At 41.6% G+C, this 1138774-nt stretch overlaps 5 protein-coding genes, 1 non-coding gene and 1 pseudogene across 10 annotated transcripts; 4 read left to right on the forward strand and 3 right to left on the reverse strand.

Annotated features, from left to right (window-relative positions):
- The first annotated feature begins 138022 nt into the window (after positions 1 to 138022).
- Positions 138023 to 719627, forward strand: LOC124790053 (serine/threonine-protein phosphatase PP1-alpha-like). The gene is made up of 8 exons (XM_047257612.1): positions 138023 to 138137; positions 361282 to 361487; positions 689732 to 689839; positions 689942 to 690030; positions 705394 to 705464; positions 712814 to 712891; positions 714437 to 714694; positions 717638 to 719627. The coding sequence occupies exons 1-8, from the start codon at positions 138057 to 138059 to the stop codon at positions 717671 to 717673; spliced, it is 927 nt and encodes a 308-aa protein (XP_047113568.1). The 5' UTR covers positions 138023 to 138056; the 3' UTR covers positions 717674 to 719627.
- Positions 206242 to 206325, reverse strand: Trnas-gga. Its single transcript is given in 2 exon segments — positions 206242 to 206276; positions 206286 to 206325. It is a non-coding gene; the product is annotated as a tRNA-Ser (tRNA).
- On the forward strand, positions 709923 to 710040 carry LOC124790260 (annotated as a pseudogene).
- Positions 719628 to 806461: 86834 nt separating the features above from the next.
- Positions 806462 to 812914, forward strand: LOC124789985 (60S ribosomal protein L18). Its single transcript, XM_047257528.1, has 5 exons — positions 806462 to 806546; positions 806669 to 806755; positions 806910 to 807116; positions 807305 to 807428; positions 812694 to 812914. The coding sequence occupies exons 1-5, from the start codon at positions 806544 to 806546 to the stop codon at positions 812837 to 812839; spliced, it is 567 nt and encodes a 188-aa protein (XP_047113484.1). The 5' UTR covers positions 806462 to 806543; the 3' UTR covers positions 812840 to 812914.
- A 17361-nt stretch (positions 812915 to 830275) lies between these two features.
- LOC124788196 (folliculin) lies at positions 830276 to 1005448 on the reverse strand. Of its 5 annotated transcripts, XM_047255369.1 has the most exons (12): positions 1005327 to 1005421; positions 985480 to 985485; positions 972849 to 972856; positions 928538 to 928756; positions 928146 to 928292; positions 927771 to 927992; positions 908288 to 908427; positions 895282 to 895394; positions 875718 to 875995; positions 864309 to 864504; positions 853260 to 853362; positions 830276 to 830917 (listed from the first exon to the last, which is right to left on the reverse strand). In XM_047255369.1, exons 4-12 carry the CDS (start codon positions 928733 to 928735, stop codon positions 830788 to 830790), a joined length of 1527 nt encoding a protein of 508 aa, XP_047111325.1. In that variant the 5' UTR covers positions 928736 to 928756; positions 972849 to 972856; positions 985480 to 985485; positions 1005327 to 1005421; the 3' UTR covers positions 830276 to 830787. The 5 variants fall into 5 exon arrangements, with proteins under 5 accessions (XP_047111325.1, XP_047111326.1, XP_047111327.1 ...); XM_047255370.1 differs by lacking the exons at positions 972849 to 972856; positions 985480 to 985485 and having other exon boundaries at positions 1005321 to 1005448; XM_047255371.1 differs by lacking the exons at positions 972849 to 972856; positions 985480 to 985485; positions 1005327 to 1005421 and adding an exon at positions 947208 to 947325.
- Positions 948355 to 970334, reverse strand: LOC124788634 (PTS-dependent dihydroxyacetone kinase 1, dihydroxyacetone-binding subunit DhaK-like). Its single transcript, XM_047255905.1, has 2 exons — positions 969155 to 970334; positions 948355 to 948782 (listed from the first exon to the last, which is right to left on the reverse strand). Exons 1-2 carry the CDS (start codon positions 970332 to 970334, stop codon positions 948355 to 948357), a joined length of 1608 nt encoding a protein of 535 aa, XP_047111861.1.
- A 390-nt stretch (positions 1005449 to 1005838) lies between the features above and the next one.
- On the forward strand, positions 1005839 to 1128286 carry LOC124787732 (armadillo repeat-containing protein 8-like). The gene is made up of 13 exons (XM_047254580.1): positions 1005839 to 1006006; positions 1006229 to 1006302; positions 1011937 to 1012151; positions 1017038 to 1017228; positions 1020587 to 1020747; positions 1027930 to 1028092; positions 1030215 to 1030448; positions 1032634 to 1032813; positions 1046479 to 1046688; positions 1064937 to 1065131; positions 1081980 to 1082126; positions 1125383 to 1125549; positions 1128079 to 1128286. Exons 1-13 carry the CDS (start codon positions 1005980 to 1005982, stop codon positions 1128113 to 1128115), a joined length of 2001 nt encoding a protein of 666 aa, XP_047110536.1. The 5' UTR covers positions 1005839 to 1005979; the 3' UTR covers positions 1128116 to 1128286.
- Positions 1128287 to 1138774: the final 10488 nt, after the last annotated feature.

The following is a 1138774-nucleotide window of genomic DNA, read 5'->3' on the forward strand; positions in this document are numbered from 1 at the left end:
AATCACACACAGTAAGCACACACTGCTAAGCTAATATGCAGTGAGAGGCACAAGTATAACATGGAACTATCGAACAAGAACAAACTAAACTATCAACTGCATGCAACCTATGATGCAAGCAGTGTTGTATAGTGGCTAGCAGAGCTGGCTGGTGTGCTGCAGGTCCCAGTTCAGATTCTACCATTAGCAGTTTTGTTGTTAAGTATTTTTCACCTCTGAAACATTCTTGAAATATCTTATGTTTCTTTATTCTGGAATATTTGAGGTTTGTGTAAACAACTGCATTTCCCATCCTGGACATCAGTTCTGTTCTGGCAGTAATAAACATACTTCAGTTCTAATTGTTGTAATTCACTGATGACTGCACTTTCAGATTTGGAACTGATTATGGTTTTGCCATGACAATATTATAGAAATTTTGAAAAGATGTTACAAGAATACACAAACACTCCATCTTGTTTTCAAAAGGGAGAGGGAACCTTAGCAATATTAAACAAGAAAAACTGTGAAATCCTTGTGCTGACTATTTATACTTCAAGGAACCTCTGAAATGTGAAAGACCAATTATCCAATTAAAAAAAATCATGAAGAGATCAAACACAATTTCCGCAAGTTAAAAAACAACAAGGATTCTATAGAAGACACTCAAATGGCACCATTACAGAAACTCTCACCAGAAGAAGCAGCAGCAGATGCTTCACTTGAAATGAAATAAACAATAGATGAATAGATGAAAGAACTATAGGATGCCTGTAAATTACCTTTGATTCAACCTCTGCATAAGAAAGGAAATTCTTTACAGGTGAGTAATTATCAAGCCATCCCATCACTCCTAGTTGTGTGAAAGATACTGTTGCTATCCATATTAAACAAGAAGTTGAGCACAAACTGGGAGAATATTAAGGAGGATTCTGAACAGGTTGCTTGACAGTGGAGCAGATACTGAACCTGAGAAACATTAATAAGATATTTTTTGCTGAAAGGAGGAAAAGTTTTGTAGATTTAAAAAAGGCATAGACTTCAACAGTTCAATGCTACATAACATACAAGCAAAAATGAGTGTTTACAGAAAAATTAGTAGGTTTTATAGCCACAAAATACAATTCCAAAGAAACCCTTTGAAATCAAAAACAAACAATGGGAAGTCTAAGATAGAACAGAAACAATATGGAAAGGATATATTGCTACTCACCATAGGAAAGAGACATTGAGTCAGACAGACAGGCACAATGAAGAATGTCAGAAATATTTCATATTTTGGAGAAAATCCTTCAGAAGTAGAAAACTCACATGCATTCACCACATTTCTGTTTCTGAAGAAGAACTTTGGCCAAAAGATGAAATATTCCTAGCATTCTCTTTTCGAAATATTTCTAGCATTCTCTTTTCTTTGTCTGCATGCAACTCAGTGCCTCGACAATTTGGTGAGTAGCAATCTGTCCTCCTCATGTTGTTGCACTCAAATACAGGTGTTTAACATGTAGATGGACTCACATTGTTCTTATTTAAATGCATATTGAAAAAAAAATTGCAAGAATGATGCAAATAATTAAAACTTCTCGAACCGGTTGAAGCCTTCAGGCTGGAAATAAACTATTACCTTTTGCTAATGACAGAAGTTTCCGAAACATGAACAGATTAAGTGATTGTACTGCAAAAACAAAAAATTGTTTTGAAAATATCTTTTGAAAAATGAAAATGTAGAATATCAGTTAAGCAGCTGATAGTTTTAAATTTTTGGGCAAATTGATTACAACTAGTGAATTAGATAAAGAAGCCTTGAAAGCAAGAGCCAGAATAATAGAAATAGCTCTCCAAACCACATAAAACGTTTACAACAGAAAGATCTTTTCCATAAATATGAAAGTATGTTTATGGGCATTTGACCGTCTCATGTTCGCTGACAAACGTTGACTAGTGAAATTAGAAATAAAATGATTTTACACAATGTACTTGATCTAAATTAAAAAATAGGGATCAACACACAAAACCGAAACACAGAATGAATGATTCTAAATGGAGAAACACATCTTCATTGTTTTTTGTTCAAAACATATTCTGGTACATGAATGTCAAAAGAGCTAGAGGAAATGGATATGCAATCAGAAGACAAATAAAACCAAATTATCTTGCAAACAGATGTAGTGAAGTTTGGGATTTACCAAGATGAGAAACAAATAACTTGTACCAAGCAGTCAAATGATGAGCATTGATGAAAGAATATCACTTGGCATCAGCTTAACACGTTCATTGCAGCCGATGCTTATAAGTGTTTCTGTGATTGACACGCCAGTGCAACCAATGCTTATAAGCATTTCCGTTATCAACAAGTCAGTGTGGGTAATGCTTGTAAGTGGCTTGTTCGCTAGCTGAGTATTCAGTTTAGTTTCTTCGACTGTGCACTCGTGTTAGCACAAGCAACCAATGAGATATCACGTAACATTTTCCTGTCTACAGTTGTGTGTTTCCATCTTTAGTCTGTGTTGTGCATTGTTTGGAATGTCAGCGAATCAACCAACACTGGGGCCTTCTAACCCAAAAAAGAGTAGGAAGAATGAACAATATACAGACCATGAGTTACTGAGTGTGTTAGAAGATAGTGACATTGAGTTCAGAGGGGACGAACCAGAGGAGGATGCTGGAATTTGGAGACTGCAGAAATATACCATAGTAGAACTATTGAATATGTTTCGCGACAGTTCGGAATCAGATGATACGGATGACGATGATGAGGAAATCGCCGTTGATAAAGAACCTGTGCTCGCAGAAGTAAGCAGACCAGGTGTGACTTGGCATGAAGAACCACATGGGATGCAGTATCATCCGTTTACAAAAACAGAATGTTTACAGATAAATCCTGTTGGCAATATGCCGATGGATTTCTTTAGGCTACTGGTTACAAATGACACTGCACCTCACAGTTGATGAAACGAACAGTAATGCACGCAGTATATTTGCAAGCGAAAATATGAAAGAGGGCTCTAGGATTAGTAATTGGAAACCTGTAAGTATAGGAGAAATACTAGTCCTCCTGGGTATTTCATTATATATGGGTAATGTCAAATATGCCCGATTACAAGACTACGGAAGAAGACCCGCTGTTCGAAAATAGGGAATAGCGATGAGTATGGGCACAGATAGATATTTGCTCATCTTACGCTCACTGCATTCTGCGAAACATCCAGAGTCAGGAGACCCGAAACCAGATGATTGGCTACATAAGGTTCGCCCCATATTAATTATTTTAACAACAGAATGTATTGGGTGTATTATCCAGGTAGGGCTCTATCTTTTAGATGACTCTATGATTTTTTGGACGGGATGATTGTCATTTAGACAATATATAAACAACAAAATTGATAAATACGGCATCAAATTGTACATGCTAAATAATCCAGATGGTTTTGTAAATAAATGTGCTGTGTACATGGTGATGCTTGGTGATATGGGTTGAAAAGATAGTATTACATTTGTTGGAAGAGAAGCTGCATGCTGGCAATCATGTTTATATGGACAATTTTTACAACAGTTTTGCTTTATACATCTTATAATTAAATGTTTCCCTGAGACGTTTAAGTCTCTTTTTATTATCTACAATAATGATCGAAGCAGACGAAATGAATTAAAATTTGTGCTGTGGCCAGGACTTGAACCCGGGTCTTCTTGCTTGGTTAGGCAGAAATGTTAACCATTCCATTTCTGATGAAGGCTGTGGCTGAAAGCTTATGTGTAGTGTCTTTTAATTGTACCTGTCTGTGAATTAATGTGCTATCTTTATGGTAAGCAGCAATATGTATTTTCCTTCATTCTTGATATTCTTACGTGGAATTTCCATTGTTCGATTTTTTCACAAGGTCAGTTTCTACCAATTTTTCCATTCTTCTGCAAATAATTCATATCAGTATTTTGTAACCATGACTTAATAAAATGATGGCTTGTTAACATTCAAACATGTAATCATCTGCCTTCTTGGGACTGGCGTTATTAAATTCTTCTTGAAATCTGGATATATTTCACCTTTCTCTCATAACAGTCAGTGAAATAGTTTGGTTATAGCTTGTTCTCCAAAGGAGCTCAATAATTCTGAGGTAATGTTGGTCTACTCCAGGGGCCTTGTTGTGACTTTGGTCTTTCAGTGCAATTCTAAGTTCTTTTTGCGGTATCAAATGCACCATCTCATCTCAATTTACTTCCTCTGCCCTTTCTATAACATAGTCTTCAGCTTTGTTTTTCTTTTATAGCCCTTCTATATATTCTTTCAGCTTTCCAGCTGTCTCTTCTCTGCTTAGTACTGGCTTGCTATCTCAGCTTTTGATATGCTTACAGCTGCTTCTCTTTTCTGGAACGGTATTTCTAGTTTTCTTATAGAAAGTGTCAGTCTCCCCCTGGTTATGCACACATTTTTAGACATCTCCATTCTGTTTTGCTTGCTTTATTTTCTGCGTTTATGTACTTCCTTCTTGTGTCAATTGAATTTAATATCTCCTGTATTATCCAAGGATTTTTACTGGGCATTGTCTTTTTGCCTCTTCAGTACATTGCTGCTTTCACTATTTCATATCTCAGGGCTATCCATTTGTCTTCCACTGCATTCCTTTCCCCAATTTCAGTTGATCATTGCCTTAATGCTCCCACTGAAATTCTCACCAACTTCTGGTTCTCTCAATTTATCCATGTTCCATTTCCTTGCATGTAATTTGCACTATGGTGAAGAAGTTTAGCTTCATCTTGCTTTTTTACTTTTTTTTAATGAATACCTTGGGTTTTCCAGACCCTTGTAGATCCTGTTTTGTGATCGGATCTTTGCAATACAACGTATGAGTGAAAACAGCATAGACCTGCACATACAGTTCTTAATTCAGTCGGTATTTTCAGCAAATGAAACAACCAAATCAAACTAGCGTGTGGCCACATTAGCTGCATGTATGTTTCTCTCTTGCTATCTGCCTTCACGTGGTTTCACTTAATTTGAGACAACAGGCTGGCAGAATTCACTGAGGCTAATGACTAGATCTTGGACTTTTAGGTTCTAAAAAATCTTAAATTAGGTACCTAAAACAGGTTCTATCACTTAAAAAGATATTTTATAAAAATCAGAAAGTAGGTGACCAAAACCTGACATTTTATTATGTAGAAAGATAAATAGATTGACAAAAATCCACATTATACTACTGTCCATGTCCATAATTACAATCACAGTAAATAACTAACACTTTCTCCAGATTTTCCGTTGAGAATCTGCATCTCTAGTCTGTTAATAGCATCTTATATACTGAGAATGAGCATTCCACATCAAGATATAACTTTCCAACAACCAAATTAGCTACATATTGATCTTATCTATCAGTTGTCTCATCGACAGAGATCCACATGTATCAATTGCCTATATCTTCCCTTATACTGCTCAATCTATTTTCATATAAAGTATCTAAATAGTTCTTTCTCAGTGTGAATTCTGATGGAATGCTGCGGTGACAGTATTTACCTAGAAAACTTTTGAACTGACTATTTTCAACTGCACATAGGCTCGACACAGGTCAAGATGAAATTTGTTTTTGTTTGTTGCATTTGGTTTAGTTACAAACGTTTGTTTCAAGTTTGATTTATTTTTTAAATTTGCCTGATGTTTAGTCCCTGCAAAATGCTGACTTAAATGTGGCCTCTGTTCAGAACATACCTAAAAATAAAAAGAAATGAGAAATACTTTGTGGAAGAATTTACGTTCGAGATCTACTTAGCAAATTTAACCTACATTAAGGGTTTAGAAAAAATATTTTTGCATTCGCATGTGTCTGGTCCAAGTTAACTTAGGAAAAACAGTGGCATCACTGTTCTCTGGGTGGGCATAGCAGATAAAAGGTTATTTTACTTATGTCTTCATTGCACACATTGCAGTGACTAACTCTTCCATCTGTAGAGAAATAAGGAAATTCTTGTACCCGCTGATGAATCAGAGATGATTTGGAGCTGGCTACTTTTGGCATGCTTGACTTTCCACAAATACACTGTCACTGTGAAATATTTCACCACATCCAAGCAGCATGCTGACCAGCTGAATGAAGACAGCACAGGTGTTTTAATCAGGCTGTTCAGACAGGGCAAGAAGGCCCCTGAGGCAGATCAAAAGGCTCCTCAGTGCTCTGCTGACCAGGACAGTATGGAACAGCCTGGCATATGCTGTCGTCATCTGACGGACGATTGGCATTCACACATGCAAACAGACCAGTTACCGTTCAGTTACTGTTTTCTAAGTATCCAGGAAGACCAGAAGAGTAGTTTTGGTCATACAAATTTTATTTGACTGGATTTTTAAAAATTAGATACAGTCAATATGATTTTTAAAAGTGATGTACAATCAGGTTCTAACACGAAATTAGATATTTCAGGTACTATAAAGTTACAATTTTCGATAAAATATTTGTGTAATTCTTAGCTGGGAAGACCACAAGAAAAGGTTAGTCATAAAAATTTTTATTTAATTGGATTTTTAAAATTTAGGTATAATCAGGTAATAATCTGAAATCAAGTATTTTTGGGTGCTACAAAACTAGCGTTTTCGATCATAAATTGGCATAATTCGTGTATGTGCAACTTTTATTGTTTTTATTTAATGAGGAACAAAGTAGGTTTTTACCTAAAATCCGAGGTCTAGTTATGACTGTTACATGAATGTTTTCACTCAGTCTCCACATTTGAGTGGTTTCAGTTACAAATATCTACTAGCCTTTTGCCCACTACTTCACCCATGTACATGTTGGACATATATATTGAACACATCTTCCCCTTCCCCTCTCTTGATCCATACCCTCCTCCCTCTCTGCCCACCTCCTCCTCCTGATATGTCCATCTCCTAACCCTTCCCCTCTTTGTTTATCTCATCTCTCCCCTCTCTGGTATTACTCCCCCAACACACCTGTCACGCATGGCAGCCTATACAGGAGGGCGCTGAAAAAACGTGTTCTTGTCCTTATCTCTGCTCTTACTGGAGATAAGAGGTTATAAACTACACAGTACTGATACTCACAAAGTTTTCTCTTTGTGTGCCAAAATTGGCTGAAATTGATTCAGTGGTTTGGTAGGCGATCTTGGACATACACATATCCATAAACACGTACACAATCAGTCTACTTTATATGACAGCATCAGGATGTGGCTAGCTGTTCTACAGTTGGTCTGTTCTGCAATGGTATCAGGAGGTGGCTTGTTCACTAGTGAGGGCCCAAAGTAGCATAAAAGACCACCGCTGTGCATCGGTTGCATCCCTGGTAGCAGCAGGAGAATGACGTGGAGCACACTGAATGCACACACAGTCTAAGAGGGCTTACTTCTTCACATATCCCTAAGGGAACCTTTATGCTCAACTATGTACCATCAATGATACATCAGCCGGATTAGTTACATGTTAACTGCACCTGGAGCCACTTAATCCACAACAATATTTTAATTATTTTTAAGTGCTGGAAAGAAGAATTATTCTATTCAGTACATAATTATGTCAACATGTATAATGTTTATATCAACATTGGCATATCCCCTGAGATGTCCTCTTGTACTCGCAGGGATAGTACATAATTATGTCAACATGTATAATGTTTATATCAACATTGGCATATCCCCTGAGATGTCCTCTTGTACTCGCAGGGATAGGACAACCCTCCGAGGGTATGTGTGTCTCAGTTGTATATCATTGCTGTAGTTCAACTAATGAAAATACTATAAATTGGTTTTACTCAGAAGAATTAATGGAGAGCTCAGTCAATTAAAACACTAAAACAGTGGTTTCATTTTAAAGATCAGCAAACTATAAACCAATTTCACTTCAAAAGAAACAATGTATTATTCAGTCAATATGCAAAACTATAATAAGCTGTGTTGAAAGCTTTCATTTGGTTACTCATACAAGATGGATACACTCAAAAGAAATAGTGTACAATGGTCCACCTGATATGTAAAACTACAACCTCCTGGCTCGATTGTTTTTGTTCATTTGTTTCTTTATACTGATTTTATTGAAAAGAATAAAAGAGTAATTCAACTGATACATTAAACTACAACCAAATGAGTTGAATGTTTTTTGACAACTGACTAAATTGCTGTTTCCATCTGGCTGTTACTATTGCTGTGAAGGACCTCATTTCTACTGAAATCTATGATTAAAGAATAAGAATGAGAATCAGGGGCATAATAAGTGGTATACATGTCAAGAGTAGATAAGGGAATCAATACCCACAGCAAGAATAGATCAGTAAAATAGCTGAACTAGTTTAATAGTACAAAACTGTTAAGCCTTTCGTGGCCATTTCTTGACAAATTGCCTGTTAGCTTCTGTCTCAGGTTCTTCAGTTGAGGTTTGTCTGATGATTTTTCTGATGTTTTGCCAGCATGAGTGGCTGGTATTGTCAATTAATAGTAGCCTAAAATTGGAAACTATGTTTTGCAGACACATAGTTCCTTGGAAACATTAAATTCAAATGCAGTTCTTATCAGTTTGTGGGCATGTCTTTTCAGTTAGATTCTCATATCATTCGAAAATAATACATGTAACTATATAATGAATGTTCTGAGAAACAAAGACAATGGGAAGAATGACTTAAAGCCTACTCCAATTCACTAACATTAACTCTGATTTCCTCAATAACATAATTGTTTGTATGGAAAAGCAGCAGTGTTGAAGAAGTGAGCTCTGAGATCACCTGCCACTGCTTTATTGTTTGTTGTCTAAATCAGACATGTATTGTATGATGGTAAGAGGAAAATATTAAATATTTTTACAACTCTTACTTTAGCTTACGTAACTTATAATGCAAATATTCATTTTCAACATGGGCAGATCTACATACATTTAAAACACTATCTTTCAAAACAATAAACCTGTATTATCCACTAATAGTCTGCTGTCATAAATGTGTGTGACAGAATAGTTTGATAAAATACAAGTACATATGATAAAATATATACACAGTGAAGGAATTCTGAATATGGAATCCTAGTAAGTCTGATCCTCATTTCACCTAAATATTTTCTGCTTGTTTATGATGTTTCTGGGTATCTGACTAGCACAATTTTTAGCCAGAGTACACTCCTGGCACCATCATCTGCCAATAGAATAAGGGACAGATGTAGGGTGAAGAAAGAGTATGTAGTAGTTGTCCACTGATGTATAGAAGTGTGTAAAACATAAAGTGTTTACACTTAGCAGTAATACTGTTGACAGTGGTTTATTCTTTGCCTTTTGATAATTATTCTGTCATTGATTTTCACATCACTGAATTCTCAGATTGTAGTGTATGCACATGTATGCAATTAAATGTTGCAGTAAAGTTAATTTATCTCCAACTGAAACAAATATTCCTGCAAATAAAATAGTTTTCAAAGTTGAAATACTTGTGATGCTGTAAATTCTGCTACAGTTTATTGTATTGCTTGCTGCATCTATTCATTATTATAGTTGATGCTGTGATGTAACTATTGAGATAATCCAGTTTGCACTATAAAATTAAAAGTAGCTGATAGTATTTATAAGAACCTAAAAACCTGAATTGTAACTGACATTTTAACGAGTAAGTTCCAAAAGTGAACAATCAGGTAAATTGTGCTTGGGTTACATTTGATTTTATGACCCCATAGATATACAAAACTAAGAGATGTGTATGCAGGTTAATGTAAGACCTATGTAGTTAACAATTTGCATGGAATGATTTTAATACATCATCTTGTACATCTCCATTTTTATAAGGCTGTTCAGCTCATATGCAGAATTTTCTTAGAATTTAATGTGCAGCTGTACACTTTCAGAAGACAGACTATTATTGCAGTTAGGATAAAAAAATCAAATCCATCCAATCACACATTACATTTATCAGCTTAAGTCTAAAATAGGGGCAGTGTTAACCAGGAAACTTTTCCTCTTCTGTACACATATTGGCAAAGTTCCTGTTTGTGTAGCCAATGAAAATATAGCTTTGAGTAACCAATGACAGGTAGACTGTTCTGAGTGCCAGAATTGAAAACATTGGATATTCTTTGCAAATTATTTGTGATTGTGTTGGGTCACGAGGACTGCCTTAAGCTGCTGCAGCCAAAATATCTGTGTTTTATTCTCTAATTGTCTAATATGTACGTTGTGGTGTCAGACTGATTCATAGTCTTGAAGTCTAAAGTAAGTTGGAAGGTGATCATCTGGTTTCAAAGTGTTGAAACTACCAGATATGGTTTGTGAGCAAAAAATCAGCCACTGAAATACTCAAGTAGTAATTTCAGATGTATACAAAGTTTTCCAGAGAAACAAAGCCAAGAAGAAAGGGGTGCAAGATTTTAAAACTGTCATTTTTTATATAGCTGAGTCAGTGAGTTTTAAGATGTCATGCCTTAAGATACCAATTTCAAATAATATATCAGTACAAAAAACTTTTTATATTCCAAAGTACTGGTATTTATCCTCTCAGTACTTTCTTTCAGGTAAATTAGAATGATATCTAAAGGTACACATATCATTAACATACAGGTATACTGAAGGATAATTTATTTAATATTATTATTATCAATACTGACCCTAAAACTTATCTTAGAAGCTAGATTAAGCAAAGGCAAACCTACATTTCTAGCATTTGTAGACTTAGAGAAAGCTTTTGACAATGTTGACTTTCTTTCAAATTCTGAAGGTGGCAGGGGTAAAACATAGGGAGCGAAAGGCTATTTACAATTTGTATAGAAACCAAATGGCAGTTATAAGAGTTGAGGGGCATGAAAGGGAAGCAGTGGTTGGGAATGGAGTGAGATGGTTGTAGCCTCTCCCCGATGTTATTCAATCTGTATATTGAGCAAGCAATAAAGGAAACAAAAGAAAAGTTCGGAGTAGGTATTAAAATCCATGGAGAAGAAATAAAAGGTTTGAGGTTTGCTGACGACATTGTAGTTCTGTCAGAAACAGCAAATGACCTGGAAGAGCAGCTGACCGGAATTAACAGTGTCTTGAAAGGAGGACATAATATGAACATCAACAAAAGCAAAACGAGGATAATGGAATGTAGTCGAATTAAGTCAGGTGATGCTGAGGGAATTAGATTAGGAGATGAGGCACTTAAAGTAGTAAAGGAGTTTTGCTATTTGGGGAGCAAAATAACTGATGATGTTCGAAGTACAGAGGATATAAAATGTAGACTGGCAATGGCAAGGAAAGCGTTTCTGAAGAAGAGAAATTTGTTGACATCGAGTATAGATTTAAGTGTCAGGAAGCTGTTTCTGAAAGTATTTGTATGGAGTGTAGCCATGTATGGAAGTGAAACATGGATGATAAATAGTTTAGACAAGAAGAGAATAGAAGCTTTCGAAATGTGGTGCTACAGAAGAATGCTGAAGATTAGATGGGTAGATTACATAACTAATGAGGAGGTGTTGAATAGGATTGGGGAGAAGAGAAGTTTGTGGCACAACTTGACTAGAAGAAGGGATCGGTTGGTAGGACATGTTCTGAGGCATCAAGGGATCACCAATTTACTATTGGAGGGCAGCGTGGAGGGTAAAAATCGTAGAGGGAGACCAAGAGATGAATACACCAAGCAAATTCAGAAGGATGTAGGTTGCAGTAGGTACTGAGAGATGAAGAAGCTTGCACAGGATAGAGTAGCATGGAAAGCTGCATCAAACCAGTCTCAGGACTGAAGACCACAACAACAACAACATTATCAATGTCATTTTTTAAATTCAATTACTTAAAATTGCATCTTTGCATCATTAAATACTGCAAGTGCTTGGAAATATATTCCACAATTTGAAAAAAAAAAAAAAAAAAAAAAAAAAAAAAAAAAAAAATGTAGAAAGTACTCAGGAACAATACTTGTATTCATAAATGAATATTGGTATGTTGACACTCTAAAATTACACAATTTGAAATAGAATTACCGAGATAATATTGATGGACATCAATAAAAATAGCAAAATGTAAAGGACATTAGCTAATACACTTCAAAAGTGAAAAGCAGGAAATAAACTTAAAAATTCTTATTGGATTTTCATGCCATCTATAGGTTGTTTCAGAAATACTTTTACAAACTGCTGAGGAACATATTCCTCACTCCAAAACAAGAATAAATATCAATGAATAACTATGTAGTTTTCAAGCACAAGCTATAATTCATTTTGTTCAATGAAAGACTATGATAATATTGATACAAGTCAATATGATGATTCATTGGCTGATTTGATTGGCGCATTCATTGTATTCTCAGTGGTGATTACTTGTTATTGAGACGTATTTATATTCGACCCACATGTAAATTTAAGTCTTGAATTTTTCATGCATGTAGTAGCAGTGAGTTAATTGATAATGGTCCAATTAACCATGGTAGAATATTCATTTCATGAGCTGATGGATGAGATTTTTATGTGTGGCCATGAAAGTGGCAATGGACACACACAGCTGTATCAAAACATGTTCCCAGCTGTTCTTGCTGTGGATTAAGTATAATATTGTCAGTAGTAGTTCTGAGTGTATTGACTGTGGAGAAAATTGTGGCAGTTGATAATTAGATTAAATCAGATTACTTGTTCCATAGACCATGAATTTGACACTTTAAATGATGTGGAACATGTCAGTTTAACAAAAGGTTTTTTTACATGGCATAATTTAAGTTTTGTAGTTAATTGTAAGATTGCTCATTTATATCTAAAAATTCATCTGTTGAGTTGAATGTGTTGTCATTCATACATTATTTTAATTTGTTTTCAAATGTTGGTTGTATATCTGTCAGACTTCTGTTGCTATTTGGTTAGTGACCAAGGATTGTTGTGGCAGCATAATTAACACAAAGTAGCAAAGAAAAGTCATTCTCCTAGTGTTGAAGCTACACACATTGCTGTTGCTTTTGAGTTGGGTTGGGTTATTAATAACAAATCTTTGAGAGGGCTACAAAATGAACTAAAACAAAGAAGATCATCAACAGTTGTAACTCAACTTAGACACAAAATCTGGGCATTTGCACTGACACAGGCAGTACTTGGGAGCCAGAATTAAGAATTGCATACAGAAAACAAATGCCTTTGCTGTGAATTGCCAGTAGGCACTGCACCAAGTGCAAAGGACAAGATTAAAGGACTACAGGGCAAACTAGAGAAACTAAAGCAGAAAAAATACAACTTAGAAACTAAGTAAGACCACTTCCCACATCCTTCGCAGCAGTTGTTGCAGCTGGCACTGATAGCAAGCAAGAAAATAAGGTAGAAGTTAGGGCAGAACTGACACCACTGAAGCACACAAATGTTCTGATCTGTATAGCAACCAACAATCAAGAGATGCTTATTGTTAAGGAAACCTTGATGAAGACAATCAATCCCCAACAAGACAAAATTAAGATATAGATTGCCAGATCCACAGCCAAGATGACGATTGTAGAAATTATGTCACAAGTGGACAGTAAAAAGGTTATAGAAAAAGCTGAACAGATATAGGATTTTAAAATACAAAAAACCAAAAATGAGGTGGCTGCTCTTGGTGGTGTATCAAGTGCTGACAACACTCACGGGAGATGTCAAGTGCATTTCAAAACTGGGCCAAGAGCAAACTTGTTGCAAACAATATCATTGACATCAACCCTTGAGTTTCCTATCCTCTCCTCCAGAGAGGGCAAGTATACATTGACTTTGAGACACTGAAAATGAAAGATTTTGTGGCTGTCCAATGGTTCTTTAATTGCTATGACCTACCCCACACAGCAAATAAGTGTAGAGAATGGGAACTAGCTTGTGTCAAGTGTGAAAACCAGGCCACCAAAAATATGGCTGTAAGGAATCTGAAAGCATTGGGTGCATACCTTGTAAATGCCAAAGAAGGAACTGCTAAAAGGTGGGGGACTGGAGTGTGTGACATGCGCACAGCTATATGGCAGACAGATGACACACAGTGAATACGACCACGTACAAGTTCACTGACATGGCACATGAGCACGACAGTGAATAGGTGTATGCTGAAGATGAACATAAGTGATTACATGGAAACAACAAATGGGCTCCATAATGGAAGTCAAAATGCAAACATGCTCTCTGCATCCTATGCTGGTGAATGAAGGGCACAAGAGGTAAATTACTGTTACAGACTGCATAGATGATGATATATAAGTGGAAAGGAAGTGTATGAGTGTTAGCCTAGGGAAACACTGAACACAAAGTACACAATCAAACAACAGTGGATACAGAAGAGCACCAACAGATTAATGCAAAACAGCCATTTATTTTGGGGACACACATTGCTCAAATCTTTTAGACCAACACGAAGATCAGATGCATAGATGAACATGCAAAGCATCAACACATCACACAAAACAAGATTGGTGGCCAGAGGGAGCAGCTCAGCATCAACTTAGGCCTGAAGCTGGTGCACTGAAGCACAAAAATTGGTAGCCATACAGTAAATGATATCACAAGGATGGCTGTAGGTGTTTCATTTTCAACATAACAAAACATGTGGTAAGCAACCAACTGACAAACATGACAGCAAACAAAAGTGCATCGAGCTAGATATAGCAGACCACAAACAACGCAAAACAAAACACCTACCAAACACAAACAAAGAAGAAACTGACTGAAAGCCTCAAAACATGGAAACAGAAAAAGGAGACACTCGCAAAAACTAACTGAACTGCTTGTATGAATATGGGACCATACATGAGACCTTGTGCATTAACAGACTGGAACAGCAAGATATCTTTCAAACTATCCAGCATTTCATAACACATAAAATGCATCCGAAAGGGAATGCAATATGCTTTCTCTCTATTGCATAATCAGACCAAATTATGTTAAACATTGAAAACGTTCTGACAGAGATAGGAAAATATGACTAGAACAGTTCGGTGGGAGGGGAGGGGAGGGGAGGGGGGAGGGGGGGGTTTGAAGTGGCAATACAAGAACTTGCTCATGAAAGTAAAGAGGCACCTCTGGTATGAGTATGTTCAAACAAAATCAAGCAACAACTTACAGGGAGCACAATACAAACTGATGGCTGAGAGAGTGAAAACATCATTTGTACAGGCTACACTTACATGGGAAGACGGAACCTTCATACAAGGATGGAGATGTACAGCAGAATTTCTGCTTTACAAGCTTCCCTTCGATGACAACCATAACACAGACAATCCACACAATACCAATTTAAAAGCTCTAATATAGACAGAATACACAATGGAAACTGTGACCTGTCCTTTATACAGGAAGAGGTGAAGCTAACGAAATTGAAAGGTAAAGAAATGTAGGCCAGGAGTGACTTGATCACAGATGGCTCCTGGGGCTCAGTCCACAACAACATGGCATCTGACAAGAGAAGTTTATTGATGACACAGTAAATCAGACACTCAAATTAGAGCATAATGTCAAATGCAAGTATGTAATGGTCATACTCATAGACATCACTGGGGCATTTGATAACCTTTCTTTATGTTCACGAGACTATGGGAGCTGCAAGTGCCAGCAACACTATACTATGGTCTACTAGACTACTGTAATAATAGAGTGGTAGAGTGGTTAAATGATGGGTAGGTGAATTGAAAGTTGTCAAGAGAATCATAAACAGGTGACTGCAGGGTTCAATCTGTGGGTCCATTTTTTATATCTTTCCATCAAGCCCTACCTAACAGAAATGAGTGGAGATACACACATAGAAACTGAAATGAGTGGAGATACACATACAGAGAGGATTATTGCTTGTGCTGATGATATGTTGGTTGTCATGTCACCAACTCAAGAAGAGAACTGGAGATCAAAATTTAGTGGCATTCTACACAGGACGGGCAGTTGGTGCCTGAAAAGCAAACTCACTGTGGCTCTGGACAAGTCTGTCTACAAATTACTAAGAGTAAAACTGCAGAGAGACTCGATTATAAAACTGTGCAATCCAAATATTCACAAAAAGTATGTAACTAGATGCTTGGGCATACAGATTGATGATCAACTGATGTTTTTGACCCACACATAAAACAGGTAATTGATAAAACAGAAAAACTAGCACAAAGATGCCCACACATCAGCACAGTCATTTGCAGACTTCCATTGCAAGCCATAAGACCTTATCAGTGTGCCTTGTTTGAGTCAAAAATAGTGTGTTTCGTGAGAAGCACATGGGCATCAATAAGGTAATAGAAAACATGGGGTAAAATTTAAGGAAAAAGCACCAACAAAAACAGTGCCTAAGAATGTGTGGCAGCATGAGTGAGCAACCTGTGTTAAAGGCCACAGAGTTTATTTCTTTTCTGCGACAATGGGGAACAGTTGAAAATGTGCCATGCAGATCTCAGTCAAGCTATGGTGCACTTTTTAACATGACACAGCCCCTAGCCAATGTACCTTCGTCAAATGCTCTTCAGTCATCAAATAGTGTGTTCTTGTGGGGAACCACGAACCCCTAGGCATATACTTCTACAATGCACACTTCACATGTGGATCCAAAAAACTAATTTCACACTGGATTACATACGTAAGGGACTCAGACAAATGGCAAGACATGAACAGAGTTGCTGACACTACATCACGTATACTATATGTCGAATACTTAGACGAACCAGGCAAGCAAATAAGTTGTTGTTGTTGTTGTTGTTGTTGTGGTCTTCAGTCCTGAGACTGGTTTGATGCAGCTCTCCATGCTACTCTATCCTGTGCAAGCTTCTTCATCTCCCAGTACCTACTGCAACCTACATCCTTCTGAATCTGCTTAGTGTATTCATCTCTTGGTCTCCCTCTACGATTTTTACCCTCCACGCTGCCCTCCAATGCTAAATTTGTGATCCCTTGATGCCTCAAAACATGTCCTACCAACCGATCCCTTCTTCTAGTCAAGTTGTGCCACAAACTTCTCTTCTCCCCAATCCTATTCAATACCTCCTCATTAGATACGTGATCTACCCACCTTATCTTCAGCATTCTTCTGTAGCACCACATTTCGAAAGCTTCTATTCTCTTCTTGTCCAAACTGGTTATTGTCCATGTTTCACTTCCATACATGGCTACACTCCATACAAATACTTTCAGAAACGACTTCCTGACACTTAAATCTATACTCGATGTTAACAAATTCCTTTTCTTCAGAAACGATTTCCTTGCCATTGCCAGTCTACATTTTATATCCTCTCTACTTCGACCATCATCAGTTATTTTACTCCCTAAATAGCAAAACTCCTTTACTACTTTCCTAATCTAATCCCCTCAGCATCACCCGATTTAATTTGACTACATTCCATTATCCTCGTTTTGCTTTTGTTGATGTTCATCTTATATCCTCCTTTCAAGACACTGTCCATTCCATTCAACTGCTCTTCCAAGTCCTTTGCTGTCTCTGACAGAATTACAATGTCATCAGCGAACCTCAAAGTTTTTATTTCTTCTCCATGGACTTTAATACCTACTCTGAACTTTTCTTTTGTTTCCTTTACTGCTTGCTCAATATACAGATTGAATAACATCGGGGAGAGGCTACAACCCTGTCTTACTCCCTTCCCAACCACTGCTTCCCTTTCATGCCCCTCGACTCTTGTAACTGCCATCTGGTTTCTGTACAAATTGTAAATAGCCTTTCGCTCCCTGCATTTCACCCCTGCCACCTTCAGAATTTGAAAGAGAGTATTCCAGTTAACGTTGTCAAAAGCTTTCTCTAAGTCTACAAATGCTAGAAATGTAGGTTTGCCTTTTCTTAATCTTTCTTCTAAGATAAGTCGTAAGGTTAGTATTGCCTCACGTGTTCCAACATTTCTGCGGAATCCAAACTGATCTTCCCCGAGGTCCGCTTCTACCAGTTTATCCATTCATCTGTAAAGAATTCGCATTAGTATTTTGCAGCTGTGACTTATTAAACTGATAGTTCGGTAATTTTCACATCTGTCAACACCTGCTTTCTTTGGGATTGGAATTATTATATTCTTCTTGAAGTCTGTGGGTATTTCGCCTGTCTCATACATCTTGCTCACCAGATGGTAGAGTTTTGTCATGACTGGCTCTCCCAAGGCCATCAGTAGTTCTAATGGAATGTTGTCTACTCCCGGGGCCTTGTTTCGACTCAGGTCTTTCAGTGCTCTGTCAAACTCTTCACGCAGTATCTTATCTCCCATTTCATCTTCATCTACATCCTCTTCCATTTCCATAATATTGTCCTCAAGTACATCGCCCTTGTATAAACCCTCTATATACTCCTTCCACCTTTCTGCCTTCCCTTCTTTGCTTAGAACTGGGTTTCTATCCGAGCTCTTGATATTCATACAAGTGGTTCTCTTCTCTCCGAAGGTCTCTTTAATTTTCCTGTAGGCAGTATCTATCTTACCCCTAGTGAGACAAGCCTCTACATCCTTACATTTTTCCTCTAGCCATCCCTGCTTAGCCATTTTGCACTTCCTGTCGATCTCATTTTTGAGACGTTTGTATTCCTTTTTGCCTGCTTCATTTACTGCATTTTTATATTTTCTCCTTCCATCAATTAAATTCAGTATTTCTTCTGTTACCCAAGGGTTTCTATTGGCCCTCGTCTTTTTACCTACTTGATCCTCTGCTGCCTTCACTACTCCATCCCTCAGAGCTACCCATTCTTCTTCTACTGTATTTCTTTCCCCCATTCCTGTCAATTGTTCCCTTATGCTCTCCCTGAAACTCTCTACAACCTCTGGTTCTTTCAGTTTATCCAGGTACCATCTCCTTAAATTCCCACCTTTTTGCAATTTCTTCAGTTTCAATCTGCAGTTCATAACCAATAGATTGTGGTCAGAATCCACATCTGCCCCTGGAAATGTCTTACAATTTAAAACCTGGTTCCTAAATCTCTGTCTTACCATTATATAATCTATCTGATACCTTTTACTATCTCCAGGATTCTTCCAGGTATACAACCTTCTTTCATGATTCTTGAACCAAGTGTTAGCTATGATTAAGTTATGCTCTGTGCAAAATTCTACAAGGCGGCTTCCTCTTTCATTTCTTCCCCCCAATCCATATTCACCTACTATGTTTCCTTCTCTCCCTTTTCCTACTGACGAATTCCAGTCACCCATGACTATTAAATTTTCGTCTCCCTTCACTAGCTGAACCATTTCTTTTATTTCGTCATACATTTCATCAATTTCTTCATCATCTGCAGAGCTAGTTGGCATATAAACTTGTACTACTGTAGTAGGCATGGGCTTTGTGTCTATCTTGGCCACAATAATGCGTTCACTATGCTGTTTGTAGTAGCTAACCCGCACTCCTATTCTTTTATTCATTATTAAACCTACTCCTGCATTACCCCTATTTGATTTTGTATTTATAACCCTGTAATCACCTGACCAAAAGTCTTGTTCCTCCTGCCACCGAACTTCACTAATTCCCACTATATCTAACTTTAACCTATCCATTTCCCTTTTTAAATTTTCTAACCTACCTGCCCGATTAAGGGATCTGACATTCCACGCTCCGATCCGTAGAATGCCAGTTTTCTTTCTCCTGATAACGACGTCCTCTTGAGATGATTTTGATCCACACGAAGTGTTGGACACAGACCAGAATGAAAACACTGACTCTGACAGTGACAGTTTATAATTAATGAGTGATGCAGTGAAAGGAAAATGGGGCACACAACATTGAAAGATTGACAGCTAACAGCTCCCATATCAGGGGACAACAGCTCCCATATCAGGGGACAATAAGAAGTAACATCTCTAGACTATAACTAGCTATAACCATGCTGGGATGTGCCCTAAATAGCCACATTTAACCTGTAATAGTTAAAGAATAGAAGAAGTACCACTAGATAGTGAGAAAGTATATAAGTAGACCACCCACACACTTACAATGATGCAAGGACTTACATTAAAACAGAATAGAACAGCAATTGGAGTAGAATAGCATAGATGACAGATTGAAGGCAGCGACTCCACATTTATATGAAGATGTTTTCCTACAGTCAGTCAGTCACTAGAATTAGAAGTCAGTATGCTACACAGAGGACAGAGGTGAGTGTCTCAACGTGTACTACTGTGGTCCTTGCATTTGGAATGGGGACATTCTAATTTGTTTTCTTCCAGTTTTACCTCCTAATCAAATAATCTTGAGTTAAGTTCTTATAATTTTTCAGTGTTAACTTATTTTCAAGATTTTACTAAACTTTAAAATCGTAAGTAGACACTAGAATACAACAAAGATCTTTTTTTTTCCTCAAAAGGATGAACTGTAAAGAAACCTGATTGATTTAGTTACTTAGGTGAGATCATCCCATCAGCAAACATAATTTTTGTCAAAACTGAGGTGGTGTCAACTTCTAAACATGACAGTCTTTTTCTTGGGGTGGGGGGTGGGCACTCTATTTCAAAAGCTTCTTTTCCTCCTCTTCCTTGTCTATATGGTTTATCATACACTTTCATACACAGCTATGGCAGGCAACTTCGAAAAATAGAAGGCATGAAAATAATTTAATAAATCTATTACCGTGGTGTGAAGTTTTTAGGAAAAACTTCCTAGCACCTAAACTTTTAATCAATGTTAGCATATTTCTGTTTTTCAGAAACGATTTTTTGCTATTGCCAGTCTGCGTTTTGTATCCTCTCTACTTTGGCTACCATTGCCTACTTTTGCTGCCTAAATAGCAAAACTAATCCACCGTCTTCAGTGTCTCATTTCACAGTGCAATCCCTTCAGCATCATCTGACTTACTTCGACTACATTTCATTAGCCCCCTTTTACTTTTGTTGATGGTCATCTCATAGTCAGTTTTCTGTTCTGTTCAACTGCTCTTCCAAAGCCCTTGTTGTCCTGACAGAATTACAGTGGCAAATCTCAAAGTTTTTATTTCTTCTCCATGAACTTCTCCTTGGTTTCTCTCACTGTTCGCTCAGCATACAAGTTACGTAACACTGTGAATAGGCTACAACCCTCTCTCACTCGCTTCTCAATTACTGCTTCCCTTTCATGTCTTACAACTCTTATATGATGAGGGTTGTCAAGAAAGCAACAGATGTTTTGGCCTATCACTGCAATTGGTGGGGGGGGGGGGGCGGGGGGGCGACAGCCTCCATCTTTGTGTCATAATGTTCATACACTCAGTACACATCCAGCTGTGGTAGCAGTGTCTCTGCTACTTTGCTCTCTGTTATGTGTTAAAATGTGCGCTGCAATAGAAAATCCACCACTTGTCAGATGCATTCTGTGATTATATTTTTGTTGGCAAAAACTGCAAATCAACTGAAATTTAGTGTGACCTTAGTAATGTGCACAGAAAAGAAATAATGGGTCAAAGCCAAGTGAAGCAATGGTGTGTTGATTTTCAAAATTGCCATTCCAGTATTCATGATGAGAACTGCAGTGGTAGGCCTAGCCGTATGATTGACAAACTGATGACAATAATCAATGACAAAATTTGTGAAAAATCACCACTTAATGATTATGGAGCATTCACAACATTTTTGCAAATTTCAAAGATTTTGTGCACAAAATTATGATGGAAGAGCTTGGCCACCACAAATGTTATGCTAGGTTGGGTTCCCAAAATCCTAACAGAAGCCACAAAATACAGAGACTGGCTGCAGCACTGACCTGCCCCAAATATTAAGAGAAAAATGGTGACAAAGTTATCGATCGTATCGTAACTGGGGTTGAGAATTGGATAAAGCATGCCAGTTGTGAAACAAAAACGCAGTTAATGGAATGAGAATACATAAATTCTTCCAAGAAATCAAGGAAGTGTTTGAAAACACTCTCAGCAAGAAAGAAAATGGCTACTGTCTTTTAGGACTCTAAGGGAGTGATTCTCGTTGATTTTCTTGAATGTGGCAGAACAACTAACTCAGTGAGGTATTGCCAAATATTGACAAAGTTAAAAAGAAGCATCAGCGAAAAGTTGGCACAAAAGTTTTGTTTTTTCATGACAGTGCATGTCCTTATATGGCCAATCATATCCAAGAGCTCCTATATAGTTTTGAATGGGAGGTGTTTGATCATCCACCATACAGCCTGGTTTTGGCACTGAGTGACTACCAACTCTTCCCAGCAATGAAGACATGGATTGTTACACAACGCTTTCACATTGATGCAGAACTGCTTGCTGCTAAAAAGCAGAGGTTGCAATCACAGGTGGCAGATTTCTACAGAGACAGCACTGAATAACTCGTGCCACAGTATGATAAGTGCATCAATTTGAATGGCAATTACATAGTAAAATAGTTTAAGAGTGTGCTTTTAAAATGTATATAATAAAATTTGATTTTTCCATAATGTTAATTTTTTCTTCCAAATCCATCTCTTAATTTCTGGATAGCCCTTATGACACAGTCTGATTTCTGCAAGATAATGGTTTGCTCCCCATATATTATTTTTGTTATCATCAGAGTTTCAAAGAGTGCAGTCCAGTCAACATTACCAAAAGCTTTCTCAAAATTCACAAATGCTATAAATAAAGATTTTCCTTCTTTAACCATTCTTTTAAGATAAATCATAGATGTGGATGTCTCAAGGAGGGAATCTGTGTTACAGACTTCATATTTATTACAGAATGATTGTACCAAATAGTTGCTTTAGCATTGTTGGGTATTATGGGAAATACTGTGGCTTTAGCAACGACTACATAACTTGGATTTGTATGGTTATAGACACATCAAAGGGAATTACGCCTTTTTCTTTGTGTGGCAGAGATTTCGGTGCAGTCCTGGCGAATCTGAAGATTTAGGGAACATTGTCAATATACACTGAGATGACAAAAGTCATGGGATAGTGATATGCATGTATACAGATAGCGGCAGTATCACATACACAAGGTATAAAATGGCAGTGTATTGGTGGCACCATCATTTGTACTCAGGTAATTCATTTGAAAAGGTATCTGACATCACTATGGTTGCGCGGTGGGAATTAACAGACTCCGAATGTGGAATGATAGTTGGAACTAAATGCATAGGACATTCTATTTTGGAAATTGTTATGGGATTCAACATTCTGAGATGCACAGTGTTAAGAGTGTGTTGAGAATACCACCTTTCAGGCATTACTTCTCACCACGGACAGTGCAATGACCGACGGCCTTGATGAACGAAATCAGTGGCATTTGCCTAGAGTTGTCACTGCTAACAGACAAGCAATGCTGTGTGAAATAAACGCAGAAATCAATGTGGGATGTATGACAAATGTATCCATTAGGACAGTGCAGCGAGATTTGGCATTAATGGGCTATGGTACAAGATGACTGATGCTACTGCCTTTGCTAACAGCATGACACCACCTGCAACGCTCCCCCTGGGCTTGTGACAATATCAGTTGGACCCTAGATGACTGGAAAACATCGGTGTGGTCAGATGAGTCCCAATTTCAGCCAGTAAGAGCTAATGGTAGGGTTTGAGTGTGGCACAGACCCCACAAAGCAATGAACCAAAGCTGTCAACAAGGCATCATGTAAGCTGTAGGTGGCTCCATAATGGTTTGGGTTGAGTTTGTATTGGAGTGGTCTGGGTCCAGGGCCAATTGAAATGATAATTGATGGGCAATGGTTATGTTTGGCTACTTGGAGACCATTTGCAGCCATTCACTGACTTAATGTTCCCCTACAGGGGGAGTGTATGCTGATATGAAACTTCCTGGCAGATTAAAACTGTGTGCCAGACTGAGACTCGAACTCGGGACCTTTGCCTTTCGCTGAGCTACCGAAGCAAGACTCATGTCCCGTCCTCACAGCAGATACTGGCAGAAGTAAAGCAATGAGGACAGGATGAGAGTTGTTCGTAGGTAGCTCAGATGGTAGAGCACTTGCCAGCACCAATAGGCAAAGGTCCCGAGTTCGAGTCTCTGTCCGGCACACTGTCTTAATCTGCCAGGAAATTTCATGTTGATATCTGTCAGCAATAGCCCTCTTTTGGAATTGGAATTATTAAAATATTCTTGAAGTATTGTAGCTAGTATGTGGAATTGTTGAATCGTGTTATGTTCTCTCAAGAATCTCAATAATTCTGAGGGAATGTCGTCTACTTGCCTCTTTCGACTTAGGCCTTTCAATGATCTTTCTTCCTCCAGTATCATATATTCCTTCCAGCCATCAGTTCTTTGTTTAGTACTGGCTTGCCGAAAGAGGCGAGTAGACAACATTCCCTCAAAATTATTAAAATATTCTTGAAGTAGGCCTTTCAATGCTCTTTATTCCTCCATTATAAGGTTTCCCATCCTGTCATCTGCGTTCTTGATATTGGTACAGCCATTTCCTATAGGTGGCACCTATGTTTCTCACAGTCATGCATGTTTCTACGACTTGGAATTTTTCCTCTAGCCTATCCAACTTTGTCATTTTACACTTTCCCTCAGTCTCTTTTTTTTAGACTTCTGTGTTACCTTTTGCGAGCTTCATTTAATATTTTCTTCTTCTGTCAGTATCTCGTGTGGGGTTTGGCTTATTGGCTATCTGTTGTCTTCATCATTCCATCTTTCAAAGCTGTCCATTCGTCTTCTATCGTGTTCCTTACCCCTGTTTCATTCAACAGTGGCCAAATTTTCTCTTTGGAACTGTAAATCTCTGTCCCCTTAATTTGTTACCTTCTTGTCATTTCCTCAATTTTAATTAGCAGTTTATAACCAATAAGTAATGGTCAGAGCCTACATCTTCCTATGCATATGTTTCAGTGGTTTGAAATAAAGAATTAAGTCACGATTTTATGTTAGTCCTTATAGGACCTGTAGAACTTATCAAGAAACAGCGTTATGTTTCGAAACAATTGAGAAAATGTAGACAGCTTTTGGCCACAGAATGTTACGGCGGTAGGAAGTATGAACTTGTTCCATGAATTCATACAAGGTAAATCTAAGACACTATACCCAACGCAATAGGCTGTCAGATACATCACATAAGGCACTTACAGAGATCAACTGATGTCCTTGAGGCCCTCACGAACACATTTCTTACGAAAGGAATAAGAAATATGACGAACGAATTATAGCCATAGGTCTAAAGCTTTTAGGTGTGTTGGTTTGACGTAAATATGTTCATCAGTTGCCAATGCTAAATATAGCATTTCGTTTTTCAACGGAATTCGACACAGTGGCGTTCGAAATGCTGCCTGAAACTGCATTGACAAATCTCTCATGCGTAGCGGAGTTTATGAGAGCGACCCACTGCAGGCAGTATTTCTGCCAGCGATATTACTGTATATCCTTTGTGCTTGGGTCGCTTAATTAACTCGTTGTCGGCGGAATTACGTAACGTGTCTGACCAGTGGACACGCATTGGAGCAGGAGGTAACATGTAAGTGATAGCGTACTTACTGCCATAAATTACTTGCCAATGAAATGAAACAACGCACTAAGCTAATACGACTATAGTTCCATTCCTTTTGTGCACAATATCGTCTGAGCCCCAAAATTGGCAGCAAAAGGAACGAAAATATTGGCATCTCGAATTCCATCGATCTCTACCAACGTCGTATTTGCGCGTGTTAGCACAGTCTTTACGTGCTGGACTGTGGTACTAAAAAAGAGACTAGCATCCAAGAACATATGGGCGCAACTACTGGCATTGGGGAGATTGACATCCAAACTCTTTTTAGAAGCCTGTTATCTAAATGGCAAATTAGTTTCGTCAAAAATACATTTTATTACACGAAATCCCTCTATATTGCATTACAAATTCTTATAACAGGGTATTATTTTTTTGTAATTTGTGGATGGAAAATTTGTGTTTCAAGACACTAGTCATACATCGACTTGACGAACACGTAACATGCGAAGAGTGTTACCATATTCTGAAACACCAAAATGCGGACACCCTCTATGGTAATGATCACATGCTCTTAGGATGTTTCTAATCTGGATCTCGATAATTGGGTGGGATAAGGTAAACACTGCTGGCGTCGTACAAGATATAGCGGTGCAAGATTTTTTGTTATGAAGAAAAACTTAGGTTAAGATTGCCGTACCCCTTCTCTGTACTGTAGCCCAGGTAATGGGCATTGGTTGAGATGTTTTTTGGTTTAATTATGGAAGTTCGATTCCCATAAATCAATGACTGTCACGATCTTATCGAGATCCAGACTAATCCTTAAAACTGCGAAATGAAAAGTTATTAGTTCAGTTTTATGTTGTCAAATTGGTATATTACTTACGAAACAAACAAAATAAAAAATGTTATGCATATCACACGTACCTATACTTCCTTAGCGCCCATTTTCCATGAGAATTTTTCTCTGGATTGAATGTCGTTAAAAAGTTCCTTTTGTTGACACAAATATTTCAAAGCGCTTTTCCAGTTAAGATGTTTAAACTAAATTTTACCTCTCATATATTTTACAGATACAATTGATAGTCTGCTTCTCTTCTTTGTCCACTTCGGCTAGTTACGTAGAACAACCTCTCAACACAAGCGTAAGGGCAGGCACTGGAAAGAAGAACTGCGCATTGTTAATTAATTCGCCAAACTGTTATTCATTGGATGAGGAATATGTAATTTAAAGAAGATGTAGCTGGATGAATACACTAGTTTGAAAAATACCTATATCGCACAAAAATAAACTACTTAGTGAAAAGAGGGAAGCCATCTCTAAGTTAGAAAGATGGAAACATCGATTGTAAGCTATATAAATCGATCTTTTTTGTTTTACTTGATTAACAAAACAATATTAATCAAATAACAAACGATATAATTTGATGGCCAAAGTAAAAAGTATATAAATTGCTGACGCTATGAGATGAAATTAAAAGATCTTAATTCCCAGAGCTAAAGAATGCGGACATTAGCAGAAATCGTAAAAATGAATGCGGACGCTACATTAAATATCGAAAATGCGGACATGTCCGCATAAATGCTGAAGCGTGGTAAACCTACATGCGAGCGAATGCAGAAGTGCACCTCGCACTGAAACTTCGCAAGACAAAATACCATTTGTAATACCGTGTTGTGATTTCCCCGTTATTGCAAACTTTATAAAATTTAAGCTTCTCCAACGTAAAATACTGCAGACAAGCAGTGGTCAAGTCTACTTAATGGCCTCGTGGAAGATCTCCATGTACATTACGTGTCTGTGCCTTTGAGAATTTGTGTTGACTTCATTTCTTTGGGTGCCACGGATTGGCATAACTTAGATGTTCGTTGTTGGCTTACCTTCTGACTGCTACCGCTGCTCAGTGGTCCTATGCAATTTTACCGATTTCTGAAATTTTTGCTGACTGGGGACGGGCACACACATCTTACTCACCAATCGTCTCGTTTCTGATTGATGCTGAGCAACGGCTTGGCCCGCTGCTGGGATTCCCATATTGTTGAGAACTACGCCACGTCGAGATTTGTCCCTTAGTGATCTATGGAAAACTATCACCACAAGTTCATTCCATGAAACGGTAAAGGTTTTTTACTTCCGTAACGCTTTCTGTTCCTTTATTTAGTGACAAATCAACACCTACGCTATATGTTGTCCGTATTCAGGTCTATCTGTTTTTTATTGTCATGTTAATACTTCAATGTTAATTGTATTAATTTTACGCCCGTAATTACGGAATGACGTTGCACATTTAAGGAAACTATCCAGCACTAATACCTTGGCGTATTTAATCTAGGACAACAGGGGCAATGCCCTGAGAACAAGGGCCCCATGGTGCACGAAAAGAGAAAAGGTAAAAAGGGATAAGGAAAAATTAAAACGGAAAGGAAGAGTGGAAAAATTTGTAGAATCAGTCAATCAAGCGAGATCTTTCGCCGGGCAGAAGAAATCAAAAATTGCTCTGGGTATCCTTCAGAGAATCATTTACTCCTTCTACCCTATTAACCGTTTCGTGGTTAACGGGTTACATACAGGTGATAGGCAAAATAGTGTGAACAGTGGTAGTAATGGGATAGTTGTGTTCGACGGTCAACACCGCATGTAAGGCTCGTGTCGCGCTGGACTGTGCGTGTTCCGTACGGACTGGAATCAGTGTAGGTCGTTTACAAGTAATGCACACTTCGTATTTGCATTCAGAGGGCGAGGTCGACGTGCAGTGAAAGACCCGACAGAGTTCAAAAGAGTGCATATTTTTGGGGCCCGATGAGCTAGAGCATCAGTAACCAAGACAGCCAACTTACTGAATGTCTCAAGTTCAAAAATGGTTCAAATGGTTCTGAGCACTATGGGACTTAACTTCTGAGGTCATCAGTCTCCTAGAACTTAGAACTACTTAAACCTAACTAACCTAAGGACATCACACACATCCATGCCCGAGGCAGGATTCGAACCTGCGACCGTAGTGGTCGCGCGGTTCCAGACTGTAGCACCTAGAACCGCTCGGCCACTCCGGCCGGCTGTTTCAAGTGCAACTGTTTCAGCAGTCATTTCAGCCTACACAAAACATTCTTTCCGACATCATCCTGTAAACGTAGTAGTGGGCACAGATCAAAACTAAATGACGGAGATCGCCGTACGCTAACACGAATTGTGTCAAAACTACTGCGGCTAAGATGACTGCAGAGCTCAATAGCCATCTTAGAGATTCCGTATCCATCGGCATTGTCCACCGACAACTTCATAAAGCGAATATTCATGGACGAGCTGCTATACCGAAACCATTAGTGACGACAACCAACTCAAAGCATAAAACATGGTGCCAGGAGTATAAATCATGGACGGCTGATCAATGGAAACGCATCATGTGGCCTGACGGGTCAATGTTTTCGCTATTCGGGCCGGGTTTACGTCTGGAGAACGCCAAAAGAAGTCTACAATCCCGATTGCTTGATTCCAACGGTTAAGCGAGGAGGTGGAAGTTTGATGGTGTGGACAGCCATATCATATCATGGTATTCTGCTGGTCCCATGATTACTCTCGAAGGCCGTGCTACAGCCAACGATTGTGTGAACATTTTGGTGATCAGGTGCACTTCATGATTCAAATGTTGTTCCCCAACAATGATGCCATATTTCAGGACGATAATGCACACATTCACACAGCCAGGACAGTACAATCATGGTATGAGGAGCATGGAAATGAACTGCAACGTCTTCCTGACCGGCACAGTTCCCGGACTTGAACATTATCGAACTCTTGTGGGCGGTACTGGAAAGCAGACTCCGGTGCAGATTTTCGCCTCCCTCGTCACTACAGGAGTTAGAAGAGGTTCTGATCGAAGAGTGGCATGACATTCCACTGGAGACTATACAATCATTGTATGCCAGTATTCCAAGAAGAATAGCAGCTGTATTACGGGCAAATTAGGATCTAATCCCTTATTAATAAACCATTTCCAAGTAAGTACAGGTATTCACATTTTTTTGCCTATTCTCTGTATGTCCCGTTAAAGTTATACGCAGTTTCGAACTTTGGGACGTCTATAGTCTATGTCGTATCTGTCTAATTCCAGCATGTAGCGGGGTGCTTTCGGGAACTTAAATGCCTCGGGGAAAATTTAATTATATAAGATCTGTACAAAGGACGGAGTGTATTTCTGGTTAGCACAGTACGTCTGTTTCAGGAAAATAAGGTCAAATCAACATCTTCTCCATTCCAAGATTGTTTGAAGAAACATTGTTTTGAAACATTACTACACACCTCAGTAAGTCCGCTGCTTTGTAAATAATTTTATGTATTGGGGCGTATATGCCGCAGAAAAGCGTAGACAACAGCGGTGTGTGTTTGTTGGATTCTTCGTTAGCGCGGCGAAATGACGTGGAAAAATTGTTTTGGGACAATATAAAACATATCTTATTGACACATGGACACATTTTGCACGTAGAGTGCGCACAAGATCACATTGCCAATCAATAACCACAGATCATTTCGCAGAGGTCTGATGCGCTCAGCCCAATATATCCTACGCACAACCATACATACTGGATAATACTTTGTTCGTATAACTACGTGTTAAAAGAATATAAGTTTTCTTTTGTTCCTAAACAATTTTTGCACCCATTTCGCTGCCTTAAACAAAGAATCGAACCGGTTATGGGCCCAGGGCTCAATTAAAGTGAAATAATAAATTACACGGTGACGTGTTTTTGCGCAAAAGTACGCAGAAGTTCGTATAAAGCTGCACTTTGTATGCGGTGAATAAAAGTGACTGTTAAGATGAGTACAACACAGATACCGCAAACAGAGCGGTTCGTAGCTCGTGAGAATTATGCAACTTGGAAATATGCCGTTGAGGCGTATTTGCATTTATATCACCTGTGGGACGTCGTAAATGCTACAATGAAACCCACCGTGCGGAATCAAGCTTTTCTGGTAAGGATCGGAAGGCGAAATCAAAACTGACCCTTTTGATTGATCCAGCAAAGTATGTTCACTTACAAAAGGCTGCGTCGGCAAGGAAGGTATGGGACAAACTGGAAAGGGCATGTGAAGATGGAGGTTTAACCCGAAATGTAGGATTACTTCGTGAATAGACGGCTGCACGACTGAACGTGGACGAAAATGTGAATAAAATAATTTCAGTCTCAAATCGTCTGCGGATTATTGCTTTTGAAATTGCGGAGGAATAGATTGGTTCTTCATTCTTAACAGGACAACCAGAGAAATATTCACCTGTAATTATGTGTTTGAAAAGTTCGGGAACACCCGTTACAGCCGGCCGGGATGGCCGAGCGGTTGTAGGCGCTACAGTCTGGAACCGCGCGACCGCTGTGGCCGCAGGTTCGAATCCTAGTTCGGGTATGGATGTGTGTGATGTCCTTAGATTAGTTAGGTTTAAGTAGTTCTAAGTTATAGGGGACTGATGACCTCAGAAATTGAGTCCCATAGTGCTCAGAGCCATTTGAACCATTTTGAAACACCCGTTACAACAGATAGCGTGAAGGTAGAGATCCTACAGGACATGGAAAATGAGTCAGATTCTTATGATCCAAAGGCAGAAACAGCTTTGGCTTTATACTCTAAATACAAGAAGAGGAAGTCAATAAAATGTTCCAGAATGTCAGAAGATTGGGCACTTTCCGTCACAGTGAACCGAAAGGTTCAATATTAATTAAAGGAAGGAATTCTAGTAGTCCTTAAAGGAAAACTACCCACAAAGGTAAGGCACTTTCTGCTTTTTATTCTTTTAGTGAAGCGAGTGACGATCATGCAGAGCCGGCCGCGGTGGTCTCGCGGTTCTAGGCGCGCAGTCCGAAACCGCGCGACTGCTACGGTCGCAGGTTCGAATCCTGCCTCGGGCATGGATGTGTGTGATGTCCTTAGGTTAGTTAGGTTTAAGTAGTTCTACGTTCTAGGGGACTGATGACCACAGCAGTTGAGTCCCATAGTGCTCAGAGCCATTTGATCATGCAGAATGGTTTATAGATTCAGGAGCATCTGTGCATATTATTAAAGCTCCACCAGTTTTGTATGATGTTCAGTCAAGGACTGACATTGGAATTTTCACAGTTGATGGGCCTGAGTTAAGTGCGAACTCGCAGGGAAAGCTGAGCTTAATTTGGTAGTGAATGGAGACAATAAATTGTTACTGCTAATGATGTACATTATGTGAAAAATATTGCAACTAATTTACCGCCGGTAAGTGAAATAGTAAAGAAGGACCCGCCAGGTTAGCCGAGAGCGCTAATGCTCTGCGTCTTGGACTCGGGTAGGCGCACCGGCCCCGGATGGAATCCGCCCAGCGGATTAACGACGAGGACCGGTGTGCTGGCCAGCCTGGATGTGGCTTTTAGGCTGTTTTCCACGTCCCACTAAGTGAATACCGGGCTGGTCCCCATGCCCCGCCTCCGTTACACGACTCACAGACATTTGAATATGTTCGCACTATTTCATGGCTTACACTAGACACAGATAGCTGGGGTACACTAATTCCATCCTGGGGGTTACGGGGTGGCGACAGGAAGGGCATCCGGCTACCCTCTGTCACTAACATCGCCAGATCTACAGTAACAAGGCCGACCCCGCTCTGAAGTGGGACAAAGACCCCAGAAAATGATGGTGATGAAGTGAAATAGTAAAGAAGGGCAACAAGGTTATCTTTGATATAGAGGGAGCCAAAGTAATTGACTCTTGCTGCGATAGTGTAGCAACGTCATGTAATTTGCAAATTACATACATTTCAAGATATTGCTGAAACTGGAAATCACCATAGTTATGTCAAAAAAAGGTTTCTTGTGGCATAGGAGACCTCAACATTTGACTAGACAAAGTATGGCCTTATTGAGAATACGGCAACTAGGGCAGTGGCGGATACATATGGTGGCGGGGGGAGGGGGGGGGGGCGCCCCGGGAACCACCCGCATTGCCACCCGCGCCGCCCCCGCCAGTCAGCCCGCACGCTACTCGTTCGTTTCTTTAGTCAGCAGACTAAAGTGAATCGAGTTGTCGAGTAGTTCCACTTTCCTATGTAGCACTCGCGTCCGCGTCATCATATTACTAAATATTTGTTTGCCTAACTGCATCTATTGCTTCAGTAGAAAGAAGTTTTTCAACATTGCGGCGTACAAAGACATGGATGAGATCGACAATGAAGGAGGATCGACTTAATGGCTTAGCTCTGTTGAACACTCACCCTGACATTGATTGTCCTACTGACGATGTAATCAACCAATTTGCCAGGAAGAATAGGTGGATGGAATTCATCATTTAAGGAAGAGAATCACAATTTTAACTTTTTTTATATGGTAAGATGACATTGTCTTGTATATGTGTATAATAAGTTTAAATAAAACTTTCTTAAACTTTGCATGTGACTTGACTATTTTTTATTACGGTACAAGTAAAGGTAGATCAAGATATCCTTAGTGTCCCCTCCTCGTGGTTTTTCTGTATCCGCCAATGAACTAGAGTGAAAAATTATGGAAATAATAATGTACAATGTAAGGCTCGTTTGTAAGGGAAGCAGGTCAGACGGCCGATTAAATCAAGTCAAAGCAGATCTACGGCAGTCTTGCAACTTATTCACGTAGATCTCTGTGGTCGTATGTCCTATTTCCTGACTTTCACAGCCGATTTTTCTAGATACTTTCATGTTTACTTTATAAGTAACAAGGATCAAGTGAGCGATTTATTTGCTTTTTATTGCAAAATGGTCGAATGTCAGATGGGGAAAAAATTAAAATTATTAGATCAGTCAATGGATCGGAATGTGTAAACAGGCAGTTTAAGGAACAGTTAAATGAAATGGGCATCAGGCATCAGATTACCATTCACTATAGTTTCTCTCAGAATGGAGTTGAAGAACGTGCCAACAGAATCATTGTAGAGAGGGCAGGAAGTATGCTAAGCGATGTTGAGCTACCTTAGTGTTTTTGGGCAGAGGCGATGTCAGTTGCTGTGCATTTAATTAACAGATCACCTGTGTGAAACAAGACGCCTTAAGAAGTATGGACTGGGAAGAAACTGGACCCGACGCTACGGTCTCAGGTTCGAATCCTGCCTCGGGCATGGATGTGTGTAATGTCCTTAGGTTAGTTAGGTTTAAGTACTTCTAAGTTCTAGGGAATGATGACCTCAGCAGTTAGGTCCCATAGTACTCAGAGCCATTTGAACCAGACTGGACCCGAGCCACTTAAAAGTCTTTGGATGTGAAGCCATGGTTCAGATTCCAAAACAATTAAGAGGTAAATGGGATGCCATCTCAGAAATATATTTTTGTTGGCTACTTTGAGGATTCAAAAGGATATAGATCTTGTAATCCTGGGAATAAGAAGATAGTAAGCAGTAGAGATGTAGTATTTTTAGAGGGTTCTAAACACAAAATAAAGGAAAATAGTCCAAATAATACAGTAATTCAACCAACTATAATCTACATCTACGTCTACATTCATACTCCGCAAGCCACCTGACGTTGTGTAGCGGAGGGTACCTTGAGTACCTCTATCGGTTCTCCCTTCTGTTCCAGTCTCGTATTGTTCGTGGAAAGAAGGATTGTCGGTATGCCTCTGTGTGGGCTCTAATCTCTCTGATTTAATCCTCATGGTCTCTTCGCGAGATATATGTAGGAGGGAGCAATATACTGCTTGACTCTTCGGTGAAGGTATGTTCTCGAAACTTCAACAAAAGCCCGTACCGAGCTACTGAGCGTCTCTCCTGCAGTGTCTTCCACTGGAGTTTATCTATCAACTCCGTAACGCTTTCGCGATTACTAAATGATCCTGTAACGAAGCGCGCTGCTTTCCGTTGGATCTTCTCTATCTCTTCTATCAACCCTATCTGGTACGGATCCCACACTGCTGAGCAGTATTCAAGCAGTGGGCGAACAAGCGTACTGTAACCTACTTCCTTTGTTTTCGGATTGCATTTCCTTAGGATTCTTCCAATGAATCTGTCTGGCATCTGCTTTACCGACGATCAACTTTATTTGATCATTCCATTTTAAATCACTCCTAATGCGTACTCCCAGATAATTTATGGAATTAACTGCTTCCAGTTGCTGACCTGCTATATTGTAGCTAAATGATAAGGGATCTTTCTTTCTATGTATTCACAGCACATTACACTTGTCTACATTGAGATTCAATTGCCATTCCCTGCACCATGCGTCAATTCGCTGCATATCCTCCTGCAATAATGTGAGGAATAAAAGATGAAAACTGAAAAGGAGATAAAGATAAAAGATAAAGAGCAACTTGATATTCTTCGTGAGAGTCACGCTAAGCAAGAAGATTCAATAGAGGAAGTCAACTTAAGGCGTTCTACACGTATAATAAAACCGGAAAGATATCCAGAGAATGAAATGTACGTTGCCCAAATCTTCGACAGTAAACCCTCACAGTCGATGGAGCCTTGGCAGCTACCGATGCTCGAAGTTGGAAGGTTATGGAATAAGAATTACAACCACCTTTGGATAATGATACATATGAATGGGTTGACATGTCTGAAAATAAAAATCCACTAAGAACAAGACACGTATTCAGTATTAAAAATCTTGACAGTGCAATACCAAAATTCAAGGCCAGATGGGTAGTTAAAGGATATTGTCAGGAAGAAGGAACAGGTTATCATGAAACTCTCTCATCACTGGTGAAATATCCGTCATTAAGATACCTATTAGCTCTTGCAATAAGTGAAGATCTATTAATTCATCAAACTGATGTGAAAAAAGCCTATCCGAATGGAAAGGTGGAAGAGGAAATATATATGATCCCACAGCCAAAGCAGTTCCAAATATATATTATAAAAGAAGCAAGGCAGAAATTACGATCATAGTCACATGTGTAGATGATTTTTTTAAAATTTTGACGAATAGTGAAAATAAAATGGATCTTTTTAAAAAACAGTTACAGTCAGAATTTAATATGCATGAATGACTTTGGTGATGTTAGTTAGTATTTAGGCATAAAGATTCTAAGATATACCAACAGAGAAGAGTTATGGATTGATCAATTTCTGTAGAGAAAAAAATTTAGAAAAGTTTGGCATAGAAGATCGTAAGCTTATTTCTACCCCAATGGAGAATAGTGCACAATTGTTAATAACTGATGAGGACATGAAATGTAATGGAAGTGTACCCTATCTGGAAGCTGTAGTAAGTCTAATGTACTCGGAACAGACTTCCAGAGAAGATAATGCACTTGTCACAAATTCTGTAAGCAAGTTTTGCAATGATTCAAGACCAAAACAGTGGATAACAATCAAGAGAATATGCAGAGATTTAAAGGAAACTACTGCTTATAAGCTGAAGTATTCTAAAGAGGGAAATGTAAATTTAGAAGGGTTCACTGATGCAGACTGGGGAAGTGTGCTGGAAAGCAGACACTCCGTCACTGGAAGTTGCTTTAAACTAATGGGAGGATTGATACCCTGGTCACGTAAGACCCAGAGGACAGTTGCTATGAGCACCGTGGAAGCTGAATAGATGGCCTTACATTCCACTATCTAAGAAGCTCTGTGGATCAGAACAATGGTGGGTGAAACAGAATCTCTTACAAAAACAAAACCAGCTGTGATAGTTTGTGATAAGGTGGGAGCTATTCTGCTTGCCAACAATTATGTTACCAGTGTGAGATCCAAACATATTGAAGTAAAGCTTCACTTTATCAGAGATCACTGGGAACAGGGAAATATAACCATCTACACACAGAAGAAATGTTATCACATCTCCTAACCAAGCCTCTCAATAAGGACAAGTTTCAAAAGTTGGTGAAACATTATGGTCTAACCTGTGACATGTAATGTACAATATCTGAAAAATATGTATTCAAGAGGGAGTGTTGGAGCTATGTGAACAATGTACTTTCCAGCGTATATGGCTGTGCATAGCATACGTTGTGCTGAATGTATTAGACCTCTGTGAAATGATATTCTATAGTTATTGATTGGCAATGTGATCTTGTGCCTAGCCTAAATGTTAATTTGTGTTCATGTGTTGATAAAATATAAGTTTTATTTTGTTTCTAAACATTTTTTCCATGTCATTTCGCTGCGCTGAACAGAGAATGTACAGTGTGGTGTGTCAAAGTCATCTTCAAATGTTATGTTGAAAACTTGCTTGCGATATTTCGTGTTGTCCATTGAGAGGAGAACAAATGTTTTTGATACTAATTTGTTATGCTTTTTCCACAACTGTCATCCTGATGAAATTATCATAAAATTAAATACTTAATTCTGAAAATCCTAGGTCCACATGAAAACATGTGACCTAGTTAGGTTCTTGGGACACGTGTCCCACTTCACCGGACTTTCAAGATCGGTCGGCTTAAAACATTTTTGGTAGTGAAATTATATTGTTTGTCACAAAAGAAGACGCTTTTTGACCTTTTATTCTTCCAATATACGCAAAATAAATTTTAGCCATGAAAGGGTTAAAAATCGTTATAGACTAGATGTGAGAAAATGTTGGGGTAAAGGCTATGACAGGGGCATCCGCCACGGCTCTTGTATACGATGGTTCGCAAATAAAAATCTTCACCATTTAAACTTAATCTCTCAAAGAGCTGTAGATGATAACACAAATAAAACAGCTTCTTATTTCTAAACGGCTGAGAACACTTAAAATTTTCTGGTCACGTTGTGCTGTAGGTAGGATTTCAACGCGTTGGACTGGCAGATACAACGATATCTATGCATTTCGGGAGAAAACAATTGACATTCCGTAGGCTCTAACAAACATATTTATTACGGATAAGAAATGTAACGAACGAAGTGTAGCAACAGGCTACAAAAATATAATTGAATTTTACGCTTTTGTTGTTCAGTGTAGACAAAATCAATATACAGTAGTACCTAAGGCCAGGATATCTGAGTGTATGAACGATCAAGAAGGATAATTCGGCAAATTACTTGGCGAAATTTTAACATCTGTGAAAGATGTAGCATCGAGGTACATTCCACAATAAAGAATAAAAACAGTAGAGAAACACTTCGACGCATTTTTCGACGACAAGAGGCGAACAGAGCCCGTAATTAGACTTAGAATGGCACATTATTCACCCAACGTCTGACAACTTTTATTCGCAGCTAAATGCATGGTTTTAGAGAGTGAAGGACGTTGTAGACGCATACGAAGCAATATAACACTTTCCGTATCTGTCGCCTGTGACGAAGATTGTACAAATGAAGCACTTTAGTTCAAAAAATGGTTCAAATGGCTCTGAGCACTATGAGACTAAACATCTATGGTCATCAGTCCCCTAGAACTTAAAACTACTTAAACGTAACCAACCTAAGGACATCACACAACACCCAGTCATCACGAGGCAGAGAAAATCCCTGACCCGATCGGGAATCGAACCCGGGAACCCGAGCGCGGGAAGCGTGAACGCTACCGCACAACCACGAGCTGCGGACGAAGCACGTTAGTTTTTCAGTGGCTTCTTCTCATGATATTCCTCTCCTGTTTCCAGCACGCATAGAAATTGCCTGGTATATAAAAGAGATATCGTGCTACCCAGACATACGCGCAACCGTCAAAGCAGAACGTTCTTTTCCAAGCTAAAAATATTTTTTAAAAAATACGTAAATTCTACACTATGTCAGCAGCCGTTATTTGGTCTGGAAATATCACAAATATGAGATGGTCATAGGATTGAATTTTGTTTAAGTCATCTTATATCCTTCTGCACCCACTCAACTTCGACAGCTTCCCGTACACTACAGCATCATCGGCAAAAACACGCAGATTGCTGTCCATCCTGCCCACCAGGTCATTTATGTACGTAGAAAATAATAGCAGTCGTATTGCACTTCCCTGGGCACTCCTGACTATACCGTTGTCTTAAATGAAGACTCGCAATCGACAACAACATGCTCTGTTCTATTACTTAAGAAGTCTTCGAGCCACTCACATATCTGGCAACCTATTCCATATACTCGAACATTCGTTAACAATCTGCAGTGGGGTCCTGTGTCAAATGCTTTTCAGAAATCTAGAAATATGCCGTTAGCCTGTTACTCTTCGTCCATAGATCACTGTATATCGTGTTTCACACGAGCGACGCTTTCTAAATTCGCGCTGATTTGGTTTCTAGGAAATGTATTATATTCGGACACAGAATATGTTCTAGACTTCTGCAGCAAACCGATATTAAGGATATTGGTCTGTAATTTTGCGGATCCCTTGTTTTACCCATCTTATACACAGGAGTCACCTGCGCATTTTTACAGTCGCTAGGAACATTCCGCTGGACAACAGATTCGCGATAAATAGTAGACCAATGCCGCAACGTACACGTTGTAAAACCGAACTGGGGTTCCATCCGCACCTGGCGACAAATTGTCAACCCTTTCAGTTGCTTCTCTACGCCAGGGATACCTATTCGTATGCCCTCCGTGCGACAGCCGACTGACGGTATGTTTGCACGATCCTCCTGTGTGAATGATCTCTTAAACATGAAACTTAAAACTTCAGCTTTAGTTTTGCTATCTTCAACTGCCGCACCGGACGGATCAACGAGTAACTGGTTGGAAGCCTTAGACCCGCTTGCGGATTTTACAAAGGACCAAAATTTTGTCAGGTTGTCGGTCAGATCTTTTGCTAAGGTATGCCAGTGGTAGTTTTATGCTACACGTATAGATCTTTTCACAAAGGCACGAATCTCTGCTAACTTTTGCGTGTCGTCATTTGCGTGTTCTCTTTTGATCCGAAAGTGCTTCCTCAGCATTTTTCGAATTTAGTTGGTGGATATTTTCCGTCTTTAATTGTCTTCCTAAGTGCATACTGAAACACGTATGTATTCAGTAGCAGCGATGACGAGGCATGACAGAATCTCTGACCAGAGAGTTATTTATCGTTGCTAGTCTGCGCTTGACCGCGCGAGTGTTCAGTTCCGAGTTGGACGCTGTTGCGTGTTGGACTCAGTTACGATCGGAGATGTGTGTGAGGAGTCGGTGGGCGTCGACATGGGTCTCTGGTCAAGGTTCGGGACGAGGTATATTGTTAAATAAGGTAATGAAGCAGCATTGCGCACATCTGATAATGTAATGTATGTCAATTGTAATTAATTTGTTCAAGAAATGCCCCAATTATAATTTTGTTTTCAAAGCAATCGTTTTTAAGAAAAGAATCATTCCAATTGAAACAATATTTCCTATGCTTTTCCTCCCAGAATCAATTTATCAGATTAATTATTGCACAGGGCCTAAGGTCAGCGATGCTGCCCTTCAATTTATCAGATTAATTATTGCACATGGCCTAAGGTCAGCGATGCTGCCCTATTATTGTGGGTTTAATGATTAAATTTCATTTCTCAATTTTTGTGTCGAGTTTACATTGGGCGATTATTTTTCAATATTTTTGTAGCGAAGTTACAGTCACTTTTATTTCAATTTAACGATGTTTTGTGGGAGCTCAACAACATTTGGCTCTATTCCGATTAACATTCAAATATAGTCATTTAAATTATTTGCCAGGAAAATATTGACATTTACAATTTCTGTGGGGAGACTACACTTGGTTCTATTCAATTCTTTTCATTTTCATATTTTTACGGGGAGGTTACACTTAGCACGATGTCCAATTCACATTTAAAATATAGTCTTTATATTTTTGTGGGAAGGTTACAATGCTACTCTAGAGCACGATTTACAGTCTGTTTAAACTTTGGCTATAATTCCTCTATGTCTCTCATACTGGAACTAAATGATTGCAATTCATTGTCAAAGTAAGATACTAACAACTGCTTATCTGCTCTTTCTAAAAGATGTAGCAACTTTCGTAACCATAACCGCTGTGTGACGTCATGATCTCTATAATAACGCAATCAATGAAACGTGGCCTGTTTGTAGCTACAGCGTCTAAGATATTTCCACTGTGTGTGGAGTGTCGAACTAGCTGCTCAAGACAGTTTTTGGAAAACTTGTTCGAAAGTACACTATGTGATCAAAAGTATCGGGACACCCCCAAAACCATACGTTTTTCATATTAGGTGCATTGTGCTGCCACCTACTGCCAGGTACTCCATATCAGCGGCCTCAGTAGTCATTAGACATCGTGAGAGAGCAGAATGGGGCGCCCCGCGGAACTCACGGTCATCGAACGTGGTCGGGTGATTGGATATCGCTTGTGTCATATTCCTGTACGCGAGATTTCCACATTCCTAAACATTCATAGGTCCTCTGTTTCTGATATGATAGCGAAGTGTAAAGCTGAAGGGAGACGTACAGCACAAAACCATGCAGGTCGACCTCGTCTGTTGACTGACAGAGACGGCCGACATTTGAAGAGGGTCGTAATGTGTAATAGGCAGACATCTATCGAGACCATCACACAGGAATTCCAAACTGCATCAGGATCTAATGAAAGTACTATGACAGTTAGGCTGGAGGTGATAAAACTTGGATTTCGTGGTCGAGCAGCTGGTCATAAGCCATACATCACTCCGGTAAATACCAAACGGCGCCTCGCTTGGTGTAAGGAGCGTAAACATTGGACGATTGGACAGTGGAAAAACATTGTGTGGAGTGACGAATCACGGTACACAATACGGCGATCCGATGGCAGGGTGTGGGTATGGCGAATGTCCGGTGAACGTCATGTAGTGCGTATGTAGAGCCAACAGTAAAATTCGGAGGCGGTGGTGTTATGGTGTGGTCGTGTTTTTGATGAAGGGGGCTTGCACCCCTTGTTGTTTTGCGTGGCACTATCACAGCAAAGGCCTACACTGATGTTTTAAGCACCTTCTTGCTTCCCACTGTTGAAGAGCAATTCGGGGATGGCGACTGCATCTTTCAGCACGATCGAACACCTATTCATAGTGTACGGTCTGTGGCGGAGTGGTTACACGACAATAATATCCGTGTAATGGAGTGGCCTGCACAGAGTCCTGATATGAATCCTATAGGACACCTTTGGGATGTTCTGGAACGCCGACGTCATACCAAGCCTCATCAACCGACATCGATACCTGTCCTCAGTGCAGCACTCCGTGAAGAACGGGCTGCCCTTCCCCAAGAAACCTTCCAGACTTCCAGCACCTGCTTCAACGTATGCCTGCGAGAGTGGAATCTGCCATCAAGGCTAGGGGTGGGCCAACACCATACTGAATTCCAGCATTACCGATGGAGGGCGGCACGAACTTGTAAGTCATTTTCAGTCAGGTGTCCGGATACTTTTGATCACATAGTGTACTTCGGAAGACTGCCTGTTAGCACTCCCTATAATGAATCCATAGATGTCCCAGTCTATACTCGGTAGGTTAAAGTCGAGTCCAACTACACCGAGGTGACAAAAGTCGTAGTATAGCGATATGTACATATACAGATGGCGGTAGTTTCGCGTACACAAGGTATAGAAGGTCAGTGCATTGGCGAAGCTGTCATTTTTTCTCAGGTGATTCATGCGAAAAGGTTTACGACATGATTATGGCCGCACGATGGGAATTAACAGACTATGAACGCGGAATGGTAGTTGGAACTAGATGCATTGAACATTCCATTAAGATAATCGTTACGGCGAGATCCACAGTGTCAAGGGTGTGCCGAGAATACCGCATCTTAGGCATTACCTCTCACCACAGACAACGATGTGACCGACGGTCTTCACTCAACGACGGAGAACAGCGGGTTTTGCGTAGAATTGTTAGGACTAACAGACAAGGAACACTGCGTGAAATATCAGCAGAAATCAATGTGGAACGTACGACAAACGTCTCCTTTAGGACAGAGGCGAAATTTGGCGTTAATGGGCTATGGCAGCACGCTACCGATGCGAGTGCCTTTGCGAACAGCATGACCTCGCCTGCACCGCCTCTCCTGGACTCGTGACCATATCGGTTGGACCCTTGACGACTGGAAAACGGTGGTCTGGTCAGACGAGTCCGATTTCGATTGGTAAGAGCTGATGGTAGGTTCTGAGCGTGGAACAAGCCCCACGAAGCCATGGACCCAAATTGTCAACAAGGCCTTGTGCAGGCTGGTGGCGGATCCATAATGGAGTGGGCTACATTTACATGGAATGGACTGTGTCCTATGGTCCAACGAACCCGATCATTGTCTGGAAACGGCTGTGTTTGACTATTTAGGAGACCACTGCAGCCATTCATGGACTTCATGTTCCCAAATAACGATGGAATTTTTATGTATGACATATAAGCCATGTCATCGAGCCACAATTGTTAGCGATTGGTTTAAATAATATTGCAGACAATTGGAGCAAATGATTTGGCCACCCTCATCGCCCGACATGAATCCCATCGAATTTTTGTGGGACATAATCGAGAGGTCAGTAACTGTACCGGCAACTTTCGCAATTATAGACAGCTTTAGAGGCAACATGGCTTTTTCTGCAGGAGACTTTCAAAGATTTGTTGAGTTCATACTACATCGAGTTGCTGCACTACGCCGGGAAAAACGAGGTCCGACATGATATTAGGAGGTATCCCATGACTGTTCTCACCTCAGTGTAGCATCGCATGATATGGGTATAGACTTCCTTTGAATGACTCTAGAAGTGCCACGGTAGAATAGAGTGGCCGGTAAAAAATCCAACCTTTGGGTTGATGACCACCTTACCCTTACAGATTGTTATTAAGCTTCAACATATCCTCAGTGTGGAGACACAAAGAAAATGGGAAACGTTCTAAGACATACTACTACTACTACGTGATCAGACCCAGTGGACCGCACGCATCTACAAGTTTCCTCCTCCACTGTATTCTGTCCATTGCTGCTATCCGCCATCCGTTCACATCTATTGACACTTGGTTTAAATCTTCACGGAGTCCATCCCTCCAACGCTTCTTGGGTATCCCTGGCGGTCTCTCTCCTGTAGGTGTGAAATCCAGGATCTTCCGAGGCCATCTGTGATCCTCTATCCGGGCCACATGGCCGGCCCACTGCATTCGTTTGGCTTTGACAGTTCCTGCTATGTTGCGTTGCTGGTATAGTTCCTCAAGCTCTTGGTTGTATCTGATCATCCATTCCCCTGTGTGTGCTAAGATATGCAGAAAGAAAAATTTAAAAAAATACGAATATTCGTTACAGATAGTTTTCATTTGAATCTGACAAACTCGTTTTGTGAAAACTGTAAATCATTATGATTTGCCAGAAAGTTGGCCATTGTGTATCTTTTTGTCGTATTGCCTTTAATAATATAATATTTGTCGTATTCAACAATTTTCATCGTTTTGGAGTGTTTGTTTGTTTTTACAGTGCAGTCTCAAAAGACCAACATTGTCAACGTTAAGCAGCGAGGGACCATATTGTAGCACAGGACGGGCCCAAATGCGTAAAGGTCAGCTGATATCATCCGCAATACTGCGGGAGGTCGTACGTGAATCATATCTACAGAGTGTTAGCTGTAAGTTGGTCGACCAGCTCCCCAGTCCTGTTTCCTTTCGTCGTGGTAAGTGTACGTAATTGTTTCTGACAATGTACAAGACGACTTCAGTTTCGATTGCGAACAAAATTTAAGCGATTTTTACCTCTTTGCATGGTCTGTGCCTTCGCGGAAGCGTGACGCACAGGTTACGGTACCTACACTGCAGGAGACGGCCATTGCTCGTTCCGCCCGCACGCTTCGCTTCGTCACCCCCAGGCGGTATAAGTGGTCGCTGGAATTGCTTCCAACACTCCCTGCAGCCCCTTCTTGCAATCGGGTAACTTACAGTTAACACGCTGTATTTGTAGCAGAATTGTAGCACGTAGTCTCTCTCCAAGGATCTGAATTGTGACCGTACCCGTGGAACTACGGGGTGGTCAATCATTAACGCGACGCTTTCGCGGCGTATGGCCGGTCAGCGAGCCAGGCTGCTGTGCCTGGGGCAAGGGTGACTGGAGGTCTGCAGTAGATACAGCGCGGTTTGTCGCGACAGTTACTTCTAACATTCACAACATAAACACGTGACAAGAAAAGTAAATTACTTACCTATATTAAGCAAGGAGGTGCTGAAGCTGCCTATTTTCGTTGTTCAAGTATTTGTGGCACCTCCTCAGGAAACTGTTCATTACACTCTGCAGTTCGCTTTGAGAAATGGCAGCAATTTCCCGTCGAATGTAAGTTTAAAAAAATGTTCGTCTAAAGTGTGTAGATCCGATTTGTACACTTTCTCTTTTAATGGCCCCCACATACAAAAGTCGCAGGGGGTTAAATCGGGAGAAGGAGGGGGCCATATGTTGTTAGTGATAACTATCTTGAAAAGCGTCACTGACACTCTGTAATGAGAAGTTGGCTGTATGTGCCGTCGCAGAGTCCTGCTGAAAGGTCGCGAACGCGCGTTCTGTCTCTCTCTCTCTCTTTCTCAGTAAACAGGCCAGAAAAAGGCCGCAAAATGTTTTCCACGTATCCCTCACTGTTAGTTGTTTCCAGGAAAAAAATAGGGCCTACTATTCTCTCACTGTAACAGCGTGCCAAGCTCCTATTTTTTGATCATGCAACGGCGCCTCGTGTATTACGTTAGGCTTTTCAGAACTCCAGCAACGGTTATTTTGTGAAATGACGTATCCTGTAAGGTCGAAGCATGATTTGTCCGAAAAGAAAGTTGGGTAGGCGTCAATTTCTCCAACATGCAATCTATTTAACATCCATTCACAAAAACTGTAGCCTTTCTGCAGGGTCATCTAGTTTAAATTCTTTCACTGCAGTTATTTTATAGGGCTTCATTTCAGTTACTTTGTAGCCATTTGAACAGTCACAGGAAATTTCCGTTTGCTGAGATATACGTTGAGCTGATTTTCTAGGAGACCTTTCCAGAGCTTGCCCAGTATTATCCAGAGTCTCTTCTGCGACTACTGTACTTGGTTGTCCACATTTCCTGTTTAGTACACTTCCCGTTCCGCGAGGTTTAGTTATCAAATGGTTCAAATGGCTCTGAGCACTTTGGGACTTAACATCTGAGGTCATCAGTCCCCTAGAACTTAGAACTACTTAAACCTAACTAACCTAAAGACACCACAAACGTCCATGCCCAAGGCAGGATTCGAACCTGCGACCGTAGCAGCAGCGTGGCTCCGGACTGAAGCGCCTAGAACCGCTCGGCCACAACTGTCGGCGTTGTATCGTATCTGATTAGGAACACGATCATGAAGAAATTCCCCTTGAAATAATCTCCTTACTGCACGCGCTAATTCTGTATATACGTACGAGTTATAAATGAATACTCTTTGTTGGTCGGCCTCCGTAGTAGTCTGCATGGCTCACAGCCGTGCGAGAGGCCGGGGTTCGATTCCTGGTTGGGGTGGAGATTTTATACGATCGTACTGTGTTGTCCTCTCATCATTCCATCAAGTGACAGCAAATAAAATAACCTGCGCTAGGCGGACAAACAATCTGACATGGGGTCTACCGGCCAAAAATATCATACTACCACTTCACTCTTTTGCGAATCGAACAGTTTTACTTCGCCATTTCATTTGTAACAGTTTCACTTAATACACTATATTGTCTCGCGTAAGAAATACGAGCTATCTGCGCAAACAGAGGCCTCGCAGCAGAAGGGAAATATACTCGTAGCCAGAACCGCCGCCGGCCGGGCAACAAAATCCCCACCGCGGGGTTTGCGTTAAGGATTGATCATCCTGCAGAATAGACTGCGAAAATACCGTACATGCAAATATACGTTGTTAGCACGATATTTCCAAGTTACTGGATAGAGGTAAGTAGGATAGGTTCAGTGTTTCCATGCATTTCTTTCCCTGTAGTACCAGACGAACGTTTATTTAATAAAAGTGTTTCGTCTAGTGTCTACACAGATATGAGCTGGATTATAAACTTTTTGTCGTGACATGCATAACACAGTTCGCTGTTCTGGTCAGCGAGTCATCTACAGGCGAAGAAGTACTACTAGACCACTATATTTTAGGAAGGTTCTTCAGTCCTTTTCGTGTAGCTTGCTTAGCGACCGTCGCTGTAAAGTGAGAGTAATAATTTCTCGAACAGATGAACTGAAGAACCATTGCTCCTATGCTACATTTGCGAATGCGGTGTGAAGAAACCTATACGTACTGTACAATAAAAAAGTATTCCCAGCGATGCACTTCATAGTGATTCACAGGTTATAGAGGCGTATGTTGAAACCGCAAACTGTGTAAATTTATTGCTTTGATAATTTAGATGTTCCTTATGGTGTGCGGTAATTACCTCGTATGAATACACGTATGACATTTTCTCCCATTTCCCACCCCTCTTGTCCTGAAATATAAATACCGTGCTACGCAGGAGTGTGTGGGAGTACTTAGTTCCGACGAAGTTGCCAATCTCATGGTGCCCAAAACTTTGTAATGACGCGCACAAAATCCTATTTCCAGAGTCATTTATGCACGACAACCTGCTTATAAGGTCAACTTCATCACAGTACATCATTTTGGTTGCTGTATTGCTAGAACACGTCCATGAGCTGCAATATTGTTTCTGGAAAAGACATTCCGTCACTAAATGGACTATAACAGCCAACAAGCAGTAAACAAAGAGGAAACGTTATTATGTGAGTTTACTGTCCTCGGTATCTACATCTTCGTGCGGTGGAGGGTACTTTGTACAACACTGTCGCTCCCTCCCCCCCCCCCCCCCTCTTTCACGTTCCAGTCGCAAATGGTGCGGGGGGAAGAACGATTGTTGGTAAACTCGAATCTCTCTAATTTTTCATTCGTTATTTTTTAACGGGATATACAAAAGAGGAACCAATATATCGGATAACTATTTATCAGACGTGTGCATTAGTTGATTCTAATAGTACACCACACGGTGATGCACAACACTTATCTTCTAGTGTCTACTACTAACGTGACACTTTTCACTCACTAAACGAACATGTGACGAAACTCGCTTCTCATCTTTGGATCTTCTCCATTTCTTATTTCAGTCCTATGTGGTACATGTCAAAGACCGAGGAGAAGCAGCGAAGAATCACTCTAACCAGAGTTTTATGAGATATCTTCTTCGTGGGTGGACTTCATTTACTGAGAATTCTTCCAATGAATCTCATTCTGGCATCTGCCTTTCCTACGATTACTTTTACGAGGTCGTCCCACATTAAATCGATCGGTACGCATACTTTCAGATATTTATGGATATGACGGCCTTCCGTGACTGTTCTGCACTAAAATGGCGTGATAATGAGTCTTTCCGTCTGTTTTGCGCGACATGTTACATTTGTTTATTGGGGAGTCAACTGCCAATTCCCTCACCAAGTCCCGACCTTCTGTACGCCCACTTGCATTTCGCTACAGTTTTCTAGCGTTTAAACTTCTCTGCATGTAACAGCATCATCCATGAGCAGCCTCTTAGAGCGCTCATTGTTATCCACTAGGTCATTTATATATACCGTGAAATGTAATGATCCTGTAACACTCCCTTGGGGTAAGCCTGAAGTTACTTTTACGCCTGAAGATTTCTCTCCGTTGAGAATGACATACTGTGTTCTGTTTGCTACGAGCTCTTCAGTCCACTCATAAAGCTAAGGCGACATTCCGAACGCCAGTATTCTGTTCATAAAACGGCAGTGCCTAACTGTATCGAACGCCTTCCGAAAGTAAATGTACACAGCATCAAGACCAACTCCCAACGTGAGTAAATTAGAAGCAGATATACTCGGCGTTGCAAAGCAGCTTAAAGCACTTAAGGCCAGGTTCTCATTTAAAATGGTCGAAAATTCAATTTTTTTGTAATTGCATTTTTTGAAAGGTGTATGTATCTAGAATGTTGGGACGAAAATGTTTTCTAATCTGTGCGTTACAAACGTTTCTACGGCCCTTTATTCGAAGCAGTGTCACGGCCCCTGTGGGACACTCGCAGCCAGAGGCGCCTGGCTCACGTAGAGAACTGATGCACGTTCACAAATTGATTTATATTGCAGTATGCATGCAAACATATTCGCCGAAAAAGCTGACGAACTACGTGTGCAGGCAGCAGAACGCAGCATATCCAGCTCACCCAGATCGGCTTTTCTCGCAAACCATAACGAGGGAATTGCTCTCCAGGCACCATTCGAGTAAGAGGAAGAGCTGATACACGGTCCTGGAAGCAAGTAACGAAAACGCTTTTTTCAGTCAAATTTTGCTCAGAATTGGTCAAAATGTAATTTTTGGTCTACCCTATTGGATTAGTCATTTTGAATTTTGAAAATCGAACTTCAGATTCGTGTTCAGCGACATCAAAAATATATAACAACATGTAGTTTATGCACATGTAACTAATAATCCATACAAATGTTTTTCCTAAACTTTAAACAGGTGCCGCGCGGGCTTAGCCGAGCAGTCTAGGGCGCTGCAGTCATGGACTGTGCGGCTGGTCCCGGCGGAGGTTCGAGTCCTCCCTCGGGCATGGGTGTGTGTGTTTGTCCTTAGGATAATTTAGGTTAGGTAGTGTGTAAGCTTAGGGACTGATGACTTTAGCGGTTAAGTCCCATAAGATTTCACACACATTTTAAACAGGTTTTGTTTGAGATAAGGTTTTTCAAAACTGCGTGCAGCATAAAATAATAACGGTTCAACCAATTAACTTCTACCTTTAACCACGAAAAGTAAACACTTTTATTGGTAGGTTATATCAATCATATATGAAGCAGGTTGATATTAACTGTTTTTTTGGAAAGCCATAAAGAGTGAAACAAACCCCCAAAAATCGAACTCAAAGTTCGAGTTAGCAACATATCGTTAAATTTAAGGTTATTTCATTATGGCTGGGTATAAGCTCCCATAAATTTAATGTAGTATCGACTGATGTTATCCATTTTTTATTTCAGATATGTCTTGAGGGGCTACACTGCACGTAGCCTGCGTACTTCAAACTCACTTGCCATTGATTGAATCATAATTACGGGAGAATTTTGTTTTTTGTTTTTGTATTGAAAATCTAAAATAAAGTTCATGATACGGTCAATCATAAACCCCAAACAAATCCTTTGTATGTCTTCTTATGGTCTCAAAAAATTTCCAAACTTTGCCTCTTTTTTGCTCATTTAAATGAGAACCTGGCCTTAATAAAGGCAAGCCATTTGTCTAGATAGCATACCAATGAAGTTCCTATCAGAGCATGCTGATACAATAGCTCCATACTAGCAATCATATACAACCTTTCGCTTGACGAAAAATCTGTACGAAAAGACTGGAAAGTTTCACAGGTCACACCAATACTCAAGAAAGGAAATAGGAGTAATCTGCTGAATTACAGACTCGTATCACTAATGTCGATTTGCAGTTGGATTGTGGAACATATACTGTGTTTGAACATTATGAATTATCTCGAGGGTAACAGTCAATTGACACACAGTCAGTAAGTATTCAGAAAATATTCTTCTTGTGAAACCCAACCAGCTCTTTATTCACACGAAGTAATGAGTGCTATGGGCAGGGAATCGCAAATTGATTCACTATTACTATATCTTCATAAGTCGTTTGACAAGCAATCCTGTCGGAGGAACATCAGCACCTGAGCATTATACAAGAGATTGAAAATACGGCTACAGTTGTAAGGCTCTTTTATTTAACACACGACCGGTTTCGGGCTCTTACCGCCCATCTTCAGGTGTCGTAACTTGGTGCTATGTCCTTGCTGTGACCAGAGCATGCTCTGCGCTCGTTGGTAGCACACCGCTTTTTGTACACGTCCACCGCGGCGCTCGGGATCGTAGCACCAAGTTACGACATTTGAAGATGGGCGTATAAGAGTCCGAAACCGGTCGTGAGTTAAATAAAACAACCTTACAACTGTAGCGGTATTTTCAATCTCTAGTCTTTTGACAAAGTTCTTCACAAGAGATTGCTAATCAAATTGCTTTTCCTGTGCAGTATCGATTCAGCTGTGCGAGTGGATCCGAGATTTCCTCTCAGAAAGGTTACAGTACGTAGTAATTGATGGAAAATCGTAGTTATACAGAAGTGATACCTGGCGTCCCCCAAGGAAGAGTTATAGCTCCTTTTCTGTCCCTAATCTACATAAAGGATTTACTAGATAAGCTGAGCAGCTCTCTCATATTGCTTGCAGATGATGCTGGCATTTACCCTCAAGTAAAGTAATCAGAAGATAAAAAACAGTTGCAAAATGACTCAGACACGATATCTGAATGCTGCGGGAAGTGACAATTTTCTGTCAATACGGAAAAGTGTGAGGTCGTTCGCGGGAGTACAAAAGAAGTGCGTTAAATTTCGTTTACACGATAAATCGCACAAATTTAAAGACTTTCAATTCGAATAAATACCTAGGAAATACAATTACAAATAACTAGTTGAAACGATCTCATAGATAATGTTGTGGGGAAGGCAAACTAAAGACTGCTTTTTATTGGCAAAATACTTAGAAGACGCAAGAAGTCTACTAAAAGAGATTGCCTGCACTACGCATGTTCTTCCTCTGATAGAGTATTGTTGTGCTGTACGAGATTCTTAGCAGAGAGGGCTGAAGGAAGGTATCGAAAAAGTTCAAGGAAGGGCAGCTCGGTTTGTATTATCGCGAAATAGGGGAAAAAGTGTCACGGATATGATAAGCGATTTGGGATGGTAATCATTAAAATAAAGCGAGATCTTTCCACGAAATTTCAGTCATCAATTTCAGTGGATGCAGACAGGCTCGTAAAAGTGAGGGACGAATTTACGTATCGTCTGGATATTTTCTGAATGTTAAAATATTTCTTTACGCCACCTACGTAGGAAGAAATGATCTTCGTAACAAAATAAGAGAAATCAAAGCTCGAACAGAAAAATTTAAGTGTTCATTTTACCCATGATTTGTTAGAGAGTAGAACGGTAGAAAAATAGCCCGAAGGTGTTTCGAAGAACCCTCTGCCAGACACTTAAATGTGAATTTCAGAGTAGTTATGTAGATGGGCGCCAGTATCTACTGCTTGCTATGTCTTGTGGACGAACAGAGTGAGCTGGGTCTCATGCGATCGTTGTTTGCGAAATCCAGGTACCTTCCTAGAGAGGAGATTTTCGTCCTACACAACGGCAAACATAAAATGTATTCCTAAAATTAGGAACGCTTCACTCCTCCAGTTATTTCGATAGCTGTCATTTTGACATTCGTGCGATGATTTAAGGGGTGAACCATAATGCAATTTTCCTCAGTGAATAACATTTATCGTACTCGAGAATGGTTCGCATTTGAGTTCGACACCAGTTCTGTCAATAAAACTTCGACATAACTGACAGCAGGGGTATTTGATTCGAATAAATACGCAGTCATCAGATGCTGAGGCATTCCTGATTTTAGAGGAGCAAAACTCAGTCACTAAGTCATGTGCAACATAAAAGGATTCTTCTTTTTACTTATCATTCCGGCCGGCCGGTGTGGCCGAGCGGTTCTAGGCGCTACAGTCTGGAATCGCGCGACCGCTACGGTCGCAGGTTCGAATCCTGCCTCGGGCATGGATGTGTGTGATGTCCTTAGGTTAGTAGGTTTAAGTAGTTCTAAGTTCTAGGGGACTGATGACCTCAGAAGTTAAGTCCCATAGTGCTCAGAGCCATTTGAACCATTTTTTTTTATCATTCCGTTTTGAGTATTAGTTTACGTTCACAGCTGAACACTAGTTCTCCGTTTACTTTGTGTGAAATCTTTCTCACACCTCTTTGTGGCAGTTTTCTCCTCATTTATTCCTAAACAGTTTGATTTGCTACAGTTACAACAAATACGATGTCAAGTCTCAAGTGGCAGACACTTCAAAGATGCCGCAGATATCGCGACAACGTGCTTGGAAAACTTAAACTGCAGGAACTAGGAATATTTTTCAGCGTCTCTACGTATCGATCACGCAGATATCGTGAAGAGGCAAAACACCTTGCAAAGAGGCGTGCAAGCAGACATTCTTGCGATGCTCAGTTCGTGACTGAAACGAGAGAAAATACGGTACTCTCTCACAGTGAATTGCAGAGGACGGCTGTAGAGACAGATTTAAAATTTTCTTTTTCACCTCATTGGCAATGATACTCTTCGTCTTACATATAAAAGCTGATACTTTACCACTGATGAAGAACGGTTCTTTGATCTTCTCTTCTGAACTGAGGCTTGAGGTACCAATTCTGGTTTGCAGAGCTGCTAATTTCCATCTACATCTACATCGATACTCTTCAAATGAAATTTAAGTGCCTGGGAGAGGGTTCATCGAACCACCTTCACAATTCTCTATTATTCCAATCTCGTACAGCGTGCGGAAAGACTGAGCATCTATATCTTTCCGTACGAGCTCTGATTTCCCTTATTTTATCGTGGTGATCGTTCCTCCCTATGTAGGTCGGTGTCAACAAAATATTTTCGCATTCGGAGGAGAAAGTCGGTGATTGGAATTTCGTGAGAAGATTTCGTCGCAACGAAAAACGTCTTGCTTTTAATGGTGTCCAGCCCAAATCCTGCACCATTTCTGTTACATTTTCTCCCATATTTCGCGATAATACCAAACGTGCTGCCTTTCTTTGAACTTTTTTGATGCACTCTGTCAGTCCTATCTGGTAAGGATCCCATACCGCGCAGCAGTATTCTAAAAGAGCGACAAGTGTAGTGTAGGCACTCTCCTTAGTAGGTCTGTTACATTTTCTAAGTGTCCTGCCAATAAAACGCAGTCTTTGGTTAGCCTTCCCCACAACATTTTCTGTGTGTTCCTTCCAATTTAAGTTGTTCGTAATTGTTATACCTAGGTATTTAGTTCAATTTACGGCTTTTAGATTAGACTGATTTATCGTGTAACCGAAGTTTAACTAGTTCCTTTTAGCACTCATGTGGACGACCTCACACTTTTCGTTATTTAGGGTCAACCTCCACTTTTCGCTCCATTCAGATATCTTTTCTAAATCGTTTTGCTGTTTGTTTTGATCTTCTGATGACTTTATTAGTCGATAAGCGACAGCGTCATCTGCAGACAATCGAAGACTGCTGCTCAGATTGTCCCCCAAATCGTTTATATAGATAAGGAACAGCAAATGGCCTGTAACACTACCTTGGGGAACACCAGGAATAACTTCCGTTTTACTCGATGACTTTCCGTCAATTACTACGAACTATGACCTGAAGGCCATAGGTTTACTTTTTTAAAGTACAGCATGTTCTAAAGAGTTTCATCTTATTTTGCAAGACCTCATCTCCTATATGACTGAAGACAGAAACTTGGGACGAATTTTAACTTACACATAGGGCAACAAAGTTTTTGTTTTGAAAAGAACCATCCGATGTTATAAGGGTATGCCTTTTACATGCACGCAGATACAACACTGGAGTAGTTTTAAGAATTAAATTTAGGACAAAAATTATCATTTAAGTTTCACGGATGTTCAATGTGCTTTCCGCCCGGCTCACAGAAAATATCCAGGCGATACGCAAATTCGTCTGGAGTTCTGCATCCACTACTGGTGCGATGCTGCGTCGCATATCACCCAGAGTCGTTGGAAGGGGAGACACGTAGACGTAGTTTTAACAAGCTCCCCCGCTCCCCCCTCCCCCCCTCTCCGTCCATCACCCAAAAAAGAAAGCGCAACGTAGTGGGAGCCGACGTTAGAGACCAACAGGGCTGTGCGGGATCCTTACGTTCCTTAGGGTCGTCGATGGGGCAGCTCACTGTCAAGAAGTGTTCTTACAAGCAGGTGACAGTAGGGAGGCTCTCTATCCTGTTGAAATATGAAATTTTCGGCGTTTTTTGAACTCGACATACAGTTGGTATTTAACCCAAAAAAATTACTATATACCGGAGAGTAGATGGTTTTCCACTACATCTACATCGCTACTCTGAAATTCACACCTAAGTGTCTGGCGGAGGGTTCTTTGAACCATCTTCGGACTATTTCTCTACCGTTCCACTCTCTATCAGATTATGGGAAAAATGAACACTTAAATCCTTCCGTATGAGCTCTGATTTCTCTTATTTTTTTATGATGATCATTTCTCCGTATGTAGATTGGCGACAATAAACTATTTTCACAGACAGAGGACAAAGTTGATGACTGAAATTCAATAAGAGCATCTCGACGCAACAAGAAACACCTTTGTTTTAATGATTGCCGACGCAGCTCGCTCATCCTATCCGTGACACTTTGTCTCCTATTTCGCGATAATACAAAACGAGCTGCCCTTCTCTGAACTTTTTCGATATGCTCCGTCAGTCCTATCTGGCAAGGATACCTTGCAGTGCAATGATACTCTAGCAGAGGACGAGCAAGCGTAGTGTATGCAGTCTTTTTACAGATATGTTGCATCTTCTAAATGTTCTTCCAATAAAACGGAGTCTTTTGTTTATCTTCCCCACAACATTATCTATGTGATCGTTCCAACTTGAATTGTAATTCCCAAGTATCTGATCGAGTTGACGGCCTTTAAATTTGCGTTATTTGTCGGTTAATCTTAATTTAACGCATTTGTTTTTGTATTTGTGTGGATGATCTCGCACTTTTCTGTATTGAGAGACAATTGCCACTTTTCGCACTTTTCAGATATCGTGTCTAAGTCATTTTACAATTGGTTTTTATCTTCTGATGACTTTACAAGACGATAAATGAGAGCATCATCTGCAAACAATATAAGAGGGCTGCTCAGGTTATGTCGTAAATCATTTATGTAGATTAGCAACAGCAGACGGCCTGTAACACTTCCTTGGGGTACGCCGGGTAGCACTTCTAAAAATTTGTGGTAAGTTCCTATGGGTCCAAACTGCTGAGGTCATCGTTCCCTAGGCTTACACACTACTTAATCTAACTTAAACTAATTTACGCTAAGGACAACACACACTCATGCCCGAGGGACGACTCGAACCTCCGACGGGGGGAACCGGGCGAACTGTGGCAAGACGCCCGAGACCGCGCGGCTACGTCGCGTGGTGGTAGCACTTCTGATTTTCTCGATGATTATCCGTCGATTACTACGTAGTGTGATTTTTTAGACAGGAAATCATAGATATCCAGAACGCTTTTGATACCGTTCCTCACAAACGACTATGAATCAAATTGCATGCATATGGAGTATCGTCTCAGTTGTGTGACTGGATTCGTGATTTCCTCTCAGACAGGTCACAGTTTGTAGTGATAGACGGTAAATCATCGAGTAGAACAGAAGTGATATCTGGTTTTCCGCGAGGTAGTGTCATAGGCCCTCTGCTGTTCCGAATTTACATAAATGATCTAGGTGATAATCTGAGCAGCCCCCTTAGATTGTTTGCAGATAACGCTGCAATTTACAGTCTAGTGAAATCATCAGACGATGAATTCCAATTACAAAATGATCTAGAGAGAATTTCTGTATGGTGCGAAAAGTGGCAATTGGCACTACACAAAGAAAAGTGCGAGGTCATCCACATGGGTACTAAAAGAAATCCGATAAATTCTGGGTACACGATAAATTGCACAAATCTAAGGGCTGTCAATTCGACTAAATACCTACGAATTAAAATTACGAGCAACTTAAAATGGAAGGACCAGATAGATAATATTGTGGGGAAAGCGAAACAAAGACTGCGCTTTGTTGGCAGAACACTTAGAAGATGCGACAAACCCACTAAAGAGGGAGCCTACATTACACTTGTCCGTCCTCTGCTGGAATATTGCTGTGCGGTATGGGATCCTTACCAGGTAGGATTGACGGAGGACATCGAAAACGCCGGTCTTTGTGGCCGAGAGGTTCTAGGCACTTCGGCCGGAATCGCGCTGCTGCTACGGTCGCAGTATCGGATCCTGCCTCGGGCATGGATGTGTGTGATGTCCTTAGGTTAGTTAGGTTTAAATAGTTCTAAGTCTAAGCGACTGATGACCTCAGATGTTAAGTCCCATAGTGCTTAGAGCCATTCGAACCATTTTTGAACATCGAAAAGGTGCAAAGAAGGGCAGCTTATTTCGTGTTAGCGCGCAATAGGGGTGAGAGTGCCAGTGATATGATACGCGAGTTGGGGTGGCAGTCACTGAAACAAAGGCGGTTTTCTTTGCAGTGAGATCTATTACGTAATTTCAATCACCAACTTTCTCTTCCGAATGCGAAAATATTTTGTTGACACCCACCTACGTAGGGAGAAATGCTCACCATAATAAAATAAGAGAAATCAGAGCTCGAACGGAGAGATTTAGGTGTTTCTTTTCGAGAGTGCAATGGTAGAGAAGTAGCATAAAAATGGTTCGATGAACCCACTGCCAGGCACTTAAGTGTGAATTGCAGAGTAACCATGTAGATTTAGATGTAGATAAAACCGCACAACTGAAGAGGTAATCCACAGGTATGCAATTTAATTAGAGATCTCTCGTGTGGAACGCTGTCAAAAGCCTATTGGAAATCTAGGAATATGGAATCAATTTGAGATCCCATGTCGATAGCGCCCATTAGTTTGCGCGCATGAAGTCCTAGCTGTGTATCACAAGAAGGATATTTTCCGAACCCATGATGGCTGTGTGTCATTAGATCGTTATCTTAGAGGTTATCAATCATGTTCGAACGTAGTATACGTTACAAAATCCTACGGCAAATCGACGTTAGTGATTTGGGTTGTAACTTAGCGGATGACTCCTATTTCCTTTCTTGCGTATTAGTGTGAGCTGTGCATTTCTAGAGGTGTGTGAGACGCCTGTAATAAATACAAACTCTGTACTCCAGATTCCGGGAGGGGCGGAGGGGGCGACAAGGAACCCCTCTCGTCCCCCCCCCCCCACCCTTCCCTTCCCCCTATGGATGTCTGTGATGTGAGATCAATCTGTATAGTTTCTTTAGCCGCCTAATCACCACACATGAGTGCTGCATGAATGTTAATCATCGTGGACAAGTGCTGGGTGTGTCACTATGACTCCGAGGCAAAGCTGGCGAGGAAAGAGTGGGAACATGTGGGTTCCTCACCGGCGAAAAGGCGAAGATGCAATCGCCATCAGGAAAGATTAATCTGATTGTTTTTTTGGGACTCCCATGCTGTGGTGCTCATAGGCTATACTCATAAGGGACAAACCGTCGCAGGAACGTGCTACCGAAATCTCCTGAAGTTGTGAGATGCTGCCAGGACGAAGCTCACGGGAAGATGTTCAAGGGACACAGCAGCTTATTCTGCACAGAACACTATCATGCATAACATGTAAGCTTTCACGGCCGACGTCTTCATTAATTAAAACTTCCGGGCTGAATTGCCGTGGTCCATATATAAAACTGCTTCTCCTTCCTGACGTTTCGTTGCCTACTGCGGGCAACATCTTCTGAAGTGAGTCGGCGACTGGCTGCTAGGCGTTGGAGGTCCCGCTTATATAGAGCGCTTAGATGGCGCCACCACTCATCACGTGCTTTCGACTTTAAAACTATCTTGCCGGGATGGTTCCTTTCAAAAGGGCACGGCCGACTGCCTTCCCCGTCCTTCCCTAATCCGATGAGACCGATGACCTCGCTGTCTGGTCTCCTTCCCCACAACAATCAATTTAAAACTATTTCTGGCTGGTGTCATCTCTCTCGATTATAGGTAATCGATAGTCAGTTCGTTGGTACAGAGTCGACCACCATATCTTGTCTAGTTTTAATCCTTCTTCTTTTTTATTAAAATTATTTTCGTGCTTGAAGATCTCTATAGCTTCTCTATACATGCGGGTATAATAATGTGAGGTCCTAGCTATCACATTTGTCTCACTAAATTTTATTTCGTGATCACCGTCTTTGAAAACGTGTTCCGCTACAGCTGATTTGTCAATTTGTCCCAGTCTACAGTTCCTTTTGTGTTCCGTTAGGCGGGTATTAACACTCCTTTTAGTTGTTCCAATATAAACCATGCCACAGCTACACTGAATTTTATACACACCTGTGGTAGCTAAGGGGTGTCGTGCGTCTTTCACCGATCTTAAACTTTCACTAATTTTCTCGGTAGGTCGAAAGATTGTCTTCACTTGAAACTTGGCCAAAACTTTCCCAATACGGTGCATGCTGCTTTTTGGACTGTCAAATTTTGTCCCACTTGCCGTACTCTCATGACGTGGTGCTAAGTGAGTTCGTCCTCTTTCCTCGGATGAAGAAACGATCGTGTGGTAGCGATTTCCAGAACGATGAAGAGGCGATTTTCGCGAGGGAACGTTTCTTGAACAGCCAAAACGCTGACTTCTACAACCAACATCTCTACCAAGTCATGCATCATTGACGAAAAAAAGAAAAGAAAAGAAACGTGTAGCGCAGAAAAGGACTAACACATCACCAGGTTCCCGAGTTCTATGGTCGCAGTTAAGATTTTTCCAAGTGATAATTACAACTTTAAGACTATCAATCGTAGTTGATAGCATTTCCTCCTTGTTATTCCGTTACGTTTCTGCAGGTTTCGGACTGAAGCCATGGCAAACAAGGCACACTGCCTTCGAGATAATGATAAGGGAGAGTGAAGTGATTTCTGCAGTACTAGGGTGCGCTCGGAGAGCGACGGAGACCGCTATCGTAACTTAGCCATGACAAATTGTTCGCAATAGGCGTAACGTTCTGAGCGGCACGCGACCACCTATTATGCAGCTGGCATATCAAGCAAGGATAATGACGGAGGAGCTGTGCTTCTAATAGCTAGTGCACATCGTCCGTTATCCCCAGATGGTGACTGCTCCAACATCAGTAGCAAAGAGTATTCGTTGCAATGAGACACAAAGTCCTGTACTCAGTAACTATGTTTTACAACGATACGTACATTAAGTAATGTCTTACCGAGATGTATTAAAGCGAGTGGGGAGTACTGGCTTAAGTCTCTCCGTGTGTGCGTCTCGGCCTGCTAATCTGAACCAATGTGGGGAATTAAACTTTGAGACCGTCCCCCAGGTGCGGCGGTGTTTAAGTACCTGGACTCGTGTCCAGGAGTAACCAAAATGAAATCAAATTTTTCGAGGTTCCTCTACATAAATTACGCTTATGATGGACGAGCAGTAAGTGAAACAGGCAAAAAGGAATACAAACGTCTCAAAAATGAGATCGACAGGAAGTGCAAAATGGCTAAGCAGGGATGGCTAGAGGACAAATGTAAGGATGTAGAGGCCTATCTCACTAGGGGTAAGATAGATACCGCCTACAGGAAAATTAAAGAGACCTTTGGAGATAAGAGAACCACTTGTATGAATATCAAGAGCTCAGATGGAAACCCAGTTCTAAGCAAAGAAGGGAAAGCAGAAAGGTGGAAGGAGTATATAGAGGGTCTATACAAGGGCGATGTACTTGAGGACATGGAAGAGGATGTAGATGAAGATGAAATGGGAGATACGATACTGCGTGAAGAGTTTGACAGAGCACTGAAAGACCTGAGTCGAAACAAGGCCCCCGGAGTAGACAACATTCCATTGGAACTAGTGATGGCCTTGGGAGAGCCAGTCCTGACAAAACTCTACCATCTGGTGAGCAAGATGTATGAAACAGGCGAAATACCCTCAGACTTCAAGAAGAATATAATAATTCCAATCCCAAAGAAAGCAGGTGTTGACAGATGTGAAAATTACCGAACAATCAGTTTAATAAGCCACAGCTGCAAAATACTAACACGAATTCTTTACAGACGAATGGAAAAACTAGTAGAAGCCGACCTCGGGGAAGACCAGTTTGGCTTCCGTAGAAATACTGGAACACGTGAGGCAATACTGACCTTACGACTTATCTTAGAAGAAAGATTAAGGAGAGGCAAACCTACGTTTCTAGCATTTGTAGACTTAGAAAAAAGCTTTTGACAACGTTAACTGGAATACTCTCTTTCAAATTCTAAAGGTGGCAGGGGTAAAATACAGGGAGCGAAAGGCTATTTACAATTTGTACAGAAACCAGATCGCAGTTATAAGAGTCGAGGGACATGAAAGGGAAGCAGTGGTTGGGAAGGGAGTAAGACAGGGTTGTAGCCTCTCCCCGATGTTATTCAATCTGTATATTGAGCAAGCAGTAAAGGAAACAAAAGAAAAATTTGGAGTAGGTATTAAAATCCATGGAGAAGAAATAAAAACTTTGAGGTTCGCTGATGACATTGTAATTCTGTCAGAGACAGCAAAGGACTTGGAAGAGCAGTTGAACGGAATGGACAGTGTCTTGAAAGGAGGATATAAGATGAACATCAACAAAAGCAAAACGAGGATAATGGAATGTAGTCTAATTAAGTCGGGTGATGTTGAGGGTATTAGATTAGGAAATGAGACACTTGAAGTAGTAAAGGAGTTTTGCTACTTGGGGAGCAAAATAACTGATGATGGTCGAAGTAGAGAGGATATAAAATGTAGACTGGCAATGGCAAGGAGAGCGTTTGTGAAGAAGAGAAATTTGTTAACATCAAGTATTGATTTAAGTGTCAGGAAGTCATTTCTGAAAGTATTCGTATGGAGTGTAGCCATGTATGGAAGTGAAACATGGACGATAAATAGTTTGGACAAGAAGAGAATAGAAGCTTTCGAAATGTGGTGCTACAGAAGAATGCTGAAGATTAGATGGGTAGATCACATAACTAATGAGGAGGTATTGAATAGGATTGGGGAGGAGAGAAGTTTGTGGCACAACTTGACCAGAAGAAGGGATCGGTTGGTAGGACATGTTCTGAGGCATCAAGGGATCACCAATTTAGTATTGGAGGGCAGCGTGGAGGGTAAAAATCGTAGAGGGAGACCAAGAGATGAATACACTAAGCAGATTCAGAAGGATGTAGGTTGCAGTAGGTACTGGGAGATGAAAAAGCTTGCACAGGATAGAGTAGCATGGAGAGCTGCATCAAACCAGTCTCAGGACTGAAGACCACAACAACAACAATGATGGACGAATAATATAGCAGAGAACTCAGCTGCCATTACAGACAGCTCGACACGCAGCTCAGACTGTCCAGAGTGTAGAGTACTTTCGCTAAAGAAGGCGCATCCCGTCACATCTGGCGTCCTGAGCCGCCCATATAAATTCATCTGGCGCTAATACATTGTGGTGCTAGGCAGACAATGGTTTTTCATTGACTTCCATTTGCAATGCGCTTAGATCACATGAATACGGGTAGTACTTCGCTTGAAAACAAGCACAGGTTTTTGAAGTAGCGGGAATTTGACAGAGGCGTCACATAAGCAAGTACGCCTCTGCTAACGGAGTCGGTATCGTCTGAGTAGTATTCCATAGACCATATTCACGATAAATTTTATTGTGTGGAGTATAACCCACTGTGTGACAAAAATAAGCGAAGCACCCAGAAGACATTGCCGTATGTAAATATAACTTCGTACCCCATCGGCAGGTATGTGGATGAACAGAGTTGCAGTGTTCTGTGTCAGCTAGAACTGTCACGAGAGTGCATTAGTGTTGTTCGTGTTTAGTGTTGAGACCAGGCCTTGTAGTATATACATTGAAGCGCCAAAGAAACTGGTATCGACATGCGTGTCCAAATACAAAGATATGTAAACAGGCAGAATACGGCGCTACGGTCGGCAACGCCTATACAGGGTGTTACAAAAAGGTACGGCCAAACTTTCAGGAAACATTCCTCACACACAAAGAAAGAAAATATGTTATGTGGACATGTGTCCGGAAACGCTTTCTTTCCATGTTAGAGCTCATTTTATTACGTCTCTTCATGGAATGGAATGGAATGGAAACACACAGCAACAGAACGTACCAGCGTGACTTCAAACCCTTTGTTACAGGAAATGTTCAAAATGTCCTCCGTTAGCGAGGATACATGCATCCACCCTCCGTCGCATGGAATCCCTGATGCGCTGATGCAGCCCTGGAGAATGGCGTATTGGATCACAGCCGTCCACAATACGAGCACGAAGAGTCTCTACATTTGGTACCGGGATTGCGTGGACAAGAGCTTTCAAATGCCCCCATAAATGAAAGTCAAGAGGTTTGAGGTCAGGAGAGCGTGGAGGCCATGGAATTGGTCCGCCTCTACCAATCCATCGGTCACCGAATCTGTTGTTGAGAAGCGTACGAACACTTCGACTGAAATGTGCAGGAGCTCCATCGTGCATGAACCACATGTTGTGTCGTACTTGTAAACTCACATGTTCTAGCAGCACAGGTAGAGTATCCCGTATGAAGTCATGATAACGTGCTCCATTGAGCGTAGGTGGAAGAAACTAAAATGAGCTCTAACATGGAAAGTAAGCGTTTCCGGACACATGTCCACACAACATCTTTTCTTTATTTGTGTGTGAGGAATGTTTCCTGGAAGTTTGGCCGTACCTTTTTGTAACTCCCTGTATAAGACAACAAGTGTCTGGCGCTGTTGTTAGATCGGTTACTGCTGCTACAATGACAGGTTATCAAGATTTAAGTGAGTTTGAACGTGGTGTTATAGTCGGCGCACGAGCGATGGGACACAGCGTCTCCGAAGCAGCGATAAAATGGGGATTTTCCCGTACGACCATCTCACGAGTGTACCGTGAATATCAGGAATCCGGCACAACATGAAATCTCCGACATCAGTGCGCCGGGAAAAATTCCTGATGGAACGGGACCAACGACGACTGAAGAGAATCGTTCAACGCGACAGAAGTGCAACCCTTCCTCAAATTGCTGCAGATTTCAATGCAGGGCCATCAACAAGTGTCAATGTGTGAACCATTCAAGGATACGTCATCGATACAGGTTATTGCGCAGATACGATGCATAGGGTCGTCGTATGATACACGTGCTATGAGCCAAGTTGTCTGCAGTATGTCTGTTTGGTGGCCAGGGGTGTACGCTCCTGGTACGACAGACACTCGGAATCTTTGTGAGAGTGCGTCAGACTTCATGCGCCGTTACCATGCATGCATTAAGACTGGCGGTCGTCACTTCGTTCAGTGACACGGTGTATGCTGAGTACGTCCATAACACAATAAATAAGTATTTTCGACCATTGGTTCCCTATCTAAGCATAATCGGAATCACTATCACCTGTTTCAGTTTGATCCAGAAGGTTTGAGACACCCTGTGTATACATGTATATTCCATGAAATTAGACATTGCCTTTGGTCTAGAAGGACTTATTAAAGAGACAGCTTTAATCTACCCAGGAAAACACTTTGGCTCTCTGTCAGACATTTCACTTCCGTGGGCAAATTGTTAGAGTCATACAGCTGTACTGAAACGTTCCTCTTGTCCGTGCCTCGGAGCGCCCGTGGCGCCGCGCGAAGTCACTCTCTGTGGCCACAGCCAGAATTCGCCAATTATTGGCTAAATTAGAATTATATATTAATAACCTTCAGCTGCTGACGGGCGTTGATATATATCAACGGGGAGAGGTGAAAATGTGTACCCCGACCGGGACTCGAACCCAGGATCTCCCGCTTACATGGCAGACGCTCTATCCATCTGAGCCACCGAGGGCACAGAGGATGGTGCGACTGCAGGGACTCTCTCGCACACGCCTCCTGCGAGGCCCACATTCTCACCTTGTATGTCCATACACTGCATTCGTAGTGTCCCACCCCAACACAACCATTACTCGTGGAAGACATTCTTACCAAGTCCCGTAAGAGTTCGGGGAATATGTGTGCATCCTCACAGAAGAAGACGGTCATGGCCGGTATTGCCAGAACTATACACTTATATAGATATGGTGTGTGTTCTTTCGGACATGTCCGAAAGAACACACACCATGTCCTTGTAAGTATATAATTATTGGCTATGTGCGGCGTGTGACACAGATCGCGCCACGCACTTGTCCGCGGACTGTATCAGTAGTGTTTCTGGCCGTCTCGGATTAATTCTGTGCTCTGCACAGCTACTCATGCAAATAAAGGTTGCCAACCTCTCTTTGACTTGAGAGATATGGTTAAACTTCTCACAAGACCAAAGCCAATAATGTGTATGTGGAGGCTAGAGCGATGAACGAAAATTCATACCAAGGCCGTGATTCGAACGCAGGTCCCCTGCTCGCAAGGCAGATGCACTAACCACAACGCCACCTTGGAACAGTGACTTTGCACAACTGCGCCGGCTACCCTACTCAGTCCAAATTCCTATTCACGCATTCGGGAGGACGACGGTTCAATCCCGCATCCGGCCATCCTGATTCAAGTTTTCCGTGATTTCCCTAAATCGCTCCAGGCAAATGCCAGGATGGTTCCTTTCAAAGGGCACGGCCGACTTCCTTCCCCGTCTTTCCCTAATCCAATGAGACCGATGACCTCGCTGTCTGTCTCCTTCCCCAAAAACAACAACCCTATTCACGCCTCAGCCCACTTGGTGTTCCCCCCAAACTCTAACAGTATTGCAGAGGCTCTGGAGTTGTATTGGAATTGCACCTCAGAGTCGAACGAAACGGGGGATGCTGCCTGAGACCCAGGCACACTTGCGTTTTAATCAATGAAACTTTTTGGTTCCAGAGACGACTGGAATCAAGGAGTTTGGATTGAAATGAGAGACGTGCTAGGCTAGTCCGTGCAGGTGTGCAAAGCCACTGCACCATGGTGACGTAGTGGTTAGTGCATCTGCCTAGTGAGCAGGAGACCTGGGTTCGAATCCTGACCTCGATACGAATTTTCAGTCATCGCTTCAGTCTGCTTATACCATATACATCACTGATGTTTGTGACTTGAAAAGGTCTCTGGAACCATAGAGCTTCATGTGATTCAAAGACGTACGTCTGGATTTCGAGCAGTATCGCCCGATTCGTTCAATGCTGAAGGTGCTGTTCCTGTACAATTCGAGACCCTGTGCAATGCTGTTCGAGTTTAGGGGGAATACCACGTGGGCTGAGGCGTGAATGGGAATATGGACTGAAAAGGGAGGCGTGCTAGAATGTGCTGTGCAGTTGTGCAAAGCCACTGTGCCACGGTGGCATAGTGATGACTGGAAAACCGCGGCCTGGTCGTGTGGGTGCCGGTTTCAGTTGGTAAGAGCAGATAGTGGGGTTCGAGGAAGTCGCAGAGCTCATGAAGCCATGGACGAAAGTTGTCAACAAGGCACTTTGCACCCTGCTAGCCGCTCCATAATGGCGTGGGCTGTGTTTACTTAGAATGGACTGGATCCTTTGGTCCAACTGAACCGATCATTGACTGGATCGTGTTATGTTCGGCTACTTGGAGATCATTTGCAGCCATTTGTGGACTTCATTTTCAAATGCCAATGCGCCACGGCAGCGGGTCACAGCTGTTCGTGACGGGTTTGAAGAACACTCTGGTCAATTCGAGCGAATAATTTTGCCACCCAGATCGCCGACATAAATTCCATCGATACTTATGGGACATAATCGATAGGTCGTGCACAAAATCCTCACCGGCAACGCTTTCGCATTTATGGACGGCTGTAGGGGCAGCATGGCTCAATATTTCTGCAGGGACTTTCAAGAGTCCATGCCATGTCGAGTTGCTGCACTACGCCGGTCAAAAGGAGGTCCGATACGATATCCTATGACTGTTAGCACCTCAGTGTAGTCCTCCAGAATGCGAAGTGGAAAGATAAAAGTGATTCGCTACAAGCACGAGTGTATAGCTATTTCAACTGATATTCTTAATAATCATGATTAGGTCAAATTTCATTTGTTCTCACTCAAAGCACCTAAAATTGAAGACATTAGTGCAATAAACAGTTATGTCCACTTTCGGCTGAAAACCAGTTTTTACTACAATTGGATAGATTGAAAATTTCTCTGTAATGTGGTGCAAGAATGAGACTTGTCCATGGGACCAACTCAAAATAACATTGGCAATGGACTTGTCGACGTCGTGTGTTTGGGCAAAAACAACCTATGTCCAGGGCCTCCTTTGTCATTGCACTAGATAGTAGTAACATTCTAGGATGTGAAATACACCCAGGAAGTTCACTGTTACACGAGATCTGTTTTTAAATTTCTCGTTCCACGCGAAAAAGTTGTTTTAGTCTAAGGTTAAGGATACTGATAATCAGAAGTTCCCTGTTTATGTAAGTATAAATTCTTTGAATACTCCACTGCACGCAAGCCTGTAGTGCGCTGTAGTGCATCATTATCACAACCTATCGGTCATGAATTCGTCATTCGGGACGCCTCGACTGCATTGACTTTTCTTTTGCCAGTTAAATTTGAGAAAAACGAAGATGTCATGAAGTTTGCCAAGAAATACGTGCGAGAATCAGACATGTAATTTTTCTTGTTAACTTTCCACACCTATGATTTTTATTAGGGTATCCATTTTCTTGTAATTCTCAGACTCGTCGTCACATTCAGTAACCTGTACAGCGCTAATAGTTGTTTTCTAATTATTTATTTGTTGACACATACAAAAATTGTTTGGTGTGAGAGTGAAGCAAGTCCAATTTTTTAAAATTCACTATTTGGTTGTGTATCAAGCTATTATAGTGCGTTGGTCCCCTAAATAAAGGTAGGGAAAACATAAGGCCGGTTAATAAAGTTTTCCAATTTCTGGAAAGTTTTTTGTGTTTTGCTTGAAAGTATGTAAATGCGACTTAATGATCGTGTATTGTAATAGGCGAAACGGCAACACATTTCAGCAGCCTTGGCGTCAAGCGAGCCCTTTACCAACAACACGACAACCTGATAAACTGCTGCGCGCCACTCCACAAGCGAAATAAACAAATGCGTGCGTGGTTAGCGCAGTGTTGAGAGCTCGTGGCGGGCAGCCAGCGGCGGTGAGAGAAGTCAGCGAGGTCACTCCGCCAGCTAACGAGCCACTTGAATGCAGGCTTCTCTCACGCCAATTCGTTCTGTATCAGGCAGGCCGCCGCCGCTCATTAACCGATTTATCTTCCTCGCGGGTGAGCTCACCGGCACTGAGTTTCGCTGTACATTCAGATTTTTACCGGAGATCAAACGAACGCTGCAGTCTGAATATCCGCGTGCCTAGAGCGGAATACTGCTGTCGATAGAGGATCTGAAAAGTCCAGTCTTTCGGCGTTCCCCATGCTAACTGCTAAACCACGTAAACATGCACGCTAATCTTAAGGAAGGCCATTAGACACGAAGCACAAACTGGGACTGGGGAATGATGAGGAAGGAAATCGGCCGTGTCCATTTTCGGAGGAACCGTCCCGTCATTCGCCTTAAGAGGAAACGCACAAAATCTAAATCTGGCTACAGTACGAAACGAATGGGTACCTTGGAGGGTTTGCGATCCATCCGTGAAAAAAGAAAATATTGCTTTCACCGTATGCTGTTAAAAATCGGACGAAATTACCTAAAAGATTACACAGATCACAGAAATTGCCTGTTGCTGATAATTAATACGTTCCGGTAAAACTGCTGGCCGCAAGAATTGCAGCCACATGTTCGGCAACTCTGCGTCCACTGTTTCCTGGCACTGTTTGCGGCAATATATTTCCACATGAGAAGAGCTCACATTCTCTATATCTGTATCCATACCCCGCAAGCCACCTGACGGTGTGTGGCGGACGGTACCCTGAGTACCTCTATCGGTTCTCCCTTCTATTCCAGTCTCGTATTGTTCGTGGAAAGAAGGATTGTCGGTATGCCCCTGTGTGGGCTCTATTCTTTCTGATTTTATCCTCATGGTCTCTTCGCGAGATATACGTAGGAGGGAGCAATATACTGCTTGACACCTCGGTGAAGATATGTTCTTGAAACTTCAACAAAAGCCCGTACCGAGTTACTGAGCGTCTCTCCTGCAGTGTCTTCCACTGGAGTTTATCTATCATCTCCGTAACGCTTAAGCGATTACTAAATGATCCTGTAACGAAGCACATTGGGCACACTATGGCCGCGAAATGGACGAAAGCGAACTAGTGGGAGTGAATGCTGCTCTCCTGCATTTGCATTTCACAAGGCAAAAAAGCTAACAGGAAAATCAGAAATCGGGTTTTGTAGATGCGTTTTTTTTCCTTTAAGTAAACAAGCGAAACTTTAACTCCTGAAATTATGCTGGATACATACCAGTTCCATAATGTTGAAACTCGATTTTGAATATATAAAAGCAATTCGTTCGAGATTTGGTAAAATCGCTGCCAATATGAAAGAATGTATTCCAGCTACCAGCTGCAACTAGTCTTGCGATCACTTTTCGACTTTTGGCTACTGGTGTTTTATATAAAAGTTGAATGTACCTTTTTAAAGTACACTCTTGATACAAGTAATTTGCAACATTTCACTGTGAGAACTCAAGGAATCCATTACAGCTGTTTGAAATAACAATCAAATTTTTATGTTAACAGCTTATTTTAGTTTAGCAGTACTGTGATAAGGCTATGAGTGCCATAAGTGCGACACATATGTGTACAACGAAAGTGTTGGACGTGAAAAATAATGTATACAAATATAATAATAAATAAAAGGACAACTGACGCGTTGCCTCCTATGACCACGGAAAAACGCGGGAAGAAGTATCAAAAAATTTAGAAGTCTTAAGAAGATACGTAGAATACAATTACGGCTCACTGCTACAGAGCCGTTATTGGAACGACACCAAGTAGGTTGTTTTTTTTTCCCGCCGGAGTGTGGTCTGCATATTTTTACTTTTTGTATTCGATAGCTCTGGTCATAGACGTGCACATCACATTTATGAAAATCACGGTTTCCCGTTTGCTCAAGCGCCGCCACATGACCTTTGCAGCGTGGAAACGAACGTGTATCGTGCTAAGCGCTAAGGGGCTGACTATATAGGCGCTAAACGACGGGACTAATGATCAGTTATTAACAAAAGCCAGGAACTCTTAAAGACACAGATCTCGGGGAAAATATGTGTATAAAAGCCGTGCCACAATAACGTTTTAACAATATTATATGACTGATAACGATAACAACTGACGTTGGTAATAGGAAACGACAGTCTATGAACATAAAAAAGATATATGAACTATTGTTGATAGTATAAAGTACTGACAAGGTTAACTGAACTTAGCAATTACTGTTCAAACGTGGTCCTCAAAACTCCTTCGTGCCAGTTCTATCTTTATTAATGTGCAGCTAATAATGTGCTGAAGCCAGTAACGATTCAAATATCAGCGTCACGTCTCGCTGAACTGTTGAGTAATAATGATTTTGAAGACTACGTGTTGTAGGTAGCGTGTTAACACGTATTGAAACTTGACGGACATATAAAAAAGAAACTTGACAATACTATGGAAAGGGTAGAGCAAGTGTAAGAGATACGATTCTGCGAGAAGAATTTGACAGAAATACCTAAGTCGCAACTAGGCACACGGAGTACTTGACATTCCCTCAAATTATTGATATCCTTGGCAGAAATAACCATGAGAAAATTGTTCCATTTGTTACATATAGAGTATAGGGGAAATAACCGCGGTCTTCAAGGAAAATGTAGCAATAATCACAATATCAAGTTTACACCTGATAGGTGTGAATATTATCGGACAATAACTTTAGTAAGTCACGCTTGCATGTAACTAACAAGAGTTATCTATAGAAGCGTAGTACGACTGCTAGAAACCGACGTCGAGAAAGATCAGTTAAGAGCAACGGGGAAATGCGCGAATATGCGCGGCAATATTGACGCTACAGATCTGAATCTTGTCATACTGGCGTGTAGCAAGTATTAGGCCACACGGTCGGTCTGGTACAAAAAATTGGTTGCAAGGAGCTACTCCCTTCCTACACGTGTAACTGATTTACTTTATAGATTTGATATAGAGGTATTATTTGCTTGCCAAATATTTAAAAGACGCCAGTCTATAGGTTGTGTGGATCTGGCCGTCCTATGGAACCAACCCGGCTCGAAAACTGTGACGTCTGTTCTTACTTTGCAGTAAGAACATGTTTGTAAACGGCATCGTTGTTCTGCTTTCAATTACAAGTTACTGTCGAAATTCCAATTATCTTAATACGACGTTATTGTAACTACTGTTGGCTGTATGATCTTTGCTGCTCAAAGCCAAAACAAATAGAAAAAAACTCTAAAACTTATGAGACAGATTGAAGAAAGGAAAGCCCATATTTATAGCACTAAACTGTAGTTTTAGAAAAACATTTGACAATGTTGACTTGACTGCAATACGCTCTTCGAGATTCTGATGTTATAAATGGTTCAAATGGCGCTAAGCAACATCTGAGGTCATCAGTCCCCTAGACTTAGAACTACTTAAACCTAACTAACCTAAGGACATCACACACATCCATGCCCGAGGCAAGATTCGAACCTGCAACCGTAGCAGCAGCGCGGTTCCGGACTGAAGCGCCAAGAACCGCTCGGCCACAGTGGCCGCCACGAAGTCATCAAAGATAAAATAACGGGGGACGAAAGCTTACCAGTAACATTTATGTAAAAACCAGGTTGCAGCTTGTGACATTACAGCCTTTATCACTGCGATTTTTAACATGTAAAAGTTTTTTTCCTGTATTTGCGTCAGTATGTGCGAACTTCTAACATGTACCAATGAATGTTGTAACCAGATATCTTTGCCGCGCTCCTGAAAAGCGCAGAATATCACGATAGCTATAAACTGTTATACGCTGCTATCGATCAGTAAAAAAACGATGCACCTATGTTTTTCAAAATAACAATTGCCAATTTTTACTTCTGCAGGGAGCCGCGCCGCTCTCTAGCTGTTCTGTGAATTTGTTGCGAGTCGGACGCAAAAGTATTGTGCTCCATACTGATATAATCATTGTATTGTAAATTTAAGAGTTTAAGTGATTAAAAATATATGTAGCCACAAACAAGCGAGAATGTGTATCGTGAAAATTCGCTCCATCGCCACAATGGGTGGCCATGTTAATGTAAGTTTCCGTTTCATAATATAATACTTGAAGCCTTGAAGTTTATTTAATTTCAAAGAAAATCTCTCAACCTTATTTTCATTAATTATACTTGTGATAATCTTTTCTGTTTAAAAGATTTATGCAGCTTATGATCCAGCGTGTGTTCTGTCGGAACAGGAGGCTGTCGTGACGACAGCGTTATAGTATTTATTCCAAGTTCTTTCAGTTCCGTTTATATGTTCGTACAAATCCAATTAGTTGGTCCCTTAGGTTTCTTTCATGTAACTTCCGTCTGTTTTCTCCGCGCGATCTTCCTCCGAAAAAAAATTTCTGTTCATTTTTTTTTAGTAATTTTCGATATCGCGAAGGAGAAAAGACAGCCGCCTCCTGCTCCGAACGGAACACCACGACTTTTCTAACGTCGGAGAGTACCGCACGAATTTTCCGCTAAAAGGTAATAGAATTTCTTAAAGCTGGGTCAATTACACATGTTGCTGCTGTTCTCCGACAAATCTGGTGTGATTAATAGTAATTTATTCTGTCACGACAAAAAGAACCAATTTTATTTTTACCAAAGCAACAAAGCTTTCAATTAAATTACTAGAAAAAAAAATCATACCAGATCTGGCGCCCGAACAGGGACTCGACTAAAATATTGAAAGTGTCACGGTACTAATATATGATTGTCTTATTTCATGTATCGCTCTTTGGAACCCAATGCTGCATAAAATTACGGATGAGCAATAAATGTACGCAATCTTGAAGGACGCGGTATGTACACAAATATCTTGGGATTTAATAAGACGCAGATTTGCAGTTTTGAAGACAACGCCGAGTGAGTACAAAATTTTCGTTCGCCATAGTTCTGTCTAAAGAGTAGCTCATTGACCTTTAAATTCGACCTCACTCTATCCTTTCTGTAGCTTAACGTAAAAAACCATTTTTTTTCTATGTAAATATTTGAACATTTTCTGTAACCTTTTGCTTGGCCTATTTGTTTTATACTGTAGTTAGTATTCTCGTGTAAGTTCAAGATGGATGCCATTTCAGTCTTTTCTGTGTAACAGCGTTGGCAATCAATTGTTTCAACGGCGTTGACTCCATCTTGTCTTTTTGCTACAGACGTGTGTCAGTTATTACCCACGTAACATTAGACATTTGACGAACGCGCCGCGACTTTAACTTGCGCGGCAAGAATAATTGACAATCAGAATTTCAGTTGGCAGTACCCATTTTAAGTTGGCAATAGTTGTATTTCATTATGGCGGACGGACAATCGAGCGCGAACTCTGCAGACGAAAGCGACGGCACTGTTAACAAACATTACCGACTCCGCTCACGCGGAGCGACGGCCAGGACAGACGACAGACAAGAGGTAGCTAACGTGGACGACACTCAGCAGGAAACACCCACCTCCCCGATAACGGTATCAGTTGACATTGTCAAAATGTTACAGGAATTGATACTAGACAGACAGGAGAGGGAACAGCGCGAACGTGATCGCGAACAACGTGAGAAAGACAGAGACAAGTTTTTATCAGAGCTGAAAACGGATATGACAACACAGATTGACTCAGTTAGGAATGACGTAAATACCATCATTGATGCGAAAGTAGGTACCCTCACTACGCAAGTAGGCTCTCTCACAGCACAGATAGATTCGGTTAAGGGTGACGTCACGGCACAGATAGATTCGGTTAACCCTCTAACCGGAACATCTTTTACTCGGCGGTAAGATGGAACATCGGTCTGCTAGACCGCTAGGACATTTAAAGTGTATTTTTCTCTATTTTTATGACTTTTCCGCACTTCTACGTTGCTTCTCTCTCTCTTTAAGGTGTAATTAAACATAATAATAGGTTTTTGAACCATAATATTTGTTAAAATACCAGTAAATTCAAGTTTATTACTAGGAAAAACTTTAATTTGCAGTGTTTTGTTGTTTACACATTACTCCTTTAGAAATACTTTTTTTTTACATTATTATAGTTACAACACAAAGAAAATGAATACTAAAATGTAATGCAAAGAAAAAATTTAACTTTTATTTTTAATTGCACAAGTCTTGCACACTTTTCGTGAACACTCCAAGCACGTTGGTTCTTCGCAAGAAATACACTTGTAGGCAGTTTTCCTCTTTTTTTGATATGGACAAAATCGACAGGTTTTTCTTTTACCAAGTGTGTCCGTCGGACACTCATCAACTCGAACAACAAATTTATTCCGTTGGCTAACGATTTGCTTTTCTTTTGCTGCCTCTTCTTCTAAAGATGAAATAATACTTTGTAGCTCTTGAGGCAGATTGGAGATTGCCAGTCGGGATTTTACGAAATCGTAGACCAAATATAGAGAAACTCTTTTCAGGAAATCAAAACGTGATACGGTTTTCTTCTCTCCAAAAAGTCCATAAAGTATACTTGCGTTTGATCCAGCCATGGCCACCATGTGGTAAAAAATAGCCAACGGCCACCTTCTTGTTTTGCGATTAGTAGAATAAACACTGCACTTCATATCTAGCGTGTCTATTCCACTTTTTGTGGCGTTATAAAAAGATATGATTTCAGGTTTATCATTTGAAACGTCAGTGTAATTGGAATGATGCATTGACGAAAGAAGTAGGACTGCCTTATTCCTTTTTGGGACATAAGAAAGCAGAGTCATTTCTTTCGTAAAGCCATAAAGGCTGGACCCAATTTCACGATCGCTTCTTGCTTGAAATTCTGCTGGTATCTGGGGTCTGTTTCTTTTTAGTGTCCCAACTAATGTCAAATTGTGAGCTAGTAGCTCCTGGGCAAGTTCCACAGAACAAAACCAATTGTCGCAACTAATATTTCTGTTTGTGCCATACAGCCCTTTAGATAGGCGGATTACAGACTGCGTGGGAATGCTCTTTTTCTTTTCTGCTGTAGAAAGTGTGGCTCCATCACAGCCTTTGCCGGAGTAGATGTAGGCATTGTAAATATATGCATTGTGTGCATCTGCCAGACCCATGACCTTAATGCCATATTTAGCCGGTTTATTCGGCATATATATACGAAATTTAACCCTCCCTCTGAAAGGCACCAAAGTTTCATCAACTGTCAAATGCGCTCCAGGGCTATAAATTTGTTGGCAGTTCCAAATAAACTTATTAAATATGTCTGTAATGGCAGCAGCTGGGTCATATTTTTCCCTCTGTTCCCTCGTGCTCGAGTCATCGAATCTAAATGCCCTAAGCAATATTCCTAATCGCTTTTCTGTTATTATTGATCGAAAAATTGGCCTCCCCAAGACCGAAGTGGAAAACAGCGAGGTCATAGGCTCCCTCGCAGATTTGAATATGCTGCAAAGAACTGTGACTCCAATCACAGCGTTCACTTCCTGCACAGTAGTGTCTCTGTAAGCTACACTTTCTTTTAGTTCAATAACAGAACGAATTTTGGCCAACTTTTCATTAGTATGCTTTACAATCGTCTCAATCATGTCGTCAGTAAACAAAAGGCGCCACACTTCACCTGGGAGTGGGTTTTTCCCCACGGTAAGAGCAGGCCCTTGTATCTTTGATAGCCGTACCTTTATTATATTGGATGCTGCTGTTCGCGTCTTAGAGCGAACAGGAGTTGATGACCATGTGAAACACTTGTTTCTTCCGTAGTAAGAAACTGGAAGACGACTCTCATCTAGAGTGTCATCAGAACGCGTAGATGAGCTAGCAACATCAGCAGGCTTCTGTGGAGTGATTAGTCTGCTTCCACCAGAAGTTATGTCAGACTGTGGTTGCTCTCCAGTTTCTTCGCGAACTGCGGTATTTTCGACTTCAAATATTTCTCGAATAGTTTCATCATCGCGATCATCATCATTGGGAGAGTCATCGTCATTATCTGTTTCATTGCGAGGATCTTGGATAGTAAGGTCCTCATCTGGAATGCATGATTCATCTGAATCCACTTCCGAGTCTGATTCTTCAAGGTAATTTTGAGAGCGTGCAAGGGCTACAATTCTTTTCGACCGATTTGAAACATATTTCGGACCTTCCATTGTAAACCTGCAAGGAAAAAGGGAAAAATGAGTTTTAACGAAATTTAATGGGGATAATTCTATCGCTGTAATAAGTTTGCGCGGTAAATTGGAGAATGTGTGTGAAAAACGGAAAGAGGAAAAATTAAAACGTTAAATACGAGTTGTTACACTTTTTTCTCGTTCTTCTATGAACACAAAAGTATTAAGCATCGTGTGGTGGCAAAAATTTCAATCAAATAGATGAAATGTTGCTACACAGAAAACAGAAGAGTTCAAAGAGTGGAACATCGGTCATACAGACCGACAAATGCGTGATACTTTTAGGAACACCGGTCTGGGAGACCGGCAAAAATTTGACACTTTTAGGAACACCCGGTCTGTCAGACCGGGAGGGGAATGCATTTTTTCGGAACACGGTCTCACAGACCGACAATACGTAACAAAAATTCTACTTACTTGAAAACAATGCATGCGCCGACAATACGTTGTTGGCCAGCTGCGGTTCGGGACCCGACTGAAGATTACTGGGCTTCTCCCCACCCTCACGAACAATGCAGCGCCGTTAGCATTGTTAATGTCAACTATGGCGGTATCTCAGACCGATGTTCCGTTCAAAGGGTTAAGGGTGACGTCACGGCACAGATAGATTCGGTTAAGGGTGACGTCACGGCACAGATAGATTCGGTTAAGGGTGACGTCACGGCACAGATAGATTCGGTTAAGGGTGACGTCACGGAGCAAGTAACCACTTTGACAACCCAGATAAGCACTCTGAATAACAAAATTGATAACATTGGTCAGAATCTCACAACTCAAATCGAAGCGTGTCGCAAAGAAACCGATTCGGTAAAACTTGCGTATAAAACAGTTGCACGACAGGTAGACGAGTTAGCGACAGCGGTAGCCACTGTAGAATCAAAAGTAAGTGCAATGGCGAATGACATTTCGGACCGAACTATTGACGAAAGAGTTAACAGTAGTGTTGCTTCGCACACTAAAGCACTTACCGAACATTACAAAGAATGGATTGATGTACAAGAGAAGCTAGTTGAGGAGAAGGTTACACGTGACTTGAAAGATGTTGTTAAATCCGCAACCTTAGACATATTATCTGCACCCGGCAGTTCAGGAGACACTGTTTGTACTGAACTAGGCCAAATTAGACGAGTGTTTACCCGGGATTTGCCGGAATGGCGGAAGCAAGTAACAGATGAGATATCCGACCTGAAACAGCAAATTCAAACACTACAGTATGATAACCAGAGCGACGGGAAACACTCACTACCTTCTGAGCCAGATGAACATCAATACCAGACAACACAACAACACAACACACCACAGTACATTCCGCGACTGAAAAATGAATTTAACGATTCACACAACAACAACACTGAACAATTGACACTCACAACCCTCATGAAAGAGGAGAGTGTATTGAAACACAGAGTTTTTCAACCATTCCAACCGGAAAAGCGAAATATTCATCCAGTCGTTTTCCTAAAGAACTTTTCAGGAGTCTTTCCAGCTGCCTGGAATGACAAACAGAGAATACAATTCATTACCGGATACATACAAGGAGAAAGTGCTATATGGGGAACCGAGATGGTTGATAAGTGCAAAACATTTAGCGAGTTTGAGAAGAACTTTTTAAGCAAATTTTGGAGCGCAGGTGTTCAGCAACGCCTACGCAAAGAGGTCTATAACGCCGAACCTTTCCATTCGAACAGTGGCGGACTTCGCCGGTACTTTGAAAAGTACTTGAGAAAGATACAATATTGGGACACTCCCATAACAACAAAAGATGTTATTATGATCCTTAAGTCAAAACTACCCATTTCCATACGCGAAAAATTAGTGAACGTGTCAGAGGAAGATCAGGACGCATTTTTATCCGTCCTTGATTCGCTCGATCTTATACACGAAGACGCGCGTGCGAATGCTAACCGTAAGAACAACAACGCAGGCACGTATTCGAATGGAAACGGTAGTAATGGAAATGGTTCACACGAAACACAATACGGAAACAAACAGTACAATAACCGCAATAGAGGCCGAAACAATGGTTACCGTAATGGTAAACACAAAAACAAGCATTACGGCAACCAACGGTACAATCCAATATACAACACGCAACAACAGTATTACGGGAACGCCCCATGCCAATCAAACAATAACGGTAGTAACTTCTACGAGAATGGGAACAAATACAAGGGTAAACGTTGCAACAATCAAAATTGCGGAGGTCAGCTACCTCCACCACAACCCTATGGGCAGCCACAACACCAGCAACAACAGCAATACACGCCTCAGCAACAACCATTCATGCAACAACAACAGTACACGCCACCACAACGGGACTTTAGATACAATAACAATAAACCAAGAAAACAATACAATCCACCGGTATATTTTACGCAGGCAAGTAATGTACCGATTTTTCAGCCTGGTAATCAAGTGCATTACCAACAAGGGTTTGATACAAATCAACAAACACAATGGGTAAAAAACCAGCGAGAATGGTCAAGTGATGTGACAGAAGAATCAAATCAGTCGCATCACAAGAAAGCGGAAAACTAAAGGTGCTTTTACGGACACATTTTAAGCCATCGAAGTTGTTGAAAAGAAATCGGAAATGGAGGCTATTGTACGACGGACCATTTGTAGTAATTAGAAAACCACATACAGGATGTTATCTAATAGCGGATCCAGCATCTGGCAGAATTAAAGGATTGTATCACCACCAGGATCTCAAGAAGTATAACGAGGCAAAGTAACGAGCAAAGGAACATTAGCCTAAGGTTTAACCTGTGAAACACCTCGGTATTCAAACACACCAATACGAGTACTCACACTTTGGCGAAAAAAAAAACTATGGAGGTAATTGAAGATTTGATTTATTATGGCGTACGAAAAAGAAAGCACATTCCATTTGAGAGGACAGATTCTCAGTTAGTTTTAAGTTAGTCATAGGTGTAAGCAGTCCAAGTTGGCTGTTGGCATTGAGGAATGCCGTTATTGGTGAAAGGAGATACGGAAGGAAGTAGCAGATTGCCACCTTCCAACTCCAATGAATATATATGTATGTGAAATATTAGGTTAAGCAATTTCTTTTTCAGCCCTCAAGATGGAATGTTAGTCTTTAAGTGTACAGAGTACAGCCTATTGCGTGTAAACTGTGCGTTATTGTAACACCGCCATGAACTATACCTTTTGTTAGCGCGATCTTTGGAATTAAACAGATTTGTGTAGCCAAGTGTTTGAACTGTCAAAAGCAGTAAATAACAGAGAGAGAGTATCACGTAGTATTTGATAGTTTTCAGGAGATTCAATCTCAGATTCAAAGTATCATCTACGAACAGTAAGCCTCATAAAGATTTAATAGCTAAGCAACAAAGCATTTCCTTTATTCTGTTTTACAACAGCTGTTAGGTCATGTAGTCGAGAGTGCCACTACATGGAAACATATACGTCGTACTGACAAGTCTGAAGTATTCCTGATGGTAAACGTTTCTTCTTTAAACATGTAAGATGCACTAAAGTAATTAGTTATTTCACAGCCAAGCCCGACAAGCGCCCAGAAGGAAGCGTGATAAACTAGAAAGCTGTCACCAGATATGACTCACATTATAATAATAAAACTAAGATCTGATATTAGATTAAAGAATAGCCACTTGAAGGCACACGTGACGCATGTCATGCATCTAAGGTCACAAAAATATCCTAGTGTAGTTGTGCTAGAATTTGTATATGTATCTATATAGTGTATTTATGTTCATATTTGATCCTCTCCTCTTCCACTTCCCCATCCTATCCCATTAAAAAAAAGTGAGGATTAGAATTTGACAGGCTCATCTGAGTGCTCTTTAGACGGTTGAAGTGGAAACGAAATTTTTGGGAGAGATCCGGTAGCGAAAGTTTTGTTCTTATCGCGTATCGCGAGTAGCAATATTGAGAGATTATAATACATTCCGCGAGTAGTACTTGCAGTCAGTAACTTTATGAAGCATGACTCTTCCGGAGAGAAATGCATGAGTATGGTCGACCAGTAGAGACAGAATTTGTTCAATCTGTGCTCTACATAAACAGTGACATGTGCTCTACATAAACAGTGACACTAAATTTTGAAGAGAAACGAAATAACAAGCTGCTTAAAAGATTTGCTTAAAAAAAATTTTTTTTACCTTTGTAAAAGGGAGAGAGAATAACCGAAATAATCGTGCCTTGATGCACAAGTAGTGGTATTCAATACGCTAATCCGGCGTGGCGTGACTGAAAAGGTTAACAGAATTTTGTGACTGTAAGCAAACTTAAGAAATGTATGTATGTATGTAATTTATGGACATTGTTTAATCTTGTAATGTATTTACCTGTGAGTAACTTGAACTGTGAAATCACAATGTGAGATGGGAGATGTGAATTTGCAGACACTCTAAGACGTTCTAAACAAAATGCGAGTGATAAAGTGTACAAAATACGTGTGCAGTGACATGTGTACACGCAAGTGCAGGTAGTGACAGCGATCACAGCAAAATTATTTTGCAAACTATATGTAAAACGTTGGCTTCACTGACCTGTGTGTAAGCAGCATGGCAGGTCGCAGGGACTGTCGTGTGAAATCCTCGAAACAGACGGTGGTATTTTCTAACCAAGTTTTCGATACGCCGATCGACGATGGAGAAAGGACACTAGACGTGTGTTTTCCGCGTGTTCTCATTTTAGCAGAGCGCGAGTGACACACGTTAAACTTCATACGAGCATACACGAGCACGTGTTGCACTGGACTAGTAACCGGCAACAGCTCGGAGCTGCTTGCAGTTGAACTCAACAATTAACATTTGAAACACAACCGCCGCGCGCGCTGTGGAGGCGTGTCATTGACCTTAGAATGTTTTCCGTCTCACAACTACGCAAGAGACATTGCTAAAGCTATCACAGTGAAACTTAATTATGAACTTTATTTATTCTGTAAAAAGAGAAGTCTTACCTTCAAATTAATTTCCATTTAATCAGTCACGTCGGATATTTTGCGATAGATAGTTAAATAAAGACAAGGCATTACTGAGCACTGAAACGTTAACTGGAAGGGAAGGTTATCAATCCTGTCCAGAATCCTATAAAACCTTTACCTGTAAGTCTACATTATAGCACGAACCTAACACAGGTTTCTTTCTGTTTATTTGCATGTAAACGACATGACGCTTGATGCGAGACACTAGAGAGGCAACACGAGCGAACACAAAAAATGACGCTACCCAGGGTCGTGACCTCTCGGACGACGCCGCTCACCGAACGAGAATAGACGTTGCAGACTCCGGTTTAAGTGAGCGCGTGACAAATAAAAGTGTACAGTGTAGTGTCAAGTGAAACGTCCTGATTAACAACGACATTCTAAAAGAATCTAATGAAACGGATAAAAAACATTACGAGACCAAACAGGTCACAGACAATTTTAGAGGACTGCTTAAGTAATTATTTCAATGTATCTGTGTATGTTTGTCTACTGACATGTTTTGTTTCCTATATAGAGTATTATTCATTTATCTTTGTGTGTGTTAGACTTAAGATTGTTTTTTGTCATATTTTGTTTCACAGTAACAGCAATTAAGATGACAGTGCAAGGACACATTACAATGAACTGAGAGAAGTGCCAAAGTGCACAAAAGACACTGAAAGACATTTGTTTTCATAACTGTACTGGAAGCATAAAATAACTAGATGACAAACTCATTCCAATTTTATGTTAGAACTAAAGTAAACAGATGATAAAACACAGTAATGTCTTGAAACTACATGTGAGTCCTGATGATCCTTCCGGAATCATCATGCCTCACATGGGAGGCATTGTGACATTACAGCCTTTATCACTGCGATTTTTAACATGTAAAAGTTTTTTTCCTGTATTTGCGTCAGTATGTGCGAACTTCTAACATGTACCAATGAATGTTGTAACCAGATATCTTTGCCGCGCTCCTGAAAAGCGCAGAATATCACGATAGCTATAAACTGTTATACGCTGCTATCGATCAGTAAAAAAACGATGCACCTATGTTTTTCAAAATAACAATTGCCAATTTTTACTTCTGCAGGGAGCCGCGCCGCTCTCTAGCTGTCCTGTGAATTTGTTGCGAGTCGGACGCAAAAGTATTGTGCTCCATACTGATATAATCATTGTATTGTAAATTTAAGAGTTTAAGTGATTAAAAATATATGTAGCCACAAACAAGCGAGAATGTGTATCGTGAAAATTCGCTCCATCGCCACAATGGGTGGCCATGTTAATGTAAGTTTCCGTTTCATAATATAATACTTGAAGCCTTGAAGTTTATTTAATTTCAAAGAAAATCTCTCAACCTTATTTTCATTAATTATACTTGTGATAATCTTTTCTGTTTAAAAGATTTATGCAGCTTATGATCCAGCGTGTGTTCTGTCGGAACAGGAGGCTGTCGTGACGACAGCGTTATAGTATTTATTCCAAGTTCTTTCAGTTCCGTTTATATGTTCGTACAAATCCAATTAGTTGGTCCCTTAGGTTTCTTTCATGTAACTTCCGTCTGTTTTCTCCGCGCGATCTTCCTCCGAAAAAAAATTTCTGTTCATTTTTTTTAGTAATTTTCGATATCGCGAAGGAGAAAAGACAGCCGCCTCCTGCTCCGAACGGAACACCACGACTTTTCTAACGTCGGAGAGTACCGCACGAATTTTCCGCTAAAAGGTAATAGAATTTCTTAAAGCTGGGTCAATTACACATGTTGCTGCTGTTCTCCGACAAATCTGGTGTGATTAATAGTAATTTATTCTGTCACGACAAAAAGAACCAATTTTATTTTTACCAAAGCAACAAAGCTTTCAATCAAATTACTAGAAAAAAAAATCATACCAGAAGCTATGGTAGTCGAAGGACAAGAAAGGGAAGAAGCAACTAAGAAAAAAATCCCTCTTGCAAGCCAGAAAATAGTGGTCATAACCTCTCTACAGATGAAATCGGCAGACCCATTTTTGGTGCTGGGCAATCGGCTTCGAGTCACTGGCTTGGTTGCCGTATTGTACCTGGTAAGATGTGGAAACAAATCGACGCACAAATCAGTTCAGGTCTACTTGAAATATTCTAAATATCCTACAGAAAATTATTTTCGGGTTTGCTTTTTGCCAGTCGTCTACAAATGCGCCACTTGTCACGTACAAAAATTTCTCACTGCAAACTCATTTCTCACAGTTAGTCCTTCATGTTCAATGTTTCGTGTTCTCTCATCTGGTATACCTCAGTCTCAGCTGTTTCAGCAATCTTAACCACTATCGCACATGTTACACACTTTCTTAGAGCTAACAGTAACGTCATACGGCGTGGCGTGCGTCGTCTTCAAGCGAAGTAAGACCACGTTTGAACAGGGCCACCTACTTCTTAAATGTTGAAGTGGACGATCGGACTACTTATAAACCGATTTCGAATGTTTTAGTCGGAAAAAAGAGCCAACTTACTGCAGGCCAGTAGTCCAGTTTATCCATTTCAGTGAAACACGCAAGCCGTCAATAGGAAACTATCCTTTCTGCGTGCCAGGAAACACCGTGGAACATCATACTCCTTGTAAGTCTTTATCAACTTTGGGTGTTTCAGTTGGTTAAAAACACTCAAAAGATATGAAGTCACTATGTTCTAGTTTATTCATTTGACCGAAACACACACGAGGTGACTCCTTTGAAAATAAGTTAAGTCAAAATTAGTCTCCAGATCACGCTTACTCATAGTTTCATAATTTTCACGCAATATGCAGCGACAAAAAATGAATTTCAATCACTCAATTGCAATCTCGGACTTGTGTCGAGAACTTAGGAGCTTGCATTTGTAAAAATCATAAAAGAAAGCAGTTGTTTGCACATGAGCTGATGTCTTGTAATTTCCCGTCTCTTCCATCATAATGGAAACGTGTTTGCGGCTTTGAAGAAGTCGAAACTGGGAAATTTAAATACCAGTTGTTGGACATCTGCCCTTATCACCAAATTTGGTGGCTTTTGACTCACACCCATTTCCTCATCTAAAGAAATTTGTGTTTGTGTTTTGGGATCAACGGAGGTATTACAAAAACGGTAGGGGAATATTCTGCATCGTTCTTCAGGGATGGAATCTGCTCATTCACCAAATGTTGGACGAAGAATAACTATACAAAAGGTGTCAACGTTGATAATAAGTCATAGTAAGTGTTATTTTGAAGGGAGCGCTTCTCACGATGACCTCGCATTCACGTGCATGTGTTGTAAAATGCCACAATGCCGCGGTGGAATCATTTTTGTCTTTGGCTCTGGTCTGTGGTGTAAAGTGCTTAGTGAAAAAGCCAGACAGGAACCAAGCCAAAGTAGAGCTCGTAAGTCCGGCCGGAGATCAGCAGTTAGTGCGGGATGACGCATCACCTACGAGATGGTTGCGTCACGTTTGTTTGGCTCCCCAAGCCGGCTGCAATGAGTTACGTACACACTCATCAGTTCACACTTGCGGTATCATTTTCTAGATCCACACACGCAGAGTTTAGTATTCTTCCATCAATCCCGTGTAAGTTCGACGGCATGAAGAAAGATATGGCATTCCTCACCAGAAACACTCTGATTTTTCAGAGCAGATACGTTTTTCCCTCTGAAAATGTTGATCTCTGTGTTCCTCAGTTTAATAGTTCGGTGTATCGAGAAATATGGCGCTTGTAATATTATTGGGTTTTTCGTCGTATGAAAGCTGTAAGTACCCTTGGAAAGGCATTCCCCTAGCTGTGTATTAAATGATCAACTTATGAGACGAGACCTATTCTTTGAAAGACATTTATTTTATATAATTTATGTAACTGTAAAGATGCGCATCTAGCTAATACATCGATTACGCAGTCAAAGAAACATTTTAACAGAAGTTGAACTGAGCGTTCCGCTTCGATCTGAATAAAAAATATGACGGTAAAAACCTTAGTAGACCTTTAGATTTTATCGTACTTCTTCTTCCAATGTGAAAGCGTGAAGAAGTTCGTCTTTAAACCATAAAGGTGAGCGGTCTTTCCAGCGTGCAGACAACAGCTATTAATTAATAAAATTCAAGTAATTTATGTTCAATACTGTAAATCGGCAAGTTATTGTTATGAAGGTGTTGAACTGTGCAAGAATTGTCTCGAAGGAAGGAGAAAAGTAATGAGTGTAATTTGTGATAAAGACGTGAACCAAGAAGCGAGCACAGGACAGGCTGAAATCTGATCGCACCAACACAGTCAGAAAATTACTTACCTAAGTTATACTGTTTATAAATAAGTCCTAATTGCTTGTGAGAATTATTTGAATGTCTTTAGTGTTTACCAGATTTATCATTCTATTCTTTTCCTTTTTTAACCTCCATGTCATATTATTTTTATAAATGTCAAACAGCCTTTACTACAGCAGAGACTATTGCGGCATCCTCGTCGTAAACAGAAGGCCGCTCCTTGTTTCCTATACAACTCATAGCCGCCCCAATTATTGATGATTTCACTTGCGAACGCAATTTTTTTATTGTTCATTGTTAAAGGTCCCTTAGGTAATTATAAAATTCATACTGATTACGTAACGGAATCCGGGTTGTTATTTTCCAAATAATATAAGCCTTTGCGTAATCAAAAACTAGCCTCCTTGTGACAACGATCAGGAGCCGACCAGAAGACGGACGTCTTCGACCTCTTTCGTGTTTCCTGTGGCAAAGCTGTGCCAAACTGGGAGCACGACATTCTAGTATGAAACACAATACATATATAATTATCAGATAAAATTGAAAAAATTGAAATACATTTAATTTATTTTTTTCTTTTATCATACTAGACGCTGTAGTTGCTATTAAAATCGTCTTCCAGAGCCTAGACTACCACATCTAAGTTTTCCGTAAATTAATTCAGGCGAACGCTCTTTCTGCAAGACCAGGGCCGGTTTAAGTCCCATACGACACAAAGAGTCTGCTTCGGGTGCCAAGATAAAAGGGAAGCCAGAAGTGACAAAGTGGAAAATTTGGACACAGGGTGTAATTCCCAGTTAGAAACTTCTAGGACTTGTAGAGAGGAATGAGTACATAACATTTTGAGTAGAAATCCAACGTTCTACGACGGTTTCAATTAAGATGTTTAACTCATCGACTTCTGTTTGAGGAGTTAAAGTAGGCATGACGCAATACAATTATTAGGCAACGATTCGAAAGAAGACGTAACGAGACATCAAATTATCACTTAAGCACATTTTTTTGACTCAACACTTCAACATTACGTATTGCTATTAATCCAAAACAAAAATGAACCGAGAATACTGTACGTACAGAACGCTACTGTTGCATTACAACTTCAGCTCGATGTGGCGACCACATTGTTACAGACATAGTACCTACGAGGCATCTTTCGGTACACAATCTCCATGCCATCTAGTGTCTGGACAGTTTCTAGTGCAGCGGCCAGAACTCGTGCCAGCGGATTTTTTTCTATCTATACTGGAGTGCCATAAATTAAACTTTGCATGCGACCTCGCAAGAAGTAGTCCATTGGAGTTAAATTCGGCGCTCGCGGCGGCCACTCAGTTGGACCACCTCGCCCTATCGATCTTTCACCATACCGTCTGTTGAGATGTCTCCGAACCGCACGTGAGAAGTGAGGTGGTGCACCAACATGCTGAAACCACATTTCCTGACATCAGTGACCGTCTGATGTGCTACACGTTATCCTGTCTACCCTATTGCATCACAGGACAAGCAACTCCGAGACTTTTATCTTTCCCTCAGCAGTCGTGGACGTGTTACACACTTGAGCTGAAACCGTCGTAGAACGGAAATGGTGCGTTTCTGACGCTGAAAAGACGAGCCTGTCCTTGGCTCGAGATGGTGCAGTGTAGACAAAATTGTTATTCCTGCGGTTCCTACGGGGGAGAGAATGATATTACCATTTTTGTTGATTTGTCCTTGCTGGTGGAGCCTGTAAGAGGCAAACACACTCTGATGGGGGATTAGAAAAACTTAATCCCTCAGCAGGTCAGGCCAACGCTTGGTTGGCCTTTGGTGAGGTTGTTGGCCCAGTCCACGGATGAGCCGGTTGCGAGAGTGGCCCGCTTTGTCGTAGAACTTCTTGGCGACGGCGCGAATCCTGTCTCGGAGAGGCAGGATCCCGGTGTCCTCGTGGAATTGGCGCGGCGCGTAGCGCCTCGGTAGATGCATGGCGGTCTTCAGGGCGCGGTTCTGTATCCGCTGCAGAGTCACAATGTAAGCATCTGCGGCTTTCCCCCAGACCACGGCCGCATACTATAGCATTGGGCGGACCAATGTTAAGTATAGCGTGATGACGTGTTGCGGTGGCAATGACGGCTGCGGGTTTAGCAGCGGACACGGAGCGCGAAGGCGTCCTATTGCTCTCCCTTTGACATCACAGATGTGATGCTTCCAGGTGAGCCTGCGGTCTAGGATGACCCCTAGGTATTTCGCCGTCCCACTCCATGGGATAGGTTCTCCTAGGGTTTCGACTAGCGTAAGCCCTGGCGGCAGAAGTCGTTTTTGGACGTGGGTTCCCATTCAGAATATTATGTACCCATTCCTTCTCTACAAGTCGTAGAAGTTCTCAGCGGGGATTTCCGAACACTCTGTATAAAATGTATCGTAAGTACAAGCGAAAACTGACACGGGTAAAGGTGTACTACAATAGAAGCAAAAACGTCACAGTAAACCTAGGTCTACTGTTTGCGAGGTAGTTCTGAACTGTGCTTATGTGCCGCCACTGACTTCAGGACGAAATATTGACCTAAGTAATACAAATATATTTCAAATGTAAACTTTTAGATAAATTCTCTATCTTATTGAGCTCAAATTTCACCCAATGCCCAACGAAAAATACATTAGTATGGAAATCTTAAGGACGAAAGTAACTTTCGCGCTTTGTGTCACTGCTAAGTGAAATAGCTCTATAAAACTTGGAGCATACACAGAAAGAACTGTTGTAGTATATTACAGAAGATAACTGAAAGAAATACGCAATGAGATGAATAGAAATGACACTTTCATTCAAAGACAATAATTACTCCGAAGTCACTGCGTTTCATGATGGTCCGCCGGACGTTACAAAGGGCGGCACATGTTTTTAACAGGGTGTGTGATTACCACGGACGTCACCGTGTGCTATGCAACGTGTTCCCATTCTGGTTATAGGACGTTCTCTTCCTACACCTGCGCAATTGACAACTGGTCGTTGGCCTATGTGGGCGTGCTGCAGATCGGCCTCAAGCATCCTACACGCAAGCGATGGCATTTAAATCTAAGTAAGGGGCATGCCAGTCCACGAGCCGAATATCTTCTCGTTCCAACAGCTGTTACACCTGCTCTACTCACTGCGATCGCGCTGTCATCTATAAGAATTGTCCTCCCCGATAGCTAAGTGGTCAGTGTGATGGATCGCCTTCCTTCGGGCCCAGGTTCGATTCCAGACTGGGGCGGGGATTTTTCTCCGCTCAGGGACTGGATGTTGTGTTGTCTTCATCATCATTTCATCACCGTCCGGCGCGCAGGTTGTCCAATTTGGCGTCGAATGTAATAATACTCCACCAAGGCGGCCGGACCTGCCCCGTAAGGGGCCTCCCGGCCAATGACGCCAAACGCTCATTTCCATCTATATCTTCTTATCATGGATTGAGTGGTTTCGTTATCACATTGGCACTTGTCGAAGAACATGCTCTGACAATCCTCTCTCGCATATCTTCAGGTGTAGTTGGAACGTCTTTATAAACAATGTCTTTTACGAATCCCCGCAAGAAAAAATCCAGAGGCGTCAAGTCTGGCGAACGAGCCGGCCACGACACATCTCCTCCGCGTCCAATCCAACGATTTGGGAATTGTCTCTGCAACTCATTTTTCCCCCTAGCCATCGACAAAAAATATGCTGGACACCCATCGTGTTGATACCATATTCTGTTCCGAACAAGGAACAACTAAAGGCATTTCTTCCAATAACAGACCTAATGATTCTTGCAGGAATGTGATTTACTTCCTACCATTAAGATTTCCTTCGATGAAATAGGGGCCTATAATTCTGTCCTTCAGAATCCCACACCATGCATTCACGGACCACGGTTTTTGGTGTGCAACTTGCAGCAGCCAACATGGATTTTCAGTTGCCCAATAATGCATGTTATGCAAATTAACATTTCAATGGTTCGCGAATGTAGCCTCTTAAGTGAATAAAATCAAATTAATAAATGTGTCATCCCTCTGAATCTGAAGTTGAGCCCATCGGCAGATTTCAATGCGACGTATACAATCCGTACCAGTTAATTATTCGTGGAGACTGACATGGTAAAGATGATATTTATGGTGATGTAGAACACGATTAACACTACTCTGGCTCATGCCAGATTCCCTTGCGATTTGACTCGAACTAACACAAGGATCTCGAACCACAGTGCCAAGAGTACCAAGTTCCGTTTCCTCGTTAGTAACTTTACTTTGCTGGATATGTTTCCGATGCGTTAAAGATCCAGTTGTTCTCAGTTTATCATACACATATTTAAATGTACGACGTGTAGGGTGAGTACCTTGAGGATATCTTTCAGCGCATAAGTCTCTAGCTGTCACTGAATTTCGTTGGCATTCTCCGTAAGTGACAAGCTTATAGACTTGTTCTTCGAAGGAATACACAATTCACATTCTCTTGATTCAACGATCCTGTAAGAGTTGTATTGCGAAACCGTCGAATGGTGTTCACATGTAAATGGCACGTTAGATGGATACGACGTATTCGGCGAATATTTCAAAAATGTGTGTGAATTCCTAAGGGACCAAACTGTTGAGGTCATCGGTCCCTAGACTTACACATTACTTAAACTAACTTATGCTAAGAACAACACACACACCCATGCCCGAGGGAGGATGGTTCAAATGACTCTGAGCACTATGGGACTTAGCGTCTGAGGTCATCAGTGCCCTAGAACTTAGAACTACTTAAACCTAACTAACCTAAGGACATCACACATATCCATACCCAAGGCAGGATTCGAACCTACGACCGTAGCGGTCGCGCGGTTCCCGACTGAAGCGCCTAGAACCGAGGGAGGACTCGAACCTCCTACGGGAGGGGCCGCGCAATCCGTGGCATGGCGCCTCAAATCAAGCGGCCACTCCGCGCAACGGATATTTACTATTGGCACGATATACGAGAGAGAGAATTACCACAGCACGTGCTTCGATAAGTGCCGAAGGGATAAGGAATACCACTCAATCCATGATAAGAAGATTGCAACACTGCATTGATACCAATGGTCATCACATCGAACAGCTTCCGTAAATGGACGTTCATGCCAGCTTTTTGACCTTCGTTGACCTTCAGAGACCTTACTGTTGCACATCATTGGATTCGCCTCGATAGCCGCTATCAGAAAATAAGTACCAAAGTATAGCATCCCATTTAAAAAAACAAAGTTGACCTTCATATTTCCGACGCGACCCCACCTAGCAACAAAAAAACCGACGTCATATTATGGCCTCCCTTTGTGCCATTCAACATTTGTCCCACAAACTTTTCAGCTACTATCGTACTTTCGGAGTTATTCTAGGTGCTAATAGTTTTAGTGACTCACCCTGTATAATGAAAAGCCGCGCGGGGTAGCTACGCTGTTGGGGGCCTTGTCACTGTTCGCGTGACTTCCCCCGTCATAGGTTCGAGTCCTCCTTCGGGCATGGGCAGGTGGGTTGTCCTTAGCGTAAGTTAGTTTAAGTTACATGAAGTAGTGTGTAAGCCTAGGGACCGATGAACTCAGCAGTTTGGTCCCATAGGAACTTACCACAAATTTCTCAAAAATGTAATGAAATAATAAGCAACCAGGTACATATGAGAAATTTAATTTCTCGACCGGTTTCGGGCACTTAGTGCCCTTCTTCAGAAGGATATGCCTAACACATTATACGATAGGCATATCCTTCTGAAGAAGGGCACTAACTGCCCGAGACCGGTCGAGAAATTAAATTTCTTGTATGCAACTGATTGCTTATTATTTCATTATATACGACCACAGTTGCTGAAGACGGACAAAATACTAAATATATGGCCGCATTTTGTTATTGCATTGACTTAGAAGCTTCAGTGTTCTACACCGCTGAGGGACCATACACCACAGTATGTGACATACACTTCAACTTGGACTGTCTGAGGAAAAGAATTGTTAACAGTCGGAAGACAGACAGATGACCAACAAAGCGATTCTATAAAGGTTCTATTTTTACCAATTGAGGTACGGAACGCTAGAAATGAAGTCAGGGCTAAATCCACCACTGGAGACATGCATGGGAAGGAGAACTGTGTCACAGGAATGACGGCCGGCGAGTGTATGTCGTTCAAAGAGGCCTGAGGCCAGTACACTCATGGAAAATCATACTTTCCCACATCATAACATCAGGACCACCAAAACTAACATGTTAGGCAACGTTCCTGGGTGAACAACGAGTTGCTAGCTCTCTCCAAATGAAGGCATGTCCATCACTGTCGAACACGATCATTTTGGTGCTCCAGGTGTTATGGTATGGGGAAGCATAGATTCCCATTTTAAGGGGTTCAAATTTCATTCAAGGTCTACCTTAACGACAAATAAATTGATGTGGAAAAATTTTGCACTGTGTGTCACTGTCAAGTAAAATAGCTCGATGAAACTGACCATACACAGAAAGGACTCCTACAGTATAGTACGGAAGGTAACTGAAAGAGCCGGCCGAAGTGGCCGTGCGGTTAAAGGCGCTGCAGTCTGGAACCGCAAGACCGCTACGGTCGCAGGTTCGAATCCTGCCTCGGGCATGGATGTTTGTGATGTCCTTAGGTTAGTTAGGTTTAACTAGTTCTAAGTTCTAGGGGACTAATGACCTCGGCAGTTGAGTCCCATAGTGCTCAGAGCCATTTGAGCCATTTTTGTAACTGAAAGAGAGAGGCAGTGAGACCAACAGATATGATGCCTTCATTCAAACACAGTAATTACTCCGAAGTCGTCGTGTTTCATGGTGCTCCCCTAGACATTACAAAAGATGAGATATGGTTCTTAATAGTGTGTGTGAGCACCACGAATGACAATGCATGGTCTGCAACGTAATCTCATGATGGCCACAGCGTTGTAAGGATTTCTTGTGGCAGGACGTTTCATTCCTTGGTTCAAATGGCTCTAAGCACTATGGGACTTAACATCTGAGGTCATCAGTCCCCTAGACTTCGAACTACTTAAACCTAACTAACCTAAGAACATCACACACATCCATGCCCGAGTCAGGATTCGAACCTGCCACTGGAGCGGTCGCGCGATTCCAGACTGAAGCGCATAGAACCGCTCGGCCACACCGGCCGGCCGTTCCATTCCTTCACCAGCGTGGTTGACAAGTGATGGACGGTCGTTGGTGCACGTGGACATGCTGCTAATTGTCTCTCCAAAGCATCCCATACGCACTCGATGGAATTTATATTTATATGGATATGTCCGAAAGAACAGACACGATTGGTGACTTGCAGCTGTCTAGAACGAAATTAGAATTATATTAATACCTTCAGCTGCTAACGGGCGTTGATATATATCAACGGGGACAGGTGAAAATGTGTGCCCCGACCTGGACTCGAACCCGGGATCTCTTGCTTACATGGCAGAAGCTCTATCCATCTGAGATACCGAGGGCACAGAGGATAGCGCGACTGCAGGGGCTGTCTCGCGCACGCCTCCCGCGAGACCCACATTCTCACCTTTTATGGTCACACACTACATTCGTAGTGTCCTACCCCAACACACTCATTACTCGTGGAAGACATTCTTACCAAGTCCCTGTAACAATACGTGTCAAGATAGATGTAACGGAACTTGAATAGCGTATTTGCCCCTATTGGTTACGGTAGAGAGATCGATCTTTCGGTCCTGTCTGTATATTTATATATTATTGCATGAATAAAGGCTGGGCGAGTGTAAAGCTATCGTTAAAAACGCACGCCGCGCGATTTGTTACGATTTGGTCGGTCATAATAATAATAACATGCTTTTGAATACGATTAAAATATAACGGCGATACCTGTTTAGTGTTATTGGAAATAATATGTAGTAAATTAATGAGTAAGGTAGCCGATCCTATAAGAAGAGGTGAAATTGAGCGTGTTTTGCTTTATATCGACGAAGCCGATGATACGGCGTAATTTTTTTCGTTTACACTTAGAAACAAATAAGTAAAGAAGTGCTAATTGTGCGTAGTAAAAAAATATAGGGACGAGTTTTAAATAACTACTACATATAATCAGAGTAACAAAAGGACATTTAGTTACACGAAATCGCGGATAGCGAAGTGTGGTCATTAAATTGAGTACACCTGCAGGGCGGTCAGTTCCGGGATAAATCTATACGCATCTCATGAGGGACGCGGTATTGAGACCGTTTTTTTTAATTATATCGCGGAGAGCTGGCTCCAATTTATGAAAAGGAGAAAAACTGTATCATGATCATTGTTGGTGTCGAGCAACCAAAACTGTTCATCAAAGGGTTTCGATGGAACTTGGGAGTTAGGGTTCAGGCACTCGCATATACTCCACATCAGAGTGTGAATGAGTGGTGAATGCGAAATAAAACTGTGAACAAAGTTACGTTAAATAAAACAGAAGGAACAAGATAGTTTGGTCGTATCTGTTATTATTCCATAAACTGTAACATTTCTTATCGTTGTACGAAGCCTTTATAGACGATCGTTATGACAATTTGCTTCGAAGGGATCTCGTTACGAGTTAAGTTTTGGGGACCTGGTCAAGAGGGGGGAGTTCGTAGATCCTAACTACTGCAGCTATTCTGGAATCAGGTGCTACCGTGACCGTTGTGTGTTGTCAATGACTTAAGGCTACCATATCTTATGCTCTAAGATCGACGCGCCTTTCCACTTGGTATAACGGTGCCTCACGGCAACAACGACAACGCCGACGACGAAGGAAGATACGGTAGATCCCGTAAGAGTTAGGGGAACATGTGTGCATCCGCACAGAAGAAGATGGTCATGGCCGGTGTTGCCACAGCTATATACTTATATGGATATGGTGTCTGTTCTTTCGGACATGTCCGGTCGCAAAGAAAAACGCCTTTGTTTTAATGATTGCCAGTCCAATTGACGTATCATGTCTGTTGCACTATCTCTCCTATTTCGCAATAATACAGAACGAGCCGCTCTTCTTTGTACTTTTTCAATATCATCCGACAATCCCACCTGATACGTATCCCACACCATACAGCAATACTCCAGAATAGGGCGGACAAGTGTAGTGTAAGCAGTCTCTTTGGTAGACCTGTTGCACCTTCTAAGTGTTCTGCCAATGAATGGCAGTCTTTGGTTTGCTCTACCTACAACATTATCTACGTGATCGTTTCAACTTAGGTTGTTTGTAATTGTAATCCCTAAGTGTTTAGTTGAATTTGCAGCCTTCAGATTTGTGTTACTTATCGCGAAATCGAAATTTAGCGGCTTTATTTTAGAAATCATGTGAATATCTTCACACTTTTCTTTATTCAGGGTCAATTGTCACTTTTCGCGCCACGTAGATGTCTTATCTAAATAATTTTGCAATTCATTTTGGTAATCTGATGACTTTAGAAGAGGGTAAATGACAGCACCATCTGCAGTTAATCTAAGAGGGTTACTAAGATTGTCTCCTATGTCGTTAATATAGATCAGGAACAAGAGAGGGCCTATAACACTTCCTTGGGGAACGCCGGATATTACTTCTGTTTTACTCGATGACTTTCCGTCTATTACTACGAACTGTGACCTTTCTGACAGGAAATCACGAATCCAGCCGCACAACTGAGGCGATGTTCCATAGGCACACAGTTTGGTGAGAAGACGCTTGTGAGGAACGGTGTCGAAAGCCTTCTGAAAATCTAAAAATATGCAGTCAATTTGATATCCCCTGTCGATAGCACTCATTACTTCATGAGTATAGAGAGCTAATTGTGTTTCACAAGAACGATGTTTTCTGAATCCGTGCTGACTATGTGTCAATAAATCGTTTCCTTCGAGGTACTTCATAATGTTCGAATACAGTATATGTTCCAAAACACTACTGCAAATCGACGTTAGTGATATGGGCATATAATTCAGCGGATTACTCCTATTTCCCTTATTGGATATTGGTGTGACTTGAGTAACTTTCCAGTCTTTAGGTAGGGAACTTTCTGTGAGCGAGCGGTTGTATATAGTTGCTAAATATGGAGCTTTTGCATCTGCTTACTCTGAAAGGAACCTGACTGGTATACCATCTGGACCGGAAGCCTTGCCTTTACTAAGCGATTTAAGCAGCATTGCTACACCGAGGATCTCTGCTTCTACATTTCTGATCTTCGCAGTTGTTCTTGACGGGAATTCGGGAATAGTTATTTCGTCTTCATTCATGAAGGAGTTTCGGAAAACCGTGTTTAATAACTCATCTTGTTATCGCGCAGTGAAGGTATTGATTGCGCCTTGCCACTGGTGTGCTTTATACAGAATATGATCAGAATCTCTTGGAATTTTCTGCCAGATTCCGAGACAGAGTTTCGTTGTGTAAATTATTAAAAGCATCTCGCATTGAAGCACGCGCTGTATTTCGAACTTCTGCAAAACTTTGCCAATCTTCGGGATTTTGCGTTCTTTTAAATTTGGCATTGCTTCTGCAACAGCGATCTGACCCTTTTTGTGTACCATATGGGATCAGTACCATCACTTATTAATTTATGTGGTATATATTCTTCAACTGCCGTCAATACTATCTCTTTGAAATCATTTCGCATCTTTTCTACGCTTACTTGATCAGATCGGAAGGAGTGGAGACTGTCTCTTAAAAAGGTGTTGAGAGCATTTAAGGGTAGGGCATTGGCGGAGTTGTAATGTGACCCAGGTTGTTCACGTGGAAAGGCTTCCGACGTGATTATGGCCGCACGACGGGCGTTAACAAACTTTGCGTCCGGACTGGTAGTTAGAGCTAGACACAGGGACATTCCATTTCGCAAATCGTTAGGGAATTCATTGTTTCGTGATCCATTGTGTCAAGCGTTTACCTAGAATACGAAACTTCAGGCATTACCTCTCACAACGGACAGCGCAATCGCCGACGGCCTTCACTTAACGACCGAGAGCAGCGTCTGTTGCGTAGCGTTGTCAGTGCTAAGAGACATGCAGCACCGCATGATATAACCGCTCAAAGATGAAGTCCGTGCTAAATGCTCCCTTTGAAAAGATGAACGTAGGAAGCGGGTACCATGTCACAATAGCATTGACTGGTGAGTGTGTTACGCTACCCTTCTTGTCAAAACGGCGCCGGCCGCAGTGGCCGAGCGGTTCTAGGCGCTTCAGTTCGGAACCGCGCGACTACTACGGTCGCAGGTTCGAATCCTGCCTCGGGCATGGATGTGTGTAATGTCCTTTGGTTAGTTAGGTTTAAGTAGTTCTAAGTTCTAGGGCACTGATGACCTCAGACGCTAAGTTCCATAGAGCTCAGAGCCATTTGAACCACTTCGTCAAAACGGCCATGTATCATAATCAAACCACATTAATTATTATTATTCAGCTATGAGTCCAATAAGACTACGCGAGGTACAGTCAACCAACGTCGCTTTTGATGGTTGGCCTTCCTTTGTATCCAAGTTTGTTTCATCCTTTCATCAGACCACGGTGTTCCAGTCCGTTTTCTAATTTCCGTCTGACCAACGTCCCAACCAAATATCTCTTGTCTGAATGTTTTTCTATCTGTAACGCCTGACTGAGTTATACCGGCTACTTTAAGATCCTCCTTAATCGCAACGATCCATTTAATTATCTCAATTTTGGCCTTACTTCTGTTTTCGTAGAATTTTTTTGTCATCCTAGTGGGTGCCATTCTTTTAATGTGTTTTCTCATATCACAGTGTATGTCTGTACATTCTTCAATTTTCATATTACTTCTCAGCCAATAAGTTTCTCCATCAGCAATCCTGGGGCCTAGTATTTTCCTACTAATCTTTCTTTCTTTCTTTCTTTCGAATTTCTCCAATACCCCTTAGATTGATAACCCGTCTAACCTAAATGTATGGTTAAAGTTAACATCAGTGATGTACATATTTAACTACTGAAATTCCATATTAATTTCTTATTCTTGAGGATTGTCTAAATGTGTACTTGGCAATTTTACAGAATACATGTTGAGCAGAGACCAGCAGAACAGTAGAGGGTAAGCTAACGTCGGGCCATTAGGCCGGGGGGCGCAAACCTCTTCAAAAGATGCTGTGAGCAGAGGAGAAGAAGCAGAAAGAAGCTGGCCGAATATATTGCGTGTGGGCTATGCTCTGGCAGAGGTAAGCTGCCTGTGTTTGGGTTCTTAACGACAGTAAGATATTGCGTACTGTTTTAACTTGGCGTGTCAACCAGCGCCAAGGAGGCCTGTCGTGAGCTAACAGTGACGGGATATGCGGTCTCGTAATGTCCTGCACCCTGCAGGAAGCCAATATTCTGACAACCGTTAGGCCCAGAATGGCGCAAATATACGATCTGTTAAGTGGAGTGAGAAGAGAGACCATCTGGGTCTTATGTGCTTAAGAGCACAGCACATGCAGGCATCAGTCTGGCGCCAGGATAATTGAATTGTTTTATAGGTGGTGTCTGTTCTTTCGGACATTCCAAAAGAATTTCTGAAAGAACAGACGCCATTTTGATTCTGTAGTTACTATGTATCAAGATACAAAGGAATTAATGACATTAGTTGCCAGTGAGCACTGGACCCGCCAGGGTAGCCGAGCGTGCTAACGCGCTGCTTCCTGGGCTCGGGTGGGCGCGCCGGCCCCGGATCGAATCCGCCCGGCGGATTAACGACGAGGGCCAGCGTGCCGGCCAGCCTGTATGTGGTTTTTAGACGGTTTTTCACATCCCGCTATGTGAATACCGGGCTGGTCACCACGTTCCGCGTCAGTCACACGCGTCGCAGACATTTGAAACACGTCCACACTATTTCACGATTTACACTAGACGCAGACAGTTGGGGTACACTGATTCCGTCCTGGAGGGTATGGGGTGGCGGCAGGAAGGGCATCCGGCCATCCCTAACACTAATATTCCCAAATACGTTGTAATCACGTCGATCCTTCGATTGCTGCGGGACTATGGCATAAGCGAAAGAAAGAAAGGAAGAAAGTTACCAGTGAGCATTGATTTAAACCAATGGGGAAATTTGATAATTTGTGTCATACCAGGGTCCGAACTTGAGTGTCCTGCTTACCAGGCAGATGAGCTGATCAATGGGCCACGCGAATCTGAGACAAAGAACACGTCGAGCCACTGTCAGAGCGCAGTTTCATCTAGAAGGGAAGTTCCTTGAATATTTTTTTGTCAAAAGTGAAAAGGTGAAAATCTGAGGGCCCAAGGTCAGGTGAATTAGATGGGTTGGACTGACTTCTCTAATCCTATACAGTGTTTGTGTGTGTAGCAGAATGCGGGTGGATGTTATTGTGAAGTAGCATCACTTCGCGCAACCTTCCTGGTCGTTGTTCTCGGACTGCGTCTGCAAGACGTCTCAATTGTAAACGACAGCAGTGATGGTTACACCTCGGGGAAGTAATTCTTAGTACACCACACCGTCAGTGTTCCATCAGATGCATAACATTATCTGTTGTGGATGCGTGCAGGTCTTTGTACTGGGACCTGCTGCTTTGTTTGGACTCAGCCATTCCTTTCTTTTCCGTGTGTTAGCATAAAGACACCATTTCTCACCACCAGTAATCAAACGCGATAGGAATGGTCGGCATTGTTGACGAACCAACTGATAACAAACAAGCAGAGATGCATATATGGCCACCCGATGATTTTTGTGATTTTGGCTTAGAGCAAGCAGTATCCATACACCCGATCCTTCAACCATCCCTACTGCTTGAAAATGTGGCACGATGGCAGACTGATCCCGTTTGCTAGTTCTCGAATACCTTGACGTGGATCATCGTGGATTAATGTGTTTAAACTAATTTCTTCACAACCCGAAGGTCTTCCTTAAAGTGGAGAATCAGTAATGGCAAAATGATCCTCCTTAAAACGAGAGAACCATTTTATTGCCGCGTTCTGTTCGCATACACAGCGAAAATATTCGTGGTTGCCTCCGCTGTTGTCACTCCTCTGTTCAACTCAAACAGAAGAACAAGACGGCAATGTTCTGGTGTTTCCACTGGGCGCTCCATTTTCTAGCGCCCACACCTCAGTCACTATCTCCAAATGACAATATGTAAACTTAAATAACAACAGTGAAATACAAATAAACAACGACAATCGATAAATAAACCCATAGCAACCGGAATACCAAAATGCAAAACAAAAGCACTACGAACGTATGGATCAACCTACTATATGAGTCTCCTCTCTACAAACAGCTGTAGTTGTTGCACGAATCAGATTTCTTAAGAATTTATTTATAAAGCAGCAGCAAACTGATGTACGGCTAGCTGCGGCCATGAACTTACAGTTCCCTACTCGACAAGTTACTCTGTAATTATAACAAATGGTATTTTAGTTAATTTCTCAAGAATCTTGAATCTTTATAAACTTATATTATAAACATTTTGTTATTTGAATCAGTTGTAATTATAAAACCATTTTTTGTAATAGATGGGCAGACGGTTCGAAACCGACCATAATCAAATAAGGGAAAGCGATCTGGAGACTAAATTTGGTCATTTTGTGATTGCGCTAGTGTTTGTACAGACGGAACGACTTCTATGGAGGGTCGAGTGGAAGGATTCGTGGGCAAAGTACCCGAAGTAAATCCTAACTTACGATCCGACCATTGTGACACTCACCGCGAAGCTATTGGTTCTAAGTCTTTGCCATTTCCTCTGAAAATTCTGACGGATGAATTAGTAAAACCCGTGAACTTCATCAAATCACGGTTCGTAAATGTGTGGCTTTTTAACGTTTTGTGCCAAGAAATGGGGTCAAACCACACTACACTTCTGCTGTATACAGAAGCACGAGTGATATCTCGACATAAAGTACTAACGCGAATGTTTCAACTTAGAGATGAGCTACATGCATTTTGTACTTTTGAGGAGCATGAGTATGCTGGTTTATATATACTAAGATGGTATCTGTTCTTTCGGACATGTCCTAAAGAACGGATACCATCTTAGTATATACAGAGTTAAGGCTCACCGGCCACTTGACCATCTTCTTCTTCTGTGCGGATGCACAAACAGTGCCCGAGCTCTTACGGCAATTGGCAACGCGCCGCGAGTAATGAGTATAATGGGCGGGGGCACTACGAATGTAATGCGGGACAATACGTTGAGAATGTGGATTTCGCGGGAGGCGTGCCTGAGATAAACCCCTGCAGTCGCGCTTTCCTCTGTGTCCTCGGTGGCACAGACCAGTGTCGCCTTGCGCGTCGAGCCGGAGTCACATCGTAGTTGCGTAGCGGAGTTTGTTGTTGTTTTCCTCTTGGCGGCGGTGTTTTCTGCCGGCGCCATGGTGTCTGTCGAGTCTCCTAAATCTGTTCCTCGTCGAGCTTCTGTTCGTTTCAGTTTTGACATGAGTACGCGTCGTGTTCAACCTGGCTCCTTAGAAAATCAAGATTGGTTGGCTGATGTTATCCGCGTTACACCTGATCAGGTAGATACTGCTTACTTTGATTCTGATTTGTATGCATTCTTTGTGAAGTTTTGTGATCCCGTTTAAGTAGAAAGAATTCTCTCCCGGGTTGGTTCTAAAGTGTTGTTTACACATCACGATGGTTCTGTTAGTCAAGTCATCCTTGAAAATGCGGCACTCGAGTATTCTCCGGTTAGAATTTATAACCTTCCTCCAGAAGTGGACGATTCATTTCTTAAAACAGCGTTGCTTCCGTTTGGAGTAATACGGCATATCCGATGAGAATGCTGGTCAGCACAACATCGCTTCTAGTGTTATAATGGTATCCGCACTGTGGACATTTGCGTTAAAAAGAATATTCCTTCCCACTTAACTGTCTGTGGTTACCGAATCCATGTTACGTATACAGGGCAAGAAGGAACTTGTTTTCTCTGTAACGAAAGCGGTCATCTCAGGTCTGACTGCCCGCGCCGTACTACTGTTCTGATGTCATATCAAAAAAGTCTTCCTTTAACGTTAGCAGACATAGTAACTTCGCAGTCAGCTGTCAGTCAGTCTTCAGCTTTAAGCGACGTAGGAGCTACATAACCCCCTACTCCTCGCGAATTTCCACCGTTACCGACGCGTACCAGCTCGGCTTCTGTCCACGAGGGGACGACGGCTCCTGCAGCGCAAGTCAAACGCCGGCGGACTGACGGTACAGATTTCGAGGACGCCCCACTCCAGTCTCGTTCTTCTGACACGGCGCTGCCAGAGGGTGCACCTTCTGGCGGTAATGCATTCTCTACTGATGTTAATTGCGATTCCAGTATTACCAGAGAGGACGTAGCTGCTTCTGTTGATGTTGAAATGTGCGTTCAATCTGCGTCCCCCACTTCACCAGTCGACGTGACGGTGCCCGTGGGTTCCGTTGTTCCCGCAGAGACGTCGCCTGCTGGCCAGTCTTTACAGTGTTCTAGTGCAGTACCGCCCCTCCTCCACCCCGAGACGGTAGAGCAACAGGATTCTACGGGTTCTCTTCCTGATGTTCAGGAGATGCCACCCGACACCTGCACTGCATTACCTGTCTCTTCTGTACCTGACGTTGCTGTTGGTCGTTCTGAGTTGTATTCCCTGATTTCCGATAAGTGCGGTAACGATGGCTCCTCTGTCAAATCGGAGCTTGACGAGCCCCCAACCCCTCCACATCAAGAGTATATATTTTCACGGAGTGGTGTGAAACAGCGTTTTCAACCTGCCCGTGCCGCGGCGCGTCGTAAAAAGAAAAGCGAGGATTGCTCGGCGTCAGGTGGCGAGGACTAGCGTTATACCTTCTTTTCCCCGCCTCCGGACGTTGGGGAGAGACGGACGTGATAGTGCTTTTTCCTTAATGTCGTTTTATTGACCTTACATGTGTTAACGGATGCTGGCGTATAAATTTCTAACCCTCAGTGTTAATAAGATACGTTCCCAATTACGGCTTGCTGCGTTACGCCAGTTTATTTACGATTCCCAAGTTGATATCGTGTGTTTACAAGATGTATTATTTGATGTGTTTTGGCTTCTTAGATATTCTATGTTTTTCAACGTCGCACCTGAAAATTCTACCGGTATGGCTTTGCTTTATCGAGATGGAATCCCGCTGACGGACTTCGAAACGCTAAATGATGGTCACGGTGTAGGCTGTAGTTTTTATGACCTCGCCTTAATTTTTCTTTACGCTCCGTCTGGATCCGGTCGTTCATCCGATCGCGCGCGGTTCTATAAGGAAGAAGAAGTTTATTTACTCCGACGGCACCCGGGTAAGGTTTTGTTAGGGGGCGATTTTAACTGCGTCTTCGCCGTGTTGATCAGACTCCCAATTATACATTTTGTCTTGAACTTACTGATATTGTGACGTCCTTGCATCTCCGGGATGCTTGGGTTTGCAGGTATCCTACATTGGTGCGGTTTACGTTTTTTACAGCTACTTCAAGTAGCCGATTCGACCGCTTTTATTTATCTGCTCCCAATATGTAGTCAGCTTCTGTCGATTGATGTAATTCCTGCCAGTTTCACTGATCACTGTGCTGTTTCAATGACTTTTAACCACGTTCCGCAGCGGATCCATCTCTCGCGCCCTTTATGGAAGCTAAACACTCTATATCTCACGGACCGCTCTCTGGAAGGCATCATGGCAGACGTATTGCAGCGAACAACCCAGTCCCAGACGCGTTATTCCTCACTTCTCGAATGGTGGGCTACTTTTACTAAATCCCGTATTCGAAATACACTCAAGCATTTTAGCGCTGAAAAGGCGGCTGAAATAAGGCGCACTAGGGAATTTTATTATGCAGTCCTTCGCGATATTTACGATAATGCTCGTGATGTCCCCTTGAGGGTCGTCGACGTCCACCGTGTGAAGGCAAAACTTCTCCAACTCAAACGCAGGAAAATGGATGGGGTCCGACTGCGTTCCCAGCCTCGTTCAATCGTACAGGATGAGTAGTTGACCTCTCTCTATCATCTTCTCCGGCTTCACAAGCGATCTCAAAGGACGTGTCTTTCTACCATTCGTTCTCTAGATGGGCGTGAGTGGTCCTTCCAGTCTGATATCATGCGTGAACTTTACCAGTACTATACCGAGCTTTATGCTGAAGTGGATTCAGAGGGGCCACCGTCTGTTGATTTCACCTCCCTCCTTGATCGGGTTGTTACACCAGCCCTCCTGGAAGAGTTTTTCTCTGTATTCCATCGCGATGATATACTTGATATTGTGGCTCGTTCTCCCTCCCACGAATCACCTGGCCCCGATAACCTTCCCAAAGAATTTTATAAGGATGCTAAAATTGTCCTGGTCCCCAAAAAGCCGAGACGTTTGCGTGTGGATCAGGTCCGCCGAATAACCCTCTTCAACTATGATTATAAAATAGTGGCGCGAGCGGTCAATAGCCGACTATCGGTATTTTTGACTTCCATCATCGCGAGTCATCAAAGTTGTCTTCCGGGTCGTACTCTTTTGACTCCCGCTGCTGAATGTCGAGACTTAATTTCGATTGCTTCCACCATTCTCGTCCCAAGCGCTTTGCTTTTCATTGATTTTCACCAAGCATTCGACCGCGTCAATCATGGATTCCTTATGCGAGCATTGACGACTGTTGGTTTTAACAGCGCTGCACGACAGCAGTTTAGCTCTCTAATCACTGGTATTCGGACGTCCATTGATGTAAATGGCCGTCTTACCTCCCCCATTGCAGTGTGTCAGGGCGTCCTTTAAGGGAGTCCATTATCAATGTCGCTCTACGTGCTGTTTCTGGAACCATTATTGCGAACTATAGCTGCTCGTTTGAGTGGCTGGTCGCTGCTGGGAGAAAGGTTCACCGTTCGTGCATATGCTGATGACGTTACGGTTCTTCTCCGTACCCATGATGATGTACCACCGCTGAAGGAAGTTTTGGATGCCTTTTGTCGTCTTACAGGAGCGCGGGTTAATGACCAGAAATGTCGTTTACTCAGTTTGCGAGGTTTTGACGCTGTTGAAATTCCATGGGCTTCGAAGGTCACCCGATATCGATCGTTGGGTGTTATAATTGACAGCTGTCCGCTAAAGATGGCTACGATAAACTGGAAGTCTGTCACGGATAAGATTCAGGGTGCAATCATTGAACACGAGCGTCGCTCCCTCTCACTTTTTCATAAGGTTCGGGCCATGGAAACGTATGTGTTAAGTAAGGCTTATTTTATTGCACAAATCTTTCCACTTCCTGAGATGGTGTCCCTCAAGTTGCAAAGTTTAACTGGCAGGTTTCTCTGGCGCCACTCTGTATTTCGCGTGCGTTATGTGGTCATGGCGCGGCCCCGTTTGCAGGGAGGTTTGGGCCTCCCTGACATTCGGGTTAATCCTCCGCACCGTTTTAACGTGTCAACGCGCCCCCCCCCCCCCCCCCCCAGTCACTTACAGCTCGCCTTTATGACTGTATCCGACCGGCGAGTTTAACACCTCCAGTAGATATTGGTAGGATTAGTTATAAATTACGGCACGTCAGGGAATTTTTTCTTGAGGTCAGTTATTTAGGAGCAAATATCCTTTCCCAAGCGAATCTGTCCCTAAAAATGCTGTTAAGCCGCTGGCCAGATCCTTATAGTCTACCCTCTGTGGAAGCCCTGTCACCAGAAACGTACTGGAAGATTGTTTAATCTAACATCAGCCTACCGATTTTCCCGATGGAAGTGGTGTCCTCGTGGTACCAAGTTGTTCATGATATTGTACCTACCAACGGGGGACTTTTTCGTATTGGCCTCAGTGTATCGGATCGCTGCAATCGTTGCCATGAAACTGATACATTATCTCATCGGTTGATTTCCTGCGGTCATGAACATTGGAGGTGGCTTCGCCGACAACTGGTCTTTTTTCTCAGGACGTCGGAGGCGGCTATCTCGGGGGAGATTCTCGTGCGTCCCGATTCAACCTTCTTTTCTCGATCGAAGAACAATACCGTCATGTGGCTTGTTGGCCATTATGTCCACTACGTGATGGTGAGTGGATATGACACAAATCCGTGTGCCTTTTCCCATTATACGGCCACCGCACATTGGACGTGGCTCCGGACGCCCCGTTATCGTGAATTTTTTTCTAATATGTTGTCTCTTGTTTTTCATCGCCAAGGGGTTGGATGAGTTGCCATGCCCCCCTTTTTTATTTTTATTTTTTATTTTTGTGGACACTTTAATGGATTTAGATGTTCCACGACGTAGAAGTGGCGGAAGAAAGAATGTGTGGGAACGTTAAAATTGACGCCCCACTCCTTCCTATACGTTTTTCTGATTTCACCCTTTTGTTTTTGTCGAAATGACTTCTTTTGTTTTATTTTAATTGATTGCCTTCAATAAGTGTTTTGGAAAAAACGAAATATTCTCGTTTTTTGAAGGTATACACTGCCATTTGAGTGCATATTTCGGTGTGTTTCCTGTGTCAAAAAAAAAAAAAAAAAAAAAGAAAAAAAGCGGAATCGGCAGCGTGATACATTGATAAATTAATGCACTTCATGGTTGGCTGGTTCATAAAAAAAATGGATAGAGCGTCTGCCATGTAAGCAGGAGATCCCGGGTTCGAGTCCCAGGCGTGGCACACATTTTCATCTGTCTCCGTTGACGTATGTCAACGCCTGTAAGCACCTAAGGGTTTTCCTTTCATTGTAATATAATTTTATGATGATTTACTTGCAGATGATGAAAGGTTCTCTGAGTTGGCATGTCTTTCCGATATTTTCGTATGCTTCAATGAACTAATAGAAAATTGTTAAATAAAAACGAAAACATTCTGTCTAGTTTGCATAATATTCGGAAATTTTTTAATAAGCTAAGTTTGTTGAAGCAGTCAGTTGACAATGGACAGTGTGAGATGTTCCCAACTGTATGGTCCCTTACTGACAATAATGTGTTGATGGACTTCATTTAGCACTCTTGCAGCAGAATTAAAAAACAAAGATTTTTGGAGAGAATATTGCAGGTATTGGCTGGTTTCATGATCGGTTCATGAATGTGAAACATCTTCCGAATAATTTAGATTTAGGCTAACAGAGGAACAGGCAGATTTGAAAGCAGAGAGGAAACTGAAACGAAAATTTTTCGAAGTGCCTTTGGATGCATCTTGGTTGTCAATAAGCAGTGAATACCCGACTGTCTCCGAGATAGCAGTTAATGTGCTATAATCACTTTGAACTACATATTTATGTGAACTGGGCTTCTCGACGGAGGCAGAAATTTAAAAAAAGTCAGGTTCATCGATGAAAAAATGAGGCTTGCTTTGTCAACGATTCCACCACGAAGCAGCCATCTGTGTCCATCTAACAACTGGACCGTACGAAGCTCACTTATGTGATGCATATTGACAGGATGTGAAGGGCACGACTACGTCTTCAGCATATGTAAACAGGAAAACGTAACTGTCAATCGCTTACGAGAACATCGAGCTTGAAAATTTTACGCGTATTGTAAATTTTGTTTGGTCGCCAGTAGCGAAGAAGTCTGCAACCGAGCGTTTTAAGCCCCTGGATTCAGGAGTTCGACGTCCAAGGATCAAATATTCCTGCTGCGTGCACTTCTTTTTTATCTTCGCATATAACTATTATGACAATGCAAAGGGTCGTTATTGAATGATTCATTTATTGACCAATAGTCAGCAGGGATTTAGGAATCATCGTTCTTGGAAACGCAACTATCAATTCTCACGAAGTAATGGGTGTTATCGACAGAGATTGTCAAACTGATTCCGTATATTTAGATTTCCAGAAGGCTTCAACACCGATCCTCAAAACTGTCTTCTAATGAAATTGCGTGCCTATGTAGTATCATCGCCGAGCGGTTCTAGGCGCTTCAGTCCGGAACCACGCTGCTGCTACGGTCGCAGGTTCGAATCCTGCCTCGGGCATGAGGGTGTGTGATGTCTTTAGGTTAGTTAGGTTTAAGTAGTTCTAAGTCTAGGGGACTGATGACCTCAGATGTTAAGTCTCATAGTGCTGAGAGCCATTTGACCCATATGTAGTATCATCACAATTGTGCGACTGGATTCGTAAGTTCCTGTCAGGTAGGTCATAGTTCGTAATAACTCTCGGAATGTCTTTAAGTAAAACAGATGTAATACCTGGCGTTCTCCAAGGAAGTGTTATAGGCCGTCTGCTGTTCCTGATCTACATAAACGACATAGGAAAGAACCTGAGCAGCCCTCTTAGATAGTTTGCAGGTGATGGTCACTTATCGTCTACTAAAGTCATCAGATAATCAAAACCAGCTAGAAAATGATTTAGACAAGATATCTGTATGGCACAAAAATTGGCAATTGATTCTAAATAATGAAATGTGTGATGTTATACACACGAGCACTAAAAGAAATCAGCTAAATTTCGATTACACGATAAATCACAGAAATCTAAACGCTGTAAATTCAAGTAAATGCTTAGGGATTACAATTACGAATAATTTCAATTGGAACGATCACATAGATAATGTTGCGGGTAAAGCAAACCAAAGACTGAAATGTATTGGTAGAACAACTAGAAAATGCAACAGGTCGACAAAAGAGACTGCGTACACCACGCTTGTCCGCCCTCTTCTGGGCTATTGCTGTGTGGTGTGGGACCCGCATCACGTGGGACTGACGGAGGATATCGAAAAAGTTCAAAGAAGAGCAGCTCGTTTTGTATTATTGCGAAATGGGGGAGAGAGTGCAACGGACATGATGCGTGAATTCGGGTTGCAGTCACTAAAACAAAGGCGTTTTTCGTTGCGGCAGAATCTTCTCGTGAAATTTCAGTCACCAACTTTCTCCTCCGAATGCGAAAATATTCTGTTGGTTCCCACTTACATAGTGAGAAATGATCATCGTGATAAAATGAGAGAAATCAGATCTCGCACAGAAAGATTTAAGTACTCGTTTTTCCTGCATATTGGTAGAGAGCAGAACTGTGGAGAAATAGCTTGAAGGTAATTCGATGTACCCTCTGACACGCACGTAGTTGTGAATTGCAGAGTAATCATGTAGATGTAGATGCAGATAACATTTAATTCTGGAAAAAGGAGAAAAAGCTTTCGGAGCTGGATTGGAGAAAGAACTTTCAATAGAATCGGTACAGTCGTTTTATTTATATTATTTTACCTACATATGTGAAAAGCATAGTATGTAACCTATGCAGTGTCGTACGAATCAAGATGACACTGATCGTAGAAACATGGGAAACAATAATTACTGCGACAAACAGCACTCGTCATGAACGCCGAATCTTTGCATGTGTATGGCTTTTCCAATGTGTCCATTGCAAAACAAACTTGGGTAACATTCGTAAGCGGTGCTCGGTCATCACACAATTTCGCAGCGTACCACGCGTACCTGTTGTTAGAATTATGTGGGAATTAAATAAAAAAAGAGTACCGGAAGCGAGACGATTCACAGACCTCGGGCTTGTGAAACTAAAGGCTTACTCTCTTGGTTGCAGAATTTTTGGTTACTAGTGACCTTACGATGTACGTAAGGGTGTAAAATATTGAAATTCTATTTTGTCGAAAACGATTGATAGTTGCGTCTTGGTATTTACATAAGTTGAAATCTTAGTGTGCGCTATACAGCCTGTCACTACGAATCGAATTGTTGAGAGGAAGTTCGTACGGTCCATTAGTAAACAGGCTCATGTATCAAACTGAATGTATGAGTGGAGTTATTTACTTAAAAAATCATATCACGAGTGTCTATTTTCTATAGTGAATTGAAGTTAATAAATTGTCAATAAATGCTTGAATCTCTTTCTGTTTTATAATAATAATAATAATAATAGATTACATAATGACTTAATAATTCGAAATTAGATTAAGATTCACAAGATTTGGAGCGGACAGACATTTTGGTGTGCCGCTTTGAGTCTAGATCTGTCTGGATGTACCGTGAGTAATGAAAGGTTGTGGAGCACTGCAGCCAGGGGTGGAGTATGGGGTCTTTACAAGACAAGACTGACGGAGCACATCGGAAAACTCCTAAGAAGGGCAGCACGTTTAGTACTGCCGCGAAATAGGGGAGAGAGTGCCACGGATATGGTAAGCACGTTGGGGTAGCAATAATTAAAACAAAGGTGTTTTTTGCTGCGATGAAATCTATCGCTAAATTTCAATCACCAACTGTCTGCTTTCAATGCGTAAATATTTTATTGCCGTCAACCTACAAAGGGAGAGATGACCATCGGAATAAAATACGTAGGAAAAGATTGAAGTGTTCATGTTTCCCATACGCTGTTGGAGATTGGAAAGATATAGAAGTATATGAAGATGGTATCTGTTCTTTCGGACATGTTAAGGCTCACCGGCCATTTGACCATCTTCTTCTGTGCGGATGCACAAACAGTGCCCGAATTCTTACGGGAATCGGCAAAAAGTCGTTACTAATGAGTATAATGGGCAGGGGCACTATGAATATAGTGCGGGACAATACGTTGGGAATGTGGGTCTCACGGGAGACGTGCCAGAGATAAGTCCCTCCAGTCGAACTATCCTCTGTGTCCTCGGTGGCTGAGATGGACAGTCGGCTCTCAGCCGTGGCAGCGTGTTGTTCTCACAAGACAGGCAGTATGGCACGGACGTGGTTTATGGAAACTGAACACGGCACTTCTTAATTCACCTCACTGTCGACTTCTAATAGAAGACACTTGGATCACATGTAATAGACGCCGTCCCACGTATCCGTCTACCATATCCTGGTGGATCCAGTGTGCAAAACCTGCTCTTCGAAAAACTTTGATCCGGTATGGCAAAGATGTTGTAGCCTGGAGGAAGAGCACTATGGACTTTTACTATAGGATCCTACGAGAATGCTCCACGATGCCAGCCTCCTCTGAGCGCCATACAAGGATGAACCATGCTAAGGCTCAAATCTCCAATCTCATGAGGAGGCATTTGGAAGGAGCGATAGTACGATCTCGTACTGCTGATCGCATGCCTCATGAACATCTGTTGATGTACCATATCATCCAAGAACGCCAAAATCGACGCCGAAAATTGATTCACGTCCTAACAGACCAAGAAGTGCGTCGCTACGTAACCCAATCTGCAATAGGGAATGTGCTTCACGCCCACTACCAGCAGTTCTATGCCGCAATTCCACATTCCCCAGAATTGATCGAGGAAGTCTCACAGATCAACTTCGGTGGTATCCCAGGAGATGCGGCGATTGACTTGATGTCAGAGGTGACTGATGATGAAGTCCGCGATGCGATCCGGGCAGGAACCATCAATCGCTCCCCAGGACCCGACGGTCTTCCCCTCGAATTTTATCGCACCTTCCGTGATTTGTTAGAGTCCACCTTCACCTCCATCTGTCGGGAACTGATGTGTCCGGAAGTACCTGTGCCGGACGCTTTCATGGAAGGAATTATTATTTCTGTACATAAACCGCATGGTGGCAACAATATCAGTGGTTATCGGCCCATCACCCTCCTTAACAGTGATATGAAAATCTTCACTCGCCTTTTGGCGGCACGACTTAAAAACGTTGCCCGATATGTTGTGTCGCCAGACCAAGCATCTTTGGGAGGGGATAGTAATATCCGCACGGCTTTATGCCGCTACAGGGATATGATCGCCGTTAACCAGGCGCAACGCCTCCCTGGGGCACTTGCGTCTTTGGACTTTAGTCAAGCTTTTGATAGGGTTGACCGGTCGTTCCTTACGGCCGTTCTCCACCATATGGGTTTCCCAGTCGCCGTTATCACGGTAGTGATGCGCCTTCTGCGGGGTGCCTCATCCAGGATTATGTACAATGGCAGACTCACTCCTCAGATAAAAATAGGTCGATCCGTACGTCAAGGTTGCCCTCTATCAGCGATTTCGTACGACTTTTCCTTTGAATTCTTGCTATGTGGACTAAGACAACGTTTGGTAGAGTTGTCCATGGATCGCTACCGATTCTGTTGCACGGCCTATGCTGACGATGTAGTCATCTGTTAACGTAATGCCGACGAGGTTCGAGCTGTTTTGACGTGGGTAGCGACTTATGGTGAGGCATCGGGTAGCTCTTTAAACGTACGTAAGTCACAAGTTATGTTCATTGGCTCGGGACTTCCCGTGGAGTGCGTTACACCTCTCACCACCGTTGATACCATTCGCTGTTTGGGAATAGATTTTTCATCTGATCTCCGGCGTTCAGCCACCATCAACTGCCGACGCCTCCTTTTACTGATCAGAGCAGGTCTTATGGACCATCGCCTTCGATCCCTAGATATTCTCCAACGAGCTCGATATGTAAATATATATGCCGCATCCCGAGTTCCCCATGTAGCACAAGTTCTACCTTTCCCGCTTACTGTGGCACGTCGCATGTTGGTAGCGATGGCATCTTTCGTCAGCTCTGGGCTGTTGTTCAAAGTTAACTATGCAACCCTTACTCTTCCCCGTGAACGAGGTGGGATAGGTCTGTTTCACGCGCCGGATAGAGCTCGCGCCCTATTTGTCAGCTCCCAGATGACAGTATGGACACGTTGCCCAACGAGCCTCACTGGTCTCCTTCTGTCAGCATATTGGCCGGTCTCACTGTCAGCCCCAGTGATGGTCTCGGATGTTCCGGTCCAGTTCCATTATATACGATACTTCTTTCTTGAACTCAGTTATCTACGCCTCACCTTACCAAGACAGCTTTTACTCAAGACAAAGGCAGTATACAATGTCCTCGAATTAGGTCGTCCAACTAACCCGATTGAACAAAAGTTCCCCCAGGTTGACTGGTGTCATGTATGGCGCGCGTCCTTCGCCTGTTATCTTGACTCGAATGTTCAATCTGTCTGGTACCTAACTGTCAATGGTAAGCAAATCAACCAATTTCGCCTTCATCGTATCCACCTCGCCCAATCACCTCTATGTTACACGTGTGGAGTGTCATCGGTTTGTTTGCGGACCGGCGGCGGAGGTTTGGCACTTGGTTCGTCGTATTGTGGCTTTTCCAGCGCGGGACATTCCGGATCGGATTACTCCCCTTTCATTATTATTTCCGGAACGTGACTATTTTCCTCGGACAAAGACCAATGCTGTGAATTGGATTCGCGGACATGCCATTCACTACCTATTTGGACAAACTGTAGACTCTGTACTCGATTTTTGGACGTACCCTAATGACCGTCATTATGTCGTTGTCCGTCACCCAAGATATAGACAATTTTTCTCGAACTTCCTTGGGAGTGCTTTCCACGACCCGCCTCGCAGCTGGAATGTGTTAAGCCAAGAGAGAAGAAGGTTTCCTGTTTGAACCAACGAATATTTCTGAACAATTGAACGGAACACACCAATTTCGAGAAGATGTGACTCAACATATTACCAGCGGGGTGCAGAAGGCCTCTGATCAATTACACAACAAAACTAAACAAGAAAAAAATAAAAAAAAATAAAAAAGATGGATAGAACGTCTGCCTTGTAAGCCGGAGAGCCCAGGTTCGAGTCCCGGTCGAGGTACACATTTTAAACTGTCTCCGTTGACTTATATTAACGCCTGTTTTCAGCTAGGGGTGTTCATTTCATTGTAACTTCAACGTGTAGAAATAGTCTGAAGATAGATCGAAGAACCCTCTCCTACGCACTTAAGTGTGAATTAAAGAACAGTCACGCAGATGTATACGAGGTAGTTCCTCAACTGGCGTTATGAAGTTTGTGCCCTGTACGGCACTGTGGGTTTAGATTGACACTAGCTGAGGCGACCTCTCGTGGGGTCGCGGGGTGTTATGGGAGAAAGAGTCCTGACAGTGGCGCGAGGAGGAAGTGAGCGGCGGACGCAACGCAGTGCTAGAGTTGTATTGTGGACGAGCAAGTGGCGTACCGGAATGTTGGACTTGAGTATAACCCGCCGGCTGGACGTGAAGATTGCTTCTCGATGATGCAGTGTCACTGAGGTACTGTGTTCGGCCAACGTTGCCACACGGCCTGTTTTCTGTTCGTTCGTCTGCAGCTCCCCGCTTATGGACGACTGATTTGTTTCTTGTGGGACTGGAATTATGTGCTCCAAGGCAGACTGGTTTTGAGTGTGCTTACTAAGGAACAAGAATAGTGTTCTGTGTGCTTTGTTGTACGAGCAGGTTGCGTGTGGCTATTGATACTAATTAGTATTCACAAACTAGCTTCGTGCCCTGTAAGTGTTTATAGAAGTGTCTGTGTTTATGCGTTGTGCTCGCTGATGTCTAGTACTGCCCTTTTGCAGGAGCGAAGTGGGATGGTGTTGTCGTCTGGATTTTTTTTGTGATTGAACAGGCCTGTGCGATCCGTATTCGAGGACTGGATGAAAGCGAAGTGTCGTCAGCGATCCAAACCTACAAAATGGAAAAGAAAGTGTTTTGGCGGATGGCGGATAGGGGAAAGCCTCCTAGATATAGGTGGTACTGAGGAAATGAAATATCCTGGGCGGACCAAAAACTAACAAACATCACAAATCCATTGGCGTCTGTTTGGGATCCGACGCCCATTGGTCAGCGTCTGTTGCTCTAGTTGAGGCCAGTGCACTAAAGTCTTCTCGAACTTAAAAATCTAGTCGTACACACGTGATCTCAGTCGAGATCACCACAAAAACTGGGATAGAAGAGACTATCATTGAATCACTACCCCCGGTACCAGTCGATAGACTGGATCTTCTGATCCTAGGATTCTGGGGAATCAGGGACACCATGCGGGAAAGAACAGCAGCTCTTCAAGGACTCTTAACACTCTCAAGACTAAACATAAGAATTTTTTTGGCACAATTAATGTAGAAAATCTTACAAAAACAGGCAAATTAAAAGATCTCGCCAACACACTGGAGAAATTTAACATAAAAATCACCGCACTCCATGAGACCAGATTTACTGATGAAGGACACTTCAATACAAAAAAATTCAGAATCTACAAGCACAAACCTGCCGTAAAAGTTAGTGACAAACTACCACTCCTGGAACCGGATTCGCCGCACACAATTCAGCACTCGACTCAGTGATCGACTCCACCTCTCCCAATGAAAGGATCTAATCAGCTAATAAAGCTTACACACTAATCAATGTTCACGCCCTTACAAATCAACATATCAAAACTGATTCTGAAGCAGTGGATAATTTCTGGGAAACTCTGGAAGAAGAAACCAACAAAATACCAAAGCAGCATTTTAAGGCACAGCTAGGAAAAGAGAGAAATTTCAGAGATAAAAATGTTCAAATGTGTGTGAAATCTTATGGGACTTAACTGCTAAGGTCATCAGTTCCTAAGCTTACACACTACTTAACCTAAAGCATCCTAAGGACAAACACACACATTCATGCCCGAGGGAGGACTCGAACCTCAGCCGGTACCAGCCTCATAGTCCATGACTGCAGCGCCTAAGACCGCTCGGCTAATGCCGCGCTTTCAGAGATATATCAGGCCCTTATGCCAGACACAAACAGACCAACAAGAACCGTCAGAATTAATTAACTCCGGCAGGAACTTTACACTTAAAGTTATGAGCAACCAATTTCAAAGACCTACACACAAGCTAACCACATGGAGATCGCCCAATCTGAGGCAGGGAGAATTGACCACATCGCGATTTCTAAGGAGAATACGAAAGAAATTCAAAACGTGAGACCTCGCAAAGGCGGTTTTGAATCAGACCATCTTCTCTTACAAATAAAGACAAATTTTCAACCCAATACAAGGAAAAAACATCCACCCAAAAGAATGAAGCAGATCCGGAATACCTGAAACTCAAAAAAGCACAAACCATCAAATAACTTAATAATGTAAAGTCGACAGATTGGAAGAAACTAACAAGGAAAATTCAGGCAGCCATGAAATTAGGACAACCTCCTAGCACCAGAAAACACCGTTGGTGGAACACAGTCTGCGATCAGGCAATAGACAACCGAATAACAGCCTGGAAAAAACTGAAGAGCCACAAAGCCGAGGAAAAAAATGGTTCAAATGGCTCTGAGCACTATGGGACTCAACACCTATGGTCATCAGTCCCCTAGAACTTAAAAAAATGGTTCAAATGGCTCTGAGCACTATGGGACTCAACTGCTGAGGTCATTAGTCCCCTAGAACTTAGAACTAGTTAAACCTAACTAACCTAAGGACACCACAAACATCCATGCCCGAGGCAGGATTCGAACCTGCGACCGTAGCGGTCTTGCGGTTCCAGACTGCAGCGCCTTTAACCGCACGGCCACTTCGGCCGGCCCTAGAACTTAGAACTACTTAAACCTAACTAACCTAAGGACAGCACACAACACCCAATCATCACGAGGCAGAGAAAATCCCTGACCCCGCCGAGAATCGAACCCGGGAACCCGGGCGCGGGAAGCGAGAACGCTACCGCACGACCAGGAGCTGCGGATGCCGAGGAAAACTGGTACAACTTTCTTCGAATTCGAAAACAGACTACATACAAAACTGATTCGAAAAGAAAAACGAGAGTATGACAACAATAGATTCCACGAAATCCAACAGGATTTCAACAAAAATACTACAAGAAATTTCTACAAGACGTTTTGAGAAAACCTATACGGACACCAAGCACCCAGTCTGTGCTTCAAAAGACCCGCCAGCTCATTGGAAACTAACTCAAAAAACAACTGCAAAATATTAGCCTAGTATTTCTGCTCCCTTCTTAACTGTGAGCCATCACGGAACAAACTTGACTTCACACCCTCGGTATTCACACACCCGGACTCAAAAGCCTCAGATCTCGCAGACATTACGGTGATAATCAGGCAGCTCAAGGACAACAAAGCACCAGGAGAAGATGGGATTATCGCAGAACTCTGGAAGCTGAACGATCCTACACTGACACAGAAACTTCATCACCTACTCTCAGACATGTGAGAGGCGGAGGAAGTACCAGAAGACTGGAAATGCTCTCTTATCCACCCGTTGCATAAAAGGGTGATAAGACCAACATCAACAACTACAGAAGAATCTCCCTGCTCGCAGTGACGTACAAAATCCTCTCCAAAGCACTTCTAAACAGATTAGAACCCCATGCGAATCCACAACTTGGTGAATACCAGGCCGGATTCAGCCTAAAGACGATACTACAAATGAGAAAATGCAGGAATACAGTAATTACATTCATCGATTACAGGAAAAGCTTATGACTCACTAGACCGCGACACCCTCTTTAAAACCATGGAAGAAATCGGAATCGACCGAAAGACCCGGAAAGACATAGAACAGACACTTACAAGAACAACTTCCAAAGTGCAATTCATGGGTGAGATATTTCCAGTCAATGATCGGTTCTGTTGGATCAGAGGACCTATTACATTCCATGTAAACACAACCCACACCATTATGGAGCCAGCAACAGCTTGCAAGTGGCTTGTTGACAACCTGGGCCCATGCCTTCGTGGGATTTGCGCCACACTCGAACCCTACCATCAGCTCTTACCAACTGCAATCGGAACTCATCCGACCAGGAGAGTCGTTGCGTGCGGTACCGCGCTGTCAGCAAAGGCACTTGCGTCGGTCTTCTCGTGCCATGGCCCATTAACGCCAAATTTCGCCGGACTATCCCAACAGATACGTTCATCGTACGCTCACATTAATTTCTGCGATTATTTCACGCAGTGTTGCTTTTCTGTTAGCACTGACAACTCCACGCAAACGCCGCTGCTCGCGGTCGTTACCTGAAGGCTGTAGGCCACTGTGTTGTCCTTGGTGTACATTGTCTGAAATCTGGTATTCTCGGCGCATTCTTGACACTGGGGATCTCAAAATATGGAATTCCCTACCTATTTACGAAACGGAATGCCCCATACATGTAGTTACAAGTGTCAGTCCGCGTTCAAAGTCTGTTAATTCCCGTCGTGCGGCCACGTCAGAAACCTGAGTACAGGTAACAGCTCCACCAGCACACTGCCATTTTATACCTTGCGTATGTACATATAACTATCCCATGACTTTTGTCACCTCAGTTTATCAGGTAGTAAAGGTAACAGACGACAAAAATACACTACTACCATTAAAACTACTACACCAAGAAGAAATGCAGATGATAAACGGGTATTCATTGGACAAATATATTATACTAGAACTGACATGGGATTACATTTTCACGCAATTTGGATGCATAGATCCTGAGAAATCAGTACCCAGAACAACCACCTCTGGCCGTAATAACGGCCTTGATACGCCTGGGCATTGAGTCAAACAGAGCTTGGATGGCGTGTACAGGTACAGCTGCCCATGCAGCTTCAACACGATGCCACAGTTCATCAAGAGTAGTGACTGGCGTATTGTGACGAGCCAATTGGTCGGCCACCATTGACCAAACGTTTTCAATTGGGAGCGATCTGGAGAATGTGCTGGCCAGGGCAGCAGTCGAACATTTTTTGTATCCAGAAAGGCCCGTACAGGACCTGCAACATGCGGTCGTGAATTATCCTGTTGAAATGTAGGGTTTCGCAGGGATCGAATGAAGCGTAGAGCCACGGGTCGTAACACATGTGAAATGTAACGTCCACTGTTCGAAGTGCCGTCGATGCGAACAAGAGGTGACCGAGACGTGTAACCAATGGCAACCCATACCATCACGCCGGGTGATACGCCAGTATGGCGATGACGAATACACGCTTCCAATGCGGGTTCACCACGATGTCGCCCAATACGGATGCGACTATCATGATGCTGTAAACAGAAACTGGATTCGTCCTAAAAAATGACGTTTTGCCATTCGTGCACCCAGGTTTGATCGTTGAGTACACCATCGCAGACGCTCCTGTCTGTGATGCAGCGTCAAGGGTAACCGCAGCCATGGTCTCCGAGGTGATAGTCCATGCTGCTGCAAACGTCGTCGAACTGTTCGTGCAGATGGTTATTGTCTTGCAAACGTCCCCATCTGTTGACTCAGGGATCGAGACGTGGCTGCACGATCCGTTACAGCCATGCGGATAAGAGGCCTGTCATCTCGACTGCTAGTGATACGAGGCCGTTGGGAATCATCACGGCGTTCCGTATTACCCTCCTGAACCCACTGATTCCATATTCTGCTAACAGTCATTGGATCTCAACCAATGCGAGCAGCTGTGTCGAGATACCATAAACCGCAATCGCGATAGTCTACAATCCGACCTTTATCAAAGTCGGAAACGTGATGGTACGCATTTCTCCTCCTTACACGAGGCATTGCAACAACGTTTCACAAATGGTTCAAATGGCTCTGAGCAAATGCGACTTAACTGCTGAGGTCATCAGTCGCCTAGAGCTTAGATCTAATTAAACCTACCTAACCTAAGGACAGCACACACATCCATGCCCGAGGTCGGATTCGAACCTGCAACCGTAGCGGTCGCTCGGTTCCAGAAACGTTTCACCAAGCAACGCCGATCAATTGCTGTTTGTGTACGAGAAATCGGTTGGAACCTTTCCTCATGTCAGTACGTTGTAGGTGTCGCCACCGGCGCCAACCTTGTGTGAATGCTCTGAAAAGCTAATCATTTGCAAATCACAGCATCTTCTTCCTGTCGGTTAAATTTCGTGTCTGTAGCACGTCATCTTCGTGGTGTAGGAATTTTAATGGCCAGTAGTGTATTTATCCTACTAGAAATCGGGACAACAAGGCAAAATTTCTTATACTTTGAAGCTGTGTAGTATAATGTTTGCAGTCCTCGCTCCTTCATTCCCCTTCTCGTTGCGTCTTGCGTAAGTTTTGCCATCTCGTACTGTATGTTACGAAGTCAGACTACGTTATTAATGTGTCATATTCATTGTCTGGGGGAAAATTTCAGGGCATAAATCGTGTTCGTAACTCTGCGTGAACAGTCGAGTGTAGCTTCGAACGGGGTATATTCCCGGATTCCTTACTTAATACTAGTTTTTGAAACTGTAACTATTGTTTCGCGGGCTGGTTGACGTCTATCTCTAAGCATCATCAAGTTCAGCTTTGTAAGCACTTGCGTGACATTATCCCGTAAGTCAAACTAACCTCCAATCATTGGTGCTGTTCTTCACGAATATCATTTTAAGCCATTCCACTTTCAAAGATGTCAACCTCATCACCTCTTCATTTCATTTCAGCGAATCCAATTCAACTGATATTCCGATAATCACGTACTTGGTTAAAGAGCTTGCGATTTGTTTGGTATCTGCTGTTTGTTTGGCGCTTACTGTAAAATTTTATTTGCTACAATTAACTTCGGACCGTTTAATGCAGTAAGGTTTATTGCGAACGTCGCAGTAGTAACTAGCGAAATCTAATCATGGTTTCCAGCATAGGTTTCCGACAGGTCATCTATGACGTTATAAAGCTTTATTTTTATCTCGAACAAATTCAAGCTACGATCACTTTTCCTCCAGCTTTAATCCTCCACTAACGGAAAAAATCGCAACGTCAAAATATAATTAAGGGGAGTAATGAAATTTCGGAAATACATTTGTCCATGTAACATATGTAAGTGGTTAAAATTGCAAGATCACAGATTAATGTAAGTGCGAGATAAGCCATTGCAAATATGAAATGCTGATACACTAATAATCTATGTAACCGCCAGAATGTAGAATACAAGCATGCAAAGGTGGATGTATTGTGTTGTACAGGTGTCGGATGTAATGGCGGAACTTCTGAGGAAAAACTGGGAAAATATTTCGCGTAAATTGTCTGGTCATGTTATAATTTTAGGTGCAAACTTTACCTATATACTACGAGAATTAAGTGATTAAGACGAGAATCGAGCGAAAGTGTTATGTCCAAAAATTGCCTTGATCAGTTTCTCGGAGAACCGGCTGGTGAAGATAACATTTCAGACCTTCTGGTGAAAACAATCCTAAATTCTCGAGTCAGCGGAGAGCAGAGAATCAGTGCTCATAAGGCCGTTACAACATCACTGAATACGGCTATAAATAGGAATACAAAGAGCGGTAGGAAGATCTATCTGTTTAGTAAGAGCGACAAGAGACAGGTTTCAGGTTATGCGTGAAGCGTTCGAAAGTAAAATTATATCTACCAGCTTGACGGAAAATCATAAGAACTGTTCGTCTGATTTTAAATCAGTAAACGAATCGAAGCGATCCACCCAGACACTCCGTGTTCTTAGTAGTACTGAAATAAAAGTTGAGACAGAGAAGGCCGAAATACTATCTTTTTCCGAAACTGTTGCACTGAAGAAGACTGCAGTGTAGTTCCTTCTCTGCATCGTCGCAAGAATGCCAAAAGACGGACATCGAAATAAATGACCAAAGAAAAGAAAAGAAAAGAAAAGGAACTGAAATCGCTCAGAAGAGGAAAGCCCACTGGACCTGATGCGACACCAATTCGGTTCTCCACACAGTATACGAAACAACTTGCCCCTTGATAAATCTTGCGCTGGTTGAGGTGCAGTAAGAACACAGCCAAGGCAAAAACTGCAGAACAGTTTTATCAAGAAATGCATACACCAAAAACCTCCTCCTTGGAGAAAAAGTTAATGATAAAAACTGTGAAGGTTTGTGATGTGCACTGAATCTACGCAAGTCTGAACTTGAGCTGACAGCCCCAGTGCAGAATATGTCAACTATGAGATTCATTTGATAGCACAACAATATAACGTGAGATAATGTCGACTGGCAGCACCAAAAGTCCTTCCAGCACCTGATGTAGAGACCATGTTTCGGTGACGGCAGTGGCCGACACTGAAAAATCCCTCGGTCGGCGGTGGCTCGTGCATGGCATGTCGAAGGTTGCAAAGTGTCCAACAAGACTGCAGAACTGCAGATACATCGGCACCTGGCCAGGGCCTCGATGAAGTCTGCTCGGAGTAGCTCTGTGGCCGCCTAAATACTCAAGCGGCGCAGCATTACTAGAGGAACTATTTGCGATCATGTGGCCTGCCGAAGCAAACAGGTCTGCAGCGTCAATGCTCGCGCTGGTGTCTACTGTCCTAATCAGTGCGCTTGATCGTTGCTCTGTCGTCTGCTGATGTAATGCCTCCAGCGTTATGTCACAGGCATGCCACAGGCGTAAGAGGAGTTGAAGGCCTGTCAGGTGAATGGTCCATGCACAGAATCCCTTTCCCCACGCCTATGAAGGAGGAGAGGATGTGGCACATCTCAAAGTGTTATGTACCCGAGTGGCACGATTTCACCCTTGACACAGGTGACGCTAGAGGAGTGTGTTCGATGTCCGTCAATGTAGGAGCCAGGATCAAGAAATGGGCTGACATCCCTGGGGGGAGTGGGCGGCGTGACTAGGACAAAAGAATGTGAAAATCCTTTGGTAGAAAGCATTGGTGTTTTCTGGGGGCGTACCAGGTTGATCTAGAAGGTAACATGTGAATTTGTGATGCAGTGTCACTTTTTCCATGACCTGACCCAGTACATAAGCGGCCACTGCTAGTGACCAATGTTGGCAGTGCTGAGTAGCGGTGGTGTCCATGATGTCAAGTGGTTGCATACAAAGACTATTATACTGAGCCCACCACGAAGGTGATATGGGCAAATTTGGAGCAGGTGGCAAGACTGGCAGCAGCCAAGGAGTGGGCCATCCAGAGTGAATCTGCAAGGAGACCAAGTATAGCAACAGAAATACGGTACACAGAAATTGCTCCCAGTGGGTGGGTGTGAGGGCGGGAGCGCTCAGAAAGGAAAACTGTGGTGCCTCAAACCGTAAATGAGTTCAAGAACGTGGGTTGTTGTGCCTAGAGGGTGCAGATGAGTGTGTAAGCAGTTAAGAAGAAAAACAGTTTGGCTTGAATGGCAGGAATGAGTGTGGAACCGCTAAGAATTGAAAACGATTGTACTGGGAGGACAGAGGTGGGTGCAGAAGCATGTGGAATGTCAAACCATTGTGCCTAGAGAGCAGAAGCAGGTGTGGTACCATTTGAAATTGAAGAGTATTGTGCTCAGAGGAATGAGTGGGTACAGGGGAACTTAAAACAGAAGAGCATCGTGCACTAAGGGCACAGATTAGTGCAGGAGCACCAGAGAAATAGGAAAACAACTGCAGTGATTATTCCTGGAAATAAAATTTAAAAAGCGGTTGCAGAGAATAGACATAGAAGACTATATCAGAGGTAGCAGGCATAGATGAGGCATGGATTAGGCCTGGCAGATGGGAACAGGCGCAGCAATAGGGGTGCGCTGATAAGAGTCATCAAAAGGACTATGCATAAGGACAGATGAGGATCCAGGTTCAGGTGCTGCACCACAAGGAAGACACTGTGGCGGTGCTGTCTGGAGATAACTATCCCTGGAGGAGGCTCGGAGACAGCGGCTGGGGACGTCCGGTTTCATGATGATGCTAGCCAAGGGTACTGGTGCCAAGCCAGAAGTGGGAAGTTGTGGTGGTTGTCTCCGGAGGTGGGTGATCCTGGAGGTGTGTCTCGGATGGCATGTAGGTGCCTCCAGTGTCATGGAGACGTCGGCCAGCTTTCCATAAGGCATGTCTGCATGATAGATGGTGTAGATAAGACTTGAGGCCTCTCCATGTTGAGAATAAACAAATGGTGTGTAGACATGTTAGAGCGGAAAAGTCACTACCAATGTCTTCGTATCTGAAGAGTCGCACACATGCAGACACCGTCTACCTGGATACAGAATACATGTGAATGAGTTGGGTCACCAGTTAGTTTCTCATGGCCACTTGATAAATGGGCCAGATTACAACTTAGAACAGTATTTATTAAGAAATACTGCCATTTGGATAAAAAAAATTAATCATAACAGTTTGTGAAGGTTTGTGATATGCACTGAGTTTACACAAGTTTGAACTTGGGCTGACAGCCCCAGTGAAGAATATGTCAAGTCTGAGACTCACTTGTTAGCGGAGCAGTATCACGCGAGGTAAGGTCGACAGCCAATACCGAAAGTCCTCGAAACCTCTGGTGTAGAGGCCACATTCTGGTGACGGCGCTGACAGGCAATGGAGGATCCCTTGGCCAGCAGTGGCTGGTGTATGAAATGGCGTTGCAGGTTGCGAAGTTTCCAAATAGACTCTGATTAAAGAACTGCTGGTGCAGCTCTCGCCTGGCCAAAAGGCGTTGGAGAAAGTACTGGCCATTCCTATTTTCAAGAAGGGTAGTCGAACAGACTCGCAAAACTATATGCCTAGATGTCTGACGTTCGTCAATTGTAGAATTTTGGAGTTTTTAAGCACCCAATTTATGAAATTTATAGAGATCAATAATCTCTTCTTTAGGAATGGGTTCCATAAATAACGTGTGAAACCCATTTGGCTCTGTTTGTCCACGAAACCCAGAGAGCAGTTGATACAGGAGTCCAGGTTGATACCATGCCCCTTGACTTCTGGAAGGGGTCCTGTACAGTTCTGCCCTGCCACCTCATGAGCGAAATACGAGCGTATGGAGTATCAGCCCAACTGGGTGACTGGATTGAAGAATTCCTAGCAAACAGAACACAGCATATCATTTTTAATGGACAGAAGTTTCAGACGTGAAAGTAACTTAGTGCTTGCCCCAAGGGAGTATCACAGGATCATTAGTTTTCACATTTTATGTGTATGACGTAGCAGATAACGTCATCAGTTCCTTGAGGCTTTCCACAGACGTTGCTGTTATAAGCAGAGAAGTAGAAACGCTAGAAAATTGTAGTGAAATGTAGGAAGATCCGCAAAGAATCGACGCTTCATGCAGGGAGTGACAATTGACTATCAACATAAACAAATGTAACGTATTGTAAATACAGAGGCAGAAAGCTGCACTATTGTAGAAAAATTAGTGGAATCAGTTACTGTAATACTAGGTCTACAACTATGCTTCCGCCGTTTTTTCTCGAAGTTCGGGCCGTATTGTGAAAAACTTACAAAAAATTATGATTCATAGTATTGCCCATCGCTAGCCACTATGTTCTCCCATCTTTCATCTACATCTACATGATTACTCTGCAATTCACATTTAAGTGCTTGGCAGAGGGTTCATCGAACCGCAATCATACTATCTCTCTACCATTCCACTCCCGAACAGCGCGCGGGAAAAAAGAACACCTAAACCTTTCTGTTCGAGTTCTGATTTCTCTTATTTTATTTTGATGATCATTCCTACCTATGTAGGTTGGGCTCAACAAAATATTTTCGCATTCGAAAGAGAAAGTTGGTGACTGAAATTTCGTAAATAGATCTCGCTGCGACGAAAAACGTCTTTGCTTTAATGACTTCCACCCCAACTCGTGTATCATATCTACCACACTCTCTTCCCTATTACGTGATAATACAAAACGAGCTGCCCTTTTTTGCACCCTTTCGATGTCCTCTGTCAATCTCACCTGGTAAGGATCCCACAACGCGCAGCAGTATTCTAACAGAGGGCGAACGAGTGTAGTGTAAGCTGTCTCTTTAGTGGACATGTTGCATCTTCTGAGTGTCCTGCCAATGAAACGCAACCTTTGGCTCGCCTTCTATGTGGTCTTTCCAACTGAAGTTGTTCGTAATTTTAACACCCAGGTACTTAGTTGAATTGACAGCCTTGAGAATTGTACTATTTATCGAGTAATCGAATTCCAACGGATTTCTTTTTGAACTCATGTGGATCACCTCACACTTTTCGTTATTTAGCGTCAACTGCCACCTGCCACACCATGCAGCAATCTTTTCTAAATCGCTTTGCGACTGATACTGGTCTTCGGATGACCTTACTAGACAGTAAATTACAGCATCATCTGCGAACAACCTAAGAGAACTGCTCAGATTGTCACCCAGGTCATTTATATAGATCAGGAACAGCAGAGGTCCCAGGACGCTTCCCTGGGGAACACCTGACATCACTTCAGTTTTACTCGATGATTTGCCGTCTATTACTACGAACTGCGACCTTCCTGACAGGAAACACGAATCCAGTCGCACAACTGAGAAGATACCCCATAGGCCCGCAGCTTGATTAGAAGTCGCTTGTGAGGAACGGTGTCAAAAGCTTTCCGGAAATCTAGAAATACGGAATCAACTTGAGATCCCCTGTCGATAGCGGCCATTACTTCGTGCGAATAAAGAGATAGCTGCGTTGCACAAGAACGATGTTTTCTGAAACCATGCTGATTACGTATCAATAGATCGTTCCCTTCGAGGTGATTCATCATGTTTGAATACAGTATATGCTCCAAAACCCTACTGCAAACCGACGTCAATGATATAGCCCTGTAGTTCGATGGACTACCTCTACTACCCTTCTTAAACACTGGTGCGACCTGCGCAATTTTCCAATCTTCGGATAGCTTACGAATCCCGTGCCGGAAGAACTGGGCGTCTTTTGTTCATATGATAGGAAGTGTTGGTCAGCCAGACTCTATGCCACTGATCGAAAAAGGTGATAGTCAGAGAGAGCAACGTATGGAGAATACGGCGGGAGGGATAGGACTTCTCATTTCAACATTTCCATGTATATTTTGAAGGGTTTGCGACATGGGGTAGAGTACTGACTGACCTGCTGCAAAATTACCTTTACGTGTCTATCGCTGTATTGTGGCCGTTTGTGTTTCAGTGCTGGGCTCGAATGCATCAATTGCTTTCGATAATGGTGTCCTGTGACTGTCTTCGTCTGTATCAGTAGCTACGAAAATGTTCTGCCTTCCATCGCCATGCCGGTTTTCGACATCAAAATCACCGTTCTTAAGGTTTTGAAAACATTCTCTGCATGTTCTTCCACTAATAGTTCCCTCCCCATTGGTCTTACGCAGTATTTTAAGAGCCACAGCCGCAAATTTCTTCATGTTAAAGCGAAAATTAAAACTTCCCACAAATGGGGAGAGATGGGTACATAAGTTGTAACACCCCACCCGTCACTTATCTGGTTTTGGTGTGTGTTTTGACTAACAGATCAACAGAGAGTGCAAAACTGCCACAATGTCGGATAACGCAAAGAAAATAATAAGGCCCTGTGACTCCTGTTTGAACTGCAGTGGCAGTGTTGACATTAATTGATTCAGAATTGATCCCTTTTAATTAATTAAAAGGGGTGCACATTGATGTTATATTCAGCTATTGAGCACCAGATACAAATGTTGAACATAAAATTAATTAAGAAAGTGACTTGGGATTTCAACTACTTGATTGAAAACAATGCAGTCGATTAGCACAGATTTATTTTTAACTCACGACCTTCAATCATCACATTACATGACTCTCCTAACAGGCAGTGGTAATAAATTGCGATTGCGTAGAGTAAAGCACGAGAACAGAAAAGTAATTCCAATCGACTGACCCAGGCGTAATGCGAAATGCGAGAAGAATTCTACAATACACGGCCCATGAAACCCTCGTGGATACTTTGCCGACGAGATCCAACAAATTAATCAGTGGCCAGAGAGGGCGCAATATCACCGAATACAGTGTGGTGGAGCGGCGTTGTTGTGCAGATGTCAGTGGACCTTGTGGTGGTGCAAGGCTGTGCTCGTCTATTCACTCCTAGCTATCTTGCTCAGTATATAGCTGAACCAAAACTTCCTATCTCCGAGCTCAATCGTTCCATTTGCTAGGTCCTAAACTGCAGAGATGCTCACTCTTTCTCAGGCAAGCTGAGTAAAGAACTCCATGTCCACACTCTAGGCAACCTGGGAATGGAAGACCTTACAGAGACTTCTGCTAGTCCGCTCTTCGCCTCGGTTTCCCCTCCAGCAAAATCACTCACGCCAATTGCAGCGCAAGTCACGTTAATTATGCGTCGCTTCCCAGTGCTGACCAATGCCTGCTCTGGGAAGTGAACAAATTCTCACAAAATTTCCCTTCCTCTCAACTTCTGCTATTTAGCTCCTCCCAGGCCACCCATCAAAGATAGCTTCTGCACAAACACCAAGTTTTCCGGAATTCTGACTCCCAGGAGAGTACTTCAAATTCCTTGGTCCTACATTCCCATCGGAGGCTGGCGTATTTCATTTGGTCACCCTTCACCTGATTTACTTCAGACTCTGCGGACCGTGAATTCAGCGTGGAATTGCTATAGTCACAAACACGCATATTTTGACCTCTGTTAACCGCTCCACTGTAGCTTTGCACGGCTTTCACGCATGTTTCACTGAAAACGGGACGACGGACATTTATCAACAGGTGTACAAGTTCTCCATCTGCTTCCCGGTACACCAGCATGGGGTCAACCACCCCCCCCTCACAGTCACTCATCATAAGGCATCTGGAGGCCGCGCCCTGTTACCGCTTTCTCAAGAGTTTGAGCCACCCTAAGCTGCCTATTGTCGGTTCCCTTCACCACTCCCCAGCCGCGCGCTGTGGTCAACTCGAATACTTCCCTGGGGTAAACTAGCTTCCAGTAAATCGACGCATTTCCACAAATTTTAATGTCGTGTGAATTACTTTAAAACCATCACCCGACATTAATTATTCCAATATGTCCATACTACACCCTCTACAAGATGCATTGTGCCTTGTCAGTCATTTTTGTTCAGCCCTAATGTTCGCTCAACGTGAGTTAGATGATCTTTAATGACTTCATCTAAGGGGCATAGTTCTTGCCATCTTACAAAGTTGACGTACTTAATCGAGAATAACCTTATGATGCAACAACAAATCGACAAATATTTTTATGGCATTATGTTTACAGATGCATAAGCTTAATGTATTACACCTATGACCAACCACCCGAACCCCACTTTCTGCTACTGCCGTCTGTTGCAAAACGGCGGAAGCAAAGCAAAGTTGTAGACCTAATAAAATATATAGGAGCAGGTGCACAGAACGATTTGAAGTGGAGTGACCACATGGCATTAATCGCGGGAAAGGCAGGTGCCAGAGTGAGATGCATTGGAAGAATCCTTAGGAAACATAGTTCTTCGACAAAGGAAGTAGCTTACAAAACATTCTTTAGACCAATTCTTGAATGTTGCTCATCAGTGTGGGATCCACGAGAGATAGGATTGTTGGAGGAAATAAAGAAGATCCAAGAAGAGCAGCACGTTTGTCACAGGTTCATTTAGTAAGCGCGAAAACGTCCCGGATATGCTCAGTCAGCTTCAGTGGCATATGCTGTAGAAGAGGCGTTCTGCATAATGGTATGGTCTGCTGCTAAAATTGCGAGAAATTGCATCCCTAGAAGAATCAGCCAATACAGTGTTTCCTCCTGCGTGTATGTCGCGAAAAGACCATGGACATAAGATTAAAGATTCGAGCCGACACGGAGGTTTACCAGCAGTCGTTCTCCCGGCGAACCATACACTGCTGGAACAGGAAAAGGTGGATGTCCGCCAGACATCGTAAGGTGGCTTGCGGAGTATATATGTAGATGTAAAGGTCACAGAGACGGAACACAATTTCGGAATGTTGCAAGACTGGGGAATGAAATTGCCCTTGAAGTTTGAAAGGAACCATCCCTGCATTTGATGGGAGTGATTTTAGGGAAATCTTCGAAAACTTAAATCTGAGTTGCCGAATGCGGATTTGAACTCGGATTTGAACTGTCGTCCGCCTGAATGCGAATCTAATGTGGTAACCACTGCTCCACCTCCACGAAGTTGTAGCGTGTGTATTGGTTGTGAGAATAGCTGTAGCTGTGGCTGGGATCTCTGTCACCTCTCCTCTTAAGAGTCTGAATAAACTGTACTATCATGCTCCCCTTGCAGATAACCACCTACTGATCTTCTGTCCCAGGCGTCGGACTTCATTTCTTACTGCATGTGTTTCGCCACGTAGTAAAGAACTGATTCGAGGGACAGCAGGTAACTACAGATCAATGAAAGTCAGTATCGTCTGGAAAATGCAAAAATGGGCACATAAATGAAAGGTAGTCTTGACAAGTTTCCTAACGTTTCACTCATAATAAAGTAGCCACTATGCGAGCAACGGACGTGCTGTAGGACAAGTCAAAAAATCAAAAGTTCACGCAAAAATAAAGACCAGTCCATAGAGACAGCGCAAAATAAAAAATTAATATGGATAGGTATAACAAAGAAGCTCGCCATAGGTGAGGAATGCGGTCACAGCAACAGGGGTCGACCAACTGAGCTTGCCAGACTACACGTCAATTTGTAGCGCCGATATCTCACGTTGCAAATACGAGGGTTGTCCATAAAGTAAGTTGCAACAGCCGCCTGTGCTTTCAGCCAGTTATCTGCACTGGTCTGCAGCTCGTTGTCTGAGGAAAAATTGTGTCTTCATAGCCAGCGGTTCTTGTGAGCAGAGTTGAGACTCAGGGGGAGCCAATTACGGACTGAATTGTGGGTGATCAAACACTTCTCATCGGAAACGCTGCAGGAGCGTCTTCATTGCCCCTGCAGTGTGCGAGAATTGGCATGAAGAAGGAACTGCTCGACGGTTGCGTTATGTGGGCTGTATGGCACAGGCGAAATCTCTAACCAGGCCCTCATACTTGACGGAAGACGCTATGCCCTGAGCATCTTTACGTGCTCACTGTTCACTCAAAACTGGAAAGAGCGACGCAGGACGATCGACTGACTTATTAGAGACACTGCCCAACACATCTGTGCAAAGCTTTATGGGATTTTCCCAGTGGTTCCCATTTCGCGACCGATCGGAACTTACTTTCTGGACAACCCTCTTATAACGACAGCGCAGACACAACCACCGTTGTTGCAGCGTGCTTCGTAACTGTGAACATCTCGAGCAACTCGTGGACGATTAACACAAGGCTGCTCCCAAGCCAATGGAAGAATGGCGGCAACTGCTGCACAATGGACCTCGTGATGTCGACACCCTTAGTAACTGCAACGGAATGGGGTAGAGAGCTGCTCTCTGGGGCATTTAAAGACTCGATAAGCGAACTATAGGGCACCTCCGCGGTATACGAAATAGTCCTTGTCGACAACCCAACAAAAGTTAGAGGTGTAACCATTCGTGCTGTCCTGGCCGACTGGAGAGGCCGAATTCCTGCCTTCTAATTGGGTGGCCTGAACCGCCGCGGATTTCCAGAACGCGGGAGACTTTGTTTGTTGCCGCCACCTCGTGGCTTCAAAGACGATTCGAAATAAAATACACTACTGGCCATTAAAATTGCTGCAACACGAAGATGACGTGCTACAGACGCGAAATTTAACCGACAGGAAGAAGATGCTGTGATATACAAATGATTAGCTTTTCAGAGCATTCACACAAGGTCGGCGCCGGTGGCGACACCTACAACGTGCTGACATGAGGAAAGTTTCCGACCAATTTCTCATACGCAAACAGCAGTTGGCCGGCGTTGCCTGGTGAAACGTTGTTGGGATGCCTCGTGTAAGGAGAAGAAATGCGTACCATCACGTTTCCGACTTTGATAAAGATCGGATTGTAGCCTATCGTGATTGCGGTTTATAGTATCGCGACATTGCTGCTCGCGTTGGTCGAGATCCAATGACTGTTAGCAGAATATGGAATCGGTGGGTTCAGGAGGGTAATACGGAACGCCGTGCTGTATCCCAACGGCCTCGTATTACTAGCAGTCGAGACGACAGGCATCTTATCCACATGGCTGTAACGGATCGTGCAGCCACGTTTCGATCCCTGAGTGAACAGATGGGGACGTTTGCAAGACAACAACCATCTGCACGAACAGTTCGACGACGTTTGCAGCAGCTTGGACTATCAACTCGGAGACGATGGCTGCGGTTACCCTTGACGATGCATCACAGACAGGAGCGTCTGCGATGGTGTACTCAACGACGAACCTGGGTGCACGAATGGCAAAACGTCATTTTTTCGGATCTATCCAGGTTCTATTAACAGCTTAATGATGGTCGCATCCGTGTTTGGCGACATCGTAGTGAACGCACATTGGAAACGTGTATTCGTCATCGCCATACTGGCGTATCACCCGGTGTGATGGTATAGGGTGCCATTGGTTACACGTCTCGGTCACCTCTTGTTCGCATTGACGGCACTTCGAACAGTGGACGTTACATTTCACATGTGTTACGACCCGTGGCTCTAACCTTCATTCGATCCCTGCGAAACCCTACATTTCAACAGGATAATTCACGACCGCATGTTGCAGGTCCTGTACGGGCCTTTCTGGATACAAAAAATGTTCGACTGCTGCCCTGGCCAGCACATTCTCCAGATCGCTCCCAATTGAAAACGTTTGGTCAATGGTGGCCGACCAACTGGCTCATCACAATACGCCAGTCACTACTCTTGATGAAATGTGGTATCGTGTTGAAGCTGCATGGGCAGCTGTACCTGTACACGCCATCCAAGCTCTGTTTGACTCAATGCCCAGGCGTATCAAGGCCGTTATTACGGCCAGAGGTGGTTGTTCCGGGTACTGATTTCTCATGATCTATGCTCCCAAATTGCGTGAAAATGTAATGACATGTCAGTTCTAGTATAATATATTTGTCCAATGAATACCCGTTTATCATCTGCATTTCTTCTTGGTGTAGCAATTTTAATGTCCAGTAGTGTAGATTTCTCCATCTCATTCGTTTTCTATATTAAAAAAAACTAGGAATGCCAAAATTATCGTGCCTCTCCAACCCATCATCCTCTGTGTAGGGAATACCTCGGTGGTGTCTGTAGACCTAGGAACATCCGTTAGTTCAGTAGCATTAACTGAGTGATTAAGATTGACAACGTGTTAATTAATTAACCTACCGATGTGTGTTCGGTATCAGTGTACTCTGAATTTTATTTGGAGTTCGAATCTGTGATCAGAATTAAAGGATTAATTGTATTACTCTCTCTTCCTTTTTGGTAGGTACTGGTCTGGACAGACGCTGTGGCGTCGCCACGTGCATTATGCGCTTGACAGAGTCACTGCGTTACAAAGTCACGGGGTTAGCAAACTTTTATGAGCTATAGAAGCAGCAGGTGTAACCGTCCTGTGCAGAATGAGCTGGGCCGTCGTGTTGGAACAAAACACCCACTTAGATAGCTCCTGGCGACGCTTCCTCTCGGCAGCCTCTCGTAATCTCGTCAGATTTAGTTGGTGTGCTCCTATGGCTGGCCGCCTTTTACGAGCGTAATTTGTTAGCACCACACCATGGCAGTTCCAAAAAATACTGAGCACCAGCTTTCCCTAATCATGGCTGGGTTTTTGCCGTTATCGGCAGTGGTGAATTCACATACATCCACTCCTTGCTTTGCTTCGTTATCTCAGTGTCATAGTGATATATCCAAAACTCGTGTACTATGATTAAGCGGCTAGAGAAGTCTTCTGGATTTTGTTGACACGGCTACAATATTTCTGCTGCTGCCTCGGTTCGGCCAGTCTTTTGAGTGGTGTGAGCAGAGACGGAATGCAGCGTGTGGCGACTTCTGCTGTGTTCAAAATGTCGTGCAATATTTTCAAAAGTGATGCATGACTGATTTCCACATGGCTTATATCGCCTCGACTGACCTGTCCGGGAAGCCGCAGACATTAGTACGCCGCCTCCAGAATTCTGGGAAGAACTTCGGTCCCGAATCGAACCTGCCGGCAGATCAACGACGACGGCCTACGTGCCGGCCGGCCTCTATGTACAAGTGTTTATAATTAAAATGCAGCGACTAAAAGAGGTCCAGAGGGGGCTGTAATTATGGTACGGCAGCAAAACTTGGTAGGCCTTAGAACTTGTTAAAGCGGAATCGATTTACGCTAGAAAAAGTTATTTCCAATTTTGGCCACCAGGTGCAAATCTGGTGCTGTGATTACAAGGATTACAAGAAAGACGAATAAAATGCAATTTTTGTCATATGATGACATGGTTGGAGAACATGACTGTTATTTGAAGACAAATGTTGATAGTGTTGAGACAGCAACCAGCCCCAAATTAATTTTCAGTTCAAAAGGTACCGTTACCGGTTTCGAATCATTACGATTCATCTTCAGATGGGTTTCATGCTCTCATTACAATAAGTGGTGCGTTTTTTTACAGATTAATTGTCCTAAAATATAAATAATACGTAATTATAAGCACGCCACACAGATGGTTGTGTTACAGATTTGAAATGTCGGTTTGAAGTGTTTGTTTTCATAGTTTTCGTCCAACAGATGTGGAATACATTCCCACTGCATTCTTATCGCTGCACACGTAAATTTTTCTCACTGAACACTTTAGATTTGTCACAGAATAAATTTCTAACATGCACCACATGTTTTGATACATAAAAAGTGCTTACAAATATGTGTGTCCTAGATGCTATATCGTAGCATTATAAAGATGTCCCTTGTTTGGAAAAAGATCATATATTCACTTATGCAAATGAAACCCTTTTTTCACTAGTACAGAAAGACACTGATTTTGTGAGTTTTAGAGCGAATACTGTTACACTGATTATGAAATTGTTCCAATTTTTTTTAGTACTGTATAGGTAAGACAGTACATTTTTATTTACATTTAGCATCATGAGAATTGTAGTAACATATAAAATTGCTACTTGATCTGCAGATAGGCGTAGAAATATTATTTGTTTTGGAAGGTGGAAAATAATTTTTGCAAATTTTTCAGGAAAGGGGTGTTAGCTAACTCGGTTTGATCATTTAGGATATAGTCTGGGATGCTGTTTTTGTGTGTGGGTATTTCTATTTCTTCTAATATATTCATAATTGCTCCTTTTTTTGCTGGATGTAAAATTTTTAAGTTGTTCTCAATGTCTCTCACTGAATGGCTTTCTTCAGAAATATAGGCTGCAAATGCAAATTTGTTCAGGTTGCCAAGCCTTAAAGCATCAATGTGTTCTTTGTATCTAGCTTCAAAACTTCTGTGTGTCTGTCCAATGTAGAATTTTGGTCATGTATCGCCTTTGAGTTTGTATATTCCTGGTTTACTGTCGGGACTCTTGGAGATATTTACATGATGTATTACCTTTTGTTGTAATTTATTATTTGTAGAAAAGGTGATTGTGATATTTTTCTTTTTAAATAAGTTTGCTATTTGGTATGATAGTGGGCCTATGTATGGGAGTAGCATATTTAGTTTGGCTTCTGTGGCACAATGATTTGGCTTGGAACGCATGTTGTGTGGATTGCTGTGAAGTGGATCTGTGGTTTTTGTTTGCATTTTGCTGTGAAGTTTTCCTATTATTATAGGTTTATATCAATTATTATGAGCGACTGTTTTAATTATATTGATTTCATTTTGTTGGCCTGTGCCACTCATTGGTACTTTTTTAATTCGGTGTACCATGGCTCTGAAATTTGCCATTTTTTGTTGGTGGGGGTGACAAGATGAGTTGTCAGTACTGACATCTGTGGTGGTATGTTTTCTGTAAATACTGAATTGCTGTTTATGGTTACTATTGCAAATCTTCAGGTCAAGCAAGTTAATGCTTTTAATAGTCATGTTAATATTTTTGTGCATTTTGCTTATATCTGCTGTTAATGTATCAATTCCATTGTTTGTACCATCAAAAACCAAGATTGTATCATCAACATATCTTCTGTAGTAGATTATTTTGTTTGAGATTTGCTGGTTGGTTCAGAAGGATTTTTGTTCTGTATGGTTGACGTAAATATCGGCCAGTATCCCAGCTAAGGTACTTCCCATTGCCAAATTATCATTTTGTTGGTACGGTTTGTTGTTGAAGCTAAAGTAATTATGCTCTAGAATACGTGAAAGTATTTCTATCAGTTCATATATCTCTGCAATACTAATTTTCTTATATCTAAGCAGATTGTTTCTTATAGTGTTAATAGTCTCTTTGACAGGGATGTTCGTGTATAGGTTGACTATGTCTAGTGATGCTAATTTAGCTGGGCCCACTATCATACCAAATAGAAAACTTATTTAATAAGAAAAATATCACAATCACCTTTTCTACAAATAATAAATTACAACAAAAAGTAATCCATGATGTAAATACCTCCAAGAGTCCCTACAGTAAATCAGGAATATACAATCTCAGATGCAATACATGCCCAAAATTCTACATTCGACAGACAGGCAGAAGTTTTGAAGTTAGATACAAAGAACACATTGATGCCTTAAGGCTTGGCAACTTGAAAAAAATCTGCGTTTGCAGCCTATATTGCTGAAGAAAACCATTCAGTGAGAAACATTGAGAACAGCTTAAAAATTTTAGATCTAGCAGAAAAAGGAGCCACTGTGAATATATTAGAAGAAACAGAAATACACGCACACATAAACAGCACCCCCGACCATATCCTTAATGAACAAACCGAGTTAGCTAACACCCCTTTCCTGAAAAATTTGCAAAAATTATTTTCAATCCTCCAACATAAATAACATTTCTACGCCTATCTGCAGATCAAGTAGCAATTTCATATGTTACTACAATTCTCATGATGCAAAATGTAAATAAATAATGTACTGTCTTACCTATAAAGCACTAAAAAAATTGGAACAACTTTATAATTAATGTAACAGTATTCGCTCTAAAACTCACAAAATCAGTGTCTTTCTGTACTAGTGTAAAAGGCGTTTAATTTGCATAAGTGAATATATGATCTTCTTCCAAACATGGGACATCTTTATTAATGCTACGATATAGCATCTTTGACACTCATATGTTTGTAAGCACTTGGTATGTATCAAAACACGTGGTGCATGTTAGAAATCTATTCTGTGACAAATCTAAAGTGTTCAGTGAGAAAAATTTACATGTGCAACGATAATAATGCAGTGGGAATGTAGTCACATCTGTTGGGTGAAAACTATGAAAACAAATACTCCAAATCGACATTTCACGTAAGTCACATCCAATGCAAATCTGTAACGCAACCATCTGTGTGGCGTGCTTATTATTATGTATTATTTATATTTTAGGACAATTAATCTGTAAAAAAAGGCCCACTTATTTTAATGAAAGCATGAAAACCATCTGAAAATGAATCGTAATGATTCGAAACCGGTAACGGTACCTTTAGAATAAGGGAGCTGACAACAAATCTGTGGCTGGTTGCTGTCTCAACACCATCAACGTACAGAAATGTTTCCCCATGTAGTCGATTTGAAACGGGAGGTGCGCAGAAAAGGGGAAAGAAGAGAGAAAGGCATAATGTTGGTTTTATTATTAAGCTCCACTTCCACTGTGCGTTCAGTTGAGCAATGTAGACGTCGATGAGATGCTGTACAGCCCCAGATTTGTTCCTGGTGGCCAAAATTTGAACAATTTTTTTCAGTGTGAATCGGTTCCACATTAATGCATTAACGTATCTACCAAGTTTCGCTGCCGTACGTTAATGACAGCCCAGACCGGACCTCCGTGAATAGCTGCACCTTTATTTTAACCATTCGGTAGTTTTTAGGTGGTTCCCACATCCGACTACATCTACATCTACGTTTACATATATACTCCGCTAGCCACCAAGCGGTGTGTGGCGGAGGGCACGATTCGCGCCAAGGTCATATTTCCCCACCACTGTTCCACTCGCGGATCGCGCGAGGGAAAAACGACTGTCTGAAAGCCTCTTATTTCCATTATCTTTGAATAGTGATCATTACGCGATTTGAAAGTTGATGGTAATAATATGTGCTCTACACCCTCGGTGAAGATTGGATTTCGGAATTTAGTGAGCAGCCCCTTCTGTTTAGCGCGTCGTCTATCTGCAAGTGTGTCCCACTTCAAACTTTGTATGAGATTTGTAATGCTCTCGCGATGGCTAAATGTACCAGTCTCGAATCTTGCCGCTCTTCTCTTGAATCAGACGCAACTGGTTAGGGTCCCATACAGACGAACAATGCTCCAAGACTGGACGAACTAACTAATTGTAAGGTATTTCCTTTGTTGAAGGACTGCATCGCTTCAGGATTCTACCAATAAACCGCAATCTAGAGTTCGCCTTACGCGTTACTTGTGTAATCTGATCATTCCATTTGAGATGATTTTGAATAGTCACACCCAGATACTTGACTGATGTTGCCGCTTCCAAATACTGATCATTTATTTTGTACTCGTACATTAATGGGGATTTTCGCCTGGTTATACGCAGTAGGTTACACTTACTAATACTGAGAGATAACTGCCAGTCATTACACCACCTATTTATTTTCTGCAAATCCTCATTGATCTGTTCAGAACTTTAGTGTGATACTACTTTCCTGTTGACTACAGCATCATCGGCAAACAGTCGACTAGGTGAATAATGGGCTGATTCCTAAGTCCTCTCTTAGCTACACGATTCACAAACATTTCGACTACTTTGTGATACTTTCACATAGGATAACACTAGACAAAGATAGATGGGGCACTAATTCCGTCCCTGGAGGAAGAGATGGTGACAGGAAGAGCAACCGTCCACCCTCTCCCACTTACATTCCCAAATCCAGATTAACGGTGCGATGCTGTTACGAAACGAGATAAAGCCAGGAATAAGAAGAGGAAGAAGACTATCGCATCGATTGTGATACTGTGGTCTTCGTGCATCACGGCTCTTGGGATTCTCGCTTCTTCATAGAGAAGCAGTATGCCACATCGTTCATCATTCAGACCTGTTTGACCACACTGGAAGTGCTGCACCACCTAACCACTGTGTTACGATGTACCTCCAAACAAAAAAAGTTAATTACGTAACTTAATTCCTTGCGAAGTGCCGAGGCTAGCAGTACATTTAACACTAAATTCTTCTTGAATCTTCATACGTAAATGATGCTCTAAGCCCCCCTATTCTAACTCCGACTTTTGCTGTTGCACATGGATTAAGAAGAAACGCGAACTTACTGTAATCGACACTGTAAGTGGAGTAGAAAAGAGTTTGGCGCCTGCAATAATTTAATTTGATAGAAATTAATTAAATAAAGGAAAGTTTCATTAACATGGTGAGAAATGAAAGGGTTGCTCTAGCGATTAACAGAATGAAAGTTTTGTCCAAAATAACAATTTGATTTATTATGACTAAACTCAAAACCATAAACAAAACACATGAAACATTTACAATACATCAAATTGGATCAAACTGGATACTCAAATAAATGCTGTGAAGGTGAAGTTGTCCATAAACTAGATTGTGACATTTATGACGAAGTGGTATGTGGAGCCAATTCCATGCAACTCAAATCTTAAGAGAAACACACAACCAACCCAACATTAATTGCTGCTACAGTAGTGATAACTCAGACGATGAACACCCAAGACAGAACAAAGTTAGAAAAGACGAACAGGCGCGCTCTGCTGAGCTCTGATTATCACCTAGCAAAATTCCCTAATCTGCCAGTGCTGCGGACATACATTACCAAGCTGTCTTCTTAACTGCAAGGACCCGATCTGGCGTACCGCAGGCGATGGCTGGTTGCTTCGACGTCCCGTCGTACTGATGATAATGTCGCGAGTATAGCCAGGAACAAATTATCCTGGTCTGGTTGTTCCAGGCTAAAGACTTCCTAGAAACACAAATGCGCCTCTGAGGGAGACGAAGTTGGCTCGCTACACAGTCACTGATGGTACAGTGATTGATTTTAACAAGCGAAGTCACACAGTAACTCCGATACAGTTAACTTTAGCCAAAAACTGCTCGAGACAGACAGCATAGGCCGCTTGTATGCAAAACGCTCAATTGCCAACTGTACTCGCAAAGTTACGTTGAAGTCGAAACTTCAGAAACTTCGTCAGATAGTTACAATTAAATAAAAGTATATTAGGCAGCCAACGGAAGGCAGGCTGTCCAGAGAAGCGAGAGCTCAGTCTTGTAACCTACTCCGACCGAAAGGCGAGAGCCGACTCTCCTCAAGAGCACCTGTATAAGCCAAAACAGAACATCCTCACCCCCACGACAGTGGCCGTCGTTAAACGTTCCAATCAGTATCTCGAAAACCGGCGGAAAATTTCCACTCTATTGCGACGCAATACTATTCCACCAACGGAGATACTTGGCGCCAATTTCTGCGCCGATTTTGCTACGTCCCGGAGCTATCCCCTGAGCAAGCCAATCACAGTTATGATTTTGCAGAAAACGCGAGAATTTGCCCGCCAAGACTGCCTGGGAACACAAGTCATTCCCACGCCTCGCTGATAACCCGCCAGAAAGTGTTTCCACTAAGTTTCTGCGAAGTAACGGAACCTCTAGCCCAGCCGCTCCGTCAGGGTCCTGTGGGTGTGTCGCCGCCGCACTAATGGCAATGTCGGTGTCTGGAAAGAATCTACTCGACTCCCTCACACCCGTCGGCTTAACCCCTTGAAGATCAGCAGAACGCACCTGTCACCGGACCACCTGGGTGACGAGAGACGCTGCGTGGGAAGTCCGCGTGTGAAGGAATAGCGACTTTTCACCGCATGCAATTAGAGAGGAAAATCGAATTACTCAAAGATAGAAATATGAGAGGGAGCTCATTCCACCTCTCATCCTGCTAGGTGATAATTACTACTTTGCGACTGCCTCTGGTGTTCCCCGTCCGTCCCGGTAGCGCAAGGGTCCGCATGTTTTCGCGGATCGCGCTTGCAGATGTCGGCCAGAGCGCGCATGCGCGGGAACTGGCGGCGCTCGCTGCACGCCTGTGGGGCCCCCGCCAGTAGCAGCCCAGCCGCGCCGCGCTGCCCATCACGCATCCAGTACGGGGCAGCCGCTAGCCATGAAGTCGCGCGCGCAGACGCTCGACGTCGACAAGGTCATCAGCCAGCTGCTCGTCGGCCGAAAAAAGGGCGAGAAGCAGGTGCGACTCACCACCCACCACGTTCTTTTATTCTAGCGCACTTGCACTAAGTCACGAAAGGGAAGCAGGCTATTGTTGATGCGTGAGTTCCGTAAACATGCACATCTCCGTCGCAAAAATAACATAAAATGGACGCTCACCGTGTATTTTTTACGGAGCACAATCGCCTTTCGCAGCTCTACTGCCACTGCTGTTTGTAATGCTGCAGAATGTTCAAAGTATATGCAGAGTGAACCTAAACTTTACCGACAACAGAAATTGTTCCGTGATGTTGTCTGAGTATTTTTCTATAAGGGTTCCGTAGTCTCTGGTGCATCGTTACAGAGTAATTGCATTTCAGTTGGTTCCTTACCTCAATTTGTCTTCGCATCTGTAGTGCACTGAAAATATCTGCACAGAAGTGAAAATGTCGACGTTATGCGGTATGGACCTTGTTTGGAAACAAGCTCGTTCCATTCACTCACCGCACTTGCTGCTGACAACCGCAATCCCCATTTTACTCTTCACCCTGAAGCTATCACTCAGACCGGTATGCACCTCGCTGTATGGAGTCACTGAATGAAATCGAAGACCAGTACGACGGTCTTACTGGCCTGTTCCTGCAGCCGCAGCAACCACATCGCAGTGCTCTCGCTTTTCACTGTCGTTACGTTACTTTGTGTCTTGTGTTGTGCGTTTCAGTGATAGCGTGTCACATGTTACAAACTTTTCCACAGTTGTGGAGGTATTTTCAAAAGAACAAATATAGCTGGAGCGACAAACCGAATAAATCATAATTACATCATTACTCTGCAATGAACGACCGGGTCGGCTGGAATGGCCGATCGGTTCTAGGCGCTACAGTCTGGAACCGCGTGACCCCTACGGTCGCAGGTTCGAATCCTGCCTCGGGTATGGATGTGTGTGATGTCCTTAGGTTTGTTAGGTTTAAGTAGTTCTAAGTTCTAAGGGACTGATGACCTCAGAAGTTAAGTCCCATAGTGCTCAGAGCCATTTGAACCATTTGAACGACCGGAGACCACTGGCGCCTTATTTGTCAGTACTCAGAAAATATACCCGAAGAATCTCCGAAATTTTGTTGGTATAGTTCGGATCCATCTTGTCTATAATCTAGTCACAGCCGAAATAGCAGCTAGAAAACTTGTCAACATTTTGTTGTCGTTCCATTGCAATACACAGTTGATATCGATTTTTAAGAGGCATGAGTACGAGGGCCATTCGGAAAGTAAGTTCCGATCGAAACCACAGTGAAAATAATTTTTTTTTTTGCAATCTGTAGCTACACCTTGCAGCTACTTCTCTATTCATAGTCGCCGCTCCAACTTAGATCTTTATCGTACCGTTGTACCAACTTTCCAACACCATCGTCATAGAAGCCAGCCGCCTGTGCTTTCCGCCAATTCTCTACGATCGTCTACAGCTCGGTGTCTGTGCCAAAATGTTGTCTCCGTGGCCTGCGGCTCATGTGAGCCGAGATGAAGCTCAGGACGAGACAATTACGGGCTGTGTTGCGGGTCATCAAACACTTCACACAGGAAACGCGGGCTGTAGGGGATTCTTCATTGCCTCAGCAGAGTGCGGCTGACAGTTCTCTTGAAGAACGAAAAGCACGACAGTTATGTTCTGTGGGCTTCACATCACGCGAAATCTTTCACTAGGCACTCACACTTGATGAGAGACACTACTGTCTTGGCTTCTTAATGTGCTCACTGTTCGCTCAGAATTGAAAAGAGAGACATGCCGCGAGTGACAAGCATACTAAAGACACTACCCAACACATATGTGCAAAACAACAGATTTTCACAGTGGTTTCCATCTTGCGATCGATCGGAACTTATTTTCCGAATAGCCCTTGTTTTTTTCCTGAATGACGAAAAAGGGCGTTCCAGTGAATGATACCTCTTTGCACAGGCTTCACGTCTGTACTTCGTTCCTAATGAAACGGGGATAATATCGGTCTGATTCCACTTGTGTTCAAGTTTATTGAGCGAAATATCTGACCAGAACTGTTTTAGAATCTATCTCAGACATTATTATTAGTCACTGTGCCAGTAACCAAGCTCCATTCACTATCTCCAAATGACAATGCGTAAACTCAAACAGCAACAGTGAGGTACAAATAAAAAAATGATAATAGGTAAATAAAGCCATAGCAACCGGAATACCAAAATGCAAAACAGAAACGCTGCGAACTTAAGCATCAGTAATTTAACAGACGCATTGCATTTTTAATAAAAGCCTCCATGTTGAAGGTAGCTTAATGCTCTTGTATTATACAGCAGACATGCGCACACACTTCCCACGGCTTTGGTTATCTTCGTGCATTGTTATTTTACTGCGGTTCACTGCAGCGTTTTGAGACTGTCCCTCGCACGAGACAATTAAAAAGACACGAAAAGGCTGACAAGGAGCCAATTAAGGTTGTTTTAAATATAAAATATGTTAGACGTTTATACTTTATTCTTTTCCAAATTTTCGGTTAGGCCTTGTTTTCTACTCTTCGGTTTCAGCATTTTTTGGTGGCTGTGAGAAGGTGGCATGATTGTTTTAGTGGGAATAGGGACTGAACGTTTTGATGTCCTCTGTTTTTTTGCTCATGAGTTCAGCAGACTGTGAGTAGACGCTTTCGATTAAATGCCAACGTTTCTTGATGCTGTGTTTACAGGACTGAAGACCACAAAAACAACAACAACGTAGCAATATTTGCATATGGCCCGACAATAATGCCGATGGAGGACCCTGGTGCAGATAGCTCCCGATGTATTGCTAAGGTGTTGCCGGTTTGTGAACCAAAAGCGGAATGTATTCCGTACGGCCGAGTCATATCTAGATGCACTCAGTTCGTTATCAACTGGAATGAAGACGTGGACAAACCAAAGCACAATGAACATAAATGTGGTACATCTGCGACCAAAGCAACGGGGCCTAGAGAGTAATGTACACAAAGACAAGAACCTAAAAGATACGTTCTGACTGCCACCATCGTATTGGAACATCACCGGCAGCAGCGAGACGTAACTGTATTGTACGTGGTTAATTTTTTTCATTTTGTTAAGACAAAAGGAGAGATCTATTTTATTTTCTAAAGACATTCTAATGCCAAGATACCATAAATATTTCTTTATTCAAAACAACCGGTTTCGACAGGCTTTGCTGTCGTTCCAGGCAGTAAAAAATCTTTTTGTTTGAAGCGTGTTCATTTTAAGCTGGACCACACGCAAAGTTGCCATGTGAATAAAATACAGCGCATTAGAAAAGATCTGTCCTAACTAAAACATTTAAAAACAAATGGTTCAAATGGCTTTAAGCACTATGGGACTTAACATCTGAGGTCATCAGTACCTTAGATTTAAAACTACTTAAACCTAACTAACTTAAGGACATCACACACATCCATACCTGAGGCAGGACTAGAACCTGCGACCGTAGCAGCAACGCGCGCGGTTCCGGACTGAAGCGCCTAGAACCGCTCGGCCACAACGGCCGGCATTTAAAAACAAAAAACACCTTGTGCAGACGACTGTCTACTGTTGTGGCCGAGCGGTTCTAGGCGCTTCAGTCCGGAACCGCGCGCGTTGCTGCTACGGTCGCAGGTTCTAGTCCTGCCTCAGGTATGGATGTGTGTGATGTCCTTAAGTTAGTTATATATATATATATATATATATATATATATATATATATATATATATATATATATATATATATTTTTTCTAAAACCTCTAAATTTATTGTAAGCTTCATTTCTGCGTGTTTCCGTGTTCTGGGGCAGAACTTGTCAACAGTCCTTTTTCTACGTCCTTTAGTACATCACTTTCCATGTCCTGTAAATCAAGTCGTAGATATCACATTTACAAATGTGTTCTCCTGGTAACAAGAAGCACATCGATGAGAGCTGCCCTTTTAAGTGGTACATCAAGCTTCCATATTTAACAGTAGCCACAAGGAGTGATCGCCATTTTGGTTGCAACTGATTTACAGTATGTCGTATTGGTCTTATTGATTCTCAGATCAATTTCTTTCATCATATACCTTCATTCATGATCATGTTATGAACTTCTGGAAAATGTATGTATCCAGCACTAGTTCACTAGAGAAAGTCTTCGAAACATTTCACTTATTTAAAAAAATAACAGATTAACAGTACAAATTTTCTCTTTTTACTGCTAATGTTTTCACTGTCGAATGCAAAAACAGCAAAGCCACATTCACTTCTGCTATAGAAGTGGTCGTCACGAAACATGGCAGGCCAAGGTGATCTCTTCTTCTTATAGCATTGCTAATTAGAGATAGTTTCAAATATTAGTAACAATTAAAACGTAAATATTAGGCTTACAATTATAGTAACAATTAAACGTTAAATATTAGGCCTACAATCAGTCTTAGAATATGATGGTGTACTTTCAAAAAGAAAATTCTGGCCAGTGGTTACGAAAAAAAATAAAACCTACTTCAACCATCGGAAAAAGCCAGAAGCACCAACATATTGGGGAATTAAAGTTATGAACATTATGAACGCTTATGGATGCGTGCGAAACAAACTTAATAGTGAAAGTATACAAATATTCAGAGATAAGTTATATTGCCATAAGAGGTGTGAAATTGTTTCGCCTGTACAACGAAAAATTCGTCACTGATTAATTTGTATTCTGTTTTATCTGATGGAAACTTCCAGCGAGAAAGTTGTAAAGAATATGATAAAAATAATTTGGTAACGTCCGAGGCACTAATGTATCGTGTCACCTATGAACGCGATTTGTTTACGTGACTCTCCGTACGCGGCAGCGCGAGGACTTGCATGTCGCGGCCAGAGCTTTGTTCCGACTGCTCTCGCTAATAGGATCGAGAAGATTCCCCACCTCCCCAAAAGATTATACAGAGTGAGTTAAAAAGGACTTCACAACTTTGGAATGTTATAGAAATTTGTTGAGATAACTTGGAGAATTGGTAGATGTGTCATTTTGTAGCAAATGATCTCAAGCTTGATTCACGTAGTGCATTTATTTATTTTTATTTTACACGTCTAGTTCCGTAGGATAAAATTGAGGTGCAAGGTCATGGAATGTGACAGTACACGAAATTACAAGATAAAAGTAATAACAGTCAAAATAAAATGTTTATGAACCCAAAAACAGACAAGCCGTAAGTTTATGTAAATGCAACCAACAATATAACACAGAAATCAGATTATTTTTCAAGGAACTCCTCGAAAGAATAGAAGGAATGACCCATGAGGAAACTCTTCAGTTTGGATTCGAAAACGCGTGCATTACTGCTAAGATTTTTTAATTCTTGTGGTAGCTAATTGAAAATGGACGCAGCAGTATATTGCACAGCTTTCCGCACAAGAGTAAAGGAAGTGCGATCGAAATGCGGATTGGATTTGTGCCTAGTATTAACTGAGTGAAAGCTGCTAATTCTTGGGAATGAGCTGATATTGTTAACAAGAAACGAGAGTAAAGAATACATACACTGAGAGGCCAATGTCCAGAATAGCCAGACTAATGATTCGCGAACTTACACCATTTATTGTCCGAACCGCCCGTCCAAATGGAAAGAGTTGCCCCGAAATATAATACCATACGTCATAAGCGAATGAAAATAAGCAAAGTAGACTATCATTGACTTCAGATCCCGTTGGAATAGTAAAAATGACAGCATTAAGTCTTCGAACAAAATACTAAACGCGGCTCTCCACGACAGTATCTATCTGAACTGTTCAGTTTCACTAATCATATGCCCATTCTGTGAAATTAAAACGTCAGGTTTTGTTGAATTGCGTGTTAGAAATTTTAAAAACTGAGTCTTACTGTGATTTAGCGTTAGTTTATTTTCTACAAGCCAAGAAGTTATGTCACGAACTGCATTATTTGAAACAGTGCCAACGTTGCACATAATATCCTTTACTACCAAGCTAGTGTCATCAGCAAACAGAAATATTTTAGAATCACCTGTGATACTAGGGGGCATATCATTTATATAAATAAGGAACAGGAGTGGCCCCAGCACTGATCCCTGGGGCAACACTCGTTTCGCCACTAGGAGCGTCAGCGTAGCGCAAAGCTGAAATGGCTGCTTTCACTGGCGCGGAGCGTGCTCGCTGTGTGGTTTGGTTTCATGAAACGAACTCTGCAACAACTGTTCGGCGTAAATTTCGCACTTAATACACTAAAGAACCTACAAGCAGGCCTACAATTTACTCTTGGCATAAGAATTTGGTTGAGATGGGCAGTTCGCTGCGGCATGATAAATCACTAAGTCGCCCATGTGTTGATGATTATGTCTAACAGGCCAGGGAGCGCTTTTACAGCAGCCCAGGAAAATAAACGCGACATGCGTCTCGTGAGACTGGCACTCCACAGAAGACTGTTTGCCGAGTATTGCGTAGACGTTTACGTTTGAAACCATGCAGGTTCACAATGGCATATCACTAGTGATGCAAATAAGGTTGCTCGTGGGGAATTCTGTGTGGAATGGGATGAGAAATTGCGCCTTATGCAAGACACCTTTTTTCTGTTTTGTTTCACCCATACATGTTTCAGCACTTTTGTGCTTTCTTCAGTGGGTTTAATTTTTATTTTTAACTGTAAAATTTAACATGTAACGTGTAACAATAATTTTACAGTTAAAAATAAAAATTAAACCCACTGAAGATAGCACAAAAGTGCTGAAACATGTATGGGTGAAACAAAACAGAAAAAAAGGTGTCTTGCATAAGGCGCAATTTCTCGTCCCATTTTCGTAGCAAGCACGGAGATAACAAGAATAACTGCACCACAAGATGATTATTTCTGTTTGGAAATGTTGCATCGGATAGAGGACGACGAGACATTCCTGAACACAACAATCTTCAATGATGAGTCAATATTTCATATCATTGACGTGGTGAACACCCACAGCTGTTGAATATGGGGCAGTGAAAATCCACGTGTAACCCTGGAACAAGTTCGTGGTGTGCCCTTAGCAGATTGAAAGTGTATGGTCCTTCCTTCTTCATGGAGAAAACTGTCACTGGTATTGCATATCTGGATAAGCTTGAAAACTTTGTAGTTCCACAGATCGATGAAGAGATGGGATGGGTTACTACCAGCAAGACGGTGCACCACCTCATTTCCCCTTGGAAGTTCGAGGTTTCCTCGATAATCGCTTCCTAGGTCGTGGATTGACCGTGAAGGGCCAACCGCATGGCCACCTCGCTCCCTAGACTTGACCCTATTGGATTTCTTTCTCTGACGTTTAATTAGGTACCGTGTGTATGTTCCGACCCTACCAAACAATTTAACCTACCTGAAAAGTCAAATCTACGCTGCCGTTGCACAAGTTATGTCCGATTTCCTGCAACGAGTGTGGGAAGAAATTGATTACCGGTGGGATGTTTGCAGCATCACAAATGGTAATCACATCGATCCAAAATGACACTTGACACTTTTATGTGAAATTTGAGGTTCTTTGCTACAAAATGATACATGTACTGATCCTGTAATTTATCTCAGTAAATTTCTGTATCACACCAAAGTCGTTAAGTCCTGTATTGACAGCTGTTACAGACTCATCACTTCAAACTCCTAAATACACTGCACAAAAGTGCACAGGAAACTGCCGTATCTTACAAGCACAGTAGAATAAACTTGTATTTAGTGCCTGTAAGAGTTCTGCCGAATCTGATTACCATTCGTATTTATAGAGACTGTGCATGAAGTAAACAATTCAGTGACTGCTTACCAGAAATGCTGTTTAGTCCTGGAGTTTCAAATGCAAAAACTTTTTAGCACATGGAAATTTTGCGCGGTACACCCTGTAAGGAGAAAAACACATGCTGTGTGGTAGCAACATTCTTAGCTTGGCTAATTAACAGCAGTTAAATGCTGAATGCTGTTTAAGATTTGGTACAGACCTAAATTTGTTCGTCCTCTGGTTCTGCTTAAAGTTCACTATCGATGGTTTCATCCACTCATATTCAGACTGGTTCAAATACAGCATTCCTAACCTATTGCTTAGCGTAGTTCCTTTTCGCACATCTTCCCCGCGTGTTTTACGCATTTAGCCGAATCCGCTTTCGTAACCTCAGGCATAAAGCGTTCAGTACTGGAAATCTTGAAAGTGGTGTCCCTTTTTGTTATGTCCCGTTTAACTTGAGAACATATCAGCTCAATATGATTATTCTGGCAGTGGTAAGGTGGAAATCGCACAACTTCGTGTCTCATTTCTTTTCCAATGTGGTCCGATGTATAGGCCATCTTTGCACCTCTTGTTCTTGCTAGGTTAAAACTTCATTCCAAGTTGCAGCACCCTTCTTCCACAGCCAGTCCACGATGTTCACTGTACGTCAGTTCGAAGACGGATTTTTGTCAACTTGTATGGAATGATAGCTGGCATTATCCCCTGCAAGCATGCAGCCTTCTTCCAATGGGCACAACAGATTAATGAACCAGTTCATCAAAGCAGCACCTTTCACTTCAGAATGGTAGTCAGATTCGGCAGAACTCATACAGCCACGAGATAAAAGTTTTGCTCCTGATAAAAATCCAGTATTTGCGGTTCCAATATGAGTCACAACGAACCAATCACGTCGACCTGTAGGTATTTTCGGCCACCATTTCCCTCAGAGTAATGCCAAATACACTCCTGGAAATTGAAATAAGAACACCGTGAATTCATTGTCCCAGGAAAGGGAAACTTTATTGACACATTCCTGGGGTCAGATACATCACATGATCACACTGACAGAACCACAGGCACATAGACACAGGCAACAGAGCATGCACAATGTCGGCACTAGTACAGTGTATATCCACCTTTCGCAGCAATGCAGGCTGCTATTCTCCCATGGAGACGATCGTAGAGATGCTGGATGTAGTCCTGTGGAACGGCTTGCCATGCCATTTCCACCTGGCGCCTCAGTTGGACCAGCGTTCGTGCTGGACGTGCAGACCGCGTGAGACGACGCTTCATCCAGTCCCAAACATGCTCAATGCGTGACAGATCCGGAGATCTTGCTGGCCAGGGTAGTTGACTTACACCTTCTAGAGCACGTTGGGTGGCACGGGATACATGCGGACGTGCATTGTCCTGTTGGAACAGCAAGTTCCCTTGCCGGTCTAGGAATGGTAGAACGATGGGTTCGATGACGGTTTGGATGTACCGTGCACTATTCAGTGTCCCCTCGACGATCACCAGTGGTGTACGGCCAGTGTAGGAGATCGCTCCCCACGCCATGATGCCGGGTGCTGGCCCTGTGTGCCTCGGTCGTATGCAGTCCTGATTGTGGCGCTCACCTGCACGGCGCCAAACACGCATACGACCATCATTGGCACCAAGGCAGAAGCGACTCTCATCGCTGAAGACGACACGTCTCCATTCGTCCCTCCATTCACGCCTGTCGCGACACCACTGGAGGCGGGCTGCACGATGTTGGGGCGTGAGCGGAAGACGGCCTAACGGTGTGCGGGACCGTAGCCCAGCTTCATGGAGACGGTTGCGAATGGTCCTCGCCGATACCCCAGGAGCAACAGTGTCCCTAATTTGCTGGGAAGTGGCGGTGCGGTCCCCTACAGCACTGCGTAGGATCCTACGGTCTTGGCGTGCATCCGTGCGTCGCTGCGGTCCGGTCCCAGGTCGACGGGCACGTGCACCTTCCGCCGACCACTGGCGACAACATCGATGTACTGTGGAGACCTCACGCCCCACGTGTTGAGCAATTCGGCGGTACGTCCACCCGACCTCCCGCATGCCCACTATACGCCCTCGCTCAAAGTCCGTCAACTGCACATACGGTTCACGTCCACGCTGTCGCGGCATGCTACCAGTGTTAAAGACTGCGATGGAGCTCCGTATGCCACGGCAAACTGGCAGACACTGACGGCGGCGGTGCACAAATGCTGCGCAGCTAGCGCCATTCGACGGCCAACACCGCGGTTCCTGGTGTGTCCGCTGTGCCGTGCGTGTGATCATTGCTTGTACAGCCCTCTCGCAGTATCCGGAGCAAGTATGGTGGGCCTGACACACCAGTGTCAATGTGTTCTTTTTTCCATTTCCAGGAGTGTATATTTGTTTGTCTCGTTCTCGGTATACTATAAACATATAGTCTAAAAATATAGCTTTCGAAGCGGCTGTAATCCTTCGTTCCATAACAAATTTATGTCCATCGTTAGATTTCCTGAATTTAAAACCGATGTCCTTTAGAAGGCGGAGAATAGACATTTCCGAGCTCCCACTCAATTTTGCGTCGTGGATAGGAACTTAACTGGCCGTAAGTTATTTTCCTCTATTGCAGAATTCTAACACAGTTCTGCGAACCACTTGTTTATTAAAATCGACCGTTTGAGTTAATCTACTTTCCTGTTTATATTCTTTTCAAGGCGAAACGTGACAGTACTCAAACCTATAGTTCTGAAGAAGTTACGTAGCCGCTAACACGCTGCCCTGTTCTTTCTGAAACTCCACATGCCTCTGGTGTCAATTATTGTGCGTGGGCAAAGTTAGTGTTTTGCCTAGCTTCTTCCTTGTGAGCAGGTTTGTTAAAAATATTGACATATATTATATATTTAGTTTGTTTTTTAACGTCCATTCGGTCATACCATGCAGCAAGAACAGGCGGGTAGCAACTTTCACTGACAGGCACAGTATCTGTAATGCAGGAAGCTAAACCAACCTCGCGGATGTAGTGAATTGTAATGACTGGCCAGTTGGCAACATTACAGGATCAGGAGTGAAGTCGCCTGGTTTCGTGACGGCAACTGTAGTACGCTTTCGTCCATCTGGGCGGCAACAGTGCCCGGCAATGCTGTCGAACATGTGCCTGAAATTCGATTAGTCAGCAATGTCCCTTGGTCATATTGTCAGCGATATGCAGTTTCTACGGTACATGTAAATGCAACTGGAGTTTCTGGGGAAAGATCATACCTCAACTATGTCACTCTAGTCTTATTGAACTACTAACCCATGGCGTTTTTTTTTCAGCCAAAACTATAATGATCTTTGTTCATCTAGTATTCACTGATGTTGCTCTTGTATCAGACTCGCCTTATCTGTCTACATCTTTTCTTTATGTATCGAGCTGTGGTACATACATTACTTTCGTCCAACATATACCAGTAACTGTTTCTCATGTCTATCAACAATGAGCTCAGCTGTTTCTCCTAGCCATTCCGATAACTCATTTGACTTCCAGAGCTTCGTGGGTGCTAATCTCTCTTCATACGCTAACAAGTTTGAAAGGATTAGTTGCCAGTGGGTCAATATGTCTGTCACGCAGGAGCTGTCTGGCAAATTATTGAAGGCAATTATCGGCCAAGGCGCTTATGGCTATTTTTCAATACTGTTTATCGCTGCCATTCGCGGAGATTGCGTAGTTCGCTGAATTGGCAACAGTCAACTCTTCCCACGCACCATTTGCTAATGTAGCAGGGAAGGCACGGGAGAGTGAACGGCGTCAGCGGTTCCGGGTGTAACCACCACCACACATCTTAAGGTGGCTTGTGCAGTACGGATGAAGTCAGTTAAATCAGAGACGACTGCAATTACGAGCCGGCCGGAGTGACCGAGCGGTTCTAGGTGCTACAGTCTGGAACCGCGCGACCGCTACGGTCGGAGGTTCGAATCCTGCCTCGGGCATGGATGTGTATGATGTCCTTAGGTTAGTTAGGTTTAAGTAGTTCTAAGTTCTAGGAGACTGATGACCTTAGCAGTTAAGTCCCATAGTGCTCAGAGCCATTTGAACCATTTTTGCGATTACAAGAAAGTCTGCGCTCAGTTGGTTCTCTGTAGCAACTGTCTGTCCAGGCACACTCCGAAGAACTCTGCGACTGTGACCCTAGAAAAGTGGTCCTCAAAATTTTTTGCAGAAGACGCAATATTGACATTATAGGACTTGCTCAGACCCCATACGAGGGGATGGGAGTGGGGGTCGGGAAGCGGCTACTCCAAGAGAAATTCAGTTTTCACCAAGCCGTGGTTATTTATAGAAGCTCACCATTTACACATTTTGAATCTACACATTATAAGGTATCACACCAAACATTTTAAGGGAAAAAGAAAGTCATATATTAGTACAACAAGCATTTTTCTTAAAGGCTTACATAGTGAGCAATTTTCCGCACCTAAACAGGTAATGTGGCCAGTGCCATCGCAGCAGGATCCCGTGTTTCTTTTTCTGATTTTCGGAAACATTTTCTAGGCATCTTCACACCCTACTACCTGAAAGAATGCCCGCCCCCGGTAGCTGAGTGGTCAGCGCGACAGAATGTCAACGCTAAGGGCCCGGCGGGTTCGATTCCCGGCTGGGTCAGAGATTTTCTCTGCTCAGGGACTGGGTGTTGTGTTGTCCTTATCATCATCATTTCATCCCCATCGACGCGCAAGTCGCCGCAGTGGCGACAAATCGAAAGACTTGCACCCGGCGAATAGTCTACCCGACGGGAGGCCGTAGTCACAAGACATTTACATTTAGAATTATATTAATACCTTCAGCTGCTGACGGGCGTTGATGTATATCAACGGGGACAGGTGAAAATGTGTGCCCCAACTGGGACTCGGACCCGGGATCTCCTGCTTACATGTCAGACGCACTATCCATCTGACAAGGGAACCTCCCCATAGCACCCCCCTCAGATTTAGTTATAAGTTGGCACAGCGGATAGGCCTTGAAAAACTGAACACAGATCAATCGAGAAAACAGGAAGAAGTTGTGTGGAACTACGGAAAAATAAGCAAAATATACAAACTGAGTAGTACATGCGGAACACAGGCAACATCAAGGATACAGTGAGCTTAGCAGTGCCGTGGTCCCGTGGTTAGCGCAAAGTTATGATCTATCCGTTCGTTCATTGATGTCGGTCCTTGGTTCAAGTCTTCCCTCGAGTGAAAAATTTATTTTCGCAAAGTTATGATCTATCCGTTCGTTCATTGACGTCTCTGTTCACTGTAATAAGTTTAGTGTCGGTGTTTTGCGACCGCACCGCAAAACCGTGCGATTAGTGGACGAAAGGACGTGCCTCTCCAATGGGAACCGAAAACATTTGATCGCAAGGTCATAGGTCAACCGATTCCTCCACAAGAAAACACGTCTGCTATGTTCTATACGACTCTGGTGACGGCATGTGCGTCACATGATAGGAATATGTTGTCGACCCACCTAACTAGTACACTTGGCGAATGGGTAAAAACATTCTTCTACCTTGCCCTATTTAGGTTTTCTTGTGGATGTGATAATCACTCCCAAAAAAGTGATGAAAACATAAGGGTTTGTCACATAAACTGAAAATAAAAAATTAAACTTTTCAGTCGAGGGAAGACTTGAACCAAGGACCTCTCGCTCCCCAGCTGCTCACTCTAACCACGGGACCACGGCACTGCTAAGCTGATATTGTCCTTGATGTTTTCTATCTTACACATGGACTACTCAGTTTGTATATTTTGCTTATTTTTTCGTAGTTCCACACAACTTCTTCCTGTTTTCTCGATTGATCTGTGTTCAGTTTTTCAAGGCCTATCCACTGTGCCAACTTATAACTAAATCTCAGGGGGGTGCGATGGGGAGGTTCCCTTGTGAGCCACCGAGGGCACAGAGGATAGTGCGAGCAGGGACTATCTCGCGCACGCCTCCCGCGAGACCCACATTCTCACCTTGTATGTCCACACACTACATTCGTAGTGTCCCACCCTAACACACTCATTACTCGTGGAAGACATTCTTACCACGTCCCGTAAGAGTTCGGGGAATATGTGTGCATCCAGACAGAAGAAGAAGGTCGTGGCCGGTATTGCCAGAACTATATACTTATATGGATATGGTGTCTGTTCTTTCGGACATGTCCGCATTTCATTAGGCCAGATGGAACAGAGACGGTTTCCTATAACATAACTTAATTAATTCAAATCTGTCACAAAGGGATAGAAAGGCGGATGATAGCTTTGTATATAAAAGAGTTTAGAAGTCAATTTTATCTGTTGTGTTAGGGGTGTTGTTTGGAAGTAACTAACTCTTATTGGGGTGAACATCTTGGCTACTTTTCCCGATCGGGCACCATATCGGGATTAGTGATCCACAGAAGAAACTATCAAACCGAAATAAATAACAAAGAAATACATTTGGAGGCCGAAATACGTTGTTTAAACATTGATATTGTAGAAAAATTATTACTCTCCACTCAAGTAAAGCAACAAGTTTAATATAGGAGGCTTATCTTACACCAGACAACTCAAAAAGAAAAAAATTACTAAAAAATTACAGAACAAGCTTGTTCTATCAGCTTAACTGCCAACAGTGGCGATGTATATTACAAGTAATGTGATGTGATCACTTCTCGGTAGGCAGCGTCACTGTTCAGGGAAAAAAAAAAAAAAAATTACTTGCTACAAACATGTTTCACATTTAAAGATGACCGTCTCTGTAACGCGTACTTACGAATTGAAACTTCTTTACTTAAATGAGTGTGTTTGTACTTAAATTGGAGAATGACAGAGAAGATGAAACTTCTACGTTATTTGCTTCTGAAACAGCTAAGTAAAACTGAACGTACTAAGCCTACTTTCTCTTTATTTTTTCTTATTATGTCAACACTGACCCACAATATTTTAGCGCAACACAATCTGACTGCTCAAAAAAAAAAGGATAACCTGACTGCAGACAATAATTCAAAAGAATGGCTCTGACTAAAAAGAAATCCTAACAATGATCTATATATTAACAGAATCTTCCGTCGGTTCTTGGTAGAACAACATTATAATAATAAATGAAAAGCACCAGTTTGCTTTTGTTCTACAATATTATTTTTATTGCTACCCGGTTTTCGGCTTACAAGGCCATCTTCAGGCATTTACTGAGTATTATCACCAAAGAAGTTAATGTTAGCAGACAACACTTCCTAATCATAGATAATTTCTTGTTCTGACGCAAAAATACGTCGTGAATAAGATCACTTACACTTTGACGAACTTCTCGATCGAAGACATCGAACTCACACGGGTGTAACTTAGATGTGATTGCCATATGTACCACTTTTAGATGTGTACACACGTTGTCACGAACACGATACCATTTCTTCATTTCTTCCTTTATCCACGTGTATCTTGCGACGTCAACGGCTTTGTTTGCTGCGGCGGATGTTCCTCTTGACTTTATGGAGACGTATTTTGGCGTGATTTTGCGTTGCAAACACTGTTTGTTAAACCAAATGTGTTGTGTTGATTTAGCTTTTTGTCTCAGTAATCTACTATAAAAGACGGATAATTGTGCTGTTGTGTAGAACAAAAGCAAACTGGTGCTTTTCATTTATTATTATAATGTTGTTCTACCAAGAACCGACGGAAGATTCTGTTAATATGATAAAATGTGCCACAACAGCACAATTATCCGTCTTTTATAGTAGATTACTGAGACAAAAAGCTAAATCAACACAACACATTTGGTTTAACAAACAGTGTTTGCAACGCAAAATCACGCCAAAATACGTCTCCATAAAGTCAAGAGGAACATCCGCCGCAGCAAACAAAGCCGTTGACGTCGCAAGATACACGTGGATAAAGGAAGAAATGAAGAAATGGTATCGTGTTCGTGACAACGTGTGTACACATCTAAAAGTGGTACATATGGCAATCACATCTAAGTTACACCCGTGTGAGTTGGATATTTTCGATCGAGAAGTTCGTCAAAGTGTAAGTGATCTTATTCACGACGTATTTTTGCGTCAGAACAAGAAATTATCTATGATTAGGAAGTGTTGTCTACTAACATTTAACTTCTTTGGTGATAATACTCAGTAAATGCCTGAAGATGGCCTTGTAAGCCGAAAACCGGTTAGCAATAAAAATAATATTGTAGAACAAAAGCAAACTGGTGCTTTTCATTTATTATGATCTATATATTTCATTCAGCACTTACCTCTCAAAAATCTTCATTATGCGAACGACTGCAATACAATGAACGTCAATACTGCCACCTAAATAAAAGATTCTAACTACTAAAGCCACTAAGTACTAATAGGCATGCGGTTAGCAAAGGAAAGATTTTGTTGCAAACCAAATAATGAATTGTTTACCTTAATGATGTGACATCCAGTTCAAACACGAATATAAATCGTCACTGACATCTAGTACAAAGGTATATAACCATGAATAATATTCACTCTCCAAGTCGAACATGTACAGATCGTTAGCCTACGCTAACACTTCAGACCTCTACCCTCCATCAATGCTAACTTCTCACATTTAACATCCATCATTGCTGGATGTTCACCTCCAACTGCCCAACAGTACTTCCATCACTGCTGGCGACTAACTTCCAACTGCCCAACACTACTGGCGATTAACTTCCAACAACGAGTCCGACCAGCCACAGAGTCTATTACAAAGAAAGCGCAGTTAGAGATCCAATGCCAAGCGCTATACAGCGCTGCCAACACAAAAGCAGCCCACTTACAAATCCATGCTACTTCTGTTTGACGTTTATATCACAGCACCTGATTGGTTATCTTACACTCGCTCGTGAGTTGTCAGCATTGGATGACAAGCAATAAATTATTCCTCCTCCCACTTCTGTTGACCTCACAATGGCCGCGCTACATGCCACTCGGCCCCTGACGTAAGCGGCAAACTTTACTTAGCTCACGGTTGCATAACCATCAATTACAATTAAGCAAATTTTAAAATATTGCTGCCTCTGTAAGTATTTTTGTTTGTTACTGAGCGAGAAAAGTACAATCTTAAGAAGCTCTTAACGTTAGTTAGCATTTTCTGATTCTGCTGTTAGCTACTAGAAGCATATTATTATAAAAATGCAGCTGGCAACCGCGGACGGAACGTACACTTGAATCGGGCCGCGGTTTGACGACCACTGCACTAGAATCATGCAAGTAAAGAGTGCAGAGACGGACAACTACCCCACCACTTGTATTTTCCTGACTTCATTAGGATTTTAAAAAGCGTTAGCATCTATATTTGCAAGAGTGTATGGCTGCATATTGTGATTTACGCATTTTAATGCAGCTTTTTTATGTAGGAACTTATGTTGAAATTCTATTATACTCTAAATCTGCTTACAGGTTTAGTTACTTTTTAACTCTCACAAACACATTCGCACAGCCAAAACATCATCTACAAATTGCTTTAGCCTTGATTACATATGTACTCATTAACGATTATATATTTTCTTTTTTTGCAAGCATGATTATTAATTGAAAATAAAACATTGTTCTGCATAAAGGGCTTAGGCATAAGCCAGAAAAACAACCATAAGGCTATGTGTATTTGGGAGAGAAAATATAGAGTTTTCCCAAAGTCAACAACATCAAAAATATCATTTTCTAGGACGACTTGATTTGAACTTCGTCTGTTTATTTTTAAAACCCTTTTATAGCAACAAATTACAAGAATTTCAGTTCCTTCGACTCTGATTATGTCAAGGCCCATTTTCCTCTTCCATCCAGTGTTGTGCTCCAGACCGTTTCATGAACATATTTCCCAATTCACTGTCAAAACCTGACGCCAGGATAGCTTTTCTGTTGTTGGAAGCTTTCTTCTTTTCCAGTAATCTGCTACTGATGCTTCCCTTTCCGACCTTTTAGCGCAATCAGTTTTTCTATGCAGCGAAGTGTTTCTTCTTCTTGTGCTGTGTCATCACAGAGTACTGCTGGCACAGAGTACTGTTGGCTGATCTCCTTACTTCACTCTCGTCTCTGTTTAGTTTACCGCCCTCAGCCGATATTCAGTAGCAAGTAAGTTCCACATTTCAGTCAACAGTGCTCTTGCATGTTTTACTTTCTTTTGGCTACAAGAACTGTGGCATTTACGAATTGGTGTTGTTCCAGATATGATTTCTTTTTATGCCTTTCATGGTTATTCGTGATAAAAAGTTAAGAAACAGTGCTGATTAATTGCAGCCCCAGTACTGGCTACTTACAGCGAATTTGGTTTTAGAGATTTTGAAATTGCGGTACTCCCATTTTTTAACATTTTTCTCTGGGTTTCGAGACTTCTGCTCCACACTGGAACGTGCCAAACATTAGGACAGCCAATAAACAGACCCATTTTCATAATTTCCTCGGTGGCTTTAAGCGCCGTGTAACTAGCTCAGGCTATTCTTCATCAACAAACAGTGGATAAAATTTGATCCACAATGTACGCAGACGGCAGTTTATCGCCCAGTTTTCACATACAGTTGTATGTAGACTATTCTGTCAATCGCAGTGTGTGATACTTGATTCTCAGTCCGTAAGATTGAAGCAAGGAAGATAGATAGATTAGATGGTACACAATTCTTTGTCACCGTTTTCAGCATTGTGGGGGTTGCTGTGTATCTGCGGCAAGAAAAAATCGAGACCACTAAACTAGGAATGTGGCAAAGTATTTAGAATTATTTGCATGGAAAGGTAGACTTGGCATTACTTACAGTTATTTGAATCCATGGAATTAATACTGGTCCAGAAATCACACTGGAAAGCATAGTTTCTTTCCCAGTTACTTTAAATACACAGGATCACACAATCTTTGCCACAGATAATAGCCCCCACGTGCTATACAGAATCTAAACAAAACAAAATGTATGACTTTAGGTAATATTAAAAATTTCTGGATTGGATTACAAATTTCCTTTTATCAGTACTCGCACGTTATTTGACAATAATGAATGTAATTTAAATCCATACATATATTTACTATTGTTCAGGATCAGTGTGCAACTTTAGAGAATGCGCGTTGAACAAAGAAGATCTCTGTTTCGATGCAGATTCTTTGAATATTCGATTAAGCCACTCTTTTTGGTTTCTTTAGATTCTGTGAAGTATGCTGGAGCTGTTAACTGTGTATTTTATATATCTGATATAACTGGAAAAAGTATGTTTTCCAAGGTTATTTTTGCACCAGGATTAATCCCATTGATTCAAGTAAGTGTAAGTAATGCCATCAAGTCCGCCTTACCTTGTAAATAATTCCAGGTGCGACACTTTGTTTCATTGTTAGCTCGCTTGTTTCGATTTTTTTGTCTTGCCACAGCTACACAATCACCCGCACATTGTTATTAACAATCGCTAGGAACTGCACTAACCATCTGAAAATGAGTCTCTAGGCGGCTTGAAACCGGTAATATAAAGAAAGATCTCTTAATCCAAAGGGACTGGTTGCAGTCATTTTTGAAAACCTTTATTCATCACAGTCGCTGCGTCCCGCATCCATGCTGGATTATTCATCTGGTATAAAGTCGGTATTTCTGAGCATTACTCTGTGTCATACTCAATTCATATGGCATAAAGTTAGGTTGTTTACCGTTACTTCACCCGAGAAATTATAACTTCTCAGGTGAAGGCATTGAGCTGACTTACAAATAGTCAGATGTGCAAGACTAAACAACGTTTACTAAACAATAAAAGTAACTGCTTCAGTCGCAGATTTTTATTGCTGAAAACGCACTACGTGTTTTGTGAATTAAATTCCTAGCATCAGATCGGAAAGAAGTTTCGAGTTAATGAACGCGTTAAAAGTGGATTCTACGTAAAAACTGTTTAAAAGTATACTGTTGGTTACTATTTTCTCAGTTAATATTCTCAGAATACTGAGTTTTCTTTTTCGTCTGGTTGCGCTAACATAGGGCACGTTAAAGAATTCCAGTGAAAACTTAGTAAATAGTTATTAAAACCTGATCCAACACCAGCACCTTACACGGAGACAGAATTAGTACCAAAAAGAAAGAAAGCAAATGGAACCGAGGATACCGGGTGAATGACGGGTGTCTGCAACGAACAGCCGACACGAGTTTAAAAGAATACAAACTTCCGTTTCTTGCTTGTGCCCAGAAATACACTGCCAAAACAGCTAGACTGGAGAGTAACGACCTATTCTCCAGAGTACTGCTGCCACATCGACCAAGGGACAGTAGTGCACCCAAGTTTCGTGTTTACCCGCCGAAAACGCCACGTAAGTTTAGCTCCGCTTGTCAGCTGTCACCGCAATATTTCGTACATCGTTTATCGAGGAAACTCCATACGAACATCTTCAGATAACGGTAGATGGAGGCTAGCAAGCAACAGCTTAAAAGTGAAGCAGTCATTAACGCTAATGTTGTTCTGAACACCACACTGCTTTAGTAGGCCAGATCCTATTGGAGGTGTCTCAGGCGCTGCAATCATGTACTGTGAGGCAGGTCCCGGCTAAGGTTCGAGTCCTCCCTCGGGCATGGGTGTGAGTGTTTGTCCTTAGGATAATTTAGGTTAAGTACTGTGTAAGCTTAGGGACTGATGACCTTAGCAGTTAAGTCCCATAAGATTTCACACACATTTGAACCTATTGGAGGTGGTATTCGCTTGTCTTCCTCAGACCTTTGAACTGACCTCTATAGTCAGTTATATGGGGGCTCTGCACCTTGACGTGGACCCGGGAAGTGTGGCGCAACTCGGCATTTTTCACGTCAAAAAATCATTGTAGAGGTGAAAGATGCGACAAATGACAGACCAGATCTTCGCATACCCGTTTTCAGTCTGACTGAGGGACGCCAAATGTCACTATATTTTTTTAGGAATATGGGTGTAGCCTTCACCAAAATCTTTAAATATGAGGGCACGCTGAAGAGTAATCCCTCCGAATTTTTAAAGTGAAAACTCTTAAAGCTTTTTAAATAAAACAATTGTTATTAACATTCTATATCTTTACTTTTCATGTCTACATATTTATTTCTCAACAGAGTCACCCTGGTACGATCACATTTCTCCCAACGAGAGACCAGTTCGTTGATACTGTCACTGCAGAATGTCTGATTTTGTTGACGGAGCCAAAACTCGCTATACTAGTAAACATCTATTTTACACACCAAGATATTAATGTAAATCTGCACAAAGCTTCATTACTATTGCCAAGTTTTCTCATGTTTATCATTATTATTTGATTTTGTTTTTTTACTGTTATTATCATTGCTTGTATCATAATTTGTTTGTATAGCACCTGTTGTAAAAATACTGCCAGCATTTACTTTATTAGGTCTTAGTCATTACTCTTTATTCATATTGTATGTCTGATTTTGTTGACGGAGCCAAAACTCGCTATACTAGTAAACATCTATTTTACACACCAAGATATTAATGTAAATCTGCACAAAGCTTCATTACTATTGCCAAGTTTTCTCATGTTTATCATTATTATTTGATTTTGTTTTTTTACTGTTACTATCATTGCTTGTATCATAATTTGTTTGTATAGCACCTGTTGTAAAAATACTGCCAGCATTTACTTTATTAGGTCTTAGTCATTACTCTTTATTCGTATTGTCACTAGAGGAATCTAATTTTCTTATTTAAACTATTGTCATGATGTGACTCTGATGTGTGAAATGCTGCATGTGTGGAACACTGGTCCGATGTAAGAGAGGGCCTGATAGCCGTAATCTGATCAGGTTAAATAAACAAATAAATAAATAAAACAACCTCATCTCTGCTTGCCCTACTTCTTCACTATCAAAGTAAAGCCCTTGAAGGTGTTCTTTACGTTTTGGAAACGGATGAAAATCAGATGGGGCAAAGTTGGGACTGTACGGAGGATGGAGATGACAGTGAACCCAATGTGTAGGACTGTTACAGATGTTGCAGCATTATGGGACAGAACATCTCAGGTCATCAGTCCCCTAGAACTTAGACCTACTTAAACCTAACTAACCTAAGGACATCACACACATCCATGCCCGAGGCAGGATTCGAACCTGCGACCGTAGCGGTCGCGCGGTTCCAGACTGTAGCGCCTAGAACCGCTCGGCTACTCCGGCCGGCCATCAGATTATAACTCCGGCAGTAGATGCAGTGGATCGTTCACTTCACGCCATTGTGCATCTGCTTGTAATAAGCCCGAGCGATCTTATTGCAACATCTCAAGATATGCTCAATTGTTACCTCAGCTTCTTTCATTGATACTGCTATCCCAACCCATGGTGGATTATTTTGACGACTCATAATGCATTTTTCAATAATCAGTGTGTGTCAGGATTCTACAGCTACAAGGGGGCCGTTCAACAAGTAATGCAACACATTTTTTCTCGGCCGGTGTCAGTTGAAAAAAAAATTCCGAATTTATTGTGGGATGTCGTGAAATATTCCCGCTTTGACACTATACTTTCATGAAGCTCCGATAGGTTGGACGCTGTTTGTAACCTTCAAAATGGCGTCTTTAACGGAGGTGCATTTCAAGCAGAGAGTCGTTATTGAGTTTCTTTCAACAGGAAACCAGAGTATCGCAGATATCATAGGCGCTTGCGGAACATTCATGGAGACCAGGCGGTGAATAAAAGCACGGTGAGTTGTTGGGCGAGGCGTCTGTCATCATCGCAATGAGGTCGCACAAACCTGTCCGACCACCCGCGTGCCGGCCGACCGCACACAGCTGTGACTCCTGCAACGATGGAACGTGCGGACACTCTCATTCGAGGTGATCGACGGATCACAACACCTCGCTGCTCAACTGGACGTGTTTCTTGGTAGTGCTGACATACTGGTCCATCAGTTGGGGTAGTCAAAGGTGTGTGCCCGCTGGGATCCGATCTACAACCCAGATCTCGCACCTACCGACTTCCAACTGTTGTGACACAATGAAGGATGCACATCGCGGGAAGCAGTACGTGAATATTGGGGATGTTAGTGATGCAGCAAGACGTTGGCTCCCACGTGGACGAGTAGAGTGGTACCATGCGGGCAGAGAGGCCCACCCAGTAAGGTGGCGTAAGGCCGTTGCTTTAAACGGAGATTGTTGAAAAATAGGGTTTTGTAGCTAAGCTAGCGGGGAGGGAGGAGAGAATAATACGGTGTATTGGAATCCCGAATAAAACCGTAAAGAAAATGTTGCACTACTTACTAACGCCCATCGTAGATGTGACATGTGATAACGCCTCGTTTTAATCCCCGCACTTCTGCACCTATAATGCTTGCTTGTTTAGGATACAATTTACTTCTGGTAGTTTCTCGATACCGTTACCTGATCGTGTGTTGCTGTCAGAAATCGCTGTTTCTCTATGCAAAACGGCGTTCGTGAATTGTTGCGTAATGGAGTGATATCGCCATCATCATCGTCGTCGTCATCATCATCTGCTTCCAGCTGTTGCAAGAAGAAATGAAAATGATAGTACGTTTATTGCGCCACTTTATTGAAAATTGAGGCAATGTTGAAAATCTAAGTAGATTTCAATTCCTCGGGTATTCTGCAGCCCATTTTTCTCTGAAAGACCCCATATTCTTCTGGAACCGGAAGGAATGATGCCGACAATTTCAGGAGTATGGTTTCCTGAGATAAGGAGCTTATTACGCAGTGAGAACCTTTTCGAAAGAGCCGCCACTGTGACATTCTGGGCGAACAAAGGGCTTGCGGCGCTGTCAGAGGAGAGTCGGGGAGACCTGGGCGGCTTTTGCTGCACGCAGCTCTATTACAAAAGGCAGACAGGAGTCTTTCAGGAGATTAAGAGCTTTACAGCTTCGCTTACCAGCTGACCTTAAAAAGCATAATGTGAGTATATATTGTTTTGTTGTTTTTCCTGTTTTTGACAGCACAGAAGAGACAAAGGCAAAGTCTGCGCAGTCAGCAAAGAAATTTGATATGCAAGCGTGTTCCACATAGGGGAGAATACGTAAATAGTGCGCAAAATCTGTTGGATTACTTCAGACAAAATGCTTCGTACCTTCGATCCACCTTACGGGAGGCTGCGTTTTCTATACAGTGAATTCCTACTGTTAGCCTGTTACAGCTTGAAACGTGTAAAATTTTGTAGGTTTATAATATTCACATGTATAAGTCGTAACGTAATGATTGCTTGACTGTTGCACGTTCTGTACTTAATTTGTGTTATTGTTAGCAAAAACTTTAAACGACTATTGGGCAGCACAACTCCCAATACCAATGAAGAAATACGGCCGCCGCAAAATACATTCAGCCCCTTAGGCACTGAATCCTCTGGCCCTGTTCAGAACTGGTAACTTTGGCCCCAGTGCACAAAACAAATAAATTAAACTGTCTTACATCTAAAGCAGCAACGGTAGAACGCGATATATTCTGGTCTTTCATGAAAAAAATAAAAATATGCTAGCTACAGGTTCAGCGGTGTACAATGCTGGTCGTAATACACTACTGGCCACTAAAATTGCCACACCACGAAGATGACATGCTACAGACGCGAAATTTAACCGACAGGAAGAAGATGCTGTGATATACAAATGATTAGTTTTTCAGAGCATTCACACAAGGTTGGCGCCGGTGGTGACACCTACAACGTGCTGACACGAGGAAAGTTTCCAATCGAGTTCTCGTACACAAACGTCAGTTGACCGGCGTTGCTTGATGAAACGTTGTTGTGACGCCTCGTGTAAGGAGGAGAAATGCGTACCATCACGTTTCCAACTTTGATAAAGATCGGATTGTAGCCTGTCGCTATTGCGGTGTATCGTATCGCGACATTCCTGCTCGCGTTAGTCGAGATCCAGTGACTGTTAGCAAACTAGGGAATCGGTTGGTTCAGGAGGGTAATACGGAACGCCGTGCTCGATTCCAATGGCCTCCTATCACTAGCAGTCGACATGACAGGCATCTTATCCACATGGCTGTAACGGATCGTGCAGCCACGTGTCGATCCCTGAGTAAACAGATGGGGACGTTTGTAAGACAACAACCATCTGCACGAACAGTTCGACGACGTTTGCAGCAGCATGGACTATCAGCTTGGGGAGCATGGCTGCGGTTACCCTTGACGATGCATCACAGACAGGAGCGTCTGCGATAGTGTACTCAACGACGAACCTGGGTGCACGAATGGCAAAACGTCATTTTTTTGGATCAATCCAGGTTCTGTTTACAGCATCATGATGGTCGCATCCGTGTTTGGCGACATCGCCGTGAACACACTTTGGAAGCGTGTACTCGTCATCGCCATACTGGCGTATCACCCGGCGTGATGGAATGGGGTGCCATTGGTTACACGTCTCTGTCACCTCCTGTTCGCATTGACGGCACTTTGAACAGTGGACGTTACCTTTCAGATGTGATGACCCGTGGCTCTACCCTCCATTTCGATCCCTGCGAAACCCTACATTTCAGCAGGATAATGCACGACTGCAAGTTGCAGGTCATGTACAGGCCTTTCTGGATACAGAAAATGTTCGACTGCTGCCCTGGCCAGCATATTCTCCAGATCACTCACCAATTGAAAACGTCTGGTCAATGGTGGCCGAGCAACTGGCTCGTCACAATACGCCAGTCACTACTCTTGATGAACTGTGGTATCGTGTTGAAGCTGCATGGGCAGCTGTACCTGTACACGCCATCCAAGCTGTGTTTGACTCAATACCCAGGCGTATCAAGGCCGTTATTACGGTCAGAGGTGGTTGTTCTGGGTACTGATTTCTCAGGATCTAGGCACCCAAATTGCTTGAAAATGTAATCACAGGTCAGTTCTAGTATAATATATTTGCCCAATGGATACCCCTTTATCATCTGCATTTCTTCTGGGTGTAGCAATTTTAAAGGCCAGTAGTGTACTTTGAAATGTACATGGAATTCTTTTGGCTTATAAATGAAAACATTTAAGAGAAATCCAGCGTCTTTGAAAAACGTATGTCCTGGATAGGGAGGGGATAGTGATTGTGGCGAATTACGAACACTGCCTTTTTAGTAGTGAAATTATATACCAAATTAAGTTTGCGTTTTCAGAACATCTGACATTACTCAAAAAAATTACAGCTTTTTTACTAATTGATTCACAAGCAATGAGATTTATACAAGTATTATCTAACCTTACTAAAAAAGCATAAATGAAACTCATCAAATTACATGTACCTGTATTAACTAATCTTAGAAACGTTACAAAAGGGAAATATCTAACTAGCCATTACATCAAATCAGTTTACGTACATTCTGGGGACTCAACAATTACAAATTATTAGCCAACTCATGTACACTAAAGCGCTGGGAAAACAAGAGTCATAAATACTTAACATCTTTATCTTGCATGCGAGAAAACTTCTGCTTCCACGTTTCTGTTTTCATAACACATGTACTTATAATTCCTACATTATAATCTAACACTTGGTGCCTTCACAGAGCACATCACAAAACTGCCTACTCCATCCTCTTTCGCTCACAGACAGCACTGCTGTGCGCCAAGCGCTCACTTACTCCAACAGTACAATCTCAGACCAGAAGCAGTATTTTGGCTTTGCGGTCGTGCACAGTCAGCGATCCGCTTTATAAATCCTATCAGTGACACACATCGTTTATAACATAGTAGTTTCACTTTAGTTTCATTTGTATTATTATGATATTCGGGTGCCACATACAAGTGTACCGCAGTAGACTCCTTTCAAAGTACAGAGTAACTTGTTTTCTGCTTGCAAAAAATGTTCAAATGTGCGTGAAATCTTACGGGACTTAATTGCTAAGGTCATCAATCCCTAAGCTTACACACTACTTAACCTAAGTTATCTTAAGGAGAAACACACACACCCATGCCCGAGGGAGGACTCGAACCTCCGCCGGGACCAGCCGCACAGTCCATGACTGCAGCGCCTTAGACTGTTTATGCTTGTATTTCTGGTGCTTGTAGAGTGTTCACTTGGGATGAATAGTGTGCTAACTTCTGTCTATGGAAGGGATAGTTGCCACTGATTTTTCCATTCATGTACGTCGTAAAAATTTATCGTTTTCAAAGGAGACGCATGTACGTCTGGACTCGCATTCCAGAGGACATCTGTTCAGTTCCCCGTCCGGCCTAGAAGTTTTAGGTTTTCCGTAGTTTCCCTAAATTGCTTAACGCTAATGCCGGGATTCTGTTTTTTTCTTTCATTTACATGGAGAACAGTCACAGGTTTTGCTTGCACCATTTTCGGTTTCAGCTGTAATCTACAGCTGTCTTCAAATCAGTGTTGCAGAACACATAATACATAATACGAGGCGACATTCCTTCCATCTCCATACTGCCTTGCTAACTGACAACTCACGACTGCCAGTCAGTGACGTCTGCCTGGGCTCAACAGCCACAATAAAAATATGATGATGTTTCGTCTGTGGGGCGCTCAACTGCACGGTTATCAACGCCCGTACAAATTCCCAACCTTTGCTCAATTCAAACTCGCCATTCTCAGGAATGATGATGAAATGATGAGAACAACACAAACACCTAGTCATCTCGAGGCAGGGGAAAATCCCTGACCCCAGTGGAAATCGAACCCGGGATCCCGTGCTCGGGAAGTGAGAACGCGACCGCGAGACCACGACATGCGGACACAATAAGAACTCAGCTGAGAGAAGCGCGTGTATTATTCAAGGACTGCTAGTAACTTATTCTTAATCCGTAACAGCACGGTTTCCTCTGGCGTCCTCACCCTCAATGTACGATTTCAGATTGTTTAACTTAATTACATTTCATTGAGAAAATAAATGTAATAGAAGGAAGAAATGCGCAGATAATAGGTCCTTCAGGTCCAGATAATTATTTGTTGTCATTGCGACCTAAAGTCCCATTTCAGTAGGAATATTGCTGTATATTACGGCTGGAATCTGTAACTGCATACGCAAAACCTGTGATTGTAGTCCACATAAGTAAAAGAAGAAAAAAGAATTAAAGAGTCAGTCACAGTTTTTTCCAAGCGTCGTTTCTCAGATTGGTGCTGGTCTTTTCATGACACAAATTTCTGAGATTGTGACTGACCATGATGAAATTATACACTGCCAGACAAAAAAATTGAAGCATCCAGAAGGGAAGGAGAAACGAAACGGAACTTCATGGTCTGAGAGGACATATGGTGTTATTTCAGTGAGTACAAAAGCGGGTTAAGTTTGCAAAGAACTTGACAGAGCCCACTTGTCAGTATCACAATGCACCCACTCCGACCAGGAGAAAACGCACAGCTTCGGTTGGGAAGGGTGTCAGACAGTCATTGTATTCTGTCCTGTGGCAAGTTGGCCCACAACTGTTGTAACTGCTCCTTGATATCCCACATACCGGCAATTGGATGGAGTGGATGCCCAAGCTGGTCCCAAACATGTTCTGTTGGAGGCAAATCAGGGAATATCTGTGGACGAGCTTTGTCCTGTTGAAAACTGACACAAAGACGCTGTCGCATGAGAAGTAACACAGGGTGCCCGTGACACTTGGTTGTGCCATCAGAGATCCATTCATCACTATCGGACATGACTTGAATTCGTACCCGATGCCCCGCTCCCCTCCCCCCATCTCCATGACGGTAGAGTAACATTGCTGTGCCCCTCCAAAACATCGAACGAATGGGCTCTCTCTCCAGCTCGCCCCTATGCTCACTGACGATAGTCTTTCAGGGTAGAGCAGAACCGCGATTCATCGCTGAATACCATTCATCAGCAGTTCATGTTTCCCGGTCAGGCCCTACTCCAAATGCAGCTGCTTGTGTTGTTATTTTAAGAGGAGCCTACCCTAGTCCGGCTTCTGCTACCTGCGGGATGGCACAGAACGTTCAAGGAAGCCCACTGCCTGTTCTCGAATGACAGGCGTACATGCGAGGAGGTTACGAGGTCCCTGGTGCACGATACGACGATTCTCCCATGTGGTGGGTGGTCAGACGAGTATGCTTGCAATCTAGTGTCCGTTCTACCTGTAACAGTAAATTGCAACTTCGGATCATTATCGCATTCGAATAGCCGAAAAATCTGGACATAATTCGACCAGTCGGCCAAATGGAGACCCACAGTGTGAGTTCTTTCAAATTCTGTCACGTGGCGATAACGGTGTCTCACACTTGTAAGCGGCATCTCCGTGACCTTCAGTGGTCAGTCGACGTTTGACGTTGTTCACGCTCTTTGCACATCCTACCAAGGCTAGTAACGCACTAAACACGCACTGTCGCCTGATAAACAAAGTAAGAGCCTACGTAATATCAGACCAGCTGTGTGGCTGGATTGAAGAGTTTTTAGCAAACATAACACAGCATGTTGTTCTCAATGGAGAAACGTCTACAGACGTTAAAGTAACCTCTGGCGTGCCACAGGGGAGTGTTATGGGACCATTGCTTTTCACAATATATATAAATGACCTAGTAGACAGTGTCGGAAGTTCCATGCGGCTTTTCGCGGATGATGCTGTAGTATGCAGAGAAGTTGCAGCATTAGAAAATTGCAGCGAAATGTAGGAAGATCTGCAGCGGATAGGCACTTGATGCAGGGAGTGGCAACTGACCCTTAACGTAGACAAATGTAATGTACTGCAAATACGTAGGAAGAAGGATCCTTTATTGTATGATTATATGATAGCGGAACAAACACTGGTAGCAGTTAGTTCTGTAAAATATTTGGGAGTATGCGTACGGAACGTTTTGAAGTGGAATGATCATATAAAATTAATTGTTGGTAAGGCGGGTGCCATGTTGAGATTCATTGGGAGAGTCCTTAGAAAATGTAGTTCATCAGCAAAGGAGGTGGCTTACAAAACACTCGTTCGACCTATGCTTGAGTATTGCTCATCAGTGTGGGATCCGTACCAGGTCGGGTTGACAGAGGAGATAGAGAAGATCCAAAGAAGAACGGCGCGTTTCGTCGCAGGATTATTTGGAAAGCGTGATAGCGTTACGGAGATGCTTAGCAAACTCGAGTGGCAGACTCTGCAAGAGAGGCGCTCTGCATCACGGTGTAGCTTACTGTCCAGGTTTCGAGAGGGTGCATTTCTGGATGAGGTATCGAATATATTGCTTCCCCTACTTATAATTAGCTAACACTTGGTTCATGAATCATGAAAGAAGGTTGTATACATGGAAGAATCCTGGAGATACTAGAAGCTATCAGATAGATTATATAATGGTAAGACAGAGATTTAGGAACCAGGTTTTAAATCGTAAGACATTTCCAGGGACAGATGTAGACTCTGACCACAATCTATTGGTTATGAACTGTAGATTAAAACTGAAGGAACTGCAAAAAGTTGGGAATTTAAGGAGATGGGACCTGGATAAACTGACTAAACCAGAGTTGTACAGAGTTTCAGGGAGAGCATAAGGGAACAATTGACAGGAATGAGGGAAAGAAATACAGTAGAAGAAGAATGGGTAGCTCTGAGGCATGAAGTAGTGAAGGCAGCAGAGGATCAAGTAGGTAAAAAGACGAGGGCTAGTAGAAATCCCTGGGTAATAGAAGAAATATTGAATTTAATTGATGAAAGGAGAAAATATAAAAACGCAGTAAATGAAGCAGGCAAAAGGTAATACAAACGTTTCAAAAATGAGATCGACAGGAAGTGCAAAATGGCTAAGCAGGGATGGCTAGAGGACAAATGTAAGGATGTAGAGGCTTATCTCACTAGGGGTAAGATAGATACTGCCTACAGGAAAATTAAAGAGACCTATGGAGAAAAGAGAACCACCTGTATGAATATCAAGAGCTCAGATGGAAACCCAATTCTAAGCAAAGAAGGGAAAGCAGAAAGGTGGAAGGTGTATATAGAGGGTCTATACAAGGGCGATGTACTTGAGGACAATATTATGGAAATGGAAGAGGATGTAGATGAAGATGAAATGGGAGATAAGATACTGCGTGAAGAGTTTGACAGAGCACTGAAAGACCTGAGTCGAAACAAGGCTCCGGAAGTAGACAACATTCCATTAGAACTACTGATTGCCTTGGGAGAGCCAGCCACGACGAAACTCTTCCATCTGGTGAGCAAGATGTATGAGACAGGCGAAATTCCCTCAGACTTCAAGAAGAATATAATAATTCCAATCCCAAAGAAAGCAGGTGTTGACAGATGTGAAAATTACCGAACTATCAGTTTAATAAGTCACAGCTGCAAAATACTAACGCGAATTCTTTACAGACGAATGGAAAATCTTGTAGAAGCCGACTTCGGCGAAGATCAGTTTGGATTCCGTAGAAATGTTGGTACACGTGAGGCAATACTGACCCTATGACTTATCTTAGAAAACAGATTAAGGAAAGGCAAACCTACGTTTCTAGCATTTGTAGACTTAGAGAAAGCTTTTGACAATGTTGAGTGGAAAACTCTCTTTTAAATTCTAAAGGTGGCGGGGGTAAAATACAGGGAGCTAAAGGCTATTTTCAATTTGTACAGAAACCAGATGGCAGTTATAAGAGTCGAGGGGCGGGAAAGGGAAGCAGCGGTTGGGAAGGGAGTGAGACAGGGTTGTAGCCTGTCCCCAATGTTATTCAATCTGTATATTGTGCAAGCAGTGAAGGAAACAAAAGAAAAATTCGGAGTAGGTATTAAAGTCCATGGAGAAGAAATAAAATCTTTGAGGTTCGCCGATGACATTGTAATTCTATCAGAGACAGCAAAGGACTTGGAAGACCAGTTGAACGGAATGGACAGTGTCTTGAATGGAGGATATAAGATGAATATCAACAAAAGCAAAACGAGGATAATGGTATGTAGTCGAATTAAGTCGGGTGATGCTGAGGGAATAAGATTAGGAAATGAGACACTTAAAGTAGTAAAGGAGTTTTGCTATTTGGGGAGCAAAATAACCGATGATGGTCGAAGTAGAGAGGATACAAAATGTAGACTGGCAATGGCAAGGAAAGCGTTTCTGAAGAAGAGAAATTTGTTAACATCGAGTATAGATTTAAGTGTCAGGAAGTCGTTTCTGAAAGTATTTGTATGGAGTGTAGCCGTATATGAAAGTGAAACATGGACGATAAATAGTTTGGAAAAGAAGAGAATAGAAGCTTTCGAAATGTGGTGCTACAGAAGAATGCTGAAGATTAGTTGGGTAGATCACATAACTAATGAGGAGGTATTGAATAGAATTGGGGAGAAGAGGAGTTTGTGGCACAACTTGACAAGAAGAAGGGACCGGTTGGTAGGACATGTTCTGAGGCATCAAGGGATCACAAATTTAGCATTGGAGGGCAGCGTGGAGGGTAAAAATCTTAGAGGGAGACCAAGAGATGAATACACTAAGCAGATTCAGAAGGATGTAGGTTGCAGTAAGTACTGGGAGATGAAGAAGCTTGCACAGGATAGAGTAGCATGGAGAGCTGCATCAAACCAGTCTCAGGAATGAAGACAACAACAACAGCAACAACTTATACCTCCCGAGGAGATCACGAATGTAAAATTAGAGAGATTCGAGCGCGCACGAAGGCTTTCCGGCAGTCGTTCTTCCCGCGAACCATACGCGCCTGGAACAGGAAAGGGAGGTAATGACAGTGGCACGTAAAGTGCCCTCCGCCACGCACCGTTGGGTGGCTTGCGGAGTATAAATGTAGATGTAGATGTAGACCAACACTAAGGTGCTCTAGTGGCCGTTCTACTTGTAACAGTTAAATGCAACTGAAATCATTTACATAACCACGAATGGTGCGTACGTGTACGAGTTTACATTGACTTTCGACCACGTCTTCTCGTTGCTTTACCTTTTTTGTCAGGCAGTTTACAGGTTGTTTGTAAATGAATATCGGGGTTTTAACGCTTTATGATATTTATTACATTAAATTTACAGTTATAAATGATATGTCAAATGAAAGAGCAACTCAAACAGTTTTACCAAAAACCTTATAAATGTTCAATGGTAGCACCATTTGTCACACGGCACACATCAAGTCTATAGACGAGTTCTTCCCAAAACGTTGATAAGTGTGTCTTCAGTGATTGTAGCAACAGCTGCTTCAATGCGGTTTCATAATTCAGGGAGGTCTGCTGGTAGCGGAGGCACGTACACACGATCCTTGATGAAGCCTCAAAGGAAAAAATCGCATGGCGTTAGGTCGGGTGAACGTGGAGGCCATGCAAAGCAAGCCCTGTCATTGCGCACCTAGCGGCCTATCCAGCGCTTGGGCACAGTGAAGTTCAACCAGTCGCGTACTTCGCCACGCCAGTGAGGTGGTGCACCATCTTGCTGGAAAATTAAGTTCTCTGGCTCATCTTCTTCCAGGTGAGGGAAGAGCCATTGCTCTGGCGTATCAAGGTAAGAAGTGCCAGTTACAGTAGGTTCACCAAAAAAGAAAGGCGCATAAACTTTCCGCCGGGATATGGCACACAAAACAGTCACTTTAGGGGAATCTCGTTTCATGTGTACCACCTCGTGAGGATTTTTGAGCCCAGATGCGCACATTGTGAGTGTTAACATGTCCACTATGGTGAAAGGTCGATTCATCACTGAAGACAACATGATCCAGAAAATCTTCATCGTCATGAAACAACATTTCGTTTGCGAAGTTGGCACGTAACCCATTATCCGCCGTCTTTAGAGCGTAACTGTAAACGGTGAAGACGTAACTGTACGCTTTTTCTTACAACTCTCCAAACAGTCGACACGGGAAGCTGTAATTCACGACTGGCCTACCGGACTGATTTCTTTGGGCAACGAGTGAACGACTGTCTCACTCGCTCAACAGTCTCTTCACTAACTCTTAGTCGTCCTGTGCTCTTCCCTTTACAAAGGCAGCCGGTATCTTCAAATTGTTGATACCATCTACGAATGTTTGCATCACTTGGAGAATCACAACCAAACTTCATCCGGAACGCACGTTGCACAGTAACTACAGATTCGGTCTTTGCAAACTGCAAAACACAAAACGCTTTCTGGTCACTAGTCGCCATCTTTGCTACTACGATTGTCTAGCGGACTGCGGCGGAAACATTGCGCGCTGCGCATGCGCACTGGTGCCAAACACAACTGTTCGAGCTGCTCTGTCATTTGACATTTCATTTATAGCTGTAAATTTAATGTAATAAATATTATAAAGCGTTGAAACCCTGACATTCATTTATAAACACCTTGTTTATAAACAACATAGTTTGTGTTAATAGCTGAATAACCGCAAACGTAGAAGAAGTGTATTTTTGAAAACAGGTAGATCATGAAATTAGTCAGCCTCTTGTCTCATTTACGGCAGTGCACATTCTTGTCAAATGTTGTATTTTATATCGAATGCTATACGCAACTACCAACATAATAACTTTATAATATCTTATTCCAAAGGAAAGAGAAATTGGACCTTCTCTCGTACACCACCTATTACTTATATCACATAGTTCCAAGATAGAGTTTTGGAGAATCAGTAGTAATTTCTGAACAGATTGCATTAAAAGTCAGCATCTTTCGACAAAGTTGCATGCGTCCAAAATAGTTTTGCCATCGCCTCTGCTTAGCTCAGTGAGTACAGTACTGACATGAGAAATTGACACCCAGATGGAAGGCCATAAACGGATCTCTTCATGCCATCGCGCGAACAGGACACGAGAGGCGCTTACTGCTACACTTTGTTATCCTTCCTCTCAGTGTAAGCTGAGAGACGCACAAGTTTTATTCCGCTTTCCAGTCTCCCACTGTGTCTCTGGCTTGTATCTGTTACGTGTGGTGTCAGTTTTCTTCATGATTGGCATCCAGTAGGCCACAACTTGCCCGAGATTCTTCTGCCCAAATGGTTCTCACAGAGCTTTAACCGCAGCCTTAATTTTTTATCTTTATTAAAAGCACCTGACAGTGTCTTTTTGACCCCAATTTAGAATTGTTTCAAACACACTAATAACTGACTTGTCATTTGCAAACAAGCTAGTTTCATTTTTTCCCAGTTACATTGCTGGACATTAAAGTAGAATAACCATGAAGACATCACGTAACAAGCGTCAAGGCGACGTGATACAAAAAGCAAAAACTGTGTATCTACATCGCACTTTTTCTTCACATCGGCAGATCAAAACCTAAAGAATCAATCATCATGTCGTACCGAGTATAAGCTTATATTTAGTACGATCATTTACCATTTGATGTAATACGATATATTGACACTTTAAGTTTTGATCTGCTGATGGCAGTCTGCCGAAATGCATTACCCATTTGAAGAAATAAAGTACCATTCAGACAGACAATTTTCTATAAAACCATCATGCTCCCACACCTCTATAAAGACTTCTTGGCTTCCATTATAAAAATTGGCGTGAAGTGTCCTATATCGTGACTGCGACAAAGAAAATGCTGTGCTGTGAAAATGTGCAGTTTAGTTAACGTTTTCACAATCAATTTTAACTACGATAGCTGGGAATTTAAACCACTGGACAAACAGTTTCTCTCAAATATATTCTTACTCTTTATATACTTCTAAACATAAATTGTATACACAACAATGTGCCGTTTTACTTTCTTCGTCGCCATTGGTTTTAACGGAAAATAGGAAGCTAGTTTCTATGGTTATATACATGAGAATAATTCGGGACAGAGCAGAATGTTTTAGAGAAAAGTTGTAGACTGCAAAGAGGGTCGCACGTTCCCACTAATTGCTGTGACCTTGAACATGATTTTCAAGGTGATTTGGAGGTTAAGTGATGGTTTTTAAAATGAGAATCCTAATATTTGATTTAAGATTCGGAAAGAGTGGCAAATTTTACGTATGAAATGATACATTATTCAAGGGCGTAACAAAGTCCAGTGAAGGTCAAATAAGGAAATATGTTTTTAGTTCTGGCAGGAATTAACTCGGAGCAGAGGATGGATACAGCAAAATATTCTGTTAGATACGAACTGGAAGGAGCATAATGGATCACGTATCATTACCAATAACCATGATCTTATAGGTAATTATCGAAGGTCATTCGGAGGTTGATGTTTGTTTCAAATAAATCCCTATTTGTGACGTCTGATTTGGAAGGAACAAAGAGGGATTTGATCTTTAACTGTTAATTAACGTGTTTATTGGCAAAAATAAGCACTTCGCAACGTATGTTATTTCCATATTTACAAGACAAAAGAAACATAAATAAAACATTGATCATTGATTTACAAGTCGTTGCGTGAGTTCTCTCGCCTCTCATTCTTCGGGATACCCTTCCGATTTGTATGCAACATTGTATTTTGTCGTATCCCTCCTCTATTCCGAGTTAATCCCTAGTAGAACTACTAACATATTTACGTATTTGACCTTCATTGAACCTTGCTATGATTTTGAAGGATGTATCATTTTGCACATAAAGTGTGACGCTCTTTCCAAACCTATTATTAGGGTTTCCATTAAAAAAAATCAGTTTGACCTCCAAATCACATTCAAGGTCACGGCCATTAGTAGCAGTGCATGACCTTCTTTGCCGCCTATAACTTTTATCTAAAGCATTTTGCTGTATGTTATCCCTACCTCGAGTTATTCCCCATTATGGATTAAGTGGGCCATCTAGACAAACTGCAAATGGAGGAGAAAAGGTCCTGTGAACATGTCTTTGGAAATGCATCGTTGCCACGTAGATGGCCTGACGAATGAAAGTTCCTCTGACCACATGCCTTGTGTTTCTTGTGTGTTGCAAGATGTGCAATTGACGCAGAATACTGTAAGCAGCAGAATGGTCCAGAATTTCCGAGATAGTGTTTGTGTACAGCTAAGCAGATAGAAACGTTCGAGAGAGAACACGGTATACAGAAACCACATCATGCGACATTTCAATCCCTTTTTGGACGTTTGTGTGGTCACGAGTCCTTCTAGACAGACGAACGTGCAAGGAGGCGGCGGACTGTGCATCCACAAGATTTGGAGGACCGGGTTCTAAAGGATACTGTGACGAAGTCTCGTAAAAGTTCCAGGCAAATGTCCCGCCAACATGGTGTAAGCCAAAGTACGATTACGTGTGTCGTGCATGAGAACTGCTACTATCCCTATAATCTGCAATCCCATGAAGACTCTTGTGAACATCTGCTGTGACGTGGGTGCGATGCCGGTCCGTATCGTGTTCCGGAACGATTTTTTGTCGTTGGACGCACACCGACCATTTCCGGACACATGTTCGTAGTATCTTTTTTCCCCCATTTCCAGTTAGGAATCCGTCCATGCAGTTCGTCGCATATATATATATATATATATATATATATATATATATATATATATATATATATATATCGTTACTCCTACCTATTTTGCGCAGATCATCTATACTACTACCTCCATGGTATATCTTTTCTTTTCTAGGTGTGCACATGCTAGAGCTTGAAAATACATAATAAAAATTTTTGTGCTAGGTGGGGATTCGAACCCACAGACTTGCCTTTCATGGAGACCTTGAGGAGCTTTGAATCTTACGGAAGAAATGAAATGATGAAACTGTATAGGCTCGAAGAGATCAAATGCCGCGAAAGGGGAGATCAGAGGTAGAACCCCAGTCCAGCACTAATGTTTTCACCATATCAAGGTCAAATAAGAGATAAGTGGCCTGTGACATTCGAGACGATGACTCATTAAATAAAATTTCTAGTTTAGGAGAGCATGCCAGCAACAGATTTTCTAGTTGACTCGACTTTCGCCTCTGACACGGCCCAGCGTAAACTGACCCTACACAAGTCGGTGGGAAAGGGACATCATGACTGATATGGATTTGGTACCACAGCGCACCCTGACGTTATCTTCATTTGCCGTTACCAGATGCGAACAAGGTCTGTTCGTGCCTGTTTGAAAAGTTGCCTGAAGTGGGAATCGAGCACAGGCCTTAGGCATACTGCTATGTTGGGACGTGTGGTCCACCAGCCTAACAGACTACTGAGACGAGTGGTCAAAGCGCGCCGCTCTAGGCGCCACGGTGGCTTAAGCCAAAAACAAAAACGACGAGAATAGTTTGTTGTGATGAGTAATTTCGACAGCCCCTGGTACGGTCCAAGGCGGCCTTTTCGCCAACTAGAGGCCAACAGGAGACGCGGCTATCGCGAACCAACTTGATTTCGAGAGGTCACGTGACCGCATGTGGTAAAGGCTGTATCCTTCTGCCGTGACTATATTTAAGGATGCCGCACGGTCAAAACTGGTCCAGTTGAAGCCTACGCACCATCGTAGACATCACCGCCTCAGGAGCTTTCTATGAGCCGCCGAAAGTCCACCACGAGCAACGGTCTGAGTCTTTTGCCTCAGTCTACTCCCACGCCAGGACCTGGTATCCAGTGATCTTAGAATTTTTCTGTGCTTGTGAATTATGGGCAGCCGCCCGAGCAGTGGTCTGTCTGCACATACAGAGGTTAGAGAAACATGTTGAAGCACCGCGAGAAATGCATGCCGGAGCTAAGTGAATTCGAACGTGGGAAAAATGGTTGGTGCGCGTGTGATGAGTGCTTCCGTGACGAAGGTAGCCGAAATGTTTGATGTTTCAAGAGGCGCAGTATACAAGATTTACGCTGCACGCAAGGAAAGCTGGAAAACATCATCCGCTACATTACAACCGGAGGAAAGTGTGTGTCGAGTAACAGTGACAGACGGCCATTGAACAGAATTGAAAAATAATTGAACGACAGCTGTAAAAGTCACTGCGGAACTGAATGTCGCACTCGCGGACCGTCTCAGCGCCAAAGCATCAAGAACGGAGTTCCATAAGCGGGAAATTTGAGGGCGAGCTGAAATGCCAAACCCACGCATCAGTGATGCATATGCTAGTAACAGGAAAACGTGGTACAGAAACCATAAAAGTTGGTTAAAAATGGTTCAAATGGCTCTGAGCACTATGGAACTTAATATCAGAGGTCATCAGTCCCCTATTACTTAGAACTACTTAAACCTAAGTAATCTAAGGACATCACACTCATCCATGCCCGAGGTAGGATTCGAACCTGCTACAGCAGCGGTCGCGCGGGTCCAGACTGAAGCACCTAGAACCGCTCGGCCACAGCGGCCGGTCATAAAAATTGGTTTATGGAACAATGGAACAAAGTCTTTTGGTCGTTGGAGCCTTATTTCACACTGTTTCCTACTTGCGGCCGGGTGTACGTCCCAAGAGTGGTACATGGCGGGGTTCGGAGACGATTTGGACAGCCATATCGTGGTATTTCGAGAGCCCCATGGTTTCTCTGCAAGGTCACATTACTGCGAAGGACTTTGTGAAAGTATTGGGTGATCCCCTGATAGAGTGTTAGTTCCCCAATAGTGACGCTTTGTTCCAAGAAGACAGGACCCCTGTTCACACAGCTCGCTTCGTCCTGGACTGGTTTTGTGAGCACGAAGCTAAATTGTCGCATCTCCCCTTGGAACCAGTCACCAGAGCTGAATATTATTGAGCCTTGGTGGTCTACTATCGTCACCTGAACTTGCTACTATTTTGCAAGAAGAACGGTATGAAATTCCCTTGACAACCAACCAGGACTTCTATTTATCCACTCCGGGACGACTGAAAGCTGTTTCGAAACCAATGGTTTTCTTACACCGTATGAGGCATGGTAATGTGTTGTGCTTTTGGTGTTTTCATATTTTTGTCCGTCACCGGTGGAAGTTTCTGTTAGGTTCATCGTGATAATGTGACTACGAAACTCTTGCTTCAAACTTGTCAGGGTAACACATACAGTTGAGTTTTCCGTTTCATCGAAGAACTGTAGCTGTTTTTCTGTGACTGTGTTATTGCTAAGAAAATATTAATTGTTATTTGTCTATCTGGGAGCTTGTTCTTGCGTTAGTGATCCCTTATCAGGTCACTTCCCATACCAAGCTACCAGAAATTCAACAGACCACCAAAGCCTACATTTGTTTGGATGATGTTTATGTTGCAAAGGAGAATGTGCCGCCCTAGAGGAGAATTCTGACTTCCTGGAGGTGGATTACTGACTGTTCGATACATTCTTTTCTTTGTTTGGCCGCATTGCCGTTCCCCAGCAGCCACGGCTGCACAGGTCGTGCTTTCGACTTGATTTTGTCATCACTGAAATAAAAGTATATAGTGGCGATCAGAACGGGCTAGAAACAATGTAGACTTGAATCTTGCTGCAGTCCAGTACGGTGTCAATGAGACTTCAATCTGCAGGCATGTGTATACTTTGGCAAAATAAATAAGATGCGCGGGCACTGCGGTGAACGAAGGTTCAACAGGTAACACCAGGAATGTACTCCGCAAATGGCGAAGACTTCCACTCTGTACAGGTAAATGTCTGCGTTGTAGGTTGTACCTACTCTGAAAGAAAAATAGGCTCTGAAACGGATGCAGTGTACAGCTAGTTCAGCAAATTGCAAACATTATTCAAGAACGACTGGGTTCAAGTAATGCAGACTATGAAGTAGACAAGGAAAACGCAACGGGCAGGTTCCGTCATTTATAAGCATCATAGTGCTACGTCTTATTAGAACCACGGGAATAGTGAAGGTTGGCATAAGAACTCGTCAGCTTCGACCAATGACGTCATAATTAAGCCACAGATGACACAGACAAACACTTGAAATGATAAATGAATGTTCAGAAGCAAAGGAATGCAGCACAGAGAGTAGAGATCGTACACGTACATCACGTAAACCCATAACTGTAAAAGAATCTTATCTAACGAAAAAAATAAGAGAACTCTGTTTATAAAAGTCCATAAAATAAGAACAAATTTCCTCGTGTGAGAAATGAGTAGGAGCGTTCTGTTTTACTTGGTAAAAAAGCTTTCTAAATGCAAGACCGCATAAATATCTCTTTATTTTTAACAACCGGCTTCGACAGACTTTGCTGTGATCTTCAGCTCTTCACAATTTTTGTTAAAAACGCCTGTATGTTTAGTTGGACCCTCACACCAAGTTGTTATGTTAGTGTATAAAACGTAGCAACTTATGGAAATGTTTGTCAGTAATAAAAACCATTAACAATCAAAAGAACCTTGTGTAGATGTCTGTGGCGTAGCGCTCACATTTGATTGTTACGTCATATAAATCACAATATGCAGTAAAATGCGCAGTAGCTCATCTATTTACGTTAACTTGACCTGTCAAAGGATGGCGTTTACATCAGTTACGTAAGCAGATACTGAATTTTCACTACTTTCCTGAGCCACCTACACACTGCTTCCTGTGCGTTTATGGATATGTTCTTAACAACAATATTAGAATGATATATGTGTCTCAGTTTTAGCACGGTTTATTTTCCCTTGAAACAAATGTTTGGTCCCTCATCAGTCTTTCACATCCTCTGACATACATTCTATCTAAACACAACGAAAAGATTCACCGTGTAATTTACATTCGAAAAGTTATGTGCTTGTAACTACCTCGATAAGCTACCAGTTCTTTCGGTATCCAATAATGATGGCGGTCACTTTTACAATATTCAAACTGCCATGGGCTATGAATAGCTGCCACTGACGTGTATCTGCACGATCCTCATTCTTATTGGTTATAGCTTTCAATGATTTACTTAGGAATTCACGAAACTTCTTCCAAGTGTACATAATAACATCCTCTATCCACGATACTTCTCATAATTACAACTGAACTTCTACACTACTGGTCATTAAAATTGCTACACCAAGAAGAAATGCAGATGATAAACGGGGATTCATTGGACTAATATATTATACTAGAACTGACATGTGATTACATTTTCACGCAGTTTGGGTGCATATATCCTGAGAAATCAGTACCCAGAACAACCACCTCTGGCCGTAATAACGGCCTCGATACACCTGGGCATGAGTCAAACAAAGCTTGGATGGCGTGTACAGATGCAGCTGCCCATGCAGCTTCAACACGATACCACAGTTCATCAAGAGTAGTGACTGGCGTATTGTGACGAGCCAGTTGCTCGGTCACCATTGACCATACGTTTTCAGTTGGTGACAGATCTGGAGGATGTGCTGGCCAGGGCAGCAGTCGAACATTTTCTGTATGCAGAAGGGCCTTACAGGACCTTCAACACGCGGTCGTGCATTATCCTGCTGAAATGTAGGGTTTCGCAGGGATCGAATGAAGGGTAGAGCCACGGGTCGTAACACATGTGAAATGTAACGTCCACTGTTTAAAGTGCCGTCAATGCGAACAAGAGGTGACCGAGACGTGTAACCAATGGCACCCCATACCATCACACCGGGTGATACGCCAGTACGGCGATGACGAATCTACGCTTCCAATGTGCGTTCACCGCGATGTCGCCAAACACGGATGCGACCATCATGATGCTGTAAACAGAAACTGGATTCATCCGAAAAAAATGACGTTTTGCCATTCTTGCACCCAGGTTTATCGTTTAGTACACCATCGCAGGCGCTCCTGTCTGTGATGCAGCGTCAAAGGTAACCACGGTCTCGGAGCTGATAGTCCATGCTGCTGCAAACGCAATCGAACTGTTCGTGCAGATGGTTGTTGTCTTGTAAACGTCCCCATCTGTTGACTCAGGGATCGAGACGTGGCTGCACGATCCGTTACAGCCATGTGGATAAGATGCCTCTCATCTCGACTGCTAGTGATTAGAGGCCGTTGGGATCCAGCACGGCTTTCCGTATTACCCTCCTGAACCCACCGATTCCATATTCTGCTAACAGTCATTGGATCTCGACCAATGCGAGCATAAATGTCGGAAACGTGATGGTACGCATTTCTCCTCCTTACACGAGGCATCACAACAACGTTTCACCAGGCAACGCCGTTCAACTGCTGTTCGTGTATGAGAAATAGGTTGGAAACTTTCCTCATGTCAACACGTTGTAGGTGTCACCACCGGCGCCAACCTTGTGTGAATGCTCTGAAAAGCTAATCGTTTTTCATATCACAGCATCTTCTTCCTGTCGGTTAAATTTCGCGTCTGGAGCACGTCATCTTCGTGGTGTAGCAATTTTAATGGCCAGTAGTGTATTTCCTGAAATACAATTTTTTTCGCTTGTGGACCACAGGCAGACCATCTCCTTCAGTCACTTGTAACCCGCTGCTTCCTCTCCTATATTTCCCAAGTGCATGTAGTGTAATATGAGACTCCCCTATCGTTGGCGTGAAAGTGCCCTGTCTGGGACCTTCTGAAAGGCCAACGATATAGTAGTCACCGGAAGTAGGTAACTGTTACCGACTTTAAGTAAGGGTATCGATAATGGTACCCTTACACACACGACTAGGGAGTCGGCTACATGTCAGATATGAGCTCGACACACTAGTGCTGTGTCTCAGTGAAACTACGGAGATTGAGTTGTCTTACAAAGGCGCAGATTAGTGGGTGAGGGGAGGGAGTTTTGGCGCTGGCCCGTCGGAGGACCGCAGGAGTGAATGCTGCGCGCTACCTGCCAGCCAGAAGTGGCTGCTTTCTGCCTCAAGTTGGCGGCAGCGGGCCGCCCCATTACGGAACTAGCGCACCCTGCGGGCGGCCACGCCAGCCATTGTTCAGCTGAGCCTCATAACTATTGCATGCCCCTCCTCTGCGGTCTCCGGCCGAGCCACTGTGTCCGATGAGAATCGGAACGCGACTTAAATAAGGCAGACCCGAAAGCCGCTTCCCTCATCGTCTTGCTATTATGTGAAATAAAGAAAAGAGACTGCCTGCAGTTGTGGCCCTAGCACGAGACTGTTCCGACAGGAAAAAGAAATATTTTCCAAATTGTTCAGGTATGGTACTGTCGCTAAAGTGGAGTGCAACGGCGCAGTGGTTACGTTATTTAGCTGGCTAGTTACATGGTTCGTCAGTCTTAATTTTGACTGCCTAGTCATGTGGAATGTAACAATTACGGGGGGCATTCAATAAGTAATGCAACACATTTTTCTCTCAAGCGGGTTGATTTTATTCAGGATTGCACATCTACTTCTACATACATGCTCCGCAAGCCACCTGACGGTGTGTGGCGGAGGGTACCTTGATTACCTCTATCGGTTCTCCCTTCTATTCCAGTCTCGTATTGTTAGTGGAAAGAAGGATTGTCAGTATGCCTCTGTGTGGGCTCTAATCTCTCTGATTTTATCCTCATGGTCTCTTCGCGAGATATACGTAGGAGGGAGCAATATACTGCTTGGCTCCTCGGTGAAGGTATGTTCTCGAAACTTCAACAAAAGCCCGTACCGAGCTACTGAGCGTCTCCCCTGCAGAGTCTTCCACTGGAGTTTATCTATCATCTCCGTAACGCTTTCGCAATTACTAAATGGTCCTGTAACGAAGCGCGCTGCTCTCCGTTGGATCTTCTCTATCTCTTCTATCGTCCCTATCTGGTAAGGATCCCACACTGCTGAGCAGTATTCAAGCAGTGGGCGAACAAGCGTACTGTAACCTACTTCCTTTGTTTTCGGATTGCATTTCCTTAAGATTCTTCCAATGAATCTCAGTCTGGCATCTGCTTTACCGACGATCAACTTTATATGATCGTCCCATTTTAAATCACTCCTAATGTGTTCTCCCAGATAATTTATGGAATTAACTGCTTCCAGTTGCTGACCTGCTATTTTGTAGCTAAATGATAAGGGATCTATTTTTCTATGTATTCGCAGCACATTACATTTGTCTACATTGAGATTCAATTGCCATTCCCTGCACCATGCGTCAATTCGCTGCAGATCCTCCTGCATTTCAGTACAATTTTCCATTGTTACAACCTCTCGATATACCACAGCATCATCTGCAAAAAGCCTCAGTGAACTTCCGATGTCATCCACAAGGTCATTTATGTATATTGTTAATAGCAACGGTCCTACAACACTCCCCTGCGGCACACCTGAAATCACTCTTACTTCGGAAGACTTCTCTCCATTGAGAATGTCATGCTGCGTTCTGTTATCTATGAACTCTCCAATCCAATCACACAATTGGTCTAATAGTCCATATGCTCTTACTTTGTTCATTAAACGACTGTGGGGAACTGTATCGAACGCCTTGCGGAAGTCCAGAAACACGGCATCTACCTGGGACCCGTGTCTATGGCCCTCTGAGTCTCGTGGACGAATAGCGCGAGCTGGGTTTCACACGAATGTCTTTTTCGAAACCCATGCTGATTCCTACAGAGTAGACTTCTAGTTTCCAGAAAAGTCATTATACTCGAACATAACACACCATATTATTCACCAGTGTTCTGACTACAAAACACTGTTTTCCAGCGTAATCTCCGTTCAGTGCGACGGCCTTACGCCACCTTTCTGGGGGAGTCTCTATGCCCGCATGGTACCACACTACTATCGACGTCGGAGCCGTCTTGCAGAAACAGTAACTTCCCCATCATCCACGTACTGCTTCCCGCGGAGTGCATCCATCATTGGGCCAAACAAAAGCTGGACAAGTGTGTCGGCACTACCAGCAGAGACGTCCGGTTGGGCAGCGAGCTGTTTGATTGTGATCCGTCGATCACATCGAACGAGTGTGTCCAACATTGCAGGAGGCACAAGTGCGAGCGGTCGGTCGGTATGCGGGGCATTGGACAGGTTTGCGCGACCTTTTTTGAGTCATGACAGACGCCTCGTCCAACGATTCACCGTGCTTTTGTTCACGGTCAGCTCTCCGCAGACATTCTGCAGAAGCCTATGAATAGGAGGTGTGAGAATACAGTAATGAGACTGATGTGAAAAAAATGTTGCTTACCGCTTTAGTCAAGTTTAGGGTTGTCTTCTTCAAAGTAGTTCCCTTCTGATTGCACACACTTTTTCCAGCGATTCTGCCATTGATGGTAACATTTATGGAACTCATCCTCTGTAATATCCTCCAAGATCCTCGTCATAGCTTTTTGGGCGTCTTGTGTTGTTTGAAAATGGTATCCCTTGACCGCCGTTTTGACTCTTGGAAATAGAAAAAAGTCACACAGAGTGATATCTGGTGAATTAGGTGGCTATGATAGTACTGAAATTTGTTTTGACATTAAAAATTGCTTTACTGACAGAGAGGTATGGGATGGCACATTATCGCACACCAAGATCTTCAGTTATTATTAGACGAACCATTTCTCAATTGTTGTTCAGTACTTCTGCAATCATTTTCACGGATAATCTTAGATCAGATCGTACGAGTTCACGCACCCTGGCCAAGTGGACATTCGTCCGTGAGGTTGATGGTCGTCCACTGCGGTGCGGTCTTCATCTTCAACATTCGTTCTGCCTTCACTAAACATTTTATGCCAACGAAAAACTTGAGCTCTTGACATAGCCTCCTCTCCAAAAGCCTTCTGAAGCTTACCGTAAGTTGTCGTCACGTTTTCATCCAATGTGACGCAAAAGGAAACGGCATACCGTTGCGCAATATTATGCGGTTCCATTTCCGTGACACAACACACAAACACGTGTTAACTTATTACAGCACAACTCACGACTGAGCAGTTGCATCGATGTGCCGTTTGGACTAGAAGCAGCTTATAGACCATGGGAAAAGATATTGTGCCTATGCAAGCCTGCAGAGTTGCCACAGCTTGCAAAGAAAATAAGTCTCATTACTTTATTGTCGCACCTCGTATATGCGATGTTCTGTTTTTTTCCGCCAAAAGAAACTTAATGACAGATCTCTGCTTGGAACGCAGCTCTGTTACAAACGCCATTTTGAAGGTTAGTATAGCGTCGCCCCTATCGCAACTGCATGAAACCATAGTGGCTGAAGCGGAAATATTCCATAATGTCCCACAACATTTCCGCAGTTTTTCAACGGCAATTGGCTGAGAAAAAAATGAATTACATTACGTATTGACAGCCCTTCGTCTACAATTAGAACAATGTATCAAAGAAAACTGTGGCAACGTGTCGAGTGTTTATATGATTTTCTGTTGCATTACTTAATTAATGACTGCTAGTCATTAAAAATGCAGAACCATGAAGGCGGCACGTAACAACTGCAAAATTGGTATCCAGCTAATTTTACAAACAGAATACCGTGTATAAGCTTACTAGAAAGAAAAGTTTGTCACCTCCTTAAGAGTGCTTGGAAGCGCTGTAGGTGGTGTAGGAATGGTGCCAGGTGATTCTGTGACCCTCCACTGCTGAAGTGAATCATACTAGTAAAGTGATTATATACATCAGTCACTGTGCAGAATCAATGCAGTAAAGTAAGGTGACTTGTGAGAATGGCAGAAAGGAGCTGTCGTATTAGGACGTTCCCATGGCCACACCGTGAATGATGTTGCTCGATTTGTTGGTGTACCAACGTACACTGTCCATTGTGTCTACAAGGAATGGTGTACCACTCGGTGCCAAGTAACACGGCTTAAGAACAGTGGTCGTACATACATCCTTAATCGACATGTGCCGCACACGAGTTCACGTCCTCTGTGTGACAGTCGCTTTCACACCCGACAGGAATTGCTGCTGTGAGTGACTGAATGTACAACTCAGTAGTTTCCATTCGAGCAATGCGAAAGGAACCATGTGCAATGGACATTTGGTGTTAATCAACCATTTGACGTGCAGTGTTAGAGTATAGTTCAGGCTGGGCGAATTTCTGTGATGTTTTGGAATATTTTCCGTACCACGACTTGGGCCAACTCATACAGGTTACCGTAAACGTGAAACAGGATGCTTATTTCAGTATTTTCGGTGACAAATTGTCGCCGTTTCTTCTACATCTTCCTGGTTGTGTGTGTGTGTATGTAGGGGCGCTGTGAACACTCGCGTCTGCCGTCCGCTGTGCCGTCCGGAACTGCGCTGCTGCTACGGTCGTAGGTTCGAATCATGCCTTGGGCATGGATGTGAGTGATGTCCTTAGGTTAGTTAGGTTTAAGTAGTTCTAATGACCTCAGATGTTAAGTCCCATAGTGTTTAGAGCTATTTGAACCAACCACTTGCGTCTTCCAAGATGACAACAGCCGTGTTCAGAGGGCTGCAAGCCTACGTTCCAAGGAACATTCAGGTACGCCCTCGCATCTCCAGTGGCTCGCTAAATCACCATATCTGAATCCCATACAAAATGCCTGGGACCCTTTGGAAGAGCGGATGGAACGTAGCTACCAACAGTCCGGGGATCTGGGTAGCCTTAAGAGTAAGTCACCGATGAGCAGCTTCAGCTGAATGTAGCGTAAATTAAGAAACTTGTCTTTGCTCGTGCTGGCCGAACTGAGGCAATTATCAAAGCTAGACGGTATTAGGGTGACGTGTCCCAGGGTTTTTTCCTCCAGTGTAAATATTCTGTGCTAAATACTGCATGCGTTGACATATATTATTCGTAACAACAGGTTACCAGATAGTAGCACCTCATTGTTTGTTACACCGTACTGTTTCTTCAGTGGCTTATGAAGCATCCCGGACTTTGAACATCTCCGCAACAAACACACGAGGATATAGTTCATCATCTATATTTAAGAACACAATGAATGGAACACAGATGGTCTTCGTTGGCCGTTATAAGCAAGTAACAAACATTGTAGCTAGTTACTAACAGGAAAATAAGTCCGCAACTAAACGCGTATACTTGGAATACGAGTCTTGGTTGAGGACACAACTCAATGAAAGCCTCTGCAGACAGAGTTCGTTCTCCACTAGTTTCGCTACCCAAGTCCTCGCTCTCCTTGAACGGAGCACGTTGGAACAGAGTAACAGTTACGATCTGAGCGAGTTCAATTTCTACAGTCTTTCCAAATGAGTCTGTCAGAATACCAACAGGCCTGCGAGCCCGTTTCCAAGATCCCTTGGCGGCGAAGGCGGCGTGCGGTCGAGGCGGTGCTGTCTTCGGAGCAGACTACTTCTCTTGGGTGCCTACGCCGTAACTGCCGTGATCAGCGGGGATGTGGCCCTAAATACCCGCACGGTGGAGGTACACTTCCTCCTGATTGGCGGGTGCAGCAAAAGGGTCGTGGCAGGAGTGACCTCTCTTCGTAATTTATACGCCCTGTGTGCTTTGGTCCGGTGTACGCGACGTCCCTCTGCAGGTCGCTCAGCAAGTGGCAGAGGCGGAACGTCGTACAGTTGCAGGGGCCGAGCTGGCAACCAACCCGACGGCTGTGTGTTGCCTTGTGGTGTCGGCGCTTGACGGCTTTTGCGACACGCTACTTGTGCTTCTGTAACGATTTCAGTTCATTAACCTTTTTACCAAAAAGCAGAGATTTACAAATAAATGTCCAAATAAATGACCGTGACGGGTGTTTGAAGAGGCACATCCTCATATTTTGAAATACTTTATATTCGGTGTTAGCCGTTCGAGCTGGATACTTTCTTTGTTAAAATCACGAATACCAGACGTGATCGTCCTGCAGTGCATCTGATAAAAGGGACATAATGTTATATTACCTCAAAAAATAAAAGTTGCTCTGTTAATTTTACATTCAGGTACATGTCTGCAGTTGCGGCAAACGCTGAAATCGCAGTTCCGCAGTACCGTAGCACACCGCTACAGGGGCCAATACAAGACGGTGCAACCAACAGATAATGGAAATGGGCTGCACCATCTTGTACCTCTAGTAGCGTGCTACGGCACTACGGAGCTGCGATTTCAGTGTTTGCCACAACTATAGACGTGTAACTGCAGACAAACGTAAAATTAACAGAACAACTTTTATTTTTTCGAGGTAATGAATAAAGTTTTACCGCTCGAAGGTGTGAATTCTTAAGGTTTAAAATGGTTTAAATGGCTCTGAGCACTATGGGACTTAACTCCTGAGGTCATCAGTCCCCTAGAACTTAGAACTACTTAAACCTAACTAACCTAAGGACATCACACACATCCATGCCCGAGGCAGGATTCGAACCTGCGACCGTAGCAGTCGCGCGGTTCCAGACTGTAACGCCTAGAACCGCTCGGCCACACCGGCCGGCAATTCTTAAGGGACCAAACTACTGAGGTTATCCTAGACTTACACACTACTTTACCTAACTTAAACGAACTTATGCTAAGAACAACACACACACACACACACACACACACACACACACACACACACACACACACCCGAGGGAGGACTCGAACCTCCGGCGGGAGGGGCCGCGCAACCCGTGACATGGCGCCTTGACCGCACGGCCACTCCGCGAAGCTTTACCGCTCCTACATAAATGATCTGAAGGTAGGGTTGAGCAACAATGTGCTACTATTTGCTGATGACACAGTAGTGTACTGGAAAGTGTCGTGGTTGTAAGACTGCACGAGAATACTGCGTGAAATATGCAGTCACTCTGTTTGTATGGCATTAGTAGTGGGCTGCTTGACACAGTCACATCGAGTAAATATCTGGGCGTAGTTGCAAAGCGATATGAAATGGAACAAGCACGTAGGGATTGCGAATGGTCGACTTCGATTTATTGCGAGAAGTTTAGGAAGTGTGGTTTATATAAAGGAGATCACGTATAGATAGCTAGTGTGAAGCAGTATTCAATACTGTTCGAGTGTTTGGGACACTCACATTCTGCTGGCTCTGTTACCAGTAGGCTCCATTAATACGTGCGTATTACAGCGAAGCTTGGTCAACTACGAGTAATGGGAATCCCCGGAGGAAAGAAATTCTCCTTTTGAAACACTACTAGGTAATGACCGAAGCAGTCGAAATGAATTAAAATTTGTGCTGCGGCTGGGACTCGAACCCGGGTCTTTTACCTTGCTAGGCAGAAATGCTAACCGTTACACCACCGCACGACAATGGTTAATCTTCCTGCACGAACTATCTAAGCTGAGTGCCCTCCCCAACACAAACGTCAATTCATTTTTCCCTTACATATTGTCACTACTGCCAGGGGTCTCCGATATTGGCAAGCACCCTAGCATTGGACGTAATGGAACGTCCTTGTACCATTTGGTGATCTAATAGATCACTCAGCTTAGGTATTTCGTGCAGTAGAGTTGACCATCGTCCTGTGGTGGTGTAATGGTTAGTATTTCTGCTTAGCAAGTAAGAAGACTCGGATTCGAGTCCCTCCGCAACACAAATTTTAATTCATTTCGTCTGCTTCGATCATTATTGTAGATAATAAAAAAGAGAATTAAATGTCTCAGGGAAACATTTAATTATAAGATCTACCACTGAGAAAGTTTGAAGAACAGACATTTGCTGCTGACTACAGAACAATTCTTCTGTCGCCAACATACATTTCGCGAAAGGACCTCGGAGACAAACAAGATAAACTAGGGCCCTTACGGAGGCATATAGACAGTCCTTTCTCTCTCATCCGTTAGCGAGTGGAACAGGACAGGAAATGACCTTTAGTGGTACAAGGTACTCTCCGCCATGCAGCATATAGTGGCCTGCGCAATACGTATGTAGATGCCGATGTATGGATGTAGATATACAGTGCACTATGCAAACAATTTATCATGTACGATAAAAGGACTCTCTAAAGGTTACACAGACGGTTGAGCGCCACATCCGGTAGTATTATTCCTACGGAGCACTAAACGATTCGTGTAGTAGTGTCCACCGTCTTCCACCAACACAGGCATCGCGCATCTCGTCACCACTGATTTCGTTCAAATTTATGGTGTCTATGGGACTTGGCCAGAAATGAATGTCGTGACAGAAGTGCGAGCTCCAGATGGCCAAGCGTTTAGAAAAATAGCATTTTTGGCGCGTGTCTGGCGAGGCATTTGCCATTTGTGTCAGCGTAGGTTCGAGGCAGCGTTTGGCGCAACGGAAAGGGTGTTGTTGTTGTTGTTGTTGTTGTTGTGGTCTTCAGTCCGAAGACTGGTTTGATGCAGTTTCTAACAATACCACCACTTGCAAAGTAGGTTAAAAATCAGATTAATAATGTTGCTCACGCTACATGTGTTCACTTTATCGAGCAACAACAAAGTTATTGACTGTGGATGGTATCGTCAGAATGGAAATAATGAAGTCACTGTAAAAAAGTCATTAATTTTGGCACTTATCTTGAATGGATTCCCACGTAGATTTCGTCGAAGTTGTTATGGCTCGTCTTGTTGATTCTATGGTGATTCCACTTTGACTGCTGGAAGGTCCAGATCTGTATTTTAGCAATATTTGAGGACCTAACAAATGCGTTTTTCAGGAAATTCTTAATGATCAAACAATCCCAGATCAGAACAATGGTGTGGTAGAAATAATTTTTGACTTGGTGTTCACGATCCACATTTTTATTAAACTTCTTGTACATTCACATATACTTCATAATTGTCACATCATCAATAAAACAGTTTTGTATCAATCTTCATATATTTGATTTCCACTTAAACCAAACACAAGACTTGACTGTTCTTTTACAAAGAGAAATAACAACTTAACTTCTGCAAAGTGAAACAAAGACTGCTCTGTGCGCATTCGCGCCAAAACGGTTACAAGTAAGTCAAAGATTATGACATTCTGGCAGAAATGAATACACGCAAAGAACCATATCACTGTAATATATCGATACATCGAAGTACCTATACACTAATAAAACCAAATGTGAATATTGTCACAAAAATATGTCTGTTACTTCGCAGAAAATTAGTACGATAATACTGGTATCGAGGACTGGGGTTGGAGTGCCGTAATGGTCAAGTAAATAAAGAACCGTTACACGTTCTACATGCTACTCTATCCTGTGCGACTATCTTCATCTACGAATAACAGTTGCAACCTACATCCTTCTGAATCCGTTTACTGTATTCATCTACAACTTTTACATCCCCCCCCACCCACCCACACACACACACATACACTTCATTCCAAAAATAAATTGGTGATCCCTTGATGCCTCAGAATGTGTCCTTTCAACCGACTTCTTCGATCAGTCAAGTTGTGCCACAAATTTGTTGTCTCTCTAAGTCTATATAGTACATCCTCATTAGTGACGTGTTCGACCCAGCTAATCTTCAGCATTTTTCTGCAACACAACATTTCGAAAGCTTCTATTTTCTTTTCTTTTAAACTGTTTACCGTCCCTATTTCACACGGAAAGTGCACAGAAGCATAATCGGAAAGACTGTATCAAAATACACTCCTGGAAATGGAAAAAAGAACACATTGACACCGGTGTGTCAGACCCACCATACTTGCTCCGGACACTGCGAGAGGGCTGTACAAGCAATGATCACACGCACGGCACAGCGGACACACCAGGAACCGCGGTGTTGGCCGTCGAATGGCGCTAGCTGCGCAGCATTTGTGCACCGCCGCCGTCAGTGTCAGCCAGTTTGCCGTGGCATACGGAGCTCCATCGCAGTCTTTAACACTGGTAGCATGCCGCGACAGCGTGGACGTGAACCGTATGTGCAGTTGACGGACTTTGAGCGAGGGCGTATAGTGGGCATGCGGGAGGCCGGGTGGACGTACCGCCGAATTGCTCAACACGTGGGGCGTGAGGTCTCCACAGTACATCGATGCTGTCGCCAGTGGTCGGCGGAAGGTGCACGTGCCCGTCGACCTGGGACCGGATCGCAGCGACGCACGGATGCACGCCAAGACCGTAGGATCCTACGCAGTGCCGTAGGGGACCGCACCGCCACTTCCCAGCAAATTAGGGACACTGTTGCTCCTGGGGTATCGGCGAGGACCATTCGCAACCGTCTCCATGAAGCTGGGCTACGGTCCCGCACACCGTTAGGCCGTCTTCCGCTCACGCCCCAACATCGTGCAGCCCGCCTCCAGTGGTGTCGCGACAGGCGTGAATGGAGGGACGAATGGAGACGTATCGTCTTCAGCGATGAGAGTCGCTTCTGCCTTGGTGCCAATGATGGTCGTATGCGTGTTTGGCGCCGTGCAGGTGAGCGCCACAATCAGGACTGCATACGACCGAGGCACACAGGGCCAACACGCGGCATCATGGTGTGGGGAGCGATCTCCTGCACTGGCCGTACACCACTGGTGATCGTCGAGGGGACACTGAATAGTGCACGGTACATCCAAACCGTCATCGAACCCATCGTTCTACCATTCCTAGACCGGCAAGGGAACTTGCTGTTCCAACAGGACAATGCACGTCCGCATGTATCCCGTGCCACCCAACGTGCTCTAGAAGGTGTAAGTCAACTACCCTGGCCAGCAAGATCTCCGGATCTGTCCCCCATTGAGCATGTTTGGGACTGGATGAAGCGTCGTCTCACGCGGTCTGCACGTCCAGCACGAACGTTGGTCCAACTGAGGCGCCAGGTGGAAATGGCATGGCAAGCCGTTCCACAGGACTACATCCAGCATCTCTACGATCGTCTCCATGGGAGAATAGCAGCCTGCATTGCTGCGAAAGGTGGATATACACTGTGCTAGTGCCGACATTGTGCATGCTCTGTTGCCTGTGTCTATGTGCCTGTGGTTCTGTCAGTGTGATCATGTGATGTATCTGACCCCAGGAATGTGTCAATAAAGTTTCCCCGTCCTGGGACAATGAATTCACGGTGTTCTTATTTCAATTTCCAGGAGTGTACATTCCATTGTAAAATGGCTCTGAGCACTATGCGACTTAACTTCTGAGGTCATCAGTCGCCTACAACTTAGAACTAATTAAACCTAACTAACCTAAGGACATCACACACATCCATGCCCGAGGCAGGATTCGAACCTGCGACCGTAGTGGTCACTCGGTTCCAGACTGTAGCGCCTAGAACCGCACGGCCACTCCGGCCGGCCATTTCCATTGTACATTACGGATTATCTCGCCAACGTGTGACGAAATGATACGTTACGCGTGGTATGCTGCCAGACTTTGCGATGAGAGAGAACATTTTATGAATCTGAACCAAGTTCGTTTTTATAGGTACTTTAAAACAACCATGTAACTGTAAAAATGCGGAGTCTACAAGGAGAAATTTCCTGCTTTTCCCGTTTTCACGATGAGTACTACCCCCGCATGTCATCAACCATTAAATAATAAAAGTATCTGATTTTATATACGAAGTTCTCGTTTACGTCTTACAATGCCTTCCTCAAAATTTATTTGCAATTCCAAATTTTTCTTAGCCTTTTCCTTTATTAAAATATTAATAGATACAATATACTGAGCAGTATTTCTGTTTATTTGCAATGTAAGTAACGTAAAAATTGAAGAAACTAAATTTTCCTCCAAAGGACTCGATCCCAGCACCATCCGCTGCGCCAACCACTGCCTGGGAACAAAGCTAACATAAAACACTCACGCCTTGATCGATCCGCGCCAAGAATGCTATTTTTAGGGTTCCGTGCTTCTGTCGGTAAAAACAGAATTCTTATAAGATCGATTTGTTGTCTACGATAATGATAAAAGCTGAAGAAATGAATTAAAATTCGTGCTTCCACTTAGGAAGCAGACGTGTTAGCCATTACACTACGATAGCAGCATAGGTAACACAGCTGAACCGACTAACCTAGTCCAGTGCCCTCCCTAACATCTTCAGCCTATTTTCTCCTCCTTATATCGTCAGTATTGCCCAAGCTCCCCGTTACTGGAGTAGCACTTCAGCTTTGTACGTAACGGGGAAATCCTGCCTGTACCTCAGGTATAGGTGATCCATAGGCCTAATATAAATTTTCCTTGAGATATATGAGTCTCAACTTTATTTACGATAGTGAAAGAAGCTGAAGAAATGAATTGTTGTCTGTCTGTCTGTTGGATTGTTAATTCTTTCTCTCAGGAACGGGTAGACGAATCAAGTCCCCCCTGCGGGTCCGGGGATTAGAATAGGCCCGAGGTATTCCTGCCTGTCGTAAGAGGCGACTAAAAGGAGTCCATCCCCCTCACGGGGGTAGTTAGCGCCTGCGTCCGGAGACGGACGGTTTCACGACCTATAATCGTGGTCTTTTTGGTTTTTCACTTCTCGTTTCTTCCTTCCTTTTGTTGGTTCCTTTCTTTGCTCTTCTCCACTTCACTGTCTTCCTTACTCTTTCCCTTGACTTCTCCTTGCCTTCTCATTGCCTTTTTCTCCTTACCTTCTCATTGCCTTCTTCTCCTTGCCTTCTCATTGCCTCCTTCTCCTTGCTTTCTCATTGCCTTCTTCTCCTTGCCTTCTTCTCCTTGCCTTCTCTGGTCTCCGCCTCGGCGTTTGAGACAGTCTGTCCTCTTTCTCCCTCTCTCTTCTTTTTCCTCTTCTTCCTTCCTCCCTGTGCGTGTCTGAAGGCCGACCCACGCGTTCGCACGCGTAGCCAGTGACGGGGTAACGCGTAAGTCCCCGCCCTGGGTAGACATGTAAGGCACGCGCGTACCCCCTGGTAAAGGCCAGGCCCGGGGAGGGGTGATTGCCTGAGCTGATACCTTCTGACCATGCCGATTGGTCCCTCCGTCTGTTTCTCGGGAGGTGTGACCTGAGGTGTAAACATTCACCTAAGGCGGGAGTGCCCTCTGAGAGGGTCCCCACAAGGAAGGAGCGCGCCATCGGAGACGCTGGCAATCATGGGGGATTCCTCCGCAATGGATTCTACTCCATCGCTTTCGACTTCGACCCACAAACGGAAACGTGACCAGCCAACAGTGACAAAAGTACTACCGCCTGCCCCACAGTTCCTCGTAGTTTCTCGCTCTGAGGACGGAAAGGATTTTTCCTCTGTCAACCCTTTCGTTATTCAGAAGGGCGTAGATGCCATAGCCGGATCTGTCAAATCTTGTACCAGGTTGCGTAACGGTACCTTATTACTAGAAACTGAGAGTGCCTTTCAGGCACAAAAACTGCTTCGGGCCACACTCTTGTACACGTTCCCTGTCCGGGTGGAGGCCCACCGCACTTTGAATTCGTCTCGTGGTGTAGTCTATAGTAGCTCTCTCGACGGATTGACTGACGAGGAGCTTCAATCTTTCCTCGCTGAGCAGGGCGTGACGGCTGTGCATCGGGTCATGAAAAAGGTCAATAATGACCTTGTACCGACCTGGACACTTTTCTTAACCTTCGATAGTGTTAAGCTGCCATCGCGCATCAAGGCGGGCTACGAGGTTATTTCTGTTCGCCCCTATGTCCCGACACCTACGCGCTGCTACCAGTGTCAGCGTTTCAATCACACTCGACAGTCTTGCTCCAATGCGGCTAAATGTGTCACTTGTGGCAGGGATGCCCATGAGGGTGACTGTCCACCTCCGTCTCCTCGTTGTGTGAACTGTCAGGGTGACCATGCCGCATCCTCCAGCGACTGTCCTGTCTATAAGGAAGAACGCTGTATCCAGGAAATTCGAGTCAAAGAGAAAGTGTCCACCTCGGCTGCTCGCAAGCTATTGGCTAGTAGGAAGCCCACGCTGCTCCCAGCGGGGAAATACAGCACTGTCCTCGCCTCTCCTCGGACTACCCGGGAGGTAGCAACCCAGACATGCGATCTGACCTTCAGCACCACGGTCGTCCGTTCGGCCAGTGCTAAGATCGCACGGTCGACGTCTCCTCTTCCTCCCATCACCCCACAGACACCAGCCACTTCCTCAGCTTCTGTTCAGTCGAAGACCCCGAAGTCAGATGCACGGGCCTTCAAGAAGGAACCATCCCGTGCGGACTTCCTCCGTCCCTCGACCTCCCAGCCTTCGACCGGTACTTCCACCAAACGTCCTTCTAAAAAGGCGCATAGGAAGCACAGTTCTCCTTCTCCGCCGCGGCGCCTTTCTTCTCCTGCGCCACCCAGCGGTTGCCGCCCCAGGCCGTCATCCGTTTCGCCTGGCCGCACCGCTGGTAGCCGAACATCTGGCCGTTCACCGGCGGAGGAAGCTCCCCCTCCCGGCCATCCTCCCGAGATGGCCGATGACCCTATAGACCCCATGGACGATGACTGTCCGCCTCCTGCTAGCGGCGGCAGTGCTCGCTCGAAGCCAGGCCCTAAGCGGCCTTCGAGGTGACCCCTTCTCTCATCTTCCTTTTCTTACGATGGCAGTTATTAACTGGAATATTCGCAGCATTCGCTCCAACCGAGAGGACTTGAAGTTGCTGCTCCGCTTGCATCGTCGGCTCGTCGTAGCCCTCCAGGAAACGAAGCTACGCCCATGCGATCAAATTGCCTTGGCACACTACACCTCTGTGCGTTTTGACCTACCCCCTGTGGTAGGTATCCCCGCTCATGGAGGGGTTATGTTCCTGGTCCGGGATGATATTTACTACGATCCCATCACGTTGCACACCGGCCTGCAGGCAGTTGCCATCCGCATTACTCTCCCCACTTTTACGTTTTCCTTTTGTACCGTTTACGCTCCATCGTCATCTGCCGTTACCAGGGCAGACATGACGCAACTTATTGCTCAGCTACCTGCACCATTTTTGTTAACTGGAGACTTCAATGCCCACCATCCTCTTTGGGGCTCTCCAGCATCCTGCCCAAGGGGCTCCTTGTTAGCAGACCTTTTCAACCAGCTCAATCTTGTCTGCCTCAATACTGGCGCCCCTACTTTTCTTTCGGACACATCTCATACCTATTCCCATTTAGACCTCTCTATATGTACTCCCCAACTTGCACGCCGGTTTGAGTGGTATGCACATGCTGATACATATTCGAGCGACCACTTCCCGTGTGTTATCCATCTCCTGCAGCACACTCCCTCTCCGTGCTCCTCTCGTTGGACCATCTCCAAGGCAGACTGGGGGCTCTTCTCTTCCAGGGCGACCTTTCAGGATCAAACCTTCACAAGCTGCGATCGTCAGGTCGCACACCTCACGGAAGTCATTCTCGCTGCTGCTGAATATTCCATCCCCCACCCTCCTTCTTCTCCACGTCGCGTACCGGTCCCCTGGTGGACCGCAGCATGTAGAGACGCTTTACGTGCTCGTCGACGTGCTTTACGCACCTTTAAACGCCACCCTACAGTGGCGAATTGTATTAATTATAAACGATTACGTGCTCAGTGTCGTCGTATTATTAAAGAAAGCAAGAAAGCCAGCTGGGCTGCTTTCACAAGCACCTTCAGCAGTTCTACTCCTTCTTCTGTTGTCTGGGGTAGCCTGCGCCGGCTATCTGGCACTAAGGTCCACTCCCCAGTTTCTGGCTTGAAGGTCACGAATGAAGTCCTTGTGGCCCCTGAGGCTGTCTCCAATGCCTTCGGCCGCTTTTTCGCCGAGGTTTCGAGCTCCGCTCATTACCACCCTGCCTTCCTCCCCCGCAAACAGGCAGAGGAGGCTAGGCCACCTGACTTCCGCTCCTCGAATTGTGAAAGTTATAATGCCCCATTCACCATGCGGGAACTCGAAACCGCACTTGGCCGATCACGGTCCTCCGCTCCAGGGCCTGATTCTATTCATATTCAGATGCTGAAGAACCTTTCTCCTGCGGGTAAAGGTTTTCTTCTTCGTACATACAATCGCATCTGGATTGAGGGACATGTTCCCGCATGCTGGCGCGAGTCTATTGTTGTCCCGATTCCTAAGCCGGGGAAGGACAAGCACTTGCCTTCCAGTTATCGACCTATCTCGCTTACCAGCTGTGTCTGTAAAGTGATGGAGCGAATGGTTAACTCTCGATTGGTTTGGCTGCTCGAGTCTCGACGCCTACTTACCAATGTACAATGTGGATTTCGAAGGCGCCGCTCTGCTGTTGACCATCTGGTTACCTTGTCGACCTTCATTATGAATAACTTCTTGCGGAAGCGCCCGACCGCGGCTGTGTTCTTTGATTTGGAGAAGGCTTACGACACCTGTTGGAGGGCGGGCATTCTCCGCACCATGCATACATGGGGCTTTCGCGGTCGCCTCCCTCTTTTTATTCGTTCCTTTTTAATGGATCGACAGTTTCGGGTACGTGTGGGTTCTGTCCTGTCCGACACCTTTCGCCAGGAGAATGGGGTGCCACAGGGCTCAGTTTTGAGCGTCGCTCTCTTCGCCATCGCGATCAATCCAATAATGGATTGCCTCCCAGCTGATGTATCAGGCTCCCTTTTCGTGGACGATTTTACCATCTATTGCAGCGCGCAGTGTGCACGTGTCCTGGAGCGCTGTCTTCAGCGTTCTCTTGACCGTCTTTACTCCTGGAGTGTCGCCAATGGCTTCCGTTTTTCTGCCGAGAAGACGGTCTGTATTAACTTCTGGCGCTACAAAGAGTTTCTCCCACCGTCCTTACGACTCGGTCCCGTTGCTCTCCCACTCGTGGAGACAATCAAATTTTTAGGCCTTACCTTTGACAGGAAACTTAGCTGGTCTCCACATGTGTCATATTTGGCCGCCCGTTGTACCCGTTCTTTAAATGTCCTCCGTGTTCTCAGTGGTATGTCGTGGGGAGCGGATCGAACCGTCCTACTTCGTCTATATCGGTCGATCGTCCGCTCCAAGCTGGATTATGGGAGCTTCGTATACTCCTCTGCACGGCCATCCATCTTACGCCGCCTCAACTCCATACAACATCGGGGTTTACGACTTGCGATCGGAGCATTTTATACCAGTCCCGTAGAGAGTCTTCATGCTGACGCTGGCGAATTGCCACTCACCTACCGGCGCGATATACTGCTTTGTCGGTATGCCTGTCGGCTACTGTCAATGCCCGACCATCCGTCTTATCGTTCCTTTTTTGACGACTCTCTTGACCTTCAATACGGGTTGTATGTCTCTGCCTTGCTACCCCCTGGAGTTCGCTTTCGTCGCCTCCTTCAACACCCTCATTTTTCACTCCCTGCAACCTTTAGAGTGGGCGAGAGCCGCACGCCACCTTGGCTCCAGGCTCAGGTCCGCGTTCACCTCGACCTCAGCTCGCTCCCAAAAGAGGTCACCCCCGGTTCGGTCTACCACTCCCGTTTTTTGGAACTTCGTTCGAAGTTCAACAACATGACTTTCATTTATACAGATGGCTCTAAGACCAATGACGGGGTCGGGTGTTCCTTTATTGTCGGGGCACAAAGTTTCCAATACCGGCTCCATGGCCATTGTTCGGTCTTCACAGCTGAGCTCTTTGCCCTCTACCAGGCTGTTCTTTACATCTGCCGCCACCGACATTCTGCTTATGTCATCTGCTCAGATTCCCTGAGCGCCATCCAGAGCCTCAGTGATCCGTACCCGGTTCACCCTTTCGTACACCGGATCCAACGCTCTCTTCAGCAGCTGGTGGACGTCGGTACGCCGGTTAGCTTTATGTGGGTTCCTGGCCATGTCGGTATCCCTGGGAACGGAGCTGCAGATGCCGCGGCCAAGGCTGCGGTCCTCCAGCCTCGGACAGCTTCTTGTTGTGTCCCTTCGTCCGATTTTAGCAGGGTCATTTGTCGGCGCGTTGTGTCGCTGTGGCATGCCGATTGGGCTGCACTTACCGACAACAAGCTTCGGGCCTTAAAACCTCTTCCCGTGGCTTGGACGTCCTCCTCACGCCCTTCTCGGCGGGAGGAGGTCGTTTTAGCAAGGTTAAGAATTGGACACTGCCGGTTCAGCCATCGCCATCTGCTGACGGCTGCGCCGGCGCCGTTCTGCCCATGTGGGCACTTGCTGACGGTTACACACATTTTAATGTCCTGTCCAGATCTCAACACACTGCGCCTCGATCTTAACCTGCCTAATACTTTAGATGCCATTTTAGCGGATGACCCACGAGCAGCTGCTCGTGTTCTTTGTTTTATCAATTTGACAAACCTCGCTAAGGACATTTGATGATGTTTTTTAATCCTATGCCTGTCAGTCTGTCTTTTATTGTGTTTTCCCTTTTAGTTGTTGTTGTCAACTTGTGCCTCGCGGTGCATTCTTAGAGTAGTCAGGGCGCTAATGACCATTGAAGTTGTGCGCCCGAAAACCACAAAAAAAAAAAGACGAATCAAGTTGAAATTTGTCACATACTGAGGTCCACGTTTCCTTGGCGGTATAAAAAATTTAAGCATCTATATCAATGGAATCAAAAGATACGGTCGTTTGTGTCACATACTTTGAAACTCACAAACACACTCGTCAAAACTTACTAGCTGCTTCCCGTTGGCCTAAAAATCATGAAATTTCGTAGAAGGAAAGGTTTCGCATTACAAAAAAAGGAAAAAATCCTGAAACTGTAAATCTGTAGTTTATCACATGACGTTAGACTCGAAATTAAAATAGTCAGCAGTTCGGTATTCAGGCTTAATTTGTCGCAATAGTAAAAGTCAAACATTGCTCATATGACGCATTTCGGAATTTATCCTTTATCAGGTGTCCAGGAGCGATTACTGCACATAGATATCGTATTTCAAGTTGTATGTGAAACAAAAATTCGCAGACTTTAACTGTTTGTAGCCCCTCGTTAATATCTGGTCTTTTGTTTTTTCAACCAAAATTTATTCCAACTGGCCATGAACAAATCCTATATTTTATATAAAATCACGAATTCTCGTTTAAAAGCAGAAAAATTAAATAATAGAAAAATAAGAGTCAATGGATCTGAGTATTATATGCAAAGTAGCAAGGGGCTTTATTCAAAGAGTTTCTAACGAACCTCCCTTTTGTTTCATAACTATTATATAAACCAAACGCACATATTTTTAACGTCTTTCTCGTCTGTTAGTCTCTAGCGTTTGTGAGTGTTAAGCATCTGGGAGTCTTTGTGTTCGAGATTTTAGTGTCCGAGCTTTTAGCGTTGTAGTTCTGAATATTCATGACTCTTGAGTTCATTCGTCACTGCATGAGGGACATTTCCTATCGGGCCCTAGTATGAACATCCTTCATAGTAAATCATATCAAATAAACTGTGTTAAATGAAGTCTGTGACCTTTGAAGGAATTAATTCGGTGTACATGAGCTACGCAAAATCAAAGCTACCGGTTCATTTTGAAACACGAAGAGGCCGCATAGTAACTGTTAATAAGCATCTTTGACAGCAACCGCTAAACAACACCGCTAGCTGATGATAATAATTTGAATTTAAACTTTTTGATCAACAAATATCGACTGCAATGAAATATAATGCTGTGTCGCCTCGCTTTCACTTATATCGACGAGGAAAAGAATATCGGCTGGGCTTAGAAAAAGAATATTACACCTTCGCCGGTCGTGGAAGTACCAACAGGTAGCAACAGGAGGTGTGACAAATGGTGTCCCGGCTTCCAGTGAGGTCAACTATTTCACGCAGTGGCGCATGTACTTGAGTCGTGAATATTTAGAACTACAATGCTAAAATCTTGGACACCAGGATCTCGAACACAAGACTTCCAGACGCTAAAGGCCCACAAACGCTAGAGACTAACAGACGTGAAAAACGTTAATACATCCGTTGGATTTATATAATAGTTACGAAATAAAAGGGACGTTCGTTAGAAGCTCTTTGAATAAAGCCCCTTGCTACTTTGCACATAATATTCTATTCCCTTAGCTCTTATCGTACTTTTATTTAATTTTTTCTGCTTTAAAATGAGAATTCGTGATTTTATGTGAAATACAGGAATTGTTCAAGGCCAGTTCGAACAAATTTTAGTTGCAAGGAAAGACCAGGTATGTTACGAGGGGTGACCCAGTAAACCTGAATAGTAAACTACTCATTATTATAACAATGATCGCCTGCCTCCTGTATGAGTTTGTTGCTTTTATATTATTGAAATTAAAACATTCACGAAAATCTTGGAATTACTGGGACAGATTTCTTGCCAGTATCATTGTAGATAACATACAAAAATGGTCGAGATTCTCGATTCCAGGAATGGGTAAGCTGTCTATATACATAATTAAGTTTGTACAAAACGCTCAGTTCCACTCGCACCTGGCCAATTTTTTCTAAACGCTTGGCCGTATACAACTTCCACTTCTGTCACTTTCATTTCTGGCCAAACCCTGCATATACCACAAATTTGGACGATATCGGTGGTGACGAATAGGCTCGGTCTCCTTGTAAGTGAAAGTGAAGTGTAGTTGTTTTGGTGTTTTGTGAGTTCGACCTGGTTTGGCCGGGAGTAAAGTGGCTGCCCCGGTCATTGCTGGGATTTCTCCGCGACTTGCCCTGCGCCTGCAAGAGGAAAGAGATGCAGCCCGCAGCGCAATTATTCTGCCACGGAAATGGGCCGCCCGTTCATCCATGCGGCTGGCTCGCAAGCAGAGCACAGAAGAGAGGGAAGGATGCTCGGGGCGCGTTGGGTCCGTGACCCAGTTTGTGGCCCCATTCCAGGCCGCCTCAATGCGCCAGCTCTGCCCAGTCCTATCCTCACAGCGCATCCCCCGCCCTCGCCTACCGAAGTTACCACTTCGGCGGAAAAGTAATATGGAACTCGGGCCTTTCTCTGCCCTCGTATTGCCGCAAGTTTCTGAGATGGCTACTTACTTATTCGGTTTCAGCCTTCCGCGGGAGATCCTTCGCCCAGAAGCCGGTTCGTTGCGGCTACGGAGTCGAGGATCCCTCGGCTGAAGAGTAGGTCTCCGCCCTCGAGGAAAACTTCTTGTGCGCAGCGTGGAAGGTGGAATAGGGACACTGCATCCTACTTTGCCGACAGCCTGGAGACACATGGTGAACTTTGTCTGCAGTGTCGCTACTTTATGTCCTTAGCCACTGGGACGATAGAAGTAGGTCACCTTCTCGTAAAATTTCGTTTTATACTAGACAGACTTCTTTCCTTTTTTGTAGAATTCCGGCACAAGGGTGTATAAGCGATATGCTCGAATATAACGGCGATATACCCCATTTGGCCAAAAAGTTTCGAGACTGCATTAACAAAAAGCAGAGAAGTTAATATGGTGATTTTAAGGCAGCTTCTGTTCTAGTCTCCACACGTGAGTACAACGCACAGGACGTTCATACAACCATGTGAAAAAGTCAGGAACTCCTCCTTAGGGACGTCGTTCAGTTCTCTTGTCACATTGGCTTGAATGTCAGTTACGTCGTCAATGCATTGGCCCTTCATGTGAATTACTGCGTTTTGTCATCTTGTGGTAGGTCCGTATTGACAACACCAAATTTCTTCACCCGCGATGATTTTTTCCAGAAAAGAACTGTGCGCTTCGGCATTTCAATCAAGTCACGGCAGGCGCTCACGCGTCTTTTTTGTTCAGGAGTGATGGTGTGCGGGATAAGCTTTAGACACACTTTTCTTTTGTTCATAATTTTCTGGAGACTGTCTTGAACAAATGAATTAGAGATGTTCAGTTCGTTGCTCCGTTGTGGTTTGTGACACAACGACATTGAAACGGCGGCCGCACGCCCACTACTGTACGCTACTGTTTAGAGTTTACAGTTGTTAGGTCAAACTGCCATTGTAGTTATTGCGTTGACATAGCTTGTCTGCCATGAATGAAATCAGCCTAGGAACACTTTGGGCTGCCGGTATATATACGAGATTAATAATGTTCTCGCCCTTAACTGCACAGCAAGATGACGGGAATGCTTAACAACCGTGGCCTACCTGTAATTTTATGATGTGTTGCTTCTTCCTCCGTAGCAGTACTTTGTTAGAAATGCTGCAATGTTACAAGTACAAAGCAACAGCTCAACACGGAGGGAATGGGTGCTGATCTACTATTCAAACTAACACAGTTCTGGCAAAAATTGTTTTATATTCTGGAACTGACTTCATCTGGCTGTACTGTTCGCATACTAGTATTATTTAGACATTAGAATCTCTCTTAGAGCCAGCTCACATAAGTCTAGCGACCGATGACCTGTGAATACAACGGCATTTAATCCATTGTGATAATAATGCAATTCAGTTTCAGATATCACGATAGTAAGTTCGCTATCAGCATACATCGTACTTGACAATACCTTCGCGATTAATCCCTGTGGTTCAGTTCACAGTTCGACGCTTGTAGCGTAGGCAACGCCGCGCTGCAGGTATTCAAGAATATAAAGCAAGACTTTCTGTGCCAACTTCTTCATGTCAGTTTAGCATTTAGAACCAACGTCCTCAAGTATTTGTTGGGTGTATTCAAATCTCTATCTTTCCGCACCGTGTTTACACTCTACAGGTCCTTCTAGTACTATGGAATTTATTCCCTGATGTCTTAACGCATGTCCTGCTGTCCAGTCCCTTTTTCTACTTAGTGTTTGTGCATACTTGTTTCTTCTATGATTATGTGGATCTCGTAATTTCTTATGTGTCCATCAAACTTTCAACACCTGGCTCTATCTCCGCATCACAAACACTTTGCACCTCTTCTCTTCCGGTTTTCTCACAGTCAGTAATTCAGTTTCATACAATCTTGTGCACCAAGGCACATTCTAAGAAGTCTCTTCCTCATATTAAGACTGATTTTTGACATTAGTAGCAAGGCATGCGCTTTTCGCCTGTGCTAGGCTGCTTATCCTCGTTGCTTCGTCCGTCATGTGTTATTTTGTTAGCCGCGCGGGATTTGCCAAGCGGTCTAGGGCGCTGCAGTCATGGACTGTGCGGCTGGTCCCAGCGGAGGTTCGAGTCCTCCCCCGGGCATGGGTGTGTGTGTTCGTCGTTAGGATAATTTAAGTAGTGTGTAAGCTTAGGGACTGATAGCGTTAGCAGTTAAGTTCCATAAGATTTCACCCACATTTGAACATTTTTTTTTTGTTATTTTATTTTCAAGGTAGCAGAATTCCTTCACATCCGTTTACTTCATGCTGTCCAATTTCGATAAGTTTGCCGCTTGTCTCATTTCTTTTTCTCCCCATTACTTTATTCCTTTTTCGGCTTACTGTAAGTCCATAGCGTATACTCATTAGACTGTTCACTCTGTTCAACAAGTCTTGGAATGCTTCCTCACTTGCACAAAGGATAACAATGTCATCAACGATTTTTATCATTAATGTTATTTCATACTGAACTTTAATCTCACTTCTGAATTTTTATTTCCGTTTTTCTTAGTTGATGAATAGGTTGGACAGTAAAGGAGAAAGACTGCGTCCTTGTCTTACCTCCATTTTAAATCCGTGAACTTCTTTCTTGGTCTTCCATTCTTTTTGTTCCCTTTTGGTTCTTGTACATGTTCTGTATTACCCGCCTTTCCACATAGTTTACATCTATTTTCCCGAGAATCTCAAACATCTTGCACCATTTTGTATTGAAGAACACTTTTTCTGGGCCAACAACTTCTGTGAACGCGTCTTTATATTTTCATCAGTCTTGCTTCCATTATCAAGAGCAACGTCAGAACTGTTCTGATGCCCTTACCTTTTTAAAGTCTAACTTGTCGACATGTAACAGATCCACAACCTTTTCTACTCATCTGTATACTATTCTTGTCAGCAACTTGGATGCACGACCTGTTAAGCTGATTGTACGATAGTTCTCGCACTTCTCTGGCTTTGCTCTCTTCCGCTTTGCTTGTATGATATTTTTCCGAAATTCTAATTGTTATCTACACACCAACTTCCATAGTCGTTCGCTTATCGCTTTCCACATTGTTATCTATGTCTCCCACCATATTTAATTGTAAGTCATCCAAAGTTCTGTTACAGGCTATTCAATGCTGAACAAAAGCAAATGCGGAAAATGATTTCTCAGAAATGGTTAAGTCATTAAAAAGAATACAACGAACGCTGTGCTCCGAATCAATACTGTAATACTGTGCATGCGATGTGGATCCATCACTTCACGCCTGAAACACAGAATGGGTGGGAACCGTCGGCATTCCACCAACACTTTTGAAGTTGATTTCGTACTCTGGAGATCTTACGACATAAGGTTAATGGATTATTGGTAAAATCGGAAACGAGAAAGAAATTCCTCGAAGAACGGAGTTCGGTCTATCCCATCTTCGCTGAAGTAATACTCTAATTCTGCCCTGGAATTGAGAGCCGTGTCAGTATTGCGCCAGGTAATACCTTCATTCCTTTTTATGAAACACCTTTAAATATGAGCTGCACTGAATGTTTAATCTGTGGAGTTATTGTCAGTATATTACTGCGTACACATTTGTTGCGGCTAAAATTTTCATAGTAAGATCGTCCGTTTAAAAACACGCAGGAAACATTCAGCTCGCACTTTAATGAATTGTTATCGGGCAGAAGAGGGGGAATTATTAAGATCACCAACACGCGAAACCTTCTGTTTAGATTTAGGAGACTACGCCTAATCGTCGTCGTCTTCTTGATTGCTTACTTCAGAATCACTGAATAAAATAAGCGTTTCCTCGTTCTTCTCTCTCCTCGAAAACTGCTCCAGCCTTAGTTTTCTTCGATAGCCGCTACGCTACACACACACACACACACACACACACACACACACACACACACACACACACACAATGCTGAGCCAAAACGATATGACCACTGTCCATCTCGAGGCTGAAAGCCACTTGGCGGCGTTGTGGGCACGTGACTCAGTAGAGAAACTATATCAGAAGAACATAGACTAGTGGCGAATCTTCTCTGGTGGGCCCGCAGCTTGCATAATATCATAATATGACATCTTCTTTACTCTTTTGACAAAATTAGCTGCAAATAGTTTTTCTTGTTGATTACATAGGTCACGACAAACTCGTTTCGGCGTAAGTGTCATTTTCAAGAGTTCCTGCTGACATTACATTTACGTACCATTTTATTCATCAGTGATGAATAAAATGATGTGTAAAGGTAATGTCAACAGGAACGCTTGAAAATGACACTCTTGAAAATGGCACTGATGATGGTCGGAGTAGAGAGGATATAAAATGTAGACTAGCAATGGGAAGGAAAGCGTTTCTGAAGAAAAGTTTGTTAACATCGAGTATAGATTTAAGTGTCAGGAAGTCTTTTCTGAAAGTATTTGTATAAAGTGTAGCCATGTATGGAAGTCAAACATGGATGATAAGCAATTTAGACAAAAAAAAAAAAATAGAAGCGTTCGAAATGTGGTGCTACAGAAGAATGCTGAAGATTAAAAAAAATGGCTCTGAGCACTATGGGACTTAACATCTAAGGTCATCAGTCCCCTAGAACTACTTAAACCTAACTAAGTACATCACACACATCCATGCCGGAGGCAGGATTCGAACCTGCGACCGTAGCGGTCGCGCGGTTCCAGACTAAAGCGCCTAGAACCGCTCGGCCACTCCGGCCGGCTGCTGAAGATTAGATGGGTAGATTACGTAACTAATGATGAGGTACTGAAGAGAATTGGGGAAAAGAGGAATTTGTGGCACAACTTGTCTATAAGAAGGTATCGGTTAGTAGGACATGTTCTGAGGCATCAAGGGATTACCAATTTAGCATTGGAGGGCAGCCTGGAGGGTAAAAATCGTAGAGGGAGACCAAGAGATGAATACAGTAAGCAGATTCAGAAGGATGTAGGTTGCAGTAGGTACATGGAGATGAAGAAGCTTGCACAGGATAGAGTAGCATGGAGAGCTGCATCAAACCGCTCTCTGGACTGAAGATCACAACAACAACATCGTTTTATTTTACGTCTATGTGATAGTACTATGAGATCTTATCTCACACTCACGTCTAGATCGAATGATGTCCATAAAACATTTTGGAACGTAAATTCTGTTATGTACTACGTTGTTAACGTAGGTCATGCATTTACTTTCTACAGAATTTTCGTGTTTTTTTTTTTCTTACAGTTGTAAAATGACAAATTGTTCCAATGATGTTTTATGTTATAAGTAAATTATATCTTAGGTAGTAAGGTATGTTTTTGCTAGAGACGTTTTGCATCATGTAGATGTGCAACCAATCAAGTTTTTATGTACACTACTTAATAAATAAAAAAAGTATAGACCGAACATAGTCAAAACGCTTTCAAAATTCTACAGAGGATACCAAAAGATCAAAGCATGAACCATTTGGTAGAACTACAGATCTATGCACACATAAATATATATTCAGATGACGTCCTAAACGAACAAACGGACGTCAAACATAAAAATTATCTGGGAAACTCTATGGACATAATAGAAAAACAGGGATGAATACAACACGATAAAGAAAAAAACAATACACAACATTAAGATGGCACATCTACATAATACCACTGGCAAAAAATAGCTCTGACTACCTAGGACATAATTTACTTGTAATCATAGAGCATCATTTGAACGAACTGTCATTTTACAACTGTCAAAAAATAGCACGAAATTTCTATAGAAAGCAAATACATGACCTATGTTAACAACACAGTACATAAAAGAAAGTACGTTCCAAGATGTTTTATGGACGTCACTTCATCTAGCCGCAAGTACAAAATAAAATCTTATGGTACTGTTACGTAGACGTAACATAAAATGATACATAAATGTAATGTCAAGAGGGACACTTGAAAATGGCACATACGCCGAGACAAGCTTGTCGTGAATCTATGTAATCAATAAGAAATAAACAATTTGAAGCTAATTTGGTGAAGAGTATAAAGTAGATATCATAGGATGACGAATGAGTCTAGCGACGATACGGTTCACAAATGGTGAAATCCACGGACAAACGACTATGACAAAAGGCAGATTGTTATCTGCCAACGCCTTGGGAACGGGGCATCTCGGGATCGGCGAAGGTGGTCAACTGTTCACGTGTTATTCTCGTGAACACCCATGGAAAGTGGTTGAAGGACGGTGAAGCCACGAGAAGGTGGCAGGATATTGGACGTTCACTATCCATAACAAACGTTTATGTCGGAGGCTTTGTCGCTCTGTAAGGCAGCGTAGCGGCGATCCATGGCAGTTAGGCCTATAACAGAACACAGTGCTGTTGCAGGCAAAAGTGTTTAGGAACAAACCGTTCAGCGCACATCACTGAACATGGGGGTTCGCAGCAGATGACTGACTCCTAGGCGTTCCAACGTTGAGCAACTACATCGTCACTTACGACTGTAGTGGCCACGAGACGTTTGAGATCCATGAAAAGGGGTCACTTGGCGGGGCGAATCATTTCTTAAATCAGGTCTATGATCGTGTCCGGATGCGAAGTCATCCAGGCACAGCGCCACAAACGCATGCCGGTGTGGGAACTTTTATGCTATGGGGGACATTCACCTGCCCTCCCGTAAGACCTGTGATGGTAATCAAAGACACCACGAGAGCTGTGGACTACGTTAACGTCATTGAAGGCCATCTGCATCCCTTTATACATGAAGTCTTCCAGATGATGATGGAATCTTTCAGTAGAATAACTTTCCATGTCACAAGGCCAGAGCCGGCTGCGGTGACCGAGCGGTTCTGGGCGCTTCAGTCCGGAACCGCGCGACTGCTACTGTCGCAGGTTCGAATCCTGCCTCGGGCATGGATGTGTGTGATGTCCTTAGGTTGGTCAGGTTTAAGTAGTTCTAAGTTCTAGGGGAGTGATGACCTCAGATGTTAAGTCCCATAGTGCTCAGAGCCATTTGAACCCTTTGAAGCACATGGCCAGAAACGTCGTACACTGGTTTGAGGAGCGTGATAATGAGCTCATGATGTCTTGACCATCAGATTCGCCGATCTGAACTGAAGGAACACATCTTTATCGCTATAGAGCGCCGGCTCCGCGCCCACAGACCATTGGCCCGTAATTCACCTGTGCGTCGACATATGGTACCACATAAAAGTCCGCAGCTCGTGGTCGTGCGGTAGCGTTCTCGCTTCCCACGCCCGGGTTCCCGGGTTCGATTCCCGGCGGGGTCAGGGATTTTCTCTGCCTCGTGATGACTGGGTGTTGTGTGCTGTCCTTAGGTTAGTTAGGTTTAAGTAGTTCTAAGTTCTAGGGGACTGATGACCATAGATGTTAAGTCCCATAGTGCTCAGAGCCATTTGAACCATTTGAACCACATAAAACCAAAAGCTTGCCAACGACTCGCCGAACCCACCGCTGCTGCACTGTCATACAGTATTAATCAGGTGAACCTAATGGTAATGATACAGGAAAGTAATAGGGCTGGGTTGAGCTGTGAGTGATGATTGGTCTTAACCATATTTTATTTCACAAAAGTTTCGTGCGTTAAAAGAAAAGGAACACCAAAGATAAAAACTCAAGGCTATTATTATTATTGAATCATCCATGGGATTTCATAATAGAGTGCTAAAGATTGCTGTAATACCATCACATATGCATAACAATGTCAATAAAATACACTTAATAATGACAGTAATCAGCTGACAGGTAATTAATAAAGCAGAACAATCAATGTTTATTTGGTAAATCAGTGAGACCAAATCTTGGACTTAATAAAGATTACAATTAATTAAAATTGTACACCAGTCCACTCGAATGAGGCTCCATCAGCCACAGTTTTAACACGTGAGTTAAGATATTATCGATAAACATGGAATAATTATGCAACCATTCTTTCCATAACCATGAAAGTAATTTTTATAAACAAAAATGTAAATGTTCGTTTGTTCAAAATCGCATATCTCTGAAATTTCTTGTCCGATTGCTTTGAAATTTAAACACAACGTTGGATTCTAATACTGCCGTGTTTTAGGCATCTGATCTTTAACATATGATATATGTATATGTAATTTCTTGAGATTTTTTGTAACAACGTTTCCCTACTACTAAATTTATATAAGTATATGTATTACATATATGTTTAGAAAAAGGTACATAAAAACACGCCCTTATAACCAAAATTTCAAAGCAATCGGTCAAAAACTTTCGCGGATTTGTGATTGGGCACATTTACATTTTCTATATGAGTACAAACTTAGACGTTCATTTCTTCAAAATCTCAAATGTGCAAAAGTTCTTCAAGGATTGGTTTGAAATTTTGAGACAATATTGCATTCGATCACTCAAATGTTTCTATATGCCTAATGGAACGCTGCTTGGTATATGTAATAAAAGGGGAAACGTTGGAGGAGGAGATTAGCGTTTAACGTCCCGTCGACAACGACGTCATTAGAGACGGAGTACAAGCTCGGTTTAGGAAAGGATGGGGAAGGAAATCGGCCGTGTCCTTTGAAAGGAACCATCCCAGCGTTTGGCTGAAGCGATTTAGGGAAATCACGGAAAACCTAAATCACAATGGCTGAACGAGAGTTTGAACCGTCGTGCACACGAATGCAAGGGAAACGTTATAAAAATGTAAATGTTGGTTTGTTCAAAATAATTAGTCTCCGAAAGTTCTTGATCGACTGTTTTTATATTTTGACACAACGTTGCATTCTAATACGAGGGTGTTTTTAGATACCTAATTGTTTAATATATGTATATTTTCAATATATATAATATAAATATATGTATGTGATATATAAAGGGAAAACATCGTTACTAAAAGTCTCAAAAAGCACCTTTGTGGTTTACTTCACGTTTTTAAACGTTACTGTAATAAGCGTTTAGAAACATATAGACGATAACCCTTTATATATAGTGATACGATGTTAGCAAACAGGAAAGTTGTATTTATGGCTTATTGGTTTATGATTAGAATACAACTACAGAATCTGAACTCGCAATGACAGTAAACAAGGCTCAAGGATAGAGAGAGGGGTGGGGGGGTGGGGGGGAAGAGGAGATAGACAGAGGGAGAGGGGTGGGAGAAAATGGACGTAGAAAACTGGGAAGAGGAGATGGACAGAGAGAGGGGGCAGGAAGAGATGGAGAGAGAGAGAGAGAGAGAGAGAGAGAGAGAGAGAGAGAGAGAGAGAGAGGGAGTAGGAGAAGATGGACACAGAAAGAGCGGAGGAGGTAAAGGACTAAGTGAGAGGGGGAGAGGGGGGCAAGAGGTGGTAGAGGCAGAGGGGGGGAGGAGGTGATGGGCAGAGAGAAAGGGAAGGAAGAGGGGATGGACAAAGAAATCGCTCCATACAAGTGGCTAGATGGTTCCTTTGAAAGAGCACGGCCGGTTTCCTTCCCCATCCTTAACAAAAGAATTCGAGCTTGTACTCCGTATCTAATGACCTAATGTTGATGCGACCTGAAACCCTAATCTTCCTTCGTTTTTGCATCTCTTGTACGGCTTCACTGAATCCCACAGCGATGTCAAGCACGTCAGCTGGACATTGTCACCTGCGAGAAACCATGGCTCTGAGCACTATGGGACTTAACTGCTAAGGTCATCAGTCCCCTAGAACTTAGAACTACTTAAACCTAACTAACCTAAGGACATCACACACATCCATGCCCGAGGCAGGATTCGAACCTGCGACCGTAGCGGTCACGCGGTTCCAGACTGTAGCGCCTAGAACCGCACGGCCACCCCGGCTGGCGCGAGCAACCATATCCTGTTTTCTGTGTTCTACGTTTTCGCTTTGCATGTTGCAAGCTTTTCCACTGTTGAGATGGTATGTCCTCAGAAACAAAGGTAACTGGGGTAGCAAACTGAATTGATCATTTTTGCATTATTAGTCTGTAACGAGCCACCGGAGACTTGGTGTCCCTTATACCAAAATATTGAGAAGGCATCACTGGATAACATCTGAAAGTTTGTCGGTTGTGTTCTTTTTCAACATGTACATTGTAAACGGTAATGGCCCTGTAACAATCGAGAAATCACCTATACATCTGTCGATTTCAACCCGTTAATATTAAAGCGCAAGGAAAGGCTTTCGATGAAAAATGTACCAGCCTACCGAGTGTCGGACTAGATCTTGACTGGTTTCACGATCTAGTCCCACACTCGGTAGGCTGGTACATTTTTCATTAAACGACAGTGCGGAATCTTATCAAATGCCTTTGTTCTATGGCGCTCTGGATTTCATGTCGGAACAGCCTAGCTGTGTTTCGCAAGAGGTGACTTACCGATTTCGACTGGGGTTGGCGAGTTCAGTTCTGCAGGTAGCGCTTGAGATGGCGTCTAGGGAAAGGAAGGGAATCGTAAAAGCAAGAGGGCACTGCGATGCAGCGGATGCTGTACAGGTTGGCGGAGCAGCAGCAGAGACTCCGTTCGGACGAACAGATCCGAAGTAATAAAATCCGTCGTACCGAGAGAAAGCTATAAAGTTTCCAGAAGAGCGGACCTCTGAGGGCAGGGACCTTTGGAGGCAGCCGCGCTGCAGACTCGGCGCGTTCTGCTCAGAGATATGCGACGTGGCCACGTAGCATAGCAGCCGTCGGCCGCTGCGGAGACTGGGTGTACTGCATGAGAGCAACAGTGACTATCTGTAATTCTGCAGGCTTTCGCGGCCATTGTCACTGAATTTAAAATCTTCTGGGTTATTAGGCCGCGTCATATTTCTACTAAAATGATCGACGTTTCGATCCCTCTGCCGGCATCTTCTTCAGGATCTTCTGGTGTCCACTACTGATAGAACACAGTAGTTCTAGCAGTAGTGGACATCAGAAGATTCTGAGGAAGATGCCGGCAGAGGGGTCGAAACGTCGATCATTTTAGTAGAAATATGAAGCGGTCTAATAACCCAGAAGATTTTAACTTCAGTGACTATCTGGTAGCGAAATTCTTGTACTGCCTGTTTCAGCCTCGTGTCATACAAATGATGGTTACCAGTTTCGAATTCTAAGCAAGTCATCATCAATCTACACTCCTGGAAATTGAAATAAGAACACCGTGAATTCATTGTCCCAGGAAGGGGAAACTTTATTGACACATTCCTGGGGTCAGATACATCACATGATCACACTGACAGAACCACAGGCACATAGACACAGGCAACAGAGCATGCACAATGTCGGCACTAGTACAGTGTATATCCACCTTTCGCAGCAATGCAGGCTGCTATTCTTCCATGGAGACGATCGTAGAGATGCTGGATGTAGTCCTGTGGAACGGCTTGCCATGACATTTCCACCTGGCGCCTCAGTTGGACCAGCTTTCGTGCTGGACGTGCAGACCGCGTGAGACGACGCTTCATCCAGTCCCAAACATGCTCAATGGGGGACAGATCCGGAGATCTTGCTGGCCAGGGTAGTTGACTTACACCTTCTAGAGCACGTTGGGTGGCACGGGATACATGCGGACGTGCATTGTCCTGTTGGAACAGCAAGTTCCCTTGCCGGTCTAGGAATGGTAGAACGGTGGGTTCGATGACGGTTTGGATGTACCGTGCACTATTCAGTGTCCCCTCGACGATCACCAGTGGTGTACGGCCAGTGTAGGAGATCGCTCCCCACACCATGATGCCGGGTGTTGGCCCTGTGTGCCTCGGTCGTATGCAGTCCTGATTGTGGCGCTCACCTGCACGGCGCCAAACACGCATACGACCATCATTGGCACCAAGGCAGAAGCGACTCTCATTGCTGAAGACGACACGTCTCCATTCGTCCCTCCATTCACGCCTGTCGCGACACCACTGGAGGCGGGCTGCACGATGTTGGGGCGTGAGCGGAAGACGGCCTAACGGTGTGCGGGACCGTAGCCCAGCTTCATGGAGACGGTTGCGAATGGTCCTCGCCGATACCCCAGGAGCAACAGTGTCCCTAATTTGCTGGGAAGTGGCGGTGCGGTCCCCTACGGCACTGCGTAGCATCCTACGGTCTTGGCGTGCATCCGTACGTCGCTGCGGTCCGGTCCCAGGTCGACGGGCACGTGCACCTTCCGCCGACCACTGGCGACAACTTCGATGTACTGTGGAGACCTCACGCCCCACGTGTTGAGCAATTCGGCGGTACGTCCACCCGGCCTCCCGCATGCCCACTATACGCCCTCGCTCAAAGTCCGTCAACTGCACATACGGTTCACGTCCACGCTGTCGCGGCATGCTACCAGTGTTAAAGACTGCGATGGAGCTCCGTATGCCACGGCAAACTGGCTGACACTGACGGCGGCGGTGCACAAATGCTGCGCAGCTAGCGCCATTCGTCGGCCAACACCGCGGTTCCTGGTGTGTCCGCTGTGCCGTGCGTGTGATCATTGCTTGTACAGCCCTCTCGCAGTGTCCAGAGCAAGTATGGTGGGTCTGACACACCGGTGTCAATGTGTTCTTTTTTCCATTTCCAGGAGTGTATTTGTAAAAAAGAGAAGACGATCATTGCTTTCATAGAAAAATGTTTGCAGTTGCCTTCGGATCCATGATTATACCCGGTGTGCCCCTTTTTTCCCCAAGCAAATCGATGACCACGAATTTCTTTCTCTAGGACCCAAAAATATGGAATCGCTTGGGAAAAGATCGGGACTGTATCGAGGTTGTGCTAGGGCTCCCCAGCGACACTTCAGCAGCGTGCTCGAAACAACCTTTGCAACATGTGTGTTTGCGTCATATATTTGGAGCCCTGGAAAGAAGCATTCACGGTTGTCGCTTTCCTTCAGACGAAGAGGTGTAATCTTGGATCTTGGATAGCATCATGGTTCCATAGGAACCGCTGACAATTTCCCGTGGAGGCACTGACTGTCTTGTCTCACAGACGATTATACGGTTAAAGGTTATGGCGATAACTTCTGAAATAAAAGTTTACTTACTATTTTCTGTCAGTCTTACGTACGAGTATGCCAGTAGAGGTGCTCACAATCTAACATACTCGTACCTGCGCTCTGATTTTTGGAACAGAAGCTAGCGTTAGTACGTAATAGTGCAGAGATTGAAAGTCGCTACTGCCTGTTGTTATTTAACCTGGGAGTGCAGAAAACTGTGACTCCGGTATTAACGCTCTGAACTTATATCTCTTTACATGAAATTTGACACATGAATGAACAAAATGAACAACAACGCAATCTGACTACGGTTAATGAAATATGAGTCAGTAAGCAAACTTCCATGGCAAAATGAAGCGTAAAAACGGGCTTTTAACATAAATTAAGCTAAACTAAATTGTAACCAAGATCTTGAAGCATGTTAATACAGTCTATCAGTGTAAATGCTTCTCTTCTCTCCTTGTAGAAGAAACGTGTGCTATGGAGTTACAGGGTGACAAACGGAAGGCGGTCAGACGGTTGGTTTTGAGCCGTGTAGTACTGAGAGTGTGGTGGTGGGAGAACATAGTGGTAGGGGTAGTTCTTCTCGACAAAAGACACTATTTCAGTGACAATGGCGCAGTGGTACTTACAACACTGTTCGTCTACGACAGTTTGTTAGCAGTGGTGAGTCTGATATAGCTACACAGGGAATGCTTCGTGTGTAATTAAATTTCGATTATCACGGAGTTCTTCTGAATCGTAACACAATCCTCAGATGGACGGCACATTTCAGATCAACTGGGAACATAATGGATAAGAAGCGTACAGGCCCAAGACGCAGTGCAACTATGCCAGAAAATGTTGCAAGAGTGAGGGAGGACCATGATGGTCAGCTAGACTTCATGCTAGCGAGATAGCAATCAGTTGTGAATTGGTTTGACGAGTTTGCATACACTGAAACCCCTTACGTACAAATTCCGAATTGCGTAACAACTGAAGCCAACTGACTTTAGTGTACGCAAGACTTTGATTGCGGAATGCAAGTTACTTTCAGTGATAATGTGATTTTATTGATGAGTGATAAACCTCATTTCGATTCAAACGGGACAATCAGTAAGCGAAACCTATGTTACTGAGCTCTTGAGCAACCACAACTTATTTAACAGCTTCATTTACAATCCGAAAAACTCAGTCTGGTGTACTCTTGACTTTTTTTATCATTATCGAACCGTATTTTTTCAAAGAAAATGGACCACAGTCACTGTTAATTCGGCTCGATGCATTCCTAAAGCTTGCAACGTTTTTGAAACCAGAATTGAGAAGACGAAGAAATCCCTTTAAAAGATGTCTGGTTCCAGCAGGATGGTGCTACATCATACGCTGCGAACGTTTCAATGGCAGTTCTTCGACACATGTGCTCTGGTCAGATTAGCTCACGTTTTGGCAATGTTCCTTGGCCTCCCAGATCTCCAATTTGTCAGTGTGTGACTTTTTTCTGTGTGGGTAGCTCTATAACCACAAACCGCGAATTTAGACCAGTTGAAGAATGCAGTTATTAGAGAAATTTCTGCCTCTCCTGCAGACATATTGGTCCGTGTGATGGAGGATTTCGAGAAGAGACTTGAATCATGCATTTGAAATTATGGATTACTTTTCACAAATCAGTCTGACCTAAATTAAATGTAAAATAATGATTTTTAATTAAATAAACATAAGTTAATTTTAAAAGTCACCGAATATTCTTTATTTAAAATTCGTCCGTCTCCTGTGTGTCACCTGTGTGTAACTGTGCACGGTATGCCCTCCTACAACCCAGCAACAATGACGGTCTGCCTGCCGGGAGATGAATGTTGAATGTTGTTGTACTCTAATCTCGCACTTTCCCGATCCTGAATACACAAAGAATATAAAGTCTGGTCCAGGTGCGATCGCCAGCAATAAGGGGCCTAAAACAAATTCCATTCAATAATGATGGCTCTATCTAAAATGCTCTGCATCAGGCTGCGTGGACTTTAAATTGGTGCCTACAAGCTAATTGTAAGAAATCTCAGTTCTCTAAGAATAATTATCAATCGCCTTACACTGTTCATGATTACTTTACAGTAAAAATAACTAACCGATAATTTAAGTCACAGTTCTGATTGTACACACAATCACATAAAAAAAATGGCTCTGAACACTATGGGACTTAACTGCTGAGGTCATCAGTCCCCTAGAACTTAGAACTAGTTAAACCTAAGTAACCTAAGGACATCACACACATCCATGCCCGAGGCAGGATTCGAACCTGCGGCCGTAGCGGTCGCGCGGTTCCAGACTGAAGCGCCTAGAACCGCTCGGCTACTCCGGCCGGCCAATCATCGTGGTAATCTCTAAATAGCGAACACTTTTTTCCAAAGCTGTTTCACAGAGGAAGACCGCACTGCAGTTCCTTCTCTAAATCCTCGCACAAACGAAAAAATGGCTGACATCGAAATAAGTGTCCAAGGAATAGAAAAGCAACTGGAATCACTCAATAGAGGAAAGTCCACTGGACCTGACGGGATACCAATTCGATTCTACACAGAGTACGCGAAAGAACTTGCCCCCCTTCTAACAGCCGTGTACCACAAGTCTGTAGAGGAACGGAGGGTTCCAAATGATTGGAAAAGAGCACAGATAGTTCCAGTCTTCAAGAAGGGTCGTCGAGCATATGCGCAAAACTATAGACCTATATCTCTGACGTCGATCTGTTGTAGAATTTTAGAACATGTTTTTTGCTCGAGTATCATGTCGTTTTTGGAAACCCAGAATCTACTATGTAGGAATCAACATGGATTCCGGAAACAGCGATCGTGTGAGACGCAACTCGCATTATTTGTTCATGAGACCCAGAAAATATTAGATACAGGCTCCCAGGTAGATGCTATTTTTCTTGACTTCCGGAAGGCGTTCGATACAGTTCCGCACTGTCGCCTGATAAACAAAGTAAGAGCCTACGGAATATCAGACCAGCTGTGTGGCTGGATTGAAGAGTTTTTAGCAAACAGAACACAGCATGTTGTTATCAATGGAGAGACGTCTACAGACGTTAAAGTAACCTCTGGCGTGCCACAGGGGAGTGTTATGGGACCATTGCTTTTCACAATGTATATAAATGACCTAGTAGATAGTGTCGGAAGTTCCATGCGGCTTTTCGCGGATGATGCTGTAGTATACAGAGAAGTTGCAGCATTAGAAAATTGTAGCGAAATGCAGGAAGATCTGCAGCGGATAGGCACTTGGTGCAGGGAGTGGCAACTGACCCTTAACATAGATAAATGTAATGTATTGCGAATACATAGAAAGAAGGATCCTTTATTGTATGATTATATGATAGCGGAACAAACACTGGTAGCAGTTACTTCTGTAAAATATCTGGGAGTATGCGTGCGGAACGATTTGAAGTGGAATGATCATATAAAATTAATTGTTGGTAAGGCGGGTACCAGGTTGAGATTCATTGGGAGAGTGCTTAGAAAATGTAGTCCATCAACAAAGGAGGTGGCTTACAAAACACTCGTTCGACCTATACTCGAGTATTGCTCATCAGTGTGGGATCCGTACCAGATCGGTTTGACGGAGGAGATAGAGAAGATCCAAAGAAGAGCGGCGCGTTTCGTCACAGGGTTATTTGATAACCGTGATAGCGTTACGGAGATGTTTAATAAACTCAAGTGGCAGACTCTGCAAGAGAGGCGCCCTGCATCGCGGTGTAGCTTGCTCGCCAGGTTTCGAGAGGGTGCGTTTCTGGATGAGGTATCGAATATATTGCTTCCCCCTACTTATACCTCCCGAGGAGATCACGAATGTAAAATTAGAGAGATTAGAGCGCGCACGGAGGCTTTCAGACAGTCGTTCTTCCCGCGAACCATACGCGACTGGAACAAGAAAGGGAGGTAATGACAGTGGCACGTAAAGTGCCCTCCGCCACACACCGTTGGGTGGCTTGCGGAGTATAAATGTAGATGTAGATGTAGATGTAGGAGTGTAATAGTCTTGGGCTGCGGATAGGTGGCGCTCGATGGACGTGTGGATCGACCGCGAGTCATACAGAGATAGTCCTTGCAGTGGTGACAACGCTGTGACTCTGGTTACCCCACCTGCCCAGTAAGCAGGAGAATCCGGGTTCGAATCTCTGTCTGGTAGACAGTTTCGTTGGCCGCCGCTGATTCCACTTAATGTTCCGCTCTGTAGCTGACAGCAGTCATCCCCCTTCAATTTTTTGAAAAGAAAAGGTAACCGATAAGAACGCTCTTTGCATACCGTAAATCACTACATTTGTTTCACAAGCACTTTATGGGACACAGATAACTTGAATTTGACACACGTAGAAATATCTTTCAGGGCTACGGCAACAGTATTTCACGGTTGCTGTTTCGTGTTATTTATATTGTTTGCACTGTTACTACTTGACATACGTTATAATGCGGTATTCGGGATGTTAGACAGACATCACACTGCCCATATACCAGTTGTGAGTAGTTTAATACTTTTATCGACAGCCGTGACCATAGTAGGCACTTATGGCTGTACACCTACCGTGTCACCAAGTGCCTCTGACAAGTGGAATCCATAGAAAGAGATTTCGTGTTTTGTAGCTGCGATACTATGGCTTCATAAGGTAAAATGCCCACTTTGCGGGGCTGTCCCTAACTATAGCACAATCTGCTGGCTGTTCATGAGGCCGCTGTGGCAGAAAGGTTCTAGGCGCTTCAGTCCGGAACCGCGTTGCTGCTACGGTCGCAGGTTCGAATCCTGCCTTGGGCATGGCTGTGTGTGCTGTCCGTAGGTTAGTTAGGTTTAAGTAGTTCTAAGTCTAGGGGACTGATGACCTCAGATGTTAAGTCCCATAGTGCTACAGCCATTTGAACCATTTGTGACGAGCAATCCAAGACTGTTCAGTGATACCATTTGCAACATGCTGTGATAACATCTGCGTTACTAAACGACTGTCCCGGAGCCTGGGGCACGATGCCCCGAGCCCACGAGAGTTCCGGAACCTGTACAGAAAATTGGAATAGAGATCAACATAACCATCTTTTCTGCCCTTTTTATTGCTCATGAAAACCACACATTGCATGTTGTACCACCATACAGCGAGACCTTCAGAGGTGGTGGTCCAGGTTGCTGTACACATCGGTACCTCTAATACCCAGTAGCACGTCCTCTTGCACAGATGCATACTTGTATTCGTCGTGGCATTCTATCCACAAGTTCATCAAGGCACTGTTGGTGCAGATTGTCCCTCTCCTCAACGGCGATTCGGCATAGATCCCTCAGAGTGGTTCGTGGGTCATGTCGTCCATAAACAGCCCTTTTCAATCTATCCCAGGCATGTTCGATAGGGTTCGTGTCTGGAGAGCATGCTGGTAACTCTAGTCGAGCGATGTTGTTATCATGAAGCAAGTCATTCGCAAGATGTGCACTATGGGGGCTCAAATTGTCATCTATGAAAACGAATGCCTCACCAATATGCTGCTCATATGGTTGCACTTACGTCGGAGGATGGCATTCACGTATCGTACAGCCGTTACGGCGCCTTCCATGACCACCAGCGGCGTACGTCGGCTCCACATTAAAGTCCACTTCAAAACAGCAGGGAACCTCCACCTTGTTGCACTCGTTGGACAATGTGTCTAAGGCTTTCAGCCTGACCGGGTTGCCTCCAGACACGTCTCCGAAGATTGTCTTGTTGAAGGTATATGCGACACTCATCGGTGAACAGAACGTGATAATCCGTAGGTAGCGGTCATCCTCAGCAGTAGTAGCCCTTGGGCGGCCTGAGCGAGGAATGTCATCGACAGTTCCTGTCTCTCTGTATCTCCTCCATGTCCGAGCAACATCGCTTTGGTTTACTCCGAGATGCCTGGACACTTCCCTTGTTGAGAGCCCTTCCTGGCACAAAGTAACAATGTGGACGCGATCTAACCGCGGTATTGGCCACCTAGGCATGGTTGAACTACAGACAACACGAGCCGTGTACCTCCCTTCCTGGTGGAATGATTGGAAATGATCGGCTGTCAGATCCCCTCCGTCTAATAGGCGCTGCTCATGCATGGTTGTTTACACCTTTGGGCGGGTTTACTGACATTTCTGAACAGCTAGAGGGACTCTGTCTGTGATACAATATCTACAGTCAACGTCTATCTTCAGGAGTTCTGGGAACAGAGGTGATGCAAAAATTTTTTTAATGTGTGTAACTTCCAGAGCATAAAAAATTTGAGTTTCAGTACTTCGCGTAATTATTGACCGAGTCTAATAATTTAAAAAGCTATAATAATTTACTCATTAAGAGATATAGTCTTGTGTTAAAAGAATGACACACTGGGAGACGTTAGAAACACTGTATTTGTGTTGAGACAATGTAACTGTTGGCGGAGAAATGCCCGGACTTCATTCATCCATTATTTGAAAATGGGAGCTCTTTACGACTCTAACAAACCTAACACATAATTTCTAACCTTCGCAAGACTTTCTCTCTGCAAAAAGATGAAAAGTAAAGCGTTTATCGCTTTCTACATTTCCGCTATTGTTTCAGTTAAACTTCAGCACCGGGCACGACGTTTTAATTTATTACAACTTTACTACTAACTCTATTCACAACGCTGTTTGCAGACAGTATCCACATATGATACCACTGGACGTACCTGCAGAATTATAGTTTTGTACGACACAAGTTCGGGGGACATGATGTCAAACATCTACATGCGTGAAAGACTAGCTTTTGCTCCAAAAGCAGCGCAAACTACACGATTTCTATTCACACAGTGCTTCATAATGACATCATTTAGCGACTGGTAACAAATTTTGAGCATAACTTGAAATGTACCTCTAAACTTTTTCTCGCTTACATCCTTAAAGCAAATATTTAACACATTACTCGTGTGTAGTCTGACGTTTGGAGCATATTTCATACTCGGCAGTTCGATTCTTTAAAGAATCATCGGAGGTTTGTTGGTCGTGTGTTTTAGGGGAGACAGCGACCACGGGTACGACGTGGTCATAACTGACAGACGTTCGTGAGTTTTCTGGGCAGAAGACTGCGGTTTACTTGAACTGCTCATGTAGTTGTTTAAACGAACGACAGCCTGTTCGTGATCATGGGACTGGAGGCGCCGACAGTTGCTACGCCATAGCATCTCAAATATTAACACGTCGGAAATGTCTTTTACAGCGTCAGTGTCTAGCCTATCTGCAGACTTGGACCACTTGATTTGACTCGATACAGATGACATTAATCGAAAACTGTGCTAACCTCTTGGCTTTGACCCTACTCATTAAATACGATATTGCAGAGCCTGCGTTATTCTGAATTGCGATGCAAAGTTCCTTTCGATATGCATGCATGTCCAAAGGAACTTAGCGTCGTATTCAGAATAACGCAGCTTCTGCAATATCGTATTCATCCGCCGACACCGGGCAAGTGACTTTCAGGTAAAATGTCTTCCCTGTGCGCGGGAATATACATAATGGATGTACGAGCACAGGTTGTAGACACATGGCTGACGACTTAGGTGTGGCCGGGAGTCGTGTACGGAAAGCCAAATGGTAAGGCGATCTCTCGCGTTAATCGGGAAATCCAAGTTAGAGTCTCTCTGCGCCACAAATTTTCACTGTCGTCATTTCATTCAACAGCTGATGGCTATCCATATTCGCAATTGTGAATTCATTTAATTTAAAATCTACTCCTTAAAATCATTTCCTTTGCACCGAGTAATTCCTTCTTTCCTGGCGTTTATCCCATCTCGTGAGGTCTGTTGTTTCGCATGATTTAGTAAAATTTTTATTTAACTTTATGGCCGGGTGTCCTTCCTGTCGGAGTAGTAATTAAAATCCATGGAGAAGAAATAAAAACTTTGACGTTCGCCGCTGACATTGTAATTCTGTCAGAGACAGCAAAGGACCTGGAAAAGCGGCTGAACGGAATGGACAGTGTCTTGAAAGGAGGATGTAAGATGAACATTAACAAAAGCAAAACGGGGATAATGGAATTTAGTCGAATTAAATCGGGTAATGCTGAGGGAATTAGATTAGGAAATGAGACACTTAAAGTAGTAAATCAGTTTTGCTGTTTGAGGAGCAAAATAACTGATGATGGTCGATGTAGAAAGGATATAAAACGTACACTGGCAATGGCGAGGAAGGCGTTTCTGAAGAAGATAAATTTGTTAACATCGAGTATAGATTTAAGTTCAAATGGCTCTGAGCACTATGGGACTCAACTGCTGTGGTCATAAGTCCCCTAGAACTTAGAACTACTTAAACCTAACTAACCTAAGGACATCACACACATCCATGCCCGAGGCAAGATTCGAACCTGCGACCGTAGCGGTCGTGCGGTTCCAGACTGTAGTGCCTTTAACCGCTCGGCCACTCCGGCCGGCATAGATTTAAGTGTCAGGAAGTCGTTTCTTAACGTATTTCTATGGAGTGTAGCCATGTATGGAAGTGAAACGTGGACGATAAATAGTTTAGACAAGAAGAGAATAGAAGCTTTCGAAATGTGGTGCTACAGAAGAATGCTGAAGATAAGGTGGGTAGATCACATAACTAATGAGGAGGTATTGAATAGAATTGGAGAGAAGCGAAAGTTGTGACACAAATTGACTGGAAAGAGGGATAGATTGGTAGGGCATATTCTGAGGCACCAAGGGATCACCAATTTAGTACTGGAGGGCAGCGTGGAGGGTAAAAATCGTAGAGGGAGACCAAGAGATGAATACACTAAACAGATTCAGAAGGATATAGGTTGCAGTAGGTACTGGGAGATGAAGAAGCTTGCACAGGATAGCGTAGCATGGAGAGCTGCGTCAAACCAGTCTCTGGACTGAAGACCACAACAACAACAACAACAACATGGCCGGGAGTCCTTCCTGTCGCCGCAGCCTTCCTTTTCGTAATTTGCGGAAGTAGTGTGCGCCATCCGTGTGTGAATCGCATAATTTTTTTATGCGTGTTACCGTATTTTAACTGTTTGGTATCGTCATTTATTTAGCAAACACTCTAGTGGTGCCTGTGGCTCGATGTATTGTGCATCTTACATAAAGAGAGCTTGGGTTGTGCTGTACGGTCTCAGAAGCTTCGTGCTAGATTCTGCTTACAGCCATCATTCGAGCATTCGTTGGTACAATGATCATACTACAATCAGAACACCGGGAAGAGCTGATATTAGTCTCGATAGCCGAAATGTACTATATTTCAATTATTTTCATGACTTAAGAAATCTGAAATCTGAGGAAAAGTGTGCACCAGTGTAGGTCATGGAGTTCACTAATTAAAAAACTATCAATTAAGAAAGTTATATAATAAATCTCGACGAATATTTAAGAAGGTAATATAGATTTCAGAAGAGCGAGAGAGTAATGCGAGCCATGAAAACTATCTGTTTAACATGACGGCGCGTCACCTACGTCTTTTGCGGCAGATTGTTCATCTTCTTATCGCATAAATTAGGAAGGTAACTAATACCTCGCACAGTGTAAACGCCTCGTTGCGTATCAGAAGCTGTTGGCACTGCACTGAGTGCGTGAGCTCTCGGTATAAGACCGTCGCCAACATGGCGCCTACCGCGAGATACATTGTGATGTACAGTGGCTAATCGACGCGGACCGTGGTCTTTGGCTGCTCCAGAAAACCGAGAAAAATGGAACTCAGAGATCCTGTACGGTTCTATAGCAACAAAACAACAGGCTGTCGTGATGACTACCCTAGACGGAAGTTTCTGCAAAAAAGTTGGTCACTTCTAGATGCGAGTTCTGAGACAACTATACAGATGTGTTTGGCTGTCATTTCCTGGCTGCTCCTGACCTCTAGCGGTGTTGTTGTTCTGCTCAACGTGTCGTCCTTCTTAAAAAGAAACCTGTCTAACGTATACCGTCATCTTAGAGAAAACTGATAATTACAATACTGTCTTGTAAGTGTGATGGTCGTCAGTTTGGAAAAAAAAGTCATGTTATATATATAAAATAATATTTTTGTAACAATTTTTTTTTTCATTTTTCTTGCCGGTGTAGTATCGGGCACTTGCCCGTTGGGCTTTAAGCACATGCCAAAGACATTTGGTGATAACATGTAATTAACTACTTATATGCCGTTGCCAACTGTGCAACATGAATATTTGTAGTCTGATAACCGTAATCATATAATTAGATAATTTATTTATATGACCAAATTGCTTTGGAATGTGCTTAAGAGCCCATATTCTTGTTCAAAAATGGGTCAAATGGCTCTGAGCACTATGGGACTTAACATCTATGGTCATCAGTCCCCTAGAACTTAGAACTACTTAAACCTAACTAACCTAAGGACATCACACAACACCCAGTCATCACGAGGCAGAGAAAAATATTCTTGTGGTATCTCTGAAGATGGGCATGTACCCGATACTAGTCCACCCAAGAAATAAAGAAACCAAGAAGTACCCTACTGGGCAGCTTAAGTCAGTATATAAACGAAATTACATACTTAAAAATTACAAGGTTAGCTAAGCAAGGTGTCCTGGATGGAATCGTCAACATTCACGGATGTGACAGGAACGGCCATTAGAAGCAAAAACGTCTATTAAACAGGGGCTCTAAAATGCATGCCGTAAGAGCTATAAGTAATTCAACTTCAATCCTGTGAAACAATCTTTTCTACTGCAAACTCTTTGCTTTCCATATTTTAATAGGTGATAGCAGGGACAAAAACAGGCAGAAAAGTCCACTACACATACGTTAAGAGCTATGTCCACTTTTTCATCTTCACTACTGTGACACACATCTCTTCTAGTGAAGTCTCATAGCTCTTAGTGCATGCCCTTTGGAGCCCATGTTTACTAGAACGTTTTTCCTTCGAATGATTGATCCTGTGACACCCCTAAATATTGACCATTACACCTGTATCTCTACAACAAAATGACATATTTAACAATTACAAGGTGAGTTATATAAGAATTCTCTCTCTCTCTCTCTATTGTGAAAACAACAGTTGCACAGATTTTTGACGACATTAATTGACAACTTATTTCTTAACCATAATGTCACACTCCAGTTTAATTAAGTGCCCTTGTACGTCGGCCAGTCAGTTATACTAAAACCTGCATCCCTTTGAGTGTGTTTTGCCTTTTGGAAACGGCCTGAGGGTTCACAGTCTTTCACCTACCTCCTGGCTATGTTACTAACCGCAAAACGGCCGATCTGCAGCCACGATGTACCGTTGCAATTTGTGCAGGCCGTAGCCGCGCCAGTAACGGATCCTTCCAAAGGGAAGTTGGAATCTTCAAACGTATCAAATTATGGTCGTTCCAGACGCCTCCAGCGTTGCTGCTCCGAATGAGTGCTTGCCCAATGCCGATTGGTCGCGACTGGCAGAATTGTTCGCCTAAAATGGCCGCCCTGTCACGAAACACACCATAAACCGAACTCTATCTAAATACGTGTCGTGGAAGGTAATAAAAACCGACATAACACCACGTTCGTTTAATAGTATTCTGAGAATGTTACAGAAACAGAGACTATTAGGAAGCAGAGGAAGAAATTTAATAGCAACTGACGTATCCATAAGAAAGACTAAGCACCAATAAGCATACAATAATTTTTCACGCAATATCTTTGAAAAAATGTTTTCCAAAAAATCCTAGGAAGTTCTGGTCCTATTATGAAATTAACGGAACGGTCCAAACACTCCTTTAGTCTCGCATAGATCAATCTAGTATTGAAACTGGAGACACCAGACACACTCACATATGGTTGATACTGAAACAATCTCTTATTGTACTGAAAGCAAATGACGCGCATCAAAGCCAACAACGCAACAGGTCCTCATAGAACTCCTGTTAAATGTTACATGGAATTCCCTTCAGAGTCAGTACCTTCCCGTACAGCGAACAGTCCTTTGTGACTGGAAAAATGTGCACGTCTCGTTTATAAAAGGAATAAAACAATCAAATCACTGCATCATTGCCGATTCAGACGAACGGTACCTATAAATAACGGCTCATTTGTTACGCATACGTTGTCTATCGACCATTAGACACCAGCGCAAAAATAGGTTACATTTTCCTAGTTTTCATAAATGGCCCTGAGCACGATGCGACTTAACTTCTGAGGTCTTCAGTCGCCTAGAACTTAGAACTAATTAAACCTAACTAACCTAAGGACATCACCGGCCGAAGTGGCCGTGAGGTTCTAGGCGCTGCAGTCTGGAACCGCGAGACCGCTACGGTCGCAGGTTCGAATCCTGCCTCGGGCATGGATGTGTGTGCTGTCCTTAGGTTAGTTAGGTTTAACTAGTTCTAAGTTCTAGGGGACTAATGACCTCAGAAGTTGAGTCCCATAGTGATCAGAGCCATTTGAACCAGTTTGAACCTAAGGACATCACACACATCCATGCCCGAGGCAGGATTCGAACCTGCGACCGTAGCGGTCGCTCGGTTCGACTGTAGCGCCTAGAACCGCACGGCCACTCCGGCCGGCCCTAGTTTTCAGGAAGACGTTAGGCGCTCTATGATACTGTCACCTGAATACCAAACGACGATCATATGAAGTATCAGATACCTTGAAAGTTATGAGCCTCGTTCATAACTTCCAGTAATGAATTTCTTTCACTTGTTCTTAAATCGCTGACACGCTGCAAAAATACATTCTGTACTGAGCTACAGATATCTGAAAGTACCACTGTTTTTGACTCGATCAGTAGGAGCTTTGAGTAAGCACTTTGACGACGCAGCTGGGTCAGCCAATGGTAAGCGAGCGTGCCATGTGGTTTTCTGAAAACGTTGTGTTTGATTAGACAAAGCAGAGCCTGGTTGGACGCTGAGGCTTAGCATGGGCAGGTGTGATAAGACGCTTTATAGTTAACTAAAATTTGAGTTTTATTCAAGTTATTCTATTGTTTACTCGTAGACAAGATGCTACAAATATGTGCCTATTTTCTGGCTCGTATTGCAAGGACTGGCATAGTGATGTTCACAGTATTTTCAGAACTTTAGCCTGTGGTTTTTATATTGAGGTTTTACGTTCGTGGCATTGTAAGACGGGTGACTTACGAAGCACCGTGCAGAATCGGGCTTCCGCTAATCCATCAGAATAATGACATTTGAGTTCATCACATTCCCGTTAATAAGCTTTCATTATTTTCAGATGCATGTAGTTTGTCTTTGTTCAGTTATTTCGCGAGTTGTGTGTTACATGCACTTATGCTGTGTGCATCATGGTAGCATAGCTATGCTTTGAACGCAATTACATATTTTTCTGCTCAAAGGTTGTCATTATTTCAGATTCTGGTGTCTTTTCGACCAAGCTACTCTTTGAATCGCTGTCACGTTATTCCATGTAATATTCATTGTGGCTTTGGCAGAAATGGCCAATTTGCTGAACTGTCGTTGCGATCAATATATACATACTTCAATAATTACAGTGAGCAATACGTGTCGCCGGTTTATTTTCTTGATCTTTCAGAACAGAAGATAAATTCGCAATCTGAGTTTGCAGAAGATGCTGGCAGTTCATCACACATATATATATATACAAGGTGATACAGGAGAAATGTCACATAATTCGTGAGGTGAAAATAAACCGAAAAAGTCGTATGAACATGGGTCCGATTTTTGATCGTTATGAAACTAGGACGTGTTGAAGACTACACACGTCCATGAATATGAATACAAGTGTGAATATTTATCACCGAAAGGCGCTGTGGTGGACGGAATAGTGATAGAACACGTGACTGATGGATCTCATCCTACAAGAGGCGACTAAAAAGTCTCCCTCCCCCCCTCCCCCCAATCACAATCTACTTGTCAACGCGTGGGAGGGTGTGTTGTGTTGCACATCGAACATCATCTCGGCGGGGCTTAATGCGGGCAAAAGCGTCGGGTATGCGAGCGGTAATTTCTTCTTGTGTATACACCTTCACAGTGTATACATCCCCCTTTGACTGGCCCCGTAAACAGAACTCTAACGGGATTAGGTCGAGAGATCTGACAAGCTAGTTAATGGGTCAGCCACGGCCAATCCGTCTCGAGGAAATGTGTTATTCAGACACTGGGATACTAGTTTGGTACAGTGATTCGGTGATCCATCATGTTGCAGGTACATTTGCCGTCGTCGCTCTAATGTCACGTCTTCCAAAAGTGAAGTTAGGTCTTCTATCAGGAAATGTGTGTATGCCGTGGCTGTCATGTAATTTGGCAGAAACACAGGCCCTGTTACCAGGTCATCAATCATACCACAGCAGACGTTTACTGAGAACCTAAACTGGAATCTTGTTTCCCTAGTGTCGTTTCGGTTCTTCATCGACCGAGTATGAGAACCGCGTGTGTTCGTGATACCGTTGTGAGTAAACGTAGCCTCATCTGTAAACAGTGCATTGGATAACGTCTCTGCGTACAGCCAACCATTCATAAAATTGTCGTCTACTTACTGAGTCACTTGGATGCAGATGTTGCACAGGATGCACATGGAATGGGTGCAAGGCCTAGGAATGTAATGAACGCCACACTCACGTTTGTAGAATATCAAGCTGACGGATGAAGTGCCTTGTACATGTGGCGGGACTCCGTTGCATCGTTGCAATAACCTCTTCCCTTTCGTCAAATGACTGGACGGCCTTACGTTCTGATCTTACGTGTACTCTGGGTAGTGTTCTGGATTCACGTAATGTTTGCAAAACCCTGGGAAATAGCCTGGCGTAGGCGGTTTGTCGACCAGGGAAACGACTCTGGTATTCTGTCACACCAACATGGGCACTGCCATTACAGTACCCGTGTACAGACAACACGCCTGCGTATTCTCACGGGTCAAGGTATGCGGCACATTGGTATCCAAAGACACAATGGACTTGCTCAGCTAAACAACACTCAAGCACGACTTGCACACGACCTTACTACTGCTCACTGATCCAAACCACGATTGCACACTGGGACTGAGTACGCTTGCAACTGTCACCTCGGTGCCACGTCACAGTGTTGCCATGTGTTGGAGAATCCCCACACCTCTTGTAGGATGGATCAGTCACCTGTACCACCCTTGTTCTGTCCACTACAGCGTCTACACAGCAGTTCGATAAGTAATACGCACACTTGTCTTCATATCCATCCATGGATGCGTGTAATGTTCAACCCGCTCCAGTTCCGCAACGATCGAAATTCGGACACATGTTCATAGGCCTTTTTTATTTTCAATGTAGAATCACCTCACAAATTACGTGATATTCTTCCCGCATCACCCTATATATATGTGAATGTTTTGTGTCTGATTATTCAGATTTTTAAACAGAATAGATAGGCTAACAGCTGAGGCAAACGTACCCACTGTCTGTAAGTAGACTACAAGCTGTGGTACTTACACGCCACCGGCCGCTGTGGCCGAGCGGTTCTAGGTGCTTCAGCCTGGAACCCCGCTGCCGCTACGGTCGCAAGTTCGAATCCTGCCTCGGGCATGGATGTGTGTGATGTCCTTAGGTTAGTTAGGTTTAAGTATTTCTAAGTCTAGCGGACTGATGACCTCAGATGTTAAATCCCACAGTGCTTAGAGCCATTTGAACCATTTACACGTCGTAAATGTGCTTATCAGATTTTAACATGTCCATAGGAGTCAGTTAAATGTCTATTCACCCCTATCCTCACTGATGGTCTTCCTCTAGGAGTTTTGTAGCCAGACAGCGCTATCGTGTTATTCATGGGTCTAAACTTTATATATGAGAGCGCGTTTTCAGCTCAGTACATACTTCAGGGTACATACTTGCATGTAATGTGACTTAAAGCAGACATTAGAGGGCAGCTTATTACAACGTGACAGTTCAAATAATGTTAATACAAAGGAAGGACTGTGATAAATTAGCGTTTAACGTCTGGTCTACGAGTCCGAGCGCAGCCTCTGAGAGGAAAGGTGAGTAAATAAATCGGCTGTGTTCTTTTGAAAGGAAATATCCCGTTATTCGGCGAGTTAGATAGCCACCAAAAATCTCAATCTGGAGGACTGTACAAAATTCTGAACATTCACATCTCCCAGGGCTTTAATCGTTGTGCCACCTAGTTACTTGTTTTCGATCGCTAAATTTGATGGCTAATTTTGAGAGAATTCAAAATAAAATCGTATGCATCTCAGGGAATCGTAGTAGGAAGGCTAATATTGTCAAGGTGTGCCAGCACTTTCAGATTGTTCATTGACTGTTCTTCTTCTTCTTCTTCGTCTTCTGCTACTGCCTTTTTCCCGCATCGCGTGCAGGGTCGGCATGGTTAAGTACGGAATTGACATGGTTAATTTTAAGGGGTGGCCGGATGTTCTTCCTGCCGCCATCCCATTCCCCCCCGGGACGGAATCAGTGTACCGCAGCTGTCTGCGACGAGTGTGAACAGTGAAATAGTGCAAACGTGTTTCAAATGTCTGCGAGGCGTGTAACTGAGGCGGAATGTGGGGACCAACCGGGTATTCACCTAGTGGGAGGTGGAAAACCGCCTAAAAACCACATCCAGACTGGCTGGCGCACCGGCCCTTGTCGTTAATCCGAATCCAGGAAGCAGCGCATTAGCGCTGTCGGCTAACCTGTCGGCCTGTTCACTGACTGTTATCTATAGGAAAGTATCGTGTAGGGGTAACGTAAAGAAACTCAGAAATATGTATACAGTAATTTTCACTTAGTGTGCACAATGACAGACAGCTTCCTCGACAAATAGAGGACACTGCTCATAATACAGAGAAAAAAATCGATTGCATCCGATTATACACTACCTGATCAAAATCATAGACACATACTATGTAATGCGGTACTGAACACTACATGTCACAAGAGGCGGACCCGTGAGTATAAAAGGAGGCGGGGAAGTTCAAAATGGTTCAAATGGCTCTGAGCACTATGGGACTTAACATCTGAGTTCATCAGTCCCCTAGAACTTAGAACTACTTAAACCTAACTAACCTAAGGACATCACACACATCCATGCCCGAGGCAGGATTCGAACCTGCGACCGTAGCAGTCGCGCGGTTCCAGACTGAAGCGCCTAGAACCGCTCGGCCACACCGGCCGGTGGCGGGGAAGTATTATGTGGTCAACAGAAAAGCAGCAACAACAGTATGGGTCGGTCAGTAGAGCTCAGTGACATAGAACGTGGACTAGTTATTGGACGTCACGTGAGTAACGAATCAATCACGGACATTTCAACATTCAAAAGAACCCCAAGATACTGCTGGTGATGTGACTGTGAGTTGGAAACGCGAAGGAATGACCACAGCTTTGCCGACCGAGCAGACCGCATGTACTGACAGGGAGGTACCGTAGAGCATAGTGAAGGGAGGTTTTAAAAATCGCATGAAATCAGCGAAAGGGACTACTCTTGTTTCCAGTAGGTGAGCTATCACAATGACTATGAGAAGGGAGTTCAAGGGAATACAATGTTCATGCAACTCATCATCAGCCACACATTTCTATAGTTACAGGTAAACGACGCTTGAGGTGGTGTAAAGAGTGATGGCACTGGGCAATGGATGATTGGAAACAAGTTGGATACTAAACGTGATTTACAGCCTAGTCAGAAAGTATGCACATTATGTGCACTCATTTGGCACCTATAGCATGCAACTGCTATAACTTGGTAAAAATATAAAACAGCTCGTAGATAAAAGCATCAGATTCTACAGTGTCCGCATTGGTACATGACTAACACTAAAAAATTGACATGACAGAAACTAGAGCAGGAAGAGAATACAAAATTGAAAACCACTCATAGTTTGGAGAACATACACAAGGAAATTAAAGTGTTCTGTAACCACTTGTAATATACTACATTTTATTGACACACATCGCTGTCCCTTATAAAATAAGAACGGGGCTTTAAGTATTTGGAAATCTTCTTTTGTCCAGCATTTGCAGAGAGCTTCTTGATAGCTATCCGGTATAAGAGGGAGTTTAGCCATGGCTGGTATGCGTTATTGCCATGGTAGTTTTGTTTCCAGAAACGTTAGACACATGGGATAGTTTGTAATTACTGGTTGAATCTTAGTGGCAGAGCTAAAGGTGGAAATTCTACACCCATTTCTCCTCGACCAGTTACGGTAACCAGTTGCCTACATTTGAGGGCTGTAGAGTGATGTTCATTACAGGACCAAAAGACTAGCCCACTTCGTTGAAAACCAAAGTTTGACGAGATGGGACCCATAGAATCGGGATTGCCATACTTCTTCTTTTGTTGTGATGTCTTCCATAAAAAAATTTCGGTTCATCTTATTATCCCACTTTGGCTTTTCGATGGGCTGCAACATCCTATTGGGTGTAACGTTATAAGGAGGCTTTGGAACCTCGAAAGGTGACGACCAAACTTGAGCTTCTCGTACCGCTATAGTTTCCGAAGTAAAAGCAGAGCATTGTGAGGACAGTCAACATTGCTTGTGCTTGGGGGCAAAGAATGCACACGCCACTGCTGCAGTGTTTTGATATGTAGAACAAGCATCAGAAACTTGAACAAAATGTTGCTTGGAACTTGAAGCACTTGTGAATCGAAAGAAAGACAAAACGGTTGCTAGTGGGCATGGAAATAAATCAATTGGGAAAGCTGAAAATTTGTACCGGACCAGTACTCGAACCCGGAGTTAATGATTCTCATGAGCAATTACCTTAACCGTTCGGTCATCCGTAAATGGTCCCTGACCGTCGCAAAGTTCCGACTTGTCCTCACACAACTGACGTAGTGTCCCCGCCCATTAAGGCTCAATACTCGTAGCATTTGCTGATCCCCATATGAGTTCGAGCGTGTGGTGTACATCTGCACAGAAGCGATTATTGGGCACATCGAGCTCTACAAGTATTTGTGTTCGAACTGTTTCCATTATAGCTAACTTTGAATGTAGAAGTTTCCCAGCTGCTGTCGCAATGGAATCCCATTTACATTGGTAAACCGCTATCCCTGAAACAGGTACAGGTTGGAGATAGGGTGTATAACTGCTTCCAGGAGCAACAAAAATTTGATTTTCAATATTTCGGGTGTTGATCGAATTTAAGAAGTTAAAATTCTGCAATAATCTACTCATTAAGAGGGTTAATCTTATGTTAAAAGCTTAAGACCAGTATTAGAGTTAGAAACTGAGTTTTTTTTATTAGAGCGTAACTGGCGGCCCGCAAATACCCGGACTTTATTCATACAGTATTTGAGAATGACAGCACTTACCGACTTTCAACAAATTATAAACATATAAAGTAAGTATGGAAAGTAAGCTGAATGATTTTTTCCTGCCAATCTGAAACGGTGCAGTGTTGAGATTAGTGGGGGAGAAGTTGGTGGGGATCCTGGGAAGACAATGCGTTCTCTGCCACTTGCCTGCTGGCCGTCCAAATGATTCAAATGGCTCTGAGTACTATGGGACACAACGTCTGAGGTCATCAGTCCCCTAGAACTACTTAAACCTAACTAACCTACGGACATCACACACATCCATGCCCGAGGCAGGATTCGAACCTGCAGTTCCAGACTGAAGCGCCTAGAACCGCTCGGTCACTGCGGCCGGCGATGGCCGTCCCCCAGTGCGGTATGATCGTAGTGTGTACCTGTGTTCGAGTGACGTGTCAAGAGATCAACATGCCACGATCGACTGAACAGTGCAGCGACAGGTGCTGCGACAGGCCATCAAATTTTGTGTTAAGTTAGGGAAATCAAGCAGACTGGCACACGGAGGTTCCCCAAAATAAAAAAAAGCAAGGATGATGAAGTTAGGGGTGAAGGCGATTTTCATCGTCATTTTTGATTCCATAGGCATTGTCCCCTAGCAGTTTGTACCACAGGGACGAAGTGTCAACAGCTAATTTTACTTGCAAGTCCCTGAAAGGCTCCGAAACCGCGTGCTTCACGTCAGGAAGGAGATCAGTGGAAAGTGTCGACTCCATCACGACAACGCGCCGTGTCATACTGCCTTCGTTGTTAGCGAGTTCCTGGCCAGGCACAGTGTGGCAACGCTGCCCCAGCAAAGTAATATCTCCTTGTACAACAATATATTTAGTTAAAACACCAGACAATTTGCACCAAACATTCAACTTGTCATCTGCATTAATTCTCCGGCGATCTGGCAACAGCGGACTTCTTTTTGGTTCTTCGAATAAAGAGAAGCTGAAAGGGTCACCATTTTGGGACGGTAGGAGCCACGAAACATGCCGCGATGAGGTGTCTGAATGAGGTTCTCGTCTATGTGTTCCAAGAAGCCTATCAGAGCTAAAACAATCGCTAGAAAACGTGTACTGACGCCAAAGAGTGCCATTTTGAAGAATATTAATCATATATACTTTTATTTTCAATAAATTGTTCTTTACTGATTTACTCAACACATCCATTTCAGACCTCTGCGAAACATTTTTTTCGCTGACACCCTCCACAAAATAATGGAAGGGAAAAAGTTTCTCGCTTAGAATATTTTCGCTGTTCGTGCAGGCCTGCCGCTGTGGCCGAGCGGCTCTAGGCGCTTCAGTCCGGAACCGCGCTGCTGCTATGGTCGCAGGTTCGAACCCTGCCTCGGGCTCGGATGTGTGTGAGGTCCTTAGGTTAGTTAGGATTAAGTAGTTCTAAATCTAGAGGACTGATGACCTCAGATGTTAAGTCCCATAGTGCTCAGAGCCATTTGAACCATTTTTGCTCGTGCAGTCAAACTTCGGTATCAGGCATGAGGCTCTAATTTATTACTTTTTACTATCGATTATATTCGCAACACAGTTTGCAGAGGGTATCCACATGTACCACTGAATGTACCCCTCTAATTAAATCTCTGTGCGACCCATAGTTAAGGAGAATGAAGGCGCGCCCCCTTAGTCATGCGGTCTAACGCACGGCTTTCCGGGCGGGAAGGGGCGCCTGGTCCCCGGCACGAATTCGCCCGGCGGATTTGTGTCGAGGTCCGGTGATCCGGCCAGTCTGTGGATTGTTTTTAGGCGGTTTTCCATCTGCCTCGGCGAATGCGGGATGGTTCCCCTTATTCCGCCTCAGTTACACTATGTTCTCCACGTACGTGTACACCACCATTACTCTACCACGCAAACATATGTGCACACTCGTCTGGTGTGAGACGTTCCCCGGGGGTCTACCGGGGGCCGAACCGCACAATAACCCTGGGTTCGGTGTGGGGCGGTGGAGGGGTGAAGTGGACCACTGCGGCTGCGGCGGGGACGGAGCCTGTCTGTCGTTTCTGGGCCCCCGGTTAACATACAATACAATACAATACAGTAAGGATAATGATGTCATAAACATTTAGATGCGTGAAAAACTGCCTTTTGCTTAAAATGAAACATAAATTACCCAGGCAATATTCATCCAGTGCTTCATTATGAGAACAGTTGGCAACCTTCAACAAACTTTAAGCATAATTTCAAACCTTTTCTAATTTTTTTCTCGCTTACAAGCTTATCGACAAATATTTACCACATTAACTCACTTGTAAAACAAACAGACGTTTAAGCTGCTGAACGTGAGAGCTCGATCCCTTAAAGAATAGGGGGTTTACTGGTATGAGAATATATTGTATACGGTTATCCGACAGAATATCTCGGCCGGTGATACTTACGGAATTGAGTGCTGCCACTAGCACTCGACACAGATTACATATTTCCCTTGTAATCATTGTGAACGGAAGGTTGTCTGTCATTCCTCGGCACTTCACTTGTAGCGCAGTTTTTTAAAACTGACTGGAGAGAAGCGGTGGCGCGTTGTAACTCTCCGAAGAGTCCATTTAGTGAGCTGTTCGGGTGATTCACGTGTTTGCTGGTTCGCGCTGGAGGCAGCCAGACAGTTCAGTGTGTACTGTAGCGGGCGCCGCCTCCTGTCGGAAGGGGAGTGACGAACGGCCGTTTAGCGGAATGGCGAGCCCGCCGCGTTTATTGCCCTTCCCTGCTGCCCCCGCTTTTAGCTCCCCTATTCTGGCTTCTTTGTAGATTGCTTTCAGGTCTTTCCTTCAACAAGCTTTCTATCTATCACGCGAGGCGAACAACATTAACGGTGTGCGTCATGCTGCCGGACAGGGGCGAATGATTCAGACCCTATTTCTCTGGTGCCATCAGTGTTGCAACGTCATCTGTTAGTAATAGCCTGTTGCTGATGTCTGTTTCCTAGGTGTTAAAACCTAGCGGGGTGGTACAGCAGCAAAAGACATGAACCGAAATCAGTCAGTGCTGCTGTCGTAACAAAAGACCTGTGTGTTTCATTGCGTCACAGCCAACTAACGACAATATAATCTCTATAAAAGGGTTCCCCAAACTCCGGTCAGAGGGGAGTGAATAAGTGCTATTGATATCATGTTGGTTTCTTTTTTCGACATTTTGATGATATTAATTATCTCCTTAAACCATTATTAATATTTCTGTGTTATTAGATGTGATTTAAAATTTAAGTAACCATTGAATAAAACAAGTTTATCTCATTTTTTTAAAATTTATTCACCTTCAAAATAAACAACCAAAAAAGAATCAAAGTACCGAGATTCTCAAAGTGTTCCGTCAGAGGAAAAAGTTTGGGAATCCCTGCTCCATTACAATACCTACATTATCTTTTCCTGTTACTGACAAAGCTGAGCTGCTTTTGCGTATCTAACGACCTTTCTCTATGTGAGCAGTACCCCTTACAGACAAGTGACTAAAGAATTTCTTTTAAATTTTTTTAACTTGCGTGGGGGCTTCAGAAAGTAAAAAAATGGTTCAAATGGCTCTGAGCATTATGGGACTTAACTGCTGAGGTCTTCAGTCCCCTAGACTTAGAACTACTTAAACCTAACTAACCTAAATACATCACACACATCCATGCCCGAGGCAGGATTCGAACCTGCGACGGTAGCGGCCGCGCGGTTCCAGACTGTAGCGACAAGAACCGCTCGGCCACTCTGGCTGGCTCAGAAAGTAAGTCACACGTGTCGTCTCACACTGAGACCAAGGCATAGCAAAAATGGCACATTGTCAAAAGAGAGTACATTTTCAGAGTTTCCCACAGACATAGCTCTGCTGCGATACGTATAACAGGTGCATCACAGTGCGGGATTTAAATGAAGCGACAACTGTAAATGTCCTCCAAACTTGAAGTACACGGGAAACTATGGTTCTTGCGGGCAAAATGTCTAAGTTGCACGCAGATTCGGTATATGGGCGAAACGCGATGTCGCGTTCAGCTGTAATGAAATAGTACCATCAATTTGAACAAGGCTGCGCAGGCGTGGGTCGTGTTGATCGGGAAGTAGGGAAGATCTTGCCTCCTTTACGATTTCCATTTTTTCGGCAAACTGAAAGAAATTCTGGGGGAGGGGACAGAGATTTTCAAACGATGCGTATGTTCACACAACGAGTTTCGAAAGGCTCTGTGATTAAGAAGCGAATTTCTATAGTTGAGGAATTCAACGGTTAGTGGAACGTTTCGACGGCTCTTTACAGATACTTGGTGAGTATGTTTAAAACTATTGTTGTGTATTGGAATCACTGAAGGGAGATGATAAGGCTTCTCACAGAGGTGCTGTAATTACTCCTACTGCTGTACTTGTCGAGCACATACATTAAGGGAAAGAGCGTGTGATCACTTGCAACCCCGTTCAAGGGTTGTGAGGTAGCAGCCACCTGTGACCGATATAGAAGCTATTTGTGGGATGTCTGTGGCCGGGCTTCTGCTTTTACGTCGCCTCGACACGCCAGGCCGCCATTTTCAGCGAAGGGTGCGGTGCCGAATGAGACTGCACACCGGGGTCGCTCATATTTTTCAAGTTTCATGTTCTTTCCTTTGTGTCACTTCCTCAGTTTGGTTCAACTGCACAACGAGCTGAGTAGTTTGTGCTCAACAAGAGGAGGAAAACGCCCATAGAAATCGCGTCTTTATCTCGAAAACATGGTAAACAGATAGGTGATTAACCAGTAACTTTATTGGTTTCAACTTTATTGTTGATACTTCTGCGTTCGATTCAGTAATATACTCTACAACACTGCTATGTACAATACCTATGAAGTAAGTATCATAAAACGACACTTCTTGGTAAAAATCATTATTTTTTGATAGTCTATTTTGTGCCCTGGAAACTTATGACGATACTCAAATGCAATCTGAAGCTCATACTGTTTGTGTTTCTTAAATGTAAATAATTTATTGCAATCGTATATGAACCTGACGTCTCTCTTAGCTGGTTTCTTTGAAACCTCCAGTTTATTAACTTGGTATATATATGTGGCGACTGTTCTTTCAGAGAGTCCGAAGGAACAAATACCACATATAGGCTACATAATGAAGGCGAGACGGCCAAAGATCTCTTCACTATGGATGCACAGGCTTGAACTCTTACAAAAATTGGCGAAGTGCCGGGAGTAATGAGAATAATGGGCAAGGGGCGCTTCGTTCGTAGTATGTGGACAGGTTAAGAATTTGCGTCTGACGGGAGTCGTGCTAGGGTAGTCTGTGCAGTTGCGCTGGCTGCAGTGTCCGGGTGGCGCAAGTGGTCAGCGCATCTGCCTAGCAAGCAGGAGACCCGGGTCTGAATCCCAGTACAGCACAAATTCTCAACCTTCCCCATTGACTTAAATCGTAGTGGGGCAAAACTGTGGGAAATCGCAAGAAAATTATGAAGACTTTAAAAAAGTGCCATATGAGAGATACCGTGCAACACAACTTTAGAATTAAAAAAAAAGGACAAACCCAAAGAGGCCTTTGTCTTCATTAAGAATTCTTCTGTTTCGATCGATTAATATACAGGGTTGATCGTCTAAGCTGTTAAAATGAATATGTACGGAACACATATAATGTTGTGGGGAAAGCAAACCAAAGACTGCGATTTAACGCCAGAACACTTAGAAAATGTAACAGATTTGTTAAAGAGACTGCTTACACTACGCTTGTATGCGCTTTTCTGGAGTACTGCTGTGCGATGTGGGCTCTGCATTAGACAGGATTGACGGAGGACATCGAAAATGTTCAAAGAGGCTTAGCTAGTTTCGTATTATGGCGAAACAGGGGGGAGTGTGCCACGGATATGATACACGAATTGGGGTGACAGTCATTAAAACAAAGGCGTTTTTCGCTGCCGCAGCACCTTCACATTAAATTTCCATATCAACTTTCTCCTCATACTGCGAAAATATTTTGTTGGCCCCATCTACATACGGAGAAATGATCATGATAATAAAATAAGAGAAATAAGAGCTCGCAAGGGAAAGATTTAAATCTTCGATTTTTCCGCGCGCTTTTAGAGAGTGGAATTGTAGAGAAGTAGCTTAAACTTGGCTAAAGGAACTCTCTGCCGGGCACTTAATTGTGAATTGAAGAGTAATCATGTAAATGAGCCATTAAAACGGTATATTTCAGATTTCATCAAAATTAATTATAAGAAAGTCGTTACTAAAGGATGTATAGTCTTCTTTCGTAGAAATATTGATTGCAGAACTATCTTTACCACCGCAAATTTATTCAATGAAATTATGGCACTTTCTGCTGCTAGTGTATAAAAGAGGCGAATAAAAATTTAAATGATGACTAACTGACAACCTCGATGTGGGCAGCTGAAAATGTGTGCCCCGACCGGGACCCGAACCCGGGATTTCCTGCTTACATGGCAGACGCTCTATCCACCTGAGCCACCGGGGACACAGATGAATAGCGCGACTGCAGGGACTTACCCCTTGCACGCCTCCTGTGAGACTCACATTCCCAACTGTCCACAATTCTACATATGTATTGTACCTTATAGACATTTTATTCTCTGAAATAATATACGTAGCTTGATTGTCGCCTGATGCGGAAGTTCGTGTTACCGTACGTAGCCGTCACGCCCAGCTGATGGATCACTGCGGGTAAGTAGCACTAACCATAAATTGTTTCGGAGAAGAGCCATTTAAAACTGGTGGTAATCACTCTTCGCAACATTATGCTGGACCGCCTTTTCATTTGGAAGACGAAGGATGTCTCATCTAGGGAAGATGCACCATTTAACTATAGCAGTTGTTCTGTTTTTATTTCTTCCAGAGCGTTGAAAGAAAAATGAACACCACAAACTGGATATGTAAGACAGAAAACTGCTGCATAAAGATTCATGAAGAAGGAAGTATCGCACAACGTACTGACTTCGGGGGCAGGTGGAACAGCAGCAGATATGCGACAGCACGCGTACCCAGTCGCGAACCGAATACGTAGCAATGTGTCGGCTGGTGGAGTGGGGGAGAAGATGCTCGACGCGCCCACAGCCCTGGGCACTTTGGCGTCTCGTTTCGTTTCGGCTCGATGGTGATGGTTGTCCCAGTCGAGATGACGTGGAATGGTGTCCGTCGATCATGACAACTCCAATCTGTAACTATTATAAAAACAAACTCGTCACGTGGTTTGGCTATTTTTCAGATACTGTCTCTCAAAACTGATATCAACGTCTCGATGGAGCAGCACGCTCGAGTGTGTGTGCCGCCCTTGCTTGTAATTAAAGCAATGGTGTTCCATGTCTGTCGATCTTCTCCACTGATAAATATGGCGACTGCGCCACTCGATAACGCGAAGACTTCCTTGATCTGAAATGATTACCAAAAGTCCTTTGGGTGTTCGCGACAGATTTTTCAGTTTACGCAAAGTTGCTGATTGTAGTTCTTATGTCCGGTTTGAGAATGGGTATTCAAACGTTGAAAATATGTCTCGAATCATCAAGCCATCACCCAAGACGATGTCATATCATGATTCTTGCGAGGATATTGAGTTGTTAATTATTATTCCGTCGTCAATGCGTCGCCATGTTGCGTATTCAACAACTACACGACGTAATTCCAGAGATAACATACCTTTGAACAATGTTCAGAATGCGACGTATTTCGGTGTAACTTATTGCTGTTTACAGTTGAATTGTCACTAAATCACTTTTCACTTTTACGTTATCCGGAGAATCAGTTAATTCCACAAATACACATTAAATGTCCATTAAATAATGTAGGCGACACGAAGAATTAAAGTTTAATTAACGTTTATTGTTCTTCGTAATTATTTGTCCCTACACTGAGCAGACACACCGATTTTTCATTCAGTGAATTGCGTCTGTTAGCATCTGCAATTCTGACTTTGACGATAGCTTCCGACAACACGGCGCAACTGTAAGTTCATCGTGATTGCGTTTATCTGTTGCCTACTCAAGTCTAATAATTGAGTTTATGTTGGCGATCAGTCTCTTTCTGTGTCCTTTGATGTTCGTGACTATTAAGTATCACGAAGGCTAAGTCCCATCACAAATCGACAATCACACGAGTTATTTTTCTGTCACATATATCAACTATCCCGTTATCTGTCTAAACGGTAAAGATGATTTTACTTCAGTCCGACGTCTGACTGATACTTCCAACCGTAAAAGTTTTTAACTCCGGATCGGTTTTTAAAACAATCTAGTAGCGCTTAACATGCGTACTACTATTGCAAGAGTACAAGAGAGAAGTGAAGTTAACATCTCCATTGCCGAGTTACATTGCAGTCACAGCGAACTTACAGCTCGATGCGGCTACAACTCTCTTCCAGGATAAATGTTATCTTTGGTCAATTTATGGTCTGGGCTTTAAACTTCGTAATTAATAATTTTTTGAATTCTTTCTTTAAGGTTTCTATTTCGTATCATATGGTATTTTTTCATTCAGTCCTTTCTTTATGATAAGCATTAGTATTTACATAACATTTTTGTTAATCAAACAAAATTTTGTTGTCAGTAGCTGTCATCACTGTCAGGATGACTGATTTTTCTATTTCTTTTTGCAACAAAAGGGTGTTCATTATGGGTTCTATAATTGAGCTGTTACAGCACCGACGGCGGGGACAGAGCAGCGGGTCGGATGGGAAAGGGGGGGTGGGGGAGCAAGGAAAAGAGAAAAGCGACGCGCTAGCTCCTAAGCAGTCAATTCGTCAGCGCATCTGACAGTGGTAACAGTGTCAGTTGACGAAATGTGCTCGTTAGACATCCGGCAGTTCATTGGTGACTAAAAGGGGCGATCAAAAAGTTTTCGTTCAGGGGCCATACACTTACAGAATCGGCTTGCCAATCAGGCAAAATCGCCGTGAGCATTGAGCCAACCATCCCACCGACTCACCGGGTTAATCATAACCGTCTGGTGAAACATCGTGTCCCGCTGCGTGAAGAAGTCTGGAACTGCCAGCTGCACATCCTCGTCAGACAGCGATCGTCGGACCTTCAAGGCCTTTTTTTAAGCGACCGGAGGCGTGATAACTGCTTGAGGAAAGATCGAGACATAGGGCGAGTGTCTCGCAGTTGAGTTGCTTACCTTCTGCGTTACGACACTTGCGATACGGGGACGTGCGTTGTCATGAAGCACAGGCACCGCTTGGCGCACCATTCCACTACGGTTTTGCAGACAAACAAGCTGTTCCATACACATTATTCATCATCCGATGGATGTGTACCGGTGTTTGTCCCTCGGTAGCAAAGAAAAGAATTATATCGCGATGGTGGTGTTTGGACGCGTTTGGTAATAACATCGCCATAGTTCAAGGTTCCGCATTTACCGCACGCACGTCAGGAAGACACGAGCGTTACACTAATCGCATGCCTATATGTCGGTGTTTATATACACATATCACAGTCGGCGCTCCATCAACGTCCTCAAACGGAAACTTATTGATCGCCCCTTATATATAACCACGAATGACGCCAGGAGAAGAAGGAAGAATCACAAGCATTGATTTTTTTTCAAGACTTTTACCATTTGCTTCAGAATGTCTTGAGACATTTGCTTCAGAATAGTGTGTAATCTGGAGACATGTGTATTGATTATGCTACAGTCTGGATGACTGACTGATCTGGCGTTGTAACACTAACCAAAACGGCCTTGTTGTGCTGGTACTGCGAACGGCTGAAAGCAAGGGGAAACTACAGCCGTAATTTTTCTCGAGGGCATGCAGCTATACTGTATGGTTAAATGATGATGGCGTCCTCTTGGGTAAAATATTCCGGAAGTAAAATAGTCTCCCATTCGGATCTCCGGACGGGGACTACCCAAGAGGACGTCATTATCGGGAGAAAGAAAACTGGCGTTCTACGGATCGGAGCGTGGAATGTCAGATCCCTTAATCGGCAGGTAGGTTAGAAAATTTAAAAAGGGAGATGAATAAGTTAAAGTTAGATATATTGGGAATTAGTGAAGTTCGGTGGCAGGAGGAACAAGACTTTTGGTCAGGTGAATACAGCGTTATAAATACAAAATCAAATAGGGGTAATGCAGGAGTAGATTTAATAACATCGAGTATAGATTTAAGTGTAAGGAAATAGTTTCTGAAAGTATTTGTATGGAGTGTAGCCATGTATGGAAGTGAAACGTGAACGATAAATAGTTTGGACAAGAAGAGAATAGAAGCTTTCGAAATGTGGTGCTACAGAAGAAACCTGAAGATTAGATTGGTAGATCACATAACTAATGAGGAGGTATTGAATGGGATTGGGGAGAAGAGAAGTTTGTGGCACAACTTGACTAGAAGAAGGGATCGGTTGGTAGGACATGCTCTGAGGCATTAAGGGATCACCAATTTAATACTGGAGGGCAGCGTGGAGGGTAAAAATCGTAGAGGGAGACCAAGAGATGTAGGTTGCAGTAGGTACTGGGAGGTGAAGAAGCTTGCACAGGATAGAGTAGCACGGAGGGTTGGATCAAACCAGTCTCAGGACTGACGAACACAACAACAATGACAACAACAACAACAAAAACTATTACTTGTACTCTCAGAAAGTACATGTTTTTGTTCCTGTCGATAATTGTCGCCCTCTTTATGTTATGTTAATAAACAGAGATTAAAAACAATTTCTCATACAGGTGAAGTTCAAAATGGTTCAAAAGGCTCTAAGCACTGTGGGACTTAACAGCTGAGGTCATCAGTCCCCTAGACTTAGAACTATGTAAACCTAACTAATCTAAGGACATCACAAACACCCATGCCCGAGGCAGGATTCGAACCTGCGATCATAGCAGCAGCGCGGTTCCGGACTGCAGCGCCTAGAACCGCTCGGCCACAGTGGCCGGCACAGGTGAAGTATTTGAATGGTTCTATCTTTTCTTCTTTCACCTCACCTCTTTCGTACAATATAAAATGGGTGAGGTATCAACGTCTGCAAATGTAGCTAATTCTACTATACGTTTCTCTCTTTTGAACATCTTTAGAAAGTGGATAGAAAGCTATGTACTAGTTCAATTACGGAAAAAAATCAAGTGGTTTATTATTTTAAATGCATGATTAATTCATATGAAAGCAAAACTGTATACTGTTTCAGAAATCCACTGAAGACGACATAAAATGTAATATGTGTCTCAGTCAATAATTACTTTCACTGCAACACGAAAAAGAGGTTTTGTATATGAGCGAGCAGTTGATTCCACCCTTAGGGTACGTATCGTGATGCCCATTCATTTCTTGTTTATGGCATCTCTGAACAGCATTTGGTCGTTTATGTAATCTATTGTCTACTTTTGTATTCTGCAAGCCATTTGCGGTGTGTGGCGGAGAGTACTTCTGTCACAACTGCGTTCCCTCATCCCTGAACCATTCGCGAATGGATTAGATAACTGTGGCGACCCTCATATAATGCGTTGCAGACGACGTGACATTCGACATAGTTCTACACTGAATACTCAGTCAGCTGTGTTTATTGTCGGTCCCCAGTTTGCTTACAATTCGACGCGGCGAACTCACCTCCGTGCACAGATCCGGATGTGTTCAGCCCGTGACGCGGCAAGCGTAACTGCTACATTTGTTATTGTTGCTGTGCGGTTCTGTTCTGAAGTCTGCATTCCGTACGTCAGTGTATGCGTTATGTGGGCGTGCGCTCGCTTCCATTAGAGCTGTTACGTTAACAAAAGAATGGGAGTTTCAGAATTTGTGGCCAGGGACGTGTGTTAGTGATCAGCTCACTTTGATCGCTGGTGCGCGAGAGATATGTCAATAGGGCCTTATTTGAAATGTCTGTCGCTTATTCTGTACGTGATTATTCTGTGCTGTTTACTTTTTGTGCATCGAAGCAGCGCTTTAATCTGATGTGTGTGCTACTGCTGTTCGTAACTGCTTGCATTTGTGTATAAATATGTCGAATGGGCAAGCAGATAAACTGAAGTAGGAGACCTATTGTAGTTTTAAATAGATATCCTCGTGGAGAGAGTCATTTTAGTGGGAAAGACCAGTTTTGATTGCGCAGAATGCCAGGGCAGGCTGAGGAAACAAAGGGCCGACATGGTGAGTTTAGCGTTCTGGATCCTTTCTCTGGAGGGCTCAGGCGCATGGATACAACTGGAGAGCGATACTGCGTAATTCCGCAAAGGACGAGGCCACCATTTGTTTCATAACAGTGTTATTTTTTCTCCTTATCACGGCATCCTTGTCATGGAGAGCAACATTATTCTCGGGCTGCCAAAGATCGCCTTCATGTGTAGAAAACTTTGATCACATTTGTTCAAAACTACAGAACAGAAAAGAACGTTAAGGTGCCAAGGTACCAGGGAGTCCATATATGGTTTCCTTTCTTCGAGGAGTGCTACTTCTGCGAGGTTCGCAGGAGAGCTTCTGTGAAGTTTAGAAGGTTGGAGACGAGATATTGGCAGAAGCAAAGCTGTGAGGACGGGACGTGAGTCGTGCTTGGGTAGCTCAGTTGGTAGAGCACTTGCCCAAGAAAGGCAAAGGTCCCGAGTTAGAGTCTCGGTACGGCACACAATTTTAATCTGCCAGGAAGTTTCTATATAGGGTGTTCCAAAGTCTTTGTATCTCTTGTCTGAGAGTGATGGGACACACTCTGAGACATCAAGGGATCACCAATTTAGTATTGGAGGAAAGTGTAAAAATATCGAAGACGGAGGCCAAGAGGTAAATTGAACAAGCAGATTCAGAAGGATGTAGGTTGTAGTGGTTATTCGGAGACGAATAGCTTGCACAGGATAGAGTGGCATGGAGAGCTGCAGCAAATCAGTCTGGGGACTGAAGACGACGACGACAAATACAACAACAACAACAACAACAACAACGGTCGACCGCTTTGGCCGAACGGTTCTAGGCGCTTCAGTCGGGAACCACGCTGCTGCTACGATCGCAGGTTACAATCCCGCCTCGGGCACGGATGTATGTGATGTCCTTAGGTTAGTTAGGTTTAAGCAGTTCTAAGTTTCGGGTACTAATGAGTTCAGACGTTAAGTTGCCATTTCAACCATTTGAACAACAACAACAACAACAACAACAACAACATGAGCGAGAGGCGGAAGTGAGTAGGCACCCTGTGGGGTGAGGATAGAATGTGAGTTGGCTGTAATCTAGTCATCTACTCTGTGTAAAAGGGGATAGGCCAAATTCCTGATTCATCTCTAAAATATCTTTATTCGCTTAGAGACACTCATTCTTAAGGTTTCCAGTTGAAAATTACTCTATCAGTTTCCTGGGGTAGGTAGTTTGCAGCACATCTGGTTAGTAGACGGTGCTAATTCGGTGAAATCTCGTCGTCTCCGGACCAGTGAATATTAGACGATGCCTAGCGTTGCTGGGAAGCGTCGCCGAACATTTTGTCTTGTAAGTAGCCTGTTTATGTGTCTGTATGTTGGCAGCGCGATAGACTGCATTAATAACTCTGACAGCGCTGTGCGCACTCTGTAAGAAACTCTGTGGCTGCTCGCACAGTCAGCGTAGATGGAAGTTGGGAGTGAGTAGTCAGCAGTGATGGATGTTAGAGGTTAATAATTAGCATTGTTGAAAGTTTGTAGTATTAGCTCGCGTGGACGATCTGAAGATGTCCGACTTCGAGATTGAATATTACTCATGATTATATAATTTTTGGAACTGGATGTCACGGACGATTATATATCCTTTTAGTACTGGATGTCACATTGTTAAGGTAAAAATACTTCGTTTGCTTTGCAACAAAATTTTTCCTTTTGCTAACCACATGCCTTTCAGTAGTTAGAGCCTTCAGTAGTTAGAATCTTTTATTTAGCTGGCAGTACTGGTGATGGCGGCATTGCTGCAGTTCGAGTAATGAAGATTATTTTTCAAATGTATAGGTTATTTTTAGTATTTCTATTAATTCAGGGTCATTCTTTTGTATTAATTATTTGAAGTCAGGTTAACATTTCTGAGCAGTCAGGTTGCGTTGCGCTAAAATATTGTGGGTCAGTGTTGAGATGATAAAGACAAGCAGAGTGACAGTACATTCTGTTTCAGTTATTTCTATTTAAGTAAAAAATTTAAATAAAGAAGTTTCATTCTCTAACAAAAGTTGTTCCCCATGATGTGATCTATCAAAATGACTCTGAGCACTATGGGACTTAACTACTGAGGTCATCAGTCCCCTAGAACTTAGAACTACTTAAACCTAACTTACCTAAGGACATCACACACATCCATGCCCGAGGCAGTATTCGAACCTGCGACCGTAGTGGTAGCGCGGTTCCAGACTGTAGCCCTTAGAACCGCTCGGCCACTCCGGCCGGCAGTGGGTGAGTAATTCGCACACTTCTCTTTCGAACATCAGACGTTTTATTTTTGTATTCGCATTGATAACTTTGCTGCACGGGTAAATTTTTCAAGGTCACGTTGTAAGTGGTCTGCTCTGTTTGAAGTTAGGCTTGCTAATGCAAAGTAAACCTAACATGCCCTGATTTAGAAATAACTGTGCCCTGTCGTAGATAAATTATGACGCATAAAATTAATTTAAGGAACGCAATCTGACTTTAGTATGAGGAAAAAAGTTATTTCAGTAGAACGTACCTACATTAAATCGTCCAAAGGAAAAACAGTAGGCATAGCAATAGTAAACTGGACACGAGTTAACATGGAGTATCATTTTTAAGAACCTAGCAATATTGAGTTTGTTGTAGTGATCCAACTTACAATTGGTCACAGTGCAGTGGGGATACAGACCCCGTACAACACAACCCCGTACAATACACTTCTGGAGAATCGCATGTAGCGTCTCCGTAATTTCCAGCAGCATCAGAACCTACTTTATTTTCTATAAAAATTCACGAACGGAATGGAATACTCAACATTTAGAATAATGCAACCTAATTTTGAAATGAAAAGCCATCTGGACTTACTGCAATGGATGAATTTATACAGTCAACGATTACGTATTACGCTGTAGTACTGCATAACGGATACAACATTTGTTACATTAATGTAGTTAAATAGCAAATAAGTGACCAAGGACTCACGATCAATAAGGAGTGTGAACTTTACTTCCTGTAATTGGTTCGTAAAATCAAATGAAGAGTGTGACACATGCCTTCTGACTGCACATACAACTCATGTTAGATGAAGTGAAGATTTTAGTTTGTGAACAATGTTCCAATGCAAAGCCAAAAGAGTTTAATATGCTTAACTGGAGGGAAGGGTGATTAAATTAACTGGATAATTCTTCGGACCTGTAACGTATCCCAATCAATGAGGGAAGATTTTGGAATTTAAACTAAAATGCTAATGTTGCATTCTTCCAAAATATAATTGTTCGGAAGTCGGGATGCGTGACAGTGACCACCGCAGGAACAAAAAATGGAAAGCATTATAAGATAATTTCACTTCTTAATAATTTATCTTGAAGATTGTCTGTGTAAGTTGATTTTGTCACCTGCTTTGTTAGTAGTCAGGCTCAGAACCTCTGTTGGCGAGCAGATAGTTTTGTGCCGGCGAACTAAGATTGCGTGTAGTGTAATGCAACAAAATGACTTGCATTACATTAGGAAATATGACTCGGACTTCGCTAAAGAAATTTGGACTGCAAATTTCGATTTTTTGTTTATCGTGCAATTCTGCACGTAACGGCACTCAGATGGCGCGCAAATCGTCGTCACCGAACTGACCGACTTACAACGTTCAAATGATTCAAATGGCTCTGAGCATTATGGGACTTAACATCAGAGGTCATCACTCCCATAGAACTTAGAACTACTTAAACCTAACTAACATAAGGACATGACACACATCCATGCCCGGCCTTACAACGTAATTAACATTGAAATATAACAAAAAAAACTTTACACTGCGTTAATACAGGGTAGTAACATCATTCTTCACTTTCACGGTTATTATTTCAAATAGCTACTAGCAAATAACATGAGTTGCTTAAGTATGAAACTCGAACGAGGAAGAGCGTGACAAGTGATAAGAGGCGAAACGTGCCTCAAATACTTTTAAAATGAGCATCAAAATTCATCAGATGCTTTTAAATACAATAAATTGATTTATTACAGATCGAAGGATTAAAGTCGGATTCTGCGAGCAGCCTCGTATCTACTGACTTCACAAAGACACCAGAAGATCGTAACGCCACGTGGAACACATTTCAATCCCCCAATACATTGCAATTTACCGACGTGAAAAAGTGAATATTTGATGGCGCAATGCTAGCGGGAAGTAAACTTGCAAATAAGCAGTACCTTCAGATAATGTCAACCGTATCAGAAAACTGCCATCCTGTGACGCCGCGTTCTACATCACGCCGTCGAGAATGGAGAATAAGTTAACTGTTTGAAAAGCTATGCTACATCATTCTCGACTGCCGGGCTGCGCTCTCATTGGCTATCTTCCCCAGAGGTATGAGACCAATCCTGACAGAGATAACATTTCAAAGGTAGTGACTACAGTCGATACTGGTAAAGAAGCATCTTGGAATTCAAGCTTCGGTAATTATTTCGCGAAGCAATGAAAATATAGGGAAAGAGAAATACAATTATGAAACAGGAGAGTTAACGACCAGCTTTCAGTATAAATAAACTACTTAATTTGGGTTAATTTTTCAAGTAATAATCCGTCTTTTCAACTAGTAAGCTTGAATTCTTCGGGCATGATGGACCGAACCGAGAAGTTTGTGGGTATCCTCGCAGCCGCGAAGTGATGGAAACGGCAGTCTGTATGTGGCAACACGCGCCGCTGCCCCTCGCCGCTATTGGAGAGTAATTAGGTGTGACATATGGCGGAGGCGGTGAGCTGGTTTCATAATTCCCTACCAGAACTGCCGCTGCTGCTGCGAAATACTGATGCTGCGAAAATCACACGCGCCCATTGGTCTCGGCAGAAACTAAGCGTACAGATGCAACACTTCAAGGAGAGTCAGCTAAAAGAGGCAGCACTATATCCAGAAAGAGTGAATGTATCACTGAGGTATAAGGGGCCATGTGGTCAACTTTCTGGCCGACTATATCACATGATGCTCATGGAATGATATTTCAAAATGAGAGAAAAATAATAGTATATCTACATCTACATGAAACAGTCGCCGCTTCTTCCGATCTGACTCTGTAAGCGTAGATGAGATATGATTTGAATTCAAAAAAATAGTGGCAACGGAAATGGAGAGATGTACGCCAAATGAATTAATATGAGATGATACTGATTCTCCATGGTATACAAAACGGGCCAGAAACTGTTGCAGAAGCAACGAAAAACTCATGCCAAATTTAAAACAACGCAAAATCCCCAAGATTTGCAAAGTTTTACTGAAGCTCGAAATTTAGTTTGAACTTCAATGCGAGATGCTTTTAATAGTTTCCACGACGAAAGTCTGTCTCGAAGTCTTGCAGAAAATCCAAAGAGATTCTGGTCATATGTAGAGTACGCCAGCGGTAAGATGCAATTAACACCGTCACTGTGCGATAACAATTGACAGCGCCACTAAAGCTGAGTTACTAAACACAGTTTTCCGAAACTCTTTCACCGGAGAAGACGAAGTACATATTCCACAATTCGAATCTAGACTAACTCTCAACATGAGTAACTTATAAGTGGATATCTTCGGTGTAGCGAAGCAGCTTAAATCACTTAATAAAGGAAAGGCCTCCAGTCCAGACTGTATAGGTTCATTTCATAGTATGCTAATACAATAGCTCCATACTTAGCAATCATATGCAGACGATCGCTCATCGGAAGATCCATACGTAAAGACTGGAAACTTGCACAAGTCACACCAATACCCAAGAAAGCAAGTTCCCCAAGGAAGTCGCCAGCTTGTCCCTCTGTTGCTCCTGATCCATGTAAACGATTTAGCAGACACTCTGAGAAGCCCTCTTAGATTGTTTTCAGATGATGCTGTCATTTGCCCGTTTGATAAGTCATTAAATGATCAAAACAAACTGCAAAACGGTTTAGACAACATGTCTGTGTGGTGCGATAAGTGCCAACTGACATTAAAGCTCATCTTCATGAGTACAAAAGGATTCCGTTGAATATCGGTTAAACGATAAATCGCGCAAATATAAAGGCTGAAAATTCAACTAAATACTTAGAGATTACAATTTCGAGTACTTTAAATTGGAATGATTACGTAAATAATGTTTTTGAGGAAAGCAAATCAAAGACTGCGATTTATTGGCAGAAATCTTAGAAAATGCAACAGATTTACTAAAGAGGCTGCTTACACGAAGCTTATACACCATCTTATGGAATACTGGTGTACTGTGTAGAATCCGCATCAGATGGAATTGATGTGTGACATAAAAATGTTCAAAGAATCAAAGAAGGGTAGCTCGCTTTGTATTATCGCGAAATAGGGGAGAGAGCGGCACGGAAATGGTATGTGAATTGGGGTGGCAATCATCAAAACAAAGGCGTTTTTCGCTGCGTCAGGACCTTCTTGAAATTTCCATCACCAGCTTTCTCTTCAGAGTGTATGGCGACCACCTACATAGGGTGGAATGATCATCATAATAAAATAAGGGAAATCAGAGCTCGCACGGAAAGATTTAAGTGCTCGTTTTTCCCGCGCGTTGTTAGAGTGTGGAACGGTAGAGAACTAGCTTAAAGGTGGTTCGATGAACCTTCTGCCAAGCCCTTAATTGTGAATCATAGAGAAATCACGTAGCTGTGGATGTAAATAGTTTTTAATCATTTATAGCTGCTGAATTGCAACACCCAATTTTTTAAAAATAGGACGCCATACTTTCTTGTGGCATTCCGAAGAAATTTCAATGAGGTTTCCAACGAAAACAAAGGCAATGGAATGTGGTCGACTTAAATCACGTGATGCTCATAGAATTATATTTTGAAATGAGATAATAATAGTAACCGAGTATTCTTACGTGGGCAGCGAAAATAACTGACGATGGCCGATGCAGATAGGATATCAAATGCAGAGCAGCAATAGTAAGAAAAATGTTTATGGAAAGCATGAGGATTTTGATATTTAGTTTTAATTTAAATGTTAGCAAATCTTTTCTCAACGTAGATGGACGGACGCATGAAGATGGACTTAATGGAATTGGAATGAAAAATAAATTAATGGCATAACTTCGCTAAAGGGAGGAAACATTATGAGGCACAAAGGAATCGCCAGTTTGGTAACATAGGGGATAAATGTGTGGGTGTGTGGGGGGAGGGAGGAGCGGAGTAAAATTGTACAGAGAGACCAAGGGCTGAGTATAGTAAGCAGTTGAAACGGAAGTTGGTTGCAGCAGTTACGTGGAGATGGAGAGCGCCGAGAGCAACATCAAACGAAAAATGGCTCTGAGCACTATGGGACTTAACATCTATGGTCATCAGTCCCCTAGAACTTACAACTACTTAAACCTAACTAACCTAAGGACAGCACACAACACCCAGCCATCACGACATCAAACGAACAATTAGAGCAACAACAACAACAGAAAGAGTGGAACCTGATCAAACAGTAACCAGAAAACAGTGTCGCGCATCATTGCACCGCCGTCAGGAGAAGACGTCCCACAAATGTCCGACCATAGGAACTGAATGAACTTGGAACATTTCTAATGATTTGTGTTAGCCGATATTAAACTGTATACGGAAAGAGAATTGTTGGAAATAAGTAGTGACTCATCGGTTCTTGCTTTATCTCCTAATATGGTGTCAGACCTTCTTTTGCCAGTCATAGTGCAGCAATTCGACGTGGCATTGGAAGTTCCCTGCAGAAATACTGAGCCATGCTGTCTCTATAGCCGCCCAAAACTGCCAAATTGGTGCCGGTGCAGGATTTTGTGCACGTGCTGACCTCCCGATTGTGTCGCACAAATGTTCCTTTGGATTTATGACGGGCGATGTGGGTAACCAAATCATTGGCGCGAATTGCCCAGAATGTTCTTTACACAATCGCCAACATCCATTCGCTCGATTGTCCAGATTGTTCTTCAAACCAATCAAGAATAATTGTGGCCCGGTGACAGTTCGCATTGTGATCCACAAAAGTCCCAACGTTGTTTGGGAGTACGCAGTACATGAATGGTTGCAAATGGTCTCCAAGTAGCCGAACATAACCATTTACAGTCAACGATCGGCTCAGTTGGATCATAGGATCCAACCTATTCCATGTAAACACAGCCCACGCCATTATGGAGCCACCACCAATTTGCAGAGTGCCTTTTCGACAACTTGGGCCCATGTTATCGTGGCGTCTGCGCCACTCTCGAACCCTACCATCAGCTTTTACCGACTGAAACCGGACTCATCTGTCCAGGCCACGGTTCACCAGTCACCTAGTGTCCAACCGATATGATCACGAGCCCACGAGAGACACTGCAGGCGATGTCGTGCTGATACTGAAGGCTCTCGCATCAGTAGTCTGCTGCCATGGCGTATTAACGCCAAATTTCGCCGCATTGTCCTAACGATACGTTCGTGGTACGTCCCATATTGATTTATAGTGTTATTTCGTGCAGTGTTTTGCTTGTCTGTTAACACTGACAACTCTACGCAAACGCCGCTGCTCTCGGTCGTTAAGTGAAGGCCGTCGGCCACAGCGTTGTCTGTGGTGAGAGGTAATGCCTGCTATGGGCTATCCGCGGCACGTTCTTGACACTGATCAGTTGATTTCCGTAACGATTTCCGAAAGAGAATGTCCTACGCGTCTAGCTCCATCTACCATTGCGCGTTCAAAGTCTGTTAATTCCCGTCTTGTGGTGATAATCACGTGGGACACTATTCCACGTGAATCACCTGAGTACAAATGAAAGCCCTTTTATGCCTTGTGTACGCGCTACTACCGCCGTCTGTAAATGTGGTAATTTCCTACGGGACCAAACTGCTGAGGTCATTGGTCCCCAGGCTTACACAGTACTTAATCTAACTTAAACTAACTTACGCTAAGGACAACACATACACCCCTGCCCGAGGGACTCGACCTCCGACTGGGGAAAGCCGCGCGAACCGTGGCAAGCCGCCCAAGACCGCGCCGCTACCTCGCGCGGTGAGTTTTATTTGTTTGAACACTAACCTAAAGCTGTCTACAACTCGAAGACCGATTTGAATACAACACTGCGTTTACTAGACGTGGTCCTATTACAGGTGGTATGCCGTAACCTACCTCTGACCTTTAGATTGACTTACCCAGTTACTTGGATTCTGAACTACGAGCCGCGCGGGATTAGCCGAGCGGTCTGGGCCCTGCAGTCATGGACTGTGCGGCTGGTCCCGGCGGAGGTTCGAGTCCTCCATCGGTCATAGGTGTGTGTGTTTTTCTTAGGATAATTTAGGTTAAGTAATGTGTAAGCTTAGGTACTGATGACCTTAGCACTTAAGTCCCATAAGATTTCACATACATTTTTTTGAAAACTAAATTGCTGCGCTTAAAGTCGAGCGCATTCTTATCTGCTGGATTCGATTTATACTCCAAAAATAACATAGCTGAACTTGATGGAAGTAGATTACCAAAGCTCTGGCAGTACGCTAGTAACCAGACTCGACGCTGGTGCTCCTGACTTAGCCAGCATGTAACAGTAGAACGCCGCTTCACCCGCCGCACTGAAATGTTTGGAAGTAGGGCACAGGTGTCCGTGAGGTCACGTCACGTAACTCACAAAAAAAGGGTACGTTCCCGCATTCTCCGTGTATCAGATTCTCCAGCTATCCAAAAATAACCCTTACTTCTCTAGTGAAACTATAGATGTTTTTTGTGAGTTCAGTAAGTTATTTAATGTATCAGGAGATAATTTCGAACAGTAATTTAAGATTATACCTTTAAAAAGTAGTAATGTGTGTCAGTGTTATACAAATACACACACAGAATTCACTTTTCTAAATCCCCTCACAAATAACAAAATTCATCCCAGCGAAACCTGCAGTTGTTTTCTCCTTTCCTCCCGATGTTTAGAGTGTACTACGAAATTCTGCTCGTAATGAGATAAGCAAAGGAAGTTCGGCACTGACGCGCTTGCGGCTGTCAGAAGTCGAGGCACGTGCGCTGCGGGCTGCCTATTTGGATGCGGTCAGGCGCACAAAGTGCGGGCGCAGCGCTCACCACAGGCTGTTCAACCGAGTTATGGTGCGCCACACCACCGTACGAGAACAGCTAGGGACTGCGAATACAAGGGAATCTGAACTTTCTCTAAGTAAGTATTTCAAGTCTGATTTTGTCCATTATCAATGATTTTGTGAAAGTCTCCGACTGTTTCTTTATAAATAACTTTCCTGTTACCAGTCACGATATTTCTTTATTCCCATTTTACATGACGCGTTTCGAGAAATGTCTCCCATTTCCAAGTGCGTTCTGTCTGTGTGCTATGCCATTTTTACATAATGTTTCTGATATGTGAGGTTCTGCTTTGTTTTGTTGACTTTACTATAATATAAAAAACTCGAAGTTTTTAGTTAGTTACCAATTTTTGTATGTAGTTAGTGGCGAAATTTGGAAGACCTTCTCCTTACAGTTCTCTTTTGCTCCATTTGTGCAGAGTCTCACACAAGTTAACTATTACACACAATTTTCTGCCCGACCAGAAACAGGCAGTTACAAAGATGTCTTCAGCTTTAGTCGACATACATAATTTTATGTCTTCCACAGAGTAAGGCATGCTTTTGTACAAAGGATATTTATCTTAACAGTCTGTATCATAATTTTCTTCTTTTCGCATGTGCGAACATTACGGAACGCAAACTACTCGCTGTTGAGGGGAATGTCGTTACACGTATTGCCAAATACATTGAGGTTGACGGCCATCATTTTGAGCATTTATTGCATTAATGTGGTATTTACAGGTAATCACGCTGTAACAGCATACGTTCTCAGAAATGATAAGTTCACAAAGGTGCTTGTATCACATTGGAACAACCGAAATAAAATGTTCAAACGAACCTAAGTTCTGTATTTTAATTTAAAAAACCTACCTGTTACCAACTGTTCGTCTAAAATTGTGAGCCATATATTTGTGACTATTACTTACAGCGCCATCTATCATAAAGCGAAAAAAGTGGTCCAACTAAAACATTCATATTTATTTACGTACTACACGAATATGTAATAAAAAATGGGGGTTCCTATTTTAAAAAAACGCCGTTGATATCCGTTTGACATATGGCAGCGCCATCTAGCGGGCCAACCATAGCCCCTTCAAGCTAGACAAGTTTCGTTCTTTGTAGTTTTTTCGCTTGACGCTTATTTCGTGCGATATTTGGCACGGTCACGATCACTGGACCACCCTATATATATATATATATATATATATATATATATATATATATATATATATATATATATATATATACTGGAATATCTGCTACGGAAAGTAAATCATAAACGCCGATTTACTAAAAAGTAGATAATGCACAGGACAGTGATAGCTTCCGAAAATTCACAAAACTGCACGTTTAAATGGGTTGATATACAATAAAATTCAGTGATATGTTCTTTGCAGTAACTGTGAAGCACAAACGCTGATTTGCTACGAAGTAAGTTGCGTATGCAATACACTCATACCACTAACTTGCGAGACGTAGTTTTGTAAGGTCCGAAAATTATCAAAAATATCCTATTTCTCGGTTGTGTCGCAGGTTTGTTTTTCCAGCGGTGTTGCTTGTGTGTCAGCAATGATACATGGCACGTAGATTTAGTTTATGAAGAGTTGATCGATGTAACGTCGTGTGTGGGATCACTGAATGCAGTGGAAGAGCGGTACAACGACTCTATGCTGAACCGTTCCGAAAGCGACGGCAGTCACAAGACAGTTATTGCATTATTCTGTATTTTGGGTTGTACATTTTGGTGACTGTGTACTATAGGCTTTTTCACTGTTGTGAAGATATTCTAATAGCTAAAAATGTAACTGAGGTAACTAAGCGAATAAAGTATAACTACCAATTGCTGCGATTCACAATCATGTAAATCACATCATGGTCACCTTGTGACTATAAAATTATGCACTATTCAACTCACTACTGCAGTTTCGGCCTTCTGGAAAAATTGTCTGTAGCGTATGTCAAAGCCTAAGAATTGTCTGACATAAAAGTCAGTCACCATAATATCCAATAAGTCGGGTCTTTAATTTTGTCGTCGTAAAAGATGTTAACAACGGCAAAATTACGAGGGTTGCCCAGAAAGTAGTGCAAGAATTTTTGCTCAGCCGAAAACAGTGCTACGAATACAAAATATTACGTATGTATTAATTGAAGTTTCCTGAGTGAGAGCGCCAAGTTTTCATCAATTCCGACAGATAGCGTAACTGCAGGACAGTTTCAAAACGTCGTCTGTATGTGATATACGTAACAAGCAACGTGCCGACATTGAATTTCTCACTGCAGAGAAAGAAACTGTCGGGGTTATTCACAAACGCCTGTGCAAAGTCTATGGAGCATCTGCTGTCGACGAAAGTGCAGTTAGACGCTGGGTCATCAGAAGGCGGTTCGACGGAGCTCCACGATTTGCAGCGGTAGAGGAGACCATCTACGGTTGTCACACCTGACATGTTACAGCGAGCTGATGTCATTCGCGAGAACAGACGCATTACGACTCGGCAGTCATATTGAAGACGATGAGGAGGTGATTCACACAGTGAAGCACTGGCTCCGCCAGCAGGACAGGGATTGGTACCAACAAGGCATACACGTCCTTGTTTCGCGCTGGAGGAAGGCCATAGAACGGGATGGAGATTACGTGGAAAAATGGGGTTGTAGATAAAACACCATTATTTCGTGTGCGTAATCCTCGTTGTGTTCAATAAAGAATTATTGAAGAAAAAAATGCGGTGTATTACTTTCTGGGCAACCCTCGTGTATGCATGTGATCTGAGAACATGAACGGCAAGCCATCAGAAGTGTCGTCAGCGAAGCACTTGCTACAATTATGAGTTCAGTTGGAGGGTGATTGTTAATGTAGCTGGTCGTAATTGCTATATACTCGCCTTCATTATCTAATCGTGTACAATATCCACACAATGAGCGACTTCAAGAAACTAAGTGGCTCACAAAATTGGAACGAAATATTGAACGAAAGCAAGAAGATGCCGTTCAAGTTCAAAGATTTGGAAAATGATTTTCTGTCGTCTGATTGGCAGTGGTAACGTTAAGTCAGGGAAAATTTTAACGCCATTTGATGAAAACGGAGAAAACAAAGAAAAGTGTTGTTGGAGATGGGGAGAGCGGAAAAGTCTCTGTCCCAAGACGCCGACGTCTCTACATCTAGCCCTTATGGGCAGCTTCTAGAGATTGCGCTCATTGCAAAGGCACGGCCATTGACGATGTTGCCAGTATAGTCAGATCATAGCCTACTTGCAACATTGCTTTTCAGTATTTTCTGTATTGGTAATGCGTGCGCCATGGGGGCATCGTCGTACTGAATCTCATGCACGCCAGAACGGTTAAGCTTTATCGAACTGAGGTGACTCAGACAGACGATTCAGTAAGCAAATATCGCGGTAGAGGCTAGGCTATGCACACTAAAAATAACACTGCGCGTCAGTGAACTAGGATCTGATGTGTTTAACTGGAATAATTCGCGCAAAGACCGACTCCTGCACGAATGCGGAGAAAATGTTACTTTAATGTTGAGTGAATACAGAACTAGTCAAGCATTTGCCAACAGAAAATCCCTGGCATGTGACAAGCACCGTTGTCAGCTTTTAGCCACGAAATGCAATTGTCAACGGTACAGAGGATACTAGTTTGTTACACACTGATATTCTAAAGTCGTCATCTTCACTCCTGTTGTCCCCGTCGTCAGATAAAAATATTGTACCACAATATTTGGTATTGTTACTTCTTTTGCCTCTTCTTTTTCATTCTATCTTTTAATATCACTCCACACGTTGTTCACGATGTTACTCTGGTGTAATTCGTGTGACAACTAGTTCACCACCCACCTCGTATGTCACATCGTAAGTGTTATAATTTCACCCCACGATATCCGCCGTAATTTGAGCCCATACTAGTTCAGTGGCTCTGTCGGTTACATTAATGACTGGTATCAGGTGTCCGCCATTAACCCTTCTTCTTCAAACTGAACACGTAATCTGTATAATAATTGAATAAAGTTTAGGTTGCGATAGTAAGTGACTGTCTTGGTCGGAGATGTAATGCGGCTATCGTTCGATTGCGGATCTAACATGGCGACAACAGCATAATGTCTTTGGCTTTATTTTGAAGCCTAGAGAAAACAGAGTTTTAATTAAAAGAATTTTGTATGTCAGAAGACAATATTTTGAGTTACAGCTACGACATTCAGCCCGAGATTATACACTATCGAAAATCAAACGAATCGAGTCTCGTAAAAAACTCTACAGCTGAATTGGAGAAACTTACCATACACCATGTAAGAAGAAAACATATTATCTTAAAAATGGACGCTAATATAAAACAATAAATCTTAACTCTATAGACAGTTCCAAATATATATACGAGTCAATAATAGACCGAAGCGGTTCTCGCATAAGTTTATTTATCGGAAAGAAAATAAATGTAGCATGGTAAACAAGCTGTGCAGCTGGATTGGAGAATATAAAAAACAGTACAGACTAAAAAGATATTTGTTAACACTCCCTCTACAACAGTATGAGCAGAATCTGGCGTATTACTCGATCCCAAGACTGCCTCGTTATTTCACAGTATAGAAAGATTAGTAACTCGATAAAATCTTTAATACTTACCACCAACACAGTAAAGACAGTACTTTCCAGTATGCTGCATAGATTAAAAATTCATTTCTTTCGAAGTCTGAAAATTTTGACAAATGACAACGCTATAGAAAGTACAATTCTAAATATGCACTAAGAAATAATGTCGCAACTTCAATTGCCGTTACTCATAATACCTGACATTTTCAGCGAAGGACAAAGCGAACTTAACATAATTTCTTAAAATAAAAAAAAACTTTTTCAAACCCTTTTTAATTGCCTAGATCGCCTACATATACAGAAATTAAAATATGGTAAATAGACTAGTTTGAGTTGTCGATGCAACTTTTCTCAGATCACGCTCTTGTGAGACTCAAGTTAAAAAAAAAAAGTGGATGTGTCACAGTACCAGTAATAAACATATTTGCTTTTGTATCAGAGGCAAGATCAGTGAAAAATTTTGGTCACAACAAAAATGAGTATTTCTACAACAAGGGTAATAAAATCATAGTCAAACATAGGAAATGAAAATGTCACCTTCGTATCATATAACATGTCGATAGCAAGATAACCTGTCTGTGTATCCAGGAGGACTAACATACAGTTTACTTTGCTGTAGATAAGTTACATGATTTAACGATGACATTTTTGTGTTTTAAGTTTGATTGTAATTTTATTACCTACAATGTACAACCAAAATGTTTAATTGAACTTGCCTCTTATACTAATGCAAGTTACTGTATGATGTGGTTATTACTGGTACCTCCAGTGTTTCTTCAACCTGCGTCTCATAGGAGCAGGTCTGAGATGGTTGACAACTGAAACTAATTCAATCACCATACTGTTATGTATACGATCTAGCTTATTAAAAGATTTTTTAAATTTTTAAGACATTACCATTATGTCTCTGGTAAACGCCAACGCCAAATAATGTTCGTGCTTTGGTTCTCAGCCGCATTAAATTTCTACAAAGAAGTCATTATCCTACAAGATGTTTTTTATTTTCTCGATTATTAGCTAACTTCGTCCCTTTTCCCCGCCCCCTAGACGCTCTTAAAGCAACATAAAAAAATTGAGTTTTATGAGGGTAAAAGTTGCTATTTTCCAGGGTGAAAGGAAAGCTGGCTTCGGTAAACAAGGGCTGGGGAAGCGCTCCCACTTCCTTCGTCGTGATCAACACAGAAATATGGAAATATCAACATCTAATTTCGCGTCAAATTACTGTAGTCTAGTGTAATATCGTACAATCACAGATGCGAGTTTTTTTATCTAGGAAGAGAGAAGTGGAGACTATATGCTCGTTTACACACTGTACCTGCGTGCCTGACCTTTCAGCGCGCCACATTTTCCAAACTTCGTCGACCCTTCGTCTCCTACGAGAAGCTGCTTATCGCATAAACATCACGACACTGACCGTAGAATACGTGCAATTATACACGCAAACTTTTCGAACAAAAAGCTTCAGAACGCAGAATGAAAATCAGTCTCTTTAGAACTGCGGCAACATTGAGACCTTGCCACAGAAACGTAAACAAAATTGCGCTACGTGATTGCGCCATGGCCATTTTAACTTTCTCACATGCCCAGAGGTCGAACGAACTATAGGAAAGCGCAGCGTTGACTTATTAATAAATTTGCATGATTTTCTTTTACGATATGTTTTATTCAAACGGTTCCAACTGCGTTATTATAATAGTTAAAATTATAAACTACGACAGACTTTCGCAAAGAGTTCAGATTAATTACGCAGTGTGCACTTAAACTACTAATTAAATTACAAACTGAAACTCATAGTAAATATTGCCACGTCGTAGCGTATTTATCTCAGCGAAAGATATTGATGAAATCCTTTTATGAAATGACGGCCATTAACATGCAGCAAAATATACCAGTTACAAAGCCGTCGCAGTGCGCCAGGTATTGACAGATTGCCTGCGGGAAAGAAGGATTCGCATTGGGTTCCCCCGGCACGCAAAACGTTTCACTTCAGGCAGAACTTCAGGACGAGGCGAGCGTCCACGGGATCCCTTTTCCTGCGGTTCACGTTTGTCTACTACAAGTTTCATGTAACAGTTGTTTCATTCTGGCTGTTTACTGGACAGGTGCTACTAGTTTGATACTCATGGATCGCGTCTACAGGCAAGCGTCTTCTATCCTGCGTCTAGTGCACGTCTAGCTTACTGGCACCATTACTCAATTTTATACTAGTCTTCTTTATGATAAGGCATCTCGCACCATCAGCTACTTATTGTGTGTATTTCTAAACTTATATCTGCGATTTACGAGTTTCTAACTTCATACTGTTACGTGGTTAATAGTAGATTTCAGTTCCAACAATCACAGTGCAGCAATGTTTACGTTCTGAGCGGCCCTCTGCAAGTGTTCATTCGATGAGCTATACTACACTAGTAACTTAGGTCTCTAGGATTTTACTATCCCCCCGTTGTCTTTCTTTTCAAGCAGATCTTGTGATGATGGCTTCGTAAGAAATCCCAATGAATAGGTATGCAAAGAACACTTGCATATAGAAGAACTAAACTGCGATATTTTATTGCATAATTCACAGAACACATAATACGTTGGCACAAGCAGGATAAACGGAACCAACAAACACACTAAGGAACTACTCATTAGGAAATAGTTGCGTACGATCGATACTGTTCGGGTCCTAAGTCTTCACAAATCTAAATTGCTATAATGATACTATTTGTGTGATCTGAGGCTATAAAACACACACACACACAATTTGCAAATTATCATTACGTTATGTAGATGTGTGATTCACGAAGATCTTTTCTTAGCTAACCCAGTTATGTTCTTATTGACGCTGCACAGTAGTCTTAGGCACATATTATAGATTAAGTACATGTGCAAAATAATATATTTAGAATGTATCTTCATTCAACAACGGAGTGTGCGCAGTTCATAATTTTCCTGTGTTCTGCACCGGGATCCGAACCAAGATCATAGTACAGGGTTATTACAAATGATTGAAGCGATTTCACAGCTCTACAATAACTTTATTATTTGAGATATTTTCACAATGCTTTGCACACACATACAAAAACTCAAAAAGGTTTTTTAGGCATTCACAAATGTTCGATATGTGCCCCTTTAGTGATTAGGCAGACATCAAGCCGATAATCAAGTTCCTCCCACACTCGTCGCAGCATGTCCCCATCAATGAGTTCGAAAGCATCGTTGATGCGAGCTCGTAGTTCTGGCACGTTTCTTGGTAGAGGAGGTTTAAACACTGAATCTTTCACATAACCCCACAGAAAGAAATCGCATGTGGTTAAGTCGGGAGAGCGTGGAGGCCATGACATGAATTGTTGATCATGATCTCCACCACGACCGATCCATCGGTTTTCCAATCTCCTGTTTAAGAAATGCTTCTGCTTTAGCCTTTTCCTTAAGATTTTCCAAACCGTCGGCTGTGGTACGTTTAGCTCCCTGCTTGCTTTATTCGTCGACTTCCGCGGCTACGCGTGAAACTTGCCCGCACGCGTTCAACCGTTTCTTCGCTCACTGCAGGCCGACCCGTTGATTTCCCCTTACAGAGGCATCCAGAAGCTTTAAACTGCGCATGCCATCGCCGAATGGAGTTAGCAGTTGGTGGATCTTTGTTGAACTTCGTCCTGAAGTGTCGTTGCACTGTTATGACTGACTGATGTGAGTGCATTTCAAGCACGACATACGCTTTTTCGGCTCCTGTCGCCATTTTGTCTCACTGCGCTCTCGAGCGCTCTGGCGGCAGAAACCTGAAGTGCAGCTTCAGCCGAACAAAACTTTATGTGTTTCTCTACGTATCTGTAGTGTGTCGTGACCATATGTCAATGAATGGAGCTACAGTGAATTTATGAAATCGCTTCAATCATTTGTAATAGCCCTGTATTTCGTTGGAAATGCTCTTACTGGCCGAGATTTCTTTAGCCGTCCTCACAGTTTCAGTTCTGTCAGTATCGTTTCTCCGCTTTACAGACTTTACGGAAACCCTCGTGGACACTTTACTATAGTACCACTTCTGGAAGACAAGGGAGTTGTGCTTGGGTAGTTTCGTTGGTAAGGACACTGCCTTCGAAATTCACAGTTCAGGGTTGTTGTCCCAGTTTGGAGCAAAGTTTGAATCTGCCGCCAAGTTTCAAAACCCAATATTTCTACATATTTGATGTAAGGATCCTGCAGCCATTAATAATGATGAATTTGTGATCGGTTTTCAGAGCCGATGAAGTCAGCATTTTTCATGTCAGCTGTAGAGGGACGTCAGCTTCAGTAACGCCAAAAATTAGTTACCTTTATGGTTACGAATGGCTTGTGTTCAGATACATCAAATATATTTCCAGCAGTTAAATGAGCCGAAAGTATTCTGCAATAATATACACAATCATAATTAACCTTTAAGGAGCTGTTGTTGATTAATAATCATTGTAGACGGATGTCAAGTGACATCGTCAGGCCAATGCTAAAGCAAACATGAGGTTTGTTTTAGGTCTGGCGCTTCCTTGTGTTACGTTTTTGTTGTTGTGTATGTCAGTGAAGTTAGTTGACAAAGTTTCATCAGTTCTGCAGGTTGCTGTCAAACATTACACGTTTTCAGTGGCACATATTAAATATTATAGCCCAAAAGTTACATCTGGTGAGAGTAAGTGCCTAACCAGAAAACTGCCACGAAGATTCAGAAAACGCCGGCAGGTGTGGCCGAACGGTTCTAATCGCTTCAGCCTGGAACCGGGCGACCGCTACGGTCGCGGGTTCGAATCCTGCCTCGGGCATGGATGTGTGTGATGTTTTTCGGTTAGTTAGGTTTAAGTAGTTCTGAGTTCTAGGGGACTGATGACCTCAGATGTTAAGTCCCATAGCGCTCAGAGCCATTTGAACCATTCAGAAAACAGTAACATTGTCTACTCTTCTAGAGAATTATGCTTACGCTGGATTCAAAGATAATTGTAGTAGAAAGATATTGCACCTCAACACGGATATTGTTATACTTCAGTTGCAATACGGCAGCTGTTCGTAAAGTGTAGTTCCTTTTCTTTCAGAAAACACTGGGAAATACTTACGTTAATTCACATTTAAATACCCAGAAATACCTAGTTGTTTAGGTTGTTAATGAAAGAGGCAGTCTACTGTGGAGAAACCCTTGAAAAAAAATCACATCATTTTCTTTCTGATTTGTCATTCAGTGCCTTGTTTCTATTTTTTTTTCCTATTATGAAGATTTAAAGTTCTTTACACGGGGTGTTCATTTCAACCGAAGACATTGATACATCTCGAAAAGTACACATCGGATCAAAAAAAGCTATATTTCTAATTTGTTTGTCTCAGAGGGGGGCATCCAATGATACCACACTCGACCTGCCACCTACTCCGTGCGTTGGTGTGTGTGTGTGTGTGTGGGGGGGGGGGGGGGAGGGGGGAGGGGGGGCGACTTTTGAAATCTTCAGTGGGAACTCCCATTTTTTATTGCAGAATTAGATTCTACGGCAAAATCTACATATGTTTTTTCTGAAGCATTTCTTTCGTTACGCCACAGTTGGCGCTGTAATCGGAGGAATTGAAATGGGTACACAATCGTAATTTACGTCATACTACTCAATGGCCCTTGAATGTCCAATGGCACGGGGGCCCCACCTTCGTGCAGCGAGGTTAGGACAGGCCGGCATTTCATAACTTCTAACTGGAATCAGCATTCGCAACCTCGCATTCTCTGATATATCGAACAGGCGACTACTCGACGTATCACCGTGACCATGTAACTACGGCGTATCATAACAGGCAGTACGCTGCGTACGGAGCTCACGTATCATGTAGGCGTAGAACAGACAGCCGCTCTAAATATTACACTACTTGTGCATTGTTTATTGCCAGCTCACATACATATCATTTGGAGAACAGATGTGCAAGTGGACGACGAATGTTGCAACGACAGAAGAAAAGATTGGAATGATCCTGATTTACGGAGAATGTAAGAGAAATGTTGAGGCTGCTGTTACCTTGTATGCCGAGCGTTTTTCAGAGAAAGCTCGCTCTCGTTTGTTCTTTTACAGAATTGTGAACGCTTTCTTGTCTGATGGCCGTGTACAGATCGACAAAAGGAAACGAAGCAGACGTGTTACAAGAAGAGCTAATAAAATAGCTGTACTAGCTGCAGTGCACCTAGCTCATGGTTAAGCGCCCGGAAATTACACCAAATTCCGATATGGCCATAGGTAGTATTGTAACAATACAGCATCGTCATAAGTACCATCCACAACAAGTATCACCGAGCGAGGTGGCGCTGAGGTTAGCACACTGGACTCGCATTCGGGAGGACGACGGTTCAACCCGCGTCCGGCCATTCCGATTTAGGTTTTCCGTGATTTCCCAAAATCGCTTCAGGCAATTGCCGGGATGGTTCCTTTAAAAGGGCAAGGCTACTTCCTTCGCCATACTTCCCTAATCCGATGGGACCGATGCTCTTGCTGTTTAGTCCCCTCCCCCAAATCAACCAACCAACCAACCATACCAAGTGTCACAATAGGCACGTCAACATATGCGAATGACCTCCACGTTCTTTTCTGATGAATCTACATTCACAAACCATGGTAGAGTTAACTGGCATAACATGTATTACTGTAGTATGACAGTTCGCACTGGTTACGGCACATTGACCATCAAGATCCTTGGTCGGTTAACGTGTAATGTGGCATCATGGAGAACAAACTCATTGGTCCGTATTTTCTCGACGGCACACTGAATGGAGGTAAATAATGAACATTTTTGGAACGGGAACTACCGGTAATAGTGCAGGATGTTGCCCTGGACGTTCGACAACGTATGTGGTTTCAGCATGACGGTTGCCCAGCAACTTATGCAGTTGAAGCACGGGAGATATTAGACCGCGTTTACACAAATGGTTCAAATGGCTCTAAGCACTATGGAACTTAACATCTGAGGTCATCAGTCTCCTAGACTTAGAACTACTTAAACCTAACTAACCTAAGAACGTCACACACATCCATGCCCGAGGCAGGATTCGAACCTGCGACCGTAGCAGCAGCGCGGTTGCGTTTACACAGGTCGGTGGATTGACAGAGGTGACCCTATTAATTAGCCCGCTAGGTCGCCGGATTTCTTTTTGTTCGGACATTTAAAAGACGAGGTGTACCAGCACGTACCAACAGACTGTGAAGACATGGTCGACAGCATCAGAAACGCCTGTTCTGACATTTTCGCAGATCACTAAGCGTGTTGTAGTTCGCAGTAACACTTCTGAACGCTTATTATGTTTGGAATAGCAGAGAATCGTTCGCCTCGAGCCACAGCGACAGCTGCGCTTCGAGTAGTCCCCTGTGCGATACGTCGGAGAATACAACGTTGTGAATGGAATTTCCAATTTGAAGTTATGAAGTACAGGCCTGTCCTGTCCTCACAGCATGGAGGTTGGGTCCCACGTGCTACTGGATATTCAAGGGCCATTGAGCAGCATGTCGTAAATGACGATTGTGTACCCATTTCTATTTTTCCGATTACAGTGCCATGTGTGGCGAAACTAAGAAAATCCATCAGACAAAAAGTATTTAGATTTTACAGCAGAATCGTAATCGGCAATAAAAAATTCGGGTTCCCATTGAAGGTTTCAACGTTGTCCCTCAACATGGAGTAGGCTTGGGTGGCGGATCGGTTGTAATATTATTGGATGTTCCCCTCTGAGACAAGGAAATTGGAATTATACATTTTTTGATCGGAGATATTTCAATGTCTTCAGTTAAGATGAGCATCCTGCATAAATAATTATTATAATCTTTGTTATTTTATGTGATGTTTGAAGATCTGTCTGAATCCGATATTATGAAGATTGCTTGTTCTTCGGAGTAATTGTTAGTATGGTGTGATTGATGTGTTCGCTCCAGTGTTTGTCAAAATGTCTTCGATTTTGGCCTTTATAAAATGATTCATATGTGTCACAAACAATTTTTGTACGCATTTCTCTCTCACTCTTTCTCTCTCTCTCTTTCTCTCTCTCTGTCTCTCTCTTTTTCTTTGTTCGTGTGTGTGTGTTTTGTTGCTCATTCAGAGTTCTAAAAGTACTATAGAAACTGTGTGGTCTCAATATATGAATTTTTTGAGTACGAGTGTAACAATTTTGCGTACCTACATTTATACTTTGCAAACCACCGTGAAGTGCATGGCAGCGGGTACGTCATTGTAAAGTTTTGCGTATCTACATTTACACTCTGCAAACCACCGTGGCCGGCCGAAGTGGCCGTGCGGTTAAAAGGCGCTGCAGTCTGGAACCGCAAGACCGCTACGGTCGCAGGTTCGAATCCTGCCTCGGGCATGGATGTTTGTGATGTCCTTAGGTTAGTTAGGTTTAACTAGTTCTAAGTTCTAGGGGACTAATGACCTCAGCAGTTGAGTCCCATAGTGCTCAGAGCCATTTGAACCAAACCACTGTGAAGTGCATGGCAGTTGATACGTCACATTGTACTAGTGATTAAGGTTTCTTCCCGTTCCATTCAAGTATAGAGCACAGGAAGAATGATTGTTTTGAATGCCTCTGTGCTTGCAATGATTATTCTAATCTCGTCCTAAAGAGCATATTCCTAGAGTCATTATTTAAAGCAGGTTCTTGAAACTTTATTAGCAAACTTTCTCGGGACACTTTACGTCTATCTTCAAGATTCTGCCAGTTCAGTTTCGTTAGCATCTCTGTGACACTCTTCCACGGGTCAAAAAACTCATGACAATTCGTGCTTCCCCTCTCTGTATACCTTCAACACACCCTGTTACTCCTATTTGGTATGGGTCCCACACACTTGAGCAATATTCTACAACCGGTCGCACTAGTGATTTGTAACCAATCTCCTTTGTAGACTGATTGCACTTCCCCAGTATGCTAGCAATAAACTTAAGTCTACCACCTGCTTTACCCACGACATCGGTGAACATCGAAAAAGTGCAAAGAAGAGCAGCTCGTTTCGTATAACGCGCAACAGGTCTGAGTGATACGATACGCGAGTTGGGGTGGCAGTCACTGAAACAAAGGCGGGTTTCTTTGCGGCGTGATCTATTTACGAAATTTCAGTCACCAACTTTCTCTTCCGAATGTGAAAATATTTTCTTGACACCCACCTACGTAGGGAGATATTATCATCATAAAAAAATAAGAGAAATCAGAGCTCGAACGGAAAGATTTAGGTGTTCCTTTTACCCACGCGCCACTCGAGGGTCGAATGGTAGAGAAGTGGTATGAACCCTCTGCCAGGCACTTGAGTGTGAATTGGAAAGTAACCATGTAGATGTAGATGTAGACTGAGCCCACGTGATCATTCCGTTTCATATCCCTAGAAACCGTCGCACCCATGTACTTGTATGAGTTGGCCGATTGCATCTGTGACTCATTGATATTTTGGCCATAGGGTACTACATGTTTTGGTTTTGTGAAGTGCACAGTTTTACATTTCTGAACATTTAAAACAAGTTGCCAATCTTTGCACCACTTTGAAATCTTATCAAGATCTGGCTGAATATTTATGCAGCTTCTTCCAGACAGTACTTAACTATCGATATCTGCATCATCTGCAAAAGGTCTGCAAGATCATTAATGTACAACATGAACAGCAACGGCCCAGCACATTTCCCTGGGACACACCTAAAGTTATGTCTACATCTATCCATTCAAGATAATATGCTGCGGCCTTCCCACGAAAAATTCCTCAATCCAGTCACAAATTTCACTTGATACTCCATATGATCGTGATTTTGTCAATAAACCTAGGTGTAGTACTGAGTCAAATGCTTTTCGTAAATCAAGAAATACTGCAGCTATCTGACTGCCTTGATCCGAAGCTTTCAGTATGTCATGTGAAAAAAGGGCGAGTTGGATTTCACATATCGATGATTTCGGAATCCATGCTGGTTGGCATTGAGGAGGTCATTCTGTTCAAGATACATCGTTATGTTTGAGTTCAGAAAGTGTTCTAATATGCTATCGATGTCAAGGATATTGGACTGTAGTTTTGGGGACCCCGTCTACTACCCTTCTTGTAGACTGGTGTGATCTGTTCTTTTTTCCAAGAACAGTGCATGGTTTTTTGTTCGAGCGATATATGATAGATTACAGTTAGAAGAGGGGCTAACTGGCCGGCCGGAGTGGCCGAGCGGTTCTAGGCTCTACAGTCTGGAACCGCGCGACCGCTACGGTCGCAGGTTCGAATCCTGCCTCGGGCATGGATGTGTGTGATGTCATTATGTTAGTTAGGTTTAAGTATTTCTATGTTCTAGGGGACTGATGACCTCAGAAGTTAAGTCCCACAGTGCTCAGAGCCATTTGAATTTGAGGGGCTAATTCAGCAGCATATTCAGTATAAAATTTGACTGGGCTTCCACTGACTCCTGGAGCTTTGTTCCATATAAACGATTTCAGGTGTTTCTCAACACCACTCCACTAAAAATGGTATCATTCGTCTTTTCAATGGTACTAGGATTAAACTGGGGCAATTCTCCTGGATTTGCCTTTGTTAAGGGACATTTGAAAATTGAGGTAAGTATTTCAGGTTTTGCTCTACTACCCTCAGTTTTAATTCCTGTCTCATTCGCTAGGGTCTGGACACTAACTTTTGTGCCACTAACAGCCTTTCCATGCGGCTGAAATTCATTTGGGTTGTGTGAGTATCATTTGACAGTATTCTGCTACGGTAGTCGTTGAAGGCGTCACGCATTGCTGTCTTGACAGCCAAACGCGTTTTATTCACCATCTCTCTGTCTTTATCTACCTATCTACGCTTTGTCTTTCACCTGTTATGCAGTAATCTCCGTTTCTTTGGAAGTTTCTTTACAGTGATTGCTTACCATAGAGGTTTCCTCCCAATATGAACTGTTCTACTGGGTACATATCTATCCACTGCATGGTCATCTAATCTATTAATCTTGAGCCAGAGTTCCTGTGCGTCTTCCTACCCTGCGCCGAAAGTTTCAAGCTCCTCATTGAGGGGCTTCTGTTACTCGTCATATTTTTCTATGTTCCTCTTGTTGCCTAGTTTTATCGTCGTAAATGCAGTCATATAAAATAATCTATAATTAGATGACGGTCTCCTGAATATCGAATCATGCAACCGAAATCTACAGGATTTGCTGTAATTTTGGTCCCGTGATGTTACTTGATAATTGGTATGGCACTATTACTAATCGGCAGCCGTCTGTTGGAAACTAATGGCTGTCTTGTGCATTATTGCAGCACACTTTCGGTTTAATTAGCTGCTGCAAGCAAGCTTAATGTTCCTTGAAGTTTCGGGATTGTAGACGGATGACGTCGATTTCATTCTGCCATCTTCAGGTGAGTGTTTTGCATTAGAGATAGGTCGTGTACTAGGTGGAATCCAAAATTTTCGGGACTGTTTCTGCCATCTGGAAAGTAGGAGTAGTAGATCTTTGCACCACTAGGTGGCGAGAGCTGCTTATCTCATGAGCCAGTGTGTGGAGTGGCATTCATTGGGAGGACGTGTAATACTCTGTGTTTGGTGTGTGGCGATTTTACGATGGATCCGCGAACAGAACAGCGCGTGTGTATCAAATTCTGTGCGAATCTCGGGAAAACTGCTACAGAGACCCCTGCAATGATTAAGTGTTTGGGGAACAGAGCATGAGCGGTACGCATGCGTTTGAGCGGCATGCTTGGTTCAGGAGCGTACAGACGTCTAAGATGATGCTCACACTCGAAGGCCCGTTAGACATAGTTGCCAAACTTCAACAACTGGTTCGTGCAAATCGACGTCGAACCATTCAAGACCTTACGGATGAAGTGGGTATTGGTTAAGGGTCATGTCAACGAATGTTGGCTGATGAATTGGGCATGCATCGTGTCGCCGCAAAATTTGTGCCAAGGATCTTGACTGCACTACAGTCGCAGGTTCGAATACTCCCTCGTGTATGGATGTGTGTGATGTCCTTAGGTTAGTTAGGTTTAAGTGGTTCTAAGTCTAGGGGACTGATGACCTCAGATGTTAAGTCCCATTTGAATCATTTTTTTTGTCTTGAATGCCGATAAGAAGGCAAAGCGTGTTTCAGTGCTCATGGACCTTCGTCAGACCGCTTCTGATGATCCAACCTTCTTGTCACGAGTTATCACTGGCGACGAGAGCTGGATCCACGGTTATGACCCAGAGACAAAGGAACAATTTCCGCAGTGGAAGAGCCCAGGTTCTTTGATACCAAGGGAATTGTGCACAAAGAATTCGTCCCACCCAACCAAACAGTGAATTCCACATACTACTGTGACGTTTTGTGACGGCTCCGTGAAAACGTGCAGCGACGACAGCCCGAACTTTGGCGTCAAGGGAACTGGCTGCTTCATCATGATAACGCGCCTTGTTACACATCCTTGCTCACCAGGATCTTTTTGGCGAAAAACAACATGGCGGATGAAACTTCCTGGCAGATTGAAACTGTGTGCCGGACCGAGACTCGAACTCGGGACCTTTGCCTTTTGCGAGCAAGTGCTCTACCAACTGAGCTACCCATACACGACTCACGCCCCATCATCACAGCTTTACTTCTGCAAGTACCTCGTCTCCTACCTTTCAAACTTTACAGAAGCTCTCCTGCGAACCTTGCAGTATTAGCACTCCTGAAAGAAAGGATATTGCGGAGACATGGCTTAGCCACAGCCTGGGGGATGTTTCCAGCCATGTTCCGTAATATCCTTTCTTTCAGGAGTGCTAGTATTGCAAGGTTCGCAGTTCGCAAGAGAGGTTCTGTAAAGTTTGGAAGGTAGGAGACGAGGTACTGCCAGAAGTAAAGCTGTGAGGATGGGGCGTGAGTCGTGCATGGGTAGCTCAGTTGCTAGAGCAGTTGCCCGCGAAAGGCAAAGATCCCGAGTTCGAGTCTCGCTCCGGCACACAGTTTTAATGTGCCAGGAAGTTTCATATCAGCGCACAGTCCGCTGCAGAGCGAAAATCTCATTCTGGAAACATGGCGGTTGTACCCCACCCACCATTCTCGTCAGATTTGGCACCTTGCGACTTTGCGCTATTCCCAAAACTGATACTCAAGTTGAAAGGCCGTCGGTTCGACACTGTAGAGAGGATTCAAGAAGCAACGGTGGCAGTGATAAACACGCTCAAAGAACAGGACTTTCAGAAAACATTTGACCAGTGGCAGAAGCGCTGGGACCGGTGTGTATGTGCAAATGTGAGCTACTTCGAGGGTGATGGTGACCATTAGTCCAAAGGTAAAGTTTTCAACAGATGGCAGCACCAGTCCCGAAAATTTTGGATAGCACCTCGTATATCCCTATCTTGATGCCAAAGCTTGGCGCGGAGACGCATGCACATAGGCAGTTGCTACATGAGCGACCTCTGTCGAGTTTCACGCCCTCTTTGAATACAGTATTACTCCATCTACACCGCCCATAGTTTGCGACGGGTGGTGGCAGCTTGACGCCTGCAAATACGCCTGTCTGTGTAGGCTTATGAAAAACGGAATACCCTATTGATCCGCCCACTTTCTGGCTGACAAGGACATCCAGAAACGGCAGCCAGCCGCCCTCCTCCACTTCCACATTCTCGTGGTCTGAATTCAGATGCTGCAGTTGGTGTGACATATTTTCTGCACCGTGGGGGCCACACTACTAAAGTATCTGCATATCACCAGAAAACTTTTAGTTTAAGTTCTACCAAGTCACGTCTCCTCAAAGTCTTGCATAAAAAATGTTTGCTATCAGAGGAGAGAGAGGACTGGTCATGGAATATGTATGTCCGAATATGTGTGTCCGAATAGAAGTTAGGCGTCGTCAATTTTTATGTGTAATTTTAAGTCAGCAATTTTTATGAGTTTATGAGTTACAGCGATAAAATTCTAGTGGTGGCCTGCAGAAAACGGGCTTCGTTGGTTCTAAAACCTATAATGAATTTAATTTTCCTTTATTATTGGCTGCAGGATGATTACGTGACGCGCGAAAATATTTCCATGATGAAGGCTATTTACAGGAATAAGATCAACTTACTGCAACATGTTTTCAGTGTCGCGCAATACATTCATTTGCATACATGCATCTGCACGTGAATTCCCATGAATAATTTATCAGCTGGCACTGCTGACAACAAACGAGATAGCAAAATTATATTCAAATTATATACAAGGACGGAATAACACCATCGACCGACGTGACGCAGTTCCTGCCACTATTCTGACACAACCTCGATTTCGGCAGTCACAGATGTGTTCGTAGATATGACTGCTCCACTCACGCGCAGAGCGTTAATTTAAATAATTTAAAGAAAAATTCCAGAAAATTCTTGAATCTCTGGAGACGCAAACTGACTCCGAGAATTGAAATAGATGCCATGAGGGTGACTTCGTTTCGTAATACAAAATGGAAGATGATCTCTTAAGGCTCCATCGACTATATGTTCATTAGAGTCTAATGACACCTCAGCTTGGAGGAGCATGGAGGATGATGAAGTCGGTATTGACCTTTTCAGAGGAACCATTCTGCGTTTACTGCAAACAATTTAGGGAAACCACGGAGAATACTACTGCGAAACTTTAGAGAACTGGCATTTGAAGCTGACTGTATTGCTGCAGGACGAGTCTACTGTGACCAACGTACATTTAGCGTAAGGATCACGAAGATAAGAGAAGTTAGGATCTGTACAGACAGGCTTTTCTCCTTCGCTCTGTTTGTGAGTAGAGCAGGAAAGGAAACGACTAGTAGTGGTACGAGGTACCATCCGCCACGCACCATACGATGGCTTGCGGAGTCTGCTTGTAAATCTAGACCCTAAATCTGGATGCCTGGACGGGGTCTGAACGGCTGTCTTCCTGAATGCGAGTCAACTACTAAGCCCCTTGCTAGGTACTTCATTCCGTTGCTCACATACTATCTGATACGGAAGACTTGCTTTTAGTCCTTTTCGTCACTGACATCTTTGAAATGAATTCAGGTACTTAATTAAGAATGAAAATTCCTGTTTGGATCACATCAGCATTTGCTAGTCGTTAAATAATTTCTTACACAGTTTCATCTTTTATTTGCGCAAAATAAGTACTGAAAGACGCAGTTAAAGAGTTCTGAGACACATCCGATTAAACTAGAGAAAACTATAGAGACCTACTTAATATGACTGTAAAGAAAATTGAATAGTATACCGTTACTGTCCTTGGAAACGTACACTAATGTTTAATTTTATTACGCTAAGGAGTCTGTTCTGTGTAGTGTATTATAATGATTCTTATTATTGATATAAAATTGTTAAGCCTCTTCGGGTTCTTCGGCCAACTTTCGTCTGATGATTTTTCTGACGTTTCACCAGCACGAGTGGCTGGCATTGTCAAAGCTTCACCCTCCATTGTTGATGGTGGACTGGAGCCTAGCTCGCGGCCGCAGACTATATGTGTTGTAGTGGAAGTGAGAGTTCAAATCAAATGGCTCAAATGGCTCTGAGCACTATGGGACTTAACATCTGAGATTCTCAGTCCCTTAGACTTAGAACTACTTAAACCTAACTAACCTAAGGACATCACACACATCCATGCCCGAGGCAGGATTCGAACCTGCGACCGTAGCAGTAGCGCGGTTCCGAACTAAAGCGCCTAGAACCGCTCGGCCACAAAGGCCGGCAGTGGAAGTTCCAGGGAAAATATATTATCACCGGTGGTAGTGCACCTTCACTGGCCCATGTAGTGAAAGTGGATTACTAATTCCTGTTCTGTCAAACAATACACATTGACTAGGGAGGGTGCACTATCTCTAGTGAATGAATACCTTCACTGCCTAGAGGGAAGGAATATGAACCCTGTCGTACTTCGAAAGTTGCATTTATCACCTATAGTTTTAAAACACAGTCACATTACGTAAAATTCATTTATTGCAGGAAAGACGTGCACCATGGTATTTTGAGTTGCACAACACACTTTTGTTTTTGCAAAAGCATCTCAGAGTTTGTCATCTTTGCCGGTAGTTGCATTTGAAAAATCCCTGGCCGCTTCCCATCGACTGACATGTTGCAACTGTCCTCAGGGCAACAGTTTTGTCTGCTGGAACTTCCTCCTCTGAGATTATTCTTAGAGGCAAGTACTGAACTGGGACCTGAAACAAAATGTTGTAGTTGTAGCTTCAGTGGCATATCCTATCGTCCCTCCCATAACTATTTAAAAACAAACAATTTATTACCGTGCGTATAGTTGGCTCAGCACACCATCTCTCGTCCCGATTCGGTAGAAGCCATCGTCCGTTGTCTCGAGGACGACACCCAAGATCGACCTAGCATCTCGTTTTCCCCTGTCGAAATCGGGAACTGGAACTCACACAGTACAGCCCTTCCCCGCTGTTGCAAAGCAGCGATCTGAATAGTGCCACACTCTTTGCACTTATTCTTCTAAGCACTTGTACGCTTCAGTTCTCCGTTTTTTAATAGCACAAGTTGAATCGTGTAAATCAGTCAGGCAGTAGTCATCATTGTCAGGAATACTTTCTTTTTTTCTGTTCTCATCCTCCGTTCCTGTTGGTATGTTATCCTCTTGCAGTGGAGATTTACTGTGATCATTATTCTGCAACATTTCAATCCCTGTCTCATTGCTAACACTCACTTGATTAATTATATTTTCAAGGTAATTCACAGAGAATGCGTTCATCAATGCTTCAGGAGGTAAACTTGTTGAAGACAAGCCATGTTTAGGAGGGCAGCCAAACATCGCTTCGTACGGACATCTTTTAATTCCAAAATGTACAGCGCTATTCTTCATTAGCTGCACAAATCTTAATGCATGGCTCCACTCTGCGGTGTTGTGCTCCTGCATCCATGTAGTTAGCTAATTTACTATGTCTTGATTTGCTCGCTCTACGCTGCCTTGACTCGGTGTCTAGGTCTTAAAATAGGGCCATAGTTCAGTTAAGCGGCTCAATATTTTGTTAACGAACTCTCTAACATTGTCAGACTGCAATACTGAGGGAGCGCCTAACAACGTAAAAATGTCGATAATGTTATTACATTCTTCTTCAGGTGTTTTGGACTTTAGTGGCCCGAGAACAACGAATTTAGTGAGGTGGTTCTGATAAACCATTATGAATTTGTAATCTCGATATGGTTGCGATTGGAAGTCGATGAGATCAACTTGACATTAGGAATTTAGCTCTTTGGACAGTATTAGCTTCACTACTATTCCTTATTTCTGACCTTTTTGCTTTTGTAAGCAAGGCTCACACAAATTAAGATAAATTTGGACATCTCTGTGTGTTGTATTACAGAACATTGATTTCAATCATTTCATCATTCGGTCACGTCCACTGTGGCCAGTCATTTCATGAGCATCATGCAGATTATCATACAGGTCTTCTTCATACACATAGTGATTAATTTTACCTTATTCAGTTACAGGTTGTATTAATTTGGATACTACATTCACTTCCAGCACTTTATATCTCTTCAAAAATTTGTAGTCGTTGCCGTCCCTGTTTCGTCCAGGTTTTAATGATTTAGCCTTGCTGATAAGTGACTCGTATTTTCTCTGCCCATGAAGACAGAATTATAACTGAGATTTCCCCGTTCCACTCTAAGATGTTCGTAGGACTTCATTGATTCAACTATAGCTGCACTGATGTGAACTGTAACTGCAGCACTGTCAACCATAGCCGCACTACTGTAAACCGTTACTGCACTGCTGTCAACCATAACTGCACTGCTGTACAACATAACAATAACGAGCTGACGGTTCATGCTGATGCGTAGTAGCATTGTTGGACGCACCGCTAATAACCCGGGAGCAGCGATGGTACGCATTAACTAGTGGATAATATGCTACTGTACACTGTGATGGTTCACCTTCACTAGTGGATGTGTTTTTTTCAGTTCATGGTAAGCTCTCACTGATAATTTTAGTGATGGTGTACATCCACTAGCAAAGGTTTACCTTCCCTAATCTACCACTTCCACTATAACATATATACTAAGGGCTTCTCCGCTGTCATTTTCGGTGTGGTTCTCCTCTTGCCACCTGCAACGCTCGTTCGCTGCAGCACGGGAATCCAGGATCCGTTTACCTTGAGGCTTTCTTCTTTCTTGTTGAAGCTGTTCTCGTGTTTGTGTATTTCTATAGCTTCTCTGAACAAGTGGGTCTGATAGTTCTTCTCTACAGCCAGGATTTCCGTGTCGGCGAATTTTTCTACGTGTTCTGCCACAGCCGATTTCTCCACCTCCCCCAACCTGCAATATCGCATATGTTTCGTGATCCTGGTGTTGACTGATCCTCCAGTCATTCCAACATAAACATTTCCTCATGCGCATGGTGTACGGTATATTCGCTACATTGCAATTGACTCTTTTCTCCTTTGCCGATCTGATACGCTCTTTGATCCTATTTGGCAGTTTATAATTAGTCTTAACACCGTATTTGCGAAATGGAGAAAAGGCATGATTAATAAGCATTTAACGCAAGCAAGACGAATATGTGATCCCCAGCATCTCAGGCGCGAGATGCACCTGGCAAGCGTTCTGAGGAGCAAACTATACTCCACCAGTTACACAAGAAGTGTCACAGAATGTAACACTTGGCGAAGTGACATATCGATATAAGAGATGTCGAGTGCGGCTTTTCAGCCTTACATTCCCAGAATGACGGACAGAATCGAACGTATATTGCGCAAACACGGCGCAAGGATTATTTATAAACAGACAAAGAAGATCAAAGCGTGTCTGAGATCGGCAAAGGGACCCACTTACGATGTCGGGAATATACCGCATACCATGCACATACGGAAAAGTTTATGTTGGGGTGACTGGAAGATCAATCAACACCATGATCAAAAAACATATGCGACATTGCAGGTTGGGGCAGGTGGAGAAATCGGCCATGGCAGAGAACGCGCTGTGTGAGACCGACCACATAGTAAAATTCTCCGAAATTCTGGCTGTAGAGAAGAGCAATCACACTAGCTTGTTCAGAGAAGCTATAGAAATACACAAATGCGAGAACAGCTTCAACAAGAAAGAAGAAAGCCTCAAGGTAAACAGATCCTGGCTTCCCGTGCTGCAGCGAACGAGCGTTGCAAGAGGAGAACCGCACCGGAAATGACCGCGGAGAAGCGGTTGGACGTTGGCGCGCCAGGTACACATAACCTGCGGCCGCAGTCCGCCACCAGCAATGGAGGGTGAAGCTTGGACAATGCCAGCCACTCGTGCTGGTGAAACGTCAGAAAAACTATCAGGCGAACGTCGGAGGAAGAACACGAAACAGAAGCCAATAGGTATTATTGACATAGTCTACCAAGCAAATTCTGTATTAGGCCTTGAAGTTGTTTTATTTGCTTAACTATTTACAAGTCTGGATTTTAGTCGACGAGAAATGTAGCGACATCGATAGTCAAACTGTGTAAGAATTGGCATTTATGAATCCGATGCTAAACAATCAAAAGAACAAAGCAATTTAGACTTTTACTGCTTGCACAAGTTTAAGTTCACTGTAAAATCAACAAAATATGTATATATAAAGTCAAAGCGACTACAGCAATGAACTTAAAAATGATACCGAAGTAAAAAAGAAAAGAGGAATGAGAACTAAAACACCGACTCCAGTAAGGCAGACAGAATGCAGTAACTCGCCGACTCAGAAAAGGGCTCACAGGTGTTGCGGTTTCCTTGCATGTATCTTGTAACAAAAATGGCTCTGAGCACTATGGGACTCAACTGCTGAGGTCATTAGTCCCCTAGAACTTAGAACTAGTTAAACCTAACTAACCTAAGGACATCACAAACATCCATGCCCGAGGCAGGATTCGAACCTGCGACCGTAGCGGTCCTGCGGTTCCAGACTGCAGCGCCTTTAACCGCACGGCCACTTCGGCCGGCTATCTTGTAACACGTTTTTAGTACATTTGTGTGTTTTTTTAAAGTTCTTAGGTTTCTCATCGTCGGTCCAAGAAATATACTGTTGGTTCTAGTATTACGCTAAACTGCTTAAAAAATTTCGGAAATCTACAACAGCACATGACTAATGTGGACTGATTAGGTGTGAACTAAAATAAAACTGCGCAGAGCACCAGTCTGGATGCTCTTTAAACTCTGTCCGTATTCACGATATCTAGAATTTCTATACGTACAGATTTACGTGGGATGGTCTCCTTTTATCTAGCTGTGGAGCAGACAGATGTCAGAGATTAATTGGAAGAAATTAATCAACTTAATTCAATTAATCCACAGAAGAGTTTACTTCGAAAATCTTGTTGAACTGGTTTTTCAGTAAAATTCGTCAGTCTGGAACCGCCACCAAATTGGATTGACGGTAGAGAACGTTAATCAAGAAGCTATGTGGTTCTTCATAGGTTTGACTAGCTAACGAGAAAAATTTAGTAAAAAATGTTAAAATTAATCAAATTACCTATGCTACAAGAAAGAGGTGTCTAACATAAACATTTATTGTTAAAACTCGAATAAGAGTCAAAAAACATGTTAATTCCTCACTCATTCGAAAGCCGTAACTACCATAACCGCACAATTGCAGAAATTCAGGTGTCTATGACGGAAAATCGACAACTGTTTTTCCACACACTACCAGTGAGTGTTAGAAATTGGGTAAACTGAGTTACATAATAAACCCTCCGCAAGACATCGTGCTATGTCTTGCAGAGTGCAGACGTAGGTTGTTGCTGCTGCTGCTACTGGTATTGTTGTTCTTAGTCCAAACATTCGTTTGATGCAGTTCTCTACGGTAGTCAGTCCGGTGCAAGTGCCTTCATACTGGCTGACAATTATAGAACTATAAGAAGAAAAACGCGAGTTAGTTACAAACTACTGCTGGATGATGGTCAGATTCTGCAGAAAGTGTCATCACTTCTGTCTCTAAAATGGTCGTAGGTGGTGTTCCAAAAATGAACAGCATAAGAGACAGAATTGATGACACTTTCTGCAGGACCTGACCATCATTTTGCAGGACAATGCTCAAGCACGAACACTGTAAGCTTTTACTGATTTGTTTGACTGATGGGGCTGCTAAGTGCTATACCCCTACTGCAGTCCCCTGACTTAATCCCTCGTGAGTTCAACTCGATTTCTAAACTGAAGAAAACACTTCACGGCATTCGCTTCGTAACTGCTACAAATCCGTCGGGCAATAGACAGCGCCGCTCGACTGTCAACACAACTGGCACTGCTAAGAGTATCCTACGACTTTCACACCGCTGGAAATGGGTTATACATAATGCTGGTGACTACTTTGAAGGTCAGTAAAACTTTGAAACACGTATCTATTTTGTACGAACTGTAAATAAATAGTTGCCACTATTAAAGGCCGGCCGAAGTGGCCGTGTGGTTAAAGGCGCTGCAGTCTGGAACCGCAAGACCGCTACGGTCGCAGGTTCGAATCCTGCCTCGGGCATGGATGTTTGTGATGTCCTTAGGTTAGTTAGGTTTAACTAGTTCTAAGTTCTGGGGGACTAATGACCTCAGCAGTTGAGTCCCATAGTGCTCAGAGCCATTTGAACCACTATTAAAGTTTCAACCCTCACAGATGTAGACGACGATGATGATGGAGTAAATTGCATGTGTGATTACAAAACAGGCAGAGTTCTCATTGGAATTATGCATATGCAAGGAAGGAAAGAAGGAAGGAAGGAATGAAGGAAGTAGAGAATAATTTTCTTCGTTTTGATCATAGCGTTCTGGAGGTCACTGAAACAGAAAGTGGTGGTTGATTTCTTTCCAAAATAATTTTGAAGCTTTCTTATGTCTTTTTCGAAATTTGTGCATTTTATCCGAAATATAAAATCAGTTATCTTAGTACAACGATTAAAAATCAACTTGTTTTAAATTTGTGTTCTAGTTGTTATTTTCTGCTTCCCTTTGTAAAGAAATAAGAATGGTATTAAAAATGGAACAGTAGTTTCAGATTTTTTAAGGAGGGGAATAGACTTATTTCGACTACCCTTGAGGCAATCTTGATCAGTGAAAGTTTGTTTAACTCAAACTCTCAATTACTCGAACTTTTTATGAGCTCTCCTGACCTTCGGACTATCGGGAATAGACTATACTTCCAGAAAAGAGTTCCTTACACTTAAATTTATGTTACATGTTATCAAGTTTCTGTATGTAAATTATTTTTGTACCCAAATAGCAAAACTCACCTACGTTCTATTTCTATCGCCTGATCTTGCAAGTCCTTTATCGTCTCTGGCGGGACTGTAGTGTCATCGATAAACCTTCGGTATTTTTCTTCTCCCTGAACTTTAATTCCGTTTCCCAATACCACTACCTTTCGGTACCTCCTTGGTTTCCTTCACAGATTGCTCACTGTACAGACTGAATAAGCCAGTGTCATTCTCTCCTCAACGCTGTTTCTCTTTTATGTTTTTCAGCTCTTAAGGGGAGTAGGACATTGAACGGACCGACTTGGAGCAGGAGAGGCACCACAGGACATTTTAATTTCCACTGTCTATACTTTCACAAATAAATTTGTTAAACTTTGTCAGCATGACCAGGAAGGATTCAGGATTCACACTTACGGCAGTGGAAGTTCAAAAACATAACAAAATAACTTTTTTTTAACATGTGAACTTTCATCATTTTTTCACTTACTTTGACTGCATTTTTTGCTATAGGTACACTTTTCTTCATAAGTAAGAGAGATTCCTCGATGAATTTTGCACAGCATACAAACCATACTTACAGGTGTCTGAAATTCTAGAATTTTCCAAATATTTTAAAAACTGTGGTAAAAATTGAGATAATTAACTATAAAATTTCAGTTTTTTCTAAACATGAAATTTAAAATGTAACCGCTCATTTTTTCATAAATTAAATACATTGTAGAGTTTCATACACCTGTGCAAAATTCGTCGAAGAATCTCTCTTACTTGTGAAGAAAAGTGTACCTATAGCAACAAATGCATCCAAAGTAAGTGAAAAAAATGATGAAACTTCACATGTTAAAAAAATTTATTTTGATATGTTTTTGAACTTCCACTGCCGTAAGTGTGAATCCTGAATCCTTCCTGGTCATGTTGACAAAGTTTAATAAATTTATTTTTAAAAGTATAGACAGTAGAAATTAAAATGTCCTGTGGTGCCTCTCCTGCTCAAAGTCGGTCCGTTCAACGTCCTACCCCCCTTAACTGCAGCTTGGTTTCTGTACAAGCTGTACACAACCTTTCGCTCTCTATATTTTTTCAAAGAGTGTCTAAGTCAATAATTTAGATAAGGTCCCGCGTCCTAGCCATAGTTGGGATAATCGGGCCCTACCGACTGCCGGGTCATCCTCTCCCAATGACGTCATTTGATGCTGTGTGGAGGGGCATGGGCCCAGCACAACACTCTCCTTCTCGTTGTTGGGTTTCTTCACCTCGGAACCGTACTAATCGGTCGAGTAGCTCCACAGATGGCATCACGACGCTGAGTGCACCCCATAACAGTTCTCCCACCAAGAAAAAAATCCCCGGCAGTAACGGGAATGGAAACCAGGTCAACCGCATTGTTGTCAGCCGCGCTGACCACTCGGCTGCGGAGGCGGACATCACAGTCAATACTGCCAAAAGTTTTCTCTGTATCCGTACATGCCATAAAGGTTGGCCTGCATTTTTTCAGTCTACCTTGTAAGTTAAGTCGTAAGAGTCAGTACTGCCTCTCGTGTTCCTGCACTGCTTCTGAACCCAGTCTGACTTTTCCATCAGTCAGCTTCTACCATTAATTCCGTTGTTATTTTGCAAACGTGGCTTCTTAAAATGATGGTTCTGTAATACTCCTTTGTGCAGGAGGAGATTAATGCACCAGGTTTCTTTAGACGCCGGCGTAAAAGCGTATTCGTTAACGGCCGCTACGCCCTGCCGGAGACCTACGGCGCATGCGTCGTCGGCAGCGTCGCGTGCTCGCCTTCGCCCTCGCGTTTCCTCAGTTAGTGTCCATTGTGTGGCCTGTGTCCACAGGGGGCCGTCTGCCGTGTTATCTCGCGGGCACACAGGCGAACGGGACGGCCCAGCCTTGACACGCGCTGACGCTAATGTGTCTGACCTCGCAAGTCAGCCGAAGTGCTTCCCCTCACAAGGGACTTAACACACACTGGAGTCGCCAAACAGATCGTAAAACGTAATTTGTTTTGGTATGTGCCTTATGATTTCTATAAAAAGAATTGAATGTACGCGAGAAAACCGAATGTACTGATTTCAACCGAGCGAGGTGGCGCAGTGGTTAGCACACTGGACTCGCATTCGGGAGGACGACGGTTCAATCCCGTCTCCGGCCATCCTGATTTAGGTTTTCCGTGATTTCCCTAAATCGTTTCAGGCAAATGCCGGGATGGTTCCTTTGAAAGGGCACGGCCGATTTCCTTCCCAATCCTTCCCTAACCCGAGCTTGCGCTCCGTCTCTAATGACCTCGTTGTCGACGAGACGTTAAACACTACCCACCACCACCACCACCACCACCACTGATTTCAAAAACTTTCTCCTCATGTAAATTGTACCTTCGGTATCGTGTTCTACTGCTGGGCAGAACTGACTGTTCGTTGGTGCTGTGTTGCGCATGTGAACAGCGTCCAGAAATAAAATTTTAACCTTCACGAAATACAAAATTTGAAATAAAGAAAATACATTTAATTAAATGGCAAGAGAAACTAATTGTGCGGTCAGTGAAAACTATACAACTAAAACTCAGTACCGACATAGATTACGAACACTGCGTGACATGAAATTCAATGTTTGACTTTGAATATCCACAAAAATAAATTGTTCAAATGGCTCTGAGCACTATGCGACTTAACTTCTGAGGTCATCAGTCTCCTAGAACTTAGAACTAACCTAAGGACATCACACACATCCATGCCCGAGGCAGGATTCGAACCTGCGACCGTAGCGGTCGCTCGGTTCCAGACTGTAGCGCCTAGAACCGCACGGCAACTCCGGCCGGCAAAAATAAATTACTGCTCTACTCGGAAGAAAATAACTTGTTGAAATTACCAATATTGTTCGCTGAAAATTAATCTGCTTGCTAGAACGACACCTGACAACCTTACTATACACTGTTTGCTCAAGAATGTAATCTGAGATCCACCCTGAAATAAAAGTGACTTATCTCTTGCTCAGCATGCTGTTTATATGTCTGATGTATTGATGTTCTCGAAAAAAATAGAGATCAGTAGATGCAGCAACTAAAGGTAAATAAACTGCTCGAAATTTTTTTGATTGTCGGGAACAATATGTGACCTCATGTTGCGTAAGGTGCAATGCACACACGACAAAACCTTCACAACTTAAGTATGAATCATTGGGGTGGGTTTTACTCTAAGGAAAATCTTTCCCGAGAAATCAAACTCTGACTGTTTACAAAAAGACTGCACAACATAAGAAGACTGTAACAGTTACAAAATTCTCTCATTACAAAAATTACAAACATCACAACCAATAGCGTAAAAAAGAGAGAGATCGAATTAACACTAATTCTGAAAGTTATTAGTTATCTGAGGGACAAAGATTTCCTATAATTAATAGTTTTGACAAACATTTCATTTTTTATGCATGCCTTCTTTACCTTTAAAATTCCTCCAAAATCTTCTCTCTATCAATATAAAGAACAAGAAAGTACTAAAAGTTTTCATCTTCTTAGTAAAGTATTCCAGATAGTTTCTCCCACATTTGTAAATAACAGGCCTCGTTCACTGAAAAACTCAACTGTTCGTTACTATACGTCAAATACGAATGCCCAAGCGTTACACAACTGACAGAACAGCAAGTCACTCACATATAAAACTAAACACAGAGTCAAGAATCTTATTCAGCACCCATGCAGTGCGCTCATTCATCTTTGTCCCAGTTCAGTACCGCGCTGCTGCTACGGTCGCAGGTTCGAATCCTGCCTCGGGCATAGATGTGTGTGATGTCCTTAGGTTGGTTAGGTTTAATTAGTTCTAAGTTCTAGGGGACTGATGACAACAGCAGTTGAGTCCCATAGTGCTCAGAGCCATTTGAACCATTTGAACCAGTTCAGTAAAGGAGAATTATTTACAATAGCACAAAACATATGAGAACATTACAGTGTTACCATGCATCAAGCGAAATATCCGAATATTGCGTCACAAGGAAAGACTATCTCCGTTTTTGATGTATATTGTAGCAGATAAAGTAAGCAGATTGCGGGAAGTGGGGTAGGGGACTTCGAAAATAAAATTCGGTGTATTGTTATGCCTTCTGAGGTGAGTTAATGATCAACGTCAACTAAAAACATGTCTTCGGACAAAATTGGACCGAAAATCTTATAAATAACAAACCAGTTTACGAAAGGACACTTAAGATAGCTCAGTGGCAACATCGACGTTCTTGGCTAGATGATTATACGAACGGGACGATATTACACTACACAAGATCTGAAAGCTGAACAGGCCCAGTTATCTTGATAAAGGCGACTTGCAACAGTTGTAGAAACGTTGGTCTACAGAACAAGACAACGCGCTCACACGCCAGGAGAAGTTTTACTGAAGAGAACAAAGGCTGCTCGCGCACTCGAACTTTAATCATTTATACGGAAACACGAACATATCCAGGGGATTACCTTTCTTCGTACCTCGAACGCCAAAAACTGCAGTGGCAAATGAGCTGTAGTATTACAAAACATACCTTCAATTACTTCAAAACAAATTACGAGGGTAAAGGTTTAGCTATCACCTGAAAAAAATATATTTGACCATGAAACAAGCTCGCCGTCTTAATTCATGTCTACGTGTTCACTCTAAATGCGACTTATTTTTTCCAAGGATATGTAAGTTGGCGGATTTCTCACTGGTAGAAACCTGCATTTTGGACGTTCAGGAAATATTCAACCTAAAAAAGCAACTCGTCGTCGGTCTAGAAATGCCTCCCTCGCAGTGGTTTCTTTATCTGAGGAAAGAAGAAGAAGAAATCGCTGAGTGCCATGTCAGCGGTATACGAAGGGTGAGGCGAAGTCCGCTAGCCCAAAGAAACAGCTTGTTGGAGCTGTCCCGTGCCGAATGGGAGCAAAAACGCTGGACAGAATTTAGTGACGCTTCGTCTTGGCAGCCACTCGTAAAGAGTTTTACCATTGCAGTCCCAAAAATCATTTACCGTGACCGTGTCCCATGATGGTTTTTCGGTGAATCCAAACGTTTCCAGTGCTTGCTTTGCTCTTTTATCTCGGGATCATTGCGAAACGCAAAGCATTCCTCTGTGGCAATGGTCGTCAATGCGGCCCGAATCAAGTATTCGTGCGGCCCGCGTTTGTCACCCGTAGTTTATAAAAAAAGTGCATCTAGCAACTAACAGCCGTATCCAAACAGCGCTTCTTAAGAGTATAGTTTTTCTTGTCAGTAGCAAACAAAAATACTTAGAGACAGTTCAGATCCGACCACCAGTAGTTATTTATTATTTAGTGTTTATTATTTCTGAAAAGTCCTTGGAATATCTTATGTTTGTATTCGAAATTTGTATAAATACCTGCACTCCCCATCAAGGAAGTCGGTTTTGTTGTGGTTATGGGTTGGTGTTCGTAGTAGACTTGTTTCCAGTCCTAACTTTTTTACTTCACAGACGACCGCGTCTTAGTATCTGGACTTGACTGCAGTTAGGCAAATATAGAGTCACAACTTCGGGGTCGATGAGAGTGGCAGCAGTCCGGAACAGATAACATTTGACACGAAGTGTTTTAAATGGTACCGGATTTTAACGATCAGTAGCTACTTGCGGGATCAGCGACCAACTTATCGCGCACTTACTGTAGCTGCTCCGTTGGGGGTTCGTAACATACTCATTTATGTAGGTTACCAATCAATAGTAAGACTGGTACATATGCGGCCAGCGGTGCCGCCCCACAGTGCGGTATTGGCTCTTGAGCAAAAAAGTTTGACTATGGTGATAAGACTGCTAAATATGTCATCTAGATTGGACTGATAAAGCTGCAGCGTTTATTGTCGCTGCTACCTCGGTCCGGCGAGCTTTTTGAACAGGTGTGAGCATTAGCGGAACGCAGCGGGCGGCGATCTCTGTTATGTTCGAAACGCTGTGTAGTGTTGAAATCTGATCCCTGGCTTACTCACTTTTTTGACTATCGCCTTGATAGGTGATAGTCCTGCGAATCTACCTCTCATGTGATTGCCGCTTCTTGACACAAATTGCCTGCCACTTCGTTCTTCGTCATTTTGACAGGTTTAAATACACAGGATGCTTCTGCGCTACCTGTGTCATATGATTGTGCATTGTAGTCGAACAATTCTACCAACTCAACATGCACTGTTCGACCGTTGTTTTACTTTAAACGCGAAAAGCGGATTACTGCACGATAGTACAGTTTATCGATGGGATACGCAGTTACGTTAATGACTGCTAGTCAGACACATGCAAGGTGCATGTGGTATCGGTGAGCGCGCTGTCCGTGTGTAGAACGGGGAAGGCCCGCGACCTATCTGAGTTTGACGAAGGACAGATTGTGATGGCCCGGAGGCTTGGCGTGAGCATTTAGAAAAGTGCACGACTTGTCGGGTGCTTTCGAGGAGTGCTGTGGTGACCGTCTTCAACATGTGGCGAAACCAGGGCGGAACTACGTCCAGACGTCGTGGGGTTGTGCAGCCACTCCTCATTACCGATGTCGGACGTCGTACACTGGATAGAATGCTAAAACAGCACAGGCGGCGAACTGTGGCAGAACTAACATCAAACGTTAATGCTGTGCAGAGTACAAGTGTGTCTGAACACACAATACACGTAACGCTCCTAACGATGGGCCTCCACTGCCGCCGACCCATGCGTGTGCCAATATTAACCTCACGACTTCGGCAACTGTCACTCAAATGGGCACGTGACCACGTTGGAGCAGTGGCAGTGCTTTGCATGGTCTGATGAATCCTGATACCTTCTTTATCATGTCGATCCAGGGGAACAGCTCGTTGACACCTGTACTGCGGGACGGAAAAAACTGGCGGCGGCTCCATTATGCTCTGGGGAACATTCACGTGGGCATTCATGGGTACAGTGGAGGTCGTGCAAGACACCATGATAGCCAAGGAGTATCGCACACTGGCTGTAGACCACGTACACCCCTTCATTACGATCATATTTCCAAACGGCAGTGGCAATTTTCAACAAGATAATGCGCCATGTCACAAGACCAGCAATGTGATTGTGTGGTTAGAGGAACACAGTGGCGAGTTTCAGATCTAAACGCAATCGAACACATCTGGGATGTGACTGAACGTGGCGTCACAACTCATCGTCCCTCTTCCTGGAATTTACGGGAACTAGGTGACTTGTTGCAGACGTGGTACCAACTCCCTCCAGCGACCTACCAAGACCTCATTCCTTCCACCAAATGCCGGCCGCTGTGGCCGAGCGGTTCTAGGCGCTTCAGTCCGGAACCGCGCTGCTCCTACGGTCGCAGGTTCGAATCTTGCCTCGGGCGTGGATGTATGTGATGTCCTTAGGTTAGTTAGGTTTAAGTAGTACTAAGTCTATGGGACTGATGACCTCAGATGTTAAATCCCATAACACTTAGCGCCAACCATTTGAACTTCCACCCAATGACGTATCGCCACTGTTATCTGTGCCAAAGGTGAACATACCGGCTGTTCCTAATTTCCGAGTCAGCATGAGCTACGCTTACCTTACCAGAAAAGGCAGACGCATGAGGACAGCTGACGTTACTGCAGGTAGAATAGCTTACCTGCTCACCATCAGTCATCATTACAAAACTACTGCCACGCGGGATTAGCCGAGCGGTTAAGGCGCTGCAGTCATGGTCTGTGCGGCTGGTCGCGGCGGAGGTTCGAGTCCTCCCTCGGGCATGGCTGTGTGTGTTTGTCCTTAGGATAATTTAGGTTAAATAGTGTGTAAGCTTAGGGACTGATAAACTTAGCAGTTAAGTCCCATAAGATTTCACACAAATGTTTTTGAACAAAACTACTGATATGCGAGCGCACGTGCGGATAACAGTTAATGATTATATATTTTCCTTAGACACGTCGGAAACTTTGTTCGGAAACCCAATTTAATTTACCAAAAATACATCAGTCCGTTTTTACACTGCCATTCTTTTCTTTTGGTCCATTTCTTTGGTGTCCATTCACTTTTTTATGAGGTGCCCTGAATACAAAAATGTATGGGCTCGTCCTGCGATTTCATTATTAACCTGTACAGCTGTATTTTAGATGTGCTGATTATTTTTTATATTAGTCTTATTATAGTGGGTTAAAGTTTTCCCTCGAAATTTCTGTATTGTTCTACCATTAGTTGCCGATATTTACCAGCGCTAAATGCACAGTACTACAGTACTAATCGTGAGACACAGTTCGCATTCACACTTGTGGCCTAGCCCCCCCCCCCCCCCTCCACCAGCACCTCATTCTTTCCAATTTAGGAATTTGAAAACTTCCCTGTACCAACGCTCAAAATACTTTGTCGTGGAACCTGCTTGCCTAACCTATTTTTCAATTCTAAATTCCCCACTATCCTTACGAAATCCTGTGCAACTTGCAATGACACATGTTTTCTGAAGTGTACTAGTATAGAGTTAGCCAATGATTTGTTTATTGTTAGCAGTAATTTGGAACTGACAATGGGAGGCCGCCAATTGTGAAATTCAGATTCGATTCATACTCCGCATAGTAAAAGCTCATGGCCAGAGGTGTAATGTGGCAAAGCACCAAGATGCACTTCTCAGCCGTTGTCGAGAAAATCGACAGTTAAAAGAAACCGCTGCGGTGAAATACTCTCTATGGGTCGTGATTTTCTACAGCGTCGTGGCGCAGTGGTAAGCGCTCGGGTTCGTAATCCGAAGGCCGCCGGATCGAATCTCGCCCCATGCAACCTTTTTCTTTTTTTTTTTTAGTATTTGTTTTTTGTAATTCAAATGTGTATATATACACAAACAAACACACACACACACACACACACACACACACACACACACACACACACATATATATATATATATATATATATATATATATATATATATAATTCCCAGCAATCAGTTGCAACAATTATGCATATAATAAGCTGTTGAAAGTCGTTTGTCGTGGAAAAACTGGCGACTTCGAACATCATTATGTTTTCCGCAAACAAAGTTGTATTTCAAAAATGTTATTAATTGTCTTCGTAATGTTTACCACGTACAGTTAACGGAAGACGTAGAAACGATATTCCGAAACGAATACATATAGCGTAAGTCAAACGTTCGAATTAGAATAGAGACCCCACGAACAAAAATTTGCTGTGGCAGGTATGAAATATAAACTCCGTTACTCGCTCGGTACACTTGAAGGACAGATGTTGAATGGGCCGAAACGAGCCGCCGCATAACAGCGTAGTTGCCTGCTAACTTTGAAAGAAGGTAGATGCGGTCCCTAGCGCAACTTATAACATCGTCGAAAATCAGTTTGGACGTGAGAGCTTTGGCACACCCTGTTAAAAAAACGGAAAAATGGAGGCGGTACAATTGGAGAGCGATCCGCCTTCATCACCAACATGCATAAGCAATTCATTAATAGTTTATGTGTGTGTGTGTGTGTGTGTGTGTGTGTGTGTGTGTGTTTGTGTATACATTTGAATTACAAAAAACTAATAATAAAAAAAAGTTGCACGGCGCGAGATTCGATCCGGCGACATTCGGATTACGACGCCGAGCGCTTACCGCTGCGCCACGACGCTGTCGAAGGTTATTAATCGTAGAGAGTATTTCACAGCAAAGGTTTCTTTTAACTGTCGATTTTCTCGACAACAGCTGAGAAGTGCATCTTGGTGCTTTGCCACATTACACCTCTGGCCATGAGCTTTTATTATGCGCAGTATGAATCGAATCTGAATTTCACAATTGGCGGCCTCCCCTTGTGAGTCAAAAGCTCCCACATAAACTATGAACCCCAGGCGGATTGGTAATTCATAATCATCGATCCGTTTTATAATTAGGTTAATTACTCATATATGTTTTATAGCACTTTACTCATTTTTGAAGCCAACTTATTGCTTCGTTTAGTTAATATTTTAATTCCATGCACATTGTGATGTGGCTGGCGCGAAATCTGAACAGACATAATCTTCCAGATATTGAAATACGTCAACGAAATATCGTTTGTGTCTCACACCTCCTTCATTTTCTTTTTCGTGAGTGTTGCTTCTTGGTAGAGAGGGGAAGAGCTTCAGAAAAAAGGTCGGATTTCATAATCGTCACTCACATGAAACGTAGTTCGATCTTTTCAGATGTGATAACTTTCAAAACGTGCTCTCTTAACGAGCAGGCAGACTGCGTGTTTATAGGTATGTTAAAGTGTTCGCCCCGTGTCACGTTGTTTGCTGATAACGAATGCCCTATCGTCAGGAGCATTTTCTCATGAGAGTGATTGATTTGAATCTATTTTGAGTGACAGAACACAGTACGTAATGTTGTAAGGCGCATGTTCATCAGATAACAGTTCGCTGAGAATGTCTCAAGGGAGCATACGAGGAGCGCTCTTGTTCTTAATATTCGGTGTGTGAGAGATTAGTCAGTGTGAACAGTAGACTTCTGTGTTCAATATTATTCTGTACAGAAAAGTAAAGTAGCATCATATAGCAACAGCACGGAAATTCCAAATGACTACATCAAAGCAATCACTTAGTGTGATGAAAAAAGAAATGGATAAATGAAAGACAACGCGAATGGGCAGTAGAAATAGCAGTAGGGGTTTTTTTTCCAGCGTTAATCCTTTCCCTGGATTCAGTCATATGCAGGCCCCACGTTGCTAAACAGTATACAAAACTACGATCACATAAAATAAGTTACAGTGAGTTAGATTAACTGGGATAATTTTACAGTATTATGGAGCTTGACTAGCTATTCATGACTACAGTCAAAGTGTCTGGGTCCTTCACTTTTTTGGTCACCAGTTTACTGACTGCTTTGATGCGACTCGCCACGAGCTCCTCTCCTGTGCCAACCTCTTCATCTCAGAGTAGTACTTACAACCAACGTCCTCTCTCTCTCTCTCTCTCTCTCTCTCTCTCTCTCTCTATATATATATATATATATATATATATATATATATATTCCGTTCTCTGCCTTTCCCAACAGTTTTTACCATTTACAACTCCTAATAACATCAGAACTATTCCCTGATGTCTTAACATAACTCCTATCATTCTGCCGCTTCTTCTTGTCATTGTTCTTCTAAAATTTCTCCCCTCGTCTATTCTGCGGAGAACCTGCTCATGATTTATGTTACCAGTGTATCTAATTTTCGACACCGTTCTATAGCACATCACAGACGCTTGGATTCTATACTTGTCCAGGTTTTCCATAGTCTACGGTTCACTTCCATACAATTCTCTGCTCCAAAAGTACACTTTTATAAATTTTTCCTCAAATTAAGACCGATGTTTGACAATAGTAGACTTCTCTTGGCCAAGTAGTCCTCTTCGTCTGCACTAGTCTGCTTTTTGCGTCCTCCTTGTTTCGTCCGTCATTTATCATTTTGGTTCCGAGGTAACAGAATTCCTCCACTTCGCCTACTTCTTGGTCCCAAAATTTTGATGTTAAATTTATCATTGGTCTCATTTCTACTACTCCTCATTACTTCAGTTTTATTTCGTTCACCCTCAGTACATACACTGCACTCATTAGACTGTTTATTCCATTTAACAGGTCCTGTAATTGTTCTTCACTTTCGCTAAGAACTGCAATGTCATCAGCGAATGAATATGAATTTACATACCTTCACCTTAAATTTCAATTCCGACCTTGAAACTTTATTTTATTTCGTCACTGCTTCCTCGATGTTTGGACTAAACAGTAGTGGTAAAAGACTTCATCCTTGTCTAACACAATTTTCCATCCGAGCACTTCGTTCTTGGTCTTTCATTCTTAGTGTTCCATTTTCATTTTTGTATGTACTGTATACTAGTCAAGCCGGCAAAGCTTCACAATTGCTACGACGGTCGTTCAATAAGTAATGCCCCACAGCTTTTTAAAACTCAATCAATATACATAGACAAATGTCCTTGTTGGTGCTCCACACTTGATGTTTGTTCTGTACGCCGGTGAAGTTTCGAACCGTTCTGGCAGATGGCAGAGCCGTAATACAGCGTCAAAATAGCGTCTACATACGACTCACGTTACAAGCAGTGTGCTCTTATTGAATTCTTGTGTACAGAAAATGAAACCGTGGTGAATCCGTTAACTTTTGTGTCCAGTGTATGGTGATGCTGCAGTTGATAGGAGTACAGTTGGGCGACGGGTAAAGAAACTTACAGTCTCAGGAAATGCATAAACAGAGCTCCATGATCAGCCACGCTCGGGACGTTCTGTCACAGCCACTGCTCCAGCCATGCTGAATCGTGCAGATGCCATTATTCGTGCCGACCGGCGCGTCACAGCTCGACAACCGGCTCTACAGTTGTCGGTCGGCATTGGAAGTGCGTCCGCAATGATCGAAATTCTCGGATATTCAAAGAGGTGCTCACGATGGGTTCCACACGAATGTTCACAGCGGACCACAAGTTTCAAAGAAAGGCCATTTCATCTGAAATGTTGGAGCGTATTGAGACCGACGGAGAGGCCTTTCTGTCACGGATCGTTACGGCGGGACGAAAGCTGGGTGCACTGCTTTGCGCAGGAAACAAAAATGCAGTGCATGGAGTGGTATCATCCTCATATGGATCAAATGGCTCTAAGCACTATAGAACTCAACATCTGAGGTCATCAGTCCCCTAGAACGTAGAACTACTCTTTAAGGACATCACACACATCTATGCCCGAGGTAGGATTCGACCCTGCGACCGTAGCGGTGGCACAGTTCCAGACTGAAGCACCTAGAACCGCTCGGCCACAGCGGCCGGCCGGTATCATCCTCATTCACTACAAAAGAAGAAATTCAAGACAACCCCCTGTGCAGGAAAAGTCATGGTGACAGTCTTCTGGGATAGTGTTGGGGTCATTCTTGTGGATGTGATGCCAAGAGTGTCACCCATCAAGTCAGAGGCATACGTGAAGACCCTGAATAAACTCAAGAATCGTTTCTGACGTGTTCGATCGGACAAGAATCCAGCAGAAATCTTGCTCCAACTCGATAATGCGTGCCAACACAAAAGTCTTAGAAACCGGGAACACATCGCTAAGTTGGGCTTGACAACATTGCCTCATCCAACCTACAGTCCAGACCTGGCACCTTCGGACTTCCATTTCTTTATGCCGCTTAAAAATTCTCTACGGGGACCACACTTTGGAGATGACGAGAGTGTCAGTCTTGCGGTGAAAACATGGCTACGCCTACGGGACAAGAGCTTTTACCAGCAGGGAATACATGCTCTTGCACAACGCTGGCGTACGGCCATAGAACTTGATGGAGACTACGTAGAAAAATAGGACATGGTGTATATTATCATCATATTCTGACTTTGAACAATAAATATGTTCTGGAAAAAAAAGTGGGGCATTACTCATTGAACGACCCTCGTAAATATGTGTGAGAATTGGATGTACGTCCCAATCTTCGCTTTCCCTTTTCTGCGTCCATCTTCGCATCCTCCCCCCCCCCCCCCTCTCTTATATATATAATCTCCTTCTCCCCCATCTCTGTCCACTTCCTCTTCTCCCCTCTCTTGGACCTTGAATCTTGTTTATTGGTATTGCAAAAGAAACATTGATTGGGAAATTAGGATGGTTAAAATGACAGGGGAAATCGGTTAAAATAATTGGTATACGTGGTACGAGAGAAACCTCTCCAGCTGCTGAATCTGCGAGAATAGTAGCTTCAGTGACAATATTTCGCATAGTCTTATTCTGCGAACAGGTTGGATTACAAAGTTTCAGACGTTTCAGGTTGTGTAGTAGCATTCTGAACGTAATCCAATAAGCCATAAAAACAACCTTCCTGTTTTCTATTAAAATTGATATTTGGGAAGAAAACAAATCAGCACATTGTTATATACACATTTTTTGTTTAATCTGTATGTAAGCAGAAAAAATATGTAAAGGGCGATCAAAAATTTCTGTTTGCGGCGTTGCTGCAGCGTGTATGCAACCCAGTACGACTCCGATGTTGGCATTACTCACGAACGTGTAGGCAAGGGGTCAGCTGAAGTGTTACCCTACGTCTCTTCGCAGTTGCCTTCTTTGTACTTAAATTTTTATCTCCAGCTTCTTTGATTGCTCTTTTTAGAAGTGTCCATATCTCTTCAACTGAACCACCTGTTGTTGATGTTCACTATCGCAGTATCTACAGTCTTAGAGAATTTCTAACGCATTCATTATTCCTCAGCACTTCAGTATCCCACTTTCTTCCGTACTGATTACTCCAGAATAGTCTCTTAACTTCAGTCCGCTCTTCATCATTACTACCGAGTGAGGTGGCGCAGTGGTTGGCACACTGGACTTCCATTCGCGAGGACAACGTTTCAAACCCGCATCCGGCCATCCATATTTAGGTTTTCCGTGATTTTCCTAAATCGCTCCAGGCAAATGCCGGGATGGTTTCTTTGAAAGGGAACGGCCGATTTCCTTCCCATCTTTCCCTAATCCGATGGGACCGATAACCTCGCTGTTTGGTTCCTATCCGAATCAACCAACCATCATTACTAAATTATTACCGAATTATCACCAAATTCTGAGTCTCGAAAGTAAACATGCTCTGAGAAAAAAAATGTGGGGCATTACTTATTGAACGACCCTCGTAAAGGTGTATGTGAAGTAGATGTACTTCTCAATCTCCAACTCCTCCTTTTCTGCGTGTTTATCTCCAGCTTCTGTGATTGCCCTTAATAGAGGTGTCCATATCTCTTTAACTGAACCACCTGTTATTGATGTTCATTATCGCAAAATCTACAGTCTTCGAGAACGTCTAAAGCATCTGAGTTCAGAATCTCCATCTGACCATGATGTAATCCAGCTGGAACCTTGAGTGTCTCTGGGCTTTTTCGAAGTATACCTCCTCCTCTTGTGTTTTTTGAGCAGTGTATTCGCTTTTATTAGATGAAAGTTATTGCAGGATTCAAATAGTCGTATTCCTCTCTCATTACTACTACCGAGCCTATATTCTCCATAACTCTTTCTTCAATTCCCCCTCCAACTTCAGCGTATCAATCCCCCATGATTATTAGGTTTTCATCTCTCCTTATATACTGCAATACACGTTCAGTGTCCTCATATCCTTTCTGTCTCTCTTCATATTCTGCTTGTGACGTCGGTATGTATACGTAAACTATTGTTCACATTCGATTGTTGTCGATTCTGATGAGAGAGTACTACCACTAAACTGTTCAGAGTAACTCACTCTCTACAATACATTCATAGTCATGACGAAACTAGTCCCGTTATACATTTTTGCTGCTGTTGATATAGTATTACCCTCTATTCATCTGACCAGAAACCCTTCTCTTCTTTCAATTTCACTTCATTGTCCCCCACAATATCTAGACTTAACTTTCCATTTCTCTTTTCAGATTTTGTAGCTTCTTTGCCACGTTCATACGTCTGACAGGCCACGCCCTGAGTCGTGAAGGTTATATTTTCGTTGGTTGTTCAGTCTTTTTCTCATGGTTACGTCCCCTTGGCAGTTATCACCTAGAGATCCAAGTGGGAATAATACTGCATCTTTTGCCAGTGGAGAGATCACCATGACACTTTTTTAATTACGTTCCACATATCGCATGAATAATAAAATGTCTCTTTAATGCAGTGCTTCTTATTGCCTTCTTCTTCATCATCCCTTTGATCATTGGTGATCTGCACTAGGTAGGATTTACAGGACATCGGACGAATTCATAGGTGCGTTTTTAAATTTGTTGCTGGTCTGTTAGACCAGTGCAGGACTATTACGGAGGAACTCACCTGTCTTAAATGAGAAGTTGCAACGAATAAATAAAAAATAAAGGTGATAGTCCTACCGATAAAAATTTTTTGACTGTGTTTAGAAAACCAGTTTGTGGGACGGAATGTAAAACTATTGCCGGCCGGAGTGGCCGAGCGGTTAAAGGCGCTACAGTCTGGAACCGCACGACCGCTACGGTCGCAGGTTCGAATCCTGCCTCGGGCATGGCTGTGTGTGATGTCCATAGGTTAGTTAGGTTTAAGTAGTTCTAAGTTCTAGGGGACTTATGACCACAGCAGTTGAGTCCCATAGTGCTCAGAGCCATTTTTTTGTAAAACTATTCCAGTAGCCACCCCATCATATTTGTCCCCGAATGACCGTGCAGGCAATATGAAGGTACAAAGTAGTTTTTCCCTTTTACGATCGTAGTACTTACTTTCGCATGACGTACACTTTGCCATGCATTATTCACTAGTTTGAGATTTATGTGCAAGTGGAATTCATCAGCACAGGTAGATGAACTTGTGCGAAACCCAAAAACAGGACATTGACCCTTGGCACAGATCGGCGTACGCAGTCTGCACCACTTGCTGTACTTCCACTAGAAAACGTTCTTTCAATAGATGGCGCCCGCCCAGAGAACATAAAGCAGGATATACGACCGGTGGGCGGCGCATGCAAACATTTCCACTCGAGTGTTTGTGTGGAACGACGGCTGAGGCGATCGCGTCCGCCAACGCCGCACGATGCGCTCGCGTTCTCTGCTTCAGCGTGTAGCATACTCAGGGACCACAGTCTGCGTTTTACGTTTCGGCTGTTAGCCTGAAGCAATTAGTAACACAGTTACAATAGAAGCGACAGCGTTATTATCCTTTTATTTTTTATTGCTACAATATCATGGTAACTATTCGGGTGACCTTACTTAGTTTAATTTCATGCACATCCACATCTACATCTACATGATTACTCTGAAATTCACAATTAAGTTCCTGGCATATGGTTTATCGAACCACCTTCAAACTAATTCTCTAATGTTCCACTCTCGAATGGCATGCGGAAAAAACGAGCACTTAAATCTCTCTGTTCGTGCTCTGATTCCTCTTATTTTATTACGATGATCATTCCACCCTAAGTAGGTGGGCGCTAACAAAATATTTTCACACTCTGAGGAGAAAGTTGGTGATTGAAATTTCATGACATGATCCTTCTCCAAAGAAAAGCGCCTTTTTTTTTTTAAAAAAAAAAAGATTGCACCCCAATTCACATATTATATCCGTGTCGCTCTTTCCGCTGCCCTTCTTTGAACTTTTTCGATATCCTCCATCGATCCTACCTGATGAGAATCCGATACCGCACAGCGATACTCCAGAAGAGGGCGGACAAGATTAGTGTAAGCAGTCTCTTTAGTAGACCTGCTGATTTTTCTAAGTGTTCTGCCAATAAATAGCAGTCTTTGGTTTGCTTTCTTCACAGCATAAGCTATTTTAAGTTACTCGTAATTGTAAACTCTAAGTATGTAGTTGAATTTACAGCTTTTACAGTTGTGTGTTTTATCCTGTAACCGAAATTTAGTAGATTCCTTGTAGGACTCATGTGGAGGATTTAACACTTTTCATTATTTATAGTCAAATGGTTCAATGGCTCTGAGCCCTATGGGACTTAACTGCTGAGGTCATCAGTCCCCTAGACCTAACTAACCTAAGGACATCACACACATCTATGCCCGAGGCAGGATTCGAACCTGCGGTCGTAGCGGTCGCGCGGTTCCAGTCTGTAGCGCCTAGAACCGCTCGACCACTCCGGCCGGCATTTATAGTCAATTTCCACTTTTCGAATCATAGAGATATCGTGTCTAAATCGTTTTGCAATTTGTTTTGATCATCTGATGACTTTATAAGACGGTAAATGACAGCATCATCTGCAAACAACCTAAGAGTGCTACGCAGTTGTCTCCTAAATATCGTTTTTGTAGATTAGGAACAGCACAGGGCCCGTAACACTTCCTTGGGAAACTCCAGATATCACTCCTGTTTTACTCGACGACTTTGCGTCAGTTACTACGAACTGTGACCTTTCTGACAGGAAATAACGAATCCAGTCCCACAACTGAGATGATAGTCCATAGGCACGCATTTTGATTACAAGTTGCTTGAGAACTACGGTGCCAAAAGACTCCCGGAAATCTAAAAATATAGAATCAATCTTTCGGCCCCTGACAATAGCACTCATTACTTCGTGAGAATAAGGAGCTATTTGTGCTTCACAAGATCGATATTTTCTGAATCCATGTTGGCTGTTTGTCAGTCAACTGGTTTCTTCGAGATAACTCATGATGTTCGAACACAGTATAGTTTCCGAAATCGTACCTTAAATCGGCGTTAGTGATATGGGTCTGTACTTCAGAGGATTACTCCTATTTCCTTTCTTGGGTATTGGTGTGACTTGTCCAACTTTCCAGACTCTGGGTATGGGTCTTTCAGTGAGCGAGCGGCAGTATATGATTGCTCAATATGGAGCTGTTGTATCAGCTTATTCTAAGAGGGACGTGACTGATGTACAATAATGGCTGGAGCCCTTGCCTTTATCAACTGATTTAAGCTGATTTGCTAGACCGAGGATATCTACTTCTAAGTTAGTGACATTGGCAGCTATTCTTGGTTCGAATTCTGGACTATTTACTTCGTCGTTTTAGCAAAGGAATTTCGGAAAAATTATTTAGTAACTCTGTGTTAGTGGCAGTGTAATCAGTAACATTACCATTGTTATCGCACAGTGAAGATATTGATTGTGTCTTGCCGCTGTTGTACTTTACATATGACCAATCTCGCATTGACTTTTTTCGTTGGTTCTGCAACAGTGCTCTGACATGCTTAGTTTACCATTGGGGATCAGTACCATCGCTTATTAACTTATTTGGTATCTGTCTCTCAATAGCCGTCGATGCTGTTTCTTAGAACTTAAACCATATCTGGTCAAGGCACGCATATTCGGATTGGAAGCAGTGTAGACAGCTCTTAGGAAGGCCTCAAGCGAATTTTTATCTGCTTTTTTAAATACATGTATTTTGCGTTTATTTTTGATGGGTTTGGATGCTACGGTATTCAGTCTTGCTACAGCCGCCTTGTGGTCACTAATCCCTGTATCCGTCATGATGCTCCCTATGTGGGTAGGATTATTTGTTGCTGAGGTCAAGCATGTTTTCGCAACCATTTTCACTTCGAATGGGCTTTTAAACTAATTGTTCAAAATAATTTTCTGAGAATTCTTTGAGAACGATTTCGGACGACATTTTATGAGTACCACCGACTTTAAACGGATGTTTTTGCCAACATAGCGACGGTAGATTGAAGTCATCACCAACTATAATTATATTAGTGGCGTACCTATTTGAAATGACACTCAAGGTTTCATTGAACTGTTCAGCAGCTGTATCATATGAGTCGGGGAATCGGTAAATTGTAATCTTCTGAGAACAATAGAACCATCTGCAAACACTTTTTCAGATTAGTTAACACACTTAATTCTTAGGTATTTATTTATTTTATACGTGTATAAATTTTTACAAAACGTTAGTGTTTGATATGTCAGAGAGAACTGTCTGCTTCTTGCAGGTAAGGTGCTGTTGTATGGTTAGTTTCGAGATTACTCAGACTCATTAAGATTTTGTTGCTACTTGGAAATAGGATCCGCTTTTTTTATAAGGGATTCCCATAGTTCATATTGGTGTGGATTGTTCACCAGATGTGGGAAAATCAATCTCTACGATCCTACAGAGATGTACAGAGAAGATTACGTGCCCCAGCATTATTGGAAAAAATGGTGTACGTAACAAATTTCCTCGAAAGAATCTTCTGAGTAAACAATATTTTTGAAAAGATTTTATATGAACGGACACAGCGATGGAACTTCATATAGAAATAAAAAGTAGCAGTCGAGATTACAAATTTATGTTATAGATAATGTTCGTTGTCTATTTTGGCCATTATAGCCTAAAGACCAAGGCTCTGAAATATACAATCAGACAATAAGATATGCGTGACACATACTTAGCAACATTAAATTTTAACATAGAAGTAATACCAGTTAAGATGTAAAACGATGTTCGCCCAGATGACAAGAAATGCCAGTGCCCAGTGTCGCTGTGTGATAACCAACTAAATTGTTAATTAGCTGACAAGGGCTATGGGTTATAAAAGGGAAGCTCCGCCGTACGATAATCACGTGATCCGTAATGAAATGATTAAAATCCACAAAAGGATGTACATTTCATGTACAAGAAGAAAAAGATCGTATTTTATATGCAGACGTAAAAGAATAATGCTTAAAATCCACTGTTTTGATATTTTAAAAAAATTGAAAAAAATACCGACAACAACCCCCAGAATATTGACATATTGCCATTTGTCATGTACTTAACCGAAACATTCGGTAGTGTTCACATTATCATAGGACTTGTCGGCAAGTCATGATCGAAGGGATCGCTGGGTCAAAAATCTAGGGATACCAGTCACTGAACGCTGGCCCCTATTTTGACTGGACCAGAGGTGGGATTCTTCCTGCAAGTCGGTCAGAGCCTGAAGATGGTGTAATGTAGCGCCGAAACTGGTTACTCAAATAAAATAACAACTGGAAATTTAGACGGCTGAAGATGTTTCAATTCGATATCTTATACTGGTCAGCAGAGATCCTGCAAACATGTGTATAAAGATGCACTTACGAAGAAAAGATAATAGCTTCACCGACACTACTATGTGACCCTACAGGTACTACAGCTACCACTTACCAGACCACGATGCTGAGTACGGGTTCTGAAACAGCGTCCACACACACAACTAAAGTGAATCTGTGTATAATTTAGATGTTTAGCCCACAATAATCGTACGGTCCCGCGTAGTACAGTTTCCAGACACAGCCCCATTTTATTGTTACGCTGCGATGCACCTGTAATCCGTATCGCAGCAGAACTGTGTCTCCGGGAAACCCGGAACGTGTATTGGTTCAAATGGCTCTGAGCACTATGGGACTTAACATCTGCGGTCATCAGTCCCCTAGAACTTAGAAATACTTAAACCTAACTAACCTAAGGACATCACACACATCCATGCCCGAGGCAAGATTCGAACCTGCGACCGTAGCGCCTAGAACCGCTCGGCCACACCGGCCGGCGGAACGTGTATTCTCTTCAGACAATGTGCCACTCTTGTTCAAGGGCCTTACCGTGGGACTTACTTTCCTGAACACTGTGCGCAACTTTTCTATATTTGGGTATATTTAAATGTTACCTCTTATGTGCGTATACTAACAAGACTACATTTGCAACTCTATAACTCTCATCTAAGTGGCTAAACAGTTCTCTGAAGTAATCAAATTGCATTACTAATAGCAAATCCCCAAAGTGAAAATTAAATTATCTCGCAACAGTAAGTATTTTTTTTACAACTTGAAGCCAAATTTGCACTTAACAGTAAATAGAGGAATGTAAAAAGAATTATTTATACTGTTCTGTTACAAAGGGTACACTAAAAGTTTTCAATCAGCCCGCACTCTTCCGTAAGAGGCGGGAAGTGAAAAGTATTAAAAAAAAGTTACGGCACCCACTTTTGCCTTTGTGTTTAAGCTGCTCTCTGAACTATCACTTTGTGCCTTCGCACAGGACCTCGATTTTCAATTGCAACTGCGACTCCCGCTATAGAGCTACAAGACGTGGCTTGGTGTCTGGGGTTTTCTCCTCTGTGCTTCGTTAAGGAACACTACACCACGATTTACAATCTTGGCGGACAATAATTGTGCAAGGACAGGCAGGACCGTGTAATGCTTCGAGAGTATTCGCTGGATGTTGGTAGTGTGTTAGCGGCCATACGCTCTCAGTTTCAGTCTCATATTGTCTACAATAAGAGAGGTATTTTGAGGACTACTTTGTCAAACGTAAACAGACAGCTCTTGCGTTCTCGCGCGTCCCCAGTGCGGCTTGTCGCGTTGTATGCTACACATCTGATGAAGGATACTAGCCATACACTTACGTAAAATCACAATTAGTGTCTGGGACAAAGAGAAACCTTGCTCCCTTGGTTATCAGGCGAATACTGGAATTAAAAATCCCCTCCCACATTTAGTCGACTCTTGCTAATTCGAACCCCTGATAAATCTAATTTCGCGATAAATCACACCAGTCGTTCTGTATTTTGAAAATTACAAAAAAAAAAGACTGACGGATCGGAGGAATGCTGTGTGTTTTGGCATACTCGATAAATCGAAACGTTTGTCATGACACTCCGTCGACAAACACTCTGTAATGCAGTGACTGCACGTTGCGAGACCAGTCCCCATCCCAAAGGAAGAGAGAGTAGTCAAATTAATCCCTTAATTCTGCTCACAGATTCCAACTCCAAATAAAACTCTGACTAAATTTATATCAAACAGTGATCGGTCGGTCAGTTAACAAGTCGTCAATCTGAATTGCTCAGTTAATACTACTAAACTAATTTTTCCGGGCCCGCAGGCACTACCGAGATACTGTAGGGATAGAGAATGATCGGTTAGAGAGACAAGGTAATTTTGTCATTCCCCACTTATTTAATACAGAAAACGCCCAAGAGGACGAAATTTGGCTTGGTTCCCTGTCCATTGTTTCGAAACGTCGTTGAGGCCACTTGGTGGCGGAGAAATAGAAAGTCTCCAGCGTTCTGGGAATCTGCACCAGTTCGGGCCATTCAACTTGAAAGCAAGAAAAAGGCCGCTCCAGTCGGCCAGAAGAGCAGGAACGGTTACACCTCTAATTTCTGTTAGGTAGGCTACAAGAATCTTTCCGTATATGGCGGAGGTGCAGTTTAGTTCGTCGACAGAGTCTTTAAAGGGTGTAGAGAGAGAGCAGCTCTCCACCCCATTCCCTTGCAGTTACAAAAAGCGTCGACATGAGAAATCCATCGTGCAGCAATTGCCGCTATTTTGTGGCAAATATTGTCTCCCATTACCTTGGGAGGAACCTTGTGTTAATCATCCACAAGTTCCTTGTGATGTTCACACTTACGAAGGACGCTGCAACTACGATGGTTGCGTCTGCACCGCGGGATACCCGAGCTCCAAATGGACATGCAGCGTGGTACGCTCTGTTGTCCGACCATTGTTACTGTTACCGCATTCTTGAGCTGTGGCTAGCTTCTTTATTATAGTGATTCATATTAATTCATTTTGAGCCCTCTCAAGCGACTGATCTTTATGCTAAAGACATTATTGTTCATGTGAACTTTTGTTCTTTTACTTGTCCTATAACAAGTCCATTTCTCGTCTAGCAACGGCTTTAGTATGAGTGAAACGTTAGAAAACTTGTGACAAGGCTACCTCTCATTTATGTATCCAATTATGAACAAATGCATTGCCAGACTATACTGATTGTCATTGGTCTGTAGCTTCCCTGCTGTCCCTTGAATCAGTCCTTACCAGACGACGAAATACCTGCCGTAACAAACGAAGTCAGATGCCTGGCAGAGAAGACCAGCAGGTGAGTGATCTGCTAGAGAACAATGACTGAGGTCCCAGCCATTGGCTACAACTATTCTCCTAACCAACACACATGCTACAACTCCGCAACTGTCAGTTGGCCATTATCGAGCATTCAGTAAATCAAACGTTCCATCAATTGTTTCATTAATTGTTTCGACGTTCAGCTCCTCGCGACATTCATTTCTTTATCAACAACTTGCTACGGTACATAAATTAGGTGTAAAAATGGTTTGTAACCTATTTTGGGTATGTTCCAGACTTCCGAACACATGACAGATTTTATGGCGTTGCTTAGCCACTACTCGTGACGAGATTGATAAATTGAAAAGGTAGGGTACGATAGTTTCATGAGACAACTGGGCTGAGGGAGCCTTCACAGCCTAGGGAAACCCATCAATCCACAATTCTGGACATTGGCACGAGCAAGTAATCCAAATGACTGCACAAAGAAAATATAGATGGGAGTTTGTTCCAGGTTTTAGAGAAAATTACTTTATGTATGTATGTAAGAGGATTAATCTCAAGGAGATAAGTAAGACGTTAACGAGCCATGAGAGTAATAGAGACGAGAACGAAGGTGCGAGCGCATTTGCGTGTGGCTTACCACCGAAGCATAGGCGGTGGTAGGTTGTACGCAGAACCAGTTGAGATTGCGTGCTACAGCGATCTCTAAAATCGCTTGCGTCTTCTTGAGATGCGACCGGATTACTATCGTGAGTTTCCAGTATACGACCGACTCTCAGATAATGAAGTGCAACACATGTTCCAACTGAGACGGCGGAAGACTTGCACGCTAATATGCACCCTGAGCTGAAACCAACCAACCAACAAACCGTGACCGTATACTGCTTCAGAGTTGAGAGTGGGATGAAGAGCGTATCTACGTCGATTCTATTCCCTTATTCGCTGTACATCTTAAGCAAAATACAGTCCGCACAGCCATCCTTCTAGAAAAGGCAACGTTGACCTCTCCGTCTGTTTCGTCGCTGAGCTGCAGAGGGTACTTCAGTTTCTTACGCTGGCTAGGCCAGAGTGCCGTCAATCCAGAGACGCTGCAAAGAGAAAGCTGTTCTTCCGCGATGTTGTGACCAGGAACCAAATTTGAATGCAACGGTTCCTTTCTTCCTTTTTAACGGACAGACCATCTTGTGACTGTTTTAATACCGGCAATCTCAACATTATCTGGACCTTCTCATCCGGTGACACGGGAGACGGGCCACATTTACGAGAATTTCTTTTCGGAATATTTTAATTTGTTGGTTAGACTTGTTGTGTCTAAAATTTAGTCTTCTAACCTGGGTATTAAAGTATAATTTGGTATATATACTTCTAACTCAACATTACATTTAAGAGTGCAGAGTAACTGTATATAGGCTCAAATCGACCGCGTAAACGTGACAAAATGTCTATTCTCCATCACTGTCCGGGCCGCAGTTTACGCACAAAAGAAAGTGTGTCCAGTGGCTCAATCGTCATGAGCCCCCTTTTACATCTAAGGTACTGGATCCATTCTCGATTTAATTTTGATTGCTTGTATCGTGCCAAAGAGTGAATATAAGAGCAATTGTCGTACTCTTCACAAGAAGCAGGCCTCTCTTCATTTTCCTTTGTTGTTGCTTTTAGCGTTCTCCTCGTCTCAGTCGTTGCGCTCATAGAATTAAATCATTCTGCTTCAGATTCATGACATTCAAATAGATTTTTGAACAGTTTCTTCCTTTGATTCTCCTAAATCTTCATTTTTTTGTATTGCGTTTACAGTTGTTGGTGTCTTAAATTTTCCTTGACTTGGATATCAGTAAGGGTGGCTGATGAAAAACGCTGTGTAAACGTGCCCCCAACAGAACGGCGTAAACGTATCTCATAGCTAAGTTTCGATTACTTACGGAACTGGCCAGCCGGTGTGGCCGAGCGGTTCTAGGCGCTTCAGTCTGGTATCTCACGACCGGTACGGTTGCAGGTTCCAATCCTACGTCGGGCATGCATATGAGTGATGTCCTTAGGTTGGTTAGGTTTAAGTAGTTCTAAGTTCTAGGGGACTGATGACCATAGATGTTAAGTCCCATATTGCTCAGAGCCATTTGAACCATTTTTGAGTTACGTAAGTAGCTTTCAGGCTCTCAGATTATACAGGTGTACCTTGTAAAGTAGAATAATACCCTGTAAACGAACATATATTTATCCATTCTCAGGTCTAAACTGTATGCTTCCTTGGAGCTTCGACATTTGAGTAGCTCTAAACTGGTGCCACAAAGTTTGTGAGAGACCTCACTAAGTGGTTGCACTGATCTTCGTTGTCGGTACCGCTCTAGCAATATTGGTTCCGGAGAAACGAGCTCGTCGTTAACATTTCCCGCCCGTAAATGTGCCCAGTATCCCCTTCTTTTTCTGGACAACTCCTCTGTCGGTTCGGAATCGCAGGGAAAATTACTTTTTTGGGAGAAATTTACATATCAGATTTTTCAGCTCATTCCTTATGCACACAATCGACTCATGATTGCGGTCATTTGGTTCGTAATATCTTCTGCAGTTCGAATTTGTGATTAGATTTTATATTAATTATATATTTTGTAAGCCCGTCTTTGTAAAGGCTGGACAAAACGGTCGTTGGGACCCTTCCACGTAAGAGTGTTAACAGCTAGAAAAGTCTTCCGTTGATAAGGTGGTAACTCTCGCAGGGCGCCTCCCTGATTCAGGGGGAAATGCGACATTTAATGATTTCGCGCATATTAATGATTGTGTGAAAATCAACAGCAGGAGCAGCAGGAAGAAGAAGAAGAGGAGGAGGAGGGGGAGAAGGAGGGAAACGGGGGTGGGACAAAATCTGTGACTCCAGAGTAGACAACTCATCACTAAGGACGTAATGCATTACATCATTAGAATGAGGGTGGACTAGGGTGAATTTTCGGCTTTGGTAAGAACAGAAAATCCGTTTTCCCAATGACTGGCGGACGCTGTCCAGGTAGGTGCCTTGTTACGGGGATTGATATTTTATTATTATTCGTGTCTTTGTTTGCTATTTTTTATTATGTTATCTATACACAACAACAGGCCGAATGTTGCACATGAATTGGCTTGAATATAGAACATAATATTTTAACATAATTTCAAATGTGTTAGTATAACCAAGCATTATGGTCTTTAAGGGGGTAAAACTAGATAAAATATCTATATAAGAATAATAATAACTATAGCTAATAAAAGAGGAAAAGAAATAATATCTATGTACTACCATAATCCAGAAGGAATACGCTGCTAGTCTGCTACACTGTGCAGCGTTGGTAGATCACAAATTTTGTAATTTATAATTCTGGACTACACTACGATACAACACTACACTACTATACTTCGTTTAAGAACCAAGCTGGATTTCTCACTTATCATTTCCAATGGTGCGCTGAGGTGCAACTCAGGATTCATAGGGGTTGCGTTGCTGTGTCACGCCAGGTGTCGAGATTGGAAAATGACTGTCAGGGTCTCAGAAAGTCCTTCCTGGTCCTCCCCGAGGCTCGTCTCCACACTGCTTCTGGAAAGTTGTTGTAGGTGGATGTTCTGCAGTCGCGTGACCCGTTGTCATGATGTATGGCCCCTTCTTGGTTTCCCTCAGCCACGAAGGCTTGTAGTTCATAAGCTGATATTTTAGCTGCCAGCGATTTCAGATTATACCACAGTTCCTCATTCCTATTCTATTACAGACTGTTGTAGTACCAAACGCGCTCCTGTCCTTGTCTGTAACATCTTGTCTAACGGCACATTCCTAGACGATATGATCCGGGATACCGATTGTTCCACATTCACAAGTGTTCAGTAAGTATCTGGGATATGATCCATGTCCCGACAGGCAGTGTATAGCTCCTTTGGTCGGAAGGAAGTATGATGTTTTTCTTCTTTCTTCTTATGTTAGGAACGAACTGGAAGGTTCTCCTCCTTCTTTCTACCCCGTCCCAGATCTTTTGCATTCTCTATCAATGCATGCCTTTATTTCTTTATTTGATGTTGCTCTTGTGCCCAGTATCTCTTTTACTTTATCACATTCGCGCATTTTGAATCAATATTGTGCATCTCTCTTTCTTACTGCTATGTCTAGAGGCAGGAAACCCAATATCACCAGAAGCGCCTCAGTCGGTGTTGTCCTATACGCGCCTGTCAAGCGCAGGAGTACATCTCTGTGCTCGTCTCAGAGGCTGCGCTGTCCTCACCATTCTGGCTCTATAAAGCCTGACGATCGACCCGTAGCCCACTACAGCGATGAAGATTGCTTTGTGGTACGTTCTTATTAGTGGCAGCTGAAAACTTCTTTGGGCAATTGTTGCTACTTTGTTTAAGGTTTTAATGCCTCTCTGGCTGAGGATTTCTTTATGTGCATGAAAATTCTGCCTTTCCTCTACCTTAACTCTAAGGTCCTTTTCTTTTCACAAGCTGACCATTTATTCTGATTCTAGTGTTTCTTGTCCTTTATATTTTTTTCTTTTAGTTACATACGTATAAATTGTTTCGTGCGCTGCTATCGTTAGTTTGTTTGCTACTCACAAGTTGCTTAGTCTTTCAAGAACTACCCCACTGCTTTCCTCTAATTTGGCCCTTGTGTTAGCAGATACTATAGTTAGCAGATCGTCTGCGTAGGCGATGCCGCCTCTTGTGTTTGTTATACTCTGAGGCTGCTTTAGTAACGGCTCTAGCTAACGTTCCAGAACTCTGGATCTGAAACAGAGCCCTGTGGGCAGCCTTTATTATCAAACACTCCCGATATATCAATCAACATGCCTATAATATACTTTTCTGAAGTGTTTACAATATCGCATCCTCGGGAAAGGGAAATAGGATTGGTAGAATAAATAGAGAATGTCCAAAGAGGAGTAGCTCGTTTCGTTACATATTCATTTAGTAAGCACACGCTGCAGGAGAGGCGTTCTGCAACTCGTTATGGTTTACTGTTAAAATTCCGAGAGCTTACTTTACTAGAAGAGTCAGCCAATATACACTACTGGCCATTAAATTGCTACACCAAGAAGAAATGCAGATGATAAACGGGTATTCATTGCATAAAAATATTATACTAGAAATGACATGTGGTTAAATTTTCACGCAATTTGGGTGCATAGATCCTGAGAAATCAGTACCCAGAACAATCATCTCTGTCCGTAATAACGGTCTTGATACGCCTATGCATTGAGTCAAACAGAGCTTGGATGGCGTGTACAGGTACAGCTGCCCATGCAGCATCAACACGATACCACAGTTTATCAAAAGTAGTGACTGGCGTATTGCGACGAGCCAGTTGCTCGGCCACCTTTGACCAGGCGTTTTCAATTGGTGAGAGATCTGGAGAATGTGCTAGCCAGGGCAGCAGTCGAACATTTTCTGTATCCAGAAAGGCCCGTACTGGACATGCAACATGCGGTCGTGCATTATCCTGCTGTAATGTAGGGTTTCGCAGGGATCGAATGAAGGGAAGAGCCACGGGTCGTAACACATCTGAAATGTAACGTCCACTGTTCAAAGTGCCATCAATACAGACAAGAGGTGATCGAGACGTTTAACCAATGGCACCCCTTACCATCACGCCGGGTGATACGCCAGTATGGCGATGACGAATACACGCTTCCAATGTGCGTTCACCGCGATGTCGCCAAACACGGATGCGACCATCGTGATGCTGTAAACAGAACCTGGATTCATCCGAAAAAATGACGTTTTGCCATGCACCCAGGTTCGTCGTTGAGTACACCATCGCAGGCGCTCCTGTCTGTGATCCAGCGCCAAGGGTAATCACAACCATGGTCTCCGAGCTAATAGTCCATGCTGCTTCAAACGTCGTCGAACTGTTCGTGCAGATGGTTGTTGTCTTGCAAATGTCCCCATCTGTTGACTCAGAGATCGAGACGTGGCTGCACGATCCGTTACAGCCATGCGGATAAGATGTCTGTCATCTCGACTGCTAGTGATACGAGGCCGTTGGGATCCAGCACGGCGTTCCGTATTACCATCCTGAACCCACCGGTTCCATATTCTGCTAACAGTCATTGGATCTGGACCAACGCGAGCAGCAATGTCGCGATACGATAAACCGCAATCGCGATAGGCTACAATCCGACTTTTATCAAAGGCGGATACGTGATGGTACGCATTTCTCCGCCTTACACGACGCATCACAACAACGTTTCACCAGGCAACGCCGGTCAGCTGCTGTTTGTGTATGAGAAATCGACTGGAAACTTTCCTCATGTCAGCACGTTGTAGGTGTCGCCACCGGCGCCAACCTTGTGTGAATGCTCTGAAATGCTAATCATTTGCATATCACAGCATCTTCTTTCTGTCGGTCAAATTCCGCGTCTGTAGCACGTCATCTTCGTGGTGTAGCAATTTTAATGCCCAGTAGTGTATATGATTCCTGCTACGAGAACCTCGCGTAGAGACCAAGATAGTAAAATAAGAGAAATTCGGGCTTCCGCGGGGACTTACCAAGACTCATTCTTCCTGCGAACCATTCACGACTGGAACAAGAAAACGGGGAAGTGGGGGTGGGGGGGGGGGAGGTGACACTGGTACACAGAGCACTCTCCGCCAAAAACCTCAAGGTGGCTTGTGGACAATAGATGTACAGGTTAACGCGTGTACAAGGATATGCAGCGTTACACTGGAAGGCAGCCCAGCAAAGAGCGCGGTGCTGCAGGCGTTGGCTGTGCCGGCATCTGCATAAATCGATGTCCAGCAACACCTGCTGGCCGCCGCAGCCCGCCTGCGTCACGGCTTCTAGAGGACTCCAGGGAGGACGACCTGTCGCTCGCCAGTTGATGCCGGTTTGTTGTTCGCAATACACTCAGAAACAAAATTTAACTCCACACTCACAACCCGCGTAGTTCGTGTTTGTTTCATCGCAATGCTCTTTCCCCTCTCGACCACAGAATATCGCTACGGATACACTCTTGCGTAACGTAGGTAAATATAAACCTAGCTAGGTTATCAGCAACGGAAGCTTTAAAAAATTTTCCCAAAAAATGTTGGCAAGCAATCGTATCCGTGCTTTTTCAATATGCAACTCACCTGAAACTATCTCAGCTGTAACTCACACGAAACCGCGCGACTGCTACGGTCGCAGGTTCGAATCCTGCCTCGGGCATGGATGCGTATGATGTCCTTAGGTTGGTTAGGTTTAAGTAGTTCTAAGTTCTAGGGGACTGATGACCACAGATGTTAAGTCCCATAGTGCTCAGAGGCATTTGAACCACTTTTTGTAACTCACACCCACTAGTCAATTGCTGTGAGTCTCTTGTGCCCGTTCACTCACAGTTACCCTTTTTCACTCACTCATTCATCCTAGCTCATTGTCATTCTCTCTGTCATTGTCGCCTGAGTCACACCCACAGTCCCCTTCGTTCTGTCCTACTACAACAGACTTCTCTCACTGTTCCTGTCTTCCTCTTGCCCTCTCTTACTGTTAATATCTCATTCCTTCCTTCTCATTGCTACTGCCTCTTCTCATTGTCACTATCTCTCTCTCTCTCTTCGTCGTTGTCATTGTCATATACCTTCTCATTATCACTGGCTCTCATCCAGTTCCACTTTCTCTTTATTCCTCCTCCTGGCACTATCTCCTTCACTCTTTTCCTAGCACTGTTCTGTCACTATAAGCTATGTTCCTCTGACATTGTGTCCCACTCTTTTTCTTTCACTGCCATTGTCTCCTTCGCTCTTTCTATAACACAACCATTGTCTACTATCTTCCAGTGCTTGTTATTTTTCCTTCTCTTTGGCACTGCCTGTTTTCTTCTCTCTCAGGATAAAAAAGCACAAATTGTTCGCATTCCAAAAGTTTTGGGAAAAATTTTTGAAGTTTGTGAGGACGGTAGAATGAGGCAGTTGGTACCCCTCATTGCAGACAGTCTTTTACACAAACACGAATATATTCACATTTTTTGTGCCCCGACAGGTGCACTTTTCCGATGGATCGCTTCTGTTCCCTGCTGCAGCAGTGCATGTAACCCATGTGAAAAGAAATGTTCTGGTCAGTAAAACTAAGATAGCTCATTTATGTGAAATTAATATAACGCAAAAATAATTTTACACCTGTGATCGCTTTTCACGTGCCAAAAAATTCTGTATAAGCTTCTGTACTACAACGTGGGGTTTCCAGATGATAACGGAGACATTTTCCAGCATATTCCTCCGTGATACGTCACTTTGTAAACTACTTTACTTTTTCGCCTCACACGGGATTTTAAGTGCATATTTTACGTGTACAAGTAGAGTAACTGAACGTCTGTATCTCGGGAACGGGTGAAGATATGAGAAAATTTTCGAGGTTTTTCGAAACCAGGATCTTAGTAATACGAGGGTTGACTGAAAAGTAATGCATCCACCTACGTAACTCTTCGACGGTTGGCAGCACTGGTATGCGGCAGGTACTGGATTGTTCCGTAGCCTCTTCCCTACAATTCCAGTTGGCAGGAAGTCTTAGCATTGAACGGTTGTGTTGTTATAGTGTAAAGTATGGAATCCTGCGCAGACGGTCGCTCAATGCGATTTAAGCAACGTGCAGTCATTGAATACTTGACAGCATAATGCGTTACCCCAAAGGTGAGAGTGAAAGCAGAACGTAGGAAGGCGCCACTTACATTCTCGTAACGCGAGAGGAGTTTCTGGCAAATTTCAAGTCTGTACACTTTAATTTCAGGAGTCAGCATCTGGGATACCCATCGTGCACAGATCTTCCGATAGCCAAGCAGAGCAATATTGTGACCCACACGTTCTTGTGAAATGCCGATTGTGCTTGCAGTTTCTCTCTGAGTGACATGACGATCGTCCCGAATCAATATGTCAACATTGTGGTTGTGAAACTCGGTGGTTGCTGAGACAGGATGTCCACCTCTCTGTTTGTTTTGCAGCTCAGATGTTCGCGCTTCAACGTCTTTAAACTTACTTGCTCAACGACGCACAGTACTCATATCAACACAATCACCATAAACTGCTTTCATTCTCTGGTGAATCTCCTTTGGCGTGACACCTTCTGCTGTCAAGAATTCAATGACTGCACTCCGTCTTCAGGTCACGAGGGGCCTACCGGTACCATCCGACCGCCACGTCATCCTCAGAGGAGGGGTGTGGGGTCAGCACACCGCTCTCCCGCTCGTTACGATGGTATTCTTGACCGAAGCCGCTACTATTCGGTCGAGTAGCTCCTCAATTGGCATCACGAGGCTGAGTGCACCCCGAAAAATGGCAACAGCCCATGGCAGCCTGGATGGAATTCAATGAGTGCACGTTGCTTAAATCGCATTGACCGACCGTCTGTGCAGGTTACATACTTTACACTGTAACAACACAACCGTTCAATGCTAAGGCTTCCCGCCAACTGGAGCTGTAGAGAAGAGTCTACGGAACAAGCCAGTACCTGCCGCATACCAGTGCTGTCAACTGTCGAAGAGTTACGAAGGTGGAGGCATTACTTTTCAGTCAACCCTGCTATATCGTACAAATTTCAGCCGTTTACTGTGCATAACCATCTTACAATTCTCGGCTGAGTTTTGGTCCGCTGGTGACGGCGAAAATACGGGAAAACCCCTATACTTTGGGGATTTTCTGAGGAACCACACATGAACGAATGGTGCCTCCATAAATCCCATCAAGCCCGCCGTAAAACACATCAAATTCAAAAAGAGCTAACCGATTTCCTCCATTTGCCTAAACAGGAAGAAGTGCGTAATGTTCGGATTTTTCCTCTGTACTGTAGGACAGAGTCATTAAGAAGATCCTTGTATTGGATATATAAATGGTCTCTAGTCCAAGAGCTATACAAAACAACTAACCCTGCTTTTTCATCGCCAGTAACACCCGAGGTATGATCACTGGAAAATCTCGTTTACATGCGCTGCATTTTAGGTACGTACGCTGTCACGTGCAAACGGTTAGGACTATAAGATTATTCACTGACAATGCTGCTGCCTGCTGGAAAGTATAGTTGTTGACCGATAGTAAGGAAGTGCAGAAAAACTTGAGATACTGAAGGCTCAAATGGCTCTGAGCACTATGGGACTTAACATCGGAGGTCATCTGTCCCCTAGAACTCAGAACTACTTAAACCTAACCAACCTAAGGACATCACACACATCCATGCCCGAGGCAGGACTCGAACCTGCGACCGTAGCGGTGGCACGGTTCCAGACTGAAGCGCCTAGATCCAACCGCTCGGCCACTGCAGCCGGCGATAATGAAGGAAAATATTCTTTAAGTGTGGATAGTTTTAAGAAACGCCTCTTACAACCAGAAAGAATATGATACTACCCGATTACAAGGTTAATGGCGAACATCTTCAGCACCTCAAACAGTATATGCATTTGGGGGTAAAACTAAGTAGTGATATCAAAAATGACGACCACGAAAATTAATCTTAGCTAAGACATATTTGTTGGAATGATTCTGGAAAAATGCAATACACCTGAAAAAGGAAACCTCATACATGACGGTAGTGCGACCAGTTATAGAGAACGGTTCTAGACTTTTGGAGTCATTCTCAAATAGGCATGACAATACACTAACTGATCAAAAGTATCTGGACACCACCACTCCCCTTTATGATGGCCTCAGCTCTGTTGGGTGCACTTTCAGACAAGTAACTGAACACCTGTGGAGCAATGACAACCCATTCTTCCTCATAAAAAAATGGTTCAAATGGCTCTGAGCACTATGGGACAACACCTGAGGTCATCAGTCCCTTGGTACTACTTAAACCTAACCAACGTAAGGACATCACACACATCCATGCCCGAGGCAGGATTCGAACCTGCGACCGTAGCGGTCGCACGGTTCCAGACTAAAGCGCCTAGAACCGCTCGGCCACACCGGCCGGCCCTTCCTCAAAAGTCGAAGCAGAGAAGGTAGTGATTTTGGACACTGAGATCTGTTGCGAAATCGACGTTCTGACTCATCCAAAAGGTGTTCGACAGGGCCTAGGTCGAGATTTTGGGCGAGCCAGACCCAATAGCTCACAGATGCTGCTTTGTGACAGAGTACATTGTCATGCTCAACAGCCATCATCTCCAAACTGTTTCCCTACTGCACGCAATACACAAAGCCGTAAAATATATACCTATTCTCCCACATTCAGCATTTCTGAAGCGCGGTAAGAAGTTCACAACCTAACACAAGAAATACCCCCATGTGGTAACATCACGGCCTCCGTGCTTCATTGTTGGCCCTACACGCGATGTCAGGCAACGTTGTACAGGCGTTCGCCAAACGCAAACCCTGTCATAGGATTGCGACGGGATACGACGTGATTCAAGACTCCAAATCACTCGTTTCCACTCATCCACTGTCCAGTGGCGTCGCCCTTTACACCTTCTCAAACGTCGCTCAGCTTTGGCTACAGAAATGTGCGCCTGATGAGGATCTGATCAACCGTTGTACCCATTTCATTTTAATTCCTTAACCACGCTTCGCAATGCTCGACGGTCCCTCTCTGCCAGTACATGAGGACTGCCTGTCTTAGTTCAGTCGCTGTTGTTCTTTCTCATTTGCACTTCACAATCACATTACCAGCAGGTGACTTGGGGAACTTTATGAAGGTTTGAAATGTCACTGAGAGATTGTTATTCAGGTGAAATCCAATGACTAGCCCCCGATCGAAGTCACTGAGCTCTTCTGAATGACCCATTCTGCTGTTAATGCATCTCTAGTGACAATACAATACTCCTCCCTCTAAGATCTAGTGGTCAATGCCTCATTGCAGAGAGGTGTCCGGATACTTTTGAACAGTGTGTGTATCTTCAAGAGTCTTCCAAGTACGGTTTTTAATTACCTCCATGAGGCTATTCGGTGGGTTAAACAAACCTGAAACCAAGTCTTCTGCCCTTCTTTCTACACGTTGAATATACTGATATAGTCCTGTTTCGTGTGGGTTATATACCATTGAGCAATATTTTAGAATGGATCAGCCGGCCACTGTGGCCGAGCGGTTCTAGGCGTTTCAATCCGGAACCGCGCTGCTGCTACGGTCGCAGATTCGAATCCTGCCTCGGGCATGGATGTGTGTGATGTCCTTAAACTAAACTCCTCCCGAACAGGCCATGAAGGCCCAATGGTACCGACCGGCCGCCATGTCGTCCCCAGACCATAGGCGTCACTGGATGCGGATATGGAGGGGCATGTGGTCACCACGCCGCTCTCCCGGCCGTATTTCAGTTTCCGAGACCGGAGTCGCTACTTCTCAATCAAGTAGCTCCTCAGTTCGCCTCACAAGGATTGAGTGCATCCCACTTGCCAACAGCGCTTGGCAGACCGGATGGTCACCCATCCACGTGCTAGCACTGCCCGACAGACCGTAACTTCGGTGATCTGACGGACACCGGTGCTACAACTGCGGCAAGGCCGTTGGCGTGATGTCCTTAGGTTAGTTATTTTAAAGTAGTTCTGACTCTAGGGGACTGATGACCTCAGAAATTAATTCCCATAGTGCTTAGAGCCATTTGAACCATTTTTTTTGTTAGAATGGACCGCACAGCTGGTTTGTAAGCTAACCCTTTTGCAGGCTGACTGATTTTTCCCAGTGTCCTACCAATGAATCGATGTCTACCACCTACTTTACCTACGACTGACCCTATGTGATCGTTCCATTTCATGTTCATACAAACTCTTACACTGTGGTATTTGTACGAACTGACTGATTCGAGTTGTGTCCAGTTCTACTGTAGACATAATGTTCTATTTTTCTATGTCTTGAACAGTGCGCAGTTGTACTTTCCTGTACGTTTAAAACAAGTTACTAATCCTTGAATCACTTTGAAAACTTATGAAGATCTTACCGAGTATTTGTGCCACATTTTTGGGACAAACATCATTATGAAAAAGTACACCATCTGTGAAAAGCCTAGTGTTACTGTTCATATAGCCTGCTAGGATATTAATATACAAACACCTATGAACAGCAAGGGCCTCTAAACACTTTTACCTCTATGCCTAACACTCTACTGGTGAAGGCTGATAAATGTCCGGTTTAAGCGACACTGTCACATAACTGTACACTATATATGGTTGGTAGTCCAGCAGAGTTCAGCATGCAATTGAACATTATGTATGGCCAAATTGGCTTTGCTTTAAATTAACAAAACAAATACAAAGAAAGGTAATAAAGAACGAAGAGTCAGTGCCTTGAGAGGCGACGTGCAGTCGCTTGTGTCTGTGGTGCGATGGTGGCGTTAAGATGCGGCCACTGCCGGTGTGGGTGTCAGCGTAAGCGGCTGGTTACTCAGTGCTCGGTACCTCTCACTGGAAGTGTGGTGCGTCGGTCTCTGGCGCGACGCCGTCCTCGACCACGTAATTACGAACGCGGTTTCCTTACTTCCTCTGCCAGACACACCGCTAGTACCACGCTTTTCGCTGTTCTTTTTCTGCGGACGCACAGCGAGGAAAACAGCTTTATGAACATGAAAGGAAACAGGGGAATAATTCAGCCTGCAAACGTTACTCTGAGCGAATAGCTCCCATCAAAAGCAGATTTCGGGCGGAAAACGCTACGGCCTGTTAGTAAACGCTCGTTTAGTCAAAGGACACACGAGGAGAATTTGTCTTCAGAGTGTCTGCGTTAAAATAGGAGGTTTGCGTATTCGCACGTGTGAAAAAACACGTGCACGACCTCTAAATAAAACGATTCAGAGTAGAATGAAACTATTACAACGTAGTTATCTCTTTTTTATTTGTCATCCGTGTTTCGCCTGGTTTGATGAGATGAGAAATGAAATGTGCTTTTCGTTCCATATGTACACAGTGAGGAGATACTCAGAACATGTTATAAACATGGAGGTATACTCCGTCTTTGCATTTAAATGAAAGGCAGTGGCCTGTAATACACCTTTGTTTATATGTATGACAAATGGCTCTGAGCACTATGGGACTTAACATCTGAGGTCGTCAGTCCCCTAGAACTTAGAATTACTAAAACCTAACTAACCTAAGGACATCACACATCCATGCCCGAGGCAGGATTCGAACCTGCGACCGTAGCGGTCGCGCGGTTCCAGACTGAAGCGCCTAGAACCGCTCGGCCACCGCGGCCGGCTTTACGCCGTATAAAAAAAAAATATGTTAGCGTGTCAACTTTTCTCATGTTTTCTGTTGTTTTTCAGATTAGGAACAACTTTTGTAGCACAAGTTTCTTGAGGTTAAATTATCGTTGATGTACTTATGGTTTCCATTGTTGCTAGCCCATGTGTGTTGTCCTGGAGATGTGGTGATTCGGTCCCCGTACTCCAGCAGGCCGATTTCCAGCGTTTTTTCACCCACATTTACTACAACACAACCCTTACACTTCTCATTGGGTGATTTAACTTTTGTGTTTACAGTGTACAGTGTTGCCAACAGTCACTGTGTGTTTATCTTCCGTCTTTTGCGCACTGTGTGTGTTTTGATGTTTTTCACTTCTTGTGTGTGTGTGTGTGTGTGTGTGTGTGTGTGTATTTTGTTTTGTGGGAATGTGTCATTCAATGTGAGAGTGCTTTTTATTTATTTATTTACTTTTTATGTGTGGATGTTTTTCCATGGATCACAGTTGAAATACTTCCCATGGATGTTGACTAAATAAAAAAATTAAAACATAAGAAAGTTGTCACAACACGTGTAAATGTGTAGTACACTGAGAGGGCATGATAATTCTTAGGGCATTGGTGCCATGCGCCATAAAAGAGAAAAATCAGTTAAAACACTTGCGTATATAGCTCACAATACTGCACAAATTTTACATGATTCATTACTTGATATTGTTAATAACTTATACACATCGATCGGTTCTGCTGATGGAAGAAATTCGACAATGAAGTAGAATGATTTGGCCATCAACAAATCGTTTACGTTGCTCTTAAAATGAACTTTATTAGTAGTTAAACTGCTTGTGGCTGCTGGCAAGTTCTTGTAAATGTATGTCCCCAAATAATGACAACTTTCTGGACAAAAGCAAACGACTTTAAATCTTTCTTATTTCGTTATTCATTTCAAGATTTGAGCTGTACATTTGGAAAACATTATTGATGACAAATTTCACTAAAGAATAAATATACTGAGAAGCAGTAGTCAGTATCCTCAGTTCCATGAAAGGGCGTCTGCAGGTCGTTTTTGAGTTGACACGTCAAAACATTCGTATAACCCGCTTTTGGACTTGGAAAATTATATTTTGGCTACTGTCCTTCACTTTTCACCATATTATGCTGATCTTCACATATCTTCACACCCTGCAGTCATCATTCTCTATAATCCGTTTCGCATACTCTAGTTTTTGTCTGTCCTTAAAAGGCATACTGGACAGAAAATTGGTGAACCCTAGGAGACTTCGCACCAGCACCGTGTAACGTGACCTCTAGCTTTGACTGTGGCCTCACTTCAGCGACGATGGGTTCCACAAGTTTCTTCAGGTACGCCACATTTTGCTGAGGCCACTCATTGATGACTACAGTCGGTAGAGCTACGAAAATTTCGGGAATGTTGATTGCTACGCTTTACCCGCTGGTCTAAACAGTCTCAGACATTTTCTTTGGGATTACGACCGGGTGATTTTGCAGGCCAATCGATTTGCAGTATGGTGCCTGAGTAGTCATGAAGCCAGCACAAACCAGGAATCTATGCGCGCAGCTCTGTGAACACGGGTGTTGCCATCTTGGAAGACGGGATTGTCCACGGCATTTTCATCACGAAGATATAGAAGAAAGATCAATACACAGTCACCGAAAATCCATACATTATAAAAATGGATGCACGTATACAGCGTGATTCAAAAAACCGTTTACAAACTGACATGGCACATCGGGCGTACAACACAATGAAATATCGTCTCAAAATATGGAAGAAAACCCTAAGAGATTCTGGTCGTATGTAAAGCACACCAGTGGCAAAAAAAACAGTCAATACCGTCATTGCGCGATAGCGACGGAAATGTTACCGATGATCCTGCCACTAAAACGGAGTTACTAAATACAGTTTTCCGTAATTCCTTCACGAAAGAAGACGAAGTAAATATTCCAGAAATCGAAACCAGAACAGCCGTTAGCATGAGTGACATAAAAGTAGAAATCTTAGGTGTTGAGAAACAACTCAAGTCACTTAGGAAAGGCAAGTCTTTCGGTCCAGATGGTATACCAATCAGGTTCCTTTCAGAGTATGCAGACACAATAGCGCCTTTCTTAGCAATCATATACAACCGCTCACTTGACGAAACGTCTGTTCCTAAAGACTGTAAAGTAGCACAGGTCACACCAATATTGAAGAAAGGAAATAGGAGTAACCCATTGAATTACAGACCCATATCACTGACCTCAATTTGCAGTAGGATTTTGGAGCATATACTGTACTCGAACATGAATCGTCTTGAAGAAAATGACTTATTGAAATATAACCAACACGGATTCAGAAAATATCGTTCTCGGGCAACACAACTAGCTCCTTATTTCTTTGCGTGTTTTTGGTATTTGCGTTGTTTAATTCATAAATTTCGGGCGTATTGTAGTATTTAGGAGTTGTAGCATCGCGTTTTAGTACCTGAATAGTGTAAAATCGCGTAGTCTCCTTCCGCCGCCGAGCAGCATGTCAGCAGTGCGCAAGTAGCAGCATTACTGCATTTACTAGGCAACCTTGTATTTTAATAACCGTTTAAATTTTGTGTCGAATTGTTTGTGCTCTCTGTAGATTAGTTCAGACGTTCTTTGCACAACAGTTTTTAGCATGGGTAAGGACTGCAACTGCTGTGTTCGGATGCAGGCTGAGTTGGCATCCCTTCGCTCCCAGCTTCAGGCAGTGTTGGCTTCGGTCACACAGCTTGAGGCTGTTGCCAATGGGCATCACTGTGGGGGTCCGGATGGGGGTTTTTCGGGGACTGCCACCTCGTCCCACGCATCCCCCGATCGGACTACGACTGTGGCTGCCCGGGATACTGCCCACATTGAGGCTGATCCCTCACCTGTGGTAGAGTGGGAGGTCGTCTCGAGGTGTGGCAGGGGGCGAAAGACATTCCGGAGGGCTGAACGGAAGGCCTCTCCAGTTTGTCTGACGAACCAGTTTCAGGCTCTGTCTCAGGCTGATACTGATCTTCGGCCTGACATGGCTGCTTGTCCTGTTCCAGAGGTTGCCCCTCAGTCTGCAAGATCCGGGCGGTCGCAGAGGGTGAGCTTACTGGTAGTTGGGAGCTCCAACGTCAGGCGCGTAATGGGGCCCCTTAGGGATATGGCAGCAAGAGAGCGGAAGAAAACCAACGTGCACTCCGTGTGCATACTGGGGGGAGTCATTCCAGATGTGGAAAGGGTACTTCCGGATGCCATGAAGGGTACAGGGTGCACCCATCTGCAGGTGGTTGCTCATGTCTGCACCAATGATGTGTGTCGCTATGGATCGGAGGAAATCCTCTTTGGCTTCCGGCGGTTATCTGATTTGGTGAAGACTGCCAGTCTCGCTAGCGGGATGAAAGCAGAGCTCACCATCTGCAGCATCGTCGACAGGACTGACTGCGGACCTTTGATACAGAGCCGAGTGGAGGGTCTGAATCAGAGGCTGAGACGGTTCTGCGACCGTGTGGGCTGCAGATTCCTCGACTTGCGCCATGGGGTGGTGGGGTTTCGGGTTCCGCTGGATAGGTCAGGAGTCCACTATACGCAGCAAGCGGCTACACTGGTAGCAGGGGCTGTGTGGCGTGGACTGGGCGGTTTTTTAGGTTAGATGGCCTCGGGCAAGTACAGAAAGGGCAGCAGCCTCAAAGGGTGCAGAGCAAAGTCAGGACATGCGGAGGCCAAGCAGCAATCGGTATTGTAATTGTAAACTGTCGAAGCTGCATTGGTAAAGCACCGGAACTTCAAGCGCTGATAGAAAGCACCGAAGCTGAAATCGTTATCGGTACAGAAAGCTGGCTGGAGCCAGATATAAATTCTGCCGAAATTTTTACAAAGGTGCAGACGATGTTTAGAAAGGATAGATTGCATGCAACTGGTGGTGGCGTGTTTGTCGCTGTTAGTAGTAGTTTATCCTGTAGTGAAGTAGAAGTGGATAGTTCCTGTGAATTATTATGGGTGGAGGTTACACTCAACAATCGAGCTAGGTTAATAGTTGGCTCCTTTTACCGACCTCCCGACTCAGCAGCATTAGTGGCAGAACAACTGAGAGAAAATTTGGAATACATTTCACATAAATTTTCTCAGCATGTTATAGTCTTAGGTGGAGATTTCAATTTACCAGATATAGACTGAGACACTCAAATGTTTAGGACGGGTGGTAGGGACAGACCGTCGAGTGACATTATACTGAGTGCACTATCCGAAAATTGCCTCGAGCAATTAAACAGAGAACCGACTCGTGGAGATAACATCTTGGACCTACTGATAACGAACAGACCCGAACTTTTCGACTCTGTAAGTGCAGAACAGGGAATCAGTGATCACAAGGCCGTTGCAGCATCCCTCAATATGGAAGTTAATAGGAATATAAAAAAAGGGAGGAAGGTTTATCTGTTTAGCAAGAGTAATAGAAGGCAGATTTCAGACTACCTAACAGATCAAAACGAAAATTTCTGTTCCGACACTGACAATGTTGAGTGTTTATGGAAAAAGTTCAAGGCAATCGTAAAATGCGTTTTAGACAGGTACGTGCCGAGTAAAACTGTGAGGGACGGGAAAAACCCACCGTGGTTCAACAACAAAGTTAGGAAACTACTGCAAAAGCAAAGAGAGCTTCACTCCAAGTGTAAACGCAGACAAAACCTCTCAGACAAACAGAAGCTAAACGATGTCAAAGTTAGCGTAAGGAGGGCTATGCGTGAAGCGTTCAGTGAATTCGAAAGTAAAATTCTATGTACCGACTTGACAGAAAATCCTAGGAAGTTCTGGTCTTACGTAAAATCAGTAAGTGGCTCGAAACAGCATATCCAGACGCTCCGGGAAGATGATGGCATTGAAACAGAGGATGACACGCGTAAAGCTGAAATACTAAACACCTTTTTCCAAAGCTGTTTCATAGAGGAAGACCGCACTGCAGTTCCTTCTCTAAATCCTCGCACAAAAGAAAAAATGGCTGACATCGAAATAAGTGTCCAAGGAATAGAAAAGCAACTGGAATCACTCAACAGAGGAAAGTCCACTGGACCTGACGGGATACCATTTCGATTCTACACAGAGTACGCGAAAGAACTTGCCCCCCTTCTAACAGCCGTGTACCGCAAGTCTCTAGAGGAACGGAAGGTTCCAAATGATTGGAAAGGAGCACAGGTAGTCCCAGTCTTCAAGAAGGGTCGCCGAGCAGATGCGCAAAACTATAGACCTATATCTCTGACGTCAATCTGTTGTAGAATTTTAGAACATGTTTTTTGCTCGCGCATCATGTCGTTTTTGGAAACCCAGAATCTACTCTGTAGGAATTAATATGGATTCCGGAAACAGCGATCGTGTGAGACCCAACTTGCTTTATTTGTTCATGAGACCTAGAAAATATTAGATACGGGCTCCCAGGTAGATGCTACTTTCCTTGACTTCCGGAACGCGTTCGATACAGTTCCGCACTGTCGTCTGATAAACAAAGTAAGAGCCTACGGAATATCAGACCAGCTGTGTGGCTGGGTTGATGAGTTTTTAGCAAACAGAACACAGCAATATGTTATCAATGGGGAGACGTCTACAGACGTTAAAGTAACCTCTGGCGTGCCACAGGGGAGTATTATGGAACCATTGCTTTTCACAATATATATAAATGACATAGTAGATAGTGTCGGAAGTTCCATGCGGCTTTTCGCGGATGATGCTGTAATATACAGAGAAGTTGCAGCATTTGAAAATTGTAGCGAAATGCAGGAAGATCTGCAGCGGATAGGCACTTGGTGCAGGGAGTGGTAACTGACTCTTAACGTAGACAAATGTAATGTATTGCGAATACATAGAAAGAAAGATCCTTTGTTGTATGATTATATGATAGCGGAACAAACACTGGTAGCAGTTAGTTCTGTAAAATATCTGGGAGTATGCGTGCGGAACGTTTTGAAGTGGAATGATCATATAAAAGTAATTGTTGGTAAGGCGGGTGCCAGGTTGAGATTCATTGGAAGAGTCCTTAGAAAATGTAGTCCATCAACAAAGGAGGTGGCTTACCAAACACTCGTTCGACCTATGCTTGAGTATTGCTCATCAGTTTGGGATCCATACCAGATCGGGCTGACGGAGGAGATAGAGAAGATCCAAAGAAGAGCGGCGCGTTTCGTCACAGGGTTATTTGGTAACCGTGATAGCGTTACGGAGATATTTAGCAAACTCAAGTGGCAGACTCTGCAAGAGAGGCGCTCTGCATCGCGGTGTAGCTTGCTCGCCAGGTATCGAGAGGGTGCGTTTCTGGATGAGGTATTGAATATATTGCTTCCCCCTACTTATACCTCCCGAGGTGATCACGAATGTAAAATTAGAGAGATTCGAGCGCGTACGGAGGCTTTCAGACAGTCGTTCTTCCCGCGAACCATACGCGACTGGAACAGAAAAGGGAGGTAATGACCGTGGCACGTAAAGTGCCCTCGGCCACACACCGTTGGGTGGCTTGCGGAGTATAAATGTAGATGTAGATGTAGAAGTAATGAGTGCTGTCGGCAAGGGATCTCAGATCGATACCATATTCCTAGATTTCCAGAAGGCTTTTGATACCGTTCCTCACAAACGACTATTTATCAAATTGCGTGCATATGGAGTATCATCTCAGTTGTGTGACTGGATTCGTGATTTCCTCTCAGTTCACAGTTCGTAGTGATAGACGGTATATCATCGAGTAGAACAGAAGTGATATCTGGCGTTCCGTAAGGTAGTGTCATAGGCCCTCTGCTGTTCCTGATTGATATAAATGATCTAGGTGATAATCTGAGCAGCCCCCTTAGATTGTTTGCAAATGACGCTGTAATTTACCGTCTAGTAAAATCATCAGACGATCAATTCCAATTACCAAATGATCTAGAGAGAATTTCTGTATGGTGCAAAAAGTGGCAATTGGCGCTAAACAAAGAAAAGTGCGAGGTCATCCACGTGGGTACTCAAAGAAATACGACACATTTTGGGTATACGATAAATCGCACAAATCTAAGGGTTGTTCAAAAATGGTTCAAATGGCTCTGAGCACTATGGGACTTAACATCTGAGGCCATTAGTCCCCTAGAACTTAGAACTACTTAAACCTATCTAACCTGAGGTCATCACACACATCTATGCACGAGGCAGGATTCGAACCTGCGACCGTAGCAGTCGCGCGGTTCCGGAATGAAACGCCTAGAACCGCTCGGCCACCGCGGCCGGCAATCTAAGGGTTGTCAATTCGACTAAATACCTAGGAATTACCATTACGAGCAACTTAAATTGGAAAGACCACATAGATAATATTGTGGGGAAGGCGAAACAAAGACTGCGCTTTGTTGGCAGAACACTTAGAAGATGAGACAAACCCACTAAAGAGACAGCCTATATTACCCTTGTCCGTCCCCTCCTGGAATATTACCGCGCGGTATGGGATCCTTACCCGGTAGGATTGAGGGAGGACATCGAAAAAGTGCAAAGAAGGGTAGCTTGTTTCGTGTTATAACGCAATAGGGGTGAGAGTGTCACTGTTATGATACGCGAGTTGGGGTGGCAGTCACTGAAACAAAGGCGGTCTTCTTTGCGGCGAAATCTATTTACGAAATTTCAATCACGAACTTTCTCTTCCGAATGCGAAAATATTTTGTTGACACCCATCTACGTAGGGAGAAATGATCATCATAATAAAATGAGAGAAATCAGAGCTCGAACGGAAAGATTTAGGTTTTCCTTTTTCCCACGCGCCATTCGAGAGTGGAATGGTAGAGAAGTAGCATGAAAATGGTTCTATGAACCCTCTGCCAGGCATTTAAGTGTGAATCACAGAGTAACCATGTAGATGTAGATGTATAAATGCGCCGAGGTTCTGTAGTGCTGAAATCGAATGCGGCGACGAATAGGCATGGGAACATCATTCAGTATGTTCCACATCTCTTCCTAAACCACTGGACCGATGTGATGTGATGTGATACACTGTATTAGGCGACGGCGAGATAGAAGTGAGGGAGGGCGTGGAAGTGATAAGAGAGAAGTGGGTGTATTTATGTATGTGTAAGGGAGAAAGGAACTGTGTTTATGAATGTTTGCGAGGCTATTGTATTGAGAGACTGTCATTACCGAATATGGAAAGTATTCTACTATAATTACTGTCTGTCAGTTCAGAACAATAGTGGATTGAAAAATCTGTTTCCTATGTATTTCTAGGGCCTCTAGTATGTTAAATTTTGTGTTTCAGTATTGCCTAAAGCATATTCTGAGATCGTAAGTAAGGTGTGATAGGTTGTGTTAACTGTCATGAAGTGAGTTACCATTGTAGTTTTGTGGTGCACATTTAGATGTACAACTGACATGTGTTCATTACATTGCAGTTTTACTTTAAAATTATCTCAAGTAATGAGAGTACAAAGAAGAAAAACTTAGTTTCTCTCTCTCTCTCTCTCTCTCTCTCTCTCTCTCGCTCTCTCTCTCTCACTCTCTCCCCTTTCTCTCTCCCACCCCCCTCTCTCCAACACGAGCAACACCCAGATGTGATAACTATGACGCCGTGTATCTTCTTGCGCCTACAAGCTGTGGTGGTGTGTTACCTCCGCAACGCAAAAAAGATACGCGTATACTGCTGAGTGTAACGTATGACGTAATATCTGTCCAGCGGAGCAACAGTTATTCTCGGGGGTCGGTGAAACCACATGTAATGCGGCGAAGTCTGCGGTGGCGCGTGCCAAGTAGTAAAGAATGTGGAAAGTGAGAAAGAGCGAGAGCAAAAAATATGTCGGCTTCCCTTCCAGCTCACACAACCGTTAAGAAAGCGTTGCTCGCGCAATGGTCCTCTTTGGCACACATACCGTCTTTGGTAGTTGACACAAACTACGTTCCATATAATCTGTAGGCATCCCATACTATACTTTGGTCCAAGTCTCCAACAAAGCTGTAGTTGACGATACTATAATCTAATTAAGTAGGATTAAAAACGTTGCCATAAAGTGATACTTACACTCCGAAATTTCAGTTTAAATGGAGCTACACCGGAGACACTGTTATGTTGCTTTGATAGAAAAGAAAAAAAAAAAACGAAGAAAGAATGAGCTTCGGCTCTCGCTAATCGAAATATTTCGTTGACATGTTGAGTGTTGTTCATACTGAGAACCCTGTTTGATAGCATTTTAAATGTAATAAAAACATCAAAGGTAATTTAAACTAAGTTTATTTGGGTGGAGTGCGGATTCAGTGTAGAGATGTAATGCACAGCTTTTCAGTGCGGTGCATTTAATTTCAGACACAGTTACGCTTAGCAAATCCTTATCACTTCTGCTGGGCTGCATAAATCCTTTATACTAATTCAATATAGGTTACAGTTTTTTCCAACTTTAATTTGGTTATAAAAGTACCATTACAAAAACTGCAGATCTCGTAGTTTCAGCTTACAAACACACGATTCTGATGTATCAGGAAGTTCAAAAAACAGCACACACTCCTCTGCAAAGTGAAAGACTCACGATGGAAAACTGCATTGTTACTACATTTAAATGATAGTTCAGACATTTTCAGAAAAGTAAGAGGAAATACGAGGACTGTCTGGAAAGTAAGGAACGATAGGTCGCGAAATGGAAAACACAGTGCAAATCAAAACTGTTTTATTTGCAACAGTTAGCTACAACTTCCAGCTACTTATCTCCATAGTCGCCTATCCGACTTAGATGTTTGCCGTAGCGTTGTACCAACTTTCCAATACCCTCGTTATAGAAGGCAGCCGCCAGTGCTTTCCGCCAACTCGTTGTCTGTGCCAAAATGTCTTTATAGCCAGTGGTTGATGTGAGCAGAGATGAAACTCAGAGGGAGACAATTACGGGCTGTATTGTGGGTAATCAAACATTTCCAATTGAAAACGATGCAGGAGCGTCTTCATTGCCTCTACAGAATGCGGCTGAGAATTGTCTTGAAGAAGAAAACGCACGACAGTTATGTAATGTTGGCTGCATAGCTTTAGGCGAAGTTTCTCACCAGACCCTCGTACTTGGCGGGTGGCTCAGAACTAAAAAGAACGACGTAACGCGATCGACGGGCATACTAGAGACACTGCCCAACTCATCTGTGCAAAACTCCATTGGATTTTCACTGTGGTTTCGATTTCGCGACGGATCGATCCTTACTTTCCGAATAATCCTCGTACATCAATCCGCTATGGTAGACAGCAGGGTGCAGCAGAATAAGTTGGAGAATATTAGCTATATTTGGAGCATCATTACTCAGTCTTTTAACAAAAGTAATGAGTCTTTTAGTTAAAGCAGAAGGAAGCAGTGAGAGAACCTCTGTGAAGCATTGCATTAGCTTCAGAAATGTTCAAATGTGTGTGAATTCCTAAGGGACCAAACTGCTGAGGTCATCGGCCCCTAGACTTACACACTACTTTAAACCAAATTCACTTAAATTATGCTAAGAGCAACACACACCCATGAACGAAGGAGGACTCGAACCTCCGGCGCGAGGGGCCGCGCAACCCGTGACATGGCGCCTCGAACCGCTCGGCCACTCCGCGTGACAGTGCATCAGCTGCCACAAGCCGGTAGTTACGATGAGCCGACAAGTGGGCCAGAATAACATAAACGTAATGGGATTGAGAGACGAGGCTAGCTGCGCTGAGCGGAAGACTGCTCTTCACAGCAGTGATGAACTTAGTGGGCAGGTTGATGTCACCACACCAGAGTAAGCCTCTTGCTATGGGTGAAGTGACTAAGTACCAGGTTTTAACGAGGCAAATGCGGCATAAACATTTCTGCATTTTTAGGCAGAAACACTTCCCTGCAGCACCACTGCAATGCCAGGACCACGCCGGAGAGCGAGATGACTGGGCAGCACCAGCAGCAGTCATGGGTCGAGACCGGGCTGCGCCTGCTTCCACCAGTACTAACGAGGAGGACACGGCAATTGTCAAAACCTATTTCTCAGGAACTTCCATCAGTGGAAGAGGAGTCAAAACAAGCAAACACGAGTCTCAGCTTGTCCGTAGATACTCGACCGTTTGTGATAAAACGACGGTCAAAGCATTCGAGATTCTGTATATGCCTTTTATCGCTCGATATCCTCATACGAAATATTGCCACGGTGCTTAGCGTCACATATTTTTAATTTTGCGCTCTGTATTCGAAACCCAGTTTTTGGTTTTGCTTGTTTTACTTTATTTTCATTGTTTTCATTCATCTACCCATGTCCATAGAAGGTTACTACACCAATGATTTTTATCAAATTAGGGAACACAAGAGCGTTATAGTAATTGTAAAATTAGAACTGGATTTCACGATAAGTGTCATACATTTATTATATTATAAAAGTTTGTATGTTGTGTTGAGGGGTTACATCTTTCTAAATCCACGTATTCTGATATGTCATTCTTATATCAATTCTTACATTAATTCTTGCGTTTTATTCATATTTTTATTCTTCAGGAATATTTAGTGCATTCCTTTGGAAGATATAAATGCAGAAAAGTTCGAAACACGGACATTCCCAACACGACGGGAATCATGCGAAGGCGAATTTACCACAGTGACCTTTCTTCGTATGAATCTCACTCAGCAAAGAAACATCGTTAACATTGCTGCAGGTTTCACGCATTGGAAATAGTTTCGCGGCAAACCATGCATAACGGATCACTTTTCCAAAAACTGGCTCTTGAAATTGATTTTGAATCAAGGTACACAAAGGGATTTTCACCAAAAACAATTTCAAACAATTTTCTCATTTTAAAAAAAAATTCATTTATCTGACGCACTATTAATAAACGAATAAGGACATAGATATATAAATGAAAAACAAAAATAGATGTAATAATCGGGTTTCGAACACGTGGCGTAAACTTAAGAAGCGGCGACACTAACCACTGTGCCACTATTTCGTTTGAGGATATGGCGCGGGGTTTAAGGCTCATAAAGTATATCGATAATACCTCAAAAACTTTGACCGTCATTTTTTCAGAAACAGTCGAGTATCTGGTTATGGCACTTACCGTGTTCTCGTAAGTTCAGTCGACCTTCCACGTGCAGCTGTGGCTGCCAGCAGTGAGTGCCCTCCTATGACTTAGAGCCACAGCACCAACTCCTGCCAGCGAGCAGCGGGGTTGAATCCCGTGTATAGCAGTCTCCAAACGCCGCCACAGTGGACGCGTGCGGAGCTGAGGGTCCGTCCCAGGCGCCATTACCGACGGAGCAGTAGCGCGCCGTTGAAGTCGCGACGGGGCCTACCGTCAGCTTTGCCGGATGCTTACGCAGCATCGTACCACTAGGGCGGAAGCCGCCAATAGTACGTCAGCGTTGGCCAGGGTCTACAGAGGGAGGCTAGATTTACCACGCTGACCCATGACGAAGCATGTAGAGAGACTGAGTACAAGCCTTTGTTATTAGAGTTGTTTCCACTGCGCTCTTCAGCCTGTCAATTACCACCACTGACCCATTCGTGCACAACTGCACTCATCAATCCAGTGGCAGCGAAAGTGGGTCTTGAAGAGGAATCGACGCCTTGTTCTTCATACTTGTTTTCTCTGTTTTTTCGACCACAGTAGGTAATTTGTGATTCCATTTATTTCATGTTTGTATTTATGTTTTCTTCCCTTTTTCGTCAGACAAAATGTTCGTATTCTCCGAGTATGTATTGTTAAAAGCACATCTGCTAGGACGTCTGAAACTTTGTAGTACGATGTGATGAGGTTTCCATCCTGTCGCCCATGTTGTGTTGTGGTCTTCAGTACTGAGACTGGTTTGATGCAGCTCTTCCTGCTACTCTATCCTGTGCAAGCTTCATCTCCCAGTACTTACTGCAACCTACATCCTTCTGAATCTGCTTAGTGTATTCATCTCTTGGTCTCCCTCTACGATTTTTACCCTCCACGCTGCCCTCCAAAGCTAAATTTGTGATCCCCTGATGCCTCAGAACATGTCCTGCCAACTGATCTCTACTTCTTGTCAAGTTGTGCCACAAACTCCTCTTCTCCCCAATTCTATTCAATACCACCTCATTAGTTATGTGATCTACCCATCTAATCTTCAGCATTCTTCTGTAGCACCACATTTCGAAAGCTTCTACTCCTTTCTTGTCCAAACTATTTATCGTCCATGTTTCACTTCCATACAAGGCTACACTCCATACAAATACTTTCAGAAACGACTTCCTGACACTAAAATCAATAGTCGATGATAACAAATAGAAACGCTTCCCTTGCCATTGCCAGTCTACATTTTATATCAAAAATGGTTCAAATGGCTCTGAGCACTATGGGACTTAACATCTGAGGTCATCAGACCCCTAGAACTTAGAACTACTTAAACCTAACTAACCTAAGGACATCAAACACATCAATGCCCGAGGCAGGATTCGAACCTGCGACCGTAGCGGTCACGCGGTTCCAGACTGAAGCCCCTAGAACCGCACGGCCACACTGGCCGGCCATTTTATATCCTCTCCACTTCGACCATCATCAGTTATTTTGCTCCCAAAATAGCAAAAGTCCTTTACTACTTAAAGTGTCTCATTTTCTAATCTAATTCCCTCAGCATCACCCGACTTAATTCCACTACATTCCATTATCCTCGTTTTGTTTTTGTTGATGTTCATCTTATATCCTCCCTTCAAGACACTGTCCATTCCGTTCTACTGCTCTTCCAAGTCCTTTGCTGTCTCTGACAGAATCACAATGTCATCGGCGAACCTCAAAGTTTCTATTTCTTCTCCATGGATTTTAATACCTACTCTGAATTTTTCTTTTGTTTTCCTTTACTGCTTGCTCAATATACAGATTGAATATATGTTCCTCAAATCATCGTCTACAATACTTCAAACTTTTTAATATTATTTTGGCACATTTTGTACACTATATATACAACTACCGCTTGACACTGTATGATTTGACAGGATAAGGAGAGAAGAAATTGAGTACTTAAGGCACTTAAGCTACTTCGAATTTTTAAACTTCTTTTACGGTATTGAACCACTGATTCGTGATTTCAAAATTCACAAATTTCACACTTTTTACTTGAAATTCGGTTAGTACACTGTTGACAGCGGCAATGATTTCAAGTACTGAATAACATATCATGATTGGAAAACGAATGCGCACTTTCTTCACCATGGACATCTATGCTCGCTGGCAGCAGTTGATGCTGTGGCACTAAGTCCTAGGAGGGCAATTTCCTTTAAGTGGGTTTTACCACTTCAAAATATGAGCTGTTGCTATAGGATGATATATTAAAAAGATTTAAAGCACATCTTTTTGGTCATAACTAATAAAGAACTGGGTTGCAAACCAATATGTAATAATAAAACCTTTGTGAGCTGGAATTGTGGTTTACCAGTTTAAGGTGCGTTGTCCAAGTCGCGACAACTGTTTGCGGCAGCGCCATATTCCGCGCGGCGAAATAGGCTGCCTGCTCGCACTGGTATACGGCGAAGCACGAGAATTTCGTCCGCAGTCGCCGCTGTTTACCAAGGCGCGGCCTAGCAACAGCTGCGGCGCCAGTGGAAACGGGATGGAGAAAAGCGCAGTCGAATTGAATCTGACTTTGAACTACTTAGATACTTTACTGCAAGAAGAAAATTAGACGGAAATATTATCGTGGCTGCTCAACTTGATGGAGAAGGAGATTTGAGACACATGACGGTGAAGATTGTTATAATATTCTGATTAAAATACACCTTGTAAACGACGACACCAAACTCAGATTTTATTTTAGGTTAGTTTGCGCATATTTTGTACCCTACTGAAAAAAATGCAACCTGTTCAAGAAACCCATCAGTTCAGGTGAAAAACTGGCAGTGACTTATTTCCTTCTGTAATACAGAAATTTTTGCTTAAAATTATTAAAATAACTTTTATCTTCGTCATAGTTCCAATAGTTTAAAAATTTGTAACGTTTTAACACCTCATGGACCGACAAGTAATTCCTCATTTATTATAAAGAACGAATGTTTTCAGATGGTAATTGAATCCGTTCCTGCTACTCGCTGTCACATTTCTCCTTTAAGGTGAAAACATTGAAACGTTTGGGAAATAGCTATTTATTAACACTCTTGCATATCATTTAGGTAATAACTTTTGAATCACTGTGATACAAGCCCTTATTTATCTCCCACCATTGACAGGTTTACAGCAACGTTGAAGAGAGAGAACTTAATATAAAATGTATTCATTAAAATGGTAAGTGCTTTTAATATACGAGGTGCATTCAAGTTCTAAGGCCTCCGATTTTTTTTCTAATTAAGTACTCACCCGAAATCGATGAAACTGGCGTTACTTCTCGACGTAATCGCCCTGCAGACGTACACATTTTTCACAACGCTGACGCCATGATTACATGACAGCGGCGAAGGCCTCTTTAGGAGTCTGTTTTGACCACTGGAAAATCGCTGAGGCAATAGCAGCACGGCTGGTGAATGTGCGGCTACGGAGAGTGTCTTTCATTGTTGGAAAAATCCAAAAGTCACTAGGAGCCAGATCAGGTGAGTAGGGAGCATGAGGAATCACTTCAAAGTTGTTATCACGAAGAAACTGCTGCGTAACGTTAGCTCGTTGTGCGGGAGCGTTGTCTTGGTGAAACAGCACACGCGCAGCCCTTCCCGGACGTTTTTGTTGCAGTGCAGGAAGGAATTTATTCTTCAAAACATTTTCATAGGATGCACCTGTTACCGTAGTGCGCTTTGGAACGCAATGGGTAAGGATTACGCCCTCGCTGTCCCAGAACATGGACACCATCATTTTTTCAGCACTGGCGGTTACCCGAAATTTTTTTGGTGGCGGTGAATCTGTGTGCTTCCATTGAGCTGACTGGCACTTTGTTTCTGGATTGAAAAATGGCATCCACGTCTCATCCATTGTCACAACCGACGAAAAGAAAGTCCCATTCGTGCTGTTGTTGCACGTCAACATTGCTTGGCAACATGCCACATGGGCAGCCATGTGGTCGTCCGTCAGCATTCGTGGCACCCACCTGGATGACACTTTTCGCATTTTCAGGTCGTCATGCAGGATTGTGTCCACAGAACCTACAGAAATGCCAACTCTAGAGGCGATCTGTTCAACAGTCATTCGGCGATCCCACAAAACAATTCTCTCCACTTTCTCGCTCGTGTCGTCAGACCGGCTTGTGCGAGCCCGAGGTTGTTTCGGTTTGTTGTCACATGATGTTCTGCCTTCATTAAACTGTCGCACCCACGAACGCACTTTCGACACATCCATAACTCCATCACCGCATGTCTCCTTCAACTGTCGATGAATTTCAATTGGTTTCACACCACGCAAATTCAGAAAACGAATGATTGCACGCTGTTCAAGTAAGGAAAACGTCGCCATTTTAAGTATTTAAAACAGTTCTCATCCTCGCCGCTGGCGGTAAAATTCCATGTGCCATACGGTGCTGCCATTTCTGGGACGTATTGACAATGAACGCGGCCTCATTTTAAAACAATGCGCATGTTTCTATCTCTTTCCAGACCGGAGAAAAAAAATCGGAGGCCTTAGAACTTGAATGCACCTCGTACTTACAAAATGTAGTAATAATTAAACAACACTTTAATTTTATTTTAAAAGCGAATACATCATGCTCCTAAGATCACAATTCTCAAATAATACTAGTCTCTTCTGAAACTTTTAAACTTCTCGTTTTCGAGTTTTATACTCATCAGTTAACTACTAAAATCCATATGTTTTTTTTTGTCTCAACTAAAATAGTGGGGGTGGGGTCTCTTCATAGCAATATGTATATTCAGTAGAAATAAATTCATGTATTCCTCCATAGGCGCCTCTAGGTATTTTATTTTCAATTCTTTGCGGATGATTTCTCCGTTTCTGTATTGTCTCTGGAATCAGTCACAATGTTTGAAACAATACTGTCGGTCTTTTCTTCCGACTGAAAGAGACATCTCTGCAACAAAATATTTCCTGTTTCAGTTCGTCAAATGTATCACGTGCTTGCAGAAAGTTTAGGGAAATATCTCAACTTCGTTGGAACTACATGTATCACCCAAGTAACAGTATTTCAGTCAATGTCTTACATGATGTTATTAGAGATCTGATTAAGAGTTTATAGTTAAAATTTCACTGCTCTAGTTGTAATACTTTTGGAGATTTAACGTTGTTTTTGTAGACATAGTTAAAAATCTTGTTTTTCCGACTAACATTTTTTTCTTTCTGTAAAACTGCTAGTTATACTGCTATTAAATTTTAAAAACAGCTTCATTACACCATAGGAATCACAAGAATAATACGAGGGCAGTTCAATAAGTAATGCAACACTTTTTTTTCTCGGCCAATTTTGGTTGAAAAAACCGGAAATTTCTTGTGGAATATTTTCAAACAATCCCGCTTCGTCTCGCATAGTTTCATTGACTTCCGACAGGTGGCAGCGCTGTACGGAGCTGTTAAAATGGCGTCTGTAGCGGATGTGCGTTGCAAACAACGGGCAGTGATCGAGTTTCTTTTGGCGGAAAACCAGGGCATCTCAGATATTCATAGGCGCTTGCAGAATGTCTACGGTGATCTGGCAGTGGACAAAAGCACGGTGAGCCGTTGGGCAAAGCGTGTGTCATCATCGCCGCAAGGTCAAGCAAGACTGTCTGATCTCCCGCGTGCGGGCCGGCCGTGCACAGCTGTGACTCCTGCAATGGCGGAGCGTGCGAACACACTCGTTCGAGATGATCGACGGATCACCATCCAACAACTCAGTGCTCAACTTGACATCTCTGTTGGTAGTGCTGTCACAATTGTTCACCAGTTGGGATATTCAAAGGTTTGTTCCCGCTGGGTCCCTCGTTGTCTAACCGAACACCATAAAGAGCAAAGGAGAACCATCTGTGCGGAATTGCTTGCTCGTCATGTGGCTGAGGGTGACAATTTCTTATCAAAGATTGTTACAGGCGATGAAACATGGGTTCATCACTTCGAACCTGAAACAAAACGGCAATCAATGGAGTGGCGCCACACCCACTCCCCTACCAAGAAAAAGTTTAAAGCCATACCCTCAGCCGGTAAAGTCATGGTTACAGTCTTCTGGGACGCTGAAGGGGTTATTCTGTTCGATGTCCTTCCCCATGGTCAAACGATCAACTCTGAAGTTTATTGTGCTACTCTTCAGAAATTGAAGAAACGACTTCAGCGTGTTCGTAGGCACAAAAATCTGAACGAACTTCTCCTTCTTCATGACAACGCAAGACCTCACACAAGTCTTCGCACCCGAGAGGAGCTCACAAAACTTCAGTGGACTGTTCTTCCTCATGCACCCTACAGCCCCGATCTCGCACCGTCGGATTTCCGTATGTTTGGCCCAATGAAGGACGCAATCCGTGGGAGGCACTACGCGGATGATGAAGAAGTTATTGATGCAGTACGACGTTGGCTCCGACATCGACCAGTGGAATGGTACCGTGCAGGCATACAGGCCCTCATTTCAAGGTGGCGTAAGGCCATAGCATTGAATGGAGATTACGTTGAAAAATAGTGTTGTGTAGCTAAAAGATTACTAGTTATGGGTCAGCCGGGGTGGCAGAGCGGTTCTAGGCGCTACAGTCTGGAATCGCGCGACCGCTACGGTCGCGGGTTCCAATCCTGCCTCGGGAATGGATGTGTGTGATGTCCTTGGGTTAGTTAGGTTTAAGTAGTTCTAAGTTCTAGGGGACTGGTGACCTCAGAAGTTAAGTCCCATAGTGCTCAGGGCCATTTGAACCATTTGAACTAATTTTGGGCCTGAGCCCATCGACAGGTAAAGGAGAGCTTTCCAGGATGACACAAATGTAAAAGAGAGCACGTTATCATGCGGCGATGCGCTTAGGCTCGAAACTGGCAGTGGTATAATAAAATCGTTTCAAGAAAACTTGTGGCTGGTCACAGTATTTTCTACAGTGTAATTTACGAAAACAGCTGCGATGTTCTCCAACCAAAATGGATAAAATAATAAGATTATCCTTCGCCGGTCAATTCCATGGCAAAATTGGTCAGTTTCGTTCCACCATAACTATCGATAGGCAACACGTAATGGAATAATGATGAATCGGCAGCCAAAATGGGCCTAACTGTTGCCAATTGTGAGCTATCGCGGAACGAAACTGACTGATTGTGCCACCGAATTTGACAGTCGGTTAAAACCGATACCCCGAGCGAGGTGGCGCAGTGGTTATCACAATGGACTCGCATTCTGGAGGACGACGGTTCAAATCCGCGTCCGACCACACAGATTTAGGTTTTCGGCAATTTCACTAAATCGTTCCAGGCAAATGCCAGGACGGTTCCTTTGAAAGAGCACGGCGTATTTCCTTCCCCATCCTTGACACATTCAGAGTTTGTGCTCCGTCTCTAATGAAGTCGATCTCGGCGGGGAGTTAAACCCAATCTTCCTTCCTTAAAACCGATAACGGTACGTTAGTTCAGAATAACCAGTATTTTTCGGTATTTGTTTAATCTCGATCATGACAGTTTTTTAATTTAATAATCGAGTAAAGAAACCGAAATATCAATTAGCCATAGCAGCAGTGCTATAATCTTCAGTTTTTAAATAAACCTCTTTTTTAGAAGGAGTAATTTTCACTCGTAAAATTTGAATAGCTTAAACATATGAAAATGGGGAAAGCGATCAGTGGTATTTTAGCAAGAATACTGACAGAAACGATTAACAAACACACAGCATAAGAACTGGTAGAGCATTGCTGAGAGAATAACGTTCGTGTTGCCGTCTGTCGGGCTTAAGGTACGCATGTACGTGCAATGTGCACGACTTCCCCCGCCTTGTCCAAAATGGCCCTGAGCACTATGGGACTTAACTTCAGAGGTCATCAGTCCCCTAGAACTTAGAACTACTTAAACCTAACTAACCTAAGGACATCACACACATCCATGCCCGAGGCAGGATTCGAACCTGCGACCGTAGCGGTCGCGTGGTTCCAGACTGCAGCGCCTAGAACCGCTCGGCCACTCAGGCCGGCCCCGCCTTGTCTATACTGTAGTTCCTCGCTGTTGTCACTGATTATCTGTTGTACTGCAGTCTGATCATATTTACCTTCAAAGATTAAAAAATGTGTCTGTTACTTCTACAAAATAATAAAAGAGGAAGGAAATCATGGTAACAGTAATAATTTGAAAATTCAGTAACATTTCATTCATAATATATAATAAAAATAGAAAATAGCTGACCTGCTGCCAGTGTGTACATAATACGCGTTTATCTGCTTGTGCCCTTGAAGACGAACAAATATTCATGAGAAACGGAGTTTCTACGACCTCAGTTTCGACCCTATTGGAAATGCCCAAATAGTGGTTTGATCCGCGATTACAACATGAGGTTTGAACAGAAAATCATAAAATTAGACTCAGCGGCAGTAAATGGTGATTGTTTGTAGTTTCAATCACTTATCACTTTTCGAGAAAAGCAGCGGACGGTGAATGGACTAAATTTTCTTTTATTTGCGTATTCAGTTTAATATTTTGATTCTATGTATCCTGTAACTGGCAGAGTGAAAATTTTTCAACAGTTGTTCGATTTCTACGTTTGTTGCACGAAATAATAGGAATAATATCTTACAATCGGTTTTCAGGAACCGGTTATTTTGAACAGTTTTTACACTCATGTTAAACGATGTGGAGAAAACTGATATAACCGAAAACCGGTTGTTTCAGCGATAACCGCCACCCCTAAAGAAATATTGAGCGTCTGGAGCCAGTTTTACTGAAACGTCTTTCTGGTCAAAATGACAGCTCAAGGTTTGCATCACGTCCCTGTCTATAATTCACCCCTCAGCTACGTCTCCAGCGGTCAGTGACGTCAATGATCAATTGACTGTGCCTGGTGTAGAGTTCTGAAATTCTGATTATGCTGCAAACTGCGTATTCGTAGGAAGACGGAACTGTGACGTCGTCTGCTAACGTCGGAAGTCAACTTTTCAGGCAGTTGTCACTCTTGTTACGGTGATGATTTTTTGTGTTTTTGTGTCTTATTAACGGTTATTTTATTGTTTGCTTTGTTTTCGAGATACGTAGCTAAATCTGCATGACGATTTTATATATTTCGTGCTAGTGCTCTCCCGTAAGAGAGACAAAAATGTTGAAAACAAGAAAGCATTTAAATTTTACAGCCCAAATAGAGACGTAAATAGTTAAAGTTTTAATGAAAATGGTTTGCAATAGCAAACAAGTAAGATCTGCTTAACGAGAAAAATAATTTTCGAAGTTTTTGGCCACTTGGAAAGAAAACGAGATAGAAAGGATAAGGTAACAGGCACTATTTACCACCTCCTGAACATTGTTTGATGAGTTTGTATGTACACATTTTCTCGAGCTATAGATGTTTTTGTTCTAAAATATCTGGACGACAGTTTTCCTAGCAGTCCTCCGCAGTGTGAAGAGCTCCATTACGGACTTTGCTTTGAACGTTAATTAACTATTTTGTCATTGCTAGTTCTTTAATTCCGTAACTAAGTTTAGACTTTCTGTAAGAAAGACGGTCCCACACAAACACACTTTCACCGCTTGGGTGCCAAACTGCACCGTATGCAGCTCACACAAAGCACGCTATTTTGCTGCGGAAGTGTTAACGAAAACAACATTTCTTTACAGACGAAATTCAGTGCAGGAGTAACACGCCAGGGGCAACTCAGTTGCCGCAAGCGGACGATAAGGACAAGACAGTCGGTCGTGTAGAACGGGCTTAGGGCAGCTTAACTGGTAGAGGTCGCGCGCGCACGCTTCTGCTAGAACATCGCACAGCAGCGACGCGCTAAGCCAATCTGTGCGCAGGCTCATGTGTATGCAGCGCACGGAAGCCTATTTGCAGGCGCTGGGCTGAGCGCTGCGACCTTGGCGGGCAGCACACGTGCGCCCCACGCTCCCAGCTGCAGGCATCTAGGTCAGTCCTCAGGGTGGCCGGGCGCATGCGCTTGTGCGGGAGCCAGCGCCGGCCACGCCTCCCTTTGACCTTTGTTTAGTACTTCGGTTCCGATTCCTGGTTCCAAGGCAGCGGCGTCTTGTATGCGGGCGCCGCTCCGGCCGGGTGGAGTTTACGCTCGCTGCCCGCGGTAAACACTGCCGGGTCACGCATTCCCTCCGCAAACTTCCACTTTTATGTGCCAAGGCTGGAAGGCGGCCAGACGGCATCTAGCGCTCGTAAACCAGGAGTCGGGGTGGTGCGCGTAGCGCGCTGGGGCTCCTAAATCTCATTCCTCCACATTACAGATCGGTTGGCCATACGTAATTACCTGTTGACTAGCAAACAGAGCTCACTATGTTGTCAAGCGTGAAAGTAGTCACTGAAGTGCCCCAAGACTGTGTTATGGGACATAAAAAAATGAAACAGTTGTATGGAATTGTTGACTGGAAGAGCTATGCTGGGTCCGCTTAGTTTCTCCCTCGGAACACAATGACCTTACCTGTCCGGTGTGTTTTAAGTGCATCTGTTGAAGGTGGCTTCTTGTAAATGAGTACGAGAGGCAGTCAGAATTTTCCTCAAAAAATTGTTAGGTAATTAATTTTTGTTTGTATATATACCGGTCCCAAGCCCGGGGCCTCATTATGCAAGTGATGAGGAAGGAGGAGGGGGAGGAGTAACAACCTCGTTTAAAAAACCAGAGTTCACCTGGCCCGGGTGATAGTACTCTGTCAGGGCCCCTTTGCTAGGGTTACAGCGAAGACCTCAACGGTAGTGAAGGCGGAGAGAACGAATCTCGGTACGGTGGAACTAGCGGAAGAGGCACATAATACAATAAATCCACCTTGCGTCTGACTTGTAACAAGCGGCACTGTGGTCGGCGTCTGTTCACCAGAGGTGCGGCCGTAATACAAATTCTGGAACTAACCACTCCAGTCTTAACCACTGAGCTTTTCTGAGCTCAACCCTTTGATTCTAAGTACTATTATGGAGCGTTTTAGTAATTACAAAATTACCCCAGGTGGTAACAAATCCTCCGCCATCAGTGGCGCAACTAGTCTATCGGATTCTGGGGAGACTAGGCTGAAACGCTATATCCCAAACCAGAGGAAATCGAAGTCTTTTGACCGACTCATGCCCAAGGTCGAAACATTTTTTGGAACTATCAATATTAACTCTTTCTTGACACCAGGAAAACTCTATAAATTAGGAGACACACTAAAAGAACAAAATATCAAAATTTTAGCCCTGCAAGAAACAAGGTTGCCTGATGAGAATACCATGGATTTTGGAAACTACCGATTGTTTAAAAGTAAAACAGACAAAAGAATTCTTAAAAACACTCCGCATCTGGGTGTTGCATTCGCAATTTCGCAAGACATTCTTGGCTCCATAATCGAAGTAAATCCAGTAAACAACAGACTAATGACAATTCCATGAAATGTGCAAATAAAATGTACTGTTTAATTAACGCACACATGCCTATCAACCAGGAGAATAAAACAAATCCAGAAAAAGTAAATAAGTCATGGGAAGTGTTAGAGAATACAGTCTCCAAAATTCCTCAAAATTATGTAAAGATTTTAATGGGTGATTTTAATGCACAGTTAGGGAAAGAGAGAAAATTTAGAAAAACGGTCGGTGAATTCCCTGCACATAAATGGACCAATCAAAATGGAAAGAGGCTGGTAGAATTTTTGCAGAAATTTCAATCTCAAAATTATGTCAAGTCATTTTAAGAAAAAACCTTCAAAACAAAAGACATGGCGATCACCTAACAAGGACATAGGTGAATTCCAAATTGACCATATTGCAATCTCGTATCCATGTCACAAAGAAATTTTAAATGTTCAAGTCCGTAAAGGCGCCAATATTGACTCAGACCATTACTTAACCCGTGTGAAACTAAAGCTAAAACCCCAAAATTTCAACGAAAGGACACCATTAATCCCCAAATTTGACACCAGTAAAATCCAACCATCACTATTAGCGGACGAATTTGACAAAACAAGTGCACAAAATTGGGAACAACTCAAACACAAGATTATCAAAACAGCTCAAGATCAAATTCCTTTACGAAAACACAAGAAACATGCTTGGTGGAATGAAAACTGTGATCATGCAATCAAAGCCAGACAAGAGACATTTAAAGCATGGAATAGCAACAAGAGAGAAGACACATATGACACATTCCTGACAACTAGAAAAGACACTTCAAAACTAATTAGACAAACAAAAAGACAATATGAGAATAGTCAACTCTTAGAAATTGAAGAAGATTTTCAGAAATACAATACCAGAAATTTTTATAAAACTTTTAAAACCAAAATAAAGGGGTACCAACCCCAGAATCTTTGCTTCAAGAAGGAAAATGGACAGTTGGCTCTTAACAACCAAGAAAATTGCAAAGAACTTTCTAAATATTTTAAGAATCTTCTAAATTGCCCCGAGCCCACAGAAAGATTTCCACCAAAAATTCCCCAACAATGCAATCCAGTTTCACTTGCACCAAATGAAGAGGAAATCATTAAAGAAATTCATAGGTTGAAAAACAACAAAGCATCTGGTGAAGATGGAATTGTTGCAGAACTTTTAAAGGCAGCTGGTCCAAAAACCGTTAAAGAAATTACTTCAATCATGCAAAACATTTGGCAAACTGAAAAAATTCCTGATGAATGGAAAACCGCCTTGATTCACCCACTTCATAAGAAGGGAGACAAAACTGATGTTAATAATTACAGAGGAATTTCTCTTCTTCCAGTCACATACAAAATCCTCTCTCAATGTCTTCTGAACCGAGCACAACAACAACTTGAATGGAAAATTGGCGAATATCAAGCAGGTTTCAGGCCAAATAGATCTTGCCCAGAACAGATTTTAGTCCTCAAACTAATTCTCAGACATCAAAAAATTTACAATAAAAAACTAGTTTGTACCTTTGTAGATTTTAGAAAGGCTTATGACTCAGTGGATCGTGAATCTCTTTTCCAAATTGTGAAAGAACTAGGCCTGGATCCTAAAACCACGGCAATTATCAGAGACACGCTAACTGGTACAAAATCAAAAGTAAAGTTCAGAGGAGAAATTTCAGAATCCTTTGAAATAAAAACAGGCGTGAGGCAAGGTGATAGACTCTCTCCGTTGCTATTTAACTGCGTTCTAGAAAAAGTAATACAAGAGTGGCGCGAACGAAAATTGGAGTTCAAAATTGACCAACCAGTGAAATTAGGACGAACAAATATTCGAATAGACTGTTTGGCCTTTGCAGACGACTTGGTTATTCTAACGCAGGACATCCAAATTGCTCAGAAACAAATAGAAATTCTTAAAGAAACAGCAGAAAGAGTAGGTCTCCAAATCTCATTTGAAAAAACACAGTATATGACTAGCAACAAACTGGCACCCAAACTTTTGGAAACTAAGTATGGAAAAATCAAAAGAGTTTCGCAATTCAAATATTTAGGTGAAACAATCTCAGAGACTGGTCTACAAAAAATTGGAAATGAAATTCGTTGTCAAAAGATGGAGACAGCTTTTAGACTTACAAAAGACATCTACAACAAAAAATGTCTCTCGAGGTACTCTAAATTGAGACATTACAACACGGTCATAAAACCAGAGTGCCTTTATGGGGCTGAAACGCTAATTTTAAACAGAAAAAAGGACATTCAAGAAATCCAAAAAAGAGAAAGAAAAGTAATCAGAAAAATTCTAGGTCCAAAATATACTGAAGAAGGAACATACAGGCTAAGAGCAAATAGTGAAATTCAACAATACACCAGCATATATTCGGATATGAAAAAACACAGATTAAAATTTTATGGGCATATTAAAAGAATGGATGCTACCAGACTAACTAAACAAGTAGTGGAATTCTACGAAAATCGAAGTAAAGCTAAATTTGAGACAATAAAATGGATTGCTGCTATAAAAGAGGACATGAAAGAGGCAGATATAAAACAAGATGAAATTCAAGACAGAAAAGTATTTAGGCAAAAAATTCATGACTGGGTAGTTGGTCAAGCTGAAAAACCAAAGAAAACTGGAACCACATGGTCTGATGAAAGGAAAAGAGCTCATTCCGAGAGAATGAAAACAATTTGGGCAGAGAGAAAGTCTAAAAGAAAATAACTGAATGCCCCGTGATTGTACTTCGCGTGGTCCAGTAGGGCCCAAACGTGAATATATATATATATATATATATATATATATATATATATATATATATATATATATATATATATATATATATATATATATACAGGGTGAGTCACCTAACGTTACCGCTGGATTTATTTCGTAAACCACATCAAATACTGACGAACCGATTCCACAGACCGAACGTGAGGAGAGAGGCTAGTGTAATTGTTTAATACAAACCATACAAAAATGCACTGAAGTACGTTTTTTAACACAAACCTACGTTTTTTTTAAATGGAACCACGTTAGTTTTGTTAGCACATCTGAACATATAAACAAATACGTAATCAGTGCCGTTTGTTGCATTGTAAAATGTTAATTACATCCGGAGATATTGTAACCTAAAGTTGACGCTTGGAACCTCCGACGTTCAGTTGCGTGTTGTAACAAACACGGGCCACGGTCGGCGAGCAGCATCTGCAGGGACATGTTTACGATGACGACCGTGTTTACGAGTGTGGCTGTAGTGCACTGTTGTGGTTTTGGTTTAAATGGTTCAAATGGCTCTGAGCACTATGGGACTTAACTGCTGAGGTCATCAGTCCCCTAGACTTAGAACTACTTAAACCTAACTAACCTAAGGACATCACACAAATCCATGCTAAAGGCAGGATTCGAACCTGTGACCGTAGCGGTCTCGCGGTTCCAGACTGAACAGCTCGGCCACCCCGGCCAGCTGTTGTGGTTTGGTCTAGCTGTCGCAGTGTCCGCATGTAGCGCTTGCTGCTGTTGTTATTCTGCATTCGTCTCCGCACGCAGACCAACTGTAGTACACCGTGTTACCAGACGTCTGTGATAGTGTAGTGTTGTAGGAACTGTGACCATGGTGTATTCTAACTCTGAAAAGGCGGAGATGATACTCATCTATGGCGAGTGTCGACGAAATGCAGCTGAAGCCTGCAGGGTGTATGCAGAACGGTACCCGGACAGAGAGCATCCAATGTGCCGCACATTGCAAAACATCTACTGCCAACTGTATGCAACAGGTATGGTCGTAGCACGCAAACGGGTCCGTAACAGGCCCGTCACAGGAGAAGCGGGTGCAGTTGGTGTGTTAGCTGCTGTTGCCATGAACCCACACATCAGTACACGGGACATTGCGAGAGCCGGTGGACTGAGTCAAAGTAGTGTCATGCGCATACTGCATCGTCACCGCTTTCACCCGTTTCATGTGTCGCTACGTCAGCAATTACGTGGTGATGACTTTAATCATCGAGTGCAATTCTGTCAATGGGCATTAACAGAGAATGCGTTGCAGTTCTACCTGTTTACCGATGAAGCGGGTTTCACAAACCACGGGGCAGTGAATCTACGGAACACGCATTACTGGTCCGTGGACAATCCTCGCTGGCTCAGACAGGTAGAGCGACAGCGACCGTGGACTGTAAATGTATGGTGCGGAATCATTTTCGACCACATCATTGGTCCTCACTTCATTGCAGGGGCCCAAACAGCTGAAACATACATCGCGTTTCTACAGAATGATCTGCCAACGTTGCTCGAAAATGTCCCACTGGAAACGCGTCGACGTATGCGGTATCAGCATGATGGTGCACCTCCACATTCCGCGATTAACACTAGGCTGACCCTTGACAGGATGTTCGACGGGCGTTTCATAGGACGTGGAGGACGCATAAATTGGCCAGCCCGTTCTCCTAATCTTACACCTCTGGACTTCTTTCTGTGGGGTACGTTAAAGGAGAATGTGTACCGTGATGTGCCTACAACGTATTGTGGCAGCCCTCGGCGACATTACACCAGATGTACTGCAGCGTGTACGACATTCATTACGCCAGAGATTGCAATTGTGTGCAGCAAACGATGGCCACCACATTGAACATCTATTGGCCGGACATGTCGGGACACACTCTATTCCACTCCGTAATTGAAAAAGGAAACCACGTGTGTACGTGTACCTCACCCCTCATGGTAATGTACATGTGCGTCAGTGAAAAAGACCAATAAAAAGGTGTTAGCATGTGGACGTAATGTGCTATTCCAGTTTCTTCTGTGCCTAAGGTCCGTCACGGTTCCCTTTGGATCCCTACGTAATTCGGTGCTCTCCGATACACACGATCGAACAGCGGAGGAGTGGTACTCAAGCGTCAATTTTAGGTTACAATATCTCTGGATGTAATTAACATTTTACAATGCAACGAACGGCACTAATTACGTATTTGTTTATATGTTCAGATGTGCTAACAAAACTAACGGGGTTCCATTTAAAAAAACGTAGGTTTGTGTTAAAAAACATACTTCCGTGCATTTTTTTATGGTTTGTATCAACCAATTACACTAGCCCCTCTCCTCACGTTCGGTCTGTGGAATCGATTCGTCAGTATTTGATGTGGTTTACGAAATATATCCAGCGGTAATGTTAGGTGACTCACCCTGCATATATATATATATATATATATATATATATATATATATATATATATATATCTCCTGCTGCACTCTGAAATCTCTGCGTCACAGTATAGTGGAACGTCGTTAGACGAGCCGAAACAAAAATAATTATTTAAATAAAAAACAATTTTTAAAACTGACTAGGTAGTATAAAAAAATTTTCTAATCCCTACACATTACTAACCCCATACAGATAGTCTTGGAAATTTATGATTCTGAATTTTGAATAGTTGTGAAAGACGAAAAATATAGCACGCATGAAATAAATAATAGTAAAGAGGTGAACAGTTCACGCATCACTTAATAAGTAGAGATATAGAAAGGAATTGAACTAGTCGTGGATAAATTACGCATTGCATGCGCCCAACTACTTCATTTAAAATATTATAATATTCACATAGTTGTAAAAAATTCACAAAGACATTTTCAAAATACATGTTTAGGAACAGGAATCTGATAAGGTTAGGAGAAATTTTATACTTGTTAGGTCAGCTTAAAAACGTGGTATTAAAAATTCAACCTTTATTCAAATAACTGATTTCTCCTTTTTAGTCTTATGTGTTTGAAATTGTCATTCGATTTCAATTTTGATGACACTACAAGAGAGACAGTTGGTAACTGTCAGGTTTGTTTCAGTTCCTCTTTACATCTACATCTACATCTACATCTACATCATATTCCGCTAGACACCTAATGGGGTTTGGCGGAGGGTACTTTCGGTACCACTATCTGGTCCCTCCAACACTGTTCCACTCGCGAATAGTGGGTGGGAAGAATGATTGTCGGTAAGTCTCTGTATTGTCTCTAATTTCTCGAATTTTCTCCTCGTGGTCAGAACGCGAGATGTATGTAGGGGGCGGGAGGGAGGGGAAGTAATATGTTGTCCGACTCCTCCTGAAGAGTGCTATCCCGAAATTTCAATAGTAAATCTCTCTGTGATGCACAACGCCTCTCTTGTAACGTCTACCAGTGGAGTTTAACATCTCCGTAACGCTCTCTCGCCAGCTAAACAATCCCGTGACGAAACGCGCCGCTCTTCGTTGCATCTTCTCTATCTCCTCTATCCCAGATAGATGAACAATATTCAAGAAACGGGCGAACAAGCGCCTTATAAGCCACTTCTTTCGTGGATGAGTTACATTTCCTTAAGATTCTTACGATGAATCTGAGTCTGGCGTCTACTTTTCCCACAATCTGTTTTGTATGGTCATTCCACTTAATGTCACACTAGATAGTTACTTCTAAAGATTTTACGGCAGACGCTGTCTCCAGCTGTTTGTCATCAATAGTGTAGCTGTACAGTAGTGGATTTCTTTTCCTTTGTATGCGCGATATGTTACATTTATTTACGTTCAGGGTCAACTGCCAGAGCCTGAAAATGGTTCAAATGGCTCTAAGCACTATGGGACTTAACATCTGGGGTCACCAGTCCCCTAGACTTAGAACTACTTAAACCTAACTAAGGACATAACATACATCCATGCCCGAGGCAGGATCCGAACCTGCGACCGTAGCATGGGCGCGGTTCCGGACTGAAGCGCCTAGAACCGCTCGGTCACAGCGGGCGGCCCAGAGCCTGCACCATTCATCAATTCTCTGCAGGTCATTCTGCAGCGGCATCATCTGTGAATAGCCTTAGAGAGCATCTGACGCTTTCTACTAGGTCATATATATATATATATATATATATATATAGTAAACAGCAACGGTCCTATCACACTTCCCTGTGGTACTCCGGGTATTATCTTTACATCTGTCGATTTAGTTCCGTTAAGAGCGATATATCGTTTCCTCACACGTTTATCTCACGAAAAGAGCTTTGAAAGATTTAAAATCAAATAAGACAGAGGGAATACCATCAGAATTTCTAAAATCATTAGGTGAAGTGGCAACAAAACGACTTTTCACGTTGGTGTGTGGAATGTATGAGTCTGGCGATATACAAACTGACCTTCGGAAAAAATATCATTTACGCAATTCCGAGGACTGAAAGAGGTGACAAGTGCGATAATTATCGCACTGTCGGCTTAAAAGTTCATGCGTCCAAGTTGCTAACAGGAATAATATACAGAAAATGGAAAAGATAACTGAGAATGTGTTAGATGGCGATCAGTTTGGCTTTAGAAAAGGTAAAGGCACCGAACAATCAGTTCTGACGGTGCGGTTGATAATGGAAGCAAGCCTAAAGAAAAATCAAAACACGTTCATAGGATTTATTGACCTGGTGAAAGCGTTCGACAATGTCAAATGGAGCAAGGTGCTCGAAATTCTGAGAAATATAGCGATAAACTACAGAGAGAGACAGGTAATATACAACATGTCCAAAAGCCAAGAGGGAATAATAAAAATGGACAACCAGGTGCTCAGATTAAAAGGGTGTAAGGCAGATTTGTAGTCTTTCGGCCCTACTGTTCAATATACACATCGAAAAAGCAATGATCGGAAACAAAAGAAAGGTTCAGGAGTGGAATTAAAATCGAAGAGGAAATTATATCAATGATACGATTCGCTGACGACATTGCTATTCTCAGTGAAAGTGAAGAAGAATTACATTGTCTATTGAATGGAATGGACAGCCTAACGAGTACAGAATATAGTTTGACAGTACATCGAAGAAAGTTGAAAGTAACGAGAAGAAGCATAAATTAGAACATCGACAAACTTAACATCAGGATTGGCGATCACTAAGTAGACCAAGTTAAGGAATTCTGCTACCTAGGCAACAAAAAACCAGTGACGGGCGGAGCTAGGAAAATATAAAAAGCAACCTATCACTGGCAAAAACGGCATTCCGGGCCAAGAGAAGTCTACCGCTATCAGACATAGGTCTTAATTTCAAGCAGAAATGTCTGAGAATGTACGTTTGGAGCATATCATTGTATGGTAAACATGGATATGAGAAAACCGGAACAAAAGAGAATCGAAGCACTTGAGATGTGGTGCTACAGACGAATGCTGAAAATTAGATGTACTGATAAGGTAAGGAATGAGGAAATGCTGCGTAGAAACGGAGAGGAAAGGTATATATGGAAAACACTGACAAGGAGTTGGGACAGCATGATCGGACACCTGTTAAGACATCAAGGAATTACTTTCATGGTACTAGAAAGAGCTGTAGAGGGTAAAAACTGTAGAGAAAGACAAAGATTGGGTATATTCAACAAATAATTGAGGACGTAGTTCGCAAGTGCTACTCTGAGATGAAGATGTTGGCACAGGAGAGGAATTCGTGTGACGTACAGTGAGAAGACTGATGACTCAAAGAAAAGTACTTACGGCTTTAGTGAAATAAACTAAGACAAATGAGATTCTGTCAGAGTGATATAGAAACACAAAGCATTAGATTTTTATAAATCCCGACAACCGACTAGCCACTGAGTTCAACATGTTAACCCTTTCATTTCCAGTTCCTTTTCGGAATGAGAGACATTAATGTATTATTATTTTACTTAATGTCATAGTAATAAGTGACAGCTCGAAAAAGTTATTCCCGCTGTTTCGTTTTCCAACGCAGGGAGGTGGATAGAGTGCAAATAGAGTGTCTCTCCAAGTTTGTAACTGTAATAGAGCTGTCCAACATGGACACCGTTCGTGACGCGGCCAGCGTCAATAAACGCGTGCATTTCATTGACACGATCTGTCCGGGAAGGCGCGACAGTAGCTCTCTTTGCAAATGTATTCATTAGGTTGCCTATCTGCAGGTGCGAACTAATTCAGTGCGACAAATCGGAGCAGAGAGTTAACAGTGAAACTTGAAAACAACACAGCCTACAGGCAAAATATGTTATTACAAAAAATCTGCAAGCCATTAGCGGGCTTCCCTCTACTACTGGGACATTGACACACTGTGTAAGTAGGCTGTTTAGGTTTTTTTATTGGTAACGCCACCTCTGTATAAAAATCACTGGCTGTGCTGTGTGCAGTCTGTGTCTAGTTTGCATTGTTGTCTGCCATGGTAGTGTTGGGCAGCGGCAGCTGGATGTGAACAGCGCGTAGCGTTGCGCAGTTGGAGGTGAGCCGCCAGCAGTGGTGGATGTGGAGAGAGAAATGGCGGAGTTTTGATATTTGTAAGAATAGATGTTATGAACTCCTATATATATTATGACTTTTGATGACTATTAAGGTAAATACATTGTTTGTTCTCTATTAATATCTTTCATTTGCTAACTATCCCTATCAGTAGTTAGTGCCTTCCGTAGTTTGAATCTTTTATTTAGCTGGCAGTAGTGGTGCTCGCTGTATTGCAGTAGTTCGAGTAACCAAGATTTTTGTGAGGTAAGTGATTTGTGAAACGTATAGGTTAATGTTAGTCAGGGCCATTCTTTTGTAGGGATTATTGAAAGTCAGATTGCGTTGCGCTAAAAAATATTGTGTGTCAGTTAAAGCACAGTCTTGTATAATTCTTCAAAAAGGGGACGTTTCAACTGTAATAACATGCAGCAACTTCCGACTGGTTCTCTGATAATGAACCGATAGTACGACACACGTCCCAATGATAGTGAAAGGTTTAAGTCGTACACAGACGCACGGGAAACAGTGACCTGTATCATAAGAGCCAATATGTTATGTTTCAAAGGAAAAAAATACATAAAGTTTTCAAGGACAACCTGATCGATGGGACGCAAATTTCACTCCCATTTACAACGTAATTTGATTGTTGCTCGCAGCACGCACCTAGTGGTGGGCACTGAAAGCTGACTGCACGATATGATTAGGGCCGTCAGGTCCCTCTTACATCGTACCGGGGTTTCAGACACACAGAACTTTCTTTAAGATCATATTTTCTGAAATTGGAAAGAAGAATATACAAGGGTAACGAGGGCATACAGGAACTATGATAATCCTTATTGTTGCTTTAGTTGTTAAGTCTTTGGCTGTTTTCTGAAGCTGGAGATGTTATTTAGTTTTCTAATATAATGCGGAAGTTATTCCATACACGGGTTCATGCCACTGAGAAGGTATTCCAGAAAGTGGCTGAACGATGGGGCGGATCAGAAAGGATTTTACTCTGACGGGAACGGGTGTTTCTGTCGTGATGTTCAGATAAGAGCGTTATGATCGAGGAGAGATGTGAGGCACAGTATTCATTAATAAGACAGCAGAGAAGATAGTTTGTATGGAAATCTATGCACTTATCTGCACGCAGCCAGGGTAGCTGTACATGTGAAGAGGAAATATGATGTAGAAGCGGAGGACCTGTACTACTAACGTGCATACCTTGGAGTAGTTGAACAAGTGCAAAAAGGAAACAAGAGCCGTAAGTGAAAGCCGTACTGCTTCACACAATGCCAACTGAATTTCAACACCTTTAGAGCCCCGTAATATTAATATCTCCACTCCAAAAACTTTTTGTTACTTTCTGATCGTCTGCTTGCAAAGAGATCGCTCAAAATGCCTCCTTACTTTGACCACTTTCATTTAGGATCCAAACGCATTGTTAAGAGTTGAAGAAGTGCAATGTGAACTATTTGTTACATAACATTCACTAGTGCCAAACTTGCTTTCCAGAAGTCGGGCGTAAGAGAGATGTGAAACCCTCTTCTACCTTCCTTGAGGTATTACGAGTGCTCTGATGCACTGTCCCACTGATGTCATTACATTACATCCTGGGCTAATAGCTTCAACTGCCCACGTGAGGTTAACAGTCTTTCAAAATTTTAGATAAATAATATGGGAAATCAGCCGAATGCATAAACAGGAACTCCCAGTTGAGGCAAAAGCGTTTTTGACCAAAGGAGAACATCTTCGGCTGTGGCTGGAAGAGGTATTAAATTTAACTTTGCCTAGATTTTAAGACCTGTCGCTTTGTGTACTCTCGTACAGCTAAGCTGCAGCTTAAACGCGAGAGTGAGTCTGCAAGAGCGTGCCCAAGTGCACTCGACAAGTTAAACAGACTAAGTAAGCCCTCGTGCGAGAGCGCCTTAGGAGGAAGACAACTCCTTTGATAAAAGCTTCTAGCGCCCCAATCAGAAAAGAAGACCGCAGCGATAGGAATATGAGAGGAGAACTGGGGAGAACGGCGACAATTTAAACGGTCATCCTTACGGGAAGGACTACCTTTATTAATGTTATAAAATATAGTAGTCCAATCAGGAAATCATATCCATACCTACATTTACATACACAGCCCGCAAACCACTCTTTTGATCATGGCAGAGAGTACTTCGTACCAATATCAGTGATTTCCCATCCTATACCCTTCGTATATTGAGCAGCCTTGATAAGCATCGTAATCTCTTATATTGTTCTCATGATGCCTACACGAGATATGCGATCAAGGCTGCAGAATTGTTGCACAAGCTTCCTTATGTACTGGGTTTCTAAATTTACGCATACGGATTTCGTGAAAACTGCGTCGCCTTTCTTCAGAAGACTGTCATGTAAGCTCCCCAACATCATTATTACACTTCAGTAGTTAGTTAGTTTGTTTGTTGCAAGTTCCACAGATAATTTGAACGAATTAGTTTATGGGGTACGAAACATGTATAGTTTCAACGTTAATATATTTTTCAGTCCTGCTTCTGCAACTACACTTAAAACTAGACTTTTTCAACACTCAGCCGGTTTTAAACAAAAATTCGTCTATTGAATAGAAAGAGTTCTACGTAAGAAATTAGTTTAATTTTGATTCAAAACTTGCTTTGCTATCTGTCAGACATTTTATGTTATTGGACAAAATATCCAAAATTTTTGTTAATAGATATTGAACTTCTTTCTAAGCTACAGTCATCTCTATTAACTGGTAATAAGTCATTTTTTCATTTAGTATAGTAGGTATGAACATCACTGTTCTTCTGAAATTGTGATTGATTATTTATGACAGATATACAAATATGTATCTCATCACCTAAATCGTGACTGCATATACTGCGTAAATGGAAAGTGCTAGTGATTTGCGGTTTTTCATGAATGGATTGGTAGTCAGGGGCTCGTACTGTTAACCAATAAACAAATTGTAATAATACTTACTAAGTGCGTTTTTGCAGACTTACACTTTTTTAAATTGAACAATGTCTATTTATATTGTGCGAGTCGTTTACGAGATATCGTATTTTAAAAAGTTTCCACACAGGCACTTGTCTGTGCCACTCAACCTGCGTAGCCGCAAGGAAGATTTTGTGATGTTTACTTAGTATTCTCGTGCGTTCCTCGAGGTCATTGCGATCTGCTAGTCATTTAGTGTGAGACAGTCCAAGTAGTACGTCGTGAGTGGACAATGGGCTATACCAATGCAGAAAAAGCAAACATGAGCATGGGGTGTGGAAAGTGTAGGAAGAATGCAGTTCTTTCTTGTACGGTTTTATGCCGCAAGATATCGCAATAGACGTCAACCATCTCGTCAATTACTTATCAACCTCTTCAACTAGTTATGTGAAAGTGGGAATGTAACAACCAGACAATGTAACAGAAAGAAAAAAGTGACGACAGAAGTGGGTGAAATTAATGTTCTGCTGCTGCTGTTGCAGTTGATTAGTACGTTAGCACCCGCACAATCGCACGAGGAAGTGGCATGAGTCAGGAAGTGTGCTACGCATTCTCCGTCGACATAGAGCCCATTCCCATCACATCTCTCTCCATCAAGAGCTGGACGGAAACGATTATGAGAATCGCATTAACTTATGTACATGGGACTTAAGACAGATGTATCATGTATCTTGTTTAGTGATGAAGGTACATTTACCAATCATGGCCAGGTAAACCACTGAAACAAGCCCTATTGGTTTGCTGACAATACCCGTTGGTTTCGTCAGGTGGAATGTCAGCGACCATGGAGTGTAAACGTGTGATGTGGGATAGTGAAGGCCGGTGATTCATAGACGGAACACTTAACGCGCACGTGTCGCAGCCTCCTAACGCACCATCTCCCACGGATGCTATAAATTCCTCTGCAGACTAGGAGGAGCCTGTGGTACCAACATGATGCTGTGCAGCCGATAGAGCACGAAATACTACGATATGTCTTCGCAATTTGTTTCCAAATCGTTGGATCGGACCCAGGGGACCCGAACCTTGACAGGCCCAGTTCCATGATTTGACGCCTGTATACTTTTCCCTGAGGGGGGAAGCTGAAAGACGCTGCCTGCAAGGACATACCAACTACACCCGATGATATGTAACGTGCTCGGTCATCTTCGCTGAAATGCTAGCATGTGTGCAGCAGTCATCCGATACCAGACTAGAAGCGTCCAGTACCGGTGCCGCTGGTCATTCTGATCACAGCCTGTGGTGGTCAGTTGTCTCGTTACTCGTCAGAATCAACGGAACTTGTGTTTGCACTTGTGTTGTTCTTTAGTGTGTGCTACCGCAGGTATTGTACTAGGCCGGTGTGGGAACTTTTCAAAATACGATATCACGTAAACGGCTCGCACAAGAAACCTGCAGAGAACATCACAGACATTCTAATTTTCCCTACTTTCAGTTTGTTAATATCAATAGGCATTATTCCAATTAAAAAAGTGTATGTTTGCACAAAAAATATCCTTTCTAAGTATTATTACAACTTGTTTCTTGGCTAACAATACGAGCCCCCTTACTACCAATCCATCCTGTGAAAACCGCATATCAACAGGACTTTTCATTTCCGCAATATTTGCGGTGCATGTTTTAGGTGATTCACCTACCGCAGAACTGCTTACATTAGAAAGCAAAACAACAGTTTGTACAGACTCTTCTCAGTGTGGAAAGGAATACGTCAAAGAGCTACTCTATGTCCCCTACTTATTTGTATGGAAAACATGCTTGGTCCCATTATTTATTTGCTACAATATGCAGATGGTGGCTGCTTATATACTGCACCTTTCAGTCTGGAACTGTGTTGATCGTGGATGGATAATGGTACTCATCTACTATCTGAAAGGTCGATGAGGAACGGTGTCAATTTGTCGCGTGAAAAAATCTTCTTTATCTTTCTTTACACGAAAACACCGAACGTAACTATTGAATACGATAAGCCTGGGTCCTTTTAGATTGGTTCAAATGGCTCTAAGCACTATGGGACTTAACATCTATGGTCATCAGTCCCCTAGACCTTAGAACTACTTAAACCTAACTAACCTAAGGACATCACACAACACCCAGTCATCACGAGGCAGGGAAAATCCCTGACCCCGCCGGGAACTGAACCCGGGAACCCGGGCGCGGGAAGCGAGAACGTTACCGCACGACCACGAGCTGCGGACGGTCGTTTTAGATTTAACGCACGAACATCAGCAAAAATATTGGGGCCTCTTCTGGATATTAGACTATCCTGGATTAATCACGTTAATTATAAGTCACGAAAACAGAAAAATCTCTGAATGTCTTAGGTGCCGCAAGTCGTATGTGTTCGGTAGCCCAACCGGGCATCTTCTTCATGTTACACTACGGACTGTTATGCTCTGTTACTGACTACGAAAATTTTCCATTTGTTAATTCTCCACATTACGTACGAAAAAACTAACTGTACTTAAATTTCGGGCTGTTAGGAAGTGTCTAGGAAAAATGGACAGAGAGGGGTATGGGTGGAGGTGATGGTTAGGGGCAGGCGGCATGGATAAAGAGAGGAGGGAGAAGAGTTGGATAAGGAGTGAGGGGATCGGTGGATAGAGGGAAAGGAGAAGGGGAATAGAAAAGGGGTAGGAGATGTTAAGAGAGGAGGCAAGAGGAGATAGGGAGAGAGTGGGGAGGAGATGGAATAATAGACATTTGTAATAAATAAATACTCTGGCAATGTCGCGTTTCTCGGCTAGTCCTAAAATGCAGTAACCGACGTTTCGGCCATGTTGCAGCGGCCTTTCCCTGGGCATAGACTAAAGTATTGGGTAGTTTGTACTTTAGTGAACTGCATTTCTAAAGGTGTCATAAGGTGAACGACGCCACGTTTCTCAGTGTTATTGGCTCTGAAAGGCCACTGGTCGGTGTAAGAACGGAGGGAGGGGATATGTCTCAGAATATTTGTGGGTGACACGCCTGCTAGTAATTGGTAGCCCGCTACGAGTCAGCGACAAGCTTCTGTGTGGCGTGTTCTCCTGCAGTTGGCCGCTGCTCTGTGATCTCTCGCGGCCCGTCGTACCGCGATCGCTGGCATCCAGGACGCCAGCGACTTGTAGTCGCCTTCCCTGTTAAAGTTCTCAGTGTGCCTGAGGATTTCAGTTGCCTTCCATGTTTTGCGAGTGTGCATCCACGGCCATCCTGTAAATATTAGTTCTTCTTGGAAATTAATATCCTGCCCACAATCACGCTGGTTTTCCATTAGGGCCGATTTGTTGTGCCGGTTTGATACATCCCCTGCAAAGCACCGTGCTTACTCCATCACCGACTCCCTTGAAATAAGTGCGCCACGGGAGTTGATTTATTTATTTTCCGTATTTAACTTACTACTGAATTTAGTTGTTATTCTTACTATTTTATTGCCATACTGCTTGATTATAAAGATGTCAGCAACTTTTTCCGTTCTTGTTTGATGCTGTTGTCACCGCTGAGGTGGTGAGCTCGGGCAATCAGTGTGTATAGGACGGTTCAGTTCTGCGCCGTATGAGAATAGGATTCGGCGAGTAGATAGCGACTGGTGTGGGTAGGTTTCCGGTAGACGTTATGCTCCAGTTTGTCACCGAGAGTTTCGTAGACCTTCCAAGTTCACGAAAAGAACTGCATCGTCATCTTCCTGTTATAGCGTGAACTGGACGTTCGTATGCAAACTGTTAATATACTGCTGCAACTTACGCAACTATGCTTCTCCATGAAGCTACATGACGACTGTGTAGTCCACGTATCACAACCGACAGCGTGAGCAGAACTCTGCGGAGCTAAAAGCAGCTCGCTCAAATGCCTGAATGAAGAAATCCGTCCACCTGTTCTGAATATTTACCCCGTTAGGTGCAACATGTTGACCACAAACATTATAGCACTAGATCACCGATTTTCGATGAAGTTAAATGATCGTATGGCATTACTGGTTGGAGGAGCAGGTCTGTGTTTGTTCAGGCACGTGCTACGAGTCTTTCTGTTTGACGACACTTGGACGACTTGCGCGTCTTTGTGATGGAAGATGAGATGAAATGATTAAAGCAATACAAACATCAAGTCCCCGAGCGAAGAAAATCACCGGCCTGGGCATGGGAATTCAACCCGTGCCCTAGCCATCTAGATGCAGCGATGCTAACCACGAGCTAGGACACACATCAGATGGTATCCGTTCGTGATTGGTGCTGATAGTCTCTTCTACTGATATGTTGGTGAAGAGAGACTTAATATCAAGGGTGTCCGTTACATCCATTTTCTGTGCGCGACCACGCAGCTGCTACGGTCGCAGGTTCGAATCCTGCCTCGGGCATCGTTGTGTGTGATGTCCTTAGGTTAGTTAGGTTTAAGTAGTTCTAAGTCTAGGGGACACGGCATTAGGAAGGTGTACCAGTTTCTTTGGTTCTTCAGTGTAGTGTTGGTGCAAGCTGATAACTGTTACGACGACAAGCTCTCCACACGAAAGCAGCCAGAAGTTTATCATTCTGACCAAAATGATTTTAACGGGCTCGACAATCTCTAACCCGCTGCTGTTCGCGAGGTACTACATGAAGTCGTTCAGTGGCCTTCCTATGAAGAAGTGCTCGCCATTATGTGTCATGATGTTCACGAAACACGCCACGCGGAATTTAAGTACGACAAGAAAGTTCACGCGCAACTTCCAAACAAAACCACTTAAAATATGCAAGCTTCCACCAAATTTATCAATAATGCAACTGCTTTACATTTATGATAGGAGGGGGGACAAAACGTAAGATTTTCTTCATCGTGGAACGAATTTGCGTAGAGCGGTCTAACATTGGTGTGCACTGCAAGAAGGTTCCCGAGTGACTCTTAGAGGCACAGAACCTTATTACAAATCCCTCCACAAAGCACGGAAGATGCTTAATTCCTATTGACTGAGGATTTAGGCAGCCTATTGGAACAGCTCGCGCGCTCACACTTTCGGTAATTCCTAAGTCATCCAATAGAATCACAGAGAGCAATTTATAAAAGAGATTCTAATTTCACAAGTTGCGACATCGTCGCGAAAAACAGTGACCCCTATATGTAATAAGTTTCCTTTAATTTACGTCTATGGTCACAAACTTTTTGTTAGCAGATTACCGGTTTCGGTCTTTAATGACCGTCATCAGATCTGTTTCATAAAAACAAAGTCCTAACGTACTGCAGCCATAGAGCATATTTTAAACAGTAGTACTACTGACAACATGACTCGTGCATGTGATGTGATTTATATGTATTTGACGATGCTGGTGCTGATTCCGCATTTAACAGTTGACTATGCCACTATGGCTGCAGTGCATTAGGACTTTGTTTTTATGAGACACATCTGATGATGGTCATTAAAGACCGAAACCAGTAATCTGTTAACAAAAAGTTTGTGACCATAGACGTAAATTAAAGGAAACTTAGAGTCTAATTTTACGAAACCAAATTTAATTTAAAAAAATACGGCTTATTCCCGGAAATGAAATAGTAATTGATTCAATTTCAAATTTCTCTTGTGGCTCCTTTTATACAAAGGCATGCACACTGGGAGATACGTCACATGGTTCATGATTACACAGGAACTTTCCCAAGACACATTTTACACAGTTTCTAATAAAATAAAACAGCCACACTTTACATATGTCCTCCATACACTCTCTCACTCTCTCAACAACATTCACACAACAAAGCATAATTAAACAATAATTTTCTAAATTGCTACTATTGCATCAGCAGCTATTGCAATGAAAGTAAACGAAAGTCTACAAAAATTAACTTCTATGAACTGAATTCTTTTTGTTACAGTTTCAACTGATACTATAGATGAATACAGTATAGACTCTAGCTTAGTTTTGTAACACCATGGTTTTAGGTAGAATTTAATATTTCGAAAAGTATTTAGGGTATTGAACTGAGATTTTTACGGTGCGGTATATGCCCGCGATAGCTAGCGCGCGGTGCCCCAGCGGACCGAGAAAGCTGTCCTCATGAGCGAATTAAAAAGCTCTCACATCAGGTACTGGGCAAGACACACTACTTCACTGCAAGGTATTCAGGTTTAGAATAATTTGCTACGTTACAGCAGTACACGCCGAATTTTTATTATGGCGACACCAGCCGCAGAAGCCTCCTTATTTATGAACGAAATTTCAGTCCAAAACTGTTGTTCAAGCTGCTCCTTCTTTATAATGGTCTTGAGTAGAGCCAAAATTTGGTATTTGGTGTGCAGAGATTTGGCAGACTATGTAGAAGTTAGAGAGGATGATGAGGAAAGTGTGTGTGTGTGTGTTTGCGTGCAGGCGTCGCTGGCGGAGTGGCAGGTACGCACGCTGTGCCTGTCGACGCGCGAGCTGTTCCTCCAGCAGCCGATGCTGCTGGAGCTGGAGGCGCCCGTCAACGTGGCCGGCGACATCCACGGCCAGTACGACGACCTGCTGCGGCACTTCGACAAGCTGGGCCACCCGCCCGCCGCCAACTACCTCTTCCTCGGCGACTACGTCGACAGGTCAGTCCCACAGCTGCTGCCGCTTCACAAATAACACGTGGCATCGATATTTTGAAGAATTACTACCGATATTCATACACTGCTGTAAGGCTGTCGATACAGCTAAAGCATCGCTGCATTTCCATGAGTACAGCTTCCATAATTCTTTTTTTTTTCTTTATTGTATTTCAATTCCCCATCGGGGCGGGCTGGCAGAAGCATATTCGCTGCTCTTCAGCCGAAAGACATAGAACATGCAATTGAAGACATTTAAAAATAATAAAGGAGAAAACATGGTGTACTTAGATATAAAAAAGGGGAACATTATGGAAGGGGCGACTGTAAAATGGAGATAAAACAGTCGAAAAGTAGCGCAACAATAAACCGCTCAGTGAGACAGTTAAAAAAACACAAGGCGCAGTATGACCGGAGCATAAAAGTATCGACGGATGGCATAGCACGTAACAATCACCAACAGTAGCACTAAGTACAAGGCCAGCACACAATTAAAATCACACCTCTCGACGCACAGGAGAACAGCACCAAACACAACTCTGACATGGCACACTGATGACGATGATCAAAATGGAGGATCTGCCAGGCACAAGGAGAAGAAGGGAGGGGGGGAAGAGGGGGGAGATGGGCAGATGGGGCGCCAAAGAGGGCCAGGGTGGGAGGGACGTGGGAGGGAAAGAGGTGAGGATGTGGTGCAAGGTCTCAGGGGGGGGGAGGAGGGAAAGCCGCTCTGGGAGGAGGAGGGGAGAGGAAATAGGGGGCCCTGGGGAGGGGGGGGACAAGGCCAGGTTGTAGTTGGAAGGAAGGGTATATGTCACGGCGAATTTCGTCATCCAGGAGGAGGAGCCGCTGGAAATTGCGCTGATGAAGAAAGTGGAGGGTGTGGAGGTGGAGAGAGTGAGGAATACAGTGATATGGGTGCAGCAACAGGTGGGGGATGGAGAGGGAGGAGGAAACCAGGGGGTGGGTGGGGGGATCAGGCCTGTGGACAGTGTAAAGGAGTTGGAGATGTTGGAGGTAAAGGAGGAGGTGGGGGAAGGGGATGAATTCATACAGGAGCCATGTTGGGGAAGGGTGGATACAGAAGGCAAGCGGAGTGCATGGCATTCGATGATTTGGAGGGCCTTATAAAAGCGGGTGGGTGCAGAGATCCAGGCAACGCTGGCATAACAGAGGATAGGACAGATGAGGGATTTGTAGGTGTGGAGGATAGTGGAGGGATGCAATCACCATGTCTGGCCTGACAGGAGTTTCAGGAGGCAGAGGTGGGAATGGGCTTTCTGCTGGATGGTCAGGAGGTGAGGGGTCTGGGTGAGGTGACGGTCGAGGGTGAGGCCAAGGTGTCTCAGGGTGGGGGTGAGCTGGATGGGACGACCATAAAGGGTGAGGTAGAAATCATAGAGATGGAAAGGGCGCGTGGTGCAGCCTATGATGATTGCCTGGGTTTTGGAGGGGTTTGAGATGGAAGAACCACTGGTTACACCAAGTGGTGAACTGGTCAAGGTGGGTTTGGAGGGTCCTTTGGGACCATTGAAGGGTAGTATAGAGAGCCAGGAAGGCGGCGTCATCAGCGTACTGGAGGAGGTGGACAAGTGGGGATGGCTTGAGTATATCAGCCATATACAAGTGATAAAGGAGAGGGCAGAGCCTTGGGGGACACCATCGATGGGATAAAAGATACGGGATTTGGTGTTGTGGAGGGTGACATAGGAAGAATGGCGCAAGAGGAAGGAAGCCACCAGACAGACAAAATTGATAGGCAGGGTGTAAGTTTGGAGTTTAAAGAGGAGACTGGGATGCCATACACGGTCATAGGCATTTTGAAGGAAGAGGGAAACAAAACTGGTGGAGCGACGAGAGTTAAGCTGGAGGGACAGAAGGTGAAGGAGGTTAAGGAGTTGGTCTTCAGCAGAGAAGGAGGGTCGGAAGCCACATTGGGTAAGGGGGACTAGGTGGTGTTGATTAAGGTGCTGATGGATACGGCGGGAGAGGATGGAATAATTTTACTGGGCATCGAAAGTATTTAACCAGTCTCTTTCATGTCTGCTGCCAAGAGTAACAAAACCAAGATACAGGAAATACCAGTTTGTATACGACATTTATGGTTATTTACAGCGTGTCCAGAATTAAAGTTGCAATTCCAAAACCCTGTAGAAAGAGAACTACTGCTTACAATGAGGTAAGGTTTGAACAGCATATTATTGATGCATGAGCGAACGTCACGGAAAAAAACTAACGCAAATATGACCAATAGATGGCGCTGTAAACGTCAGAATATGCACACAAACGGATGCGCTGCACAAGGCTGTTCCTCATGTTTGCGTCAGAGACACCCAACCAAACTGTCTCCATGAAGGATCGCGCGCTGCTGGTTTAGCTCTTGTACAAGAACGGTGATCATGCGCCAGTAACCCCGCAGATGTTCCGGACACTCAAGGATATGAAGAAAGGTATTGGTCCGAAGTCTGCTAAAGATCTGGAGAAAATGAATACAAAATTCGAAAAGACAGGTTCTTTTGAAGTGCAATGAAGCAGAGAGAGGAAAGAAATTAATCCGACATCTGTCGAAGATGTGGCCACAGCATTGCTAGAGGGGTCGAGCGGTGGTGTGCAAACATGCAGTGAACGTTCGACGTGTCTGCGAGCTTGGTGCATAAAATCCTATGGAACACCCTGCATTGCTGTCCGTACAAAATCATCCATGTTCAGGAGTTGCTCCCTGCTGACCTGCCAGCAAGACAAACGTTCACTCTGTAATTTCTTGCTCGCATGCAAGAGGACAATGAATGGCCATGGAACATTCTGTGGATAGACGAAGCTCATTTCCACCTCCAAGGACATGAAAATATGCAGAATTACAGAATACAGGCGACTGAAAATTTGCACCCACATTAACCGGTAACACGTCATTCTGCAAAGATGACTTTGTGTTGCGGGTTGACTACATCGTTCATCATAGGGCCGTATTTTTTTTAGAAAACTTGAGTCGTGGGGGCCCTGTTACGTTTACCGTAACTGGTAAACATCATAAGAGGCTTTTGCACACCAAAGTCATCCCAACCCATCAACAACATGGATGTGTGAATATCATCATTTTTATGTAAAAAAGATGGCGCTCCTCCGCACATTTCAGAGCCAGCGAAGCGGCTGCTGCGGAGGCAATTCAGAATTCCGTCATTTTCCTACAGCCTGGCCGTCCAAATCACATGATAACACACGTTACTTCTGGCTGTAGGGTTATACGAAAGACGTGTTCAGGGGTCCAATTGCGAACGTAGCTGCACTGAAAGTAAGCTTTGTGCAATGTATTTTGAACGTGACCCCCGAGACACTCAGAACTGTTGTGGAATATGCTATTGCTCGATTTCAACTAGTGGCAGAAAACGGTGGACAGCACACTGAAAATGCCTTGCGCCAGTACCACGACTATTGAAAACCGAATGTAATTTTCCTTCTTATCCGGTTCTTGACCCAAGGACAATTAAAAAAACGATTTTTTCCTATCCGATATGGTACAACCATACTGTGGTGGATGAGCTTACCCAAGTAACTGCGCCACAATTATTGACTACCAAACTTGTGCAGTCATGCACGCTGAACCATTACGAATGGTATAATGTAAAACTCAAACCATATCCGTTGTATTACGATTCATCTGCGTTTTGAGGCCGACCCTATTTACGCCAAGACTCTTGACAGCGCCGTCTATTGGCAAATTTTTCGTTAATTTTTTTTTTTTGTTCGATGATGTTTCCCTCTATGTCAATCAATTTCTGCGCAAATTTGACGTCATTCTGAGCAGTGGTTCTCTCTACACAGCTTTTTAAACTGGAACTTTAATAACGGACGCCCTGTGTATGGTAAATATTCAATAATTTTTGATGAAACCAATTTGTCTTGTAGACCATAAATTTCATGTATATCACACTTACTCGTATTTTTAACTCGACATAGACATTGATCAATTCGTGAATTCCCTGTCTGCTGTTGACAACACACACTCACTCACCCTCACACTTAACTGTGAAGCGCATGAATGTCTGTGGAGGAATGGCAGCTCCTGGCTCATGGTTCAGCTTCGAACACATCAAGCAAGAAGACCGCTGTGTTGTGCTATACAACTTAAATTTCTCCTCAAGATAATATGTGAAATTCATGCGAGAAATTGTCGCTGCCGTATGATGAAAGACTTAAGTTCGAAACTAGTTAACGGAGAAATAAACTATTCTTCACAATATACTATCTGATCAAAAATATTTGGATACCCCGAAGTATGCTCAATTGGCCACTAGATGGCATGAGAAGCGGACCCGCTAATACTAAAGGAGGCATTGATTTCTGTGTGGAAAACTTAGACTAATGCTGTATCACTGCCAAATTACGAGTACATTGCTCGATGGGACTTGGAGAACACCTACAAAGAACTGCTACAGTACAATACAGTACAGGAGGTAACTGAAAGAAATACTCAATAGGACGAACCGAAACGACGCTGGTACAAAAATTACTGTCAAGTCACCGCGATTCATGAAGATTTCCTCAACATTAGAAAAGGCGAGACATCATTCCTAATGGGGTGTGTGTTAACCACGGACTACGTGTATGCTCTACAACGTGCTCTCATACTGCCACCAAGATTTGTACGCGTTCTTGTGGTAGGACGTTCCATTCCTCTCCCACCACTGTTGACAACTGATGGATGGTCGTTGGGGCATGAGTACGAGCTACAGTGCATGTCTCCAACACATCCAAAACGTGGTCAATGAGTTTTAAGTCGGTAAAAATGGCAGGCCAGCCCATTCGTCGAATATCCTCACGTTCCAAGGGCTCCTCCAGCAGCGCAGTTCTGTGCGGTCGCGCATTGACGTCCATAAAAATGAAGTCAGTGCAGCATGCACACCTGAAAGGACCGGCATGGGAAGGAGTACAGTGTCCCAGTAACGTGAAGGGGCGAGTGTACCCTGTTCAGAGATTTTAGAGATCACTACGGACATGCAACAATGTGCCTCCCTGCACCATAACACCTTGTAAGGTTCGTGTCTGATCAACAACTACTGTGTAAGCTGTAAATAACTTTGGTTTAATGTTGCAAACTTATCACAGAAATGCACGCATTTACACAGTTTATAATGTGACAATGTTACGACAGTTGTCAAACGAACGCAGCTCGTCCTCAGAAAGTGAAATAATCCTAAACACAACAATGGTAAATTTTAACCAGAAGTTTCTTTACAAAATTTCTCTTACGACTATGTCCTGATGTTGGCCAGTACTACGATAAATCATCCGATTCCAGTTCAAAGTTTGGTACTTTTTAGGATGACAATCAAGTCTACGGAGGATGGTTAGTTTTGTGATAAGTTGAGCAAAGATTACCCAAGGTCGCTCGAGTTTACAGTGGACGCAAGCAGGTGAACCAGCAAGTTTATGCCTCTGCGTGCGGTATTTACCTTAGCTGCGATGAGCTGTCGTCTTCATGGCTGCTCTCACCCACTGAAATTCCTATAAAATTTAATTATGCCTTTGCTGATTTTTTTCAGCAGAAATTCTCCCTATCTTTCTCGCGATGCGAGAAAATATGCGCTCATCCCTAGTTTTGGAATATAGCGATATGCATGCGCATGACTGGAGCAGCGTTCATATTAAAATGCCCTCTCAGTCCTCACAAAGACAATTAACCAACTGGCTGGTTCGCTTCTCCACAGTGGGAGCTCAATGATGCTACAGCTAATATCTAGCTGAATGTCAGCCGCAGTGAACGCAGTGTTCACTCAAATTTATCCTCTGCGCGTACAGAGCGTTATGCACTCCGTTCTGCACTTGCCGCGAGTTCGGAGAAGAGTCCACCAAAATTTCGCTCTCTTTTCGTAGCCGAACTCTCTCACCACCCAGGTTCTTTCTTTCTCCACGTCACGGCTTTTTTCGACCGATAAGAGCGTTCCTCTTATTTTGTGGAAACTCTCTACCAATCGCAAGGGCCCTACCGTTGAACTGCGTCGAAATCTCGGCACTTTACTCCTTCCTAGTTCGTTTCCACGAATCCGAAGTTTCGTGCCCACTCACATGTGTACCATTCGCTGTTAACGTGATCAACTGCATCACTGGTTTTGTTCGTATCCACTTGGAATAAGAGCTTTCCGTAGTGCCTCCCGGGGTGCAGTCTTTTATGTGTGCCCGTGCTGGCTTCCCCACAAAATGTTTCCTCTCGCTGCTTGTTTCACCTTCTGCTCATTGACATGCATTATATAGGAGGGGTGTGTTAATACTGTCGATTGAGTGTCATCCCTTTTGCATTACATACTTATAGGCAAATCTGCTCATTGCTGCCGAAGTAAGTTAGGTGTCATATTCAGCTTCCCGTTACGGTGTATAAAACTCTTATGAAAGGTGCGAAATTGACAGTCATTTATTCTGCCACCTTAAAACCTGGACCATTAAAACTATCATTTTCGCCAATGTCCTTGGGTGTCTTCAAGTGTTCCCACAGCTCATCGAATGAAGAAACCTCCAGCATTGTCGAATATGATTGTTTTCGTGGACCAGGTGTTTTGGTGTTGGCAAACATACGAGGGTCGGTCAAAAAGTAATGCCTCCCATTTTTTTTCTACTTAAAGAAATTAAGTTAAGTGAAAAATTTGAATTTGGCGCCATTCCTCAAACCTTCTTCTGCAATCCACTGCAGTAGTAACTTTCTGTGTCAACAGGTGGCAGCACAGCAGAAGTTTGTAAGATGGCCGACATCGATGTTCGTTTGAGACAGCGTTGTGTGATTGAATTCTTGAATGCAGAAGGTGAAACGCCCATACGCATTCATGAAAGACTGAAGAAGGTGTATGGTGTTGTGACAGTGGATGTCAGCACTGTTAGACGATGGGTTCGTCGTTGTAAGGAAGCTGAAGGGCAAACACCGTTGACTGATGAAAAGCGGAGCGGCAGGCCGGTGAGTGCAGTGACTCCACACAACATTCAGCAAGTTGATGACATCATTCGTGGTGACCGTCGGGTGACTGCAGATGAAGTGTGTCGCATTATTTCTCTTAGTAAAGGCAGTGTGATCACGATTATTAAACAATTGGGGTACTCAAAAGTTTGTGCACGGTGGGTTCCAAGAATGTTAACCGATCAGAATGAAGAGGCAAGGAAAACAATAGCCTCCCAACACTTGCAGCGCTTCTGCTTGGAGGGAGATGAGTTTCTGAAAAAAATTGTGACCGGGGACGAAACATGGGTGCATTTTTTTGAACCCGAATCAAAGAGGCAGTCAATGGAGTGGCGTCACACAAGCTCGCCGAGGAAGAAAAAATTCAAAACTGTGCGATCGGCAGGGAAAGTTATGGCAACAGTTTTCTGGGATACAGAGGGTGTGATTCTGGTTGATTTTTTGGAGCAGGGATGCACAATAAATTCTGTTCAATACGTCACAACCCTCAACGAACTTAAAACACGTCTTCAGCGAGTTCGCCCAACAAAATCAATGGCACATGTTCTTCTTTTGCATGACAATGCAAGACCACACACCAGTCGTCACACCTCTGACGAGATTGTCAAAATTGGATGGGAAGTTTTGCCTCATCCCCCATACAGCCCTGACCTGGCACCATCAGACTTCCATCTGTTCGGGCCACTAAAAGAAGCTCATCGTGGGATTCATTTTGAAGATGAGGAGGCCGTCAAAACATCCGTGCGTCAATGGCTTAGGAAGCAGAGCTGTGATTTTTACCGTGCTGGGATACATGCCCTTGTTCAAAGATGGACCAAAACTGTAGAGATGGGCGGAGATTACATTGAAAAATGACAAAATGATCCTCAATGTTGTGGTTTTCAACCTATGTAATTGCATTTAAATTTCCTGACAATTAAACGTAGAAAAAAAATAGGAGGCATTACTTTTTGACTGACCCTCGTAATGTTGCATGAGCGTACTGACTTCCAGCTATTTGAACATGGTACACTCAGCAATCAGCGTTATTGTGATATGGTACTCTTTCCCTGGATTCATTTTTATGGATGACAGTGTGGGACCTCATCAAACAGCACATGTAGGAACGACTTGGACGTGATATATTCGGCGAATAGCCTGGCGTGCCTCTTTCCCCGAGTTAAATACCGTCGAGCACGTGTGGGATGCATTGCGGTGACGTACTGCAGCAGGCCCACAGTCACCAACAACCATCCAGCAGCTGGCAGCTACGTTGGTGGAAACACGAAACGCCAAACCCCAAGACCTCCTTACCACGCTCGTGGTAACACTCTGCAGAGTATGCATTACTGACCCTAGTGATCATACAACCTATTAAGAATTATGTCCCGTCTTTTGCAATGCGCAAGGGACCAAAAAACTTGCGGCGACTTCAGTGTAATTGTTTCTTTGAATAAAAGTGTCATTTCTATTCGTTCTGTTGCGTATTTGTTTTTGTTACCTTCTGTACTACATCTTTGTTTCTATGTTAGCCCAAGTTCCATCGAGCTTTGTTACTTGGCAGTGAGAGTTCATGAGAAAGTTACTTTCTTAAGTGTTGCACACTGTCTAGTGTTAGGAAACTCTGACAGAGTTCCCGTTTGGCGTAGACTAAAATGTGATGTATTCTTAAGATTAAGTTTGCTTTATGTGTTCAACTAACTTCAACTACAAAATAGTTTCCCGCATGTTGACGATTCGATAATGTTGTCAAGAACTGTATTTTCGTAAACCACCGGTAGATCGTGCGAATAATTTGTCGCCGAAAATAAAAAGGAAAGGGAAACGTAGTGCAGCTGTTCCAGAACAAAGTGATGTCAGTTCCATTACGGTACAATGATCAGCTTGCGCAGTGAACGAAATTTAAGATTATACGTGTGTTCTGTGCAATACGTGGCAACTCTGCACCACGTCTCCACATGCTCCTGCTGAACTGTCAGTTCTGAACTAATTATGAACAGACTACGGCAGACGGTAGAAAGAGGCGGCCAGCAGTGCACAGTACGGTTGGTACAGCGGAAGATAAATGCCGATATTCACTATAATCTAGTACCACGGTGACTCTATACCGACCAATATTCGAATAAAAACACTGCAACAAAATGAAAAAAGAACACAATGAAGTCGTCGACCCAGCAGACGGATGTTTTTTTGATACACTCTTGAGGACATATGCAACAATCACATCGAGGCTGAATGATGTTTTGGATGTACCGTGCACTGCCCAGTGTTCCCTAACGATCACCAGAGGAGAATGGCCATTGTAGGACATGGCTCCCCCCCCCACCCCACCCCCACCACCAACACCAACACCAACACCATCATTATCCCGGGTGTTGGCCTTGTGTGCTCCTGCCACATACACTTCAGACGTTGGCATTCACCTGCAGGATGCCACATACGCATACGGCCATCATCGGCCCAAAGCAGAAGCGACTCTCGTCACTGAAGGCAGTCTCCAGTCGTTCTTCCATTCGTGCCTGTTTCGACACCACTGGAAGGAGCTGCACAATGTTGGGGCGTGAGCGGTACAAGCCCAAACGGCAGGCAGGAACGTAGCGTGCTTCACAGAGACGGTTGCAAATGGTACTTGGTGATAATCCCTGAGTAACAGTGCCTCCCCCCCCTTTTCTTTTAAGTCGCTGTGCGGTGGCACTTCGTAAGACGCGACGGTCTTGGCGTGCATCTCCTTGTCGCTACTGTCCGGACCCAGGCAGACGGACACATGCACCTTCTGCTGACCACTGGCCACATCGATGCACTGTGGAGACCTCTCGACTCACGTCTAACACATTAATGGGCTATGATCACTCAGCCTCCCGCAGACTCGCTTTACGTGCTCGCTGAAACACTGTCACTTGCCCAAACGGTTCACGTCCACTCTGCCACTGCATGCTACCAAAGTTGCAGACACAGGAGGAGCTTCTGGCTGGTTCTGAAGGTGAACAACTCCTGCGAAACTTGCAACATTGCACAACTGATAATGCAGTTCCTAGTTTGTTTGCAGCGCTGCGCTTTTGCTCATCGCATTAACTGCCCTCTCATTGTGTCCCGTGCAAGTGTGGTGGCTTTCCTCAGTCATTTGCGTCAAGGTGTTCCTTTTTCATTTTCCAGTAGTATATATGGATATTTCGATATATTGGTGCCAAAAGTTGTTTTAAAATTCAGATTATAACTTATGATTGCCTGCGTTATTCTAAACTGTAAGGAGTCGGTTATATGAATTACTAAAAATGAAAGAAAATCAAATTTAATTATACATATTTACATATAAACAGAGAAATCTAGAGGAAAACTTATACTGCACTATAAGGAAAAAATGTAGAGAAACGATACATAACCAAAATTATTCAAAATACCGACAATATGAATGAAAAAATCATTTGCAATGCTTATCTCACAAAGAAGTTGCAAACAACTGATTTGTTGGCATTTACTGCCTTCACTTTACTTCTCTGAGGAAAACCGTTTGATTTAAAATGCTTCCACACATCACTTTTGAGAAGGATTTCCTTTTTTTGTCGTCAGACTGTAAAACCACTAACATAAACACACAACGAACTGCACAAACTGAAGAGGTTTCGAGAATTACATTTCAGACATTTCTGCCAACCTCAATTACAAGTGGGAGGAGGTTACAAAAATAGACTACCGACAGCTGTCAAAATCTCTCCAAGAACTTCACAGCAAAAAACTGTAGGTAGCATTCTTATGTTGCAAATATATCAATATTAAAAGAAAGTAGAGCTGAGTTTTCTCTGCTATGAATCAGATGATGGTGATGATGCTATCCGAATATAGCGCCCAAGTATCGATGTTACCGTCATGTCAATCGTACAAATATCGATTATAAATATGGAGTAATTGATTTAGTTATATCGATATTTCGATATGCCAGTGCCCAATATTACAGGTCGAAGTGCTTAGAGAGTGTAGAGCTGCGTCGAGGCCTGGACGCTGCCACGCAGCAGCAGTAAAACTCCAGTGCAGAGCGGTCACGCCGTTTGCCGCAAATGCACGACCACCTAACAGCCTGTGATAGCCTCGGTGCAAGAGGCACCCGAGTCTGGCGGCGAACCAAAGACCCTCGATGTAGGATGCAGTGTCAGCGGCCCTCGGATTCAAGCCTGCGGTAGCGGACTGCGTACACGGAGGGGAGGCAGCAGCTCGGCAGTAGTGAGATCAACTCGTGTAGACGCCCTGGAGTTGGTTGAAGCCCACAGCTGGAAAGCACCAGTTCAGCTCCCGGCAGCATGAGGACTAGGCGCAGTGCATAGACCTGCAGCTAGCCGACGTGGCTTCCAGTAGTTTAGTAGGAGTGAAGACTGGATGACTCTCGTCAAGTTAATGACTGGCGTGGAGTACTTCACAGAACTGGTTGTGGATGATGACAACTACTGCATAGCTGGAGCACGAAGCGTGACTGTTGGTGCCTCGTACTATGCTGCGTCGACAACAAAAATGGCTCTGAGCACTATGGGACTCAACTGCTGTGGTCATTAGTCCCCTAGAACTTACAACTACTTAAACCTAACTAACCTAAGGACATCATACACACCCATGCCCGAGGCAGGATTCGAACCTGCGACCGTAGCAGCAGCGCGTCTCCGGACTGGAGCGCCTAGAACCGCACGGTCACCGCGGCCGGCTCGTCGACAACATTCCAGCTTCGGCTGAAGCCAGCGGGGCTACTCGTGTGGCAACCAGTCTCACTTTAGTGCCATAGCTGAGATTTCTGTCATGTCACCTCGCCCTCTTTCAGCTTCTGGGCGACAAATATAGTGACAGCTTTCTGCCCATTTAGCCGAAGATTATGGTAGCCGATTTGAAAGGCAGGGGCGCAGAAGTAGAAAAATTTGTTATTCAGGTGGTATAAAAGTGTACTTGAGGAAACATGGCCGGCCAGTGTGGCCGTGCGCTTCTAGGCGCTTCAGTCTGGAACCGCGTGACCGCTACGGTCGCAGGTTCGAATCCTGCCTCGGGCATGGATGTGTGTGATGTCCTTAGGTTAGTTAGGTTTAAGTAGTTCTGAGTTCTAGGGGACTGATGACCACAGATGTTAAGTCCACAGTGCTCAGAGCCTTTTGAGGAAACATGAGGTAGATTTCCTTAAATTTAGGCAGTTCCTGAAAATATGAGGTGAAATTCACAAGCAGTGCTCATATTAAAGAAAGGTGACGTGACAAAATGGAAAAATTAGCGGGGAATAAACTTATCCACCTCTGTTTATGAACTACATGTAAGGAATAGTTGACAGCAGGAGTGCCACAACAGCGTAGTGTTTATTAATTGTAGGCAAAGTGAACTAATATGCTTCAAGGTCTGGTGCAAGTTTTTTTCCGACTGACGCCATTTTGATGGCTTTTACGTCATGTGTGTCCCGTGTAGGTGACTATAATGAGTGTGTAAGTAGTGTGTTGTTGTTGCTACTAATGTTTCTGATGATGATGATAGTCCTCATGCTTAATGATGCGGGTCATGTTGATGTGGATGAAGATGACGATGACGTTGGGGATTATGACGACATTGATGTGGATGATAATGATGATGATGATGATGATGATGATGATAGGGAGGAAAAGTGTGAGAGGAGCGAGAGGATGAAACCCTGTACTAGCACCTAATGTGCTCCTCTGGAATTTGACCCGGGACTTCATGCCGTGAACTCTGCTCGCCTTGGTGGTTACAGAATACAGGCGAAATTTCTCTCACCGGGAGTCCATCCGGGTGCCTCTATGTCACCATCGCACTTGCCTACATTAGCAACTTTGGCTACAGAGAACCGTTATTATCTGATGAACAATTGTTGATCGTATAGAACAAAAAGGGAGTGTATCAAAGAAATGGGTCTTAATTTTGTAGATACAGAACAGCTATCGATAGAGTATCTCAACAAATATGTGGTAAATACTAATCAATGTGGTAAAGAGTAAGTAGCTATAGGTATGGAAGGAAGGACTATATACTGGAGAAACATTTACAAACAATTCTCCTCCTCAACTCTCTTCGATAAATGCTAGCTATTTACACTATATTTTTAATCAAGAACAAAAATTGGAAAATGGGGCATCGCCAAAAATTAATCTGGAATGAGAGGTTCAACATATTGCTATATGCTGACTATAAAACTGTAATATAAGAAGCACAACATGAAATGCACAGATCTACTCACCAACTACAAAAATTTCATTACAAAAGACGAAAATCATAGCTGTTACCGAAAGAAAGCACAAAACACTAAGATCGTGTCCCAAATCGAAATTTACAGGCCACATGTTTTAAACATTTGTGATGTGAAGTAACATATCAGTCGATAGAGAAACAGTTCAAAAAAAGTCAAAGATTTCAGAGAGTACAAGGCATATCGTAAGCATATTTAAGAATGACGCTTTAACAATAGTCTCCTGAACTGCATGATGTGATGGCTTCACTAGTTCTATTTTACGACGGTGAGACTTTGGTTATAAGGAAGGAAGATGCAAGAACTGAAACGGAGGTATTGTGGGCTATGAGACCAGACAAAGACTGCGCTCTGAAGCATAGCGAAACGCAGTGGCGCTCGTAAGACGTGAACTGGGGCGGAAAGAGTCAGTAAATGACATAAAGCAGTCTAGCAGGAGAGGAAGGAATGAAGATTAGAGTTTGACGTCCCGTCGAAAACAACGTAATTAGGAACGAAGTAAATGTCGAGGGAAGTGGCTATAAAACACACATAAAAGATGGCAGAGGACAGCCTGCCACGAATAGAGCGCTACAGTACAGGCGTAGAGGAAAAAGAAGAAACTGAAGGCACAGAATGATGGATTAAGACTTGGATAGACAACTTGCGTAATTCGTAAGGAAAAAAGCGTACTAACTATGCGATGTTCTGTATCAGACTCAAAACTACTAATATTTTCTGCTCTTCTGCAGACTATATGCTGTATATTCTGTATTATGTATGACAAGTCAAAACTCTGTGGCGGATAGATACTCTAACTCTGATACCGATCGGAGCACGTCTCGTGAACCGAATTAAAACTTCTCTCGTTACAGGCACTATCGCTGCCAAACTTCAGCGCAGCGTGTAGTCTGCACAAGAGCGGGAAACCAAATCCCACTAACAAGCCTAACTGGTACTGCACAGTGAACCACACGCAGGTATAAGAGTTACGTTCGGCTTGGCGTAGAATTTTAATTTCACTTACGTAATCAATATAATGAACACAAAATTTTACGCAAAATATTTGAACTTCTGAACTGTTGGGTATAGACGAAATGTCAGACAAAAAATAATTCTGCATTATCTTTTTTCGAATGCTGTTCAAATTGAAATGCACCGCCACATTACACAAAGTCAAAACAGAAACTGCAGACTGACTGCAAAATTTCCGTTTCAGGGACGTCATTAGTTTAATTCTGATATTCTATTTACGTTACCAAAAGCAATCCAGGGTATTTTTACTTTTCTGTTTATCTCTTTTGCTGTCCATCCAGTTGCTGCCTTCAACTGTCCTAAATATCACACCACATCAATTGATTCTAAGAATTATTTGTTAATTATGCTAGTTTCCTTCCTAAGGGCTGAATATACATAATTTTGACCTTATCATGACGGATTTTGAGGCTCAAGTTCGAACTTACATTGTTAAGTTCGTGTAATCCTCTCTATGGGTTCAATTCAAAAAGTGGACATGGGCATAAGAAAATGTTGTACTCCGCTGTACAACCTGATGGTTGCTACTGTCATCATTCTTATTTGAATTTTAGCTGCCTGTTCAAGTTATCAGATCTTTGGTCTTTGTAATTTACAAGGAAATATTCCCAGGTGTAAATAAATGATCTTGATGAAATTTGGTTAGTATGTAGAGGGTGAAAGTACTGCAATACGTATTTTTTCGTTTTGGTCCAAATTCATTTTGAAGAGGTAAAACACACCCCAAATGGTTTACAGACATCTTCGAAGGATGATGTATAAAAAACATGTTTCATACAAAAGTTGAAATGTAATTAGCGTTCTTGAAAACTGCATAATAATTTTTTGTAATAATTTTCAATTTTGTAATATAATCCGTCATCAGTAATTATTTTTTTAAAAGTGAAGACATCTGTTACAACATAAATAATGTACTGTGTTATGCACTTAGGTCCATGCAGAGTGGCGGGGCGAGACGTGACTCTAGTCTGTACACTGACAATAGCCTACCTTCAAGACTAGACACACATCGTCCCAGTACTAACATAAATCGTTAAATTTTAGTCCAAGACGTACAATCGTGTGAGTGTAATAGGAACTGGGCACAAGCTACGCATCCGACTAAAACAGAAGTACACAGGTTACGTGCCCCTATTACATCATACACACTCTGTCAATACTACACTCGTCAATAGTATTGCAATGAGTTGAAGTGGTGAATGGGCAGCACGCTATAGTACTAGTACGTCTCCTTATAGTAATTTGGATTTGATTGAATCCTGTGCACACTGCATTTTATCTGAAACATCAATAGGCTTGTTCAGTGAGCCGTAGCTATTGCTGCCGGCCGGAGTGTCCGTGCGGTTCTAGGCGCTACAGTCTGGAGCCGAGCGGCCGCTACGGTTGCAGGTTCGAATCCTGCCTCGGGCATAGATGTGTGTGATGTCCTTAGGTTAGTTAGGTTTAATTAGTTCTAAGTTCTAGGCGACTGATGACCTCAGAAGTTAAGTCGCATAGTGCTCAGAGCCATTTTTTCGTAGCTATTGCTATTGACAACAACAGTTCAACTTCACTCAGTAAAACGTACTTTATAATCCGTAACTTGCACCGACCATGGCGTTAATATTTACAGTTTAAATGATTAAAACCTCTCAATGAGAGCAATCAACTTTATAACCCTAAATAACTATAACTACCGCTGGTTATGTACGTTATACGCGATAACGATCGGTATAGTTTACTTCTCGAATATCTTTTGCTCACTACTATAAAACAGAATCACCTAAACATGCGTAGTAAATATTTACCGTGACTAACATTTCACTTACTAAAGGTAAATGTAAGCTGCGTGCGCCCTTGTTCAGTTAACTTTAATCAACAATTTCTTATTACGATAATTCCGAATTTAGCAACCGAAGTTATAATTTTATTACAAACCAGCGCACAGCGACAATTATCTCTGCAATGCTATTAATTCTCTTACGATGCGTAAACGTTGTTTCTTAATCTCCCTTTTCCTTATTTCTTTCTCTTTAAATCCTTGACATAACCGTGAAGTGAATAAAGAAGTTAATAGCTTTGCCTTTTCTTAAATGAAATCTAATTAAATCCTTTTTCTCTAATCACTGGTCTTAAATCGTAATAAAATTTCAATAAGACATTAATTCTTTCAGTCTAGCTCTTTGAAACCTGGAATAACTGACTTTTCTTTGCAACATCGGCTTGCAACTACTTTCACATCAGTATAGCTCTTTATTATTTGCGCCACTTTCGTATCTTTCAGTGGGGATTCAGTCCTTTCCACTGTACAATTAGATTCCGAACGTAGAAGTAAATTGGCCTTTTCTTTATTCGAACCAAATTAGTATTTCAATATAACTTTCATGCAAACGAGTGAAATTCAGAAAATCTAAGCCCTACTCAAATCGGGATAGGACTTTGATACAACAATCAAGGCTCATCCAACTCAGCTGTGGGCAATCGCGTTCCCTCTAACAGCCCCTAAGTTAAGTTGCCACTTGTCGCCGTACCAAGCAATGGAATTGGATATGTTCAATAATATGAATTGTTTCCGCTGGAGTACGGAGTCTATCTTCAAAGATTAGGGTCACAAAATTTACATGCATCAATAACTGTGTCCTCTTTTGCACAAATCGTGCAGATCCTGGTTTTACAAAACATCATTTGAGCCTTAAACTCAATGGTACACAAACTCAATTATCACGCCACTAAGCCCGTAGTGCGTACTGAAAACATACACCAACATAAAACGCTCAGCCTTCAACTACCATAGAGTGGGCGTCCAAAATCACACAGATGCCACAACTGTTCAATTACTTCAGAGCTTGCGTGAATACAAACTACACCAACTTAAACCACAACGATTTCTAGAGTCTTATGAGCACCGGAATACCACTAATCACATTCTAAGTCCACATCCAATGACTGACTAACACTTTCAAACGTCAGCTTCTCCAGATATGAACCATACTTTCACCAAAATTAGAGCATAACTTTACAACAGCACGCTAGCCCGTTACTTCCTATACGACGTGATCACTAATAAACCTTATCCACGCTACTGCAGCGTCAGTTAACCAATTTCCCCACATACAACGATCGTAGCCAAAATATCTCCACCGCTACGACCCAAAATAAACTCAAATCAATTACTTTCACCTACCCTACTTGCTCTCGTGAAACCATGTAAATTGAAGCAGATAGACTGCTAAATATGTCTAATAACTCGGTCACTAAGTTCGGATCTACAACAAGACTAAATACCAACTCAATAATTCAATAAACTTTCTTGAAGATATTCTCGCAAAATTAATTAGTCGCAATCCCACCTATATCCGCGATCTATTGTCCTTCCCGGTGATTGTTAGTCAAGACAATTAATTACAGCTTGCGCCTACCAGTTCTAGCGTAGGCTTCGCTAACAAGACCCAAATCAGAAACTGAACTTCTAAATCTCATAGGGGAACCAGTTTAGAAAATTGCTTCACAATTCCATTGCTTTTAACAACAAAATTGGAAATTTGTGGTAAGGCCTTGTGGGACCAAACTGCTGAGGTCATCGGTCCCTAAGCTTACACACTGCTTAATCTAACTTAAACTAACTTACGCTAAGGACGACACACACATCCATGCCCGAGGGAGGATTCGAACCTCCAACGGGGGGAGCCACGCGGACTGTGACAAGACGCTCTAGACCGCGCGGCTACCCCGCGCGGCTGCTTTGAACAATTAATTGGAAGCTCTTCGGCGGCCTTCGTCTCGTTGAATAGCGGCCAGCTCGATGTGATCATTTCTCTCGCTCGGACAGCTGATGTCTGCTGCTGCCAGCGTGAGAAGACTCTATGCCGCAACTTGTTCGTTCTGTCAAGCGGGCTCGAAATCTAGCTTTTCTACAACAGTTGCACACATAGAAACTTTAGTTACAGAACATATACATTTATAACCATGTATCACGTATTTAATACTTGCCAACCGCTAAGTTAATACGTTGAAGCGAATCAACCATATCCATCCACGTGTAATAAAGCCGATTTCTGAAATATCGTTTTAGGAAAATAAGTTGTACATAATTTGCTGTCTGAGTATTTCCAACACGCCCAATTAAAATGTGAAAAAGTTCATTATTACTCTAATTATTTGTTTTACGTTTTAAAATCTTATTTTACATTTTAAATTCATGATTTTTTGTTTGCCGTTTCGATATACAAACGTTAGAGTAATGATCATTTAGAAAGCAATGCTTAAAACATAATGTTTTTTTACACCATGTACATAAAATGACCGAAAGTTCTGTACATAATACGTTAGATGGCGAACACGATATATAACGAAAACCAGCAAGATTATCAAATTGTGGCAGGCAATCCTGTAAATATCCTGAGTGTATCAGGCATAATTTAGTAACATTGGAAAACCTTGGCACAGAGAACCGATTATTTACTGGCGACTGCAGCTTGGTATACTGTTAAATTTTTTTCTTTGTTTGTAGTGTGTATTATGTGAACAACTTTCGTTCATTTTGTGTGTGTGGTGTAAAAAATGTTTGTTTTTAAGAATTTCTTTAAGATAATCATTATTGTAATTCTATTGTATGATAATAATGAGTTATCTGTGTGTGACACGGTAAACTGAAAAGCAAACGAAAGATCATCATGAATTTAAAACTTAAAGTAACAATTTGAAACATGAAACAAAAACAGTAAAACAAATAATTAGAATAATAATAAACAATTAGATATTTTAATTAGGTACGTTGAAAATACTTCAACAGCACGTAGTGCAAAGCTTATTTTCCTAAAATGGCATTACAGAAATCAGCTTTATTACACATCGATACATGTGGCGCGAAGGCTTCTTTAACGTGTGTTGCAACAAAAGGGTGCATTTTTCAAAATTAATTAATGGTGGTGGGGTGTTTTCCGAAATTTCAAATTGTTACAGAAGTTGATTACACAGTTTTCAAGAATGTTAATTACATTTCAGCCTTGTAATGAAATTCATTTTTTATGTATCATACTTTCAAAGACATACCCTGCGAACCTAAAATGTCAAACTGCCTTGTGGGGCGTGTCTACCATTTAAAAGTGAAATTGGGCAAAAACGAAAAAGATAGCATTGCATTATTTTTATCGTTCTACATGCCCGCCAAGTTTCAGCAACATTGTTGATATACACCTGTGAATGTTCCTTGTCAGTTGCACTTCTCGCATTGTTTCTTTTTATTTATCATGATGCACCTTAGCAAAGAAATTGTAAGCAATCATCTGTCAAATTAATTATGCAATTTACCCACTGCATTACGAGACAAAAACTGGGAAACTAACGCGTGTGAGCGCAATTCCACACGCTTAAACAACTTATGGGTATGTAGCCGGGTGACGTCTTTGATATTTCGTTAGATGGAGACCCTATCATTTTCAAGGCAGAAATGCAATGACAGAGCGTTGTGCAAAAAAATTACAACCCTCGGTAGGCGGGGCTACAGCGATGAGGAAACATACGAGTTATGCAGAAAGACAAAACACACACACACACACACACACACACACACACACACACACACAAACACACACACACACACACACACACACACACACATATACACACAAACACACAACACACACAAATGTATCTGTTCTAAGAATCGTCACGCGAATTTTCTCGTGTTTCGACAGATATCTGCAAAATCATGTATGCAATGTGTGGCTAGAGTCAGCCCAACAAACACTAATCAGCACGCCTTTAATACGGCGTTCAGCGTCGACGGAAAGCGTCGGTTTGCTTCCCATTATAAATAAAGTGAGTTTTAGAACGGAATTTTATATTCCCATTCGATAGACCGCTCCCAAGATTAGTCTAGTGCGATATTCATTTCACTGGTATGTACACTACTGGCCATTGAAATTGCTACACCAAGAAGAAATGCAGACGATAAACGGATATTCATTGGACAAATATATTACACTAGAATAGACATGTGATTACATTTTCACGCAATTTGGGTGCATAGATCCTGAGAAATCAGTACCCAGAATAACCACCTCTGGCCGTAATAATGGCCTTGATACTCTTGGGCATTGAGTCACACAGAGCTTGGATGGCGTGTACAGGTACAGCTGCCCATGCAGCTTCAACACGATGCCACAGTTAGTTAAGAGTAGTGACTGGCGTATTGCGACGAGCCAGTTGCTCGGCCACCATCGACCAGACGTTTTCAATTGGTGAGAGATCTGGAGAATGTGCCTTCTGTATCCAGAAAGGCCCGTACAGGACCTGCAACATGCGGTCGTGCATTATCCTGCTGAAATGTAGGGTTTCCCAGGGATCGAATGAAGGGTAGAGTTACGGGGCGTAACACAACTGAAATGTAACGTCCACTGTTCAAAGTGCCGTCAATGCGAAAAAGAGGTGATCGAGACGTGTAACCAACGGCCCCATACCATCACGTCGGGTGATACGCCAGTATGGCGATGACGAATACACGCTTCCAATGAGCGTTCACCGCGATGTCGCCAAACACGGATGCGACCATCATGATGCTGTAAACAGAACCTGGATTCAGCCGAAAAAATGACGTTTTGCAATTCGTGCACCCAGGTTCGTCGTTGAGTCGTCATCGCAGGCGCTCCTGTCTGTGATGCAGCGTCAAGGGTAACCGCAGCCATGGTCTCCGAGATGATGGTCCATGCTGCTGCAAACGTCGTCGGACTATTCGTGAAGATGGTTGTTGTCTTGCAAACGTCCCCGTCAGTTGACTCAGGGATCGAGACGTGGCTGCACGATCAGTTACAGCCATGCGGATAAGATGCCTGTCATCTCGACTGCTAGTGATACGAGGCCGTTGGGATCCAGCACGGCGTTCCGTATTACCCTCCTGAACCCACCGATTCCATATTGTGCTAACAGTCATTGGATCTCGACCAACGCGAGCAGCAATGTCGCGATACTATAAACTGCAATCGCGATAGGCTACAATCCGACCTTTACCAAAGTCGGAAACGTGATGGTACGCATTTCTCCTCCTTACACGAGGCCTCACAACAACGTTTCACCAGGTAACACCGGTCAACTGCTGTTTGTGTACGAGAACTCGTTTGGAAACTTTCCTCATGTCAGCACATTGTAGGTGTCGCCACCGGTGCCAACCTTGTGTGAATGCTCTGAAAAATGGTTCAAATGGCTCTGAGCACTATGGGACTCAACTTCTGAGGCCATTAGTCCCCTAGAACTTAGAACTAGTTAAACCTAACTAACCTAAGGACAACACAAACTTCCATGCCCGAGGCAGGATTCGAACCTGCGACCGTAGCGGTCTTGCGGTTCCAGACTGCAGCGCCTTTAACCGCACGGCCACTTCGGCCGGCTGCTCTGAAAAGCTAATCATTTGCGTATCACAGCTTCTTCTTCCTGTCGGTTAAATTTCGCGTCTCTAGCACGTCATCTTCGTGGTGTATCAATTTTAATGGCCAGTAGTGTATTAACAGCGACAGTAAAGCATCAATGAATAACCAGTACTCCAGCCGCGACTGAGCAGCGGTAGCAATCAGTGTGCAATAGAGCTGTGCTGTCGGTGCTGGAGTACTGGCTATTCATCGTGTTTTACTGTCGTTGTTAATACGTATCGGTGAAATAAATATCGAACTAGACTAATTCTGGACACACAAAATACAGTTTTAAAAATCACTTTATTTGTAACAGGCAGCAAACCGACGATTTCTGTCGATGCTGGACGTCGCATGACAGACCTGTTGAGCATTTGTTTGGGCTGATCCCAGCTACACATTGCAAAAGCAAAATCCATATATCTTCCGAAACAATAAAGAAAAAAATGTCTGACGATTCTTGGTATATATACGGGGTGTTGGTATACAAAGGTAGATATTTCTATTTATGACCGAAGGCAGTGTATTGAACAACATTACATCGATATTTACTTCATTTGCAGAATAATAATAATACCTATTACAAGTAATACGTTTTTAGGTTGGTTATCGCCGTAGTGGTAACACCGGTTCCCGTCAGATCACCGAAGTTAATCGCTGCAGGGCTTGGCCAGCACTTGTATGGTTCACCGTCCGAGACTGCCAAGTGCTGTTGGCAAGCGTGGTGCACTCTGCCCTTGTGAGGCCAGTTGAGGAGCTATTTGATTGACAAGTAGCGGCTCCTGTCACGAAAAGTGACATCGACCGGGTGAGCGGTGTGCCGACCACACGCACCCCCTCTCAACCCCTGCCCCCTCCACATCCGCATACAGTGACGCCTATCAGCTGAGGACGACACGGAGGCCGATCGGTACCGTAGGGCCCTCCGTGGCCTGTTCGGACGGAGTTAAGTTTAGTTTTAGTAACTCCAAGTATGTGTGGCGTATGCAAGCCATTAATGTTTATTTTCCCCAGGACAGCAGATCATATATTGAAGTATGGATGCTTGGATGCAAATCAAATAGTCTATATTGACAGGCGTAGTTCACTTTGTGGTGCAGTTACGATCATGCAGAAAACATCAAATAGTAAAAATGCCTCTAAGCACTATGGGACTTAACATCTGAGGTCATCAGTCCCCTAGAACTTAGAACTACTCAAACCTAGCTAACCTAAGGACATCACACACATCCATGTCCGAGGCAGGATTCGAACCTGCGGCCGTAGCGGTCGCGCGGTTCCAGACTGAAGCGCCTAGAACCGCTTGGTCACACCGGCCGGCTAGTAAACTATGTAATGTGTTTGCTGGAAGAGTGTAAGATATAGAGAAAGAACAACTAACACAATAAAGTGGGTTCATACTAAGCTACCAATTATCACAATATCTGTACCTATACCGGTACATCGTAAACAACCAGCGCCACCACACAATCAACGATGACCAATGTCAGAAGTTACTGATAGGGGAGCAAGTAGCGTGTACCCTGTCCCTCTGTTGTTTCACCAGGAACACAGCAGTATTCCAAGCAGAATTTGAGTAAAAACCTCCCTCTCTATTTATAAGGTCACTTGCTAGTTTAACCCCAACTGCTTCTTTAATAACATTACCTCAAAAGGTGGTACTTCACGCCATGATCTCTGTTGTTATACACTCCTGGAAATTGAAATAAGAACACCGTGAATTCATTGTCCCAGGAAGGGGAAACTTTATTGACACATTCCTGGGGTCAGATACATCACATGATCACACTGACAGAACCACAGGCACATGGACACAGGCAACAGAGCATGCACAATGTCGGCACTAGTACAGTGTATATCCACCTTTCGCAGCAATGCGGGCTGCTATTCTCCCATGGAGACGATCGTAGAGATGCTGGATGTAGTCCTGTGGAACGGCTTGCCATGCCATTTCCACCTGGCGCCTCAGTTGGACCAGCGTTCGTGCTGGACGTGCAGACCGCGTGAGACGACGCTTCATCCAGTCCCAAACATGCTCAATGGGGGACAGATCCGGAGATCTTGCTGGCCAGGGTAGTTGACGTACACCTTCTAGAGCACGTTGGGTGGCACGGGATACATGCGGACGTGCATTGTCCTGTTGGAACAGCAAGTTCCCTTAGCGGTCTAGGAATGGTAGAACGATGGGTTCGATGACGGTTTGGATGTACCGTGCACTATTCAGTGTCCCCTCGACGATCACCAGTGGTGTACGACCAGTGTAGGAGATCGCTCCCCACACCATGATGCCGGGTGTTGGCCCTGTGTGCCTCGGTCGTATGCAGTCCTGATTGTGGCGCTCACCTGCACGGCGCCAAACACGCATACGACCATCATTGGCACCAAGGCAGAAGCGACTCTCATCGCTGAAGACGACACGTCTCCATTCGTCCCTCCATTCACGCCTGTCGCGACACCACTGGAGGCGGGCTGCACGATGTTGGGGCGTGAGCGGAAGACGGCCTAACGGTGTGCGGGACCGTAGCCCAGCTTCATGGAGACGGTTGCGAATGGTCCTCGCCGATACCCCAGGAGCAACAGTGTCCCTAATTTGCTGGGAAGTGGCGGTGCGGTCCCCTACGGCACTGCGTAGGATCCTACGGTCTTGGCGTGCTTCCGTGCGTCGCTGCGGTCCGGTCCCAGGTCGACGGGCACGTGCACCTTCCGCCGACCACTGGCGACAACATCGATGTACTGTGGAGACCTCACGCCCCACGTGTTGAGCAATTCGGCGGTACGTCCACCCGGCCTCCCGCATGCCCACTATACGCCCTCGCTCAAAGTCCGTCAACTGCACATACGGTTCACGTCCACGCTGTCGCGGCATGCTACCAGTGTTAAAGACTGCGATGGAACTCCGTATGCCACGGCAAACTGGCTGACACTGACGGCGGCGGTGCACAAATGCTGCGCAGCTAGCGCCATTCGACGGCCAACACCGCGGTTCCTGGTGTGTCCGCTGTGCCGTGCGTGTGATCATTGCTTGTACAGCCCTCTCGCAGTGTCCGGAGCAAGTATGGTGGGTCTGACACACCGGTGTCAATGTGTTCTTTTTTCCATTTCCAGGAGTGTATTTCACAGTATGACCGTTGTCAAGACAACGTTCTGCAGTAGCAGATTTGCTTGGCTGTTGGAAGCGTATGTGACGCTTATGCTCTATACACCGGTCCCCCACGGTCCTTATCGTCTGACCAATGTATGACGTGCCATACCTGCAAGGGAGACAGTAGACACCAGCAGTACGCAAACCGAAATCATTCTATACACACCGTAAAACGGCTCTGACATCAGATAATGGTCGAAAAACACACTCCACACCGAGGTACGACGGAAGCATTATCTGCGTAAGGCAAAAAGACCGTAGACATAGGTTCCATCTCGTTATTTTCATCACTCGATTCGCAGTTGGTCGATAGCGCAACGTGCTTCTGATCTGTCTTTCACTACAACCAAGGTGGCTTTGAGGTGGGCTAACTCGGCTATACGAGGATGTGAAAGGGTAATGTAGTAGGTAAAGGGAGATGAAAATCTAATTGTCGTGGGGGACTGGAGGGCAGCTGTAGGTGAAGGAGCAGAAGAAAAGGGTACAGGACGATATGGGCTTAGGACAAGGAATGAGAGAGAAGAAAGCGAATACTCTCTTCAAGAATCACAAGAGTAGGTATACATTGAAAAGGCCGGGTGATACGGGAAGATTTCAGTTAGATTACATCAAAGTAAGACAGAGATTCCGAAATCAGATAGTGGATTGTAAGGCGTACCCAGGAGCAGATATAGACTCAGATCACAGTGTAGTAGTGATGACGATTAGGTTGGTTATTGCCGCAGTGGTAACACCGGTTCCTGTCAGATCACCAAAGTTAAGCGCTGTAGGGCTTGGCTATCACTTGTATGGGTCACCGTCCCAACGATAAAAATCAGAGTGAATAGGCTTCCTACAAACGGCATACCCCAGCGTACCACCAACCTTCCTCGAGCACAAGACATTAGGGAATAGAAGGCAGCCATCCTTTTCCATCACGTAAAAAAGCGAATATTATGATGGATTGAATCCAGATGATGTAAAAAAAAAGCTGTTTAAATTCTTACTGGCATAAGGCCGAATAACATAAATATTCCCTAAATATCTAAAAGAGCATGCAGATTTCAATGCCGTCGATTCTAGGGCGCGCTCCTCGAAAGCTTCCATAAACAGCTTGGCTGTAACAGGTGACAAATGGCTCCCCATCAAAACATCCTGCTCATAGAATTGGTCATTGCATAAAAAGTAATTAGAAGTCAACACATGTGGAAATATTAATTCAACACCTAACCTAACCTCAATTAACCGTACCGAATAAGACAGTGGAACGCAAATGAAGAGAGACACCACATCAAAACTTAATAAAATACCAGACGCAGTCCCTCTAGTTCACCAAAGAAACCTCCGAGTTCCCAATGTGATGTACACAACGACCTACTACTGTGCAGAGTAGCAAAGGTCGTATAGTGTTCACCTATCGAAATATCAGTGGTTGTCGAAGACGTCACCCAGATTCATTCCCGTAAGTTATTTGAAAATTTTATACACCGAAAGAAACTTAGGCTTCATATAAATTCCATACATTTGCGTCAAGTTATGTCGAGAGGCAAGGGAGGCTTCATGAACATGTAGTGTTAGGGAAACATTGGCACTGCAGTGCAGCTGACGTGTTCTTTGCGTAAACGCGGAACACGGACGAGTCACTTATTGAGGCATGCGTGACGTTAGTGTTGGTACAGCGTACACAGGACAACGCATCGAACCTGTGGTCACACTAATGTAACAACAGCGCGCTCGGCGCGATGTTAACGAAAGATGTCGGTTTGTTGATCGTTAGTAACTAAATGTATTTAAAAGTAATATTCTGAATGACTATGCCATAGAGCGGTCCCAGATTGGTCCAGAGCGATCTTCCGTATTTACAGAGCAAGCAGAACACGAAGAATAACCAGTGCTCCAGAACCGTCTATCTGCTACCGCAATGTAGCAACAGTACTCATTCACTGCTGGAATAGTGGTTATCATCCGTGTTTTGCTTTCAAGTTTAACGCGTATCGTTAGACCGAGTAATTTGCGACCGCTCTATCGTTTGAGCACATAAAATTCCGCTTCAGCAAACATTTTTTTTTTATTACGAGACACAAATGGACTTTTTCGTCAATGCTGGGCGTCTCATGAAACACGCGATGAGCAGTAATTGTTTGAGTCGGCTCCATCTAGAAATAACAAAAACTTTATTTCAAATATTTGTCGAACACTAGAAAAGGTTTTCCCGATGGCTCTCAAGAGGGACAGCAAGGATGACCCAAGAATAATTTAGACTCCAGTGGTGGTATTGCCGGGAAAGCTGTTATCAATTCTGAATGCAAAATAATGTAGGTGAAAGTAAGAGTCAAAGGCATGCCAAACATGGCCTCTCGTGCAAATGTACTATTCGCGCTATGGTAGAGGGAAATTTTCAGCTTGTTAACTACAGACTGGGAGAATGGCGTGATTAAAGTGGGTGCCATGTACAAGGTTTAGTGTAAAGTGAACATTTCATAATCTTGAGCAGTCAAGAGAATTGGCTAAAGGTAGTAAGCAACTGAACCGAGAAAACCGTGACCGTAAGGTTGTAACGAAGGCAATGACTACCGGTGTTTAAAAGAAAGTCAAGAAAGGTACGGTGAGGAAACATTTCCTTTAGTTTGTCGGACAGGAAACAAACTGAGCAGACGACTTCAAACATTCATCTATGAGGACCGTGATGTGGAGTGTCAACGGATAAAATTCTGGAGTACGGCACAATATGCGATAGGCATGATTACGCAAAGCAAGGTTGTAAGGTGTAGAAAAGACTCGTTGTGATTTAGCGGAGTTGTCCGAAGATACAGCTTTGCCGACAAAGTAAAGCTGAAGAAAGCCAAATGAACGCAGTATGAGCACTGCCAAAAGCAATCAGTCGAATCGAAAACAAGATATTGTCTGCTGATCTGATGAAAAATCCTAAGAAATATTATTTTTACCTGAACTGATCAAAGCCATTTATATTCTGGCATCGAAACAGTTGTAGCGAGAGAGATAGTACAGTGGCTAAATTACTGGACTCGCATTCGGCTTTTCAGATACTCTCCCGGTTATCCAATTTCGTTTCCTAACGGTTCCTTAAGTTGCTGAAGGCTAGTAACAGTCAGATTCCTATGAAAAAACGTGGCCAGGTTTTCCTCCCATCCAACCCAAATGCAAGCTTGTGCTCTGTCTCTTACGGTCACTCTCGACGTGACGTTAAACTCATACAATCCTTCTGTTTCTTCTTTGTCAAGCGTACATTTGTAATCGAAAAAGATAGGACAATGTAAGAGCAAAAGATACTGCTTGTCAAGTCACGCGATTGTGAACAGCGGCGTGAGAGTGACGGTGAGGCACTGGTTCGCGAGAATTTTGAGCTAACTAGATTCTTGACCATCGGAAGATGAATGCAGCATAAAAGAGCATAAAAAGTCATCCGCCGTGGGTAGTATCTCCAGCAGTATTTCCTTTTATCTGTATCAGAGCAACTTTCCAGCCTGGAACTACATGTTTCATCGGCGGGGCGATACATTGCTTCCTCTACCGAGGCTGCTGGCGCAAAGCCAGCACAATAAACTGCAATGAGACTGCGCTGCGGGCCGCACTCCATTCTCTACTCCGTCATACGGAGTCACATTACGGCGGCCATCCGAAGTCTAAAAATTCGGAAAGCCTACGAGGGAAAATCTGTACGCTATACATTCTCACAATCCCTATGATGGACAATAGGAACTCCTCCGTATCTCTTGTCTTGTCACACTCTGCAAAATTATGCCCTGGGTGTGTCCTTCCTTACGACTGCCAGTTCGGATCCTTCGTCCCTCTATTCGAATTATTTGTTAGAGACATCAGCTGAGGCTTTAAAAAATGTTCAAATGTGTGTAAATCTTATGGAATTTAACTGCTAAGGTCATCAGTCCCGAAGCTTACACTCTAATTAACCTAAATTATCCTAAGGACAAACACACACACCCATGCCCGAGGGAGGACTCGAACCTCCGCCGGGACCAGCCGCACAGTCCATGACTGCAGTGCCCTAGACCGCTCGGCTAATCCCGCGCGGCAGCTGAGGCTTTACCTTCTTCTTTGGTATATCTAATCAGAATACCACAAGTTTTTTGAATACAGATTACCAATCAAACTGAATCAAAAAATAGCCTGATTTGCGAACTATTCCGTTTCTTATGCCAAATTTTGACCCATAAACCAAATTAAAGCACGCGATATGACCGCAAAGAAATTAAAGTTACTAGACAGTTACCACTTACTTTGTTAAAGGGCACAGCAAAACAGAAATCGAATTTAAGTAAATATAAGCAACCATGCCAGAAATCTCGTCAAGCACAGGAATGTTTACGCAACGTTTCTTACCGTCATTTGCAGTGCAATGGGACAGTCTTCCCAGGTGGTTGCAATGTTACAAAACCTGTAATTCAACGAATAAACACACTTTCCGTAAAACAGTACTGTGCTTCTACCACCTGTGTCGTCATCAAACCCTGCCACGTCTGCTGAATAAATGCACAGAAATGTGAAGTACAGTATTCGTAGTGATTTCCATTGTTCTTGATGTGAACTACAGTGAAGCAAGCGGTGAATTGTAGCACTTGAAATAGCCATGTCACAACGCTCCTGAGCAAGTTATCGTGTGCTAACTATTCAGTATAAATCGGTCTAATTCGTTTTTCTAGCAATATCCGTGGCTAGGAGAACCGCTGAAGAGTAAATATGAATTCATATAATTGATCTCACGAAAGTGGCCGGCCGTTGTGACCGAACGGTTCTAGGAGCTTCAGTCCGGAACCGCGCTGCTGCTACGGTCGCAGGTTGAAATCCTGCCTCGGGCGTGGATGTGTGTGATGTCCTTAGGTTGGTTAGGTTTAAGTAGTTCTAAGTCTAGGGGACTGATGGCCTCAGATTTTAAATCCCATAGTGCTTAGAGCCATTTGAACCATCAGGAGCCAACCGCGGTGGCCGAGAGGTTCTAGGCGCTTCAGTCCGGAACCGCGCGACTGCTACGGTCGAAGGTTCGAATCCTGCATCGGGCATGGATGTGTGTGATGTTCTTAGGTTAGTTAGGTTTAAGTAGTTTTAAGTTCTAGAGGATTGATGACCTTTAACATTCTGCGTGGTGTCTGTTGTTCTATATCGTGTCTCCCTACCACTTTCGCGCAACGACGCTCTGAGCGTGGTTTTTAGGGAATTGACTAGTTTGAACCTCGGACCTGTTGCTGGAAAGGAGACATCAGACCACACATGACATGTAGAGTTCAGAAGAGTTCAGTGAGTCTAGCGATGATATAACCAAATACTTAATGATTTCAGCGTCAGCTCCACTGCGCTCCCTGTAAAAGAATCTTAATACTAACTAAATTTAGTCGAAGGGGTTCAAGGCTTTCCTATTTTTAGTTAGCTGGTAAAATAACGTCGGAAAAGCAGTTAAGTTTACCATTGGAAATTTTATTCTACTCACAAAACATTGTTTATAAATTGCACTATTGATAAAAGGAAATGTTTTAATACAGGATGGTAAAAACCAACTGCGTTCAACAAGAATGTGAACGAATAATCCCTGAATGGATTTCCAAGTTCTATAATGGATCGAAGGATGACCTATGCCATATCACATCTATAATCTAGGTTTAAATTAAGTTTCACAAAAGAGAAAACTATCAAAGTGGTCTACAGTGACCCCCAATTATCTTTAATTACTTATCTAACTTGTCGTAAATTACAGTGGCTGATGTGGCTTCTCAATAACTATATAACAGAAAAATCATCGCGTTTCAGATTTTTACTTCAAGTGGGAAATGTGAACACCATTAGCTTTAATTGACGATCGACACTAGTATTACGCAAAAAGGGGGTGTAACAGATGAGACTTCTGCAGTTCTAAGTGAAGTTTTATGCGCTGTTATGCGACATCGCGTGCGTTCATTACCTTGTCGGTGTTCGTCAGGGGGCGGCAGACAGCACAGCTCTGCTCACCTCGCCATCTCTTTATTTAAATGTGTATACCATATGTACTTATTAATTAGTTCATCTGGGATATAAATTAACCATTCATTCGTTGCAACATTTCGTTTAAAAATTAAAACATTGTATTTTACGAGATAGTGCTGTCGAATGTGTGGGAAATCCTTACTTCTCCACTTGTGTTTGATTCCTAGTATTTCGGGATCCTTGTCCTGTTCTTTGCCTATGTTTTCGAAAGGTACTTGTATCATATAGTACATTGTAAACTGGTCTTCTGCTGCTTCCAAACCTATGTTATTGGATGCACCCTGTGGACATCGTGATAAAGCATCTGCTAATACATTCTCTGGTCCTGGTATGTGTGTAATAGTGAAGTCAAATTCTTGTAGTATTAACATCCATCTGGCTAACCTCTCATGAGTTAGTTTGGCGGATAACAGAAATTCTAATTCTTTGTGGTCAGTGTATACTTTTGTTTTTCTTCCGAATAGGAAGTATCGAAAACGTTGGAAGCCCCATACAATGGCCAATGCTTCCAGCTCCGTGATTGAATAGTTTTTCCCGCTTTTTGTGAGTACCCGACTGGCAAATGCAATTGTTCTATATGATCTTAGCCCTGCCTGTTCGTATTCTTTGAATAAAACAACTCCTAAACCTGTTTTCACGCTATCAGTGGCCATACAAAAATTTTGTGTTAGATCAGGATGTGCTAAAATCGGTGCTGTTGTTAGTGCGTTTTTCACTTTTAAAAATTCTTCATTGGCTTGTTGATCCCATACCCATGGCGTGTTTTTTCCAGTCAATGCACATAGGCGTGGTGTTGCGAGAGAGTCGATCCAAATAAATTTTTTATAGAATCCGGTGAGACCTAGAAATCCTCTGAGAGTTTTCTTATTATATGGAGTACAGAATTCTTTGATTGCTGTTAGTTTTTCTGGGTCGGGCATTACCCTTTCTCGGAAATTATGTGTCCTAGAAATTTGACCTCTCGCCTTCCAAATTTGGATTTTGTTATATTTACTGTGACCCCATGCTCTTTCATGATCCGTAAAAACAGATTTAATGTGTCGTTGTGATGTTACCAGGAGGGTTCTGCTGTAATCACATCATCAACATAACAAGTAATTTTTTGTAAAATTTCAGGACTGAGTATAGTATTAAATCCCCTCATAAACGCTGCTGATGATATGTTTAAACCAAATGGCAATCGTTTAAACTGGTAACATCTACCGAATACGATAAATGCTGTAAATTTTCTACATTCTGGGGCCAATTCTATTTGCCAGAAACTACTCCGTAAATCAATTGACGAAAATATCTTAGCACCCTGGAAGTTTTGTATCAATCCCTCTAATTTTTCTGGTCGACCTGTCTCAGTGATTATGATTGTGTTGATCTGTCTGGAATCAAGCACTAACCTGATGCTCCCATCTCGTTTTTGTACAATATGGAGCGGGCTGTTATATGTGGAGGTAGCTGGTCCAATAATATCGTCATCTAACATTTTAGATATCTCCTGGAATACTTTATTCCTGTAGCTTAATGGGATTGTATAGGGTGGCACTCTAAATGGTTTGTGCTGTTTTACTTCAAACTTGTACTGAAAGTGTTTAATACTGCCAATCTTAGGTAAAAATACCTCTGCTTTATCTCATAAAATACCCTCTAATTCTCTTTTACTGTGTTGCGAAATACCTTGAACTTCTTGCAATTTTTCGTCTATTTCTTTATGGACTTCTAACATGAGTTGAGGTGATTCCCCCTTTTGTGCATACCATTCTAATTCTTCATCCTCTTTACCTCGCATCATTCTTAATTGTTTGTTTATAACTGGTATTTCTTCTAATTTTAGCTTTTGCTCAAAGAGAAGTGTGACATTCCCGAATGTTACGCTACCTTTCCCCATATCTATTATCGCTCGCCTCTCATTTAAAAAATCTGCACCTATAATCAAATCTACAGTTAGTTTAGGTATAATCACGAAGTTGGTTTCGATCTTTTGACCTTGTCACGAAAGAGTTAACCTTGTTTGTCTCGTAACTTCCGCAGCATTGTTTCTAATAGGACCTCTTACTTTAATCTTACGTGTTTTCAGAACTGGCAATTCCTCATTGGCATTACACTGCATGAATAAATTTTCTGAGTTCGCAGTCAGTTCACTTCCGCTATCAATTACAATATTGACTGGGATATGCTTTACCATGGCCTTCACAATTGGTTGAATTTGAAAGGGTTGGTTCTGTTCTTCTTCTTCTTGCACCAACGAATCCTCCACTGAATCATACATGAGTCTTTTTAGGAATTTCCCTTGTGAATTCGAACTTTCTGAAGGATAAGCTTCGATTGCTACTTCTCTCTCTTTTATTTCCTCTTCTCTATTTCTTCCTTCATTTACGCTTTCTTCAACATCCTCTACTTTTTCCTCATCCTCGTCTATCTTCTCCTTCTTCGTCGCTACTTCCACATAATCGCATCTAAATGCTCTAATTATCGCTTCATAACTTCCTTCATTATATATGTTGGGTTGTGTGCTCACTCGTAACTTATTTTCAACTTCTGTCGACTGCGCATTATCCTCATTGAATTCGCTTTCCCTGGTTTCCATCTCAAATAGCTCTGCAATACTCATTACTTCGTCCTTTCCTCCTACATTCGTTGTGCATGCCTCTGGTAATTCATCTTCCTCGTCAGTATTCTCCCAATTAATTTCGTCCCAACATGATATTGTTATTTTCTTGTCTTCATTTTCATCTGGTCCCTGCGGATTTGTTTCTTCCTTCTTCTCTTCTCGTGATAAGATTTTTACTTCTCTGTTCAAGGTGCTGCAATTGTCCTGGGTCGGTGTGTCATTCTCTTTGGCATGAGCGCTTAGCTGTCAATTCGAACGTTTATCGGGGTTTGGTGGTATTACCTCCACCTCTTCTATCTGTATTCTCTTTTCTTGTTCAGCTTGTTGATACTGGTTTCTTTGTTGATAATTTGTCGGTCTATTGGTTCTCCAGCACCCGTTCCGGTTGTCGTCATTCCCTCTGTAATAGTTGTTGCCGTTCCTGGGTAAATTATAGTTACTGCCATATTCTCTTCTAAATCCATAACCGGTTATTTGTTGAAATCTATTGTCGTTTCTTGGTACGAAGTTATCACATGGTTCGTAATTATTGTTCCTTCGTACTGTGTCTCGTGGATTCCACTGCTTTTTGCCTTCGTTTTCGCGTGCGCTTCGTCTTTTTCTTGCGCCATCTTCCGAAAATATGAACTCTAGTTCCTTTAGAATACCTTTAAATGCTTCGACGTCATTGCCTCCGCGACTTACTAATGATTGCTGGTATTTCAATGGTAGCTTCATCGCGCATAATTTAATCAACTCTCCGTCACTGTATGGTACATCTAAGCACTGATTTTTCTTTGCCATTAATTCGAAAAATTTCACGGGACTCTTCTCTCCTGAATTTTCAAAATATGGGTTCTGTAATAATTCGTACTTCACTCTGTTCTGTGCTTCGCTGGACCAATATCGTGCGAGAAACTTCTCTCTGAAATCTTCGTACGATCGGCATGTCGCTGCAACATTCTGCATGGTTTCTGCGACTGTTCCTGACATGTGTGCACATATAAAGTCTAATTTGTGTGCTAGCGTCCAGTGTTCTGGTAATCCTACTCGGAATTGATCAATAAAAGTTCGTGGATGTAATGAGTTTCCTTCTCGAAAGTGTTGAAATTTTCTGACTGTGAGGAAATGATCGTTGTCGTACTTCGTCATAGTTCCATATGAAATTCGCGATTCTTCGCCACTTTTGTTTCTGATCATTTCTCCCGTCGTTCTTTCCGGTTGTGGTAGATCCATTGGATATTGTCCACTGTAACTTTCGCCTACCCTTGCGTAGTATCGTTGGAGTGGTACGCAATAATTTTCTTCCATCGGTTGTGAACGTGTAGCTGAATGCATTGCACTGTACTCTTCGCGACCTGGCTTTCCACTGTCAGGTATTGGTTCGGTATCTTGTCTGGCTAACCTTGCTGCTTCATTGCACGATCCAAACTGTCTTGAAACATACATTTGTGGTTCCGCATGTGTTTGTGATGACGTTTGTTCATCAAGAATTTCGAAACGTGTTTGTTGCTGTGCAGGCTGTCTGATTTCACGTATGTTACTTTCCGCCTGTGATTGGAAACGGCATGTCGCTGCAACATTCTGCATGGTTTCTGCAACTGTTCCTGACATGTGTGCACATATAAAGTCTAATTCATTAATTGCTTGTTTTTCCTTTGCTGTTACAGATACGGATGAGGTTGCAGACTCAGTGCTTGTTCGATCCTGTTCACTACGCTCTTCAATGATTTGCAACAACTCTGTTCGCAATTTCTGAAATTGTCGCTTCGTTTGCGCTTCTATTTTGACTATGCGGTTATCACATCTTTTCAGGGCTGCTTTTGTGATACGTTTGTGTAACACACTGTTTTCAACAATTTCACTCGCTGTACCTGGTGCTTGTCTAGTAATTTCGTTTATCTATTTCTCTAGTTTCTTGACTTCTCCCTGGGTGTTGTTACGTAATGTTTTGATCTCGTCCTGAATGTCATTACGCAATGTTTGTACGTCCACTTGTACCTTGTCAATGTCTGTTCTCAATTGATTGTGACCTGTTATTAAGTTTCCTATCACTTCTCGAGATTCTTTTGCCTCGTCTTCAATATGACTTAGATGTAACTGAATTTTTTTTTTATTTTGCTCTTTAATCTCACGCATTTGTCTCGTGGTTTCTGCATATTGAGTTTGAATTTGGTTCGCTATGTCTTTATTTTGCCTTGTCATGGTTTCCGTAATTTGTTGTAATAATTCTGCCAGATTGGTGGGTCCTATTGCGTTTTCTTCCGACGTCCTACGCTCTGTGTTTTTGCCCAAGTGTTGGTTCGCAACCGATTGCATTGAACTGTGTTGTGACACGTTTCTGCTCGCATTCCTTGTACTCTGTGGTGAGGGAGCTCTGATTACTTGTACTATCGGTTCTTCGTATTCAAGACAGAATCCTCATCGACTGTCTCTCTACTTTCCTGCTCCTCTGTCGTATGCTGATTTACGTTTTCTATGCCTTGACGTCCATTATCCCCGTTATGGTGCGTTATATGTCCTATTTCTCGCGATACTGCATCGTCTGTTGTACTGTCCTCTATTCTCTGTCCATTTTCATGCTGGGTCTCTACCTCAATTCGGCCAAGGTCTCGATCTGCCATTGCTAATCTTTCCGAATCCCTTATTTTCTGTTTTAAAAGCAATTCACGCTCCCTACTTCGAGTCAACATGCGCTCATACGATCTCACGCGTTTCATAATCTTCTTGCACACACGACTTGACAATCCATTTACTTACTTGTTGGGTCAGAACCAACTTGTCAACGATGCATCCGCCACCTGTGCGCTTGCATTGAGGAGAAAACTTAATTCTAACAATTTTTAAATATTCATAACTTAATTACGCTATGGTCTCTGCTAGAATGTCTCACTATCTATTGCTGCAGCTACTGTTTTCAACTATTTATACCTTTAAAAAAAAATTTTATTTTATTTTTTTTACGGAAATTTATTACCAGGATATTTTTCTGACCTAGTTAGGCATGTGGTCGACCTTCAATCATGGTATTTTACCATCCTGACAGGGTCACCATTTTCTAACATTCTGCGTGATATCTGTTGTTCTATATCGTGTCTCCCTACCACTTTCGCGCAACGACGCTCTGAGCGTGTTTTTTAGGGAATTGACTAGTTTGAACCTGGGACCTGTTGCTGGTAAGGAGACGTCAGACCACACATGACTTGTAGAGTTCAGAAGAGTTCAGTGAGACTAGCGATGATATAACCAAATACTTAATGATTTCAGCGTCAGCTCCACTGCACTCCCTGTAAAAGAATCTTAATACTAACTAAATTTAGTGGAAGGGGCTCAAGGCTTTCGTATTTTTGGTTAGCTGGTAAAATAACGTCGAAAAAGCAGTTAAGTTTACCATTGGAAATTTTATTCTACTCACAAAACATTGTTTATAAATTGCACTATTGATAAAAGGAAATGTTTTAATACAGGATGGTAAAAACCAACTGCGTTCAACAAGAATGTGAACGAATATTCCCTGAATGGGTTTCCAAGTTCTACAATGGATCTAAGAATGACCTTTGCCATATCACATCTATAATCTAGGTTTAAATTAAGTTTCACAAAAGAGAAAACTATCAAAGTGGTCTACAGTGACCCTCAATTATCTTTAATTACTTATCTAACTTGTCGTAAATTACAGTGGCTGATGTGGCTTCTCAATAACTATATAACAGAAAAATCATCGCGTTTCAGATTTTTACTTCAAGTGGGAAATGTGAACACCATTAGCTTTAATTGACGATCGACACTAGTATTACGCAAAAAGGGGGTGTAACAGATGAGACTTCTGCAGTTCTGAGTGAAGTTTTATGCGCTGTTATGCGGCATCGCGTGCGTTCATTACCTTGTCGGTGTTCGTCAGGGGGCGGCAGACAGCACAGCTCTGCTCACCTCGCCGTCTCGGAAGCAACTCTCTACTAACGTCTCCTTACTACAATTTACCGAAGTTGGTTTAAAAAAAACTATCTGGCTGTGTTTTCATCTGACCAATCAGGGTCTCAATGTTAACCTTAAGCTCCGCCTATAAAAATTCTGTCTGTCCTATGAAAAACGTTATACTTTTCGTGGTGGGGCAATGTTTTTAAAGTTTGCAACGTAACAGAGACGCGAAAAAGTCACACGCTAAAACTTGCAGCTGGTGTGTTCCTTTTAGCGTTATCGTAAGATCTATACTGTTCTTCTGGAAGGCTCTATCTTTTAACATCGGCTGCAGGGTGGTCCTAACGTAACAGAGACGCGAAAAAGTCTCACGCTAAAATTTGCGGCTGGGGGTGGCCCTTTTTGTGTTATCGTAAGACGTATGCTGTTCTTCTGGAGGGCTCTAGCTTTTAACATGGGCTGGGGGGTGCTCCTAGCGGTTAGCTGGCGACGTGGGTGTCCGTCCCTTATCGTAGGGCCTTCCAGCTTAACACGGTTCTGCTCTCGGCTTCTGTTCTCGTTTCTCCCCTTGGAACTGCGTCTGTCTCACAGTGGGAAGGTATGACATGCGTTTAGGCATTCTTGTGTTAGTCTGTGGTATTCCATTTGCTCACTCGTTACTTGTATTACTTTGGTTAAGTTAATGTCACGATTTATTCGGAGCTATGTGACATACTACTGGACTTGCTTATCATGTCAGCGTTTTCATGGAAGGTTTTGGATTTGCCTGACACCTTACAGACCTCCGATGTTAAGTCCCATACTGCTCAGAGCCATTTGAACCAGATTTGAACCATCAGGAAAGTGAGAGAGCAGAAAAATTCTCGTATTTCTTGTGATTAGCGAACAAGTGGCCCACGAGTAATCAATGTTTAAAAAAATCAAAGGAAATGTGTTCCATATGTAAGTCGCAAACATTTACCAAGATTCACCAATAGGGAGTGTCTGTATTACCATTCGAATGAAGTTATCGCGGACACTTTCTGTAAAGAGCGTCGGAACATACTAGCCTCACATAGAAGCGGTGGTTCAAAGTGGTTCAAATGGCTCTGAGCACTATGCGACTTAACTTCTGAGGTCATCAGTCCCCTAGAACTTAGAACTAGTTAAACCTAACTGACCTAAGGACACCACACACATCCATGCCCGAGGCAGGATTCGAACCTGTGACCGTAGCGGTCACGCGGTTCCAGACTGAAGCGCCTAGAACCGCACGGACACACCGGCCGGCTAGAAGCGGTGACCACATTTCAGACACGAATCAACATATGAAAGTTACAGCAGTTTCGCGAAGCGAATCAAGCAAAGCTTAAGTGCGAAGCACATATACGCCGTGAATGATTAGCAAAATCGTATTACAAGTGTGTATTTTCTGCACGCAACCAAGCTACGTGTTACCAACTCACTGTATAGCAACACAACGACCCGGTGCATTCGACAGGAGGCGCGTCTTCCTTCCAAAATGCGGAATTTACTGAGGTGACAAAAGTCACGTGATATCTTTCAATATTGTATCGCCTTTTTTTGCCCGGCGTAGTGCAGCAACTTACGTGGAATTGACTCAAAAAGCCGTTGGAAGTCCTCTGTAGAAATACTGAGCCGTTTTGCCTCTACAGCCGTCCATAATTGCCCAAGTGCTGCCATTATAGGATTTTGAGCACGAACTGTCCTCTAGATTGTGTTCTATAAATCTTTGATGGGGCTCATGTCGGGCCCTCGAATTGTCCAGAATATTCTTCAAACCAATCGCGAACAATTGTGGCCCAGTGACATGACGCATTTCCATCCATAAAAATTCCGTAGTTGTTTGGGAACATAAAGTCCATGAATGGGTCCAGATGGTCTCCAGGTAGCCTAACATAACCATTTTACAGTCAATGATAATACTATCACAATCTCCTACAGTCACGTAGCACAACCTCCACGCCGACTTTTGCTTTGAGTCCGTTACGTGGTTGCTACAATGCACTGCATTCATTTAAGTATCTAGGAGTACTACTGGATGTCTCTGTCTTGCAACAGCATCGATGATTTGGTGATAAAGGCACTGGAAATTAAAAAAAACTAATAAAATGGTGGTTACAGGCAGACTTCACTGTGACTCAAAGGATTAACTGGAATGTGATTCAGCCAGTACGCCTACCACGCAGCCGAAGGGGTGAAAAACCGGTACTGTGCCACGTGCATGGACCATGACCTACATCTCTGAACAACGAAAATTAAGATTGAACGTAAGTGAAGTCAGATTCAGAGATCTCAAAATGCTGCAAGTAAGATATTACGCCTAGCTCTAAGTGGAAGCCGCCATCTCACCCCTATTGTCGGAGCTCTGTGCATAAGAATAGCCATCAGAAAGTAACCGCACTACAAAACCCAACGTTCGTAAGCAAGCCCCCACACTTGTCTTCTGTAGCGAGATGAAGCAGCGAGATGAGCCAAAAGCCAAGAACAGAACAGAATGCTTTCTCGACCTTTCAACGGGACCCACCAACACCGTATAATTAAGAGCTGTGCAGGCCTGTGATTGGTCCGTACATGTTGTCCTCAAAGTATAGGCTAGCAGACATACCTTCGTCCGACTAGCCAAAGACTAGTAAGCAATTGGTAAACTCTGATAAAGAATGTATTTGCAACAAACTTGCGATCACGGCGCACATAAGAATGAATAACTTCACAGCTGACATTTTTAAGGACGACTTTCAAAGTGTGTAATAATACCTCCTTCAAACAGTACGTAGTCAGGATGTCATTCTTTCGGAATGGGCTGTATACTCATTACATTAGCATGCAAAGCGATGTAAAAGCGCCAGGAGTGGCTGCTGTTGAGACATCGCTACTTTTTTTACAGTTTGTCACATTAGCGGCATATGAACAATACTAGGCCCTGAATTCGTAGGTGTATTTCAAAAATATGAAGCGATGCTTATCCTATATCTTGTGGCACGTGAAAACTGTTCATCTAGTAGCAAAACGAGGTCTCCGTTGCCTAGAAGAAGTTTGCAAAAATATGACCTAACGAGGATTTTGATGAGTTCTGTGGTTTTACTCGAAAATGAATATGTCTTCATTGTATTAATATTCGGATGATTCTCGCAGCTATCTTCGAGACGAGCCCTGTCACTATTCAGTTTTCAATGTTAGCAGTACTTGAATGTATTGTCCGTACTCTCACTACACAGAATGGGAAGATAGTGTCAGTAAATCGCAGGGATACTTCATACAGTCTCATGAAGAATATCAAGCGTACTTATAAAACGTTCTTAGATTATATGACACGACGTTATCTGAAGTTATATCGAATTGCTGCTGCTGTTAATATGCTACGTGTCAACATTCGCCTCAAACCTGATCATTCAGCTTAGGCAGACACTCATGGATAATGAGAAATATCCAAGCACACACAGTGATGAATTTGAGGTAAGGGACCGTGATCCGGAAACGACGGAGTTGAAAGTTGTATCGAAAATCGTGTTGATACCTCCGACAGTGTATCGGTGCTGTTGTTGCTAAAGCCGGCCGGGTTGGCCGAGCGGTTCTAGGCGCTACAGTCTGGAGCCGCGCGACCTTTACGGTCGCAGGTTCGAATCCTGCCTCGGGCATGGATGTGTGTGATGTCCTTAGGTTAGTTCGGTTTAAGTAGTTCTAAGTTCTAGGGCACTGATGACCCCAGAAGTTAAGTCCCATAGTGCTCAGTGCCATTTGAACCAATTTTGTTGTTTTAAGACTGTAGGGTAGGCAATTTTCTGAGGTGGTAATAAGGACCAGAACAAAAAAAGGCCAGCAAATATGGGCCCTGAAGTGCTCACCTTAAGAGCTATGAGCACTTGTTCATCTTCGCTACGGTGAAACATATTTCTTGTATTGAAGGAGATCTCATAGATCGTAAGATATGCACTTCAGAGCCTATATTTTCTGAATATTTTTTTCTTGTTTTGATCTTACTATCACCTCTGAAAATCGCCTACCCCACAATCTTAGCAACAGAAGCACCGATACATTTATTCCGCTGTCGGAGGTATCAAGACAATTTCCGCTTATAACTTTTGACTCGGTCGTTTCCGGATAAGGGTCCCTTACCTCAAATTGTTACATTTACCCTTCTCCATCATTCCCGAAAGTTTATAACGTAATCATGGACTTACCTTGTATAAGCACATGAAAATAAGGTAATATTTTACTACTTCTACTAATATCAGATCATACAGGGTGGGTGCAGACTACGCATACTAACACTGTTTTGTAATTTTTTATTATGAATTTTAGACTCAGGTCACACAAATGATATGTTCACCGCTTTAGACCTACTACCATGTCATTATCAGATCATCTATTTACTAAAAGAGGGCGTGTAGGAATACACTAGGAAACTAAATGGCAAATGGAACAAGATTCTATACACGAGCATACATACTTGAGCGCGTTACGTAACTGTTCATCGACTGGACAGACGCGAAGTGGCGACCAAATTGCAAAGGTATCTGTCCTCTGATTGTTAGGAATGTAGACCACAGTTAACTACGTTGTGGTGTAAAACTGGTAACTCTTAAACCGCAAATATAACTTAAAAATATGCGTTTGCTAGAAACAGTGTAGATGGCGCACGGCAGCAGAAGCATTCGCGAGTAGCAAACTGGTAGCTGGTTGTTGCAAGAGCACGCTAAATACCCACGGCGAGACAACTGTTAAATTAAACTGTTGTTTAACAAGCACGAGCCGCCAGAAAGCGGAACTCCAACAAACGAAAAAGGTTTTATTACTGGAATCTCTTTTTTCATTGATAAACTTTTTTGGCAAATTCTTCCCTCAAGGAACACAATGACAGATATGAAGGGGTTCATTTATGTGTCAGATTTTACCTACTCTTTTTCTTCCTTAAGCTATCCAACTCTCTCTCTCTCTCTCTCTCTCTCTCTCTCTCTCTCTCTCTCTCGCGCCTTGTCACGGTCAGCGCGGCTCCCCCCGTCGGAGGTTGGAGTCCTCCCTCGGGCATGGGTGTGTGTGTCGTCCTTAGCGTAAGTTAGCGTTAAATTACATTACTGGCCATTAAAATTGCTACACCAAGAAGAAATGCAGATGATAAACGGGTATTCATTGGACAAATATATTATACTAGAACTGACATGTGATTACATTTTCACGCACTTTGGGTGCATAGAGCCTGAGAAATCAGTACCCAGAACAACCACCTCTGGCCGTAATAACAGCCTTGATACTCCTCGACATTGAGTCAAACAGAGCTTGGATGGCGTGTACAGGTACAGCTGCCCATGCAGCTTCAACACGATACCACAGTTCATCAAGATTAGTGACTGGCGTATTGTGACGAGCGAATTGCTCGGCCACCATTGACCAGACATTTTCAGTTGGTGAGAGATCTGGAGAATGTGCTGGCCAAGGCAGCAGTCGAACATTTTCTGTATCCAGAAAGGCCCGTGCAGAACCTGCAACATGCGGTCGTGCATTATCCTGACGAAATGTAGGGTTTCGCAGGGATCGAATGAGGGGTAGAGCCACGGGTCGTAACACATCTGAAATGTAACGTCTATTGTTCAAAGTGCCGTCAATGCGAACAAGAGGTGACAGAGACGTGTAACCAACGGTCCCATACCATCACGTCGGGTGATACGCCAGTATGGCGATGACGAATACACGCTTCCAATGTGCGTTCACCGTGATGTCGCCAAACACGGATGCGACCATCATGATGCTGTAAACAGAACCTGGATTCATCCGAAAAAAATGACATTTTGCCATTCGTGCGCCCAGGTTCGTCGTTGAGTACACCATCGCAGGCGTTCCTGTCTGTGTTGCAGCGTCAGGGGTAACCTCAGCCATGGTCTCCGAGCTGATAGTCCATGCTGCTGCAAACGTCGTCGAACTGTTCGTGCAGATGGTTGTTGTCTTGCAAACGTCCCCATCTGTTGACTCAGGGATCGAGGCGTGGCTGCACGATCCGTTACAGCCGTGGGGATAAGATGCCTGCCATCTCGACTGCTAGTGATACGAGGCCGTTGGGATCCAGCACGGCGTTCCGTATTACCCTCCTGAACCCACCGATTCCATATTCTGCTAACAGGATCTCGACCAACGCGAGCAGCAATGTCGCGATACGATAAACCACATTCACGATAGGCTACAATCCGACCTTTATCAAAGTCGGAAACGTGATGGTACGCATTTCTCCTCCTTACACGAGGCATCACAACAACGTTTCACCAGGCAACGCCGGTTAACTGCTGTTTGTGTATGAGAAATCGGTTGGAAACTTTCCTCATGTCAGCACGTTGTAGGTGTCGCCACCGGCGCCAACCTTGTGTGAATGCACTGAAAAGCTAATCATTTACATATCACAGTATCTTCTTCCTGTCGGTTAAATTTCGCATCTGTAGTACGTCATCTTCATTGCGCAGCAATTTTAATGGCCATTAGTGTAGATTAAGTAGTGTGTAAGCTTAGGGAGCTATGAGCTCAGCAGTTTGGTACCATAAGATCTTACCACAGATTTCCATAATTTCTCTCTCTCTGTGTCTCTCTCTCTCTCTGTGTCTCTCTCTCTCTGAGAGGATAGCATACTGCAGTGAATATTACGTGTAATATCTCGTGGATAGATTTATAACTGTGTCAGTCACATTATGTAGGAATATTTACAAAATTTTGTATTACGTGGGTTTACATTTACTCAGATCAAGATAACGAAAGATCCTGTCACGTTTCTTTCAAAAGAATTTCTAATAACGCGGGATGGAAACATGGAGTACTGTCGTTTGATGTCGGCATTGCTTCAGGAGATGCAGCGACGGGTGCCGACGACTCGGTTCCAAAGTTCGCGTGGCGTGATTAAGATACCACGTAACCGGAGAAAAATTTCGCCGCGCCACGCAGTGGCCGCAGTTTCCCGGCACAGCACCTCGTGCCCGCAACGCGAAGACGCTGCGCCATCGCATCGCATTCTGTTAATTAGTGAGCCATGTAATAGCAATTAGCGACTCGTGGCCAACGTAATTAGCGGTACTCGTTAAACCGAAGCGACTGACGAGCGCTGTTGTCGTCCTGTTCCGGACGTAATTAGTGCAGCGGCTCCGCCATCCGTAACGAGACTGGTGCATCCACAGCCATTCGTGACCAGAGTGCCAACTGTCAAGTACCGTCAGTGGAATGCATTAACCCCCTGTCACACTGCAGTTATTTTCATTCACTTACAACCAGGCGCAGATAGAGGGTTCGACGCTGGAGAGGGGGGGGGGGGGGGGGGGGGAGTTGAGAGGGGAGTGTGTCATACAGTCTCTTCCGCCACCCCCTCCGCCCCAACACCATAGCTGGCTACTACACTCCTGTTTTGTCAAAATTGCAACGCTCAGAAGGAATGGCGGGGATCATTCTGACATCGGATTATGTGTAGGAAAATGGGACCGTAAGAAGTGATTAAAATGACAGAGAGATGGTGTACAAGTAGACTCAGCGGCGCCCTCTTTTGTGTGACCGTACGGTTGAGTGTTACGCCACACTCAGTCGATGCTGAGCCGACAAAAAAATTTGAAACATGCAAGCATGTGCCGATATGTCTCGCCGACATTTGAGGAATGAAGTGGATGGCGTAAAGAGAACATTTCTATTGGACTGGTTGCCATTATGTCCATCGTCGGTCTATTCTGAAGCAGCTAAAGGCGCGATTTGTAAGTTGTATGTCTGATTGTGGTAGACATTATGGCACATTCTTAAGCGGTCCATCAACAATTTCAAAAAATATCGTGTACGTGCAAAAATGCAAATGAAATCCGAATGGCATAAAGAAGCAGCTGAAAATTCAAGTAACTTTGTTATTGTTATGGAGGAAAAACAGATTCAAATGCTGTTTTTGATCATGATTGCATCTTAGAGTAGTCAGATGACGAAACATTGAGGAAAAATTTTGAAAGTGCCCCCAAAAATGCCACTAATATTTCCCATAGACCCAAAATGGTTTAGATTCTGAAACGTAAGTTTTATGTTATGCATTATCCTACAGTTTGTGTGTGAGTGAGAACACGATATAGCTTCTACATGAATCTATTACGAAATCGATGTTGAAAAAATTTATAATGGTTCAAAAGCGCAAAATGAAGGAACTGTTATCCATCCGCAAATTTTAATGATAGAAGAACAATTAACTGAGAGAATAGGGCTAACGACAGCAACGGCAGTACCAACAGAAAATAATGCAGATTGCGGTAATGCACAAAATGTTGGAATGTAAAAACAGTTATGCTATAGTCATAGGGTTAGCTTGTTTATGTATACAGGATCGTCAGAAACACTCTGAAAAACTTGTAAGGTACTGTAGGGTAGGTTGTGCCGGGAAATAACTTTCAAGACAAAAAGTCGATATTTTGCGCCATTTCCGAATTAATTAGCATTGAAGTTAGCCAGTCAGTCCGTTATGCGCAAAATCAGACGGCCCACCAGACACAATTAGTTTATATGGGTACGCTGTCTGTTCTTTCGGACATGTCAGAAAGAACAGACACCATATCCACATAAGTATATAGTTCGGGCAATACCGACTATGACTTCCTTCTGTGCGGATGCACACATGTTACCGAATTCTTACGGAACTTGGTAAGAATGTCTTCCACGAGTAATGAGTGTGTTGGGTAGGGAATCTACGAATGTAGTGTGTGGACATGTAAGGTGAGAATGTGGGTCTCGCGGGAGGCGTGCGCGAGATAGTCCTACCGGCACTGTAGCTCAGCGTGTTCGGTCAGAGGGTTTAGCTACCCTCTGTAACAAAAAATAAAAAAAATAAAAATGAGTGAATGGGTCAACGAACAACCTGAGCGAGTGTCATTGGACGTCCGCCACGAACAAGGCAACGAACAGTATAGAACAAAATGAAATTAAAAACAAAAAGATGGATACAGCGTCTGCCATGTAAGCAGGAGATTCCGGGTTCCAATCCCGGTCGGGGCACACATTTTCACCTGTCTCCGTTGATATGTCAACGCCCGTCAGCAGCTGAAGGTATTAATATATAATTCTAAGACACAATTAGTGCCGATTATTCTCTTAGCGCAGATGAAAGCGCACGAGACTGCTCAGACTTTGGCTCGAGTTCGATCCTTACTACCGTCCCACGTCCATTTTTTGTTTCGCTCTCTTGTTTGCCGACACCGTCTCTCGCGCGCAGCTTGAATTTGCGCTCTGAGTCGTTTAATTGTCTAACTTCAGTGATAGTTAACTCGGAAATCGGGAAGTGTATCTAAGTTTTTGCTTAACAATTATTTCTCAGCACAACCAACCCTTGAAGCACCCCTACAAGCTTCTCAGATTGTTTCTAACCAGCCTATATAACACTGACTAGATAGTAAATGTGCACGACATAAATCAACAGGAGAAAATGATAACCACATAACTAAGTACTGAAAATATCGTTATCACGTTTATAGGGAAATATTTTCAATCTACTGACATGAACTCCTTCGGGCGCCTCTGGGTATAATTGTTGAGCAGCTCCTTATAAGCAACATATTTCGGTAGTTAATGCTAAGCCACGCTTCATCTGATGTCAAGAGCAATGGAACTGGACAGTGGATGACTGGGCATCAGTAATTTAGAGTGATGAAACACGCTGTACCCTGTGGCAGTCCGATGGAAGGGTTTGGATTTGGCGAATACCTGGAAAACGATACCTGCCATCATGTGCCTATAGTGAAGGACGGAGGTGGTGGTATTACTGTATGGGGTATTTTTCGTGGTAAAGGGGTGTGGTCCTCTTACTGCGATTAAGAAAACGCTGAGTTCAGAAGGGTATGATCAGATTTTACAGCATTATGTACTGCGTACAATAGGGGAACAGTTCGGAGGCAATGATTGTTTATACCAAAATGACAACACACCCTGTCATAAAGCAGCATCTGTGAGGCAGTGGTATTGTAAGTAGGCTGTTTAGGTTTTTATGTTGGTAACGCCACGTAGCGCTCTGTATGGAAATCACTGACTGCGCTGTGTGCAGTCTGTGGCTGGTTGGACTCATTGTTGAAATATTCATTAGTGTAGTGTTGGGCAGTTGGATGTGAACAGCACGTAGCGTTGGGCAGTTGGAGGTGAGCAGCCAGCAGTGGTAGATGTGGAGAGAGAGAGATGCCAGAGTTTTGAGAGGTTACTATAAGCGGACGATCTGGACGTGTGTCTGCCAGAAAAAGGGAATTTGTAAAGATGGTTGTCATGAATTGATAGATATACAGGGTGTTACAAAAAGGTACGCCCAAACTTTCAGGAAACATTCCTCACACACAAAGAAAGAAAATATGTTATGTGGTGTCCGGAAACGCTTACTTTCCATGTTAGAGCTCATTTTATTACTTCTCTTCAAATCACACTAATCATGGAATGGAAACACACAGCAACAGAACGTACCAGCGTGACTTCAAACACTTTGTTACAGGAAATGTTCAAAATGTCCTCCGTTAGCGAGGATACATGCATCCACCCTCCGTCGCATGGAATCCCTCATGCGCTGATGCAGCTCTGGAGAACGGCGTATTGTATCACAGCCGTCCACAATACGAACACGAAGAGTCTCTACATTTGGTACCGGGGTTGCGTAGGCAAGAGCTTTCAAATGCCCCCATAAATGAAAGTCAAGAGGGTTGAGGTCAGGAGAGCGTGGAGGCCATGGAATTGGTCCGCCTCTACCAATCCATCGGTCACCGAATCTGTTGTTGAGAAGCGTACGAACACTTCGACTGAAATGTGCAGGAGCTCCATCGTGCATGAACCACATGTTGTGTCGTACTTGTAAAGGCACATGTTCTAGCAGCACAGGTAGAGCATCCCGTATGAAATCAACATAACGTGCTCCATTGAGTGTAGGTGGAAGAACATGGGGACCAATCAAGACATCACCAACAATGCCTGCCCAAACGTTCAAAGAAAATCTGTGTTGATGACGTGATTGCACAATTGCGCGCGGATTCTCGTCAGCCCATACATGTTGATCGTGAAAATTTACAATTTGATCATCAGAATCGAGGAAGTACAGTACATACTGACGAAACTAAAATAAGCTCTAACATGGAAATTAAGCGTTTCCGGACACATGTCCACATAACATCTTTTCTTTATTTGTGTGTGAGGAATGTTTCCTGAAAGTTTGGCCGTACCTTTTTGAAACACTCTGTATATGATGACTTTTGAACATTATTAAGGTGAATACATTGTTTGTTCTCTATCAAAATCTTTCACTTGCTAACTGTGCCTATCAGTAGTTAGTGCCTTCAGTAGTTAGAATCTTTTATTTAGCTAGCAGTATTGGCGCACGCTGTAATGCAGTAGTTCGAGTAACGAAGATTTTTGTGAGGTAAGTGATTCATGAAAGGTATAGGTTATTGTTCGTCAGGGCCATTCTTTTGTAGGGATTATTGAAAGTCAGATTGCATTGCGGTAAAAAATATTGTGTGTCAGTTCAGTGATGATCAGAATAAGTAAAGAGAAAACTGTTTGAGTAAGTTGAGTTTTGCTCAGCTGTTTGAAAATCAAATAACTTAGAAGTTTACCAGCACAGTCATTCATAATTTTTCAAGGGAATGTTTCAGTATGTTAACAGTAACATACCTGAAATGGACTGGCCTGCCTTGAGCCAAGACTTGTGCCCAGTGGAACACCTTTGGGATGAGTTAGAATGCCAACTTCCCTCCAGACCTCACTACGTTGTCTGGTTTCAGCTCTTGATGAAAGACCGGCTGCTAGTCTTCCACAGATATTCAGACCACGAACTGAAAGTGTGTCCAGCAGAGTTCAAGCTTTCCTTGGGTGGACAGACCCCATTTTTATGTCCACTTATAAGTGTCCTGATGCCTTTATTCTGTTAGTGTAAACTGAGACTGGATTCTTTATTCTTCTTATAAAATGTCGCATCAGTGCTACTGAAATTTTCCCTCCCTCTGATTTATCTATTTTTATATTGGTTTTGTTTTGCTATGGGTCGTTCTGGGATCCGTCATTGGTCGTGCAGTCTGCCTACCATACTCACGAACTCAGCAAAAAGGAAAAAAAAAACTATCCCAGCTATTTCACGTCTTCAAAAAATTATTCATTCATACGGAATATAACGATGAAATCCTTCCACTGAAAAGTCCTAAAATTGATCGCAGTGGGGGCAGTTGCATTGCAAAGGGTCACTGACACGATGTAAACACATTAAAACATGCCAGTGTGACTGAGCATATTTATGAGTTTTTAGTAATGAAGGGCAGCCAGTTCAAAGTCCTGAAGTTGAGCGAAATAGGTTAAGTGGATCACTTTTAATGAATCTAGTGTATTTCGTTGATGTAGAATGTACAATATAATCTGAGGTCAACGACACTGGAAAAAATAGATTTTGTTGCAAGGATGGTACAATAATAAAAAGCTAGCTAGAAACTAAAAATCGTAGAATCTTAGCTAGTCACAAAAATGCTAAAAGAGCAATGAACTCGCGCGTGCAGCACCGTTTAACTGGTTATTAACGAAAAAACTCTTCACAAAGAAGATAGATATATCAAACCAGATTATACCTCCATTATTTATGATGAGCTAAAACTAGTTACAAGGAATTTTGCCAGCGGACGTGCATATGGCGTTCCAATAGGTCTAAGCGGCTCACAGATCCAATTAAAGGTGGCTATTTAACACTAAATCCCAACTCTGAATTAATATAAATCCAACACCAGCTGCGTTTTAAAGGGCACGCAAGCTGCGAGTTGGTCGGAGGTTAAAGGACCGCGCTGCTGCGAAATTTCGACACTTACTCCAACAGTAAACCTGTCGAAGGCCGCAGACCAGCGTCTCGGCGATCGGAATCGGACCTCGCGGACCCACGCGCTGCTCTCCGCCCTCTCTACAGCCCGCGCAGGGTACGGTGGCCTATGTACAGTGACAGTTCTCGTCCAAAGTCCTTTGCGAGTTCATTCGGTTGTTCGGAAGGGGAGACCGATCAGCGTTTTCCACCTATCAGCCTGTCAGCAGTGACAGAATCGAGGAGCACACTATGCAGTCTTTCTCAAACAATTTTACAGTAACTATTTGGTAAAAAAAAGTCGTTTGACTTACTTATAGCTTTATACGTCAGGTTCATGATGATGTGCCGATCATTTCGTTAACGGTCATAGTCATTGTAATATTTTCGTGAAAGTGAGATGCTGCTCGAAACTCGGAAAAGTGTGCAGTGAAAAGGTCACTATGATTTTGCGTTTGGTGCAGATTACATAATATGTTGTTGCATATGAAATTTAGCTAAAATACTGTATTTTTCTTTGGACTTGGGTAGAGGTATCTATCTGTCACCAATCTCGAGAAAACTGATCTGATGTGATACAGTCATTTGTGAAGGCGCTGCACTGGCGATAAATCCAAAGTGAAATATACAAAACATTTCTCATATTTCATAAACAGTTTCAGATATCGAGATGAGATTCTGGCAAATGATAGCACGCAAAGCGGAAGAAGTATTTTACCATATCGTTATTATGTAAAACTTCATTATCTATCATGTTATTCCAAGAACTACAAACTTTTTCGGCGAAAGAATGTAATTTTTAAGGGCCATTGACAGCTGCTGAAACTAGAAATGCTATGGGTTTTGCAACAACATATGTAAAGAAATTAGCCTTTTTTTGTACCGAGGATGTACTTTTTCATAAGCTACTGACTTTTTTCCGCAGTTCCTCACTTAATAAACTTAAGAATCCACTTTTTCAGAATTCTCTCGCAATTGTATTTGCACAACATGTTAGTGAGGTGACACAACGTAATCTCCATTGTGTTTTGGTAAACGGCCCTAATTTTGAAGTGGCAACCAGAGAAATGTGTAGGTTTTACTTAAAATTCGCCACCCATGACGCTACTCTGAAAGTTACAAATGGTTAACAAGCCAAGCAAAATTAAATCGCTGCATTTTCGGCGGAATTCTTTTTTGATACTAACGATAGCAAAGGTGACAGTAGATCTTCTTAAATGGCCACCTTGCAAGTGTGAGCATGGAGCGACCCCACTTAATATTTACAAAAACTGTGAACGTAGGCTTGAGTTCAGAACGGCACTTTGCCCTACAGCTCACTGAGCGACCCCCCACCAATGCCGCTCCCCCCCACGCTTCCCCATCTGACAGCGCATCTAGCGGCCACGGTATTCTGCGCGCGCTATACCACCGCACTTACTGCTACAGAAGACAACATCCTCGAGGGAAAAGTCTATCACGATTACGAGACTAACAATCCAGGGTTTCTCTTACCAGTGCATTTCGCAGGGGAGAAACTGCTCAAATTCTTAAGCAGCACCCACTGCAGGGAGAGCAGATTCGTCACGCTTGCGAACACTTCTGGATCTCAATAGAACTTCCTGACTTCAATGGACGCACTCCGTCATGCGGACAAAGAAGAGTGTGTGCAAATTTTATATTAAAAAAGAAATATAATATAATTAATTAAACAAAGTGATTTTTTGTCGCTTTTATAATTTTGATTCCTTATAGGTTTTTAAGAGAATGCAATGTCCTACACTTTTAACTTACGTCGATTCCTGTATAATTAGTTCACATTCTTCACCGTGTGTACAATACTGATTCTTAATCGGACTCAAAAGGCACTGAGCACAATGGGACTTAACATCTGAGGTCATCAGTCCCCTAGACCTTAGAACTACTTAAACCTAACTAACCTAAGGACATCACACACATCCATGCCCGAGGCAGGATTCGAACCTGCGACCGTAGCGGCCTCGCGGCTCCAGACTGCAGCGCCTAGAACCGCACGGCCACTCCAGCCGGCCTAATAGGAATCCTCACACTTTGGATTTTCATAAAAATTGTTATTCAGATAATACAATGTCTACTATACACATCTCACAAGAATATGTCTTCTCGCCGCGAGATCTAACGACAGAGTCTTTCTAATAACTGTCAAAAAAAATTGAAAAATTTTTCCATCATTTGTCTTTCGCCTTCTGGCGTAGGAAAATAACTCTTTGCCGACGCTTACAGTGGCAGCGCTAGTGTTTATTGATAATAACTTTTATCGTAGCATGTCGGGGCTTATCCTTTAAGTACCTATACAAGCGGTGAAAGGCATCCTGTGAGTTCTTAGAATTTTGCAGCCCTTGAAAAGCTCAGGGAAAGACCCCCGTGTTCTGAAGCGTCCAGCGCTCCCAGGCGTGATGTCGAGTCGCCTGAGGCGTTTCACACGAGAGAAAATTGTAATTTGGCTCCAACGGTCACTAAATGTGTCCCTTCTCCCAGCACAGTTGAGGAAAAACACACATTTTCAGAGTGTATAAAGATCGCGTAGTGACATGTAACAGAGCAGTTACGTTACACTAGCCTAAATAACACGTTATCAATTATTTAAATCACAGTAGAAGACGCCAGTGTTGTGGGAAATCTGGTGTAGTTGTACAGCGTTAGAAACGTTGTCGTTCTGCAGTTCAAAGTAGCGGCGCCGCCGGCTTTTATTAGCTGTCGCTTCCGCCGCCTGCCTGCCTGTGGCAGTTGCAGCCCGCGGCGCCGCCGGGGTCGCGACGAGCCGCTAATGGGCCCGTCTGACAGCCCTCTGCGCCCCCCAGCGGCCGCCCAAAATAACAAAGCGCGCCTTTCTGCAGAGCTGCCCTGACCGATGGCGCGTAACTCTAAAATGCCTCCGAGGCACGAAGGCTTCCACGGACCCAACAACACGTCCCGCGAGTGGTTCAGCGGATTTTCCTGACATCGAACGTGACGGATAGGCCCGTCTGTGAGATCTTGGAAAACGCGCGCTAAACCGACCGCAACTACATCTACACTGTCTGATCAGAAGTGTCCGAACCAAATTAGTGGACATTAATATAGGATGCGTGTCCACGCTTCACCTTTATGACGTCTTGCGCTTCGCTCGGGACGTTTTCGATGAGCTGTCTGAATGTCTGTGGAGGAATGACAACCGTTGTTCCCCACGAGCGGAAATCAGAGGTGGTCTCGAGCGAAATCGGTGATGTAATGCATCCTAACGGTATTAGTATTAGTTGAAAACAGTCTTGGTTGCAATTTTAGTTTTTTATTTGTCAACTACGCGTTTCACCTTATTTAGGCATCGTCAGGCTGATCTTAATTTGGTATTTCTTAGAAAGATTCATTAGACTGTGTAGCTAAAGGGCGTCGTCGAGTACATCAGGCCAACATCGCCTTTGTTAACCTCAGTAAATACTTTCTAGATGGACGTGAGTGACTCCAAGACCTGCATAACGCGTACATGTCCCCGTTGATATATATCAATGCCTGTCAGCAGGTGAATGTATTAATATAATTCTAACAGCATATCCATATAAGTATATAGTTCTGGCAATACCGGCCATGACCTCGCGGATGCACACATATTCCCCGAACTCTTACGCGACTTGGTAAGAATGTCTTCCACGAGTAATGAGTGTGTTGGGGTGGGACACTACGAATGTAGTGTGTGGACGTACAAGGTGAGAATGTGGGTCTCGCGGGAGGCATGCGCGAGATAGTCCGTGCAGTCGCACTATCCTCTGTGCCCTCGGTTGCTCGGATGGATAGAGCGTCTGCCATGTAAGCAGGAGATCCCGGGTTCGAGTCCCGGTCGGGGCACACATTTTCCCCTGTCCCCGTTGATATATATCAACGCCTGTCAGCAGCTGAAGGTATTAATATAACTCTAATTTCGTTCTAGGCGGCTGTAGGTCATCAATGGTGTCTGTTCTTTCGGACATGTCCGAAAGAACAGACACCAGATCCATATAAGTAAATGTGTTTCAGGACTTATTGAACACCCCTCATAATACGACGTAACAACCGACAGGAATTGCTGCTGTCAGTGATGTCAGAGAGTTTCTGAGCGAAGAATGGCAATGGGATTGTATGCATTGCGGGTTTGGAGCCGGGTACCGTAGAAAAGATAACTTCTCAAAGTAGCCCATAAAGCTGCACGTTGTCATGATCTGGGCAGCAGCTGTTTGGGAACGTGCAGTATAGTCCGACAAGTCTCTATTCTGCCTCTTTCCAAATGATGCGAGGTCCGAGTGGATCGACGGCCCACTGAGGCGTTTGCCTACATTGTAATTCAGGCCAGAGATCGTTCTCCGTTATTTTCGGGGTGTTTCTCGGTTAGTTAATTACATGTTCCCTAGATCATTTGAACGATCGTTTTATCGAAATGATGTGGAACTGTTAACATTATTGACCATATATTTTAGTCCTGCTCGCGCATTTCCATTTAAAAAAAAAGTTTTTTTACTAGCTAGCAGTTTTTAAGCATAATTTTGTTAATGGAACAGAAGGAGTTGTCACGGATAAATTATTTTAAGTTACATTTAAATCTTGCTTCGCTATCTGTCAGACATTTTATGTCATTGAGCAAATGATCAAAAATTTTACTGCAGCATATTGTACTCCTCTCTGAGCCACTCAGAGTTTTGGCAACGATTAATAGGTCATTTTTCCCTCTAATGTTGTAGGTGTGAACATCATTGTACTCAAGTTTTGATGGATCATTGATGACCAATTTCACTAACGAACCGCTCGGCCACCCTGGCCGGTCTAGGTGCTTCAGTCCGGAACCACGCGACTGCTACGGTCGCAGGTTCGAATCCTGCCTCGAGCATGGATATGTGTGATGTCCTTAGGTTAGTTAGGCTTAAGTAGTTCTAAGTTCTATGGTACTGATGACCTCAGAAGATAAGTCCCATAGTGCTCAGAGCCATTTTGAACCTCGAAGAGATTCCTACGTGGTTGAACGCCACTTACTGTTCTTACCGCTCGCTTCTGTACAATCACTTTCTAAGTGATGAGCAATCCCCGGAAAATTATTTCACAAGACATTGTTGAGTGGAAATATGCGACATTTGTTTCCAAAATTAGCAATTACATGAAGAGCAAAAATAGCTGCACTTAATTGTTTGAGGAGCTCATCAATATGCTTCTTCTAGTTCTAATTGTCATGAATGTGTACACCCAGAATTTTAGAGCGTTCTCCTCTGTTTACTGACTGCCGCTCATGTGCTACATCAGTTGTTAGTATGACTATTTGTTGTACAGAACTGTATGCAGTGTGGTTCTTCTTTTTAATTTAGGGAGAGTCCATTTTGTGAGAACCACTTAATAATTCTTTGGAAAATACCATTTACCAACTTCCTGTTGCTTCCTCTCTAATGGAATTTATTATTGCACCAGTATCGTCTGCAAAAGAACCAGTTCTCTTTGTTGAATGTTAAGTGGAAGCTCATTCACACATATAAGAAATAGGAGTGGACCAAAAATTGAACACTGTGGGACTCCCTGAATGATTTCCCCCCCCCCCCCCCCCCCCCAACTCGCTAAAATTTTCTACTCTTCCGACATTGCGTGAATTATTCAGCAAGGCCTTTAGGATTCTGTTTGTTAAGTATGATTCTAATCAGCAGTGTTAAAACTATCAATTCCATAAAACTAGAGTTTTTCTGAGAGAGTAACATGATCTACACGACAAATGCCTTGGAAAAATTTCTAAAAATACCAACAGGCGATATTTTATTATTTAAGGCTTGTATTGTTTGATGAGTGAACTTATAAACAGCATTCATTCCAGCAACCCTTCTGCAATCCAAACTATGTAAATTGTTTCTGCTTAAATGTGTGATTACTCTTGAGTACATTATGTTTTCCATTATTTTGGAAAAAGGTGTCAGTAAGGATATTGGACGATAATTGTTAAGTCTGTCTTGTCACCTTTCTTATGAAGAGGTTTAACAATTGTATTTTTCGACATGTCTGGAAAAATTCCTATGCTATTGATTCATTGCATATATCACAAATAACATTACTTATCAATCTGGAACATACTCTCAGAATTCTGTTTGAAATTCCAACGCAACAAGAGCTTTCGTTTTTTAACGGTTTTTCGCAATTCTATTATTGTCAGTGAAGGATGTCGGCACTACGCTTACTTGCTTAAACTCTTGTGGAATGATATTTTTAATATATTCTCTTGCTTCTGCAACTGAGCCGATTAATTCTATTTTTGCTGCTTTATTTAGAAAGAGATTGTTAAAAGTACTTGCAACTTGAGAATTATAAGTCATTGTCATTCGTATCATGACTTGAGACCACTCATTCAGGTTACCGTGCTTATTTCATTCTAAATTTTTCCTTTGCTTCTATGTGTTCATGACACTCCCCTCTTCCAAGACGATAATAACTTCGTTCACAGAGCTTTACACATGCTTTTCTGGCTTGACCACCACTCTAGTACCTTATCGCGCTTCGACTGTCCCACTAAATCACCTAATGTTAATCCCACAGAGAACGTTCGGTTCAATTCGGAACAACAGGTGAAACATAGCAATCAGCATCCCCCCAATTTTTGTACATTTACTGGATCTAATCACGAATCAGTGGCTTCGCTGGATGTGGCATACCTGATGAAAATTGTCGAGCGCCTACCTTGACGAAATGAGTCCGTTATGAAGGCTACGTGGGTGTATCACGATATTAGTGTGATGTCTCCCGGTGCTGACAAATACTTCGTCTACCGAGCGAGGTGCCACAGTACTTAGCTCACTGGACTCGCATTCGGGAGGACAACGGTCAAACCCAAGTGCAGCCGTCCAGAGTTAGGTTTTCCTTGATTTTCATAAATAGCTACAAGCAAATGATTTTCTTCCACATCTTTGAAAAAATCTGAGCTTGTGCTCCGTTTGTAATGCTCTCGACATCGACGGTTCTTTAAACTCTAATCTTGCTTCCTTCTTGCCGTTTAATATTTGGTCCGGTTTTCTTATACGAAGGGCATTCAATAAGTAATGCAACCCTTTTCTTCTCGGCGAACTTCGGTTGAAAAAATGCTAAATTTGTGTGGACCATCGCGGAATATTCCCGCTTCAGCCCCTGTAGCTTCATGAGGTTCCGATAGGTGGGACGCTGTACGTAGCCTTGAAAATAGCGTCAGCAACGGCGGTGTCTTCCAAGCAGACAGCTGCCATTGAGTTTATTTCGTCGGAAAACCAGAACATCGGAGATATTCATAGGCGCTTGCAGAATATCTACGTAGACCTGCCAACGAACAGTGGGTCGTTGGGCGAGGTGACTGCCATCATCTCAAGAAGGTTGTTCAAAGCTGTCCCATGTCCTCGGTGCCGGCTGGCCGAGCAATACTGTGACTCTAGCAATGTTGGACGTGCGGAAACTCTCATCCTAGGTGATTGATGGATCACAATCAAACACCTCGCTGCTCAACTGGACGTCTCTGCTGTTAGTGCTAACACATTCGCGCACCAGTTGGGGTAGTCAAGGGTGTCTGCCAACAGGGTTCCTCACCGCCTAACAGAAGACCGTAAAGAGCAACGAAGGACAATCTGTACGGAATTGCTTGCGCGTTACGAGGCTGATAGCGGCAATTTTTTGTCGAACATCGTCACCTGCTGTGAAACATGGGTTCATCATTGCGACCCGAAACAAAACGGCAATTCATGAAGTGTATAAAATGACTTTTATCTTAAATAATATGAATATTTATATATGTGTTTGGAGAGCGAGAGATTGATTTTTGATTGGGAGTTTACTTTAAGTCGTAACTGGTACCTGAATTTTGGTTGCTGCCTCCTTAAATGATCAGTTCCTGCACCATTAGGTGACGTATTATAATTTGGAGAAAATTATTGTTCATTAAGGTTTAAAGTACGACTCTGTTGGTTACTTGGCCGTATTGCGGATAGCTTTGAGCCCAAGATTTCGTAGCTTTTCATACCTAAGGAACCGCTGTTGTAAGTAAATAAGATCAAACAGCAATCTGTTTTTCGTGAGAAAACGAAATCACTTGGCACACAAACTTCCTTCAAACTACACGTCCTGCTACATCAAAGTTGATCAGCGGAGTTCAGCACCATACTATAATACAAGAAAATAATCCAGTTACTGCAATTAAGAAATTATGAGAGGTTGTTACGTATTGAGTGAAAATTATAGAGAATGCATTTCCTTTCCTGTATTTTAGTGAACTTTGTACACTTACAGTTCTGTCGATTGATAGCCGGAGACGACAATGAAGTTCACCTCCATTTCCAAAAACAAGATATTTCTACTCTTCACTTCGAAAAAATTTGTATACATAAATGTTTGGCAACTCTTAAACATACTTGGTTTTATCACTAAAATACTAATTTTCATTCAATGTAACAATACGTTCTGAGCGACGGCCTAGCAACACGCCCTCTTTCCACAAGACACAGATTGAAAGTCCTCTTTTTTTAATAAATCAATTGTCTTTTCTTAAAGAATCCTTACTCAGAGATTCACAACTACTATCGTTGCCGGGATTGCGCGCTAAAGAGTTTCTTGCTGTCCAGCTGCGCTTCACTTGGTATTTACCAATATTACTGAGCTTCTCAGAATAAAATTAGGCACAAATTAGTTAAGAAAAGGGCAGTGAGGCTCACATAACGTTACAAGTGGCGCCACATCATCTCTCCCCCGAAGAAAAAGCTCAAAGATTCACGCTGAGTCGGTGAAGTCATGGCGAAGGTCTTCTGGGACTGTAAAGCGGTTACTCTGTTTGATGTCCCCCCTTATGGTGCAACGATCAACTCTGAAGTGTATTATCCTACTATCAGGAAATTGAAGGAACGACTTCAGCCGTCGCCACAATAATGCTAACGTACTTCTCCTTTTCCCTGACAACGGATGGCCTCACCAAGTCTGCACACCCAAGAGGAGCTCACAAAGGTTCATTGGACTGTTCTTCCTTACCACCATATAGCCCGGTTCTCGCACCTCCCAACTTCCATCAGTCTGGCCCACTGATGCAGGAAGAGGCACGCGGATGATGTGGAGGTTATTAATGCAGCAAGACGTTGGCTCCGATGTAGACCAAGAGGGTGATACGACACGGGAATACAGGCCCTCCCAGAAAGGTGGCGTAAGGCCATCACTTGGAACGGAGATTATGTTGAAAAATATGGTGTAGCCAAAAGAGGGGGGAATAATACAGTGAATTGAAATTCTGAATAAAACTAACCTGCTTTCAGAAAAAAAGCATTGCATTGCTTATAGAACTTCTCTCGTATATTCCATAAACCACTGTACAGAGGGTACTTTGCGCCTTTTGTACTCATTCCATATGTTGTTCCATTCACAAATGGAGTGATGGACAAACGATTGGCTGTTTGCAAAGGTAAAACCCGTGACATCACTTATTTTATTCTCCTGATCTTCAGATGAGACGAACGCTAGAGGCAGTGGTTTTGCCCTGCAGTGTGTCGCAAATGCTGGTTCTCTAAACTTTCTCGACGGCGTTTCGTTTAAGGATCGTTTTATTCCCTCCCAGGATTCCCACATAAGCTCAAGGGGCATTTCCACAACACAGTGGTACTTATCGAATCGACTGGCAACAAATCTTGCTAACCTGATCGATATCCTAACACCCAAGCAATGTAGTCGTACACGTGTTGTGTTCGAGGAGTCTGCTTTGAAGATGTACCACACCTCCCCAGAACTCTCCCGATAAACACTACCATCGGTATGATGGCAGCTTTATCTTACTGCTACACTGGTGTCCAAAATTAAAGCAACAAACGGAAGTTTTGCAAGATCCCGTTTATTTTGCTACAAAACAGTATAAACAGGTGATAGCAAAGTAGAAACAATGGAAAGAATACAGAACGTAAACAACTGCACCATGCAAAAAAATGAACGATGATGTTCTTCGTTTTTTCCAACTTAATACATTTGCCCACTCATTGCGACAACTGGTTGTTGTGGCTCTGAGCACTATGGGACTTAACATCTATGGTCATCAGTCCCCTAGAACTTAGAAATACATAAACCTAACTAACCTAAGGACATCACACAGCACCCAGTCAGCACGAGGCAGAGAAAATCCCTGACCCCGCCGGGAATCGAACCCGGGAATCCGGGCGTGGGAACTGGTTATTGTGCTCACTATGGGATGTGACTACTTATGGCAGCAATGCAGACGTGTCAAGGACGGAGCATGCTGTTAATAACGTCATAAATGTCATGTTGAGGCAATAACGTTCATTCTTCTTTCGGAGCTGCTCACAAGTTTTGAGAGTGGTTGATGGATGCTGACGTGATGCAGTCTCCCTAGTGCATCCCAGACATGCTGGCTGGCTCTGAGCACTATGGGACTTAACTTCTGAGGTCATCAGTCCCCCAGAACTTAAAACTACTTAAACCTAACTAACCTTAGGACATCACAAACATCCATGCCCGAGGTAGGATACGAAACTGCGACCGTAGCGGTCGCGCGGTTCCAGACTGAAGCGCCTAGAACCGCTCGGCCACTTCGACCGGCCCCAGACATGCTCTATGGGATTCAAATCGGGAGAGCGAGCAGACTTCGCCATGCGTGGAGTATATTCCGTTTCCAAGAAAACGTCAACCGGTATCGTCCATCAGTACGAAGTTTGGGCGCACAGCACCTCGCAACAACACTACATGGGGTCCAAAGACCTCGTCACGACAGTTAAACCTTTCCAATTCGCCCGTACAGTTTCATGAAGAGGTGTTCCAGAGATCAACATAATCCCTCCCCACGCTATTAGTGATCCTCATCGATATCGTGTTCCACATTCCCTTCAGACGTGAATCCGTCGAGAATCACTCTCCAGACCAATTCGGGACCCATCAGTGAAAAAAACATTGGCCCACTCTTCGACTGTTCGGGTGAAGACGCGTCAGAGGCACACATACACCAGGTCTCCGATAGTAAAGGCCACTCTGACGAAGCCTTCTCTACACGCTTGCATCGATGCAACACGTCCAGTGGATGCTGCCAGGTCCGATGCCAGTTGCTGCACAGTACTAAGGTGGTACCGTCATACCCTTACAGCCAAATAACGGGATTCACCGAGCGGTCTCGGGCGCTGCAGTCATGGACTGTGCGGCTGGTCCCGACGGAGGTTCGAGTCCTCCCTCGGGCATGGGTGTGTGTGTTTGTCCTCAGAATAATTTAGGTTAAGTAGTGTGTGGGGGAGGTTACCATGAGAAAAAGATTGAATAATCAACGAAAGGATAACGTTCTACGAGTCGGGGCGTGGAATGTCAGAAGCTTGAACGTGGTAGGGAAACTAGAAAATCTGAAAAGGGAAATGCAAAGGCTCAATCTAGATATAGTAGGGGTCAGTGAAGTGAAGTGGAAGGAAGACAAGGATTTCTGGTCAGATGAGTATCGGGTAATATCAACAGCAGCAGAAAATGGTATAACAGGTGTAGGATTCGTTATGAATAGGAGCGTAGAGCAGAGGGTGTGTTATTGTGAACAGTTCAATGACCGGGTTGTTCTAATCAGAATCGACAGCAGACCAACACCGACAACGATAGTTCAGGTATACATGCCGACGTCGCAAGCTGAAGATGAACAGATAGAGAAAGTGTATGAGGATATTGAAAGGGTAATGCAGTATGTAAAGGGGGACGAAAATCTAATAGTCATGGGCGACTGGAATGCAGTTGTAGGGGAAGGAGTAGAAGAAAAGGTTACAGGAGAATATGGGCTTGGGACAAGGAATGAAAGAGGAGAAAGACTAATTGAGTTCTGTAACAAGTTTCAGCTAGTAATACGCAAAGAAGTGGGATACGGAAGTACTAAGGAATGACGAGATACGTTTGAAGTTCTCTAACGCAATAGATACGGCAATAAGGAATAGCGCAGTAGGCAGTACAGTTGAAGAGGAATGGACATCTCTAAAAAGGGCCATCACAGAAGTTGGGAAGGGAAACATAGGTACAAAGAAGATAGCTGCGAAGAAACCATGGGTAACAGAAGAGATACTTCAGTTGATTGATGAAAGGAGGAAGTACAAACATGTTCCGGGAAAATCAGGAATACAGAAATACAAGTCGCTGAGGAATGAAATAAATAGGAAGTGCAGGGAAGCTAAGACGAAATGGCTGCAGGAAAAATGTGAAGACATCAAAAAAGATATGATTGTCGGAAGGACAGACTCAGCATACAGGAAAGTCAAAACAACCTTTGGTGACATTAAAAGCAACGGTGGTAGCATTAAGAGCGCAACGGGAATTCCAGTGTTAAATGCAGAGGAGAGAGCAGATAGGTGGAAAGAATACATTGAAAGCCTCTATGAGGGTGAAGATTTGTCTGATGTGATCGAAGAAGAAACAGGAGTCGATTTAGAAGAGATAGGGGATCCCGTATTAGAATCGGAATTTAAAAGAGCTTTGGAGGACTTACGGTCAAATAAGGCAGAAGGGATAGATAACATTCCATCAGAATTTCTAAAATCATTGGGGGAAGTGGCAACAAAACGACTATTCACGTTGGTGTGTAGAATATATGAGTCTGGCGACATACCATCTGACTTTCGGAAAAGCATCATCCACACAATTCCGAAGACGTCAGGAGCTGACAAGTGCGAGAATTATCGCACAATCAGCTTAACAGCTCATGCATCAAAGCTGCTTACAAGAATAATATACAGAAGAATGGAAAAGAAAATTGAGAATGCTCTAGGTGACGATCAGTTTGGCTTTAGGACGAGAGAGGCAATTCTGACGTTACGGCTAATAATGGAAGCAAGGCTAAAGAAAAATCAAGACATTTTCGTAGGATTTGTCGACCTGGAAAAAGCGTTCGACAATATAAAATGGTGCAAGCTGTTCGAGATTCAGAAAAAAGTAGGGGTAAGCTATAGGGAGAGACGGGTCATATACAATATGTACAACAACCAAGAGGGAATAATAAGAGTGGACGATCAAGAACGAAGTGCTCGTATTAAGACGGGTGTAAGACAAGGCTGTATCCTTTCGCCTCCACTCTTCAATCTGTACATCGAGGAAGCAATTATGGAAATAAAAGAAAGGTTCAGGAGTGGAATAAAAATACAAGGTGAAAGGATATCAATGATACGATTCGCTGATGACATTGCTATCCTGAGTGAAAGTGAAGAAGAATTAAATGATCTGCTGAACGGAATGAACAGTCTAATGAGTACACAGTATGGTTTGAGAGTAAATCGGAGAAAGACGAAGATAATGAGAAGTAGTAGAAATGAGAACAGCGAGAAACTTAACATCAGGACTGATGGTCACGAAGTCAATGAAGTTAAGGAATTCTGCTACCTAGGCAGTAAAATAACCAATGACGGACGGAGCAAGGAGGACATCAAAAGCAGACTCGCTATGGCAAAAAAGGCATTTGTGGCCAAGAGAAGTATACTAATATCAAATACCGGCCTTAATTTGAGGAAGAAATTTCTGAGGATGTACGTCTGGAGTACAGCATTGTATGGTAGTGAAACATAGACTGTGGGAAAACCGGAACAGAAGAGAATCGAAGCATTTGAGATGTGGTGCTATAGACGAATGTTGAAAATTTGGTGGACTGATAAGGTAAGGAATGAGGAGGTTCTACGCAGAACTGGAGAGGAAAGGAATATGTGGAAAACACTGATAAGGAGAAGGGACAGGATGATAGGACATCTGCTAAGACATGAGGGAATGACTTCCATGGTACTAGGGGGAGCTGTAGAGGGCAAAAACTGTACAGGAAGACAGAGATTGGAATACGTCAAAGCAAATAATTGAGGACGTAAGTTGCAAGTGTTACTCTGAGATGAAGAGGTTAGCACAGGAAAGGAATTCGTGGCGGGCCGCATCAAACCAGTCAGTAGACTGATGTCCAAAAAAAAAAAAAAAATTGTGTAAGCTTAGGGACTGTTGACCTTAGCAGTTCAGTCCCGTAAGATTTCCCACACATTTGAGCATTTTTTTGGTCCTGTCTTTCTGATGTCACACGTGGTCGGCCCTCCCTTGTACTTCGCGATACAGTTTCGGTCTCTATAAACTGTTTCCTCCTCCGAGAAACAACAGAACGATTCATATGAGGCCATCGGGCCACATGCGTTTGCGACAGTCCTCCTTCCATTCTTCCAGTGGCCCTCCACTGCAGAGAGTCTGGTAGGCGTCTTCTCTGTGCCATTCTGCGCCGTCTGTGACTGTGGACACAGAGATTGTGTATGTGGGGCTACCCGACAAACACTACTCGGTTTGATAGATTTCCTGACGTCATCGTTAGCCTGGTTTTCCGTTGACCGAAATTCCATCTCCCGTGCAGAACACGATCGTAATGACATCTGTCGACAGTTTGTATGCTAATATCGTGAATTAGACACAGGACGGGGAAATAACGGTTTGTTGTTTTAATTTTGGATAACAATGTCGGTGGTCAGTCAAGTCTACGTATTAATTCAGCGTACGAAGTAGATTTTTTCCAATAGTTTTCCTTTTCTGTCCTCACGGAGATGAATCATGTCATGTTGTTGTTCTGGTCTTCAGTTCAGAGACTGGTTTGGTGCAGCTCTCCATGCTACTCTATCCCGTGCAAGCTTCTTCATCTCCCAGTACTTACTGCAACCTACATCCTTCTGAATCTGTTTAGTGTATTCATCTCTTGGTTTCCCTCTACGATTTTTATCCTCCACGCTGCCCTCCAATACTAAATTGGTGATCCCTTGATGCCTCAGAATATGCCCTACCAACCGATCCCTTCTTTTAGTCAAGCTGGGCCACAAATTTCTTTTCTCTCCAATTCTATTTAATACCTCCTCATTAGTTATGTGATCTACCCATCTAATCTTCAGCATTCTTCTGTAGCACCACATGTCGAAAGCTTCTATTCACTTCTTGTCTAAAATATTTAGCGTCCACGTTTCACTTCCATACATGGCTACACTCCTTACAAACACTTTCACAAACGACTTCCTGACACTTAAATCTATACTCGATGTTAACAAATTTCTCTTCTTCAGAAACGCTTTCCTCGCCATTGCCAATCTACATTTTATATCTTCTCTACTTCGACCATCATCAGTTATTTTGCTCCCCAAATAGAAAAACTCATTTACTAATTTAAGTGTCTCATTTCCTAATCTAAATCCCGCAGCATCACCCGATATAATTCGACTACAGTCCATTATCCTCGTTTTCCTTTTCTCGATGTTCGTCTTATATCCTCCTTTTAAAACACTGTCCATTCCGTTCAGCTGCTCTTCCAGGTCTTTTGCTGTCTCTGACAGAATTACAATGTTATCGGCGAACCTCAAAGTTTTTATTTCTTGTCATGGATTTTAATACCTATTCCGAATTTTTCTTTTGTTTCCTTTACTGCTTGCTCAATATACTGATAGAATAACATCGGGGAGAGGCTACAACCCTGTCTCACTCCCATCCCAACCACTGCTTCCATTTCATGCCCCTCGACTCTTATAAATGCCATCTAGTTTCTGTACAAATTGTAAATAGCCTTTCGCTCCCTGTATTTTACTCCTGCCACCTCCAGAATTTGAAACAGAGTATTCCAGTCAATATTGTCAAAAGCTTTCTCTAAGTCTACAAATGCTAGGAACGTAGGTTTGACTTTCCTTAATCTATTTTCTAAAATAAGTCGTAGGGTCAGTATTGCCTCACGTGTCCCAACATTTCTACGGAATCCAAACTGGTCTTCCCCGAGGTCGGCTTCTACCAGTTTTTCCATTTGTCTGTATAGCATTCGTGTTAGTATTTTGCAGCCGTGGCTTATTAAACTGATAGTTCGGTAATTTTTACATCTGTCAACACCTGCTTTCTTTGGGATTGGAATTATTACATTCTTCTTGAAGTCCGAGGGTATTTCGCCTGTCTCATACATCTTGCTCACCAGATGGTATAGTTTTGTTAGGCCTGGCTCTCCCAAGGCTGTCAGTAGTTCTAATGGAATGTTGTCTACTCCCGGGGCCTTGTTTCGACTTAGGTCTTTCAGTGCTCTGTCAAACTCTTCACGCAGTATGATATCTCCTGTTTCATCTTCATCTACATGCTCTTCCATTTCTATAATATTGTACTCAAGAACATCGCTCTTGTATGGACCCACTATATACTCCTCCCACCTTTCTGTTTTCCCTTCTTTCCTTAGAACTGTCCTTCCATCTGAGCTCTTGATATTCATGCAAGTGGTTCTCTTTTCTCCAAAGGTCTCTTTAATTTTCCTGTAGGCAGTATCTATCTTACCCGTAGTGAGATAAGCCTCTACACCCTTACATTTGTCCTCTAGCCATCCCTGCTTAGCCATTTTGCACTTCCTGTCGATCTCATGGTTGAGACGTTTGTATTCCTTTTCGACAGCTTCATTTACTGCATTTTTATATTTTCTTCTTTCATCAATGAAATTCACTCTCTCTTCTGTTACCCAAGGATTTCTATTAGCCCTCGTCTTTTTACCCACTTGATCCTCTGCTACCTTCATTATTTCATCTCTCAAAGCTACCCATTCTTCTTCTACTGTATCACTTTTCCCCATTCTCGTCAATCGTTCCCTAATGCTCTCCCTGAAGCTCTCTACAACCTCTGGTTCTTTCAGTTTATCCAGGTCCCATCTCCTCAGATTCTTTCCTTTTTGCAGTACAGATCATCAATATTTTGGGTCTATATTATTCCGGGAAAAGTTCCAAAGTTCCTTTGTCCTCTTATTACGAAGTGATCAGTGAATTCTACCATTACTCATATTTATCTGCTACTATTTTTAAAAAAATCTTCTTTCTTCGGTATTATTCGTTTAATCAACTATTTGCCTATTTTTAATAACCGCTATTATTTTCTTTAAATGTAAATAAATACATCGTAGAAAACTCTTCCCTTGAAACTGCGATCATTGGATTGGTTAAAAAAATGGAAAGAATGGACTACGAAACAGAATAATAAGAGGAACTTCCTTTTTCTCTTGCTCTCATTCTCGCAACATTTGTTTGCGACACACCAACGCCGTCGGCTGGAGTGGCCGAGCGGTTCTAGGCGCTTCAGTCTGGAACCACGCGACCGCTACAGTCGCAGGTTCGAATTCTGCCTCGGGCATGGATGTGTGTGATGTCCTTAGGTTAGTTAGGTTTAAGTAGTTCTAAGTTCTAGGGGACTGATGAGCTCAGATGTTAAGTCCCATAGTGCTTAGAGCCATTTGAACCATTTTTGAACACCAACGCCGTGTGAATTAAGTCGCTGGTTACGCGAATGTCTCTGGCATCATGAACTCAGGAGTTTTATGAATGTTGCCGCTTCCGTAGTAAAAAAAAAAAAAAGGCTCTGAGCACTATGGGACTTAATATCTGAGGTCATCAATCCCCTAGAACTTAGAACTACTTAAACCTAACTAACCTAAGGACAGCACACACTTCCATGCCCAAGGCAGGATTCGAACGTGCGACCGTAGGAGTCGCGCGGTTCCGGACTGAAGCTCCTAGAACCGATCGGCCACTTCGGCCGGCTTGCGTAGTCCAACCAGCACCACATGCAAAGCAAGATAAATGTGTACGAGACAAAATAATCCGCTGTCACTTGGTAATGCTTATGCTTCCCACAGATAAACTCTACCGAGCGGGACAGCTCGGTGGTTAGCGCATTCGGAAGGACGACGGTTCAAAAACGGCGCCCGGCCATCCAGATTTAGGTTTTCCGTAATTTCCCTAAATCGATTGAGGCAAATGCGGGGATGATTCCTTCGAAGGTGCACGGCAGCTTTTCTTGTCCATCCTTCCATAATCCGAGCTTGTGCTCCGTCTTTAATGATCTCGTTGTTGACGGGACGTTAAATACTAATCTCATTCAGATAAACTCCTGTATTTATACGGGTCTACCTTATCACATTTTTATGCGTTAGGTATATCAATGCATATTTCAGTTCCAAGGAATCGCTCCAGTTTTCTTGGTCTGTGTGTTTTCTCTTGGAAGAGTTCATCTCCTTTTAACATCCACGTCCCTTCAGTAATGTCGTCTTCATCTAATGATTCAATACTGGAGCTGGAAGTTTTTCTGTGGTTCAAATGGTTCAAATGGCTCTCAGCACTATGGGACTTAACATCTGTGGTCATCAGTCCCCTAGAACTACTTAAACCTAACTAACCTAAGGACATCACACACATCCATGCCCGAGGCAGGATTTGAACCTGCGACCGTAGCAGTCGCGCGGTTCCTGACTGAGCGCCTAGAACCGCTAGACCACCGCGGCCGGCTTTTCTGTGGCATGGTTGTACACTAAAATAGCTGTCCTCAGCAAATAGAAAACTAGTAACTATTTCCGATTTTCTCTCGTACGTGAACAGTTCTACTTGGAGAAAAAATTTAAACTTCTACAGCTATAGGAAACACCCTTTCTTTCTTTTTTTTTTTTTTAGTTCACATTCGTACGCTATAATGCGCTGGCAAAGTGCCATTGTACGTTTTGGCAATGGGAGAAGAGACTGCGATGTCCCGTGCCATTCTCAATAAGAAATGGCCAGCGACGTGTGCGACATGTGGGCGGCGACAGGTGTGGGCGATTTGTTTGCACCGTGCTGGTGGCTGGCGGCTGGCGGCCGTGAGACCCCGGGCCCGCCACGGCCGCGTATATATAGAAGGGACGAGCTGGCGGCTCGGGACCGCCTCCGCCAGGGACACGTCGCGACGCGCGGACGCTGGCGCCGGCGGTGTCACGGCACCCGCAACGCCGTGCTGGCTCTCAGGGGGCGTCCCAAATCTCACGCTGGACGAGGCCGCTGACGTGGACGTGGTCGCAAAAACCAACCAAGCGAGGCAGAGGCCGCGTCACGTGGGACGCACTCGGGACCGACGAGATATACGGGCCCTGTGGCATACGTCACAGCTCGAGACACTACGTTTCTTACGAGTTGCAGCGGCCGTCTCCAGAGAAGAGCGAATTACTGTCTGGGACTTCGTTAATGCTTCGTAGCTGCACCCTTGAATAGGCTCACGGTCTCGATAACATTTTACAAAATTAATTACTTTATTGGATACATATTCACTGACTTACTGATTTCCCACCTGGCCCCCGACATAGTCGAGCGATCGCGTTGTATGTCGGTCAAGGCGACTAGTGTGACGTCACAGGTTCGTTGCGGGGTCTGTATTTTTCGTGCGCCGCGGATATGCTGGTTAAATGACTTGCCATTGCAGCGCTATCCAACTGTTGACGAAACTGGACGGGTGTATAATTCTTCACTTGTCCATATGCTAGCCATGTTGTTCTGTCTGTGGTATGCATAAACAACAACTTCAGTAACCATGAACATATTATAATGCAAGAAAGTAACTTCCGTGTCCAGTCAGTAAGGACATCGGCCTATAAAAGCTCTGCATCTACATCTGCTTAACCACTCTGCAATTCACATTTAAATGTCTGGCAGGTGGTTCATCGAAAAACCTTTATCCTGTTTCTCTACCGTTCCACTCTCGAACAGCGCGCGGGAAAAACGAACACTTAAATCTTTCCGTGTGAGTCCTGATTTCTCTTATTTTATTACAATGATCATTTCTCCCAGTGAAGATGAGTCACAACAAAATATTTTCACATTGATAGAAGAAAGTTGGTGATCAAAATTTTGTGAAAAGATCCTGCCGCAAAACGTCATTACTTAACTACAGCTAGTGCGATACAAATTTAGGACAGCCTTCCACATAATAAAAAAAAATTCTATGTTTTTCATGTTTATTTATATAACAGCATTTTTTAAAACGAACATGGTTTCTTTAAATTGCAAACTTAACACAAATTGTATTTATACTTCAATTTTTAATCCTAGACGTCTACCATTGGTCACTGCTTACGCTCACGTGCTCATAGCTTGCTATATAACCCAGGCATAAGGTAAATTCTTTAGTCTCCTGCCACACCTTGGTAGACGTGACGCCACCAGCGGTAGACTAGCGAGTAAAACATTATATTTACGTAATCCACTATTATAAGATGGTTGTCATTAGTTTTGTCTAAGATATATATTGCAATTTCACAGTATGTTTTCCCTGAAGATGGCCCCTGCGATGGGCTGAAACCGGTCGGCAATAAATAAATATAAAAAAAACGCGATGAAGACAGTTTTCTTAATACTACTTGAAAGAATGTTGTGAACAACATCAAACTTCTAAGCTACATCCGTCACATTTCATCCTTCTTCCAGTTTTCCGATGATTCTTCCCTCTCTGAAGTGTTCCAAATGGTGTCTCCGGGCCATGTTGAAATGAATGACGCCACCATAGCGCACCACTGCTCACTGCTTGACCTTCTCCGTATCTTCAGTTGTCTCATGTCGCATGGCCAGCTCCATTTAGCGCTATAATCACGATGACTTCACATCATGTGACATCCAGCTCTCTGTGGATGAGTGGCAGACCCCTGGGACTTTCAGTCATTTCCGCTGAGCTGTTAATATATTATGATACTTTATCTATGTCACCCTTAAATATTGCACACCAGTATCGTTACATTATTATTCTGTAACGAGTCATGCAAGACCATCAGTTCCTTAGACCACGTAGAAGACAAATATATCCCTGAATGATCTGCGAAGTTTTGTCGGTGTAGTTCGCGTTTGGTCTGTTTATTAATTTTGGCAAATGAGAGGCATTTAACCCAGCGGGTCACTCCTACACACCTCTACAACAAAGCGGCGCTCTGCCTACGGTATCTATACAAGACGTAAATTTTAACATACTCTTGCGAAGAGTACTGATCTTCCATTGGATCTTTATCTTGGTCTCTTCAACCGAATGTTATAAACGCAGAGATGTTGAAATTCTACCGGAAAATTGCTATATTCTAAAGATTCGTTACTTATGGTTGTGTGTGTGTGTGTGTGTGTGTGTGTGTGTGTGTGTGTGTGTGTGTGAGAGAGAGAGAGAGAGAGAGAGAGAGAGAGAGAGAGAGAGAGAGAGATCGTTTTGCGTGAGGAGGCGGGGGGGGGGGGGGGGAGGGGGGAAGGATGACGTGTGGGCTCTGGAGAAGATGGTCAAATTCAATTTCCAGCTCCTCCTCTGTTCGTACCGCTTGTTTCTTTCAGATTGCGACGTGTGGGAGTTGGTATTGTTTGCTGGCAGTGTGACAGGGCTTGCCTTTAGCCGGATGCTCATAGCGCGGTCGCCCTAGTCCACACTCGCGCTCAGGGGCTGTATTTGCTGCCGATTACCCGGCCTCATCTACGGGCAGGTGGAGCCGCTGCAAATACACACAGCGCACCGCGTGCTGTTGTCTGACCAAATTTGCTACTCTGTTATTGGAGGAGTCACTCCACTCCAGCTTGCCCTGCTAGTAATCTACGTCAGCACCGCACGGTCCTTGACGAGCAGAGCGCGAAATGTACTCCAGTGTACGCACGAATTTCTCTAGTTTAAAGTAATTATGCATGGGAGAAAGTAATGCGTGTCATGACGAGTCTTGAGTGTACGCTCTCGAAATTTTAACGTAAATTTTGTGAAGATAACGTCTTTTCCTTTCCTGGTAGCTCCCACAACGATGCAACATGCAAGTGCCATCACCTGCTTAGAGATACTTTTTATTTCCTTCTTTTCGTTTCTTATCCACTCATCTCCATTTTCTTTTCGTCTTCAGTTTACAAGGTATGAATTGCACAGCTACTAGACTTCATATTCAGGGATAAGGACTTGAGGATCGATGTGCAACTGGAACTTCAATTTATGCGTCAACAAGTACGAACACACATCAACTGAGCCTTCAAAAGTAATCACCCTCGTCGCAACATCGTGTCGAAAACGGTAGCCCACTTCTTACCAGTCTGATACTCTGTTAGCGGCGGATGCGACGAGTGCACGACTTGAGGAAGTTACGGCTGTCTGATACAGTCTCATGGTGCAGCGACCACGGAAATTATTCCGTAGACACTGAGGTCTTTGTGAATCTTGTTTCTTTTTCTTTATATTTTTCCTCTAAGTGTGGACCAATTCGTATGTCCGCTGCTGTATTTCACAACACGCACATTGTTTGGGTGTTACGTTACTTGAAATATTTATTTATTTTTCATTTGTAATTTCCTTTCGTTTGTTATTTAGATATAAGGAGATCAGATAATAGATCAGATGTTGTACGTAAATTGTTATACGTGAATGTGACATAAAGTATTTAAACACAACGCTTCAAATGTATTTCTAAAACTCAGCATTACGGTGTTTAACTAAAAAGATAAATATCTGCATAAAATCTTATATCTTACATATATTAGAAATAACAAAAAGTTTCTGTGTGTGTGTGTGTGTGTGTGTGTGTGTGTGTGTGAGAGAGAGAGAGAGAGAGAGAGAGAGAGAGAGAGAGAGAGACAGAGAGACAGAGGGGGAGAGAGAGTCAGAGTTGGAGTCGTGTGTTACTTTTTCACGCTGATGGCTGAACGTATTTGGATGAAGTTTGGAAGGGAGGTAGTTTATATCCTGAGTTAACACATAGGCTACCTTATTATTCATTCAGTATTTGAGGAGGAGAGCAATTTGTGACTTGCAACAAACTTTACACATAATATCAAATCTTTATGAAACTACTTCTCGCTGACAACCCCACAGAATGATGAAAGGAAAAAGTTTAACGTTTATTACATTTTCACAGTTTGTCCAGTAAAATTGCCACATGAAACACGACGATTTAATTTAATACTTTAAATAAGTATTCACGACACGTTTTACAGACAATATTCACATATATCACTGAATGTAGCAGAAAAATTATAGACTGTACGACACATATTTCAGGAGATATGACTGATAAACATTATCTGTGTGAAAGCGAAACTACTGGGCGAAATTCGCTAGAGATACAGGTGAAATAATTGTGTGTACAAGCCAAAGGCTGAGTAAAAAATGATTCCAATGGCTCTGAGCACTATGGGACTTAACATCTCAGGTCATCAGTCCCCTAGAACTTAGAACTACCTAAACCTAACTAACCTAAGAACATCACACACTTCCATGCCCGAGGCAGGATTCGAACCTGCGACCGTAGCGGTCGAGCGGTTCCAGACTGAAGCGCCTAGAACCGCTCGGCCACTTCGGCCGGCCAAAGGCTGAATAGTCTCGTGCGCTATCACATACACTATGAGAAGAAATGACACAAATTGTATCTGTCGAGCTGCTTGAATTTGCATGCACAACGGCCTGATTGTGTAATTTCAGTGCTATGCAACTCTGAAACGGTGCTAACTATCGATTTTTTTGTTATCAATTATTTCTCAGCACAATTTACCGTGCAACAACCTTACAAGCTCTTCAGACTGTTTTCGACCACTGAATATTAGCATCCCTGGTATTGGAAAATAATTAAGACTTCTTAAAGTGAACAAGGCTCCAGAGCGTGACGCAAATCCATAGAGATTTTACACTGAATAGCCGCCGGTGTGGACGAGCGGTTCTAGGCGCTTCAGTCTGGAACCGCGCGACCGCAACGGTCGCAGGTTCGAATCCTGCCTCGGGCATGGATGTGTGTGATGTCCTTAGGTTAGTTAGGTTTAAGTAGTTCTAAGTTATAGGGGACTGATGACCTCAGATGTTAAGTCCCATAGTGCTCAGAGCTATTTGAACCATTTTACACTGAATACGCTACGGAATTAGCTCTTTTCCTAGAACATATTTGTCTAGAATCGTTTGCGCAGCGAATAATACTGTGTGCCTGTGAAGAGCATAGGTGACAACTGTTTGTAAAGAGGTACAGACAAATATTGCTGACGTCCGTCTGTTAGAGGATCCTAGAGAATATTCTAAACTGGATCGTTATGATCCATTTCTTCTCAAAGAATCGGCATGACTTCACGAAGAAAACCACTCGTCTACAACTTGCCTGACTCACACATCTTGCAAACAAGGGTTTACCTGAACAGGAAGATTCCGTGTTCGCAGATTTCTGTATGGCATTCGACACTGCAACACATCGTTGACGACTAATCGAACTACGATTATGCGGAGTATCTTCGGAAATATGTGAATGGGTGGCGAAATATATGACCAACAAACACAGTGTGGTTTACTAGACAACAAATGTTCCACAGTAACGAAAGTAACGCTCGATATGTCGCAAGGAAACGTAACAGGACCTCTCGTGCTTTCAATATAGAGTCTCAATCAAAATTCAGACACTCGGACGCCACCGAACTGTTTCTTGCATACTAATAATATAAAAAGAACTCTAACAAAAGTCGTGCATATATTCAGTAGAAAATTGAAGTCAAAGAAAGGCTATTTGGCAACACTGTACTCATATTTACGACAAGTATCTTAATTCAGAAGTGTTTACCCAGGTTTCCCACAGAGTAATGTTTTGCTTCAGAATGTGGTGTTAGATTCCGGGTCTTTGATTATTTTTGACTTTGATTTTGATCTGCTCAGTAACGCTCTACAATACACTGTTTCTTAAACAATAACTGTCTTTCAAACACAGTTGTTTTAGCCTTAATTGTAGGTAGAGTTCAAGAAGTAAGTTACACGTTATTAATGCAGATCAAATAACTTTTACTGACCGCTGCACTACTCTTCCATGTGTCAGAGTTACATGACACTATTTTTCAACACAGTCGCCAATTCCTGTAAACAACGGTCGGAACGTTGTACAAATCATTGAGTTGCTCGACGATTTGTCATCATCTTGGAAAATTGCCCCACCCTTTCGTCCCAGATGGTTTTTTCTACCTCTCCGAAGAGAAGGAAATCGCGTGGTGCAAGGTCTGGACACCCGCACATGTGGTTCGACGCGACATCGCATTTTGTCCGCATACAGCTAGAATTTCACGATGAAAATGTGCGCGATTTAGATGTTTCGCCCACAAGAATTGTACTGTCATGTGTGCTTCATCTTTGAAGTTGCTGCGTCGTTTCAATCACGCACTATGGTGCACGTTTTATCCGTACCGCAGTTGAACTGCGTCTGCAGGAATTCTTGTTTTCCTCCAGGAACATCATAACGATCCAGTTCAGAATATTCTCTAGGATCCTGGAACAGATTGACGTCAGCGATATTTGTTTAATTTTTAGCGAGCATCTAAGTCTCCCTTTTTGCAACGTTCTATTATACGTACCATTAAACCAGGCTGAGTCTGCCTCGTCATTTATGAGCCAGTGACTGTTTATTCAGTATAATTACGCAAGACTGCAACCGGTCATTTTCTCAAAATATTTGTTTATTTCATAAACCGGTTCTCGAACCTTTTCGGGTTGATCTTCACAGGGAGCGCAGGACGTTACGTGACTATTCCACAGCGTAATGCTAAGTACTGGCTCTGTGACAAGAATGTGGAACATGAGTGGTGTTTATATGACTATTTGTATACAGAAATAAATTCTGTACTTACTGCGACAGTATGGGCACCTTTGTAATTGGTATCTCTCTGGCATTTCCCATTGTGACTGCCAGTTTGTCACACATCACTCACGTATCACTAGATATGAATATACATGAGGATTATCACGAAACTTTGCCATCATTCAGCACGTACTGTGCAACTGGTGCTTGTTTCTAAGGTCTTCACACAAAGATGGTGCACAGGAGGTCACACGACTATTTTTCCAGATACGCAAATGCCAGAATATACGATTATCGACAAATATTCGTAGTTAGTCTTTTAAATAAATTAATATTGACGCTCTTTCATATCGACGAAACAAAATAGCTCTTCTAGCTTTCTTGATGACCTTTTCGCCTTAAGTGACAGTTGTTGCTATAATAGCTTCGTGATCGCTAACCATTCTCTCATTGGTGGCACCCTCGAAAAGATCCAGTACGTTTTTGTAGGTAATTGGTCCAGAATATTTCTGTTGCATAACAGTTTCCGGACTCTTTGTTCGAGGCATTTCTCAAACGTTTCACTGTCGCGCGGTGTGGCTGCTCGGTTAGAAGAGCAATGTCACGGATTGCGCGGCCCCTTCCGCCGGAGGTTCGAGTCCTCCCTCGGGCAAGGGTGTGTGTCGTGTTCTTAGTATACGTTAGTTAGCTTACGCAGTGTGTAAGTCTAGGGGCCGACGACCTCAGCAGTTTGGTCCCTTAGGAATTGACACACATTTGAACAATTTTTAAACTTTTCACTACTGCCTCGTGACTGTTTGCCGTTACCGCCGCTAACGTATGCGTAGTTTTCGCAGTCAGTACAGGCAAGTTAGACACCACCTATCACCACATTGTGCTCGGGGTATTTCTGCGCTGTCGAGTTTCGGCTATCTGTAAATTACTCAAAGACCGATGCATGCGCATCTGGCGGTTGGTAGAAACACCCGAGTGTTAACCTGAGTTCAACGACATCTGTTATACTTGTCGATATTACTTCCCAATACGGTACATTTTGTAATACTTCTGTTTGTTACAATAAACACTCCTTCTTCTGGATAGTTTAAGCCATCTTTCCGATATATGTTAAATTTGATGAAACACTTAATATTACTAATTCGGAGCTCTAGTTATTTTATAAAGAATAATGGAAAACTGAACTGGGTAGTTATAAAATTGTGGGAAAAAATCGACCCGATAGTAGCACCTACCAGGAAATCTTCTAGGAGTCGATTTGACCCGCCCAGGCGGTTCTGCCCAGTATCCCCTGTCGTCTAATCTAAAGCAAGCCATTTACAATCCACACTTGCTGTGCCATCCAGATGGCCGTTTCCGGTTGCAGTTGAAAACGGAGCTTAGTTCGTAGAGATCTTTTGAAGTTACTAGAGACGGGAAATGTAACGGAAGAGAAATGATTGAGGTGTCACGCTGAAAACGGCGGTAACAGTTGTCGGCTGAGATTCGTGCTGCCGACCGCGGTGGTCTCGCGGTTCTAGGCGCGCAGTCCGGAACCGTGCGACTGCTGCGGTCGCAGGTTCGAATCCTGCCTCGGGCATGGATGTGTGTGATGTCCTTAGGTTAGTTAGGTTTAACTAGTTCTAAGTTTTAGGGGACTGATGACCACAGCAGTTGAGTCCCATAGTGCTCAGAGCCATTATAACCATTTGAGATTCGTGCTGAAGTGGGAGAGTGTTTTTTTGAGGTATGACGTGGGCACCTGCGGTTGGGTAGTGGCCGTCTGCGGCTGAGGCAGCAGAAACCGTGGCCGGACACCGGGATTAGCCGCCTGGGCTGCCCTGGCGTAGCCGCGGGCCGTATCGACCTCGGCGGCAGCCGTCTCCTCAATGAACGCCGGAAGACCGGACTGCGGCAGCTCGCGGCGCTAAACTCTTTCTCTCCTCCTGAACTACTGGCCAAGTGGTGCTCGTCCATTGTTTGTGTTCATTGCCTTAGTTTCCCATTACTGCAGGCAGCGCAAAAGTATTGTATGGTTTATACACTACCGGCCATTAAAATTGCTACACCAAGAAGAAATGCAGATGATAAACGGGTATTCATTGGACAAATATATTATACTAGAACTGACATGTGAATACAATTTCACGCAATTTGGGTTCATAGATCCTGAGAAATCAGTACCCAGAACAACCACCTCTGGCCGTAATAATGGCCTTGATACGCCTGGGCATTGAGTCAAACATAGCTTGCACGGCGTGTACAGGTACAGCTGCCCATGCAGCTTCAACACGATACCGCAGTTCATCATCAGTATTGACTGACGTATTGTGACGAGCCAGTTGCTCGGCCACCACTGACCAGACGCTTTCTATTGGTGAGAGGTCTGGAGAATGTGCTGGCCAGGGCAGCAGTCGAACATTTTCTGTATCCAGAAAGGCCCGTACAGGGTCTGCTACATGCGGTCGTGCATTATCCTGCTGAAATGTTGGGTTTCGCAGGGACAGAATGAAGGGTAGAGCCACGGGTCGTAACACACCTGAAATGTAACGTCCTCTGTTGAAAGCGCCGTCAATGCGAACAAGAGGTGACCGAGACGTGTAACCAATGGCACCCCATACCATCACGCCGGATGATACGCCAGTATGGCGATGACGAATACACGCTTCCAATGTGCAATGTCGCCAAACACGGATGCTACCATCATGATTCTGTAAACAGAACCTGGATTCATCCGAAAAAATGACGTTTTGCCATTCGTGCACACAGGTTCGTCGTTGAGTACACCATCGGAGGCGCTCCTGTCTGTGATGCAGCGTCAAGGGTTACCGCAGCCACGGTCTCCGAAGTGATAGTCCATGTTGCTGCAAACGTCGTCGAACAGTTCGTGCAGATGGTTGTTGTGTTGCAAACGTCCCCATCTGTTGACTCCGGGATCGAGACGTGGCTGCACGATCCGTTACAGCCATGCGGATAAGATGCCTGTCATCTCGACTGCTAGTGATACGAGGCCGTTGGGATCCAGCACGGCGTTCCGTATTACCCTCCTGAACCCACCGATTCAATATTCTGCTAACAGTCATTGGATCTCGACCGACGCGAGCAGCAATGTCGCGATACGATTAACAGCAATCGGGATAGGCTACAATCCGACCTTTATCAAAGTCGGAATTGTGATGGTACGCATTTCCCCTCCTTACACGAGGCATCACCACCGGCGTGAATGCGCTGAAAAGCTAATCATTTGCATATCACAGCATCTTTTTCCTGTCGGCTAAATTTCGCGTCTGTAGCACGTCATCTTCGTGGTGTATCAATTTTAATGGCCAGTAGTGTATTAAATTATTCTAATTTTGTCCTATTTGTTAATGCTCCTAGTATCGGTTTCTATGTTGTATACAGGGCTTGGACAAAAATATGAGAAAAATGTAGATGTCAGCCAAGACTGCAGGCCATGCTTTGTATTTCACCAGAGGAGCCCTGTACAGTGTCCTCAGTACCTCGAAGGTGTCAGGTACGGTGAGAACAGTGTTGTGTGTAGTTGTGAGTACATTATGTCAGAGCTAAGTAAATTGGAACGTGGGCAAATTGCTGGCGGTCGTATGGTGACTGGTTCTATAAACAAGTGAGCCGAAGACAGGGAAATTGGAAAACATCATCCACTAAGTCACAACGCGGTTGAAAGTGTGAGTTGAATGATCGTGACGGCTATTGAAGAGGCCTGCAATGAAAAATAACTGGACGGTAGTTGCGAAAGTACTGCAGAAATCAATGTTGCACTCGCGAACCGTGTGAGCTCCAAAACGACACGGAGGGAATTCCTAAAGCAAGCAACTGCAGCGTGAGGTGGAATTACAAATCCACGATAAATGATCCAAATGTCTCTAACAGGAAGACGTGGTGCCGATGGATAAAACCTTGACTATGGGGCAGTGGAAGAGAGTCATTTGGTCAGAAGAGTCTTCCTTCACACTGTTTCCAACTTCTGGCCGAGTTTATGACTCGAGAGTGAAACATGCCGGAGGTTCGGCGTTGACCGGGACAGCCGCTGTGTGTTCCATGGGCCCTGTCGTTACCCTGGTAGGTCGCATTACAGCAAAGGATTACGTGGCCAGTTTGGCTGATCAGGTCCATCTTATGGTACAATGTTTGTTCCCCAGTGATGAGTAATGTTCCAAGACTGTAGGGCCGCTGTTCACACAGTTCGCATCGTCCAGGTCTGGTTTGATGAGAATGAGGATGAACTGAACTGTCGCATCTCCCGTGGGCACTACACTCACCGGTCGCAATACTATTGAGCCTCGGTGGCCGGTTTTGGAGAAAAGTGTGCGTGATCGTTATTCATGTCCATCATCTTTCCTGAAAAAAAAAACAAAAACAAAAAAAGCACTCCGTCTTCAGGCCACGAGTGGCCTATCGGGACCATCCGACCGCCGTGTCATCCTCAGTGGAGGATGTGGATAGGAGGGGCGTGGGGTCAGCACACCGCTCTCCCGGTCGTTATGATGGTATTCTTGACTAGAGCTGCTACTATTCGGTCGAGTAGCTCCTCAATTGGCATCACGAGGCTGAGTGCACCCCGAAAAATGGCAACAGCGCATGGCGGCTGGACGGTCACCCATCCAAGCGCCGGCCACGCCCAACAGCGCTTAACTTCGGTGATCTCACGGGAATCGGTGTATCCACTGCTGCAATGCCGTTGCCCCATCTTTACCTGAAGTTGACACTATTTTGCAGGAAGAATGGAACGGTATGAGATTCCTTTAAAAACCATGCAGGATCTGTATTTATCCATTCTGAGATGATTCGAAACTCTTTTGAATGCCAACTGGTGTCATATACCGTATTATGCACGGTAATTTGTTGTGTTTTTGGTATTCCCATATCTTTGTCCATCCCCTGCATATACAAGGTGTATCATGATTGATAGCGGAATAAGCACAGTTGAAAATGTACGACAGTAGAAGCAAAAACGTCCTAGTAAACATGGGTCTTAGACGAGCCGTTTTGGAGATAATTCCGACAATGTTTTCGAACTTTCACTGCTTTCATTATTGTGTGATGGTGGACTTACTAGCACAAATGCGCACAAATTTCATGCAACGGGTCATTTCCGGATCCAGTTTTACGGGAACGTCTTTGCTTGTATTACCTCATACTTTCAAAAATGGTCCAAATGGCTCTGAGCACTATGGGACTTAACATCTGAGCTCATCAGTCCCCTAGAACTTAGAACTACTTAAACCTAACTAACCTAAGGACATCACACACATCCATGACCGAGGCAGGATTCGAACCTGCGTCCGTAGCGGTCGCGCAGTCCCAGACTGAAGCGCCTAGAACCGTTCGGCCACACCGGCCGCATACTTTCATCAATATCAGTTTTCGCTGTCAATTGTCATAGATCCTGCAAATGAATAATATGGAGAAAAAGGGGGATAAGCCCATATAAATAAATCTGGGAGCAGAATAATTTCAAAAAATAAAACACAGTGGTTGATACACCAATATACTATACTTGAAAACGTCGTATGTTTGGTAGCAAACATGTACGAGCGCAACTGCACACACTTTAGTTGTTCTTAGATTATTTTCAAAATAACGAAAAACCACAATGGAAATTAGTGTGACATGAAGCTGCTTAGAGGCAAAGGAGATATTAGCAAATTATTTGGACATAAACACATTATGCCTATTCTGGGGTTTTATACAGGGTGAATATTAGTGAAACCGACAAACTTCACCAATGGGTTCTCGTCTGGAAATGGAGGAAGAAAGGTCCTATGAGCACGTGTCTGGAAATGCATCGCTGCCACAATAAATGGTGCTGACGAATGGAAGTTCCTCTGATCACGTACCTTGAGTTTTTTGTGTGTCGCAGACAGTATGATTGACGCAGCGTACTCTAAGCAGCAGAATGATCCGGAACAAGTCGACCAAGATGGTGTTTTCGTACGGTCCAAGCAGATGGAAACGGTCGAGAGGCAGCACGGCTATACCAATCCAATTATCTTCACAGACACCAACCGCATCACACAACATTTGAAATCCTTTTTGGGTGTTTGTGTAATCATGGATCCTTTCAGACAGACGAACGTGCAGGGAACTATATTTGGAGCACCATGTTCTACGGAATATTGAGACGAACCCCAGTACAGGCTTTAGGCAAGTGGCCCGCCAACGCGGTGTAAGTCAAAGTACTATTATGTGTATCCTGCATGACAATCACTACAATCCCTATCGCCTGCAACGAATGCAAAGATTATCAGCTTCGGGTTTATCTCTACGGGAAGGATTTTGTCGATGGTTTTTGCACCTAACAGGATTTCTGTCGTCACTCCTCTTTACCGAAGAAGCAACTTGTACCAGAACTGACATAATCAATTTGCGTAATCGTCATCTGTGGACTAGACAATCATCAGGAAACAGTTGAGGCGTCTCTTCAGCATCGGTTCAGCATAAATGTGTGGGCGGGGATTCTTAGTGACCATATATTTGGACCTTTTATTATTCCACAACGTCTCCACGGAGGAACGTACCTGGACTTTCTGCGGAATACTCTACCCGTGCTGCTCGAGAATGTGCCTTTGGCAGTACGAGAGGTTATGTCGTTTCTGCATGACGGAGCACCACACGACTTTCACATCAGTTCACCGACACCTCATCGTCATCTTCCCCAGACGTTGGACAGGATACGGAGGCCCTGCAGCACGGCCTGCTAAATTGCAGTACTTAAACCCCCTGTTTTTTTTTATCTCTGATGGCGTCTGAAAGGCGTTGTGTGTGCTGAACCAATTCGTGATCTGCAGACCCTTCAACAGCGTGTTCACAACTTCTGTGACGCTATTCCGAGAGAGGCCGCAACGTGTGAAAGATTTCAGCAGTCAATGAAGCCTCGTATGAACGTTTGCATTGCATCCCATGGAGGCCATTTTGAACATATGTTGTGACGTAGATGCGATGGATCTCTTTACTGTGTTCCGGGACGTTTGCTGTCTTTGGACGCACTGAGCTAATTTCCGCACACATGTACATAGGACCTTTTTTGCTACATTTTCAGTCAGTAATCCGTTCCTGCGGCTTGTCGGTTTTATTAATGTTGACCCTTTACAAAAACGATGAATTTTCAAACGTGCTGTAAACTGTTGAACACTATTTAAAATAATCAAAGTAATAATGCCTAACTCATGAGGTAACGCAAAAAATACATTTTATCATATGATAGTGAACAGCAGCAGCCTTAGTGGAGTAAAATACTTAAAAATCTGTTTAACCCAAAGAACTTCCCTCGGGATATTGACAGGAGATCTGAAAAAATAGCACTTCCTGTAAGGCTTAATATAAAGCACTGGCAGTCGAAAAACATTGATGATGCATATGACTCTTACCTTGGCATCCATTTTAAAGATTCGCAGAGTCTCTTCAATGGAGCCTTTTATCCATTTATTTCCAAGGCCTTCTCGATTGTTTTGCTATCATTGGGGAAGTTATCTGACGGCCACTTTAGGATTTTATACTTCATGATGTATGGCAGAATAGGACTAAATGTCTAACTGAAGCTGTCTCAATGGTCAGGTTTTGAATGAGCACATTTTCCTCTACATTGAAATTAAAGGTGATGTTCAGTCCTTTATTGTAGTCTTTTATATTTCTTACTGTAATAAAAAGTTTGTTTGGGACAAGCTTTCTGAAAAAGTCTTCCCGCTCTTTGGGTAGCTAAGCTCTAATTTTGACATTCGCTAAGCCCATATCTTCGTCACACTCGAGGTATGACTGACCTCGAAGGGCATTAGTAACCACTATAGACTTAATACGTTTAGTTTAGCTACACTGGGTAAAGTACGTTAGCATATTACTTTGTAATTTTTGTTCTGACCACTTGCAGAGGCACAATATACAGGGTGTTACAAAAGGGTACGGCCAAACTTTCAGGGAAAATTCCTCACACACAAATAAAGAAAAGATGTTATGTGGACATGTGTCCGGAAACGCTTAATTTCCATGTTAGAGCTCATTTTAGTTTCTTCCACCTACGCTCAATGGAGAACGTTATCATGATTTCATACGGGATACTCTACCTGTGCTGCTAGAACATGTGCCTTTACAAGTACGACACAACATGTGGTTCATGCACGATGGAGCTCCTGCACATTTCAGTCGAAGTGTTCGTACGCTTCCCAACAACAGATTCGGAGGCGGACCAATTCCATGGCCTCCACGCTCTCCTGACCTCAACCCTCTTGACTTTGATTTATGGGGGCATTTGAAAGCTCATGTCTACGCAACCCCGGTACCAAATGTAGATACTCTTCGTGTTCGTATTGTGGACGGCTGTGATACAATACGCCATTCTCCAGGGCTGCATCAGCGCATGAGGGATTCCATGCGACGGAGGGTGGATGCATGTATCCTCGCTAACGGCGGACATTTTGAACATTTCCTGTAACAAAGTGTTTGAAGTCACGCTGGTACGTTCTGTTGCTGTGTGTTTCCATTCCATGATTAATGTGATTTGAAGAGAAGTAATAAAATGAGCTCTAACATGGAAAGTAAGCGTTTCCGGACACCACATAACATATTTTCTTTCTTTGTGTGTGAGGAATGTTTCCTGAAAGTTTGGCCGTACCTTTTTGTAACACCCTGTATGTATAGATGATCAACTTGCTCACTCAGTCCGCTAAATATAAAATGACCGAAGGGGGAGAGAACTTAATTTCTGTCCTTTTTGCTTCAGTTTCAGGATATATAGAGTAACAATCTGTTATCTGTGTGTCTCTGTATCTGAAGTAGTACAAAGAACTTTGACGTTTGCAGTAAGCCATGTTTCAGCCGATATTCGGAGAAGATAACATTTTTAATCCCATAGAAACTGTTTTTGTACACGTGTGCTACCTACTTTTTCTTCTGACTTTAATGATTTCGATGTCGACGGCCGCTAAACCGCAGTCATCCTTATGACTTCTCTTTCCCTGTCTTAGAAACATTGTACTTTCAAGTTTTCTTATTTATTCAAAAATTTCATTTCACTCCGTTTCACTTGTCTCTTTTATCTCGGTACATTAAACGTGTCATATGTAGAATAAGTATCACTTTGACTGTAACCAAATCCGATAATGAAGTTCTCTCAAAAAATTTATCTTTCAGATTCTAAGATGCGCTATTGGGGGTATACGTTTTCCTTACACACGTCATGCATTTTTTTTTTTTTTTTAGTTTAGATCTTCTGGTAAATTGTTTCTTGCTTTTGACCACGTGTATTTGGTTTGTCTCTTACTTGACGAAATACGGGTGACAACTTTCGTCTTTGTGACATCTGAAAGTTTGTTAGGCCTATTCACGTCATTATCTTGCATGTCTTATGGAGCAACTCAGCCTCTTACAAATATTTTTGCGTATTTTCTAATCTCTGTTTTGATACCTCGTGCAGGAACAAGAAGGCTACTTCTGTATCTACCTTCTTCAGAAACTCCTTCTTTATACGCAAAATATCTTCTCGAAAATTCACGATCTCCTTGTTTTTCTTCCACAAAACTGAAGCTATTCCTCCCAAGTATATGTTTTCCAAACAGTTAAAATATTAAACTCGTTAATTATTTTTGGTCATCCAGAGGCTTTAACAAGGCTTGCCTTGCTCGTTTCTTAGTTTTTAGTGTACCGTTTGTAGCTGTTGGTATGTCGATATTTTCATCAGTCAGAGACAAACTTTCACCTTTTATCATGGTAGAGGAAATCACCAAGACTGACTAGCGAACACACTGTTGCTACAACAGTTACCAACCCAAGGAAAAAGTGGTTTAAGTTCAGAACAGAAGTTGAGACTAAAACAGCAGGATTTTTAATTAAATGAAGTTTGGTCAAGTCAAAATAAAAGAAAAAAATCCAAGTTCAGTGTGACATTTACAGACATCTATAGTTACATATATACTCCGCAAGCAACTATACTGTGCATGGCGGAGGGAACCTTCTACCACTGCCAGTTATTTCCTTTCCTGTCCCACTCGCAAACAGAGGAAGCGACAAGCGATTACCTAGATGCCTCCCTAAGAGCCTTGATTTCTCCTATCTTGTCTTCGCTGACCTTACGGAGATATACGTGACAGCATAATCGTTCTGAGTTCAGTTGCAAATGCCGGTTGTCCGAAATTAGCAGTTTACAAATTACGCAGAATATGGGGATGTTTATCATTGAGTAAATGTTGCAGCGTGTATTTTATGTACTGTATGTATCTTTTTCCGTGTAATAAATATACAATGTGCCCATTGCCAATTAAATAAAAGAATAATTACCGGGTCAATCCGACACTTCTTCTTTTCCCTTGATACCTCACCGTATCACTTCATTTACATTAACCAACATTTTAAAAAACAAGTAGCAACCTGACAATCTACTCACGAGTAAAATGCGGTAGAACGTATACACAGAGCAAAATCGACTGTGAAAATTAAAATCCGGCAGCCCGAACCTCATTTCCAGAATCCATATTAGATTGTTTATGTGGCCATCGCAAAGCGGAATTGGGAAATTGGTTTACGCGAAACCGGATTTGGAAGTCACGTACATGTAGCGCGTGCGTGCATGCGCTCACGCATCGGCTGCCAAAACACGATGATGTAACGCCCAGTATGAAAGAAAGAGAAATTCGCAGCCGTAAATGGTCACTACTGGAAGCCTTTTGCAGAAATAAGAACAATTAGATGTAATTTTAATCATTTAGTGAGTTACTCGACTTCTAATTGCGAGGAGTAGATATCATTCAAGAATGAAAAGAAGCTGTACACATATTATCCTTATCTCTAAAGCTATATTCACGCTAATATCGTTTAGTTCACGAATGAGTTGAACTAGTCCTGAAAGAAAAGCTAATGTCTCAAAGGCTGACTTTAATTCGAGGTCGGGAGTTGTTCAAAAAAATCTCCAACCCGTCCAAGCATCGTCCAGATAGTGAGTATAGCGTTTTCCACCTGAACTGAAATAAGTGATACCAGTCAGCCAACGGAGAACAACTATTCCCGTCGTGGTGGTGTATATTATAAGTACTGAGCGACTGCATGATTTGTGTCATTGAAAGTTTAACCTTCAGAGTGTAATTGAACATAGCCCTATGGGCATTTACAGACATTCCCTGAACCCGTGCCCCGCTGTGGCACACTAGGGATGGGTGGGTTCCTCTTCATTAGTTTCCCACAAACCACTCTCTCTTCTCGAGCCAGCAGTTCGTTCGATGAATAAAGAATACATTTGATGATCCCAATATTCATTTATATCACCCGACAGGGTACCCGAGAGCGCTAACGCGCTGCTTCCTGGTCTCGGGTAGGCGCGCCGGCCCCGGATCGAATCCGCCCGGCGGATTACCGACGAGTGCCGGTGTGCCGGTCAGCCTGGATGTGGTTTTTAGGTGGTTTCCCACATCATGCTAAGTGAATACCGGGCTGGTCCCCACGTTCCGCCTCAGTTACACGCGTCGCAGACATTTGAATACGTTCACACTGTTTCATGGCTTACACTAGACACAGACAGCTGGGGTACACTGATTCCATCCCTGGGGGTACGGGGTGGCGGCAGGAAGGGCACCACGTAGCACAGGACGCAAAGGTTGGCGTGGGCAAGGAGCCCCGTCACTGCAGGCTCAAAGCTTGGAGAACGGACCCCAAGACATATGAGTCGTATCGTAGGTTCGAACGAGTGTGTCGAAAAGTACGTGAAACGGTGAATCCCTGATATTAGCTGGAAATAGTTCAGGTGGTGGTGGTGGTTGTGTTTTGTAATTGGAAGCCCTGGAACGTCTCCCTTGCCCCTAATCGCTGACACGCGCGTGGAAATGCAGCCTTGAACACGGTTCATTTACACTCATCTGTTCGCCTACATATCTCTCATGGAGACCTACTCATTCAGCGAAACGGTGCAGCACACCAAGGGTCCCTAGCAGTCTCTAGGAAGACACTAGGGACATGATGGTACTTGCCAGCACAACCAGATCATAACCCTCAACATGTTGGGAGAACCGGGGACGCTGTGGAGAGCAATGTGAGCTCCTTAAACCCTACTCCTATGGGTCGCAGTGAGTTTTTGCAATTATTGAGTCGTTCATGGATAACTATATCCACCTTGCATAAGGCTGCGAAAAGGAAAAATGTTCAGGGTTGAACAGCCCGTCGGTGACGTCGTCATCTACGTCCACATCGACACTTATACTTCGCACGCCTCCTGAAGGTAAGGGCGCGGAGGGTACTTCTGGTACCATTATCTGCCCCCCCCCCCCCCACTCCCCACCTCTTGAGAAGAATGATTGACGTAAACTTTTGCATTAGTGCTAATTCCTCGATCAGTTCGCGAGACGAATGTGGGAGGAAAGGATATGTTGTATGTTGTCTGATTCTTCCCGGAACGTACTCTCTCGGGATTTCAATAGTAGACCTCTCCGTTATGCATAAGTCTTCTCTTGTAACGTCTCCCATAGGTGTTCGTTGCGCATCTCCTTAATGCTCTCGCCACGACGAAACTATCCCGAGACTAACCCAAAGATTTTCGTTGGATATTGTTTCTCCCTTCTATTAATTCAAGCTGGCAAGGGTCCCAGAGCGATGAGCAATGCTCAAGAATTGGTCAAATAATTGTTTTGTAAGCGATTTCTGTTTTTGGGTGAATTACATTTTATTAAGATTTTTGCTACTAATCTCAGTCTAGCACCAGTTGTTCCTGCTGTTGGCTCTGAGCACCATGGGACTTAACATCTGCGGTCATCAGTCCCCTAGAACTTAGAACTACTTAAACCTAACTAACCTAAGGACATCACACACATCCATGCCCGAGGCAGGATTCGAACCTGCGACCGTAGCCGTCGCGCGGTTCCAGACTGGAGCTCCTAGAACCGCTCGGCCACACCGGCCGGCGCTGTTGGTCTTATGTTGTCATTTCACTTAAGGTCGCTTCGGATTGTTATTCCTAGATTGTTTACTGCAGATATTGTTTCCAGCAATTTCTCACCAGTGGTGTAATTGTACACTAGTGAATTGCCTTGCCTGTGTATGTGCAATACGTTACACTTATTTACGTTCGGGGCCAACTGCCAGCCCCTGCACCGTTCATAAATTCAATGCAGGTCTTTAAAAACGAGCACAAACAGCCTCGACCGCAAAAAACATTTATTTCGTGATAACTGGTCTCCATCAGTTTTTGACCATCTTCGGAACTCATATGATGGTGGCAGGCATCATGGTATGAGGTCTGAAGATGGTCAAAAACTGACTGAAACTGGATACCACAAAAAATGTCGAAACTCTTTGTGCTCATTTTTACTTTTTGCGAGATCGCTGTGCTCCAGGTGAAATGTTCTCAAAAATTACCCTGCTGGTCTCCCTGTGGTTCGGTACGGTCTACTCACTTTGCTAGAGATGCAGAACATAAGTCGAATGGAGGAAGGAAATCGTACCTGAATTTTCTTTAAGCGGCTAGGCAGGATAGCTGGATGATTATTTGAACCAAGGTACTCTCGAATTTGAGGCAACTGTGTTGCCAATGCACCGTCTCGATCAGTCCTGAGTTAATGTCAGACAGGCATCACCAAAAGGAAGTGGGGCTTGTACAGGCTATAAGGCAGATGTCTGAAACTGAGTTACTTGTTAGTGTACTCTTCATGTTATTTACTTTGTCCTAGTTCCTGTCATGTTCACTAATCAGATCTCAAAAATATGTAGTGTTGTATTTGGTGTCCTAGATGTGATGACTATAGTTTTGCTTCTTTTTTTTTTATTAAGAAGAGTTTCCATTACTATTAATATTACTGTTCCAGACTGGCTTACCAGACTTAGGCCTCCCTTATTTTCCCTAAGTGACTTCAGGCAAATGCCTCTGACGATTACTTTGAAAGGGCACCGGAGATTCCTACCCCATCTTCACTCAATCCGAGCATATGTTCCGCCTATAACGACCTCCTCGTCGACATTAAACCCGACTCTACCTTCGATTCTTCTTTCCTTCCCGTGTTACTCCCGAGGTTGTGCAGTGTACGGGGGGGGGGGGGGGGGGGGGGGGGGTACCTCCTCCCCCCCCCCTAAAAAAATAAAAAATAAAAATAAAAAAAGATACGGAATAACATTGCTGTGGGCGCAGCTTGTGTAGTACGCATTTCTGCCGCTAGGCGTGTGTGTAGCGCGACTCATTGACAGTTCAGTGCCGCCTGGCTTGTTGTAGATCTGGCTGTTCTGTTCACCTGCAGTGATAGTTTGTGCTGGGGCTGTTTTGATCTTATTTCGTTTTTTGTGATGGCAAGTTTAAGTGAACAACGTACTGCTGTGAAATTTTGTCTTCTACTAGGTAAAATGCTGCTGAAACCTGTTTTAATGTCGAAAACAGCTACCAAGATGCCGCTATGGGAATATCGCAAGTGTACGAGTGGTTTGCTCGAATTAAAAGTGGCGACATGTCGATTGATGACAAACCTCGTTCTAGACGTCCATCACGTGTCCGAATCGGCGAAAATATTGAAAAACTTCAGGAACTTGTGCTCGCAGACCGTCGTTATGCAATTGATCAATTGTCAGAGTTTAGTGCGTTATCTTGAAGCTCCGTTCATCTATTTTTTAAATATTTTACCAGACTGCTGTTTTTCTCTCCACGAAAAATGTTCTCAAAAATTATTAAAATAAAACACATTAATATAAGACAGAAATCCTCAGTCCAATGCGTATTATTTTTTTCATAAACGTAGAAAATGCGTTGCTATAGTTTTTATCGTATGAACTGAGTGTTGGCAACATGATAAGAGAATTCTCTCTCATAACACGTTGTTTGATTATGTGAAATACTGGTAAAGTAGTTGAACGCTAACAATTATTACTGATATAGCGCTGAGTACGTGCCTTGCTGTTCAGTGCATGGGATATTTAATGTTTCAGTTGTTGATGCTTGAAACGAGAAAAGTAAGTAAGTAAGTTAGGAAGTAAGAAAAGATGCATTACCTGGCTCATTCTTCTCGCTATCGTCTGATGGTCAGACCATCACTAAGAGCGTCTCATCAGTGTCTCCGTAACTTATTGCAGCTCTGTAACGTGGGTTGTCAGGAACTGCAAGCCACCATCTTTCATCTTGTTGCCGTCGTTATTCGAACAGGCTGCTTCTAGGACAAACTCCTCAACGTTATTTCGGTTCCTCCTTTATGATGGTAGGCGAGTACTGCATTAAATACTGAAAGGATGAAAGATCTTTACGTACTATTCACATCACAATGTTCCGTATAATGCTGCACGGTTTTAGATCTCGGACCGCACCAAATCCTTAACGAGTATAGAAATAAAATCATAATAATAAATACAATTTCAGCCACCAAAATTTAATGTTCAAGCAAGAGTTGCGCGAGCATAAGACCATCTACTGCCTTTCGCTGAGCGTACTTCAGGCTCCCTTTATACTGTCGAATTGAACTTGATAAAGACAGTTGGCTGCAGGCCAGAATAGATATTCATGGCCCAGTTAAGACACTTGCTATTCATTCTCGGCGGAGACCGTTCTTTATCGGACAGAAGAAACGGCTGCCGGCGCTTCTAGGATTTGTGAAGCCACCTCACTGCTAACGCCATACTTCCTTCTAACATTCCTTCTTACATTCTGCGTGGTTTCTGTTTGTTCTAAGTCGTGTCTCCCTACCACTTTCGTGCAACGACGCTCTGAGCGTGTTTTTTAGGAAATTGACTAGTTTGAACCTGGAACCTGTTGCTGGTAAGGAGACGCCAGACCACACATGACATGTAGAGTTCAGAAGAGTTCAGTGAGACTAGCGATGATATAATCAAATACTTAATGATTTCAGCGTCAGCTCCACTGCACTTCCTGTAAAAGAATCTTCACAAACTAAATTTAGTGGAAGGGGTTCAAGGCTTTCCAATTGTTAGTTAGTTGGTAAAATAACGTCGAAAAAGAAGTTAAGTTTACCAATGGAGTTTTTATTCTACTCACAAAACATTGTTTATAAATTGTACTATTGATAAAAGGAAATATTTTAATACAGGATGATAAATACCAATTGCGCTCAACAAAAATGTGAACGAATATTCCCTGAATTAATTTCCAAGTTTTATAATGGATCGAAGGATGACCTATGCCATATCACATCTATAATCTAGGTTTAAATTAAGTTTCATAAAAGAGAAAACTATCAAAAATGGTCTACAGTGACCCTCAATTATCTTTAATTACTTATTTAACTTGTCATAAATTACAATGGCTGATGTGGCTTCTCAATAATTATATAACAGAAAAATCATCGCATTTCAGATTTTAACTTCAAGTAGCAAATGTGAATACTACTAAGTTTAACTGACGATAGACACTAGTATTACGTAAAACAGGGGTGTAACAGATGAGACTTCTGCAGTTCTGAGTGAAGCCTTATGCGCTCTTATGCGGCATCGCGTGCATTCATTACCTTGTCGGTGGTTAGGCAGCGTCAGGGGCGGCTGGCGGCGCAGCTCCACACACCTCGCCGTCTCTGTAGCAACTCTCCCGAACTTATCCTTACTACTGTTTAATGAAGTTGGTTTAAGAAAAAGGTATCTCGCTGTGTTTTCAACTGACCAATCAGCATCCCAATGTTAACCTTAAGCCCCACCTACAAAAATTCTGTCTATGCAATGAGAAACATTATACTTTTTGTGGTGAGGCAATGTTTTTAATGTTTGCTACGTAACAGAGACACGTATAGTCTCACGCTAAAACTTGCAGCTGGTGTGGCCCTTTAGTGTTATCGTTAGATCTGTATGTTCTTCAGGAGGGCTCTATCTTTTAACATAGGCTGGGGGATGGACCTTTTGGCGGTTGGCCAGCGATGCGGGTGTCCCATTGTCCTGCTCTTATCGTAGGGCCTTCTAGCCTACACGGCTCTGCTCTCGGCTTCTGTTCTCGTTTCTCCCCTTGGAACTGCGTCTGTTTCATGGTGGGAAGGTATGCGATGCATTTAGGCATTCTTGTGTTAGTCTGTGGTATTCCATTTGCTCACTCATTGATCATATTACTTTGGTTAATTTGAAGTCAGGATTTATTTGGAGCTATGTGACATATTGCCGGATTTGCTATCATGTCAGGGTATTCATGGAAGGTGTTGGATTTGCCCGACACCTTACATCCTCTCGCCATACTAGTTAACAGCATGACTGAACTCAGCTAAAGTCATGTGAAAACCTGTTTTAGTAGTATGTGAGAGGCGTAAAACAAAAGTTTTTCCATAAATTTACGTAATTTTCCAACATCATAGAGTGGTATGCCATCATACGGGGTCATAGGTTGGTCGTGCGTGGACATATTTTATCGAATCGACATAGATGTGATTGTTTCCCAGATACATCTGATGAATAAATATGTATTAGCAGATCGATCATGTGTGTTGCTGAATAATCAGCATCAATAAAAGGCGGCTTGAGCAAATTAATATTCATTCAAATGATACAGTGTCCAGTCACGTTAATGCGACCACCTGTCAAAAGCCTGAATAGCCAACTCTTACCGTGCAAGACATGTAGAAAGAGCGTTAGTGTGGTTCTGGAAGGTACCAACAGGGATGTAGAGTCATGGCGACTCCAGTGTCGTGGCCATCTGTGTTATGTTTCCCGGTTAAGGATCCATGGCAAGAAAAACCCGATCGAGCTGAGCCCACAGATCTCGACTGGGTTTAAATAGGCTACGTGGAATTTAGTTAATAGGGGAGTACTGAAAACACAGGGTGGCATTCGTCGAACTACGCATTGCTTTTTCTTGTGTACGTTAATGATCTCTCATCAGTTACACTGCCAGAAGCAGAGTTCGTTTCGTTTGCAGATGACACAAGTATTGCAATAAATAGTATGTCGAGTGTAGTTCTAGAAAGATCTGCTAATGATATTTTCATGGATATTAATAAATGGTTTAAAGCCAACTCACTGACATTGAACTTTGAAAAGACTCGCTATATGCAATTCAGAACCTGTAAGAGGTTTCCACCCAGCATATTCATAAAGTATGAAGAAGAGCAGATAGAAGAGGTTGACAGGCTTAAATTCCTGGGATTACAACTTGATAATAAATTCAGTTTGGAGGAGCACACCACAGAACTGCAGAAACGCCTTAACAAATCTGTATTTGCAATTCGAGTGTTAACTGACATAGGCGACATAAAAATGAAAAGGCTTGCATACTTTGCCTACTTTCATTCCATAATGTCATATGGTATAATATTTTGGGCTAACTCTTCAAGTCAAACAAAGGTTTTCAGAGTCCATAAGCGTGTAAGACGTATTATTTGTGGAGTAAATTCACGGACGTCCTGTAGAAACCTCTTCAAAGAACTGGGTATACTAACTACTGCCTCTCAGTATATTTACTCCCTAATAAAATTTGTCCTAAATAATATATCTCTTTTTCCAACAAACAGCTCAGTTCATACATACATACCAGGAACAAAAATGATCTGCACAAGGACTTAAAAGCACTTACTTTAGTTCAAAAAGGGGTCCACTACTCAGGAACACTCATCTTCAATAATTTTCCAGCAAACATAAAAAATTTAGTTACAAATAAAGGAGCCTGAAAGACTTACTAGTGGCCAAGTTCTTCTACTCCATTGACGAATTTTTTAATTGAAACAAATGATTATTGTATATATTCATACTATTAGTATTGTTATTTCAGCTTTAAAAAATTGACATGTTCCACGAGGATCTCCTCAGCACGGATCTATGGAACGAAAAACTAATCTAACGCACATACGCTGCGGGTGTATGACACAATGCATTGGCCTGCTAGTACATGAGATCGCGCCGAAAAAAAACAAACTGCATGTATGGGTGGACACGATCGCCAAGGATAGATGCATACTTTATTGATCCTTTGTGTCTTCCAAAATGACGAGTTCATCCAGGGAATGACACGAAAACATATCCTAGACCGTAACGATCCCACCTGGTTGCAAATGTGTTTCATCACAGACGTTTTACGATATAGACGACAACGGTCATCTGTTCGATGCAGCATAAAAAGTGATTTATCTTAAAAGGTCACCTGTCGCCTCTCAGTGAACGTCCAGTTGCGCTACTGGCCTTCGTAGCCGTAGAACAGCAGTTAGCACGAGTGCACGAACCAAGCACCTGCTGCAGAGACCCCGTACGCAGTAACGTTCGCTGCACGGTCTTTCCAAATGGTTCATACGGCTCTAAGCACTATGGGGCTTCACATCTGAGGTCATCTAAGTTTTCAAAGTCCAAAATCGTGTAATACGTATTATTTGTGGAGTAAATACTTAAACCTAACTAACCTAAGAACATCACACAGATCCATTCCCGAGGCAGGATCCGAACCTGCGACCGTAGCAGCAGCGCGGTTCCGGACTGAAGCGCCTAGAACCGCTCGGCCACAGCAGCCGGCTGCAAGGTCTTTGATGAGACATTGTTCGTAGCTCCTTGGTTCAGCTGGGTAGTCAATTGTTCAACAGTGCACGTCTATTCGCTGGTACACATCTCCTCAGCTGTCGTCCATCCATGTCATCTATGGCCCATGGTGCAGCGCAGTTGTCTCCGCGCCCGTTTTAGATACCGCCATTTTGCCATACACGGCATACTTTAACCACGGAGGCACGTGATCAGTTTGCAAACTTAGCCGTTTGGAAATGCTTCCACCTTCGGCCTGAAAACCAATGATCATGCCCTTTCAGACGGCAGATAAATCACTCCGTTTCCGCATTACGGCAACGACTACGTTGTTTTCCGCATCCTCCTGACACGTTTTATATTCCGTCCATTGATAGTTCTGCCACCTGCGGTCTGTGAATGGTTGCTGCACGTTGACGTCGAGTATAGGCGGTGGTCACAGCAATGTGACAGTACCGTATAAAAGATGTTATCTGATCACAAGTTTACAGAGACCTATTAGTGGATCCTCATCTACGTCTACATGGATATTCTGCAAATCACACTTAAGTGCGTGGCAGATGGTTCATCGAGCCACCTTCCCAATAACACTCTATTATTCTAATCTCGAACGGCGCACGGGAAAAACGAACATCCATATCTTTCCGTGCGAGCTCTGATTTTCCTTATTTTATTATCTACATCTACATCTACATCCATTCTCCGCAAGCCACCTGACAGCGTGTGGCGGAGGGTACCTTGAGTACCTCTATCGGTTCTCCCTTCTATTCCAGTTTCGTATTGTTCGTGGAAAGAAAGATTGTCGGTATACCTCTGTGTGGGCTCTAATCTCTCTGATTTTATCCCCATAGGCTCTTCGCGAGATATACGTAGGAGGAAGCAATGTACTGCTTGACTCCTCGGTGAAGAAATGTTCTCGAAACTTCAACATTAGCCCGTACCGAGCTACTGAGCGTCTCTCCTGCAGAGTCTTCCACTGGAGTTCATCTATCATCTCCGTAACGCATTCGCGATTACTAAATGATCCTGTAACGAAGCGCGCTGCTCTCCGTTGGATCTTCTCTATCTCCTCTATCAACCCCGTCTGGCACGGATCCCACACCGGTGAGTAGTATTCAAGCAGTGGGCGAACAAGTGTACTGTAACCTACTTCCTTTGTTTTCGGACTGCATTTCCTTAGGATTTTTCCAATGAATCTCAGTCTGGCATCTGCTTTACCGACGATTAATTTTATACGGTCATTCCATTTTGAATCACACCTAATGCCTACTCCCAGGTAATTTATGGAATTAACTGATTCCAGTTGCTGATCTGCTATATTGTAGCTAAATGATAAAGAATCTTTCTTTCTATGTATTCGCAGCACATTACACTTGTCTACGTTGAGATTCAATTTCCATTCCCTGCATCATGCGTCAGTTCGTTGCAGAGCCTCCTGCATTTCATTACAATTTTCCATTGCTACAACCTCTCGATATACTACAGCATCATCCGCAAAAAGCCTCAGTGAACTTCCAACGTTATCCACAAGGTCATTTATGTGTATTGTGAATAGCAAAGGTCCTACGACATTCCCCTGCGGCCCACCTGAAACCACTCTTACTTCGGAAGACTTCTCTCCATTGAGAATGACATGCTGCGTTCTGTTATCTAGGAACTCTTCAATCCACTCACACAATTGGTCTGATAGTCCATATGCTCTTACTTTGTTCATTAAACGACTGTGGGGAGCTGTGTCTAACGCCTTGCGGAAGTCAAGAAACATGGAATCTACCTGGGAACCCGTGTCTGTGGCCCTCTGAGTCTCGTGGACGAATAGCGCGAGCTGGGATTCACACGATCGTCTTTTTCGATCGTTTCTCCCTATGTAGGTCAGCGTTAACAAAATATTTTCGCATTCGGAGGAGAAATTTGGTGATTGAAATTTCGTCAGAAGGTTCCGCTGCAACGAAAAACACCTGTGTTTTAACGATGTCCATCCTAAATCCTATATTATTCAGTGACACTTTCTCCCCCCATTTCTCGAGAATACAAAACGTGCTGCTCTCCTCTAAACTTTCTCGATGCACTCTGTTAATCCCATCTGGTAAGGATCCCACACCGCGCAGCAGTACTCCAAAAGAGGACGAACAAGCGTAGTGTAGGCAGTCTCTTTAGTAGATCTGTTGCACCTTATAAGTGTTCTGCCAATAAAAGGCAGTCTTTGTTTCGCCTTCCCCACAACGTTTTCTATCTGTTCTTTGCAATTAAAGTTGTTCGTAATTGTACTTCATAAGTCTTTAGTTGAATTTACGGCCTTTAGATTTTCTAAATCATTTTGAAATTGGATTTGATTTTCTGATGACTTTATTAGTCGATAAAGGACAGCAACATTTGCAAACAACCTAAGACGACTGCTCAGATTGTCTACTATATCATTTATATAGATAAGAAACAGCAGAGGGCCTACAATACTACCTTGGTGAACACCAGAATCAGTTCTGCTTTTTTCGATGAGTTTCCGTCTCTGACAGGAAACCACGAATCCAGTCTCATAACTAAGACGATATTCCGTAAGTACCAATTTGATTACAAGACGCTTGTGAGGTACAGTGTCAAAAGCCTTCTGGAAATCTATAAATAAGAAATCAATTTGAAATTCCTCGGCGATAGCACTCAACATTTCATATGAGTAAAGAAATAGTGGTGTTTCACACGAACCATTTTTTCTAAACCCGTGTTGACTGTGTGTCGATAGACCGTTCTCTTCGATGTAATTCAATATGTTGCAAAACCTGCTGCGTAACAACGTAAATGATGTGGACCTGTAATTTTGTGGATTGCTCCTATTGCCTTTCTTTAATGTTGGTGTGACCTGTGCAACTTTCCAGTCTTTGGGTATGGATCTTCCATCAAGGGAGCAGTTGTATGTAATTGGTAAGTATGGAACTATTGTATCAGCACACTCTGAAAGGAACCTAATTGTTATACAGTCTGGAATGGAAGACTTGCTTTTAGTAAGTGATTTAAGTTGCTTCACTCATCCGAGGATATCTACTTCTAAGTTACTCTTGTTGGCAGTTGTTCTTGATTGGCAGCTGTACTTGATTGGCAGCTGGTCTTGATTCGAATTCTAGAATATTTACTTCTTCTTCTTTGGTGAAGGAATTTCGGAAGGCTGTGCTTAGTAACTCTGCATTAGCAGCACCGTCATCCATAGTATTTCCTTTGTTATCGCTCAGAGAAAGAATTGATTGTGTCTTGCCGCTAGCATACCTTACATACGACTAGAATCTCTTTGGATTTTCTGCCAGGTATCGAGCCAAAGTTGCATTTTGGAAACTAGTATAAGCACCTCATATTTAACACCGCGCTAAATTTGTTGGTTCTGCAACGATGTTCGGAACCGTTTTGTGTACCAAAGGGGATCAGTTCTGTCTTTTGTTAATTTATTTGGTATAAATCTCTCAACTGCTGTCGATACAATTTCTTTGAATTAAGCAACATCTGGTCTACACTTACATTGGTAATTTGGAAGATTGTCTCTAAGGCAGGCGTGAAGAGAATTTTTATCTGCTTTTTTGAATAGGTATATTTTTGGATTATTTCTGGAGGTTTTAGGAGTTACGGTATTCAGTCTCGCTACGACAACTCTGTGTTGTCCTTCATCCGTTTAGTGCTCGTTATTATCTCAGGATTATTTGTTGCTAAGAGGTCAAGCGTTTTTTCACAACCGTTTACTATTCACGTAGGCTCATGAACTAACTGCTCGAAATAATTTTCTGAGAATGTGCTTAGCACAATTTCGGATGATGTTTTATGCGTACCGCCGGATTTAGACACGTATTTTCGCCAACATATCGATGGCAAATTGAAGTCACCAACAACTATAATTGTATGAGTGGGGTACCTTTCAGCAACTGTATCATCTGAGTTGGGAGGCCGGTAAAGGAATCCAATTGTTAATATATTATTCAGGTTGCCAAGAATGACCTCTACCCATACCAACTCACAACTTCAGTTTCGCTACAAGATAAACTACTTCTAACAGCAACAAACACGCCAACACCAACTATGTCCAGCCTATCCTTTCTAAACACTGTTAGATCCTTCGGAAAATTATCCCTGGCTTTAGCCACCTTTCAGTGCCTACAACGATTTGAGCATCAGTGATTTCTATTAGTGCTTGGAGCTTTGATACTTTCGTAACATAGTTACGACAGTTTACAACTGTTATACCTATGGTTCCTAGATCTACGTTCGTCCTGTGTTTGACATCTATCTTTTCAGACTGATGACATTTCTGAGTTTCCCCGATGCCCTCTAACATAAAAAAACTGCCCTGTCCACACCACACAGTCTCTGCTATTCCTGTAACTGCCTCATGCGTTTAATGGACTCCTGAATTATTTAGTGGAAACCGAAACCCAACCACCCTACGGCGCAAGTCGAGGGATCTGCAAGCAAAATGGTAGCCTTTACCACTTCTGACAGCGCTCGAAACCAGAGGATCTCTTCCGATCCAAAGTGGCACACAATTCTGGTACCGACGTGAGCCACCACTCTGTGCTCTTTATGGCATCCGTTCCACATCCGGAATGACTCCATCAGGTATGCACACGGAGTGCACATTGGCTTTCTTCCCCTCCTTGGCAGCAATGTTCCTAAGGAGCCATGTAAAGCCTAACATTGGAGCTCCCTACTACCAATAATCCCACCCTCTGTGGTTTCCCGGATCTTGTAGACTGAGAGGCTTCCTCTGAAACAGGGCAAGTAACTGCATCTGGCAGAGGGACAGTGTCAGCCACAGACAGCATCTGGAACCTGTTTGTCAGACTAACTGGGGAGGCCTTACGTTCGGCCCCTTGGGAAGTCTTTCGCCGCGTGCCAAGCCCTGAGGCGACATGGGTGAGGAATCAACCTTGGTAACTGGGCTGGCCACCAGTGCAGACCGATCGTCGGACTCGTGAGTCGTGCTGGACGTCTGTTGGATCCCCATGGCCAGCCCACAACAGTGAAGCCCATCCACTGCAACCTCAAGCTGTGTAACCGAAGCCAACACAGCCTGGAGCTGAGAGCAAAGTGTCACCAACGCGGCTCGCATCTGCACACAGCAATTGCAATCCCTGTCCATACTAAAGACTATGGAAATCTATACTACACAGACAAACGAAGGACTATCGACACACATTATGGAACTCTACTGTAGACACTGACCACACTGCAAGAACTGTGTCTAAGACATTAGATTAACGCACAGAGATCCAAAAACCAATCCATATATTGAGGAGACAGATGTATTCCGCAACAGCGCTACAGGCATCCATCAGTGTTTTTGGGAGATGCTGGTCAAGACGCGACGGAATGGGTGGAACGATCCGACTGAGTTGCGAAATACAAAAGGTGGGATGAGATGATGTGTTTGGCAAATGCGTACTTTTAGTTGGATGGATGACACGGCCCAGTAGTAGTTCGAGAACGACAAAGAGGAGCTTGTTAGCTGAAACAGATACGGAAGTGTATGACAGTCAGAAATGTCGACCCCATACGTCAGGTGGTGACAGAGAATGTCGAAGAAGAGGTGTATCGATCTTTAGCACGAATCTCCGCAACTAGTCGAACGCACCATGAAGTATGGACTCGGCCAAATCGAATTTATGCCGCAACAATCACACGACAACCCGGCATCGGACCATCGCAAGTAAAAGCAACTCCTCCGCCAAATGCAACGCTTCAGCTTATAAGAACAGACATGTGGAAGACAGAGAACATTACGCCGCTATGTTTTCGCTGTGGACGCCCGGGACACGATGTACGGTGCTACTAAGATGGAAGGCGAGTGTTTGACGACTATTACGCTGCAACCAACAAAATAGTTCTGTTCACGCCAATCAGCTGTAGACGACTGTAGTCGACCTGCTGGACGAAGCTCATTGCTGTACCCTGCACGAAGTCGCTCCCCAACACGCCACAGCCACTCCCCGTCGCCGGGCAGAGGTATCAGCTCGTCGCCTAGCCGTCGAAGTCAGGAAAACTAAGGGAGATGACAATCTGCACTGACGAAAAAAAAATCCAAACACCAAAACGTAACTAACGAAGAGTGATAAAATTTCGAAACTAATTTTGTCTAGGCAACGCATTTAAATAATTAACACTGTAAGATCACGCGTTAATGTAAGGCGAGATAATCCAGAAAAACCATTGCAAATGTGAAACGCTGGTACATACCAACCGGCGTAACAGCCAAACGTTGAATATAAGCACGCAAACGTGCATGCATTGTTTTGTACAGGTGTCGCATGTCAGTTTGTGGGATGGAGGTCCACGCCTGTTGTACTTGGTCAGTCAATACAGGGGCGGTTAATGTCTCTTATGGATGACACTGGAGATGTCGTCCCATAATTTCCCAGGTCGAATCACCAGACTATCGTACAAATTTGCAGTCCGCATGCATGGGATAACCACGAGAGTGTTTCTGCCGTCATGCGAAATCGCACGTAATCATCACGTCCAATCACAAGGGTAACTAACGCTCACGACCGTTACAGCATGTATTTAAAGCAAACCTGATTGGAATCTTCATAGTGACACTACTAGAGCCAGTCTTCTGCGACTGGCGCTAAATTTTAACAGACATCACCTTTCACATCTAGAAACACACCTACTAAGTCTTGTTTACGTCTCTCGGCGTCTTCTTGCTGGTGCAATTTTTTTCTCCGTCAGCGAATATAGGTGAAGCCGCCACATATGAAATTCTTCTTGGACGACAGTCACCAAGATGTCATAAAATCTCACTGAGGTCATCATCGACAGCCAACCTGTCGGGCGCTACTTGTCGTCACCAGCCAAAGACGATTATTATCTGTGAAACGCGAACGATTGTGCTGAAAATTGCAAATGGCAAATACGTCCAGCAGATACTTCAAGAATAAGTATCAATGACCGAAAACAGCCCTTCAGATTTGTCATCTTAGCAGAATGTATCACATCGATATTCTTGGGTGGATTTTTTTGCAGGCAGCACAAGCAGTCATATAATATGGAAGATCAGAGCTCCAGACTGACGAAGCATACATAACAAGCGCGCACAGTAAAGACAGTTCCTGGTGTTTATCTGCCGTTGAAGACGCTGTTTTTCCACCTTCATCAGTGTGATATGTTCTAGTCGTCGACGGAGATGCGGAGTTAAACTGTGAAGCTTTTTTCGACTGCAAAAAGGCACTAAGGCTCACAAAAGAAATATACATACCAGCGACCGTTAAAAGAACTGTAGGTGGTCAGGGAGAACTTTGGATTACTAATTGTCACGAGCACACACAACTCCAATGGTATGTCTATAGGGGCAGCCAAACCAGTCCAGGAAGTGCACCTTCGTGCCATTAACGAAGACTCGTGTACCGCTGCCACTGACAATACCGAAGGGGAGGATGCCACTATTGAACTGCCATACCGGACCTGGTGTTACCAAGGAACAAAGTCGATGAACGTTAGCCACTCTGCGCCAGTTTTAGGATGCTTTTAAATACGGATTGGAGTCAGACCAAGTGAAGCACGGGGTAAAACACCATAGCAACACCGGAATCATCCACCAATTAGTCAGGGTCTAGCTGGGCAAACGATGGATAATCCAGGAGGAAGTGGAAAAGATACTGTAAGATGACTCATTGATCCTTCAGAGACTCCATGGTAGTCTCTTGAGGAATAGCACATGGTGTTTCTGCGTCGACTGCGTACGACTGAATAAAATTATGTAAAAAGATGTTTACCCATCGCCATGCACTGAAAGGAGCAAAGTATTTTTCAGCTATGGACATGTAGAAAAGCTACTGGCAAATCGTGGTTGACGAGGCCTTCATAACACCTGACGACCTCTGAGAGTTCAAACCAATGCCATCTGGTCTTCGAACATATGGTGGACAACATGGTTCGACACCTTGAATGGACAATGTGTCTTTACTACCTGGATGTCACTGTCGTTTTTTCGGAGACATTTATAGAACATCTAAGCCACCTGCCAACTGCGTTGAAATGTGTTCAGACTGCAGGTCTTCAACTGAATCCAACAAAGTGCCTCTTCGTCCAAGAAATAAGTCTAGGGGCACCTAGTGAATGGTGATGGTGTCCGTCCCAGTAGAGAAAATTAGAGCAGCTGCAGATTTTCCGACTCCTCGGGACATTAGTGATATGAGAAGTTTTCTCGGAAAATGCCCGTACTACCGGCAATTCATAAAGAATTCTGTATCAAGAACTATTGCAGGTGATGCCAAATATTCCTGGAACCCGGTGTAATAAAGATCTTTCCTTGTGTTAAGGAGGTGATTATATCTCCACTTCTAACATTGCGTGAGGAGAATGACAAGACAGTACTTTACACCACACTAACGGTTATGGAATATGTGCAGTTCTATTGCAAATTAAGAAAGGTGTGGAAAAGGTTATTGCTTGTGTTGCCAGAGTACTCTCCAAGTCCGAGATGAGCTACTCGATAAGTGAGAAAGAGCGCTTTGCAGTCGTTTGAGCCTTCGGCAAGTTCCACTGTGATGCATCACCATTGCCTAATGCTGGCTCCGTCGCTTCGATTGGTGAGATGGGTACTGAGGCTTCAGGAGTATGTCATCACAGTGATATACAAAAATAGATGCGAACACAGGGACGTCGACTGATTTTCAAGGAACTCTTTGGCGAAACACAAGTCAGTGTGGATGACGTCTCAGTCATTACTGCAATAAATGACATTGCTACTGAATAGAGGGATGATCTAGCACTGCTGAAAACCATAGAAACCTTGAAAGAGGACGAACCGACTAAAGGAGAGTTCCAGTTAATAAACAGAGCGTTGTATGAAAGAGATTATGATGCAATGGCGCTAAAATGGTTGCTCACCGTTCCAGCTCATCTACAGGCAGCGATCCTGAAGTAATTCCATGATGCTCCAACATCTGTCACCAGGGATTCGTGGAGACTCTAGACAGAATCAGACGCAGATACAACTAGTCAGGTCTCTGCTGACCTGTTATACACTACATGAGTCACTGTAAGAAACGGCATTGACAAAAAGATGTCAGTAAGGATATAGGACAATAATTGTTATAGTCTGCTTGTTACCTTTCTGATGAAGTGGTTCGATAATTGCATATTATTAACATGCCTGGAAAAATTCCACTAAGGATATTACTTATTAGGTTGAAATATCTTTGCCGGACGTTGTGGCCGAGCGGTTCTAGGCGCTGCTGCTACGGTCGCAGGTGCATGGATGTGTGTGATGTCCTTAGGTTAGTTAGGTTTAAGTAGTTCTAAGTTCTAGGGGACTGATGACCTCAGATATTAAGTCCCATAGTCTTGGAGCCATTTGAACCATTGGAATTTGAAACATCTTTTCAGAACTGTATTTGAAATATCATCAACCCCAAAAGAGCTTTTGTTTTTTTTAGAATTTTTATAACTGTATTAATTTCAGAGAAGTTTGTTGGCGCTACTTCAAGTTGTTGAAGTTCGATGTAATGACGTTTTTCATATATTCTCTTGCTTCTTAAACTGAACCATTTAATCCTATATTTGCTGCTATGTTTACAAAGTGATTGTTAAAAGTACTTGCACCTTGTGAATTATCTGTCACAACACTGTCATTTAGTTTAATTTTTATGGAACTTGTACTCTGATCAGCTGTCTTGTCTCTCACTTGACAATGTCACATATAGTTTAAATCTTATTCTATGCATTATTTAGTACCATCAGGGCATACATACTTCTGAACATTTTAATGACTTTCCTTAAAATAATGCAGTATTTTTTGTAGCATGCTTGTTATGTCAGCTCTTGACTTACTCTGGCCTTTACATACATTTTCCGCTTTCTCTTAGATGAGATTTTACTTTCTTTCGTTCTGCACAGCTTACTTGTTTTTTTTTTAACAGATCTTCTGCATAATTTTTTGGGAAAGCAACTTTAAAATATTGACACAAATTTACTATGGAATAAATTGAATCTGACATTAGGGTCAGTTTCTACATATACCTCAACCCATACACCAGCTTTTAGCTTATTCTTAAAACAATACGTCCTTTTCTCATCAATAAGCCCCACTGCTTTGTATGGACCTGCCTCCGTGTTGTAAGAGGCCATATATTTATTTCTATTAGTTGTGCATCACGATCAGATAGTCCCTTAGCAATTGAGTACACATTAATTATTTCAGCCAGAGCACTGTAAATAAAAATGATATAAATCAATGTCCTACTATTTTGCTGTGCCCAAGGTGGAAAACTGACTACTGACATTAGACTGAAACACCTAAATAACAATTATAGTTGGTTTTTCCTGGTTGGCGTTCTGCAGGAAGCAGCACACAGACAGTATTTGATTTCACTATATCGTAAGAGAAGGATGCAATAATATCGTACAGAGCTCTCTAGAGAGTGCCATTAGTGAAGTTTTTATAGTTCATAGTTTTTCTCTGTTGGGTGGTGCAGAATAACGAGAAGGGTGAGATTGTTTGGGTGACAAGACATGAACGCACCCCGAGAGACGCATATTTCCACCAGACTGCAGTACCCGTATGTCATTTGGAAATGCATAACAGCGCAGTAGCAAAAGCCTTGTTCTACTTACAATTCCCATATGATGTGAAGTCTTCCTAATTTTCCCAATAAGAACACCACAGCAACTGCTCTTACTGTCTTTTTCCACTACCTCGTGTTGCGGGAGAAAACTTGATTTTGCACTGGCCTTACACATTGTACTTAGTTGGTGGAGCTATGACAACATGTTCCTATTTCCACTGAGTGGTCAAAACACGGTCCTGTCACATTACTCAGATCTCCCTGTTTCTCCATGTGATGCAAAAGATGATAAATATAGTGCTCTCCGACTTCTGCTCAGTTACGACTTAAATTGAAATGACCACATGGGCAAAGTTGCAGGGAGGGTGTGGCAGAGACGGAGATATTGTCCAAAACCATACTGGAGATTGTTGTTGTTGTTGTGGTCTTCAGTCCTGAGACTGGTTTGATGCAGCTCTCCATGCTACTCTATCCTGTGCAAGCTTTTTCATCTCCCAGTACCTACTGCAACCTACATCCTTCTGAATCTGCTTAGTGTATTCATCTCTTGCTCTCCCTCTACGATTTTTACCCTCCACACTGCCCTCCAATACTAAATTGGTGATCCCTTGATGCCTCAGAACATGTCCTACCAACCGATCCCTTCTTCTGGTCAAGTTGTGCCACAAACTTCTCTTCTCCCCAATCCTATTCAATACTTCCTCATTAGTTATGTGATCTACCCATCTAACCTTCAGCATTCTTCTGTAGCACCACATTTCGAAAGCTTCTATTCTCTTCTTGTCCAAGATTAGATTTGCTGTAAGGCGTTCTTAGCAGATAGGTTCGAAGAAGGTGACTCGTTTCGAGACAAGAGAGTGCTACAACTGTGATTTATGAGTTGCTGTCATCATTAAAAGACATCCCACAGTATCCAAAACAATTGTGTGGTTGAATAGAGAGACTTGTTTCCACATCTCTGATAGAATTTCTACAGAAATTTTAACACTATCGATCTGAAAAGCTGGTGTATTTGTCATAGGATTTCGAGCATTTCTTGGGATTTCAGTCAAACGTTGCATTTTTTAGTGATTCGTCACATACCACACCATCTACTATATGTGATCATTTTCAGTCTACCATCATCTTTCCTCGCCTATAACCGCATGGATATATCACAGAACCTCTGTTACACTGTCTTCATGCCATTGAGATAGAATGCATTACAAACACTGTTTGTTAGTGTAAAATATCTAGCAGCAGCCTGAGGACGCTACAAATATCGGCTTAATACCATGTTCCTTAACCGAATCACTTTCTAAATTCGATGAGAAGGGTTATTTTATTACGAGCTTACACAGCTGGCGACGTGCAGCCTTACTTTTGGTCTGTTAATACACACCCAAGTGATCACCATATTATATTCAATGTCGCGTTATTTGTTTGGATGGCCACTTCATTTGGAAGCAATACCACATCTCGGTTTATAAAGCATGTATAGATTTTAAAATGGATATCGTCAGTGACTCTTGTGTGTGCCTATAGAACCAAGACCACTTTTTATGCAGGGTGACAGTAACATAGTCGTTGCGATCATGTTTTTAATAGCGTGGTCCTCATGTGAAATGTATGTTACTGGCGGTAGAATCCTTCCGCTTTCAGCTTCAAATGTCGGTTCTTAATAGTGTGCATGGGGGCTTAATTATATAAATATGAAATGCAAATACTTTTAATTTTTAGTAGCTAACTGTCCAGTTACGCAGTCTCGTAAACGGTTGGCCCTGACTAGTATTTGTACGCAATCTGACTGCATAGAACAACAACAAAGAATGAAATGAAATTTCCGTTAACACAATTAGTTAATTAAGTCCCCAGCAGCTATAAAACCAACGCAACAACAAAGCACAAGTGTAACTGTTCTGTGTGTGGAAGTGTGATTCAACGTACACATCTGGCACGGTTCTTCTTCAATAAGACAAGAGATTTTAAATATCATTTATACTGAAGTAATTAAAAAAAACAGAAATACTATAATTGCGCAAGAAAACCAGAATTACACTCTAATACAAGAACACAAGCCAGATGCTTTGTTGACTGAACCTGTAATGACGCATTATTTAAGACATTGAAATAATGGAAAAAAGGGAATTTTTTTAGCTTCATATATATTGACGAAAAGCACTCTGATCATTACAATATCTCCATTCGAACAACATCTGCTGTCTAGCCCATCAAACAACTGCATAAAACATGGAACAAGCACTCCCTACTACAACATCTCAACACCGACTCACTACTACCACATCTCGATAAGCACTGACTACTGCCACATCTCGACAAGCACACTGCACCACGACTTCTCGACAAGAACTGCCAGTGGAGGCGGCTGAATAATACTCTTTGGCGCAATCTCTGGCGCTGTGGCTCAGTGTAGCCACCTTTCATATGCCCTTCCTCCACGGGCCAGAATTTGATGGTATTTTTGCCAGCATTGGTGGTGAAAATACCACCAAATTCGTCAACAAAAATACAGAAAAAAATCAAAGATAATATTAATACGTAAATATCACATAATTAGATAAATTTTTGGCTTTGCACTGAACTTTCAATAACCTAATATATAAAATACAGTAAGCAATACAAATTCTTTCATACAAGTGACTTTACATAACAGTTTACACAATACACAAAAAATCAGTTTATACAAATGTTCACATAAAATGCTTTCAATGATTCAAAAAAACAAGTAGTTGATAGTTCCAGCAGTAGCACCCAGCAATGGTCCACAGGTGCAAACAGCAAGAAGTAACATCATTTCAGTAGAAACAGTTCCAACAGTGGCACCCAGCAATGTTGAGTAGGTGCAGACACCGACAAGTGACATCATTTCAATAGAAGCAGTTCCATCAGCTGCACCCAGCAATGTTGAACAGGTGCAGACACCAAGTGACATCATTTCAGTAGAAGCAGTCTATCAGTGGCACCCAGTAATGTTGAGCAGGTGCAGACACCAACAAGTGAAATTATTTCAGTAGAAGCAGTCCATCAGTGGCACCCAGCAATGTTGAACAGGTACACACAGCAACAAGTCACATTATTTCAGTAGAAGCAGTCCATCAGTGGCACCCAGTAATGTTGAGCAGGTGCAGACAGCAACAAGTAACATCATTTCAGTATAAGCATTTCCACTGTGGCACCCAGTAATGTTGAACAGGTGCAGACAGCAAGAAGTAACATCATTTCAGTAGAAGCAGTTCCAATAGTGGCACCCAGCAATGTTGAGCAGGTGCAGACAGCAGTCCATAATATTCACTATCACTAATCACACTGATCATCAGAGTTTATCAGCAGAAATTAAACATGTCCTAGTGGCACCAATCATGTAGAAAAAGTGCAAGTAACAGTCCATAATATTCACTATCACTAATCACACAGTTCATCAGCCGAAATTAAACATTTCTAAGTGTCACACATTAATGTTGAACAGGTGCAGGTGTGAACAACAGTTTCATTGCACACACAATTGCTTTTACAAAATTATTATCAATGCTCTTACACTAAACATACAAATTATAATAAACACACAAATGATATCAGATAATTGTCATATTAAATATTACAAATACACAAATATCAGTAAACCTATAATATTTCTGGGTGTCAGTGCAAGCCACAACAAACAAGTAAAATAATATTTAGGAGATAGGTCGGTACCAATTATCTGGGATTAGGAAGGGAAAACACACAAAACAAACTCACTCATCTTTTGTCCACATTAGTGCTACTGTGTAATTGAATAGTGTTAACTGTGTGAATGCAATTCTGTCAAAATTTGATGTTCATCATGTGTATCAAGTAGTAGTGGCAGCAATGTATAACAGTCAATAATAGTTAGTCAACGTCATAGTCATCATGTCAAGACCAATGTTTGCCAAGCCAAATCAAATGTACGGTTGATGAACAACTGTCAGTGTGCCAAGATATGCAATTACTTCCTCTCTCCAAAAAAAAGTATGTACTGCTTAGTGATTTAACAAAGTGTGTGTGTAGACAATCTTCCTTCTACTTGAGTGTTCTAGTCTGCCATCTTCATCCTCCTTGTTCCATATAAACCAACAAAAAAAATATGCACCTCACTTACTTTACCTCTTATCCACCAAAACTCCAATAATCATCAGCATCACATAATCTCAATACTTCAGTAATACCTCTTATGTCGATACATATAAACCTTACCATCAATAGCATTTACCTTACCTCTTGTCCACCAAAACTCCAATAATCATCAACTTCACACAATCTCAATACCTCAATAAAATCTCTTCAATACCTCGACACATATAAACCTTATCGCCAATATCATTTCACTTCCATAACAACACTTTCCTCTAGTCAGTCTCCTCGAACAAGTACAGATAAAATTCTAGTGCAAACTTCAATTCATTATCCTATACAATCCGAAGACACAGTGTCCACACACAACCTCTGTGTAATCCATCTGACCCAAATCTTCTACTCATTATGAATTATAAGATACATTTTGGTTACCTTGTCCATCATTAAACAAAAGAAATGCATACATGACTTCTAACAGCCTTTAGTTCGAATAACTCTCAGTAAGTAAGTACAAGTACGTAGTATGAAAGGTCACATAAGACTTTGAGTGAATAAATCGTAATATTTCACACTGTGTACACCACTTCAAGAATCATGGCAGAAGCAAACATGTGGAGTATTTTTTTGTGTCAAGTGTCACTTGCTTTTTCAATTGCTCACGAAGAATGCAGTGTAATAACTGTCAATGGTCTAACCCTAGTGTTGGTATGTCATGTCGTTAGCTTCCTTTCTATTAGCACAAATTTATACAGCTTCCATAAAACCTCCAGCTCATGTGACTTCTATCAAGTTTCTTGTACTAATGTCGTTCGTCGAATTATAGCAGTTCATTTTCTTATCTTAAAAATATAAGGCACTGAGCGTAAGCAAAACATGCAACAGCGAGTAAATATACCAGTAGAGAACAGAATGTCAACAAGTGGATGCAGCACAATTCCTACAACGAGGCTCTGCCAAGCAAACAATCTATAATTAATACCATAGTGTGACCTAAACTCTATGTTCGTACACAGTATATCAGCATTTCCATATACCAAATTAAAGAGTAGTTATGACAACAAACAGAAATGTGTAAATATGCAATCCATACGCAAAGCAGCAAATATATATCTTACATAATAAACAGGTCATTAGCATCATACCAGCATAAGCAGGTAAATGTTCATATGTAATCTTAATAAGTAAACATGAAGGCGCAAGCAGATAAATCACAAAGTGTAACCTACATACATAACCATATCAGCACAATTAATCAGGTGACAATTATAATTTAAATAAATAAGCACAGCAGGCACATAATAGAAAATATATCAGTGAAAAAGCATAGCAGCCAAGCGATGCATAATATGCACAAGTAACAACCCTGTTCATTAATCAATCATTGTCAAAATCAGTTAACACAAAGTATAAATCACGTAATCGCGAGCAGCAAATTAGTCTAAAGTACGTACCTAAGCGGAAATATGTTTCCTGAAAAATAAACTCAATTAATAGTCATCTTTTTAGTTTATTAGTTTCTTCTTCGAATTTACATTCTTCCTGAAATTTTCTCGATAGCAAGTCCTCTTAACGTCGGACACACACAGAATTTACCTGAAGTTCTTAAATATTTTATACAACCGTATCCTGAAAAATACTGAACGTTAATAACATAATTTATCAAGTCACTATAGCATTATACTGAATTTAATCAGAGAAATTAGACTGTGTATTTGTTTACGGCTGTCAGTGCATTCGCACTGAGCGCTCGATCAGCTGTAGGTGCGCGTGACGTAGGAAGCAATTGTTTGCGGTCAACGACTGCCTTGTGCGGCGCGCAGACTTGACTGTTGCTTTGAGTACGCGCCGCCGCCAAAACACAGCGCGGTATCCTTGTATTCTCTGCATGTTTACATGTAGCTGTTAGTTTCTCAAAAGTATGTCATTCCACAAAAATTTTAACGTTCGATATATGATGTATTCCCTTAGAGCGCCGAGATTTAAGAGTTTCTACTTCGACAGTGTTATCATGAATAATTTTGCGAATTCTATATGGACCGTTATAAAGCAGAAAAAATTTGCGGCACAAGCCTTTTCCTTTGTGAGACAAACGATGAGACTTAATTAACACCTTCTGACCAACTGACAAGATTTTTAAATGACCAGGAAGTTTAGCTGATTTCTCTCTTCTAGCAGCCGCAGATGCAATATTTTGCAGAGCCAGGTTGACAACTTCAATATGCCGCAGTTTCCGTGAAGACGGAAAAGGAACGATTTCAGAAATGCGATTTGTCGGTGCTTTGTTTTTTAATATCAGTATAGGCGGTAAAGAAGTTGAGTCATTAGGAAGTTCATTCAGAATGTTTTGAAAAATATGAAGATACTGATCTCACGTTCTGTGATTCTGATGACAATAAAGTCGACACAATTTATTGATTTCCTTCATCCATCTCTCTGAAGCATTAGATTGAGGGTGAAAAAGTGAAATGAAAATTGGTTTAATCTTACGACGCCGTAGAGTACGAAGCCAAATTTTAGAACGAAACTGTGATCCATTATCTGATATAACCTTATCAACATGACCCACTTCTTTAAGAAAATGTTTGATGAAAGCGTTAGATACTGATCGAGCTGTTGCTTTGCGTAAAGGTGTAAAACACACATATTTTGATGTCAATTCCACTGCTACCAAAATGTACGCAAAACCATTAGAAGAACGAACCACTGAACCGAACAAATCGACTGCAGCTATCTCCTTTAATTTCGCTGGAATGATAGGAAACAACGGTGCTCTGTGAGAAATAGTTAGCGGCTTAGCCTTTTGACATAATTTGCATTTGGCAAGAACAGATCGAATACGTTATTCCATATTACTGAAGTAGCAATTTTCCCGTAATTTATGAAAGCATTTTCTGGGACCAAAGTGTGCATAACTGAAATGCGTATACCAAATCAGTTTATTAACCCACTCATCAGGAATACAAACTAACCAAACAGAGCGTCGACCGATTTTCGTTTAAAAAGAATGTCATTACGAACTAAATAATACTGTCTAATCGCTACGCTTTCCTTCCTCCTCCACTTCTCCTTAATGTCCTTCCAGATTGGATCCTCATTTTGCTCCTTGGCGATGTCCTGGAGCGAAGACGAAATAAAATTCTCAAACGCAACACCTTGAATATACATCAAACAATAATGGTCTTCTTTGCAGTTCTCTTCAGCACTTTGTTTCAAACCCATAGGTGCACGTGATTAAGCATCAGCAATAATATTTGAAGAACCCTGTATGTAAACAATACTAAAATCAAATTCCTGTAGATACAACACCCATCGTGACAATCTTCCATGTGTTAATTTTGTTGACATAAGAAATTCCAGAGCTCGGTGATCGGTGTAAACCTTAGTATGTCTGCCAAACAAAAATGTCCGAAATTTTGTGAAAGCCCAAACAACAGCCAAAGCTTCAAGTTCCGTAATCGAATAATTCTTTTCGGATTTAGAGAGAACACGACTTCCAAATGCAATAGTCTTCTGTACTACAACGCCGTTTTCTTCTATCTCTTGAAATAAATGTGCACCTAGGCCTTTGTATGATGAGTCTGTCGCCAAACAAAAATCTTTAGATAAATCCGGATGTGAAAGAAGTGGAGCAGCAACTAAAGCATCACGAAGCTGTTCAAATTCTGTCTGAGCTTCCTCATCCCAACACCAATTAGATTTCTTTCCAGATAGTTCACATAAACGAGGTGTGGCCAAATTGTCCAATCTAACAAAGCGTCTAAGAAAATTACAGACACCAAGGAAACTATGAACATCACGTTTTGTGGTAGGAACAGCATAATTACGAATAGCGTCTAATTTCTTTGGATCAGGAAGAATACCTTCTGTAGAAAAAATGTGACCGAGAAATTTCACCTGAGAACGACCAAATTCAGATTTTTCTAAGTTCACTGTAATGCCAACTCTTGCAAAAATACGTAATAATGAATCCAAAATTTTGTTGTGCTCACTCCAAGAACGTTTAGCAATAAGAATGTCGTCAACATATGAAGTAATATTGTCACGAAGATAAACAGGTAAGATACAGTAAGTCCAAACGGTAATTTCCGAAACTGGTAACAGTTACCAAAGGCTAAAAAGGCAGTATATTTTCTACAATCAGGATGGAGTTCTATTTGCCAAAAACTTGCGCGCATATCAATCGTGGATAAAACTTTAATTCCATGGAAATGTTGAAGAAGTTCATCTAAATTTTGTGGACGGTCAGTTTCAGGAATGATGATATTATTTATCCGTCCGGAATCCAGAACCAAACGAATTGACCCATCCTTTTTAAGAACGACGTGTAATGGGCTGGTATAAGTACTGACTGCTGGCTCAATAATGCCTTGATCTATCATGTATTGAAGTTCACTCTTAACCTTGTCTCTGTAAGCCAAAGGAATAGCGTACGTTTTCCCCCGAAATGGTGTGTGTTCTTTTACTTTAAATAAATATTGTAAGCCTTGTATAGTTCCTGCGTGATGACTAAATACTGTAGCATGTGAAGTCAAAATGTGGTGCAGCTCTTCTCTTGCAACGTCATCTGGCACTTCAGCTTTCTTAACCTTTTCATTAATTAATTCTTCGCTATTAATGATATCACCCATCGCGTCTCTGTATCTATTGTCATTGTCATGAATCAACACACTGTCGTCATAATGCTCAACGAAAACATCAGAAGTAAGAAACCTTAAACATTTTGTATCTGATTCAGATCTTGTTAAATACTCGAAAAATTTCAAACATTTCGGCATTCCAGCAACAGTCAAATTCACACTTCCTTCTTTAAAGTTCAAAATTGCCTTATGTGTGTTAAGAAACTTCATACCTAATATAATTTGTGTACTGAGTAATGGAACAATAATAAAATTAGCAGAAAATTCGTATCCTTGACAAATGAAATTTAAGTTGGTCTGTTGTTTGACTTCCACACTTTTTCCAGAAATCGCTCCTCAAATTGTAGTTTTAGAAACAGGTAACACAGGACAAGCAATAGTTCTTACACATATACGAAAAACTGATTCACTAATGACATTCAATGGGCTCCCAGAATCTAAAACCGCAGTGAACTTATTCTTACCCGCACATACTTCAACAACAGGATGTAAAAATGCGTCTACATTATTGTCCTTTTCGTCTAGCAAAATGTCTCTCATGTCTTCCAGGCGTACGTAGTGTAAAGTCGTAGTGTCATTACTTTGTGAACCGTCTATATTGCTGCCAGAAGCCGAAGCTACAAGTCATTGTCGATTGCTTGCGTCGCGTCTTTGATTATTCGCGTCATTTCGCGGATCAATTTCTACGATTTGCACTTGTCTCTCTGAAGTTCTGTCACGTGGAGGTTGCCAATTAGGTCCTTCCTGTCTGTTAGATGCAAATTCTTGGTTGTGTCTGTTATTAAAATTTCTGTTTTCCTGTCTGTCTGCATAACTACTTCTTGTGTAATTTCGACTGTCACTTCTGAAATTATTGTTGTATCTACTACCCTGGTTATTTCTGTAGTAAGAATTTCTATTATTGTATGAATAATTTCTGTCTTGATGATACCGATTACTGTTTCCGTATGATTGATCATTCCGGTAGGAATTACCGTTATTATAATTGTCCGTGTAATTTCTGTTAGAACGTCTGTTATTGTCATAAGGCTGGTATCTATTGTCCTGTCTGTTTCGTCTGTCATTCTCAAAATGACCCATATAACGTCCGTTCCGATCACTATCCCTTTTCTCTGAAAATCTATTATGATTACCGTTACTGAAAAAATTACAAGAAGTCCCGTCGTCGTTATCATACTCAAGTTCTTGTAGCAAAGTCTTAAAAGTCTCAATGTCGTCTTTACATCTTCCGGCTAAAGCAATTTGTCTTATGGATTGTGGCAGCTTAGTTAAACAAATGCGAACTAATTCAGTCGGGCTATAAGGGCTGGAAAGGAACTGATTCTTTCGAATCATGTCTTCAAAGTATTCTGCTGGCGTGCGGAACTCAGACTGTTTAAAATTACGCTGCATAATAAGACTGTGTTTGACTCTGTCTTGCATGTTTTCGGACCAATATGCCGATAGAAATGAATGATAAAAATCATTTAGATTATTGCAATCTCTAATAAGTGCGTGCATCCGCGTCGCCGGTTCGTTTTCTAAATATCCACACATAAATTCCAGTTTGTGACTTAGTGGCCAATTTGGTGGAAGTGCCTACATAAATTGATCTAGCCATGAACATGGATGTATGTCATTCTTAGAATTGCGAAAGATCTTAAATTTCCGAACAGTCAAAAAGTGTTTATAGTCAAAGTTTTCGCCTCGTGGCGACAAAGGCCTACCGCGACTGTTCCAGTCCGAATGTCGATTATTGTCAAGTTCACGCGCCTGGCGCTCTCTTGTTGCATCCCGTAAATGAAACAAATTATTTTCTTCAAAGCCCTCTGCTATCTGTGATTCTAAATTTCTTCTGCTGTCTTTTCCTACGATTTCGCCTTCAATTTGTTTGACTTGCTTTCGTAATGCCTCAAATTCCCTTTTGACGCGTTCATTAAATTTTCCCTGATTTTCAACATGCTTATTTATGTTCTGGTACTCTTCGGTTTCTGCAAATGGCAATGGTGCTGTATCATCTGAATCTCTGTCCCCATTTAAACTAAGACTTGTCAATTTATCTGAAATCTCCTCAACTCTTTCCGATAAGTCACCTAAATTGTTCTTTCTGTTTATTTACGTCTTCCGTCAGTATCGCCACTCGGGTTTCAGTATTGACACATTTGGTAGTTAACTGTTCATATTGTTGTGTTAGGTTATTTAATCTGTCATTTGGTACGGATTCCTCGATTCTCTCAAATATTTCTTCCTTATCGTGTGCACGTTGTAAATTTAACTCTGAAAATTTTTGTACTATCACGCGATCTCTTTCTTCCTGTTCTCTACCCTGTTCCTTTTGTCTAATCTCTACTGAAATTAATCTATTATTGTGAGCATTCAAAATCGGTTGTACTTCTTCTCTGATTTCTTTCTTTAATTCATCTTTCATATTTTTGAAACATGTCCCTATTCGTGAATCTAACCGTGTTTCCATTGTTTCCATCTCTGTTTTAATTGTTCCTATTTGTGAGTCTAACCGTGTTGCCAAAGTTCCCATCTCTGTTTTTAATTCAGATCCTAACTGTCATCCCAGTGAGTCTAACCGTGTTTCCATTGTTCCCATATCAGTTTTAATTGTTCCTATTTGTGATCCCAGTGAGTCTAACCGTGTTTCCATTGTTCCCATACCAGTTCTAATTGTTCCTATCTCAGTTTTAATTGTTCCTATTTGTGAGTCTAACCGTCTTTCCATTCGTGCTCCCAAATTTAATATAGCACTCATCAACTGCTCCATATCTTCTGTCGTTAATCTCGTATTCTGTGAATTTTCTGATTGAGAAAAATTTTGAAATGGTTCCGGATTATCTTCCCGACTTATTAAATTGTTTTCAACTTCATCATTCATCATACTGTTCTCCTGTGTTGGCGAGTTCGCCATGTTAACAATTTCGTCATTCGCACTATTCATCGTTTTTGCCTTTTTCATCGATCGCGTAATCATTTACAAAATGTACAAAACTCGTCACTGTACGAAAATTACACACAATGACTCTTTATCTCCAACAATACCATTCACACGAAATGTTTCCCTCAAACACGATTAACGAACAATTGAAATAATTGCACTAAATTGTCAAACCCGTAGACAAGACAACAAAAATTAAATTCTGCAAAAAAAAATACCATTAGAAGAATGACAATTGCCAAATCTACACATGCAATATAGACTACAATTATTAAACTACAAATTACTACAACAATACTACTGTCTACTATTTTTACAATCAGAAGAATTCCAAGGGACGATCCGAAGCAGCGGTCGCCACTTGCATGGGAGCTTAATTATATAAATATGAAATGCAAATACTAACTGTCCGGTTACGCAGTCTCGTAAACGGTTGGCCCTGACTAGTATTTGTACGCAATCTGACTGCATAGAACAACAACAAAGACTGAAATGAAATTTCCGTTAACACAATTAATTGATTAAGTCCCCAGCAGCTATAAAACCAACGCAACAACAAAGCACAAGTGTAACTGTTCTGGGTGTGGAAGTGTGATTCAACATACACATCTGGCACGGTTCTTCTTCAATAAGACAAGAAATTTTAAATATCATTTATACTGAAGTAATTAAAAAAAATAGAAATACTATAATTGCGCAAGAAAACCAGAATTACACTCTAATACAAGAACACAAGCCAGATCCTTTGTTGACTGAACCTGTAATGACGCATTATTTAAGACATTGAAATAATGAAAAAAGGGAATTTTTTTACCTTCATATATATTGACGAAAAGCACTCTGATCATTACAATATCTCCATTCGAACAACATCTGCTGTCTAGCCCATCAAACAACTGCATAAAACATGGAACAAGCACTCCCTACTACAACATCTCAACACCGACTCACTACTACCACATCTCGATAAGCACTGACTACTGCCACATCTCGACAAGCACACTGCACCACGACTTCTCGACAAGAACTGCCAGTGGAGGCGGCTGAATAATACTCTTTGGCGCAATCTCTGGCGCTGTGGCTCAGTGTAGCCACCTTTCAAGTGTTCCTCGAAAAGAAGATTGTCTTCCCTCCAAGGATTCTATTTGAGCTACCTGGCGAGTGTAATTTGACTGCTGAAAAAAAATTACTCGCCATGAAAGTGATTCTCATGATCAATTTAATTAATTAGCTACTCAATTTGATATCAGTGAGGTGCACCTGGTGGATCGAAGCGATGGCTAGGGTACCAAGGATATGATTTGGGAATAGGAGCGGAAATCAGGCGTTTTTTCGTTGCGGCAGTATCTTTTAACGAAGTTTCAATCTATTAGCTATAGAGGGAGAGATGGCCATCGTAATAAAAGCAGATGTATTGCCGAATTTATAAAGTGATGCGTAGTGTAAATTTGATATTTACAACTTCTCTGTGCTGTTACCTTAAGAGATTTCGTATGTGTGAAGCATTTTGTTACTTTAAGGGAGTTCAAAAGTGAGGAGGCGTCCTTTGAGAGAGGTAGATCTTAGCACTCCGTCATGAGCCAAAGATGAGTGAAATATTGTAGTCCTGTGATGCAGGGCATAACAGATATTAAGCTGATTAAATCAGTTTTTTTACCTGATGAGAGAATACGTAGATGGAATACAGCATATGACATACTGTTACAGGATTTTCACAACAGGTAGCGATACGTCAGCGACGTGAAGACGCATGTACGCCCCGATTTCTTCTGTCCTTGGGAGAAATCTACATTTTGCGTGAGAAATTCGAAGTTTATGGTCAACAACATCCTTGTCTTGGATTGAGTGAAGTGGATTCGTTAAACTGGGGTCTGTGTCGGGGTGGAACCGGTTATAACTGCTGTATACCTCCAAGCCACTGCTGCTTGCCTCACAGTTTACTGCAGTTGGCGGCCGGAGTGGTTATGGGGCGTCATTGACCATAAGTCACGTATTAGCTCAGTGTGTGGTGGGCAGTTAGATATAAAGAATGCGCCGATCTGTCTGCTCTTACCCGCGGCAGCGGGGGAAAGTGGAGAAACCAGTGTCCTGGGTGGGAGTGATAGAAAAGGACGTGTGTGTTGCGTGAGAAGATTCAAAGTGATTGGTGTTTGTTGTGCTGCACAATTATTGCCCCCACGTAACCTGATCGGTTGACTGCTTTGTGACTGTCTGTCCAGCCTCTGAGCATTCAGTACAGCAGGTGTGTGGGTGCTGGGGATGGGCACGTAGCTGTCTGCATAGCTGATACATGTGTGTGTCTCCCCTGAATGGCCCCCATGGAATCATGCTATGTCCCTACTAACGGTGGATGGCGCGACCGCAGCTTTTGGCAGTCTACAGAAAGTGCCCAATTGAGAGTGTGTGTGATCATTTGGATTTTTTCACCTGATATGTATGGTGGAAATGTTGCAGTGGAGGGAGGTGCTTCTGTTCTCGTACTTTGGTGCATACAAGACCTCATACATATTTAGCACTACGATCTATTTGTGGTGGTCATTTAATTACTTGATTTGCATAATTTTTGTGTGTGATACTCAAACAATGAAAATACGTTTTTATTATGAAGAAGGATCATCGTAAGGCGATAGTGAGAGTTTTAAGTGCTCTATTTTGACACCTGTAAATTGTCAATAAATTAATTTGGTAAGGTAGTGCAAATGGACTATTTCCCTCTATTTTTGATATCGAAATTGCATAAGCTCTCCCTTTGTCACCAGCCTTAGCCAGTAGGAACACAGTTTTCTGAGGAAAGGTGAAAACCTCCGTCTGTGTGTTTGGTGACGTTGGTTTACACAGACAAACAGCAAGTGGTCTCTTGAGAGAGACAGAGACAGGAAGTGAGCCTGGAATTTCCTGATCAATAGGATGCGGCCACTTGATGGTTTGTTTGGGGACACGAGATCAAAGGGGCTGATGTCTGCTCCAGGATTGGTGGTATCTAGTATCGTGATCCGTAACTAGGACATTGAGCGATTTTTGACCTTCGTGGCGGCGCCCAGACGATATACGTGAAGACTCTAGACAGAATCAGACGCAGATACCACTAGTCAGGTCTCTGCTGACCTATTATACACTACATGAGCCACTGTAAGAAACGGCATTGACAAAAAGATGTCAGTAAGGATATAGGACAATAATTGTTATAGTCTGCTTGTTACCTTTCTGATGAAGTGGTTCGATAACTGCATATTTTAACATGTCTGGAAAAATTCCTCTAAGGATATTACTTATGAGATTAAAACATCTTTGCCGGACCTTGTGGGCGAGCGGTTCTAGGCGCTACAGTGTGGAACCGCGCGACTGCTGCCGTCGCAGGTTCGAATCCTGCCTCGGGCATGGATGTGTGTGATGTCCTTAGGTTAGTTAGGTTTAAGTAGTTCTAAGTTATAGGGGACTGATGACCTCAGAAGTTAAGTCCCATAGTGCTCAGAGCCATTTGAACCATTTTTTTTGGTTGAAAGGAATTGCAACAGCCCACCCTGCCCAATTGAGTAGTAAGAGGACACAAAATACCGTGAAACAGCTGTTCAAAACAATGGTACTAGCTCACTGTTAGCAAGTGGAGCCAAGTACACCAAATTTAAATTAGATGTGTGTTATTACGTCTAATATGGTTGATCTTATTAACTTTCTATCAGTATGCTGTCAGCTAGCCTAAACGGACAGCATGTAGCAACCCTAAAAACACATCCAGCCTGTAAGCTGATACCTTCCATTCCGTTTTGATCAAGGAAGGGTAAATAATCCACGGAATATGGAATTGAATTACACTGAAGCGCTAAAGAAACTGGTACAGGCATGCGTATTCAAATGCAGAGATATGTAGACGGGCAGAATACGGCGCTGCGGTCGGCAACTCCTATATAAGACAATAACTGTCTGGCGCAGTTGTTAGGTCGGTTACTGCTGCTAGAATGGCAGGTTATCAAGATTTAAGCGAGTTTGAACGTTGTGTTATAGTCAGCGCACGAGTGACAGCACACAGCATCTCCGAGGTAGCGATGAAGTAGGAATTTTCCCTTACGACCATTTCACGAGCGTACCACGAATATCAGGAATCCGGTAAATCATCAGATCTCCGACATCGCTGCTGCCAGTAAAACATTCTACAAGAACGGGACCAACGAAGACTGACGAGAGTCTTTCATCATGACAGAAGTGCAACCCTTCCACGAATTGCTGCAGATTTTAGTGTTGGGCCATCAACTTTATAGAGCGGATGGACGTGTTCTGGTACAGAGACCACCTCATGACTCCATGGAACCTGCATGTCACCTGTTCAAGCTGGTGGAGGCCATGTAATGGTGTGGGTCGTGTGCAGTTGGAGTGATATGGGACCTCTGATACGTCTAGATACGACTCTGACAGGTGACACGTACGTAAGCATCCTGCCTGATCACCTGCATCCACTCATATCCATTGTGCATTCCGACGGACTTGAGCAATTCCAGCAGGACAATGACACCCCACACGTCCAGAATTGCTACTGAGTGGCTCCTGGAACACTCTTCTGGGTTTAATAGCTTCTGCTGGCCACCAAACTCCCCAGACATGAACATTATTGAGCATATCTCGTACTCTTACGGATTTATGGACAGCCCTGCAGGATTCATGGTGTCAGTTCTCTCCAGAACTACTTCAGATATTAGTAGACTCCGTGCCACGTCGTGTTGCGGCATTTCTGCGTGCTCGCGGGGACGGTGCACGATATTAGGCAGGTGTACCAGTTTCTTTGGCTCTTCAGTGTATAACTAGACAGTAATAGTGAACTTAAAATTGCAGTAAATACACAGTGTTTGAGTAGCTCTAAGACTTAGTCCACAGTCAGTTAGTAGACATGTTAAGAGAGAAACAGGGTCAATAGCCCAGCTTTCTCCGACGTCAACGTAAGCTACATCTGTCTCAACAGCGGATGATGAGTTGGGTTTTGCACAGGAGCGGCAGAACGTGCTGTGTTTCAGAATAAACTGCAGAGACGGGCGTAAAAGAACGCCTCCGGAAAATAAACACACCCATATAGCTCCCCTGGGGCTCGCAGTGTTCGGCCGGCCTTGGAATCCTGCCATACAGCAGTGAGCGTGACGCCGGAGGGAAGCAGCCTTCGGTGTAACTCTACTGCTCCAACACAGCGACTACGTAGTGGCTCAGTCATATTTTCCTTTCCATAATGAAGAAAAAGAAAACCAGCGGGAAATTCACACGAAAGAAGGACGATTAGCACACAGTGGCCGTTTACCACGAGGTCTGTAGAGAAGAGACAATGTACAGGCATGAGGAGGATGGGCAAGGAAATTCGTTGTCTCCTTTATAGAGGAACGACAGTAGCATTCGCCTTAATCAATTTAGGGAAACCACGAAAATCTTGAATATGGGTGACTGGGTGGAGACTAGAACCGCACTCCGTTCTATGCGAGACCATTTAGCAAGAAATTAGAGGGTAACTGGTACTGATACATATCATCAACCTTAACGCATTCAGTACTTACAGACGAGATAGTAGTAAAGAAAAATACTCTCCATCAATGAGCTACTAATGTGTTTCACGTTTTTTGAATTCCTAATGTTGTTATATTTGAGAAACTGAATCTAAACGGGAAGGGAGTTCAAAATACGTTTCAGGGAGTATGGATACGTTAGTAATTGTAGTACCCTGGGGTACCACTTAAGGGAAAGCTTCCAATGATGATGATGATGATGATGATGATGATGATGTTTGGTTTGTGGGGCGTTCAACTGAGCGGTTATCAGCGCCCGTACAAATTCCCAACCGTTGCTCAGCCCAATCTCGCCACTTTCATGAATGACGATGAAATGATGAGGACAACACAAACACCCAGTCATCTCGAAGCAGGTGAAAATTCCTGACCCCGTGGGAAATCGAACCCGGGACCCCATGCTCGGGAAGCGAGAACGCGACCACGAGACCACGAGCTGCGGACAGAAAGCTTCCAATCAATGTTGCATACTGAAAATAGGCTAATAATTTAGATATATTCCAAGAAATGGAAATTTACGTCAGTAACCGCTCGAACCCAACCATTTTGATTAACTCGTAGACAACAAGCAACTGTAATTCGATGAAATTTTCTTCCACCGAAATAAAGTAATACACACATCTAAAAAAGTTTTGCATCACCCTAGTTCCCAGAACTCCTGAAGTAGACGTTGACTGTGGATACTGTATCACGGACACAGTCGCTTTGACTGTTCAGTGATGTCACTAAATCAGTCCAAACATGTAAACAACCATGCATGAGCAGCGCCTATTAGACGAAGGGGGTCCAACTGCCGATCAGTTCCAGTCATTCCACCAGGAAGGAGATAAACGGCTCGTGTTGTCTGTAGATCATCCATGCCTTGACGGTCAATACTGCGGCTTGATCGCGTCTGCATTGTTACTTTGTGCCAGGAAGGGCTCTTAACAAGGAAGGTGTCCAGACGTCTCGGAGTGAACCAAAGTGGTGTTGTTCGGACATGGAGGAGATACAGAGAGAGAGAGAGACAGGGACTGTTGATGACATGCCTCGCTCAGGCCACCCAAGAGCTACTACTGCAGTGGATGAACGCTACCTACGGATTATGGTTTGGACAAACTCTGACAGCAACGCCAACATGTTGAATAATGCTTTCTGTGCAGCCACAGGACGTCGTGTTACGACTCAAACTACGCGCAATAGACTGCATGATGCACAACTTCACTCCCAACATCCACAGCGAGGTTCATGTTTGCAACCACGACACCAAGCAACGCGGTACAGATGGGACCAACAACATGCCGAATGGATCGCCCAGGATTGGCATCGCGTTCTTTAACCGATGAATGTCGCTTGTGCCTTCAACCAGACAATCGTCGGAGACGTGTTTGGAGGCAACCCCGGTCAGGCTGAATGCCTTAGACACATTGTCCAGCGAGTGCAGCAAGGTAGAGGTTGCCTGCTGGTTTAGAGTGCATACGTGGGCCCGACGTACGCCGCTGTTGGTCATGGAAGGCGCCGTAACGGCTGTACGATACGTGAATCCATCCTTCGACCGATAATGCAACTACATCGGCAGCATATTGGCGAGGCATTCGTCTTCATGGACGACAATTCTCGTCCACATCGTGCACATCTTGTGAATGACTTTCTTCAGGATAACGACATCGCTCGACTAGAGTGGCCAGAATGTTCTCCACACAGGAACCCTATCTAACATGCCTTGGACAGATTGAAAAGGGCTGTTTATAGACGACGTGACCAACCAACCACTCTGAGGGAGCTACGCCGAAGCGCCGTTGAGGAGTGGGACAATCTGGACCAACAGTGCCTTGATGAACTTGTGGATAGTATTCCACTACGAATACACGCATGCATCAATGCAAGAGGACGCGCTACTGGGTATTAGAGGTACCGGTGTGTACAACAATCTGTACCACCACCTCTGAAGGTCTCGCCATATGGTGGTATAACATGCAAAAAAACATGGTTCAAATGGCTCTGAACACTATGGGACTCAACTGCTGAGGTCATTAGTCCCCTAGAACTTAGAACTAGTTAAACCTAACTAACCTAAGGACATTACAAACAACCATGCCCGAGGCAGGATTCGAACCTGCGACCGTAGCGGTCTTGCGGTTCCAGACTGCAGCGCCTTTAACCGCACGGCCACTTCGGCCGGCAATAACATGCAATGTGTGGCTTTCATGAGCAATAAAAAGGTCGGAAATGATGTTTATATTGAACTCTATTCCAATTTTCTGTACAGGTTCCGGGACTCTCGGAACCGAGGTGATGCAAAACTTTTTTTGCTGTGTGTATGTCACCCCGTTTCTGGTTTTCCCATTACCTGAGCTATTGACGACCTTTCTTTCATTAGATTTTAACTACATCTAATGTTACACCTATTTCGCACTAGGTCGGATGAGTGGCGATACATGATTCAGTTGTGAACCTGAAATTATAACTTTTTGGGAACTTTTAACTCTATCTAATGTAAATATTCGCATTTGGTCAGACTTCGTAATAAAAATGAAAATGTACAGGGAGTACGGAAAAGAATCATCCGATTTGGTACGTCTATATTTCTGAAACTAATAAACATATACAACGAATTTTGTTTTTTGATGAACGGGAAACTCAAAAAGCTATTTTCCAAACTGTCCATAGGTGTTCAATATCTCTCTTGAGATTCACGGCATATGTCAATGCAGTATTCAAATATTTCCCACACTGCAGCGAGCATGTCTTGAGTTGCAGCTTCCACAGCTGCTGTTACGTGATGATTCAGTCCATTCATCGTTGTTGGTAACGGAGGCGCAGAAACATAGTCTTTTATTAATCCCCACAAGAAATTATACAGTCAGGTCCGGTGCCCTTGGAGGTCAGTAATGTAAGGCTGAATCATTTGGTCCAGTGCGACAGATCCGTCGTTGAGAATCCTTTGATTTAAAAATTCCCGCACTTCCAGATGCCCGAGTGGCGGTGCCTCACGCTGTTGGTAAATGAAGTCGTTCGAATTAGTCTCCAATTGTGGGAAAAGAATCGAAATATGTGCTTCCTGTAACAGTGTTCTCGGCAAAGAAAAATGGACCATACACTTTTTCCCGTGAATCTGCACCAACACATTAAATTTTGGATAGTCCGTCTCAGGTTGTACAACTACATGTGGTTGTTCCGCACCCCGTATTCTCACATTATCACGGTTCGCCTTTCCGTTTAAGTGGAGTGTTGCCTCGTCACTGAACACTAAGTGTGGAAGAAAACTGTCATCCTCCATCGTGCCAAGAACTCCACACGTTGTTGTTCGTCACCTTCACGAAGAGCTTGCAGTAGCTGAATTTTGTATGGTCTCATGTGTAAATGTCGACGCAACACACGCCAGACGAACATCAGGGGCATGTTGAGCTGTCGAGCTGCACGGTGAATGGATTTCTGCGGCCTCCTTGTGAAACTATGTCGGATGCGTTCGACGTTTGTGTCACTCAGGGACAGCCCAGCGATTTACCTTTACACAAGCAACCTGTTTCTCGGAATTGTTCATGCCATCGTCTAATGCTCTGTGCTGTAGGAGAAACCTCACCATACCTAGTACGAAACTCACGCTGAGTAGTTATTACTGATCCGCGCTGCGCAAAACGTAGAACACGAAACGCTTTCTGTTGTCCCGACACCACTTTTATTAGAATTGAAGTGAGCGCACACTGCTGCTACCTAGCGGGAACCATTTAAAACTCGAGGGTTTGCTCTTTCCAACAGTACGTTGTTCACCCACATATCTCAAATAACATAACTGCTATTTTTTTTTTCAAAATTTTAAACACGGCTGAAGCAGCAACTGTTGAAAATCTTCACGGTAAGTGATAACAGCCAACCAGTTGCAGAATAAAGATTTTTTGAAATCCTTGACCAAGGTTTCGGTATATCTAGATATACCTTCATCAGAAGCAAAAATACACAAAAAATCACATACTGCAGTGGAGATGCACAAAACAAGCTCTTTATAAGTAACTACTGACGACGCCGTTGGCACGATTGTTTTATGCATCTCCACTGCGGTATGTGATTTTAGTGTATTTTTGCTTCTGATGAAAGTATATTTAGATTTACCGAAACCGTGGACAAGGATTTAAATAACTTTTTATTCTGAAACTGGCTGGCTATTATCATTTATCGTGGAGTTTTGTTTTTTTCTTTTTTTGTATATCGGATACTTCTTTTTGATACACCCTGTATTTTTATGCTAAGGTATGAATGGGTAGCTTTGAGGGATGAAGTAGTGAAGGCAGCAGAGGATCAAGTATGTAAAAAGACGAGGGCTAGCAGAAATCCTTGGGTAACAGAAGAAATATTGAATTTAATTGATGAAAGGAGAAAATATAAAAATGCAGTAAATGAAGTAGGCAAAAAGGAATACAAACATCTCAAAAATGAGATCGACAGGAAGTGCAAAATGGCTAAGCAGGGATGGCTAGAGGACAAATGTAAGGATGTAGAGGCTTATCTCACTAGGGGTAAGATAGATACTACCTACAGGAAAATTAAAAAGACCTTTGGAGATAAGAGAACCACTTGTATGAACATCAAGAGCTTAGATGGAAACCCAGTTCTAAGCAAAGAAGGGAAAGCAGAAAGGTGGAAGGAGTATATAGAGTGTATATACAAGGGCGATGTACTTGAGGACAATATTATCGAAATGGAAGAGGATGTAGATGAAGATGAAATGGGAGATACGATACTGCGTGAAGAGTTTGACAGAGCACTGAAAGACCTGAGTCGAAACAAGGCCCCAAGAGTAGACAACATTCCATTGGAACTTCTGACGGCATTGGGAGAGCCAGTCATGACAAAACTCTACCATCTGGTGAGCAAGGTGTATGAAACAGGCGAAATACCCTCAGACTTCAAGAAGAATATAATAATTCCAATCCCAAAGAAAGCAGGTGTTGACAGATGTGAAAATTACCGTACAGTCAGTTTAATAAGCCACAGCTGCAAAATACTAACACGAATTCTTTACAGACGAATGGAAAAACTAGTAGAAGCCGACCTCGGGGAAGATCGGTTTGGATTCCGTAGAAATACTGGAACACGTGAGGCAATACTGACCTTACGACTTATCTTAGAAGAAAGATTAAGGAGAGGCAAACCTACGTTTCTAGCATTTGTAGACTTAGAGAAAGCTTTTGACAATGTTGATTGGAATAGTCTCTTTCAAATTCTGAAGGTGGCAGGGGTAAAATACAGGGAGCGAAATGCTATTTACAATTTGTACAGAAACCAGATGGCAGTTATAAAGAGTCGAGGGACATGAAAGGGAAGCAGTTGTTGGGAAGGGAGTAAGACAGGGCTGTAGCCTCTCCCCGATGTTATTCAATCTGTGTATTGAGCAAGCAGTAAAGGAAACAAAAGAAAAATTCGGAGTTGGTATTAAAATCCATGGAGAAGAAATAAAAACTTTGAGGTTCGCCGATGACATTGTAATTCTGTCAGAGACAGCAAAGGACTTGGAAGAGCAGTTGAATGGAATGGACAGTGTCTTGAAAGGAGGATAAAAGATGAACATCAACAAAAGCAAAACGAGGATAATGGAATGTAGTCTAATTAAGTCGGGTGATGCTGAGGGAATTAGATTAGGAAATGAGACACTTAAAGTAGTAAAGGAGTTCTGCTATTTGGGGAGCAAAATAACTGATGATGGTCGAAGTAGAGAGGATATGAAATGTAGACTGGCAATGGCAAGGAAAGCGTTTCTGATGAAGAGAAATTTGTTAACATCGAGTATTGATTTAAGTGTCAGGAAGTCATTTCTGAAAGTATTTGTATGGAGTGTAGCCATGTATGGAAGTGAAACATGGACGATAAATAGTTTGGACAAGAAGAGAATAGAAGCTTTCGAAATGTGGTGCTACAGAAGAATGCTGAAGATAAGATGGGTAGATCACGTAACTAATGAGGAAGTATTGAATAGGATGGGGGAGAAGAGAAGTTTGTGGCACAACTTGACCAGAAGAAGGGATCGGTTGGTAGGACATGTTCTGAGGCATCAAGGGATCACCAATTTAGTATTGGAGGGCAGCGTGGAGGGTAAAAATCGTAGAGGGAGACCAAGAGATGAATACACTAAGCAGATTCAGAAGGATGTAGGTTGCAGCAGGCACTGGGAGATGAAGAAGCTTGCACAGGATAGAGTAGCATGGAGAGCTGCATCAAACCAGTCTCAGGACTGAAGACCACAACAACAACAACAACAACATAATTTGCACCGTAAAAGAAGTTAGTTGGTCTTTTCTTGACAATTTTACATATGTGTACAAAGAAAAGCCCTTGTAAAGATTTTTATACTCTGGCTTTATGTAATATGTAACTTCAATTTTTATAAGTGAGATGGGCAAATATCCTATGAATGGGAGAGCAGTTTTTAAATGTTTTGTATATTGAAACGCACTTTCGGCAATTGTGCCTTAAAAATTTAAATGCAAACTTCCATTGGCAACGAATCTGTGTGGCCCTCTTTAGACGTCCATCCACACGGTTACGCTACCAGCATGACCGAGAGTACCTCCCAGCACATACCAAGGCGTTGGGTATTGCTTGTGTGGTGTCAACAGCTAGGGTCGAACTGAGCAGCTAATGGTGCATCCTGTTATTCTACCTACCAGTATGACGGTACTTGATGTCTGCATCAAAGTCTCATGTAGCTGTATCTAAAACTGTATGTATTTCTGTATCAAAAAGCATTTTGTTCTTGAACACTGTTCGTGTATCACTGATTTTTATAAGAAATTTGCGATTCTGTCAAAGTAGTAATATAACATCTGTCACATTTATCAGTCTACAACAGGTTATTAGGTGATGGATTAAACCCGAAACGTGTCACGACAGTTAATAAATTCGGTAAAAGACCAGCAACTGTTAAGCAACCACACAGCCTTTTTAAATTCTTTGCAATAATTTAATCCAATATTTTAGTAGCGAATATTTTATTTTGTATATGTGATCTTCACGAAGACCCCACGTGCGAATAAATGTGAAAAAATTACTCCGACAATTCACCTTTGTAAAATGACAACAAAAATAGTATGCAGAAAAACAGAAAGAAAAGTCCAAGACATGCTGAACCATGATGAATTTGATTTCAGGTATGTAAAATGTGCTAGAAAAGCAATTTTGTATTGCGCTTGGTAATGGAAGCAGATTAAAGAAATATTGTCACATCGAAACCACAATCCGACATGGGTGTGTGTGTGTGTGTTGTCCTTAGCGTAAGTTAATTTAAGTTAGATGAAGTAGTGTGCAAACCTAGGAACCGTTGATCTCAGCAGTTTGTTCCCATAGGAACTTGCCAAAAATTTCCAAGTTTTTCCACAATCCGAAGGCAGCATTGTCAGTGAAGTACAGTACTTAGCACTGAAAGCATGTTTGTTACTGACACCAACGTGCAGCCACAACAGAAATGAACTTTAGTGGAGCGTACAGTTATTTATACAACATCGAATATTCAGAATATACCAAAATTAGGGGTTTGAGAACCTTATAGAAATTAAAAATACTAAATAAAAATTTATGGTGGGCAGTTTTGAACTAACGTCCCACAGCAGGCCAAATATATAGCTTCCGTAGTAGAATTTGCGAACACTTGCTTGCTAGATAGTTAAAGCGAGTCCTTCGCAGTAACAATGCCACTCAGTTTTCATTCGTCGCAGGCTATGGAGACGGGACGACTGAAATGTGAACACAGTTTATTCGAGAGAGAAGGTACTGCAGTATTCTTGAACATCGCTGCAGTAATCTGGTGAGAATCATAGCGAAAGCCGTTTATCATTAACTTTCTCAGACCTCTCTGAGTAGGACAGGGAGTGAAAAGGCCATCAGAGATTCTCTGTAAAAGTATATCAGAGCGATTACAATCTTTCATATCCTCAGCTGAAGGTCCACGCACGACGTCTTATGTTTTTTCTTGTGTCTGCGGATGGATTCTCGTTTCATCTATCAAGTTCAACCACTTAAACTGTCAAGAAATATAAGCCGGCCGGTGTGGCCGTGCGGTTCTAGGCGCTTCAGTCTGGAACCGCGTGACCGCTACGGTCGCAGGTTCGAATCCTGCCTCGGGCATGGATGTGTGTGATGTCCTTAGGTTAGTTAGGTTTAAGTAGTTCTAAGTTCTAGCGGACTGATGACCACAGATGTTAAGTCCCATAGTGCTCAGAGCCATTTGAACCATTTGAACCAAGAAATATATATATATTTACACCACAACGCGAGTAGCTGCCCACAGTGTGATGTAAACATGAGGTGGCTCAAATGTGCAAGCAGATTTGTACGTGTGGTGTCCGCAGATGTCCCGATATACTGAACAGCCAGGAAGACAAGCCGTGACAAAAAGTCGAGTAATACATGCTTTTGCCCACGGGAACTCCACAATGAGAACGGATATAGTGTTCAACAAGGGGACTGTTAAGGAAACGAAGACATTTTAGTCCGCATTTTCTTTTTATTCGATGAAATATTCTGAATCTTGTGATGACTTGTGTTGAAAGTTGGAATCTTGTCCTACGAAACAAGTTAGTTTTAATGCGATCATATTCCAAGGTGGCTAAAGTTGTATGTGTAGTTATACAAAATAACCTCTTAAACTACGTTGTAATTACCCAAATGAAACATCAACCCCACAAGATCATGAATTACAGTTGTTTGTGGAACTCGATTCGAAATATAGGCCGCACCCCACAGATGTTGTTTTATACGGAAACTGACGTCATATAGCCGCGTGGTTTAGGGCGTCTTACCACGGTTCGCGCGGCTCCCCCCCATCCCTCCCCCCTCCCGTCGGAGGTCGAGTATTAAGTAGTGTGTAAGCCTAGGGACCGATAACATCAGCAGTTTGATCTCATAGGAACTTACCACAAATTTCCAAGTTTTGCCGTCATATATAGACTATCGTAACCAGCAATTTCGTCTGTTTTGGCAACCATGACTGAAGCTATGAGTCTGCTGTTTTCACGAGCAATACAATAAAATGCAGAGGAAGCTGAAACTACAACCTGTAAACGCTACCCTGGCGGCCCGCTGCTGCCTTTTCCTCCTTTTGTTATTCGCTGGGAGCTGTTCTGGCGGCTATCGGCGCCCGGAAGTCGGTGCGGCGCAGTGCGGTATAAATCAAGATCAGCAGGGCCGGCCGGGAAGCGGCTTGGCTCGTAAATCACGGCCCGCCCACAGGCCACGTCTTCGGCGCAGTCTCTGCTTTTAGCGACTCTCATATTCCACGCTGCGACTCATCAGCCTCCTCTCAATAAAAGCCGACAGGGGTTTCTGACGTTGCAGGATTTTGATACGGTAAAAAGCAAAGACAAATGGGGGTAATATCGCGTACAAAGGTATAAAAGGTCAGTGCATTGGTGGGCTGTCGTTTGTACCCTGGTGATTCATCTGAAAAGGTCTCTTATGTGATATGGCCGCAGAATGGGAATTAACAGACTTTCAACGCGGGATAGTGGTTGGAGATAGACGCACGGGACATACCATTTCGAAAATCGTTAGAAAATTCAAATATTCCGCGATTAACAATCTCAAGAGTACGTCGAGAATGCCGAACTTCAGACGTTACCTCTCACCACAGACAACGCGGTGGACCACGGCCTCCATTTAACGACAAAGAGCAGTGGCGTTTGCATAGAGTTGTCAGTGCTAAGAGACAAGCAACATTGCGTGAAATAACAGCAGAAATCAATATGGGACGAATGACGAACGTATCCGACAGGACAGTGCGGCAAAACTTGGCGTTAACGGGCTATGGCAGCAGAGTGCTTTTGCTAACAGCACGACATCGCCTGCAGCCCCTCTTCAGGGCTGATTCAAAATGGTTCAAATGGCTCTGAGCACTATGGGACTTAACATCTGAAGTCATCAGTCCCCTAGAACTTAGAACTACTTAAACCTAACTAACCTAAGGACATCACACACATCAATGCCCGAGGCAGGAATCGAACCTGCGACCGTAGCGGTCGCGCGTTTCCAGACTGTAGCGCCTAGAACCGCTCTGCCACTACGGCCGGCGAGCTGTCAACAACATTCTGTGTAAGCTGGTGGTGTCTCCATAATGATATGGGCTGTGTTCACATGGAACTGACTAGGTCCTCTGGTCCAACTGAATCGATCAGTCCCTCTAAATGGTTATGTTCGGCGACTTGGAGACCATTTGAAGCCATTCATGTACTTCATATTCTCAGACATGTCGCCGTGAAACATTTGCTAGCGATGGGTTTGAGGAACATTGCGTATAATTCGAGCGAATGATTTGGCCACCCAGATCTCTCGATATGAATCTCATCGAACATTTATGGGTCATAATCGAGAGGTCAGTTTGTGCACAAACACCTGCACCGGCAACACTCCCCCAATTGTGGACGCCTGTAGAGGCAGAATGGCTCAATATTTCTGCAGGGTACCTCCAACGACTTGTTGAGTCCATGCCACGTCGAGCTGTTACACTACGCCAGGCTAAATAATGTCCGACACGATACTAGGAGGTATCTGAGGTATTCCATGACTTGTCTCCTCGGTCTACAAAGATGACTTCTATATCACTCCCAAGATGCAACTGTAACAAATGTGACAAATAACTTTTTCCATTAGTTGTATTTTTAAATCGTTTCCTACAACATAGGGACACGAATAATGGAATTCTTGTTGACGCCTAAGACCTCATTCTCTCCGTATTGAGCGGTTATTTGGAGACATACGACTACTTGAGACAGAGAGAAAGCAAAACACGTACTTGCGTCAGTCACTGTTCTATTAATGCGACTCATTTCGAATGTATTCTCTCTCATCAAGAGTTGAATAAATTTATTATTGCATTATGTTTCTGCTGAATACAGTTTGCTTATAGTCGTCTGCTTGAGGCTTAATTTTGCTACGAAACCGATATTCTACTTATCTGCATCTTTAATCTGCATCTACATCTATGTCACTGCTTTGCAATTCAGACTTAAGTGATTGCTGGCAGTGCGTTTATCGAACCACCTTCAGGCTATTTCTCTACCGTTCCACTCTCCAGCGCACTGGAAAAACCAACACTTAAATCATTCTGTGCACACTGTGATTGCTCTTAGTTTATTATATTCTTCTTTTGTAGGTGGGCTTCAACGCAATATTTTCGCATTTGGAGGAGAAAATTTGTGACTGAAATTTCGTGGATAGATCCCAGCGATACGAAAAACCCCTTTGTTTTTTTTGTGGCGGTGTTCGTAGCGACAAACACTTGGCTGTAGAAATGGCTTACGAAGTCACCGCCACACTTTTAATAGCGGCCGACCGGTCCGCTGGAACAGTAAACAGAAAGATGAAACCCCAAACACTCTGATTAAATAAGTCGGTACTTATCTTTATTCATGAAGATACAGAAACACAGTAGTGAACTCGGTGTCTACAGAAATCTGTCTAGTTCGAGTCGGAGCGGCTAGGTCAGCGTCGGCTGACGACAAACAACAACTCTGCTGCGATGAACACACAACTGACTAGCAAGTACACGATTCGGTGGCGAGTATACAACTGAGCGGCGAATGCAGAACTCCTAGCGCTCGCGACTCCAGCGCTTAAGAAGCCATAAGCCAGCGGTGGCGCGCGCAGACTTGCGGCGATTTCCTGTATCGCTGGCGCTGCTTATACGGACGGCGTCCGGACTTTGATGCTGCCAACCTTTTGGCAGCGGGCTCGGTTGGCATTACTGGCTAGGATACAACAGTTTTAATGATTACCTCCCCAATTCGCTTTTCATATTCGTGTCACTCTCTCTACTATTAGGCAATAATGCCAAATGAACTGCCTTTCTTTGAAGTTTTTCGATGCCCTCCGTCAATCATATCTGGTGAACCAGAAATCCACCGACAAACCTTCAGTGGTGATGGTAGTATGGACCAAAACAAGAAATTATGACTAGTAAAAAGAAGTCTAAGAGCGTATCGTAAGAGCTACTGGCACTTTATGTTCGTTGCTGTGAAACGCATCTCTTCTACTGAACAAAAGCACATACCGGTACCTATAAAGGTATGCACTTTAGCACCCATGTTAGTGGACACTTTTTCTTATTTTACTCCATACTAATGGATCTCAAAATATGGAAAGCAAAGAGCTTTCAGTAGATGAGATGCGTCCCACTGTACCGATGAACAAATGCTCATAGCTCTTAAGATATGCCCTTTAGAGGACTCTTTTTATTGTTTTGCTCTATACTACCACGTCTAAAAGTTTTTCGGTGGAGTTTTAGTTCACTCTGTATAATATTAATAATATAGAATTATTTATATAATATATATTACTATTAGAAACAGTAGAATTCTACGAAAACAGAAGTAAGGTCAAAACTGAGCCAATTAAATGGATCACTGCGATTTAGGAGGATCTTAAAGTGGCCGGGATAGCTCAGACAGACGTTACAGATAGAGAAACATTCAGACGAAAGATATTTGATTGGAAATTTGGTCACAGGGAAATTAGAAAAAGGACTGAAACACCGTGGTCTGATGAAAGAAAGAGACTTCATCCTGAAAGGATGAAACAAATTTGGATACAAAGGAAGGCCAACCATCAAAAGCGACATTGATTGCTTTTTACCTCGCGTGGTCGTATTTGGGCCCTTACGTAAATGATAATTAATAATGTCTTATGCCTTGTTTACTGTATTACTGATACAGCGGTCTTTGATTTGCAAGGTACTACATACCTCTACTTTTAGGCTGAGATTGTATTTGGATCTGCATGCAATTCACGGCAAAAACTGACTGAAGTGTGAAGCTTACTGGAATACATAATAAGTAATATCATTGTTTGTACTGAATGATTTCAGCTTGATGTTGATCATTTACGTAGACTGGTGCAGACGTCTACCGCAGTGTTAGCTTACAGCATGTCCTGATCTCCATCAGCATAGAGACAGAAGCCCTGACTTTAATCACTATAGCAGTTCGGTCGCGTCGCGAGAAGAGGTATTCGATTACTGCGGGTGCCGCGACTACGCGGGCCGGCAATCTGCTCTGCGAACCGACTGCAACCAGCACTCTGATTTTGGTAATTCTGTCGTACACGCCACCATTTGTAACGAGTCTCGATTAGTCTCGTGGCCAACTAACGTTTCCTCTCTTTTAATCTGAGTGGTTTTACGCGTTCTTTGTCCAGTTAGAACTCTCGAGGCGCTGCAACGAACTGAACATCACGTGTATTTTGATTTACATAAATTTGTTTTCTCGTGGAGAACAACCTATCTCCACTCATAGACATTGTGGATCGACGGTTTTCTCATACTGTATATGCATACTCGCATTTCCTTGTCTTATTCAAATACTGTACCTAAATTAATTGAATGTTTTGCGTGTCTGTTACTTCCCAGTAACCTCCCACAGCTCCTAGATGTGATCCTAAAGTGGAAAAGAGAAAACCACAGCTAAATTAACAAGAGTACTTCGCCTAATTGGCATACAAATTTTATCCAAATTTGTGGTATATACAGAAATGAAAATTACAGAAATGGGAGACCCAGATGGGCAAGCGATTAGAAAAAAAAGAAAAACGTTTTTGGCTAGGACCGGGTGAGGCATAAGCCATTTACGTTAGTATAGTTTCTTGCAACGGATGGCGCAGCGGAAAGGGTACAGAACGGGAATACCAGTGTCGTGGAGGTCTTTCTGTAAAGAAAACACTTGTTTATTTTCAGTATTTTATGATATTTTCGTCGTAAACAAATTCCTTTTGGTACTCACGTGGAAGACTTTACGCTCTTCGTCACTTAGAGTCAATAGCCAGTTTTGCACCTTACAGGTATCTTGTCTAGATTATTTTACAATTCGTTTCGATCATTTGATGACTTCACAGGATGACGGTAAATGACAGTATCTTCTGCAAACAATTTAAGAGGTGTCGACGTTGTTTGGAGTGGTCAAGGACCGCCCACTCCCCGGCCGTGTGGCCGAGCGGTTCTAGGCGCTTCAATCCGGAACCGCGCGACCGCTATGGTCGCAGGTTCGAATCCTGCCTCGGGCATGGATGTGTGTGGTTCTAAGTCTAGGAGACTGATGACCTCAGATGTTAAGTCCCACATTCTTAGAGCCGTTTGAACCATTTTGAACCGCCCACTCTGCGGAGGCGGCGTCGTACGGGACGCCGACCCGGAGGTGTGCGAACGTTGCCCCTCCAACAGGGACGGTAAGCGACACCTACGGAGGGTCGCGCCAGCTGTTTGGTGAATCGTGCCGCCAATACATCCTCGGCGTCATCGTAGTTTGCACTCTGGTCAGCAGCCAACAAGTCCGCATGAGATGGTAACAGCTGTGCCGAAATGTCCTGGCCTCCAAATAAGAGACGGCCAAGGCACCGGTGGATGCTTACAGGCACAGCCAGTAGGCAGGACGAATCCGCCTCCATTGGAAGATGTGGTGTCAGCAGCTCGCACATCACCCTCGATTGACTCCCCACTCCCGTGACTCGTTGGTTGCAGGTGCGTAAGTCTCCACGTCAGTGACAGCAACGGCAATCCACGGCAGTGGAGTGCATCAGACTAGCTGGCTGGTGTGTTGAAGTCATCAGATGATCGACAGGTGTTACATCACGGAACAGCTTCGATGTGGATTTACTGTAACTTAAAAGACTGTCATACTGACTAATCCTGTGCTTCAAAAGTCCAAGTATTTGTATTGGTTATCTCGCGCCTGTGACGCTACCGAGCGGTGGCAAAGGAGCGAATTTGGCCACGTTTTCTAGGCTGGTCACCACTGTACACCGCATCACAGTTTCCCAACTGTTGCTTTCAGGTCTTCAGCTTGGCACTTTCTGCAACGCCTGGATGTTGTGGCGGCGGTCTTGCTTGTAAGTTATGCGGTCTTACTTCATCTTGCCGTACTTAAACAAATCAGTCTCAGATATGAAATTCAGACTAATAAAAGATCGAAGAAAGCTCAAAATCACGCTTTCGATTATTTTAATAGCAGCTTTACATTATAAGCAGCACAGACAGTACGTCTTGCATTTCGTAAATTAGACTTAAGTGGGAAAATGTGTTTTACAATTTTTTTTGTAAAAAAGAGTAATACTCTCTAGGATTAGTTGAGTATTTGAAGGCAGCTGCAGTTTGACTTTCAATTCAAAGCACAGTATTTTTTTTTTTTTTTTGCATAAACTGCGCTATGGAAATGGTGAAAATCAATACATACATAAATTTTTATTACTCGGCAGCATTTTCTCGCCCTTCGCGCTATAACTCTGGGAGAGCCACATGCCTGCTCGTCCACATATTGAGACTTTTCTCCACAATTTCAATTCCAGTCGATTCGTTAACGACGTTACTATAGCAGCCGCCTTTCTTTTAGTATGTTCCAGCAAAGTCTTTCGCCCTCTACACGGAACTCTGTCTGCTCCGTACACAACTGTACAGACTTGAGCAGTATTGAACGCTGCGTGTGAGATGAGTAAGCGGACATACTTCAAACCATGACTGAACGGCTGTCGAGGGAAAACAGCAACATTCATTAATAACCGTTACTAAAAATACTAATATTTGAAAATGTCAGGACTGGGAACGGTGTAAATGAAAGTGAATTACTACATTTGTTTTGTTGTCAATTGTAATAGCTTTGTCCGCATTTTAGCAGTACCTTTTTTAATCACACACACACACACACACACACACACACACACACACGCACGCGCGCGCGCAGTAACTTTTCGACGCACAGGGAAACGTCATCAGCAGACAGTACAAATAATATGTCACCGGTAATTCCTCATCCTGCTTTTTTGTTAATCAGACGGTTTAGTCAATAATTAATATCAGAGTTATTTGTTAAGTGGAACGACTGTAGCCCGAAATGACAGCCACGTGCGGATATCAGAACGAGGAGTCATGCGGGAAAGTGGGCGCAACCCCGAATACTCCCGAAACCGGCTAGGTAAGCGGGTAACAGGACCGAATCCTCCTAAACTGACACATTGTATGTCGTATTATAGACAATAATATAATTTTCTCTGCCATATTCCTTATCTCCTTCCCCTACCCTCCCATGTTTTGAACAAAAAATTTTGATTCACTTATGCACGCTTTGCGCGTGAACTTGAGCGGGACTTAGTCGCTGGCGCTGTGCCGGCTGGACTTTATTTCAATAAGATAAAAGATAAAACTTTTAAACATACAATACATACTCATATGCTTTCCTTTGTCTGTTTGGGGTATTCATAACATTTAGAACCGCTACCTGCTTCAAACGGGAGGATTCGATCCCATCGTTTTTGAGACCCTTGCGGGCTTGGGAGGATTCGGTACCATTTTTCTGACCACGGGAGGATTCGGGGCTGCGCCCGGGAAAGTGTTGAAAATACACGCCAGATACGTACAAGGAAAACTTTTCAATTCCTTCCAACGGTATCTGTGCATCGTTTGATTTTCCATAACCGTCGAGCAGGTATCTTGCAAATATAGTTCCTGCCATAGAAGTAAGTGATATTATTTTCACTCTACGCTTCATCAGAAACAGGTATAACTGCGGCACATACTGCATGAGGACCTTAGACGTGGCGCTCGTGTTCTGCACTCCAATTAAACACTCGTCTTGACCATAAAATATTTATTTATTTATGTCTTACTTGCTTCCATTTCACCATTGTCAAAGGAACACAATACTGCTCTTACAAAGTATTGCTTCCAGCATACTATTATTAAGCTTAAGTGCAAACTGCAAAGTTGCGTTCCTTTAACAATAGCGAGCGGTCTCAGGCGCTACAGTCATGGACTGTGCTGCTGGTACCGGCGGAGATTCGAGTCCTCCCTCGGGAATGGGTGTGTGTGTTTGTCCTTAAGATAATTTAGGTTAAGTAGTGTGTAAGCTTAGGGACTTAATGACCTTAGCAGTTAAGTCCCATAAGATTTCACACACATTTGAACATTTTGAACAATAGAGAGCTGCCGAAACGTATAAAAAAGCACTCAACTGAATGTCTTGGACCAAGACAAGAATTTAATTATTAGCAACGAATATTGTGTGGTCGAGACGAGAGTTACATTATAGAATGTAAATGCAGCGGCTCAAGGAGATTCTAGTTAACGAAAGATATTAAATATAAACTAGAACACGTTGTTATGCTGTCGAGGAGACACCACAGTGATCTGTATAGTCAGCGTGCCAAGCAGTCCTGATCACAATATATTTATTTTCTGTCACTGTTTTCAGCCAGAATAGGCCAACTTCAGACCTGGTTACCTAAAGAATCGTCGCAGCAACTGTTGCGTGTCCAGTTGTTTCAATGACATTTTAGGTAATCAGATCTAACGAATGCATACACTGCCTGAAATGGTCATAAACAAGAAATAAATTGAGAACTAGACTGTTTTACTCAGACAACATGAAACATGAACTTTATAAAAAGAATGCAAACATCATCTGGTTTCCTTTATTTGGATACGTCCTCGTATAATAAAATTGAAAATGAAAGTGAATTAAGATTATGGCACTAGAAATTAATGTAATGGATCATGCTCCCGTCCGCACTCTTTCGATTCATACAAGCGAAAATATTGACCGTGTCTCCTTTCTGTTGCTTTCGTGCCTTGGAGACATGTTAATTACATACTGATAGCGGTACTAATTTCTCAGACGAACTATCTGACTTCGGAAAAAGGTACCGACAAAAAATAAGCAAAAGTACAAAGATGTAAAACGAAGAAATAAGCAGAAACATTTTCGTCATCTGCGAACGATAATGACGTTTCCATTACCCTTCATAAATGTGTCGCCGCCTGCTTCTGTGCATTGTGGACGGGCGAAAGCAATGAACGAAAGGAACTACAACGCGGTGCCAAACGAACCTCGGCGAAACTGTGACGAGGAATGAGTGACCACTCGGCAAATAACGAAACCGGGGCGGGAACAAGGCCGAGCTGAACGGAACGCTGAAAGAGAACCGTTTCTATGGACACGTTCCTTCGTGAGTGACCCACTTCTAGTGGACATTACCACAGAAATTTTTTCAGAATGTTAGGGCAGAGATTTCCTAGTGTGGGACACAGCTGCTCTACCTCGTGTGAGACACTCCACTACCTGTGGGGAGATCGGTCACGACTTTGGTTCTGAGCCCAGTCGCTATGAAACAGAGACATTGCTTTTAGTTTGTTGGACAACATGGAGATGAAGCAGCGATTAGTATGATTAATCAATTATTCAAAAACAGTCTTAATCGCATTTATTATTACTGTTATTATACTGCCAACCGTTTTCAACCCGACGTAGGGGTCATCTTCTGGGCGTTTACGGTGTGAAATTATAGATATCCGTCAGAAAGACTCTATTATACAACAGCTAAATGTACGTAATTTTAGCTGTTGTATAATAGAGTCTATAATTTTTTAACTCTTCCATACCGCTTTATGAATGTCACATAATCATGGAACATCTAAAGTACTGGAGGGGACTAGGAAATGCCGTTAAGGTACTAGACCTGATGAAGGGAAACTCCTGATCTACACCTCCACGCGGTAGAGATTTGGCAACGTCACTTCATGTGATGGCTAACGTAGACAAGGACCGAGGGATGACCGGGATAAGTCATCACCCCAGCATTTGATGGACAAGGCACCCTCTTGCCCTGGAAATGAGAAATCATTTCCAAAGGCGGAAGAACCAGGTGATGGTCAACGGCATAGGATGTGGAAGGCAGCGGGAAACCACTACATTAAAGAACTACGGTTATCCCAAGCATCAGCAGCAAACCATGTCAGTATCTTCTGTAAAATTTTCCGGAGATAAAATAGTCCCCCAATCGGATCTCCGAGTGGGGACTGCAAAAGATACAGAGAACGTGAACATAGCCACTTGGAATGTGAGAACACTGCTTCGGTGCAGCAAGCTAGAAAATGTAAAACTTGAAATGGAACGACTGGAAATCGATATCCTAGGCATATCGGAGATGAGATGGCCCCAACCAGGTGATTTCTGGTCGGGAGAATACAGAGTCATTCACACCGGAACTGACCAAGGTAGACCAGGAATGGGAGGAGTTGGAATAATTTTGAGGAAAAACTATGGCTCATGTGTCAAGGGATATGTGCAATATAGCTCTCGAATAATGCTAGTCAAGCTTGAAACTAAACCAAAGGACACTGTGATAATACAAATATACATGAGAACATGCAAAGAAGAATATGCAGTCATTGACGAAATATACGAAGAAATAAGTAATTCGATGAGAAATGTTAAGGGAGATGAAAACTTGACTGGCATGGGGGACTGAGACCCGATTGTGGGTGAAGAAGCGGAGGAAGGAATCGTTGGCAAATATGGACTTGGAAGAAGAAATGAAGGAGGAGATCGACTAATCGAGTTCTGCTCGAGGAACCAATTACTTGTTGCAAACACACTTTTCCAACATCACAAACGAAGAAGATACACATGGAAGGCCCCTGGAGGCCTGAGGAGACAACAGATTGATTACATTCTAGTGAAAGTACGTTTTAGGAACCAGATAAAAGATTGCAGGAGCTATCCATCTGCAGATATAGGCAGTGATCGTAACCTGGTCCTGATGAAAAGTTCACTGAGATTCAAACGTTTGAAGAAGCCAGTAAAACTTAAATGGGAACTAGGAAAACTGAAAACTGAGGGACTGGCAAACCGCTATGCTCATGAAACAGAACCTAGCTAAGAATTTTCAACATGGTGGAGTAAATGAAGACTGGGATCAAATTAAATCTGGTATATTCAAAGCAGCAGAAAAGATAGTTGGAAGAACTGAACCCAAAAACAAGAGGAAAGTGATTACAGCACATATTATTGAGCTTACAGAAAACGAGAGATTATACAAAAATGCAACTGATGAACAAGGAAAAGCTGAATACAGACGACTAAGGAATTTAGTTAATAGAGAAGCTAGGAAAGCAAAAGAAAATTTTCTTGATGAAATGTGCAGAGAAGTGGAAGAAAATATGCAAAACGGAAGAACTGATTTAGCCTACAGATCAGCAAATCAATTTTTTAACAAACGTAAAACAACACTCTCGGGCACAACAGAAAATAAAGAGGGGAAAATGCTGTTTAGTGAAGACATGGTGAAGGGATGGAAAGAATACATAGAGGACTTGTATGCCGGAACACCTCTTTCGGAGGAAGTAATAGGAAGAGAAGAGCAAGTAGACGAAGATGACAAGGGAGATGAAATTCTGCAAGAAGAATTTGACAGAGCTCTAAAAGAACTACGGGACAACAAAGCAACGGGTATTGATGACATCCCCGCAGAACTAGTATCATTCTTCCTATACCAAAGAAGGCAGCAGCTACAAAATGCGAACAGTGCCGAAATCTAAGCCTAATATCACATGCATCAAAAATTCTCATAAAAATAGTTCCGAAGAGAATTGAAGAGAAGGTGGAGGATATGCTGAGTGAAGATCATTTTGGTTTCAGAAGGGGATTGGGAACAAGAGAGGCGATTCTGGCACAGATTCGTTATCGAAAAGCAATTACAGAAAAATAAACCAACTTCTATTGCCTTTGTAGACATACAAAAGGCATTTGATAACGTTATCTGGCAAGAGACGTTCAAAGTGCTGAGGAAAAGTAGAATAAAGTACAAAGACATCCGTGTGATACTCAGTTCCTATAAGAATGAGGTGGCAGTGGTTAGGAACTGTCACCAGGAACAAGAAGCAAATATTAGAAAAGGGGTAAGGCAAGGATGTGCTCTCTCTCCTCTTATATTCAATGCTTACATCCAGGAAGCTATAGACCAAGTTCGAGAAACTACTGAGGTGGGGATCAAAATTAAAGGGCAGAAGATAGACATGCTATGTTATGCAGATGATATTGCTATAGTCACGGAGACAAAGGAAGATCTAGAGGAAGTCCTCAGAAGAATGGAAAAAATTCTATGCAATCAGTATGGAATGGGAATAAACAAGAAAATGACTAAAGTGATGGTATGCAGTACAGGAGCAGAATATGAACCTCTGAGAATGAGAATTGGAAGAGACGCGCTGGAAGTGATAGAGGAATTTACTTACCTGGGAAGCAAAACCACAAGAGATGGTAGAAGTCGGAAAGAAATTGCGACCAGAATACAAAAGGCGAAAATTGCATTTAATCGAAGAAGGTACTTACTCACCAGCTACAACATCAGTCTGCAAATAAGGAAACGTATCATGAAAGGTTTCGCTTGGAGTGTGGCCCTATACGGGAGTGAAACTTGGACACTTGGAAGAGAAGAGAGAAGACGGCTAGAGGCCATGGAGATGTGGTGCTATAGAAGAATGGTGAAGATCAGCTGGAGAGACAAAGTAGCAAATGAGGAGGTGCTTACAAGGGAACCTCCCCATCGCACCCCCCTCAGATTTAGTTATAAGTTCGCACAGTGGATAGGCCTTGAAAAACTGAACACAGATCAATTGAGAAAACAGGAAGAAGTTGTGTGGAACCGTGAAAAAATAAGCAAAATATACAAACTGAGTAGTTCATGGGAAGATAGGCAACATCAAGGACAATGGAAAAGAAGGAGCGCCGTGGTCTCGTGGTAACGTGAGCAGCTACGGTACGAAAGGTCCTTGTTCTAATCTTCCATCGAGTGAAAAGTTTAATTTTTTATTTTCAGTTTATGAGACAAACTCTTTTGTTTTCATCACTTTTTTGGGAGTGATTATCACATTCACAAGAAAATCTAAATCGGACAAGGTAGAAGAATCTTTTTACCCATTCGCCAAGTGTACAAGTTAGGTGGATCGACAACATATTCCTGTCATGTGACGCACATGCCGTCACCAGTGTCGTATAGAATATATCAGATGTGTTTTCCTGTGGAGGAATCGGTTGACCTATGACCTTGCGATCAAAAGCTTTCGGTTCCCATTGGAGAGGCACGTCCTTTCGTCTACTAATCGCACGGTTTTGCGATGCGGTCGCAAAACACAGACACTAAACGTATTACAGTGAACAGAGACGTCAATGAACGAACGGACAGATAATAACTATGCAAAAATTAAGAAAGTAAAATTTTCACTCGAGGGAAGAATTGAACCAAGGACCGCTCCTTCTGCAGCCGCTCACGCTATCACGGGACCACGACGCTCCTGAGCTGACGGTGTCCATGATGTTACCTATATCGCCCATGGACTACTCAGTTTGTATATTTTGCTTATTTTTTCACAGTTCCACACAACTTCTTCCTGTTTTCTCAATTGATCTGTGTTCAGTTTATCAAGGCCTATCTACTGTGCCAACTTATAACTAAATCTGAGGGGGGGTGCGATGGGGAGGTTCCCTTGTTAGAAGAGTACAGGAAACCAGATCTCTGTGGAGGCACATCCAAACAAGAAGAGACAAACTTGTAGGGCACATCCTACGACACAATAACATCATTGGAACAATAGCAGATGGAGCTATTGAGGGAAGGAATCGGCGGGGACAACCAAGGATATCATACATGCAACCCATTAGAATGACGTTGGATGTAAGAAATACCTGGAAATGAAGAGGAAGGCAGACAGAAGAGAGGAATGGCGCTCTGGTGCAAACCAACCTCAGGGTTCAACACTAAAAGAAAGAAAGAAGAAGAAGATCTAACTATACTAAGCATACAATTATTAAATGCAACGAATAACAATAATGACATTAATAATAATTTAGTGCACAAGACGTTAATTTTAAGTCCCAAATAATCATTGAGGAAAGGAGGAGATGCCACCTCAGCCTATGGTTACCAGCGATTCTGGCACTCGACTACAGCAATTTGAGAAAGCCACAGAAAATACAAATGAGTACACATAGGCCGGATAACAATCATGAGTACTCATTCCAAAACAATAATTTCTATATTCCATGCGTTTTTGTAGCAATATGTGTTAAATGGACATAGATATTATGGCAGACAATAGGAGTGTCCCATCAGAAAAGCAGTCAACTTGCACTTCGAGTTTGAACGGTACCCCGTGGAAAATGTGTTGTGCAAAGTGTGCACGGTTTCATTAAAGGTAGCCACAGCACTGAGTTGTGCCTTTACGACAAGTACTTCTTACCAACAGTAGTTCTGATGAAAGAGACTTCTTGACAATATCAGTTCTGATGAAGAAGTTAACGTATTACACGGTTGTATAAGTACCCCAATCCCCAGCTTACTAACAGTAACATGTATGGGATTAATGAATTACAACGAAAAGCGATCTCGATATATTGCTTTTAAACTGTTAGACACAATCTGATCAAAAGTATCTGGACACGTATTATGGGACATTAATATGCGCCCTGTCCACACTCCTCCTTTAAAAAAAATGGCTCTGAGCACTGTGGGACTTAACACCTATGGTCATCAGTCCCCTAGAACTTAGAACTGCTTAAATCTAACTAACCTAAGGACATCACACACATCCATGCCCGAGACAGGATTCGAACCTGCGACCGTAGCGGTCACGCGGTTCCAGACTGAAGCGCCTAGAACCGCACGGCCACACCGTCCGGCACACTCCTTCTTTATTATGGCTCGAACTGCACTGCGGACACTTTCAGTGCCTTGTCTGAAAGTCTGTGGAGGAATGGCAGCCCATCTTCCTCAAGAACCGAAACCACAGAACGTACTGATTGACGCGAAGTTGATGTTCTAATTCATCCCATAATTGTTCCATTGGGTTCATCTTGGGCGTTGGGCAGAGCATTCGATTTCAGTAATGTTATTGTTCACAAACCATTTGGGTCTCAGTGCTTCTATATGACAGGATACATTGTCCGGTTGGTACATTCAACCATTGGCCCCGAACAGTTCTTGTATTCGCAGCAAGCAATGCTGTAACTTTATCGCAATATCTTGACCACCCTCTAACCACGAAAAACACCCCCACACCGTAAAACCATCTTTTCTGTACTTCATTGTGGCAGGTAACGTCCACCAGGGATTCGCCAACCCCCATCGGATTTCCGCAGGATATAGCGCGATTCATCACTCCAAATCACTTCTTCTCAGTCATTCATTTTCTAGTGCCGCCGCTCTTTAGACCACCTCAAGCGTCTCTTAGCACTGACTTTAGAAATGAGTGCCTTATGAGGAGCCACTCGATTGTGCTAGTTGGGTTGCTGGTAGCTATTAGAAACTGGCACATGGTTCCTTCATGCGATTTTTTACAACCACCCTCCGCAATGATCGACGGAGCGTGCCCGTCATTACATAAGATTTGCCTTGTCATGGTTTAGCTATGTCTGTCCTTCGCGTTTCCACTTCAGTTCACATCACCAAAAGTGACTTGGGCAGCTTAAGAAGGGCCGAAATGTCCCTGATGGGTTTGATACTCAGTTGAGATCCAATGACTGTTCCATGTACGAAGTCACCGAGCTCTCGTGATCGACCCTTTCTGCTGTTACTGCCTCTTTATTCACAACGCAGTACTCCATTCTCCATATTACACGGTGGTCTCCGGATTCTTTTGATCCGAGTTTCCTGAAATATTAACCTATTTGACGTTATGAAGCTGAAGTACGCGAAGAAAACTTCGTTAATTGTGTCACAGGTGTGTACCGTGGCCAATATTTTAGTTACAAACGCAGCTGCATCCAGCTTCTGCACGAAGTTATGAATACGAACTTACCAGTAACTCGACGCCTTAGAAATATTACATCTTCGACTTAGATGTTGGATCTGTTGCTCCGCCTTGATGCTAATATAAACTAGTTTCTTGGTTTCTTTTGTTATTTCTTGTTTCTGTTCGTTGCGCGTCACTCCTTGGGTAACATGTCACTCCTTGCATAACCTGCTGGCCTCGATTTACTAAGCGACTGCTTTGTCAACAACTTGTACGGCTGTCAAAGAAACAGTTTTTATTACTGATCGCCATAAGAACTGAAGTACCCGTAGTCGTGTTCATTAGCAGATGGGCTCGTCAGGTGTTAGGCTGTCATACCCTTAAGCTCATCGGACAATTCATTAGTCGCCCACAGAACACACTATGATAATAGCGCGTAACACCACCTCTATCCGTCATAGTGGTCTCAGTTCGCCGAGGAAGTAAGTCTACAAATTTCTTCAAGTGTGGCGTATCCAGCCGAAGCTAACTCATTGATTGTTAGGTCCCACATGCACCCGCTGTTCCCAAACGTCCCAGACATTTTCTATGGGGTTAAGATCGCGTGATTTAGCCGATCAGTCAAGGTGCAGCAGGTTTCCTGAGTGTTCAACAAACCAAGAACTTACGAGTGAAGACCTGTGAACACGTCTGTTCTCGTCCTGGAAGATGGGAGTGTCCACCTGATACTCATCATCTACAAGGAAGAGCAACGCTTGGTCACTGGGATTGTTAAAATTAATATCCTGGCTCATGTTCACAGTAACTTGAATGAGAGGACCCAATTCATGGTATAAGTAACAACCGAAAGCATCACAGAACGTCCTCCTACTTGAACCACACCCTCTACACACCGCGAACTATACCTCATTGTCAGCTGGTGCACTCGATGCTTTGCATAATTTGAAAGCAGGCTAAATTGCGAATCGTCGGACTATACTGCATGCCTACAGTCAGCTAGTTTACAATGTCTTTGTTGTTCGCCATCGGTCATGAAAACTGACAACGACTTGGACAGCAGTGTCCTGAACACATGCTGCTCCATATCCGCATCCCATGATGCATATGGGCTGAGAATGACACGGTGGTCGGTCGGTACCATTGGCCCTTCCATCTCAGTTCGGACTAAGTTTTTTTTGTGTTGTTCACTCACTGAAGATGATCGGCCATATATGCTACAGTGAGCAACAGTACTCGACACCAAATATACAGGGTGGTGATAGTTAACTATTCGTTACTTGAGCCAGTGTAGACGTCAAACTGTTTGCCACACGAATAACAAGTATTATTGGAATGATGTTTAGACTGTGTGCAGCAGGATTTGCGTTGTTAGTAGTCTCAATGTCATGACTTGCCGTTAGCCACCGGCACTGGTACGACGACGCTGGGTTGAAGCACAAGCATCAGTGTGAATTACGTTGCAGACAGTCAACATGAATCTGCACAAGATGCACAGCGGTTTACTCGTAAAGGTGATTTATCAAAATAGCAGCAACCTCTTCCCGCACGGCGATTGAAGAACATGATTTGGAAGTTCGAATAAACTGGCAATCTGGGAACTGTTCCCTGGGGGTGCCGACGGCCACTTTGTCACAAATTGTTGAAGTTACTATTGCCATGGCTGAGAACGCTGGTCACAACGTGCGATGTTCGAGCTGTGCACGAACTTCAAGCAATTCACGAACTGTATGACGATCGGTAAACATTCCAAGGTCCAACGTTCGAAAAGTACTGCGAACAATAATGTTCCACGCTGTCGTGATGCAGATGGTCGTCAAATTCAACAACGTTTGTAATCCGGAACGTAAGCACGGTACGCAATTAATAAATACACTCAAGCGCCAAAGACACTGGTACAGGCATGCGTATTCAAATACAGAGATATGTAAACAGGCAGAATATGGCGCTGCGGTCGGCAACGCCTATATAAGACAACAAGCGTCTGACACAGTTGTTAGTTCGGTTACTGCTGCTACAATGGCAGGTTATTAAGATTTAAGCGAGTTTGAACCTGGTGTTATAGTCGGCGCACTAGCGGCGGGCCATAGCATCTCCGAGGTAGCGATGAAGTGGGGATTTTCCCGTACGACCATTTCACGAGTGTATGTTGAATGTCAGCAATCCGGTGAAACATCAAATCTCCGACATCGCTGCGGACGAAAAAAGAAAGGGACCAACGACGACTGAAGAGAATCATTGAACGTGACAGAAGTGAAACCCTTCCGAACATTGCTGCAGATTTCAATGCTGAGCCGTCAACAAGTGTCAGCGTGCGAAAACTGCTACGAAACATCATGGATATGGGCTTTCGGAGCCGAAGGTCCACTCGTGTACCCTTGACGACTGCACGACACGAAGCTTTACGCTTCGCCTGGGCCCCTCAACACCGAAATTGAACTGTTGATGACTGGAAACATGTTCCTGGTTGGACGAGTCTCGTTACAAATAGTATCGAGTGGATGGGCCTGTACGGGTACGGATACAACCTCATTAATCCATGGACCCTGCATGTCAGTAGGGGACTGTTCAAGCTGGTGGAGGCTCTGTAATGGTGTGGGGCGTGTGCAGTTGGGCTGATATGGCATCCCCGATACGTCTAGGTACGACTTTGAGAGGTGACATTTTCGTAAGCGTCATGTATGATCACCTGCATCCAATCATGTTCATTGTGCATTCCGACGAACTTGGGCAATCCCAGCAGGACAATACGACACCGCACACGTCCAGAATTGCTACAGAGTGGCTCCAGGACCAGTCTTCTGAGTTAAAACACTTCAGCTGGCCACCAAACTTTTCAGACATGAACGTAATTGATCATATCTGGGATGCCTTGCAACGTGCTGTACAGAAGAGATCTTCATCCCCTTGTACTCTTACTGATTTACGGACAGCCCTGCAGGATTCATGATGTCAGTTCCCTCCAGCACTGCTTCAGGAATTACTCGAGTCCATGCCACGTCGTGTTGCGGCACTTCTGCGGGGGCCCTACACGACATTAGGGAGATGTACCAGTTTCTTTGGTTCTTCAATGTCTTATCCCCTAGTGTGGAAATTAAAATGTGTGTCTTTCAATGTTTTTAGGTATTTTTGGTACATATGTCCTTAAAAATGTTTGCACAAACTTTCATTTTCCTACGATGACTCGTTTTTCAAGGATGGACTCTCAAGTAGCGAATGTTTAATTGTAAACTGGTTGAAATATACCCACGTTTACCGACAGAAAATTCCTGTCTCGTTTGAAACTGATCGTCATTGACAAGGCGTGACACTCCTGTCGGGTCCCTGTCGGTTGTGATCTTTTTACGACCACCGGTTTTACACCATGTTACATTGCTGCGACTTGTTCAACATTCCTTGTACACGCATTGTACCGTCTACGTTGATACGCCAAAAAATCGACCAACTCCGTTCAGGTATGGTCATGGACTCCCCCAGACACTAGAGCTCCTTTTTGCCATTATGCCCCGCCTCCATGCGGACCCATGTCGCTGCGCCGATTCCATACAACCGCGCAGTACCATGACACATCAGTGCTGGAGGGTCACTTCGCCTCCTGGTGCCATTTTTACATTACCTAGGGCATTCCAAATTTACCACTGCTCACTTATAAGGGACAGATGAATATTATGTCCAATAAGCTAGTAAGTAGTAGAAAAATTCAAAGAATAAAAATCCTAACCATGATGACGAGGTAACGTTGAAATTAGTTTGGGTATAACAAAAAGTATTTGTATCAAGGCGGACTGAGTTCCCATACTGTTTTCCTAGAGGCACAGATCAATCAGAAGAGAAGCGTAACCCTATCATGGCCTTCCATTTCAATTATCGTCACATCTGGATGATGAAATAAAACATAATCTCTCTCATCAACTCGCAAAAATTAAAGTTATATACTGTTTATAAGTTCTGTGTCAGCTCTGAGCTCCATGTGCTACTGCTCGGAAAGATTTACCTGCACATTACGCAGCACAAACACTTCAATAGACTCCCGTAAATGCGGTTACACTTAAAAGTTTGGCAACGTTTTATCTATGGGGCGCCAACTAACATTCATCGCAATGCATTCACTTTTCCACAAAAGTATTTAATATAAATGCAGGCATATTTGCTATGCCAAAATCACGTAAGCACTCACATCCTTTTTTTTTTTTTTTTTTTTTGAGTTTCACAAATTTGAGTTTATTTCCAATAAGAACACAGAAACATCGAAAGCAACAGTTTACGAAAATTAATTTCAGAGCCTAGCCGAATTTCTTAACACCCTGGAGGCGATTGAATAAATCAAGAATAATTGCGTGAGTTATCTTAAGAAAACCGTTCAAGTTCCACAGTATCTCAAACTATAAATTCCACAATGGCTACACTCTGAAATCTAGGTGTGGCTTGTATCACCCGCAGCCCGAAAAGTCCATCAGATGCAAAAAAATTTCTATGTCCGAAAGCAGGCACTCTGAATAAATCACACACGTGAACAAGCGGTTATTTCACCGCTCATCAGATAAAACTTCCTCCAAACATAGTCTAACACAGCCTGACCACATCCAACTGCGTCCGCACATAGACTCTACCAAAACGCCGTTGTTCACCCAGGAAACCTCGGTCAAGTACCACTGAAGTCAGTTAAAATACTGAACATGAAAATTAATAAAATTCTTAACTTTAATTGTTTGTGCACGTAAGATACATCAGATCACACGAAAATTTTTCGAGAAATGTTATTCTGTTATCATTTTTCTTTTATCTACCATAGTTTATTTATAAACAATAATTTATGGTTTCCCTCCGTTTTCTCATTTATAACTGTAAATATTAACAAACAATTTAAATTATACATAAATAATTTCCCATTTATCTAAATTTTACAGTACTGCCGCTACGTTTAATATTTCTCTATTTTTATTTAGTAAGAAAAGCTGTTTTTAATTGCGTGAAATCCACTTTTAGGCGCTGAGTAAAACACTGTTCCGATGCATCGCTTCAGTAGCCCCTGTTGCTGACTCTCGACTCAGCTACTGTGTAGAAACGGAAAAAAAATGTAGCACGGAAGGGAAATGAAAGCTCGCGCTGCATGGACCACGTTTTGGTAGATTCGGTGAAAGCTCGAAAAGCCCGGCCTGCAATGTTTCATGGACTCGGGGGCTCTCTTCATTTCTCTGTTTATTTCTCCTTCAGTCGCTGCCGAGGCATTAGCTCCTTGTTTCGTCGTTGCACTTGGCAGGACTTCAGAGTTAAACGACCCAAGTTTCAGGAGATTATTTCACTTATTACCATGCCAGCAGTTTACTGCTGCTTATGATAAACACCCCTATAATCTCATTTGTGAGGCGGGCATATTTAGGACGCCCTGAGCCATTTTTGCTGCCGTTTATTTTTCTTGCATGACGTTCTTCCCATCCCAATTTGTGAGTTTTTCTTGAAATGTTCGCTTCTTCCGATTCCGCTGCTACCAATAAACCAAATACAAACAGCTCTCGAAAAGCGTCACTAACACACCTTGCCGTATATAAATTGATATTCCTCGACACTGTAACTTGTAGGATACATGAAAGCACGTGGGCAGCCTAGCATTGCACCAACGTCAGATGCGAATCTTCACAGACATTTTCCGAAAACAAAATGCATTCGGCATAATAGTAATATCTCAGCCGATAAAACTAGGAATCTGTATATCGGTTTCATTTTCTTATCACCAGCGAAATGGACCCCCCCCCCCCCCGCCCCCACCGCCACCACCCTCCATCCACGACGACCACGAAATGGCAACGATATATTCATCCTCATGTTCAGTTGTAATGCTAGCCTGTCTCTCCCAACACAGCGTCTCAGTAGTTTTTATTGTGCAACAAATTACATTTTAAAGATTCCCGTGAGAATTCACACAGGATCAGACGATATTGCGGAAAATGAAAGACTGCATGTTACAACAGTTAATTACAGGCAACAAGTTTCTCATTTATTGTTTCATTTGTTAAAGAAACATGAACAAGTTAAAGATGCACATTCTGGAAAAATAAACCCGTAACGGTTTCGAGTGGCACACAGAGACCTTGAAATAGATGAATCTAATTAATGTTGAGGCGTACAGGCATTTTTTCAGACATAGATTTTATTAATAGAAGTCCATTGATCCTCTGTGTTTTTCTTTTTAGATTTTTATTTCCAATACGTATACTATCTGTTGTGTCCTCGTTGACACTGCAGAGTCTTGTACCATAGGAATCAAGGTAGAAGATGTTGTTTGGTGGCTGGTATCCGCTTTCTACAACACAACACACATGTATTAACAGGGTTCTTTATTTACTTAAACAGACTGCTGCTACTTTACAGCGTCCATGGGTTGTGGTACAAGCTCATCCGTAATAGTCCATGTTAGCCTCACTGTCCACTATGCGATGAATGACAGACGCCAAACGAGGATGCGAGTTGGTGTGCTAGTGACTGATACTGCAACTAAGCTAGAGACTGAGACTGAGCTAGTGACTGAGACTGATAGATTGAGAGTGGTAACTGAGACTGAGACTTCCGGTCCGTGGCAGCGATCTAAAGACTTACGGTTGAGAAGGCGTTGGCGGCATGTTGCTTGCGAGTCTGTCTTTGGCCTCTCTCCTGATAGGCGCGCTTACTCCTGCACCTATTATCGATCTTGCTACATCTTTGCCAACCGGTGTGCTGTGACAACTTATGCCAGCACACTGTCTAACATTAACCGGGTACCTCTATGATGTCACGAGAGGCAGACCCATCAGGAAGTGGCTTGTATTGTATTGACAGTAGAGAGTCAGTAACAGCAGAATGGGCCGTCCAGGAGAGCTCAGTGACTTGGAAATGACAATGTCGATTGTCGGTGATGTGATTAGAAAGTGGAAAACTGAAGCAACAACCACAGCTAAACCAACATCAGGTATACCTGTTCCATAAAAACACGGGAGAACTGCCGGATATCAGTAACGTCCTGCCACGATATTTCGGCGCAGAGTCTTCTGGCCATCTTCAGGTGAGTGCCACTGTAGTAGTACTGGCGAGTACGCGCTGAGCTCCGCTATTTGAAGCCGTACTGAGGTGACATTGCGCATGCGCTGCTCAGCGTGCGCATTCATAACGGCTCCGTGCGCTGCGCCTCGCGCCCTCCACTGTGAAAGCCTGGCGTATCAGTATCACGTCGATTTCCATCTTTATGCAGATAACTACGTCGACTACGAAGTTTCTCTATAACAGGATTCCAAGCAGAGTTTAGCTGATAACCGTTATCTCGATTGATGAGAGTCTCGTTGTCAGACAATCTTATTTCCACAGATTCATTGATAATCGAGCTCCAAAAGTTTGATGTATGGGCCAAAATTTTTGTGTCGTTGTAATTCATGGAATGGTTTGTGGAAATACAATGTTCGGCGATTGCGGACTTGGTGGGTTGGAGAAGGCGAGTATGCCGTTGGCGTTCCACAATGCGTTCCTGCACAGTTCGTGTTGTTTGCCCTATATATGATTTACCGCATTCGCACGGAATTTTGTAAACACCTGGTTTACGCAGACCCAGGTCATCTTTAACGGATCCCACCAGTGATGAAATTTTGGAAGGAGGGCGAAAGGTGACTCTCGCTTGATACTTTCTCAATATTCTGCCTATCTGTGAAGAAATATTCCTAATAAACGGTAGATAAGCAGTCGACCTGAAGGCCTCTTCCTCTTCCTTGTTCCGTCGTTTGCAGTTATGTAGTGACCAAGGAAGAGGAAGAGGCCTTCAGGTCGACTGCTTATCTACTATTTATTAGGAATGTCACTGTACGACCTCAAAGAATGAGATGCGTGAGAAACGACCGCAACATGCTTGACGTTTCAGTGTATTACTTCTTTACTATTAATTCTGTTGACAAACATTTGCAGACACTAGACATGTGTACCACTGGATGTACATGCAAAATTATGTCATTATACAGCACATAGTAGAGGACGAAACGACATCATAACCATTGAGCTGCGTGAAATTGAAACTGTAGGGCAAAATACGCTAGTTATATAGGTGAAATATGTGTACAAATACGTGCGAAATACGTTAACTGTATATGAAATATATTGGACAGGTGCATAAGTGAGCAAGACTATGGGTAAAAAGCTCAGCCTGAACATCTGGAACGATTTTATTCAATTTTAGTTACAATCTGGGAAGAAAAACTGTAGCCTCCTACTGGGGTGGGTGTGATAACGTAAAGAGAGAAGGGAGGAGTAGAAGATGGACTGAGAGAGAGGGAGGCGTAGGAGGCAGGCAAATAGAGGAGGAGGAGGAGGAGGAGGAGGAGGACGACGACGACGACGACGACTACAACGACGAAAAGATAGATAGAGTTAGGGGTGACGAAAATGGACTGAGCGAGAGGAGAGAAGAGAAGATCGACAGAGAGAATGGAGAGGAGGAGATGTAGAGAGATAGGCGGGAGTAATAAACAGGAAGAGAGATGTGGGAGGGGAGATGAACAGAGAGAAGGAGTAAATTGACAGAGGGGGAGATGGATTTAGAGGGATGAGGAGGAGATGGTCAGAGGGAGGGGGAAAGAATAGATGGACAGAGGGAGGGGAAGGAGCAGATGGACAGAGGAAGGGGGTGAAGGAGGTGGACAGAGAGGGTGATGGACAGGGACAGGTGGAGTGGGTAAAGAGAGAGGAGAGAGGAGAAGTGGATAAAGAGTTAGGGGATGGATAGAGAGAAGAGGAAGGAGGAGATGAACGGAAAGAGGTGGGAATACTAATAGAAGATTGTATAAATAAATACCTGGGCAACTGCGGGTTTCTCAGCTTGTAGAAACGTGATCCCAAACACTTCTCCCAAAGTCTGCTGCACCAGCCGAAATCTAAATCTGCTGCTGACACACTGGTTAACATAAAAAATTACAAATTAATGTCAACGACGGACCAAATATTAATTCTCAGACAAGTAACTGAAAATATGTGAGAACTGGGTAAGAAGGTACGCTGACTATTTATAGATATCAAGAAAGCCTACGGCAGTGTCCACAGAGAAAGCAAGTGAAGGATAATGAAAGAATTAGGAATACCTTCGAATCTGATCAAGCTGATCAGAATGTGTATTGAGAAAATTAAATGCAAAGCTATGGTTGAAGGCATGGAGTTTTAATGTCTTATGGTGGAGACTGCATCTCCCCAAAGTTTTTAACTTGGTTCTTGAAAAGATCCTAAAAAAGGCGTCATCAATTGGAAGAGGTTTAAATGAAGGTGGTCAAGTGAAAGCGATAGTGTTTGCCGATTATATTGTCATTATAGCATAGGAGGCAGATGGAGTAATAAGAACAATTAAAGTGCTAATAGAGGAGGCACAAAACGTGGATCTGAGCATAAAGCAAGATAAAATAGAGCGTACGTTTGAAACGAGAAACAATGAAGAGGAAATGAGGGATCACTGGCAGCAGAAGATATTGAATTTAAGAAGATTAGGTCCCAAAATGGAGGACGAAATAATGAACTGGATAAAATCTGTAGAGACAAGATGTTCTCAATGAGCAAAGTATTCAGCAGTGAACTACTAACAAGAAAACGAAACTCCACATGTACAACAAAACTGTGCGACCGGTATCAATGTATGGGGATGAAACATGGACACATGGAGAATAAGGTGAGAGAAAAATTATGACCTTCAAAAATAAGTTGTTAAGAAAAGTCTTAGTACTTGTCAGAAAATGGATTTTAGAGAAGACAGGAAAACACAGAAATCCTCACGCTGTTCAGTGAACAAAATGTGACACCTGCAATAGAGAACAGAAGAATTAATTGGTGGGACATGTATTGAGAAGAGGAAAAATGATGCTGAGGGCTGTGCTGGAAGGGAAGCTACAAGACATTAGACCACTCGTCGGACCAAAACTGAGGTGAATGGATGGGATCAACAAAGACCTGGAAACACTGGAAGTCCATGAGAACAAGGGAAGTGACAACGACCAATGGAAAAGGTTAAGGAGTGAGAGAATCAACTGACAAGTTTGTGTGGCCAACTAAGTGCTACTAGGGGCATTCAATAAGTAATACAACACTTCTTCCTTCTCGACCTATTTCGGATGAAAAAAATGCGGAGTTTATTGTGGGACATCGTGGAATATTCCCTCTTCAGCCTTTATAGTTTCATGGAAGTTCCAATAGATGGTGGAGCTAAAAGTAAACTTCAAAATGTTGCCTGTAGCAGAGGTACCTTCCAAGCAGATAGCTGTCATTGAGTTTCTTTTGGCGGAAAACCAGAGCATCGCAGATATTCATAAGCGCTTGCAGAATGTCTACGGAGACATGGCAGTGAAGAAAAGCAAGGTGAGTCTTTGGGCGAGATGTGTGTCATCATCGCAAACCTGTCCGAAGCAGCCGGCTGGTGTGGCCGAGAGGTTCTAGGTGCTTCAGTCCGGAACTGCGATACCTCTACGGTCGCAGGTTCGAATCCTGCCTCGGGCATGGATGTGTGTGAGGTCCTTAGGTTAGTCACGTTTAAGTAGTTCTAAGCCCTAGGGGACTGATGACCTCAGATGTTAAGTCCCATAGAGCTCAGAGCCATTTGAACCAACCTGTCCCGCGTGCCGCCCGACCGCTCAAAGCTGTGACTCCTGCAATGTTGAAACGTGTAAACACTCCTATCTGAGGTGATCGATGGATCACAATCAAACACCTCGCTGCTCAACTGGACGTCTTTGTTGGTCGTGCTAACACATTTGTTCACCTATTGATGTACTCTAAGGTTCGTGCCCACTGCGTAGCTCGCGGTCTAATAGAAGACCATAAAGAGCAACAAAGAACAATCTGTGCGGAATTGCTTGCGCCTTACAAGGCTGATCCTGGCAAATTTCTCTCGAACATTGTCATAGGCGATGATACATGGCTTCATCACTTCGAACCGGAAACAAAACGGCAACCCATGGAGTGGCGCCACATCTACTCTCCTCTGAAGAGAAAGTTCAAAGACGCACCCTCAGACGGTAAAGTTATGGCAACGATCAACTCTGAAAAGTGTTGTGCCACCCTCAGGAAATTAAAGAAACAACTTCAGCGTCTTCGTCGCCACAAAAATGCAAACGAACTTCCCCTATCCATGACAATGCAAGGCTTCATTGGGCTGTTCTTCATCATCCACCCTACAGCCCGTATCTAGCACCCTCCGACCAACCTGCCTTCAGAAAAAGAAATGTGTTGCATTGGGCCGGCCGCTGTGATCGAGCGGTTCTAGGCTCTTCAGTCCGGAAGCGTGCTACTGCTACTATCGCAGGTTCGAATCCTGCCTCGGGCATGGATGTGTGCGATGTCCTTAGGTTGGTTAGGTTTAAGCAGTTCTAAGTCTAGGGGACTGATGACCTCAGATGTTAAGTCCCATAGTGCATAGAGTCATTTGAACCAATTGTGTTGCATTACTTATTGAAAAGCACTCGTATATCTTCTTTTGAAACCTTTCACTCTGCTCAAGAAACTCATCTCTGCTACCTGTGTTTTTTTTATTATGTTTATTTTCTTGTACCCAACTGTCGGCTTCCATATAGCAGAGATTGTATTGCCATTATTGATATTAAAAAAACAAAAACTAAAAAATAAAACGAACACCGTCTGAACAGGCCTTGATGGCCCAACGGTACCGACCAGTCGCTGTGTCATCCTCAGCCTTTAGGCGTCACCAGTTGCAGATACAGAGGGACATGTGGTCAGCACACCGCTCTCCCAGCTGTTGTGAGTTTTCGTAACCGGTGCCGCTATTTCTCAATCAGGTAGCTCCTCAATTAGCCTCACGAGGGTTGAGTGCTCTCCACTTTCCAACAGCATTCAGCAGCCCCAGATGGTGACCCACCGAAGTGCGAGCCAAGGTGATCTAACTGGAAGCGGTGTTACCACCGTGACAAAGCCGTTGGCCATTGTTTATAAAAACAGATTTTAATATGTATTCGGCTTTACCATCCAAGTGTTTACTGCTCCGCAAATACTGCGTACAATATCTACTCAAAAATCATGAAAAGTATTAGAACAGTTGGAGCTGAGGAACTTCTTGAAGAAGATCAAACTGGATGTAGGGAGAAAAAAATGTTCGTGCAGAGACAAAATTTTTAGAATAAAACAACTCGTAGAAAAACGAACAGAATGTAACATTGAAAGCCATGTTGCTTTGAAGATCATTCAATGGAGATGACAAAAACATTGTGAGCAAAAATGACAAAAGTGTCTACCCAACCACACCTCGAACTGCGACTAAAACCTTACGTCAATTGATTCCACGACCACGTGTTGCTGAACGGTTACAGTATCGTCCTCTGCCATATGGTGTCATGTAAATACGATATGGAGAGGCATTGGGCCGGTTCATAGCTCGGTCGCCCGTTTTCAGCTTTCCAGCCCTAAGAGCCGATACTTTTCACTAAAAAGTGTCTTCATTGGTCTCACAAGGCTGCATGTACCTTGTTCCAATGCTCCGACCGAGGCAAACTCCCTGCCAATACCGGGAGTTGAATCAGGATCCTCCGCGTGGCAGTCAGACACGCTAACCGCTCAGCAGCTGTTCGCGTCAGTAGCTGAGCGATCAGTGAGGCGGTTTTGCTTAACGAAGGGGCCTGGGTTCGATTTCCGGTTGGCTAGGGGATTTTCTCCTTCGGGAACCGGTTGTTGTGTTGTCCACACGTTCGTATCGTTATAATTGACATTCAGCTATTGAGATGGCTTGTAGGGGCACGTCCAAAAACCAGTACATTGAAGAAAAAAAAAAAAAAAAGAGCTCAGCTGCGGACGGCGACGACGAAGTCGTGACACAAAAAATGCAATAAATACGGGGGACAAAACAGTAGATATAATAAGAATGAACAAATGGGCTATACAAGAGTGTTCTCCTCCATCCACTCTCTTTTCCTGTTCATACGGACGATGCCCTTACAGGCTGGATATCGGAGAATTATCCAGGAATTAAATTAGATAAAGGTGCTAATCTAAGTACGCTACTATTTGCAAATATCGAAGTAATAGTACAAGAATGTGGAGATAAGTTCATGCTGTCAGTTTGTGCACTAAATCAAGTATTGAGAAAAAATATTAAAATATCCTTACACGAGATCAATAGTATGTCCTTTCAAGGTGCTAACACAGTGCTGTCGAAGATAATAATTAAGAAAAAGGTAACTGAACTTTTGTAACATTTTGAGTGTCTGTGTTGCAACATTATGATAATAATATTTATTAAACCTCGCACAAATTTCAAGCTATTTTCGGACCAATAACACTTACACACTTAACTCGAACAGATACTAAAATAAGTTTTTACCAAACTATGACAATACAATCACTGTCGTACGGAAGCGAGAGTTGGATATATGAAAATAAATAAAGCAAAAAAATACAAGCAATAGATATGAGTTACTTGAGCAAGGAGAAGGACTACGAAAGAAAATATATAATTAGAAATGGAAACTTTCGTAATGTATATAAAATAAATGAGGAAATAATTGAACATATAGACATATGGAAACAACATGTGAACAAAAAGGGAAATGAAATTGTCCAAGAATATCCTGACATATAACCCGAAAGGAGACACGTAGGTCGACTAAGGAGACGATGCATGTACACTTTATTTAGACAGAACAAGCAGAGACCTAATCCATGTACGCAAACAACGATAAAGATAACGTCGCCGACAAATACGAAGGGCCACTCGACTATTGACGCAGTATTTGCTATTCAATAGGTCACTAAAAAACGCAGACAGTGCAAACGAGAAAACAGGTTTTTTTTAGGTATAGAAAAGCCTTTTATTTGGGTAAACCAGGAGGAAATTTGGAATACCAAGGAAGACACTAACAGTTAAAGTTCTGCGTGAAACTATAAGAAAACTGTTAAATTTAGGTAAAATTTGTCAGAAAATATATGGTTCACTGAGGAGAATAGTAGGATTGTTTTCAACAGTGATCTACAATGAGACTGTTTCACAACAGAGCATAAAGAAACTTCTATAAAGGCATCTACCCACACAAGAGTGTTGTACTCCGTTGACTTCTGTATACACTTGATGTAGCTTACTTGTTGATACTGGAAAGGATCTCTATTTAAGTATTCACCCTCAAGAAAACAAAATAAATGACCTTTATAAGGGCAGACCAAAAAGACCAATGACAATGAAACGATAGAACAAGTAAATATTTGCATATGTTAGAAATGCGAGATAATTTAGGACTACAGCCAAGACATTGTACAAATATTACATAAATTCGTTTTAATAGATGGAATATTTACCTAAAATTTGAGAAACGATAAGGAGAATAATGAATTACATACAGTCTCAGTGAAAGACTGACTCAGTATCATTTGAAATAAGTATCTGGAAAGAACAGACAATGAAAGTTTACTCCTAAAGGTTAAAGGTTGTATAAGTCAAATCAGGGGAAGAGTGAGACCACGCAATAGAAGCTACATCACCTAATTCCTGAAGCTGCGTGAGTGACTCCTTTATTTGGATTCGCTATGCAAAACAGAAGGCAATCACACTTACATATGTAAATGTAATCACATAAAAGCCTCGGTCTCGCGGCGGTCATTGATCCTGATAACTCTCCGGCGACAGCTAATAATGTTTCCTTTTTGTAATACACAGTATGTACCATACTATCAAGTTTGAGTTACCAGCCATGAGAGGATCGTTATCAGACATTAAAAGGAAACTCTGCAAAGCTGTTGCAAGTCGGGGAAGTGATAAGAGTTATGAACCGACGTTCGGAGCACAAGAAGATTACGTCCAGAAGTGGCTCTAAGGAGACTGGCAACTTTAGGTTGCCTGTCTGATCTTTTTACACGGGACTGCTCCATCAATCACTCAGGCATTATATTCGCGAGACTTCTAACTGCTAAGCTAATATTCCTTTAACTTTTACCAGAAGAGAATTACGTTGAATTTAATAGCACATTCTACAGCTTTAGCAGCGTTAACTCCTATATTTTGTACATCATTTCAGTGGGTTGGCAGAGGCGGTTTTCATTTAATTTTGCCGCTACATTCGCGAAAACGACATAGGGAGGATAAAAGTTTGAATGTTATTTTGTGAACAGTAAATATTGTTATGTTCGTAGTCCGTAGAGGATCAGTGAGGATAACAGTTCTGCTAAAACATGTTCATTACTTCTTAAACTGGAGTAAGTTATAGCATGTAAATGGCAATGTTAGACGCGGTCCTATGGCTCAAAGCTGGGCAACAGGGAAGGTGACTGCACCCTTTCTACCACGATGCATAAGCCTCCATCCTTCCCTTTCGCTCTCCGTCTCAACTCAGGCTCTGTGACGCCCACTGTAGTAGTTCCCCGCCATCAGCTACCAATATCCAGCTATAAACTGTAACTTTCCTACCTTTTAATTTTGTGAACTGAACCTGGACTAAACTGTGCTACTGTTCTGTATATTCATATATGTCTGTGTTGTAACCCTGAAGAATGTAAGTGGAGTAATAAATGCTGTCTCATAAATGAATCACCAAAACTGAAACTGCTTATCTGTATTTTAATTGACTGTAGCCAAATTAGTAAGAAAGCCAAAGCTGTAAGCTAAATAAACTGTCCTGTGAAACTGTGTTGTGCGGTACATTAGTAGTGCTACAGTGCGTTACGTTAGAATATGTGACTTGCAATTCTAACAAACAAGCTAATAGAATGAAAATATTACATAAAGTACCAATGGAATTTTGTAAGAATAAACAGCCAAAGTGTATCTACTAAGATCTCCTGTAAATTTACGCACGCAATCTAAGGAAACTTACAGAACACAAAATGATACACGCGCAAATGTAACTCTACACTGTAGGAATAAGACTCTGTGCATATGAAATGAAATCTGAAATTATCTCTACTTAAACTGTATCTGATGCTGAATTTTGAAAAACAAAGCTGACTGTGAGTGATATAACTGTAGCCTTGCCTGTGGCAGCGAAACTTGGTACTGATCGAAGTGATTAACATGAAATATGTAGCTTAACAGCAAGGAAGCAAGCCAAATAGGAAAGAAAGTGCAAGAGCATGCAACTATTCTAAACACATTAAGCTTTGATTTTAGCCACTGTGCTCCGCAGAGTGCAATACGGTGACACATATAGTTGGAATATATGAAACTTTTTCGTAAGACGACCGTGGCGGAATCTGAACTCTCTAAGTGACTGAAGGAAAATTGACTTATAAAAAGTATTTTGTAAAAATTGGAAATCATTGCCTGATTATTACAATGATCTTTACAAAATTTATCTTTTGTAACAAGTTTAACTCTGCCAAGTTTACTGTACGCCTATATCTACATCTATATCTGCAAACCACCGTGAGGTGCATGATAAAGCGTACGTCCCATTGTACCAATTATTAGGGTTTGTTCCTGTCCCATTCACGTATGGTGCGCGGGAAGAATGATTCTTTGAATGCCTCTGTGAGTGCAGTAATTATTCAAATCTTGTCCTCACGATCCCTATGTGAGCGATACGTAGGGGGTTGTAGTATATTCCTAGAGTAATCATTTAAAGCCGGTTCTTGAAACTTTGTTAATAGATTTTTATGTCTATATTCAAGAATCTTCCAGTTCAGTTCCTTCAGTATCTCTGCGACGCTTCCCCACAGATTAAATAAACTTGTGACGATTCGTGTTGCTCTTCTCTGTATATATTCAATACCCCCCCCCCCCCCCCCCTTAGTCCTATCTGGTACTCTTGCCACACTCTTGAGCAATGTTCTACAACCGGTCGCACGAGTGATTTTTAAGCAATCTCCTTTGTAGACTGATTGCACTTATCCAGTATTCTACCAATAAACCGAAGTCTACCATGTGCTTAACACACGGCCGAACCTATGTCATCATTCCTTTTCATATCCTTACAAAATGTTACACCCAGGTATTTCTATGAGTTGGCCGATTCCAACAGTGACTCATTGGTATTATAGTCATAGGATACTATTTCTTTTGGTTTGTGATGTTCAAAATTTTACATTTCTGAACATTTCGAGCAAGTTGCCGAACTCTGCATCACGTTAAAATCTTATCAAGATCTGACTGAATATATATCCAGCTTCTTTCAGATAGTACCTCATTATAGATAAGTGCAACATCTGCAAAAGCCTGATTTTACTATTAATATTGTCCACAAGGTCAATAATATACAATATGAACAGATAGGGTCCCAACACATTTCCCTGGGGGCGCACCCAAAGTAACTTCTACATCTGACGATGACTCTTCATCCAAGATAACATGCGGTGTAAGTGGTAAAGGAGTGGTAGAATCTAGAATTCCTGAGTGCGAGCCATGTGAACTGATAACGTTGCTTAGTCAGATCTGAATAATGAAACTGACTGACCCACGCCAATAAAGAAAAAATCCACTGAATCGTTCCGTTATTCAAACACGTCTTAAACTACGTGCAGGCAAGCAATGCAGCAACAACTTTAACTCATAATGTTCAATTGTCTAATTAATCTTTACCAAATCACAATTCATCCTTCTCTGATTCTTTATGTCTGTGCTGCGCAAGCTATTATTTCCATCCGTCCAGCAGTACAGCCGAAACCTCAGTCTCTCACTAGCTTCGCTTAGAATGCATTGCAACGACAATGCTACTGATAACCAAAGATGACACTGCTTGCAGTTAGCACCTCTGTGATGTAACATATCGACTATGGAAACTTCTGTTCGAAAAACATCCTGTATACGAGAAATATGACACATAGAGTGAAAATAAAGCTTACATCATTCATGTTGAATATCAAAAATAAACTAGAAACCTTACAAAATTTTAGAGGCTAATATTTCAGTATTCAGTCAGTTTTCTGTATTCCTTCACTGCCTCTGTTTAGGAAGTAATTCCCTTCTCACAAGGAGCGCAGGTTTATTGAGTAATTCCTTTTGTCGTAATATTGTTTGTCTACCTCTTTTTCTCTTACATTGTCTCTTGCTGTGGCCGGCAATCACTGAGATGCGTCATTCATAAGGAGAAAGCGTTCAGAAGCCGGGGCCGAATAGGTACCGGAGCCCCTAAATCCTGAGCGCAGTGACGTTTACGGCCCATCTCCGAGCCAATGTTATCGCCTTCCGAGGCACCCACTCACTTCCCGCAAGAACGGCGGCAGACACGGCTGTGAGAGCACGATAGTAATGCGATAAATGCAGCTAAGTAGGTGAAGGAAAACAACGGAAGGCGGGAGATATCGGCGTCCATGTTGACGCCGGGTTCCTTCACTTCCGAAAGGCAGTCGATGCAGTTCCGCACTATCGCCTATGAACCATTAGTTTGGTGCATAAGATCGTAGCGTTTTTGTTTTGTATGTTGGTTTACTTATCGATTGTCATTTTTTATTGGCAGTTCACTGTTGCTATCTAAGTTTACATATTGTCATATTGAGATAGCGGGTGGAGCTGTGGACGCCAGAAAATGGAGTGCCAAGTGGAGAAATCGGAACATTTCCTGTGTTTGAGCTCAATAGAGGGGTAACAGCAGCGGAGGCAGCAAGAAACATTTGCGCCTTGTATGGAGATAATGTCACTGGACGCAGCACGGTCAGAAAATGGTTTTTTAGTTTTAAGGAGGATAGTTTTGACATTAGTGACTATCCACATTCAGGAAGACCTTCGGAGTTTGATGAATATCGTTTAGACGCATTAATTCACAACGATCCACGTCAGTGTACTCGAGAGCTGGAAAATGTGATGAACTGTGATCATTCCATCATCATGCGGCATTTGCATGCAATAGGGAAGGTTCAAAGTCGGGTGAATGGACAGCGCATGCTCCACGCCAAAATCACAAAAATCAGCGGGTGACCATATGTGCATCTCTGCTTACTCGTCATCAATTGGCTCATGAACAACACAAACCATTACTGTCTTCTGTCATTACTGGTGACGAGGAATGCCATCATAAGGAAAGGAAAGGAATGGTTGCACCCAAACAAAGAACACTACTGGCCATTAAAATTGCTACACCAAGAAGAAATGCAGATGATAAACGGGTATTCATTGGACAAATATGTTATACTAGAACTGACATGTGACTACATTTTCACGCAATTTGGGTGCATAGATTCTGAGAAATCAGTACCCAGAACAACCACCTCTGGCCGTAATAACGGCCTTGATACGCCTGGGCATTGAGTCAAACAGAGCTTGGATGGCGTGTACAGGTACAGCTGCCCATGCAGCTTCGATACCACAGTTCATCAAGAGTAGTGACTGGCCTATTGTGACAAGCCAGTTGCTCAGCCACCATTGACCAGACGTTTTCAATTGGTGAGAGATCTGGAGAATGTGCTGACCAGGGCAGCGGTCGAATATTTTCTGTATCCAGAAAGGCCCGTACAGGACCTGCAACGTGCGGTCGTGCATTATCCTGCTGAAATGTAGGCTTTCGCATGGATCGAATGAAGGGTAGAGCCACGGGTCGTAACACATCTGAAAAGTAACGTCCACTGTTCAAAGTGCCGTCAGTGCGAACAAGAGGTGACCGAGACGTGTAACCAATGGCACCCCGTACCATCACGCGAGTGATACGCCAGTGTGGCAATGACGAATACACGCTTCCAATGTGCATTCACCGCGATGTCGACAAACACGGATGCGACCATCATGATGCTGTAAACAGAACCTGGATTCATCCGAAAAAATTACGTTTTGCCATTCGTGCACCCAGGTTCGTCGTTGAGTGCACCATCGCAGGCGCTCCTGTCTGTGATGCAGCGACAAGGGTAACCGCAGCCGTGGCCTCCGACCTGATAGTCCATACTGTTGCAAACGTCGTCGAACTGTTCGTGCAGATGGTTGTCGTCTTGCAAACGTCCCCATTGTTGACTCAGGGATCGAGACGTGGCTGCACGATCCGTTACAGCCATGCGGATAAGATGCCTGTCATCTCGACTGCTAGTGATACGAGGCCGTTGGGATCCAGCGCGGCCTTCCGTATTACTCTCCTGAACCCACCGATTCCATATTCTGCTAACAGTCATCGGATCTCGACCAACGCGAGCAGCAATGTCGCGATAGGATAAACCGCAATCGCTATAGGCTACAATCCGACCTTCACCAAAGTCGGAAACGTGATGGTACGCATTTCTCCTCCTTACACGAGGCATCACAACAACGTTTCACCAGGCAACGCGGGTCAACTGCTGTTTGTGTTTGAGAAATCGGTTGGAAACTTTCCTCATGTCAGCACGTTGTAGGTGTCGCTACCGGCGCCAGCCTCGTGTGAATACTCTGAAAAGCTAATCATTTGCATATCACAGCATCTTCTTCCTGTCTGTTAAATTTCGCGTCTGTAGCACGTCGTCTTCATGGTGTTGCAATTTTAATGGCCAGTAGTGTAGCAACTCCCGTACAAAGACTTATGGGCATCGATCTGGTGGAACAGCGACGTTGTGGCGAACTACGAATTGCTTCCTCGAGGTGTAACCATCATTGCTGATATTTACTTTCAAACCTGGGACGTCTTGCAGACGCAGCCCAAGATTAACGACCAGGAAGACTGCCTGACGTAATGCTACTCCACGGAAACGCATGCCCCAATTGTGCTAGACTGACAGAAGACACTATACGGGATTTGGATTGGGAAGTCATTTCGCACCCATCTCATTCACTTCATCTTGTGCCCTCAGATTTTTACCTTTTCCGCTCTCTATCGAACGACCTTTAAGGAACCTCGTTTCCGGATGGAAATGCACTTCTCACATGACTCGACGAATTCTTGCCCTGAGGTCCCCGCGATTTCTACAGTTGTGGAATCTAAACAGTTACGCCAGCGTTGACAGACTGTTGTAAATAGTGAAGGAGAATATATTATTGATGACTAAATGGTTCAAATGGCTCTGAGCACTATGCGACTTAACTTCTGAGGTCATCAGTCGCCTAGAACTTAGAACTAATTAAACCTAACTAACCTAAGGACATCACACACATCCATGCCCGAGGCAGGATTCGAACCTGCGACCGTAGCGGTCGCGCGGTTCCAGACTGTAGCGCCTAGAACCGCTCGGCCACTCCGGCCGGCTATTGATGACTAAAGTATCCGTTATGTGTACCTGTTGTGTTTCTGAAACTTATGGAAATACGCTACGAACTGATGCGCCAACCCAATAAATACGAGTTTACGCAATATCAGATCAGTTTTTGTTTGGAGCAAAGAGTTCGTAGCAAGTAGAGGGCAGTATTTGAATCCTGGATGTAAGAAGTATCTTAGAGTGTGCTCTACGGGTGTGTTATAGAACCATGGTTGTTCACAGTATATAAGTGACCCAGAGGATAAAGTTGGAAACTACATGATTATCACGAATGCTGTTGTTGTATAGTGACAAGCTGCAGCGGTAGGAATTTTTAGCGAAATACAGGAAGCCCTGCACAAATCAGCGCTTTGTGTAAAGACGGGCAGTTGACCCTCAGCATAAATAAATGTAGCACATTGCGCATAAATAGGCAGAAAGACCCGTTATTGTGTGATTACACGATTTCAGAACAGTCACCGATGTCTTCGTATCCTTTAAATACCTGGTCGGGGAGGGAGAGAGAGAGAGAGAGAGAGAGAGAGAGAGAGAGAGAGAGAGAGAGAGAGAGAGAGAGGGAGGGTGGGAGAAAGTGTGAGTGTTTGAATGATTTTAACTGGAACTACCACGTAAAAGTAATCGGTGGAAAGCCGGATGCCGACAGATTCAATGATAGAATCTCAGGAGATGTAGTCCACCCACAAATGTGGTAACTTGCAGAACAGTCGTTCGTTCAGTAATTGGAATATTGCTCTTATGTAAATGCGAAAGAATAATAAATCAGTACTGTCTTGAACCATTAAGATCAGAACACAAGTCAAAATTTAATTTCCTTTTAATGTTGTAATTTGAATGCCCCTTGGTATCCTGTATTCCACAATATACCTCACTGCTATGCCAGGTCACACTGCAGTACGTTTTGGAAACAATGGTCGCACACGACAGCATCTGATGTCCTGCCTTTCTCCATCTGAAGCCTGATTTCTTGCACAGTGACAATATTTATTGCTGGTGGTTTGCAAATGCAAAATGCAATTAATTCAGTTTATGGCTTGTGCCGTCTTAGAACTTTTACGTGGTGCATTTGGCTTCAAGTGTACTCAGTTTGGTGGCGTGCCAGCATGTAGTTGCTTTTAGTAAAAGCAATAAAGCAAGTGGCTTGGATAAAATCAAATAATTGAAAGAAAAGGATATGAATATATACATGCATACATACGTACATACACAGCGGTCACAAGCCCTGCGAAGCACTGCCTCCATTCCTTTCTGTTTTGTGCTCTGTTCCTCTAGCTGCCTTCAGTCTCCAGGGCTGGCAGGCCGTCCATCCACCGCTGCCTTGGTCATCCTATGGGACGTCTGGTATTTGGTTTCCCCTCAAATGCTTTCTTTGCCTGTCTTTCTTCTGGCGTACAAGCATTATGGCTTGCCCATTGGATTCTCTTACTCTTCAGCTTGTGTCGTATTGTTGGTTGTTGCACCAAGAAAGAAATTTCCACATTCCTCCTCCTGCTCCTCCTCTATTCTCCTTTATCTAAGATTGGTTCCCATATCTTTCTCATTACTTTCCTTCCAAAATATTTAGTTTTTCCTTTTCTCGTTTTGTCATACTCCAAGTGTCTAAACCGCACATGGCTGCTGCGCATATCACTGTATTATTGATTCTCATCGTAGTATAGATTTTGAGCTGAGCATCTCCCTGCGTTTCATTCCCATTGCTACTCTTTCCTTGATGTCCATTTCTGTGTTGTTGTTGCTGGTAAACAAAGATCTCAATTATTTGAATTCGTGAACTCTCTTGAACGTCGTGCCTTCTATCTCAAGAAATTCTTGCTGCTTTTGTATTCTTCCTAATTGCAAGAACTCCGTTTTGTCTTGATTTACATTCAACCCAACCTTCTGTGCATAGTTGTCCAATTTCCGGTGCATTCCTTTCAACTCGTGCATTGATTCACTTCGCAACACTATATCATCTGTATACGCCACACAACTGAAATTACCGTCCGCAGCTCGTGGTCTCACAGACGCGTTCTCGCTTCCCGAGCACGGGGTCCCGGGTTCGATTCCCGGCAGGGTCAGGGATTTTAACCTACCTCGTGATGACTGGGTGTTTGTGTTGTCCCCATCATTTCATCACCATTCATGAATGTGGCGAGTTTGGACTGAGCAAAGGGTGCTGATAACCACGCAGTTGAGCGCCCCACAAACCAAACATCATCATCATCAACTGAAATTACCATCCACCTATACTCCTGTCCCCTACATTCCTTTATTACTTTCTCTAAGAGAACATTGAACAGAACACATGAAAGAGCATCCCTTTCCTGTCTCAGCCTCCGACGTGACCCCTCAGAAACGCGCAGCTGCCCTTCATCCATTCGTATATTGTTACATGAAACTTCCTGGCAGATTGAAAACTGTGTGCTGGACCGAGACTCGAACGTCTTTTCGCGGACAAGTGCTCCACCGACTGAGCTACCCAAGCTTGACTCGCAGCCGGTCCTCACAGCTTTACTTCCGCCAGTGTCTTATCTCTTATCTTCCATTTCTCCGCAGTATCCTTTCTTCCAGGTGCGGTGGTTTTCCAAAATACGAAGGAGAGCTTCTGTGAAGTTTGGAAGGTAGGGGACGAGTTAGTGGCTGAAGTAAGGCTGGGAGGGCGTGTCATGAGTCGTACTTGGTTGGTTCAGTCGGCAGAGCACTTGCCCGCGAAAGTCAAAGCTCCCGCTTTCGAGTCTCGGTCCAGCACACAGTTTTAATCTACCAGGAAGTTTCATATCAACGCACACTCCGCTGCAGAGTGAAAATTTCATTCTGGATATACGAGGCGTGTTTTTTAAGTAAGTATCGCTTTGAATTTAAAAAAAAGACGTGCTAAGATATCTCAATAATTTTATTTTTACATGAAAGCCTGCACCTTAATCTACTTTTCTACATAATTTCCGTCAATATTGAGGCACTTGTCATAACATTGTGCCAGTTTTTGAATACCCTCCTCATAGAAGTCTGCCGCCTGACTTGTTAACCACTGCATCACCACTGTTTTGACTTCGACATCGTCTTGAAGACGCTGGCCACCCAGGTGTTTCTTCAAGTGCAGGAACAGATGGTAATCACTGGGCGCAAGATCGGGGCTGTGCGGAGGATGATCTAGAGTTTCCCATAGAAAAGATGTGATGAGTTCTTTGGTCTGATTCGCCACATGTGGGCGGGCATTGTCTTGCAGCATAACGATGCCCTTGCTCAACTTCCATGGACTGTTGCTTTGATTCTGGTGTGACGTAGGCCACCAATGTTTCATCGCCCGTAACAATTTGGGTTAAGAAATCATCACCGTCGTTGGGGTACCGTTCAAGGCAAGTCAGTACACTGTCTAAACGTTTGGTTTTGTGCACATCAGTCAACATTTTCGGTACCCAACGTGCGCACAATTTTCGGTAATTCAAGTGCTCGGTCACAATGCCATACAAAACACTACGAGGAACATTGGAAAGTCATCCCACAAGGAGGAAATCGTAAAGCGTCTGTTTTCTCTCACCTTATTGTCCACTTCCTGCACTAAGCTTTCATTAACGACCGAAGGACGCCCACTCCGTTGTTCATTATGCACATTTGTGCGGCCATCTTTAAATGCTCTCACCCACTTTCTTACCGTTCCATCATTCATAATGTTTTCTCCGTAAACTGCACAGATCTCACGATGAATATCGATCGCTTTTAGGCGTTTAGCACTAAGAAATTTTATAACAGCCCGTACTTCACAGTCGGCGGGACTCAAGATTATCGGAGGCATCTTAAACACTCAGTACACAACGTAAACAAGGAAGAATCAGACTATAATGGCGTCAGTGCGTAGATTAAGGTACAGGCTTTCACGTAAAAAAAATTGAGATATCTTAGTCTTTTTTATTTTCAAAACGGTACTTACTTAAAAAACACGCCTCGTACGTATATTGTCCTCAAATAATGAAGTTGAGCTACAAAGCCCACATGGATTCTCAAGAGGCAAATACAAGATAAGGTTTTCGGAATGAGTAATGAAAAGAAACGATCACAACACACTGCTTCCAGCAAGGCAATAACTCATTTGCAATTCAGGAAAGGATGAAAAGTTTGAAACTGAAAGACGACGGATCGAAAAGATACTGTTCGCTCCTGTAATCAGCTTGCATTAAAAAATGTGAGCAATCTATACTGTTCCATTTCGTTACGCGGAGGTGTAGCCTAGCGAGTCTGTATGTGGAGCAATCACAAGTTAATAAGGCCGAAATTTTGAATCCATTTGTGAACTAACCTACGTATTGGCATTGTAGTCACCACAGAAAGTTATGGAAAAGACCTCAGCCGATTTATTTATCGTTGCAGAAATAACAATCCAGCTGAGGCCAACATCAGACGAATCCAGCCTTCCTTTCAAATCAAACAGGAGAGGATTCCGCAAAAAAAGCACCAAATAGCGAATGATCATTCAAAACTAGAGCACCTTGAGGTGCGACTGTTTCTCACTGGCGGATGGCCAATGCCGACCTCGAAAGAAGCGAAATGCCCTAGTGGTCATACAGAGAGATTTCTCAAAGAGCTTATTTCCACCAATCGAAGCTGACTGTAGTAGAAATACGCAAAGGATTGCAAAGATAACATTGCTTTTTATGAAAAGCAAATATATAGCGAGCAAAAAATGAAACAGCAAACGTACAGGAAACCTTGAAGCACAGTGCCTCTGTTGTTCAGTAGCTCTACAGTCTTGGTTCCTCTGTAGCTGTCAGTTGCTTTGTCTTTCCGCGTATTTCTGGCAGACAACGCCACTGTTCCAAGGAGACGGTGGACCGTCCCGAGAGAAGGGGAAAGGAGGTTGTGCTTATCTGGGATGGGAGCTGCACAAACGCCTTTCACTGACACTCAAAAATACTGCTGCTTAAACTGTTCTGATGTGCGTCAAAATACTCCGCAAGATCCCAGGTACAAATCAGCTGGTTGTTCAATGAACACAATTAGTAAGGAAAATTAAAGTGGTTTTAAACAGCAGCAGAGATGGAGATTTCCACACACCTTAAAATATTCAACAGCTTGCCCTTTTCTCACATGGTATCCTGCGAACGATGGATGAAGGGCGTTTGACACGCTGCCCCACTGCGGACTGTTAACGAAGGCCTGAGCATACGGATTAGATTCCCGGGTAGGTGAGTGGCTTGCAGAATTTTTAAATAATAGAACCCAATAGATGTTCCTCGACGGCAAGCGTTCGTCAGAGTCAAGGGTTGCATTAGGAGCACCATAGTGAAGTGTTCTTTTTCTCTATATACGTGGATGATCTTACGGACAGAGTGAGCACCAATATGCGGCTGTTTGCTGATGGCGTTGTAGTATGCGGGAAGGTGTCCTCATTGAGTGACTATAGCAGGACACAAGATGACTTAGACAAATTTTCTAGTTAGTGTGATGAACGTCAGCTTGCTCTAAATGTAATAAAATGTAAATTAATGTAGGTGAATAGGAAAAACAGTCCCTTAATGTTCAAATACAGCATTAGCAGTGTGCTGTTTGATACAGCCATGTCTATCAAATATCTCGGCGTAGCGTTGCGTAGAGATATGAAATGAGACGAACAAGTAAGGATGGTGCTAGTGAAGGCGAATGGTCGACTTCGGGTCAATGGGAGAATTTTAGGAAATTTTAGTTCATCTGTAAAGGAGACCGGTTGTGAGGCCCAATCTTGAGTCAGGTTAAAGGAAGACATCGAAGTAATTCAGATTGTTCAAATGGCTCTGAGCACTATGGGACTCAACATCTGAGGTCATCAGTCCCCTAGAACTTAGAACTAATTAAACCTAATTAACCTAAGGACATCACACACATCCATGCCCTAGGCAGGATTCGAACCTGCGACCGTAGCAGTCACGCGGTTCCGGACTGATGTGCCTAGAACCGCACGGCCACCGCGGCCGGCAGTAATTCAGGGGCCTGATGCTTTTTTGTTGCCGTTAGGTTCGATCAAGAGGAGAGTGTTACGGAGATGAACCGCGCGACCGCTACGGTCGCAGGTTCGAATCCTCCCTCGGGCATGGATGCGTGTGATGTCCTTAGGTTAATTAGGTTTAAGTAGTTCTCAGTTCTAGGGGACTGATGATCTGAGATGTTAAGTCCCATGTCTATCAAATATCTCGGCGTAGCGTTGCGTAGTGATATGAATGGTTCGTGAACTCAAATGGGAACCCGTGGAAGGAGGAGGGCATTCTTTTTACGGAAGCTATTGAGGAAATTTACAGGTCCGGCATTTAAAGCCTGCTGTAGGACGATTCTACTGCCGCCAATTTAAATTATCATATGGACCACGAAGATAAAAAAAATTAGGGCTCTTTTCGGAGTCATATAGACAGTCGTTCTTCCACATTTCTGTTTGCGAGTGGAACAGGAAAGGTACTAGGTAATCTCCGCCACGCACCGTACGGGAGCTTGCGGAGTATTATGTAACTTTAGATCTAACATAGACGTGCACTATATAGGTTCCCATCAAAATCAGTTCTCTCTATCCCTCTGCTACCTCCACTGTGCACACAAAGATATAGCAACCGTGTAATTATGTAGGTGGCATAATTTGGTTAGTACGCTGAAGTCTGCAACAAAATCACTCAAATCCATACCTTTACCTGAGGTGAAACAAGGCATAAGAAGTAATCCGCACCTGATGGTCATATAACATGTTAATTCAGTAAGACTGGAAGGTTAATTAACTCTCCTCGCCACAAAGCGGCAATTTTCCCTCTCTCTTTATTCGAGATCCGACCCATTAACAGTCGCTGTTCTACTCAGCTTAATATCAGTACGGCTTTAGTGGGGCAAAAAGGGAAATCCCAGGCGGGAATAAATGGGAGGGGCTTACCAGTTCCGACATATGCCTTACACCAAAGGAAAACCTCCGAAAACATTAGTCGGAACCAGGGTACTGGAACCATATTAATTTATTTCTGAGACGTCCTTCGTAGAAGAAGTTGCTCGATGGGCAATCAACATATTGTGTGTATGTATGTAAATGGTATTACTGAAAAGAGTGAAGTGTTCGGGACACATATTCTTACTACGTTTTCTTGTGAATTGTAAGTTTCTTTAAAGTAACAATGATGCTACATTGTGTTATGTTTAACATAAAAAATTCATAGTATTGCAAAACAATGTGGGATTACACCAGAATCAACATTGTGAAACGAAGAAATAACCCAAAAGCTTGCAAGCAGACGGAGTTTCCTGGTATCTTTAATTACGGACTCCTGGCATTTTATTTCATTCAAACGAAACTGTTTTGGTGATAAAAACACACCTTTTCTTGTAGTTTGGAATACCTTAATAATTATAATGATGCTTTCATTCATATAAACCGCGATGTTTTAATTTTATACCAATTTCGACACACCATCTCGTGAGCGAAAAAAGTGGTAAAATCGCTATGAACTCGTGTGAGCAATAGAAGTTCATGTGAATTTAACAGAACAGAAAACCAAATGAGAATCTATAGAGCGTTGGTGGCACAATGTACTGGCTGCGCCTCAACTTTCCGCTGGGGAATTAAACTACACGCGCCATTTAATTGGAGAAGCGCTGCATTCGGCAAAGCGTGGCCTCGCTTGCAGTTAATTAAATTGCTGGGCTGCCTGGACGACAGAATGCACCAGCACTCATTTCATTCTGGAAAGCCCGCGATTCTGGCCCACGACGAGTACCTCGACTCTGCACTCTTATTTCAGCTTAGATTCTTCGCGCGTCACATTAACATGTCCCTAATCACCTCTACAGCCCGCCAGAGGCATGCGAAATACTGCATAAATAATTTGTTCATTATTGGAGCCATTCTCTCAGACGCCTGATTGTTAGAGAAAGGACGATTAAAGGATATGGTCGTATATTCCGTAAGAAGAAATGGTGGCGTCCGTTATTAGTTCTAACCAATACGCTGTGATCCATATTCAAGGGTTTCCTTAAGATATAATTAAATTCTGACTGTGGAAAAATGGCTCTGATCACTATGGGACTTAACATCTGAGATCATCAGTCCCCTAGAACTTAGAACTACTTAAGCCTAACTAACCTAGGGACATCACACACATCCATACCCGAAGCAGTATTCGAGCCTCCGACGGTAGAAATTGCGCCTTTCCGGACTGAAGCGCCTAGAACCGCTCGGCCACAACGGCTGGTGACTGTGGGAAGTCTTGCAGAAAATGCACAGTACTTTGTTATGGATCGTCTATCAGCTAGACCAAGGCCGGCCAGAAATTCTGCACGCGTGCGGTGCTCTTGCACATGTGCAACTTCCCGGTCACAACGTGCACGCCGCAGCCGTCAGCGTTCATGTAGTGCATGTTTCTACGCACAGATGTCGTTCCTTTGTTACACAATGTGCGTTATCGACACCTCGTGTGTATATCACAACCTGGACTGTATCTGTAAGATCTGTTGCTTCATCGAGCGCAACAGAGAAAGCAACAAAGTCTTTAGCTTTATTTATTAGCTGCCTGTGCAGATCGCCGGCCATAGCACTGATACGTCTTGTCGCTGTTTGTTTGGATAGATTGATTTCTTGAAACCTGCTAACGTTCGTGGGAGACACAAGTTCTGCAGCATCAATCAGACACCCTTTCACAAACTCCCCTTCGGAAAATGGTTTCCCAGATTGTGCAATTATTAAGGCGATTTTAAAACTTGCTCGCAGTGAACATTTAGTGTGGTTGCCATTCTGGAAAATTGAAAACAGTACATTGTACAGCTTACAGTAAAACAGACATAAATGTAACACAAGAAACTAAGAGTTCCAGAAGTATCAGTTACTTTCACGTACAGTAAAATTGAGTTGATGTGTCTCATCCATTTTCTTAAGGACATTTAATTTTGCTTGCCGTCCTTCACTGTTGAGTACACTACACTCGTCTTTGTGATATGTATTGTAATGTCTTTCAATTGAAAACTTACGCTGGACGCCTATTATTCAGCGGCACAGCAAACAATTATCACCAACGGCTACAAAAAATAATTGCAGTTCCCAGTCATTTTTAAACGACTGAGAACATAGAGCTCCCGTCCTTTGCTTTTTCACAGTACTTGCCACTTCTCAGTACTTCGCTGTTAAGGTTACGGTCACCAGGGGTAAACGAGACTGGATATGTTCCGCTCTTGCTTGTACCACAGGGAAGTGGAGGCGCCGCCGTTCATTTAGGACACATGTCTAATAACAGACGTCGCTGTCGCTCACGTGCGCATATGTGCAGCACTTCCGCACGTCTGCACACTGTGCAGAGTTTGGCCGGCCCTGGGCTAGACTCTTCTTTAAATCATCGCGCGAGCTACGAAGTGATACATGTTGCTATGAGTGATTGCGGAATATAAAATCAACTAAGATCACTCAGTAGCTCATTGGCAATTGCATAAATTACCTTAACGGGATTTATCTCGTTGCAACATTAGTCTACCATATGTAACTGCAGCGACAAAACATTCCAAGCTACTGGAAAAAAGGCGAAGGTACGTCACTATTATAACTTTCTTGTTTCGTCTGCAGTAATATTTAAATTCCAAAATGACATGTTTCACTCTGCAGCGTAGTGTGCGCTGATATGAAACTTCCTGGCAGATTAAAACTGTGTGCCGGACTGAGACTCGAATTCGGGACCTTTGCCTTTCGCGGGCAAGTGCTCTACCAACAGAGCTACCCAAGCACGACTGACGTCCCGTCCTCACAGCTTTACTTCTGCCAGTACCTCGTCTCCTACTTTCCAAACTTTACAAAAAAATGTTCAAATGCGTGTGAAATTTTATGGGACTTAAGTGCTAAGGTCGTCAGACCCTCAGCTTACACACTACTTAACATAAATTATTCTAAGGACAAACACACACTATCATGCCCGAGGGAGGACTCGAATCTCCGCCGGGACCAGCCAAACTTTACAGAAGCTCTCCTGCGAACCTTGCAGAACTAGCACTCCTGAAAGAAAGGATATTGCGGTGACATGGCTTAGCCACAGCCTGGGGGATGTTTCCAGAATGAGATGTTTCACTCTGCAGCGGAGTGTGCGCTGATATGAAACTTCCTGGCAGATTAAAACTGTGTGCCGGACCGAGACGCGAACTCGGGACCTTTGCCTTTCGCGGGTAAGTTCTCTACCAACTGAGCTACCCAAGCACGACTCACGCCCCGTCCTCACAGCTTTACTTTTGCCAGTACCTCGTCTCCTACTTTCCAAACTTCACAGAAGCCCTCATGCGAATCTTGCAGAACCAGCACTGCTGAAAGAAAGGATATTGCGGAGGCATAGCTTAGCCACAGCCTGGGGGATGTTTCCAGAATGCGGTGACGAGGTACTGGCAGAAGTAAAGCTGTGAGGACGGGGCGTGAGTCGTCCTTGGGTAGCTCAGTTTGTAGAGCACTTGCCCACGAAAGGAAAAGGTCCCGAGTTCGAGTCTCGGTCCGGCACACAGTTTTAATCTGCCAGGAAGTTTCAGTATTTAAATTATTTTAATTATGTTTGCTGTATCCGCCTGGTAGTCGATTCGTCTGCACACCAAGCAAGCCGTGGCGCAGCCGCCTCGCCAGGAGAACATGTGTAAACGGCACTCATCACCACCGAGGTATTTTCCTTGTGTGGCCTGAGTTGTTTACCACAGAGTTACACGTCGCCTCCACGGCGTATGGGGGCGGCAACCTTGCCAATAGGCAGCGTGCCTGTCGCAACACAGAGCTCTGTTGGCAGGGCACTATTTTACTACGCCAGGTCACATCTCTCGCAGCATCACTCGGATGGAAAGACAACGCTCTTTATTTGATTTTTAATGACTGTGGTCTCATGGTCCTCTAGCCCGTACGACATGTTGGTTCTTCTGGATTATTGTTACTGTCGGATCTCAACGATTGCTCTTGGTACCCACATCCGGCAACAGCGTTGCCGTGCGACGGATCCTATGTATTCAAGGTGTCGTGACGTGGGACGCAGGGCTTCAGCTTTGTCCAAAGGTAATTGCGTATCTTGGATAATACGTTCCCGAATCATAGGCTGATTAAGATCTTGCTGTATGTTCCAGGTGAGATCCAAGATGGGGGCCCCAAAAATCAGACGTAAGCACCTGTTTTGCTGGGTTTGTATTAGTTTCAAGTTAGAGGTGCTAGTTGTTTCCCATGCACAATAACCGTGTAGGATGGCCAGGAGGACCGTTGCTCCGTAAGATTTCAGTTTCGTTCATACGTGCATGTGGAAGCTTGCAAGTAGAGTGTATAGCTGCGCGATCGGGTGAAGGATCTTTACCCTCTTGTGCCGTCTGTTTTGCTTGAGTAGTAGTTTATTATACAGGAGGACTCCAAGGTACTTAACGATCGCTGCAAGTACAGGGGATAGGCAAAATAATGTGAACATATGTACTTACTTGGGAATTGTTTATTAATAAGGGGTTGGACCCCCATTTGCCCGTAATACAGCTGCGATTCTTCTTGAAATACTAGCATATAATGATCCTATAGTCTCCAGAGGAGTGTTATGCCATTCCTCGATCAGAACCTCTTCTAACTCCTGTAGTGACGAGGGAGGTGAAAATCTGCTCCGGAGTCTGCGCTCCAATACCGCGCACAAGGGTTCGATAATGTTCAAGTCCGGGGACTGTGCCGGCCAGGGAAGACTCTGCAGTTCAGTTGCATGCTCCTCATACCACGATTGTACTGTCTTCGCTGTGTCAATGGGTGCATTATAATCCTGAAATATGGCATCATTGTTGGGTAACAACATTTGAATCATGGGGTACACCTGATGACCTAAAATTTTCGCATAACCGTTGGGTGTAACACGGCCTTTGAGAGTAATGGTGGGACTGGTAAAATACCATGATATGGCTACCCACACTATCAACCTCCACGTCCACTCTCAACCGATGGGATCAAGCAATCAGGATTATAGGTTTCTTTTGGCGTTCTACAGACGTAAACCCGGCGAGATCTACATCTACCAAGCGGTGTGTGGCTTAGGGCACATTTCCCCCGACTGAAAAACGACTGTCTGAACGCCTCAGTACGAACTCTTCAAATGTTCAAATGTGTAGGAAACTTATGGGACTTAACTGCTAAGATCATCAGTCCCTAACCTTACACACTACTTAACCTAAATTATCCTAAGGACAAAAACACACACCCATGCCCGAAGGACGACTCGAACCTCAACCGGGACCAGCCGCACAGAATGTGGCTGCAGCGCCTCAGACCGCTCGGCTAATCCCGCGCGGCTGGTACGAACTCTAATTTCCCTTATATTTGAATGGTGATTATTGCGCGATTTGAAAGTTGATGGTAATAATATATGCTCTACATCCTCGGCGAAGATCGAATTTTGGAATTTAGTGAGCAGCCCCTTCCGTTTAGCGCTTCGTCTTTCTGCAAGTGTGTCCCACTTCAAACTTTCTATGAGATTTGTAACGCTCTCCCGATAGCTGAAAATATCAGTCACGAATCCTGCCGCTCTTCTTTGGATCTTCTCAATCTCTTGAATCAGACCCAACTGGTAAACGTCCCATACAGACGAACAATACTCTAAGACTGGACGAACTAAAGTATTGTAAGCGATTTGTTTTGTTGAAGGACTGCATGCTTCAAGTTTCTACCAATAAACCGCAATCTAGAGTTCGTCTTACCCGTTACTTGTGTAATCTGATCATTCCATTTGAGATCATTTCGAATAGTCACACCCAGATACTTGACGAATGTTACCGCTTCCAAAGACTGGGCATTTATTTTGTACTCGTACATTAATGGGGATTTTCACTTTGTTATACGCAGTAGGTTTCACTTACTAATATCGAGAGATACCTGCCAGTCATTACACCGCTCATTTATTTTCTGCGAATCCCCATTGATTTGTTCACAACTTTCGTGTGATACTACTTTCCTGTAGACTACAGCATCATCGGCAAACAGTCTAATGCCGCTGTCAATACCATCAACCAGATCGTTTACGTAAATCGTAAAAAGCAGTGGACCTATTACACTGCCCTGGGGCACACCTGATGTTACGCTTCTGTTGAAGTTTCTCCGTTCAGAACGACATACTGATTTCTATCTGTTAGAAAACTTTCTATCCAACTGCATATGTCATCGGATAGACCGTAAGTGCGACGTTTTGGAGCAAGCGATGGTGCGGAACTGAGTCGAACGCCTTTCGGAAGTCGAGGAATATGGCATCAACCTGGGAGCCGTTATCTAGAGCTTGTTGCATATCATGCACAAAGAGGGCCAGCTGTGTCTCGTATCACCGCTGTTTCCTAAAACCGTGCTGGTTTTTGTAGATGAGCTTCTCAGAGTCTAGAAAGGTCATTATATCTGAGCACAAAATACGTTCCATGATTCTACAACAAATCGAAATCAGTGAAATTGGCTGGTAACTATGTGCATCCGATTTTCTACTCTTTTTATACATTGCTATGAACTGGGATTCTTCCAGTCCCGTGGAACTTTCCGCTGTTCCAATGATCTCTGATAGATGATGGATAAGAATGGCGCTATATTTGTAGCATAGTCAACATAAAATCTTCTGGGGATACCAACTGGGCCAGATGCCTTCCTGGCGCCTAACGATCTTAACTGTTTTACAATCCCAGATACACTAAACACTATATCAGCCATCCTTGCGTTTGTTCCATAATTGAAAGGCGGAATGGTTTTGCAGTCCTCTACCGTAAACGTTTAGAATTTCGGCCTGCTGCTTATCATCATCCTTTACATTACCCGTACTGTCAGCAAGAGAAGGTATTGAATTATTTGTAGCGTTCATAGATTTTACGTACGATCAAAATTTTTTGGTGTTATACACTCCTGGAAATTGAAATAAGAACACCGTGAATTCATTGTCCCAGGAAGGGGAAACTTTATTGACACATTCCTGGGGTCAGATACATCACATGATCACACTGACAGAACCACAGGCACATAGACACAGGCAACAGAGCATGCACAATGTCGGCACTAGTACAGTGTATATCCACCTTTCGCAGCAATCCAGGCTGCTATTCTCCCATGGAGACGATCGTAGAGATGCTGGATGTAGTCCTGTGGAACGGCTTGCCCTGCCATTTCTACCTGGCGCCTCAGTTGGACCAGCGTCCGTGCTGGACGTGCAGACCGCGTGAGACGACGCTTCATCCAGTCCCAAACATGCTCAATGGGGGACAGATCCGGAGATCTTGCTGGCCAGGGTAGTTGACTTACACCTTCTAGAGCACGTTGGGTGGCACGGGATACATGCGGACGTGCATTGTCCTGTTGGAACAGCAAGTTCCCTTGCCGGTCTAGGAATGGTAGAACGATGGGTTCGATGACGGTTTGGATGTACCGTGCACTATTCAGCGTCCCCTCGACGATCACCAGTGGTGTACGGCCAGTGTAGGAGATCGCTCCCCACACCATGATGCCGGGTGTTGGCCCTGTGTGTCTCGGTCGTATGCAGTCCTGATTGTGGCGCTCACCTGCACGGCGCCAAACACGCATACGACCATCATTGGCACCAAGGCAGAAGCGACTCTCATCGCTGAAGACGACACGTCTCCATTCGTCCCTCCATTCACGCCTGTCGCGACACCACTGGAGGCGGGCTGCACGATGTTGGGGCGTGAGCGGAAGACGGCCTAACGGTGTGCGGGACCGTAGCCCAGCTTCATGGAGACGGTTGCGAATGGTCCTCGCCGATACCCCAGGAGCAACAGTGTCCCTAATTTGCTGGGAAGTGGCGGTGCGGTCCCCTACGGCACTGCGTAGGATCCTACGGTCTTGGCGTGCATCCGTGCGTCGCTGCGGTCCGGTCCCAGGTCGACGGGCACGTGCACCTTCCGCCGACCACTGGCGATAACATCGATGTACTGTGGAGACCTCACGCCCCACGTGTTGAGCAATTCGGCGGTACGTCCACCCGGCCTCCCGCATGCCGACTATACGCCCTCGCTCAAAGTCCGTCAACTGCACATACGGTTCACGTCCACGCTGTCGCGGCATGCTACCAGTGTTAAAGACTGCGATGGAGCTCCGTATGCCACGGCAAACTGGCTGACACTGACGGCGGCGGTGCACAAATGCTGCGCAGCTAGCGCCATTCGACGGCCAACACCGCGGTTCCTGGTGTGTCCGCTGTGCCGTGCGTGTGATCATTGCTTGTACAGCCCTCTCGCAGTGTCCGGAGCAAGTATGGTGGGTCTGACACACCGGTGTCAATGTGTTCTTTTTTCCATTTCCAGGAGTGTATTTAGAATCTGCAGATAAAATATTGCTTTCAAATTCGTTAAAAGAATCTCTCATTGACCTTTTGAAAGCTGCTTTCATTTCGCATAATTTCTGTTTGTCAATGGGGCAGTGACTACGTTTGAAATGACTCTGCAGAATTCTCTGCTTTTTCAGCAACTTCGTAACATGTTTGTTGAAACAAGGTGGATCCTTTCCATCCCCTATAATTTTGGTAGGTACATATTTCTCTAACACCTGGTGGACAATGTCTTTAAATTCCGACCAAAGATGTTGGAAATAACGAAAACGTTGACTCGTCGGATCATATGACGTGTTTCCACTAATCATTCGTCCAGGATTTATGCTCCTGACACCATGTTTTACGCTTCTTTGCGTTGATTGTCGTCACTAATGGTTTCGCTACAGCAGTTCGTCCATGAATATTCGCTTTATGGAGTTCTCGGTGGACAGAGTCGATAAATACGGGGTCTCGAAGATGGTTATTGAGCTCTGCAGCCTCTTTAGACGCCGTAGTTTTGTGCTGTTTTGACAAAATTCGTGTTAGCGTACGACGATCTCTGTCACTTAATTTTGATTTGCGTCTACTGTTACGATTACAAGATGACTTCTTTCCATGTTTTGTGTAGGCTGTCATAACTGTTGAAATAGTTGCTCTTGAAGCATTCAATGAGCTGGCTGTTTCGGCTACTGATGCTCCAGCTAATCGGGCCCCACAATCTGCCCTCTTTGGAACCCTGTTAGATCTTTCATTGCACGTCGACCTCGGCCTCTGAGTGCAAATACGAAGTCCGCACTCCTCATAAACAAGCTGCACGTAATGTATACGTGAAATGGTTGAATAGCTGCAGCTCCTTTGACTGCCGACAGCCAGAGCAGCAGTCCATGATGCTGTCAGCGTGGCAGTCGATAGGAAGAGAAGCTGCTTAAAGACAACAACTCGTGTGTAATATCTAAAAGTATAGGCAAAATGGCTCATTTAAAATGACTACTTCATGATGCAGCGACTCTTCTGATGGACACAAAGTTTTGATAGTAATATCGTGGGCTTCCGTGCGATGTGACGTTCAGTTTGATAGATGTTCAGAATAAGTTGTATTTTCTCCTAAGTACATGAGTGCGTGAGAGAGATGTCATTCAAAACGTCTCTTTAAGAAACACAGAAGTAGTATCACAATCATCGTCTTCAAAGTCCTTGTCGTCGTCGTCATGGTCCTATAGTAATGACGCCATATGGTTTTCTTTCTTAGTGGAACATAGAGCAGTTACAATTTATTTTCCATTCGTCTCGCTCTTCGACAAAGTGATATACCGGGTGATCAAAAAGTCAGTATAAATTTGAAAACTGAATAAATAGCGGAATAATGTAGGTAGAGAGGTACAAATTGACAGACATGCTTGGAATGACATGAGGTTTTATTAGAACGAAAAAAATACAAAAGTTCAAAAAGTGTCCGACATATGGCGCTTCATCTCATCAGAATAGCAATAATTACCATAACGAAGTAAGACAAAGCAAAGATGATGTTCTTTACAGGAAATGCTCAATATGTCCACCATTATTCCTCAACAATAGCTGTAGTGAGGAATAATGTTGCGAACAGCACTGTAAAGCATGTCCGGAGTTATGGTGAGGCATTGGCGTCGGATGTTGTCTTTCAGCATTCCTAGAGATGTCGGACGATCACGGTACACTTGCGACTTCAGGTAACCCCAAAGCCAATAATCGCACGGACTGAGGTCTGGGGACCTGGGAGGCCAAGCATGACGAAAGTGGCGGCTGAGCACACGATCATCACCAAACGACGCGCGCAAGAGATCTTTCACGCGTCTAGCAATACTTTTTTTTTGTTTGTTCTAATAAAACCCCATGTCATTCCAAGCCCGTGTGACCATTTTTACCTCTATATCTATATTGGCTATGGCTCTGAGCACTATGGGACTCAACATCTTAGGTCATAAGTCCCCTAGAACTTAGAACTACTTAAACCTAACTAACCTAAGGACATCACACACACCCATGCCCGAGGCAGGATTCGAACCTGCGACCGTAGCAGTCCCCGGTTCCGGACTGCAGCGCCAGAACCGCTAGACCACCGCGGCCGGCCTCTATATTATTCCGTGGTTTATTAAGTTTTCAAATTTATACTGACCTTTTGATCACCCGGTACTTCCTTTCGGATTCGGAAACTACGCTCTGTGCCCTTCGCAGATGTTCTTCCCCAAGCAGTCCGTAGTCTTCATTCCATTCAAATATGCACTTGGTGATACCTTCTGGTTCTATGAGTGTATTTCCATCCCTCGCCAACTGATCTGATATTCTGAGTTTCAAAAACTACTTCTGCCTCAAATGAACTGAAACGTAGATACCTGCAGATAAAAGCTTGCTTTTTCCTTACTATTTGCTTGAGTACCTTCTACGTTTCGCAGCATATCCTAAGTTTTTTCCTCCAGCGATTCGGCTCTCCCGACTGGCTGCAGTCCTGCGAAAGCTCCTCGTGTTTTTGAGCGCTGTATTCAACGTTCACTTCGCAGCCCCGTCCTCTGCGATACCGCTACCAAGGTAGTGAATGATGGATTCATTCCTTCTCTGTTTTACATCTATTAACTACTCCTTTTGATTGTTTATTCGCGTTTTTTTGGAATTTATGTCATTTCTCTTAAGGAAGTTGCAAGTAGTCTGGCTGTGACTTGAAACTTTGATGTCAGGTTCTGGAGTGTGTTGGATAAGAGACAGATTTCGAGCCTAGAGAGAGGTCTTCGAAGGAGATTTTTTTTTTCGTCTCTCAGACCAGTCGACTGGTCTGAGAAGAAGCATCGTCTATGAAAGCAGGAAGCATTGTTTCATTCCTGTATTCATAAGTAACGGCCATTGAATTACACGCACTTCTCTGATGGTGTGTAACACCCTCATTTGTTGTGTATAGCGCTGCGACGTATCATGGCTGTGAGTCCACGACACACTAAAAGCGTTGAGGAGGCGTCCTGATCCATAAGTGATCAACCGCCGTCCACAGATAATGAAGAATGGTCGGAATAGTGTCCACGGTCCCACAGCACACTCCGTGGCTTCCCAAATATGTTTCGATAGGTTGAAGGTGAGATGACGTATCCGGCCACCCGAGCAGCGAGGCCCATTTCATCCTGCATTAACATCTCCTTCGTGAATGCACCTCCACTGTGTCCTTTTGTCATGGTGTATGTCGCTACCCATATGGCTTACGACGTAATCGTGCGCGGTCGTGAGACTGTATCGAGCTGCACAGCATGATTCATCAGTTCACATGCCCAGTTTCCATTATCTTGATTCTAGACCCAAAATTAGATTTTCACTCTGCAGCGGAGTGTGCGCCGATATGAAACTTCCTGGCAGAGACTCGAACTCTGGACCTTTGTCTTTCGCGGGCAAGTGCTCTACCAACTGAGCTACCCAAGCACGACTCACGACCCATCGTCACAGCTTCAGTCCTGCCAATACCTCGTCTCCTACCATCCAAACTTCACAGAAGCTCTTTTGATTCGAGATGGTGTAACTGCTCACCGATTGTTTCTCTCCAGCACTGACCAGGTGAATGATTTGTGTTACAGTCAGTGATAGGCTATGGTAACCTCTATCATCAACACGCTATTGCTGACATTACCTAACTTTGGCGTAGCTGTTTTCCCTAAACCGAGGTCATATAATACATGCCAGATGAAAAGCGCAGTGTCTGCACGACTTACGCGATGAACCAGCGCTTCTTGCCCATGAGTGCTATTCCTGCGAACAGTAAAGGGTATAACGACATTCCAGCCACGTGCCATACCAGCCTATACCAGTCGCCTTAACTAGAAAGGCGAGCGCTCTCTCTCTCTCTCTCTCTCTCTCTCTCTCTGTCTCTCTCTCTCTCTCTCTCTATCTATCTATCTATCTATCTCCAGCAGTGCCTACCTTTGATTGAATTCCTCATCAGTGTGTGTATCACTTTAAAATCTGACCTTCACTTGGATATCACCGAAATTAACTAACCCGTCTTACTGACACGGACGTCATCTAGAGAGCTGGTTTTCGCTATTCATGGGATAAATTTCCACTCGACCAACATCTTTTGATAGTTGTTGGGTTTCCACTTATTGACTGAATAGTCTTTTTCTTATAAATATTTTTATGGAAATGACATCGCTGTCTGAATTTTCGATTACCGTGTACGTAATGAAGTCGGTCGGTATAAAAAATGGTTCAAATGGCTCTGAGCACTATGGGACTTAACAGCTGAGGTCATCAGTCCCCTAGAACTTAGAACTACCTAAACCTAACTAACCGAAGGACATCACACACATCCATGCCCGAGGCAGGATTCGAACCTGCGACCGTAGCGGTCGCGCGGTTCCAGACTGAAGCGCCTAGAACCGGTCGGCCACTCCGGCCGGCGGGTCGATATACATTGCAGGATAACAGAACAATGTATAACCTCAACTGAAATTACAAGTTATTGTAAGCAGTCACAGTTATTATATATTCCAGACAATTATACCTCCATCGTCACTAGCATTTAAGTCGATTAATAAAGAGTGTATGTATCGCATGCACAACCGTCATTCAGCGGTTCCATGCTGCTTTTTGAGTCGTAGTAATATCACGTACACTTGCATTATTTCTCTCGTATATACATTGTGTTTAGTTCCTTACGAATTACTGATGTTCTTTCTTTACTCGAATTTGTAGTTTCTGTATTTCTCGACACAGGAGAGCGATTTCTCAGAAAGGCTGACTTTTTCCCTTCATTGAAATATTTCGAGGTTAGCCAGGCGAAATGCTTGCTACTCACATCTGCGAAAATTGTAAACACATTCTCTCTAGTCTTTTACTCTAGTAAAATTTCAAATAACTTATTTAATGAAAATTTCTTTTTTCTTCCTTCATCTCCAATGCTGTTATTTCAGTTTCGTAAAATAAACAGATTTCTTCAGAAAAATACGAAAACTCTGTTCTATAATCTCTTCTGTAGACAGCTCAGCTTCAATAAAAATTTATTCATTTTTCTCTGCAGGGATACCTGCTGTCATCAACTTACCAGCTTCAATGCATGGACGGTAGATTTTAACCGTCAGGAAAATATTAACTTCGTCTTCGTATCAAATGAAACTGTTCTTTTATAATGTGAGGCTATTATTTAATTTTTATTTTAGTCGTAAGCTATCTTGACAAAGCGACTGCCATAATCTCGCGACTCCTGGTCATCGGCTACAAGATAGACTTCTCGAACACTGCGAAGGTCTAATAAATGAAACTGTAACGCGTTGTCGCGATTCCCGTTAACTCCATTTGAGACAAAGAGAAACGCGTTATGAACACATTACTATACGAAAATTTATGTGTTATCGCTCTGGCGGGAGAGAGACCAGTGTTCCTAACAGCAATTTCTAAGCCCACACACTAGTAATTTCAAGCGATTTTCACGATGTTCGCACAGACGTTTACAGTTCGCTGGAGCGATAGATCTTTGCTCATTCTACGCTGTAACAACCCTCTAGTGCTCTCCTCAACTTGCTTTCCATGAATCGACAGCAGCCGTAACTGCTTTCTCCGCTAAGTCGGCTAAGAGGCAGCTAACAAGTTAGTCGCCATTAATGCGGCCATCAGAGCGGCTTCTGCCCCGTTGCGGCGCGGCGTGTCTTGCTTCCGTAATGATCACACGGCGTGGCGCGCTGACGTCACGTCGCTGTTTGCGTCTCTCGTCCGGGGACGCTGCGCGCTCCTTCTCAGACAACACGTACGCTTCTTGTCGTTCTGTGACGGTATGATGCGCGAGGTACCTAGCACTCGCCAGTAAGCGGGGTGCCAAAATTTTTGTAAGAAAGAAGTTCCGGTCGTGATGGAGACGTCACACACAATTTTAACAAGAAATTCCGCTTTCTGCCGTAATTGGCCATCATATCTTCAAGATAGATAAAAATGAAAATAGGTTTAAAAGTTATAAGAGAAGTGAAACTTCCTGGGAGATTAAAACTGTGTGCCCGACCGAGACTCGAACTCGGGACCTTTGCCTTACGCGGGCAAGTGCTCTACCATCTGAGCTACCGAAGCACGACTCACGCCCGGTCCTCACAGCTTTACTTCTGCAAGTATCTCGTCTCCTACCTTCCAAACTGCGTCCGGAATGCTAGACTCGACGCAGTGAATAATGAGTTCCGAAATAGCATGTAAGTGACATTTTGTTAACACAGTACAGTACATAAAGAACAAAATTCAACCTAGGCTAACGTAGATTCTGATTGATACAGCTGAAAGAGATCCTCCAGATCTAGTATGAATGTGGTGAAGTCAGTACTTTCTCGTGACCTTTTCGGTAACGATGTCTTGACATAGATCTTGAAAATAGATCCTCGTGACTATAACTGTTTGGTGCGGGTTTCCATAGAAGAATACCAGTTCCGGAGACACCGAATCTGGAGAAGGCCAGCATGCGAGTAGGCGAAGGCTCCCAAGGTGATGCCTGGTAGATAGGTGCGGATGCTGTTGCGTATCTTCCATTAATAGCCACTGAGAACCAGAGTCCGGAGAAGGCCGGCAACGGAGGAGGCGAAAACCCCAAGTGACGGCTGGCGGATCAGCGTGACGTGACCGGCGACTGCTCCGATTGATATACAAGAGATAGGCAAAATAATGTGAACACCTGTACTTACTTCGGAATGGTTTATTAATAAGGGATTGGACCCCCATTTGAACGTAATGCAGATGCGATACTTCTTGGAATACTGGTATATGATATTTGTATGGTCTCCAGTGGAATATTATACCATTCATCGATCAGAACCTCTTCTAACTCCTGTAGTGACGAGGGAGACGGAAATCTGCTCCGGAGTTTGCGCTCCAATACCGCCCACAAGGGTTCGATAATGTTCAAGTCCGGGGACTGTGCTGGCCAGGAAGATGCTACAGTGCAGTTGCATGTTCCTCATATCACGATTGTACTGTCCTGGCTGTGTCAATGGGTGCATTATCGTCCAGAAATATGGCATCATTGTTGGGTAACAACATTTGAGTCATGGGGTGCACCTGATTACCTAAAATGTTCACATAATCGTTGGCTGTAACACGGTATTTGGGAGTAATGATGGGACCAGCAGAATCCCATGATATGGCTGCCCACACCATCACATTTCCACCTCCATGCTTAACCGTTGGAATCAAACAATCAGGATTGTAGGCTTCTTTTGGCGTTCTTCAGACATAAACCCGTCCCGATGTTGGGAATAACGAAAACGTTGACTCGTCGGACCGTATGACGCATTTCCACTGATCAGCCGTGCAGGGTTTATGTTTCTGACACCATGTTTTACGGTTCTTTGCGTTGGTTGTCGTCACTAATGGTTTCGCTATAGCAGTTCGTCCATGAATATTCATTTTATGGAGTTGTCGGCAGGCAGTGTCGATAGATAAGGGGTCTCGAATATGGCTATTGAGCGCTGTAGTGAATTTAGCCGCCGTAGTTTTGTGTTGTTTTGACACAATTCGTGTTACCATACGACGATCTCTGTTATTTAGTTTTGATTTGCGTCCCACTGCTACGTTTACACGATGATGTCTTTCCATGTTTTGTGTAGACTGTCGTGACTGTTGAAACAGTTGCTCTTGAAACATTCAATGAGCTGCCTGACTTGGTTACTGATGCTCCAGCTAAACGGGCCCCACAATCTGCCCTCTTTGGAACTCTGTTAGGTCTTTCATTGCACGTCGACCTCGACCCCTGAATGCAAATAAGAAGTCTGCGCTACTCGTAAACAACCAGCACCGATGCCTAGTCCGTACTGAATACGCACAGTCCAGCGCGACACGTGCCTTACCTGCGTTGTTGACCGTCGAACATAACTATACCATTACTACCATCTAACCATGTCGAACTCACTCATTCGATTTATGCGAACACACTCCTAGCCTAGGGCAGTGAGTTGTACTGTGTCGGTCAGGGTTTGAGCATCTACCCCCTTGATTCATTGATGTGTTTTCTCGGAGTAAGTGAAATGCTCTACCTTCCTTTCTTTCAGAAAGTTCAATATATTCGTGTAGTCTGTTTAGTTCGCCACGTAAAGTGCGGCGGCGTGGTCCCCAGTGATCTTTGGGTAATATGTTGTGGGATTGTATTTTTTGTTAAGATCTTCGTTTCGAGGACTGAGGTTTCCGTAGTTGTGTACAGCGACTGGTGGAATACCATCCGATGACGTGTTTGGGTTCTGCTGAGTTTTAGTGTGGTGCAGTCGCAGGGTTGTTTGTGATGGAGTTGGCAACAGCACTGGACGGTTGCCTGGTGAGCTTGTGGGCTCACTTGTCTGTGTGCCGTCTGTGCGGTGTCTGTGCCGTGGGCTGACCGGCCGCCACGGTCCGTCCCCCGTTTCGTGTGTGTCCTCCGTCGGCTCCGGCTGCGGCTCTTTCGGCGCAGGAGTCGCCGGAGGTTATACAGAGGGGATGTCTAGCGTGGTTGCGGCAGGTGTGTGTTTCCGTGTTTGCGTAATGTCACCCATCACGAGCAGCTCGCTCAGTTCCTGCTGGTCGGCGAACTGGATGTTTGATCTGGGGGAAGAGGACCAAACAGCGAGTTCATCGGTCCCATCGGATTGGGGAAGGATGGGAAAGGAAGTCGGCAGTGTCCTTTCAAAGGAACCATCCCGGCATTTTCCTGAAACGATTTAGCGAAACCACGGAAAACCTATATCAGGATCGCCGTACGCAGGTTTCAACCATCGTCCTCCCTAAAGCGAGTCCAGTGTGCTAACCACCGCGCCACTTCGCCCGATCCGGCGATCTGCCGATCCCTTAAGGCCTCTGCCACCTGAAATGTATGTGAGTGGCTCGAAGACTTCTTAAGTAATAGAACCCAGTAAGTTGTCCTCGATGGTGAGTGATCATCGGAGGTGAGGGTATCATCTGGATTGCCCCAGGGAAGTGTGGTAGGTCCGCTGTTGTTTTCTGTCTACATAAATGGTCTTTTGGATAGGGTGGATAGCAATGTGCGGCTGTTTACTGATGATGCTGTGGTGTACGGGAAGGTGTCGTCGTTGAGTGACTGCAGGAGGATACAAGATGACTTGGACAGGATTTGTGATTGGTGTAAAGAATGGCAGCTAACTCTAAATATAGATAAATGTAAATTAATGCAGATGAATAGGAAAAAGAATGCTGTAATGTTTGAATACTCCATTAGTAGTGTGGCGCTTGACACAGTCACGTCAATTAAATATTGGGCGTAACATTGCAAAGCGATCTTAAGTGGGACAAGCATGTAATGGCAGTTGTGGGGAAGGCGGATAGTCGTCTTCGGTTCATTGGTAGAATTTTGGGAAGATGTGGTTCATCTGTAAAGGAGACCGCTTATAAAACACTAATACGACCTATTCTTGAGTACTGATCGAGCGTTTGGGATCCCTATCAGGTCGGATTGAGGGAGGACAAAGAAGCAATTCAGAGGCGGGCTGCTAGATTTGTTACTGATAAGTTTGATCATCACGCGAGTGTTACGGAAATGCTTCAGGAACTCGGGTGGGATTCTCTAGAGGAAAGGAGGCGTTCTTTTCGTGAATCGCAACTGAGGCAATTTAGAGAACCAGCATTTGAGGCTGACTGCAGTACAATTTTACTGCCGCCAACTTACATTTCGCGGAAGGACCACAAAGATAAGATACGAGAGATTAGGGCTCGTACAGAGGCATATAGGCAGTCATTTTTCCCTTGTTCTGTTAGGGAGCCGAACAGGGAGAGAAGATGCGAGTTGTGGTACGAGGGACCCTCCGTCACGCACCGTATGGTGGAGTGCTGAGTATGTATGTAGATGTAGATGTAGAAACACTGGTGGGTTCAGAAGGCATCTCCCCCACTTGTGCTGCACCCGTGGTGCGTGTAAGTGGGTGGGATCGATTGGGGGGCATCCGACGTCTCCCCAGCGCAAGGAACTTTATTTGGTTGCAAGGTTCCGGCATATATTGCTTTTTTCTGAAGGGAAACAAGATTTAAAATGTGTCCTAGGTAAGTGGGAAGTCCCTACAACCTGCCAGCGCAAAGTGCAATGCACGGCGCTTGAAGGAAGCGCGGGAGGAAGAAAGAAGGCCTGCAGCACGCTGGAATGAGCGACATAAACTGGTCCCTGGTACTGCCTTCCAAGTAGCTAACGAAGGACGGGAGAGTCCCGCGGGGGAAGTTTGCAGCAAGAGTTGCGAAAGTTACGAGTCGTAGAATGTTATCCGCTGAGCGCTTGAGAGCGTCAGTAGATGTTTACGAACGGCAGTTACGCCTTAGCTTGTTTGCGACCGCTCGTTAGAGCAATCCTCGGGCAGCTACGCCGTTTCGAGAGAGCCGCGGTCCGCTCGGGTCGGCTGCTGGGCTGCGAATCGTGATTGTGAAGTGGAAACGCAAAGGAGTAATCACTAATAAACAGTGACTAGGTACGTCTCACGTACTGACGGACGGGCGCTTTCGAGCATTGCGGTGGGTGGTCCTAAAATATTGCATGAAATCAGTGTAAGCAATCATTGTGAGTTCCAAAGTGTTACCAACAAGCCAGCTAATACGATGACTGTACGCAGGGAGTTAAAAAGTAATGGAGTACAGTGGCCGAGTAGCTCCTCATAAGTCACACATTTCTGTTGTCAATGACACGCGACGCTTGATGTGGTTTAAAAATCAACGCTACTGAACAGTGGATGACTGGAAACGGGTGATTTGTTGTGATGAATCGCGCTATGCTCCTCGGGATCCCGTGGAAACGTTTTGCTTTGATGAATGCCTGCCGAACGCTATCTGTCATTGTTTATAGTTTCAATAGTGTTGTTTGGAGGAGGTAATGATACGGTATGGGTCGTTTTTCATTGTTAGGGTGTTGTTCACTTATTGCGCTCAAGGAAACGCGAAATGCGGAATCATAGCTGAGGCAATGGTTTATGGATAATTAATATTCATGAAACGTACTGGCGTGCCCAGAATCCCGACCTGAACCCCGTGGAACCCCTGTGGGACGAGGCGCAAAGTCGACTTCGCTCGAGATCATAAAATGTTCAAATGTGTGTGAAATCTTATGGGACTTAACGGCTTAGGTCATCAGTCCATAAGCTTACACACTACTTAACCTAAATTACCCTAAGGATAAACACACACGCCCAGGACTCGAACCTTCACCGGGACCAGCCGCACAGTCCATGACTGCAGCGCCCTAGACCGCTCGGCTAACCCCGCGCGCTTGGGATCACACCGTCCAACATCACTATCTTCTCTGGTTTTGGCTCTTGAGGAAGAATGGGCTGTCAAGGGCAAAGGCAAAGGCTGGACACAGCTCCCGTTAGTGTTTACTAATAGGTTCCAGATACTTTCGATAAGATAGTGTGTTTTTTAAATTAATATACTCTTGTTCCAATGAATATTTTTGAGAGAATGTGAAGTATGTGAGTCGACAGAACAGTAAATATGTCATGTGTGCCAGTTTGAAGGTTTGAGAAAACAGTTATTCCTGCATGATAGAGCATATTCGAGCCTATTGCAAATTTCGTTACTTCAGATGATATAGTATTAACCCTGCCCGTCAGGCACCATACTATATTCAGCTGGATATTCATGGAGATTTTGGTAATACCATTTCGATAGAACGTGGTGATGATGATCATGATGATGAATACTTTTCAGGAGTTTAAATTTAATAATAAATAAGGCAAAGAATATCCGCAAAGAGCAAAAGAAATCTTTGTGTACGTAGTCTTCTACATTTTTTATGAAGGTTGAAAACTACATAACGAAATACGAAGCTATAGCAGCAGTTTTTATTTAAAACGGTCAATTTCGGTCTATGATCAGACCACCATCAGGTTCGAAAAATGTTGAAGACTGCCTAATGTAATACGTATCTGTAGTGGTATTTACTATTTTAAACGATCGATTTCGGTCTAGGACCAGACCATCATCAGCTTCAAAAAACATATCAGCTGTGCTTCACACAACTGGAATAACAGCTGTAAGTTGTACACTGTTCCATTACAAAAATTAGCTGTATATGCGTCACATATATGTTCTGTCAACTTCAGAGACGCTAGCGTGTGTTTGTTATCATCTACTGAACTCATAGATAAGATGTTTTCTGGACCCGATGATTATCTGATCCTAGGCCGAAATCAATCGTCTTTAATAAGAAAATACTATTACAGTTGTGTATTTCATTACCCAGTTTTAAACCTAAAAGAAATCTGTCTCAGATTAAGTAATAGTTCTAGAACATATAAATTAAATTAACAAGAGTTCTGAGTAAAAGCTTTTTCAACTTCTCTCCTCGCCATTTTGCGAGCAGAGGTTTAGCACTAGCTGGGCTTCGCCTGAAAAGACGGAAGCAATTGCCAGCAGTTTCTTTTAAAGGGTATCTTACGTAAGAGGATTTCCTCTTGTTCCACACACGAATACAACTTAGGAACAATGACTGCTAGCATGTTTCTGGGTGACCTGCCCGTGTTTATGCTTAAGTGCGCGATTCCCAAGAACGGCGTGGCCCTGTCGTTAAGGCAGTGAACTCTTATTCGAGAGTAGGACTACGGGCAGGGGGTTAAAGGGGGGAGGGGAAGGGGTAGTTCAGACCCCGCCACTTCATGCTCATTCAGCACTTTCTGGATCTGGTATCCCTGAGTTACTCCCGCCCGTTCTCTAGGCAGCCGGAACTTGTGCTACGTCTGCAACGATCTAGACGTCGACAGAACGTCTTTCCATATTACGAAAGCATTATGCACTGGGCTGTAGTTCATTCCTAAATTATTCAATCCACACAAGTTTCTCAGTTTTTTATGATTTCATTTCCGCAGAACAATAGGCGTCTGGCAGTCCAAGTTAGTTACAATTCCGTGAGTGAAGGAAACTCATATTTATTTATACCGCCTTCTTTTGTTAGTAGCACGCTATTCGAAACGCTGACAATTCATAAGTCTTACAGTACAGTTTCCGCAAATGTTGCATAAGCAGTATCTTTCCTAGGCTGACTCCCCGTTGTCCTATAAATGAACAGGAGACTGCGACTGGCTATATGTGCAGCCGTATTGCTAAAATTTCTGCGTTTTTCAAGACGATAATGCACAAGTATATTGCAGCCGCCTCGTGAACGCCTTCCTCCAGGTGGTAGGAATCGACCGAGTGGAATGACATGCTGTATCTGCAGACGTGAACCAGTTTGAACATGCTTGGAGCTTGGAATACGGCGTCGTAGAGAGCCCCTCATCACACTGTGGCTGACCTCAAGAGTGCCACTGTGAAAATGTGGGATTTTTATGAGCGGCAAAGTCTCTGGTGCCAAGGAGCGTATAAGCTTCTTGCACTGCACAGCGTGGAGCAACACGGCAGCAGAATACGATTTCACAGATCTGCGACGATGTGCTCTTTCCGCTAAACTGGTTTTATTTTGTTACTGTTTTGTTTCTATTTCAAAGTAAAGTACTGTTTTTTTTTTTTTTTTGTTTCATCAAACTTATTCTATAATTTCCTATCACCTTAAGTCTAAGTCCACACACGTTCGCAAATGTACTAATGGTACAAAAACAACTACTCCGTCAGTTCAAAAAGTTTCAAGACTGGATTAATAAAACCTGACTTTAAGATGGTGGTTTTAATGCTTCAGATGTTCTACGTTGTCTTCCCCCATAACGTTCGTACAGCCACTTGAAACTGATAGATATCATTCAACTCGAGCGTCACACTACCTTCAACGTTGGTTACGTCGTCAAAGCGTTCACACTTCACCTGAATTTCTGCACTTCTTCATATCGCGGTAGGTACGTATTGGTAACACTAAGTCTCGTCATTCGTGGTAATTTTTTTCCGGGAAAAAATTGTAGGCGTTTTGCACTTCAATCAAGTCGCGGCAGGCGTCCACGTGTCGTTCTTTTTGCTCCGAATTCAGTGTGTGCGGACAAACTTTGCATTCTTTTCTCTTCTTCCAAATATTCTGAAGAATATCTTGAGCGCTTGACTTGAAGATGTTACTCACAGCTGACTGGTCCAATTCACATCTCTTGTCTATAGTTTAGGCTGCAACGTAGCTACTGTGCTGACGTCGTTGATACGCCAGAAATAAAAATTAATCTCAGAACATTTTTAACGGACAATGTGTATGATCTATATCGATTATTATTTGTCTGATTTTCTGTCTTAGGCATGCTGCCTTTTAAGAGGGAGTTAAATCAAATGCATTTCTCGCTTTTTCACAGCATCATCAGTGGTAGCTTAGAAAATGTATGTAACTTTCAAAATTATGGAAGAAATCGTGTTTTCTCTTCAAATAATTAATATTTATATTTTTTTATTTTCCAGGATGTTCTTTAATCGAACCTTGATTCATTCTCTTTCTGCAATGAAATGTCAGATGTGTATAGAAATGTATTGAAACACGTTTGTTTTCAGCAAGTATTATTGTAAAAAGCAAAATTACAACCTCAGAAAATACACAACTGACAATACCCTAAATTCTGCAGTTTACAAATCTTACTCCTTATATGAAACGAATGTACAAGGTACTGCATATGAAATAGAATCTATGTTGTCGTTTTCCAGTAAAATAAAAAAAAACAGTACATGAGAAAATATTCATGTAAACCAATAGTTAAATCCAGATTAACCAAAAGTACTATAAGATGAAGTGGCTAAACTTTAAAGCAACTCAGTCTTCTTTCAAAATGAACGACCGAGTTAAAGATAGATCACTGGATACAGCGCCACTTTCTCCCAATACGGCCAACTCAGTATATTCCATAGAAGCAACTGCGCTCTGTTGGAATGTACTGGAGTTTTTTCATATTAACTGGAATATTCTCATGTAAACCTTTTGTGTGTGGCGTCCAGCACCAGCTTTTCGTAGAGAGACTGTGCTGAGTAACTTCATTGTCAATGTAAACCCTAGCAATCAGAAATCCAGAAAAAGAAAACCCACCAGAGATGCACAACTGGATGAAAAACATAAGTAAAGCGACATACAGAACCATCGCTCACGAAAAATATTTTCAAAGGTAAAAAAATTTCTTTGCGCCTTCTTTGCAGATTACATGCTGTCAAAACGATAAACAGGCATAGAAACAAAGCATTTTCACAGGTAATATAATCTGAGGTGAACGAGCGACTCAAATTTTAGAAAATGCATAATTATGTTGTAGTTTTTAGACCTAAAAAGGAAAAACAGCCATGAACTGTGTATAATATTTATAGAAAGAAATGGAAACCCACAGAAGATGGCACATAGACGTCGAAACATGTCTGGGCGAACAGGAAAAGAAATACATTGTTTTGCATAAAATGGAGTTAAAAAAATAATTCGCAAATATGGAAATAAACGTCAACAGGAGCTTCCAACCTGAGCAAGATGATTCTGTACAAAATATGTTCGTACGGTTGTGTTGATATCGATCAAAATCAGTTTCGCTTATTAATGTGATGTATATTTCACTTACGCCCTTTTTTTAATTGGCTTTTGGGACGCGACCATGCACACATTTCAACTGTGGAATGGCAATTATAACGATACGACGATGAGGACACCACAGCACCCAGTGCGCGACGGTATAAAATCTGTGACCCTGCCATGAATCCTAGCCAGGCCCTTTCTGTTAACAATCCACCACACTGACCGCACAGCTGCCGAGGTGAGCTACACTTACGCCTTTTGCTAGGAACGAGGGAGAAACCTGTTGACTTCGAAGTACGCCAATAAGGGATAATAGACGCCGTAAGTAAACTATACCCCATAGTCAAAGCAAAACTGTTAAATCTATAACAATGACAACGTAGAAGCGTATACTTTTACACATTCTTGGTCAGTTTTCGGCACTAGTTGGCGACTACTTGAAGACAGAGAAATAATTGAGGATCTTCCCAAGACGGTAGAGGAAACACAGAAAGGGGAATTGGGAGCAACGTGAGCACTTGCAAGATGCTAGCTGGTAAAGGCCTCTGTACACAATCAAACAATTTATCGAACTTTTTTACCTTTGTCAATAATTTGACCGTGCACGGCTTTGTTTTACGTGTCTGTCTAACATAGATTGCGTTTGACTTATTTGAGAGAAGATTTTACAAAATGGGGACGTTGTTTGTGTTGATATTCCGCTGCACATTTTTAGTGAAAAAAAGTTTTATTACAATTTTTCTCACTGTAACGTGAGTTTCCACTTTTGTAGAAACTACGATCGAGGATAAAAAAAAGAGCACTGGCAATTATCAAAATGGTAGAGGTACGCAGGACAACGTAAGAAGAAAATCAAAATTCTACGCACAACATACAATGAAATCAAAAGAAGACTGAAGTTCAAATGGTTCAAATAGCTCTGAGCACTATGGGACTTAACTTCTGAGGTCATCAGTCTCCTAGAACTTAGAACTAATTAAACCTAACTAACCTAAGGACATCACACACACCCATGCCCGAGGCAGGATTCGAACCTACGACCGTAGCGGTCGCTCGGTTCCAGACTGTAGCGCCTAGAACCGCACTGCCACTCCGGCCGGCAAGACTGAAGTTCTCCAGTTCTTTCACGGGCGATGTAGGCAGTATGTTCCCACAGTCCTATATTTTAATGAACTGTCATTAGAGGAGCAGGTAAAAGAGAATGAATTTTCGCATGCTTGTGTCTCTTTTTTCAACTTGAGGGCGAAGCAACTTTAACAAGCACTTAAAAGTTTGGCTGTCCACTCGAACAAAGTTGATGGAATCATCACTTTCTGAGTGCAGTATTTCCATTATCAGGTTTTCTTAGGTGTATTTCCCTCTCCACTTTAATCATTTCTTGGACCAGAGTCTTGTTTTCTTTTTATTCTGTATACGCAGTGCCGGCCGCGGTGGCCGAGCGGTTCTAGGCGCCTCAGTCCGGAACCGTGCGACTGCTGCGTTCGCAGGTTTGAATCCTGCCTCGGGCGTGGATGTGTGTGTCGTCCTTAGGTTAGTTAGGTTTAAGTAGTTCTAAGTTCTAGGGGACTGATGACCTCAGATGTTAAGTCCCATAGTGCTCAGAGCCATTTGAACCATTTTTATACGCAGTGTCAGTCAACGCAAAAAATTCTTTGCCTGCATTCTTAGCTATTCTCATTAATGTAAAAACACTTAGCTACATGAACTGCGTCTGCTTCAAAAGTGAGGTTAAACTGAGATATTTAATTGGTACGTGTGCGCGCTTGTTTGACAAGACCGTGAGGAGGAAAGAGGGAACTTGACGAACAAGGTTTTTTTTTTAAGTTATTGGCTTTCGGAACGTTCCGTACAGCCATCTCAACAATGGAATGTGATTTATGACGATAAGAAAGAGCGGATAACACATCACCCAGTTCCCGAGAGATTCCCATTTGAGTTCGTGAAGCGTCTCCGTAATACTTGCCCGGTGGTCGAACCTACCGGTACAGTATCGAGCAGCCCGTCTCTGAATTTCTTCGATGTGTTCCTTTAATCCGGCCTGGTGGAGGTCCCAAACACTCTAACAGTACTCAGCACTGTGTAGCATTAGCTTTCTGTATGTTTCCTTTATGAATGAGCTCCACTTTCCCGAAATTCTGCAACAAAACGAAGGCGCGCATTCGCCTTCCCTACTGCCAACCTGATGTGCTCATTCCATTTCATATCAATTTGCAACGTTGCCCGTACATATTTAGTCGAATAGACTTTGTAAAGCTGCACCCTACTCAAGCTGTATTCGAAATTTACGGGACTGTTTTTCCTACTCATCCGCATTAACTTACATTTTCTTTTACATTCAGAGCAAGCTGCCACTCATCTCGCCACTAGAAATTTTGTTTAACTCATCTTGAACACAAAGAAACTGGCATAGCCATGCGTATTCAAATAGAGAGATATGTAAACAGGCAGGGTACGTCGCTGCGGTCAGAAACGCCGATATAAGACAACAAACGTCTGGCGCAGTTGTTAGATCGGTTACTGCTGCTACAATGGCAGGTTATCAAGATTTAAGTGAGTTTGAAGATGGTGTTATAGTCGGCGCACAAGGGATGGGACACAGCATCTCCGAGGCAGCGAAGAAGTGGGGATTTTCCTGTGTAACCATTTCATGAGTGTACCGTGAATATCAGGAATCCGGTAAAACATCAAATCTCTGACATCGCTGCGGCAGGAGAAAGATCCTGCAAGAACTGGACCAACGACGACTAAAGAGAATCTTTCAACGTGACAGAAGTGCAGCCCTTCCGCATATTGCTGCAGATTTCAATACTGTGCCTTCAACCAGAGTCTGAGTGCGAACCATTCAACGGAACATTGTCGATATAGTCTTCCGGAGCGGAAGTCCCTTTCGGAGCAGAAGTCCCACTCGCGTACCCTAGATGACTGCACGACACCAAGTTTCACACCTCGTCTCGGCCTATCCAATACCGACTTTGGACTGTTGATGTTGCCTGGTCGGACGAGTCTCGTTTCAGATTGTATTGAGCGGTTGGACGTGTACGGGTACGAAGACAACCTCATGAATGCATGGACCCTGCATGTCAGCAGGGAACTGTTCAAGCTGGTGGAGGCTGTGGGACGTGTGCAGTTGGTGTGATATGGGACCCCTGATACGTCTAGATACGACTCTGACAGGTGACACGTACGAGTAAGCATCCTGTCTGATCACCTTCATCCATCCATTCATGTCCATTGTGTATTCCGCATGACCCCTCACGTCCAGAATTGCTGCAGAGTGGCTCCAGGAACACTCTTCTGTGCTTAAACACTTCCGCTCGCCACCAAACTCCCCAGACATGAACATTATGGAGCGTATCTGGGATGCATTGCAACGTGCTGTTCGTAAGATTTATGGACAGCTTTGCAGGATTCATGGTAACAATTCCCCCCAGCACTTCTTCAGACATTTGTCGAGTTCATGCCACGTCGTGTTGCAGCACTTCTGCGTGTTCGCGAAGGCTCTACACGATATTACGCAGGTGTACCTGTTTCTTTCGCTCTTCAGTGTATATTTCTACAGTCACTCAACGACGATACGTTTCCGTACACCGCTGCGTCGTGAGCAAACAACCGTAAATTGTTACACACCGCTTACGACAAGTCATTTGCGTATGCAGAGAATAGAAGTGGTCCTATCACGATGAACACTCGCTGTCGAGGATTACGTGCTGGCATTACTTACGAACTCTTCGAGCCACTCACGTATCCGGGAACATAAATCGTGCACTCGGGACCATCGTATACGATCTGCAGTGGGGCATCGTGTCAAACGCTTTCCGAAAATCTAGGAGTATGAAACCTGCCTCTTGATCTCCATCTATGGTTTGTAGGATAACATGTCAGTAAAAGACAACTGAGTATCGCAAGAGCGATGCTTTCGAAATTGAAGCTTGTGTATTCATGTACCTCAAGTCATACAAATGTACGTCTTCTTTTATGCTCCACAAGCCACCTTAAGGTGTGTGGCAGTGGGTACGCCTTCCCTTTTCCGTGACTTCAACGTGAGAATAACTACTGTCGGTAAACATTCGTATGCAGGCGCGTATTCAAAGGGATGTCGGGGGGTCACGACTATATCCCTTTCCCAAGAATCCCGGTATCGCAGGAGCTGTTGACGAGTGGTAAGGTGCCGGGTTAACGTTAATTCAGACATCCTTTAAAACGAATTTATTAACAAACAATTCTTACCCAACAATTATTAAAAACGTATTGTCCTACACCCTTTATTATTTCTTATTTTAAAGGATAGCCATTACAAGGCTTACTCTTAATTGATAATATTTACATTGATCCAATATCAAGGGTAAGGTTGGTTGGTTGGTTGATTCGAGGGAGGGGAGCAAACAGAGAAGCCATCGGTCCCATAGGATTAGGGAGGGATGGGGAAGAACGTCAGCCCGGCCTTTTCAAAGGAACCATCCCGACATTTGCCTGAAGCGATTTAGGGAAATCACGGAAAACCTAAATCAGGATGGCCGGACGCGAGTTTGTACCGTCGTCCTCCCGAATGCGAGTTCACTGTGCCAACCGCTGCACCATCTCGTTCGGTATCAAGGATAGAATATCGGTGATATGGTAGTGTCAAATTTGAGTCCAAAGAAATTATTACATTAATTAAAAGTTCCAGCACAAGCTCGAAAACAAATTGTGACAAAAAAATTTAAAATCCCAATGCCATCTTAAAAACGCATGTAGAAAGACTTAAACAAATTTGTAATAAGAAACTGATAGCAATTCAAACCTAAAAACAATATTCAGAAAAATACAATTTAATAAAAGCACTTAAAATACCCAGCAACAAATTACAGAAGGACCCCCTTATCACAAGTTTTGTACACTCCAATTTTTTGCGTGCCACAGTTTAAAATTTGCCTATTTACTGTACAGGAGCAACGAACAATTTCAAAATAAGTTTAGGTAAGAAACTCCTTCAGATGAACGCCAAATTAAGAGACGTGGACTGTTCAATTATAAAAGGTAATTACTTAAATCAAGAACAAATCTGCAGCATAAGAATTCATCCGAAATAGAATTCGAAGAATAAAGTAGAATTTAAACTTCGAGTCTCGAAAGTGCTAAGAAATTATAGAAATTACGAGCTACGTTTAACACAGGATACTTTTCAGTTGCCTGCCCACGTGCATGGGCTTGCAACCTAACCGCTTGCAGATACTCAACGCGACACGGTTAGGCAGTCCACAGGCGGAACCTCCAAACCACAGGAAGTTGAGTGAGGGAAGACAGTGTAACGGAAGTGGTCAATGACCCTATTTTCACCGCAAATTGGAGTATTCGATACTTAAATACACTTGGAGTACCCGATACATCCAGAGAACCACATTACAAGACACAAAAATACTTCAGAAATCATATACATATTGATTTTCTTTGTTATGATTGAAAAAAACAGTAGAAAGTTATTTCACTTACTTAAAAATGTATTAAAATATAATATAATAAAATATTTCAAGATGTGAAAGTTTGTGTTTATTTAAATTTTGAGGAAAATGGCTAAAATTATTAAAATTTATATTATTATTACTATTGTTATTATTATTATTATTATTATTATTAAAATAAATAAGTTTTAATGTTAAGAGCATTTGCAATGTAAATTTCATAAAATATTACTGAATTATTTATTACTTCAATTACCTTTCTGGATATAAAAATCGATACACTGTAAGGCTGTTGTGCTGTGAGTTCTTACACACTGATCAGCCAGAACATTATGAGCACCGAACTGCTGTCGATATAAACCCGTCCAGGCGACAGCAGCGTCACCTGGCGAGGAATGACTGCTACTCACACACACGCATGGTGCTGTCCGTGTGTAGAATGGGGAAGGCGCGCGATCTGTCTGAGTTTTACCGAGAGCAGATTGTGATGGCCTATAGCTCGGCACGAGCATTTCGGAAACTGCACGACTTGTTGGGGGTTCCAGGTTTGCTGTGATGAGTGTCTCCAACACGTGGCGGAACCAAGGTGAAACCACGTCCAGAAGTCGGGGAGTTGGGCGGCCGCTACTCATTACAGATGTCGGACTCTTAAGCTGGACTGACTGTTAAAACAGGACAGGTGGAGAACAGTGGTGGAACTAAAATCAGACTTTCCTGCTGGGCAGAGTACAAGTGTGTCTGAACACACTGCACCGAAAACTCTTAATGATGGGTTTCCCAGTCTTCACACCTGACGACCCATTCATGTGTCAGTTAATACAACGACATGGGCAACTACGACAGAAATGGGCACGTGACCATCGGCACTGGGCGTTGGAACAGCGTCAGAGCATCGCATGGTGTGATGAATTCCGATACCTTCTTGATCATGCCGATGGGAGGGCGCGAATCTGTCGTCTTACAAGGGAACACCTCTTTGACACCTGACAAGCTGGCGGCGGCTCCATTATGCTCCGGGGAACGTTCATGTGCTCATCCATGGGTCCAGTGGAGCTCGTGCGAGGCACCATGACAGCCAAGGAGTATCGTACACAGGTTGCAGACCACGCACACCCCTTCATGACGATCATGTTTCCCGACGGCAGTGGCATTTTCAACAAGGTAATGCGCCAAATCATAAGGCCAGGAGTGTGATGGGGTGGCTCGAGGAACACAATGGCGATTTTCAGTTGATGTGCTAGTCCCCCCCCCCCCCCCCCAAAAGAGCTCTCCAGATCAGAACCCAGTCACACACATCTGGGATGTGTTTGAACGTGGGTCAGAGGTCATCGCCTCCCTCCCGAGAATTTATGGAGTTTAGGTGACTTGAGTGTGCATATGTGATACCAGACCACATTTCTTCCATGCCGCGACAAGTTGCCTGTGTTATCCGTGCCAAAGGTGGACATACCGGCTATGAGATAGGCGGTGATAATATACTGGCTGATCAGAGTATCATTGTTCTTTTTGCGCTTAGGTATTTTGGCGCGAGTTAGTTGCTCTCTGTTCTTGATATGTGAGTCTCTGTTATTTGGCTAAATGCTACGTAAAACGGGAAGTTGTGATGTTAGATGTTGACCAACGGAAAGACTGAAGAAATCTGATACAAACAAGTGCGACTTTAATTCGACGTGTGGATATAAATCACGCAAGCAGAGCTTAAATGGACCTTTAGCAGCCAAGTAAAATCAGGATCATATTCTAACGAAGAGCCTACAGTGGACAACGAGAGCGAAGTTAGTAAAGTTTAATAATCTTCATGTAACTGTTACATCAAATCTAAATATTCGCCGTTTATTCTTCAGTTGGATTAACACTGGAGAACATAAACCCGAACCAAATCCTGTTTTTAACGAGGTTTGAGGTCACATCATTTAAGATTTTTTTTTATTTTTTTTTTTTTTTAGGTCACGAAGTGGAAACGGGTCGACGTAACAACATTCCCCCGCACTAACACACACACGTTCATTTGTATTTAAAACTGTGTTCACAGTCATCGTACTAGCTACGTAACAATAATTTCGTGTGGCTCAATGATCGTTCCTGGCGATTCCTTACATCGTTGAGAGGTTAATGGTAGAAAAAGGCAGACTTATAATTTCCGTGGTCCGATAAGGATTCGACCCAGCGACCTCTCGGTTTCCAAGCAAGCGCTTTACAGCTACACCACGAGGCCCAACGTAGGACTAACCAGTGTAGGTGAAATACTGATAATGGTTAGCGTACACTACGATTTTATATCACGTAAATTATGACGTTTCAAAATTTTGAGGTTTCGCTGTTACAACAGTTTTTATAACAGTTACATGACACATGTAGGGCGTAATTTCTAAAATTTTCGGACGAATCCTTTTCAAATGCTACGTTTCTCTTAATTCCAATTTCTAAGAAACTGTACTAAAAACATAACTAATCTCTTATGCAAAGAACTTGTTATGATCATTACATTAAAACATTTTATACTTTTATTATTGCCGGAGTGGCCGTGCAGTTCTACGCGCTACAGTCTGGAGCCGAGCGACCGCTACGGTCGCAGGTTCGAATCCTGTCTCGGGCATGGATGTGTGTGATGTCCTTAGGTTAGTTAGGTTTAATTAGTTCTAAGTTCTAGGCGATTGATGACCTCAGAAGTTAAGTCGCATAGTGCTCAGAGCCATTTGAACCATTTGAACTTTTATTTTTACTAAAAATCGTAGGCCCAATAAAATTAGGGATGACAGCAAGTTCTATTTGGGAGGGGTGGGGGGTGGGGTGGAGGGTGGAGGGGGAAGACAATAAAAAACCATGACACCGCCCCTCCTCCCCCCCTCCCTATACCTGTATATGCTCTAATTTCTGTGATTTTCTCGTCGTGTTAATTTGGAAGGCTAGTCTTGGTAGAAATTAATATGTTGCACGACTCTATTGACAACCCACGGTCTCTGAATTTCAGCAATATACCTCACGGTGATGCACAACGCATCTCTTGTTGTGTCTACCACAGGACTTTGATGAGGATCTCTGCAACGCTCTTGCGCTTGTTAAACGGTCCTGTAACGAAACGGGCCGCTCTTCTCTGCTTCTGTATCTCCCCTGTCAATCGACTTTGTACTGTCTCAAACTGGCGAGTAATATTCAGTAATCGAGCGAAGGAGTATTTTGCAGCATAACTTTCCATGGATGAACTACAGCATGGTTATAATGAAAGTGCACTTACTGACGGAGGTCCAGTGTGCGCTGTAATTATCGTGCGGCAGCGAAAAGTGATAGATATGCCAGTGCGTTAATGCGAAACAGACTCACACTGAAAACCATTAGTTCCAATTTTGGCCACCAGGTGGAAATCTGGCGCTTTGCATCGTCTTGTCGACGTCTCCGATGCTCATATTGACTGGTTAATAATAAAGTCAGCATTATGCCTTTCCCACTTGTGCCTAGTGGTAAAGCACATGCCTGAAAATCGAGAGGTGGAGGGATCGAATCCCGATCGAACTACGCAAATTTTTCAGTTTGCCTGTAACCTAGCCCTCACCTTTTCTCCTGTGACGACACGCGGTTCGGATTCCACATTAAATTACAGGTCCCCTTTTCGCGGCACGATTGATTACTGCGGTAGGTTACGGACACGCAAGTCGACGGAGTGGAGTGCAATTGAGAGACTTATACCATGCCGTTGCGCCACACGAAATCATTACAGCGCGGCACCGCTCTAACAAAAATGTCTGAAAAGGTTTGGTAAGGGGAGGGGGAGAATGGTCTTGGTGCTTCGTCCCTGTTTGAACTAGGAATATAGGGCAAAAAGTTTTTAGTTTAGCCTGTATCAACGACTATTTGTGTAACCATTCCAACATCTGTTTTGCTGTAGCTCCGTTACAGTATATTAAGCAAGCTTTGAATGACGAACCGGAGCTGGAGCCAAGGCAAATTGTACGAATCAATTAATTCCTTTTGCAAAATATTTTAATTGGGCTGATTGTAAACGTAGGCTTCCGCGTCCGTTGTCACAGCCAATAAAATTCTTCTGGGTTTGAGGCCACATTGTCATCTGTAAAATACCGACGCTTCGGCGACTGTTGCAAGGCGCCTAACTCAGGGTGTACAGCTAACTGCTGAATAAGTTCAAAATGGCTCTGAGCACTAACCAACCTAAGGACATCACACACATCCATGCCCAAGGCAGGATTCGAACCTGCGACCGTAGCGGTCGTGCGGTTTCAGACGGTAGCGCCTAGAACCGCTCGGCCACTCCGGCCGGCGCTGAATAAGTACTAATTTGGATACTTATATAATATGGAGGAGTGCTGTCATTGGATGTGAGGGTGAGGAGGAAGGGTATTAGGAGTTCATTTTATTGGTCTTTGCATTGCGTGTTGTCATGAACATCTAGGCAAAATTCTCCGTCGCGCAGGTATTAAGCCGATTTTTCGTACCAACAACAAAATAAAAGACATTCTGGGCTCGACGAAAGATACAATTGACAAGTTTCATGCCACCGGAGTTTATGACATCGGATGCGAATGTGGACGTGTATGTAGGTGAGACTAGGCTTCCAATAAGCACAAAGTTAACTGAAGACGAGAGATGTACCCGCGTCACACAGCTTCGCCAAGTCCACAGAAATTTTGACAGGAACGCAGTCGAGTGAAGCTTCTGCATGCTGTGCTTCAGGGACAAACTGTCAACCGTGCCTACTATTGGCCGTCTCTGGAGCAACGTCTGCGTCCGGCTACGCCGTGCAAATAGCCAGGCTGATTGCGAGACGATCGCTCTACCGTGTTCCTTGATAACGCTCATTCTCGTGTCGCAAACAGAGTCAAGCTCTTAATGCAACGGTGGCATTTTAAGGTCTTGGTACACCCTGCCTACTCAACAGACACGAGTGCTTGTAACTGTTAACGAAGTTGAAGGAACACCTTCTTGGCCGCTGATTTCGTGGCGTGGCGTCTGTCCTCGGCGCAGAACGGCGCTCCGTCGCTGTTATCAACAGAGAACGCCTTGCCAACGGTCCCCAACGGCTTCCCGGCATTTGGCTAAAGCTAACAGATTTGATGGGTGACTACATTGAAGGACTGTAATGCAACTGTAAGTATTAGTTCATTAAATAATGTGTTCCATTAATGTTGTCACTACTGTATTTACAGCCCCTGTAGATGACCGCATTATCTGCGAGGAAGTATGAACGTACTACTAGTGTTGTCTAGAAGGTCGTTAATATACAGCATGAAGAGCAAGGGTCCCGGGGTACTTTTCTGAGGCACATACAAAGTTGAAGTTAAAATCTTCTGGGTCATTAGGCCGCGTCATGTTTCTTCTAAAATGTCTGACGCTTCGACCCCTCTGCTGGGATCTTCCTCAGGATCTTTTGGTGTCCACTACTGCTAGAACACACTAGCAATAGCAGTAGTGGACACCAAAAGATCCTGAGGAAGATCCCAGCAGAGGGGTCGAAACGTCGAACATTTTAGAAGAAACATGACGTGGCCTAATGGCCCAGAAGATTTTAACTTCAGTGACAACGGCCACGAAAGCCTGCAGACTTACACACAAAGTTACTTCTACATCCGTCGATGACTCTCCATTGCAAGATGTCTTGCGTGTGTTGTTACTATAGCACGTGAGTTTTTGAGGGGCAGATAGACAATCCCAATTTAAATAAATGTAAAATATGGCTCAGAAATAGGCGATGAGCTCGATTACTCTTCGATTTCACGATCCGTGATAAATCACTGGAAACAGTAACTTTCGTAAACTACCTAGGTTTAACCGTCTGGAGTGAACCAAACTAGAATGACAACATAGGGAAGCGTGAAATTCGTTGGAAGAACCTTAACGAGATAGACGGGTTGGACAAGAATAGGGAAACACCGTGAGAAAGGCGTGTTTAAATAGAAATATAGATTATAGTCACGTCTGTGGGTTGCGCTGTTGTATTTGACCACGAACGGCATCTGCGCAATGTCCCCAATGTGTTGCGAGTCTCAGCCGTGGTCAGAACGGTGTTCTGTGTAGTTGTGACTGCAGTATGTCGGAACGAAGTGGATTCGAATATGGGCAGATGGTTGGTGCTCGTATGGTGGATTCTTCTGTAACCAAGGCTGCCGAAGTGTTTGGTATTCCAAGAGGCATGGTATCGAAGTTTAATGCCGCATACAGAGAAAGCGGAAAAATACCATTCACTAAGTGACAATGCGGACGAAAGTGAGTGTTGAGTGATTATGAAGGACGGTCATTGAAGAGGATTGTAACGAAAAGTAAGAGAACGACAGCTACAGAGGTCACTGCAGAACTGAATGTTGCACTCACGAACCCTGTCATCACCAAAACAACCCGAAGGGAGCTGCATAAGCAGAAAATTTCAGGGCGATCTGCCGGGGGTTGGATAGTGATTTGGGCAGCCGTATCGTGGTATTCCATGCACACCATGGTTACTCTGCTAGGTCGCATACTGCCAAGGATTGTGTGACCCTTTCGGTTGATAAGGTCCATCCCCTGGTACAATATTAGTTACGCATGGGTCATTCTGTGTCCCATCAGAACAGGGGCCGTGATCACAAAGCTCGTATCGTCCGGAACTAGTTTTCTAAGCACGACGACGAATTGTTGCAACTCCCCTGACCACCAAACTCACCAGATATCATTGAACGTTTGTGGCCTGCTTTGGAGAGAATGGTGCATGATCACTATCCATCTCTACAATCGTTACGCGAAATAGCCACTGTTTCGGGGGAAAAGGTATAAAATTCCGTTGAAAACCTTACAGGACTTGTCTGTATTCATTGCGAGATGACTGAAAGTTGTTTTTGCATGGCAAGGGGCTTCCTGGACAATATTAGGCATGGTAATGTTTTGTGTTTTTAGTGATTCAATATATCTCACCAACGCCTAAAAGTCCCAGCTCACGCAACATTCGGTCAACAGATTCTGAAATACTGCTCATCAGTCTGTACATTTACCTCCGGAACTAATATGATAGAGAGAAGATATGCCGAAGAGTGTCGTGTGTTTTGCCATCACCGAAACAACACGAAGGGAGCTGCCTAAACGGCAACAGTAAGTCCGAGATGCGTTACGGATGACCTGAACAGAGTCCACTGGTATACTCATTATGGACAAAGGAGAAATTTAAGAGTAAACTTCAGGGAGCGTACATTTTAGGAAGAGTTGGGCAGCATAGTACAGGGTGTCCCACTAAACCTCCCTGATTTTGAGGACCCAGGATAGAAAAACCACTGTAGATACGACAATGAAAAACGCACCACATTGTAGAGCATCTCAAAGAATTTATATTCCCGCATCAGAAGTGCCAAGTACCGTCACCAGAGAGCAGCATGGTTGCATGAAGTGAAAATGGCGACTCCACAGCAGCGCGCGCAAGCAGTAGTGTGGTTTGTAGAAACAAAATCGCCGATTACTGTGCAAAGAAATTGTCATGTGTATGAATGCGATCCATCTGATATGAAAACAGTTAAGGAATGGTATACGAAGTTTCTGGCAACAGGAAGTATTCTGAAACATTCTGGCAGTTCCCGTTACGGAGTTTCAGAAGAGACAGTGGAGGACGTAAGACAAACGTTTCTCAGACGTCCACGTAAGTCAGTTTGTCAAGCATCTCGGCAACTTGATGTACTTCGATCAACATTGCATCGTGTAGTTCACAAGCGTCTTCGTACGTGTGCTTACAAAGTGCAAATTCTGTAACATCTGATGCCGAACGACAAACCACGCCGACAACAATTTGCTGCCGATATGCTGCAGCGTATTGATATGGATGCCAGCTTCCTGGAAAGATGTTTATTTTCAGATGAGGCAACCCTTCATCTACCGGGAACGGTTAATAGACATAATGTTCGGATTTGGGTTCGCAAAATCCGCACGTTGTCATTGAACATGTTCGTGGTAGCCCTAAACTACACGTCTGGCGTGGGCTAACGCAAGACAAGATTGTTGGACCGTTCTTCTTTACGGAACAAACAGTGAATGGGTCAGTGTATCTGGACATGTTGGAGCAGTTTGTGTATCCTCAGACACAAGACTTGCAACTCAACATCATTTTTCAACAAGATGGAGCTCCGCCGCATTGGTCAAGGGCTGTTCTCATGTTCCTGGATAGGAAATTTCCCAATCGTTGCATTGGACGCTGAGGACCCATTGTCTGGCCACCACGTTCACCCGACATTACGCCTCTTGATTTCTTCATGTTGGGATTCATGAAGGACCGCGTGTATGCGACCAAAGTGGACGATATTCCTACGTTGCGACATCGTATCACTAATGCGACTGCAACAATAACAGAGGAAATGTTACAAAAAACTTAGCAGGAAATTGAATATAGAATCGACATTCTTCGTGCTACAAATGGTCCACATGAACAGGTATATTGATGACAAATACATTCTTTGGAATGCTCTACAATGTGGTGCACTTTTCATTGTCGTATCTACTGTGGATTTTTTCTGCGTCTTTGAAATCAGGGAGGATTGAGTGGGATACCCTGTACTTTCTTTACCAAAAAAGTCGTGAAGAGCAAAGGAGGTAGAAATCATTCGGAAGCTGACCGACAGTCGTTCCTCCCACGCACCAGTCGCTAGTGATGCAGGAAAAGTGCCAGATGGAATAGGATTGAAAATTGGTAATATTTTTACGATTTACCCTCCATCATGAACTGTGCAGTGGCTTGCGGAGTTGTTATGTTAATGTAGATATACTTGCAATATTAAGTGAAATAATCGCATAGGCTCAGTCGCGGGTAAAGCATGTGGCAGACTTCTACTTACTGGTAGAATACTCGGCAAATGCTAGCCACATAGGAGATTGGTTACAAAACACTAGTGCGACTCATCGTAGAAAAATACTCAAACGTGTGTGACCAGTGGCGTATAACGATACTAGGGAATATTGAACGTACACAGAGAAGGGCAGTACGAATGGATAGGTTTGTTTGACCCACCTGAGAGAGTAACGCAGATGCTGGAAAAAAAAAACTGTACTGAAAGACGCTTAAATGTAGACACAGACTATCCCGTACAACTTTATTCATAAATGTGTGTCTTGATCGCACATTGATATACAATTTACAATGACTGTTTTGGGCTTACTTCCATCATCCGATTTGTTACAGAATAGAAAAAACAGTACTATCAAAAAAAGAAGTTCAGTTGGCTGAAGGCCCATTACACAAAAATATCTAAGAAAGGAATATATGGCTGACAACCATAAGATAGCATTAAGAGTATTCTGAGACAAGTGTCAACGTCATATAAATTGCACACAGGTAGATAAGTGTTAACGAATGCCTGTGGGATCATACTCCGTGAAAGCCTAGTTAGTAAGGCTCAAGAACGAACTTAAGTGAGAACTTTTAACATTGCAGCGCGTCAGTAATCGGGAATAATTTAATGATTATAAAGAATCCGCCTGTATTGCAAATAGAAACCGGATGTTGACCTAGGTTTCGGCGCGGATAACCACGCCTTCTTCGGAACACACTAACTGTTGGACCATGCCTCTTTAGGCAATTTGTAGTTTTAGTGTGTTCGGAAGAAGGCGTGGTTATCCGCGCCGAAACCTAGGTCAACATCCGGTTTCTATTTGCAATCGGGGCGGATTCTTTATAATCACCAACTGAAGTGTTTAATGTAGGGATGTACTTTCCGTGAGGATTGAAAACACCAGATTAGACAATTTACAGAGCGCACACACTAGTTTAACCCTTGTAATACCTAGGGGTAGAGGAAGGTGAGGAGGGGTGCTTTCTGCCCACCTTTTGAAAGTATTTTAATTTAGTATTTACCTTATATTTTACAATTTCGAAAAATATTTGTTGTTTCTAATAGATGCTTCTACAAAACTCCATATATGTTGTAAAATTTTGCCGGCTGAAGTGGCCGTGCGGTTAAAGGCGCTGCAGTCTGGAACCGCAAGACCGCTACGGTCGCAGGTTCGAATCCTGCCTCGGGCATGGATGTTTGTGATGTCCTTAGGTTAGTTAGGTTTAACTAGTTCTAAGTTCTAGGGACTAATGACCTCAGCAGTTGAGTCCCATAGTGCTCAGAGCCATTTGAACCATTTTGTAAAATTTTATGTCAAACTTAACCCAAAAATTAAGTCTTAGTAGTTGATGTCACTTTGCCCAGTGAATCTCATACTGAATATTTTCAGCTTCGGGACCTTATTTATGCATCAGTATCGTTTTAGAGAAAACCATCGTGAGTAAAAGTGGGCATAAAGTACACCACCTCGGTAGTACCTGATATTGAAAGTGTGTTGATATTGCTAAGTGTGTGCTAACAGATATTTTCATATTTTGGAGACTGCTGACACTTCAGTACTTCTGAAACAGATAAGTTGTTAATGTAAGTTAACAACAGTTAATGGTTTTTTAATGTTTTGTAGGATGGGCATAAGTATCCTCCCTCAGCCCCCTTCCCTTGGCAACGCGCGTTATTGGAAATGCTTTGGTATTGCTAGGGTTAGGCAGTCATTCTTCCAGCGCTCCGTACGTAAATTGACCAGGAAGAAACCCTAATAACTGATACAACTGACACAGTGGGAGTACCCTCTGCCATGCTCTTCACAGTGGTTTGCGCTGTATGGATGTAGACTTAGGTGTGCAGTGGTACTAGAATTACCCACAGCCAGACATCTTACTGTGGGTTGAGGAGCATTTACGTAGATGTACGACAGGCCCTCTTTAGTCACATGGATTTGTCTGGTGTAGCTGCAACATTTCCGCTGCTACCAAAACCGAATTACCACACGATATTCCTATTTATCAATGGGTTGCGGCATCTTTTTCCTTGCTACTGCGGCCTGATACGATACTGTGGCGTGAGAATTTCAATGTGTACAAGCCTTGGAACATTTACCTGTAAATCAAGAAAAACATTAATGACGTAATTTCATTTTTTCTAGGTGGTTGCTTGAATACCCCTAGCAGATCTCGAGACTAAAGTAGAAGTCTGTCTTGAAAGTGTCCTGCGCCAAAACCAAATGAAGTAGCGTGGCAGGTGCGGGGTGGTCGCCAGGTGGTCGAGGCTGGGGCCTTCCGGCAGAGCGCCGGCAGCGGCAGCAGCAGCAGCAGCTGCAGAGGCGTCGCGGCGCGTGGGCGTCAGCGTCAGCGGCTGGGCTTGGGCCGCATGCAGTCGATACGGAGCGGCGCGCGGCCCGCTGCAGCTCAGGTGCGCCTGCCGCAGCTGTGGGAGGGCCTGAGTTACGCACACCCGCAGACGCGTCGGTAACACTGGAGGACAGTCCATAAGTCGTAGAAAATGGTTTTTTGGCTTTCCCAGTTCGAAGATGTGAACCAGCTTCAATAATCCCTCTGGACGAATTACGCCATCTGATCTAAAATATCCGAACACTTATTGGTGGACTTTAGTATACGGTGTGTCCACCCTTCGCCTCTGTCACTCCTCGAACACTGCGGGGGACACTTTCTGTGAGGTGTCTGAATGTCTGTCTAGGAATAGCAGACCATACTTCCTCCAGAGCCGAAACCAGAGAAGGTAGGGACGCTGGACAGTGGGGTGTGGAGTGAAGTCGACGTTCTAACTTATCTCAAATGTGTTCCATTGGGCTCAAGTCGGGACTACTGGAGGCCAGTCCTGTTCCTCTACTGTGTGTAGTACACAATACCATAAAATGTGCTCATGTAAGTTTTCATTTAGTTTTCCTGGCCCTCATAAGGGGACTACACCCTTGAAAAGGTGTTTATTTACACGATTGTGGGAGGATCTGTTGTAGGATAAAGGTGGTGAAACGTCCCCTTAGAAAAATTTAAGAATTGCAGTGCTGATAAACCTCTTACGTTATTTGTTTCTCAAACAGCTGAGCAGAACTGAACGTACTCAGACATTTCTGTCTTTACTTATTCTGATCAACACTAAATTGACACACAATATTTTTTGCGCAACGCAATCTGACATTCAATAATCCCTACAAAAGAATGGTCCTGACTAACAATAACCTGTACCTTTCATGAATCACTTACCTCACAAAAATATTCGTTACTCGAACTACTGCAATACAGCGAGCGGCAATGCTGCCAGCTGAATAAAAGATTCTAACTACAGAAGGCACCAACTACTGATAAGCATAGTTAGCAAATGAAAGATTTTGATAGAGAACAAACAACGTATTTACCTTAATAGTGTTCAAAAGTCATTATATATATATATCAGTTCATGACATCCAGTCTTACAAATTTACACTTTCTGATGAACACAAGTCCACATCGTCCGCTCTCAAAATTCTACCATCTCTCTCCCCACATCCACCACTGCTGGCGGCTCACCGCCAACTGCACAACGCTACGTGCTGTTCACATCTAACTGCCCAACACTACAATAGCAAATATTCCAACCATGCAAATGAGCCACAGACTACACACAGCACAGTCAGTGATTTTCATATAGAGCGCTACGTGGCGTTACCAACATAAAAACCTAAACAGCCTACTTACAGTGGTAGTTACCAATTACGAAAAGGGAAACCTATACCTATTACTGATCCTCTTACTGATTTCTGTCCTGTTGCTATGTACACTCTAAAACAAAAAAGACGACACACCACGAAGGAGTTACCGAACGAGACGGAAATCACTAGATGTGATGTACGTGTACAGACAAACAAATGAATACAATTTCCAAACAAAGCTGAATGATTTATTCAGGAGAAAGAGCTTCACTTATTGAGCAAGTCAATAACGCGTTGGTCAGCCTCTGGCCCCTATGCAAGCAGTTATTTGGATTATCACTGATTGATAGAGTTGTTGAATGTTGTCGTGCCAAATTCAGTCCAACTGGCGCGTTAGACTGTCAGAATCCCGAGATGGTTGTAAATGTTCTTAATTGGGGAGAAATCCGGTGACCTTACTGGCCAAGGTAGGGTTTTCCAAGCACGAAGACAACTCTCGTTGCAGAGGGGCAGGCATTACGTTGTTGAAATGTAAGCCCAGAATGGTTTTCCATGAAGAGCAACAAACGGGGCGTAGAATATCTTCGACGTGCCCCCATGCTGTAGGGTTGACACAGATGACAACCCAAGGGTTCAAAAATGACTCTGAGCACTATGGGACTTAACTGCTGTGGTCATCAGTCCCCTAGAACTTAGAACTACTTAAACCTAACTAACCTAAGGACATCACACACATCCATGCCCGAGGCAGGATTCGAACCTGCGACCGTAGCGGTCTTGCGGTTCCACACTGTAGCGCCTAGAAGCCATTGCAGAGGCCACTCCGGCCGGCCAACCTAAGGGGTTCTGCAACGAAAACAAATGGCACCCCAGACCATCACTCCAGGTTATGTGGCCATACGGCAGGTGAAAGTCAAGTTGGTATCCAACCACGGTCCAGGGTGTCTGCAGACATGTCTTTGGGCTGGAATCTTATTGACCGCTGTATAACTGTCTTTAGTGATGAGTCACGCTTGGAACTGAGCACCTATGACCAAAATCTTCTTTTGTTCTTAGAGTTTGTTTAGCATGTTACCATCACAACATGTAAGTGCAATGGTCACACCGGATTAACTTATTCATATATATATATGCCCAGATTAATGCTGCGCAAGGAAAGCGCCCTAACTCGGTATGAACTTACGGTGAAGACTTGCTTCGTTTCGTATTCAGTTTCATACCCATCACATCTCACATATCACATGCTAAGGTTGCAGTAGAAGGGGGAACAAGATGAATGAATCCAACAAATATTAAAGCGAAAGTGAAGCTACCAACTGATTGATATGAGATGAACTTTAGACAGAATATTAAAGAACATCCTTTTTTATATTTTTTTACTGCGATTATCCCGTACTTATTGTGGAAATAGAACAAAGTCCGCACTTCCGTAGCATCGGACGCCTCTGTGCATTGAACTGATACTCCACCGACGTTTCGGTCCCTAGCCATGTAGGCCCTAACGCTTCTGTGTTAAACAGCGGAAAGAAAGAAGAGTGAATTCTGGTTTGCATTTATAGAAGAGCGAACCCAGAACCAAACACGAGTGGAAAGGCTAGAGTTCAGTTACATAAGATGTCTACTCACAAGAACAGGATGGACTTCCATGGATCAAGACGTTCCACATGGGTGGACATTGGCTCCTTTCGAGCACTGAAGTCATGGCACCAGTTTTGACTCTAAAAGGCTAAGTTCTCTCGCAAAGGTAATTTGAATACCAACAAACATGCACTATTCCGAAAAGCGCTGATGCCATCAGGATTTATCGCGTCATATTTTCCTACCTCTTGCCAATGAGATGTCTCGCTTTTAAAATAAATAGGAAACCTCGCTTCTGCCGTTGAAGTTAAACCTCGTGTACGCCGAACGCATCACATAGGCCACTCAGAAATGTGTCAGTGTCCAGCCTGCTTGTTTTTTGGGAGGTCCATCCTGCTATTCTCCCGACGAAGCTAACGGAAACACTTCCTCGCCTCTCCCAGCAATACAGAGAAGAATCCTGCTTCAGTCCACTGCTAACGTTAAAACATGGATCTCATGCAGGGTGTAGAATATGCACAGCCTATAGGCTGCTGATCATATAGAGCGATACAGGAAACATGAAATAAAACATATATCCCTCTGAACTCGTCCTCTAGACATTGGTACAAACAAACAGTATATGAGTCAGACAGGATAGTCAGTATCATACCTATACAAGTCAGAGTTAGCGTTAAATCATTCACCCTAACTACGAAAAACACCATCGTACCATTACACCACCTCATCTGTACTTCTCTGTTGACACTACACACGATGGAAAGTAGCGTTCTCCAGGTACTCGCCATACCCAAACCATTCTTTCGGACAGCCATGGGGTATACCGTGAATCATCAGTGCAGATGACTAGTTTGTAGTCATGCACTGCCTAGTGGTATCACTGTTTACACCACCTCGAGCGCCACTTAGCATTGACCGCACAAAATTGGAAATTTGTGGTAAGATCTTATGGGACCAAACTGCAGAGGTCATCGGTCCCTAAGCCTACACACTACTTAACCTAACTTAAACTAACTTACGCTATGGGCAACACACACCCAAGCCCGAGGGAGAACTCGAACCTCCGACGAGGTGAGCTGCACGGACCGTGTCAAGGCGGCTACCCCGTGCGGCAACGCAAAAATGTGTAGCTTTTGAGGAGCTGTTTTACCACTGTACCCCGTTCTTTTCAACTCCCTGCGCACAGTAATTGTGCTAACTGGGCTGCTGATAGCACTTTGGAACTCACAAGTGACTCCTTCCACTGATTTCATCCGATTTTTTACACCCTCTGCAATGCTCAGCGGTCCCCTGTCCGTCTTACACGAAGTCTGTCTGGACTTGGTTTACCTGTGAGTGTTGGTTAGCGTTTCCGGTTTACATCACTAAAAGTCGACTTGGACAGTTTTAGAAGTATTGAAATGCGCCTGATGGATTCGTTGCTAAGGTGACATCCAATGACTAGTCCGTTGATCGTAAGAATAAACCTGATGTAAACAAACGCAAACGCGGTGATTAGTCAGAAGCCGTAGCACACGTATGCTGGTGTTGTTACGCTCTTGAAAGTGCGTCCTATTTATGTATTATATATATCTTATTACTAATACTCAAATAAATTAACAGCCATCAATTAATAAAATTTTCACTCTACAGCGGAGTGTGTGCTGATATGAAACTTCCTGGCAGATTAAAACGGTGTGCCGGACCAAGACTCGAACTCGGGACCTTTGCCCTTCGCGGGCAAGTGCTCTACCAACTAAGCTACTCAAGCACGACTCATGCCCCATCCTCACAGCTTTAATTCCGCCAGTACCTCGTCTCCTACCTTCCAAACTTCACACAAGCTCTCCTACTGACCTTGCAGAACTAGCACTCTTGGAAGAAAGGACTCCTGGAAGGCGACAGAAGAAATTGGAGGTAGTAGAATTTTTCTGCAGTCTGTCGCGAATTTTGTTTCCTAAACGTGATCAACAGCTTTTTAGTATAAGGATGGTCTTCTATCCCAAACACTCTCGTACCGATCGAACTCGCTGGTAGCAAATCTAGCAGCGTACGTCTGAATTGCTTGAGGTCTTCATGTAATCTGACTTATTAAGGATCCCAAATACTTGAGCAGTACTAAAGGATCGGTCGCCAAAGCGTTTGTACTCTGTCTACTTTGGAGGTGCGCAGAACTCTCCTTAATACCTGCGCTATACCCCAAAACTCTCCCAATAAACTATAGTCGGCCTAAGCCGAAGCTATGAAGGCAACTGGTCCTTCCCAGTCACTGCTGCGCAAATAGTTTGCTAGCGCAACGCCAACTTCCGTCAGGATCATTTATCAGCATCAGTAGCTTGTGACACACATCACTGTCGGCTCATTTATTGATGGTCAGATGAGATGTCTTACAACACGAATCATCAGTCCGAAGGCTGGTTCGTACACCACATGGCTATACTATGCAAAACTCTTGGTGAAACCGGGATCTGAATCAACCTTTAGACTATAACATGTTTCTTAACCTCCCACCAATTCAGTGCTAGACAATTACAGAAATTCGGCACGCGAGAGGGAGAGGAATACTTGGTGTGAGTCCTATAGTATTACAATTTACATATTTTCATATTTTACCATATAATATTCTTGCTAGAAAGGCGCACCATTTTATCTTCTAATCATATAAAAATTGAGCAAATTTTTGTGTTAATTAATGCTTGAGTCGAAAGTTTGGTTTATGTATCGGCCTCGGCATTCGACTGTGTTAGTAACTACTCGTGTATAGTTACAGAATTAAACAGCAATTGGTGACGACATACGTAGCAGTCCACACTTTTTGGCTGGAAATTTAAAGTGATGTGTGTTGCATAAAGTGAATCTTGAAAAACCATACTTGAGCTACACCTTTATTTGGTAATACCATACGTCCGACATAATGACTAAGGACAAATGATGCGAAAATGTATTCGTACGCATATCCGCCATGCTCCACCTCTGAAGTGGAGAGCGTGCTTTATTTGTTCTACTGTAGAAAAGGCTCCTATAGAACATACGGAAAATTGATTGCAAAGTGTATGTCAAAGCAGAAAACAATCGAGCAAACTAAAACTCTGACTCTTGTTCGTCAGAGAAGAAAGCAAGACGTCGGTGACTGTCGTGCAACCAGGGAATGCAATAATGAACTTCAGTAAGCTAAAGACGAGGGAAAGGAGTTGCTTCGCTGTCGTTCGCATGCTATGTTTGTTTCGGTCATTATCATGCAAACTGTTGCGTGATAAATAACTGTGGCTTTGGAACCGTTCTAAACTGAGACTGCAACTTGCTCTTGTCATGAAACAGAGATACTATCGGTGACAGATGGCAGCATTTTCGCAAACTGCCACCGTGCAACTCTGCTTCCATGTGGAACAGTAGCTAAGTAAATGGTAAACCATTGTATTGATTTCCGTTACACTTGAGCTACACTTAAATCGTCATTCGAAGAACGTGTTGCTAGAAGTGGTCTACTTTTGTGCTGCATATGCTGTGGATTTAGTTAGAGATTTTCACATTTGAACGGATAATTTTACTTGGCTACTCGTGAATTCCAGTGAATAGGCGGATAACTATTCCGTTCCTGTTTACAAAGTCTAAGAAAAGGCAGCCAGTCGAAGACTAGTGTAATGCGTCGTTTACCATGTTTCTCGTTCTCATATCGGCGATTGTGAGATGACGCACAGAATCCGAAATAGAGCTGAAAATGAATCGACACCCACGCCTTTCGTAATGTCCTGTCAGTAATAAGATGAGATTCATAGACCTTTTCCGTACTGTACTTTAATTTCATTCCTTCAGCACTCTGCCTCATGTTCTTCGTCGGTGTCTGTACGGTCACATGATATGTACAAATTTCGTTTTTTAAACGTGTGTGAAATGTATAAGATAAAGCTGATATCAATCCGAAGGGTTGTTTGAAAACCCTCCTCGCCCCCTGCCTTATTAGTCACAGTACTGTTGAAAGGTGTACGCCCTTGCCTTCGTACAACCTTTGACCTGGCACACCCAGCCAGGGTGACGTATGGTTTAACGTGGACTCCGAATCATGGTGAGGGAAGGGGGGGGGGGGGGGGTTCCACTGGGGGCCGAACCTCACAGCCTGGGTTTTGTGTGGGGCGGCGGTGGGGTGAGTGGACTCCTGCAGCCTGTTGTGGGATTGTGTACCACTAAGGGCTACTGCGGGGACGAAGCCTCTCCGTCGTTTCTAGGTCTCCAGTTCAATACATACACGTATACCATTCTTTCCAGCAGAGGGCATTTTTCGTATGTAATCTCAATAATTACTTTCTCACATATTAGATAAAGATACCTATTTCGTGTCTGAGTGAATTTCTTGAAATACTTTAATAGTATCCTTAAATGTATATATACAGGTTGGCCAAAAGTCACTACCCATCATAACCTAATTGAATACCAAACAAAGAATTGGAATCCTAAAAATCTGAACTAATTATTGAAGTTACAGGATTACTAATAACATCCTTTCTCGCATTGTTTTCCGTCTTTGTTGATACCTTCTCGTAATTCATTTAACATTGTCTTACAAAACTGAAGCCTACGATCAGGACCCATGTATGAGACGAGTTATATAAGGTTTGAATTGGGCCTTATGTAATATTTCCATGTAGATCTTTTAGAAATATGTTGTTCGAGAGATAGCCTGAGTAGACTTTTTAGGGATCTAAATAACTGCTTATAAAACTTTAAGCTCAATTTCATCACTTACTGATAGTCTACCTGACCTGTGGCAATCTGCTGCAGATCCACTTTTCTCAAGACGTTTCTGCAAATTGTAGACAACCTTCCTTGTAGGTGGAACAGTGTTGAAATTATTATTCCACTCATTTATTATTAAATTATAACCGCATTTGTACCATGTTTTAAAGCAAAAACTATTTCTTCATTAAAAAACATCTTCAAAGAAGGTTACAATCAACATTGAACAACGTCTGAAACGTTTGATTTAATAGCAGTGCCCTCTGGTGTTTGCATTAACAATTATCTGAAAAAATATAGCAGTACACTCTGGTGTTTATGTCTATAATTATCACAAGCGGACAAGATTACCTTAATGTATTCAATGGGACACAATGAGAATTGTTTTTGTACCACCCCATACATAAAGCAGTTTTTATGTATGTCCGGGAGCGCCCCCAAATCCTTCGATCAGTTTCAGCCAACAGCGGCACACAAATAGCGTACTTCACAAGTATCAACGCTGTGGTGTTTATACCCTCCTAGCTCCAATAGGAATGCAAATAAGGGCAAATAATATGTCTGTTCAGCTCCTGTCCTATAGTCTGCCCTGCAGGACATATCTGTTTAGTGAAATAGTATCAGCCTGCCTTATCGATCAGCTTCACTGGGCAACCTATCTCACGGACAAGAAACTGGTTTCAGGCCGATGACATATAGGCTGCCCTGCCTTATAGAAGTGTTAGAATAGTACTGATATGCTTAATCGACCTGTTTTGCAGGGACTACACATGAAAATGGCCATGGCTGTGGGAAGGTTGAGATGGGCAGAGGAGATATGCACATTGAGAGGGGGGATAGAGAGGGGGTGAGAAAAGATGGACAGAGGGATAGAGAGGAAGGGGAGGTGGGTAGAGAGAGGGAGGAGGAGCTGAATAGAACGGACATGGGGAGAGATGAAGGATACAGAGGTGAGGGAGGAGGGGATGGACAGAGAAAGAAAGAAGATGAGGCATGTTGTACAGGTGGTATTGGATTGCCTTGCAGGGTCTACAGGTGTGGATGAGCACAGCAGAACAAAAAGAGGGAATGGAGAAGATGGACAGTAATAGAGGGGAGGGGGAAGATGAGATGGACAGAGAGAACAGGAAAGAAGATATGGGCAAAGATTGTGGAGGAAGATGAGATAGACAGTGAGAAAGGGGCAAGGAGGGGATGGCAAGAAGAGTGGAACGATGACATATGTCCAACATACGTGTCGAATGATACACTAGTAAGTAAATAAAACAGTAGTACACAGAAATAAGCACCTCAGTAAATAATATATAAAGAAATAGTGATTCAGATTATAAAGGAAAAATACGCTGTGCACGACAGAATTGTATACATAATATGTGGACGATCTGCGACGTTATCTATGTTAACTATACGCAAAATATCTTCGTGACTACGTTCACTGTTTTCACCGTGTACTGTGCACTGTAAAATGTGTGAGTGATATGTGTCTTTGCGTAAATGGACCACAAGAAAACCGTAAGTAAAAAGTTTTATCCATATTCTCAGTTAACTTAAGCAAAAGATCTATCATTGACTACTTATACTGGTTGCCCAGGAGGAATGATCGATATTCGGGGATATGACAGGATCGACCATTCGAAGCAAAGAGAGTCTAGTAATCACTGGCTCTAAAATGCACACCTTCAAAGCTGTGTGCATTTCTGCATCTTAGATACTGTGAAACAAATCTCTCCTACTGCAACCCCTACGCTTTTCGTATTTTGAGAGGTAGTAGTATGGACCAAAACAAGAAATATTATTCAGTAAACATAGGCTATAAAGTGCATACGTTAATAGATATGCTCACTTGTTCAGTAGAAGACATATGTTTCGAAGCAGCGCAGATGAAAAAATGCTCATACCTCTTAAGGTATTTATTTTACAGCTCATGTTCACTGGCCAATTTTTTCTTCTCTTTTTGTTTTAGTCCAAACTACCTCCTCCTAAAACATGGAAAGCAAAGGGTTTTCACTAGCAAAGATTTGTTTCACATTAACGAAGATGATATAGTGCTCGCAGCTATTAGAGAATGCCTTTTAGAGCCTATGTTTCCTGGTTTTTTTTACTTCGATTGATCGTTCCTGTCATGTCCCTGAGTCTAGACCATTCCTCCTGGGACACCCTGTATATTACAGTAAAGGTCCCAGAATAATGCCGCCCCTCATACATCAAAAATGTCACGCATAAATGGCATAACATACGAAAAAGCGCACTTTAAATTGCGAATCATTTCCCGAAACGTGTCTTGCAAGAAACAAAGAAAATAAAATCGTGACTGGCAGCAAAAAAAGACACTTCATAAGCAGGTTTTTACCAACTATTTCTAACAGGTAAAATGAAGTTATCAAGGATGGATCGTTATTATGGAATAAGTGTGTAACTACGTTTTTCAAATACGTGTTTACGATAAAGCTCATTACATAAACAGCACATCAGAAAAAAATCTTCTAAGTGTGTGTATCGTCTAATTTCTAATACGTGAATACGAATAGAGCGAGGTGGTGTAGTGGTAAGACACGGGACTCGCCTGCGGGAGGACGGCAGTTCAAATAGCCGTCCAGCCATCCATGTTCATGTTTTACTGATTTCTCCAAATCATTTGAGGAGAGTTCGAGGAAAGTTATTTTGAAAATGACAAGGTCGATTTTCTTTCCCATCCTTCCACATTCCGTACATTTGTTCCATCTCTAACGACCTCGTCGTCGACTATACGTAAAGTCCTAATGTCCTTCATTTTTTACATCTGCAGGACCTCATCATCCGTAGAAACTCGCTATCCTTTGAGCTAAGTCTCAACTTGAAGAGAAAAAGACAATACGAAGATTATAAATGGTGCTCAGGAGATTTCAATATACTCCAGCCAAGTAGCCTGTACAAATTCTCAGTCTGTCTGTTGGAGGCTCGTCGTCATGCTACAATTAGATGTTTCTTGATCTTTGACCTGTTTCTTTCAGCAGCTCTGCTTTTTTTTAGCAACGCGTTTCGAATACCTCTTCACGCGGACCGATAAATAAAACGTCTCCTTGTCTCTGTGTGCCGTATGTTAGGGAAGAAAGAGAGAGAGAGAGAGAGAGAGAGAGAGAAAATGTTCTCTCCACTCAGAAAATTGCGAACCAATAGATCTTGCAAATTTTTTTATGACTGGGGAAAGGTTTACGCATAGATCTAGCAAATTTTCAGCAAAGTTGCTGCCACTATTATTTTTTCCTCTGACTCATATTTCGGTCATAGCCTATCAACAGCGACGGCAGAACAAATAGAACGGGTTAGAGATCCAGGCTGCAGTGTGCAAGGACTTTTATTTTTCAATTTACGGTCGATCGCTAAATTAAAACCACGATGAAAATCCGGTGAAGTTTTGTCAAAATGTCTCTCTCTCTCTCTCTCTCTCTCTCTCTCTCTCTCCTATGCCCGCCTATCACGATACGTCGTACTTTCCAGTTCTGAGCACACAGCGAGCGTGTAAAGATGCGTAGAACTACAGTGTCTCCTGCCAAATGTGAAACCCCATTGAGGAGTTCCGCCCGATTTCAGGCAGCCCACATAACCTAACTGGCATGCTTTTTCTTCTTTGTGAGGGTTCTCGGCCGCATACTGCAGAGGCAACGAAGACTTTCTTGCAGTGTTTTCGATGGGGACTGTCTGATCACCAACCATACTCACATATCACTCACGTGAACTGTTAACTGTGAAGACAGCATTTTAGCACAAGTAACGAGCCGCAGGCCAGCGTAGGAGATTGACGAAAGGCACAGGTGGTTGTCTTCTATGATGATGGTATTGGAAAGTTGGTACCAAGCTATGACAAATGTCTGTGAGGGGACTACGTAGAACAGTAGCTGGAAGGTGTGGCAAAATCTTGCAAACAAAACATTTTTGATTTTCACTATGGTTTCCATTTCACAAACGATCGACGTTCGGAAAAAAAGAGACAGGGAGATCTCGTGGAAATGAACAACCAAAACGCGTTTTGGGGGTTTTCAGCCTCTTTCTGAGGTGTATATGGTGCTTTACATATGCATTTTTAAGTTATTCCACTAAGCTGAACACTGTAGGTTTATGGCATGTACTCACCTTTTGCCACCGGATGCATTCAAAAACATAAACAATCCAAAGATTGTCTTATCGAAATTTGTATGCATATTCTTCAAGCTGCAATAAAGTACATGGCAGAAGTTATCTTATACCACTGCTAGTCATTCTCTTTCATGTTCCTCTTGCAAGCGAGGGAAATACAACTGACTGTATGATTCTGTATGAGCCCTGATTTATCCTATCTTGTCTGTACGGTCCGTACGCAAGAGGTAGGTTGGTGGTAGTAGAATCGTTCTGCAGTGTCTCACAAATAAGATACTTCCCATCCGTACCTATGCAAAGAACATTGACATACTATGAATCTTTGTATAATTATTCGAAGTGCCTTTTTAGCATTATACAGAAAATAAAAAATGCATACAAGTGTAAAAGTTTTTATACAGTTCCTAAATAAACACACAATCTTTTTCTAAACCTAAATTTAGTTTTTGTCGAATTTATTGTGGCACTGAACAAACATTCCGATAGCATGTATTTCAGTAATACGTATTGACAACTGAAAATTTGTATCACTTCGGGATGTGCGTCTGTATTACCCCTTTAGGGGTCGCAAGAGTAGCCACGTTTACGTCCGTGGCGAATTCTGCGTCTGCCCTCACACTATGTGACTAGCGCGGTAGTGTCACACGTAACCAGATAGTGGCGACCATTTCTCGTGACAGCATTTTTGTTCGATCAAAAATAATCAGCCTCTGTGATATGTATTTACTAAGAATGATCTGTAAAATATTGAAAACTAAGGTGAGATTTTCACAAGAGCACAGTTCAGCCTATACAAAAGCCAGTACCTAACAACAAATGCCGAATAAAAAAAAGTGACTCCTCGTGTTTCTTGTTCTATATTTGAATTCTTCGCCACACGCTTTGCGTACCTTATCTGGGTATTCCTGTAACGGGAGTGCTCGATCCAGCATTTCCCCAGATATTGCGTCTCCGCCCCCACTGGTGCTGTCCTTCCATTCCAGATATGTTTCCGGGAAATGGAGCTGCGCACGGTGATAAAAAATTGTGGCTCAGTTCTGGTCGCTAGATCGGTACATCATCTGCGACAGATCCCCAGCTTACGTGTGTGTGTGTGTGTGTGTGTGTGTGTGTGCGTGTGTGTGTTTGGGCTCGAGCGCGTTGAGGAGGGGGTAGGGGGAGGGGGACGGTAACAATAAAGTTCCAAACAGTCCCGTTTTCTTGTGTGAGGTTGAAAAAGTGTAAAATAGTGTAATTTACAAGCTAGTAAATGAAAAACTGTAAAATGTTTCAGAACTCTAACGGAACACATTCACGTTTGTAGGCACACACACTAGTTCTGTCAACGCACGTCAAATCACTATTGGAAATATTGTAGGAGGTGTCTTCGGGATTAAGATACTGCACTCGCATTTCGGAGCGTTGGATGGTTCAAATGGCTCTGAACACTATGGGACTTAACATCTTAGGTCATCAGTCCCCTAGAACTTAGAACTACTTAAACCTAACTAACCTAAGGGCATCACACACATCCATGCCCGAGGCAGGATTCGAACCTGCGACCGTAGCAGTCCCGCGGTTCCGGACTGCAGCGCTTAGAACCGCACGGCCAACGCTGCCGGAGGAGCGTTGGAGTTCAGATCTCCGTCCCACCATTGTCACGTCGCAGTCGGCCTGGCACACTACGATGTGGACAAGCGATGTAGGGAAAATAGTTATATGATACGGGGAATGTGGTTAGTCTACTAAATGGCCGGCCGGGGTGGCCGAGCGGTTCTAGGCGCTACAGTCTGGAACCGTGCGACCGTTACGGTCGTAGGTTCGCATCCTGCCCCGGTCGTGGATGTGTGTGATGTCCTTAGGTTAGTTAGGTTTAAGTAGTTCCAAGTTCTCGGGGACTTATGACCTCAGCAGTTGAGTCCCACAGTGCTCAGAGCCATTTGAACCATTTTTAGAGGTGTGCGCCTGTACGTGGAGGAGGCAGAACTTAATTGTTTACATTGTTGTTCCGTTTAACGGTTAGTTGACTTTTTTTTCGACTTTCATCTACTGTGCACTACGGGAAACAATTGGCTCGCTGATTAGTCTTCTCTTCTTTGGTTAAGGTTCCTCCTCCTCTCCTCCGGCTAAATAATTTTGGTCCCTGTACTTTGCTTTTTCTGAACATCTTCGTCAAACTTCATTCGAAATAGCGTTTGATCCTCCATTCCCTTCCTTATTCCTTCAACAGATTTTGTGGTCGCTTTTTGTTTGATAATGTAGTTGAAGATTTTTTTCCGCCCATTTGCATTGGGTCGTTCTGCAGAGAACCCCATAAAACTTCATCCTTCTCTTGCGTGTTGTGTCTGATCGTCTCAACATGTTGATACAGATCGTTTTTTCTCTTCTTTCATGTCCCGCCGTATTACTTTTGCGGGCCAAGGATATTCTTTCATTCTTCTCTGTTTCTTCTATTTCTTGTTTCTTATTCAGTATCAGGCCTATGAACTTTAAAAGTGGTTCTGACTTCACAAATGAGATGTGATGCCTAATCTCTTCAGTTCTTGACAATCATTTTATGTAGTAAGCCCCTGTAAAGACGCATGTGACTATTATTCCAAATGTCGATGACAGTTAACCTTCGAAAGGACAACAGAAAACAGACTTGAATATCAGAAGAAAATAATTAAATTTATACGTGGTGAAGCCTTACTTAAGCACCACCACTAGTCGCTGAATACAAATCGAAGCCGGCCGCTGTGGCCAAGCGGTTCTAGGCGCTTCAGTCCGGAACCGCGCTGCTGCTACGGTCGCAGGTTCGAGTCCTGCCTCGGCCATGGATGTGTGTGATGTACTTAGGTTAGTCAGGTTTAAATAGTTCTAAGTCTAGGGGCCTGATGACCTCAGGTGTTAAGTCTTATAGTGCTTAGAGCCATTTGAACCATTTTTACAAACCAAAAATTCACCTGAGCTGACGAAAGCAGACCTACAGGGAGTGCTGACTCCGCTGTTGCGCTTACTATCAATATCCTGTATGCTTACTTACCTAAATATGCTGAAAGTCACGCAATAATAATGATAGTAATAATAATAATAGTAGTAGTAGTAGTAGTAGTAGTAGTATTTTAGGAAAAAAACAACGAAGTTTCGCTAAACAGTCATATTCTAAGCATGTGCTCCGTTAAGAAAACCACTCATTTTGCAAAATAACAGATGTACATTAAAGCTCGTTAATCAACATCGAGATTCCAGCAAAGTACAAAACAAATAGGTCTCTTTACAGGCTCATAAAATTATGTCAAAGGATCAAACTGGCTTGTTACTGGGAGTTAGGGCGATTTAGCATCTCTTACGATTGCGGACTGCAATGTAATGTGTGGCCTATGTGTGCACACGACTCAAACCCATCCACAGAGAACCAAGTTCCGTTTTCAGTCAGAATGTTAAATAGAAGTAAACGATTTACTGCTCGTAAGCACGACATATAAGAGAAGGTTCTTCTCACACGACGCAGCCGATTAATTTTTCAGTGCTTCGCTTGAGCCAAAAGGATGCAGCGATCCCGACAGACACATTTGCGGAAACACGAAGTGGAATAGCAACCGAAGCCCACGTGGGCGGACAGAACCAAGTCAATGGGCTCACACCACGCAGCCGTTCAAAACGAACTCGCGTGGCATACGTTGATTGGCTTCCCCAAGTAATGATTCTTACCATGAGCCTTAGAATTTCTATTTCGTAGTCTTCTGCTGCCGACCCCTTCAGCGAGTTGTTCACTGCGATCTTCATCTCCTGCACCTCCGCATCACTTCCAAAACATTTCCCTCCGAGTAACCCTTTGAGCTTCTTGTAAATCGCTAGGAGGATGATCTGGAGGGCGGAAGACCAAAATTTCCCATCCAAACTTCAACAAGCCCCTGATTTCAGGAGACGCAGGGTGCCGGCGGACGTTGCCATTGTTGTAAAGCAGCTCCTCAGTACCACGAGGAAGGGCCCCACACCAGCAATTTAGGATTGATCGCTGCAGGTTGTCACAATATCGATCTGCATTGATGGCAGAGCCTTTTGGCATGGAATCTGCGGAGATGATATCGTTACGACCCCAAAAAAGCATTTGCCATGAGTTTTCTTGTTGACATAATGTGCTTGAATTTACATAATTTTTTTGGGTGAACGGTGGTGTGAGGAGTGAAGTAAGACCCTCATGTGTCACGCCGGCAACAGTTAGATAAAGAAATTTTCATATTTCTTATAACGTTTTAAACACGTCAGTGCCGGAGCCATTCTCTGTGTTTTGGGATGGTCGCTAAATTTCCTGGGAACTCACGGTTCACAAATTTTGCTACATCCAAGCTGTCCGAATGCAATTTCACCACGCAAAGAAGCAGAAATATTTGGGAATGAAATAAGTAGCTCTGTTGGGTTTAACGTCTGCCTTGTAATATTTTGTTCTACTACTGATTGTTTAAGTCATCTATGATGAGTATCGACTCTCCGGTTCTAGCTTCGTCACGTACATTTCTTCGTCCATTGTTGAATACTTCACACCAGTTTCTTTATTTCACGCTAAATTTTCAGCATGTTTCAACTCCCAAACATTCAGAAATCGAATAACAATTTTATGTTAACTGAAGGGGAACCTGCTGTCATACAGTCTGTTTAAGGGAAGACGAAAGGCAATTTTTATCCCTATTCTGCCAATGCTATTTTACTCTTTGAATAGGTACACTTTTCAAAAGAACGGTAAGTGATAAAACAATGAAATTTTTTACTGCATATGCCTCAATTTACAAGTAAAATGAACATAATACCTCTTATGGTTTTGAAGGAAAAAATTTATTCTTTCACTAGTAAAAATGTAACTGTTTTTGTACATTAATTATTATAAAACAGTTTTTGATTGTTTGTTGGTTCTCAATTTACTTGTAATAACTTATTATCATCTGCAGTACAAATTGACCAAATTTCATGTTTCCGACTCCATTACCTTATCAAATAATGGTACCTGAAAGTAAAAAATGTAGTTTTGAGAAAAATCCATTTAAAGTTTAACATTGCAATTCTGGTATAGTTATTGATGAGAATTAAATACCACTAATATTTTCCTGCAACATACTGAGAATCATCTGAATCATACTGATCTTCTTTTCTTCTCTTGGTCTCTCTTCTTTTCTGTCTGGCTTCTTTTGTGCATTTTAAATTAGCAATATCTGCTTTGCGGATTCTCTCTTTATGTATTTGCACCAAGGATTCTGCAGTATTTCCACTAAATTTTATGCCCAATAATTCCGAAACATCCAGTTTTCTAATTGCACCATCATTGAAGCATAAAATAGCATCATAAACACCAAATTTGAGGGTTGCAAGCTGAACAAATACAGTTTTCGGTAACCGGTTCCAAATGACAGAATTCACACATTCCTTTAAATTTTGGGTTTTCCCATGAGGACAGTTCTTCAACAACATATCTTTAGAAAGGTCTCTAAATATGGGTTTAATTTCATTCATTACTGATGAAAATATGAAATAATATACAAGGAGTAAAAGAATGCTGTGCATTGTCTATTCATAGCGCAAAAAGGAAGGTGTGGCATTTAAATGCCAGATTGCACAGTGTGTCAGGAAAACCATCATATCTCACAAAAAAAACTGTCGTATTTATATAAAACATACGGCTGGTCCCGGCGGAGGTTCGAGTCCTCCCTCGGGCACGGATGTGTGTGTTTGTCCTTAGGATAATTTAGGTTAAGTAGTGTGTAAGCTTAGGGACTGATGACCTTAGCGGTTAAGTCCCATAAGATTTCACACACATTTGAACATTTTTATAAAACAAACTGTTTCACACAGGAAAGACCAGGCATTTCGAATATGCTAAAATCTAAAAATCGAATTTTTTTAGCCCACTTGCCTTCCGTATCCCCTTAAAGAAAGTCAGAGAATGCACTGTAAGAATTTTTTAAAAGTAACACTTCCTGAATACTGAGACAAGATGTCAATATAACCATCTGACCTTTGGTGTTAGTCAGAGATAAATCTGTGTTAGGGGAACCCGCTGTAGGTCGTTACGTTGTCCTGAGTGTCTGGCGCCTTACAATTGAGGCGGAGTCAGAAGCCTCTTGTTGCTGGCACAGAAGCGACCGCCGTGCGTCCATGCACCGCTGCGTGGCCTTATCAAAAGTTAGCCTTATTTCGAGGCACCTCCTGAAAGGCTTTCCTTTTTTTTTTCTCTTGCACGTCCTGGAAATAATGAATCCGCCCGCCGGCGAAAGAGAAGCTGCACAAAGCAGAGCAGCCGCTCCACGTCGACCTGTGTGTGCACTTTCCTGACGACAGCAGAGAGCACACAACGTCGAAACTACCTCATATCCGCAACGAGGCATGCCACGTGCGTGCGACTTTTAGCCGTTACCAGCGTATCTCAGTTATTATAATATATTCCTAAACGGACTTTTCTTTAAAGAAAGCACAACAGGCCGGAATAAGAAGCAGGGCATTCAGTGCTGTAGTTGTAAGCAAGTACATGTCACAGCAATTCCTCCGCAACAGTATTAAATATGCGTCCAACATATTTTCTCCTTTTTTCTGTCGTTATAAAGCTTACACTGTAACATCCATCTACATCTACATTTATACTCCGCAAACCACCCAACGGTGTCTGGCGGAGGCCACTTTACGTGTCACTGTCATTACCTCCCTTTCCTGTTCCAGTCGCGTATGGTTCGCGGGAAGAACGACTGCCGGAAAGCCTCCGTGCGCGCTCGAATCTCTCTAATTTTACATTCGTGATCTCCTCGGGAGGTATAAGTAGGGGGAAGCAATATATTCGATACCTCATCCATAAACGCACCCTCTCGAAACCTGGACAGTAAGCTACACCGCGATGCGGAGCGCCTCTCTTGCAGAGTCTGCCACTTGAGTTTGCTAAACATCTCCGTAACGCAATCTCGCTTACCAAATAACCCCGTGACGAAACACGCCGCTCTTCTTTGGATCTTCTCTATCTCCTCTGTCAACCCGACCTGGTACGGATCCCACATTGATGAGCAGTACTCAAGTATAGGTCGAACGAGTGTTTTGTAAGCCATCTCCTATGTTGATGGACTACATTTTCTAAGGACTCTCCCAATGAATCTCAACCTGGCACCCGCCTTACCAACAATTAATTTTATATGATCATTCCACTTCAAATCGTTCCGTACGCATACTCCCAGATATTTTACAGAAGTAACTGCTACCAGTGTTTGTTCCGTTATCATATAATCATACAATAAAGGATCCTTCTTTCTATGTATTCGCAATACATTACATTTGTCTATGTTAAGGGTCACTTTCCATTCCCTGCACCAAGTGCCTATCCGCACAGATATTCCTGCATTTCGCTGCAATTTTCTAATGCTGCAACTTCTCTGTACACTACAGCATCATTCGCGAAAAGCCGCATGGAACTTCCGACACTATCTACTCTGTCATTTAATATATTTTGTGAAAACCAATGGTCCCATAACACTCCCAAAGGACTTCCATCGGGTTTAGATAGCAACTCCGGGCTGTCCAAATGTCACTGTCCATAAACCGTTGCGTCACAAATTCTGATTGTAAGAGGGAGAATTGTTATACTGATACAATCAGAGTCTCCGAACTGAAGATCTGCTTTACGCAGTACACAGTGCTGTAAGATGTGTTAATATCCTTCCGCAGTGAGCGTTTTCTTAAGCGCAATAACGGGACCACACCCCTAACCACGAACAACACCCCCATACCGTAAAACCCCACTGCTCCACATCCCTCCGTTTCGAACAAACAACGCCTCCTTTTACACTGTCGCGTTCGTCTCCCCTGGCATCTAGTGGTCAATTCCGCATTACACAGGGGTGCCCCGACGTTTTTCATCAAACAGCTGTCGCGCTCATCCAGTCAACTGCCAAATTCAAACCCTTCCATCGGATTACCAATACAGTAGTGTCCCCCCTCCTTCCTTTTATGCTGTCGTATTAGTCTCTCCTGGCATCTAGTGGTCAATTCTGCATTACATACGGGTAGCCGGAGGTTTTTGATCAAATAGCATGTGTCTGGAACGGTTCGAAATCACTCATTATCTGATTTACCGGAAACTATTAAGATGAGGGATTCCTATGGATGAAATAAATTTTCAAATTTTTCTTGTGCTAACGATTCCATCTGCTCGAAAACAGATTCAGCATTATGAACTTCTCTCTAGATTTGTTCAAGAACAGAAGTTTAGTGACCAATGCTCTCCCACAAGGGTTTCTTTGAAGTGGCCAGTGGTCCCCGACAAGGCCAACATGGCCGGCCGGAGTGGCCGAGGGGTTCTAGGCGCTACAGTCTGGAACCGCGCGACCGCTACGGTCGCAGGTTCGAAACCTGCCCCGGGCATTGATGTGTGTGATGTCCTTAGGTTAGTTAGGTTTAAGTAGTTCTAAGTTCTAGGGGACTGATGACCTCAGAAGTTAAGTCCCATAGCACTCAGAGCCATTTTTGGTCCCCGACAAGTATGCCGAAGCTCGTCCAGGTCGGGGGGTGGTAGAGTGAGCCCTCTGCTTGTTAAGCTATCGGACGATATTCTTTGTTCGAAACGGAGGACTGTGGAGCAGTGGGCAAAGCGTGAACTCGCATTCAGAAGGTGCGCGGATCTAATTCCCGTCAAAACATGCAGTTTTGCCTTTTTCGTTGTTTCCCTGAATAGCTTAGAGCAAATCCTTTCCTTCTGAAAGGATAAGCCTATTTCCTTCCTCATCCGTCACCAATTTCTGCTCACCAACGAAAGAACGTTAAGTACGGAACTTCTGTCCTTCCGTTCTGTGATAGCAGTTTTCCTGGAAATCGTGTTAATTCTGATCTCAGCCAGCCTTTTGTGTAAGAAACCGCCGAGAACCGACATACAGGACAGAGTTTTCCTAAGCAACCCACACAACGTGCGCTCCTTTGCACTCCCTAACAGATGGACGTTTGCTTCTGTCTTAAAAAGTAGTATCACAGATGTACAGCAGTTTCAGTGGCACAATATATTATTATACTGCATTTCACGAGTTCCGGTATCGGAGTTTTAATGGTGTGTTCTTCGTTAAACCGTCAATCGTTGCATTCATTATGTACCTTACGTAGTTGCAACAGTTTACAAACAATGCTTTCTCTTGTCTGTTGTCGATCTCAAGATGATCGCCGCTCCATCAAAATTGCTCCTCCTTGTATACATTCTAATATAGCTGTTTGATTAATATTCGTCCCCAATAAAACGTATTACGTAGCTGTGGGCACAATACAAGCTTACATGTCAATGCATAGCATTAATAAAACTTAATGACTACTCTTTTTAACTGCTTGATAGGGACCTTGACCACTCGAGAAGCCTGTCTGAGCCAGGCTACTGTTGTCGGTACCTCAGTGTTCAGATCCCCGAATGCAAAGTAATGGCTGACCCGTAGCAGTTGAGCCAAAGCCGTTCAGCTGTCACGAGGCGGCCCTTCCCTTCCGACGCTTTCGCTGGCCGGCCGTGGCTTCGCCAGCCCAGCCGGCGCCGTCCGAGCCTTCTTCCCGAGGCCTCTTGGTAGACGCCACTCTATGCCAGTTGGCAGCTTTCCCGCCGTGCGTCACTAGCCCGTCTGCGCCTATTCGTAAATCCGACGCAACCCGCTCCCCATCGCAGCGTTGCGGGTCACCGACTTGCCGAGAGCTGGCACTTTCTCTACACTGGACCATTAAAGTTCCAACGCTAGGAAGGATAGCAAATGACGAAAATGTATTTAAGACTGAGTACCGAGTACATTGTTTTTTTAATCAAACTAACTTTCGGCTTATTAGGCCATCTTGAGGAAACAACTGGCTAGTGTCTGGAATGAACACTGGTTCTTAGGTAACCAATCATTATAGGCAAAGATACAATAACTTACATAGAGAGTAGTGCATCAAACTTGTTTCTTATCTTTGAAATTACTCTTTACAAAATGGGCAATGTTAAGCACAATAAATAATTAAACCACACAATATTCCAGGTTATATACACTCTGGCCATTAAAATTGCTACACCACGAAGGTGACGTGCTACAGAAGCGAAATTTAACCGACAGGAAGAAGATGATGTGATATGCAAATGGTTAGCGTTTCAGAGCATTCACACAAGGCTGGCGCCGGTGGCGACACTTACAACGTGCTGACATCAGAAAAGTTTCCAACCGATTTCTCATACACAAACAGCAGTTGACCGGCGTTGCCTGGTGAAATGTTCTTGAGATGCCTCGTGTAAGGAGGAGAAATGCGTACCATCACGTTTCCGACTTTGATAAAGGCCAGATTGTAGCCTATCGCGATTGCGGTTTATCGTATCGCGACATTGCTGCTCGCGTTGGTCGAGGTCCAATGACTGTTGGCAGAATATGGAATCGTTGGGTTCAGGAGGGTAATACGGAACGCTGTGCTGGATCCCAACGGCCTCGTATCACTAGCAGTCGACATGACAGGCATCTTACCCGCATGGCTGTAACGGATGGTGCAGCCACGTCTCGATCCCTGATGGGGACGTTTGCAAGACAACAACCATCTGCACGAACAGTTCGACGACGTTTGCAGCAGCATGGACTGTCAGCGCAGAGACCATAGCTGCGGTTACCCTTGACGCTGCATCACAGACAGGAGCGACTGCGATGGTGTGCTCAACGACGAACCTGGGTGCACGAATGGCAAAACTTAATTTTTTCGGATGAATCCAGGTTCTGTTTACAGCATCATGACGGTCGCATCCGTGTTTGGCGACATCGTTGTGAACGCACATTGGAAGCGTGTATTCGTCATCGCCATACTGGCGTATCGCCCGGTGTGATGGTATGGGGTGCCATTGGTTACACGACTCGGTCACTTCTTGTTCGCATTGACGGCACTTTGAACAGTGGACGTTACATTTCACATGTGTTCCGACCCGTGGCTCTACTCTTCATTTGAACCCTGCAAAACCCTACATTTCAGCATGATAATGCACGACCGCATGTTGCAGGTCCTGTACGGGCCTTTCTGGATACAGAAAGTGTTCGACTGCTGCCCTGGCCAGCACATTCTCCAGATCTCTCACTAACTGAAAACGTCTGGTCAATGGTGACCGAGCAACTGGCTCGTCACAATACGCCAGTCACTACTCTTGATGAACTGTGATATCGTGTTGACGCTGCATGGGCAGCTGTAGCTGTACACGCCATCCGAGCTCTGTTTGACTCAATGCCCAGGCGTATCATGGCTGTTATTACGGCCAGAGGTGGTTGTTCTGGGTACTGAGTTCTCAGACTCTGTGCAGCCAAACTGCGTGAAAATGTAATCACATGTCAGTTCTAGTATAATACATTTGTCCAATGAATACCCGTTTATTATCTGCATTTCTTCTTGGTGTAGCAATTTTAATGGCCAGTAGTGTAGTTATGATGCTTTCTTCTTTTTTGTTAGGTCTTGACATTGGTTGTGAAAGTGTTAAAGTGAGCATGCTTCATTTGTTTGGGCAACAAACATGTTTTTTTAGCCTTGTAAAGTAAGCTTTAGGCAATGGAACGTATTACACACAATAATTAAAATACCTGGCGGTGAGACCCGATCGCCTGGTGCAAGTCTTTTGAGGTGACGCCACTTCGGCGACTTGCGCGTCGATAAGGATGAAATGGTAATGATGAAGACGACACCAACACCCAGTTCCTGAGCGGAGAAAAATCTCCATCCCAGCCGGGAATCACCGGGCCTCCCAGCATGACAAGCCAGCGGGCTGTCCACTCAGCTACAGTGTGGGACATTAAAATACATAGTCTTACAGTATTATAGGTTATATGGTTACGTTGCCGTATTTTTTGTGCGATCGTGACAGTGGCTGAGAGCTATATGACTGAGCACTACTAACTTACGTGGAGCAACAAACATGTTTTACATTGTAAATAACATTTTTATGTAATGGTCAATATATAACACAGTAAGTGCTTAAGATGTACAATTTTAAAGTGTTACAACTTTTAATAGTTGTATCAAGTTTTAATGGTTAAAATGCACAATATGAAAGTGTAAAAACTTGTAATAACTTGTAACAAGATGTAATACTTTAATACTATACATTTAACCATGTACTGTGTTTAATATTGCCCAATACATAAAAATGTTATTTACAGTGTAAAACATGTCTGTTGCTCAACGTAAGTTACTAGTGCTCCGTCACATGGTTCTCAACCAATGTCACGACCTTAAAACTATGGCATCGTAACCATATAACCTATAATACTGTAAGATTATCTATTTTAATTATTGTACATCATTCTGTTCATTGCCTAAAGTTTGCTTTACAATGATAAAAAACGTCTTTGTTGCATAACATAAATCAAGAGTGCTCAGTTTAACAGTTTCTCAGCCAATGTCAACACCTCACAAAAAAAGATAGCATTATAACCATTTGAAATGTAATATTGTGTAGTTTAATTATTTATTGTGTTCAACATTGTCATTGTGTAGAGTGTAATCTCAACGTTAAGAAAGATGTTTGATGCACTACACTCTTTGCAAGTGATTGTATCTTTGCCTATAATATTTGGCTGCCTAAGGATCAGTGTTCCTTTGAGACGACACTCAGTTGTTTCCTGAAGATGGCCTAATGAACTGAAAACTAGTTTGAAATAAACAAAAATCAGTAGAACAAAAACAGTGTGCTTGTTATTCAACATAAATATGGAATTGTTCTACGAAGGAGTAACAAAAAGATCCATAAGTAAAATGAAATTTTACTCTTGTACGAGGGCTGATCAGCAAAGACTGATTTTTTTCGCAGATGTTTGTTACTCCATTTCAGTGTATACATGATCCTGTTCAAACTACTCCCCTCTACTTGCGTGCACTTTTTATAGCGTCTCTGCCAGTCCTGGAACACATGGTGTAGGCCATTCTTTGTCAGGTCCTTGAGAACCGCTTCACTTTACTTGAGCACTGTTTCAGAGTTCTCAAATCCAGTGCCCCACAGCTTTGCCTTTAGTTATGAGAATAAAGAAAATCGCAGGGAGCAATACCGAATCTATGACAGACACGGTACACAGGCAATGTTAAATTGACCCAGAAACTGCATTATTTGATTTGCTACGTGAGGCCGCTCATTGTCATGATGAAGTCACCATCCAATCCGAGAAAGTTCTTCTCGTTTTCGTGCAATGTGCTTCCTCATGTTAGCCGATATTGGCGTGTAGTATACGTCTGTAAGAGTAGTGTGAAGGGGAACTACATGCTGGTAAATCATGCCTTGACTGTCAAAAAATGTGATCAATGTCACTTTCCCTGCAGATGGAACAACTTTCGCCTGTTTGGTGTTGGAGAACCTTGAAATTCCCATAGCGTGCTCGAAGAGACTCAGCACCTCAGGGCTTCTCTCCATTCACACGGCCTATTGTTCGGGAGTCGACAGACGTGGCACCCAACGCGCACAAAGACGCGTCATATGGAGATGATCATGCAAAATCGTAAAGACACCGCCAGATGAAGTTATTAATAATTCACTGAGATATTTAATGTTATCCACCAATCCTCAAGGACAATCACAACAGTTGTGTTGATGTTGACTTCAGCCACAGCAGTAGCCGACACACCAGGTCCACCTTCATTAACACAGACCAGTCGGCCATCTTTGAAGTCCTTGAACCACCTAAACACTGTAGCAGGACCTAGTGCATTTTCGCCTTATGCTTGTTGCAGATTTTCGTAAGTTTCAGTGGCTGTATGGTTAAAACAAACACAGAACTTAATTGCGCCGTGCTGCTCCTATCGCGTCATCTCTATTGTTTGGCATGCGAAATACAAAGAGTATCTACAGAACAGAGCATTACTACCAGCTTACCGATATGTGAGTGAAGCTGCCTATGGAATTCAAACATAAAAACGCGCTCTTCTCAAACATTCATGATACATGGAACTACCACGGGAGCTACAGGAAAAAATCAGTCTCATTCTTCGTCGATCAGCCCTCGTGTATACACAGCAAATACGCAGTACAAATTATTAAATTTGTAGGTTGTTTGGGAGAATAGAAGTAAAGAAATTTAGTACAAAGTGCTGCCACCTCTGGCACCAACAAAGGCTCTAACTCGGCTGCATGTAGAGTCAAACAAAGCTTGGATAACAGGTATAGGCACGTCATTTCATGATTTATCAACCCCATGAATCATAATGGCTTGTGATGGGTGGAGTGCCGCTCTCTTGGCAACCCGTAAAAAGATATTTTCAGTGGGAGAGCGATCTGCAGTTCTTTCTGGCCAGGGCAACAGTCTAACATCATCTCTATCGTGGAAAAGAACTGGCAGCAAGCGGTCTTGCGTTATCTTACTGAAAAATAAAGTCACGGAGGCCGCTAAGATACTGTACGTCCACCTGCCTTAACACCTCGCGAACGTAACAGCTGCTTTCGGGCTTTGCGAACCAGTGGTCATCGAGTTGTGTACACATGGGCACCACATACTACATCTCTAGGTTCTGGGTCCGTATGGCAATGACGGATACCATATAGAAATGTTCGTTCTCCTCGAACCCTCCACCTGCACATATGTTCATTTTGAAGCTATATACAGAACCGGAACTTGTCTGAAATGACGACTTTGTTCCACTCCTGTGTCCACTGTTGTCGTTGGGTCCATCACTGTCAGTGTACCACTCACTGCCGCCACATGAAGTGAACCTGCAACAATTTTTGCTATGCCGCCCGTCCGTGGTGCGCCATTCGTGACAATGTTGTCTAGGTAGACACCTGTCCTGCTGCAAACAAGCCCAGTACTTGACGAAATGATCCTGAACGCCCGAACGAAAAATGTATCTGTCCTCTCGGGCGCTAGTCGTGTGGAGCCGCTGAGATCCTACGCATGGGTTTCAGTATGGTCTTCCTGAACTATGGATTCCACATTCACATGACAGTCGTGCCTCCATGACCGACGAAACTAGCAGCTCGCGGAACGATAACTTGTAGCCTCAATAGACTACTATCCTACCGCTGCGGAAGCCATTTCTCCTTCTTACACGAGGCACAACACGATCTTATCAGAAATAAACAACATTCGGATATGATTTCTGTATGAGAAAGCTGCTGTATGATATATTCTAATATACACATCATATATGGTGTGTTACTCCTACCAACTTTCTGCGGTTGTGCTAAAATGCTGATTTTTAGCATATTACTTCATCCCTGTTTGACGTTTGTTACGTACCGTCTTCATGGTGTTGCAGTTTTACTGGCAACTTGTGGATCTCCTCCCTTGCTCGAAGTGAGGTTCGAAGCCGAATAAACTCCTTTAATATTTCGCATTGCTCCACTCCTTGATGCAATCTTCATAACGGACTTTGAAAACTTGAGACCAAACCACATCTTTACCCGTCTGGATTGGCCTGACACAACTGCAGCCTTTTCGTGCTGCCGAAAACGAATTGCCTCACCATATTCCACTCTATCAAGGGCTGTGCCGTCTTGTTTTGGCTCCTCTAGCAGCAAGTTACGGTACTGTGACACGGGGATATCAGCATATACCTGGACTGCGGACATGTATTTGCAAACAACAAGACATTAACTACGTACCTTGATTATTCGGTTGTTACAATTACTACTATGACTTCCCCTCGTTCAGTGCTGTCTCATAAGAGATTCGGAGAGAAGTACTGCCAGCGGCTTCTCTCCGACACGTGTCGCTCCTTACTATTCCTGGTAATTATTGCTGGGACTTAAGCAAAGAAGGAGGGCGGGGCACTTGATGTTCATTATTTTTTGTTCCCCTGCTTATTCCAGGTGTAGTAAGAACTTTTTTTATACTGACAAATTCCAGTGCACTTGGATATTGGACGAAAGTCTATACCGTAATCCAATTTTCGACATAATTTTTATCAATATTGAGGCGCTTACCATAATAAATAATAAATCTGTTAATTTCATTTAAAAAAATCTACCGCCTGATTTGCCAGCCGCAACTGAACGGCCATTTTGACGTCATCGTCGTCGTTGTGCCGCTGCCCGCCTAAATAATCTTTGGATGTGGCGAACTACATGTTCCCAGAAAGCTAATGCGATAGTACCTTAGATTTGTTGAGTTGTTGATGTGTACCACCATAAAGCAAAAAATAAATTGTTTTCATAAGGAATAGTTCTCGAAATTTTACGAAATTCATTGGATAAGGACGAAATCCGAAAGCGCTTGTTTACCTGATCTTCTGGACCAACTATATGTATATAGTTGCCCGTGTTCGCACATTGTTCCCCACTTCGCACGTCATCATGGACACTATGGCGTTCATATTTATATGCTCCGTCCTGTTTTCTCGCCATTTCAAGGCCCATAGCGTTTTCTCCATAGCCTTCACCAGTGTGTCGATGAACTGAGATTATTTCGCGTTTTCGCTTGCAAAAAAAAAATTTGCAATGCGTATATAGAGTTGGTGGAATTTTCAATTAACTGAGGCATTTTAAATAAGTACAAACGAACACGAACGAATGACCTCTGGGGGTATCCAGTATATACAGGTACTCACCGCGGATCCTCGAATGCTGTGTGCAGTGGTCGTATTTAAAGACTACTTACTGCTCACCAAAACTACGCGTCCTATGCTCAGCGCTGGGTTATTTTACCAAAAATGTAAAATGGCTCACATTCCTGCATTCGTGAAAGCTGCAAAAATAAGCAATGATCATTCTAGCTGTCATCCAGCAGCACGTATTAGAATTTTTTATGAACCACTCAAAAGATGTGGAACGAAATGTTCTGTACTATGGACAACCTATCACAAAATGGTTCAAATGGTTCTGAGCACTATGGGACTTAACTTCTGAGGTCATCAGTCCCCTAGAACTTAGAACTCCTTAAACCTAACTAACCTAAGGACATCACACACATCCATGCCCGAGGCAGGATTCGAACCTGCGTCCGTAGCAGTCGCGCGGTTCCAGGGTGTAGCGCCTAGAACCGCTCGGCCACCCAGGCCGGCAATCTATCACACCACAGCGAATTTTGCAGTAAAAGGGAATTATCACAAGCGAATGTAGATGTCACTCAAATGTATATCGAAGAATGAATCGAAGAAGTAATGACATTAGCTGCTAGTGGGAATACTGAAAATTTGTGCTGGACCGGTACTCGGACCCGGATTTTTCCGTTTCTCTCGAATGCTCGCGTTGACCGCATCGGCTATCCGGACACGGTCCCTGCCCCACTCAAATTTCCAAGTTGTCCACACACTACTGACATGTCCGAAAGAACAGACAACAGATATGTGTATAGAACAGCTGCTTATGGTATTTGGGGAAAAAGTTTTTGCAGCCAACACGTTTACAATATATTACAAAAATTGCTTTAGGGCGATTATGTTGCTGCAAGTACTGGAAATAAAATTATTAAGTTTTACAACATCAACACCTCGGGATTCTGTCTTAACGTAAAACCTTATAAATCTGTTCAAGCGCTAGAGCCATAGAGAGCAAATATTGTTGGGGAAGGCAGAGATTAGAATACATCCTATAAATATTTGAGGACGTTGTGTGAAAGCGCTACAGTGAAATGAAGAAATTGATCAATGGAAGAAATCGTGACAGGCCACATCAGACCAGTCAGAAGTAGTCAGTTGAAAGAAGTTGTATGTAAAACATCGCCTCATCTCCCGAGGTGGCGCTTCACATATACGTAAAAGTATGAGCGGCTGTTACAGTACAGTTAGGAACATCTATAAAATTGTTTCAGTTCCAGCAATACGCTTGTATGTAGGTGTTGTACAGGAATGTCGAGTGCAGTTGTAAAGAATTAAATAATTCCAAAATAGTTCTAGTATTCCCGCACGGAAGTCCACCACTGTTGTGATTAATTTCTCAGACCTGTAAGACTTCTTAGGGTACTACCTTTGCAGAGTTGCGTGTTTAATAAGGCCAACTTGGGCACTTAGCACTAAACATACGGTGAATTATATTCTAAGAACAATATCCAGAAATGATGCAGGGAACCATATTTTACTTTACTGTAAAAAAGTTTACACATAACACATGGCCCGTAGAAAGGTCGTAGTGTTTTCTGAGAAGCAGTCCCCAGCTGAGAGTCTATTTGTCACGGAGAATGCTACAGGCGTTAACGGTGGCCCTAGCCTACAAGATGACGTCAGTCGAGACCTTCGCGGCGCACCGGGAAGTCGTAGTAGTGCGCGCAGCACAGAATCACTCCATCAGCAGGTCCACAGCAAATTGGCGGAAACCTGCTGCGTTGCTGGAGTCCACCAACGTAGAAATTAACTTACCAGACGTATACGACTTCGTACTGTACTGTTTTTGCAGAAGACCGTGTTTCGTAAGCTAACTTCGGCGGTTTCCATGACGTATACGCAGAAGTAATAATCTGCAAACAATATCCCGCTATTTGTTACGCACTCGTACAGACTTTAAGGAGGTTTCTCTTTCTTGAAGTGCTAACAAACACTCTGACGAAAGCAAAGTGTGTTCAGGGAAATGCTGCGGAAGAATGTTAGCTATAGATTATTATTATTTTCTTCAAAAATGTAGCCGGCCGCGGTGGTCTTGCGGTTCAAGGCGCTGCAGTCCAGAACCGCGGCACTGCTACGGTCGCAGGTTCGAATCCTGCCTCGGGCATGGATGTGTGTGATGTCCTTAGGTTAGTTCGGTTTAAGTAGTTCTAAGTTCTAGGGGACTGATGACCACAGATGTTAAGTCCCATAGTGCTCAGAGCCATTTGAACCATTTTTCAAAAATTTAAAGTGTTTGTATTCTTTAAGAATTTCATAATATAAACTAGTTAGCTAAACAGTGTAGCGGCGTAATATATACTCTCGAAGGAGTTTTGACAGAAAGGCTCTTGGCTTAGTAATGATAAATCATGTGCGAGATTGAAACGGTAGCCTGGATAAATCGAGACTGTTAAACCGATATTATTAATGAGAAACATCAGAAAATTTGAACTAGAAAGTCAAGAGCAACATTTGTGGTAAGTTATTACGACAAGTTAAATTATAGAAGACTGCTACACCCAATTTTTGTAATACGATAGCACAGTATGGTTGAAGGTACGATGCAACTGAAATAAGTAAAATCATAAAAATCGAGGAAATATACATCAATCAATAATCTGTTTGCTGAAAATCTAGATTGCAACCTCTGTATGGCTATCATCAGTGCATATAATATGTACATATAATGTATGCATATAATAATACATTACTGTAAAATGCATGCACGGATCAAAATGTATTTGTTGTATAAGCTTCGTACAGTAGTAGAGGATAAAGTAACATATTGGTAAGACGTAAATCAAATCATCGTTATTGCTTGCCTCTACAATTATCCCTTACTAGAATATCCATTTCCGTTCAAACTGAGGCCGCTGCTTACGATTACTACTCAGCTGACCCCTCGTATACATGTCTGTAAACAGCGGCCTGCCGCGCGGGATTAACCGAGCGGTCTCGGCTGCTGCAGTCATGGACTGTGCGGCTGGTCCCGGCGCAGGTTCGAGTCCTCCCTTGGGCATGGGTGTCTGTGTTTGTCCTGAGGATAATTTAGATTAAGTAGTGTGTAAGCTTAGGGATTGATAACCTTAGTAGTTAAGTCCCATAAGATTTCACACACATTTGAACATTTGAACAAACAGCGGCCTCAGTATGAACTGAAATATTGAAATTTTGGATTTTGAGGTAAGATCCTATGGGATCAAACTGTTGAGGTCATCGCTCCCTAAACTTACATACGACTTAATCCAACTTAAACTAACTTACGCTGACAACACACACACACAGACACACACACACACACACACACACACACACACACACACACACACACACACACGAAACGTGACAAGACGCCCTAGATCGCACGGCCACCCCCCGCGGCAATGAAATATCGAGATGGATCGTCTAGTACGGGATGTCTGTATAGGCAAGCGATAATGATGATTTGATTTACGTCTTACCGGTATGTTACCTTACCATCTACTCTTGTACGAAATTTATGCAGCCATAATACGTTTTGATTCGTGCATGTCTCTTATTGTAATGTATTATTATATGTTTTTAACACTGATGATAGCCACTCAATGGGTGAAATCTAGATCGGAAACAATAAGAATATTAGTGAGTGATTGCTGAACATTTACTCAATATTAAATAAGTCGTTGACTACATTCGTTCCATATGAAATTGAACCTGAGAAAAGTAATTATATTTCAATTCCAGTCAGCCCACTTCAAGAATCGTACTTCCCACAGAATTTAAAACATAACAGATTACTATTTATCCACTTATTCTGGGCGGGCACGACAGCCTCAATACATTTAAATTATTCCTGTATGTAGCACTACTAACTGGCTTCGAGCTTGTGCTGATTCTCAAGAGCACAATAGATACAGATACTTCACATTCGTAAGCTGTACAAAACAAAGTAAAGTTCTGTGCACAGTTATGCTAACTTTGTCGTCAGTGGCCAGGACGACGAAATAAGTATCCACAAATGACGCATACGCATGTTTGGAGTTCCGCCACATTTGTATGTGAAATATTGTTGGTAACGACGATAGAATTTTGGAAAGGAGGTAAAAAAAATGCAGCAGATAATGAGCAACACGGGAAAATCGCAATAAAGTATACCGTGGTGTCATAATTTGGGAATGTAGTCTACTTCGGGAGTAGAACAACTAGTTTTTATAGAAGGGTACATCGACAGGATTCAGTACTCGAAGCTCCTGCAAGAGAATGTGAAGGAAAGTGAACAAAAGTCGAGCCTTGGCTGCAACTGATAACAGCATCAAGACGACGACGCAAAGAATATTGCAGACATCTACCGACTGTGGCTACTGGCCGGCCGGTGTGGCCGAGCTGTTCTAGGCGCTACAGTCTGGAACTGCGCGACAGCTACGATCGCAGGTTCGAATCCTGCCTCGGGCAACGTCGCCCGAACATTGAAAACACGGCCACCAGATGCGGACTAAATTCAGGAAAAGGTTGCGAAAGCGTCACACCATTATTCAATCAGACTTGAAGGCCCTCCTACCGTGTAAATGGACAAATGTTACACCATATACAAAATTTCACCGCGAATCAGTTACGACGAGTCGTACAAGACAAGAGAAATACACCAAATACTAAAAATAAAATAAATCTGGTTGTAAAGGGTAATGCACAAATAAAGTTCTCAAAGAAGGAGTTGTCCTGCTAATGGATGAAAAGATCCAATATCGTTAGACTAATCAGCCACAACTTTCAGGTAAGTACACCGAAAAAAATATTATTCCTCCAGTCGCCCCCTCTAAAACAGGATACTGTCAGTTCTGGAACGGTCTAAACGGCGTAGAAGAGGTGCCATGCGATCATGTGACCCTCCAGCGATGACGTAAGTCGTAGCAGAAGGCGTGTGTTTGTGCCAATCGGTTTGCGAAATCAGTTCAGTAAGATGGGTCAACGTGGAAACCTGACAATAGTGGAAAGGAGCTGTCGTGTTTGGACGTGTCCAAAGCCACAACATCACTGACATTGATCGATTTGTTGGCGTATCAACATGGACTAGCCAACGTGTCTAAAGGGAATGGTGTACCATGACAGCCATGTAACACGGCGTAAGAAGAGTGGAAGGAAGACTATAACCGACGGCGACCGGATACGAGTACCACGCCTTGTCGACGACGATCCTCTTCGATCTCCTTGCCGAATCGAAGCCATTACCAAGGTTACGGATGGTGCTACATGGTATCAGCGTGATGACTGCTGGGTAAGACTAATTTTGTGTGGAGGGTGCTTACTGTGGAACATCTGTCCCGAGCGATTAGTTAATTCAAATGGTTCAAATGGCTCTGAGCACTATGGGACTTAACATCTGAGGTCATCAGTCCCCTAGAACTTAGAACTACTTAAACTTAACTAACCTAAAGACATCACGCCCGAGGCAGGATTCTAAACTGCGACCGTAGCGGTCGCGCGGTTCCAAATTGAAGCGCCTCGCACCACTCGGCTACAGCGGCCGGCTGATTAGGTAATTAGTTAGTTACATGCTCTAAATATAATTCGAACGATTATTTTATCGAAATGATGCGGAACGAGTCTGTTTACAGGATACGTTCACATGGTTAGCGGTATCATCAATCAGCACATTATTTTTTAGTATTACTCTCAGTGTTTTTTTTTCTTTAAATTGGATTCCATACCTCATCTGGATAAACCAGTACCCTTATAGCATTACTTTGCTGTCTGTCTGCCTGTCTGACCGTCTGTTAAGACCCATTTTTCTCAGGAACGGATAGGTGTATCAAGTCGAAATTTGTGTCAGATGCTAAAATATGCCGTCCCTTGGCGGTGTAAAATATTTAAGCTTCTAAGTCAATGAAATCATAAGATATCGCCATTTTTGACACGTTTTGAAACTCGCAAACTCAGGCAACGAAACCAATAGATAGACATTGTACATAGTTAAGTTTGTACAGAACCCTCAGACCGCGAGTCCTATTTCCACTCGCCCTCTTTTTTTCTTTCTTTTTTTCCCACTGGCTACCAGGTTACAAACAGAAATGCGTCCATCTAATACAAATTGCCAAAGAGAAATGATTTTAGACTAGATTTGAAACTTGCTTTGCTACCTGTCAGATATTTTTTTATTTTTTTGGGAAAATGATCAAAGAGTTTTATTGATGAACTCCTTTCTGAGTTACTTATAGCTTTAACAGTTGGTAATAAAGGTCTTTTTTCCTCTTGTGTTGTGGTTATGGACATCAATGTTCTACTCAAATTGTGATGGATTGTTTATGACTAAATTTCATGAGCGAATATATTTATTATGATGGTGCAATTAAAATGCCTAACTCCTCAGGGGGTTGCTACATGACGACCGCGAGTTAACACCACGTATTACCCTCACTGCTCGCTTTTTTGCAATTAATGCTTTCTTTACAAGTGATGAATTACCCCAGAAAATTACTCCATAAGGCATTATTGAATGCAAATGTGCAAAATCCGTTACGAGATTCATTCGTTTCCAAGACAAGCAATTAGTGAAAAGCAAAAGTAGGTGAATTTAATTGTTTGGGAATCTCAGTAATATGCTTCTTCCAGTTCAAGTTTTAATTAACATGTGCACCTAAAAACCTGAAGTATTCTACCATGTTTACTAGCTCCATGTTCTACATCAATTGTTGGCATGACTATTGTTGGCATGGCTATTATTGTGCAAGAACTGAACATAGATTTTATTCTCAAAATTTAGGGAGAGCCCGTTTTCAGTTTGCCACTTAATTTTTTAAAAAAGAAAACCTCATTAGCAATCTCTTCTATTGCTTTCTGTCTAAAGCTATTTATTACAATACTAGTTCGACGCGCAGGTCGCCGAAGTGGCGTCAAATCGAAAGACCTGCACCAGGCGAACGGTCTACCCGACGGGAGGCCCTAGCCACACGACATTTCCATACAATACTAGTATCGTTTTGTAAAAATTACCAATTCTATCTATTGAATGTTAAGTAGAAGATCATTCACATACACAAGGAATAGGAGTGGACCCAAAATCGAACCCTGTTTGATTTCCTTTTTGATTTCTTCCCAATCACTAAAATTTTTCATCCTTCCAACATTGTCTCAATGATTCAGCACAACTTTTTTGCATTCTCTTTGTTTAGTGTGATCCAAACCAGCTAAGAGTAAGCCATTAATTCTATAAAACTTCAGTTTTTCTGACACTACAACACGAACTACACAGTCAAACGTCTTGGAAAGATCACAAAAAATTCTAACTAGCAGTATTTTATTATTTCAGGCTTACAGTATTTAGTGGTTAAATGTAAAAACAGCATTCTCAGTCGCGCAACCCTTCTACAATTCAAAGACTTAAGTAAATTGTTTCTACATAAATGTCATACTACTCTTGCGTAAATTAGTTTTTTAAATATTTTGGAAAGAAAGTCAGTAATAAAATTGGTCAATACTTATTTAAATCGTTCCTGTCGCCTTTGTTATAAAGAGAATTAACAATTGCATATTTCAATCTATCTGGAAAAATTATCTGTGCCGATGATACATTACATACACTACATCACTAAGGACATTACTAAGTTACAGCAAGTCTTTAGAATTCTATTTGAAATTCCATCACCAACATATGAGCTTTCGTTTTTTAAAAAATCAGTTAATTATAGTAAATGATGCTGTTGCTACTTCTAGTAGCTTAAAGTTCCGTGGAACATCATTTTTAATATATTCTCTTGTTTCTTCAACTGAATAACACACACCTATTTTTGCTGCTACGCTTGGAAAGTAACTTTTAAAAGTGCTCGCTACTTCTGAATTATCAGTCACAATAATGTCATTAAGCTTAATTAAACATGAAATGTTCTCATAAATCTAGCCATTGAATAGGCAGATTCAACAAAAACGTTTATTAAATGAATCCTCGAAATAACAATCCACGCAGAAAATAGGTCGCATACAACACCCTCGTTCGACGTATTCTTATTGTTCATCGATCTGAAACACTTACAAAGACGAGTTAACAGAACAGATTAAATAGATCGAAAGAAGAGATGCACGTTTCATCAGTGATGTGTTCAGTAAACGTGAGAGTGTCACAGAGATTTTCAGCGAACTGCAATGGAAGACACCAGAAGAAACGCGTTGCGCATCGCACACAGCCTTCTGAATTCCAAGAGCTCGTGTTCTCTGGCGAGTCAAGAAACATGTTACTTGCTCCAAGACGCATCTCGCGTTATTCCCTCGATACTCATGTTAGAGAAACGCAGGCTCATACAGAGGGCGTCTTTCTCACCGCGTACCGTACGTGAATTGCACAGGATAGTAGGGAATGGCGGGGATAAGGGTGGAGGGAGGAGGGGGAGGGACATGTGGGTGTGTGATACTAATAAATAATTCAACCCAAGTCACATATCAAATGGTAGCTCGCGGAATACAGATGTAGAAGTAAGGCAGTCTTTACACTTTACGTATACATGATGATGATGTTGATGATGATATTTTGTTTGTGGGATGCTCAACTGCGTGGTTATCAGCGCCCGTACAAATTCCCAATCTTTGTGCTCAGCAATCGCCACTTTCCCGAATGATGATGAAATGATGAGGACAACACAAACACCCTGTCCTCAGGCGGAGAAAATCGCCGACCCGGCCGGGAATCGAACTCTTGACTCCGTGATCCAGAGGGAGCAACGCTAGCACTAGACCACGAGTTGCGGACGTTACATAAACACTATCTGATCAAAAGTATCCGGACACCTTTGTGTAATGCGGAACTGACCACTATATTTCACGAGGGGCGGACTCGTCAGTGCTTAACGGAGGCGTTGAAAATTGTGTTGCCGGTAGAGAAGCTGTAGCAGCAGGATGGGCTCGTGACCTCGAACATGGACATGAGAAACAAATCCTTCAATTCTTCTAAAGCTGCTCAGTTCGACTGTTGGTGATGTGACTGTGAAGTGGAAGTGCGAGGAAAAAACCACAGCTAAAAAGAGATGGACAAAAACAGACCTGTTTACTGGTGGGTGGTTGTAAATAACTATATGAAATCAGCAGAAGTTCTAAAGTGCTACCAGCAATCCAGGTAGCCCAGTAACTGTACGTAGAGAATTAGAAAGAATTCACGTATTTCTGAAGTCAGTTCCAAGCGCCGCTTGAGGTGCTGTAAAAAACCACGCCACTGGACATAGGATGACTGCAAATGGAGTAACGGAGAGTGATCAATCGCGCTATGCCATATGGAAAACCGATGGAACGATTTGGATTTGACGAGTCCCAGGCTAACGTTACCTGACAACACGCGCGCTTCCAACATTAAAGTACGAAGGAGGTGGTATTAGTTTCCTCGCTGCGCTTAAGAAAACGCTAAGCACAGAAGACACATTTTTTACAGCACTTTGTACTGCGCACATTAGAGGAACAATTAGGAAACGAAGGTGAATTGTATCAGCAAACAAATACGTCTGTCACGAAACAGCATCTGTGAGAGAATGGTTTATGGACAGTAACGTACCTGAAATGTCCTGGCCTCCCAAGAGACCCGACCTGAACGCAATGGGACACCTTTGGATTAAGTTACAACGTAGATTTTAGTTCATATCCCGGTCCAACATCGTTACCTTCTCTAGTTCCGGCTCGTGAGGAGCAATGGGCCGCCATTCCTTCACCGGCCCCTCATTCTACATCTACACGGATACTCTGCAAATCACATTTAAGTGATTGGCATTGAAAGTGTCCCCAACAGAGTTCAAGCCACCTTAAAGATCAAGGGCGGGCACACTCCATATTAGTATCCACTAATGGTTGTTCAAATACTTTTTATCAGAAAGTGTATGTGACATACAGTTGTCACTTGTAATATCTGACTGAGTGAATCGAACAATGTTCGTACCATTACACTTAACTGGTGTGGTAAACTTATCGTGAATTACAGAGAACTCAACATTCTTTTCCATGCACAGGCAATTTCTTCCATGACTGTATACGTACGAATATTTTAACTCACCGGCCTCTGTAGCCGAGCGGTTCTAGCCGCTCAGTCCGGAGCCACGCTGCTGCTACGGTCGCAGGTTCGAATCCTGCCTCGGGCATGGATGTGTGTGATGTCCTTAGGTTAGTTAGGTTTAAGTAGTTCTAAGTCTAGGGAACTGATGACCTCAGATGTTAAGTCCTAGTGCTTAGAGCCATTTGAACCATTTGAATATTTTTTTATGTGGCTCTTGTCCCACAATAACAACAGGAACTATAGGAAGCCTACCAACGTTCTGAATATCATAGCACATGGAGGGTGTGGTGTAAGACCGACGCGGTGCAGCTGTTTCTTGAAAGATCCGATATTACGGATCAGGCTTAGGAAGCGTTCGTAAGGTCTGCTTGTACCGGCAGCTGCATACCAGCGAGGGTATACTTGTGCGTAAGCTCTTCCGTTACTTTTGGACAACTATCATTTTTTTGTTCCACATTACTCTGACTGAATTTCTAACTCTAGGCAGGCCATATTTCGATAGTATTTAAAGCACTCGTCAATCACTGAGTGGTAAAAGCATAGTAGATTGGCGGAGTTTCAGATTTAAGACACCATACTAAGTACAGGGTGGCGCACAAAATGTGTTACCATTTTGTATTTGAATATAATCTTTATTGTCAATACAATCTGAAAGGAACGTATGCTACAATGAAGAGCCGTCCATGGAGATTTGTTATAGCTCAGCACATGCTCAATATGTCCACCATTTCGTTTCATAACTTCCTTCAAACGAACTCTGAAGTTAGTGATTACCCTACGGCACATGTCTTCCGTAATTTCACTGCAAGCTTGAAGAATAAGTCTTCTGAGCTCCATTAAATTCCACTACTTCTTGCTACTGCCTTGCCCTTCAACACGCAGTGGTTCATGCAAGATGAAGCAAGGCCACATACTGCAAACACTGTGTTGGAGGTTTTACACGAGCATTTCGACGTGCGGATCATTTCACTTAGGTTTCCAGGTCGCTTCAATGACGGACGAAATTGGCCCCCCAATAGTCCAGACCTCAATCCATGTGACTTTTTTCTTTGGGGGTACCTAAAGGAAAAAATTTTCCCGAAACGTCCACGTGATTTAATGGAGCTCAGAAGACTTATTCTTCAAACTCGCAGTGAAATTACGGAAGACACGTGCCGTAGGGTAATCACTAACTTCAGTGTTTGTTTGAAGGAAGTTAGGGAACGAAATGGTGGACATATTGAGCATGTACTGAATTAGAACAAATCTCCATGGACGGCTCTTCATTGTAGTATATGTTCCTTTCAGATTGTATTGACAATAAAGTTTATATTCAGAAACAAAATGGTAACACATTTCGTGCGCCACCCTGTATGAGATGTAAGAATGTACTCGACCAATACCAAGTTCCGTTAAGATTCGGGTTTATCATAATTTAGCCTCCATAAACTTAAATAACAGCACTTCTCAGTGTTAAACGGCTGTTTGTAGAGAGTTATGTCTAACGAATGAAATGTGTTCTTCTGCTCCTCGTATTATCATTACCTAACGTAGTTTTTTAATTAAAGCAGAAATTTGTTACACTAACGTATAACATACGAACGATGAATTATAAATAATAATTTAAACCTTTTTCTATTAAAGATTCACAAAACACTAAGAATCATTATGTGTTGATAGTGTAATGCGTATTTTATTTATCAATAATTACTTTTGTAATTATGTAATTATCAAAGAATAGCTATATGTTAAGAAATATGTGTCTTAGAGTTACATTATAATGCTATCTGAAGTCATGTTAAAAATAGCGCCATTACGTAGAACTTATTTAGCATTTGTAGTAATATTGACAGCGAAAGAAATATTTAGTTAATATATTAATTAATGCTTTCACTGACTTTATATAGCAAAATTCTTTGTTGTTCACAAAAATATTATAAGTGCCTACGTTAATCCAGGCCAAGTCTCAAGTTAGGCTTTACGTCAAAATTTAGTAAGAAAATATTTAGAAATTGTACTGCTCAGTTTCTCTGTTGTTTTGAAAGTGAAACAACTTAATTTAAATCGTTGCAGGTCTTGCGCCTTTGGCACGTTTAGTTTCAGTTCATATCTGTCGCGTTACAGCGGCGGCTGCAGCTCGTCAATGATGATGCTCGAACAGGTAAAAATGCTAAATTATGAAAAATCTTAATGAATTTAACATGGAAGAGTATCTAAACTTTGTGTTCTGCCTTACGGCAGGTCTTGTCGTGGGGGAATCCTCGTCAGAGAGGTCCACCGCATGAGCGTCTAGGGAAGTGACTCCAGTGGTGGTTCCCCGTTGCCTTCCACTAGTGATGATGAAATGATAATGAGGACAACACAACACCAAGTCCCTGAGCGGAGAAAAATCTCCGACCCAGCCGGGAATCGAACCCGTGACAGACCGCCCCCCTGACCACTCAGCTATCGGGGCGGACGAAGGGTAGCCACAGCACTTAAATAATTCCAACAAATGCTCCACAATCATATAGTGATTTACACACACGCACACACACACACACACACACACACACACACACACGCACACACACCTCTGATTGCTCACACAATTACACTTCGACCATTAACATCTAAAGCAAATAGAAGAGGGTGCGAAACGTGTAATGGTTCCCTTTTCTTAATAACGTAAAATTAACATGACCTCAGATATTATTATAATGTAACTCTAAGACACATCTTTTTAATATATAGTTATTCTTTGATGATTACAATAATTACAAAAAATAATTATTTATAAATAAAATACAATGTACAGTTTTCAACACACAATGATTCTTAGCGATTTGTAAATGATTGATAGAAAAAGGTTTCCATTATTGTTTATTATTCATAGTTCCTAAGGGCATGTTATAGACAGAAAGAGAAAAAGTTGAAAACATATCGACTGAGTGCAATATCCAACACACCTGCGAACAGCACACTGGTTGGGAACGCTGGCCAGACATAGCTCTGCTTTGGGAGCACGAGTGCAAATCTTGGTGCTTTCTTCAAGCTTAGTTTCAGTTATGAGAAATACGAGTTCCAGTTACTTGAATTCCAGTATTCTTCAAGATTTTTGTTGAATTAATTAGAGGATCAGGGTAATATTTCTAGATTTATTCTGTTTCGTACTTTTGCAACAATTTATCGTCCTTCGTCTGTTGTTCTCTCTCTCTCTCTCTCTCTCTCTCTCTCTCGTTAGTTTTATAGACATAGATCGAGAGCTGATTTGAAAAATCAGTAGTATTCTTATCTGCATCCACGCTACTGAAAGTTCAGCCGACCGCGGTGGTCTCGCGGTTCTAGGCGCGCAGTCCGGAACCGTGCGACTGCTACGGTCGCAGGTTCGAATCCTGCCTCGGGCATGGATGTGTGTGATGTCCTTAGGTTAGTTAGGTTTAAGTAGTTCTACGTTCTAGGGGACTGATGACCACAGCAGTTGAGTCCCATAGTGCTCAGAGCCATTTGAACCATTTTTTGAAAGTGCACATAGACATTGGTCCTACGCTGTAGTAGAGCATGCGCTTGAGTACTTGATATCGAATGCACCCAGTCCTTACATGATTCGGAGCATTATGGATGAGTCTCCAGAGAACCGCTGTGCACTTCGCAGATGGAATTTTCTTCAGACTTTGGCAGTCCCGAACGTTCGTTACGTGGCGCAGTTTCGCAGAACTGGAGCCTGTTTCATATACTTCCATAAATATTTTGCTCCAGTTTCTTTCCTTATACTTTATTTTAAATCTCTAATATTCCAAAATTTTAATCACAGCAGTAGATCGCAATTTTACGTCAAACTCCGGAACATCAGGGCCACATTTAACACAAAGGAAAAGAAGACAGACGGACAAACAGAGTACCGAAATTATTGTTATTATTGAAAAAAAAATTTTCTATAGGTTTTTATAAATATTTAGGTAACTATTGCATCTGTATTTAGTGCAACCGGGAGAATAAAATTTATTATTCGAATTACTATACGCATAATGAATTCCTTACTGCATTTAGGAACCAAGGAATGAATTCCGTGCAGCATAAATTGCTAACGTGATAAATTCTTATTCGTGGCAACAACAGCTTTTATATGCCGTGACAGTGTCCACAAAAGGCTGCGGAGTTCCCCAGAGGGCTTTTTCTGCTGTAATTAGAATATTATATACAGCGTATGGAGTAGTTAAATAAAAATCTGTATAAACTATAAAACGCGAAATGCTGTGGGGAATACTTGATTCAAAAGAAACTATTGTAATATCACTGTTGTTGTTGTGGTCTTCAGTCCTGAGACTGGTTTGATGCAGCACTCCATGCTACTCTATCCTGGGCAAGCTACTTCATCCCCCAGTACCTACTGCAGCCTATATCCTTCTGAATCTGCTTAGTGTATTCATCTCTTGGTCTCCCTCTATGATTTATACCCTCCACGCTGCCCTCCAATATTAAATTCGTGATCCCTTGATCCCTCAGAATATGCCCTACCAACCGAACCCTTCTTCTAGTCAAGTTGTACCACAAATTTCTCTTCTCTCCAATTCTATTCAATATCTCCTCATTAGTTATGTGATCTACCCATCTAATCTTCAGCATTCTTCTGTAGCACCACATTTCGAAAGCCTTTATTCTCTTCTTGTCTAAACTATTTATCGTTCATGTTTCACTTCCATACATGGCTACACTCCATACAAATACTTTCAGAAACGACTTTCTGACACTTAAATGTATACTCGATGTTAACAAATTTCTCTTCTTCAGAAACGCTTTCCTTGCCATTGCCAGTCTACATTTTATATCCTCTCTACTTCGACCATCATCAGTTACTTTGCTCTCCAAATAGCAAAACTCATTTACTACTTTAAGTGTCTCATTTCTTAATCTAATTCCCTCAACATCACAACAGGATTAAAATTTCTGAAATGATAACATTTGCGCCTTCGATTGTAATTATCGTTTATTTTCCTCTGTTGGTCACTCTCGGCTGTTACGCCACTTGAAGTGGCAGTTGTCGTGCATGTGGGAAAGCCACCGAACCGTCCAGCACCAGCGTACTGCGGGCAAACTTAAATCTTACGACAGGTAGTCCTGCGAACAATTGGTTTAAAAACAGTTCAAAAGGTAGTATCATGGTACAGAATGCTGTCTAGTACGAGTCAACTATAGTACACTGTCCAGTCACTTTAATGTGGCCACCTGTCAGAGCCTGAATAACCACTTTTTGCAGCGCGGTCGGCTGCGAGCCCTGCAGGAAGGTTGTCGGAGAGGTTCTGGAGGTTATCGACAAGGGGTGTGGAGCCCAGCCGACTCCAGTGCCGTGGAAAATTGCCCTACGCTTTTCGGTCGAGGATCCATGGCAAGCCGGCCGGGGTGGTCGAGCGGTTCTAGGCGCTACAGTCTGGAACCGCGCGACCGCTACGGTCGCAGGTTCGAATCCTGCCTCGGGCATGGATGTGTGTGATGTCCTTAGGTTAGTTAGGTTTAAGTAGTTCTAAGTTCTAGGGGACTGATGACCTCAGAAGTTAAGTCCCATAGTGCTCAGAGCCATTTGAACCATTTGATCCATGGCACGAACAGCTCGGTCGAGGAGATCCCACAGATTTACGAATGGGATTTAATCCGGGGAGTTCGTTTGGCGGAGAATTACGTCAAATTGATTCTGGTGCTCTTCGAACAACGCACGTACACTGAGAGCTGTGTAACACGTTGCATTGCCCATCTGGGAGGCGCCATCGTGACGAGGAAAAGACAAACTGCTTGTAATGGAGAACATAGTCCTCAAGGATAGATGCATAGTTGCGTTGACCCATTGTGCCTAATATGAGGGTAATCCCAAAAGCAAGGTCTCCTATTTTTTTTATAAGTACATAGACCGGTTTATTTCTACAATGGTTTACACCAGTTTACAGCTTGAACCTTTAGCTATTTTTCGACATAATCACCATTTCTGTCGACGCATTTTTGTAGACGCTGTGCAGTTTTTGTACGTTCGTGTCGTACCAGCTTGCCGCCATGTTGTTCAGAAAGTTATGAACCTCTTCTTTCACCTCGTCGTCGGAGCTGAATCGCTTCAATGCGTATCCAGGTTAGGAGCCAGTTTTGCTGCAAGAGGAGGCAGATCTGCGTACTAAATTTCGCCCCCTGTGTATCATCGTACCACCTACAGATTTAATCACTCGTTCTTGCTACTGCACCGTATACAAAAATCTTTTGTTATTTTTCTTGTGCCTCTTTCCTGCGTCGGCGCAGGCTCGGCACGTTTATTAACGGATTTGGCATGGTTAATTTAAGGGGTGGCTGAAACAGTTTCTGTCACCACCCCCGGGAGGGAATAAGAGTACCCCAACTGTCTTCGTGTATTCATGTGAAAGTGAGCAAAAATTTTCTGTTTACGAATCGTGTAACTGGGGTGGATCTTTGGCACCAGCCCGGTATTCACTTAACAGGGTTGAAAGTTTCCTTTGTAAATTCTTTACTTTTGATTTGATTTTGAACTCGTACTGGCTTTGTTGGTTAGTTTAACTTTGCTGTTGTTAAGCTCTGGGTGACGTTGTGCATTTTCAATAAAAATGACTTGGATCGTCATGTGGACAATGTTCTCAGGTGAACTATTCCTTTAACAAACTGTTTTTAAATTATATGATATATTATTACTTGTATGCAATTCATGTTACAACAGTCATTAATATTAACAAAAATAAAGAAGAAAAATACCTTACAGCGAAAATTACTCTATCTTTAATGAAAAATCTAAAGTTCCCTGATATGTACATCTGATTCAACTATGATTCTAAACTACACGCACTGCAGTGCCACTAAAGAAAAAATATTATCTTCATTCCTCTTCGTACTCTTTTCTAATCTCATTACATCTCATTTCATTCCAAATCACTAACGGAATCTTCCTCCTTTGTTTCACAGTATTCAAACAGATGCACTTAACTTTACGTCCACATTGTCACGAGTCCTCTGTTCGGCGTCTCTCTCACTACTCCTCAACGACAGAACTCCCGCGCTCCTCGCTGCCAAACAGCGATGACAAAACGAGCACATCCTCCAGCGACACAGCTAGTCATCAAAGACCGCGCGCAGTTGATAAGCGATTCAAGATAATCGCTTCGCGTTTGAGACATCCAAAGTATGCACAAATTCCAAAAATGCAAATAAAAACTCCCACTCGACCTGTTTCAGGATGTGGAAAAACACCTTAAGGGGGGGGTGGGGGGACATACGCCCTATACCGACAGTTTTTAAACTGCAATACTGATGACCAATTATCTGAAAAACTTTGATAGAGCCCTGAAATTTTGCGAAGTGTGGCATAATTAATTTTCTGATTGCTGAACCAGGTTCAGAACACACAGACAAATAATGCATTATTTACAATTTTTTAAAATTATATTTAATTTTTTCTTTAGAAACTCCAATTTTTCCCTCTGTAAGTAAAAAACCGTTAGCGGAGGATGTGTCTTGGCGGTTCAGTAGCTACAATGTACTGAGTGGTAACAAAGTGTAAAATTAGCTGTAGATACCTGTAATAGTTCCTGAGATAATGGGTCATTTATTTTTAGGAAATCAAATTCAATGTTTCAGATAATATCAACTCACATGCGAGGCTTGGAAGCCGCAAGAAACAGCCGGGTCCATAATCGGCATTCTCTGTATTCTGCTCTTGATCGTCCTGCAAGCCTAGACTCTTTCTTCTTTGTCAGCCTCTTGCTTCTTTTATCATTCCTTTTGCTGCAAGCTGGGCTTTCATGATACTAAATCCATCCATTCGTTGGAAGGTTCCTCTAGTTGCGTTGATCTAGAGGAGGAGACCAAACTGCGAGGATGGGGAAGGAAGTCGGCCGTACCCTTTCAAAGGAACCATTCCGGCATTTGCCTGAAGCGATTTAGGAAAATCACGGAAAACCTAAATCAGGATGGCCGGACGCGGGATTGAACCGTCGTCCTCCCGAATGCGAGTCCAGTGAGCTAACCACTGCGCCACCTAGTGCTCCTCAAGTGTTGGCATGTTCTGTAATACTCTAATTCTTCCCTTGTTATCATCATTACACATTATCGCAGCATCAAAACACCCAGAATAGCATTCCTGGCGGGGTCAGGGATTTTCTCTGCCTCGTGATGACTGAGTGTTGTGTGATGTCCTTAGATTAGTTAGGTTTAAGCAGTTCTAAGTTCTAGGGGACTGATGACCATAGATGTTAAGTTCCATAGTGCTCAGAGCCATTTGAACCATTTTGAACCCAGAATAGCGTTTTCATTCCCAGAAACACTTTTTGCTGTATGTATGTCCAAATGACATCACTGAAAAACTAATTCGGGTTTTTCGTTCGATCATGGAGACATTTGGAAACAAGGTCAGGATGAGCTAACACTCTGTACACCGCTTTAATAGCTTCCACCATTGCAAAAGGTACGCTTTTTTTGTGCCTAAGCTGCCTGAGCTTTGCAGTACTTGCACCGTCAATCAGCACCAGATGGACAAAGATCATGTAGGGGGGTGTCATCAGCGGATTATTTGGGGAAGAATTAGCCAACATTGTTTTTTTTACTTTCTTGTAGGTCATATGGGGTGTATCTTATTGCCATTCCACGGGGTTTTATTACGTTTGCGCATTCACTTTGAAATGATGAAAAATACATTTCCAATTGGAAATATTTGACAAATAATACACAAAACTGTTCAGGAGAGATTAAATACTATTAAGAGATAATAAAATGTTACTTTACACCAGTTTCACAGCATTTAGTCGTCTGAAAACCTCAATCAGGCAAGCCGGCGCACAAACCCTTTTTTTTAAAAAAATTCTTTATTAACAAAACTATTATAATTATACAAAGTTAACCCACTTCCTTATTTCATTAGTGGGTCATAATACTTATACATTTTATACTTAGTTTGCAGCTAGTTACAGTTTTTGCGTGAGCTGCAGTTAATTTTAACATACAATGGGCATCTAATTTCTAATATCTACAGTTTATATCTAATTCTTATAAACTAATTCCTATCGTCTGCAGCGTCACGTGTGTGCCAGTGAAAGATATAAACCTACTTTTAAATTGCCTTGCTCTTCGAGCTAATCCCGAAGAGCGTGCCCCTGGCACTGGGCAGGCCACGATGTTATTTCGCTGCAGTTCCCTAGCATAGTTTCCTAAAAACTATGTCCTACAAACTAACTTATCCTACGTCATTTCAGGTGCGTGTCATTATCGGTGGTATTGACCCCTACTCCCCCTAATCCTGCGCGTGGCGGATTCCAACTAAGATGAAAAGTCGGCCAGTCCACGTACAGGCGGTATGGGAATAGGGCTCTGGACCCAATCAGTGGCGGTTGTCTTGGTTAATTATTTTATCTCTCTCAAGTATTCAGTTAAAACTTTTCGCGATACCTCGTTAGCCAATGTGTTTAAGATCTGGAAAGTGTCCCCCCGTCTAAGTAGTTGATATGTCATAGTTTGGTAGTCTGTCTCGAAGTGTGTTCGCAACATCATTGAAGAGGGGGCATTCGTAAACTACATGGTCGGGCATACCCTCCGAATCGCCACAGTCACACGCTGGTGTAGCCCTCTTCCCAAACCGACATAAGTATGTCGGGTAGAGTTCATGGCCAGTGAGAAAATGGATTACTCCTCGTGTGGGCTCAAAGTATTTCATTTCCAAGCGTTCCCTTACATCAGGTATGAACTGGAAAGTTCTACGTCCAACCTCTTCTACCTCCCAAGACTCCTGTCAAAGTTCCTCCCCTCTTTTCCTTATTTCCCTTTTATCCCCCGCTCTTATACCCATGATGTCTGCAATCTTCTCATAAATTCCCTTTTTGGCCCAGTACCAAGCCGCTTGTTCCCTTATTTTGATGTCCAGGGGGCAGAGCCCCATTATGTCTAATAGGGCCCCCCCTGGAGATATTCTGTAGGTCCCCACAGATCTTAATATCATGCTTCTCTGGACCCTTCTCACTGTCATGGCGGGCACAACCCTCGTGAGCCTGTGCGCCCAGACTCCCGAGCCGTAACCCACAACTGAAGTTAGGATGCTACTGTGGTAAAGTTTAATTAGGTGTGATGGGAGATGGAATCTTTTATGACCTATTGAGATGAGGTTATTTAATATCTGGAGAGCTCTCTGGGTTATGGTGTCAATGTGTTTCTCGAAGCTCCACCTCTCATCAATGATAACTCATAGATAGCTGTCTCACGTCACCGGAGAACTGGTGAGCCGTCAATTCTGACAGTGGGATTTCTGATTAGCTGTCCTTTTAGCTGGGTGAGATCGTCATTTTAGTCGTATGGCACCATTGTTGGAGTTTATCTATGGCTCTCTCTATTTTTGGTTCAATGTCTTCCCGGCTACGGCCGCCGACCAACAGGAGGTGGTCATCCGCGTAGGCCATCACCTCTACCACCTCATCACTTTGTTGTAACCTGTCTAATAGTGGCTCCATGTGGATGTCCCAGAAGAGAGGCCCTAAAACGGATCCTTGGGGACATCCTTTGGTGATTGTTTTTCCAACTCTTTCGCTAGGGGATGATAGCCAGACCTCCCGATCCTTACAATAGCTCCTAAGGCAATCGTATAGCGGCCCCCAAGCAGGAGAAGAGCGAAGGCCACCACAGGTTGTCGAAGACGCCACTGATATGCACCACGTACTTGTGCGGGGTCGAGCCGCAGACCTCAGCTGCCAGGGCGATTGCATCAGATGCCGACCGCTCCGGCCTGAAGCCGAACTGCCTGTTGCTCATCACGCACAACACTCGGTGTGCCGCTAATCTGTCAGCTAGCAATTTCTCCAGTACCTTTCCGAATAGATCCAGCAGGCAAATCGGCCTGTATGACTTCACTTCTGCAGGGTCCTTATGAGGTCCTTTCTTTATTATAACTACGTTTGCCGTTTTCCATTTCTTCGGAAACTTCCTTTGCCTAAGGCATTCATTGTAAAGATGAGTAAGTGGTGCAGTCAGCTGGGGCGCCAGGAACTGCACCACCTCCGCCACAATGCCGTCTGGCCCAGGTGCTTTTCCTCTTTGCAACGCACAAACCTCTGTCGTTAATCCTCTTGGCGTATCCAATCCGGGGCCGGCGACCTCCCCATCCGAGAAACGGTGCTTCAAGACGTGCGGCTATCCAGGCGGATACTTCAGTGTAAGCACACAATAATTAAATCGTCATTATTTGCAATCCTTCCTGATATTGCAACTTTCATGGCCAACAGCGTAGAAAGGGAGTTCGCAGACTGATCGCTAATTTCATCTCGTGCTAGTTTATAGTAGAGCAGTCATTTAGACTTGGGAACAGTGAGCAAAGTATTACACGTGAGTGTCCCCACACTCATCACCAACCCTACCCCCTCCCCTTATGCGTAGTTCAGGTGACAATTTTTAATATCATTTATGTCATAAAAGGGCAAGGAACCCGCCCTCACTGAGGCACCAGAAAGTGTCACACGCAGTTCTTGTCGTTTCGTGGTGCATTCGGAAATGCATTAAACCCCATGTCCACCCACTGGGGGAGGGTGGAAAAGAGAGATCCTAGCCCATGAAAACATCACGGTCTTTTTTATTATTTTTTTTTCTGTTCCATTCGGTATCAAGCATAGTTGCACTGAGATTCTGACGGTCGGCTTCGGACCGGGTTCACGTAAGACTTTGGATTTCACGTGGTGCCTCTCCTTACGCCCTTTTAGGAATCGAAATTTGCGCAGTTCCACTCCATAGACCTCGCATGCCTTGTAAACCTGTCTGTTATCAGTTATGGTAAAATGGTTCAAATGGCTCTGAGCACTATGGGACTTAACTACTGTGGTCATCAGTCCCCTAGAACTTAGAACTACTTAAACCTAACTAACCTAAGGACATCACACACATCCATGCCCGAGGCAGGATTCGAACCTGCGACCGTAGCAGTCGCGCGGTTCCGTACTGCGCGCCTAGAACCGCTAGACCACCGCGGCCGGCTCAGTTATGGTATCTTACTTTACTTTCGTGTTGGGGCCTTAGGATTTTCTTTCGAAAATTCCATGCAATAGTAGAGTCCAGCGCAGGTGTCCCTGCCATAGGATGCATTATCCTGTTGACTTTCAGCATTAGCCTAGAGCAGACGAGTATTGACCGCTCACAACGCCTGAAAATGCCGCATACATCTTCCGGTCACACCGGCGGTCGAAGGTACAGACGGCCATGCAGCAGAGTTCCTAAAAACAACAAACCTCAAATTCCTCTTCTTCAAGTACCACTGAAATGTTGTAGACGGAGCTCTGTAACTGGGCGATAGTAAATTTACTCGGTATACGCAAATAACATCTCTAGCGTCACATTTCTGCCCGTAAGCAGGTGCTTTCAGGTACGTGACATTGGCAAGGTGACCGGCTGTAGCATCGATCGACCAGTGTTAGAGAAGGCGCCCGTGCTTGGTGCACAACGTGGTGGGCATGTTGACCTTCTGGAAACACGGTGACGTCAGCTGCACGGGCCGCACCCCTCTGCTGTTCCGCTCCCTCCCGCGGGTACGGCCTTCGACTGCTGCAGCAGCGACCGACGAGTGCCGCGTGTCGCATCACTCAGACACAAGGTTTATAAAAGCGTCTCAGAAATTTCAGAGACTTATTCTTGACATCAAAACATTAGAGAAAGTTCATATGAACGTGAGCCATTAAGAAGGTACGAAAGGAATTCGCTGTAGTAACCTGTAGTGTAATTTATGTCAAACGGTATTTTTGCTCACTTTCTTGGACGTGGCATTTGTTTTGTTCTGCCTGATTGTCGTTTGTTCTGCTTTACTGTAACTTCCATCACAACGACGTATTTAATGTCCGAAATGAAAGTCATGCTCTACGTCCATGGCCCAGCAGATGAGAACGCGGAAGCAGCACGTAAATTTATGCTAAAGCAGAACCTTGTGCAAGAGTGTTTATACGACTCATCAAACGCTTGCGAGAGACATGCTCACTTGAGAAGAGAGCTACAGAATGTTGGAGATCACACAATGACGAACGCCTGAGCTTCAACGGGTTTTTTGTACGGTGGATGAAACTCCAGCTAGTACATGTAGAATTTCGAGAAGCGATCTAGAAAATTCTGCATGAATATCTCCTGTACCCGCATCACTTTCAACGTTTGCAGACTTCCAGCCATTCTGTCAACGCATGTTAGGTAGTGTGTTGTATGTCTGCTGTTCTTAGCATCTGGCTTATTTACTGATGATACTGGCTTTTCATGTAATGGGATCTTCAGTTCTTATAACGTTTGGGATTATTAAAACTTTGATGAAGTGCGACGAGACAGACATCAACAGACTCAACATGTAGGGTAGAACCATTCATGAACATCTCACAGGCCCCTACTTCTCCCCACAGCGTCTTACTGGAAAAACGTGTCCACAAATCCTCAGACACGAGCTGATCATTAACTTGAAGATGTACCTCTGTAGGTCGTCCAACAAATGCGTTCAAAGCACGAGGGTGCTACACCTCAATTTAGGCAAACCGTTCGCCAATATCTCGAGAGCCAGTTTCCGAGAGGAATCCATTGCGTGGTCTGCCATATCCTTAGATGCAGATTTCCTGGCCAAAATTGATATGACCAAACACGGAACATACCAGTAGCTTGCCACAACTTGCGGCAAAATAGGGAAAGCGGGCTCAGGGGATGCACGCAAGCAGGAGATGGTCACTATGAACAATTTTTTGTGAATGTAGATTTTTTGGTAAACGTTATCACTTTTATGCTGTGGGTAATAAAACCTTTCATACCTCGCTAACGAAGAATTTCAGATCCGTGTTCATACGAGCTTTCCGCGATATGTTGAAGGCAAAAATAAGTGCCTGAAGTGTGTGGCGCATGTATACGGCCAGCACCGCGCTCAAGCCTGTACCCCACCTCCTCGGGGCTGCGGACCCGCGGCAGATACTGGGCTACCGTAATGCCGGCTGCTTCAGTCGCTCGTCGCCACTCAAGCTTGCGTGAAGATGCGCAGATGAAGTGAGAAACACAAAATATATTAGAACCTGAGGCATCCGGCAGAGAAGGACAGGAACGGAGGCTTCATATCGACATTGCGTTAAAAAACCTCAGATACGCAGTTTTTGTCCTCGTTAGACTTAAGCTCAAGACATTTGCCGTGCTTTGTGGTTATCAGAAGCTTGTTAATTACATTTCCCATTCCTGCCCTTAAATCTAGTAGCTTTGAATACGTTTCAGCAGTTTGCTTGGATAAAGAAGCTTCTTAACTAGTGTTCTCATTTTTCGGGCCGCATTTTGTTTCTTTTAGTAACGATAACACCTTCATATATAGACACGTCAAAGAATGTTTTGCATCATCCCAGTTCCCAGAACACTAAAGGATATACATTGACTTGAACATTATATCACAGACACAGTCCCTGTGACTGTTCAGAGTTGTCACTAAACCCGCCCAAAGATGTAAACAACCATGCACGAAAATGGTTCAAATAGCTCTGAGCACTATGGAAATAACTGCTGTGGTCATCAGCCCCTAGAACTTAGAACTACTTAAACCTAACTAATCTAGGGACATCACACACATCCATGCCCGAGGCAGGATTCGAACCTGCGACCGTAGCGGTCGCGTGGTTCCAGACTGTAGCGCCTAGAACCGCTCGGCCACTCCGGCCGGCCAACCATACATGAGCAGCACCTATTAGACGCAGGGGGTTCGGTAGCCGACCAGTTCGAGTCATTCCGCCAGGAAGGAGCTACACGGCTCGGGTTGTCTGTGATTCAACTATGCCTAGACGGTCAATACCGTACTTCGATCGCGTCCGCATTGTTACTTTGCGCCAGGAAGGGCTCTCAACAAAGGAAGTGTCCAGGCGTCTCGGGGTGAACCAAAGCGATCTTGTTCGGACATGGAGGAGATAGACAGGAACTGTCGATGACATTCCTCGCTCAGGCCGCCCAAGGGCTACTACTTCAGTGGATGACCGCTACGTACGGATTATGGCTCGGAGGAACCCTGTCAGCAACGCCACAATGTTGAATAATGCTTTTCCTGCAGCCACAGGACGTCGTGTTACGACTCAAACTGTGCGCAATAGGCTGCATATGCGCAACTTCACTCCCAACGTCCGTGGCGAGGTCCATCTTTGCAACTACGATACCGTGCAGCGCCGTACAGATGGGCCCAACAACAAGCCGAATGGGCCGCTCAGGATTAGTATCACATTCTCTTCACCGATGAGTGTCGCATATGCCTTCAACCAGACAATCGTCGGAGACGTGTTTGGAGGCAAACCGGTCAGGCTGAACGCCTTAGATACTGTCCAGCGAGTGGAGTGGCATTATGTGGGGCCGACGTACGCCGCTGATGGTCATGGAAGGCACCTTAAAGGCTGCACGATAAGTGAATACCATCTTCCGACAGATAGTGCAACCATATCGGCAGCATATTGGCGAAGCATTTGTCTTCATGGACGACAATTCGCGCCCCCATCGTGCACATCTTGTGAATGACTTCCTTCAGGATAACGACATTGCTCGACTATAGTGGCCAGCATGTTCTCCAGACATGAACCCTATCGGATATGCCTGGGATGGATTGAAAGGGGCTATTTATGGACGACGTGATCCACCAACCACTCTGAAGGATCTATGCCGAATCGCCGTTGAAAAGTGGGACAATCTGTACCAACAGTGCCTTGATGAACTTATGGATAATATGCCACAACGAATAAAAGCATGCATCAATGCAAGAGGACGTGCTATTGGGTATTAGAGGTACCAGTGTGTATAGCAATCTGGACCACTGCCACTGAAGGACTCGGTGTAAGGTGGTACAACATGAAATGTGTGGTTTTCGTGAGCAATAAAAAGGGCGGAAATGATATTTATGTTGATCTCTATTCCAATTTTCTGCACAGGTTCCGGAACTCTCTGAACCGAGGTGATGCAAAACCTTTTTTGTTGTGTGTCTAATACTGGAAATGACTTGCACAAATTACACGGTCCATCATAGCAATAGTGTGGCGCAGAAAGGCGCGACGTAAGAGCCATAAAAATATTTGACCACTAACCCAGTGATGTACAGAATGTAACAGATAAAATTAACTTCAAATAAAAACTGAACTCATATACTTATCACACATTCAGGCATCCTTAGGACTGCCCCAGGGAAGTAGGACAGAAGAGCTCTTGTTCCCTTCACACCGTCTTTCAAAAATACTTTTACAACCTTAGGGGACAGGTTCCTTACAAGAGTGAACAAAAATAAAAGTGTAGTAAATATGGGCTCGAAAATGCATACCTTACGAGCTACGAGAACTTTTTTCAGTAGAAGAGATGTGCTTCACAATAGCCAAGACGAGCGAGCTCCCATAGCTCTTGAAGTATGCGTTTTAGAGCCTGTGTGTGCTGGACTTTTTTTCTTGTTTTAATCGACACTGCCTCCTCAAAAAAAAAGGAAAGCAAAGAGATTTCAGTATAAGAGATGTTCAACTGTACTGAGACGAACAAGTGCTCATAGCTCTTAAGATATGTATTTCTTGTTTCAGTGTAAGGAACCTGTCTCCAAAGTCTGCAAAAGGTTCTTTAAAACTCCCTGTATACATAAATGATCAGACGGATAGAGTGAGCAGTAATTTGCGACTGTTTGTTGATGGCGCTATAGTGTACGGGAAAATGGCGTAGAGTGACTGCAGTAGGATACAGATTTACTTGGACTGAATTTCTTTTCGGTACGACCAATGGCAGCTTGTTCTAAATGTGGAAAAATGTAAGTAAATTCAGACGAGTAGGAAAAACAACCCTGCAACATTGTTCGAATACAGTATCAGTGCTGTGCTGTTTGACACAGTCACGTCAGTTACGTTTCTAGGCGTAAAGCTGTCGGCACACGGACCGTGCATCAGTACGTTGAGCGTACTGAGTTTCTGACGTCGCAGCGTGGAATAGCACGTTCGGGAGTCTTTCCGAACGTGCGTAGCAATATCTAGCATGACAGATATTCTGAGCGTGCGTCTGAGCGTTGACCAATGAGATGGCACGACGCCACCTGCGTCACATGCACGCCGTCTCCCTTCAGCACAGAGTTGTGAGGCGCATTATTGACATTCATTTCAAGCCTAAACGTATATATGCCGTTTCTGAGCACCAGCAAATTGAGAATCACTGGAAAACCCGTTGTTAACTGTGTGATTCGTTCCAATCAAATAATAAGAAACATCATATTCGTGGCAAAAGAATTATTGTAACTTGCATATTATAAGAGTATGTTATTTGAAGGCAGCGACACACTGAAGATCCACCCAAAACCCATTGCTCTTGTTGCAATTTGTTATAACTAAATTTCAATCAGTAACATATGTACGATTAAAGTTTTCAGCAAGTGGTAATATGCTATGATTGGTTAGCAGCAGTGGTTGGTTGGTTGGTTGGTTTGGGGAAGGAGACCAGACAGCGTGGTCATCGGTCTCATCGGATTAGGGAAGGAAGTCGGCCGTGCCCTTTCAGAGGAACTATCCCGGCATTTGCCTGGAGTGATTTAGGGAAATCACGGAAAACCTAAATCAGGATGGCCGGACGTGGGATTGAACCGTCGTCCTCCCGAATGCGAGTCCAGTGTAGCAGCAGTGTGTCGTAGCTTTAGCGTAGTGAGTAGCGTCACCAATCCTCAAAGATTGAAACCTAGGGCGGTGGTTTGCGTCCTAGAACTTTCGATTTTTTTCCCTTTTGCGTTTTTATTAGGTTCGGATACTTTCTTATTAGTTTAATATAAGTATATACTATAATATTTGATGTTATGTAAATATAATTCACGTTTTTTCGAGGGGTGAGTTTGTTCGATTCGCTTAATTTACAGAACAGCTTGCACTACTTGTATAAAGATATTTTGCTCCTTTTTCTTTTACGCTTCGTAATTCACATGTTGCAAAGATTCTGCCACTGGATAGGAACAGTGATCAAGTATGACTGACCTTGGGGCTTTACTAAAATGTGGGAATGATGAAATAATGTTTATCTTATGTGGAGAAGTATTGCAAAATTGTATCGCACTGTTTGTAATCGAACTTTTATAAGCCTGTGTCATTGATTGGACATGGTACTTTCCTTTTCGTGGACGACGGAGGAAATGCGCGTTTAAATAGAGCTAACGTGGGAATTTTACGCGCGTCCGTTTAGTAAACAGTGTGATTTACGAACTAGAAACATCCCGCAACTGCCGCTGGAGTGCGTTGTGATCGTTGGGGCCCACGTACCGTAGGCACAAGTCGCATCATTTCTGAGCGTTCAGCAGCACGTTGAACTTAGCACGCTCATCGTTGACGTTCGACAGCACAGTCTGTGTGCCGACGGCTTAATGCTGCAGACCCATAGGAAATGGAGCGAGCACACTGGGTAGGGGAAGGCGAATGGTCGACTTCGATTTATTAGGAGAACTGTAGAAAAGTGTAGTTCATCTATAAACGAGACCACATATAGAACACTAGTGCGACCCGTTTTTTTGATTCTGCTCTAGTCATTGGGATGCCCACCAGGCCGGATTAAAGGAAGACATCGAGTCAGCTCAGAGACATGCAGCCATATTTTTTGCCGGTAGGTACGATCACAGCACGAGAATATTACGGAGGTGCTTTGTAAACTCAAACGGGATTCTTGGAACAATATATAAATGTTCAGTATATCGCCATATTTTTCTCTGAGAAAGAGTTCAAAAAATGGTTCAAATGGCTCTGAGCACTATGGGACTTAACATCTGATGTCATCAGTCCCCTAGAACTTAGAACTTCTTAAACCTAACTAACCTAAGGACATCACACACATCCACGCCCGAGGCAGGATTCGAACCTGCGACCGTTGCGGTCGCGCGGTTCCAGACTCAAGCGCCTAGAACCGCTCGGCCACTCCGGCCGGCTGAGAAAGAGTATTAAAACTGTAAAACTATCTCGTTCCACGTCACAGAGATAATCGCAGTTATAATATGCAAACAGCTAATTAATTACGGTGTGCGTAATCTATATTTAAGTTTCATAGAAGAATAATACTTCTTAGGGCGGTGTTTTCCAATTACAAAAAAAATAACGCTGCATATAGTCGAAAAATATCTCAGAAGAACTGTCTTTTTCTTTAAATAGCCTTATGCAGATCATCTAGTTTTTCCTCGTACTATAGCGCAATGATCGTGGCATCGGTATCATTAAATGTAAGTAAGAATTTCCCTGAATGCAGAAGAATGCATTGTAAGATTTCTGGGGACCTGCTGCATTTTTATCATTTTTGTCCGGATTGAAACCACATATTCTTAGCGCCTTCTAACAGGTTTTACTTCCAATTAAAAATAGGGATACCATCTGTTGTTTCCTACAAGTAAACGCCCTCATTCCTATAGTGACGCCGGCCGCGGTGGCCGAGCGGTTCTAGGTGCTCAGGCCGGAACCGTGCGACTGCTACGGTCGCAGGTTCGAACCCTGCCTCGGGCATGGATGCCTGTGACGTCCTTAGGTTACTTAGGTTTAAGTAGTTCTAAGTTCTAGGAGACTGATGACCACAGATGTTAAGTCCTATAGTGCTCATAGCCATTTGAACCTATAGCGACCCTCACACTGAAAATTACGTCTAAGTGCCATTTACTATAGCGTTCAATCAACACGTTCGTACCTTTGTAGCAGAAAACGTTCCAAATTGCCGGAATCCCGATGCTGAAATATCTATTCAGGCGTACAGCGACGAGATTCTACGTGACTTCGCGGGAATCTTATAATAATCAATTCGCCAGTTCAACCGAGCGAGGTGGCGCAGTGGTTAGCACACTGGACTCGCATTCGGGAGGACGACGGTTCAATCCCGTCTCCGGCCATCCTGATTTAGGTTTTCCGTGATTTCCCTAAATCGTTTCAGGCAAATGCCGGGATGGTTCCTTTGAAAGGGCACGGCCGATTTCCTTCCCAATCCTTCCCTAACCCGAGCTTGCGCTCCGTCTCTAATGACCTCGTTGTCGACGGGACGTTAAACACTAACCACCAGCACCACCACCACCAATTCGTCAGTCGTCTGGAGAACCATGTGCAGTGGCAACCGACCACCAGTTGGCCGGACATGCGCGAGTGGGAAAACACGCACCAGCAGTACGAAATGGGTCAACAGCGTGTCATCATGGGATGAAGAACGGCAACGAGAGACCACAACAAATCAGCCCAGGTGAAGCAGCGAAGTTGCTTAACCTACGAAACACAGAGGGTAGGAGCTGTCGAGAAGTTACGGCGGCGGATACAACATTCAGCATTCCCCAGAGGTTTCTCACATATTAGTTAACACCTCCGTATATCCGAAGAATCTCTCTGATCCTTCGAAGTTGGTGTATCGTGCTCTGACGTAAGTTTTATGATTTACGCTTCACGTGGACATGTGTGTTCAATGCTTGCTGCCTTTTGTGCGAATCGCAAAGCCCGCGCGACGCCACATCCGGACTCGCTCGTTTGACAGCTCCGTGTGCGCTGGGAGCGGCTGTCTCGCGCAGACCTCCCGTCGGACGTCACTGCTGCGCGCTGCTCAGAGGACAAGCTGTCGCGCCCAACCACAACACCTCGGGGATGTTTTCCGTCTGACGTGTCACAGCCTCGTTGGGGCGCCAGTGCACTTGGTTTGTATCATTCGAAAAGGGAAAATCGCAACCTGTCGGACCACACTACACGGCTCCAGTCGGCTACTCAGTTTGTATTGTTTGGTCGACTAGAGGCGTGCAGGTTTTTGTTCCATTGTGTGCATGGCTTAATTTCGGCCGCAACGCGCCGAAACGGCTTTCAGACACCCCCCAGGGTTTCTCTCTCCCTTTGTTTTTTCTTCTTTTTAGCTCTCTGGAACAAGTCAGCACGGGAGATTTAAAACAGTACACGTGTATTAAATCACAACGGTAAAACTTGATCTTCGTTCCTAAGTTGTGTTGCGTTTGTAGAAAACGATTACTCATTTACTCATAAGATTTATTACAAGTTTTAAAAAATCGAAACTTATAATTTCTGTGGCTTGGAGGGAGGGTTTGGGGGGGGGGGGGGGGGGTTGTATGGTTGAAAAGATGCGTTCCGGCACTTAACTGTGTGCAATGCCATTTTGCGAGGTGCCGGACTCCGTATATCGAGTGCTTGCAGTGTCATTCTTAACGTTTCGTGACGAAGTGGGGGGGACAGAAAGCATTTACTGCCAGAACTGATAGTGTGGAATAAAAGACTGTTCATTCACGAGATCCAGAATGGCACGCATCGTCAGGAGCGAACACAGCTTTTGGCGTACCCCACTGCAGTGTGGTACGGTCTGTACTTTTAATTATACAGTGCACATAAGTACAGCGTGTCCTACCTAACTCTGCCACGTCATATATTTCCGAAATGAAACAAAATGTGAAAAATACAGTTGGCCAGGGATGTACCTATGTCAGGGGCTCACGCAGTGGGCAGGAATGCATAATACATAAAAGTCAATGAACATCACTTTCAACACAAAGTTTTTTTTTATGCCAGATTTATGTTTTTTTCTAAAGAAATAAATACTAGACGTACAATTAGTGGTGGTAGACTTGGTTCCATTGTTCTGAAACTTATACATTCTGAAATATGTGACTTCAACAAATTGACTGCCACGACGTAATTTGGACCATGTGTTGCTATGCCACATTGAAATCACAAGTATTACTTCTGGAGCGGAATTGATTTTTTGCATCGTATGTCTTTTTTGAACATGTATAATTAAGTTACTTGATGAAATGTCAATTTATGACTGATCTGTACTGATAACAGGCGTGAGCCATATACAGCTCACGTGCCCCAACAACAATATTTTAATACAATTATAATCTGTGGCCACATGAGCCACATGAGCCACATGATTTAAAACCACAAGAGGTATTAAAAATCATTTTTCAAGAAATGATTCCAACACTTAGTTTATTTGATTATATTAGCTACATATAATATTATTTACATTTTTTTTACTTGGTCTAACAATAATGTTCATGAATAAAGATCTTAGAATATTCTACTTCAACACAACATTGTAAATGTCACTAAAAAAACACTCGTTGCAGATAAAGTTGTCACATTTATTGCTTTTAGTGCACACCATCTTCACTTTCTTAGCAGCATCTTTTCTCTCTTCTGTTCTTCGCAGGCGCTTACAACAGCCCAGACATCACCTTAGACTGCTCTGCTTTGGTCCCTCTACTGTCACAAGGCGATGGCTGTTATCATCGTGGAATGGTTGTAGTCTTGCTCGTGGTTGTGGATCTTTGGCATTCAATAGCAGTAGAGTTAAGCGCTCCCTGAAAGAAATTATTTATATGTGAGACTCGGATCCTTTGTTTGCCAACTTGTACAGCACTTGAGCATTTACATCAAATGATCCAAAAAGGATTTCAAAAACGATATTTCTGCACCATTTAACTGTACGCCGAAGTTAGGAATCACCATGGCTACCAACTGCAAAAATATTGAGTGCTACGAGCATGGGAGTATTCAGTGGGGACACCACATTTAACCCCATAGTTGAAACGCATTATCTGTAAGCCCTATGAGGCTCAAGAGGCCTCTGAACACAACTCTTCATCTGAGCCTGTTATGGCTCACGCGGCCCACAGTACAATGTATACGTGAACCACGTATGGCTCATGTGGAGTCACAACCCGTGTAACTGTGAGCCAACATTCGTTCACGTGGCAGTCAATGTGTTAAGGGATGGCAATGGCACTGCGGTTTCTGCCGTAATGCAAAAAAATGGTTCAAATGGCTCTGAGCACTATGGGACTCAACTGCTGTGGTCATAAGTCCCCTAGAACTTAGAACTACTTAAGCCTAACTAACCTAAGGACATCACGCACATCCATGCCCGAGGCAGGATTCGAACCTGCGACCGTAGCGGTCGTGCGGTTCCAGACTGTAGCACCTTTAACCGCTCGGCCACTCCGGCTGCCGTAATGCTCAGGGCAAGGGTTGCCTACACAGTCCTGCAGCCTGTTGCGAACAGACCACTACCAGTACGCACGTTCTGCCTACACTGTTCAGTCTATTAATGTTTCCTGCTCAGCCTACTGTGCCCTTGTGTGTGTCAAACAGAAAATACACTGACGCATTTCACATACGTTTCGGACAGTACTTTTCCTGTTTTGATGTGGCTTGTGGCATTTGCTGTCGTTTCGTCGATGTGCTGGTCTTCAGTAATGAATAAAAACTAGATATGATCTTAATTTATGGCGAATGCCACAGAAATGCAACCACAACTGTAGTAGCAGTTTACGCTAAACTCTACCCAGACGGACAGCGTCCTTCATGTCCTGCCATTTCCAGCACGTGTTCAAGTCTCATGGAAACAGACAGTTGAACATCCAGAAAAGCGTCAACGCACAAACACGGCAACTAACGATGGCAACAAAATAATTGTTTTGATTCCTGTAGCGCACAGTCTTGAGGAGAGTGTATGACAGATTCCACGTGGTTCTGGAATAAGCCGTAGTGATCTGCAGAGAATTTTACAGTTTCACCCATATCATATCTCACTCTACCAAGAACTGTCCGGGAACTACTTTGAATCTCGCATTGAATTCTGGCGTTTCGCACTTCAGCAGTTGTAGAGTCATCCTGACTTTCAACGTGATGCGTTGTTTACGGACGAAGCTTCGTACACAAATCATGGTCATGTGAATCGACGGAACATGCGCTATTAGTCCGTCCAAAATCCCCATTGACTTCGCGCAGTTGATCATCAACGACAGTGGGATGTCAATGTTTCGCGCGGCATCGTTGGTACTCGTATCGTAGGTCCCTACTTTTATCAGGGAACATTAACCGGTCGGCTATATGCATCATTTCTGCAAGACACTCTACGCCTTCTGACGGATTACGTGAGATTGGAAACTCGCCTATCAGTGATGTTCCAGCATGAAGCGCACCTCGCACGCTACACTCGAGTTTTCATGGAAGTTGTGGATGCAATGCTTCCAAAGAGGTGGACAGGACGACGAGGTCCTGTGAGCTGGACAGCCCCGTCTCCCGACTTGACGCAGTTAAGTCTCATAGTGTTTACAGCCATTTGAACCTAATATCTGAGGTCATCAGTCCCCTACACTTAGAAACTACTTAAACCTAACTAACCGAAGGACATGACAAACATCCATGCCCGGGGCAGGATTCGAACCTGCGACCGTAGCAGGCGCGCGGTTCCGGACTGAAGCGCCTACAACCGCTCGGCCACAACGGCTGGCTGACGCAGTTAGACTTCTTTCTCCGGAGTGCAGTGAAACAGTGTGTGTACCACAAACCCCCAAGGACACCAGAGGATATACAACAACGCATTGCCGCTGTGTGTGTGCGGCAGTATCTGTGGAAACACTTTAAGATGTGTTACGGCTAGTTTTTCAGTCTCCACAAGTATACTGATGCAAGCGGTGGGCACTTCGAATCTGTTGGCGTGACGCATGTACATCAGTCGTGACGTCACCGCTTATTTCTGGGTGAGCTTTCTGTTCTGGATGTCATGCACAAAATTTAAGTTTCTGTGGGCTATATGCCACTAACATTTGTGTTCAGGACATAGCAACCACGTCTTATCACTATATTGTACTTCTTCTTTTCCGCCGGCCGCTGTGACCGAGCGGTTCTACGCGCTTCAGTCCGGAACCACGCTGCTGCTGCTACGGTAGCAGGCTCGAATCCTGCCTCGGGCATGGATGTGCGTAATGTCCTTAGGTTAGTTAGGTTTAAGTAGTTCTAAGTTCTAGGGGACTGATGACCTCAGATGTTAAGTCCCATAGTGCTCAGAGCCATTTGAACCATTTTCTGAAATCATATTCGATGGCTCCCCACACCATGGCGCCACGAGTAACACTACTATGTCTCTCCAAAACACTGGAAGAAAGGCACCTCTTCCCAGATCACCATCATACTCTGCGGCGATTGTCACCCAGGACAGTGCAGAACCGTGATTCGTCGTTGAAAACAATGCGACGCCTTAAATCAGCAATCGATGCTTTCCGGCCACGGCACTACTACAAACACGGCCGTCTGTGTTGTGTTGTTAACGGCAGACTACGAATGGAATGGTAATCCCCTAGTCCGGCTCCTATTAGTCTCCTACAAATGGTGCGTAACGACATACAGCGTTACATAGAGTCCACTGCATGTTCTCGGGTGGCAGACGCAGATGCGAAGTAGTGTACAATTCCATTCTGGTGCTCAGAAGTGGTAAACTGGAACCTTGACGACGAGTATCAATGTTCTCCGTTCCCAAACAGTCCAGCATCTGGCCACTGTCATATCCCAGTGCCCCACAAACCTGGATATGGCACAATTCGACAAGTCGGCCAAATAGAGACCCGGATAAGGATCCTTTCAAACTCTGTCAGGTGCTGATAACACAGTCTCACATGAGTGCATGGCACGTTCACACCCTGTTATGACACTAACAAAACTAAATACGCACTAATGCACGCTGATGAGCGTTCTACCTGTCACAGAGAACTGCAGATGTCATCCTGTAGATGTCTGCACATGTTTTGTATGAGTAAGAAGTTACATTGACATCCCACCATGTGTTCATGGGGCCAGTATATAAAATGCAGATTGGCAATAGCACTGAAAGTTGTTCTCAAAGCAGAGACTACTAGATGTTTGAGAAATGTGATGAGACTGACAACACTGTGAGCGATCTGGCAACGCTGTGTCGTTCTACATGTGTAGACCGGTGTGTTCGTCCCTTCCAGATGCTCAGTCCGAGATTCAGCTGCGTACAGCCTTTATGTGATTTGTGAGACCGCTATGAGTGAAGCTGTGCTTTTGTTGTGTGTTACGAAAACGGAACAGGGGAATTAGAGCAAAGTTACAGCATCAAGTTCTGTCTGTACAACGAAAAACCAGCCAAAGCTGCAAATTTCACTTTATTTATTCACTCGATGAATAGTTTTGGGCCGGGACCCATTTTCAAACATTGTAACAGATGACTATCTGTTACGATGATTTGAAAATGGTTCTCGCTCAGAAATTAGTCATCGAGCGAATAAAAGAAAGTGAACTTTGCAACTTTGGCTGGTTTTTTGGTGTACTGATTAACAGAAGTTGCTGACCTACAATTATTCAAAGATGCTGGAAGTTCATCAAGTTTTGTGTCAAACTTTCGCTGGCACAAATCATTTTTGGAAGACCGAGAACATTTTGAAGCAGAACCTCGCGCAAAGAGATCTTCAACTTCAAAAACTGACTAAAACTTCCAGCGTGTGCGTGCTCTTGTGAGATCAGACCGACGTTTAACAGTAAGGATGGTGGGTGACCTGTTAAAGACATTCACCGTGCATCAAATTTTGAACGAAGTTTCGCACATGCGAAAGGGTTATGCCCAAATGGTGCCGAAAAACCTCACAGCTGAGCAGGACAGTCGAAGAAATGTGTATTTTGATCTTCTTGAGAGGATTTCCAATGAACACGAATGGTTCAGATGTGTGATCACAGGCAATAAGTTCTGGATTTTTGAGTACGACAAAGTGGAAAAGTGAGGAGTGGCACACTGGACCGGAAAAAGCTCGAATGAGCAAATCAAAGATCAAAAAATGCTAATTTGGTTTTTTGACAGTAGGGATACCGTGCATTAGGAATTTTCTCGTGCTGGGCCCAGGAAAAGAGTAAATCGAGTGAGACTGGACAAGTGGATGCTGCATCAGACAACACCCCATGTCATAAGACCACTTTCATCACGGAATTTTTGACCTTTTGTTCCACAGCCTCTGTTCTCCTGATATGAGTGCTTGTGACTTTTTTCTTCTCACAAAATTTAAAAATTTCTTAAAAGGACATCATTTTGGAATTCTAGAGAACATTCAAAGGAGCGTGACCGATTTGTTAAAGGCCCCACCAGTTGAAGCCTTTCAGTGCTGCTGTTAAGACTGGGAACAAGGTCTCTGCCGGCGTGTAGCTGTCGAAGTGTACTATTTTGAAGGTAACGATATTGTTATTTAAAAAATAAAAACTTTGGTAGATAAAAAATCTATCCCTTACTTTTCTCACAGACTTCGTTAATAGGGCTGATATTTACTCGTAGCGGGGAGGACACCCTGTGCAGGCGATGACAGCGCGTCGCGCCTCGCCTATGAAGGCGGCAGTGCAGCAGACAGGCTGGCTGCTGGATTCCCGCACGCCGCGTTTTCCACTCAGCTCCGGTTCCGTAGCGCGGCGTCCCGTGGCTCAATTGAATCCTGCGGCCGCGCCTCCTCTGGAGACCGCGGAGATCGATCAGCGAGCAGACGACGCGCTGCCCTTCCCAGCCGCCGGGTCCCCAACTCCGTGGAGGCCGCCGGGCCAATAACCACGCCACATTACATCCTGCTTCGTAACGGCGAACGTGGCTACTAAAACCCTCGGCTACCACACATACATACAAGACCCCATGTCGTCCCATCCTCATCCTCCCAAGTCTCCGCCCCTCCCAAGTTCTGCCAGTCCCTCCATATCCCCTACTTCCCGCATCCACTTACCCTTTCCCAGCAGTTTCATGTGCTAGTCTAACCTCCAGCAAATTAAGAACCACTTCTACAGTTACAGTGTTTGCTGGCCATCAGACATTAATACAACTTTAATGGCCGCAAGAAAATATGTGGAGTAGAAGGAATTGACACAGATAGATCCAGAAATGCGGCGTCTATCACACGATGCACCCAGGGACATTTGATAATGAAGTGAGCAAGTTCAGAGACTACCACGCGGTGTGGACGACAGTAGCACAGATCCTGAGGAAATGTTTCAGAGGCTATTTATTACCTGCAGTCCAGCACTGGAGTACAACGCTGCGAGACGACGAAGTCGCAAGGATACAGCAGCATGCGACATGGTCCCGAATTGAACAGTGACCCAAAAATAGAATGAATTTCCTTTACTTCACAGCTATGGTGACAAATTTTTATGTCATCAGTCTAGAGGTTTCGGTCTATAATGACCGTCTTCAGATCTGCAGCAAAACATGAGAAGAAACACAAATACAACTAGCAGAGTGTCTACAGCTTAAAACAATAAAATAGACTATGATTACTGACATACGTGTGCATTTGTACACTTTAAATATGATGAGATGTATTTGTTTTATAAAATCATGTCTTAATACACTGGAGCCACAGTGGCATCCTCAAATGCTAAACACAAAATCAGCGCCAGCATCGTCAAACATATATAAATATTACTATACACAAGAATCATCTTATCAGCAGCACTATTGATCAAATCAAACTGCTGTACGGTAACCAAAAAAAAGTTTGTGTCGTAAGTTCGCCAGACGTCGCTACTATAAGCGTACACATATTCTTTAGTGCTAATTGTACGATGTAAAACAAAGGCGATACAATCGGTAAAGTCTGTAATTGGATTATAAGGTACAAGAGGCATTACAGTAATAAAAAGCAATGAAATAAAGCACGACAGAGGTTAGATTGTTAAAAAGTAAAAACGTTAAGAGACAGTAATTGACATACGCTCAAGTGGCGATATTGCTTTTTATTACTGTAATGCCTCTTGTATCTTATAAGCCCATTACAGACTTTACTGATTGTATCCCCCTTTATTTTACATCGTACGATTAGCAATGAAGAATATGTGTACGCCTACAGAAGTCTTTTGCACGGCAGTTTGTTTTCAACTGCAGTGCTGCTGACAAGATGACTCTTGTGTATCCCATTATTTATATGTGTCTGACTAAGCTGGCCTGATTTTGTGTTCAGCATTTGACGATGCCACTGAGGCTCCAGTAAATTAGGACATGTTTTGATAAAGCAGGTATGTCTCATCATATTAAAAGCGCACAAATTCATGTATGTCAGTAATACTTTTCATCATAGTGTATTTCATTGTTTTAAACTGTAGACAATCTGCTAGTTGTACTTGTGTCTTTCCCATATTTTCCTGCAGACCTGAGGATGGTCATTATAGACCGAAACTGGTAGTCTGATGACAAAAATTTGTGACCATAGACGTGAAGTAAAGACAATTTATTCTTGATGGGGCTTCATGAAGAGAACCACCTTCCGTCTGCTCTGCGGCCAGTTGTATCAGAATCTTTTTACTTTCCCACGCGGATTAGATGTGTGGCCGGCGTAGTTACCACCGCTTATGCCGGAGCCACTAAGCCTACAACGTCCACGATCTCTGCAGTCGATGCGTCTTGCTCCATCGACGGCAAAGATAAATGATGTACCATCTGATAAATATCCCACACCTCCTATCGTCAGTCCTGTACCTCGCTCAGTATCTAATCTCAACACCCACTCCATCCCCCACCTATGATAGATGCGTCTCTGTCATCAGGTTCAATCTTCCTTCCACTTCAAGACCGCTCACATCATTTCCCAGGGTAGTTTAAAACGCCTTCCCATCCCATACCACGAAATCTTTCCTGAAATCTGTCCATCCTGCCAGCTACAATGATGGAAATGGAAAGAGTTACACCAGGAATATCTTAACTGAACGGCACTGGGTTGCCTGCAGTTTATGTTCGTTAAGATTTCACACTTATGCCAGCTTTATTTTCAGTATAGCAAATGATCATTCTTTCTGTTGACGAATGGTGTGAATACATCATGTCTGTTGGGCGTGTCTAACGATACTGGAACTTTTCAGGTGGACACTGCAACACAGAATGTTCACGTGCAGCTACATCTACACCTGTGCTCTGCAAACAGTTGTGAAGTGCATGGCCGGCGGAACGCCCCACTGTATCACGTATTAACGCTTCTCCCCGTTCTATTTGCATATGGAGCGCGGAATGAATGATGCTTAAATGCCTCTGTGCACGTTGTAATTAGTCTAACCTTGTCTTCGCGATCTTTATGGTGTGGGGCTGTAATGTGTTACTAGATTCGTCACTTACAGCTGGTTCTTGACACTTTCTAAGTAGGCTTTCATGGGATAGTTTGCGCCTAACTTCAAAAATCTGCCAGTTTTGTTCTTTCAGCCACGTGACACCCTCTCATGGGTGGAACAAACCTGTGACCATTCCTGTTGACCCATGCGTGGCTCGCCGTCCCACCATTTGGTAATGTATTTTCATCTCACCACGTTGATTTAAATTACTGGCATTACTGAGTTGCTGTTTTGCCTGACCGTCATCGGTGCTAGTAGCGCATATCCCCTCTGATAGCATCTTTGCTCGGCTGCTATTACTTCCCTGTTGTCATCGGTCGTGGAGTGAGTCGGAACGTGCGAAGAGGAGAGTTCACGGCGGCAGTTCGGGTCGTGAGTTGGGCCCTGGCAGTCAGTTGCAACGCGTGTGGAGCGCAGCCCGGGCCAGCCAGTCGCTGGCTTGCAGCAGCAGTGAGCCCTGCGTGGACATCGCCCGCCCGACCCTTGCCGCCACGCATCACTTCAGCCGGGCCTGACTTTTGGTGGATTGTTGGTCGGTCGGTTGGTCCGAGGACATCTCCGTGCGGCGTAGTCGACTGGGCCGCTGGCGGTCTCGTGTCGGAGTCTGTCTGGAGCTGTCCGATCGCTAGTCGAGCATCGTCGCTCGCCGACCCAGGACGTGAAAGTTGAGTGGTTTTGAGTATTACGTTGTTGGTTTCGGCGTTGCTGTTGTGGAGGTTTTCCTGTGAGCAACAACGAGTGAAGTGTTCGAGATAGCCGCCGTTAGGTGGAATTGATCAAATTAATTTACCCATAGTCAAGTGCACCAGCGGAATTTTCTGCCTTGTGGCCGTTAGTGTTCTGGTTACCTGCCCTGGCCGCTAACGCAGTTTTTAGGCTGTCTTTGCCTCACCTGTTGTTGCTGCCCAACATGGTGTGTAGTTTTGGCAGCTCAGTTCACAAACGCGCTTTTTTGGGGATAGTGATACTTGTAATTTTTTGGGCCTTGAATACTCGTGTACTCCGTCGTGGCAAGCAAGCGGTTGGTCGGTCTGTCCCTGACTGTCCCTTGGTTGGGTTCGCACTAATTAAGTGTAGTTGGACTCACCATCTGTCTCGCCTGAGTGAACGAGGGCAGACCGATCCACTGGAGACTCCTGAGAGCCGTTCTCTTAATTATCCTTTTGGCAGTGTTAATGTTGTTGTAATTTAACTGTAATTTATGTTCATAATTTGCCAAGGTTAGTTGTGGGCCTTCAGCCCTGGAAACATGTCCTCAGCGTTTCCTTCAAGTCCAAATATTGTCGCCTTCTGCTCTTGAAAGGTTATTGTAATTTCCTCTGAAAGATTTTACAAGTTATTGTAGGCCTTCCGCCGTTGGTGTTGCATAGGAAATTTTTAAACTTAATGTATTGTTTTACCGATTGTTGCAATATATATTTCCTTAATTTGCAGAATTTAACTTTGCGGCCTTCAGATATCTTATTGCGTTGTTTATCTCTTTCTGTGCACCTTGTGGGCTACCAGCCCTGTTAGCGTCTTAAAACATTGTGGCCTTCTGCCTTCAGTAATCATCATAGTATATTTGGAATTTTGAAGATTTAATCCTGCGGCGGTCAGCCGCTCCGCATACTGATATATATGTATACGATTTATCTTATTCCTAAATTTAACTGCGTGTCATGTCTTTTCAAAATTGAACTTATTCTAAAGCATCTGTTTGGAGGCCCTCAGCCGCGAACCAAATTTAATTCTTTCAAAAGTGTATTTGTGAACTAAATGATAATAAATTACAATTGTGAAATGAATCTGACCGCAACTCCCTTGGCCCTTTCCCCAGTCCTAATTACCTGTTAGCCCTGCGTGATTTAGCACGCGTTTCACCTGTTGTCCTTCACTGTATGCGTCCAGTACTCTCCTGTTAATCCTGTGTTGAACACGTCCCCATCTCTTGAGCAGTATTCCAAGATGGGTCGCAAGAGAGAGTTGTATGCAATCTCTTTGTAGACTGATTGCATTTCCCTAGTAATCTACCAATGAACTGCAATCTACCACCTGCTTTATCCACGACTGAGACTATGCGAGCTTTCCATTTTGTATCTCTACAAACTGCCACCCACCCAACTATTTGTATGAGTCGACCGATGCCAATCATGACTCATTAATCTTATAGTCAACGTTTCTTCGTTTTATGAGAAGCACAATTTTACATTTCTGAACGTTTAAACCACGTTGCGAATCTTTGTACCACCTTGAAATCTTATCAAGATCTGAATGAATAACTACGCAGCTTCTTGCAGACAGTACTTCAGTACAGGTAACTGCATAATCTGCGACTAGTACGATGTAACTATTGATATCGTCCTCAAGATTATTAATATACAGCTTGAATAGCAAGCGTCCCAACACGCTTCCCGGGGGCATACTCGAAGTTACTTTTACATATATCGCTGACCTTCCGTCCAAGACAACTTCCGGCGTCCTACCTATCGAAAAAATCTGCGTCCAGCCACGTATTTCGCTTGATATCCAATAAGATCATACTTTTGATAATAAACGTTGCTGTCGTACTGAGCCAAATACTTTGCGGAAAGCGAGAAATGCTGCATGTCCATGAGTACTTACCGGCATCTTTCGCATTTTGAAAAACGCCGAATTATTGGCATGAGGGACATCGAGCATTACATCGACAGATCGCACAGGCTGGCGAGATGGAGTCAGGACAACAGTGTACCAAGAAGAGTAGGCACGAAGGACATCACGAGAAGATAATAAGACTTCGAATGACTTTGACGAATAAACGGACGGCAGGTACTGAAACCCGGGTAAAGTTTACAGGCAGTGTGTCACCACGAACCGTTGGGAACATATTACTGTAAGTCATGTTGAGATTTCGAGCTTCCGTATGTATTTTACCGCTGGCACAATATCACAGACAACAGTCATGCGTGCTGTAGAGCCAAAGTCAACTGGGACACTGATTGGCATTCTGGGACGTTCAGCTATGAGTCTCGCCTCTGTCTTTGGCGGTCACTTCGACGTCAAAGAGTCCGTAGACGACCTGGTGTAAGCTCACGGGAAGCAGCGAGTATCGTGGCTCACACCTGCCCAGCTCTTGGTATGATTCTATGGGGGAGCTATTGAATATGGCAACAGCACTCAGCTGGTAACTGTTGAAGGGGCGCAGAACGCTCGCCAGAATGCGGCAAGAGTGGTACACGCTCTTCTCGTAGTCTTCGTAACCAGAGTACCAAACGGTATGTTTGAGTACGATATTGCGATCCACACAGTGCAGTTCATACTACAAAAGCCTTGAGGAAGTATGGATCCCTGACTGGTGTACTCAGTGCTCTGATAGAACGTGTCTGGGATGCGATAGGAAGACAGTGTCATATACTTCCATAGCAGTGTCCAGCCAACAGAATAAAAAAACTGACACAGCATGCGTTTCAGGTATGGCAATAAATTCATCAACCCGTTATTCACAGGCTGTTTGCTTCGATACTACAGTGAGTACTAGAGTGTATTCGTGCCCATTTTAATGTTGATGATGATGATGATGGACATCGATTCCGAACGGAAGTTTAATCATTCAATACCCGTTCTGGAAGCTAGAGAAATATCGAACTGATGTAAATTACAAAGGAATTGAAAATTATCTTGTCTCTCTGTCATTTCCAGTTTTCAGCCAACCTTCGCTGGTAACAGGATTTTGGCCGCCCGTTCAAAGTACTCAACTGAGTTAAATTCTTAATCCATAAAGTAATTGCCAAATACGACCATCGTGATCGCGTCGCTAACTCGCTCTTACGTCTGGTAGAGAAATATCCGTTTCAAATTTTGCGAGACTGAATAATATTTTAACGCGGTTGTCTAGACGTAGCTGCTCTGCGTAGTGCATCAGTTTGACGGGGCATTGATTCAACAAGTCGTTGGAAGTCACCTGCACAAATACGGAGCCACACTGCCTCTATGACCGTCCATAACTACGAAGTTGTTGCCAGTGCAGGGTTTTGCGCACGAACTGACCTCTCGATTACGTCCCATAAATGTTCTATGGGATTCGTGTCGGGCGATGTGGGTGGCCAAATCATTCGCTCCAACTGTCCAGAATGTTCTTCAAGCTAATCTCAAACAATTGTGGCCCAGCGACATGGCAGCACTTTGTCATCCATAAAAAATCCATCATCGTTTGGTAACATGAAGTCCAGAATGGCTGCAAATGGTCTTCAAGTAGCTGAAAATAACCGTTTCTACTTAATGATCGGTTTAGTTGGACCAGAGGACCAAGTCCAGTCCATGTAAACACTTTTGCTTTGTGGTATCTGCCCCACGGTTTGCCAGTCGTACAGGGTCCAACCAAAATGGACCACGAGTGCATGAGACCTGCTGCAGGCGATGTCGTGCTGTTAGCAAATGCACTCGCATCGGTCTTCTGCTGCCATAGCCTATTATCGTCATATTTAGCCGCGCTGTTCTAACGGATCGTCCGTCGTACGTCCCACAGTGATTCTGCCATTATATTACGCATCGTTGCTTGCCTGTTAGCACTGACATCTATATGCAAACTCCGCTCTTTTCGGTCGTTAAATGAAGGCCATCGGCCACTGCGCTGTCCCTAGTTAGAGGTAATGCCTGAGATTTGGTGTTCTTGGCAACTCTTGACTCTGTGAATCTCTGAATATTGAGCTCCCTTACGATTTCCGAAATGAAATGTCCCCATGCTTCTAACTCCAACTACCATTCTGCGTTAATTCCCGTCGTGCGGCCATAATCACGTCGGACACCTTCTCACATTAATGCAAATGACAACCCCACCAATGCACTACCCTTTTATAGCTTGTGTACGCCATACTATCGCCATCTGTATATGTACATATCGCTTTTGTCACCTTTTGTCAACTCAGTGTAAGTGCCTAACACAAGACTGTGAGCTAATGTCCCCGTTTGCTGATGTTGTTGTACGCCGAAATGAGTTGCCTCAAAGTGACTGTACGGGCGGGTTCAGCATGAATTGGACAGAATTTCTTTTCGGCTCCATGTTTTGCTTTGAATGTGGACAACATGTAAGTTAACGCGTATCAGTAGCGGAAACATTCGTATCATGTTCTAATACATTACTAATGGTATGCTGCCTGGCTCAGCCACATCTGTTAAATATCTAGGCGTAATGTTGCGAAACGACACGAAAAGGAACGACCACATAAGGCCAGTTGTAGGGAAGTCGAACGGCCGACTACAGTACTGGGAAACGGTACTGCACCTATAAAGGTTTTCGCGTACAAAAAGCTTGTACGATCCTTTCGGCGGTAGCGCTTTGTTGGAGATCCCCACCTGGTGTGATGGCATCAGAGAAATTTTGATGCGCGTTAATAGACTTGTCATCAATCAGTTCAATCAGTGGGAGAGTATTAGGTATATTCTCCGTAAGTTTAGATGGGACTCCTTGATTGGAAGAAACTGTCTTTCCAGAAGACGCTGTCGAGGAAGTTTAGAGAAACAGAAGTTGCGATATACTGGAAAACCGTTCAGCTTCCTTCAACGTAAAGGCTGTAAGCACAAAATAGGGGAGATTCGGGCTCGCTCACAGCCATACAGGCAATCACTTGCCCTGACTCTGTTTGCAAGTTGTATAAAAAAAGGGAATGACCAGCTATGTTACAAAGTACCCTCCTTCATGCGCTGTACAGCAGTTTGCAGAGAATGTAATAGAAATGGAGTTTTAAGTTCCCAGAATGGTATTGTGGCGTAAGGATATATGAGAGCAAGAAGAAAAGTTCTTTGTCTGACAGATTAACAGGTGTCTTTCAGAAAGATACGCTTTTATTTTCGACATATCCTACTAGACTCCAGACGTTATCTACCCACTCATTGCATAATATCTGTAATAGTGCAAGTCTTAAATTTTCCACCGCAGAAATCTGAAAGCTAAATTGTTCAATGTGGTATTCGTTTGAAAAAAAAAAAAAAAAAATAGTCCACAGCACATCGTATTCTGACATCAGAAGCTTCTCGGGATAGAAAAATCGCTCCGGAACTGAATCCGTGACGTAAAACCAACAGATGTTTCGCAAATCTGCACAAACTATCAAACCACCACCCGAGCCAGAGAAGAGGCATGATTAATACTCTCGTAACGCGAGCAGAACGAATATGAGAGCCGCAGTACCTCAGGCGCGAAATGACCTGGAAAGTGTTCTGAGGAGCAATGAGTACTCCACAAATTATATTAGAAGTATAACAGAACGAACTAAGAAATCAGAAAAATAAATGTCGGGTACGGCCTATCTGCCATATATTCCCAGAGTGACGGACAGAATCGGCCATATATTGCACAAACATGGCGTAAAGACGATTTTCAATCCGATAAGGAAGATCAAAGAGTGTCTTAGATCGACAAAGAAAAAAGGGACCCACTTGCAATGTCGGGAATATACCGTACACCATGCACATGCGGAAAAGTTTATGTCGGAATGATTGGACGATCGATCAACACAGGATCAAAGAACATAAGTGACATTGCAGGTTGGGGCAGGTGGAGAAATCGGCCGTGGCAGAGCACGCACTGAGTGAGACCGATCACGTAATAAAATTCGCCGACACAGAAGTTCTGGCTGTAGAGAAGCAATATCACACGCGCTTTTTCAGAGGCTGTAGAAATACAAAAACACTCGAACAGTTTCAACAAGAAAGAGGGAAGCCTTAAGGTAAACGGATCCTGGCTTCCCGTACTGCAGCGAACAACCGTCGCAGGTAGCAAGAGGAGAACCGCACCGGAAATGACCGTAAAGAAGCCCTCGGACGTTGGCGCGCCAGGTACATATAGTCTGCGGCCGCGCCCATCAGCCTTCTGAGTTCGCTCAGTAAGATTGTTGAGAAGGTGATTCTCAAACGCATCACTAGGCACTGCATAACAAATGACATCCTGAGACCGGAGCAATTCGGCTTCAGGAATCACCACTCCACAACACAACAACTCCTACGGGTCGTTGAACATATAACACATGGCTTCAACATAAACAAAGCTACAGGGGCAGTGTTCCTGGACATCGAAAAGGCTTTCGACCGTCTATGGCACAACGGCCTCATCCGCAAACTCAGCGACGCGGGATTCCCTGACGGGCTGCTGCGTCTAATACACTCATACCTCACAGACAGGAGTTTCAACACTGACGTGCAGGGAAAACAATCAACACAACACGGTATACATGCGGGAGTACCCCAGGGAAGCATCCTAGGGCCCCTGCTGTTTAACCTCTACATAAACGATCTCCCAACCACACACAACACAATGATGGCAATCTACGCGGATGACACAGCCATCCTTGCGCAAGATTGGAAACCATCAAACATTACGTCACGCCTACAGACTGCACTCAGAGTGGCCGAGCCTTGGTTGGAGAAATGGCGTGTTAGAGTAAACGTCGACAAGTGTGAAGCCGTTCTGTTCACTAGAAGACCGAAGCAACTGCGCAAACACCGCTACTGCAGACCAATAACTCTACATGCACGCCCAATACGTTTCCGTGAGAAAGTCAAATACCTCGGTGTCTGGCTGGACCGGAAATTACTCTGGGGGGACCACATACAACACATGACCAACCGAGCTAGCGCGAGGCTCAAACAGCTCTATCCTATGCTCAACAGGCGTAGCACACTGAACAGAAGGGTGTCGAGGTCCATGTACATGACACTTATCCGACCCCTGATGACGTACGCAGCTCCTGTCTGGGGATACGCTGCGCCTACACGTCTGTGCCGTCTGCAGCTCATACAAAACAAAGTACTCAAAATCATAAGCAATGCTCCACGATACACACGCATCGCGGACCTTCACCGGGAATACCGACTTGAGACTCTCACGGAGGTAATCCACAAACTCACCACAAGACTATACAGAAACTCCAGACATTCGCAGAACCCGTTTATTCTGAATCTGGGGAACTACGACCACAACCATAGATGGAAACATAAAAGACCAAAAGATATACTTGTAAGGACATAACATCTATGGCCAAGCATACGCAAACATAACGGCACAGGCGAGCCCCTGTTAATCAGACCCATTACTGGATATCCAGCTGGATTGGAGTACACTGCCGAATAACTGGCACCACACAGGGAAGCCGTACCGTACACTGCATGCAAACAAGCTCCATACATCCCCCACACAGTGAGATGATCTATGGCCGATCTCCCACTACTGTATAATGATCTTGATTGTTCCAGGAATGCAGCAGCAGCAACAACTGGGACACATCGCCATCGCTTGTCATGGTAATGATGCATGATACCTATACTAACAAATCCAACCTTGCATGAACTATCGCAGCTAGTAAGCCACTACTGCTCTTACTACCCATCCCACTGTCGCAGAGGTTTTTTTCCCACGGCACGAGCCATGGCACTTTTTTTTCCTCTGCTCTTCAAATCGCTACCCTCACTCGCGTTTCGTCCACTATCTATCACCTGATGGACCGTGTTAATGCGTAGCCTTACCCAGACGCACGGACAACATCACAGCCCAGCATCCTGTGATCCACATACTAGACAACTAACATGTTTACGGAGGTGACAGTAGAACTTTTGGTTTGGTCACCACGTTGGTGCGGGCGTGGAGGGGCCCCATCTCTTTAAAAGCTCGGCTCCAGTTCACCACCGGCAATGGAGGGTGAAGCTTTGACAATGCCAGCCACTCGTGCTGGCGAAACGTCAGTAAAATCATTAAATGAACGTCGGCCGAAAAACCCGAGACAGAAGCCAATAGGCAGTTTGTCAACAAGTGACCACGAAAGCCTTAACCATTTTGTAATCTTGGTATAGCTATGTACATGAAGCGGCGATTTAGTTCGCCACACACTACGCTCACATTGTGACGATTCACATCTTCTACAAAGTAGTAATTCACTGGAAAGGTACTGAATTAACTTTCAAGGTTATAACTGTCAGCCCCAACTCTGGTTGTTCAGGTCTCACTAACATGTGGTTCAGACACACTCTGTGGTAGCCAGCTTCGGTCCATCCCAGGTATTTTATTTCTCTGCTATCAATCATGTATGGTTGTTATTCCTCTATCCGCTACCCTGGGAGGTGTCCGATGGGAGAGGTCTACTCCATACCTTGCTTACCGAAAGATGTTGATAAATAAAAATCATTCTCTGGAAATGCAAAAATTAATCGCTACAAGGCAGTAATTCGACCAAAATGCACATATGCATCAGAGACATTAATTTTAGGCTCAATAAAAGAAAAAGAAGAATTCATGAAAAAGGAGAGAGAGAGATTGCGAGGAAAGTATTTAGAAAAATAATAACAGTAGACTTATGTAAATTGAGAAGCACTACAGCCATGTAGAAACAATTAAAAATGGAGTTAGGAAAAGAACAATTTTTTGTAGGCACATCCAAAGGATGACTCGCACAGAACTGACAAGAAACACGGCACAGCATTTTGAAAACTTAAAAGATAAACCCAACTAGCCTGGAATAGTGCACGCGGACATAAAAGAAATTGATATAAACAAGTAAGAAATTAAGGACAGAACAAAAGAGATGATAAGGTTAAAAAAAGGCAGGGGATAAAATGCACAGCACAAGACAGAAAATTAAAAAGTGAAGAGATTGAGCACTGGAGAAAGTGTAAAGCTAGCTAAGGGGCTTAAACGTAGTCCTTAGCTGGCCTATAACGAAAGATGAAGAAAACATGCAAATGCGTAATTTAAAAAGCGAACTGTTCATCGCTTAGCTTAGCCTGCATCCTGATGTGAACTTCCGCTTACCTACCTTAATCTTTTCAGTCTTAGTTGTCATAAGGGTTTATAATTATAATTCTAGTTCCTAAAACTTACAAGGAAAAGCATTTCGATTTCTCAAGCTGCAGTCGCTTTTGTTATTCAGCTGATAAAAAAGTACCTGACTATTTTTGCATCTGCACAAGCAACACATGCTATCTGCCATCGCATTACCAAATGAACATCTCGCATTTGTCGGAATATAAAAACACTCTTCTCAGGTTTCCGACATTTACGACCTCTTGTCGCCGGATGTTAAGTCATCACCCTGCCGTCCAGACCGACATGTTTCGTGAATTCCCGAAATCCCTTAAGAGAAACGCTGCCCAGTTCCTTCCACGTCTTTGTCCAATACGAGATTGTGCACCTACCTCGTCGTTTACCAGACGTTAAGTGCTAGGGCGCCGTTTCTGCTTCGTGTTGCCCCTTAGTATGGCGTATGGTGAGAGTCTGCTTCTTTTAATGTATGGTTTGGTTTTACACCTGAAATGTTTGGAAATACGTCTCCAAATCTGAATTCACAATCGCATTCTATTGTGAGGTATCGTGTCTAGATGCTATTCAAGAGAACATGCTATGTTCCGATCCTACCTTTTCTTTCATTTCCTGTCTTTCATGACTATCTTCCACATACACTCTAAGACAAAAAAAAAGATGCACTCCGGAGGATTTATCCGAATGAGACGAAAATTGGTAGATTTGATGCACATGAACAAACAAACAAATGATTAATGCCTTCTCTGCACGATAAGAATGGAGATACTATCGAAGACAGTGCTGCCACAGCAGAGTTACTAAACACAGCCTTCCGAAATGCCTTCACAAAATAAGACGAAGTAAATATTCCAGAATTCAAATCGAGAACAGCTGCCAACATGAGTAACGTAGAAGTAGATATCCTCGGAGTAGTGAAGCAACTTAAATCACCTAATAAAAGCAAGTCTTCTGGTCCAGACTGTATACCAACTAGGTTCCTTTCGGAGTACGCTGATGCATTAACTCCATACTTTACAATCATATACAACCGTTCGCTCGACGAAAGATCCGTACCCAAAGACTGAATGTTGCACAGATCACACGAATATTCAAAAAAGGTAGTAGGAGTAATCGACTAAATTACAGGCCCAGTTCGTTAACGTCGATATGCAGCAGGATTTTAGAACGTATATTGCGTATATGAATTACGTCGAAGAAAACGGCCTATTGACACACAGTCAACAGGGGTTTAGAAAACATCGTTCCTGTGAAATACAACTAGCTCATGATTCACATGAAGAGTTGACTGCTAGTGACAAGGGATTTCAGTTCGATAACGTATTTCTGGATTTCCGGAAGGCTTTTGACACTGTACCACACAAGCGGCTCGTAGTGAAATTGCGTGCTTATGGAATATCGCCTCAGTCATGTGACTGGATTTGTGATTTCCTGTCAGGGAGGTCACAGTTCGTAGTAATTCTCGGAAAGTCATCGAGTAAAGCAGAAGTGATTTCTGGCGTTCCCCAAGGTAGTGTTACAGGCCCTTTGCTGTTCCTTATCCATACAAATGATTTTGGAGACAATCTGAGCAGCCGTCTTCGGTTGTTTGCAGATGACGCTGTCGTTTATCGACTAGTAAAGTCATCAGAAGAACAAAACAAACTGCAAAACTATTTAGTAAAGGTATCTGAATGGTGCGAAAAGTGACAGTTGACCCTAAATAACGAAAAGTGTGAGGCATCCACATGGGTGCTAAAAGGAACTCGTTAAACTTCGGTTACACCATAAACCAGTCTAATCTAAAAGCCGTATATTCAACTAAATACCTAGGTATTACAATTACGAACAACTTAAAATGGGAGGAACGCATAGAAAATGTTGTGGGGAAGGCTAACCAAAGCCTGCGTTTTATTGGCAGGACACTTAGAAAATGTAGCAGACCTACTAAGGAGACTGCCTATATTACGCTTGTCCGTCCTCTTTTAGAATACTGCTGCGAGGTGTGGGATCCTTACCAGATAGGACTGACGGAGTACATCGAAAAAGTTCAAAGAAAGGCAGCACGTTTTGTATTATCGCGAAATATGGGAGAGAGTGTCACCGAAATGATACAGGATTTGGGATGGACATCATTACAAGAAAGGCGTTTTTCGTTGCTCGGAATCTTCTCACGGAATTCCAATCACCAACTTTCTCCTCCGAATGCGAAAATATTTTGTTGACGCCGACTTACATAGGGAGGTACGATCACCAAGATAAAATAAGGGAAATCAGAGCTCGTACGGAAAGATGTAGGTGTTCATTCTATCCGTGCGCTCTACGAGATTGGAATAATAGAGAATTGTGAAGGTGGGCGATGAACCCTCTGCCACGCACTTAAATGTGATTTGCAGAGTATCCGTGTAGATTTAGAAGAGGTGGCAGCGTGCTAGGAGCAGCATGCTCTACGCTAGGGGCTCCTGCTATTGGATTTCTCGCTGGAAGTCGCCGTCTTATTGGCACAGCTGTCCGGTGGAGGAACAGTATCAATCTGTCACAAGGACTATCACTGCGAAGACCCAGCGAGTAGTGGCGACACGAGTCTCTAAAATACTAGCAGCTGGTCGCTATATAACTGCAACATAGGACACTATTTCTTTATTTATCATGTTCCGTTGGACCATGAGAACCAAAGTTATTTGGTCATGGAACTAGTCAGTAGAGAGTTACAGAATGCTGATTAAAAAATTTATAAACAAAAGAAACTAATGAGTAAGTGAAAAACAAATATTATGAGAGAGTATACAAATAAATAACACTTTACACAGAAAAGTTACTAACCACTGCGAGGAGGTTCTGTACAGAATAGGAGGAGTGAGCCACGAGGAAACTTTTCAACGTACATTTCAACGTTTGGGGCTTATCACACCTTTTTTAAAAATTCTCCTGAAAGACTACCCAAAAATAAACTTTCCTTATAATCTACACCTTTCCGTACAATGCTTAAGGAACTAATTTCAAAGTACAAATCATGTTCTCCGTCTAGTGTACACTCTTCCACAGACTCACAGATTGCTTCATCGCCAGTACCTATGTGCCACTGCGTCCCACCAGCTGAGGCCATTTGGGTAATACCAACGGTAATTTTGGCCTATCAGTCACGATATAATCTGAATAGGCTATACTGATTAACAACACCTGCAATTCACCCTGTACGTGCTTTACCATGTGGCGGCAATGGGCACTAGTGTTGAAAGCTGAGACCGACTCCATGAGATGAGTTACAAAATAGCAAAAATGTGTACATTTTTACTATAACCTTGAAAATGCATAACAAATTACAGAAGACAGCCTTCAGTCGCAAAATTCGCTTGATCTCCAGCAATTAAGAACCTACACCTTTGAATTTTAACTAAACTTCAGTCTTGATCACAATACTTATCTCTCAATAACATTGGTGACCGGTTTCGGTTATATTTATATAACCACCTTCAGACCTGTGAATTAATTTTAGAAAATACTAGAGACCAATCTTAAAATAAAATGAAAAGTGTCTAATGACGACAAAATTTTAACAAGATAAAATAAAACTTATTATACCCATGGCTTCCTTGGAGGATGGTAGGTGGAGCTCTTCTCAGCTGCATACAAAAAAGCATTTTTTACGTGTATCATACACCGAATACTAAAATTACCACTGGAAGCTAATGAGATCAAAAAGGAAATGACCATCTTAAAACAAATTGCGAAAACCAACTCTTTCGACACACGACAATAGCATTCACAACTGACAATACTTTACAACAAAAATTAAGACATACCATAAGTAAAGATGATGAAAAATTTACCAGATCAGGAGTGTATAAGATCCAATGTAGAGACTGTGAGAAAATATATATATATATATATATATATATATATATATATATATATATATATATATATATATATATCGGCCAAACAGTTCGAAATTATGCAGTAGGGTACAAGAACATACTTCGGGTACCTCACGAACAAAATATGTATTCAGCCATCACATAACATTTAATAACCATGGCGATGGGACAGTAGAGCAGAATCTACAAGTTCTTCATCATGCAAATAAAGGCTTACTTATGAATAACTGAGAAGAAATCGAGATATGTGCTCATTTAAAAACCAAATCATCAATGCTGCTCAATAAACAATTAGATTTTCGCTAAAAATATTTTTACGATCTTTTTGGCGAAATTTTATAATGAAGATGCACCTACTCTTTTGTTTTTAAAATATAAGATTAGTTATATCCATGGCAAAAGCTATGTATGAAAAATATGCTATGCAACATATAAAATTTTTATTAAATTGAGATTGATTATTATAAAAACTATTAGATCAATGAGTTCTAAATATTCAGTCAGCGGTCTCATCAGTTATTCAGACATACATAATACGGAACGTACTCTTGACTGCTACCCTACTGTTTAAAGAATATCACTATGAAAACTACAGTTAAAGTAAGACGATTATGCAACATCCATCAAAGATGCAATTGTGATGTAGGCGACTCGGTATAATCGATATATACCACAACACCAAGGACTTTTACATCTTTGATTTAACTGACACTGTAATGGTATTAAGGTTGCCACAGCTATTACACATCGTAGTTTGCCGCTTTTATCTAAAATATAAATAAGTTTTACACATACTAACTATCTGTTAATGAGACATTTTAAATGAATCAATTTTATGTCATTAGTGTATTTCGTACTTTTATACTTCGACGATAGCTTCATATTATGAACGCTGATTGGCAGCTGTGAAGTAATGCGAGAAGAAGTAGGCGGAACCTCTCTATATTTAAGCTCACGCTCAGCACTTATAACCATCAGTTGACTTCGTAGCAGCTGAGGAGAGCTCCGCCTACCATCCTCCAAGGAGGCCATGTGTATAATAAGTATTATTTTATCTTGTTAAAATTTTGTCGTCATTAGACACTTTTCATTTTATTTTAAGATTGGTCTGTAGTATTTTCTAAAATTAATTCACAGGTCTGAAGATGGTTATGTAAATATAACCAAAACCGGTCACCTATGTTATTGAGACATAAGTGTTGTGATCAAGACTGAACTTTAGTTAAAATACAATACTCTACTGATCACTGTTTCCAAAAATGTTTACCAAAACTACACCTTTGAGTTGTACCCAAATGCCACAAATCAACAAAGTAACTCCTATCAACCACCATTAAACAAGGCTCACTCGTAATTTCTGAAGAATTTATAAAAGACTAAGAGCTGTTATAAGCCCATGTTTAAGATCAGACCACCTTTAAAAAACAGCTTAATGATAGTAAAAGTGGCATTTAAAACAATACTACAGAATGATTATAACATAAAAATCAAACGTTAAGAACAGCAGTTTCCCTTCAATAATTCATCACTGGTTCCGGGTTTAAATCCCACACAGTCCACCTGCTATTAACATCCACCTGCTTCCATTACACATGCGGCTGGTAAACAATCAATGCTCATCATCAAGCACAATTTAGATCACAATTAACAACGAAGATATTTACCTCAAACAATTCAGTGTTAGCCACAAGACACAACAACATGTAACATCATCAGCTTAAATAACATTATATAATAACTGCTTCTGAAAGGTTGCACCTATTAACAGGAAAGGCAGCTTGCAGCGTGTAACCTGACCAATACATCAAAAACAAGTTATACCCGTTTTCATGGGACAGAAACAATACAATCACTGTAGCTAAGCGAGACAGAATTAACAGAACATCAGCTTACAGTATCTGAGCGAAACGCCACCTCTCTAGGCACATGATAAACACATTTACTTGCGGGACTTGCAATAATGTAGTTCGTTCATGTCAGAAATCACACCCACAGCTCCACATAAGGAACCAGAGAGCCACATCCTGCAATCGCCATTGTTGCTGTGTTGTTAAGAAGAGTGATGCGATGTTCCTTTGGACATGCAATTAAAATGTCCTCCACTGTACGGAATTACATAATGTGTGTACAAGTAAAGGGTGGGACGCAGGAACGTTGACATACAGAAGTTTTGGTAGGCCATCAGTGGTTCTCGGACAGCCAAAGCGGTTAACGCGACCGCTCGCTTAAGGTGGGAAATCCAGGTTCGAGTCCCGGTCAGACACAAATTTTCATTGTCCCATGTACAGCTGTTGTTCCTATTCGCAACTGCGAATATATTTCATGATAGGACCCGGGCTGCCACTACTGCTGATGTCCATTGCTGTTCGCACTCCACAGTCAACAACATTCCTCTTGGTTCACAGCAAAGGTCCCGGTCACTCACGGAGCTGCAATATGTCACCATTTTAGCCAGAGAAAGCAAGCACAATCTCTGGCCAGCGACTCAATGAACCACAGTAGTGCCAACCTTGGTACCAAAACAAAAATCGTGCCAGCCTTGACCCAACTAAAAGTAACAGTGAAACTACTATTCACATAAGCAGTGTACGTACTCCCTGGAAATTACACTTTTTAAAATACACATAAGTAAATCATCAGATGTATACAGTTTACTATATTTGGAAAGATACTCCACATCACACTGCAAATTTATATTAAACAACTAGATGTACCCAGACATGTTGGTGTGGCTCATTCTGACTAAAGGGCAGAGAAAGAAAGGAGAAAGCACACCTTCCCCTTCTCTGTCCGTAACCTCCTCCTCCTCTCTTTATCTCCTCCTCCTCCTCCTCCTCTCCCTTTTCGCTTCTCCCTCCTCTCTCTGCCAATTTCCTCCCATCCCTCTGTTCTCTATCTGCTCATCTCCACCTCTGTCTGACCTTCAACTACGTTTATTGTTACTGCAAATTCAGATTGGCTAGTCAGAATGTTTAATAGAGCCTCGTTTAAAATTCGAAGTAAATCGCTCAAGTATTTTTCGAGATTTTTTCTAATAACATTTCACTATTACATATTTATACATTATATATGTAAAAACATACTGCCTATATTTGTCCAAACGTTTATAACAGTTACATGTAAAAATTTGAAGCAAATGACCCAGGAATGTTTGGAGAGTTTTGGTAACAATCCTTTCCCTTCATATATTACATATATATTAATAGAATACATATATTAAAAATTTATATCCTATTAGCCTCTAAATGTTCCTGAGAGTACCATGTAAAATTTTAACTAAATCTGTCACGAACGTTTCGAGATATTTGGTAACAGTGTTTCCCAATCATATACTAAGCCTTTGTCCATCCGAATGTTCATTAGTGTGCCGAGTTAAAAATTTGAAGTAAATCGACGAAGAACTTTTTGAAATTTTTGGTAACAACGTTTCCGCTTTATATATTACATATTTATTATACATTGTACATATTAAAAATAGATACATAAAAGCATGCACGTCTTCAAAAGCAATGTTGTGTCAAAATTTCAACTCAATCGACTGATTGCTTTTCTAGTTTTGTGAGCACAAATACACGAGGTCTGAATTTTTATTCATAAAGATTTCAGTAGAGGAGCAATTTGGCAGTTAAAATGAAATGCAAGAGATATCGCATTATTACAATATACAGTTCTTCAAGTACTATTCCCTCATTATAAACAGTTTGGAATTACTGAACTGAAATGTGAATGTTATCACATATACGCTTTTTTATGCCACGAAATGTTGATACCATAAACAAGAAGATGCGAGATTTTTATATTTATTTTAGGCTACATCATTAGTCTATGTAGGGCTTGAAGTAAAATCTGCACAAAGTAAGTTAGTTTTGGAAGAGTGATAATTCTTATGATGCACCATTCCAAAATTTACATGAAATAGTAAAACTAGATTGCCAACCTGACGTTGTCACAATTGAGGTGTCTACAAACACCAGATCTGCTGTCATGAGTATTAAGTAACAAAATGTTGAGCAGTGTTGGAGGAAGAGGTTGATGTTTCATCAATGATAATTGGAAACTGTATAAAATCCAGACTCCAGCGAGCTCCATACCTTCCAGTTTCAAGATGTTTTTAGCGAAATAATATTGTCAGATTTGGAGTCGCTATCTGTGATTTAAAATTGGAAAACGGTGTAAATTAATGTAGCTAAGACGGCACGAAACCAGTTTTTTTCTGGATCAACATGAAAACGTAACAAGAATGACGATACGTATAAGCACATATAGGCCTACATCGAGCTGATTATGTAGAGACATACCAGTAACAGTAATAGATTTCACATCCAGATTGCTTAATCGCCTTACACAGCTGGTTTTTACAAACTACATATATGTCTACACTGTGAAGTCAAACTGTTGTCGTTGCAGTTAACCAAGGCAACGCTATATAGGCCGTTTTAAGGCAAAATTTCTTTTGTTTCAACCAGTTCGTATAAATGAATTCCGCTTCCGATGACAAACGCCAGAAAAAAAACTTTCTACAGTGTCAGACACCGGGCGGTAAGCATCTTAAAGACATGACATCTTCAAAGTATGGTGCAAACAAAGATACACATAGAAGTAAATACCTGTTAGAATTTCAACATATTTACAAATATAAAATTACTGATCGTTAGGTATTCTAGTAGCACTGTGGAACTTGATCCTTGCTGGATAATACCTAACACAGTGCCACTTAATCAACGGCTCTTCTGAATTTTATTTCGCTCGATGCTACAACGATATCACTGCAGCATTATTCGGATTTATTATTGATTTGTTACATACGTTTTCAAAGCGGATGAATACGGATTACGTTCAGCTTGCAGCTTGCAGTTTGTTTGCAGTTTAGGTCGTTTTATTCAAATTAACGATAGCAAAACAAGAAAATATAGTACACAACCGAACAACAAATGTCTGCTACCAATATGCTCTTAGTCGACAAGAACGTAGCTTTTAGTGTCACCTGTTACAACAGGTAGTAAGAGTGAAACGTGAGTTTCTCGTAGCGTATAAACTGTCCAACAACTTGCGGGAATGCAGGCGTCGAAATTTCGACAAGATGCACATCCTGTCATTTTGAAGGCACAATCGCAAAGAGAGAGCGCTGCCCAGAATTACGACCAAGAACCATAATATGGTGACCAATATGGCAATTAATATTCACTATCGATAACTTCTGACGATGGCTATCTTTGGTTGTGTGGGGGCTTTAGCTGTTTACGGCGTGTGTATTGTCTTTCTGGCCATGGTGTATTATTTGTGTCTTGAAAATGACGATGTTCACCTGTCGAAATGTCGGAGGTTTTCGAAGACGTCATCGCGCTGCGTTCCCGTAAGTTGTTTGAACAGATACATCTACATCATACTCCGCAAGCCACCTAATGGTGTGTGGTGGAGGGTACTTTTTGTACCACAAACTTAACCCTCGAACGCTGTTCCACTCGCGAATAGCGCTTGGGAAGAATGATTGTGGTAAGCCTCTGTGTTGGATCTAATTTCTCGAATTTTCTCCTCATGGTCATTAAGCGAGGCGTATGTAGGGGAAGTAATATGTTGTCCGACTCTTCCCAGAAAGTGCTCTCTAGAAATTTCAATAGTAAATCTCTCTGTGATGCACAACGCCTCTCTTGTAACGTCTGCCAATGAAGTTTCTTGAGCATCTCCGTAACGCTCTCGTGCCGATTAAACGACCCCGTAACGAAACGTGCCGCTCTTCGTTGGATCTTCTCTATCTTTTCTATCATCTTATCTGGTAGAGATCACAGATAGACGAACAATACTCAAGAATGGGTCGAACAAGCGCCTTATAAGCCACTTCCTTCGTGGGGATTAGTTACATTACCTTAAGATTCTTCCTATGAATCTGAGTCTGGCGTCTGCTTGTCCCACTATTCTTTTTTAAGGTCATTCCACTTAAGATCGCTACGGATAGTTGCTCCTAGATATTTTACGGCAGATGATGTTTCCAGCGGTTTGTCATCAATAATGTATCTATATAGTAGTGGATTTCTTTTCCTTTGTATGAGCAATATGTTACATTTATTTAAGTTCAGGGTCAAGTTTCAGAGCCTTCGCCATTCATCAATTCTCTGGAAGTTATTTTGCAAATTATTACTATCTTCAGGCGTTACTACTTTGTTATAGACAACCGCATCATCTGCGAACAGACTTAGAGAGCATCCGACGCTTTCCACAAAGTGATTTATGTAAATTGTAAGCAGTAACGGCCCTATCACACTTTCTTGGGGTACACCGGAAATTAACTGTACATCGGTCAATTTTGTTCCGTTAAGAACGACGTGTTGACTTCTGTCTGCAAGGAAGTCTTGAATCCAGTCACAACTCTGCTCCGACACTCGATAAGCTCATTTTTTTCACTAAATGGCAATGCGGAACGGGGTCAAATGTCTTCCTAAAGTCATGGAACACGGCATCAACCTGAGCGCCATGGCGCTGTGGATCTCGTGGAGGAACAGAGCGAGCTGATTTTCCTTCTCCAAGAACGTCATAATTCTTGGGCATAAAACATGTACCATAATAGGTCTATAATTGTGCGCATCTGTCCTATGGCTCTTCTTATAAACAGGAATGACCTGCGCTTTCTTCCAGTCGCTAGATCAAGCGATCTACGGTAAATTGCTGCTAGAACTGGAGCAAGTTCTTTCGCATAATATTTATAGAATCTTATGCGTATCTCATCTGGTCCTGACGCCTTTCCACTACTAAGCGATTGTAGTTGTTTTTCTATTCCGCGATCGGTTATCTCAATATACGTCATTTTGACGTCCGTATGACGACTGAAAGGAGGGACCGTGTTTACGACCTTCCGCGGTGAAGCAAGTTTGGAAGACCGAATTCAGTATTTCGGCCTTCTCTCTGTCAAATATGTGTGTGAAATCTTATGGGACTTAACTGCTAAGGTCATCAGTCCCTAAGCTTACACACTACTTTACCTAAATTATCCTAAGGACAAACACACACGCCCATGCCCGAGGGAGGACTCGAACCTCCGCTGGGACGAGCCGCACAGTCCATGACTGCAGCGCCCGAGACCGCTCGGCTAATCCCGCGCGCTATATTCTGCAAGCGCTCTACCACTAGTGCTCCCGACCCAGATGGTTACCATTTTTGACCGATCTTTGGTACATAACTTCACCTAGACTAACACACAATCGCAATCCGTGACAACCTCGCTAGATTTTATCGCATTCTTTACTGCAATAAACGCGCCGCCACCACTGTCGACTAACATATACTAATTCTGGAACCTTACTTTGGATGCTCCTGCAGTTTACCAAAATCATATTAACTTTTTCTATCTCCGATCTGCGACTACGAACGTTCTCTGAATACACTGTCGCTAATTTATCAGGCAAAGCGTCTTTGATCCTAAGGGCAAGATTCTCTAACCTAAAAGTTTTATAGGCGTCGATATTATCTTACTACAAAGTGTCGCATTGCAGCTGGTGACAAAGTGGCAATAAAGAGGACTGCACGAGATCATTATCAGTCAATGTATTCCCCATGCAATAGAGACGCGTCGAAGCTGATCGAAAGGCTCATAATAAAAGGAGGTGATAACACACTATAGCGCTACAGGTCGAGTTCTTCTGTCAGAATGTAAGTCGTTGTGGGATCAGTGACTGATCGGGACAGCGTGTCTTTGTTGCCGCGTACAGTTGCGAATTTCGCTTCACGTGGCTGATAGAGTAGTGATAGGTCAAATGTAAAGGCCATTCAGGCTAGCACACCTGCTATCAGTTTCATTTCGAGCAAGAGAGAACAGTACTTGCTGAGAGCCACAAAATCAATGAAGCCTCGGCAGATGTTATTACGCTAATGTGTGTCAGCGTATACGATCTCCCGCTGCAGTTAGGGCGTGAACAGACACCAGACAGTTACGTAGTCATCTCTGATCTAGTCCTGTCTCTGAATACGCAACTGTTTCTTTTTCCCATCGCCAATATTAGGGAGGCAACGGATGAGAAGTGGCAGCGTAAAATATCTGATCATCAGACTGTACACCAAAGCCCTGTTCAAATCTTAAACCTCTCTTTAGTGTCTCATTGGCTGAAAGCATGAGACAACTCCCATTATGGTGACCAAGTTGTCGCTCTTCTTTTCCTTTTTAGAAATTGTGCCTAACGTTGTAAACATTTACTGTAAGTAAGAACCAATTTTAATTTGCATTGAGATAATAGGAGTTGTGGGGCATAGCTTCCATAAGCCAATCCCACCAAGTCTAACCGGAAGCAGTGCTTCACTTATTTTACGGCGCTTTTTAAAAACAGCCTTCTGTGCGACTGATCCATCTCAATCGATGCAGGGTCTATTTTCTCGTAAGGCAATTCAATTAATATCGCATAATTAAAACCTCATAAAAATGCATCGATTACTTCCCAAGTATATTGCTTTGACAAAATTTGATTCCAAATTTGTACTTCCCAAATGAAATGCTGTTGTTTGATTTACGCAATAATATGCTATTCAATTTTTATTTTGGCCGTCTTAAGGCTAATTTTATGACCTTTGCGTCCTTACATCAATCCGGGTCAGTCAACTTACAGGGTCTCTCGTAAGTAGCTCTGGGGTTTCAGAAGAAAACTGTAAAAAAAAAAGAAGCTGCAAGACGTACAGAAAAATGACACTTACCAGCGGACAGAGCATCTCTTCAAGTTTCGATTCGTAACGCACGCCGTGGATCATTAATTTATGGTTGTTTTCATTAATGTCTTAATCAGAAGTATCAAAAAATGGTTCAGATGGCTCTGAGCACTCTGGGACTTAACTTCTGAGGTCATCAGTCTCCTAGAACTTAGAACTATTCAAACCTAACTAACCTAAGGGCATCACACACATCCATGCAGGACTCGAACCTGCGACCATAGCGGTCGCGCGGTTTCAGACTGTAGCGCCTAGAACCGCGCGGCCACCCTGGCCGGCCAGAAGTATCATTATGAAAAGAGTCTTTCCCGTCGTTTCCTTTTCCAACAGGGTTGTGGGAAGGGGAGGGGGCTAGGACATACAGGATTTTTCGTAAGTACCCCCTCCAAGGTTTCAGAAGACGACTACTCAAAATATACAAGACATACTGAAAACACACACACATTAGTGGGCAGAGCATCTCTCACGTTATGTGCTTAATATATCCGTTTGTGATGTGGTAAGCGTCAATTCGTGGGCGCAAGTAGTCGACGCGATGAAGGCGCGAAGGCAGCCCTCTTTGCGAATCTGGTAATTGGGATGCCTGTCTGCAGGTGCGAACTAGTTCGATGTGACAATACGGAGACGATGGTTCGCAATGAAACTTGTGGACAGAATAACCTACAGGTGCAGCTTGTAATTATAAGGCTTCCCTTTCCCAGTGGGACACCTGGTACATAGCAATAACATGCAACAAATTCCAATTGATTCTTTGATAACTTATCGTGGGACGCGTACGTTCCAATGGTAGTCAAAGGGTTAAGGGGCAGGCGTCTCGGAATATGTAGGCAAATCTTCTGGTCCGTATTGTAGCATCGAGTTAATTCGCTCTTGTAGATAGACAAACGCAATAAACATATTTCCAAATCGGGCTGTTGTCGCGCCTTCCCGGGCAATGTGGGTCAGCAACTTCAATGAATTACAGTGCACGTAATGACGTTTGCTGTGCCACATTACTGGTGTTCAACATCGTGCCCATCTGGAACACAAGTAATATGAGTTAAAAACTTCAGAGACGATCTGTCCACTATATGCGTCTATTTTCTGTACATCTTGCATTTTCCCATACCGTTGTCTCCTGAAACTCCACAGGTACTTATGAATAAACCCGTACTGTGAACGTGATTTGGATGCATACGGAACCGGCGCTCTGTGAGCGACTTCAAGAGGCTGAACCGTACAGGAAATTGGCCTTCAGCTTAAAATAAAGACATGAAGTAGAACCTATTCGAGAGGAGTAGGCTGTCATCAGATTTCTCTCCTATATCAACATCGATGATGATGACAGCACACACTAAAAATTCACTCATCAGTCACTTACATTTCGTTTACATTTAATCTTTCTGGCAGGACACTGTCATCAGGAGGAAACATTTGGATATTAATTTTTTTTTATTGATTGGCCTCCTAAGGACTACTTGAAATAACTTATGTCTTCTTTCTTTTCTCCTTTATTTCATTCCAATTGTTTTTCATTCGTTCCCTATGTTTTTGTCTTCTTTCTTCTGTCCATACTGCGCCTTCATTTTTTTGTTTTCCGCTGGAAACTCTTCATTTTTTTTACTTTTTCTCTGAACTTTTTGAACCCTTGTACTATTTCTGTCTCCATTGTTTCCATTTCTCTCAGGTGTGCTTTACTTTTTTTCATCCCTGTCATTGATGTTTTTGGGTTTCTGTCAAAAAAATTTTCTGGTAAAAATTCTTTTTGTTACTCTCTTTTCATCTAGTCATTTTAGGTGTCAAATGAATGTAACTCTTCTCTCCTTCATTGTGTCTTATATTGGTTCTATTTTTTCATAATTTTTTTTATTACTTCTTTATTCCCATTTCCGAATCTCTAATTCACCTAATCGTTTAGCTGTATTTAACGAAAGGCATTCTGAAGCATTGGATATTATTATTATTATTATTATTATCATTATCATTATACGATTTGTGATGCAACGACCTTGATAACACTATTTCTTACATTCTGATAACTCTCATTGATGCTAAGTGGTTATGGTGATAATAGCTTTTTTATGCTGTAGCAGGTCAATGGTACTGTTACCGAAGCTTTTTGGCTTTATTCCTCTCTTTAAGAGAGTTTCAGTTCTCCAGTTTTCCGTTAATGCCGATACAAAGCTGATTTTAATATGTTCTGTGCACTTCAAAATAAGATGAACGTGTATCACATTTTAAACCTTACCTTGCGTAAGTAGAAAGTTTTGATGACATATTCGAACAGTATGGTGCTGACATTTCAAACTCTAGGTTTACTCTCGTGTGCTTCTGTCACAACCGGTCTAGACAAAGGGAGATGAACGTGGTTTTAAGTGGGGTGGCATAAAATGCCTTACGACACCATTCTAACGCTGTGCGATGATAGAATGACGGGTAACATCGACGACTGTGTAGTAGCACTACCATTTGTGGAACGCCTTCAAGTTTTCAGCGAATTTACTGCAACGGCCGATCCATCATTCATGTTTCAGTGCCGCGTCTCAGACTGCTGTTAATTGTAACAGTGGATAGGCGGATGATACTGCAGCAGTTCTGGGCAACACCAGTAGTTACCAGGCCATCGAGAGCCTCTTTCTCAGTGCCCACATGTGTACATCGGCTCAACACATGTCACAGGGTACAACGATTAGCAAGGGATCTGCAACATCGTCATTGGATGTTGGCAACATGGCAAAAGATTCCCTAAACTGGTGTGTCACACTACTCGTCGGTACACGCCGCTGCCAGGACATGAGTGCACCTTAATCTACTGAAGGCAGTGCATCCAACTTACCAATAAAGGTCCATTTGTTTCAATAGTGAAGGTTCTCTCGTTTGGACGACGTTTGCGTGAGTTTAATTGGGCACCTGATACGCCTCTCACGGCAGGCGACACAGGGACCTACTGTCAGTTCATGTGTGCACTCGTAATCAGCTATAGCACCCTGGATGTCACCTGTTACACGATAAGTCACATAAATTTAAATGTTCTCGATGAAATTAAATAAATGTTGTGGCCGAGCGGTTCTAGGCTCTTCAGTCCGGAACCGCGCTGCTGCTACGGTCGCAAGTTCGAATCCTGCCTCGGGCATGGATGTGTGTGATGTCGTTAGGTTAGTTAGGTTTAAGTAGTTCTAAGTCTAGGGGACTGATGACCTCAGATGTTGTCCCATAGTGCTCAGAGCCATTTGAACCATATTTTTTATTAAATTAAACACAATGGTGTGCGAAACTTAAGGACGAAAATAACTTTCGCAAGATGCTTCACTGCCAAGTAACGTAGCTCGATGAAACTTGGACTATACGTGGGAAGAACTGCTACAGTACAGTACAGAAGTTAACAAAAAAATACGCTATGAGACGAATAGAAATTATACCTTCAGTCAAAGACAATAATTACACCGAACTCACCACTATTTATGAAGGTCCCTTGGACACAACAAACGTCGGGAGTTGGTTTTTAATAGTGTGTGAGATCACCACGCACGGAAATTCATGCTGTGCAACATGCTCCCATACTGGCCACAAGGTTGGTAAGGGGTTGTTATGGTAGGGCATTTCCATTCCTCCACCAGTTTGGTAGACAACTGCTGGATGGTCGTTGGCACATGAAGACGTGTTGCCATACGCCTCCCCAACACATCTCACAAGTGATCGTTGGCATTTAAGTCAGGGGAACAGGCAGGTCAGTCCATTCGCCGAATATCCTCTCTTTCCAATAGCTTCTCCACGTGCGCTGTTCCATGCAGCAGCGCATTGTCATCCATAGAAAGGAAGACAGGGTCGAATGCAGCCCGCCCGGTGAGCTGTGCAGTGTAACGCACGATTTTCCGAACGGGAAGGAGCACCTGGTCCCCGGCACTAATCCGCCCAGCGGACTTGTGTCGAGGTCTGGTGAGCTGGCCAGTCTGTGGATGGTTTTTAGGCGGTTTTCCATCTGCCTCGGCGAATGCGGGCTGGTTCGCCTCATCTAGACCCAGCTACACTACGTCGGCGATTGCTGCCAAACAAGTTCTCCACGTACGCGTACACCACCATTACTCTACCACGCAAACATAGGGGTTACACTCGTCTGGTGTGAGACGTTCCCTGGGGAGGGGGGTGGTCCACCAGGGGCCGAACTGCACAATAACCCTGAAAGAGAGGTTCGGAGTAGGGCGGCGGAGGGGTGAAGTAGACTGCGGTAGTCGTTGTGGACCACTGCGGCTGCGGCGGGGACGGAGCCTCTCCGTCGTTTCTAGGCCCCCAGTTAACATACAGTACAATACTGGGTCGAACGCACCCCTGAAAAAAAAGCCCATTGGGCGGGAGTTACTGTGTCGAAATAATGTTTACTGGTGTGTTGAAAGATTTAGAGGTCAGTAAACCCACGTAACATTATGCCTCCACACTAAAATTCCACTGAGCATGTGTGGGATGTGTCTCGCGGAGACACACTGTAGCACGCTGACCACCCATTAGTTGAAACTTCCTGGCAGATTAAAACTGTGTGCTGGACCGAGACTCGAACTCGGGACCTTTGCCTTTCGCGGGCAAGTGCTCTACCATCTGAGCTACCCAAGCACGAATCACGTTCCGTCCCCACAGCTTTACTTCTGCCAGTACCTCGTCTCCTACCTTCCAAACTTTACAGAAGCTCTCCTGCGAACCTTGTAAAACTAGCACTCCTGAAAGAAACGATATTTCGGGGACATGGCTTAGCCACAGCCTGGAGGATGTTTCCAGAATGAGATTTTCACTCTGCAGCGGAGTGTGCGCTGGTATGAAACTTCCTGGCAGATTAAAACTCAGATGGTAGAGCACTTGCCCGCGAAAGGCAAAGGTCCCAAGATCGAGTCTCGGTCCGGCACACAGTTTTAATCTGCCAGGATGTTTCATATCAGCGCACACTCCGCTGCAGAGTGAAAATCTCATTCTGGAAACATCCCCAATGCTATAGCTAAGCCATGTCTCCGCAATATCCTTTCTTCCAGGAGTGCTAGTTCTGCAAGGCTAGCAGGAGAGCTTCTGTAAAGTTTGGAAGGTAGGAGACGAGGTACTGGCAGAAGTAAAGCTGGAGAACGGGACGTGTGTCGTGCTTGGGTAGCTCAGATGGTACAGCACTTGCCCGCGAAATGCAAAGGTCCCGAGTTCGAGTCTCGGTCGGGCACACAGCTTTAATCTTCCAGGAAGTTTCATATCAGCGCACACTCCTCTGCAGAGTAAAAATCTCATTCTGGAAACACTCATTAGTTGTCTACCGCCCTACTGGAGGAATGGAATGACCTGCCATAATAACTCCTTATAAATCTTGTGGCCAGCATGGGAGCACGTAGCAGAGCGTGGATTTTGGCCCAGGATGATCACACACCATAATAAAAAATAAAACTTGCCCGCTGTTTGTGATGTCCAGACAACCGTCACGAATCCCAACGACTTCAGTGTAATCATTGTGTTTCAATGAAAGTGTGATTTATGTTCGTCTCTTAGCGTATTTCTTCCAGTAACCCTCTGTACTATACTGTAGCAGTTCTTTCTATGCATGGTCCAAGTTTCATCGAGCTTTGTTACTTGAAAGCGAAAGTTAAGATCAACGGTGCATAACTAGTAGGAAGTCAATTTGGGCTCTTCTGGACAGTGATTTGAGATTCAGTGATGCTACTGTAGTACCAAGTGATGATACGCACTACCTGAGTGGAGCTGTGCGTGCCCTTTTATCAACATTGGCGGATGGGTGTTCGCTTGAGAACTATTTGCGCGAAGTACGGCGGATGCATAACATAGTCCATGTTGTGATCGCCCTTTGTCTTCCGACCATAACTATGTGGCGCCTCACTGTAGGCAGGCCTCACCATATGGCTTTTCTCTGAGAACGGCTGTGTGCGGATGTACTGGTGGACACAGCAAAAGTATGCGAAATAAGATAACATTGATCCACCTACAACAACCTTCTGGAAGCAATGATGAGATGAGCCTTGGGAAGGACCAGGAAGGATTTTCTGGGATCCTGACAGCCATCTCCCAATCACTACAGCTTGAGTGGCACACTAGCACAGCTCCAGTGGATCCTGAGTTGTATCTCAATGTGCAGGGGTTAACTGTCTGGACAATGATAAATCTAGCTTGGCTGTGATATCAATTACAGTAATGTAGTGTAGTACTGTGTAGTGTAGTGTTGTGTGTGTTGTCAGAATTATAAATTACAATATTAGTGGCCTAATAATGCAGCATAGTGTAGCAGACCAGTAGCATGTGTCTTCTAGATTCCGGATGAACATATATCTGTGCACCAGATGTCCAAGTGTATTAAGTTCACTTTTTTTTTCTTTTTCAAAAACTGTATTTTTATGTAAATATTTTGAGTAAATTTTTTCCCTCTTAAATACCGTAATGTTTAGAATACTAATACATTTGAAACTTTCTTGTTGCTGCTTCAACCACGTATAAAATTGTAAAACATTTTAAATTATATTCAAGTATAATGTGCTATATTCATGCCAATTCATGTGGAACATTTGGTCTGTTCTTGTGTCTAAATAGCAGACTGAAAGACAACAGCAAATAAATAAACCAGTCATTTCAATGACAAATACTTCTAAGCCTAATAAGGCAGATTAAGTATTTCAGGAAGATATGCGTGTAAAATTCAAAAATAGAGAAAACCTGTCAGCGTTGCTAATTTCTCTCCATTACTCAGTGCTGATGAGAGGATAGTAGTACATAAATCGAAAGATGCATTATATTTGAAGGCTGATTACATTGAAGGAAAGCGAGTAATGGAATAAGAGATAACATCTGTCCAGGGATGCAATATTTTTGCCACAAGGCTGTTAGACGTGTCTGTGAATTTAACGACTGGGTGCTGCCAAAAGCATTCCAGCCAATTCTGGAGCGATGCCAGACGCAGTCGCTGCTCTTACGTAACAGATTCCTACGCCAAAACAGATCTGGATGTTGATTAAAATGTGCTTGATTCTAATGAACTTGCGTGTCTGCATTGTAAGTGATGAACAGCCAAAGCTCCCGAGAGACATCTGTAGAAGTGAAGTTGTTGCTCCCTCCATCGTCCACAGATGTTCCGCGTGAGTCGTATTCCGCAATACCGATTTATGGCACCAGGCTAAACCACTCCACGGCTTTCGGTTCACTAAAAACATAATGTTTCTCTCCGGCATGGATACAGAGTAATTATCATCCAGCCAAGAACTGTTATTAATCCTAGAACACTAAAGGGGGGTGGGGGGGGGGGGGGGGGGAGAATGTTACATTGCTACTAAACTATCGCAAAGTTTACTGCTCCACCTTTTATACAAAGAAGTCATATTTTATAGGTTATGCATTAGTTAACTTACATTATCAGATCTCCAATGGTATGTTACATACAAAATTAAGTACAAAATTTCTTGTTTTATACATTGCTGCAAACGTAAATTTCAGGGTTCACTTGCCATTCTGCTTCAAGACAACCAGTGAGACATTTTCCTTCGGAAATTTAGCCAAACATCACGTTTCATGCGGCTGTCAAATTCTTGATAAACATTTTGGCTTTGTTTATGAAGGCATTTCTGGCTACTGACATTTTGTTCCTCGACCAAAATTGTAGTTACACACAAGTACAGGGTGACAATTATTGAACTATATGAAAAAAAACGTAAATTAGTTGCAAACCACAGCGTGCAGTCACTTTATTAAACATGTAAACGTCGCTACAGATATTCGGATTTAGGTTATGATATGTTCGATATGCCTGCCATCCTTGGCGATTATGAGGCGCAGACAAATAGCGAAATTCTGCATGACCCGCTGAAGTGTCGGAACATCGATACTGTCGATGACCTCCTAGGTGGCTGTTGTCAGCTCAGCAATGGTTTTGGGGTTACTGCTGTACACCTTGTCTTTAACATACCCCCACAAAGAGGAGTCGCACGTGTTCAGATCCGAAGAATACGGCGGCCAATCGAAGCTCACGCGAGTGACCTCTGGGTACCACAGAGCCAGAACGCGGTCCCTAAAGTGCCCCTCCCAGACATCAAACACTCTCCTGCTTCGATGGGGTCGAGCTCCGTCTTGCACGAACCACATATTGTCAAAATCAGGTCACTTTGGATAATGGGGATGAAATCATCTTCCAGAACCTTCACGTACCGTTCGGTAGTCGCCGTGCGATCAAGGAATATCGCACTAATTATTTCGTGAATGAATAATGCTCACCACTCGGTCACCCGTTGATTCTCAGTCCCCCAAATGCATCAGTTTTGCTTAGTGACAATCCTATCCAAATGAAACTGGGCTTCGTCGCTAAACCAAACCATACCTGCCCATACTGATTCCCATCATGCCCCGCGGCCAACCGTGAAGTTTGAACGTCCTAACGCAAATCGTTCAGAAGTTATGACGATTTTATTTAATATAGTTTAATAATAGTCACCCTGCATACAGTGGCGATTAGGAGGGAGATCGTACTTGAGATTAAATGTTACGAGTTTTTGGACAGATTACCCGTAAATGTTTCTGACGCATTATGAAAAGCTACTTTCAGGTCGGCCGTTAACATGAACTCTCAACCAGTTGAAGCTACCCTCTTTCGTAACCGAGTTCGCTAACTGACGCTACTGTTTAGTTTACGATTCACCTAGCATGCAAATGGATTCAACTGAATTTATTCAATTATCTTGGAACATTATACATGCAGTCGATGTCGTCATAATTTGAATAAATTAATACACCTTACTGAAGAAAACAATAAAGGGCAGCATTTAAGATAACAATAAATAATTTCAAATTTGCTTGCAAATTTGTGGACAGTAAGAATCCAAATGTAAAGCCATCCTATCTGAGGCGAATCTCTTGAGTTGTAAAGAACGCCTTGGGTTGGGATGTTTGGGGAAGGAGACCAGACATCGAAGTCACCGGTCTCATTGGATTAGGAAAGGACGGGGAAGGAAGTCGGCCGCGCCCTTTCAAAGGAACCATCCCGGCATTTGCCTGGAGCGATTTAGGGAAATCACAGAAAACCTAAATCAGGATGGCCGGACGCGGAATTAGAACGCCTTGTTTAAATGGCATTTTGGTAAGTGGTTTAATTAAACTGGAGTGTTTGTGGACGTTGTGCATTTAGAAATTTATTTACCAGGTACATATAACTATTCTGAGTTTTGCCAAGCCTAGTAGTGAACTGCTCGATCATTAGTTCGTGACATGTATTACATTCAGAGACGAATCCAGGATTTTGGTTGGGGGTGGACTGAGCTCATAGCAGTTTTGTATCATCGTACTATCTCTAAATTCTCTAGAGTAAGCAAAGGTGGTTTCCTAATCTGTTATAATACCAGTTACAACAGCGACAAACTTTTCGAGATTGTTAAGTCTGAAAGCCATGTTAAAAAAATAATAAAAAAAAGGAATACTGTTCCATAGCCATCGACCACCTCTCTCCTAGATTCGCCTCTGATTACGCTGATAAACTACCTTCATGTGTACTTCTTTATCTTTTCACATACTTCCCATTGCGTGCGAGTATTGGTAAACGTATTCTTCGTGTTCAGTTTTCGCATACCAAACAAAGAAACCAAGGCTCGATTATAACGTTTCTTCCTAGGTTTAACGTCTTTCTAGTTCACCACCCATAAATTTAAAAATTATATAGACAGTTATCAGAATAATGGAAATAAAATGAGTTAGCGTTCGACTAGCATTAACTTGCAGTATAGTTGAATTCGTTATGAGGTGGATGGATACACTGTACAACTTGCCCCTAGACAGTTCTATGCCATACCTCATACAGACCAACTCTTGGTGTCATCAGAAATGTTGAGTCGAAAAATGTGTACCGAATTCTTTGCTCTAAAACAAACAACAGGCACACCTCATTTTTCAAGACGATGCAAACAGTCGGAAGGTAAAAGTCGTCGTCAAACTGCACCCGAAAAGTGATGACTTTTTCATCTGCGCTAATGTGAAACACATCTCTTCTAATGGACAAGTGATTGCACCTATTAAAGTATGCATTTTAGAGCCCATGTTTACAAGAATTTTTTTCTGCCTCATCCCTGAATATTGATCAATCCTCCTGCGACACCTTGTATTACGTACAGATTTATTGCATACATTCAGCTTTCCTGTCACAAGCAAGAAGGTCAGTTTCTCCGTGATTCAGAACAGTACTAAGCGTTTTCGACACAGTTGTGTATACAATTAGTAATACCCAGTTGTACTATCCATTATAATCGCTAAGAGCACTGGCGTACCGCGAAGCTCAGCAGATTTGAATAAAACAGATATATTGTGGTTTTTAAAGCACCTACAAAGAAAGAACACAGACGAGCTTAACTACACTGAAATGATTAGCGAAGAGTCCCTTCTCCATAGAACTATAATAGAAGAATATATCTGGCAAAAATTACTCTGATAATTGGATAATGAAAATCACGGGTAAATAAGTCTTTGATAATGAGGGAGCGAGGGACATACACCTTCAGGTAATGATACAACGGCAGTACAACATCTGGCCTTGCCATAAGAGGTGCAAAAAAGGAAGGAACGAAAATTAGGTTCAAAGCCCTGTCGATAACGGGGTCATTGCAGACGGAGTACTAAAAAGGATTACTGAAGGATGGAGAAGGAAATTCTGGCGTAATCCTTTTCAAGGGAACCATCATGGCATTTGCCTTAAGTGATTTAGGTAAATCGAGGCAAACCTAAGTCTGGGTGGCCAGACGGAGATTTAAATCGGATTTCTCCCGAATGCGACCCCACTGTGCTAACCTAAACATGAGCAACCTCGTTAGGTCACAGTGGCTGAAAGCATAATGTAGTGGTTCGGTGGCGTTTGTACCCGTACATTCGCGCTACCGCCACTGAATTAGACAGTAAAGATGTAAATGTCGTGTGACTAGGGCCTACAACCGGGTAGACCGTTCGCCGGGTGCAAGTCTTTCGATTTGACGCCACTTCGACGACTTGTGCGTCGATGGGGATGAAACGATAATAACAACACAACACCCAGTCCCTAAGCGGAGAAAATCTCCGACCCAGCCGAGAATCGAAACCGGGCCCTTAGGATTGACATCCTGTCGCGCTGACCACTCGGCTACCGGGGGCGGACAATTAGATAGTCATTGCGACTCAACGAGCAATAACACGCTTGAAATGGCTGCTCGTTGATACGGTAGCCTTACCCAAGCTCCTGAGGTGTCAGCAATTAGGTAAACTTCTGCCACCATGGCGCCTAAACTGTCGGTCCACGTGATGTAATTGGTGCCTGACGACAATGGTCACCCGAAGCACTGTGTTGTTCGTTTGAAGTACAGCCAAAGAATGAGGGTAGCTGTTCCTCCGTGCTTCTATTTGAAAGTCCCTGCACCGAACATTCGACTAACCAGAGTGGCACTCCTTTTATGGTTCGGCTTTTTGCAGCAACTTCTGACAGAACCATTCTGAATGCCATGATCTGGCGACCTTCGTATGGCCAACTTCCGCTTTCTGGTAGATCTCTGTTAGCGAAGGCGAGCTCTTATTTAAAGAGACTCTGTTCTAACAGGACTCGCATTCTTGGCGATAACATGTAACTTATTAGTGCTTTTAATTATTTGGTCGTAAAATTGGAGGAAAATATTTGTATACCTGCGGAAAATCATTATGTTATTATCTCTGTCTAAAACGGTAATAATTAATTTAATATGTCTGACTGACTACCTGAGCAATCTGGAATACTACTGTAGTGCTACAGAAGCACACTTGAATATCACGGGACAGGGTTCACTTTCCATGACCACACTCATAATGGTGTCCTTTCTCCTGCTACTGTTACGCCAAAATAATTCAATAACTTCTTCTCTTGCCTATGACAGGTGGCTTAATTCCACACACGCACATACGCACAGTCACATGTACATAAAACACGTACAAATAAGGAACCACGTTAACCTTTCTATAGCTATTCACATAGGTAAGTTATTTCTCTGTTATGACTGATTTGCTGTGTGTTAATACAGTTAGTGCGACTTTTTTTGTGTGGAACTAGGAATGTACAAATTAAATTAAAGTTAATTATTGAAATTTATTGAGCAATCTATAAGTAAAATTATAATCGGACAGAAGCTTATGACATGAAATGTCTACCGCAAGATGCTATCGTGTCAATCAAGTTCTGTTTTATTAATATATGTTAACGGGAAACGTTACAAATGGACATATCTTTACAAACAAAAATTTCGCCTAAACTGCGAAGTCGTTAAAGGCATAGGAGTTAATAAATGAGACTGTTTAACGCTTTGCTGTCAAGAAAGTATGATTTCATTACTGGAGCCAAAGAATGGAGCAAAACATTGGTGTGAGAGAAAATTCTGTGTTTCAGTGTGAAATCGAATGTATCTCAGTTTATTGTTCTGAATTAATTGATGCAGTTTCAACTTTCTTCACTGTCATTTATCTTTACTTAAAATCCGATACGTGCTATTTGGTTTCAATGTAAAACATACACGAATCTCAAAAAAATTTTGCGCGAAAATTAAAAGCTTTACTGGTAAACTAACTACAGAGACGGACGTAGCTTCGTCACCTACTTGAATAATTTTTTTTTTTTTTTTCCGTACGACACAAGTTGCGTGGAGCGCCCAGCACTGGGTGTTACTCCGGGCTAGGCGACAGAGATCTGTATCGGAGTCGCATTGCTGTCGTCCCGGTGCGAACCACTTCGACTGATGTACAGCTCCAGCGATTGTCAGCTGCTGCAGGATACTGCTCCTTTGAGATTCTTGCGTGTTCTCCTTTATGCAGTCTTTCTCATTCGACTTTGAGGAAACTGCGCGGTAAAAAAAATCAATTTTTCCTCATCTTACAATGAGTCGTCTCGAACATACGAGGTGTGATTGGAAAATTTTAAGAATGGATCCGCTACTGCTTACTGGTTTGGCGGGCAGGCACACGGAGGACGGATTGCCTTGTCCTTGAACCCCCTCTGGTAGGAAACTGCGTTTTATTCAGTTCGTTCTGGCAGCTGGTTGAGTGCGAGTCTGTTATGACTTGTTGCCAGATTCTGTCTGCGTGGAAATGGATGTAAAAACAGAGCAACGAGTTTGTGTGAAATTTTGTTTTAAAACCAGGAACTATTAAAAACAACTTTTGGAGATAATTGTATGAGCCAGTAAAACGTTTTTGTCTGGTTCAACATATTTAAAAATGGTCGCGAATCATCTGAAGATGAACCACGGTCCGGCCGTCCTTACACCTCAAAAACGAATGAAAATGTTGTGAAAGTTTGCGACTTAGTGCACTTTGATTGTAAGCTTACAATTAGGGAGATGGCTGATGAACTTAAGTTTCTATGCAGTTCAGTCAATTTTAACTGAACATCTGAACACGCATCGAGTGTCCGCAAGATTCATTCCAAGCGTGTTGTCAAGTGACCAGAGACAATACCGATCTGAAGTGTGCTAAGATCTGATTAATCGGACTAAAAATGACCCAGATTTTTTAAATAGGGTAATTAAAGGTGACGAATCGAGGGTATATGGATATGATTCTAAAACCAAAGTGCAGTCTTCGCAGTGGAAGACTCCAGGTTCACCACGACCGAAAAAGCACGGCAAAGTCAGTCGAAGGTGAAGACAATGTTGGTGATTTTTTTCGTTTCTACTGGTATTGTGCATCATGAATTTACCCCAGGAGGACAGACAATTAACCAGGAATACTACACATGTGTCCTTGAGCGTTTGCGCGAGAAGGTGCGGAAGACAGGAGTTAGGTGCTACACCGTGACAATGCTCTGGCAGATCGTGTCTTTTCCATCGCTGAATTTTTGATCAAATTCAAAACTACTGCGCTTCCACAACCGCCATATTCCCCTGATTTGGCCCCTGTGGACTTCTGTCTGTTTCCTAAACTGAAATTTTCACTGAAAGGAAAGCGGTTTGACTCGACTGAAGACATCCAGGCAAATACGGAGAGCGTCCTTGACGCACTAGAGGAAAAAAAATTCCAGGAACATTTCCAAAAGTGGAAACACCGTTGGAGTGGGCGTATTCAGTCAGAAGGGGACTATTTTGAAGCAGAAGCATCACTGTAGCATTTTACGTATCACCATTGTACAAGTACAAGCCCATTCTTACAACTTTCCAATCACACCTCGTATGTAAAGTTGGCTGTAAAATGGTAAATGGCCTAAACTACTGGCTTGCTGGTAAAGACTCCTTAACTCTCCAGAAGGGGAAATTAGAATGGGATGTGCTGGCCTGATATATGAATATAGTTTTAAGCACAACAATGGACGCTCGTGTAACCAAGTATTGGAGTGGCGTCCATTTACTAATAATTTATTGCCAAATTTAATATTTTTTGGTCCTTACAGTAAAAGCTTTTAACAAACAGTTCCTCAATTCATAGTCCACTTCTCAAAGAAACACAAATGATCGCTAGTAGTCGCCTTTATAACAGAATCCATACCACCACTGTAGTTCACGGTGAACTTCCTCTTTTCTTTGTCAAAATAATGCAGTCTCTGTTAGTGCAGGAATACTCGTGGTTTGTGATGACGGCTGGTCCGTTCTCATACTTTTGATGTCTTGATCATCTTCCACCTTCCGCGTTGATCTACTAGATCTCTAGTTCTTAAATCTTGTCTCTTAAGGCTTCTTCCTCTTCTGTCTTTATTTTCTCCATTGATAGACTCGGAAAAATTGTGATCTCCTCTTAAATTTTGGTATTTCAGCGCAAAAATGTTGCTATTATTGCTTCTACTGGTTCCGTATCATAATTCTCGTCTTGAAGTTATCCCTTCACGCTGTTACAACAAAGAAAACTGTCTCTTTTCTGCAAAATTATCCCAGTTACCCACTAATAAACGACACGTCCCTTCTGGCTGTCTTTACATTGCCACGTCCCACCTTCAATGGCCTTTTTCATTTCACTTCCCTCTTAATAGAAATTTTCTGGAACTACATTTCTCCTATCAGCTCAAAGCATTCACTTTTCCATATAAATTACATACAGTCAAAATTACGTAGAACGTAATAACATATTTTCAAAATACTCTGAATTAGTTTACATTTATATCAAAAAATTAATGATGTACAAATTACATTAAATCATCATATGTATCATTGAAAGTACGCTGTGTCAGTTTGCGATGGAGAAAATCTCCGTCACAAGTCGTCCCCAGAACATATATTAAATTAATATTCCATTTTTATTACTAATTGATTAACAAAATTTTCTAAACAATTATCGACTCTACTTACTTCTCCTACAAATTCAACGTAGTCTGATTTTAACCTCAGTATCACCACCCCTTAAGAGTGTGTCGTGACCATCCGTGGTGTGTCTTTGATTGAGGAATATTCTGAAACTTCAGCAAAGGTTGCAACTGCACCTTCAGGAAGAAGGTGATTTAAAGCCCCTAGAATGCCTGCAGAGGGAATCAAACAATGATCCCCACACATGATTTTTTTTGAAGCACAAATCTTCAATGCGACATTTAGGTGAGAATCCTTTCATCCGTTTCCAAACGGCAGTAATGAGTCGCATACAGAGTATTAAAGAGAAAACAGGATTGCCAGGTCAGTCGTATCAACAACGAATGGCATCTGGCATCTGGCCACCCTACACCACTTACTTAGCCAAATCCAATGTGATGTCCCCGTGAAGACGCTGGGTAAAGCCAATAAAAAGACCACCACCTTATTGTAATTTGAAGCATTTCAATGGGTTGAATACAATTTCTGCTGGCGGAATTTTGCAGTTGTAGATGTTTCTTCAAATGACAATCCAGCTAGTCGAAACTTGCAACAGATATTTGATCGAAATTTAAAAACTTGTTCATTTAGCTTCTCAGTTGCTCGAAAAGCACCAAGCGTTTTCTTATGATTATTTATTGGATGACCCCACTGAACTCTCTGGCACTGTTCCCTACAAAGAATATCCAAAACAAATACGCTGATCAGCCAAAACATTACGACCACCAACCTACTATTGATATAAACCCATCCAGGCGACAGCAGGGTCACCTGGCGAGGAATGACTACTAGTCAGACACATGGACAGTGCTTATACTCTGAAGAGCCAAAGAAACTGGTACACTTGCCCAATATCGTGTAGGGCATCCGCGAGCACGCTGAAGTGCCACAGCACAACGTGGCATGGACTCTACTAATGTCTCAAGTAATGCTGGATGGAATTGACACCATGAATGCTGCAGGGCTGTCCATAAATCAGGAAGAGTGCGAGGGGGCGGATATCTCTTCTAAACAGCACGTTGCAAGGCATACCAGATATGGTCAATAAGGTTCATGTCTGGGGAGTTTGATGGCCAACAGAAGTGTTTAAATTCAGAAGAGTGTTCCTGGAGCCACTCTCTAACAATTCTGGACGTATGGGGTGCCACATTGTCCTGCTGAAATTTCTCAAGTCCGTCGGATTGCACAATGGCCATGAATGGATGCAGGTTATCAGACAGGATGCTTACATATGTGTCACCTGTCAGAGTCATTCCTAGACATATCATTCCAACTGTACACACCCCACACGATTACAGAGCCTCCACCAGCTTGAACAGTCCCCTGCTGACATGCAGGGTCCATGGATTCATGAGGTTGTCTCCATACTCGTACAATTCCATCCACTCAATATGATTGGAAACGAGACTCGTCTGACCAGGCAACATGTTTCCAGTCTTCAATAGTCCAATGCCAGTGTTGAAGGGTCCAGGCGAGGCGTAAAGCTTTGTGTTGAGCAATCATCAAGGGTGCACAAGTGAGCTTTGGTTCCGAAAGCACATATCAATTGTTTTGTTGAATCGTTCACACGCTGATGCTTGTTGATGGACCATCACTGAAATCTGCTGCAATTTGCGGAAGGGTTGCACTTTTGTCACGCTGAACAATTCTCTTCAGTCATTGTTAGTCTCATTCTTGCAGGATCTTTTTCCGGTCGCAGCGATGCCAGAGATTTGATGTTTTACCGAATTCCTGATATTCACGGTACACTCGTGAAATGATCGTTTGGGAAAATCCCCACTTCATCGCTACCTCAGAGATGCTGTGCTCCATCACTCATGCACCGACTACAACAGCATGTTCAAACTCACTTAAATCTTGATAACCTGCCATTGTAGCATCAGTGACCAATCTAACAACTGCGCCAGACTCTTGTTGGCTTATATAGGTGTTGCTGACCGCAGTGCCGTCTTCTGCCTGTTGACATATATATGTATTTGAATATGCATGTCTATACCAGTTTCTTTGGCACTGCAGTGTAGAATGGGGAAGGCGCGCAATCTATCTGAGTTTGGCCGAGGGCAGACTGTGATGGCCCGAAACCTCGGCATCAGCATTTCAGAAACTGCACAACATGTTGGGTGTTCGAGGAGTGCTGTGCTGTGCGTCTTCAACATGTGGCGAAACTGTGGTGAAATCACATCCAGATGGCGTGGGATTAGGCAGCCGCTCCTCATTACAGAATGTCGGACATCATAGGCTGGGCAGACTGGTAAAACAGGACTGGCGACAAACTGTGGAGGAACTAACATCAGACTTCAATGCTGAGAAGTGTACAAGTGTGTCTTAACACACAGTGCACCAAACACTCCTAATGATGGGCCTTCATGGTCGAAGAACCATACATGTTCCAATGTCAATATCTTGACGTGGGCAACTACTACTGAAGTGGGCACGTAATCATAGGCACTCGATGTTGTCATAATGGCATAGCGTTGCGTGATTGAAAGCATCCTGATACATTCTTCATCATGTTGATGGGAGGGCGCGAATCCATCATCTTCCAGGGGGACAGCTCCTTGATACCAGTACAGCAGCATGGAGCTCTGCGAAACATTCACGTGGGCATCCATGTGTCCAGTGGAGTTCGTGCAAGGCACCATGATGGCCAAGGAGTATTGTACACTGGGTTGCAGACCACGTATACCCCTTCATGACGATCAAGTTTTGCGATGGCAGTAGCATTTTTCAAGAAGCGCAATGTCACTTGGCCAGGAGTATGATGGAGTGGTTTGAGGAACACAGTGGCGAGTTCCAGTTGACATACTGGCCCCAACTCGCCAGAGCTGAACCCAATCGAACACATCTGGGATGTGATTGAACGGGGTGTGAGAGCTCATCGCCCCCTCGCTGGAATTTGTGGAAATTTGAGTTGTGTGTGCAGATGTGGTGTCAACTTCCTCCAGCGACCTAGCAAGGCCTCATTGCTTCCATGTCATGCTGTGTCACCACTGTTATCCATGCCAGATGTGGACAAACTGGCTACTAGGTAGGTGGTCATAATGTTCTGGCTGATCAATTTAAACTCTTGTGATCCATCTTCTTTCCATACGTAGCTGCGACTGTCGCAACAAACAAACTGCTGTGGAGAGCAGAAGTTCATCGGTTGATCACTGGAGCCCAGATTTTAGTTACCTAAAACACAGCAAGCATTTATGACCAAAAACTTACATAAATATGACCTAAAAAATAAAACATGATTTATATGAGTTTATACAAAAAACATTGTTGATTTATTTTAATATACCCTGTGATACAAAATTCACTTCTGAAGAAGATGTGAGTAGGGCACCTACTTTTTGTAGTGTTTAAAACTAACTGCAACTTACTTTTGAAATGTCTGCATGTGTTTGAAAAGCGACAAGAAGTATGGTGAAAACAATGGACCTATCCAAACAATAAAACCAATGTTTTACTACTGCACACAACTTGTTTACAGTAATCCAAATTAGATAACATATCCTGTCAGTCTTCAGTTTCCACTGATCTGCACTGTATAACAAGTTCCATTTTCAGGTTTTCCATTTTCCAAGATCTTCGGTTCTCAGTGAGGATACTTTTATACCCAGAAAAGCTCCTCTCCGTGTCACAGGAGCGTATTTGAATGAGGAAAGGCCACACTGTCTTCTAATGTTGTGGCATTTCCAGAAAGACTGTCGCTAACTTCGTTACATCGAAGAATATGCAGTATTCTGCTGGAAAATACTTTGCAATTTGTTGTTCATTTTGTCAGCCACATGACCATGAGCTTGCCCAACTCAGTCTGCACATGTTGCACAATACCCAGGGCGTTGTACAGCTGAGTACCAGCAGCTTCCAGGCATGTGATCGCTGTTGATACCGCTGAAAAAGTTGGCATTCATGTATGCCAAGTTTCCAGACAAGGTATCTGTAAAGACCTCTTTTACAGTTGTGATGGAACTTGATTCATACTATCATGCCCAAAAAATATCATCTTTATTTTGGTATTGTTAGTGCAGTAATACTCAGCAGCTTAATGCTGGGTAATACTCAGCAGCATTAAGCCAAGAAATGCATTGTGTAAGAACAGGTTGACGGGGGAGAGGCAGTGAAGGTGCTTGGTCCTTGAATTTTTGCAGCTGTAACAAAGCTTTCACTTAGATTCTCTTGCCACAGTAAATTAATTTGTTCACATCAGGTTAATTTGATCGCACCTCCTCTGCCACTCTGTGTAACTCATGCGCAAGACGAGTGACGTACAACATTGGGGGTTATAGAATCTAAAGCTCCTTGGCTGCTTTAGCCATCTATTAAGCACCATCTGTTACTAGCAGCAAAACATTGTCTCTGTTCACACCATCCAGCCACAGTAGCTTCATAGAGTTGTCAAATAAAAGGTCAACTGTCGACTTGTTTACTCTCTTGAGAGCTTCATATGTTAGGAGGAACATTTCTCCAGGCCTGTCAGCTTTTAGAACATCAACAACAACATTTGCAACATAATGCCCACTCACATCAATGGTTTCATCTATAGGCACCCAGACCTTTTGATCAGTAGCACTAATTCGTATTTTGCTAAGCACCTCCTCATACCACACAGATAAATAGTTCTTTATCAATTTTGATTCATATGGAACTGGATGTGTTGTATACTTTTCCAAGAAGTGCCTGAAGTGTGGCTTCTTCAACTTCTTCAATGAAATGCTGCAAGACACCATCATCTCACACAAGTCCTTGAAGAAGAATTGCACTAGAACCTGTCTGCACAAATAAGGGCTGTGTTATGCAAAATCTCCTGCACAAGTAAAAATGGAAGAAAAATAGTTGGAGAATTTAGCAAGATGATTTAAGATTGAGAGTTACCTTGTGTTGGTGAGGTCAAGTGAAGGAAAAGGTGTCCTGAGTCACAGGCAATTCACTACATCATTAATACTCCATTGCTGCTATATCTCTACTACCTCACGAATGAATGTATATGTCATGTGCCATTGAATAAATGTTTCACAGAGTTCTTGCCATGTCAGATTTGTATTCAATCTCAAACTTTCAATGACTTCATGTGTAGTCATCATCTGGAGATTTTAGTACGCCAATTGGTACTTCATTTAGTTGGCAAAATTATATCATATAGATGTCAGAAAGTCACGGAATTCCCATATGCTACCAGACATTATGTCAACATCTGTTACTGAAGAATATTGGTAGTAATGTTCATTTCATTATATGGTGAATGAGCTAGCTTATTTCTCTGTAGCCTTTCTGCATCATGTGCCTGTTTACATGCACCACTAAGGGTATGGCTGCAGTCCCGGTTAAAATTGTGGTTACACACTGTTGGATGTCTCATGGGTATCCACACTCATAAGCTATTTTACATAAGTGGTAGTAATGAATGCTTTTAGCACTCTGTATGTATTTGTATTGTTTATAGTTCTGAAAGGGGTGGTAAGAGGAGGAGGAGGAATAAGCAGAGCAGGAGACAGTGAACAACAGAGCCAGTACATAGCCAGTACCACTAAGGAAGAGGCCCCATCTGATAGATGGCTTACCTTCAACATTGACACATGTCCTCACTCCAAGAGGCACTGAAGAGAGCTTTGGGATATGATCATTTCAACTTGGGCCTGGAGTTTGCTGACCAGGAACTGTAGCCTATCACCTGTCACCCAGCTCGCCAACCAAATACCGGAAATGAAAATTTCTTCCACCACCATGATTCAAATTGGCTACTCAGCTCTGATTTGAGTGCCCCTCACACAAATGATAAGTGTTCATTATAGACCTCAGGTGTAACTACATGTAGTCCGAGAGTAATATCAGTTAGTGAAACTCAGGACTAACTAGAGTAAAATTACCTTTTACCAACTGTGTTGTGTCCCTCTACCAAGCCATACTGGTGGCGCACATCTGACACCAAGCTGTAGTTCATAAACCTGTGAGTATTATTCAGTAGCTACGATACAATGACATACCTTGCCAAAGTAAGTTCATCAGTTGTGAACAGACTGCTCATAAATACATTTACAATTTTTAGAACTCTTCTGCCATTAGATTTGCTCCTGAATGTTTTTCATCTTTTCCAGAAACAAAACCAAAAAGAGACCATTGGGGTGGGAAGTCAGTGATGCGGTCAGTAGAGATGGACCACAAACTTGGATTAGGAAAGGATGGGCAAGGAAATTGGCCATCCACTATCAAAGGAACCTGTCATAGCATTGCTTTACATAAACAATTTCAAAAAATTATGGAAAACCTAAATATGGGTAATCAAAACTATCATCCTCCAGAATGTAAGTCCAGTGTCTTAACAAGTGAAAACTAACTAGTTTCAAAAGACCTAACACTAGTGCAATGAATCACTTCTCTTTTACATAATTGTATTATGCAGTTGCTCTGTAGCCAAAAGTGCTAACACACACTTGTGCAATGGTACTTAACTTGGAAGTGTCTGATTCAAATTCTGATAGATGAAGAAATTTCCATTACCTCATTTGGCCAGCAAGTGGAGGAGAGGTGGTGGGATACAACCACTGACCATGAAAATTCGCATCCATGTCCTAGGTTAAATTCCATACTCTCGACAGTGCATCATGAATTGAGGGTGTCTGACACTACCTTCAGTTATCTGTCTGTAGGAGGTCAATGTTAGCCTCATGGCACCACTGGTACTCTGAGTGAGGAGCAGGCTGTGCAATGTCCCCCCCCCCCTCTCTCTCTCTCTCTCTACCCCCCTTCCCTCCCTCCCTCCCTCCCTCCCTCTCTACCCCCCTTCCCTCCCTCCCTCCCTCTCTCTCTCTCTCTCTCTCTCTCTCTCTCTCTCTCTCTCTCTCTCTCTCTCACACACACACACACACACACACACACACACACACACACACATACATACACACATCTTAAATAACAGCAAAACAACACATACATGACATGAAATCCTATATACATCCATCACTACCATCTGCACTGGAGAGATAAAACTTTTACATAGACTTCAAAAAGCACGGGTGCCACTGAATATGAGCAAGAAAAGGATTTTGTGTTAGGCAGCTGAACAAAATCCCACATATCTCCTAGCCAACAATGCCAAAATACTTTACCTTTTCACCTCAAAGAACATAGTGTTAGTTTCTCTACTGTTACTATTTGCAGTTTTTTTTATGAAACCATGTTATCTAGTTTTCATCTCCTCATTCTTTCACTCTCATCTTCCACAGCCTAAAATAGTACCCCTGTCAAAGCTTCCTCATGGGCAGGAGACATAAAATTTTGGTTTGACTTAAAATGCTAGTATCTGTTGTACTGATATCTCTGAAGTTTAGGAACCATTGGTACACTGTTATATGTAAAGGAATCCCTTTGAAAACCAAAGGTGAAAACTTAATCATGATCCTAATACACCACAACATATATAACAAGCATTATTTTGGTTCCTGACATTGTTCTTAGCTTAACTGTAACTTTATGTTTTGTCTGTGTGAAGTTAAAAGTGAATAACTTGTTCTACATTAAAGAAAATGTAAATGAATAGTATTTTGATGCACTACTTAGACAACATACTAAAACATTTTGTAATTTTTTTTCTTGGTTTTTCATCTGCCACATAAAATATGCCTGATGTTACAGTAAACATAGAGCTGCAAGGAGAAGAAAACTTCATATGATGTAAGCTAAAACTATTTTCTCATTTTGTTACAGGGGAAAGAATTCTCTAGAAACAATTTGTCTGCTGTTAGCATACAAACTAAAGTATCCCAATAACTTCTTCTTACTAAGAGGGAACCATGAATGTGCAAGCATTAACAGGTAATGGAACTGGCGTCACTAATTGCAAATAACTTTTCTCTGACTCTGATATTAATATATGTTGTGTACAAAACTCTTCCATAATTCCATTCTTTTTTTCAGAGTTTATGGGTTCTATGACGAGTGCAAAAGGCGATATAGTGTGAAATTGTGGAAGACTTTTACTGATCTGTTCAACTGCCTGCCAGTTGGTGAGAAACACTTATCATTTTCACTTAAATCAAATTACAGTTTGGATTACATTTAGTGAGTGATAGATTACAATGATAGCTAAAGTTGTTGAATTGAAAGGCTTTCATTGCTCATGCAGACTACCCTGATAAACTATGAGAGGAGTAAGCAGTTGCTAAGAGTTGAGGAGTGTGTGAAGACTATACTCTGTATGACCTAGTCATCTTGAAAAGCCAAAACAGTGCCGTCAATAGTGATATGCCTGACAGAAACTTTATAACTAACAGAGTTGATTCTGTTACGTACATTGACACTCTTCTTTCTCTTCTTTGGACCAGATTCTGATTATAATGTTTTTTGAGAACTGTGTCGGATTTACACTCATCAGCCTCAATTTGAATGTTGTGGCACCAGGAGGCAACAATCTCAACCTCATCACTACTCTCCCTCTAGAGTCTAGACTGTTGAGCCAGAACTAAAATAAAATAAAAGTTTTAGTAAGAAGCCGACTTGTAAATATAGTGATTACCACAAAATTAATTGAAATTAAAAACATCAGTCCATTACTAACATAAATTTTTGTCAGGTTACACAATGCTGCATACAACTGACCTTCTTTTACTAAATAATCTAATACAAGAAATAGTTGCATGTTCTAACTTACACTGAAATTAGCGGTACCAACAAATAGCCTTTTTATTGTTATTGATGTGTCTGAGTTCATAAATTTTACTACTGCATCATCTAAGTGAGGATTTTTTTCTGTCTCTGAAAATACTGAAAATTAAAACAAATGTGAAAGTTGAAACCCATTTTCAATGATTTACATATAGATGCTACCTACATATTAAGACTATTTTTCCACATAATTAACATAGAAAATGAAATATTTTTTTCATTCGCTCAGCAAAAATGTTGACACCTGCAAGTCATTTCAGATGACACGTCATCTCCTTAACCACTTCATCATTTTCAAAAAAATGTGAATATCACTTCTTGCACAATCAAGACTGTAGGGAAGGTAATCAGCACCTAAAGTTGATATCAGTGAAAAATTTTTAAGGTGTTGCATAATTTTGTGTCACAGAATGAAACTGGGCAAAGCATGTCACTTACTTTTCTTGAAATTCCTCTTCTAAGATTTCAGTCAAACATGGTTTTAAATTTCCAAACTCAGCATGACATCTTATTATTCAGATATATATGCAGTGTTAAGCTCTCTAAGACTGAATGAAATATAATAGCTGTTAGCCCGTATAGAGGTCTAAATGGCAATGTAAATGCATTTTTGGTAAATCTGAATTAGTGGTTTAAAAAAAGCTATTGAAGTTTAAAGAAAATATTGGTGAGTGTGGGGATTCTGACACTGAAATGGCTAATTAACGGCAACAAAATTCCAGTACATTTTTTATCATTTTAAAATCATTAAACTTGCACTGCACAAACAAATGTTGAACATATAATGGTACATCTTTAGATAATATTATTGTTAATTTACATAGAGATGAATATGTAGCTAGACTGGCAGGAGGAGAATTTACAGACTATGATTTATTGCTATTAACATTCTGTCAAAAGCACTTAACTTATTCCGAACTTTGTATATGAGTGTCAAACAGACGAAAATTATTTCGATAATTTTTTTAAAAAAATATTGACATTTCTGATATTTTTCTTTCTTATTAATAAATCTTAGCTCCACAGATAAACATAAAAATAAAACAGTTAATTGATGTACAAAAGAACTGGCAAAAAATAGATTTCCCTAATTTTGAATTGAATACGTAAAAGCGAGTGATGATTATCAGGTTTTACAATGCTTGCCTGAGAGATAAAATGAATTACTTATCCCCATTCTCAAAAATGGTGAAAATAGCTCCTCCAGAGTTACTGACCTATCCCTGTTGTGCCAATGATCTCAAAAATATTTGAATCTTTCATGTACAATAAATTTTAAAAAAATATTTTGAAAAACAAAATTTTTGAGGCTTTTGCTGACACTTGTTTATTTCTTGCTCATTGGCTTTTATCCCAGGATCTTTGGCCAACATTTAACAATTATTCTGACATTTTGTGAGCACAAGTGGCTGACAATGACAAGCATTCAACACACATTGTGCTGGTGCAACAGCAGCATTTATACATCATGCAGCCAGACCTATTTTGGAAGAATGTATCAACCAATTTAGCAAAGAAATCTTAGAAGTGTCCTACCTCATGTGGAAACAGAAATATATGTGTAGGAGCAGTTACCCCAGAATGACATATTTTAGACTCTTTCAGTTTCGTATCTCATGTGGCTTACTCATGTCAGTAACATTTTAAACATAGAAAAATATGACTGTACAGTAGGCTATATGCAACACTTCTCCTATGGAGTACAACACCCCCGCCCCCCTTTTTTTATCTGGCGTAGAATACTAAGAACTGTGAATCTACTTATCTGTGTTGCTACATTCTTTGTCGAGAATAATATTAAAGAGTGTATTGCCAAAGAAGCAATTCACAAACACAACACCAGAAATAACACAAACATTGAAATTTTTCATGGCACAGGCTAGTGAGACAAGGAAACTCCGATCAAGTGAACGCTCTCAGAATTTTTAATACATTTCCTCTCTCCACACAATCCATGACATTTAAAAATTTCAAAACAATTACATAACTGGCTGACAGAAAATAGATGTTAAAATAATAAAGATTTCTATTATAATTACAATTTTGACTTTAATATTTGAGACTGATGCTTTACTCTTTCATCTGATAGAACAGTGTTGTTTTTTGTTTTAAAGATTCTAACTGTACCTTTAGGTTTGAGTACAGCACCTATGACAAAGCCTATTTCATTGAGAATGATACATAAATTTAAAATGTGTAGCCTTTCCAGTGTCTCACAATATGCAGCTGCACGGATTGTTGTTCATGATAGCATTAAGTCTTGTGACCTCCTGAAGTGAAGAACTGCAGAGCAGTTTCATAACATGACTTGATGGACAAGTGACAAACTCATTTTTATAGTAGTACGAAGCTATTACTGTGCTGTCACATATGTTTCAGTAGTAATTATGTTGAAAAATAATTAGTATATGTTAAGTCTGGTGCAAAATTATGAGATAAAATTGCAGCCTGTGATCTTCAGGAGCCATAATTTTCAGTTGTGCTGATAGACACATGTAAAAGTACATGAAACTGCCATTACAAAATTGACAAAGCGCTTTAATGGGCATAAGAAAACTGTCTGCCTTGGGGAAACCTAGTGCCCAGTCGCAGCACATGCTCTACAGTGTGACTCAAAGGATCCGAGTGAGTGCCTGCTTCACGAGTGAGATGTATACACTGTCCAGTCACTTTAATGTGACCACCTGCCAACAGCCTCAATAGCTGCCTTTTGCAGCACAGACCACTGTGAGATTAGCAAAGAGAGTGTCAGTAGGATTCTGAAAGGCACTGACATGTAGGTGGAGCCATGCCAACTCCAGTGTCTACACTAGGTTTCTCGGTTGAGGATCCATGGCATGAACTGCCCGATCAATGTGATCCCACAGATTCTCAATTGGGTTTAAATCTAGGGGGTCTGGTGGCCAGGGGAGTATGGTAAACTCCTCCTGGTGCCCTTGGAAGTGCACACATACACTGCAAGCTGAGTGACATGTTGCACTGTCCTGCTGATAGGTGCCATCGAGCTGAGGAAAAACAAACTTCATATAGGGGTGAATGCATTATTGTGCTGATCCATTGTGCCCAGGAAATGCCACAAAAATGTATCCCAGACCATAACGTTCTCTCCTCCGGCATACGTATTTACTTTCCAATGTTTCATGCTGAACACGCCAATGGCCATCAGTCCAATGGCATATAAAATATGATCCATCTGGAAAAGTCACCTGTCACCCCTCAGTAGACGTCTAGTTTTGGTACTGGTGTGCAAATTCCAGGCTTCATCACTGATGAGCAGCACACAGCATTGGTGCTTGAATAAAGTGCATGCTGCAAAGGCCCATACGCAGCAACATCACTGAATAGCTGTTGAGGGGACACTGTTAGTAGCCCATTGGTTCATCTGGATGGTCAGTTGCTTAGCAGTTGCATGTCAGTTCACCCACACACAACTCCCTAGTCATCTTTCACCCCTGTCATCTATGGCCCTTGGCGCACTACAGTTGCCTCGGCGCCAGTTTTGGATAGTGCCGTTCTGCTATAGACAATAGACTTTAACTACAGAAGCACACAAACAGTTTACACTTTCCATTTTGGAAATGCTTCCATCCTTAGATGAAAAACCAGTGACTGTCCCCTTTTGTGTGCTGGATAAGTTGCTCTGTTTCCACATTATGACAACAACTGCCCTGTTTTCTGCATCCAGCCTGACACACTTTATATACCTTCCACTGTTGGTGCTGCCATCTGCCATCTGTGCATGGTTACTGAATGTTGACATTGAACATTGGCAGGGGCCGCAGTTTCTGGCAGAACTAAGTTGGCTCTTTGCGAGCCTCTGATGGTGTCTGTATATTGGGCCACATGGGTATTGTTACTTCCTGGTTTTCTCTTCATACAGCACTGGAAGTGGTGGCCATTCTGATCCATTTAGACTCTGCAGTAATGATATGCAATCTTTCTCTCCCCCCAGACCAGCCTCCTACACTTCTGCTCTTTTTGCCCTCCTTCAATAGCTACCTCCCCCCTTCTTTCTCCTTGGAGATTTTAATGCTCATAACTCTTTGTGGGGCAGTAATGCAACTACTGACTGGGGCAGGATTATTGAGGACCTGCTGACAATGCTAGATCTCTCATTCCTCAACACTGGAGCTCCCACACACTTAAATGTGGCACGCAGCACTTTCTCAGCCATTGATCTTTCCATCTGCCTGGATTTGTCCCCTCTGTTCAATGGACAATTCATAATGATTTGCGTGACAGTGATCATTTTCTAATCATCTTATCTCGTCATCACCATCAATCTCCTAGACTCCTTTGCAGCTGGACCTTTACTAATGTGAATTGAGATCCTTTTCCTTGGCTACCATCACAACCACTCAATCACATGACACTGATGAGTCTGTATGGAGTTTGACCTTTGCCATCCTCTTGGAAACTGCTTATTCCTTCTTCCTCAGGTTCTGCCAGATGGAACACTATCCCTTGGTGGACACCTGAAATTGCTGTGGCTTTTAAAGATCACTACAAACAGCATCCATCTCTTGAAATCCTCTTCAACTTTATAAATGGCTTTGTACTTTGGCCCATTATCCTATTAAATACCCAAAAAGGATTTGTTGGGAACAACATATCACTGCCATAGGGCAGTTCCCTCTTCCCAGGTATGGGAAAAGATCAGGTGCATTTTTGGCCTCCATACTCCTACAAGTATCCCATGAATTTCTCTGAATGACGTTATCCTCATCAGACCAGATTCTGTCTCTGAGCATTTTGCCCAGAATTTCGTCCAGACCTCAGCATCAGTCCACTATCTGCTCATGTTCTATCTTTTCAAATACCATCTGGAGTGACTCCCTTCATCTTTTGTTTCCTGCTGCCTGGAGCTTTATAACACCCCATTTTGTGAACAGGAATTCGCCAGCACCCTTGTTTTCTGTCCTGACATGGCTCCTGGATTGGACTGAGTTGGGTGCACACCCAAATCCTTCAGCACTTATTTGTGGCTAGTCATCATCTTACTAACCCTTTTGAAGCATCTCTCAAGCGAGGGGGAATTCCGTTCCCACTGGTGAGAAAGTGTAAGTTTTCCAGTTTTGAATTTGGAAAATTGCTTCATCTGATGGACAGGTATTGTCCATTTTAACCAATATCCTCTGCGAGTTACCTGAAAGTGTGGTGAGTGGAAGGCTGTATTGGATCCTTGAGTCCTGGGACCTTTTGGCTTTGACTCCGGGTGGTTTTCTATTGCAGATAATTTAGTCCACATCGAGTCTGATATCTGAATGGCTTTTACCCAGCATCAATATACTTTCCAATAGTCTTTGATCTGCATAAAGCTTATAAAATCACATGGCACCACCACATCCTTTCCACCTTACATGAGTGGGCCTCCATAGCCCACTCCCAAACTTTGTATTTTTTTCTTGTCACACTTTCCAGTTACAGGTTGGCACCTCCCATAGCACCTCCTATGTACAGGAGAATGGAGTTCTGAAGGGTTTTGTTTTGAGAGTTGCTCTCATTTTAGTGGTGGGGTTTCGGGTGGTTGGTTTTCGGGTTCCGCTGGTTAGATCAGGTGCCCACTATATGCAGGAGGCGGCTACACAGGTAGCAGAGGCTGTGTGCCATGGACTGGGCGGTTTTTTAGGTTAGAGGGTCTCAGGAAAACACAAGAAGGGCTTCAGCTACAAAGGGTGCAGACCAAACACAGGAAGAACATAGATACAGGAACCATTGGTATAACAGTTGTAAATTATTGTTGCTGTGTTGGGAAAGTACCAGAGCTCCAAGCACTAATAGAAAGCACTGCTGCTCAAATTGTTATATGTACTGAAAGCTGGCTAAAGCCAGAGATAAGCTCAGTTGCAAATTTTGCAAAGAACCTAATGGTGTTCCGAAAGGTTAGGCTAAACACAGTTGGCGGTGGTGTGTTTGTTGCTATTAGAAGTAGTTTATCTTGTCACGAAATTGAAGTAGATAGTTCCTGTGAGTTAATATGGGCAGAGGTCATCATTGGCAGCTGGAATAAAACAGTAATTGGATCCTTTTACCGACCTCCCAATCCAGATGATACAGTTGCTGAAAGGTTCAAAGTAAACCAGAATTTGATCTCAAACATGTACCCGACTCATGTGATAATAGTTGGTGGAGACTTTAATTTACCCTCAATATATTGCTGAAAATACACGTTTAATTCTGGAGGTACACATAAAACATCATCAAAAATTTTGCTAAATGCATTCTCTGAAAATTATTTCGAGCAGTCAGTTCATGAGCCAATGCGAATAGTAAATGGTTGTGAAAACACACTTGACCTCTTAGCAACAAATAATCCTTAGTTAGTAATGAGCATCAAAATGGATACATGGATTAGTGAACACAGGGTTGTCGTAGCAAGATTGAATATTGTAACCCCCAAATCCTCCAAAAATAAACGAAAGATATACCTATTCGAAAAAGCAGATAAAATTTCACTTGACACCTTCCTGAGAGGCAGTCTCCACTCCTTCCAAATTAATGATAAAAGTGTAGACCAGATGTTGCTTGAATTCAGAGAAATAGTATCAGCAGCAATTAAAAGATTTATACCAAATAAATTAACAAATGGGTCAGAACACTGTTGCAGAAACAACGAAACAAACATGCCAAATTCAAACAGACGCAAAATCCCCAAGATTGGTGCTCTTTTACAGAAGCTCAAAATTTACCACAGACTTTGGGAGATGCTTATTGTGGTGTCACCACCAGACACCATACTTGCTAGGTGGTAACCTTTAAATCGGCCGCGGTCCATTAGTATACGTCGGACCCGCGTGTCGCCACTATCAGTGATTGCAGACCGAGCGCCGCCACACGGCAGGTCTAGAGAGACTTCCTAGCACTCGCCCCAGTTGTACAACTGACTTTGCTAGTGATGGTTCACTGACAATACGCTCTCATTTGCCGAGAGGATAGTTAGCGTAGCCTTCAGCTACGTCATTTGCTACGACCTAGCAAGGCGCCATTATCGGTTGCTATTGATCTTGTTAATCATGTACCATCAGATCGACGTTCACCATTTATGGATTAAAGTTAAGTATTCCACCAGCTTCGTTTGTTTTTCTAAAGTCTAAATTCCTTGTCCTGTTCCAGACCTCATGCCAGCCTGCGTGAGCTAAAACGCGTGCCTTTCGGCTTCCTCTAGTTTACCTGGGTTGGCTCTCTTGCCAATCCACAACATTTATAACAGTTTCCACAATGAAACTTTGTCTCAAAACCTGGCAGAAAATCCAAAGAGATTCTGGTCGTATGTGAAGTATGTTAGCAGCAAGAAACAATCAATGCCTTCTCTGCATGATAGCAATGGAGATACTATCGAAGACAGTGCTGCCAAAGCAGAGTTACTAAACATAGCCTTCTGAAATGCCTTCACAAAAGAAAATGAAGTAAATATTCCAGAATTCAAAGCAAGAACAGCTGCCAACATGAGTAATGTATAAGTAAATATCCTCGGAGTAGTGAAGCAACTTAAACCACTTAATAAAAGCAAGTCTTCTGGCCCAGACTGTATACCAGTTAGGTTCCTTTCAGAGTATTCTGATGCATTAGCTCCATACTTGACAATCATACACAACTGTTTGCTCGACAAAAGATCCATACCCAAAGACTGGAAAGTTGCACAGGTAACACCTATATTCAAGAAAGGTAGTAGGAGTAATCCACTAAATTACAGGCCCATATAGTTAACGTCGATATGCAGCAGAATTCTAGTACATATATTGTGTTCAAACATTAAGAATTACCTCAAAAAAATGGTCTATTGACACACAGTCAACATGTGTTTAGAAAACATCATTCTTGTGAAACACAACTAGCTCTTTATTCGCATGAGGTTTTGAGTGCTATTGACATGGTATTTCAGATCGATTTATTATCTCTGGATTTCCAGAAGGCCATTGACACTGTACCAGACAAGCAGCTTATAGTGAAATTGTGTGCTTATGGAATAGCGTCTCAATTATGTGACTGGATTTGTGACTTCCTTTCAGAGAGGTCACAGTGCATAGTAATTGATGGGAAGTCATTGAGTAAAACAGAAGTGATTTTTGGTGCTCCCCAAGGTAGTGATACAGGCCCTTTGATGTTCCTTATCTATATAAACAATGTGGGAGATACTCTTAGATTGTCTGCAGATGAGGGCAAAACGATTTAGAAAATATATCTGATATCTGAATGGTGCGAAAATTGGCAGTTGACCCTAAGTAACAAAAAGTGTGAGGTCATCCACATGAGTGCTAAAAGGAATCCATTAAACTTCAGTTACATGATAAATCAGTCAAATATAAAGGCCATAAATTCATCTAAATACATTGGAATTACAATTACGAATAAAATTGGAAGGAACGCATAGAAAATGTTGTGGGGAAGGCTAACCAGAGACTCTTTTATTGGCAGGACACTTAGAAAATGTAACAGATCTACTAATGAGACTGCCTACACTACGCTTGTCTGTCCTCTTTTAGAATACTGCTGCATGGTGTGGGATCCTTATCAGATAGGACTGAAGGAGTACATCGAAAAGGTTCAAAGAAGGGCAATACATTTTATATCACAAAATATGGGAGAGTGTGTCACTGAAATGATACAGGATTTGGGCTGTACATCATTAAAAGAAAGGCATTTTTTGTTATGACGGAATCTTCTCACAAAATTCCAGTCACCAACTTTCTCTTCTGAATGTTAAAATATTTTGTTGACACCGACCTACATAGGGAGAAACGATCACCACTATAAAATAAGGGAAATCAGAGCTCCTATGGAAAGATATATGTGTTCATTTTTTCCGCGCGCTATACGAGATTGGAATAATAGAGAATTGTGAAGGTGGTTCAATGAGCCCTCTGCCAGGCATTTAAATGTGATTTGCTGAGTATCCATGTAGACGCAGATGTAGATGTATTGTCTATCAATGGCCCAGAGGCAGCTGCAGGTCCTACTGTGGCTCCTTTTTTGTATGCTGATTATTTTTGCATTTATTTCTGATCATCCGTGAAGGATGTTGCTGAACACAGGCTGCGGGGTAGCAATATACTGAGCGCAAAGTTGGGCTCTCACTCATGGCTCCATTTTTAGGCTGCCAAGGCCTGTTTTATGGATTTCTGTCACCTCCACACAGTCCATCTCCATCCATATCTGTACCTTGATGGCCAGTCCCTCAATGTGGTGGACACCCACCTTTTTTGGAACTAGTCTTTGATGTCCAGTTGATGTGGTTCCTCATCTTCACCAACTAAAGCGGCCATGTTGGTTGCATCTCAGCCCTTCAATGCCTCAGCAACATCAACTAGACCAAGGACTGCTCTGCTCTACTATGGCTCTACAAAGCTTTGGACCAATCCCATTGAGATTATGGGAATCTTGCGTAGGGCATGGCATCGCCTCTGACATTACAGACATTGTACCTTATACACCTTTCAGCCCAGCCCAGTGATCTCTTCTTTTTGAGGCAGGGGTTCCACCATTGCAGGTTATATGCCAACAATTGAATGGTTATGCGCTACACAACTGCTGATCCCCAGAGCACTTAAACTACCATATCTTCTTTCGAGATACAGAGATCCAACTCCCACTATGGTGGACCAGGTCTGGGGTTGTGATCGTCATTCACATCCAGTCCCTTTTTTCAATACTCAAGCTTTCACCTCTATCACCTAGCACATCTCTCATACACAGCTCTTTCTTGAGCTACCACAAGGTTCAAAAGACTCCGCTCAGCCTGAGGCCCCTGCTGCCAATTCTTTTTCATTCTTGGCATGTTTTGGGATTCAGAAGTAGCCTGTACTGATGGCTCAATGGTTGCTGGTCAAGCTGGCTTTGCTTACATTCATGTGTGGTGTAATGAGCTCTGCTCCTTGCCAGATGGCTGCAGTGTCTTCACTGTGGAGTTGGTATCCATCTCTCGTGCTCTTGAGCTTATCTGTTCCTGTACTGGTGAGTCCTTTCTCATCAGTAGTGGCTCTTTGAGCAGTTTAAAAGCTCTTCATCAGTGTTATCCTTGCCATCTCTTGGTCCTGACTATGCGGGATTCGTTTTTTGATCTCAGACAATGTGGATACGTGGTGGTCTTTGTCTGCGCTCCAGGTCATGTTGGAATCCCAGTGAATGAACTCGATGACAGGCTGGACAAGTTGGCTACTGGCAACCTGCCTCTTGAGATCAGCACTCCATAACTGGACCTTTGATTGATATGATGTCATCAAGTGCTAAGGATATGGAATATGAAATGGCATACTCTGACTTTGCCAAACAACCTACAGTGCAAGGACTCTATCATCCTTTGCCGCATCCACCATATTTGGAAGACTCATGGACATCTCCTCCATTGTGAGGATCCACCCTACTGTCATTGTGGTGCCCATTTGAGAGTGGTCCACATTTTGCTAGGCTGTCCTAACCTAGCCTCCCTGTGGCAGACTAAATTTTCCTGAGTTGCTCCCCTAGTGCTAGTGGATCAAGTCTCAGAGACTAGCCTGGTTTTATGGTTTATTTGAGGAGGAGTTCTTACAACTCTCTCTAAGGAAGAGCACCTTAGCCTTGTCAGGCCATTAAGGAGTTGACAGGATGCTATGTTGCCTCCTCTCAGCCTTGTCAGCCCATTGAGGAGTTTGCAGAATGCTATGTTGCCTCCCCTGCATTGAACGGACAGTGACTGTCAGGGCTTGGTGGTGGCACCCCAACCCTTACCCTACATGGTCTTTTGCTCTTCTTCCCCCTTCTCGCATGTTTGATTGATTTAGTGTTCTCCCTTTGTTTTCCTATGCTTCTCTCACACTGGACCTGTCACTAGTCTTTTTTGGGTATTGTTGGGTGAGGTGCCTCTGGTATGTGGTAGGGGTATAACCTCCATCACACTTTCTGCCTTGGGGGCCTCTGGCACTCCTGGGACAGGGAACCCTGTATGCCTTTCTTCCTTTGCCCCCTTTTCTTCTTCCTTGTTCCTTTCTTTAGGTCTTGATTACCTCGATAGCCCTTGGGGTTTCTTTCCTTGAGTTTTGCACACTAGGACTTCCTTTGCCATGTAGTTTTATTGACTCACCTATTCCAGGTAGGAGGGACTGATGACCTTGTACTTTGATCCCTTTAATCAGTAAACCAACTAACCAGTGTACTGGGGTACTTTTATCATATCTTTTACAAAAGACCATGGTCCTAGCTTTTATAAAATAAAATTCAGATCTTTGTCCGAGTAATACAGACCTTATACTTAGTGCTGTAGTTATGAAGTGTTATTTGTTGTTAAGAAATCAAGTTGGTCGCCCACTTCCAATATTATCAATACTGAAAAGCTGGGCATCACACTCTTTCATACATTTTTCTGCTGTGCTTACAGATGTTTTGAATCTAATGAATGCCCAGTTATCTGTACAGTTGTAAGGTAAACATGTATGTGTACTCTCATCCAGTGCAATAAATCAACAGAATCAATTATTGAATCATGGGACAGCACACAAACATGTTATTTCTACACCTACATCTACAGCTACATCTACACTATACTCTGCAAACAACTGTGAAGTGCACGTCAAAGGTTAACAACTAATCAATTAAATTCTATTATCTACTCCATACAGGATGATGTCACAGTAGTATATGACTTCGGCACAAAAAATCAGTCTGTTTGGAAAGATCTTAATATAACAGAGACAAATTCCTACGTTCCCAGTCTACAGTAAATAAATGAATCTAGGTGTTTACAATGACAGTTTCAGTTGTCATTATTCCATCTTGTATTTTGCATTTCTTGGGTGTATTAAGAAGTTCCACACATATTTAAATTAATGGGCATCACTTTCTGGATGATGCAATAAAACTTTCAGGTGGAAAAAATGTTACTAAATATATAATAGAAACACTGTTCACCTTAGAAATGAAATGTTCTAAATTGTCACTGATTCATCTCAATGTCAAGGGCAAAGAACAACTCTTTTTAAACATCATGGCTAAAGCTATAAACTGCTTAATGCATAACAAAGAGGAAGCAACAATGTTTTTTTTCCAATTTTCAAACAACATGTTTGGGATCATGAGTACCTGAAAATACAAAAACTATCTTGTTGTTATGGGTTACACAAGGACGTTCATGAAAGAATTGTAAGGGAGTTGTACATGTGTACCAAGAAAATGCACATTAGCAGCAAAAATAATTTGTTGCCATCCCAGAGGGCTTCAGTGATAACTGTTCACTCAATGAGATTGTTTTCAGATCTTCAGCAATTGAAGATGACATACATCTTAATTGTATTGGTGGACCAAGACCCACTGGATAATTTTTTCTTGCATATTGGATGAGTTAGTCATTTCCACTTGAATCCTCTAACAGAAGTAAAATGTTGATTGCAGGTGCTACTTTTGTGGCACAACACTTATGATATTCATCTGTCAAATGAAACTTAGATGGAGGCAGACAACAGTGACAGATTCTTGACAGCATATCTGTTTAGAGGTATTTTGCCCAACATAGTGAAGCACTGAAAATGACAGAAAGTGAAAGAGAGCTGCAGGATATCAACTTGCCTTTTTCACCTGCACCAGAAGAATTTGCTGTTAAAGAGGAACCTGACTGCTCTGCAGAAGAATTCCATTACTTCTCTGGCTACATCACTCATTGCACAAAGAACTATGGTGACAAACTTGAAATGCCATCTAGTGGTTTAATTCTGCCTGCTACACATCTGGAACATGTTGGTTGGATTGAAGTTCTGTCATGTGATGGGCTTACAGTTTTGACAGAGGACTGTTTATGTAAACCACCTCAGTTAGAACTAACTTTTAATGAATTTAATGGTTTGGATGGTATTTGGAAAGAAAGAAATGTAGCAAAATCAATCTGTGCTGGTGCCCAAACAAAACTTGCTGATTTTTTGCCAGAAATTATAAAAAATTTCATGCAGTTCCTGAATATGAGGCTGTAAATGCAAAAGACTGCAGTTGTACAGATTCAAAAATCCTTTCAGTGGCCTCTTCATCCACTGCTAATGTCTAAACAGGTAAACCAACTGCTTTAAATAATTTTCTGGAAACTTACTGCAGTTATTTGTGTTTATGAATCACTTGGGTCATCAGCCATGGCCTTGTTTTGCTCTGATATGTCTAGTGATATGATTGTACCAGCCATTTTTGGCCTTTACCTTTCTTTAAATAATCTTAGATTAAAGAAGGAAATTCTATGTTCATAGCATTTGCAGATTTATAGAAAGCAGTTGACAATGTTGACTGGAGTATGGACTTTAATATTCTGAAGGTAACAGGGATAAAATGCAGGAAATTATAAGTTTTTTGCAACTTGTGCAGAAACAAGACTGTAGCCTTAAGAGTCAAGGACAAGAAACAAAAACAGTGGTTGAAAAGGGAAAGAGACAGAATGTTATTCAGTCTGTACATTGACCAAGCAGTGGAGGAAACCAATTAAGAAATTTGAAAAAGGATTAAAGTTCAGTGAGAAGAAATAAAAACTTTGCTGATGACAATGTAATTCTGTCAGAGATGGCAAAGGACTTGGAAGAGCAGTTGAATGGAATGGGCACTGTCTTTAAATGAGGTTATAAGATGAACATCAGCAGACATAAAACAAAGGTAATGTAGTCTAATTAAATCAGGTGAGGGAATTAGATTAGGAAGTGAGACACCAAAAGTAGTGGATGACTTTTTTCTGTTTCAGCACCAAAATAGCTGATGGTGGCTTAAGTAGAGAAGATAGAAAATGCAGACTGGCTATGACAAGGAAAGCATTTTTAAAAAGGAGGAATTTGTTTAAGATGGAATATAAATTTAAGTGCTACCAACTATTTTCTGGCGGTATTTGTCTGCAGTGTAGCCTTGTACAAAAGTGAAACATGGACAAAAACCATTTTAAATCAGAAGAGAATAGAAGCAATTGTAATGGGGTGCTACAGAAGAATACTGAAGATTAGATGGCTAGATAGGATAACTAATGCAGTGGTACTGAATCAAATTAGGGAAAAAAGAAATTTATAGCACAGACTACAAGAAAGGATCAGTTGACACATGAATGGCTTGGAAATTTGGTAATGTAAGGAAATGTGGAGGGGAGGTGGCGCAAATGCAGAGGGAGGCTAAGGAATGAATATGGTAAGAAGGTAGAAATAGAGGTAGGTTGCAGTTTTCATTCAGAGATGAAGACACTTACAGAAGATAGGATGGTATGGAAAGTTGCATCACCTATCTTCAGACTGAAGATGAAGACAACAAATAACAACCTATTATTCTCTCATTCTCTCCTCCCCAAGAAAGGAACTAACAATTCTGAAAGCAGACTAGTCTCATATACTTTTATGTATATCTATCAGCAGTACTAAAAGTTTTGCCCAGTGAAGATAAGTATTGACCAGCAATTCTCATAATTTTATAATTTTCTAAAGTGAATTTTCCTTTTGAAACAAAGCTTGACATCAATACTTGTTAAAATATCAGAGAATGAACAAGCTGAAAATCAGAACATAATTGAAAACAACTGGATATCAAATGACCTAAGGCAAATAATGCCTCTAATTTCCTTGTTGATGTGTTGAAAGAAAAAGATACTTACTTTCTTTATTGTGCTACTTTGGTGAGGGCTCATTTTTAAACGAGGGATGAATATACAAGAGAAAGATTGTTATTCAAGTGATTAATATTTATTTACAATGTTTTAATATATTAGCACTGATATACACATTTTTTTACAGCTGCTCTTATTGAGGGGACAATCTTCTGTATGCATGGTGGCCTCTCTCCACAATTACAAGATTTGAATGAGGTAATTCTTCCTTTACCTACTAAGTATTTTAGTATTTTATAAATTTCAAAAGTAAGATATGTTATATTATCAATCAAAATAATCAGTGTTTGAAAATATGGTATGGACGGTTAAAATATCTACTTGTCAAACAGCAAAAGGAGGAAACACATAAAAGGTATGGAAACATGCAAGTGCTTCGATACAATGGCTCCTTTTTCTATCAGAATGTTTGAAGGGAAAGGAAGAGGGATGAAGGAAAAGGACTAGTAAGGTTTAGGAAATGGAAAGAGTTACAGAAAAGTCATCCAGAACCTTGACTAAGGGGAGACTTACTGCATGGGATGCGGAGGAAAGACTGATTGTAGATACCTGCACTAAATGAGATATGAAAACCTGAGAACTTATAGGTGGAAGATAGGGTAATAAGCAAGATGAAGATTACTGAATAATAATGGAAGAGCCAATAAGAATGGTAAGCTCAGTGCACTGTAGATGGTAGAAAGTTGAGAGGCAGGAAAATTTTGACGTGTCAAAAAAAAATAACAAAAATATGTAAAAATAAAAGAAAGCTAAAAGAGGAATAGTTACTGAAATGAAATGTTGAGACCACAGAAATTAAAATAAATTTGCATCAGGTGGATGGTGATAATAAAGGACATATTGTGGAACCAGTTCCCACGTGTGGAGTTCTGAGAAACTAGTGTTAGGAGGAAGAATCCAGATGGCATGTGTGGTAAAATGGTAACAGAGATCACAACTGCCACTGTTCTGATGGCTATGATTTCCCAAAACATTGCCATGAAATGGTGTTTTGCCCAGCTCAGCAAGAATAGTTTTTCTGAAAATAACTGTCTGAAGTGTAGCCTACTAGTACATAAGTGAAACATGGATGATAAGCAGTTCAGACAAGAAGAGAATGAAGCTACTGAAATGTGGTCCTGCAGAAGAATGCTGAAGATTAGATGGATAGGTCATGTAACTAATGAGGAGGTACTGAATGGAACTGAGGAGAAAGAACTTCATGGCATAACTTGATTAAAATAAGGGATTGGTTGCTAGAACTCATTCTGTGACATCAAGGAATCATCAGTTTAGTATTGGGGGTAAAATATCTGCACAAATCTCCAGTGTACACACTATGACTTGTCTGCGCAGATGTGATATGTGCAGACATTTGTGCAGACAGATCATTGTGTGTGGACCAGCCTTTACATTTGGTACAATCTCGATACAAAATATCAATATTTTTGTTTCAGTACCCATACAGCGTGGTAACTGTAAGTCACCCACATAGACTGGCGCAGCATGCAGAGCCATGTTGGGAGAGCAAGCCACACCTGCCCCATGCAGTGCTGGCAGCATAAACTGTGCTTCACATGGGAGTAAAAATAGCTTTGTTGTTGTTCAAAATCAAAACTGAAATCATCTTACAAACTGATATGTTTAGTAAAGATCCTAACTTCTGCTATTATGCACACTTATTGCAAGGAAAGGAAAATCTCACAGTGGACAATAATGGGTACCCCACACAGTACTGTCAGCTAACTAACATCACCTGCAGCCAAGAACTAGTGGCTAATAGCAGAAGCCTTCCAACTTTTACTGACATCTGCTTATTCAAAATTATGGAGAAGATCAGCCAACTTAGGCACAGTTCTCACTAAGGCAGAATGATATGCGATATGATGCAGAAGCAACGCACAATGGTGGAGTGCACACAAAAGTAGTTGAAGCAAATTAAGTGGTTCCAGCTGGGATGACAGCAATACAATACCCACACATATCTGTCCGTATTTTATTTCCCAGGACGACAGGGCATGCTGGTTGCTCTGTGAAACTGTATCAGATAACACGAATATCAAGTCATCACATGTGCCTTTAAAAAACTTGTTTTATATAAGTGAAGCAAAGCTTTATCCAATTGTAAGTTTCTAAGAAAAATTTTTACTGTTTGCATAAAAAACAGCATGAGTTTTCCAATCTGTAGGCTTTATCATTTGATTCTAAGAAAACTGTTTGGGGAAAAAAGGAAAAACAGTATTCCTCAACTAATGGTCTCAAATCACAGCTTGATAATGAGTTGGTTTTCCTTAGATTACTGCCCTAGTTATTGTGATATTTCACAAATAAGTAAAACACACATTATATTTTGAAATGTCTGCAGTAAAAAATTTAGTCACAGCTCAGTTTATGTTCAGTGGGTTTTAGGCCATACTGTGCTGTGCACAAAATATAGTTAACATGTGGAAATTGTTTTTAACATTGGAAGGAGAATGATACCTCTTTCAATTCTTGAGAAAAATATGAGATATTGGAATTATCCATGATGAGGTTGGCAGCTACATACCACAAGTGAGGTTATTGCCTTCTGCTATGTGGAGAGTGGAGCTGCCTCGTGTTTCTCTTTTTTATTTGCCCGTGATAGAAGCCAAAACTGGAAGTGGAAACCTATGTGAAATGAAAAGGCACCAGGACTCATCAGCTGACAATGCTGGCTGGATGTTCTGTCAGTCTATGCACCATGATTTCAGGAAGCTTTGTGATGTGGGTAAGAGAGATCTGATAACTAAACTCCTGTTACTTCTGAATGAGCGGCTGGACAAAGCCAAGGACATGCCAGGATCTTCCTTTCATCATGGGCTTCCACCACCCTTCAAACACATTGTCTACCCTATTCATAGTTCACCAGTCACTGGTACACCATTGACTGTGACTGATCTCACTTAAACCCAGCTGTGCTTCTTCTGAGTACTCCTCAAGCTGAACCACACACTACTTTGAAAACTGAACAACTGTAGAAACACTATCCTAGTTTTCTTAATTTGTAACAATTATTTATATATGTACTGCACTGAATAAAGTATTGTACCAGGGAGTCTTGAAACAAATAAACTTTCCATGGAAGCATTTTTGACATCGTTCACACATTTCCACCAACTAACTATTTTGTAATGGGTTGCTCATCAGCAGGAGTTACAGCAAGTTCAAAATTGTGTAAGAGTAGCTGATACTAGTTGCTCCAAAAAGTGGAAACTGTCTTGGGTTATTCTGTAGTATTCTTGGAATTTTTCATTCTGAGGAGCCTCATGAGAAAACACAACTGAACTATGTTTAATTTTTATATTTTATAGCACTGTACAGATGCACCCAGTACTTTCCAATAACATCCTCTTCCAAAAAGATCATAATTGCAATGGAAACATAAACATGATTCATGCTGTCTTTTTGTTTGCTGTATGGTGAGTCACATCATGTATATTAATACAGTGTGAAACATGAGTGTTGGACTGATAAGTGTTGCAGCATATAACCTTCATTGCAACATGTTGTATTGCATATCATACTGTCTTAGTGCAAACCACAACTTAAAGTTAGCACTCTGTACCTTGTACATGTTAACAACAGTAAATGCAATGACAGTGATAATAAGCAAATGAACCATCAATTTATTTTCAACTTGTATGAATACATTCTGGAGCAATGTTGTATTTTTGTTAGAGGCATGTGCAGTGTTCATTCTTGCTAGCATTAAAAGAATGAATTGTTATGTCAAAAATGTACATCAAACAAAAACTTGTAAACAATGAATTAAAATCTTAAAAAGACACCCTCTTTGAAAAATTATGTATAGCGCAGTACCTATTTGATGAAAAATACAAAATTAAATTTACATTCCTATAGCCAGAATATTCAGGGTTTTAGTACCTAAGAAAGAATACACGTCAGCAAACTCTGGGTATTACTAATAAGCTATAATAAAATGAAATGGAGCTGCTACTGGACTGAACGACAAAACTGCTACATGCCTGCAATCCCATTAGGAAGGGTAGACAAGGTGAGAGTTCCGTCTCAGAAATGTTTCCCTCCCAGGGAATTAAAAAGTCACCAGGAAGATACCACATCACAATATTTGCACATCTTCATAAACCTCAAATGCTTATTGTCTGCTGTCATTTATTTCAGTATTGTTTGCCAGGGTATGGCATTAACTCTATAGGAACTGCTCAATACGGCATGAAAATAACTGGTTAGTGACTGACGAATAGTGAGATAATGATGGTTTGGACATGAGAGTTCGAAATGATAATGACTTGGAAATGAGTGGTGTTAATCCCATGCAGCCACAAGGGCCACTTGTGTTCCCAAGCATCATTCTGCTCTTAAGTCTCTAGGTTCCAAATGCACCGGTTTCAAGACATATGACAGGAAAGATAAAAATTTCTTGTCAGCATCTTGTATTGCAGTAGGAAGGCTGGGATGTTCACTACACAGGTAGCTCACAATCCTAATGATTTGTGAGATGTGTAATGCTCACTGCAAGGTTCAGTTCTGTAGCACTTGCAGCTTCCTTATCTCATCTAAAACAGTGTAGGGCCACTTGGGAGACACATGCTTTAAAATAAGATGATATCACTTGAAACAATCATTCACAACTCTGTCAGTGCAATGAAATTATACTTCACTAATTTTACAGATGCCAACAGCGTTGCCGCAGTGGTAACACCCGTTCCCCTCAGAGCACTGAAGTTAAGCACTGTTGGGCTGGGCTAGCACTTGGATGGGTGACCTTATGGTCTGCCGAGCACTGTTGGCAAGCGGGGTGCACTCAGCCCTTTTGAGGCAAATTGAGGAGCAACTTGATTGAGAAGTAGCAGCTCCAGTCTCATAAACTGACATACCGCCGGGTGAGCGATGTGGTGACCACATGCCCCCCCCTCCATATCCGCATCCATTGATGCCTGTGGGCTGAGGATGACACGGTGTCCAGATGGTACCATTGGGCCTTCCAAGGCCTGTTTGGACGAAGCTTTGTTTAGTTTCATTTTACAGATGACTTGACTTTTTTCCTGGACAGTTAATTTAGATCCAATTGTGTTCAGTGCATAAGTAGTGAATGTTAAGCAAAATAAATATTAAATTTGTTTTTATGTGCTCAAACAATATTTCGCAGTAGGAAAACAGTTTATTGAGGAGGATAGGGTTTATGATGGGACTAACAGAAAACACCATAAATGACAGGACAATGGAAAATCTGAGAATGTAAAACCAGGTTTTATAGTGGCCATGTTGGTCTAGTGGGTAGATTACTACAGTCTGGCCATGGAGGTCACAAATTACATCCTGAGCAGGAGTGGGGACTTTTCCCTGTCTTCTGCCTTTAAGTCCCAGGTTTTTGAGTCTTGTCCAATGCAGGTACAAACAATCACTCTGACTTTCTCATCCCATCCAGTATGTTCTGAGTTTTTTCTTTTCTTCTTTTTTTTTTTTTTCAATTCCTCCCATTTTCTATACATCGCCATTCCTCTACCTTCAACCCTCTTCCTTCCTCTTCAACCCTTCTACCAGAAGAAGGAGCCATCACTATTAAATGTTACATTATGTGAGTTATGTAGCCATGAATAACATACACCCACTCTACTAGTAAAATGTTTCTTTCATGTAATTATGTTTCTCATATTAGTGTGACAATGAGTTTTGTTAAGCACCTATTACTTGCATTTGTATGTCAATTAACTTACCATTTTACTGAACTAAGCTTGAGTATCACATTATCTTATCAGTCATCATCAGCTGTTTATATTAATACATGATAATCTTACTATGGCATTCGAGGGCAACCAGGGGAATGGATAAAATCATACTTGTGCAACCGCAAGCAGTATGTATCATTAGGAAACTCATACCAATCAGAAACCAAACCCATCAAATATGGAGTGCCGCAGGGTTCGGTAATGTGGCCATTGTTATTTAATGTGTTTGTTAATGATATAGGTGTTGAGGAGGAAGAAAAGGAAATATTGTATGCTGACGACATGACAATACAAAATAGTGACCAAAATATGGAACAGCTTGAGAGAAGAGCATACATATCTGCAAATGTCACAGCTCAATGGCTGTTGGAAAATAAACTGGTTATAAATCTAAAAAAGACTATGTATGCAGTGTTTAAAAACAAGGAGAAGGCTGTAGACATGGATTTAGAGGTTGATGGAACAAGGTTGGAAGAAGTAGAATCTGCTAGATTCTTAGGTATTCTTGTGGATAATGAACTGAAATGGATAAAACACATCAATAATGTCTGTAAGAAACTGAGCTCTGCCATATTCTTAATGATGCAGCTATCACAGTATTCAGACAAGAACCTTCTGTGTACAGTGTATCATGGACTTTTCGAACCATACTTACAGTATGGAGTGACTGTGTGGGGAAACTCAAACAAACAAGAGACGAAACGTGTGTTCACATTACAAAAGAAAGCAATTAGGACCATTTTAAGAAGAAAGACCTCTGAAACGTGCAGAAACTGTTTCAAGAAGTTAGGTATCTTAACTTTTTCATCGTTGTGTATATACAAAACAATAATGTACATCACAAAAGGTAGTGAGGACTGGATTACAAATGCTAGTGTACACACCCACAATGCAAGAAGGAAAAATGAAGTATGGAGCATACCACCCCACAGACTGGCAATGCTAGAAAAAGGACCCCAGTACTCTGGTATCAGACTGCTAAGATGTCTGCCTAAAAACCTGCAAGATAGGGTACTTGACAATGACTTTCCAAAGAAACTTAAAGACTATCTCATTGAAAAAGAGTTTTACAGTGTTGCAGAATACTTATGCCATTAAATTTGTATACATTGTTATTCATTATCAATTATGTAAAAATGTAAGCTAAAGCTGTAGAAAAATAAGTGATAATGAATGTTAATACTTTTGACATGTCCTATATTACACGTATATTTACTGTACACAATGTAATCTTACATGGTCAAATAAAATTCAATTCAATTCGACTAAAGTTACTACGGTAGCAAATGAGGATGTTCATTGTAAAGTTGCAAGACAAGTGATGATTTCATCCCCATCAATTAGTTCATTCCATTTCAGTACATCTAATTCAGGTGATAAGTAGTAGGCCTCTGTAGTTTCTTACAAAAATACCAGTGTATCAAGAAAATGAAACATTACTATTAGAAGATAAACAACAGTTAATGAATGTAACCAAGGAAGCAAAAGCTTTTTCAATACAGTCTTTTCCTTGTAATTTACCAAGTTAAATTTAGCTGCCATAACACTAAACAATATAGCCATAGTCTATTTTTAATACAGTGTACAGATTAAGTTTCTAAGAGCTAAAGGTTTTCATTTTGGTGGAAATCATGGAACACAATGAATGAATTAATGAATGAATGTACGAATGTATGAATGAATGAGTGAGTGAGTGAATACTGAACTGTCATAGAAATAAAAACTTTAAACAGTGTATCATTCCTTTTTTTTGGCAAGAAATGAATTAGTTACAAATCAAAAGATGAATAAACTGACCTAAAGAATATCTCCAGATTTTTATAACTTGTTTCACAGATTCGAAACATTCCCAGACCAATTGATGTACCTGACTCTGGACTGGTTTGTGACCTTTTGTGGGGAGATCCTGCAGAGGTAAGAATTCTAAACATTTTTATAAGGAAAAAGCTTTTGTTCTGGTACTCTGTGTTGATTTCAATGAACTAGTTTCTTTCCTTTTCTTTTCTTGAAACCAACAATAATGTTTAACATGACAATATTTACAAGTATGGTCCATTTGAGTGTTATTTCCCTTGTATTGTCTAGGTGCTGATCCAACTGGCCTAAAGTTGAGTTTTAGTACCTTGCAGTGACAGTTTCATTTTTAAAGTTTTACATGCCTAATTACCATTTAGAAGTATTGATGAAATTGATATGGGGCTCACAATGGGTAGGACATCTATATAATTGAGAAGTAGTACATGACCTGCCCAACAGTTGTCAATGAGTTTCCTTGTAGGCTTTTTGATGAGGATGTCTTCCTTATCACATTATTTATCACATGATGAAGTAATCAGTAAAATTCAAATGTTTGGAGTGTGGTCTTAGGTATTGCTAGCCCAGTTGGACTGCAGTGCAGTGCAGTGCCAGCCACAACAATAAAACTGTGCTTGTGCATATGTGTGTGATTTTGTTAGTCACTTAGCTTTGAGGAATGACATTGTCTATTAGCTCAGCAATGATTTCAATCTTGTTTATATGCCTGTCAATCACTCAATTGCACAACTCCTTTCATTATTTCTATTGAATCCAGGATTTTCCAGTATTGTATAAATATCAAAATCAGCAACAGATGATAAAGAGCAGCTATTTAATATAACTGCAGAAGCAGCATTTTTCCTATTTTCCCAAAATAGCTGCATTTCTGTTAATTTCAGTGTGTTGGATTTAACTTGAGCAGACACAAACAATTTATAGCAGTTTAATGATAGTTAAATTTTAATTGAATTTCAAGCAGTTGCTAATACTTGTTCATATAATAGCTTGACCTCTTAGTAGGTTGTTTCAGATTACAAATCCAGAGGTACTGGTTTGATCCCAAATTAATTCCCAGATTTTTTTCTGTTACTTACATTTTCTTTCACCTCTGGCAATGATTTGTAAATGTGAAAAGTGCCAAATTGCACAATGGTTCAGAGCCCATGTTAGTTGGTTCCATTGTAACTGCTACATCCTATAGCACCACTCATAGTAAAGCAAAATAGGGACACATTTACCATTAACTTGACTCATTCCATGCCACTGAAGTTTCTCCTCCATAATGATATCTATGGAGCACATTGAATGAATGAATGGATGGGTGAATGAATTTATGGTGTATCAATGAAAGCAAAGTTCTTTTATGTGTTGCATGCATTTTTTCACTGGACACAGGTGCTAAATTTAAAATATTTATTGAGGAATATGAATACTAAATTTGTAATGTGAAGACAGTGCTGGAAACATTCTTGTGGCATACGTTATGCTGGATCATTGAAACAAAGCTATATATTTCAATTTGTTATGAAATGTAAAATGTTAGGCGTGTTGAAAACATTATGACTACAGGCAATTTACTGAATCACTTATGCATTACTGTGTGCTACAAATTTTTATTAAAGTTAAGAAAAGAGACTAATTGAATTCATTGTTTATTTTCAGGGGCTGACTGGATGGGCTCAGAATGACAGGGGTGTGAGCTATGTCTTTGGTTCAGATGTAGTTCGCCATTTCCTTGAGAGGCATGACTGTTCACTTATTGTGAGAGCACATCAAGTTGTTGAAGATGGGTACCAGTTCTTTGCCCAGAGATCAATGCTTACTCTATTCTCAGCACCAAATTACTGTGGAGAATTTGACAATGCTGGAGCTGTCCTTGGTGTATCAGAAGATCTCACATGCTGGTTCAGCATATTACCAGTAACAGCTTATTCTGATTTCTAACTTTTATTCATGAGTGATAGTGCTTAAACCCAGTTTTAAAACCAGAAAAAATATCTAATTAGGTGCTGTTGCAAGATATTGTAATGTGTTGTCATACTGCCATGAGTAAAAACTGCTTAGAACCCTTACGCCAGTTTGTCTGAAGACAATGAGTGTAAATAGTTTTAAAATCAATAAAATGTTAACTGCTTTGTTATCAACCTGTCACAAATTCCTACAATAGCATTTCTCATTTATAAGCCCTGTAGCATTTATGAGAGTTAGTTACTACGAACACTTTATCAGTTGGATTATTCTCATCAGAATCAACAGCAAACCAATGACAACAATAGTGGTTCAGTTATCCACGTTGACATCACAAGCAAAACATGAAGAGATAGAAAGAAAAAGTATACAAGAACACTGAATGTGTAATTCAGTATGTAATGCGAGATGAAAATCTAATAATCATGGGTCATCATGGGTTACTGCAATACTGTATAGGTAAACAAATAGAAGACAGAGTTAGAGAAAAATATGGGCTCAGTGGTAACAGTGAGAGAGACTTAGTAAAGGCCTGGAGATGGAAGAAGATTCCATCTGGGTTATATAATGGTGACAGAGATTCCAAAATTAGATATTGGATTGTAAGACATACCCAGGAGTAGATACACACCCCAGTTACAATTTATTAATGATGGAGTGTCGGTTAAACCTTATGACAATCATTAGGGAGAACCAATATGTAAAGCATGAGGATACTTAAGTATTGGGGAATGACGATTGTTTGAAATTCTCTGTGGCTATAGATAATGTACTACTGAATACCACAACTGCAAGTTTAGTTGATGAGGAGTTGACATCTCTAAAAATGTTAATCATAGTAGTTGGTCAGACAAATATTAGTACAAGGAAGGTAAATGTGAAGATACCTTGCATAGCAAAAGAAGATCCCCTGCTTATTAGGCAGGTGCATTAAACACTCCAGGAAGCAAATGATGGAAATAAGAGACAGGATCAGGAGTGGAAATAAAATTAAGGATGAAATATTATAGATTCTACACACTAACTTAATTAATCATGAGATGGCACTTCTCCAAATGATATTAGGAATACTGAAAGAATGTTATTTTTGCCCTCTGTCTTGTTTGATCACAAGTATGTAAATTGAAAGTGGAGAAAGGAAGAAAGGAAAGGACAGGAAAGGGAGGGGATCACTACTATAAGCTGCATCAAGACCTTACACCAAATCAGTGACGATGAGTGAAAATGTGGTGTACTGGACTGGGATTCGAAGCTGGGATCTCATGCTTACTAGGCAGGTGTGTTAGCCACTCAAGGAAGAAAATCATGGAAATAAAAGACAGGTTCAGGAGTGGAAATAACATTCAGGATGAAACATCATCACTACCAAGATTCACTGATGACATGGTTGTCCTCAGTAAAAGTGCAGAAGACTTAGAGGATATGTTGAATATAATAAACAATCTAACAAACACAGAATGTAGGCTAAGAGTAAACGAAAGAAAGAGGAAAGTGATGAGGAGTAGCATAAATGAGATTAACAATAAACTTAACATCAAACCAGAGGATCACATAATAGATGAAATGAAGGATTCTGCTACCTTGAAAGCAAAATAACACTTAATAGATGAAGCAAAGAGTATATAAGAAGCAGTACAGCATAAATAAAGAAGGTGTTTCTTCCTGAAAGAGAACTGCTAGTGTCAGATGTAGGTTTTAACCTGAGGATGAAATTTCAGAGCTGTACATCTGGAGAACAGCATTTTATAAAAGTGAATCATCGGCTGTGGGAGAAAGAATGTTTTCTCTGCAAAGAAACCTTTGCACAAGCCAAACTGAGAGGCAGTTATGAATTATGCTGTGAAAAATGAGTCAGTGGTCTATTATAGACTCCTCCCCTTAAAAAAGGGCACTAGCAAGGTACTAAAGTGCTTTAATACTGTGGCATAAATAGCATCATAGGTAACAGAATAGCCACTTTTTGGCAACCAAATGTTTTTTGTAATTTCTTAGGGGTTTCATTTTTAAAATAATGCCCTCAGTTGTGAAACAGTCTCTAGGGAATAAATCAAATGCATATGTATTTAATTGTTTATTAGGACATGCCATATCTGCTGTTGGGAAGGAATCATTAAAATTATTGGTTTTTGATTTCATTCTGCCATCATCTCTGCCACAGCTGTTGTCTGGAATCTCAGATTCCTTCACTTCAATCTTTTTAGTGTTATAATTGTTGAGTGCCCAAAAAGTGTTTCATACAGTAGTGTACTTTTTATCCATGCATCCTGTTTCCATGAAGAAACAGAACTGCATCTTTATTACAATAATCAATAGGGAGACCATATGGAAGAACATTGTAAATTAGTGTGTGACCTATGAGGTGACACTGGTTTAAAAATGTCACATGCTCAGGTGGAGTAGAAGTTCATATGAACAGTTACTAACAACAACAACAACTACTACTACTACTACTACTACTACTACTACTACCATTACCAATAACTCTATCACAAAGATGAATGTTTCATAAATTTTGCAATACATCCAATGAAAACTACATATATTTTCATTCCTACACAGTTACTCTTGAATGTGTCATGAGCTTTCACCTCCACTGTCTCTTTCAAATACACAGTAAAAAACTGCTGCGAGTTTACTCTGCCATTCCGTTTGCATTACAATATTTTACAGTAATTTATGTGAAGATATCAACAAACTCACAGGAATAACAAACCAGCAATAAATGCTTATGTATGAAGTAAATCATTTTATGATGTAGGTTTGGAAAAACTCACTATTGGTAGAAGAGTGTCTACTATACATAATCTGACAGATGAAGAAATTGCTTACAGCCACTCTTTTTAGTATGCCAATATCCCAAAACAAATATTTAACATTGAACAATTTTTATTTCAGCCTCACAAGAAGAAGGTGTTTATTCGCTACAAATGAGACTTGCTTCAAATAGAAGAGGAATCCTAACACTTCTTGAAGGTTCCCACAATAAGAAAATATTTTAGATTACAGTCACTATTGCACTGGGTGACCATTAAGCTCATGAATTCCAAGCTATCAAAAAATTACAGGAACACGGAAAGAAAATAATTTCTGTCTAATATGTTAATTGTAATAGCTATTTTTACATGATGTGATTCTCTGTTAAAAACAGCATTTCAGCAGAAAAAACAGCCCTTTAGTTAATGGTATTTTTTGATCTTAATGGTCAACCCTGTTAGGGACATCACTTTTTTATGCAGGCTTTGTAGAAATGAGAGTGATCAGCCACGCTGTTGTGTGCTTCTTCAGTGTTTGAAAAGCAACTCAGAAAATGCCACCTTAAAATGCATTTTGACCTAATTTTATTTTACTGGATTAGTGGTATTTTTAGTATTGAGAGAAATAATCCAACCTCATGAGTGAGGATACACTGACTGCCATTATTAGTAAAATTAATTTGCAAACTTGAGATGTGAAAATATTTTAAATAGATTATTTTTTATGGTCTAAAAGTATTGTTCTGCTGCACTTTAAGGAATCAAATGAAATAATTGTAAATGAAAAGGTACTGTTTTTATATTTATAATGAATATTTAATGAACTGTTACATTTGAATAACAGAATAAATTTGAGAAATGTTGATTCTCAGTATGCTTGAAATATTTTGGCAGTTTTAGTGCTGATAGCACAGTTGATCAGTGACACAAACTCTGATCACACACAATCTATTTATTATGTTGACAATGAACTAAACCTTTAACTCTTGTAAGCTTGTGTGGTGGTCAATATGTAATGATAAGCACTCTTAATTTATGATTTGATTTAGCATCTGCAGTAGTTAAAACTACTTGATCCACTATTCTTTGGATTTCTGTGTGTCCTGTATAGTTTTACTGGCACTCTTGGTATGCAGAAAGTACCAACTGTGTTCTGTGTAGGCAATTCCTTGTATTGTGCTAGTGCTCATATCCAGTGGTCTTGCAAACAGAGAATATGCAAATCAAAAAATGGTGACTACAGAAACTTTGCAGCAAATGACTCAAAGACGGGTGCAGACTTTTTAAACAGCATGAAGATAAATATTAATGAAAGAAATGGAGAGTTTATATGCCAGAAAGAAAGAGTGATAGATTTATCAAGTAGATGGATAAATATACACAACTGAAAGGAGGTTAAAAAGGGAAACAGAAATGTGATGGTAACTACAAATGTGTATTTTAGTCTGTAAAAGATTATCTTTAGCATCAGCATTTAAAAACCATAAGTAAGCCAAACCATGTGCTGCCCTTTATGAAGCCAATACCGGTACTACATATAAATACTGTTTATAGTAAGCTTTGATAAATATATCCAAGCTATATTTAGCATAATAGTAAACAACAATAGTACTGAAAATGCTTCATTTTAACATTTTATAGATTGATGAATACTTCTACCTCACTACAGTTATTTGTCTAAATGAATTCTGAAAAATTTCCTCTACTTAAATAGCTGCACTGTCTGTTAACACATTGCTGTTATTGATTTTTCAATCGTTCACATCATTTAGATTACAACAAGAAACAATCTTTCTTCATCAGCTACAAAACAAGGAATTTCAGTGCGTTATTCACGAGAATGGAATGGCCATTAACACAGTGGATCATTCATTGTCTATAGTTGGTAAAAGTTAAAATGTTATGTGATGTACAGACAAGGAACAGTATAAACAAGTTAAATTGTTAAGGAATAAACACTACATGAATACTTAAAGGTATGAAAAAATCTTGGGATAATATTCTAAGGAAACAAAAGAGAGACCGATAGAAATTAAATAGTATACTGAATACACAATTACAGTATTGCTTGTGAAAATACCATATGCCTTAAATCAACAAATAATATTTCCACAAAGCAACATTTTCTTCTAAGGTTTGTCAGGAAGGTGGGTGGGGAGTGTGGGATGGAGGGGGAGGGGGGGGGGGGGCATTGAAGATCAACATACAACCTCAACAAGGAGGAACTGTGCATCTGTCATAACAATTATTGCACATCTCCTATGAATTTCACATTTTTTTTAAAAAGTGTCTCATTTATTTTTGGGATGTTTCTCTGGTCTCCCAGTACTACCATAGCCTTTTTTATATTAACGAAATGAAACACTTTTTTTCTTTGTTTCACAAAACTTTATAACTTTTGTGCTACCAAGGTTTTGTGTTGTAATCAAAAACTTAGGCCACACAAAAATAATAAATATTTGTGAAACATGGCAAAAAAAGTGTTTCAGTAGTTAACACAATACACAGTGTTTCACCATAAAAACCACAGTTGAATCAATTAAAAAGTGTTTTTTTATCTCACTTTTGCATACAAAGGACACATATGTACACTTCTCTGCCACCAATTTCAGGTTTCAGTACCTTATCTCTAGCATTCACTTCCACTTGCCTTTTCAGTGGATAGCCAACAATTAATCTTCTAGCTATTGCCACACAGCTCAATATTAACAAACTTCATCCATAAAGCATAGACAGCTTTAGGCAAATGCCAGGCTCTCTCTTTTAAAGGGAACACAGCCCATTTCCTTCCCCATCCCTGTCTAACAAAGCTTGTGCTCCATCTTGAATAACTGTTTTATCATTGAGATGTTAATTCCTAATTTTCTTATTTTATTTTGTGATTTCAATGTTATGTTTCTATCCACATAAACAGTAACTACAAGAATCTCTCCTGATTTCATTAACAGTTACAAACTTTCTTACTCTAAGGTTAGAGAAGCTTTAGTGAGACATATGATACAGATAACCACAGTACTACATATTCAGGTTGTGGTATTTAACTGTTTCACATAGCGATAAAAGTGAATCTTTTTTTCTTTTCCTTCAACCAATTAATTAGTCAAATATCACAGTATTAAGTGACGATACACCTTCTGAGGAGCAATGCAACTATGCCAAAAACTAAGGACAAACTACTGCTATAAAGAAATTTTTTCTGTTGTTTATGATATGAAATTAATCAAGAAGCAAATAGATATATCTGTAGGCATACTGATTATCTGAACATCACAGAACATTATTATTTACTTTATTTTTAAGAGAAAACAGAATAAAAACTGAATTAAAATTCATCATAAAATCTATACATTGGAATTAGAAAGTAAAATTCAAATTCTCTCCTCTGAAGATCTACGTCCCTACTCTGCAAACAACTGTGAAGTGAATAGCCAAGTGCATCAATGTGTCAAAAATTCAAAAGCGTGCATAATTTTAAAACTTTAGTGTAAAATTTTAACAGAAATTATTTTTGTAGTTATTAAAGGCAGAAATGCTTCAACTGTTCCATAAAATCTGGTTTCATACTGTAAAGGAAATAACCACTGAATGAAACTTTAACTAAATGAAGATGTTGCAGACTTTTGTGTGACATGTGAAAAATTAAGAGAAAGTTAGCAGAAAACTGAATAAAAAATGTGATCAAATCAGTGAAGTGTTGTCAAGTAGACTGGCACACACAAGAAAAATTTTGTCTGTAAAGAGACAGAATGTAGACTCTAAGCATAGTCTGGTACACAGAATAATCTGGCAAAACACCAGCTAAAAATCTAGAACATTTTTTAAAAAATTCAGTAAACTTTCACCACATGTATTAACTCTATCTTCTTTTGTCAGTATAATGTTTCTAAAAGAGAAGCAGTACATATATAAAAAAAACTTTCAAATTTCAATCTGCTGTAACTTTTTTATTATTATTATTTCTCCTATTCATGTCATTTTTACACATCTGTTAGTATCATCATACATATGTTCATGATCAGTTGTTCATGATTTTTATGTTCTGCAAAATAAGTGCAGAAGGGTGGAGAGAGAAGTTACAGAAGACAGTCAACTATGATCTTACTTTGATGATATGATCTCTCTGTAATCTTGCAAATTGTGTATCTGTTTTCACATCACATACATTTTGGTACCAAGAGCAGAAAAGTTTGTGGCAGTTAATAAGGTATTCTTAAAGACACACATAAACAGAATAAATACAAAAAGTTTTAAGTGAATGTTGAATATTTGAATTATTACTAATGTTGTATATGTATACAGAAAGCTGACAAAGTTGCTGTTGTATCAGTGTGCCTGTGTTTGAATGTTGTGCCAATCAGTTTTGTGAATATTATTTGTATAAAAAATTTTATCAACAGTTTTAATAAAAAATTGCTCCAAAATACACCTTTTTATTCTTACACTGCAGTGCGAATGCCAGAAACAGTTCAAACGCAATTTTTTAAGATCAAAGTAGAACATTACACACTCTACAAACAAATAATGTACTCTGTGATCAAAATAAACAAGCTGTGATTAATTGTATTTGAAAAAAAATGAGAAAATGGAATCAAAGAAAACCAATGTAATGAGTTTCATGTAATAATGTGATAATTTAATACTAAAACTAATGTCCAATATTTAATATTTTCAGAGTTTTTACAAAAATATGTAAACTCCTTTCTGGTGGAAATGTGCAAACCTGATACCATTGTCATAGCTGCATTGTCTTTGGCATCAACAGTGTTTCTGAAGTCCTCTCAAGTTACTGCTCCTGGAATCAGTTCCTTGATGTTTATAATGAGCGTTACTACATAAATTGAAAAACCAGGCAGTAACATCAGTGCCATTAGAAGTATGCTGAAGTTTATTTTACTTTTCAACATATTCCCTTTATAAATTAAAATACTTATGGCTGTGTTTGATAATGTCTTGGAAACCTGCAGCATAAAATTCTTGCTATAGTTGGTGCCATATGATGGATGTTCCGAAAAAATGTTTGCAAGGGGGGTGGTACAGTAGAATGCAGAATTAAGAGTTGCATCATGAAACTACTGTGATTTCAGTAATAAGACACTCTGCAGGCACCAAATCACCAACTCCAACACCAACACCATAGGCTTGTGTCCTGATGGAACCATCTTGAACATTTCATGGAGGACCATTTGCACTCAGGCTGATTGTGGTGAACTCATGACTCATTCACTGTACTTATCAGCATTCCTCTTCACTGTTGCAGAAGAGATGCTGCAGGATAGGCCTATTACATCTTATTTGTACTCTCACAGGGGATGTAACATGCACAAAAATTCATCTCTTAATGAATGATACTGTATGTGGTTCAGTGAGAAAAACCTAGGGCACAAACCACATCAGTAGTTCCCACACAACAATTTTTGTGGATCATTTCTTGCACACACTGCAATGTGATATTACTAGGAAACTCAACAGAGCAACCAGCGGGGCCCATCTCTGTCTTACTCATATTTTGATACATTCCTGTGTCTAATAGGATGTAGCTTTTTGTGAAATAGAATTCACACCAAAAACAAGATGCATCTCACGATGAAATTCCTCTGTGGACAGGCCCTTAGCACACAAAAATTGCACAACTGTGTTAATCAGATACATTCTGGTAATCCATCTGCCATCTTTCTCTGACTGAAATTCAGTAAATGTTAACAGCAAAATCAGCTGTCTTTCACCCAACATGTACTGCCACCATCTAGAAATGCAAGGGTGTGGACTTCATTACGAATTTGCAGTACCTTGCCATTTGAGATTTAGGAATTGACTCATCCTCCTATTTTCTCTGTTGACTTGTTGTCAGTCTTTTTGCATTTACCTCCATCCACTAGCAAGATTTTTCAAAATACTGTAATTAAATTATCAAACTAGAACATTACCAGAAAACTGAGACTAATATTTCACTCTGCAACACTGTTTATTCTTTGGCATTATCAGAAACACTCATAAAATACAGATTTTTGTGTGTGTATATACATTAATTTCATTAGTAGCTCATCACTGTGACAGATTTAATTTATCTTAAATACAGTTCAGTGAAATGAACATATCTTTTGCAACATAGAGCAAACAACATGAAAGAAGACATTTTCTAGTCTGAGACAGCACATGTGACCACCCCGATAGGACTGCACAGCACCAGTTTGCAATTTAGCATGACTTTTTCATACACTTGATTACAAGATTACAAACTAATTAACTTCAATCAAAACTTTCACAAGTTCCTCAATGATGTTTCCGGTTCATATTTAATCACAAACTCTTGGTTGCTGAAGAGGGGCAGCAGCCTTTTCAGTAGTTGCAGGGGCAACAATGTGGATGATTGGCTGATCTGGCCTTGTAACATCAACCAAAACAGCTTTGCTGTGCTGACACTGCGAACAGCTGAAAGTGAGGGGAAACTACAGCTGTAAATTTTCCTGAGGGCTTCCAGATTTACGGTATGGTTGAATTACAATGGCATTATCTTGGGTAAAATACTCCGGAAGTAAAATAGTCCCCCATTCAAATCTCCAGGCAGGGACTAATCAGAAGGACATTATTATCAGGAGGAACAAAACTGGCATTCTAAATATCAGATGTGGAATATCAGATCCCTTAATTGGGCAGGTAGGTTAGAAAATTTAAAAAGGGAAGTGGGTAGGTTAAAGTTAGGTATAGTGGGAATTAGTGAAGTTCAGTGGCAGGCAGAGAAAGATTTCTAGTCAGGTGAATACAGGATTATAAACACAAAACCAAACAGGGGTAATGCCAGAGTAGGTTTGATTGTTGTTGTTGTGGTCTTCAGTCCTGAGACTGGTTTGATGCAGCTCTCCATGCTACTCTATCCTGTGCAAGCTTCTTCATCTCCCAGTACCTACTGCAACCTACATCCTTCTGAATCTGCTTAGTGTATTCATCTCTTGGTCTCCCTCTACGATTTTTACCCTCCACGGTGCCCTCCAATGCTAAATTTGTGATCCCTCAATGCCTCAAAACATGTCCTACCAACCGATCCCTGCTTCTAGTCAAGTTGTGCCACAAACTCCTCTTCTCCCCAATCCTACTCAATACCTCCTCATTAGTTACGTGATCTACCCACCTTATCTTCAGCATTCTTCTGTAGCACCACATTTCGAAAGCTTCTATTCTCTTCTTGTCCAAACTAGTTATCGTCCATGTTTCACTTCCATACATGGCTACACTCCATACAAATACTTTCAGAAACGACTTCCTGACACTTAAATCTATACTCAATGTTAACAAGTTTCTCTTCTTGAGAAACGCTTTCCTTGCCATTGCCAGTCTACATTTTATATCCTCTCTGCTTCGACCATCATCGGTTATTTTACTCCCTAAATAGCAAAACTCCTTTACTACTTTAAGTGTCTCATTTCCTAATCTAATTCCCTCAGCATCACCCGACTTAATTTGACTGCATTCCATTATCCTTGTTTTGCTTTTGTTGATGTTCATCTTATATCCTCCTTTCAAGACACTGTCCATTCCGTTCAACTGCTCTTCCAAGTCCTTTGCTGTCTCTGACAGAATTACAATGTCATCGGCGAACCTCAAAGTTTTTACTTCTTCTCCATGAATTTTAATACCTACTCCGAATTTTTCTTTTGTTTCCTTTACTGCTTGCTCAATTTACAGATTGAATAACATCAGGGAAAGGCTACAACCCTGTCTCACTCCTTTCCCAACCACTGCTTCCCTTTCATGCCCCTCGACTCTTATAACTGCCATCTGGTTTCTGTGCAAATTGTAAATAGCCTTTCGCTCCCTGTATTTTACCCCTGCCACCTTCAGAATTTGGAAGAGAGTATTCCAGTTAACATTGTCAAAAGCTTTCTCTAAGTCTACAAATGCTAGAAATGTAGGTTTGCCTCTCCTTAATCTTTCTTCTAAGATAAGTCGTAAGGTCAGTATTGCCTCACGTGTTCCAACATTTCTACAGAATCCAAACTGATCTTCCCCGAGGTCGGCTTCTACCAGTTTTTCCATTTGTCTGTAAAGAATTCGCGTTAGTATTTTGCAGCTGTGACTTATTAAACTGATAGTTTGGTAATTTTCACATCTGTCAACACCTGCTTTCTTTGGGATTGGAATTATTATATTCTTCTTGAAGTCTGAGGGTATTTCGCCTGTCTCATACATCGTGCTCACCAGATGGTAGAGTTTTGTCATGACTGGCTCTCCTGAGGCCATCAGTAGTTCTAATGGAATGTTGTCTACTCCCGGGGCCTTGTTTCGACTCAGGTCTTTCAGTGGTCTGTCAAACTCTTCACGCAGTATCTTATCTCCCATTTCGTCTTCATCTACATCCTCTTCCATTTCCATAATATTGTCCTCAAATACATCGCCCTTGTATAAACCCTCTATATACTCCTTCCACCTTTCTGCCTTCCCTTCTTTGCTTAGAACTGGGTTGCCATCTGAGCTCTTGATATTCATACAAGTGGTTCTCTTCTCTCCAAAGGTCTCTTTAATATTCCTGTAGGCAGTATCTATCTTACCCCTAGTGAGACAAGCCTCTACATCCTTACATTTGTCCTCTAGCCATCCCTGCTTAGCCATTTTGCGCTTCCTGTCGATATCATTTTTGAGATGTTTGTATTCCTTTTTGCCTGCTTCATTTGCTGCATTTTTATATTTTCTCCTTTCATCAATTAAACTCAATATTTCTTCTGTTACCCAAGGATTTCTAGTAGCCCTCGTCTTTTTACCTACTTGATTGTCTGCTGCCTTCACTACTTCATCCCTCAGAGCTACCCATTCTTCTTCTACTGTATTTCTTTCCCCCATTCCTGTCAATTGTTCCCTTGTGCTCTCCCTGAAACTCTGTACAACCTCTGGTTTAGTCAGTTTATCCAGGTCCCATCTCCTTAAATTCCCACCTTTTTGCAGTTTCTTCAGTTTCAATCTGCAGTTCATAACCAATAGATTGTGGTCAGAATCCACATCTGCCCCAGGAAATGTCTTACAATTTAAAACCTGGTTCCTAAATCTCTGTCTTACCATTATATAATCTATCTGATACCTTTTAGTATCTCCAGGATTCTTCCAGGTATACAACCTTCTTTTATGATTCTTGAACCAAGTTTAGCTATGATTAAGTTATGCTCTGTGCAAAATTCTACAAGGCGGCTTCCTCTCTCATTCCTTCCCCCCAATCCATATTCACCTACTATGTTTCCTTCTCTCCCTTTTCCTACTGACGAATTCCAGTCACCCATGACTATTAAATTTTCGTCTCCCTTCACTACCTGAATAATTTCTTTTATCTCGTCATACATTTCATCTATTTCTTCATCATCTGCAGAGCTAGTTGGCATATAAACTTGTACTACTGTAGTAGGCATGGGCTTTGTGTCTATCTTGGCCACAATAACACGTTCACTATGCTGTTTGTAGTAGCTAACCCGCACTCCTATTTTTTTTATTCATTATTAAACCTACTCCTGCATTACCCCTATTTGATTTTGTATTTATAACCCTGTAATCACCTGACCAAAAGTCTTGTTCCTCCTCCCACCGAACTTCACTAATTCCCACTATATCTAACTTTAACCTATCCATTTCCCTTTTTAAATTTTCTAACCTACCTGCCCGATTAAGGGATCTGACATTTCACGCTCCGATCCGTAGAATGCCAGTTTTTTTTCTCCTGATAATGACGTTCTCTTGAGTAGTCCCCGCCCGGAGGTCCGAATGGGGGACTATTTTACCTCCGGAATATTTTACCCAAGAGGACGCCATCATCATTTAGTCATACAGTAAAGCTGCATGTCCTCGGGAAAAATTACGGCTGTAGTTTCCCCTTGCTTTCAGCCGTTCGCATTACCAGCACAGCAAGGCCGTTTTGGTTAATGTTACAAGGCCAGATCAGTCAATCACCCAGACTGTTGCCCCTGCAACTACTGAAAAGGCTGCTGCCCCTCTTCAGGAACCACATGTTTGTCTGGCCTCTCAACAGATACCCCTCCGTTGTGGTTGCACCTATGGTACAGCCATCTGTATCGCTGAGGCACGCAAGCCTCCCCACCAACGGCAAGGTCCATAGTTCATGGGGGGGGGGGTATGAATAAAAAAAATAGGAATGTGGATAAGCTACTATGAACAGCATAGTGAATGCATTATTGTAGCCAAGATACACACAAAGCCCACATTGACCACAGTAGTACAAGTTTCTATGCGAACTAGCACCATAGATGAGGAGATGATTGAGGAAATGTATGATGAGATAAAGGGAATTATTCAGATAGTTAAGGGAGACAAAAATTAAATAGTCATGGGGGACTGGAATTCAATAATAGGAAAGGGAAGAGAAAGAAAAGTAGTGGGTGACTATGGGCTGGAGGTAAGGAATCAAAGAGGAAGCCACCTGGTAGAATTTTGCACAAAGAATAATTTAATAATTGCTAACAGTTGGTTTAAGAAGCACGAAAGAAGGCTGTGTACATGGAAGAGTACTGGAGATACCAGAAAGTTGCAGATTAATTATCTAATGCTAAGACAGAGATTTAGGAACCAGGTTTTAAACTGTAAGACATTTCCAGGGGCAGATGTTGACTCTGACTGTAATTTGTTGGTTATTAACTGCAGATTAAAACTGAAGAAGCTGCAAAAAGGCAGGTATTTAAGGAGATGAGAACTGGATAAACTGAAATAACCAGAGGTTGTAGAGAGTATCAGAGGAAGAATTAGGGAACAATTGACAAGAACAGGGGAAAGGAATACAGTAGAACAACAATGGGTAGCTTTGAGAAATGAAATAGTGAAGGCAGCACAGGATCAAGTAGGTAAAGAGATGAGGGTTAGTAGAAATTTCTGGTTAACACAAGATATATTGAATTTAATTGACAAAAGGAGAAAATATAAAAATGCAATAAATGAAGAATACAAACATTTAAAAAATGAGACTGACAGGAAGTGCAAAATGGCTAAGCAGGAATGGCTAGGGGACAATTGTAAGGATGTAGAAGGATATATCACTAGGGGTAAGATAGATGCTGCCTACAGGAAAATTAGAGAGACCTTTGTAAAGAAAAGAACTGCCTGTTTGAATATAAAGAGCTCAGATGCAAAACTAGCCCTAAACAAAGATGGGAAAGCAGAAAGGTGGAAGGGGTATGTATATACAGGGTCTATACAAGGGAGATGTACTTTAGGGCAATATTGTGAAAATGGTGGAGGATGTAGATGATGAGCTGGGAGATATGGTGAAGAATTTGACAGAGCACTGAAAGATCTAAATCGTAGAAAGGCCCCGGGAGTAGACTACATTCTGCTAGAACTACTGATAGCCTTGGGAGAGCCAACCATGTCAAAACTCTTCTATCTAGTGACCAAGATGTATGAGACAGGTGAAATACCTTCAGGCTTCAAGAAGAATATAATTATTCCAGTGCCAAAGAAATCAGGTGCTGACAGGTGTGAAAACTACTGAACTATTAGTTTAATAAATCATGATTGCAAAATACTGACACAAATTCTTTACAGAAAAATGGAAAAACTGGTAGAAGCAGATCTCAGGGAAGACCAGTTTGGATTCTAGAAAAATGTAGGAACATGCAAGGAAATACTAACCCTACAACTTCTCATAGAAAGCAGGATTAGGAAAGGCAAACGTACACTTCTAGCATTTGTAAACCTAGAGGAAGCTTTTGGAAATGTTGACTGGAATACTCTCTTTCAAATTCTAAAGGTGGCAGTGGTAAAATACACGGAACGAAAGGCTATCTACAATTTGTGCAGAAACCAGATGGCAGTTGTAACAGTCAAAGGGCATGTGGTTGAGAAAGAAATGAGACAGGGTTATAGCCTATCCCTGATGTTATTCAATCTGTATACTGAGCAAGCAATAAAGAAAACAAAAGAAAAATTTGGAGTAGGAATTAAAGTCCAGGGAGAAGAAATAAAAACTTTGAGGTTTGCCAATGACATTGTAATTTTGTCAGAGATAGCAAAGGAGTTGGAAGAGCAGTTGAACGGAATGGACAGTCTCTTGAAAGGAGGCTATATGATGAACATCAACAAAAGAAAAACGAGGGTAATGGAATGAAGTCAATTTAAATCAGGTGATGCTGAGGGAATTAGATTAGGCAATGAGACCATTAAAGTAGTACATGAGTTTTGCTATTTGTGAAGCAAAATAACTGTGGATGATCAAAGTAGGAAGGATATAAAATGTAGACTGACAAAGGCAAGAAAAGAATTTCTGAAGAAGAGAAATTTGTTACCACTGAGTACAAATTTAAGTGTCAGGAATTCCTTTCTGAAAGTATTTGTATGGAGTGTAACCACGAAGAAGTGATCAGTTGGTAGGAGATGAAGTGGCTTGCACAGGATAGAGTAGCATGGAGAGCTGCATCAAACCAGTCTTTGGTCTGAAGACCACGACAACAACATTTAACATAAATTCAAGCAATTGTCTGAATAACTAAACAGCAGTTAGACAAAAATAAGAAAATAATCAACTGAGAGATAAGATATGGGAAGTATCACATTAGTTTCTAGTGTCAGACAATATGAAAAAATGTAAATAAATGTTACTGATTGTTTAATCAAGCTTCAAATAGATAAAAATTAGTTCTTCACTTCATGCTTCCAATTTGACAGTAACACACTTTTCTGCAGCTTATGTCACAGGAGTGTACACTTGAAGTTGCTTTCTATTTTTAAACATAAAAGAAGAAGGGGAGGGAATGAGGGAGGGGGAGGGAGAGAGAGAGGAAGAGAGAGAGAGAGACAGCATGCACTACACAAAATGGACAGTAAGATCAAAGTCAAAGAGAGTGATACATTCCTGTAAATTACAGTTACCACTTCCAACAGTTCAGCTACCAGTAAGAGTGCTGTATTTTACTTAACTTGAATGATTCAAGTAACACTGATCATGACAAACAAATATTATATCTAGAACTTTTAAAACACCAGGGGAGTCAAATTATGCCTCTGACAAAAATAAGATGTACATGACTACCACAAAATTGGAAAAAAAAATTTGAATCACATTATTCATAGAAACAGTCCACAACATATTGCTTTCACTTCTGGTTATGTGTAATTTGTGAGGCCCACACTGCAAAGAAGCATATGATAGAAGTAAGTGCTGATGCTGAAGTTGTAGACAAGGGACACTTAGAGTGACAATTCATTGAAGTTGTAGATATGAGGTGCTTAGAGTCAAAAATTGTTCCAGTACATCAGCTTCATTTTAGTGCATTAGGAAAGGAGCTATTGGCCACAAACATGGTTATTTGTGAATTGAGGAAACAAATTGTAGATAGTAAAGTTACCAGTCTGCTTGGAATTACACAATGAAAAGACTGTTACACAGTATAGTCTTCAACCTAAATCTTTTTCAGCAAAGAAAACACACACACACGTTCACACAAGCAAGAAAATGTCATGCACACATACACCACAAGCAGCTCCATCTGGAATCTGAGTCACATAATATGGAAGGAGCAGGGAAGGGGGAGGATGTCAGGGTGCGGGTGGGGGAGAGAAGAGTGCTGTCTGGTGGGCCATGCAGGGAATAGAGACTGACAGGAGCAGCATCAGGAGGAGGGGTGTGGGGGAGAAAACAGGGAGCAGAAAAGGAGAGGAATGGAACCCTGCCCCCCTCCACCACCAGCTTTTCTGAACTGTGCAGACGGGCATTATCCTTACAACACATTCTCCACTCCCAAAGTTATCCTGATCTCAGCCTACAGTAACCCACTTTCCCTGCACCTTCCACATGGCTGTTTCCACCCCTCATCCTATCACTTCCTCACTTTTGTCATTCCTCCACCCTCTTTGTGTACTGCCCTCTACCAATGTACCTACTCGTCATTTCCTCTTTCCCACTCCCCACTTTTCCCTCCCACACCCCACTTCCCGACACAGCACCTGGCAGTCTCTAGTCCCTGCAAGCCCCATCAGACAGCTCTCTTCTCTCCCCCACATGTATGCTTCTCTACCCCACTCCAGATTGCTATCCACACGACAGTCACATTCTGGTTGGAATTGCCAGTGGTAGCAGTCATGTTTATGTGAGGTGTGCATTCTTGAGTGAATGTGTGTGTGTGTGGGGGGGGGGGGGGGGGGGGTCCAGAAGAGGACTTTGGGTGGAAGCTGTAATGTGCAACAGTCTTTTCATTATGCATGTACATTACTCAATGGGTCACCTTACAGTGAGTAGCAGTCTACCCTTTTCCTATCTTTGGAAAGTAGTTCAGTGGAGAGAGGTCCTTTTTAGGATTTGTTCATTTTTACTCCTTAACCTACCCTTTCCTTATCTTGTTCAGTGCTGTTTGGGATTTAAACACACCAAAATGAAAAACTAGGAGTGTTGTATCTTACAATATTCATTTTTTAGAATATCAAATGAAAATTATAGCAGTAATCTTTTAATCTGAAAATTTATAAGTGTTTCTAATGAACATTCTTTTTCTCATGACGTGAAGAGACATGGTGAGACAGAACCACTGCTTTTTCTGCACAATAGCAATGGAAATAGTATCAATGACAGAGCTGCTAAAGCAAACTTACTAAACACAGCCTTCTGAAATTCCTTCGCCACAGAAGATAAAGTAAATATTCCAGAATTCCAAACAAGAAGAGCTTCCAACACAAGTAACTTAGAAGTAGACATCCTCAGAGTAATGAGGCAACTTAAATCACTTAATAAAAGTATGTCTTCTTGTGCAGACTGTGTACCAACTAGGTACCTTTCAGAGAATGCTTATGCAATAGCTCCTTACTTAACAATCATATACAACTGCTCCCTCGATGAAAGATCCATACCCAAAGACTGGAAAGTTGCACAGATCACACCAATATTCAAGAAAGGCAGCAGGTGTAGTCCACTAAATTGCAGACTCATACAATTAATTTCCATATCCAGCAGGATTTTGGAACATGTATGCTTTTGAACATTATGAATTACCTTGAAGACAATGGTCTATTGACATACAGTTGACATAGATTTAGAAAACATCATTCTTGTGGTACACAACTAGCTCTTTAGTCAAGCAAACTGTTGAATGCTCTTGACAAGGGATTTCAAATTGATTCCGAATTTCTATATTTCCAGAAGACTTTTGACACTGTACCTCACAAGTGGTTTGTAGTCAAATTGTGTGCTTATGAAGTATCATCTCAGCTATGTGACTGCATTTGTAATTTCCTGTCAGAGAGGTCACAGTTTGTAGTAAATGACAGAAATTCATCAAGTAAAATGGAAGTGATTTCTTGCATTTCCCAAGGCCCTCTGCTGTGCCTTATCTATACAAACATTTGGGAACAATCTGAGCAGCTGTATTAGGTTGTTTACATATGATTCTGTCATTTATCATCTAGTAAAGTCATAAGAAGATGAAAACAAACTGCCAAACAATTTTGAAAAAAGATATCTGTGTGGTGGCAAAATTGACTATTGACCCTAAATGATGAAAAATGTGAGATCATCCACATGAATGACAATAGGAATTCATTAAACTTTGGTTACATGATAAATCAGTCAAATCTAAAGGCTGTAAATTCAACTAAATACCTAGGAATTACAGTTACAGACAACTTAAATTAGAAAGAACACTTAGAAAATGTTGTGGGAGGTCGAAACAAAGACTGTGATTTATTGTCAGAACACTTAGAAGATGCAAGAGATCTATTAAAGAGACTGCCTTCACTATGCTTGTCCATCCTCTTTTGGAGTATTGCTCCATGATGTGGGATCCTTACGAGACAGGATTAATGGAGTACATCAAGAAAGTTCAAAGAAGAGTGACATGTTTTGTATTATTGAGAAAGAGGGGAATGAGAGAGACAGATATGATACAGGATTTGGGGTGGACATCAGTCACACAAAGGCATTTTCGATTGCAGCAGAATCTTCTCACAAAATTTCAGTCACCCACTTTCTCCTCCAAATGAAAAAAATATTTTGTTGACACCAACCTACATAGAAAGAAATGATCATCATAATAAAATAAGGGAAATCAGAGCTTGCACAGAAAGATATAGAGGTTTGTTTTTTCCATGCGCTGTTTGAGGTTAGAGTAACAGAGAATTATCGTAAAGGTGATTTGAAGAACCCTCTGTCAGGCATTTAATTGTGATTTGCAGAATATCTATGTAGATGTAGATGTATTCCTGTCCAATAGAAACAGTTATACATAGGTAATAAAACAGCTGCTATTTCAGTAATTGAAATACTTGGATGGTTATCATACGTACACTTTTTGTAATTTGAATAAAAAAAGTTGGTGACCTGAGTGACTGAAAATGAGGTTAGAAATTACTCTTGCTGCTCCAACTGCCCAGCAATTGCTTTGAAGGATGACCAGCTGTGCCTCAGAAGCTGCCAGTAAAAATTGTACAGGGAACTGTTTTGGTAAGTTCATTTAATAACATTTCGAAATTTTATTTTCTAACAATTTGCAGAACATACAAACTTAACAACTGACATTGATAAATAGTTTGTGAGTGCGTTGATGGCCTCATTTGGCTTCTTTTATCAGTCTGTTTGTTTTGCTATTGAAAATCTTTTTTCTGAAGGCATTTTTTAGGGCCAATGAATACAAATGGGGATAATCAAGTTTTCTTCATTCTCACCATGACAGAAGTTCACTATCCATTGAGAGCAACATTTCAGGAATGTACTAGTTGATTTCAATGACAGCAATAGCCTGTGAATTGTTAGAAATTTTATATAACTTTTTTTAGCCATTTCTTTGTCAAAATCTTCCCACAAATTAAAATTTTCTTATTATCGAGTAAAGAGAAAACAATGTTCGTCTTGTGCTAACAATTGATTAATTTTCTTAATGATTCTATCACATGCCTGCCCAGACTTGTGCTGCCTGTGTTTTGAACCCAGTTCTCTTAAACTGTGGGTCAAGGAATGCCATTTGTCCAGCATATTAACAAGCTGGTCTTCAGCAGCTTTATCATCCTCTTGGACATTTTAACTATTACTAGTTGTGCCCCTTCCTAGTTTTTAAATGTAGAAATGAAGTGTAGAAGCACCATAGTAAAATACTCCATTTCTGGCAACAACACAGTTTAGTCAGTTCTATCTCATAAAAGATTTGATGTGATTTTATTAAATATTCAATATTCTCCTGTTGTTCTGTCACCAATTTATGTTCATCATTTTCAAGAATAGTTAAATGGGAATTATTGGCACTTTGTTTTCAAAAATATCAATTAGCATCCTGAATGAGATTTTCACTCTGCAGCGGAGTGTGCGCTGATATGAAACTTCCTGGCAGATTAAAACTGTGTGCTGGACCGAGACTTGAACTCAGGACCTTTGCCTTGTTGTAAGGTAGGAGACGAGGTACTGGCGGAAGTAAAGCTGTGAGGACAGGGTGTGAGTCATGCTTGGGTAGCTCAGTTGTCAGAGAACTTGCCCGTGAAAGGCAAAGGTCCTGAATTAGAGTCTCGGTCTGGCACACAGTTTTAATCTGCCAGGAAGTTTCATTAATTAGCATGTTGAAAAGTCCGTTTCTATGAGTCCAAAATTCTTATTTCAGTTTTAATATGACTCCATGCGACCAAAATTCTTGTTTTAATTTTAATATTCACAAATTCATTTACTGCTGCATTTCTTACAGTTTATTTGGTGTAAATTAACTTTTTTAAAAATATTGAAGAAGAGATTTAATTTCTTCAACCACACTCGCTAGGGATCAATCTGGCCTTACAATTAAATGGACAATATAGACTTACCAAAGGATATGATCCCATTAACAAGCTTTGCCACCAGCAACAATATTTGCTGCCTTGTACAATACATCATATACCCATCACAATAGCACACAGCAATAGCAGCAAAACTTTGTTTACATAATGAAGACCACCCATCAGTCATGAAAGTGACTGCTATTGTAAAGTTCAATTTCTTTCACAAATTAGTGAACATCTGATTTGATGGTTGTGGCAGGGTGTTGGTTGAAAATGTTTACCTAATCAAAAGTTGGTGATTGGGCAGAGCAAGGAAGCAAACTTCCTCAGCTCCATATCTTCCACAACACTAAACTTAGTTAGTTAGTTACATGTTTCATACATCATTTGAATCACTCTTTTATCTAAATCAGGTGGAATGAGTCAGTTTACCAGATATATAAACATGATAAATATTAAGATTTAGGAACACACTATTATTTTTACTCCTACTTATGCATCTACACTTTTTTCTCCTTTTTTGGCTACCAGTTTTTAAGCAGAAATTCATCAATGGTATAGAAGGAGTTGTCCAGGAGGAATGATTTTAAATTAGATTAAAAACTTGCTTCACTACCTATCAGATTTTTATGTTATTGGGCAAATAATCAAAAATATTTGTTGCTTGTAATGTAACGGACTACTGAAACTACCGATACCACCGGCTGGCGAGGTGCGCGGTGCCGTTAATCAACTTGAAGGAGCAAGTGAACTTTAACTAAGTAAACATAAACTGAAATATTATTATTTTGTTACAAAACTGTTAATATGAGGACAATAATGAGGTATATTGCCACAGAACTATATTATAAACACTTTTCATTTTTCATACTATGTTTTTCATGTATGTATACGTGCGATGTGTAAAATATCGATATACAACCAAGGTTGGCAGTACTACACAGTTTGTAAGCTCGGTGAACAGCAGCCGGATGTTGGTGGGTGTAGAGACAATGGGCAGTTGGTGTTGAGACGTCTTGTAATACGCTTGCTTTGAGAAGGTCAAGGATAGAGGGAACGAAATGATGTATTGGAAAAGCTGTTACATTGAAAATTATTGAATATCGTCACAATCAGCAATTATAAAATAAAAGTTGGAAGTTTAAATATGTGTCAGTTCTTCCTCAGCAGAATACACACCCTGGACCTCAAATTGATTTAACAAACAGCAGATGGCGAGATTCATCACTGGACCATGAGCGTGCAACAATGACCAATAAAGGTAACAAAGTTATATTACTCTAAATTCAAATTGTGATGATACCTTTCTTTCTCCATGTCTTCAACCCTGTATGTACTCTGTTGTTAGAGTGAACAGCGTAATGGGGACTTGTGGTCGACTAAGCACACCAGGGAGACCACACAGGTTTAAAATGATAATTTGTAGCTTAATATACTACTACTGATAATAATTAATATTTGTCCCCTGGAGAAAGAGGTAGCATTACATGCTGCATATTGAACTCCTTTCTGAGCCACTGAAGCTCTAATAAAGGGTAATAAAGGTCATTTTTCTCTCTAGTTTTGTAGGTACATATGTCACTGTTCTCAAATTGTGATGGATTATTTTTGATGACTTTCATTAGCAGATATAAGCATTGTGACAGTTCTGTGGGTGAGCACTACATATTACTCTTACTGCTAACTCTTGTGCAATTGATACTTTCTTTCTAAGTGATCGGTTATCCTAGAAAATTATTCCATATGACATTATTGAGTGGAAATATACAAACTGTGTCAGGAATTTGATATGTTTGCGCCCAAGATTAGCAATTGTATGAAGAATAAAAAGAGGTGAACTTAATTGCTTGAGAAGCTGAGTAAGATGCCTGTTCCAGTTCAAATTTTCATCAATTTGAACACCCAAAAATTTGGAGCATTTTATTGATAACTGCTCATATGTTCCATCAGTTGTTGGTATTACTCTAACTCTTGCACAGAACTGAGGGGGTTTTTTTTTTTTTTTTTTTTTTTTTTTTTTTTTTTTTTTTTTTTTTTTTTTTTAAGGGGGAGTCTATTTTCAGAGAACAACTTAATAATTCTTTTCTTTGTCTCTAAACATTACTCAAACCAGCTGTTTATAAAGTCATCAGTTTCATAAAACTTGAGTTTTTCTATGAGAGTATTATCTCCTATAAAAATTCACTGTGCCAATGATGCATTGCATATAACACTAAGGGTATTACTTTTTAAGCTGGTAAATCTTTTCAGAATTCTGTTTGATGTTCTTTAGAAATCACAAAAAATACCAACTGGTGATATATTAGTATTTAAGACTTGTACTATTTGATGACTGAATATATAAATAGCATTATTAATTGAGCAGCCTTTCTGGAATCCAAACTGTGATATGATAAGTAAATTGTTTCTACTTAAGTGGGCAACTACTATTGAGTATATTACTTTTTCAAGCAGTTTGAAAAAAGGACTCAGTGAGGAAATTGGATGATGATTGTTTAAGTCTTTCTCAACACCGTTCATATGAAGTGGTTTAATAATTGCACATTTTAATCTGTCTAGAAAAATTCACTGTGCCAATGATGCATTGCATATAACACTAAGGATATTACTTTTTAAGCTGGTAAAACTTTTCAGAATTCTGTTTGATGTTCTTTAGAAATTTTATAACTCTATTACTTTCACTGAAGGATGTTGGTGCCATTTGCAGTTGCTTAAAATTTTGTGGAAGGACATTTTAATGCATTCTTTTGCTTCATTAACTCGACCATTTCATCTTATTTTTGCTGATACTTAGAAAATGATTTTTAAAAGGATATGCAGCTTATGGGTTATCAGTAACAACATGGTCATTTAGTTTAATTGTTATGGAGTCTTGTACAGTGACTAACTGTTCCATTCCCCCTTTGACAATGTCCCCTATAACTTTACTTTTATTATTGGCATTATTTACTTCTGTCAGAACATGCATACTTCTGCACATTTTAATGACTTTCCTTAAAATTCTATAGTATTTTTTGTAGTATGCAAGTAATGTCGGATCTTGACTGACTGTAGCCCTCTTCTTATTACATAATATTTATCCCTTAGTTATCCACAGCTTACTTGTTTTTTAATGGATCTCCTGGATAATTTTTTAGGAAATCAACTCTCAAACATTGACACAAAATTATTATGGGATAAATTGAACTTGACATGATGATCTATTTTATTTATTTCATTCGTGTTGTGTAGACCCATTAGCGATAAATCACTTGGGTGTAGAACGTGTCATTTACATAGATTTGAGACATTTGTTTATAATAATAGGTTGTACAATGAATAATATATTACATAGAAAAAAATGTTTACAAGAATTGTTTTTTGTAAAAAGTTACAAATTGCATTGAACAGACTTACAATAGATCAAAAACAATTCACATATTCTCATACATAAATTTGTCCAGTGAGTAAATGGTTTTACTTAGGAGATATCATTTAAGTTCATCTTTAAAACTAGGTGGATCAGCAACCAACATTTTTATTGCCTGAGGGAGAGCATTAAATATTTTTATGCAAGAGTAGTGTACTCCTTTTTGTACCATACTTAGATTCTTTTGTTCAAGATGTAGATCATTTTTTTACCTTAGTGTCATAGTTACGATACATGCTGTTCATTTCAAAAAGGGAATGGTTTTTACACAAGAAACATATGAGAGAGAAAATGTACTGTGATACTGTTGTGAGTATTCTCAGCTCTTGGAAGAGCTTCCTGCAGGAATGTCTGTTATTGTCAACACACAGAATCCTAATGACCCTTTTCTGGGCTATGAGGATTTTGTTTGCCTTTGGCTGGTTTCCCCAGAATATAATTCCGTAGGCCATCAGGGCATGAAAATAACCAAAATAGGCAGCTTTCAAAGTATTTAAGTCACTGAGGAAGCAATTGCACAAATAGCGTAAATTGCTGAGCTTAGCTTTTTATATAGGTAAGGAATGTGTAAGGACCAGTTTAGATTGCTATTAACAAATAGACCCAGGAACTTTGTTGACTCAACTAAATTCCCATCATTGTATTTAACATTAATCTCGCCTTCAATATTTTGGCTTGTATGGAATTGAATCAATTGAGTTTTTTCAAAATTTAGTGATAATCCATTAGAGGTAAACCAGTTAAAGGTCTCCTGAAAAATTGCATTTACAGTGATCTCAAGATTAGTATTTGTTGAATTGTCTACCAGAATCGTCATGTCATCAGCTAACAAAGTAAATTTTACCTTAGCCCTTGTACACATTGGAAGGTCATTTATGAAAATAAGGAAAAGTAGAGGACCCAGGATAGAGCCCTGTGAGACTCCACAGTTTATTGTGCCCCAAGAAGAGGACACTGGTTCCCCATTAGTGTCATTTACCGTGACTTTCTGTTTCCAGTCCTTTAAATAGGAGGCAAGCCACATCCCTGCTTCTCCAGTTAACCCATAAAATTCTGCCTTTCTCAGAAAAATCTCATGGTTCACACAATCAAGTGCCTTATAAAGGTCACAAAAAATTCCAGTTGGAGACATTTTATTATTGATTGATTCAAGAATTGCATTGGTGAAAGAATATATTGCATCTTCTGTTGAGATGTTTTCCTGGAAACCGAATTGACTTTTATTGAGAATATTGTATTTACTAAGATGTTCAAGAATCCTTCTGTGAACAAGTTTCTCGAGAATCTTGGAGAAACAAGTTAAGAGTGAAATAGGACGATAATTGGTTACTTTGTTTCTGTCACCCTTCTTGTACAATGGTTTCACCACTGCATATTTAAGTCCATCAGGGACAATTCCTAGTCTCAGTGATTCATTAAAGATGTGGCACAGGACTTCACAAATGAAAATGTGTGTGTGTGTTTCAAAACTTTGATGGAAATACCATCAATACTAGTGGAGTTTTTGTTGTACATGGTCCTTATTATCTTCTTAATTTCCTCAACAGTGACAGGAGGAATGCGAAGCTGGGGTGTTGCACTAAGTCCACTTCTTTGTAAAAGATCCAGAGCCTCATTTATAGAACCATTACACCCTATTTTATCCGCTGCAGTCAAAAAATGCTTGCTGAAAATTTTTGCAACATTTTCACCTTTATCAATGATATTCCCATTATGTCGAACTTCAATATTTTCTGCATCATTTGAGTAACTACCAGTTACTGCCCCAGTTACTGCCAGAATTATCTATTTATGATTTGATGAACATACTTTTTGCCTTTATCAGAACTTCATTTAAGATCTTGCAGTACCTTTTATAATGAGCTCTTATTTCAGGATCATTTGTATTTCTGAGAGAAACATAAAGCAGTATTTTAGACCTACATGATGTTTTTATTCCTTTTGTGAGCCACTGTTTGCTGGTATGACTCTGGTACTTGTTCTTTGCAGTTCTTAGAGGGAAGGCAACTTCAAAGTGGCACATAAATTCATTTATAAATAGGTTAAATTTGTCATTGGCTTTCAGTGCTCTATAAATTGGACTCCAGTCAATGAGTTGAAGATAACTGTTGAAGATCATGAGATTTTCATTATTAATTACCCTAAATGACCTTTTACAGACTTTGTCCTTCTTGTGTGGGCATATATCATTGATAGTGGTATGAAAGACCATTTAGGACTTGTTTTACTGTTGCATTGGTGTTTCTATTCTCATCAATGAAAATATTATCTATAAGACCTGAACAGTAGTTCGTAACCCTTGTGAGGAAGTCTACCATGGGTGTGAAGTTGTATGTGCTCATTATATGTAGCAGGTCAGCTCTACTACTATCATAATTTAGAAAGTTAATGTTTAAGTCTCCTAAGACTATAGCAGTTTTATTTTTTGAATATATATGCGATAGAAGAGATTCGAGTTGCTTAAAGAACATACATTGCTTCCCTGATGGGGCCCTATACACTGTTACTACAATGAGTGACAGGGTCTTGGTGCTAATATCTATACCACAAGCTTCAAAATGCTGATCAAAACAGTATTTTGTGAGCTCTAAAGATCTATACATTATATTCTTTTTTACATATATTATTACACCACCCTTCTGCACATTGTTTCTGCAAAAGTGAGAGGCAATATGATAGTCATCTAGATTCAGCATATTGATACCCTCCTTTACATGGTGTTCGGTAAAACAAAGTATATAGGCATTATCAATAGTATGACTGTCACTAATATTCATTGTCAACAGTTCTAGTTTACTTCTTAGCCCCCTTATATTTTGATGGAAAATACACAGTTTTTCACATTAAGTATAGACTTTCTGAGGAAGTGAGTTGCTAGGTTTCAAGATGGGTGAGTTTTTGCACACGATAATTATATTCTTAGCCTACCTTTACAAGTTACCTATATACTGCGTACTACTACAAATATACATCGATACATATAACTGCAAATAATCAAAATAGTTGGAAACTGAATAGTGGAGAAGGGAATTGGCCATTCGAATCATCAAAAATTCAAAGTATCAATAATGTGGCTCTTGTAGGCACTTTGTAAAAATTTTGAATTCTTCCCCCCCCCCCCCCCCCCCCCCCCACCTCTCCCCCCAAAACCACCACCCCCACCACCACCGAGTTTGGTCCCATTCCACGTAGAATGGAGCTGTGTGAAAATTAATCTCAGTAGGATGAGGGGAAAGGGGGCACATGGGACTTCAGAATGGAAAAACCCAGAAAAAGATATCAAATTTGCAAAACTATTATCTCTGAATGATAAATTCATTGGTACCTAATGTTGACTTCTATTTCCTTAGCTGCATGTATTCTCAGAAAATGTCATGCTGGTCAGGTGGCATGATGGGTCAGTGATCCCAAGCCAGTACAGAGAGGGCACAGCATGCTGACCCTAAACGTTTTACTACCCAGCTCAGATGATCTCAGTCATCTTTCTCTTAAATGGGGTGTTGTAGTCATAGCAAGGACAATGTCTTCATCTTCAGTTTATTTACACGGTTTATTGGTATTACTCACATGAAATACACTCCTGGAAGTGGAAAAAAGAACACATTGACACCATTGTGTCAGACCCACCATACTTGCTCTGGACACTGCGAGAGGGCTGTACAAGCAATGATCACACGCACGGCACAGCGGACACACCAGGAACCGCGGTGTTGGACGTCGAATGGCGCTAGCTGCGCAGCATTTGTGCACCGCCGCCGTCAGTGTCAGCCAGTTTGCCGTGGCATACGGAGCTCCATCGCAGTCTTTAACACTGGTAGCATGCCGCGACAGCGTGGACGTGAACCGTATGTGCAGTTGACGGAGTTCGAGCGAGGGCGTATAGTGGGCATGCGGGAGGCCGGGTGGACGTACCGCCGAATTGCTCAACACGTGGGGCGTGAGGTCTCCACAGTACATCGATGTTGTCGCCAGTGGTCGGCGGAAGGTGCACGTGCCCGTCGACCTGGGACCGGACCGCAGCGACGCACGGATGCACGCCAAGACCGTAGGATCCTACGCAGTGCCGTAGGGGACCGCACCGCCACTTCCCAGCAAATTAGGGACACTGTTGCTCCTGGGGTATCGGCGAGGACCATTCGCAACCGTCTCCATGAAGCTGGGCTACGGCCCCGCACACCGTTAGGCCGTCTTCCGCTCACGCCCCAACATCGTGCAGCCCACCTCCAGTGGTGTCGCGACAGGCGTGAATGGAGGGACGAATGGAGACGTGTCGTCTTCAGCGATGAGAGTCGCTTCTGCCTTGGTGCCAATGATGTTCGTATGAGTGTTTGGTGCCGTGCAGGTGAGCGCCACAATCAGGACTGCATACGACTGAGGCACACAGGGCCAACACCCGGCATCATGGTGTGGGGAGCAATCTCCTACACTGGCCGTACACCACTGGTGATCGTCGAGGGGACACTGAATAGTGCATGGTACATCCAAACCGTCATCGAACCCATCGTTCTACCATTCCTAGACCGGCAAGGGAACTTGCTGTTCCAACAGGACAATGCACGTCCGCATGTATCCCGTGCCACCCAACGTGCTCTAGAAGGTGTAAGTCAACTACCCTGGCCAGCAAGATCTCCGGATCTGTCCCCCATTGAGCATGTTTGGGACTGGATGAAGCGTCGTCTCACGCGGTCTGCACGTCCAGCACGAATGCTGATCCAACTGAGGCGCCAGGTGGAAATGGCATGGCAAGCCGTTCCACAGGACTACATCCAGCATCTCTACGATCGTCTCCATGGGAGAATAGCAGCCTGCATTGCTGCGAAAGGTGGATATACACTGTACTAGTGCCGACATTGTGCATGCTCTGTTGCCTGTGTCTATGTGCCTGTGGTTCTGTCAGTGTGATCATGTGATGTATCTGACCCCAGGAATGTGTCAATAAAGTTTCCCCTTCCTGGGACAATGAATTCACGGTGTTCTTATTTCAATTTCCAGGAGTGTAAATAGAAGAAATATGCCAGACAATTGCTGGTTTGTCAATTAACTGCATATAAAACTGACACGTTAGCTGTGCACGAAGTAAAGGTTTATTTGGAAAAATAATGAATTCCAACACATGAGCTGTGTAACTGCATACTAGAATTAGTTAACTCTAAAAGTATGCTCCAAGATCATCAAACTTATGAAAACAAAAACTTTTTTGAGGAGAGGATGAATTGTAGAAATAGAAGTCTGACTACACCAGCCTTGAAAAAATTTCAAAACACTTGGTCCAGAATCGATGTAGATCAATTTCAAACAGGGATTCAGCATGGGGAGATCAAAGAATACTTGGATTAAGTCCGTATATCTCTAATCCTCGATTTTACTTAAGATACCTTGAAAGAATCGCACCCTAAAGAGAAATATAATGAAATTGTTTAACTGTGATCTCTTGTCAAAGAACCATCTCATGGAGTATCTGTCTGTTCTCAGGAGGCTATCCATCATGCAAGGCAAGTGGCAAAAGCTATCACCTGAAAATATTTCTAATCCATGAGAAGTTCAATTATGACCAAAAGAACAGGCTGACGTTTGTTATATCTGGTGTTTCACAGTTCCTCTTACAGGCTTCTATGGGTTGTAGAAGAGACGTATATTAATGGTTTTTCAATAATGTGCCCACTGTTATGAGGGTTGATTGTGGTGCTCCATGGGTGCTCACAGCCACATAAGTCTTGGGGCAGTAAAGAGAAGAAAGAGCACCTTCAGACTCCCTTGGGTTCTCTTCGGAGCAATCAGTTGAGTGGCCATTGGCGATGCACTCATATCACAAGTACTACGGGTGCACTCAGCTTGGCAGGGACCATCCCTGGCTTTCATCAAGTTGACATTCCTCTTACACTAATTTTCCCACGGTTTTTGGATGTACACCTGACAGTACATCTGAACAATTTTATGCAGAATTTTTTTAATGCAAGAATTATTTCCCTACGAATGATTTATAACTTTAGCCTACCAGGCAACTTTTTGTAAATTAATGCTTAAATATGAGAATTGTATCTTGCATGATGGGCAGTGCAGTCAAGACAGCAGATTTTACATACAAGGAAATTTTGCTATCACGTGGCACACACTGTTTGCTGCCATCTACTCTATTGTTGATATACAGTTAGAATTCAATTAATGATTATGAAGACTGAGTGACTCACTAGAGTGACAGGACAGAAGAGGGAAGAAAGGAGGATACTTTGTTTCGGATTAGATGTTATGTTGAAATAAATTGATTCTGAGCTAATTGTTGAGCTGTCAGTGCCTACAGATGGCACATGTTTTGAAACCACATGATGTCTGATAACTGAAATTGGCTATTTAACAACTTTGGCTGCGCCAAAAAATGTTTAATGGTATGTAATTCAGAAAATTATTGGATGATACCAACTAAACAGTACACGATGGAAAAAGATAGTTTTAGCTTTATAAGTTCACTGCATAGCCTATTCTATATCTGCACTTCTTTCTGTACTAGTACAACAATTCCCAGAATTCCCTGGATGAGGAACAGCCAGTAAACTAATTAATATCTTCATGATGGGCTCTGAAGTTCATAAATGGATCAAATCACAGATTATTCTTAAGTATGCTCCATATTATCAATAACATTTTTGCAGTCCTACCATACTTACCAATAATGAATTTGTGAACCTCTGATATTCCACATCAGATCATAATGCAGAATATATTGTTGAAAATATGTCATCACATTAGTTATATACAGATAACATGAACACATCACAAGCCACCTGTTGTTCCAAATTTCATGTCTACAAAAGTGAAAAATGTTGATAGCTACATTGTCATGTAGAGTTTATTTCAGTGTAATACCATTTGCATTTTAAGTAAATTACCTAGTACCACACAATCTTTCATGCAACCTGTTCAGCTTACAGAACATTTTAGCAACAAACTAGTAAACCCCTGTTTATTTAAAGAATTGAACTCCCATGCATAAAACAGCTTGAAACTTCTGAATACTTTACGAATAAATTAATGTATCTGTTTGTCAGCATGTAATCAAGAAAAAGTTGTAGCTGCTTCACTATTACGTGGTATTCTGAACTACCTGATTCATTTATAACTAAACTGTTGTCTGAGTTTTCAGCATCACTGTAATTTTTTGTAGTTGTGACTTGGCAACTCATGGAGACTGTTTGCACATGTTAAACTTTATTGTTCAATCAGTACAGCTACATGTGACAACATGAAAACACGAATACAGATTTGATAGCCACCACACATAAGCTCTGATTTGCATGCACTGTTATTTATTTTCTTCACTTAATATCTCTAATTACCTTTTTCACAAACCTTTTCTCCAGTTGTTAGCTGTAAAGAGATCTTATGCCACTACCTTATGGCTGGAATCTTTGATGTTATTTTGCATTTATTTAAATGTATTGTCCTGTCATACAATTTCAGAAGTGCCATATCAGTGCATGAATTGCAATATCTGATCTCTTAGGTCTAATTCCTTTAGTTTATGTCTTTTATTATGCCACACATTAGTTCTAAGTGTGTGTTTGAACTCAGAACTGCACAGTGGCAGTAGCAATAGAACCAGTTTAGGACATTTGATTTATATATGTTTTCAAAATAAATCAGGGTCCCCTTTCATATGATTACGTCTTCATTGGACAAATTCTGAAAATCCTCCTGAGCTTTCTGCTCTTTTTAAGTTTTAATACTTTTGTATACTTCCACCTGTTTCTTGCATCCTCTGATCTTGGAGATGTATTTTCTTCAAACACAGTATAGATCCCAGGAAAAGTGTAATCTGTGTTTCAGTGGCTCTATGACATTTGACAAGATATTGTGAAATACCTCTGCCATATCAGACCAAATGCATTTGATTTAAGAAGGCTTCCCACAGCAACCTTCATAACAATTACTAATTAACTGTGCAAAAGAATTAAAGCATCACTTTTTTGACACAGATCCATTTTGCGCCACTGTGACACAGGAGTTTGAAATTTGGCTCTCCTCTGTAATGGTGCAAAAATATGATGCCCTGCAGATGTCACCCTCAGGCTCAACAATGCTTCAGACACCTAGGTGTAGACACATGCAAATATATATATATATATATATATATATATATATATATATATATATATATATATATATTATATATATATATATATATGCCAGAGCTCATAAGTTCAAGTGAGGTGCAAGGTAAGTTAATGATGTCTCATTGGCACCAAATTTTACCACAATTCTGTCTAATGCCACCATGGACATGTCACACAACGGGAGGTTTGTCACACACTCCCTCCCCCGTTAGCCACATCTTACCCCTTCTCTAGACACCTCTGTGACAAAGATCAGAACCACAATGCAGAGTGTTGAAATCACATGGTTTCCTTATGGGTTGTACTGAGAAAACATTTCAGATACACTGTTACTCAGAACTGACATGGAAAGGACACAGGATATGGCATAAAGGGTGTCACTGAAACCAGATCTTCCCTTGGAGCATTCATTTACAAACATTTTGCAGCCAAAAAAGTACTGTTTGCAGTGCAATGTGGAACACAATGGCATTCTTGACAACCTTTGATGCTGCTGACACCCTCTAACAACACAAACCTTCTCCAAGGACATCATGGCACTGCAGCCTCACTGAATGTGATCTGACCCCTTTGGAGTGTAGTGCAACTGCTATTTTTGCTCGGTGTACAGGATGAACCATTAGCAATGATTCAAAACCATTCAACGAAATCTGTATGTGATCCAAAGCAACAAAGTGTTTTTATGCTTTTAAGGTCATCCAATTTTGTGCCCTCCTGTGGCATGTGGGGAAGGGAGGGGGGAGTGTTTGACACTGACATGTGCGTGATACAATGGCAAAGGGTTCCTATAAGACCACTCCTCCCTCTCCATTGGCAACATCCTCCATACCACTTGCACAACTTTGTTGAGCACTTTAAAAATGCACCTGCACATATTGCACATGCCCACAAGTAGACACTGGAGCAGCAGTGTAGCACCAGTCAGCTGAAGGGTGTTGGAGGGATTGCATGCCTGCAGGCTCCAAGGAATCAGTCAAGGGTTGTCTCTGTACAGCTACATCTTTAAAGAGGTCAGGAGAGGTGCAGAGGTGGCACTGAGGTTGTTGCCAAACTGAGGGTCTCAGGGGACTCTTTGCCATTGTATTCATGCATGTGTCTATGTCATATTTCCCCGTGATCACACCACATGAGAGTGTGAAACAGAATGGCTGAAAAACTATTATCACCCTTTGATGTTTTGGATCACATTCAAATTTCATCAAATGGTTTTGAACAGCTCCTAATGATTTCACCCTGTATACCATAGCAAAAACTGCGGTTGTACTACAGTACAGTGAGATCAGCTCATGTTTAGTGGGATTGCAGTACCACATGATCTAAACGATGGGTTAAACTGCCTGGGGTGTGTCAGTGATGTCACAGGTTCCGAAGCTCATCGCTCTGCTCTACATCACACTGCGGAGTGTCGTTTCCGACCGCAAAATTGGTGTACACGAATGTTCCAAGCGAAGGGGTGGTTTCATTTACACATTTTTTGCCACCACCTTTGGCTTTTTCATGTCGATTCTGAGCGGCGGTGTATGTGAAATGTTTTCGTCAGTCACCCGTCGCAGAACAGCTTGATTTCAGCGAAGGGCATAGTGGTTCTGACCTGCATCGTAGATGAGTCAAGAGAAGGGGGGAGATATGGGAAATTTCAGGGGGTGCCAAATTAATATTCTTCAAGAAAAAACCCATGTTTCGCACAGCGCCTAGCATCCAGCGCACGTCGGTCTATCGATTATTAATACGATTTTGAAATGCATCCCTGTTGATTTCTGAACGGATCGTAAGTTGATTTTTGAATGCGTGCATAGTGTACGTGGTGTCTCTGCCAGGGGAATCCCCGTCGTATTAAGAAATAAAGGACTTATCTGCAGACAAAAGGGGATGGGGCTATATGAGCTGAGACGAATAAACCCTAATTGGAGAATACCAATCACTTTTTCTCTTTGGTTGATGGGTGTGCTGAATGACAAGCGCTGTTATAATTATTAGCGAAATCCATAGATACAGACAACCAGAGTAGAAATAAATGATTAACAGGAATAACAGGTAGCAAAGACTACGTATTATCTTCTCGGTGTATCCAAGAAAATGAAATTTTGACAGAAAATTTTTGCCAGATAGCTACACTACTAATTCCAGATTTATACATAAATTTCTGCTGCTACTACTGCTTTCCGATCTCATGCTTTGGAAACTGGAGCATATGGATGAAATGTGAAACTATTTCCTAACATATAACTCTTTTCTTGTAATAGGCGTAATAGGCATCTGATAATGGTACTTCGTCAATTATATTCTTTCGTGTTATTTCTGTAAATGAAGTAGATAAAATTGGCCATTTGTGCCAAAACTGTCTCGCTTATTTGGCGTGTGTTAAAATTACTGCAATATTGGAAAGGCCTATTTCATTTTATCTAGCAGACAGCGACAAAATAGACGTAAACAAATCGAGAAGCCACACGACTCTTGAGTACTATTCATATTAACAGCTTTTTCGGTATTAGACAATGACATTTCGATTTTTCATCTAGCAAATCGTTTGATGAACTTCGATGCGGCTAAAGATTTCTTCGCAGAAAGGTAAGCACGCCGTTAAAGCTGTAGCAAAATTAGGGAGAAAAAATTTTGGGACCTAAGGATTAAAGAAATGTGTACTGTCTGATTGTCTCTTGTCTTTACCGGTTTTATGTTTTCCATATTTAATTTTATATCACAAAGAAGAGAAAGTTATTATTTAATAGCAATAAACAGTACAGATTTTCTGAAGAGTTCTTACTCTCCTGGTCACAAATAACCCCTCCAAGTATTCTGACTTTTTTTGAGGGGTGTCAGAAAGACCAACTGGAAATAGGAGATGACCAACAGGGCATTTTAATTTCCACTGTCGTGAAAATTGGTTTGATGGCTTCCGTTACATAACACACGTTTGAATTCCACAGAGCGAAATACAGTGACGTGCGACAGAAAAATGTTGTGTGGAAAATGACGGGTTATCAAAAAAGTGACGCTTTAATTGTTTCGCGCAATGTTCTTCCATAAAGGGAAGATAATTTCTAAAGTAGAGCGTGAAGGCACTGTTGTCCTCAGTGGCGGTCAGGGCGGCGGATTGCCAAGCAAAGGGGTCCGGGTTCGATTTTCGGCTGGGTCGTAGATTTTCTCCGTTCAGTGATTAGGTGTTTTGTTGCCCTTACCTTAATATCGTCATAACTGACATTACGCTACTAAGATGGTTGAACGGGCGCGTCCCGAAAGCTAATACATTGGAAAAGAATGAAAGCACAAGGGAAGCCATAGCGCAAGTCATCCAATACGAAAACTGTTGTTAACTCAAAACCATAGGTATTTAATCCATGTGTGCCGAACGCGAAAATGCTGTTAGCATTGTACCGACGCAACGCTTTGGTCTAAGCCTCATTCTGTCTTCGCGGTTCAGTTACGGATAAGTCTCTGATTTTGCTACCTGATGTTTCTAGAGCTGCACTATAGAACCTATTTCTAACATATATTTACTCAATATTCTCACTAGTACTCTCATTTGCGTGTCTCACAGCTTCAGACTTAAGATTATAGTCTCATACTATATTGTACATGTAAGCAAAAAGATTTTCATTTAAATTTTTCCGGCGATTTCTTCATTGTCTCCTCTTGAAAGCTTTAAGCGGCCTAACTGAATGAGGCCGACGTGTCTTGGGAAAGGAAACAGTCACTCTACCTGTGGAATGACACGTAACACCCTTGCTGACCTCGCAGTAAGCTCCGATTTTGTTGCTACCAAACAACTTATGAGGCTTGTTTGCTCTTCTAGGTTTGTATACATCGTTATCATGGGAGGGTAACAGCAATTTGGAACTATTATCTGCATCGCTAACTTGCTGTCCCGTGTTGTGCACGAGTATTTTTTTTCTGAGGTTCCACATTTGTAATACGTTACCTCTACAAAATTAAAGAGTTTCGTGATCTACGGGAATCTCGCGGTGAACGGAATAATGCTGACGCATCTGTATCACCTGCAGACTTGTACCTGCGAAGTAGACACAAAATGTTGTCTTCGCGTATATTATGGTGTTTAAGAGTCTCCTAAAGTTATCATGCTAGACACCGCCTGCTTAGGTGAGTGGGCGGGCACGGCAGCTCAGTGTGTTCGGTCAGAGGGTTCGCTGCCCTCTGTAATAAAAAAAATTAAAAAAAAAACTGAGGGAACGGATCGACGATGAACTGGAATGGGTGTCATGGGACGTCCACCCAGAACAAATACAACGAACACTAACGAACAAAATGAGTTTAAAAAAGTGGTAAGTGGCCACGCAGCGGGCCCGGGTTCGATTCCCGGCCGGGTTAGAGATTTTCTCCGCTCGTGGACTGGGTGTTGTGTTGTCCTCATCATCATTTCATCCTCATCGCCGGTACGCGGGTTGCCCAATGTGGCGTCGACTGAAGAGAAGACTTGCACTCGGTGGCCAAAATTCTCCGGATGGGGCCTCCCGGCCAACAATGCCACACGACCATTTCATTTTTTATCATGCTAGAAATGTTATAATCACAAATCTTGCACGTAAATTTCTGAGCCCCATTATTCACATGTTTGGCATTAATATGGCTTTGCAAGTTACTGTATGCGTTGAACGTTGCACTACAAAACACACAAGTACTTACACAGCAGTCCATTTTTCACTAATGTTAGAATGGCAATGAACATTGCGAAACCAGTAGCCTACAATCGGTGCTGCGATTTAGCCATTTTTCAGCATCTAAACCGGTCTAAGTACAAACACAGGTAGCGCGAACCTACAACAGCACTGAGCATCAAAAAACATCACTCGGCAAGAACCAAGGCACAGCGCACTACAATGGCACAAAATCATACACTGCTAAGCATTCGAGTTTACGTATCGTAGCTGCCATACTCAAAGGCTACTCCTGCATTCCTTGTGGTTTTCCACCGAAATATGGATGGCCAAGCTACAAGAGCCACACAAAAGCATTTCATTCTCCTTCTATAGCGCAGCGTGCAGTTAGCGAAGCCAGCGAATGTGAACTCAAAGTAAAGATTGTGGTACCAGATTTACGTGTGGCGTATTTAAATGCACTTCGCTGTATTTCATCCACTTTTCGTCATAAAAACTACAAGGTAAATTCAGAAAACGTGTATTAGAAAACGAATAATCGCCCGTTTCTATGCCTATTGTGTACATGTATCGTGCCTAAACTACATAATTATAATTACGTACCTTTTACCCACATTTCGGTCCGTCTTTCCGCATTTGTTATTGCTGCTACAAGGCCAAGATCTAAGGGGGGGGGGGGGGGCACGCAACCGGAGTAACTGCTCCGGCAACAATTTAAAGGGGCGCCAAATTCATATTCTTGAGGAAAAGAACTTTTGGTTCAAAAAGCGCCTAGCATCCAATGCACGTTGGTCTGTCGATTATTCATACGATTTTGAAACGCATCCCAGTTGGTTTTTGATCATTTTCAAACACATTCTAAGTTGGTTTCTCAACGAATCATAATATTTTTTTGAATACGTGCATAGTGTACATGATGTCTCTACCAGGGGAATTTCCGTCGCATCTAGAAATAAGTAACATTTACGCAGACAAAAGGGGACGGGGCTATATGAGCTGATTGTGAGCCGAATAACCCAGAACGCGTGAATGCCAATCGCTGTATGTTTACGTGGTTGACTGGGTGTGCGAATGATCAGCATTCTTACAATTATTAGCGAAATCAGAGTGGAAATAAACTACTAACAGGAATGACAGGTAAGAAAAATTACGTATTATCTTCTCAGTGTATACAAGAAAATCAAATTTTAAAAAAATGGCTCTGAGCACTATGGGACTTAACTACTGAGGTCATCAGTCCCCTAGAACGTAGAACTACTTAAACCTAACTAAACTAAGGACAGAACACATATCCATGCCCGAGGCAGGATTCGAACCTGCTACCGTAGCGGTCGCGCGGTTCCAGACTGTAGCGCCTAGAACCGCTCGGCCACCACGGCTGGCAAGGGCACTGCAATTCCACGTACTGGTCCGAGATAAGGTTGTCAGCACCTGAAAGATTTTGAAAGGTGTCTCACTGTCGATCCCCATTCAACTGGCTAGTCGAATCGTGCAATATCCAGATTTATGGACATCCTGATGTGACATTGGCTCAGTGCTGGACTCTGTGGAAACACAAGGGTAGACACATTTGCTGTCAAGGTTCCAGTCAACCACATCTGACTACCACAGAGGAGGATTACCGTGTTCTGCACCATGTATATCGTAACCCCTTCATATGTGCACCTGCCATCCAAGAACATGTAATTGACTCCCTACAACATTCTGTGTCATTAGTTGGCAACTAGCAGCAACCAGACAAGGAATTTCCCATCCTGTGCTTTGGCTGCCATTAACACAACAACTCAAACAGCTTCGATTGGAGCTGTGCTGTCATTGGGAAAGCATGGAGTGGCGTTGCATTGTGTTCAGCAATGTAGTGTGGTTCTGCACTACCCTGAAAGACCACGTCAGTGAGTATGGCAAAGAGTTAGGGAGAGGGACCCATTCATCAAATGTTCTGGGGGGACACAGGTATGTTACTCCAGGAACCATGATGAGGGAAGCCATTGGGTATGACTTCAGATCGTGCTGGTAGTGAGCGAAGGAATTCATATGGTACAACAGTACGCCATAAACGAACCGCATCCTCATGAATTACCTCTCTTGTGGCAATATCATCGTGCTAATTTTCAAGAATACAATGCTCGTCCACACACGACAAATATCTCTGTAAACTGTTGTCTTGATGTTGAGGTACTCCCATGGATAGCAAGATCCCCAGATTTGTCCCTGATGGGACCTTCTCGGTCTTCAATCCGTTCCATTGCTGGTATCCAGGATATCAAGGACAATACACAACAGTTGTGGGCCATAGTTTCTCAGGAGGGAAGACAACGCTTCCATGATACCATTAGTCAGATAGTGTATATAGAGGGTATTTCAGGAGGAATATCACATCATTTGTGAGGTGATCCTATGAACATGTGTCCGATTTCCGTTCGTTACAGAACGGGAGCAGGTTGAAGACTACACACATGCATGAATGATTATAAAGACAAGTGTGAATATTACTTACCGAAAAGCCGTGTAGGCGCTTTGATGGACAGAATAGTGGTGGGACAAATGACTGATCCACCCTGCAAGAGGTGTAGGGGTTCCCCAACAAATAACAAAAAAAAGTGGTTCAAATGGCTCTGAGCACTATGGGACTTAACTGCTAAGGTCATCAGTCCCCTAGAACTTAGAACTACTTGAACCTAACTAACCTAAGGACATCACACACAGCCATGTCCGAGGCAGGATTCGAACCTACGACTGTAGCGGTCGCACGGTTCCAGACTGTAGCGCCTAAAACCGCTCGACCACCCAACAAATAACAGCACAATGATGTCACACCCAGGAACAGCTGGAATCTTACCCAGTGTGCAGCATTGGGTTGGATCAGTGAGCAGTCTTGAGGCTGTGTGCATGTCTCAATTGAGTGGTGTTTAAGTGGCCAAATTCATTGTCTCCATGAATACAAAAATGCCACAAACATTCACCCATGCAGAATACGCAGACATTAGTATATGTACTGTAATGGCAGGGCCCATGCAGATGTAACAGAATACCAGAGACACTTCCCTGATCAATGAACCCTCTGTGCCAGGATATTTCCCAGAATTTTTCAAACATTACGTGAATCTGGAATACTACCCAATAAACACATAACATCAAAACGTGAGGCTGTCCAGTTAGCTTAGGAAAAGGAAGACGTTACTGCGATGGTAGACTGGAGTCTCACCACGAGTACGTGGCGCATTAGCCATCAAGTCAATAGCCGGCCGATGTGGCCGAGCGGTTCTAGGCGCTTCAGTCTGGAACTGCGCTGCTGCTACGATCGCAGGTTCGAATCCTGCCTCGGGCATGGATGTGTGTGATGTCCTTAGGTTAGTTAGGTTTAAGTAGTTCTAAGTTCTAGGGGACTGATGACCTTAGATGTTAAGTCCCGTAGTGCTCAGAGCCATTTGAACCATGAATCAAGTCAATACTCCACAAACACGAGTGTAGTGTACGCTAAATTCTGAGGGCTGTTCCCATTCCATGTGAAACCTGTCCAACTTCTGCACCCAGGTGAGTCTGTAGGCAGATAACAATTTTGTGACTGGTTGCCAGTACTCAGAGATATCATGCAATACACTTTCTTTACAGATGAGGATACATTTACACACAATGGTATAACGAACACCCGAAATTCTCCTGTATGGGCGATTGAGAACATTGCGTTGTAATAATAAAAAAATACAGTATAATACTAATACTGCTCCGTATATGAATGGAAGGAAAATTAATTTAAAGTTTATTACGACTGCATTATTAGAAATGTTGTGCTTGCACGGTTTTTGGCAAAGCGGGCTTCCTTTTTTACATTTCAATTGTAGATGCATGCAGTGGACTTCAGGTACACCACTGCGTGTCAAAAATAAGAAAATCCTCATTACTTAGTTCCACTTCACTTCAATAAAAAATACTTAATACTGATATCAAATCTTCTCTTATTTCACAACATACATGACACAAAACACTCACAGCCCGTCATACGCCGAGACGCAAATCTTAACAGAAACTTCTACATACAAGAGAGTCAGTAACAAAATTGTGTACAAGGAAAAATTAATGATGGTTTTTTTTTCTTCATTTGTCTGCACCTTACCGCGCATTCATAATTAACGTTTTTGCCAACGCTTATGGTCGATCGGTGTTTCACTTTTTGTTTTTAATAAATTTTAACTTTACGATATCCTGGGGCCTTTCACCATGTACCTACACAATAGCCCCCATGTTGACATGGTATGGAGACGCACAGTGGTTTTTTCCCCCAAATACCTATATAGGTCGAGGCCCTTTATTTGTCGGCTTCTCTTTTATTTAATGGAATGGATATGACAGCTTATCCTATGTCTGTTAGAGTTCTACAAAAACTTAAAGGATTATATACATAATATGATAGTCCATTACGTATTTGAATTTAGCGCACTGACAATAACGTTCAGTTTGCTTCGGCTTCGCTGCCGGGTTTCGCGCTTGCGCACTGGCAGATTTGGCAGCTAAGTACTAGTTGCTAACGGTCAACACGTTAGATGCTACCGTCGCAAGTGCGTGCACTCGTTTTCTTAGTGTTGATTTCACATTGAGTGTCACACTTTCACCTGAGTTCCACATGTTAAAGAATTGCCATGGCGTTTGTCTTCATTCTGGGTGCAATGGGTGTGTGTTTACTTTTATTGTGCAAAAATCCGACGCTTTGGCAGAAGATCTCCATTTCTACGGCCCGGGTGTCATTATTACTCGTCGTACTCGCATTTTCAGCGGAGAGAACGCAAGTCAACAGCATCCGCCGACGAGGTAAGTACTGGCTCGAACAGCTATGGTTCACTTATTAACGTATCAAGCGTTGTGAGCCACGATACTCAGAAATTATTTCGTTGCACACGCATGTTAATGTTACCACACTTGACCATCCAATTGTTGAAACACACATATAGCCGTCCAAAACACTGTATAAATTGCTTGTCTTTAGAGTTCATTTCTTGACATGGAGTTTGGTTTCCAGTGCAAATTCATACTAGTATTGAGTTACAACAATATACATAACATGATAGCTTATACCTATGGCTGACATTCCATCCATCGCTTATACTACGAACATAAATTTCTTAAGTTTAAAACGTCATAAAATTTTCATTAACTGGGTTCTGTCACTATAGTTTGTTTCTTAGTTTTAACTTATCCTCGTTCACATCACATATACAAATTAATTACATAACACATTATTATGATACAATAGCATATGATACATTTATACTTCATTTTTGAAGTAGGCTTTTCTCACTTATGGGAGCTCATTCCATCATTAGGTAGAGGAGGGAGAAAAACATTGGAAATAGGACTAGAACATTACACATAGCTGGTCTAACTACGCTTGGCGCCACCTCCTTTGATGGGAGGGAAGAAAAGAAATACTCATCTACTGGTTCAAGAACTTATGAGGAAATGTTACTCGTACAGTCATGGATTAGTTAGCAAGGAACTTTTGTTTCGTGGAAATAATGTGTACTGACTAATCATTCACGTAGTATCATGTTGTTTCTTCATGTGCTAGTGCTGTTTACTTCAATTCACTTGTAGCTTAGTGTGATATACGAAGTTTTAACCATCATAGACTTATTTTTCTCGAATACCTGGAAATGTCATTACCCAAGCTTTCATGTGAAACGATAAAAATTGATTGGTTTTTGCAAAATCTCACGCTTAAATGTTTGTGTACTCTGCAACGAATAGGTATTGATAAATGTCACGGAGATATGCTGCGACTATGCATATTTTCAATTTTCATTGCCTAATGAGCTTTGTATAAATATCCTTATAACTAAACTGTTTACTCCAGGTGCGACCCATTTCTTCATTTGGTACCTGCTACTCCCGACATAATTCTCTTCTTCTGGGCCATGACGATGTGCTGGTCGCTGAAAGAAAAAAAAACTTAAAACTAACTTAAAACTACTTGTATTACATAGCTCGGTGGCCACTGACGCATTTGGTCATTACATCCATCTGAAGATATTGTCATACTTTGTTTAAATACATAGACATTCGTTTATTCTAATACCCTTTATGATTACTTACCCTGCAAAGAAAATTATTTGACATTTCTTACGGTATTTTGTCGTTTCTCCTTAGCTTACACGTCTAGTATAATTTTTCATAATGTTTCTTTTTGCATGTAGATACGTTGTATACAGGGTGGTCCATTGATAGTGACCGGACCAAATACCTCACGAAATAAGCATCAAACGAAAAAAACTACAAAGAACGAAACTCGTCTAGCTTGTAGGGGGAATCCAAATGGCGCTATGGTTGGCCCGGTAGGTGGCGCTGCCATAGGTCAAACGGATATCAACTGCGTTTTTTTTAAATAGGATCCCCCATTTTTGTTACATATTCGTGTAGTACGTAAAGAAATATGAATGTTTAGTTGGACCACTTTTTTCGCTTTGTGATAGGTGGCGCTGTAATAGTCACAAACGTATAAGTACGTGGTATCACGTAACATTCCGCCAGTGCGGACGGTATTTGCTTCTTGATACATTACCCGTATTAAAATGGACCGGTTACCAATTGCGGAAAAGGTCAATAGCGTGTTGATGTATGGCTATTGCGATCAAAATGCCCAACGGGCGTGTGCTGTGCATATTGCTCGCTTTCCTGGACGACATCATCCAAGTGTCCGGACCGTTCGCCGGATAGTTATGTTTTTTAAGGAAACAGGAAGCTTTCAGCCACATATGAAACGTCACCCACGACCTGCAACAAATGATGATGCCCAAGTAGGTGTTTTAGCTGCTGTAGCGGATAATCCGCACATCAGTAGTAGACAAATTGCGCGAGAATCGGGAATCTCAAAAACGTCGGTGTTGAGAACGCTACATCAACATCGATTGCACACGTACCATATTTCTATGCACCAGGAAATGCATTGCTATCGTGATTCACCGACAACGCCTGACAACATGCGTCAGCGCATTGTCAATGCATGTGCGAACATTACAGAAGGCGAACTACTCACTGTTGAGAGGAATGTCGTTACACGTATTGCCAAATGCATTGAGGCGGCCGCACTTCATTTTGAGCATTTATTGTATTAATGTGGTATTTACAGGTAATCACGCTGTAACAGCATGCATTCTCGTAAATGATAAGTTCACAAAGGTGCATGTATCACATTGGAACAACCGAAATAAAATGTTCAAACGTACCTACGTTCTGTGTTTTAATTTAAAAAACCTACCTGTTACCAACTGTTTGTCTAAAATTGTGAGCCATATGTTTGTGACTATTACAGCGCCATCTATCACAAAGCGAAAAAAGTGGTCCAACTAAAACATTCACATTTCTTTACGTACTACACGAATATGTAATAAAAAATGGGGGTTCCTATTAAAAAAAACAGTTGATATCAGTTTGACCTATGGCAGCGCCATCTAGTGGGCCAACCATAGCGCCATCTGGTTTCCCCCTTCAAGCTAGACAAGTTTCGTTCTTTGTAGTTTTTTCGTTTGACGCTTATTTCGTGAGATATTTGTCCTGGTCACGATCAATGGACCACCCTGTATAGCTTAGTATTTAATTAAATCTCTGAGTACATATATCAATAGGTTCCTTAGTTCTTAGACAGTAGATGTAATTGCGTAGTATTTCTGTTTACTTCGTATTTAAGTTAAGTACTTGTACATGTCGCATTCCTACTTGATTGCGCCTTCTGCCAGTCTGTCGCTCATGCGCAGAGGTCAGTGCCTCCTCTCCTACTACTGACATCAACACGTATTGTTGAGTGCGGACAGCTGAGCCATAAGCTAATTTTGTTTATAACTTCGCTTCGCATAAAGGGATGTATTACTTTTTATCACTCTTCATTTTATGCCTATGTGTACAAATCAGAAGAATTACTTATGCCTATACACATTACTTTATCTTAAAATACACTCGAGAAGAAAAATTTCACTCAGAGTTATGTACATCATGTACAATTATCTTATCATAAAAAGAAAAAAATGCTACCTAGCTTCATCATTCTATAAAAGCTTTTATATCTTTGTGAGGGTGGAGACCCTTGTCATGCCCTATTTTCTCATACACTAATCTGTACATCCCAGGGTATGGTATTTTGGAAATTACATATGGTCCTGAATAGAGTAATTTCCACTTCTTATTCACTTTTCCAAATTTTGTCGCTTTAGGGTGTGTCCTTAAGAGGAGTCGATGCTCTTCAAAAAATTGTGTAACACGTTTGTTTCCTATATAAATTTTCTTTCTATACTCGGCCCTGTTTTCTAGTGTAACTATGGCTTGTCTGATTTTTGTCTTGTAGTGTTATTTCTGTAGTGGGTACCTTTGGTATGGGCGACTCCCACTCATTCATTTGTTTTATCTGGAACGTCAATTCGTTAGGTGTGAAACCTGTTGTATAATGTGAAAAGTTATTGACAACTTGCATGAAAGGAGTTACGTATTCTATCCATTGGGTGTGTTTGTGAAGGGTGTATGTCCTAATAAACCGGTTAAATTCCTTAAAGACTCGTTCTACTGGCTTGCTTCTGGGTGAAAAAGGCTTATCAATACATGTTTTATGCCCTGTGAGGTCCTAAATTTTTTCTACTTTTGCCCAATGAAATATGAAATATTAAGCATTATCAGTTATTAGTAGCTTTGGTTTACCTACTCTTCTCAAATAGTTTCCCTCATTTCTTTTTCTGATATTTGTGGCTTTTGCATTTTTAAGGGCATACATTTTGATACCGATATGTTCCCAGAAAGTATCGTGTAGTGCTACTACATATCTTACTTCTCCTTTACTTCTTGGGTATGGACCAGCTATGTCCAGGGATACTATATCTAGAGGGTTTTTTGCGAGTGTTGGGTGTAGCTCAGTATATTTTGACATATTGCATTGTTTTGATTTTTGACATATCACACACTTTCTTAATACCTGTAGGACTCGCCTTCTTAAATTTGGAAAATAAAGTGTTGCAATTTTTTCAGTAGATTTGCCTGCTCCGTAAGGTCCCCATACTTCATGTGTGTGCCTTATAAATTCGTCGTATAATCTTCAGGAATACACACACACACACACACACACACACACACACACACACACACACAGCATTGATCAGATTTTTCATGAAAAAAACGTCCTTGTACTCCTGATACCATTTCTTACGTTTCCTGCTTAAGGTTTTGCGTGATTCTACTCTATCTGCGATCTTGCTGTTGTATAATTTACAACTGCTTACAAAACTTATGGTAATTAGACTGTCATGTTGTACCTTGCATTTATAATGTTTTGATTTCTGCATCTTGCTCTGTTAATTCATCTAAACCTTGTGGTAACCTAGACAAGGCATCTGCAATAGCATTCTGACTTCCTTTTAATATGATCTGGAAATTGAATTCTTGTAAATATAGACAGCACCCAGCTAATCTACAGTGCAATACTTTACACGTTAAAAGAAATTACTGTCGCTGATGGTCACATTCAACTTTGGTATTCTTGCCCCACAAAAAATATTAAAAGTTCTTAAATACCCACATTACAGCTAAGCTTTCTAATTCTGACACAGAGTAAGGTCTTTCTGCTTCTGATAATATGCGACTAGCAAAACTGATGACCTTGGGTACTTCTTTACCTTCTTCTTCTCGCATCTGGAACAGGCATGCCCCCAGCCCTTGAAATGAGGCATCTACGTATAGGCTAAAATCCTTGGACATATCAGGATGGCTAATGCCTACTTAATGTTATTAAAGTCTTCCTGACACTTATCATCCCAAAACCAAAACCTGTTTTTTCGTAACAAATTGAGTAATGCATCACTGCTCATCAGTTGCTGTGGTACGAATTTACGAGAAATGGATGCTAGTCCTAAAAAGGCTTTTAGTTGTTCTTTATTCCTTGGAGCTGGACAATTGCCTAAGGCATCAAGTATTTTTCGGATCAGGTAATATACCTTGTTCTGACACAACATGTCCTAAAAATTTGACTTTGTCTCTACCAAAACTAGACATTTTTTTAAAAATGGGCTGTTACTCCACAATCTGCAAAACGTTGAAGCGCCTGTTCAACGAGCCTGATATGTTCTAAGCAAATAGATGTGGCTATTAGCATGTCGCCTACATAAGCAATGACTTTGCTAAGCAATTCTGGTCCTAAAACCTTGTCCAATGCAGATATAAACACAATGCGCTAATGTTCAGTCCAAAAGGTAGAACACAGAATTCGTAACGTCTGCCACCACAAAAAATGCCGTATATTTTCGAGTTTCTTCGTGGAGCTAAATTTGCCAGTAGGATAGCTTGTGATTGAGCATACTGTAATATTTTGTACTGTAAAACTTTATAAGCTGTTCGTCCAAGTTGTCTGGTCTTATGCGTAGTGGTACTATAATCTTATTGACACGTCGAGCATCGATAACTAATCTTATGAAACCGTCCAGTTTACTTACTGGTAATAGAGGACTACAACAGAGTGAAAATGAAGGTTGTATAATTCCCCATTTAATCATATGATTGATCTCTTCCCTTTACTGCCTCTCTTTTCGCCCATGGAATAGGTTATGACATTATACAAAATGTTTCATGTGCATCAACTTCAAATTTATGTTCATAGTCTTTAATTAACTCTGGTTCCTTACTGAAAACATTTGCATACTTAAATACCAAGTTAGAAAGCTCTTATCGTTGCATATCATTTAGTATATGCGATTCACTTAGTTTGTGCTCTACCATTTCGTAACTAAACTCAGTGTTTGCTCCTTGTTCAGTATCAAATTAATTTGTGAAACATACAGCTGGAAAGGAATATTGTACTATTACATTTGACTCTTGTTTGTTTTTGTTACTTTCATCAGGTTTTTTGATCAAATCAAAAGAAAAAATCAGATCCTTTACATAAAAGTGGCATTTACCATTACCTACATCAATCTGAGTTTTGTATCTTCTAAATGTGTCCATGCCAATAAGACAATTAAATAATAAGACAAATGCACTTCACTGTAAAATCTTCACTGTAATTGAATAAATGCTTGATGTTTAACCAATTTAGTCTTACTGCCTGTAGCAGTTTGCACCTCGCAATTCGGGACAGGAAATATTGGGAATTTGCCTCTGTTCTTCAATTCACAGGAAAATGCATTTGACATTAGGTTGATAGTTGAACCGGTATCTAAATTTAACAGTGTGTCAATATTAAATATTTTCACCTTAATGGTTGCCTGTATTTGTTTTCCCTGGATTTGTCGTATCTAATTCATCCTGATACTGATAATCCTTGATGCCACTTTGTTTGTCAAACCTCTTGAAACATGTTTTGCTTTGCCTCACTCCCAGAGAGATCAATACCATGGGGCTCAACCACGTCCGGTTGCTGTTTTCCGACGACGTACTGTGACTTAATTCATTAGCTGGAGTACTTTCATTTAGTTTCACTGTATGGGTACTTTGCCAATTTGTGTCGTTAGCTGCTGTGCCGTTATTTTGCTGCCCAAAGGTCGGCTGCGGTATAATGTAAGGCATGGCATTGTTGCTGCACGTCAACCACTGATGCGACTGACTGTTTCTGTTCACGTTTGGTTATAGGGCCTTGTGATGGTAGATTGTAATTCGCTCATGCACTGAAATTACTCCTGTTGTTTTGAAAATTTCTATTAAATCGTTTGTTTTTTTTGTTCCTGTTACCATACTCGTTACCTCTGGGTATTTAATTTTGCAGTTGTGTGTACCGTCCTTGTCCTGTGTTTAGATCACGTTTTACTGACTGGTTTACATAACAATGTTGTTGTTGTGCCTGATTTTCTGTTGCTCTATTGGGTACAGGTCTTTCCTCATACATGAAGTCGATAAATTCAAGCACTGACAGAAGATATTCAGTGTTGTGCTCTGGAGTTTTTTCTAATGTGAGATGGTAAACGACTTTTCCAAATTTTTAACACGTCTACCTGTGATATTGGGTTCGTCCAATAGTGTGTCTTGTTCAGGTATTTTTCAAAGTAGCTATGTAGACTACCATATTTGCCATTGAATGGTGTGGGCTAGAAAACCTCGCTTCTGAGTCTTTCTTGCACTGCCTCAGACCAGTATTTGTCGAGGAAATCTCGTTCAAATTGGATATAAGTGCTTCAATGTTTGGCCACTTCAGTTGCCCATAAAAGAACGTCACCTTGCGTATATTCCACGACAAATCTGATTTTCTGTGCTTCTGTCCAGTTGCGTGGAAATAAATGACGAAAAACACTGATAAATATTACTGCATTCATTCTTTTACCTTCGGTAGTGAATCTAGGAAACTGTCGATTTCTCAGCAAACGTTCGTCTGCAAAAATAGTTGATAAACATGTGGCATCTTCAGTCGTATTTATGTTGTTATTGTAGTTACCTGTAATTCCGGTTGGTAATTGCTCAGGTATTGGGGTTGTGAGTATGTTTACATTTTGCAATCGACAACTGTCACTGGTACTTGCTGTGGGACTCGTAACAATTTGTGGTTAATTACCAACAGGAGGGAGACCAAGAGATCAATACACTAAGCAGATTCAGAAGGATGTAGGTTGCAGTAGGTACTGGGAGATGAAGAAGCTTGCACAGGATAGAGTAGCATGGAGAGCTGCATCAAACCAGTCTCTGGACTGAAGACCACAACAACAACAACCAACAGGTTGTAATTTGTTCCGTAGCTTATGTATTATTTACATGCATATTTCGAGATCCGGTAATATTTTCTTCTAAAAGATTGCGGATCCTCTCTTCCACAGCTTGTAGATTAATGTTTACCTTGTTCACTATTTCATTTTATTTTTTCTGAATAGCCTTTTCTACTACATCTCTATATAACTTACAATCGGTTACTAACTTCTCCGCAATAACATTACCCTTATCTAACGTACCTGCTTCAGCTTGACTAATGATATCACTCAGATTTTCATTGATCTCTCTCTCCTTCTTAACACATGCTGAGTCAACTTCTAACGTTGCTACCCTTAAAGTAAGCTCTTCTACAGTTAGTGGTACACCTTCACAGTTTTATTTAGTTTGTTGACGATAGTGGTTACTTTTTTTTACTGTCGAAACCAACTGGTTTTGTGTGGCTTCATTATTTGTGTTTGTGGCTGTGATTTTCTTTATGTGTTGCTCTACTCGATCATGATAATCGTTAAAAGATTCTACCTTCTGTTTTAGCTCCGTAATGTTACTGTTAACTTCAGAAAGTACTTCTACTTTACTTGGTTTTTCATACCATTCAATGTTTCGTCGATTTCAGTGTGAAAATTTTTGGATAAGTCATCGAACGTCTGCCAGACTGTGTCTTGCAAATCCTTGAATAGACCTACTTGTTTTTGTTCTTGTTTCATTGTATTTAGATCTTGTGTAACAGTGTTTCGTTGCTGTTTTACCATGTTCATATCTTGTTTCATATCACTGAAATTTGTATTGATACTATCTAATTTCGTGTTTATGTTAGATAATAACTGCCATAGCAGTGCTTTAGTTGTACTACTATGGTTGCTGTCAGCTGTACTCTCCAAGTTAATGTTTGTGTTGTGACCAAGTGGTGTTTGTAGCGTGCTGTCAAAATTCATATTGGAATCGCTCCCCAATGTTACATTTATGAGCGGCACGTCGCTCTGGAAGATGCATGACATTATCTTGTCAATTGTAAACATTGTGTTGTCAAGGTTATTCTGATGCGCACCATCGCTATCATTTGTCACACTTGTGACACTCATCTCTGACCTACTAAAACCTTCTGCAGTAGGCATGCATGGCGCATGAACTTCAATTGTTCGGTCTCGCAATTCTACGCCATCTTGGCTGATTGCGTTTTCGCTATTGCTATCAATAACTGACATATATTTTTCTGCCATGCTATATGAATATGCAAAAATTAAAATTTCACAAAAATGTTAAAATTTCATGTACTTATTATTACACTTGATAATTGTAATTTACGTGATGTCAAAGCCTGTTTTATGTCTATTATGATGCACAAACTATTGTATTGCAATTATTTACGTTTTACTGACAATGTATATCCTGAAAAATTCCTGTAAATTTTTCACAATAAAATTCAAGGAAGGGAATAATGAAGAAAAGGTTTCTCTCTACTACAAAGAGGCGCTACCAAGTGCACCCATGCAAAAAAACTTGCCTAGCCGTCCTACCTTTGCCGCACTGAACAAAACAGCTTAGTTTGGAAAATTTTACGTGACCTGGGTCCAATTCTTATTGCTTTCCAAAATTTTAACCTCAATTTTTGCCTTTTTGCTTTACTTGCTTCCCAACGTGATTCATGCAAACAGAAAATACTGACAACTCGTTTTTATTACCAATAACAATTTCATAGAAATTTCTTACTATAATAATAGTTAACAAATCACTGGAGGTGCCCTGAAGTCCTGGCTCTCAGGTCGTCAGTTGTGTTGTAATAATAAATAAAATACACTATAACATTAATACTGCTACATATATGAATGGAAGGAAAATTAACATAAGGTATATTACAACTGCATTATTAGAAATGTAGCATAATTTTTGGCAAATCGGATTTCCTTTCTTACATTTCAATTGTAGATGCAGGCAGCGGATTTCAGGTACACCAGTGCATGTCAAAAGTAAGAAAATCCTCCTTACTTAGTTTCACTTCACTTCAATAAAAATACTTAATACTGATATCAAATCTTCTCTAATTCTGCGGTGTATATGATACAAAACACTCGTAGCCTGTCATACTCCGAGCCACACTTCTTAACAGAAACTTCTACATACAAGAGAGTCAGAAATAAAATTATGTACGAGGAAAAATGAATGATGGTATTTTCTTCAAATGGTTCAAATGGCTCTGAGCACTATGGGACTCAACTGCTGAGGTCATTAGTCCCCTAGAACTTAGAACTAGTTAAACCTAACTAACCTAAGGACATCACAAACATCCATGCCCGAGGCAGGATTCGAACCTGCGACCGTAGCGGTCTCGCGGTTCCAGGCTGCAGCGCCTTTAACCGCACGGCCACTTCAGCCGGCGTATTTTCTTCTTCCTTTGTCTGCGCCTTACCATGCATTCATAATTAATGTCTTATGTTCGATCAGTGTTTCACTTTTTGCTTTTAATAAATTTTAACTCTGCAATGTTCTGGGTTCTTTCACCATGTATTGTAAGTAGGCTGTTTATGTGTTTGTATGTTGGCAGCGCTATGTAGCGCTCTGCATTAATAACTCTGACAGCACTGTGTGCACTCTGTAAGAGACTCTGTGGCTGGTCAGACTAGGGGTTGGAAGTGAACAGCCAGCAGTGATGGAAGTTGGGTGTGAGTAGTCAGCAGTGAAGGGGGTTAGAGGTTAATAATTAGCAGTGTTGGAGGTTTGCATTATTAGTGCGATTGGATGGTCTGAATGTATACCACCACTGAGATTTATTACTGATGATTATATATTTTTTTGAACTAGATGTCACATTATTAAGGTAAAAATACATTGTTTTGCTTTGTAACAAAATCTTTCCTTTGCTAACTACATGCCTATCAGAAGTTAGACACTTGAATAGTTAGAATCTTTTATTTAGCTGGCAGTATTGGTGCTTGCGGTACGGTTGTAGTTCGGGTAATGAAGGTTTTTGTGATGTCAGTGACTTATGAAATGTATGGGTTATGGTCAGGAGTTTTATTAATTCAGGGTCATTTTTTTGATTTAATTTTAAAGCAGTCAGATCGCATTATCCTTGAATATTGTGTAATTAATGAACAGGGAAAGTTTTAGTTCTGTTTGTCAGGGCAAATTCAGTAGGTCAGTGTTTAAACTATAAAACAGCAAAGAGACAGTAGGTTCAGTAGGTCAATTTCATTCAGCAGTTTCAGAATTAAATTTAGAAGTTTCAACTTCTCAGTCATTTCAGTTTAATAGAAGTTTCACCTGTCGACTCTTAGCCAAGGATACCTCACTGGAATCTTCTGATTTTCTTGAAGTTTGAATAATTACCGCATGATTATAAATTGGTTGTTGTTTACTGCTTGTGTGTAATTGTATAGAGAATTTCCTTTGTAGTTGTAGTTTTTATTGTTGTACAGTATTGAAATGAGCAAAGCAGCTGTGGTATACATGTGGATTTGTGCCAAGCATCTTGCAGTCGCTTTTGCAATTAATTAGATATTTATTATTTTTAGTGTTATTTTAGTATGTCTTCTTATTTTAGCTTTTCAAATTGTGTTTTGTGTGTTATTGTGTAAAACAGTGTGTTAATCATGGCGTGTGAAAAGCGCAACACTAGGCTCCAAAGTAAATTGAGAAATGGCAGTGAAGACGAGCGTAGTGTGTTAATACCACATTGTAACGAAGTCGTAAATATTCAAGAGAGTAATTTGATTATTGTGCATAGGGACATAGATCAGGCAGTAAATTATGGTGTAGAAATGGAAGCACACAGTGGACAAAAAAGTATTGTCGATCCATCGATCAGTAACTCTTCGCCTCAGGAATGTGGAATAACAGAATGAAATATTGCAAATTCCATAGATTTAGGTTTTTGCGTCATTACCTATTTTTTAATTTATTCAAGATACACTTTCTGTTTTTCGATATATAAGTATTGCCAGTGTTGATGCATTGCCGAAAAGCGCATTGGCACATGTTTCAGTCACTCGTGTATTGTTATTGCTATTACTTCAAAAAGTTAATCAAATGAACCAGTAGCTTCAAAATTTTAACACAATTGAACAAGCACTTGAAAAACATGTGAAGATTTAACTGCTGAGACGCCCAAAATCTTATCGGAAGATCAAAAAGTTTCTGAAATTGTAAAAACGCCAATTTTTGAACTTTTCCAGCCTATCTTTTCGTGAAATGAAGACATATTACAGAATCATGAAGCTGACACAGAAGAACTGCAGATTATTGTTCACGGAAATCACGACACCTTGCAAGCTAAAATTGACTCAGTTGCATCTACCGATACATTTATGCAATCTTTAAAAGATCAGGAAAACTTAAAGGACACAGTAGGTACGATTACAACACAAATGGACACACTAAAACTTGGTTCAGAAGAATACACGGAGGGAATCAGCACATTATCCAAAAAGGTTGCCAAACTTTCGGACCAATTAGCAAATGTATCTAAGAAGGTAGGTGATGATCTGAATGATACACGATCAGTAGCTTTCACTGACACAGAAGAGTACAACAGAATTAGGAAAGTTAAACAAAATCAGAATCAAATTGATACACAGCACAAAAGAGAAATGCGGAAGGTACAAGATCAGTTGGCACACATGGTACAAGAACTACACATTTCAGAGGATACTCGCATTCTGACACAGGAAGAGGGATTTAGAAATACAGAAGAGTCACAAGGTAATAACATTGGGTATTTTGGAGATCTTGAAAGGAGTCAGCAAGGTACAGCGAGCATTGAGAAAGAACTGCCGTTACTACGTAAGAATGACAGATTTGCGACTCGGCGTCATGATGACTTTCACTATAAGCTCTTCATCACAATGCGTTAATTCAGAACATTCAAGAATTGTAGTAATGATATAGATCTACAGGCTTGGCTTCATCAATTTTCTTATTGCTTTCCTCCTGATTGGTCATTAAAGTAACAAAAAAAATTAACTAAAGTTCATACCATAAATTGGGGTGACTTTGAACATTATAAATTCATTTTTGTAAATTAAACAGAAACTTCTCAAAATATTGACATGAAATTTTTTGGGAAGTTGCAAGAAGTGTTGCTGAAGATGATAAAGCACATTATATATTTTTATCCCCCATGTTTAGTTTATTTTTTCAATTTTTTACTGTTCAATTTCACCCCATGGTTGGGGGTCACTTTTAACATGGAAACATTTGCTTGTTCTCTAGAGGTCATGTCAATTACTGTTAAATGAAACCCCTATCATATGAAACAGCATGGTTTTTGTTGTTGTAGTCTTCAGTCATGAGACTGGTTTGATGCAGCTCTCCATGCTAATCTATTCTGTGCTAGCTCCTTCATCTCCCAGTACCTACTACAACCTACATCCTTCTGAATCTGTTCAGTGTATTCATCTCTTGATCTCCCTCTACGATTTTTACCCTCCAATGCTAAATTTGTGATCCCTTGATGCCTCAGGACATGTCCTACCAACCGATCCCTTCTTCTAGTCAAGTTGTGCCACAAACTTCTCTTCTCCCCAATCCTATTCAACACCTCCTCATTAGTTACGTGACGTATGCACCTAATCTTCAACATTCTTCTGTAGCACCACATTTCGAAAGCTTCTATTCTCTTCTTGTCCAAACTATTTATTGCCCATGTTTCACTTCCATACATGGCTACACTCCATACAAATACTTTCAGAAACGACTTCCTGACACTTAAATCTATACTCGATGTTAACAAATTTCTCTTCTTCAGAAACGCTTTCCTTGCCATTGCCAGTCTGCACTTTATATTCTCTCTACTTCGACCATCATCAGTTATTTTGCTCCCCAAACAGCAAAACTCCTTTACTACTTTAAGCATCTCATTTCCTAATGTAATTCCCGCAGCATCACCCGACTTAATTCGACTACATTCCATTATCCTCGTTTTACTTTTGTTGATGTTCATCTTATATCCTCCTTTCAAGACACTGTCCATTCCGTTCAACTGCTCTTCCAAGTCCTTTGCTGTCTCTGACAGAATTACAATGTCATCGGCGAACCTGAAAGTTTTTATTTCTTCTCCCTGGATTTTAATACCTACTCCAAATTTTTCTTTTGTTTCCTTTACTGCTTGCTCAATATAGAGATTGAATAACATCGGAGAGCGGCTACAACCCTGTCTCACTCCCTTCCCAACCACTGCTTCCCTTTCATGCCCCTCGACTCTTATAACTGCCATCTGGTTTCTGTACAAATTGTAAATAGCCTTTCGCTCCCTGTATTTTACCCCTGCCACCTTTAGAATTTGGAAGAGAGTATTCCAGTCAACATTGTCAAAAGCTTTCTCTAAGTCTACAAATGCTAGAAACATAGGTTTGCCTTTCCTTAATCTTTCTTCTAAGATAAGTTGTAAGGTCAGTGTTGCCTCACGTGTTCCAACATTTCTACGGAATCCAAACTGATCTTCCCCAAGGTCAGCTTCTACCAGTTTGTCCATTCGTCTGTAAATAATTCGCGTTAGTATTTTGCAGCTGTGGCTTATTAAACTGATAGTTCGTTAATTTTCACATCTGTCAACACCTGCTTTCCTTGGGATTGGAATTATTATATTCTTCTTGAAGTCTGGGGGTATTTCGCCTGCCTCATACATCTTGCTCACCAGATGGTAGAGTTTTGTCAGAACTGGCTCTCCCAAGGCTGTCAGTAGTTCCAATGGAATGTTGTCTACTCCCGGGGCCTTGTTTCGACTCAGGTCTTTCAGTACTCTGTCAAACTCTTCACGCAGTATCGTATCTCCCAATTCATCCTCATCTACATCCTCTTCCATTTCCATAATATTGTCCTCAAGTACATCGCCCTTGTATAGACCCTCTTTCCCCTCTTTGCTTAGAACTGGGTTTCCATCTGGGTATTTGGTATAAAAATATAGCTTCGAAAATTATTTAGAAAATTTTTGCTATTTTTATGTTTTCTTTAATCACCTGAAACTGTTCATATGATTACAGCTTAATTTTGCTAATAATGGAAATGGGTGCTGAGCTACTTATGAAATAAGAAAATAATTTAAAAACATCTTTTCAAAACAGTCTGTATGACTTTAATAAAAGTAATGAAAAGAATGTTATCACATTTCAAAGAAATACATCTGTAAACACTCTACAGGAAAAGAAGTTGCCACGAAAGAGTGTCACTGTAGCAGATAGCATGGACATCAAATTTAAACTCAAAATGAAGCCTTCCCATTCTATCTACCTTAGAATCAGGTAGAATCCTAAAAATGTCATCTTTTTCAAAATCTGACACATTGGGAACATTAGGTCACACACACACAAAAAGAAACTTCATCTGATTCCACCCTGGAATGCAACTTCCTCAGAAGTGTAACTTCATGTCAGTCATAATATGTCCAACATAATATTTTACACTTTCCTTTGAAGGAAACTTCACTAAAACATATTTCCCATTGAGCGGATGTGTCAAAGAACATGGAAGGCGCTGTTCAAAGTCACCCCTTGAAAGACAAGTCTTCACATTTTATTTTTTTACGTCACCAAAGAATTAATATAATATTTTATGCTTTCTGTAAATGATCATTCAAGTGTTAATCTTGCCCATAAAAACTCGTTTCAAATTCTAAACTCAAAAATGCTTCTAATAATAGGCAAATGTTTTTGCAGTTGTCAAGGAGCTTACATTTCCAGAAAATTATTTTATTGTCTGGCGTTGGTATACAATGTTATTTCATATCGACTGTCATATTATCTGAAGGTATCGATTATTGGCGATATTTAGTGACTCTGGCCTGAGTTCCATATTTACACACTAGAGGGCAGCATATATTTTAAAAAGATGCTAAATTGCTGTTCAAAGCCGCCTCGTCATTCAAAGTCACCCTGCTGTACAGTACCACATTTCTCATGTAAAAACGTTTATTGAGAAACAATTTGCTTTCAGACTTATGGTAGTCTTTGCTATTAAATTTGTCACTTAAGCTTACTATTATGCTTTGTCACATTTGGCATGCAAAGATTTTTTGAAGTCAACTATCCAGTCAAGAACCTATGGAACATATTAACAAAATGATTTTACGAGTTCACTTTTATTAAGAACAGATGACACAGTCTCATGTTCTGTACATTTTTGCTTTGTTAGTTGCACAATTACGTCACGTCTATTAAGCCCACGTTCTTGGAACATATATTGATAATGATGTGTTTCTGATACATTTTGGTTTATTTGTGAAGACATTTTTTAATTAAAGTATTTTCTGAGAGGTTACAGATGACTCAGTATTTGTTTTTGTTTTTTACAGCTACACGATTATAAAACTACACTATTTATGAGTGACACAATTTTCATTCTTGCTATGGCACTGTATCTGTTTTATGTCTAGACAGTTTTTCTACGTCTTCTGAAAAGTAAAATATGTTTCAGTAATGACTTTTGTGGCATAGCTACAATGAGACAGATATGTTTCGTAACAAAACTATACGTTACAGGATAGTACTTTCAAGGTCACGGCAATGAGCGTATGACAAGGTAAGTGCATTGACTTCTGGAGAACTTTGCTTATAGACGACGATAACTACGACACTTGGCACATTTTTACTGTTACTCAGTGACAGAAATTATCTTACAATAAGAAGCATAGTTTAGCGCTATAGGACACGCATTTAAGTGATTAACTTCTGTACTTGGAACATTTTTAGAGATATTTTTGAACTACTTTGATACAGAGAAGGTTTTCAGTGATATATTTCGTTCCGCAGTTTTAATCTGTAATGTCTGAGGGTATAATTACATTAGCCCTATGTCTACTTTGTGTACCATGCATGTGGCAAATGCAAGGAGCCCTAGGTAATATGGTATTTGCCTATACAATTTTACACATTAGCACCATATTCCTCTAAACCATAATTACACAGCTATCTCATCATTTAACTGAGAGAGACAAACTTTTTTTTCCACTACGTCTCTGACAAATGTCTAGTTAATTACGCAGTTTGATTACTTCACACTTCTGAAATTGTACTTTGTCCTTTATTTTGTAAACTGTTCATATGTTTTCAGAGCCATTTTGACACAGAGAGATTTGAGTGATGTATTTTGCATGGGATCATGATTTTTGAAATACGTTTGAGGTAGATGACACTATTGAAAAGAGCAGAGAATTTTGTTAAGGTTTTGAGATTATGAAGGAAGCTATGACGATTTTGAGATTTGATTGATCTGTTATGATGTTATTATTATGGCAACAATGTGCGTTATGATGCCGAGATATGGTTATGATCCCTAAGGTGATGCTATATGAGGACTATGTTTATGCTACATGTTTATTATTATGATGAAATATATGTATATGTGCAATGAGGCTATTAATAATGAGTAGTGGTTAGGGACTCTGGTTTGTGAAAAAAAATGTTGGAAACCAAGAATCGTACTTGAAGAGGTATGAAAGGTGAGTATTTTTTGAATGTTGGTACCACAATGCCGACAGAAATTTTCGGACACTGTTATTCATGAGATTTCGTTTCTATACACTTCCAACGTATATTTTCAACCTATGAAATTTTTTATTTGCATGAAACTGTCATTGTAGCTCAAACTGCTGTCCTGAATATTTTGGTAAAGAGTACATGTGACCTTCACGTAATTCTCTGCTTCACATAGCTGTGCATTAGCCACTTTGAAAAATACCTATTGTTGTGTGGACTTCCAAGTTTACTGGTGCCGCATAAGCCGCTATGAAGCTCGCCACACTTCTGTAAGCGCTTGCATAGCTGTAGAAAAGAGAGGTCGTTGACTTCGCCATTGATATTTCTTTGCAAAACGCACCACAAACACAACACACTATTACTTGGAAACATATGATTACACTTTGGAGCTCGTACTTTGTGCTATTTACTGAAATGCTTATGAAACTTATTTTTACATTTGCACACCTAATTATGACAAGTGTCTTTCTACAAGAGTTGAAAGAATTTTTACTGACTTACGAAATGCCACATGGCTATTTGGTGATGTTTTCATGCTTTAACATATTTGCTTATTTTATTTAATATCTGGTTTCTAGTTGTGCTGCAGCACTGGTTTTATAAAATAAAAGAAAAATTTAATACATATGCTAATGTAAATACTTCCTGTCAACACATCCATTAAATAATAATTTTATGATCCACTTTCTTAAAAAAGGAGCACTAGGAGTGGAAAGAAGCATAAGCAGGAGAAGGGACTAGTAACAGTAATTGCATGCATAATTTTCTTTTCAAGGACTTGGTAATTTTTTAGTAGAATAAGTTGTCGTAGTGCACCGCTCCAGTGTTAAGATGTGACATAGACATTAAGGTGTGAATAGACATTTCCGTTATCTGCATTGCTGCCTTTACTGTAATATTTTTCTGCTTGTGCTTTCTCATGTTTAGGTATAAGTTATTGCATTTGCTGCTGCTATTTGTCAGGCATTGTTCTACTCAATTTTCCGTTGTATTACTGTATTAAACCTGTCTTACCAGTGATTTATTTTTCTTGTTTGCTGTGTATTGCTTTATATTAGTTGTAATGTTGTATTTGCTTTGCTAATTTAAATATGCTGCTGCTTGCTTCGCCAACTTGTATTTTTTGTCATTGCTGTTTGTGTTAATTGTTTTGTGCTGCCGCATTGTCTCGTTCTCTAGTTTATATATCTGAACTCAGTAGATTTAAATTAGTTTAAGAAGGGTATGCTATATAAGAAAATGAGTTGTGATGAGTTGGGAAGAAATGCATTATGAAACTACAAAAAAATGTTTGGACAAAGAGTATTGTAGAATGGTGAATAATTATTTTAAAAGATGTAAGTAGGGAATAGTGACGAGAGGTTTAGGTAGGATATTTATTGGAAACAAATGATGAGGTAAGAAATATGTGAAAGTATGCTTCCAAAGAAGTATGCTTAGATAGGACTTTTTTGGGAACAATGTTGAAATAAAGGAGATCTTCGAGAACAAAATGAAATTGTCGATTGGAAATGAAGTGCCACAAACACTGTAGTACCAAATGTTACGCTGAAAACAGACCCTCTCCTTCACTTCTGTGTTATTCTGCTATGTTTCTTTGTATCCTTGTGTGTTTGTGTTCTTTCTGTCTCTGTGTGTTTATCTGATAAGATAAATTTGGTAGAATTTTTTTCTTCTAATATTAAGCTGCATTCAGTATGATAAGAAATACTGTTAGCCTCAAATTTAATTTGCAGTTTTTAATATATTCTTTTCTTTGAAAAGATATTCAGACATTATTTATTCTATTGTTTTCTTTTAATGATCATGTGTCAGGTTAATATTTCAAAGAACATTAAAATTTTTTCATTTGTTTACTTATGTCACAACTCCTGTGATATTCATGTAAATGTTTATTTCTCTTATTTTGTAAAGCCTGTTTTCCTACAATGTTGTCTGTGTTACCTTTTTTTGCCTGAATGGTGTTTTCTCTACCTTTGAAATTGTACTCTTATGCTGTAAAATTGTATAGACACCATTTCTACAAGTTAAGTAAATAGCTGGGATTCATTTTACTGCACACATTTGTGTTGGTTACAGTATATGTATAAAATGTGAGAGGTTATATGACTGTGTTAGTGCTTACACATGTGTTGACAATTCAGCAAGGACTGGTCAACAGCATTGCTGGTTCTAAGGATATTGCAAAACGTTTGTGAGTGCATAAGTGGTCGTTTATGGTCTTGCTATATTATCCACAAAACTCTTCAATTGTGACTGTGCAGCCGCACAGTCGCAATGGGTGGCTGCTAGCCATCTCTTCAAGGACTACAGTAGGTCTGCACCTTTGGTGGCCCACTACTACCATAATCTCTACAAGGACTACAGTGGCTCTGCACTTTTGGTGGCCCATTACTGCCATAATTTCTACAATAAATACTGTGGGTCTGCTCTGTGGTGACATACCAGTTCTGCCAATATTCTACATGACTTCGACTGACTCTGCTGTGGGTTTGCTTTGCAGTAGCCCATTACCAGTCTTAATGTCAAGAGTCAGCATAGTCAGCATTGTGTTTCCGTTGGGAGGACAGCCCTACTTCTTCAAGACTACATGGAAGTCCACTACTTACATGTGCATTTTCTTTTACTGCTCATACTTTGTGCAGAAAACTGTCATTAACAACTCTTTTGATTAATGAAAGGACTGCCGGCGTTTGTGGCCGAATGGTTCTAGACACATTAGTCTGGAACGGTGCGACCACTACTGCTGCAGGTTTGAATCCTGCCATGGGCATGGATTTGTATGTATTGAACTGTATTGGACGTTAACCGGGGACCCAGAAACGACGGAGAGGCTCCATCCCCGCCACAGCTGCAGTGGTCCACAACCCCATGACGACTACCTTAGTCCATTTCACCCCTCCGCCGCCCCACACTGAACCTAGGGTTATTGTGCGGTTCGGCTCCCGCTGGACCCCACAGAGAGATGAGGCTACATTTACACGCAATCATATCATGAACATCCGAAATTCTCAAATATGAGTGATAGAGAACCCACATGACACTAGGGGATCAAGGCTCCAAGTTAGGTTCTTAGTGCACGTCTGGTGTGGTGTGTTTGATGACCAAGTGCTAACGCCTGTGTTCTTGCCAAATCACATGACAACTTCACCGTATGCATCTATCGTGATAGAAGACCTATCTGCACTTTTGGGAGACATGGAATTAGAGCAACGATGGCAAACATACCTGCAACATTATGGATCATCAATTCACTGTACCTGACAACTATCCCAGTATCTGAATAACACATTTCCTCGGTGTTGGATCGGCTGTGGCAGGCCCATGATCTGGCATGCTAGATCACCTGACCTAACCCCATGCGACTTCTGATTATGGGGCTTATTAAAGGAGAATGTGTATGCTACTAAGGAGAATACACATGAAGAACTTGTAGCTCTCATAACCGACTGTGTTGCTTACATTAAAGACCGCCAAGATGATGTTTGATCTGCAACACAACACACCCTCCAATATGTTGACAAGTGCACTGAGATGGGTGGGGAATGTTTTGAACACTTCATGTAGGATGGACTAGTTTTATTATTTATTTATTTATTTATTTATTGTTCCGTGGGACCACATTTAGGAGAAGTCTCCATGGTCATGGAACGAGTCAATACATGAAATTATAACACGATTGTAGAAACAGATAAAATGAAATATAAGAAACATATTCAGGCGACAAGTCGTTAGTTTAAATAAAGAAAATCAACAATGTAACACTGGAATTTGCTTAATTTTTTAGCTCTTCCAGGAGCTCCTCGACAGAATAGAAGGAGTGAGCCATAAGGAAACTCTTCAGTTTAAACTTAAAAGAGTTTGGGCTACTGCTAAGATTTTTGAGTTCTTGTGGTAGCTTATTGAAAATGAATGCAGCAGAATACGGCACTCCTTTCTGCACAAGAGTCAAGGAAGTGCATTCCACATGCAGATTTGATTTCTGCCTAGTATTAACTGAGTGAAAGCTGCTAACTCTTGGGAATAAGCTAATATTGCTAACAACAAACGACATTAAAGAAAATACATACTGTGAGGGCAATGTCAAAATTCCCAGACTATTGAATAGGGGTCGACAAGAGGTTTTCGAACTTACACCATACATAGCTCGAACAGCCCGTTTTTGAGCCAAAAATACCCTTTTTGAATCAGAAGAATTACCCCAAAAAATAATACCATATGACATAAGCGTATGAAAATATGCGAAGTATACTACTTTTCGTGTTGAAATGTCACTTATTTCAGATACTGTTCTAATGGTAAATAAAGCGGCATTTAGTTTCTGAAGAAGATCCTGAACATGGGCTTTCCACAACAGCTTACTATCTATCCGTACGCCTAGGAACTTGAACTGTTCCGTCTCGCTTATAACATGCCCATTCTGTCTGATTAAAATGTCAGTTCTTGTTGAATTGTGAGTTAGAAACTGTAAAAACTGAGTCTTACTGTGATTTAGCATCAAATTGTTTTCCACAAGCCACGAACTTATTTCATGAACTACATTATTTGATAATGTTTCAATATTACACACAAGATCCTTCACTACCAAGGTGGTGTCATCAGCAAACAGAAATATTTTTGAATCACCGGTAATACTAGAAGGCATATCATTTATATAAATAAGAAACAGCAGTGGCCCCAGCACCCCATTAAACAGTGCCCCATTGAGACTGAACATCATTACCACTCTCAATATTGCGGAGGATTACCTTCTGCTTTCTGTTCTTAAAGTAGGAGGCGAACCAATTGTAAGCTACTCCCCTTACTCCATAATGTTCCAACTTCTGCAGTAATATTTTGTGGTCAACACAGTCAAAAGCCTTCGTTAAACCAAAGAAAACACCTAACGTTCGCAACCTTTTATTTAATCCATCCAAAACCTCACAGAGAAAAGAGACTATAGCATTTTCAGTTGTTAAGCCATTTCTAAAACCAAACTGTACATTTGACAGCAAATTATGTGAATTTAAATGCTGCAGTAACCTTGTACATACAACCCTCTCGATAACTTTAGCAAACACCGATGGCATAGAAATAGGTCTATAATTGTCAACATTATCCCTGTCTCCCTTTTTATAAAGTGGCTTCACTACCGAGTACTTTAATCGGTCAGGAAACCGACCACTCCTAAAGGAAAAGTTACAGATATGGCTAAGTACTGAGCTAACATACGTGGAACAATACTTCAGTATTCTGCTAGATACCCCGTCATATCCATGAGAGTTCTTGGTCTTAAGTGATTTAATTATTAACTCAATCTCCCTCTTGTCAGTATCATGGAGGAGCATTTCAGGTAACAGTCTTGGAACACTTTTTTCTAAGAGCGCTATATGATTCCCTGTTGGGATTAGGTTTCTATTTAATTCACCTGCTATATTCAGAAAGTGATTATTAAGTACTGTACATATATGCGACTTATCAGTAACACGCACATCCCCACTATGCACTGATTCTATATTCTCGACCCGTCTCTGCAGACCAGCCACTTCCTTTACGACTGACCATATGGTTTTAATTTTATCCTGAGACTTAGCTATTCTATCTGCATACCACATACTTTTTGCCTTCCTAATAACTTTTTTAAGCGCCTTACAATACTGTTTGTAATGGGCTGCTGCATTTAGATTTTGACTGTTTCTAATGTTTTGATATAATTGCCACTTTGTTTTATAAGATATTCTTATCCCTCTAGTCAGCCACCCAGGCTGCCTGTTTGTGCTAGTACCCTGTTTTGAACGTTCTAACGGAAAGCAACTTTCAAAGAGCACGGGAAAAGTCTTGAGGAAAGCATTATATTTATCCAGAATGAGATTTTCACTCTGCAGCGGAGTGTGCGCTGATATGAAACTTCCTGGCAGATTAAAACTGTGTGCCCGACCGAGACTCGAACTCGGGACCTTTGCCTTTCGCGGGCAAGTGCTCTACCAACTGAGCTACCGAAGCACGACTCACGCCCGGTGCTCACAGCTTTACTTCTGCCAGTACCTCGTCTCCTACCTTCCAAACTTTACAGAAGCTCTCCTGCGAACCTTGCAGAACTAGCACTCCTGAAAGAAAGGATATTGCGGAGACATGGCTTAGCCACAGCCTGGGGGATGTTTCCAGAATGAGATTTTCACTCTGCAGCGGAGTGTGCGCTGATATGAAACTTCCTGGCAGATTAAAACTGTGTGCCCGACCGAGACTCGAACTCGGGCCCTATGCCTTTCGCGGGCAAGTGCTCTACCAACTGAGCTACCGAAGCACGACTCACGCCCAGTGCTCACAGCTTTACTTCTGCCAGTACCTCGTCTCCTACCTTCCGAGGTCCCGAGTTCGAGTCTCGGTCGGGCACACAGTTTTAATCTGCCAGGAAGTTTCATTATATTTATCGTCTACTGTATCAGCACTATAAACATCTTGCCACTCTTGTTCCTTGATAAGGTTTACAAAAGTCTGTACAGCAACTGGATCAGCTTTCCTAAAAAGTTGGTAACTATGTTTAACATGTGTTGCAGCATAAAAATCTTTTAGACTTAAAATTTGTGCATCATGATCTGAAAGGCCATTCACCTTTTTGCTAACAGAATGCCCTTCCAATAATGACGAATGAACAAAAATATTGTCTATGGTTGTTCTACTGTTCCCTTGCACTCTCGTTGGAAAGAATACGGTTTGCATAAGATTATATGAATTATGGAGGTCTACCAGCATCCTTTTCCTTGCACAATCACTTATACAATTAATATTGAAGTCACCACATATAACTAACTTTTTGTATTTCCTATAAAGTGAACCAAGAACCTCCTCTAGCTTTGGCAAAAATGTTGTGAAATCGGAGTCTGGGGATCTATAAATAACAACAGTAAGAAGTTTTGCTCCACTAAATTTAACCACACCTGCACAACATTGAAACACCTTTTCAGTGCAGTACTTTGAAACATCAATTGACTCAAATGGGATACCGTTTTTCACATACATGGCTACTCCCCCACACCGCAAAGAGCTCCTAGAAAAGCTGCCAGCCAACCTGTATCCTGGTAAAGGAAGCCTCTGAATTATCTCCTTATTTAAGAAGTGTTCAGATATACCAATAATTTCAGAGTCAACATCTATAAGCAGTTCACTAACTTTATCTCTAATACCTTGTATATTTTGATGAAATATACTAATTCCCTCATTAATCGGATACCCAAGCTTTGTAGAAAGTGGTTTCTTTGTTAGAGAGACTTCCCTTAAGCAGGAATACCTGTCAGCTGACTTCAATCTAAAAAAGGTACAGCTCCAACACCCACAACTACCGGAATTTTCCCATGAGTGATCCCACCACCCCCACCTATGCTGTCACCTATAAGTTTTGCCAACCTCCCTTTCCCATACCTGTTGAGGTGCAGGCCATGTCTAGTGAAACCCGTCCTGCTGATAGACTCCACCGACACCACTGAAATGTGACTCATGCCTTCTGTCATCAGCGCACCCCCAAGTCTCATGTTATTACGCCTAACGGCTGTATTAAGATGAGGCCGATCGTGACGCTGAAACAGTTCCACGAAATGCACATTCGTGTTGCCAGTTTGAGTGGCTATCTTTTCCAGGTCACCATCTATGTCATACTCCCCATCCCTATCAATACTATTACCAGCCCCACCCACAATCACTACCTGATCCTCTTTAGTAAAATCCCTACATAGTCATCTGTACCACCATTATTCTCTCCACCACAGTGCCTACATAGCATTTCAGTAAGCAATATACACACTTATTTTCATAATCATTCATCAATGTGTGTAGTCTTCAACCCACTCCAATTCCGTAATGATCGAAAATTGGACACATGTTCATAGGACTTTTCAGTTTATTTTCACAAGTAGATTCACCTCACATATTATGTGACATTCCTCCTGACTCATTCGGTATACTGCTTTTTATTTACAGACCTAGTTACATGAAATATGAGGTTCGCAATTTGCAAGCATACGGTCGCACAATAATGAGACGAAGTATCTATAATTGTTTCCAGCTGTTTTATGCAGAAGATTTTGTCTTGAGCCAAGCTTCTTAGAGATGTTTGTGCAATGGTGTCTGAGTGAGAGTTTCCAAGCAATTCTCTGTTCTACTTTGGTTTGGCTGGAGCCTCCAGTTGCAAAATGTAGTATCCCCACATTCCCATGCTGTTGTAGATTAGATATGGAAGGTCACCATAAGATGATCAGTGAAATTTTGATGAGCTGTAATTTGTTGAGAGCGATCAGTAAATTGCTGAAATTGATGCATCAAGGGGCTCACACACGAACCATGAATCGCCGGCAATAATGTAAATGTCTGCAGTTTGTCGCTTGCTTCAACCTTACCACACTTGAGCATTTTACCAAGCAATGTCAACCAGTATTTTGACCACCATTGTCACGAAGTTTCAAAGGTTTATGCACTAAATGATACAGTAGTAAATCACAGTTAATTTGGTATATTACCAGTTGGTGCATCTTTGAAAGCAAATATAATAAAAATATTGTCTTTATTCGAAGTATAGGTGCTATAAATATCTTTGCATGTTCAAGACATCTGTGATGCGCACAGTCTCTGGTTCCTGAGATCACATTATTAGGAAAAGTGTGGGCAAGCTAATAAGTAACCATCAAATCAAGTTGTAGCCAGTGTTGTCAACTTGGCGATTTTTTCTCCTAAATTTAGGGGTAAGAGCTTCAAGTGAAAATGTGGGGGGAAGTGTGCCTTGTGAGGAAATTTTAAGGGCTTCTCGACTATGAATAATGCATATCAGCCGGGCACGGTGGTCTAGCGGTTCTAGGCGCTCAGTCCGGAGCCGCGCGACTGCTACGGTCGCAGGTTCGAATCCTGCCTCGGGCATGGATGTGTGTGATGTCCTTAGGTTAGCTAGGTTTAAGTAGTTCTAAGTTCTAGGGGACTGATGACCATAGATGTTAAGTCCCATAGTGCTCAGAGCCATTTGAACCATTTGAATGCATATCAACAAAAAATTGTTTAGCCCTAGCTAACACTGAAACATTTTATTCTTGATTCTTCGTGGGCAGCTCTTCTTTACGACCACTTTCGTAACTTTAACTTTTCTTGAATTGGGGATTACCTTGATTATGATTAGTCGGTGTCTCGAGAGAAAGAGTATAGATCAGATAGGTTAGTAGCATTCAGTCAATAAAAATGAACGGTACAGTGAAACTTGTGAATTGACATATATTAAGTGAATATAGCGTCCAGAGACAAAGGGTGTTTCTAGAGATACACAAAGCCATAAGAACCAGATCCATTGCTGAAAGGTACTCCATCTCTTGTTTGTTTGATTTTATGTACAAAAGTGAGCAGTGACAGCATTTGTTTAGCTTTTCCTGTACCCTGGATGCTACGATTTACATCTTAATATTTAATACTACCGTCTTTTTGTGAACACTAAAGTGTACAGTATTAAAATTAGTATTTTTCTGCAATGAACATTTGCGAAGCATGCACGAATATGTAGCTCAACATGCAGAGTTTTAATGAAGGGTTTTATCTGTCAAAATTACCAGTATTACTGCTCTCTCTGTGTTTGATGCATGCTATTAATTATTGACTGATTCCCTCCCGCTGCTTTTCAGATTGGTTGGCCTCTGACATGGCCAAGAGTGGAAAGCCTTTAGCAAAAATTTACGTTCTGCAGGTAAAGTTTATAAAAAGGATCTATCAGATCATGCAAAAAGTAAAGAAGTGCAAAGAAAAATGTAAAATGGGAAAAATAGTAAAATCATGACAAAAAATGAAGTCTGTCTAACAACCATGTTAAAAGGGCAGAATTAAAAGTTTCTGTTCATTTTTCACAACATTTGTCCAATTAACAATGTAAATCACCAAAGAGAAATGTTGGCAATGTCAGGACCTTCAACTTCTTTGCAAGGTCTAAAAATACATAGGACGAAATGTATGATGAGCATTAAAAAGGTAATTGGTGCTAGAGTGGAATAGGTTTTAATCCTAGAAATAGCTAGTTTTCGATATTCTTTAATTATTGATGAAAGCACAGATGTAGCTTTGCACCTTTCAGTTTTGAAGAAATGCATTACAACTACATTTTATTGCATTCTTATGATACGCAAATCATTTCAATGTTGTAAATTCAACATCAGAAAGCGATGGTTTTAAAGTGGAAATATTTGACAGGAGCTGGGGTGGATTGTGGAAGAGTAATAATAAGAGTCCCTTGTTCTGTAACAGCTCTTCTGAAAGAAATAGATCCAGACTTAATTGTTGTTAAATCCACCTGTCATTCTCTTCATCTTTGTGCAGAAAAACTGCAGCAGCCTTCCCACACCAATTAGAATTCCTTATTACAGAAATACGCAATTAGTTTTTGTACAGTGCTCTGATACACGTTGACTAGCTAGGTATTCTACAGCTGATACAATTTTGAAGCTCTGGGAGCAACTGAAGTTGATATTTCCTCTTGCTAAAGGAGACTAAAAGGTTCTGCGTAGCCTGAACAACTTTACAAGATAATAGATTGTCCACCATACAAAATCTTATTCGTGTTTCTAAGGAATGAATTAAAATCTGTAAGCAGAATAAATTTTGCAGTTTCGAAGTGAGAGTATTGAGACTGAGAAACTCTTGAAGATGTCTTGCTGATCTATAGATATCTATTCAGTAAGATTGGTGTTCCCACTAAGCTAGAAGAACCAAAGGATGACAAACTCGTAACATTTCATTTTGAGAATCACATAATGCATACTTCAGCCTTGTAACTGATTTATGAATTTCTATCTATGCCACAAGTTCTTAATCCAGAACAACGTTTCGATGTGCCTGAGAGATGCAATAAGTTTCTGGTAGCATTTTGTAGGGAATTTCAAAAGTGACTGCCAAAAATAATAGCAGTTTTGCAAAAGATGACTATATTTGACCTTCCACTGCAACTTTGCAGCAGAGACTGCATTTTCTTCCAATTGTCTCTAGCTTCAGAAGTACAAAGTCAAGTGGTAATATAGATGACATCATCTCAGAATGGTACACACTTCCAAATAACAAGTGGAAAAACGTTTCAGCCTCTGTAAATTTCTCAACAGATATTGTGCAAAATGCAGATACAGCTGGTAACGCCCAATTTTTGGATACTGACAATTTTGCAGCTGCAATGCTAACGCTGCCTATATCAAATGCTACAGCTGAACGTCTATTTTCAGTACTTTCTTGCATGAAAAATAAACTCAGGAATAGGCGCTCTATAGATTTAGTAAGTGCTTTGCTAACCACCAGATGTTGCTTAAAAAGGGAAAAACCACTCTGTACTGGTTTTGAATCATCCTTCAAAATGCTCAAGAAGTCCAACATGTGTCTATGCGACCACGAACAAATAGAATCAAGCAAAGAAGAAGTAGAAGTTCTGGACATCATTGGAGACATCTAGAGACTACTTTTGTGAGGTACATAAGGAGACAATGGGTTCTAAGTAGTTTAAAACATTATTAAAATCATTGTAGCATGAATAATGCAAGGTCGGAATTCGATGTGTAGTCTTAGAATAGTAACAAATGATACTCGAAACTCTTCAGATCTCTCAGAAAGAATGCAACCACGCAATTCCCTTGAGAGGTTCACAATAGTCTAAGTGTTATCATTCTTTGCTGAAATTTACGCGCTACTGGTATAGTTTTTTGCTGCTCCACATGTTCACACTTTTACACAGACAGCCAGTGAGTTATAATTGGCATATTTGTATTATATACCTCAGGTATTTTTACAGGTATTACTCCATCTCGTCGGAACGAGCATATGCCCTACCCAAAATCATTAAATTCCTTATTTTGTGCGGAAAAGTCTCCTTGATTGAATGCTGGTATCTTCAAAATTTTCTAACGAAATCTTTCTTATTATATATGGGGTTTCTGTAAAATGTAACACAAAGATGGTGGAAGTTGCTTATAAACACTGTAAAGTTACTAGTGAGAACTTCATGCAACAGCAACTTATTTGTAATGATTTAAACACTGAGGTGATAACAACTGCGCCATCTTAAGTGTTACAAATTATTTAAAGGATTCCAAACAATCCCTGAACCCCTCTCCCCCCACCCCAAAAAAGGTAGAAAACTAGCAACATAACAGTTTAGTTTGCTAAACTATTTAGGGGATTTTGGCCCCATTTAGAGGGATTGTAATGCGATACAGGGGGAAATTGTGCTTCAGGGTTGGCAACATAGGTCACAGCATTGTGCAGTAGTAATTATGGAGTCATAGAAAGAGGGTGCTGTATCATGGCAGAATGAGCAGCTTGTATAGTGCATTTGCTGCACAGAGATTTCTATTTGAAATATCCCATTACAAATTGACGGATGATTTTTAAGACGATTGGATAAAGCGACAGCACTTCTGAAAAGGGTAATTTATTTTGAGTCTGTTAGCTGCAAGCGAGAGTCCATTAATTTTTGCTATACAAAGATTTCATTGTATTCAATAATATCTACATGTTGTCATTGAGGGAGAACTATGAATCATGTCTTCAGTATTCTACTTAACCCTCCTCTATTTAGATTAGTTAAATAATATTGTATTAGGAATTCAAGAAAACAAGTTCTTGTAATAAAAATATCTTGTAGAAGCAGACATTCGAGATGACAATGTGCAGAGAGAGAATGATGATTGTTCGTATTAGTTTCAGTTGATGAGAATTTAAAAATACCGTCTTTTCTCGTTTATAGATCTTCACAAGGCATATTCCCACTGTTCCAAGAAACATATTAGCTTAAAAGAAAAAAGAATAAGAAGGCAAACTGCCACAATTTCCAGTCTTCATTTGCAGTCAATCCAGACCAGGGTAACGTTACCCATTGCAAAATAAGAATTCGTTGTATGGCTTAAATGAACATATTTGACAGAATATTAGGAACAGTTTTCAGTTAGTGAAATTTCATGTAAAGTCGACAACTACGTTTTTTGTTATGGGGTACATTTAAATTACATAACACTTTGCCATTCTGAGTATTTCTGTAAATTGTTCTTTTATACAATATGGTTTACAGACAGTCAGATGCTTTTCAGATTAACTGTAATCATATTCCTAAAAAGTAATTTCGATAAAACATCCATGTTAAAACGTAGGGTAACAATGCCAAATCTAGATATGAATCTGTAATCAGGATTTGGAACTGAGACAGTATCACACATGGTTATTGAGACATTCAGTTACATACAGTTTCAGTATACACCTCCCAACTATACAGGTAACTTTCATGTTCTGCTGTGATAAATGAACTGCTGTGTGTAGCAGCAGTGGCAGTTGGTATTTTTATGTCCAATTATATTTGCAAAAATATAAATAAAAAACATGCGAATTTTTATTTATTAAATTCGTTTTTAAATGATTTTCAAGGCAATTGCAGGCTGTGTTACAGAATACAGCATGTTCCTCAGCTAAATCAGATGTGCTGTGTATAGCTTTCTGTCTGTATCTCACAAATACATCAATTCCATTCCCATTTATTAGTCTTGTAGCTTAACTACAAGTATGTACTGTCTCGATATTCAATAAAAGAGTTATCAAATGCAGCACTGGTGGTTCCCATTATTTCGTTATATGAGGGCATTCAATGAGAAAGGCAACCATTTTTTTCTCGGCCAATTTCGGTGGAAAAAATGAGGAATTTTTTGTTGGACATCGTGGGACATTTCCACTTCAGCCTCTATAGTTTCATGAAGTTTCGATAGGTGGCAGCCTACACGTAGCCTTCAAATTGGTGTCTGTAACAGAGAGCTGTCATTAAGTTTTCTTTAGCGGAAAACAATGACATCCCAAATACTCATAGGCCTGGAAGAAGCACAGTGGGTCACTGAGCGAGGTGTCTGTCATCATCGCAATGAAGCTGTACAAATGCGTCTAATCTCCTATCTGCTGGGCGGCTGCACACAGCTGTGACTCGTGCAATGCTGGAACATGCAGAAACACTCATCTGAGGTGATCAACTGAACACAATCAAACACCTCACTGTATATCTGGACGTTTCTGTTGGTAATGCTGACACATCTACCAGTTTGGATACTCAAAGGTGAGTATATCCTGGGTTTCTTGCTACCTAACAGAATACCATAAAGAGCAACGAACGACCATCTGTTCAGAAAAGTTTGTAATTTCCTAGGCTGATGGTGACAATTTTTTATCAAACATCGTCACAGGCAGTGAACTATGAGCCGCACCCTCAGCCGGTAATGTCTCGGCGACAATCTTCTGGGACTCTACAGCGGTTATTCTGTTTGATGTCATCCCTTGTGCCACAACAATCAACTCTGAAATATATTGTGCTAGCCTCATGAACTTGAAGAAGCGGCTTTGCATGTTCATTGTCACAGGCCCTGCATGACAGGCATGCTGTGTTAGAGTAGTATTAGCTTGCTTTACTGATCTGATTTTCATGGAAGCACATATTTCAGGGACAAATAAATGAATTTTAAGCCTATGATGTGGTCTTCCCTGCATGGCAGGCTTATTTTGGGAATTGTATGGCTGGCTTTATTGAACTGTACTGCAGGAGCTACACATGCCAATGATCATGGCTGAGGGCAAGTTGGGTTGGATAGAGGTGGGATGGACAGAGTGAGGAGAGGAGAAAATGGCGCAAGAGAGGGCAGCAGGTGGAGGTGCGTGAGGCCTGTGACAGGTGTAGAGGGGTAGTGGACAGATAGAAAAGGAAAAGAGGGAGGTGAAGATAGAGAGGGTGGAAGATATGATCTGAGAGGGGAGGAAGATATGGTCAAGTGGGGAGGAGTAGATAAACAGATAGCAGTGGCAGAATGAGGTGGACAGACAGAGGGAGTAAGTGATGGCTGCAGAGAGGGGGAGGAGGAGGTGTGTGTTCAGTATATGTGTCAAACATATATATGGTTGAAGTCATAGTGAAAAGGCTAGTTTAAATAAAACATTCGTCAAATATATGCTAATAAAACATACATAATCATCGATTTTTTATGAATAAATGCACATGTTCTTCTTTATAAATACATATTGCATGAAAAAATTCAGTTTTCATTGCAAATGTAAAGCCTTAATTATCAATATTTTATAAAAGGAAGTTAATAAAGATTGTTTAAATGAAGAAAACACTACAAATTAAAGTTTTTGGACAAAAGCGAAAAATTAAATAGGCTGCTCTTTATCTGGAATATGTCCATTGTTTTATAACACAAATGTGGTCTCAAATGAGCCAGAGTGATAAGAGTCATAAAAACGAAGAAAACAATAAGTCTAATAGCATCAAACACACTACTGCATGTTTACAGATGCTACCTTACCTCCGCAATCTGAACCCAATAGAATAGATCTAGAATCAAGTTAAGGGATTTGTTGCAAGAAATAACAAGACATTTAAGCTGTGAGATATACTAGGAATAATCTGCTTCTACATCAAATAGCCCATAAGCCACCTGACGACGTGTGGTGGAGGACACTTCTGGTGCCATAGGTGATCTGCCTTTCCACTTCAATTCGCAAATAGGGAAAATTGATTGTTCGAAAACCTCTGTATTAGCTTTAATTTCTCGAGTTTTCTCTTTTTGTGGTCATTTTGTGAGATGTAAGCAGAAGGTAGTAATTTGTTGTCCGAGTATTTGCAGGAAGTACTCACTGAAATTTCAATAATAAGCTTCGCTGTGATGCACAATGCGCTCTTGTAGCGTCTGCCACTGGAGTTTTTTGGGCATCTTTGTAAGCCTTTCTCACCGACTAAACGATCCCACGAAGAACTGCACCGCTCTTCCTTGGATCTTCTCTCTCTCTTCTTTGGTCCTACCTGGTAAGGGCTATAGATTGATGAACAATGCTCTAGAAGCGATGGAATAGACGACTTGAAAGACACATCTTTGGTGGATCAATTACATATGCTTAAGATCTTTCCTATGAATCTTCAATCTCACACTTGCTTTTCCTTCTATTTGTTTTATGTGGTCATTCCACGCAAGTTTGCGCCAGATAGATGCTCCTAGCTATTTTTATGGTGGTTACTGCTTCCAGCAATTTGTCATGAATAGTGTAGTTGTAAAGCAACGTATTTCTTATCCTATGTATGAGCAATATATCACGTTTATTTCGTTCACGATTAACTGCCAGTCCCTGCACCATTCATTAATTCTCTGTAGGCCCTTCTGAAAACCGTTACTTTCTTCTGTCATTCATACCTTCTTATAGACAACTGCTTCATCTGTAAACAGGCTTAAAGAGCTTCCAAAACATTTTACTGAATCATTTACATGTTTTGCAAACAGTAATGGTCTTATCACACTTCCTAAGGCACCCACGAAATTATCTTTCCACCAGTCTATTTTCCTTTGTTAAGAACGACATGTTGAATTCTTTCTGCAAACTAATGGAGAAAGCAACATCACACATCACCGCTGAACAGTGACAAGATACAGAACAGCACATCCTAAAAGAAGAGGAGGAAATGTGGGGCTTAGTTGGCTCTGAGGATTCTATTGTTGATAATCTCGTTATCAACATAGCAGATTATAATTATAATAATTAAATGTATTCCATGGATTCAGATATGGATGGTGTTCAGTCATTACCAGACAGCTGACTATGACTAATACCTTCAGTTGCTTCAATAGTGAATCATAAGGTGAAACTCCATGCAATACACATTTCCATGACATGTGGCTCATGCAAAAAAGTTACCCTGTGCTTAAGTGAGGAATTCGTCACTCTTGTTTTTGATTAGAGTACTATGATAGCTAAGAATGAGAGCATGTTATGTTTTGTGTCCGATCCCTTAAGAAGTTTATTGCCAGAGTTTTTCCCTGTATTATTTCACTACCTTTAAAAATTAAATGACATTGTAAGCTACATTGTTTCTCTCCTTGTCTCTTTGTACAACTACAACTGTTCACATCACTGCAGACTACTTATACCAACTGGCTAGCCAGTCTGTCCAAATTAAATGCACCAGTAAAGCTGATGTCCCGTATTATCGCTGAGTCGATGTACGCACAATGCACAACATAGAATGCATCCCTTTTATTGTACACGACTTAACTCGAGATAGCTTGGCTCCTGGTCCATATCAAATGAAGTCCAATTAGATTCAAGCGAAAGCGGAAGACTACATAGTGTAAAGTTTACATCAGGTTTATTCTTATGATGAAAGCAGTGTAGACAGACGAGACACAGACAGATAGCCATTTCCCCACACATGGCTGATTAGTTCCATGCAACTCCAGTCTGTATTGGAATTCTGAGAAAACAGTGACTTGTGTGTGGGGGCCTTTATAGTCTCATGCTAGAGATTGAAACTTAATTGTGTTTAACGTATTTTTCGAGAATGAACAAAGACACTCCATCAACGTTTTTAGTCTTCACGGAGCTCAATGGTAAGTAGAATTCATTTATGAAAAATTCGTGTGCATGCTGAGAGTGAGGTTCCAAATACAGTCTACTTGTGTATAGCTGTTTCTTCCCAGTTTGTTCACAGTTTTTCACTGTAGCTTTTTAAACATTTATTCGTCTGACATAAACTGCATTAGCCTTTACACGTGTGTTATTCTTGGTACAGGGAAATATATATGAAATTTCTTTATAAGATTCCAGTCTTTATGTCTGGATACCTAAAATTCATTTTAGCTTTGTTCTTGTAGTATTTATCTCTTTTGTTGTGACTGAGATCTTTCAGTCGATCTGCAACTGTTATATCCCTGTGTGACTGCTGATATTATGTACATTTCGTCACATTCTCGCATTCATCCATATATGTACAGATACCGAAATCCAAGTAATATAACCTCCTTTGCTTTAGATTGTAGAGCATCACCAACTCTGTCATAATTGTGTATGATGTGATTCTTGAGTTTCTCCCGGCGTATTTGATAATCAAAATATCCACGGGTGTACTGCCGGTCTACAGTGTCCAACGAGCACAATATTTCGGCGATCATACATGTCGCCATCATCAGGTGAACTGACGGACTGAGCTCCTGTGAACGTGCCGGCACGGAGATCCGTACGCTATGGCTGCTCAGAGGGAACTGGGTTCGGTCGCGGCGGCAGTCGATTTAAATACCCTCCGCCCGCGGCGCGCTCCCTCCGCTGTCCGCGCCCCGCGCCACGGTCGCGTGTTGGAACAGATTGCGACGGCGTCTGAAATGACGTCGGAGTGATGGCTCTGTCCGCTGTGGTCGCCACAATTATACATTTGCTCGACAACGGAGGCAGCGCGCCGCGGGCGGAGGGTATTTAAATCGGCCGCCGCCGCGACCGAACCCAGTTCCCTCTGAGCAGCCATAGCGTACGGCTCTCCGTGCCAGCACATTCACAGGAGCTCAGTCCGTCAGTTCACCTGATGATGGCGACATGTATGATCGCCGAAATATTGTGTCCATCTGTCATAATTGGTTGAGGTTGGAGAGATCCATTGGCTTCAGTCTGCACAGAGAAAGTTCCATCGAAGTTGCAGGACTGAGGTAATAAATGGAGTTTTCATATTATTCTGGGTGATGACTAGACTGTGTTGACTCTGTGGAATTGACAGATTTCCTTTGTATCGCACTTTCATTGCCGAAATTCAGTGAAGGCCTACACAGGGGTCAGGAGGATACCACTTTTGCTGTCTGCCAGATGTAAATGTACCTCTATGCTTAAAATTGTAGACAAGGTGGAGGATATTCACCTACATTTAGTCCCTGGGAGTAATTACATTTGCATCTTATTTCACATGTTTCCTTTCATGAGTATAAATATTAAAATTCACAGCATATACTACAGGCTGACTGAAAGACCTTATGTAGAGGGAGGGTGGCTAACAGGCTGTCAGACATGATATTGTAAAGGTCAGCTGCCAAGACAAATGCGTCTGCTGACTGAACCTCATGAGTTACTTTGAAATATGTATGCGGTGACTTGAGGTATGCAGCAGTTCCACAGTGTTCATCATCAGTTACATCAGAAATAGTGTAGCCATATATTTTCTTCTCCTATACAGATCTGCATCGTCCTTAGCATGGATCTTCTACATTGCTATTGGGTCTTCTCTATTGTTATTGCATCTACACCATTCTCCAGAGATGAGAGATATTCTTTTTTTGGTAGTGTGGTCGAGTCAGACTTAAAGTAACAGACTTGTACCCTGTAGCCAAAGTTAATTGAGTTGCATGCGGAGTCAGTATGCCACTGAGAAAGTTTACTTTGTCCTCCATTAGTTGCATATCCTCTATTACTGTGTAGTATCGCCGATTTGGAGGAATTTGCCGGCATTACACAGTCTCACAAGGCACATTTGATTGTAGTTTCCATGAAATTTGAGGAGGCTTCATCCACGTCCAATCTATGCATCTGTTCATCACATAATAGAACTGATTTCTATCCCCTATTGAATTCACATCCACAGTGGGTACAAACATAAGGGGAGAGGCTCAAAGTTTACTAGTAGACGATTATCAGTCCCACATTCTGAATTCTATTTACTTATGTGTTCGATGTATCTCCTTCAAAGTAGTGTCCATTAGCTTTAATGTGATTGTCTAAGTGTTTCATCTATTGAAGGAAATATTTTTAAAGACATTTGTTTGGCATATAGTATGACTAAGAATTAGTTGCTATTTTTTAAATGTCTTTGAAATACTTCTCTTCCATATGTCAGTTCTTTGATCACAAGTGGGTTCTGTTTTACGTTTAGTGCCTCATGTAATAGTTTTAGCACTTGAAATTGGTAATGATAGTTGACTGTCACATCGTTGGAAATAAGTGCATGGCATTCTCTACCATTCATCTCTAGTACAATAATTTACATTACTTCTCATATATTTTCGTTTCTACAACTATGATGATAAGGCAGTTTTCTATTGATTAGATTCATGCTTGGTCTTTGGATTATATCCAGAAGGTTACCACTTCTGATTTCTTTAACAGAAAACAGAATCTAGTGTCAGCATACTTCTCTGTGATACCTAGTGTTCGCAAAAATAAAAGCTCTATTCTAAATGACTCTTTCCCATGGACGACACAGTTAAGAGTTGGGTAACTGATTCAGAACCGTACATAACTGTGGAGGAATTAATCACCATCAGCCCTCCACCCATTAGAATTATCAATTATTTTGAGATCCTATTCGTTGTTTCCTTGTATATAACATTATTTTCTTGAAATGAATGCCACACACCTCAGTGTTCATATTTGTAAAAATGTTTTTGATATTCACTGATACAGTGTTGTTTGAAGACATAATCGGGCTGCCATATGTACTGTATAGGAAACATTGATCATCTTGAAAAATATACACTGTGTCTAAATAACTGCAAATCACTGCCAATAAAATCAAGAGCTACGTCCATTAACACTACAAAAGAGTCAAAATGTAGTATGAAACTACAATTTAATATAATTATGAGGACTGAGGTAATCGTCATCATTAGCTCCACATTTTGGCCCTAGTGGGCCAATTGGGGCTGACCAATCGCCATGTCATCTTCTGCCAATGGCATCATCAGACGAGATATGGAGGAATGTTGGATCAGCACAGTGGTATCCTGGCTGTTGTCGGCTTTCTTGACCTTGGTGCCACTACTTCCTTTTCAAGTAGCTGCTCAGTTGGCCTCACAAGCCTGAGTGCACCCCTGTCCAGTCCTTCCACCAAGGAAAAATCTCTACCAGTTCCAGGAATCGAACCTCTGTCCCTCACATAGCAATCATGCATACTGACACTGAGCTATGAAGATAGACAAAAGAGATAGTAGATGGTGACAGATAATAAAACAAATATCATATCCACTTCAAGCAGCAACGATTATAGTTAAAAATCGAAGGAGAGTTACAAATATTCTTTGGAATGTTGTTACAAATGTGATAAACTTCCGAGGAAAAAAGGCTAATTTAAATATTTGCTTCACTAATGTACCAATAAAGTAATTTTTGCAGATGCCAGTTACTAAACAAAATGTAAAATAAACTACTTATAATATAAAATCTGTGGAAACTTCTGGTGAAAACGAAGTATCAATTCATTTTACAAAATATATCAGTTAAATATTGTTAGACCATTGACCTACACACAGTGGTGGCAGAAGGAAAGGCATCCATTCACCAACTGACACCTAAAATTGCTTTAACCCATTAAATAACGCCGACCAGGTAGAGAAATAGGAAAATACATAGAAGAAGAAGATGAAATAGTTTGCCAGACGAACTGAATTTTCAGAAATTAAACATTTCTTGGAAACAAGAAAATGTTAAGTTACTGTACAATTTCTTAATTACCAGTTCAATAATTATATACAAATGTCATTCACATCTGACTTCTCAAAGGCCCTGGTAATCCATGTGGAAAGCTAATTAATTACACATATGGACAATTCAAGTTCCATCACAACACAAGGCCAGAAAGAAGTAAGACAGCTGTTGTTAGCTTAAGAGAAATATTAAACTGCTATTAGAGGAAAGAAAATTTATGGTGAAATTTCCTGACGTGTTAATATTGTATATCAGACTGGACATGAACCTTGACTTTCACAGAAGATGGCGTTACCACCAGAGATACCTGGTAACTTCTGTTAACCTGTCATCAGAGCTACATTACCTCTCTCTTACTTTCCACACATGATAGAAGTATTCCTGCATACAATTAAAACAAAATCTTATTAGAGTCTTATAAGTTGCAATTGAACTTATTTCTATAACTACAGAGTAGAACTACAGCAGAAAACTGTTGACTGATCGATGCAAAGAGTCAGATCATGAGTCATTTTCAAGTGGTTCAGGTAGCTGAACATTTCTAGTAGTAGGTAAACTTTTGCATCCTACTTACTGTCTAGTCCACATGAATAATTTTTTGGTGGAGCGATGCATGTTAAAAGGAGGCGGATAGAGAAGACAAATGTAGGAAATAAACTGAGTCCATTCATACTTTACGAAATGGAACAGAAAATAAAAACATTTCACAGTGCATTTCAAATTGCACCATTCACACAGATCGGCAATGGAAACGAACATATCGATACGTCAACGTCAAACTTGCTGATAAAGAAAGTTTGGATATTTACTTTTCGTCAGCGAAAGGGTTGCTAAAGTTGGAACTATTCTCTCTGCACTCATAGATGTTATAGAAGTGTAGTAAAGGTTCCAAAACGACTTGGAATATTTTTCCTGTGAGTGTCCTTCACTAAAAGAGCTCATTTATCTGAAAGTGAAAAATGACCTAGGTTTTACAATACCTGGACAATGGAAGTCCACTCTGTGCAAAATAAGAATATAAATTAATAAAGCAATTTCCAGCAATCAACCTTTTGATAACAGCGAAAAAGTCAGTTCCACTGATGGAAAAAATAAAGTTCTTTATTTTATTTGGGACTAAGAAAAAATACAATGTATAATGTAATAAGACTCTATGTATTGCTTTCTGAATGTTGTTTTATGTGTTCATATATGCAGAGTTGACTTGTAAAAAAAGAGGTTGCAGTACTGAAAGCTTTGATGGAGGGGTGTTTGAATTTTAGACTTCTTAAAATGTTATTTTAACGCTTTTCTGTGCATTTTAAAAGTGTGAAATAACTTTTGTTCTGGTAAAAAGTAAGTTATATTGTACCACATATAAAAATCTGCAGTACTGTTTCTTTTTTGTTACAGATACCAGTACAGAACACCAATGCATATCACCTCAAATCAAGCATTGTATTATCTAGCAATTGTTTTGAAATAATTGGAATACACTTTTCCTAATCCAGAACGACAACCAGACTCTGCGATGGAGAGTTTGCTTATACACTAAAGAAACTAGTATAGGCATGTGTATTCAAATACAGAGATATGTAAACAGGCAGAAGATGTCGCTGAGATCGGCAACACCTATATAAGACAACAAGTGTCTGGTGCAGTTGTTAGATCGGTTACTGCCGCTACAATGGCAGGTTATCAAGATCTAAGTGAGCTTGAATGTGGTGTTCTAGTTGTCGCAAGAACGATGGGACATAGTATCTCCGAGCCAGCGATGAAGTGGTGATTTTTCTGTAAGACAATTTAACAAGTGTAGTATGAATATCAGGAATACAGTAAAACATCAAATCTCCAACATCACTGCAGCTGGAAAAAGATATTGCAAGAATGAGACCAACGACGACTGAAGAGAATCGTTCAACATGAGAGAAGTGCAATCCTTCCGCAAAATGCTGCAGATTTCAATACTGCGCCATCAACAAGTGCCAGCGTGTGCACTATTCAACGAAACATCATCGATATTGGCTTTCGGAGCCGAAGGCCCACTCATGTACACTTGATGACTGCACAACACAAAGCTTTACACTTCACCTGGGCCCATCAACATCGAAATTGGACTGATGATGGCTGGAAATATGTTGCCTGGTCAGACAAGTCTCGTTTCAAATTGTATTGAGCAAGTGGAGGTGTAAGGGTATGGAGACAACCTCATGAATCCGTGGACCCTGCATGTCAGCAGAGGACTATTCAAGCTAGTGGAGGTTCTATTAATGGTGTAGGGCATGTGCAGTTGGAGTGCAATAGGACCTCTGATATGTCTAGATACGACTCTGAGAGGTGACACATTTATAAGCGTCCTGTCTGATCACCTGCTTTCATTCGTGTTCGTTGTGCATTCCAGCAGGACAATGCGACACCGCACACGTCCGTAATTGCTATAGAGTGTCTCCAGGAACACTCTTCTGAGTTTAAACACTTCCACTGGCCATCAAACTCCCCAGACATGAAAATTATTAAGCATATCTGAGATGCATTGCAATGTGTTGTTCAGAAGATATTCCACCCCTCGTATTCTTACGGATTTATGGACAGCCCTGCAGGATTCATGACGTCAGTCCCCTCCAGCACTAATCGGGCATTAGTTGAGTCCATGCCACATCGTGTTGTGGCATTTCTGTGTGCTTGTGAGGGTCCTACACGACATTAGGCAAGTGTCCCAGTTTCTTTGGCTTTTTAGTGTATGAATCTTTGTGGCAGATGAAATCTATGTGCCGTATCAAGACCTGAACTCGAGGTCTTTGCCTTTGCAGGCAAGTTCTCTACCGACCGAGCTACCCAAGCACAACCCAAAACCTGTCTTCTATTTCCACCAATACCTCATTTCCTACCTTCCAGATCTTACAACAGCTCTCCTACAAGAGCAGTCCTCTAGGTACTCGCTCGCGGAAGGCAAAGGACCTGAATTTGAGTCTTAGTCTGGTACACTGCTCTAAGCTCCTAGGAAGTTTTACTGTTTCACTTTTTCTATCGTTTCTGCAGGTTATCGTGCAAACTTTGTCGAGAACATCCATTATGAATTTTCCTTTGATCTTTAACAGACAGTATCATCACTAGTTCCTTAATTTTGACAGTCTATTCCGACGTTATGTTCACAGACTGTGCTTCATAACTTTACTTTCACCAGTCGATACTGTTAGAGTGCTTATGCAAAAATATGTCTGTGTTTGCAATAAACTGTTCCAAATCTCGTGTTTCTAAACTGTTTCAGTCTACTGTTGGCCCACTGTCTGTTCATCTAGGAAAGCACTTTCACCGGAAGTGGCTACGCACTTGCAAAGGATATTTCAGTTCAGGACACTAACTCGTAATAAGGAAGATTCTTCTGTGATCTGTTTTCTGTGAACGTGTACTGCAAAAAAGAAATGTACTAACAAACTGTCAGGTATGAAGAATTATCTAAATGGGCAAGAAGACATCTCCTTAAGAGAGGACATTTTTCGTCATTTACTTCACTAGTTCTAGGCCAGAGACGATGACTGGCGAAATTATTTATTGATGGATGTGGGAATGTACAGATGTCTATTGACGTACTTAACTTCCCACATAATACGACCAAATTCTTTTATAGAGAAAGCACTTTCAACACAACAGCAACTGACAGTGGCATTACAATTCCTGGCAACGGAAAGATAGAATAAAAAATTGAATTTTTAACACGTACGAAGCAAAATACACTGTTCTGAAAAAGGATTTCACGAAATAAAATACCTCAGTAATATAATACAGTCCTGGAAATTGAAATAAGAACACCGTGAATTCATTGTCCCAGGAAGGGGAAACTTTATTGACACATTCCTGGGGTCAGATACATCACATGATCACACTGACAGAACCACAGGCACATAGACACAGGCAACAGAGCATGCACAATGTCGGCACTAGTACAGTGTATATCCACATTTCGCAGCAATGCAGGCTGCTATTCTCCCATGGAGACGATCGTAGAGATGCTGGATGTAGTCCTGTGGAACGGCTTGCCATGCCATTTCCACCTGGCGCCTCAGTTGGACCGGCGTTCGTGCTGGACGTGCAGACCACGTGAGACGACGCTTCATCCAGTCCCAAACATGCTCAATGGGGGACAGATCCGGAGATCTTGCTGGCCAGGGTAGTTGACTTACACCTTCTAGAGCACGTTGGGTGGCACAGGATACATGCGGACGTGCATTGTCCTGTTGGAACAGCAAGTTCCCTTGCCAGTCTAGGAATGGTAGAACGATGGGTTCGATGACGGTTTGGATGTACCGTGCACTATTCAGTGTCCCCTCGACGATCACCAGTGGTGTACGGCCAGTGTAGGAGATCGCTCCCCACACCATGATGCCGGGTGTTGGCCCTGTGTGCCTCGGTCGTATGCAGTCCTGATTGTGGCGCTCACCTGCACGACGCCAAACACGCATACGACCATCATTGGCACCATGGCAGAAGCGACTCTCATCGCTGAAGACGACACGTCTCCATTCGTCCCTCCATTCACGCCTGTCGCGACACCACTGGAGGCGGGCTGCACGATGTTGGGGCGTGAGCGGAAGACGGCCTAACGGTGTGCGGGACCGTAGCCCAGCTTCATGGAGACGGTTGCGAATGGTCCTCTCCGATACCCCAGGAGCAACAGTGTCCCTAATTTGCTGGGAAGTGGCGGTGCGGTCCCCTACGGCACTGCGTAGGATCCTACGGTCTTGGCGTGCATCCGTGCGTCGCTGCGGTCCGGTCCCAGGTCGACGGGCACGTGCACCTTCCGCCGACCACTGGCGACAACATCGATGTACTGTGGAGGCCTCACGCCCCACGTGTTGAGCAATTCGGCGGTACGTCCACCCGGCCTCCCGCATGCCCACTATACGCCCTCGCTCAAAGTCCGTCAACTGCACATACGGTTCACGTCCACGCTGTCGCGGCATGCCACCAGTGTTAAAGACTGCGATGGAGCTCCGTATGCCACGGCAAACTGGCTGACACTGACGGCGGCGGTGCACAAATGCTGCGCAGCTAGCGCCATTCGACGGCCAACACCGCGGTTCCTGGTGTGTCCGCTGTGCCGTGCGTGTGATCATTGCTTGTACAGCCCTCTCGCAGTGTCCGGAGCAAGTATGGTGGGTCTGACACACCGGTGTCAATGTGTTCTTTTTTCCATTTCCAGGAGTGTATATCAGTAGCAACAGGTTAAAGATAATATTTGGTAGTGGTCAACGATGTATCTGTTATTTTTTTCTAAGCATCTATGGATTTTTTCTACATACCTTTGAATTCAATTCCGTGCTTGAAGTCTTGCAGAACAGACTTTTAGAATTATATGCAGCTGCATTTTTATCCCAATCGATGTATTCCTTTCTCTGGTCTTTCCACAAATATGTCTGACCATAGGTTTGAGCAATTTTGCTCAGCTTTTCTACTTCAACATCAAGGTTTGTGCACATTTAAATCTGCAAAAATTTCTGGTGCAAATGTTGTTACTATTTGTTGGTGCAGATTTGACGGAGTTTTTATTATCTTACAGGAAATGAGTCGTTTTTCTAACTCCGTTAAGTGAATAACTACTAGTAATTTACTTAGTAGTAGTAGTAATAGTAGTAGTAGTTGTAGTAGTAGAAGTAGTAGTTGTGTTTTTCATCCGTAGATTTCTTTTTACAATAGAACATATCAAAGGATTTACATGTTTAGACCAATTTAAAATAAGCAAATTCCTATACATATATATTTACAAAATGCTAGTTAGAGACTATCATTAGCTTTTACTTCTGGTGCACTATACTTTTATTTACAAATAACTTATTAAATAATGTAATGCAACATTGTTCACTCATATCTCACTATCAGTCACTGCACACACTATACACACATTGTTTCATAACACTTCACTCACTACACACACAAACACACACACACACACACACACACACACACACACACACACACACACACACACACACACACACACTCTGGTGATCTCTGGACCATTTTCTGTACCGCAACTTTCCATTTGCTATCCTGAAAAACTGAGTCAGCATCCCTCCATAATGAGTGAAATGTTGACTTCCGAAAGAGAAAGAGGTGTTCGTATTGTGCTATGCATAGCTCGAGGGGAGAGTGTTTCTAGAAAGGAAAAAAGATGGAAAAAACATCAAGTGAAGGTGTTATGTGGAATGTTGGATGTTTTATAATAATTATTATATTATTTATTTTTATAACATTTTTATCAAACCCCTGCTCTGTTTTATCTAAGTAATCCTTCAATGTATAAAATGTATTGTATAACATGTACTTTTTAGCTGCCTTTTTAAATAAGTAATTTATTGTTCAGTTTTATTTCTTGGTAGAAAATGCTGTTTTGAGTTTTATGTTTATTTTTTCTAGTTACATGTAAGTTGAGTCTGTCTCTTGTTGCATGGTCATGGACAGAACTGTTTGGCAGTAATTACCAATGTTATTTTTGATGTGTACAACTGACTGGTAAATGTATTCACATGGAGCAGTTAAAATCCTCAGTGTTTCGAACAGATCTTTACAATGAGCTCAAATAGTATTTTTTGGTTATTATTTTTCTGGTTCATTTCTGAAGTTTGAAAATTGTGTTAATATTGTGTGCATTTCTTCCCCAAAAAAGAATGCTGTAGCTAAGACTTGAGTGTACTTATGAATAATAAGTAACTAAAAAGACTCTGCATGTTACACACTGATGATAGGATTCTAAGGGCATGACATGCTGATGACATTCTGTTTGCAAGTACCTTTCTGTGTTCACCCCACTTCAACTGAGAATCAGTATCTGTTCCTAGAAATTTTGCATTTGTTACACGGTCTATAGAGTTGCCATCTACATTTAATTTAAAATTGTTATTTTTTCCTCTTCAAACTGATATTCTTTGCATTAGTTTTCTTCATGTTCAGTGTCACTTTATTGCTTACTGACCAGTCGTAAACTTTCTTGAGGGTCTCATTTGCTTTCTTGGCAAGGAAATCTCTTGTTTTCTCAGTGACTATAATATTGCTGGCATCAGGAAAGAGATTTTTTTGCCATGAGTAACGCTACTGGGAAAGTCATTGATGTATATCAGGAATACTATTGGTCATAATATGCTACCTTGCGGAACCCCTATATTAATGTATTTTGGTTCTGATAAGTGTTTTACTAACTGTTTATATCTATTTGAAGTATGTTTTATTTCTGCTGTTTGTTCCCTATCTGCTAGGTATGATCGAAACCAGACATTAGCTAGCCCTCGTATTCCTAATGCTTCTAATTTATTTAATAGAATCTTGTGGTTGACTGTATCAAACGCCTTAGAAATATCCAAAAATATCCCTGTGTCACACTCATCTTTATCAATCGCATGAAGTACAACTTTTGTGTGTTCTACTATGACAGATTCCATATTTTTGCCACTTCGGAAACCAAACTGTGATTTGCTTAAAATATTGTATTTATTCAGATAATTCATTAATGTGTCTTTCATAATTGCTTTTATTATTTTTGAGAATGCTGACAGAAGGAAAACAGGTCGGTAATTTTCTATGTCTTCTGCATTACATTTCTTAAGCAAAGGTACAACTCTTGCCTGTTTTAGCTGCTCTGGAAATTTCTCTGATGTGTAGGATTCATTTATTATATTTGTTAAGGGGCCTTGTATAATCCCTATGCATTGTCTCAGTGCATGCATTGGTACTTCATCTAAGCCTACTGGCTTTTTATTTTTTAGTTTTTGAACAGTTTTATTGACTTCGTTCTCTGTGGTTGGAAATAACATCATTGTATTTAGTGCAACATTATTACAGGTGTTATATTTGTTTTGGGGAATTTTTGCTGTAATTTCTCCACAGTGCTTGAAAAATGCTTGTTTACAAAGTGCAAAGTGTTGTGGATCATTTGTTACCTTATCCCCCTCCATCAGCAGTATGTTATTCTGCATTTGTTTGCCTCTCCCCGTTTCCTTTTTTATAACATCCCAGACTGCTTTGCTTTTATTCTCTGCATTATGTATTACTTTGTCATTATATGACTTTTTTGCAGCAATCAGCACCTTCCTATTGATCTTTTTGTATCTATGATAGATATTTAAGAATTCTGGATCGTTGTGAAACTTTTTCATGGAACTGAGGTGTTTATGTGTTTGGGAGAACTTCTTAATACCAGCTGTTATGCATTTGTTTTAGTGAGATGTTGATGGAGACATGCATACTTTTGGAAATGCCTTTTCAAAGCTCAGTTTAAACAATGTGGGGAATTTAGAGAATTTCATATTCGCATTGATTTTCTTATACACTTCATCCCAGCTTTGGTTTTCTAGTTCTTTTGAAAAATCATTTATTTTGATTTCTGACAGATGTTGTTTGTAGGCTTGTAGTTTAGGGAATGATTCAATACCTGATTTTACTGTTGTTATTTGACGTAGATGGTCTGATAGTCCGAGATCTTTTCCAGCTACATCACATTTTTCCCAGTCCATATTTGTGGCCACATGGTCAATTACTGATGCAGTCATTTTAGTAGCCATTGTTGCACTGTCGACCAATAGGGACATGCCAAACCTTTGAAGGATATTTATGCAGGTGCTGCTGGATTCATTTATGATATTAGTGTTGATGTTAACGTCTCCTTACAAAGTTATGCTGACCTTTGTACTTGAGATTTTATCTAAAACTTCTGTTAATTTCTTGAAAAAAGTGTCTACACTACCACTGTGAGATTCATACACACACAAAATGATTAATTTCTTGGTGATATCAAGCCCTGTTAATTCAATAGCTGATATTTCAAAGTGTTTGTCTTCACTTACTGTACTGAGGTAATGTCTTAATTTGCCCTTTCATACAGTGATAATACTACATGTTGAATTTCTTTGTCTCTACACCATTGCTCAGTAATACAAACTATTGTGCAGTTCAGAGATTGGAGCTCAACTTCTAATAGTTGTATTTTATTTTTTATTAACTGCATGTTTTCATGGAGGGTTGTTAAGTCTGTGAAATTCCCCATGTTACTCTTTCCAATGGTATGTTTTTTTTTGACATCTGGTTTGTGTGATATTTGAAGTGTTAAAATCTGTCTTGTGAGTGATTGTTTCAGTACTTTTTAAACTGATGGAGACACTCTTTAGGTAGGGGAACCATGTGTCGCCCGAGATCCAACCCTTATACTTTCATGAATCAGCTGTACCAATCTTCCTTTCCCAGTCCTGTTTAGGTGTAGGCCATGCCTAGTGAAACACCATTTGTTGATAGTCCCGACGGGCACCAGAGAAACATGTACAAAGTTGGCTGTCCTCAGAGCCATCCCTAACGCCACATTGATTCGCCTCACAGCTCCATCAAGGTGTGGTCGATTATGACGCTGGAACAGCTCAACAAAGTGTACGTTGGTGCCATGAATGAGGGAAGCTATCTTGTCCAGGTCACCACCTATGTCATATGCCTCATCCCTGTCCAAACTGTTTCCCGCCCCACCCACTATCACTACATGGCCCTTTTTTGTAAAGTCCTTACATAAAGACCCTAGGTCCTCTATCACATGACTTAGCCCTAAATTTGGCTTGAAGATACTAGTGGCCTGGTATACTGCCCCTAAACTTTCCTGTAACTGAGGGCCTACACCTCGCCCATGGCTACTACCTAGCACCAGCACTTTCTTCTTCCTAACATTTTGTACATTCCTAGGCTTCGTGGCCTCAGTTGAAGTGTGCTGCACATTTCGTGCTCCTCGTTCTACATGAGGCCTTTCTCCACTTAATTATGGCAGTGGTAGATACCTGTTTTTGGTGTTGATGATAAAACTGTCAGATCACGTCCTCTTTCTTCCTATCCTCCTACCAGCTGCCAGATCCCAACCACCCTCCTTCCTCCTATCTCCCTTGATCCTTATCAGTTCCTTCTTTGCATCCTCCAACTGTGCCTGAAGGGCACAGATTTTCCTTTCCTGTTCCCCAGTCAAAATGTTCCTAATGCATACTCTGTAATTTTTTTTACCTGCAACAGGGATTGTTAGCACACTTCCACTCAGTACTCTCCTATGCCATAATCTTATGTGACATTGTAGCAATAAGAAAAAGCATGCCCTATCTGTTCTGAAGAAAGTGCAGTCAGAAGATTGTGTTAAGATAATATTGGACGGTCTTGCAACTGTGTGTTCTGGACAGAGGGATTATTACACTTGTTTTACTACCTAACATGTGGTTCATAACAATAGTAACTTAGATATTAACTACAGTATTCACAACCACAGTAGTACAAGGAAAACTTTTCAGGCAGATAACGAATCTCTGTCTGGAATTCAGAGTGGAGTTTTGTATCCTGGAACAAAAGTTTGTAACAGGTTGCTTCTACACAGTAGCGAACTGAAAATGTCTACTCAGAAACAAAGTACAAAAACCATAGCTCATTGGCCATGTAGGTATATAATCTCTAATAGCATAGGCCTACTGTGTTTCAAACACGTCTACAACAGCAAAAATATTATCTGTAACTTGACAGACTTAATTTACTTGACTTGCCTTCATGAACTCATCCTTCAGGACAGCGTAAATAGCTTCAAATGTGTTGGGTATTATTTCACTCAACGCTTGTTTCGATATTACAGTTGATAATTCGAAGTCCTTGTAGCTCCTTCCTGTTGCTTGGAATCTTAATGTTAGCACCAGCCGTTCATGAGGAGAAATTGACCTTCTCATACAAGTATTTTTTTTCATAATATGAGGGGCTACAAGCTTTAAGAGACAATTATAATCCGCAAATAATTTCGCCAGTCGTTAGGTTCGCCCTGCAACTCTCGCAGTAAATTTACGTGAGAAAACTGCTTTCGCTTTAGCAGCCACTGTCTACACCATTTTGACCGCTTTCTCTGTTTCCTGCGGTTGGTCTGAATGTTTTTTGCAACACAAGTTGCGAACACAGGCCACAACAGAACTTCCTCAATTTCTATATTTCAAAATAACTGAATTAAATTTTTGACGTTTACGGGGATCGTAGTCGCTTGCCACTGATATTTCTTTTCTACACCGACAGATGGCGGGCGAGTAGTAGATTGGAGTTTGTGTCGTGTGAACACACTACATTTGCAGCGATCTTTTGCATGTACAGGCATCTGCGCCGATGTCTGCGCAGACAGATCGTTGCGTGTGGATCGGGCTTAAAAGCAAAATTTACTTTATAAGGCGTGTTTGGTCAGGTTTTTAAACGTTTATAACTAGGAAAACTTTGACCTTGATCGCGTCAATCTAAATAGTGAACAATACGAAATGTTAGTTAAATACGATTTAGAAACGTTTAATTACACTTTTATTGCGACAATAGACACTGATGGAAACTAGTAGCTGTCTTTTTTAAACTAATTTTGTACTATGAGGAAAACTTGAATAGAATTTTTTTGTGTTTTGTCATGTAAAATTTCGGGTTATGTCACTATTATCGGGATTTCAGCTAAAGAACAAGGTTTTTCAAGAACAAGCTCTGCTGGGACTCTAATATTCAGTTGTGTGACAAGAACGGACACTACAGCAAGTATACAAAACAAAGAAAATTTAAACTTGACACTATTTCCTCTTAAATATGTTCTTTTAGTGGACGAAGAAATTGCCTGTATCTCGCTCATTGGCCATCTTGCTCATAAACTTAAATCAAACAACTGAAAAAAGGTACTTACAAGCTTCCCTGCTATAAGCTTTTTAATTTGCCAGAAGGTCGAAATGACATTCGTCGCAAATAACATCTCTGTAACTGTACACGCCGATTACTCTTCGACCATAGATATTGGTCGAAGCGATTACTACAATGTGATATCTTTGAATTTCGCGTACCCACAAGTCGTCATTGTGTCGATGCCTCTTTCCGGTTTGTGAAGATGGTGGGTGGACATGTGGCATTCTTTATTTACAAAAATCATTTTACATCGACTTCACCGTGTAATATATTCAAAATTGTGAGATATAGGTTGTTTTGCTATAAGTTGTGTATTTGTTTTTGCAGGGTATTGATATTAACCACAAGTGGGACCGCAAGGTTCGGCGCACTGAACCGAAGTCGCAAGATGTATACCTTAGGCTTCTGGTTAAGGTAAGATGTTAATCAGTATTCCTGCCCGTTCTGTGTTGTTTAGTGTGATGTATTTGTGATATAAGCCTTTAAAAGAAACGCGCGTTTTTCTTGCGATTATGAATGTGACGTATTTGTGATACAAGTTTCTGTAAGAAATGGCTCTGTGTTTCAGTTGTACCGATATCTCGCTCGACGTACGGAAGCGAAGTTCAATAAGATAATATTACGGAGGTTGTTCATGTCAAAAATAAATAGGCCACCTATTTCGCTCGCAAGAGTAGTGCGTTTTATGAAGAAGCCTGGCCGAGAAAACCTGATTGCTGTTGTAGTAGGAACGGTTACGAATGATGACAGAATATTTGAAGTTCCAAAACTAACAGTAAGTACCTTGAGACAATTTGACATGGTGTGTACAGTAGTTTTATTCTACAAACTTACTGTAATTGGCTTTTCTGTTGGTTTTGACATTGTCCCAAACAACTTGAGTACTCTATGTGAGAGTGTATCTGCATGGTGATATTGTTCATCGTGCATATCTTTCAAATAGTTATGAGATCCTCATTTCAGATTTGTGCATTAAGAGTGACTGAGAAGGCACGTGCACGCATCCTAAAAGCTGGCGGTGAAATCATTACATTTGATCAGCTTGCTCTTCGTGCACCAACTGGAAAGAAGACCGTTCTGATGCAAGGTAAAGTATATGCTGTGGATCTGTTCTGTCGCTTTCCACGCACTTGTCTTGAATCGTTACTCTCTATTAGCTTGAACTTGGAACACTGGGCATGGTTGTGGCACGTGATACAGTAGGAATTATGGGTGTTAAAGATATGGCAATAGCTCTGATGTTTTTCAGTTGATGTACTGATGGTGGACTTGATATGCCTTTAAATATTCACTAGCTTCAAGAAATAACTCACTGTGTGCTTTGTTGAAACAAGAGTTTAATACTTGGCTTCCCAGCTGGATGTGGTTAAAATACAAGTGATCATAACATAAATAATGCGATTGAAACATATGATAGACTACCAGGCCCAAACAACTTTTTCTATAATACTGGAAGATTTAAAATTGCATATTATGATTTTGTGTGGAATGATGTTGGTAAGTCTGGTGGTGTGATGGTAGCTTGTCATATTACACATAGTATGACAATCTACTGTTAGAGCAACCAGACTTAACCAGTTTCATATGTTTGTGTATTTAGATCTTTTTATACTCTGATCAAAACTGCTTGTTAGTTAACTTTTGACATAGTGACAGTTGCAACAGGTAACTTCCAAAACTGTTGCTCATGTTTCTTCAGGGCAGTGTTAATGCCTGCTGTGAGGGGTGGAAGAAAACAAACAAGATACTGTGATGACAGATTGTCTCAAGTTGCAAATGGGTGTAAAGCAGCTGTGCAATGTGCAGTGTAGCATTTAATTTAAATGAAAGTTGACCACAAACTTTCAAATGTGCTACTGCAGAATTCAGTCATTTATTCTACTGTGAATAAATCCGTGCCATATATGTTTGTAGGAATAGGAAATAGTTTTGTGGCCGAATTTGGTGTTATTTTCTGACAGATTCAATGCAGTTCTGTTGGCAAATGTGGGTTGCCTTTTTTTTAAATTAAAGTTATCTTCCCCAATTGTTATAGGTTTCCCATGATTTCCCTAAATCACTTCAGGCTAATGCCTGGTTGGTTCCTTTGAAATGGCTTCCCCATCCTTTCCTAACCCAATGACCTCACTGTTTGGTCCTAACCCCCACACCAAACAACCATTATTGTCTTTATATTTTAAAATCCATTTGGATGTAGAGTAAGCTTTTTGAGATTGCTGGTCTACAATCTGGCTCACTCGTAGTGAAGTTTTCAACTATGTACAATTATTGTTTTGGTACTTACAAATGCATGTTGTTGCACAACTGCAGCTCACAATGCAGTCCAGTGCTTATTCACAGCCCCTTCTTATTTTGAACAGTATATTACCTGATAAGCATTAACATAGTTTGTACTACACCATTAGTGGCTTTGTCAAATGTTTGTTTTTACTTAATTGGCTCCCCATTTTTTTCGGTACAGGGTTTTTGTAATCTATTTGAGTGTACATAATTTTCTTAGGCTATGTTTGCGGCATGCGATACAGATCTGAAGATGGTTATTGAACTTCAGTCGTGATAGGAAAATTTCGGATTAGGCATTAAAAGCGTTTACTCCCCTCCTCAGGCTTCAGCAGTATGATATTTTTTGCAGAAAGCCATATTCACTACTAAGATTTGATTTTGTGTTGTTTTACTGAAAAATTCAAAACAATTATGGAATGTTGTATAAGAAATTGTTAACAACAATAAATGTTTTTTCAAAATTTAAGAATATGAAGTACATCATTAGATTAGAATATTTTCAAAAGGTGAGCAGTTTTCTTGATTTCTGAAAAGCATTTGACTCATTGCCACACCTATGCTTATTGTCAACAATACGATCATATGGGGTATCAAGTAAAATTTGTGACTGGATTGAGGACTTTTTAGTCGGGAGGACACTGTTATCTTTGATGGATAGTCAGTCAGATGTAGAAGTATCTCTGGGTGTGCTTCATATTGTGTATTAAGGACCTCAGGATTTTGTGGATGATGCAGTTATCTATAATGAAGCACTGTCTGAAAGAAGCTGCATAAATATTCATTCAGATCATGATAGGATTTCAACTTGGTGTAGTGATTGGCAACATGCTCTAAATGTTTGGAAGTGTAAAATTTTGCACTTCACAAAACGAAAAAATGTAGTATCCTATGACTATTAACAAATGTCTGCTTGTGCCTGTGTATGTGCGGATGGATGTGTGTGTGTGTTACCCCTAAGGTAAGTCTTTCCACTCCCGGGATTGGAATGACTCCTTACCCTCTCCCTTAAAACCCACATCCTTTCGTCTTTCCCTCTCCTTCCCTCTTTCCTGATGAGGCAACAGTTTGTTGCGAAAGCTTGAATTTCATGTGTATGTTTGTGTGTCTATCGACCTGCCAGCACTTTTGTGGGCTGTGGGGATATACTTCAAACTACATATATTTCTTTACAGCATTTACGGGAGTTTGTGTTACCACTTCTCTACCCTCCTGACATCTAGCGGCAGTCTGCAGCACCAGCTGTAGTGTCTGTTGTGAAATATAGCCTTAAGGACTGTGGGAAGAATATATCCCGCCAGACAATGGTGTTTTAACGGTTATTGGGAAGTATGGTTACCACCAAAGTATAGTTCCTGGCAGGAGCTTGGGAAGTACACTTACCACAAAATTAATCTGACATTTGTGGTCCCTGGAAGTTATACTTGGGAGTGTCCCAAAGCTTTTGGGGACATATCTTACATCTGTCTATGCCTGACATCTTGTGGTAGTACACTAAACCAGGTGCATGAAAACAGCTACAATCAATCAGCTTCTGTTTGTCGTGGGGTCACTACTGTTGTCGATACGTATTGCTTTGCTTTTCCAGTATACATTATTGTGACCTACATCAGTTCATATCTTTCCTACATGATTAAGTGTGGTACATAAATAAAGTCTGTGCTGGATGGTTAAGTTGGTAAATAAATGTTAATATCGGTAACAATTATTTTTTAATTAAAGTAAAAGAATGTGTAAAACAATAACAGAAAACACTGGGTATTATTTTTTTATTTGGAATGGCAACACATAACAGCTCACAAAAGGGAAATCCATCTACCACCATAGTTTTAATATCTCACAAAGCTGCCATGGTGATACAGACTGAAGTGCCAAAGAAACTGGTATAGGCATGTGTATTCAGATACAGAGATATGGAAACAGGCCGAATACGGCGCTGCGGTCGGCAATGCCTATATGACAAGAAGTGTCTCGCACAGTTGCTAGATTGGTTACTGCTGTTACAATGGCAGGTTATCAAGATTTAAATGAGTTTGAACATGGTGTAATAGAAGGTGCATGAGTGATGAGACACAGCATCTTCGAGGCAGTGATGAAGTGGGGATTTATCCATATGACCCTTTCACGAGTACTGTGAATTTCAGGAATCTAGTAAAACATCAAATCACTGACTGCGGCCGGAAAAAGATGCTGCTAGAACGGTGCCAACAACGACTGAAGAAAATAGTTCAGTGTGACAGAAGTGCAACCCTTCTGCAAATTGCTGCAGATTTCAGTGCTGGGCCATCACCAAGTGTCATTTTGTGAACCATTCAATGAAACATCATAGATATGTTTCCGGAGCCGAAGGCCTGCTCTTGTACCCTTGATGACTGCACGATACACGGCTTTATGCCTCGTCTTGGTCCTGTCAACACTGACGTTGAACTGTTGATGACTGGAAACATGTTGCCCGGTCAGATGAGTCTCTTTTCGAATTGTATCGGATGGATGGATGTGTACAGGTATGGAGACAACCTGATAAATCCATGGGCTCTGCACGTCAGCAGGAGCTGTTCAAGCTCGTGGATGTGCTCTAATGGTGTGGGGCATGTGCAGTTGGAGTGCAATTGGATCTCTGATACGTCTAGATACGACATTCACAGGTGACACATAACATCAGTGTCCTGTCTGATCACCCTCATCCATTTATGTCCATTGTGCATTCTGATGGACTTAGGCAATTCCAGCAGAACAGTGCAACACCCCAATTCCAGCAGAACAGTGCAACACCCCATATGTCCAGAAGGGCTACAGAGTGGCTCCAGAAACACAATTCTAAATTTAAACACTTCCACTGGCCACCAAGTGCCCCATACATGAACATTATCGATGTCCCTGCGGGGGCCCTACATAATATTACGCAGGTGTACCAGTTTCTTTGGCTCTTCAGTATATGTACCATCATAGTTTTTGGCCCTAAATTATAAAAATAGTCAATTGACCACAATTCTAATAGGATTGCAATAAAGTTATCTTCACTCACTTGCTACAAAAAATGCATTGTCAAAAGGGTTAAATGATCACTCTAGGAATATACTACAACCTGCTATGTATCGCTCACATAGAGATCTTAGGATAAGATTAGAATAGTTACTGCACTTGCAAAGAATTCAGTTCATTCTGCCTGCGCTTCATATGTGAATGTAACAGAAAGAAACCGTAATAACTGGTACAATCGGACGTACCCTCTGCCCTGCACTTCACTGTGCTTTGCAGAGTGTAGATGCAAAAGGCAGTATTAACAAAAACCTCGGACTCCAACTACCAGAATCTATTTTTGGACGGAAGTACCTTTGGAAAAGACCCTGCTTCTATGGTCTTAATTGGCATGAAAAGTTTAGGTGTTGCAATTTAAACTAAATCAAAGAAAGCTGAAAGTCACGACAAATCGTCTTTGTCAGAACTGCATAGAAATAAAAAGGTTTAATTCATCAATTTTTCGCTTGGCATAATATGTCTCTTATTACTGGTATCTGGTGAAGTGGTGTTGGTGTGGGATGTTTATAACTGTTTCTATAATCAGTTCATACTCTCTGCTTGTATCCTAGCAAAAATTGGTTTCAGTAGCTGTTATTTAACACACACAACCTGATTTCAGTTAATACTATTTGTGAAAACAGACATTTTAAGAATGTGGCTGTGTACAAAATGTATGTTTATTATTTCAAGGAGGCAGCAGCAATCGGCCACTATTGATAATGATATACATTTGCACCAACTATGTTGTTTGTGCATATAAATAGTGGCTGACTGCTATCTTATTCTTTGAAAGAATTGATCTAGATTTCAATAAGTTTACATTAGTTTGCTGGAAATTTTGAATGTTCTATTTTCCCTATCCCCACAGTATGGATTTCCTTATCTTTCAGTAAATTGTGTGTACTGGTGGTAGTAAGTTAGGAGAAATTTACTTGTCATGATTTTATGTTTAGTTAGGATCTGTTTCTTTTTGTAGATAAGTTAGGCAAGAACTACATAATAAACAGTAGTTGTTCATAGTGGAATAAATGCCTGTGACTTTCACTTTCAGGTCGCCGAAATGCACGAGAGGCTGTAAAGCACTTTGGTTTGGCTCCTGGTGTGCCCCACAGTCATACAAAGCCCTACGTGCGGTCTAAGGGTCGAAAATTCGAGAGAGCTCGAGGACGCAGGCGCAGCTGTGGTTACAAAAAATAATTGTAATTTACTTTTTGCTTGTGGACATCTACTGTTAATTATTTTGAAATAAAATAATGGACCCTGTGAAACTAACAAGGAAAACAAAAATTTACCTGGCTCATTGTTTTTGTAGTTTAGAATACTGTATTCTTAATTTTGTATGCTTAAGATATTATCTGTGTGATTGAGAGAAACAGGTTTGCTTTGGCAGATAGATTATTCTTTTTTTTTTTTATTTATTTTTGTTGGGGGGGGGGGGGGGTAGGTGAAACTGTCTGGTAGGTATGAAAACAGGAATATGTAGAACTACAAATGAAATAGTTTATCTAATACTCAACAAATTTGATTGTGTTTCTGGAGATTAGGTTGTCTGGCTGTTTTCATGTGTATGGAATTCCAAATTGTCATTGGTTACACATACTGTGTGTTATATTTCTGGCTTGCAACAATAGTTTTTTTGCAAGGAGCATATTGTCACGGAGTCCTCATGTGTGAATGTCCCTTAATACCCAAGATGTTGACAGCAATTTGTTGCTATACCACACTTAAGATTCTATTAAGTTTTTGTGTTCTTTAGTTCTGATATGTGGTTCATTTTATTCGCCTAATTATTTTTGAGACATTGTTGACTTACTTTATAGTCTTGTAGTAGAATCACAACTTTTGCTACTCCCAGTAAGATCTGGTGCTTTCCATATAATGTTATTCAAACAGAATGCTACATAATTGCCTCCGGAACCATGATTGTATCTGGCAATTAGAACTGATACTGTGAGCTTCTCTCTAGAAGAGGAGCTTTAGAAGGTAAGAGAAATTTGTACTGATTAAGAATTTGAGTAAACGTCCAGTGATATCTGAAATGTGCCTGATGGATTTTATTTCTTGGTATCCGAATCAGGTGATTCCATCTTTCAGTGTTTCAAAACGATTTTGGCAGTTTTCATATGATTTAAGTTGCACATCATGCAGTTTAGCAGTGTGCTAAATATTGCGTTCCTATCAGGAAATCCATAACTGTCAACATTTGTAATGTTCAGTCAAAAACAATTGTGTGGAAAGGTACAAAACCGTAGGTGATGACAATGTTTGTACTAGTTGTTATCCTAGAGTGGTTGGTGAACAGCAGTTGAATTGATGGTTGTTGGAAGAATCATCAAATGTGACATTTATGTGGAGATACAGCTGTCTAATGATTATAAGCTTTGTTGAATTTTGAGTGAGGGATCTCGAAATGATTAATCTTAAGTGTCTCATTTTTTGACTGTGGGAGAAACTATACATAAAAACAAGGCAGATGGTAAAAGTAATGACCCTAACTAAATACTTATCCCACTGTGAGATAAGACATGACTGTGTACATACCCATGATTGTACCCAGGCATGCACCTTTTCGTCTGAAGCAAATCTACAGCCTCAGGTGCCTTTTATAGGGCTCCACAAATATGGAAATCACATTTGGATTAGATCAGGGCTGTATGGAGGATATATAGAGGCTTCCCAGTGAAACTTCTGCGGTGTATTTGAAACACAATGGCAACATGTTGCAAGTGAAAGTATCTCATTACCATAAACTGGATATGGAGTCAACTTGTTGACTGCTTTTTATAAGTGTCTCATGTAGAACTTAGGTCATGTAGAAAACTGAAACAGTACTGTATTTACTCGAATCTAAGCCGCACTTTTTTCTAGTTTTTCTAATCCAAAAAACCGCCTGTGGCTTAGAATCAAGTGCAAAGTAAGCAGAAGTTCTGAAAATTGATGGTAGGTGTCGCCACAACTAACGCTACCCAGGCATGCTTTGCAGGCACAAAGATAAATACTGGCGCCAAAATCTGTGTGTCAGTAAATAAATTCAAAAAAGGTGGAAAATGAGCTTTTTCTCCGTCCTGAGTTTCGACCACTGCATTTTCATACATTATCCAATGAAGTAAATACAAATTCCGTATTGCTCATCTTCGAATGTAGCAGCATTTCAATGTACTACAAAAATCCGACTGGCAAGCCTATTTGGGATGTTTGTCAATATGGCCAATCTACATTCTGAATTTTTTCCTACCAGTGAAGAGAGATGGTTGCTAATAGGAACTTTTATGAACTGAATCACATGCAGTAGGCCTATTCTCTTCACCATAAGAATAATACGAATATAAACATTTTGCCATGTATTCTTTCGTGTTTGTTGCTATCTCATTTAAATCCTGTCTGCCTATTAAACTACGAAACTAGAGTGAGACAACAGCAAACGTGGAAGAATATACATATCATGTCATGTTTATATTCATATTATTCTTATGCCTAATAGTGAGACAGTCAGAAATGAAGACGGCAATTGACTAGAATTTTAAATCTGAGATGACTAATTTCGTTCAGAATGTAATGTATTAAAGAGGCGTCTGCAAAGATTTTCAAACGGAGAAAAATTTTCGCTAAACTCTCGTTCAGAGTGAAAATCTCATTCTGGAAACATCCCCCAGTCTGTGGCTAAGCCATGTCTCCGCAATATCCATTCTTTCAGGAGTGCTAGTTCTGCAAGTTTCGCAGGAGAGCTTCTGTAAAGTTTGGAAGGTAGGAGACGAGGTACTGGCAGAAGTAAAGCTGTGAGTACCGGGCGTGAGTCGTGCTTCGGTAGCTCAGTTGGTAGAGCACTTGCCCGCGAAAGGCAAAGGTCCCGAGCTCGAGTCTCGGTCGGGCACACAGTTTTAATCTGCCAGAAAGTTTCTTCCAAATCATTTGGATAAGCACTAATAACAGTTGTTCTTTTCAAGATTCCTTTTGCTGTCAGACTTTAATTGCTGAAGTATTCCAAATAGTCAATTAATGGTTCACTTCCTTGCGTTTAGCTAATGCAGACAGCACATAATCAGTAAAGGAACACCTGGATTTCAAAACCACCACACAGCAAGACCTTCAGAGGTGGTGGTCCAGATTGCTGTACACACTGGAACCTCTTGATACCCAGTAGCACGTCCTCTTTCATTGACGCATGCCTGTATTCGTTGTGGCATACTGTCCACAAGTTCATCAAGGCACTGTTGGTCCAGATCGTTCCACTACTCAACGGCGATTAGGTGTGTATCCCTCAGTGGTTGGTGGCTCATGTCGTCCATAAACAGCCCTTTTCAATCTATCCCAAGCATCTTCGATGGGGTTCATGTCTGGAGAACGTGCTGGCCACTCTAGTAGAGCGATTTCATATTGTCATCCACGAAGATGAATGCTCACCAATATGATGCTGATACGGTTGCACTATCGGTCAGAGGATGGCGGTCACACATCATACAGCCGTTATGGTGCCTTCCATAACCACCAGCGGCGTACGTCGGCCTCACATAACACCAACCCAAAACAGCAGGGAACCTCCACCTTGCTGCATACATGTATCCGATGATTGTCTGGTTGGAGGCATATGCAACACTCATCGGTGAAGAGAATGAGATGCCAATCCTGAGCGGTCCATCCGGCATTTTGTTGGGCTCATCTGTACTGCAGTGCATGGTGTCATGGTTGCAAAGATGGATGTCGGGAGAGAAGTTGTGCATCATGCGGCCTATTGCGCACAGTTTGAGCCATAACACGAAGTCCTGTGGCTGCACAAAAAGCATTATTCAACATGGTGGCGTTGGTGTCAGGGTTCCTCTGAGCCATAATCCGTAGGTAGCTGTCATCCACTGTATTAGTAGCTCTTGGGCAGCCTGAGCGAGGTATGTCACCGACAGTTCCTATCTCTCTGTATCTCCTCCACATCTGAACAACATCGCTTTGGTTCACTCAGAGATGACTGGGTACTTCCCGTGTTGAGAGTTCCTGCAGATGCAAACTAACTGCGGTATTGACCATCTAGGCATGTTTGAACTACAGACAACACAAGCCGTGTACCTCCTTCCTGTTGAAATGACGAACTGATTGGCTGTCAGACCCCTTTCATCTAATAGGCGCTGCTCATGCATGGTTGTTTACATCAATGGGTGGATTTAGTGACATCTCTGAACAGTTAAAGGGACTGTCTGTGATACAATATCCACAGTGAACGTCTATCTTCAGGAGTTCTGGGAACTGGGGTGATGCATAAACAGTGTATCCTGTGTTAAGGGTTTGATCAGACTGCAGCAGCGAAGTGCTAATCACTTGACAAACGTTCTAGAATTTGATTCCAAGAAAGTCATTAATCTCCTTTCCGACTAGTTGATTTTTGAAAGTAGTCTGTAAGCCAGATTGTGACACTACTTTTTTGTCCATGATATTAGATATGCTATCCAAAATTTGCTTGATAGTGGTAAAACCAGATAAGTGGCTTTGTAGCATCTGCTCGGGCTGACCACATTGTGTCCAACAACTTTTTCAAATCTGAATTTTTGAAATAGTTTATTTTGGTGCTTTCAAAATAAGATACCATCAATAGGTATAAGTGGAAAAACTGTGGTAATGAAATTTGGTGAATGCCTGTGGCGTATTTATTTATCTTAATTCATTCTTTTAAGCCACAGTGCTTTTCATTTATGTTACTGGCATTGTTGTAGTTTTGCCTGCGACAGTCTTTGATAATCTCGTTATTTTCATGTAAAAACCTAGTTAGCTTCAGGCAAGTTTATTTGCGTTTCTTAAATTCGTAAATAATATGATCCTGTATGTATGACTCATTTAGAGGGATAAATTCGTCACATGTTTTCAGCAAATGACATACGTCTGTTTATTTGCACGAATATGTGTTTTGGGCAAGAAGTCAAATTTGCCTATTATTCTAATAATCTAAGTAGTTTCCACTGTGACGTGATCCCACAGTTCTGTAACTATTTTCTCACATTTCCACAAACAATGGTCCACCAGGGTGGATGGCTGCACAATGTGAAACCTGACACCCAATCCTAAACCACCATATGGGTAGTTTCAAATGCTCAATATTGGTGTCTCAGTGACAAATCTTTTCTGTATTTGGAAGTAAATTAAGTACAGTGATAACATTTTATCATCAGATAAAAGACTGATAATTGCAAAAGCTTGAATCTTGTGTGTATGTTTGTGTTTGTTTGTGTGTCTATCGACCTGCCAGCGCTTTCGTTCGGTAAGTCACCTCATCTTTGTTTTTATATATGATAATTTATTATCTTCTACAGTTATTAAACAGTAGTATTGTGCCCTATAAGTCCACAGTGACTGTCAAAGAGAACACACAATAAACGCAGGAACTGCAAAACTCAACACACCACACGATAAAAGCCTATCAGCATGAAAACAACCATTACTTATATCAAAAGTACAGTAAGGAAAGTAAACACACTTAGAAGTAATGAATGACTGTAATAGTAGATTTAAAGTACAGTATTCTAGCTCATTATCAAGAGTAGCCTGAACATCATTTGGGAATTCCTGTGCTCTTGTCAACTTAAGACACACTCACTTTTGCAAATGAGCTAAAATTATTACTCATTGTAGGTTTGGACACCACTGTCTTTCCACTGGATGATAGGTGGAATACCATTCATATCTAACTTCATAAATTTTTTATGCTCAGGCACGGGGCTTGTGGCATTTGCTAGCTCTTGCTATGTGGATAATCTGGCACTACATGGACCTAAATCCCAATTCTTAAATGCTTAGTGTATCTGTGGAATGGATTCAAGTGTCAGTATTGAGATGTTTTACGCAGATACAAATTTCTGAAATAACAAACACACACACACACACACACACACCCCTCACCCTCACTTCCTTCGAGATAAAGAACGCAGACAAAAAGGCTAGAAAACAGTATTTATTCTTCCTGTTACAGCAGTGCTTGTAAAACCTTTTTGCTCAAGAGCCAATACTGACACTGTAGGGCAACACCTCTTGCCTCTTGGTTAAGGGGGGGGGGGATGGAGCCTCCCAATAATTTAAGAAAATTATTAGTTATATTGTGATTTGTAAAATCACAAAATTATGTTTGATATTTTATTTTCCTTGTTTGACGATTGTTACCTTTTAAAATACAGTCAGTAATGAATGTAAACAAATAATTATTACAGTAGTAAGCAGGTTAACTGAAAACGAATGGTGTGAATCATGATAGTGTTGCGGTGGTGCATGCACACTTAGAATTTCTTCCGGTGTGCGAACCTTCGGGTAAAGTCTGGCACTGGCGGGCCAGCGCTGCAGCTGTGGCGACATCAAAAGGTCTGGAGCAGAAGCGACTGGAACCCTCCGCCTCGCGCCGCCTTGACGCTTAAGAGACATTACAATGCTGCGGCTGTATAAAGCCCATCCTGCTGTCACAGTCATTCAGTGTGGATTGTTTAGTTCAGAGCATGATGCAGACATGTTTAGTGTTCAGGCTTTAGTGTCTAGTTGACTATTTTATAAGACTATATTTTATTCGTTTTTTAGTCTCTTAGTGTATTATGAATTAAGTTTGCAATGGATAAATTTGTTACCAAAAAGGCACGCTTGGAAGTTGTTGATACTGCATGTCAACCTCCAACAATTATTCTGGCGTCAATTGCTTAGTCATCTTCAGGTGAGAATTGTTCACAGCTGAAACCTGGACAATCCGGTAATGGAAGATCATTTCAGAAGTCTTGGTTGATTAAATATACATGGCTAGAATATGAAGCAATTATCAAAATAAGTTTTTTGCAAAGAGACAGATGCTAAGTCTATTACAATTTTCTTCAAAAAAAAATACTTACTTTCTTAGGGTTTTCTAACTGGAAAAACGCTTTGGAATAATTTTCTTTATGAAAATACGTTTATTCATAAAGGTGTTCTGAAACTAAATTCTACCACTAACCGAAGAGTGCCCCCCCCCCCCCCCAATGGAATTAACAGTTAAGATAGTAATATGAAGAAGGCCGTTTAGCTCTTCAGACAATTTTTACTACCGTGCAGTTTCTATGCCGACAAGGACAAGCAATTCGAGGGCATGAAGATGTAAACTCTAAATTTTTTTCAATTGTTGGAGCTCCGAAAGAATGACATACTTGAGTTTAAAGATTGGTTAGGGGGTTCGCGGTGCAAGTGGATGTCCCATGATATTCAAAATGAGATCATTGATCTACTAGGAAAGTCTGTGTTGAGAAAGGTATTGGCTTCAGTCAAGAAGAATGAACATTTTTCTATTATGGTTGATGAAACAAATTATTCTTTGAGTCAAGAAAAAGTGTCATTTTGTATTCGTATTGTCGCTGATTCCGTAATCATTGTCGAGGGCTTTATTGGCTTATACACGACCCCCCCAGCACTGAATCACAAACTCTGTTTAGTATTTTAAAAGAAGTTTTGCTTGTCTTGATTTGTTAATGGATAACTTAAAGAGGACAGTGCTACGATGGTGCCTCGAATATGAGAGGTAAGTTCAACAAAGGACTAAAAAAGTTAGTTTTGGATGTACAACCAAAAACATGTTATGTGCACTGCACTGCTCACAGTTTAGGCTTGGCAGTTGTAGACAGTCTGCACCATCTTACGTCTAGGTGAGGGATATTATGGCTTTAGCCAAGGTCCTAATAAATACCTTAAGGCCGGGGTCACACGAGCGGATTGTTTCCGCAACGGTCGACGGCTTGCGGCTAGACGCAGAGCCCTGTAGCCATGCGGCTAGCTGCGGAATGTTCGTGCGGAGAGCCAAATAACTAATCATCTATTTTGTCTCGAAAAAAATTGTTTCATGTAAACGAAGGAAAGCTACATCCGTCCATGCAGTTAGTTTATCATTAAAACTTATACTTTTCGTGTAAAAAATTAAAAACCACTGTTTTGGAATTCGTCCGTGTTCTGCGCTACGCAATCTCTCTCATTCGATTGTGAGGAAACTAATCGACGAAAAAAATTTATTTTTACGCATGTTAGAGCCTGATATCACAGCTTGATAATGAACTGGTTTTCTTAACACTGGAAGGAAAGCCATATCTCTTTCCAGTCTCGAGTAATCGAGTGATATATACACTCCTGGAAATTGAAATAAGAACACCGTGAATTCATTGTCCCAGGAAGGGGAAACTTTGACACATTCCTGGAGTCAGATACATCACATGATCACACTGACAGAACCACAGGCACATAGACACAGGCAACAGAGCATGCACAATGTCGGCACTAGTACAGTGTATATCCACCTTTCGCAGCAATGCAGGCTGCTATTCTCCCCTGGAGACGATCGTAGAGATGCTGGATGTAGTCCTGTGGAACGGCTTGCCATGCCATTTCCACCTGGCGCCTCAGTTGGACCAGCGTTCGTGCTGGATGTGCAGACCGCGTGAGACGACGCTTCATCCAGTCCCAAACATGCTCAATGGGGGACAGATCCGGAGATCTTGCTGGCCAGGGTAGTTGACTTACACCTTCTAGAGCACGTTGGGTGGCATGGGATACATGCGGACGTGCATTGTCCTGTTGGAACAGCAAGTTCCCTTGCCGGTCTAGGAATGGTAGAACGATGGGTTCGATGACGGTTTGGATGTATCGTGCACTATTCAGTGTCCCCTCGACGATCACCAGTGGTGTACGGCCAGTGTAGGAGATCGCTCCCCACACCATGATGCCGGGTGTTGGCCCTGTATGCCTCGGTCGTATGCAGTCCTGATTGTGGCGCTCACCTGCACGGCGCCAAACACGCATACGACCATCATTGGCACCAAGGCAGAAGCGACTCTCATCGCTGAAGACGACACGTCTCCATTCGTCCCTCCATTCACGCCTGTCGCGACACCACTGGAGGCGGGCTGCACGATGTTGGGGCGTGAGCGGAAGACGGCCTAACGGTGTGCGGGACCGTAGCCCAGCTTCATGGAGACGGTTGCGAATGGTCCTCGCCGATACCCCAGGAGCAACAGTGTCCCTAATTTGCTGGGAAGTGGCGGTGCGGTCCCCTACGGCACTGCGTAGGATCCTACGGTCTTGGCGTGCATCCGTGCGTCGCTGCGGTCCGGTCCCAGGTCGACGGGCACGTGCACCTTCCGCCGACCACTGGCGACAACATCGATGTACTGTGGAGACCTCACGCCCCAAGTGTTGAGCAATTCGGCGGTACGTCCACCCGGCCTCCCGCATGCCCACTATACGCCCTCGCTCAAAGTCCGTCAACTGCACATACGGTTCACGTCCACGCTGTCGCGGCATGCTACCAGTGTTAAAGACTGCGATGGAGCTCCGTATGCCACGGCAAACTGGCAGACACTGACGGCGGCGGTGCACAAATGCTGCGCAGCTAGCGCCATTCGACGGCCAACACCGCGGTTCCTGGTGTGTCCGCTGTGCCGTGCGTGTGATCATTGCTTGTACAGCCCTCTCGCAGTGTCCGGAGCAAGTATGGTGGGTCTGACACACCGGTGTCAATGTGTTCTTTTTTCCATTTCCAGGAGTGTATTTGCGCTTGGCCGCAGCTGCCTACGGCGCGCCACGCTCGAAGCTATTCTCGCTCACAATGCAGAGTTGTGCCGTGTTTATTTTCCGCATGTCGTCTATGAAGGCATTTACAGTCACACTTCATGTTAACGTTGCATCTTTAAGAGGTTCATCACTTTAAAAGTAGAAAAAGACATTTGCAGATTCAGGTGCAGAGTTAGCTATTTGCTGTATGTGTCATTTTTTCTTGTCTACACTGTTTCATTCACGAAACATTAAACAACTATTATCAACACAATTTTTAAGAAAGTAAAGTCGACCTGGTAACTGCTTACCTTGCGATTAAATGACAATAGAGACGAGAAAAAAAATACACTTTTCATTCTAGTACAGCGCGAAATGTTCTTAGAATGAAGATAGTTCGCTTCGTAGCCGCGAGGAGGCCAAGCAAATAGACTGAATTGTTCTCTCCTTTTTTTTTTAAGCTGGTAGTCGCGATGGATGCTCGACACACTGCAGTAGTGGCATACGTAGGGTTAAATACTGAGAAAGAGAAAAATACACCGAAAGTACTGGGTGCATCGAGTAGTGAGTAGTCGGTTGTTGCAAGGGGCGTTTTACGTTATATCTAACGAGCTACGAGAGGATGAAATGAAATTTTTCAACTATTTCCGAATGTCTTTCTCAAGCTTCGATGAATTACATCACACGATTAGAAGCGCATTACAGAAGCAAGACACGAACATGAGACTCGCTATACCTTCAATGGAAATGCTGGCTATAATTTTAAGGTAAGTGAATTCTAATGTGTAAGTATCCTGTCTCAGCCAAAAATTATCTCAGCTAAAATTTTTTTAAAAAAAACAGTAATGTCTAGCACTAGTTTTAACAACACTTTCATTTCAATTAAAAAAAGATAATGATTAGGTCAATAAACGAACAAGTTTAATTCTCTTTTCTTTATTGATATTGAATGAAATGTTACATGTAAATCTGTCTTTTGAGGATAAGAAACATCAATTAACTGTAAATGAAATTAACAGAATGGACATGCGAAAAGAGAAAGTAACTCCTTTCAATTCACAATTCTGCAAAAACCCTCTACTCAAGAGTCAGAATCAATTAACTCTGGTGAAATAGAAGGCGATTGTTCTCTAGACGTCAGAATTCTTTCAGCTCGATACTGTTGAGACTGCATCTGCACTAATTGAGGAGCTGCACGCTAATTGTACATATTTCCTTGTGTATGTAATGTTTGGGAATGTCCTGGGCTTACTGCTTGCGTTGGTGCATGTTGCATAGGTTGCTGACACTCTGCGTAACAGCCATGAAATGGTTGCGATTTAGCGTTTCGGATGCGCTGAAGTATGCGTAAAACTTCCATACGGAATTCTAGTTTTTGATCTAAATCAAACTTACGCAACGTGGGCAACATGGAATCAAAAAACCATTTATCTTCGTCCTCAGCGGACGGAGAACGAACTGGAGGACTATCCAGAAATTTGCATAATTTAGCTTCAAGATCTGTTTTCACACTTCTCTCTTTTGTGGAACTGATGAGCCTACTGAAATCTGCTCAGGTGTTGAGGCATCAACTGATGTTACTGGATTGCCGGTGTCGTCTTCTGCCAGGGAAAATTCCAAAGGATGTTCCAAGTGCTGAATTTCGTCTTCCGGTTGACTTGAAACTGAATCTCTTGTTTCTAAAACAGGTGCTGTGGCGTTCGCTGTGTTATTCAGTGGTTTGGTATTTAACTAATTTGTAAATGAAAATGAAAATCTTATTTTATTACATTGAGTAATTACTAAATAATTTTTCTCCCGGCTAAAGATTTGGTCAAGTTGCTAAAGAACTCCAAGTTAACGTCGTGTTAAAGTGTTGTCTGTAAGTTGTGTAAGTGTGTCGCTAAATCACAGTTCATACAACAGATTCTATACAACTATTGATTATGATGGAAATAGTTATCTTCGGCAAAATGATCATTAAAACCATCGAATATCAGCCGCGCACAATACTGACATATGTTACCTGAAACAATATTCTTCGCAACTCGTGCTTAATTAATTTCGGCTCCATACATCAGCTAGAAAAGTTTCTTATAAGGATCGTGCTATGAGTACTGTTTTTAAAGAACTAATCTGATTCGAATTATTTTCATTAAAATGAGTTTGGGACCACCGGTGCACATTTATTTTTACACATTCGTATTACGTTCGGCATTTATGTCTGCATAGTTGCGTAATTTGAATTTGCAGCTGAGATAATTGTTAAGATGGCGGCAGACAATTGATAGAGACTTTCTATTGTAAGACCAAATAAGTAAGTATTTGAAATGCTTATTAAACTCTATAAACTCTACTTTCGTATTGTGCTCTATTTAGACTTCATCAAGCAAACATTTGATTTGTTTCTAGGGAAAACACAGACAAAAACACGATATAAATCGCTATCATCAATGGCTGCGCTCGTTGCAGCGGAAAGAAATAATTAACACAGATAATGCTTACTGAGAGAGGAATTAAAGTTACAAATAATTATTCACTCATATTTATAATATTAATGAACTCTATTTTCAAGTAATAATTAACAAATAATTACAATTTCTTAACAGACCTCAGTTTGATATGTGTCCACAACCTACAAAAGCCAACCAACAAAAGGTAAAAACAAAGGAAGACAAACGCAGATCATAAAAGGAATTTACAATTATCATTGTCTTTGTATGATACACATCGATATGTCCAATTACATCATAGAATATTATATAAATAATTAATATTTATCATCGTTTTCACTGTTTTTCACACGTCGAATAGATAATGTTTATAACTGTTAGAGGCATAATTTCATCTCGTCGCACTGTAGCCAAAAATTTATCACGTGGATGTTACAGTGCTGGTCAGCGTATACGTATTTTAATATTCTTACTGATTCTGAACCAGATTTCTTCCTTTCCTTACATATTTCCGATAATAGTCCCTAATGTTAGGCCACTTTTGCTGTGTCTTCTGGCCTACAAAGGAGAAAAAAAAAAGAAACGGAAATTTAACGTAACTTTAAAATCTTTAACATGATTAAATAATGACTAAATATTGAACGTAATTTTTATACATTTATATCTTTGGTTTTAGGTATTTGGCTACTGGTTGTCACTTGATCTGCACTATACATACAGAATAGGCAAGTCAACAACCAGTGACATAGTGAGGAAAGTGTGCTGTGCGATTTGGGGCTGCCTGCATGACAAGTGTCTGCCTCAGCCAACGGAGGAGGAGTGCAAGAATATTGCCAATGAATTCCAAATCCGTGCAAATTTCCCAAATTGCATAGTGGCAATCGATGGTAAACACATTCGGTTGGTCAAACCTAAGACGAGTGGTTCACTGTTTTATAATTATAAGGACTTCTTTTCCATTGTTCTTTTAGCAGTAGCAGACTCAGATTATAGATTCGTTTTTGTTGACATTGGCTCGTTTGGAAAAGATTCAGATAGCACAATTTTTAAAAAATCTACCCTGTGGAAACGTCTGAACGGAAATACATTGAGTGTACCAGAGCCCTCTGGCTTACCAAATGCCACTGGGATAGTTACACCGTATGTGTTCGTTGGTGACGAAGCATTTGGACTCTCAGAACACGTACTACGACCATATGGTGGTAAAATGTTGACACGCGAGAAGAGAATTTTCAACCACCGTTTGTCACGGGCTCGTAGATACGTTGAATGTTCCTTCGGCATATTGTCGAACAAATGGCGCGTGTTCCAGCGAGCCATGAATGTGAAATTGGATTTTGCTGTTGACATAACAAAAGCATGTTGTGTTCTGCATAATTATGTGCGCGAGAGAGATGGGCACCAAATTGAAGACACATTTATTATGAATGGATTTGAGACTGCAACTAACTTGGATGAAAGAAGAAGTGTGTCAGCAATAAGAAACAGAGATGTAATGGCAAATTATTTTGTAAGTGAGGCTGGTAAAGTGCCTTGGCAGGACAGCAAAATCTGAGGTGTTACATAGAGCAGAAAATGAACTTTTTTTATGCATTTTCCTTAATATTTACAGTTTTATTAATTTTATTGTTCTAGCTTATTATTATCGGTAATTACACCTGTAAATTCACCTGATACTTAATAAAACTAACTAATCAGCTATTGTTGACTCTTTCATACACTATCCAGAAACTCGTTTGAGAGCAGTGCTTACTGAACCTGGTTTGTTTAATGTTCTATTTTTAGTGATTTATCACTCTATCCAATATTGTAACTGTCCAAGGCGATCATGTGGCTTAATTCATGCGATGCAAAAGAATCGATACCATTATTACCAATACTTACATATTATTGTCCAAATATGCTGTTCTTTTCTATTGTTATATTTGTGCATTGTTGTTACATTATCAATGTGTAACATGTCAACGATAATAGAAATGCAGGACTTTCTCAGCACTTCTCATTGTTTAGCAATCTCTAAACAAAAATACTTAACGAGTTCCAGAAAACTAATTCGGTAACTATGTTGCAATTCAGAGTGATCTTTTAACCAATTGTATTATTCTAATAGTGGACGAAAAACTTACCAACGGATTTTTTCTCTGTGCTTGAAAGATCTGCGAAATCATCGATTAATGCACAGCAGATTTCATGCTATGCTGCATCCTTCTTATTTCTGCCCTTGTATTCCTCGGTCCTTACATCCCAAATACAAGGCCTTTTTTCCACTTTCATTATCAGAATCTCCATATCTATTTTCTCAATTTCTAGTGGTTACATCGTGGAAGTCACTTTGTAGTCACACGGAACGGAGCACGCAACTGCCTGCTGCAAATGGCCACTCTACTCCGCTCCCAGCACTGACTGCTGTCAGCTGGCCCTTATCCGCACACCTGTCGCACCGCCCGTGTGAAATGCCCAATTGATTCTCATGACCCATAGCGCTGCGTGTGCCGCAGCGGGTTTTCCGCCTCGCTATGGGCGATGCGGCTGGCAAGCGGCAAAATTCCGCAGCCGCACACGTTCCGCCCCGTGTGGACTGCTGCATCTACCCCGTGCGCCATAGCGGTGCAGTCATTTACCGCGCGTCTGACGTTCCGCAGCTATTCCGCTCGTGTGGCCCCGGCCTACGGGAATCCAACAAGAGGATGACTTTCCAGAAGCATATACTGTGAGACTGCCAAATACCTAGCTAGTCTATGAGCCCTTTGTCCAACTCGATGGACTATGGCTTGATAATACTGAAAAACTTTGAAGAACAGAGGCAGGTTACAAATGTGCAGGCTACTTTGAGTCAATGGTACAATTAAAAAAAAGACTCATTTCTTTTTATGTCCTAATTCCCATGCAATGAATCCAGTAGAGGATTTCAATGAAAAAATTCAGTGCCCTCACTGAGTGTTGCTGATCTGGAAAAAAAATATGAGGGCTTGATTTGTATATTGAATGGAAGGTGTGATAGTTTTTGAACACTTTTGGGAATTATGTTAAAAAAAAAAAAATCACAGGATGATGATCCTACGCTTCCTCAGAATCTAAATAGACCAAAGAAGTACGAAGGCAATGAAGCACACTTTCAAAACCCAAAAGGAATACTATACAGCTATTTACAGTGAAGTTTGTGAAACAGTGAAATCTTTCATTACTGAGTGGTTTGCTTTAACTGGACTTGCACAGGCAGGTCATTGCAGTTGGACAAGAGTGCTTGCTTTTAGTAAACAGAGGTGAAACAAATTTGGAAAAATCAACTGAGTTTTTCAAAAATGACCTAGACGTTGAGAAACTGTGCTTACACTTTAATATGTTAGCTGATATCGCAAATAAAAAACAACCGGTATTGAGAAAAATGTGTGATGTAAGAAACTACACTACACAAGAGCCTGCAGTTGGAGAAATGTTATGTGATGTAGTGAAGTGCATTAAGCTTCTCCAAGTAGCTCCAATGATGACAGCAACAGCAGAATGGTCATTTAGTGCCCTTAGACGTCTGAAGTCATATCTCCAATCAACAATAGGACAGAAGCAATTGAATGACTTGGCTGTTCTTCATGCCCACAGAGATATTTTGGGTGAATTGGATATCTGACAAGTCATCGATGACTCCATATTCAGTAATCCAGTCAGACGGTCGACATTTGCACCTTTTTAAAGACACTCAGTCCTAATAACGGCATTTAGAGCAATATTAAAAACCTTTACAAAATAGAGAATTAAATACGTACATAATGTTTAATTTTCAGTTTTGAAATATTAGTACTGTATTAGTTATTTACAGACTTTTTGACTGAAAGTATTAGGCATACTACATTAACTTTATTAAAGTATTGACTTTGAGATATTATTTTTATTTAATGAACCCTGAGCCTTATTTAGAGTAAGCTTAAATTAGCTATTTCACTTATTAATCAAAGCATTATTACTGTGTGACAGCAATATTTTATGTTTTATTCTTTTAAAGATAGTTTAGGATTTATTTAAATATAATTTCAGTCTTTTCAGAGCTATATACTCACTGCTCTGTTAGTCTATAAGGATGATTATTACTGTAAATTAAATTAGCTTTTTACGAAAATACCATGCATGTTTGTTTTGTTTCTTTTTTCAAAGCCAAAGCCAAAAAATGCGTCAGGCTTGTCGAGTTTCCTGGAGTGTCGAGAGTTCAGTCTAAAATGCTTAAAGAAACTTTAAAACTCACTATTTTTCATCTAAAATTTAGAAAATTTCCTGGGGTGAGACCCCCCCTCCCCAATATTTTTTAATATGTCGGCACCCTTATTGGGAGGGGGGGGGGGGGGGTGGAGGTTAAAGTGGCCACTCAAAGGGAAATTGAATTTTCACCAAACCCCAAACCTAGGTTACTGATGGAAGCTTACCACTTAACACATTTCAAATCTACATGTAAGATATCACACCTAATTTTTTTTTAGTGAAAAAAAAAAAGTGATGTAAAGGGACTAAAAGCATTTTTCTGAAGGCTTACATAGTGACGATGGCCACTGCCATTGCAGCAGTATCCCATGTCTCTTTCTGATTTCTGGATATATCTTTTTCCCCAAATATTAAAGCCAAGTGGTTGCAGCTGACGAACAGAATTTTCAGTGTGTGTGTGTGTGTGTGTGTGTGTGTGTGTGTGTGTGTGTGTGTGTGTGTGTCATGGGTCAGTTTTACATTGTACTATGCATGTCTTGATCACTTTTCCCATGCTATGCTATGATGTCATCCACAGATGATGTTTATAGAAAATGGGGATCTATTTATTTGGAGGACAAAACACGTTGTTCAGACATGGATATTGTAACAAGTAATACAAGTAAGCTAACAATTTTAAACATGGCTGTCAGCAGCAACTGTGCATAAAGTCTCAAGGCTTATTACAATACTTTCTGTAACTGATTGATTGTGTATATCATGATTTGCCTTACATCAGATAACTCAAGATCAAAGTTTTTATTAAAAAATAACAGAACAAGCTTTCACTTAGTCTCACTGACAATATTGGTGATGTATTATCAGAACTTTCTTGACTACTACTCAGCAGGCAGAAATACTGTTCTAGCAAAAACTATGCAATGATTACTTTTCTGTCCTGGGCACTTAGAGGGGCGTTTGAAAAGTCCGTGCAAAGTCCGAGAGATGGCAACATCGGCGCATATTGAGGTCATGTTTAGTTAGTAGTAGTAGTAATAATAATAATAATAATAATAATAATAATGGTTTATTTGTCCATAATAATCCTTGGAAAGAATGCACACCAAGTTTCAGCCATATTGGTCTATTTCTTTGTGTTTTGAAATCGTGTGAATCAAGGAAGTCGAGTGGTTCTCAAAAAATGGACGAAAAAGAATTTTGTGTGGTGATTAAAAATTACTTTATGAAAGGCAAACCACCTCAGGAGACTAAAGAGAAGCTTGATATAAACATTACGGTAACTCTACACCTTCGATTAGAACAGTTTATAAGTGGTTTCAAAATTTTTGGAGTAGCCATATGGGCACAAGTGATGCTGAACGTCTTACGTCCTGTGGAGGTTATGACTCCAGAAATCATTGATAAAATCCACGATATGGTGATGGATGACAGAAGAGTTAAACTGCGTGAGATTGCGAGTGCTGTGGGCATCTCGAATGAACGGGTACTTAATATTTTGCATAAACATTTGGACATGAAAAAGCTATCCGCAAGATGGGTTCCGCGATTGGTCACGCTTGACCAAAAACGGAATCGTGTGCAGTGTTGCAAGAATGGTTTGCAGCTGTTCAGGAAGAGTCCACAGGGCTTTAAGTGTCATTTCGTTACTGTTTAAGAAACATGGATACATTACTGTACTCCTGAGACCAAACAACAATTTTTGCAAGGGATAATCCTCATCGCCTATCTGAAAAATGGTAAAACTATTACAGGTGCATATTATTCACCGTTATTGGGCTTCATAAGATATTAACAGAAAACTACTTCATCTTCTTAAGTCATTTGTGATGGCAATTATACATTTCACACGTAACGTAATGTAATATTAGCAAAAATTGATGATATTAATGGTGATGATGATAACAAACATTTTTACAAAGTAAACATAATCTTCTGAATTATTTACATTAGATCACAATGATCTAACTACACTTCTTTATACTTTGTTCAGTATAGTTTCAAAAGCAACTAAACAGCTGTAGCCCAGAAGTTTAACAAACTTCTGTCATGGTCTTGCGCTCCCAGTGCTTGCATCAGATTGGTGACATCCTGTGTGTGGGCTGCTAGGTGGTGCACCTGGCTAGTTATCTTCGCTATGCTGTGTAAGAAAAGAAAGTCTTGTAGGATTAGTTGCAAAGAGAAATGTGCAGTGAAATTATTTCTCACTAGAACAGGCACTTAATTGAGACAACAGAGCTGTCTCTCTCAATAAAAATCAGTGATCATACCAGTTACCTAAGAGTAAAACTATGGTGTTTTAAAATGCACATGAGAGTTTTAAGGCTTTTTACATTTATTACATTCAACTTACAATTATGACTAATCCATCAAATCAAAGAGCAACTCAGTTTTTCTTACATGTTAGCACCATTCGTCACACAACACAAACCGAGTCAATAGGTGAGTTTTTCCTAAAGCTTGATCAGTGTGTCTGGAGCAACTATTGAAACAACTGCTTCAATCCTGTTTCTTATGTTTGTTAGATCAGCTGGTAGTGCACATACACGGGACCCCTTATGAACTATAAAAATGGCATGGCGTCAGATTCGGTGAGCATATATATGTGAAACGAGCTCTGTCATGTGGCCCCTTGCAACCAGTAACAACATTGTTTATCCAATCATGTACTGTGTTATGCCACTGAGGTGGTGCAACATCTTATGGTCAATTAAATTCTTGAGTTCAGCTTCTTCCAATTAAGGAAAGAGACACATTTCTAGTACATCCAGATGAGAACACCAGCTACAGTTGTTTCACTTAAAAAGGCAGGCCCATAAACTTTTGTCAGGATATGGCACAAAAAACATTCAATTTAGAGGAGTCTTCTTGCAACTATACCATCTAGTGGGGATTTGCTGACATCCAGATGTGTGCATTACGTGTGTTAACATTTCCACTTCGGTTAAATGTCAATTCATCAACGAAGATGACATTATCCAGAAAATCATCTTCACCATGCAACAGTATCTCATTTGCAAAGTTGGCATGTAAATCATAGTCTGTAGGCTTTAGAGCTTGTAACACCTGCAAACGGTAAGGACATAGATGTGTCTCCTTAAAAGTCTTCAGACAGATGTCACTGGAATTGCTAATATACGACTAGCCTTCCAGCACATGTGACAGACTTTCATACATTCAGCATGTTCCTCAGTCACTCTTGGTCATCCTGTACTCTTCCCTTTGCAAACACAGCCAGTGTCTTCAAACTGATGATACCATCTTCGGATAGTGTTATTACTTGGAGGTTTGCAGTGGAATGCAAATGGCATTGTAACAACAGATTCAGTCCTTGCAAATTGTAAAATACAAAAAACTTTCTGTTTAATAGTCACCATATTTGCTTTTGCACATTCTGATGGAAGACAAAGGAAAGAGTGCATGTGCACAGGCATAAAAACTAAGGTGTTTGAGTTGTTCTTCCATTTGATGTATTATTTATAAGCTGAAAACAATAAATTCAACGAAGCCTGAAAACGCCTAATTCATTTTGAAACACATTGTAGAACATTCTTTCAAGTGTATTTCATATAGTTTTCTGTAATGGGATTTACTGCAGCTTGTCTCTACTGTGGTACGGGAGAACTTATATTTGATTCCTGACAGCTTACTACTATTATAACCAATCCACCAAGTGTGTTATATACCAAATTAATTATCAGATGTGCAAATTATTTATTATATATCCCCCATAAAAATATTCCAGTTAAATTTTTGAGAATTAGAACACACGCCAAGACTTTCTGGATCAAACATTCAAACGAAATACTCAACTTGCAGGTTATGCATGACATACATGCATCTGACAATACATAATCCTTAACAACTGTAAAGTACTGATGTAATGAATGTCTAGCAGAAATATACTGTTTAATCTGAATCACAAGATAATGAGAGTTAGTTCATATTGTTGTGACTCGCCGATCATTCAAAGCGCCGGTGTGCAATTACGCGCGTCCTCTATGTGCGGCGCTGTCTGCCAGCCATGCAGCAGCTGCTCCACCTAAGCGGCCAGCTGAGCAGCGGCCGCTAGACTGGGACTCAGTGCTCATTCGAATGCTAACGTGTACACATGTCTTGCTTGTCAACTTACTCTATGACTTATACGTGTTGTGTCGTTCTGAAATATATGTGTTAAACTTGACGTTATAACAATTGGCGAGTGGATTTTTCCTTTTCACCGTTGACCCACAGGGTTCCATGGCTACTGTCGAGCAACTATTGCAAAATCTCCTTGAACAGCAAACACTTCTCTAACAGCGGCGATTCGCGATTTCGTCGCGGCGTCAAATGCGGGGCGTTTCTCATCATTGGCTATACCTCCTTTTCCTCCTTACGACGAGACGGCGGAAGACTGGTCTGATTATGAAAAACGTCTTCGACAGCACTTCTTGGCATTTCATGTCACGGACGAACAACCATGTAAGTCTCTGTTCCTTTCCTGGATTTCACCTCAAATGTATCGGTTGTTGTCACTATTGGCTCCTTTGAAGGATCCTGCGTCTTTGTCCTTTGCTGAAATGTGCTCACTTCTGTCTGTCTATTTTCAAAAGCAAACGCATGTGGTAGCCTCTCGTGTTGCCTTTTATCGTTGTCAAAAACAGCCACATCAATCCTATCGCGCTTGGGCTGCTGAACTTCATAGCCTCAGTCAAAAGTGTCAATTTGTTACTGATGTTCACAAAGACTCCTATGCCGATTCCATGGTATGGGATGCTATTATCCGGTCGGCACCCGACAAAGAAGTTCGGCAATGTGCCCTTCAGTTGGCGAATCCGACTCTAGATGAAGTTCTCTCCACTGCGCAGTCTTTTGAAATTTCTCGTGCCGCTGGGGCGCAAATAGAGGCGTGGGGTGATGTCGGAGAAATACAAGCTCTGTGCGCTGTTGACGACGCGTGCGGTGCGTCCCCGCCGGCCGACGTGGCCGCAGTGCGCTCCCACGCGCAGCCTCGGCCTAGACGTAAACAACCCGCTAAGAAACTGCACCAAAACCCCCGGCAACTTCCTTCATGTCCGCGGTGTTTTACGAAACATTCACGCGAGGATTGTTCCCAACGTCGGGCTGTGTGTCACAATTGCAAAAAGAAAGGTCATGTGTCTTCCGTTTGCAAATCTGACCACATACATGATGTTCATGAACATGATGCTGATTCTGATTCTGTGTTGTCTGCCAACTGCACTTCTTCCCTTTCAGGGAAGTTATTCCTCACTTTCCAAATCCCTGGTCGAGATGTTCGCATGCAAGTGGTTCTGCTGTCACTATAATTAATTCTCAGATGTATCTTCAGTTGGGTTCTCCACTCCTGTCACCTGTCACTCGGCAATTACGGACGTACAATAAACAGAAGATTTCTCTCTTGGGACAGTTTAACGCTGAGGTATCTTACAAATCCGTCGTTCGCACTGTTCCCATATTTGTGGTCGACCAGAGCAATGCAGAAAATCTTTTTGGTTTCGATGCCTTTCACGTTTTTGGGTTCTCCATAGATGACTCTGTCAATATTGTCTCTGATGCTATTCCTTATGCTCAACTGGATTCCTTGTCGATGACATTTTTGTCCCTTTTTTCTCCTGGGTTAGGCCGTGCAAACGACTTTGAAGCTCATATCATGCTCAAACCCACTGCTCGACCTAAGTTTTTTTGGGCTCGGCCCATTCCTGTGGCCCTTCGTGATCGGGTAAAACGGGAGTTGGATCGTCTCACTACTTCAGGGGTCTTGCTTCCTGTCACTTCCAGTGAGAGGTCCTCTCCTGTCATTGTCGTTGCTAAGCCAAATGGTGATATTCGTCTCTGTGGCGATTTCAAAGCCACTGTAATTGCTCAATGCCTCATCGACACTTACCCTATGCCCCGTCCTGAAGAACTGTTCACTAAACTTGCTGGAGGCCAGTATTGTTCTAAAATTGACCTATCAGAAGCTTATCATCAACTTCCTCTCGATGCTGCTTCCTGGCAGTTTCTGGTCCTTAACACGCCTTTCGGCCTCTATCAATACCAACGCTTGCCATTCGGGGTTGCTAGCGCCCCTGCTCTCTTTCAGCGATTCTTGGAACAATTATTGCTCCCTGTCCCTGGGTGTATCAATTACATGGATGACATTGTTGTCACTGGCTCCACCACAGAAGAACATCTTCAAAATCTCCGCACACTATTTCATGTCTTACAGACTGCCGGTCTTAAGTGCAATCTTCAGAAATCACAATTTTTTCAGGCATCTATCATGTACTTGGGGTTTCAACTCTCTCGGGATGGTATTCGTCCGCTTCAGCAAACTGTCGCTGCGATCGATGCCCTTCCTCGCCCTACATCTGTTAAGGAACTGCAGGCCTTCTTGGGGAAAATAGCATACTATCACAAGTTTTTACCGTCTGCGGCTTTGGTGGCTCAGCTGTTGCATCACCTGTTGCATAAAAACGTGCTTTTTCACTGGTCCGCGTCATGCGAAGCGGATTTCCACAAATTGAAGACTATGCTGAAACAGGCCCCATGCCTCGCTACTTATCGACCTGGCCAACATCTTGTTCTTGCCACAGACGCCTCCCAATACGGGGTCGGTGCAGTCCTTGCGCACCGTTTTACTGACGGTTCGGAACAACCCATTGCTTATGCCTCCAAAACGCTCACGGATGCCCAACAAAAGTATTCTCAAATTGAGAAAGAAGCTTTGGCCATTATTTATGCTCTTCATAAGTTTGGTGTTTTTCTCTATGGCTCAAAATTTCATCTTGTTACGGATCACAAACCACTTGTTTCCTTGTTTCATCCATCAATGTCACTTCCCGACAAGGCTGCACACCGCCTCCAGCGTTGGGCTCTTTACTTGTCTCGTTTCAATTATGAGATTCATTTCCGACCAACGGCTCAACATGCGAATGCTGATGCTCTGTCTCGCCTTCCCATGGGTCCTGATCAGGCATTCGATAGGGACGAACTTTTGTGTTACCACCTGGATGTTGCCGAGCAGCGGGTTGTAGACGGGTTCCCCATCACTGGGGACAGGCTGGCGGCTGCTACGGGTTCTGACCCTACCCTCTCCTGGGTTTTACGCTGTATTCAGAAGGGTTGGCCAGATCGCCTGTCTGCTAAGACTTCTGATCTGTTGCGGAACTACTACGCTTTGCGCTACCGCCTCACGGCTAGGGATGGTGTTATCCTCCTCTCCACTGACAATGCTTCGCCGCGTGTTGTGGTACCTGTGTCTTTGCGTGCTTCGGTCTTGCGCCTCCTTCACCAAGGGCACTGGGGTGTGTCTCGCACAAAATCTCTGGCGTGCCGTCATGTGTACTGGTCTGGCATCAACTCTGAAATAGCACACATGGTCGCTGCCTGCGGCCCTTGTTTGTCACAGGCCGCTGCCCCGAAGTCATCTTTGTCACTGTGGCCTTCGCCTGAGAAGCCCTGGGAGCGCATTCATGCTGACTTTGCGGGACCCTTTTTAGGTACTTATTGGCTCCTCGTAATTGATGCCTACTCTACCTTTCCTTTCATTACATGTCACGGCCCTGCCGTTCCATCCACAATCTGACGGTGAGGCTGAACAACTGGTCCTGACATTTAAGGCTCAGATGCGGAAACTTCTGACTTCTTCTGCTGCTGCTGATGTGCTTCTCCAGTTTCTGGCGTCTTACCATTTCACCCCCATGGGCGACCACAGCCCGGCTGAGCTCTTACATGGCTGACAGCCCCGCACGCTACTTCATCTTCTGCGGCCTTCCACCTCACGGCCGCGGGTGCCTTCACTTGGCCGGTTCACCACCGACTGCCTCGTCTGGGTACGGGGATATGGCAGGCGGCCAAAATGGAGCCCGGGCTGCATCTTAAGACACCGTGGCAGATGCCTGTATGAAATCCAGACGGACACGGGTGTTGCAGTGCGTCATTCGGACCAGCTTCGGCCTCGTGTGCCAGCAATGCCTGTTCCGAATGCTGCTACACCACCTTTGGCTCTACCTGACGCTCGGGATCTTGGCATCTCTCAATACTCACAACGCAGCCCTCTCATCATCATTGCGATGCCAGCACAAGAACGGACGCCACCAGGAGACGTGCCCATGCAGGAACCGGATGACCATCCTCTGTCAGAGCAAATCTACTCGCCTCCTCCTCCAATGGACGCCGACACATCGCCCATGTCTCCTGTCATATCAGCTGGACTTGCTGCAATGGGCAGATTGGTGCATGGGGCCCCAGCAGATTCGACCCCTACGTCTTCTGTCATCTCGACCCGTTATCATCGGGGACACTTCCGTCCGTACGGGAAGCCTCCTCCTCGAGACTTTACAGCGAGTCACACAACGCCTATGGACGTTAGCCATCTCCAGGACACCTCCATCAGGATCAGTGCAACAATTTCAAAGGAGGGAAAAGTGTTGTGACTCACCGATCATTCAAAGCGCCGCCGCGCAATTACGCGCGTCCTCTATGTGCGGCGCTGTCTGCCAGCCATGCAGCAGCTGCGCCACCTAAGCAGCCAGCCGAGCAGCGGCCGCTAGACTGGGACTCAGTGCACATTCGAATGCTAACATGTACACATGTCTTGCTTGTCAACTTACTCTGTGACTTATATGTGTTGTGTCGTTCTGAAATATATGTGTTAAACTTGACGTTATAACACATATATGCAACGCCTACCAGATAGGAAATGTAGATTTTTGTGAGTTAATATACAAACAGGTAAACAACGGTGAGCATACAAATTCAAGTCCAAACATGCACTAAAACTGCAATGTGAACATGTCAACAAAAAACTTGTCCATACACCTATGCTAAACTGTTTAATGAGGCAAGTGGAAACTTAGTGCAACAGGGCTATAGCAACTGTATGAAGGGAACAAAACGACCACACACACACACACACACATATATTAAAGTACTTCTACCAGTAAACTGAACTTTTAAAATGTGCATGTGCACAATATAAAAACTATATGACATACAAATTTAAGCTTCTGCAATTGGTTGTGCAAAAGAAATAAATAAAAACAGATACAATAACCTTAATTAAATGAGAACAATGCCCAAGTAAACTATCGTACAAGGAAAAGACAATAGTCATAATATAAATGGTAATCTTAGGAAGTCAGTGTGTATTCATATGTTCTCATTAGTGTCAATGCACAGACTTACGAAAGAGGCAGGAAGTGGTAGCTCACAAATTTTCTTACCACTGTTGATACATAAAAATTCCTTTCTACCACGTGCCTAACAGCCAAAGTGGTTTGGGATTGGCATTGGAACTTTGCTATTTTGTGGAGAACCATCCATTCCCATATGTAGTCTATTATAATGGGATTTCCACTCATAGCTACTGCCAGCTTCCCACTGGGGAGGAATCTATGTACCCCCAAATTATATCTAGTTTAATAGAAGGTCAAATATGACATTTACCTGAAATGGTACACACGATAAGCCCAGTGTTTACCTACGTGGATGAGAGAACCTGTTTAAAAACCACATCCAGGCTGGTTGGCACTCCGGCCCCTGTTATTAATCACCAGGTGGATTTGATTGGGTGGCCGATGTGCATCCTGGTATCCCAGAAGCAGGTGATTTAATGCATTCAGCTATCTGGGTGTGACTAATGAATACAAATATAATTCCTTATCATGTAAAAAGCAAACAGGCTACATAAACCAGTAGGTGCAAATAAAATATTAACAAATATTTATTTTCTTGCGGAGAGGATAGGGAAATGGGGAACTTCATTGCGTAGCATACAAAATAATTAGCAATATATAACATGTGAGCAAAATCAAAGCACATGTCACAAACCTTTCCCACAAACATGGCCTTGTTATGTTGGTACTAAGAATGACTGAAAGCACAGGGACACTACAGCCGTTACACTTCCTGAGGACATGCAGCTCTAATGTATAGTTAATCATGATGGCATCCTCTAGGGTAAAAGTTTCTGGACGTAAAATAGTGCCCCATTTGGATTTCTGGGAAGGGCCTATTCAGGATGATGATATCACAAAAAATAAAACTATTTTTGTATCGTTTGTAGCATGGAATGTTAGTACGTGTGAGTAAAAGATAATCAACACAAAATTAAATAAGGTAATGCAAGAGTAGGTCTAATGTTGAATAAAGAAAATAAGAATGTGAGTGAAGTGCTATGAACAACACAGTATAGGACCAAGCTAGATATGAAGACAACACAAACCACAATAGTACAAGTTTATATGCTTACTAGCTCTGCAGATGATGAAGAGATTGAAAGGACTGATGATGAGATGGAAAAAATTATTTAAATAGTTATGGAAAATGTAAATTAGTTTGTCAAGGGAGAGTGGAATTATATAGAAGGCAAAATTATGAGGCAGCAGGGTCTGGGAGAAAGGAAAGTAAGGGAAGCCACCTGGTAGAATTTTACACAGAATACAACTTAATCATTGTTAACACTTAGTTTAAGAACTATGAAAGAAGATTAAAAATGTGGATGAGACTTGGGAGAAACAGAAATTTTAAGACAGATTGTATAATGCTGCAGCAGACATTCCAAAACAGATTTTAAACTGGAAAACCTTGCCAGTATCAAATGGGGGGACTGTAATTTATTTATTTTGAACTACAGATTAAAACTGAAGAAATTGTAAAAAAGTAGGAAATTAAGGAGAAAAGTAGGAAATTAAGGAGATGCAGCCTGGATAAAGTGAAAGAGCCTAAGGTTTTTGACACATCTAGCAGAATTACTGGATAACACAGGAAATTTTCAATTTAACTGATGAAATAAGAAAATATAAAGATGAATCAGGTGAAAGGGAATACAAAAATCTAAAAAATGAGAGTGACAGAAAGTGTAAACTGGCACTGCAGGAATGGGTAGGGAAGAAATGCAAGGCTATAGAAATGTGCACAACTAGGGAAAAGCAGATGTCTTGTGGGCAAAAGCAGCTGTAAGGATATCAAGAGCTCAGATGGGAAACCTGTAGTAAGCAAAGAACGCAAAATGTGGAAGGAATATATACAACAGCTATATAAGGGAAATGAGCTTGAAGGCAATACTATAGAAAGGGAAGAGGAAATGAAAGGAGTCATCATACTGTGACAAGAATTTGACAGAGCTATGAAACACCAAATTCAAAACATGGCAGCCATTCCAAAACTATTCCACCTGCTATGCAATACATATGAGAAAGGGGAAATGCCCTCAGACTTTATGAAGAATTTAATAATTCCAGTTCCAACGAAGCCAGGTGCTGATAGATGTGAAATATTACCAAACCACATATATACTGCAACAGGAACGTGCAAGGCAATATTAATCCAACTTATCTTAGAAGATAGGCTGAAAAAAAGCAACCACACAATTATGAACTGTAGATTTACAGAAAGCTTCTGACAATTTTGCTTGGAATACACGCTTTCAAATTCTAAAGGTAGCAGTACAAAATACATGGAGTGAAAGATTGTATACAGTTTGTACAGAATTAGACCACAGTTATGCAAAATTTAACGATATGACAGGAAAACAATAGTTGAGAAGAGAGTGAGACAGGGTTGCAAATTATTCCTGATGCTACTCAATTTGTTAACAAATCATAATAAATGAAACCAAGGAGGAATTATTAAAATATAATAAAGTCCTAGAAGAAGAAGAAATAAAACCTTCTAAGTTTGCTGACAATATTGTAATTCTGTCACAGACACTAAAGGACATGGAAGAATTGTTGAACAAAATAAGTAGAGTATTGAAAAGAGGTTTTAGGATGAATATTAACAAAAGTAATGGAACATAGTTGAATTACACTATCAGATCAAAAATTTACAGACACCTAATAGTGGACATTAACATGGGACAGCTTGAACCTGCTGGGGACACTACTAATGAGATATCTGAATGTTTGTGGAGGAATGACAGCCTATTCTTCAAGACCCTAAACCAAGAAATTAGTGATGATGGAAGCCACAATCTAATGCACCTCAAAGGTGTACCACTGGCTTCAGATCTGGACTCTGGGCAGGCCTATCCCTTTCAGTTATGTTATTGTCCAAAATCTATAGCCTCACAGATGCATTGTCATGCTGATACAATCAATCATTGTTTCTGAACTGTTCCTCTACTGTATGCAGTACCCAGTGCTGTAAAATGTGTTCATATTCTACTGCATTTAGCTTTTTCTTACGTGCAATAGCCAACTCACTCATTTCCAGCCACCCACTGTCCAATGGCATTGCTGTTTACAACACCTCAAGTGTCACTTACAACACCTATAGAAATGAGTGGCTTGCAAGGAGGTGCTCGACCATTATACCCCATTCTTTTTAACTCCCCACATGTCATTGTGCTGGCTGGACTACTGGTAGGACTTTGGAGCTCACGAGTGATTCCTTCTTCTGATTTCATGCAATTTTTTATAGCCACCCTTATCAATGATCGACAGTCCCTGTACATCACTATATGAGGTTTGCCTGGTCTCAGTTTAGCTGTAGTTGTACCTTCACATTTCCACTTCACAGTCACATCATCAACAGTCGACTTTGGCAGCTCTAGAAGGGTTCAAATGTACTTGATGGATTTGTTGAGTAACATCCAAAGCCTCATCCATGTCTGAGGTCACTGAGCTCTCCTGACTGACCCTTTCTGCTACTACTGCTTCTTTACTGTTGACATGATACTGTCTGCCTCCTTTTACACTGGCAGGTCCTCCTCTCGTCACATCTAGTAGTCAATTCCACATTACATAGTGGTGTCCATATACTTTTGACTAGACAGTGTACATCAAGTGATACTAAGGGAATTAAATTAGAAAATTAGTTGAGTTTTAGCATGTGGGCAGCAAAATAATTCATGATGGCTGATGTAGAGAGGATGAAGCTTTTTTGAAGGTATTCATCTGGAGCGTGGTCTTATATGGAAGTGGAACATGGATGATAAACAGTGCAGACCAGAAGAGAGTGGAAACTCCAGAAGACCAGATAACTAATGACATGATACGGACTCAAACTGGAGAGAAAAGAAATTGATTGTATAATTTAACTACAACAAGGCATCAGTTGATACGGCACATCCAGATGCATCAACGAGTCATCAATTTGTCAATGGAGGTAAATGCTGCATGTCAAAATTGTAGAGGAACATCAGGGCTTGACTACAACAAGTAGGATCAAGGGGATGTTGGTTGCAGCAGGTATGTATAAATGAAGAGGCTTGCTCAGGATAGATTAGCATGAAGAGTTATATCAAACCACAACCTCACTTTACTGTAATTGTGAATACTTTCAGTGTTTTAAGCTAGTATTCAGTTTTTCAACAGTGCAGAATACATGTGTGTGCGAGTGTATACCTGTCCCCCCCCCCCCCCCAAGGTAAGTCTTTCCACTCCCGGGATTGGAATGACTCCTTACCCTCTCCCTTAAAACCCACATCCTTTCGTCTTTCCCTCTCCTTCCCTCTTTCCTGATGAAGCAACCGTGGGTTGCGAAAGCTTGAAATTTGTGTGTGTGTTTGTGTTTGTTAGTGTCTCTATCAACATACCAACACTTTCATTTGGTAAGTTACAGAATCTTTGTTTTTAGATATATATATATAATTATTTAAAATATATATAATTATTAGGTGCACACAACTCTCAAGCATTTGTGCCTATTAGGTTAAAAAAAATAAAATAAAAAAAAAAATAAAAAATAAAATAAAATAAATAAAAAACTCACTTCTGCAGCCATTATTCAACATGGCTAATGCTGTACTGATCAATTATGTCAAGTTAACGAGACAAAACAGTGTGCTGAGCCAGGACTCGTAACACATACCTTGCATCAGCAACAATTTCCCAACCTGGTTACCCATACACAGGTCGAGCCAACCTGGTTACCCATACACAGGTCGAGATGAACCATGGATGCCCAAGCTGCCAGAGATGGAGGTCATATGTACGTGACGTGTGCTTCCTTTTGTGTATGAATAGTGTGTGTTTCTCCTTTTCTGATGAAAGCTGTGGCCAAAAGCTTTGTGTAAGTGTCTTTTAATTGTGTCTGTGTACAACTTTAATGTGTCATCTTTACAGTAAGTAGCAATCTATCTTTTCCTACATTTCAGTACATAGTGTACTATGACACAATTCAGCTCAGTTGCAGCTCTGAGGCTATAGTGAAGATGAAGTCTCCATGCCAGTCATAAACCATCATCATGTGAGAGCTTCTGTGTAGTTGGAAGAAACAGAAGGAGCCAGCGAGAATCTGAAGCTTTGAGTTGCTTTGTTGGTCGTTCTTAAGCTGCTCAACAGGAAGAGAACTTCTGGTAAAAGACAAGTGTCTGAATTCATGTTTTAAGTTGTCACAACTAATGCAATTTTATGCTGGTTGGAGGGAGATTTAAATCAGCTGTGCAGAGATCAATACAAATTATTGAAAGACAAAACATTGTCTCATGACACAGCAGCAAATATGGATAATGAATACCAGATTATATTCAGCATTAAAATAATACTGAAAATTCAAGCCAGTTTTAAAAAAGAAAGTCAATTATACTTAATTTTCACAGAATGAAAAATACTAAATGGAAGACAAATCATAGTATGAGGACAGAGGGATAGGTTACTACTGCACACAGAAATAATGGTGATTGTTGCCCAGTTTCCACACAGACATAGTATATGCAGTGTTTTAAACTGATTGATTTTAAGGATCGTTGTGGGTAGCAGAGAAAGCATGAACCACTCCACATACAGATTGTTGCAGAGGTGGAGTGATGCATGAGTGGAATTCTCAACTATATTTTGTTTGCACTTGAGGCACATTACCTGTGTCTCACATCAAGTAGCTCTTGAAAGTACTATAGACACATTAAGCAAACAAAGATTTAGATGTTTCAAGTAATCAAAATTGAAATTAAAACTGTTTTTGTAATGATATTGTCACAAGTATAACTGCCATCACAGATAAGCTATTAGCACGCAGTATTTGTTGGTAGCTGAGGTTGGCAGTGTCCAGAAACATAACATTACAGGTCAATAATATTCTGACTTCAAGCAGTTCAAATTTAAGGAGTCCAGATGCTAGATAAAGTGCATGCACAACACACAATAACCCTTTCCAGGTGTCAAGATGTTGATGTTACTGAACAAATGCACTAGAATTTAACAACAACCGCAATGTTCCAAGAATTAAGGGACTCAGGTTGAAACTTCCAAACAGATTATAACTCTATGTTGGAGTGATACTTGAATCAGGACCACTGTCTTTGCAGACTTTACTGTAAGCTGTAGAGAGGTGTTGACTGACCAGTGTCGTCATCTTGTCCCCCCACCCCTTACACACACACACACACACACACACACACACACACTCTCTCTCTCTCTCTCTCTCTCTCTCTCTCTCTCTTTGCTATAGGCAATGAACGTGACTACTGATATTCAAAAGAAGCAGACTGAACTGTTCTCAGATAAGTACATTTCAATACCGAGGATAGTTTGAAAATTGTAATATTACAGATTCCAGCAGATGATTAGTAAATGCTTTCATCATCAGCATTCTATGACCCCTGTCCCCTAATGCTGACTGAGGATTATAATTAACATACACTGCCTGACAAAAAACAGAGGAAGGAAACAAATTGAGAAGGTATGTGATGTTATTTTAGTGATTACAAAATTGAGTAAAATTAACAAAGAACTTGGTAGTATGAGCCCACTGATCAGTATGGTGTTGCATCCTCTCTGGCCTGGGTTATCCATTGATTCAGTTAGGAAATGTGCCATAAGGCCTTTGTATCCCCTCCCGAGGCAAGCTTCCCACAACTGCTGTAACTGGTCTTCGATATCCTGGATACAAGCACTGGGATGGAGCTGACGTCTGAACCGATCTCACACATATTCTGTCAGGGACAGATCTGGGGATCTTGCTGGCCACAGGAATACTTCAACATCATGCAGACATTTCATAGTGACATTTGCCATGTATGGACAAGCACTGTCATGTTGGAAAATGGCAACAAGATACTGTTGCATGAGGTGTAACACATGAGGATGTAGGATGTCCGTGACATACCACTGTGCCATCAAAGTTCTCTCCATCATACCAGCCACAACCTATAGTCACATCCAACAGCTCCCCACACCAAGATCCCATGATTAATACTGCTGTGCTTCTCCAAATGGGACCTGTCCCCAGGTTGCCACGATACCTGCCAACAGCTGTCATCAGTGGTAGTGAAGAACCATATTCATTGCTGAACACAATTTGATGCCACACTTCAGCAGTCAGTGTTTCCCAGTCATGACACCACTTCAAATGCAGCAGTTAGTGTTGTGGTATTAATGGCACAGTGCATTGGACAGTAATTCCCTACTCCAACTGTTGTTAGTCATTGATCAATGGTGTAGGATGACACAAAATGTTGTGGTGCAGATGTGAAGGGGTTACAGGTGGAGAGACATGGTCAACAGGAACATTGATGGAAAGTATGCCCACCCTCATATTTCAATATAGTCCAACACTGAACCAGTGTCACATCCAAATGCCCCACAAATCTGGATGTTGCACAATTCAACCAACTGGCTAAATGGAGACCCATAATGAGACCCCTTTAAAAACTCCATCAGTTGCTGATAATGGTGTTTTACATGAAGACACGGCATCTCTGTGCCCTTTGTGGTAATCACTCAACCTGTGACACTGTTCATGCCCCTTGTATACTCTACCAAGCCTGGTAACAACACTAAACATGAACAACACTTATGCACTCTAGTGGCCATTCTACCCATCGCAGAGAATTACAACTCTACTTACATACCGGCCAATGGACATCTCTAAAATTACACTGACATTCAACCATGTGTTCCAGGTGCTTCACTTTTTTTGTTAGGCAGTATATAATTAAACCCATCTAGGACTTTTCCTGTATTACATATATGATGATGGAAAGTCCTGGTGGAATATAAATGGTGGAAGGAGGAAAGGTAATCATTCACCATAAAGTTGAACAGTTAATAGTTGCCTATAATATCGCATCTCGAGTCATTTGGCTACTAGTGATACAAGCCTTCTTCCTGGATCTGGTCATGAAGGAATAGCTGACAAAAGTACATTCTTCTTAAATGCAACAGGAAAATATTTTTGAAAGGTAAAATTATGACATAGCTATCTGTTACTCCTCAAATGATATATAAATTTCCCTAGTTTTAACTCAATTTGATTGCTGGCCATTTTTATGGCTGTTTTAGAAACTACATGTCCCTTACAACACAGTGAATACCGATTAAGCCTGTCAGTGTAAATGATTTCATTTTTAAAAGTGGGAGAAATGACATGATCAGCAGTTACTGAAATTTTAAGGTCCCATCAATTGATGGCATTGGCAGTTAAAGTGTTAAATTCAGGTGTTTGCGTCATGTCAGCATGGCTATTAACTTTTATTATATGTTTACATATTTTAGAGTGAATTAGGAGAGGGAATGCCATGGATATCAGATGCAAACTGGGATGGCAATCATTAAAACAAAGGTATGTTTTCTCTCGAAATTTCAATCAGCTACTTTCCCCTCAGAGTGCGAAAATATTTTGTTGGCACTCACCTACATACAGAGGAATGATCACTGTAATAAAGGGAAATGACAGCTCACACTGAAAGACTCGTGTTTGGTTTTCCCACATGCTGTTGAAGAGTAGCTTAAGGTGGTTTGATGAACCCTCTGCCTGCCACTTATTGTGAACCGCAGAGTAACGATGAAGATGTAGAGCAGTTGTATTGTGTGATATCAGTGTGTAGTGACAGACAGATGCATTGTAGCAGCAGTACTTAGATGACATCTAGTGACTGGCTGCTTTAGTGTTACATGTTTTGTTGCATTGATGAATGCAGGTTAAGCTTCAGTCTTCTGCCATGTGCACAGTGGTGTTGAGACAACTGAAGCAAAAGCTGTAGTATGTCTGATGCCTATAGTGCCTGATGTTTCAGCAGTTTCTTTCCACTGCAGTCAGTTGACATTTCCATGAGTGTGAATGGTGAATGGTGGCCAGATGTAAATCTCTGGGTGAAAGGCAAAAGTTGGCACTGGCCACGTGGCTGACTCATTACACTTCAAGAACAGGACTGAGTTTTTGCCACATCTGAAAGTACATCTGAGACAACACAGGATCTGTTGGGACAGGGGGCTATTCTTCCAGAGAGGTCTGAACAAGCACATATGGTGGTTTTGCTGGCCACTAGGAACTCCAACATTAGCAAACTAGCAGGCAGGCCTCAAAGGAAAACCAGTGTCCACTCCATATGCTTGCTAGGGAGTCTCATCTGGGACATGCAGGAAAACCTAACAATGGGTATTTAGCACACTGGATGCAGCTGGCTGCAAATTCTGTCTCATGTTGGCGTGACTGATATCTGCCGCCAGGTTTCTCAGGGGCCATGTTCAGCTTATACAAGTGGCTGACGAAAACCTAACAATGGGTATTTAGCACACTGGATGCAGCCGGCTGCAAATTCTGTCTCATGTTGGCGTGACTGATATCTGCCGCCAGGTTTCTCAGGGGCCATGTTCAGCTTATACAAGTGGCTGACTGCATTGGTGAAAACAGATAGCCTCATACGTGGATTGGAGCTCAGCTACCATTTTGCAGCATTGTTCCCTGAGGTTATTGCAGTCCTTTAAATTGCCTTCAGCAAAAGGCTCAGACAATTTTGTGACAATCTTGGATGCAAATTTTTTGACATCCACTGTCAAGGATTGTAGGAACACAATAGGTCAAGTGTGCACCAGCCAAAGGAATTATCTACAAGTGTACAGAATATGTGTAGTACGCTCATGCAGGTTTTTTAGGGTAGATAAATCCCCGCAAAGACCCAATAATAGGAGTTCTGGTTTCAGGGAGAGAAGAATATCAGCCCAATTAAGAGTAACATATGTTACCACCTATGGAGTTGAGTGGGTAATATGTCTGATTGCCATATGGAGGACAAGAATCAATTCCTGGTACCATTTTTTTTAGTGGATGGATTGAAAGAGGTCCAGTCAGCCTTGTGAAGTGAACTAAGGAGCTACTTGAATGAGAAGTAGTGGCTCCAAGGTTTGAAAAGCCAACAACAGTTGAGAGAGCAGTGGGCTGGTCTCGCACCCCTTTACACTGTATCCAAATGGTGCTGTATGCCAGAGGATGACACAATGGCCAATCAGCATCGCATGTCCTCTTGGCCACTCTGCAGAGTTAAAAAGTTAAAACATGCCTGCAGGACAAAAGACAATATCAATACAGTATTAGTTAACTGCAGGAGTGTCCTTGAAAATCTCCCAGAGCTAGGGCTGTTTATAAATGGTAATAATACCCTATAGACCAGGGACAGAAATCTGGCTGAAACCAAATGTTGAAAGCAATTAAATTCTAAATTATAATTCAAATATAGATAACAAAGCTAGACTAAATGCCAGTGGTGGAAAAAATTTATAGGCATAAACAAGACAAGACTACCTAGTGAGGTTAATACAGAATATGAATGTGGAATAATTTGGGTAAAGATTAAGTGTTAATGGTAATCAGAAACTTTGAATAGACTCCCTGCCTCCAGAGCAGCAGTGGATCCTTTATTGGTCACATTATTGTATTAGGCGGAGATTTCAACAGCTGTACACTGGAGACTATAGTGAAGGGCTGGTAGTGGGGGCATGGAATCATGTAAATTGTTCTGAATGCCTTATCTAAAAATTATCTCCTGGTTACAAATAGGTCCAAACTTCTCGACTCATTTAACACAGAGCAGGGAATCAGCAACCACAATGAATCACTACCCACATGTGTAAACAGGAATGTAAAGAAAGGTGCTGTGATCAATAAGTGCAACAAGAAATACACTTTACATTATATGAGCAGTCAACATAAAACATTCCTGTCAGAGACTGAAAATGTTGAGAAAAAGTATTGGACAATATGCCTTAAACAGGTATGTACCATGCAAAATTTTGAGGAACAGGAAAGACACACCACAGTTCAACAGCCATCTTAGAAAGCATCTCTGAAAGCAAAGAGAAATTTACTGCACGTTTACATGCTGCCAAAACCTTGTCAACAAATAAAATATAAACAAAGCAAAAATTAGCATAAGGGCAGCCACATATGAAGGTTTCAAAAGTAAAATGATACCCACCTGACAGTAAATCCTAAAAAGTTTTGGTCTAATTTTACATCAGTTAATGGATGAAAGCCATCTGTCTAGACACTTAGTGACCATAATTGCATCAAAATGGGGGATCTTAAATTCTCTCACTGATGACGACAATACCATGGTTCCCTCTTTCATTTGTAGCATGAACATCAAATCAGCAGATGTCTAAATAAGTAACCACAAAACAGAATCCCAAGTAAAATCACTCAAAAGAGAAGATGCCCTACACAGAATATGCACAAGAACGTACATATCTTCTGATAGCATTCTATCGAAGGTCACTGCAGCAACAAACGGTCCTACAGATTGGAAAAAAGTGCAGGTCATTCCTGTTTTCAAGAAGGATCACTGAACAGATGCACAAAACTACAGGCTTATATCACTGACATCAGATGCTTGTAGAATTTTAGCACACATTTTATTCTCACATATTATGACCTTTTTGAAGACAGAACATCTCCTCTGTAGGAATCAACATGGATCCCACAAATAATGATTGTGTAAGACCTAGAAGGCAGTAGATACCAGAACACAGGTTGATGCCATGTTCCATGCCTTCCAAAAAGGCATTCAGTGCAGTTTCTCACTGTCGCCTACAAAATAAAAAAAGCTCTTACCAGACAGAACACAGAATATCATTTTTAATGGTTGAAAATCTTCAAACTCACAAGAAACTGAAGGTGTACCCTGATGGAGCATTGTAGTACCATTAATATTCACTATATACAAATATAACCCAGTGGATAGCACCTGCAGCTCCTTGAGGTTGTTCATTACCCTCAACATAAACAAATGTAATATACGAGGGCCGTTCAGAAAGTAACCTCCGGTTGATTTAAAAAAATACACCAAGTTAAATAAAAATATTTTAATATATACATCTTACAACTACATCTTTGCACTATTTTTCTACGTAGTCTCCATAGCGATTGAGGCACTTATCGTATCTCTTCACAAGCTTTGAAATTCCTTCTGCATAAAAATCATCCGCTTGTGCCTGGAGCCAGCCTGTGACCGCATCTTTGAGCTCTTCGTCGTCATCAAACCGCTGTGACCCGAGCCATTTCTTCAAATGCATGAAGAGGTGATAATCACTTGGCGCCAGGTCTGGGCTGTAAGGTGGATGGTTGATAACGTCCCACTTGAAGGACTCAAGAAGGGCCGTTGTTCTGCGAGCAGAGTGAGGACGGGCGTTATCGTGCAAAAAAACGATACCGGAAGTCAGCATACCACGGCGTTTGTTCTGTATAGCCCGTCGTAACTTTTTTATTGTTTCACAGTACACGTCTTGATTAATGGTCGTACCACGTTCCATGAATTCAACCAACAACACCCCTTTGGCATCCCAAAACACCGTTGCCATCAGTTTTCTGGCAGAAAAAATCTTGCGAGGCTTTTCTTGGTTTGGTAGGCGAATTTGAATGTGCTCACATCTTTGATTGTTCTTTTGTCTCAGGGTTCACGTACTTAATCCAGGTTTCGTCACCGGTCACGATTCTGTTTAACAATGGTTCTCCTTCGTCCTCATAACGTGACAGAAAGTCTAATGCAGAGGCCATTCTTTGAGTTTTGTGGTGGTCGGTAAGAATTTTGGGCACCCATCGTGCACAGAACTTACGGTAACCCAATCTTGCTGTCACTATCTCGTACAAGAGAGTCTTAGAAATCTGTGGAAAACCAGTAGACAACTCCGACATTGAGAAACGTCGATTTTCACGAACTTTTGCATCAACTGTCTGAACGAGTTCATCAGTCACCAATGATGGTCTACCACTCCTCTCTTCATCATGAACGTTTCCTCATCCACTTTTAAATAAACGTACCCATTCACGGACAACTCCTTCACTCATAACTCTTGGTCCGTACACGGCACAAAGCTCATGATGAATAGCTGCTGCAGAATATCCTTTGGCTGTAAAAAAACCTTATGACAGCATGCACTTCCCATTTGGAGGGGTTTTCTATTGCAGCACACATTTCAAACTGCCACAAAAACTAAACTAGCGCAGGTACGATGTTCACTCGACCACGGCTTGATGCCGACTGACCTGTTGAGTGCATGAATGCACAGATGGCGTCGCTACTCCCCCCACAACCCGCACTGTGACCAATCGGAGGTTACTTTCTGAACCGCCCTCGTATTATGCATAAATTGGCAGAAAGACCCAATCTTGTATGATTATACGACTGCTAAGAAAGCACTGTGGTGAGCTTCAGCCCACAGGCGGACTACAACTGGATGCAACTGACTGGCGTGAATAGGATTATTGTGATGATTGGCGTCTTATGGCATGACAGTTATTGAACACTTATCTTCTTTCTCTGCATTAGTGGACAACTGTCTGTTCTTTTGTAGGGCACTTTATTTGGAGAAGGAGATGGTAGTACCTGCACTGGTCAGATGTCGGATTGTTGTTTTGGTGGCAGTGGTGGAAGTCTGAGTTGGCAAAGTCCATTCTTCATGGCATTTTCTACTGGTAGTGTAGTTTGGTGGCAAAGATCAATACTAAATCTCTTCTTCAACACTCTCTGTCACCTCCTGATGCATCAGGTCGACATTCGACGCTGCTATCTCTTGTGTACTCGGTCTGACATGTCTGGTTGCTTACAGTGCTGTATCTCTGCTATTACTATCTGGCATATAAAAAATGTGAGCTCATGGTGGTCTTCCACATCTGCTATAAGGACCATATTCACAAGTCGGTCATACCTTTTTTGTCTGACTTTTTTTGTGTTGCCTTTGCTAGGTTTGCTGGCACCACTTGATGACTTCCTCTGTTGTTGTGACATCTTTGCCAAAAGACCTTGGTACATGACTTCTGTGACTCTTTTTATCAACTATGAGATTTTTTCAGATTCTGTCATGTGAAAATCCATGATGTGGCATTGGGCCAAAACGTTCTGTATGTATGATTGTGTCATTTTTCCATGACAGAGCCCTGGTCTTCAATTGTTCTTCTGAAAAGTGGACTTGCTGTGAACAGCTGCCAAATGTTTTCTTCAAATCAGCCTGGAATTTATCCCTGCCACTGAGCTTCTTTTCATTTTTCTCAAACCTGTGCCAGGCTGTGCCATCCAAGTAGAAGTACACACCTGCCATATCCACCATGCCATTTCATTTGCTGTATTTTGTGACTTGGTCAAATCCTTTCAGCCATTTCATTGGCTCCTGACCACCATCTCTGGAAAATGCTGATGGACACTGGTTTTTCAGCTGACTTACTGCTGCTTTTGTATCCATCTGCTCCTCAATATATGCATCTTAAGAATGATGTACTGTTTGCAATGGCTCTTATGTTGCCTAACTGGAGCCATGATCACATAGGTGTTTTGAAGTATTCTGCATCTCCACAAAACAATGTCAGGTCAGAACCACAATCAAGTCCAAATCTGAGAGCTGAGTTGTTAGAGAAATAGAATGATTAGAACTGAAAGCACGTTTATTACTGACACCAATGTAAGGTCATTACATAACTGACCTCATGGACAAAAAGTGCACATATTTATACAAACATAAAATATTCTAGAGCACTGGTATGTATACAAACATTGAATATTCAAGAATATACAAACATTACAAACATACGAGGCTTCAAGAATCTTCCAGAAATGATAAATATGAAATATAAAAATAATGCTGGTGGTCGGGTTTCAACCAGTGATCTGCAACATGCTAGCCAGTGACTCTAATCACTGCACCAAACTAGATGCACCAGACCATGTAGCAACATGAGTGAGATTTTCACGCTGCAGTGGAATGAGGGTGGGTCATGAAAGGCAAAGGTCCTGAGTTCGAGTATCAGTCCAGCACACAGTTTTAATCTGCCAGGAAGTTTCATGTAGCAACATATCTCGAGAAAAGACCATATCGAGAAAACAGAGTATTGAGCTCACATGGATTCTTACCAACAATTCTTCCTTCACACCCTTCCTTCGCAGTGACAGTTGTAAACAGAATACTCTCCACTGCACATGATGAGATGGCTTGTGGTGAGTAGTTGTAGACTTAGATGTATGAGTATTAGAGTATGATCATGTGGCTTTGATACAGATGAATTTCTAACACTGTACTCACACCAGTGGCAGGAGCTTCAATAGGATGATGTCTCCTCTGTTTATTTGACTACCCCCTCTATCTATGCTGGGACATTGTATAACCATTATAGAGATTGACAAAATAAAATTAAGTAGGAAATTACAAAAAGAACAAAATCAGTCAAGACCAAATGCTGACAACAGATAAATTTCTGTCTGGATTGTCTCTTACACAATTGCTAGGAACAAACTGGGGATTTGATTCAGAAAGAGTCTATAACAGAAATGTAAAAATTTTCTAATAACTTACTTCAGCCATTCCTCCTTCAAGGCTGTTAGCTGATACTGGACAACAGTGTCACTTAGTTTTGTATTTTCCAGGGCCTTTTCAATTTTTATGAGCACAGTTGGGCCTGTATAAATGAAAAGTATAATTAGAGATAATGTTCTCCCTAACAAAATGTTATGTAACATATTTAATATTATTTCTTGTTGTCTCTATGCTCCATGCATCAGTCCGCTATAGATGACTGGTTGCTTTCCCTTATTTTATGTATTGCTCCATCTGGGAATTTCCATTATTGTTATACATTATATTCAGTATAAGAAATGTTTGTAGTATTTAAGGACTGGTCCAATGTTTGTTGTACTCAGTACAACACTAGATTTATAGGCATATAAAATAAATAACTAATGGTATCAGTTAACACAACTACTCACCATATAAAACAAGCATTGAGCAGTATATGGACACATCAACAGGGTGTTGACTGTAACTCAGCTTTAGAGCTTGCATTATTTCTGAGAGAACACACATACAGACTGGGTATTATTAATTATTACTCAACAGAGACTAGGAATTGCTGTGCGATTTTTTCAACTACTGCCCAATCTCATAATGTTGTTAAATCTCAAAATAACATTGAAATTTTATACACCTGACACTATGTAGTTCAGCAAGTAACAAACTTCTCCTGCCTAATGTTTCAATCCACAACATACAGAAGCATTCCTTACACATTACATCCACAGAGATTATTTGTTGAATTTATTGCAATTCTGTATATAAGACATACTACTCACTCTTTTTGTTTGCCAAATCCAGAATTATATGCATAAAGGGTGTTAACAACAGTCCGGCATCACAAGCCATGAGTGGTTATTAAAATTTTATCATGTTTTTATAGTACGTGACAATGCCAATCATGACTACAGACTTTATTTCCCTCTTTTATGAACTGCAATGAGACAGTTAAATCTAATGATGATCATTATGATTGAAACCAGTTACTGTATAAAACAAATATTTGCAATGACAGACTGTTTTGGTTTCTACATATTGTCTTACACTGGATCACTGTTATCTTCAAGATGATCATGTCACCCCTCATCACAGTATGTTCTGGCTTGAGTATAATCATGTAACATCTAGAAGGCATGAAAGCAATGTGGACTTCTAAAACTGGAATGCCAATCAATAATCAGACTACTCTACTGGAAGAGTTTCATGTGGAAATAAAAACTGCGAATGAAAGTAAGGGACTTCTGTTGTTAGGTATTGTCAAAACCGCCAAGCACAAAAGATTACAGACCCCCCCCCCCCCCCCCCCCCACTTTTTTTTTAATATATAAATTAGCATTCACATTCAGTATCTGTTATGAGCATATTTTGGATAATGTGGTAGTGAGTATAGAGAAATGATGACTCATGTTCAAAGGCATAACTAGGGCAGTACAAGATTTTGCTTTGCCCCTCTTCACATCTGCAAACCCACTTTTTACCTAACCCTCAGCCCGCCCTCCCTCAACCTTTGTTATTTTGCTATGTATGAATAAATTAATAAAACAAACTAACATTGTCTTAAGTGAATGTTAAGTGTTCTATGCAAGAGTAATTTTAAATCAGGAAGTTTTTGGTTATCTGTTCCACCAAGAAGTCACCAAACTTTCAATTTCACTCACCAAACCACCTAAACTTGTGCACAGTTGCAAAAATCCAGTGAGCTGATGCTTAAATATTATTATGGTTTTACCATCAAAAATTGTTAGTTATTGTGCTCTGTGGTAACATCATTATCAGCACCTTGAACAGTTTCCAGGGCCAGGCTGGGTTTGTTTGGTACATAAGCCTTGCCATCTAGTCCTGTTTTCCCATCATCTTTCTGTGTTCACTTTGGTTCAATCCTTGTCTCTTTTTCTGACACACTCCTCCATACCTTTCAGTCTTCTGTCCCTTGATCTCCCTCTTGATTGTTTCTCTTGAATCACCATCTCATGTATCTTCTTGGGAATCCTCTTGTTTACCATTCTCTTAAAGTGTCCATACCATGTTAGCTTTGATTTTTCTTTTCTGCTTTGCAAGAATTCCTTTTTCACAGTTTCCCTTACTCTTTTATTTCTCATCCTGTCTCTCCTTGTTAGTCCTATCCTACTTTTTAGGAACTATATTTCACCTAACTGTAATGTGGTTACATTTCTTTTCTTCATTTCTGTGGTAACAGGCAACCTTAATGTTAAAGTTATGTTACTGCAGGAAAAGAGGAACACAGTATAATTTACCTGTTAAAATCAGTTTGTCAAACAATTTAAAATGTAGAATGTACACCAAAAACTGAAAATTTTCCGCAATAAATTATTATTTATTGTCTCTAGGTAAATGTACATTTTTCAACATAAAAACTTGGGAGGTCTTGTGCTACATCTTAAATTTATTCAGACACTACAAAGGAACAAAAATGAAAACTGTAATCAAAAGGAAACTTGCCTTGAGAGTAAAAACGAATTTGCCTCAGACTACAATTGAACTATCTCAATGATCAATTTCAAGGCCATTAGCCTCATCTTCAGACGTACCCGTTCGCATATAGGAACTACCATAAGCCAGTGCATCCATAATGCATTGGGGGCATTACTTATAGGTAATGTGTTACAAATTCCTTGATCTATTCCAGTTGTGAGATGAGTTAATGCCCTTATGCTCAAGTCAAAATGAAGGCAAAATTACAATTTCAAATAGTGATAGGCAATAAACATTTATACAATGATATCATCCAATTTAGAGTATCACCTACCAGTTTTGTCAATTAGTTAATACCTTAAATTAAGAAATATTTGCAAGAAGAGAGAGGGGGGGACAGAGAGAGAGAGAGAGAGAGAGAGAGAGAGAGAGAGAGAGAGAGAGAGAGAGTCACTCCAATGTTGTTACAGTTTTTTCAGCATCGGGGAAAAAGTCAAAACCTTGTGATTAAACAGGGTAACAAAAGGGTAGAAATATTATAAGATATGGTTCTATGCCACATGGGCTGGATGGACATAACCTAAAATTTGGTATGAAGTTCTCCTGTCAAGATGTAGTAGGATGAATAACACTTACTAAAATTGTTACATCCAGGCATTTGTATGAGTTGTCTGATTCCAATTGTGACTAATTGATGTTGTTTGTAGTCAAAGACTACCACTTTTCTGTATTTTGGGAAGTGTGCCATTTTAAGTTTTTGAACATTTGAACAAGTTGCTGATTTTTGCAACACTTTGAAATGTTGTCAAGACCTGATTGGATGTTTGTACAGCTGTGCGGAAAAGGTCTGAAGTTATTATTAATACTGCCTGCCATGTCATTAACATACAATATGCACAACAAGGGTCTCAACACATTTCTCTGGGACTAACCTGAAGTTACATCTAAATCTATTGGTGATTCTAACATGCACTCATTCTTCCTACTATGAAATTCTCAATTCAGTCAGAAATTTAGTTTGATGCCCCATGTAATGATACTTTTGTTAATAAATACATTAAATGATTTACAGAAGTCAAAAACTAAACTGCATCAATTTGATTGCATTTATCTTGTAAGAAACATGTAAGTTTGATTTCTTATTACTGTCTACCCTCCTCCCCTTTACAGAATCCATGATGGTTGGCATGGAGGAGGTCAATCAATTGCAGATAACAGACTAACAAATGTAGACTGTCATCACCAGTGTTTGCATACTTTTATTGCTGATATTTGCCTTATGGGCATAAGGTGAAAGGATACGACATAATTCTCTGCTTATTGTCTCATCTTTCAATGCTTGAGATATCATCAGAGGCTTTAACAACTGAGAAAGCAGTTATGAACTCAAACAAGCTCAGCAAGCTCAACTGCTTATCTGTATCCAAGCAACAAATGGTTCATGACAGCATCAGACTCTTGTCTAAAATCATGGAGTCACACCGACATATACTACAAAGGTTGAAATGGTAAAGAGTTGTGCTGTTTGTTTTATTTAGCAGAAAGGCCCACAACTTGTCTAATTGCAATCCTTCTTCTTCTTTTCTCTTGAATTTTTTTTTGCGATTTTGAATTTCTACAGCCTCTGTGTACAACGAAGCATAGTAACTATTAGATCCTGCTAAAAACACAGTGTCAGAGAAACGAATTTGGTGGTTTCCCAGTCCTAGTGCATGATCTGCTACTGTTGATTTATGTCTTGCCCAGGCAATAATTGCTTACATTCCTTAAGGCTGGTGTTAATGCTTCTTTTTGTAATTCCTATGTACACTTGGCCGCCAAGTGCAAGAGATTATATATACTCCTGCGGTAGCAAGCAGCAGGCGTAGGTCCTTTGCAGTGTTCAAATATTCATGCACCTTTTACATTGGGTTAAACATGGTATCAGTACTATATGATCTAAGTACTTTACTGATGTGATCTGTGACAGTTTTTACAAATGGAAGGAAAATTTTCCCTTTATTTGGTTCTTTTTTCATTAGAAGTTCTACACTTTTTAGGATGTAGATGCTCTATTTATCTCTTAGTCAGGGTAGCCTTTTCTTCTGAAGGCCATTCTTAAATTATCGAGCTCATCCTCCAAGTATTGTGGTTCACAGATTCTTCTAGCCTAGTCCACCAATGTTCTAATCACTCCTCTTTTCTGTCTGGGATGGCGATTTCTGTGCAAGTATCTATCAGTATGAGTGGGCTTTCTGTAGACTTTATGCTCCAAAGTTCCATAAGGTTTTCTAAGTACCTATACATCCAAAAATGAAATCTGATCTTTCTCTTTTCCATAGTGAAATTTACATTAGAATTAATTTTATTCAGAAACTTTAGAAATTCAGGTAGTTCTTTTTCTCTTTGAGTCCACATAATGAAAGTATCATCCATGAAAAGGCAACATAAGGGTTCCTTCTTTGCCATCTGAAGGGATGCTGCTTCATATTTTTCCACATAAAAATTCATTAAACTGCAATAAGTAGGTTCCACATAGCCACACCATCACTTTGCTCACAAATTTGTTATCCCAGTGAAAGTAAGTCAGCATTAAGAGATCTGTCATATCCATTGCAAAAATACTTTCAAACTGTGACATCACCTCATTTAGAGGAACTGTTGTAAACACAGAAACAACATCAAAACTGACCGTAATATTACTTCAACTCAGCCTGAAGGATTTTAATTTTCAGTAAAATTACCAGAATCTTTAACGTGTGTCAATTTTTCCTATAAATGGCTATAGGAGAGTGGCTAAGTGTCTGGTAATCTGATAGGTCAGACAATCAATGGCACTAACAACAGGTCTCAGTGAAATGGCCTGTTTGTGAATTTTTGGTATGCCGTACAATCTTGGTGCCAATGCTTCTGATCTGATAAGACCCATCTTGTCGATGGGAGAAACTTAAGAGGCCTTCATTAGCTTATTCGTTATACTAAGAAGAGAAGTGGTGAGATCTCCCTTAAATTTTCTGTATCTTCCTGGTTTTAATAAGTCCAAAATTTTATCTACTCGAACAAGTAGAATGTCTTCATTAGTATCTAAATCTCAGTGATAACAGCAGCGCTACAGTGGTATTAGTAGTGTGTGTCATCCACCACGAACATAAAATCTTTATCCAACTTTATTCAACTCTCAAGCCTCACAACGAAGACACCCTATTCCTTGTACAGGTCTGATTCTTCCTGAAGAGGCTTGGCTGCTAACGCCATGTCTTTCTTAACAGAATTTGTCAGATATAGTTTTCAGGTCTAGTGCAGAATAGTTGAAGTTCATTGAAGGACTTTGGAGCCCTTTATGAATTCTGCCCACGGAGGTAATAGTTTGGTCCCAGAATCACAGCAGTTACGAAATCTTTACAGTCTCTTCCTGATGGGATGCACATAAATCCGTTCAGACTCTCTAGCTGGTCTCAGATACACAGTTGAGGACCATAGGCATGGCTCCTTTAGGTGTCTTTTAGTATAATCCCAATTCAAGAAAAGAAAGTGCAGAATTATTTTGTAGTTCCAAAGAATAAACCATCATTGCATCTTGTCCAGAAATTTCTTAGAACCAGACATCACTGCGGCACTGTCGTAGCAATGTCATCTACGATGTCAAATACAATTCTGTTCTTTTCCAGCTGGTCTAAGATATCTTTCATAAGGTTTTTGTCATCTTTATGGTTTATTTTGATGAAAAGACTTGTGAAGATGTCACAGTTTTATCTTCAAAATCTTTACATATTATGGTTAAAATGATATTTTAGCCTCAATGTTTTTCATGTACAATGATGGGTGAACAGGTCTCTCTTACTTTGTAGCTAATGACAGACTATTACATACATGTGTCTTGCTTTTACATTAGAAGTCGATGGAATGACAGTTCCAATACTGATTCTTTAGTTGGTTTTCACCATTTACATTCTTGCACACATCTTTTTGCTCCTAGACCTCCATGGCACTGCCGAATCATAATGTCCAAAGAACAAGCGCTAAGCCACAGAAGTATGAGAGGTTTATTCACTATCGCGCTCCACCAATGTCTGGAGCTGGCAAGAGAGCTAGCACAGTGTGACATCCTACAATTAACAACTGTCCAAACTATATTTTCACTTCTAACAAACATCTTTCATTGGCCTCGGTGGAAAAAAGTGGAACATGTTACTTCCAAGAAGCTCACATTAGACATCACCAGTTATCTTTGTGGTGGCATGAGGAATAAACTGGGGCTGTACTTTTGTATCTTCCTTAGTAAAGGAACATTTTCCTTAGTAAAGAAACATTTGAAAACAGAACTCAGTATTTCTGCTTTTGCTGCAATAATCTCATTTTCAGTTTCTGAGTCCTCTATTAAGGAATTCTATACATGATCAAACGATATGTCAATTTTCACAATGTTTGTTTTACCAAATGTCTGGCTGTGTACAGTGCTGGATGACATTTCTGTCTAGCACAGATCATCTTTGAGAGAAATTTTGACTAACTATAAGTATGACAAGGTAGTGGACCTTGTTTGTGTTAATTTTTCACCGCATATGTTTAGTGAAAGATACATTTATTACAATTCATCTCACTGTATCATGAGTTTCCACAACCACAGTAACTATGATCAAGGATAAAAACAAAACAACACAGAGATTTACCAAAATACACTCCTGGAAATGGAAAAAAGAACACATTGACACCGGTGTGTCAGACCCACCATACTTGCTCCGGACACTGCGAGAGGGCTGTACAAGCAATGATCACACGCACGGCACAGAGAACACACCAGGAACCACGGTGTTGGCCGTCGAATGGCGCTAGCTGCGCAGCATTTGTGCACCGCCGCCGTCAGTGTCAGCCAGTTTGCCCTGGCATACGGAGCTCCATCGCAGTCTTTAACACTGGTAGCATGCCGCGACAGCGTGGACGTGAACCGTATGTGCAGTTGACGGACTTTGAGCGAGGGCGTATAGTGGGCATGCGGGAGGCCGGGTCGACGTACCGCCGAATTGCTCAACACGTGGGGCGTGAGGTCTCCGCAGTACATCGATGTTGTCGCCAGTGGTCGGCGGAAGGTGCACGTGCCCGTCGACCTGGGACCGGACCGCAGCGACGCACGGATGCACGCCAAGACCGTAGGATCCTACGCAGTGCCGTAGGGGACCGCACCGCCACTTCCCAGCAAATTAGGGACACTGTTGCTCCTGGGGTATCGGCGAGGACCATTCGCAACCGTCTCCATGAAGCTGGGCTACGGTCCCGCACACCGTTAGGCCGTCTTCCGCTCACGCCCCAACATCGTGCAGCCCGCCTCCAGTGGTGTCGCGACAGGCGTGAATGGAGGGACGAATGGAGACGTGTCGTCTTCAGCGATGGGAGTCGCTTCTGCCTTGGTGCCAATGATGGTCGTATGCGTGTTTGGCGCCGTGCAGGTGAGCGCCACAATCAGGACTGCATACGACCGAGGCACACAGGGCCAACACCCGGCATCATGGTGTGGGGAGCGATCTCCTACACTGGCCGTACACCACTGGTGATCGTCGAGGGGACACTGAATAGTGCACGGTACATCCAAACTGTCATCGAACCCATCGTTCTACCATTCCTAGACCGGCAAGGGAACTTGCTGTTCCAACAGGACAATGCACGTCCGCATGTATCCCGTGCCACCCAACGTGCTCTAGAAGGTGTAAGTGAACTACCCTGGCCAGCAAGACCTCCGGATCTGTCCCCCATTGAGCATGTTTGGGACTGGATGAAGCGTCGTCTCACGCGGTCTGCACGTCCAGCACGAACGCTGGTCCAACTGAGGCGCCAGGTGGAAATGGCATGGCAAGCCGTTCCACAGGACTACATCCAGCATCTCTACGATCGTCTCCATGGGAGAATAGCAGCCTGCATTGCTGCGAAAGGTGGATATACACTGTACTAGTGCCGACATTGTGCATGCTCTGTTGCCTGTGTCTATGTGCCTGTGGTTCTGTCAGTGTGATCATGTGATGTATCTGACCCCAGGAATGTGTCAATAAAGTTTCCCCTTCCTGGGACAATGAATTCACGGTGTTCTTATTTCAATTTCCAGGAGTGTAGTAATGGTGACACATCTTTCCCAGTCACATACACTCATGTTCATAAAAAACAAATCGCGTTGAATGACTAGAGATACGGCATTCATAATCACAGGACACATACATTAGTATGTTCTGCAGAAATGATTAGTATTTCAGTCACCCTAGTTCAGCATGTGTCCCGCTGCCTAGTAGGCAGAGGGTCCGCCATGGGCCCTGGTAACACATGATGATAATGCGTGTGAGGCACAAATGGTGTGATGTGGTATAGCCATCCACGTGGTTCCAAAGTTCATCTGTGGCACCTGCCATTGGGTCACAGCACTGGACCTATCATTTCACTGTATCCCACACATTTTCAATTGGTGACATGTCTGGTGATGTGGCAGGTCAGGGCAAAAGACTGACATCCTGTGACATCAAGAAGGGGTGTGTTCATGCAGCAATATGTGGTTGTGCACTGACTTGCTGAAAAATTGTGTCTGGGGTGTTGTGCAGAAACGGTATGGCTACGGCTTGTGGGACATCATTCACGCAGGTCACACAGGTTACAGCACCCTGTCCATACACCAACTGTGATTTGTGGTTGTACCCAATAGTACCCCACACCATAAGGCCTCGAGTTGGTGCTATATGTCTTGTGTGAATGCAGTCACTGTGATACCGCTCCCTATGTCTGTGGTGAACCAAAATGTGGCCATCATTTTCACATAAACAGAACCTAGGTTCATCCAAAAACACTATCTGTTTACAGCGACGTCGTTACACATACAATTGCTATCTAGCATGTTTCTGCACATCTGTCAATGGTAGGCAGAGAAGTGGATGACACACACATAACCAGTGCTGTAATAAACAGTGACAGACTGTCACCCCTGATAGTGTACGACATGTTACACTGTTCCACTGTTGCTCCAGAGCTGAGGAAGATGCCGATATGTCTTGCAATGCCATTCAGATGAAGTGTCGATCTTCTAAGAGTAGGAGAGGGGGGAGGGGTTGGGGTTGGGTGGTGCAACCTGAACCATCTCATCATGTTCTACGGCTTTCCGTGAACCATTCTGCACACACCCACTGCATCGCTGAAACACTTGCTCCGACATGAGCAGCAGTTTCCCAAATGGATGCATCACAATCTCTCATGCCAGTAATGCACCCTATTTCAAGTTCACTGATTCGACAGCACAGTTTGCGCAAATGTCTCTGAGGCATCCTCCACATCTGCTCAAGTCACACTGATTCATTGCCTTGGTCTAGAGCAACAACGAGAGCCACAGGCACATTTTACCAGTGGTTGGTGTTGCGCCACAATATCGATGTAGACCCTGAACCCACGGGCCAACATTATTCAAATGCTAAGCATTTCTGTGGAACATACCAATAGAAATGTCCTGTGAATGTGAAAATGCTACTTCTAGTCATTCAAGACGTTCTGTTTTTTCTCCCTCTCCTGAACACAATGTTTTGTGTAGGATGAGGTTCAGAAAGAAATTGATACTCTATGCATAACATACAAGCGGGAGAGCAATGAAGTAATAAAAAAATCTAAGTTCACTGGTTCTTCCATAGACAATGAGTGCTACGTGATATTTTGATAAACTGTCTGTCATTACAGAACAAAGTAGAAGAGAATAAATTTTTGCATACTTGTGCCTTCTTTTGTAGTGTGAGGGTGAAGTAATTCAAACAAGTTTCACTGTTTATCCACAGAAAGTGGATGTGATCATCACGTTCTGAGTGTAGCAATTCCTTTAACAGGTTTTCATGTGTATATTATCTATATCCACTTCAACGATTCACTGGGCCAGTATCTTGTTTACTTATTCTTCTTTAAGCACAGTGCCAAAGTCAATGCCAGATATTCTTCATCTGCACTTCTAGCCATTCTCATTAATGTGAAAATACAGAGTACATGAGAAGTGTCTGCTTCAAAACCAAGGTTAAATTGACAAGCTTTGTTGGTACATGCTGTCTGACACATTGATGGCTAGGTAAGAGAGAATTTGATAAACAAGCTATTAAAGGTTTCATTGGCCATTCAAAGAAATTTGATGTAATCATCAGGTTCTGAGAGTAATATTTCCTTTAACAGAGTTTCATTGGTAAATCTCTCTCTCTCATTTTAAGCAATTCCCTAGATCAGTGTCTTGTTTTCTTCTTCTTCTTCTTTAGACACAGTGCAAAAAGCCAGAACAACTTTGTCTGCATATGTGGCCATTCTCACTACTGTCAGAATACTCATGAACACAAACAACATCTGCATCAAAGTGAAATTAAACTGACAAAGTTTGTTTGTATGTGTAAGCGTGTGTTTGACAAATCTGCAGCTAGACAAGGGCGAATTTGACAAACATATTTGCTCACTTATGGGGGCCTTTAGTGTCTAGACACAAAGTAAAAATATCCATCCCACCCACATCTCAGTGCTGGTTTTCTATGGCTTAACTTGTTTTGAAATTAGAGAGGCATCAACTTTTAAGCTTTATTATATGCAGTTTATATCAATGTAATATTACACTTTTTCTTTTTTACAGAATAATGTGAATATATCCATTGGACTTACACTTCATTGGCAGAGTCCCTCCCCAGGTCAGCTTGTACTGAGGCGGGTTCGTTGGGAGAATGTCCACACGTAATACAGTATAACTTGGTTGAGGTGCTGCTACCCATGAATCAAGGCCAAGTAAATTGCAATGAGTGGGATCCAAATACTCCTCAGAGTGAAGAACAGCTCTGCAACATGTCTGCGGTATAAGGACCTGCAGAAGTATCACACATACAGCGAACATTTTATCACTGGAGGTAGTAATGCAAAATACAAACAAAAAGAAAATATGTGCGATAAAGAAACTGTCAGTTACAATGTCACTACCACCTGTTTGAAATAATTTTCTCTTCTCAGTTCTTATGATTTTTAGAGTTATATGAAGTTATTTTCATTAGACTACTTTTTGTTCCATAGACAAGGTATATGACAGTGTACATGGAACGTGACACTTCTTTAAGACTGTATTCACGATGCTTCAGTATATATGATTGTATAGCGACATTTCAAAATTAATGTTACAAATAAAGGTATCACAAAGTTTGACAATACAAGCAAATTCAGTTGGCCATATAAAACACTATTTCTTTACAGCCAAGTGTTCAACCTCGCAACATTAGCTACCATGAAGAAATATAATTCATTTTAAAGTTCTTTTGAGAGCTGATACATTTAGAAAATTATAAAACAGTTTTGAATATAACTCACATCTAGTGAGCCACTAGCAGTTCAAGAAAGGTCATTTTACCTGCTGGTGTAGTAGTTTGAAACTTTCAGATATCGCTGATTTATCCATAATGCAGTTCATATGGTTATGGCAGTCACCTTAATATCTGATGCATTCAAGTTGCTAACAAATTATACAGAATAATGCAAAAGAAAGCTGAAGATAAACAATGGAAAGTACTGGTTGGGACACCAACAATTATGAAAAGGATAGATTGCTACTCACTGTTAAGATGACACATTCAGTTGCAGACACACACAATGAAAAGACTATTACACACTGAGCTTTTGGCCAGAGCTTGTATCAGAAAAGAAAGGAAAATGCACACACATTCATACACGCACACACGAATGATATCTACCTGCTCTAGCCAGACTGCAACTGTTGTGTTGAACAAAAGCAGCACTTGGAAGTGGGGCAGTGAAGAGGGAGGGATGGCAGGGTGTGGGTGGAATAAGAGAAGAGCACTGACTGGCAGAGTGAGCAGGGACAGGACAGGGCTGCCAGATGCAGTGTCTGAAGGCTTTGGGGAAGGGGGGGGGGGGGGCGGGAGGGGAAGGGGGGAGCAGAAAAGAAGAAAAGCAGAGAGGGGACAAGACTGCTGGGTGTGTTGACAGAGAGCAGAGCACAGTAAGGGTGGGGAACACCTATTGGGAGTAACTGAAAGGACAGAGGGGCAGAAACTGTTGGGTGGGACATTTGGTTATTGCAGGTTGAGGCCAGAATAATTTCGGGAGTGTAGAATGTGTTGTAAGGGTAACTCCTTTCTGCACCATCCAGAAAAGTAGCCATTGAAATCAAGCATGATTTGTTCAGCTGGATATAGTGCCACAGGGTGGTACACTTTGCTCTTGGCCACAGTTTGGCAGAGGCCATTCATTTTGGTGGACAGCTGGTAGGTAGTCAAACCAATATAAAAAGCTGTGCAATGATTGCAGCACAGATGGTATATGACACGACTGCTTTAACAGGTAGCCCGGCCTGTGATGAGGTAGGATAAGCCTGTGACAGTACCGGACTAGGAAGTGCTGGGCAGGTGGATTGGGCAGGTCTTGCAACTGCGTCTTCCACAGGAATATGATCCCTGTGGCAAGGGACTGGGGTTCAGAGTGGCATACGGATGAACTAGGATGTTATAGAGGTTGGGTGTGTGCAGAACACCACTTTAAGAGATGAATCTTAGGTAGAATGTCTCTCATTTTAGGGAATGGTGATGGATAATCAAAGCCCTAACGAAGGGTGTTGTTTAGTTGCTTCTGTCTGATGAGGTATTGGATGACGAAGGGGATGCTGATTCTTAGGGGTGGTGGGATGATAGGGGTGTTTGGGGATAAGGCATGGGAAAACTGTTTGCAGTCTAGATCTGGGGACAGTGCTTGTCTGTAGGCCTTTGTGAAACCCTCGGCATATTGGGAAAAGGAGTTCTGTCACTGCAAGTGCACTGCTCCTGAGAGGCCAGGCTGTATGGGAGGGATCTTTTGGTGTGGAAGGGATGGCAGCTATCAAAATGCAGGTTCTGTTTGTGATTGACAGAGGTGTGGATGGAGCTGTGAGAGAGGAGGTGGTCAACTTCCAGGAAGGTGGTATGCTGGGTTAAGGAGGACCAGGTGATGTGGATGAGAGAGAAAGTGTTGCAGTTGTGAAGGAATGAGGATAGATTGTCTTGGCCCTGAGTCCAGATCATAAAGATATCATCAGTGAATCAGAGCCAGACGAGGGGTTAAGAGTATTGGTAGACTATGAAGGTTTCCTCTAAATAGGCCACAAACAGGTTGGAACAGGAGGTCGCCAAGCAAATGACCATGGCTTTGCCACGGATTTGTTTGTACACCTTTGCTTCAAAGGAAAAGTAGTAGTGTGTTACGGTAAAGTTAATAATGTTGTTGAGGAATGAGGTAGAGGGTTTGGAATCTAAAGGACATTGCTAGAGGTAGTGTCCGATAGCAGCAAGACCATGTGCATGAGGCATGAGGGTGGTTTGAAAAGTTCTTGAAATCACCAAGAGAAGTCAGTGCTAGCAAAACGAGTTGTTCACGTGAAATTCATTGGACTGTTGTCTGTAAACAAGTGCCACATCAGTGCTCTTGGAAGAGCGCTGTGGTGGTGATGTGGCTTTGTTGTTGTTCCTGCATAGTGATTTGCAAAGATAGAAAAAAATCGAGATTCGAGCAGTGATTAAGTACTTTGTAAAGAAAGGCATGAAAGCAAAGGACATTCATGCCAATTTCCAGAATACACTGGGGGACTATGCTCCTTCATATTCAACTGTTGCCAACTGGACAATTGAATTTAAATTTGGTCGGGAGAGCACCGATGATGATCCATGCAGTGGTCAGCCAAGATGTGTCACTACTCCAAGAATCATTGCAAAAGTGCACAAAATGGTCATGGAGGATCGCCGATTGAAAGTGTATGAAATTGCTCACGCTTGCCAAATGTCATCTGATAGGATATATCAAATTTTAACTGAAGAATTAGAAACGAAAAAATTATCTGCAAATTGGGTGCCACAACTCTTGACGCTGTATCAAAAATGCATGAGAACGGACATATCGGACCAATGTTTGGCCCATTTCAGGAGAAACAAACAATATTTTGTGCACCAGTTTGTGACCACAGATGAAACTTGGGTGCACTAATAAGCCTCGGAGACAAAACAACAGTCAAAGCAGTGGAAACATGCTGATTCTCCGCCCCCAAAGAAAGCATAGACAATTCCTTTGGCAGGAAAGGTCATGGCATCAGTGTTCTGGGATGTGAAAGGGATTCTGTTTATAGATTATCTCCCCACTGGGCAAACAATTACTGGAGAATACTATGCTAACCTCCTGGACAAATTGCAACAAAAGATACATGAAAAAAGGCCAGGTTTAGCAAGAAAGAAAGTCATCTTTCATCAAGACAATGCACACCCGCACACATGTGCCATCACTATGGCAAAATTACACAAACTAAAGTATGAATTGTTGCCACACCTGCCTTATTCCCCTGACATGGCTCCATCAGACGTCCATCTCTTCCCAAAACTGAAAATTTTTCTTGGTGGACAAAGATTCACTTCAAACGAAGAATTGAAAGCTCGAATTGACAACTACTTTGCAGGCCTGGAGGAAACTCATTTTTGAGATGGGATCAAGGCACTGGAACATTGATGGATCAAGTGCATTAATCCACAAGGAAACTACATTGAAAACTAAAAACAGTTTCAGTGATGTAAGTACTTTTTTTCTATTCTGTTCCAAGAATTTTTCAAACCATCCTTGTATGTTGGTGTACAGGGAAGTGAATCAACAGTGATGAGTAACATACAGGAAGGAAACAGTCTGGGGATTGTGCAGAGTCGGTGAAGGAAGTGGTTGGTACCTTTGAGGATAAATTTTGCCCAACCAGTTGGAGCTGGTGTTAGTCAATGAGGGTCAAAATTCTTTCAGTGGGGGCACAATAACTAGCTACAGTGAGGCATCTGGGAGTGTTAGATTTGAAGATTTTGGGTGGTATGTAGAAGGTTGGTTTGGGGGGGGGGGTGTCATAGGGTGTGGTGAGAAATAGATGTAGGGGAGAGGTTCTGGGGAGGGTCTAAGGCTTTAAACAGAGATTGGAGATGATGTTGGACTTCAGGGATGGGATCACTCTGACAGAATTTACAGGTGGACGACTTGTCAAAGACTTACTCTCTTCTCCTATTGCCTGAAATGGAAACACTTCTTTGCCATCAATCCCTCCAACTGAGGCCAACCTAATCTCAACATTAAATCCTGTCTATATCAGCTCTTACCACCATCAAACTGTGATCCTCCCCTCCCAGCTAAGCATCCCCTGGTCACCTTCCAAGATTACCTTACCTCCAACTTGGCTTCACCATTATTCCCCATGTCCCTTCTTAAGAACAACAACCTTCCAGCAGAAGAAAGGACAGCCATACACAGCCTCAAAATAGATCCTCACCTAATCATCCTACCTGCAGACAAAGTTTCCATCAATGTCATTTTGAATCACAGTGAATATCTGGTGAGAGGCCTCTGTCAATTGGATGACTCCTCCACCTATAAACTCTGCTACTATGATCCCATGCCAGAAGTCTAACATAACTGCCACTTACTGCTGAAACCTTAGGCCCCTCCCAGAGCCTCTCTCCCGAATCCATTTCCCTCCTCATGCCTATGGCACCCTATACACTCATCTTCTACCTGTTCCCCAAAATCCACAAATCTAACAATCCTGGGTGCCCCATTGTAGATGGTTATTGTGACTCCACTGAATGAATTTCGGCCCTCAATCACATCCAACCAATTGCCCAAAATCTAGCCCCCCCCCCCCATTTCAAAGATACTAACCACTTCCTTCACTGACTCTCCACCACCCTCATCCCTTTATCTCATGGATCCCTACTCATTACTGTAGACACCACTTCACTATCCACCAACATCCCTCATGCCCATGGCCTTCCCACTACTGAACACTACTGCTCCCAGTGTCCTTGATACTCCAAACCCACTACCTCATTCTTCATACGCCTTACTAACTTTATCCTAACACACAACTACTTCTCCACTGAAGGGAAAGTATACAAACAAATTCGTGGCACAACCATGGGCAATCACATGGCACCCTCTTATGCCAACCTGTTTGTGGGCCATCTACAGAAAACTTTCCTTGTCTAACAAAACTCTACACCACTGGTCTGGTTCAGGTTTGCTGACAATATCTTTATGATTTGGACTTGGGGTCAAAGACATGCTATCCTCATTCCTTCACAACCTTAACACCTTCACTCCCATCCATTTCACCTGATCCTTCTCAACTCAGCATGCCACCTTCATGAAAGTGGACCTCCTTCTCTCTGATGGCTTCATCCACACTTCTGTTGACATTAAACTCACCAACAGTACCTGCATTTTGATAGCTGCCATCCCTTCCACACTAAAATATCCCTTCCATACAGCCTGCCCACCCGATGACAGCATACCTGCAGTGAGAAGAGCTTCCTTGCCCAGAATGCTGATGGTCTTACAAAGGCCTTCACAAACGGGCACTATCCCCCAGAACTAGTCCACAAACAAATTTCCTGTGCCATATCCCCACAACCCCTAATTCTCCCACCACTCCCACGAACCAGCTACAAAGGAGAGTACCCTTCATCACCCAATACCACCATGGACTGGAACAAATGAACCACATCCTTTGCCAGGGGTTTGATTACCTACCATTATGCCCTGAAATGAGGGACATCCAATCCAAGGTCCTTACCACTCTTCCAAATGTGGTGTTGTGTCGCCCACCCAACCTCTGCAACATCCTATTCCATCCCTATGCCTCTCCAAATCCCATACCTTGTCACAGGAGTCATATCCCTGTGTAAGACACAGGTGCAAGACCTGCCCAATCCACCCACCCAGCATTTCCTATTACAGTCCTGTCATGAGCTCCTATCCCATCAGAGGCCAGGCTACTTGTTAAAGCAGCCACATCATATACCAGCTCTGCTGCAATCATTGCACACCTTTTTATATTGGTATGACTACTAACTGGCTGTCCACCAGAATGAATGGCCACTGCCAAACTGTGGCCAAGAGCAAAGTAGAACATCCTGTGGCACAACATGCAGGTGAACAAAACATGGTTGATATCAATGGCTATTTCACAACCCAGGCCACCTTGAACCTGCCCTCCAACACCAGCTTTTCTGAACTGCACGGATGGGAGTCATCCTGACAACATATTCTCCACTCCTGAAATTATCCTAGCCTCGACTTATGATAACCTAATGTTCCAACACCCTCCACCCAACAGTGTCTGCACCCTCTGTCCCATCACCTCCCCACACCTTAGGCCCCCCACACTCAATACGCACCACTTACTGCCAACATACCCACAAGTCTTTTCCAGTCTCTTGTCTTCTTTTCTACTACCTGCTTCCTCTTCCCCTACCCAACAACCTCCTGATGCTGTGCCAGATAGCCTTGTCCTGCTGCCTCCTAGTACTGCTTGCTCTGCCAGACAGCACACTTCTCTCCCCCCACCTGTGACCTGCTGTCCCTCCCACTTCCTGCCCCACTCCAATCTGCTACTTCAGTTCAAAGCAGTGGTTGCAGGTGGCCACTGCAGCCTGAGATAGTGGTTATAAGTGTGTGAGCTCCACATGCTTGTGTGATTGTGTGTAGGGTTTTCTTTCTTTCCTGAAGATGGCTTTGGTGAAAAGCTTTGTTTAACAGACTTTTTGTTGTGCCTGTCTGCAATTCAATGTTTGATCTTTACGGTGAGTAGCAAGGTTTCCTTTTCATAATTGTTAAAACTGAAGATGTGTTATACAATTATCAGTTTGGGTTTAGGAAAGATGTATTGGCTGTATTTCTTATATTGGATTTGATAATGGAGGCAAGAGATACTAAAAATGTAGACACATTCATATGAGTTGCTTATCCAGAAAAAGTGTTTGATGGTGTAAAATGGTGCATGATGACCGAAATTCTAAAAGTCAGTGTAAACTATAACATGTATAACAACCTTTGAGAGTGGTATTAAAATGGAGAACTCGGCTGTGGAAGGGCGTGTGCTGTATGAGACCGACTACATACTAAAATTCGTTGATACAGTAGTTCTTCTTTTGAAGAAAAGCTACTACATCCATCTGTTCAGAGAAGCCATGAGATCCACAAACATGACAATAGTTTCAACAAGATAGAGAAAAGTCTCACGGTAAATGGATCCTGGTTTCCTGTACTGACCATTGCAGGTAACAATGGGAGAACTAGAGTGTTAATGACCACAGGATAGTCCGCAGATGTTGGCACAACAGGTACATATAATTTTCAGCCAAGACCTCGACTCCAGTCCGCAACCAGGAATGGACGGTGATGCTTTGACATCCGAAAAATCGTCAAACAAATGTCAGCCAAAGAACTTGAGACAGAAGCCAACTGACAGTTTATTTACCACCCTGATTATTGTTTGAGATAACTGTTAGAGAAAATCAAATGTGTTTGACTCTTCTTACAATGTGCACTTATATAAATTTTAATGTATGGCACTTTTCTACAACTGCCTGCCACTGGAATTGAATTAGCATCTCTGTAACACTCTCAAGCTTACTTAATGAACCCATACTGAAATATACATGCCATACTGAAATATACATGTCATTTGTATACTGTAGTTGTAAACTGACAAATTTCCCATCATGATGACATCGCAATTATGATCCATGGGATATGCAAATAGCTAAAACTAAAATATTATAATTCCACACTTTCCACGTGTGTTATCAGATAACAGGCCGACATTCCAATATTACTCACCACGATATTTACATACATAATGGACAGTTGTTATTGTTGCTTTGTTGTCGAGATCTGCAGTCTGAAGATGGATGTGATGCAGTGCTCCATGCTAATCTATCCTGTGCAAGCCACTTCATCTCTACATGTCTATTGCAACGTGCCCATGTAACTTGGATTTCCCATTTTAAAAAATCACTGCCAGAGATATAAGAAATGGATTTGTTGGTTGATTCTTATCTGCGGAGTCACAACATCCCCTCTAATTGCTTGATGAAGTTTAAAAAATCTGCTGTTGGCGACCTTTACACTGTCAGAAATGCAAACTTCTATTTTTGCAGTTCTGTTACAAAAGTACAACTCTCAAACACCTGTTAACTGCAGTATTCATTTAAGTCTGTGGCCACGCCACCTTTCCTTATATTATACCTAAAGTGCTGTGACACTAACTTGTATCCACCTAAGTGTCACTGTTCAATACCTGTGACTTCCAAATGATGCTCTATTATCCATACCATTTCATTGTAATACCTATAGATTTGTCAGTTTCCTGGAGTGTATGCGAAGCTCATCTTTCTCATATGTAAGTGTTTATTATGTTTCAATGCGGAAATCTAATTGTATTATGATTATAACTCTTCATGCTGTACAAGGTGTCTTTTTTTGTCTCCCCACTGCTTGATATAGCTCTGTCTTTCAGAAACAAATGGAAACTCTAGACAATGATGCCACCTGCAAGAGGATACAAGAAATTGTACATGCTGTCCTTTTTTTTACGCTGTTTGTTGTAACTCTTATCTTTAAGAAACAAATGAAAACTCTAAATGACATCACCTATAACAGTATACAACAAATTATACCCAGAAATGCAATAAAATCTTTGCCCGAAAACACACAGTAGTCGCTGTGTGAAGAAACCAGAGTTGATTTTATTGCACTGACTACTGTGAAAACTTTAATATACAAACTCCCATTAACGTTCATCTTGGATTTGGCACAGTTGGAGAGCAAAAAGATGTGTAATGATTGGAGACAATATTTTTCTGCAGAAAAAATGAGACTGGGGTAGTGTTTACAGTGAACTGAGTCTGAGCAGGAAACTGACAGTTTATAATCACATTGAAGAGGAAGTATCCACCAGAAATATGGAGCACATGATGAGGTTACTGATTTCCATAATCTCCATCATTAGTCAGGATACAGGATACTAGACACAGGAAGAGCTCCATTTTCAAATTTTTGTATTCATTCATAAGCCATAAGATATCATGAGTCTTTTACTTCTGTGTAAAGGAGGGTGACACCATGAAGTTTCATCACATTATCATTGTCTTAGTGGGTGATGAGATTTGCAGATGCAGGTAGGCAGAGAGTTTGTATGTCTGGAAGCATTACATACCATTATATCTACTTAAGTTTTCATAATGCTGCAGCATTACTTTCAGTGACTGAAGAAGAAGGGAAACACGAGTGGGAACTGTCCTCAAAGATCAAATTAGCTTCTTGAAAAATCTCTGAATGAGTAGAATGTGCATAAGCATTATGGACAGTCTTCTCTGAGCACTATTCACACTTCCTGCATCACTGATCCATTGTCAGCCTACAGCAACAGCTCTACCACTTAACTGCTTGCTACTCTACTTTCCCCTACTGTGATATGTCTTGATGTCTACTGATCAACAGCAATCACAAAACTGACTAGAGCAGGCCAAGCACTTAATAATGTAGGTATGGACAAATCAAAACATATGCAGAAGAATGTTGTGATCTGTCTATTTCAAGTGGAGCCTCATATTTCAAAACCTTTCCTGTATTTTTAGGCTATCTGGTTCATGTCAGATTCTAAAATTAATCAAACATAATATTTCCTCTTTGGATAAAACAATTATTGCTGGGCCTTACCAAACTAATACCAATGCCCAAAGCAGCAACCTTGTACAGGTCACAGAAATTGCACAACAAGTGTGCCAAAAGCTGTCAGTGCTACTCGCAATGTAATGTACTTCATATGGAATGTTCGGATCAGTGATTACCACATAGTTCTGCATTTTCTGTGGTGTATATGAAATCAGTGATCGTGGTATTGGCATCAGCTTGACGAGACTCAGCAACAATAGCTCATCTAAAGACAGCAGTCAGGTGGACTGTTGACACACTATGTCAAGTTGATCTTAGGAGCTGGCAGCAAACCGAGGAAGAATATCATAATTACTACATCAGGAAAGACTACTTAGTCATATTCTCAAAATAAATTAAGATTTTATAAACTTTTTTCTCTTTTTGCAATACAATAAAACTAACATTGCTGTAAAACAAAAAATTAAATCGACAGATAAAAGTTCTACTCACGAAGTGGCAGAAGAGGAAAACACACACACACACACACACACACACACACACAAGGACTTAAGTTTTACAAGCTTTCGGAGCCAGTGGCTTCTTCTTCTTCTGGAAGAAGAGTTGAAGGGGAAGGAAGAGGGGTGAAGGAAAAGGACTAGAGAGGTTTAGGGAAAGGGATACAGTTCAGGAAAGTCACGCAGAACTCTGCATCAGGGGAGACTTCCAATCTTCCCAAAATCCTGTGTGGTAAGTCTCTCCTGACTTGGGTTCTGAGTGGCTTTTCTGAACTTTACCCCTTTACCTAAACCTCTCCAGTCCTCTTCCTTCACCCCTCTTCCTTCTCCTTCAACTCTACTGCCAGAAGAAGGAGCCACTGGCTCCGAAAGCTTGTAAAAGTTAAATCCTTTTGTGCATGTGTTTCCCTGCACCGCTCAGTGCATAGACTTCTTATCTATCCATTTACATTATATTATCAGTAATTGTTTATTATTGTTGTTGTAGATAGTTAAATTGTGGCAGATGTAGGCTATATTTTGAGTTTGGTTTGAAATCAATATCATATGGTCCAGTAATTTGTCTTCTTTGTACACTACTGATAAAATGTTGTAATACTGTATATGTATTAAGTAATTGGATAGATACAAAATATACTCACAAAGTGGCAGCAGGAGAATATGCACATCTTTGTGCTGCCACATGGTGAGTAGATTTTTCATCTATCCAATTACATTATTTTTCAAAAATGTATGTATTAAAATGTTAAACTAGCTACAACTAATGAATAAGACCTAGTATATGTAAGTAAAAACTAACTGCCCCAAAAAGAGATGCAACAATAAAATGAAATTGAATAAGGATGCTAAATGTAAGTGAACATATTTTTTTAAAAAAAAAAATATGTTGTTGTTTCTTAGTTGCTGGCAGAAATTAATGTTACATTACTGACCTACATAACATATAGCGTACTTAAGATACTATGTCACTGTATTTTTTCCAGTGTTGAAATCATGCAGGATTTGTCTGCAAGAATTTGGACTGTTGTTTTAATAACAGTAATTTGTAAACAATTTTAATATTTTTTATTACCTTAAGATTCTTTATAAGGGATATGACGAGAGAGCGTGGCTGGCCACGAACAACAACTTGGTAGCCAACCATAAGTGCATAAGCAAGTGTCAGGAATGACTGCGTGCCCAGGACCTCTCGGAGGGCACGCAGCTCTGACACACATTTGCTCTCATCATTATTCAGCTCATCGTCTATCTCCTGGGCTGAGGCAGGTGCAGCTCTTTCAACTGGCACATTTCTCCTGGACGGCTGTGGAGGTGTGGCTGCTGTCACTAACATGAAGCCTTCTTCTGTCTCTATTATGTGAATCACATAGAGAGACAATAAGATGAAGGATATTAACATTCCCAGAAAACAATATTTTTATTAAAATATTTAAGCATATATTATGTAAGGAAATATTCAAAGGCAACAGAATTCTATTACATGAATCACATGAAGACATACATTTTTTCAATAATCGCAGGAAATTAAAACTCATGCAGCAAATTATAGGTAAGAAAAACATGCTCATAGTTCATACTGTGCCAATAGCAGAAACCTTTAAATAAACATTAATTTAATAACCTTGAACAATGCTATATTTTATTACTTTAAGATACTTGATAAGGGATATGACAAGAGTATTAGTTACAATTTTCCACTACACACAGTTGGTTCCAGAAGTTCTGGACTTAATTTTTGCACGAGACAAAGTGGTGCTATTATCCAAATATATATGGATCCATGTAGAATGCAGTTTCCTGTACTAACAGTAATTTGTTACTGCTGTAGCAGTTCACAAAAATCTGTTTTGATTACGTGAGACCTGTGATGGTGTGTGTTTATTTCTTTTTAGTCTTTTCTGGCCCACAGCAGTGTTCTTGTGCATAAGTTATTGGCTAAAAGAGGGACAACAGTCCTCAAACAATTCCCCACCCCCATTTTCACCTGATTCTGCCCCAGCATCACATTGCCCTTTTCCAAACTCAGATCTGTCCTCAAGTAGGAGTATTTTAAGGGTGTTGAAACGAATCAATGTAATGTGATAGCATTTCAGTTGAAGGTTTTGCCGAGGTGTTCCAGAGACTGTATACCAGTGTTGCAAGTGTGTGGCAAGGAAACAGATTTATGTCAAAAACTCATATGATGATAAATATTTAACATCATTTTGTATTTTATTTCAATAAACTCCCAGATTATTGATCCTATTGAGTAAACTGCATCACTAGGAGATTATCAACTAACTACACTTGTACTATCTGTGGTGTCACCGTCAGACACCACACTTGCTAGGTGGTAGCCTTTAAATCGGCCGCGGTCTGGTAGTATACGTCGGACCCGCGTGTCGCCACTATCAGTGATTGCAGACCGAGCGCCGCCACACGGCAGGTCTAGAGAGACGTCCTAGCACTCGCCCAAGTTGTACAGCCGACTTTGCTAGCGATGGTTCACTGACGAATTATGCTCTCATTTGCCAAGACGATAGTTAGCATAGCCTTCAGCTACGTCATTTGCTACGACCTAGCAAGGCGCCATTATCAATTGCTATATATCTTGTGATGCATGTACCGTCAGACCGATGTTCACCAATTATGGATTAAAGTTAAGTATTCCAACAGCTACGTACTTTATTTGCTAGATTCAAATCCTTTAACTGTTCCAGACCTCACGCCAGCCTGCGTGAGCTTAAACGCGTGCCTTTCAGCTTCACCTCCTAGTGGCTTCGCTGTCTTGCCAAGTCACAACACTATCCATATGTGCACACAGAGACAGATACAGACATGGACACACATGCACACACTCGCGCACGTGCGCGCGCGCGCGTGCGCACACACACACACACACACACACACACACACACACACACACACACACACACCACACATACACACACACTGAAATACTGTTTTTTAGGCCCTTCTCCAAAACAGGGCACAGAACAGAATGATAAGAGACACATCTGGCTGCCATCACATACAGCGTCTTCCTAAAAAATTAAGGAGTAGCAGAGTTCATTTTTATGGACCTCCAAATAAAGGAGGAGTGCAAATTCTAACAGAACCATGGAGTTTTCATATTTCTAGAACTATGGAGTTTTCACATTCCTGGGACTTTCATGGATGTATACAATCGGCTTAATAACAGCAGAGTTAATACATTCTCACTTCAGTATGACTTCCTTACTGAGATTCCATACTGTGGTGAAATGATAAGAGACACATCTGGCTGCCATCACATACTGCGTCTTCCTAAAAAATTAAGGAGTAGCAGAGTTCATTTTTATGGACCTCCAAATAAAGGAGGCGTGCAAATTCTAACAGAACCATGGAGTTTTCATATTTCTAGAACTATGGAGTTTTCACATTCCTGGGACTATCATGGATGTATACAACCAGCTTAATAACAGCAGAGTTAATACATTCTCACTTCAGTATGACTTCCTTACTGAGATTCCATACTGTGGTGAAATGATCAGATAAACTATTTATCCAAGAAACAACATACCTGCTGCTAAATCATTTGCAGGGACATATTGTAGCCACCAGGTGTGACTTAACACCTAATTTTGATGTGAGGAGTAATATTATTTATAAACCTGGATTGTAGTTTCAGAAATAAGGGGCTATCATTTCTATAAATACTGCACTTCAAACAAAAGTCTCCTAGTACAAATATCACCCAAGAAGTTCAAGGTATTACGTGACACTTTTAATCCTTAGTCACAGATAGTTAACTGTTCACTGGACAATGAAGACAGTTTTCTTAATTCTGTAGTACATGGGTATTATGTCCAAGAAGATGAACAGTTGTAATACAAGATACCAGGTTTAACATTATAAAATCATATGCAAATAAAATTAATGTTTTTTTTTTCAGTCTGCAGAAAGGCCTCTTCCATTTTATTTCATAAAGGAACAATCAAACTGGCCATGAAAAATCTTTACTAGAATATTAATAATGGTATGAGATAAGCCAAAATCATCTTCACAGACAATTTTATTCAGTTTTTTGGAAAATTCATTCGTAACAGTTTTAGAAACTTCAATCATAATATCAATTCATTATTCTGGTTATATTTCTTGCCTGAACTAATGTTGAACTTTGAGGTGCTTAACAATTTTCAGTTCAGGTCAAAATTATGAGGCATTTTTCTTTCTTTAGTCCTTACAGATAAAACGTGATTCTAATTTATGAAGCTTTCATTACTTTAGTCTGGTTTGTTGCAGTTCGTCACTCTAGTCTATACTGTCCAAGTCATGTTGTATCTAGACAACTACTGCAAGCTACATCCATTTGAATCTGCTTTCTGTAGTTATGCCTTGGTCCCTATCTCTATAATTTTATTCCCGGCTGGGTCGGAAATTTTCTCCGCTCAGGGACTGGGTGTTGTGTTGTCCTAATCATTATCATTTCATCCCCATCGACGCGCAGGTCGCCGAAGTGGCGTCAAATCGAAAGACCTGCACCAGGCGAACGGTCTACCCGACGGGAGGCCCTAGCCACACGACATTTCCATTTTTACCACCCACTTCCCCTCTATTACCAAATTAATTACTCCCTGATGCGTGAGGATGTGTGCTATTGCCCCATCCTTTTGTTTAGTCATGTTGTAACACATTTCTTTTCCCTTCCCAATTTGATTCAATAATTCAGTACCTCTTCAATAGTTATATTTCCTATTCATCTAATCTTCACCATTTTTCTGTAACACATTCCAAACGCTTCTATTTTCTTCTTGTCTGTTCTTCTTACCATCTACATTTCACTTCCAAATAATACTACACTCCACACACACACTTTCAGAAAAGACAATGACATTTATTCTTGACATTAGAAAATTTCACTTTTTCAGAAAAGCTTTCCTTCCTTTTGTGTCCGAATTTTCATCATCTTTATTTCTGCTACTTTCAGTTTTTGCTATCTAAATAGCTAAACTCTACAACTAATTTTAGTATCTTGTTTCCTAATCTAATTTCCCCTGTATCATCTGACTTAAATCTGACTATACTCCATTACCCTTGTGTTACTTTTATGGAAGTTCATCTTATAACCTGTTTTCAAGACACTATACATTCTGTAAAGCTGCTCTAATTGTCTGACAGAATTATAATGCCACAGCAAGCCTTAAATTTGTTATTTCCTCTCTCTGAAATTTAACTTCTTTTCCAACAAAATTTCTCCTTGGTTTCCTTTACCACTTACTGAAGGTCTAATCATGCAAATTCTGCTTTTTGATTCTATTACTAAGTAAGACATTCAGAAACCTAGATTTCACAACTATTAATGACAGTATTTCTAAAATTTTGATTGGGAATATTTCCTCAAGTACTGGAAGTAGTCTCTGAAGCAGAAGATGTAAAAGTTCTCTCATGCAGCATCACTAGTCTTCTATTGTTCTCCAACATGGTTTCTTATCCAGGCTGTTTTTTCGTTTTGCTATCTTTTGATTGCACTTGGTCAAGGATCTTACCTTCCTTCGAAGACATTCCTTTTCTACATACAGCATCCAATAAAAACTTATATGAAACAAGAAATATAAAATTATGAATGAAATTGAAACCAAAATGCATCATTTGGCCTGCCGCCTATAAATCCAGCATCCCTGAAAACCATAAAACCATCAACAATACTTCTGGCCATTTACCCCTACCCCTCCCCATTTTGAGAGATACTAAGAGCAAGTGCCTACACTTTCAGTCATTTATTTTGTACATAATTTGCATGTTTACGATTTCAGTTAACGATCTGTTCCCACTCTAGATGGGCCTAACACTGTGCAATAGTTGCATAAATGTCCTTAATCTGTGATTAACAAGGGGGTTGAAGACGCAGGTTAGAGTGTTCTAATTTCTGATGTACATTGTATTTAAGTGTGTCACCTCTTTTACACTGACCCAGTATATCCAGGACCGGAGGAGAGCCACCAAAATCCACTTTCATGAACTGAAGCCATTGATAGGAAGTATATTCTTCTACAGCACTCTGTTACTAGTGGAAGCAGATTTTATAGTTACGAAGGGTCATTTAGCATTATGGTGCTTGCTGTTGTTGATGCTAATTACAACTTTTTATATGTTAGGCTGGCTGCCAAGGAAGGATTTCAGAGGGAGGTGTTTTTAAGAATGCCTCTATAAGTGAACTAATCCCACAAAAAAAGGCTAAACTTCTCACCTCATGCCACCTGGAGGGACAAAGCCACTACCATATGTATTCCTGGCAGACGATGCTGTCCCATTACAAGAAAATTTTATGAAGCCGTATCCAGAAGGGAATCACCAAGGCTCAAAAGATAGAATTTTTAACTACCAATTGTCTAGGGCAAGGACGGTCACAGAAAATATCTTTGGTATTTGTACGGAGTGTAGCCATGTATGGAAGTGACACGTGGACGATAAATAGTTTAGACAGGAAGGGAATAGAAGCTTTCGAAATGTGGTGCTACAGAAGAATGCTGAAGATTAGATGGATAGATCACATAACTAATGAGGATGTATTGAATAGAATTGGGGAGAAGAGGAGTTTGTGGCACAACTTGACTAGAAGAAGGGATCGGTTGGTAGGACATGTTCTGAGACATCGAGGGATCACCAATTTAGTATTGGAGGGCAGCATGGAGGGTAAAAATCGTAGAGGGAGACCAAGAGATGAATGCACTAAGCAGATTCAGAGGATGTAGGCTGCAGTAGGTACTGGGAGATGAAGAAGCTTGCACGGGATAGAGTAGCATGGAGAGCTGCATCAAACCAGTCTCAGGACTGAAGACCACAACAACAACAACAACATTACAGCCTCAGTGTTTTGTTCTTCCGAAAACCAATGTTGTTGCAACCTGAAAAGGCATGAACTATCACTATGACAGCAGTGTGTTTAAATAATTTCTTAAAGAGAAATGCTTAGTCAAGGAGCTGTAACAGCTCACAAGAAAGCTTCAATTTTTGTTGCTTAGAGACAGGTGAAGTGATCCCAAGGGTACGGAGACGTGATACTGCTGTATCATCTATTACTGCACTCCCAAATATACCACAGGGAACTTCAAGCACAAATAAATTCATGACAAATTTGTAAATTACTTTTATCAGTCCACACAGAGTGGTACCATGAAAAAAAAAAAAAAAAAAAAAAAAAAAAAAATTACACCTGAATATCAATGTAAAGTACAGAATACAAATAAACATAAGCATAATCTTGTTTACATCTTTTTTGATTGTGTCTTTTGTTTTGTTTGGTTCCCAAAGATCATCAAGGACTGTAAACAATCAAAACTGTATCACTCTGGTTTACACAGATATTTAGTACCACTGCCAGTTTATTGTGGTTCATGGTGTGGGTTCCTGTAGTCACGTCCTAGTTCATGAACCACGGGCAACGTATGAGTGGCCAAGTAAGTGGTCCCGACAGTCGGGATACCAGTTACTTTGGAATAAGGCTGGGCATCTCGGACATATTCTGAGTCGTGGTCACCTTTGTACTCATACGGCAAAGACTACCAAATCCACCGGTTAGTCCCTCAGCCGTTAGGGGTAAAACCCAATGGGACTCGGGGCAAGTAAGGTTAGCAACCTGCTTCCCTGGTACTTTAAATATGATGCTGGCAACAATCAGAGCAAAATGCCTCGGACCTTTGGAGGTGATGGAGTCCCACCTCTAACTGACAAACCAGGGACTCCTAAGATATGACTTGGCAAACAAATGGTAATGAGATGGGGAGCTATTAATATCAATGGGGGCTACTCTTGGAAGAAGGCAGAGCTGGCAGAGGCTGCAAGTAAGATGGGGCTGGACGTTTTAGCTGTTAGTGACATTCGGGTAAGGGGTGAGAAAGAAGAAGAAGTGGGAGAATACAAGGTCTACTTGTCAGGAGTCAAAGTAGGAATAGCACAATGGGGTGTAGGGCTTTACATCAGGAAAGAAATGGAACCCAGCGTAGTTGCAATAAGGTATGTAAACGAACGACTGAAGTGGATAGATTTGACAGTGTCTAGCAAGAAAATTAGGATTGTGTCAGTATATTCGCATTGTGAAGGGACTGATCAAGATAAGATGGATAGTTTTTATGAGGCACTCAGTGATGTAGTTGTTAGAGTAAAGGACAAGGACAGTGTTCTGCTCATGGGTGATTTTAACGCCAGGATTGGAAATCGAACAGAAGGGTATGAAAAGGTTATGGGTAAATTTGGAGAGGATATGGAGGCCAACAGGAACGGGCAGCAACTCTTGGATTTCTGTGCCAGTATGGGCTTAGTAATCACAAACTCCTTTTTTAAACATAAGAACATTCACCGGTATACTTGGGAAAGCAGGGGAACCAGATCTGTCATTGACTATATAATAACAGATCAGGAATTCAGGAAGGCTGTGAGGGACACACGTGTATTCAGGGGATTCTTTGATGACACTGATCATTATTTAATCTGCAGTGAAATTGGGATTGCGAGGCCGAAAGTGCAGGAGGTCAGGTCCATATGTAGGAGGATAAGAGTGGAGAAACTTCAGGATAAGGAAATCAGGCACAAGTACACAACAGCGATCTCAGAAAGGTGCCAGTTAGTTGAATGTAGTCAATTACAGTCATTGGAAAAGGAATGGACAAGGTACAGGGACACAGTACTAGAAGTGGCTAAAGAATGTCTTGGAACAGTAGTGTGTAAAAGTAGGAGGAAGCAAACAGCTTGGTGGAATGACACAGTCAAGGCAGCCTGTAAAAGGAAAAAGAAGGCGTATAAAAAATGGCTACATACTAGAACTCAGGTAGACAGAGAAAGTTATGTTGAAGAAAGAAACAAAGCCAAACAGATAATTGCAGCATCCAAGAAGAAATCTTGGGAAGACTTTGGAAACAGGTTGGAGACATTGGGTCAAGCTGCTGGAAAACCATTCTGGAGTGTAATTAGCAGTCTTCAAAAGGGAGGTAAGAAGGAAATGACAAGTATTTTGGACAGGTCAGGAAAACTGCTGGTGAATCCTGTGGATGCCTTGGGCAGATGGAGGGAATATTTTGAAGAGTTGCTCAATGTAGGTGAAAATACGATCAGTAATGTTTCAGATTTCGAGGTAGAATGGGATAGGAATGATGATGGAAATAGGATCACGTTTGAGGAAGTGGAGAAAATGGTCAATAGATTGCAGTGCAATAAAGCAGCTGGGGTGGATGAAATTAAGTCAGAACTCATCAAGTACAGTGGAATGTCAGGTCTTAAATGGCTACACAGGATAATTGAAATGGCCTGGGAGTCGGGACAGGTTCCATCAGACTGGACAAAAGCAGTTATCACACCAATCTTTAAACATGGAAACAGAAAAGATTGTAACAACTACAGAGGTATCTCTTTAATCAGCGTTGTGGGTAAAATCTTCTCAGGTATTGTTGAAAGGAAAGTGCGAGTATTAGTTGAGGAGCAATTGGATGAAAATCAGTGTGGGTTTAGGCCTCTTAGAGGTTGTCAGGACCAGATCTTTAGCTTACGACAAATAATGGAGAAGTGTTATGAGCGGAACAGGGAATTGTATCTATGCTTTATAGATCTAGAAAAGGCATATGACCGGGTTCCTAGGAGGAAGTTATTGTCTGTTCTACGAGATTATGGAATAGGAGGCAAACTTTTGCAAGCAATTAAAGGTCTTTAGATGGATAGTCAGGCAGCAGTTAGAGTTGACGGTAAACTGAGTTCATGGTTCAGAGTAGTTTCAGGGGTAAGACAAGGCTGCAACCTGTCTCCACTGTTGTTCATATTATTTATGGATCATATGTTGAAAACAATAGACTGGCTGGGTGAGATTAAGATATGTGAACACAAAATAAGCAGTCTTGCATATGCGGATGACTTAGTTGTGATGGCAGATTCGATTGAAAGTTTGCAGAGTAATATTTCAGAGCTAGATCAGAAATGTAAGGACTATGGTATGAAGATTAGCATCTCCAAAACGAAAGTAATGTCAGTGGGAAAGAAATATAAACGGATTGAGTGCCAAATAGGAGGAACAAAGTTAGAACAGGTGGACGGTTTCAAGTACTTAGGATGCATATTCTCACAGGATGGCAACATAGTGAAAGAACTGGAAGCGAGGTGTAGCAAGGCTAATGCAGTGAGCGCTCAGCTACAATCTACTCTCTTCTGCAAGAAGGAAGTCAGTACCAAGACTAAGTTATCTGTGCACCGTTCAATCTTTCGACCAACTTTGTTGTATGGGAGCGAAAGCTGGGTGGATTCAGATTACCTTATCAATAAGGTTGAGGTTACGGATATGAAAGTAGCTAGGATGATTGCAGGTACTAGTAGATGGGAACAATGGCAGGAGGGTGTCCACAATGAGGAAATCAAAGAAAAACTGGGAATGAACTCTATAGATGTAGCAGTCAGGGCGAACAGGCTTAGATGGTGGGGTCATGTTACACGCATGGGAGAAGCAAGGTTACCCAAGAGACTCATGGGTTCAGCAGTAGAGGGTAGGAGGAGTCGGGGCAGACCAAGGAGAAGGTACCTGGATTCGGTTAAGAATGATTTTGAAGTAATAGGTTTAACATCAGAAGAGGCACCAATGTTAGCACTGAATAGGGGATCATGGAGGAATTTTATAAGGGGGGCTTTGCTCCAGACTGAACGCTGAAAGGCATAATCAGTCTTAAATGATGATGATGATGATGATGATGATGCCAGTTTATTGCTCCCTTCAATTTTTCTTTTCTCACATCCATACTGAACTATGACAGGACTAAGTTTCTTCTCCACATCACTGCTGCTGGTGCTACACAGCATAATAACTTTCTAGGGTGAGTCCTCCTTCATTTTAATATTTTTGTAATTGGAACTATGTACTTTCTAGAGGCACTCTTCTGGGTCATAGTATGTCCACTCCAATTTCCAAAATGAAACTTAACATGCAACACAATACAACATGCAACACTGCACAAAGTAGGACTGAGCATAAACACACACTACTGTTGTATAATGGCATTTAGTGCTAGCAGACCAGAAACAGTTTACTTTGGTCTGTACCAACACAACCATGGAACACTATACAGCTGTGTCAAATGAACCATTCGATACCACTCGTACTGTAATGATGTTCATGTGTAATTGTAAAACTTATTTTCATTATGGGAATTTTCATGACTATTAAGATGTTTGTCAATAACTGTTTGATATTTCACTTATAATATTGCATTTACCATTATATTATGAAAATCAATTTCTTTACGACTCTGGAAATGTTAATTATCCAATGAAGTCGGTTTTGTTTGATTTGTCAGTTATGGGCAATTAAGCTTACTTTTGGCAGTACACAGAGTATTAAAAACCTATTATAGAAATTGTAATTAAGATTACCTAAACATTCTTCTTTACAAAATATGTTTGTATTCCAAATAATATTTCCCACACAAAAGTTATCGCAGCCTTACTGCAATGTCATCCAACAAACTCTTTGTGCTGTCAAAATGTAACTTCATAAATCTTAGGGAGAGCTGGAAAGATCTATGTGAATGGAGGGAATCAGGCTTGGAGAGTCAAGTCAGGGACTTGTATCCATTCTAACTAGGTAAAATGTATTTACTGAAATTCTATGACGCGTGAAGACATTTGTATTCAAGAACTGTTTGCATATGTTCATAGAGAAATATAAGAAAAGTGGATAATAATAAGCGTTTATTTGAAAAGATTAGTAGTTTATTAAATCACACTTTTAGGTAATTGAACAAAATCTTATTACTGACAGAACTTATTTTTAATAATCGTTATTACCATGAGTATATTTTGTTCTTAACCATGTCAAGAGTAAGGCCTCTGCAGAGATCATACCCTGAATTTTTTACAGAACAATAAGTCGAGCCTACATTGACAGCAACTAGAAATTCAAGATAAGTATATTTTTTGACTTCAGTTTATTGCAACAAACAACATAGATGCTGCCTATCTACAACCTTGGTTCCCAGACAGTAATACTATACATTTCTGCTTCTGTTGATTCCAACTGAAATGTCCAGAAACTAATTTTGTGTTCAATTAATTAGTGTTTACTGGCTTGAGGGAATGGATTGTTAGACATGGTATACCCTTTATGAAATACAAAATGCTAGTGAACATGGTAATAAATCTTAGGGATCTCCTAATTGTAAGTCTTTTCAACTGAGAGTAATTTTTGCCACTGTGTACAAATATTGTTTGATTTCTGTCAGCTAGATGCAATGATAATTAGCTCAGAGTGTTTCTCTTAGAAGCCATACCTCATATGCTTAAGGTGAAGCAAGTCATTGTTTATAGCATTATGGCTTTCAATGATATGAATAAGGTTTGTTAAAGCCTTTTGTAAAACTTTTGGTTACATAGGGTAACTGCAGTGTGATGAATTATAACTTTCTATCTGATTACTTGCAGCTCTTTAAAATACACTCCTGGAAATTGAAATAAGAACACCGTGAATTCATTGTCCCAGGAAGGGGAAACTTTATTGACACATTCCTGGGGTCAGATACATCACATGATCACACTGACAGAACCACAGGCACATAGACACAGGCAACAGAGCATGCACAATGTCGGCACTAGTACAGTGTATATCCACCTTTTGCAGCAATGCAGGCTGCTATTCTCCCATGGAGACGATCGTAGAGATGCTGGATGTAGTCCTGTGGAACGGCTTGCCATGCCATTTCCACCTGGCGCCTCAGTTGGACCAGTGTTCGTGCTGGACGTGCAGACCGCGTGAGACGACGCTTCATCCAGTCCCAAACATGCTCAATGGGGGACAGATCCGGAGATCTTGCTGGCCAGGGTAGTTCACTTACACCTTCTAGAGCACGTTGGGTGGCACGGGATACATGCGGACGTGCATTGTCCTGTTGGAACAGCAAGTTCCCTTGCCGGTCTAGGAATGGTAGAACGATGGGTTCGATGACGGTTTGGATGTACCGTGCACTATTCAGTGTCCCCTCGACGATCACCAGTGGTGTACGGCCAGTGTAGGAGATCGCTCCCCACACCATGATGCCGGGTGTTGGCCCTGTGTGCCTCGGTCGTATGCAGTCCTGATTGTGGCGCTCACCTGCACGGCGCCAAACACGCATACGACCATCATTGGCACCAAGGCAGAAGCGACTCCCATCGCTGAAGACGACACGTCTCCATTCGTCCCTCCATTCACGCCTGTCGCGACACCACTGGAGGCGGGCTGCACGATGTTGGGGCGTGAGCGGAAGACGGCCTAACGGTGTGCGGGACCGTAGCCCAGCTTCATGGAGACGGTTGCGAATGGTCCTCGCCGATACCCCAGGAGCAACAGTGTCCCTAATTTGCTGGGAAGTGGCGGTGCGGTCCCCTACGGCTACGGCACTGCGTAGGATCCTACGGTCTTGGCGTGCATCCGTGCGTCGCTGCGGTCCGGTCCCAGGTCGACGGGCACGTGCACCTTCCGCCAACCACTGGCGACAACATCGATGTACTGTGGAGACCTCACGCCCCACGTGTTGAGCAATTCGGCGGTACGTCCACCCGGCCTCCCGCATGCCCACTATACGCCCTCGCTCAAAGTCCGTCAACTGCACATACGGTTCACGTCCACGCTGTCGCGGCATGCTACCAGTGTTAAAGACTGCGATGGAGCTCCGTATGCCACGGCAAACTGGCTGACACTGACGGCGGCAGTGCACAAATGCTGCGCAGCTAGCGCCATTCGACGGCCAACACCGCGGTTCCTGGTGTGTCCGCTGTGCCATGCGTGTGATCATTGCTTGTACAGCCCTCTCGCAGTGTCCGGAGCAAGTATGGTGGGTCTGACACACCGGTGTCAATGTGTTCTTTTTTCCATTTCCAGGAGTGTATTTTGAGAAAAATAGTAAAAATGAGACACCTGCATCTATATACATATTCAGCAAACCAACGTACAGAGTATAGCAGAGAGTGCTTTGTATCATTGCTACTTGTTCCCCTTTCTGTTCCAATTGCAAAAGCAAGGAGAAAGACTGATTGTATGCATCCATTCAATGCTAATCTCCTATAATTTTATTCCTATAATTTTCTTTACTACTCTTACAACAGATAAATGTTGGCGGCAGCTGAATCATTCTGCATTTTGTCATAAATGTTGGTTCTTTAAACCTCCTCAATAGTTTTTCACAGGATTGTCAAGGATACCAACCGAAAATCACGGAACATTTCCACAAAACTCTTATTAAACTGTTCACTAGCAGATCTAGCAGCACGTCTCTGAATTTCTTCCAGGTGTTCCTTTAATCCAACCTGGTGGTGATTACAAACACTTGAGCAATACTCAAAAAAGGCTTGCACAATGTTCTGTCAGCAGACTTGTTTATAGGTGCACAATTTACCAGAATTATCCCAATCAGCTGTAATCTGTTGTTTGCATTCTCGACACCTGACCTAATGCACTCATTCTATTTCTTATTGTTTTGAAGCAATACACCTAGATATTTAAGTCATGCAGCATACAATTAATACTGTAATCAAAAATTACAGCAATGTTTCCCATACCTCTTTGCATTAACTAACATTTATCCATATTTAAAGCAAGCTGGCATCCATTCCTCCAAAAAGAATGTATGTTGTCATCCTGAATCCCCATAGTCACTAAACAATGACACTTTTCTGTACAAATCAGAGTCATCAGTCAACAGTCTGAATTTTCTGCCCAGGTTGTCTGGCAGTTCATGAAGAACAGAAACATTTCTATCTCATTCCCTGGGGCACTCCTCATGTTACTTTCTCTAATGATCAATCAGTGTCAAGCAAAATGTGCTGAATTTTAGGACTTATGAAATCTTCAAGCCTGTCACATATTTTAAAATATAGTCAGTATACTTGAACCTTTGTTACCAGTCCATTATGTCATACAGTGTCAACAGTCACCACAAATCTAGGAATATATAATCTGCCTAGTGCCCTGTAGTGTGTGAAAAGAGTAAATTGTCTTTTGCACAATCAAATAAACAGTGTTTTCTAACTCCATGCTGACTTATGCACAGAAGTCTTTATCCCTATAGGAAACCAATTATAATTAAATTTAGACTATGCTCAAGGATCCTGCAGCACACTGGCTTTTGAATATTAGTCTACAATTTTGTGCATATGTCTATGACAATTTTGTGCATAAGTCTATGCTTCCCCATGCCATTTTTATATGCTTTTTATGAATCTGTCAAATTTCTGCATGTTCCAGTTAATTACAGAAGCAGCCTTCATAATGAGAAATAGCGCAGAAAGAGTCTGTATGGGGCAAATTATCATGTAGCCTCATTTCCATATCTGCTGTGTAAAGAAGATACTGATATCTCTTTGTGGTCAACATTTTGACATGTTTGTACATGGTGCTATCTGTGCTTGATTTAATGGACTGATAAAGAGTTCCATTTAGTGACAGTGTCCATGCTACCCCTCTTCAGTTGTCCACACCATTTGAAAGAAATGTATTTTGGTACACCGAGACAACTAAATTATCTTTTACCAGTCCCAAATGCCCTCATTAAGATATGTAAAAAATATTATTTTTGCCATATAGCTGGGAGACACTACTGATTTGTCTCAATCTCTTATTAGCGTATGAAATGTTCACTTTAGATGGAAGCTGTGGTTCATTTGCCCTGTCATTATAAATGTTTTGCTTGAGTACAGTTCTCATGTGCTTGGTCCACATTCCTCAGTTTCCTTTGTCAGAAATGACTTAAGCTCAAGAGCTAACATTTTTAAGATTCCTGGAAGTTTATGATTATCGTTACAAGTGGCTACTTCTAGATAGTGCTTGATTTATGATGGTACACATCGGTATTCCTGATGAAAAAAATCAGAACCGCAAATTTTGAGATGTGGTACAACACAACTCCTGCTGCGGTTCAAGCGAAGTAAAACTATGCCTATTTGGTGCATTGTATTCACACTTTTGAACGTCTTAGAAAAGCATTAAAATAACATTTTTTTTTAAGAAGTTTAAATTACAAGAGCACACCTGGGAAGGACACAGTACAGGGCCCTCTCTCTTTCAAATCAGGCATCGCTTTTAGATACAGACTGTAATCTCTCTCTCTCTCTCTCTCTCTCTCTCTCTCTCTCTCTCTCTCTCTCTCTCTCTCTCTCAATCTCTTTTACATCTAGCTTGAATATTACAGAATGGGAAAGACACATTCTTGGTGAATGTGTCATGGAGCATTTTAAGAGGGCGCAAGTTTTATTCTACTTTCTTCTTTCATGGCAAGAAATGAGAAATAGATCATACTTCTGGTGGAAATTATGAATGTCGCATCCAGTCATTTCAAGTCTTTTGTCATAATCTATGTTAATGTGCACTTTGACTTGTTCTATAATTCTGATGGCTCTCCTTCTTGATGGGATCTACAGAACGCAATGAATGAATGGAGGAAATATGGAAGGACTGGAGTCCCACTTAACATTCATCAAACAAAATTGGTACTTTCTGCACACTAGTATTATAATAAATTAGAGAGAAGCAACAAGAAAATGACTTCTCCCCCAATTTTGAGAAAGCATATTACATTAAGTTCTGGACAAAAAATAAGTCATACTAGTAAATGGTGTAGCACATGAAAAGGAGTTGATAAACAGAGAAGTATGTGCAAATTTTTGGATGTACACATTGATAAAAACTTGACTGGAAGAAATATATTACTGAATTGCTCAAAGAATTAAGTTCCACTACTTTAGCTCCTTGTATAATTGCTAGTCTTGGAAACAAATTGCCCAAAAGCAAGCAGCAAGGCTAATCAGTGGTTTTTGCCTGCAGTCATCTTGTAGGCACCTCTTCAAAGAGAAGGCATTTTAATGGCACCTTCACAATACATGCATACATTTCCTAAACAAAAATGAAACAGGGGAAAATCCAGAACGGAATGTAACAATATTATAAGAAGGGAAGTTGCTACTCACCATAAAGCAGAGATGCTGAGTCGCAGATAGGAACAATAAAAAGACTCTCTCAATTAAAGCTTTTAGTTATTAAGGACTTTGTCAACAATGCGCGCACACACACACACACACACACACACACACACACACACATGGGCAATGCAACTCACACACATGACTGCAGTCTCAGGTGACTGAAACCACACTGCTAGCAGCAGCACCAGTGCATCATGAGAGTGGCGGCTGGGTGCTGGTGAGGAGGAGGCTGGAGTGGGGAGGGGGAGGGATAGTACGGTGGGGGTGGTGGACAGTGAAGTGCTGCAGGTTAGTTGGAGGGCAGGGGAGGGGTGGGAAGGGGGGGGGGATAGTTGAAAAGGAGTGAAATAAAAATACTGGGTGTGTTGGTGGAATGACAGCAGTGTAGTGCTGGAATGGGAACAGGGAAGAGGCTGGATGGGTAAGGACAATGACTAATGAAGGTTGAGGCCAGGAGGGTTACGGGAACGTAGGATGTATTGCAGGGAAAGTTCCCACCAGCGCAATTGAGAAAAGCTGGTGTTGGTAGGAAGGATCCATATGGCACAGGCTGTGAAGCAGTCATTGAAATAAAGAATATCGTGTTTGGCAGTGTGTTCAGCAATAGGATAGTCCACTTGTTTTTTGGCCACAGTTTGTCAGTGGTCATTCATGCAGACAGACAGCTTGTTGGTTGTCATGCCTACATAGAATGCAGCACAGTAGTTGCAGCTTAGCTTGTAGACCACATGACTGGTTGCACATGTAGCCCTGCCTTTGATGAGATAGGTGATGTTAGTGACTGGACTGGAGTAGGTGGTGGTCAGAGAATGTATTGGGCAGGTCTTACACCTAAGTCTACTACAGGGGTATGAGCCATGGGATAAGGGATTGGGAGCAGGGGCTGTGTAAGAATGGACGAGTATTTTGTGAAGGTTTGGTGGACGGTGGAATATCACTGTGGGAGGGGTGGGAAGGATAGTGGGCAGGACATTTCTCATTTCAGGGCACGACGAGAGGTAATTGAAACCCTGACGGAGAATGTAATTCAGCTGCTCCAGTCCTTGGTGGTTCGGACCTTTCCCAACTACCAATGGATTCCGAATCAATAACCTCCTGCCTAGTTGCCACGACCAACTATATCCTCACCCACAATTACTTCTCCTTTGAAGGCACTACCTACAAACAAATCTGGGGTATGGCTATGTGCACCCGCATGGCACCATCCGATGCCAACTTATTCATGGGCCATCTAGAGGAATCCTTCCTAAAAACCCAGAATCCTAAACCCCTCACCTGGTTCAGATTCACTGATGACATGTTTGCTATCTGTATCGAAGGTGAGGACACCCTATCCACATTCCTCCAGAACCTCAACAACTTCTCCCCCATTTGCTTCACCTGGTCCTACTCAACCCAACAAGCCACCTTCCTAGGTGTTGACCTCCACCTCAAAGATGGCTACATTAGCACCTCCATCCAGATCAAACCTACTAATGACCAGCAATACCTCCGCTTAGACATCTGCCACCCATTCCATACCAAGAAGTCCCTTCCATACAGCCTTGTCATCTGTGGCCATCGCATCTGCAGTGACAAGCGGTCCCTCTCGAAATAGATCAATGGTCTCACTGAAGCCTTCACTGACAATAATTGTCCTCCCAACCTTGTACATAAACAAATCTCCTGCCTTATATTTCCAGTCTCCCATCACCTCCCAAAGTCCCACCATCCAGCCGCAGAGGAGCATTCCCCTCGTAACTCAGTACTACCCAGGACTGGAGTAACTGAATTAAATTCTCCACCAGGATTTTGATTACCTCTTGCCATGCCCTGAAATGAGAAATGTCCTGCCCACTATCCTTCCCAACCCTCCCACAGTGGTGTTCCACCAACCACTGAACCTACACAATATACTCGTCCATTCTTACACAACCCCTGCTCCCATTCCCTTGCCCCATGGCTCATACCCCTGTAATAGACCTAGATACAAGACCTGCCCCATACAATCTCTGACCATCACATATTCGAGTCCGGTCATTAACATCACCTATCTCATCAAAGGCAGGGCTACCTGTGAAACCAGTCATGTGGTCTACAAGCTAATCTGCAACTACTGTGCTGCATTCTATATAGGCATGACAACCAACAAGCTGTCTGTCTGCATGAATGACCACCGACAAACTGTTGCCAAGAAACAAGTGGACCACCCTGTTGCTGAACACACTGGCAACATGATATTCTTCATTTGAATGACTGCTTCACAGCCTGTGCCATATGGATCCTTCCCACCAACTTCAGATTGTCTCAATTGCATAGGTGGTAACTTTCCCTGCAATACATCCTATGTTTCCGTAACCCTCCTGGCCTCAACCTTCGTTAGTCGCTGTCCTCACCCATCCAGCCCCTTCCCTGTTCCCATAGCAGCACTACACAGCTGTCATTCCACTGCCACATCCAGTATTTTTATTTCTCTCCTTTTCCGCTACTTCCCCCCTCCCCACCTCTCCCCTGCCACTGTCTAACCTGCAGCACTACACTGTCCGCCACCCCCACTACTCTATTGCTCCCCGTCCCCACTCCAGACTCCTCCTTACCAGCACCCAGCCGCCACTCCCATGATGCACTGGTGTTGCTGCTGGCAGTGTGGTTTCAGTCACCTGAGACTGCAGTCATGTGTGAGAGTTGCATTTGCTCGCGCACCGCGTGCGTTTGTGTGTGTGTGTGTGTGTGTGTCTATATTAATGGCCAAAAGCTTTAATTGAGAGAGTCTTTTTATTGTGCCTATCTGCGACTCAGCATTTCCGCTATATGGTGAGTAGGAACTTTCCTTCTCATACTATTTTTACATTTCCTAAACGAATTAGCCATAAACAGTGCACCACAATTTGACAAGAGTAGCAATGTCCATATCTACTATACTACAATACTAGCAGAGCAAATGACCTTTATTACTCATTATTAAAGCTGTCTTTGGTTGAGAAAGGAGTTCAATATAAATTAGCAAAATTTTTTGATCATTTTGCCAATAACATAAAATGACTGACAGGCAGCAAAGCAAGTTTTCAATATAACCTAAATTCATTTTGTCTGGAGAGATTTTTCTATGCCATAGACGAGTTTTTGTTTAAAAACTGGTAGAATGTAGAAAAAAGAAACTAGTTTTAAGTACAGCAGCAGAGTAGGATTAAAAAATAATATGTTCATTAATTTGAATGAGGGTCACTGACTTTTAGGAACATGTAAATGGCCAGCATGTAGCCACCCACTGTAACTTACCAGGTACACATATTCTGTTAACTGGCTTATTCCATATCATTTTCATAAAAAAATCACTCAAATGATTTATGGAACCTGTAGTTATCCAACTTCAGAAGTAGCTTTTTGTTTCATAAATTATGACTTAATCAGTGTTTGTTACTGATGGGAAAACAATGTTTAACATTAAATGCATTAATTCACTGTTGAAATATGACAGTTCATATACGTAAATGTTTGGCACTAAAAGTAACAACTTGTTTTATGAGCCCTCTCTTGATGGCTTTTATGTTTGACCTCTGATACATGCAATTTCTATATGATGGAGGGCACATTCAGTCAAATATCATGTGTTTCCTCCCTTACAAAGTAGCTCAACAAATTTATCTTAAAACAAATAGCTTTAATTACAGAGTACCAGTTATCAACATAATAAAGAGTACCAGTTATTATTTACTTACCATGCTGCTGTTCCCAGGCAGGTGTTGGATCCTTTACTGGAAGAACATCAATAGCACGTTCCACCATATAACTAGTTCCGGACTTAAGAAGCCACGTAAACCACCAATGAAGTCTAAAAATAAAAATATGATGCAGCTTCTTAATCACATCAATGGTGTAGACAAGTAAATTAGTAAGTTAAGTAAAAAAATCTTGTATTATCATCAGTGAACACTTAATGATTCACAATATGAGGAAAAAATCAATTGTTTTCCTGCACCATCAATTTATTTTTTTAAATAATTGCCAATCTGATTAAAATATTTTCCTGGTAATAGAAAAAGTAGCATATGCATATTCAGCTGTTCCATAACTTTGACCATACCTATTCAGAAGTGAAAAATCATCTGTCCACAACACTAAGAGAATGTAAATAAATATAACAACCCCCCCCCCCCTCTCTCTCTCTCTCTCTCTCTCTCTCTCTCTCTCTCTCTCTCTCTCTCTCTCTCTGTGTGTGTGTGTGTGTGTGAGAGAGAGAGAGAGAGAGAGAGAGAGAGAGAGAGAGAGAGAGAGAGATTGAGAGAGAGAGAGAGAGAGAGAATCTCATGGAACTTGAGTGAAAAAGATGCAAGTTTAAAAGCTGAGACGCAATGTTCAATTTGCCTGCACTTTACGTGCCTATAAACAGTTTTACATACTGAGTGGCTGTCTTTCTTCATATTTTTCCCAAAAATAACAAAAAAATAGCTTTACAAATAAACAGAAGACTATAGTATTTAAATATCCTGGTAATACACTATGTGCCACTTGCATAAGTTGCTTCAATCGATACCAAACAGCACAGAAATGTGATAAGTGCGCCTCATAAAACAAACTGAGTATAGATATCCATGTCTGCAAATCACACCTATTAACACTGCAGAGCATACCATCACCCCATCTGTTCAGTACTGGTAATTATGTTGTGTGCTGTCAGATAAAATGCAGTGTTTCTCAGTGTCAGTTGCTGATGCATGAATGACAAAATCAAGTGAACACTGAACAGTCTGGTTGTTAACTTGTTTGCCATTCATTTATGGTGTAAAAAAAAGGTTGTGGTGGTGGTGGTGGTGGGGGGGCAGGAGATGAGTTAATGGAGATTAATCAAGGAAGTTGTTGAGATAAAAGGACGGTTTGGAGGTCAATTTCCCCATCTACAGAGTGCTTGGGAGCAAGTGGCAGTTAGGATCTAAACAGCCTGTATGGTGTAGAACATGTTTGGCCAATGGGTAATGGGTGCCCCAAAACAAACTGGTGGTCATAGAAGAACTGTTTATCTCAGGGACATCCAGTTGTCAAACACTCTCTACAGCATGACTTGAGGGACCTCAGTGCCTGTTATGCCACACGGGCTGTTTGCATCCTCCCACCCACACTAGATCCAGAATTTTCCCTCTGACACGTCCTCGCATTCTAACACCTCCTGAACTTCTTCTCCATCAACCTATGCCCTCTCCCTCCGTTTTCACTTAGCTCCAGTCTTTTACCCCCCCCCCCCCCCTGGTGTCCTAGTTCTTAATTGCACTAGTCATATCTCTTCTCCCTAATGCATCTTCAATCTTCACTTCTCACTCTGGTCGTGTCAACCCCGGACTGCAAATGGCATGGTGCCTATCAGTGTGACACTACTGACCTTTGACTCTCTGTGATGCCTATATCTATATCTATATCTATATCTACATCTACATCTACATGCATACTCCGCAATCCACCATACGGTGCGTAGCGGAGGGTACCTCATACCACAACTAGCATCTTCTCTCCCTGTTCCACTCCCAAACAGAACGAGGGAAAAATAACTGGCTATATGCTTCTGTACAAGCCCTAATCTCTCTTATCTTATCTTTGTGGTCTTTCTGCAAAATGTAAGTTGGTGGCAGTAAAATTGTACTGCAGTCAGTCTCAAATGATGGTTCTCTAAATTTCCTCAGTAGCGATTCACGAAAAGAATGCCTCCTTTCCTCTAGAGACTCCCACCTGAGTTCCTGAAGCATTTCCTAACACTTGTGTGATGATCAAACCTACCAGTAACAAATCTCTGAATTGCTTCTATGTCCTCCCTCAATCTGACCTGATAGGGATCCCAAACGCTCAAGCAGTATTCAAGAATAGGTCGTATTAGTGTTTTATAAGGGGTATCCTTTACAGTTGAACCACATCTTCCCAAAATTCTACTGATGAACCGAAGACAACTATCCGTCTTCCCCACAACTGCCATTACATGCTTGCCCACTTCATGTTGCTCTGCAATGTTACGTCCAAATATTTAATCGACGTGACTGTGTCAAGCGCTACACTACTAATGGAGTATTCAAACATTACGGGATTCTTTTCCCTATTCATCTCCAAGCCTGTCCAAGTCATTTTGTATCCTCCTACAGTCACTCAACGACAACACCTCCCTGTACACCACAGCATCATCAGCAAACAGCCGCACATTGCTATCCACCCTATCCAAAAGATCATTTATGTAGACAGAAAACAACAGTGGACCTACCACACTTCCCTGGGGCACTCCAGATGATGCCCTCACCTCCGATGAACACTCACCATCGAGGACAACGTACTGGGTTCTATTACTTAAGAAGTCTTCAAGCTACTCACATACTTGGGAACCAATCCCATATGCTCGTACTTTAGTTAGGAGTCTGCAGTGGGGCGCTGAGTCAAACGCTTTCCGGAAGTCAAGGAATATGGCATCCGTCTGATACCCTTCATCCATGGTTCACAAGATATCATGTGAAAAAATGGCGAGCTGCGTTTCGCAGGAGCGATGCTTTCTAAAGCCATGCTGATGTATGGGTAGCAACTTCTCTGTCTCAAGGAAATTCATTATATTCGAACTGAGAATATGTTTGAGAATCCTGCAACAAACCAAAGTTAAGGATATTGGTCTGTAATTTTGAGGATCCGTCATTCTACCCTTCTTATATACAGGCATCACCTGCGCTTTTTTCCAGTCGCTCGAGACTTTACATTGGACAAGAGATTCACAATAAATGCAAGCTAAGTAAGGAGCCAATGTAGTAGAGTACTCTCTGTAAACTCGAATTGGAATCCCATCAGGACCTGGTGATTTATTTATTTTCAACCCATTCAGCTGCTTCACAACCCTAGGGATGTCTCACTATGTCCTTCATACGGGAATCTGTACGAGACTCAAACAGCGGTATGTTTGTATGATCCTCCTGCGTGAAAGATTTCTCAAATGCTAAATTTAAAATTTCAGCTTTTGTTTTGCTGTCTTCTGTTGCCAGGCCAGACTGATCAGTCTCCATTCACTTTGTGTATTCTCGTCCTCACTACTGTTGAGTGAGGATGAGAGTAGAAAAAGATGAAGGGGGAAGCATAAGAGAGAGTATAAGGTATACTGATAAGCACTGTGGCAGCTACATTCTATGGGTGATAAGGATAGAGTGAGAAGTGGATCCCTCTTATCGTGGGGTCTGAGTGAACTGCCTTTCCTTTTTAACCTTCTGCAACTTATCCCTCCCTCCTCCCTGAGGAAGGAAATAATAGTTGCAAAAGCTAGAATAATGTCATCATTTTTCCTTTTACGTACGTCCATCAGGCATACTGAACATTTTGCCTCCTGAAGCTAATTACTGGCCACCTGTTCTGTCTCATATTCATTAGTGTTATTGACAGAATTTTCCTTTGATACATAATTATCTGACATATGTGAAGCATGAAAGACCAATATGTGTTACCAACTGGTTAAGGAAATTACTCACAACAACAAGGACATCCAGGTCCCAATTCCAGTCTGGCAAAAATTTTCAACTATCATGATACATGCATCACACATTTGACTCCCATGGAGTATTGTCAGTTTCTAATTATGGGTTTGACAAAGTCTGCCACAAGTTAACCTCAGCTGGAATGTTTTACTTTGGCAGACAAAAACATTAATTCTGTTGAAATTTTGTTTTTACTTTCATTCAAAGCTCTCACATATTGGTTAAAAGATGTCTTGGTCCTGCTGTGTCTATCTTATTTGAATAAAATGATTTAATAATCATTATTGGCCAGTTTTGACCACCAGGTCATTATAATTGCAGAGGCTTTTTAAATTTACAATTGCATGTATTATGTGCTCTTAGCAATGTATGATTGTAAGTACATGACACTTGATGTGTTCAAAATTGGCCATGAGTGACAAATGAAATATTATATGCAAATAAGACAGCCTCGACAGACTGATGGCATTTTTTAACCTTTATCTGTTGAAATCAGCAGCAGTTCCACAAGATTTACTATTTAAATGTACCTAGAATCATTAAAGTGAGGCAAACAAATTTTCACGGGAAAGAAAATAGTAATCACTGAACAACAATGCACAATGGTTCAATGGAAGAACAAGTAAATGTAGATTCCATTTGAGTATCGTTTACCATTAACTGTCACATGCAATTTATCAGCCATGATTGGAACAGGCAGTTAGAAAGGATGTGCAAAAGCAAGCACTTCAAAATATGCTCTCTCATGTATGTGTTTCCAACAGTGACAGCAGCTCTAGTTTGGAGCAGGCATACAGGGTCGGATACCCACTGGGAAACCATATCACTTACGTAAAACGAACTTTTTTAAAAAAATAAAATAAAAAAAAAAACAAGGATCTATAATTTATAACTTGCCATTCATTTTGGAAGTAGCAGCGAAAATACAACTCAAAGATTGCTAAGAAAAGAAGTTTCAGTTCCAAGAACTGCAAAGACAAGGTACAACAATGCTGAGTGTGTCATAAGGTATTTAACTCAATGAATAAATACTGCCTGTGGCTTCACATCACGTAGCATGATCAGCAGTGCAAGTAAGAAATGTTTGCACCAGATACTTAGCTCCACTCCAGACACTAACTGAAGATGCGAAGGCTTAATGGAAATTATTTCTGTGCCCCGTATTGTGATTAAGCACATTACAGTTCAGCTAAAACTGTTTTTTATCATCCATAACAAAACCATTGAGGAGTAAATGTACTGGAAAGTGAGGGTAAGAATTCCAAGATCCTTAATAAGTGCACTACCCCAGAAGCTCATAAAACAGGGAGGGAAAATGTGTGAAATAAGCTTGCACACTTGTCTTTAGGTTAAAACAATCCGAATAACCACCACAATCTACATCCTTTTGAATCTGCTTATTGTATACTCTCTTGGTCTCCCTCTTCAATTTAACCCCCCCCCCCCCCCCCCCAGTGTATGTGCACGTGCACACACACACACACACACACACACACACACACACACACACACACACACACTCTCTCTCTCTCTCTCTCTCTCTCTCTCTCTCTCTCTTTCTCTCTCTCTCTCTTCCCTCCAGTACTAAATTAGTAGTGATTCCTTGATGTTTCAGGATTTGTTCTATCAACTGGTCGCTTCTTATAGTTAGGTTGTGTCACAAATTTCTTTTCTCCCCAAATGTGCTGCTTTTATTTTAACTTGTTATCCAACTGGACTCCCAGGAATTTTGCACACAGAGTTTCATTTAGTGCATGACAATTAATTCTCTTTCTAATTAATGCTGGCAGTTGTTGTTTAAGTAAAAAAATTATATAATTTGACTTTTTGTGAGATTACAAACTAAACTGTTTGGTATGATCCAGATGAAGTTCTTTTCAGTTACCATCTGAGCTCAGCTTGGTAAGGTTGAGTTTAAATCCTTAATTAATATGCTGGTGTCATCAACAAATTTATAGTTTTTAACCCCCTATAGAGCCACTGGAAGGTTCTTTATGCAGGTTAAGAACAAGACTGGATCCAGTACTGATCTCTGTGGGTCCCCACATGTTATGTTCCCCCATTCTGGGCTTAGTTTAATTCCTATCACAATATCTGTCAATGTGACTCTAGGCTATGGTAAGACCACATCTATGCAAAAGGCCTATCCAAATGCCATTATATTTTAGTTTTGCAAGCAAAATAATGTGATCCACACAATAAAGGTTGCCAACTATACGAATAGCATAAGGTTTTTCCTGTTAAGTTCTTCAAGCATTTCATTTGTGAGGTCTTGTATGGTGTTCTCTGTGGAGAATTCTTTCGAAGAGCTAAACTTAGAGGCAGATAACCAGCTCTGCTCAAAAACATGAGGGCTATCCAGAAAGTATATTACATTTTGGTATTAAAAAAGTGTAGAGAAAAAATGATGTTTTATTCATTTGAAAGTGACACTTAAATATTACTTTTCAACATAGTCTACACTCAAAATTAGGCACTTATCACAGTGGCATACTGCAACCAGTTGGTCACACTCTCCCACAGTTCCACATCATCAACAAAGCGCAGTGCTGTAAGCCAGTCTTCATCACTGGAAACAGATGGTAGTTACTGGTGCAAGATCACTACTGTACACGGACCCACTTGGAAGCATCGAGTAATTCTTGAGTGCGGTTTGCCGTGTGTGGTTGAGTGCTGTCATGCAAGAACAAAACTTTTTGAGCTTGACTTCCCTCTAAGCTTATTCTGAAATGCTGTTCTCAAGTTTGACAATACCTTGTAGAGTTTATTGTCATGTCACGCTCAAGAAAATTGACAAGAAGCGCTCTTTTCTTGTCCCTAACTGCGATTTGGTCTCGCAGTTCACATGTTTGACACAAGTGTCATCTCCAGTTACGATACGATCAAATAATGAGTCACCATCTTTCTTTGTAAGAATCCAAAAATATCAATGATGCAGCTATATGCTGGTTCTTCGGTTTGCTGTCACGATTTTGGTACCCTTCTTGTCCTAAATATGTGATATCCTATGTTCTGTGTTATGATTTGATGCAACAAACTTTGTGAAATTTGTGGAAAACTATAAGAGAGCTAGCTCCATCACTGTGAATCAGCAGTTTTATTGAATTTCCTCATTGAGTTTTGCAACTAGTTCATCAGTCACAATGTTTTGTCATCCACTTCGCTCTTCATTCTGAACATTAATTCAGGCACTTTCAAACCTAATCCACCATTGGCACAGTCCACCTTCAGTGATTATGCTATTTCCACACACTTTACACAGTTGGCTATAAATTTCAACTGAATTATCATTTTCTGCCAACAAAAACCTTATTACCGACTGCACTTCACAGCCTATGGAATTTTCAATTGCGGCATACATCTAAAACTTTTACTGCAAAATAACAGGAAACAACACAAACCTCATCATGTTGGCATGGTTGGATGCCAAATGAATGGACAAATGCTCAGACAACAACATGGCCCCACCCACTGTTGCTGCAGGCAAAAATGTAATCTACTTTCTGGATAGCCCTTGTAATAGCCAGTATTCTACAATAGGCCATTAGATAGGTCAATCAGTTCTTGAATTATATTTTTCACTATGACTTAAGCTGTTGGAAGAAGTCAACAAGGCATCCTATGAAATTATGATCATAGGAGAACAGTTAGTTGTCTTTTGGCTGATCAAAAAGTTAGTGCTACAGACATCCACATTAATTCCAGAGCCATTTCAGACAAATTTATGGTGGTTGACTGTATGCTCAGAAACCCTCAGGATCCATTTAGTGACTTTTGCCAATGCTCTTGTCTGAGTGCTGCAGTGTACAGCCCATCATGACTGGGATAAACAGCAGTACATGGTTCAAATGGCTCTGAGCACTATGGGACTCAACTTATGAGGTCATCAGTCCCCTAGAACTTAGAACTATTTAAACCTAACTAACCTAAGGACATCACACACATCCATGCCTGAGGCAGGATTTGCACCTGCGACCATAGCAGTCTCGCGGTTCCAGACTGTAGCACCTAGAACCGCACGGCCACTCGAACTGCAGTGGAGATAAATGGAACATATTGCCTTACCATTATGGACTGGAACATAACAATCCTAGTGGACGTGAATGTATAGTCTGGAAGAGTATCATGAGCTACACAATAACAACACTGTGGTTATCTTCACAGTAGAATCAGTTCCAGAGAAATGGTGCTATACCAAGACAGTGGAAGGACTTTTTCAAGCAAGTGACCATGCTGTTTTCACAATTGATAACAGCCACTCCCTCAGAACTATCAGAGTTAATGAGAAACTGATTACTATAGTTACAAAACCATGTAATCAGAGTGGCCTGGATATCTGTAGAACCTGTAAGCCACATATCATTTTTGGGATGGTCTTGTGACCTGACCTATGTTAAACACACGGTTTTAGCCCCCCCCCCCCCCCCCTGCCACTGGGCTTTGATAGTGCATGATTTCATGGATGAAACATGTCCAGATCGGTGGATTGGAAGGAATGGTCCAACACCCTGGGCACCCCACTGTCTGGACATTATGCCCCTTGTCTTTTTCTCTGGGGCTATATCAGGGACAGAGTCTTTATCACACCAATTGCTGATGTCAACAAACTGGATGTTAGGATACTAGCTGCTGTGGGTACTGTGAAAGAACACATGTTATGAAACACCTGGCGGGAACTGGAATACCGCCTCAACATTCTCCAAACTACCAACGGAGCACACATTGAGGTTTACTAATGTAAGTGGTCTTAAAAAACAAAAAAAAAAAAAAAACAAAACAAAAAAACTAGTAACAGTAACCTACGAAATGGCATCAAATGTAAATTATTATGTCAAATGGTTATTCTCTAATATTGTTATAATCAGGGCAAGTCTTTGTGATCACCCTGTATATTTGCATTTTCAGCTGTTTTGAATATTTAGTTTATTGTTGACAGTTGAGAAGGTTATACATGTCATCGAGTACTCAGCTAACTTTTACTTTCGAAAAAGATGGATCAAACTATTTGCATAAAATTTCACCTGAAAATGGAACAAATCACAGCACTGTATTCGAAATGTTGACTGTGGCTTTTGGCTACTATCAGTAAAAGAAGAATTTTATAAGTGGTATAAATGTTTAAAGAGTGTCAAGAATGTGTTGAATACTATGACCGCCATGGATACCATAGCACTTCATTACTGATGACAATGTCAAAGAAGTAAAGAAAATGGTTATGGGAAATTGCCAGGTCACCATCAGAGAGGTTGCTGATGATGTTGGCATATCCTTTGGCGTGTGCCAAGCAATTTTTTGGATGTTTTTGGCATGAAACATGTAGCAGCAAAGTTCTGCAATTGTTGAATTTCACCTGAAAATGATGGCGCGTAGGCATCGCTCAGGAATTGCTGAATGAAGTCAACAGTGATCCAAAACTTCTAAATAAATTTGTACCAGGTGATGAAACATGGGTATGATGTTGAAACCAATGTCCAATCATCCCAAAAGAAACTACCTGAAGAACCAAGACTGAAAAGAGTCCAGCAAGTCTGATCAAATTTAAAGTTCTCCTCACTATTTTCCACATTACAATGGGACAGAGCATCATGAGTTCCTGCCTAATCATCATGCAGTCAAAAGGAATATCATTTGGAAGTTATATGCTGTTCGCATGAAGCAATCCACAGAAAACCACCAAAATTGTGTCAAAACCACTTGTGGAAACTGTATCATGATAATGCTCTCACTCACGCCTCAGCACTTGGCAGTGACGTTTCGCAAATATGTTGCCTGAGCCATTTGTGACTTCTTTCTATTTCTGAGGCTGAAGAGAACTATGAAATGATTTCCAGCATAACTTTTTTTATTGTCCTGTATCTATATCTATTGAAGAGATGATTTTGATTTGATGTCACTTTAGAAAATTACATGGCTATTCAACCACTTCTCATCTGGCCTCATGAGACTGGCTGGACCCCATGCAAGGCCATTTTAGACCAGAAAATTCTGAAATAGTCACCAGGAATCAAATCTGGAACTTCCACATCAGTAGCCAGCGAAACTAATCACATGAGAACAGAGATAAATCATATATATGTAAGTCTGGAGTATTCTATAGACATGAACATTTTCGGTTAATCTTGGCCGAGACATGCATATCAACTGAAAAGACAAATTATTTTAATCAGTTACATTTATTGTTCTTTTCACTGTGCATTTTTAAGAATTATACCTCCATCATCAGGTTGATTTATGTCAGTTCATAAGTTATGGGCAGTTTGTATGTACAACTCTTTGTGGCCTAACTGTGGCGCTGTCACTTTGTGCCACAAGCCGCATTTCCAACTCTATTTACACCACATACAGTGGTTGGACAAAAACATGGAAAACCATGAGAAATGTGTGCTTGAACATAAATGCAGGTGCTTGCCAAGCCTGCAGTTATGCTGAAGTATTTGACCACAAACAGCACATGTGCAATGTCCTTACTACACTGTAACTTTCAGTGGATGTCAGAACAGTATTCTGTGTAGTTGTGAGTGCATTATATTGGAGCTAAGTGGATTAGAACATGAGCAATTGTTAATGTTTGTTTGATGGGTGCTTCAGTAATCAATGTAGTTGAAGTGCTCAGTTTCAAGAGGCACTGTAATGAAGGTTTATAGTACATACAGAGAAAGCAGAAAAACATCACCTGCTAAGTCAAAATGTGGATGGAACTTTGTGATGAGTGATCATGATGGATAGTCATCGAAGGGATTGTGATGAAAAATATGAGGACTACAGCTGCAAAAGTCACTGCAGAACTGAATGCTACACTCACAAACACTGTCAGCACCAGAACAACAGGAAGGTAGTTCCATAAGAAGGGAACTGCAGCACTAGCTGGAATTCCAAAACCACTCATCAGTGCTGCATATACCTATAACAGGAAAACGTGGTGCCAAAGCCATAAAATCTGGACTATGGAGCTATGGAAGAAAGTCTTTTGGTCAGATGAGTCTTGTTTCACAATGTTTCCAACTTTTGGCCAAGTTTATGTCCTAAGAGTAAAACATGGAACAGATTCGCCGATGATATGGGCAGCCGTGTCCTGGTATTCCATGGGCCCCTTGGTTATTCTGCATGGTCGCATTACTGCCAAGGATTATGTGAACATTTTGGCTGATTGGGTCCATCCCATGATACAATGTTTGTTACCCAACAGTGATGCTGTGTTCCAAGATGACAAAGCCCCCATTCACACAGCTTGTATTGTCCAGAACTGGTTTTGTGAGGATGAGGATGAACTGTTTCATTTCCCTGGGACATCACAGTCACCAGATCTCGATGTTATTCAGACTTCGTGGTCTACTTTGGACAGAAGGGTGCATGATTGCCATCCAACTCCATCATCGTTATCTGAACTTGCCGCTACTTTGCAGGAAGAATGGTATAAGATTCTCTTGAAAACCATACAGGACCTGTATTTGTCCATTTACAGATGACTGGAAGCTGCTTTGAATATCAACAGTTTTCCTACATCGTATTAGGTATGGTGATATATTATGTTTATGGGTTTTCCATATTTTTGTCCACTCTCTGTACATTTTCTACAAACCGAACTAAGAAAGATGCAGCATTTAGATTGTCTTAATATGCCCCTTTGCTTAGTTCAGTTAAATACAACTGGAAAGGTAATTTGGGACCACTGAAACACAGTGCCACAGATTGGTAACAAAAAGTTGGATGTACCAATGGTCCACAGTTTATTAATTGACATATACCAAGCTCATGATGGAAACACAATGCTTCGAAATATATAGTGGGAAGAATAATAAACACAATTGGTTACAGTTTATATTTTCAATTTACTCTCTCTATATAAGCTATTCCAGCTCGAGTTCCCACTCATGGGCAGCAGAGATAGTCAAGTGGCTCACACATGTGTAGAACTCATGCAGTAAGGCTTTCTGGCAGGTAGCCTATCCAGCCAATGCCTGCCTGTGGGCATTCAAAGGTGCCCGTGCCTCAAGCTCTACATGTTCACATTGTATTTGAAATCTCATATCAATTTAACTTATCAAATTTTGTAGTTGTTGCATTATTAGTAATTTGGAAAAAGTAAACTGAACATTCAAATTGAGGTTTTGTTGTATAAACCATGCTTGTGTTGAAAGCAGGAGGGCAATGGCTTGCAAGTTGTGAAGAAGCTTTATTGCTTAGTTCTTAACAAGGCTAGTGGGTTAGAGGGCAATATCAGGAATGGCTGAAGAGTGTGGATATCCAGGGGGGGTTAGAAAAAGAATACAAAAGGTACTCTTCTACAGTAGGTAACACAACTTAGCTCCTGCCCCATATCAGAATGGTATACAGACAGGTTTGCTAGCCAGGTTCACATTAATTTCCTTTGTGACATTCCTATAGGAAACAATTGGAAACATAAGGACTCACATGATAAAGAGTCTCACGAAGATATGAAGGTGAAACACTGACACTTCTGCTCACCTCACAGCTGGGACTGAAGAAGTATCTGTTTTTTCTGAGCCCTATTACAAGGGAGGCTAAGAGAAACAATTTGTCAGTCCTGACATCATCACATGACAAAAATGAACCTTTTTGATTGGCTGCTGTTAATGTGGCCTGGTGCTGTCCAGTTGCAAAAGGCTTTAAACAGGCACTTGCACCTTGCCAATACATACTACAACTGTGCCCATAGTTTAAGTATTAAAAATGTAAAGCTGGCTGACTGACCTGTACATAACATACTCAGGTCAGTAAAAGCTAGAAGTTAATATATGACTGGCTCTGTGCACTATTCAATCAGTATATTTACCAATGTGATCATCTCTAAAAAGCATACAAACACCCAACAACTCTGGTTATTTATTAATCTTAATTAGCTTTATATTAAACGAGGATGAAGCTGAGACACACACTTCATACAATTTGCAGAATGTAACACAGTTATTACACACATAGCATAACTTACTAAATTTGTTTCAGCTAAATCCATTATCTGATGTGCCTCTTTAGTGACATAAAAAGCACCAAACTCAATCATCTTCAAAAACAAAAATATAGGCAACATTTCTTGCTTTATGACTGGAATTGAACTTATGAAAAACTATGACTGAAAACTATTGGCATATAGTGTAAGTGGGAAAACACACTGTGGAATCATATTTAACATAAAATATTGGATCAACACCAACATTTCAAGTCTAAAATACACAATAACATACAACAAAAAGAGTCACACAGTTCCATTTAGCATCAAACTTACTGTGGAAATATGTTGTTATCACTGGTGAGCTCAACTACAGAACGAGATGGTTTATTTGCTGAGTGTTGTTTGTATACTGAACTGTCTGCTGACAATCTGAGGGCACGTTGTGGGCACTGAGACTGCTCATATTCATACACCTACAACAATTGTTAAGCACTGTGATTAAACTGAAATCTTTCAGTTAAGTGCAAAAAATAAAGAACAGAATAGTTACATGCCATCTCTTACAGTGCAAATTTAATTTCTATTAGGGGGAGAAGGAAAAAAAATGAAAAGAAAAACAGGAAGTAACAAGCTTTGACAGAGAGAAAAATTGTCCTGAATTACGCAAGATATACACATCATCCATACACTAAATCTCCTTTTAATTAGAGTATTCAGTTCACCGATCAAATCATTTTCAAATCTGCTCCTTCTCCAACCCTCTCTCTTTTCCACTTCTAATAATTTCACATCTATTCACTGTCTGATTTTCTCTTTCACCCACTGATCTTCCTCTCATTCTTTACCCTTTAACAACTACAGACAATGTATCTTCACAGTACATTTCCTAGTAAACTCAAGAGCTTTATATTGTATAGTTCATCATCAAATTTTGTGGAACTAATCTCAGTGTTTTCATTCTACTCTTTCTCTGTCTTTTTGTTGGCATATGTTTCGAGTTTTGAATAACTCAACAGTCCTTTTATCATGACTCCAGTTTTTAACACTTACACCTTAATGCTGAAAACTTCAGGCTTCTCATTAATATTTTTCCATTTTTTCAGCCCAGCCACTTATTTGCAATTTTATTTCTCCAGATACTTGGAAAAAAACAAATGATTCTCCTGAACATACACTGGATTACTTTTATTAAACTGTTTCCTCTCCAGTTCTTAAGATTAAGGGAAGTCACCTCGTATGGACAGTTTTATTTTAAAATAATAACTTTACTTAGCTAATTTTGCCTCCTCCGACACTTTCAAGCTACCTCAGTTACCTGCACCACAGTAAAAAATTATAAGCCTATAGCAACACATATTCCACACATTTGTGTGGAGGAAGCAACAAGTGGTGACATCCTTAGCAACGGTTTGTCACAATCACAGTAGTTATGAGAACAAATATCTCAGACATGAAACCTATACATAAAAAGAGAAAAAATGTGAGCCTTAGGGCAGATTCTGTGTCAGTGTTTTTTTGAGTCATCAGTCATCTGACAGATTTGATGTGACCCATCACAAATTCCTCTGCTAGGCCAACCTCTTCATCTCAGAGAAACAATTGTTACCAATGTCCTCAATTATTTGGTGGATCTATTCCAATCTCTGTCCTCCTCTACAGTTTTTACCAGTGTGCAACACATTAAAATGTATTAGTGCAACATTTAAAATGAAAATAAACATGATGTGGTTAGTATCTTAAAATAAAATTAACAGATATAATAATTAAATACTTAGTGATTGTGAAGATCAACAAGTTATACACTTTGCATACACTTACATTTTTTATTCCAACAACCTCACAAAATCAGAAGCATATACAGACAACAAAATTTTTGGGTCAAACAAGTCAGCAACATTAAATATTTAAAAATTTGCATATTATGTTCCTAAATTAAGTTTTCTTGTGGCAAAGAAATGCTTAAAAACATTCTATTTTTATGTGTTCTTCTTGTCATCAATTCTAAATTCCCTTTACTGGTATCTACTTCTTAAACCCTGACTTTCAATAGACATTTTTTAAGCAATAATACCATAAATTTCTATTCTGATGGTTCTCTTTTTTACACACATTTACTCAACTTGATAGTTCCATTTCTGACCCCAACAGTGCCAGAAGGTGACAAAATTTTAGCTACCATCCTTTTTATGGTCTTATAGCTAGGATTAGTGTTTTCAAATTAAAATGTGCCTATTGGCATTACTGGAATTTCACCTCCTGAATGTAAGTAATGGCCAGACATTCTGGCTCTCTGTAATTTTACAGACTCTTTACATTATGGATTACATCACTCTTTTCCCTTCACACTTTGTCAATTCCTTTACTTCAGTTAACACATGCTAAGTTTTGACATTTAAAGTGAGCAGCTGAACATCATTACTAGCTGCTGCTGCTGCTGCTGCTGTTGCTGTTGCTACTGCTGTTGTTGTTGTTGTTGCCTTCAGTCAGAAGATTGGTTTGATCCCATACTCTACACAGTCTATCCTGTGCAAGCCTCTTCATCTCTCAGTAACAACTGCAACCTTCATCAACTTGAACCTGCTTACTGAAGTCAAGCTTTGGACTCTCTCAATAATTTTTATGCCTCACACTTCCCTCATTTACCAAATGGACAACTTCTTGACATTCAGGATATGTTTTTTCAATTACTTCCTTCTTTTAGTCAGTTTGTGCCACACATTACATAACTTTCCAATGCAATTAAGTTCATCTTCATTAGTCATGCAGTCAACCCTTTTAATCGACCACATTCTTCTTTAGAAACACACTGCATGAGGTTCTATTCTCTTCTCTTCTGTACTGCTTATTGCCTGTGTGTCACTTCCCACTTCCGTGCAAGGCTACATTCCAGACAAATACAACCAAAAAAGACCTCCTAACCCTTAGATTTATATTAGATGTTAATGTATTTATCTTTTCTTGCTGTTACCATCATCAGTTATTTTGCTATTGCTTTTACTTCCAGGTGCATGATGTATTTCACTTCCATGTGCATAATATATCTGCCATCTACTGACCAACACTTTTAAATTCAAACACAGTCTTCTGCAGACTACATGAAATAGAACTGACATCTAATATTACTCTTTTTGGGTAACAAGTCCCACATAAGCAAAAAGTATGAAGGAGATAACTGTTACTAATTCCCATGCATTAAATCATCTTGCTGAGGTTGGTGCTTCTTGTTGTCATTTTTCTGAGTTTGCAAATTAAATTTAGTTTTTAATAAATTCTACCTTCTGCAAAAGAAGACATAATTTATTAAAAACAAAAATTCCTGTAAACTCTATCATAGCACCATTGATTGTATTATAGTAAGCCTGAGAATAGTGTAATCTAGTATACATATTATTGTTATCAATACAATTGAGGGAAACATTCCACGTGGGAAAAATTATATATAAAAACAAAGATGAGGTGACTTACCGAATGAAAGCGCTGGCAGGTCGATAGACACACAAACAAACACAAACATACACACAAAATTCAAGCTTTCGCAACAAACTGTTGCCTCATCAGGAAAGAGGGAAGGAAAGGGAAAGACGAAAGGATGTGGGTTTTAAGGGAGAGGGTAAGGAGTCATTCCAATCCCAGGAGCGGAAAGACTTACCTTAGGGGGAAAAAAGGACGGGTATACACTCGCACACACACACATATCCATCCACACATATACAGACACAAGCAGACATATTTAAAGACAAAGAGTTTGTCTTTGTCTTTAAATATGTCTGCTTGTGTCTGTATATGTGTGGATGGATATGTGTGTGTGTGCGAGTGTATACCCGTCCTTTTTTCCCCCTTTCCGCTCCTGGGATTGGAATGACTCCTTACCCTCTCCCTTAAAACCCACATCCTTTCGTCTTTCCCTTTCCTTCCCTCTTTCCTGATGAGGCAACAGTTTGTTGCAAAAGCTTGAATTTTGTGTGTATGTTTGTGTTTGTTTGTGTGTCTATCGACCTGCTAGCGCTTTCGTTCGGTAAGTCACCTCATCTTTGTTTTTATATACATATTATTGTAATATTTACAGTGATTATTGTAACAGTCAGATAACAAATAATTATAAAATGATATCTATGATATCTAACTAGAATAATGATTATAGAATTTTTTCTGATGCTAAATGACATAGGGGTTCACTTATTTGTTTGTAATACATCTAGTGATGAACTATATAATGTTTACTTTTTATGTGTGTTCTCAATATTATATCTCTCAAACAAACAGAAATATTTTGCACAAAGCAGCAACACAATAAATTCATTATTCTGTGACACTGTGCTTTAGTCTTTACAGACTTACTGTGTTCTCTAAATATGTCTAAACTTTTCAAAAAAGTATCTCAATGACAGTTGTGACTTATATTTAACTTTATGTCTGATAGATTTAAATTAAAGAACACTTTCTAGCCACTTGTAATTACATAAAAACATGCTACTAAAAATTTAAATGATAAAATATTGCCAACTGGTATTTTTGTGAGGTGTCAAAACAATGTGATTATACAATTCATGATATTCTCCAAGAGAAGCTTGAATATTATGGTATCAGAGATCTGGCTGGTAACTGGTGTGAATCCTGTCTAATTGAAAGAATGCAGAGTTTCACATAAAGAAACCCAGGGAGAGTACACATTAAAACTGCATCTTTGGAATAGAGAATTATCTATAAAGATATACTACAGGAATCAATACTGACTCCAGTCTCATTCTTGTTATATATGAATGATCTGTCATCATACAATCAAGAAGCATAAACAGTTCTCTTTGCTGACAAAGTAAATATTGTAATCAAAACTAAAGGCAAGACTAAAACACTTGAAAATGTTAATGAAATTTTCTTCATAATTAATAACTGGTTTTCTGCAAATGATCTGTCACTAAACTTGGACAAAACTAATTAATGCAATTCTGTACTGAACAAGATCTGTCATATAATTAGAAAAATGCATGGGGGTCAGTCAATACATGAAACAGTGTGTTCCAAATTCTTAGGTGCTTATACTGATGAGAACTTGAACTGCAGTCACATGTTACAGATCTTCTGCGACTATTGCACAACAAATAACACCAGATTTTGGAGATGAAAATGCTAAAACGTTATCTAAGTCTTCCTGTTTTGATTCATCAGTGTCACATGAAATCACAGTCTGGGGAAATTTGACACTGAGAAAAAAGTTTTTGTTGCACAGAAGCTTTAATACAGAGAATACACGGTGTCCTTTATACAACCACCTGTAGACAAATCTTTAAACAATTGGGCATACTGACAACATTTACTCCCTTATGAAGTTTGTCATCATCGATCAACCACAGTATGAAAACAACAGTAACATTCATAAATAATAATAATAATAATAATAATAATAATAATAATAACAATACCCGAGGGGGAACCTGTTCCCCTACCGGGCGCGTCCCCAGGTGGCGGATAGGGGAAAGCTCTACAGATATGTAGGGTAGGTGGGAAATAAAATACCACCCGTGGACCAACACAGGACCAGAAATCCAAAGGCGACTGTCTCACATTGGGCGGTCTTTGGTCAGCGTCTGTTCCCCAGGTTAGGGGCGGCTGGGAAAAACCTCCAGGGCTAACAACCGTGGTTGTAAATTTGTGGCTCGAAGAGTCACCCCTTACATAATACTATCAATCATGGAAGAGTGTAATGTGAAACAAATTACCCCAGGTGGACAATCCACCGCACCAAGGTGCGCAAGCAGACTATCGGATTCTGGGGAGTCTGCAGCATTGCACAGAGATGAATCGGGACATGATAAGACATCAAGCAAATTGAAATGTAAAAAAACAAGTTACATAGCTACTTTCAATGTAAACTCTCTTTTAAAAACAGGAAAATTAAAACATCTTACAGATACCCTCAAACATCATAGAATACTCATAACATCACTACAAGAAACTCGATACATAGATGAAAACAATTTTGATTCCGGAGGTTTCAGAATATACAAAGGAAAGGTAGGCAAAAGAATAATGAAAAACACACCCCACCTCGGAACGGGCTTTATAATAGATAAAAGTATTTTAGACTCCATTATCAGCTTTCAATCACAATCGGAAAGACTCTCCACACTCACTTTTAAATCTGCTAATAGAGTATACACAATTGTGAATGCACATGCCCCCATAAATGAAGACAATAGGAAAAATAAGGAAAAGGTGGAACGTTTTTGGGAACAACTAGATGACGTGGTGCAAAAGATCCCAGACAAACACAACATCATACTTACGGGGGACTTCAATGCTCAAGTAGGAAAAGAGAAGAAATACAAAAATATTGTTGGAAACTACCCAGCGCACAATAGAACTAACCAAAATGGAATCAGATTAGTAGAACTCTGCCAAGCGCATGGCTTGATCCTGAAATCCACAGCCTTTAAGAGACTACCCAGAAAACAGAAGACATGGACCTCACCAAACCCACACTTGGGTGAATTTCAACTTGATCATGTGGCGATAAAATGGAAACACCATACAGAAATACAAAATGTCAAAGTACTCAGAGGAGCAAACTTGGATTCTGATCACTATCTTTCTAAAATAAAACTCAAAATTATCCCCAAAAGGAAAGATAGAAACAGTAAACCCAAAAGCAGAAGATACGATCCAGAAAAGATAATGAATTCGAAGGAGTTTCCCCTAGCGACTCAAGATATAAGGAACCAAAATTGGGATCAAATGAAGGAAAGCCTACTAACCAAAGCTGAACAAATAGCACCTATAACCAAAATCAAAAAACACGCATGGTGGACAGAGGAATGTGACAAACTTATTGAGCAAAGAAAGAAAGCATGGCAACAGATGCAATCTCAGAAAAATGAATATAATAGGCAAAATTTCCTGAGTGTAAGAAAACTAGTGAGTAAAAACCTCAAAAGAATTAAAAAAGCACAAGAAGATCAACTCCTTTTGCAGATCAACGAAGACTTCAACAAAAACAAGACTATGAGCTTTTACAGAACTTTTAAACAAAAAATAACCAAGTACAGCCCACCGACACTCCAATTACAAGATAAAAATGGTAATATTGCACACAACAACAGGGATAATTGCAAAATTTTGAGGGAATATTTCAGAAACCTTCTCAACTGTAAAGAACCAATTGAAAAAATGGATTTCAGCAACTCAACTTCAACAAGTCCTAACTCAGAACCACCCACCGTCGAGGAACTACAATCAATCATTTTGAATCTCAAAAACTATAAGGCTTCGGGAGAGAACCAAATTACAGCTGAACTGTGGAAAAATGTCAATAGAAATGCCATAGAATCTCTCCAAAACATATTTGAAGAAATATGGAAAACAGAAAGAATTCCGGATGAATGGAAGATGGCCCTCATTCACCCAATTCATAAGAGGGGATCCAGAACAGACCCCAACAATTACAGAGGGATTTCGCTCCTTGACGTAACATACAAAATACTGTCTAAAGTCCTTTTGAACAGAGCAGAACCCCAGCTAGATTGTCAACTTGGAGAATACCAGGCAGGCTTCAGAAAGGGAAGATCCTGCCCAGAACAAATTCTAAACCTCAAAAATCTTATGGCCTACCAAAAATCGAGAGCAAAAGCGTATGTCATCACATTCATTGACTTTCAAAAGGCGTACGACTCCATAGACAGGGAATCTCTAATCTCCATATTAAAAGAATTGAACCTAGACAATAAAACTACAAACCTAATTAGAGAAACCATCACCAACACATACTCCAAAATTAAATTTATGGGAGAACTCTCAGACCTATTTGAGATAAAAACTGGAGTACGACAAGGTGATGGACTCTCTCCATTGTTATTTAACTGTGCCCTAGAAAAAATAGTAAGAGAATGGAACAAGAAAATCAATAGTGGAATCCGACTAGGAACAAAAAACAAAGGCATCAAGGTTAATTGCCTAGCATTTGCAGATGATATGGCCCTACTAGCTGAAACATGGGAAGAAGCCAAAGAACAGATCCTCGAATTACAGAAACAAGCAGAGAAAATAGGCCTTAAAATTTCTTTTGAAAAAACCAAAATAATCACAAATATAAAAAAGCCAATGAAATATCTTAAAGTAAGAGACCAAAAGATCGAAATTGTTAAAGAATTCAAATATCTTGGTGAATGGATTAGCTGGAACGCCCTTGAGAAAAAAGCAATAGAATTAAGAAGAAACAAAGTTGAACTAGCCTTTCAGCTTACTAAAAATACTTATAATAAAAAGTCCCTCTCATGGAATTCAAAAATAAAACATTACAACACTGTCATTAAACCAGAAGCACTATATGCAGCTGAGACATTATCTATCACTAACCATGGCCCAATTGAAAGGCTAGAGATCAAAGAAAGAAAAATATTGAGAAAAACTTTAGGCCCCAAATTTCATAACGACAAACTAATTCATACCAAAAATGAAACACTCTACAAAACCACAGAAAAACTTTCGGATACAATGAGGAAAAGAAGAATTGAGTTTTATGGGCACATTCTCAGAATGAACCCAAATAGACTTACAAAAAGAATGTTTGACTACTTCAGGAATAAAAAATCCAAACCAAATTGGTTTATCCAAACAGAGAAAGACTTAAGAGAACTACACATCACAGAAAAAATGCTCACAGACAGGACCGCAAAAATGATAAGCAAAGACAGAAAAGAGGGATTCCAGCTCCAAAATAGAAAGAAAAGAACGATTGTCATCTCTGATGAGGAAAGAAAAGCAAGATCAGAAAGAATGAAGCAGTACTGGGCGAAAAGAAAGGCACAGAACACACAGAAGTGATTGATTCAACGTACCCCAAAGTTGGGTGAAACGAAGAAGAAGAAGAAGAATAACAATAAAACCTGTGGAGGCCCGGGAAAAGAATAGGCCTCCGGTATGTTCTGCCAGTCGTAAAAGGCGACGAAAAGAACAAACCACTAATAGGGCTAACCCCCCTTTTAGTGTGATTACTTGGTTCAGGACAGAACTAAAGAAGCCTCGGACAAGCGCCGTCATGGTCGGGGACGACGCTTGAACCCTATGCCCGCCCACAATGGTAACGACACTGCTAGCCAACTGGAAAATGATTTAAATCCAAATAGAGGTGTTTTGCAGGATATGCTCCCTGCAACCACCCTAGAAGGAAAACAAAGACAGAGGATGAGATGGTCAGATGAAGTTAATCGACACCTCATGTTCTGTTATTACCAAGCAACAAACCTAGGAACCAACACAACTGGATACAGATCACAAGTATACACAACATTTATTACCAGATACCCGGAATTAAAATTTTTAACAGAACAACGACTAGCTGATCAGATCCGTGTAATAATAAAAAATAACAGGATACCCCAGTCAGAATTAGTAAACATCAAACAACAAGTACAACAAATACTGGAACAAAATAATGTGCAATTAGAAGAAGAAAATACAGTAATAGACTCAAACATCCCAGAGAAAACAAACAAAGAACAAGACGCGTCAATTAAACAATCAGAGGAAAACGAAATCTTAAGACAGCCACCAGAACAAGCACAAATAGAACACGAAGTGACACACATGTTAGATATAGAAGAGAAATTTCAGCTGACATATATAGAATACAAAGACACAAATACAGACATTAGACCATTCTTGCATAGACCACCAAATAACCCACAAGTCGAAACAACAATAACAACTATCAACACAATCATACACAACAAAATAAATGAAAATATAACTATGGAAGAGTTACAACTACTGGTTTATGTAGGAGCACTCACTACACTAAATATACACACTAGGCAGAGATCAGAACCAACCAACACACAGAAGAAACCCACAAAACCAGCATGGCAACACAGGCTACAGATCAGAATAGAAAAACTGAGAAAAGACATCGGACAGCTAACACAATTTATAAGAAATGAAATATCAGACAAAAAACGAAAAAGGTTAGGTAAAATCTCACAACAAGAAGCAATAGAGCAATTAGATGAAAAGAAGCAGAAATTACAAGCATTGGCCAAACGACTTAGAAGGTACAAAAAAAAGTGAAAATTGAAGGAAACAAAACCAAACATTCAACACAAACCAAAAGAGATTTTACCAAACAATAGATAACACACACATTAAAATAGACAATCCACCAAACATAACAGACATGGAACACTTCTGGAGCAACATATGGTCAAACCCGGTACAACATAACAGGCATGCACGGTGGATACAAGCAGAAACAGACTCATACAAGATGATACCACAAATGCCTGAAATGATAATTTTGCAATATGAAGTCACCTGAGCAATTAATCCTACGCACAATTGGAAAGCCCCTGGAAATGATAAAATAGCAAATTTCTGGCTAAAGAAGTTCACCTCAACACATTCACATCTAACTAAATTATTTAACAGTTACATTGCAGACCCATACACATTCCCTGATACACTTACACATGGAATAACTTATCTGAAACCTAAAGATCAAGCAGACACAGCAAACTCAGCTAAATATTGCCCCATAACATGCCTACCAACAATCTACAAAATATTAACTTCAGTCATTACACAGAAATTAATGACACATACAAAACAGAACAAAATTATAAATGAAGAACAAAAAGGCTGCTGCAAAGGAGCACGAGGATGTAAAGAGCAACTGATAGTAGATGCAGAGGTGACATATCAAGCTAAAACTAAACAAAGGTTGCTACACTAAGCATACATTGATTACCAAAAAGCTTTTGATAGTGTACCCCACACATGGTTACTACAGATATTGGAAATATACAAAGTAGATCCTAAATTGATACAGTTCCTAAACATAGTAATGAAAAACTGGAAAACCACACTTAATATCCAAACAAATTCAGATAATATCACATCACAGCCAATACAGATTAAGCATGGAATATACCAAGGAGACTCATTAAGTCCTTTCTGGTTCTGTCTTGCTCTGAACCCACTATCCAACATGCTAAATAATACAAATTATAGATATAATATTACTGGAACATACCCACAGAAAATCACACATTTGCTATACATGGATGATCTAAAACTACTGGCAGCAACAAATCAACAACTCAACCAATTACTAAAGATAACAGAAGTATTCAGCAATGATATAAATATGGCTTTTGGAACAGACAAATGTACGAAAAATAGCATAGTCAAGGGAAAACACACTAAACAGGAAGATTACATATTGAATAACCACAGTGACTCCATAGAAGCGATGGAAAAAACAGATGCCTATAAATATCTAGGATACAGACAAAAAATAGGAATAGATAATACAAATATTAAAGAAGAACTAAAAGAAAAATATAGACAAAGACTAACAAAAATACTGAAAACAGAATTGACAGCAAGAAACAAGACAAAAGCTATAAATACTTATGCTATACCAATATTGACCTACTCATTTGGAGTAGTGAAATGGAGTAACACAGACCTAGAAGCACTCAATACACTTACACGCTCACAATGCCACAAATATAGAATACATCACATACATTCAGCAACAGAAAGATTCACATTAAGCAGAAAGGAAGGAGGAAGGGGATTCATCGACATAAAAAACCTACATTATGGACAGGTAGACAATTTAAGAAAATTCTTTCTAGAACGAGCAGAAACTAGCAAAATACACAAAGCAGTCATTCATATAAATACATCGGCTACACCACTGCAATTTCATAACCACTTCTACAACCCTTTAGATCACATAACATCAACAGATACGAAGAAAGTAAATTGGAAAAAGAAAACACTACATGGCAAGCACCCAAATCATCTAACACAGCCACACATCGATCAAGACGCATCCAATACATGGCTAAGAAAAGGCAATATATACATTGAGACGGAAGGATTCATGATTGCAATACAGGATCAAACAATAAACACCAGATATCACAGCAAGCATATTATTAAAGATCCCAATACCACAACAGATAAATGTAGACTTTGCAAACAACAAATAGAAACAGTAGATCACATCACAAGTGGATGTACAATACTAGCAAATACAGAATACCCCAGAAGACATGACAATGTAGCAAAAATAATACATCAACAACTTGCCATAAAACATAAACTAATAAAACAACACGTTCCCACATACAAGTATGCACCACAAAATGTACTGGAGAATGATGAATACAAATTATACTGGAACAGAACCATTATAACAGATAAAACAACACCACATAACAAACCTGACATCATACTCACCAATAAAAAGAAGAAATTAACACAACTAATCGAAATATCCATACCCAATACAACAAATATACAGAAGAAAACAGGAGAAAAAATTGAAAAATACATCCAACTGGCTGAGGAAGTCAAGGACATGTGGCATCAGGATAAAGTTGACGTTATACCGATTATACTATCAACTACAGGAGTCATACCACACAATATCCACCAGTACATCAATGCAATACAGCTACATCCAAACGTATATATACAACTACAGAAATCCGTAATTATTGATATGTGTTGAATAACCTGAAAGTTCCTAAATACAATGTAACATATACCATACAGTTAAAAGGAAGTCACGCTTGATGAAGGTCCGCGTCACTTTCCATTTTTAACCAGACCTAAAGTCTGAGAAAAATAGAAATAACAATAATAATAATAACTGCATTTAGCTCAATGGCCGAGTGCAAGTTTTTCGATCGGATGTCACGGTGGTGACTAGTGTGTCCTAATCTACCTTAGTTATCCAAATGGGAAAAGGAGACATACAGTTTAATGTGGAACTTGAATCATATGTCTTTCTTGGTGACTCCACATATTGTGGAGAAGTGAGGGTTGGATTAAGGCAGACTGAAAATTTCCTTGCTCTGACTGGGATTCAATCCCGCAATCTCTCAGTTTCCAGGCACATACTTTACCACTAGACCACCAGACCCCGCTTTTGTAAATGTAATACTACAGATAGAAATGACTTAAACTGTCCATTATCAGCCTTAGTGTGGCACAGAATGGAGTGAGGTACTGAGTTATAAAACCTTTGACCACCTATCCTCTTAAAAGCAAGTTACACACAAAACAAGCAGAACCTAACCTCTACTGATTTAACAGAGTAAGATCAGTTATAGAACACTTCTCAAGCACTCCAAGCTATTTTAAGTAAGCAATCCAATCAAAGGCCAGTTTGCACATGAGTTCTCCCAATAATGGATAGAATTGTAAATACTGAAAACCAAACCAATATCAGATATGCATGCACTTCACTAATCAAATTACAACTGCCTCAGACCAGCACAGGGACAACCTATATGCAAGAGCCTGGCACTGTCCTCAGAGCAAGTGCCATCTAGTTAATGGTGCCATGGCAGTCAACAGTAATGTTGAGCCAGCTAATCATTTTCCACATTGAGATAGGATGACATGACTAAATCTAAATCCCCCCAGCAGTGACCAGTGACCAGTGACCACTGGGGGAGGGGGGGGGGGGATGTAGGTAATGCGTGATTGGAGGAGCTGCCACTGGGGGAGGGGAAAGTTGGTGGACCGATGTCCATGGGTGCCACTCTGAAAGGCTGAGGCAGGACAAGGCTCAATGAAAGATGCACAAGCTAGAGGCCCATCAGGGGTGGAGAAACAGAGGGCTGTTGAACAGAGTGTTGAAGGCAAAGTTGATTTTAGTGGCACTGCAGAAGTCCATGGGACGAGGGCACAATATATATATTATGGACCTACAGCAGACAAAGATTGTACCATGGATCCAGGTTGAGTAATATCAAAACTCATACACTCCCACTGGGAGGACCCACCCAGAAGAAAGAGGCCTTTATGACGACATGCACCAGTGCCAGGTGCAACATGTCTGAGTGGGTGCAGCGATAAATGACCATGAAGCTGCTCTGTTGGGCTGTGGCCTTCAATTGTGGTGGCCCTCTAAGTTGCTACAAAACTACAGGTTTGGGCATCACTTTTCTGTATGAGACAGCCACTATATAATCCTCCATTTGTTCAAGTCCATTGACTAAGAGGGGGAACACAAAGTACGTCATGGATGGTTGTGAGTTCAAGGTTAGGGAGACGGACCTCTGGAGATGCACTGATAACTAGGATATCACAAAGGTATGTGGCATAGTTTGAAAGACCTTGTATTAATTGAGCCATAAAATTATGGAATATGGCAGTGCTGAAGAGATTTCAAACTGTTTCCAATTTTAATGTTACAGTGCATATGGTGTATTGAACTCTATGTAAGCTAGTGCTGCAGTGTCCAAGAGAATTTGAAAATATGCATCTGAAAAGTTAATTTTACTGAATAACATGCAATGGGCTAGTTTTGAAAAATTTTGGTAGTTTTCATCTGGGTCAGTAGCGGATAAGTTTCCACTCTAGCCAGTGCATTTATCGTTACTTTACAATCATCATGAATTCTTATGGTATCATTAGGTTTCTGTACTGTTACCAATGGAGTGGCCCATATACTATGAGCAATAGGTGTTAACACAAGTCTGTCCAGTTCTGTTTTAAAAGCATCTTTCGGAGCCATGGGTGCAAGGCAGACTTCGAAAAGTGCAAGGCTGCAGTCTCCTCGAGTTACATGAGCTTCAAAATCAGTTGCCTCTCTTAATCCAAGTGAGAAAATTTGAGCACGTCTATCACAGAGGGCCTTTACTTGATGCAAGGCCCTTAGGACTGCATGAAATATACTGTTTGATAAACAGAAATCCAAACGGTTGGAAACAGAGTATTCTAAAAACGTTATCCACTGTAGCATCAGCTACCACAAGAAAATCCATTGGATGAGTGATCTGGTTGTAAGTGAGTACAACTGGAAGTTTTTCTAGCAAGGGCACGTGATGACTTCCATAGGCCCAAAAGATTGTCTCGGCTGCCTGCAAGGGTGACAACCATAATCTCAAGGAAGTGGACTGGTTTACAAAGGCTGCAAAAGCATCAGTGTCCAGAAGTATTTTTACAGGGTGTTTGCCTAGAAATACATCTAAATACATTTGCTAGTTTGTATTCTGAGACATCTGCACTTCCACAGATTTATCATTCACTTTGCTCACTTCAATAAGTTGGGGCACATTTGCATTTGAACTATTACAACTAAGTTCTTGCAAATGTTCCTTTTTGTCACTCCTGTTGCATGTTGCAAGCCAGTTAGGGACCAGCTGCTGCTGATGTGGCCCATCGTCAGCGGTGTAAGTGTTTATGAAGTCATCTAGGCTCCAGAGCAGGTGAGGGCACCGCTGGAGATGATGTCCCACATTACAGGTGCCAGAGAACTGACAGCCACAATGTCATTTTCAATCATAAACAAACTAAAGGGTGCATGAGCAGCTTCATGGGCTTCAGTTATTTGCATTGCTTCCATCAGAGAAGGATCCAGTATCCTTAATGTGTGGTCCCTCGCTTCTGACAAGGAACCCCTTGAATGCAAGGTTGCAAAGGGCCAATGAAGTTTACGGCATTCCCAAATATTGTCTACCATGCAACCACAACATTGGCTGTTAATGGCAACAGGGGTCGGGACTGGCAGTATCCACTGGTGAACACAGCACAAGGCTAAGGAGTGTAGTTGAACTGCTTTGTCATTGAGTAACTCACAACAGTGATTCAGTGCTAGTGGTGTTGATACAAAGCAGAGCAACAGCTACGATAAACAAAGCAAAATTGCATTACATCTACAACAATAGTTGCCAAAGTTGGCATTTCATCTGAAAGAAACCCACGGAATTTTGCAGAGTGAGACTGAAGAGGCAGATGAAATATTAGTGTTTCTGAAAGATGAGTCAGTGGAACACATGGTGTTGTATACATTCAACTGTGCGGACAATGTACATGAGGAGTACAATGACGATGACACATGCTTAACAAGTGAAAGTATACTGATATAGGTATTGAGCCACATAGTTACCCATTCTTGTCAGAAAGAGAGCAGCTGTGGCCAAGCAGTTCTAGGCGCTTCAGCAGAACCATGCTGCTGCTACGGTCACAGGTTCCAATCCTGCCTCGGGCATGGATGTGTGTGATGTCCTTAGGTTAGTTAGGTTTAAGTAATTCTAAGTCTATGGGACTGATGACCTCAGCTGTTAAGTCTCATAGTGCTTACAACCATTTGAAAGGGAGCAGCAAAGCCCATCTCCAGTGAAACATAGTAAAAGCCAAGTGTTGTTAAACATAATTATTCAGATGGACGATCCTCTACAGCATAGTGACAAAACAATTATGAACAGATTTTGAATAAGTCTGCAATAATATGAACGTGTAGTGCATAAGAAAAACTACAGATGTATAAGGGAGGACAAGGCGCACTTGTTACAAAAACTAGTGTTTGCCCATTTCAAGGATGCTCGATACAAATTACAGGATGTGCATGACAGTGACCTACTATGTTATGCACATCAAATTACACAAGACATAGATTATAGTGATTTCAAGGGAAGCAGTTGATGGTTGCATAACTTCAAAGAGTGCTACAGAATTGGAAGACATAAGATAATGAAATTTCAAACAAAGTGTCAACTTGACAATGCACAGCAAACTGTGGAGTCAGTCCAAATATTTGTAGATGAAATAAACAAACTTAATTCTTTAGTTCAGTATGAAATTTGTCTCAAACTCTGACCAATTGGAATTTGAACAGGAAATGCATATGAAAGGAACCATGGAAATCAGAGATGTATCAAGATCACCTAACATCAAGAACGCATTTGTATACAATTATGCCAACTGTTACATGGATAGTAAACTGGCTGGAAAGTTATTTATTGTGCTGCGAGAAGTTGGAGGTGCTCTGCCACCTATGGTTCTTTCTCCTTTGTGTGATCTTACAAGGGCAGTAGGGAATATTTACATCACAGCATGCAAGAGTGTTTGCAAGAACAGCTGGTTAATATAATTTGCTTTTGCCTGATTCCTGGTCTGCATATAAAAATTATACAACTTCAGAGCAAACTATCCTTCTGAAAAGTGTGTGACATTACAGTTCATACTACCTGGAACAACTGGATAAATTCAGCCACCAGAAGTTTTCTTTTTCCCCCCTATAAAACATATTATCAAACTATCTGCAGCTATGCCTTAAAAGATAGCCAGTTTCACTATAATCCCCACGACAGACTGTTTCACATTCAGTAGCATGCTATCACATTCCATCAGTTTTCATTAACCTGTTACACCAACATGATTCTATACGCATTCTTTAAGAGTGGATCCCTAGCTGAACGTCCTGGTTGGTTTGTAACTCCCAAGGAGTTTGCCTTCAATATTGATAGTGTGAACCTTTGTGATCATTCTGGGATGACATTTTTCATTCAGTGTTCAGAGTGCAAGTTAATGGTTTGTTTTGAACATTTCTGGAATGTTGACCACATCCTGTATATTGATTTCTGCACCTTCCAGTCTCTTTTCCTGTCACCCTCCTGATGCACATGGTGAGTCATTAGCAGCTAATATTTTTCCTGTCATAATTGTTAACACATTGCTTGCAAATGAGCCTTACTAAGGATTGAACTTGCACTAAGGGGTTCCTTGTGAGTTGGACAAAAGCCACACAATCATGCTGTAAACGCGCGTGGCACAGAAGACATACTGGATAAAATTGCTAGTGCTTGCACTGGCTATAATATTGCTGCCGTAAGGTAATGATAATCTCACTTGGTTGGTGTCAGTAGTTGTTGAAGTTCCCCCACAGTTGAAAAACCATGCTCTTGTCTAATTACAAAAATTTCCAAGGTTCGATTTGCAAGCTTCACGGTATCACATCATTGCCACTTTTGTAAAGGCGAGTTACACACAAAACATGCTGGCAAGTGGGAACTCACACTGATTTATTTGACAAAGTTATACTGGTTACAGACTACTTCCAGAGGAGTGCTAGCTATTTTAAATAAGCAGTCAGCCAAAAAGTCCAGCTCACACAAAATTAGAGTTTTTTCAATAACAAACAGAGTCAGAATTGTAAAATCAATATACCAACAGGTGGCACTTCATTGATTGAATTGCGGCAACTCAGACTGGGCCAGTTTATATGAAAAGGTATGGCGTGGTCACATCAGAGGGGCTGCTGATGATAGGTATCATCTGGATAGTGGCACCACAGTAGTCGGCAGTTAATGTTGAACCAGCTACTCAGTTTCCATAGTGATGTTGAGTGGTACCACTACAATAAGTTGGTTGGTTGGTTTGCGGGGGTTGAAGGGACCAGACTACAAAGGCCATCGGTCCCCTACAATAAGTAATAAAATTAACTTCAAACACAAACTGAAATCATATCTACTTGACTACAATTTCTTCTAAAAATAAAAGTTACATTATCTACCTTCCCATCTCAAGTCAACATGATTCTGCACACAGTTCACAGGCATGAAAGAGTGTCTGTACTAGACTTTAAATTCCAATATAAGTTTGTAGGATTTGATAACAATAGAATATCAGATATTTATTCCATGGGCCCACCTGCAATTTATAATTTCAGCTTTAAGGCAAATGAGGGTCTGCATTTCTTATAAATCTATGTACTTCATCAGCAAACATGCAGATACTACTCTATGTTCTGATTCAGTTTATGGCTGCAAATGGTTGTGAGAATGTGCCCCCAAATAGTCTACACTAAAAATGGACTGTAATTTTCTGCACTAAATGATCCGTGACACAGTTCATTGTTTTATTGTTCATTAATGTGGCACATTCTCACTTGTATCTTCATATCAGCAGTGTGCTAACATAAACTTGTTATATTAACACATACTCTCTTTCTCTCTAAATGGTGATCTATCTTTCTATAGCTCTACAGTCACATTATTGTCAACTCATGTGATCATTATTGCACAAGAGGACAAGACACTCTATTAAGTTAATGCATCCACACTTTCATTGTACTAATTTATATGACTTGAGTTATAACTTCATCCATTGCAGGGAATTTTATTCACTTAATAAAGTTACTATTAGCAGATGTTTTCAATTTTGTGTAACCCATACCTTATGTATTACTTCTTTACACTGAGAAAATGACAATAAATAAGGCACAGTACACGTGGTTTTTGAATGCACGCTTTTAATAAACTGAAGGGAAGCCTCATAGTTTAAAACAACTTAAACATATTAGTTCAGTAACTTTAGCTTTGCATGTAATTGTCTATTTTCATGAAGGCAATGCCAGAAATTTTGCTTCTTATTATTTGTCAATGTTACACCGAAAAATACTCAAAGACAATATTCTAGACTTACATTGGTCTAGCCAAATATGGCATGCTGCGTATTAAAAAACATATATTTTTTGTGCTCTTCTGATTTTAACTTATACACAAGTTTATAAACTTCTAAGCAAGTAGGTGAAAGGAGCCTCACACTTATTAGTCTTCACCTCGTTCACGATTCAAAGACCCCAGTCAGACACCACTACAATGTGTCTGACATGAAGTTTTCATTCTTTCTAATAGTCTGTCTCTCAGACTTTCTATTTTTCATTTTGATGCATATTTATTTCTTTGTGTAATTTTTTTTCTGTTTATGGTACTCACCTCGGTCCTGCACACCGTTTTAATCTACCAGGAAGTTTCATATCAGTGCACACTCCGCTGCAGAGTGAAAATCTCACTCTGAAAACTACATTTATCTATTATTAATTCTTAAAATACCCACAATTAAATTATTGTAAGAATAAACACCTCATTTTGAGGTCTTTCTCTGAAGTTCAGACATTTAATAATTATTTTTAGACATTGAATAAGTTTCTGTACATCCATGAATTTCAGTTTATCAAACTGCTTACAAATTGCAACAACTTAATTTCAAATAGTGCAAAAAGTGATTTATTTCCTACCTTACATGCTTTGGCCTGCATCTCTTCAATAATTGCCTTCATGTTCTTGACAAGAAATGGCCACGAATTCAGTAGGAATAACTTATCTCGCATCAGTATTGTTAGGCTATACCATCGATGAAAGCCCCTCGCTTGTGCGTCTTTCAGAAAAAAGGTATGACTTAAAACGTGACCTCTTATCTCATCCCCAAAGAATACAGGCCCTTCTTTTCCTGGGCTTACCTAAATATGGAAAAAAGCATAATGAAATGCAAAAATTCATACCTCTCACATTGCAAGGAATACACTCCTGGCATACATTCCAATTGTGATATAAATACTGTAAATCAACTATAGTTAACAAAATGAAAATTGTGGTTCTTATTCTTCTCTTACCTCACAACTAAGACTACGGATGCAAGCCTGACGAACTAATGTTGCGATGCTATGGTGAAGCGGATGGCGTGTGCTGACATAACTTGTACGGTTTTCATGGTCATTGCTGATGAACCCAAGATATTGCATACTGAATGACTGGCATGCCTATGAACAAATATTTCATGCTATATTTATATACCAATTTAATTATTTGCATTTTGTTTACACATACTTCATCAGTCAGGCCCTAAATTCCACACTGTTGAGAGCCCTAAATCATATTGTCATAAAACAAGATGATTACTAAATTTCAATGAGCATATTATATTACAAAGAAAGCCACAATCCAAAAAAAATAACTAATGTTCTTACTGAATAAACATATCATCCCTTTTATAAGTTTGACAAACCTCACAAGAATTGCTTGCAGGAGAATCTGCAGCTGAGTTGAGAACATTAACTTTTCCATAGAACTTTTTGTGTTTACTTTCATCTGTAGCAGCATTATACAATGGATCATCTTCAGTATCATGAAAGGTCTGTGTACAAAATAACACACTGGGTCCATGGAGTTCACAGAAATGGTTCAATGATATCACAGCATTCATTTCAATTGATCACATTAGTACCTGAAAATAAAAGTATTTTTTCACCACCAAGGAAAGCAACACCATTATCTTGGACACATTTAAAAGTTAACGACGTTGTTAAACTTTTTATGATGCCATTGTAACTATATGCTATGGGCATGCAAAATTCTGGTCACAATGGAAGCATGTAGAACTGCCACCATTATTGTCTCACAAAAAGAGAACACTCCTGTGCAATTCAAACAAATTGCTCTTACTCTATCTGCAAACAAATTAGTAAGTTAATGTAAACTGACACACACTCAATGAAAGGAAACCTTGGGAACTATTCCAATGGCCTACTGTAGATTAAAGCAGTCTTGTTATCAGAATATTTCCTTGTAAAATACTTAGAATTTGTTATGATGCCTTCATGACGACTAACATCAATGAAAATGCACTGCTCCTTCTTAGCACTTGATTTATTTTAAGAATTACTGACTCAGTGAGGATATATTAAATATGTATCTGCAGCTCATAGGAAGAGGACAAAACAGATTTGGACATTGTCTGCTTCATATCTAGTATGGTATTCCCTCTCAGCACAATTAAGTATGATTTTTTCCCCCTTCCTCATTACAACAAAGGTGTGCTGAAAAGTAATGCCTCCGAATTCTTTATCCTGTTCTCAGGACCGGATGAGGTGTTACAGGTCAAGCATATTACTGGTCGACTTTCCTGCTTCACTGATGCAAGTTGCTCTGTTGCTATGGGGCTCTGAACTGTAGCATGTAATATGGCGATAAGTAATCTAACCATGTCAGTGCATTAGAAACAGTGTGGCATAATAGAGTTTCTAACTGCAGAAAAAGTTTGTCCATACATGGAGCACCCTTACCTTCAGCATGACAATGCAGACCACACACAAGCACAACCACTACAACACCTCTAACAACCCAATGCTTTGGATTCACTGTCACTGATACTCTCCATATAGTCCGTCTTGACTCTATCTGATTTTCACATGTTTTCAAAACTTAAAGAAAACTTTCGAGGACTTCATTTTGACAGCGATGAAGTGGTGCAAGCAGAGGTGAGTTTGTGGCTCCATCAACAAAACAAACATTCTACAGTGACAATAACAATGAACTGGTCTCTCACTGGGAGAAATGTGTTCATTACCAAGGTGAGAAACAAATATGTAGACATGAACAATAAGAATATGGAATGTTAATAAAGTTTATTTTATTTAAAAAGCCTTAAGAGTTTTCACATGAAAAAATCTGGATACATTACTTTTCAGCCTCCCTCATAAAATAGCAAGAGTTATAGTCCAATTTTAGCTCAGAATTAAATATCAGTGAGCTGAGATGCTAACAGATTGTAACATCATCAAAAAAATCATGTGGTACATAGTCCTCTCTTTAGAGGATACTTCATATTTATTCTTTACACACAAAGTAACCAGCATTGTTTTAACAGCATTCCATTAATCATGTAAATAAGTTCTGGAATAACTCCTGCAGAATAATTCCTGGTATTGGCAAAGCATCACCAGAATATTTGGAGGTATTTGATGGCTTAAAGTGAAGTTTTAGAACTATTCTCAATTTCAAAGCAACTGAGTGTCAAACAATAGAGATCATGTCTCTCCAGAGCAGGAAAGCTTCTACAATACTTAATATGCACAATATTTTACAGACTATAAGACACAATTTAATTATTAAGAAATCTTTTTGAAATAACATTTCTACCACTGTTGTTATTAGATTGCAAAGCCATACTAAAAAAAATCTTAGTTTATAAAACTGAACTGACCTTTAAAATCTCTGAACATCGTCACCTGAACTTTCTTCTTCTTCTTCTTCTTCCTCCTCCTCCTCCTCATTGTCATTGTTGCACTCTTCATGTATAAGATGGTCTTCACTGCCATCAAGAGTGTTACTTATGCCACACTTATTGAAAGATTTAACAATAATGTCTTCTCTTGCTCTAAACCATGACAGCACGAATTCATGTTGGGTTTCATCCATCACCCATTTGTACCATTCCACTCTTATATACGCTTTAAATGGTTTATTTATAAAGACATCAAGAGGCTGCAATTGTGAAGTAAGTCCTCCTGGAATAACAGCTAGGTTAGTATTTCCATCTCTTATTTTCTCTTTCACAGAATTTTTCAAATGTCTACTAAACGATCTAGTGCAAGAAGAGAACTTTTTTTCAATAAAGCGCCTTTCCTTCTCTCCCACACACTGTTAATCCACAATTTCGTACCAGTCTCTTCCAACTAACCCTTGTCATGTACACTGGTGGTATTTCAGAAGGTTTTGGCACTTTTTTGGACTTGAAAATGATCACTGGATTAAGTTTAGTACTGTGTGCACAACATGAAAGGGCCACAAGGTAGTGCATCTTTTCATGTCCACTTTTTTTGTAGCTACAGTTTTAGCACCTTCTATGCCAACAGTTCTGTTACTCTTCACATCAAACGTCAGAGGAGTTTCGTCCATATTTGTTATTTGGCTTAGTCCCACACAAGTTTTCTTTCACTGTTGAATAATAAAGCAACGGAAAGATAATATTTTCTCTTCATAGTTTTGTGGCATTTTCTGAGATATTTTCGTTTTGGTTCGCATGCTAAGTCCATGATGCTTCATAAAGCTGTAGCACCAACCAACTCCACCCTTAAAGTCTGTGCTAGCTACTGTAGAGCTAGCTTACGAGCACGTTTTTAAATCATTTTTGTATTAATTTCGATGGCATTTTGGCGGTATCCTTGAATCCATTTCAATACATCATCTTCTAGTTTTGGCCATTTTGCATTCAGTCCTCTACTTGCACATTTAGTCTTCCTCATTTTCTTTACTTCTTTACTACATACCAATAGTGAATGGTTTTTCTGTTGGTGGAGGGCCGCTCAGCTGCTCTGTTTCCATGTTCTTCTGCATATGCTATTACTTTCCATTTAAAGCCCGCATAACATGAATGCCTTTTTTTCCCCCCATTACAAAACTAGCTATTAACAAAAACATTGTACTGTTACTGATAACACAAATCACTTTCAATTCAAGTTCACTGGCACTTTAGACTGCAATGATGCATAATAGGCCAGGCAGAGTTCTGAGTTTTTGATGGTGGGGCGGGAGGGAGACAGTGTTAGAAAGCTTGTGAATCCCTGTAACTCATGTTCATTGCATCAGTGCACTACTGCTGCCAGTTGAATCCAAAGTTGCCACATACAGAATACATGGCCATTTTTAAGACTAGCAGGAATTTTACACTACTGGCCATTAAAACTGCTACACCAAGAAGAAATGCAGATGATAAAAGGGTATTCATAGGACAAATATATTATACTAGAACTGACACATGATTACATTTTCACGCAATTTGGGTGCATAGATCCTGAGAAATTAGTACCCAGAACAACCACCTCTGGCCGTAATAACAGTCTTGATATGCCTGGGCATTGAGTCAAACAGAGCTTGGATGGCATGTACAGGTACAGCTGCCCAAGCAGCTTCAACACGATACCATAGTTCATCAAGAGTAGTGACTGGCCTATTGTGACAAGTCAGTTGCTCAGCCACCATTGACCACACGGTTTCAGTTGGTGAGAAATCTGCAGAATGTGCTGGCCAGGGCAGCAGGTGAAAATTTTATGTGTCCAGAAAGGCCCGTACAGGACTAGCAACATGCGGTCATGCATTATCCTGCTGAAATGTAGGGTTTCACAGGGATCGAATGAAGGGTAGAGCCACAGGTCGTAACACATCTGAAATGTAACGTCCACTGTTCAAAGTGCCATCAATGCGAACAAGAGGTGACCGAGACGTGGAACCAATGGCAACCCATACCATCACGCCAGGTGATACTCCAGTATGGCGATGACAAATACACACTTCCAATGTGATTCACTGTGATGTCACCAAACATGGATGTAACTGTCATGATGCTGTAAACAGAACCTGGATTCATACGAAAAAATGACGTTTTGCCATTTGTGCACCCAGGTTCGATGTTGAGTATACCATCACAGGTGTTCCTGTCTGTGATGCTGCGTCAAGGGTAACCGCAGCCACGGTCTCCGAGCTGATAGTTCATGCTGCTGCAAAAGTCGTGCACTGTTCGTGCAGATGGTTGTTGTCTAGCATATGTTGACTCAGGGATCGAGACGTGGCTGCACGATCCTTTACAGCCATGCGGATAAGATGCCTGTCATCTCGACTGCTAGAGATACAAGGCCGTTGGGGATCCAGCACGGCATTCCATATTACCCTCCTGAACCCACCGATTCCATATTCTGTGAACAGTCATTGGATCTCGACCAACGCGAGCAGCAATGTCGCGATACGATAAACCGCAATCACGATAGGCTACAATCCGACCTTTATCAGTCGGAAACTTGATGGCGCATTTCTCCTCCTTACACGAGGCATCACAACAAAGTTTCACCAGGCAATGCCGGTCAACTGCTCTTTGTGTATGAGAAATTGGTTGGAAACTTTCCTCATGTCAGCACATTGTAGGTGGCGCCACCGGCGCCAACCTTGTGTGAATGCTCTGAAAAGCTAATCATTTGCATATCACAGCATCTTCTTCCAGTCGGTTAAATTTTGCGTCTGTAGCATGTCATCTTCGTGGTGTAGCAATTTTAATGGCCAGTAGTGTAAATCGAACACTAGACATTTTTAAATTAATTTCAAACACCTGATTTTGGAGGCAATTTTTTGAAGAAAACAGTGTGTCTTGTACTCCGTAAAATATGGCACTAAAATGCAGACATTCTGTCAGACAAATGTCTTATACTGAGGAAGTTAATATTTGTGTTTTATATACCACATGTATGATAAGTTATTACAGCCCTGTCATTGCCAAAAAAAAGGTTGAATATGTGAAAAAATTCTTGTATTCACAAATTTTTGTACAGTAGTAGGAGGGGGAGCCATGAATAACATACTAAACATCTTAATGTAATTGGAATTGGACAGATAAAAAATCTACTCACCAAGCAATGGCAGGAGAACACAGTCTGCCTAGTTGAAACTGCCATCTGTTTTCTACCTTATGATCTATCCAGTTACATTATATAGCCAAAAATCGATTATTTTTGTAGCTGTACTATAAATCTTGATTGATAGAATGTGAGCATGGGAGTGTGGGGGGCCTTCAAACATGACTTTTTTAGGTATCTCTTGAATAAATTGAAAATTATTGCTTGTAGTGAAAAAGTTCTCAAGTAAAAAATTAACTACATTAAATTTACAGCAAAAGAGGCCCTTTTCATTTGTTTTCTTTAGAACTAACAGTTTCCACTTTTGGGGGGGGGGGGGGGGGGGGAGTGGAAAAATCACATACTAATAAAAATAGTGTTGTAATGGTATAAAATTAATGTTTATTTTTAAATGAAGGAGGTTAAGATTAAATATTAAATTGTGTACCGCATGTAAGTGCAGTAGAGCCATATTAATGATAAACTCGGTTCCCTGGCTGTAGCAGGGTGGTGGGAGGAAGATGGAAATTAGATGCATAAGGGATTGTGGTCATGCACTTCCCTCCTTCACAGATCTGCAAACTGAAGAGAGAGCAGGTGATTCTTCATTCTCTCTGCCCCACTATGTCACAAAAAGCAGCTACAGGGTGTATCATGAAGTTATGCCAGTGCTTCTACAGTGTGCCTTGTGGTGATGCAGTGTGCAAACTTGCATGGAGGATGTTTATTTTCCACAATGTGCTTTAACGCTACATGGAATGTATGTATGAGTTACAAAAAATACTTACACAGGAAACGCATATGGACAGAATCTATGTAAATCTCTGCACACAGCTCTACACTGCTACAGGGTAAATTGATTCTTAGTCATCATATACGGCAGTTGTTGTGTTATGGTGAAAGAAAATTCTCTCACTAAACCACTGCTGACTTTTCAGTTTACAGGCGAACTATAAGTCCTTAGCATTTCCTATTCAGTTCTCTTATGTGAGTAGAGAAACTAACTTCACCAAGATTGACAGTCAATTAACTGAGAACTTATTTCTGTTGTTAAGTGAGCTTTTATATAAAATATGTTGGTATAAACAATGCAGCATATGTATGATGTTCTCAGAGACTTATCTAGTACTGGAGGAAAGGGATTGGATTGGTAAATGTGGCATGTTATTGCCATCTATCGCAAATCTGTGTAACCACATTGTAGTTACTTGGTTGTGAATTAATGGATGACCAAGAAGTTAATGGGCTCCTCTCACCATTAATTGTGTTACTGATAAGACTACATAAATCTTTTCCATTCAGGAACTGCTGGCTCTTGTAGAGTGGGCTGCAATGATTGGAGCCACTTGCCAAACATCCATAGTATATCTTCCAAGGTGGGCGTGAATGTGTCTGATGGAGTGGGATTAATCATGTTAAAGTCTAGAACAGTAATCTGCTGCAATGCATTGCTCGACTTATGTTGAAATGTCTGAAGTTGTTTCATAACATCTAGATGACCTACTTCTGTTGCAAAGAGAGTCGATTTAAGCCATTGGGCCTCTTGAGATGTAAGAGCTGAGGCTGAGGTGATGCATTTCATAACCCTCATGCTCTGAAATGTATTCCAGCCATTGATAATGGAACCAACATTGCTGAAAATGTTGTACTTAGGGCCAGGTCTTCAGAATGGTAGAGTGTTGGAAACTACAGGTGTTGGACTGTCTTACATAATAGCGCACTTAAGGAACTGCAAATAAGTACTAATTTAATATACTGAAAATAACTCTTCTATGTAAACACAAGCTCAATTAAGTTACTTTATCTACTCACATAAGGGAATTGGACAAGAAATGCTGGGGAGATATAACCTGTCTATAAACTGAGAAGCAAGCAGCACTTCAGGTGGGGGAACTTGCCTTTCAGCAAAGAACACTATAGCCACTGTACTTGATGACTAAGAATCATCTAGCAGTTCAGAGCTGTGTGCAGAGATTTATTCACATTCTGTCTACACGAGCTTCCTGTGTATGTGTTATTAGTGACTCATATGTACATTACACACAGTGTTAAAGCACTTTGTGGAAAATAAATACCCTTTGGGCACTGTGTCACCAGTGATTCACAAGGTGTGCCATAGAAGGGGCGATATAACTTTGTTGCACATGCTGTATTTGCTTCTTGTGATGTAATGCAGTAGATTGAGTGAGGAATTGGCAGCTCACTCTTCATTTGCAGATCTATGAAGGAGGGACGTGCACAATCACAATCCAGCGACCTGTCTTCCCTCCACCAACCACCCCTCCATCCTGTTACAATCCCAGATCACAATTTCTCTCTTAATATGGCTCCACTGCATTTACATGTGGTGCATACATATAATATTTGAACTTAATCTGCTTGACTTTAAAATAAACATTTAGTTTATACCACTGCAACACTATTTTAATAAACTCTGATTTTTCCATCCCCCGCAGCATGGAAACTGCTAATCCCAGAGAAAAAATAAAAAATATTTTTTTGTAGTAAATTTAATGTACTTCAATTTTGTACTGGGAAACGTTTTTGCTAGTAGTCATGATTTTTTATTTATTCAAGAAAAACTTAAAAAAGTTACCTTTAAATGCCGCACCACACCCCCACTCTCACACACCATTGACCAAGATTTTTAGTACATTGCTCATGGAACTCCCTTCAACTGTACAAAAAATTAAGATTACATGAATTTCTTCTGCCAATTTTTCTTTGTTGGCTGCAGTACTATGAAGGTTACCATTTCATGGTAACTTTCTGTATAAATGATGACTAAGTATACAATTACACATGTAAATTGATAACTGTAGCAATGGGACATCATCAGTTACAGGAAGAGAAATTAATAAGTGTTAACTGCCTGCCTCTTCTGTTGGGACTGAGAAAATTCCTCCAATGGGTTCCAGATGGACATACAAGAAAAAAACAATTTTTTAGTTGTTGGGAACTCAAACATATATTACTTATGAAGCAAGTAGGGAAAAACAGCATTCTCGAAACATTAATTAGTTATGAAACACCTTATAAAATCAGTATTCAAAAAAATAAACAGAACAGTTGTACAATGAACATGATAGCTGGGCACCTCAGCAATAACTTTGAGGTTACTGAACACAAAAGAACCAGTCAGCTAAAGAAGACTGAAAAGTCACGATCATGGACATTCATTTTAATTCATTAATACATCATGTTCCATAAATTCTACGATGAATGAGAGCCTTCATGGATGTAGAATGAAGCAAATTATACACTAACAGATAGATGCAGCAATTGCATGCTAAAAATGTCTACCAAGTTAACTGTTACAGTGCACAATGTACAGCTGGGCCGATGTGTGCAAATGGCTGACATGCAGGCAGTCTTGGAGCCGGGCCATAGCATGCACGACTGTACTATACTGATCAAGCATCTATAGGCAAGGGTGGCCAAAAAGCCTGCACTTGCATATAATGTATGTAATGAGCCCCTCTGGCAGGTAGCCTATGCTACTTGTACCTGCCTGTGAGCATGATGAGGTGCTGGTATGTGTGTCCCTGCTGCATGGAGCCGCATTGGAAGAGCCTAGTATAAAGTATACTCAATTAATTACAATCAGTGTGTGTGTGTGTGTGGGGGGGGGGGGGGGGGTTTGCAAGCATGTATTTAGGAGGCTCAACAGTGGAGTTGTCAGCAACCTTGTTAAAATAGTCTGACAAAAATAAAACTAAATATTAAACTACTGTACTGCCACCAATAACCATGGAAACTAAGTACTGAAAAAAAGCCACTTTTGGGAAGGAAAAACGTCTGGTGCTCCACTCCCTCTTAAACAACTCAGCTACTGTTTTTATCTGCTATTTCATACTAATCGTTTATGTAACTATACTGATTTTAGATAACTCTACTGGCTTTCTGAATTCTGTAAAAGTTGAAGCATGTTTCATAGTAACATTATTCCTCATGTCCAAATATTCTGATAAATTATAGGAGGAATGGATACTAAGATACTCTAAATTTGTCTCTTAATATCTGAGGATTTTCAGTTTCCTTTTTGATGTCAGCAGGCAACTATTAAATATTTTTGCTCTAAAATTCAAAAATTCCATTTTGAATCACAGAAAGGATCACATAATCTGTAAGGAAACTATTCATTTTTACTTTTGGTATTTGTGGTGGTGAATTCCACAGTTCATCCTATGTTCACTTTTGTCACTCTTATTATTAACCACAAATACCATTACGACAAAAATATTTCAGCAAGTGTACGGAAGAGCCCCACGATCACTGAGGAGAGTTCTGCTATGAGGGCCAACACAACTGAGATTTTTATTTGACTTTAATGTGTGGTGGTGCCACTTCAGTTTGTCCCCCTCACCCCATACACATACACAACACCAGCATCACAGTTGAGCAGATGGACTGAGGCAGGAGGTTGTATTCAGTGGCATGAGTACAGAGAGAAAGAGGCGGGAATTGTGATGTCGGACTGGAGAGAGGTAGCTGGTGCTTTGGAGGGAGACAGCAGGTGTGCAAAGTAGGAGAGAGAGAGATGCAGCAAGTGATGAATTGGCTACAAATGTGATGCAAGGCACCATAGCCCATGAGTTTGTGTGGTAAAAGAAAGGAAGGAAAATTAGGGTTCAACTTCCCATTAACATTGAGGTCATTAGACACAGAGCAGAAACTCGGATTAATTCAAGGATGGGGAAGGATATCTGCCATGTCCTTTCAAAGGAACCATTCCAGCATGTGCCTGGAGTGATTTAGGGAAATCACAGAAAACCTACATCTGCGTGGGCAGACGTGGGTTGGAACTGTTGTCCTCCCAAATGTGAGTCCAGTGTACCAACCACTGCGCTACTTCACTCAGTGAGTCTGTGTGGTGTACAATGACAGTGGTGTGGAGGAGTGAAATGGGAGGGGAGGGGAGGGGAGATGATTACCGGGTAAATGGTGAGGGTGCACTGGTTTGTGGAGACTGAGGCCAGGAGAATTACTTTGTGTGTGTGTTTCTGCATTTCATGATTTATTTATACTACTGTTACCACAAAGTTTTTTTGGTATTTGATAACAAATTATAAATGGTTCCTAAATCTCTGTCTTACCATTATATAATCTATCTGAAATCTGTCAGTATCTCCAGGCTTCTTCCAAGTATACAACCTCCTTTTATGATTCTTGAACCAAGTGTTAGCTATGATTAAGTTATACTCTGTGCAAAATTCTACCAGGTGGCTTCCTCTTTCATTTCTTAGCCCTAATCCATATTCACCTACTACGTTTCCTTCTCTTCCTTTTCCTACTGTTGAATTCCAGTCACCCATGACTATTAAATTTTCGCCTCCCTTCACTACCTGAATAATTTCTTTTATCTCATCATACATTTCATCAATTTCTTCATCATTTGCAGAGCTAGTTGGCATATAAACTTGTAGTACTGTAGTAGGTGTGGGCTTCATGTCTATCTTGGCCACAATAATGCATTCATAGTAACTGATGGAAAGTCATTGAGTAAAACTGAAATTATTTCTGGCGTTCCCCAAGGCAGTGTTATAGGCCCTCTGCTGTTGCTTGTCTATATAAATGATTTAGGAGACAATCTGAGCAGCTGTCTTAAGTTATTTGCAGATGATGCTGTCGTTTATCATCTAGTAAACTTATCGGAAGAGTAAAACAAATTGAAAAACAATTTAAAAAAGATATCTGAATGGTGACAAAATTGGCAATTGACCCTAAATAATGAAAAGTCTGAGGTAATCCACATGAGTGCTAAAAGGAATCCGTTAAACTATGGTTACACATTAAATCAATCTAATGTAAAGGCCGTAAATTCAACTAAATACATAGGAATTACAATTATGAACAATTTAAATTGGGAAGAACATACAGAAAATTTTGTGGGGAAGGCAAAACAAAGACTCTGTTTTATTGCCAGAACACTTAGAAAATGTAACAGATCTACTAAAGAGACTGCCTACACTACACTTGTCCATCCTCTTCCACAGTAGTGCTGCACAATGTGGGATCCTTACGAGATAGGATTAATGGAGTACATCAAGAAAATTCAATGAAGAGCAGCATGTTTTGTATTATTGCAAAATAGGGGAGAGATTGTCACAGACATGTTACAGGATTTTGGATGGGTTCCATTAAAATAAAGGCATTTTTTGTTGCAGTGGAATCTCCTCATGAAATTTCAATCACCATCTTTCTGCTCCAAATGCAAAAATATTTAGTTGACGCCAGTCTACATAGAAAGAAATGATCATCATAATAAAACAAGGGAAATCAGAGCTCATATGGAAAGATATAGGTGTTCGTTTTTTTCCCTGCGCTGTTTGAGAGTGGAAAATAGAGAATTTTTGTGAAGGTGGTTTGATGAACCCTCTGCCAGGCAATTCAGTGTGATCTGCAGATATGTAGATGTGTGGCAGGAATAAAGAGGACGTGGGAAGAGGGAGAAATACCAGTGTAGCGATGGGAGAATATGGTGTGCTGTTCATGGGAGTGTGTAGGGACATCGTGGGAGAGGTATGGTAGGTGCAGTCAGGTGGTTTCAGGGGGGACAGGGCCAAGAGGGGGAGGGGAGGGGGAGTGGAAAAGGTGAGAAATTGAGGAGGGGAAAAAGACTAGTGCCTGTGTTGCTGTAATAGAAAGCTGTGTAGTGCTGGAGTGGGAGCAAGTAAGGGGACAAGTAGGTGAAGGACAAGGACTAGTGAAGGCTCAGGCCAGAGGGGTTACAGGTACATAGAGCACTCCACAGCAGGGAGAGCTCCCACCTGTGCAATTCAGAAAATCTGGTGTTGGTAGGAAGGATCCAGATGGCAGCAGTCACTGAAATGAAGAACATTGTGTTGGGCAGCATGTTCAGCTACTGGGTGGCCCAGCTGTCCCTTGGTCACAGGTTGTCGATGACCATTCATGCAGACAGCTTGTCAGTTGTCATGCCCATGGAGAAAGCAGCACAGTGGTTGCAGCAGAGCTTGTAGAGCACATGACTGCTTTTCAGGTAGCACTGTGTTTGATGGGATAGTCTACTCCTTCTCCCAACCTTTTGTCCTATGAACCATATGCCTGCAACAGACCTAGATGAAAGACCTGCCCCGTACTTCCTCCCGCCACTACCTACTCCAGCCCAGTCACAGGCATCTCCTGTCCTATCAAAGGCATGCCTACCTGTGAATGTAGTCATGTGATCAACAAACTTAGCTGCAACCACTGTGTTGCTTCCTATCTGTGCATAACAAGCAACAAGCTCTCTGTCTGTATGGATGGCCACCAACAAACTTTGGCTAAGAGACAGATGGACCGCCCAGTTGCTGAACATGCTGCCTTACACAACACACTTCACTTCAATAACTGCTGCACAGCTGGCACCCTCCGGATCCTTCCTACCAATAACAGGTTTTCTGAATTGCACAGGAGGGAACCCTCCCTACAAAGTATACTATGTGCCCTTAACCCCTCTGGCCTTTCATAATTTAAGGTGTGTTTGGTTTGAATTTCTCAGCTGTAGACTTGGGTTTGTGCTGAACATTTGGCATGTCATGCTAAAATGTCTAGCAGTAGTTGGTCAACATGACTGTTTATAGCTGCTGAATGATGACACCATTTTTTTAAAGTGAAGCTTTTTTTTGGAGTTGTGGGGGTTGGGGGCACTGGAACCAGTCTTCAAAAAGAACTTCAACAACGTAATGTGTGGAACTTGACCAAGTAGTCACCAGATAACAGAACAACAAACCACTATTCTGCTGTCAGGAGATGAGGTCCAAAAAACATCTGTCATATTGTACCAAATGTAAGCAAACATGTAAGTTAACTGTGATTCACGTATTTACTTGTGTGCTTGAAGCCGGCAGTCTGTGCTTTGATGTAGAGCCAATCAGGTAACTTGGTTATAAAGTTGTTGTTGTTGTTGTTGTTGTTGTTGTGGTCTTCAGTCCTGAGACTGGTTTGATGCAGCTCTCCATGCTACTCTATCCTGTGCAAGCTTCTTCATCTCCCAGTACCTACTGCAACCTACATCCTTCTGTATCTGTTTAGTGTATTCATCTCTTGGTCTCCCTCTAAGATTTTTACCCTCCACGCTGCCCTCCAATACTAAATTGGTGATCCCTTGATCCCTCAGAACATGTCCTACCAACCGATCCCTTCTTCTGGTCAAGTTGTGCCACAACCTTCTCTTCTCCCCAATTCTATTCAATACTTCCTCATTAGTTATGTGATCTACCCATCTAATCTTCAGCATTCTTCTATAGCACCACATTTCGAAAGCTTCTATTCTCTTCTTGTCCATACTATTTATCGTCCATGTTTCACTTCCATACATGGCTACACTTCATACAAATACTCTCAGAAACGACTTCCTGACACTTAAATCAATACTCGATGTTAACAAATTTCTCTTCTTCAGAAATGCTTTCCTTGCCATTGCCAGTCTACATTGTATATCCTCTCTACTTCGACCATCATCAGTTATTTTGCTCCCCAAGTAGCAAAACTCCTTGACTACTTTAAGCGTCTCATTTCCTAATCTAATACCCTCAGCATCACCCAACTTAATTCGACTACATTCCATTATCCTTGTTTTGCTTTTGTTGATGTTCACCTTATATCCTCCTTTCAAGACACTGTCCATTCCATTCAACTGCTCTTCCAACTCCTTTGCTGTCTCTGAGAGAATTACAATGTCATCGGCGGACCTCAAAGTTTTTATTTCTTCTCCATGGATTTTAATGCCTATTCCAAATTTTTCTTTCGTTTCCTTTACTGCTTGCTCAATATACAGATTGAACAACATCGGGGAGAGGCTACAACCTTCTCTCACTCCCTTCCCAACCACTGCTTCCCTTTGATGTCCCTCGACTCTTATAACTGCCATCTGGTTTCTGTACGAATTGTAAATAGCTTTTCGCTCTCTGTATTTTACCCCTGCCACCTTCAGAATTTGAAAGAGAGTATTCCAGTCAACATTGTAAAAAGCTTTCTCTAAGTCTACAAATGCTAGGAACATAGGTTTGTCTTTCCTTAATCTAGCTTCTAAGATAAGTCGTAGGGTCAGTATTGCCTCACGTGTTCCAATATTTCTACGGAATCCAAACTGATCTTCCCCAAGGTCGGCTTCTACTAGTTTTTCCATTCGTCTGTAAAGAATTCGTGTTAGTATTTTGCAGCTGTGACTTATTAAGCTGATAGTTTGGTAATTTTCACATCTGGCAACACCTGCTTTCTTTGGGATTTGAATTATTATATTCTTCTTGAAGTCTGAGGGTATTTCGCCTGTCTCATACATCTTGCTCACCAGATGGTAGAGTTTTGTCAGGACTGGCTCTCCCAAGGCCGTCAGTAGTTCTAATGGAATGTTGTCTACTCCCAGAGTTTTTTTGCAACTCAGGTCTTTCAGTGCTCTGTCAAACTCTTCACGCAGTATCATATCTCCCATTTCATCTTCATCTACATCCTCTTCCATTTCCATAATATTGTCCTCAAGAACACCACCCTTGTATAGACCCTCTATATACTCCTTCCACCTTTCTGCTTTCCCTTCTTTGCTTAGAACTGGGTTTCCATCTGAGCTCTTGATATTCATACAAAAGGCCCTCTTTTCTCCAAAGGTCTCTTTAATTTTCCTGTAGGCAATATCTATCTTACCCCTAGTGAGATAAGACTCTACATCCTTACATTTGTCCTCTAGCCATCCCTGCTTAGCCATTTTGCACTTCCTGTCGATCTCATTTTTGAGACGTTTGTATTCCTTTTTGCCTGCTTCACTTACTGCATTTTTGTATTTTCTCCTTTCATCAATTAAATTCAGTATCTCTTCTTTTACCCAAGGATTTATATTAGTCCTCATCTTTTTACCTACTTGCTCCTCTGACTTTTACAATATATATGTCTGTAGTGTACTTTACAGCTTAAAGAAAGAAAGATATTACAAGTGATAGTGTGCAGGCTTTTGCTGAGGACATTAGTAAAACACATGGTTTAGCAGGCTTCAAAAGCTATGTAAGTTCCATACAGTAAAATATCTACTTAATACACAAAGTTGTACTTGTGTGTAACTCATGACATAGGGTTACATGTATAAGAGGCATTCAAAAAGAAAAGAGCTGGAGGCATCATCACAGAAACGAGAACCTATATTTTAGAAGTATTGACCCTGGCTGTTGAGACACGTCCCTCTGTGACACAAGGTGGTGACTGGCTGTCTCATAAAATTCCCAGGGCTGCGATGTTAACCAATTCCACATGTACAGCTGGATGTCGTCATCCGAGGTGAATCGTTTTCCCCTATGCTGACGTTCTTCTTTGACAAAGATGGCCCCCTTCTGATTCACTTCCTGCAGCATGAGACAACAGTGAATGCCCAGCATTACTCGCAAACCTTGACCACCCTTCACCAAGAGATCAAATCAAAACAACCAGGCAATCTCACACATGGGGTCATTCTGCTCCACGACAATGCAAAGCCTCATATTGCCAACACAGTCATAGCACTCATGCAGAAATTCAAATGGGGAGTTCTCAGCCACCCTCCGTACAGTCTGGACCTATCTCCCTGTGATTACACCTATTTGGTTCCGTTAAAAAGGTTCTAGGGGCAAACGATTCATCTCGGATGACGATGTCCAGCTGTACGTGCGGAACTGGTTAACATCACATCCCAGGAATTTTATGAGACAGCCATTCACCGCCTTGTGTCACAGTGGGACAAGTGTCTCAACAGCCAGGGTAAATACTTCTAACATACAGGTACTTGTTTCTGTAATTATGCCTCCAGCTTGTTTCTTTTTGAATTCCCCTTACATAAACCTATGGGACACTATTACTACAGAAAGCTAACTGATTGTTCATGGAGTATCTTTCTGCAGAAAGAGCTGTTTTGATGGTTACTGCAGAAGGAGGATACCAATGGTTTTGAGATGTCCTCCAAAGCAGCAAAGTAAATGGACTTACCTAAGTTCATTAATCTGCTCCCATACACTAAGTTAATGACCGAATAATAAAGACAGAAGTGTCTAAATTTTGTTCTCTAGTCTTCATGCTTGGAGCAATAAGCAATTAATTATTGAATGCCCAACAAACAAAAGGTTGTTAACTGTTCAAAACACGACTTATCTGGTTTGGTGGAAGTCCCATAATTATTAAAAGTGTTACTTACCTGTACATGCTCTAACGCATCTCCCAAGTCTCTGGTGTGGAAACCAGTCTAATATAATGGATAAAAAAGTAAATGTCGGGCGACTAGGGCCTCCCGTTGGGTAGACCGTTCACCGGGTGCAAGTCTTTTGATTTGACGCCACGTTGGTGACTTGCGTGTCGATGGGGATAAAATTATGATGATTAGGACAACACAACACCCAGTCCCTGAGCGGAGAAAATCTCCAACCCAGCCGGGAATTGAAACCGGGTCCTTAGGATTGACATTCTGTCATGCTGACCACTTAGCTACCAGGGATGGACAATACAATAGATAAAAAAACAAAGAGATGTGTATATTTTACCAGTCCCCTTGTAGCTAGTTAACACATACAAAGAAATAAAGATAATGTAAAACTGATTGACGATCAGAATTAATCATAAGTATAAACTACTATGAGAATTCATATTTGTATTGAATGATCACTTTGTGATGTAACATTGATCAAATTGACATTGTTCAAGTTCATAATTATGATTAGTGGTTCAGAGTTCTTTGTGAAAAATCCTCATATTATAGATATGAATAAGCAAATTTATTGTAAACAAGATGCACCGATAGCCATGTGAAGTATAATGAATGAACAAATGTATTACACACAAGTTGCCAATCATTTTTATTTAAGGAGGTTAGAATTAGATCTCAATTTCAAAAGTTAATTGTTTTTTGTCTTTACAAGAAAGATGACATCATTTGTCTAATGGAAGGAATTTGTATCATAACATATCACTTGATGAAGATGAAGTGAAGATGAAGATGTTGCATGCCATCTACCGAAGCAGTGTATCTGCAAGCCAGGATGATGAAAGCAATCTGGAAATATTTTGTGATACCAGCTGTTTGGGAGGTTTATTCTGTGTTGTCAGCTCCTGCCTTGTAGATATGGTGTATGCCATGCAAGAACAATGGCCATCATAATCACAATGATGTCATGGGAAGAAGAAAGAAAATGTTATCTGCCAAATTAAATTTGATTCTGTTACCTGGAACTGACATTGTCCATACCAACATATATGTGGTGTTCCAAGTAACAAGAATTTTTTATGAACAGTCATTATAGATGGAGGGTGCTTGTCATGTTACTTCTCAGAATTTTCATTTTTATTTGGTGAATTTGGATACTGGATTGTACTCTTGACTGCCAGTGATAACTGCAGCACTTTGAGAAATGAAGCCCGATGGTGAGATATTGGTGATTGTGAGGAAATAATCAGGTGAGCAAATCAACAACAGGGAATTGTTTCTCACAAACTAACTTACCATTGCCACTCAGTAACACTGGAACTGCATGTCAGCAAATGGCTAAAGCAGTGGTGTGGCTGTACACGGAAAGGTATCCTGATTATGCCAGACCTAGATTTGTTTTTGTAAAGATATTAAAAAAATCAAGAAACTACAAATGTGAAGAACAAAATATGACAATAAAAAACAACAGCAACTGATGAGAGAAATACAATTCACATTTTAGCAGACGTAACACACAGTCTAGATATCATTATGAGGCACCTGAAATGTGTGAGTGGGATCAGACAGATACTATATTCGAACACATTTTATCCTTTCCACATTTTGCTCCAGCAATAGCTCCATGGCACATAATTTTAAAAATCTGTCACAGTTCTACAAACAGTATCTACAAAAATTGCAAGTGATGCAATATTTCTATGCAAGAGTTTGTTAATGAAAGAAGTAACTTTTACAGACCATGGTCAAATCAATCTTCACAATATGCACTACTGGTCGGTTGAAAATCCACTCTGGCTGAGAGAAGTGGATAAACAATTACAATGGTCTGCCATGATATGATATAGAATATTCAAGAATTGTGTCATGGGTCTCTATTTTGTTGCCGAGTCTCTACTTAACCACAAGTATCTACGATACCTGCCGTAATTATTGTAAGACATCCCACTGGACATAAGGCAATCCCTGCAGTACAAACATGATTGATGTATCACTTATTCTGGACAGATAATTACAAACTCTCTTGATAAGACATTAGTCATTGGGTCAGTTGTTCAGGAATACGAAATGGGCTGCATGCGCATTAGTCTTAACACCTATGAACTTTTATTTGTTGGGAAAATTAAACCAATAGCTTTACAAGGAAACCCTGACAATCCTAGAGACATGAGATGCCATATAAGCAGACCTATGTTGTGATAAGCTTGTATGAAATTCAACAGGCAGTATTGCCGTTTTGAAACACTTAATAGTCTGAGTCAACATTTTGTGCAGTTGCTGTGACAGTCATAACAAAAAAGCACACAAACCGTACCTACAAAAAAGCACACAAACCGTACCTGAGTTGTGTGTTTTCTTACATTTGATAAAGTAGGACAGATATTCTTGAGACCTCTTCTGTTGGTGAAACTGTGGTTTGAGGCACTGTTATCGTGTTACTTTTTAATCAAGGTACACTCAAGTTGGTGACATAATTTGGCAGCTATAAACATGAAAAATTACTTACATATGTCAGATAATTCATCGTATTGTCTGCTATAACATAGTATAATTTAAAATAGCTTGCAAAACAAAAGTTAAAATCTAAATTATAGAGCAGTATATTACCCATTACAACAATATTGCTAAGATATTAATAAATAGCTAATACTTCAGGATTAAGAGAAATCACTCACCAAAAAGCGTAAGTTATCATACTTCAGCTCATCATACTTTAGTTCGTCAAAAGATAAAATCTGAAAGGTAGCAAGTTTTCTTGGTTTTGTGTGTGCCTATTGACAATTCAAGGCTTCTTCTTTCTGGTGAGTCATCTTCTTTGATCCTAAAGAATTTACATTCTACACTGACTTTTCTACAGTATTCTTTAACAGCAAAGACATGATCAAAGTGGTGTATGTAAGATCACCTACAAGTACTGTAGAAAAGTATATATCGATCAATCGCAGAGAGTTGTAGCACTACTTTATCAGAACACGAAAGATGCTGAATACTAGGAAAAACCGATTCAACCTGTGCAGAATATCTTTTAATAGAAAACCTTCTATATGGTGAACACTGACATTGTCAGGAAAAGATTACAGATGTGAGATGACACTACTGGAAATACTTGAAAGCAATAAACAATGACACAGAATGTTACCTTAATTTTGTATGACCAGGTACAATTTCCTATTTCCCTTCTGTTAAACTACATTTTCAGTTTTGCATATGTGAGAGAAGTGGATTGCAATAGTAAAATCAACTTCTTTACTCCTGCTTAAAACGTAAATATTTGCTTTGTATTTTTTTAATGTAATGCTTTTCTTTGTAATAATGGCTCTGTATCTGTATCACTAGTATCTGGGTAAGTAAAACATCATTTTATCTGTGGTTGCAGCATTCAGCTTCCACCTGATAATTGCATAAGAAGCCAAAATACAGTTTCAGAGCATAAAAGAAACATTTCCTTTTTTATTAAAGTTTATTTGATCATTTATTCATACAATAAATACAGGTATACAATCTTCATCAGAAAATCATTTGACTAACTTCATAGGAAGTCCTAAGCCACACACCAACAGTGTATGCACCAGGATCGGGAATAACTGAAATGCCAGTATCAGGTCGTAATTCCGCTGTACGCAAGGCAGCATTTTCTGCAGCCTTCACCACTGCAGCTAGCCTTGTGACCCAGTCAGAAGGGGACTTTTCATCTAAAATCAGCTGCTGCCGCCACTCTTTCACTGCAGCTGATAAGGCATCAATCATAGTGCCATTTGCAGTTGGACTGCTTGTGCAACGAAACAATCCCTCAGTTCCAAGCACCAGAGCTTGCAGCCACAAGTGTTCACTTATAGCTTCTTGTGTTTCGACATCACGGAATGCCTGGATCAAATGATGACTTGAGATGCAGATGAGTAAGCACACATGGGTGAGGAGGAAAGAAACAATGACAGCTGAAAATATGGAAGTAAATTCACATGCATTGTGCACTTTAAATTAATATTTATTCCCCTTTATTTATTTCTTCATAATCTCCTTTCATACTTCCCCTTCTATAAATTAATTTTTAATTTTATTGGTTAACTATTCTGTTACTCAGTACATTGAACAAAACAATTATGACATTAGATGAGTTATCACACTTTCTTTAAAGGTAACAATACCAGAGAAGGAAAGTTGCTACTCACCATACAGCAGAGATGCTGAGTCACAATAGGCACAACAAAAAGAGCGGATAGTATGGTGGGAGTGGCGGACAGTGAAGTGTTATAGTTTAGACGGAGGGCAGTAGAGAAGGTGAGGAGGGGGGAGACAAAGATGTCATCAATGAATCTGAACCAGGTGAGGGGTTTAGGATTCTCATAGCAACCACTGTGCTGCATTCTATGTAGGCATGACAACCAACAGGCTGTCTGTCCGCATGAACGACCACCGACAAACTGTGGCCAAAAAACAAGTGGACCACCCTTTTGCTGAACATGCTGCCAAACATTATATCCCTCATCTCAATAACTGCTTCACAGCCTGTGTCATATGGATCCTTCCCACCAAAACCAGCTTTTCTGAATTGCGCAGGTGGGAACTTTCCCTGCAACACATCCTACATTCCCGTAACCCTCCTGGCCTCAACCTTCGTTAGTCACTGTCCTCACCCATCCAGCCCCCTCCTTGTTCCCATTCCAGCACTACACAGCAGTCATTTCACCACTAAAGCCAGTCTTTTAATTTCTTTTTTATTTCTCTCATTTCTGCTACTTACTTATTTTTATTTTAGCATTTCACCCATCCAGCCCCCTCCCTGTTCCATTCCAGCACTACACAGCTGTCATTTCACCACCAAAGCCAGTCTTTTAATTTCTTTTTATTTCTCTCCTTTCTGCTACTTACCCCCCCCCCCCCCCCCCCCCTCCCTCTCTACACCTTCTCTCCTGCGCTCCGTCTAAACTGCACCACTTCACTGTCAACCACTCCCACCATACTATCTCCTGCCCCTCCCAGCCGCAGCCTCCTCCTTAACCCGACCCAGTCACCACTCTCATCATGCACTGGTGCTGCTGCTCGCAATGTAGTTTCAGCTACCTGAGACTGCAGATGTGTGTGAAAGTTGCGTTTACGTGTGTGTGTGTGTGTGTGTGTGTGTGTGTGTGTGTGTGTGTGTGTGTGTGTCTACTGCTGACAAAGGCCTTAATGGCCAAAAGCTATAATTGTGTGAATCTTTTTTGTTGTGCCTATCACCACTCAGCATCTCCGCTATATGGTGAGTAGCAAGTTTCCTTATCTGGTATTGTTACAGTCCATCCTGGATTTTCCATTGTTTGATTTCTTTAAAGGTTACATTTTAAATCACAGTGATAGGCACAGGAGGATGTATGATATATTCATATACAGTATAATATAATTAATAAACCAATCTGCTTACTCTACATAGCAGCAGGCAATTTTTTTAACTAACGATGTAGTTCAGCAACAGGTAAAGCAACTGTCCTCTAACGAGGTGTGTGGCAAAACTGTATCACACTTACATGGGATGGATTAAATGTAATTACTGATGGGTCCAGTCCTCAAGAAGCTGTGCAGTCACTATGATAACACTATTCAACATTCACATGACAAGGGTCTAAAGAGATTATTTATCAAATTTATTTCTCACAAAGAGCTATTTTCAGCTCTGGAAAAGACACAGAAGGTGTTAATCTAGGTGTAACACATTTCCCAAATGAACCCCAAACATATTTCAATAGGATTAAAATCCCAGGGTAGCACTGATCATGGGTTCCTGTAAATTACGTACACTAAATGACCTCTGTGAGACTCACCATTTATGTCCATAAAAACGTGATCACCACCTACCGAATAGACACAAAACTATTGAGGCTGCTTTCATTTACATGCATAAAAATTGAGCAACTCAGTGCCAATAGATGAACACTTTACCACAGCTCCACAGAAAGCTAGACACCAAAATGGCCTGAGCACTGAAACAAATGAATCTGTGGACATAAATGGGTCACACATTGAAAGCAACTATCACTAATTCAACGTACACAAATTTTCAGTATCAGTCTCATTTCCATTGTACCATTCCTCATACATAGCAGCTTCCCGATGGAGCACAAGAACGTGTTCACAGTAAAATGCTTATCCACTACAACTGGGTTGGCAGATTCTGATGAACTTAATCAATACTAGTGGACACAGTTTGTTGAAAAATAGTCACATATATACCACAACTCATATTCCTTGATTATACAAAATGCCTCATCTCATTTGTGTGAAGGTTCTAAGACACAAGTGTATAAAAGATTTGGATGATGTGCCAGTTTTTCAGTCTGCCAAAAGTTGTAATTGCCCAGCACAGTTTTCAGATGTTTCACACATGTATGTGTGATTGTTTCACAACCTATACTGTCTCCAATTTTAAGTGCTTGGAACATTGACCTTGAAAAGAAAAATGGGTCCACTTCGAGAACAAAAGATGGCTCAACATACTGTCTCTATCCACAATGTTCCTACACTCGGACCTTCCTGTGGTATGGTGTCATACTGTTAATGGAATACACACCTTGGGACCACATAAACTAATATGATGAAAAATGTGTACATTTTTTGTTATTTTTATATGCCTTGTTACCATTTGCAAGACTCAACTGACACGGTGTAAGAGGTATTGATCATCCCTTGCCATAACTGCTTGGGGAGTTTATTTTGAATACCTTATTTTTGTTCAACATTGAGCTCACAGTCCTTTAAGGCTTCCAGTTTATAGTATTCCAATGCAATCTGTTCTCTCACCCTAGCAACTGTTTCACAAAATCCATATTTCACAATGTCATATTGCACCGTATATATATCAGGACAATCCCAAAAGTAAGGCCTCCTATATTTTTATACATAAAAGCAACATTTTATTTTCTGTAACAGCTACAGCATTTTAAAAGTTCTACATAACCACTATTTCAGCAAATGCATTTTTGTAGATACCATGCTAGTTATACAATGTCCATGTTATCCCGTCTCACCACCATGTGCTTCAGGAAGCATTGAACCACATCTTTCACCTCATCGCTGGAGTAGAACCACTGTCCAGATAAAAGTTCCTTCAATTTAGGGATTAAGTGGTAGCCATTCGGTACTATGCCCTGACTGTATTGTATGTGGCTTAGCACACTCCAGGGAAAGTTTTGCAGGAGATTTGACAGTTTGATGGGTGATGTGTGGGCTGCAGCTGTTGTGGAGAATGCTTATGCATTTGCTCAACATTCCTCTTCTCCAATTTTGAATTGCCCCTCTGTGTTTTTTCACTGTTTCACAGTACCTATCATTGTTTAAAATTTCGTGGTTTGTGTGAAAAGGGATATTGCCACTCATGTGACTGTTGTTTTGTCTCAGGTGTAAAGCAGAATGCCCAGGTTTCATCACCTGTGAAAACTGAGTCCAAGAAGTTGTCATTTCAATCTCCAAGAAATTCGCAGGGATTGTCAACTCACTGCTGTTTGTGGGCTTCTGTCAGCATACACAGTACTGATCATGCACACAACTTCTGATACTGCAACTTTTCCATTAAAATCCTATGGATTGTGCTTTGGGAAACCTACGGAACCAAATTGTGGAGAGCATTTAGAATGATTCCCATGATTCCCTCCCCCACACCCCACCCCCTCCCCCCACCCCCGATTCATTTTGAATGGCTACCATGCGAAAACTACTGCCATCTGGTGGCAAATAGCAGAACTCCTTGGAATCATCTATACATATTACTGTTGTGTGTCAGTGTATGCTTCATACCAATGTTGTGTGGCAGAGGGTGCTCCATACCAATGCTGCGTGGCAGAGGGTGTTCCTTGCCAATTTTTCATGGCAGTGGTGTGTGACAGAAGTGGGTGATTTATACCAATGATGTATGGCAGAGGGTGCTTCTTTCCAATGTTACATAGTAGAAAGTGCTCTGTACCAATTCTGTATGGTTGATAATCCTTCGTACCAATACTGCCTGCCAGATGCTGGTTCTTACTGACATTGGGTGGCGATGTGTGCTCCATGCTGACTGTATGTGGCAGAGGATCCTTCATACTACAAGTGCATGGGAGATGGTGTTTTGTACTGATGCTGCATGACAGAGGGTGCTTCCTACCAAAGTTACATGATGTAAGGAGGTTCACATCGATGTTTCTTGGCAGAATACACCTTGCTGTGATGTTACATTGCAGAGGATGTTATGCACCAATGCTGCATCACAGAGGGTACTTCTTACCATTTTTTCATGGCAGAGAGTGCTTCATGTCTGTTGATGTGTGTCAGAGGGAGCTTCTTACTCAATGTGCATGGCAGAGGGCACTTTGTACTGATGTTGCGTGGAGGCTGGTTTTTATTGAAGTTATGTGGCAGACAGTGCTTCTACCAATGTTTCTTGGCTGACGGTGCTTCTGCCGATGTTTCATGGCAGAGGATGCTTGATAGTGATGTTATGTTGCAGTAGAGCTTTGTACCAACACTGCATGGAAGAGGACACTTCTTACCATTGTACACGGCAGAGGGTGCTTCATAAAGAGCTTTCATGGCACAAGGTGCTCTGTGCCAATGTTGGGTGGCAGATGTTGTTTCATACTGACGCTAGAGAAATGAGGGTGCTCCACACCAATGTTGGGTAGCACAAGAAGCTTCCTAATACTATGTGAGATGGAGGGTGCTTTGAACTAATTGTGCATGGCAGAGGGTGCTTTGTACCAGAGACTGTTTCACATCACTGTTTCATGGTAGAGGTTGCTTCCTACCAATGTTGTCTGGCATAGCGATGCTAAATTGGCAAATGCAGAAAAAGTCACATAGAAAATGCAGATCATGCTGGACTGTCATGGCCGTACAGTAGCCAGCAAGTGACCGCAACTCATGCTGAACTCTTTATGGATGGGGAGGGTTGTGTCATACTGGCACTGCAGCCACACAGCTGGCAAGTGGCTGTAGCTCACGCTGAACTGGTACTGCTGTCAAATGGACGAGGGCAAGCTACAGCATCTCTTGTTTCTTTACTCGTTCTGAATCCAAACTGGCCTTCCCCAGAATTTTCCTCAAATTTATTTTGAATTATCTTCAATATGACTCACATTACACCCTTTGTAACATGATATAAAACTAATTGTCCTATAGTTGCATTCTTTTGTGATGCACTTTTTAGGTAGAGGTTCTGGAATGATCTCAAGTAGATCTTGGGACCACGCTCCTGTGTCATAAATCCTGTTTACTACCTAGGCCAATCTGGCTACTGAATTTGGATCTAATACTTTCGTGCCTCAGATGGTTTTCTGTCACATTCCAATGCTTTCTTTTCCTGGTGCTCCTGCATTGCTTTCTCCAATTCCCATTTCAGTATCTCAGGACCCCTGTGTCCTTCATCCTGTCCCCCTTCACATTCCAAAACAGGTCTGGTCTTATCACACCTGTGCTCTGTGCAACTTTTCCATATAAACCATCCAACCTTTCTTCTCCTCTACTGTACATACTGTCTTTTACCCATTTTTATTTAACGTTCAATATTTGCTTATTTTTCTTTGTTCTCTTTTTATTAACCATTTCACTGTTCAGTACATTCCTTCCAGTTTTCCTTTCTTATTCAATTCTTCACACTGTTTTCTCATCCTATCCTCTCTAGCCTGGCCAGTTAATATTCTTAGTTCACTGTTCAGTTTTCATAAGTGTTTTTCACATAATCCACAAATTACCTGGTATTCATACTGCATGTATTCCTCACTCTATACTAAAAAGAAACAAAATGAGTGTTCTGCTAATCCTCAGATACCATGTTGATCATACAATTTCAGTTGTGCACTAGAGGTTCCCTTGCAGATAATGATGATGATACTGATGAGAAAAATCATTATTACTATTATTATTATTATTATTATTATTATTATTATATTATCATCATCCTCCCAGTAGAGGAAAAGTGACTAGAGCAGTACAGGACTTTCTATTGTGGCATGCTACCAACTTGCATTCAGGAGAATGGGGTTCAAATTCCCATCCAGATTTAGGATTTCCAATGTTTCCTCACATCACTTTTCCCCCCATCTGATTAACGTGGTTATTGTCATTCAGATTGTTAATTGTAATTATTTTGTGGAGCTTATCCATTTGGCTGAAATATTACTGATACTTCTGTACAACACCTTGCTCCACATTCATAAAGCATATGACTTGTATCATCTTGCAATGACATGAGTATTCTATACATAGCTGTAATACTTGTGATTATATGAAGAGTGCCACTGTAATATTCTGCTGTATAATTTGTGGACCTAAAATATGAAAACAAGCAATAGCTTGCTTCAGTGTGGCTCAGCTGGCATTAGCTACAGTCTAAAGATATTCTTATCTCAGGGAACCAAAATGCAAAATGTTCATTCCAGTCTGGAAAGATATAATAGTAAATCTTGCTGATGTATAAGAAAGGAGAAGCAAATATTATTTGCGAAGGTAAAAGTAAAAAATGTGTACGTATACACATCTAACCACAGTCAAATAAATACTCAATTTTCTCTCTCTCTCTCTCTCACTCTCTCTCTCTCTCTCTCTCTCTCAGACACACACACACACACACACACACACACACACATATACACATACACACACACACACAGAAAGAGAAAGAGAGGGGAGGGGGGAGGAGAGAGAAAGAGAAATTATCTTCAGGTTAAAAAATTACAAAATTTTTGGGATATTCTACCCGGAGTCTTGTGACTATCTGTACTGCCCTTCTATGTATACCTACAATATCCCCTATTAGTACTATTGAGTATGGGTCCCATATCCTAGGATGAATAATACGAGTGTTTGTAAGTTACCTCTTTTGTATAATGACAGCATTCTCCCAGTATTCTACCAATGAAGAGAAGTCTGCCACCTGCTAAGCCCATATGAAAATTCTATTCACGTCTCTACAACTTGTTATATCGCAGTTGTGACTCACTGATACTATAGCCCTAAGATACTACATTTATGAGTTTAGTGAGGTGCAGGACTTTACATTCTGAAGCTCCAATCTTTGCACCACATTGACATCCCTTCAAGATCTGAGTGAATGTTTGTGAAAATTTTCATAAAGTTCTTCTTTACAGATAAGTACATCCCATGCAAAAATTCTACATTTATATTAATATTGTCTGCTAGATCATTAGCAAATACAGTAATATGAACAGCAAATTTCCCAGCACACTTACCTGGCACATACCTGGAGTTACTTCTACACCTGTCAATGACTCTCCACCCAAGGTAACGCACTATGTTTGTGATATCTCAAATGATCTTACTTCTGTTAGAAAGCCTGCAGGTAGTACCAAATTATATGGTTTTCAAAAGTAAAGTTACTGCAGGTGCCTGACTGCTGTGATCATTGTCATTTGGATGTCATGTGAGAGAAATTCAAGTTGGGTTTAAGAAGACCAATGTTTTTGCAATTGTTGCTGGTCAGTATCCAGGAGATCATTCTGCCCAAGATTACATTTGAGATCCGAAAATGTTCTAAGATTCTACAACAGGGATAATGGACAGTGATTTTGTGGCTCACTTCTGGCAAATGTGTGTGACCTGTGCTTCTTCCAACTACAGTGTGAGTGTGTGTGTGTGTGTGTGTGTGTGTGTGTGTGTGTGTGTGTGTGTGTGTGTGTGTGTGTGTGTTTTAGCTGAGGGTTTTAGTATCCCTGCCAGAGGACACTGTGATGGAGGCAGATGAGCTATGGTGGGTGGTGCAGCAGAACAGTTTGGAAACCTGCCACGGAGAGTGCATGTGACATGTAGTATTGGCAGATTCGATTGATCTAACCCTGTGCTTCATGCTGTGCATTATTGTCATGTGTTCAGTCATTAGCCACCTATGCATGCTGCAAGCTGAGTTTATTGCCCTGCATGTCTGTATGTGGCTTCAGATGCTCTGCTTCCCGTAGATCGACTCACGTGGTGAGTTCCGTTTCCTCTCGCGGGGTTCTGTTCCTCAGTTGTAATTGAGCAACCATCAGCCTCTGATGTACCCATGCCAACAGCATAGAGTAATAGCACTATCAAGCTTGTGCAGAATGGTGATGAAGGACATTCTGAAGCAAGTAATGCCACAATTCTTTTCTACCTTTTTGTAGTGTTAACTGTGTTAACTTTGAGCCACAATGGATCTGGTGTTTGTACAATCCTGGTGGGAACCGTTATGCCTACAGAATGAACATGCCTACAGAATGAGCAGCGGCGGCAGTGGCAGCAGCATTAATTAGTAACATCAACAGGTACAGATGCCAACTTCCTTTGCACCCTTGCTTTGCCACAGGAGGGGGCAGGCACCCACTGGGAAGTTTTCTTCTCTATCCCTGACACCATTCATCAGCTTCAATGAGTGTATGCAAAGGTAAATTTCCACCTGTTCTTGCTGGACTACCAGGAAATGTGTATCATCAACCCAGCTGATAAAGTTCCCTTCATGTCATCCAGTAGTGTGGGCTTGTAGAAAACTGTCCAAAATTTGAAGCCCTCCATTGAATCCAAGAAACATCCCTTTGACAAGCTTTGTCAGTTGCTTATGCACTATTTTGGTCATCAAACACAAGTGGTGGTGGCATGGACGCAGCTGAACCAACACCACAAATGCCCTGGGCAGTCATATGCGCCCTGCGTCACCAATTTGCAGGGCCTCTCGTACAGGTGTTGTTTTGAGTGCCCCAAATATGCTACCTCTTGTGCAGACTCGCTAATTTGGGAAATGACTGTCCAATTAGCTTCTGATCCTGAGGTTCACACCAGGGTGCTGACTCTATCTGAGTCTTCTTCAGCCAATGTTTTCCTCAATGTGGACTCGCATGAGCTTACGGTGGGGGCGAAGGACATCCTTTCTGATAACTGACAGATGGCACGATTAGGTGTGCATGGTAAATGGCTCCCAGTGCCCTGTGGGGTACCCCAGGTGGCCTCACCTCCTCTTGTGTCATTACATGTCACCGCCATTGATGATTCCAGTGCAGTGGCACTGCGGCAATGCCTGTCCTAACCCATTCAGGGCTCAGTGGGCTTGTATATCATCCGCAGATTAGTAATTCCCATCCACAGCAGTTTTTGGGTCCCTGTTGTCGTTCTCCTTCTGTTCATTGGGTGAGTACCAATTATCACCAACACTTCTTGCACGTGGAGCCCACGTGTGGGGCATGCCTACAGGTAAAGCACTTGCCAACTGTTTGTGACAGTTGGTGGGCCATGAGTCAGTCGTCGAATGCCCCGGCATTTTCCATGGACTCAGAGGTAGAGTGCTTTGTGCATACCTTCTGTGTCTGCCTCTTTCCGTGAGCATGTGTTGCCAAGTTTTCTGGTTACATACAAGGCAACACCAGTCAACAGGTGCAGTCCGAAGTTATGTTTGCATGGGTGCCAGTCGGAGGACCTGCTAGATTTGTTGCACACTGAGCCACATGCCACAGACCACTGTGGCCTCCTGCATTATCCTCCCAGGGATGCTGTTTGAGCCAGATCCTTTGGCCAGTGGCAGGGTTGGTTGTTGGGTGTCATGGTGGACCACAAGATCAGCAGTTGTTTGTGGTGAATGTTAGTAGGGAGCAACTGTCCAGTCATGCAAATCAGCTTTGCCTGTCCCCATTGGGACTTCACTGCCGCGGTCTTCTGGTCAGACAAGTGGCAGGGTTGGTCACGACATTGCTCCAGTTGCAGACTCCCAATTGCAACAGCGTGCTTCCCATTGCCATCCCCTCTGCTGTCCTCCTATCACCTGCAGTCTCAGCCCACACTGAGGCTTCTACCTGTGCCTGCCAGTGCAGAGTCCAAGGATTCTGATCTGCCCATCCCCAGCTCTGCGACGAGGTCATGGCCCAGCATAGCCATTTCAGGGTGAAGGGATTTATTACCCTCACCAGCAAACATCACTATGGAGGCAGAAGAGCTGGTGAAGCTAGTGCAGCAGAACAGTGTCGAAATCTGCTATGTAGGGCATACGCAGCAGACCTGATGGAGGTATTTACCAGTGAGCGGCAGTAAACCAGGTGTCCCAGTGCTTAACCGATTTCAACTACTGTGGAGTTGTTAGCTGACTGAATGAGTCATGTGCTGATTTTGTTGCCATGCGTGTGTCCCAGTGGGTTCAGACATTCTGCTTCCCGCAGACTGACTCGCACAGCAAGTTTGTCTTCTCTTGAGGGGTCCTGATTGTTATTAAGCCACTACTGACCATGAAGTACCCACACCAACAGTGTAGAGTAACAGCATTGTAATGGCTGTGCAGATACTAAAAATGTTATGGTCAAGAGGGGAGTAAACTCAGCTGTAAATTCTGTATAGAATATGATGGATATTCCATTAGGCCCTGAAGGTTGGTTCAATTTTAGCAATGCCACTGGCACTAATATGAAAATCGCTCACCTTTGTAGTGGCGCATGGATTAAAGTGGGGCAGCACTCCTGTTGGGTTCAGCATTACTGCTTTTGCTTTACTAGCCTTAAATTTACTTTCTGAGTGTCTGGACCATAACTCTGAAGCCACTGGCAGCCTTTACAGATGACCACAGTTTCTTGGATTTTGTGATACATCTTTTGATAAAAATTCTGCTTCAGTAGTTGTCGAAGACTTCGTGCATTGCCATTCTGACAGCTAAATGCATTTCATTTAGCATTTTTCTCTCTTTACTATATGCTTTATTTTACACTGATTTTGCAGTTTTCATTGTCTTTTAGAATTTCCTTTACATAAATTGCATATCATGCAGGGTCCCTCCCACCATGAGATGCTCTACTAGGTAGGGGAGAGGCTTGAACCTTGAGCTGGCATGTACCTTGAGCCAATCTTGTATCTCTGCTCTTAAATCTAACTTCAGTCTTTTTACACCATATGTTGCCTACTATGATATGAGTATAGACTGCTTTTGTTACAGAAGCAAGGAGCAACTATTTCAATTTCCTACATGTATCACTGTGTGTGTTTTTTTTCCCACTTAGAAGTTAGTTTTTCTGTTCTTAATTCAATGTTATTCCCGCTATATATCCAAAAATAAAATTGAACTTAAATGGTTAATAATGATGGAAAACATTTATCTTAATAACCAGGCTGTGAATTTTCCTTTATTTTAGGTTATGTTAAACATTTACTGAAGTGGGAGGAAAGCTGCACCTTGAGCCAGTTGGTGATACTGCACCATGATCACCGCCCACGGTACTTTGGCAATAGAGATCAACAATATAGAAATGATACATAGGCTTAAAACAACAAAAGTAATTTGTTGCTTTTAAATGTTTACCAACATGAATTTTTAGGTGTAATTTGTGAACCACAAAAATTACTCCTGTGCATGTTTACTTGGATGTTCTGTTTATTAGCCCTTTGGTTATGTTCAATAAAATCTATTCATAATATATGACGTGTCCATTTATTTTAAAATGTGGCTTATGATACATTACCACACTGTACCTTGACCAAATACAACAGTTTGGAACATGACCTCTATGGTATAACCTTTTAATAAATTGAGTATATACTGTGATTCATTTGATGGGAAATAAGAAAAGTAATGAAACTGATGGAAAGATTCTAAACTTGAGCCATAGTTCCTCGAGATATGACATTACTGCCTTATTAGCTAGTTTCCTGAATACATAAATCTTCCTACATGTTTTAGTAACCCTTTGTACTTAAGTAACCATTTCTGCTACAAATGCCTCATGGTCCCTGATACCAGTTCAATGTAGACATTGCCAAGGCAGCCAGGTCTATTTGTTGCTATCAGATTTAATATATTTCTGCCATGGATTGGCTTCCAAACTACCTGCTCCAAGAATATTTCAGAAAACACAGGACACCTTGTCATACCAATGCTACAAAGCTGTAATCATATCAATTGAGTTTTGGGTGATTAAAGTCTTCTTAAACAATAGCAGTATGATTGAGGAACTTATTAATCAGTGAGCAGAGGTTTCCTCTTAACTTTTCAGTTACATTTAGAGGTGAATCTAGTGATCATAGAAGGACCCAATTAAAAGTTCATGCCCTTACTTGTTACTGGGTTTTGCCCAAACAATCTCACATAGTGCTTAAATTTCTGTCTTCATTCTAACAGGTACTGTTCCCCGTAACATCACTGAATTATTAGTTCTATTAACGAAAGACAAACTAACTCACAAACAAATTTAGTATAACATACAGAAATATTAGTCACATAGAAAACCAGGTAAAAAATGTTCATTGTCACTGATGCTACGTACATGAGACAGGAAGAATTATGTAAGGCAACTTCGTCAGGTTATACAACAGAATTCTCTCGTTTTACCTCCATTCCATGCAGTTTAATATTACCGTAGGTCGGCTCATGTTCCTGTAGACTTATATATTAATACCCACATTATAAAAATAAAACAAAAATAGTTCTCTTCATGACAATGAAGCATAACAATCAAATACATTGGAGGCACACCAATGGAAGATACAGTAAATAAAATTTTTGATTCAATTATTGACTGATTTTCTGCAAATATAACCATTGAGAAAATTTAAGAAAAAAACAGTACAGAATGTACACTTATGTATAGCACAGAAATTAACGCAGTTTATAATCGGGTTTGGGGTACAAGATATAAATAAAATGGAAAAGTTAAACATTTTAGATGTCTGTATTACTAGAAAATTTGAAATGGAAATCACATATTATGGGTCTTCTTAAATACTCAAGTTCAACATCATCTACTCTACATGTGAATACAAATTTTGCTGCTGAATGTCAGAAAGTTGGCTTACTCTGCATATTTCTATGAGTTAATGTCTATTTGAGATAATATTCTGAGGTAAGTCTACATTTATGAGGCGTGTTCAAAAGAAAACGTACTAAACAACACTGAGGATATAACTGAAGTCTTTATTCAAAATTAATCACTAGAGGCCTGAGTGCAGCTATACCACTGTCTCATGAGTCAAAGAATCCCCTGTACCCAGAATTCCTATGGCTGTGACAGCAGCCAGTCATGCACTGTGTCCTTCAGTTCATCATCCAAGCTGAGCCACCCTCCTTTGCAATGTTTTTTAACAGACCAAACACAGGAATGTCACAGGACAGCTGCTCAGGCTGCTCTCATTTGAACTTGCCCATTACACTTTGTGTGACCTCAGGGTCCATCATGAAAATGGGAACTCTATTTTCTCACTGACTTGATGGACACACAGTCTCCCCCCAAATATGGACACTCCCCGGTGATGAATATCAGCCAGTTTAACCCCTTCCACAGTCACAAATTTGATAACACCTCGCTGCTCCTCAACTGTCAAACTTTGCAATGTGAATACCATGACGTCTCAAACGGATGGAACACTCAAGTGCCTGCTTCTCTCCTGCACCATTTGCCCACACATGTATATAACCATGCCCGACACTACATTTGCATTCCTACATGTCTCATTAGATTACCCAAAGTGGCATATGCAAATTTTAACCAGTTTGGTTTTCATCAAGCACTTCTTATGACATGAAGTATTCATTACACAATAAGTACAACTAATTGAAAACCTTTAATGAATTTATAAATACAGGTTACTCATTAAATGATGAGCATATGACTATTTTCTGCGAAAAAATGTATTTGTAAACCAGTTGACATCCTTCATATAACAGTGAGATGTTGCGAAAATATTAAAAGGAACACAGAAATAATTATCAGCATCAACATCACTTTCATTAAAGGTGACTGTGTAGATAAGTATTACTGTGCTCAATGTTTCTGGGCTTCAAAAACTATTCTTCTGACAGATTGATTTGAAAAGGAGAAAAAATAACTAATTAATACTAAACAAATATTCTGGAAGAAATGGATGGAAATATATGTGATAGAGGCTTGGCAGCTTCCCACAAAGGGGCTGTGGCAAAGGGAAGCTGTGACTTTAATGATGAATTATTCAAACATTCACTATGTACAGCAGATCTGGTACCGTCTGGCTCCTACATATGGCAACATCTAAAGAAATTCATGGCTTGAGTAGTTTGGAATCAAATTATTTAGTATTTTGCAGACTTTCCAGAATGAGACTACGGGGGCAGTATCAACTTATTGAAAAACACCAGACTAAGTATAATGGCCTAAGAGTATTAAATGGAAAAACAAGTGTATGTCTGACATGTGATAAGAACTTCTGTGCTAACAACTTACATGATTGCATTCTCGTATGTACCCACTCAACGAAAGGTCTACAACACACCCAACACATTGATGGAGTTACTTACTCAAAAACACAGATACTACGTCGAAAATTAGTTAAACTGCATTATGGATGACTCTGCAGAAACTATTCAGGAGGTTCACTGGACTAGTTGTTTAAGATGTAGGGCAGTAAATGTACATGCAGTTACTAGCTCAAGAAAATAACTACTGCCATTGGGAAAGATCTTAAAAGTTCAAGTAGCTGTCTCTTCCCCAGTTCCATGCAATTGCTCATGGGGGCATGGGCTGGGACACACACAGAATTGATCCATGGATGACTTAAGGAACTCTCAACCATGTAAAATGAAGTGCTAAAGAAATTGGTATAGGCATGCATATTCAAATACAGAGATATGTAAACAGGCAGAAGACGGCACTGGTCGGCAAAACCTCATAAAACAGCAAGTGTATGACGCAGTTGTTACATACGTTACTGTTGCTTCAAGGGCAGGTTATCAAGATTTAAGTGTGTTTGAACATGGGGTTATAGTCGGCGCACAAGCGATGGGACACAGCATCTCCGGGGTAGCGATGAAGTGGGGATTTTTCCGTACGATCATTTCATGAGTGTACCGTGAATATCACGAATCCAGTAAAACATCAAATCTCAGACATTGCTGCGGCCAGAAAAAGATCCTGCAAGAACACGAGCAACAATGGCTGAAGAGAATTGTTCAACGAGACAGAAGTGCAACCCTTCCACACATTGCTGCAGATATCAATGCTGGGCCACCAACAAGCCCACTCGTGTACCCTTGATGACTGTGCAACACAAAGATTTACGCCTTGCCTGGGCCCATCAACAACGACATTGGACTGTTGATGACTGGAAACTTGTTGCCTGGTCAGAAGAATCTCGTTTCAAATTGTATCGAGCGGATGGACATGTACAGGTACGGAGACAACCTCATGAATCTGGACCCTGCATGTCAGAAGTGGACTGTTCAAGCTGGTGGACGCTCTAATGGTGTGGGGCGTGTGCAGTTGGGAGTGATATGGGATCCCTGATATGTCTACATATGACACGACAGGTGAGCATCCTGTTTCATCACCTGCATCCATTCATGTCCATTGTGCATTCCAATGGACTTGGGCAATTCCAGCAGGGCAATGCGACACCCCACACGTGTTACCGAGTAGTTCCAGGAACACTCTTCCGAGTTTAAACACTTCCGCTGCCCACTCCCTGGACATGAACATTATTGAGCATATCTGAGATGCCTTGTAATGCGCTGTTCAGAAGAGATCTCCACCTCATCGTATCTTATGGATTTATGGACAGCCCTGCAGGATTCATAGTGTCAGTTCCTTCCAGCACTACCTCAGACATTAGTAGAGTCCATGCCACATCGTGTTGCAGCACTTCTGTGTGCTCGCAGGGGCCCTACACAATATTAGGCGCGTGTACAGTTTCTTTGGCTCTTCAGTGTAAATCTCATTCATCAATATTGACCAAAAATTATGTAGTAGTACTTTTTCAGATTTTTCACACAATGAAAGGATCTATAATCATTTTCTCGCCTCTTGTTAACTATCAAATGCTCAACTTTCTTAAACAGACACGATCTAAATGAAAGAGACTTTGCTGACTTTGTTTATTCTAACATGTATGAGACTTAAAACATATATGAAACTGCAGTTTTGATTTGAAAATTTATGTCATCTCCAAAAATCGGTGCACATTGTATCTGCAGGCCCACTGCGAGCGATATATATAGAATGTACGAATCTGTCAAGTCAGTCTCACATATAGTCGCGACACACACTGTTGTGAAAGTTAGCATTGTTTGACTGCTGGAGCGACACTATCGCTCCATGCGGTGAGAAAGCAGTCAGTTATCTGTGTCGTAAGGACAACGTTAGGTTTTAACTATTTTTCTACTTAATTAACGAAAGCGTTATGTTTCGCTTTCCATACATTAGTAAATTACTAAGAGACGTAAATTGTCGTGAAAGAAATGTAAAAACAAAAATCTTCCTGATTCAATGACATAAACAACTTATTCATGTAGAAATACTGTACAATATATGTACAACTGCGGCCTACCCCACTGAAAGCAAAAGAATATAAACACACAATTCATGCCTGAGACGCAAAAATTTCCCTTGTTGCCTTTTCTTATTATGAGAGGGACTTTCCTTGACACACAAAAATTTGTTAATGGAGACTGATTCGCCCATTCTTACACTTCACTCGACTTTCTAATACATGAGTATTGTTGTAAATGTAATCACTTTTGCTTCAAAAACGAATATGTTGAAGATTCTTGCCGTTTGTGGTTCAAATGTAGCAACTATTGTGGAATCGGTTTCTTCTGTGTTGGGAAGCAGTTTTGTTGCTTTGGTTTTTTATTATCACGTCTGTGTGACTTGCCTTTCAGCCACATGTATGGTGGCTTGTCTTGTATGTTAAAGAATATCGATATTTCATTCCCTAGGGTTTTCCTACGTCCCACATTCACTGATTTGGATGAAAGTGTGGCAGTAAAAAACTTAGCGTTGCTGGGTAGATATACGACGTCTTTCTGCAAGGTCAGGTATTCCGGTGTTTACTACCATTTTTTTTCTTCTTCTGTTAAAGGAGAACGACAATCTTCAGTGACTATTTGTCCATTACAAGAGAATCGGAAATAAACTGTCTTGTAACAGACGGAGTGTCGCGACTGTTAAAAGGTATACTGCTGTCGAGTCTCGAAGCGGGTATTGGGTAAATACGGATATTGTTTTATACTTTGACAGCGGAACGTCGGGTGAGAGCAGTGAAATACTACGCGATGGAGGTACATAGATTACTGAGACGCAACTTTTCACTACAAGTATGCAGTGACATTACTCTCGAACTCAGGCTTTACACAAAGTGAAGTGAGCAATTGCGGGTCACTGGCAGCCCTGTACGGCGGTGGAGATGTGCGCAGTGTAACTCTCGGTAGTTGTCTCTGAGATTCTGGATTCGCAGGCTCCATTTTATTTGTCGGAGATGAAGACGTAAAATGCTTAAAGGTGTGTTACTACTGAACATCGCTACGTACATCGAGGACCAATCACTGCAAGAGTGTAGCTGTTCTGTTTCATTAATGGAAATTTGATGGGGAAGTTGAGACAGCAAAATGGTTAGAAGTTTGTTTTTGACAAACAACATTATAATTACTGATGGTTTCAGTCACAGTAATTCAGCATGTACTCTAAGGTTTCTGCACAACCACATACTCATAAATCATGACACATGTAAGTTGTAGCTTTCCTATTCCGCTTCCATTAAATAAATAATACAGTTAGTCTCATGTCACAGTCTAACATAAGTCACGAAACTCTCTGCTGTGAAAGTTGCCACCGTTTGACAGCTGGCGGACAGTAGCGCTCCAAGCGGTGAGAAAGCCGATATAGTCGCATGTTTGTACTGTCAATTTAACTGCCGATCGCGATAACTGTCTTTGCATACCAGTTAAATTCGAACACCGATCCCGGAGGGTGAATCATGTACCAGAGTAACGTCACTGCATACTTGTAGCTAAAAGTTGCGTCTCAATAATCTATGTACCTCCATCGCGTAGTATTTCACTGCTCTCAGCCGACGTTCCGCTGTCAAAGTATAAAACAATATCCATATTTACCCAATACCCGCTTCGAGACTCGACAACAGTATACCGCAATAGTCGCGACACTCCGTCTGTTTTTTGTTAGCCACAGCGGCAGCAGCGCACCAAGCGGCCAGCGAGCGACACTATTGAAAGCAATAAGAACCCAGTATTGTCATTTGTATTGATTTGTAACATAGTTTGTACAGTAGGGAGCATACGTAGTGTAATAAAAATCGAGAATAGCTGAAAAATAACAGCGCATTTGTCATTCTTCAGTTTCATAAAGACTATGGGAGGTATGAAACGTGGTCCACGGTTTGAAGTTGTAGACTCTCGAAAAATCCGTCTGTACTGTACGACGGCTCAGTACGCACTGCCATTGCTTTGCAACACGTTCCCACTATTTTGTCTATCGGCAGGTACGCAAGCCGACGGATATCTGACGCAGCTAACTTGCGCCGGCCATGCGCGGCTCTTATCCGTTCATGCATTTTTGCGGCACGGCTGCCAGTTTTATTGCTTTTGACGATTTATTATCCCGCCTGTGTCTTTCCCTCTTAAGATACAACTGTTGTGGCTTCTTTCGTACATTAAATACTTTACGTATTACATTCTATATGGGTTTCCTACTTTCCAAATTCACTGATTTGGCTGAAAGTGTCACGAACAAAACTCCACTTTGTCGGATAGGAATAAGTCTTTCTGCATAAGGCCAAGTCTTCCTGTGTTTACGAGCAATTTTTTATTATTAAAGGGAAACGATGTTATTCGGTAAATATCTGCACGTTACAAGAGAATCGTAAATAAATTGTGCTGTAATGTACCGTTTCCTATCTTTCCAGCATCCTTACGTAACTAAAGAACGAAAAAAGTCATTTTGTAGTTACTATCTATTTTTATGGCACTACGTATACGCTCTATTGGAAAAAACTATGTTACAAATCAGTATCAACTTAATATTCGCACTCATCCGACATGGTATTCGAAAGTGTAGCTTGGGGCGCAGCTATCGTTGTACGTAACAGAAACTTGACGGAGAGTCTCGAGTGTTAACGTTAAACTGTGCCCATACAGTGACTGGTTCTCGATGTACGTCGTTATGTTCAATACATTACCAAGTAGTATCTTCCTGTTTTCAATACGTTTGTCCTTTGTCGTATCTCCTGTCTACATCTCGAGTGTCAACAGTTTGATATATATCGAAATCAGTCTGCAACTCCGATGTGCATCGATTCTTGGAAATTACCGATATAAAATACTAATATCTCACTTAAGTTAGTCACTCTACAAAATAAGTACAGGTAGTGGTTCTGTGAACAACCAGGAGGAATCTGCAATACTAGCCATCCGCTTTAACAAGTACAGGTACCGGCAACTGGCTAAAATTAGGATGTCACTTTTTGTTACGTATTTGGGATTACATTTCTTTATAGCGTCATTCGTTGCCATATATCTGTTGGTTTTCAGGAAAATCGTTTTGTAATCTTAGCTGCGTATGAGAAACAAAATATTGTTTGTTATGTTTTGGAGGGGGCATAGTATTTCGCTGATTTATCAGTCTTTTTTACTGTTCCTCTCCACTACAGCTATAGCGTTTATTTTACGATACTTGATTTGTTTTGTTTCCAATAAATAGTTCTCCTGTAATAACTGTTACAATTTAAGATACACATATATTCGTAAATCGATTTTAAGTTCAATTTCTTTACAATATTTTTCAAAAACTAATATTATTCAGTTTCAGACAGTAAATAAAAAACTAAGTTCCTGAAATGTAAATAAACAAACAGAAAATTGATGCAGTACCACATACGAAATTCCTAGGCATCCGGGTTGATAATCAGTTAAAACAGAATGAGACAATTATACAGCTGCCCAATGAACAAAAAAATGGTTCAAATGGCTCTGAGCACTATGGGACTTAACTGCTGAGGTCATCAGTCCCCTAGGACTTAGAACTACTTAAACCTAACTAACCTAAGGTCGTGCGATTCCAGACAGTAGCGCCCAGAACCGCTCGGCCACTCCGGCCGGCCTCAATGAACAGCTCACCATCTTTGGAATCATGGTCATTCTCAAAATGATAAATAATTTTTCCAGCTTTCAACAATGTTGCCTCTATAGGAAAAATTAAGTAGGTCTGCACAAGGCCCAGATTCGAATCCCGGCCTTGTAACAAAATTTCATTCGTCACTTTAGTCCATATATATACACTATACAATACTGTGTTGAAGCGTCACACTGGCCACTAAGAACTACTGGTACAAATTAACTGTCAAAATACCGACAAACAGGCCCTACCTATCATCTATAACAACAAGACAACGTAGTGTACAGGAAACGTAATGAGGTTTACCTTAGCAGCTGCCTCGAAGAATATAGTATACAAAAGGCCAGAGACACCCGCCCGTGCACCTTCCACAATTTTGCTCATATCGCGAAATAATGTGAACAAATTGTGACCGTCGAGATCTCCGTTAGTAACTGCCCTCTCGATCGCTTTCGACACCTTCCTCACATTCGTTCCGCAATCTCTACCTCCTCCGAACTCGTCGTACAAATTCAACTGTTTTTCACAGTCGATCAGCGACTTGACAGTGCACTTAATCACCTGCAGCACACACGAAGCAAACTTATCCGTGACAGCGTACTCCGGTTCTGGAAGAACGTCCTCGTCCTCGTCACCCTGAGAAAGAGTGGGCTCCACAGTCAGTGGCAGCTCTACCGTCACACTTTCTGCACCTGCAGGAGTATACTGGAGGTGGCGAGGCCAACTCACGGCAGTCGTAGGCGCGTCCAAGTACTTCAGTACGCAAGTGAAGGATATCCGAAGTAAAGTTACGAAAAATGTAGCGTCTTCCGGGGACGTCATAAAAGCGCTGCAGTACGCCCTCGGTACTTCGTAGCCCTTCTCGCGCAGGCAGCTGACGGTCTCCCACACGACGAGATTCTCTTCCAGCTTGGGCGACTTCCCCGCATTGTCGATAAAGACGACGACCTGGTGTTCCGGATCGATACGTCTGTTACCTTCCGACGCGTCTTCGAAGAACGGATTCAGCGCCGTCCGCACGGCGTCGGGACTGGCCGAGAGACTCGGGTGTTGTTTTTTCGCGCAACGGTAGTGCGTGTCACTGTCGCCGGTGACGAAGCCCGCGAGAGAGGGCGCCGCCAAGCTCGTGGAGACGGTCGTCAAGTCGTTAGTAGCCAGAGTCTGGCACAGGTGAAAGATTTCGTCGAGCGAGCAGCCGCTCTCGGCCATGGCGCCCGCGATCTTGCAGAGGACGGCGGTGGCGTCGATGTCGCGCAGCGCTCGTCGCTTGTCTGACGGGCGGGCGACCGCCCCGACCAGCAGCATCCTCACATCGATGTCTTCGGCGCGCGCCATCTCGACGGCGGCGCCGAAGTTGAGGCGGTTGCCAGTGATGTTGCGCGCGAGCACGAGGATGCCCTGGAAGTGGCCGCAGGCGAGGTGGTGGAAGGCGCGCAAGATGAGGCGCGGCGGCGGCGCCGTGTTGGCGTCCCCCAGCACGGCGGCGGCCAGCAGCCCGGCGCCCACGTAGCCCGCGGGCCACGGCTCGCGGCCCGTGCCGCCGCCCGACACCACCTTCACCTTCCCACGCAGCTGCTCCTGGTCGCGCACCATCACCACGCGCTCGCCCTCCAGCAGCGACAGGCCCGGGTTCGCGAGCACCGTGCCTTTCAGCACGTCTTCCACCATGTTGGGTAAGTCGCGCAGTCTCGAATACATCTCGCTGTGCGTAATGACCGTACGGCGCGCGATTTTCGCTGGTAACCGTTGCTACGCCCGACAGCAGAAGTTAACCATTATTACTTCCGACAAGAACAATTTCAGTAACGGAGGACCTGACGTAGCATATCTGCTTTTTCTGTGCACAAAAGAAGCGGACGCGCAACTTTTTATTGTTGTCTGTTTTTCTTTGACTTCTGAAATCCAAGGACTGCGTTTGAACCGTAGACCATAGATAACACAGACTGCACATGACGTCATTTTACAGAAACCGAGGCCCACGAGAAAGCAAGGCCGCGGTGCGTACGTCACATGATTTGATTTGTTGGGTCAATTCTAGTGTCCGATACCAGCCGTCAGCTTTGACCAATGACGTAATGTATGATGTTATTTTGTTTGTGCCGCAGATTGTTGTCGATGAACGTTAAATGATTTCTCTGAATTTCCTCGTTAAGCCCGGTCCACACGCAACGATCTGTCTGCGCAGACATCGGCATGTCTGTACATGCAAAAGATCGCTGCAAATGTGGTGTGTTCACACGACACAAACCCCAATCTACTCCTCGCCCGCCATCTGTCGGTGTAGAAAAGAAATATCAGTGGCAAGCGACTACGCTCCCCGTAAACGTCAAAAATTTAATTCAGTTATTTTGAAATATAGAAATGGAGGAAGTTCTGTTGTGGCCTGTGTTCGCAACTTGTGTTGCAAAATACATTCAGACCAACCGCAGGAAACAGAGAACGCGGTCAAAATGGTGTAGACAGTGGCTGCTAATGCGAAAGCAGTTTTCTCACGTAAATTTACTGCGAGAGTTGCAGGGCGAACCTAACGACTGGCGAAATTATTTGCGGATGGATGCCGAAACTTATAATTATCTCTTAAAGCTTGTAACCCCTCATATTATGAGAAAAAATACTTGTATGAGAAGGGCAATTTCTCCTCATGAACGGCTGGCGGTAACATCGACACTCCAATTTCATCTTCAGTTGTACTCCTGCTTGGTCTTGGCGTTTCTTGATCACTAAGAAAGCCAAGCAGATCTAAATACCGTAACGTTGGCTAGTATACTTGATGTACTCCTACACCAGATCTTCTAGATTTCTGAACTTTGGGTAACTCTTTTCGGTAAACAGTTCGCAACGAATTAAGTTTTTTATTACTGTTTCTCTGTTTGCCGAGGCGTCAACTGCCCGCAATTTTTCAATTAGAGCATTGTATGCTGCTGTCTTTTTGTCTCGGTCACTATATTCTTTACTTGTAAGCTTCCACAAACATGGGTGGTTTCTATATATTTCAATGAATTCACTTACAAACTCTCGAGAACACTGACGAGTATCAGCCATTTTAATGCCCTGTGCGCACAAATACAAACACTAGACTGAGCAAACACCTGTTTCGCGTCAGATTTGCGGCGATCTCCTATCCACACGCTCCAACTTGTATGCGCATATGTGGTTTGAACCCAGAGATTTGAGAGGTTTCGCTCAAACCTCCAACTTCAACTTCCAGGTTTGCACACACCTCAGGTTGGTGCAAATCTTGTGTCCACACGCAACGATCTGTCTGCGCAGATGTGATGTGCGCAGACATTTGCGCAGACAGATCGTTGCGTGTGGACAGGCCTTTACGCTCGTATATTAAAAATTCGATGTAGATTGTTTTGTTTTCATTTCGTAATTTGTTTTAGCCGTCTTTTGTTAATGAAAGTAGTCGTGATATATAAGGTCTTGATTTCTCACGCTGTTCGTTATGGATGAGTCACTTGTTTTTACTGCGAAAATTCTGCTTCAGAAAATGAGTGACGGTAAATCAACTATAAAATTTTTGAAATCGTTGGGCGTCATTGCGGGGAAAGAGAAGAATTTCCGTGTTGCAAGGCCATTTAGAGCAATACTGTTGGAGGAAGAGTATTCCTAAAGGTTATTGTTTATTTCTTGCATTTATGAAAGTAGTCAGCAAAATGTACAGAACTCGTTTTGTTAGTTAGGTGTTGGTGGGTCTGATACTTTTTTCTTGTTTTACGTTGCGTTTTTTCATGTTACTGTATTGTGCCAGTGCTAGTTTTTTGGTTTCTCTAGAGGGAGGTTTTCCTGTCGTTTTAATATTTTCTGGTCACAATGGTGGGCCGAGGGGTATTGTTGTGTCTTTGCCGGAGGGTTTATGAGATTGACTCGTGGTTTCATTTTTTTTATTGTTTTAAAATTTTGCGTCTGATTGAGGGCGGGAAGAACTGATTTGAGTGGTACCTCATTCGTGCCTTAAGTTTGTGTTTCTTATTATTTTTTCATTAGTTATTCTGGATTTTGCTTATTTCGTTACAGTTTGACCTTCTAACATTATCATGTCTTGTTATGCCCTTATTTCGTTCTTGTCAGCTTCGATCTTTGACTCGTTTGGAAGCTCATATGCGGTAAGTTTCTTTTAATGTAACCACTATTTTTTTTTCCTTTTTGATGTTTCTGCTACACTTGTCTTATTTTTACTGTCACTCGCGAGGTATCGGTTTACTTGGTGTTATTTGGAGCTACATCAGCTGGTGTCACTTTCGTGTAGTATAGTTATCGATTGCAAGATTCGGTCTTTTTTGCATTTCATTTCTTTGGTGTGCAGTAACGTGTGCAAAGATTTCCATTTTTTGAAAGTCTAGTCGTATTCTGTAGTTCACTAACAAGATCATTTTTTACGCACGTTTCTGATGTGTTATAAGACTTTTGCACAACAAACAGTAATATTGGAATCGGTTACTAGAAATGACCTCCTACATAGTTTGCTTCTAGTTACCGATTCCAACTATTCGACGATTCATTATTTAGATTGTTTTTGCAGTACGCATGGAAAATATAATAGAACAGGCTCTGCTAACGGTATACTACGCCTTCCACATCAATGGCAACAGGTTCTACACAACACTGTTCAATTATATTACATAATATATGCACACGTAATTGCTCTCGTGTTCTTAGTTATTTCAGTCCTCTTCAACTCGTTTAAATGAAATTCACGCGTAAATAATAGTCGCATAAAATGTATTATTTTATGGCACACTACATTCATTTGTTTACGAGTATAATCCATTCGATTCATGGATTGTCCATTGCAGCATCTTTGCCTTATGTATGACGTCATTGGTCAAAGCCGAAGGGTAGTATCGGACACTAGAATTTATCCCAACTTTTTATTGTTGTCTGTTTTTCTTTGACCTCTGAAATCCAAGGACTGCGTTTGAGCCGTAGACCATAGATAACACAGACTGCGCATGACGTCATTTTACAGAAACCGAGGCCCACGAGAAAGCTAGGCCGCGGCGCGTACGTCACGTGACTTGATTTGATTGATTTTATTTTATTTCGTGTTCCATAGGTCCAACTATGTTGGGTTCACAACGCCGTGGCACGAGTCAATCTTTTATAAATACAATACGACAATCTTATAGCGCATACAATATATGTAGGTCAACGGACGTATGGGATACAAATATTATGTTACGTAGCTCCTTGAGCCATCGGCAGTACTACTATCTACGTAACAACAGACTGTTAGTGGTAGCGGACGCGAAAGAAACAACACATGTAAAACTTGTATCCCATGCTTCAGTTGACCTATATAGTTCAGCTGAACAACATATGCTAAAGAAAACGAAGAAAGCGACGTACGCTAAACTTGTATCCCGTACTGCAGTTAACCAATACAGTTCGAATGATGTTCGAGATACAACCCATTTATATATGTGACGTGAGGTATTCTATGCTACCAATATTTCCATACATTTTTCCCCTTCATTTTCCACAGAAATAATACGATACAAACACACGATATCCTTAACGTGAAAATATTACTTGTCTTGATATATGTCAAACATATTTTTTGTCTTTCGTATTCCTTTGTTTCTGAACGCTCTTGTCAGCTGTTACATCTATGTAATAAATGATCTCTCCAAAATTCTGACGTCATTGGTCAAAGCTGACGGGTTGTATCCCATGCTTCACTAGACCCGAATTTGAGTACAAAATTATATAAAAATTTATACAGTAAATTCTTTGAGCAGCAATACAGAAAAGACTACACATATTTTCTTAGAATCATTAAAGTGCCACGGGAAAGACAGATACAGAGCATAAATGGATACAGAGCTCAAGTTAAACAACATCCTTAGTGGCATTAGTAAAATTTTACAATTTATTTACTAAATAATTCATCGAGACTGTAAAAAGCTTTTTCCAGCAGAAATATTTTTAATGCTTTCTTAAACTCACTCTAGTTATGAATCTCTGTCTTTATTTCAGGAGGAAGAGCTTTGTTGCAGTGTAATGTGCACCCTTTTGCTCCAAACTCAAATGTATAGGCTCGCTGTGTATGTCATTCTTCCTCCGAAGGCAGACCTGAACTCACTCACTCACTCACTCACTCACTCGCTCGTTCAGCTCAGCTCAGCAGACAAAATGCATTTCTAAACCTGTTAACTCGCAACTGGGCGCGTGTGTACTAGCGAGAACTGCATCTTCTACTGGAATCTGTAATTATGAAGTCTTACTGATTAGCAGTAAAGGAAACAAAAGAAAAATTCGGAGTGGGTATTAAAAACCAAGGAGAAGAAATAAAAACTTTGAGGTTCGCCGATGACATTGTAATTCTGTCAGAGACAGCAATGGACTTGGAAGAGCAGTTGAACGGAATGGACAGTGTCTTGAAAGGAGGATATGAGATGAACATCAACAAAAGCAAAACGAGGATAACTGAATGTAGGCGAATAATTCGGGTGATGCTGAGGGAACTAGATTAGGAAATGAGACACTTAAAGTAGTAAAGGAGTTTTGCTATTTGGGGAGCAAAATAACTGATGATGGTCGAAGTAGAGAGGATATAAAATGTAGACTGGCAATGGCAAGGAAAGCGTTTCTGAAGAAGAGAAATTTGTTAACATCGAATATAGATTTAAGTGTCAGGAAGTCGTTATTGAAAGTATTTGTATGGAGTGTAGCCATGTATGGAAGTGAAACGTGGACGATAAATAGTTTGGATAAGAAGAGAATAGAAGCTTTCGAAATGTGGTGCTACAGAAGAATGCTGAAGATTAGATGGGTAGATCACATAACTAATGAGGAAGTATTGAATAGGATTGGGGAAAAGAGAAGTTTGTGGCACAACTTGACTAGAAGAAGGGATCGGTTGGTAGGACATGTTATGAGGAATCAAAGGATCACCAATTTAGTATTGGAGGGCAGCGTGGAGGGTAAAAATCGTAGAGGGAGACCAAAAGATGAATGCACTAAGCAGATTGAGAAGGATGTAGGTTGCAGTAGGTACTGGGAGATGATGAAGCTTGCACAGGATAGAGTGGCATGGAGAGCTGCATCAAACCAGTCTCAGGACTGAAGACCACCACCACAACAACAACAACACTGATTAATAGTACTACAGGGTGCTGCTCGGGAACTTCCTTATTTAAAAAAAAATCATAAATTAGAAAGTATTAGAGACATCAATTTAATTCTTGTTTCTTTGCAAAGAGAAATCTCTAAAGTTTTGTTCCACTGAGTTTTGAAAATCATATCTTGTGGGTGGCCTCCATTCTGCTCAGTGCATTTGGAGAGTCTAAATCGGAAGTTTCGGTCCATTTTTCCGACAATTTCTCTGTCGATGTTGGCAACAGCAATACGAATATTGTTCCGTAGGTCAGCCAGGGTCTGCAGAATATTGGTGTACACCAAGGATTTGAGAGAACCCCTTGCCCTCTCGATGTTTTCAGGCGCTCTGGTGGTTCTTGGAGGTCTGGTTTCTTTTTCTATACACTTCCAGTATCCATAAGAGTGTCTACCCACATAACTATTGATTTCCGATCAGGAAGACGACTTGTAGGCGCGATGTTGAACTGTTTCCTGAATGCACGCCGAGTTCTGATGACCGAACGCCCATTCGAAAAGTAGGTCGCAACGGCGAACGCCGCTCCTCTCTTATCAACTGTATGATCGCTACTAAAGTAACCTTGAAAAAAACTTCAAGTCTCGCACTTTGGATTGCACTGAAACCCACGCAAAAATGAGAAACAGCCGCTGTGTGCTGCGCTTTTCAAATAAGGAAGTTCCCGCGCCGCACCCTGTACAACACAATTTAATTTAAGATCAGTACTCTATATAAATGGTACAACGGCTTGTTTATAGCATTTGGTCTCTTCTGCTTAACAGTCCTCATTTCATGCAAGGAGTGGCGCCTTATGCAACTGATAATCTGTTTGGCATGATTTTAATTTTACTTTAACCCAGTGCAGCCGTAACACATTGTAAGTAGCCTGTGGACTTCCCATCCCTGTAGGACTAATAACAGTAACTTAACTCCATAATAGCGGATTCCAGTAAAAGATGCAATTCTCGTTTTGTACGTACACGCCCAGTTACGAGTTAACAGGTGTAGAAACGTAGTTTTCTGCTGAGCTGAGCGAGCGAGCGAGCGCAGACCTGTCTTTTTCGTAGGCCTCGACTAAAACAAACATCTAAGTCACGTAACTTGGGGCACGAGGCCGAGCATTTCATTACGCATTTAAAGTGCAGATTTATGATATTTTTGTTACAGATCAAATGTTGTGCTTTTTACTAGATGCAGAAGTAAAAACCTTCATACATGCTCAGGTTAGTCTTGTTTTGTATCCTACAGATGGGTAAAATGGCGAAAATATGAGTTGTGTAAATTAACTACTTTAAAATACTTGCAGAGGTATTTACATAAGTTGAAAGTAAGGCTGGATGTTGGTCTATGGATGTAAACCTTGGTGAATGACCACGATTTTGAGACGACAGGTCACTACACCAGTATAATCAACGTCTCGTAACATATTACGTTTCCTATGTTGATATCGTTTCAGTATCTGTACTGGATTAAACACAAGTCAGAAAGCGTTCTCCTTATTTTGTGTAAATGCCTGACATTTTGCACATCAACGAATTTCCTTTCTTACAAAAGCATTTCACACATATTCTTGTGGAATCGTTAGAAAACTAATGCTGCGTTCGATATTGTTATTTTGTCTTCCACTCCCGTGGTACAGCGAACTACACGAGCATGCAGTTGGAAAAAAAAAATACGTTTCAACTTCACCACATGTAAAAACTGCAGCCACTGCTTTATTATCAGGAAACTCGGAGAAACTAGGTTAACTGCACTACTATAAATGTAATAGTAGTACCGCAGTTAGCTGAATTGTCGAAACAGTGCTTGATGCAGCTACAAATGAGGTAAACTGTAACTGTCAGCTCCATTTCACATAGCGCGTACTGACAGGACCTCTGCTTTCTGCCCCGAGTGGCGTGACTTCGATGTTGGTTTCAAGCGTTAACACGGCAGAGATATGGACAGGCGCGGTCTATGTTATATAATTATGGTCTATGGTTTGAACCATGGACGTAAAAAAAAGAAGGGACGTGTCATTGCGTCATAAACTTGAAGCCGATGTCCGCCATCTTAACTAGCCCAAAATATTAACCCGGGTTCACACATCGTGAACTACCGCTCACACAGGACACCACAAATTCTACGTGGCTGCACAGCTTTCAATATCTCGTCAATCGAAATCATATGAGCGGGCATGAATGTTACAGTGAAGGTTATCCCAGTGTGAAAAAAAGTTAAAAGAATCGAGTGGTCATACTCAATCAACAGCCCGACAAGTCGATTGAACCATTTGTCGGTCCGTGCGCGGGTGTCTGGGGCTCTAACGTGGCGTTATCAACAATTTTCTGAGTAAGAAGTACTTTTTAGAGCGTTTATTCACTGATTAAACTGCTTTTGATATCTCGACTTCCGACATTTTGCTGAGCTCACTGATTTTGTCCCACTGTTCCTGAGGTACTTTCTTTACGTCGCTATGATCTGCAGTATGATGCCGTAGCTTATAAAATGGAATTCTATGTTCCTCCAGCAGTTTTCGGTCACATTTAAATGACAAGTCTAAAGAGGAGTGATCGCTGCTTAGAGCTTTGCAAAGGGACTATATTTCAGTATTCAGACCATGTATGCTTAGGTTCATCGTCATGTTGAAATGCGTTTCTGGCTCTGGCCTAATCTCTGCACTACAGACAAGCACCGACCTGCTAGAGCCGTAGCCATGGATCTGAGCTAGAGCAATATGGTGCGGAAACTGATATAGGTTTTGGATAAGGAAGAGGATGGCGGAAACTAGGCACAATTTCTTGCAAAATAAAATTCGGAACTACTGAAAAACTGTGTTTATTAACACGAAACATACTAATTCTACCACTTTATTATAGATACCTACAATGTTCTTAACTGAGGGACAAGTGTACGAAGTTTGTAGGGGAAGGTGGGGTAAAATGACCACTCTAAGGAAAACTGAATTTTCCCAAACCATGGTTGCCACTAACACATTCTGAATCAAAGTTTTGTGAGGTATCACACCAAATATTTTAAGTGGAAAAGAAAATAACATACAGTAACTATACACATTTTCTTCTGAAGGCTTACATTATGGCTACTTTACCCTACCTAAGGGGGTAATTTGGCAAGTGCCATGACAACATCACATGTTTGTTGTTCTGATTTCATTACATATTTTTTAGGCATCTCAATGCCCTAGTATCTGAAACAATACTAGGTGCCTGAGGCAGGCGATGTTCAATCGGATTTTTGTATTAGGCCAAATACCACTGAACAGAGGCAATTTTAAATTATATAATTTAATTGATTCAAAATAGTCAGAAAATGATAGGATGACAGCTTTGTATATAAAAGGACTTAAAATTCAATCTGATATGCAATATAAGTTGCATTTAAAAAGAAACAAGCTTGAAAACCACTGGAGGGATCATAATGTCATTGCTTAAGGAAGAAAGTGCAGTACCCATGAGAGCGCTGAGATTCCAAACTCGCCAACAGAAGAACTGTCTTGTGTATGCTGAACTATGAGAGTTTCTTTTAAACAAATTCAGACTGCCAGCTTCAAATCTCATAAGAGATGTGTAATACCCCACTTTGTTATATAAACACTTAGATGAGCTTATTGAAACTGAAACTGCATTTGTTCTAAATGCCTCACTTTTGGGTTAAAAATACTATTTCTACTTGAACTGGTTTGCATCCAGATATTATCTCATATGAAATTAAAGACTCAAAAGCATGTGAAGAAAACAAATTTTACTGTAACAAAGGCACTAATCGTCAGCAATATCTTAAATGTTCAAGTAGCTGCATTCATCTTCTACAGGACATACTTGACATCTACATCTATACTCTAAGTAACCATGAGGTGCATGGCAGGTGGCACATCCCATCGATGATTACCCTCCATCCTCAGTCCAACAAATCTGCTGTGTTCTGATTCAGTAGTAGTGTTACCAACATATGAAAGGTGATTGTCAGTGGTAACAGAAAAATGTGTAAAAAATGGGTGTATATGTTCTATTGCAAATAAAGAGTCAGTTTAATTTTTGTAAACCATGTGTTATTTTAACTGAGTCAGCTTAATATTTGCAAACCACATGTTATTTTAACTGATTCAACTATGGCTTCTTGATGAAACATTATATACTGTACTAACTAAGCACTTCTTGTCTTGCTTCAGAGGGCAGAAAGTGTTTTGTTTAGTTAATACAATAGCTATTTCTCTCCACAACACAGACCATGCTAAATCTGCTTACTTAGGTTTGAATAAACAGCTTCAAAATTCTATGGTATATCTGAAGGCAAGTCATTAATGTAAAGGGTGGTTATAATTAAATTTCGGTTACTTGAACCAGTGTAAATGGGAAACTATGAAGATGATTTCAAAAGTTCTGTACACTGCAGATAGAATTGAAGAAAATAATTTATTTTACAAAATACATTTACAGATCATCAATGTAATTTCCATTCTTACTTATGATATCTTCCCAGTGTTTTGGCAACTTCTGTATTCTGCGTAGGGCACCTTCACTGTTGAGCTGTCTGATTACTTGGGTCACCTCACTGGAAGCTTCATCAATAGTATCAAAGTGGGTTGCATAGAATTGTTCTTTCAATTTGGGAAACAAATCATCTGTTGAGCTCAAATCAGGATTGTGTGATGGGTGAGGAAGGACAGGGTGATTAAAAAAGAAAGGACGGATTCCAATTGTTTATTACAGAGAAACTATGAAAGACAGAAACACACTGCGGATGTCACTGAATAGAGCAATGTTTGTAACCTGGAATGTAGACATGGTATGCAATTAACAAATGTTATCCTCCCATGTGGAAATTAAAGTGTGTTTATTTCACTGGATTATCCATTATTTCTCTTCCACATGTCCTCACAAATGTTTCCACAGAGTTTCATTGTCCTTCAATCACTTGTTTTTCTTGGGGGGCCCTCCCATGTAGTGAAAGTTTAATTGTAACAAACCTGTCGATCAGGAACAGAAGTATGTTACCCTTACATACATCCCACATTACAAGGCAGACAGATGTTGACTTATGTCTTCCTACAGGTAAGATAAGATTTGATCTAACACAATTCTTTACTTCAAATACCAGAATGTACTAATTTCTTCAGAAACATTCCATTTTATACACAGGTGAAAGCCTTCAGTAAATCACAAAAGATACCAAATAGCCACAGTTGTTTTTCTTTTAAATAATTTTTTATCAGTGCCTTTGGCCAATAAGAAATTTATCCCCTGGTCAAGTATAGAGACATTCCAAAAATTGAACTGTGATTTAGTCAACAAGCTGTCCTAAGAGAAATAGAAAAGTCCTCTATTTTACTGTGCCTTTTCAAACATTTTAAAAACACAGGCATCAATTATGTCTGCAGACACCAAGACAATTTTTCTTCTTTTTTGTGTGGAGACACCACCACTGAATACGTAAGTCTGCCCAGCAAAATACAAATCTGAAAAGAAATGCTATATAAGTGCCTTAGCATCTGTAGACGTGTGCATGAGCTGCTTTCTGTTGTTCACCCACCAAACCTACACTAGCAGCAGCCTCTAGCTGAATCACAATAATCACGGGAAATGTGAGCACAAATTCATTCATTTTGCATTTATTATTTATTTTAGTTGTGTATATTAAGCTATGGCAACCTCCTTCCCCCCCCCCCCCCCTTCCCCTTTCCCTATCTCTCTACAGTTCAACACGTTTTCTTTTTTGCAGTAAACATAGTGCGTAGTGGGGCGATCACACTGTTGTAGAAGTAATTTAAAAGCCAAGATCGTTTAAATACCGTTTACTGGATAACCGGTTTCAACACACTAAAGGTGGCATCATCGGATCTGTGAAGATATAACATGACAGGTTTGAGGAAGGGCTTACATGAGTTACACTATATACATTACTGTTAGTACAGTACCACATACCTGAATGTAGATTAACATTTGTAAACCATTTGGATATAATGATACATGAGGCAGACCAGCTGATATAAAATTATTGTCACAAAAAATAAAAAAACAACTGCTCTCATGGTCATTCTTTTCCAAAAGATATGTAAAACTACAGTCACAAGATAAAACTATTTGGTACATGACCGCTGCTCGACTAACAACGGTCGGCACCACAGACATGCATACCAAGATGCACAGCCACTCCATGTGAGCTCCCATTGGCATGGCACTTGTTCCGTCCATTCAACTCACCAAATGGGGAGTAATGGAAAACCATATTTCTACGATACCAAGAAAACACCCATTCTGGCCAGCCATACACAAATATATCTGTGGAATATAGAAACATGACAAAGACACATTTGGTGGGCAATGGTAATCATCAAGAAATGATTTACTGGCGAGGCTCACCAACTACACGTCAAGCCTCATAACAAGCATTTACCTTAACATGGCAGGTCACGCCCTGCAAAAAACGTGACTGATAAATGACATTAGCAGTATTTTATAGGTGGTTTTCCAAGCATAATAGATACACAAAACCCTTCATAGTGTGTGAATAGGCCACACAGGATCTCTAGAGCACCGCATCAAATATGTCAAAGAAACAATGGTCCGCCGATTCTAATTAGTCGTTCAGCAATTTGTTTGGAAACCTCTTTCTGTTTTTGTAAATTTCAATGTTTTCGAAAACGTTGAGTTTGCTTCCTTTAGGTGCATTATGCAAGATTTTCATACATTGTTGCATATCAGTAATTTTATGGCTCGAGTCCCGCAGATGGTCACCCAAAGCGGACTTATTGTGAGCACTCATGTGCCCACGAAAACGCGTAAAAAATGATCTCCCTGTTTGCCCCACATAAAAGCTTTCACACCCACCACATTGTAATCTGTATACCCCTGTGTTTCTAAGTTTATCAGTGCTATCTTTAATCGTATGCCTAAGTTTCGAGCACAAACTATTTTTCATGCTAAATGCCAGGACCATGCTGGACTTACGAACCTGTCGGTCTATTTTGTCAGAAACAGATCCTTGATCTGTCATTGGAAGATACTTTTTACCCCTACTATTGTTAGATGGCCTTTCCTTCTTATTCTTGCCTTTTTTAAATTTTTGTATACAACTTGTCAAACCATGGACGCATCTTAACCATTGCTACATGCAAGATACTTGAGGACATCTAGCTCTTGCCTAATGCTGCTCCGTAGCAATGGCAGCTTTAAGAGCCTATGTATCATTGAGCAAAAATAGGACTTTTTATACTTAGATGGATGGTTGGATTGCGCATGAATAACAAGGTCTGTAGCTACTGGTTTCCTGTAAATGCTAAATGTACCACTGCCATGTACCATTACCTGCCAAATGTGTCTTCGTCATGTTTCTGTATTCCACAGATATATTTGTGTATGGACAGCCAGAATGGATGTTTTCTTGGTATCATAGTAATATGGTTTTCCATTACTCTCCATTCGGTGTGTTGAAAGGATGGAATGAGTGCCATGCTGATGGGAGCGCACGTGGAGTGGCTGTGCATCTTGGTACACTTGTCTGTTTTTTCCTCCCCTGTTTCCGTGCCCCTCAGTTTGTTTCTCACCTGGCATTCCTTACTTTCATGTGCCTATGCAGGCATTCATAGTCAGTCCGTGTTGTGTTCATAATGAGTGTATAGATGGTGAGAGCCTTTTATAGCAAGTTGTACTCTTTTGGCACTTACAATACCTAAGACTGTAGTGCCAGACAGGTAAATCCCAACATACAGGTTATAATTACTTGTCACATTGTATCTAAGTCATGTTATGAACAGCTTACTGTGTGTATATTCATGACTTCCATATATGAATAAGGGTAAATTATAATATGTAGTTTTGTATGGCACTAATATGAATAATGCCTTTGATTCAGATGTTTTTACTCTGTAACTGAAATGCTTTATAGTATGCATGGTATGTATAGTATGTACAGTAGGTGTATGCGAAAGAGTTCTTTGCATGGGTACTCTATTAGCAGTAATAGTAAAGTTGTATTGCAGTAGTAATGAGTGGTTATACCATGGGACTGTGCGTGCACTGCTTGGACAGCGCTATCTAATGGCTGGTTGTGAATCACTAGAATAGCAGCAGGTATACCTGCGTGGAATAGAACAGTGTGATGCCGACCGTTGTTAGTCGAGCAGTGGTCATGTATCATATAGTTTTATCTTGTGGCTGCAGTTCTACATATCTTATGGAAAAGAATGACCACGAGAGCAGTTGTTTTTTATTTTTTGTGACAATAATTTTATATCAGCTGGTCTGCCTCACGTATCATTATATCCAAATGATGTACAAATGTTAATCTACATTCAGGTATGTGGTACTGTACTAATAGTAATGCATATAGTGTAACTCACGTAAGCCCTTCCTCAAACCTGTCATGTTATATCTTCACAGATCTGATGATGGCACCTTTAGTGTGTTGAAACCGGTTATCCAGTAAACGGTATTTAAGCGATCTTGGCTTTTGAATTATTTCTACATTTTCTTTTGATGAAAAGCTAAAAAAAATGGAAGCTCATTTATTGGAATATAAACTAATGGAGTTCTACTCAAAACCGTAAGTGAACCTAATCCAGAGTGATACTTGTGTCCTGTTGGAAAATCTCCATCATTCAACATTGGATTAAAGTAAGTGCAGAAGGAGAGGAAGCCAATCAGTTAGTAAGAGTGTATGGAAAAATAATGACATCTTTTAGGGAAATGACAAGCGATGGACATGCGAACAATGTACCTCCATTTGTACATCACAGGGCTGCCCCGGCAGCAACTGAGGGATCTCAGTGCAATAAACCATTGTCTGTGATCAATTTTGGAACAGAAGATGTATGCTGTGTGGGTTCTGAACATAGTTTGCATATTCTGCCAGATGAGAACTAAGAATAACAGATCATGGACATTTGCTTTTAAGTGATAACTTCGGAGGGGATGTTAGTTCTCTAGTACGTGTATTTAGCTTCAAAAAAACTTTTTAAAAACCTGCTGCTTCTGCAACTGTATTAAATATATGCTATTTCAACTTAGTATTTACTTAAGTGCATTTACTAGAAAAAATCGTTATCTAGAACTATAACAACAGACGTCAGTGTACAACATATGCTTGCCATGTAGTTAACAGAACTTTTCAATCATTCGATATAGGTATTTAGATAGCTCATCGAAACAGTGGTTAATAAAATATAATTTCAGTGTGCTTTTGAGTTGGTTGAGACTCCAGATTTCTTGCTTTCACTATGTTAAGTACAATGTAGCTGAAAACCTTTGCACCAGAATACTTAATTCTGCTATGAGTATATACAGTGAGGCAAAGTCTTGTATTATGTTTGTATAAATTACAGTTTGTCTGAAACTGTCTTTCAATGTCAGCAACAAAAAACATAAAGGAATTAATGTGCTAGGGTATATGAGATTAAGAATTCCAAAATCATTACAAAGTGGGCTGCTCCGGAAGGTCATTTTATAAGACAACAGGAAGTGAAAATACACTAAATGCGCTAATACCAGTACTCTTGTCTTTGGATCAACATAGATGCTTCTAAGAACAAAACATGCTGATATGCTTCTTGATAACGATGGAAGCTGAAGAAATGAATTAAAGTTTGTGCCAATGCAGGGACTTGAACCCGGATCTCCTTGCTTACTAGGCCGTGGCACAAATTTTAATTCATTTCTTCAGCTTCCATCATTATCGTAGATAAAGATGAGACTTAAATGTCTTGAGGAAAATTAATTATAAGAGCTTCTAGGTAGTTTATCTACATGTTGACTCTATTTTAATTTAATTATCCAACAGGATATTAATATCATTTTACATACAATGTTTCATTCAGTATATGATGATTAATGTCTACTTCCGGTACTAGCAGTGGTTTTTGGTTGTTTGAAATCATGTGTGTGTGAATATGTCTGCTTGTGTCTGTATGTGTGGATGGATATGTGTGTGTGTGCGAGTGTATACCTGTCCTTTTTTCCCACTAAGGTAAGTCTTTCCGCTCCCGGGATTGGAATGACTCCTTACCCTCTCCCTTAAAACCCACATCCTTTCATCTTTCCCTCTCCTTCCCTCTTTCCTGATGAGGCAACCGTTGGTTGCGAAAGCTAGAATTTTGTGTGTATGTTTGTGTTTGCTTGTGTGTCTATCGACCTGCCAGCGCTTTTGTTCGGTAAGTCACCTCATCTTTGTTAAAGAAGATGTGACTTACCAAACGAAAGTGCTGGCAGGTTGATAGACACACAAACAAACACAAACATACACACAAAATTCAAGCTTTCGCAACCAACGGTTGCTTCGTCAGGAAAGAGGGAAGGAGAGGGAAAGATGAAAGGATGTGGGTTTTAAGGGAGAGGGTAAGGAGTCATTCCAATCCCAGGAGTGGAAAGACTTACCTTAGGGGGGAAAAAGGACAGGTATACACTCGCACACACACACATATCCATCCGCACATACACAGACACAAGCAGACATTTGTAAAGGCAATGAGTTTGGGCAGAGATGTCAGTCAAGGCGGAAGTACAGAGGTAAAGATGTTGTTGAAAGACAGGTGAGGTATGAGCGGCGGCAAATTGAAATTAGAAATTAGCGGAGATTGAGGCCTGGCGGATAACGAGAACAGAGGGTATGCTGAAGGGCAAGTTTCCATCTCCGGAGTTCTGACAGGTTGGTGTTAGTGGGAAGTATCCAGATAACCCGGACGGTGTAACACTGTGCCAAGATGCGCTGGCTGTGCACCAAGGCATGTTTAGCCACAGGGTGATCCTCATTACCAACAAACACTGTCTGCCTGTGTCCATTCATGCGAATGGACAGTTTGTTGCTGGTCATTCCCACATAGAATGCATCACAGTGTAGGCAGGTCAGTTGGTAAATCACGTGGGTGCTTTCACACATGGCTCTGCCTTTGATCGTGTACACCTTTCGGGTTACAGGACTGGAGTAGGTGGTGGTGGGAGGGTGCATGGGACAGGTTTTGCATCGGGGGCGGTTACAAGGATAGGAGCCAGAGGGTAGGGAAGGTGGTTTGGGGATTTCATAGGGATGAACTAACAGGTTACGAAGGTTAGGTGGACGGCGGAAAGACACTCTTGGCGGAGTGGGGAGGATTTCATGAAGGATGGATCTCATTTCAGGGCAGGATTTGAGGAAGTCGTATCCCCGCTGGAGAGCCACATTCAGAGTCTGGTCCAGTCCCGGAAAGTATCCTGTCACAAGTGGGGCACTTTTGTGGTTCTTCTGTGGGGGATTCTGGGTTTGAGGGGACGAGGAAGTGGCTCTGGTTATTTGCTTCTGTACCAGGTCGGGAGGGTAGTTGCGGGATGCGAAAGCTGTTTTCAGGTTGTTGGTGTAATGATTCAGGGATTCCGGACTGGAGCAGATTTGTTTGCCACGAAGACCTAGGCTGTAGGGAAGGGACCGTTTAATGTGGAATGGGTGGCAGCTGTCATAATGGAGGTACTGTTGCTTGTTGGTGGGTTTGATGTGGACGGACATGTGAAGTTGGCCATTGGACAGGTGGAGGTCAACGTCAAGGAAAGTGGCATGGGATTTGGAATAGGACCAGGTGAATCTGATGGAACCAAAGGAGTTGAGGTTGGAGAGGAAATTCTGGAGTTCTTCTTCACTGTGAGTCCAGATCCTGAAGATGTCATCAATAAATCTGTACCAAACTTTGGGTTGGCAGGCCTGGGTAACCAAGAAGGCTTCCTCTAAGCGACCCATGAATAGGTTGGCGTACGAGGGGGCCATCCTGGTACCCATGGCTGTTCCCTTTAATTGTTGGTATGTCTGGCCTTCAAAAGTGAAGAAGTTGTGGGTCAGGATGAAGCTGGCTAAGGTAATGAGGAAAGAGGTTTTAGGTAGGGTGGCAGGTGGTCGGCGTGAAAGGAAATGCTCCATCGCAGCGAGGCCCTGGACGTGCGGAATATTTGTGTATAAGGACGTGGCATCAATGGTTACAAGGATGGTTTCCGGGGGTAACAGATTGGGTAAGGATTCCAGGCGTTCAAGGAAGTGGTTGGTGTCTTTGATGAAGGATGGGAGACTGCATGTAATGGGTTGAAGGTGTTGATCTACGTAGGCAGAGATACGTTCTGTGGGGGCTTGGTAACCAGCTACAATGGGGCGGCCGGGATGATTGGGTTTGTGGATTTTAGGAAGAAGGTAAAAGGTAGGGGTGCGGGGTGTCGGTGGGGTCAGGAGGTTGATGGAGTCAGGTGAAAGTTTTTGCAGGGGGCCTAAGGTTCTGAGGATTCCTTGAAGCTCCGCCTGGACATCAGGAATGGGGTTACCTTGGCAAACTTTGTATGTGGTGTTGTCTGAAAGCTGACGCAGTCCCTCAGCCACATACTCCCGACGATCAAGTACCACGGTCGTGGAACCCTTGTCCGACGGAAGAATGACGATGGATTGGTCAGCCTTCAGATCACGGATAGCCTGGGCTTCAGCAGTGGTGATGTTGGGTGTAGGATTAAGGTTTTTTTAAGAAGGATTGAGATGCAAGGCTGGAAGTCAGAAATTCCTGGAAGGTTTGGAGAGGGTGATTTTGAGGAAGAGGAGGTGGGTCCCGCTGTGACGGAGGACGGAACTGTTCCAGGCAGGGTTCAATTTGGATGGTGTCTTGAGGAGTCGGATCATTTAAATATGTCTGCTTGTGTCTGTATATGTGTGGATGGATGTGTGTGTGTGTGTGTGTGTGTGTGCGAGTGTATACCCGTCCTTTTTTCCCCCTAAGGTAAGTCTTTCCGCTCCCGGGATTGGAATGACTCCTTACCCTCTCCCTTAAAACCCACATCCTTTCGTCTTTCCCTCTCCTTCCCTCTTTCCTGATGAGGCAACAGTTTGTTGCGAAAGCTTGAATTTTGTGTGTATGTTTGTGTTTGTTTGTGTGTCTGTCGACCTGCCAGCACTTTCATTTGGTAAGTCACTACATCTTTGTTTTTAGATATAAGATTAAGACTTAACTACATGCTGTGGAACAGTTATAGGCCAGTTCAGTTATCATCTGAGCTGCATCTAGCAATGTTGTGTTTGGACACTTGATTAGTATGCTTGTGCCATCAACAAATGTTACAGTTTCTGAACTATCCCTTATAGTCACTGTAAGATCATTTACAGATGTTAAGAATGAAAGTAGAACCAGTACTGGTCCATGGGGGATCTTACATCTCATATTCCCTCATACTGATGTTGGATTCACTCCTGTGACAGAATCTGTCCATGTAACTTTCTGATTTCTGTTATAAGGATAAGACTCCAATTATGCAAGAAGGATGCCAGGATACTTTATTTTGCCAAGTAGCATTTGGTGATCTGCGCAATGAAATAAATTGGCTAGGTCACAAAATGTAACAGCAGGATATGTTTCTTGTACTGTGCTGTCATGATTTCATTTGTGAGATTTTTATTGCTTTCTCTCAAGAGTATCCTTTACAAATGCCAAACTGAGAGGCAGTTAACAAGTTCTGGTCAGATAAATGAGTCAATATTCCTGCCCATTTTCTCATTTAAAAAAAAAAAAAAAATGGCGTTAGTGAAATGTGTCAGCAGAGGTGTCTACTAACTTTGTAATTGTGTTGAATGTGGTACAATGTTCTTACCAGCAAAATCTTAGTTCTGTGTCATAGCTTGATGAACATCAGATCACATTTTACACAACTTACACTCAGTGTCCCTCATTCCAGTGTTAGGCCTATTTCTTTATTTTCCAGTTAGGTCAAATGAAAGTTGTAATTCCACCAGTCTACTTCAACCCACAATGTAACTGTGTTTGTGGTGTGTGGTGGCATTGCGATTTTGAGTTAGGTCATGTTTGTAGATGGCATGTTGTAGTATTTGCTGGTGCTCTGTTGTGTTGGTTGTTTACGTCTCAAAGTTGCTTGTCAAGTATCTGAGGTTTTCATCGGAAGAGTTTGTGCCTGTTCACTAGTGAGTTACTTCAATTCTGTGTATTGTTCATGATGGATTTGTGTTTGTATCTGGCATTATAAGTGTTGTGTGGTTCTTATGATCGAAAATTTAACTTTTTTTTTTACATCATTATTGGACATGAGAGAGAAATTTAAGAGCAGGTCATTGCCTGTTGCTTTTTATTCCAATATGTATGGTCTACATCTACATCTACATTGATACTCCGCAAGCCACCCAACGGTGTGTGGCGGAGGGCACTTTACGTGCCACTGACATTACCTCCCTTTCCTGTTCCAGTCGCGTATGGTTCGCGGGAAGAACGACTGTCTGAAAGCCTCCGTGCGCGCTCTAATCTCTCTAATTTTACATTCGTGATCTCCTCGGGAAGTATAAGTAGGGGGAAGCAATATATTCGATACCTCATCCAGAAACGCACCCTCTCGAAACCTGGCGAGCAAGCTACACCGCGATGCAGAGCGCCTCTCTTGCAGAGTCTGCCACTTGAGTTTATTAAACATCTCCGTAACGCTATCACGGTTACCAAATAACCCAGTGACGAAACGCGCCGCTCTTCTTTGGATCTTCTCTATCTCCTCCGTCAACCCGACCTGGTACGGATCCCACACTGATGAGCAATACTCAAGTATAGGTCGAACGAGTGTTTTGTAAGCCACCTCCTTTGTTGATGGACTACATTTTCTAAGCACTCTCCAAATGAATCTCAACCTGGTACCCGCCTTACCAACAATTAGTTTTATATGATCATTCCACTTCAAATCGTTCCGTACGCATACTCCCAGATATTTTACAGAAGTAACTGCTACCAGTGTTTGTTCCGCTATCATATAATCATACAATAAAGGATCCTTCTTTCTATGTATTCGCAATACATTACATTTGTCTATGTTAAGGGTCAGTTGCCACTCCCTGCACCAAGTGCCTATCCGCTGCAGATCTTCCTGTATTTCGCTACAATTTTCTAATGCAGCAACTTCTCTGTATACTACAGCATCATCCGCGAAAAGCCGCATGGAACTTCCGACACTATCTACTAAGTCATTTATATATATTGTGAAAAGCAATGGTCCCATAACACTCCCCTGTGGGACGCCAGAGGTTACTTTAACGTCTGTAGACGTCTCTCCATTGATAACAACATGCTGTGTTCTGTTTGCTAAAAACTCTTCAATCCAGCCACACAGCTGGTCTGATATTCCGTAGGCTCTTACTTTGTTTATCAGGCGACAGTGCGGAACTGTGTCGAACGCCTTCCGGAAGTCAAGAAAAATAGCATCTACCTGGGAGCCTATATCTAATATTTTCTGGGTCTCATGAACAAATAAGGCGAGTTGGGTCTCACACGATCGCTGTTTCCGGAATCCATGTTGATTCCTACATAGTAGATTCTGGGTTTCCAGAAATGACATGATACGCGAGCAAAAAACATGTTCTAAAATTCTACAAGAGATCGACGTAAGAGATATAGGTCTATAGTTTTGCGCATCTGCTCGACGACCCTTCTTGAAGACTGGGACTATCTGTGCTCTTTTCCAATCATTTGGAACCCTCCGTTCCTCTAGAGACTTGCGGTACACGGCTGTTAGAAGGGGGGCAAGTTCTTTCGCGTACTCTGTGTAGAATCGAATTGGTATCCCGTCAGGTCCAGTGGACTTTCCTCTATTGAGTGATTCCAGTTGCTTTTCTATTCCTCGGACACTTATTTCGATGTCAGCCATTTTTTCGTTTGTGCGAGGATTTAGAGAAGGAACTGCAGTGCGGTCTTCCTCTGTGAAACAGCTTTGGAAAAAGGTGTTTAGTATTTCAGCTTTACGCGTGTCATCCTCTGTTTCAATGCCATCATCATCCCGAAGTGTCTGGATATGCTGTTTCGAGCCACTTTCTGATTTAACGTAAGACCAGAACTTCCTAGGATTTTCTGTCAAGTCGGTACATAGAATTTTACTTTCGAATTCAATGAACGCTTCACGCATAGCCCTCCTTATGCTAACTTTGACATCGTTTAGCTTCAGTTTGTCTGAGAGGTTTTGGCTGCGTTTAAACTTGGAGTGGAGCTCTCTTTGCTTTCGCAGTAGTTTCCTAACTTTGTTGTTGTACCACGGTGGGTTTTTCCCGTCCCTCACAGTTTTACTCGGCACGTACCTGTCTAAAACGCATTTTACGATTGCCTTGAACTTTTTCCATAAACACTCAACATTGTCAGTGTCGGAACAGAAATTTTCGTTTTGATCTGTTAGGTAGTCTGAAATCTGCCTTCTATTACTCTTGCTAACCAGATAAACCTTCCTCCCTTTTTTTATATTCCTATTAACTTCCATATTCAGGGATGCTGCAACGGCCTTATGATCACTGATTCCCTGTTCTGTACATACAGATTCGAAAAGTTCGGGTCTGTTTGTTATCAGTAGGTCCAAGATGTTATCTCCACGAGTCGGTTCTCTGTTTAATTGCTCGAGGTAATTTTCGGATAGTGCACTCAGTATAATGTCACTCGATGCTCTGTCCCTACCACCCGTCCTAAACATCTGAGTGTCCCAGTCTATATCTGGTAAATTGAAATCTCCACCTAAGACTATAACATGCTGAGAAAATTTATGTGAAATGTATTCCAAATTTTCTCTCAGTTGTTCTGCCACTAATGCTGCTGAGTCGGGAGGTCGGTAAAAGGAGCCAATTATTAACCTAGTTCGGTTGTTTAGTGTAACCTCCACCCATAATAATTCACAGGAACTATCCACTTCTACTTCACTACAGGATAAACTACTACTAACAGCGATGAACACTCCACCACCGGTTGCATGCAATCTATCCTTTCTAAACACCGTGTGTACCTTTGTAAAAATTTCGGCAGAATTTATCTCTGGCTTAAGCCAGCTTTCTGTACCTATAACGATTTCAGCTCCGGTGCTTTCTATCAGCGCTTGAAGTTCCGGTACTTTACCAACGCAGCTTCGACAGTTGACAATTACAATACCGATTGCTGCTTGGTCCCCGCATGTCCTGACTTTGCCCCGCACCCGTTGAGGCTGTTGCCCTTTCTGTACTTGCCCAAGGCCATCTAACCTAAAAAACCGCCCAGCCCACGCCACACAACCCCTGCTACCCGTGTAGCCGCTTGTTGAGTGTAGTGGACTCCTGACCTATCCAGCGGAACCCGAAACCCCACCACCCTATGGCGCAAGTCAAGGAATCTGCAGCCCACACGGTCGCAGAACCGTCTCAGCCTCTGATTCAGACCCTCCACTCGGCTCTGTACCAAAGGTCCGCAGTCAGTCCTGTCGACGATGCTGCAGATGGTGAGCTCTGCTTTCATCCCGCTAGCGAGACTGGCAGTCTTCACCAAATCAGATAGCCGCCGGAAGCCAGAGAGGATTTCCTCCGATCCATAGCGACACACATCATTGGTGCCGACATGAGCGACCACCTGCAGATGGGTGCACCCTGTACCCTTCATGGCATCCGGAAGGACCCTTTCCACATCTGGAATGACTCCCCCCGGTATGCACACGGAGTGCACATTGGTTTTCTTCCCCTCTCTTGCTGCCATTTCCCTAAGGGGCCCCATTACGCGCCTGACGTTGGAGCTCCCAACTACCAGTAAGCCCACCCTCTGCGACTGCCCGGATCTTGCAGACTGCAAGTTTTCATCAACTTTGGGGTTTTCGTTGTTATTTTTTTGTGACTGTATCGTAGGTTAGGTTACGTTTTTGATATTAGTTATGGGAGATAGTTTTTGTTCACTGTTATGGGGACTTCATTTAGATAGATTGGGTAAGTGAATGTTTGGATAATACATTCGACAATTTGGTGTTGTGGGTTTTATATTAGGTGCCATGTAGGTCAAATGATACTTGAGGTACAGGGGAAGAACTCAGCATATGGCTGGCGCAGACGGCTAATGGCTAAGCACTTGGCAGAACACTCAGCACTATATGCTAAGTGAGGACCATGTTAGTTGAACTATGAGTAAGCACTCACCTCCACAGCCTACAAGATGCCCTCAGATAAACACCTCCACTGTAGATCTGCCCATCTTTCATGTCTTCTGCACCCTCCGTATTGCAGTGCTGCACTACCCATGCCAGCTCAACTGCCTCTTTCGTGTAGTGTGCTGATGGGGGATATTAAATCCCCCCGAAAAGGCCAAAAAAGACCAAAAACAACCAGGCTTGGGCCACAGCCTGCAGCACGAAACCAGAGAGGGCCCTGGAGAATACAGCGGACCAACCACTAGAGATGGCTTTACTAAATGGCGGAAGGGCACAGCAGCTGTGGCAATGGCAATGGGAGATCCACTGGTGGTGATTCCACCTCAATTGGCAAGGAGGGGGGGGGGGGGGGAGGGGGCAGCAGAGGGAGGGTGGATCAAAATCAATGAGCTCCACAATGGCACATGTGAGATTCACTGGGAGGTCCACTGCTGTAGGCGACAGGATGACAATGTGGAGGCGATGGTAATGGGGAAGATGGGGAAGCACACAGCTGCAAGTGGGAGCCCTCACCTGGAACAATGTCATGAACCAACATGCAGCCCAGCAAACCATCAGACTGCAGTGGTGATGGCCCAACAGAGCACGAGTGCAGCTGATTTGCATGGCAGGTCAGCTCTTCCTAACAATGTCCATCACAAACAACTGCCAATCTTTGTGGTCCACCACGACACGAAGCAGTCACCCCTGCCACCATTTGAAGGACTTGGCACTTACAGCAGACCCAAGAATGAAACACGGTGGTCCATAGCATACAACTCAGGTGCAGCAAATCCAAAAGCCCCCTAACTGACACTCATGCAATCACTCTGCTGGACTGCACCTGCATCATCTGCCTGATATGGAGCTAGAAATGTTGATAATCTATCATCATGGGAAGTGGCAGACACGGACTTTTTCATTTGGGCCTTGCATGTACGCATGAAGTGTTCCACTTCTAAGTTACAAACTGGGTGAAAAGAAGAAGTTTCCGATGGTGGATACCATTGTGAATGTACGGTCCTCAAACTCGCACAACCACAAATTCCTGACAGTTGTCAAATACCAGGGTCCTGGGGATCCCTCAATGGCAAAAATAACCAACAATGTGGGAACCATGGCTGTCAACGACATGGAAAACAGGTTGGATTATGAGTGGGAAATTGGACAATTCACAGAGCACCAACAACCACAAGCTATCCAAAAAGAGTGTGGCAAAATTGATGTGCACCATGTTCCATGGGGATTCCAAGACCAGTCAAGGAGAGAATTGGCAATGTGGTGCAGCCTGGTTCTATGTACTAGCCCTACAAGAATGCATCAGATGTTCAATGTCACAATCAATTGCCAGCCAGTAGACATGATGCCATGCCAATGCCTTCACACAAGTCATAACACACCGAGTGACGCACGCCACAACTAGAGTATGTGTGGACACGAAGCCAGGCCCCCATTGGCGAAGCAACAGCATGAAGTATTCTGGATTATCAGTGCCTGCATCTGCTCCTCTTGCAGCTGTTGTTGCTGCAGCTGTTACTGCTCCTTCTGTGGGTGCAACTGTTCCTGCTAGCATTGCATAAGTGCCATGTCCATGGCAGTCCAAGCAGACACTAAGAAAAATGGGAAAGAAAAGACTGGGGCATCACACGCATAAGAACATACTTCTTTGCCACTTTAGTATCTGCATAGGCGTGACAATGCCTCTTCACTATATGGTAGTTACGGATGCTTCAGAGGCTGATGGTAGCTCCAAAATAGCTGGTGAACAGAACTTCGTCAGACAAAAATTAACTCACCATGCGAGTCAACCTCTGGGAATCAGAGAGTTCAAAACCATGTAAAGATGAGCACGCAAAAAACTAAGCATGTGGCTGGCACAGATGGTTAATAGCTAAGCACTCGGCACAACTCATGGCACAATACACTATGTTGTGAGGTCTGCATTGGTTGAACTCCAAGTAAGCAAGTACTGGCCCACCCGGCCTATCGCCACACGTAGGTAAGCACCTCTGTCAGCGGGTCAGTCCATACTATGTGTCATGTGTACTGTCCATGGCAGGTTTCCATACTATTCTGCTGTGCTACCCATACCAGCCTGTCTGCCTTCATTATGCCGTCTGCTGGTGGGGATACTAAAGTGTACAAGTAATTTGTCACCACCTCTAAACATCTACTTGTTGCTGTTGTGCCATTGTTTCATTTTATAAATACAGAGATAAATATTTCATATGTTATTCAAGCTTGTTCACAGGTGTAATGAGTGGTGTCATGATCGTCATATTGTATGTACTTGAAATAGGGGTGTCTGCCATCTTGATGGTGTCATGGGTCAGGGCAGATGGGTGGAATCAGAACTTTCTGTAATCCCTTTCAATTTCCGTAAATGTAGTTTTAAATATGTAACCCACTGTATTTGAGTATGCATGATTTTCAGGTCACTATTAGTTAATTTCCACAGATTGGTGAGATAACAACAGCTATCAGGTCATCTACTGGATTAGATGAGACACCACCACCACTTGACTCAAAACTCAGAACAGGCACATTCTCAAATAAAAGTATACTCTACTTCCCTTTACAGGCACTGAGGACCTGTAGTGGCAACCATGACTTAAAAGTTTAGCATAGGAACACAGATCCAGAATTGTACCATTTTGCCACCACACGCAAAATACCACAACACACCTAGCAGTCTCCCACATTTTTGGAACCACTGACTAAGATATTAGGTACATCATTCACCAATTATCTGATGTCCCATGCCCATTACAGGTTTTTTCACATGGCATGCAGCTGAGGTTGTGATTTTCCCAGAGAGGGTTGTACCTGCTTGTGGTCTTTGTTAGTACTGTACCATTGTACTGCAGTAACCATTTACTTCAGTACAGGATGCAAGCTGTATGTATGTTTCATTATTAGTGTGTTGCTGTTGACCCTGGTGAACCACACTTTTGCAGAATATGCCGACATGATGTTACTGTACGGTGAAGCTCGATGCAATAGCAGTGCTGTTCATCAGTTGTATGCAGAGCGTTTTTTATACTGCCAGGCAACTTCACAGTCCCTCTTTGCTATGGTATGCCAGTGGGCCTTGGAGATGGGTACATTAATCGCCAGTAGGGCTGACTGTGGTGCTCCATGGTGGTGCCACATACCAGAGTTTGAAGATGCTATGCTCCATACAGTGGAAGAGGATGTGATGACGAATACTGGAAACATAGCAGGTACACTGAACGTGTATCACCAAACTGTCTGGAGTGTTCTGCATGAGCAGCAACTGATCCATACCAACCCAACCCCCCCCCCCCCCCCCCCACTACCGAAGGTACAGGCAATGCAGCTACAGAACTTTGCACCAAAAGCCTACTTCTGCAGGTGGTTCTTGCACCACTGTGTGAATGAGCTCAGCTTCCCACGGCAGATCCCTTACGCAGATAAAACAGAATTCATCAAGGAATGTTTTCTCAATTCCCACAAGCCATGTTTGGGCTGATGAAAACCTGCATTCTGTACAGGAGCAATACAGTCTGAACATTTGGCCAGAGTTCCCACATGAACTTGTGACTGGGCCATCATAATGCCACCACATCTCACAGGGGTTGTGTACACGCAATCCCTTATGGTCTCTTGGAATGTGTGCCACTGCACGTGCGTCAAAACACTTGGTTCCAACACAATGGTGCACCACCTCATTTTTGACATATGGTCTGAGATCATCTGAACCAGTTATTTGGGAAACAGTAGGTAGGTCGTGGTGGTGCATTTGTTTGCCTTGAACATTCTCCTGAAATGAATCCACAAGACTACTACCTGTGGAGTCACATGGAATGCTTGATTTAAGAGGACGCTGTGGCATCTGAGGAAGGCCTACAGGTGCGGGTTATGGCTATGGTGGATGCTGGTGGACCAGGGACTCATGATCGTGTATACCGGAACATGGTATGGAGGTAATGTATGTGTGTTGACGTCAGCAGCTGTCACATCAAGCCATACTTGTAACTTAGACAACGAGCAGCAGGAATCATAGGGCAGTACGTGTTGTGATGTGGTATTTTGTATGTAGCAGAAAAATGGTACATTTCTCAACATGAGGTCTTACGCCTAACTGACCTATCTTAGCCCCCATTACAAATACTTGAAGTACGCAATGGGAATTTATTTACATTCAGTATAACAAAGTAATCTTCATAAGATGGATGTTATCAGTACTTTATACAACTGGTGACATGAATCTTCCCGACTTCTTAAAATACCATTTGATTCCTAAGAATCTCATTTATAGTTATAGTGTACCACCTGGTACACAGCATGGAATGTAATCAAACTGTTGGTAAAAGAGAGAGCTGTTCATACTATTGCTTCAGAGAAAATAAAATTTCCTTTAAATTACATGAATCTAATAGCATTACCATCTATAACTCACTAATGTGACATGTATACATCTGTGATGTTATGGTCTTTAGTCCAGAGACGGGTTTGATGCAGCTCTCCTACTCTATCCTGTGCAAGCCTCTTCATCTCTGAATAACTACTGCAACCTACAACCTTCTGAATCTGCTAAGTGTATTCATCTCTTGGTCTTCCTCTATGATTTGTACCCTCCACGCTGCCCTCCAGTACTAAATTGGTGACCTTTTGGTGACTCAGAGTGTGTCCTATCAACAGATCCCTTCTTCAATTCAAGTTGTGCCACAAATTATCTTCTACCCAATTCTATTCAGTGCCTCCTCATTACTTATGTTACCTACCAATCTAATCTTCAGCATTCTTCTGCAGCACCTCATTTTGAAAGCTTCTATTCTCTTCTTGTCTAAACTGTTTATCGTCTGTGTTTCACTTCCATACTTGGCTACACTCCATACAAATACTTTCAGAAAAAAACTTCCTGACACTTACACCTATACTCGATGTTAACAAATTTCTCTCCTTCAGAAACGCATTCCTTGCTACAGCCAGTCTACATTTTATATCCTCTCCACTTCAACCATCATCAGTTATTTTGCTCCCCACATGGCAAACCACATTTACTACTTTAAGTGTCTTATTTCCTAATCTAATACCCTCAGCATCACCTAATTTCATTTGACTACATTCCATTATCCTAATTTTGGGTTTGTTGATGTTCATCTTATATCCTCCTTTCAAGACACTGTCCATTCTGTTCAGCTGCTCTTCCCGGTCTTTTGATATCTCCAACAGAATTACAATGTCACTGGCAAACCTCAAGGTTTTTGTTTCTTACCCATGGATTTTAATTCTTACTCAAAAATTTTCTTTTGTTTCCTTTACTGCTTGTTCAATATACAGATTGAATAACATGGGGGATAGGCTACAACCCTGTCTGACTCCCTTCTCAACCACTGCTTCCCTTTCATGTCCCTTGACTCTTAGAACTGCCATCTGGTTTCTGTACAAACTGTTAATAGCGTTTTGCTCTCTGCATTTTACCCTTGCCACCTTCAGAATTTGAAAGAGAGTATTCCAGTCAACATTGCCAAAAGCTTTCTCTAAGTCTAGAAAAGCTATCTTCTAAGATAAGTCGTAGGGTCAGTATTGCCTTGCATGTTCCAACATTTGCATGGAATCCAAACTGATCTTCACCAAATTCGGCTCCTACCAGTTTCTCCATTTGTCTGTAAAAAGTTCGTGTTAGTATTTAGCAACCATGACTTTTTAAACTGATAGTTCAGTTATTTTCGCACTTATTGACACCTGCTTTCTTTGGGATTGAAATTATTACATTCTTCTTGAAGTCTGAGAGTATTCTGCCTGTATCATACATCTTGCTCATCAGATGGAAGAGTTTTGTCATGGCAGGCTCTCCCAAGGCTATCAACAGTTCTAATGGAATGTTGTCTACTCCGAGGGCCTTGTTTTGACTTAGGTCTTTCAGTGCTCTGTTAAATTCTTCACACAGTATCATATCTCCCATTTCATCTTCATCTAAGTCCTCTCCCATTCCCATAATATTGCCCTCAAGTACATCACCCTTGTACAGACCCTCTATATACTCCTTCAACCTTTCTGCTTCCCCTTCTTTGCTTAGGACAGGTTTTTCATCTGAGCTCTTAATATTCATACAGGTTATTCTCTTTTCTCCAGAGGTCTGTTTAATTTTCCTGTAGGCAGTATCTATCTTAACCCTAGTGATATGTGCTTCTATATCCTTACATTTGTCCTCTGACCGTCTCTGCTTAGCCATTTTGCTCTTCCTGTCTATCTCATTTTTGAGACATTTGTATTCCTTTCGACAAACTTCATTTACTGCATTTTTATATTTTCTCGTTTCATCAGTTAAATTCAATATCTCTTCTGTCACCCAAGGATTTCTACTATCCCTCGCCTTTTTACCTACTTGATCCTCTGCTGCCATCACAATTTCATCTCAAAGCTATCCTTTCTTCTTCTACTGTATTTCGTTTCCCTGTTCTTGTTAATCGTTCTCTAATGCTCTCTCTGAAACTCTCCACAACATCTGGTTCTTCCAATTTATCCAGGTCCTATTTCCTTAAATTCTCACCTTTTAGCAGTTTCTTCAGTTTTAATATACAGATCTTAACCAATAAATTGTGGTCAGAGTCCACATCTGTCCCTGGAAATATCTTACAATTTAAAACCTGGTTCCTAAATCTCTGCCTTACGATTATATAATCCATCTGAAGCGTACCAATGTCTCCAGGACTCTTCTATGTATACAACCTTCTTTCATGATTCTTAAATCAAGTATTAGCTATGATTAAGTTATGCTCTGTGCAAAATTCTACCAGGCAGCTTCCCCTTTCATTTCTTACCACCAGCCATATCACCTAGTACTTCTCCTTCTCTTCCTTTTCCTATAATTGAATTCCAGTCCCCCATGGCTATTAAATTTTCATCACCATTAACTATCTGAACAATTTCTTTTATTGCATTATCTTAGAAGAAAGATTAAGGAAAGGCAAACCTACGTTTCTAGCATTTGTAGACTTAGAGAAAGCTTTTGACAATGTTGACTGGAATACTCTCTTTCAAATTCTAAAGGTGGCAGGGGTAAAATACAGGGAGCGAAAAGCTATTTACAATTTGTACAGAAACCAGATGGCAGTTATAAGAGTCGAGGGACATGAAAGGGAAGCAGTGGTTGGGAAGGGAGTAAGACAGGGTTGTAGCCTCTCCCCGATGTTGTTCAATCTGTATATTGAGCAAGCAGTAAAGGAAACAAAAGAAAAATGAAGGGATCGGTTGGTAGGACATGTTCTGAGGCATCAAGGGATCACCAATTTAGTATTGGAGGGCAGCGTGGAGGGTAAAAATCGTAGAGGGAGACCAAGAGATGAATACACTAAGCAGATTCAGAAGGATGTAGGTTGCAGTAGGTACTGGGAGATGAAAAAGCTTGCACAGGATAGAGTAGCATGGAGAGCTGCATCAAACCAGTCTCAGGACTGAAGACCACAACAACAAACAACAAATCATATATTTCTTCAATCTCTTCATCATCTGCGGAGCTAGTTGGCATATAAACTTGTACTGCTGTGGTAGGTGTGGGCTTTATGTATATCTTGGTTACAATAATGCGTTCACTATGGTGTTTGTAGTAGCTTATCTGTTCTCCCATTGTTTTATTCATTATTAAACCTACTCCTGCATCACCCTTATTTGATTTTGTATTTATAACCCTAGATTCACCTGACCAGGAATCTTGTTCCTCCTGCCACCAAACTTCACTAATTCCCACTATATCTAACTTCAACCTACCTATTTCCCTTTTTAAATTACCGAGTGAGGTGGCGCAGTGGTAGCACACTGGGCTCGCATTCGGGAGGACGACGGTTCAATCCCGTCTCCAGCCATCCTGATTTAGGTTTTCCGTGATTTCCCTAAATCGTTTCAGGCAAATACCGCGATGGTTCCTTTGCAAGGGCACGGCCGATTTCCTTCCCAATCCTTCCCTAACTCGAGCTTGCGCTCCGTCTCTAATGACCTCATTGTCGACGGGACGTTAAACACTAACCTAACCTAACCTAACCTTTTTAAATTCTCTAACCTACCTGCCCGATTAAGGGATCTGATATTCCATGCTCTGATCCTTAGAACTCCAGTTTTGTTTCTCCTGATAATGAAGTCCTCCTGAGTAGTCCCTGCCTGGAGATCCAAATGGGGGGCTATTTTACCTCTGGAATATTTTGCGCAAGAGCACACCATCATTATTTAACCATATATTAATAAAGCTTCATCCCCTTGGGAAAAATTATGGCTGTAGTTCCCCCTTGCTTTCAGCCGTTGGCAGTACCAGCACAGGAAGGTCGTTTTGGTTGATGTTACAAGACCAGATCTGTCTATCATCCAGACATACATAGATATATCCATATAGACATATTCCAACCTAACATATATCTCAGGCTATGGTCCTGATCAGTTTACCATCATGACGAAAATTAAGTGAGAGATCCTACCAGACTCATTTAGGTGGAATGAAATGCTATGACATTACATAAACTCAGCTAAATATCTTTTTCTGTAATAATAACAAAACAGCCAATTTTATCAATTTTTAGTGTCATAAGTTAATATCAGTCTTCTCTGTTAAAGTCAGTCTCTCTCACTGTACTTTAGATCCATATATAGAATACAAGATGCTGTACTTGACTCGATACCCATTCGTCATACTATAATAAATACTGTACACTTCACTAAGTAAAAACCCTCTTGAGATATGCACACTTACCCACATTTTAACAATTTCATGGAGCCTTTGATACGACCTAGGGCTATGGAAGTTGTTATTTTTATATTAAACGCTTGAGCACTGATATTAGAAGTAAACTGGTGGTTTGAAAATTCTTAATCCCATTACATTATCACTGTACAGATAATATACTAATACACAGAGGGGGAAAAAACTGATGAAATAATGAAGGAAACGAAAGAAAAAAGGTGTCTGCTCATGGCTTTTAGTAAAAAGCATCAAATACTTCATTGAGTGTTGAAGGTTAAAATAGGAATATTGCTTTAAATAGGTACATGCAGGTAAACATAAATACACTATGCAATATCATATACAATGGTACATCATGGAAGATGGAACTCATACTACAGGAACAGGGCACATGTACATTTTATTGTAATGATTGTTACACAACAAACAGAATAAACATAGTAAAAATGGGAAGCCTGGAAGTCAATGATAAGTATAACAGACAGAGAGGAAATAATAAATAGGGTGTAAACTTCAAAATATTTAGGTGCCCAAATTGATGAGAACTTAAACCGAAAAAAAAAAAAAAAAATAATAATATTTTTATTGTGTTCAAACATTATGAGTTACCTCAGAGAGAATGATCTCAAGACACACAGTCAACACAGATTTAGAAAACATCATTCTCAAGAAACACAACTAGCTCTTTACTCACATGAAGTGTTGAGTGTTATTGAAAGGGATTTCAAATTGATTCCGTGTTTTTAGATTTCCAGAAGGCTTTCGACACTCTATCTTACAAGCAGCTTGTTATCAAAAATTGTGTGCTTATGGAATGTCACCTCAGTTATGCAAATGAATTTGTGATTTCCTGTCAGAGAGGTCATAGTTCAGAAACAGTTGACGGAAACGCATCAAGCAAAACAGAAGTGATTCCTGGCATTCCCCAATGTAGTATTACAGGCCCTCTGCTGTTCCTTATCTGTATATTTGTTTAGGAGACAATCTGAGCAGCAGATGGGTTGGGTTGTTTGGGGAAGGAGAAAAAAAAAAAAAAAAAAAACAGCGAGGTCATCGGTCTCATCAGATTAGGGAAGGATGGGGAAGTAAGTTGGCCATGCCCTTTCAAAGGAACCATCCCAGCATTTGCCTGGAGCGATTTAGTGAAATCACAAAAAACCTTAATGAGGATGGTCAGATGCGGGATTGAACCATCGTCCTCCCGAATGCGGGTCCAGTGTGTTAGCCACTGTGCCACCTCGCTCAGCTGAGCAGCAGTCTGTTTGGTTGCAGATGACACTGTCTTTTGTCACTTAGTAAAGTCATCAGGTCAAAACAAACTGCAAAATGATTTAGAAAAGATATCTATAAGAAGCAAAAATTGGCAATTGAGCCTAAATAATGAACAATGTGAGGTCTTTAACATGAGTGTTAAGAGGGATCCATTAAACTTCAAACACATGATAAATGAATCAAACCTAAAGGCCATAAACTCAACTAAGTACCTAGGAATTACAATTACAAACAAATTAAACTGAAAAGAACACACAAAAATGTTGGGAGGGGGGTGGCGGCTAACCAAAGACTGTGTTTTATTGACAGATCACTTAGCAGATCCAACAGGTCTACTAAAGGTACTGCCTGCGCTACGCTTGTCTGTCCTCTGTTGTAGTACGTACAGAGTTAACGGAGTACGTTGAGAAAGTTGAAATAAAGACAGCATGTTTTGCATTATCGATAAATAGGAGAGAGGGTGTCGCAGATAAGATATAGAATTTGGGGAGGCCATCATTAAAACAAAGGCATCTCTCGTTGACGCAAGATCTTTCCACGAAACTTCAATCACCAACTTTCTACTCCGAAGGAGAAAATATTTTGTTGACACCAACCTACCCAGGGAGAAATGATCACCATACTAAAATAATGGAAAGCAAGAGTTCACACAGAAAGATACAGGTGTTTATTTTTTCTGCATGCTGTTTGAGAGTGGAATAACCCGAGAGTTATTGTGAAGGTGGTTTGATGAACCCTTTGCCACTCACTTAAGTGTGATTTGAACAGAATTCATCTTTGAGAAAGGAAGTCTTCACTGCTCAAAACCGTGCTGTAAGAATAATAAGTGGTGCTCACCCACGATCACCTTGTAGACATCTTTTTAAGGAGTTAGGCTTTCTAACTAGTGCTTCACAGTATACTTATTCCCTCATGAAGTTTACTGTAAATAATCCACGACAGTTCAAAAGGAACAATGAAGTTCATAATTACAATACCACAAGGAAAAATGACATTCATCACTCCACATTAAGGGTATCTTTAGAATGAAAAGGGGTGCACAACGCTACATCAAAAATATCTGATCATTTACCAAAGATATAAAACGTCTGAAAGACAGAAAAGTGAAATTTGAAAACACGCTGAAAAAGGTTCTACTTGACAACTACTCCTTTTCTATAGAAGAAATTCTTTTATTGCAAATTATAAAAGGTGATGGGTAGGAGTCACAAACTCAAGTTTGTGTTTTTAAAATAAATAAAGATCACATATCTTACAAATGTTCAGCATGTGGCAATATTTAAAAATTAATTTTCGATGTCAATGTAAAACGACTCGTTCCACATCATTATGATTAATCATGCAAAATGGTTCATGGAACATGAAATTAACTACTGCGTAATCAAGTAAACTTGAGATAGAGCACAGACGCTACCTCAGAAATCGTTGATGAACTGCTGAAAGAGTTGTGCCATGAGAGAAAGTTTACTGCAACGAATAAACAACAGAGTGCTGTCATCTCCATCAATTATATTCATAGAAAGCAATGATTTTTTTTGTTATTGTCAATGTACTTGCTGAAATGCTAATAAAATACGATTTGAATCTGTGTATTGCTACAGCCGCAGGCACGATTTATTGCGATGACAGATGTGTTGCAAATAGCCGTACTTGTAAGCAGCACAATCTATGTCACATACACATTCATATCACATATGAATAAGATAAAGACTTACTGTCACTCTAAGATAAATGTGAGACCAAAATGAAATAACGCAGTCCTCTGCAATATTCGATGACAACACAGACGCACAATATTTTGTTTACGTTCCCTCTGTTGACAAAATACGATTATTACTATGCACTTACTATGAAGATTGTTCACTTTTCTTGTAATCGTAAAATTATTTTAATTGGTATTTCCATTCTCAAATTTGACCACCATAAAGTGAGTCTGTTAGTATGTCAGTAAACAACATTGTTTATTTTCAACTGTAAAGTCCGTATCAATAAGATAGTTACGTGCTTCTTCATTACATAGAGGCGTCGACCTTCGTTAAAATATATATAACAGGGGTCTATTACTGGATTTTTATTATTCATTATGACAGTCCATATTTCCTTGACTTTCTCTGAGAATTTTGACCATCAAAGAACTAAATAGTCTATGTTGGTACTCGTTTTTCTACAGCCAAGAAACTGACATATTGGTGGTAGGAATCCTCCTTTTTAGCAGTCAACACTGGCGGGCGGCGGCCGTGGTCGCGGTAAACAGGTTCAAAGACATCTATGGCAGGCGTATTGTCTCTGAGATGTAAGGTGACAGTTGTTATTTAGGTTATTGAGGGATCAAATGTGATGAAACTGCAATACACGAGAAACAAAAATATTTACAATGGTTACCGCTATGCATCCATTCATGGTACTTACTTTCGCCTAAGACTACTTGCTTTGCATTTTGATACCGGCACTTATAGAGCCTAACCTCACTTTTTTTTTTTTGCACAGTTTATTGCTGCCCCCACTGATAATTAAATTTACTGAATTGAGAGTAAATAAATTTATTCCCCATAAATGCATCCTTCATCCAGAGGTAAACAGAGAATTGCAAGTCCATAATTTGCACAAAAATTTTTGGTTGCAGGATGTTGAGAGTTCTCGGTCGTATATTGACGAGTTGTATTCGGGCGATGCCGAGAAGTGTTTGCAGGCAATCGTGTAAGTAATGCCAACTAGCATAACGATAATGTTGTTAACGCTTCATAGTAATGCCTCCTCTTTTCAAACAAAGTCATTTATGGCATAGTTTACGCATCCCTTATGTTCTCCTGCTGATTAAATTGGCAACAAGACTGTGACTGCCAGTAAATAAAGTGTGGAATAAGCTGCGCTTGGGGCAAATTGGGGAGGAAACATTCAGCACAATCACTAAAAGAGAAAAGTGACTATTGTCACCAGAGATTTGTAATGATTGTTATTTGTAAAACTGTCATCTCACAGCTTCAGTCATGATTCAGCCCGTTCTGTGTAACTCGATAAATACTGATAAAATTAGCAGCAGTTTTAATTTTTTAAATTTCTCATCTGATCTGTTAGCTATGCATTTTTTTTAAGTGACTGAAATGATTTTACCTTTTTCCAGAATGCCTACATTCATAAAGTACACGCTATTGACATAATTTTATTTAAAACAAATGTTCACTTATTCACCACTAAATATAAAATCAGTAAACTTCCATATAGCAAATCTCTAAAAATTGTTCAGTTATGTGTAAAAATAATTGGTACAGCTCAATGGGTGCTTATGAACCTCAGCCATCAACTTCGGTAGTATAAACAGGATTTCTTTTTCATGTGTAAAACATATTCAGTTTGTCAATGTTACTAAATATAATCTTTAAAATATTTGCATTATTTGCAGGCTCAGAAGTACTGCATAGTTAACAAGAATATATTATAAAGGTGGTGTTTACAAATTATTTGTACAATTGTCTTTAATATACAATGTAAAATATAATATTGTCTAAGAGGTTTACTATTGTTAGTTGGAAAAACAAAATAATGCACTGAATGAAATGCCTGTTTGTCCAAGTATGCTTTTGGCCTGTTCCGTGCTTCACTTATACATGTTCACGTCAATTATATGACTAGTCTAGACATCCTTGATGCACACTGTGGAATATGCCACGTTTGCGACAGATTGAAGTGTAATTATACAGTATAACTTCAAAACGAGCAAAAATGACCAGTCTACTCAACTGAACACATTGTCAAGACACTATTGGTAAGTGGGACAATACTCACATATTGGTCCTCCTGGTGTTAGGTGTGTTCAGTGTTAGTAAAGATTTGGAGGCATGTAAATGTGGTGCAATGTCTCAGTTATGTGACAGGATCCCATTTCAAGTTGGTGACAATGATAGGAGGAAGCTACCTAATCATAGTGTGTAGTAATAAATGACACTTGACTATCCCAAAGCATCATGTTATGATTATTGACCCGCATTTGGGGTAACAAAATATATCATTACCACCTGTTAGCTTTGGTCCATGATGTCATTAAGATAACAGACATCCCTAATTCGAGCTTAAACAATATGGCGACCATGATGTCACTCATAACACATTACAGAAGCGTCCAATTCCACCCGTCTGCTTTGATCCATGACGTCACAAATATGGCGGAAACGACCGTACACCACGTTTCCAATATGGTGCGTATGACTTTATTACGTAAACGTGACAACAAACACGAAAATACATCGAAAAACCAACACACATACGTTCCACAAAAAACCTAATGACACTAACGGGACAACGGTGGGAAATTGGGAGTTTTTGGGGACAAACTAAAAATAAACACACACCACTAAACCAAATGACAAAAACGATAAAATAAAATGACCACAACCTTCCCAAAATCAACTAAAAATAATATCCACTGGAATCGAACACTTCCCTTGACCTATATAGATCAACAGAAACTACCGATACCAAATCATGAAACCCAAAACCATAACCTCGTCCACAATCATCACTACCTCAAAAAACACAACAAACCAACAAAATTGGAATGGAACACTTCCCTTGAGCTGTTATCCTTACGACATCTCCACATATAGCCGTCCCTGATACGAGACTCATTTCTTCACGACACACTGAATACTTCATAACTTCAGCCAACAGGCTGAATAGCTGAAGAAATTTTATTAGAGACAACGCACTGTCCTCAATCATTGCCGACAACCGAAAACTGTTGACTTTGTCAGTCATATCCACATCTACCAAAGACATAAACAAAGCGATTTACCAAAACTGATACACGACGAACAGCAAAAAAAAACTACAATAACATCAACATAACAAAACCAAAATTGTTAACTCACTGAAAAATATTCCACTGAAAGCACTCACCACCAATACCACATATGTGCAATGCTACCACGCAAATGAACACCATATGCCACATAACATGCTAACCTTAAACACACCACCAGAGAGAACCACCGACCACAACAATATGCCACCTATAAACATGCCATACACACAAACTAAACCAAAAACATCACATAATACATAAACACACCACCAGAGAGCACCACCGATCACATCAAAACGACACCTACAAACACACCACTCTCACAAACTAAACTCTGCGCCATCATGACGCCACACACCACAACACCCTTACATCACGGGTCAAAGCCGACGGATGGGATCAGACGCTTCAGTTGCCCCCCAAACAGGCACAAGTAATACAAAAAATTTAATTACAAAAACAGCATGAAAGTAATCGGACAACCACAGGAATTACAGGCTTTTAGGTGGAAACAAAATAAATGTATGAAAATCCTGGTTATAAAGATATACCAGAACAAGTACTTCATGCAAAAATGAAGCAACTGAAACTCTCAGCAATCAACAAAATCACAATACCATGAAATTTCATTTGACTTGTAGCTCAAACAATTTCCATGATACCATGAGCCAGCACGTAGCTCCAAAACCCAATACTGGAAATTTCAGTTGACCTATGTGTAGCTCAGATGAAATCTACAGTACTGCAAAACCATACACATCTCGACAAATCTGTCACCTAGCACTTACCTATATAGCTGGAACTCATTCCAAGTTATCAAAAAGCAAAATTCGCTCATACAACTAACATCAAAAACCTGATCTCAACAATATAGGTCAAACAAATTCCACAGTATCTACCAATCACAATCCAACATAATTGCCAACAACCAACGACTCAACACAAATTTGTAAAAAATTCCTTTAACACTAATTTTGATGGACAAAAAACACACAATTATGCACGTAAACACACATTCCATGTATATAACAATTTAAAAAAAGTAAAACCTTAAAAGCGTACTTACCAGCCAAATTCAGCTGGCACACAAGTATTGAAACTGCAAAAATGATACATTATCAGCACAATCTCTCAGACGACTAACCTAGACTTCTGAAGCCAGGAACACCTCCGGATAGACTACCATTCGTTATCCCACTGACAATGCCACATATGCGTACTGGCCTCTGCTCGGAGATGTAGCGACTTTGGTCAGTTTCATTCCTTCACCACAAAGATAAAACTTCACATACTCAACAATTAAACCATATAACTATAGGATATTAATCATGATCAGTATGTTATCACCCATTGCAGTATGCAACGACCTAGTTGTGAATTTTGTTGTCATGTCCATAATGAACAAAAAATGAAAAGTTAAATTAAATCTCCAACTATAAACAACACAACATACCAATAAATCCAAAACCAAAATGTAATATATTGCCCACATTCGCTAACAAACCACCAGAAATCTTCCAATGTATTCCCATGAAGAGTCTTCAAGAAGTCCAGTGAATCAGTAACAGTACTCACAAACAATTTGGAAACATAAACATCCCACAGTAGGGAGTTCCACTGTGTACTCCAACACGCACTTTGCACCACAATCCATTTCAAATACATTGTGCCACCATGATGTCACAAAACCCAACAGTTATGTTGCCGGTGAAAGGAGACAGACACCATTGTCCTGTATGTTTCTAGGTAAAACACGAACAGTGCTAGAACATATAAAATACACATGCTGTCAGCTTGGTGACCATTGTTGCAGTTTCCCTAGACACAGCTGCAGTGTTCGGACTTTGATGCATCCAACAACAATACTGCACACTGGAGCAGCACCACATCATCTTTTCAGATGAGTCCTGGATCCACATACACCATCATGATGGATGTATCACTGATGAGAATGAACGTTGCCAAATGAATGATTTGTGAACTCTGGCCGCAAGTTGAAACAGCTTTGAATGACATAACCATATCTGTCTTCCAATCTCAGCATGCCCATCCAGGTTGGAGGCATTGTTGCTGCCAGGAATGTCAGCTGACATTGTGAGAAGTACAATTAGGTAAAGAACACAATCACCTCTGATTCGCATGGCTGGTAATGTGGACAACAGACATTCATTTCTGACATGTTAAAGCTGGCAGCTGTTCCATATCTTTGAGGTCTTTGTGATATTATCTTTCAACAAAAGAATGCACGTTGCCTGGGCCGTCCTGAACTACCTCAGTATGGAGGGTGTTTGACTGTTGTCCTGGCAACACACCCTCCAGATCTCTCACCATCTGATTGTGGGCTGCTGGGAGACTGGAACATTATTGCTTACCACCACTACGATTTATGAACTCAGGCCAAAAGTTGAAACAGCTTGGAATGACATAACCGTATCTGTCTTCAATCTCTGCACGCCCAGCCAGGTTGGAGGCATTGTTGCTGCCAGGAATGTCAGCTCTGTGTACTAAATTTTTCATGTCCTATCCCCCAAATCACCTATAGATTTAATCACATGTTCTTCCTGCTTTACTATATGTACATGATAAACAAAATTCTGTTGTTTGCTATCCTTCCTAGTGTTGTAATCTTAATGTCCAGCAGTGTATATTATGGAAGCTAACTTCTTGGAGGTCAGTGATTATATCATGATCTTCAGTTAATTCTTAATGACTGGTGATCATCATCACATCATTAGATATGTGGCAGTTAATTTTCTTACACCGACACAGAAATTTAGACCTGAAACTTCACGCCAGATCAGAACTGTTGGCTGGACCAGGGGTTGAACGTGAAACCTGTGCCTTTTGTGGTTTGTGGTTCTTACTTGGATAACTCAGTCAATTCTGCACTGATTCAACAGAAAGACAAAGGTTCCAGCTTTGAGTTGTGGTTTAGCACACTGTTTTGATCTGTTAGAAAGTTTTAAATCAGTGCTCACTCCACTGCAGAAAGAAAAATACATATGCTGTGCACACACACAATTATGTGTTTATTTTTGTGGGGGTTTGCTTGGAGCAGAGGGATTGGCAGAAGCCATTTCTTGTTGACTTACCTTTGGTTAGTACCAACCTTAGTGAAGAATACTTTTTGTAGTAGTGTTATTAGTGATATTCTGTAATTTGTATCAGTAAGATTTCGTCTTTGATTATACAGAACATTCCATGTCATTTTTGCCATTTTTGTCATTGCAGAACAGAGATACATATGTTTCTTTTATAAGCTGTTTTCTATGCATCCATACAAGAGTAATGTGACTGATACAAGAGTAATGTGACTGTGAAGTGGGGATGAAGCAGATGCATTCACAGCACTCCCATGAGAAGTGACAAGTTATTGTGTGTGCACTGTTGACATTCTGCTTTTTTTTGTAATCTAGATTTTAGTTATGAAATTTATATGTAAACCTGTTTCTCTTTTCTGTAACAACAGCATGCCCTTTATGGTTGTTTAAATTGCAATTCTTGTTTCTATCTAAGCTCATTTATTTATTTAGATGTCTTAAGAATTCTGTAATTGGAAGCAACAAGCAGAAAGGAAATGTAATATCCCAAGGTGTGGTGCCACGTCTGCTGCAGCTACTGGCTGATGCAGCTATACCAGTACAGATAAAAATTGAAGCAACTATAACTTTGGGTTCATTAGCAAAGGGAACTGAAGATCATATTAAGGCTCTTATTGATCTTGAAGTGGTCCCAGCTCTCATAAATGGTAAGTGTCACTACAAAGCAATCTGAAATTTGAAGGTACAAATGTGGGGTGTGCCGTAAGTCAGTTATCACTAGTAATCCTCGTACTTTGTTTTGTCTAGTGTAGTGGTAGTCAGTTGTCAAATGGACTAATGTGTAATAGCCATAAGTCACTTGACACTAGTAATTTGAGATTATGATCTTTGTTGTTATGTGATAAACAATGAATAGAAAGTTAACTACAGAGCAGGATGTATTTGTTTTTTCATAATTACAGTGATGTTTGTGATTTGCTTGTGGGACTTCTTCCAAACATCCATCCTCCATCTTGACAAGGTATTTGTGAATTAAATGTAAGATTTGAAGACTACATTTGTAGTCGAGCTTCTTTGTTCAGATAGGCCAAAGTCTGTTACTGCAGAAAACATTCTACTGCAGAAAACAATCTTAATGTTGTTGCACAAGGTTTCATGTAATCACTGACTAAAAGTTAAAGCAAAACGTGCAAGGAGTATGGAATAGTGAGAGCAAGCCTACAAAGGATTCAGAGAATGCTGAAAGTGAGACCATATAGGCCTACTTTACTTAAAGTCCTAAATGAATATGATTGGACAGGCATACAGAATTCTGCAAGTTGTACACAATCTGACAAGAAGGTGATCCCAAGTTCTAGAAAAGTGATTTTGTGTACGAGGGTTGGAACTTTAATAGTGGTAACTATTTATTTAGAGCTCGTACAAAATAGATCAGTGTCTCAAAGTTTTATTGGCCTTCAAAGTAGTCAGCAGCATTGTGTATAACCTCTTGCCAGCGATGTGAAAGCCCTAGGATACTCTTAGCAGTGCCAGTTGTGTTGGCAGTTCGAGCGGCGCGGTCTGTTGCCCAACGAATTTGTAGCAGTTCTGAAGTGAATGCTGTGAAGTGTTTCCTTCAGTTTAGAAACTGAGTTGAAAAACTTACAAGGGGAGTGCAGTAGGTGGTATAGCACTTAGCAACCCCATCAGTCATACAAATTAGTAACAGCTTGCACTGTATGTGATTGAGCATTGTCCTGCAAAATGATGGTTAGGTCCTGCAGAAAGTGTCATCACTTCTGTATCTAAGCTGGTTGTAGGTTGTGTTCCAAAAATGAACAGCATAGAGACAGAAGTGACACTTTCTGCAGGACCTGACCATCATTTTGCAGGACAATGCTCAATCACATACAGTGCAAGCTGTTACTAATTTGTATGACTGATGGGGCTGCTACATGCTATACCACCTACTCCACTTCCCTGACTTAAGCCTTCGTAAGTTCAACTCGATTTCTAAACTGAAGGAAATACTTCACAGCATTCACTTCAGAATGGCTACAAATTCGTCCGGCAATAGACTGCACCGCTTGAACTATCAACACAACTGACTCTGCAAAGAGTTTCCTATGACTTCCACACCGCTGGCAATGGGTTATACACAATGCTGGTGACTACTTTCAAGGTCAGTAAAACTCTGAAACACATACCTGTTTTGTATGAGCTGTAAATAAATAGTTGCACTATTTAAGTTCCAACCCTCGTATATGACTGAAGTGGCAAGTGAAAAGTTGTGCCAAGGCCAGGAATCAAACCCGGGTCTGCTACTTACTTGGCAGGTGCATTTGCCACAAGGCCACCTTGGCACACCAGTTCACACAACTGCATGGATTACCCTGGCATGTCTCCCTCCTTGATCCAAATTCTTACTGCTGCCCCAGTCTACTTTAAATTCCACTTTACACACAAACAGAATTGCTAAGGCTCTCCATGTTCTGGAATACCACCTCCAGCATCAAACATACAGATGAAATGACTCAATTTCAGAGAGTTCAGTGGTCTCATAAAAATATGATTTTGTGTATATAGACTGAGGTGGTGAGTGAAAATTTGTACCAAGGCCGGGAACTGAACCTAGATCTCTTACTTACTGAGGTGCTATTCCAGAACATGGAGAGCCTCAGCCAATCTGTTAATGTATAAGGGGAGATTTAAAGTAGACTGGTGCAGCAGTGAGAATTTGGATCGAAGAGGTAGGCAAGCCAGGGTAATCCATGCAGTTGTGTGAACAGCTGTGCCAAGGTGGTTTGATGGTTAACGCACATACCTCATAAGTAGAAGACCCGTTTTCAATTCATGGCTTGGTGCAAATTTTCACTTGCTGCTTCAGTCTATATCTGTACGAGACCAGTCAAGTTTCTGAAATTGTGTCATTCCATTTGTATATTTTACAAAAGCATTATTTAGAGTGATGAAGCAATTGTTAGTGTGAATGGTAGAGTGAGCAGACACAGCTGTGTCTGCTGGGATTTGCAGATCCACATGTGGTGATGGGGACAGACTTAAACTCACATGGTGTGAGTGTATTAGCAGGCATTTTCAGCAGTGGGTGAATCAGACTTTTTTTTAATAGTATTGTCAGTTCTGTAAATTATGTACATATGCTTCAAGAACTATTGCTAGAACTGGAAAATAGTCCAATTTTTGAACATGTGGAGCTGATTAAGGGAAGGATATGATGGCAACAAAAAGGAGTGTATCTGCATCATAGAGTTTTTGTGAGAGACTCTAAATTAAAACTTTGATGAAAGGATTGGCAGATGGGGTGTTGTTGAGGGTATGAGAGTGTGATGCAAAGTAATGCCTCCAAATCTTTTATTCTGTTCTTAGTATCGGTGAAGGTGTTACATATGATGCATACTACTCAGTTGACTTTCCCACTTCACAGACGTAAGCTGCAACCCTCTGCATCTAGAGGGCTCCAAATTGTAGCATGGCCATAATGAGAAGTTCATCCACACCTGGAGCACCCTCCCCTTGAGTATGACAGCACCAGACCACACATGAGCGGTGCGACATCCACAACAATCCAATGCCTTGGGCTCACTGTTGCCACTCATCCTCCATACAGTCCTGACTTGGCTCCATTCAATCGTCCAAAACTTAAAGAACATCTTTGAAGACTTCACTTTGTTTGTGATGAGGTGGTGCATGCAGAGGTGAGGTTGTGGCTCCATCAACGAAGTCAAACATTTTACAGTGATGGTAGCAACAAACTAGTCTTTGGCTGTTGAGAAATAAAAAAAATTCTTAGGCATTACTTTTCAGCACTCCCTCATATTTACAGTATCAAAAGTTATGTCAGAAACGTTTCTGATATGAGAGGTAAGTGCATGTTCTGCCATGATCAATTGAAATTAAGATGGATCTACCTGCCATGTCAGTCTACAACTGAAAAGATTCACTTCATCACGGTAATCAAGAAAATCAAGATTTACATTTACTGGTGCAGTTTCTCCCCCTCCCCCCTGCCTTTCCCCTCTTACCTGATCTCCACAGTAGAGCCATTTATTTTCACTTCAAATGTTACTGTGAATATTTGTATTTTTCCTTGTCCTTTTGTGAGAGAAAACATATTTTTATTTTTAGATTTGCACTAAAACATTGCATTAAAGCAATTTGTGCCTACTATATCAAACAAAAACACCTTAAACTTGCAGTGAGAAATGATTCTCAGCTGTAGTGTAGAGAACAGATGTGGAAATATGTGAAGTACAAACAAAATTTTGTATATATTTATTGAGTCCTTATTGATGGCTACTTCATTTACACTATTAGTTTTGCTCCCCTCCCACCTCAGCTGTTTTAAGCGTAAAGGGGAGTGAAATGAAAACCTGAAATACTTTTTTAAATTGAGCAAAAGTGGAACACAAGTGTGTCATTTTTTGACGTATATTGTCTCCCTGTTGTTCAACACACATCCTCCTGCACATAGAAAGTGCATAGATTCCAGCTACTTGTACACTGCTTGTTGTGCCTCTACAGTCGTGATTCACACATACCTTACTGTCAGGCATCAATCGCTACGGGGGTAAGAACAAACTACATATCAAAAGGCTGGAGGTGAAAAATAAGTGTGGCCTGCAACACATGGATTCCCAGACTTTATACACCCAGTATTTGAGAATGAGAGTACTTGGCAACTTGCACCAAATTTTACATACAATTTGCAGTCTTTACAGAATCTTTTTCTCACTGACAATCCCTACAAAATGATAAAAGGAAAGAGGTTTGTCACTTACTACTTTTCTGCTGTTCATGCAGTAAAAATTCCGTATGAGTCACGACATTATAATTTATTACTTCTTTACTACAAACTGTATTTGTGACGTATTTTGCAGACAGTATACACATATGGCATTGCATGTAACTACAAAATTGTATCATTGTGTGATACATAGTTCAGAAGATGTGATGTCATAAACAATAAGATGCATGAAAAACTGCCACATCTTGCGTGACATTTAAATTTGTTACTTCTTTGCCACTAACTCTATTCACAATAATTTCTTTTTGCGGACAGTATTCACATATGTCACTGAATGTTCCTACAATATTACATCATCATATGACACACAGTTAAAAAAATATGATGTCATAAAATTGGAGACATGTGAAAAACAGCCACATTGTGCATGATGATTAAATTTATTACTTTGTTAGTACTAACTCCATTCCATTCACAAAACATTTTACAGACAGTAACTACATATGTCACTGAATGTCTCTACTAAATTATAGCCTCATTTGACACATAGTTCAAGAGATATGATGTTATAAACATTAAGTACAAGTGCAGACACTTCGTGATATGGGTGTGGACGCATAGCTATAAATCAACACCTGGGCAATGTTGGTTTCTCTCTGTGTGTGGGAGGGGGATGAAAGAGAGGGAGAGAGAGAGAGAGAGAGAGAGAGAGAGAGAGAGAGAGAGAGATTGCTGGCATGTATGTGCATCTTGGATTTTTATCACAAAAAAAATTGAATTTTAATCAAAAATATGTTGTTTTTTTTTTAAATTGCTAATTGAAAAGTGTGTCTATGTGTAATTCTCCAGGTCTGGTGAGTGAAAGTACAAAGTTAGTTGAAGTGAGTCTCTGCTGCCTGCGGACAATATTCCAGTCTCCATGTGCACCGGTGGGGCTAATATGTCAAGATGAGGGTCTTCCATTACATTTGTTAAACCTTACTCATCAGTCAGTTTCCAACCAAGTGTGTGTTACTACAATACTTTCCGCAGCATGCAAGGTAAATTATTCATCCCACACCTGTGTATATTTACTCTTATAGGTAATACAGGCTGTCTTTTTCTGTGTGCAAATTGTCTTCCATTCAAGAGTAGGGAGTGGTTCATTGTAATGCCTGGTATTTTTTGGTCTATTTAAAATCAGTGATTAGTTTCTTCAGAATAAAACATAATAGAATGAGTATAATCACAAAAGATGATGAAAACCACCACAAGACTAACAAACACTTAAACTATTGCACTTCCAGAAAGTAGGTTCAATTTTCTTGACTAATGGTGAAGAAACTGATTATAGAGAACACAGAGAATTGAGATGAAAGGAGGGTGCAGGTAATTCAAAGCCCAATCAAGATAAATTTATTATTTAGGAGACTTGAAAGAACTCTGAACAGAGGATTGGGTGACTGATTTGTCGAAACCTTCTGTAGCATAGTCACTACTCTAAAATAAAACAGTATTATTGCAGCAGTAAAGCAAAGATAAATTATCTACAGATTATTAAATAATAATGGTGTTGATAACAACAACAATAATAATAAATGTGATAAATGAATATTTAAACAATAAATCAAGAATTGAGCAATCCCAGTTGCAGCTGTGCGTATTCAAAAAAAATTTAGTGAATAGGATAATACTGGTTATGAGATGATGCTCTAAATAGCAGAATACCATTGTGACATCAAAGAAGAAAAATTTAATTGGGAGAATAAATAGTGAGAGACAAAGCAGTGTTGGATGTTGAGAAACAGGAAGCAACATGGTTTATGTTTGATAAGTTCATGTGTATTTCTCATCAGTCTGCAATCTTTACCAGGTTGGAGTAATAGGAGAGAGGGAGAGGGGGGGGGGGGGGGGGGGAGAGAGAGAGAGAGAGAGAGAGAGAGAGAGAGAGAGAGAGAAGAGGAGAGGAGAGGAGAGATAAAAGATCCAATAAAGAGTGATTCATTTTGTGACAGGATCATTTTGTAAGTGCAAGACCATTATGGAGCTGCTCAACAAATTCCAACAGCAGAGCTACTAGATAGGCATTGTTCTTTATGGAGAGGTTTGCTGTTCAAATTTTGAGGACAAGCATTCTAGAAGGAACTGAGGAATGAATTATTTTCCTCCAACCTACATCTTGTAGAATGATTACCACTGAGAGAGTTAGAGAACTTAGGACTTGTACTAAAGCTTATAGGCCGCTGTTCTTCCCTTGTACCTTTCGCAAATGGTACGGATAAGAGAGAGAGAGAGAGAGAGAGTGCCATCAGAAATAATCTCCACTTCAAACTGCAAGGCAGCTTGCAAAGTGTAGAGTAGGTGTATGTCAGAAAAGGAATGGAGTGGACAATGAATATGTCCAGACAGTCTGAAAGAACAGAACAGCAAAATGTGGGAAATATTGCAAGAGTATTTAGGATTATGAAAGACATATATGAAGGTACAGTGAGTGAGATATGATAAATGACAGCACAGACCAGGATGTAGAGAATGGGGGTAAGAATAGAATGTTTTTAAAAGCGTTTACTGCATATTCTAGATGGCTGGAAGAAAATGCTATACATAAGAAAACTTTGATTTCCTGGCAGATTAAAGCAGTGTGCCAGACAGGACTCAAACCTGGGACCTGGGGTAAGTAAAGCTGAGAGGGACAGGTCATGAGTCATGCTCAGGTGGCTCAGTTGGTAGAGCACTTGCCCAGGGAAAGGCAAAGGTCCCAGGTTCAAATCCCCATCTACTACATAGTTTTAATCTGCTAGGAAGTTTCATATCAGTGCACACTTCACTGCAGAGTGAAAAATTCATTTTGGCAATACATAATGCTCCTACTTCTGAGTGTTGCAGGAACTCATGTTAGGCAGATCATATAAAATAAATGATAAACCATTGGGACTCACTGCAATGTTGTAGGAAGTTTACCCTTGACCCTCTCACATTGGGTCATTTCAGGAAATAAATTTAGTGATGAAAACGAGCATTCTCTGCCATGGGGTACTATGAATGCATAGTTTTTGTGTGCCTATTCAGGCAAAAGTAAATTTTTTTGAGGTTTATTCAGTTCATAGGAATCCACATTATACATTTTAGAACAGATGAAATAAATGAATGCTTTCTGAGATGTTTCTCCATGGTATAAATTCCTGCAGTTAAAAAATAGGAACAGATTGCATCTGAAAGCATGACAGCAGAGTTGGTGGTGCAATCTTAATTTCTCACTGACACAATTTTCTTATTTAGGTTTCTACATATTCTTTTCTCAATCTAGATTTTAAGACTCAAGAAAATGTTATGAGACGAGGAGAAGATGGGGGAGAATTGGAAAGACGGTAAACAATAATGGGAGAAATAAACAAAATAGTTGCTAGAAAAGTCACTAGCATGTATCTGTTGTGACCTAGGTACACTGCTGAATCAAGTTACACTGTACGTGAAACTTTCACATCCAGAATTCTGAGGACTGGTTCTGTAGTGAAGGAGCTGCCAACAACACAGACATCATGTTGCCAGCAACATAAAGTGCTAGTGTATCGTGTGTTAATAGTGTCACTCTCTTTAAATCTGTTATTCTCAGTGGTATCTCTATGCTTATCATACCAAAACAGAAATCTGTACAGTGGATATTTATATTCAGTATATGACATGAGTTTCCTCAGAGGTTTCTGCTGTTGATGAAATATGTGGGGCTAGATTAGGTAGTAGCACAAGAAAGTATATAGAACAAATTTAACAGTAGTAGTAGTCAGAAAGATATGAATCTTATGACAAGTAAATGGGGATGGGGTACACATTCAGACAAATATGATACAAGGGTGTCAGAAAGTTACTTTACGTGATGTTTGAAAAATTGTCAACAACACATTGTGTAGACTACATTTTGTGACTTGAGTATAGGAAATCATTTTTTTGGCAGAGAAGTTCAGTACTGTAGTCCAGAGAAGTATAGTATTATGTGCCAAAGTGCACACATTTGTTGTATGGTTATCATCATTATTTCTTTTGCTGAACTTCCTGTCTTGTTGCATGTAGTAGTAATAGTAGTATGGTATTCTGCCTTACGGCAAGTCTTGTCATGGAATAAGCCTCTTCCACTTTTGTCTGCCCATAGCCAGTCTTTTCATTTCTGAATATTTGCCTCCTTTGATATGTCCAGCATTTGATATCTTCTTTTTCCTCTTCCCCTTTTTCCCTCCACCATTCCATTGCATGTATGGAACTATATTTTTAATCAAATTATTTACTAATTTTTGAAGTCTTGTAAATGGCTAGTGATGGTAACTATTATGCTAATTGTAATCCATAGATCAATTTTTGCTTGTGTTCGTATTTTAAACTAATGTGATCTTGTGCAAAGTTAATAGCAACTTATTTGTTTTATAGACAGTGGAAAACCAAACACTACTATGTAACCAAGGAGCAATTCCTATTTTAGCATCACTGCTGTGTTCTCCACATTACAAAGTGCAGATGCCAAGCCTTAGCTGTTTGGCCAACATGTGTTTCAAAAATCAGAAAGTTTCTGCTATTGTAGCAACAACAAGGTAATTTTTGCTACAGCTAAGGATTATTATTATTGCTCTTGTTGTTGTTGTTGTTGTTACTATTACTACTGATTTTACTCATTGATGTTATTTTCTCAACTACTATAGAATACATCTCAGAATAAAATTCCATCGTAAGTCGCACATTTAGGAAATGTATTTCATTTTACCACTTTCAACACATTAATCTATCATCTTCAGAAGCTGAACATTGTTGTAGCAGATGTCAGTATTTTCTTTGCAGAAGCATAATGCCATGACATGTCAAAAAATTCACTTATTTTATGTGTTCGCTATAAACTCTTATTGATAATTTATAGTGAGTGAATCATGTTTATGTACACAGTCAAGAATTATGTACTGTATATAAATGTGATTGATTCACTGTAAGACTGTGATGCTTCTGTGATGAAGATACTGACATCTGCTAAATCAATATTAAGCTTCTGAAGAGAGACAGACAGATCTGTTGAAGCCAATGAAACAAAATAAATTTCCTGGTTGTACAACTGATGACTGTTCCATCCTGAAATAATAATAAGTATTTATATATATGGAAACATTCCATGTGGGAAAAATATATCTAAAAAAAAGATGATGTGACTTACCAAACAAAAGTGCTGGCAGGTCAATAGACATACAAACATACACACAAAATTCAAGCTTTCGCAACAAATGGTTGCTTCATCAGGAAAGAGGGAAGGAGAGGGAAAGACGAAAGGATGTGGGTTTTAAGGGAGAGGGTAAGGAGTCATTCCAATCCCAGTAGCGGAAAGACTTACCTTAGAGGGAAAAAAGGACAGGTATACACTCGCAGCGCGCGCTCGCGCGCGCACACACACACACACACACACACACACACACACACACACACACCCTTCCGCACATACACAGACACAAGCAGACATTTGTAAAGACATTTGGCCTTTATAAATGTCTGCTTGTGTGTGTGTGTGTGTGGGCGCGCGCGCGCGCGTGCGAGCGAGTGTATACCTGTCCTTTTTTCCCCCTAAGGTGAGTCTTTCCGCTCCCAGGATTGGAATGACTCCTTACCCTCTCCCTTAAAACCCACATCCTTTCGTCTTTCCCTCTCCTTCCCTCTTTCCTCATGAAGCAACCGTTTGTTGCGAAAGCTTGAATTTTGTGTGTATGTTTGTGTTTGTTTGTGTGTCTATATATATATATATATATATATATATATATATATATATATATATATATATATATATATATACAGCAACAAACTGTTCACTCGCATGAATGGACACAGGCAGACAGTGTTTGTTGGTAATGAGGATCACCCTGTGGCTAAACATGCCTTGGTGCACGGCCAGCACATCTTGGCACAGTGTTACACCATCCGGGTTATCTGGATACTTCCCACCAACACCAACCTATCCGAACTCCGGAGATGGGAACTTGCTCTTCAATATATCCTCTCTTCCCGTTACCCACCAGGCCTCAATCTCCACTAATTTCAAGTTGTTGGTATGTCTGACCTTCAAAAGTGAAGAAGTTGTGGGTCAGGATGAAGCTGGCTAAGGTAATGAGGAAAGAGGTTTTAGGTAGGGTGGCAGGTGGTCGGCGTGAAAGGAAATGCTCCATCGCAGCGAGGCCCTGGACGTGCGGAATATTTGTGTATAAGGACGTGGCATCAATGGTTACAAGGATGGTTTCCGGGGGTAACAGATTGGGTAAGGATTCCAGGCGTTCAAGGAAGTGGTTGGTGTCTTTGATGAAGGATGGGAGACTGCATGTAATGGGTTGAAGGTGTTGATCTACGTAGGCAGAGATATGTTCTGTGGGGGCTTGGCAACCAGCTACAATGGGATGGCAGGGATGATTGGGTTTGTGGATTTTAGGAAGAAGGTAAAAGGTAGGGGTGCGGGGTGTCGGTGGGGTCAGGAGGTTGATGGAGTCAGGTGAAAGGTTTTGTAGGGGGCCTAAGGTTCTGAGGATTCCTTGAAGCTCTGCCTGGACATCAGGAATGGGATTACCTTGGCAAACTTTGTATGTAGTGTTGTCTGAAAGCTGACGCAGTCCCTCAGCCACATACTCCCGACGATCAAGTACCACGGTCGTGGAACCCTTGTCCGCCGGAAGAATGACGATGGATCGGTCAGCCTTCAGATCACGGATAGCCTGGGCTTCAGCAGTGGTGATGTTGGGAGTAGGATTAAGGTTTTTTAAGAAGGACTTAGAGGCAAGGCTGGAAGTCAGAAATTCCTGGAAGGTTTAGCGAGGGTGATTTTGAGGAATAGCAGCTGGGCCCCGCTGTGACGGAGGACGGAACTGTTCCAGGCAGGGTTCAATTTGGATAGTGTCTTGGGGAGTTGGATCATTAGGAGTAGGATTAGGATCATTTTTCTTCGTGGCAAAGTGATATTTCCAGCAGAGAGTACGGGTGTAGGACAGTAAATCTTTGACAAGTGCTGTTTGGTTGAATCTGGGAGTGGGGCTGAAGGTGAGGCCTTTGGATAGGACAGAGGTTTCGGATTGGGAGAGAGGTTTGGAGGAAAGGTTAACTACTGAATTAGGGTGTTGTGGTTCCAGATTGTGTTGATTGGAATTTTGAGGTTTTGGGGGGAGTGGAGCTGGAAGTGGGAGATTGAGTAGATGGGAGAGACTGGGTCTGTGTGCAATGAGAGGAGGTTGAGGTTTGCTGGAAAGGTTGTGAAGGGTGAGTTGTCTTTCCGGAGGTGGGAAAGGTTGTGAAGGGTGAGTGAGTTGCCTGTCCCTCTCCAATCTCCCAATTTATATATACACAGTGTGAGTCACCTAAAGTTACCTCTGGATATATTTCATAAACCACATCAAATACTGACGAATCGATTCCACAGACCGAACGTGAGGAGAGGGGCTAGTGTAATTGGTTAATACAAACCATAAAAAAATGCACGGAAGTATGTTTTTTAACACAAACCTACGTTTTTTTAAATGGATCCCCGTTAGTTTTGTTAGCACATCTGAACATATAAACAAATACGTAATCAGTGTCATTTGTTGCATTGTAAAATGTTAATTACATCCGGAGATATTGTAACCTAAAGTTGACGCTTGAGTACCACTCCTCCGCTGTTCGATCGTGTGTATCAGAGAACACCGAATTACGTAGGGATCCAAAGGGAATGGTGATGGACCTTAGGTACAGGAGAGACTGGAACAGCACATTACATCCACATGTTAACACCTTTTTATTGGTCTTTTTCACTGACGCACATGTACATTACCATGAGGGGTGAGGTACGCGTTCACACGTGGTTTCTGTTTTCAGTTACAGAGTGGAATAGAGTGTGTCCCGACATGTCAGGCCAATAGATGTTCAATGTGGTGGCCATCTTTTGCTGCACACAATTGCAATCTCTGGCGTAATGAATGTCATACACGCCGCAGTACATCTGGTGTAATGTCACCGCAGGCTGCCACAATACGTTGTTTCATATCCTCTGGGGTTGTAGGCCCATCATGGTACACATTCTCCTTTAACGTACCCCACAAAAAGAAGTCCAGAGGTGTAAGATCAGGAGAACAGGCTGGCCAATTTATGCGTCCTCCACGTCCTATGAAACGCCCGTCGAACATGTACCTCACCCCTCATGGTAATGTACAACTGCGTCAGTGAAAAAGACCAATAAAAAGGTGTTAGCATGTGGACGTAATGTGCTGTTTGTCTCTTCTGTACCTAAGGTCCATCACCGTTCCCTTTGGATCCCTACATAATTCGGTGCTCTTCCGATACACGCGATCGAACAGCGGAGGAGTGGTACTCAAGCGTCAACTTTAGGTTACAATATCTCCGGATGTAATTAACATTTTACAATGCAACAAACGGCACTGATTACGTATTTGTTTATATGTTCAGATGTGCTAACAAAACTAACGGGGTTCCATTTAAAAAAACGTAGGTTTGTGTTAAAAAACATACTTCCGTGCATTTTTTTATGGTTTGTATTAACCAATTACACTAGCCCCTCTCCTCACGTTCGGTCTGTGGAATCGATCCGTCAGTATTTGATGTGGTTTACGAAATATATCCAGCAGTAATGTTAGGTGACTCACCCTGTATAATTGGTGCTTCTTGCCCAGTGCATGTTCTGTGATTTTCTTTGTGGTCAATGGCACAAATGTCGGTCTATGAACATTTCATTTATGTAACATTTGCGACTCCTGTACTCTTTATTTTTGCTAATATTATCTGCAGACACTATGCTAAACGTAATTGTATTTAACACCAACTCTCCACCATCCCCACCCCTTTACCTCCTGGATCCCAACTCATCACTGTCGATGTCACCTCCCTATATACCAACTTCCCTCATGCCCATGGTTTTACCGCTGTTGAACACCACTTTTCCCGACGTCCTTCAGACTCTGAACCCACTACTTCATTCCTCATACACCTAACTCATTTTATCCTGACCCACAACTACTTCTCATTTGAAGGGAAGGTATATAAACAAATCTGTGGCACAGCCATGGGCACCTGCATGGCATCCTCCTATGCCAACCTTTCTATGCCCCATCTAGAGCAGACCTTCCTAGCCTCCAAAAACGCCAAACTCCTTGTCTGTTTCAGATTCATTGATACTATCTTCATGATCTGGATTCAGGGTCAAGACACACTATCTTTGTTCCTACACAATCTCAACACCTTCTCTCCCATCCACTTCACGTGGTCCTCCTGATGACTCCATCCACATCTCTGTCCACATTAAACCCACCAACCACCAACAGTACCAGATTTTGACAGCTGTCATCCCTTTCACACCAAAAAATCCCTCCCGTATAGCCTGGCTATCCAGGCACGGCGTATCTGCAGTCGCAAAAAACTCTCTTGCTCAGTATGCTGAGGGTCTCACGAAGGCCTTCACTAACAGACACTGTCCCCCAGATCTAGTCCACAAACAGATCTCGCGTGCCATTTCTCCTCACACCCCAATCATCCCACCACGCTCAAGAGCCAGCCACAAAGGAGTGTTCCATTCATTACCCAGTACTACCCTTGACTGGAACAACTGAACCATATCCTTCACCATGGCTTGGATTACCTATCACTGTGTCTTTAAATGAGGGACATTCTACCTGAGATACTTCCCACCCCTCCTCAAGTGGTGTTCTGTTGCCCACCCAGCCTCCACAACATCCTAGTCCATCCCTATGCCACTCCAAATTTTAACCCTTTGCCACAAGAATCATACCCCTGTGGAAGACCCAGGTACAAAACTTGTCCAATCCACCCACCCAGCACTTCCTATTCCAGTCCTGTCACAGGTTTATCATACCCCATCAGCACTCGGGCCACCTGTGAAAGCAGCCATGTCATTTACCAGCTCTGCTGCAATCATTGCACAGCTTTTTATGTTGATGTGACTACCAACCAGCTGTCCATCAGGCTGAATGGCCATCACCAAACTGTGCCCAAGAGCAAACTAGATCACCATGTGGCGCAGCATGCAGCTGAACATCACACACTTTATTTAAATGGCTGCTTCATTACTCAAGTGAACTGGATCCTTCCCTCCACCACCAGCTTTTCTGAACTGTGCAGATGGGAGTTACCCTTAAAACACATTCTCTGTGCCTGTAATTATCCTGGCCTCAACTTACAGTATCATACTGTCCCCACACACCTCCCCTCAACAGTTTCCAACCCCCTCTATCCTGTCATTCCATCTCCTACTCTGTGTATTTGCAGCCCTCTACCAGCGCATCTGCTCGTTTTTACCCATTCTTCTTCTTCTTCTCTCTCTCTCTCTCTCTCTCTCTCTCTCTCTCTCTCTCTCTCTCTCTCTCTCAAGTGTCACAGCCATCTTGAAGACATGCTGTGATGGTGCTACTCACGGGAACAGGTTGAACTAATTTTGAAAACAAGCGGGAAGGATGTAGCTACACACTGTAAAACTTTCACACATGCAGAATGAAAACTGTATTTTTACAAAAATAGTGTGCATTTCGTTTGGAGTGACCCTCATACATTACTGTGAATGGTTCAGCTGTTAGTAGCCATTTTTTTAAATGTTCATACTCCCTTTATAATCATTTGTGGCCCATTTTGATAATTTTTAGTGAGGTGGCAGGTCTTCATCTGAGTATATCATAATTTCAGCATCAAGAGACAGTTTAGTTTCTGACAGTGATAAAATGAATATGCAAGTTGTAGTACATTATGACAGATGTTTGAAGTGGTGACCCTTAACATAATGGAATTTAGTAGTATGAGGGTACCCTTTGGGGCCACACCACTTCTGGGCACACCACTGGTGTCTGCCCTTATAGGTGTATGTGGGTTATTCAGCACCATGTATGTTGGCAGTGGGTGTACCAGCAGTGGAGTTGTATGGTGTTGATGTCCTAGGCACCAATTTGTCAAATGTGGTTGAAGAAGTACAATGGGTGTTTGAGTAGGCGCCGGAACACCTGCTCCATGTTCAGTATTCACTAGTATCTAATGTTGTATTGAAGCTTCTGTGTGGATGTGCTTATCCTTAAACGTATATGTAAACAATTCTCTTAATGATGGTAATGGGCATACTCTATTTGCAGAAAAGTGCTGTGGAAGTAGTATGCTAATATACTTGGCAGAAATTTAGTGAATAAAGTGAGATAAATCCTGCCAACATGAGTGTAATGGCTTCTGTAGTTATTGCCTAAGAATGTTTGGTAACATGGACTTCACTGTGTCTAGGTCAGGCCAACTGAGACATTTGCGATTTCACTTTCAGTCTAGATTCTTTGGCAGTACTACCTCCACAAGGTCCCACTCAGCTGCTGCTTAATTTTGTTACAGATGGCTAGTGGCTAAAGGTGTTACATTTTGGGTATTTGTCTCCTTCAGTGGGCTAATGTTTGATGGTTAGTTTCTGATGCAGCACATGTGGCTGTTAGTGAGTCACTCCTGGCTTGATTACCAGCGGTCTGATTGACTGCTTACAGACAAAAAGACTACTTTTGACTATGACTTGTTTAGCTAAAGGTATTGCTTAAGACAATCTTCAGCCAATAGAATATGACAAAAGAGAAGAAAAGAACATTATGAATTTTGATCTACAGTTTTTGTCTGCATGTTTTTGTTTTAGCAGCTTTACATGTAATTGAAGATAAGATATTTGTGATGTGTGAATGACATTGTGGATTATCAGCTTTTGTCTTATGCATTTGTGTTTTTTGATCTTATTTCAATAGTTATGGTGGCAAATCAGTGCCAGACATCTTGGTGTCATTAATGGCAAGAGACAAGCCGAGTGAGATGCAAATGGCAGCTGCTAGATGTATAACATATATGCACAGAGCTGGTGCAATTAGTGCAGAAGACCCCAAGATACTATACAAAACACTTCCATGTTTGGTAAGACAACACTTATCTATGTTTATTATTATTTGTGTTGTGTCCCATATCTTCTATTGTAATAAAAAATGTTTCATTAGTACACATGTTCGTACATTACACTGACATAGATTTGTGTTTGTAATGCAGAAACAGGGCCTATCTTGATTTGCTTATTGTTTCAGGCATTATTTTTTTTACCATCGTGGCACAGTATAAGACATGTCACCTGCTTTTAGGAAGTAATATGCTCTTAGGACAAAGGAAAATGATGCACAATGAAGGAGTTATCCAAATGGAATGGAAATCAATAAATGTGACAAACAAATGATTACAATTTCAGAAATACGATGATATATTCAAGAGAAAGAGTTTCACTAATGGAGCAAATCAATAATGTGTTGACCCATCTCTGTCACTTATGTGAACAGTTATTCAGCTTGGCATTGATTGCTGGAGTTGTTGGATGTTCTCCTGGGGGATATCGTGCCAAATTCTGTGCAATTCGTGACATGTTGTTGTTGTAGTCTTCAGTCCTGACATAGATTGCCAAAATCCAAAGTGGACCAGCACGTTATTGACTTGCTCAATTTGTGAAGGTCTTTGTCTTGAATAAATGAACCAGTTTTTCTGAAATTTTAATCATTTGTTTGTCTGTACATGTACATCACATCTACCAATTTGCGTCCCATTTGGATAATGTTGTCATTGCACGTTTTCTTCTTCTTCTTCTCCCCTTCTCTCCCTCTCCCTCTCCCTCCCTCTCCCTCTCCCTCTCCCTCTCCCCTTCTACCCTCCCTCCCCCTCCCCCCTTCTCCCTTCTCTCTCCCTTCCTTCCCCTCCCCCTCCTCCATCACTCCCCCTCCTCCATCCCTCCCCCTCCTCCATCCCTCTCCCCCTCCTCCATCCCTCTCCTCCTCCTCCATCCCTCTCCCCCTCCCCTCCCTCTCCCCCTCCCTCTCTCTTCCTCCTCCCCCTCTCCATGTATCTCTCCCCCTCCCTCCCCCTCCTCATCTCCCTTCCCCCTCCCCCTCCCCCTCTCCCTCCCCCTCTCCCTGCCCCCTCCCCTCTCCCTCCCTCTTCCCCCTGTCCCTCTTCCCCCTGTCCCTCTTCCCCCTCTCCTTCCCTCCCCTCTCCCTCTTCTCCCTCTCCCCCCTCTCCTTCCCTCCCCTCTCCCTCTCCCCCTCTCCTTCCCTCCCCTCTCCCTCTCTCTCCCCCCCCTCTCTCTCTCTCCCCCTCACTCCCCCTCTCTCTCTCCCCCTCTCTCTCTCCCCCTCTCTCTCTCCCCCTCTCTCTCCCTCCCTCTCCCTCTCTCCCCCCCTCCCCCAAGAGTGTATATCCATGTGAGGCTGGATAGGGCAGGAGTTGGACAATGGGCAGACAAGTAGGAACAAAAGTTTAGCTGGCAAAGGAGGGGGAGAGAGAGAGTTTGTGTTCTTATGTGTGCTTGAGACAACCACTAACCAGATCAGATTAAGTAGCTTGTTACAATGTGTAGGAATAATTTACCTTGCTTGTGATCGAAGCAGGGGCCAGCAATATTGGTATTATAGATATCTACTTGCTACAGTCAGCAATCAAGATCTTGACTGATGATGAGATAATGCTCCCCAGTCTGTAGCCTGTAAACAAGAATATGAATCTAGGCAGTTTTTTTATGGTGTGAGATTAGAAAGTGTCCCAAACAGACATTGAAACATCTCATTATTTTCACGATGATTTATATTGTTGGTGTTTTATGAGAGTCCTTTCATGTTTTTTTCCAGTTCATTTTAATTTTTGTTTTTTATCTTCCCACAATTGGTTATGAAAGTCATTGAAATGTATTTCTGTTTCTGCTAGCTCTCATTCCAAATGATTTTTAGTTCTACCACCATCAAACTACTATTTTCGTGCACTAACCTTGCTGCAGTCTGGTATTTAGTCCTGTAATCTTTGTTTTATATCTTTGCCATCTTATTTTTCTTTCTTAAGAGTTTTCTGTAGCACCAAAGAATAGACAGATTTATTCATGAGGGAAAAAAATCGTGAATCATATTTATTACTTTCTTATGGCCATTGAAGATACCTCCATTGTCTGTATAAAAAATAAATGTGTTTTACTTCTGAAAATAGAGTTGCTATGACTTGCATTCTGTCCTAGGTGAGGTTGTGTAAGAAAGATCGTCCAAACACAGAACGTGTGCTGGCAGCTGAGACATTGGCATACTTAACAGAGGTGGACACAGAATTACAGAGATTGGCCTCAATCTCAAATCATCTTGTTTCAACACTGGCTGAGTTGTTACGCTATCAGCCAGACACCAATGGCCTCAGCCCATCACGCACTGAACAAGAGATGCGTGTAGCTCAGGACATGAAACATGCAGCATTCAGGGTACGTTTAAAAAGGTTTTGTATTTGAAATTCAGCAAGTTTAATTGTTTTTCATCAGTAGCACAACTGAAAATAGATATGTATGCCACTATTGTAGATGCAGAATTCCAATCAATTCTTTTCTCTCAAATGTGTTACAGTATATAAAACTGTACATATATAATCCATTTATTTACTCATTTAATTTCTAAACCTGTGATTAACATACAGTCTAAGAACACAGTTTTATGAATTTATGGCAAATGAACAGAGAATAATGGGAATGTGTTACTACAGCACAATGTCACCAGTGAATAGAAGCGAAACACTTTAAGTCTCTGTATGTCCATTTTTTTAGCGATGGTCACGGGACTCGGCTGTTCGATTGATGATGTCAAATTAAATTCTTTTCAGCCATCAATTTTCAAACTTATTTTATTATACAACCAGTTTCGGCACTTTATTGTGCCATCTCAAGGCCCCTGACCAATGTGTAGGAATAATCTACCTTGCTTGTGATCGAAGCAGGGGCCAGCAATATTGGTATTATAGATATCTACTTGCTACAGTGACCAGTTCAGACATCACCCGCTGACAGTCCATTAAGTTGGGTGATAACAGCACTGGAGGTGTGGACCACTGTAGAACAGTTGTTGCAGTCTGTGGAACAGTTTTAGGGTGATATATGTCAGGTAACCATGACTCCGAGTGTTGAGATACCTAGTGCCATGCAAACTCTGTTTTTGCTCTGCCTAGTTCTAATGTATATGAAGCCTGTCTGCAACTTTACATGTCTTCTTTGTGGTAAGTAGCAATCTATGTGTATCTTTCCCTACATTGTTAAATTTCCAAAAGAATTATATGCACTTTCACGATATCTGTTTCTGACGTGTCAACTGTGCAATCCAAGTAAATGCAGTGATGTCATTGAAAGTGTATTCATTTATATTCGGTTAATTGTAATATCCATTGTTAGTTTATCAGAAAACTCACATTGAAACAAAGTAAAGACAGTTCTGTTAAATAAGCAGAACAAAGTTTGGTATCTGACTCCTATGCCTCACACAGTGAAGAAGAGTAACTTTTATGAGACCACTTTACAGCTTCATTTATTTTTAAGCATTGCTGTCTTACCACAAGGCACAGTCACCCATTAAACATTAATTATTTTGCTGCAAGAGTGCAATGATTATGTGTGAAAGTCACAAATGTACTGACTGTGTGCTGAAAGTAGATATCACTTTGTGTGCTATATATAGATATTACTAGGTATTACAACTGTGGAAAACCTTGGCTGAATGTCTTAGATTTCCTTCTGTTGTAAAGAAAAACTGTAATATGGGTTCTGTGACGTAAAAAATTAAGGAAAAAAAAAACACCTGCCCACCCACCTGCTTATGGTGCCACTACTACAGCTGTGAGATGACAGCCTTTGTACTCTTAGAATGTATTCAGCAGTGAAACATTAGTGGCAAATGAAAGTTGTGTGCCAGGCCAAAATTTGGACCTGACTGTAGCCTTTTGTATGTTCAATCTTACTTATTGCACTAATGAACTCAGAGTCTGATTGTTGGCAGTGTTTAGAAAGACACAATGAATTCAGTTCTCTTACTGTGTTTACTTCCATGTCCACACCTGGACTGATTGCCACTCAGTGACATTTTTTCTTTTGCTTACTGCCAGCATTTATTGTAACTCCTGTTGGAGTGCATCACCATATTTTCTACTAACAAATTATTTGAAATCTCTTGAAGTTTTATTTCTTCTTTATAATAGTGTGTTCGGCCTTGGTGTCATGCGGGCTGTTTGTGACTGTGCAATTGTACTGTGACTAATTTTGATATTCTGCCATTGTCAGTTTTGTTGTTACTACATTTTGACAACACAAACCATCTGATTCATTGAAACTAACCAATAAAATAAAATCAATATCATTCCTTCTATAATTTCATATCAAATGAACATACATAGCTTTTACTATGTAGTAATTACAGAGATCAACATTCAGTAGTATATCGACAAGGAGTATTAGCACACTGAAAGTGGTATTCATCACCTTAACAATGATCATCTGCAGTAATGACAAAAGTGAAGGATTCAGTTCATTACTTTGTGCAGCAAAACACAAAGAAAATTTAAACATAGACTGAATCTGGCTGTGAAAGGAGTTCACAACAGTAATATCATTTTACTAAATGATTTTTCAGGCATTTGCTTCACTGGGAGCAAATGATGAGGATATACGAAAGAAAATTATTGATACAGACAATCTTATGGACCACATAGTGAGTGGACTTCAAGATCCATGCCCAAAAGTACGACTGGCAGCTGTCAGGTGTCTGCATTCCTTGTCACGCTCTGTACAGCAGCTGCGAACAACATTCCAGGTATTTTATTGTATTTTGATTTCCTGTCTTTTCTCATGTTGCTACCATGGCAATTTTGCCCAGCGGTCAGTTGAATGCCATAGTATTATGGCAACATTGTCACTTAATGAAAATGAATAGACTGAGGATGAACACTTTTTGTGATAGTATTTTAGTTTGTGTGACGCTGTGTAATTTTATACATCCAACATTTGTAATACAGGAATATTTGAAGAAAGGCTTGTGTCGTTTGTACTCATCGTCAATTTTGACCATATCTTGTGGATTTCATGTATGTATTTTCGCATTTGATACAGTCTTGTTATGGGTGAACATTTTTGCCTGGTTCCTTTTGCATTAAAGCATTAGCAGGGAAATCACAGACTGCCTTCCAGTGTGGAAACTAAGAACAGCATTTGCTGTTCTTCAGCACTTTCAGGCCTAGCATCTGCACATTCAGTCGGTAATAAGAGTTATGCATCCGGACTTAAATTTTCATGCCTAAAAATGATTTTTTTGGCAAAGTTGTGCAGTGATGATTATGTAAACTAAAGGGCTTGTGCACAGGCTATGCTGGAAGTGTGATTTATTAGATTTGTCTGCTTTAATTGATAACAAATATACTTCCAGATTATCCTGAACTCTGCCAGGACCTTCAAACTGTTTGCTGAAAATACTGGGTGTTGTGGTGATTAATCCAGTTTTAAGAACAAATGAAATTTTTGGAATGCTCTAGGCAATAATTCTGACAAACTATAACAAAGAAAAAATGATACTGTGGTACGACGTCAATTTGTTAGGATCATTGGTCTGTTCTTTCCCAAGAGAATGATCATGCAGTGACAATGAACAAAGATTGCTGTATTGGGATTTTTAGCCACTAATACGCTGCAAACTATCATGTGTGATTCCAACTAGAGAGCAGAATTAAACATACAACTAGGTTTCAGTTAAAATTATGAACCACCAGTTTCTGAACATGTTACGTCCCATTGTGACAACATCTGTATTCTGCTACTCCACATGACCGGGTTGGTAATACATGTGTTTCCATGTATCCTGCTTCTCCACTTGTCAAGGGTGGTAATATATGTTTTCTATACACACTTCCACAGCAAATAATCTCGGACATCTTTTGCTGTAAAGATATTTAAAGAAATGGTGTATGTTACCAAACCCCAAGTCCTACCCATTGAAGAAACTGAAGGAGAAAATTCATTGCATGATTAATGTGATACATCAAATACAGACAAATTTATTACATGGAATACTTCTGTGAGTATGTTTCCATAACAATGAATAGTTCATCCATTTATCTTAAAAAATAAATAAAGATGGATTGCAAAACACTCTCTCTCATTACATCTAATACTTCCATGAGTATGGTGAAGTTCTTGGGCTTCCAGCCAGGTGGCAGTATCTACAAACTGTTTGAAGACACCACCACCCAGCTGGAAGCCCAAGAACTCTTCACCAGCTGTATACGCCAGGAAAGCATATGTTCACATTCCATGAGTATGTTTGCATAGCAATTTATTTTGCAGTTTTGCTGGCTTGCAAAACTCTCCCTCTCCTTTGTGTATGTGTGTGTGTGTGTGTGTGTGTGTGTGTGTGTGTGTGTGTGTGTGTGTGTGTGTGTGTGTGTGTGTGTGTGTGTGTGTGTGTAAGGGGGGGGGGGGAGGGGGCGTGCACGCTTATACATGCATGCACACGTGTGTGTATGTGCACTTATTGCAAATGGGGCTAACCTTAACTGGCAATTCATTTCTATATGCCTGTCTGCTCAATGATTTATCTGTTGGATTAGGACTGATATGTTCTTATATAGATGATCATTATCCAGCCTATATTTTCTGTTGCTCTATTTCCATAAATGTCCTCTGTAATATACACTGATCAGTTAGAACATTGTCACAACTGAATTAGTATCATGTATCGCCCATTACAGCACAAAAAACTGTAACAATAATGGCATCAGTTCTACAAGTTCTCTATATGGCCAATTGCAGTTATACTTGCTGTCCAATTAATACATTTGCTGTATGATTACTAGCAGGTGGGTTACAGGATTGCAGCTAGCTAGTAAGCTGTGTGTGTTTTATAGAGCTGATATTCATCAAATTTGTGGTCTAAAACATCAAGTGGTGCTCAGTTGCCAAGCTCCTCTAACCAGAGAAGCATTATTCTGGCCTTGTTGGATAGCCAGTGTCCCCAGTGAAAAAAATATGAAAGTGATCATCAATAATACTGACACAATTTCAGTTATGATGACGCCTTCTGGAACAATCACATATCCAAGGAAAGCCCATTTGTAATACTTCCACAACAAACACCACCATCTTGTGCATTTTCTGTTATATTTATGTCAAGGTACAATTAAGCTACATGTCCATTTTGAATGGTCTTGAGACCAAGTACTAGTCCATCCACCCGAGAGTCAATATTGGTGAAATTAATTTCAAAACTGTGTGGTGACCTCACCACAGTGGGTTTTCATGTGATGGTCTCCAGACTGTGTCCATCCACTAGATAGTATTTGTGGCCACTAGTTGACACTTTTCAAAGTGTATTTGTTTGGGGGAAAACATGTAGCCACTGCTGTGTTGGTACTATTTGTTTTGAAAGAAAACATGTGAATGGAAAAGACTGAGGACAATATGCTGACTATGAATTTAAATCAGATATATGTTTGTATGACATGAAACTACTACAGTCTGATTAAAATTAGTTAATGAGTGACAACAGGGTGTGAATTCAATTGCAGTGTTTAAGTTACAGAACATTGACAGCAGTCAATTTAACTGTCACTGGCTGCAGTGGAAACATATGTGACAATTTCCAAATAATGAGTAGTTTTAATCAATGAGTATACATGAAAGTATAAGCAGGTAACATTATTGTGGAGAATATTTGATTATAATTCAGAATTTTATCTGACAGTTTCAGAGTACTTCTTAAGACAAAGCTCTTAAACTCAGATATGGTGTCAAACATTGCACTAGCAGTATGTGGCTACTACAAATTTGTATTGTTGCAGAATAATGCCACATTTTTGGCTAGTAATATGGCTGATTATGAACAAGGCACAAGCTGAAAAATGGTACCTGGTCTTTAGGATGATGAAGTAAACACATGAAGTCCATTACAAGAGGAAAAAGAAATAATGAAATAAGACACAATGAAATAAGATACACTCTGGATCAGTTTCTTTATGATTGATTTGGATCTGATGAATACCCCATTTTCAGATCTAAAGAAGGAGGAAGGGTGGTGGGGGTGGGTGAAGAAAATGGTGGATAGCCAAAGTTATAATTTATAGTTTATGTATATAAAGGTTAGGGTCTGGATTCTGTGTGGTAGTGGGAGGGAGTTTTGGAGGGTGGGGTAGGAGGTGGGATCCCTACTGTGGAAACACCTTTTCAACACCTACTCTACCAATCAGACTCAACCAAAGACCAATGTTGAACCCTGCCTGTTTCAGTCCACTCCTCTATCTAACCATGATCCAGCCCCACTGCCCCCAAATCACCCGTTAACTTTCCGGAATGTCCTAACCTCGAACCTTGCCTTGCCATCATTCCCCATATCCCTCAACATACAAACTAACCTTACATCCACAGAAAGAACCACAGTCCACTATCTAAAAACTGAGGATGACCTTATGATCCTACCTGCAGACAAAGGCTCCACCACCTTGCAGGACTCCTCCAGCTGTCAGATATACCCACCTACAAACTTTGGCACAGTGACCCCATTCCAGTCTCTCCTCAAATCCTTGTGCCCATCCCAGAACCTCTCCCCGGAGTCCATCTCTCTGCTCACCCCTACCACTCTTCTGCTCTCCTACCTTCCACATGCTCGTTAAAGTCCATAAACACAACCATTCAGGATGACCCCATTGTGACCGGTTACTGTGCCCCACACAGTGCTGTGCTCATCACTGTTGATGCCACCTTCCTTTACACTAACATCCCTAATGGCCATGGTCTTACTGCTGTTGAACACTACCTTTCCCAGTAGCCCAATGAATTTCAAACCAACAACCTCCTTCCTAGTCGCCTTGACCAACTGTATCCTCACCCACAATTACTTCTCCTTTGAAGGCACTACCTACAAACAAATTCAGGGTACAGCTATGGGCCCTCACATGGCACCATCCTATCCCAACCTATTTATGGACCATCAGAGGAATCCTTCCTAAATACCCAGAATCCTAAACCCCTCACCTGGTTCAGAATCATTGATGACATCTTTTCGATCTGGATCGAGGGTGAGGACACACTATCCACAGTCCTCCAGAACCACGACAGCTTCTGCCCCATTTGCTTCACCTGGTCCTACTCAACCCAACAAACCGCCTTCCTAGATGTTGACCTCCACCTCAAAGATGGCTACATCAGGACCTCTGTCCATACAAACCTACTAACCACCCAAACATGCAATACCTCCACTTTGATAGCTGCCACTTTTTCCATACTAAGAAGTCCTTTCCATACAACCTAGCCATCTGTGGTAGTCGCATCTGCAGTGGCAAGCGATCCCTGTTGAAATATACTAATGTCTTCACAGACTGTAATTCTCCTCCCAACCTTGTACAAAAACAAATGTCCTGTGCCTTATCTTTCCAGTCTCCCGCGACCTCCCAAAGTCTCACTGTCTGGCCACAGAGGAGCATTCCCCTCATAACTCATTACCACCCAAGACTGGAGCAACTGAATGAAATACTTCGGCAGGGTTTTGGCTACCTCTCGTCATGCCCTGAAATGAGAAATGTCCTGCCCACTATCCTTCCCACCCCTCCCACAGTGGTATTCTGCAGTCCACCGAACCTACACAATATCCTTGTCCATCCCTACACAACCCCTGCTCCCAAATCCTTGCCTCATGGCTCACATCCCTGTAGTACCAAAATTGTAGTACCATCCAAGGTTATTAAAATGAAGGTTGGGCCTGAAGAGACACAGACTGCAATTGAGTGGCGTAGTGACATCGCTACAGGAGCAAAGCAAGGCAGTGGCTGGCCCAGCAAGTGGCTCTTTATGTACAAACAACCACTTATGACTGCAACAAGTTCTCGTAAAATTATTTAAAATAGTTGATCTCCCTGTTTAGATGTTAGCAACGGATTAAGAGTGCCACTGTCAGGATTTTCGCTTTTGTAGTGCTATCACCTTTTGCATATTCAGCTTCATAGCAAGGAAACACATGCAAATGAAAAGTCTTGTTTTAATGAATAGCTTGATGATTTTTTGTTGAAAAATCAGGGTATTTGGTTTGGACAGCAGTGTTGATTGTTTTCCTTGAATTTATTTCCTTCAAAATACTTTCTAAGCCATTAAATTAATTAAAAATAGGCTCAAACTGTGACGCTTTATGTAGCGTCATGAGATAGGACCTCAGGCCAGCGAAAATGTTCCACATATGTAGCAGAAGGGCTTAAAATATCACTAGGTAGTGTTTGTAGTATGTCATACTTTTTGTACAGTACGCAATGTAACCAGCCACATATCAGAATCCTTCTGCAGAATAATCAGGTCCCTCTTTGACAGCCGAGTCGTCTGGTGCAGGTTCAAGACGAAAGTTAATATCTTGCAATTGTTTTGCACCATCTACCATTTCCTATGCTTCGCTCTTGCCGCGCGAAATTCCTTCGAATAAATATGACATCAAAGAAGCATCACTGTCATCTGCCTCTACTGAAGTTTCATTTGGTGGAGGAATATTAAGAGTACTTTGACCCAAAGTAGCAGGCATAATTTATGTTTCACTTCAGTTGGAGAAGGGTTCAAGTGAAATGACCGAGTCCTCTTATATGTGAGAAAAAATTTTGCAGTGGGCCTTGGTTCAATCGTGCAGTTAAAATATATTTCATCTCCAGTGGCTGGAGGTCTGAAAACAGTCCAAATAAGAGTGAACAGTTGTCATGATGTCTTTCTGGAATGAGAGCAAATGATTTGTACTGCCTGCATGCATTTTTTCGTGTACAGTTGCCTTAATATTCTTTCCTGAACATCCATATGCATCCCATAACCACAGGATAACATATTCTTCTCATTCAGTTTTCAGGCATTCAGAATGTCAAATGCGTCATTTGCAAGCTGAAAAACTTTGTTGCTTCCTCTTCTTTGGGCATCAGGTATCTTATGGCTTTAACTGTTTCTTACTAAAAAAAAAGTTGCGTAGTTAAATAAACGTTTTGATGTTCTCTGCCCTTGACAGTGCAGTGAATTTGTGATGGGTTAGGAGACAACTTCATTTCACTCCTATCTAATGCAAGCAGTCTTTCTACAACACATATATTAACAATTTTTGACATCTGTAAGTCTCATTCTATCATCCAGAAAGCCATTCCTCTTTAATTTAAATAAATGTGGAACATCTGAAAATGCCCAGATTAATTTATTTTCATACTACAGATTTGGAAAATAAGAATTTGTCTCTGTCACATTAAGATCTTTCCATACACATCTATTTCTTGTACCGAGGTCACACACAAACATGACAACGTTATATAGTCAACATCGTGTGTGGAACAGGGGATAATGTTTAACCGATCAGTCATTAGCTATGTGTCAAGTTCGTAGCAGACTGGTTGCTTCCATCCTGGAAACAAACCATGTAGCATGACAAATAACATGTTAAGGGGGGGGGGGGGGGGCTCTATAATACAATAATAATCATAATAATCATAGAATCGTATGGAACACTGCTGTCTGTGTTTATTTCGTCGAATGAAAGCACACAAACATGTTCAACTTTTGACAATACAGATGACTGGGCTTTCATCAGCTGCAACATATCAGTATGCACACGAGGAAAACATCTGAAAGGGCCTGACATCCATCTTTACATTGTTGATAGTCCTGGAAATGGGAAACATACCTGATTTTTTTTTTTTTTAACAAATAACACTTCCTAGATACAGCATGAAGAGTAACTGCTTTGCAAAAGTCTTCTCTTTGTCACTTTGCTTATTCCTTTCCATTCAGCAAGCAGTTTATCTGTGTTCCTGAAAACTGTTTGTCTAATATTTCAGTCACCTTCTCCTGCACTTGCATCATTTGATGGTTTTGCTAGTGTTTTATTTTCTCAACACAAGCATTCACTTTAAGTTTCAGGCACTGCTCATTATACCTCACTGTTGCACACAAAGCTGTCAGTCTGTTGTTCCTATATCCTAATTGTTCTATGCATTAACAAAGTTCCTGGATTTGTTTACTGTCACTCATCTGTAGCTGTTGTTTGGCCCTTTTTTTTTTTGGGAGGCACATTAACCATGTACTGAAGTGCACTTTGCATTGTCTCTCTTGCCTCCTACCTGTCTGCCCTATATGGAGAAACTACATTATCTAAATTTGCATTACCACTTACACTGGGGGACACTTCCTGGTGTGTAATGGTATTGCATCTGGATTAAGTTCTTTCCTAGGTAAGAAGTTCTGCTCACAAGTCACGGATGTCATCATCAGGCATGAAATGTCTGATGTCATAACATTTAAGATATCTTTTTGATGGCTCTTCATAATCCAGATGTTTTGCAATTGAATGTCTTTTGAGGATGAATGATGATTACATCCAAGCCTTTTGTCTTTCTGCTGTTTTGTTAAGCACAGTCAGATATTTTAAAACAAAACTTTCAGCAAACACTGCATAGCACCACAAACAAAAGCAAACAACACAACTCTGTAACGCATGTCGATACAGAATGGAGCTGCGCATTTCCATGTGCTCCTATGACGATGACATGCATGGAACAACAAAATGTTCAGTGATCTGCACATCCCATTTGAGCTCTCCCTGGTACCACTAATAGGCACATATATAAGTAAAAAGTAGGTATTACCTAGCGTTTGGAACTAGTAATTTCTTCATCAGGGATAGGGGTGGTGGTGTACATTGGGGAAGGTCAAGTCTCTTAGACTCCAGGATGAGAGAGACAGTTCACCTCTTGAAGGGACATAATACCCGTGTGTGTGTGTGTGTGTGTGTGTGTGTGTGTGTGTGTGTGTGTGTGTGTGTGTGTCAATAGCACTCACATCATCTTCAGTTATGATAATTAATGCCAAAATTCTACAAAAGATCATGTGAAACAAATTTTAAAAAGCTACATTATAACATTTGAAGATGAGTTCATGTCACAGCATCTATACTTCACAACCTAGACAAGAAACAAAGGAATATTTCATATATGTTCTCTTTTAGGCATCTTTTCTGCAATGAAAATTTTACTATTTGCAACAATCAATATGTGTATTAAATTTATCTGTGTTATACAAGCAGACAGCCCAGGAGCAATAAATTTCAAAGCACTGAAGTAGGAGCTTTAGTTGTTTATGGTCAGAATCTTCTGTGGCAGTATCTATGTTTTCTCAGTGTTTAAGTTGCATCCCGTGGGGGACGCAACTTGTGCTTTCAAAGATACGTGCCATATTCTTCATCATGAAATACTACATGTCTGTGCCTTTTGCATAATTTGACAGGTAATTATTTGTTGTTTTAAAGCACTCTAACCTAAAAGTGACAGTTACAGTGTATCACAAAGAATAAAGTGTCTGCTAATAATGTCCACTTATTGATTATTTTCATTTCTTTAATAATAATGTCTGTTTCAACCAATACCCAATAATTCCCATCCAGTTCGCAGCTTGGCAGCTATCACACTATTACCTGCCTATACAGATGTGACTACTGATGGTCATTTATGTGGTATGGGCATAACAAGACTTGTCAGAAACACTTTTTAAGGCTGTTATGACTGTATAGTTTTAGCTTGGAGGTGAATACAGGGATTGAGTAAAAATATGGAAACACCTTGAGAAATGAAATGTATGGTGGAACATAAATGCAGATGCTAGCCAATCCTGCAGGTTGTGCTGTTGTATTTGACCACAAATGACATGTTTGTAAAGTGCTTAATATGTTGCGAGTGTCAGACATGGTCAGAACAGTGTTCTTTGTAGTTATGAATGCATTACTTCAGAGCTAAGTTAATTCAAATGTGGATGACTTGTTGATGCTCGTGTGTGGGTGCTTCTGTAACCAACGTATCAAAGTGATTTGTATAGAAGATTTATACCACATACAGGGAAAAGCAGGAAAACATCATCCACTAAGTCAAATGTAGACAGAAGCATGTGTTGAGCAATAGTGACAGGCAGCCATTGAAGAAGATTGTGATGAAAGAGAATTGGACGACAGCTATGAAAGTCATTGCAGAACTGGATGTTACACTCATGAACTCTCTCGGTGCCAAAAAAATAAAGGGAATTGTGTAAAGGCAGAATTGGAGGGCAGACTGAAATTATAAAACCATTCATCCATGATGCAAATGCACATGAAAATGTGGCATGGAAGCCATGAAACCTGGACTGTGATACAATGCAAGAAATTAATTTGATTGGATGTGTCTCGTTTCACACTGCTCCAACTTCTGGCCAAGTTTACATCCTAAGACTGAAACATGGCAGGGGTTCAATGATGATTTCAGCAGCCATATGATGGTATTCCATAGGCACCATGGCTGCCCTGCAAGGTTACATTACTTCCTAGGATTATTCCACCATTTTGGCTGATCAGGTCCATCTCATAGTACAGTGTTTTATTCTCCAGTGGTGATGCTGTGTTGAAAGATGACAGTGCCCCTGTTAACACAGCTTCCATTGTCCAGAACTGGTTTTGTGAGCACAGGGCTGAATTGTGGAAAATCCAGGATGGAATCTAACAATATTATGAAAAGTGTGGTTTCCGTTATCTGAGACTGTAGACGTGTGTGCAAGTTGCATGGACGGTCTCTGCTATATGGTGAGTAGCAACTTTCCTTTTCATAATATTGTTAAGAAAATAAATTCAGTATGTTGCACTGTTTTCAAGTTGAGTATCATTGAAGTTAGCTAATCAGGCCATTGCATGTGCAAATTCAAGTGGCCTACCAGAGATGCCATTGCCATATGTGTTCTTTGTTTGGTTTCCTAAAACTGAACAAGACAGTGAAACAAAAGCTGCATGTGGGATGGTAATAAGGATCGAACCCAAGCCAAAGGCTGAGCAGTCTAGTGCATTGCCATTTATGCTATGAGAACAACTGACACTAGTTGTATCTGGTGGGCTGCTTGAATTTGTTTGTGCAATGGCCTGATTGGCTAACTTCAGTGCTAATTATCTTGGACATGGCACAACATATCAATTATTTCTCAGCACAATCAACCTGCAACACCCTTACAGACATTTCAGGCTGTTTCTGGAAATCCTGTATATTGAAATTGAATTTATCAATGCCTCATTCCATGAATGTGAATGTTCAGGCTTGCTCACTGTATGTTGTAGACAGCAACCCAGCTACGGAGGAGAGACAAATATTTTGGAGCACACTATTCATTGTATGTCATTACAAATGGTTCATGTCAGAAACTGTACACTCACATGTGTAAAATTTCTAACGTATAAACATTTATTTAAGACTGCCATCAGCATAGCAAAACAGCAACATGCACTGCTTGGCTGCAATCAGGCAGTGCTTAGGTAGCCTTCTAGAAGTACAAACAGTTTTCTTTTCCTCCTCCTGAAGATAAAGCAAAAATGATAATACTGAAAATGTCTTCTTCCTTCAGGTCAGCACACTTCTGACTTTTGGAAGATACTGATTTCATTATTTGTCGCCAAATTGTCTGGTTAGTTACCAAATGTGATAACCTTCTGTAGATTCAAACAAATATTGTGTTCCTTTATAGGTGTTGAAAAATTATGACTACCATAAAGCTTCATTGTATTTATATTGGACATTAATATTAGCTTTGACATAAATGTATTATTTTACTACATAGCACCAAAATCATGTTATAAGTGAACTAAAATTTAATAATGTCAATAATATCTCAGAATTTTGGGCTAAAATGGTCAGTCCAATGAAATTTTTGTATTTGTACTGCAAGTAGCTCCGATATGTGACCCCACACAGAAAAAGACCCCATGGAAAAAGACCTGTCTGGTGAATTATAGTTGATCATTATACTTGTTGTTATGTCTTCTGTGTATATGGGTCCACAATTGCACCAGATTTTCTCGGGGAAGTCATTATCCTCCATAGCTTGTTTTTATTTTTGAAATAAACACTTTATTTCATGATTTTTTTGCTAATAGCTAATTTTGCTCCCTTGGGCATTGTCAATTCACATAATGGTTGGATTTTATCATTTTACAGATGGAATTTACACCTATATAGCTTTAAAATGCCCAATGTGGGTGAAACTAGTTAATAATGAAAAATCCTGATATAAAAGGTTTATTTCAAAAATAAGAACAACCTATGCAGAACAACAAAAGATGCAAATTATGTCTCTAAAATGATGAAATGCAACCCTTGCTTTGTTGCCGTGACAGCATCAGCCACACTAAATCCATTGGTTCCTGTATATGGATCCACAGGTGCTAGGATTTTTTTTCAGGGAAGACAGTGACTACATCATGTGCAGTTTTATTTTAAACATGAAACAAATGAATTCAGTGTGGCTGGCATAGTGACAAACAAGATGGAATTTGCACCTATATAGCTTTAAAATGGCCAAGAGATTGAAACTAGCTAACAGTGAAAAATCATGATGGAAAAGGTTTTTTTCAAAAATAAGAACAACCTATGCAGGATGATGACTTTCCTGAAGAAATTTTATTATGTGTGTGGAATTTGAATCTCACTTGTTAAATCATAGTAATACTCTACTTTGCAATTATACAATGTCCATTGCTCCACTGCAACTCTTCTACATCCAAATTTTGTGCTGAAATGTAATGCCCCGAATTTTTTATTTTGTTCTCAATATTGGGTGAGATATTACATGTCATGCATATTACTTGGTTGATTTTCCCACTTTTGCAGTGTTTAATGTAACTATGTTGCTGTATGAGAAACAGCTTGCTGTAATCCCTCAGAAAACTGTAAGCACAAATTCGAAGAGTTTGTCCAAGCATGGAGCACCCTCTTCTTCAGCATGACAATGGCAGACCACACACGGATGCTGCAACATATGCAACAATCTAACACCTTGGGTTTACTATCATTATTCATCCTCCCCATAGCCCCAATTTGTTCCCATCTGATTTTCATCCATTGCCAAAACTTAAAGAACATCTTTGAGGACTTAACTTTGATAGTGATGAAGTGGTGCAAGCAGTGGTGAGGTTGTAGCTCTGTCAACAAAAGTCAAACATTCTACTGCTACAGTATCAACAAACTGGTCTTTTGTTGGGAGAAATGTGTTTGTTGCCAGGGTGACTTTGTTAAAAAATAAATATACAGACATGAATAAAGACACAGTTAATGTTAATAAAATTCGTTTTATTTAAAAAGCTTTAAGAGCTATCGCATAAAAATTTTGGAGACATTACTTTTCAACATGCCTTCATACGTCGTCTTGAGTTCCTAATGAAAGGCTGTTTAATTTTAACGTTTTCTGTCTTTTTCCTGTCGTCGTTTCATGTCATCAAGGTCAAACTGCTTCTGCTTTGCTAGCTTACATTTATGTGCTCCCCAGGCACATTTGCCTGGTTTGTAAATGTGCAGGGGACTGATGACCTCAGATGTTAAGTCCCATGGTGCTCAGAGCCATCTGAACCCTTTTCTTTTGTGCATCCCCTTTAGTATATATTTTTGAGTACTTTTTAGTCATTACACATCTAGAAAAAGGTAGAAATATTGTTGTCAATTTCACATGTGCAACATACCAATTTGCAAATATGTCAGATTTTTGCACTCATAACTGAGGACAATGCAGGGCACATACATTAAATAAAATAAAGGTTCCTGACTGGGGAGTCTAGATTTGTTACTACAACATTCCATCTGAACTTATTTAGCTTACTCATGATGTGCATCAACCATATTTCTTGTGTGTGTGTGTGTGTGTGTGTGTGTGTGTGTGTGTGGGGGAGGGAGGGCAGGGGTCACTTTGAGTCAACATGAGAGCAGTTAGAAGTCATCTGCTCTATGCCCCATGTTCAGTAGTGTGCACTGAACAGAATGTTTGCCGTACTTGTGCCTGCAGCAGCTTTGTGCTGTGTTTTCAGATCTGTCACAGATTGTCACCCTTCATGCTTAATGGAGTGGGCAAGTCACTGACTTCCAAGTACTTTGATGATGCGTGGATGCCCAACACCGGCTACTCCTGGCTTAACTGCCCATGAAACACTTTCCATAGATGCTCATGAACAGTTCAATAGGTTCACCATTTCCGAGATACTTGTTTGTACTTGTTGGGCCGTAACAGTGTATCATTTGTCAAAATCACTTATGTCAGTGGATTTCTCTATTCATGTTTCCTATATCTTCACTAGAATCATTCTCTATTCATCTCTGCTGTGTTTTATTCTTTCCGTACTATGTCATGTGCCTGAAGTGCCACCAACCAGCATTTAATCTTGCGGTGAGTCATGGTCATAATTTTTTAGCTCAGTGTATTTGTCCCTACTGATTAGTTTTGATACATGAATAGCATCAATTCCAGAGTAAATTCACTTTACTGGCTGTTATGTACAGGTGATTGGTAAATGAGTGCATGCGATATTAACACCACAGCTATATAAATACTGCAGCCTTCTAATTCTCATGTTTGTATCTCAGAGCACTGTTATGTTTGTAGTAAATGTGTAAATGCTTTTAGGATTATGCAACTGATTTCACTGACTGTTCTTGTTCAGGACCATTCCGTGTGGCGTCCGTTGATGGCATTGCTGCAGGGGGCTTCTGACGACATTCTTACTGTTGCTTCCTCGACACTCTGTAATCTTCTTCTTGAATTCTCACCTTCAAAAGAGCCAATTCTGGAATCTGGTGCTGTTGATCTGCTTTGTGGGCTCACGAAACACAAAGATCCCTTTCTGAGACTTAATGGAATATGGGCATTAATGGTAAGTGTTTTGGTGCAAGGAAATCTTGATGTATTTTAAATCATAACTAACTGTACAGTCTGCTATCGTATGTTTCTTGAATTCTGTATTTAATAATCTCATTAATGTAACTGAGATACAACAAACAGCTCAAAAAATTCAGGATTAATATTTAAGCAACAATGTTCTGGGTGAACAGGGCAAGGTTAGTAATTTCATCTCTACAGATACTTTTCTTTGTTTTTTACTTTAAAGTTAATGAGTGAATAAAAATGCTATTGTCATAATGTTGTTCTGATTTCAGCATTATCATAACTGTAAACAAAAAAGTTACTTCAGTTGAAGCAGACAACAATAATTTGTTTGTTGCAATAGAGTTTGTGTAGTCATATAACATCACAGTATTATAGAAGAACACAACAAGAATTTTGTCTGAAAATAGAAAGAAAAAGAAAGCTAATACAAACTAACTAAGAATCAGAAATCTGATAATAACAAATGATAATTAAGTCCTTTGGTTTGTGGTTATTTAAAAGGGAGTCAAAGCTGGTAGTTAGTGTGTTAATATCTGTCAATCATGTGAAAGCATGATTAGGTTTCAGTCGAAGGAAAATTGTGGCAAACACCCATGCAGAGAAAAATTTATATAGTTGAGTGGCCATGACCACGACATTACATCACAGTAGGCAAAATCTGGTTTCTGTGAGTGGACATCTGACAGCTACAAATGTTGACACAACAATAGCAAGTGGGAGTTACTAACAGCTTTAATACTTTGGAGACAATTAGTGGTGGGTTAGTGAGAATATTTTTTCTCAATAATGATGGACTTCATGTAGAAAATGGCACAGGACACTGCCAAAGAATATTAAACAGCTACACAAAAAATAAAGTTAATGTGCTGAGGTGAGTGAACAGTTTATTTCAAAAGAAAATGTGAGAGAGAATTATAGCCCCACTCTACTTCAGTTCAATACAGAAAATATGAGACATCCAAGAAAGTGAAGTTCATTGTTACATTTGTCATATTCCATGGGTCTCATGGATTGTAGTTTCTGAGATGTGGAAATAAGTCAAAGATGTACATGTAATTTAATTTAAGTACAATACAGTGAAATGACTTATCATTACTGTATTACATGCAAATTCTGAAATATTTAATAATCCAAAACATCAAATTTAAGTGTTCCTGAGAAGATACTCTTCACTGGAGTAGAAGGAGTTTGCCCTGCAGAAAGTTCTTTAATTCACTCTTAAATTCCACCACATTATGTATTAATGTTTAATGTGCTCTAGTAGGTTATCGAATACATATGCACCAATATATCTAAACACTTCCTGTACTACTGTTGTGACCCTCTGAAGTATTTGTAGAAGTTATGTTTGGTCCTGGTTATACAGGGTATCCCAAAAAGAATGACCTGATTTTAAATAGAATTATTTATTAGAAAGAAGGGCTTAACACTAACAAATTGCATATTAAATTACTCAGAAAATACAGAAGTTTATAAAAATCCATCATAAATGTTCAATATGTCCTCCATTGGCTGGACGGACGACATCTAGTTGATAGCCGAATTCATCCCAAACTGAGAGTAAGGTGTCTTCTGTCACGGAAGCTACAGCAGCTGATATTCTGGTTATTAGTTCATCAATGTCATGAGGTAAGGAAGGAACGTTTAGTACAAAATCGAATATGAAATGCCCACTGAACTGCGATCACTGATTGAGTACAACTAAATTCAATAACACAATATGCCTTCTGTTGTGCGGACACCATATTGCGCGAGACTGGGTGCACGCTCCAGGTCAGTGCTCGTAGTGACATCTAGCGGATTTTTTCTGAAACTCTAGACCATGCCGATTACATCTAGTGCTGTTTCAGTTACCTATTGACATTTGTCTCAAAATTATTACAAGATAAAATTGGGTCATTCTTTTTGGGACACCCTGTATCTTCATGCTTTTCACAATTTTGCCATCCTTTACATGTCATATGTCCTCTCCCATACAGCTTTGGCATTCAAGGCAAATGTATTTGTTTGGATGCAGACTCTTTACAGCAATACACCACCAGTCTCACTTCAGCCTTCGGTGGATGTAATTACCCTACCAGCCTAGTTCAAAATCAGATATCCCAGGCATTACATCCAACCCTCATCTTGCTGACCCCTCCAAAACACAACTTTGGAGCACACCACTTGTCTCTCAGTATTATCCTGGTCTTGAATCTATTAATCAGCTACTTCGACAAGGCCCTGACTTCCTAAAATCGTATCCTGAAATGAGTATCAGTCTGTTTGCGATTTTTCCCACAAGCTTTGAACAGCTTTTCATTGCCCTCTCAATCTCCACAATATTTTTGTCAGACCCTGTGCTCTCTCTGCACCCATCTCTCTGCCCTATGGCTCCTACCACTGTGACTGTCCCCACTGCACTCTCCTACCACCACCTACACCAGCCCTGTAGCTAGCAAAACATATAGTATCAAAGGGAGAGCGCTCTGTGAAATGACACGTCATATACCAGCTGTTATGTAAACGCTATTCAACCTTTTACATCGGCATGACTGCCAGCAAGTTATTAGTTAGGATGAATGGGCATAGGCAGGGGTAGTATACGGGAAACATACAATATCTTGCTGCAGAGTGTGCTCTACAACATGACAGTTGTGACCTCGGTGCTGTGTCATCACACGTGCTATCTGGATTTTTTTTCCCGAACTCTGCAGGTGGAAAGTGGTGCTGAAACATGTCCTTAGTTCTCGCCACCCACCTGGCCTATTTACTTTAATTTCTCCATCTCAGCATTTCTTCACAGTAGCTACTCCTTTTTTTTACTCTTTTTAGTTGTCTACATCTTTCGCTTTCTGACCCGTCTATTTTACACTGTCCTCCACTCACCTCCATTAAATAAAATAAACTTAACTTTTCACTCGTATTAACTCTTTCATTATGTTTCAGCAGTAATCTCTGCTTGCATATTACCCTGTCTTCCACCTTTAAGCTTTCAAGTTTTCAAATCTTATCCAGTGCAGTCCCCAACAATCACTCTTTACTTCTTATCCCTTCCAGTAAGACTCCCCTGATGCTGGGTGACTTTTCTGAACTCTGCTGCTTTTCATAAACTTCTTCAATCCTTTTCCTTCACCCCTCTTCCTTACCCTTCAACCCTTCTGCCGGATGAAGGAGCCACTGGCTCCAAAACCTTGCATACCTAAATCACATTCCATGTGGGAAAAATACATCTAAAAACAAAGATGATGCAACTTACCAAACAAAAGTGTTGGTATGTTGATAGAGACACTAACAAACACACACACAAATTTCAAGCTTTTGCAACCCACGGTTGCTTCATCAGGAAAGAGGGAAGGAGAGGGAAAGACGAAAGGATGTGGGTTTTAAGGGAAAGGATAAGGAGTCATTCCAATCCCGGGAGTGGAAAGACTTACCCTAGGGGGGAAAAAGGGACAGGTATACACTCTCGCGCACACACACACACACACACACACACACACACACACACACACACACACACACACATATCCATCCCCACATATACAGACACAAGCAGTCAGATGCAGGAAGCTGAAGGAAGGAAGGTGTGAATGAGCAGTGGGCAGGTGGGAAAGGAAACTGATCAAGAGGATGGGAAGAGGATAGAGACAGGTGGAGGGGGAGGAGGAGATGGACAAGGAGAGCAATGAGCAAGGAGATAGACAGAGGGAGGTGGAGAATGAAGTGGTAGATAGAAAGGAGTAGGAAGAAGTCGACAGGAGAGGCCGGAGGAGGGTGTGCAATTTATGCATTGAATGCATGTGCTAGTGATGTCATGGGGAAAAAGGCTTACACACACACACACACACACACACACACGTATATATATAAAAACAAAGATGATGTGACTTACCAAATGAAAGTGCTGGCAGGTCGACAGACACACAAACGAACACAAACATACACAAAATTCAAGCTTTCGCAACAAACTGTTGCCTCATCAGGAAAGAGGGAAGGAGAGGGAAAGACGAAAGGATGTGGGTTTTAAGGGAGAGGGTAAGGAGTCATTCCAATCCCGGGAGCGGAAAGACTTACCTTAGGGGGAAGTCACATCATCTTTGTTTATATCCTTGGATCAAATTCAACCAAATAGGGCACACAAACAGTAAATTTCAGCCTACATGTTGAGGGGGAGGGGAGGGGGGAATTTTCAAGTCCCTGGCATGTAGGCTGCTCTGTGCAACAGTCATGTTGTGTTGGAGTAGATTGTAGATTGTATTTTATTGGTCCTGTTGTCTACATAGCAGCTTATGCATAAGACATTCATGAGATTGCGTTATTGGCCTGATTTGCAGGGCTACATGCACATTTTTTTAACAACATTTTAATTTCCACTATCCTGAATATAGTTTGATGGCATCCAGTACAAAATATACACATTTCAATTACACGGAGTGAAATACAGTGACGGGTGATAGAAGAATGCTGTGTGAAGAGGGGTGGCACTGCACTCTGGCACACTTAAGACAAAATAACGTCTTACATTTCCTCGAACATATATGTTTTATGTATCAGACTCTTCAGAAAGATGTGCGCTACAAAATGAACGTATTTTTGAAAATTCGATTTTTTAAATTTTTGACACATCTCAAACGCTTGAGACAGGGTGGGGGGTTTGTGGCGCCACTATCTTAGTATTGCCCCGGTTCGGAAATATTGTAGATCCGAGGCTGATGCACAGAGCAGTCTGAGTTATAGTGAGGAAGTGTGCAATCTCCAGGTGACCCGTGTTTACATTGAATGATTTTGCTGTTTCCCCTTAGTTTATTGCTCTCATATCAAATGAAAACAAAATGGATTTCTGTGGCCGATTGCTATCAAGTGAATTAAAATACGTTCACATAATTACAGAAGGCTAATATACGTTATTAGTTTCAGATTTTATTTTATTTACACTTTTATGACGGCCATACATTAATCGTCTTGTAGAACAATGAAGTTATTTTTGTCGGTTTGCTAAAGAAATTTGGTTTTTATTAATCTTTTACGCTGAGGCAGTCAATGTTTAGTTCCACACTAATGGCTAATTTCAACTGCTCGCTGCATTTCAAGTGTGCGTTTTCATCTTCTAGCATGTAAAAGTGTGTTTTCATCCGGGAGAAAGTGTATTTTTACTGGGAAATCCGGCAAAAATCCGGAATTTTTTTTCCTTCTCTGCGTATACACCCTGGAATAGAATCCATCCGCCTAAAAGCTCTTGATTTGCTTCTAAAATATCTTTCTCTTTTTTTCAGGCAGTTTACTGATGTAGGTAGTACGCAGATGCAGCACACCTCCTTGGTAGTCCTTACTAGTTCTGTGAAATCTCATCTGTATTATTAAACTACTGTCTCTCTAACTTAAATCTCCGAAAAAAATTGCAGAATAAACTAATTTCTTCATTTTTAAACCACCCATAGGCGTAATCGTAGTTACTGGGGAGCTTACTAAGCTACTTCATTAATTGTAGGCATTGGGTTTGCAGATAAATTTTTGAGTCATCTGTAGGCCTAAAACTTAACATTTTCTACTTCTTGTATTTCATTGGCTGGAAAATGTATTTTAATAGCTTGTGCAGTTAATAGTCTGTGATGACTGCAGTGTAGATTTTCTAAACGTTTCCGATAGGAAAAATGACCTGGAATTCTTATGTGGATCCTACAATTTGATCTCAGTAATTAACTTTATGACATTGGTGGATAAAGACAGTAGGATTATAATTGGTAATGTTTTCTTTGATGGAGCTGACAGCAAGAAAACATTATTTACCCAGTAACAAAGGCTCCCCCTTATCATGATTCACAGTTAATATGGATACTCCTCAGTGGAAATCAATTACAGCAGTAATCAGGGAAAATGTTTTTAAGAATAGTTTACAAGAGAGAACCTGGGATGAAATTTATAATGATCCAAATGCTAACATAAAATTTAATCTCTTCCATGATAAATTCATATCATTATTTGAAAATAGCTTTCCACATAAGCTAATCAGAATGGACTTTAAACAGCCACATAAAAAACCAGGGATCACTAGTCACTAGAGGGATTAAAGTAGCTTATGAAAGGAAAAGAGATATATATGTGTTGGCAATAACAAGGAAACTCCTGCAGTAGTTGTACAGTTAAAGGACTACTCAGAATTACTAAGAAAGGTTATTAAAAAATCAAGGGACATACACATAATGTCGGAAATCTTGTAGTTACAAAACATAAAAATATGTCTTTGTCAGATATTTCGACTTTTCAGTTGACAACTGATTGGTGGTAGCGGTCATGTGTGCATGAAGTGTGCTTTCTTTCGTGAAAGTGTGTGTGTGTGTGTGTGTGTGTGTGTGTGTGTGTGTGTGTGTGTGTGTGTTTGCTTGTTTTCTCTGCTGAAGGTGGGTTTGACCGAAAGCTATAATGTGTAATAGTTTTTTCGTTGTGCCTGTCTGCAACTCAGTAGGTCGTCTTTAGGGTGAGTAGCAATATATCCTTTTATTTGTATTGTCAGTGCATTACTACGTTCTACAGAAGTACTGTGAAGAATGGCTCAGTCATTGATACAGGCTACCAGCAGTACGTAATTGAAATGCAAAGAAATGTTACATCAAGAGCCAAAAGTATGAAATTAGATGGACTTGCAACACACTTACATTTAGCTATGTCCAGTGCATACCTGCTTAAACTGCTTCAGAAAATAAGACATACAGGTGTTGATAGGTGAGACAGTGTTGAATTTAGCAAGTCTGCTTATACAAATTGATCAGCCAGGAGGATTATGACCAGTGATCTATTATAGATATAAACTTGTCCAGCTGATAGCAGTGTCATCTGACGAGGAACAGCTGCTAGTCAGACACTCACACGGTGCAATTACAATCAGTGAGCATGCTGTCCATGTGTAGAATGAGGAATGTGCATGATCAGTCAGATTTTGACCGATTGCAGGTTGAGATGGCCTGGAGTCTAGGCATGAGCATTTCAGGAACTGAACAACTTGTCAGATGTTTGAGGAATGCTGTGGTGAGTGTCTTCAACACATGGCGAAACCAAGGTGAAATTACGTCCAGACATCGTGGGGTTGGGCAAGTAGCCCTCATTACAGCTGTCAGACATCGTAGACAGAACAGGTAGTGAACTGTAACTGAAATAACATCAGGCTTTAATGCTGGGCAGATTATAAAGTGTGTCTGAGCACACAGTGCACCGACACACTGTTACCAATGGGCCTCCGCAGCCGACGACCCATACATGTGCCAATGTTAACACCACAACATCGGCATCTATGGCTGAAAGGGGCACGTGACCATTGGCACTGGACATTGTTGCAGTGGCAGAGCATTGCATGATCTGACAAATCCTGATACCTTCATCATGCCGATGTGAAGGCGCAAATCCATCGAGTTCCAGGGGAACAGCTCCTTGACACCTGTGCTGTGGGACAGAGACAAGCTGCTGGTGGCTCCATTATGTCCTAGGAACATTCACATGGGCATTCATGGGTACACTGGAGTTTGCATAAGACACCATGATGGCTAAGGAGTATTGTACGCTGGTTGCAGACCATGGCGATCACATTTCTTGACAGCAGTGGTGTTTTTCAACAAGATAACATGCCATGTCACAAGGCCAGGGGTGTTTGGAGTGATTCGAGGAACACAGTGGCAGGTTACAATTGATGTGCTGTATCAATTTAGGATCTACTTCGTATATTTCCAATATCTGTAGTAACCATGTGTGGGGTACACTATCAAAAGCTTTTGGTAATCAATGTATGTGTAGTGTAGTGACCTCTGTTTAGTTTTAGCTTGATATGTCACCTCTGCATCTATTATCAGTTGCTCTTTGCATCCTCGTGCTCCTTTGCAGCAGCCTTTTTGTTCTTCATTTATAATTTTGTTCTGTGTTGTACGTGTCATTAATTTCTGTGTAATGACTGAAGTTAATATTTTGTATATCGTTGATAGGCATGTTATGGGGCGATATTTAGCTGGGTTTGCTGTGTCTGCTTCATCTTTAGGTTTCAGATAAGTTATTCCTTGTGTAAGTGTACCAGGGAATGTGTATGGGTCTGCAATGTAACTGTTAAATAATTTAGTTAGATGTGAATATGTTGATGTTAACTTCTTTAGCCAGAAAATTGCCATTTTATCTTTTCCAGGGGCTTTCCAGTTGTGCATAGAATTAATTGCTCGGGTGACTTCATGTTGCAAAATTAGCACTTCAGGCATTTGTGGTATCATCTTGTATGTGTCTGTTTCTGCTTGTATCCACCGTGCATGTCTGTTATGTTGTACCGGGTTTGACCGTATGTTGCTCTAGAAGTGTTCCATGTCTGTTATGTTTGGTGGATTGTATATTTTAATGTGTGTGTTATCTATTGTCTGATAAAATTTCTTTTGGTTTGTGTTGAATGTTTGGTTTTGTTTCCTTCTGTTTTCACTTTTTTTGTATCATCTAAGTCGTTTGGCCAATGCTTGTAATTTCTGCTTCTTTTCATCTAATTGCTCTATCGCTTGTTGTTGTGAGATATTACCTAACCTTTTTCGTTTTTTGTCTGATATTTCATTTCTTATAAATTGTGTTAGCTGTCCGATGTCTTTTCTCAGTTTTTCTATTCTGATCTGTAGCCTGTGTTGCCATGCTGGTTTTGTGGGTTTCTTCTGTGTGTTGGTTGGTTCTGATCTCTGCCTAGTGTATGTATTTAGTGTAGTGAGTGCTCCTATATAAACCAGTAGTTGTGACTCTTCCATAGTTGTATTTTCATTTATTTTGTTGTGTATGATTGTGTTGATAGTTGTTTCGACTTGTGGGTTATTTGGGGGTCTATGCAAGAATGGTCTAATGTCTGTATTTGTGTCTTTGTATTCTATTATGTCAGCTGAAATTTTTCTTCTATATCTAACATGTGTGTCACTTCGTGTTCTATTTGTGCTTGTTCTGGTGGCTGTCTTAAGATTTCATTTTCCTCTGATTGTTTAATTGATGTGTTTTGTTCTTTGTTTGTTTGCTCTGGGATGTTTGAGTCCATTACTGTATTTTCTTCTTCTTGTGATTGCACATTATTTTGTTCCAGTATTTGTTGTACTTGTTGTTTGATGTTTTCTAATTCTGACTGGGGTATCCTGTTATTTTTTATTATTACACGGATCTGATCAGCTAGTCGTTGTTCTGTTAAAAAATTTAATTCTGGGTATCTGGTAATAAATGTTGTGTATACTTGCGATCTGTATCCAGTTGTGTTGGTTCCTAAGTTTGTTGCTTAGTAATAACAGAACATGAGGTGTCGGTTAACTTCATCTGACCATCTCATCCTCTGTCTTTGTTTTCCTTCTAGAGTGGTTGCAGGAAGCATATCCTGCAAAACACCTCTATTTGGATCTAAATCATTTTCTGTGTGGCTAACAGTGTCGTTACCATTGTGGACGGGCGTAGGGTTCAAGCATCGTCCCCGACCATGACAGCGCTTGTCCAGGGCTTCATTAGTTATTATTATTATTATTATTATTATTATTATTATTATTATTATTATTATAGCTATATTTTATTAAATTTAATTTTAATGAGTTTGTATAAATCTTGCAGCAGACCACTTGTGTAGCTCAGTGATCTGCCGCAAGTCTTTCAATTAGTCACAATTTCTGTGATTTGCAGGTCTGATAACTTACCAGAGTTATTCCAACTGGAGAAAAGGGACCTACATGTGACGTGGAATCTGAACAATGTGTTGTTTCGGACAAATTATGTCATTGAGAGGCCAATGCAAGGTTAAAAGCAGGCAGAAAAACTTTGTGGTCTGACTGGGATTCAATCTCATGACCTTTTGGTTTCCTGTCAGCACTAGACCCATCAACACAGCTATAAAGATGCATAGAATGTCTTTGATCTGTGTGTCAGTTGGAAAAGGAAGGAAGGAAGTGTAGGGTTTGACGTCCCGTTGTCAACAAGGCAGTTAGAGACTGAGCACAAGCTCAGGCAGGGGAAGAAAATCAGCTGTGTTATTTCCAAAGCCAACAGCATTTGCCTTAAATAAAACTGTCATCTAATATTCTTCTTTTACGTAAGCATCAGACTACACATTACCCTAAAAATTACAGGGGAAATTATTGATGAGGCCACAGAATGTGTGTGTGTGTGTGTGTGTGTGTGTGTGTGTATGTGTGTGTGTGTGTGTGTGTGAGAGAGAGAGAGAGAGAGATTTGGCAGGCACTATACTTGCTATGAAATCAGGGACTATAGGTATTTGTTATTTTTTATGTATTGTTGTTTGCAATGATGCAGTTTGAATAGTGAGATGATGGTATTCACAATGGTACCTGCTTCACTGTCAAGGTCCCTCTTCTTATGGGACAATTTTCATAATTACTAAATTACTGTTATTTGATCATGGACTTACTGTAGTTTAATTTTCATAATTATGTATAGGATAGTCATGCTCTCATTACCCAATAAATGTGAAGGCTAAGGCCTTGTACCTTTCATCAACACAGCATCCCTCCATTCTAGCTTATTCATATTTCCTTTTGCATTTTTCCTTCCAGTATCGTCATTGTCCTTACACGTTGCCCCTCCTGTGACAACTTAAGTAAAATACACTGTACATCTATTGCATCCATTTTCATTTATTGCTTCTTTTTGTGTTCATCCCTCCAGTAGAAGTGTGTGTTTCCCAAATTCCGTGTCTTCAATAGATCCCTTGCCTATTGAATCACCTCTTCCATCGCTCCCTTTCCATATCTTTACGTATTTTCTCATCTCCCATGCAATTTGATTATAGACTTTGTGCATCATTAGGAATGTTGTTTTGTAAACAGCAAATTGTGCATTCATTAGGCATACCAATGTTTTGGCTATTGAAGTAATAAAAAGAGATTCGCCATTGAATTTGAAGTCTAAAATAATCATCCATGTGTTTCCTTTATCTGTAATTTTCAATTGTGATGTAACAGTGCATATGGCAGTGCTGTATTAAATATAGTGAGAAGGTGGGTTCAGATTCCACCGAGCCAGCCTAACTTATGTTTTCAAATGCAGGGCTCATTTGAGATGAATGTTAGAATTATGCTGCATCTACATCTATACTCCAAAAGCAACCTTACATTGTGTGGCACAGGGAAATTTGTGCACCACTATCACGTCTCCCTTTTGCTGTTCCAGTTGTGTGTGGTTCATGGGAATAATGATTGTTGGTAAATCTGCACCTGTGTTCAAATCTCCCTAATTTTTTCTTCATAATCTTTTTGCAAGATACATGTGGAAGGAAGCAGTATATTCATGGCCCTTCTAAGAGCATACACTCTCAGAATTTTAACAGTGGACTGCACCGTTATGCAAAACGTCCCTTTTGAAGCATTTTCCCCTGGTGTTGACTGAGCATTTCCACCACACTTGGGCACTTATTTAATAAGCCTGTAGTGAAACTTGGCACTCTTCTGTGTATCTTCTCTATTTCCTCTATCAGTCCTATCTGGTGTGGACCCCAGAGTGACAAGCAGTATTCAGTTGTTTTTGTTTTGTAAGCTACATTTCCTGAGACTTATTCCAATGAATATCAGCCTGGCATCTGCTGTAACCACAATTAATTTTATATTGTTGTTCCACTTCAAAGTGCTCCTTATGCATACTCCTCATTTTTTTATGGAAATAACTACTTCAAGTGATTTTTCTGCAATCGTGTAATCATACAAGAAATGGTCTTCCTATCTGTCTGTTTGCAGTGTGTTACATTTGCGTATTTTGAGGCTCAATTGTCACTGCTTGCATCAAGCTTTGATCTTCTGCAGGTCTTCCTGCTTTTGGCTACAATTTTCTAGTGGGCGATCTGTGTTCTGTTTGCTACAAACTCTTCAGTCCAGTCACAGTCACAATCACAATCTGTACACTCGTATTTTGTTCACTAGATGGCAGTGTGGAACTGTGTCAGAACCTTCTGGAAGTCAAGGAAAATGGCATCTACTAGGTGGTGCTGAAAAGTTCCTGGCTCTGCATAGTAAGAATAGAGATAGAGTTTTGAAATCACCCAGTCATCCAATAGTCCTCCTCCTTGACTGATACACTGGATATCTTGTTGTTGCAGCTTTTTTAGTACATGCAAATGAAACTCACATGGTCTATTGCAAAACCAACTCTCCACAGTCCATTTGACACCTTCAGTGTCCTGAAAATGGTTACTCTTCAGATATTTCTTCAACTTTGGAAACAGATAACAGTCTGAGATGGCTAGGTCTGGCAAGCAGGGAGGATGGTTTATTAGTTGGAAGCCCAGGGTCATCAATTTGGCAGCTACAGCATTGGACGTGTGCGCAGGTACGTTGTCATACAGCAAAGGAATCCCTTTGGTCAACTTTCCTCAGCATTTATTCTTAATTGCTTTCTTCAACTGGTCCAGCAGGTTAACATAAATTGTCTGATTGTAGTAGATCACAGAGGTAAATAGTCCTCCAACAGAATGCCGTTTTTGTCCCAGAAAATGGATGCCTTCACTTTTTTGGTTGAATTCTGGGTGTGGAACTTCTTTGGCTGTGGGGCCCCATTGTAGCATCATTCTTGTGATTCTTCCTTGGTTTCAAGGTCATAATATGAAGCTAAGTTTCATCCTTAGTCACTAAACTTGCCAAAGAGAACTGGAACTTCAAAATGGTTTTCATAGTCTCAACACACTTTCCTTCTGCTGATGACAGTACAGACATTTGAGCATCCATTTTGCTGAAACCTTGCACATATCTAGAATTGTGGTGATAATGAAACCAGCACACTCCTGGTAGATGTCCAGTATCTTGGCTATCGTTCTGCTGGATATTCGTCGGTCGTGAAGAGTCAGCTCACACACAGCATCAGATGTTGCAATTTGAGGGCGACCACTGCAGGGCTCGTCTTCAACAGTGAAATGGCCTGTGTATAAATGAGATATCCAAGTTTTCGCAGTGCTGTAGGAACCCCACTACTGTTCCATTGTTTGTGATATCTCAGTGTGAATGTCCTTTCCGAGACTTTCCCTGAAGTATCAAACACTTTACGATAGCCCATTGACAAGAAACCTGGCTATCACCTGCAACAGAACAAATCATATGAATAGTGAATACTTGACATTTACACAGTTACATATTAAGATCTCAAACTGTCAGATGGGCCCCCATTTCTTTTTTATTTCAACTTCAAGGCAACAAAGCCAGGAATTTTTTGTAGCAGCTCCTCATATCTGGACGCCTGTATCTACTGCTTTCTAGGTCTCATGGATGATCAGAATCAGCTGGATTTCACACAAGTGCTGTTTTTGGAACCCATGTCAATTTCTACAGAAAAGATTTTTGTCTCCAGATATGTCATAATACAGTTTTGTGTGTCTGTTTGATGACTGTTTTTTAAAACAGGTATGACCTGTGATTTATTCTAATCTTTAAGGAATGCTTGCTCAGACCTCTGGTACACTGCTGCTGGAAGAGGAGCACGTTATTTTGCTTACTCTGTATAGAATTAAACTGGTATCCCATCAGGTCCAGTGGCCTCTCCTCTGTTTATTGATTTCAGTTCTGTTCTATCCCTTGGTCACTTACTTTGACATCTGTCATTTTGTCATCCGCACGACGATTTAAAGGAGAAACTTAACTGCAATCTTCCTCTGTGAAACAGTTTTGGAAAAAGATGTTTAATTTTTTCGCCTTTTCTGTGTTAACTTCTTAAGATTTTCTGCCAACTCAACAACAGTGCCACGGCAAGTTAAGATTCTCGCCCTTGTCTAGCTGTACTTGTTTTTTATCTGTTATGGCCTTGACATCAACAGTGTGTTAAACGGTAACCTCTCTTCCTGGTATATAGGAACGAGCTACCGATCTGTCACAATGACTGTGGTACATGTTTTTATATGACAGTGACAGTCACAGTTATTTTCTGCATGCAGCATGTTATTTTCAGTGTAGTCTTCCCATTTTTTTCAAGAGACCATGTTCTTCACAAAACTTCTTTCAATAACCTATTCTACCGGATGGTTATAATTAAACTGATGGTGTTCACAGTGCTGCAGTGTGGACAGTACACATCGCAGGACACCAAAACATCATAGGTGTGTTCATTAATCTGTGTGCTTGTGGAGTGTGCTGAAAAAAGTATCGGTCATTATTTCTGCCACCCCCAGGTGAAAATATAGCACTGTAAGAAGTCAGAATGTGATGTGGTGGAAGAGAAGGGGAGGAATGATCGCACACATGATGATGGTGGTTCTGGCTCATTTATTATGACATGGTCCCAATTTATTACTTGTTCAGTGTGATCTCGTAACTCAGCAACATACTGCATCCTTAACATGGAAAGTTCGTCAGTTGCTTGCAGCGTAAGCAGATCCTTCAGATCAGGAGAACTCCAGATACATCCCCGATAGTGTTATGGCTTCTGCACCACTTGTTAGCAGCAGACACAGTGGCTGCACCAAAGACTGAGGCGACATGTAGTTTTACAAATTATTTATTGAACTTTCTTTACAATTTCTCCCTCTTTGTCACTGCCCAGCCCTACGGATCCCTTCACCTGGCTGCTGCTGTGTAGATTGTCCATCAGTACGTGCAACGCACGCCGCTGATCGCACTCAGGAGCCTCAGGCCACCAGTGCTCTGCTGAAGCCAGGATGCCCTGTGGTTGAGATGAACTTGGCGCCCCAGTACGGACACACCCACGGAGCCACGTCGCCGTGAGATCAGCTGCCGATGCCTGCTGCACTGGCGGCTGGGAACCCGTCAGTCACAATGTCCTCGAGGTCCCTTCATGGACGGACCACGCGCCGTGGGGCCGGGTTGCTGTGAAGTCCAGGCGTCAGTCCCCGGCGGCGCCTGTGACCAGGACTGCGCTGTGGCCGGTCCTGCTGGAAGTTCTCGCTGTAATTAGTCAGCCATGGTGCCGACCGAACTCGGGCCGACCTCCAGAGCTGAAGTTGACATCTGGCAGTGAACAGATGACTCCTACGAGCTGGAACAGACTTCCGGAATCGTCACCTACGAAGATTGAAAATTTGGACATGGACTGTGTCCATCCTGAGATCTGAACTGCTTCCTAATGGCTTCTGTCTGTTGCTGCCTGCGCTCCACTGTTTATATCCGGCAGGAGGACATTTTTTACCCTCGGTGGTAGCTTTTTGTTATTACTCCCGAAGTATATCGCAGGGTAACTTAGCATGCTGGCCTCACTTCCCCTTACTCACCACTCTGTAGGCTTCGCTCGGCGCTCGGTCTGTGTGTGTCCTTGCATCAGTCTGTTGGTAGGCTGCTGCTGTCAGCAAGCTATCTGTGCGTGCTTCCTTCGCATCGCCTCGGTCGCCGACGTGCCTCTGTTTTGCTGTTCTCCACTGCATGAAGCAACGTACTACATGTGGGCGCAACAATAGATACAATCTTTCAAGTATCCCCAAAACCAGAAGTCATGTGACTTTAAGTCAGAGATCTACAAGGCCACACATCTTGAAATTGCCTAGAGATGATGCAATTGTTACTGAAGGTTTCTTGAAGCAAATCTTTCACCTGCCAAGCAACATGTGATATCACCCCATCTTGTGTGAAAATAGCGACGTGGACACAATTGCATTCCTGGAAAACTGGAATCACATGTTACACAAGGAAGTCATTATAATGTGCAGATGTGATGTTTCAACCCCTCTAAGAAAAACCGACTGAGAGCTTGTGGAACCACACATTCACATAAGCTGAGTGTAGTAGACCTTTCTCCACAAAATGTGACAGAGCAGAACCTCAAATGTGACAGTTCTGTGTATTCGTGGCAGCATGCAGAGTAAAATGTGCCTTGTCCATAAAATGTGCCTCATCCCTCCAAAGAATGTTCTGTGGCCACACGTCATCCATTTCCGTGTGTGCCAAAAAATGAAGGGTAAAGTCACAGTGTTGTAGCCTATCTTGGGGCTTCATTTGGTGCACTATCTGAATCTTGTATGGATTCGAGTGTAAAGTATACTGCAAAATTTTTTTAACTATTGAGAGTGGATTCCTGCGACACAGCTGGAGCACTAGCTGCAGAATTTGAGGCATGCAGGACATGCTCAGCTTTAGCTGGATCAACTTCATTAACAAGTGCCATAGAAATAGATCACCTCCCTCTTCCTGCTGCACCACTTAACTCACTTGTTTCTTCAGATTTATTGATCATGTTCTTTAGCCCATTTATTGGCAAGGGGCCTCTTTGCAGTAGTTTGTATTGGCAATATTCCCAAAATGCAGCACTGCTATTTCTGCCATTCTGATAAAACAACTTTACGAGGAGTGCAACAACTTTACGAGGAGTGCAACACCTTTTTTCTCAATAGCAATAGCATTTCTTACAGAAAGCTTCTATCTTCTTAACCCTTTACACTAACATTCACTTCACAAAAGAAATCAACACACATCATCAAATGATAGTCAACATACTGATGTCAAAACAGGAAACATTTCACATTCTGATTGCTTACAATGCCATATTTTCACCTGGTGGCAGAAAGTGGATTTCTCTTTTTTTTTCTGCCCAGCATATTCCATGAGTGCACCAATTAATGAAAACATACCTATGATGTTTCAGCATCCTGTGATATATACAGCCCCCACTGCAGCACTTGGAATAGTGTCAGTTTAATTATAACAGCCAGGAGCTATATTGTTTAATGTTGTTATCCAAACTCACAAAGCTCTTGACCAAATTACTTCAGATTTTTACATGATACACTAATGAATGGTGGACAGATAAAGGCCACTTATTAATATCTGCAGTTTATAAATATACACAGGGTGGTCAGAAACAGTCTGAAAAGCTTGTAAGAGTGTTGCAGGGTAATCTGTGCTGAGAAATAATTGTTAAGAAAAAATTTGATAGGTTGAGCTGTTTCCAAGTTAATTAGCATATAAGTTAGCCAATCAGGCTGATGTGCATGCAAATACAAACGTCGTGACAAAGACAGTTCATCAAACATTACCTTCACGTGGTTTCTTAAAATTGAACAAGAGAGCAATACAAAAAGTGGACACAGGACAATAGTAAGGATTGAATGTCAACCAAAGGCTGAGCAGTCTTTGCGCTATCGCCTATGCTATGACAAACAGTGGCACTAATTGCAACTGGTGAGCCATTTGAATTTGTGCACGCCAAGGACTGATTGGTTAACTTAAATGCTAATTAACTTGGAAACAGCACAACATATCAAAATTTTTTTCTTAACAATTATTTCCCAGTACAACCTACCCTGCAACATCCTGACAAACCTTTCAATTGTTTCTGACTACCTTGTATATAGTATATAAAGAGGAAACATTGTTAGCAAAAATCTCAAAAAGTTCTTGATTATTATACTTCAGATTTTTACACAATACTGTAATAAACAGTCAGATATACATAGACTACACTTTTTTAAACCATAATTTACAGGTTTCCTGTTGAAATTGACCATGAGGGGGGAAAAAGGCTGTGTTGTGAAAATGTACATTTCCATTTCATTTTCTTTCTCATGTCAGTTTTACCTATGATATGAGGGCAATAGAGCCATTAGAAAAATTGTTTCTCCCATGCATATTCTTAAACAAAAATTGTATACACAATACTACATTGTTTTGTTTAACAGAAAAGAGGAAAGTTGTGTTTATGGCTTATCAGCTTATGGTTAGAACACTGCTATGGAATCTGAATTGTACAAAACCTTGTAATCCTACCCATTTGCAAGTTAAAATTATGTGAAATACTGTCATTGAAGCTACTATCCTCACAGATCTAGCAGCCGGAGAGGTGTCTCTCATAGCCTGTATACCAATGTTCCCAACTGATTTACCCATTCATTTTAAGCAACTTCAGTTCCCGATCAAGCTTTCGTTTGCAGTACCAATAAACAGGACTGAAGGTCAGAGCAGAGGGGATTGGGGGGGGGGGGGGGGGTGCTGAGAAAGGAGGAGAGGTGAGGAAACATACATAGAGAGGGGAAAAGGAGAGGATGGACAGAGTGGGAGGGTGAGCGAAGGAGGAGGAAATGGACACAGATAGGAGGGAGGAGGAGATAGACAGACAGAGAGATGGGGGAGAAGAAGATGAGGCCATACATCCAATTCCCATACATATTTAGCAATTGTGTTTACTTAAGGGAACTATTGCATTTTGTACACTGTGAACTTGAGAAATCAGGAAAATACAAACAAGTAGTTTTTGGTACAGTTGATTTAATTTTTCTTAGATGTTTCAGAAATGATTTATTTAAGATCTTAAGTAATATATATATATATATTTTTTTCTTTTCTTTAGAACATGGCCTTCCAAGCCGAACAGAAAATAAAATCGCAAATCCTGGACACATTGGGTACTGACCAGATATTCCGTCTGCTGTCGGATCCTGAGGTGGATGTACTCATGAAGACACTGGGACTGCTCCGCAATCTTCTGTCTACCAAACCACACATTGACCTCATCATGGGAAGACATGGAAACCAGATAATGCAGGTTGTACCGGATATATTTTACACACTTCAGTTCCAGCAGTTGTACTGGTGTTTCCTTTGTGTTTCACTGCAGATACCTTGTGGTCATCTTATGTAGTTACACCCACCATTTCTGCTGCCTTAGACCAGTCTTTTAATTTTTACATCCTTATTATTGCTCTCTCCCACTCCCCCCAAACACATGCAGCATTTATTCATTAATTTTGCACATTTATTTTACATATCAAGATGAGGCCACAAGGCTTGCCTTTACATCTAATAAGACATAGTTCATTAATTTATCATAACTGCTGGTCCTAGTTGATACAAATTATAAAAGGAATTAACAGCTGTAATGTCAAACATTGAAGTCAATTACAAATTATGTAAGTTACAAAAATAATTCATGCCATCAGCCATATTACTAGAACAGTAACTTGGGACGTTGTACCAGTTGCAGTATTAGGGCAACACAATAGAAATTCGATTTTCAATATTTCACATAATTATTGACTGAATTTAAAAAACAAATTTAAAATGCTACCACAATCTACTCATTAAAAGATGTAATCTTATGTTAAAAGTTTGGAACAATATTACTAGTATTATAGTTAGAAACTGTGTGTTTGTCTTGAGGCAACATTAACTGATGGTGCAAAAATTCACAGACTTCATTCATCCAGTATTTGAGAATGAGACTGCTTAGTGATATGCAACAAAATTTACACACACACACAAATGATGAAAAGAAATAAAAGTTTATCACTCACTACATTTTTGCTGTTCCTGCAGTCAAACTTCAGCATCAGACATGATGTTTTAATTCATTACTTCTTACTACTAACTGTATTTCTAACACAGTCCACAAACAGCATCCTCATAGACCACTGAATGTACCTGCAAAATTATATCATTGTCTGATGTATAGTTAAGAAGATAATACATCATGAATGTTAGATGCGTGAAAATCTAGCTTTTGAGTGAAATTTTTTACTGATTAGAAAACATCGCTTTCGTATGACATTTTTAAAAGCAATTGGGAACACAGACATCTGTGTTACATGACTTACAATTGTATCTTATCTCTTCCCTCTCTGTTGTCCCTTCAGCTTCATAACAACTTCCATCTTTTCTGTCCACAGTTAAGTTTTCATCGCCAGCTCACATCAGTAATCATAGTCTCCTGAAAATTTGCTATTTTTTCTGAGAGATTATCTAGGTCCAAGCCATTATGTTTGTGTTATTCAATTTCTAAATTCGACTAGCAGTGTCAGTGAGCCATATTACCTGAATTTTTGTATTTATGTGTTTTTAGGCATGTATCAGTACAGCAGTAATGTGTAAAAACACAGGAGGTGATGCAGAATGAAACCACCTTCAAAAACGCATGCACTTTGTGTTACACACACACACACACACATTGAGGGGAAAAATAAGGAAATTCCAAATGTTCTTTTAAGTACAGAAACAGGTGTTAATCAATGTGAGTCAGATCAGAACTATAGGGAGGGTGATTGAGTTGTTGGCAGCCATAAGATGTGATGAGCTCTTGTGTTCATTGAACTACATGTGGCTAAACATTGTCTTGGCACAAAAATATCCCTGTATTGAACTTTCCATGCCTTTGTTTTGGATGTTTGGCTCAGTTTAGTTAAGGTCCTACAGTGTCTCAGAATTGATTGTTTTACCCACAGATCAAAAGACCAAAAGCAATTTACTCTGCCTGTCCGAGAGCACAGTGTACATGGCTCTTCAAGATGGAATTGTTTATTTGAATTTAACTTTCTTTGGTAATTTTGAATGCTTCTGCTTGATGGACTGTTGTTTTGATTCTGGTACAACATAAGACACCCATGTTTTGTCTCCATTGGCATTTCAAATTAGAAATTTATCATTTTCACTGCTGTTCTTCTGAACAAGATTCAAGGCACTTGTTACTCAGTTGTGTGCACATCTGTTGGTAAGTTCGTTACCTAGTTGTTAACACAATTACCCTAATAATTTCATAAAGGACATTGCTTAAAACTTGAGAAAACCTATTATATGAAGACAAATTCATAAAGCATCATTTTTCTTGAACTTTTACCTCAATTTTTGATGGTTTCAGTGCTGACAGACTGTTGACCATTTCACACTTCATTATCTATGTTAATTTGTACAAGTACTTCTACATACACACTCCACAAGTCTCCATATGATGCAGAATTCTTGTACACATTCTCAGTTGAAATGTAATAAATTTCCTAGAGACAGAAAATCTTCTGTTCAAAAATCAGCACAGATTTAGAAAGCTTCGCTTGTATGAAACTTAGCATGCCCTTTTCTCACATGATACCCAATGAGCTATGTATGTAGGGAAACGGGCAGATTCTGCATTCCTAATTCCTAAGGTGTTTGACATGGTGCCCCACTGCAAACTCTCGATGAAGGTCCAAGCATACACATTAGGCTCCCCAGATATGTGAGTGATTCAAAGACTTCTTAAGTAATAGAACCCAGTCAGTTTTCCTCAGTGGTGAGTGTTCACAAGGGTATTTGTAGGGGTGCTGTAGGGAAGTGTGATATTACCATTCTTATTCTCTGTGTACATAAATGATCTGATGAGCAGGGTGAGCAGCGATTTATGCTGTTTCCTGAAGACTGTGTAGTGCATGGGAAGGTGTCATTATCGAGGACCTGTAGGAGAATACAGATGACGTAGACAGGATTTCTAGTTGGTGTGATGAATGGCAGCTTGCGCTAAATGTAGAAAAATATAAGTTAATGCTGATGGGTAGGGAAAATAGTCCTGTAACGTTTGAATCCAGAATTAGTAGTGCACTGCTTGACATATCACACCTGTTGAATATCTAGGTGTAATGTTGCAAAGTGATATGAAATGGAAGGCATGTCAGGTTGTTAGTAGGGAAAGCGAATGGTCAACTTCATATTATAGGGAGAATTTTGGTAAACTGTATCTCATCAATAAAGGAGACTGCATATAGAACACTAGTGTGAGCCAGTGTGGAATACTGCTAGTGTGTTTGGGATACCCAACAGGTCACATTACAGGGAGACATCAAAGCCTTATGGTGGTGGGCTGCTAAGTTTTTTACCGGTAGATCCAGTGAGCATGCAAATATTTTGGAGATGCTTCATGAACTTGAATGGGAATCACTGGAGAGAAGACAATATTCTTTTTGCGAATCACTATTGCGAAAATTTAGAGAACAGGCATTTGAAGCTGACCCAGAATGATTTTACTGCTGCCAACGTACATTTTGTGTAAGGACCATGAAAATAAGATGACAGAAATTAGGGCTCATACAGAGACTTATAGACAGTTGTTTTCCCTATCTCTACAGAAAGGAAATGACTAGTAGTGGTACATGGTACTCTCTGCCATGTGCCTTATAATGGCTTGCAAAGTATGTATGTAGCTGTAGATGCAGATGCAGATGACAGAGGATACCTTTTGCCACTGCTAGTGATTTCCTATTCCACTTGCAAATAGAGTGAGGGGAAATTATTGTCTATATGCCTCTGTAATGTCTCTTATCATGTCTTAGGGCTCCTTGTGTGAAATATATGTTGGCAGTAGAATTGTTATGTAGTCAGCTTAAAATGCCAGTTCTCTAAATTTTCTTAATAATGCTCCTCAAAAATAACATTGCTTTCCCTCCAGGGGTTCCCATTTGAGTTCATGAAGCATCTCCGTAATACTCGCATGTTGATGGAACCTCCCAGTAAGAAACAAAACAAGTGGCTCGCCTCTGAATTGCTTTGATGTCCTCCTTTAATCTGACCTGATACGGATCCTAAGAACTTAATCAGTGCTCAAGAATTGATTGCACTAGTGTTAAGTGGTCTCCTTTATAGATGAGCTACACTTTCATACAATTTTTCCTATAACACTAGTCAACCATACACCTCCCCTACTACCAGCCTTACATGCTCGTTCAATTTCAAGTCACTTTAAAAAGTGTTGCACCTAGATATTTAACTGACATAACTATGCCCAGTAACACATCTTCAATCCTGTATTCTAACAGTATGGGATTGTTTACCCTACTCATCAGCATTAGCTTACATTTTTCTACATTGAGAGCAAGTTGCTGTTTTCATCACACCAACTAAAATTTTTTAAAAGTAATCTTGTCACCTCCTACAGTCATTCAATAAAGATACTTTCCCGTACACCACAGTGTCACCAGCAAACACCTGCAGATTGGTGTCTGTCTGTCAGGTCGTGTCTGTACGCAGAGAATAAGAACAGTCCTGTCACACTTTCCTGGGGCACTTCTGATAATAGCCTTGTGTTAGATGACCCATGGATTGTCACCTGTGGAGAGTGAAATAAGATGTCAGAAAGGCAGTAGATTTGTTTAATTAACTTCTTTATTCTAATTAACTTCTTTATTCCCGACCTCATCCATAGTACATGGAACACGTTGTTGGATGTGTCCAGCTGCCTCTCATGCAAGACAATAGATGTCCAGCATTCTCATTGATGACAGCACAAAGAGCGGGCCTGGGTGTGACGTCACTTGAACGTTGCTGTCAGTGACATCTCCAGCTGTGACTGTGATGACATCACAGCAGCGCCACTGGCAATGCTGCAGAGGTGGCCATGACCTCCCCCCAGTGAGCGTATGCTTCCTGCTCTGGCAATGGCTGGTCTCATGACTCGGGGCAGGCTGCCCCACCCCTTGGTCGAACAGCGGACCTCGTACTGTCTTCCAGGATGTCACTCTGGGTATCACAGGCTAGTGATGTAGGCTGTGATATGGAGACGAGAATATTTTAGTACACGAATGCCTGAATACATAAACACTCCAGACTGTGTTCATTTAGAGCTTAAGGCATGTGCTCTAAACACTTCCATGGTGGCAGTTGAGGAAAGGCTTCCATCCTTCTGCTAAAATATGGCATTGCGAGCTTTTGCTATACCATGTCCAGCTGGCTCTGCATCGCAGTGCCTTTCGGCCGCGTTTTGCTTCGCAATGCATAACACCCTTGCCTGCCTGTGGCTGGCTCTGTTGCAACTCAGTTCTGCCCTGGCATACCTTTTGACCGAATATGATTGATACTCTATATTTGAGTCCGATAAACACTTGTAGCAAATGACAGTGTACTGGGATTACTTGCATAAGAAGTCTTTGAGCCACTTACGTATCTGAGAACCTAATCTGTACGCTCAAATTTACATTAACAGTCTGCAGTGGGCACCATGTCAAACCCTTCCTGAATGCGTAAGAATATTTAATCTACCTATTGCCCTTCATCAGTGGTTCGCTAGATATCATGTGAGAAAAGAGCAAGTGAGTTATGGTTTCTAAGTCTGCTGATTTGTGGACAGAAGTTTTTCTGTCTCAAAGAAATTTATTGTATTTGAACTCAGAAAATGTTCAAGAATTCTGCAGCAAACTGATGTTAAGGATGTTGGTCTGTAATTTCATGGGTCTGTTCTTGTACTCTTCTGATATACAGGAGCCAACTACACTTTTTTAGGAGTCACTTGGGACTTTGTGCTGGGTGAGAGATTCATGATAAATGCAAGTGCAGCCAAATGAGAGTGAAGCAAACAAACAAGACTTTTTTGTTTGATAATAAGAAGTGCAAGTGCAGGTCATTTTTCTACAATGCTCCCTGCTTTCAAAACACATTTCTTCCAGTAAATAGGTAACAAAGATATGGTGTCCTTGTAGAATGAAGTCGGCATGTCTGTAGCCAGTTGCGCATGTAGCCTTCAATCCCAATGTCATCATTATACCTTTAATCTCCCACATGCTCTTTCAGTAACCAAGGACATAAAAACCACAGGGAAATAGGTCTAGGCTGTATGAAGGGTGTTCAAGTGTTTTCCAGCTGAATTGCGCCAATTTTTGTTTGGTCAGGGCTACTTTATAAGGTTATGCATTGCCTTGCAGAATAATTACTTCTCTTATCAGTAAGTCACGTCATCTGTGACGACATGAATGTCTAGCATTCGTAGTATACAGCACCACATGTAGAAAATTGATCTGCAAAAACCCACACCAGTCAAAAAAAAGTAAGTTGCCATATGGTTTGGCCTCCCATTTCTTTCTCCACTTCCGGCTTGCTTCATTTCATTGGAGAATGTAATAATGAAACCACATACTGTCACAGGTGGTAATGTGAGCCAGAAACAAGTTTGCCTCCATTCCTCTGGGATCATATTTGTTGATTGTCCTTGATTTGTGGTTTAGAAAATCATTTCTCAACCATCATGTCATGACACATTGGCATATTGTGAATGCATGTCAGGTGTGTTGCAAGATTTTTAATGTATTCTAATCTTCCACAGATAAAATATCTAGAACATAAAAAATTTATCACCAAATTGTTTCTTGGAGTAATAGATCTGGAAAATTTGTATCTCATAGTTGTTACATAATGAAAAAATGTGTTGTATGTACTTTGTGTGTTGGTTCTTTTATCTGAAAAAAATCCACATCTAGGAGTGTCACAAAAGTTTGAAATGTACTTTGGTGTGCCTCAAAAGAAAAAAGGGTTAAAAATGCGAGATTAGACCGTATTAAAAGTTCAGCTGTTATGATACTTCGAGTAGCTTCATTATTCTTCAAGATTTTAATGTGTTCTCTGATTTTTTCAGTAGCTGGTTGCAAATCTTCTTGATTATCACAGAAATATGTAAATTATAATTTTTGACTCTGCTCTGGGTGGTTTCAGAGAATATCAAAATGTTTTACCAGTAAATAGGTAACAATGATATGGGGTCCTTGTAGAATGAAGTCAGTCATGTCTGTAGCCAGTTGGGCATATAGCCTTCAATCCCAGTGTGTCATCATTGAACCTTTGATCTCCCACATCTTCTTTCAGTGACCAAGAGCCAACCACAGCTGTGATGCTACAATTGTGAACTGATGAAGATTGCAATGGATGCATCAAAATGATTTATTAATCACGGCTAGTTTGTGACTTTATAGTTACATCTCCAGGTAACAAACTGTTGACCTAAAGAAGGTACAATAACTGTAATTATAACTATCTTAACAAAACACAGAATTGTTAAAATTCTGACTGAAATGTGAAATATACAGCTCTTTCAGTTTATAATGTCCTTAGAACTCCCTAAGGGCAAATTATAGAAGTTCTTTAAGGATTAAAGGAGACCACTCACTGAAAAGCACACACACAAGAAAGAAAATTTGCTAGCTTTCTGATTTTAACCTTTGATGAGCTAGAGTAAAACAACAACAACAATACACACACACACACACACACACACACACGACACTTAACTTCATGTTTAAAATTTTTGAAACCTGCCAAAGAGAGACATAGTTTAACAGACACTGATGTCATAATTGATGAGATTGCATTGCTTTTCATAGTTATCGAATTATAAAAAGATTGATAGTCATGTTACACATGGTGTTCAGAGTAATCAGTCCAAAAACTATTACTCCACTCCATCTTAAATGGAAGCGTGTCCAAGATTCGACTCAACACAACCATTATGTCTACACAACTCTACAAAGACTCTTCTGTTCCATATCTAAAACAACACTGCTGACTCCACATCTAATCGAACACTTTTTTACTCCAGCTTACATGAAAGACTAATTTGCACAAATACTGAGTAAAGACAACATGATACAAATCTATATAAAAGGTAGCACAACTCTTTGGTGCAAAGTACAAATGATACCTTTTTACAAAATTATCAAGTTCTTTTCTGAGATTTATGAAATACTGTAACAGTTTTTATTTTTTATTAACCATGTCAGATTTTCATAATCAAGTATTGCAAAATGTGAAATACCTGTCAAAACAAGAAACAAATGAAATTTATAGGATAATTAATTTTTTTTAAAGTCTAAGATTAAAATGGATTTCAAAATATTACACAAAATCTGGAAAAGAATGACATTTCAAATAAATCTTACCAAACAATCCGTCAATCCCAAAGGCTCCCATTTTGAACATTAGATTTGCAATTTTCAGAATAACATTTTGAAAAATGAATGGACCTGTAGAGTCCATTAATCAGAATATTTATCACAATTTACTATTGAACAGAGGTCCCTCTCTGCATCTACATCTACATCTACATGAATACTCTGCAAATCACATTTAAGTGCCTGGCAGAGGGTTCACCAAACTGTCTTCTCCATAACATTTTCTGTGTGTTCCTTCCAATTTAAGTTGTTCGTAATTGTAATTCCTAGGTATACAGTTGAATTTATGGTTTTTTGATTTGACCGATTTATCGTGTAACCGAAGTTTAACGGATTCCTTTTAGCACTCATATGGATAAAGTCACACTTTTCTTTATCTAGGGTCAGCTGCCAATTGTCACACCATTTGGATATCTTTAATGTCTATGGTACAGATTTGTTAAACACTGTTTCTATCCTCTTTCTATGACTTAACTTTTGACTTGTTTTTGTAATACTGTGTCATGTTAAATTAATATCTGTGTGGTAGATGTGAACTATCCTTACAAAGCCTACTGAGAAAGTTTCAAGAACATGTTTTAAATGATGACTCTGGGAATATATTACAACCCACTACACATTGCTAACATAGGGATTGTGAGGAAGATTAGATTAATTACAGCATACACAAAGGCATTTAAACAATTATTCAGCCCACTCTCCATACACGAATGGAATGAGAAGAAACTCCAGTAACTAGAACTGTGGGACATTCCCTGTGCCATGCATTTCACAGTGGCTTGCAGAGTATAGATGTAGATGTAGATAGATGCTTCTCATGTTGGCTTGCTGGCTCTTTGCCCGCTGTTTCAGTTCTCCTAGTTTCAGTACATGTTCCTATGTGCAGTCATCCTAGGATGAGGTGTGCTTATTCTGTCTATGCAACACCAGTGTAGCTGGCTGCTGCCTGAGAAGACATTCCACATATGTCCGATAAACTTGTTGTGGGGGGGAGGGGGGGGGAGCTGTTTTTTTCCACGTTTGGGATGCTGGTTTTTACCTGAAGATGTGATTCAATGTCACAAAACCAGTCGTGATTGATAAATCATTTTGACCCAGCTGTTGAGGTTTTCATCAATTAAGATTTTGCAAGTACTTCACATTTTTCAGTATTATTCAAGCTACACCTACCATTTCATCTTTGAAACAAACACTCCATGAGCCACTCTTGTAGTTGAGGCCTTAAAAATATTAGCATTTGTGCTAAATGCGAATATATATGCAAATTCTGCCTCAGAATACAAAAATACGAATTTACACAATGCTATTTCATAGCAAATTATATCCAAATTAACTATTTTATCAGAGATAATTTGAACTGACTTCACAACATCTGGCAAAGCCAAATTTGAAAAGAGAATATATGTAAAATGTGTTTGCAGACTACAGATTGCACCTATGCTTGAATGCAGTAATGTATTGCTGGAGTTTTACATTAAGCTCTGGTCCCACATCAAACAGTGGATTGGCTGACTGGTCTGTATAAGATACACATCATATGTGGCAACGTAGAACTCAGCCGTGGGGCTTAACATCTTATAACAAGGGACTTGTGTGTTTTCTGGCTAAAGTTGGTATTATGGAAAACTGCAGACACTGTTATGTGGTAGCTTTGTGTGCAGTGTATTTTGAAATACAGTTGCATAAGATACTGATAGAGCTTGGGCTTGAGCTACCTCACTTACACTATTGTCAACTTCAGCAAGCAACTGTGTGGTAGCTGTTAACAAATACTTTGTGCACTCAGCTTTGCATTGTGTGTAGCTCATTTTCTTTTCTTATTGTGCAGTGAGCAAAGAGGCTAATCCTAGTCCACCACAGGCTTAGATTACGATACTTAATGATACCAGAAGGAGTTGTTGATCTGTGTATGAATTCTGCTTTCACAGAAACATAGTATATGGGTATAGGCTGGATGGCGAGAAGCAAATAGGTCTTTTGTGCTGCCTCCACCCCCTGCACTGCTTCTCACCTACAGGGCAGTCAAAGGGTCTCATTTGTTTACTTTCACAGCCCCCTGCTACATTGTAATACCTGCACGATAGTGAGCATGCTGAGAGGCATCCAGTAAAACATGAATAGAGTTGTTTTCAGTTGTACTTCCAGTTATACTTCCACTCTATGTACCTAGTCAGTTCTACCCATAACATTGTCAAGTAGGGGTTGCACAGCTCACAGAAGGGCTAATGTTAATCAGGGCTTATATGCTGCATGTTCAAAATCAGTGTTTTTCAGATTTCATGGTTATTGGAATGGGTGGTGGTAAAAGGAAGATACATAATACTGAGAAACATTTTCATGAGAAAATCTCTCTGTTCACCAGCAAGAAACTGTTATTGCTTCTCAAAAGAAACAAATCACTTGCTGAAAACTTAAACACAGAGAGGTCCAAAAAATGTATCCACTGTTTAAAAGTCCATAACTTGCAAACTAATTGGCAGAGTTGTCTCATTTTTGGTGAAAGTGTGGCTTAAAGTCCAACTTAAAGAAATCACTGTAGGTGTTCAAAATGGTAACCATTAACATCCACACACAAACGATGCCGTCGAACTGCAGCATGAACTACTGACTGCAACGTGTTCAGTTGGATATTTGCACATGAATGTACGATGGATTCTCGAAGTTCATCCAATGTGTGTGGCTTTTGTCGATAAACGACGTCCTTTAGAGTTCCCCACAGGTAAAAGTCCAGAGGAGTTCGGCCTGGGGAACATGGTGGATACTCCACTGCACCTCTATGGCCTATCCATCTTCCTGGTAGATTTTCATCGAGATAAGCCCTAACACGGTTTTGGTAGTTGGCTGGGGCACCATCTTGTTGAAAGTAAACTCTTCCGTCTCCATACAAGTCTCGGATGGCAGGTAAAATGGATGCCTGTAGCTTCTGAAGGTACACCTCACCGGTAACTGTGCCGTCAAAGAAGAATGGCCCAATCAAGCCCCGGTAAGACAACCCACACCACAAATTCACAGCTTTGTCTACATGGACGTTCAGATTTTCAGCAGCCCAGTAGATGCAGTTGTGGCGATTTACTGTACCATTGAGTTTGAACTGTGTCTCATCAGACCACACAATCATCTCTGCAAACTCTTCATCGTTGCACACCATGTTAGTAAACCACTCGCAGTACTCCATTCTACGATCTGGGTCATCCTCATTCATTGTGTGTAGCAATCGTGGGATGTAGCACTTCCACTTTGCTGTCTTCAAAATTCACTGAACATTTGAGTGACTCACTCCAGTTTCACGGGCACACTGTCTCACAGACTTCTGTGGTGAGCGAGTGAATTGTTGTAACACACAACAGGAGTTAGCTGGACTTGTTACTGTTACAAGTCATCCAGATCGTTGTTTGTGTACATCTTCAACACAGCATTCGGCTTCAAATTTGTCTCGAATGCGACAAATCGTTAAACGTGTTGGTGGCTCTGTTTGATACTCATTTCACCATTGCTGTTGAACCTCATTAATGTTTTCGTACTTAAAATACCACTTCAAAACTGACTTCCTTTCATGGAATGTAAGCCTTGCGCCAGCCATGTTTACTCGAGTGACTAGGTGCAACTAAGAACAATACACTGACTATCTGGCGAGTGTCATCTGACAAAACGAAACAACGCAATACAACGCTTGTGTGGCAATTGCCAGAACTACAGACTATTACACTATCAAAGATGAGACAACTCCATCAGTTAATTTGCCAATTATGGACTTTTAAACAGTGGATACATTTTTTTGGACCCCTCTGTAAGCCAAAAGGAGAAAACAAGCTAAGACTATCTTGCAAATAAAATAAAATAAAAATAAAATAATCCTTGTTGAAGGTTTAGCAGAAGCAGATATTTCTTTCAGAAAGCTGTTATTATAGAAAATAAAAAGTATTTATGTCATTTTATTATTTTATATCCAGTAACAATTCTACGACAAAAGAAGGAAAAAAACAGTTTCATCTTCAGCCATGTAGCTGGGCAGACTTTTATATTGTATATCTAATCATAAAAAATGCTTATTACACCAAAAAATTGATGCTAATTTTACCAAAATAGATGCCACATTTTCAAGCCCCTACTAACTAACATTGTACATGAAAGACTTAGCCACATCCTCATGTCTTCATGTGTCTCACTGTTTGTGATCATTACACTTTCATGCCATGGAGATCAGAGTTAAGACTTCCAGCAGTTAAACATGAGAGCAGAAAGCTTCTGCATCAGGAAAATTTTAAAGGCACACATTTTTCAACATAAGCATGTTTATGTAATTATTAACCAGCTTGCAGTGTTGCGAGAGAGAGAGAGAGAGAGAGAGAGAGAGAGAGAGAGAGAGAGAGAGGTGGGACAGTTTTGAAGACCAGTTCTCAGATGCTGTATTATCTACAATAGAACCCCTGCTAGCAAAATATTGAGGTTTAAAAAGTAACCTTCAAGTTGGTTACTGCTTTATTTCACATAAAATAGCCAATGAAAAGACCTTTGAACGTTTGTTTAGTTTGTGTGTAATATGAGAACGGATACTGACACAACATACAGAGAATGTGTTGAGCAGCAGGTAGAGACATAAAAAGTTGCTCAGGTGCTAGTAGAACATGCACACTGGGGGTTCTGTACAAATATAATTATGTATATAGACAGTTCATCAGTTCCCAGAATTGAGAATCTTGACAATTTTTGCCTTTTATCATAATTGATGCTGGTAAGATGTCGGTCCCAGGGATTCCCAGACTTTCAGGAATGTTTTAATTTCAAGTTTAACGATGGATAACAAATTAATTTTTTTGTGTGATGTACTCATAGTTACAAATTTTCAGTTTTCTGATTTTTTTTCCTTTACTTGTACAGTGAAACCTTGCTTCCTCCTGAATTTCATAATTCTATGTCAATGGGAAGTATTCTATATGTTTTAATGACTGAGTTCGGGAGTATCAAAATATGAGACATTAATGGCCATATCTTTTGATTGTATTGATCCAGAAGCCTAACTTTTTTACATGAATGATGGACTATAGGCCTCAGTATTTGATGTAAATTTCAACTTGATACGTCATATGGCTACCTGTTCCCGAGGAAAAGGTGGCTTAACGGACAGGCGGATGGATGAACAGACAGTCTGAAAAGTCCTTTTTTAAAATTTTGTGTGTGATATAATTACAAATGAACAATTTTAGTTTTTTTTTCTGTGCTGTGCTGTGAAACCTTGCTTCTTGCCAAATTTCATGGCCCTAGGTCAACAGGAAGTACCCTGTGGACTTTGATGAGTGAGTTTTTGAGTATCAAAATATGCAATCTAAGTGGCCATATCTTATGATAGCACTGACTTAGAAGCTTACATTTTTTGCACTGCCAAGGGTCTGAAGACCTTAATATGTGACATAAATTTCAACTTGATAAGTCTATCTGTTTCGCAGAAAAATGTTTTTGACAGTCAGACAGATAAACAGACAGACAACGAAGTGATGCTTTAGAGTTCTGTTTGTACTGAATCAGATATAAAAGCCTAAAAAGTTGTTGAACATTTAACTCAGCTCTTATACTTGCTTTCCTGATCAGGGACTCTATGTAAAGCATGTGCATGATACTCGTATACAGATGTTGCTGAGGGAGCTGCTATCTTACATTTGGTATGAATTATTACACCATTTCAGACTGCAATCTTTTGTATTCCACAGCTCAGTTCTCACTTCATTACAGCCTTTGCTCCTTAAAAACCAAAATTAAAATGTAGACCAGGTAACATTTATTAAATATATTTTTGTGAAATGGGTGAACATATAATTTGGAACTACTTAAAATAGTGTATTTTTAGCCACTGTTTACATTCTTTATATATCCTGGAAAATTGAAAATAAATATTATGGGAATTACCTGTATCAGTTGCCTCAATACATGTCACATATTCATTCTCTTTCAACTAATCTTCTGTTTTTTGTGTCAACTATAAAATGAAAATTATTTAAAAAAGGTGTGTTAGTATGTGTTTTGAAGTGCTTGTGACAATAAATGACCACTGAATATTGTACCTTAATCAAATATCATTATTCAGTAATTTTGAGTCATAGGTTGGAATTTGAGAACCATTGGCTGTAAACTCGGCCACTTTCATTTTGTAGTTTTTTGTTGCTGGTAGGACAGAGATGTGTGCTCTGTTGTCTACCAAAAACAGTAGCCCTTGAGGTATAATCTTTGACATACAGTCAGTATTGGCAACGTGTAACAACATTTGTGGCAAAACACCTGGCCACCATTGTGTCTGCCTCATCTCTCATTTCTGATTTTGCCATTCACAAGGTGGAGCACATTTTTCTTCACTCCAACGTGCTTCAAAAAGAAAATGATAGTAGCGGTACTTCCCTTTGTTAATGTATCTCGGTTGGCTTCTGCATCTGTTATGAGAATGTTGTTGTCTTTGATTCCTGCTTTCTCTCAGCTTACTTTGTAGTTCATTGATTCATGCGTGCTATTCATGTAACTGTAATGTACAGGGTGATTCAATAAGAATACCACAACTTTAAAAATGTGTATTTAATGAAAGAAACATAATATAACCTTCTGTTATACATCATTACAAAGAGTATTAAAAAGGGTTTTTTTTCACTCGAAAACAAGTTTAGAGATGTTCAATATGGCACCCTCCAGACACACGAGCAATATCAACCCGATACTCCAACTCGTTCCACACTCTCTGTAGCATATCAGGCGTAACAGTTTGGATAACTGCTGTTATTTCTCATTTCAAATCATCAATGGTGGCCGGGAGAGGTGGCCGAAACACCATATCCTTAACATACCCCCATAAGAAAAAATCGCAGGGGGTAAGATCAGGGCTTCTTGGAGGCCAGTGATGACGTGCTCTGTCACGGGCTGCCTGGCGGCTGATCCATCGCCTCGGGTAGTTGACGTTCAGGTAGTTACGGACAGATAAGTGCCAATGTAGTGGCGCTCCATCCTGCTGAAATATGAATTGTTGTGCTTCTTGTTCGAGCTGAGGGAACAGCCAATTCTCTAACATCTCCAGATACTGTAGTCCAGTTACAGTAGCACCTTCGAAGAAAAAGTGACCAAAAACTTTATTGGCTGAAATGCGAACAAATGTACAACTAAATGAAACTTTATAGCTCCCTTAATTCGCCGACAGATAGTGCTTAGCTCTGCCTTTTGTCGTTTCAGAGTTTTAAATTCCTAAAGTTGTATTCTTTTTGAATCACCCTGTATAATATACAGCTGATGACAACCTCTCTTATGAAATTGAATGAATTTCATTAGCTGATACCATTTCTACAATTCTTGTTACCACGAAAGCCTATTTATCTACACCCTCTTCAGAAATAGTTACAATGCTTCAAATATATCCTGTAAGTTGGTCTAATGACATAAAGTTTTCAGTCTTGTGTGCCACATTTTTTTCCGCACAACCTTTCATTATTAACAACAGCTGAGTTTGGTTTTTGGTTGCATAACTACAGTTTGTTGACTAAGCTTTTCATTTGGCTCACTTTCTTCAACACTGTTAAGTGGCTGTTTTTTTTTAGGAATGTTTATTTAACTTAGAACTGGTGATGGGTGACCAAATATCTTCAACAAATTGTGACCCCAGGTTCCTAGTAAATAATTAAACTTTGTAGATTCAGTTGTTATGCTGGCTACTTGAAATTGTGCTTCAGCTTTGCAGAAGCAGGTTTGGCAGCACAGAATGGTGGTAGTATCATGATGATCTTGTTCACTTCAACTTTTCCTGGAGCTGCAGCATTTTTGGTGGTGATTTCCGTGATCTTTTACTTTTTGTCGTACCTAGTAAATCATGTTGGGATCACCACTTGAGTGAGCTCATTCCTTATGATTGGCACAAAATCCAGTTAAGCCAAACACTCTTTCAGAATACAACACTTTTTATTTTACAACTCACTTGTCATGTCTTTGCAATCTATCAAAATGTAAACACAGTAACAGGTATGTTTATAGAGATATATTCATAAAACAAGTGAACATATAATTTGGAATTACTTGAAATGAATAATTTATATTTTTAGTCACCGTTTACATTTTTGTATGTCACCATGCTACTCTAATTTGTGTTCACTCTAAGCTACAAATTGTTGTGCTGTGTCATAACATTGTGTGTTTAGGAATTTGATTAAATAATGGGAGCACTTGTCTAATACTGTGTAGCATCACTTTTGGCATCCTAAACTGCCTGAAGCCTTCTCAAGATCCGTGAATATAAGTAAAAAAGCATACAATTGGGTTTTATAACTGCTTGCACTAATAAATTATTCTGCTTATTTGAAGTGCTACAGGAGGGTGATGGGCCATTAATTATTTTTTCATTAAAGACAGCAATGATTTGATGCACCTTGTTTGTATCAATAACTTTCTCTTCCATTATCATGTGTAGCGGGCGCTGTTTTCCCTTGAATTCTGTATGCTGCCATGAGACTAGAGGCAGTAGCTGTTGATAATCATAGCAAATTTGCAACTGTTGTCAGTTATTTGTTCTTATTGAAATCCTATAATGTCTTACTTCAAGGTAGATTACTAAAATACCGTAATAGTCATTAGATACTGGTGGCTCTGAAAACTCTGTTATAGCATGAGGAAAATCAAAAGACAACCTCCATGTTTGTAAGGAAGTTGGAGAACATGCTTCATAAATTAAATGTTTGCCCCAAGATCCTATGTTATTTTATCTAGCCCCTGTATTCCACCCAAGCTTTTCACTGTCATATTCATTATTTTTATTTATTTATGTGTAAGTATCTTAGATTTGTACATTCTACTGCAAGTAAGAGAAATATTATCCATTTTGTGCTTTAAAACAGGATCAGTATTGGAATGGACAAGCCGGTGTTATTGTTGTAGGTCTTTGAATAAGATGTGCCACTCACAAAGTTCTTTATTTTTTTCTGCACCAGGCAGTCGTACTTATCCTTGAGGGCAACCACAGCGCAGAGGTGAAGGAGCAGGCGCTATGTATCCTTGCAAACATTGGGGACGGGGAAAGTGCCAAGGAGTACATAATGGCAAATGAAGATGTTCTGAAGAAACTGACAGACTATATGGTTAGTAGTGCTTTTTAAACAGTGAACTATTTTTTTTATTTCCGTATAAGCGTTGAAAGTCAGTGTTGCTGCAGTTTTGTAAATGGAACTACTGAATACAGATTTGTTAAACATCCATCAGCCATTTATTTTAGCTCATAAGTAGCTACAAATGGTCTACAGTTGTATTTTATTGCACATTTTATAATTGTAAATAATTAATTTTAAAGCATTGCAGTGATGGATTTGTATATATCTTAAAGGGCACAATATTCTGGAGAATTGAACTCACAGTGATAGATGCATTTCTAGCCAGTGATCAAAGGGTGTGGTCTTCCATTCCTTTTTCTCTCTTATTTCATTTTTTATTAATATTTTTCTGTGAAATGTAAATGTTGTTATATATAGCTAAATAGATATAGTCATCAGATTGAAAGATCATTATGATCCTGCCCAAAAGGATACTGCTACAACTCAATCTGTTGAAGCAGAAACAAACTAAATACCGAAGTGAGTGTTACTTCCTTTGTATGTATTGCAGTGTATCTGCAGGTGAATTACCTATCCCTGTGGCACCTGTTAGGTTTCTATGTTTTGTAGTATGTATGGATTGCAACATTACATGTAAGAAAACTTCAAAGTTATATTACATTCTTCACACAGCAGAATATTTACTGTCTTATCACTACATTTTTCAGTCTCACAAACTAAAAACTGTAACAGCATACATTGAAATGGTTTGTGAATAACACAATTATTTCATAAACAACTCAAGGAGCTGTGCAGGGAAAATGTGGGTGATTGTCACAAAATATGTGAAGTTAGAGTTGTGAGAGAGACAAAGAGCAACTTTGGAACAGGACTTGACACTATTGTGACATGCTGTATCATTTAATGTTTCACAAGCATTGCTACCCACACCTATATGTGAGCCTCACTCATGCCAGTTCGTAGGAAGTCATATTGTGTCGAGCACAGTGAACTTTTCTTTTCAAACAACATAATGTAATTCTATTGTGCAAACATTTTCTAACAAATACTTTACAGCTCAGACAGGGTAATGCTGAAGAAGTGCTTCATCTGTACACGGGAAGAGGCCAGATAATAAAGCTTCAAAATACCAGAAAATTTTATACTACAAATGGTAGACACTGTTTCCAACCAATCATTTTAAACATGACAGATGCATGATCAGGCTCACACTTCTTTTTATTTGTCACATTCGTAAGTACCATCCACATCATGCCAAATGAGTTTGAAAGTTTGTGCTTGCAAACTTCTCCAATTGGACATGACAAGTATGCCTTAATGACACCGCAGTTCTCCTAAATATGCTATCGAGTGTTCAGTGCACAGAATGCTTGCATTTGTTAGTAGAAAACACTCATAAATTAAAGAAACACCAAATACAATTTTTGGAATGTATTTGGTAAAAACTGAGACCTCACATCATGTAACATGTATTTACACCTACAAACTTTAACATTCCTACAAAAAACTTTCAAGAATAGTTAGAAACTGCCAATTTGGCTACATAAACAAAAATGTGGTTCATACAAGATTGTGCACCTCTTTCATTTTAGGAGACAAGTGAGCCATTTAATTATATTTTTCATAATTATTGAAATATTTTCTCCATATCTAAATAAACGAGAGTGCTTTTTATGGGCCAACACGAAAAGTGTCTGCAAGGAAGAAATAGCAGGTGCCATTATATTGCGTCATGCATTACTTCATGAAAATGGGAAGTGTCAGCATGAGTGTCCTCTTTAGGAGATGATGGAAGCCCATTTTCAACCTAGAGTGAAACAATTTAAACCATTCTTTTCGTGTGAGAATTTTGTTTTCAGAAACTTGCATTTCTGTGTAATTACTTTTATCCCTTGTTGTCGAAAATGGTAGTTTTCTTGAATATATTCAGTGTTTGACATGTGATAATGTCACAAAAATGAGACAACATTATTTATTTGTGATACTATATAATTTACTGTAAATATTTTCTGTTTTTTTTTATGAAAATACACAAATTAAACTATTTAGTACATTAGTCAGTCAACATTTTCTTTTCATTTTCTCTTGATATTACAAATCTATGTTCTGTTGCTATATGCACAGCACTATTCTAATAAAAGGTTAACCAACACATATTGTTGAGAGGAAATGGCAGGTTTAATGTCCATGTGTAGTAGAATGTTCGACAGAGTACTGCTTCCTAAACTTGAGCCTCCAAAAACTGCGTTGTAGCATTAGTTCTTTCTTCAGTTGTTAAAAAAGAATTATCATTAACCATTTGAATATATTTCACTGATGAAGTGAGCATGACCATATATATGTTTGTTTTAACAACATTATGAAAGAATAGATGTTGCTTGCCACATAGAGGAGGCATAGAGTGGCAGATAGGCACAGTGAGAAAGACTGCTTGATGATATTCAACTATCAGACTAAATCCTATGTCAGATGTAGACAACAAAACTGACTCACATTCACACAAGCGCAACATACACATACACATGACCAATGTGTTCTCTGGGCCTGAAGACCTGACCTTTTTCACCAAGTTGGTGGGGAATATGGAGTATAGGAGCTTGAATGGATAGAGGTCATCGTGGAAGAGTGAGTTCTAGCTGGATATGTGTAATTTGATGGTCAGGCCATTTGGGAGGATTCCAGGAGTAAGGAGACAATGCAGGTACATTATGTGAGTTTGGATTGGCATGAGGTAGGGATATTTTCCTGTATTGGTGCAGATAGAAAGAACAAGGATCCATAGTGGAGGATAAAAAAACGTTTAAAATGACGTAAAGATACATGAGCATAGACAAAAATACACAAACAAAATGTAATGAATGAAGTGCGGGAAAGACAAGGTGAAACCCAAGTAAGTGTAGTCAAAAATGAGATGAGAACGAAATAAAATAATCAGGAAAGCAGGACAAGATCAAAGTGAAAGTAAAAATAAAAAGAAGTTGGGCTTCTCTGCCCTACCCAGATGCAACAGTGGCCGTTTGGGTTGTGGGTGTATAGGGTGGGTGGGGGATGGGGGTTGGGGGGGGCGGGGGGGGAGAGAGTGAGAGAGAGAGTTGGTCCAATAGCTGAATAATATCTGTCAGTCTCTTTCATTGTGCCGGTCTGCCACTCAGTGCCTCCTTTATGTGGTGAGTATCTGCCCTTTTATATTGTTGATATTCCTAACATATTTAACCGAGCGAGATGGCGCAATGGTTATCACACTGGACTAGCAGTTTGGAGGACAATGGTTCAATCCCGTGTCCGGCTATCCTGATTTAGGTTTTCCGTGATTTCCCTAAATCACTTCAGACAATTGGTGGGATGGTTCCTTTGACGGCAAGGCCTACTTCCTTCCCCATCCTTGCCTAATCTGATGAGACTGATGACCTCGCTTTTTGGTCTCATCCCCCAAATCAACCCAACCCAACCCCAAATTTTAGTGTTGCTTTACTGACATATGGTGAGATTGGCCATATCTTCTAACAAATAACTTGCAGGAAATGCAATATTATTACCAAAGCTGTATGATGATGAGGGTGAAAGTGAATAAGAAAGAAAAATTTTGTAAAATGCTCCCAACAGGCAGAGATGTTTGTTTAATATTATGTTTCAAAGATATTCAATGTCCACACGTTAAAATACACACAGCAGTTTCCTCATACATGAATGTTCAGCCATATCTAGGCTGAGTACATGGGACTATGCCTTTTTCTACTTTTTCACATTGATTCAGGGGTCTGTAGCTTACCCACATGTTATTATCTTTTATCACACGAATTAAGTTATATTTTAGTGTAACAAAATATGATAGTCACTTCATCTGTCTACATACATAAATATATACTCTGCAAGCCACTGAAAGGTGAATGGCAGAGAATACCATTTGCCACTACCAGACATCCCTTTTCTATGCCACTTGCAAATGGAATGAGTGAAAAAAAGACTATCTGTATGAGCCCTAATTTCTCTTATCTTGTCTTCGTGGTCCTGGTGTGAAATTTAAATTGGTGGCAGTAGAATAGTTTTTTAGTCAGTTGCAAATGCCGGTTCACTAAATTTTCACAGCAGTGTTTTGTGAAAGGAGCATCCCAAACCCTTCAGCAGTGATTTTGCTAAAGAGTAGATTAAAATAAAAAAGGAAGATAACAGTTTAACATCCTGGTGAAATTTTACAAGCTTGGATTGGACATGATTGTGCAAGAAAATTGTCTGTGGGATTTTTAGAGGAACCTCCTGGTCATCCACATGGAATGATTTAGAGGAACCATAGATAAATTTAAGCTGCATGACTAGACAGAGATCTGAATTCTGCTCCTCCTAAACATGAGCACAGCACTGTAAGCATGTGGCATCAAACTCAATGTATAATTTACTCTTGAACCTTTCTATGCAAGATGTGTTCTCATTAGACAGGGCAATTTAAAATTAATATTATATTAGATTTAATGTACTTTTCACTACAGTTGATCATAGTCAGGAGGTTGACGAGGATGTAGAACATGCCAGAACAACAAGAACACACAGTAAATATCTACAATGAAAGACAAATATGAGTATGCTAATGCATATTCCACAGATCCCAAATGAATGGGTGTGGAACGAGTCAAACAATGTTTAAACATACTTTCTTTTATGAGGTAATAAACACTGAACCACTGATCAACCACAATCTATTGGTTATGAACTGTAGATTAAAACTGAAGAAACTCCAAAAAGGTGGGAATTTAAGGAGATGGGGCCTGGATAAACTGAAAGAACCAGAGGTTGTACAGAGTTCCAGGGAGAGCATAAGGGAACAATTGACAGGAATGGGGGAAAGAAATACAGTAGAAGAAGAATGGGTAGCTCTGAGGGATGAAGTAGTGAAGGCAGCAGAGGATCAAGTAGGTAAAAAGACAAGGGCTAGTAGAAATCCTGGGGTAACAGAAGAGATACTGAATTTAATTGATGAAAGGAGAAAATACAAAAATGCAGTAAGTGAAGCAGGCAAAAAGGAATACAAACGTCTCAAAAATGAGATCGACAGGAAGTGCAAAATGGCTAAGCAGGGATGACTAGAGGACAAATGTAAGGATGTAGAGGCTTATCTCATGAGGGGTAAGATAGATACTGCCTACAGGAAAATTAAAGAGACCTTTGAGGAAAAGAGAACCACTTGCATGAATATCAAGAGCTCAGATGGAAACCCAGTTCTAAGCAAAGAAGGGAAAGCAGAAAGGTGGAAGGAGTATATAGAGGATCTATACAGGGGCGATGTTCTTGAGGACAATATTGTGGAAATGGAAGAGGAGGTAGATGAAGATGAAATGGGACATATGATACTGCATGAAGAGTTTGACAGAGCACTGAAAGACCTAAGTCGAAACGAGGCCCCGGGAGTAGGCAACATTCCATTAGAACTACTGACGGCCTTGGGAGAACCAGTCCTGACAAAACTCTACCATCTGGTGAGCAAGATGTATGAGACAGGCGGAATTCCCTCAGACTTCAAGAAGAATATAATAACTCCAATCCCAAAGATAGCTGCTATTGACAGATGTGAAAATTACCAAACTATCAGTTTAATAAGTCACAGCTGCAAAATACTAATGCGAATTCTTTACAGACGAATGGAAAAACTGGTAGAAGCCGACCTCGGGGAAGATCAGTTTGGATTCCATAGAAATGTTGGAACATGTGAGGCAATACTGACTCTACGACTTACCTTAGAAGTAAGATTAAGGAAAGGCAAACCTACGTTTCTAGCATTTGTAGACTTAGAGAAAGCTTTTGACTATGTTGACTGGAATACTCTCTTTCAAATTCTGAAGGTGGCAGGGATAAAATACAAGGAGCGAAAGGCTATTTACAATTTGTACAGAAAGCAGATGGCAGTTATAAGAGTCGAGGGACATGAAGGGTAAGCAGTGGTTGGGAAGGGAGTGACACAGGGTTGTAGCCTCTCCCCGATGCTATTAAATCTGTATATTGAGCAAGCAGTAAAGGAAACAAAAGAAAAGTTCGGAGTAGGTATTAAAATCCATGGAGAAGAAATAAAAACTTCGAGGTTCGCCGTGTAATTCTGTCGGAGGCAGCAAAGGACTTGGAAGACCAGTTGAATGGAATGGACAGTCTTGAAAGGAGGATATTAGATGAACATCAACAAAAGCAAAACAAGGATAATGGAATGTAGTCGAATTAAGTCGGGTTATGCTGAGGGAATTAGATTAGGAAATGAGACACTTAAAGTAGTAAAGGAGTTTTGCTATTTGGGGAGCAAAATAACTGATGATGGTCGAAGTAGAGAGGATGTAAAATGTAGGCTGGCAATGGCAAGGAAAGCGTTTCTGAAGAAGAGAAATTTGTTAACATCAAATATAGATTTAAGTGTCAGGATGTCGTTTCTGAAAGTATTTGTATGGAGTGTAGCGATGTATGGAAGTGAAACATGGACGATAAATAGTTTAGACAAGAAGAGAATAGAAGCTTTCGAAATGTGGTGCTACAGAAGAATGCTGAAGATTAGATGGGTAGATCACATAACTAATGAGGAGGTATTGAATAAAATTGGGGAGGAGAGGAGTTTGTGGCACAACTTGACTAGAAGAAGGGACCGGTTGGTAGGACATGTTCTGAGGCATCAAGGGATCACCAATTTAGTACGAGGTTCATTCAAGTTCTAAGGCCTCCGATTTTTTTTCTAATTAACTACTCACCCGAAATCGATGAAACTGCATTACTTCTCGACGTAATTGCCCTGCAGACGTACACATTTTTCACAACGCTGACACCATGATTCCATGGCAGCGGCGAAGGCTTCTTTAGGAGTCTGTTTTGACCACTGGAAAATCGCTGAGGCAATAGCAGCACGGCTGGTGAATGTGCGGCTACGGAGAGTGTCTTTCATTGTTGGAAAAAGCCAAAAGTCACTAGGAGCCAGGTCAGGTGAGTGGGGAGCATGAGGAATCACTTCAAAGTTGTTATCACGAAGAAACTGTTGCGTAACGTTAGCTCGATGTGCGGGTGCGTTGTCTTGGTGAAACAGCACACGTGCAGCCCTTCCCGGACGTTTTTGTTGCAGTGCAGAAAGGAATTTGTTCTTCAAAACATTTTCGTAGGATGCACCTGTTACCGTAGTGCCCTTTGGAACACAATGGGTAAGGATTATACCCTCGCTGTCCCAGAACATGGACACCATCATTTTTTCACCACTGGCGGTTACCCGAAATTTTTTTGGTGGCGGTGAATCTGTGTGCTTTCATTGAGCTAACTGGCGCTTTGTTTCTGGATTGAAAAATGGCATCCACGTCTCATCCATTGTCACAGCCGACGAAAAGAAAGTCCCATTTATGCTGTCGTTGCGCGTCAACATTGCTTGGCAACATGCCACACGGGCAGCCATGTGGTCGTCCGTCAGCATTCGTGTCACCCACCTGGATGACACTTTTCGCATTTTCAGGTCGTCATGCAGGACTGTGTGCACAGAACCCACAGAAATGCCAACTCTGGAGGCGATCTGTTCAACAGTCATTCGGCGATCCCCCAAAACAATTCTCTCGACTTTCTCGATCATGTCGTCAGACCGGCTTGTGCGAGCCCAGGTTGTTTCGGTTTGTTGTCACACGATGTTCTGCCTTCAGCAAACTGTCGCACCCACGAACGCACTTTTGACACATCCATAACTCCATCACCACATGTCTCCTTCAACTGTCGATGAATTTCAATTGGTTTCACACCACGAAAATTCAGAAAACAAATAATTGCACGCTGTTCAAGTAAGGAAAACGTCACCATTTTAAGTATTTAAAACAGTTCTCATTCTCGCCGCTGGCGGTAAAATTCCATCTGCCGTACGGTGCTGCCATCTCTGGGACGTATTGACAATGAACGCGGCCTCATTTTAAAACAATGTGCATGTTTCTATCTCTTTCCAGTCCGGAGAAAAAAAATCAGAGGCCTTAGAACTTGAATGCACCTCGTACTGGAGGGCAATGTGGAGGGTAAAAATCATACAGTAAGCAGATTCAGAAGGATGTAGGCTGCAGTAGGTACTGGGAGGTGAAGAAACTTGCACAGGATAGAGTAGCACGGAAAGATGCATCAAACCAGTCTCAGGACTGAAGACCGCAACAACAACAACAAACACTGAATAGAAGACTCATTTTACAATACTTATTTACAACGATCACATCAAAGCACCAAGTTGTACAGCAGTCAGATTGTACTAATATTCACATTATATTATATTATTAGTAAAATACACACAGAGACACATGCAAATGTATATATAACTTTATTGGTAGTTAAACTTTTCTAGCTGCTGGCAAGTTACTGAAAATGTGTGTTCGTGAATAATGGACACCTTTTTATACCAAAGTAAGTGACTTTAAATCTTGGTGAAGGTTATTGTTATTTCTAGTATTGATTCCATGAACTGAGCTGTTGGTTTGAAAAGGGATATATTTTTAGTGGCAAATTTCCTTAAGGAATATACATGTTGGGAAGCGGCAGTTAATATTCCAATTTCCCTAAACAGGCCTCTGTAGGATGTTCTTGAGTTCAGGCCACAAATAATCCTTATGACAAGTCTTTGTATCCAGAAAACTTTAGCTTGGCTTGATGGGTTAGCACAAAAAAATAATCCTACATGGCATTTTGGAATTAAAGTGAGCATAGTATATCAGCTTTTTCATTTTTTGTGTCCTCTATGTCTGACAACATTCACATTGCAAATAGAGATCATTGCTTCAGCAGTTTTGTAGTGTGTTCCTCCCAGTCGAATTTATTATCAAGCTGTAGTTCCAGGAATTTAACACTTATTTTATCTGTTGGTCATCATATTTTAGGCATGTACTGGTGGGAAACCTGTTAAAAGTTCTGGATTGCATGTAGTGTGTTTTTTCAAGTGACGAGGTATTGACGAGGAACAATTTGTTAATGTCTATGAAAATTTCACTAGCCAATCATTCTAAGACTACACTTGATTTGTTGTTTGCTGCAATGTTCATATCATCTGCAAACAAAACAAACTTAGCATCTGGTAATGTTACTGATGAAAGGTCATTGATACAAAAAGAAAAATCAAAGGCCCTGAAATGGAACATTGTGGGACTCCCCATATAATTATATGGATATGGTGTCTGTTCTTTCAGACATGTCTGAATGAACAGACACCAATGATGACCTGCAGCCATCTAGAACGAAATTAGAATTATATTAATACCTTCAGCTGCTAACGGGCATTGATATATATTAAGGACAGGTGAAAATGGGTGCCCTGACTGGGACACGAACCTGGGATCTCCTGTTTACATGGCAGACGCTTTATCCATCTGAACCACCAAGGGCACAGAGGATTGCGCAACTGCAGGGACTATCTCGCGCACGCCTCCCGCGAGACCTACGTTCTCACCTTGTATGTCCACACACTACATTCGTAGTGTCCCACCCCAACACCCTCATTACTCGTGGAAGACATTCTTACCAAGTCCTGAAAGAGTTCGGGGAATATGTGTGCATCCATACAGAAGGAGGTCATGGCCGGTGTTGCCAGAACTTTGAACAGATAACTTTTATGCCTCCGGAGAATTTTTCTGACATACGCTTACTGCATAAATTGAACATTATATGAAAGTGACTAAATCCAGTTACCTAACATTGTTCCCTGAATTTTTGTCATAAATATATCCAGTTGCCCATCAAAAATATTATTGCTGTCCAGCCGTATATACTCATTACTACCCATTTGAAGCTGGGGTGGGTTGCTTGTTGTTTATAATTATGATAAAAGTGTGATAATTACCAGGCAATGAAAAGTGTCATACAAAGTGATTATACTGAATGACTAAATATTGAATTTACAGAGCTATGTCATTGCTTTTTCAAACTTGAAGAGAAAAGAGCAGATCATGGTTTTTGTAAAACCTGCCATTTATCGCCTGCTCATTCATTTTTGTCTTTTCAGCTGCTAAAATTTGAGATGCTAGAATTATTTTATCTTACTATCAAATGTCTACTGCAGCATGTTTTGTATTATCAATACTTATGTGCTCTTATGCCCACTCGTAACCAGCTAATTACGGGGAATGTATATGATTGTTCTGTTACTGATGACAGTGTGTTAACAATTTTCAAATAAAAACTGGAATTGTTGGTAGATGAAATGAGATCTTTTGTGTTATAAGGGCCAAACTAGTTTGTGTTTAGTATGTACTGTCTATGGCTTTATACATGGTGCTCCATTGATCGTGACTGGGCCAAATATCTCACGAAATAAGTGTCAAATGAAAAAACTACAAAGAACGAAACTTGTCTAGCTTGAATGGGAAAACCAGATGGCGCCATGGCTGGCCCGCTAGATGGCACTGTCAGAGGTCAAATGGATATCAACTGCGTTTTTTTAAATAGAAACCTCATTTCTTATTACATATTTGTGTAGTACGTAAAGAAATATGAATGTTTTAGTTGGACCACTTTTTTCGCTTTGTGATAGATGGCGCTGTAATAGTCACAAACGTATAAGTATGTGGTATCACGTAACATTCCGCCAGTGCGGACGGTATTGGGAAAAGGTCGATATCGTGTTGATGTATGGCTATTATGATCAAAATGCCCAACGGCGTGTGCTATGTATGCTGCTCGGTATCCTGGATGACATCATCCAAGTGTCCGGACCGTTAGCCAGATAGTTAAGTTATTTAAGGAAACAGGAAGTGTTCATCCACATGTGAAATGTGACCTGCAACAAATGATGATGCCCAAGTAACTGTTTTAGCTGCTGTCGCGGCTAGTCCGTACATCAGTAGCAGACAAATTGCGCGAGAATTGGGAATCTCAAAACTGTTGGTGTTGAGAATGCTACATCAACATTGATTGCACCCGTACCATATTTCTATTCCGAAGGAATTGCATGATGATGACTTCATCGTGTACAGTTCTGCCACTGGGTACAAGACAAATTACGGGATGATGACAAATTTTTTCACACGTTCTATTTAGTGATCAAGCGCCATTCACCAACAGTGGTAACGTAAACCGGCATAATATGCACTATTGGGCAATGGAAAATCCACGATGGCTGCGACAAGTGGAACATCAGTGACCTTGGCGGGTTAATGTATGGTTCGGCATTATGGGAGGAAGGATAATTGTTCCCCATTTTATCAATGGCAATCCAAATGGTGCAATGTAAGCTGATTTCCTATGTATTGTTCTACCGATGTTACTACAAGATTTTTCACTGCATGATAGAATGACGATGTACTTCCAACATGATGGATGTCCGGCACATAGCTCGCGTGTGTGTTTGAAGCGGTATTGAATAGCATATTTTATGACAGGTGGATTGGTCATCGGAGCACCATACCATGGCCCGCACGTTCACCGGATCTGACGTCCCCGGATTTCTTTCTGTGGGGAAAGTTGAAGGATATTTGCTATCGTGATCCATCAACAACGCCTGACAACATGCGTCAGCGCATTGTCAATGCATGTGCGAACATTACGGAAGGTGAACTACTCGCTGTTGTGAGGAATGTCGTTACATGTATTGCAAAATGCATTGAGGTTGACAGACATCATTTTGAGCATTTATTGCATTAATGTGGTATTTACAGGTAATCACACTGTAACAGCATGCATTCTCGTAAATGATAAGTTCACAAAGGTACATGTATCACATTGGAACAACCAAAATAAAATGTTCAAATGTACCTACGTTCTGTATTTTAATTTAAAAAACCTACCTGTTACCAACTGTTCGTCTAAAATTGAGTCATATGTTTGTGACTATTACAGTGCCATCTATCACAAAGCGAAAAAAGTGGTCCAACTAAAACATTCATATTTCTTTCCATATTACATGAATATGTAATAAAAAAATGGGGGTTCCTATTTTAAAAAATGCAATTGATATCTGTTTGACGTATGGCAGCGAAATCTAGCGGGCCAACCATAGTGCCATCTGGTTTTGTTGTTTGTAGTTTTTACATTTGATGCTTATTTCGTGAGATATTTGGCCTGGTCACGATCAATGGACCACCCTCTATATTTATGCGTATGTGTCTAAAAGTATGTTTTGTATCAAAGAATTGAATTGCAAAAATATGCGTTATTAAATTTGTATTTAAAATATATAGGAAAAGGTGATTAAAAATTTGTATTCATTACAATATTTAGACCTAGAAAGATTGGAAAGATCTTGCATGTCCATCACCTAAAACATAGACAGTGGGATGCAGTATACTGGATAGGAAACAGAAAATTGTTTCGATAATGCATGCAAAATATGGCTTTGGGCATTAAGTTTCCACAGAGACTTATTATGTGAATACTAGCAGTGCTTTGAGAGTGAAATCAAAACGTACATCATCCTGTCTTATAAATACTGTGACTGTCCTCCAGAAAGCAATCTAACTGGAGCTTATGTTGTCACAGCTGTGCAAATTTGTAAGAAGTAACATAGTGAAAATAATATGTTCTAGTGTAAATGGAAATATATTACTATAAGTGAAGAACACACTGCTGCAAGGTGCATGTAACCGTAGAAATGGCACATGGTACTTACGAAAGATTTTATTATTGTTATTATTATTACAAATTTTTGCCTCCAGGGCAGTGGTTAACTTGAATGTTACATGATTATTCATTTTTTCTTGTTTTTTTTTCTTTTTTTTCTCTCTTCCCAAAACCATTCTTTGACTGTGTTCCTGTTTCCTTTGTTTTGTCCATATTTTGCCTATTTTCTACCTTTCTTTTACTTCAAATTTCATGATGTTAATTTTGTTTCTGAAATTGTCTCTTCAATTTATCATTTGAATACTGGTCCCTGCAAATGTAAATCTTCTTCTAGTTCTTGAAACCAATTAGTTTTTTCTATTGAACTGTTTACTACATAAAAAAATCCTCTTGTGTCTGTTGTTCATTCTATGTATGTATCCATAGAATGTTAGTCGGCATTTTTTGATCATGTCTATGAGCCTATTTGTGTGTTCATATAATTCTTTGGTTGGTTTCTTCACCCATGTACCATCTCTGTGTCTACATCTACATCTGCATTTATACTCCGCAAGCCACCGAACGGTATGTGGCGGAGGGCACGTTATGTGCCACTGTCATTACCTTCCTTTCCTGTTCCAGTCGCGTATGGTTCACGGAAAGAACGACTGCCGGAAAGCCTCCGTGCACGCTCGAATCTCTCTAATTTTACATTTGTGATCTCCTCGGGAGGTATAAGTAGGGGGAAGCAATATATTCGATACCTCATCCAGAAACCCTGTCGAAACCTGGCGAGCAAGCTACACCGCGATGCAGAGCGCCTCTCTTGCAGAGTCTGCCACTTGAGTTTGCTAAACATCTCCGTAACACTATCACGCTTACCAAATAACCCTGTGACAAAATGAGCCGCTCTTCTTTGGATCTTCTCTATCTCCTCTGTCAACCTGACCTGGTACGGATCCCACACTGATGAACAATACTCAAGTATAGGTTGAACGAGTGTTTTGTAAGCCACCTCCTTTGTTGATGAACTACATTTTCTAAGCAATCTCCCAATGAATCTCAACCTGGCACCCGCCTTACCAACAATTAATTTTATATGATCATTCCACTTAAAATCGTTCCATACGCATACTCCCAGATATTTTAAAGAAGTTACTGCTACCAGTGTTTGTTCCACTATCACATAATCATACAATAAATGATCCTTCTTTCTATGTATTCGTAATATATTACATTTGTCTATGTTAAGGGTCAGTTGCCACTCCCTGCACCAAGTGCCTATCCCCTGCAGATGTTCCTGCATTTCACTGCAATTTTCTAATGCTGCGACTTCTCTGTATACTACAGCATCATCCGCAAAAAGGTGCATGGAACTTCAGACACTATCTACTAGGTCATTTAATATATTGTGAAAAGCAGTGGTCCCATAACACTCCCCTGTGGCATGCCAGATGTTACTTTAACATCTGTAGACGCCTCTCTATTGAGAACAACATGCTGTGTTCTGTTTGCTAAAAGCTCTTCAATCCAGCCACACAGCTGGTCTGATATTTTACTTTGTTTATCAGGCGACAGTGTGGAACTGTATCGAACGCCTTCCAGAAATTAAGGAAAATGGCATCTACCTGGGAGCCTGTTCTAATATTTTCTGGGTCTCATGAACAAATAAAGCGAGTTGGGTCTCACACGATCGCTGATTGCTACAGAGTAGATTCTGGGTTTCCAGAAATGACATGATACATGAGCAAAAAACATGTTCTAAAATTCTACAACAGATCAATGTCAGAGATATAGGTCTATAGTTTTGCGCATCTGCTCAACAACCCTTCTTGAAAACTGGAACTACCTGTGCTCTTTTCCAATCATTTGGAACCTTCCGTTCCCCTAGAGACTTGCGGTACACGGCTGTTAGAAGAGGGGCAAGTTCTTTTACGTATTCTGTATAGAATTGAATTGGAATCCCATCAGGTCCAGTGGACTATCCTCTGTTGAGTGATTTCAGTTGCTTTTCTATTCCGTGGACACTTATTTCAATGTCAGCCATTTTTTCGTTCGTGCGAGGATTTAGAGAAGGAACTGCAGTGCGATCTTCCTCTATGAAACAGCTTTGGAAAAAGGTGTTTAGTATTTCAGCTTTACGTGTGTCATCCTCTGTTTCAATGCCATTATCATCCCAGAGTGTTTGGATTTGCTGTTTCAATCCACTTACTGATTTAATGTAAGACCAGAACTTCCTAGGTTTTTCTGTCAAGTCAGTACATAGAATTTTACTTTCAATTCACTGAACACTTCACACATAGCCCTCCTTATGCTAACTTTGACATCGTTTAGCTTCTGTTTGTCTGAGAGGTTTTGGCTGTGTTTAAATTTGCAGTGAAGCTCTCTTTGCTTTTGCAGTAGTTTCCTAACTTTGTTGTTGAACCACGGTGGGTTTTTCCCATCCCTCTCAGTTTTACTCGGCACGTACCTGTCTAAAACGCATTTTACGATTGCCCTGAACTTTTTCCATAAACACTCAACATTGTCAGTGTGTACTGGTCCAAAAATTGTTATCAGGATTTTACATTCTATTTTTTCTGCCTCTTGCGATTCCTGACGCTCCAATTGTAGTTGTTTCTGATGCATAGAGTGCTTCTGGTGATACAGCTGTTCTGTAGTGCCTCTGTTTGCCATGTCTTGAAACATTTCTTTTACTGTAGTGTGTCTATGTCAGTCTGTACACTTTCTGAAATTTTTCTGTTCCTGCGTTGGATGCCTTGTTTGATCTTCCTGTTTGTATATATTTCCAAAAATTTTTGAATTTTTCCACTCTGCTAACCTTTCTGTATTTTGTGTACATGACTTGTTTGTTCTTTCTTTCCATGTATTGCATTTTCTCACACAATTTCTGTAGACATGTTTTGGTAGAAACTTCATGTAAGTATTCCAGTCCTTCTTGTCTGTTGTTGCTGAGTATTGTCAGGTCATCAGCAAATGCGAAGCATTTTACGAGCATCTTGTTTGCACACTTCTTTCTAACTGAATTCCTTTTATTTTTTCTTCCCATTGTTTGATAATTTTTCCAAGATCATGTTGAAGAAAAGCACTGAGAGATGATCACCTTGTCTGATCCCCGTATGTACAGGTATCTTGAATGGATCTAAGATTTCTCCCATAGATTTTATTTTGGATGTAGTGTCTGTAAATGTCTGTTGTATGAATGTCCAAGTTTTTCTGCCTAGTCCATATTCTTCTAGTGTGTCAAAGAGACTCTGCCTGTCTGTGGAGTCTTAGACCTTCTTAAAGTCCACGAGTATGACTACAGTGTTGTTCGTCTGTGTGACCCTCATGAGTGTTCACAGGTTCCAAATCTGTTCGAGACAGAAGTTCCATTTCTGAAGCTTGCTTAGTATTCACCTGTCTTTGTATCAGCTTGTGGTTCTAGTCTGATGAGTAATGCCTTGGAGAGAATTTTGTAGGTGACTGGTAATAATGAGATACCTTTGTAGTTATCAGGGTCTGTCTTGTCACCCTTTTTGTAAAGTATGTGAATCAACCTACGTTTCAATTCCTGTGGAATTTTCTCTGTATTCCACATTTCTGTGAGAATTTTGTGGATTTTCTTTGTCATAGAATTTTATGGATTTTCTTTGTCATGGCTTGGTCTTTGAGTTTCCTGCTCTTGGAGGTAGTGCCGTCTTCTCCTGGGGCTCTGTTGTTTTTTAGCTGTTTTATAATCTCTTCTACATCTGTCATTGAACGTGGTTTTGAATCTGGGTTGGGTACTGTTTTCATGAAGTGTAACTTTTCTTTAGTCTTCTTGCAATTAAGGAGTTTAACAAATTAGTTTTTAAGAATTTTCCTGTGTTCTCTAATATTTGTTTCCAGAGATTGTCAGTTCTTTTGAAACAAATATTTGGATACTGATAACCCTTATGAACTGTAGATTAAAACTGAAGAAACTGCAAAAATGTGGGAATTTAAGGAGATTGGACCGGGATAAACTGACTAAACCAGAGGTTGTACAGAGTTTCAGGGAGAGCATAACGGAACAATTGACAGGAATGGGCGAAAGAAATACAGTAGAAGAAGAATGGGTAGCTTTGAGGGATGAAGTAGTGAAGGCAGCAGAGGATCAAGTAGGTAAAAAGACAAGGGCTAGTAGAACTCCTTGGGTAACAGAAGAAATATTGAATTTAATTGATGAAAGGAGAAAATATAAAAATGCAGTAAATGAAGCAGGCAAAAAGGAATACGAACGTCTCAAAAATGAGATTGACAGGAAGTGCAAAATGGCTAAGCAGGGATGGCTAGAGGACAAATGTAAGGATGTAGAGGCTTATCTCACTAGGGGTAAGATAGATACTGCCTACAGGAAAATTAGAGAGACCTTTGGAGAAAAGAGAACCACTAGTATGAATATCAAGAGCTCAGATGGAAACCCAGTTCTAAGCAAAGAAGGGAAAGCAGAAAGGTGGAAGGAGTATATAGAGGGTCTATACAAGGGCGATGTACTTGAGGACAATATTACGAAAATGGGAGATATGATACTGCATGAAGAGTTTGACAGACCACTGAAAGATCTGAGTCGAAACAAGGCCCCGGGAGTAGACAACATTCCATTAGAACTACTGACGGCCTTGGGAGAGCCAGTCCTGACAAAACTCTACCATCTGGTGAGCAAGATGTATGAGACAGGCGAAATTCCCTCAGACTTCAAGAAGAATATAATAACTCCAATCCCAAAGAAAGCAGGTGTTGACAGATGTGAAAATTACCGAACAATCAGTTTAATAAGTTACAGCTGCAAAATACTAATGCGAATTCTTTACAGACGAATGGAAAAACTAGTAGAGGCTGACCTCGGGGAAGATCAGTTTGGATTCCGTAGAAATATTGGAACACGTGAGGCAGTACTGACCCTACGACTTATCTTAGAAGAAAGATTAAGGAAAGGCAAACCTACATTTCTAGCTTTTGTAGACTTAGAGAAAGCATTTGACAATGTTGACTGGAATACTCTCTTTCAAATTCTGAAGGTGGCAGGGGTAAAATACAGGGAGCAAAAGGCTTGTGCCACTAAAACCCAAACCTCCAGATCTCAGACATTCATATCAGAACCAAACATTGTGTGTCAATAGAGTATCAACTAAAACACTGATTAACTTCGTGCTGTCGTCCAGTAAAAGACACATAAATGGTAATTAAAAGTAAAACCAGAACTAAGGAGTATAGGAAAAGCTATCTGTGAGCTGTGCATGTGAAGATCATTGGTAGGTGAGTTGGTAGAGTGTCGGATTGTCATACTAAAGGTCCCCGCATTCGAAACCCACTGATGGCAAAGTTTTTTTAACAGTTTATGTGTGAAATTGTTATATGGGAGAACATTTTTCTGGCATCTAAAAGGACATTTTGGAGTTTGTAGCACTGTTCTTTTGGCAGTCTGCCTTTGCTTCATTAGTTGAAAGCAGCAAACCTATTGTGTACATTTGTATAGATATCACCACACCTATGTATACAAATGTACTCTATGTGTTTGCTACTTTCAGGTTGTTGTTGTTGTGGTCTTCAGTCCTGAGACTGGTTTGATGCAGCTCTCCATGCTACTCTATCCTGTGCAAGCTTTTTCATCTCCCAGTACCTACTGCAACCTACATCCTTCTGAATCTGCTTAGTGTATTCATCTCTTGGTCTCCCCCTACGATTTTTACCCTCCACGCTGCCCTCCAATACTAAATTGGTGATCCCTTGATGCCTCAGAACATGTCCTACCAACTGATCCCTTCTTCTGGTCAAGTTGTGCCACAAACTTCTCTTCTCCCCAATCCTATTCAATACTTCCTCATTAGTTATGTGATCTACCCATCTAATCTTCAGCGTTCTTCTGTAGCACCACATTTTGAAAGCTTCTATTCTCTTCTTGTCAAAACTATTTATCGTCCATGTTTCACTTCCATACATGGCTACACTCCATACGAATACTTTCAGAAATGACTTCCTGACACTTAAATCAATACTGGATGTTAACAAATTTCTCTTCTTCAGAAACGCTTTCCTTGCCATTGCCAGCCTACATTTTATATCCTCTCTACTTCGAGCATCATCAGTTATTTTGCTCCCCAAATAGCAAAACTCCTTTACTACTTTAAGTGCCTCATTTCCTAATCTAATTCCCTCAGCATCACCTGACTTAATTAGACTACATTCCATTATCCTTGTTTTGCTTTTGTTGATGTTCATCTTTTATCCTCCTTTCAAGACACTGTCCATTCCATTCAACTGCTCTTCCAAGTCCTTTGCTGTCTCTGACAGAATTACAATGTCATCGGCGAACCTCAATGTTTTTATTTCTTCTCCATGAATTTTAATACCTACTCCGAATTTTTCTTTTGTTTCCTTTACTGCTTGCTCAATATACAGATTGAACAACATCGGGGAGAGGCTACAACCCTGTCTTACTCCCTTCCCAACCACTGCTTCCCTTTCATGTCCCTCGACTCTTATAACTGCCATCTGGTTTCTGTACAAATTGTAAATTGCCTTTCGCTCCCTGTATTTTACCCCTGCCACCTTTAGAATTTGAAAGAGAGTATTCCAGTCAACATTGTCAAAAGCTTTCTCTAAGTCTACAAATGCTAGAAACGTAGGTTTGCCTTTCCTTAATCTTTCTTCTAAGATAAGTCGTAAGGTCAGTATTGCCTCACGTGTTCCAGTGTTGCTATGGAATCCAAACTGATCTTCCCCGAGGTTGGCTTCTACTAGTTTTTCCATTCGTCTGTAAAGAATTCGTGTTAGTATTTTGCAGCTGTGACTTATTAAGCTGATAGTTCGGTAATTTTCACATCTGTCAACACCTGCTTTCTTTGGGATTGGAATTATTATATTCTTCTTGAAGTCTGAGGGTATTTCGCCTGTTTCATACATCTTGCTCACCAGATGGTAGAGTTTTGTCAGGACTGGCTCTCCCACGTCCGTCAGTAGTTCCAATGGAATATTGTCTACTCCGGGGGCCTTGTTTCAACTCAGGTCTTTCAGTGCTCTGTCAAACTCTTCACGCAGTATCGTATTTCCCATTTCATCTTCATCTACATCCTCTTCCATTTCCATAATATTGTCCTCAAGTACATCGCCCTTGTATAGACCCTCTATATACTCCTTCCACCTTTCTGCTTTCCCTTCTTTGCTTAGAACTGGGTTTCCATCTGAGCTCTTGATATTCATACTAGTCGTTCTCTTATCTCCAAAGGTCTCTTTAATTTTCCTGTAGGCAGTATGTATCTTACCCCTAGTGAGATAGGTCTCTACATCCTTACATTTGTCCTCTAACCATCCCTGCTTAGCCATTTTGCACTTCCTGTCGATCTCATTTTTGAGACGTTTGTATTCCTTTTTGCTTGTTTCACTTACTGCATTTTTATATTTTCTCCTTTCATCAATTAAATTCAATATTTCTTCTGTTACCCAAGGATTTCTACTAGCCCTCGTCTTTTTACCTACTTGATCCTCTGCTGCCTTCACTACTTCATCCCTCAAAGCTACCCATTCTTCTTCTACTGTATTTATTTCCCCCATTCCTGTCAATTGCTCCCTTATGCTCTCCCTGAATCTCTGTACAACCTCTGGTTCTTTTAGTTTATCCAGGTCCCATCTCCTTAAATTCCCACCTTTTTGCAGTTTCTTCAGTTTTAATCTACAGGTCATAACCAATAGATTGTGGTCAGAGTCCACATCTGCCCCTGGAAATGTCTTACAATTTAAAACCCGGTTCCTAAATCTCTGTCTTACCATTATATAATCTATCTGATACCTTTTAGTATCTCCAGGGTTCTTCCATGTATACAACCTTCTTTCATGATTCTTAAACCAAGTGTTAGTTATGATTATGTTGTGCTCTGTGCAAAATTCTACCAGGCGGCTTCCTCTTTCATTTCTGTCCCCCAATCCATATTCACCTACTATGTTTCCTTCTCTCCCTTTTCCTACACTCGAATTCCAGTCACCCATGACTATTAAATTTTCATCTCCCTTCACAATCTGAATAATTTCTTTTATTTCATCATACATTTCTTCAATTTCTTCATCATCTGCAGAGCTAGTTGGCATATAAACTTGTACTACTGTAGTAGGTGTGGGCTTCGTATCTATCTTGGCCACAATAATGCGTTCACTATGCTGTTTGTAGTAGTTTACCCGCATTCCTATTTTCCTATTCATTATTAAACCTACTCCTGCATTACCCCTATTTGATTTTGTGTTTATAACCCTGTAGTCACCTGACCAGAAGTCTTGTTCCTCCTGCCACCGAACTTCACTAATTCCCACTATATCTAACTTCAACCTATCCATTCCCCTTTTTAAATTTTCTAACCTACCTGCCCGATTAAGGGATCTGACATTCCACGCTCCGATCCGTAGAATGCCAGTTTTCTTTCTCCTGATAACGACATCCTCTTGAGTAGTCCCCGCCCGGAGATCCGAATGGGGGACTATTTTACCTCCGGAATATTTTACCCATCATCATGTAATCATACAGTAAAGCTGCATGCCCTCGGGAAAAATTACGGCTGTAGTTTCCCCTTGCTTTCAGCCGTTCGCAGTACCAGCACAGCAAGGCCGTTTTGGTTATTGTTACAAGGCCAGATCAGTCAATCATCCAGACTGTTGCCCTTGCAACTACTGTAATGAAGCAAAAGCAGACCTTCAAAAGAACAGTGCTACAAACTCAGAATGTCTTTTTAGATGTCAGAAAAATGTTCTCCCATGTAACAATTTTACACGTAAACTGTTAAAAAAGAATACTCCATCAGTGGGTTTTGAACTCAGGACTTTTAGTCTGATGCTCTACCAACTCACCTACCAAAGTTCTCCATGTGTGCAGCTCACAGATATGCTTTTGAAATGTTCTGTATTTCTGGTGTTACTTTTAATTACCATTTACATATGTTCTCCTGGACAACAGCACACAGCTCGAACTAAATCAGTGTTTTGGTTGATACTATATCAACACACAGCATTTGGAACTGATCTGAGTGTCTGACGTCTGGAGGTTTGGGTGTAAGTATCTGCTAGTGTGAAGAAATGTCCACATGTATATGTACATGGAAGGACTTGACCTCTAAGTAGTGACATGTATGTAACTGAAATCCTTATACAAGAGGACAGTATTTCACTCAGCTTTTGAAAAATCAGATACATGAATGTGTTTTGCTCAATATGTGCTACTCAGTGACTTGAAGTGTCAAAGTACAGTGGTATGTGACCACCACTTTCTATAAGCAGAATTCTTCCGCAGAATCTGGTGTTTGACTTTGGTACATTACAGTAGGTGGCACAGGGATATGTTTTTGAAAATTTTGAGATTAATATAGTTGCAAACTTGCAAGATTGTAGCAGTATAGAACTTGGAGGTCCTTGCTGCTCTTGAAAATATCACAGATCTACAGACTGCTATTAAAGGGTTCACAAGGTAAGCAGCAACATCTGGAAAGCATCTGCTTGATCAGCTTCCATTGGCATGTCAAAACCACTGAGTAACCTCTTTTTCTGAATGGCCTGTAAGGTTTTTGTCTCCCCCAGAAAGCTACCAGAATACTGGGAGATGTTCTGCCATCAAAGTGATAACTACTGCAACAGATGAGTCATGTCTTCAAGTAGAGTTTATAGCAACCATGTCTACCAATCCATTTTGCTGGCTCACTGACACTCCTGTGCCCTCACATGAGTAGCGAGAACCCGCTGTACACAACAAATGAAAGCCATTGCTATTTTCCAAAACAATTTGGCTTTGAGTTGCTGTACCATAGAATTTAGCAAGTGCTTTACGACTGTACTTGTGATAACTTGCTGTTCACAGAAGGTGTGGATTCTTTTTATAGTCATTCCAAGCAGCTGTGGAAATTAATTGACAGAACATTAAACCTTAATTGTCCTTTCCTTTTCCAGCACCCTAGCAATTCCTAGAGAAAATTCAAGCTGAGTGTTACACATTCCATGGTTTTGTGGCAGTGGATACCATACCCAGGTAAACGGTCACTAAAAGGTTATTGGATGATATCTGATTGCTGTCACTCGCAGTGTTGATCAAGTGTGGGACGTCCTTTACTTTAAGTAATATCCATTATAATTAAAATAGGAAGATGATTGCTGAATTACTTCCAGAATCAACTTGTTGGACAGGACTTGAACTTGTATAGGGTGGTCCACAAGAAACCACCCCGAAGTATAGACTGCTTGCCAGTTACATAAAAATTGTTGCCAGCCACAAGCATATGCAGCAACAAATAGATAAATGTGTAATAATTAGATAATAAGGAAATAACAAATAAGCTGACATGGTCTGTATTTACTGAATTGATCTCATCTTGTACAGTACATTACATTACATTACCTTCTGAAAATAACCACCTTGTGCTTCAGTCCACTGTTGCATGTGCCCTAACATGTCAACATAAATTTTGCACAATTCTGCCGCATCCATTCTCAGAATTTCATTAAAATTATTGTTCTTGAAGTCTTCTAATGTTATTGGGTTATTTGCATACAATTTTCACTTTAGATGCCCACACAGATAAAAGTCACAAGTGGTTATATCTGGAAAATGAAGTGACTACAATCCTGTGCTGGGAGTCCTTGACTCACGTGAAATTCGACAGGTTTCCCCATCCTTTGGCAGGCAGCACATGTACATTCATGGGGGAGGAAGGGGGGGGGCTGTGCATAATCCTCAAAGATTCACATACACCCAGCAGTTTCACTATTATATGAAAAAAACATGTGATCGGCAATCTGACTTGCTGACACGGCACACCACACTCTGATTTTTTCACAGTGAAGAGGTTTCTTACCAGTCGTATATAGCAATTGTTTGTTGACCAGTATCTGGTGTTCTGGAAGTTCACATACCCTGTCAGATGGAGCCAGGCTTCATCATTCCTGATATACAGCAGTGCATTCAACATTCGGCACTCAATTGTTCGACATAGCCACTTAGAGCAAGTTACATGTTTTGTCTTATCTTCCTCCTTCAGTTCTTGGATGCGTACCATTGCGACAATTTACATGTCGATCTCTTTGGACTCTGGATCATTTGTACTTGAATATCTGCAATGACAGCAGATGTACAAACGGATGGGGCATGATTCCTTTTCGTGTTTGCTGCTGACCCTGTAGTACACAACTTTGTCACCAAATACTGTATACTGCTCTTTGCTGATATGAAAACATCAGAAAAATTCTTTACAGAAATGGCCTGCATATTCTTAAGTGAACCGGTAGACACATATGCTTCCAGCGTTGCAATTCTTCCTAGGCGAGGATACACATCACTGAGTTATTTACTTCACATGCCTTAACCAAGTTCCAACAGCCTTCATAGTGACAATACGAATTTTAGTCGAAACAGCTTCAAAAGAATAGATGGCAGTTGATGGGAAACAGTGAGCAGTCTAGTACTCAGGACTGGTTTTTTTATGCCATTGTGTATTTATAAGGGAGTAAGTTCTGTGTTTCGAATCAAAGGTGTCTCTGTAAAAATCTTGTTGCAAAGCTGCAGCATCACCTAAAAATCATCTATGCCAAGCAAGGATTTTTATGGAACAGTGTGTGACCACTGTGTTTTTATTATTTTGGACTGTCATTGACTATAAATATAGTCGCTACCACTGCTGCTAGACTATATTGGTATGTAATGATGAGCAAGGGAAGATGTATGTGGCATCAGTTGTAAGAGCATGCTTGAATAATTGCTTAAACTTCAGGTTTCACATTCCCTGCTGCTGGCAGGTGACCATTCCTTAGCTGAACTGCTGCAGTAGACAACTTCCTAAGTCAACTGGCCTATTGGATTTTCCTGCATATCTGCATATGAAACAGTTTGTCTGTATCCACATTGGTTTGGCTACCACAGACTACTTACTCTTGAAACCATAGTAAATTCACAAACTACCACTAATTATGAGTTGTTCACATCATCTAATTGCTGCCATTTTGAAAGCAGCATAGCCATAACACAAAGATGCTGACCCAAGTTGGCATGCCTTCATCCTTTTGGAGACGATTTAGTGTTGTCGCAGGCAGTTGTATTCTTCATGTATCACTCCAAAATAGGGAAGTGGTGAATGACATGGCCAAAAACCAGTCACAGCTTTATATTTTGTGTCTACTTATGCTTTGTAATTGGGTGCTAATAGTTGTTCTGTCACTGCTGTGCTAACAATAAGATCCAAAATTGAAGGTAAAATTTCAATATACTACCTTCAACAACATATCATTTCTGAGATTTTACATCAAAAAAGACTCTGCAAAATTACCTGTATTGCTAGAATGTAATCTTTTGCTTAGTGAAGTGTTACATTTCCCAGATTTCTTCTTGCCATCTTGACTGTGAATCCCATTTTCACAAGCTCTCAAATGCCTTTAGCAGCTTTCTGTGTACTGGTTTGCACAGTTGCCAGATGAAGTACTAGAGTCATTTTTGGTAGGTACATCAAAGCATTTGCAACTTCTTGACTCTCTGCATGAGCTACCAAGATGTTGACAGGACTGACAGTATACAGTTTTGTGGCAGGAACCACACAGGCATCCAGAAGAAAGTCTTATTCTGTATCAGGGATGCACAATTCATTTGCATACAGGTCTGAGAGACCTCCACACGATTGCTCCACTTTATTATAGTCAAATTATGGTAGTAATGTCTGACATTATAAGTTTTGATTATTCTGTGTCAGATTCTGGCAGAAGGGTGGCCACTGGCGATGAAAGCAACAATGTTGATGTTACCCAAGCTCTGTGCATCTGTGCACGTGCATATTCTAATGTGAAGTGCCAAACAAATGAGATCTCTACTGTTTCAGCTGTAAAAATATAAATAACCATAACAAATTAGACAAGAACCATAGTTCGAATTTGTAGCACGTGTACAGTTTAGTAGCTCAGTATTATATACAGAACACATATGTAGTATGAGAGGCCTTTTTACAGCTGGTGTATAGTGCACCTTCTGCTAGAATATGATCGAAGAGTCAGTGATAGAATTTATGGGATATTTTCTGTTGTGGAATCTTAGTGCCTGGTTTAAAACAATTCCATGGACATTTTCAAGGAGTTATTATGTTTACATGTAAAGTAAAAAGCAAAGTTGTCCTCAGATCGAAGGTTTTCAAAGGTTGGTTTGAATACCATTTTGCTTTTCTAAGCATGGTCCTGGTGGAGCTGATAGTATGACCTTGTCTTCCATCAACCTTTGAACTGATGTATCCAGGCAGTAATAAGAACATTTTTAGTTTAATTTTGACTCTGGACAAAAGTGAAGTATTATCTGCCTTTGTCAGTATGAATTTCAAATTGTAGCATCATCTTTCAAGCTGATGACATTTGATGTACTTATTTCATTTAGTCATTATGTGGAGTTGTGTTGTTTACTAGTCAAAAGAATTAAGAGCCACTTCTAAGGACAAAGTGAAACTTCTGCATCAAGTACTACCACTCCTAAAGAAAACAGTTATTGATTTAAAAATAGCAGTAAAAGGCTCATGTACAGACTTTATGATACCAACCTTGTATTCAACATGGATAAAACAGCTCATATTATCTACTGTCCATCAAAGAATCGTAGACACTAACAGGCCAATGACACTGATACCAACACTGTGGATATGTAATTCACTAAAATAGAATATTCAATGAGATAAACTGCTGGAAAAAATGAGTAGCCTCTGCTACACCTTTGCTTTCAGCCAAAGGGTCGTCTTGACTACCAAGAGAACTGTGCACTTTGCTCTTGTTAACTCTACTGTTTTATTTGGCATTGCTTTGCGAGGACAATTTTTTTAAAAAGTTATGAAAAAATGTATTGTTATTATCATGATAAGATTGCCACCACAATCACTTACCAAAGCAGTCTTAAAGAACTAGAAATCTCAGTCAAAAACAATAAGAACTTCAGGAAGGGTGTTACCTGTATAATGCTCCAGCATTGATTTTATTGTGTTGCTGAATGTGTTGCGATTGTGGGATAATTTACATAGGAAGTAGAACAGGAATGTTCTGGTACATGAAACACACCGTTGATCACTAAAGAAACATTTGTTGCTATCACTGTTGATACAAGAAAGCGGTCACAGAAACAGTCACCACTGTCACTAAACATTTCCATCAAAGGGCCAGCACTTAGTCACAAAACAGGACCCATTGTACAAGTGACCACTGGAAACACTGTGCTCAATCTGTCAGGGCAACCACCACAGTCTCTGATGTATTCCAACACACAAGTGAACATTGAAGACAGTACACAATTTGTTGTTCAGGTGACTCCTGAAATCACAGCATATCCTGTCGCACAATTGATCACTGATAACACTATACAGTCTTGCACTCTGTCAACCACTGAAATCGTAGCACTGTTACAGCACATACAATGAACCAGCATGCTCTGATCTGCATCTGTTCGTGTGCAGTTATATATGGGTCCAGGGAAGTTGCAGCAGTAGGAACACATTAGACTGCTCTGCTAAACAATCCTGATGGGCTCCCTAAATTGGGCACACAGTGGAATGATACTACAGTTGGTAAGAACCAGATGCCACATTTGGAAACTCTTATTATTAAGATCCTGTATTTCTGCTTTTATGTGGACTGTTCCATCCGCATACTATATAGCAGTGCCATGCTGTGGTCAGTGCAGGTCGGCTAAGGTTGCTGGCACCAGTTTGTGCTTTAAGTTTGCATCTTGGAGATGGTCATAAGTTGGCTAGCTGTCGTTGGGAATCATGGATGGTAGTTGCTACACAGCCCCCCATCCTCCCCTCCCTTCCTGTGGGTAGTAGAGTGTTGGAGAAAATTGAGCTCACAAGTGCATTTGTCATCCAGAGCAGGATTGATAGTCTCGAATTGAGGACTGTGCTGACTGGAGAGGCATGGTGGGACCATCCGAAGGGGTGGAGGGCTTATCATACACCCGCTTGGCTACAGATGCATTGAGGAGTGCAGTAGTCCATGCTGTGTTATGGGAAAACAGAGCAGCTTTCAAAGAATGATACCATCAATCAACCATACCATGGCTGGATGGGTGTTGTGTGGTGATGATGGGTTCCACAAAGTTGGGAAAGCTTGGTGAACAGGTGGGATTCAAACTGCCGCCCACAGTTCATGGTTATGTGGAGTGGGGAACCAAAGAGAGCTATCGACATAGGCATAAATGCACGTGCCACAGTTTCAGCCAAGATTCCAGCAATTGGTGTTGGCTCTGGCCAGCATCTGAAATGATTGGTGATATTTAGCAGGTACTGCTGACTGTCAGAGATAAGGGGACTAACCTTGTTATGAATGTGAGTAAACCTCACTACACTCTCGGGAAAATCACCAACTGGAGTATGGACATGCTGCCCAACCATACCATGCTCACAAACAACACAGCAGCAGGTCCAGCTACAGAAGTCTGAGCAGGTGCCAGGCCACACGTAGCAATGCGTAACAAGCGTGGCAGTGGCTGTAAAAAGTGTAACAAAAAATTTGGACATGCCCAAAAGAACAGACAACACGTATTCATAAAATTGATTCACCTAGATGGGCAATGGATCCACCTCCTTCTGTGCAGATGCACAAGTATGTCTGACTTCCTGTGAGAATCTGAGTAGCGAGCTTGGAGGAAGTGGATTGGAACTGTAGATTGGGAATGTGGGTGTGCGCTGAGATAGTCCATGGAGTTGTGATAACACTTTGTCTCAGATGGCGCAGTGGTTAATGCACCTGCCTAGTAAGCAGGAGATCCCAGGCTCTTCATCTCAAGGATTGCACTTACACCAGTGCCTTCTATTATTTGTCGAATATATTGCAATCTCTGCCTTCTTCTACAGATTTTACCCTCTGTGGCTTCCTTTAATCCATGATGCCTGAACACGTTATGATCCTGTCCCATTTTCTAGTCTTTCCCTCCCCCCCCCCCCCCCCATATGTTCCTGGTCTCACCAATAATATGGACACACTCTTTATTTCCTGTCTTATCAGTCCACTTAGTTTTCAGCATCCTTTTGTAACAACACACCCTAAAACACCTTGTGGCCAAGCGATTCTAGGTGCTACAGTCCGGAACCACGCTGCTGCTGCTATGGTTGCAGGTTCGAATCCTGCCTCGGGTATGGATGTGTGTGATATCCTTAGGTTAGTTAGGTTTAAGTAGTTCTAAGTCTTGGGGACTGATGACCTCAGATGTTAAGTTCCACAGTGCTTAGAGCCATTTGAAAACACCTTGATTCTTGTCTTCTCCACTATTCCTACAGTTCCTGATTCACTTCCAATCAGTACTGTGCTCCAGATATATATTCCCAGAAATGTGAACCTTAAATTAATGTCTATTTTTGATGCTAGAAGACTTCTTGTGGTGACAAATGCTCTCTTTGCCTGAGCTAGTCTGCTTCTTCTGTCACCCTTGCTGTATGCAGTTGCATTATTTTGCTTGTAAGATAGCAGAATTGCTTCAGTTAGTCTACTACATGGGCTCCCTGTTTCGACCCTTTGTTAGTAATCTCTTTTAACTCTTAATACTTCCGTAGATTTACTCTGTTTCTGCAGACGGTAACCATGTCATCAATGAATTTTATCATTGATGTCCTTTCACTTTGAGTATTAATCCCATGTCTGAATCTGTGTTTTATTTCTTTCATTGTTTCTTTGATATAAAAGTTGAATAGTAGAGAAAAGTGACTTCATTCTTGCCTCATACTATTTTTAAATCAAAGGGCTTCTCTCTTGATCTTGTATTGTTATTGGTCCCTCTTGCTTCTTGTCCATATTGTATTGTGCTGGTCTTTCACTATAGTATATACATATTTACCCGAGAATTTTGAACCTCTTGCATCATTTGGTGTAGCTAAACACTTTTTCTGTGTCAACAAATACAGTGAATGTGTCTTAATATTTGTCTAATTCCTGCCTCCATTATCAAATGCATCATTCTAAAGCCCAACTGATCATCATCTGACAGATCCTGAGTTATTTTTTTCGATTCATCTATATATTATTATCTTCAGTAACTTGGATTCATGAGCTGTTAAGCTGATTATGTGATAATTCTCAGATTTCCATCACGAGTGAGTGGAAGTCCGAAGGTGTGTCTCCGGTCTCATGGATTCTGCACTCTAGCTTGAATAATTATTTGACTGCCACTTCCCCTACTGATTTAGAAATTTTGGAAAAAAAATGTTGTTTATCCTTTCTGCCTCCAAAAGCTGTGTCAACCTCTGGGTCTAATACTGGACCCCCCATGTGTTCCCAAATCAGCAACCATTTCTTCTTCTATCACTTCAGCTTGTAGTTCCTCCTCCTTATAGAGATCCTCAGTGTACTCTTTCCCCCTATCTGCTCTCTCCTCTGTGACTAACAGTGTAATGCCTTTTATACTCTTTGCCTTTAATTTCATTGTAGATTATATTAAATTTTCAATAAGCTGAAACTGTCCTGATGATCATTTACTTTTTGATTTCTTAACATTTTCCCTGTAGCCATTTTGCTTTAGCTTCCCTGCACTTTCCTTCGTTCCTAAGTGACATATGTTACTGTATTCCTGTCTCTTTTTAATGAACATTTTTGTACTTCCTTCTTTCATTGATCAATTAAATTAATTCATCAGTTACCCAAGGTTTCTTCACAGTTACCATCTTTGTATCAATATACGTCTGCCCAGTTACTGTGGTTGCCTTTTCTCTAGAAATTTCCATTGGTCTTCAACGTAATCACCTATTATGACATTATCGTAGCAGCTACAGCACCAGAGAACTACACACGCACCACGCACATGCCACCCCCCCCTCCCCCCCCGTCCCCCCGCCCACCACCACCACCACCATTATCATTCCTCAACACTTTAGTATCACACATTGGTTCTTCTTGATGATCTCCATAAAATTCAGCTTCCTTTTTATCATTAGCAAATTGTTTCCTGCGTCTATATTTGCTCTCAGGTACACCTTACATTCCAGTATTTGATTTCAGCTTCTCTCTCTCTCTCTTTTTCTCTGATTTAATCCAGCTGGTTACATCCCATGTCTCCAGGCCTTTTTCAGGTACTGGTATATTCTCTCCTCTTATGATCCTTAAGCAGTTTATTTGCTATTACTAGCTGAAATTTATTGCAGAACTCAAGGATTCTCTCTCTTCTTTTATTCCTGCTAATGAGCCAATATTATATCTAAATCTGTCTTCAATCAATTATTGATAAAATTATTTAATTGGGTAGATAAAAAAATCTGTTTTCAGGTTCTTCCCCTGGTATAGTCTTCGGGTTCTTCCCCTGGTATAGCATTGCAGTCTGCCATGATTACATAGTACACAGCTTGTTATGTACAATACTGCTGTCAAATTTTAGGCAGCGGCAGTTCTTAATAATGTTGGACATAACTGTCATATAGACAGGTTTATCGTATTGGCAATCATGTCAAACATTATCAAGAATTGTTACTGCCTAAAATTTGACAGCAATAACGTACATGACAAACTGTGTACTATGTTATAGTACGTATTTCAGATTTTGTTGTATTAAATGACAAGCTTGTTATTGCTTCAGAAGTGCATAATATACCACTGATGATGGGTTATAAACCCAAAAACCAGTTTTGGCAGGTAAAACATATCTAGTATAGATCATATTGTATAGAAGATATCCTTTAATATATATCTGAAAGCTGCAGAGCACCAAACATTCAAGGGTAATATTTGTTAATTGCATGCCATGTTTATGTTCCAAGTTACAAATGTTGCTCAATGTGATAACCATATGCATTCATGACAGCCTGGAACTGCAGTAAGGATATCATTTCAGAATCGTTTACAGCACTTTTCGAACAGTGGACCCTGGAATGTTCAGCTATCATGACACGGCTCATGTGCTACTTATAGAACGCACATTGCATCCAGCATTCTCCATCATGGCAACAGTAACTTCAACAATTTGTGCCACAATTGGCTATCACCTTCCCAAATCACCAGTTAATTCAAACTTCCAAATTGTGTTCTTCAGCCTCGGTGTGGAAAGAGGACCTTTCCTTCTTTCTTTAATGGCGTTGATACTTGTGAAGAACAGCAGCACTGTTGCTGTTGTTTTGATAAACACATGTAAGAGTAAAGCCCCGCTCGTCTTGTCCAGACCTAAGTTGACTGTGTGGAATTGTAATGCAAACTGATGCCTGTGTTTCAACCCTACAATGCCATACCAGTACCGGCACGTAACAAGAAGTCATGACACTAACACCACTAACAGCACAGATCCTGCAGCACACAGTCTGCATCATAATTCCTATAAGGTTGGATACCCATATGGTAAATAGTTTTCCATCTACTTTGGCTCAAGTAGTGAAAGTGTAATTATAACCACATTGTATACCTGAACTATTGTTGTTGATTCAGAACAATGCTATCACTGGTCTCTTTGCCCTTTATTTTTATTCATAACAAAGTCTATTCCTTTTATTTCATTTTTCTGCTGCTGTTGATGTTAACTTACATTTGTCTGATCAGAAATCCTTATCTCCTTTTCGTTTCACTTCACTGGTGCCAACTATAACCAGATCGAGCCTTGCGCTTCAGACATGCCACACTTGCAGAATAGTACCTTTTTCAATATTTCTCCCTCTTTGCAGTTCACTCAGAGAGACCCAAATGGGGAGCTAATCTGTAATCTTTTACCAATGAGAGATCATGATGATACTTTTTCAATTACAGGCAACATTTCTTATGGATATACATTGCCTGCTGCATCCTTATGCCATTGATCATTGTTGGGTCTGTTGCTTTTAGGGGCAGTTCTTCACCAGAGGCAAGAGGATACACTGAACTTTTATCAGCCCCTCCACCTTCTTTGACAAAGATGTTGGCAGATGACTCTGTATCCAAAGTTTTCAGCCACTGTTGTTGATTATTTTAATTCAGAATCTGAGCAATGGCTGGTATTGAATCTGAAACCATAGCTGTTTTGATTAATAGTCTAACAGGCTAGCCTTAAGATCATGGTGACATGCTGTTGACTATCTTCTTTCTGTTAATGTTCTTCATTTTATCTTGTTTTCGTTCTCAGTGCTAGAGAAAAAGGAAATGAAATAACATTGGCTATTATGTCAATCACACAGTGCTCCCCCACTCCCATTTTTCCATTGCCTCAACATGTTAACCATCATTCTTTTGTTCTTCAGAATGGTGTCTTGTTGCTTAGCTATTTGTTTCCTCTTCGTACCTCTTTTTGCAGTTTTGGTAACATGATAGTGGAAATACAAATATTGGAAGGAATAAAAGTAACCACTCACTGTATTGTTGAGGACATAAATAAGATTGAAATTATAACTGAGATTTCAGACAAATGTCCTTTCTCAGAGTTAAAAGAGAAGGGGGATAAAAATCACACACACACACACTCACACTCACTATAATGTCTCCCAGCTATTGGTCTATGATAAATGTATCTGTGTCTGTTTCCAATTTTACTAGTATCCTGTACCTAGTGGTACCAATTGGTCAGTCATATTTTTTTGTTTATTTATTTTTGTTCCCCCGGTTGAATGTAACTAGTCTCCTTGGCCATGTCAGCTATATGAATGTTTTTCACTTACTTTCCAAATTTGAGTGGCTTCACTTAATTTGAGATGCTTAGCTAGAACAAGTCTGTGACAATTACATCTGTTAGGACTCTGGGTCTCAGTGATTTCACTTACATACTTTTTCAGCTCTTACAGTTAGTGAACAGTGACTAGGGTTGCACACCTTTTTAGTGGCAAACAATGTATGTTATTTCAAGGAGAACTGAATAGAGAGTACATTTCTAAAAATATTAGTTTGTTGGGGGAAACTCATTTTACTTGTTTCACGTTAAGGAACTCTGAGCAGACTATTACTGGGTCCTGTACAAGGGTAAAAACCAACAGATGTGCTAAGAATTGCTTCAGGTGATCGGAAGGTTTCTACTTACATTAAGAAAGTGTAACAATCAAATTTATGGATACTGTCTGTGGCCCCATGTATACTAATGACAGGAAGGTCTCAATTTATTTAGGATGCCTTTTTGTTGTATCATTATTCTAATGGAGAGTTTTGTATCTCACTTCACTGTTCATATTATGTTGGTGTAGGGAAAAGATTGGCTTCCGGAAAGCTGAAATCACACCTTCCAGTAAACGTCAGTTCTGAAACTCAAGAATTTAGTACTGAATATTTTTTTGTTATCAGCTAGTAAAATGGAAGAGAAAAGGGGGATGAGACAGAAACTGTCAAGATTACACTCAGTATCTCCATTTGAGGCTGAGCCATATGAGCAAGCAATGGACTACAATTTGGGAGGAGACAGAGATCAAATTCCTATCCAGCCACCCTCATTTACATTTTTCATAGTTTTCCTAAGTCACTTTAAGTGATGCAGGAACAGTTTCTTTGAAAAATGACATCACCCATTTTCATTAATTAATTCAGATCTTCATTCACTGTGCTCTTTAGCTACCATAAAAGGAAGTTTCTGGATTGTGGAACAAGAGAAGGTTTATCTTAGCAAAAGGCACAAATCATAGAAACTTAATCTGTGCACTGCATTGACAGTAAATTACAGCTATATTGCTTAATGCTATGTGTGTTTATGTCAGCTAAATTAACCTAATAAATAATAAGGAAAGCTGTTACTTTGAAAAAAGCTATTGCTTCTTTTGCTCTATTAAATAGCTGTTGTTTACCTGCTGTTGGTAGCTTAATATTTACTTAAGTACATTTTCAGAGAAAGTAGTTTCCAACAATGTAACAATAGAGACTTGTTTACAACACACTACTGCTTGTCATGCAACTTTGCAACGAACAATGCTACTTGCAGTATAGATAATAGAGATTTTCAATCCTTTTATCTAGATATTCAGATAATTCACCCAAAGAGTGGCTAATGAAGTACATTTCTAATTGCCAGGCAGTCCCAGGTTTTTGCTTTATGTTAATTTTAGGCAGCAGCTTGTGTAATACCTTCTCACCAGAGTATGTAACTCAGTTCTGAACCTTAAGCAATAAGACAGAGTCTACATGAAATTTATTCTTGTGGCTTGTATTATGATTGTGTGATTTTTATCATCAGCAACGGAAATGATTAGGAGTAAATTAATTGTGAAAGTTAGCATAAGAATTTCAATGCTTAAAAAAGCATCTGAAAGATGTGCAGTTATCTAATTTACAGATTATTCTGATTGGTTGCTTCTGTTTAATAAATAATTTCCTTATTTATTTTAGGTTGTCTGCTCCATAAGACAACATAGGGTGAAAATATGCAAAATAAACCGACACTTGTTTTTAGATCATCTCTGTGAGATATATTTCTAAGATCATAAACTGCTGTACCGAGCTATGTGTTGACTCCATTTTAAATTGTTATGTAGTTGGACAAGAAAGTATTTTGCAAAGTGTTTCATTTAGTGTATGGCCATTAATATTTACTTCTGGTGCCATCAGTCTCTTTTGTTTATTTGAAATTACATAATATGAGTCTCTGTGAGATTAAGACTTCAACTACACTATCCAGTCACATTAATGTTACTACCTGTCAGAAGCTTGAATAACCACCTTTTGCATTGCAGACCACTGTAAGATGTCAGGATGAGTGTTAGTGAGGTTCTTGAAGGAACTGACAGAGATGTGGAGGCCTGCCAATCCCACGGATTCTTGATTGGGTTTTAATCTGGGAGCTTGATGTTCTTCAAACTGCACACTACACTGAGAGCTGTCAATATATTGCATTGTTCTGCTGGTAGGTGCCATCATGCCGAAGAAAAACAAACTGTATGTAGGAATGGGCATGGTCCCCAAGGAGAGATGCATATTTGTGTTGATCCATTGCACCTCCCAAAATGATGAGATTCCCCAGGGAATACCACGAAAATATTTCCCCGACCGTAATGCTCCCTCCTCTGGCCTGGACCCTTCCGGCAGTTGTTGCAGGCTGTTCGCTTATTAGACATTTCACACCAACGGAGCATAAAATGTGACTCGTCTGAAAAGACCAGCTGTCACCACTCAGGACATCCAGTTGCAGTAATGGTACGCTAATTCCAGCATCATATCGCCGATGAACAGCAGTCAGCATGGGTGCATGAACCAGGCGCCTGTCGCAGAGACCCATACAGAGCTACACTCGCTGAATAGACTTGGAGGAGACGCTGTTGGTAGCCCCTTGGTTCATCTGGGTGGTCAGCTGCTCGATAGTTGCATATCTACTTACCTGTACACATCTCTGCAGCTGTTGTTCACCATTGTCATCAATGGACCATGGTACACCACAATTGCCTCAGGACTGGTTTTGAATAGTGCTATTTTGCCATGAACGGTATACTTTAACCACATCGGCAGTTACAAACTTAGTCATTTCGGATATGCTTTTACCCTTGCCCCAAAAGTCAATGATCATGCCCTTTTGGACGTAGTTAAATCGCACCATTTCTGCATTTCGACTGCACGGTTTTCCGCATCCTGGGACACATTTCATGTAGAGTATCTTAGTGTATGATCATTAATGTCTGCTTCTGGTACCATCAGTTGCTTTTGTTCATTTGAAATTAAATAATATGAATCTCTGTGAGATTAAGACTTGAACTACACTGTCCAGTCACATTAATGTGACCACCTGTCGAAAGCCTGAATAACCTCTTTTGCAGTGCAGACCACAGTAAGACATGCAGGAAGAGACCACCTGAAGGCACAAAAATGATTTTTCCAAACACTTTATATACATCCCACTGCTAGTGTTGCCACCTGATGTCTGGGAGTGGTTCTTGCATGTTGATGTTGAACATAGGTGATCATCACATTAGTGTAACTGGACTGTACATTAGCTGTAAATCTCTTATAGGTCTGTTCAGGTGTCTAGCAAGACTGAGTTTTGAATCATCCTTAAAATCATTGGACAGTCATTTATGCGGAATTAAGATCAAGAGTGAACCCACTGTTGATTTGTGTTTTCATTTTTTAATTAGGATGCAGAATTTAAAATTCTGCTGGTGATCATTTTGTAACTCTTGTCTACAACTCATCCTTTGAATTAGACAGAGCTCTTTCTTTCTAGCGCTACTTTAATATCAAGAGCTAGTCATCCCTTATCCTTTTTTCTGTTCATTTTTTTGGTAAGGAAATTAAGACTCAAAGTGTGAGGAATATGTTTACCTCTTTCTTAAATTTTCCATCTTCACTGTGTGTCTTAAAAATCTTTTCCTGGCATTCTTCCCATAAATTCTTTATAGGCACTGTTGTTGAGTCATTGTTTGTGATAAAATGCTTTTTCTACAAATTGGACATAACTGCTCAGCATTTTTTATGGCCAACATTTGGCCATTTTGGTCAGATAAACTGCTATCATTCTTACATCTACATCACATAAGGTAGTTGGTCTGAACCAAATTGTACATGGCTGTTGCAAACAGTATTTCCTTCAGTCTTTATTGGGAATTTTAGTGTGGTTAATAATCAAAACCTGGACTTCAACAATCGTTGGTGTCCTGTATTTCTTTGATTTGAATGATTCCTATGTGATGTTCTAATAGTTCTAGTAAGCACAATGCATGTGCTTACATCCCATGTGCTCTTTCATTTTCCTGTATGTGTGTTGGAGGTTCACCTTTTAATTATTAAGTCTTCCGATATTGTGGTTGAAGATAAATATTCTTTAATATTCATGACATGCTGTGCTTGTAGCTGTTTCTACTATGTTTACTCTGCAGCTCTGGCTATTGGATGAATTTACCCAAAAAGGGCCTAGGGAACATGTTGGAAATCACATTATAGGATGGATACTGCTTTGGTCAGAGAGAATACTTCAGTAATTAACCACACATTGTCTCGTACCAGAAGTATTGAGATGAAAACCATACCATGATGCAACTTAGTGAGGGATGAGGCACAGCTCATACTCATTTGTGAACATATCTCTCTCTCTCTCTCTCTCTCTCTCTCTCTCTCTCTCTCTGGATTTCATGGTGGAGCATCTGCTCGTAAGCCACCCAAACCAGTAAATGCCAAATAACACCTCGCCTGGTGTAAGGAGCATAAACATTGGACAATTGAACAGTGGAAAAATGTTGTGTGGAGCGGCGAATCACGGTACACAATGTGGCGAACCGATGGCAGGGGGTGGGTATGGCGAATGCTGAGTGAACATCATCTGCCACAAGGAGGGTGCCTGCACCCCTTGTTTTGCATGGCACTATCACAGCACAGGCATACATTGATGTTTTAAGCACCTTCTTGCTTCCCACTGTTGAAGAGCAATTCAGGGATGGCAGCTGCATCTTTCAACACGATCGAGCATGTGTTTGTAATGCACAGCCTGCAGCGGAATGGTTACATGACAATAACATCCCTGTAATGGACTGGCCTGCACAGCGTCCTGACCTGACTCCTACAGAACACTTTTGGGATGTTTTGGAACACCGACTTCATGCCAGGCCTCACCGACCGACATAGATACCTCTCCTCTGTGCAGCACTCTGTGAAGAATGAGCTGCCATTCCCCAAGAAACCTTCCAGCACCTGATTTAACGTATGCCTATGAGAGTGGAAGTTGTCATCGAGGCTAAGGGTGGGGTAACACCATATTGAATTCCAGTATTACCAATGGAGGGCACCATGAACTTGTAAGTCATTTTCAGCCTGATGTCTGGATATTTTTGATCACATAGTGTATGACTAAGAGGATTTCTGATTCCTTTACCAAAGTAGCACGAAACTTTTTTCACCAATGCTCTCAGAAAGTTCCTCACTTTACACCAGATTTTATGTGATCTACTTATCTAATAGATAGGACTGTGAATTCTGTTGCAATTTTGATGACTTATGTCTTCATGATTTATATCTTTTCAGACTTCATTTTATTGCTTATTGTTCATACATTTTTCAAACAAGGCAGACATTTATGATTCTTTTTTTTTTTTTTACAGTTTCAAAACTTTTATGCTATTATTATTTCCTAAAGATCTGAGAGACCATTTTCCTGCAGCATAGTATTATGTGCAAGTTATTCTGGCAGTTGGATGTTTTTGAACTTAGGTTGGGTAACCTAAGATATGTTGTTTCACTTCATGCAGCAGTGCAGAATGTGTGTCCACCTGCTAAGTCTATATCAACCTACTGTCAAAAGGTGTACACAGTTTCTGCTTTCTACTATTACTCTCTTACTATAGTCACAATTAGATGACAGATGCATGTAGGTGTGCTTTCTGATATTGTTATTGCTACTGCAATCTTCAGTCCAAAGACCAGTTTGATGCAGTTCTCCACACTCCATTATCAAATTAACTATTCCTTGATGTTCAGGATCTGTTCTTTCAGCTTACCTTTCCTCCCCAATTTGATTCTTTACTTCTGCACTAGTTACTCGATTTACCCATCTAATCTTCAGCATTCTTTTGAAACAACAGACTTAAAAACTGTCTGTTTTCGTCTTGTTTGTACTGTTTACTGTGCATGTTTGATTCCATATAAGAGTACACTCCAAATAAATACTTTCACAAATGATTTTCATACACTTAAATTTATAAGCAGTGTTCAAAAAACATTTTTCTTGGTGTTGCCACTCTGCATTTTATATTGTATGTACTTTAACTATAATCAGTTATTTTGCTGACCAAACAGCATAACTCATCTGCCACTTTTTTCATCTTGTGTCATTATCTAATTTTCTCAGTATCCCCTGATTCTCAGCATTACCTTCAAGACACCATCCATTCCATTCAATTGATCTCCCATGTCCTTTATCACTTCTGATAGAATTGAGTCATCACCAAAAGTTAAACGTTTTATTTCTTCTCACTAAATTTTCATTCCCTTCCCAGTATGTCTCCTGGTTACATTTACTGCTTGCTCAGGACATATTGAATAACATAAGGGTAACTACACCCTGTCTCCCTTCCTTCTCAACTACTGCTCCCCTTCCACGTCCTTGGACATATAATTGCAGTTTTGAACCACTTGCATATCGTAAATGTTTGTGGGCTTTAGATACAAGGGAAGCAATGATTGAAAGAATATGCAAGATGACACTAAAGAAATACTTTATTGTGAAATACAAAACAAAAAGTGACTAAAAAAGGCAGCTGTTTGAGGTGCACATTTTGACACATGTGTGAAATAAAAACCTACTGCTGGATAACATTCAGTGTTGTGTTCCTCCACCCCCATACAGTGTAACATCCTCACCATGCTTTTGAGAAGGTGTTCGAGATGTTGCTGCTTGAGCCCCAACCATTCTTCAATGGAAGCCCCATCATGAAGTGCGCAGGTTCATAGTGGTTATGCATAGCAAGTTTCAGTTGACTCCAAATGTGTCCAATCAGTCCACATCAGTATATACCAGAAGCCTCTTCATTTGGTCAGTTCCTGCGTCCGAGGCGAAGGTATTACATGGGTGTGGTGTGTTCATCTTGAGAGGCAAATTAATTGTCTCAAATTATTCTCCATAGGCAGAGGCATTCAGCATCTGTACATGGTATTGTTCCAAAATGTGACTGATCCACCTCCCTGCAGAATTTGATTGGGGGGGGGGGGGGGGGGCTGCTGCTGCTGCTGCTTTACCTGAGGTGTGCATTGGTACAGAGCACCCTCTCCACACAAGATGATTGTCATTTGTCTGACATATCCTGCATTCATTTGTGAAAAGAACTCGGTGCTAGCAATCCAGATTCCATTCGAAGTGTTACCTTGACCAACTTCTTCACCCATCGCAGTGGGATTACATACTGTTGTCTGCAATGGATTACCAAGAAGCTAAAGTGAATATAGGTCTTCGGAAAGGCAGCATCCAGATTTGGTGCGTTCTCCTTGAGGTATTAGAGCCATAGTGGACATTAGCTGGCAGTGCTGACATTTCGCATCTACTCCAGGGCACATCCTCAGTGTTTTATGTCTCACGATAGTAGCTGAAAGTTCAAATTATGTCACTGTGGTGTACATCACTCAGGAGACACTTCCCATGCTGACGACTCTTTTTGCCATAAAATCAGAATGAACGTAGGGCCTGAGGTTGTAACAATCTTTTGAGGCACATTGACGGACTGAAAAAGTGTGCACATGCTATATTGTCCCATTTATGTTTAGAGTCACAGGGCAAATTGTTTAACTGCTCTGAGACTGCAGGTGTACCTCCATTACACAGCTCGAGTACATAGCAATTTTTTAAGGGCAAAAGAGTGATTTGAAGTTGGTTTCCAATCAAAAACACAACTATGCAGATTATGAGAGTGGTGTAAAACTTATTTTTTTGGACAGTTTCAAGCATGACTCATACTGCAATTTTAGCCATAGAATTTTTACAGCAAGTCTCTCAGCAATGCACGGCACATTTACCACTGAACTTTTTACTTGGTTTAATTATGTGTGTTAACAGGGACAGCAGAGCACAAAGGATAATTAGTAAACTAGCAGTGACCGAATAATGTAAGTAGCAGACAGACAGTGCAGTATGGATAAGCATACGAGACAGGGCAAGTTAGGCGAGGAGAGAAGTTGACTGATCTGATAAGTGCTGGTAGATACTGGACATGGCTATGGTTTTTTTTAGCATGGTAAAAAAAGAAGTTAATGCTACCATAGGAACTGTAACAAGCTGTAAGAGTACTGTGGCTGTGTGACTTGCTCTCAGTCCACATCTAATGCAGTCCATGGTAATAATAGACACCTAAAGAAAAATATATATATATATATTTACTTATGGCTTTAACACTTTATTAGGAACGTGACAAGAAAAAAATTCTGATTTTCGATGAGGCCTATTTGTTTGAGTTTAGTTACATGGAACAATTTGTAAAAAAATTCAAATATTATTGAGAGCAACAATGTTCAATATGATTACTGCGTACCTCACTGGGCATCATAGCAAATTTAAGTTTTTTATTTACTTGCTGCGTTTTGTGTGTGTGTGTGTGTGTGTGTGTGTGTGTGTGTGTGAGAGAGAGAGAGAGAGAGAGAGAGAGAGAGAGAGAGAGAGAGAACTGACTGGAAGCGAGTTGTATTGTATAGTCCTATCAGTTCCCATCCATCTTATTCTCCAAAATAGGTTGAAAAATGGCCAATAGGCAGTAATAATAGAGACAGGTCTGTGATGATCTGGGTCACAATTGAATGTACTCTTGTTGCCTTATTGTTATTCTCTGCAGATGGACAGAAGTAAAGAATTATGGCATAGATGTATGTTTCCTAATTGGAGCACCATCTCTCAAGAAGTGCCAAGTGCCTGCTGTGTACATGCATTGCTTGATGAACTTGTAGAAGTTCAGTACCTCTGCCCTCCAAACTCAATCAACTAGTTTGAATGTTACACAGTAATGAACTCGATATAGCAGTGCCCGCCCGGTTGGCCGTGCGCTCTAATGCATGGATTACTGGGCGGGAAGGAGTGCCTGGTCCCCGGTGAACTGGCCAGTCTGTGGATGGTTTTTAGGTGGTTTTCCATCTGCCTTGGCAAATGCAGGCTGGTTCCCCTTATTCCGCCTCAGTTACACTATGTCGGCGATTGTTGCACAAACAAGTTCTCCATACTCTACCACGCAAACATAGGGGTTACACTCTGGGTTCGGTGTGGGGCGGTGGAGGGGTGAAGTGGACTGCAGTAGTCATCGTGGGGTTGTGGACCACTGTGGCTGCAGAAGGGACGGAGCCTCTCCATCGTTTCTAGGTCCCCGGTTAACATACAATACAATACAGCAGTGAAACTGGTACAGAATTCCTGCCCAATCCTTGCTGATGAAACTATAGTCAACACGCCGTAAGAAGACCCCAGCAGCTCGCAGCGCTGTTGCTTGCTTTCAACGTTGCTATAGAGATGTTTACAAAATATTGATACATTACTGATTGAGGTAGCTGCCGCACCCAGCCACTGCAACTGTCAGGGATCAACTTACACCGACTCAGCTATAAGTGCTGTACATTTTGATGAGTGGTCCACAGTTTCAATATTTCTGACAAGCTAAAATTGAAGACTGAATACCTGTGTTTTATAAACTGTACACTACCAGTTTTACTATACAAATACACTTCATGGACTGATTCAGAGTTTAACAGTGATAGGTACAAATACAGATTTCAGTCCTAGCATGGGACATAATTTTATTACACACGTTTGTGGCAGTGCATAATCTGCTAAAAAGAAAAAATGCATAATCTGTCTAAAATTTATTTGATAATAACGCGTACATTCCACATGAATTACAACAAGAAAAGGGTGGTCCAATGTCAGGTTCGTGCAAGAATTTCAATTATTCTGCTAACCATACTGTAACTTATTATTAAACAGATTTTTGTCGTATATATATATATGTTTGCGCTTAACACTTACAGGCTTACGATGGCTTGAACTGGTGAAGATCCATGATCTTGATGATAACAGACTTACATGCACCTCTATTTGTGTCAGCTTGTAGCGTATATTAAAGAAAAATTAGGAATTGGTTATATGACATACATTGAGACCAAATATGGATTTTTCTGCTTGTGTCTGATGTGTTGATGACTGCAGTGAGTACATAAATCAGCATGTAAGGAATGAATATGTGTTGGAAACTTCACATTTGATACTGTTGTGAACACACATGTAGCAACTTATTTTCCCCCCTGAGACAAGGTGTTGAGAGATGTCCAATGTTTAACTGAATAATTATTTGCAAATATTTACATAAGTGCTTTGTTTTCCCTTTTCATGATTAGCAGAGCACATTAAACATTGATAAAAGAATAAATGATAAGGAATAATGTCTCAGTATATTCATAAAGAACACTTTAGCACAAAAATAAGTCTTATTCTAATTTTTTGTGGCAAATATTTTCAGATGCACTCAAATGTTAAACTACAGATAGCTGCCATATTCTGCATTTCAAATTTGGTGTGGAGAGAGGAACCTGGTGCTGGTGAAAGGCAAGCCAGGTTACGGGAGCTGGGTGTGGTCAAACTGCTTCAGCAGCTTATCCTCACTAGTGACACACTGCTCTTTGACAAGTGAGTTTGATTGATTTCATGTCTTACTTATAAGAAATAGACAGACACAGATAATGGCTTTTTGAGTGTTATGAAGTAGGTGGCACTATTTTATATGTTGGGAAACAAATTCCACATGCTAATGTTGGAAGAGTATCACCTACAGTATGTTCTAATGCCACAGTCTGCAGAGTGGCAAACATCATAGTGGAGCTGCAGTTTGTGATTAAGTATCACTTTTAAAAAATGATTAATGTTCTATTGTAAATGGGAGCAATATATGTTTTTCATTGTTGGCAGTATAGGCAGACAAGAAGTTCATATTGATCCACAGGTTTCTGGAGACGTCTTGTGTTATTTACATTTGTCAGAACTTATGTGGTACCAACAGCCAACATTGTCAAAAGAGAGCAATTGCAGAAGAGCAGTTCAAGAAAGTGGGTTAATTACATATTCTGCACCAACTTTAAAAACTGGAGGAGTGACAGTTGACAGCCTTTGAAATACAAACAATATGATTTATATGGAAAAGGAAAAATCAGTTAGAAAATTACAATCACATGAGAACAATAAAATGAGCATAATCTGTCAGTTAGTAATTGTTATTAAGGTAAACCATGAAATCACATCACCAAGTTATACTACAATGGGGAATTAACAGGACAGGGCTATGGTGGTTGCAGTCTGCATATCCTGTCATTTTGTGCACGTAGATATTATTATTATTATTATTATTATTATTATTATTATATGAGCCACCTTTCATGTGGAGTAAGAACAGATGTTTCTTGAAAATCTAAAAAATACTACGGATTGATTCTGCAGGCACATCAGTCCCCCCCCCCCCCCCAAACTCTATTATTTTATGAAGGATGCTTTAAATCTGTAATCTGTAGTATGCAGCAGGTAATAAACCATTCACGATGTTACGAGAAACCATAATTTTACTATTTAGAGGAGCACTCACTGTGTTTTACATTTATAACATGTTAAAAGTAGTTTACCAGAAAAGAACCCAGTTCCCTATCTTTCACAGCTGTGCACTAATAACTGCGCATACCCCATAGACCAATTATCTGCCACTCTCTATGACCTGCAATACGGTAAAAAATGTCTAGGAAGTGTCCGATGTTGAACTTAATATTTATTACTCATGTGGAGAGAGATTATTCACCAAGAATCCTCCAAAAACTTATTGCTTTCGCAAAAATTGCGTATATGATTTTTGTTTGGACTTGAGAAAATAATTTGATATGCCCTTTCAGCACGCTGAAGTATGACTTCTCTTTAATGCTAGTACAAGAGTGTGGCATGCAATGACTTATACAACATTTAAACTTTGTTGTATTGCAAAAATTGTTAACACTTATATCAACAACTATGTAGTTGCATTGGAGTGTCCTGTACTACAAGACAGCTGCCTCAGCAAATCTGTACTGTTGTTATTCAGTATCTAAACTGTTATAAATATGTTCTTTTATTATATATCTAAAAAGAAAGATGATGAAACTTACCAAACAAAAGCGCTGGCAGGTCGATAGACACACAAACAAACACAAACATACACACAAAATTCTAGCTTTCGCAACCAATGGTTGCCTCATCAGGAAAGAGGGAAGGATATGGGTTTTAAGGGAGAGGGTAAGGAGTCATTCCAATCCCGGGAACGGAAAGACTTACCTTAGGGGGAAAAAGGACAGGTATACACTCGCACACACACACAGACACAAGCAGACGCAAGCAGACGAGTCTGCTTGTGTCTGTGTATGTGTGGATGGATATGTGTGTGTGTGTGCGAGTGTATACCTGTCCTTTTTCCCCCTAAGGTAAGTCTTTCCGCTCCCGGGATTGGAATGACTCCTTACCCTCTCCCTTAAAACCCATATCCTTTTGTCTTTCCTTCTCCTTCCCTCTTTCCTGATGAGGCAACCATTGGTTGCGAAAGCTAGAATTTTGTGTGTATGTTTGTGTGTCTATCGACCTGCCAGCGCTTTTGTTTGGTAAGTTTCATCATCTTTCTTTTTAGATATATTTTTCCCACGTGGAATGTTTCCCTCTATTATATTCATGTTCTTTTATTATATTATTGATTAAATGGGGGCAGAGCCTGGTGTGAAGTGTCATGGGCACTTTTCCGGTTTTGCAAATTGTCAAACGGCACATGCACTAATTTTATTTACTATGTAGGAAAAGAGTGTCAAGTTGCAGACAAGCACTCACAAATAACTTTCGAGCATAGCCTTCGTCAGTAAAGAGAGAGGAGCATACCTTATGTACACACAACTGCCAACTCCAGCATTTCAGGCTGGAATTCTGGCCCAAGATGCTGGAGTTGGTGGTCGTGTGTGTCTCTTTACTGATGAACGCTGTTTTAATCGTGCCTGTCTGCAAGTTGACATGTCTTCTTTACGATAAGTAGCAATCTATCTTTTCATACATTGTTGATATCCCTACCTGGAGTTTCCATCCTTTGATTTATTTATTATGTGTTTGTTTCAAAGTACGATTGAAGAAACAGAACTTATGCATCAATTTATCTTCTCTTTACAGGGTAAAGACAGCATTGACGCAGTTTTCAGAGGGTTGACTTATGGACAGTTGGTTAATTTCACAACATTAATTTGTCTTTTTATTAGAAGACTGTTACTATGTAATACATTTTACAAAAAGTAGTTTGAAGAGAGACTGTGGCATTAATTCACAAGGCAAAGCTGTTAATTATGTCATTAGAACAACTGCTTTGTGCATCTGTTTGTATGAATAAAGAAAAAATGTATGTTAATAAACATCTACATTCTTTCTGTAGAGTCTAGCATCTAAAACCCATAATAAAACAACCCCCTGCTTTATGAGAATAGAGGCTTATTCCCTTGCAGATCTAGACAAGGTTAATTGGAGATTTTAGCTAGAGAAAAACTTTTGCTTCTATAAACAAAGTTTCCCATTAGAAAATTTAAGCTGTGGAAAATGTGGGGTTAAGCAAAATGAAAACTCTTTCTGATGAGGCATCATAGTATTCTTAAAACATGAAAAATCCTCCACTGACTATTAGGATATGTCACTAATGATGAAGGGAAAAAAAAACTTTCCAAAATGACTAACGGCTGGTGGTGTCTAGTAAACATTGTGATTTTGATGAATCTTCCACCATTTGAAAGTATCCTTCATTGACCCACACAGTACACTAGCAAGATATTCAAGCAACCTCATGATCCAGTGAAAACAATACCTTCTTAACTTACTAATTTGCTCTTTTAAATTAATATTCCAACAGCACATTTATAGTATTACTCATTACTAAAGAGAAGTACAATCCACTACCCAGTGTACTGTTTGGGATGGATGGTTGTTACCAATTACTGACACAAACATGATACCTGCTTCACTATCTTTCTTTTTTTATCAATTTGGCAGAAAGTTTTTTTAAAGAGCACTGTATCCAACCTAGAAAATGAAACAATAATACTCTCTAAAACTCATACATCATCTGCAAAAGGTTATAAGATCTACAGACACTGACACAAATACTGTGAATAAGTGCAATATTCCACTAGTTCGTCATGCATACCAAATATGTTAAGAATCCTCTGGGTCTGTCACTTCTCGTCCTCCAGTTATTTACTCTTTACTAATATCCTTTACTTGTGTGTGGCTGCCTGTAGACCTCCTTCCTCAATTCCATCTCAAATAATCTGTAAACACCTTTGTGGTGACTGTTCTCACTTGGCTGTGAAGGAATAATTAGTAACAATGAAGGGGATGCACGTGAATTTTGAGAGTACCTTTAATTTGAATACATTTTTCAACTGTAGCAGTTACCACTCTGGGCAGGTTTGATTTGTTCTATGGCTGATAAATAGAACAGGCTTGTGCATACAAAAATCTTACAATAATCTGGTTATTAATATACTAGCAAATACTCTCACATTAAAACACAGAAAGTGCATAAAATAAGAACAACTTGTGTCAATTATTTATATGTTGAATATTTTTCACTTGAGGACTGGAATATAAAAATAAAATATTATGAATCTAAAAATTATATACATATTTATGTTGCAAACAATACTGCATTAACACAGCAGATCCCTGTTGTTGTTGTTGTTGTTGTTGTTCTTCTTCTTCTTCTTCTCCTTCTTCTCCTTGTCATGTAATATTAAATCCCATAAGTTGTTTCATGGTGAAAGTGTGTGTTTGTGTGCCTGCACACATGCGCTTGAATTACACATAGAGGTTGAATGGCACAAAAATAAAATCAGTGACATTTGAAGTATCTGACAGATCAAAGCGTAGTTTTCTCTCTAGCAGACATATCCTAAGAAACTAGTGAACATTAGCATTAGAAGAAAACAAGATATTTGAAATACTTCATAAAGTGACTGCCACTTAATCTTTAGAATAGTTCCAGTGTTAAAAGCCACCACAACTGATAATGAACAACTGGAGCTCTAAGCATTCCAGAGAGCTACAAAGAAATGAAACAAAATATAGGATGGCAAGAGACTATTCACAGTTGTAACCAGGGAACTGTTGCAAGTTGTTGTGAAACTATATTCTGCAGACAGTCTCAATACATTCTTCCTATTCAAATAATGTTCTTTGCACAAGTTAAAGTTCTTTACCCATTGAATTGTGGAGCATGTTGTACAACTGTCAACTGATGTCACACTACACTCACTTTCCTGCAGGCAAAAATTACCAGTTTGGTGGAAACAAGGATCTCCCTATTAATGCTGGCAGTAGTGCTGCGTGCTTGTGCTATTGTGTATAACATTTTCAAATAGTGTAATGTGGGTAAGGGGACACATGCTTTAGTATGTGATAGTGGCCGAGGAAGGTAGTAATAAGATATACACTATTACCAGTCACTCTCACTCTCTCTCTCTCTCTCTCTCTCTCTCTCTCTCTCTCTCTTCCTGAGTTATTTCTCTCTTCCTCTACCACCTGTGCTACACATGGAGACTGTTGGCATCAGACAGTGTGTGTATATGGTATGCCATACTGTTCAATTTTATCAGAACCTGAACCACTGAGTGGCAGGTCAGTGTCTTGCCACTGAGTGGCAGAAGGTCAGTGTCTTGCTTAATTCTTTTGAGGTCCAAAGCTAAGAAAAAGTTATCCTTAGGAGAGCAAGCTATTGGAGAGGTAGTCTGTGGAGAGGGCATACACATTGGTGTATACAGTAACCAAATGTCCAAAACTCTGTCAGTGCTCAGGTAGGGAGAGCAGCAAATCAAAGATGGCCCACAGATGGCAACAATGAAATCACTAATGGGAGGATTTACATGCTATTTAAAACACCACTTTAACAAACAATAAGAGGGTAATGTTGCATAAAAAGGCTAACATAATAATTTAAGTTTGTTAGAATTACATAGGCCTACCTTAGTATTCATAGCCTAGAAATAGACTGCTTTTCACCTCACTAGTGTGTATTGCGGTAGTAAAATATTATTTTATACAGGAACCCACTGAGATACCATCTTGAAATTTTGCATGCATGTAGTCAGTTAGACTGGACAACACACATAATTTTTATAAAGAAATCTGAGGGTATGTATTTTGGAAATCTCAAAAACTGTTTTTTTGAAATAGTTAAAAATTTTCAGATTTAGGTAGCATAGTCATGTTACATATCAAATTGAAGGGAATTTATAGAGGAAAACAATGGTGCAAGTTGGAGCTCTCTAGCATTTTAAAACAATCATCGATTGATCAAAAACAGAGGTTTTTTTGATTTTTAAATCCTTGAAACTCAAAAACCAAAGATCAGAAAAATTTGAAATCTCAAATTTAAGCTAGTGATAGTGGGTACATTACCTGAAAAAAAAAAAAAAAAAAAAAAATTCATCCAAATCTGAGAGGTCATGGTTCAAATCATGTACTACAATTGTTTGATTTGACATGGAATGACCCGAAAGTGTTACGGAGATGATGGATAAACTCCAGTGGAAGACTCTGCGAGAGAGACTCTCAGTAGCTCGGTACGGGCTTTTGTTGAAGTTTCGAGAACATACCTTCACCGAAGAGTCTCCTACGTATATCTCGCGAAGAGACCATGAGGATAAAATCAGAGAGATTAGAGCCCACACAGAGGCATACCGACAATATTTCTTTCCATGAACAATATGAGACTGGAATAGAAGGGAGAACCGATAGAGGTACTCAAGGTACCCTCCGCCACACACCATCAGGTGGCTTGCAGAGTATGGATGTGGATGTAGATGTTACAAGCTACAATTTGGAGCCAGCTAGTGGCAAAGAGCTACAAATATGAAGACATGAAGAATAAAGGTGTGGAATGTTAATAATGTTTGTTTTAATGAGTTTTCACATGGTGGTGGTGGTGGTGATGATACGCCATCAAGTACCAGCTGCTAGAAGCCTACAAATACCTAAGCTTTTTGCAGCTGGAGAACATCAAGCATGGGCACGTAAGAAGTACAAAGGGTCAAAAAATTTTGAAAAGCAAACTGAATGGCAGCAATAACATCAAGGCAATAAATATTCATGGCACACCTATCATCACATACACTGCAGGCATTGTGAACTGGACAAAAGTGGAGCTGCTCGCAGAGATGTCGACAGGCTGTACTTGCTTTGAAAAGCAGATGGTAGAGGATTCTTGGCAGTATGTGGAAGAAGAGAAGTATGAGTTGGCAAACTATGTGAAAGGTAGCTAAGAATCAGGTCTAATTGAAGTCAGCAACAGAATACTTCTCGAAGTAAACCAGACCAAGAAATAATTCCATAAAGCAGCAATTCAATGTGAGACTGACAGTCTGTGCAAAACGGCATTGCATGGGCAGTTTTTGGAGAAGATTGGGGACATAATACACACAGAAGAAACCTGCACTTGGCTGACCAACAGGATCCTAAAGAAGGAAACTGAAAGACTGAGTTATGCAGCACAAGAGCAAGCCATCAGAAATATGTGATCAAAGCAAGAAGCAAGAACAACTGACACTATCCTGTTGTTGTTTTCAGTCCTGAGACTGGTTTGATGCAGCTCTCCATGCTACTCTATCCTGTGCAAGCTTCTTCATCTCCCAGTACTTACTGCAACCTACATCCTTCTGAATCTGCTTAGTGTATTCATCTCTTGGTCTCCCTCTACGATTTTTACCCTCCACGCAGCCCTCCAATGCTAAATTTGTGATCCCTTGATGCCTCAGAACATGTCCTACCAACCGGTCCCTTCTTCTTGTCAAGTTGTGCCACAAACTCCTCTTCTCCCCAATTCTATTCAATACCTCCTCATTAGTTATGTGATCTACCCATTTAATCTTCAGCTATCCTGAGCTGTTGGGCTTTGTGCTTCAGACAGATCTAATACTGGGACACAAAACACCAGACGTAACAACTGTCGAGAAAAATAAAATGTATATCACCGATAGCAAATCGATGAGAAACAATTTGAAAAGCTTGCCAGATAGAACGATTTGAATATCAACCTACAGCGACTTTAGCATAAACCAGTGAAAGTGGTCCCAGTGGTTCTCTGCACACTGGTAGCAGTACCAAAATGTCTTAGTGGTTACTTGAAAACCATCTGCCAACTACAAAAAGCCAGTTTACTGGGACATGCAGAAATTATCTGCCAATTAATGATGCAACCTTGACATTTGGGAAGTGCCTAACCAGAGGTAAAATATGAAACCCAGCACAGAGAACAAATTTGCTGTGTCTACCATTGTTACCATAAATAATAATGAATACTTTTGGATAAAATGAGACCACTCACCAAAAAGCAGAAGCATTAAGTAATCGAAAAGTGTGCCTACTGATGACTCAATGCTTCTGCTTTTTGGTGAGTGGTCTCCTCTGGCCCAAAAACATTTACATCTGCTATTCCTACAACATTAATAAGAATAATAAAATAATAGTAGTAGCAAGTATAAAAAATAAAAATAAAAAATTACACTCTTAACTAGTGATAAATGTTACTGCTGTTACAGATTACAGTGCCACCAGAGAACCATTTAATAATGACAACTACTTGATAAATTCTAATGAAATGGGTACTTTCATACCACCAAAAAACAAATCATATAATAATGGAGAGAAAAATGAACAGGTTTAAAGTTTCAGCAAGTGGCACGCTATAATTTTACAAAAATTGATATGTCCATAGAAAAATTTTAACTCTGTAGGGTGGAATGAGGTTTCTGCAAAAACAATAGTACCAATACTGATACTCCCAGTTGTTTCCTTGACCAACTGAAGAAAACTGAAGTAATTCATACAAAAGATAAACAGGATAAAATGAAGAACTATAGACTTATTCCAGTGTTACCCATTTTCTAGAAGTTATCTAAACAACCTGCATTCATCACACAGAGTTACCCAACATAATGAGTAGTTTCAGAGAAATGCATAGTTAACTTTTGCATCAAACAAATTCATCACAAAAGAAAGTAGTTGCCTTGATAAAAGCATGTGTGTGTGTGTGTGTGTGGTATCTTTTGTGATCTCTCAATAGATTTTAGTATTGGAAACCATGACTTGTTTTACAAATTTATGTGCTATAGTTTCCCAGAACACTCTCTGAGCTGGATAGTATCATCGTTAATGAACAGAACATAAAAAGTGCTTCACTACAACAGCAAGAAATTCCTCTCTGGCTGGTAGGACACACAATTACTTGTTCTGAAGCGTCTATATTATGGCTAACATTATATCTGTATCACATAAATACAATGTTATATAAATATATTATACTATAAATATATTATACAAATATATAAACATATATTTGGGTTATATAAATGATATGCCATTTAGTCTGAAATCATCCTCTATGCACATAACTCAACAGCAATTGTCTGCTGTAAAACTGAAAGGTTTAATGAAAGTGTTTGGCAAACAGTGAGGAAGTAAAAATGTGAGTTGAAAAAATAATTTGAAGCTAAATCATTCTTCAACTTTTGTAGCCCTGTCTTCCTCAGTTGCATGTAATATCACGGTATTTTGATAATTTTTACTTATGGACTGTCTGACAGCAACTGAATATTATTCGTTTCACCATAAGTCAATTATTCCTCACAAAACTGAAGTAGGCTATAATAAAGGGTGAAACTGGACACTGTCGTACTGCATCAAATGCAGTGGTGTGCTGGTAAATAAAACATGCTGAGGAGTAATATGTGGATACAAAGGTGAGTCAACTGAACATTCTTGTTTATCTCACAAACCTCTTAAATCTGCATACAAAACATAAACACAATAAAAAGGAGAATTATAGATTATCTCATTGTTACCCATTTTCTAGAAGTTATCTAAATAACCTGCATTCAACACTCAGAGTTACCCAACATAATAAGTAGTTTCATCAAAAGGCCACCTGGGATGGCACATCTGCAGTGACAAAAACTCTCTTGCTCAGTATGCTGAGGGTTTCACCAAGACCTTCACAGACAGGCACTATCCCCCAGACCTAGTCCACAAACAGATCTCCCATGCCATTTCCCCACACACCACCCCAAGCACCACAATGACCAGAAGGAACAATGACCAGCAACAAAGGAGTGACCCATTTATTACCCAGTACCACACCAGTCTGGAACACCTGAAATAAATCCTTCACTAGGGTTCTGATTGCCTATCATCATGTCCTGAAATGAGGTCCATCCTCGTAAAGTGGTGTTATGTCGGCCACCCAGCCTCCACAACATCCTAGTCCACCCTCCCTATGCCACTCAGAATCCCAACCCTTTGCCACAAGGATCATACCTCTGTGGAAGACACAGGTGCAAAACTTGTCCATCCCCCCCCCTCCCCCCCCCCCCCCCCACACACACACAGCACTCCCTATTCCAATCCTGTCACAGGTTCACAGGTTTATCCTACTCCATCAGTGACCAGGCCACCCGTAAAAGCAGCCATGTCATTTACAAGCTCTGCTGCAATCATTGCACAGCTTTTTATATTGGTATGGCTACCACCAACCAGATGTCCACCAGGATGAACGGCCACTGCCAAACTGTGGCCAAGAGCAAAGTATACCACCCTGTGGAACAACATGCAGCTGAACATAACACACTTGATTTTAATGGCTGCTTCACTACCCAAGCCATCTGGACCCTTCCTTCCATCATTCCATCACTAGCTTTTCTGAACTGCGCTGATGAGAGTTTCCTTATAATACATCTCGTAATTATCCCGACCTCAACCTACAGAAACATATCCTCCCCACAGCCTCCACCCAACAGTTTCCATCCTCTTTGTCCTATCATCTCCTCCCCACTCTCATCTCTTATCTCTTATTTGCCACCCTCTGCCGACACATCCACCAGTCTTTCCCCACTCTTCCCCTTTTTTCCTCACCTCCCTGCCCACAACCTCCTGACACTGCACCTGTTGGTATTCTAGTCCCTGCACACACTACCAGACAGCATTCGTCTCTCCCCCCATCCATACACGGCTATCCCTTCCATTTCCCTGCCCCCCTCCAGATTGCTGGTTGCATCCCATGTGATCGTTGCGTACTGGCCCAAGATGCTGGAGTTGGCGGTCATGTGTGCATGAGGTGTGCTTGCTTATGTGTATGAATGGTATGGTCTCTTTTTTACTGATGAAGGCTGTAGCCAAAAGCTTTGTACAAGTGTCCTTTAATTATGACTGTCTGCAATTTAATGTGTCTTCTTTAAGGTAAGTAGGAATCTGTCTTTTCCTACATTGTTGACATTCCTACCAGGAGTTTCCACTGTTTGATAAAACCTCTTAAATAATATCCCCGATTTAGCTTAAAAATGAGTACCATGGATCTTTTGCTTCAGTCATTGGACAAAGCATAATTTTCTGGGGGAGCCGGGTTACCTAATCCAATCAAAACTTTTACTCCAAAGAGTAACTGTGGGACACAGAACACTGCAAAACATTTAATGAGAACTTACATCTAGAGTTACAAAAAAATGGTTCAAATGGCTCTGAGTACTATGGGACTCAACTGCTGTGGTCATAAGTCCCCTAGAACTTAGAACTACTTAAACCTAACTAACCTAAGGACAGCACTCAACACCCAGCCATCACGAGGCAGAGAAAATCCCTGACCCCGCCGGGAATCGAACCCGGGAACCCGGGCGTGGGAAGCGAGAACGCTACCGCACGACCACGAGATGCGGGCTAGAGTTACATAAACAGAAATACAGAACCTTTTGAGGATACTTCCTTCCCTATCAGCACAACTGCAGGCACAGGCACACGCCAAAATACATGTTACGAAGCCATAGACTGATCCTGTAGGGAAAACTCCAAATTATATACCATGGCTGCAAAATACAGCTTAAAAACTGGGAGGAGAGCCTTCAATAACATCTTTGTGAGGATTACAGGAACCAATTAACGTAGAGTCCTACATCCGATCCAGACCTTCACTCCACACAACTCTTAGTACCCATAAGGTACCAATTTCAATGGATCACTTCAATGAGAACAAATATGGATCGGCTGGTCACCATTAGCATTTAGACAGTGTGGTGAGACAAAGTCCACTATTTCCTGCAATAAATAACTGCAATGTGGATGACAAACAAACTGAGTGTCTGTTAAATCATGGTATGGTCTAGAGACTTGAAGATTCTGGTGACAAATGACCACCATGAAAACTGTTTGTGTTGATCACAAGCTCTGGGACACAGGAGGTCTGGGCTGAGATTGCTGTGGCATACATGGCTCACTGAGGCCTAGCACAGTTTCTATGTCCCGCCAAACTCTTTGAGCCCAGTGTAGGTTGTTAAAGGCACAGTTGCCATAAGCGAATTCCTAGAACACTGCTAGTTCAAGCCAGATTAAATAATACTGGAAGTATTGGAGCCAAAGAAAACCACTACACTCCATTTGGCAAAGTAGATTATAACATTCACCTTATAATCTTGGAACTGATGATACCTCTAAATCGCCAGCTGCGGTGTCCGAGTGGTTCTAGGCGCTTCAGTCCGGAACCGCGTGACTGCTACGGTGGCAGGTTCAAATCCTGCCTCGGGCATGGTTGTGTGTGATGTCCTTAGGTTAGTTAGGTTTAAGTAGTTCTAAGTTCTAGGGTACTGATGATCTCAGATGTTAAGTCCCATAGTGCTCAGAGCCATACCTCTAAATCACTTCATTGACTGTCTTGAGGCATTTAATGTGATAACGAATGTTTGCTATGACATTCTATTCAACTTTTTTCCCATTTTTATGCACAGTGTGGTTCACAATTAGCGACAAAAACACACAGAACTTAATTCACATCATCTGATGATGATGATGATAACTAGATCAGTCTTTGAAATACTGTGTGGAAATTAAGTAGTTAACTCTTTTTTCAGCAATAGTATACACATTGTTTCTGGCAACAGCACACACAATACTACACACATTCATACACACAACCACACAGACAGCAATGCATGGTTCCATGGCCATGACAAGAGTCTTGTCATGGCCACCGAAGTGTGCACTTAGGTGTCTGTGTGAATGCGTGTACTATTGCTAGAAAAAGAGCTAGTGCTCAAAACTAGTGTGAATGCTGTTTTCCATTGTGTGTTACTATGCTCCACATATCAATCCACTACAGATGAGCACTTGCCTCCTTTCTTTTATGTACTACTTTACCTATATTCTCTAATTTTGTTTCAGAATAAAGCATCATGTTTGTTCACCACCATCAATTGTATATAACATATTAAACAATTGGTTGACATCTTTTTCACGTGTCTCTGGTGCGGCAATATGAACAAAAACTGTAAGGAAATATCAGATTGCATTAATCTTCAGACATCTTATAACATGAGAACTGTAACACTGCATATGACATTAACTGCAAAACAAATCAGAGAAGTTCCATTGGCCTACAAGCCAGTGGAAATGAGAAACGATAAAAATTATGGATATGCAAAAATTAGTCACAATATATAACCATACAATGACATTTTACTGGATAGAAATACATCACTACAAATACAGAATTTCCAAATACTGGAACCTGATGTAGACAAATACAGAAGAGTATAGATTTACTTACCACAAGAAAGTTGCAACATATTACCAAACCGTAAATAATCATATAGATAGACAATGCTGGAAATCAAACAACTCAAATCTACGGCACCAGCAATCAACTTCCCCCCCCCCCCCCCCCCAAATCAATGATGCTGCTATCTGTGAAGTCTCTTATTCAACAGCAGCACACTCCAAAAACCATTACTTCTTTCCATACTGCACCTTGCAGCCAGTTACAAAACATTGTATCACATTTGGTCCTATT

This window comes from Schistocerca piceifrons, chromosome 3 (genome assembly GCF_021461385.2).
Source record: "Schistocerca piceifrons isolate TAMUIC-IGC-003096 chromosome 3, iqSchPice1.1, whole genome shotgun sequence".
NCBI lineage: Eukaryota > Metazoa > Arthropoda > Insecta > Orthoptera > Acrididae > Schistocerca > Schistocerca piceifrons.

Coding starts and splice junctions, on each gene's coding strand:
- LOC124790053 (XM_047257612.1), top strand. CDS start 138,057: ATGAAGTCGCGCGCGCAGACGCTCGACGTCGACAAGGTCATCAGCCAG. Junction 690,031..705,393: donor GTTCAACTGCCTGCCAGTTG/GTGAGAAACACT, acceptor ATTTTTTTACAG/CTGCTCTTATTGAGGGGACA. Junction 714,695..717,637: donor GCTGGTTCAGCATATTACCA/GTAACAGCTTAT, acceptor TTTTTATTTCAG/CCTCACAAGAAGAAGGTGTT.
- LOC124789985 (XM_047257528.1), top strand. Junction 806,756..806,909: donor ACCTTAGGCTTCTGGTTAAG/GTAAGATGTTAA, acceptor TCTGTGTTTCAG/TTGTACCGATATCTCGCTCG. Junction 807,117..807,304: donor TTGAAGTTCCAAAACTAACA/GTAAGTACCTTG, acceptor TCCTCATTTCAG/ATTTGTGCATTAAGAGTGAC.
- LOC124788196 (XM_047255370.1), bottom strand. CDS start 928,735: ATGAATGCTGTGATATCATTGAACCATTTCTGTGAACTCCATGGACCC. Junction 928,293..928,537: donor CTGCAAGCAATTCTTGTGAG/GTTTGTCAAACT, acceptor ATTTGTTCATAG/GCATGCCAGTCATTCAGTAT. Junction 853,363..864,308: donor AGGGACTCTGCCAATGAAGT/GTAAGTCCAATG, acceptor TCATTTATACAG/GCCCAACTGTGCTCATAAAA.
- LOC124788634 (XM_047255905.1), bottom strand. CDS start 970,334: ATGGTGGAAGACGTGCTGAAAGGCACGGTGCTCGCGAACCCGGGCCTG. Junction 948,783..969,154: donor GTACGACGAGTTCGGAGGAG/GTAGAGATTGCG, acceptor CCATATTTTCAG/CTGTCATTGTTTCTTTCCTC.
- LOC124787732 (XM_047254580.1), top strand. CDS start 1,005,980: ATGGTTACCGCTATGCATCCATTCATG. Junction 1,012,152..1,017,037: donor GGTCCCAGCTCTCATAAATG/GTAAGTGTCACT, acceptor GTAATTCTCCAG/GTCTGGTGAGTGAAAGTACA. Junction 1,125,550..1,128,078: donor GACACACTGCTCTTTGACAA/GTGAGTTTGATT, acceptor TTCTCTTTACAG/GGTAAAGACAGCATTGACGC.